At 42.2% G+C, this 1,038,096-nt stretch overlaps 15 protein-coding genes and 7 long non-coding RNA genes across 45 annotated transcripts in view; 5 read left to right on the top strand and 17 right to left on the bottom strand.

Moving 5' to 3' along the window:
* Nucleotides 1–18,488: 18,488 nt before the first annotated feature.
* On the bottom strand, nucleotides 18,489–58,992 carry myo15b (myosin XVB). Of its 4 annotated transcripts, none has more exons than XM_004574273.3 (43): nucleotides 58,913–58,992; nucleotides 57,037–57,099; nucleotides 56,895–56,952; nucleotides 56,635–56,759; nucleotides 56,068–56,163; nucleotides 55,735–55,970; nucleotides 50,012–50,181; nucleotides 49,822–49,894; nucleotides 49,531–49,716; nucleotides 49,313–49,422; nucleotides 46,981–47,048; nucleotides 46,450–46,534; nucleotides 44,475–44,507; nucleotides 43,565–43,645; nucleotides 42,643–42,746; nucleotides 42,278–42,550; nucleotides 41,033–41,108; nucleotides 40,426–40,554; nucleotides 37,992–38,160; nucleotides 36,826–36,916; nucleotides 36,482–36,722; nucleotides 36,212–36,321; nucleotides 34,409–34,468; nucleotides 34,227–34,302; nucleotides 33,990–34,108; nucleotides 32,632–32,747; nucleotides 31,153–31,294; nucleotides 30,916–31,027; nucleotides 30,507–30,813; nucleotides 30,337–30,400; nucleotides 26,237–26,309; nucleotides 26,072–26,148; nucleotides 25,916–25,992; nucleotides 23,078–23,208; nucleotides 22,896–22,990; nucleotides 22,172–22,249; nucleotides 21,975–22,071; nucleotides 21,190–21,338; nucleotides 20,981–21,111; nucleotides 20,058–20,191; nucleotides 19,844–19,977; nucleotides 19,479–19,619; nucleotides 18,489–19,029 (listed from the first exon to the last, which is right to left on the bottom strand). In XM_004574273.3, exons 2-43 carry the CDS (start codon nucleotides 57,037–57,039, stop codon nucleotides 18,949–18,951), a joined length of 4,911 nt encoding a protein of 1,636 aa, XP_004574330.3. In that variant the 5' UTR covers nucleotides 57,040–57,099; nucleotides 58,913–58,992; the 3' UTR covers nucleotides 18,489–18,948. The 4 variants fall into 4 exon arrangements, with proteins under 4 accessions (XP_004574330.3, XP_004574331.3, XP_076743308.1 ...); XM_004574274.3 differs by lacking the exon at nucleotides 58,913–58,992 and adding an exon at nucleotides 57,208–57,277; XM_076887193.1 differs by lacking the exons at nucleotides 55,735–55,970; nucleotides 56,068–56,163; nucleotides 56,635–56,759; ... (1 more) ...; nucleotides 57,037–57,099; nucleotides 58,913–58,992 and adding an exon at nucleotides 54,027–55,702.
* Nucleotides 58,993–78,186: 19,194 nt separating this feature from the next.
* LOC143419769 (uncharacterized) lies at nucleotides 78,187–81,016 on the bottom strand. The gene is made up of 4 exons (XR_013099769.1): nucleotides 80,969–81,016; nucleotides 80,015–80,139; nucleotides 78,436–78,550; nucleotides 78,187–78,342 (listed from the first exon to the last, which is right to left on the bottom strand). It is a non-coding gene; the product is annotated as an uncharacterized LOC143419769 (long non-coding RNA).
* Nucleotides 81,017–81,377: 361 nt separating this feature from the next.
* On the bottom strand, nucleotides 81,378–104,757 carry LOC143419770 (uncharacterized). The gene is made up of 3 exons (XR_013099770.1): nucleotides 104,648–104,757; nucleotides 104,494–104,571; nucleotides 81,378–81,515 (listed from the first exon to the last, which is right to left on the bottom strand). It is a non-coding gene; the product is annotated as an uncharacterized LOC143419770 (long non-coding RNA).
* Nucleotides 104,758–161,465: 56,708 nt separating this feature from the next.
* llgl2 (LLGL scribble cell polarity complex component 2) lies at nucleotides 161,466–207,422 on the bottom strand. Of its 3 annotated transcripts, none has more exons than XM_076887190.1 (27): nucleotides 207,046–207,422; nucleotides 182,368–182,530; nucleotides 179,284–179,377; nucleotides 177,729–177,810; nucleotides 177,468–177,583; nucleotides 176,898–177,056; nucleotides 174,799–174,961; nucleotides 174,586–174,715; nucleotides 174,447–174,501; nucleotides 174,105–174,259; nucleotides 172,392–172,603; nucleotides 172,035–172,102; nucleotides 171,798–171,951; nucleotides 170,649–170,753; nucleotides 169,398–169,493; nucleotides 168,695–168,891; nucleotides 167,653–167,800; nucleotides 167,420–167,567; nucleotides 167,184–167,300; nucleotides 166,932–167,098; nucleotides 166,283–166,547; nucleotides 165,302–165,452; nucleotides 164,308–164,333; nucleotides 164,089–164,136; nucleotides 163,697–163,739; nucleotides 162,942–163,003; nucleotides 161,466–162,838 (listed from the first exon to the last, which is right to left on the bottom strand). In XM_076887190.1, exons 2-26 carry the CDS (start codon nucleotides 182,444–182,446, stop codon nucleotides 162,964–162,966), a joined length of 3,018 nt encoding a protein of 1,005 aa, XP_076743305.1. In that variant the 5' UTR covers nucleotides 182,447–182,530; nucleotides 207,046–207,422; the 3' UTR covers nucleotides 161,466–162,838; nucleotides 162,942–162,963. The 3 variants fall into 3 exon arrangements, with proteins under 3 accessions (XP_076743305.1, XP_076743304.1, XP_076743306.1); XM_076887189.1 differs by having other exon boundaries at nucleotides 182,368–182,493; XM_076887191.1 differs by lacking the exon at nucleotides 164,089–164,136 and having other exon boundaries at nucleotides 182,368–182,493.
* A 3,354-nt stretch (nucleotides 207,423–210,776) lies between these two features.
* Nucleotides 210,777–235,873, bottom strand: galk1 (galactokinase 1). The gene is made up of 8 exons (XM_012915717.4): nucleotides 235,593–235,873; nucleotides 235,160–235,349; nucleotides 234,915–235,034; nucleotides 234,190–234,325; nucleotides 233,906–234,087; nucleotides 233,184–233,334; nucleotides 232,951–233,113; nucleotides 210,777–211,121 (listed from the first exon to the last, which is right to left on the bottom strand). Exons 1-8 carry the CDS (start codon nucleotides 235,755–235,757, stop codon nucleotides 211,047–211,049), a joined length of 1,182 nt encoding a protein of 393 aa, XP_012771171.3. The 5' UTR covers nucleotides 235,758–235,873; the 3' UTR covers nucleotides 210,777–211,046.
* On the bottom strand, nucleotides 222,879–232,944 carry LOC101466717 (BTB/POZ domain-containing protein KCTD21). The gene is made up of 2 exons (XM_004574276.4): nucleotides 229,641–232,944; nucleotides 222,879–227,407 (listed from the first exon to the last, which is right to left on the bottom strand). The coding sequence occupies exons 1-2, from the start codon at nucleotides 230,049–230,051 to the stop codon at nucleotides 226,943–226,945; spliced, it is 876 nt and encodes a 291-aa protein (XP_004574333.1). The 5' UTR covers nucleotides 230,052–232,944; the 3' UTR covers nucleotides 222,879–226,942.
* A 2,635-nt stretch (nucleotides 235,874–238,508) lies between the features above and the next one.
* Nucleotides 238,509–273,585, bottom strand: LOC101468079 (1-phosphatidylinositol 4,5-bisphosphate phosphodiesterase delta-3-A). Its single transcript, XM_014414654.4, has 16 exons — nucleotides 273,299–273,585; nucleotides 270,072–270,127; nucleotides 269,864–269,975; nucleotides 265,661–265,889; nucleotides 265,302–265,431; nucleotides 260,705–260,930; nucleotides 259,756–259,957; nucleotides 257,594–257,738; nucleotides 254,823–254,975; nucleotides 252,887–253,024; nucleotides 252,640–252,793; nucleotides 247,449–247,565; nucleotides 247,103–247,281; nucleotides 246,762–246,897; nucleotides 244,124–244,273; nucleotides 238,509–244,006 (listed from the first exon to the last, which is right to left on the bottom strand). Exons 1-16 carry the CDS (start codon nucleotides 273,387–273,389, stop codon nucleotides 243,864–243,866), a joined length of 2,361 nt encoding a protein of 786 aa, XP_014270140.3. The 5' UTR covers nucleotides 273,390–273,585; the 3' UTR covers nucleotides 238,509–243,863.
* A 2,418-nt stretch (nucleotides 273,586–276,003) lies between these two features.
* acbd4 (acyl-CoA binding domain containing 4) lies at nucleotides 276,004–287,403 on the top strand. Its single transcript, XM_004574277.4, has 10 exons — nucleotides 276,004–276,226; nucleotides 276,814–276,932; nucleotides 278,962–279,082; nucleotides 282,027–282,111; nucleotides 283,103–283,223; nucleotides 285,526–285,623; nucleotides 285,710–285,890; nucleotides 286,546–286,751; nucleotides 286,899–286,946; nucleotides 287,069–287,403. The coding sequence occupies exons 2-10, from the start codon at nucleotides 276,857–276,859 to the stop codon at nucleotides 287,186–287,188; spliced, it is 1,056 nt and encodes a 351-aa protein (XP_004574334.1). The 5' UTR covers nucleotides 276,004–276,226; nucleotides 276,814–276,856; the 3' UTR covers nucleotides 287,189–287,403.
* Nucleotides 287,404–288,711: 1,308 nt separating this feature from the next.
* Nucleotides 288,712–369,263, bottom strand: LOC101466981 (rho GTPase-activating protein 23). Of its 6 annotated transcripts, none has more exons than XM_076887186.1 (24): nucleotides 338,775–339,709; nucleotides 324,758–324,949; nucleotides 323,763–323,793; nucleotides 323,159–323,251; nucleotides 313,283–313,361; nucleotides 313,125–313,185; nucleotides 311,444–312,674; nucleotides 311,261–311,338; nucleotides 308,047–308,155; nucleotides 305,103–305,142; nucleotides 303,305–303,442; nucleotides 302,453–302,761; nucleotides 302,312–302,373; nucleotides 299,362–299,489; nucleotides 299,159–299,271; nucleotides 297,007–297,159; nucleotides 294,943–295,021; nucleotides 294,657–294,730; nucleotides 294,477–294,566; nucleotides 294,273–294,398; nucleotides 292,877–292,921; nucleotides 292,616–292,709; nucleotides 291,130–291,161; nucleotides 288,712–291,044 (listed from the first exon to the last, which is right to left on the bottom strand). In XM_076887186.1, exons 1-24 carry the CDS (start codon nucleotides 338,988–338,990, stop codon nucleotides 290,184–290,186), a joined length of 4,434 nt encoding a protein of 1,477 aa, XP_076743301.1. In that variant the 5' UTR covers nucleotides 338,991–339,709; the 3' UTR covers nucleotides 288,712–290,183. The 6 variants fall into 6 exon arrangements, with proteins under 6 accessions (XP_076743301.1, XP_024654820.1, XP_012771172.2 ...); XM_076887187.1 differs by adding an exon at nucleotides 291,389–291,413 and having other exon boundaries at nucleotides 290,906–291,044; nucleotides 311,261–312,674; nucleotides 338,775–339,713; XM_024799052.2 differs by lacking the exon at nucleotides 338,775–339,709 and adding an exon at nucleotides 368,787–369,263 and having other exon boundaries at nucleotides 311,261–312,674.
* On the top strand, nucleotides 347,470–348,884 carry LOC101467578 (uncharacterized). Its single transcript, XR_191876.6, has 2 exons — nucleotides 347,470–348,112; nucleotides 348,198–348,884. It is a non-coding gene; the product is annotated as an uncharacterized LOC101467578 (long non-coding RNA).
* Nucleotides 369,264–387,304: 18,041 nt separating the features above from the next.
* Nucleotides 387,305–426,181, top strand: adgra1a (adhesion G protein-coupled receptor A1a). 2 transcript variants are annotated; one of them, XM_024799047.2, is made up of 7 exons: nucleotides 387,305–387,441; nucleotides 387,856–388,094; nucleotides 414,792–414,919; nucleotides 416,223–416,346; nucleotides 417,388–417,539; nucleotides 419,809–419,904; nucleotides 419,981–426,181. In XM_024799047.2, exons 2-7 carry the CDS (start codon nucleotides 388,092–388,094, stop codon nucleotides 421,461–421,463), a joined length of 1,986 nt encoding a protein of 661 aa, XP_024654815.2. In that variant the 5' UTR covers nucleotides 387,305–387,441; nucleotides 387,856–388,091; the 3' UTR covers nucleotides 421,464–426,181. The 2 variants fall into 2 exon arrangements, with proteins under 2 accessions (XP_024654815.2, XP_076743298.1); XM_076887183.1 differs by lacking the exon at nucleotides 387,305–387,441 and having other exon boundaries at nucleotides 387,693–388,094.
* Nucleotides 426,182–460,287: 34,106 nt separating this feature from the next.
* Nucleotides 460,288–481,048, bottom strand: si:ch211-214e3.5 (zinc finger protein 518A). Its single transcript, XM_004570386.4, has 3 exons — nucleotides 480,703–481,048; nucleotides 468,928–468,995; nucleotides 460,288–465,050 (listed from the first exon to the last, which is right to left on the bottom strand). The coding sequence occupies exon 3, from the start codon at nucleotides 465,028–465,030 to the stop codon at nucleotides 460,987–460,989; it is 4,044 nt and encodes a 1,347-aa protein (XP_004570443.1). The 5' UTR covers nucleotides 465,031–465,050; nucleotides 468,928–468,995; nucleotides 480,703–481,048; the 3' UTR covers nucleotides 460,288–460,986.
* Nucleotides 481,049–513,503: 32,455 nt separating this feature from the next.
* LOC143419767 (uncharacterized) lies at nucleotides 513,504–516,200 on the top strand. 2 transcript variants are annotated; one of them, XR_013099767.1, is made up of 3 exons: nucleotides 513,504–514,876; nucleotides 515,248–515,301; nucleotides 515,399–516,200. It is a non-coding gene; the product is annotated as an uncharacterized LOC143419767 (long non-coding RNA). The 2 variants fall into 2 exon arrangements; XR_013099766.1 differs by lacking the exon at nucleotides 513,504–514,876 and having other exon boundaries at nucleotides 515,170–515,301.
* A 9,971-nt stretch (nucleotides 516,201–526,171) lies between these two features.
* LOC143419766 (uncharacterized) lies at nucleotides 526,172–527,478 on the bottom strand. The gene is made up of 2 exons (XR_013099765.1): nucleotides 527,071–527,478; nucleotides 526,172–526,973 (listed from the first exon to the last, which is right to left on the bottom strand). It is a non-coding gene; the product is annotated as an uncharacterized LOC143419766 (long non-coding RNA).
* A 3,866-nt stretch (nucleotides 527,479–531,344) lies between these two features.
* Nucleotides 531,345–593,766, bottom strand: fmn2b (formin 2b). Of its 2 annotated transcripts, XM_004570385.3 has the most exons (19): nucleotides 591,824–593,765; nucleotides 589,651–589,901; nucleotides 586,789–586,967; nucleotides 585,155–585,305; nucleotides 581,463–581,512; nucleotides 578,629–579,644; nucleotides 577,958–578,102; nucleotides 572,323–572,410; nucleotides 570,132–570,193; nucleotides 569,171–569,262; nucleotides 563,862–563,991; nucleotides 563,306–563,452; nucleotides 561,495–561,554; nucleotides 547,092–547,212; nucleotides 546,719–546,811; nucleotides 543,454–543,505; nucleotides 535,830–535,979; nucleotides 535,637–535,718; nucleotides 531,345–535,194 (listed from the first exon to the last, which is right to left on the bottom strand). In XM_004570385.3, exons 1-19 carry the CDS (start codon nucleotides 593,422–593,424, stop codon nucleotides 535,168–535,170), a joined length of 4,497 nt encoding a protein of 1,498 aa, XP_004570442.2. In that variant the 5' UTR covers nucleotides 593,425–593,765; the 3' UTR covers nucleotides 531,345–535,167. The 2 variants fall into 2 exon arrangements, 1 of the variants encoding a protein (XP_004570442.2); XR_013099764.1 differs by lacking the exons at nucleotides 531,345–535,194; nucleotides 543,454–543,505 and having other exon boundaries at nucleotides 591,824–593,766.
* Nucleotides 593,767–608,604: 14,838 nt separating this feature from the next.
* On the bottom strand, nucleotides 608,605–618,100 carry chrm3b (cholinergic receptor, muscarinic 3b). 3 transcript variants are annotated; one of them, XM_076887181.1, is made up of 6 exons: nucleotides 617,994–618,100; nucleotides 614,399–614,520; nucleotides 613,895–613,992; nucleotides 613,071–613,366; nucleotides 611,083–611,786; nucleotides 608,605–610,966 (listed from the first exon to the last, which is right to left on the bottom strand). In XM_076887181.1, the coding sequence occupies exons 2-6, from the start codon at nucleotides 614,511–614,513 to the stop codon at nucleotides 610,452–610,454; spliced, it is 1,728 nt and encodes a 575-aa protein (XP_076743296.1). In that variant the 5' UTR covers nucleotides 614,514–614,520; nucleotides 617,994–618,100; the 3' UTR covers nucleotides 608,605–610,451. The 3 variants fall into 3 exon arrangements, with proteins under 3 accessions (XP_076743296.1, XP_076743295.1, XP_076743294.1); XM_076887180.1 differs by having other exon boundaries at nucleotides 617,990–618,016; XM_076887179.1 differs by lacking the exon at nucleotides 617,994–618,100 and having other exon boundaries at nucleotides 614,399–614,585.
* Nucleotides 618,101–629,299: 11,199 nt separating this feature from the next.
* LOC143419990 (ryanodine receptor 2-like) lies at nucleotides 629,300–640,857 on the bottom strand. The gene is made up of 6 exons (XM_076887853.1): nucleotides 640,786–640,857; nucleotides 635,836–635,992; nucleotides 633,307–633,371; nucleotides 633,023–633,123; nucleotides 632,414–632,465; nucleotides 629,300–629,308 (listed from the first exon to the last, which is right to left on the bottom strand). Exons 1-6 carry the CDS (start codon nucleotides 640,855–640,857, stop codon nucleotides 629,300–629,302), a joined length of 456 nt encoding a protein of 151 aa, XP_076743968.1.
* A 16,808-nt stretch (nucleotides 640,858–657,665) lies between these two features.
* Nucleotides 657,666–659,730, top strand: LOC143419938 (uncharacterized). The gene is made up of 3 exons (XR_013099964.1): nucleotides 657,666–657,825; nucleotides 658,812–659,030; nucleotides 659,639–659,730. It is a non-coding gene; the product is annotated as an uncharacterized LOC143419938 (long non-coding RNA).
* Nucleotides 659,731–660,625: 895 nt separating this feature from the next.
* LOC143419937 (uncharacterized) lies at nucleotides 660,626–661,723 on the bottom strand. The gene is made up of 3 exons (XR_013099963.1): nucleotides 661,555–661,723; nucleotides 660,915–661,034; nucleotides 660,626–660,798 (listed from the first exon to the last, which is right to left on the bottom strand). It is a non-coding gene; the product is annotated as an uncharacterized LOC143419937 (long non-coding RNA).
* Nucleotides 661,724–671,798: 10,075 nt separating this feature from the next.
* On the bottom strand, nucleotides 671,799–989,321 carry ryr2a (ryanodine receptor 2a (cardiac)). Of its 7 annotated transcripts, none has more exons than XM_014410059.4 (115): nucleotides 989,212–989,321; nucleotides 919,578–919,697; nucleotides 918,989–919,093; nucleotides 902,685–902,759; nucleotides 902,379–902,457; nucleotides 901,520–901,632; nucleotides 897,573–897,672; nucleotides 892,180–892,276; nucleotides 885,364–885,438; nucleotides 883,886–884,042; nucleotides 883,579–883,743; nucleotides 882,466–882,587; nucleotides 870,466–870,649; nucleotides 869,666–869,801; nucleotides 869,316–869,411; nucleotides 866,928–867,046; nucleotides 865,817–865,950; nucleotides 865,482–865,723; nucleotides 864,047–864,239; nucleotides 860,472–860,676; nucleotides 860,228–860,332; nucleotides 858,294–858,397; nucleotides 858,053–858,136; nucleotides 855,676–855,835; nucleotides 854,399–854,546; nucleotides 854,088–854,191; nucleotides 849,611–849,715; nucleotides 848,735–848,909; nucleotides 847,024–847,232; nucleotides 846,735–846,905; nucleotides 845,634–845,779; nucleotides 845,357–845,471; nucleotides 845,035–845,195; nucleotides 842,387–842,543; nucleotides 837,657–837,743; nucleotides 837,128–837,259; nucleotides 832,645–832,739; nucleotides 832,383–832,558; nucleotides 831,373–832,025; nucleotides 822,544–822,744; nucleotides 820,239–820,344; nucleotides 819,940–820,083; nucleotides 818,257–818,384; nucleotides 817,272–817,417; nucleotides 815,809–815,923; nucleotides 815,477–815,609; nucleotides 809,733–809,836; nucleotides 806,866–807,001; nucleotides 806,575–806,761; nucleotides 805,689–805,800; nucleotides 805,002–805,122; nucleotides 804,728–804,897; nucleotides 804,103–804,323; nucleotides 803,852–803,942; nucleotides 798,061–798,201; nucleotides 797,322–797,485; nucleotides 789,455–789,533; nucleotides 788,918–789,007; nucleotides 787,758–787,895; nucleotides 787,574–787,651; nucleotides 787,383–787,458; nucleotides 784,012–784,135; nucleotides 783,668–783,783; nucleotides 780,720–780,784; nucleotides 779,867–779,988; nucleotides 779,596–779,645; nucleotides 777,708–777,768; nucleotides 776,589–776,827; nucleotides 776,434–776,515; nucleotides 761,622–761,752; nucleotides 760,874–761,001; nucleotides 760,452–760,644; nucleotides 758,403–758,485; nucleotides 757,948–758,105; nucleotides 757,708–757,795; nucleotides 753,300–753,392; nucleotides 752,984–753,154; nucleotides 752,437–752,496; nucleotides 751,085–751,219; nucleotides 750,764–750,876; nucleotides 750,418–750,514; nucleotides 750,159–750,271; nucleotides 743,884–743,935; nucleotides 741,451–741,498; nucleotides 741,251–741,350; nucleotides 740,780–740,859; nucleotides 736,831–736,907; nucleotides 734,976–735,049; nucleotides 733,930–733,947; nucleotides 716,821–716,901; nucleotides 716,392–716,480; nucleotides 715,586–715,714; nucleotides 714,515–714,619; nucleotides 713,450–713,531; nucleotides 712,839–712,997; nucleotides 712,177–712,331; nucleotides 711,132–711,347; nucleotides 710,768–711,040; nucleotides 709,212–709,418; nucleotides 708,816–709,118; nucleotides 707,699–707,769; nucleotides 706,983–707,133; nucleotides 706,769–706,855; nucleotides 702,672–702,938; nucleotides 701,811–701,941; nucleotides 697,905–697,947; nucleotides 697,518–697,651; nucleotides 689,995–690,055; nucleotides 688,035–688,181; nucleotides 687,789–687,923; nucleotides 682,619–682,775; nucleotides 680,116–680,180; nucleotides 679,831–679,931; nucleotides 678,896–678,947; nucleotides 671,799–676,983 (listed from the first exon to the last, which is right to left on the bottom strand). In XM_014410059.4, the coding sequence occupies exons 1-115, from the start codon at nucleotides 989,257–989,259 to the stop codon at nucleotides 676,888–676,890; spliced, it is 14,901 nt and encodes a 4,966-aa protein (XP_014265545.3). In that variant the 5' UTR covers nucleotides 989,260–989,321; the 3' UTR covers nucleotides 671,799–676,887. The 7 variants fall into 7 exon arrangements, with proteins under 7 accessions (XP_014265545.3, XP_076743293.1, XP_014265541.3 ...); XM_076887178.1 differs by having other exon boundaries at nucleotides 797,322–797,482; XM_014410055.3 differs by having other exon boundaries at nucleotides 805,689–805,797.
* A 3,174-nt stretch (nucleotides 989,322–992,495) lies between these two features.
* Nucleotides 992,496–1,021,225, bottom strand: mtr (5-methyltetrahydrofolate-homocysteine methyltransferase). 3 transcript variants are annotated; one of them, XM_004570383.6, is made up of 33 exons: nucleotides 1,020,719–1,021,225; nucleotides 1,019,869–1,020,080; nucleotides 1,019,668–1,019,757; nucleotides 1,019,279–1,019,348; nucleotides 1,019,095–1,019,187; nucleotides 1,018,633–1,018,739; nucleotides 1,018,381–1,018,440; nucleotides 1,017,524–1,017,618; nucleotides 1,017,314–1,017,414; nucleotides 1,017,059–1,017,120; nucleotides 1,015,637–1,015,704; nucleotides 1,015,479–1,015,558; nucleotides 1,015,011–1,015,123; nucleotides 1,014,740–1,014,880; nucleotides 1,013,957–1,014,142; nucleotides 1,013,699–1,013,878; nucleotides 1,013,216–1,013,332; nucleotides 1,012,803–1,012,943; nucleotides 1,012,647–1,012,736; nucleotides 1,010,942–1,011,094; nucleotides 1,009,173–1,009,280; nucleotides 1,008,782–1,008,882; nucleotides 1,005,796–1,005,863; nucleotides 1,004,808–1,004,928; nucleotides 1,003,355–1,003,436; nucleotides 1,002,893–1,002,991; nucleotides 1,002,613–1,002,688; nucleotides 997,102–997,257; nucleotides 996,214–996,413; nucleotides 995,870–996,070; nucleotides 995,132–995,324; nucleotides 994,094–994,206; nucleotides 992,496–993,789 (listed from the first exon to the last, which is right to left on the bottom strand). In XM_004570383.6, exons 1-33 carry the CDS (start codon nucleotides 1,020,759–1,020,761, stop codon nucleotides 993,700–993,702), a joined length of 3,810 nt encoding a protein of 1,269 aa, XP_004570440.2. In that variant the 5' UTR covers nucleotides 1,020,762–1,021,225; the 3' UTR covers nucleotides 992,496–993,699. The 3 variants fall into 3 exon arrangements, with proteins under 3 accessions (XP_004570440.2, XP_004570441.2, XP_076743292.1); XM_004570384.5 differs by having other exon boundaries at nucleotides 1,020,687–1,021,220; XM_076887177.1 differs by lacking the exons at nucleotides 1,015,479–1,015,558; nucleotides 1,017,059–1,017,120; nucleotides 1,017,314–1,017,414; ... (6 more) ...; nucleotides 1,019,869–1,020,080; nucleotides 1,020,719–1,021,225 and having other exon boundaries at nucleotides 1,015,637–1,015,690.
* A 12,277-nt stretch (nucleotides 1,021,226–1,033,502) lies between these two features.
* Nucleotides 1,033,503–1,038,096, bottom strand: part of bms1 (BMS1 ribosome biogenesis factor) — a 13,998-nt gene continuing 9,404 nt past the window's right edge. The window contains exons 15-23 of the mRNA XM_004570382.5: nucleotides 1,037,933–1,038,096; nucleotides 1,037,670–1,037,858; nucleotides 1,037,044–1,037,224; nucleotides 1,036,467–1,036,525; nucleotides 1,036,213–1,036,335; nucleotides 1,035,801–1,035,948; nucleotides 1,035,373–1,035,548; nucleotides 1,034,584–1,034,745; nucleotides 1,033,503–1,034,285 (exon numbers count right to left, since the gene is read on the bottom strand). The exon at nucleotides 1,037,933–1,038,096 is cut by the window's right edge and continues 25 nt beyond it. Of these exons, the coding sequence (XP_004570439.3) occupies nucleotides 1,034,058–1,034,285; nucleotides 1,034,584–1,034,745; nucleotides 1,035,373–1,035,548; nucleotides 1,035,801–1,035,948; nucleotides 1,036,213–1,036,335; nucleotides 1,036,467–1,036,525; nucleotides 1,037,044–1,037,224; nucleotides 1,037,670–1,037,858; nucleotides 1,037,933–1,038,096 (1,430 nt within the window). The 3' untranslated portion in view covers nucleotides 1,033,503–1,034,057. The remainder of the gene's footprint in view (nucleotides 1,034,286–1,034,583; nucleotides 1,034,746–1,035,372; nucleotides 1,035,549–1,035,800; nucleotides 1,035,949–1,036,212; nucleotides 1,036,336–1,036,466; nucleotides 1,036,526–1,037,043; nucleotides 1,037,225–1,037,669; nucleotides 1,037,859–1,037,932) is intronic.

Below are 1,038,096 nucleotides of genomic sequence, written 5' to 3'. Positions count from 1 at the left end.
CATCCCGGTGACTTTCTCTTGATTCCTGTAATCAGGGTGAATTAGTTACGGATTAGAGTAATTTACCGAAAAAGTACGGCGGGATGCTCGGGTCCTTCGGTGGGTTTGTCCAGTTTACCGAAAAACACCTCAGCTATAATTTTGAAACAGTCGGTCGTGGTTTTGGAAAGTAAACACTTGACCTCTCAGCATCCCCGCTCTATCTGCCATTAGATAGGCAGGTTTCTCCGTGACTGCAGCTGTCAGTTATGTTGACGTTGGACCCCAATTTAACAGCATTATGGTAGTAATTAGAATCAAACTTATGAGAAAGGACACCCCTTGAACACAAATCAGCGTGATGAAAACTACTGATAATACAAAACAAAATCTTTGGGAACTTTTTTCTTTTATTTTTATTTTAGTCTGACCCCAGTGCCCTCCGCTAACCTAGAGAAGGCGAGGTTTTAGACCTATACTGAAGCCAGACACCAGGGGGCGATAGAGATGTTTTGGCTTCATTTTCGGGGATCTATTAGGTAGTCCATGTTTTCTGCAGTCATTGGTAATAACTAACTAATAAATTACAGCAACTATTTATTTAAATGAATCTAATTCAGCTACTTTTAAACTTTTACACTTCTTCCAAAGACCAGACTATTATAAGAAGAGGGTAATTCTTGAAAATCCCTGGCCCCATTTAATCCTCTGTTGTTTTGCCATGATGCTGACAGAGAGAGAAAGTGTGTGTGTGTGTGTGTGTGTGTGTGTGTGAGAGAGAGAGAGAGAGAGAGAGAGAGAGAGCGAGAGAGAGAGAACGACAAAAAGCTTGTGTAGGTTTCAACAGGGTAAATGAATGAGAACATAAGGCTTCGGTTTTATTACCCAAATTAAGTTCTGGAAAGTTAAAGTTTGCTACGTGTCATCACTAACTATGAAGTTGTATAAGTAATACATGCTTGGTGTTGTATATAATGGATTTATACTAAAAGCCTTTTGCCGTGTTATTCAAATCTGTTGGCATATTTTAAACGTTATTGTATTGTAGGGGCGACCGTGGCTCAGGGGGTTGGGAAGCGTATCTGTAACCGGAAGGTCGCCGGTTCGATCCCTGGGCTCTCTATCCTGGTCGTTGTGTCCTTGGGCAAGACGCTTTACCCTACCGCCTACTGGTGTTGGCCGATGGCGCGATATGGCAGCCTCGCTTCTGTCAGTCTGCCCCAGGGCAGCTGTGGCTACAACCGTAGCTGCTTCCACCAGTGTGTGAATGAATAGTGGCATTGTAAAGCGCTTTGGGTGCCTTGAAAAGCGCTATATAAATCCAATCCATTATTATTATAGTCTTGGCCTCATTTTGGTCAGCACCTTCACTCTGCATTTAAAATATAATATATAAAAAAGAAACAGAAAAGAGAAGTCGGTGTGGATTTAAAAAAGGTAGAATACTGTGCAAGAATTCCTGTACCAAAAATATATTTTGAACTTTTAGATTTTATTTTTTATTATGGTCAATAACATTGAGATTTACTGATTTAATGCAGGCTTTTACAGGCTGGGGGTTTTAACAGAAATGCCCATTAATTTTTGATTATACTTGATGATGATGTAGAACCATCTCTTTCTGATCACCTCCTTACACTGAGGAGCTCCTCTGAGTTTTCACTGAATGAGAAGAAGGAGACCATCCAGTACTTCTTTTATTTCAGCTGAAATCATCTCTGAAAGCACAGCACCAGATACCCAGATTACGATTTCATTCTACAGTTTGGAGCTAAATTAACTGTACCTGACTGGACGCTCACTTGTCTGAGTAAAGCTAGCCAACTGACTTACAAACAAGGGAAGAATTGAACCTCAGGAATGAATTAAAGAAAATTACAAACTTAAACATACCAGAGACAATTTCCTGGATTACCAGATATGTAATGATTTATTGAATTGTGATTACCTTATTCATATTTTAACTACCTTAATGTCAGTATTCTGCAAACTTCAGGTGGGTTATGTTTGCATCTGGCAATAATTATTTGTATGTTCTCTATCTCTTTGTGCTTTGTCCATGTCAGTTTTCTATTGTAAAGATAGCCCATACTTGTTTGAATTTTGAGTACTTTCATTTTCATTTATAAAGGCACAAATAGTCCTCATTTTAGATGATCACACAAAATATTTAACTTACAACTGCCTGAATTAACTGTGAATTACACTATGAAATAAGTATTTCTAAAATCTCTATTAATACAATCACAATGATCTTATATTTTACTCATTACATCTATAAATGTGCATCTGAATACTTTACTAATCACCTATTTAGACTTTCTAAATTATACCAAGAGTTTATCAATCAAGAATAAACATCTGTATTTAAAAAAAATACCAAGGAGGAGTAATGCTTTATAAATGATGAATTAAGCACTTACTAATACCTTACGAATGGTTAATAGTGTAACATTTTAAAAAAATGTACCTCACTTCACTACCTACCTTTCCTTGGACTCAATGAAAACTTCAGTGAGGTCAAGGCTAAAAGATTATGAACAGACGCTAGGACGCACTTTTGCAACACAACCATTGTCTATTGGACTGAATGCAGATGATGTGACTGTCATGGTCCGCAGTCCGTGCCAGTTGACCTGCCATGTCTATGTTGTGTTTTGTTGTTGTTCTCTCCCGGTCACTCATTTCTACCTTTACTTGTTGGCGTGTGTGTCCGGGTTTTCCTGTGACGCCAGGCCTGGCGAGTTATTCCCGCCATGGGGTCACCTGCAGCTGATCAGCCTCGTAAGGGCAGAGACTTAACAGAGGAGCTGAGCTTCAGTCGATGCTGGATCATTGTGAGAAACTCTGTCAGTGCCTAGTTAACACTGTGAAAGTGTTGTGTTAGTCATAGGAGCATAGGAAGGTACATAGGTAGATAGGAAGTCCTGCCTTTGCATTCCTGACAGAACGATCCAGAGTGGGGAGGAGAATGCCCTCTGAAGGCTTTTCTCAACAGCCTCAATGAGGATTTGAAGCGTGAATTGTCCGCTGAAGTCATTAGATGCCTTAATCTCCATGTGTGTTAGTACAAATGTATTATCATGGTTGAGATTCTACCTGTGTGGGAGATCTCAGACTGTTAGTTTTTAAATTTGATCTCTCTGAGACCTGTGCTGTGAGGCATGGGTTCCCTGAAGGGTCTGTACTTGGCCCATTGCTGTTTTCTTTGTATCTGCTGCCTCTTTGTCTTCTTCTACGTTTTTTAAAAGTAACCTTTCATTGTTACGCTGATCACCTGCAGCTTTATGTTCCTTAAACATTGGAAACTATGCTGATTTGTCTAAATTAGAAATTTGTCCATTTGCAATTAAGGACTTGTTATCTGATAATTTCCTGCTTCTTAATACTGATAAGACAGATTTGATGGTCAATCAATCACAAAAATTGATGACATTGTCATAAATTGCAGGGACTTGGATGTGTGGTTTGACTCGGAGCTCTCCTTCAAGTCTCATGTAAAAGAGACAACAAGGACTACCTTTCATCACCTTAGGAACATCAATATCAAACAAGTTTTATCACTTGACACTGCAGAGGTTCTTGTCCATGCATTTGTGTCTTTGCACATTTATTATTGTAACACTCTTCTTTCTGGGTTACCAACAAAAAGTTTTAGAGGTTTACAAATGATACAAAATGCAGCTGCTGGCATTTGAACCAAAACTGGGAAATTTGAGCACATTTTCCCAGTACTGAAATCTCAAAGAATGGAGATGCCGGTAAACGTAGGGGTGCTGGTGGGCACAATTACAGACGCCTCCCTACTTGGTCATCAGTGTTCTGCAAAACTCATACTCAGCACCCATACTCACCAGTGTAATGCTCTCATTGATTCGAGTGTTTGATCAATCAAGTGTTTAATCAATGAAATTATTTTCATTGATCAAACACTCAATAGGAAATTCAAACTCCCATTGACACCTCTTACTGAACCTCTACAGGTTTCTGCCTTAAAACAGCACTAAGCTCACACAAATCACCCATCGCACTAAGGCCATTCAGCTCTCCCTTTCAGGCAGTCATGTAATTTTTGATTTGTCCTCTGTTCCTACAGTTTACCATGACCTAGCTGAAGTGTTTAGCAAGGACTTGGCTCTCTCACTTCCTCCGCAGAGACCATATGACTGTGGAATTGATCTGCTCTTGGGGGCACCACTCCCCACCAGTCGCCTGTACAGTCTTTGTAAGCCATGGAACCCTACATCACTGATTCTCTGACAGCTGGAATAATCCGCTCTTCCAAGTTCAAGCAGGGTTCTTCTTTGTGGAGAAAAAGGACAAGTCCCTCCATCTATGCATTTACTTTCAGGGGCTGAACAAAATAACCCTAAAGAACAAGTATCTCCTGCCACCACTATCTTCCGCTTTTGAACGGTTACGGGGGCCACCATTTTCATAAAAGTGGATTTAAGGAATGCCTATCAATTGTCCTTGGTGAATGACTTCTTGAAAGATTTCATTAACCACTGTGTTTTTGTGTACCTTGACAATATTTTGATTTTTCAAGATGTCCATAGCTGAACACGAGAGGCATGTTCACCAGGTGGCACAGCAAGCATTCTCCCAAGTCAAACAGAAGTTTGCCTCTGCGCCCATCTTGGTGCAACTAGACTTCTCTCAGCCATTCGTCTTAGAAGTGGATGCTTTGTGTTATCCCAGGACTCCGGGGGTAAGCTTCACCCATGTGCATATTTCTCTTGTCATCTCTCACAGGCTAAGCAGGAACTGCGACGTGGGACATTGGGAATTGCTGGCAATAAAGCTCACCTTGGAGGAATAGAGGCACTGTCTAGAAGGGATGGCGCAGCCACTCTTCATCTGGACGGACCATAAAAACATCCGTACCTGTAAATGGCAAAGTGCCTCAACTCCCTTCAAGCCAGGTTCTTTACTCAGTTCAATCTAACCATCACGTACAGACCCAACTCTCGTAATGTGAAGCTGGATGTGCTCTCTCTGCAAATTTCCTCACTGGACGAGGCCTCCGAATATGATGAGACGATCCTGCCTGCAGCCTGCATCATCGTGGCCCTCAGATGGGAGATCGAGGGTATAATCAGAAACACTCACCCTGGTCACACATCGCCCTGAATTTCATAGCTAGACCACCACCATCCTCAGGTAATACCACCATACTCACTATTGTGGATCCTTTTTGTTTTAAAGCTACCCATTTCATTGCTCTGCCCAAGTTTCCCACCGCCTTGGAGACAGCGAAGCTGTTGACTGATCATGTGTTCCACCTACATGGCGGAACACATGATCAATCGGACACAATTAGTCAAAACTGTCAGGTTTTGTAGATCGGACTCACGCGCGCAGACCACTAGTGTCTTCAAAAGGTGCATTTATTTACAGTGTTCCTCTACAGTGGAATTCATATATACATATAGTGATGTCAAGGGGAAAAGGGGCCGGGGTTCCAGGGTCCAGGAGTGAAAGAGGCAGGAGTCCAGGAAGGGAAGGTTTTCATTCAGCCCTCGCACATCTCCTCTCCTTTCCTTTATCTCTCTTGCTTCCGTTCAGTCGCCATGCACAGGGAAAGAACAGGTCCAGAGGCGATCTATACACAGGCAGAAAAAAAAAACCATTAGTTTCCTGGTTCAGACAGGCTCACAAACTGACTTTACAAAATACAGGACGACTGACGCTGATGGCTCAACGATCCAGCGACGAGTAGAGCAGACTCGCCCTCTTAAGAAGGGTTCCAATCTCTTATGATCAGCAACAGATGTGCTGCTCACCTCCAGGTGTGTAGGCCAGGGGCAGGAGCCCATACTGAGCTCCGCCCCGGCAGGAGAAAGAGAGAATGGAAGAGGGCGAGAGAGAAAGGGAAACAAAAACAAAGCACCTGACAGCTGTCAGCTGTCGAGGAGCGGAGACCATGACAGTACCCCCCTCTCAACGGGAGCCTCCCGGCGACCCACCAGGCTTGTCCGGATGCAGGCGGTGAAACTCCCGGAGCATGGGCACGTCCAGAACGGCCGCCCGAGGGACCCAGGAGCGCTCCTCCACGCCATAGCCCTCCCAGTCAACCAGGTACTGACAGCCACGTCCCCGGCGCCGAGAGTCCATAATGCGAGAGATGGAGTAAGCCGGCAACCCATCCACGAGCCGGGCGGGAGGAGGGGGCCTGGAAGGAGGGCACAGAGGACTGGACCGGACAGGTTTGAGTTGTGAAACATGGAAAACATCATGGATCCTCATATTGCGAGGGAGTTTTAACTTCACAGAAACTGGGTTGACCAAGGCGGAGATTTCAAAAGGGCCAATGAAGGTGGGTGTAAGTTTCTTAGATTCAGTCCTGACCGGAACAAAGCGGGTAGAGAGCCATACCTTCTGGCCGACAGAGTATTCGGGTGCTGGAGTCCGGTGCCGGTCTGCGATGCGTTTGTTGTTCTCCTTTGTGCGTAGTAGGGCCGCTTGAGTTGCCCGCCAAACTCTGCGGCACCTGCGCAGATGAGCCTGGACGGAAGGTACAGAGTGCTCACCTTCCACAGCAGGAAAAAGAGGAGGCTGATATCCCAAGGAAGCTTCGAATGGAGACCGGCCGGTAGCAGAGGCAGTCAAGCTGTTATGGGCGTACTCGATCCACGGCAACTCCTCACTCCAGATGGTTTGATTGGTGGAGGCGACACAGCGCAGGGCGGTCTCCAGTTCTTGGTTGGCCCGCTCGGACTGGCCGTTGCTCTGAGGATGATAACCCGAGGATAGACTAACCTTTGCGCCCAGGGAGTTGCAGAACTCTTTCCAGACCCGAGAAGTGAATTGAGGCCCTCTGTCGGACACTATGTCTTCCGGGATCCCATGCAGGCGGAAGACGTGAGTGGCGAGTAGGCGTGCGGTCTCTAGAGCTGTGGGAAGCTTAGGCAGAGCAATGAAATGAGCCGCTTTAGAGAAACGATCGATTATGGTGAGAATGACAGTGTTACCTGCTGATGGAGGTAGTCCGGTGATGAAGTCCAGTGCTATGTGAGACCATGGCCTGGAAGGAGTGGATAACGGATGTAGCTGACCCGCCGGGGGTTGGTTCGATGGTTTGTTTCGGGCACAGACCGTACAAGCAGTGACGTATTCCCGAGTGTCTTGGGTGAGTGAGGGCCACCAGAAGCACCGCTGGAGAAACTTAATGGTGCGATGTATCCCTGGGTGGCATGAGAACCGGGCCGTGTGAGCCCATTGTAGAACCTGGGATCTGACAGAGCGCGGAACATAGAGTCGGTGGGCGGGCCCCCCTCCCGGATCCGGTTCGGCTACCTGAGCCGCCCGGACGGCCGCCTCGATCTCCCAGGTGATGGCCCCGATAGTACAGGTTGCCGGCAGGATGGAATCCGGATCCGCCTTTTCGTCAGCAGCGGAGAACTGACGGGAGAGAGCGTCCGGCTTGACGTTTCGGGAACCGGGTCTGTAGGTGATTGAGAAGTGGAAACGGGTGAAAAACAGGGCCCATCTGGCCTGTCGAGCATTAAGACGTTTCGCCGTTTGAAGGTAGGCCAGGTTTTTGTGATCGGTCCAGACCACGAAGGGTTGAGTGGTGCCCTCCAGCCAATGCCGCCATTCTTCCAGGGCGAGCTTAATCGCCAAGAGCTCCCGATCGCCCACGTCGTAGTTACGTTCTGCAGGGGTGAGACGACGGGAAAAATAGGCACAAGGATGCATCTTACCCTCCCTCTGTTGGGAAAGGACGGCCCCCACCCCTGAGTCGGATGCGTCGACCTCCACCACGAACTGAAGAGTGGTGTCAGGTTGGACCAGGATGGGCGCTGAAGCAAACCGTTTCTTGAGTTCCTGAAAGGCTGATTGGGCAGCGTCACTCCACTGAAAAGCAAGCTTGGGAGAGGTTAACTGGGTTAATGGTAAGGCAATCCTGCTAAAGTCCCGTATGAATCTCCTGTAGAAGTTAGCGAAGCCAAGGAAGCGTTGCAACTGGCGACGGTTGTTTGGTTCGGGCCAGTTCACAACAGCCTTGACTTTCACAGGGTCGGGTCGGAGATCTCCACGCTCGATTATGTACCCTAGGAAGGCAACTGAGGGCACATGAAACTCACATTTCTCGCTTTTGACGAACAGCCGGTTCTCCAGAAGGCGTTGCAGTACCAGCCGGACCTGGGTATCGTGTTCAGCCTGGGAGGAAGAGAAGATCAGAATGTCGTCTAGATAGACAAACACAAATCGGTTAATAAAGTCCCTTAGAACATCGTTGACCAGAGCCTGGAATACTGCAGGTGCGTTAGTGAGGCCGAATGGCATTACCAGATACTCGAAATGTCCAAGGTGAGTATTGAACGCCGTCTTCCATTCATCGCCATCCCGAATCCGAACCAAGTGGTAAGCGTTTCTCAAGTCCAGCTTGCTGAATATGACGGCTCCCTGGAGAAGTTAGAAAGCGGAGGTGAGCAGGGGCAGTGGATATTTATTCTTGACCGTAATGTTATTGAGTCCCCGAAAGTCAATACAGGGTCGGAGGGTCTTATCCTTCTTTTCCACAAAGAAGAAACCTGCTGCGACGGGTGAGGAAGAGGCACGGATGATGCCGGCAGCGAGGGATTCAGTTATATATTTCTCCATAGCCTCCCGTTCCGGCAGCGAGAGGCTATAGAGGCGGCTGGTCGGTAAGGGAGCTCCCGGCAGCAGGTCTATGGCACAGTCATAGGGCCGATGGGGTGGCAGCGACTGGGCTCGGTCCTTCCGAAACACCTCAGCGAAATCGTGGTAAACAGACGGCACATCTGCTAAGTCGGAAGACCGCGGTGGCTCTGGGCCGGTGACCGATTTGTTAGGAGGAACAGCAGCCTTAAGGCAAGTCATATGACACTCCTCTCCCCAGCCTGTGATGCCTCCTTTCTGCCAATTAATCGTGGGGTTGTGTTGCTGGAGCCAGGGATGACCGAGAACTAACGGCGTCTGAGTGGAGTGAAAAACAAAAAAGCTAATCTCCTCCGAATGATTACCAGACAGTGTGAGGGTGAGCGGCTCAGTGATGTGTGTGATGTCGGGGAGGCGCTGCCCTGATAAAGCCGTGACGCGTAAGGCGTGGGGTAGTGACTCCACAGTCACACAGAGTTGTTTTGCTAGTTCAGAGTCAATGAAATTTTGTTCTGCTCCAGAATCAATAAGCACAGAAAGTGAATGACACTCGGAGTGGACCAAAAGCTTAGCCGGCAGGGCTAAACGTGGAGGAGATTTATCCTGATTCAAACCGCCCACCAGTACTCCTACCATCACTGGCGGGCACGGCCTTTTGCTCGTGACGGACAGGAGGCAATCATGTGTCCCTTATTACCACAATACAGACACTCACCGGCCGTGATGCGTCGCTGACGTTCTGCAGCAGTTAGGTGAGAGCTGCCGATTTGCATGGGCTGTACCTCTCCGTCGGCGCCCCCTGATGTCCGGGAGGACCGGTAATCGGCCGAAGCCTCCGCCCCTCGTGGCCCTGCGGCCTCCTGGGAACTGGAGTTCCATGCTTGCCGACGAGCTCGTAGCCGCTCATCCACCTTAATACATAACGACATCAATTCGTCAAAAGCAGTGGGTAGGTCCCGCATAATCAATTCATCTTTCAGATCTTCCCGGATGTTATTTAACAATGTGCTCCTGAGCGCATCCGGTCCCCAGCCGGTTTCTTCTGCCAAAATCCAAAAATCGATTGAATAGTCTGCCATACTCCGCTTACCTTGCTTAAAGTTAAGGAGGCGGAGCGCCGCAGCCTCGACTCCAGAGCCCTGATTAAACACAGTCTTAAAGTTAATCACAAACCTCTCAAAAGAGATCTCCGGGTTGGAGTTTAACACGACCTGGGCCCATTTCAAAGCCCGGTCACGAAGCATCTGTACCAAAAAAGCAATCTTTGCCCCGTCATTGTTATGAAAACGCCGCTGTTCGCGGAAAATCAATGAACACTGGGCCAGAAAGCCAGGGCACTTCTCTGTCTCCCCCGAAAAGGGCTCAGGCGAAGGCAGGGGACCGTCAGAGGATGGGGTGGCTGCCGATGAGAGACCTGCCATAGCCGCCGCGAGTGTCTCCTGCGGGGCAGGGTGAGCCGGCTGGGGGGTCCCTGGCTGTACTCCCCCTGGCGTAGTCAAACCGGAAACAGCTTGAGTTAGTGCGGCGATCTCACCTCGCAGCTGATGTAGCATTTGTTCGTGGCGAGTCAGCGCCGCTTCTTGGGCAGCCAGTGCCTGACCGATGGTATTCTGATCTGCTGAGTCCATGTTGTGGCTGGATCGTTCTGTCAGGTTTTGTAGATCGGACTCACGCGCAGACCACTAGTGTCTTCAAAAGGTGCATTTATTTACAGTGTTCCTCTACAGTGGAATTCATATATACATATAGTGATGTCAAGGGGAAAAGGGGCCGGGGTTCCAGGGTCCAGGAGTGAAAGAGGCAGGAGTCCAGGAAGGGAAGGTTTTCATTCAGCCCTCGCACATCTTCTCTCCTTTCCTTTATCTCTCTTGCTTCCGTTCAGTCGCCATGCACAGGGAAAGAACAGGTCCAGAGGCGATCTATACACAGGCAGAAAAAAACCATTAGTTTCCTGGTTCAGACAGGCTCACAAACTGACTTTACAAAATACAGGACGACTGACGCTGATGGCTCAACGATCCAGCGACGAGTAGAGCAGACTCGCCCTCTTAAGAAGGGTTCCAATCTCTTATGATCAGCAACAGATGTGCTGCTCACCTCCAGGTGTGTAGGCCAGGGGCAGGAGCCCATACTGAGCTCCGCCCCGGCAGGAGAAAGAGAGAATGGAAGAGGGCGAGAGAGAAAGGGAAACAAAAACAAAGCACCTGACAGCTGTCAGCTGTCGAGGAGCGGAGACCATGACAAAAACACTGTGTCCGATCGGGGTCTGCATTTCACATCGCGGGTTTGGAAGGAGTTTTGCTCCATTCTGAGCTTCACGCTGGATTGTTGTGAGAAACTCCGTCAGTCCCTAGCTAGCATTGTGAAAGTGTTTGTGTTATTCGCTCGTGTGGATTGTAGTAATGGCTGCCTTTGTGGTTTCCAGAAGAATTGCGGAAACAAGTGGAGAGAGGTGTTTGACCTATTGGACTGCTGTCACACATTCATCAAGCTATGAAGCCAGCGGAAACTGACCTTGTGTGGGTGTGTCCTGCTATCCCCCCTACCTTAAGTGCCAGCTTTTTTGTACAGCTGACTCCCATCAGCAATTAAGAGTACTTAGGGCCAGAGAAAGGTGAGCTTTAGTGCCAGAGAGCCTTGTTGGTTTTTGCAGCTAGTGAGCTGTGTGTATATGGTGCCTGATTGTTCCTGCTCTGTGGAGAGGAGTGTGTTTTAGTGACTAAACCTTTTTTTAATTAACTTTTCCGTTTATTGACCAACATCTGGATTTTGTTCTCTTCTTTCTTCAAGAGGTGATAGCGGCTTGTACGTCTCTTTTGGTTTAGCTGGTAATAGGAACATTAATAAAACCATTTAACCATTTTGCCTCCCTGTCTCCTTTTTTTTTTTTTTACCCGGACACCTTTGACAAAAGGTACTTGTACTCCTTCCAAGTAACGATAGCAAACTGCTAGCTAAATGGCAAGGACCTTTTCAGATCCAGTAGAAACTTGGAGCTAGCAGGTATAAGATGGCAACATTCATACCCGACACCTAGAATTAATGATATGATTGAGCGCCTTGGAAAGCCTGATATCTCACAACTCTAGTTCTCTGCAAGGGCTATTGGCAGGTGATAATGTGTTCCTTTATCTACCTTGAGAAATCACCAGTACAACACTTCTTCCTTCAATTATTATTTAGTAAAGCATAGTAAAAAAAATTATCATGCCCATGGATCTCTTTTGCTCAATAACCACAGGCTGTAGAACAGTTTGCTGCGGTCCATCTTCCCAAAAGAGTACCTCAAATTAACAGTATACAAAGTTTTATATGAGAATGTGCGTCTATGTGATTGGTTAAAACTGATAGGGAGAAATCATAATTTACACTTAATTCTTCCTTCGTTGGTGCCCCAAGCTGGTCCCAGCCTCTCAGCACTCAGCCTTGTCCAATTCAGGGGAGCAGCACCTGTTACGGCCCGTGGCCATAGGAAATCTGTGTTAGCTGCTGTGTTGTGTTTCTTTACTGTGTTTTAAGAATCTCTGCAGGTCTTTCCTCTAATAAAGAGCAGTAGGCTGCTGATTGGACCATGGATCATTGGACTGGGTTAAAAAAAAGCTGTTCTGCCAGCTGCCGGAAGAGAGAGAGAGAAGCGAGCGAGAGTGAACCGATTTGACAGCAGACTCAGACCTGGCCCTTTGTGTAATTTTGTATATGTGTAAGTGAGCTCCTTGAGAGCCGCCAAATGTGAGTATACAGGGAGTGCAGAATTATTAGGCAAATGAGTATTTTGTCCACATCATCCTCTTCATGCATGTTGTCTTACTCCAAGCTGTATAGGCTCGAAAGCCTACTACCAATTAAGCATGTTAGGTGATGTGCATCTCTGTAATGAGAAGGGGTGTGGTCTAATGACATCAACACCCTATATCAGGTGTGCATTATTATTAGGCAACGTCCTTTCCTTTGGCAAAATGGGTCAAAAGAAGGACTTGACAGGCTCAGAAAAGTCAAAAATAGTGAGATATCTTGCAGAGGGATGCAGCAGTCTCAAAATTGCAAAGCTTCTGAAGCGTGATCATCGAACAATCAAGCGTTTCATTCAAAATAGTCAACAGGGTCGCAAGAAGCGTGTGGAAAAACCAAGGCGCAAAATAACTGCCCATGAACTGAGAAAAGTCAAGCGTGCAGCTGCCAAGATGCCACTTGCCACCAGTTTGGCCATATTTCAGAGCTGCAACATCACTGGAGTGCCCAAAAGCACAAGGTGTGCAATACTCAGAGACATGGCCAAGGTAAGAAAGGCTGAAAGACGACCACCACTGAACAAGACACACAAGCTGAAACGTCAAGACTGGGCCAAGAAATATCTCAAGACTGGTTTTTCTAAGGTTTTATGGACTGATGAAATGAGAGTGAGTCTTGATGGGCCAGATGGATGGGCCCGTGGCTGGATTGGTAAAGGGCAGAGAGCTCCAGTCCCACTCAGATGCCAGCAAGGTGGAGGTGGAGTACTGGTTTGGGCTGGTATCATCAAAGATGAGCTTGTGGGGCCTTTTCGGGTTGAGGATGGAGTCAAGCTCAACTCCCAGTCCTACTGCCAGTTTCTGGAAGACACCTTCTTCAAGCAGTGGTACAGGAAGAAGTCTGCATCCTTCAAGAAAAACATGATTTTCATGCAGGACAATGCTCCATCACACGCGTCCAAGTACTCCACAGCGTGGCTGGCAAGAAAGGGTATAAAAGAGGAAAAACTAATGACATGGCCTCCTTGTTCACCTGATCTGAACCCCATTGAGAACCTGTGGTCCATCATCAAATGTGAGATTTACAAGGAGGGAAAACAGTACACCTCTCTGAACAGTGTCTGGGAGGCTGTGGTTGCTGCTGCACGCAATGTTGATGGTGAACAGATCAAAACACTGACAGAATCCATGGATGGCAGGCTTTTGAGTGTCCTTGCAAAGAAAGGTGGCTATATTGGTCGCTGATTTGTTTTTGTTTTTGAATGTCAGAAATGTATATTTGTGAATGTGGAGATGTTATATTGGTTTCACTGGTAAGAATAAATAATTGAAATGGGTATATATTTGTTTTTTGTTAAGTTGCCTAATAATTATGCACAGTAATAGTCACCTGCACACACAGATATCCCCCTAAAATAGCTAAAACTAAAAACAAACTAAAAACTACTTCCAAAAACATTCAGCTTTGATATTAATGAGTTTTTTGGGTTCATTGAGAACATGGTTGTTGTTCAATAATAAAATTATTCCTCAAAAATACAACTTGCCTAATAATTCTGCACTCCCTGTATGAGTCCAGTGCTTATGTGTGCATAGGCTGAAGCCGAAGGGGTGTGTCGCCGTTTTGTTTTGAACTGTTTTCTTCTGTTTCTGGTCCAGGAAGCGAGGGATAGTTACTGTCATTTGTTTGTTTTGTTTCTTTCTTAGGGTTTAGTTAGTTTTCTCTGGTGGGACTTAGTTGGTTTTGTTTATTATTTTGGCCTGGGCTCACCTTGGAGTTGTGCTTCTTGTCACTTAATAAAATCACCTTTGTTTTTTGTTTTTTTGTTTTTTTTTTTGCCTGTCCCGTTTGGCTCTTTTGCCATCAGAATTGTTGTCTAAAGGCAAAGAAAGATGCCCAACGGATTTACTTTACCAAATTGACCATCCCAGCCTTGCCGTAATGGTCCATTTGATTCACCTTTTATTGTTTATTTTATTTTCATTTACTGAATACGGGACAGACTTGACTGGGGGAAAGAAGGGGAGAAAGAAAGAGGGAAAGAGAAACAGCTGAGAAGAGGGACGGGGGAGAAGGGCAAAAGACAAAAACCAACAGAATGAGCAGAAAAGAAAAAAAAAAGAAATAAAAAATGCATATATCAATCACCTGGATCACCTGCTGAGAAAGAAAAAAGAAAACAAGCAGAAGAGAACAAGAGTAATAGAATAAACAACATCACAATGATATATGGGAATATGACAGTAAATACTAAATATTAAACATTATTGTGCAGCACATAAGATCAACAGAACACAGTGTGCTTTGAGGTAGAAGCCAAAAAGGGTGTAGTTTGTGGGTGTGATCACCCGTGTGTACACCTGTGAGCATGGACGCGCTTGTTTTTTTTAAAAGGTTCCTTCATGTAATGATCTGCTAGAGGTGTGGGGGGGCCACAGCCCCGTCCTCCAGGGCATGAAGCAGGTATGGAGGAGATCAAGACTCCAGACATCCAGAGGCCCCCAGAACACAAGAGACCAAGGAAGACCAACAGAGGGGCAGCCGCGCCACTGTCCCAGAAAGAGCTGAGGAGAGTCCCAGATGAGGGCTCACTCAGCAGCCGCGGAGCAGAAGCCAGGGGGAGTTGCAGTGACGCGCCCGTGAGCTCCGCCGGCAGCCAGCCGTGCCTGAGTGACCGAGCCCCAGGCCGAGAGGCCGGGGGCACCCCACCTCCGAAGTGGCCCGAGCGAGCCCCAGGCTCCAGGCCCCGATAAGCGGCCGCCAAGGAGTGAGCCGGTGTGTACCCGGACGCCCATTCCCGGACACAAAGAACCACCAACGCACCGATGTCTGAGGGAGTCCGCCACTGGCAGGGGAAGTGGTGGTAGGGGGAGATAGGCCTCCAAACCTTGGAGGGCCTGAGATGTCCCCAGAGAGGTGGCGCCTGACACCCAACCTGACATATAGACACAGACATACAGGCACACACATATACAAACATCCATTCCCACCCTCATGCTCTCATATGCACTTACTCCACACTCAACCAACGTGGAGACAGACATAAAGAGACGCTGTACACACGATCACACTCCCCAAGCGTACTCTACAAACCGGGTCTAGGTACCCTTGCCCCTGGAGGGGGAACTGCACCCAGACCCAGGTGGTGTTACCCTTTTCCCTGCGGTGGGGGGAGGCAGACCGCCCCGACTCCGCAGCAGCAGGGAGGCCCCACACTCCAGACCGCAGTCGGACGGCCAACTTCTCCTCCTAGCCACCCCGCTCCAGCAGGTCGCAGAGAATGGGGGTGAGAGAAGACTCCAAACCTCCCTCCACCCGCTCATTGTAGTGTTGATGCATGTGTGTTCTAAGGTGCATTTAAAACCCAGGGGGGCATGGAGCTACCTGCCAGAGAGCAGCAGGTAAGCGCATGGTCCCTCCTGCTAGCCCTCAATGTCTACGTGTATTTAACCTTGAGAGGTGGGCAACGACGCCAGGGGTGAGGTGTACACCCTGATGGTACTTTGGATTCCGTGTATCGTGCCCACCCCCAAGATCCTATATGTATGTGTAATGAGAGTGTGAGTAATGTGAATGTCTAAGTTGTGGGATAAAATTGAGGCAGAGGCAGCCAGAAGGGGACAGAGGGGGGGGGGGGGGGGGGGGGGGGGGGTAGCCTCCTCTGCACCCTGGTGACATACCCCTACTCCAAGGTCCTGCATGTGTGGGTGGTTGTGGTGGAGCGGGAAGAGGGAGGCAGCTGGAGATGGGGAGGGAAGGAAGGGAGGGGCAAGTGACCCCTCCCTGGGGCCAGCTCCCCCGCTGACCCCAGTAGGCACTCCCATACTCCGCGACCCGCCAGGGAAAGGGGGCCCAGGCCCATCCAGACCGGGGACCAGTGCAGCAGCGCCTCCCGGCCCCACAGAGCCCGGGACAGTCCACCCAACCCCACCACAGAGAAAACTGCACCCACCCCACCATCCACTCATCTTCCAGACTACATAAGACAGTAAACACCCAGGCTGAGATCTTCCTCCACCTCTCCTGTATCTCCCCCTCCTGCAGAGAGAGCTCCCGAGGAGAGGAAAGCTCCTGCAAGATGTGACAATCTCCCCCACCAGTTGAAGAGCCCCCCAGGTGGCTCGATGCACCGGCGGCACCCTGCTCCAGGGCTGGGCCCCCATGCACCCACCCGCCCACAACCCCGGCAACACACCAACCAGGACCCAAGCCCCCGAGGCCCGGCCCGGGCCCCAGCCCAGAGACGGAGCGCCCCCAGAACCTCACGCCCATCCCGGACCCACCCAGGGGCAGCCAGGCTACCAGGTCAGTAACCCACGTCCGTCAGCACAGACCCTCCCCTAGCCCCACTGCACGTAGCCGCGAGGAAACAGTCACCTGAGAGCCACCTTTGTTTTTTTACTCATAACCGGGTTCGTTGTTTGGCTTGGGAACCAGGGAGGGTACTTGCTTCTCTCTCCTCAGAATCTTATGTGCGTCTCTACACGCCTAGACTAGCGGCGTAACAGCACCTAAAAAGGGAAGTCTGCTACATGAGTACTAAATGCTTTTCCCTATTCTCTCATCTTTCACCCAATAACATGCTGTCCTAGTGACCGTAAAAGCAACCCTGACTGAGACTCCAGATATTGTTTTGTCTCAAGTAGTCCCAATGACCCACCTTATCATCTGTATTTAGACAGAAAGTGTAGAGGTTTAAAGGTGAAGGGACACTGTCTGCATGTCTAAATTCACAAGCTATTGTTCATTATTATACCTAACATAGGTACCACTCACTCAACGCTCAGGGGAGCTGACCACCTGCTGGACACCATGAAGGCTATTCCAATTCACAGTCCTGCCTTTTGGATTACGTAGAGCCCCTGCAACATTTCAGAGGCTGATGGATGAGGTACTGTGTGTTTCACTGCAGCGTATCTTGATGATATTATGACATATAGCTATACCTGAGACGAACCCCTCAAACATCTAGCAAAGGTATGAGGGCATCTCCAAGCAACTGTGCTAACTGTTAATCCATCAAAATGTGTCTTTGTCGAAGATGAAACTGAATATCTGGGATTTGTCATAGGAAATGGGGTGATAAAACCGCAAGTAAGCAAAATTGGTGCTATTGAGTCCTGCCCTTTGCCACAGACAAGAAAACTTACATCTTTTCTTGGCATGGCAGGGTTCTACCACCGATGTATCCCTATTTATCCCTCTCTGCCAGGGCGTCTCCCCCTCACCAATGTAATAGGCTCTAGGTGTCCTAACTAGATTTGGTGGACGGACGAGACAGAGGCAATGCTCCAGTCACTGAATAAGAGTACAGACTTGTATAGCCCAAATTTTGTTTTAATCTTCAAACTGATGCTTCGGATAAGGGTCCGGGGGCTGTTTTTCTACAGGGACCACTGGATGAATGACACCGAGTGGCTTTCGTTAGCCGCAAGATGTTCCCAAGAGAGATGAGCTATTCGACGGTTTCTGTCATTTTGAATTATTTTTGTAGTAACTTTGTTTTGCAGTATAATAAAACCCATTTCTTGAAGATTAAACCTGTACCTGTATGTTCTTGGCTGCTTGCTCCTTGATAGTTATAGATTGAAGAAGGCTCTTGGATGAGAAGTAAAATGTCTTCAGAAACTTGAAGTCCAGCAGCCCTCTTTTTTCAAGCTCTTAAGAGTGTTAGATGTATTATTTGTGAATTTTACTGAAATTATCAAAATTAAAAAAAATCTAAATTCAATGAATATTTTTTATGCAGTAGTAAAATGTTAAACATTTTATATGTTTTCTATTTTCTATTGTGAATTATGAGTTTATGAGATTTGCAAATAAAATATTCGGTTTTTATTTATATTTTACTTTTTTTCTGGAATTGGGGTTGGTCTTGGTCTGACTTGGAGATGCCTGGATCACCTCATCTAGCTCCTTTTGATGTGGAGGAGCAGCGCCTCTGCTCAGAGTCCCTCCCGAATGACCAAGCTCCTCACCCCATCTCTAAGCGAGAGCCCAGCCACATTATGTCTTCCTAAATACGTATCACATTGAAATAAGAATAACTGAGAAAGCTTGTCTTGATGTATACTTAAGTAAAGCTCAGTAGGTGTGCAGTCATGGAGTACTCATTTGTGAATTGTCATAAAGTAAAATATTTATTGCTTTGATTAACTGCAGAGTTGTAAATTTGATCAGAATTACAGCTTTCAGGTTGCATCTGTGATCATTATACTTCATTTATGGAAGTCTACTAGTGAAAGAAGATAGGAAAAAAAATGCACATACGATTTATTAAGCAGGTAATGTAAATCTTTAATGATGCTAATTTACTTAAATGACATCAGCATTCATTCCAATAATTAATCAACTTTGCATTCCAACAACAGTTTATAGTTCAGATTATGATGAAATTTAAGGCTTACGTTTATTCTAATACTTTACTGTCTCTAACTTAGTATGCTCCTTAATGAGTGTTACGTGTTGCAGGTTTCCATTCATATAACACAGCACACATATCAGGATCATTTCTGCATGTTTCTACTCAGTTTGTTTCAACAATAGCAACAATAAAACAACAATAACAATAAAAAGAACAAAACCTGTCTTTTCTCTCTGTATCTACTGAATCTACTTTGAAATGGAACTGGAGATTGCCGGTCGAATCAGCTCTTCCATTAATAGAGCAAGGGTGTGGCACAACTGTTTAGCCTGAAACAGATATTTAAAAATTAAATTAGACTTGAATGCAAAAATCTTTTGACAACTTCTTTGGTGATGTGTGTCCCTGACACCAAATTAGAAGTTAACCCACTGCACAAAATCATTGACAAGCATTTTGACATGTGAGTAATCATTTATTGAAAAAGTCTTTAAAGGAGAGGATTTATAACACTGGAGAAAGTGAATGGATGTTTTTTTTAATGTATTAAGGGATGCTTTGGTCAAATGTTAAAACAACTGATTGAATAAAAGATTAATTGGAAATGCCAAATTATGGAAAACAAATAGTATGAAAAACCAGCAGAAGTATCAGGACATTTTTATCCTCTAATACGACTGTGGAACACACCAAGATGCCAAACGAGGAAAATGCCTTTTTGTTCCAGAAAAATACAGAACACACACAGTGAAATAAAAACAGATCAAAAAGTCATTACCTGTTTGAGACGAATGGTGATTTTTTTGGGAGCAGCTGGATTGCCATAGTCAATGTCCACGGCTGGCACCTTGCCTTTTTTATTGGGGTGAATGGTGCGCATGAACTGAACATCAGTCAGAGGAATCCGAAACACTTGCTCCTGCATCAAACAGAGACAACAACAAAACAGCTGATATGATGTATCATACACCTTTTGGTTAGCATTAGCAGAGAGATTTGTGGCTTGACACAGGACAAATTATGCTTCAGACTGGATCTTAGACTTATTTAATGAAAAAAAAACAACACTAAACTCTATGAAAAAATCATCAAGTTCAGAAAAGAAGAACAGAAGGCAAGAGACACTCTTTAAAAGACCAGCACCTGTGTTTTGGAGTGTAGGAACAGCACTCCTTCCTGGTTGATGCAGACCACACACGGAGAAGGACAACCACGCTGGCTTACCTTCTCAGCCAGGAAAGTGTTGGATCCAAACAGGGGCAGAGAACTCAGAACCTCTGAAAAATACAGAATTTAGACAAATATTATCAACAGAGGAGGAAGAGAAAAGATGAGCTAGAGAAGAGATACTACCTACCAATGAATTGTACTTTGGCATGTTGAGGGCTAAGGGACTGCATGGCAGCAATCCGACCCTGACAGAAAGTGAGGATCTCCTCCACTTTGTTACGGAGCCCAGTCTGTGAAGGCAGGTACCCCTTTATTTCTGACCTTAAAGAGAAATGCACAAATCAGTATATACATACTGTACATTTACTAACATTACATACATGATGTTAGTGACATGTTTCAAAGAATAAAATTTGCCAGAAAGTTTTTCAAAAGTGTTTCTCTTTATTGTCCGGGAACACTGTATTCAGTGCTTACAATACAAATCAGGACACACCTACTCATTTAGTCATCAAAACTGGATAAAACCCTTTGATGGATACCAGCACAACCCTGGCAAAATCAAGTGGCCAGCATTGAACTTGGAAACGAAAACAGTGCAGTTCCTCTACTGTCTACTTGAGGCTCTAAATATGTGTCATTGCCCCCGGACTATATTACTTCTGTGTCTGTAATTTGCCACGATAAAGTTATGAATATAACTTGCTAGCCTCAATTGCTAACGTAGCACCCCACCTTCTGTCTTGACCATTTTAAGTGATGACTGCATGATATTTCTTGAGATATTTGCAATAGTTCAAATCACTGAAAAATGTAAAATATAAAACTTTTTTTTTACCCAATTATGTGTTATCAGATGGCTGTTCTAAAAAATAATAATAAATAAATTAAGTATCATCAAGTATCACACCTCTGTAAAGGAAAAACAACTTTTTATTTGTATTTTTATATTTTGAATTTAACCAAACAAAAATATGTTAATTAGTCAGATTTTTAAAGAAAGCAGAAACACACACAAGATGGAGCTCTTTGAGGCAACAACAGGTGATTAAAGGTAGTCTTTTATAAACAGTCCACTCTTAAACTGATTATTGTGACTGTGTAACTCACAGTGAGGGCTGGTCCTGCAGGCCCAGAGCCAGATGCTGCAGGGCTGACAGCATTGCTATCTGCTGGATTGTTGATGACCCTCCTGTGACAGGAGGAAGCATCAGTTGTCCGCTCAGATAGTCTGCAAGAAGCTACACACAAACACACACAAGCAGTAATGGTTAGATTAGAATAAGATTATTCAAGCTACATTCAAGTCATTATGTTACCTGTTGGTAGTGGAAATCCACATAAAGGTCATTGATAAAAGAAAGAGGCATTCTCCACATCACTCTTCTCAGCAACAAGGAGCTTGAGTTGTCCTCCACCAGAAAGTCAAACAGGTACTCCTCAAAATGAAGGGGACGCACCATCCCATCTAAGAAGTGGGGAGCAGAGGAGTAAGGAAGGGGGCAAAAATCTGTTCATCTTTTTCTTAAGTATCCACAAACATCTACACTGAAGGGACAACATAAAAGAAAAACTTGAATGCTTGAACCCTGTAGTGAGGAATCCCGTGCTTGTGCTGTTTTGTTGGGAAATGGTTGGGTTCAGTTGTTCTGCACTGTATTGGGTTTTTTTTTATATACCTTGGTGTTAAGACAATGCCTTTTTTAGGAAAAATATTTCTAATTTCAGGCAACCATGACTTTACAGTAAAAGCACCATGTGGGTACTAATATAGTGAAAACAAACAAGCATTATGAAACATTATTTTAATAATGAAAAAAAAGTAAGCAACAGTAGTAAATGTGAGCCTGTTCTACCCTTCTTTTAATTTTAATAAAATTCTTCAAATTTTAATATTATTAATATTATACATACATGCACAAATATTTATACATGAAGGTGATATGCTATGTATAGTTTTTCAAAGATTTACAAATTACCTTTTAGAAATAGGATTGCAGATGTTTTGATATATTTGCACATAATAGCTTTAAAGACACAGTACTTTAATTTGAGTTGAACTTTTTTTTCTGTGTCAGACAGAGATGTCATTATTCTGGTTTACCTTGTTGTCTAATGACAAGGATGGAGAACTCTTTGATTTCTTTGAGTTGGGTGATGCCCATTTCTTTACACAACTCCATTACCACATCTTCAGTGACCTATGTGAAGCAATAAAAATTACAGCATAGAATATTAATAATTAATAATATAAAGATGGTTTTACTGATGGATAAATAAATATGTATAAATAAATCTTACACTGAAGTTTTTTATTTGTATGGGAAATTCCACTCCTCCTGGCAGGTGGATAGGAATATAGATAGAAGTTTTGCCAGCCTGAAGAAAATGAAAACAAACTCAAAATGAGATCTGCTGAATTAATTACATTCAGTTCATTTAAGGCTTTTCTTTTTTAGCTGGGTCAGGACCCTACAACCAAGAACAGGGAGAGACCTCTGGCAGAGCCAGTATCAAGGAGGCACAGTCATCTACTGTGGCTGGATTGGGTGTCAACGGAAAGAGAAGAAAAACAAAAACATAAAAAGAACATAGAGAGAACAAGAACGACAAATGGAACAAAACATATAAACACATAGAGAGACTAAGCAAAAGTTAATGACATGCAATATTGGAGCATAGACACATGGGGAGTGAAAAAAGGGAGTGTCCAAAAAAAGCACTCCCCCAGCACTCTAAATGAATAGTAGCCTAAATAATGGCTGATTCACCTAATCAAAGTCTAAATAACAGTTTTCATATAATGAAAGCTTAATCTTAAAAGAAAAGAAAAGAAGGCATCTGTCTCCCAAAAGCCCGAGCTGGCCCTGATAGCTGAAAGCTCTGCATCTTATTCTACTTTTACAAAGTGTCAGAATCACAAATAAGTCTATAGTCTGAGAGCAAAGTCTGAAATATTCATTATTATATGATGAGGCCAGATCAATCAGAACTTTGTATTGTTTGAGTGAGTAAGTCAACTTGCCAGTATTGCTTCTATCTCGGGATATGAGGGGATATTGCGGCGACCACCAAAGCGAAGAGAGCGCTGGAGGTTATCATGACTCAAAGATGCCAGTTCTGAGGAGGACATCATATTAGTGAAGAAGCTATTGAAACATTAAATTGACATATAAGTTTTTTCCTCATCAAAACAACTTCCTCTACCATGGTATGGGTGCACATAATCCTGAGAGATGTCATCGAGGTAGCGTGTGATATAAGGCTGCAGTGTAGCAGAGCAAGGGAAAAAGCCAGCCACCACACTGAGTAGTTGCCAACCTAAGGAACAGCTGGATCTGCAGATTCAAGATCAGATAATAATTGCAAAGAATACATCAAAGAAAGAAAAATCAACGTTGAATTTTTTTGTAAATAGTGCACTGTAATTATTGCAGATATGTAGCGGTTAGTGGAAGTGAGAAGCATGAATGATCCTGAATCTGTAAGGGATTTTTAAACACTAAAGATGATGCTAAAGAGCCAATTAAAAGAAATAATAAATAAATAAAAAATAATAAAAAGGCACTATTCTCTTTTTAGCTCTTATATATTACAATCTTGCAAAACATGTAAAAGTAGAAGATGTAAAAGATGGAGGCATGTGCACTTATTATTTCCCTCGGCTTACTGTATCTATAAGGTGAACTGCCATGGCATTCACCTTTGTGAGGTCAGTGCTGTGTTGGGATGAGCCTGAGACACTGCACTTTTTTCCCACTTTAGATTGAGGTGTAATGTAACTGTAGTGTGAAACTGTACATGCCCCAAGTACAAGTACAAGAGACTGCCTAAAGCCTTTACCTTTCTTTATTTTCATCTAAAAGATAAAGACAAAACCTCCTTTATCTCTCTATGAATGTGGATTGCAAGTTATTTTTCCTTTTATGCCTGCAGAAATCATTAATTAATAAGGAATTTTATCATAATATAATCCTCAAAACAGCAATATTACCGAAGTCTCTTACTTTGTTTGTATTCCTGCTTTACTATTTGAATTACTTTTATTATTTATATTACTTATGAAAGAAAAATGACAAATTGTCCCACAAAGCATAAAAATACATCTAAGCATGACATTAATGTAAGAAAATACAAAGCTGTCATCAAATTAATAAGTTGAGAATGAAAAGCAAATAAACAATAAACACCACCTCTCGACCGAAACAATATTCTTTTTAAATATTCAATTGCAGATAAACAGAACTTACATTTATATAAAAAAATTAAACACTGCATGGTTTTCAACAATTATAGTGTTTAAGCTTTTCTCAGATCCAACATTTCACAAAGAATCTCTTATCTTACTAACACTTTTTTTGCCTTTCCATATTTGTTATTTGTTCCAGGAAAAGAAGCAGCAGGTGCATTTTGATCTTTATTTAATGGGGATAGTTTTCTGTGATATTGCTTAACAGCAAGACAGCTTGTTTAAGATGTGTCGTTGTTTTGTATTTTTCCGTATGTTTTTGTCTAAACCTTTTTGATGAACTTGGTGTTTCGGTGGTATTTATCAGAGCCGTCTTTCTAGTCGGCTCCAATAACAAGTCCCAAAGTGCTATCTTGTTGCTGTCTTGGAGGAAGACTAATAAGAGACTAATAAGACTAATAATTCATATTTTGGATTTCTAACTGACTCATAATGAAAGCATCCAGTTGTTCTTCAAGTTGACTTTTATTTTGCTAATAATGTGCTAATGTTGAAGTTGAAGCTTTGGATAACTTGTTAAAGTTCTACACTTCTGGTTAATCTTTGTCAAAATCTGATTCCATTCTACAGTTAGCACTGCAATCCTATAATTCACAATCAATAGTTTAAAAATATATTATTTACCATCTTAAAACACGGTTTTAGGAAATAGTAGAAGATGCAATATAATGTAAGCTCAGTGTCATGGTCCCTGTGCCTCCCCGGCCAGCCCAGTGTGGCCACAAGTGTTTGTTGTTTCACTCTCTCTCTGCTCTCCTCGCCTTGTGCTCTCTCTCTCTCTATCTCTCTCTCCTACCTGTCTGCCTGGGCGGAGCTCAGATTGGGCTCCCGCCCTTGGCCCACGCACCTGCAGCTGATCACGGGTGATTTGCAGTTGATCTCTGGCTCTTCTTAAGGCAGGGGCTCTGAGCTACTCGTCACTGGAATATTGAGTAACTCTTGTTAGTATCGCCTGGCTTCTTTGCGATTCTGCTGTTCCCGTGCTTGCCTTCGACTTACCCTCGTCTGTGTAAATACGTTTACCTGGATCAGCCCTTTTGTGACCCCTGGACCCCGTGAGTGAGAGTGAGCTGCTTGTGTGGAGACTGTTTGGACGAGGAGCAGAGCGAGTGCGAAGAAGTGTGTCTCCCCAGCCTGTTGATCCCCGGGACCCTGGTGTTTCCCCCCACCCCCCCTTCATGTGTATATAGCGCACCAGTGTGATTAATAAAGAGTTGTTGAACCGTGCTTTCTCAGTCTGCGCCTGAGTCCGTTCCACCGCCGTGACACTCAGTATGTATAATATTATTTATACCTGAGAATAATACCTTAAAAAGATGATTTCTGGGTTATACAGCACATGATAACTGGCTAGTGTTATGGTAGTTGAAAAGAAACATTAGAAGTTAAAGTAACTTCAAGTAACATCAGTAAATTGCATGCATTGAATAAACTTATTAATAAATGTATCATAATGTAACACAGTTATTTAAGCTATTATCAAAGCTCATCAGTTATAAGTGTAGGTAAAGCATAAGACGTGATTACTGAAAATCATGGTAAGTCTTTAATCACCTACCATTCAATGTTACTTAAGTAAAACAGAAAGTGGCAGAAAGGGCAGTGCTGGACAATCTGCCTGAACAGGTATGAATGAGCACAGTACAGTACAGCACATAACTTCATGCAAGCTCAGTCAATGTGCAATTTGTAAACAAAAGTTAAATTTGAAAAATTTAAAATCTCTTTAAGAACCCAAATCTGTTCAATCGCAGTTTACGGCTTTTAAATAGACTCTTTACTTTTGATAGGCTTACTTTTTTGGGTTGTTGGTAGTTTGCTTGATAACCTGGCAGAATATTTCATCCCTCAGCAGTTCCTTTTCCTTCCCTAGCTGAACAGAAGTGAGAGAGTCATTACTATTAAAACAAAAGTCCACCCAACTTACAGAAACTGTTTGAATATGCACTCACCAGAAGAATCTGCCTCAGACACTCTGGCTGGCTGCTGTTCTTCCTCATTGGCATGTCTCCCATGTACTCCATCATGTCTGAAAGGACAGACAAATGCGTGGATGAAGAAAGAACAGAAAAAAAGTTTCAATGTATAATACCATGTGTTATTGTGGGTACACTCACTTGTGAAACACTGAATAGATAACTCCTTGATTTCAGGGTCATTATAGAGAATGAGAGATTCCTGGATGGGAGTCTGTGTGAAAAAGACACACATCACAGTTAGCTTTTAGTTTTATTATTTCACAAAGCTTCATTAACACTGACTAGATTCAAATATGTATAATAAACATCTTGGAAATGCCATACAGTCTGAATTCATCATGTTCAACAGTTATTTTTGCCAAAGCATGGGAGTTACTCATTTGATCCACACAAAGTCTCTATAATATCCCTCAGTGTTAGAGCCATCGATGGCTTTGGAGTGGACAACGCCAAAGAATTTGTTGATTCTGGATAGAACTAGGTGTGATGATTCTAGATCATATCTATTTTATTTGTTAAAATTATGTGTCAATTACTTCTCCTCCCTTCAGAAGATTAAGACACTGTTTTGAAGTAACAAACTTCTTTGACACAATTAACGATCCACATGAATTAACTGATGCATTACATCATATATACAATTTCATGAGAAATCTGTGATTCAAACTAGAAAATTTACTATGTTCACAAATAATAAGCTGTGGCTGACAAAAGAGCTCAAGGTTTGTCTCAGTAAGAGAAAGATTGCATTTCTAAATGAAAGAAAATCATTAATAGCTTTAAATATTTGAGAACATACATCATTTAGTTTCATGGTTAATATTGACTCTATTTGCGAGAAAGTTAATCAGAGATTGTTATTAGGATGTTAAGAGGCTTTGGAGATAAAGTCTTTCCAAAACGTTGTGGCTATGTAACCTTGACTGATAAACTTGATCCTTATGTTCAGTTTCAGTCTGGTATAGCAACCTGACTGTGGCCATCAAAAACAAAGCGATTATCAGAACTGTTGTATAGCTTTATCATTGGGCCGTTTTGAGGAAAGTCTGATCTATCATTGCTGACTGTGAACACTAGAGCAGGGCGATATGACCAAAAATATTTATCACGATATACATCTGAAAATTTGCGATAACGATATAACTGACGATATAATTGACACTAGACAAACACTTTACAACTCCACAACTTTATTTGTGCAAAAAAACAAAACAAAAAACCATAAATGTATTTTCACTTCAACAAGCAGCTGTTTTTTATGTGCATTAAAGTTATATAAAACTTTAACAGTGCAAATGCAAATTCCTTGCTGACAGTTTAACCAAAAGGCATTTCCAGTGGAAACTGGCCGACATATCCTCAGCATAACCATGTAGAATATCCACAAAACTTAAAAACAGTTATACACACACAGAGCAGAGTACGTATCACTCCGCGGATTGTCGAAGCCCTAATGCTTCGACAATCCATCAAGCGGTGCGGGTTCGTAGCTTAGCAAAGTCGTACTAAAACATTTGACAGATTTTCGAGCGCCGTGTACATAAAATCGTTTCGAGGTCAGTAAACACAACCAGAGTTCATACATAAGGCACACGGGATTATAAGGGGCGCTGTCGACTTTCAGGAAAATCAAAGGATTGATTTTAAGTGTGCCGTATTTTCCAAAAAACACGGTAATAACGACGGCCCGCTAGCATGCTCTACCAAAAAAAGTGCTTTGTTGTGTATCTGACGGACGAAAGCTAAACCAGTTCCACATCAGTGAAGCTGCAGCATTTTTACAAACCAGTTCTGGTTCATCTGTTTCACTCAACGCTCCGCTTTCACCCTTCTCATTCTCCGTTGCCACCATGCTTTTTCCGCCATGTGCGTATGAAAACAAAGGCACTGTGCATGCACGTTTTACCCATATTCTATCCCCATATTTCATTTTCTTATCGTTACCCAACATTATACCGGTATTACCGTGAACGGTATGATATGGCCCAGCCCTAGTGAACACCCTCTTTATCTGGACATTGTAGGACACCTTTAGCTAGCAAAAAGATGTAGCCTATAAGGAATCATTTGTCCCAAGCATAGCTGGACTGGCCATCGGGCCCGATGGTGATTTTCCGTTTTTATGGGCTGATGGGTTTTTTTCCCATTTTTTCCCGTAACGGTATAAACACTGAAAGGTGGTGGATTGGCCAGATGAAGGGAGATGTGAAAAAATAACTCAGTTGTTTGGTGGTGGCTATTGCGGAGCTTCTACAGATTCAGTAACATTAGCAAGTGGTGGAGGCCAGCAGGCGCAACACGCTGGCAGGTGGATGACGGAAAGGCAGAAGGAGCAGAGACCGGAGGCGGTGAACTGAACTTCAGGTAAGAAGTTATGACCTGCAGTCTATCTGGGTCAGATATGAACCAAGTTTATTTTATTTTCGTTGTGCTGACTTTTTACAGTCAGTTACAATAACTCGTGCTGCGTACTAGCTAGCATGACGGAGTTTCTATACTGCTGGGCGGGTGCTATGATATTATTGATGTTGAACTTGTTTTATCTTATTTTATTTATAAGGTTAGTTATTAGAGTTTCCAACCGTCCTGTAAAAACGGAATCGTCTGGTATTCAGAGAAAATATTGCGCGTTTGGTATTGAGCTGAAAAGGAACACGGTTTGTCCCGGACTTCAGCTACAATGAAAAAGACACAAAGCTGGAGTTATTCTGTGTCTTTGCTGCACAGCTGCCTCTTCTCCTCTCTCTCTCCTGTTTCTACTTCAATCATGAAACTAAATCAGTGATCAGCTGATTGGCTTTTCTCTCGTGTTTGTTTATCGTCCACCAGAAAGAGGAAACCAGTGGATGTCGCGCTAAACAACAGCAGCACGTTTAAGCTTGATCAGCTAGAATTTATTTAATATTACTTTCTAGTATCAGCTGATGTTTGCTGGAGCCACAGCTGTAAAGCTGCTGGTCATGATGTCGGTTTGGATATGTGGCGAGAGGGAAACATGAAGATGAAACCAGGAGATGTCCTTACTGAATCATCAGAGCTGAACAGGTGATGGAGAAACAGGTTTACCTTTTAGGTGACATGAATCAGTTGAAGGAAAGTTATGAACTGTTTCTGAGAGACAAATAACACCAGGATCCTTTTTTTAAGTAGCTACCAGCTGGTAACTGTGCAGGGGCGGGTCTAGCAAAGTGTTGCCAGGGGGCCAAGTAGGGCATTAACAGGGAAAGGGGGGCACAAGGAAATACTTTTCTTCCTTATTCTCATTTAAAATGTCTCACTTTTAACAAATAATTATCTGAATCTTACTACAAACGTTTTCATCTGATGTAAAATGTATAGAAATCCATTATTGTACATAGTAATTTTTTTTAGGGTCCCATCATAATTTCTTCAGAAGTAGCTAAGTACTGTATATGATTCCAGTATTTTCCCACATTTTCTAGATACTGTACCAGTACTGTGTGTAAAATGCCATCAAAAAGTCAATTAAGTTTTATTCTTTCTCACCTGTCTTTCTGTCTCCTTTCACTTTTTAAAGGTTGCCATGTTGGAAAAAATATTTTGCCCTGCCATGCTGTTTATTGATGTGGAAAATGAATGGTTTATGAAAATATATCTAAATCTGTCATCAGTAATGATCATGTCTCACCTCTAGTCTTCTCTGTCTTAATTTCAGGTTTTCACCATGTGTTCTAGATGGTTTAGGAGGTTAACTCGACCAAGCAGTCTACTTTCGGGTACTGTTTTGAATACCAGAATAGGGAGGATGGTGTAGGTTTAGGTTTATTAGACTGATACATATATACCAACAAGACAGTGTACATCACTGTGACAACAGCGTTTGTTTTCATTCAAAGGCTTCATGGTTTTTCCTGTAATACCTGGTGGGCCCGTCTCTAGTCAAAATGCCCAGGCCGATTTTTTGTCCCAGTACAGCCCTTGTCCCAAGACCAATCAGGCATGCTGTGATGTGTTTGTTCTGTTGTATTTGTATGTGTATGTATGAATGTGCGATGATATAAAGTGATTTGACTAATTTGTTCATGGCTTGGTGAATGAAAGACAATTTTCCATTGATGTGGATAATAAAGTTATTCTATTCTATTTTCAGAGGCATATTTTACTGCAGGAAGGCATCTATTATAGGTGTGCATTAACTATTGGTTATAGCATTAGATCTAACTAATTTCGCACTAAAACATGTGGTCATATGACATCAGAGGGACTGCAACACTTACCTCTGTGTATTCAATCACTTGTGAAAAATTCCTTCCGTTGGCTGGCAGACCTGTTGTCCCCAGTCTTCGATAAACAAAGAAGGGTGGAACAAAGTTATACTTTCCATGTTATATGACCCCAAACCACTTCAGCATAGTTCACAATAATACTTAGCATACTTTTATCCTACCTGAAGTACTTCATGGCAAAGTCAGCCATCGGTGAGTTCACCTCTAAGTTGAGGACTGAGCCCTGCATTGAGCTCTGTTGTGATCTCTGGAGAGATCCATGCACCAAACCGTGGGGTGAAGCCTCTCTTCCAGGCTGCTTTGAATTACTGCTGCCCATGTGTTTGTTGATGAGAGTCTTCCTCATGCTTTTCCTCTTCTCATCTCTGTGGTTTAGATTGAGACAGTGGTAGTCTGGGGCTGCAGATGGCTTGGTGAGGTCTTCTGGAAAAAGACCAGAACGTCCTCCCTTGTTGCCAAAACGCCAGCCTGGTGAAACAGACAAATCTAATTAGACTGGAAACAATGAAAATAATATTTGTCTTAGTAACTAACATAAACATATGACTACAATTCAAGTCATGACTTTACCTGGCTCTAGCCCTTCCATTGGCAGCAGTTTGATTATATCACCCTTATTGAAGCTGAGTAGACTCTTGTCATCTGTTACAAAACTCTTCAGGGCAACTACATGGTTTGAGTCCTAAAGGGAGGAGTGAGAGATGAACTAAAATTAAAGAGGCTCTAAAGACAAGGAGACTGTGAATATAAGCTGAAAACCTTTAAAATTATAGACCATGGAATGAACTATGATTATAAAAAGAGTACCTTGATGAGTTCCTGGATGAATGACTGAATCATAGCAATGATCTGTGGAGCCCTGCGTGACTGCAACACCAGTTTTTCACTCTTCAGCTTCAGTGCCACTGTGTCTTCACCCTGAAGTTCAGCTGACAGCACCTCTGCAAAACTTTATTCATGAAGACCCACGTTAACATTTAATGCAATAACCAACAGCAACAATGAATTAAAATATCAAAGATGTAGCAAAAACGTCCATAAGGAATAGCACACGAGACCTGTGATAGTTATTACCATAGCAACTTAATCTAGCTGATGAAAACAGTGGAACAATATAGCTGCTGATATCTTGGGAGCGTGAAGTTTGGACTGTACTTGAAAGCCACATTATGAAAACGACTGACAGGCAAAGTTAACAATGTTTGTTTTCGTGGCCATGAGGTGTGTTTTTCGCTGAGCTGCAGGGGGAGAGGTGGTGTTGGCCAATTTAGGGGGCAGTTCCAGGTCAGGCTGGCATATTTTGCTAATGAGGATGATAAATAAATAAATAATATTTTAGGACAGTGATTCTCAAACTTTTCACAACAAGTACCACCTCATAAAATATATCGCTTTTAAAGTTATGGAACTTATGATCGACATAAAAGTACAGTAGTATAGGCCTATTTAAACCCATATCCAGTTTACATGAGACAATTTTATTTCTTATATGAATGTTATTCATTTTAATTGTCATAAACAGGATGTGACAAATGATAATAATAACAACTGTAGGTGGGATGTCTGGTCTTTAAGTGATGACGTATAACCCTGCTTCCGGGTCCAAACTACTGTGTTTATTAAGGCTGTTGTGTTTTTAACATGTTTTAATGCTTTGTATCTTGTTCTATTTAATCTGAACAAGCCCCTAAAAAAAGGCAGTGATCACTGTCGGCCTCTCTCAGATTTTATTACCACTATTCATTTTAAAGCCCAGTTTTTAAACCCTTACGATCTAACTACAGCCCAGCCCATGCAGCAGTATATTAATGACTAACCTCATATTGTGGATGGATTATCTCAGTTGTTCTCCTGACTGAAGTTTGGTCTGTTTACAGCACCCTGCCATGTGATTGCATTTGTCCCTAACCATCGGGAATCCTTACGTTAACTTTTATCGAGTGGAAAAAAAAGCGTATGTGGCCGAGCTGTGCATTTTAATTTTTCAGAAATCCCTCAGTCAGAACATGGTATAATTATTTAATCTTAAATATTTTTCAGAGACTTCCTGTGTACCACTAGAGGGAGCCTGCAGTTTGAGAATGACTGTTTTAGGATAATAAATAATGAACTTTACGTAGAGATAATTACGTTTTATATCATTTATTTAGCATGTATATTATGGATCCAGATGAGATTTTTTATTTTAATATTAAAAATGGATAGTATGTAGAATGTACATACACAGTGAGAAAGTATTTCAAATAAATACCCTTACTCTGTGAATTTGTGCATGCAAATGCTTACCTGTAACCTCTGAGTAGCCGGAGATGTTTGGGGTTTATCCCCAATGCCCTCACCATCTTAAGGAGACGAATCCCGCGATGAGAGACACCCAACACCTGGGCATCCCCACTGTCTGGCTGCGTACAAACAGGAGATGCTTGCAAATAAATATCTGTAAGAAGTGTAAAGTGCAATAGATTCTACTGTATTGCACTTTAAACTACACAGCTCATGACTTTAGTGTCTCAATCAAGACCCAATATCTCAATCATATACCCCTGAACATACTGTATATGTTATTATAATAAAAACATCAAAATGGGCAGAAACAATCCAGAGTAATGTTGAATCTGAATTTATCAATTGACAATCTTATTTTTCATATGGTGCAATCTTCCAGCTGATACCATGGAGATACTCAACCAATCAGAGTAATATAACCTCATGGTGAACCCTGCATACTCTACACACATTTTTCCCCATCCAATCTGTTAGGTTGAAATTGTTAAATGTTGTAATTGTGTTACTTAAATTTGTAAATCTTAGTTCAATTACTATGGGTGTTTGTGTAAACTGTGTCACAGAATAAAAGGCTGCAGGGGAAGCTCTTTCACCAAACGGACAACTTTTCTGTGCAGTTTGATACATAATCTGTCTGTGCTGCATCTGTTTGAATCATATCTATCAAACAAACTCCAATTTGTTCATGTAACAGGGAAGTCCTCTTCACACATAATGTTAATGTTAAATGTTAATTATGGAAATCCAAGGGTTTAGTGCTAGGACTAATTACGTTTTTAATGTAGCTAATTACATGGAGTATAATTGGAAGGCACAGCATAAGTTTTCATTGCTTTGCAGACGATACCCAGCTTTATCTATCCAGAATGCAGGAATTTCTTGAACACATGACGACCTGGATGACCTTAAATTTCTGGCTAGTTAGATGCCCTATTCATATGATCAATGAGGCTGACTGCTAGAATAAGATCTTATCTTAATCACATACAAAACTGTGTGTGATTGACAAAGGCTGTGTGGGAAAATCCTGGTAGATTTGCAGCTACTGAAATATTAAAACATATATAAATATATGTTGAAATATCTGCAGGACCTCTTGGTCCTCTTGGACCTCTACATGCCTGAATGCATTGAGTTGCTGCTATTTGATTGGTTGCTTAGATAGAATAACCTGAATCTGTACCTGTTTTTGAATAGTTATACTAAATAAAGGTGTGGAAGAGTGTATATTGTAGAATACAGCTGGCTAAACACACAAAGAGCAGTGAAGCTCAGAGAAGCAGCAACCGAACTCGACTGATCACAGAACGGACAGTACAGTTTGGATGTTTTTTACTTTGATTTTTTGGTCTGCTCACCTTCACAGGGAACAGACGAGTAAAGTAGTTTTCCCAGTTGTCTCGAGCTGCAATGACAATCCTCTTCTTCATGTTGTTGTCCTGGATGGTGTTTATAGTTGTTCCTATGTTGAAATTTGCTATTGTGGGTGGCAAAAATGGTGTAACTGAGTCATATTCTTTCAAGCCACTGGCGGATAATGATTGGAAAAGCAGCATTGTCGCATTAAGGTTTATGATAAACTGTCAAAATCTTACCCAGCAGATCTTTCATCTTCCTTCTCTCCTCTTTGCTGATCTTCTCGCAGCTGTCAGAGTAAGTGTCCTTGATTATCTAAAAAAAAAAAAAAAGAAGTAAAAATAGAGTATTACAGAATTCCAAACTCTGTGTGTCTACCATGTCTATCAGATATATAGATGAACAAAAGAAATATACAGACCTGTTCACACAACAGATTAAGAATATAGGGCTGGTTAAACATCTCTCTGGGGTAAAAAACCTGCACATAAAACTTGCAGTTACTAACATGGACTTACAACAACATCCATCCATCCATCCATTCGCTTCCGCTTATCTTTTTCAGGGTCGCGGGGGTGCTGGATCCTATCCCAGCTGTCATAGGGCAAGAGGCGGGGTACACCCTGGACAGGTCACCAGTCTGTCGCAGGGCTAACACACTTATAACAGCAGTACTTCAAATTCCAAGTGTAGTGAAATGCCGTTTTTAATTGCATTGTGTCATGGTTCGGGTGAGTACGGGGTTTTTCCACTCCGCTGGGCTCCACCAGCTTCCACACCTGGTTCCAATCAAGTCACCAGCATATAAGACCAGCATTCACAACAGACCAGATCTTCTGCTAACTCACGACCTACCTGGCAGTCACACTTCCCAAACTAAACTACTCACATCTCCGCCTGGATGCTGGTTCTGTCATCTGGTTGCTTCCTTTCCATCATTGGACTACACCTGCCTGCCTCCCTGCCAAGTCCCTCACTCCAAGTATATTCTGGACACTCCTCACCCAGAACCCCTTGGACACCCCCTCCTCGCATGACACTTGAACCTGCAACGCGTAAGCCCTAACCACCATAGTCTAATCCTTCAGCTGTGATTCACTAGACTGCCACTGACTACTTGTCTCCTCTCATTATAGTGACTGCGTACCTCCATCCAAGCCGCTGCCCCTTTTTCCATTCCCAGGATCCATCCATGAAATCTAGCACCTAGTCATAGCACTCAGTTTCATGTTCATAGTTTGACCTCATGGTTCTCAGTTCATAGCATTCATAGTTTCCTGCTTTGTAAGTTAACTAGGCACTGTAAATAAAGCCCGTTTTGCCTCCCTCTGTGTCTGCATTTGAGTCCACACCCACAGCCTGGCCCTCTCGGCCGTAACACATTGTCCGCTTAAATATTAACACATTTTTTACTTTTAGGCTGGACTGCTATAACAATTATTTTCTGGCTTTCTTAAAAAACGCAAATGCGTTCAATTGCTCCAGAATTGTGCAGTGAGCGTAATGACAGCAGTTGTCAGACTGCTGGCTTACTTGTGGTTCCTGAGAACAACAAGAATGGTAAGTAGAATGGGAGGCCGAGCCTTCAGCTTTTAGGCCCATCTTCTGTGGAACCAGCTACTATTCAGGAGCCAGACAGACTCTTCTGCTTTCAACATTAGGCTTAAAACTTTCCTTTTTGATAAAGCAGGTCTGGATCAGGGGACCCTAAATCCTCCCATAGTTACACTGCAATAGGCCTAGTCTGCTGGCGGCTACCCTACTGCACTGAGTGTTTTTTGTGCTTACACACCACTCTATATTTTCAGTAGTTATTATAAATGTCTGACTCTCTTGCACATTGATTATTTTGTCCTGTCTTCCGTCCATCACCCCCACCTTAATTTCGGTTCTGCTGAAGATTTCTTCCTGTTTAAAGGAAGCTTTTCCCTTCCACTGTCGTGAAGTGTTTGGTTAAAGGGGGCATATTATTGTATTACTGCGTTTTACCTTAAACACCTTGAGGCAACTGCCTGAAGGCGCTTGGGATTTGGCAGAAACAAAATTGAATTTTATGAAAGACCTTGGTCTTTCAAGAAAGGAGTTTCTCCTCTTATAACAATCTTGTTTCCACAAAACCCACTGCATCCCTATTTGATGGGTCCTTCACGATGGTAAGAAGGACCCAAAACAGTATCCATATAAGTGAACCTCCTAATTGTTTTTGTGTGCATGCAAATCTTACTTCTTTTCGCAGGAACAGTTTTCCTGGCATGTTGTAGTATGAGAAGTAAACCCCAGCAGAGAAGCGGTGGAGTTTGGACTGAATGCCTTCGTCCTCTGGCATATCATCATCTATAGTTAATACACAGTAAACTAAAGTTACTGACAAAGATACATACCCTCAGCTATATGAGGGCATATAGAGCTGTTGTCGGCCGATGCTATTTATCAGCCAAATATGTCACAGAATAATGCTGATGTATGGGGAAACATGAAGTCAGGGGACACCCACTTATTGATGGAGCAGCCATTGATGGTGGCTCAGGGATGTCCTGAAAGCCTGGGGAAGGTGGTGGGGAGTCAGGGGGAGAAGGAGGAGGGTGCTGGGGCTGCTGGGAGCTGAACAGGTCCTCCAGGGAGCGCTGTTTCTGTCTCATGCTGTTGGAGATGACTCTGCGACCCCTTGTTGATGGTGGAGATTTCTGTGGTGAACGGGTCTTTGGAGAAGGGGGTGGAGGAGGCAGCCACTGTTTCTACATACAGGAAGGATGTCAAACTGTTAAAGAATTACCTAATTAAGAGTGTAATTGCATAAACAAACAAAAAAGATTTCTAGTTATTTGTTTGTATTCTGACCTTCTGTTGTGCCACTGGTGCTTTGTTTTTAAGCTTAGCCAGAGCTTCCTCTTTGGGGTTACTCTTCTTTACAAATGATTTTGCAGGGTGTCTGCAAAGAGGAGAAAAAAGATATGTAGAAAACAAGACAATTCTATTAAGGTTTCATTTACATGCACGCTCTCAACAAGTTTTATTATGAACTGATAGAATATGAGTAAAACGAGCTAGCTTAAGATGTAAAATCTGATAAAAGGAAACAAAAAAAACATTTAAACATTTAAACATTAGTTTTACATTTTTTTTTTTAAATTCCAGGGAAAAGATACCTAAATCTCTGACTCATAATTAATACTGGCGTACAAACAAAGAGAGCAGGAGGCCTAACATCACCACCAATGCTATAGAGTGGGAAGAAGAAAACCACTGTGTGTAAGGTGGGAGACGGACAACCAGTGGGCAATCTGCAGAGAACAAAAGAGCTAAATAATATCTTTAACAGGGTTAGGTTAGTTTATACCATTGTGGTGCTTCCTCCATCACACATCCTGGATTCCATAAACTTCGACTACTTTCAGCGCTTTTCCCTTTTCCTCAACTTCCCCATAAAATGAACCCCTTCCCTATTGTAATTTTTGGCTAGGTTAAGTGACAGCAGGAGAAACTACACGAGAGCAAGGCTGCAGTCCCCGATGACATCATCCCCAAAGTTCTAAGGACCTGGGATGGTGACCCTTTTACAACCTGAGTCTGTACACAAAAAGGGAATAAACTGGCTCTATGTCCTTAGGACGCAGAGATGCAAGTGAACAGCAAAATGTCAGGGATTTTCTCTCAGTCTGTTTTAGAGAGTGCAATGTACCTCCTATGGTCTGTTAGAGGAGTAACATCAGAGCTGGCGACATCAACAGACTGAATTGGTCAGGATAGCCATGTGACTGGCTGCAAACTGGACACATTCACCAAAATTTGGTTAAAGCTCCAATTATGTTTAAAGTGATACTCAAACCTCTGACGATCTAAAATGCCTTTCCATTTCCCCCCCAACATTTATGCTGACTCATCTTTGGTAGTTTTTCATCACATGTAAGATATAAAGAATGCTCAAGCAGTATCCAGATGATTAAAGGAAACTTCAATTTCAGGCTTTAATGGAAATGTGTACACAGAGGATGAAGTGCTCAGACCTGACGGGCTGAAAGGGTTCGGGTTCTGGTTGTGGTCGGCTGTTGAACTGTTTGATGATTTCCCGAATGTTGGAAGTGGGTTCAGGTTGAGGCTTAGTGAGGGGAGTTGGGGTTGGTTTTTCTTTTGGGGGGTCAACTTCCCTTGCAGGTGGGCTTTGTGGATGTTTCACTATGGGAGACAAAACGCAGGAAATGTAAGATATAAACACTAGCAAGCCTTCCTAATATGCTGCTGATCCATAGTGGCACCAAAATAGCCTGCTGAGGTTAGAATTCTGCAGTAAAGATGCCCTGTGCCATCAGTTACCAAGTCATTAGGATCTTTTCACATGTAAGTTTTTGGCTCGGACTATTATCTGAACCAAACCCACTTTCTTTGATGGTTCAGTATTTTGGCCAATTTTCATTAAGTATGAAAGGTCATCACTGAAGCTATTGACAGGAACAATGAATTACAGTAACACATCAGTGAAGGAGGAGTTAGAGTTTGTAATTAAAATATGCTGCAACAATAATGTAAAAAGTTCAAATGCAAGTGTACAGGAGAGCAAAGAATCCTGATTAAAAAAGAAACAGCAGTATTGTAACACTGTTGCATATAAGGAGAGGTAGCCCAAATAGTAAATAATGTAAGAATAATGGTATGTTATGTCAAGTTCTTAGCTGCATGATAAAAATGCTTAAGCAAAATTAAAAACAAACAATGTAACATGCAAACAACATAAGTCTTCACTAAAATCTTCAACCTTTCCTTGTCATCAAACACCGTCCCGCCCTGCCTCAAAACCTCCACCATCATCCCCATCGCCAAGAAGACAGCTGTGGCCAGCCCAAATGACTACAGGCCTGTTGCACTTACGCCTGTAGTGATGAAGTGCTTTGAGAGACTGGTCTGTCAGCACATCAGGGCCGGTCTGCCTCCCACTCTGGACCCCCACCAATTTGCCTACAGGACAAATCGATCCACCGAGGACGCTATCACCATAGCGCTCCACACTGCGCTGAGTCACCTGGAGCACCGAGGAAGCTATGTGAGAATGCTCTTTCTGGACTTCAGCTCAGCATTCAATCATATCATCCCGGAGATCCTGGTCCAGAAACTGTCTCACCTGGGACTCTCCACCCCCATCTGCCTCTGGATCAAGGACTTCCTGACAAATAGACCACAGTCTGTCAGACTCGGCCCCCACCGGTCCAGCACCATCACACTCAGCACCGGGTCTCCACAAGGATGTGTTTTGAGTCCCCTCCTGTTTACGCTCTCCGACTGCTCCCCTACCCATCTCTCAAACACCATCATAAAGTTCGCGGATGACACCACAGTGGTTGGACTCATCTCAAGGGGGGATGAGTCGGACTACAGAGATGAGGTCAACAGACTGACTGAGTGGTGTTCAGTTAACAACCTCCAACTGAACACCACGAAAGCTAAAGAACTTATCTTGGACTTCAGGAAGGGCAGAGCAGACCCGGTCCCACTCTACATCCACGGGAGCTGTGTGGAGAGGGTACACTCCATGAGGTTTCTGGGCGTGCAGATATCTGATGACCTCTCCTGGACTGCAAATACTACGGCGGTGGTAAAAAAAGGCCCAGCAGCATCTCCACTTTCTGAGAGTGCTCAGGAGGAACAACCTGGAGGAGAGGCTGCTGGTGACATTTTACAGAGCCACCATAGAGAGCATCCTAACGTACGGCATAACAACATGGTATGCAGGGTGCTCAGCTGCGGACAGGAAAGTACTGCAGAGGGTCATCAACACAGCCCAGAAGATCACTGGCTGCTCTCTGCCCAGCCTGGAGGTCACTGCAAACTCTCGGTACCTCAGCAGAGCTGGCAATATCATCAAGGACCACTCTCACCCCAGCAACCAACTGTTTGAACTATTACCGTCAGGCCGACGGTACAGGTCACATAAAACCAGGACAAACAGATTCAGGGATAGCTTCTTTCCCAGAGCTATCACCGTAGTAAATAAGCACAAAAACAATTGAACCTATTCCATACCGTCACTGTCATTATATTATGCTGCTATTCATACTGTCATCATATTAATGCTGCTATCCTGTATATATTGTACATACTATTGTTTGAGTACTTACGATTGTTTTTTTTTTGTACTTTTTATATTTTACATTTATATTTATTATTGAATCTTGCACCAAGGGAGTGGCACTCCAATTTCGTTGTACTCTGTACAATGACAATAAAGGCTATTCTATTCTATTCTATTCTATAAACCTTGGCTCAGACTTTCACGTGTAAAAAGACTTGAATCCATAATGTTTTTGGTACAAAATATTATTATTTGCTATCATTTTACCATTTATTTGGTAGTTAGTTTGGAGATTACCCTAAATGATCTGAATTAAAATGAGCTTTTTAGAGGAAGGATCAGTTCAGAGAACCCTTGAACTTGTAAAATCCTCTTACCTTCTGGCTTAGCTGCTACAGGTGGGGGCAAAGGAGAAGTTAATGGAGGTGAGTGCTGTTGCTGTCTGGTTGTGCTTGGGGCTTGACGTGTCTTTAGGGTTTTAGGGTCTTTAGGGTTGGGCTGAGTGGCTGTAGGACAGCACAAGAAAATGGGATTAAGAAAAACCATGACTTAAAAAAAACACTACAGGAGCAATCACTGAAAATGCAAATTGAATTCTATAAATAGAAAAACAATATTTAAACCTCCTGTAAAACATAAAAACATCACAACATGGACCGACTAGTCAAAATCAACTCCATAAAGATTGCAGCCTAAAATCATTTAATTTGTATATTTTGACTTGAGGACCTTCTTAACAAAAATAAACAATAGGCTAAACCCCTGGCTTTACAAAGTCATGAATCAAGCATTCAAGAAAATATGGAATCAAGAAAAATTCTTGGGCATGAATCTGACCAATACATTAGAGATAAAAGCGTGGTGAAAGGGAAAAGGTTATTGCAGAAATTTATAAATGTTATACATGACTTGAATAATCTGTCAAACATATATCTTGTGAATGATACATTTGAGCAAGAAAGAACATTTTGCTGTTGAACTCACCAATCTTCTGGAAGAAGTCCCTCTTATCTTTGACAGAGTATAGCTCATCTGCATCTAAGTTTACTTCTGTTTCTGGCTGTAAAAGTAACATTTAAACGATAAGGAGAAGGAAGTGCATAATGACATGACACTATTGTTTCACATTCACAGAGTTTGAGGTAAAAAATCCAAATTGAAAGACTAAAGCAAACACTGTCTGTATCCTACGTTGTAAGTGTATTGACCAGCTGTTTTCAGAAACAAGTCAGTCATCATTTCAATTGAATAATATGTATGTATTTGCAAGTCATTTATAAAAGATTGTACACTAAAAATTTTGGGGGGATTTTTGATTAACAATCTGCGAGCTCCAGTTCAGTCACATCTATGCGTATGTTGTAGAGAATCCCTCACATTACACTGCTCCCAGGATCAATAGTTTCAAAGTACGGACAGCTACCTGTAATTTCAGTCTGGACGGGCAAACAATGCTGCCATGTAGGAGGTAAAGAACAAGAAACAGTTCATAGTTAAAGCAAAGGAAAGCAGTACATAACTAGCTCAAATAAACTACCACATGGAAAAAGTATGTTTTGTTCATTTTGACATTTACAGTGTAGGACTAGAAAAGTATTCATTTGTCACTTTAATGTTGTGTCATAACAGTAAAGTTTTCACAATGTCAGTGAATCATTCCTACAGTTTAAAATGCAGGCGGGGTTAATGTGGAGAAGCAGGGATTGGTGTGATTAGGTCATTCCCTAAGGTGGGGTTAGGAGAGGCGTGTTGGCGCAATACTTTACGCTCTTCTGGCAGCTGTAAATAAATGTAGATTTGTGCATTCGACAGCACAGCAACTATCTGGCGGTTTGTTAAACTGTGATTGATGGCAAAGGAGTGCAAAGGACTGCAGTACTGTTTTTCCCTCTAGGTGGATGCATCCCCCTAGCTCTGACGCCATGTGAAAACTATGAGTCTGTGGGTGTGGGCAGGACTGGATACAAATATTGCGGGAGCGGGTGGATGTGACAGAGAGGGAAAGTGGGAGTGGGCAGTAATGCTCAGAAATTCAAGGGGGCAAGGATTTTTTTTAAAAAATGTCACAGCAAGTAACCAACTGAATACAAGTACCACACTGACAGTGTTTTCAAAAGTAGTTGCTCACACAATATGCTATAAACTATACTATATATATATATATATATATATATATATATATATATATATATATATATATATATATATATATATATTTAATATAAATACCTCTGCCTCAGGCTGACTGTAGTTTTGGGTGATTTTAGGCGCAGATGCTTTGGACTGGACAGGTGGGGGTGAGCGAGACTGAGGAGGAGGTGAACTTGAACGGTCCTTAGAACGCCGTTCTGATCTACGCCTCCGTTCCCTCTCATCCTCCTGCCTTCTTTCCTGTTCCCTCTGCCTTTGTTCCTCCCTCTTCAGTCTCTCCTGCTCCTTCTTCTGCTGCTCCTGTGCCTGCTGCTGGGACAGAGTCATTGCCTGCATGGTCATCTGCTGGGCCTGAGAGGACAGGGGAGAAATTTAAACTTTGGCCTTACGAGGGATGAAGGGGTGATAAAGGATGTGAACAAAATGATCATCATAGTGCTGACCATGAGAAGGGCTTGCTGGTTGATTAGAGCCTGTTGCGTTGCTGCTGCCATCTGCATGGGGTCAGCAGCAGGAGCAGGCATGGGAGCCTGAGGCATCATCATGGCTGTGTATGATCAATTATGACAAATTGTTACACATATTTAAATACATATATAAAACTCCGCAAACACAGTGCTTATAAACTATTTCATGCATATATAATTTTGTTTTTTTGCACTTCCAGTTATTTGCTCCACCAGAGCAGTCTTGTGATGACAAATGTTGGACTTTGACCACAAATGTTGATGGTCAAAGTGCGACCTGACGTAGCGTTGGCATTTAATTATTTTGTGATGATTATGGAAAGATTATGCAGAGTGAGTCATGACAATCCCATGCAGGAAGAATGCACACAGTTGTTGGTACCAGTTGTTTGGGGGGGGCATTTCACTGGAGTGCATGGGGATATCACTTTGTATTCGTTCTGATGCAGGTTAATGCAACACAATATCCCAAAGCAGTGCTGCATTTCAGCAAAGAGTGCACTGTTTCAAGTCATATCCTGAGTCGGGATCCCAGGGTAGAGATACCGACTGACCAGGGCACTTTGTTCATGTCTTGCACACAAGAAGAACTACTGGGCATTAAACCTTTTGGACCAGCGTTTACCACCCTCAGACTAATGAGTTGGTGGACTGCCTGAATGAGACTTTAAGGGGTGAGTAGGCTAAGACTCCCTAGACTAAGTCAGGACATGGGGTTACGTTGCGGAGTGTCATGTGCTAGAGGGGGGGTGGGGTGGGGATGCAGTGGGTCCAGGAGGCAGTGTCAGAGGAGGCTGGTTGGCTGTCCCTTAGGAGGTGGTAGTTGACCTACCAATAATCTGTGTCATCATATGAGCCCAGGTCTGAAAAAAATGAATAAGAAATGTTGGAGAATTACCTGGCATGGTTGGCATGGCTGGCATGGCTGGCATCATGGGATTTGCACCATAACTGGGCATTGCGGGGTTGACTGGTGCTCCTATACATACAGAAAGCAACATATGGAGAATTGAAACATTTTCTGTAATTTATTTGAATCCATGACTTAAAAAAATCCAAAACATAAAAATTAAACTGCATATGAGTATTCTAAAAGATAACCAGTATAAGCGATATACATATATATTATACATACACAGATATGAGATATAAAACTCCACATGGAATAAACCAAGAAACAGCATTAACCAAATCAGCTTTAAAATGGCTTTAAAAACAACAACAAACAGAACAACAATGTTTATTTTAACTGCTTAATATATACAGCAGGTACGTTTAGGCCCAACCTGACCCCTGATCAAAATCGTCACCTATTAGATATCTCCAAATTGAAATCAGACAGCACTAGACCTATAAAAGATATTTTCTAGTTTGTGAAACTATGCTTGTTTAGTGTATGTCTACAAAGTAAGCTAATGATATCCCCCTTTTTAAGAGGTTAAAAAGATCAAGAATTATCAAGAATTACTAAAATTATAAACAGAATGTGAAAAAACTACAAATTCAACACTACATATATCATGTTGTATGTCAAGAAGGGATAATGGTTCACCGCTTTTCAATGTTGAAGGATAGGCAGTAAACTAATGAGGCTTGCAGTACTGTGTTCGGTTATATTAGTTAACTATACTGAAGTGTGCCTTCTACAGGGCCCCCTAACTGCATATCAAATGGAGATCTTAGAACAAACCTGGCTGGCCTAAAGACATTCATAATCAATGGCATGACAAAAAGTGAATATTTTCTCAATGATGAAAGAAGAAGTGAAGGCTTGATTCTTTATATCAGAAATGTAATAAATTACTTACCCAAAGGATAGCTTGGCATTGTCATAGGCATACCTGTAAAAATGGTGTTTTAGTGTGCAGTTGAAATGGCACATAACAAGCTAAAATCCTGTCTTTCAAAAATGTGTATAAGATATATGACGAGCAGCAATACAATTTCAGTTCGTGTGTCCTAGTAATCCCAGGTGCCAGGGGCGTCTGTTGCCCCCTAGTCTCCCAAACCAAATTGTTCCTGGGTGAGGGGTCAGACAAAGAGTAATTCAATCAACCCTTATGAAAAGAACTAAAACAAGGGACCAGGCATCTTGGATGAGAGATGAAATGTCTTCATGAAACTTAAAAAAGGCCAGTTACTTTCTTTCCAAGCTCCTTCAACTGGTTACATATAGTAGATCTCATCTCAACTCACTTACTTGGGCTCCATAACCAATCTCCTGGAGAGGGTTTGGACTCTATTCCAGTCTGGAGTTGCCCTTGAGGAATTGGCCTTTTGTTCTTTTCTTCTCTTTTTTTGCCTTTCCCATCTGGCAGTGTAGCAATCAGAATTATTGTCTGAAGGCCAAGAAAAATGCCCAACAGATTCAACATGACTTTCTGTTAGTCTTGAATCAATTTTGGCACCATTCGGGATCTCATTAAGGGAAAGCATTGCTCTACTCACAGGGTGTGTGGTGGGGTGGGGGGCTGCTGAACTCAACTGAGGATATGGTCAAGTGGTAAAAGGAAAACGTTGAGGACCTCTTTAACCACACTGACATGCCTTCTGTAGAGGAAGCAGAGTCGCCCATCACACTGCTACCCACCTGGCAAGATGAGTAATTCATGCCCCCCAGGGGGGCGGAGCAGAAAGGAAAGCTCTTCCATTTGTTGAACCCTGGTCAATGCAGTTTTTTTTGTCCTGGATGCAGAACACTCAACCAGCTCTTTGTCCTGTTTTTTTTTTTTTTTTGCATACTCAGGAGTATGGGGTGTTCTAGCCTGTTGTTGAGAGCCAAAGGAGAAATGTGAGCTTGGTCCACATTTCTGGCAATAGGTTTGACTCATTTCCAGTGGTTGTTGGACTCTGCCACAGCTGCCACTAGTCAATGATTCTTTTTATAATTTTATGGACATAATTTCTAGGTGTAGGTGGATGTGGATCTGCTGGCTTCATCAGGCTTCATTGCAAGTAGAGTTGGCCTCCAGCTTGCACTGGAGTTGTTTGCAACCTAGTGTGAAGCACCTCCAAATCTGAGGCCATGGTCCTCAGTCAGAAAAGGCTGGAGCGCCCACGCAGGGTCATCAATGAATTGCTGCTCCAAGTGGAGTAGTTTAGGTATCTTGTGGTCTTGTTCACGAGTGAGGAGAGAGGGGAGGAAGTGAGTGATAGAAGGATTGGGACCAAAGATGGATGGATGCAAACGATGTACCGCTTCATCATGGTGAAGAGAGCTGAGCATAAAAGCAAAGCTCTCAATTTACTGGTCAAGCTACGTCCCCTGTCTCACTTATGGTCACGAGCTTTGCGTAGTGACTGAAAGAATGAGGGTGCGGATACAAGCAGTAGAAATAAGCTTTATCCTAAGGGTAGCTGGTCTCTCTTTTAGAGATAGGGTGAGGAGTTCAGTCATTTGAGAGGGGCTAAGAGTTGAGCTGCTGCTCCTCTACATTCAAAGGAGCCAGCGAGATGGTTCAGATATCTGACTAGATGCCTTCTGGTCACCTCCTGTGTGAGGTGCTCTGGATATGTCCCACCTGGAGGAGCCACTGGGCCAGACCCAGGATACACTAGCAAGATTACATCTCTTAGCTGGCTTGAGAATGCCTGGGGTTACCCTGGATAAGCTGGAGGTGACTTGGCAGAGGGAGGTTTGGCTTTGTCTGCGTAGGCTGCTGCCCCTACCCCTAAGCAGATCGATTTTACCTTTTAGTGTGAACATTATGAACAATCTACACGTTTAAGAATGTTTTGTAGTTCAACTACGAAGTAAATACATGTGGCGTGTGAATTTCCTACCTGCTCCATACATGCCAGAGTGCATCGGTCCAATCCCCCCTCCCCCTCTCATCCTGCGATTCAGAATAGCTACTCTTTCCATGTCCTACACACACAAACACACAAAAATGAGCTGTGTATCACATTATAAGTGACACAGCAGCCACAACTACACGTGGAGTTGCTGGAAATAAGCCTTAACAAATTCAGTAACAACATAATAATGTTCTACAATATATAAGCATATCTCTGAACTAAACACTAAAAATGCATACTACACAGTTTAGCCTGCACATACTGTCTAGTATAAATTACATCGTTATATACAAGCATTAAATTTCTAATTTATCAAATGAGCAGTCTTTACCTTAAAGCATCTCTCTTTTTCTCTTTATATCTTTCCTTTCTTACATTATTTTTCGTATCAGAGAAAGTAAAGTTATCATGCATGAACATTTTTTTCTCTGGGAAATACTAGCCTAGTAGTCACTGTGCCCTCAGCTAGAAGACAAAATTATAAGCCAAACTGCAAAGAAACACAACACAACTCACTGGAGGTCCATTGTCCAGTACGGGTTCAAATATGTCATCAACATAGGCCTCCATCTGTCGACTGCGCCCTGAAGATGGAAAGAATTTCTCATTAGTTAGAGTAAAAAAAAGGACCTTTGTGTTGTCTTTGCTGGTTGCCTGTACGACTACTCCTTTATTTTTTCAACCAAAAACTAAATATCAACATAATATTTTTTATACTACTTTTTGACACAATCATAATCATAATAGTATTTTTATTTTGTTTTTATTTTGTTATTCAAGTTCATTCATGAGGATGAAAGGAATTGGGCTTGCTGGATAGACCCTTTGTTGTTTGCAGTGTGGGAGGCTCCCCAGGCCTTCATTGTGTTTTCCCCCTTTCCCCCCAAGCCCAGTTAAAAATGAGATTTAGTATGTCCTGGACCTGAAAGCAAAGCTGCAATCATTGTCAAGGTTGTCAAGGGAGAATTTATTCCAGGCCCAGGAATGTCAACAGCACCTGTATAACAGAGGGGTTAGACTCAGGCAATTTTCAATGGGAGACAAAGTGCTTGTATTATGCCCTTCTTCAAGCGTAAAGACACTCGCCAAGTGGCAAGGACTCTTTGTGGCCACACGGTGAGTTGGCGATGTTGACTATGAGGTGGTATGGCTGGTGAATGAGGTGTCATGGTCTGATGCCTATCTCATGGCCTGGGTTGGGGCTGCTGGACTCCTTAACTGGAAAGATCCGGCTTAATTTTTCACAACACTGGATTTAACCGAGGGCTACTGGCAGATTCCCTTGTCTGCAGTATCCAAGGAAAAAACAGCCTTCTCCATGATGTTATCATCCATAATAACAACCGGCATGTGTACTGGGTAGCTGTGGTCCTGGAGTCCCTGATGTAGGCGGGGCTCATAGCCAACCCAAAGAAGTCTGCGTTTGGATCAAGGGAGGCACAGTGTTAGCGTACCATTTGGGAGGCGGGCAGGTGTGCCTACAGGTGGAGAAAACAGTAGCCATTGCATCTTGGGGCTGGCTCAAGGTTCAAGGTTCAAGGTTCTTTATTTGTCACATGCATAGTTATACAAGTATAACACACAGTGAAATGTAGCCTGACACGCTGGTTACTACCGCTGGTTCGTGCCTGGATTTGGGGAATGGACCAGACCCTTGACTGACCTCACGTGAAAGGGTGCCCCAGATCTGGGCCAGGGGATAAAGCAGTGCAAGGCGGCATTTGTACAGATAAAAACGGCCCTTCACTGGGAGCCACTGTTTCACACACCTAACTTTTCTGAATGTATTTTGGTTTGTAGTGTATAGATTAGTGCTGTCAGCGTTAATCTTGTTAATGCCATAACCGCATGTGGCAAATCTCTGTTAGTGAGTTAATGCGGATCACCCCGTGCGTGGGGCTGCACGGCGTCAACGTGTTAGCATGTTTAGCTAATTAACGCGTTAGCACCGTGCAGCCCCAGCACTAGTATAGATCTTTTTGCAGTGTGATGTCTATTCAATATTAAATAATTAGTGTGGACATACTTGTTATCCCCCAGCCATAATAGATATAGATAGAGACAGAGGGAGGACAACCTATCTGCTGGTTTAAAGTGATGGTTGCAAAATAAAGCTTACTATCTCACTTGTATTTTTTGTGGCAGTTTTTTGTTGTCGTCAGTTCTTTTATATATCATTATCATGTTTAGTGAAACATTTTCTGAAATGCTATGTGGACACATTTAGAGCTAGATGGACTGCATGGTCTAGAAAATAAAAAATCTTTCTGGTGAGACAAGTAATGAACTGTGCCTGTGTGCACTTGCAGACAGCCGTTCCTTGCATGATCTGATATTATCATGTTGCTGCCATTACTGGAAGCAGCCAATCACATGTGAAGTCATAGTGGGAAACACAACAAAACATAAATTAAAATTATAGGTCTTTTTTTGTAGAATGTTTCTCTAACTGATATCTTTGTCCTGTCTTACCCCCTTCAACCAGAAATGGTTGTAGCAGATAGCCGCCCCTCCCTGAGCCTGGTTCTGACAGAGGTTTCTTCTGGTTAAAAGGGAGTTTTTCCTTCACACTGTTGCCAAAGTGCTTGCTCATAGGGAGTCATCTGTTGTTGGAATTGCCTCCGTTTTCTCTGTTTTATTGTAGGGTATTAACCTTACAATATAAAGCACCTTGATTCAGCTGTTGTGATTTGGTACTATATAAATAAATAACATTAAACTGAAAGTGGTTAATTCCTAAGAGACAAACTATAGCTAAATATTTACATTAGTAGATGGCTCTGTTTGGTCTTCCTGACGGTGTTAATTAGATAACTAGTGTACTAAAATTTCACCATATAATACTTACCTTCCTGTGGATAATCTCTTCTCCACTGGTTTCCTTCAAAAGGAGGTAGACCAGGAGCTTGTATGGGTGGTGCTGGTGGTATAAAGTCATCTTGATCGGTTGTTAACATCCTATAGAAAAACAGTTGTCATAAGTGCCACTGGATTCTTTAAAAGATGCCCCCGACCCTCCAAGAAAATGAAACAAACTAACCCCCAAACAATTGTTCACTATTTTACCTATCTCCCTGGTTGCTGAACAGGTAATCAGAGTAAGTAGAGGTGGGAGTCCCTTCTGGTGGGAGCACTTCAGCTTCAGCTCCAGCCAGCAGATCCATGACAAAATCTGAGCCAGCTAAATCAGACCAGCCGTCATCGATTGAAAAAAGAGACACTGACCAGCCCTGTACCACTTCCGAAACACCTCTATGGCACAAAACAACACATTACACAAAATTTTAAGGAAGATACATGTAAATGCAAACATTAGTTAGCAAAGTGGGGGAAATCACATATGTTTACAACTTATACCTGAAATGAAGAATCCACGACGCTAGCTGCTCTCCTGTGGTCCAAGACTCCACTTCAGTTACAAACTTCTCATCTGAAATAAAACGCCAAATGGTGTTGTGAGTTTATTAAAGCTGATATTTTTGCACTGCCTTTAGGCCCACTGATCCAGTTTCATGGTACAAAAATGGAAATGTTCAGTTAGTCTCACCATTGTAGGTGTGAACGTCTACCAACATGGTTCCCTTTCTCTGGTTGGATGTCCATTCCAGCTCGGTGGGTGGGTACATCCGGCAGGTTGGAGATGGAAGCTTCATAGATGTCAGCAGTTTATGTTGGCACAGTGAACGGTACTCCCCTGGACCATAGTCAGATACATACCTGCAGGGGTTAAAGTGGGTCGTAACAATCTAGAACACCATTCAGTGACTGAGTAACAAAATCTGACAGTTTAATAAAAAGTACTGGGAAGCAAGTTTATTTGTCATGTGCTGCAGTCTCATAGTCGTTTAAGCTGATGCGACAGAGGAAGTTATGATTATGGTCTGAAGTTTAAATACCTTCATCATCATGGACGTGAATGACATCATAATTTTAGGCTTTTAATGATTTCTTTGAACTGTTCTTTGATTTAAAAAAAATAAAAATCAGGTGCAAAAATGTGTTCCAGTTTTATTTGGTATTTTCTTAAATCAACACAGAGTCAAAATTATACAATCAGGCTCAAATAATTTATCCGAGCATGTTCGTCAGTTGTAAATAAGATGTGCCACCACTTTGCAAAAGTCTGAAGAAGATCCAAACTGTCACCCTCAGATGAACAAAAAATGGTTAGGATGTTCAGGAACAACCAAAGCTCAAACCTGTCATGAACAAGAAAGTACTTGATGATCAGAATCACTGTCCAAAGTGAAGCGAGTTTTACTCAGCACGCTCAACTGAAATTGCAAATGCGTCCTGGATAAATTTTTCACAAATTCATTCACACACACATGAAATTGAGTGACATCCCATTCTTAATTCATTGAGTTTAATATGATCTCGGCACATCTTTTGCAGCTTTAAACTGCTCTGGGAAGGCTTTCCACAAGGTTTATAAATGTGTTAATGAGAATTTTCTGACCATTCTTCCAAAAGTGCATTTGTGAGGTCAGACATTGATGTTGGATGAGAAGGCCTGGCTTGCACTCTCTGCTCTAATTCATCCTTTTGGTGTTCTATAGGGTTGAGATCAGGACTCTGTGCAGGCCAGTGCAGTTCTTCCACACCAAACTCACCCTTGTCTATATGGACCTTGCATGGTACACTGGTGCGCAGACATGTTGGAACAGGAAGGGTCTATCCCCAAAGTGTTCCCATGCACAATGCGTTTAGACAAATACTGTTTTTCTGGCATCTCATTCATCAGATTGTCAGACACAGTGTCATTCATCATTTCAGAGAACATGTATCCACTGCTGTAGAGTCCAGTGGCAGTGTGCTTTGAAGCACTGCATCTAATGCTGGGAATTGTGCTCTGTGATGTAAGGCTTAGATTCCAGCATAGAAATCCATTCCATGAAGTTATGGAATGAGTTGCTTATGGCATGCTTAAATATATATATAAGGGGCTGGAGCCATCTGGAGCAAGAGGCAAGGTACACCATGGACATATTGCTAGTTAATTTATTCAAGTTTTGTTCTAACAAAGCTATATTGATGTTTTCTTACATATGCAACAGCATGACTTATAATATTATGTGTTGTTGTACACTACCTAGCGGACACAGTAAGTGGGAAGTAACTTGTTTTTGCTACAGCCACATTAGAAGACACCCCAGTGACGACAGGAAATGCCTCAACTCTACCAACCCCATACTGCAGTATACCTTAAGATCTGCCAAGGGCCCTATTATTGCTTATTATTCTTAATATTGCCATTTTATTTAATTTTTTACAAAAACGAATCCCTTATTAGAGGGCTACAATATGCTCAAGAACTACAAAAATTTGGCAGAGGCATCAGGTCTGGTGAAAATGAACATATTTTATAACACTAACAAAGTCACCAACGATTGACTTAAATTTAGTTAATTTTATTTATATAGCTTCTCTCTAGGTGCTTTTTATTGTAAGGTAAAGACTGTACAATATTAGAATGAAGCCTCAAAGTCAAATGAAATCTTTACCCAGAAAGAAGAAACTGAAACTTACTGTGCAATGGGTGTGAACTGTCAAGGAAAATTGAACCAGCCAACCACTAACTGTGTGGTATACAGAGATGCTTGGTTCAGCTGTGGTTTGACAATCAGGCTGTTAACAATTTGATTGTTTCTGTTCTTTACAGATAAGTATCATAAAGGAAAGAACGATCAAATTAAATCATCACAGTTTTATCAAGGCAGCACGGTGGCACGGTGGTTAGCACTGTTGCCTCACAGCAAGAAGGTCCTGAGTTCAATTCCACCATCAGACCGGGGTCTTTCTGTGTGGAGTTTGCATGTTCTCCCCGTGTTTGCGTGGGTTCTCTCCGGGTACTCCGGCTTCCTCCCACCGTCCAAAGACATGCAGCTTGTGGGGATAGGTTAATTGGATAATCCAAATTGCCACTAGGTGTGAATGTGAGTGTGAATGGTTGTCTGTCCCTATGTGTTAGCCCTGCGACAGACTGGCGACCTGTTCAGGGTGTACCCCGCCTTTCGCCCTATGACAGCTGGGATAGGCTCCAGCGCCCCCCGCGACCCTGAAAAGGATAAGCGGAAGCGAATGGATGGATGGATGGATGTTGTTGTAAGTCCATGTTAGTAACTGCAAGTTTTATGTGCAGGTTTTTTCCAAGAGATTTATAACTTTGAACATATTCTGCAATGTGAATTTTAATAAAAATAAAGTCTCCTGAAATCACTCTTTAGTCTTAGATATATTCATTTGAAGGCAAGGCTCATAAAAACATTTGACAAAATCAGCAGAAGTGGGACATCGTTATCCTGGAGCAGACTGACAATAACAGAGTCAATTCAATTTTATTTCTACAGCTACAAATCCCGACTGCTTTCTTGAGTTTTCCAACTAGGGTGGAAAAAGCTAAGCAAGCATCAGGCTTTCAAATGAATTAACCCTTTCATGCACGAATTATGACAAGCTAATTCAGGAATATTTTTCTTAAGTAGTTTTATTTATCTTTAGGCATGAAAAAAGATTTTTGAACTTCATTTCTTTTTTAAAATATGTACTTTTCAAACAATTTTTTACATGTCCACTTAGGTGGACAACATACGTTTTGACTGGGTGGCAGGTATAAAGTGTCACATCAGTGTCCAATGCAGTGGTTCATGTGCTCTTTCGGCTCCGAACCGGCTCTTCAGATTGTTTTGTTGCTTTAATTAATTTATTATTAGCAATAATATAAATTTATGCACAAAAGGAATTACTAATGTAGAAAGAAAGTGGTTTTATTTATATATATTTATATATAAATATATGCGGTGGCCCCTAGAGACAAAACACGTACAAACTCCAAAACACATTTCTAGCATGAACTGAACTTCCAAAACAGAGCTACCTAGATCACTTAAATTACACAATTGAAAGCATGAAAGCATATGTGTATTGTTTGTGTATTTATACACAAGCATTCATATATAGTCAAATTTTTTTTAAAAAGTTCATTTACCTCTTACTACCACACACCAAATCCGGTCGTTGGTACTTGCTGGCTTGTGTAGCCACTAGGTAACAAAAGCTCCACACTGCCCCCTAGCATCCTGGAGCACTTCTGTTGTCTTTTGTACGTGTTTTGAGTTTTTATGTGCTTCTGAGTTTTTACGTGTTTTGGAGTTTGTACGTGTATTTACGTGCTTTGGAGTTTTTACGTGTTTTTACGTGTTTTGGAGTTTGTACGTGCTTCAGGGTTCGTATGTGATTTGAAGTTCGTATGTGCTTTGTCTCTAGGGGCCACCATAAATATACTTTTATTTATTCACTCCACATGACATGTAATAAATAAATCATATAATACAAAAATCAACTATTCACATTTCAACTTTTAACTATTTAAATTTTCAGCTTTTTCCTTTTACAAATTTAAAGTGAACACAAAACACTGCAAACCACAACACAATTAAATATAAATTACAATATGAAAACAAAAAGAAGATGCACATTCTCTGTCATATGGACCTGCATGAATACACTTTCTGAATCCTTTATCATCTGCAACTGAAAATAGTTGTGGATGATTACTATACCTTTCTAATGGGACGTTGTTGTCCCTGGCTCTCTTTCTCTCTCTCTCCCCCTCCTGCTCTGTTCCTGTGCTACTGAGTGTAACTACCGCCCCTCCCCCCTCTGCCCAGCGTAAAGCACAAGGCTCGCGTGCGGAGTGAAGCGGAAAAAAGTGCGAGAGAGAGAGAGAAAGAGAAAAAAAACCCACGGCTCGCGATAAGGAGCCGGCTCGCGTCGTTCACGTCAAAGACCCGGCTCTAAGAGCCATTTCGTTCACGACCGACTCATCACTAATACCATCAACACTGACACAAATACAAGAAAACAGCCTTTGAATAGCTGTCCACTGTAGTGACCAGTATGTGTGAAAGGGTTGAAAATCTGTCTTGGTCTTTGGTTGATTAGTTAGAATGACTCGGGGGTGTTGATTCATTTAAACTAACATAATCATCCTGCTGTAACCAGGTTTCTGTAAGGCAGAGTAAATCAACTTATTGATCAATTATTAACTCATGTACTAACAGAGACTTGGAAGAGAGAGGCCTAATGTTTAATAATCCACATTGTACTGTTTTACTCTTTGGCGCTGTTGAGGATGCTGTATTGTTCTTTCTTTGTAATTTTTTTTATGTTTAAGTCTCTTTTTTCGCTGGTTTTTAGTTTGTTTTTTGTCTGTTTGGAAGCTGACACAGTCTCTAAGGGGATGGGGTTTTAGGTGGATAACAGGAGAAGCTGAAGAGAGGCATGTAAGACTGCAACTCTGCTTCCTGGTTCCAACTCTGGATAGTCATGTTTTGGGGGTTTAATAAATCTGGCCAGATTTCTAGAAATGAGAGCTGCTCCATCCAAAGTGGGATGCATGTTGTATCTCCTAACAAGACCAGGTTTCCTCCGCAAAGCTTCCCACTTAACTATAAAGTTAAGTAAACCCCACCTAAACACCTTTCTCTATGTGATTATAGCAGCTACCCCAAGATTCAAACCTCAGCACCATCCACTGACAACAGACAAATTACCCTGCATGTTCACTCATTATAGTAACTCCAAAGTTAACTGATGAGTACAAAAGTACAAAGGCCGAAGTATCACATGATGTAGTGTCAGTGAAAGCTTTTGTGAAAGCTGTTTTTTTTCTTTTAAATAAAGGTAAAGAAATAACGTCAAAGGGATTAATGATCATTATATAACTTTGTCACTATATAGAGCATAAACGGTAACTCAGTTTGGTGTTTAGGAAAGCTGCTGATCTCAGACCTGCACAGCTTCAGCTGCATGAAGAGAACATTATAATTTCATACGACATCATTAAATAAAATCTGACGAACGGTTAAATATCCTCAAATTTATGTTGAACTAAAACATTTTAATGTGGAATCTTTCACATTATTTTTTTTGCCTATATTGTGTTATTTACCATAAAGTTATTTAGAGTCATTCATGCCAGAGTAGCCAGTAATGGCTAAGGGTAATGTGTATATTTTAAATACACAACTTTCCACAGGACTGAATGTGACATCATTATGCATAAAGTCAAGAGCCTATGTGTATTATCTAAAGATGATGTGAGTACTAACTCCAAATCACAACAACAGTCGCCTTGAGGTGACTTCAAACCAACAGATCTGTCCCTTCATTTGATAGGGTGATAGGGACATCAGCATGTCAACTCCCCCAAATTTTTCAAAACACAATATTCGAGTTACGGTTACTTTTCATTTTTGCATCGCCTACTTGAGTAGATGTTTGTCCAGTGATGGTGATGGTGTGAAAGCACTTAGGCAGCAGGCCATCAGCAACCAGCCCCTCAGGCTTTGCTGCTCCTCCTTCAGGCTCCAAGTATGGTAAACCAGCTGGACCAGGATCTCATCCCTCAAGGCTGGCAGGCTTTGGCCTTTCTCCACTATGTAGTTGCCTAAAATTTGCTCCTGCCAGCTGCTAATATCTACATCTCCTGTGAAATGCAAAATCTGTAAAGACACGATATGAAACAAAAAATTAAGTTAACGACAAAAGATCATATTTAATGTATTTAATGCCACATAGACTCTAATGAATTCAAAATACCAGTTTGTAAATCTCCAAAGCAGTTCTGGCATCTTCAGGTTCTTGAGCTGTAAGGGGTTTCTGAAGGGGATATCCCTGAGGCTGGCACCATGTATCCTGAGGGAGACACGAGTACGAACAATAAATGTAGCTAATGTTTTTTCAGTACATGCATGCACGAGTGGACTTCTTTGCATGGTAAATTTTTATAGAAGTGTGTCAAAAAAAATTTTTCTAATATTTGGCGATTACATCATAAAACTGGAGTTGTCCTGATTTATTTTATTATTTAAATACTTTTAACATGAGTATTCCTTTTTTTTTTTAAAAAAAAAGGTCCCATTGTCTAAATATCCACAAGGTGTTCTATGTTTTAATTAAAAGAATTAACTGCTTTTGTAAACAATGACTGCCACAGAAAGGATGTCTTTAACTAAATATCTAGATACCTTGGTCCTGATAGATTGCTTGTTGCCTCCAGAGCCCAAGTCAGATGAGAGGATTTAAGACTGAGGTGAGGTGATTAAATTATTGTAAGTCAATGTAATGCTTTCGGATGTGATGTTAGGGAGCTCATATTTTACTCACCTTTAATACAGACTTGGCATAGCGTGAGAATGGGTAGCTGTCAACATCAAGAGGCAGGTTGAGCTTATGTTCTGCTTTCACCTGTGGAGGTGAGACCTCTGTGACTCCTGATCCCTGCTTCTGCCCTGTGAGAAAGAGGCACAAGTGCATTCACAAGCTTCATTGGATGAATGGATCCACCAAAATTGTTAGTACTGTTTATGTTCATATTGTGACTTCTTCATATAGATTCGGTAGTTTGATTTTTTTATGACTATAACCTGCTGTGCTGTGGAGTCTGGCGGACAGCTCAGCAGGGATCTCTAACATCCTCACATCCTACAAGGAAAGCAAAATGTCAGAGAAACAGTTATTATAGAATGGAATTTACAAAGTACGTGGGTCGTCTTTTTATTTTCTCACCATCTCTTGAGAGACAGACTTTGCCCTTGTCACGGCTTTCACTTGGCTTCTGTCATGTAATTCCTGAAATCAGCACACAGAGACAATGTCAGTTAGTTGTTAATGTGACCATGAACAAAAATAATTTCAGAACATACACCCAGAGTCATACTAAACAATAGCTTTCTTCACCTTAAGCTTGTTTCTGAGTTATCCAAGCAAAACTTAATAGCACTTCATTGCACCCACAGGCACACGTTCTGTCAGACCTATTCTTGGATACATGTCTGGTTATATACTCACTCCACACCCTGAGGGCTGTTGCTCCTCCTTGTACCAAAGGCCACACAGAGTCCAGTAAGTTCAACTTTTATCAGGAAGTTTACAGCTTAGTAGTCACTGTAACAGTATTGGTCCGAGAGGGTTCGTTTATGACATAAGCCAACCCATATCTCTGACTTTTCCAGTGTTTATAGATATGTTTGTACATTTTTATTTCACATCCCAACTGTTTATCCTGCTCTCCATCTAGCTTGAGACAACGGAATGCCTACTAATAAAATTAGGTGTGGTAATAGCCCATGGGTGTGGATATATATCAACTTGCAAACATGCTTTTTGTGTATATATGTGTATATATATACATGTATATATATATGATGTATAACAGTTTACTGTGCCATTCGACCGTTAACGAACCTTAAACTGTTGTTGAAGAAGATGATACATATTAAACAAATACTTGCAATCAGGCTAATAAAACAATTTATTACATTGTTTATTACATTTATTAAATCTTATAATCGGGGCTGGATCACTGATGGTTGTTTAACTGCTGTATCAGTGTGCATCTTGTCATACCCAGTACGACCAATACTCATATAGTGCCTTTCTAATCTCATTCAGATTTAACACTCAGATAATTTCAGACTAGACATACAGTATATTTTTCATACCCTACTGATAAATATAAATTCACATCTTTCTGATGCATTACTTTAATGAAAATGTTGATCTTTTGTCTTTACCTGACAGAAAACAGCATTAGCATTATTTAGCATCGGAACAGTGACTTAACAAGTGAGCACAATCCAGCTATTTGACGAGGTAACTGAGAGCCTTTGATGAATGAAAAATATATGATAAAAAGATTTATATCACAGAATGTTAAACTACAGTTTAATGGTACCAGGGGCCTTAGGGATCTTAAGCATAAAAAAAAAGTACATGTATGATTGGATGTGATTGGGTGAATGACGCATGTCATATAAAGCACTTTGAGCGTTCAGGTAGAGTTGAAAAGTGCTAAATAAGAACCAACCCATTTACCATCAGGGATGTCAAACTCAAATACCGCCCACTTTGATCTTAACTTAACTCATTATTTAATCACGGAGATATTTTAATATAAGTTAAAGAAGTGTACGTTTAACAATATGGCTCAGCATGTTAAAAGTGAGAAGAGTAAAAGAATAAAGACAAAGAATAACTTACAGTGAAAAAACGTTTTCAGATTAGTGTATCTATATGTACATATATATATATATCATGACAATAACCAAGCTTGAATTACTGGGAGCTCATCGCCTAATCCTGACAGCTCCACTGTTCATAGTCCAAAGCTCATAAAACACAAAGCAGCACGAGAGCAATATGACAGAAACAAAGACCAAAAAGAGGAAAAATATCAGCTTACTGCTATTCCAGGCAAGAAACAAAAGATGATCCACAGAAAGCAACAGCTGAGAGAGGCGTCTCAGCTGTTACGATAACAAGTAAACTGCCTGTATCAGATTTCCAAATTTTCCTGGTGTAAACTATGCCTTGAGGAAACAAAAATGCCAGTTACATTTGGCATCTGATCTAACTTACATGGTTAAAGAGAAAAACAGCCTACCTGTTAGAGATACGAAGCATGAAGTCTAAGAGAAACGCTTCAAAGGCGGAAGGAGAGATGCAGTGCTGCTTCGAATTTCACTGAGAGGGTTTGAAGTCCAAGAACGGAGAGGGGCTGTAAGTGTAGGTGTGGTTGTGTACACGTGACAAGGCTATCACAAGATAAGAAAGCTAGTTAAAGGGAAGGAAAGAGACTGCTTTTTATGAGGAAAATATTGATAAGCTGAAATATATAAGCCAATGAGAAAATCCAATACAACCTTGTAAAGGCAGGTATTGTAAGCCATAGAGTTAACTATAAACCTTCCTTTTTTCAGAAATCCCCTATAATAATGTATCTAAAATTAAATACATGTATGGCATAATATAGGAAAACAAACATACACATTGACCATACATGGGATATAATATAGTCCATAAATGATTGAAAAATGACTTTGCCAGTAAACTGTTCCAGTATGCAGAATCGTGGTTGCGTCATGCCTCATTCCTGCCACAGTGGTGCTGAAACCCAGGAGGCAGCATGAGGCTAGAGCAGGGAGATATGACCAAAAATATTTATCACGATATACATTTGAAAATTTGCGATAACGATATAACTGACGATATAATTGACACTAGACAAAACACTTTACAACTCCACAACTTTATTAGTGCAAAAAAAACAAAAAACCCATCAATGTATTTTCACAAAATACATTGAATCCACAAAACTTAAAAAACTTAAAAAGAGGTTATACACACACAATACGGTAACATTATGTTGAAGCACAGTACGTATCACTCCGCGAGGCTCCGCCTACGATAGCCGTAATGCTCCGACAATCCATCAAGCGGTGCAGCTTCGTAGCTTAGCAAAGTCGTACTAAAACATTTGACAGATTTTCGAGCGCCGTGCACATAAAATCGTTTCGAGGTCAGTAAACACAACCAGAATTCATACATAAGGCGCACGGGATTATAAGGGGCTCTGTCGATTTTCAGAAAAATCAAAGGATTGATTTTAAGTGTGCCGTATTTTCTAAAAAAACATGGTAATAACGACGGCCCGCTAGCACGCTCTACCAAAAATAGTGCTTTGTTGTGTATCTGACGGACGAAAGCTAAACCAGTTCCACACCACTGAAGTTGCAGCATTTTTACAAACCAGTTCTGGTTCATCTGTTTCATTCAACAATCCGCTTTCACCCTTCTCATTCTCCGTCGCCGCCATGCTTTTTCCGCCATGTGTGTATGAAAACAAAGGCACTGCGCATGTGCGTTTAACCCATATTCTATCGCGATATTTCATTTTCTTATCATTGCCCAACATTATACCGGTATTACCGTGAACGGTATATGGCCCAGCCCTACATGAGGCGACCACAATTCTGCATACTGGAACATTTTACTTCATTAACCGGTTGCTGCTCACACACTTCTACAGCTGCAGCTCCCTAGCTGCCATCCACACGTAGCCACAACAACAACAACACAACACCCTACACCGCTTTTAAGCTGGCAAGGCGTGATTGCGATGCCGTCTAGATGCATCCGCCTTCTCTGCTACGGCACCGCTGACCACACCCGGCCACATTGTTCTTATAGGTTAGTCCAGCCTGTGGTGGATAGGCATAGCTTTGGGTCATGTGGTGTTGGTAGTGATTATTATATCACCTGTGAGCTTATGGAGGGAGTTTTTTGAGTGGGTGGGTGATGGGGGAAGTTGACTTTTGCTGACCACTCAAATCTTGAATGTTGTGATCACTGATGTTCGGGTGGATTTTTAAAGATTTTGATAACAAATAAAAGAGACTTAAACTGAAACTTGGATTTATGTTTGAACAGCGGGTGTGTCAAAATTAGTCCCCTATTCAGCTGTTCAGTGACTCAAAGGTTTGACAGTCGCCAGTATTTGTCAGCAAAAACGCCAGCGACAGAGCCTCCCGCACAGTGGCGGTCCTAGCCTGTTTGGTGCACTGGGCTGATTCTGATTGTTTCAGGATGCAGATGTGCCATTATCCAATGACACATCTGCTTACCTGTATCTTTTGCTCGTTTCTCCTCCTCTTCTTTTCTCTTTTTTCTAAACTGAGCACCTGATGGCTTTGAACTTTTCTAATCCATCTTCCATACAGGCAGATTTTAATTTTGCACTCCAGCATGAACACCCATCCCCCAACCCGAGGATCACCACAACATAACCTAATAGACCTACACCTCAGTTCACAGATTCACTTTGTCTAGGGTTTATTTCTGGGATTCCACACAACCCAGGATTCAAATCGTGAATACATAATGGGCTTGGACTGACAACATTATGAATGAAATGTGCTCTATTTGGAATCAGGTTTGGTTAAACTGGCAGCAAGGAATTTGCATTTGCACTGTTAAATTTTTATATAACTTTAATGCACATAAAAAACAGCTGCTTGTTGAAGTGAAAATACATTGATGTTTTTTTGTTTTTGTTTTGCACAAATAAAGTTGTGGAGTTGTAAAGTATTTTGTCTGGTGTCAATTATATCGTCAGTTATATCGTTATCGCAAATTTTCAAATGTATATCGTGATAAATATTTTTGGTCATATCGCCCTGCTCTAATCACAAGCTGCATCTGTTGTTGGAAAACCTGAAAATTATAAAAGATTAATTGTTCTCACCGAGAAAGTTCTTGCAAACAAAATTGAAACTATCCAAACAGATCGGAAAAAGCATGTAAACAAAATGAAAAGGGTCATTATGTCTTTTAAAGAGCTAATGAAATAAATTTATAAATTATTCACAAGTTGAATCGTTTAATTTAACTATGAGTTAAGAGACCTGTTTAAGGATGGTAGGCATTGCATAAATCTCTTCTTTCATTAATCTCATTTGATTAGAAAGATAATTAAAATACATGGTTCTTAAGCATTGCTAAATACAATAAAGGGTTTATGGAGGGTGTTAAAATATGTCTGTCTGAAACTGACAAACGTTCAGGCAGGCCGTCACCTGACAGGGTACAGTCACAGGAAACACCCCTAGGAGAAGTGAGGGTTCAAGAGCACTTTGGAAAAGAACCTCAACTGTCTCTTAATCTCCAGCATGATGTCTATGATGATGTGTTGCCATCTGATAGTGTGTCAAACCAAGGCAGTAGGTTGAGCTCAAAAATATCATCTACTTCATCTGCATGTCTCAGAGCAGAAGCTAAAATGGCTGCCTTGTTACAGCCAGCATATGCTCAAAGAAAAACATTTTCTTGAAGAACAGGAGGAACAATTGAGGAGAAAGATGGAACAAGGTTTCCAAACAGCTTGAAGCAGATAATAGCTGCAATTGTTGCAAAAGTGAATGTGCTGAGAACTGGATCCACTGTGGAGAGCACTGGTTCATGGAAATCCAGTGGAATAGAATCATATAAAAAAAAAAAAAGAGTAACAGGCTTGAAATCAGTGCAGACACAGAGACTTTTGTTCCAGAGATGCTTATCTGAATAAAGTTCACTCATGGCCACTGATTAGATGAGAAGACAGAAAGGCTTTTCAGATGTATTGTTTGCTTATACATAGATGCTGCAATGCAATGGAAGAGGTTACGCTTGCCAATATGCTTGCTGTGATTATAAAACTGCCATGTAAATTAAAAGACAAATGGTGAACAGTAGCATGTGACATCCAGGAGAGGCAACATCACAGAGCTGCATTCACTGACATGGCTTCCTTCCTTGAGCGTCATGTTAAAATTGCTACAGATCCTGTCTTTGGAAATCTATGTGATGCTCCATCAACACATCTAACAGCCAAGGGCAGTGATGGAGGGAGACGTTCTCCACATCCAAGGGCTAAAGGAAGTAGCTTTGGCACAACTTTTTCTGAGAGAAAGAATCAAAAAGGGGCTCAAGATTGTCACAGTGCTGTGATGGCTTGTCTGTTCTGCAAAGGTGGACACACACTCTCCCTGATAAGAAACCTCATAAGGAGAAGATTTCGTTTCTTAAAAAGAATAGCATCTATTTGGAGTTGTATTGGACACACCACCCAAGAATGCAGAAAATGAATTTTGTGTAAAATCTGTGATTTCAGACATGTAAGTATGCTCCATATCCACCAAAAGGAGAAGAAAGAGGTCAAACTTCACAATGAGGCAGATCCTGTTACAATCCAGACTAATGGTCTTACTGGTTCCGGTGAACAAGACTGCAAGCTTGTAGAAACATATACCTTTCTGGACCTTTTGATCGGCATGAATATGCCCAGAGCCATAGAACCTTTAAAGGTCATCCAGAGTGTAGGTGATGGACCTTCCGCCATTAAGACCATGCTCGTTTGGACAGTGAATGGGCCACTTAGTCAAGAATGCTGTGAATTGGCCAGGATGGCTGTCAACAGTTACAGCCAACAGAGTTTTTGCTGTTACACTGGACAAGCTATGGAAACAGCAGTTCAAGATGGACTTCCCTCAGAGCAGTCTTGATGAGCAGATTGGGCTATCCAAGGAAGACTCAAAGTTCTTGGACTAATCAAATGGCATGGCTAGCGTGCTGACAAGGTTCAGAAAAGAGCCTGTTGTTTTGATGTCTGACATCAAAGTTGTTTCACCATGTATGTGCCAGAGGAAGATGCTGACCTATTGAGATTTACACTGATGGCTGTCATATACTGGGTTGCCTGTGTTGAGGGGGTGGGCATTGCGGCTTTATGCCACCCTGACATGCTTTGCGGCAGGGCTGTCTATGTGCTGTTCTACTCCTAGCTACCGCACCCGTTGTTGTGCTGTAATAACCCATGCTGGATATACGTTCAATAAAGCAGCATCATAAGAAAGCTACCGAGTGGTCATTCTACAATGGTGTCAGAACTCACCCGGACCATCGCCAGAATAACGTCATAAGGGAGGAAACAACGAATGGCTAAGTTTAATCCCCCGACAAGCTTCCCCTTCGATAAGCCAACGGAATGGCCCGACTGGAAACAGTGTTTCGAGCGCTACAGGATCGCAACGAAACTCCACAAAGACGAAGGACAAGTACAGGTGAGCTGTCTAATCTACGCGATGGGCAATGAAGCAGAGAACATTTACAAGTCACTCACCTTCGCCGCTGATGAAAGTCGTGATGTGTAATGAGGAAGTTCGACGAGTATTTTTTCTCGCAGAGGAACATTATACATGAGAGAGCATGTTTTCACCAGCGTGTCCAGCGGCCAGGCGAAACGGCGGAGAGTTTTATCCGAGCCCTGTATGACCTCTCAGGGCACTGTGAGTTTGGTGCATGTAAAGAGGAAGATATCCGCGACCGTATTGTGGTCGGGATACTAGACAAGGACCTCTCCCGCAGGCTACAGCTGATGAAGGACCTCATGTTGGCGCAAACAACCCAGACAGTCAGAGGAGGTCGCAGCGCAGGTCAGCTTGCAGGGAGATGCGGGAGGCTCAGTACAGGAGGTACGGGATAAACGGAAAATCATGGACTGGAAATCACAACAACAACAGCGAGGCAGGCTACCCACGGAAAAATAATTGGTCGGGGCGTGACAAGAAATGCGGTAAGTGTGGAAAGACACAGCATGCCAGGGACAAAAGGTGCCCAGCAGCAAAATCTGTTTGCCATGGCTGCCGAAAAATGGGACACTGGGCCAGGGTGTGTCGTAACACCAGATCAGTGAATGAGGTTACTGAGACAGAGAAAAGCAAGCAGGCCTCATACTTTCTAGGCTCAGTGTGTAATGCAAAAGGAAATAGTGAAGCATGGACTGTGCAGTTACGGCTAGACTCTGCCCCAATAGAATTTAAGATCGACACAGGAGCAGATGTCACTATCATAAATGAAGACACGTTCCACACACTTGCTCATAAGAGAACACTAGAGCCTTCTAATCTCCCTCTAGATAGCCCCGGAGGAGAGATGTTATGTCTCGGCTACTTCAAGGCCACAATAAGCTATAAAGGCAAAGACTACCTATCCAAGGTGTATGTGGTTCATGGACGCAGAGTTAACAACCTTCTCAGCCGCTCCTTGTCAGTGCAGATGAACCTGGTGGGAAGAATTGATGAAGCAGTGCTCATTGCTACCAGGAACCAACCACTTTATGGTGAACACGGAACACTAAAAAATGAGCCAGTCAAAATTCAGTAAAGGGACAATGCTGTGCCATTGGTGGTCCATACAGCATGCCGTGTGCCTTTCCCCATGCTGCAGAAAGTGAAGGAGGAACTACAAAGAATGGAGAATCATGGTGTCATTGAGAGGGTGACCCAACCTACCGAATGGTGTGCCCCAATGGTGCCTGTCTTGAAGAAGAACACTGTCAAAGCTGAATAAGTCTGTCAAAAGAGAGCGCTATATCTTGCCAGTGGATTTTGGCAGATCCCGTTGCACCACGAGAGCTGCAAACTAACGACATTCATCGCGCCGCAGGTATTGTTTTAAGAGGCTGCCCTTTGGAATAACAAGTGCACCAGAGATCTTTCAGCAAAAGATGTTGTTGACCTTAGAAGGGCTCGAGGGTGTGGAGGGGCTTGAGGGTGTGGAGGTCTTTATGGTTGACATCCCGGTCTATGGGGCCACCATAGAACAACACGACAACCGACTTGAGAAGGTGCTGCGAGTGTGTGGGCCTGCGAGAAGTTTGATAAGTATTTATGTGGCTTAGATCGCTTCAGGCTTGAGACTGACCATAGACCTTTGGTGCCCCTGGTCAACAGCCAGGACCTTGACAATGTTCCATTGAGGTGTCAACGCCTCCTGATGCGGCTCATGAGGTACAAGCCAGAGGCCATCTATGTTCCTGGCAAAACGCTTGTCATCGCCGATACGTTGTCACGGGCTGAGGATGACACTAGCACTCACAGTGAAGTGGACTGCTACATAGCCACCGTGTTACAGGGCATTCCAGCATCCCCAAGCCGAATGGAAAGCATTAAAGCAGCTACTGCAACTGATGTTGAACTACAGACTGTCATCATGTACATACGCAGGGGTTGGCCTGCATATGGAGCTAGTGTGCCACTGAACATCAAAGCGTACATGAAAGTGAAGAACGAGCTATCAGAGGCTGACAGCCTGGTCATACGAGGCTGCAGGATTGTCATTCCAAAGTCACAGAGAACAGCCATTCTACAAAAACTACATGAAGGGCACCAAGGCCTCACCAAGTGCAGGGATAGGGCTAATTCATCTGTGTGGTGGCCGGGGCTCTCCACTGAGCTAAAGAATGCAGTGCTGCAGTGCCACACCTGTCTGGCGCAGAGGCCAACACAGACAAGGGAGCCGCTCATCTCCACACCTTTGCCGGATCGTCCATGGCAAAGGATAGCCCTGAATCTCTGTGAACACGACCGGAATAATTACCTTGTTGTGTCAGACTACTACTCACGTTTTCTGGAAATACTGCATCTACCATCCACAACCAGTGGCCAGGTTGTTCAGAAACTGAAGTCGACCTTTGCTAGGTTTGGGATCCCTGACGAGGTGGTGAGTGACAATGGCCCTCAGTTCTCCAGCTCTGAGTTCCAGGCCTTCGCGAGGGAGATAGATTTCGCCCACATAACATCTAATCCCCACCACCCACAAGGAAATGGTCACGCGGAGAGGGCAGTACAGACCGCAAAGAAAATCCTCCAGCATGATGACCCACTAATAGCACTAATGTGCTGTAGGTCTACTCCCTGTGCCACTACAGGCTTCAGCCCAGCGGAACTTGGGAGGAAGATCAGGACAACCCTGCCCACCTTGGAGAAGAATCTTCAACCTAAATGGCCCACCAAAAGAGAGGTTAAACGAAGGGACGCTAGTCAGAAGGCCGAGCAGGTGTTCTACTACGACCACCGCCATGGTACTAAGCCCCTACCGCCACTCCATCCACAACTTCAAAACACATACAAACCCCGAAGCACGTACAAACTCCAAAACACGTAAAAACTCCAAAACACGTAAAAACTCCGAAGCACGTACAAACTCCAAAACACGTAAAAACTCCAAAACACGTAAAAACTCCGAAGCACGTACAAACCCCAAAGCACGTAAAAACTCCAAAACACGTACAAACTCCAAAACACGTACAAACTCCGAAGCACGTACAAACTCCAAAACACGTACAAAACACAAGAGAAGTGCTCCAGGATGCTAGGCGCAGTGTTGAGCTTTTGTTACCTAGTGGCTACACAAGCCAGGAAGTACCAACAACCCAATTTGGTGTGTGGTAGTAAGAGGTAAATGAACTTTTTTTTTTTAATTATTTGAATATATATGAGTGGTTGTGTATAAATACACAAACAATACACATATGCTTTAGTAATTCCTTTTGTGCATAATTTTATATTGTTGTTAATAATAAATTAAAGCAACAAAACAACCTGAAGAGCCGGTTGGGAGCTGAAGTGAGCCGAGCCGAAAGAGCTGGTTCTCTAAAAAGAGCCGGAGATCCCATCACTACCATCTGTCCTTACTAAGCTGGACAAGGAGAAGGCTTGGGCAACACCTGCCATTGTCTCCAAGGAGAACGTCACTCTGAGGTCCTATCTCATTGCCACACCCCAAGGTGCAGTGCTGCAACGGAACCACCGCCATCTCCTCCTCGAACCATCTCCACGGGCTATGCCACAACCCCTTCCACCACCCACTGTGGACACTGAGGGGCTGCCATCCCAGTGCGCTGGTGTCTCCACTTCAGAGACCCCACCCTTGGCCCCTAGTCCGGCCCCAATGCTTGCACCCACTCACCAGTGTTGCCAACTCCTCAGTAAGGAAAATCGCTATTGGTTGTCCTAAAAGTCGCTAGAAGTCGCTAAATGACGTCATCGCCTAATTTGCATGATTGATCATGCTAATCTAATTGTAACCTATGTTGTTGGAGAGAGAAATAACATCGTGGAAGAGACATAAAGTGAGTAAAAAATGCATTTAGAGTTTATTTAGAACTACAAATTAAATTTCTTTTAGCAATTATTGTTTTTTTTAATGTCACAATTCCAACCCTGCTCCTTTACCCGGGCTTGGACCAGCAAGTGACCCGAAATAGGCACTCTGGTGGAGTTACTTTGTGTGTGTGTGTTTATAAGTAGTTTTAAACCTTGTGATCCACAAAACAGCATAAGAGTAAAAGAAGAACTGACTGCGTTACAGCACCCGCTGCTTGTTGAGAGTAAAAGCGATACGCGCTTTCACGTCTTTTTTTAGCGACTTTCTTTAGAAAAAAAGTCGCTAAGGGGTCTGAAAACTCGCTAAATATAGCGACAAAGTCGCTAAATTGGCAACACTGCCACTCACGCAGACGTCCCGGATCAGGTACGCACAAGGTGCGGCTGGGTACGCAGGCCAGTCAAGAGGCTGGATCTGTAGACACTGGGGTAATGGGAGGGAAGGAAGGACTGGGGAGTGGGAATGCTGTATTGTTGCTGTTTTGTACTTATGTTTTGAGCTGCAACCAATGCTGCTGTTACCTGGTTGAGTTAATTACCCTAAAGGTTTAACATGTTTAATAAGTCCTATTTTGTGGACACTGCCCTTCAGGCTGACAGCAATGTTCCCTCTAATTTTTAATGTGTCTGAGCGAACACACAAACTCCCTGAGCGATCCCTTGGGCCACTGTGACCGACATCAGACGTGTGCATTGTGGTCACGCCAGCATCTAATCCATCCAAGTTACATGGTTTATTAAAATAATCAAATTACAGCATTTACATTTATGTTAGACTACTTTTAATTAACTTCTTTGGCCCACTTACAATGAAAATGTAAAAAATCATCAGCGGTTGATTTGTTCCATCAGAAAGGTCCTTCATTTCACCCTGGAGACTCAGCATTTGTATGAAGAAGGACTCCAAACTGCAGTCGCGAAGATATGCCTTCTTCAGGAGTCCAACTTCAGTAACCCTACAAACTTCACTGCTGTTCAGTTTTCTGTCTTCATTTAGGTCAGAAGTAATAGCAGAGCTGTATGTTTTACTATATATTTTCTTTAATTCCTCAATCAGTACAAGGTATATTGCGTTTAGGTCGAAACTAGCGAGTCAACTCCCTGCTAACTTCTAACTCACTAAATTTCATAAATTCTGTTTTCATGGTAACCTGAATTTTAAACTTAATTGGTACACCTGGTAGAGCAGCAACACTGATCATTTTATTAAATATTAAAGAGTTTTGACAGTTTGTAACAGTTTGCCACAGTGTTCGTTTGACTTTGGGACCTGAAGTGGAGTTTGGAACTGGAAATGACTAATGACATCAGATTTAAAGACCAGATTAGGGTGAGGACCCATTAGGTGATTAATGTATATGGTTTGTTTAAAGCCTGACCAATACTGTAGAGGAGTACTGATTCTTGTGAATTTTAGACAGACTGATGCCACACCAAGCCTAATTCTTTTGAGGCTGGTTTTGCATGAGAATTACGACAGATTATTCCATAAGAAAGTCAGAAATCATGAGACTGCCAACAAACTCAGGCATGGCCTTCGGAGTGAGGACCTCTCTCTTTCTCTCTTTCACACTTTCTTTCTCTCATGTATACCTTTCTCCAGTGATGTCTCTTTATGGTGTTCCTGGTTATTAGCATCAAAGCCCAGAACTGAGTGAAGGACTGCTTCAAACGTTTGTAGTACTTCCTAAAAGCAGGAGAAGAGCAGCAGCACACAAGGGATTACATTTGTACATAACTGAAAGCAATGTCCTAAACCCCTTTAAGGACTATGCCCTTTCACTACCTCTATGAAATGCATCTTTACTGGTTTTCTGTACAGTGGGTTAGTGCAGTTTCAGAACTACTCTTCACTCAGTCTTCCTGTGAGAATGTCAATGTATTCAGAGACACAAAGCTCCTACAGTTAAATGAAGTTGAAAGGTTCTGTTCGGTTTCTTTAACCAGACCTGTATTTAAACATCCACACTGATATAGCTTCAAAATCAACCCACTAACAACTTAAAATATAAACAGTGGATCGCATGTTGACCTAGACTAGTTTTAATTTTTACACTGCTTCATAAAAATTTTTAGTGGACAGGTTTCCAAATCTTTTCCTCTTCTGCCTTAACAACAGGTTCTTTATTTCTAGCTCACACACGGTGTCAATGCGCTAACACGCAGTAGTGATGGGATTTCCGGCTCTTTTTAGAGAACCGGCTCTTTCGGCTCGGCTCACTAAAAAGAGTCGGCTCCCAACCGGCTCTTCAGGTTGTTTTGTTGCTTTAATTTATTATTAACAACAACATAAAATTATGCACCAAAGGAATTACTAATGTAAAAAAAACCTGTGGTTTTATTTATATATGTTTATATATAAATATATACGGTGGCCCCTAGAGACAAAGCATGTACAAACTCCAAAACACATTTCTAGCGTTAACTGAACTTCCAAAACAGAGCTACCTAGATCACTTAAATTACACAATTGAAAGCATATGTGTATTGTTATCCCTGGCTCTCTTTCGTTTGGCTCTCAGCGAAGGCGGTCGCACTTTTCTCCTCTCCTCTCCCTTAGCTTCCCTGCTTAGCTTCTTATGTCCTTGTCTTGTCTCGTGCTTTTTTCTTCCCTGGAACACTCCCTCACAGTCTGTTCTCTAAAACCTAAAAGAGGAATTATGGATTTGATCAACTGGTCCCTAAATGCAACTGACACCCCTTTCTCAACGAGAAGTTTGGGCTTGGGTGAGCCTGAGTGCTGAAGATATCTACCTATTTGGAACCATGGTAACAGGGTTCTTGCTGATCGGAGCTGGCTTGGCCCTGACTTATCGAAGAATTAAGAAAGCGGAACCAGCTGTTCAAACCCCCACAAGGCTGCCTGCTGGGATTGAAACGATGGGAAGAGGCGTGAGTTTCTCAAAATGGGCTCATTGAGTGTAGCACAGATAAGATCTTGGAGAGGCTACGGCTGCTGTGAATATTCAGAATAAGACCTCTGACTGCAGACTGGATACAGACTGGGCTCGCTCGGAATAACATCTCTGGGCGATAATTGGATGACATCTCGGGGAGGCACACTGCCGTGAGTTCTCAGACATCGGCTCCTTGAGCACAAGAAATGACAACATCACAGAACGCAAGTATGGGGAAGTTCGCGGCTCTCCAACTGAGAGACCAGTGTTGGACTGTAGAACTGCTTTGAAATTCATATGAGCTGTTCGCACTAAAGTAAAAAGCACCATCACTTCATGCGGATAGCCCCTTTGGCGCCAGCGGCAAGGCTGGAGCTGAACAAAAACTCCCTGATAACGACTGTGTTTAGTCTGTTCCTTCCCATTCCATGCAAGGCCACCTGGGTTGGCTGGTAGACTGTTTACTTAGCCTGGCAGGGCGAAGGACACTGTCTCAGCTGAACTCTGGACACGCACACACATACACTTACACTGATAAGCACACACTCATCCCCCCTCCATTTCCAAACGCCTTCAATGCTTGTTTCCTGCGGGGGAACACGGCGGGTCCATGTGCCGCGCTGGAATGGTAGTGCTGTGCAGGGCGGCTGCTGTGTTCGCTTCGGATTACTCCTCACCCCCCACCCAATCCTGTGGCTTGTCATGTCTTTCACAATGTTGTGCTGTGGACATTTATGTGGTTTTGTGCAGAGGAATTTTTTTGTTTCCTGTTCTCATGCTGTCCTACCATGGAAGCACAGCATGAGTAGAGGTCTCTTTTTTTCCTCTTGTACTTTCCTATTGTAGTGTATATTTCAGTGTTTTTCTGTAACGCTACCGATCTCCGACTTGTATCCCCATGTGATGTCTGTGTTGTGTGTGTAAGGTCGGGGGGGGGGGGTGTCCCATTTCACTGCAGGGCAACCTGCATGTTGCAAATAAAGCTGTTTGTGTATTTATACACAACCACTCATATATATTCAAATAATTTAAAAAAAATGTTCATTTACCTCTTACTACCACACACCAAATCCGGTTGCTGGTACTTCCTGGCTTGTGTAGCCACTAGGTAACAAAAGCCCTAGCATCCTGGAGCACTTCTCTTGTGTTTTGTACGTGTTTTGGAGTTTGTACGTGTTTTGGAGTTTGTACGTGCTTTGTCTCTAGGGCCACTGTAAATATACTTCTATTTATTCACTCCACATAAAATGTAATAAATATATCATATAATATAAAAACCAACTTTTTACATTTCAACTTTTAACTATTTAAATTTTCAGCTTTTTCCTTTTAAACTAATTTTAAGTGAAACAACACAAAACACTGCAAACCACAACACAATTAAATATAAATTAAAATATGAAAACAAAAAGAAGATGCACATTCCCTGTCGCTAACAGGGATTTGGCACGTTAATGCGGTTATGGTATTAACATCATTTTAACGAGATTAATGCTGACAGCACTAGTACATATATGTGTATATATATATGTGTGTGCATATATATACATACATATATATATATATACATACATATATATGTATACATACATATACAGTGGGGCAAAAAAGTATTTAGTCAGCCACCGACTGTGCAAGTTCCCCCACCTAAAATGATGACAGAGGTCAGTAATTTGCACCAGAGGTACACTTCAACTGTGAGAGACAGAATGTGAAAAAAAAATCCATGAATCTACATGGTAGGATTTGTAAAGAATTTATTCGTAAATCAGGGTGGAAAATAAGTATTTGGTCAATAACAAAAATACAACTCAATACTTTGTAACATAACCTTTGTTGGCAATAACAGAGGTCAAACGTTTACTATAGGTCTTTACCAGGTTTGCACACACAGTAGCTGGTATTTTGGCCCATTCCTCCATGCAGATCTTCTCGAGAGCAGTGATGTTTTGGGGCTGTCGCCGAGCAACACGGACTTTCAACTCCCGCCACAGATTTTCTATGGGGTTGAGGTCTGGAGACTGGCTAGGCCACTCCAGGACTTTCAAATGCTTCTTACGGAGCCACTCCTTTGTTGCCCGGGCGGTGTGTTTTGGATCATTGTCATGTTGGAAGACCCAGCCTCGTTTCATCTTCAAAGTTCTCACTGATGGAAGGAGGTTTTGGCTCAAAATCTCACAATACATGGCCCCATTCATTCTGTCCTTAACACGGATCAGTCGTCCTGTCCCCTTGGCAGAAAAACAGCCCCATAGCATGATGTTTCCACCCCCATGCTTCACAGTAGGTATGGTGTTCTTGGGATGCAACTCAGTATTCTTCTTCCTCCAAACACGACGAGTTGAGTTTTCAGAATCAGAATACTTTATTGATCCCTGGGGGAAATTATTTTTTGTTACAGTGCTCCATTTTAAACCAACATTAAGACAAGACAGACAATACACTAAGAATAGTACAATATATACATATATATACATACATACATACATAAGTCACTCATAAATAAATAGTTGGAAAAGAAACATGTGTAGTTGTAGCAGCAAACAGTGTGTTAAGTGGATGCGTTGTACAGGGAGATGGCCACAGGCAGGAATGATTTCCTGTGTCGTTCAGTGGTGCTTTTCGGTAATCTCAGTCTCTCACTGAACGTGCTCCTGTGACTGACCAGCATGTCATGGAGTGGGTGGGAGGTGTTATCCAACATTGTCTTTATCTTGGACAGCATCCGCCTCTCCGACACCACCTTGAGGGAGTCCAGCTCCATCCCCACAACATTGCTGGCCTTACAGATTAGTTTATTAAGTCTGTTGGCATCTGCGACCCTCAGCCTGCTCCCCCAGCATGCAACAGCATAGAGGATCGCACTGGCCACAACAGACTCATAGAAAATCCTCAGCATTTTCTGGCAGATGTTGAAGGACCTCAGTCGCCTCAAAAAATAGAGACGACTCTGGCCCTTCCTGTAAAGTGCTGTGGTGTTTTTAGCCCAGTCCAGTTTATTGTCAATGTGTACTCCAAGGTATTTATAGTCCTCCACAATGTCAACACTGACCCCCTGAATTGAAACAGGGGTCAAGTGTTTCCTGGTCTTCCTGAAGTCCACGATCAGTTCCTTGGTCTTTGCCACGTTGAGCTGCAGATGATTCTGCTCACACCACGTGACAAAGGAGTCGACCACAGCCCGGTACTCTGTCTCATCATCCCTGCTGATGCATCCAACCACCGCAGAGTCATCAGAAAACTTCTGAAGATGGCATGTCTCTGTGCAGTGGCTGAAGTCTGTGGTGTAGAGGGTGAAGAGGAAGGGGGAGAGGACAGTCCCCTGTGGTGCCCCTGTGTTGCTAATCACCTTGTCAGACACACACTGTGGGAGACGTACATATTGTGGTCTTCCTGTCAGGTAATCAACAATCCAGGACACCAGAGAAGCATCCACCTGCATCGCTGCTAACTTATCACCCAGGAGGGTCGGCCTGATGGTGTTGAAAGCACTGGAAAAGTCAAAAAACATGACCCTCACAGTGCTCGCCGGCTGGTCCAGATGGGTGTAGACACGATTGAGCAGGTAGATGATGGCGTCCTCAGTTCCGAGACGAGGCTGATAAGCGAACTGAAGGGGATCCAGGTGTGGTCTTACTATGGGTCGCAGCTGGTCCAGGATGAGCCTTTCCAGGGTCTTCATGATGTGGGAGGTCAATGCCACGGGCCTGTAATCCTGGGGGCCACTGGGACGTGGCGTCTTTGGTACAGGGATGAGGCATGATGTCTTCCACATCACCGGGACCCTCTGCAGACTCAGACTCAGCATAAACAGTTTATGAAAGACTCCACACAGCTGGGGGGCACAGGTCTTGAGGACAAGGGGACTCACTCCGTCTGGTCCAGCAGACTTGCCTGAGTGAAGTCTCCTCATTTGCATCTCAACCTGGTATTGAGTGAAGGTGATGGGTGGGGGAGGGGTGTCAGGAATCTCACAGGAGGCAACAGCGCCATGTGAAGAGAGAGGCTGGCACAGTGGTGTGGTTCTGGATTCCAGGCTGACTACAGGTGAGGTTGTGGGGGTAGGAGCAGACACTGTGGTGTCGAATCTATTGAAAAACAGATTCAACTCATTGGCTCTATTCTCACCTCCCTCAGTTCCCCTGCTGTTGGTTGGCCTGAATCCAGTGATGGTCTTCATGCCCCTCCACACCTCTCTCATGCTGTTCTGCTGGAGTTTCCACTCCAGCTTCCTCCTGTAATTGTCCTTAGCCTCTCTGATCTTGTCCTTTAGTAACACCTGGATCTTCCTCATCTCCTCTTTGTTGCCCCCTCTGAAAGCCCTCTTCTTGTTGTTGAGGAGGGCTTTGATGTCCTTAGTCACCCACGGCTTGTTATTTGGGTAACAATGAACAGTCTGAGCTGGAACAATGGAGTCGGTGCAGAAAGTTATGTAGTCTGTGATACACTCAGTAAGCCCATTGATGTCCTCGGCGTGAGGCTCACAGAGTGTTTCCCAGTCGGTCACCTCGAAACAGCCCTGTAGTTCTGCTATTGCCTCCTCTGACCACCTCCTAACAGTCCTGGTGGTCACAGGTTCCCTCCTCACAATTGGCACATAGCGGGGGGTGAGGTGAATCAGGTTATGATCTGACCTACCAAGTGGGGGGAGGGAGGAGGAGCTGTATGCATCCTTGACGTTAGCAGTAAGTCTAAAGTTTTCTCTCCCCTGGTGGGACAGTCCACATATTGTTTGAATGTTGGTAGTGTATTGTCCAGTGATACATGGTTGAAGTCACCCGAGATCACAATAAAGGCACTCGGGTGCTGAGTCTGTAGCCGAGCTATGGCAGAGTGGATAGTGTCACATGCAGCTGTGGGGTTAGCAGAGGGGGGTACATAAACAGCCACCAAGATGACGTGAGAGAATTCCCTGGGTAAATAATACGGCCTGAGTCCAACAGCACACAGTTCAGTGTCCGGGCAACAAATCCTTTCTTTGATTGTTATGTTGGCAGGGTTACACCACCGGTTGTTAACTAAAACAGCAAGCCCACCTCCTTTCCGCTAGCGATGCTGTCCCTGTCCGCCCGAACAGTGTGGAAGCCTTCCACGGAAGCATTCTCATTGGGAATGTCCTGGTGCATCCATGATTCGGTGAAACACATCAGGCTACACTCTCGGTATTCCCTCTGACTCCGTACCAGTGCTGAGAGCTCGTCGATTTTAATTGCCAACGATCGCACATTACCCATCACGATAGACGGCAGACACGGTTTAAACCTCCTCCTCGCTTCGAGCCTCCGCTGTCTCACCGTCACCTTTTTTCTTCTCTTCTGTCCTTGATCTCTGCATCCCCGATGTGTTTTCCTCCAAATTTCAGCTGGTACTTCTGCGGGCCTGGCCAGCGAACCGGCCGGCATCAGGGCGATCAGCTGATCTCTGGAGTAAACAGTCCGTGCGTGTAGGAGATGTGCCGCGGTCCCGTTCCTTGATAAAAGTAACAGTTCCACGGCCACCAGAAGAACAAAAACTCTCTCAATCCACATGATTGAGTAAGAGATAGAAAACGGAGGAAAATACAAGTCAGAAAAAAAAAAGAATACGTAGAAAAAAAAAGCTAAACTAAGAGAAAAGCAGGAGCGACTGTAACAGGCTGCACGCTGGTTGGCGCATGCGCACTTGAACCAAAAAGTTCTACTTTGGTTTCATCTGACCACATGACATTCTCCCAATCCTCTGCTGTATCATCCATGTGCTCTCTGGCAAACTTCAGACGGGCCTGGACATGCACTGGCTTCAGCAGCGGAACACGTCTGGCACTGCGGGATTTGATTCCCTGCCGTTGTAGTGTGTTACTGATGGTGACCTTTGTTACTTTGGTCCCAGCTCTCTGCAGGTCATTCACCAGGTCCCCCCGTGTGGTTCTGGGATCTTTGCTCACCGTTCTCATGATCATTTTGACCCCACGGGATGAGATCTTGCGTTGAGCCCCAGATCGAGGGAGATTATCAGTGGTCTTGTATGTCTCCCATTTTCTGATGATTGCTCCCACAGTTGGTTTTTTCACACCAAGCTGCTTGCCTATTGTAGATTCACTCTTCCCAGTCTGGTGCAGGTCTACAATACTTTTCCTGGTGTCCTTCGAAAGCTCTTTGGTCTTGGCCATGGCGGAGTTTGGAGTCTGACTGTTTGAGGCTGTGGACAGGTGTCTTTTATACAGATGATGAGTTCAAACAGGTGCCATTCATACAGGTAACGAGTGGGGGACAGAAAAGCTTCTTACAGAAGACGTTACAGGTCTGTGAGAGCCAGAGATTTTCCTTGTTTGAGGTGACCAAATACTTATTTTCCACCCTGATTTACGAATAAATTCTTTACAAATCCTACCATGTGGATTCATGGATTTTTTTTTCACATTCTGTCTCTCACAGTTGAAGTGTACCTCTGGTGCAAATTACTGACCTCTGTCATCATTTTAAGTGGGGGAACTTGCACAATCGGTGGCTGACTAAATACTTTTTTGCCCCACTGTATATACACATATATGATCGCTAGTATATAAACACACACGCACACACACACACAGAGCGGTGTGAAAAACTGTTTGCCCCCTTCCTGATTTCCTTTTTTTGTTTTTCACACTTGATTTATTTACACACAAATGTAAATATTAGACAAATATATCATTATGATTAATGGGGGAAAAAATTTAAACCTACATGGCCCTGTGTGAAAAAGTGAAAGCCCCCTAAACCTAATAACAGCTTGGACCATTGCTTAGCAGCAACAATTGCAATCAGGCACTTGCAATAACTGGCAATGAGTCTTTTAGAGTGCTGTAGAGAAATTTTTTTTTTTCTTGAGCCATGGACTTGCTGGTATGTTTTGGATCAATGGTAGCCAAACAGCCCCAGACAATCACACTACCACCACCATATTTTACTGTTGGTATGATGTTCCTTTTCTGAAATGCTGTTACTTCTACACCAAACATAATGGGACACACACCCTCCAAAAAGTTTAACTTTTGTCTTGTCAATTCATAGTGTATTTTCCCAAAAGTCTTGAAGATCATCAAGATGCTTTCTGGCAAAACTGAGACAAGCCTTTATGTTCCTTTTGCTTAGCATTGTTTTTGGTTCTTGGAACTCTGCCATGTAGGCCGTTTTTGCCCAGTCCCTTTCTTATGGTGGAGTCAGGAGCACTGACCTTAATTGAGGCAAGTGATGCCGGCAGTTCTAAGGTCTTTTACCACAATTGCCACAAGCGTTATAAGTGGGGTGGGGGTCACATTTTCACACATGGCCATGTAAGTTTGGATTTCCCCCCCTTAATATTAGACACCTTAATTTGGAAACTGATTTTTACTTAATTGTGTTACCTTTGTCTAATATTAACATACAAAAACGTATGACATCAGGAAGGGGCCAAACACCACTTTCTCAAACACCATTGAATGTCATAGATTGCATAGATTTCCCCTCTCCCTCAGTAGACCTGGCCTGGTGTCCTCGAATGTGGCTCTGGATGACAATGGCTTTCTGTTTGAAGAATCTAAAGTTCTTCCTGCAGAGGAAACCCCTTATGTTTCTCTGGATGGTGATGGCAGCCCATGTTTGAGTGCTGCTCCATTTTTCTTCCAGCTGCTGGTACAGTTGCTCCTTAAGGAACACCTAAATGTAGTTGCATATACAGTAAATGAAAATCTGCTTTACCTTTCTAATTAAAAACAAACTAAATGGTGAGATGATTGAACAATTTGTCACCTTGGTGAGTCCCAACTGGTACTGTCCCTCCTCAGCACCCAATATTTCCAGCAGAGCCACTGTCTGATCTCTGTCTGATATTTCATTTAACTCCTGGGCCTTCAGAACCCCATACCTGGATCAGAAAGACATGACACCTTTAAGACCTTTAAGCACCTTGTCCAACATTTGTGCACACACTCATAATGCAGTGGATGCCTACACTGCAAAAACTCAAAATCTTAACAAGTAGATTTGTCTTATTTCTAGTCAAAAAAAAAATCTAATCACACTTAATATAAGACAAAATCAGGTAAAGAGTAACATCTAAGAGGAAAAATCTGTTGATGGAACAGTGAAAATTTTCTAGTTCAAGGTCCACAGTTTAAAAACAAGTTCATATATCTTACTGAGTTGTTACTCTTTAGCTGGTTTTGTCTTATTTTAAGTGTGATGAGATATTTTGACTAGAAATAAGACAAATATACTTGCTAAGACTTTGAGTTTTTGCAGTGTAGGGGGCAACTTGCAGTCAGTATCTTGCCCAAGGGTACTTGCAGATTAAAGAGCCAGAGAGTGAACCACCAATCTTCAGATTGGGAGACAACCCCCTCTACCACCTGAGCCACAGCCCTCCAGAACAGAACGTGATTTAAACATATCAGATTTAATTTGCCACCAATCCTTATCGATCATTTGATGCCAGTACCTAAAAAATGTTTACATTTTATTTCTCATGGAGACAGCAGGAACTTTCAAATTTGCTAAGATTTATGGAGAACCTTTGGTTCGAGGCAACCTGGAGGGAAATTAGTGTTTAAGGAAACTACAGTCATGGAATTTACATTCACTTAACACATGGAATTTAGTAGTTTATAATATTATATTAGATCATAACAAGAGAATAGCTGACACATGTCATCACTAAATATGTGGTATGAAAACAAAAAGATCAGAACTGATTAATAAAAAGGTTTAAAATAGGGACACAGCTTTTTAAAAAGTGATACCAAAATTGGGAGCGGCGGAAGACATTTTTAGATTATTTACGAGTACAACATTAATTAAAATAAAATACAAGTAATGATATGAGGAAGAGAATGGATGGATAGAAGTAACAGTCCTATAATAAAAATCCTACTTAAGTGCATGCCAAAGTTCTTATGATTAACAGACACTAAACAAAAAATTCAATGTCTTTAGTTTTAGTCTTTGACAAATGGATTAAATCTGTCAACAATAAGCTTTCTGCATATGTTTATGGCAGTGTTTCTCAAATTTTTTGTTATTCCCCATTTTGGAAGCCGAATAACATTCAGGACCCACTTCTCCCTTCACATTTTCTTTTTTTTTGTTTATTTTTATTTTTAAAAATACAGTCATTCATCTTAGATTCACTTGTGTTTTTTACTCTGGTTTTTCACACCACTGTTTTATTGAAATTTTTGTTTTTTGTTTATAAATTTAAACTGAAAAGAGTGAATAGTTGCATGTAGTTTGAGCTACATTAACGTTCATGAATGATCATCTGCTTGGAGGAAAGTGAGAAGCAAACTATCTTTTAGCAATGAGCTCAGCACTGTATGTATGTTTGCAGCACCTTGAGACAAAGTAGGAGTACTGAATCCTTATTGGAAAACCTTCTTTCCGGATGTGGATGGTCTCCAGCAACCCCGCATGCCTCAGCTGTGCTGACACATAGTCCACATCAAAGATACCAGGAAGCTGATAAGAAACATGTGAGAAGTAACACATGGTTTTACATTGTCTTGTAATTAAAAAAAATCTCCAATTTCATGAATAGTAAGGGATGTCATAATACTACTTTAAGAGATTTTTATCCATTGTACCAATGTTTTGTTCCGATTTGTGATCCTAAATCTGAATCCTTCTAGAAAAACAAAAAAGGTTCAGAACCCAATTTATCTGGCTCCCACTGGGAACCAAATATTAATAGAATCTGGAAAATGAACTGTGATGACATCTGTGATGTGATGGCATGTCTTGTGAATGAAAAACGGAAAAGGTCTATTTAAATTTTACTGTAAATGTAAACTATGTCCTTCAAAAAAACCTATTTATTATGGTCATACAAGCATTACTGCTACATATTGGTAAACAGCAGAGTAGCTGACAAAAACTGGCATCTTGGTTTCATGGTCCCAGTTCTCAACATTTCAATCTAAGCATTACACACCTAGGAACAACTAGTGTAATTCCATGGCAACCCAATCCACAGGTTTCATCTTCAAATTGTTGACCTTCTTTAAACTTCTGAGCCCTGAGCTGTCAGTAATAATGATACCAACCCAAGTCTCTAACCCTAACATAAACCATTACTAGACAAGCAAATAGTACTTTTTGAGGGAAAAAAGTAAACCGAATTCAATTTTTTTGTTCATTATTCTAAATAGGGTTAGAATTAGGGTTAGGGTCCTCAGTGATTATTTAGACCTCATGACTTAGGGCAGTGTAGAAATTGTTCCACATTACACATATGTCACAAGTTAATGGAAAAGAAATATGTGTATTACTGTAAAATTGGTCTTGTTACCTTGACATAGTTTGGCTTCAGACAATGAATGAAGGAAGTTTTGCATCTAGAATATCAAAGAAAAATACAGTCACAGGTTATTCCTAAAGGCAGAGTTAAAATCAAGAAAGCCTGAACTGCAAATGTTTTTAATAATAAATCCTATGTTTTGTGTTGACATCAGTGTTTACCATTTGTTTACTTGTCAAAAAAAGTTGCTATATAATCATAACTAAACTTGTATCAAATGAATCTGTCAAAACTATTTGACAGCACTATGAATGGAACCATTTGCTAAAACTGTATTTTCTACACAAGCAGTGAAAAAGTATCCCTTCTGATGATACTGAGCTGGTTTCCAAACAAATCCACAGATTTGATAATGATGCTCTGTATCAGCCAATTTCCTCTGTTGGTACCTCTCCAAGCGGGTGGTAAGTTCAGTCAAGGACTGGAGGAAATGCGAAGCCGCAGTAGTGGACTGTTGGCGCTGGCCCCTTCTTTTCCAGCCCAACTCTGTCTGCTGAACATAACTGTCTTGAACCTTCTGGAACAGCTCTGACACCATCTGTGGCCATATAAAAGTTATAATGTAAATATCCCTATAAAATATGCAATTTATCTGTAGGTACTTGATTCTACATATGAAAAACAGTTTAAATCTTAGAACATTGTAATTCTCACCCATTCTGGTGAGAACTGTTATAAGAATAGGCTTTATATCTAAACACAAAGTGTTCCCTCAGTTGGAAAGCCACCTGTCTCATAACTTTTAGTTAGAGCCTACACCACCCACAGAACACCAAAGATGTCCTTTATTGGACTAAATTTGGTCAGCTCTATCAGTTATGCCCTTTAAAAAAGAATTTAAGACTTTGTTGATATTTGGTTATAAACTAAAAGGATCCTGGAATAATATCTAGCATCTGATGAAAAAGAAAGGTGGGCAGTGAGTGAGGATAGACAGTGATGAGCATCAGAACATTTGGATGTTGACCACTTTTAAGGGTGCATTGTCTCTTTTAAGGAACAATAAGGTAAATATCAAACTAGCAATAAGATTGTTTACATTTATCTCTCAGTGCAGCCGACTTTAATCTGTTAAAATTAAATATCAGAAAACTGCTAATTTTATGGATGAACGTGTTGCAGCCAATTACTGTATAAAAGATGGAGGACACTGTTCCCATTACTCCCACTGTGCAAAAGCAAAGCCAAAATGTCCCTGCAATCTTGCATTTTTGTATGGACAGTAGTGACTGGGGATACACTCAGTGTCAAACTCTCACCCACACACCCACAGGATGTGACCGTGAACAATTCTTCACAGCTGTGTTACTGCCATAGTCAGTTTTTATGAATAGTAAGTCACTATCCTTATTTTAGACAAAGATATGCCATCAGCAGCCCAGTTATTGTAAATATCAGAATTATTAGCAAATTGATTTTTTTCTTTTGAATTTTTGATATGAAACTGAGGATGATATAAAACAAACTGAAGATTTGAACAATACATCCATCCATTACAAACTCATAGCCTGGTAACACAGAAGTGAATCAAGCTTTGTTCATTTTATTTAATAGCGTCACTTAGAATCTCCATTACTATCAAAAGCTACATCCACCTTGGGGAAAACAAAATAAGAAATCATTACTTGGCTCCATCACATTATTAGAACAATGACTGCATAAAAGATGGACAACATAGTTCTACTTCCTCCCATGGCATAAAAATGATGGCAAAATGTCCCATTTTGGGGGAGTCTGTGGAGTAGTGACTTGGGGTGGAGTTGCTGCGTTGAAGATGTCAGGGAGCTGCAAGTCAAATACTCTTAGAGCACAACTTGACAATGTTGTGCTGCAGGGTTATGGTATGGAACCAGCAGACCACAGAAAATGACATGGCACTTTAAATGGTGTAGTAGAAGGTCAGTAGGATGTTATTACTGACAGAGAAGGAGTTCAATTTTCTAAGGAGGTACATTGACTGGTGGAACTTTCTCAGGTTGACCTCAGAGTTGGGGAGAACCTCAGGTGGCTGTTGCAGATGGTCCCCAAGTACTTGTACTCCTTTATGATCCCTACAATGACCCATGGATAGTGATGAAGACAGCCACTACAGGCAGTAAGTTTGCCCACTAACAAAGAAATGATCAATTTATCATTTATGTATTTATTTTGCCTGTCCTGTCCAGCACTGTAGCAAACAGTATTATTGTCTGAAGGCCAAAAAAATGCCCAACAGATTTATTTTTCCAAGTGGACCAGAGGGAAAGAAAAAAAGAGGTAACGAGTTGAGAAGGCTCCCAGTATCAGCTCGTTACCTGTAAAAAACACTCATGGGAGCTAGTAAGCTTGCTCATTGATTGCAGATCAAACACATATTTCCTTCATGAAAATGAGAATTCATTTATAACTTTTCTGAAAAACATTTTGCTAGATTTATTTGATATTGTTCTGTCTCTCACTGTTCAACAAACCTACCATTAAAATTATAGACTGATCATTTCTTTGTTAGTGGGCAAACTTACAAAATCAGCAGGGGTTCAAATCATTTTTCCCTGACTGTATATATTTTAAATATATAAATTTTCTAAATCTAACTGGGACTCGTGGTGACCGCGGTGTTCCAAGCCGAGACAAAAATGGACGTGTCCTCCTTACTGCAGCTGAACAAGACCAATGATGGGTCGAACACTTCCGCGATACTCTGAACCAACCTGAGCCACCCCAACGGTTCGAGGCCGAAGACCTGGCACCTTCCATGGATCTTCTTCCTGTCGATATCGGACAAATCAGCATCACTGAAGTCAAGACAGCGATCCGACTCCTCAAGAGTGGAAAGGCAGCAGGCCTGGACGAAATCCTCGCCGAAATGCTGAAGCATGGCGGACCCCATCTTGAAGCCGCCCTTACAAGACTCCTAAACGCCTGCTGGTCAACATCACATGTACCCGATGATTGGACAAAAGGCACCATCATCAAACTTCAAAAAAAAGGTGATTTGGGTGACTGTAACAACTGGCGGGGCATCACGTTGCTGTCGGTACCCAGGAAAGTGTTTTGCCTCGCTCTTCTGAATCAGCTACAACACGCAGTGAACGAACGATTGCGAGAAGAGCAGGCTGGGTTTCGGAGTGGCCGGTCATGCGTCGAGCAAATCTTCACCCTCCGCATGATCATTGAACAAACATTGGAATACCAAAGGAAGATTTCTATTAATTTCATTGACTTCGAGAAGGCTTTTGACAGCGTCCACCGGCCGACTCTATGGGCTATCCTACGCCACTATGAAGTCCCTCAGCAGTTTGTAGATGCCTTTCGTTGTCTCTACTAAAACTCCCGTTGCTGCGTCCGGACGGAGGACGGCTGCACAGATTTCTTCAAGATCAATACTGGCGTCCGACAAGGATGCGTGCTATCCCCTTTCCTCTTCCTGTTGGTAATTGACTTCAAATCAAATCAAATCAAATCACTTTTATTGTCACATCACATGTGCAGGCACACTGGCACAGCACATGCGAGTGAAATTCTTGTGTGCGAGCCCCACAAGCAACAGAGATGTGCAAACACAACAACACAAACGAGCAAAATACAAGAATGGCCAACCTGAAACTAATAAATATATGTACAATATATAGTAGTGTATGCATTTCTGGATGTGTATACTAAATATTTTCCTACGTGTGTGTGTGTGTGTGTGTGTGTATACACATTTTTACAAATTAAATAGTAAAAAAAAAAAAAAAAAAAAAATAATAATAATAATAATAAGATATATAAAATATACAGAGTTGAATATGTGCAAAACAAGTGGCATTTATATACAGTATGGAGTGCATAATGTTGAAGTTCCAGTAGTGAAGCTGAGGTGTCTATGAAGTGTTCAGCAGTCTGATGGCCTGATGGAAGAAGCTGTCTCTCAGTCTGCTGGTACGGGACCGGATGCTGCAGAACCTCCTTCCTGATGGAAGTAGTCTGAACAGTTTATGGCTGGGGTGACTGGAGTCCTTGATGATCCTCCCCGCTTTCCTCAGGCACCGCTTCCTGTAGATGTCTTGGAGGGAGGGAAGCTCACCTCCAATTATCCGTTCAGAGCACCGCACTACTCGCTGGAGAGCTTTGCAGTTGTAGGCGGTGCTGTTGCCATACCAGGTGGTGATGGCACAGTGATAGAAGGTCCTGAGGATGCGGGGGCTCATGCCGAATCTTTTCAGTCTCCTGAGAAAGAAGAGGCGCTGCTGCGCCTTCTTCACTGTTTTGTTTGTGTGTACTGACCACGTAAGATCCTCAGCCAGATGTACTCCAAGGAACCGGAAGCTGCTCACTCTCTCCACAGCAGCGCCGTTGATGGTGATGGGGGTGTGTACTTCTCTGCACCTCCGGAAGTCCACTATCAACTCCTTTGTCTTTGCGACGTTGAGGGTGAGATGGTTGTCTTGACACCAGTGGGTCAGGGCGCTGACCTCCTCCCTGTAAGCCGTCTCATCACCGTTGGTGATAAGACCCACCACTGTAGTGTCGTCCGCAAACTTCACAATGATGTTGGAGCTGTTAGTGGCTGTGCAGTCGTAGGTGTAGAGTGAGTACAGGAGAGGGCTCAGTACACACCCCTGTGGAGCACCAGTGTTCAGTGTGATGGGGGATGAGGTGATGCTGCCCAGTCTGACCACCTGGCGTCTGTCAGACAGGAAGCTAAGGATCCAGCTGCAGAGGGAGCTGCTCAGTCCTAGATCCTGCAGTTTCCTGTCCAGCTTCGAGGGAACGATGGTATTGAATGCTGAGCTGTAATCTACAAACAGCATTCTCACATACGTGTCTCTCTTCTCCAGGTGTGACAGGGCAGTATGTAGTGTCAGGGCTATGGCATCATCAGTGGACCTGTTGTGGCGGTATGCGAACTGTAGAGGGTCCAGTGAGTCGGGTAGTGCAGAGCAGATGAAGTCCCTGACCAGCTTCTCGAAGCATTTGCTTACGATGGGGGTCAGGGCTACAGGTCGCCAGTCGTTCAATGAGGAGATGGTGGAGGATTTGGGTACAGGGACGATGGTGGCCATTTTGAAGCAGGCTGGGACTACAGACAGAGAGAGGGAAAGGTTGAAGATGTGCGTGAACACTCCAGCCAGCTGAGCCGCGCATGACTTGAGGACGCGGCCTGGGAATCCCGTCCGGACCAGTAGCTTTGCGCGCGTTCACCTTCCTGAAGCACCTCCGCACATCCTCCTCAGACACAGTGTGCGCACTGACGTCATCCGCGGTGCGCACACTGTCCGGTCTCATGGTGTTCGCTGCGTCGAATCTAGCGTAGAATACGTTTAGATCCTCACACAGAGAGGCCGTGGTCTGCGGTGTGCTGGTTTTCCCTCTAAAGTCTGTGATCGTGTTTAGTCCCTGCCACATACTCCGAGGGTTGTCAAACTGTTGCTCCACCCTGTCCCTGTACTCACGTTTGGCTGCTTTGATCGTCTTCCGGAGTTGGTAATGTGCGTGTTTGTAGTCCGATGTGTTCGCGGAGGCAAAGGCGGTGTTCCGTGCCGCGCGAACATCTCCGTTAATCCAGGGTTTTTGATTTGGGAAGGATTTAACTGTTCTGGATGGGACGACATCTTCCACGCATTTCCTGATAAATCCACAGACTGAGTCTGTGTACTCATCAATGTCTCTGGCGGCCACGTGAAACATTTCCCAGTCCGCGTGATCAAAACAGTCCCACAGCGCGGACTCCGATTGGTCCGTCCAACAGTGCACCGCCCTCCGGGTTGGAGCTTCCTGTTTCAGCTTCTGCCTGTAGGCGGGCAGGAGCAGGATGGAGCAGTGATCTGATTGGCCGAATGGGGCGCGGGGGAGGGCTTTGTACGCATCACGGAAAGAGGTGTAACAGTGGTCGAGTAGCCGGTTTCCACGTGTGTTAAAAAGGATGTGTTGATGGAGTTTTGGTGAGACTTTCTTCAGGTTTCCCTTATTAAAGTCTCCGGCTGTGATAAACGCTGCCTCTGGGTGTGCGGTTTCCTCACTGCTGATCGCGCTGTACAGTTCCCTGAGTGCACGGTCAGTGTCGGCTTGTGGGGGTATGTAAACAGCCGTAATAATCACTGCTGTAAATTCCCTCGGTAGCCAGAATGGCCGGCACTTAATCATCAGGTACTCCAGGTCCGGAGAGCAGAAGGATTTGACCGGGTGCACGTTCGCATAATCACACCAGCTGTTGTTGATCATGAAACACACACCACCGCCTCTGCTTTTCCCAGTAAGATCCTGTGACCTGTCCGCGCGGTGCACAGAGAACCCCGGCAGTTGTATTGCGGAGTCCGGTACTTTGTCCGATAGCCAGGTTTCTGTGAGGCAGATCACGCAGCAGTCCCGCATCTCTCGCTGGAATGAGATCCGTGCCCGAAGCTCGCACAGCTTGTTCTCCAGAGACTGCACATTAGCCAGTAATAAACTGGGTAACGGTGGTCTGTAAGTGCGCCGTCTCAGTCGAACCAGAACGCCAGATCTTCTCCCTCTGCGTCGGCGTTTGCGGCCTCCAGGGCCAGAGAACAAAGGCGTCTCAGGTGAGATGAATGGGGGGTCTGCAAACGGAGCGTCCGTGTTGCAAAACTTGAACTCCGGAAAGTTATAAGAAAGACCGTCTTTTATGTCCAGTAAGGTTTGTCGGTCGTACACAAGGAGACAAGTGCTGCTCGTGAAAAAATAAAGGAAAAGTAAAATTAAACACAGAAGAAAGCCGTTGCTTGGGGGAGCTCGCGACGAGGCTGCCATACTCGGCGCCATCTTATCTTATCTTCATCATGCGACGATCAGTTGACCAAGCTGGCATCGGTGTGCCCTGGCACGAAGCGCGTAATCTCACTGACTTGGACTTCGCAGATGACATCGGCCTGCTGGGCTCGACTCAGGAAGACCTCCAAAAGTTGACCGCGGCCCTGCAGAGGGAGGCGACGAAAGTTGGATTAAGAATCAGCGCCAAAAAAACCAAGGTACTCCGAGTTGGCTATGCATGTGCCCGCATTCCTGTCATGATCAACCAACAACGTGCTGTAGAGGTAGAGAATTTTACATATCTTGGCAGCATCATCTCGAATGACGGGGTCTCTGATCGGGATGTCGACGCCAGAGTAGGGAAGGCAGTTGGTGTCCTGCAACGTCTCCAACCTATTTGGACTACTGAACTCTATCGTCTTCCCTACTGCACTTTACGCTAGTGAAACCTGCCGCTCAACAAGTGCAATTATTCAACACCTGAACGTGCTTCAACAACGTGGCCTGCGGCGAATCCTGAGAATTTCCTACCGGGACCGAATAACAAATGAGGAGGTCCTACGAAGAGCAGGCACCCGCCCATTAGCCGATGTTGTTGCAGAAAGGCGCTTCCGCTTTGCGGGCCATATTTTACGCCTACCCCCTCATCGCCCAGCTAAGATTGCCATGACATGGCGTCCACGCACTGGCAAGCGAAAGCAAGGCCGACCAAAGACCACATGGCGTCGAACATTCATGGACGATCTGAGAACTGTCGACATTGCCTGGGACGAAGCTGAAGCAGTTGCTGCTGACCGACATCGATGGAGAACACTAGCTGCCCGATGCACCGCCCGGCGTAGGAGGAACTAAGTCTAAGTCTAAGTCTAATTTTCTAAAGGACTGAAATAGCATCATTATGTAAAAGTCAAGAGCGTCCGTGCCTGTCCAGGGATAATCTGAAGTACTTCTAATATTACACAAAACGAGGTTTATTATCTTTATAAAGTTGTGGGCTTTTCTGGAGCGGGTATATGTTGGAGGTCTGAAGAAGATTGAACTTCAGTCCTCCAAATTTTTCTGACATGATGTCTGTCTCATTTGGTCAACAGAACATCTGGCACAGGACAAATGTGATGAAAGGAGGAGGTTTCTGCAAACATCTTGCTTCTCCCTTACTTGTCTTTCCTCAGGATGGATGTTGCTGTAATGTGATATAATAATATCTGCATCCTGTTGTTAAATGAAAAAGACAAATTACACTTCTATCATTTATAAATCGAACTCTTCATGTCACCAGGCTGGAGAATAGTCTGAATGTATAATGGATGTAAAACTGTTTAAATCTATTTTATATCCTGTTTTATAACTTTTTTTTTAAGTTCTGAGACAGAGTCCAGCCCCTCTTCTGGAGACTGGCCCCAGAGCCCAAGCCATGCGTTGAGGTGAGGCCAGTACCAAGAGAGGATGCTTTAAGTGCATATGGTTATGCATAGCAGATGTTGACAGATGTTTGATATATATATGTTTGATATATATATGTTTGATATATATATATATTCACCTTGGTTTCATCTGCAGTACTGACTGTAAAATGCTTCCACATAGCAACACTCTTTTCTATTTGATTGCCCAAATCCATGTGGGGAGTTTCAGCTAAGTTAATGAGTGACGGGAAGCTATGCTAATTAGTCTATAGCCTACATCTTGCTGTCTGCAAAACGAACTTAAACTAAGTTAAACGTACCATATAACTCCCACAAGTGCATAAAATTCGACACAACTACACAAACATCATTTTAGGTTTTTAAACCGAATGTAAACATTACTCTGTCAACAGCCTATTTGTAAATTACTGAGCAACAGAGCTACGTAACAGAACGAACATGCGAGCACCCGACTGCAGTCGTCAGTGATGCAGGGCAATGGAAAAATCTCCCGATCTTTGCGAAAGTTATAAACTGCCTCCGGAACCCAGTTAAGGTACAAAAAAATCTATTCAACAAAAATAGTGATGCAGTTCAGCCTTTATTCGCTCAGCCGAGCCTCTCTGTTGCTGTGTGGAACAGCCCGTGTCAGTCACCTCTTTCACACGTCACTCACTCATCTGGGCATGCACTGCGGTCTCATAAGGAAACTCAGCTTTTTGATATAAAGTTTTTCTTGTTCCCGAATAGAAATATTTTTTAAAGTATTTGTTCGAAAGAACTATTTGTAAAAAACACGTTATTTGTGCTTTTCCAAATACCGTATTCGGGTTCGGCTCCACCCCTTCCTGGCTCACAATGCACCCGACCCCTACAGTGCCTCCTGGACAAACCAGATGCTCGCCCTTGAGCACCCTCCCCGGGCTTGGCTCCAGGGCAGGGCCCCGGTAACCCGATGTTCTTCTCAGAGGGGTCTTCTGAATCACTCTTTGTCTGGTCCCTCACCCAGGACCAATTTGGCATGGGAGATCCTACCAAAAGCCCTCAGCCCTTGTGTGTCCCTGGGATCCCTGGGACACACAAACCCATCCAGCACGATAAGGTAGCGATTCGCGGAGGGGAACTTAAGAGTCATACACTTTAAAGTCTTATTTTTTTAAATAATTCTTGTCTTTACATTTCCACATGTCCTGTCAAAACCAGACTAGCTCCTGTTTCAAAGTCGTCCCCCTGGATAAATGACAGCATTCTCTGTCTAAAGCGTTGTTGTCATAAAGTTGAGCGATCATTTAAAGGACCTTTTAGTTTCTTTTTATACTTTTACACTTCAGTTCGAGATGCGAGGCCTGCCTATTTCTCAGACCTAGTTTGAAAGAGCAGAGGTAACCCCAAGGTGTTATTTGACACCATTAGTGATATTGTTGCTAATGCTCCACCTGCTGTCCCAATTTCTTTCAAATGAAGATTGTGAAATTTTCTTTCTTTGTTGAAAAAAATCAGTAATGTGAGGAGCAATAGTTCTCCTTCTGTGTCTCTGTTCTCTGCTCCAACTCAAGCTAGACCTGTTATTTTAGAAAGACTTTTACCTGTGTCCTTAGTTAGACTGAGTTAGTCAAATTAGTTGATTTGATGAAAGCATCCTCCTGCTCTCTTGATATTTTACCTGGATCTTTGTTTAAAAATGTCTTTCAGTCTATCCGTCCCTGTGTGCTTACAGTTGTTACCTCATTGGTTTCTGGTCAGGTCCCTGCTCTCATTCACCCACTGTTAAAAAAACCCCAAGGTTGACGCTTCTCTGCTTAGCAGTTTTGGACCAATTTCAGAACTACCATTCATCGCTAAGATGTTAGAAAAGGTTGTGGCTAAGCAGCTTATAGCTGTTCTGGATGAAGCATTCTGGATAAATTCCCATCTGGCTTTCGTAGAGCTTATTCTACTGAAACTGCACTTCTTAGAGTCTCAAGCGACATCTTGATTAGACGTGTTGCAGGAGAATGCTCTGTTTTGCTGATGTTGGACCTGACCTCTGCCTTTGATACTGTTGACCATCACATTCTGCTAGATGGGCTGAGACACTGGGTGGTATTATCAGGGTCTGCTTTGGACTGGTTTGCATCTTATTTGTGTGAACCTCGGAGGAACCTCGTTGTGACTTTTGACTCAGCTCTGATTTTGGACGTGCGTGCTAAATCTCTGGTTTGCTCCTGGTTTTATCACTTGAGAAATACTGCTGACTCCCATTGTGTCACGCTCAGAACTGGAAATTGTCATACATGCATTTGTTTCATCTTGTTTGGAGTATTGTAATTCTTTGTTCACTTGTTTATGTAACCTCCTTGGAACGTCTGCAGGTTGTTCAGAATGCTGCTGCAAACCTTCTGGCCAAGTCTTCCTAGTACTCTCATGTCCCACCCCTGCTGATCCAGCTGCACTGGCTCCCCATTAAATTCAGAGTCCACGTTAATTAATGACTTTGAAATTTAGAGCTCTGCATGGACAAGCACTAACATACATCAGAGATCTTTTACAGCCATACATCCCCAGCAGGTCACTGAGATCATGTGATCAGGGCTTGCTGGTTTTCAAACATACAAGGCTGAAAACGAAAGTTGACAGAGCTTTTGTAACAGACTCTGGAACTCTCTCCCTTTGAGCCTGAAATCTGTGGACTCGGTGGTCTCTTTTCTTTTTTTGGTTAATTTTCTTTCTTTTTTTTTTAAAAAAAACTACAAGTTTCTCTGGTGATAGATTCTTAAAATCTTCCAACAAGATTAACTGGCGAAGAGATTCTTGAAGTGAAGAGAGTCTCTCTTCACTTCTCTTGAAGTAGCCCACTTGTCTATAAGATCTCCCTTCTCAGATGTAAACTTAACATATGTTTGACCATTTGGTGTTCACTCGCTCTGCGGTAGAGTATCACTTCCTGTTCCTGCTCAAACACAGTGGTGTTTCTGAGTAACTTATTTGCTTAGCAATTTAATTAACAACTTTCAAATACATTCTTCTTTCATAGTATAATCTTCACGTGCTTCATCCGAAGCACACTTTCTGTGTACTCACTACCTAATTTATAGCCAAAGCATTCACTCACTGTCTCTGTACTGTTTCGCTAGCTTAGCTTAGCTCGTAGCCGACTCGTTAGCACCATGGCCTCTTCACCTGTCCCTCCTGCACTTTCTTGCTCATTGTGTCAGATGTTTAGTTACTCCTCGGCCTCCTTTAGCAGTAATGATATCTGTAACAAATGTAGCATATTTGCAGCTCTGGAGGCCAGGATTACTGAATTGGAGACTCGGCTTCGCACCCTTCATTCACCCATAGCTAGCCAGGCCCCTGTGGCTGGTGCAGCCGAAGATAGCGTAGGCCTCGCTAGCTGTTCCCCGGCAGACCCCAAGCAGCTGGGGAAAGAGGGCGGCTGGGTCACGGTGAGGAGGAAGCATAGTCCTAAACAGAAGCCCCAGGTACACCACCAACCCGTTCATGTGTCTAATCGTTTTTCCCCACTCGGCGACACACCCGCCGGGGGTCAAACTCTGGTAATTGGCGATTCTGTTCTCAGACATGTGAAGCTAGAGACACTGGCAACCATAGTCAATTGTCTTCCAGGGGCCAGAGCAGGCGACATTGAAGGAAATTTAAGACTGCTGGCTAAGGGTAAACGTAAATTCAGTAAGATCATAATTCACGTCGGCAGTAATGACACCCGGTTACGCCAATCGGAGGTCACTAAAATCAATATTGAATCGGTGTGCAACTTTGCCAAAACAATGTCGGACTCTGTAGTTTTCTCTGGTCCCCTCCCCAATCAGACCAGGAGTGACATGTTTAGCCGCATGTTCTCCTTAAATTGCTGGCTGTCTGAGTGGTGTCCCAGAAACGATGTGGGCTTCATAGATAATTGGCAAACCTTCTGGAGGAAACCTGGTCTTGTTAGGAGAGACAGCATCCATCCCACTTTGGATGGAGCAGCTCTCATTTCTAGAAATATGGACAAATTTATTAAACCCCCCAAAATATGACTATCCAGAGTTGGGACCAGGAAGCAGAGTTGCAGTCTTACACGCCTCTCTGCAGCTTCTCTCCTCCTGCTACCCCCCCAAAAACCCATCTCCATAGAGACTGTGTCAGCTTCCAAAAAGACAAATAACAAACTAAAAACCAGCAACAAACAACTTAAACATAAACAATTACAAAGAAAGAACAATACAGTATCCACATCTGAACCAAAGAGTAAAACAGTGAAATGTGGATTATTAAATATTAGGTCTCTCTCCTCCAAGTCTCTGTTAGTACATGACTTAATAATTGATCAACAAATTGATTTACTCTGCCTTACAGAAACCTGGTTGCAACCAGGTTTCTGTAAGGCAGAGTAAATCAAGTAAATCAGTAAATCAGGATGATTATGTTAGTTTAAATGAATCAACTCCCCCGAGTCATTCATTGTCATCTATCGTCCACCTGGGCCTTACACAGAGTTTCTGTCTGATTTCTCAGACTTTATATCTAATTTAGTTCTGAGCAGAGATGGGCAGTAACGCGTTACTTGTAACGCGTTACTGTAATCTGATTACTTTTTTCAAGTAACGAGTAAAGTAAGGGATTACTATTGCAAAAACGGTAATTAGATTACCGTTACTTTCCCGTAGGAACGCTGCGTTACTGCGTTACTAAAACCGTGATTTTTTGCGAGAATGTCTCATGACAGTGACGTAAGCGAGTGCGCCGTTAGTGTCAACAGCTGTGTGCAGATCAACAATGGATCACATATCGATTGTGGGAGAGAGTATGAGCGTGCAGCGTTTAAAGCGTGGAAGTACTGACCTTACTTTGAGTTTGATTCCATAAAAAGTGACAAAAACATTAGTGTCCGCTGTGCGTGGGAAGAAAACTTCTTTTTACAGCGAAAAAAACCCTAAACTTCCAAGCAAGCACCGAATGCGCCACGACGTAATGGGAAACTCACAGAGAAAGTCGCGGATTCTTCAACTGACCACCGCACACCTGCACCAGGGTAAACCTCCGCCTACCGCAGTCCTGCTTTACAGGTGAAAGTAGAGCAACAGGACCGCTGAGTCTTTGACTTTATTTATTTTCTGCTGTGTTTTACTTGCATCTATTTGAAAGAGTGAGTGTAAACACAAAAAATATTTTATGTGCTCGAATGTGCAGAAAATAGCTTTAAATGTTAAACTAATTTATTCAAGTCAGAGAATGTTGCATATAATTAAATTTTTGCTTGATGCATAAAGTTAAAAGATTAAAACTAATAAAACAAGTTTTAAAAAGAGACTTTTCCATTGGATTACATTTTGTATGATGGATTATGCAGAAAAAGTAGAATTGGGCTGAAAGATCTATCGCTTTATCACCTCTTCAGGTTGTAAATCGTGTTTTTAAAAAGTAACTAAGTAATTAAGTAACTAAGTAATTAATTACTTTTGAAAATAAGTAATCGTAAAGTAACGGGATTACTTTTTTGGGGAAGTAATCAGTAATTAGTTACTGATTACTTTTTTCAAGTAACTTGACCAACACGGGTTCTGAGCTCAGATAAAATAATTATTGTGGCTGATTTTAACATCCATGTAGACGCTAAAAATGACAGCCTCAACATGGCATTTAGTCTGTTATTAGACTCAATTGGTTTCTCTCAAAATGTAAAAGAACCCACCCACCACTTTAATCACACTCTAGATCTTGTTTTAACATATGGCATAGAAACTGAACATTTAACAGTGTTTCCTGAAAACCCTCTCCTGTCTGATCATTTCCTGATAACATTTACATTTACAATAATTGATTACACAGCGGTGGAGAGTAGACTTTATCAAAGTAGATGTCTTTCTGAAAGCGCTGTAACTAAGTTTAAGAATATAATCCACCCACTGTTATCATCTTCAATGCCCTGTACCAACACAGAGCAGAGCAGCTATCTGAACGCTACCCCAACAGAGGTCGATTATCTTGTTAATAATTTCACCTCCTCACTACGTACGACTCTGGATACTGTAGCTCCTGTGAAAACTAAGGTCTCTAATCAGAAGTACCTGACTCCGTGGTATAATTCTCAAACACGTACCCTAAAGCAGATGACTCGTAATCTGGAGAGGAAATGGCGTGTCACAAATTTAGAGGATCATCATTTAGCCTGGAGAAATAGTTTGCTGCTTTATAAGAACAGCACAGAAACAGCTTTAGTGAAGGTTACAAATGATCTTCTTATGGCCTCTGACAGTGGACTCATCTCTGTGCTTGTCCTGCTAGACCTCAGTGCAGCGTTCGATACTGTCGACCATAATATCCTATTAGAGCGATTAGAACATGCTGTAGGTATTACAGGTACTGTGCTGCAGTGGTTTGTATCATATCTATCTAATAGACTCCAGTTTATTAGATAGAGAGAGAAGACAAGATCGAGCGCTGTTCCTGCCGCTTGAACCCCAGTCACTCTCAGTCAGCTCCCCCCTTCTTTATTGTGGTTACAACAAAGAACAGTGCCTAATGCATAGGTTCATTAACATTTGACGTCTTACACAGGCATACATGTGAACAAAGACGGACCTTCTGTGTGTAGGTGTAGGTATGTGTGGGGCAAGATGTGACCCTGTGAACGACTCCCCTAAATCTGCTGGCCTGATAGTCCAGCAGTTCAGCTAAACAAAAGGCACTTATACTTAAAAAGACATAGATGTGTTTACCATACCATTAAACAGTATGAGAAGGTACGACCTCTCTCATGACCTTAGGATGTGTGTGCATATGCCAGAACACTCAGGAATGCACACAGAGTCTTTGCAGACTACTAAGGATCAGTCCTTCTATGAACATGCAATTGATTATATACCTCTAAGAATATATGATTATATATTTCTAAGCATAAATGAAAATCCACAATATAAACCTTACAGCATCACCAGTAGATCAACTGAAATCTGGTTACACAGGATCAAAATTAGGTAAAGTAGGAGGCTCTAGAGGTTCCACCAAGACGTTTGGGGGAGTTGCCATGGTCCACTTTCTCCAGATTGCTGCTGACCGAGTGAAATAGAACCCTGGTTTTGCCTTTTCTGACTTCTGGTCTGATCATCTGAGTCTGATCAGTTTCCTGCTGTGAATCCCAAGTGCGATTAAAATTAAGCTCAGGACCTGATGGCTAGATGGAGGTTCTGAAGTAGTCAAGGAACTCTGGACCATCACAGTAACAGCATCATGTTTGACTTTAATGCTGGTGTGTTTCTGAAATGTTTCTCTCACTATAGAAGATTCAGTTTAGTGCAGTGAGTCAGCAGAGCTCTTGGTGATTATCAAGATAATTTTAGGCAAATGCTGAGAAATGTCTTGTGTTGTTTTCGGGTGGCGCCCGTGTCGCTTGGTGTTCGCTCTCTCTGCGGTAGAGTATCACTTCCGGTTCCTGTTCCAACACACAGTGGTGTTTTTGAGTAGCTTATCTGCATTGCAATTTAATTAAAATCTTTTAGATAACTTCTTTTTTCATAGTATAATCTTCATGTGCTTTATCCGAAGCACACTCTCTGTGTACTCACTCCCTAATTTATAGCCAAAGCATTCACTCACTGTGTCTTTGCTGTTTCGCTAGCTTAGCTTAGCTCGTAGCCGACTCGCTAGCAGCATGGCCTCTTCACCTGTCCCTCCTGCACTTTCCTGCTCATTGTGTCAGATGTTTAGTTACTCCTCGCCCTCCTTTAGCAGTAATGATACTTGTAACAAATGTAGCATATTTGCAGCTCTGGAGGCCAGGATTACTGAATTGGAGACTCAGCTTCGCACCCTTCATTCACCCATAGCTAGCCAGGCCCCTGTAGCTGGTGCAGCCGAAGATAGCGTAGGCCCCGCTAGCTGTTCCCCGGCAGACCCCAAGCAGCTGGGGAAAGAGGGCTGCTTTCCCTGGGTCAACACACCTGAATCAAATGATTAGTTCATTACCAGCCTTCTGGAGAACTACAAGGCATGTTGAGGAGGTAATTTTGCCATTTGAATCAGCTGTGTTGGATCAAGGATGCATCTAAAACCGGCAGGACACCGGCCCTCGAGGCCTGGAGTTGCCCACCCCTGATGTAGGGTCTACCTTACAATATACAGGGAGTGCAGAATTATTAGGCAAGTTGTATTTTTGAGGAATAATTTTATTATTGAACAACAACAATGTTCTCAATGAACCCAAAAAACTCATTAATATCAAAGCTGAATGTTTTTGGAAGTAGTTTTTAGTTTGTTTTTAGTTTTAGCTATTTTAGGGGGATATCTGTGTGTGCAGGTGACTATTACTGTGCATAATTATTAGGCAACTTAACAAAAAACAAATATATACCCATTTCAATTATTTATTTTTACCAGTGACACCAATATAACATCTCCACATTCACAAATATACATTTCTGACATTCAAAAACAAAACAAAAACAAATAAGCGACCAATATAGCCACCTTTCTTTGCAAGGACACTCAAAAGCCTGCCATCCATGGATTCTGTCAGTGTTTTGATCTGTTCACCATCAACATTGCGTGCAGCAGCAACCACAGCCTCCCAGACACTGTTCAGAGAGGTGTACTGTTTTCCCTCCTTGTAAATCTCACATTTGATGATGGACCACAGGTTCTCAATGGGGTTCAGATCAGGTGAACAAGGAGGCCATGTCATTAGTTTTTCTTCTTTGATACCCTTTCTTGCCAGCCACGCTGTGGAGTACTTGGACACGTGTGATGGAGCATTGTCCTGCATGAAAATCATGTTTTTCTTGAAGGATGCAGACTTCTTCCTGTACCACTGCTTGAAGAAGGTGTCTTCCAGAAACTGGCAGTAGGACTGGGAGTTGAGCTTGACTCCATCCTCAACCCGAAAAGGCCCCACAAGCTCATCTTTGATGATACCAGCCCAAACCAGTACTCCACCTCCACCTTGCTGGCGTCTGAGTGGGACTGGAGCTCTCTGCCCTTTACCAATCCAGCCACGGGCCCATCCATCTGGCCCATCAAGACTCACTCTCATTTCATCAGTCCATAAAACCTTAGAAAAACCAGTCTTGAGATATTTCTTGGCCCAGTCTTGACGTTTCAGCTTGTGTATCTTGTTCAGTGGTGGTCGTCTTTCAGCCTTTCTTACCTTGGCCATGTCTCTGAGTATTGCACACCTTGTGCTTTTGGGCACTCCAGTGATGTTGCAGCTCTGAAATATGGCCAAACTGGTGGCAAGTGGCATCTTGGCAGCTGCACGCTTGACTTTTCTCAGTTCATGGGCAGTTATTTTGCGCCTTGGTTTTTCCACACGCTTCTTGCGACCCTGTTGACTATTTTGAATGAAACGCTTGATTGTTCGATGATCACTGTTGTGTTTACATACACTGCTAAGATGGTGAAGGGTTGCTTACAAGGGGGACTGAATATGAACATATACTCAGTTACCAGTAGGGGGCTCTGTGACTAAGGATGATGGAAGGAGAGAAGAAGTGAAGTGTATGGTGAGATGTAAAATGGCGAACTACTGCTGAATATATACGTTCCATTACAAACCAAGCCGTCTCCGTTCTTCTGTCAAAACACCACAAATTGGCGACGAGGATGAGTGCATCAGTTCCGAGTCCACCATCTTTTCTTCCACATGTGGGTGAGCCGCCGATTCCATTTACTACATGGCGGAAAATATTCGACAATTACATGCTAGTAATCAATGCCACGGGAGACGCATGGCCGGATGCTAGGAAACGCGCTGTTTTGCTACACTGCTTGGGCCCGGAGGGACAGCGGTTATTCTACACGTTACCGGAGCAAGGTGATACATATGCTGACGCCATGAGCGCACTGGAGAAGCACTTTGTGCCGAAAGTGAATGTCGTGGCGTGCCGTCATACATTCAGACAGCGTATTCAACGAGCGGATGAGACTGTTTCTCAGTATGTGGTGGCTCTGAGAGCATTAGCTTCATCTTGTAACTTTGGACAAATGGAAAGTGAAATGATAAGAGATCAGTTGATCTCCAATGCTCATCTCAGCGCTGTGAAAGACAAACTGTTACTGGAGGATGAACTCACACTGGATAAGGCTCTAACTATTGCGAGCCAGGTAGAAGCAGCAGTCAAAAACGCTACTCTACTCTCCACACCCGGCTCGTGTCCGACCGCGCCTGTTCAGACAGTCGACGCGGAAAATTCCCACTCTCACCAGAGGAGAGGACCTCGCCCCGCTAAAGGCTGCACTCCAGACCAACGCAAACGGGGAGGTTCAAAGCAGCAGCAGCGGAAGTGCTTCAGGTGTGGTTCTCACAAGCACTTAGCTAATGATAAAAACTGCCCGGCTGCTTCTTCAAAATGCAATAACTGCGGGAAAAAGGGACATTTTGCCAAGGTATGTAAGTCGTCAGTCAGTGAAGTGAGAGAAGTAGTGGTTCCAGAATTGGCAGTACTGTGCGTGCAAGATGCTAAAATGATGGCAGCTATTCAAGATAAGCTTACCTGCACTGTCGACATTGAAACTGTACAAGGTGGCTCTAAGACAGTAGAGCTGATAGTAGACACTGGAGCTTCTGTGTCTATTCTGCCAGAAACTATCTACAGACAGTATTTTGCAGACTGTTCACTGGTGCGACCTAAAGTCAAACTAGTTACTTATGCTAAAGATGAGTTGGCTGTGATGGGTTGTCTGCCTGCATCAGTTGCACTGCATGCACAGAATGAAAAAGTTCCTGCTTCCTTCTACATTGTCAAAGCTGGTTCCCCGCTATTAGGCCTCGACCTCATTAGAGCACTGAACGTCTGCATCGTCGGAGGCAAAGTGGACCGTATTCAGGATGAAACTGCAGATGAGCCGGATTCGTCTAACCAGAAGTCTGCTGTGTACAATGTTGATCCTATTCCACCAGCTCAACTTGGATGTGTTAAAGGGTTCATCCATAAAGTACAGGTAAACAACAATGTGCGGCCTGTACGTCAAAAGATGAGACGCCTGCCATTAAGTGTACGTACAGAGGTGTCAGCAGAACTCTCTCGCTTACTCAAAGCTGGCATAATTGAAAGGATCGATGCAGCTGAGTGGGTGAGTCCTTTGGTCGTGGCCAGAAAGCGAAAAAAGGAGTTGAGACTGTGTGTTGACCTTCGTGAACCCAATAAGAGCATTATTGCTGACTGCCATCCTCTTCCTCATATGGAGGATCTGTTTTCTGACTTGGCAGGTGCCACTCACTACAGCCAGATTGACCTCAGCTCAGCATACCACCAATTACCTTTGCATCCGGAGAGCCGCAAGCTGACTGCTTTCATCACTCATGAGGGACTGTTCCAGTTCACACGTGTCCCATTTGGCCTAGCATCAGCACCTTCGGCGTTCCAGAAAATGATGCAAACGGTCCTGAAAGATCTGCCTGGTGTTCGCAACTACTTGGATGACATCATCGTCTACGGAACATCAAAGGAGGTGCATGATACACGCCTGCAAGCTGTTCTCCAACGTCTCAGAGATGTCGGCCTGCAGATTAATGCTGGGAAAAGTTCCTTCTGCCAGTCACACATCACATTCCTGGGCCATGTAATCTCAAAGGAAGGCCTACGTCCAAGCCAACATCACCTTACTGCTATTGCCGAGGCTCCTGCTCCAAAGGATATGGCTGCATTGCGCTCGTTCCTGGGTTTGTCATCCTGGTTCAGTAAATTTATTCCAGATTATGCTACACTGGTGGAACCACTGCGACAGTTGCTGAAAACAGACATCAAAGTTGAACTCCAGTGGAACGAGGCAGCGCGTGAGAGCTTCAGTGACCTGAAAAAACTCCTTCTGGAAAGTCCCGCACTTGCCGTCTATGACCCTGACTTACCTGCTTTTATCACCACAGACGCATCAGACTATGGGCTAGGCGCTGTGTTGACACAGTTACACCCAGATCAAGTGGAGCGGGTTGTGGCGTTCGCCTCCCGAACACTGTCTCCTGCTGAAAGAAAGTACTCCACCACAGAAAAGGAGGCGTTAGCCTGTGTCTGGGCGGTGGAAAGATGGCGTACATATGTATGGGGCCGCAGATTCACACTTCGTACTGACCACCAAGCTCTTACTACCCTTCTCAGCACCAAAGGTATGAACAGAGCGGGCATGAGAATCGCACGATGGTCTGCAAGGCTGATGTGTTTTCAGTATGATGTGCAGTACCGTCCTGGTGTTCAGAATGTCATCGCAGACTGCCTCTCACGGGTTCCCCTGATGTACTCCAGCACTGACATTGATGCTGAAAAAGACCTTCTCTTGGAGATAGCTGAAGTTTCTCCTCTCTTGACAGCGACACCGTTGACGGATTTTAAAGCTGAATGTGAGGACTGCCCTGACCTTTCTCTGCTGCAACAGGTTATCCGCTCAGGTTGGCCTAAGGTGAAAAGGTCTCTCCCACCTGAGATACAGCCGTATTTCCTGGTGCGACATGAACTTGCTGTGGAATCACCGTTGGTTTTCCGGGGGACACGTCTGGTGGTCCCAAGGTCCCTGCGGGAAAAGGTGATATGCCTCGCACACGAAGGTCACCAGGGCATAGTTCGCACAAAGCAGCAGCTCAGAGAGCTTTACTGGTGGCCATGCATGGATACTCAAGTCCATGCGATTCTGTCATCGTGCTCAGTCTGTCAATTGTGTGACAAAACGGCCAAAACTGCTCCTGCTCCCTTACAGCCGGTTCAGTTTCCAGATGGTCCCTTTCAGCATGTGGCCGTTGACATTGTTGGACCTTTTGACCGCGGGTCGCAGGACTGCAGGTTTGCCATCACACTGGTCGATTACTTCAGCAAATGGCCAGAAGTAGCCTTTACTTCATCAGCTACTACAGACACTGTGATTAGGTTCTTGTCTTCAGTTTTTGCACGGGAGGGAAACCCTTGTGAGCTTATCACAGATAATGGACCACAATTCACTTCATCTGCCTTTGCTGATTTCCTGAAGGAAAGGGGCATCAAGCACATCAGAACAAGTGTGTATCACCCTCAAGCGAACGGGTGTGTTGAAAGATTCAACAGAGTGCTGAAGGACTGTGTTCAGGCTGCACAGGTGTCCCAGAAGCTGTGGAAGCCCGCCGTGACAGAGATGCTACAGAATTACCGTGCTACAGCTCATGCAACGACTGGAGCAGCTCCGTTCCAGCTTCTCAGAGGGAGACCCATGAGAACAAAGCTAAATGTCCTGCCGTTTCCCAAAGACACAGGACAGTATGACCAATGCAGGGCCAGAGTCTCTCACCAGCAACGTAAGAGTAAACGCTACACTGATGCAAAGAGGGGGGCAAAACCTCCCCAGCTTGTGGTCGGTGACAGGGTGCGGATACGTAAACCTTTCCGAGTGGGGAAGGGAGAGAGACAGTTCACTGATCCACTGTCAGTGCAGCAACAGACTGGACTGAGCACCTTCATCTTGAGTGATGGAAAGAGATGGAATGCAGCCCGTCTCTCACTCTGCAGCGCAGAGAATGCTGAGCCGTTGCAGGCTGGTGACGAGGTTGAAAATAACACAAGAGAAACTCCTAAAAGACCTTCTGTTCCTAACAGACCGAGACAGTTACCAGCTTGGACCAAGGATTATGTTATGAAATGAGTTTAAAAAAAAAAAATGAAAAGAAAAAAAAGTGAAAAAAACACGCTTGAGCTGTTGGGTGCTAATGTTAAGTTCCATACTGCTAGTTCTGAGGTCCAAGTATAATAGAGGATTGATTTACTGTGATTTATTTGTGAGTTTTGTGACTTAAGGTTGTTAAGTTACTACAGTAACCTTAACGGTACAAGTATTCATTATAAAGGACTATTTAGGCACCATAACAAGATTGTATGTTAAGATCACGGGTATAGTTCAAACATCCAGTAATGTTATAAGTGAAATAGGTATTGAAAATGCTGTCTGGTTGCAAAGTTTACTACTGATAATGTTCTGTGCAAATAGTAATGTTGCCATGCTAAGTAAGTAATACTGAGGTAGTAGAATTCTGTGAGAATGAGGAGAGATGTTGTGTTTACATACACTGCTAAGATGGTGAAGGGTTGCTTACAAGGGGGACTGAATATGAACATATACTCAGTTACCAGTAGGGGGCTCTGTGACTAAGGATGATGGAAGGAGAGAAGAAGTGAAGTGTATGGTGAGATGTAAAATGGCGAACTACTGCTGAATATATACGTTCCATTACAAACCAAGCCGTCTCCGTTCTTCTGTCGAAACACCACAATCACGCTTCAGAAGCTTTGCAATTTTGAGACTGCTGCATCCCTCTGCAAGATATCTCACTATTTTTGACTTTTCTGAGCCTGTCAAGTCCTTCTTTTGACCCATTTTGCCAAAGGAAAGGACGTTGCCTAATAATTATGCACACCTAATATAGGGTGTTGATGTCATTAGACCACACCCCTTCTCATTACAGAGATGCACATCACCTAATATGCTTAATTGGTAGTAGGCTTTCGAGCCTATACAGCTTGGAGTAAGACAACATGCATGAAGAGGATGATGTGGACAAAATACTCATTTGCCTAATAATTCTGCACTCCCTGTAAAGCGCCTTGAGGCGACTGTTGTTGTGATTTGGCGCTATATAAATAAAATTGAATTGAATTGAATTGAAGAATTCGCTTCCTCCTTTAAATGTGAGACACCTAGCTCAACAGAAGAAGCATCATCATCACAAACATCAGGATCAGTCAGGATATTTAACTCAACTAATTTTTCTAAGATAGTACTCATAATTTTTTTCTTCACTGGAATATGAAAGTGGGCTTCAATGCTCAACAAGTCATCCTTACGACACAACTCCACTTTCTCATAACTTGGAGCATGAATGAAATCTTGTAAATCAAAACCAATACTTAAATACAAGGCACTATACAACATTGTATCAAACAAACGAGTTGTCCACAGCTCTGGAAAAGAGATCCTGGATGAGCCCCCACTTGTGTTACGCCTCCTCATTGACAGGAGGGGGTAACACAACAACTCCAATAAGTCAGTATAAGTGTTGTAGCAGATTAGAGTTATTTGTGAGAAATACGTAATTTCCCAAAAAACAGTATAATAACTATAATTCAGAATAATGGCATTTTACTAAAGTTCACATGCGTGTGAAGGCAGACAGACACACACACAATGGAAAAATCAGGAAACATGGAACAGTACACAAACGACAGTGTCTCCAGGGTACCTTAAAAAGGAATGAGCATGACTATAAGCAGCCTATGTCGATCATTATGCAAAAATTAACTATGAGCCAGAATTTTCTTCTTTTTGTTAAAACTTTTTTTTTCATTTATATTCAACTTACTCTTAGCTGCTGTGTGATTTCTCTACAAGTAGAGAGTAGCCATACTTGGGTAGTATATACACCCTGTTTGACGCCAATGTCACGTGGTTTACCTTACTGCGACTCCTGGCAAATAGCTCCACCACTTCTGTCCTAAACTGGTCGTGGTTCTTATTCAGGAAATGATGAACCTGGAAAAAGATGGTTACATTATTTTTTTAAATTAAACATTAATACGCACACTGTATATAACAGGGTGGTCAATACCTGATAAGTGACAGGTCCAGCATAGTGGTAAATAGTGAAGACTGGCAAAGGGTTCCTGGGCTTGGCATAGTAGGGGCTGTTTCCATGATGGTAGTGGCACTTCTGGAGGAATGTGTGGTCAGTGGCCTGTCAGGGACATACCCCCACAACCATCCCAGAAGAACAATTATGCTTTACTTTAAAGTTAAAACAACAACAACACAGAGATGTAGAGAAAAAGGAAAAAGCACTAGAGATTGTGTACAAAAGATAGGAGCACCTTGAAACATGAAGCTAATGTGAATGCCTTTTTACCTGGATTCTTTTTAACAGTCACCAGGGCAACTGCTCTGGTTGCAAAAAACTATCCCACAATTCACTGGTTATTCCAGGCAATTCTGTGGAATCTCTGCAGAGGCCCCTTTACAGCAGTGTTGATTGTATTAGCGTGCACCTCTTGCTTGCACACACTGTGCAAGCTAGCACCGGACAAAACAGTTATGAAGATAGCACTGTATGTGCTATATGTCATGTATCTTGTAGCCTTGTAGCCTGTTGCACTTGTAACTTGTTGTTGTTGTCACATTTAATTTGAATGGATTAGAATATTAATTTATGTTCCATATTACAGTTTGCAATATTATTATATAATTTTTGCATAATTGAGTTTATTATATAATTAAATGCTTCATTATTATTTTTCTCAGAATTTTATGTGTTATATTTAAGTTGCTTACTATGCCACGCTGTGAGAAGTAATTTTATTTCATACCTGGCTTTATTTACAGTGGGATGTTTTTAAGAGTAACAAGCTCCTTCTTCCTCTTTCACCATGAATTGCAATGTGTCCACCAGACTTACATACCTCACTAGATGTGAGTGGGATGTGACTGGTTCTGTTTTGGTTAAGTCCTAAGTAGTCGTGATTTTGAACTGTTGTAGTCCTGTTTAATACCGGATCAGTTCTGGATTGGATTTAGGCCTGGAGACTAGTGGCTAGGCCACTGCAGAACCTTGATATCCTTCTTACAGGATAACCACTCCTTGGTTATCCTGGCTGTGTGCTTTGGGTCATTGTCAGTTGGAAGACCCAGCACGACCCATCTTCAATGCTCTGACCGACAGAAGGAGGTTGTGGCTCAAAATCTCACAATACATGGCCCCATTCATCCTCTCCTTAATACAGTGCAGTCACCCTGTCCCCTTCACTGAAAAGCACCCCCAAAGGATGATGTCATCCTTCTTTTTCCTCCAAACACAGCGAGTGAAGTTGAGACCAAAAAGTTCTATTTTGGTCTCATCTGACCACATGACTTTCTCCCAGAAGGGCCCTGGACATGTGATGACTTGAGAGGGGAACCTTCCATGCAAAGCATGACTTCAGCTGTGTCAAAACCACCCGGGGGATTAATAAAGTTTTATTTCATCTAATCTAATCTAATAACTTTAATGTCAGCCAAACCGATTTACTCACAAACAAATAAAATACTGAAAAAAGCCCAACAATAACATTTTTAGGTTATCTACGTGACTATATATTATGTTTAACTTGAGTAGCGAAAGACTGCAAAGAGCTGAAAATGATGTGCCGGGAGTTTCGTCGAGCCATTCTCGGCGGCTCCAGTGACCCTCAAGCTCCTGGCTAGCTATCGAGCTGGTGGGTAGCAGACGTCTCCGAAAATGTCGGAACACTTTTGCAAATGTGTGATATCTTGGTGAACCGAGCAGATATTTGAAGTTTACGTAGCTACATTCTCACCTGAAAATATGTTAAAACTTTATTTTGTGACCCAGAAAGAGTAATAAGAGTAATATTAAAAACTTAGTAGCAGCCGCCATTGTTGAAGACTGGAATTGGCTGGGCCGCGCTATGAATTCTGGGATATGGTGGACCACGAAGGACACACCCAACCCATCCTTCAAATTCGGGGAAAAGGAGGAGACATTTGTCGGCTGCATTCGGAGGAGCCTACGAATTTGGACAGCCTTCGTCACGTTGCTGTGACGTAATCGGCCTACAAATGCGGCCTCAGGACGATGCAGCCCATGAATTTGGACACTCCCATGACAGCGTAGTGTTCTACCGACACTGACCTTTGACACCGTGGTCCCAGTTCTCTTCATGTCATTGACCAGCTCCTCCAGTGCAGTTCTGGGCAGATTCCTCACCTTTCTAATCATCAGTGATACCCCAAAAGGTGAGATCTTCCATGGAGCCCCAGTCCGAGGGAGACTGACAGTCGTCTTTAGCCTCTTCCATTTTCTAACAATTGCACCAACAGTTGATATATTTTCACCAAGCTGCTTGGCAATTGCCACGTAGCCCTTTGCAGCCTTGTGGAGGTCCACAATTTTGTCTCTGATGTCTTTTGACAGCTCTTTGGTCTTGCCCATCGTAGTAGTTGGAGTCTGACTGACTGTTGGGTGGACAGGTGTCTTTAAAGAGCTCAGACAGTGGGGGGCGCTCGTGTGCAGCTATGGAGTAGACGTGTTTTCTGTGCTCTCCGTGCCTTCTCACTCATAAAGTTGCACTTTAAGTTTATTTCTAGCTGGGTAGTTTTAAAATCTGTTTCGCGGACTGTCGGAGCCGATCTTTTGTCATCATGCCGAAGAAAGATGAGAGCCAGAGGGATACGTCCAAGGCGAGCCAGTCGGCGGCAGGTAATGATGCCATATTAGCGGCTATCGCTAACCATGGAGCTGAGCTTTCCAAAATAACCTCGCTCGTGGACGGGTTGAAGAAGTCTGTTGAGGGCCGTCTCGATGCAATTGATGCAACGCTAACTTCTCTCCAGAAGAAATATCGTGGTCGTGTCCAAATTCATGGGCTACATTCTCCCGAGGACCCGGCCTTCGCGGTCTACGTGGGCCGGGTCCTCAGAAGATCGGGTAGGCCGGAAGTAAACGGCCGTGAAATTGGACGGTCTAGCCTTCTGATTAGCGTCACCGCTGTCTCGGTGGAGTTTAATAAACTCAGCCGTCTGCTCCTTGCTGTCTAAAATATAACAGGACACTGGAGTAAACTCTCGGCCATCTCACACTTCTGTTTAATCAGTTTTCTGTTTGACGTTTAGTCAGCTGTGTAAAAACCAAGGAGGAACCCACCCGGGGGATTAATAAAGTTTTATTTTATCTAATCTAATAACTTTAATCTCAGCCAAACCGATTTACTCACGAACAAACAAAACACTGAAAAAAAGCCCAACAATAACATTTTTAGGTTGTCTAAGTGACTTATATATTACGTTTGTCACGGCCGGGCGGGTTACACACAGTAATTCGGCGTGCCCGTGTGGCGTGTTGGCTAGACCCAAGCGCGGCGAAGGCTAGCGGTGGGTTTGGAGCAGGCACGCAGTTATTCTAGTAACGATCAGTGCACGAAGCGTGGCTTCGGAAGAGGTCGTTACCGACAGAGAGCGAGCGGAGCCGGGAAGAGAAAAAGGATTGAAGGGATAATCACTCACGGTTGCTGAATCAGGCGGAGACTGACGTCGGCAGAGTTTCGGAGCTCCTGACACGAAGAGAATGATGTCTGGCGTCTCTCTTTTAACCCCGGCCCCGTGATCAGCTGATCACAGCTGATCACCGGCTGACAACGTTTAACCCGAGCAGCGAAAGTCCGCGGTGATCTGAAAATGATGTGCCGGGAGTTGTGCCATTCTCGGCCGCATCAGTAACCCTCGAGCTCCCGGCTAGCTATCGAGCTGGTGGGTAGCAGACGTCTCCGAAAACGTCGAAGCACTTTAGCAAAGATGCGATATCTTGATAAACCGAGCAGATATTTGATGTTTACACAGCTACTTTCTCGCCTGAAAATATGTTAAAAGTTTATTTTGTGACCCAGAAAGATTAATAAGAGTAATTTTAAAACTTAGTAGCGGCCGCCATTAGCCGGAAACTGGAGCTTGGCTGGGCCGCGCTATGAATTCTGGGATATGGTGGGCCACGAAGGACACACCCGACCCATCCTTCAAATTCGGAAAAAGGAGCACGCATTTGTCGGCTGCATTCGGAGGGGTCTACGAATTTGGACAGCCTTCGGCGCGTCGCTGTGACGTAATCGGTCTACAAATGCGGCCTCAGGAGAATGCAGCCCATGAATTTGGACACGACACATGAGTCTGAGCGCCGGTTTGAAGACCTTGATGAAGCTATGTCCGCTAACGATAGCCGATTAGCAGCGCTGGAAGCATCGTGCAAAGAGCTACAGGTGGTTAACACTCTCCTCAAAGCTAAGATCAACGATCTGGAGGGGCGCTCTTGCCGACTCAACGTGAGGATTGCTGGAGTTAAGGAAGGGGATGAGAAAGGCAGCCCTACCGACTTCGTTGCTAACCTACTTCCAGAGCTTTTGGGTCGTGAGAACTTCAGCAGGCCGATAAAAATAGACCGAGCCCACCGTAGCCTGAGACCGAAGCCACAGCCCAATGAACGGCCACGTGTCATCATCGCTAAAGTCCACAACAACCGTGATGTGTTTGACATACTACGACTCAGCAGGCAAAGGTCTCCTTTGCTGTACCGCGGAGACAGAGTTTCCATTTTTCCTGATTACACTGCGGAGGTCTCGGCAGGCCTTTGGTGGTGTGAGGAAGCGGCTGATCGACGCCGGTGCTAAGTGCTCTCTTCGCTTTCCCGCAAAGCTCCATGTCGAATATAACAACACATCGAAGACTTTTATGTCGCTGGAGGAAGCTGCACGGTTTGCTGACTCCATTGGCTCTGCAAATGAATAATAATTCACAAGTGACTTACTAATTTCACGACATGTTTACATATTTGCGCATTTTCTGCAGTAATGTTCTCTACCCAGCTATGTTGAATGTTTTGATCCAACATCTTTGTCCTCAGCTGATCAGTGCGCAATATCAAGGTTTTTTTGGTTTGCATACTGTGATTTACATACTGTAGAGTACATGTCTTTCCCGCACTGAAACGGTGTACAGTGCCTATTTTGCCTATTGGGTTTTGCTTCTACAGTATTTGTGTTACGTTGTGATATTGGGAATATGCACATGTTTCTGTATGCTCTGTCTCATTTCTGCATATTTGCAGTTTTGTTGCAACGGTTAAAGTTTTATGTCCATCTAGATATTTGAGTTGGATCTTTCGTACTTGGTGCACAATTTTGTTTTTCAGGTTTGTTAAATAGATTATATGTGGGGCGCACAGGGCTCCATGGTATTTTTTTTTGAGTATTAGCGTTCAGTCAGGCTGGCCCTGGTTCCCGGCTGCCTCCCTGTTGGATATTGGGGGTGTTCCGCTATCTTTTTTTCTGCGGTTTGTGGGGTGGGTGGGGGTGGGAGGGGGGGGTCTACATGTTTCTAAATATGTGTCGTTTTTGTTTTTTGATGTAAGTGCCAGCTCTTTATTTGTCAAACCTCAAAGCCTTCATTTTGTCCTTTCACATCGTCGTACACCATCCACTCACTTAAGCTGGGGATGAGCCACATCACTTTTACGACCTGGAATTGTCGGGGTATGGGCAAAGCTCTTAAACGTGGTAAAGTATTTTCGCATTTAAAATCTCTGTCTTCTGATATAATTTTTTTACAGGAGACCCATATCCAACCTTCAGAGCAGAGGCGATTAAGATCGGTATGGGTGTCACAGGTGTACCAGTCCGCCTTTTCTTCCAGGGCGAGAGGGGTTGCCATTCTTGTTCGCAGAACTATTCCTTTTATATTCAAAACTCAGATATGTGATCCAGGTGGGAGGTTCATACTTGTTACAGGTACAGTCAACTCCACCCCTGTAGTCCTCTTGAACATCTATGCCCCTAATTTTGACAACCCTGACTTCTTTAGTAAAATATTCAATCTTGTCTCACAATACAATGACCATAATATCATTATCGGTGGTGATTTTAATTGTTATTTCGATCCATTGTTGGATAGGTCCTCTGCGTCCCTGGCCCCAACCTTGAGAGCTGTTTCTGTACTCAATACTCTTACTAAATCTTTGGACTTGGTTGACATTTGGAGGCACCAGCATCCGTTAGAAAAGCAATACTCTTTCTTCTCCCCTGTCCATGGCAGTTTCAGTAGAATTGACTATTTTCTTATTGATTCCAGGCTTATTTCGAAAGTGGTTAGTTCCACTTATCACAGTATTTTAGTTTCGGACCACGCACCTCTCTCAACGGTAATTGACTTCAACCTATATACCCCCCAATACAATTGGAAATTTAACCCCTCTTTATATCTAAATAACTCTTTTACGGTTTACCTATCTACTAAAATCGCAGAATTTTTACAATTTAATGATAATGGTGCAGTTTCAGACTCGGTTTTGTGGGAGTCCTTTAAAGTCGTTATTAGAGGTCATATTATTGCTTATCAAGCTTCTCAGAAGAGGGACAAACTCAGGCTGCGTACTAATATTGAGGCAGAGCTGGCTGTGTTGGAGGAGAAGTATCGCGATACCGGGGCTGCTGACACACTTAATACCATTCTCAAATTGAAATATGACTACAACCACATGTTGGGGGAGCAGGTCATGAATTGTATTTGTCGATTAAAACAGAAGCATTTTGAGCTTGGTGAAAAGGCTGACAAGGTGCTTTCCAGACAGCTGAAGGGCATTCAAGCTGAAAGGGCAATACACAGAATTCTCTCTGCAACTGGCCAGTTGCTGTCTGATCACAAGCAGATAAATGACAGATTTCGCAGTTTTTATTGTCAGTTATACACATCTAGTACCATGGCCACAGTTGCTGAAATCACCAATTTTCTTAATGCTTTAGACATCCCGACTCTTCCTGAGGCTGCACGGGGCTTACTCGATGCAGACTTTACGCTGGAGGAAATTAGAAATGCAATCTGCTCCTTTCCTAATGGAAAAGCTTGTGGTCCGGACGGTTTCGGGATAGAGCTTTATAAGACACATATTGACGTTATCGCTCCCCTGCTACTTCGGATGGTAAATTGCGCAGTGTTAAACGGCTCATTCCCTCATTCTTTCTACGATGCCCATATATGTCTCCTCCTGAAAAAAGACAGAGACGAAACTAATGTTTCTTCCTATCGTCCCCTAAGTCTTCTCAACTCGGACCAAAAGATAATTGCTAAAGTCCTAACCAACCGGTTAAATAAGCATATAGGCTCTATAATTCATCCGGACCAATCTGGTTTTATCCCCAATAGATTCTCTTTTTCTAATACTAGATGTCTCTTAAATGCGATGTACTCAACGACACTGCCCAATTCTGCGGTGATTTCACTCGATGCCCAGCAGGCTTTTGACCAGGTGGAATGGATTTATTTGTTTGCTACTCTTGAAAAATTTGGTTTTGGGTCGAATTTTTTGAATATGATTAAGTTGCTTTACGCTTGCCCTCGTTCCTCGGTCCTTACCAACCATGAGAGGTCGCTCCCGTTCCTCTTACACCGTGGGACAAGGCAGGGTTGTTGCCTCTCTCCAATGCTTTTTGCTTTAGCTCTTGAGCCGTTGGCCATTGCCATCAGAGCCAATTCCCATATCTCTGGTATAAATTGTGGCACGTCAGAGTACACCATCGGTCTGTATGCAGATGATATCGTATTGGCTCTTTCAGATTTAAAGATCTCCCTTCCTCCACTTCTTAAGCTGATTGACAGCTTTGGCCACCTATCAGGGTTCACCATAAATTGGAAGAAGTCTGTTCTTATGCCGCTGTCGTCTGGTCTGGGCCCTGATTTCCTGTCTAGTTTGCCCTTTAAGGTCTCCCAGGATTATTTTTCATACCTGGGTATTAACATCCCTAGGAACTCAAAACTCCTCTTCAGGCTTAATTATTCGGTTCTAACTGATGAGCTCAAGTGTATGATAGATAGGTGGAAACTTCTCCCACTTTCAATGATTGGCCGTATCAATATAATCAAAATGGTTGTGCTCCCTAAATTCATGTACCTATTCCAGAACGTTCCTATTTTTCTCAGGTCTTCCTTTTTCAAAGTGTTGGATGCCATTATCATGCCTTTTGTTTGGGCCTACAAGCCCCCCCGCATCTCGAAGTCTCACTTGCAAAAGCCCTCGGACGAGGGTGGTCTGGGCCTTCCAGTTTTCAGACATTATTACTGGGCCTGTAATGCCAGAGCCTGGGTCTTCTGGAATCTGTCTATAGTTGGTGATACTGTGGGATGCAGGTCCAGCCCTAAATGGCTCGAATTGGAGCTTAGCACTGCTATCGACCACACTGGAGCATCCTTGCCAGCTATCTTATTTTCAAAATCGGTTATTAAAAGTGCATGTGATGACTTTATTCTTTGCAACTCCATAAAAATATTGAATCAAATTAAGAGAATCTTGAACCTCCCGGTAGTGTCAACTTTTGCCCCGATCTGCCACAGTCCTAGCTTTACGCCTAGTACAATGGATGCTGCTTTCAAACAATGGCCTGTCAAAGGGTTAATTGCTATAAAGGATCTTTATATTGACAATCATTTTGCCTCTTTTGCTCAGCTTCAGACAAAGTACAATCTCCCTACAAGTCATTTTTTTCGGTACTTACAAATTAGGAATTATGTCAAGCAAGCATTCTCAAATTTAGATACCATCCCCATACAGCATGTCTTTTACAATATGATGAACGAACCTCCCACCTCAAAACACTTAATTTCTCGGCTTGTCAACCTTTTTTCTTCGGCAGCCCCCTCTTGCCATATTAAAGAGGCTTGGACAAGGGACACTGGTTTGGTTATCTCTGACGATCTATGGGCTGAAGTGTTAAGTCGGATAAAACTATGCTCTGTTAACGCCCGGCTTCAGTTAATTCAATTTAAGGTTGTCCATAGACTGCACTATTCCAAAACCAAATTGAACAAGATTTTTCCTAACGTTTCCCCCAAATGTGATAAATGTAAACTTGTGGACGGTACTCTTGGCCATCTTTTTTGGTCCTGTTCTACGCTTACAGCCTTTTGGACTAGTATTTTTAGTTTCTTTAGCACTGTTTATGATAGGCAACTGTATCCTGACTGTCTTATGGTGATCCTGGGCTGCTCCGACGACTCCTTGGCACTTCCCTTTGCTGTTCAACAGGCCCTCATGTTTGGTATGGTGATTGCCAAACGTCTGATTCTGGGGGAGTGGAAATCTGCCTCCCCTCCCTGCTTCAAGAGGTGGCTCGAGGAGATGGTCTCCTGTCTATACCTGGAAGAAATTCGGTTCTCTACGTCTGATTCCATGGAGAAGTTCAGGAAGATATGGGGGCCCTTTATAGACCACATTAAGAAGGACAGTCCACGCCCTGGGTCCTGACCACGTTGTTTTAACTGCTTGCATTCTGAGCTGTTGCCCATAACTGTTTTTGCATGATTGTTATCAGCTCCTCCTAGCGATCTTTGGATTTGATCTTGTGGATTGGACTCACTAGATTGTGAGTTGTTTGACATGTATACCAGTTGCTTTGTTTGCTTCTCTGCTGTTTTTAATAAGTGCTGGCCATGTACCCTGTTGTGTGGTTTGTTGCTCTGTTTTGTTTTTTTGTTTGTTTGTTTTTTGGTTGTTATTGTCTTTATTGTCTGTGTTCTTCTGTCCCGCTGTTTGTGAATGTGTAAAAAAATTTTGAAACTTGCATAAATAAATACATTAAAAAAAAAAGAAAAAAAAAAAGATGCAAAACCTGTATGCATGTCGTGGTCCTAATATTGGTTGGCTTTGTTGATCCCGTTTGTGTTTTGAGTGTAACAGCCCTCTCCCTTGGCCAGTTCCCGCTGTGTTTTTCCCCATGTGTCCCTGTGAGTTGTCTTGCAAGTTCCTGGTAGGCGGGGTTAATCAGTGCAACTGAAAGCACCTGACCAGTCTCCTTGAAGCATTTAAGAGCTGACTGTTTCAGCTCTTCTCCATTCAGGGAGACAATTCATTGTGTTATTTGTTCGGTTAGCTTTGGCCTGATTGTTTTAGATTTTATTCTATACAACATCAGGCATTCTTAGCATTCAATAACCCATCCAGATACTGATACACCAAGAACACTGATTAGCAAACCTCATGGAGTACTACAGTTTTCTACTTTATTTGGTTAATAATTTTGTACGTTTTGGTCCAAGTGGTGTCTTTTTAATTATTTGTCATGACCCTCAGGCTGGACTCTGACACTAAGTTCTTCATTTCCTCATGCCAACTGTATTGCCCTGTCTCAGTTTTCAGGGTTTTTTTTGGTTACTTCCTGTTATTAATGTTAAAGTCCTTATTCCCCATGGAAGTGCATCAGTGCCTATGGAATTGGCAACTTGCACATCTGAAAGGGCGCTATGAAAGCTGCAAAGTATATGCAGGTCCAGACGATGTCTTTTTCAGGGAAGGCTTTGCATATAAGAACAGTAGAAGAGTCTGGCTGCTAAAATTACTTGCCTGCAATCATAAAATGAAAATAGTGCATTTTCTCAGTTTAAATAGTTAATGTGTTGTCTATGTTCTGTTGTAAATAAAATATGGATTTGTGAGATAAAAAAAAAAAAAAAAAAAAAAAAAAAGAGCTCAGACAGTGGCTACTAATTTAGATTAATAAGTGGAGTAGGAGTGGACTTTTGAAAGACATATTAACAGGTCTTTGAGAGCCAGAATTCTTGCTGATTGCCAGGTTGTAAAGTACTTATGTGCAGCAGTGCAATATAAATAAATTCTTTAAAAATCAAACAAATAATTCTTGAATTTTTTTTAAATGCTGTCTCTCACAATGGGAATGCACCTACAATGTGAATTTCACACCCCTCCATGATTTCTAAGTGGGAGAAATTGCAAAATCGCAGGGTGTTCAAATACTTATGTTCCTCACTGTAAACCTCTAATTCAGACACAGACCATTTGTAAAAACAGTACAAGTGTGGACCGTGGAAGCCACCACAGCCCTACAGGACTGTTTTGACCACACGGTTTTGGGTATATGTGCAGAAGGATCAGACTTGGAGGGCCACACATCTGCCATACTCTCATACAACTTTTGTACTGAGAGTGTAACAACAACAAAGACTGTTAAAGTGTTCCCAAAACAGAAGCCATGTCTCAACAGCAAGGTGTGATCTCTATTAAGAGCATGTGACAATGCCTTCAAATCAGGAGATCAACAAGCCTACAAAGAGGCACGCCAATCTCTGCTAAAGGGCTGAAAAAAGCCAAGCACAAATGCAAACAGCATATCGAGGAACATTTCTGTCATGGAACGGACATATTATAGTTGTTTAGAAGTGTTACTACCACCTAGTGGTAACTAAGCAGGATGTCTTTTTTTGTAGAGGAAGTGGACTACAGGAAGTAGTGTGCTCTTCTGCTGCTGCAGTGAAAAAAATTGTAATCTGATGGCAATCTCTGCAATCCTGGTGTTAAAGTCCACAATATCGGCTTCATCCGTAAGTTCCTATACATATAATGTGTATTAGTAACTATTTTGGGTTAAATCATATGGAGGCAGGTATTTTTTCAGCAGATGCTTCATTTGTGGTCATGTATCTTTCACTAGAGCAATGTTATTCTCCAGTGTAATGGAACATGTCTTCATTGTGTATTTTGTATTCCTTTTTTTTGTACAGTTTTATAAAAAAAAAGAGAGAGAGAGAGAGTTTATTTTCATTATTAAATCCTGCCAAACACAACAAGCGGCCTGTTTCTTGGAGGATGAAGTGCTGGGAATAAAGAATGTTAAGCTAGCTGTATAGCTGAAATTACTTTGCCTGCAACAAAATTTAGTGAGGACAGCATAATTTCAACAAAACAACTCCAGAAACTAGTGGCAGGGGATCAAGACACTTACTGGCTACACAGATAATCGCACACAAACAAACTCTCCGGATATCACCTTACCCGACACCCTAAACCAGTTCTTTGCTCGCTTTGAGCAAACTAAACAGTGATACCAGTAGCAGGAGGGACAATATCCCCATCCAGCTGGAGCAGCATCAGGTCAGAACCACACTGTGCAGAGTCAATGCGAGGAAAGCAGCTTGTCCAGACAGTGTAGCAGGAAGAGTGCTTAAAGCATGTGCAGACCAACTAGCAGAGGTTTTCACCACCATCTTCAACCTCTCACTGCTACAGTCTGTAGTACCATCCTGCTTTAAGTCAGCCACCATCGTTCCAGTGCCCAAGAAGAACACGGTGAGCTGCTTGAATGACTATCATCCAATTGCTTTAACACCAATAATCGCCAAAATTGTTTGAGAAACTTATCATGTCACACATTAAGGCTGTCATTCCTGCAGACCTCAATTCATACCAGTTTGCATACAGGGCAAACAGGTCAACAGAGGTTGACATAACAGTTCTTCACACAACCCTCACACATCTGGACAGTAGTAACAGTTATATGAGGATGCTGTTTGTGGACTTCAGATCCTCCTTCAACACAGTTCAACCCTGCAAACTGGACACTGGACTTCCTGAGTGACAGACCCGGGACGTCAGGATGGGAGAGCACACCTCCTCCACCCTCAATCTGAACGTAGGCATCCCACAGGGGTGTGTCTTCAGTCCCCTCTTATACTCATTTTTTACCCATGACTGTTCTCCAATTCACACCAGTAGCACCATTATAACATTTGCTGATGACACTACTATCATAGGATAGTCGAGAACAACAGTGATTCAGTCTGCAGAGAGGCGGTTCAGCACCTGGGCAACAACAATAACCTGTATCTGAACACAGCCAAGACCAAGGAGATGATAATTGACTTGAGGAGAACCAAGCGATTGGAGCACTCTACCCTCTACATTGATGAGGAAGAGGTAGAAAGGGTAGAAAGCTTCAAGTTCCTCGTGGTCTCGGCCAACCTTACCTGGTCCACCTCAAAAACAGCTAATTAACTTCCACCACTCCACCATCAATAGCCTTCTGACCTACTGCTGTACACTCTGGTTTAACTGCTCTACCATGGAGGACAAGAAAAAACTGCAGCGGTAGCTGAGGGCGGCAGAGTGGGCAATAGGCACTGCACTAACCTTCCTCAGAGACTTTTATACTGGCAGACTTCAGCGGAAAGCCGGTATCATCATCAAGGACCCCTTACACCCTGGACACTCACTTTTTTCCCTCCTTCCCTCTGGTAAATTGCTACAGGTCGATCAGGTCAACAAACAGACGCAATAAACGTTTTTACCCACAGGCTGTCAAACATGCCTAACCTCCACCCTGATTGAAGGTTAACTGAGCTGTTAACCTTTTTGGATATTTTCACTGTATTTATAAATAACATTCCCACCTATTTATAAACCGTACTTATTATAGTATAATGCAACCTCTAGTCTTTACCTCTTACTCAGTGTGCACTACCACTGATTACATTGCACCTTATATTAAACTGATCACTTGCTCCTTGGACCTGATTCTTTATATTACACCTTACAGCTTATATAACTTGTATACAACTTGTCTATATCTGTGTGTGTGTGTGTGTGTGTGTGTGTGTGTGTGTGTGTGTGTGTGTGTACGTACCTGCGGGAGGCAGGTCTGGTCATCCAGTATCCGGAGGATGCCATGTGGCTTGGAGGAGATTAGCTCCAGACAGGAGTGGAAGTGCTTAAGTGGTACATGATGCCAATGGATGTGTTCTGCACTGTACTCCTCCTGCAGGACACAGACACAGTGATACAAACTGACGTCAATTAAATGGCATGAAAACATTTATAAAAGATGCTCACCATGCTCACACATAAAAAGTTACAAATCCTGATTTTATTTTTAAAAAACATCAGGAACTAATTTCTGCTACATGGATGGCTGCCAATCCCTTGCTCCACTCTCACTGGTGAATAAGACCCCGAGATAAACCCATGCACTTGAGGCAACAACCTCTTCCAAGAGTTGAAGTTCGCATTCAACCCTTTTCTAGCTAAGAACCATGTTCTTGAACTTGAAGGTGCTCATTCCCCCTCCTCTACACTTTGGCTGCAAACCTTGTCAGAGAAAGCTGGGGGTCACCACCTGAAGAAGCCAACAGTACCACATTATCTTCTGAAATTCTTTGGGCCAACAACATGAAGAGCCTCCACCACTTGGCTATGCCTAAATATTTTGTCAATAAAAATTATGAATGTAATCAGTGACAAAGGGCAGTCCTGGCAGAGCCCAACACTCACCAAAAAAAATCCTATTTAATGCCAGCATTACAGACTATTCTCTTTCTGCAGATGTACAGGGTCCAAATAGCCTGTAATAATGGGCCAGACATCCCATACTCTTCCAGCAAACCCTATTGGACACTCCTCACCCCGGCAAATTGGTCCCAGGTGAGAGGCTAGACAAAGAGCAAATCGTACAACCCATCTATGATGTTGTAGGTAAAGCTCTTAAATTTTAAAGGCAAATCTTTTTTTTCTCCCAAAAGGTCAACTGAATTTAAATGTTACATTAAGTTGAAGCATTCAGCAAGTCTTGTGAAATATCTACCAGGGATTGGGGATTTTCTTTTTCCTTTTTTCTTTTGTAGTAATTCAATAATTTAATCAAGTTATAGCATATTATTATGATATTTCTAAATAATTTATTCAGAATACGTAGAACCCGCTTGTAATGGGTGACTCTGATGGTTGATAATTCATGGGCAGTATACAATACACTCACCTGTTCCTGAGTGATTACTGCCTTGTTGACAAAATGCTGCAGATGCTCATTGGCAAAGTTGATACACAGCTGCTCAAAGCTGTTCACTCCCAGGTTCTGCATAAGATCACAGGACCATTGTGAATTTATCTGCACAAGAATATGCTTAATTACTTGCACGTTTCCAGACCAAAGTCCAAACTGGACACTTACCTCAAATCCATAAATGTCAACTATGCCCACGGTGCTGTCCATTTCTGTGGGACTCAGCCATTCATTAATCTGCTCCACCAACCAGTCAAAAAGAACAGAATACAAGGCTTTAGCAATGGCATCTCTAGAGAGGAGAAAAGAAAGGAAAACAGAGATAAAAGTCACTTTACTGCTCTCAGATAGACTGACAAAAAAATTCAAGGCTATAGAATTGAAAGAAGTGGGTTTCAACCATGGATGGTATATTAAAAGAAAAACTACTTTTGAGTGAAATTATAGGAAAGATATTGTAATTTTTGAAGCTAGACCCACATCTTGATAGAGTTTAAATATATCTCTGTTCTCAGTTGCAAACATTTTGTCCAGATCTGTGCCCACATTGAAAGACCAAATTATCCTATAAACAGAAACTTAAATTAGTGATGTATAAACACCCTTGCATAAATACTAAATAGACTCAATGCGTCACTTTGCTTTACCTTGGTGATTGAAACTAAGATGGAATGCTTACGAAAATAAATAAATAAAATTAAAAAATATAAAAAGTGATTTCCCCCCCTGTTATAACATCAATTAACTCTTTGGAAAGCTGAGTTCAATTTCTCCAGCTACACCCAGGACAGACTCCTGGAGTAGTCCAAAAGATCCTTAAAAGCCTAGACATCATGCCACGATCCAAGGAAATTCAGGAACAAACGAGAAACAAAGTAATTGAGATCTCTCCATTTAGAAAACGTTATAAAGCCATTTCTAAAGCTGTGGGCACCAGTGAATCAGTGAGAGACACTATCCATAAATGGCAAAAACATTGAACAGTGGGTGAGTCTTCCCAGGAGTGGCTGGCCAACCAAAATTATCCCAAAACCGCAGTGACCACTCATCCAAGAGGTCACAAAAGACCCCAGAACAAACTCCAAAGAGCTGCAGGCCTCAGTTGCCTCACTTAAAGTCAGTGTTCATGACTCCACCATAAGAAAGAGACTGGGTAAAAAAATGGCCTAAGACATTTGGGAAAATACTCTGTGGACTGATGAGACAAAAGTTTAATTTTTGTGCCATTACATTGGCAGGGACCAACAGTAAAATATGGTGGTGGTAGTGTGATGGTCTGGGGCTGTTTTGCTGCTCAGAAACTGGAAGACTTGCTGTGGTAAATGGAACGATGAGTTCTGCTGTCTACCAAAGCATTCCGAAGGAGCATGTCCGGACATCTGTTCATGACCTCAAGTTGAAGTGTACTTGGGTTCTGCAGCTGGACAAGAATCTAAAACACATCAGCAAGTCCACCTTTGAATGGCTTTTGAAAAAAAAAAGAAGACTAGTCAAAGTCCTGACCTGAATCCAATTAAGATTCTGTGGCATGACCTTAAATAGGTGGTAATGTTTGAAAACCCTCCAATGTTGCTGAATTACAACAATTCTGCAATGACGAGTCTGCCAAAATTCCTCCACAGTGCTGTTCAAGACTCATTAGTTATCATAAAAACTTGATTGCAGTTGTTGCTGCTAAAGGATGCCCAACCAGTTATTATGTTTAGGAAGCAATCACTTTTTTACCATGTAGGTCATGGGATGTTCACCTATCATGACCATTGTCCCTAGTCGTTACCAGACGTACTAGTCATTTAATCCAATTGTTTTACATTTTAATTGATACCCAATGCTAGTAAATTTTCATGTCCTAATGTTATGCAGTCATCGGCCAGCAGATGCAGCATCGTTGTTGAGAAATGCATTAATTTGGTGATCTCAGCTTGATCTTTTTGTTAACACTAATATTCTTAGTTCTCTAAGTATTATTGCTAGTTAAAGAAGAAAAAAATCAGATTGCTGATACAAGTGACAGAAAGGTGTAACATGGTGGACTAGTGTTCCCTGTATTAATTCATCTCCATGTTATTGTGTGACGTTGCACTGGTTTGGGAGTGGTTGTGTGTGTCACAATTGCGGTGAGCCAATGGCTGTAATGGAGTTGGACTAATAGGCAGGTGTAACTGATTGCACTGATATGCTAGTCTACTTCAATTCAATTCAATTCAATTTTATTTATATAGCGCCAAATCACAACAAAAGTCGCCTCAAGGCGCTTCATAGATACAGAGAAAAACCCAACAATCATATGACCCCCTATGAGCAGCACTTTGGCGACAGTGGGAAGGAAAAACTCCCTTTTAACAGGAAGAAACCTCCGGCAGAACCAGGCTCAGGGAGGGGCGGCCATCTGCTGCGACCGGTTGGGGTGAGAGAAGGAAGACAGGATAAAGACATGCTGTGGAAGAGAGACAGAGGTTAATAACAGATATGATTCAATGCAGAGAGGTCTGTTAATACATAGTGAGTGAGAAAGGAAAAACTCAATGCATCATGGGAATCCCCGGCAGCCTACATCTATTGCAGCATAACTAAGGGAGGATTCAGGGTCACCTGGTCCAGCCCTAACTACATGCTTTAGCAAAAAGGAAAGTTTGAAGCCTAATCTTGAAAGTAGAGATAGTGTCTGTCTCCCGAATCCAAACTGGAAGCTTGGCCCACTTATGGCCCACACGACAAAACACTGTCGTGTTACTTTGTCTCTCTGTGCAGGTATGTGATGTGATGAAATCTAGGATGACCTGATATGTTTGGGATGGATGGTTTGTTGCACTGAGAATTGTATAGTGAAACTGGTCAAAGGAGCTTGCAAAGAAAAGCGTCTGGACTTCTTTAAGTTGCTTGAAGACGTTTCACCTCTCATCCGAGAAGCTTCTTCAGTTCTAAGGTCAAATGGTGGATCATCAGGGGGTCCTCTTGTCCCTCTGTGGGGGGATACTCCCACTAGGTTTATATCTGGGACTCTCCACCATTTGACCTTAGAACTGAAGAAGCTTCTCGGATGAGAGGTGAAACGTCTTCAAGCAACTTAAAGAAGTCCAGACGCTTTTCTTTCCAAGCTCCTTTGACTACGATGACCTGGATGACTGAGAACCTTCACAGACATATAGTGAAACTGGTGTTACTTTGTCTCTCTGTGCAGGCCAGGGCCTATTATATGCTGCAGCCTAAAGGTAGTTAAGTTATGGAGGCTGGAGTGATTACTGGCTGTCCTCTTACAGGTTGGTGGGTCTTAGAGGACAACTGCTACCCCTGCTAAAGTGATCGACGTCTGGACTGTGTGTGGTTTTTTGTACTTTGTACTCAAATGGGACACTGGACTGTTTTATCTTTTATTTTTGGATTACTAAATTAATAAATTATGCTGCTCCTCTATATCTAAAGGAGACAGTTGTCTCCTGGGTAAGGTGTTCCAACCAGGCATGCCCTTCTGGGAGAACACTAGTTAGACACAGTAGATGCTGGAGAGATTATATCTATCAGATGGCCTGAAAACGCTTTGATGTTCCCCAGGTGGGCTGGAGGAGAAAGGGAAGTCTTGGAGGAAGAAAATGGATGGATGATTTTATTCTTTATTACTGAAGAATGTGATCAATCATGAAGAAATAGCTTAGTTTTCGTACCTTGATTCTATGGCACTTTCCACAGACAGGGGGCAGTAGATCCTGTCATATGTGGTCTCCTGTGGACAAAAAATTAATCAATAAAAACAAGCTAGTGATTTGTGGTTTAATTTCTCAGGGTGTTTTCCAAGAACAGAGGTTACCCAGGTAGCGGTATTTCTGCTATTAATTGTGTCACTGCCTAGCTACCACATTTTGAATATGGCCTTCATTAATTGAGATGCTATTGCTTCTGTAAAACCTGGATATTATTATCCCTGGCAACAGACAGCAGACAATAAACTGAGTCACTTGATTCCCTTTTTTCCTGGAAACTCTTTGTGGGGGAGCTGTCATTTCATGTTGTAAAGGACTTTTGTATGTATATTGGAATAATTAGGCATCATATCCATTTCTGCTTCGTCTGGACCTACCTCAATCCGCTGGAGCTCAGAGTGAGCCTCAGCTGCTGTGCCAGACCCCCGTCGAGCTGCCTGTAAGCTCCGACTCATGGCCGTGATTGCTGATTCAGCTTGACCGGATGGCTCACCGGCCTCATTCGGGGCATGGTCTGCAGTGACACTGCAGGGGAGGCAGATGCACCTACATGGCATCCACAATCACACCTCGCCGTCTTAAAGTCTATGAACTCTAACTGTTGTGGTTGTTTTTGTCAAAAGGGTGAACTGCGAGCTGAAAAGCTTCAGCTGGTGTGTAAGCAGTCGTGAATAAAATGAATGTATGGATGGGTCTGCCGTGTGTTCTTTTCAGTGGTGCTGAAACCCATTATTGGGGCACGGCAGACCCAGGATTGGGCCAGCTAGGGAAGGAGCTGGCCTAAATGGACTGGTTCTTATATAGCACTTTTCTACTCTATCTACTCACTCACTCACTCTCACTCACTCTATCTACTCACTCAAAGCGCTTTACACAACTCATTCATTCACCCAATCACACCCATTCACACAAGCACTTTTCTATGTTTTTAGCGCTGTCTAACTAACATTCATACACACATTCACACTCCAATGGATGCATTGGAGAGCAACCTGGGGTTAGTATCTTGCCCAAGGATATTTGGCATGCCGACTGGAGCAGACTAGGATCCAACCACCAACCTTCCGGTTAGTAGGTCTACCACCTGAGCTTTAGCCACCCCACTGAGGGTGGTGAGCTAGCGGCTATGCAGAGGGAGCAGGCAGCGGGAAGAACTCCAGCACCGGATTGAGCACTGGATGCAGGTGATCGAGAGTCTGGCAACTCGGATCTGGTCCTCGCCGACACCACTGCCACGGCAACTGGTGTCACTCGACTGTGGGGGAGTGGCTGAGGCCCGGACTGCTCTGGTGCCAGTGCCGGTCTGCAGGGTGAGCCCAGCTAGGGCACAGCCTACCTCCGCACCTGTACCCACTCAATGGGTGAGACCGGCTGGTGCCTGGCAGGTGGATGCACCCACTCCCACTACCTGGAGGAAGGCAGCCGAGCTGGAGGTCGGGGCATGCGAGGGAGCTGCTCAGCCGGCGCCGGAGGTTGGGGACGAGGTGTGTGAGGTGTGCGAGGATCCTAAGCTGCCTGTAAGCTTTGATGTCTAAATTGCAACAGCTGTGAATAAAGATACTGAAAAGCATGCAAATGTGGACGGATCCACCGTGGTTCTGTTGTACTAATATTTAAATGTTATAATGTTATTATATTTAGTTATTATATTCTGACTGTGTAAATGAAACAGGTAAACCTCTTCGAGGGTTGGGAGAAAAGAAAGTACTGGCCAGAAGAAAGTGGTGCATCAGAACCGGTTCATGCTAGGGATTCTTCTTCCCTTGCTTAAAACTGCCTCCCAGTGGGAGATCAGTGCATCTTTGTTGTCCAGCCCAATGGGACTTGACGAAAAAGTCCTTAATGTAGCTATAGCTGTGAAGTACAGGACTGGCATATGTGGGCCCATCTTGCCTTCCAGCCAGGTGGACATGGACAATGCTAGTCAGTCCAGGAATTTTGATGCTGCTTGTGTTCCATCTACTGATGTCATGTTTCCTGAGACACTGGCTGACCAGTCCTGTCCAGTCCTGACCCATCAGGAGAGAACAAAAGTCACACTGTGTAAGAGAGCTAGATATTACTAATAATTAATGATTGAATACAAGGTGCTATATGATCACAGAGTGAAAAGATGTTAATGAAGAAATGCTCAATGCATCATGGGAAGCTTGCAGAATCCTAGGCCACTTGCAGCATAACTAAGGAAGGGTTCAGGTTCACTTGATCCAGCCCTTACTATAAGCTTTGTCTAAAAGGAAAGCTTTAAGCTTAATCTAAAGTAGAGAGGCTATCATGAAACCTTCAGGATAGGACACCTTCAGAAGTTGCAACCCTGAAACTTCTGAAGGTGTGCTGTGGAATGCTCTTTCCATGAGCATTAGATGGCCTGTTTGGGTAGGTGGTATACGTTAAAGTAACATCCACTTGGATGACAGGACCTAAGGTTCTCATTGCCCAAAGCATTACACTGCTTCCGGCTGCTTACCTTCTTCCCATAGTAGATCCTGGTAGCAGGTGCTCCAAGGTTAAGTAACGCACATGCACACAGGCAGTTGCACTTGGGTATGCCAGTATCTTGACATTATTGCAATGTGGCTGGCTGCAATAAGGTTGTCCACTTTATCTTAAGTGAGTCATTACCTTTCTTCAGTTTTCTAATAGCCAGTCAAGTGCTAAATAATTTGATCTTGCTTCCTTTAAAGATACGCTATTGGTATCTAGTACTAGCAAAGGTACTGACAATAGATTGTGCTTCATCTTTCCAAAAATAATACTTTCTTGTTCTACTGTCCCTATATATTAAGTGTCAGAAAGAACCAATAAACACCAATAAGAACCAATGATGATGTTACAAGTTAAATTCAGAAGATGGGAGACAGAATAAATCTTATGTTGGTGTTTGGCTACTAACGGTAACTCTGTGAGTGATCACAGTCTGAAGAGCCTCAGAGGAAATCTGCAACAGTGAGCCCACCCTCCTGGCCTCGGCCTCACTGAAGAGTTGAGCCACCTCAAATGAATCACTCTGAAATGACAGGATTGGATGTATGACATTAATCTCTAATCTGTCTCTCATTCTCTCTCCTCCATGAATGCATACTTCATATGAGCTGAAGCAAATGTTGCCAAGCTGTAGGATAGAGGAGAGGATGGCCCAGACAGTGGAGACCTGCTCAGCATGGAGTCCTATGATGTCAAAGCATTGAATCAAAAGCTGAAAGTCCTGTTTGTCCTGCTTCTCCTTCAGCTCACAGGTACCACCCTTTAGGAGGACAGAGGAAAAAAGGCTAGCACATAATGATTGAAAAGATATGGAAAACTCATGAAAAACAAAGTATTCTGTGTGAAATACTTGGTTTAGGTAGTAATACGTCTCAGCTTCCTGCAGGTAGAGCTCTTGTTTGTCCCAGCCATTCATACCTGCCAGCAGTTCATAGAACACATGGTAATTCCTCTCCTCATTTGCCTACATGGAAAATGAGAAAACAACTAAGAATTAAAGTCATGACTTCTATGTGCTTACAAAAAAACCCCAACAACAACAACAACAAAAAAAAAACCCAGAGTAAAACGCATTTTCACATGTTCACTTCATGTAAACAGGAAACACTGATGAAAGATAAATTATAATTTTAAATACTGAGTTAGTTAAATACTGAGAGCCAAGGCAAGATCAAAGGATGACAGACAAACAGGTGGGTGGCGCGATTGCCCTGCTGTCATCCTCCTTGGGCTCTGGGGAGGCATGTCCTGTGGGTCAGGGCTATATCTTCCCACACCCACTATTAGACATTTACATGGAGAAACCTTATGAACACAAGCGCACTCACACACACGAGTGTGCACACAGGTATACAAGCAGATACACACAGACGTCACTGTATCTTGGTCAGGTACTGGCTCTAAACATATATATACATATATATACATTTAATATTTATTATTTACTGTTTTGTATATGGTGGTTGTTACTGTGTTGTTTGTTGCTTATCTTTTTCAGCACATGGTGCAGCAGATTTTTAGTCCGTTTTCTCACTCTCTCAAACCGTCTTCTCCTCTATTTTTCTCTCCCTCTCCTTCTGTTAACTTTCTTCCCAATTTCTCTTTCACTTTTCTTTCTCTTTCCCATCCCCAGTCCTCTCTGTTCTGATAGTAATAACTTAAAATAATCCTAACAAAAGTCTAGTAAACTATGAAAACTATGTGGACCAGTATAGCAAAAGTGGTAACGGTCACTTGGGAAAGTAAGTCTGTTGGGCATTTTTCTTGGCCTTCAGACAGTAATTCTGATTTCTACACTGCCGGATAGGACAGGCAAAAGAAAGAAAGAAAGAAAAAACAGAAAAAAAGGAACACGCCTCCTAGGGTGGGGACTGACCAAGTAAGTTCCTGCGGGACTTCAAGACACAGACAGATAAACCAGTGATGGCCAACCAACTAGACAGTAATAGACAAGCAGAGGAAGACAGCCATAGTAATAGATGTAGCTGTACCAAGTGACAGGAAAATCAGGAAAAAGGAACACAGCTGGAGAAATACCAAGAAAAGAAAAGATATGAAGGGTGATCCCTGTGGTAATGTAAAGTTTCTAAAGACTCAAAATAAATACTGTCTAGTACATCTCATGCCCCGATATAGACTCAGGTATCTGTGCCTAAATAGACCCATTTCTTTTAAACTTCTGTAGCTTTACTCTAGATTTTCATAGTGTAGAATAAACAGCAGTGGGTGAGAACAAAGGTTGCTTTAATTCACATTTAAGCATGTTGAACAAGTGGTTTGATTAAGGATTCTTTAAGGAGATAATTTGTTTTTGTCCCATTACCCTTTAACATGAAAGTTAATTTATATAATGCTTCAAAATATCTGCAAATATAGTGCTCAGATTCAATTTGGCCAGAAAGAGAGGGGGACATACATCTTTAGGATTCCTTCTCTGGGAATCTTGGGAAATTTACTTCTGGCACTGGAGAAAATGTATTCCTTGTGTCATTAGAATTCTTTCTCTGGGCAGTCATAACAATTACTCAGATATTTAAGTCGGGATCAGAGTGGTTGACACACTGACCCATGGCTACTGTGACAGTTTCAATCTGATCAAAATTGTATCTCTTTGAAAAGTAACAACATACCTTAATTAATACTCTCACCTGAAAAACAACCCTGGACTTCTCAAGGAGATATTTGGAGAGTGAGGTCCCTACAACAATTCCTCTGCCAACCAAGAGGAGAGACAAATAAAACAGCTACAACCAGTCATCCCCAGGGCTAGTAACACCAGAAAAATGCAAATACACAAAGAGTTAAGTTGGGCAAACTCACTGAAGAATGTGGATGTGGAGGTACTTGCCAAAGCGGCTGGAGTTGCTGTTGAGGATTGTTTTGGCATTCCCAAAACTCTCTAGGATTGGAAAGACCTCCATGGGCTATTTAGGGAAGAGAAAGAAAATGGTAAGAAACAGACAAAAATAGCTGAAAGATGAACATACTTTGACCTACCTGTCGGAGGTTGTAATTTCTGCCCTTATACATCGAGCTGAGGTAGTGGACTATAAGTTTGGTAGCTTCAGTCTTCCCTGAACCACTTTGGCCACTACACAGAAAGGTTAGGACAAATTTACAGACAATTACATAATATGACAAAATCCTACTTTTGATGCTGAAGGAAAATCTGTAGACTATCAGCTGTTGGAACTATAAATGTCAGTATAAAACCTGAAAACATTCAATATCAGTCGAGATGCAGAATTGTAGCTGGAATGGAAGTGGATGACCTACTAACCATGACTCACACCACTACAGAGGCAGGTGTAGCTCAGGTGGCAGAGCAGGTCACCTACTAATCGGTGGTTTGATTCCTGGATTCTAGTCTGCATGCCAAATATCCTTGGGCAAGAGACTAATCCCAAGTTGCTATCCAGTACATCCAAAAAAATCTTAAAATAAAGGTCCTACAGGGTGGGCCATTTATATGGATACACCGTAATAACATGGGAATGGTTGGTGATATTAAAGTCCTGTTTGTGGCACATTAATATATGTGAGGGGGCAAACTCCTCAAGATGGGTGGTGACCATGGTGGCCATTTAGAAGTCGGCCATCTTGGATACAACTTTTGTTTTTTCAATAGGAAGAGGGTCATGTGACACATCAGACTTATTGGTAATGTCACAAGAAAAACAATGGTGTGCTTGGTTTCAACGTAACTTTATTCTTTCATGAGTTATTTACAAGTTTCTCTTTGTTCACAGCCATTGACATGTCGAAGAGGTTAACACGTGAGGAGCGGATAGAAATTGTGTTGATATCTGGTGAACGCAGTAACCCTACGAGACCACCCATCTCCCATGCTACAGTTAGCAAACTGCTTGCTAAGTTTCGTGAAACTGGTTCAGTGTTGGATTTGCCAAAATGTGGACGCAAGAAAACTGTCACTAATGAAGAAACATCAGTGGCTGTCCTAGCTTCATTCAGCAAGAGCCCACAGAGTAGCACTCGCCGCATGTGACTGGAGAGTGGCATTAGTCGAACATCCCTTCGGCAGATATTAGCTACTCACAAATGGCAACCTTACAAACTCCAGCTACTGCAGCATCTCAACGAGGATGACCCAGATCGGTGCACAGAATTTGCAGAATGGCAAAACAAAAATTGGAACAGGACTATGTGTTAACAAACCTCTCTGCATTGAATCATATCTGTTATTAATCTCTGTCTCTCTTCCACAGCATGTCTTTTATCCTGTCTTCCTTCTCTCACCCCAACCGGTCGCAGCAGATGGCCGCCCCTCCCTGAGCCTGGTTCTGCCGGAGGTTTCTTCCTGTTAAAAGGGAGCTTTTCCTTCCCACTGTCGCCAAAGTGCTTGCTCATAGGGGGTCATATGATTGTTGGGTTTTTCTCTGTATCTATGAAGCGCCTTGAGGCGACTTTTGTTGTGATTTGGTGCTATATAAATAAAATTGAATTGAATTGAATTGAATTGAATTGACCCTCAGTTCACGCAGAAGATTTTGTTCAGTGATAAGGCAAACTTTTATGTGAATGGTGAAGTTAACAAACAAAACCACCGCTATTGGTCTGACACTAACCCACATTGGATGGATCCCTCCAAGACTGTTGGAACAACAAAAGTGATGGTTTGGTGTGGTATATGGGGTACAACAACAGTGGGTCAATTCTTCATCAATGGGAACCTCAAGGCCACTGGATATTTGAAATTGCTACATGATGATGTGTTTCCCTCTTTATGCACTGAAGCTGGCACGTTCCCTGAGTTTTTCCAGCAAGATGGTGCACCACCACATTATGGGTGCCAGGTCCGAGCATTCCTAGATGAACAGTTTCCTGGAAAGTGGATTGGTCGTCGTGGGCCAGTTGAATGGCCCACAAGGTCTCCCGATCTGACCCCCTTAGACTTTTATCTTTGGGGTCATCTGAAGGCAATTGTCTATGGTGTGAAGATACGAGATGTGCAGCACCTGAAACTACGGATACTGGATGCCTGTGCTGGCATTTCTCCTGCGGTGTTGCTATCAGTGTGTGAAGAGTTGGAGAAGAGGGTTGCATTGACAATCCAACACAATGGGCAGCACATTGAACACATTTTCTAAGTGGTCAGAAACTTGTAAATAACTCATGAAAGAATAAAGTTACACTGAAACCAAGCACACCATTGTTTTTCTTGTGACATTACCAATAAGTTTGATGTGTTACATGACCCTCTACCTATTGAAAAAACAAAAGTTGTATCCAAGATGGACTTCTGTGCTAATCACAGTTTGGCCATAACGAACACCCTGTTCGAACATAAGAGTGTCCATAAGTGCACGTGGCACCAGGACGCTCTAGGCCGTAGGTCGATGATCGATTTTGTAATCGTATCACCAGACCTGCGACCATATGTTCTGGACACTCGGGTAAAGAGAGGGGCTGAGCTGTCAACTGATCACCACCTGGTGGTGAGTTGGATCAGGTGGCGGGAGAGGACGCTGGACAGACCTGGTGCACCTAAACGGGTAGTGAGGGTGTGCTGGGAACGTCTAGTAGTAGTTTTAATGACCCCAAACACACCACCAGGCTGTGTAAGGGTGGTCTGACTAAGAAGGAGAATGATGGAGTACTGTGCCAGGTGGCCTGGCCTCCACAGTAACCTGAGATGGACCGCAGAGTGAAGACAAAAGAGCCAACAAGTGCTCAGCATCTCTGGGAACTCCTTCAAGACTGTCTACCTGAGGGCACGAGTCAGAACAGGCCGTGGATGGAGTGTGAGGTGTGCCTGATAATGGTTTTTTTCCCTTGATGAGGAGAGTTGTTTGGCCAGTCCCTCAATATATGGCAGCATGACCCTAATAGTCCGCTCAGCGAACCTCACCACTCTTCTCAGCCCCTTTTTGTCTGAAGCACTGCTGTTCTTGTGCCAGAGAGAGACTGCTTGACAGCCTCTGTTGAAGCTGGTGAAAACGTCTAGACTCAGATGCGGCCTCTTCAGCCTCCTCAAAAAGCTGTTGGTTGGCTTTCTTGACCAGGGAGGAAGTGTGCTGGGATTCCCAGGAATTTCCAGTGCTGCAGGCTCTCTACTGCAGCGCTGTTGATGTAGAGTGCTGTGAACGTGGGTCACTTCTTCCTTAAGTTGATCACCTTGGCGTTATCCACATTCAGGAGCAAGTTGTTGGTACACCACTCCATGAAAAGCTCCACTGCTTCCTTATAGTAGGTCTCATTGTCGTCCTTGATGAGACCCACCACTGTTGTGTCGTATGCATACTTAATGATATGTCGTATGCATATCATTAAGTATGTTACAAATCATATTATTAAGTAATGATATGATTTGTACCAAATTTTGCACAACAGTCCTGCATCACATTGAAACAGCTTTAGTGAAATTTACAAATGATCTTCTTATGCTCTATAACAGCAGACTCATCTCTTTGGTTGTTGCTTGTTTTGCTAGACCTCAGTCCAGTGTTCAGTACTGTTGATCATAATATTTTATTACAGCGATTAGAACATGCTGTAGATATTAACCCTTTAAGACCGACCATAGAACCAAGTCCGCCAGAGCTTATATTATATTTTTACATGGTGTGATGCCATTTTTGGGAGCATTTCAAGTTGCTATACATCAATACAACAATTATAGCCCAGATTTTAATAATATGTATTCATTAAGTGCATAGTAATTACATAAATTGCAAAAACGTGCAATAAACTACAAAAAAATTGAAAATCGTTTTTGCTTTTTTAGCATATGTTTCTAGTTAGAGAAATTTAAGAGACTTATCCCTCAAAACTGTAAATACAAAAAAGTTGCACAATATAGTTTCCTACCACAGGAAATTTATTTTGAGTATCTTCATAGTTTTATTTTTGAAATACACCAATTTTTATATGCTGCAGGAAAAACGAAAATAAATATTATACTGCAAATTTGCAAAAAAGCAGCATATGCATCAAAAGAAACTATTTCCAGCAGTGCAATATGAGTCCTAAGCATCCCAGAAACAACACAGAAAGTCATAAAGTCAAACCTAACTTTTAAAAACACCAGTATAGGCCCTGAGGCCCTGATGGTAAAAAAAACAAACTACATTTCCGCAAAAATGACGTCACTTCCGGTTTCGGGCAGGTCATGGCGGACATGCAAAAGTTCGCGCTGAGGTCTATTCCAACGTAGGAAGTGTTATGAACAGCTGATCAGATATGCAAAGCATGTTTCTGGAATATTATGTTTTTGTTGCTGAAAGTGCTTTTTATGCAGTTTTTGCAAAGCTATATGTGGAAGTAAACCGTGACCTAGGACAAGCTGATGGCATAAGGTACAACTCCTCCGGTTTCATATGCAAAAAAAAATTATTGCGCTAGCTTACGTGGTTGCAGAGCTACCGGGATTTAAAAATAGTTACGCAAAACAGAGCGTGCCCGCTCCGATCGGCTTTAAAGGGTTAAAGGTACTGCCCTGCAGTGGTTTGAGTCATATCTATCAAATATACTCTAATTTGTTCATGTAAATGGAGAGTCCTCTTCACACATTAAGGTTAATTATGGAGTTCCAGAGGGTTAGAACACATAGCATACATTTTCCTCCTTTGGTCAGCTTATTATCCCAGCGTGGTATCTGATAGCGGATTCTTCATGGTTCCCATTTGCCCGTGGGGTTCCAGCTCCCAGTACCTGGGATTCCCAAGTATGTGTAGCTGTCCTCAATGTCTGCAATGTTACCCTCTGGTAGTGGAATCCGCTCCATTCTTACTACCTCCCCTCTCTTTGTTACCATCTGACTACACTTCTGAAGTCAGAATGACTTTCCAAAATCATTTCTGTAGACCATAGTGGTGTGGTTCAGTGAGTTTATGTCTAGTTCACTCCTGGCATACAGGTTTATGTTATCCATGTCAAGGAGGTGGCTAACGATTGCTCCATTCCATAGTTGCTATCTGTAGCCAGTCTTATTTACGATGTTGGTCCCTTCTGGCGATCCTTGGGGATGAAGCCTGTCAGACCTTCAGTGCTACTAGTTGTTTCACCGTTGGTGTAGATGTTGAATATCAAGCAGCCCATAGGTCCCACATCTTCTTCATGTAACCCCTGGGATTACTTATACAGATATATTATATATTATAGTATATATATTTTTTGAAAATTCCCCTCTCTCCCCTGCAGGCGGTCTTTATCCTTCAAGCTTGGGTCCTCCACCAGAGGACTGGGAGCTTGAGGTCCCTGCACAGTATCTTTGCTATATATACATATACATACATACATATACACACAGTGTGTTATGTGTGTGAATGACCCAAGTGAAACTGGTATTTTTGTCAATACCTTATCATGATGCACTGTTCCTGTGTGGAGGTCTGAGAAAAGCTGAAGGCTGCGTCAGCTATGGCATAAACATGCCTGAAGCAGAGAAAAATAAAACATCCAAAACATTTTTTAGGAGGACAGAAGTTTACTGCAGTATGAGGAGTATTTGCTTGGTGTGGGCTATGGAGCTTGGAAAGAAAGCAACTAGAATTCTTTAAGTTTTGCAAAAACATTTCTCGTCTCTCTCTCCAAGAGGCTTCTTCCATTCTAAACTCAAATAGTAGAGAGTTCCAGATATTTAACCCTAGTGGGGGTTGTCACTTAAAAAGGTTGTTGACCCATCATAATTACTCATTACGAGAGCCAAGGTGTGAAAAGAGCCATTGGTCATTACTACCAAAGCTTTTGTTAGAAACCACTGTGAGTGGTTTGATGCAAGATCTGAGTGGGGTTTCAAGTTCCTGGGAAGGGAACTCAACACTGCATTGTAGGTGGCTAACAGTTGGTGCTGCAAGCTACCCTGTCTATTTAGTGATGGTTGTTCACAGTGGACATCTCAAACTATTTGTATTCTCAGTCCAAATGTGAACACTGGCATCTTCAAAAGAGTAACCTTTATCCTTTAGGTAAAGATGTACAGCTGAGTCTTGTACGGTAGAGGTGTCTCTTCCATGTTATGCAATCCATTTACTGAATGGCTATTTGGTTTTTTCAATGTTGCTTTTTTCCAAGCTCCTTAGATGCCCTGGATGACTGAGAACCTACACAAATATATTGCTTACGGTGGATTTCTCTGCTGCTCTTTCCCCTGGTATTTCTGTCTCAGCTCCTCTGTGTAAATGTTAAGCGGCTTGAAGGGGTTCACGGACAATAACATGTTTCCAATGTAAGTCTGCAAAAAAAAAAGAAGGACAAAAACTAAATTACAGACATTTACAATTATTTTTAAGAGAAAAAACAATTTCATATAATTAGGCTTGCAGGTATTACTAAATGTTTAGAAAAATTAAGAATTAAAGCACTGAAAGATTCCAAGATAAGCTAATGGCTGCTTACTAACAAACTCCAGGTGGGCTGTCATGTGCCTTTTAATAAGGAGAAGCTTCCATCTGGCCACTACCATACAGGCCTGATTGGTGGAGTCCTAAAGAAATGTTTGTCTTTCTGGAAGTTTCTGGAAGCAAAGCTGGAGCTCTGTCAGAGTGACGATTGGGTTCTTGTTCACCTTCCTGACTAAGGCTCTTCTTCTATGCATGGATGATAGATCATGAATGTGCTCCCTGGGACCTTCAATGCTTCAAGAAATTTCTCCTGACCGTTCCCCAAATCTATGCCTCGATACAATGCTGTCTTGGAAAGCTCAGAATGTACTTGGAGTTGATGGCTCGGTTTGTGACATACACTGTCACCTATGGGACCTTATAAAGATAGGTGTTTGCCTTTCCAGATCACGTCCAGTCAACTGAAGTTGCAACAGATGGACTCCAATCAAGTTATAGAAACATCTGTCAGATTATCAGCAGAAACAGGAAGCCCCTGAGCTCAATTTTGAGTTCCTCATTTTGAATACTTATATATAGGGATGGGTACCGGTATCCAGTGCCATTATGGCACCGGTTCTGACATAAACGATAGTAACCAGACCGAAAAGCAGCGCACATTTCGGTGCTTTATTTCGGTGCTTTTTTTTCCTGAGATGTCATGCACTTTACATTCTAGCCAATCATTTTACGTTTCTGAGGATAGTAGGCGGGTCCAGGTACGTACGTTCTTTTAGAGCAGAGCTACAGATTAAAAATGCCCAAGGCGAAGCAGTCAAAAGTCTGGCTGTACTTCACAGCAAAATATGCAAACTCAGCAGCCTGCAACAAGTGCTTTAAGCTGATACTGTGATACTGTCAAAGGAGGTAACACCTCAAATCCCATGAAACACCTGGCGACGCATAGCGTTTTTTTTTAAAGCTGAGAAATGCGCCGTATTTGATAGCTTGCTGCGAGACCTCACACCGTGCACATCTACTGCGGGTGTGGTGCCTGTTATCAGACCCGGAGTTAGCAACATCCCCCAAAAACCCGAAGAGGAGAGTCCTGGCCCCTAGCCCTGCCAGTGTAGCAGAAATGATGACGGATGATGATGCAGCAGCAGCCGTTCTTCTCTGCGTGAGTAGCTTAATGTTGTTCCAGTGTAATTTACGCTGAGTAGGCTAACCACGTTATTACATTAATGCACGTAAGGTGAACTAGCAAACATCATCATAGCTACATGCGGCTGTCTTCTTGTTTGATGGCAGATACTCCCTTCACCCTGGCCAAAAAGGCTAAAATGACCAAAGAAAAAGTGGAAAACAGTTAAACATGAGAGGTTTTTGGACAAAGTTTGTGTTTTTTCCATTGATTAAGCACTGCTTCCAGCCAAGAGTGATGCCGTAAAAAAGGCTAACATTGTTATCTTTTTACAAAAAAACAGCTGAACATGAGAGGTTTTTGGACCAATTTTGTGTTCTCCATTCTTTAAGCACCTGTTTGAGCATCGTTTAAGCACCAGCACCATTTCAAAAGTACCGGTTTGGCACCGATATCGGATAAAACCTAAACGATACCCATCCCTACTTATATATAATAATTCCCCGCTCTCCTCTGTGGGCGGTCAATCCTTCAAGCTCGGGTCCTCTACCAGAGGCCTGGGAGCTTGAGGGTCCTGCGCAGTATCTTAGCTGTTCCTAGGACTGCGCTCTTCTGGACAGAGATCTCTGATGTTGTTCCCCGGATCTGCTGGAGCCACTCGCTTAGCTTGGGAGTCACTGCACCTAGTGATCCAATTACCACTGGGACCACTGTTACCTTCACCCTCCACATCTTTTCAAGCTCTTCTCTGAGCCCTTGGTATTTCTCCAGCTTCTCGTGTTCCTTCTTCTTGATGTTGCTGTCATTCGGAACCGCTACATCGATCACTATGGCCGTCTTCTTCTATTTGTCTACCACCACTATGTCCGGTTGGTTAGCCACCACCATTTTGTCCGTCTGTATCTATGCACTATGTGATCCAATTACCACTGGGACCACTGTTACTGTCACCCTCCACATCTTCTCGAGCTTTTCTGACAGCCCTTGGTAATTTTCAAGCTTCTAATGAAGCTCAGGTGTGTCTCATCTACTAGCAGCTGGTTCATTTGTGCTGCCAGATGCTCATGGAAAGTGGTCAGCAGTGACTCATGTCAAAACCTGACAACTCTTCATAGTGGAGACCCTTTCTTGGTTGTCCACCACTGTGTTTACTGGAGCCTGTTCAGGGAGGTTGCTGTGGTCTGCTCTTTAATCGACTATTAGACTTGTAGTCAAGACCGCCCAAACCAAGACCAAGACAATACCAAGACCAAGACAGACAGACCGAGTCAAGACCAAGACAAAGTCAAGATGAGACCAAGACCGAGACCGAGGCAAAAAAGTCTTTAAACTGCAGCCAGATGCTGCTTCGTTTACGAGTGTCAGGCATATTTATGTGTTTTTGCGTTGCACTCGCACAGCCCTCCTCACCGCTGTCTCACTCACTTACTGAGAGGACAGACGCACGCTCCACTTGACTGTCACGTCCCTCACCCTCTCTGTTTTTCACATAATGATATTATCCTATATCCTCGCATGTGATTGGCCACAATATGGAGGGATTGGAGCATAGCTGAGCCACTGTGTGAGAGCTGAGCAGCGAAAGGAAATTAAGTGAGGAGACGGCTCTCGCTCAATGGGAGTCGACTCTTCTGATTCACTACAAAGCACTCTCTAAGCACGGCTCTTACCCATATGGAAAAGAAATAGTAAAAACTTATATGACTTAACTCATGAAAGTGGCCACTTTCATGAGTAAATCATATAAGGCTTACATGATTTACTCATGAAAGTGGCCACTTTCACATTACTTTCATATATTGTTTTAGTAAGTATAGTAAGTTGTTTTTTGTTTTGTGTATTTTATGTTCAATATAGGTATTTGTTGTGCCTGAAAATGAATAAATAAATGAAATGAAATGAAATGAAAACATACAAGTTTCATTATATAATTCTTCAAGGGATCTTATATCTGTTTTTACTCTTGTATGCTTTTCATACAAGTTTCACACAAGACAGATACAAACCTTATAAGTTTTATATATATCTTTTCCATATGGGTAGAGCTGATGCTTTTGCACATGACACATTATCGAACGTTACGCTGTGTGTCATGGATACTGTTGACTCCAAATCTCCTGACCACTATGACCACTAAAAAGTTGGATCTGTTCATCTGGATGTAGCATTTTCAGTGGGAGAAACGTTGCATCACTCATCCAAGTGACTTCTTCAGTCTCAGGTTTCCCCACCCTTATAAACAGTACATTTGCAAGATGACTGAAACTAGCACCGCTGTTGAACAATGGGCTGTGAGGTTAGTTCCTTGATCATTAATATGCAAACTGTCATGACCACTAATCAATGACCAACGAAACATTTCTCCCACTGAAAACGCTAAGTCCAGATGAATACAATCAACTTTTGGGGATTTCCTTACCTGGATGATTCAGTATGCATCAGGACAGTATAGTTAATTAATTGCAAATGCAAACTGTGTGAGCTTGGGTGTAGCCAGAAGCCACTCCATTGACCAAAAGAACAAGCTTACACATACAAGCAGCAGAAATTGGCCTTTCGCTTAGAGATAGGCTGAGGAGTTCGGCCATCCACCCTTCGGAGAAAGCTAATGTCCACCTCTTGTATGACCACTGTTCTGTTCACTATTCTGTTCATGATTTCAATGGACAGAATTTCTAGACTCAGCCAAGTGGAGGAAGGCTTCCACTTGGGTGGTGTCAGAATTTCATCTCTACTTTTTGCAGATGATGTAGTTCTGTTGGCTTCATCCGGTGATGGCCTCCAGGTCATACTGGAGCAGTTTGCAACCGAATGTGAAGTAGCAGGAATGAAAATCAGCATCTCCAAATCTCAGGCCATAGTCCTCAACCGGAAAATAATGGAGTACCCACTTTGGGTCCGTGATAAGTTCCTGACCCAAGTGGAGGAGTTAAGTATATATAAGTATATATAAGTCTTTGGGTATCAAAGATACAGACCACAAAATGATGACGATATGTTACTTTTACTCAGGAACTCACAAACCTCGCTTATAAAGACAATCACACTTATAGATAAGCTCTCAAATAAACAGTCCTGCATCTGAATTGGAATTTTCAAAACACCACCACCACTCCACTTCAGTCAGGTAACATTAGATATCTAGGTATAATTTTTTCCACCAAGCACTCAGACCTGGTATGGTTGAATCAGATTCCCTTATTAAAAACCGTAGAGGATGAGCTCATACATTGGAGAACTCATGCGAAGAGTTGCCACCAGTAAAATGATGATTCTAGCAAAAATAAACTACTTATTTTCTACATTCACACAAGCTTTAACTGCTTTCTAGCTAACATTCACACACATTAATACTCCAATGGATGCATCAGAGAGCAACTTGGGGTTAGTATGTAACAAGGATATTTGGTGTAGAAAAGTGGTAGTTGGAACTACATTACCCAGGAGCCTCTGGGCAGTCTGACTTTGTTCCTGGGCTAACAATATAGGAGAGAGCTGCTGGGAAGGAAATCAAATAGCCCATCCTGTATTTGTTGTGGATGGTGTGCGTCACATAAACGTGAGTTAATCTTCCAGGTTTAAGATGTTTTACCATGTTACTTGTGTGTACTGGCATTAGTTACCTTTAGCATATGTGCTAGTTAGCACCATCCTGTGTACATCACCCATAAAACCAGGTGATTCGCAAGCCTTTAAAGCTTTTTCCCTGTTAGTTGCCAGTCCAGTGAGGATGCTTACCACGATGGACGGGGTGGCAGAGAGTGAACTCCACTGTGGATCCCATGTAGAACAATTACTTACCAAACTTCCTCTGAGTTATCGGGATAACTTTGCAGACTACTGCCTTAGCCGAGGGACCCTACGGTCTAGATCAAATCGCACTTATACCCTCTTCCACCTAGCAGAGTGGTTGGAGCGCCCAAGACCCAAGCCATGCAGGTCTCCCGACGGGCCATGGAGCTGTATGCCTCAGAGAAGCCATGGTTGGAGGGGAAAGTCAGTAGGCACTTGGAAACCAAACAGAAACCCAAGTTTGCCTCTGTTTATTATGGACCTCAACCCACAGCCACAAAACCACCTGCTGTGGCCCATCCAGGTTCAAAGGCTGTTGCAATGCAGAAGAAAAGAGAACATTTCAAGCCTTACTGCCCTTTCTGTGAAAGGACAGAGCATTACTTGAGGGGATGTAATGAACTCTCCAGGCTAGATGTGGCTGTTGTTGTGGACTGGATCAAAGATAAGAATAAATGTTGGAGGTGTGGCCAGAACCATTCTGCTGACAACTGCACACTCAAGAAACCCTGTAGCACTTGTGGTGAGCAACACCTCCTTCTATTAAATGGCCTCGCCAAGGCTAAAGAACAGAATCCCAGTATCCTGACCATGTGTATGGTGGCTGTGGCTCAGGTGGTACAGTAGATCAGCTACTGACTGGAAGGTTGGTGGTTCGATCCTTGGCTTCCCCAGTCTGCATGCCAAATATCCTTGGGCAAGAAACTAACCCCACGTTGCCCTCCGATGCGTTCATCGGAGTGTGAATGTGTGTGAATGTTGGTTAGTTTGCACTTGAGTTTAGAAGTGCTTGTATGAGTGGGTGTGAATGGGTGAATGAGGCATGTTGGGACTCTCCCTGTGCTTTGGGAGAGTAGAAAAGCGCTATGTAAGAATCAGTCCATTTACCATGTGCACTGCATCCAGTGTCATCTATCTTGACCATCCCAGTCACTCTGGTAGAGTGATGTTGAAGGTGGTAAGAGTCCAACTCCATCATGGACACCTTTGCTGTGCTGGATGACGGTTCAGAGAGAACCATAATATTGCCTGCTGCTGTGAAGTTCCACGGCCTTGCCCAGACAGACGAAGCTCTGGCCCTGCGAACCATCAGACAGGATGTCCTGCAGCTGCATGGGTGAAGCATATCATTGGAGGTATCCACTAAGCCAAAGGTGAGGCATCAAATACCGAATGCATTCACAGCAGAATAACTGGCTCTGGAGCAATCCTGCCCAGTGGAAACACTCAAAAAGAAGTAGAGTCAACTACAAAGACTTCCCCTCAAAGGTTTCAGTCGGGTGAAAGCTATGATCCTGATTGGATCAGATCACCTGCATCTTATCACTCCTGTATGCGCGGTGATCCGTGGCCCTTCTGGAGGGCCAGTACCTGTCTGTACTGAGCTGGGATGGGCACTGCAGGGACCTGCCAAAAGTCTTCCACATCCAGCGGCTGGACAGGCATGCTTGCAATCGTTGTTCATCCCACAGACACCAGAGCTCTACAAAGATGTTGAGAGGCTGTGGCAGACTGACATCCTGCCGTTTAGAAATGAAAAGGAAGTCATCAGGTCAATGGAGGACCAGCAGGCAATAGATATCTTTGAATCAAGGATAGTCCGGGTACAGGTAGAGGGGGTCGAACGATATGCTACTCCCTTGCTTCGCCGCAAAGAGTTTCCTCAGGTGAAGGCACCTCTAGAGGCTGTCATGGCTCTTCTGAGAGCCAGTGAGCGTCGACTACGCAAGGATCACAGCAGAGTGCAGACATACAACCAGGAGATCAAGAAACTGGAGAAGGCTGGTTATGAGGTAAAGTTGACTCCGGAGGAGGTAAATGGTTCCACTGAATTCTGGTACATTCCACACCATCTTGTGCATCACAACAACAAAGCCCGCCTAGGCTTCAACTGCTTCTTCCTGTACCAGCAAACTGCCCTTAATGACCTCTTTCTGCCAGGGCCCACGCGTAGCCCTTCACTCCTTGTCGTGTTAATCTGATTTCGCCAGCATCCTGATGCATAAGCTGTGATATAAAGGTCATGTTTCATCAGGTATGCCTGCTTCCTGAAGATCAGCCTCTGCTTCGCTTTCTTTGCAATGTGTACAAGGTGCTTGTCAGCCAATATGACCCTCTAGGGTTTATCATTCCCTATACCACTAGAGGGAAGATTCTTGAACAGTCTATGTGGCAAAAGGAGATGGGCTGGGATGAACCTGTCACCGGTGTCCTTCGTGCCGCATTACCTTACCAAGGTATTATGTGCCACTTGCTACAGTGTCTCCAAGTTGCACCTTTGAGCTGCACGTGTTCTGTGATACCTCAGAGAAAGTGTATGGATCTGTAGCTTATCTAAGGACCACAGATTGCCACAGACATGTCAGCACTTCATTCCTGATGGCCAGATCCTGAGTCGCTCCTCGGAAGAGATTGTCCATGCCTCGTCTCAAACTCAGTGCTGCTCTCACTGGAGTGCAGCTTCAAACCGAACTTACCCTACCACTGCAAAATACCATCTTGTGGACTGACTCTACTACTGTGCTGAGTTGGTTGCAGTCTGATTCCTGCTGGTACAAGGTCTTTGTTGGGACTCAAATTGCTGAAATCCAGGAGCTCACCAGTTCTCACCAGTGGAGGTATGTCACTTCACCCGGCTGATGACATCACAAGGGGGAAGAAACTCTGTAGTCTTTCATCAGGCAGTCGTTAAGCTCAGGGCCCCCAGTTCTTGCAACAAAGTTCGGCGCACTGGCCCTCCCAACCTACTGGTAGGGCTGAGACTACAGATGAGCTACACAAGGGGATGCTATGTGGGCTTGTCACAGTGGCAAAGTCTACTACTCCAGACCCTGGCAACTTCACATCTTGGGAGGAGCTTGTGAAAGCCACTTACCATGGTCGTCACGGGGCGGCTTCTCCTCCAATGACCGCCACTGATCATGTGGAAGCAGAGAAAGCCATCTTAAAGTCAGCTCAATATGACAGTTTTCCTGAGGATGTGATGGCCCTGATGAAGGGAAGAACTCTGGCCCCAAATAGTCAACTTTGTGCACTCTGCCCTGAGTATGATCTGGTGTTACGGCCCTAGCAGGGCCTCCTCCTGAAGGTGCCTGTGTGGGCGTGTCCCACCACCTCTTCTGCCTGAGGTGCCACCTTTCCCTGTAACACAGCTGACTCACATCAGTAATTAAAAGTATTTAAGCCCAGGGAAAGGTGAGCTCTGGGCCAGAGTGCCATTTTGTGTGGTGTTTGCAGCTAGTGAGCTGTGTGTGTTTTGTGGTGTTTGCAGCTAGTGAGCTGTGTGTGTTTTGTGGTGTTTGCAGCTAGTGAGCTGTCTGTGTTTTGTGGTCATTGCAGCCATCACATCACAGCTGTGTTTGTGGTTTCCAGCTAGTGAGCTGCGCTTTCCTTTTGACTTTGCTTTATTGACCAACGCCTGAGTTTTGTTTGTTTTTCTTAAATGGTGATAGCGGCTTGTCCGTCTCTCTTAGTTGAGCTACTTTAATAAAACTCTTTAATTTAACTCTTTTGCCTCCTTGACTCCTTTTTCTGACCTGGACACCTTTTGTTACTTCCCCCTCACCACCTAGACCCCTCAGGGGAACGTAACATCTGGTTACTGGCCTGATAAGGGTTGGAGGGCACCTGAGATGTGCTGAAGGTCTGGACACCATACACCCTATTGGGCTACCTCCAGAACACCCGGTAACTAAGCTCCTTGTCCAATACTTCGACACAATTCTGTTTCACCCCGGTCCAGAGCATGTCTTTGCAGAGATACAGCGCACTTATTGGATCATCAGAGGTTGACAAGTAATCCGGAGACATCAAAGACAATGTGTAGAGTGCCAGAAATGGCGGGGGAGGCCTGTTCCCACCAAAATGGCTGATTTGCCCACAGTGAGACTCCGGATCCACAAACCTGCTTTTTGGTCAACTGGAGTCGATTGCTTTGGTACCTACACCATCAAGATATCCGGAGGCAGGAGAAGCACTGGGGCATCATCTTCAAGTGCCTAACCACCCAATGTGTACACCTGGTTTTGCTGCCAAGTCTGGACTCAGACGCTTTCCACATGGCCGTGCGAAGATTTGTCTCCCATCGGGGTACACCATTCGAGATATGGTCGGATCATGACACTAATTTCCGAGGTGGGGCTCGAGAGTTAGAGGAAGTTTTCTCTATAATGACGCCCATTCTTCAGGGACAGCTGGCAAAGCAGAGGATAACCTTTCATTATAATCCACCGCATGCACCCCATTTTGGAAGAGCCTGGGAAAGGGAGATAAGGTCAGTTAAGGCTGCATTCCAGGTCATCCTGAAGGATCAGAGTGTGACAGAAGAAGTCCTCCGCACGGCTCTCATTGAAGTATAAGGGATCCTTAATGTGAAACCTCTTGGTTAAGCATCTTCGGATAGTACTGATCCTGACCCCATTACCCCAAATCTCCTGCTCATAGGGCAGCTGGATGCTTCACTGCCGCAGGTGGTTTACGGACCAGGCCTATATAATGTAGATAAATTACTCACTCGTGAGAAGTCACCCCTGAGAACTCAAAACTAAAAGTCATAATGTGGATGGTATTTGTAAAGTTGTTAGTGATGTACATTAGAAATTGTAAATGGTAAAAAATTACTATTAAATTTATGAACATTACTTTTGATCGCTATTGTGAAACAGAAACTAATATTTACAGTAATTGTTGTTTTGGAATGAAGGGTTTTAACCATAACCACACCAACATTTGGTAATCATTAGGAAAAACACAATTTACAATTTGTTGTTATCGTTATCATATTTAAAACTATAATACATAATACAAAATAGATGATATATATTTTTATTCCACAAAGTAATGACATAATTTTTTTATTGAAAGCTTGTTCTGATGTGCAGTTTAAAATGCTGATTATATATAATAAATTACGACCTTTTTTCATATGAACTGAGTAAGAAAGACTCAAAATCGTTTAAACTTACATAAATCCAGTCACGATGAAACCTCTTCTTCAAATTCAGAAGCACAGAACTCTCACACACCTCTCTATAACCGTTAGACAGAAAGGTTGAAACTATGCACAATTTAAAATATAAAGAGTGCGTGCGTGAGTGTGTGTGTCTGTGTCTGTACTCACTCCAGTTGGGACAGATCGTCCACCTCATCCACCTCTATAGCACTCTGGCTGCCGGGGATCATCACCTGTAAAAGCAGACAGCTCAACCCCCCACCTCATCTCCACAGGCATCTTGCAGTCTGGCTAACATTGAATGAAGCTTGTCAGAAAGGGCAAGGATCTGCTCTAGAGGCCTTGATGGTTTAAAGCAGTAGTTCCCAAACTTTTTTTGCTGGGCCCCCCTTTGTTTTACAAACCCCCACCCCTGCGCGTGCACAAACACATCCTCCAACCACACACCCATATTTTGCTCCATTGCGGTTTATTTCACACCTCAAACATGTAGTAAACAATTAAGCAAATAGTAAACTGCAATAAATTACAGGTAGTAATAAAATAAACTACTTACTCTTTTACGCTACGTCCACACCTACGCGGGTATTTTTGAAAACGCAGTTGTTTCGTCTACACGTAAACAGCGTTTTGAATCACCGAAAACTGAGATTTTTTTAAAACTCCTTTTTTGCGTTTACGTGTGGACGAGGAATACAGAGTTCATCATGCAACGTCAAAGGTATGTGCCTTTTTTCACGTCACGCTGTGCGCCACGTTATTGTTTACATGAGATTAATTGCAGAATAGCAGATAGAGACAAAATACTGTTAATCTGACTGTGTGCAGGTTTTACACGCTTACATTTTCACACGCAGTTACTGTCCCTCCATTTACAAAGGCAGAGGTGTCACGGTGTGATTATTTTACGTGTAGTTGTTTTTTTCCTGTGTAATATTCAACATTGCTATCAATACATTTTTCAAAAAATGCCTCTCTGGGCAAAATAGGTTTAAAAACATAAACAACTGTGGGAGACTGTTTGTCCGTGATTTGAACTGGGGAAAAATCGTGGCAAGATCAACCTGATATTATTTATATCCCGCTGTATAAAGAGCTAACATCTCCAAAATGTCAGGAGTAGTTAGTCATTACAACAAGTGTTTGTGAACTAAAAATCAAGAATATAGGATACTGTTTGTCTGTGATTTGAACAGCCCAGCGCTGCTCCCTATGCAGGGAAAACCAATTCTGCAGGGGAGACCTACCTTGGCATTTGTGCAGGTGAAGCCAAAGGGCAGATATGCTTCACCATATTTTCTAGTCTTTGGCTTAAAATGAAGTTGGTTTGGAAACATATTCAGCGATGCTTCATCTCCTGCTTTGCATTTGTGTGGGCGCCCCGTGCTAGCAGTGTCCAAGCGTTGTTTTTTTGTTTTCCCCCCTTTTCATCCCACGCCCCCCCTGCAATGGCTCTGCGCCCCCCCTAGGGGCGGGCCCCACACTTTGGGAAGGTCTGGTTTAAAGTGTGATTTGTTTTGGTCAAGTATTTTCAAAAGCTTTCCACAGCAGGCAAAAAATTCAGTTTGCTCGAATGGAAGAGTGTTATGAGGCTGCAACCTCATGACAGTGTGATGCTGTGTGTTATAAGGTCTATTGTATATACAAAGAGCAGGCAATAAATCCACCAGCAGCAAGTCTTTTATTTCTCAGCTTATTTAAACCATCATGGTGGTGCTATTGTGTCTTGTCTGTAATGGGTAAATCTATGTTTTCTAGTAGAGGGGTGATGAGTTATTCTGTTTATTTAGAAGACGAAAACTCCCACTTTATTAAAAAATAAATTATTTGTATTCACAGGAAGCTTTTTAAATGAGAAAATTGCCCAATATAAATTGTGCCTAAATGATCAGTACTCATTCAAGTGTTAGGATATGCATTTGTATAATAGGTTTCTATGCATCTTGATGCATGCTCAATCACCCAGGTAAGTAAATCCCCAAAAGTTGATTCTGTCCATCTGGCCGTAGCGTTTTCAGTGGGAGAAATGTTTCATCACTCATCCAAGTGACTTCTTCAGTCTCAGCTGACTGCAGGTTTCCCCTAATCTTACTACAATCATACTACAGGCAGAAACTTGGGTGTGCCATGGGTTCCCTAGTTTCACCCATTGTGGCCAATTTATACATGGAAGAAGATGAAAAGAGGGCTTTGCTATCCTACCAAAGTCATTAGTTCAGGTGTGTGGATGGCACCTGGGTGAAAATCAATTCACCACATCACATTAACTCGGTGGACCAACACATCAAATTCACCAGGGAGGATATGAAAAGTGGCTCCATCATTTTCAGTTGTTTCCAAAGAGTTGTTCATTCATACTGAAAACGCTTACATTCCTATGCGTGAAACATAAGACGATTCGACCGTCGGTCGTTTATTTACTTTCCGGCTCTTTGAAACGTCGCAACAAAATGAAACACAATTGTCGTCTCGTTCCACCACTGAACAACAGCTCTGAGTAAACACTCCATCTTCTTTGAAGAAAAGCTATCTGGAGCATAAATTGATACAAACTGATGGCAAACAAAACAACTGCTAAACAATGCCGTCCGCCATCTTAGTTGAATTGGTCATATGACTGCATCATACGACTAAAATGCATCATCATTTTCGAAAACCTCAGTTTTCACAGTCCACACTGCGACATGAAAACGGCGTTTTCAAATTTATTCCCATTGGAGAGCGTTTTGATAAGCTCAATTTTCCTTGAGTAAAAATGCTGTGTCGGTGTGGACGGAAAGACTGTTCATTTGGACAGCGGTTTTAGTGGTAGAAGTATTTCATCACTCATACAAGTGATTTCTTCAGTCTCAGCTTACTGCAGATTTCCCCAGGCTTATAAATAGCATAGCTGCCTAATGATTAGAGCTAGTGCCCTAACTACATCCATTCTCTAGTTCTCTGTGAAGGATATTCTTGATCATTGTTTAATAGTCCTGTCAATTTGTATATCAATGATCATGAAACTGATGTTTCGGTTCTCGTAGAGAACTGATTCCCAGCAGTCCAGTTCCTTGGAATTGTTAGTTAGCATGCCTATCGATCCTGCTTATCAGTTCTACTTGCACTCGCATTACAAACAGATGATTTTAGTTGGGTTGGAGGAGGAAAACAGTGGTGCAGTCTGCAGTGTGGATGTGGAAATGACTTTTATTTTTATTGCCCTAAAGACAAGGGTTCAATGGTAAAGTAAAAACCATATTCAGGACAGAAACAACTGCATTATGTTGCTAACACAACTTCACTTCCTTGCAAGCATCAGCACAGAGAGCATGTTAATGCTAAGCTAGCCAAGAACCCAGAGTTCAGTTAAAGTTGAGTGAATGCTGACCTCAGCTCTGCAGCCAGACCCTGAACTTAAACAGATGACCAGTCAAGATGCAGCCTCTGTTTATACCTGATCATGTTTCTAAAGTAGAATCACTGATCATTTTAAAGTCTATTTGCTCTGGTTTTCATTTTTGCTTTGTGTTGTCTGGTTTTTTTGTTCATATATAAATACTAAGAGAAAGTTTAGCATAGAGATTTGTGGTGATGCGTGGGACTGTAGCCTTAGGTTTATATTGTTAAATGGTAATTATAAGACATGCATGCATTTCAGGTCATTTTACACAGTAACATGAAAGTTATTTAATGAGTAGTATAACAAATGAATTTCTCCAGCAAGAAATTGAGTAACTTACTATGAGGTGCCGTAAGGGACATTATTACTGAAACGCTCTCACACACACTACTGAAATTTTAGCTCTCACACACACTACTGAAACGCTCTCACACACACTACTGAAACGCTCTCACACACACTACTGAAATTTTAGCTCTCACACACACTACTGAAACGCTCTCACACACACTACTGAAACGCTCTCACACACACTACTGAAATTTTAGCAAAAAAGGTTGGGGACTGCTGTACTAGCAGGTTGCTGAGTAGAAATCCTTGTAGTGTTTTGAAATATACCACTTTTTCCATCAGTTTCCTTGTCAGGAAACAACTTCCTGTTCAGCAGAAATGCCTCTGGTTTCAGTTGTGTGTGTGAGAGCGTTTCAGTAGTGTGTGTGAGAGCGTTTCAGTTGTGTGTGTGAGAGCGTTTCAGTAGTGTGCGTGAGAGCTAAAATTTCAGTAGTGTGTGTGAGAGCGTTTCAGTAGTGTGTGTGAGAGCGTTTCAGTAGTGTGTGTGAGAGCGTTTCAGTAGTGTGTGTGAGAGCGTTTCAGTTGTGTGTGTGAGAGCTAAAATTTCAGTTGTGTGTGTGTGTGAGAGCGTTTCAGTAGTGTGTGTGAGAGCTAAAATTTCAGTAGTGTGTGTGAGAGCTAAAATTTCAGTAGTGTGTGTGAGAGCGTTTCAGTAGTGTGTGTGAGAGCGTTTCAGTAGTGTGTGTGAGAGCGTTTCAGTAGTGTGTGTGAGAGCGTTTCAGTTGTGTGTGTGAGAGCTAAAATTTCAGTTGTGTGTGTGAGAGCGTTTCAGTAGTGTGTGTGAGAGCGTTTCAGTAGTGTGTGTGTGAGAGCGTTTCAGTAGTGTGTGTGAGAGCTAAAATTTCAGTAGTGTGTGTGAGAGCGTTTCAGTTGTGTGTGTGAGAGCGTTTCAGTAGTGTGTGTGAGAGCGTTTCAGTAGTGTGTGTGAGAGCGTTTCAGTTGTGTGTGTGAGAGCTAAAATTTCAGTTGTGTGTGTGAGAGCGTTTCAGTAGTGTGTGTGAGAGCGTTTCAGTAGTGTGTGTGTGAGAGCGTTTCAGTAGTGTGTGTGAGAGCTAAAATTTCAGTAGTGTGTGTGAGAGCGTTTCAGTAGTGTGTGTGAGAGCTAAAATTTCAGTTGTGTGTGTGTGAGAGCGTTTCAGTAGTGTGTGTGAGAGCGTTTTAGTAGTGTGTGTGAGAGCGTTTCAGTAGTGTGTGTGAGAGCTAAAATTTCAGTAGTGTGTGTGAGAGCGTTTCAGTAGTGTGTGTGAGAGCTAAAATTTCAGTTGTGTGTGTGTGAGAGCGTTTCAGTAGTGTGTGTGAGAGCGTTTCAGTAGTGTGTGTGAGAGCGTTTCAGTAGTGTGTGTGAGAGCGTTTCAGTAGTGTGTGTGAGAGCTAAAATTTCAGTAGTGTGTGTGAGAGCGTTTCAGTTGTGTGTGTGAGAGCTAAAATTTCAGTTGTGTGTGTGTGAGAGCGTTTCAGTAGTGTGTGTGAGAGCTAAAATTTCAGTAGTGTGTGTGAGAGCGTTTCAGTAGTGTGTGTGAGAGCGTTTCAGTTGTGTGTGTGAGAGCTAAAATTTCAGTAGTGTGTGTGAGAGCGTTTCAGTAGTGTGTGTGAGAGCTAAAATTTCAGTTGTGTGTGTGTGAGAGCGTTTCAGTAGTGTGTGTGAGAGCTAAAATTTCAGTTGTGTGTGTGTGAGAGCGTTTCAGTAGTGTGTGTGAGAGCGTTTCAGTAGTGTGTGTGAGAGCTAAAATTTCAGTTGTGTGTGTGTGAGAGTGTTTCAGTAGTGTGTGTGAGAGCGTTTCAGTAGTGTGTGTGAGAGCTAAAATTTCAGTTGTGTGTGTGTGAGAGCGTTTCAGTAGTGTGTGTGAGAGCGTTTCAGTAGTGTGTGTGAGAGCTAAAATTTCAGTTGTGTGTGTGTGAGAGCGTTTCAGTTGTGTGTGTGAGAGCTAAAATTTCAGTTGTGTGTGTGTGAGAGCGTTTCAGTAGTGTGTGTGAGAGCTAAAATTTCAGTAGTGTGTGTGAGAGCGTTTCAGTAGTGTGTGTGAGAGCGTTTCAGTAGTGTGTGTGAGAGCTAAAATTTCAGTTGTGTGTGTGTGAGAGCGTTTCAGTAGTGTGTGTGAGAGCGTTTCAGTAGTGTGTGTGAGAGCTAAAATTTCAGTTGTGTGTGTGTGAGAGCGTTTCAGTAGTGTGTGTGAGAGCGTTTCAGTAGTGTGTGTGAGAGCTAAAATTTCAGTTGTGTGTGTGTGAGAGTGTTTCAGTAGTGTGTGTGAGAGCGTTTCAGTAGTGTGTGTGAGAGCTAAAATTTCAGTTGTGTGTGTGTGAGAGCGTTTCAGTAGTGTGTGTGAGAGCGTTTCAGTAGTGTGTGTGAGAGCTAAAATTTCAGTTGTGTGTGTGTGAGAGCGTTTCAGTAGTGTGTGTGAGAGCGTTTCAGTAGTGTGTGTGAGAGCTAAAATTTCAGTTGTGTGTGTGTGAGAGCGTTTCAGTAGTGTGTGTGAGAGCGTTTCAGTAGTGTGTGTGAGAGCTAAAATTTCAGTTGTGTGTGTGTGAGAGCGTTTCAGTAGTGTGTGTGAGAGCGTTTCAGTAGTGTGTGTGAGAGCTAAAATTTCAGTAGTGTGTGTGAGAGCGTTTCAGTAATAATGTCCCTTAAGGCACCTCATAACTTACTGCATTACTTTAAAGAAAACTGCTCTGTGTAGTATATTAAGGAATATCGATAATCGAATTGGAAATGCTAAATTCTTATTAATCCCAATGCCTTCTCCCCCTTTCAAACTAATAGTAGCATTTAAATATTGCTGTCATGAAGTGATTTATAGTTTTATACTAAAACAGAGTATCAATACCTGTATGTTCACTAGTCGACTCTCTAGCATCTCCTGGTTGGGATCTTCTGATTCCCAGCATTCCCTGCCATTGTGGGATGGGATGGGCCGGGCTTGGCCTTCATCCTCATAGACTGTCCATTTGGTTAGCTTCTCCACTGTCTGATGGGGCAACATGTTCTCAGCGCACAACCAGTCCTGAGCCCACACAGAAAAAGATTGACAACTAAGCTTGAAAGATGTATTGTCTTGAGCATAGCTTGAGAGAAGTACACATATTGAATGCTATTGTTGCTGCGTGCAATGATAGCACTCCCTTAATTGTTAGTTTACCAAGATTTTACACATGTTAACCATCTTAGCATCAACGTGATTACAGGCTACAGTTACAGTTAGCTACACATCTATTTATGTATGAAAATTTTTCCCTTATTTGTTTTATCCAAATGTAAATCTTGGCCTTACAAAAAGCCTTTAATACCTAAATAAATGTATTTCACATTTTCTAGCCACATATTAAACAATGCTTGTTTAAAAGTCCACTAACAAAAATGTAACCCCTACCTGAGGCTTTCCACTCATCCGTGGGTTCCCAGTCCAATGTACCTTTGGTTTGGAGATAGAACATATTCTCCCCTCACCCATCAGATGAGCTACTTCCTTGTCTGCTTCTTCTTCACACAAAGACCGGACACCTGATCTCTCTGCACTGGACTCTCCATTTGGAAATGGTCGAGTGGCAGAAGTGGGCATTGAAGCTAAACTACCTCTTTGTTCTTCTTGTCCTGAGGCCTGTGTTGGACCACCCAGTGACAAGGACATCTTGGTTATGTTGATTTGAGAGGTGTTCACCTTCCCTCTTGCAGCTTCGAACATATTGACTCTATCTTGATTGCCTTTGCTGTTTCTGTCTTCAGCGGTGGACTCATTGAGTCCAGAACTGCTTTTAGGCTCATGTTGAACTGATGTTAATCCTCCAGACAAGGGTTTCTTGATGCACTTTACGACATTTAGATCTGGTTTGACAGGGAGCACAGACTTGACACCTGGCTTTGGAGGTCTGAGCTCTGGGGTTGTGGCTTCTGCTGGTAGAATTGCTGGAGTAGAAGTTTGAAGATCTGCCTTAGGTGCTTCTGTTATATTTTCCTTGCTTAGTTTATTCATTGTCGGGAGTACAACAGCATATCTGGCTTCTACAACTTTCTCCCCACCTAGGACTGTTTCTTCTGTTCCTTCCTTGTCCGTACCCTGGAAGGTTGCTCTCTCTTCAACAATTTTGTTCTCAGTGGAGCTCTTGCTTTTCCTGTTAGCCAGGTTGGCTTTACTGGCAACTCCTACAGCCATCTTTTGTTTGAAAATATTCCCCTTAGATTTTCTTAGGCCATGTTTTTGGTTTATGGCTTGAATTGAGAGCCAGCGAGAAATCCCAATTGCTTTAGTCCAAGCAGAAAGATTTTTTCTCCAGTTTAACCCCTGTGGCATTTTCTTTTGAATCCAGCCAGACAGCCTGCACAAACTCTTCATACCCTTTTCCCGTGCGATCAAATGGTCATTAAAATTATTGAACCCCCCATCAGTTGTGCGTGTAACTGTTTCTTCTTTATCAGGCTTTGCCAAAATCGTGGTTGCTTTGCGTTGGAGAGATAATGTCTTGACTTTCCCCAAGAGCAACATCCGTGACTTCCTGTTAATGACACTCTGGCCCTGCTGCTCTTCTGGATCCAGAATGGTTTTGAGTTCTTCAATTCTGGCTTTGGGAAGCATGATTAGATCAACTTCTACGGAAGAATCTCTCCCTCTGATATTTTTTACTTTATTTGTTAACTGGGTCTCACTTTTTGCTGGGTCAGTCCTGATAAGAGAAATACCCTTTGGAGGCTGAACCCCTTCTGTTGTGGAACGAGATTTGTACTCTTTTTGTGGCTTCTTTTTCTTCTCCTTTTCTTCCTTGGCTTCCTTTTCCAACCTTAGCTTCTCTGCTTTGGCCCGTTGTTTTTCTGTCTTTGCAGCCTGCTGATCCTTTGTCTTTTTAAACATCTTGTATTTCAATCCTTGAGCAGGCTTAGCGGGAGTGTTTCTGTGTTGTCTGACGACTTTATCAGCAGTTGGTTTTTTAGACCTTTCCCCCCAGGTTATCTTCTTGTCTGCAAATCTGTCATGGTTGATAGTTTCACATAGATAACCTCCCTGCTCGTCTTCTTCTTGTTTTTGTTCCTCTTCTTTTCTCCCCTCTTTTTCTTCTTGGTCCTTAGACTCACTTCTGGTGGATTCACCTTCGTCCTTGTCTAATTGTTTTTTTGCTGACTGTTCTGTATCTCTTTGAGTATTCAACACCTCAGATCGCTCACTACTTTCCTCACTAGCCTGCATCTTAACTGGCTCATCATCGCTACTCTGTTCCTCCGCCTCCTCATTATTACTAATTTCGTGTACCGATGCCTCCATTGAGCTCCCTGCATACCCTCTCTTTCTCAGGCTTAGTGTGGAACCCATTATTAATCCTATTTTGAATGGCTGGGAATACTTTTGGTGAATGTTTGGTCATCTTTTTTTTCCCACCTGTAAAGTCATTATCGTTCTTGTGTTGTGCATGCAATTTTCCATGTCCTGTTTTTTTATTTTCTTCCTCTGTATGATGCTCCATTTCATTGGAGCCTCTTCTGCTTTGAACTGCTTTCATTCTTACATTTCTTTTAGTTTCATTGGACTTTCCATCCTTTAGTGTTAATAAAATCCATTTTCTTTCTTGAGGAGACTGACTTGTTTTAGAACTATTCTGTCTCACATTTATTCATAGAATTTTGTTTGTTTTTGTCTTTGTCTTCTGTTTCATGGAATCCGTTCTAGCTTGGGATTCAAGTTGTAGTATGCAATCAGTTCTTCAGAGTTGAACTAACCTACAAAGTATTTTAAAAAAAATGGTTTTTTTGTCATTAAAGTTTTCATTTGGAAAATTGAGACTGCAAAAAGAAAGGTAAGAGGTAAAGCCTTACACATTAAATCAAAATCTAAAAAATTAAATAAATATAGATGACTAGATTATCGAGTAACATAGCTGTCAAATTGAGTGAAACCAGGTCCTTGACTTCATCTTTCACTATTGAGACCATATTTCAGGATTTAAGTCCCTGATCCTTTCGACTTACTTGACATTCCTGAGCTAACTTTGTGGGCTAGAATTAATCTTCAGGATAAGGATAACACACAAGGAAGGAAAGTCCATTCAAAGAGGCTATAAATCTTTTCCAAGTTTGATGACAGTAACAGTAAACAGCAGATTTTGTCTGCGCCTTCAGCCTAGATGTGGCTCTATACCCAGTGTCCCTGGGGGTAAAAGCACAGAGCTCATTTCAGTGTAATATAGCTTACCAGGCTTCTCAGATGAAACCAAGGCATAGCTGGGGGGGCCGCAAAGTCCTCTCGCTTTTCCTCAAGAACTAGTGTTACTGATCGAAATATGTGCTGTGCTCAGGAGGAGAGCTGACACACAAATATCCCACCCACTAAAATTAAACCAAGGGCAGAGAGCCACATATGTAATATACACCCAACAACATTGTATGCCTGTGACACAACAATGACAAAGTTGAACTGCTTGCAGTAAAGTGCAGCCACACAAACACAGAAGGCCTTCTGAATTATTTAGTTCTACCTGGCTGATCAGAGCACTGTGCTGCCATTCATATGGACATCTGCTAAATGGTTGGGAGGAAAGGTGAGAAGTGCTGTTTCAAGTGCTCAATGCAGTTTTAGAGATATAAAAGTGAACTACAGCACAGTAACTACTTGGGCTAGTAATAAGTTCGTAAGGAGCCAAAGTGTTGAGCAGCAATAATGACTCAGACACAAGAATAACTGTTGAGTAGCAACTCTTATATTGTTACAATGCATAAAAAAGATTGTCTAATCTGTACAGAAAGAGTACAAAATAATCAAATTGACTCTAATTATCAGAAATAACATGAATAGTGTGCACACTTAAATGAAATAAAAGTGTCCGTTAGGGCCTTTAAAGAATTGTTTCGGTAACACCTGACTTCACTTCCTGATCTTTGTAAGTGCAGTGTGAACATATGTGTGAGTGTGTACGTGTGCATCTTCTTCATGGTGATTTTCCTCAAAGTGGTTGACTCAACATCTGTTATGACCAGAAGCTCGTCCTGGTCCTCGGACTTTCCTGTTCTCTCTAAACACCTAACCTATAACCCAGGTCTATTATCATATTAAGAACTATTTAAAGTTTAAATTAAATATCAAAATATTGCATCAAGATGTAAGATATCTTAGCTGTACAACATGCATGAAATATGAGAACTAAACATTCAAGTACTCACATATTTCTCTTTTCAGTAATACTGATGGTGAGTAACCATTAACATTCAAAATTTCATACATCACAGCCACATCAAAACCATGTGCAAATAAAACAACAAAGTACACATGCTGAGTTCGGTTTAGAGGTATCAAAGTATCGAGCTTAATTTCTCTAACACTATAGGTCTGCACCAAAAATTACCCCCAGTTACGTTAGACTCACAGTAGAAATGAAATAAATTCTTTCAATAATTTGCATATTACAAAATAGAACATTATTTTACTCTCTTCATCTGATTTTTTTAAATTAGCATCATTAAACTGGCAACAGGAAAATAAAAAGACTCACTCTTTTATATTTAAATCAGCATAAAATAAAAGACACTGTTCGGAAACACTGCACAATTATTGTGGAGAGAAATAGGACCCAAGTGCAGACACAGATAACCAGCTTAACTGAGACTTAACTTTTGCCTTCATTTTGCGTGTGTTTATTTTATCTGAAAAATTAAAAAACTTAAAATGTCTTAACAAAACATTTGCTTTTCATAATATACATGTCATTAAATAATTTTATTTTTAAAATAATCTTAAAATGTTATCCTACAAAATGTGCAGCAATTTAATTTATTTGTTCTTTTTAGGTGATAGTATGTAGGACCCAGGACGACCGTATACCTGCATCTCTACCAACTTGCGTCTCAGTTTCTGTGCACTCCAGCCTCTTCTGTTCCATGTGAGAGGATTTTCTCTTAGGCAGGAGAAATTATCTCCAAGAAAACAAACAGACTCAGCCATCGCATAGCGGAACAAATTACTTGCATGCATATCCTTAAATGCATGCAAGTAAAGTAAATGTTTTTACTTTACAAGTTCATAAGCATTTCCCCTTTCCAGTTCACAATCAGTTCTACGCCCAGGTTTAAAAATGTGTATAAGAAAATTGGCCTAATATAATATTATTTATAAAAACACTTTCCAGCGGTTAATTGCATAACTACCTTGAGGCAGGACCTCACAACAGAAGCACACTCCATAATGTGTTGTACATTATTATATGTATATTATATGTATTTTTCATCTATTGTATTTACCAACATCAAGGAGTCAAAGCAAAGAAAGACCAAATCATGGCCCATGTTTAAACAAGGAATGTTTATTGATCAAATTTTTTTGTTAAGCAATTAAACATAATTTTTCACCCCCAAAAATTACATTTTCAAAGCAACACAAAGATGGCCCAACATCAGACCGGATTGTGAACTCCACTCTGTGGAGTGGGCAGTCATAATGAAGCAGTACACTTTAATTTGTAGCTTCAAGCTGTTCTTTATATTTTTGGCCACCAGATGTCCCCAGAGATGACTGTGTTGAAAAGCTTCAAGTAATGAAGCTTCAACACAAGCTTTAATGCTTCAACACAAGCTTTAATGCTTCAACACAAGCTTTAATGCTTCAACACAAGCTTTAATGCTTCAGAAAGCTTTGTTTGACCATCACCATGCAAAAGTAATACAAAGGAGCCAAAAACCTGAGTGGAGACATGGAACATAAATGGTCTATATTTGTATAGCGCTTTTACTAGTATAGCGCTTTTACTATTCCCCCCTAGGGACCCCAAAGCGGTTTACACACCCAGTCATCCACCCATTCACACACTGGTGGAGGCAAGCTACAGTTGCAGCTGCCCTGGGGCAGACTGACAGAAGCGAGGCTGCCAGATCGCGCCATCGGCCCTTCTGGCCAACACCAATAGGTGAAGTGTCTTGCCCAAGGACACAACGACCGAGACTGTCCGAGCCGGGGCTCGAACCGGCAACCTTCCGATTACAAGGCGAACTCCCAACTCTTGAGCCACGGTCGACCATTTTTACAACACCCTCAGGTCTCAGGAAGAAAGTCGTCAGGTCTCAGACAAAAAAATGTCAGGTCTCAGGTGTCAGGCAAACATTCATCAGGTCTCAGGGGGAAAAAAAACAGGTCTCAGACTAAAAGCTGGATCCATAAGTTAAAGTTTTGCGTTATTTTCTTGAAATTTCGAGTTATTACTTCAAAATTTAGGAAAAACTTGAAATTTTGAGTTACGGATCCTTTTATTCATCTTTTACTTGGAGAAATGACATGGATGATAAGCAGACAAACCAGCAACACACAGAGAAGGACAAAAGGCTTAAATACATAGAGGGATAACGAGGGAAGAAACAGTAGGGAAACACAGCTGGGAGTAGTCAAACGGCCCAGGACCGTAACAATTATCCACTTTAGTTCACTCTCATAACTTTAATATTACCACTACTCTCTTTAGCACACAGTGAACCGACAGGAAAAATAGCTTCAGAGCAGCTACAGGAAAATGTTTCTCACAGTTGCTTTGTGTTTCAAAGCCGAACACACCAGTATCAGAACAGCAGCAGCTCTCCAGCTGGATAGTAAGTGGTAAGCCTGTGCTAGCATTAGCATGGACAAGGACGGTAAGAATCTTCAAGTTTTTGACATTAGTTCTCTCCTTCATTCACTCACTCAGCTCCAGGCTTCCAGTAGGTAAGTAGGCTGGCTTTCTGTTTTTTTCTTGTCCCACAGTTTAACTCTGGGTTTTCCCCTTTTTGTTCTCTGTGTTTCTAGGTCTTCTTTTCAGTAGTTGCCTTCACTACCATGGCTGAGATCAGAAAGAAACCCAGGAGAATCACGTGCCTTCACCTCACCTCCCAGTTGACAGGCTGAATGTAGGCTTTGATTGGCTGTTGAGAGCTAGGCAACACCATGTGGGGTGAACTGAGCAGTGCATTCGATTGCGATAGGAACTGTAACACTTGAGGTAAACAAGTAAAATAAAGAAAATAAATACTGTCTCTTCTTTTATCTTTTGTGTCATCTAATTGTGTTTTTTCCATCTGGGTTACATTAACAATATGAGCTGATGGACAGGATGAGAAAGAGCACGGTGAGAAACAGGTTCCTCTACGTGCTATACGTGTAGAGGAACCTACCCAGGATGGAATTAATCCGACATTCCATTATGAAATTACAGAATTTCAGCTGTTGCATGTCCCAGTAAGTTATAGAGAAAACAGATATTTTATCTCAAAGATTTTACAAAGTCATAATTCATGATTATTCACTGTTGTTATACATTATTAACCTGTTTGTTATATGTAATAATCAGTTAGAAATTGTGTTTTCATGTCATTTTAAGGTAAAATGATTACTTAAATGCAAAATGTTGGCCTTTTATTAATAGTGTAAGGTTTGTATTGTAATGTATATAATCGCACAATTTATATTTAATATTAAATTGAACAGCTGATGGGACACAATGACTCTTACTTAAAACAGAGGGGGGCTGGCAATGCTGCAGTCTGCATTTCAGTTGATCAGCCAAACAATACTGACAAGCTACTGGGAATCTGTAGCAGCACCCAAGAAATGAATAATGTATATATGCAGGAGCCAAACACCAGGAGTCTCCATCACCTCAGACTAGTTGTTCTCCTTCTTGCTGGACCAGGCCCTGGACCTGGACCAGCAACCTGGTGGTGTCAGTCAGCATCCTCCTTGGCTATAGACTAAGGATGAGGTGACTTGCAGTCCTTGTCCAATCTTCTTAGACTTCCATGAGGAAGCAGGGTTTCTTCCAGGGTTGCTCCAGACCCCAGCCAGAGACTGAACCCAAGCCTACAACTGCTGTGATTACTTACTTACTTTTCTAAACCCGACATATCAGAGGAAAGGGAGGGATCAGAGGGAAACTCGGGCTGACCAGTACTTCCTCCCTCTACCTGTCTTACACACACTTCAAGTGGTGTTCAGGACATGCAGGCAGGACATGGAGACAGGTAGTCTTTGACATCCTTAAAGATGGGACCAGAACAGGCACTGGAGAAAAGAGATGGTGCAGTTCTTACCAGGGTGGCAGGTATACCTGGTGGTCTGGGCACCGTGTATTACTTGGAAGGTACAAAAAGATGGTTAGGTGGACCGATACCTTGGTCTTGGTTGTCACACTGGAGAATCCTGATCAGTGATCACTGAGTAAGCGAAGCACCTGAAAACAAATCTACTGCACAATCGTAGGGACAATGAGGTGGGAGAGAGAGCCTTTTCTGAATACTAAGTAATTATAAACAGCAATACCTGAAGACAGATCCGAGGTGTCAGATGGCTGAAGGAGACAAACACGATTTTAAACAGTGCTGGTGACAGAAATTGTTCCAACCTAAGATGCTATTATGGGTCCAGTAAATGTGGACCCATAACCAGCTTGCTTGACCTACAACAAGTGGGGGGTTCCAGGGGCTTCAGAAATGTACAATTGAATGTGAGAGACTACTCTGTGAGCGATGTCAGAGAGGTGAGTTCAAACCACTGCCAAACCACCCCCCAGCCTGTGCTTCAACGATTCTGATAGTTAGTATGACTCGGGGACGTTGATTCATTTAAGCTAACATAATGATCCTGCTGTAACCAGGTTTGTGATTTTTTTTAATGTTTAAGTCGTATTTTGCTGGTTTCACATTTAAGTTAAGTAAGTCTGTTTGGGAGCTGACAGTTTCTAAGTGGATGGGGTTTTGAGGGGATAACAGGAGGTGTGAAGCTGCAGAGAGGCGTGTAAGACTGAAACTCTGCTTCCTGGTCCCAACTCTGGATAGTCACGTTTTGGGGGCTTTAATAAATTTGGCCAGATTTCTAGAAATGAGAGCTGCTCCATCCAAAGTGGGATGCATGCCGTGTCTCCTAACAAAACCAGGTTTCCTCCAGAAAGTTTCTCAAGTATCTATAAAGCCCACATCGTTTTGGGGACACCGCTTAGACAGCCAGCAATTTAAGGAGGACATGCGGCTAAACAAACTACAGAGTACGACATTGTTTTGGCAAAGTTAAGCACCAATTCAGTAATAATTTCAGTGACCTTCGATTGACATAACCAGGTGTCATTACTGCCGATGTGAATGATAATTTTACTGAATTTATGTTTACCCTTAGCCAGCAGTTTAAAATTTAAAGGTAAAAAACTTGGGCGTGTGGCTTGGTAGAGCTCTCCTTCAAGTCTCATGTAAAAGAGACAACAAAGACTGTCTTTTATCACCTAAGGAATAAATCAGACAAGTTTTATCACTTGGCAGTGCAGAGATTGTTGTCCATGAATTTGTGCCTTTGTGCTTGATTACTGTAATGCTCTCCCTACTGGGTTACGGAAGAAAAGTTTTAGAGGTTTACAGATGGTACAAAATGCAGATGCTCACATTTTAACCAAAACTGGGAATTTTGAGCACATTATCCAGTACTGAAATCTCTTCACTGGTTGCCTTGCCAGATTTAAGCAGATTCTAAGGTCCTGTTGCTCACCTACAAGGTATTAAATGGTTTGGCGCCTTCATATTTCTCTGACCTTTTGTACCTCTATGTTCCATCCTGTGCTCTCCGATCTCAGGATACTGGCCTTCTAAAGGTTCCTAAAACCAGAAGAAAAACTACTAGGGAGCCTGCTTTTTTTTTTTTTTTGTGGAACAACCTCGCTCAAGATATTAGGCAGGCATGCTTTGTGGTTTTCAAATCCAAGTGTTAAACTTGTTCCCCCTGTCCTACATGTATTAATTCTATGCCTCAAGTTTTTCCTGGTTCTTATTGCTTTTCCCTTTTGCTTTATCAGTTTTTAAACTGTATTGTTTTTATTATTTGTATATATATATTTTTATCTTCAAATACTTGTTCAGCACTTTGTTTGAAAGTGCTTTATAGATAAAGTTTTTATTATTATCAACACTTGGATCACGCAGGACAGCTGATTCCTCCTTTATTGTATAGATTTTACCAGAGATAGTTATGCTCTGCAAGTACATAACACTGTAGCTAGGCTTTTTAGAGGAAACGATACCAAAAAGGAGTACTGAGCTTTGGCAGTTCATGAGGGTCAAATAATGGGTTCTGAGTTGACATGTGGTCTCTGAACCAAGCACACATAGACTTGAAGACTTGGGGACACTCACAATCAAGTATTGCATTGCAGCATAGTCATTTTGTGCTATGTTAAAAAAAATAAAAAAATGGAGATACTGTGCAGAAAAAAAAAGAGCCAGACAGTCATTCTTTGAAAAAACAATTTTATCCTAGAAAACTGTAGTGTAAAGTTATTTTAAAAAAATTAGCGTTCTTTCACTACAAAAATAGATTCTAGACTGATGCTAAAACACCCAGCATTGTGAGAGATAGTACCAAAATATTTCCTTGTGTGATCTAAATAGCAGCCAACCCCAGTTACAACAGATCCACAGGTAAAGAGTCATTTATATATTAAAAATATTTCAGCACAATAGTTTATAATTACATTCCTAAATTACAGTATTTATTACCTGCAAAAGCAAAATATTAAAATCAGAACATGCACAAAAATTGCAGTAGTGCATCAGTACCTATGCGTGGTGTAAAGAATGTGTAATGCTAATTAAATGATAAGTCAAAATAACACACGCACACACATCAATCATCTCAGGCATTACTGAACATGTTCCACTGATTTTCTGAATAGCATGGAAGCTCATTAACATAAAAAAAAAAAAAAAAACACTAAAAGTTAAAATCATGCCAACTTTGTCGATATAAATTTAAAAAGTTAAGACATGAAAAAATATAAAGACTATGCATGAAGTGAAAACGCATGATTTGTGTTACATCAATGTTGTATAAACAAACAAAACCAACAAAGAACCCCAAACGAATTAAAATAGTGTCACCTAATTCAGACTGAAACGCGCGTTTCCTCTGCGTTTCAGTGTCTCAAGAATTTGTCAAGTTTTTGTTACAGCAACTTGTTAATTTAACACTTTATAATTTTGGACACAACATGTTTTTGCAGGTAGAAATGGGCTTTCCTACAACAAATCACAAATCTAAACTACACAAAATATTTATCAATGTTATTTAAAATCATCCCCCAAATTTCTTCTTCATGTCTCTATGAGGAGATGAAGGCCAGTAAGATATACAGCAGAGTACAGTGACTAGATGGTGATGCTGGTAGTGATAAAGGCCATTAGAACATCAAGTGAATTTAAACAAACAGTTTTATACCAAACAAAACAGCTCAGTAGCTTCCATGTCAGATGTAGAAGGCTGATTTGAAGGGATCCGGTCACACGCCAGTAATGTGCCTCATCCAGCTTTGGGTTTAAATGGGTGTGGCCATGCTATGGCAGCAGTGTATGGTCCTTAGGCACATGTGGTGTCACTTCCTTCACATTCTTTGCACCATTACTGAGCCAAAGCCCTAGATGTTCAGAAAGCACTTCTGACAAGAGCCTATTGGTGTCTCTATGAAGGGGCCAGTGTGAGCGCAGCATCAGTAAATGGCGGGATGGGTAAGTCTTTGAGGAGAGGGGTCAGGTGTCAGTAGTGTCAGCTAAAATGGAGGCAAGATCTGTTGCTTAGGTCCATTTTAGACATATCAACATGTCGGTTCTCTGTAAAGATATAGCACAAAAACACCATGAACCAACAGATGTGGATTCAAAAATTGATTGCATGTTTTGCATTTGTAGGAAAGAAAGTGCTACAAAGTCTCACCTCAGCTGTTGAGATAGGCTCCTCACGCTACAGCACTTTTCACATTATTCTCCAGGAATGACCTTTGACAAACAGAAAACAGAATCCATTAACACGATCGGTTACAATTGTCCAACTTCATGTTCACCTTTAAAAACCCAAGAGCTATAATCTCAGCATTTTAAAAGTTTATGATACAATTAGAAAAAGACTGAGCAAGTACAGCTTGTTTGCAAGGCTTACTAGGCAAAAGCCTCTTCTCGCTATAAGGAACATAGAACCGTGCCTTAGATTTGCAAGGTTATATTTAAATAAACCACAAGACTTTCAAAAATGATTTGGATGATTGAGATTGAAGTAAAGATGTATGGTCAAAATGCACAGTGTGATGTTTGTCGTTAATATTGGAGAAATGTTAGAAGAATTTCTGGGTTGAATGAGTTCAATTTTCTCGTAACATATCAAGTGAAAATCTGCAAGAAAAAAATGTTGGTAGCTTTTTAAGCCAAAGAATTACGTCAGTTTACTTTTAAAGGTTAATTGGGAAAAATATTAATGGATTCAGAGTTCTGGGATTAACACCAGCATCACAGTAACAACACAGACTGAAGTTGCTCAGTACATTTCCCCCCCCGGAGGTGCACGCTGCAAACACTTCTTACAAGCAGATCTAGCTGCACACTGCAGTCATTTTTCCAGCCTGAGAATGGCACAACATCTTTTTTTTCCTTGTGTAATTTTTGTACAACTACAAAGAATGTGTTTGTGATACTTGCATTTGATCTCCTTCTAGTGACTTCTGGATCTCCTGAAGTACTTCTGAAAAGAAAAAAACAAAACACAAAAAAACAACTGTAACCAACTATTGCTTTTAACAACACCACACTTTGTCATGACTTTGAGCGTTAGCTCAGTCACAACAAGCCAGCTCACTGGGGAAAAAATGAAGTTGTATCAGTCATGTGCTTGTATATGGTTCTCAGACATGTAATTTGGATGTTTCAAATGACAATGTGAGTAAGAGGCTGCAGGACCAGCTCAAAAAGGTAGCGTATAATTCAATTACAACTGAAGCCAGATTTCCTTTGAACAACTACAATGTCTGAGGGACATGCTATTTGACCTTCCAGGTCTATATTTCAGGATATTCTCCTGCCTTTGTACTCACTCTCATCATTCAGCAAAGCATGCTCCATAACATGTTTAGCTGCATTTTCTGCAATAGATGGCATGTCAACACAGTCAGCCATAGACAAGGTACGTGTAAAAACAGACAGCACATTTAGCATAGCACAGAATTATAAAACACCACAGAACACAGAACACACACTCATGTGGCACATGCACATTTACTTACAATGATATTATTTGTTTTTAATTGTTTTACCTGCATCCTCACCATCATGTTTGGCTCTGAAAGGACAGAGAAGACAGAAAGTAATGACAGCTCATTCTTAGGGATGTCAAAACATATCAATTATTGTAATATGTAAAACATGTAATATTAATATCCTGTTAAAATATTCGTTAAAAGGGGACAATGAACTGGAAGTAAAATGAGTACATTTTGCTGATATAGCCATACTGGCTGATTTCGATCTACAGTCACTGGAAGGTTGATGTCACTTGTAAACATTAAGAGAAAATAAAAGACAAAAACAGCATAACTGACTATATTGGAGCTAGTGATTTATACATTGGGAGGAGGAGGCAAAATATGTTAGAATAATAATAATAATGGATTGGATTTATATAGCACTTTTCAAGGCACCCAAAGCACTTTACAATCCCACTATTCATTCACTCTCACATTCACACACTGGTGGAGGCAACCACTCAACTATGCGCTTTAGTTGAGCGGTTTTACTTTTCCAGGTGCTGAGGCACGCCTGAGTCAGGACTGTCGGCATCTCTCAGCCTCACGCATTATTTTGGACATTCTATGTCCCAAGAGTGAGTTTCACCAACCAGGGATCAGAACGTCAGACAGCCACTTTGACGGCCATCAAATCCACCAGACCAGACCGCTGTGTCTTTTCCTCTTTTTTATAAATGCAATTTGCACTTCTGTGTTACACAATATCAGTCTTGCGTCTACCTTTTTTAGCTAACTTCATTTTTACTTTTCTTTCTATCTACACACTCTGCACACATCAGTGAGATTTCTATCTAATGTTTATTATTTCTTCACCAGGGTCAGTCTTTACAATCTTTCACTCTCTTTTATATACTATTTGGCATTGTTACAATGATTTTACTCCCATTTAACATGGAAGTTGTAACTACCAGCATCATCTAACAACCTGGCTTAAATTGCCCTACAGCAAACTTTTGTATTCAGCAAACACCAACATGATGAAAACAAGGAAACCTATGAGTACCTATGAGTAGATGAAGCTCCATCTGGCTGTGACTGGTGTTGGTTGGAGCAGCCAGAATGAAGTGGAGCCTCCACCAGACAACGAGGCTCCACAACACAGCGGGTCGACAAAGAGAATCTTTCAAACTCAGACGGGGAGATCAGGTAGAAGCCTGAGGGAGAACAACAGCACACAGGAGCTTAGTGAAAGTGGCAAGCGGGGTGGGGGTGGGGGGACCTATGAATGTAGATAAGTGCACTGGCAAAATGACTGTCCATTGAACAACAACAGCAACAAAAAAACATGACAAAAATCACATTTTAGGAAGAAAATCTCACTTCTAAAAACTCGTGGCAGCAGTTACTGAACAGCATGGATGTAAGCGGCATGAGGGTTCTTTCCATTTAAAACCAACAAACATACAAACGAAACAATCCAGTTTTCATAATAATCTGACAGTAAATGGATCTTTTAATCTGATTAATTTATCCCACAATACAAGTCTGTCGGCATGTACTAACACAAATCACAAAATATACAAATTGTAACCCCAGTTTAGCACCATGAAGCCAGTACTTTTTCTGCGAGCGAAATCAAAGTCGTTCTAAAATCAGGTCTTGTTGTACAGGCATCTTGAAACACCTCACATTCCTTATTTGGGCAGTTATTTTGAAGCGTGTGTCTAAATTTTTTTTAAAAGCTGCTTTAGAAATTGCTGTTGCAAAACACTAACACATATTTTAACTCTGAATTCTCTGACTGTCACATGTTTCTTTAGCTCTTTGTGGAAAGTCAGCAACTTGTTACTGATCCCCATCTCTTCAAATGGCTATTAAGGCTAAAGACTTTAGGCTAGAACAAAGACATACATGACTTCTGAAAACTGCTTCTAGAAGGTCGAGCTAGAGACACATCTGTATTGTTGATGTTGTATTCTAAAGAGAATGTATTTAGAGCCCCAGTAAAACAGAGGAAGAAACGTGTGCGCAGGTGTCTCTATACCTTGGCCGTGCTTGGTGAAAACACAAGAAGCGATTCCACTGACGTCCTCTCGGCGGATGCAGGGGTAATGTACCTGCATCTTGACGTGTGGCAGTGACACCACGTGAACATCGCCCTGATTAGTCAGGACCAACAAGCCGCTTTCACCATAGTCCTCTGTCCGACTGCTGCCAAACCAGGCCATGCCTACCCGTCGCACTCGAGAGCCATCAACAGCAGTCAGCTTTAATTTCATCTTAGCACTAACTTTTGGCAGCGTGAAAACCTGAACACACAAAACAAATGCATTGGAATAGAGTTTACAAAATTTTAAGAGGATTGAATATTTCTATCCTACACCTCAATAAATAACAGCAATTGTACCGATATTAAAAATTGTGAGCCTAGACCACATAAATGGCATTCTCTTTAGAGCATAGAACAAGCTAAGACACAACAATGCTCAACAAGTGACATGAACCAATAGTAACTGATTTAATTGTTATTTTTGAGGGCTGTAATCTACAGGTCTTTAAAAATACTACCTGAAAACATAATACTTTTAGAAAAATTTACAAGAAACAAGACATTTTAAGACCACCTTTTCTTTGATATTAACTTTTTAAGACATCTTAATGACCCACTGCAACCCTAGTGCTCCAAGTCTAACCTTAAACTGTTCCTCAGACACGACCAGGAGGTGGTGTGAGCCCTGCATATCAGGTGCGCGAGCCAGGTCGTGAGCCACCTCCAGGGGCTCAGGGAGAGGAGCCCCATGTCCATCTAACACCACAATACCAACAACAGGAGCGCGGTGCATCAGCTGAATCTCCTTGGCTGAAAATAAAGGACGCAAATCAGAGACAACTTTACAAGAGGAGGGCAGAGCTGAGAGATCAGGCCACCACAATGTTAAACCTACATAGTTGAGCTGTGACAGGCTCATCTGCTCTATGCTCGACAGAAGGAAGGCGAAGCATGTAGGCAAACACACAGCCACCATTGGTCCCTGCCCATAGGGAGGGTGTGTTATGTGAACCTACAAGAAAATGAGGAGAAACGTAAGGAAATGGAAACAACCCAAAGTTCTGCCCACTATTCATTTCTGTAGCAAGTGCTGTTTACGTACTATAGTACACGTTTAACACGCCAACTCACTGTCAGAGAGGAAGGTGTCAGCAAAGTAGAGCGTCCGTACTAGGCCAGTGAAAGAGTCGTCTGAAGAGCGAGCTTCAATTTTCCTCTGGACGGGAGCCAGCTCCATCTCTGCCAATTCAGCCTCCAGACGAGCATTTGCCTCTTGGAGCTGCTTAGGCAGATATCAATATATATAACACATGCGACAACGGAGAAACACGGAACAGATAGCAGAGTCCTTTTTATGATTCTACCTTAGTAGCAGTGTTAACATGTTGTTTTCTTAGAGAGACTCTGCTACGTCTGATTCGTCTAAAGGATTGTCGCAGGGATTTCTTTATGCTCTTCACTCTGGACAGAGGACCCTCCATGGCCAGCTGATCGCTGGGGTTTAGTGTGCACCTAAAAGTTTGAAAACACAATGTGAGCACATATGATATGCAGACAGCTGCACAAATACTTTGCTTACTCCTAAAATGTAACAAACAAAGACACAACAAGGCTACAGTTTTTCTCATAACATGTACGGTGACTTGAGCATGAGTGACTGATATATTAGGTTGGAATATCCACCTAGGTAAATATTATATCCCTATATCACTTGTACTGTGTTAAAACTGAAGATTTCCTTTGAACATGATGGATGACAGCTGGGACCTGGGCCTGATGCATGAGTGATAACTGATGGATCACTGGGTGGTATCTGGGCTGATGCAGTTTCAGGAGTGGGTGGTAGATAGTACTAAGGCCAGCTGCATGAGTCTGCAGGTCAGAGTGACCTGCTGAGAGCCACAGAGGGCAGGTGTGTGTCGCTGTCATGGACTGTCTTGAGTTTGTTTGCGTAACTGTTATTATGATAGCCATTATGGTTTAGATTTGTTTTGGATCAGGTTTTGTCAGGTAGTGGTTGGCACTGTTGCCTCGCAGCAGGAAGGTTTGAATCCACCATCTGGGTGTGTGGCGTTTCCAGAAGACAATAAATGATTTTTTTTTCTCTGTATGTGTTATTGTAGGGTCTACCTTACAATATACAGCCTTGAGGCGACTGTTGTGATTTGACGCTATATAAATAAAATTGAACTGAACTGAATTGAATTTTCTACCCAGTAGTAAACGAATGGTTGTATCAGTTTTAAATTTTGCAAGTTTGAAAGCTTGGTTACATCCAACTTGCTTCTTTGTACTACGAAAGAAAATGATGGCTAAAACACATCCACTAACATGAAACAGATTTCCTGGAAGCTGTAAACACAGTACAGACACATGTTTCACATCTTTCTTAATGCTTCTCCTTACTTGATCAGGACACTGTTCTTCTGTTGGTAGTCATATAACCCAAACCCATGACTGGTGCCAAAGGCTATCAGCTTCCACTCTGAGTGCAGTGTGAGAGCAGTGACCACAGCTGGGGGCTGGCACTGGACAACAGCAAAGGGCTGGAAGCCTGCAGGAAACATCACTGGGTCTTCCTGGATATCCAGCTGAGTGTGGCCCTGTGAAGGAAGACGACTATCAAATGCTGGAATATGTAGTTGACGGTGTAACAATAGAAAGGTTTTATGATAGCCTTCAGAGCACACATAGTAAGCTAGTTATTATTGTAAATGCAGCATTTAAAGCCTTTTTAGATCACCTATTTTTGTATGCTGTATATGTTTCTGGATTCTGCAAAGTCTCAACTTTTGAGTTTTGGCTGCTGCTTATTTCTGGAAGTACAACTGACCTTATTTAGACAAGAGGGTGGATTTCTTAGTTATTAATGCTACTTAGCTTGGTTGCAAAGTTGCATTAATTAAATTTTTCATTCAATCATTTTTGTGCCAGACTGCAAAAACACTTTTTGGGGGAGGCATCTGTAGAGAATGAAAACTCTGTTGGAGACCTAAAACATACGGGTCACGTTACAGTGGCCAGATCCGTCCTTCATAATGTCTACAGCTGCTGCATGTCACTGTAAAAACATAAACAAACATAGCGAGTAATCAGTTCTGTTCTTTACCTTCCATCGAAATCCTTCTTGACCTTGCAGCAAATCCACAACTTTAGCCTCCACGGTTTGCTCTGCTGCCTCGTCATTCAACTCCAACATTAGGATCTGCAAAGTCAAAATAACAGTGGGAATAATCACAATAATGTGATATCAACGTAGGCCTACACACACACACACACCCCACTCAGTCTGCGGACAGTCTTTATCCTTCAAACTTAGACAATAAGGATTGTCTGTAATATTGCATTCACATCTTCTTGTAGAACTTCAAGAGGTACTTTATGCACTCTTAGTTAATCAGCCAAAGAGGGTCCAGTTTTCCAGTTCAGCCATGATCCTATCACACACACAATTGTATGATAAGTTGTACTTGGACCTGGTGACATCACCCCCCTTGAAATGACGTTTTGGCCAACCCTTGGCATAGCATTTGTGTTGTACCTCGTTGATCTCTAGTTGTGAGTAGTTTCTTCCAGCTATTTGAACACTGAGCTACTAGTTGTTTTGCTGTTAGTCTAGATGTTGGGTGTGATTCCATAGGTCCCACATCCACTTCCTGTAACCCCTTCCACTGGGATTCCTTGGTAGTAGCATTCCAACAACCCCATATTCTCATACCTTGTGCACTTATGCCTTCTTGTCTTCTGGTTCCTCAACACTGCCGGTATAGCTTTAGTTACACTTCTCTTGCATATATTCCAAGGTAGGCTTGTGTAGCATGGGGGAGTCTTACTGGATACAAATGACACAGCATGACAACCAACCTGGAGTTTGCCAAAAAGCACCTAAAGGACTCAAAATTCTCTGGTCTTATAAGAGAAAGATTGAACTTTTTAGCCTGTAAGCCAAAGCACTATGCCTGGAGGAAACTAGCCATTACAATCCCTGCACTGAAGCATGGTGGTGGCAGCATGATGCTTTGGTTGAGGGAAAAGAGTGTTTATGAATATAAATAAATTCAACACTGAGCGTGAAAAAACTGACTTCTTAAGCTCTACTACGCCTACATATGCAAGAGGGCGTAAGAATCAACAGAAAAATCTAAATTTCTCTCAAACTTCTACAGAAGGTCAAAGGTCAAGAGCAGGCTTTATCATATATACTGACTTACTAGCAAAGTATAATTCTTAAAACTTAACTCTAACTTGACAAGTAAGAGTTTACCTTACTGATGTAAGTTAAGTGCTTAACTTACTCTACATCAGAGATATGACTTAGCCCAACATGACATAGGTCTGTTGTAAAATTCTCAATAGTCACCTGTCCCGCAGTGCCAGCTACAGTCAGATAACCACTATATTTGCAGAGATGGATCTTCTGGATGCCAAGCCTTGGGTCATCACTGTAGGGGTCAAAACAGCCAACCTAAACAGAAACATGACAAGGGTGAAATTTAGAGTAACACCTCTACTTCCAGCTTTGCCTAATATGCTGCTATGCAAGACCTTGATTAACATTCCTCTTTTACATAAATCTTAAAATAAATAACTGCTGTTAATTTAAAGTAAAATAATGTAAAAAGATTGTTCATCCATCCATCCATTCGCTTCCGCTTATCCTTTTCAGGGTCGCGGGGGGCGCTGGAGCCTATCCCAGCTGTCATAGGGCGAGAGGCAGGGTACACCCTGGACAGGTCGCCAGTCTGTCGCAGGGCCAACACATAGGGACAGACAACCATTCACACTCACATTCACTCGCACATGCACACCTAGTGGCAATTTGGATTATCCAATTAACCTATCCCCACAAGCTGGGCTTGGTTAGTACTTGTAAAAGATTATGTTAATTTTAATGCTAATTAAGATTAATTATAAATTCATTAGCATGGTTGCCTCAGAGCAAGCACGTCCTGGGTTCTAAATAACCATCTGGCCAGAAGCTTACTGTGTGGAGTGCGCTCCTCCCACAGCCCAAAGACATGCACTTAGTGGGGTTATGTATACATAGTTTACTCAGGAATTATTAAAGTATTCTGATTTTAGTGATTCAAAATTGCCCATTGATAATTTTTTTTGCATTTAAGAACACTTTTTCTTTAAAAAAAAAAAAAAAAAAAATTACACACACACACACACACACACACACACACACACACACACACACACACACACACGAATTCTAATATTCTAGTTCTAGTTTTGTTGAGAAATGTTATATGCGGTCAAACTTGGAAACCTTGCCATTTATAAAATGCTAACCAACGAGCAGCTCATTTGGAAAGACCTGTGTTTTTTCTATTTGAATATTTATCATTGCTCATTATTCGATTACTCAACTAATTGATGGAATTTGTGATAGAATACCTGAATAATACTTAAAATAAGTCCCAGTGTCGTGACATTTCTTTATATTCACCTTAAAATATAAATGAAAATGTTCTTTTCTATAGATTAGATTAGAAAAACATACCTTTCTAAATGGAGGCCATTCTCCTTCAGTCCCTTGGTTCATGTTGTCATTGGGGTCAGCATCTGTGTGGAATACTCCAGCTGTGCTCAGCTTGTACATGGGATAGAGACAGACTCCTGATGCATCCCAGAAACGAACTGTGCCATCCTCATGCCTATATACACAGCAGCGTTAGAATAATTTTTACAACTTCAAAAAGACCTTTCAATAAATGTGAATGAAGGCAACCGTACTAACCCCGTGAGGAGCAGATCTCTCTGTGGAGGATCTGGGGCCAGGTTCTGACCTCCTGTTACTGGCCACGGCTGACACGAAGAAAGAAAATTAGTAAGAAAACAGTATGAAAACTTGATGTCCTCAATCATCTTCTTATATTCAAGATGCACCATTCAAGTTATGATGAACAGCCTTTTAGGGGATTCTTTAGAGTCTCATACAGTGGTAACATATCCCATCAGTAATAATATTGGCACTTAATGGGGTGACTGTATAGCCTGTGTTTTTACAGATTCACAGAAAAAGTGAAAACCTGTCATGCAGTCAGAGAAATATAAATATGACGGGACATTATTTTCAATTTACAAAGATTTTTACCTTTTTTGAGTAGTGTGCATTCTGATGCTTTCCAGCAGCGAAGATCCTCTCCCACAGTTTGAGGGGAATGGTGGAGACATGATGTGAGCATGTTATGGCTGAACTATGAAGGGGGACCAAGTAAGGAGTCTGTATGATGGGCCAGCCCTCAGTCTGCAAGTCAATAACTACCAGCTCCTCCTCCACCAGGACAACCAGGGCACTGGGCTCTCCTGCAGGAAGATACACAGCAGCTAATAAACTGAGATCTGGGATACGCTTGTGTCTCTTGTCAAAACTGCTCTCATTTTTCTGGGCTGCTGTGATGAATAAATTACAATTACACAAGAGAGTTATGTTCAAATTTACACAAACCCGTGTCAATTCAAACTGTGGTAACCTTGCCTTATCTGGCAAGTTGTCTTTGGCTACGTTCACACTGCAGGTCTTGATGCTCAATTCCAATTTTTTGATCAAATCCGATGTTTTTGTCTGCTCGTTCACACTACAAATAAAATGTGACAGCAAACGCGCTCTAGTGTGAACCCTCAAGCGCCCGCATGCGCAAAAGAAGACGTCACACACAACGCGCGCTGTTTAGACCCAGAGCAACAGTATTGTTTGACCGATGGCCTTAATATAAAGACTTGTTTCGGACTTTACGTTTCCCAACTTTGCTTTAAGTTATAAAGTTATTTTGTTATTTACAAATGGCCTAATAATGATCCTTATTGCTGTTTTAGAGAGGAGCGGTGGTTCAAAAGATAGTTGGAAATTTCTGTCAGAATCTGCAGATTATACAGTACAAATAAAATGTTCACGTTCCTCCAACGTTGTCTTCCCAACAGTTTCACTAACATCTACACTGGATGGCCAGGAAGCATTCATATGACATGGATATGGGTCGCATAGGGTCAAAAAAGTCAGATTTGATGCGCTTTCGCCCGCAGTGTGAATGTAGCCTTTGTCTGTGTGTGCTGTGGTCAGGTGATCAGAGATTGGGAACACCTGGGTACAGTATTGGTTGGTATAAGAGTACGCTCTACTTGTTCCCTCAGAAAGAGCGATTCCTCTGCTCCTGAGGATCATGTGCTGTAAAACTGTTTTGTTGTTTTTATCCAAATATTTAACTCACCAAGCTAGCTCATATGCAAAATTCCAACCCTACTGACTGACACATCTCATGTTCAGCTCAGTTAATTTCAAATAAAGCCGTTTATTCTTTTACCTGACTAACTACATCACCTACCGTTACTTGTTATCACTTTTTAGCCAATTGTGACATAACAAATAGCACTACATGGTTCAAAGCAATTAACTGATGTCATTCACTTTCTGATAGGCCCAAAAACTCTTGACTGTTATTGAGTGTTATTTTTTTCTAATGGGGGATTTGACATCATTTGTCTTTTCTACATTTGGTTTACGAGTATTCCCCCCAAATAACATCAATATCATGATTAATATGTTTTGGCATTTAAACTGTATTCATTAATGTTTGTTCACTTATTATAACTGCGTCCTTCTACACAGCAACAAAGTAACAAAGTCTAAGTAAGTTAAACACTGAAGCAGTGTTCCCCTGTGTATTTAGTATGTTTGTGCACTCTTTATAGGACCTAACAACATCAGAGACTGGGGAACATAGATCTTCAATGCTGTCAAATACTTTAAGAGTCCCATATTTAAATGTGCTGTAATTTTGTTGCCAGTTTGTTGGTGTGTGTGGCCTGCCTGTGTGCTCCGGTCCATCTCTAATGACGAAGAAGTCGATGATCCTGGAGGTAAAGTCCAAGGCCACGTGTTTTTTACCATGGATCACTGTAATACAGTGTCTGTCCCCATAACTGGCCCTGGGCATACCACCACTGAACAGCAGGAATGGAGGCCTACACAAACACGCAAACATACGTACACACAAGGTTCAAGTTCAGTTCCATTTGTTCAGTGATTAATGTGTAACAGCGGCTCACATAACATATCTGAGAAGTTAAATATTAGAAAGGTGACGACATCACTTTCACTGAAGGAAGCTGACAAAAAGATTTATTTCACCGGTGGATGACGTCATCTTACCCTTCTTCTGTAGGGAGCTGAACTATTTTAGAAATGGCCTTGCAGGGAAAATGTCCTGCAATTATAAAACACAAGTAACCATGAGGCCTAAACCTTTTTACTTTATGATTAATAAAACAGTGGAGAGCTTCCTCTTTACCATAAGGAATGTCTGATTTCTCTTCCTCGTTCGTGTCCTGCCCCCCCACCATCCATCGACAATAGCTTCCATCGCTGTGTGAACTCAGAATGTACTTTCCGTCCTCAGTCCAACACACACTCTCCAGTTGCTATGGATAGATTACACAGTATTCAGTCAGTTTATATACTGGCAGCTGGTGTTCTGTTCAGGCGTACGTTACATGACAGGTACCTGTGTGGCAGGAATGTGCTGGATGGCAAGTTTTTTCTCCAAATCCCAGATGACCATGAGGCCACGTCCATAGCCAATGATGACCTGATCTGGATCGACCGGGTTCTCTTGTAAGGCCTCAACGTGTTCTAGATTTCTGCGACCGATGTAGTCATCAGGTACGCTGTACACAACAAGCAGAGGAAATAGTTCAAGAGAATATCAGTCTTATTATTGATGCACAGGGGATGACAGGCAATATATTCTATTATACTGTGCAGTGTTGGGAAGGTTACTTTTAAAATGTTACTCCCCAACACTGATACTGTGTGACAGCAGTTTAGCAGGAACACTTTTTTAAACACTTGAAGTGAGCAGACTGATATTTATAATGTACAGAGTGCTCATTTCCACTGTAATACATGCTCTGAAAGTGACTAAAGAATAGGGCTGTTCGATATAACGATATATATCGGATGACGATATAAAAACGTCTGTCGTTTCATTTTACGCTATCGTTTGTTTCGTGGTGTCGCAAAATAAACAGTTTACGGCAATATTTGTTCATCGTTTTGATGGTCACTGTAGTGGCTATATTCATTTCTCTTTCTCTTATATTTAATATAACCACACTATGGACGGACAAGCGCCTGTTTTTATGGGTTGTCGTTAGCAACAACGACGGTAAAACGGGGCGACAGAGGTTTTATATCGGGATATGAGATTTTGGTCATATCGCACAGCCCTACTAAAGAATAATGTAAATTTCCAGACAAACTGTAGTGTTGAGCTTAGGGATGGTGTCGAAAACCGGTTCTTGTTGAGAACCAGCTCCCACTGTTTCAATTCCTTGGAATTGTTTGCCATTTTTGCAAACGATACCCTTATCGATTCCAGTCGCCCCGAATGACGTCACCACGTTGTGGAGCCTCATTTACCGGGCAGGAAACATGGCGGCTCAAATGCTCAAAAGTTTGGTTATACTTTACGAGAACGGATGACAACAGGGCAACTTGCAAAACTTGAAAAGTAGATATTTCATTTAAGGGAGGAAACACTACGAATATGCAAAAGCATTTGCTGACAAAACACGTGATGACCTTAACTGAATGTCGTGTTTTTAATTCCGCTCCGGACTCGTGAATCTCAACCCAGCAGCAGCGGTAACGTTTGCACGTCCTCTCCCGTTAATGCGGCAGGTAAATAATCAGCTAACAGTGCATATTATGTTAGCGCGATCTGCCTTATTACAAAACCTGCCATTACTGTGCATTTAGTGACCATGATGAGAGAGACAGACAGAGTCTGGCTCAGATGCTGGCAGTTCTCGCTGCAGTCTACCGGTAAAATCTCCTTTCAGGCCAGGATAGACGAATGTCACCGAGCAGTGACTAAGTTTGTGGTCAAAGGCTTGCACCCATTTGCCACAGCAGATGCCCCCGATTTCACTTTGGTAAGTGAATGTGTTTAATTGTAGGCAGGACATTACTGGATATTCTTGTGTAATTGCTACAGAATAATTTATGTTATACTTTGTTATTGCTACAGAAGAATATTTATTTTATTATTTTACATTTTTCCCCCGGGGACCCTGTGACACTCCATTGAAGAGCCGTAGGCTGGATCTCTTAAGATCTCACTGTTGGGTTTGTAAGGCCATGTTACTCCTAAATTTCTATCTTGTTCAAAGAGAAGATATAAAACAAAGTTCTAAGCTAATCGACCTTAGGGTTCTCCTTTTTTAAAAAGAATCGAATCGTTAAACAGAATCGAAAATGGAATCGGAATCGTGAAAATCTTATCAATACCCATCCCTAGTTGAGCTACAATCTGCTCTATCCAGCATTCAGCCACAAGTGCAAACAGCAGCTAAATACAATATTTTATGTGACGAGAAGGATATTTCTTGTTCCTAGCAGAAAACAAAATTTTAAAACAACAAAACTAACGCAACAATAGGTGCTTTCAAACAGAAAAAACTCCCTCTAGTAACTTTAGCAGTTTCACTTTTTTTTTTTTTTTTTTTTTTTTATGTCTATGCTGCAGAAACTAACAACTGTCATAGTCCTTAGCAGCATATAGTATGCAACTGTCTGTAACATGTGTTTTAATTTGCCTACCTGCTGGCAATTTGGTCAAGGCTGATGTTCCTCTCTTCCAGCTCTCTGAATCCTGGAACTTCAACTACAAATACATGTCCACCTTCTGTCCCCAACAGCAGCAGCTCACCTGAGGAGTGGGCCAGTACTGCTGTCACTCTGGTCACGCTTGGAGGGGCACTGAGAGGAGGAGGAGGAAGGAGAAAAGTGGCATCACTTGGCAACTTTTTGATCAAAGGCATGGGTAGATGTCCTGTGACCTGTACAACTAAGCAAATTCTACATATTCATATCTCTTCTTTATCTGGCTTTACTTAACTTAACAAGTCAAATAATAATAATAATAACAATAATAATAATAATAATGGATTGCATTTATATAGCGCTTTTCTAGGCACCCAAAGCGCTTTACAATTCCACTATTCATTCACACTGGTGGAGGCAGCTACAGTTGTAGCCACAGCTGCCCTGGGGCAGACTGACAGAAGCGAGGCTGCCATATCGCACCATTGGCCCCTCTGGCCAATAGGCCATTTCTCAAAAAGGTTACTGTGGAGAAAGGAAAATGATAGGTGGAAATATGTGGTTTACCCAGGTGGTCCAGTCAGCGTGAAGCGTCCTATTTCAAGAAGTTCCGAAAGTCCATTGTGTCCTCTTAGAGTCCACATGTGCAAACTGTTGTCATCCAGCAAAGTAACCAGCTCAACCTGAATAAGAGTCACAAATAATCAGAGATATAATAAAATGTATTCCCTGATACACACTATTGAGAACAGCACTATAGTACAAGCAAGCTCAATAAAACAAAATTCTGCTAGCATTCTATGTTGTGTGATTTATATCAAACATTACCTGGTGGGGCATGAAGTGCACCTGTGTGACAGCAGCATTCTCATCATGTAGCCCCATGAACTCCACACCTGGAGCTCCATATCTGAACAATGGTTAAGCACAGACTCCATTTATCATAGTTGCAATCATACTAGCACACTGGGAAGAGCTAAGCTAATGCACATTTAGTAAGATGGTCTATTTTACACAGAGAAATCCAAAACTTTAAGTCCTAATTTCAGGGAGGCATCTCAGTGTTTGAGGGGACGCCAAGATACTATGTACAGAGAATTAGAGCCAGAAATCTTCTTGCTTTAGAAGTCACAACTTAGACCACCTCTCTCCTTTGGGTGGCGCTGTCACTTGGTGTTCCCTCTCTCTGCAGTAGAGGATCACTTCCTGGTCCAACACACAGTGGTGTTTTTGTGCAGCAATTTAATTAAAAACTAATAGATAACTTATTTATTTCATAGTGTAATCTTCACATGCTTCATCCAAAGCACACACTCTGTGTATTCACTTGCTAATTTATAGTCACAGTATTCACTCACTGTGTCTTTAAGGACTCGCTAGCAGCATGGCCTCTTCACCTGTCCCTCCTACACTTTCCTGCTTGTTGTGTCACATGTTTAGTTACTCCTCAGCCTCCTTTAGCAGTAATCCTACTTGTACTATATGTAGCCTATTTGCAGCTCTGGAGGCCAAGATCACTGAATTAGAGACTCCACATACAGCATCCACATCTGCACCACGAGTAAAACAGTGAAATGTGGATTATTAAACATTAGGTCTCTCTCCTCCAAGTCTCTGTTAGTACATGACTTAATAATTGATCAAATTGACTTACTCTTCCTTACAGAAACCTGGTTACAGCAGGATGATTATGTTAGCTTAAATGAAGGAGTCATTCTATCTGAAACCTTGAAGCAGGCCGAGGAGGAGGTGTGGCAGCAATTTTCAACACCAGCTTATTAATCAACCAAAGACCAAGACAGAGTTTTAATTCATTTGAAAGCCTGATGCTCAGCCTTGTCCACCCCAGCTGAAAAGCTCAAATAACAGTCTTATTAGGGCAGGGATAACTCTAGGTAGAGTGGTGGTCCCCATAATCAGAAGGTCGGGGGTTCGAATCCTCTGTACCCTGAGGTACCCCTGAGCAAGGTACCGTCCCCACACACTACTCCCTGGGCACCCAGTGGCTGCCCACTGCTTCACTGAGTGAGTAGGTTAGATGCAGAGAGGATTTTCCCCACGGGGATCAATAAAGTATACATTATTATTATTATTGTTATTATTAGTTATCATCTATCATCCACCTGGGCCTTACACTGAGTTTCTGTCTGATTTCTCAAGACTTTTTATCTGATTTAGTGCTCAGCTCAGATAAAATAATTATTGTGGGTGATTTTAACATCCATGTAGATGCTAAAAATGACAGCCTCAACATGACATTTAATCTGTTATTAGACTCAAGTTGACCTCTCTCAAAACGAACCCACCCACCACTTTAATTACACTCTAGATCTTGTTTTAACATATGGCATAGAAACTGAACATTTAACAGAGTGATGGATACAGTTTGATAGCCCCGGAGCGAGTGCCAATGGCCAGCAGCTTCAAGGAGGGACTGTAGCCCAGAGCACTGGGCTGGTGGGGGAATCCATGCTCCACTGTCTGAGGAGGAGAGTGAAAAGATGAGGGTGAGAAAGAACTTTGACAAAAGAGTCAAGGACAGAGACAAGAGTGTACAGAACAATACCAGCTTTAAGAAATGCCCTCATACATCTCAATAAATGTCAGAATTCACAGCTAATGATTTTAATCAGAGTTTAACAGTCAGCAGCAGTGTCTAATATTTATATTTATTTCACTGGCTCCCCAGTCCAATATATCACGCTTTTACTGGATGTTTTACTGGTCTGGAAAATTAAGTCTAGAACCCACGGACATGACCAACTACTATGTTTGTACATTTGGCGTACTCTGCCAGGCTGCGGCCGCTATCAGTCTGTATATGCAAGAGCAAAAAATAAGAACTTGACTCAAAACAAAATGTAAAAATACTGGTGGCAGGGAGTGGTAAAAATATATCCTACGTGACTTGAGTCACATATGCTACATTTAGTACTTTGAGTTATCACATTTACAAAACATGACATTGAGTCACTGAGATTCAAACTGGTCTAACTTTAGTAGATACACCTATGGTTGCAATTCTGCTTGCATTATCGCATTCACAACAATCCACACCGCCTGCCAACTTGCCGGGCAGGGTAATGACAACCCCTAACCAGCTTTCTACGGCTGAGGGGTTAAAAAAAAAGAAAAAAAAGAAAGCATTTACTCATAACTACTAGGGTCATCCACACAGCACAGTAATGTTGGAAGGAAATGATAAAGTTAAAATAAGATTACAACAATGGAAGGAGCACACAAATCAAAGTGCCTTAAGTGTCGTTGTTTACTGGAAGCAATCTTTAGCCACAGAACAAGCTATAATGGGAATCTGTCACAATGACACCCAACAAACAGCCACTATCACAGCAGCTAGATGTCTTTATGCCAAGCTGACGAGTCGTATTAGAATTCTTAGTTTTGAAAACACGCCAGGAGGACCAGGAGGAATGAGTGTTTGAGAGCAACATCTCAGATTGGACATGTAAAGGTATACATAAATGTTCCAGTGTTAATTTTGACGCAAATTTTGATTTTGTTTTAGTCATAATTTAGTTTTATTTGATAAAATATCATAAGATTGTTGTAGACCAATTCATTTGACAAAAATAGAAAGTATAAAAGTTTGTTGTGTTTTTAACCGGTGAAAGTTGCTCTATGCGCCGCGGTTTGCAAAGTGTCTGACTTTCCTTGACATGAAATGTGTCCATATGATTACTCTTCTGACATTTTGTTGTTTTTTCATGAGACGGGGAGCTCGCCCAACCTTGTCTGTCAGCGGCAGATCAAATTGTGCACGTCTAACTTTGCATAAGATAACTTCTAACTGGATCATCATCCCTTCTTTGTACACAACACAATTCATTCTGATTGGACCTCGTCTCTCTTCATCTTGTTTTTATTCGTCAATAAAATTGTCAATAATATTGTCAAAACATTTTTTCTTTCGCATTAGGTTTTACATATAGTTATTGTCTTTTTGCAGACGCACTTTCTTTTATGCAGAAAGTGCGTCATCATTATGATTACAATTATCTGTAAAATGAGTGCAGTGTTTATGCGCCACATACAGCCCACTTTGATCTTAAGTGGCCCAGACCAGTGAAACTCTCCTCTCCCACAGTGTAAAGAAGTTACATATTTAACAGTTTTTTTATGACCATTTTTTAAAACTGTAGTCATAAAAAAACCAAAACAAAACACATTTCGATAGTAGAAATATAACTGTAAAAGCTGTAAAACCTATGACTACAGACATTTCTGCATCTCTGCCATTCAAAGACATTTGCCATTTGTATACAGTTTTTTAATGTAATATTCAATACTGAACTGTAAATTTAGTCTTTTTCAAGGGAGGAGTTTTTTGATTTTTTTCACTGTTTTAATAAAAGCCCTATTTTTATGCATTTACTACCACTAAAGAGAACACACACGATTTAAAGCCTGGACAAGTTTGAAACCTTTTGTCCTCCACAATGACCTGCTAGCATTTAAATCCGACTCTCCTGTCTCTCCATGTAACTGGCTACACCACTACACGTGCCGTCTTTGGAACGTCCGCCCTCTTCCTTCTTTCACATAATGGTATGATCCCAGTCTGTCTTTGCATGTGATTGGCCACATGGAGTACCCATCAAAAATAAAGTTCCACCACTGCCTGCATGGATTCTCAACAGGGCTGAAGATTCGGCTTCCACATTAATAACTGACATATAAAATGATCCTGCGGGTTGTATGTAATTGTATCGTAGACAGTAAGTTTGACACCCCTGGTTTAGATGCACTGAAATAATCAGGTGGCACTGCTTTCTCCACTAAGCTTCTTCATTGTCACTTGGTTATTGTTAGTGGATTAGAAAAACCAGAGGGCTATAATATTGTTAATGTTAGGATCAACCTAATTACATCGCTATGGTTACTTAAGCTGGATACCTACGCTGGTTAGAGTTCAAAGTTTGACATTTGTATGGATTCTAAAAGGCACCGCACTTATATTAATTATTTGACATTCTGTCTGAAATGTATATATTCTTAGCTGAGATAAGTCAGGTTCTTAAGTATTTGAAAAATGATAATTTTTGGAATTACATTCTGAACACCAGAGTACTAAAAATGGAAACCATGTATAAAAGTGGTTGTATTCCATAACAGTTAAGTCAATATTTTTGTTAAAGCCCTTGAATTAAAGCTGAGTGCTTGCACTTCAATCACACCTCTGTTGTTTGATTTAAATGGACCATGGTGGTGTACAGACAAAAATCACGAGAAAAAGAAACTAATATATAAATTTAAAGTGAACAGCTTACTTGATCTTGTTCTGGTTACTTTTATTTTCTGTTTCTGCTTAGTAACCTGGTCACTTGAATGTATATCATGACTGCAGATAGTTCAGAGTCTCCTGAATGATTTTTGTCTTCTTCTTCTCATCACTCACATTGAACCACATCACTACAGATGGCAAACTGTGTGGTATGGTCTAATTTACTTGCCTTATTAAACGCGAAGAGTTCCTGTTTTAGCCGATCCCTCTGGGACTCTTGACCGTGCCGCCTGAACCTTTTCATCCTGTCAATACCGGTGTGCAGCCAGAAGGCCCGCTGACACTTGCTGGCTGGAGGAGACACAGGAGATAGAGGTAGATGATCCAGCTTGAAAGTAAAAGTTTCAGAGAGGAGAAAAAAGGGCATGTTATTAGACAAATCCTCTAGTTCACACCTTTGTTATTCCTTAGTGAAAAGCAAATATTGATATTCTATTTATTTAAAACAATCAAAACATGTCTTCTTCCATAAGCGTGTTCTCCAGCCACAATTCAGAGATGAATAACACCATCAGATACACAGCCACATTAATCAGTCCAGCTGCCTTCCAAAAAAGTACAGAGTGGCTCATGTTTTTTCTTGCATCAATACACAACCAGCAGTTTCAAGGAAAAAGGGGTTACTAGGAGTACCAAAACTTTTGCTTCACTAATGTCTATAGAAACCTATTAAACAAAATACATGAGACCTGGGTGTCATAAGGCCCCTGGCTACATGTTTGGTTGTCTGTGAAGTCACTGGGAAATTAGGATTCAAATGTAAATGTATTCATCATTTGTCCCATTTCAGCGACCAAACATTCTTCTCCATCTGAGATTTTGTGTGAAATCATAATACAACCGCTATTTAATGTAGATGCTGTGTGTTACAAGTGGTTCTTCACACAAACGTTGCACAAAACCTTCTGCTAATGCCAGCTATATCTTTTGGTGCTCATAACTTTTATACTTTTTGAGATATAATAATAATAATAATAATAATAATAATAATGGATTGCATTTATATAGCGCTTTTCGGGGCCCTCAAAGCGCTTTACAATTCCACTATTCATTCACTCTCACATTCACACACTGGTGGAGGCAGCTACAGTTGTAGCCACAGCTGCCCTGGGATAGACTGACAGAAGCTGCCATATTGCGCCATCGGCCCCTCTGATATTAAGCTTTTTATGCTATTTTTGGCCCATTTTGCTGAATGGGACCACATTATCAGTGTGATCACCAGTTTTGCTTGCCGGGCTGAACAGTGTAAGATGAGCAGCCGTTCTCAGACTGGGAGGCCCGGGTTCAAATCCCGCTTATGGCAACATTTCTTTAAGTTCACAGTTAAACTTTTTTCAACATAAATTTTACCCCTTCACCCCTTTTCAGCAGAATTTTCAGGTTTTTTTCCACCCCTTTTCAGCACCTTTTTAGCTGTTTTGAGCAGAAACCTCTTTTCAGCAGAATTTTCGCTTTTTGGTCTGTTTTCAGCGGAATTTTCAGTGTCTGCACCTCTTTCAACACAATTTTCTGTTTCCTCATCTCTTTTCAGCAGAAAGTTCAAAAAGTTCACCTCTTTTCAACAGAATTTTCAGCTTTCTCACTTCTTATCAGCACAAATCTCACGCTCTTCTGCTCATTTTAGCAGAATTGTCAGTTTCTCCTTCTCGATTCAATTTCCGGAAAACCAGTTTAGCTCACTGACACGAGTAGCCGCCTTGAGACCAGAAGTCCCGGGTTCGTACCCTGCTCAGGGCAAATTTTCTGTTCAGCAGACAGTTCAAAATTTTCACCTCTTTTCAGCACAAACTTCAGCTTCTTTACATCTTTTCAGCAGAATTCTTTGCTTCTTGGTCTGTTTTCAGCAGAATTTTCAGTTTCTTTACTTCTTTTCTGCAAAATTTTCTGTTTCTTCAGCTCTTTTCAGCAGAAAGTTCAAAAGTGAGATGAGCAGCCACCTTGAGACCAGGTGGCGCAGGTTCAAATCTGACCTGTGGCTCTTGCCGCACATCTTCCCTCCTCGCACTCTCCCTGCTTTCTTGACGCTCTTCAGTGTAATCTTTCAAATAAAGCACTTTTCAGCAGAGTTCAGCTTCTACACAGTGTTTTCAGCAGATAGTTCTCCTTTTTCTGCTTTTTCAGATTCCACTACACGGCATTCACACTGCATTTTCGCAGGAAATGCAACTTTTTCTAGTTGTCATTAAATATTCTGCCTTTAGGACTTATCATTAGTAGTTTCAAAATTATTTCCTACCATCAGTAAGCAGACAATACCCAATTAAACACCTCCTTTAAACCTTGTGAACTAGACAAATTATCTACTCTAATGGACTGTCTTAAGGAAATAATGGCTCAAGAGTTGGGAGTTTGCCTTGTAATCGGAAGGTTGCCGGTTTGAGCCCCGGCTTGGACAGTCTCGGTCGTTGTGTCCTTGGGCAAGACACTTCACCCGTTGCCTACTGGTGGTGGTGGTGGCGCCTCTGTCAGTGCGCCCCAGGGTGGCTGTGGCTACAATGTAGCTTGCCATCACCAGTGTGTGAATGGGTGGATGACTGGATGTGTAAAGCGCTTTGGGGTCCTTAGGGACTAGTAAAGCGCTATACAAATACAGGCCATTTAATTTTTGATCAATCTCTGTCTTTTGATGCTCATATCAAGTCTGTGACCTGCACCTGCTTTGTTCATTTAAGAAATATTGCCAAACGTAGGACTATTGTCTCCAAAGATGAACAGGAAATACTTGTTCATGCCTTCATCGTCTCCTGATTAGATTACTGTAATGCACTCTTTTCCTATCTGTCAAAGATTTCTTTACATCACCTTTAAGTGATCCAAAATACCACAGCAAGGCTGTTAACCCACACTCATAAATTCACTTACATCACTCCCTTGTTGAAGTCCTTCCACTGGTTTCCAGTGGGTACAGATATCAGTTTAAAATCCTCACTCTTACTTTTATATCTTTACGAGGAGAGGCCCCCACTTATATTATCAAGCTTCTTCACCCTTGCTCTCAAAACTGGATTCTTAGATACACTGATTGTGGTCTTCTGACTTTTCCATGGGATTGCGCTTTCCAAACCAGTACTGTGGAACAGCTTCCCTCACCCTCTACGCAACATCGACTCTGTGGCTTCTTTTTTTTTTTTTTTTTTAAAATGCCACAAAGTACTATTGTCACAAAGTACTATTGTCCATAGTACTGCATTGACATCATCTAGTAGATCCTCAGAGGGTACATAATCTTGATAACCAGCTATGATCCAATCTTTCAGGTTAGTTCCTCTCGCACTTTTTTTTTTTTTTTTTTTTAAAATGCCACAAAGTACTATTGTCCATAGTACTGCATTGACATCATCTAGTAGATCCTCAGAGGGTACATAATCTTGATAACCAGCTATGATCCAATCTTTCAGGTTAGTTCCTCTCGCACTCAATGATCCTTCTTCCATCGCACTTGGGGTTTGATGCCCTGGATTGGGTGAGGGTGATAATATCGAATTAGTGCTTCCAGTCAGAGATTGAGCATGCACCGGTTTATTGTATTTCCAGACTTGCTTTCGGCACAATTTACAGTGCACGCTACTCTGTTTTTTGTCAGACTTGAAATAGCCGAAATACCTTCACACTACGGAACTTCTATGGCTCTTCCGTTCGACAATCTCTCCGGCATTGGAACCATCATCTGTTTTCTCTTCGGTAACCTTCGGTCACGCTCTCGGTTGATTTTTCTCTAGTCGGCACACTCATTTCCTTCATTATCCGGGCGGCACGGCGGCTGGCTGCTTCCCAAACAAATACACATGTGCGGCTTGGCACTTGTGCTGTATGTAACAAGTCACGTGACGTGACGCTGCGGCTGTGATTGGTTCGGCTCTGCGCTACTTAATTTGGATTGGCTGTTCATTTTTTTTTTTTTTTTTTTTTTTTTATAAGAGGACAAGAGCGGTGAGGCCTATCGCAATAGTTTAATTTTTCTATCGAGAAAAAGTTATTTCGCAATACATATCGTTATCATTCTATCGCCCAGCTCTATGTGAGAGCAGTTTCTTCTTGCAAATGTTGGGGTGGCTGTAGCTCAGGTGGCAGAGAAGGTCAGCCACTAATCACCTACTGGTGGTGGTCAGAGGGCCCGGTGGCGCCAGTGTCTGGCAGCCTCGCCTCTGTCAGTGCGCCCCAGGGCAGCTGTGGCTACAATGTAGCTTGCCATCGCCAGTGTGTGAATGTGTGTGTGAACGGGTGAATGACTGAATGTAGTGTGAAGCGCTTTCGGGTTCTTAGGGACTAGAAAAGCGCTATACAAATGCAGGCCATTTACCATTTACACTGAGCTACTAGTTGTTTTGCTGTCTGGATGCTGGGTATCAAAGATTCTCCTTCCACTGGGGTTGACTCGCGTAGTAGCATTCCAACAGCGCCTTATTATCATCTCTTGCCAGCTTGTGCCCTCTTGTTCCAGTAGCCCACTTCTCATCAGTATGTCCTGGATATATATGTCAACCACAGAGCACCACGCTCTGTTTTGCAGCTATGGAACAGAAAAGCTACTTGGAGTTCCAGATTCAGACAATGGCAAAGCAAAGCTCATACCAGTGGTCAAATGTGTGATCTGCAGTCCATGACCGTCCATTTTCATAACAAAAGTCTGTGCCACGACTCACATGTCTGAGCCAGGTCATTTGCCTCAGTCCAAAGCCAGACATAGTTCTGTTATTGCCCTCAGTGTTCCCATGACTCACATTTCCAACTCAAGCTTCCTCATACTTCCTCAGACTGTCCCAAACAGACTGGGTGGACTCACCAGTCACTTGTTCTGAGGACTACATAGACCTACTCAATGTTGCATCATCCCTTTAAGTGTTTCAGACCAGACCAGATTTCTGTCAGACCAGTATATTCAATGTTTAGAAAGGTCAAGCACGCCAAGACAAGCACTAACACAGCAGTCTTGTGTGGAAAAAAACAAAAATAGGTTAAAGTAAACTTTTGTATATTCCATGATTACACATAAATTATTATATTTAATGTCAATCATCATAGCTTACAGCTCAGGAAAAATCGTAATTCCAGTCTCTCGAATTATTAGAATATTTCCAGAGATCAAATAAAAAGTATTTTCAACTGGTGCAGAGTTGTTGAATTGACATGTAACTGTTGTTCATAGCTCCTCCCACCGGAATGTAGGGTGTATGCTTTTTTGTCTCATCCCTAGAGGTGGGTTTTGATTATCAATTTATTGATTATCCAAGCTAGAATCGATTTTAATGTGATATCGATTCATTAAAATCCTGAATCAATTTTTTAATATAAATTTATTTTGCCCGAAAAGCCAGAATCTCAGGTTAAACCTCACAAAATTTCAACAACCACCAAACAGCTAAAACAGTAAATGAGAGCAGGTACACGGATTCTGCACAAAGACGTAAACACAAAGCGTTTCGGTGGGTCCGAGCTTTGTGTTTACGTATTTTTTGCGCTAGATTCTGAGCTGCAGGTTTTATCTCTCTCCAACCAAAGTTCACTGAACCAGCAGTAAAAGAAGCAGCAAACTACGCTTCACATTTGATAAACATCGTCATGAATTCCCTCTTACTTTTGCTGTTTTGCTTCCACCACGATAAAAATCACACTTCATGCACAGCTCTCTCTCTCTGCACTTCAAGAACAGTTTCCCGTCTAAAAATCTTTTTTCTGCATTATTCACTTGCTTGTTACGCACAAGTCTACCATTGTTTACAGGCTGTCGGCCGCTGTTTTTTTCCTTTTACTTACTTCCGAAAAGAAAACCTCATTTCTGCTGTTCAATACTGATCAAATTTTAACCTTTTAAAATTATGCAAAATTGCAAAACGCTCAGCTGTGTCTGTAATAAAACTGCTGTAACTTTGCTCTGCTTCACTTCAGCAGCATCAGGTCATGTTCATATGTTGATGAATGGTTTTCTTTCATTTTTGATCTACTGCAGAATATTTTTATAAAATCCCAGGCCAGGAAAACCATCTTCATGTTTTTCTGTTTCATCCCCAGCTACTTTGACACAAAGGCCTCTGCTGTGATGCTCACACCTTTGATAAAGTCTCGCAAGTGTCAGCTTTCTTTTGATAGATATAAAAACATGGAAATGTACTGATGCATGACCTGGATTATAATATTTCTGACTGTCTGAGGCAAAATTTATGTTGCAAAATATGTTTTTGTAACTGCAATACACTACAGGAAGCTATGGGGGTAGTGTCACTTGTATCATCTGCCAATACTGCACCCAATACTAAGCATAAGAACATAACGCGAACGGCAAAACAGGAGCACAGAAGAGAATGGAAACAGAGTTTTGTATTTTTTTTTTTTTTTTTTAAGTGAAAGCATTTCACAGAAAACAAAGTTAAACACAGACTGTGAAAAGCAGAGTTTTCCTTCCAACACAGTAAAATTGCAGTGCACAAGCATTTAAAACACCAGCACCCTGGAGAGTGCGATTTCAATTCTGAATTGGTCCATTTTAGGGAGTTAAGTTAGTCGTTCAAACACTACGCACTGTTTATGTTAATATTTGTACAGTAATATTGATGTTTGTACAGTAATGTTGATATTAGCTTACCTGTCGAAAACTTCTCAAATGAAGCGAACACCAGTTCAGTTTTGATAACTAATGAGTAGGAGCAGCTACACGGTCTCCTAGTTTGTTTGATTTTTTTCTTACATTAATATTAGTGTTTATTCTGAATAACAAACCTAACGTTAGGTAGTTAATGTCTATGTTTAATATAATTAATTGTGATTAGTAACGGTCTTTTCTGTTTTGTTCTGTTTAACTAGTGTAGATGAGTTTGTCCTGAAAAAGAGGCTCATGCACCTGTCAAAGACTAAAGTCATGACAGCATGAAAATCAGCTGCAGCTGGGGACGTTATCTCAAAGATAAGAGCAAGCCTCACTCCAGAGCATGTCCACTGTAATCGGAATTCATGAACTGAATCATCTGTAAGCTTTAGAAATGTGGGTTTTTGGACTGAAAGTAAATACCTTTTCGATTTAATTTGAAGCTGTATTTGAACTTTTTTTTTTCTTTTAAACAGAATCCATTTTGACACAAATAGTTTCCTATTTGTACATTATGTTTTGTTCAAAATACCACTAGCACTTCAATTTCTATTACCTAAAATTTTAATTTAATTTAATTTCTGAGGGTCCTATTGAGCAATGTTAAAAATACATTTGATTACTTTGTTATTACGTGTGTTAATGCAAAATGTAAGTAATGTAAAGTAAGTAAGTCCTTGACCTTTGCTGTGCCCACTAATAGTCCTTGGAGCTCACCATCACTGCTTGTCCTAAAACCTGATCAATTTTGATTTTGTAATCACTTCTGCAAGGTTAGTGCCGTTACAAGCCAGATTCATTCCCACTTCCATGAGTGAATGACTTTACTGAGTATATCATTTTAAGTTAATAACAAAGACAGATCTCCTTTAAGGATACTGGTAGGTCCCATGAACCAAACTCCTGTCTGTAAGACACCTGACAATGTTTTACAATAAACCTTAATGCCATCTGGATTAAGAAACACACCAGCCATTCTCCAGTGGCTGAACACCCTTTTGTGCAGGGCCAGTAATTGTGAAGTTTACTTGCATGTTATAGTGTCCTACTGATCCACCTGGACCGACCACATCAAAACCTTTCCAGATCCTGCAACAATGCAACAACATATCTCCCAGCTCGTCAAACGCATTGACCATCTTTTTGTCAAAAATAAATGAATAAATAAATCTAAGGCACTATAACATGATCTAAAACAGTGGTTCCCAAACTTTTTTTGGTAGGCCCCCCTTTGTTTTACAAGAAAAATGTTTGCGCCCCCCCCTTCTCGCGCACATGCACGAACACATCCTCCAACCACACACGCTCATATTTTGCTCCATTGCGGTTTCTTTCACACCTCAAACATTTAGTAAACAATTAAGCAAATACAAGTAATCTGCAGGTAGTAAGAAAACAAACTACTAACTAGGGCTGGGCCATATTATACCGTTCACGGTAATACCGGTATAATGTTAGGCAACGATAGGAAAATGAAATATCGCGATAGAATATGAGTAAAACGCGCATGCGCAGTGCCTTTGTTTTCATACGCACATGGCCGATTGTTGAGTGAAACAGATGAACCAGAATTGGTTTGTAAAAACGGTGCAACTTCAGTGATGTGGAACTGGTTTGGTGTTTGTCCATCAGATACACGACAAAGCACATTTTTTTGCAGAACATGCAAGCGGCCGTCGGACTAAGATGCCCTTAAATCTGGGAGTAATCTGGGTCCTAAACTCCGTATCTTCAGGTCAAACGAACACTGCAGCATCACTGAGAGTTAAAAACTGTCTAAATTCATCTTTAATAAAACGATCAGCATTGCTGCTTTACCAGGTGTAACTATGAAGTTTAACTTCCAGGCATCCATGAAAACAAAATGTATTACATTTAACGTAGTTAGAAGCTAGCAGGAAGCTAGCGGAAGTTAGCTCGCTAGTTTCGCTAGTTACCTAAGCATGATATTGCATGTTCTGACTGAGAGATTTCTGAAAAAATTCAAACGTACAGCTCTGCTATCACTTCCAACATAAATGAAGACAGGAAACTAAACAGCAGTGACGTTTGTAGGGTTACTGAAGTTGGGCTAGCTGGTATATAATGATGTGCTACGTGATCGTTAGCGACACAGCTATGTTAGCATAACATAAACAGTGAAGCTGGAGGACGAACACTAACACTTTTCCACTTATAAAAGTTAACGTTAAGGTTCCTCATGGTTAGAGACAAATGCAATCGCATGGCAGGATGCTGTAAAAGGAACAATCTTCAGTCAGGAGAACAACTGAGATAATCCATCCACAATACGAGGTTAGTCATTAATATACTGCAACAACATGGGAATAGAGCAGCTGCCAGAGAATTCAACATTAATGAATCAATGGTACAGAAGTGGAGGAAGCAAGAAGAATGAGTTTAATAAAGTTTGACTTATCTGACTGCTTTGTTTCGCTTAATGTGCCTTATAATCCCGTGCACCTTATGGTCCGAAAAATACGTACTGCACACTGCAGTTTAATGTTGCAAAGCACCTCTTTTTAACTTCAGTGGATATTATACATGGTTATGCTCAGGATATGTCAGCCCATTTCTACTGGAAATGCCTTTTGGTTAAACTTTCAGCAAGGAATTTGCATTTGCACTGTTACATTTTTATAAAGCTTTAATGTACATAAAAACCAGCTTCTTGTTTAAGTGAAAATAAATGATAGGTTGTCTTTTTGCGCTAGTAATGTTGTGGAGTTGTATTTTGTCTCGCATCAATTATATCGTCAGTTATATCGTTATCGCAAATTTTCAAATATATATCGTGATAAATATTTTTGGCCATATCGCCCTGCTCTACTACTAACTCTTTTAGGCTACGTCCACACCTACGCGGGTATTTTTGAAAACGCAGCTGTTTCGTCCACACGTAAACGGCGTTTTGAATCATCGAAAACTGAGATTTTCTAAAACTCATTTTTTTCCCGTTACGTGTGGACGAGGAATACAGAGTTCGTCACGCAACGTCAAAGGTATGTGCCTTTTTTCACGTCACGCTGTGCGCCACGTTTACACGAGATGAATTGCAGAATGGCAGATAGAGACAAAATACTGTTAATCTTACTATCTTCAGGTTTTACACGCTTACATACACACACAGTTACTGTCCCTCCATTTAGAAAGACAGAGGCGTCATAGTGTGATTCTTTTACTGTAGTTGTTTTTTTTCCATGTGTAATAATCAACATTGCTATCAATGCTTTTTTCAAAAAATGCCTCTCTATGCAAAATGGGTTTAAAAACATAAACAACTGTGGAATACTGTTTGTCTGTGATTTAAACAGCCCAGCGCTGCTCCCGACACAGGGAAAACCAATCCTGCAGGGAGACCTACCTCGGCACTTGTGCAGGTGAAACCAAAGGGCAGATATGCTTCACCATATTTTCAAGTGGCTTAGAATGAAGTTGGTTTGGAAACATAGCCAGCGATGCTTCATCTCCTGCTTTGCGTTTCTGTGGCCGCCCTGTGCTAGCAGTGTCCAAGCGCCGCGTCCCGCCCCCCCTGCAATGGCTCTGCGGCCTCACACTTTGGGAAGGTCTGACCTAAAAAGAAGCATTAGCCGGACTCTGAAGTGTACCTTGGCACCAGCTCTGTTTCAACCATTGTATTCTCTGATCACAATCTTCTCATATTTTTGACTTTGATTAAAAACAGCAAGATTTCAACATCAAAATTCACTATAAGAATTGCTTAAAAACATCATAGCTCTGTCCAGGTCATGAATCAAACATTTCTTTTATGGGAGAAATGTTTGATTTGTTTGTGTGTGTGTGTGTGTGTGTGTGTGTGTGTGTGTGTGTGTGTGTGTGTGTGTGTGTGTGTGTGTGTGTGTGTGTGTATTGGCTGAAACAGGTGACTGCAGAATGGATTGTGATGTCACAAATGCTGGTTCGTGCCACCCCTGGAGAAGCAAATGACCGCGAACACTCCATCTTGTATCACTATGGTCACCATGAGCCTATCTCCCATGAAGATAATGATTTAGACTTTATTTACCTCTGACTGCAAATTTAACAGGCTTGTCTTCTTATGTTATTCAATATACCATCCTGGATGCCTTTGCTCTCAAGCAGCAAGACACTGTTTGCTTTTCATAACACAGCTCAGCGATATCATCAAATTCCCAGTATATCCATCAAGCCATCTAAGTTAGGGAGTGCAGCCATGCAAAAACACGCCTATATCCCACAACAGGAAACTCACACTGCTTAACCAAGCAGAGCTGCTCCATAGCTCGTGGCTCTTAAACACAAAGCTAACATACTGCTTAGTTCAAGATGAGTAGCTGCAAATCCATGTCATCCAAAATATTCCACTCGAGATCTTTTGCAATGGCAGCTATGCCAGCACTCGCTCAAGACAGGAACAAGTCTTCTTGAATGATATCTGATCAAGTCACAAACTACAGGTACAAACAGTAATACTCATCCTGTCAACACAGGGGAAGCAGGAGCTGTATGAGAGCTGCTGCTAGGAACTGCTTTCACATGTGAACACACCTATCTCACACAAAGAAACACGTCATAAGACACCAAATCAACTGAACACACAGGACCTCACCTCGCAGTGATCTTCAGCTGGCAATCACTGAACTATTCTCAGTTACGATGACCGGGATGAGTGATTACTAAAAGGTCCACTGCTAGTTAGGGGGCTGTGGGGTGTTATGTCTTTGCTCTGAAGGGGAAAGGGAGGTATAAAGGGTGCATGAAATAGAAACCACAGATGTTTTACTGAAACCTGGAGAAAAAAAAGAACTTTTTCTGGTGAATATGCATGAAGCAAAACATAATTTTTTTGTATTTAAACAGCAGAAAGAGACGGAGGCAAGAGGAGTACAGCACTACAGCAAACATAGCAGAGGTACCTCTCTTTACCCTCTTTAGTTTAGCAAACATTAGATTGCTAGACAGACAGATTGTTAGCTCTGGCTGCCAGGATATCACGTCTCCCACCACCTCACTCATTCCTTCCTATAATGAAAAACCAAAGATTAAGAGGAGGGTGGTCGAGTGCACAAAGTTTACATTAACTAAACTCTGATTCTAAGTGATAGTAGTTTCAGACCTGAGCCATTAAATGACAGGGACTTCATACAAAGGTGTTTAAGGTCCAAGTGGTTATATATATATAAAACCAATTCCAAGGGGATTAATAATGTGGTATAGTTCTCAAAGATAAATGAGGGCAACTGCTAAAGACAAATGATACTACAGATCAGAATTATCTGATAATTTGCCTAGTATTTTATTTGATTTAGGGACATTGTGGTACGATACATCACCACTTTTACTCCTGTCTGCAGAAAACAAAGCCTGTAGAGATACACTTGCATGCTACTGTGAAAAAAATATAGCATGCCAATCAAGAATGATTAAAAAGAAACATCTTAAATAGTCAGTTGATCACAAAAAAGGTTCAGTTTACAAAGAAAAAGAAAACTCTACAGGTGGGTGAATAATTAGATTTTATAGATTTTAACTTTAAAAAAAAAAAAAAAAGACAAAATCCTAATTAAAGGAAAACGAGCAACTTGAAATAAAACAGTTTTCTTTTGTTGCCATGATGCTCATGTTTTGTCTTGTTATAAATCATCAAGGACACATCTTACCCTTTGGGTGTTGCATTTTTACTTCAGAGTTTAGTCCATTTTGAATGGTAAAATGGTAAATGGCCTGTATTTGTATAGCGCTTTACTTAGTCCCTAAGGACCCCAAAGCGCTTTACACTACATTCAGTCATCCACCCATTCACACACACATTCACACATTTTGCATCAAAATGATGGAAAAAAAATAGCCTACAGTTCACACGATCTGCATAGTTATGAAAAGCTTCAACAGGTGAACCTGTAACTACCCCCATTTCTGGCAGCACACACCAAAGGTGTCAGATAGTTAATATTTTGCTCCCACTTAGGTCTCTAGCTGCCACCTAGGCCTTTTGTTTTACTGTCAATAACACCCATACATCCTTCTAGGTGACCCTCATCTCTCATCTACCTGAAAAAGCAGGTGTCTGTTGAGTTAATAAAAAAAAAAAAAATTAAAATAAAAAATTCTATAGTAACTGAATAACTGTGAATAACTGTGAATAATAACGGTGCCATCTATGCCTCCTCCAGCCTATACTCACCTGCACACTGTACCACTGTGGAGAGACACACAGCTCCTCCCCCTGACTAACGCTTCAGAGGCCAGTAAATTTCCCATTTCAACAACGGTGAAGTACTAAATAACTGGTCAGCGCTCACATTAACATTAGCCTTTTAACTATTAGGAGTTACCCAATAGCCACATAAGTCCCTTTTCCATTAGTACCTACTCGGATCAACTTGCCACAGACTGCCATGATCCGACTCAGATCGACTGGTTTTCCACTACAATCTGGTTCTACCTAACATGCGTGGTTGTCGTCATAGCAATGCATCCGTGCATCCTGCGACGTCATTTAAATGCAACATGAAAGCTACAGAAAAGGTGGACGGTGAAACAAGAATATACCTGGTGATATGGCTTTTCAACAGACTCAAAAGCCAGACATTCTGCTGCCATGATCAGGAAATTCAGGACCAAATCAGAAACAAAGTAATTTTCAGTCTGGAAAAGGTTATGAATCCATTTTGAAACTGTGGGACTCAGCAAACCACATTGAAAGCCATTATGCACAAATAGCAAAAACATGGAACAATGGTAAACCTTCCCAGAAGTGGCTGGCCACCAAGAGCACGCAGACAACTCATCCAAGGGGTCACAAAAGACCCCAGAACAACATCCAAAGAACTGCAGGCCTCGATTAAGGTCAGTGCTCATGACTTTGCCATAAAAAGGGTTATTAGGGTTAGGGCCATGTAGGTTTGGATCTCTTTCCCCTCTTAATAAACACCTTCATTTAGAAACTGTATTTTGTGTTTACTTGTGTGATCTTTGTCAAATATTTATTTGATATTTGTTTGATCTGAAACATTTAAGTGTGACAAATACAATGCCCGGAAGTGGGCAAACAATTTTCCACACAACCACTATACCTATGGTATCAACTTCAAAATCCTAGGCGATTTCCTTCTCAAGTTGTTGCATTACCAAGTGTGGATTATTAATCAAAGAGCAGCCGAATCAGACAGGACTCAGATCTGAGGATGTTAAGAGCTGCAGGCAGATGTGGACAAGAAAATAAACTATTCCACCTTTACAATAATTTATTAAAATATGTTTCTTATTTAGTTTTAGTCCGTTTTAAAATGCAGGCAGTGAATGGTTCAATCTTTCACAGCAAGATCTCTCATTTCTTTTTTTTCCTTTTTTTAAGCATAACTAGCACTTTGGGCAAAGTTCATTTCTAACTTTTCCATAATGTTCTTCCTCTACAGTAAGGAAATTAGGGATGCTGCGATTTATTAAGTAATTTGAACAATTAGAGTATAAATAATCCTTAACACAAATTCTTTGCTTCGATGCTTCAGTTAATGCATGGCTCTGTAGCATGCCATTGTCATGCAAGTGCTTCACCCACATTTGCGACTAAAAACATCCTCCCACAGAAGTGTATTTGGGAGCAGCGTGTGAATAAAAAGTATGATAACATTAAGCCCAAGCAGCCCCCAGTTTTAAAGAAAAACACGGATGACACAACAGCAGCAGTGAAGATGATGCCATCATAGTTTCACGTGGAGCTAGAGTCTGCCTACACACACTTGACAAAGAACAAAGAGGCGGAGCCAGTGTCAAGGTGAGCTCAGATTGAGTGAAAAAACAAAACAAAACGTGTTTCTAGTGGAGGATTCTAAGGCAGGTTCTGAAGCCACTGCACTCCTGCCCAATTAGTCCAGACTCATAATCTAGAAATTAACTTAGGCCAAAACAGAGACCTATAAGCAAAAAGTTGTTCAGTCTGCAGAAAACACATGAATCCACATACCATGGCTGGATGGACTGGATGAGAGTGCTTCAAAAATACGCCTTGGGAATTTTTCGGTTAAGATTTGAGTATGAAAGTGATGCCAGTGATAAATTAGTACATCCACCGGTGCACAATACAAATAGTTAAACAGCTACAATGAAGCAAAATTCACTTTCAAAAAGTCATCATTTACATTTACATCATTGCAAACATTTGTGACTTTATTAGTAATTTACACATCTGAATTCAAATCGCTTAACTCTGATTAGATTTAATCGACAATCATCTTAAGTTAATTCATTTGACTAAAGTATAAAGTGTAAAAGTTTGTCGTGCTTTTACTGGTGAGTTGCTCCATAAGGTTCACAAAGGCTCCCATTTCCCCTGACATCACATGTGAAATGTGGCCATATCTCTTCTCGTCTCTTCCTCGCAGTCTTAATTCAGTCCATATAAACAAACAGTACACACAGTACTGCGCTCTGGGGTCCTTAGGGACTAGAAAAGTGCTATACAAATACAGGCCATTTACCATTTACAAGCAGAAGAACTGGTTATAAAATAACCAATGAATTAAGCAAAAACAAAAAACAGCAACAACAAAACAAAAGTGTGTATGAAACATACAACTGAAATAAATACACACAAGACCAGGAGAGAGTACAGAACTAAACTAAGCAGTGTCACAAGAAAATAATCTATTTAAATCGTATGGGTTACATATGTGGGTTATATGTTACGTTACTTTTTTCTCCCTGTTCCAACACACAGTGGTGTTTTATGTAGCTTATCTGCGTAGCCAATTTAATTAAAAACTTACAGATAACTTCTTATTTCATAGTGTAATCTTCACATGCTTCATCTGAAGCACACTGTGTGTATTCACTCACTAATTATATTCACAGTATTCACTTATTGTGTCTTAAGGGATTCGCTAGCAGCATGGCCTCTTCACCTGTCCCTCCTGCACTTTCCTGCTCTTTGTGTCAGATGTTTAGTTACTCTTTGGCCTCCTTTAGCAGTAATGATACTTGTAATAACTGCAGCCTATTTGTAGCTCTGGAGGCCTGAATTAGAGACTCTGCTTCAATTCACTGACTGCTCTGCCCTGTAGCCAGAGCAGGTGAAGGTAGCGTAGGCCCCAATAGCGCTCCCCTGGCTGATTGTCCTGAGGAGCTGCGAAAACAGGATGGCTGGGTGATGGTCTTAAACAAAAGCCCCCAGTATACCACCAAAACCCCATCCCCGTTGAGACTGTGTCAGCTCCCAAACCGACAACCCCCCCGAAAAAAAACAAAAACTAAAAACCAGCAAAAATGACTTAAACATAAAAAACATCAAAGAGAGAACAATACAGCATCCATATCTGCACCAAGAGCAAAACAGTGAAATGTGGATTATTAAACATTAGGTCTCTCTCTTCCTAGTCTCTGTTAGTAAATGAATTAATAATTGATCAAGAAATCAATTTACTCTGCCTTACAGAAACCTGGTTACAGCAGGATGATTATGCTTAAATGAGTCAACACCCCCGAGTCACTCTAACTATCAGAAACCTTGAAGCACAGGAAGAGGGGGTGCGGTGGCAGCAATCTTCCATGCTAGCTTATTAATCAACCAAAGACCCAGACAGAGCTTTAATCCAGTCGAAAGCCTGATTCTCAGCCTTGTCCACCTCAGCTGCAAAACTTAACAACCAGTCCTATTTCTGATTTTGTGCTCAGCTCAGATAAAATAATGATTGGGGGTGATTATAACATCCATGTAGTAGCTAAAAATGACATCCTCAACACAGCATTTAATCTGTTATTAGACTCAATTGGCAAATTTTAAAATGTAAAACAACCACTTTAATTACACTCTAGTTCTTGTTTTAACATATGGCATAGAAACGGAGCATTTAACAGTATTCCATGAGCACCCTGCTGTCTGATCATTTCCTAATGACACTTAAATTTACAATAATGAATTACACAGCAGTAGAGAATAGTATCATCCCAGTAGGTGTCTTTCTGAAAGTGCTGTAACTAAGTTTGTGTATCCTTTAACATTCATCCACTGCTATCTTCTTTTATGCCTTGTGCCAACACAGCAGTGCTGTTTAAATAAATTGATTTGGATAAGCAGCCATATGTTCTGGACACTCAGATTAAGAGAGGAGAGAAGCAATCAACTGATCATCACCTGAGTTGGGTCAGGTAGTGAGGGACGAAGCTGGACAGACATGCCACATCCAAATATATAGCGAGGATGAGCTGGGAATGCCTAGCAGAGGCCCTGGTCCACGAGCTTTTCAACTCTCACCTCTGACAGAGGTTCGACAGCCTTCCGAGGGAGACTGGGGACAATGTTCAGCACCTCTATTGCTGAGGTTGCAGCAAGGTGGTTGGTGCCTGTTGTGGTGGAACCAGCTGGTGGACACCAAAGCTGAAGGAGTCCTATCAGGCTGAAAGTAGAATGTTCTCAAGTAGGGCTGGGCCATATCATACCGTTCACAGTAATACTGGTATAATGTTGGGCAATGATAAGAAAATGAAATATCGTGATAGAACATGGGTAAAACGTGCATGCACAGTGCCTTTGTTTTCATACGCACATGGCGGCAAAAGCATGGCGGCAACAGAGAATGAGAAGGGTGAAAGCGGATCGTTGAATGAAACAGATGAACCAGAACTGGTTTGTAAAAGTGCAACTTCAGTGGTGTGGAACTGGTTTAGCTTTCGTCCGTCAGATACACAACAAAGCACAATTTTTGGTAGCGCATGCTAGCGGGCTGTCGTTATTACCGTGTTTTTTTGGAAAATACGGCACACTTAAAATCAATCCTTTGATTTTTCTGAAAATCGTCAGTGCCCCTTATAATCCCGTGTGCCTTATGTATGAACTCTGGTTGTGTTTACTTTGCTAAGCTACGAACCCGCACCGCTTGATGGATTGTCGGAGCATTACGGCTATCGTAGCAAGGAGCCTCGCGGAGTGATACGTACTGTGCTTCAACATAATATTACCGTATTGTGTGTGTATAACCTCTTTAAGTTTTGTGGATATTATACATGGTTATGCTGAGGATATGTCGGCCAGTTTCCACTGGAAATGCCTTTTGGTTAAACTGTCAGCAAGGAATTTGCATTTGCACTGTTACATTTTTATATAACTTGTATTTATATAACTAATGCACATAAAAAACAGCTGCTTGTTTAAGTGAAAATACATTGATGGGTTGGTTTTTTTTGCACAAATAAAGTTGTGGAGTTGTAAAGTGTTTTGTCTATTGTCAATTATATCGTCAGTTATATCGTTATCGCAAATTTTCAAATTTATATCGTGATAAATATTTTTGGTCATATCTCCCTGCTCTATTATCAAGCTTGGTTAGGCTGTGGGAGTGCAAGGTACAAGGAGTTCGGCGAAACCATGGAAAAAGACTTTTGGACTGCCTCAAAGTGATTCTGGCAGATACAACTTATACAGATATGCAAGGTTGCTCTCAAGAATTGCATTTGTCTCATGTGGTAGTGATGTATAGGTTTATGAGTGCATGTGTATTACTATGTGTATGTTGTACGTATTCAATATGCTGATGGCTTGTGAAGAGAAAATGTTTCAGCGTCTGTATTTGCTAAAGAAGGTGTCTATACATTTCCTCAGTTTTTGTCCTCGTGCATTAGTTTTTATTTCGTTATCTCATCAGAGAAAAAAAGTTGTTGATGAAAACTATCATGAAAATAATTATTCAACACAACACTGCATGCTACAAAGGTGAGTGTTTGATTTTGTACTCTGTTCAAAGCTCTATTTCTATCTAGAAGAATAAGGCAGATATCATATTAAAAAAAAAATAAAATAAAAATAAATGACATGATGTTGCAATTTAGCTACAGTGAATTGTCTCCAGCTGTTGTGTACGCTTTAATGACTCAACAATTGTGTTTTGTTTCAAGTACATTTCAATGCAAAACAGTTTTACTTCAGTAAAAGATTACTTTTATAGAATGTGTTAGGGCTGGGCGATATATCGAGTTTTTTAAAAAACATGGATATATTTTCATACGAGATATAAGATGTGACAATATCGTTTATATCGATATAGTCTATGTTACGTTATAATTATACTTGTGGAGCCGCAAGTTTGCCTCTCTTTCGTCCACTTTTGTCTCTATGCAGCGTTACTCAGCCTCGCCTCTCCTTCACTGAACACAACTCCCCCTCCCTCATAGCTTCACCTGCAGGCAGCGACAAGATGAACACGGAAAATCTCTGTTAATGAGTTACCGCGGACCACCCCGTGCGTGGGGGTGAACAGCGTCAACGTGTTAGCGAGCTAACCGCGCTAACGACAGGGGCTGCATGGCCTAAAATCCTTTCATTTTCTCAAAAATCGACAGCGCGCCTTATGTATGAATTCTGGTTGTGCTTACTGACCGCCAACTGATTTTATGTGGTACACGCCGCTCAGCAATCTTTCAAAAAATGTTTTAGTAAAACTTTAGACTTAGAGACTTAGAGCTTTTTATTGTCATTGTGCAGTTTCTTGCACAGCGAAATTGGGTAAGCTTTGGTAAGCTACGGAGCTGCACCGCTTGATGGAATGTCGGAGCATTACGGCTACCGTAGTCTGGAGCCTCGCGGAGTGATATGTACTGTGCTTCAACGTAATATTACCGTATTGTGTGTGTATAAGGACCATAAATGGCACCTCTTAAGAGACATGGTTACAAAGAGGATTTCAAACTCAAGGCTGTCAGTCACGCAGTAGAACTTGGGAACAGAGCAGCTGTGAAATCTGTCTTTGTTATTATGCTCATCGTCTTTTAGTTTACATTTTGACTGCTCAATTGTGAGCTTTTTGTTATGCACAAAAACAACATTGTTTTCTTTTATTTATGGAGCATTATTATTTAATAAATGCTGATAATTTATTTTTGAGTAATTTCTTCATGTACATCTATGCTGTATATTAATAAAAGTGCCTGTGTGACATCTGGGACACAGCTTTGACTAAACTCTCTTTTTGTGCTTACCTTATGGCTTGTGTGTTAATAGACCTCTCTGCATGGAATCATACTTGTTATTAATCTCTGGCTCTCATCCACAGCATGTCTTTTGTCCTGTCTTCCTTCTCTCACCCCAACTGGTCGACGTAGATGGCCGCCCCTCCCTGACCCCGGTTCTGCTGGAGGTTTCTTCCTGTTAATAGGAGTTTTTCCTTCCCACTGTTGCCAAAGTGCTTGCTCATAGGGGGTCATATGATTGTTGGATTTTTCTCTGTATGCATTATTGTAGGGTCTACCTTACAATTATAAAGTCCCTTGAGGTGACTGTTGTTTTGATTTGGTGCTGTATAAATGAAACTAATTTGATCAACTACTTTTAAGTAAATGTAGAATTTAGGATAGGATAGTTCCTCACCTGTAAAAAACTGATCATTTTCATTTGATCAGAGACTGTGATCACCCACCTCAGGTGAACCATGTGAGCTCTCAAGTTGTGTGACCTGTTCAATCATGATGATTCGCGGCATAAAACGCGTACAATTTTCATTTCTGTTTTCCTTTAGATTTCTTCAGCTTCGTAATAATGTAATAAACGTGTCAGTATTTTCACTGCTACACATCAAACAGCCGTTGTTAGCTAATTCGGAAACGTCATTTTCAAAATTGTAAACAAATGTTTTAATACAACGCTTATGTTTCTGCCAAAGTGTAACTCTGTTTAACGCAGTAACCTGAACCTTTCCATCGTAGATGCTGCAACGTCACTGCTTTGAACCTGACCAATCACATTAGGACTCCTGTTCCTTTGAGCTTTGTCCTCCACACTCAGTTGGTTTGAGCATGCAGAATTGAGCTTCAAGAACAGTTACCTGCAAGAGCCTGAATCTGCTGCATCACTTGCAAATCAGGCAACCTCGTGTACATGTGCGTATTATTCACCATCAGCTGATCTTAAGCTTGAAATCTAAACACAGTGATTCTGTTCTGAAGTTAGGGGTGGGCGGTATAAACGGCATAAACGATATAAATTGGGCCAATGGTTGAGATTTTGACTATACCGCTCTAGTGCATGTTGATGGTGTCATCAAGCGGTAGCTGTTTTGGTCGAAAGAATTGCAGCGGCTGAAAAAATATCATTTGCAAATTATGCCGGGCGACAGTAATAGCAAAGACACAAAGCACTTTTGGAATATGGGGAAAGCCAAAAACTGCGCTTCCTCCACTTCCGTGCCATTGATTCATTAATGCTGAATTCTCTCGCAGCTGCTCTATTCGTTAACTTTTATTGAGTGGAAAACTGTTAGCGTTCGTCCTTCAGCTTCACTGTCCTAATGTTATGCTAACGTAGCTGTTTTGCTAGCAATCACGCAGCACATCATTATATACCAGGGCTGCCCAATCCCAGTCCTCGAGAGCTACTATCCTGCAGCTTTTAGATGCATCCCTACTCCAACACAGCTGAATCAAATGGTTTGATTACCTCTTCAGCATGCCATCGTGTTTGGCAAAGGCCTGATAACAAGCCATTCATTTGATTCGGGTGTGTGGGAACAAGGATGCATCGAAAAGCTGCAGGACGGTAGCTCTCGAGGACCGGGATTGGGCACCCCTGTTATATACCAACTAGTTCTACTTCAGTAACCCTACAAACGTCACTGCTGTTTAGTTTTCTCTCTTCATTTATGTTGGAAGTGATAGCAGAGCTGTACGTTTGAATTTTTTCAGATATCTCTCTGCCAGAACATGCTATATCATGTTTAGGTGGAAACTAGCGAGTTACTTCCTGCTAACTTCTAACTCCGTTGAATTTAATGAATCCTGTTTTCATGGATGCCTGGATGTTAAACTTAATTGTTGCACCTGGTAAAGCAGCAACGCTGATCATGTTATTAAAAATGAAAGAATTTAGACAGCTTTTAACTGTCAGTGATGCCGCAGTGTTTGTTTGACTTTGGGACCTGCAGCAGACGGAGTTTTGGACCCAGATTACTCCACAAGGCTCCTGACTACGGCAGCCGTAATGCTCTGACAATCCATCAAGCGGTTCATAGCTTACCAAAGCCGTACTAAAACATTTTTGGATTTCTGCGTGCCGTGTACCACATAAAATCGGTTCGAGGTGAGTAAGCACAACCAGAATTCATACATAAGGCACACTGTCGATTTTCGAGAAAATTAAAGGATTTTAAGTGTGCCTTATAGTGTGTAAAATACGTTATACAGAAGAAAAGAATATATCGAGATATATATCGTTACCGCACGTGCTTCAAATTATACCGTGATATGGATTTTAGGCCATATCGCCCAGACCCATCTGAAGTGTTAAAACATTTGGTACCTGAGAAACCAGGAGCTCATCAGCTGTAGTATATACACCTCAACTTTTTAAAAACATATAGTGTTACAAATATTTAATGATTCAATTCAATTTTATTTATATAGCGCCAAATCACAACAAAAGTCGCCTCAAGGCGCTTCATAGATACAGAGAAAAACCCAACAATCATATGACCCCCTATGAGCAGCACTTTGGCGACAGTGGGAAGGAAAAACTCACTTTTAACAGGAAGACAATGACAGCTCAATAGTTCTTGGCAGAAAAAGAAACAAAGCACTACAGATGGGAACCTCATCCAACACACACTTCGACCCGGAAACAGTGTCGTTACATTACCACAATTGTTTGTGGTTTCAAAAAAGTAAATTGTTAGAATTTAAATTGGTTGTAGGTCTTTTCTTTTATCCAAGAGAGAAAGGTATTGGATGAGCACACATACGCACTGCTTTATGAAAACTAATATCAAAATCTTCACATCTAGAGTTGCTTTGTTTCAATCTAGAACACTATAAACAATCATTTCCATGAAGTACCAGTGATGTCATAAGCTCTGACTTCATGTTTACCCAACAATGATCGTGATGAGGATCTACTGACAAACTTCCTTGAGGCTAAGTGTGCAGAGCCTTTCATTCTCAGGGTTAGGCTATCCTCTGGAACAATGTTTACAGTGTCAAGTTTTCAGTTATGTTCTAATAGTGTCTATCGAGCTGGCAAACACGAAACATGAGGTTTTACATTTGGATATCCTATGCTTTTCCATTAGCAAACCAAAGAACAGCTTCGTTCAGTGCATTGCCCTAATCAATTTAGCAAGCTGACTGTCTGAGCCAAGCAACGTCTTCGTCTTTGGGTTAGGGTTAGGGTTACCTGTAAAAGGTTAGTAAAAATTAACCTCCCCATTCAAAAGTTTAAAAATTCGAAGCCTTTGATGGCAAAGCTTTGTCCATTGTTTCCTTATATTTGCATTGTGTGAACAACTAAAACCAAAATTCCTGGTAATGTTCAGGACTGTTCCTTTAGAAGAGGTGAACACCCTCCAGCTTGCCTCACTTTTGGGAGGGGCCATTTATTTTGCCTCTATAATAGTTTCAGGTGGACTTTGCAATGCAGGTGGAATAACACCAAGCCTGAGAACAAAGGCTTTTGTTTGACTAGTCCTGGGCTCATGCAGGTGGAAGTACACAGCCTGTGCTTCATTTGGCAGTAACCTGTCCAGACTGTACAGTGTGAATGCTGAACAATGGCTGTTCTAATAAAACAGATTCCGATTCTTTTTTCTTTTCTTTTTTTGCACCATTTAATAGAACAACTTTTTTGCATATGGGTGGTTCCATTTTGGTGATAACAAGCCAAGTTACTCAATGAAATTCAATGTTGTTCAGTGATTAAGGTCCCAAGCATGCACCTGTTGCTAACTGGAAAGCTGACATTGCACAGAGAAAGCCAGCGGTTTGGACCCATTTCACACCATCTATGCCAACAGCTTTTCATTGCAAACATTTGTGACTTCATGATAAACTGTGAGCACGTGAGTTGAACTTCTTTCCTGTTATGTTTCTGTAACACTTTTATTTTGAATACAAGTGACAAAATATATCGTTACCATTTTTAATATCTTCACATTGTGACACTTCACATGTGATGCATATATGTATGATTAAGTGCACCTACAAGAGAAAGACAAAAAGAGACCATATGACAGCAGAGTGCAGTAAACACTGAGCCGAAATGAGGCAAGAGCAAAGGAAATAATGGAAATTGATTTTTCATGTCTGTCGGTCAAGATGGCATTTATCATTTCACTAAAATACCTTTTGGCAACACCTCACCTCACTCACACACACTCTCACACATTTAGGCAGACCAGAGCAATATAGTAATATGGCTGATGTTCCTTATTAAGTAGTCAGAAATTTTAAATAAATCTTTAGTGTGTAAACTGATGGGGAAAACCCTGCTTCATTCATTTTGTTTTACAAAGTCTGATGTTGTCTTACACATCATTACTAGTTTGTTCCTCATAGTGAGGAATACTTCATATGAATTTGAGCTGATTAGACGAAGCAATCACAGTACAAACGCATTGTAGTTCAGGACTTCAGCTCAGCTCTGACTCGGTGGATACAATGTCAGCAGTTTTATAAATACGAATTATCGTGAAACCAGCCAAACAGGTGAAACCGCCTTCCTCGTACTCCCCCTCCCCAAACACAGTACTTACTCACTCTTGAAACCAGACCGTTGACTCAAAGGGCTTACTAACATACTGACTGCTGAGACACACCTTAGTCAGGTTAGATGTCGCCGTCATTATGCAACATTAGCTGCAACTAGTACTCACCTGGCTGCACATGCAGGTTAGCAAGAAATTCCCCAGTTTCTCTAATACTGCTGACATCTTGCGGGAAACTGCTAATCCATTTCTACCCAATTTTCTTCCGTGTGGACTTGTCTTAATAACTGAATGGCTTCAGGCTGCTGCAATTAGGTTTACTGTAGCTTTAAGAGTGAAAACAAGCTAACCGATGGCGAAAACTACCAATTACATACAAAAGCTGACTGGTGTGGTTATAGTCATTCTTTAAAATTTAATAAAGAAGGCAAGTTACTGATGTGAGACGGTCATTTCAATCAGTCCACCTTGTATTACATTCTTAAAACTCGACGACTTGCCGAAAGTTAAAGCGTCTGTCATCGCAAGACTCCATTCTTGCGATTGTAATCGGTATGAAAATTTTGAGAAAAATATACACAAAACTGATTTTTGAGGCAACGCTCATATGCCTGTTTTGCTTGGTTTACTTCAGATGGTTAGAAAGCTAACCATAGAAAAACTGGCAAATGACATTCTGGCTCTACACACAACTTGAGCTAGCTTCAACTGAAGTGTGTACATACCGAAGAGTAAACAGCATGGAATAAACTCTTAGCCGGACGGTTCACAACAACTACGGGCACAAGGTCTGAGAGCGTGCGGTCCGACTTCCTAACCCACCTGATTCCAAACGGCCGTTGCTCAGCAGAGGTGCACCGTTTACAGCCGTTGAAAGAAATTCCAAATCCGACCAGTTCCCGGTGTATTAGTTACAAAGAGGTATCTCTCCCCTTCCAGAGTCGAGGAAGACGTAGACACGCCGTGAATAAGTATTCCCGGAATCCAGGCGACAGGCTTCTTGTTGAGCAACTATCACATCTAAAGATCTATAAGGAACTAAAACTGGGTTGGCTGGTTTTTGTTTTCCACCGCTGCGGTGGTTAGCCTCAGTATTTCCTGCTAGGCTAAACCTCACTGCTGTGCTAACTCCGCCCTCATGACACATTCAAGCACACCTCGTAAACGTGTGCAGACGTCCGGTCAGTGGTTTGCTTTGAAATTTGGTTGAAAACGACGAACCAAGAGCGGCATATATAGCCGCATGTAGGCTGGTAATTGATAAAGTTCCTGGGGAAAATCTGGTGATGTTAGAAGAGACAGCATCTATCCCACTTTGGAAGGACTAACATTCATTTCTAGAAACTGGCTAAACCCTTCAAAACGTGACTATCGACGAAGCAGAGTTTGTTATTTTTTTTATCCATCTACCACCTGACCTTTACTTTGAGTTTCTATCGGATCTGTGCATATGTACATGGTGAAAATTATATCATCAACACTATTATTAGACTCAACTGGCTTCTCTCAAAATGTAAATGAGCCACTTTAATCACACTCTTGTAGTGACATGTGGCATAGGATTACAAATTTAACTGTAATCCTTTAAAACTCCTGTTTGTCTGATTGTTTCCTAACTAGAAAACACCACTGAGTGGAAACAAACTGTGGATAGCAATACTATCAGACAAATACCACTGTTAAAAATTACACAAAGACTTTTACACAGCACTGAATGTTTTACCATAAACACTGTTCAGATATATCAGCCATATCAGCCTGTCAGTTTTTGCATTTACCATACCAATGAAGAAGACTCAGAACAGAATTAAGAGGTTCTAGATCTTAATTCTCAATGAGGAGAGAGACCTCTTTGTAACCAATACACTGGAAACTGGTCAGATTTGGATGGTGCTTTTAGGGAAGGTGTTCTTTGGGTCATACTCAGCATTTGGTGGCGATCGTGGCTCAAGAGTTGGGAGTTCGCCTTGTAATAGGAAAGTTGCCAGTTCGAGCCCCGGCTCGGACAGTCTCTGTCGTTGTGTCCTTGGGCAAGACACTTCACCCGTTGCCTACTGGTGGTGGTCAGAGGGCCTGGTGGCAGCCTCGCCTCTGTCAGTGCGCCCCAGGGTGGCTGTGGCTACAATGTAGCTTGCCATCACCTGTGTGTGAATGGGTGGATGACTGGATGTGTAAAGCGCTTTGGGGTCCTTAGGGACTAGTAAAGCGCTATACAAATACAGGCCATTTGTCGTCCTAAAAACATGGCAGGTCAGGTTGAGGCCAAACAGCTTGATTTTGGTTTCATCTGACCACTTGGGAGTGCTTTCTCTCAAGCCCTCTCTGAACTATGTCAGTGTTCACTGGCAAACTTAGATGGGCCCTTACATATCCCTTATCCTGAGCAAGACACTGCAAAATTTCAATTCATTATGGTGTAGTGTGTTACTAATAGTGTTCTGGGTGACTGATCCCACTTGCCCTCAGCACTTCCTGTGTAGTTTGGGGCTGATCCACCACCTTTCTCATGCTCATCTGCACCACATGAAACAATATATTGTTTTGGGCTTTAGACAGAGGGTGATTCATGGTCATTTTATATTTCTTTCATTTCTGAATAATTGCCTTGAAAGTTGTCACCTTCTGTCCAAACTTCTTGCTGATGGTCCATTCCAGTCCAATTCAGATCAAACTGAGGTTATTGTACTCGGCCCTGAAAAGCTTAGAAATATGGTATCTAACCAGATTCTTACTCTGGATGGCATTACCTTGGCCTCCAGTAACACTGTGAGGAACCTTGGAGTCATTTGTGACCAGGATATGTCCTTCAATGCACATACTAGACAAATATGTGGGACTGCTTTCTTCCATTAGCGCAATACCTCTAAAATTAGAAATATCCTGTCTCAGAGTGACGCTGAAAAACTGCTGCAGCAAGAGTGCTGACAGGGACTGGAAAGAGAGAGCAGATTTCTCCTATATTGGCTTCCCTTCATTGGCTTCCTGTTAAATCCAGAATTGAATTCAAAATCTTATCGTAATGACCTTGTAGTACCATATCACCCCATTAGAGCACTTCACTCTTGGGCTGCAGGCTTACTTGTTGTTCCTAGAGTATTTAAAAGTAGAATGGGAGGCAGAGCCTTCAGTTTTCAGGCCCCTCTTCTGTGGAACCAGCTTCCAGTTTGGATTCAGGAAACAGACACTATCTCTACTTTTAAGATCAGGCTTAAAACTTTCCTTTTTGCTAAAGCATATAGTTAGGGCTGGACCAGGTGACCCTGAATCTTCCCCTAGTTATGCTGCAATAGACGTAGGCTGCTGAGGGATGATGCATTGATTATTTCTTCTTCAGTCAGTATGTGTTAATAGACCTCTCTGCATTAAATAACACTTGTTATTAATCTCTGTCTCTCTTCCACAGCATGTCCCTTGTCCTTTCTTCCTTCTTTCACCCCAACTGGTTGAGGCTGCCCCTCCCTGAGCCTGGTTGAGCCTTAAGTTTCTTCCTGTTAAAAGGGAGTTTTTCCTTCCCACTGTCGCCAAAGTGCTTGCTCATAGGGGGTCATATGATTGTTGGGTTTTGTCTCTGTATGTATTATTATAGGGTCTACCTTACAATATAAAGTCCCTTGAGGCGACTGTTGTTGTGATTTGGTGCTATATAAATAAGAATGAAATTGAATTTAAAATTAATCTGTGTGCCACATGGGCACACAACCAATCTGTGGGAGCTAGAATTCTGACTGTAATCGATTAAATACTTATTTCACTCAAAGCCAAGCAAATCAATTCATTTGATATTTGATGCAATATTTGTGTTTTTGTTTTGGTTATTGGTGTTCTCCATTATAATGAAAAAAACCATAAAATCTAGAGATTGTTGTTTGTTTGTTTTTTCCATGAGTGATTAAACTCAAAAATTCAGCAGGGAATCAAATATGATTTTATTATAACTAATGTGATAACAAAACATTTTTTTTTTTATTTACACATCGAGGCACAGAACATGAAGCTAAATAAAGTATCCTCAATGAAAAGATATTTCCTTGATGTCCCCAGGTGTTGTTTTCATGAATCCTTAATGTTAGTGTATAGGACAAAAAATGTATTTTCATGTAAAAAAAAAAAGAAAAAAAGTAAATAAAAATATTTAATCAGTAATACTAATGACTTCTAGTGGGGCTAATTCCTTTTCTTCTTTTTGTGTGCAGACTACTCTCACCTTCTTGTTGTTAATTGTTCTAACTAGTGGTTTGCACCTTGATGTAATTTCTATTCATAAAGGCATCTCTTGATGTAAGATTTGATGATATCTTGACTTGGTTAGATGTCATGAAGCTTTTTTTCTTAAAATAAATAGTAATTAATAAAATAATTGAACAATAATTTTCCTGTTTGTCTAAATTAACTTCAGCAGTCAGTGGTCATATATTGACCCCATAAAATCAAAGTTTACTGAAACGACCTTCACATTTAAGTGAAATTTATCTGTGTGCTAATATTAGCTGACACATTTCAATATAGAATTAAAATGAAAAAACAAGTTAAAACAAAAAAAAGTTCTGAAAACATTCACATTTTAGAAACATGGTTTATTAATAGAGATGTGGGATCAATATAAAATCATAAATCGTAAATAAACCCAGCTGGATTTCCATATCAAAAATATTAAGCAGTTGCTACAAGTCATCTTAAGCAAAGTTTTTTTTATAAACATGTTTCAACAATAAAGGCACTTGCCCAACTCTTTTCAATCAACATTAGTGTGTATTGCAGTACACCACTTAATGAAATTAAAGAAAGAAAATCAAATTAAAGGAATGCAGAGGTGTTGACAAAGGTCAGGTCAAAGTGAGAACTTGCGTGCCCTGTGCAGGAGTTGTGACATAGAAAGTCGCAGTCCCACTGTATTTCTCCTGTAGAGGAAAAAGGAGAAACACACACAGAGACACAGTATGCACAGTGGGTAAAACTACATAAAACAACAATTATACATATTTTTTGCAACCTTATCTGAGAACATTAATAAGAAGTGTGTGAGAAGCACTTTTAAAAATCACTTTCGCTGACAGTAGTAAGTAAAAACTAAAGTTCACCCCATGAAAGTTCGCGGGGTGGTCAAGTGGAAACAGCCAGATTTTGTGTTTCAGCTACACACCTGTCATCATTACTCTGGATTAAACTATTGTACCTCCTACCATTTTACTACTTACATAAAACATTTTAATTAGTTAATATTTTAAGTAAGTAAAATGTATCTATATAGCACTTTTCATAGATAAAAATCACAAATTGCTAACAATAAAACCAATAAAACAATGAATTGAAAAAGATAAATCAACAAATTAATTTAAAGCTCTTCTCTATAGAAATATCTTCAGCTGCTTTTTAAAAGAGTCAATAGAAGCTGCACAGTGTACAGACAGTGGAAGAGAATTCCACGGCCTCGGTGCCACTGCCCGAAAAGCCCCATGTGTTTTGAACCAGTACGTGGGACCAACAGCAACCTCCGACCCCAAGACCTACGTACTTGGGAAGAAGCATGAGGTTTCAACAGGTCAGAGATATATTGGGGGGCTTCATCATGTAGAGCCCTAAAATCTAAAACAAAAATTTTAAAATGAAACCTAAAATTTAACAGCAACCAATGAAGAGAAGTCAAAACTGCAATAATGTGCGATATCTTGCTAGTGCCAGTTAAAAGTCCTGCCTGAGCATTCTGAACAGTTGAAGGCGATCCAAAACTGATTTATTGAAACAAGTCAAAAGTCCGTTATAGTAATCCAAACGAGAAGAGATAAAAGCATGAATAATCATGTCAAGTTCCGCCTTTGACACCAGTAGTCTGAGTTTGGAAATGTTTCTTAGATCATAAAACAGTTCTGAACCAGTTGTTTGTAGTGATTCTCAAGTGACATTTAACTGTCAAATATAATGCCAAAATTTCTGAGACATGATTGAACAAAAACTGATATGCTGCTTAATTTCTGAAATCATATTGTCAGGAGCAATAATCAAAGTTCCTGTTTTATCTGTATTTACAGTGGCTTGCAAAAGTATTCGGCCCCTTGAACTTTTCCACATTTTCTCACATTACAGCCACAAACATGAATCAATTTTATTGGAATTCCAGGTGAAAGACCAACACAAAGTGGTGCACACGTGAGAAGTGGAACAAAAATCATTCATGATTCCAAACATTTTTTTAACAAATAAATAACTGCAAAGTGGGGTGTGCGTAATTATTCAGCCCCTGAGTCAATACTTTGTAGAACCACCTTTTGCTGCAGTTCCAGCTGCCAGTCTTTTAGGGTCTGTCTCTACCAGCTTTGCACATCTAGACACTGAAATCTTTGCCCATTCTTCTTTGCAAAACAGCTCCAGCTCAGTCAGATTAGATGGACAGCGTTTGTGAACAGCAGTTTTCAGATCTTGCCACAGATTCTGGATTGGATTTAGATCTGGACTTTGACTGGGCCATTCTAACACATGGATATGTTTTGTTTTAAACCATTCCATTGTTGCCCTGGCTTTATGTTCAGGGTCGTTGTCCTGCTGGAAGGTGAACCTCCGCCCCAGTCTCAAGTCTTTTGCAGACTTTTGCAATCTTTCTTCCAAGACTGCCCTGTATTCGGCTCCATCCATCTTCCCATCAACTCTGACCAGCTTCCCTGTCCCTGCTGAAGAGAAGCCCCCCCAGATGCTGCCACCACCATATCTGACAGTGGGGATGGTGTGTTCAGAGTGATGTGCAGTGTTAGTTTTCCGCCACACATAGCGTTTTGCATTTTGGTCTCATCTGACCAGAGCAGCTTCTTCCACATGTTTGCTGTGTCCCCCACATGGCTTGTGGCAAACTGCAAACGGGACTTCTTATGGTTTTCTGTTAACAATGGCTTTCTTCTTGCCACTCTTCCATAAAGGCCAACTTTGTGCAGTGCACGACTAATAGTTGTCCTATGGACAGATTCCCCCACCTGAGCTGTAGATCTCTGCAGCTCGTCCAGAGTCACCATGGGCCTCTTGGCTGCATTTCTGATCAGCGCCCTCCTTGTTGGGCCTGTGAGTTTAGGTGGACGGCCTTGTCTTGGTAGGTTTACAGTTGTGCCATACTCCTTCCATTTCTGAATGATGGCTTAAACAGTGCTCCGTGGGATGTTCAAGGCTTGGGAAACCTTTTTGTAGCCTAAGCCTGCTTTAAATTTCTCAATAACTTTATCCCTGACCTGTCTGGTGTGTTCTTTGGACTTCATGGTGTTGTTGCTCCCAGTATTCTCTTAGTACGTACCCGGGTATTTTTGAAAACGCAGATTTGTCTATGCGTTTGCACCTTTCGTCCACACCTAAACGGCGTTTTCGGTGACTGAAAACGGAGATTTTTAAAAACTCGGGCCAGGGTGGATATTTTTGAAAACTCAGTTTTTGCATTTACATGTGGACGAGAAGAACGGAGAAAACGCAGAAAACGCAGCGTCAAAGGTGTGCGCCTTTTTTGATGTCACACTGTGCGCCACGTTATTGTTTCGGTGAAATGAATTTCTACAATACTGTTACTGTTAATTGTTCTCTCTGCAGTGTTTAAATGCTTACACATACACACAGTTACTGTCCCTCCACACATACGACTCGGTTCTGCTTCTATGCCCCATCCTTGTTTACTATTTCCCACCGAGGCTTCTAGACTTCTGATTGGCCAACATTTCTACACGGTAAGGAATATATCGCCACCTGTTGCTTTGGCATGTTCCTAGCAGCATTTTCCTTCATTTCTGCGTTTACATGTGGACGGGATTATTTTTTAAAACGGAAAATTTCCGTTTTCAAAAATACCCGTGTACGTGTGGACGTAGCCTTAGACAACCTCTGAGGTCGTCACACAGCAGCTGTATTTGTACTGACATTAGATTACACACAGGTGCACTCTATTTAGTCATTAGCACTCATCAGGCAATGTCTATGGGCGACTGACTGCACTCAGACCAAAGGGGGCTGAATAATTACACACACCCCACTTTGCAGTTATTTATTTGTAAAAAATGTTTGGAATCATGTATGATTTTCGTTCCACCTCTCACATGTGCACCACTTTGTGTTGGTCTTTCACGTGGAATTCCAATAAAACTGATTCATGTTTGTGGCTGTAATGTGACAAAATGTGGGAAAGTTCAAGGAGGCCGAATACTTTTGCAAGCCACTGTAACAGAAGGTAGTTGTTTAGCCATTGTTTGATTTCTGACAGACAATTATTTAAACAAGACAATTTATAAAACTCAGAAGCTTTGAAAGAACAGTATAACTGAATGTCACCAGCGTAGAGATGAACAGAAATAACATTTGACAATTTGGCCTTGAGGGAGTATATTAAGCAAATAGAGAATCAGACCCAAAACAGATTGCTGAGGTCCCCATAAGGCAGAGCTGATATTTCAGACAAAACTTGATTCATACAGACACTAAAAGATCTCTCAGATAGATACGACATGAACCATTTTAAAACAACACCAGTAATCCCAAGTCCTTAAGCCTATTTATCATGATACTGTGATCAACAGTATCAAAAGCAGAGGTGAGATCCAATATAAACAGAACTGTGTACTCTCCAGAGTCTGCTGCCATCAAAACATCACTATACACTTTAAGTAAAGTGGTTTCAGTGGAGTGCGATTTGTTGAAATCAGACTGGAAAATGTCCAGAACATTATTTTTCTACAAAAAGTAGTTAAGTTATTCGGCTATTGTTTTGTCTAAGACGGGTCGGCAACCTGCGGCTCTAGTCCTCATACTGCGGCTCCACGTGGTTTGGGAAAATAAATTAGAAGTATTTAGCTGAAGTGTATTTCATTTATGTTAGTTCTTTTTTAACTTTTAGTTTTAAATTGGAAGATTATTGTGATATTGAAATATAAAAATTAAATTAAATTCTACTATTATTTTTTCATCGCTCAAAATAAGTGTCACACTCGTGGAAGCCGGTATACCCGCCAAAAACAAACACCGCTCACGCCTCACAGATGACAGCTGTTAAGCTGCCTGCGTAAAGCTGAAAGTGACTTTGTACAGCCCCGATTTGCAGACGCTGTGCACAAAGGTTCGGGAGCAGAAGTCCCATTGTAAACATATCACGGCAGACCCGACAATGTTTCCATGAACATGCTTTTCAGCATCTCTTTATTGACCACTTTTCACACACGGTTGCTGTACGCATACAGCCGGCTGTAGCTTTTCAGCTCGCAGCCCGACACACACCACCAACAACACAACAGCATAGATGGCACAGACGTTAAGGCAGCGAGGCGTGATTGCGGGTGCCGCTCAGGTGTGTCCGCCTCCCCTGCAGCAGCACTGCAGGCCACGCCCCGCCACACACATTAACCAGGTAAAATACATATTTAGGCAGAATTTTGCAAATATCTATTTTTCATTTTTTAGCAGCATAGTGCTTATTTCCCCAATTATTTTTTAAAAGTCAGGTCAAGGCTCCAAAAGCCCAAAGGCGATATAAGGGTAGCGGCTCACAACAGATTTTGTTTGCTACATGGATCATTCTAGTTCAGCTGGGTGTCTTTCCTTTTGTTATATTAGGCATAGAGGTAAAGCATAAAGGTAAAAAAAAACCCAGTATATACAGTGTTATCTTCATTTTAGATGTCACAAAGTATTTGCGGCTCCCAGTGTTTTCTTTCGCGTGGAAACCGGGTCCAAATGGCTCTTTGGGTCTTAAAGGTTGCTGACCCCTGGCCTACTTGTTGTTCCTAGAGTATTTAAAAGTAGAATGGGAGGCAGAGCCTTCAGTTTTCAGGCCCCTCTTCTGTGGAACCAGCTTCCAGTTTGGATTCAGGAGACAGACACTATCTCTACTTTCAAGATTAGGCTTCAAACTTTCCTTTTTGCTAAAGCATATAGTTAGGGCTGGACCAGGTGACCCTGAATCCTCTCTTAGTTATGCTGCAATAGATGTAGGCTGCCGGGGGATTCCCATGATGCATTGAGTTTTTCCTTTCCAGTCACCTTTCTCACTCACTATGTGTTAACAGACCTCTCTGCATTGAATCATATCTGTTATTAACCTCTGTCTCTCTTCCACAGCATGTCTTTATCCTGTCTTCCTTCTCTCACCCCAACCGGTCGCAGCAGATGGCCGCCCCTCCCTGAGCCTGGTTCTGCCAGAGGTTTCTTCCTGTTAAAAGGGAGTTTTTCCTTCCCACTGTCGCCAAAGTGCTTGCTCATAGGGGGTCATATGATTGTTGGGTTTTTCTCTGTATCTATGAAGCGCCTTGAGGCGACTTTTGTTGTGATTTGGCGCTATATAAATAAAATTGAATTGAATTGAAGACCCTTATGAAAAGGACAGCGAGGGAACAGTTTACCCTGCCCGGGATAGGGTTACCGGGGCCCCGCCCTGGAGCCAGGCCCGGGGAGGGTGCCCGAGGGCGAGCGTCTGGTGGCCGGGCCTTAGTCCATGGGGCCCGGCCGGGCACAGCCCGAAGAGGAGACATGGGCCCATCCTCCCGCAGGCCCACCACCCGCAGGAGGCGCCATAGGGGTCGGGTGCATTGTGTGCCGGGTGGCGGCCAGGAGTGGAGGCCCTGGCGGACTGACCCCTGGCTGCCAAGACTGGCAATAGGGACATGGAATGTCACCTCTCTGGTGGGGAAGGAGCCTGAGTTAGTGCGTGAGGTTGAGAGGTACCGGCTAGATATAGTCGGGCTCACCTCTACGCATGGCTTGGGCTCTGGAACCAGTCTCCTGGAGAGGGGCTGGACTCTGACTCAGTCTGGAGTTGCCCCTGGTGAGAGGCGGCGGGCTGGGGTGGGTATTCTAATATCCCCTCGGCTTGCTGCCGGTACGTTGGGGTTTTTCCCGGTGGACGAGAGGGTTTGTTCCCTGCGCCTTAGGGTCGGGGAACGGGTCCTGACTGTCATCTGCGCTTATGCGCCGAGTGGCAGTTCAGAGTACCCAGCCTTCTTAGAGTCCCTGGGGGGGGGGGGGGGGGGGGGGGGGGGGGGTGCTGGAGGGTGCTCCACCTGGAGACTCTGTTGTCCTACTGGGAGACTTCAATGCTCACGTGGGTAACGACAGCGAGACCTGGAGGGGCGTGATTGGGAGGAACGGCCTCCCTGATCTGAACCCGAGCGGTGCTTTGTTATTGGACTTCTGTGCTAATCACAGTTTGGCCATAACGAACACCCTGTTCGAACATAAGAGTGTCCATAAGTGCACGTGGCACCAGGACGCTCTAGGCCGTAGGTCGATGATCGATTTTGTAATCGTATCCGCAGACCTGCGACCATATGTTCTGGACACTCGGGTAAAGAGAGGGGCTGAGCTGTCAACTGATCACCACCTGGTGGTGAGTTGGATCAGGTGGCGGGGGAGGACGCTGGACAGACCTGGTGCACCTAAACGCGTAGTGAGGGTGTGCTGGGAATGTCTAGCAGAGGCCCCAGTCCGCGAGATCTTCAACGCACACCTCCAGCAGAGCTTCAACAGCATTCCGAGGGAGACTGGGGACATTGAGTCCGAATGGACCATGTTCAGCGTCTCCATTGCCGAAGCTGCTGCATTGAGCTGCGGCCGCAAGGTGGTTGGTGCCTGCCGTGGTGGTAATCCCCGAACCAAATGGTGGACACCAGAGGTGAAGGGAGCCACCAGGCTGAAGAAGGAGTCCTATCGGGCTTGGTTAGCCTGTGGGACTCCGGAGGCAGCCGACAGGTATCGACAGGCCAAGCGGAATGCGGCTCGGGCAGTGGCTGAAGCAAAAACTCGGGTGTGGGAGGAGTTCGGAGAGGCCATGGAAAAAGACTTTCGGACTGCCTCGAAGAGATTCTGGCAAACCGTCAGACGTCTCAGGAGGGGAAAGCGGTGCTCTACCTGCACTGTGTATAGTGCTGGCGGAGCGCTGCTGACGTCGACTGAGAAAATTGTCAGGCGGTGGAAGGAATACTTCGAGGACCTCCTTAATCCCACTGACACGTCTTCTGAGGAGGAAGCAGAGTCTGGGGATGAGGGGAATGACCCGCCAATTTCCGGGGGCGAGGTCACTGAGGCAGTTAAACAACTCCTTGGTGGCAGAGCCCCTGGTGTTGATGAGGTCCGCCCCGAGTTCCTGAAGGCTCTGGACGTTGTAGGGCTGTCCTGGTTGACACGCCTCTGCAATGTTGCGTGGAGATCAGGGGCAGTACCTGTGGACTGGCAGACCGGGGTGGTGGTCCCCATCTTTAAGAAGGGGGACCGGAGGGTGTGTTCCAACTACAGGGGGATCACACTCCTCAGCCTCCCTGGGAAAGTCTATGCCAGGGTGCTGGAAAGGAGAGTTCGTCCGTTAGTCGAACCTCGGATACAGGAGGAACAATGCGGTTTTCGTCCTGGTCGCGGAACACTGGACCAGCTCTTTATCCTCTCCAGGATACTTGAGGGTGCATGGGAGTTTGCCCAACCAGTCTACATGTGTTTTGTGGACTTGGAGAAGGCATTCGACCGTGTCCCTCGGGGTGTCCTGTGGGAGGTGTTGCGGGAATATGGGGTGTCTGGCCCATTGCTACGGGCCATTCGATCCCAATACAACCGTTGCAAGAGCTTGGTTCGCATTGCCGGCAATAAGTCGGACTCGTTCCCGGTGGGTGATGGGCTCCGCCAGGGCTGCCCTTTGTCTCCGGTTCTGTTCATAATTTTTATGGACAGAATTTCTAGGCGCAGCCAAGTGGCGGAGGGCTTTCGCTTTGGTGGCCTCAGAATCTCATCTCTGAGTTTTGCAGATGATGTGGTTCTGTTGGCTTCATCGGGTGAGGGCCTCCAGCTCGCACTGGAACGGTTCGCAGCCGAGTGTGAAGCAGCGGGAATGAGGATCAGCACCTCCAAATCTGAGGCCATGGTTCTCAGCCGGAAAAGGGTGGAGTGCCCACTCCGGGTCGGGGATGAGTTCCTGCCCCAAGTGGAGGAGTTCAAGTATCTCGGGGTCTTGTTCGCGAGTGATGGGAGAAGGGAGCCGGAGATCGACAGACGGATTGGGGCTGCAGCTGCAGTAATGCGGACGCTGCACCGGTCCGTCGTGGTGAAGAGGGAGCTGAGTGTAAAAGCGAAGCTCTCAATTTACCGGTCGATCTACGTCCCTACCCTCACCTATGGCCACGAGCTGTGGGTAGTGACCGAAAGAACGAGATCGCGGATGCAAGCGGCAGAAATGAGCTTCCTCCGAAGGGTGGCTGGCCTCTCCCTTAGAGATAGGGTGAGAAGTTCGGCCATCCGGGAGGGGCTCAGAGTAGAGCAGCTGCTGCTCCACATCGAAAGGAGCCAGCTGAGGTGGTTCAGGCATCTGACAAGGATGCCCCCTGGGCGCCTCCTGGGTGAGGTGTTCCAGGCATGTCCCACCGGGAGGAGGCCCCGGGGCAGACCCAGGACACGCTGGAGAGATTATATCTCTCGGCTGGCCTGGGAACGCCTTGGTATTCCCCCGGATAAGCTGGAGGAGGTGGCTGGGGAGAGGGAGGTCTGGGCCTCTTTGCTTAGGCTGCTGCCCCCGCGACCCGGCCCCGGATAAAGCGGATGAAGATGGATGGATGGATGGATGAATTGAATTAAGATCTTTGATACAAATGTTAATTTTGATATTGGCCTGTAAATGTTTGGAAGAGATAAAATCTAAAACATATATAATATATGCAGCTAGATAGCATAGTGGTAGGACTACATGCCTTTGTAGGCCTACACGCCTTTGGAACAGGAGTCGCAAGTTTGATTCCCACCTGGGGGGTCTTTATCCAGTAAGGGTTCCTAGGCTAGACCCCCACATATTAAACCAAACCATCCAGATTGACAGCAAAACAACTAGAAGCTCAGTGTTCCAACTGTTTGGAAAAAGGAACTGCTCTCACGGTGTTGTACCTCGTCAATCACGAGGTACAACACAAATGTTATGGCAAGGGGGAGCCAGAACGACAGGTAAGGGGAAAAATTATATCGCCCACCCAAGATTGGGTACCAATGGAAGAAGGATCATTGACTGCGAGAGGTACTGACCACAGCCGGTTACCAAGATACTACGAGAGAGGATCTACCAGCTGATGTGAATGTAGCACTACAGACAATACCTACCGTGACCATTACCAGCTGATCTACACTAAAGCAGCAGTGATTAGTGAGATGCTTGGCTACAAGATGAACAACAGCAAAGAGCAGTACCCTCCATGGAGAAGGCCAAGATCAAGGTAGCACGAAGGGAGGTTAGCCAACTATCGGAGCTGCAGAAAGGTGCAAGAAGTACAATAGAAGGTAGACTCACAGCTTTGGCCAGCCACTTGAAGAGGTACACCAGAGAGTTCGAAGGCAGGAGAATAAACTATACAGAACCGTCCAAGGTGTACTCTCAGTGGCAGGGGAACAATATAAGAACAGCACCACAAAGGTTGGAGACAGAGCAATACTGGAAGAATAGATGGGAGAACCCAACCCATAACAGCAATGCTCAGTGGCTAGTGGATCTAAGAGCACACCACAGCAACTCCCTGAACAGGGTCCAGTAACCATCACAGTGGCAGACACCCAAAAAAGTGTCTCCAGTATAAAGAGCTGGACAGCACCAGGCCTCGACATGGTTCACGCCTATTGGCTAAAGAAGCTCACTGCACAGTCCATGAATGTCTGTCAACACAAATGAACCAGCTGCTAGTCGATGAGAGATGGCTAACCGAATGCTGGACAGTCCTGATCCCCAAAGAAATAACATTTCTAATGAAACATCCATAGGACAGACACATCAATCTCAAAACCTTTTTTGGCAAAAAATTAAAGAGTACTCTTATGAAATGTTCAATTATTATTTAAACATGTGTTCCATGGCTGCATTTAGGCTGTGGAGATAAACCATGAATACTTGTAAAGCAGTGTTGGGGAGTAACTGATAATCTGTACCGGCGTTCCGTATTTAAAATACATAATATAAGTAACTGTATTCCATTACAGTTACTGTTTAAAGTTTGTTTTTGTTATTTCTGGAGTTGTTGTGTTACCCCCTCCTGCCCTCGAGGAGGCATAACACAAGTGGGGGCTCGTCCGGGATCTATTTTCCGGAGCTGTAGACAACTCTGGCGTTTGGTACAATGTTACTGCCTTGTATTTAATTATGGATTTTGACTTACAAGATTTCATTTGTGCGCCGAGTTCTTAGAAGTTTGACTTACAGTGGGGCAAAAAAGTATTTAGTCAGCCACCGATTGTGCAAGTTCCCCCACTTAAAATGATGACAGAGGTCAGTAATTTGCACCAGAGGTACACTTCAACTGTGAGAGACAGAATGTGAAAAAAAAAATCCATGAATTCACATGGTAGGATTTGTAAAGAATTTATTCGTAAATTAGGGTGGAAAATAAGTATTTGGTCACCTCAAACAAGGAAAATCTCTGGCTCTCACAGACCTGTAACGTCTTCTGTAAGAAGCTTTTCTGTCCCCCACTCGTTACCTGTATGAATGGCACCTGTTTGAACTCATCATCTGTATAAAAGACACCTGTCCACAGCCTCAAACAGTCAGACTCCAAACTCCGCCATGGCCAAGACCAAAGAGCTTTCAAAGGACACCAGGAAAAGTATTGTAGACCTGCACCAGACTGGGAAGAGTGAATCTACAATAGGCAAGCAGCTTGGTGTGAAAAAATCAACTGTGGGAGCAATCATCAGAAAATGGAAGACATACAAGACCACTGATAATCTCCCTCGATCTGGGGCTCCACGCAAGATCTCATCCCGTGGGGTCAAAATGATCATGAGAACGGTGAGCAAAGATCCCAGAACCACACGGGGGGACCTGGTGAATGACCTGCAGAGAGCTGGGACCAAAGTAACAAAGGTCACCATCAGTAACACACTACAACGGCAGGGAATCAAATCCTGCAGTGCCAGACGTGTTCCGCTGCTGAAGCCAGTGCATGTCCAGGCCCGTCTGAAGTTTGCCAGAGAGCACATGGATGATACAGCAGAGGATTGGGAGAATGTCATGTGGTCAGATGAAACCAAAGTAGAACTTTTTGGTATAAACTCAACTCGTCGTGTTTGGAGGAAGAAGAATACTGAGTTGCATCCCAAGAACACCATACCTACTGTGAAGCATGGGGGTGGAAACATCATGCTATGGGGCTGTTTTTCTGCCAAGGGGACGGGACGACTGATCCACGTTAAGGACAGAATGAATGGGGCCATGTATCGTGAGATTTTGAGCCAAAACCTCCTTCCATCAGTGAGAACTTTGAAGATGAAACGAGGCTGGGTCTTCCAACATGACAATGATCCAAAACACACCGCCCGGGCAACAAAGGAGTGGCTCCGTAAGAAGTATTTGAAAGTCCTGGAGTGGCCTAGCCAGTCTCCAGACCTCAACCCCATAGAAAATCTGTGGCGGGAGTTGAAAGTCCGTGTTGCTCGGCGACAGCCCCAAAACATCACTGCTCTCGAGAAGATCTGCATGGAGGAATGGGCCAAAATACCAGCTACTGTGTGTGCAAACCTGGTAAAGACCTATAGTAAACGTTTGACCTCTGTTATTGCCAACAAAGGTTATGTTACAAAGTATTGAGTTGTATTTTTGTTATTGACATTCTGTCTCTCACAGTTGAAGTGTACCTCTGGTGCAAATTACTGACCTCGGTCATCATTTTAGATGGGGGAACTTGCACAATCGGTGGCTGACTAAATACTTTTTTGCCCCACTGTATGTCATAAAGGGAGCAAGCACGTAAGGCTGAGTTCGACCTCAAACTTCAGATACGTCAGCTTGAAATTGAAGCTGAGAAGGAGGTAAAGTTAAAACAGCTAGAGGTGGAAGCTATGAGGCTCAACTTTAATGCTTTGAAAGGATTGCAACAGCACTGGAATGGCCAAAAGAAATGTGGGCTGTGCTACTGCAATGCAAGCTAGTGGGCAAAGCACTGGAGCTTGTGTCATCTCTCTCTATCAAAAATAGCATGAAATACAATGTACTGAAGAGTCCATCTTTCGTGCTTATGAACTTGTACCTGAGGCCTACCAACAAAAGTTCAGGAATCACAAGAAGTCTAATGGTCAAACATATGTAGAGTTTGCACGTGAGAAGGCAGTTCTTTTTGACAAGTGGTGCACAGCAAGTGAAGTGAAGAAAGACTTTGAAGCTCTTCGTCAGTTAATCCTATTGGAAGATTTTAAGAATCTGCTGATGAGTTCATTTTAACCCATAAAAATGTGTTTGCATCATCCCCTCGTTCAGATAAGGTTTTGATCACACGCTCACCAAAGCCTGATCTTGGTCAGCCTGAAGCCAGAGCTAAGCAACCATTACTTTCCCGTGAGGTACCTGAATGCTTCTATTGCCATAAAAAAGGTCATGTCATTGCTCATTGCCTTGCACTAAAAAAAAATAAGACTACACCGCCGCAACCCAAGGGCGTGGGTTTGATTCAAAATGTGTCGCCTCCCAGAACCCAAACATCTCAACGTGAAATAGATCCTTGTTTCAAACCTTTTATCACACAGGGTTGTGTTTCTTTAACAGGTGATACTGTTGACAACCAGCCTGTAACAATACTGAGAGACACGGGTGGTTCGCAGTCTATCGTTCGAGAGGGTATTTTGCCTTTGTCTGTTGAGTCATCCTGTCAGTCAAGTGTTGTGGTGTTGTAGGTGTTGTAGGACCTTTACAAAAATCAAAGTCAGGGAACCAATACATCCTATCAATGATGTGTGCTTCTACTAGGTTTCCCGAATCAGTGCCCCTTTTGAAGGATCACCGCTCCTGTCATCAGTAAAGCTCTGGTAGGGTTCTTCTCAGTGTTTGGTCTTCCAAAGGTAGTCCAGACTGATCAGGGAACCAACTTTAAGTCTAGAACCTTTGCTCAGGCATTAAAAGCATTAGGAGTAGAGCACATTACATCAAGCTCCTACCATCCTGAAAGTCAGGGAGCACTTCACCAGATATTAAAGTCCATGCTCTGCAAATACTGTCTGGAGACAGGAAAGAACTGGGATGAGGGTATACCATTCTTATTGTTCGCTTCTCGTGAAGCAGTGCAAGAGTCCCTAGGCTTTAGTCCTGCAGAGCTTGAATTTGGACATGAAGTTAGAGGACCATTGCACATCCTTAAAGAACAGCTAGTTGTTCCAACTAAAACACTAAAGAGCATCCCTGAGTACGTGTCTAAAATTAGAAAGCGCCTTAAATCAGCTCGCGCTATTGCCAGGGACACCTTAACTGCTAGGCAGCTAAGGATGAAAAAACACTATGATCGGAGAGCAGTTGCTTGTCAGTTTAAACCTGGTGATCAGGTTCTAGTTCTGCTCCCCATTCTGGGCTCTTCTCTGAAAACAAGGTTTTCTGGATCGTACGTTGTGGAAAGGAAACTCAGTGAGACCAATTATGTTGTTCAAACTCCTGATCGTCATCGCAAGACTAGAGTATGCCACATTAACATGATGAAACATTATCTTTCTAGAGAGAATAGAGAGAATGAAGATGATCCCCTCACTCCGCACAAGGTTAAGTCTAGCTCCCCTATAGCATGCGTAGCTTCAGATATAGCCAATGAAAGCAGTGAGGAAGATGCGGTCCTGCGCAAAGATGTGTCACAGGGGACGAGACTAAGTAATAGTGAGATTCTGTCTGACTTGTCCCACTATTTGTCTCACCTGTCACTTAATCAGGTTGAAGACATTCAGAACCTGATTGTGTCCTTCCGGTGTATGTTTGGGGATGTTCCTACCCAGACGAGTTTGATATCCCATGACATTTTTCTTACCAGTCCTGCACCCATTAAACAGCGTGCATACAGAGTCAATCCCATCAAAAGAGAAGTTGTGAAGTAGAGTATCTTGTTAGAAATGGACTTGCAATACCCAGTTGTAGCCCCTGCAGTTCCCCATGTTTGTTGGACATTAAAGCTCATGGGAGTCCACGGTTCTGTACGGACTTCCGCCAAGTGAATGCTGTGACAGTTCCTGACATGTATTCCTTGTCTCTCGTCGATAATTGCATTGATGACATTGGACCTGCCACATTTATGACTAAACTGGATATGTTGAAAGGTTATTGGCAGATTCCTTTAACCAAAAAGGTTTTAGCCAACCATTCAAGTTGGAGGTTGATGCTAGCGTGGTTGGGGTAGGTAGGTAGGTAGGACTTGATCACCCTGTGTGCTACTTCTCAAAGAAGTTCACTCATCCTCAGAGAAGGTCTTCTACAATCGAACAAGAAACTCTTGCCGTTCTGTTGGCTCTGCAACATTTTGAGGTTTATCTTGGATTAAGTGTGGAACCCATAAAAGTCTTTACAGACCTTTTTTGTTTTTCTAGGGTAAGAACTCAGCTAAGTTTTGGTTTTGTCTTTTTGGGAACAACCTAACTGTCCCTTTCTCCCCCACATTTGTTGTATGAATTTGGGTTATTGTTTATGTGAGAAAGCTGCCATTAAACTTGCTTTTGTTATTACACTTGTACCGAGTTTCTGGAGTTGTTGTGTTACCCCCTCCTGCCCTCGAGGAGGCGTAACAAGGTGATTATTATAATACAATTACTTTGTTGAAATTAATGGATTACAAGGTGGTCTTTTCCTGTTTCATATGTTATGCTGTCCCCTCTCTGATTTTGGTAGTTCCACACATTGCCGGAAACCCAAACAAAACACGAAATTAGAGTCCTATTAATGCTGGTGGCATCAGTTACACAATGGATCCGAAGCCAGCACAACAGAGCCAGCAGTGCATGAACAGGAATGCATTTCTTACTTGGAAATTCTGACACCACTTCATATTTAAAGAGGAAACGGATGGGTGAAATCTGACAATTCAATGCAAACTGTTTGGCAGCAACCAAGTTGCACTCAAAAGACTCCACCCCCCAACCTAAAAAAAACATCTGGAAGGAAGTTCTTTTTAAAAAACGAACGTTAGCCTACTGCAACTACCTTGTGTTAAGTGTGGTAGCTATCTGGGTTATGTGCCACTTCAGTATCTTTGATGTACTATCGCTGTGTGACTGTTACAATTGATGAATAGCATTAACAACCTGCTAGCTGCAAATAATCGTGCAGTTCTGAAAGCAGTTGATGAACTAACCTGAGATAATGCCAGCTAACAATGTTAACTCGGTGGCGAGTAGCCTTCAGTAATAATATTAAATCACACAGCAATAGTACATTCATGTAGTTGTAAAAAGCATAACAATATATTAAAAGCATTCAGAATACGTTACTCTCATTGAGTAACTTAACGGAATACGTTACAAACTAGATTTGGGGGCATGTATTCTGTAATCTGTAGTGGAATACATTTTAAAAGTAACCTTCCCAACACTGTTGTAAAGTGAGTCACAATATATGTCACACATTTAGCCGAGTGACTAACAGTGAATATTATCATTCCTTGGTGTGTGCTCTAGTACTACTCACACTGCACTACTTTTAAAAACAGTTGCCATTTTTAAACAGAGCCCAAACTAAAATTTGAAGTTGTATCCTCAATATCAGAATTTCCACAAAAAAGTACATTTTATTTACCATTTTATTAATAAAGCACATTTTGCATTATTTTTAGTAAACTCTATGATAGCAAAAGAACCACAGATAATGACCTCCTAGTCATAATGTGTCAGTAAATCTAACTCCATGTCATAGAGAATTCATTGCTTCAAATTTAACTCCAGGACTAGTAAAGGCTATCTCATCTTATCCTATAGTTTATTATCTTGGTATGTTCTGGTTTTCCTAGTCACTTTCATCCAGTGCTCACGACTTCACAAGACGAAGTGAAGTGCAGTTAAGAATATCTGCAGGGTCAGGAGAGACTAGATCAACCTTGAACCCCTCAGCAAGTGATATCTTCAACAGCTCCTCCAAAAAGCCTTGCATGTCTGTGATTTCACAGTGACTGTAGTGCATGTTCATCATGTCATCCGACCACGTGACCTCAGGGCTAGACAAAGTTAGGCCCCTGTATTGCTGCTTGTCATACTGTTCCTGTGGGAGTTCATCAGGCTTTGGCACCCATTCCAGTTTCAGTCTGTTCTGCCTCGGACGACATAGGTGAGGGCTGTTGAGACCCTGGGGTGTCCTGTAGGAGAAGCGCTCACAAAGCAAACCTAGAAATGCCCTCCAGGTACAAAAGAGGTCGACTGTGAACGCTCGTACAGAGCATGTGCGGAGTTCATAGTTTTCAGGCCCATGGCGCAAGTTAAAATGGAGAACACGGACCTGAAATAAGAGGGAAGAACATACTGACTACATATCCCCCAGAGTATACACAAACAAAGAACCGGTTGTTCCATGGCTACACATGCAAACAGGTGCACAAACACAACCTCTGTGTATGTCTTGTATATACACAAAACACTAGCTGTGATGGTTTATTGGGAAAAGTTATTTGATTAAAAAAACCTTTGCACACCTGAATGAGGAACAGAGAGTCTAACTAGAAGCAGAACAGAACCAAACACAGCCTATCCCTCAACATGACTGTACTCTCTGCTCATATTTCATTCATATTAAATAATTAGTTAATTTTTTGTTAAGCCATAATTTACCAAATTGCTATGCAATTTGAATGTGGTATGATATTATGCACCTGTTCTTGACTAACTTATGAAATAGATTAAAACATAACAGTTGTCCAAAAGCATAAATAACACCTGTCATCATACTTACACTATTTATTAATTCATATTATTTATAGGGTATTTCCTTTTTTCTCGCTCATACATATGTAGGTGATGACCTGCTGCACAGTTCTGAGGAGATTGTTTTTAATTTTAAACGTTTACAGATTTCACTTTGACTACAACTGTCACATTGAAACTTCTGTCAATATCATCACTGATTAATGGCATAAACATTTGGAAAGTACTAATCATACCCACTATCCTATAACTGGATGATTGAAACTTCGGTGTTGGCTAGTTTTGTTTATTAGGTTAACTTCTTCACTAAAACACTATTTGATACCAGAGCTTTACAAGAAATGGGTCACCTCCATCATATCTGTATGAGCTAAATTAACAATCAAAATGCAATTAAGATGTTAGGCAACATCATTTTCTCATAAATTGTAAAAAAAAAAAAAAGTACAGTCGTAGCGTAAAAAAAAAATGTACAGTTGCAATAACTATTGCTACCACAATAGTTATTGCAACTAATTTAATGCACTTCACCAATACTATGACTGTCCATCATTATATGCAGTAAATATGTGAGGGTATTCGGGGGTTTGGGAAATGCACCTTCTTTCTTTCTTTACTGTGCAAAAGTCTTCGGTCAATCCTCATTTCTTTATATTTTGCTTCCAATGACTCATTTCTTAAAGAAGTCTTCAGAAACAGATCTTTCTGAAGGTCTTTCAAAGTTTTTTTTTTTTTTTTTTTTATAGGAATATATTTTGTGTTTAAGCCACTTAGAAAAATGGAGCAGCCTGTTGAAAACAAAACAAAACAAACGCACACAACATGAAACTATCTGACCAGTTTCTTTTGTTGAATATCAGATAAATGGTGATAATAACAGAGTTCGAAAGGCATAAAATTGTTTTTTTTGTTTTTGTTTTTTTACCCACAAGGCAATTCCACACAGCTCTTCACTAGAAACTTGGCATAGCTTGGCAAGGTGTGGTTCTTAAAGGACAAGAGAGGAAGGCGCAGATTACACAAGAACTGTATTCAAAAAAATCAATGGCAACAAGTCAAGCCAAATCTGACATTCTTGGTTCAAACTGTTACAACGTTTGAGGGAAGGCAAGAGTGAACAGTGAATAAAACAGGAGGTTCTAACACAGTTTGAGGCTGCATTTCAGCCAGTGGTGCTGTAATATATTTTCCGAGCAAAATATAAAGAAATTGTTGCCCAAGACTTGCACAGTACTGTATATAGAGTGCAATCAACCAGAAACTGCCTTTTGTGTCATTTAGCATTTATGGAAAAAATTACAAATTTGGAGGCTACAGGAAATAAATGGTCATTTTAACAAATAATTTGGGACAGTGCCTGCTTTACCATTTCCTAAAAAGCAGAAATACTTCTGACTGAGTCAGGATTCACTAAAGAGGTGCAGTAACAAGGTTTTTTTTGGCTAGCCTTACTGCATATGCACTTGTAGGACTTTTTCTTTCGGTGTGCAAACTTCAAGAAGGCATTTTACTGATGTTTGAGCCATTATTAAATGTGCAGACACTGTCCACACATGTTTGCTGAGGTCAAATTGAGAAAATAATATAATGTCTCATTTTTTATATTTATTATCTTTGTACTACTTTTGAAAAACAAAGGTTATGGACTTTAAATAATTTGCAAACCATTTTGTCCTGTTTCTATTTTTCTGCACTTAAAAACAAACTGTTTGGCTTGTAGTTAGTGGTCAAGAGTAAACATGATCGACTAACCTAATAAAACAAACCTATTATGAGCAGATGAACAGTCTAGCTAACCTCATCACACGTACCTTGGAGTCGACTTTTACTATCATGATGGCTCCTAGCGGCCCACCTCTAAGGCCCAGAGGCACCGATACCTCATAGTGACGAATCTCCTCCAGCAGACCGGGTATCTGGAAGAAATCTGCCTCTCTCCTGAGCAGTGCGAGTTCAGTGAAGCCATCTGGCAGATCCAAAGAGCCAGAGCGCAGGTAATTCAGAATGTAGCGAAACACTTTACCGTCACGGTCTATGAAAATGTTGCCGCAGCTGTCCCTAAGCATAGGAACTTGTCCGGTGAACATGGTGCCTAGCATCGAGTCACGGCAGCGAGTTAAAGTGTCTAAGGTTGTTGTATAGACTTCTCCACCGACGTTCAAGCACACAGGGTCCTTAAGAGAGTTCTTCATGCTGTCATCTGAAGAGTTGAGATCCAGCATCCTGTAGGTGAAGCTGTGCTTTTTATACCTGTGAAGTCAGTGTTGCTTTTGTGAGGACAAGAATTATGCCCTGTTCAGGAATGTCGAGGACTGTGGAAGATTCAAGTATTTCTTTTGTTTCCCCACAAAGCCTTTATTCCTTTGACAGTCAGCAAGCCACAGTAGTGTCCTGGATACAGCCAAGTTCGGAGAGATACAAGAAAATCTGCCAAATCTGATTCAGAAACTGAAGATAAAACTGCCGTTTCAAAATATGGAAAAAGGCTGCTGTTCTTTTTCTTCTCACTGCTGCTTCAAAGTCAAAGTGACATCTTTATAGATGCCGGCATTTCCAATGATAATCTGCGGCCGAAAACTTTTATTGATGCATCTCTTATAAGATCCTGAATTGTGTCAACCAGCAGCAGGCCTACCGGGTAACCAGAGTAGCATGCCAATGACTGGACTCTTGGCTCCGTCTCAATGAAACTTGCTTTTATTCTCAGCTCTCACCCACTGTCTCTGACTCTCACACACTGGAGATGTCTGAGCAAGACACAGGGGACTGGGGATTTGTCTGTAATGTCCTCTTAAAGTGATAGCTCACTGAAAGGTGTTTTTATCCACTGTTAACAAATGAACAATGCCCCACACATTTTTCTTCTCATACACTGTCAGGAATGCTAAGATTTACCAGAAAAGAGAATAAAAACAGAAAAATAGAGTTACCTACCGAAAAACAAACAAAGCAAAAAACTGATTTTGTTCCTATGAAAAATACAATTGCTGAAAGGAAATGCTAATAAATTATTCCCTTCTTTGGAGCGCACGATCAGGTGTCAAACAAAACAAAAAAATGGCCCCTTGAGGATGATCCCAAAAGCAAGTCAGTCTCCGTAGACTCTCACGTCAAAATGCCCAGAAAAGATTAGCATGTTTAAAGCCTGGCACAAACAAACTATTTTGGTTTCCATGGACAGTTTTCCCCCTTTATAACAATTGTACAGGGTCCTGTACTGTGAGCAACATCTTTCTGTAATCTAAGTTTACTTAGCCTGATATCTGCAGTGAAGACACGTGGTCACACAAACATAGCTCTCACTTTGTTAACCCAGGGTTTCACTTGGATGTTTTCACACGAAAGAGGCGGTGTTGGTAGTATCTGCTCAGTCACAACTATAGATAAGTGTAATGGCAGCAGAGCGGATAATTTTACAACGATAAAACTACACTATGAAATATGAAGAGGTTAAATACATAATACAGATGCTACAGACAGCATATGAGAGGAAAAGCACTGCATGAATGCATGATTACTTTATGTGTTCTGGCACATAAGACTGGAAAACAGCTACTACGTGTATTAATAAAATTTAGCGTATGTGAAGAAGAGATGGCAAAAATGCTGACTGTGTCAGACCCTGCACCCTATACATTAGCAGTGTTTGTGGGGCCAACAACTACACACACACACACACACACACCTATACTGTAGTGGTCATTAACGTAGCCAGTAATGGACTGTTCATACACCACTGTACACTATATGTCGATGAGCCATAAACCCTCATAGAATGGCATAATTTAATATGTTGTGCAAAAGTCTTGAGCCACCACTCATTTGTTTAAATTTAGATATCTATTTAAATATTTATTATCTCTTTATATATCTGTGAAGGCAAACATGTTGCAAAATGCAAGAGCCTGCATAATAAAAAGTGAGAATGTGTAAAAAAAATTTTAATGTAACTTGTGGGGACCAGGATTTTGGTCCCCACAAGTTAGGCTAGCTCCCCAGTGCCAGCTCAGATAACAGTTGTTGTTTCAACACACATTGCTACCACTGCTGTATCCTCTACAAACTGTCTTGTGTAGATGACTTAGTGAAACAATTAATTCAACCGTCTTGTGACACAACATACATCCTCTATATTGCACAAGGCTGTAACCATCAATAACTTTGCATCTGTCCATTACCAGCTATTTCATTTTGTACAAATCCACTCTTCTAAGTTTGTGTGGTTTTTCTGTCTGACCAGATGCAGCTTTCTGCACCATCTTGTACTTATCACCACACTGTGTTTATGTGCTAAAAGAGAAATTTCTTTCCTTGTTACTAAAATAGATTCTGAAGTATGATTTCACTAACTCAGATGGTGCAGCAACTGTGGCAGTTTGTCTTGAAACAACAGCTGTAACGTCCACATTTTGACTTTTTTCTCAAAACAGATGTTCGACTTTAATCTTGAAATTTCAACTTTATTCTCAAAATTATGAATTTAGTTTTTCTTAATGTGGCCCTAACTAGATTTCTCTGTGGATTTGTATATTTAAAAAAATGCTACAGTTAATTCTAAGTTTTCAAACAAAATTTAATGATGGCTTAAAACTTTTGCCCCTATAATAAAACTTCAGACCAGGTATGACCATCAGGTTGCTCCAAGTCACGTTTAGCTTAGCACACTTTTAAAACAGCTAACCTAGCTCCATCACAAGGTTAGCTTTTACTGAACTGTTATATTTGGAATTGTACTTTCTACAGATTTTATTTAATTGCATTTCATCTTAATTTCTAACATGTAAGTTTGTTTTTATTTTTAATTTGCAACAAATATTTCTTCAAAGTGATCATTAAAGCACTCCTGATCCTGACTGATTAAATCCACACAGAACTCAAATATACACACATATTGTGTAGTATATCACGGGGCATAAAAAAAGCCTTGGATTTTTAAATCTATATATGCCATTAGATAAGTTTGTACTGAAAAGCTTATCACTGACCAATAACAGTGTCTCCTAAGTGTTTGTTTTAAGGTTACGAGCTTTACTGAATATGTAGTTATTTGATTCTACTGGTCGTGGTCATCCTGATAACCACGACTACATGCTACATCTTTATACATGTGTGTGTGTTAACCTGTATGTGGTGTATGGTCCTGTCAATGGCCTCAGCGAGTAGCAAAGTCACAGTGCATCCACCGAATCCTCCTCCTGTCATCCGGCTGCCGAAGACGCCCTCCACTTCCATGGCTGCAGACACCAGCTCATCTAGCTCCCTGCAGCTCACCTCGTACAGATCTCTGCCACAGGGACATCGAGTTACAACATGCCTGACAGTGACCTATACAGTAACTCATTTGCTATCTGTACCTCAGACTGTTGTGGCTCTCAACCATATGTTTGCCAAACTCCTTGTATTCTCCTCTTTCTAGAGACTTAGCAGCTTGGACAGTTCTTTGGATCTCCTCAATTACATGGCGAGCTCTTCTGTAGGTAACATCATCCATCCTTCCCCTGGCCTCTGAACCGATAAACAATAAAGAGGGTTAGCTTTAACTGATGAGTTTAAAAAACCAAAAAAATATATACAGTCATCTAAAAGTACTGAAATGCTAATAAGTGCTTTCAAATGGCAAACAAGTGGTTGAAACTTAAAGTTATGTGTGTAAAAAAAGTAAAGACAAGTCAAAGGTCAGCAAAATAGAAATGCTTAAAAAGTTCAAAGCAGTAATAAAATAAGTGAAACATTTATGAATTACTGTAGTGGTGAAAAATTTGAGTCAGGCAGAAGGCGATACCTTAGGCATGTTGAATAAACCATGTAATTTTTTTTACTTCATATTATTAAAACTCTCAGTTACCGGCTCTCATAGTACATTATTGGCAAATAATTTATTTGGCTTTTGCAATAATTTGAATTCCTACACACTGTATATAATTAATAAAAATAACCTGGACTCAGATAAATACTTTAAGACCTTGTTTGTGGGGACTGTAAGTTGTGGTTTTTAAGGCTTTCAAAGACCTGCCAATGAACTGTAAAACAGTAAGAGAAAATGGATTACAACAGGACGGAAAAAAAACATCCACACCCTCTAGGTCCTTCATCGTAGCATCCCTCAGACTGTCCTTCCCCAGAATGGAGGCAGCCGTCTCACATTGCCTGCGTCTTATGGGATACTCACTGCAACTCAGAGAGTGCCTTACATTGGAGTTGGTGATGAGAATGACCAGGCCTGGATCTGTCAGAGGAACAGGGGTGGCCTCCAGCGATCTGTCAAACACATTTTTTTTTCTTTTTAATTTTAATGAAAATATAGTAACAATGTCTATCTTGTGTAACCAAAGACCATCACTCACTAGATGCTTGTACTACCTGCAGTCAATGAGCAATGCATGGCCCTCCTTGCCAAGAACAGATACAAACTGATCCATAATGCCACAGGGTACATCAGCATGAGTGTGTTCAGCCTGCTGACAGGCTAATGCTTTGGACACCTGGTTTCCATCATCTATGAGAAAAAGAAAAGTAAAGAGTAGATCAAACGGCTCCAACACCATCGGCCTGTTAGTGAAATCAATAAGCATCGGCTGTCAGTACGAGTATGGTTAGACGTTAAGAGCGCTCAAACACTCTAACCATATCTTGGAATACATTTTGTTTTAGCATGAAAGCTGTTATTGCCAGGCCACCATCACTCTAACAAAGAGTGAACAGCAATGGCCCCATCAAAATGTGCCACGTGAGACTGAAAACAAACACACGTGTTGAAACAAGCAGGTAGCAGAGAGGTGATGAGAGGTCAGGACTGTATATCACTTATTCCTTAAGTGAATCTGAAGGCATTTACTACTTGAGAAGTCTTCTTTTGGCATAATGACTTAAATACTACTGGGTAGCTTTATCAAGAATAATACAGCATCATATATCGGCAGATTATTCTAAAATCTGAACGAAATCAAAACAATAAGTAAAATAAATGGTAGAGTATAATAACTGCAAGGACTAAATGTAGTGGAATAGAATAAGAAAGCAGTATAACGCAGAAATACTTGAATTAAGTATTCAGTCACTGCCATGTCCTCTAATATGACTCTAACCTGGCTTGAGTTGCTGCAGGAAGGTGTAAAAGGCCACCTCTAGAGAGGCAGAGCTGGACAGTCCTCCACCCAGGGGGACACTGGTGGCTATCACTGCCCTGAAACCTGGGACTGGAGAAGCTAAAACACAAGACACATAAAAAGTAGACTTTTTGGATTTGTTTTTTAAATTTTGATTGTGAGATTCTGCTTGATATCTGTTCTACTTCACTGTGACAGTATAATGTGTTTACAGTCTTGTTTACCCCTGTAATGGTGTATAACACCCTTTACATAGTTGGCCCAGCGGGGTAACCCTGGAGACAGTGCAGATCCATCACGAGACAGGCAGAAGTCCAATCGGTGAGGCTCGTCAGCGTCGAAGGCTGCGGTTACCACGGTAACATCCTGGCCGGATATTTCACTACCCACCACCACAGTCACTAAAGGAAGGGCCTGACAGCAAATGCACAAGGAAGTGCTTAGTTTTGTCTTTAGTCTTTGTGTCAAGAAGAAATTTCTTTCCAGAAGTTATTTAAAAAAGAAGAGAAAAATCACTGCTGCACTATTCTTACTATTACTAGCATAAAATCCGTTTGTTAAAATCACATCTTTGTCTATTTTCGACATGAAAGTGATAATGCAAGACTCAGTTCAACAGATGAAGCTTTCTATTGAGTGGCAGTGTGGAACTGATACCATTGGAAGCACGAGTCCCTGGTTGTAGTCGGTGTGCTCTCCTATTAGGTTCACTCTTCCAGGCGCGCACACCGCCACTCGAGCAGGCTCCTCACCGAACATCTGTCCGTACAGTCGCCGGGCCTCCGAAACAAGCTCGGACACACTCGGAAAGCAACTAGCCATGTAGCAGATTTCTTTAAAGGGTTCAACAAAAATGATGAGCTGGCAGTGTCAACAGACAGGCGAAGTGCTCGAGCAATCATGTGACGCGTCCTTCTGCTTTTTCTTCTTCTTCTTTATCATTTATTGGCGGTTGTCAAACAGCAAAATGGTAAATTACCGCCACTAACTGGTGTAGAGTGTGCCCTGAAATATTAAAAAAAAAACCTACAAAAAATCCTTCCAAACAAATTAGTCTGTCTTAAAAAAAACTAAATATGACCTGATAACTTTCACTCTTCGAGTTCTTGCAAAGTAAATCTAACAAATCCAGTTTCACTTTCATATAACCGAGCTTTTAAATCAGTTTTCTTCTTTCCTCGTCACATTTCTGGCAGTGCACTAAAACATGCTCCATGGTGTTATCTTCTCTACTGCAGTCACATTTTCTTGTATGGTGTTTTCCTTTTAAAAATAACGTGCTATTCAAACCAGTGTGCCCAAATCTGCCTCTCTCCTGTTCCTTCCTGTGCTTCTCATTTCTCCTGTTTTCTTTTGGATTGTGTAAAACCATCACCTTTTCCTCTCTTCCTCCCATTGCTTTTGCCACCTTTCTTCCATTTTCTACTCTTAATCTCTGTCCGACTGACATAGATGACCAGATCCACTGAAATTCTCTTTGTAGCTTCCTTTGCTGTCCTATCTGCTATTTTCTTTCCTTTAACTCCACGATGCACTGGTACCCTTGAGAATGTGACCATAAGCCCCATCATATTGACTTTGTGTTTGCTGAATCTCTATCAGAATGCCAGATCTGCTGTCCGAGTGACTGTCTTGCAAACTAGCCAATGATTAACTTGAATCTGAGCATATCACCGATCTTAATGGTCTTCTGTCTTCAATCCACTGGACAGCCAACAGTATTGAAACCCGTGTATACTGATGATCCATCACTGATCCTTTTCCTTACTTTGAAACAAAACTCAAGAACAATAAATGCTGTCCCACTTTGGTTGGTCTTCCTTGATGCATCTGTGTACATTTTGACATACTTGTAATACAGACCAATGTATTCCTGTGCTGTATGTGAATTTAAAATAAAACCCCTATCCTTGTTCTTTTTGTCCAATAGTGTGAAATTTACTACAGCATCCATGGTGGTATTGTAGGTAATGGTGCTGTTTCACTAATGCTGATCTTGTCCAGATTAACTCATTCACTGCCAGCCATTGGCAGTGAATGAGTTAAACCCATTGACTCATTCACTGCCATTGACGGCTATAGACGTCAATGGCAGTGAATGAGTTAAGTTCAGGTGCTTTCTGACTCAGTGTCGACCCAAAGCTCTTCATTCCTCTTTTTCCCAGCAGGATTGAAAAACAGTTTTTGTTGGATGATGCTGACCATGTCCTTAGAGACTTGTCCAGTAGTTCAGTGTTAGCCGCTCTCTTCTGATTTCTAGTGGCATTTCTCCCGTCTACCTGTACTGCTGCTGTTGGGGTTGTTTTAAATGCACCTGTGCAGACTCACAAAGACTTGCTCCGGCAGCAGAATTATATGCTATACACCCATAATCCAATACTGATATAATTAACCCACTATTAACACTACATTATTTTGCAGATGTTTGATGTTAAAGCAATTGGTCTGTAGGTTCCTGGCTTGTATCATCCTTCTCTGGTTTATGTGCCACATGAGCTTTGTGGTAACTTCCCTACCTCCAAACTCTATCCCTAATATTAATTGAGTTATGAATTTTACCAAAGGTTTTTGCCATCATATCTTCATTTTTCACTGCTGTAACTTCCCCATCATTTAATACTGGGTGCCCATATTCTCTTATAATTGTATTCATCCTTCTGATCATTGACCATACCTTATCAATTTCTGTCTCTCTCCCCACAGAATTACAAAAGCCCCTCCAACTGTCCCCCGTTGCATTTTAATGGTTTTTCTTACATTAGCTTGTGACTTTTTATATTCAGCAGGATTCTGATAATTCTGATTTCTTTTTAACATTTTAAAAGCTTTATTTCAGCACTTCATCATATTCCTTTGTCCACCAGTATACAATCTTTTTGCTTCTACCTCCGTTCACTTGACTTGAAAGGAATCCATGTTTATAAAGTCAACAAGAGCAATGTGCTGAGCTCATTGTGGACTCAAATTCTTTGTTGTGAGGTTCTGGTTGGTTTGAAAATATCATGTGATTCAGCAAATGACCTGCTTGATTTCTTTATTTTTTGATTATTTATGATAACAGCATTCAAAGAAGACAGATCTTTGCTCCATCGAAAGAGTTGCCTCAGGGGGACTTAGTGGCTCTCATGTAAAAAGTCCTCAGCAAAATTTTGGTTTCTGTCCAATTAAATAGATTCAAGTTTACTAACTAAAACAAGTTGTTGGGCAAAATACTTTTTATATGCCAGGGTTACACTATCAATTTCCACCTGAAGGCCACAGTCCAGGGTAAGTACAAGAATTTAAACAACAATCCTTTTGTAGTGAGTAACTGTATTACAAAGTGACTACTTTGGATAAAACATATGAATATTTATTTATAAATAATTAAAAAATAAATATGAACACTGAAATCCTGCTATCATTGCGATACTAACAGGTCAAACACAATTTCTTGATAATAAATGGCTTCACCCAACCACTTCACAAGACACTAATTCTTGTAAACTAAATATAAAGAATGAAAGATTGAAAAAAAAAAAGTCTTTAAATGTTATACAAAACAACAGAATAATGACAGTGAGACAACAATGCTGAAATCAATACTTATTTATAGCTGACAGTGATATTTTTCAGTTTGTTCAACACTATTCAGAAGAATTGTTTGTTATAAATATCACAAGTTTGATTGGTGTACAGAATGTATGCACAAACACAATATTTTAAATATAATAATAACAAAAACAGTGGAAAAGGTTCAAATTTGAGTTTGTCTGCAATTTCTACAGTTCAGAAAACAGCTTTTGATATTTTAACCTACAATGTACAAATGAAAGTGAGGAAAATCCAGAGAAATAACTTATAAAACCTGGGGTGGCTGTAGCTCAGGTGGCAGAGCAGGTCAACCACTAATCCAAAGGTCGGTGGTTCGATCCCAGGCTGTCTCTTGGCTGCATGCCAAATATCCTTGGGCAAGATACTAACCCCGTGTTTGCCTACTGGTGGTGGTCAGAGGGCCTGATGGCGCCAGTGTCCGGCAGCCTCGCCTCTGTCAGCGCGCCCCAGGGCAGCTGTGGCTACAATGTAGCTGCCATCACCAGTGTGTGAATGACTGAATGTAGTGTAAAGTGCTTTGGGGTCCTTAGGGACTGAGTAAAGCGCTATACAAATGCAGGCCATTTACCATTTTGTGATCTTAGCAGAATATCAGCATGTTTTTTTGGTTAGTTCTGTTTCAGTTTTGTCATTTAATTGTCTCATAAAATGATGGGCCTGACAGTAAATGTACAATTCTTGTCTCAGACATTTCTAAATATCCATTTGTGCTAAACTTATGTTCACATGCCCACGTGGTATCTTAAGTAAACATCGAACAAATATGTGACAAAACTACCATACTCTGACAAATAGATTTTGCATGTCTATTATGTAATCGATTTAATCATTTTAAGCCTTTATGTTTACAGTAAGCTACAGCTTCAGAATAATACTGTCTGTCCACTACCCAGTGCTAAAAACGCTTTCGATTTGAATTAAAAAGTTCTCATATAGTTTGTCTTTATATAGATGTTATAGGTTCTGTAACCTTTAAAAAAAAAAAAAAAAGTCAGATCAATATATTATCTTTTAACACCAATACTGATATTTGGAGATTTTAAATCTCTGACATTCCAGTGAATTTCCTGTAGTCTTTTCTTTCAGATGTATAAAACATGACCCGATTACCCTAACATTTATTTGTAGTTATTTATTTACTTGTTTTACACTTCACCCTGCTCAGATCAGCTGTTCCATGTGTTACCAACAGGACAGCCGCAGAGTGTCCTCTTGTGGACACAGTCTGCAACTTCAATGCTCATAACATGGTTGAAGGAGAAAAACAATATTAAAAATCTTCCCCAGCCAGCGCAGGAGAAACTGCAGTTAAGTTTCCACACAGGACCTGGTTTGTAATAAATAAAAACTTAAAACTTAAAAACTGTATTTTGTATGTATTCAGGTTATCTTTTTTTCTGATACTAAAATGTGTTTGTTGATCTGAAATATAACTGTAAGAAATATACAACAAAAAAGAATCCATGAAAGGAGCAAATACTTTTTCACAGCACTGTATATCACGTTTATCTACAGCAGAGGAAAATGTTTGGTCAATGTGGCAACAGGATATGTGAGGGATACATTTAGTCTAGCAGCATTATCCACCTCCTCCTAGCAGGCCCCAAAGTCTTCCCAAGCTGGAAAAATACATAACTTTTCCTGGCCAGACTTGGGCATTCCCTGAAAACAGAAGATCAGCGGCTCTACTCTTTCTAAGGAGAAACCTCCTTTGGCTCTGAAATCTCATTACCCTCATGGTCCTAGATGAGGATGGAAAAGTAAGGTCAGAGGTGAATCAAAACATGTACACTTTTATACTCTACCACAATGCTCTGGTATGACTCGGGTATCACTAATAATATTACCATAATAATGGTATAATGGATAACAATGTAATCCACCTGACTCATACTTATTTTGCACTGGTTAAAAAATGATAAAACAACACTGCAAAACCAATATTTTATCATAGATACATTAATATAGGACAATGTTGCGTGGAGATCAGGGGCAGTACCTGTGGACTGGCAGACCGGGGTGGTGGTCCCCATCTTTAAGAAGGGGGACCGGAGGGTGTGTTCCAACTACAGGGGGATCACACTCCTCAGCCTCCCTGGGAAAGTCTATGCCAGGGTGCTGGAAAGGAGAGTTCGTCCGCTAGTCGAACCTCGGATACAGGAGGAACAATGCGGTTTTTGTCCTGGTCGCGGAACACTGGACCAGCTCTTTATCCTCTCCAGGATACTTGAGGGTGCATGGGAGTTTGCCCAACCAGTCTACATGTGTTTTGTGGACTTGGAGAAGGCATTCGACCGTGTCCCTCGGGGTGTCCTGTGGGAGGTGTTGCGGGAGTATGGGGTGTCTGGCCCATTGCTACGGGCCATTCGATCTCTATACAACCGTTGCAAGAGCTTGGTTCGCATTGCCGGCAATAAGTCGGACTCGTTCCCGGTGGGTGATGGGCTCCGCCAGGGCTGCCCTTTGTCTCCGGTTCTGTTCATAATTTTCTAGGTGCAGCCAAGTGGCGGAGGGCTTTCGCTTTGGTGGCCTCAGAATCTCATCTCTGCTTTTCGCGGATGATGTGATTCTGTTGGCTTCATCGGGTGAGAGCCTCCAGCTCGCACTGGAACGGTTCGCAGCCGAGTGTGAAGCAGCGGGAATGAGGATCAGCACCTCCAAATCTGAGGCCATGGTTCTCAGCCGGAAAAGGGTGGAGTGCCCACTCCGGGTCGGGGATGAGTTCCTGCCCCAAGTGGAGGAGTTCAAGTATCTCGGGGTCTTGTTCTCGAGTGATGGGAGAAGGGAGCCGGAGATCGACAGACGGATTGGTGCTGCGGCTGCAGTAATGCGGACGCTGCACCGGTCCGTCGTGGTGAAGAGGGAGCTGAGTGTAAAAGCGAAGCTCTCAATTTACCGGTCGATCTACGTCCCTACCCTCACCTATGGCCACGAGCTGTGGGTAGTGACCGAAAGAACGAGATCGCGGATACAAGCGGCAGAACTGAGCTTCCTCCGAAGGGTGGCTGGCCTCTCCCTTAGAGATAGGGTGAGAAGTTCGGCCGTCCGGGAGGGGCTCAGAGTAGAGCCGCTGCTGCTCCACATCGAAAGGAGCCAGCTGAGGTGGTTCGGGCATCTGACAAGGATGCCCCCTGGGCGCCTCCTGGGTGAGGTGTTCCAGGCATGTCCCACCGGGAGACAGTTGGTGTCATACAACCAGTGTTGGGAAGGTTACTTTTATAATGTATTCCACTACAGATTACAGATTACATTACCCAAAGTGTATTTTGTAATGTATTCCGTTATGTTACTCAATGAGAGTAACGTATTCTGAATACTTTGGATTACTTAATATATTATCATGCTTTTTACAACTACATGATTGTACTATTGCTGTGATTTATTACTATCACTGAAGGTTACTCGCCATACCAATACCAACTAGATATTTAAATCTTAATATAAATGAGTAACAGTAGGTGGACATTAGGTAAGGCTGCACTTTTTGCAGCGATCTCGTATAGAAAACTATTCAGTGTGTGTATAAAACAGGCTCCGAACCGTAGTAAAGGGACCTCTGGCTAATACGTCGGTTCGCGTCGGGCTCATAGCCGAAAACTAGCTTTACTTTGTTGTCTGGGTCAACTTTGATATGCGGGCTGCAAGTAGAGGTGACATGGGCCGCGAGATTGAGACACGGTCATTAGAGGCTCTTAATGCATGTTTTGTTTGGGTGTCCACCAGCGTGGAATTACCATAAATAAAGAGGGCATAGCCTAACATATGAAACAGGAAAAGACCGCCATGCAATCCCTTTGTTTCAACAAAGTAACTGTATTCTGAATACCACCCTTTTAAACGGTAAGTGTAACGGAAGACAGTTACTTTAAACACGTAACGCACATGTATTCCATTACTCCCCAACACAGCGTACAATACCAACTGTCCAAACTTTACTCTTGGCACAGTACAGTCAGACAAGTACCATTCTCCTGGCAACCACAAAACCCAGACTCATCCATTGGATTTCCAGACAAAGAAGTGTGATTTGTCACTCCAGAGAAAACTTCTCCACTGCCCTAGAGTCCAGTGGTCTCATGCTTTACACCAACTGCTTGTATTATATAATGCTTGGACGCAGCTGCTCGGCCATGGAAACACAGTCCATTATGCTCTCTATGCACTGTTCTCAAGCTAATCTGAAGGCTACATGAAGTTTAGAGGTTCTGGAGCAATTGACTCAGAAACCTGGTGACCTCTGTGCAGTATGCACCTCAGCATCCACTGACCCCACTCTGTGGTTTTATGTGGCCTACCACTTTGTGGCTGAGTTGCTCTCATTCCCAGTCGCTTTTACTTTGTTATAATACCACTAAAAGTTGATTGTGGAATATTTAGTAGCAAGGAAATTTCATGACTGGACTTGTTACACAGGGGGCATCCTAACAGGACATCCTGGAATTAACTGAACTCCTGAGAGTAACTCATTCTTTCACTGCATGCCTACGCACTTGATTTTATACACCTGTGGCCATGGATGTGATTGGAACACCTGAATTCAATGATTTGGATGCGTGAGTGAATAGTTTTGGCAATATGTATGTATTAAGCTGATTGAACCTTTGTACTTCCAATTGCCTGCCACTAATGTTACTTCTTTTATGCTTGATCCTCTTCTGTAGCACTAGCTAGATTTCCCTTTGTTTAATTCATCACATGCTATAAGAACCTGTGATGGATACACTAACAGTTATCTGTGAAATGTCAAGAAATAACTCTTCTCAAGTGTTTTAAATTTAAAGTAACAAACATTTGAAAATGTAAGGAGTAGAAAATATGTATATTGATATACAGATATATTTTGGTTAAGATGTAGGGAGTAAAAGTAAAAGTTGTCACAAAAATAAATACTCAAGTAACGTACAGATAAACAGATCTAAAACAGAGCTAAAAATTCTACTTAACTACAACAGCATGTATATAATGCAAAGTACTTGTACTCTATTAGTTCCCAGCTCTGACTCCAACCCTACTTCTAAGAGTTTATAGTACTTGGGAAGCTTTCTACAAATGAGACATTATTACAATTATTCAGGTAAAACAGACACTTAAATCGACTGCTCTGAAATCTTAGGTGTATCATAAGTCACTGGTATGGATAGTATTACCTAATTGGCTTTTAGCTTTGCATAACAATGTTGTCTTCTTAACAAATCTCAAATACAGTTTTGAAACATTTCTATTGCGTAAAAAAAATGAATCAGTTGATGATACCGTGAGAGAAAGCTGTAACCACTGAGTTTTCTCTGATTAACTACCATGGAATGATCATGTGGCTGAAGGGCAGAAGTGGGATTAGGGATTCTTGGTTGGAAAGTGGGTTGGCGATTTTGCTGAAGATTTGGAATTCTGACAGGGAGTGACCTTAATATGTATAAAGAGTGACGCAGGTGAAAGGCTTGATCCATCCATCTTGAGCAGTCGGACATGACGATAACCTGCAGAGTTAAGGGGGTTTAAGATAAGTAGAATATTGGCTATTCATATTGTGTTGATGTTGACGACACACACACACACCCACACACTCATATTAACCCATTCGCTGCCACACATACCTGTGCGGACACTGGGGAAAGGGAGAGTGAATTGTCCCAGGAAGTCATTTCTGGAAGTATAGTCATGATCCTCCACCAAAAAGCGGACCAGAGCCAAGTCAGGGACATGGACGGTAAAGTTAAAGGTGCAGTCCCACCGTGGATTAAAGCCTGTAATGAAGAACATAAATTCACACACTAAGTTTTGTAAATGGACTGGTTCTTATATAGCGCTTTTCCACTCTTCTGAGCACTCAAAGCGCTTTACACAACTTGTGCATTCACCCATTCACACAACTGACATTCACACTCCGATCAATGCATCGGAGAGCAATTTCAGGTTAGTATCTTGCCCAAGGATATTTGGCATGCAGACTAGGGGAAGCCGGGAATCGAACCACCAACCTTCCAATCAGTAGATGATCTGCTCTACCACCTGAGCTACAGCCACCCAAAGTGATAGTGTTTCTAAGCTTTTATGCCTGGTGTAAAACTGAGCTGTCCACTTTTAATACAACCTAACATGATTCCGGAATAGAAATCACTGCATGGCTCAAGAACTGTTAGTGAACACCATTCATCACTGCATTTCCAAAGTTCAAACTTTACCATGCAAAGGAAATAAAGTAAATGAAAAAAAATCATAAGATGTCAGAACATAATTGAATTTTTCATCAGATGAAAAGTGTGATACTTAGGACACTCAAGTTTAACATTAGCTGTTATACACTCTCACACTGGTGACAATAATGGGAATAAATAAACATGTTTATTCATGTTTTCATGTGTTAGAGCCCTGATTGCAGTTCAGAAGCTGAGCTTTAAGGTGAGGAAGAGGACCACAGTTTATCCGTAGTTGCATTAACTCGCTATTAGTTTCTTTCACATTCTTACTTCTTCCATGGCTTCTTCTTCTGAGATGATAAAACATACAGTAGTTATAATTCTTAATATCTTGACACTCAAGGTGCAAAACTGAATTAAAAATTGGCTCCATGGCACACAAGCACCTATGAATTATCTTCTTCTCCACATTTAGCATATTACATACGTGGCCAGTCTCTAGCCACATACTTAGGCAGAATCGCAATTTCCATCTGACCCACTGTTTTAAACACTGCGCAACATGGTGATTTTTTACAAAAGCAGTATATGTAAATTTTATTGAGCAGAGGTGGCAAAAATACACATTGTTTACTTTAGTAGAAGTACAGATACTGGTGTTAAAAAATACTCTGGTAAAATTACTGATTCGATTTCTTTACTCAAATAAAGTGAAAAAGGATGAAATGTACTTGTAGTGGATCAGCATGGGGGAAAGAAACACAACTCATAATAATTTCCATTGTGCGCTCCAGTAGATTTTCTTTGTATACAGGGTGTGCTCAGCTGATCTGCTGCTGCTGCTGCTGAGGTTCACTGCTCTTTGCGGATTTACACAACTTAATTCAACAAGATGTAACCCAATATTTCATAAGCTATCTTGGCTTATTTCTAACCCCTGCACTAATATATACTGTTTATAATGTCTTTATACAAGACAGTATACAGGCGGTATGAAGGTGGAATTTAATGAATGAATCTAAGCATCATCAGTTATTGTAAATTAACACTGACCATGAACATCACAGCCACTGTGCAACAGTCCATAACAGTGCTTTACTGTAAATTCCTCACAATACTGCTAAGCTAACCTGTTTATCCTGCACTAAACTGCAGAATATGTTCATGCAGCTTTTGAATAATATAATTGTAGTGTACCTCAATTTGTTTTGCAGGAAGTTTCACAATATGAAAATCATAACTTCACATCATACACAGATCCAAGATATTATTTAAAAATTAGGGCATGCCTAAGTTTTAATTTGCAGTTTATCAAATGCCAGTTGGAAAGTACACACGGTGTAACTTCAGCGAGCAGAAACACACAAAACATATAAGCTGTGCACAAACAGTGTGTTTGCTATTATTTGTTGAGCTGATAGAGAAGTTTCATTTGAAATTACCTGAGTTATTCCCTTTTTATGTACCCCTCCTGTGTAGTGCTAGCTTGACACTAAAGTACAGAGACCACAACGGACAGACATCTGCACCAAAAACACCACTTCAGCCCACTTTCACCCCTAGTTAGTAGGGGTTTAAACTGGTTTGATGTTTGGATTTTTTGACATTTTTATATATAAAGAGTAATAATTGTAATACCTCAAATTTGTTTTCATATTCTTATGGTCCTCATTTTTATTTTAGTTTAGATTATTTCTAGTTGCACAGGGGGAAAAGACATTATGGCCCAGTCTGTTTCCTGTAAATATTGCAGAATAGATAATAAAGTTGACTTCTTTTCTTCTAAACTTCTTTTATAAAGGTGGTCACATTTGCTGCTGATTGGCCACTACTTACTCTCTTAATTTTTCTGAAAGCAATAAAGGTGTTATTACTTTTTCATAGGTTGCCTCTGCATGTTAGCTTCATTTTTCTTAAATAAATAGTGATGTTGTACTATGTCCCAAAGAGAACCCACATGGGTACGGAATTATAACCTGTCACAATCAAACCCAGGAACCTCTTTCTGTGAGATGACAGGGCTAACAACTACACTGCCCTTAAAGCTGAAGCCATTCAACTATAAAATGATCTTTTATTGTAAAGACATATATACCATTGTTTTCAACATAATGCGTTTTCTTCTTATTGTTGTCAATAGGAGCGCCGTGGATCTCCACCCACACTTGTGGGTCCACAATGGAGCTGGGCTTATCCCATTCTGGTTTAGGCAGCTGCTGAGCTGAAATGACCTGGAATAACAACAAAGCAAGAGAGATCTTTATTTAATTAAAGTATCATTATAGATTGGAGAAGAAGAACCCACTCAAGAAATAGACAAATTTCTTTAATGGGAATCAATATTGAGGCAACTAGAGCTTTCTAAAACCGTTACAATAAGAAACATTTGGTCACCAAGCTTAAAATACTCCTAGACAGATTTAGTTTCCATCTTACCCGAACAGTGAGCATGACAGGTCTGTGGCCAGGACCTCCTCCCACATTCTCAGGATTGAAAGTACTGTCAGGCTGACACAAGAAGGCAGGTTTCAGAATGTACCCACACTCACCATTTTGCAGAAACCTGCCTTGGTTCAAATCCATCTGCTCACCAGGTGTCTGGAAGTTCAGAGCAACTGGAGAAAACAAAACATCAGTGTGAAGAGCTTGCAGGCCTCCCGAGACAATGTCCATTAGTCTACCCACTGGAGGCGCGAGTGTGGGAGAACAGTTAGTGACAGTTCTTTACTTTACTTTCTGTTTGCTTCTCTTAAAAATAGAACATATTAAAAAATGCTCTCACCAATTTGACAGCCTGCATTCCACATCTCCTGAGGGTTATAGTTGGAGGAATGGAGGCGCTGGCCTGAGGGGTAGATCCTGCTCAAGTGGTGACTGTTGTGACGAACAAAATACACCCCTGAATTTAGAGAACAAGAAAAGTTCAACACATTTTGCATTGTCGTTATGCTCTTGAATAAGGTACAGTCAACACAGGAATTTCTCTACCCAAATTCTAAGTTTATATAAACTTCTACATCTAGATTGCAGCACACAGTTCTGTGCACAAGTCTCTATCTTTAGATCTTGCTTGCTAGGTGCCCAGGCCTAGCCACGCACACACACACTCACACACACACGCACGCACACACACACGCACGCACACACGCACACACACACACACACACACACACACACACACACACACACACACACACACACACACACACACGCACGCACGCACGCACGCACGCACACACACACACACACACACACACACACACACACACACACACAGATATCCCAAGTTGATTCTGTTCTGTTGGAGAAACATTTTGACACTCATCCAAGTGACTTCTTCAGTCTCAGCTGACTGCAGGACTGCTGGCCTTTTAAACAAATAGGTTGTGAGGTCAGTTTGTCGATCATTAATATCCAAATTGTCATTACCACTGATAAACAACCACTGATCAAAGCACCATTCACAGAGAGTTGGGGAATGGCTGCAATCACAGCATTGTAAGATGGTGAAAGATGTACCCTTAGCCCCCTTACTCAATTTAGAGATGGTATTTCCCTTTTAATGTTAATGGCTTCCCTGACCACCCATTTAAACCAGTCCTGTACATCCTGTATCAGGATCTGTACATCTGTACATGCTCATCATTGAAAGAGTGGCGACCGGTCTATAAAGCAATATATATCCTTGGCCCTAATTTTTGTGTGAGGTGCATGAGGTGTTAATAGTGAGAATGACTATGTGAAAAGTAGAGTGCTATCAAAGTTGAGGGGACAGATGGGACATGAGTACAAGACTGCTGGTCAGCAGTGCAAAATCTACACCTTCCCCCCAATGTCTAAGGTGCATGTAACACTGAGAGGCAGACAGTAGTGATTGTCACCCCCTCTGCAGCCCCACCACCCAAGGAAAAGAGACTCTGGACCATTTCAACAGTGCCCCAGAACACGGTTGCACCCAAGGCCAGCACCCACCGACTCTACCACAAAGGATAGTGTAGCTAATGCAGACGGGAGGAGGCAGACCTTTTCTCCAAACTAATTTAATCTAGATTAAATTTCTATATTGCGTAATATACAAATCATTTTTTAATTTCCAATTCATAAGGATAATTTTATTATCGATGTATGGGGCAGTAAGGACTAGATGTGTTGTATATGGTTGAATATCTAATTCACTTATGTCACCTAAGATGCACAGTTTGGGTGAGGATGGGATGCACCAACTAAACCTAAATGGATAGGTCTTCAGAATATCCTCTGCCAGAACCTCTGGAAAGGCATACAAGACCATACTAGTATTTCCTGGCTTGCTGCCTGTACATTGGGGTTTCCCCTAGTGGACGAGAGAGTTTGTTCCCTGCGCCTTTGGGTCAGGGAACAGGTCCTGACTGTCATCTGTGCTTATGTGCCAAACGACGGTTCAGAGTACCCGGCCTTCTTGGAGTTCCTGGGCAGGGTACTTGACGGTGCTCCACCTGGGGACCCTGCTGTCCTACTGGGAGACTTCAACACTCATGGGGCTTCAACAACAGTGAGACTTGGAGGAACGGCCTGCCAGATCTGAACTCGAGTGGTGTTTTGTTGTTGGACTTCTGTGCAAATCACAGTTTGTCCATAACGACCACCATGTTCAAATATAAAGGTTTCCATTAGTGCACGTGGCACCAGGGCACCCTAGGTCACAGGTCAATCGGTTATGTAATCATATCTCCAGACCAACGGCCATATGTTCTGGGCACAAGGGCAAAGAGAGGGTCTGAGCTGTCAACTGATCACCACCTGGCGGTGAGTTGGATTAGGTGGCGGGGGAGGACACCAGAGATGAAGGGAGACATCAGGCTGAAGAAGGATTCCTATCAGGGTTGGTTAGCATGTGGGACTATGGAAGCAGCTGGTAGGTACCAACAGGCCAAGCAGAATGCGCCTTGGGCAGTGGCTGAAGCAAAAATTAGGGTGTGCAATGAGTTCAGAGAAGGCATGGAAGAATACTTTTGGACTGTCTCGAAGAGATTCTGGCAAACCGTCAGGTGACTCAGGAGGGTCAAACGATGCTCTACCTGCACTGTGTATAGTGTTGATGGAGTCCTGCTGACTTCGGCTGAGAACATTTTTGGGTGGTGGAACGAATACTTCGAAGCCTTCCTGAATGCCACTGGCACATCTTCTGTGGAGGAAGCAGAGAGGGACGACTCACCTATCTCTGGGGGTGAGGTCAATGAGGCAGTCAAACAACTTCTTTGTGGCTGTGCCCCGTGGAAGGAGCCGAGTTCCTGAAGGCTCTGAATGTAGTAGGGCTGTCTTGGTCGGCATGCTGCTACGATGTTGCATGAAGATCTAACCTAATCCTGGGAGGTGTTTTGGGAGTATGGGGTGTCTGGCCCATTGCTACGGGCCATTCCATCCTTATACAACCATGGCAAGAGCTTGGTCCGCATAGCCAGCAATAAGTCGGACTCCTTTTCAGTGGATGATGGACTCTGCCAGGGCTGCCCTTTTGTCACAGATTCTCTTCATAATTTCAATAGACAGAATTTCTAGGCGTCGCCAAGTGGCGGAAGGCTTTCACTCAGAAGCTCATCTCTGCTTTTCACAGATGATGTGGTTCTGTTGGCTTCATCAGGTGATGGCCCACAGTTTGCACTGGAATGGTTCACAGACGAATGTGAAGCGGAATGACAATCAGCAACTCCAAATCTGAGGCCATTGTCTTGAGCCGGAAAAGGGTGGAGTGCCCACTCCGGATCAGGAACGAGTTCTTGCCCCAAGTGGAGGAGCTTAAGTATCTCTGGGTCTTGTTCACGAGTGATGGGAGACGGGAGCGGGAGATCGACAGATGGATTGGTGCTGCAGCTGCAGTGATGCGGATGCGGTCTGTCATTGTGAAAAGGGAGCTGAGGAAAAGCAAAGCCTACCCTCACCTATGGTAATGGGCTGTGAGTAGTGACCAAAAGGACGAGATCGTGGATAGAAGCAGTGGAAATAAACTTCCTCCGAATTGTGGCTGGTCACTCCCTTAGAGATAGGGTGAGAAGTACGACCACCCGAGAGGGGCTCAGAGTAGAGCCGCTGCTCCTCCACATTGAAAGGAGCCAGTTCAGGTGGTTTGGGCATCTGACAAGAATACCTCCTAGATGAGGTGTTCTGGGCATGTCCCACCAGGAGGAGGCCTTGAGGCAGACCCAGGACACGCTGGAGAGATTATATCTCTCGGATGGCCTGAGAACGCCTTGGTGTTTCCCTAGACAAGCTGGAGGAGGTGGCTGGGGAGGGGGAGGTCTGGGCTTCTCTTCTTAGGCTGCTGCCTCTGTGACCCGGTCCCGGATAAGTTGAAGAAGATGGATGGATGGAGGGCTAGATGTAAGGCCCATTTGGAACATCCTTTGACCTGTATAGTGTGCTAAGAGTTTTGTATTGTATAAGTTGTGAATTGGGGCTTTCAGTAATTTTGAACGTATTTAAGCGTATCAGTCTCCACAAGTTTTTAATCTTGACTGATCAAAATCAAATAGAGAAAGAAGGGAGGGAAATTAAATCATCAGTGTTTAATAACAACTTACAAATATTACAAAGTGGGTACAAAAATGTAAAAGTTACCCCTATAGGTATTTCTAAGATGTAAAAGTATTTCGTATTCTCTTTTCTATTGAGTATTTTCTGTTCTATTTTCCAACAGATATCTGTATTGTTTCAAATGGTTGTTAGTTTACATATGATAAGTAAAGATTTAGGGTTTTTTTTTTTTTTTTGTTTTTTTAATTCCCACCACGCCGGTGGAGATGTGTTTATGTTAAGGCTTTTAAAGCAGGTATGATTTTAATATTGGAGCTTATAAAAGGCAGATAAGAGATTTTTACTTTTGTGCTTTTGTGCTTGTTCTTGGTCCAGCCATGGGCTGTCTAACAAGCTTGATTTAATCCATTTTGAAACATATAGCAATTAGTGCTGTCAATAGACTTAATTAACTAATTAATCTCACAATTTTCTGTAATCAATTGTGATTAATCGCAATTACTTGATCAACATCTGGTTGCAACTACACTTTTTCAACTTTATATTTAAGCTTGTAACAGACATTTATGCAATATAATGAAATAAATGGGGAATAAACAAAGAATATATTCTTAAATTCATAGAGAATTTCAATAGTTTTCTTCAATCGTTTAGCACAGGTCCTCTCAGGTGAAATGCAATTTAAAAAAAAAACTATATACTAATAGGTAAGTATACAGATATATTAGTGCTGTCAAACAATTAAAATGTTTAATCAGATTCATCACAGGGTTGCTGTGGATTAATTTTGATTAATCACGATTAAATATCATTCTGTCCCTTTTCCCTTTCTATTCCTGGCTTCCTTCTTCTGTCTTTCATCTTATAAAACAAACCAACAATATTACTTGCAAAACATAAAGAAATGTGGGGTGTCTCAGTACCTTTGCTACTGTACTTGTACTGTACAAACTATTCCATTTTAAATTCAAATTCAAATTCAAATTCAAATTTTATTTGTCACGTACACAGTCATACACAGTACGATATGTAGTGAAATGCTTGGACAACTGCTCGTGACCTAAAGAGAACAAAAAAGGAAAAGGCTATGAATAAGATAGGAAATAAATATGAAAAATTAAAAAGGGTAAATTTAACTAGGAAGGAATAAAATATAAATTAAGGTTAAAAATGAAATAACTGTACAACACAAATTAGAATGAAGGGTAAATTTAACTGGGAAGAATAAGATAAAATATATAAATTAAAGTTGAAAATAAAATAACTGTACAACAAAATACACAATACACAATATAGAACTATATAAGAATGTATGAAGAAATCTAAATATAAATAAATATATACACAATAACAGCAGCTGTACAAGTATTAACCGGAAATGAAGAATATAGTGACCAGTGTTGTGCAAAACCAAAGTCCAGAAAGTCATTTTACTCTAAAAGGCAAGTTTAGACGTGTCCTACCTGAGTCCTTAATATGTCTGAGTGCATCACTTTCGGAGAAAGATGACATGTTGGTTGCTGGACTTTTGGCAGCTTGTTCGAAGCTTTTAAAGGGAACACTGCAAGTGTACACAACCAGGTCTGATAGCTCCGGAGTTATCTTGGAGACGCCTGCCTGACATCACATGCACATACACAGAAACCAACTGAATTAGTCACCATCCAGAAGTGGTCAGAGGTACTGTTTCTAGGATAGTGTCGTACCAACCTTTTTATCCTCCTTCCTTCTGGGTTTCCCTTCTATGCGGCTGGTCTCCTCATCTGAGGAACTGAGGTCTGAAGAGCTGGACGAGCATTCCTCCAACCTCTCCTTCTTCCCCTTCACTAGGACTTTACCTTTAAGAGCCTACACACACACACACACACACACACGCACACACGCACACACACACACGCACGCACGCACGCACACACGCACGCACGCACGCACGCACGCACACGCACACACGCACGCACGCACACACACACACACACACACACACACACACACACACACACACACAATGTTTGTTCTGGTGGCCCACATTAATAATAGAACATGTTTTAAAGAATATGTGTCTACTGTGCTCAGAATACAATCACCAGCTCTTCTCCGTTTGTACTCTTCCAACCCTTGCCGATGCCGGGATGTCCCTGATCCCACATCGCTTTGGAGTTCATCACTGGACTAGCCCCCTTAACAGGTAACCCAATTCTAACTATTGTAGACCATTTTTCTAAAGCAGCTAATTTCATCGCCCTGGCTAGGCTACGCTTTGTTCTGGAAACCACTCAACTCATCACTGACCATGTTTTCTGCCTGAATGTCATATCAGGCCACAGTCCCCACTTCCCGAGTTTGGAAAAAATTCTGTACTTCCCTCTGAGCCCAGTTCAGTCTCTGTTCTGGTTTTCACGCACAGAGTAATGGCCAGGCCGATAGGGCCAATCAGGAGATGGAGACCACCCTCCGCTGTGCTGCCACATCCAACCCTGCACACATTAACCTTTTCTGCCATTGGTCTTTCTCCTTTTGAGGCATTAGTGATCTGCCTATTGATCACGATAAGCGTTACATAATTTTCACCTAGTTAGACGCAGATTTTTCCTATCGTATAGAGAAGTTTTTCCTATTGTAAAGCTCTAAACATATTTGTTACACTTATACACTTGTGATACATGAAGGTAACTGCAGTTATAGCATAATCTTCCCAATAGAGCTCTCTGAGCAGTGCTCAAATTTTAGATAAAATTTAGTAATGTTCACAGACTGAAAACTGATTACAGGCCTAAATAATTGTCTCATGAAAGGGGGTACTTTCACATTTTTCTGTAATGCTTTTGAATATATTAAATTCTTACTGCATAACTATGTTACATGAGAAAAATGTCAAAGGGCTCTGAAAAAATCTCATGAGAGATAAAAGACACATGAAACATTTACTGCAAGTTTTCCCATACCAGGCTGAAACAAAGCTACAAATGTTCTAAGGTTTTACCAGAAGTATCAGAGGTCAGAACAAATGTATTTAATTGTATTAGTTTCAGTTATAATAAAAGATGGTAAGCAGTCTTACCAGCTGTGAAAAATACTGACAGCTGCCAGTGTTACACCTCAGCCTCCTAGTAATTATTGTATAAATGTAAGACTCCTAGGTGACTTCCTTCTTGAGTTACAGTATTCACAAGAATTTTAGAAAAATAGACCTCTGACCGTGAAGGTCCCCGAGATTCAAATTCATTTGAGGTTTTTAGTAAATGAACCTATGGCATTAATTTAAAAATCCTACGTCGCCATCTTTATCATGTTTTAAAGTTGGGTGTCCACGCCTGGCAGAGTGATGACGGTACCCTATCAGCCTTTTACAGCTGAGGATTAAAAACTGTAAAAGTGGTTGGAGACTGAAAAACTTTTATAGGCCATTGAAATCCAGCCAGCAATGTCCACCTGCCAATGAAAAGTATCAAGCACAATACATATATCTCTTTGTATGGATCATTTTTATCTTTATTAATCTGATGAAAACTGTAATTGTGAGAACAATCTACATGTGGTTTAATTAACCCAGGAATATTTACAGGTCCCACATAAAGTTATGTTTGCTATCAGTGGATTTAGTAGTGCTAATGGGAACTGAACTTTCACTGATTACTTGACTACTTACCTCTGGGGAAGGCAAATTGTGGGAATCCAGGCCTTCAAGAGGCTTTGTTAGAAATTTGTCTCCCAGAATGGAGTGCAGATGTCTAGCCATAACTTTCTGCTGCTCCAGAGAGCAGTGGTTCTCCAAAGACAGGATTAGAGGGTAGGGAGAGGACTGGGACAGACACAATGTTGGAAAGTCAGTGAGAAAAGTATTTTCTGTAGACCAGAGAAAAATAAGGAAATTATCACTTGGCCTGTCAGCAAAATTGTCACTGTGGCTAATGTCGATTTATAACACACCTTCCTCTTGTGTTAGGGTTGGCACCAACCTGTTTTTAGGTTTTAAATGCATAGAAGTGCTATTTAAATTTGTTTATTGCATCAAGCCTTTTTGACTTTGTCAGGAACCTCAATTTAAACAAAATAAAATAAAAAAAAAATTTCACAAAATTACAAAATGCTTTGGCAAAAGTTATGACTTTTGTGTTGTTAGGGTCGGTTCTGACCCAGTTAAAATGTAAGATTATGAAATAATCAGTGCCAAAACTAAAATCATAAACACACTGAGCTCACTAACACTGTCGGAGAGAAGTTAGGGGCTTCTCTGTCTGTTTGTCTCCTCAGAACAAACAGCCCCTTTTATCCCTACTGCTTGATTGAAAAGGTAATCCAGATGGAAATGTATAAAAATGTAAGACATGTAAAGATGTTGGTGACATGCAGAGTATACATCTCCGGTTTGCAGCATGCAAAAATGAGAAGATTTACAATAAGCCAAGTTCTGCATCATATCTTTGAATAGAATTAGCCAGAAGACACAAAACAGCATAGCAATATGGACAAGCCAGTTTCTGAGGAGCTGGATGATAGAGAATGTCAACCACGGGATACAACAAAGATACATCTGATAAGTCTGATGAGGAGGTCACAGGTGCTGAAGCTGCTTCTGTTCTGCTGAAACATACAAATCCAAAAGTGGTCACATCTCTTGGAGTGCAGTATCTCCTGGCTTGCATGGCAGGGCCACTGCTGAAAATGTCACCAAAATGACCCCTGGGATTACCAGGTGTGCCGTGACAAGAATACGTGACATCAAGACATGTTTTCATTTGTTATTGATTTCACCACTTTTCCTAAAAGTCATTATTGCTATTACAATGCTTTAAAGAAAAAACAGTCCATGGCAACATTTGGAATGTCACCTCTGGGAATATCTGGATGCTTATATTGGTGCATTATAAACACTGATAGTTTCTGGATGCATCGCCAGGCAGAATCTTTTTCTTTTGAATGGTATTAAAAGTCCTCAGATTTGACAACAGTGGTACTAGAGCAAAAACTGACAAGCTTGCCCCATCAGAGATGTATGGGAGAGATTGGTGCATCTCCTTCCACTGATGTTCAACCCAGGGCAGAGGTGACAGCAGATGAACATTTTGTCCCTTTCATGGAAAAATGCTCTATCTGGCAACATAACACCAGCCAGACTGGCAAAAAAGACACAGAAATCCATGCATAGCTGATGCAAAAACTGCAATGCACAGAATCTACAGACTTACACAGACTAATGTGCAATTAGTATCCCTGTGAAAAATCAAGGAAAACTTCTAATCCTTAATATGATTACACGTGACAATATCATGTGCGACAATTTCTTTACCATCTATGACCTTGGATAAGGACTTCAGGAAGAAACTTACCATGGTGGACACAATAAAACGAAGGCAAGCAAAACAAAAAAACTTGAACTGACCCCTGAAGGACAGGGCTCCACTTTCTTTAAAATGTGCTTTATAGAGACAACCATTGTTGTTTAATACTGTCCCCAAAAAACTCTCCAACTAAATATGTATGCATTAAACTGACCTGTAACACCACAGATCTTACAATAGTTAATAACATTAAAATAAAGAATAAATAAAACAAATTATTTTAGAGATATATTCTAGTAGTTGCAATTAATAGTAAGGTAACATAAAAAATCTCTTGAGGTTCAGTTTACCATTTTTTTCGATTGAAAAGGTATCCTGTAAAAAAGCCCTGTGGGCCACATTAAAACCAATCTTTTCATAGATAAGGAAGCTGAAGAAGGTAACCAACAGGTAACAAACAAATTGGATGATAAATTATTGTTTTGAGGGTATCGTTTTGGCTGATTTGAGGCACGGTCAAAACTGACACGTTAACATAAGAGACAGTAACAGAAAGCTAACACAAGAGGAAGGACAAGCAGTAAAAATCAAAGAACATATACAGCAGCAGCATCTATATCTATATATCTCAAGACATAAGTCAAATCATCAGAATGGACAAACATATATTTACCATCACTAATGATGCATTCAGATGAGCAAAACTAGCTTCTAGAAGTCATTCATGATGGTTCCAAATATATAACTATATATATACATATCTGAACATTGAGAATGTCAGCACAGTGTTAGCATTTGAAGCTTCTGCTGATTGTGTGAGGAATTGTTTTTGGCTCATTGTGGTCTCTTTAATGTCAGGTAATCAAGGTAAGAATTCTATAATCTGTGGACTAAAGCAGCATCTATACAGGAAGCAATCTGATTATTGAGCATTACTTTGCAGCTGATGGTTGGTTGTTAGAACACATTCAAGGCTCCAATTAGCTAGTTAACCCTCTAATATATTTACACTACTGTAATAAGTCAGTCAATGACATCTGCAGTAGTTGCTTAGATTGTTTGAAATACCATACTACACAATTTCTACAGTAAGATTTCATTTTCTGCAGAGAACTCTTGGTTACAGTGAAGTACTCACTTTGAAAGCATACTCATTGATAGTCTCAATTACTTCAACAAAGGGCACTTTGGAAGTAAGTGTGTGTCCATGATAGATAACTGGTTCTCCTTTGTCTCCATCCCAACAGTCCAGCTCCACACACCGACAACCATGTTTTAGAGCTCTAAGAGACAAATTCAAGCTTTGTGAGTAAAGGTGTACCTTGGGTTAAGAAAAAATTACATCTTAAACACCTTTTATTACATATTTCTGAAGTAAAGTAAATTTAAAGTAACTTAAAAAAATTATGGCATTTAATTACTTTTTGGACAAATGTAACATCAACATATGACTGTTCTAAGCATATCAAATCCTATAACAAAGTACATAAAGGCAAAATGGCTATATAGTATTTTGTAGAAGAGATTGCTTTTGAAAATTTATATCTGTGATCTTTTTGGCTAATGTTACTTGCATACTTGCATGCCTGCTTACAATGAATATTTGCCAGCTATCTGACATTTTCCATTTTCCACCTACTTCATCAGTAAACAATACAAATGGTGCACCTGTCACGACCTGCGGGATCGGCAAGGCGCTGATCATAATCTCCCCACTCCTGGCTCTCCTTTTCTATCTCTCTCTCCCCCTCTCTCCCTCTCTCTCCTGTTTGGCCGGGGCGGAACTCATGGCGGCTTCACGCCCTCGGCCCACGCCTTCCTGGATTGGGAACACCTGGGCCTCATCAGACCAGCTGGTATTTTAGAGGGAGGAGGTCAGCTGTTCAACGCTGGATTGTTGTGAGGACTCTAGTCAGTACACGTCGAGCCCAAGTTTCCCATGCCTCCGCCTCAGAAAGTTAACGTGTGTCTCTGTGTTCTAGATTCCCCGGACCCGTCCCCGTGTTTCCCCGTGTGGAGTGTGGAAGGAGTGACTGGTCACTAGCGGAGAGAGAAAGGTTGGCGTGAGCGCGTGTGTGATTCCCCTGTTTTCCCTGGAACCCTGCCTCTCACATCTTGTTTAAAGCACTATCCTGGCACTGTCTGTAAATACACTTGGTGGAGATCTTGTAAATAAACCGTCTCTGTTAAAACACAACTCCGGAGTCCTGCGAGTGGATCCTCAGAGCAACCCGTGACAGCACCATCAGATTCATGCGGAATAGCTGAGTTATAGCTGGCTGGCTAACTGTATCTTGTTTGGTTAAGTTATACTTAGTAAAAGTATGCGTGAGTGGAATTATCTGGCTTGCCAAATTAACTCACCAGCTGTAATGCGCCATGACTTTAACTTATGTATAATGTTGAACAATGCCATGGTATAAACATTTCTACACTAAAGTATAATTGCCAACATGGGGTTGGTTAGCCAGCTAGTTAAAACTTGTACATGTGGGTTCATTTGTCAATGGTAACTTTTGTTAACAGTACCAAATTCCCAGGTATATACACCAACATTATGACCACCTGCCTAATATTGTGTTTATACCCTTTTGCTCACAGAAAAGCTCTGACCTGTTGAGGACTCCATTGCACCCCTGAAGACACGTTACAGTATTTTAGCAACAGATCGTTTAAGTCCTGCAAGTTGTCAGTTGTGGCCTCAATGGATTGGGCTTGTTTGTCTAGAACATTCCAAAGTTGGATTGAGATCTGGGGAATTTCTGAGGTCAGTATCTTGTCCAAGGACACTTTGGCATGCAACCAGAGACCAACCTTCAAATTAGCAGACCACCTGCTCTACCTCCTAAGCTACAGCCACCCAGGATGAAGTGATAGTCGTGACAGTCTTTTTCACTTCACTTGTCAGTGGTCATAACAGCTGAGAACAATTCTGAGAACAGAGCAGATATGCGAAGAAGCACTACGTAGTTTATCCACCTATTCCTGACACTAATCTTGATCTGAGTTATGATGTCAGTGGGCTTAGCTAGGCAGCCCAGACAACGCCATCCAGCTGTTTATAGGGGACTGACAAGTACTGCTGCATTTTGTGTGTTATGATTGGTTTTTACAAAAATTCTAATTCACCTTGTTCAGAATTTTGTGAGACAATTTAAAGTATAATAATTTAGTACAAACCTCTCCTACAATAATAATAGTATACTGCCTTTGTCAATAATAGTGAAATAGGTAGGTTACCAAATTAATAAATGTATTTGCACACGGCCTAGTTCACAATCACTGCCCTGTTGCTGTTACCGTATGTAAGGCTCTGTGCTGCTGTTCCCAGTCAGCTGGTCCTTAGTGAGGTAGGTGTTGTGGGACGAGGAGATGAAGTAGTGCGACAGTGGGTGTGCCATGTCTTGGTAAACTCTAGCGTGTTCTGGGTTAAACACACAGTTTTCCTTTGACAACATGTACATGGTGAAACCATTGGGAGTCATGAAGCTATTCTTCTGGGCTGCAATGGGCAAAGAGAAACAAAGTTTAAAAAATAGGGTATTAAATAAACATCATTTTTATTCTTATAATTAAAAATAATAATAAAAATGCCTTAATTTTTTGTAGCACAGAAACAGAGGGGGAAGACATTCAGAAGGGATGCGACTGGCCAGGAATCAAACTGGTTGACTGGTTGCTGATGTATCCATGTAGACTGCATCCTCTTCACTCATTTACAGCTTTTCAACTCTTTTTATATCAGTCTGAATTAATCTTCATGTGCCTATGATTAGTCAATTGATACCAGGAAAATACAGTAGACACACAGAGGAGCAGTCTGGAGCAGCCTATGTATACTCAGTATACACAGACTATTCTATAAAGACTTGAATCTCCTTCAGGTCTGATGTAAACTGAAACACTTCAGCTTATCTGATCACTTACCTCATCAATCCTTGTGTTTTCATTTGCTCTAGCCAGAATGTGTTACTGCTTATCCCTCAGACAGACTGGGAATAAATATAGAATTACCCCATCCCATTGTGATATTCTGTTCTGTCCTATTAGACATCTATGTGAAATGTTGTCAGGTCAGACTTGGTGTATGAATCTTTGAGTTGTGGCCAAACTGTGTTTTCCAGTCAAAATGTCCTTTGTACCACAAACTTCATCCTTTAGCACAGCTGAATATTTGTCAGGTAAGCTTTGCTATTTTTAAAGTATTTTAATTCTCCAATCTTATAATTTATTGTTACTAGTACCGTACCCCACTCATTAAGTTCATAGGTGAGTATGAGGCTTTGGGCATGAACGAGTGAGGCATCCTCCCCCTGGTCCTTTAGGAAATCCCTCAGGTCCACAGCTGAAAGCACACAGCCATTTGCAGAGTAGCGAATGAATATGATGTCCAGTTCTGGCCTTCGTAACAACTCCCTGCAGAAAACTTCAATCTCTCCATGATCGAGACGACCGTCACCTGACTGGTCACATTTCTATCAGAAAGACGGAAATAATAGCAGTTTGTTAATGTGCAAATAGAACATGATTTGCTGTGGGGGTGTTATCTCTACCCACTTTTGGTCTATATATCCCTGTATCTGCTATATTATTTTTTATCCCTGGTGGGGATAGCTACATAAAAATCCAGTGTTGTGAAAAAGTGAGCAGTGCCTAACCGGTCCAGGAGCTCATCGACCTGGGGCATCGGATAAGGATATTCCACACAGAACCATACAGACCCATCTTTCTTCACCACAAGAACTAAGGGGCTACACCACACACTGTTTGACTCTTCTATCACTCCTATTTTCAGCAATTCTCTCAACAATTTGCCTCTTGCTCAGGTAACCTGTAGGGCTGTAAACACACCGCCACGCCAGGTCGCTCTATGCATGCCTATGCAAAATGGTGCTCTATGAGCGAAGTATGACGTGCAGAGGTGAGAACACATCTGCAAAACGCTGTTGGATACACCAACATCCACTCTCTGGCCCTGTGTGAGATGTTTATTACAATGGAGAGAGGCAGGAATGTTTGAATTTGGCATCTCTGGCCCCAATTCATCTCTCTCCTCTCCTGGTTTAGATTTCATGCCCAATAATTTGTACAGCTGTTTAAGTGTGTGAGACATGAATGACCTGCCCTGGTCAGTCAGGAATCTCTTTTGGGCTGCCAACTCAAGAGATGCCCTGAACAGCGCCTGCGCAACACTCTTTGCAGAGATGGTGCCCAGCATCACTGCTTCCGAGGGTTGCTTTGCATAATCCACCATAACTAATACAAAGCGATAGCCACGTACCCTTCGGTGAAATGGCCTGATGAGGTCCATGCCAATGCGCTCAAACGGCACTTCCATTATTGGTAGTGGGCAAAAAGGTGCTTTTACGATAGCTGGCTGGTTAACCAGCTAACATTCCTTGCATGACGCATACCATCAGCGCACATCTGCTCGGGCCTGGCCAATAAGATTGGGCTATTATTCGCTCCAGAGGTTTATCATATCCCATATGCCCTGCAATGGGGTTATAATGAGCCGCCTGGAAAATAATTTCTCGACGGCTTTTCAGCACCAACAACTGGGTGTACTCCTCCTCTGTGTGAGTGTCACAACTCACTTGATAAAGCCTATTGTTCAATAATACAAAGTGTGGGTAGGCCTGCGCAGCTTCAGGGCACACCAGGTGACCATCAATTTCTATCACTTGGTCGAAGGCTGAGTGTGGGGTGTCATCATAAGACTGCTCCAGTGGGAAATCTCCCCTCGGGTGAATCACTGGTGCCGGCGGATCCTCCCTAGAAGTACATGTCACCGCTGAATGCCGCGCAGACACTACGTGCTACTGCACTGTAAAATATTGTGTGATATTTGTGAATGCTCCCATGCACACACTTAACCGCACTTTGCTTCCAACAATGCTCTGGGGTGAACCAAGCTTTGATGCACGAGGGTCTGCGTACAGGCCATGTCCACCAAAGTCTGGTGTATATCTCCTTGACACCTTACTAATATGCGGTAAGTCTGGTTGGGCCCAGAACACCCGCCTGACCTCCATCAGTGGACACTCCCGTTGCAGGTGTCCCGGCTGCCTGCGCCACCCCCTGTGGCTCGGGTGCCTGTTGTTGCTCCGGGTTGGCAGGTTCGCTAGGACAGATTTGAGGACTGCAGGGGCGGAGGTCGCTCCGCTGGGGCTGGGCCAGGGGGCCTCCTCCTCGACGCAGTTACCGGCGGTTGCCTGCTGACCAGTTGGTGATCTTCAGCCAGGGCTGGTAACAGCGGACCATGTCGCCTCTCTGGGCAGCCCCTCCACAAACTGCTCCAGGACAGTCATTGAGAGCATCCACGCCTCGCCCTCTGATGGCTCGGGCTGCAGCCATCTCATCGCGGCATTGTGCAGCCTACTAGCCCAGGCGAACAGCTGATCCCCCGCCTGCCACAAAACCGCCTGCAATGGTCCTCTGGGGAGAGCCCAGGCGAACGTCCTCAAAACGCCCCCCTGACACAGGGGGGTAGGATCACGGCCGCCGTCTGGGCCACTCCGGATAGCAGCAGCAGTAGCCGCGGAACCCACTCCACAGCAGGCCACTGGCATGCCTCAGCACTAACCTGGAACGCCTCCATGAGGACCTGGGGATCATCCCCGTCCCCTTTCCGGTGCATGGCCACCATGAGAGGAGGGGATCGCAGCGGTGCGGCTGCCCTGTCCAGTCTCTCCCGCACACTTGTTTGTTGCTCTGCCTGAGCCCAAAGCTCATTCAGCTGGTCTTTGTGCACTGCTGCCTGCTCTTGGTGCATCACTATATCTGCCAAGTAGGTGCAGCAGCTGCACTGGTGCCGCAGACTGCGGGACCACCACTGTGAAATGAATGGACCCCACGTAGCCTCAGGTGACAGTTTTATGGTGTTATTAACAATACGTTATCCTTTTTCCTGATGTCAGGAGGTCAGCTTTTCAGCTGCTTCTCCACTCCACACTCAGCTCCTCTCTTGAGCCCCTGCGTCACTGAAATAGGGACAGTCTGATTATGGAGTGGCAGCAGCTGCCCTGGCAGCCACCCTGGCACTGCACCTTGAGCCCACTTAACCACCCCCACACTGCAGCGGAGCCAGAGGCAACACCCCCGCCATATGCACACTCCAAGTGTGGGATGAATAACTAACCCAAATTGAGGAGTCTACAGTGGCTTGCAAAAGTATTCGGCCCCCTTGAACTTTTCCACATTTTGTCACATTACAGCCACAAACATGAATCAATTTTATTGGAATTCCAGGTGAAAGACCAACACAAAGTGGTGCACACGTGAGAAGTGGAACGAAAATCATACATGATTCCAAAATTTTTTTACAAATAAATAACTGAAAAGTGGGGTGTGTGTAATTATTCAGCCCCTGAGTCAATACTTTGTCGAACCAGCTTTTGCTGCAGTTACAGCTGCCAGTCTTTTAGGGTCTGTCTCTACCAGCTTTGCACATCTAGACACTGAAATCTTTGCCCATTCTTCTTTGCAAAACAGCTCCAGCTCAGTCAGATTAGATGGACAGCGTTTGTGAACAGCAGTTTTCAGATCTTGCCACAGATTCTCGATTGGATTTAGATCTGGACTTTGACTGGGCCGTTCTAACACATGGATATGTTTTGTTTTAAACCATCCCATTGTTTCCTGGCTTTATGTTCAGGGTCGTTGTCCTGCTGGAAGGTGAACCTCCGCCCCAGTCTCAAGTCTTTTGCCGACTCCAAGAGGTTTTCTTCCAAGGTTGCCCTGTATTTGGCTCCATCCATCTTCCCATCAACTCTGACCAGCTTCCCTGTCCCTGCTGAAGAGAAGCCCCCCCAGAGCATGATGCTGCCACCACCATATCTGACAGTTGGGATGGTGTGTTCAGAGTGATGTGCAGTGTTAGTTTTCCGCCACACATAGCGTTTTGCATTTTGGTCTCATCTGACCAGAGCAGCTTCTTCCACATGTTTGCTGTGTCCCCCACATGGCTTGTGGCAAACTGCAAACAGGACTTCTTATGGTTTTCTGTTAACAATGGCTTTCTTCTTGCCACTCTTCCATAAAGGCCAACTTTGTGCAGTGCACGACTAATAGTTGTCCTGTGGACAGATTCCCCCACCTGAGCTGTAGATCTCTGCAGCTCGTCCAGAGTCACCATGGGCCTCTTGGCTGCATTTCTGATCAGCGCTCTCCTTGTTCGGCCTGTGAGTTTAGGTGGACGGCCTTGTCTTGGTAGGTTTACAGTTGTGCCATACTCCTTCCATTTCTGAATGATGGCTTGAACAGTGCTCCATGGGATGTTCAAGGCTTGGGAAATCTTTTTGTAGCCTAAGCCTGCTTTAAAATTCTCAATAACTTTATCCCTGACCTGTCTGGTGTGTTGTTTGGACTTCATGGTGTTGTTGCTCCCAATATTCTCTTAGACAACCTCTGAGGCCGTCACAGAGCAGCTGTATTTGTACTGACATTAGATTACACACAGGTGCACTCTATTTAGTCATTAGCACTCATCAGGCAATGTCTATGGGCGACATTCAGGATTTTGTTCACAAGTGAGAGGAGTGCGGAATATGAGATCAACAAACAGACTACATGGCAGTCCACTGTAATAAAGAGAGAGCTGAGCGTAAATGTGAAGGTGTCAATTTACTGGTTAGTCTACGTTCCTACCCTTTCCTATGGTCACAAGCTCTGAGTACTAACCAAATAAAGTCATCACCATTTGTATACAATATAACTGAAAAACCCACACTGCGCGCCAAGAGGGGAAATCAATACTCCAGACAGAATGGCTATAAACCCGTAAAGTTAGCTTTAATTTAAATGATTGACTTTAATTACTTAAATTAAGCAGTGTGTTCTGCTACCTGGAAGAGGCTGCGAGCATACTGGTCATTCAAGTCAATATTGATCATCTGCAGCAGAATCTGAACCTCATCGTAGCTCATCTTGTCGTCGCGGTTTCGGTCAGCCCGACTCATATAAGCATGAATCCAGGTGACACTGTCAAGGAAGCACTGGTGAGCCATATGGTGTATTTTAACATGAAGTCTCAGTGGTTACCTCTTACAGTGCTAACTCTCTAGTTTGGATCTCTTGGTTCCCAGTGGTCAACAAATTATAATTAAATAATAATAATAATAATAATTAAATGTACACAAAGTAGTGCTTCTATAAATCCAAATGAACAGGGATGTATGTCCACCCCCACAAAAATCAAGGATATTGGTCAAGTTTCTCCTTCTGGGTCATGTTGTCCATCCTCTCCTGCAGGGTACGGATGCCACGGGCCCAGCACTGAGCTTCTTCTTGGCTTTGGCAGAGGAGATCCAGGCTTTTACGAGACCCTTTGAAGACCACTGTTAAACACTGGTTTTCAGGTACTGAGCCAACCATCTGCCGCAATGTTTCTGACTGGCAACCTTCGTGCACACACTCCACTTCCATGATGGAGACTGGAGGATGAAGAAAGAAATAAAGTGAGCAAAGAATTATTCAAATATATTCACACCTTGTGATTGTTATGGTCCTGACAGAGAGTTTTAAGATTTTTTTCTTTTATCTTTGTTTATTATTTGTTATGATACACTGTGTAGTGAGCAGAGAATTGGACCCAATATGCAGGACTCAGAAACAGAACTGAACTCAAAAGGCAGCTTTATTCCTGGACATGCAGCAAACCAAAATGCAAAGAACTTAAGTAAGCAGATACTGGTGAACATTAGCTAGAGAACTACACTGAGAAATAGACAGGGCACACAGCTATGGGAAGATCACAACAAGTGACAGAAGGAAACAGGGGGCTTAAATACCCATGAGATATGGGTAAAGGTGAAACACCTGGAGAACACAGCTGAGCAGAATCCACTAACAAAGCGAGGAAGGCAAAGCAGAACATAACACACACGAGACTATAACTAAACTCAGAAGCACAAGAGAACAATATATACAGAGACAACTCTTTTGTAATTTCAAAGAAATGAGCACATCCAGAACCAAGCTCGAAGACCCAGGACCATGACACTATTAGGTTTTCCACCCAGTTCTTGGTTTGTTTGTTCTTTAGAATTTGGTTCTTTGCTTATTCTGGTTTCCTTAGTTTCCTCTTATGTACTGTTACCACACCTTTGTCTCTGTGGTTAGTAACTTCCTGTTTTAATTTGGAAGTCTTTTGCCTTCTGTGTTGTGCTTATAGTTTTACTTCCCCTATCACTGTTTAGTTTCACTGCTTTCTTCTCACCGATCTGTTTTCCTAATTTAGCCCTCAATGTGCTCCGATGTGTGTATAACCTGTCTTTCACTTTAAGCTGACTGTATCACACTGTTGCCTACTTATGTATTTCCCTGTTATTTTGGATTTTGTTTCATGTATTTCTGTTTACTGTTTGTCTCTGCATTTATAGACCTTTTCCGTCTTTTTCAACCAAATGGCTCTCATTATGTTTTGAACCTTGTCCTGTCACATTTTGGATGTGGGTTCTAACATTCTGCACTTCACTAAGATGACAGAACAAGGCAACCAGAACATGGATGCAGAAGATATAGCAATCCTTTCCAAGGACCTGAAGGAGGAATTTAGGAAGCTTTTTGGAATTTCTACCTAGATTTTTGGATCTACACATATTAAAAGTCTGTGGGCTGAAGGCCAGCATGCTGATGATGCTGATGCCATTGCCAGCCCCCATCACAGCCCAGTCTCAAAATGGGCTCTGCCTCTAGGGGACTCTCATCCCTACCATTGATAATGGGCTCCAACCAAGCTTTGGAGGGGTCTCCTCTGCCGATGTCAGCCTCCTCCGAACCCCCCCTGAATGATCATGACCTTTATCACCAGCTGCCATTCACCCCCTCCAAAGGGTCTCCAACCTGGGTATTGCTGGCTGTCATCACTGGCCACCGACTGCCAAAACAGGCCTACTGGCCACCTCCTCGGCCATTGCTGGGCCCCGGGCTCACTCCGAGAACTGTCTCTCTTCATTTGGGTAAACCCATAAAACTGCTTCTCTGCTTTGTCCTGCAGCCAGGCCAACCCACAGGACTGTCTTTGTACCTTGCATCACCTTTGAACCGGCTCTCTGAACATATTTTCCTTTCCCTTTGGTCTCCTCTGCCTCTTGATTCTGCACGTAGGCCTTTCTTTTCCAGCTTTTGGACTCTATGTTTGTTTTAGTAAGACACTTGTTTGTGTCTAACAAGCTTTTTTTATTTCCACATGTCAAGTCCAATTACAACCATCTACAAGTTTTTTGAAATACATCTGAGAAGATTATGGAATGAAGAGTACAAAGATTTAGCTTCAATGTGGGGATGAAATGAATCTTATTTAGAAGTGTAACATACTAGAGGAAAACCATCTCTGTAATGATCTTGGATGTCAGGAGTAAACCACAGAACTGGCACACCAAATCCAGTACCAATTAAAGGCCCTGTACTGTACTTGGGAGTGGCTGAGTCATATGTTAACTACACAGCATCAAACCCACAGGCTCCAAGGCGGACTCCCGCCATATGTTTTGCAATCCCACTATTTGAACTAGAGAAAGGATCTTATGCTCAAAATAGATGAGCTCTATAATCAGGGCAACATGTGTGACCCTCAGATAGTGAAGGAGGGAGTACAAAGTACAGAGCAGCAAACTGTATTTAAAATGATCAAAAATAGATACAGTACATGGACATTTTACCTTACACACCCAGCCACCACTGAGCAGCCATTTGTTCTCCAGAAGGAAAGGCTACAGCGTATTACATAGGTTATATGTAATGTCATAGTTCTCTTTCCATATGAGCTAATCTAGTTACTTTAATCACTTTAGCTAAACATAATGATGTTGGTCAGCATGTCTGCATAGTAACCCTTTATGATAACAATGATCAATAAACAGAAAAATGTATAGGTAATTAAACTTTACTTCACTGTTAACAAATAATTAGACCATGATTTTTCTTTAGATTATTTATTTATGTATTAGATGAATTTAAAAATGGGAGAAAAACATCTTTCTACCACAGGCCATGGTCTATTGATGATGATTACATCTTGACCAAAACTTGAGACACATTTTCGGCTCACGCATTAGTGATCTTTAAAAAGAAGCAGGTGTGATTATTTATCAAAGTATCAATGGCTCGATTCCTGTTTCTTTAGACAACTTATCATATTGTTCCTGGACAAGATAGTGAACACAAATTGCCCCTGAAACGTCCACTGGAGTGTGTGTAATAGATAAAAAGCCATGCAATACAGTTCTGAATGAGCGCGTTTGTGAATTTATAACAGTGCTGTTAGTGTTTCGCTAAGAGCATCAAAGCACTACATTAAGTGCCATTACAAAGTATTTGGGGCGATCGTGGCTCAAGAGTTAGGAGTTCGCCTTGTAATCGGAAGGTTGCCTGTTCGAGCCCCGGCTCGGACAGTCTCGGTCGTTGTGTCCTTGGGCAAGACACTTCACCCGTTGCCTACTGGTGGTGGTCAGAGGGCCCGGTGGCGCCAGTGTCCGGCAGCCTCGCCTCTGTCAGTGCGCCCCAGGGTGGCTGTGGCTACAATGTAGCTGCCATCACCAATGTGTGAATGTGTGCGTGAATGGGTGGATGACTGAATGTAGTGTAAAGCGCTTTGGGGTCCTTAGGGACTAGTAAAAGCGCTATACAAATACAGGCCATTTACCATTTATTTGCCCCCTTACTGATTTCCTAGTTTTTGCATATTTCTAACACTTACACATTTCAGATCATCAAATACATTTAGACAAAGATAAGATATTTATGAATCGCAGATTTGTGTTTGAAAAGTTTGTATGCACAATTTGCACACTGATTTTTTGTGTATGCACTGCTGAGGCGCACTGACAAACACACTGAGAACTCCACTTCTGGCTTATAAAAACTCAAAATGAAGGTTTTGGAGTGGCCAAGTCAATGTCTGGACTCAAATTAAGACTGAGATGCTATGGCCTGACCTTAAACAGGTCCTCCATGTTCAAACATTTCCAACATAACAGAATTAAAAACATTTTGCACGTAAGAGTAAGTCAAAATTTCTCCACAACTGTGTGAAATAGTCATTCCCAGTTATTCCAAATACTTGATTGTGGTTTCTGTTGTCAAGGAGCGCACAAAAAGTTATTAGGTTTTTAGACAGGTACAGACAGGTTTGGATGGCTTTTTTTCCATTAATAAATTAAATGATTTAAAAACTTTATTTTGTATTTACTCGGCTTATCTTTGTCTTACAATAGAATTTGTTTGATGATCTTTGTGTTTTATAATCATCAGCACTGTATAATATATGTTATATGAAAATAATCATTTATTTATTCTGTGATCATGTAACAGTGTGGACTGAAACTTGTTATAGTTTAATGTTTCATTTACAACTGACAATTCAAATTCATTTAGTGTCAATAGTGTGATGCTGCATACAACTTACAGGATTGTTGTTCCTTGGCTCGGCTGGATGTTTTGTATGATTGACACCAAACGGTGACACCATCTTCCAGCAACTTCAGAATCCGACGCTTCTGCCAGCGAGGCGAGCGAACCTTCCCATGTAATGATTTCATATGTTACAATACATGTAATATATAGCATTCTCAAACTACTTCTAACCGCTACAAATGGTTTATAATTATTGATACCTTCACCATACTAGAGCCCTGCAGCATCTGCCTCACATCTTCATCATTTTGCACTCCTAGAAAGCATAGAGACAAAATGATGGTCGATTAAAATTATGTTATAAACACTATATTTATATACTGTATTTGGGTGTGTATAAAATAGCAGTGAGCATACACCTAATTATAATACGATTCAAATTCAGTAGCACTGGGATAGGCCGAAGAAAGAACAGGGAGGGCATAAAGAGAGGAAAAAGAGATCAGAGTTAAAATTAGAGGCTAGTGTGTATACATCTGCCACACCACAGCTGCTCGTGTGGGTACACTGTAATTGAAATATATCTTGGGTGGGTGGACAGAGAAAAATGGAAGGAAAAACTATAAAGACAACACTTGGAGCCATTATAAACTTGGGCCCCCCAAAAAAGTAACACCTCCAGAAATGTGCCTCATAGCTGAATGGATGTGTACTTCTGCTAGAGGAGATTCTTTATTATACAGTTATTCATTATAAAAAAAAATATGTCATTTTGCACCAGGCCACGAGCAATCCTTGTAGGGTTAGTTCTTATAACTTGGACATAGTTCTCTCCGTTTGTATGTCAATACTTGAAAGTACAAACTGTCAAAATTCTTGGTATCCCGTTTGTGGGTTCTTTTGTAGAATCTCATGAACTCTACGGCACGGAAGGAACCTTTCAGTGACGTAAGTGTATGGTGATTAGTCTAGAGCCCATAAGGTGGACTGCAGTCTGAATCCGAATCCAAACACTATTCTGTATGGACCCATTAGATTTGATTCTTGGTACAAGTTTTCTTGTATGCATGTACAGCATGGTTATTTTAATCTGTACTGCTATTTTCATTTTTTGGCAGTCAGTGTGTGCACACAGCAAACATAGACCAGTCACATGGATTGTAAGTCATTCCATGTGATGTTACTCAGCCAATCAGGTCATTTTTTCAAAGCAACGTTCCAAACTAGACCTTTTCTTTTTTTAAATTAAGGACTTTATATGTAAGACAACTCTTTCAAGAGTTCTTTATTTCATTTTGAATGTAAAAGAACATTATTTTATTTTATTCTATTTTAGTTTATTATATAGCACTTCAGTTCATAGTGAAAACATATAATAAACCCTGCTGAAATACAATTGAATTGAATGTTCTTTATTTTACTGGAGACCCAGTTGTTGACCACATACAGCCACTAATACAACTATTTTTAATATATTGAAATTAATTATAATGTTTTTGTTATTCTGGAGCTTCTTTCGAGGGGATTTTCTCAAACTCGACCGCCTAAACTTTTGTCTAGACGTAAGCATACGGCACATCTGGAAGTTATTCACAGCGACTTCACTCGCTCCACATGGTGATGTGTTAGCCTTATTCTAACATGGATTGAATAAAAATTTCACCTCAAAATTATATACCCAATACCCTATAATGACAGTGAAATGTTTTCTTTAAATTCTTGGAAATTTAAAACTAAAAACTAAAAATATAATACAGGCATAAATATGCACAGCCTTTGCTTATTGCAATTCTTGATGATGATAAAAGTTTGGCACACCTGGACTTCTTTAAGTTTCTCTTTAAGTGAAGAGATTTCACATCTCATCAGAGAAACTTCTTCAATTTTAAAACCAAATTGTGCAGAGTCCCAGGTATTTAAAATGTACTGGGAGTTATTCCAGGTTTCTTGACCTACTATCATCCATGTGCTTCATCACATGAGCCATAGTTTGAAAAAAGGCATGACTAAGGCCTTTCTACCCTGACTGCTCAGAATGGCTGGGCGGCAGTTACAGGAAGTGTCCTGGTGATGCTTCTTCCATTTATGGATGATGGAGGCCCCTGTGATTACTGGGACCTTCAATGTAATATAATCCAGTCTTGGAGGTCTACAGACAAGTCCTTGTCTTCACAGCTTAATTTGTCCTCTGAAATCTGCCGTCAACTACGGGACCTTATATTAGAGAGCTGCCTTTCCAAACCATGTCCAGTGAACTCCATCCCCCTAAATGGTTGTGACATATGGACACTCCTTTCTCAACTTGGTTCTGCTGCAGGTTTCTTCCTATTAAAAGGGAATTTTTCCCTTCCCATTGTTGCCAAAATGCTTGCTCATATAATTGTTGGGGGTTTCTCTGTTTTCTCTGTATTATTGTAGGATCTTAACCTTACATTATAACGCGCCTTGAGGTAACCTGTTGTTGTAATTTGGCTCTATAGAAATAAAACTGAATTGAATTGAATTGAATTGGACACACCACGGGTGGACTCTAGTCAAGTTGTAGAAACATCAGACACATGATGACACAGGATGCATCACAAATACTTATGTACATGCTATGTTTTGGGTTTTTAGTGTAGAATTCTGAGGTGAAAAATGAATTTAATCCATTAAAAAAAGGCTGTAAATACCGAGCTATAGCACATGGGTGGCTAAAGTTGTTTTACCCTGGGATCCAAATTTTTTGTTTGAAAAAAAAAAAAAGAAGAAAAATCATAGAAGTGAGAATGGGCTCAGTTTATGTTGCTCAATTCAGTGGCACATATTTAAATGTGAAAACTGTACATCTATAACAACAGAGTCACCTCCTTATTTTTTAACTGGATTTGAATAAGTCAGGAAAATATTTTAAGTTAAATATCGGCTCACTGGAATACGGTAATTTCAGTAATTTTACTATCTGGATAAACTAGAGCAGCGTGGAATAGTATACCTCAAGTACCTCGATTTGTACTAGGGAGCAAAGCAAAATTTTCAAGCACTGCAATCTGAATGTGAAGCAGGGTTAACGGGTTAAAGCAGGGTTACCGTCTAGCAAAGCCATTTTCTCAGTCGGAGGGAGATACCGGTACTCTTTCAGTAAAAATACAATAATAATGGATTGGATTTATATAGCGCTTTTCTAGGCACCCAAAGCGCTTTACAATACCACTATTCATTCACTCTCACATTCACACACTGGTGGAGGCAGCTACAGTTGTAGCCACAGCTGCCCTGGGGCAGACTGACAGAAGCGAGGCTGCCATATCGCGCCATCGGCCCCTCTGGCCATCACCAGTAGGCAAGTAGGGTAAAGTGTCTTGCCCAAGGACACAACGACCAGGACAGAGAGCCCAGGGATCGAACCGGCGACCTTCCGGTTACAGATGCGATTCCCAACCCCCTGAGCCACAGTCGCCTAATAAAGCATAATAAACGCACAGGCTGCTGTAACAAAAACTCTCACCCAGATTCCGCAGAGGATCAATGGCCTTTAATTCGGACGTCCCGGCTCCGTTCTTGACCTGGGGGATTGCTTTCTTTCTGTTGCCCAACATACTGTAAAGAGGCTGCGCTTTATTTAGCTCTCCGTGCCTCCCTCCGTCCCTGCAACCGTATCCTGCGTTGTGTGCGTGACCGAGGTAGGAAGTTGACAGTCTACTGGCTCGGCTGTCAAGACAGTGTATACAAATCACAGAGCAGAGTGCTCCTCATGTTTTATCCTGCCGGAGGAAAACAAGAGACAAGACAAACCTTTGCAATGTCATTGTGGTTGGATTGTAAAGCATCTCTTCCTGGATGATTTTCAAAATAAAGACTTTGCGACGCGCAAACAGGGTAGACCTACCTGTTTCATGTTATTTGTTTATATTTATAAAAGACGACTTCTGGACCCACGTAGTCTCTTGAAGTAAAATTAAAAATAGTGTAGACAGAGGCATAATTAAGACCTTGTATAACCATTCTCTGCTTGTCATTCTCTGCTTGTGTCTACAAGATTTAGTAATTTTTATTTGAACATCAATTAATTTTTATTGTTATATTTTATGTATTTAATATATTATAGCATTACTTCACAGCAACAGTTGTGTCTTTTCCCAGTTTGTGAGCTAATGTCACTGTAATATTAGAAAGAGAACAACAGCCATCACCAAATTCGCCATGGATAGCACTCGGTGATGGTGCGATACAAGAACTACCTTTAAACAGGAAGATAGACAGACAGAGTCAGTCCAGTTCTTTCTTATTGTATTGCTTAACAGAAAATATCTGCACCCATTTATCCATCAATTTCCAAATTCAGCGTTGGGAGTGGAGGAGGCGGGAGAACATGCAAATGTTTTGTCATGTTGTATTCTACTAAGAAAGCTACTGAGTCACATTATTGCAGATTCATCATGATTAACTAAATAATCGAAGCATTATTTTAAATTGATCAGAACTGCAAGGTGAACGTTTCCTAATCACGATGCCACATTAGTTATTTATTCGTATTTCCCATGTATTATCTCACCTTACCAGAAATAATATTTTTTGAAGCTTTTAACCTAAATCTGTGATTTGGACCTTATTATGCCTTTGTTTTGAAAGCACACGTCGATATTTCCGGGGATGTCTTCGTGAAGTCGACAGCAAAAATTATTTAAACGGATTATAGACCGTGGACAGACGTGAAATTTGAGATTTCCTCGTCCGCCCCATCTACTAAGATCCAGTTTTAAAAGGGACCACGGTACAAGTGATGCATTCACTGATGTTAATGATCAGCCCTAAAGCTGATCCTTAACACAGTCCTCTGTTAGGGCAGCGGAGGGCTATTGTATAATAATTAATCCACAAATCGGGCTGCATGTCCCGGGTTGACTGCAATACATGAAAGTGATGGATGCAAATTGATGCCTCCTAGACTAATTTCGTAATTGCAGGATAATGTTTTAAACAATGCTAACGACAATAAAAAATATTTTGGTTTATTGATTACTTTGTTTCATAAACGGTTATAGAGCAGGATTAGTTCACTTTGTGTGTCCATGTTGATTAATCCCATCCGCAGTGGAAGAAGTGATGGTAGAGGACTCAGATTTTACCAACTGAAGCCTGTAAACATCAGTCCCATTTAAGTAAAGTAACTTTTATCATTGCCGCACAGCAAGAAGGTCCTGAGTTCAATTCCACCATCAGGCCGGGGTCTTTCTGTGTGGAGTTTGCATGTTCTCTCCGGGTACTCCGGCTTCCTCCCACCGTCCAAAGACATGCAGCTTGTGGGGATAGGTTAATTGATTAATCCAAATTGTCACTAGGTGTGAATGTGAGTGTGAATGGTTGTCTGTCCCTGTGTGTTGGCCCTGCGACAGACTGGCGACCTGTCCAGGGTGTACCCTGCCTTTCGCCCTATGACAGCTGGGATAGGCTCCAGCGCCCCCCGCGACCCTGAAAAGGATAAGCGGAAGCGAATGGATGGATGGATGGAACTTTTATCATTCAAATATAATCAAGTAAAGAAAATGTTTGTCATAACATGTTCCTTGAAATTGACATTATTATTGTTATTATTATTATTATTATTATTATTATTATTATTATTATTATTATTATTATTATTATCGTGCCATACATTAATATGTATGGGCAGCATTTACTGTCAGAATTCATATATATATATATATATATATATATATATATATATATATATATATATATATATATATATATATATATATATATATATATATATACACTACTTTTAGTAGTATATATATATATATATATATATATATATATATATATATATATATATATATATATATATATATATATATATATATATATACTACTTTTAGTAGTTAATAGTTTTACTATTACTAATATAGTAATAATAATAACTATTATTACTATATTATTATCGGAGATGATGGTGGTAAAAAAGGGGTGGAAGCAGAGATTTTCATTGAGAGTGAGCAGGATGGACAAGAAAAGAAACAGGTATGTCACTGGGATAGCTCAGGTTGGATTTCCGCGGTTTGGATACAAATTTAGAGAGGCATGGTTTAGTGAAGTGGAGGGATAGTGGATCTATTGGACAAAGGATGTCCAGTATGCCCATAATCAGTATGGAGCTACCAGGCAGTAGGAAGAGAGGACGCCCTCATTGTCACGTGATTTGACACGGAAGTCATTTGTGTAAAGCGCAGACTGGTGAGTAGCTGCAGTTGACGGTAGGTCAGCCCTGTGGCAGGTGGCTAGTGAGCAGTTTTGTGAACAAACGTTACCGTCAGCGTAGACCAAGATATAGCAAGCTTCGTCTTGTTGCCAGCTCTGTCAGTCTTTTGGCCGAGGTTGCCGAGCTGTCTTTCTCCGGTGTGATCATGGACAGCGGCAGGACGTAGTCAGTAAGGTAAGACAGCTAACTCATACTAAGCTCGCTTGCAGCCAAAGTTCACTGTAGCAGCACTGTATATCGCTGTCTACATATCAAACGAATTTGATATTTATCAGAAAATTCCAGCAAATGCATTACCAAGTGAAACAGCATTAAAAGTAGTTACTAAGTTACGAGTGACACATGTAAACTTTAAACTTAAATAAAGTACACGTACAGTAAATGCTCTAATCTACATTTCACCACTGGTCCTGTCAGTGCTCTCATCAGTGATTTTGCGCATTGTATGAGTAACAATACTTTATTCCAATAAGCATCGGAGCAGAGAGGGGGCATTGTGATTATAATCAGTGACTAGTGTTCACTCGTGCTAAGGGGTCAAGGCAAATATCAACATTACATTAATAGCCAGCATTAATTAATTATGACCTAATTACCTATTAGTAACTGAATTAATTTACCCCCCAAAATAAAAAATGCCCAGAGAGTCACAGATTAATTTGACTTACGGTATATTTTGTTAATATTGGATTTGACTCACTCTCATGACTTATTTTTCCTTATACTTTTACTTCCACATCTGTGTACATATTCTCCCTCAGCTACAGCTCCACTCATGCTTCCTGTGTCATACCAGTCCCAGCCATGATAGAGCCTGTGGTTGATCACCAGAAACGCTTTCAGGCTGCAGTGGATGTCATCCAAAAACTCCCCAAAAACGGTACATGGAATCTTTCAGTCATTGCTGGTTCCACGTAATTGAGGACTGTTGAGCAATCACATATATTGTGTTACTATTGTTACAATAGCATATATGTAGGTATTTTATTTGTAGGAATGAACTGTACCAGAAACACATGATCCAAGATCCTTGACTAGAGATCCAAAAGGAGAATTCCGAGTGTCCTGCCTCCACAGAGCACGTGCTCAGTAGAGATTTAGCCGAGTTTCATATTTGTCGTGTGCATCTTTTTTGTCATACTCTCAGTATTTCTCATTTTCCCAAAAATTCTCATAAATAGTTTCACCTGCGCTCATTTAAAAGAAAAAAGTTTCACAGCACCAGTTTAAAAAGTTTACAATTTTGCAAAAGTTTCAAATGGATTCACTATTGGATGAATTTTTGATAGTAAATCATTTTTTGAGATAGTATTTATTATATGAACTACACTTAGTGCCGCTCTTAACATGGTATAATAGAATTAATTACACGGGGGAGGACAGTGTTCATTCTGTAAAATTCAGTTGAACACATTTTGCATACAAGTTGACTAAATATTTCCTTAAATGTCTTTTCAAATTCCCTCCCCCTCATGTCCACCTGCTTTGGTGACTCCTCGTGACTAAGTGACGTGAATGTGGTGATAGTCCAGCCTAGAAGTAATAAATGCATGAACTAATTCTTTATTATCATTTTGACAGGATATTTCTAACTTTAGAGATGTTGCACAAATGGAAGAAAGCAGTCCTACATATTTGTTTAATATGTGCGTTGAAGGACATGTCCTGTTAAAAAAAAGACTCCAAGGTTCCTCACAGTGTTCCTGGTAATGCCATCCAGAGTAAGAATCTGCTTAGATACCATATTTCTAAGAGTTTTAGGGCCGAGTACAATAACCTCAATTTTATCCGAATTTAGAAGCAGAAAATTAGAGGTCATCCAAGTCCTTGTGTTTAAGACATTCCTGTAGTTTAACTAATTGCTTTGTGTTATCTGGCTTCATGGACAGATAAAACTGCTATCTGCATAGCATTGAACATGTTTGCAATGCCTTCTAATAAAACTACCTATGGGAAACATGCATAAGTAAACAGAATTAGTTCTAGCACTGAACCCTGTGGAACTCCATAATTAATCTTAGTGCTTGAAGAGGACTCTCCAATTACATGAACTAATTTGAGTTCGTTAATGCAGCGCAATACCTTTAGTACCAACAGCATTCTCTGATTGCTGTAATAAAATATTGTCATCAGCATTACTTAACGCTGCACTGTGCTCTAGCAGAACAAACACACAGAGTCCACTTTCAGAACTTATAAGATCATTTGTTACCGTCACTAAGCTGTTTCTGTGCTGTGATGAGCTTTGAAACCTGTATGAAACTTAATAAATTAATAAATCATTCCTCTGTAAATAAGTTAGGTGTTTTACAACTACATTCAAGAATTTTTGAGATAAAGGAAGGCTGGCAGCTGGATCAAGTAATCGCTTTTTAACTACTGCCAGTTGGAAGGCAAGTGGCCGATTAATAGAGTTAGGTTGATCATATTTAAAATTGAAGCATCAATTATTAGGCAATTCCTACAATCTGAGGAGCTTGGAAAGAAAAGTGTCTGGACTTGTTTAAGTTTCCTTGAAGACGTTTCACCTCTCATCCTAGAAGCTTTGCCAACCAGACCAAATAAATGGAACTGAAGAAGTCTCCAGAAGAAATATTTGATTACACTCAAGAAAAGGATGTCAGTACTCGGAACAAGGAAACTCAGGATATTGCATTATATGATCTGATATCCAGCAGGTAGTACAGACAGGTAGTACATGTCTGTACTACCTGCTGGATAACCAGTGATTTTAACAAAGAGTATTTATCATTTCTCCATTTTCTTTCTATTTTGTATGTATTGCTGCACATAAAAAAGGGCTGTATTTTTTTAAATGGACCTTGATTATAAATTGATGTAGTATAGTTTGGTGTCCAGTCCTGATGAGTGGAGAAATAAACCTGACAAATAGTTGTGCTGTTTTGTAGGCTCCTACCGGCCTTCCTATAAGGTCATGCTGCGCTTCTACAGTCTGTACAAGCAAGCAGTGTGTGGTCCCTGTACAGTGCCTCGGCCTGGCTTCTGGGACCCAGTGGGCCGCTACAAATGGTGGGTGTGTGTATACACATGTGCATGCCAAAAAATTCAGTAATTCAATATTTTGTGTCAGTTAATTAATTAATTTAATTTTGAAATTTTCTGTTTTAATATTAATCATTATTGCCGACCACAAAAAATATCAAATATTATAATATTTCATTTAATTTTTAAGGAATTACTATTTAAACAGTATAAATGGGTCAGTGATATAAAACCCGAATTTTCCATCCACCAGCTTTTCTTTTTAATTACTCTTTTTAATTTTTAATTTCTTTTTAATTAAAATCTACATTATCTACATTATCTACATTATTATTATCTACATTAAGCACCTTTCAAATATTTGGACCCACTTTAACAACGAATCAATGACTTCTTGGTAGACGCATCATGAAAATGATGCAAATAAATAAATAAATCAGGTCATTTCACTTTGATGGTTATGCATTGATTATACATTAATGATTTGTTTATTTGTAAATATTTTAATCTGCTTTACCAGATATCACTGCCAGGCAAGCTCAGACCAAATCAACAAAAGTCAGTGTTGTTAAACTATCTGAAACAAGTCGATCTGAATCACTTTAACAAAAGTCATTCTGTGGCTGTAAAATTTTGCTCAAGGTCAAGGTCACATTTGTCATTTTATGGGCAATAGAATTTGAGTTGTGCTAGATCATGAGCCAATATGAGCTACTGTGTGATTGATATTCTGATTTAACAGTTTTAATCAAGTGAGTTTTTTCTGTAAATTGCCCACAATTATAGTGAGTGGGCAAATGTTGCATTATAGAACAAAGGCATGATGTCTGTATTTTTTTATTTTTTTTAAAAGGAAAATACTGTGATTCAAAACATTACACATTACTGAAAGACAGGAGGAAAATGAGTTTTTGCTCCCCCTGTGTATCCACCAGGGGGAGCAGGGATAATTGAAGCTTGTTCATTTACAGCTTCCATTTTAAATTTGCTTAAAGCTTCTATAATTATAGCAGAATTATGATGTTGAATGTTCCATTAAACAGAATCGGGTTATACAGATTCTGCCTTGCAGCAAATAAAGGAGATCTTGTGCACACCGAGTCTTTAAATAACATGAACATTTTTTTGTGAGCAAACAAAAACTGTTGAAAAATGTTTATTTTACCAAAGTTGCCACATGTAGGGTTTTCCTCACTACATTTGGCAAGTTCTGTTGAAACAACCAGTTAAAATCAATCTTTGACTCACTGTCCTGCCTTTTAAATATAAATAAGTGTAGTGACCTTTATACATAGACATTCCATACAGTACTGCAAAAACTAAATACATTCATTTTTTGGCAGTCAGTAAAAAACATCCAAAACAAATCCGCTCATGTGGGTGGCCGCATGGCCAGCGGCACAGACAAATCAGTTCAGGCAGGCGACTGTTTGGCCAGCGGTGGCACCGGTGCTGATCTGGAGGGCAGCACAAGAGATGCTGCACTGTAGACCGGCGGAGATGATGGGATGCCTCTAGCAGCTTGGCAGGTTACTGGCGGCGTGGCTTGGCATAGCCCTCTGTTGGAGACAGAGCAGGACCAGCAGGCGTGGGAACCTCTGGCTGAGGCGAAGCAGAGCACTCGGCTGGCTCTGGATGCTGTGGCTGGAGCTCAAGTTGAGGACTGGGCCGCCTTTCCCTTGGCACCGTAACAGGTGGAAGAATTGGCCGGACCTTAGCTGTCCCTACCTGAGGAACAGGTACGGGTGCAGGGACAGGTTGGGTCTCAGGAACAGGTGAGGGCAGGGCCCAAGCCACCCTGGGAGCAGGAACGGGCTGAGAGACAGGTGTGGATATAGAAACAGAATGACAGGAATAATCGGATTTAAAGGTGCAGGTGTCCTTAATGACAGACTGACATGGTGGAGCATTTTTTTGGAAGCAGGTTGATGATGAACATTTATCTGATAGTCCAGTCCAGGTTTACAACAAACAGTCAGTGGCTCTTTAGCTGAGCAAACAGAAGTCTTAATCTGTCTTAATTTGTGGCGAGCAGGAGGGAAAAAGTCAGTTTCACTCACAACTGGAAGTTGCTGCTCTGAATGAGAAGAACTGTGGTGGCGAGAGCCTTGCCTCCTCTTGGCGGTGACAGTAGGAACGCTGAATGACGGAGCCTCTGCACCACGGCGAGGTGGTAGCGCTAGTGAGTGAGGTGGCAGGTGGAGGAGCGAGGAGCGGAGAGGCGAGAGAGTGAGAAGATCGGCGGGTGACACCCACTCACCATGGCAAAGGCTGGCGTACAGGCGAGGCAGCAGGTGGAGGACCACGAGCCGAGCCAATCCGATCCAAGTATCCACTAATGGAAGAAAGGCTTTCTTCCCAGTCTTTGGATTGGAAGCCAGAGTCCCCAAAGAGAACCCACACTAACATGGGGAAAACATGCAAACCCCACACAGAAAGGCCCCAGGCAGGTGGTGGAGTTGAACTCTGGACCTTCTTGCTGTGGCTTTAAAATATTTCATTTTGCATGTAATAAAAATGGAGTATATGAAATTTTACAATTTTAAATGAAATAATAAAAGAAATTCAATTTTTCTGATATGTTTTTTATGCACTTGGAAGTCGCTGTAGTCAGGTTAGTTTTTGGTGGCAGACACACACTTTGAAAAAAGCAAAAAACAAAAAAACAAGCCAAGTAATCAAGTCACTTAAAAATAACAAAGGAAATAGTCTCGCATTAAAAATCGTGCTAAAATTTGAATTTTAGAAGTTTTTTTGTCCAACTGATTAATAACGTCTTTCTTTGTTTTATGTTGTTAAGTAAATTGCCGATATTAAAATTACTGATATTGTCTACTAATTACAAAGTTACTAATAATTGTAATTCCAAAGTTAGAAAACATTTTGATAAGATTTTAACCACATTGTCATCTGATATGCTGTCGTCAAGTGTATTTCTTCCAGTGACTCAAAAGTTGTTTATCTGTGTTAGGGATGCATGGAACCAACTGGGAAAAATGAGTAGTGAGAGCGCCATGGCTGCCTATGTGGACGAGATGAAGAAAGTTGCACAGGAGGTACATTTATTTTATACATGTAAAGAAGCAAATTCACACAAGTTAATTAGAGGCTTCCCAAACAGCCTGCTTTTGTTTAGCTGTTTTTTTTTAGCTGCTACAAGGGAAGGATTTGGTGCTTTATGTCAAACAGACAAGAAAATTGCATAATAAACACTTTTCCAAAGACAATATGAAAACATTGAAATTTACCAAGCAATCCAAGTAAAGTAATTGCATATACAACAGTTATTTATCAAAACAATTCAAATGAATGCAGTTATTTAAAAATAAAGTGCAAAACAGACAAAAACTAACTGAGACATACAGTATGTGTGCACCGATCTCAGTGCATCATGCTTGAAGACAATTGTATGGTGTCTCTCAGTCAGAATGCGGGGTTCTAAATAATGTGACAGGGTATGTTTTTTACCCTTTAATAACAGTAATATGACATTTCACCGTAAATAATAATACAGATATGTTGTTTTTGAACTCTTACCTTACTGTTGGATGAAGAATGAGATGAACTTCCACAGTAGCAACTGTTACACAGTGCAGCACTCTTTTCCTCCAGCCAACACGAGACTACATACATAACAGGGCAGCAGACACAGAGCAGGTGGGTGGGACACACAGCAGCAGCCAGCTTTCCCATTGGTTCAAACATACTGGAGCCTGTTTATTCTGATTGATTGGGCAGGCTGTCCATCTTTCCTCACCTCTATCGTTTCTTAAAGAGGTACCCTCATTTTATGTGGGTTAAACAATGTATGTTGAAACTGGATGCAAGAATAAACAATTAGCTGAGACGTTACCACTACTTTGGCTCTAGTTATCTGGTAATAAGGAGTAACAGTCCCATACCAGAGTTAATAGAATGGACTGGGATTTTTATAGCACTTGTCTTTTCTCACTGATCACTCAAAAATCTGCTTCTGTTTAAATGTCTCAGGGACTTGCAGTGAAGTAATGAATCTCCTGATCTCTAAGTCTTCTTATGTCCCTGTAGGTCATTGACACCATGCCCATTGATGAGAATACAGCCTCACTCTTCAAATACTTTGAGCCTCTCTACCTGTTCATTGATGACATGCCCCGACCTCCAGAGTCACTGCTGAAACTCAGAGAAGGTCAGTGATTACGTTCTGTGTAATGAGGCACTTACAGGTTTGGGTTAAAAGGTTCAGCTACTGAGAATCTAATAAGTTATTAAGTACTAATGGCTTCAGATAGGAAGCCATTAGTACTTCGTTTCAAATTACACACTATCATTTGTTTCATGGTGTTGCAAAATACACTGTTTACGGCAATATTATTTCATCGGGGCACAGAGGATACCAGCATGGCCAGAACCAGTTAGCTCCAAACAGAAGGACCAGTCAAAACAAATCGAGCACCTTATTTCTAAACGAGTGGCTACCTCTGTAGCATGGACATGGTTTGGTTATGAAAAGTCTGACACGGACCAGAAAACTGTAATCTGCAAATTATGGTGCAAACCGGTCCCCACCACAGACTCAAACACGACAAACCTCTTTAACCACCGACGCAAGAATCACGTGAAAGAGTGTGGAGAGAGTTTATGGATGAGAAGCAAAAAAGAGCCGACAGGTGCTCAAATTAAACCTTAGACTCAAACATTAGAGCAGGCCTTTCCCCGCAGCACGCCGTGTACTAAATACTAGTTTAATTACATACTTACCGTTACAACTTATGTCTAAAATTGTATAGTTTAATGCATTGGTCAAAACACTCAACTCCAGATACATGATGCCCAGCTGAAAACACTTCAAGTCGAGTTGTCCAGGATTCACAGAATTGACAGAAAATGCAATATTTGGTGACATATATCGTTATTGGGATGAGAAATGTTTTATATCAGGAAATGAGATTTTGGTCATATCGCACAGCCCTACTTTGAAAACCTGTGGCCCTAATGCATAACCAAATAAATAGCTTTAATAAAAACACCTCTAGTGACTTCTGCATGATTCTCAGGGTGTATGTTACCGTATGTCAGCATGTCAGGAGTACCATATGTAATGGTATGTAAGGATCTGATACCTCTGGCCTAATTTTGACTTTTGGGGGGAAGCTTTGTCGAATTTATGACGTAATCTACGTGAGTGACGTTGTTCCTAGCATGTATGCTAGTGCTGGTGCATTATGTGTTAATTATTGTGTGGTCATGTTTCGGTGTTTTATTTGTGGTCCCAGCTGAAAAAAAAGAAAATACTTGAAATATTTTTATTAAAATTTTTTCCCCTCGTTCATTGTTGTCGTCATTTTTTGCGGGGATGCAAACATATTTGTCCCTCTAGTACTTTTCCATTCCAATAGTTTCTCCCTCTAGGAATTTGCTGACATTTGTGGATCCTTATATTGATGCTATGATTATTATTTGTTATTATGAGGCGATGATTGGTATTCTTTTCCTAAGGAATTAAAAACCGGCGAAAAAGTAGCTGGAAATGCACAGGAGGACTCAATGGTGCTGAACAGGCTAAATACAATAGTTGCGGGTTGTACGGACCTGACATGACATGACAGACTAGTGCTTCTGCCTTGTAGCTAAAGTTGTAAAATGTAGCTGTGCAAATTGTGGACTTTAATAAGTCAAACTTTAGACTTGACACGGTCTCGGTCTTAATAAAGTGAACAGTGAGGGAGCGAAGTCTGGTCTCTGTGGATCCTTTAATGCCTCCACTGTAAGTACAGTGGGGTTATGTGGTTATTATGGATATATCATCATATGACCGGTTCAGGTGTTAAAAGCTTTCACCCAAATTTAACAGTGTCAAAGGTAAACTGTCTGGCAGACAGGCAGCTCTCGGACACTTGGGCTGGACTCTAAATCAATTATAAACCAGTTATAGAGCGAAACCTTTGTTCACATACAATCAATCCTTGATCTGATCACAGATCGTCGTTGTATTTTCCTTACAAGTGCTCGTCCTGCTCACTTCTCCCACAGTGGGGTACTGGACCTGGCCTTTCTCACTAATCCTTCGACATTAACCTGGACCTCTAGTACAGGAATCGGCTAATTGTATTAATTTGATTACATTTCTTTAATCAGTTGTCTTTTTCTACTTCAGAGCTTGTGGGAAAATCTGGTGTATTATGTCATATTTAAGCAGAAAAGTCTCAACTGCTTACAAAAGCTTTTAATCTGTACGTGATGGTGTAGACAGTTAAATCTCTGAATTTATTAAATACTAAATAAATGTAAATAATTATCTGTGTATTATAAACTGAAGTGAAGAATCAAGTTCTGTTTTGCCATTTTCACTTAAAAGATTCCACAAATGATTTTTTATTTTTTCTATTAGGGCTGAAAATGTGTTTCCTGTCATGATGTTGGTTCCAGCAAAATGCCTGTTAAACCCAGCAAACCAACACAAACACGAATACATTTGATTTTACTTGCAGCTGAATCTGCAGTGTTGGAGGTTATGCCGCTCACCAGTGATTCAGAAAGTGAAATTTTCTCTGATTCAGTGGATTCGTTGGAGCTCCATAACGTCAAGGTGTGAGGCACATCTGCCAGTTAATAACACAATGTCTTAATTTTAAGAAAACATTAACTAACTGAATTAACTGTGTCTGCTCACAGACCCGGTCAGACAGCTTTTATAATGACCACGTGCCCCTAGAGTCCTCTCCAGCTCAAAGCCAGAAGCAAGGCCGAAAGGTTGGGGCAGGTCAAGGTGGAGAAGGAGCAGAGGATGGGATGGCTCCAGACAGGAGGAGTCGGCACACTGGGCAAGAAACTTCTCAGCGTGATTGGAGAGAACGTAAGCTGCTATGTAATTTCTAAAAGCGTTAATTTTATTATTGGATAAACCGGGTGGCTGTAGCTCAGGAGATCGAGCAGGTCATCTACTAATCGGAAGGTTGGTGTTAGATCCCTGGGTGGCCCCCTGATCCAGGGGGCAAGACACCAATGCATCCATTGGAGTATAAATTTGTGAATCACACACATAGATAAAAAGGGTTCGTGTGGGCGTGAATGGGTGTTAATGCAAGTTGTATAAAGCGCCTTGGATGCAGTTCACTCTTGTTAGTTAGTACGAGCTCATTAGAACAATGACGTTGTCAAAGTCATGTAGTTTTGTGCGATACAAGCTGCTGCTCTTTAAAGATTGACATAATAACTTATCAACAAGGCCTATACTAGAAGAGCTAGAATTATCAGCTATTTACTAAAGAGATATCACAGAAATGTTCTGTTGTTAAAAACACAGCTAAATGTTATCATGTGTTGCGCAGCCCAGGCTTTGTGGCGTGTTGTCTGGTCATGCACCTTTGTTGTGGCGAATCCTGTCGTTCAGGAGAATCACGATAGGTATAAATGAAATACCCATCGTTGCAATGAAATAACATCTTATCCTAAAGATTGTTATAATAAATCAATGAATAAAGAGACAGTTGAAGTGTTATGGTCCACAGGTGCTCCACAGGGAAGTCTGGGGTGGTCCCCAGGTGGTGGAAGTGGGCATGGACGTGGAGGAGGGCACGGTTCAGAAGGTGGTGCAGAGATGCTGCATCAGGCTCACCTACAACAGCAGATCATCCTGGCTCTTCAGAGGCTCAGAGAGGACATGAGGAGTGTGATGGACAGATTGGAAGTGTTGGAGAGGCTTGCTGCCACACACGTAAGCTTTCCTACGTCCCAACACTTCAAGTGTACTTTCTTTACCGTAAAATGTAAAGGATAAAAGCTCTTAATTACAGGCTTACAGGAAATTACATACCTGAAGTTTGGGAGTCATTTCAGTTTACTGCTGTGTTGTGTGTGGCAGGCTCACAATTCAGACTTGAGATCACACCTGCAGTGTTCACCACAACAGGTACCAGGCTCTGATTGTACTCATCAAAGAATATCGTCCTATCATGCATGCTCATGTAAACAAACATGTGGTCACAGGCTTTTTTTCTCACGTGCTGTGGGATTTTGCCCCCCACCCCTTAGGAACAGATGTCGTGGCCGTTTGACATGTCTGGGCAGACTGTCGTCTTTTTGCTGCTGTGGCCTTTTGTTGCTCACGGTCTGGTCTACCTGCTGAGGAAGAAAAGTCGCATGTCTTCATGAAGCAGCTGATATTCAACGTAAGACCAGTGAACAAGTCCACAATATCTGTGAAGGAGTTTAATGGGGAGAAGTTATCCTCTACATCATTATGTGATTTGATGCTCACCATGGATTCATCCTTCAAAAATATCACGTCATTTACGAGCATCCTATAAATGTGTTATATATGATTCTTGGCACATTTTTCAATAACTGTAATAAAATATTGTTCAATATTTGTTGGATCTCCCTTAAGCCTTCCCACTCTGGGTGCCCCAGGATGTAGTGCCTTAGTCGTAGGCAGAGGTGACACAGAGACCCATACAGGTATGAAACAGGTAGAGGAGTCTAGGTGGTATGCTTCAGTCGGTTTGTATTGCTACAAACAGAGACAGTGGAAGAATCGCCCTTCTATGTGCAGTTCTGTAGGTTCACAGTGTAATTCACTTTAAATGTGAATTACACTGTGAACCTACAGTCTTACTGGAAGTGTCTAAAGAACCTTAGATCACTCAAAAAGTTTGTTATTTTTATTTTGTTTTTATTTTAAGAAATCCTGTCTGGCAGCGTTTGCAGTCAAAATTATGAACATGTTTCTTTCCCAAGATGATTTCCATAAATTCTCTTTTGGCTTCTCTTGTTCATATGATTCTTTTTATGTGTTTGTTTTTTCATTTCTATTAGTGTTATTTCAGTTATTATATATGTAGTATGACAAGGTCTAAGGCGGGAAAAAAGTTAAGGTGGTATGGGCATCTCACAAGGGCGCATCCAATGCAAAGTGTTTCGAGGCCAAGAGACGGTGAAGAGATCTCGGGATGCCTCGGTGTCCCCCTAGATAAGTTGGAGGTGGCTTGGGAGAGTGAGGTCTTGGTGGCTGTGCTTAGGCTGCTGCCCACCAAGACCTGGCTCCACAGAAGTGAAAGAAAATGGATTTTGGATGTAATTCAGGTAAGAAAATCTCCAAATGGCTGCAATCACAGCTTTGCAAGAGTGATGAAAACATTTCTCCCACTGATGCTACATCCAGATGAACAATAAACATGTTGGATTTTGTATGGAGTTAGATGCACAGGGCTTTTTGGGGCGAGTTCTTCTTTCATTCATTTTACCATGAATCTATGGATCCTGCCTTTAAGCTGAGAAGCATTTATTTTCGATTGACTGTATATTTGGTGCCTCAGTCTGTTTCCTTTCTAGACAAACATGAGTAAAGTATGAGCATTCTCTTTTTTATTTTGGACTAATACAATCATCATCATCCTTCATTACATTTGGTCTTCAATGGCCAATGTGTTGTAAACTGGAAGAGTGCCCAATCCTACATCTCCCACATTGCAACTGGGCAGTATCTTTTTGGAATTTCTCGAACTGCTACTGTAAGCTTTCACTTCCCCTCTTTACTTTTCTGAGACAGAAAAAATGCAGTGCTTCTTAGTTCCCAGCATGATGAGAAAACTGTCCCGAATTATGAAATAAATAGAGCTGCCCTTTTTATTAAAGGTCAATTATTTTTAGTTATTGAAGCACAAATATTACTAATCCAGTTTCAATACAAATAATTTAATATGTATAATATTTATATACACAGGTTAACAAGACTTTGCGTGGACCAATTTTGCAACACTTGTACAGAGTTACATGCACCAGGGCACAGACAGAGAAGACAGACGGATTCTAGATATACAAACATGGAGTCTGGTTTGACCACAGCTAATGTCAGTTTAGGTCACACGCATTTTTTTAACCATTCCAATTTTTCATTCTTGAAACTTGTTTTTACAAAACTCAAGTTCTGGGAAGGAATCAAAAAAATACCGAAGCTGTGAAAAAGAACAAAAAGCTAACATCACTCAGATGAGACTGTGTGGTTTTGGATTTAAGGACGTGGTTTGCTTGCTGCTTTTAGCTGCTTTCTTGTCTCTGTAACACTGACATTAAGTATGAGTTCACAATATGACAAACAACAAATATTTATCATGTTTGCACACTGCTGACACTGTATGATTACACAAACAGAGAAAAAAAAACAAAAAAATTGGCATGACTTCACATAGCTGCCCTGAAAACGTATGACGAAACAGGTTTTATTATAGCTCTGGCCCTCCTCATGCAACACACACACACATACTGGGAAACACAATAGTCTTACTGTACACTTAAGGTTTGCATATTTGTATTTGTTTTGACCATGCAAGTATTTTTTAGTCTAAAAAGTCCAATCATACAGCGAGAGACTAAGAGTGGCGATTAGTCAAAACCAGAAGGCAAAAGGAACACCAGTTATTTCAGAGTCAGGCTGCAGAGAAAAACAAAGATGAATTCTTTACTGTGACTTGCTATAACTAGAGCAGCAACAGCTCTTCAGCTAAATTTCAAATGTCTGCTGTGGTACCACATAGCACTTTTACATTTATACTGTTGTAGGTTTTCATTCCAAAAGGTTACAGCCTCTTTATTTATTGCATGCAATAAATAATGAATCTAGAGTTCTGTAGTGTGCAAACCATTATTTCTTCATCTCATTTCTTCAGCTCTGCACCTGCTCCATTGACAGAGGAAGATGTGCGTGGACTTTTTTTTGGTTCACAAGATTATGAATGCAGCTTTCTCACTAATGTAGCTAGCCTCCATCTTTTATATGGTTTATATGAAGTGTCTATGACATCAGTTGTTGTCAGGAGTGCTATTTTCTTCCTCATTTTTGAAGAAGTGTATATTTGATTTGATTTTATGCAGTTTTATTTCTGACCATGTTTGTAGGAGAGAAAAATCCGCAGCAGATGGGAGGGAGTGCAGTATGTGAAAATAAGATAAAGATCCTAGTACCGTGCATTATTGTTGTCACTTTGGAATGACATTGCAATTGCACACAATGACATTTTTTCCAATGACACATTACATCTCCAATAGAATATTCTGGAGACAGTTTTCCTGCTTGTGGACAAGTGCAACACAGTGTTAGTGAGTAAAGGCCAAGTGCTTGGTATTCATTAGTGTGGATGAAACAGACTGGTTAAACTACCACTGTGTGGCGACGCCATGCTCTCAGCTTGTCCTGCAGGTCTAGGCCTGATCTCCTTAGGATGACAGTGGAATGTCCTGAGGAACTCTGATCTATCCATCCTGATGAAGAGGAGATGAGAGAGGGAAGCTTCTGTGCACAGTGAGGTAGGGACCTGGGACCTGGCTCTCCCTCAGTCATTCTGACTACCTTCACCCTATCATCTCTACATCCTCTTACACTATCCTCATTCCTGCCCAGCTCAAGGTCAAGATTCATGGACACAGCCCTTGTCCTCCCACCTCTAGTTTTCCTATAGCAGATTGGTGCTGACTGGTGCTGAGCAGTTCCACTCTGGCTGCTGATGTTGCGTGACCTGGTGGGTAATACCCAGAAAGGAATGGTCTGATATCCTCTGGCCAGACTGTGATTAAAATGGGAAGGAGGGTTCCTGAGAGGTGGTGATTTTGAGCATGCGGTGTGGATCTGACGGGTTGAGTCAGATCCTCTATTTGGATAAAGCTGTGATGGTGGTAAGTTGGTTCTTTGGCTGTTCCTCCTTTTTGACATCTTTGCATCACTGCCTGCTCCTTTTGCTTTAGCTTCTTCTCCTCCTACAAGTGAGATCTTTCCCTCTATCCTTTTTTCAGTGTTAAGGATGGTTTGTTCTCCCTCGACTTCATCTAGCTCTCCTCTTTCTTCTTTTTCCCCTACCCCTCCTTCACCATTGTTGCTGGCTTTGGCTGGTTCGTGCGCAGAAATCTCATCAGTGTTTCTGCTCACCGTGTGGATACTTGGACTTTTTTTATGTTTGTGGGTGACGGCAGCGATGATGGACTTGGTGTTCGGATCTTTTTTGGATGCAGAGGAAAGCTGAAAGGTTACCACTTGTAAGTATTTGTAATTATGTTTTTTCTATTGCAAAATGTGATATCCTATTCCAAGAATTAGCACCTACCTTTAACTTAAGAGAATCGCTGGTGGTGGAACCTGATAGAAAGGAAAAAGTAAGTTAGTTAATGTCATCATTGGATGGTAGTAATGTTAGGATGGTCACAAAATATAAAAACATGTAAATAAAGAGAAATCACAGCACAAGCTGCTTTCAAAAAGGCAAAGTGGAGATGTTGGAAAAAACAATAGTTGTGGAAAGAGCACAAATGGTTAAATGAATCCAAAGAAAGAGCAAACACACAGAAAGGAAGACCTGGTCCTACCGAAGAGGTTGATCCACTGTCTCAGCTAGAAAAAAGCACAGAAAGGCCCAGAAGAAGAGAACAGAGGAAAAAGTAGGAAACATTGTCAGTATCTACAAGCACAACAGAACAGAGGTCTGCTGAGAAAGAAAAATGCTGTCAGTTGATGAGGCTACAGAATTATGAATAAGGAGGGAAAGTTAAGACTTTCCAACTAAAGCAGTGAGGCTCTTTTCTTCAAGTTGTATGTAAGCAGTGTTTCCACTGCTCATCTGAATTAACCATAAATTGGCAAGAGTCTGTGTTCAGTGAGGAAATAGTGAACTCAGTGATTTCTACTAAAGCCCGTCTAATGTTTCAACATTTCTGTGTTGCTAGTGTTGAATGCAGTGGCATTAGATTGTCAGTGTCTGAACCCCTGCATACTCTTGCTGGGTATTTTTGTGCACCAGGAGAAACCAGGACCCATTGCACCAAAAAGGGTCTGACAGTACGTTTAAGGAATTTATCCGAACACCTAATGGCAGTCAGGGTGCCTTTATCTAGTCTTTGCCTAGAGGTCTGTGCGTTCTTTCATGAATATGCCTCCCCTGACTATGATCCATGACCAAACTGGTAATGCTGAGCGATGTTACGCACAGCATAACGTTGGCCACGTCGTCTCCAGGCTATTTTATGCCTGTCAAAAGTGACCAGGTGAAGATGCTGCCCTCTGTGAAATGTACAGGGCACCATTGGTCGACCTATCAATTCTGGTATTCTATAGCAAATGCCAGTTGGGTTCCATGGTCCCAGGCAGTGAGCAAAATGCTGAAGCATTAAGACTTCTTTTCACTGGATCTAAGGGACCCGGCCCAACTGCTGAAAAACCACACACCATAATCCCTCCTCCACCAAACTTTACATTTGGCACAATGCAGTCAGACAAGTACCATTCTCCTGGCAACTGCCAAACCTAGACTCTTCCAGTGGGCTGCCAGACATAGAAGCATGATTTTTTTACTCCAGAAATTGTCACTCCGTCTCTACTGCTCTAGAGTACATCCATTACTTTGCATTGTGCTCGGTCATGCAAGGTTTGGAAGCAGCTGCTAGGCCATGACAACACATTCCATTAAGCTCTCTACCCACTGTTCTTGAGCTACTCTTAAAGCTCACGAGAATCTAGCTGCTTCACAATGTGCGTACAATTGAATCTGTCTGTTGGTGAAGCATTAAAGGACTCTTGCAGCAGCCCCCACTCCTCACCTGATGCCTCTCTTGGCATGCCCGGCTTGCCAATGTTGGTCAGCAGATGGTCAATGTTGGGCAAAGGCTGTATGTCCCAATTATCATCTGGGGCCTACAGTCACACACAAACGCACGCGGGCACACACACACACACACACACACACACACACACACACACACACACACACACATCCAGCAGACATAAAAGAAGTGACGACATCTGAATGCATACAGTCATTCATGGTGTTTTCTGTTCATTTGGGTGATAAGAGCCCATACCTTCTCTTCTTTATCAAGCTCTTCATTACTGAAGAACCAGTCATACTGTTGGAGAAAGGAAACAGCTGGTATCAAGGAAATTCTGCTGCACTATTTTGAATCATATTTATCAAATAGATTCTAGTTGCTTATGTAAACAAGGAGTCCTTTATAGTCCTATATAGATTTTATAGTTGCATATTATTCTGATAGAGCACTTTGCTCTCAGACAGCAGGCTTACTTGCGGTTCCTAGAATATTTAAAAGCAGAATAGGAGTCTCCCATCTCTCCTGTGGAACCTGTTCCCAGTTTGGATTCAGGAGACAGACACTTTCTGCTTTTAGGATTAAACTTAACATTTCCTTTCTTTGTTTCTTTCCTTTTTACCAAAAGCAGGTTAGGGCTGGATCGGTTTACCCTGAACCATCCCTCAGTTATGCTGCTATACGCTCAGATTGCTGGATGATTTCCCATGATGCACTGAGATCTTCTCTGTGTTTGCTTATGTGCCACTATCAAACTATTTGTAACAAGTGTCACAAGTGTTATGTCCTGTTTGCTTTTTGCAGTCTGCTTGTGTTCACCATCCATCCAGCTGCAGTAGATGGTTCCCCCTCCCTAAGCCTGGTTCTGATGGAGTTCTCTATCTGTTAAAGGGAATTCTTCCTTTCCACAGTCTAGGGAGCTTGGAAAGAAAAGTGTCTGCACTTCTTTAAGTTGCTTGAAGACATTTCACCTCTCAGTTTGAGGGTCAAATGGTGGAGAGTCCCAGATTTAAGCCTTGTGGGAGTGTCCCCCCAAGACGGACAATGGACCCCGTAATGATCCTCCAACTAATCACACGAGCCAAGGTGTGAAAACGGGTTCAGGTCAAAATCAGCCAAAGTTTCAGGTGAGCTCATTGTGAAACTTAGCCCCACCCTATCATGTGATTTCCCAGACGCCTTAACGCCCACTCACATCCTGGGCCATTTGACCTCGGGAAATGAGTCCAGACGGTTTTCTTTCCAAGCTCCTTAGACTACGATGACCTGGATGACTGAGAACCTTCACAGACATATTCCTTTCCACAGTTCCCAAGCGTTTGCTTATAAAGGATTGCTTGATTATTTTTTTTCTCTAATATTGCAGGGTGTTTATCTTACAATATAAAGCATCTTCAAACAGAACTTGCACTATATAAGTAGAACTGAACCACTAAAGCAACTTTCACATACCTTTCTTGACACAAAGAAAATTTGCATCTTTGGCTACAATTGAACCAACAACCTTTTAGTTGCTAATTGAATGTACAGTATTGTCCACTACACCACTGGAGGCAGAACTGAATGCAGCACTACTGCATGGTGTTAATGCATAAAACACAACTGGCGATTCACAGAGGTGCAACTGGAGCAAGCAGCTGGTGGTTCTTACATGCAGGATAAGGGTCTCTACTATTTTGTAGCGATCAGGCATGTGGGTGACCATGTCTGTCATGTTGTCCTCTGATGTCCTCACCAGAGTGGGTCCAAACACCAGGGCTAGATTTCTTGGCTCCATCTGGAAATAATATTAAAACTTCATTTTAGACCACAAAAAAACCACGATTCAATTGATGGGACTGAAGGTAAAGGTTACCTTATTCTTTTCAGAGTGATCTGCTACCTTCTTGAGGTGACCCAACAGAAACTTAAGGGTGTGATAATAATGATCTGGCAGGTCATGGATCTAGAAAGAAGCAATGGGTACATATAGAGAGAGTTTTACTATCAAAAAGACAGAAGTATGTTCACTTCTCTGTTCTCTGCCCTCTTTTACCAGTTTGTTCATTGTCTTTAATCTCTCTTCTCCATCTTCAATCCGGTTGGCATCAATGAAGTGATTGTATTTATCTGTAGGCAGAGATAATGGATGACTAACTAACTACAAGTGATATTCTAAAATTCTGAAAATCATATGCCAACAAATTCAGTGGCTTTGTAACTTGCCACTGAAGAAAAAATGCAATCTTTTTTTATTTTTTATCCAAGCAACAGAACATTATTCAATACATACTCGTTAAAGATTCTTTGACATTTCACTGTAAACAAATGTCTGGACTCACCATCAGTAAACAGAGGCTCAGGCAGTTTTCGGAAGAATGTTTTAAGTAGGCTGCTGATAACATTCAGGTCTTGCCATCTCTGTGAGGACATGAAGAGGAGGCTTTAGGATTATAGTATCCCACATAGCAGACAGGTCTGGCCCAGATCTGGTATCAAGCCTGCACTGCTGGCTGACTTCTGGCATGATAAGACGTATGTCATCCAGATATGGGCCAGGCCTGGCATAGATGGCACTGTCTATGCGATGGCATGCCATATCTGGCTCGATTGTGGTTTGGGTTATGTGGCCCAGGCTCATAGCAAACAGGTCTGGCCCGGATCCGGCATCAAGCTGGCCCTTCTGACTGACTGGTGTCATGGCAGAGTGTATGTCAACCAGATGTGGGCCAGGTCTGGCAATGATGGCACTATTTATGTTCCTATTTTCCAATTTTAGTTAGAAGACCCAAATGCCATTTGCAGTACTATACTGCTATGGTAGCCAACGTTTCAAATGCAGGTTTGACAGGTTTGTGAGTGTACACTTTATCCAAAACCTAGTGATGGTTTACTCAAGTTTACCACTGGCCGGCTGTAGCTCAGGAGGTAGAGCAGATCACCTGCTGATTGGAAGGTTAGTGGTTCAATCCCTGGTTCCTCCAGTCTGCATGCTGAGTGTGAATATGTATGAATGTAGTTAGGAGAAGATGTGTTAATGTGGCATGTTGTATAGAGACTAGAAAAGCACTATTTAAGAATTCACTGCCTGAACAGAGTTTAGTCATGTTGCTTTTGTACTATTATGTTCTGGCACATGTTGTTATTACATGGCTTGATTAAGGTACACATTAGGCTGACATCTGGGGCCAGAGCTGAAACTGTTCTGGGCCAGCACAGGACCACCAGTGTGTCTGCAACTGGCCTTGTGCTGGCCCATGTGTGGGCCACCTCTGGCAAAACATATCTGGGCCAGCAAAGCGCCGTCATTCTTTGCGGTATGTGGGCCATGTGTGCACACACTGTGTGGGCCAGATCTGGGCCATACCAATTTCGCTATGTGGGAATTACCTAATCTATCAAAATTACACATAAAATCTGTTTCAAATATGGCATAGAAAAACTTCTTTTCTATTCTATTGGCGGCAATCTGTTCTTTAGGTCATCCCAAAAAGGTATTCTTTTCATCGGGACGTAGCGTTTTCAGGGGACGAAATGTTTTGTCACTCATCCAGCTGACTTCTTCAGTCTCAGCTGACCACAGCTTTGCCTAACCTTTAAGCAGTACCTTTGCACAGTGACTGAAACTAGCACCGCTGGCGAACAATGGGCTGTGAGGCCAGTTCCTTGATCATTAATATGCAAATTGTCATGGTCATTGATCAACAACCACTGATCAAAGACCATTGATCAATGGCTATTGATCAGTGGCCATAAGCATAATTCACAAAAAGTTGGGGAATGGCTGCAATCACAGCATTGTAAGATGGCAAAGGTTTACCCTTTAGATCACCTCCTCAATTCAGAGATGGTCTTTCCTCTCTGGTGAACTTGATGTGTTGGTCCACAGAGTTTGTTCACGGTGCTGATCACATTAACTCGGTGGACCAACACATCAAATTCACCAGGAAGGATATGAAAAATGACAAGTAGCATGATCATTGATCAGAATTTAACAATTTTTCATTTAGGACTTGGTAGGTTTGGATAACTTTTTCCCCTAATAAGTTAAAATAAATGTCCTTGGGTTATCTTTGTCTAATATTAAAATTAATTTGATGATTTGAAATAATTAAGAGTTAGAAAAAAAGGTGCTGCAGTTACTCAAAGGGAAGACAAAAGAAATAACTTCAGCTCCTGTCATTATAGATTATAATCAGCTCCTTAGATTATAGTCTTTAGTGGTATGTACTTTCAGTCTGACCTGCCACAGTCAGACTTTATCTTTATTGTGTTAAAAATTTCCTCTATAGTTTTCTAATAATTTAATCTGTTTCAGATGTAAAATTTTGAACATTTAAAAAACTCATCATGATGTAACATTAGTTGCTGTAGTCTGCTAAGCAAAGCAGGGCTCGTTTCCATACCTCTTCAGCAGTGTTCAAGTCCATGCCCTTGTTGAGATGCTCCTGCAAGTTAGACACCATGGCATTGTTGCCTGGTACACGGTATATACCAGTGTACTCCAGACCAGTTGCCTCTACAACACCACAACACATCTCCACTATTAGAGGAACAAACTGATAAGAGAAAGCAAGGGAGACAAAAGAGGGAAAAATAGACAATAAAAAAACTATTTCAACAAACAGATTTTCACCTACAACCTCAGCATCACATGACAATCACACTCCGTCTGAACATATACATCATTTGAAATAAGTTATTTCTGGAACAGTTGCTTTAGTGGCTTGTCTTTGTCTGTTCCATTGATCTTTTTGGGAAAAGTGGGGACCTTGGACAATAAGATGGACAAGATTGGCGAGCAAATTAAGAGAATGACAAAATACCGTGTTCTGTGCTCTAACAGTGCCTTCACAGGGTCCAGTTTCAGCTCAACAACTGAGCTGCCTTTTTGATTATTTTATTTAACTGGAATTATTAAACAAAAGGCAACGTTTTCAAGCATAGCAGAAATCCAAAAATGGAGCAGAAAATAAAGTCAATAAATCCAAATAGAAGACACACCAAAAAGGTGAAAAGGTGAAACTCTAAACCAGAAGTAAACTAAGAAACAAACTGAAAATGAATAAAGAGAACTTAAATGACCAAACAAACATACATACTTGGTAAAAGCACCTGACACTATTACTCACAGACACCTCATCAGAAATACTCTCAGCAGAAGACAATACAATAACACATGGGTCATCAAATGGTAATGTCTCTTGCTTGCTTCCCTATGTGAAGGCTGTCTCTGGAAAGGACCCCTTCAAAGTCAGTGTGGATTTAATATGTGCTTGTATACCAGTAGACTTACCTTTGTCCCAGCCATCACCCTGCTCTGCGGCCCTTCAGTCAGTTCACTCTAGCTTAGATTTCTACTTGTTAACAAACTCTGCTAACTTTGTTTCCTTGTATCATCTTTAGGAGGCTTTTTCCCCTCAGAGAGCCCAGGTGGTGGAGCACACCACTCCACCATCTTGCTACCAAATAAGAATGAGTGCTTTAACAAGTAACAGTATGGCGCAGATTATTTGCTCTCAAAATGAATTGCCTTTCACAGTTTACATCTCTCAGAAGCATCAGAGAGTCACTATCACACCGCCATCTTTGTCCGTTCCTCTCAGTCCACAGAGAGAGCCTCGTCTCAGCTGGAATCCTTCTCCAGTCAACTGGAAAAAGGCTGAGATTTTTTACTAACACAATGATCTCTAGAATTCAAACAGCTGAGCTGAAAACATTACTTCAACAGCACAGCGGCACTTGAAAGCAGGGCACTTTTAAGGAGTGTTCTTTCTCCTTATACAATCTTTTGATTTCTGCTAAGCTCCTCGATGATGACTCCTTTGAAGTGTTAACAGACTCACGGGCTGAGTAGGGTTTTTACCTCTACTCAGCCCGTGAGTAAGAATGAAGTGTCTACAAAGACACTTCATAGCCAAACAACTAAATACTCCATTGGAACCTCTGTCCAAACTTTTCCAAGTCTCCGTCTTAAATGGTCACCATCTTGCCTGTATCACCATTGCTCTGGACACTAGAAATCTTAGAGTACATCCAAGTCTACATCTCTGATGCACCTAACACACTGATGGTATTTGGACCCTCTTGGTTTTTTTCAGAGAACTTGACCTCTGACCTTCAGTCCAAAGTCACTGAGATTAAAACTTGTCCGAGATTTTTAGTAGATATACCTGTGGTATCAGTTTGAAATCCTAGGTGAATGCTTTCTCGAGTTATCGCATTCGTAAGATTTTCAGAAAACTTGAATACATCAATTTCAGTAAAATACCTATCATACTTTCCAATGAGCTACACGGCTTTGTTTTACTTAAAATCTCATTAGAAACCTATTTTATTGTACATTATTTTAAAACAAACTTTTTTTCCCTGCTAACTTGTTTTAACCACTTACAGAAACAATAAAGTTCACCAAAGAAAAAACTGATTTACAATAGACCCAAGGCAAAAAATACATTTATAGGTCTGCTCCACTTTAACTTGACAGTTTGATTTTGGGATTATTTAATGATTCTGTTTGTAGCCAAGCAGTTTTTTTTACTATGAATTTTGACTTACCTTATGGTTGACAGCAGGCTGACAGTCCTCGAGACGTACACCAAAAGCCTTTGGAACACCTGTCTTCTTGGCCTTCTTCATGATGTTGATGCTCCACAGTGCCTTGTTATCATCTGACTCACACAGATGCAGATAAATGGATACATAATTAAGTTAAGCATTTTTGCTGCTTTGATTTGTCATATATACTGAAGAACACAAACCAGAGTCATGTTTAGACCCTCCAGATCTGGAAGCTCTGTTCACTGAAGTGTTGTCAGTTTTTGCCAGAAAGAAGGGCGGCATCATACGATGGGCTCTGGGAGAGGAGTCTAGCTTACTACCTGTCAGACTACACAAAAGAGAACAACAAAGTTAGGCAATTTTTAACCTCATCGTGTTGGTTTAGGTGTGGATGTTAGTTTAAGTGGATGTAACAAGGTTAACAGAAGTTGTTAGTTTTGATGTGTCTTCAAAAGATATTAATAAATAAAAAGGTGCAGTGGTTTTGATACACTATATTGCCAAAAGTATATATCCATATTTACAAGTATATGCACTTGAATGACATTGATTGCCAGGATAGCTGTAGCTCGGGCAGTAGAGCAGGCCATCTACTAACTGGAAGGTTGGTGGTTTGATCCCTGGCTGCCCCTAGTCTGTATGCCAAGTATCTTTAAGCAACATGTTAACCCCAATTTAATTCATAGAGTTTCTATTAGGTCAGCCCTCTTTGCAGCTATAACAGCTTCACCTCTTCTCAGAACGTTTTCCACAAAGTTTAGGAGTGTGATTTATTAGAGTTATTTGTGGCCCTTCTTGCAGAAGTGGATTTGTAAGGACACGGAGACTTGGCTTCTCTTTCTAATTCCTCCCAAAGGTGTTCTGTCGAGGTCAGTACTCTCTACAGGCCAGTCAACTTCTTCCACATCCCACTTGCTCATTTATGTCTTTATGGACCTTGCTTTTTGGACTGGTCCAGTTCCCACAAAATTGGGAGAATGAAGTTGTCATGACGTGGACACTCCAGTGGCACTTAAAGTAATGGGAAACAACTTTATCAAGTGACCAACGCATTTTGGCTTGTGGTCTTCATCAGGATCATAAAATGTCAACGTTTAAATAAAAAACAGGAAACAGAAAAAAATGTTAAAAAATCCAAGTGGACCAATTACACCTTCACATGAAGTTGTCCAAATGGTATCTGGGTGGCATGGTGGCCTGGTGGTTAGGACTGTTGCCTCACAGAAACCTCAGTTTGACTCCACCCTCTGGCAAGGGCCTTTCTATGTGGAGTTTGCGTGTTCTCCCCATGTCTCCATGGGTTCTCTCCAGGTACTCCAGCTTCCTCCCACAGTCCAAAGGCATACAATTAGTGGGGTTGCATTTATTGGTGATTCTAAATTGCCCAAAGGTGTGAATGTGAGTGCGAATGGTTGTCTGTCTCTCTGTGTTAACCCTGCATCAGACTGGCAGTCTGTACAGGGTGTACCTTGCCTCTTACCCTGTGGTAGCTTGGATAGGCTCCAGTCCTCTGCAAAGTGTAAGAGAATGGATGGATAGTCATGTGGCACTGAGAGTTCCTTTCACTGAAAAACAACCCCACACCATATTCCCCCCTCCACCAGTCAGATAAGTACCATTCCCCTGGCAACCACCAGACTCCTTCATCAGATTGCCAAACAGACAAGTATGATTCTTCACTCCAGAGAACACGTCTCCATTGCTCTAATGTCCAGTGCCGGCGTGCTTTACACTACTGCATTTGATGCTTTGGATTGCACAGTGATCGAATTCTTGGATGCAGCTGCTCAGCCATGGAAACCCATTCTATGAAGCTCTCTACACACTACTCGTGATCAAATCAGCAAGGCCAAATGAAGTTTAGAGAAAGTTGGCACCCTCTATGCACTATGTGCCATCTGCTGACCCTGCTCAGCGATTTTACATGGCCTACCACTCTGTGGCAGAGTTGACGTCTTTGTTATGAAACCAATAACAGTTAACTGTTGCACAAATGGCATCCTATCATGGTACCATGCAGGAATTCACTGTGCCCCTGAGAGTGATCCTGTCATGGTCTGGCAGTCCTCGCCGGTTAACCTGCCTGTGTGTTATGTTTTTTCTATCTTCATTGTCAAGGCTCCCCTCCCGGTTCCCTCCTTTATGTGTACAGTGGGGCAAAAAAGTATTTAGTCAGCCACCGATTGTGCAAGTTCCCCCACCTAAAATGCCCCAAAACATCACTGCTCTCGAGAAGATCTGCATGGAGGAATGGGCCAAAATACCAGCTACTGTGTGTGCAAACCTGGTAAAGACCTATAGTAAACGTTTGACCTCTGTTATTGCCAACAAAGGTTATGTTACAAAGTATTGAGTTGTATTTTTGTTATTGACCAAATACTTATTTTCCACCCTGATTTACCAATAAATTCTTTACAAATCCTACCATGTGGATTCATGGATTTTTTTTCACATTCTGTCTTTCACAGTTGAAGTGTACCTCTGGTGCAAATTACTGACCTCTGTCATCATTTTAAGTGGGGGAACTTGCACAATCGGTGGCAACTAAATACTTTTTTGCCCCACTGTATTTGTTTTTGAGTGTGTGCGTGTGTTTCCAGAGTGGCGGTTTACGCGCATCATCAGGCCGGAAGGTTATATATATGAAGAACTGGAGTTTTCACCATTCACGCAATGGTCCACGAGCACTGTGTGGGAGTCAGAAGCACCACAACGGAAGACATGTGTTTTGGAAATTGTCACATTACTATCACTATTCAACTATCTTCACTATAAATAAACTCACTCTCTATTTTGGAAAGTCCTGCATTTGGGTCCCGTTCTTGGCCTGAACCTGACGGACCCATTCTTTCATTCTTTGTAGAAGCAGCCTACATGCCTGTGTACTTGATTTTATACACCTGTGGCCATGGAAGTGATTGGAACACCTGAATTCAATGATTTGGATGGATGAGTGAATACTTTTGGCAATATTTTGGGAAATGTTCTGTATATTCCAAATTCTTTTCATGATGACTACAGTTTTATTTGTAATTTGGGGAAATTGCAGTTTAAAGTATGATTTGTGGCAATCTTCAAGCCCAGAATTACAGTGACTTCTAATTACTGTAAGGCGCAGACTTTTTACTTAATATAATTATTCATCCTGACCTGTGTTTCTTGTAGTCATTCAGCTTCTTGTTGATGAGAGCCTGTCTTGAGAAACCAATCTCCTATAAAGAATGAAAGCCACAAATTAGTTTGGTGTATGTGTTTGTGCAGCCAGTGCAAACTAGCAAATATTATTCATACCTCGTTATCTGTTTTGCTATTCTCCCTAATAACCTTGATCCATGCCAGCATGTCATCGCTATCCTCGGCCTGAAGCAGGTACTCGCAGAAATCCTGCGTGGTCAACCTCAAGGTGTGTTTCCGCTTGGTTTCACTGTAGGCAATGTCAATCAAGCAACAGCGGATGCTGATTGGACAATGTTCAACCTGACCGGGTCCTGCTCCTGCCCCGTGAATCACTGCATCTCGCTTGTCTTTGTAAAGGAAGAGTGAATGGGAGCGGAGAACGGAGAAGGCGCGTCTCCACGGTCGCATACTCCCACCAACTTTCTGTCATGAAGAAAGATGAAGAGAAGGCATAACCTTAAAAAAATGTACTAATGTATTAATATATTTATTATCACAGGCAAATACCAAATCAGGATGCACCGTTCAACAGCAAATCTCACAATACAATTATGCTTACTTGAGGGTATATGGAAATTTGCCCAACCAACTTGAAGGAGGCATTTGAAGAGGTGTGTGTGTGTCTGTGTGTGTGTGTTGGTCCATTTGGTGTAAATTTAGTTTGCGTTGTTTTCAAAACTCATTCCTGGTGGGTGTTGTTGGTCTTTTCCAGGGCCGATAACATTTATGTGTTTTGTGGAAAGACTTTCTAGGTGTAGCCAGGAGGCAGGTGTTTTCTTTGGTGATCTCAGAAACCCCTCTCTCCTTTTCAGCAAACACTAAGTGGAAAGTCGGAATAAGTGTCCTTACATAAGAGCTGGCCATCTCTTTTTAGTTTGCTAACACCTGGACACGGACAAGCATTAGAAAAGACATCCTGCATAAATGCAGACACAGTGGGGTTTTTTCTTCTTCTTTTATTTTTACCTTTCCCTTCTCTGTCAGAATCTGTTTGTAGTGCAGCCAGCCCTCCTTGTGAACATCACTGAAGGTGATGATACCCAGCTCAGAGGTTGAGTGGCGCTTGGATCGGGCGTCCTCTTGGGCTTGCAGACTTTCCAAAGACTGAAACACATTGTGGAAGTATTATGTTTCGATCTAACAAGACTGGTCCATCTTCAAAAAGCAGGACGTGGAGACTTGCACTCAGTCTGGCCTTTTCTACATTAAGTGCTGTGTGGAGAATCTGACAGTGACAGAAAAACTATCTGGGTTTTTCCTAACCAAAAACCTTGGATGATGAGTGAAGTGCAGGCTCTGATAAGAACTCTTAACTTTGCCTTCAAGCTTAGGGACAGTTCTCTGTGCAGCACTGCCAGAGCCGAACTGAGTAGAGACATCAAACAAGCCAAGGAGGCCTACAGGAGGATACAGGACTTCCTCACTTATAATAACCTCTAGCATCCAAGCCCTCACCAACTACAAAGGCCAGAGCCCCCAACCCGTAACAGCGGCCACAAACTCACAAAGGAGCTCAACACCTTCTTCACTCGGTTTCTTTGCCCCCCCCCCCACCTCGCAGCTCATGCCACTGTTCCCACCTGTCTGAGAGCCCCCATCATCACTCACATCCAAAGACTGGTATAGACAGCCTTATTGACTACAGGCCTATAGCCCTCATGTCTGTATTCATGAAGTGTGTTGAGTGGATAGTGTCACAGCACATCAAAAACTCTCTACTCCCCTCCCTCAACCCCCAACAGTTTGCTTACAGAGCAAATCAGTCCACAGAGGATGCCATCACCATCACCCTTCACAGAGCACTGAGCCATCTGGAGAACATGAAGAGCTATGTGTGCATGCTCTTCATGGGCTATAGCTCAGCATTCAACACCATAATCCTAGACATCCTCACCACCAAACGGAACCATCTTCAGATCCCCCCCTGCCACCTGCTCCTGGATCAAAGACTTCCTCACCAACCAGCCTCAATAACTCCATTTCTGGGAACCCACATCTCTGCTGATCTCACCTGGACTCACAACACCAACACCCCGGTAAAGAAGGCCCAGCAGTGGCTGCACTTCCTCTGTGTCTTGAGGAAGAATAATCTGGACCAGAAGCTGCTGTTGGCCTTCTACTGCTCGTCAGTGGAGAGTGTGCTTTCCTACTGCCTGGGTGTTTGGCATGCAGGGGTTGCCTACCCTCGGCCATTGCCAGATCCTCCTGTCTCAGGAAAACCAGAGCCATTGCACCCCGCTCACCACCTGATTGACCCGCTTCCCTCTGGTTGGCACCACAGGTCAATCAGGTCCAACACCTTCAGTCTAACAAACAGCTTCTTCCCCTGGGCCATTTGGACTGTTGACAAACCCCCACATCCCACTCTGCCCACTCACCTCACTAATCTGAGCCATGGTCTGAGTAACTCCCACCACAGACTCTACTCAGACCAAGTATTTAATTTTCTTTGCACTATTTCCAAGCACTTTGCAACTTTGTGTGCCTTTTTCTTATTTTTGTACATATCCCTCTTGATTGTATATATTTCTCCTGTTTGCTATTTATTCCTGTTGCTATTTATATTTTACTCCGGCACAGTTGGTGTGGAGCACCCACAATTTTGTTGTACATGTACAATAAAAAATAAAGAGCTATTCTATTCTATTCTTATGGAACTTACAAAGACAGTGGTTACTGGGTTCCTGTAAACATCAATGAACTAAATATAGAAAACACATATGACAATATCCAGGTCAAGAATTTAGAAATGAGAGTGACTCACCCCATCCGTGAAAAAGCTCTTGACCCTTTTTGGTAGTTTACTGTGGAGCAGACAGCAAACGAGTTACAGATATAAACGGTATATTGCAATAAAATTCAAGTTTTTAAAGTTTTATTGATTACTCTGTATTATTTGGTTAAACTAGAAGATTAACTTTTTTCACAGTACGTCAGGCATGAATGTTTGCATGTTTGCACTTCATTACTCATTCCTTTGAGCCTTTCTGATTTCACTATTGTGTCAGAATCACTGGATTCATGATGTTCCGTAAAAATTTTGAATCAGCTTAGACCAATGAGCAAAATTACCTGCACAGAAAAAGTTGTTCAGATCCTTACATGCATATGAAACTGACTGACATTCCATTCTTAAGCCATAACGTTTAATATAATGTCAGCACCATTTGTAGCTATGACAGCTTGAACTTTTTAGGGAAAGCTTTCCACAAATTTTAGGAGTGCATTAATGGGAATCTGTGACCATTCCTCCAGAAGTGCATTTGTGATGTCAAACAGTGATCAAAGGAGCTTGCAAAGAAAAGCATCTGGACTTCTTTAAGTTACTTGAAGACCGAGAAGCTTCTTCAGTTCTAAGTTCAAATGGTGGAGAGTCCCAGATATACAGTGGGGCAAAAAAGTATTTAGTCAGCCACCGATTGTGCAAGTTCCCCCACCTAAAATGATGACAGAGGTCAGTAATTTGCACCAGAGGTATACTTCAACTGTGAGAGACAGAATGTGAAAAAAAAATCCATGAATCCACATGGTAGGATTTGTAAAGAATTTATTGGTAAATCAGGGTGGAAAATAAGTATTTGGTCAATAACAAAAATACAACTCAATACTTTGTAACATAACCTTTGTTGGCAATAACAGAGGTCAAACGTTTACTATAGGTCTTTACCAGGTTTGCACACACAGTAGCTGGTATTTTGGCCCATTCCTCCATGCAGATCTTCTCGAGAGCAGTGATGTTTTGGGGCTGTCGCCGAGCAACACGGACTTTCAACTCCCGCCACAGATTTTCTATGGGGTTGAGGTCTGGAGACTGGCTAGGCCACTCCAGGACTTTCAAATGCTTCTTACGGAGCCACTCCTTTGTTGCCCAGGCGGTGTGTTTTGGATCATTGTCATGTTGGAAGACCCAGCCTCGTTTCATCTTCAAAGTTCTCACTGATGGAAGGAGGTTTTGGCTCAAAATCTCACGATACATGGCCCCATTCATTCTGTCCTTAACACGGATCAGTCGTCCCGTCCCCTTGGCAGAAAAACAGCCCCATAGCATGATGTTTCCACCCCCATGCTTCACAGTAGGTATGGTGTTCTTGGGATGCAACTCAGTATTCTTCTTCCTCCAAACACGACGAGTTGAGTTTATACCAAAAAGTTCTACTTTGGTTTCATCTGACCACATGACATTCTCCCAATCCTCTGCTGTATCATCCATGTGCTCTCTGGCAAACTTCAGACGGGCCTGGACATGCACTGGCTTCAGCAGCGGAACACGTCTGGCACTGCGGGATTTGATTCCCTGCCGTTGTAGTGTGTTACTGATGGTGACCTTTGTTACTTTGGTCCCAGCTCTCTGCAGGTCATTCACCAGGTCCCCCCGTGTGGTTCTGGGATCTTTGCTCACCGTTCTCATGATCATTTTGACCCCACGGGATGAGATCTTGCGTGGAGCCCCAGATCGTGGGAGATTATCAGTGGTCTTGTATGTCTTCCATTTTCTGATGATTGCTCCCACAGTTGATTTTTTCACACCAAGCTGCTTGCCTATTGTAGATTCACTCTTCCCAGTCTGGTGCAGGTCTACAATACTTTTCCTGGTGTCCTTCGAAAGCTCTTTGGTCTTGGCCATGGCGGAGTTTGGAGTCTGACCGTTTGAGGCTGTGGACAGGTGTCTTTTATACAGATGATGAGTTCAAACAGGTGCCATTCATACAGGTAACGAGTGGGGGACAGAAAAGCTTCTTACAGAAGACGTTACAGGTCTGTGAGAGCCAGAGATTTTCCTTGTTTGAGGTGACCAAATACTTATTTTCCACCCTGATTTACCAATAAATTCTTTACAAATCCTACCATGTGGATTCATGGATTTTTTTTTCACATTCTGTCTCTCACAGTTGAAGTGTACCTCTGGTGCAAATTACTGACCTCTGTCATCATTTTAGGTGGGGGAACTTGCACAATCGGTGGCTGACTAAATACTTTTTTGCCCCACTGTAAACCTAGTGGGAGTTTCCCCCCACAGAGGGACAAAAGGACCCCCTGTTGATCCTCTAATCGCCTGAGCCAAGGTGTGAAACTGGGTGTGGGTCCCAATCAGCCAGAGTTTCGGGTGTGTTCATTGTGAAACCTGGCCCCACCTTATCATGCGAATTCCTGAGGTCAGATGGCCCAGGATGTGAGTGGGCGTTAAGGCGTCTGGGAAGGGATCTCAAAACTGGATTATAGATGGCAGAGAGTTGGTGTCATAAACCACCGCCTCTGTTCAAAGATGGTCGCTCACAGTGGACATAGCGACCACAGGGAGCACTGAGTCCAGACTACATATCTGAACTAATTGTTAAGTACACTGCTGTTCGCTGTCTTAACTCATAAGCTCAAAATCTATTAGTTGTCCCTTGTACAAGACTTAAGCCAGTCTGTGGCACCAGGGCTCATTCCAGCTCTGTTAAAAAGTTAACTTCTGTTGACGTACTTTTGTTATTTATGTTATTATTTATTTCTCTATGACATCAGTTGTGTTCTAATTGTTGTACAATTTGACTTTTACTCTGTAAAAACCACTTTAACCTCCTGACCTGGACATTCATTTATGTCCTATGTAGTGGACACACAAATCACAAAAAAAGTTCAACTGAGTCTCTGAGGTGGAAAATGGCCTCATATCTGGAATGACACAAAGCCATCAAATTTCATTTCCAGGATTCTCGACTTACGAGAAGACAGGGCTTTCTTCCCTGAAGGTGTTGAGACCTTCATCACAGGACCTGGATCTCTCAGTGGTGATGGCGAGTAGGTAAGAGGATCGTCGATTTTTAATACTACCTGTAAATACGCAAAGTAAGTCAGAGAGAAAAAGAGGAGAAGGAGACAGAAGCCGAGGTTACAACAAAAAAGCCAACAATTGACTGAGACACTGGTCGATGGGTTAATGAGTAAACATAAAATATATAGTGTGGAGTAAAAAAATAGTTTTTATACTTTGCTTTCACATAGCATGGGATTTTAGCCTGCCATGCTAACAAGGTCGTATGCTAAAACACTGCTTTAGATGTGCAATCTTATTAGACAGAAAGTATGTTCTTCTATAAAGAAGCATGAAGTTGAATACAAAAAACTGGAACTTACTATTATAGTCACGTATAGTCACTTTTGGAAAGCAGTAGATGACCTGTTCAGTAACTTTTTTTTCTTGCTCTCCTACTGAGCCTGAGATCTGGACTCAGTGATGTCTTGTGAAATGTACCTGAAACTCATCTAGAACTCTTTTTAGGCTCGCTTTTGTGTAATTTTTGTTTTGATTTGTTTCTTTAAACATTTTTGATGTGAAGCACTTTGTGATATTTATCTCGTTCTTAACATTACTTAAGAGTCTAATCTAGAAACATTTTTCACAAGAAGCTAGACTTGTTACACATTGTGACAAACACTTGTGACACAATAATAAAGTGACCATTACTACTGGATTAGATAATTATTTGCAACAATATGGATACAAAGTGTCTTCACCTCTTCCAGCTGACACACTTTATCACACAGCACTGCTGCAGACAGACAGGCACTCTCCTCCCCTGAGTAGCAGCTGAACTCATGAACAGGAGTTGATGTGCGCATCACTGAATAACACTTAATGGGTCAGTAAAGCTCCTGTTGTAACAACAGTGAGTCATAAATAGAATCACTAAATGTCAGCCTGGTCAGCACACACAGCAAACATAGGTTTTTAATAATTATCAATTATTCACTAGCCATGTTAGCTGTCTTTTAAATTTCATCAAAGTAGCAGCTAGTTGCTATGGCTAATAATAAAATGTTATTTGTTCCAGTGAATCTATATGCATGACAATATTGACAAACAACGTGGTATTAGGGAGACTTTCCTGATTCCAACATTTTGTTTGGGCTTTTTTTGTTTGCTGCCAGGAGGATCTTAAAACAGTATTTGTTGGTAAAAAAAAAAGAAAAAGAAAAAAAATGTATATTTGAGTTAAGCAGCAAACAATGTTCAAATTCAGCCTCATTATTAGGTATGTTCAGTTTAAGATGGTTTATGGTCAGGCAATTTTTTTGTGTAGGCTGTAAGGTAGGAAAACTGGAAAATCACCCATGGAAGCTATTTTTTTTTTTAAATTCTTATTGTTGAGTCATGAACACGACCTTAACTGAGGCAAGCGAGGCCTTTTTGAATTAACATGGTGGTCTGTTGCAAACGTCATAGATTGCTTAGAGTCAGACCTACTTTTTAGCTGTTGTTTTTTGTGTCTTCTTGTTTCAGCCAAAGTTACCATCTGTTATGATTCGGCACCTCTGATACAGCGCATCTATGCAGCAGTGCATTCAGGACTGGTCAGCGCTTTGTTTTTTCAAACTTGTGAAGCCAGACGAGCCAACAGCACCGGAGGGCTACGCAATCTTCAGAGCCAGGTATAATGCACAGGAGCGTGGCAAGATCCACGGAAGAATGACTTCACACAATTTAAATTATTTATTTAAATATCACATTTAAAAATGTGATATTGTGATATCATTGCTGTTGTCCCACGATACCTGTGGAATCGAGGATTGTTGTAAAACAAAAACAGTGTTGAGTAAAACTAGACCCCGAAAGAGGAGATACTAGCAGCTGGTGATGTGCAACCTAAATGTAAACACGACTCTTGTGTTTGCTAGTTGCACTCCATACGATAGGAAGAGCAGATGATGGATGAAAGCTACTGATGCTGATGGGCTTTAGGCAGCTGGTTAAAAGCTCGACCATGATTTAACATCACAAAAACCATTTTTCAGTTTCAATTTTGTGACAATTATGTGACAATATTGTGGCTCCTGTAAAGTCTGAAAAGGTAAGAGGTTAAGTTACTTCACTTATTATTGAATTTAACTGTAAAGCAGTTATTTTATATTTTTACTTCGTTTTTCAGGGGGAACAACCAACCAACCAACCAACCAACCAACCAACCAAACAAACAAAAACCTACCTAAATAATTTTTAGGCCTACATTTGATTTATGCCTTGCCACTAGGTGTAATACTGCTGCTGCTGACACCATGGTTAAATAGATTAGGCAGTGTGTAACTCAATAAAAAAGGGTGGAAAAAATGCCCTGTATTTATTTATCGTGGCTCAAGAGTTGGGAGTTCATCTTGTAATCGGAAGGTTGCCGGTTCGAGCCCCGGCTTGGACATTCTCGGTCTTTGTGTCCTTGGGCAAGACACTTCACCCGTTGCCTACTGGTGGTGGTCAGAGGGCCCGGTGGCGCCAGTGTCCGGCAGCCTCGCCTCTGTCAGTGCGCCCCAGGGTGGCTGTGGCTACAATGTAGCTGCCATCACCAGTGTATGAATGTGTGGATGACTGGATATGTAAAGCACTTTGGGGTCCTTAGGGACTAGAAAAGCGCTATATAAATACAGGCCATTTACCATTTTACCATTTACTCACACATATAAATGTGACCTGGTGCTCCATGCTGCAAACGTCAGTGAAACATTGTTGGTTTTTTTGGGGTTTTTTTTACTATATTGACAAAAATACTTTTACTGCAACTTTTCTTGAAATATTGTGATATAATTTTGATAAATGGTAAAAAGACTGGCACTCACAGTGCTTTTGAGACAATGCTGCTGAGCTATTTGCCTAGCTGACAGGATCTTAAAGATTATTTGTGCCTTCAGTGGCATTTTTTGTAAGTTTTGTGAACTAACCCTCAAGTTTTAGTTTTGGATCAAATATTAAAGATCTCTTTGATATATTTTATTTCTCTCCATCTGTCAGCAGACTAGACAAGAAATGTTGAGAATAATGAATAATGACATAAAATAGCACTTTTAACATTGTTGTAAATATCCAATTTAAAAGCATTCATTATAACCTTTAAATTTGTTACAATCTGACACCGTATAACTATGCAAGTTTGAGGAAAGGTTACTAACCTATGAAGGGAATAGAGGATAAGGAATCAAATACATTCTGTGCCAGGTTGCCGCTGGACCTGCGGTTGGGAATAGTCTCTGCAGGAACAGGAGAGGTGCAGAGTGTCAAACCAGGCAGCTCTGTGGACTCCACAGGTGTGTTGTAGTTCGAATGTTGCAGAGTCTGAATGGGTGTATGACGACCTGGAGGCAGCTTCTGCCTTAGGACCACCTCTTGAGTCACGGATACAGGGGAGATGACTTCTCGGTGCTCCCCAAGCTCCATTATCTCCTCCTCTGATGCAGACTGAGGGGTAATGAACTTGGACCCTACATCAGTATCAGCAGGGCTGTCTCTGGTGGCAGGCCTCCAGTCAAGGTGAGGGCTGCTGTAGCCAGGGTCTCTAAAGGAGTGGGCTTGCTGAAAGACATGACCAGCTTTGTGGGAAAAAGTAGGGCTGTAGCTTTTGTAGCCCACTTGCTCTTCCTCTCTTCCTCTCCTTTTCTGGGGCTCTGCTACTTGCTGACCTGACTGTCTCTCACTGGGAGGCCCTGTAGAAGCAGTTGTGATAGATGATTTTCCTGTGCTTTGGTGCTGAGGTTCTGAGGTTCTCAGGTCTTTTTGTATGTTGAATTTTATCATGTTGGAGCTTTGTGAAGTCTGTTCAGAATGTGGACTGACCAGAGCGGAGGCTTGGGCCAGTGTTTCCATAGAACGTCCGTAGTTGTGCTCATATTCGGCATAGGCTGCCAGCAGGGTCTCTGAACAGGACTTCTTTGCTGGTCCTGATGAACTACCACAGCTGCTGAACCAACAGGAATAGTGGGCAGCAGCAGCTGCCTGGTGATGCAGGAAGGTTTCTCTTCTCCGTTGCTCTAAAGAAGCCACAGCAGTAGCTGATGGTTTGGGAGTAACTGTTAAGCCCAACCCCAGCTCAGCTAAATGATCCTGAGATATACTGCGATACTGGGGTGAGATGCATTCTGTGCCATGAATGTGGCTATAGTCTGACAGTTGCTGGTGGTAGAGGGTGCCAACATGAACATGGGCAGGAGCTTTCCGAGGTGGAGGTAGAGTTGCAGAAGCGATGGCTGCATTGTGGTTAACAAAGTGAAAGTCCAGTGCAGTAACGGCAGATGAGGACCGTCCGCGGTGTCCCCCCAATGGGGCAAATCGAACGCTTGGATCCTCAGGACTCCTAAACCAACACTCGGGGGGAGTAGAAGCAGCAGGGCGGCGGTTGTCTAATGGTGGGGTGACAGGGCTGGTTCGACACTGCCAGTTGTCAAGGGAGCTGTAAATGTTGCGGCTAGTCTGTGAGGAAGTAGAGCTGGGCTTGTTTGACGGATAGTAAGGAGGTGGTGGCTCTGGGAGGTTTCGGGCTTTACCTGAGTATGGCTCATTGCCTTTCATGTAGGCGTCCTTGGAGTATGCCTGAGGACAGCAGGGGGGAGGAGACAATGTAAAATCGAAATACAGGATGAACAGCAGGGGCAGCAAGAGGGCAGAGTGGGCAAAGTCAGTCAGGATGCACTATGCAGCACTTTTTCTGGCTTTTTGTCTGTAAATCTTTACCGTACAACCAACATTGGAACCCAGCTTGTAAAACTTCAAAGCATTTTCAACAGGTTCTTTGTTGGGTGATCTATTTTTATCTCATCCCCTTCTCTTTTAACAGAATTAATTAATTACACAGTTACCTGTGCATGCCAGCTGATAATGAAGTCCTTTCTGTCCATGCACAAACATTTGAACAGTTTCTGAATGAACTGAAGCAGAAATTTAAACCCCTGTTGTTACACTGATGGCTAGCTCACTGATGGTTACACAAGTCACAAGGGAAAAGAAGAGAAGAAGAGAATATTAAAGAAAGACTATACTCACACTTACCAACTGCAACACATCCTCATCTTTTGGCATAATAGAGAGCTCCAGAATGTTTTCACTACAAAAAAATAATAAATAATACCATAAAAATGAGTCTAATCCTTGATAAAGAATTTAGATGTAATCAATGAGATGTAAAAAAAAAAATCTCCAACCTGTTTTGGATGAGTGCTATAACCTGAGAGTAGGTTTTCCCCAGAATGCTCTGCCCATTCACCTTCACCAGTCTGTCCCCTGGAAGACACAAAGGCACACACACTAAGAGAGGAAAGGAAAAAAAGTTGCATGCACAGGGTGTGTGGTTGGGTTACTAAAGGACCTAAAGTGTTCCCAGAAAATATCTCCCACACTATTAGACCACCAGCAGGCTGAACCATTAACATGAGGCAGGATAGATCGTTGCTTTCATGTTGTTTAAGCAAAATTCTCAGATCAGGCAACATTGTTGCAATCTTCTGTCGTCCAGTTATGGTGAGCTCATGCCAAAGCATCAACTCCCTGTTTGTAGCTGACAGGAATGGTGCACAGTGTGGTCTTCTGCTGCTGTAGTACATCTGCTTCAAGGTTTTGCACATTTCGAGATGCTCTTTTGCATACCTTGTTTTAACGAGTGTTTATTTGAGTTACTGCAGTCCTAACATCTCAACCCAGTCTAGCCATTCACCACTTTTTCAAACATTGGCATTAAACTCTCTAGTTGTTGTGTGGGAACAGTTTCTGATTGTCAGCCGTTCAAATTTCAGCTAATGGTCTTGGCCGTATCTGCATGCCTATGTGCTGTGTTGTTGTTTTTACGTTAGCAATCAGTTGAACAGTGGCACTTGGCAAATGTCTTAGTAAGGCAAGGCAAGGCAAGGCAAATTTATTTGTATAGCACAATTCAACAACAAGGTGATTCAAAGTGCTTTACAGAGACATTAGAAACAAAAACAAATAAAAAGCATGATTTAAAATTGATTAAAACAAGCAAACAAACAAACTAACTAAACACACACATTTCACACCTGTTCGCGCGATCTGAACCCTTATCGTAAGGGGAGCTACCAGTCCTTCTGTGGACAAGCTACTTTCTATTTTAAATTCCCTGAATTTAAAATACTCTCTAGACCCAGTTGGGGAGCTACCCAGAGCTCTAATCCCACACCTGAGGAGTGCTATATAGTAGTGTGTATATAGCACTCCTCTAGTCTTACTAACCACTCAAAGGGCTTTAGACTACATTTATTTGCATCAAATAGGTAAATCTATTGGTTCTTATATATAGCGCTTTGCTGCCTTCTACCTGAGCACTCAAAGCACTCTATCCAAGATGCCTCACTCACCCATTCATACAAAAACTATATTTCTATGATTAAGTGCTTTCTATCTATATTTCACACAGAGATTGTCATGGTCCCCGTGTCTGCCCAGCCGGCCCCGCATGTCTACATGTGTTTTGTATTCTTTCTCTCCCTCTCCCTCTCTCCTCTCTGCCTGAGCGGAGCTCACTGCGGGCTCCCGCCCTTGGCCCACACACCTGTTCGCGATTAGCTGTCATTACCTGTCCACTATTTGAGGCTGGGATGCAGATCCCAGCCTCAAATAGGGATCTGCGTCCTCTCGTCGCTGGATGATTGTGCGAGACACGTTAGTGATCCTCTCAGCTCCTGTGAATCTTTGCTTAAGTGTTTTGTGACTTGTGAGAAATTTCCCTCTCCTGTGTGATAGTTTTCCTCCCCGGACCTGTGACCTTCCTGCTGTGCAAACGTGTGTGAGTTTGGGCGTGAAGACGAGAACGAGTGTGAGAGAGCTTCCCCTTGGACCTTTGGAACCCTGGATTTCCCCCCTCACTGTATATATTCTGCACTGGTGTTATAAATAAACTGTGTTTGGAAACGTCAACCTGCTCTGCGCTTGAGTCCCTGCTGTCGACCGTGACAGAATCATCCAGCCAAGAAAATGGACTCAGCAGATTCGGCAACCTCGACCCCCACTCTTGCCACACTGGCAGCGATGCTGGAGCGACATGAACAAATGTTTATTCACATTCGGGCAGAGCTCACAAACCTCACGCAGGCTGTGGCCCAGCGAACACCTCTGCCGGCAACTCCACCCGCCGCCGCTCAGAAGGCGCCAGCTCCAGCAGTAAGTGCTACATCACCTGCTCCTACACCCGTTCAATCTGACAGATTTCTTCCTACACCGAGAACTTTCACTGGAGAGATTGATAAGTGCGCTGGTTTCCTCACTCAATGTGCCCTTCAGTTTCGCCAGCAGCCGCAAGCCTTTTCTAATGATGGTGCGAAAATCGCTTATTGTCCAGTTGCTCCAGGATCGTGCTCTGACCTGGGCACAAGCTGTGCTTCACGTTAACCCTGAAATCACTTTTTCTGATTTTCTCGATAAGTTTAAAAGTGTGTTTGACAGGGAATCCAGCCGTCGCTGGCCAACACTTACTCGCGCTCAAACAAGGTAAGCGGAGCATGGCCGATTTTTCTATTGATTTTTCTACTTTGGCTGAGCAGACGAAATGGGGGAAAGAGGCTCTTAAAAGTGCATTACTTGCTAATATTAATGATGGGATAAAAAATGAACTGATGCTTCGTGAACTGCCTTCCTCCCTAGATGCTCTTATGACCCTGTGTATTTGGGTGGATGACCGAGTATGCGCACACCAGAGTGCACACACACGCTCGGGTCATGAGCCATTGGGTTTTCATGGGACCTCCACAACAGCCAGCGGGCTGCGCGACTCCGACACATGTTTCCGAACCTCTTTCATTTTCCCTCTCGTGCAATCACACGGAGAGGATTTGTTTTTTTTTCGTTTACAGCGCCACTCACCCCACTAGTGCTGGATCACCCCTGGCTTGTACTCCACAACCCGCACATTGACTGGGAAAAAGGTGACATAATGGGATGGAGTGTGAATTGTCACATGAACTGCCTCCGGGCAGCCACTCCACCCGTCCCACTTCCGCCCACTAACTCACCGCTCGGCTCCCCAGACCTCTCAGCAGTTCCGTGGGTTTATCATGATTTGCAGGATGTGTTTTGTAAAGATTGTGCGCAGTCCCTTCCCCCCCACCGCCCGTACGATTGCGCTTTCGATCTCCTTCCCGGAGTCCCATTGCTTTCTAGCCGACTGTACAGCCTCTCCCAGCCTGAGAGAGATGCTATGGAACATTACATCACGGAGTCGCTTGCAGCGGGGTTGATTCGCCCCTCCTCTTCCCCTGTTGTGGCTGGTATTTTTTTGTGGACAAGAAGGATAAGTCGCTGTGCCCATGTATTGACTATTGGGGCCATAACCAGATCACTGTAAAGAACAAGTATCCTTTGCCGTTGCTTTCCTCTGCTTTTGAGTTGCTTCAGGGCATGACTGTCTTTACCAAACTAGACCTCCGCAACGCTTACCATCTGGTGCGCATCAGGGAGGGGGATGAGTGGAAGACTGCATTCAATACACACTTGGGCCTCTTTGAGTATCTCGTGATGCCTTTTGGTCTGATCAATGCTCCTGTGTTTCAAGCAATGGTTAATGATGTGCTTTGTGATTTTGTTAACTGCTGTGTTTTTGTGTACTTGGATGACATTCTGATCTTTTCTAAGACACTCACGGAGCACCAAGTTCACGTGAGGCAGGTCCTGCAACGCCTCTTGGAAAACTGGCTCTTTGTGAAGTGGGAGTAGTGCGAGTTCCACGTGACCTCGGTGGCTTTTCTGGGCTATATCATCAAGAGGGGGAACTTAAGGATTGACCCGGAGAAGGTGCGAGCGGTGGTGGAGTGGCCCACACCTCCAAATCGCCGGCAACTGCAACGCTTTTTGGGATTCGCAAACTTCCACAGACAATTCATCCGTGATTTCAACAGAATCGCTCTCCCTCTCACTAAACTCACCTCTCCGAAAGTTCCTTTTCAGTGGGATTCTGCCGCTCAGCAAGCCTTGACCCTGCTCAAAGAGAGATTCACCACTGCACCGATTCTCTGGCAACCGGACCTCACATGGCAGTTCGTTGTGGAAGTGGACGCATCGGACTCCGTGGTGGGGGCAGTCCTGTCCCAACAGGAGGACGGTAAGCTTCACCCCGTGCCTTCTATTCTTGCTGTCTTTCTCCCGCAGAATGTAACAATGACATCGGGGACCGGGAGCTCCTGGCCATCAAGCTTGCTCTGGAGGAGTGGAGACATTGGTTGGAGGGAGCAGCGCAGCCGTTCGTCATATGGACGGATCACAAAAATCTGGAATACCTTCACTCGGCCAGATGTCTCAATTCCCGGCAAGCCAGGTGGGCGCTGTGCTTTACTCGTTTTGACTTTACCATCACCTACAGGCCAGGGTCACGAAACGTGAAGCCAGACGCCCTGTCCCGGCAGTTCTCCGTCACGGGGGAGGAATCGGACCCCGGACCCGTTCTCCCGGCCACCTGTGTGATTGGAGCTGTTTCTTGGGAGATCGAGTCAATAATCCAGAAGACGCAAGAAACCGAACCAGATCCGGGAACCGGGCCGCCCGGCCGCCTCTTCGTTCCTTTAGCCGTCCGCCCTCAAATTATCCAGTGGGCTCACACCACCAGTTTTTCGTGCCATCCGGGGGTCCTCCGCACCATATCCTTCCTCCGACGCTACTTTTGGTGGCCCACCATGGCTAAGGATGCCCGGGAGTATGTATCAGCCTGTTCAACGTGTGCCCAGAACAAACTTTCCAGCCGTCCTCCACCGGGTCTTCTTCAGCCTCTTCCCACACTGGCCCATCCATGGTCGCACATCTCTCTGGATTTCATCACGGGTCTGCCGACCTCTGCAGGTAACACCACAATACTTACCATTGTTGACCATTTCTCTAAGGCTGCACACTTCGTTGCCCTCCTGAAGCGCCCCACTACCCTGGAGACGGCTCGGCTCCTCACCTCCCATGCGTTCAGGTTCCATGGGATCCCTGAGGACGTCATCTCGGACAGAGGGCCGCAGTTTACATCCCGAGTATGGAGGGAGTTCTGCTCCACGCTGGGGGCCAAGGTCAGTCTTTCTTCCGGATTCCATCCACAGAGTAACGGACAATTGGAGCGGGCCAACCAGGAGCTTGAAGCTGCCCTCCGCTGTGTCGCCTCACATAACCAATCAACCTGGAGTGAACAGCTTCCGTGGATTGAATACGCACACAACAGCCACATCTCTACCGCCACGGGCAAGTCTCCTTTTGAAGCGTCCCTGGGTTACCAGCTGCCTTTGCTGCCAGCGATCGAAGGTGAGCACACCATTCCCTCTGTGCAGGCTCACCTCCGTAGGTGCTGCCGTGCCTGGCATGCGACTCGGGCCGCTCTACTCCGCACAGCAGAACGGAACAAGGCTCTTGCTGACCGTCGGACAACAGGTATGGCTGTCTACTGGTTTTGTGCCATTACGGACCGAATCCAAGAAACTGTCACCCCAGTTTATTGGTCCTTTTCCCATAGACGCCATTGTCAATCCTGTGTCTGTCTGTCTCAAACTGCCACGCAACATGTGGATTCATAATGTCTGTCATGTGTCCCAGGTCAAGCCGGTGCTCTCCAGCCCATTGTGCCCTCCAGCCCGTTGTGCCCTCCTTACAGGCCCCCGCCACCACCCCCGGCTCGTGGATGGCCAGCTGGTTTACAATATCATCCGCATCATGGACTCCTGACGCCGGGGTAGAGGTTTTCAGTACCTGGTGGATTGGGAGGGCTACCGGCTAGAGGAACGTTCCTGGGTGCCTCGGGCGGCTATCCTGGATAAGGATATGCTTCGGGACTTCCATCGCAGGCATCCAGGTAAGCCTGGTGGGTCGTCGGGAGGCTCCCGTTGAGGGGTGGGGTACTGTCATGGTCCCCGTGTCTGCCCAGCCGGCCCCGCAAGGCTACATGTGTTTTGTATTCTTTCTCTCCCTCTCCCTCTCTCTGCCTGGGCGGAGCTCACTGCGGGCTCCCGCCCTTGGCCCACACACCTGTTCGTGATTAGCTGTCATTACCTGTCCACTATTTGAGGCTGGGACGCAGATCCTCTCGTCGCTGGATGATTGTGTGAGACACGTTAGTGATCCTCTCAGCTCCTGTGAATCTTTGCTTAAGTGTTTTGTGACTTGTGAGTAATTTCCCTCTCCTGTGTGATAGTTTTCCTCCCCGGACTTGTGACCATCCTGCTGTGCAAACGTGTGTGATTTGGGCGTGAAGACGAGAACGAGTGTGAGAGAGCTTCCCCTTGGACCTTTGGAACCCTGGATTTCCCCCCTCACTGTATATATTCTGCACTGGTGTTATAAATAAACTGTGTTTGGAAACGTCAACCTGCTCTGTGCTTGAGTCCCTGCTATCGACCGTGACAAAGATGGATATATCAAAAAGCAACTTAAAAATATGTGGCATGCAGACTGGAGCAGGCAGGGACTGAAACACCAGCCTTCCACTCAGTAGATGACCTGCTTTGCCTCCTGAGCTACAGCCACCCAAATTTGGTAACTTTTGAACCCATTTATTCATTGATAGTGTGTTATTAGTCTCTGAACAAACTTTTTTAAGTCTTACTACTCTATATTGCGAAGACAGGTAAAGACAAGAAATTTCAATCTGTCCATTCATCCATTTTCTTCCACTTATCCAATTCAGTTTGATGAGTGGACTGCAGGCTATTCCAGCTGCCATAGTGTGAGAGGCGGATATACCCTGGACAGGTTGCAAGTATTTGCAGAGCTAACATAGGAAGAATGACAACCATTCACATTCACACCTATTTGTAATTTAGACTCAGGAATTGACCTAATATCACTGACTGCACATCTTTGGACACTGTAGTTCTCTTTCTTTCTGTTCTTGACATTGTTCCAAATACAAAATTAACATATACATGATATGATAACATACACATATAGGTGTGAATCTGTCATAAAATTACATTGTTATATGTTATTATAATAATTCAGTTTTAGATTATACCATAATCTTTTAATAAGATTTATGACTATGCCAGTAAATTTTATCCATGTTGACATGTATGACCCCAGACAGGTCCAAGACTAAACAACTATTCAGATCGTTACTGAGAATAGATCTGAATAGTTTTATAGGCTAATGATTGTGTACTTCATTCTATTGTCAAAGCTAGTGGTGGGCTATTATCGCATATTTTGGCTGGCTGTATTAAGATTAGGGATGGGTATCAAAAACCGGTTCTTGTTGAGAACCGGTTCCCACTGTTTCAATTCCTTGGAATTGTTTGCCATTTTTGCAAACGATTCCCTTATCGATTTATTCATTCATTCATTTAAGGGAGGAAACACTACGAATATGCAAAAGCACCAAAAAGACCAAGGAGATCATTGTAGATTTCCGGAAGAGGGGTCATAACAACCATCTGCCTCTCTTCATTGGCAGTGAGGCGGTGGAGAGGGTGAGCAGTTTTAAATTCTTGGGGGTAACTGTGACCGAGGACCTGTCCTGGGGCAACCATATCACCTCAGTTGTACGGACGGCCCAACAGCGCCTCTACTACCTGAGGAGACTGCGGAGCGCACACATTCCCAGATCTCTGATGTTGAACTTCTACAACTGTGCCATCAGCAGCGTTCTGACGTATGGATTTCTAGTGTGGTTCCCCAGCTGCACCAAGGCCGATCAGCAAGCACTCCAGCGGGTGGTGAAAGAAGCTGGCAGAATTATTGGAACAAGTCTGCCAGAGATCAGTAATATCTTCCCCACTCGCTGTCTGAGGAGGGTGCACAGTATCCTGCGGGACCAACATCACCCTGCGCGCCACCTTTTCCATCTGCTGCCCTCAGGGAGAAGGTACAGGTCTATACAGGCCAGAACATCCAGACTGGCCAACAGCCTGTATCCACAGGCTGTGAGGCTCCTGAACTCTCTGCCCCCCTCTCATGGACAATAACCATATCCAACTTCTTAATAGCAATGAACTGGTCTGCATTGGTGCATCATATCTTTATTCTCTTCCCCCTCCTGCCCCCCCCCCCCTCTTTCTTAAATAGATAACTATCATATCTGATATCATATCTCACAGTACAATAATATTGAATGGGTTGCATTGTTGTATTTTGTCATGTTTCTCAGGTCTTTGTCTGAATTTCTACGAACATTATTGCTAAGGATTGTCTTATTGCATTGGAGTCACACTGGGTTAAATATGTACACTTGGGTTTTAAGGGGTATTTATTATTTTCTTCTTTTTTTTGGGTTGTATGGAAGCCCCAAACGCAATTTCATTGTTCTTGACAATGACAATAAATAAATAAATACTAAATACTAAATACATTTTCTGACAAAACACGTGATGACCTTAAATGAATGCCATGTTTTTAATTCCGCTCCGGACTCGTGAATCTCAACCCAGCAGCAGCGGTAACGTTTGCACGTCCTCTCCCGTTAATGCGGCAGGTAAATAATCAACTAACAGTGCATATTATGTTAGCGCGATCTGCCTTATTACAAACCTGCCATTACTGTGCATTTAGGTGACCATGATGAGACAGACAGAGTCTGGCTCAGATGCTGGCAGTTCTCGCTGCAGTCTACCGGTAGCGTCTCCTTTCAGGCCAGGATAGACGAATGTCACCGAGCAGAGACTCAGTTTGTGGTCAAAGGCTTGCACCCGTTTGCCACAGCAGATGCCCCCGATTTTCAGTAAGTGAATGTGTTTAATTGTAGCCAGGGACATTACTGGATATTCTTGTGTAGTTGCTACAGAATAATTTATGTTATACTTTGTTATTGCTACAGACGAATATTTATTTTATTATTTTACATTTACAATTTTTTTTCCTGGGGACCCTGTGACACCCCATTGAAGAGCCATAGGCTGGATCTCTTAAGGATCTCTTAAGATCTCACTGTTGGGTTTGTAAGGCCATGTTACTCCTAAATTTCTACCTTGTTCAAAGAGAAGATATAAAAAAGTTGCCCCTAACCCTTAGTGTTCTCCTTTAAAAAAAAAAAAAAAAAAAAAAAAAAGAATCGATAAGAGAATCGATAAAGAATCGAATCGTTAAACAGAATCGAAAATGGAATCGGAATCGTGAAAATCTTATCAATACCCATCCCTAATTAAGATGTTGTAATTAGGGCTGGGTATCGTCACTGATTTGATTGACTGATTAAATTCTGATTCACATTGTCCCGATTCGATTCAATTCAGTTCAATTCAATTCACTTCAATTTTGACTCAAACAGTTAGAAATATTATAATTATGATTATTTATCAGTACATATCCATAATTTTATATCTATGTAAGCAACAAAGCTGATGCTCATGAGACTTCATCAGAGGTCTTTGTCTCAAAGTAACTGACGATAAAACACAGAAAAACATGAAGGAGATTTTCCTGCCCTGTCTTTTTATAGCAAATAACCTTAAAAATATTCTGCAGTATATTGTGCATATGAACATTACCTGATGCTGCTGAAGTGAAGCAGAACTAAGGTACAAAGGTTTTATTAGAGACACAGCTAAGAGTTTTATAATTAGGTATAATTTGTAAAAGCTCAAATTTCTTCCGTACAGCAAGTATCCTTTGAATAGCAGAAATTTGAGGGTAATAACCAAGCACATAATGGAGGAAACAGAGATTTTTGATGGTAAACTAGTCTTGAAATAAACTGAGAGAGAGAGCTGTACAGGAAGTGTGATGGACTGATGACGATGTTCTTCTGCTGCTGGTTCAGTGAATTTTGGTCGGAGAGTGACGAAACCTGCAGCTTCAGAATCTGCGAGATGTCCCAGCGGCATGTCTGCGTATGTGCTGTTGGGTTGCGCTTTGTGTTTACATGTTTTTGCCGAATCCATTACCTGCTCTTTAATCATTTGCTGTTTTAGCTGCTTGGTGGTTGTTGAAATAGTTTTGTGAGCTTTAACCTGAGATTCCGGCATTTCTGGCAAAATACATTTATATTAGATTGGACAATCCAAAAACATAATGCCTCTAACCAAAGCTGTTACCGTCTGTTTTTAGGTAGCTGGAAATTTCACATTTTTAACCACAGAATGAAGTGTGTAATTCATGTTGTGAAGATGCATGTATCCTACCTGTACACAGTCCAGCTTGTTGGGCAGGACCATTTTCTTTCACACTCTTCACGAAGATCGTGTCCATTGGCTCCAACCAAGACCTCTGGCAACCTGGTTAAAGTACCATTAAAGCCCACAGTGTTATATCAGATCTAAGTAAATGTAAAAACAAACAAAATAAACCCGTATCCTCATTGTTTGTTGTTTGGGGAGCTGGTCTCCTAATAATTGGAAGGTTGGTGATTTGATCCTTGGCTGCCCCAGTCTGCATGTCAAGTATCCTTGGGCAAGACATTAACCCCTAGTTGCTCTCTAATGGATCACATGTGTGTGAATGTTGCACTTAAGCAGAGAAATACAATGTTGCAACTTCTATGAATGGGTGAATGAGGCATGCTGTATAAAGCGCTTTGAGTGCTCTGGGAGAGTACTAAAGCGCTATATAAGATCCAGTACATTTACCACATTACAAAACATAACACAATAGGGGCCCAAGGACATGTTGAGACACTTAGAAGTAATATTGATGTGATTCATTATATAAATCCGACCCCCTGTAAATGTGTAAACATTTGGAAAAAATGGGGGGTTGATTAAGTTAGCAGAAACAGCAAACACCTACCTTTTTCATTTCCATTTCCATTCTCTTCATCCTGTGAAAGAAACAGGGCAGGTGTTAAGATAAGAAAGACCACAGGGCACTGCTCCAGGTCTGGCTGCTGCTTCTCTGCCTCCATGGCATTCTGCCTGAGTTTCCCATAAACACACTCACACATTAACATGCTGCTTTCTGTCAGTTGGATTGGTGGTCTAATTGGTCCACGTCGGGCTTTTGATACTATGCTGAATTATTTGATTCTTGACCTTGGCACCTAAAGCCCTATGTAAATACACTGAGCCCTGCTGCTACACCACACAAAAATGGCTAAACAATAAAAAATGTTCTAAATAAATTACTACTACTACGACTACTACTACTAATAATAATAATGATAATAATAATAATGATGATGATAATAATAATAATAAACACTGATTTAGTATTTTAGGACAACTCCTCACTCCCCTTTTGCCACTTACCAAATGACATCATTAACATGATATTAATGATGTCTGTTAGTAGCTAAGAGAATGTCACTAGTCCTAATAAGCTAAAAAAAAATCCCAAAACAAATATGATATATGATATAGGTATATGGGGTTGAGTTATTCAGATTCAGACTTTTTAAGTTTAGTTTTGATTCCAGAAAACAATCAGTGCAAGAGAAGTTGCTAAATGTGCTAGAATAACATAGGTAGTCTTACCAGAATGTTCAATAGTTGTTCCACACCTCATAAGTTACCAAAGTTTTATTTAACAAAATTCGATTGACCCTGTGAGCTCAAATTACTGTCAGGAAACCCCAATCCTAAATAACCCTAGGCAATCAGAATACGGAGTGTTGGTTTTAATAACAATTCTAACATACATCAAAATATATTCACATTTTATTAATAACAAGTCAGTTTTGCCATTTTTCAAAATATGGCTTAGACCTCAGAGAGTTAATGTAATGCAGATTTCAAATACAAGAAAAGTTCAAAGTTCAAGTGCATCTAATGAAAGCAGTATTTTACCTTAAGGTTATTGAGGAAGGACTTTGGTGGGTAGACAATAAAATGCCGCAGAGTAAAGCCAAATCCCTGTGAGTTCTTCTGCAGAAAAATTGTCCGTGGGCCATGCCACAATACGCCCTCCACCTCGCTTGATGATAGTGGCCGACACCTGTTCTCATTGGATGACAATATGCCATCTCTCTTCTCTTTAGCCTATAGAGGAGATGGAATAAATGTTTAGATCAGTAAACATTGGCTTCTCTTTTTCTCTCAAAAGGAAATCAAGACGGATGAAATGTTACTGTGTGAACTTTGAAGTGATGTTTATCACAAGTATCATTTTCAGGCCACAGAGTTGAACACATTTAAGGAAGCGTGAGTTGGTGGATGCGGGTGGTTCAGTAACTGAGGACACTGCCTGATCTGACCATTATAAAATCCAACCAATTGCAGGATGCATCATATTTTTAACAAAGAAACTTTACCAGTGACCTCACATATGATTCCACTTTTTACTTCCTGCCAACAATGGAAGAGTTAAAAATAATTACCTATAAATAAGTCTTTAAACAACAGGAACATATCAGGGCTTGTAAACACACATCTGGAAAATAAGATAAACAACTGACAAAGGAGGTAAAGGGTTCAGAAGGTGAACGGTTTTACGTTTTACATTCTACATTTCTCCAGGACTGTAGCCCAACATCAAATCAGTTCAAGCAGGCGATGCACTATGTGTACTACATGATGTTTAAAGTTCATAAGGATATCCTGCATGTAAACATGCCTGGCCACTAAAGGTAAAATACACATCATCATTTGATTGTTAGGTTTGGGGAAATGAGTGAGAGCATAGCACATCATCTGATGCAACGTCTATTTGGCAGAAAGTGTAACTGAATGTAGAGATACGTTTAGGTGATTACCAATGATTTCCATTTACTGCTAAACACATTGGAAAGGTCACATGGAAATTTTTCACAGAAGACAGTGATGGTGATGGCTATTAGATGGCGATTTTATTTAGTTTCATATAAGAACTGGAATGTAATAACTTTTATATGCATACTTTAAAAGCAATGCAACACTAGCACACTCTACAGCACTGAGCAGGTAGTTTCTGCTCAGGGCTTTCCATTGTTCACAGCCTTTCAGAACTCTGCCATGACAGAACAACAACAACAACAACAATAATAACTTTATTTGTATAGCACTTTTAAACACAAAAGCACTTCACAGTTTTAAAAAAAGCCACATACAGAAGTTAAGTAAACATGTTCAAACACGCATACAGTTGCAAACTATGACCAAAAATAAAAGGGAAAAGATTAAGGAAAGGTTAAGAACTGCTGAAAATTGGGTTTCAGCAGTCATTTTAAACAAATAACAGAGTCAGGCAAGCTGGTAACTGATCTCCTCTGATTGTAAAATTAGAGTGAGGGACAGTAAGAAAAGCCCTGGTTAGAGGATCAGAGAGGCTGGCTGCAGTGAAGGTCTCAGACGTTCTGCTGCTTAGCAGGGGCCTATCACTGTAGAGCTTTATCTCACTGGAAGTCAGTGAAGGAATCCGAGAATAGGTGTAAGGTATGCTATGAACCTGTAAACTTTAACACTAAAACTCCTGATTATTACTGGGTTGTAGTGGAGACACAGCTCTTGTTGGTGGCCATGATTATCAACATGAATATTCAATGGCTCAGTTTGATGCAGAAGCTGAAGTTTGTTACCTGCACACGTTTTAGGTCCATAGTGAACCTGCAGAGTAGTACAAATGGTCAAAAGTCTTTGAGTGATCTAAGCAAAGCAATTGCACTGGAACTTGTTCACAGATGGACAAAAAAAAATCACCCATCTAAAAGACTGAATTTAAGTAATTCCAATCACTTCCATTGGCCACAAGTAATGTTCCCTCTAAGCTGCGCGCGTGCGCATTATGCGCACAGAAAATCTGCGTTGCGCACAAAAAAAAAAAAAAAAAAAAAAATCTAACCTGAATTGAAATTAAAATTAATACTTTAACAATCCTGTTTTGCAGTGTGAGTCAGTGACTGGCTGCTCCTGTATAGGATTAGAACGATGCCACCTTATCCCATAGTCCAGCCAATAATGCGATTCACATTCGTATATACGCAGCTAATCCACGTCGTTGACAGGCTATGACAGCGTCCTTATGTGCCGACACTGGTGTTTTAGCGAGCAAAGCGGCTGATGTGGAGTGAAGCCACGTTAATGACAACGTGTACAACCATTGGAGATGTGAGCAGGACAGACGGAACAACTGACGGACAAAGTGTGGACTTTATACCAGTTTTTAAATTGTGTTGAGCGGCCACGTAAAACCAGAGTTATGATAAAAATATCTGCAATGTTTGTTTTTCTTCCTGAATACTATTGTTGATTATATTTACTGGAAGAAGAAACAGCAAAGGAAAGGAAAGCACTCTCCGCCTGTGAGCAAAAACAGCCTCCCTCCCCCAGCCTTTCCTATTGGTCGAAGAATGTACCATGTCGACCAATGCCATGTTGATATGGCAACATGGCATTTAGTTGTTTAGGAAGGGGGAACGTGGCGGTGTTTTGAGATGTGAGCACAAATCTTGTGTAGTTAGTGTGTAGTTAGTGTGTAGTGTGGTCAATAGTTTTGTTGTGTGTGTCAGAACAATGAGGCGACTGCTGAATGTTACAGGTGTTACAGGAGTGATACATCTCCTGTTGTCAGGCCTGCAGGTATCAGGCTGTTCACTCCTTTATCTCATAGTGGCCAGAAATTATTTTTTGGAGTGGCACAAATAATTTGTGTGGCATCAGATTTGATGCAGAACAGCTGATTGTTCTGTAAATAGTTTGAAATGTTTATTTTAAAAACCGCCTTGGCTGCATTTTTAGGTAAACAGCTGCAAAAAACTTTGTTGTTTGCATAACTCAGTTACTTGGTCATTATATACTGTATTTTGCAGACAGAGAGTTACAGGACTCTCTCCCAGACCACAGACTCAGACTCATAATACAAGTCAGAGCTTTATAAAAAAAAAAAGAAGTTGTTGGAGTTCAAGTTATTTTTACTTCCAATAGTGTTAACATACTACAAAGGTCATGAACAAGATTTTTTTTTAATTTTCATTGTAAGTGGGATAAAGCACTTAATTAAAAGTAGTCTAACATAAATGTAAATGCTGTAATTTGACTATTTTAATAAACCACGTGACTTGGATGGATTCGATGCTGGCGTGACCACGTCTGCTGTTGCTCACAGTGGTCCAAGTGTCCGCTCAGGGAGTTTGTGTGTTCGCTCAGACATATGAAAAATTAGAGGGAACATTAGCCACAGGTGTATAAAACAAAGCACCTGTGTAAACTGCTTCTACAAACATTTGTGGAATTCACTGAGCTCTCAGGATCTGCCACCTGTGCAACAAGTCTAATTGTGAAATTCCCTTGATAATAAATATTTCAAGTTGGGAATGACAGCAACTCACCCATTAATTCAATTCAATTTAATTTAATTCAATTCAATTTTATTTATATAGCGCCAAATCACAACAACAGTCGCCTCAAGGCGCTTTATATTGTACAGTAGATCGTACAATAACAGATACAGAGAAAAACCCAACAATCATATGACCCCCTATTAGCAAGCAGTTTTCCGACAGTGGGAAGGAAAAATTAAGAGGTGGGTGGTGGGTTTCCATGGCCGAACAGCTGCATCAAAGCCTTACATCACCAAACGCAATGCAAAGCGTCAGATACAGTGTTGTTGCCACATATTCTCTGGATTGACGAATCACACTTCCCTATCTGGCTATCCAATTAATACATATAATAATTTATTTTCACAAGTTAGGTTTGTCCCTTAGTTTCAGTGAAAGGAACTCTTAGCGCTTCAGCATAGCAAAACATTTTTGACAATTTCAGGCTCTCAACTTTGTGGGAACAGTTTGGTGATGGTCCCTTCCTGTTTCAACATGACTGCACACCAGTGCAAGTCCATAAAGACATGGAGTCCAGTCTGCAAACCAACAAAACACCTCTGGAATGAATTAGAGCAGAGACTGTGACCCAGGACTTCTCATCCAAGATCAATGTTTGTCCTCACAAATACACTTCTTGAAAAATAGTAAAAAAGTACCATAAACATCGCTGCAAAGGGTGGTCCAACATCTCACTAAACTCTACACATTAAGAATGGGATCACTCAAGCTCATATGTGTGAAGGCAGATGAGTGAATACTAGTGCCTATCACTGAAACAGTGATAAAGACTGATCTTACTTGTGTTGTGCAAGCTTGTGTTCCTTAACTGGCCTTTAAACACCCACCAGGTCATTGGTAACCTACAGTTGTGGTCAGAAGTTTCCATACACTCATCATGGCCATGAATGTCATGGCAATTTTGGGCTTTTCTCCCTATGAGAAGATGTTGGAGGTGTTGAACCTAATTCAAGAAAACTGAGAGGGCGGTCCAAGCCCAGGCAAGAATAACATTTTATACATTCTGGACCTGAGTGAAAAGCTACACATGTTGGGGAGGTTAGTATGGAAGAATGTCAGCAGCGCCTGTACAACACAGGGACAAGGCTCAGACAATTTTTTCCGAGATAAAGTACTAGCATTTCTCCTTTCATCCAGCTCAAAATGACTTTTCAAGTGGCAAGGACCTTTGTCGTCACACGGCAAGGAGGGAATGTTGACTATGAAGTCAGCCCTTCACCTACGCCAGGTGGTTGTACGATGCTGTAGCCACTGGCTACTGTATGGTCCCACGCCAGGAAAGGCTCGGCTGCTAAATATAACTGTCCTCGAACAGTTTGTGGAGGGGCTCAAAAGTCACTGACCGATGAGCCTCAAAGTTGTCATGATCCTGGCCAAGTCTGGCTGACCCTGGCAGTGTGGCAGGGACATCCCCAACTTGGTTGGCTGCTACGGAGGATCGATCATGTCTCATCATGTTTCTTGTCTAATCCTTTTTCATATGCTGTCTCTCCGCAGGTCCCAGTGGTTACAGTCACTGGGCCCTGCCCATCAGCAGTGCTGGAGGTGCGAGCAGGCGGGACACATTGGCCGAGAATGCCCTCTCATGGAGCTGTGACAGGTGTTCTGTGATGCTGGCCCTCCGACACGTTCCCCTGGTCCAGTAGAGAAGCACAGTACTCTGGTAAGGTGACAATGGGGTAAATTTTAGGCTATGCTGGACTCAAAATGTATGCAGATCCAGGTTCACCAAACCCTGGTTCATCCGGGGGCATGGTTGGAAGTGGAATGGGTGGAAGTCACTGGATTCAGGCCATTCAATAGCAGAAGGGCAGAGTGTGGTGAAGACAGAGCCAATGCCACTCTCTCTCACTTTCTCTCCACTTTACACCATAGCCTCCTGTGAAAGTCCTTGACGCCCCACCCCCCACCTGTCACTTTCACTCACAACCAGGTTCAGAGAAAACTGAGAAGACTCAACTCAGGCAAGTCTGCTGGACCAGACGTGATGAATCCCTGCATCCTAAAGCCCTGTGCGCTCAGGAATCTTTGATAAACTCTTCACGATGAGCCTGTGATTGCAGAGGGTCCCAGTGCTGTGAACACATCATGCCCTCATTCCTGTACTAAAGACACCCATCCCAGTGGCCACCAGGATTACAGACCTCTGGCGCTGACTTCCCACGTCATGAAGACCCTGGAAAGCCTTATCCTCAATCAGCTCTTATCCTCACATCAGGATCATCAGTTCGCTTACCAGTGCCACCTCGGAGTTGAGAACGCCATCATCTACCTGCTCAGTCACTTCTATGCCATTCTGGATAGGCCAGTGAGCACTGTGAGGGTAATGTTTTTCAACTTCCAGTGCATTTAATGCCATAAGGCGGACCCTCCTGGGTGATAAGCTGACAGCGATGAGATGGATGCCTGTCTAGTGTCCTGGATTATTGATTACCTGACAAGGAACACCACAATATATGCGTCTTCAGCATTGTGTCTCTGACAAGGTGATCAGAAATACCAAGGGACCACAAAGGACGTCTTTTCCCCTTTGTTATTCACCCTCTACACCATGGGCCTCGAACTCCAGGCCTCGAGGGCCAGTGTCCTTCAGGGTTTAGATGTGTCCTTGATCCAACACAGCTGATCTAAATGGCTAAATTACCTCCTCAACATGTCTTGAAGTTCTCCAGAGGCCTGGTAATGAACTAATCATTTGATTCAGGTGTGTTGACCCAGGGTGAGATCTAAAGCCAACAGGACACCGGCCCTCAAGGCCTGGAGTTCGAGGCCCCTGCTCTACATCATGGACTTCAGCCACTCGGCTACAGAGACCTGCCAGCTTCAGAAATTTTCTTATGACTGTGTGGTGGTTGGATGCATCAGTAAGGGTTATCAGATAGGGTACTGGGCTGTGGTGGACTCCTTTGTCAAGTGGTGCAAGCAGAGTCATCTGCAACTCAACGTGACAAAGACCAAGGAATTGATTGTGCACTTTGATTTTGGACCAGGCAACCAGTGACTTTCAATCTAGGGGCTCAATGTGGACATTGTGGAGGGCTATAAATACCTGACAGTACATACTGACAATAAACTGTACTGGTCTAAAAACACCACTCTACAGAAAGGGTCAGAGCTTCTCCTATTTTCTGTGGTTGCTTGGGTATTTTAATAGCTGTTGAATAATGCTGAGTCTGTTGTGGCCGGTGCAATCGGCTCGTTATAACCTGCTGATGGAGGTCCTGTTTGGCATGAACCTCATTGGGCCATTTCACCAGAGTGCACAAGGATATCACTTTGTATTAGTTCTGGTGGATTATGCAATGTGCTATCTCGAACCAGTGCTGCTGAAAAATATTTTTGCAAAGAGTGTCATGCAGGTGCTGTTTCAGGTCATTCAGCATCCCCAAAGAAATACTGACTGACCAGGGCACATTGTTCATGTCTTGTACTATAAAGGAGCTGTATGAGTTACGGTGAAGTCTATTCGGACCAGCATCTGAATAAAATTCTGAAAGAAATCAGAGTTTTATTCCACAAAGATGCCTGAAATGCACAGAGAGAGTCCTAATCCTGCGTCTGCATACGGTGCAGCTGTACCCCCAGACAGACGAAACAGCAGCTATTGCATCCTACCCATGTCCCAAGACCAAAAAGGAGGTGAGGTTCTTGGGGCTAGCTGGTTATTATTTATTAAAAATTCAGGTACAATACAGTAGAAAAAGACTGTCTGGCAATCAGGTGGGCGGTCAACTCTCTTTGCTATTACCTCCTGGGATGCCGATTCACTCTCTGTTCGGCTCTTGCCCTGCTGTAGTGGCTCTACCGCAGTGGGTTCAGGGAGAAGTGCTTAAGGGAGGCTGGCCAATGTGGCTGGTGGCCATTGTCTAATCATGCCTAAGACCTCGAAGGGGACAGGAACTGATAGTGGACAGCTGTGAATGAGCAGATATAGCAATTTGAACAGTCACCTCGAGATTCTTTACATTGTAAGGTAGAACCTACCCAACAATCATATGAACCCTTATGATCAATTGCTTTGTTGACAGTGGAAAGGAAAAACTTCTAACAGGAAGCAACTTCCAGCAGAACCAAGCTCAGGGAGGAATGGCCATCTGCTGAAACCAGTTGGGGGTTAGGGTAGGAATACAGGACAAAGACAGGTGGTCGAAGAGAGCCAGAGATTAATAATAACTAAGGATAAACTTAGAGTGATGTATAAACACATAGTGAGTGAAAAAGGTGAATGAAGAAACACTCGCTGCATCATGGGACGCCCCCAGCAGCGTAGACCAATTGCATTATAACTAAGGGTCACCTGATCCAACCCGAACTATGTGCTTTGCCAAAAAGGAAAGTCTTAAGCCTAATCTCAAAAGGAGAGAGGGTGTCTGTCTGCTGAAACCAAACTGGTAGCTGGTTTCACAGAAGATGGGCTGAATGGGAGGCTGAAGGCTCTGCCTCCCATTCTACTTTTAAATACCACTGACCTGGGGTCTGAGAGTGAAGTACTCTATTAGGGTGACACGGTACTATGAGGCCTTTAAGATAAAAAGGAGCCTGATTATTCGACCCGGGGCATTGTTGCAGGCATAGTGGGTAGAGGTCAGGTGTGTACATGGGGACATCCATTATTAAACCCCCCAAAATATGACTATCCAGAGTTGGGACCAGGAAGCAGAGTTGCAGTCTTACACGCCTTTCTGCAGCTTCTCTCCTCCTGCTACCCCCCCAAAAACCCATCTCCATAGAGACTGTGTCAGCTTCCAAAAAGACAAAAAACAAACTAAAAACCAGCAACAAACAACTTAAACATAAACAATTACAAAGAAAGAACAATACAGTATCCACATCTGAACCAAAGAGTAAAACAGTGAAATGTGGATTATTAAATATTAGGTCTCTCTCCTCCAAGTCTCTGTTAGTACATGACTTAATAATTGATCAACAAATTGATTTACTCTGCCTTACAGAAACCTGGTTGCAGCAGGATGATTATGTTAGTTTAAATGAATCAACACCCCCGAGTCATTCTAACTACCAGAAACCTCGAAGCACAGGCCGAGGGGGCGGTGTGGCAGCAATTTTTCACACCAGTCTATTAATTAATGAAAGACCAAGACAGACTTTTAATTCATTTGAAAGCCTGATGCTTAGCCTCGTCCACCCCAGCTGTAAAACTCAGAAACCAGTCTTACTTGTTATCATCTATCGTCCACCTGGGCCTTACACAGAGTTTCTGTCTGATTTCTCAGACTTTATATCTAATTTAGTTCTGAGCTCAGATAAAATAATTATTGTGGGTGATTTTAACATCATGATGCTAAAAATGACAGCCTCAACATGGCATTTAATCTGTTATTAGACTCAATTGGTTTCTCTCAAAATGTAAAAGAACCCACCCACCACTTTAATCACACTCTAGATCTTGTTTTAACATATGGCATAGAAACTGAACATTTAACAGTGTTTCCTGAAAACCCTCTCCTGTCTGATCATTTCCTGATAACATTTACATTTACAATAATTAATTACACAGCGGTGGAGAGTAGACTTTATCAAAGTAGATGTCTTTCTGAAAACGCTGTAACTAAGTTTAAGAATATAATCCACCCACTGTTATCATCTTCAATGCCCTGTACCAACACAGAGCAGAGCAGCTATCTGAACGCTGCTCCAACAGAGGTCGATTATCTTGTTAATAATTTCACCTCCTCACTACGTACGACTCTGGATACTGTAGCTCCTGTGAAAACTAAGGTCTCTAATCAGAAGTACCTGACTCCGTGGTATAATTCTCAAACACGTACCCTAAAGCAGATGACTCGTAATCTGGAGAGGAAATGGCGTGTCACAAATTTAGAGGATCATCATTTAGCCTGGAGAAATAGTTTGCTGCTTTATAAGAAAGCCCTCCGCAAAGCCAGAACATCTTACTATTCATCACTGATTGAAGAAAATAAGAACAACCCCAGGTTTCTCTTCAGCTCTGTAGCCAGGCTGACAAAAAGTCAGAGCTCTTTTGAGCCAACCATCCCTTTAACGTTAACCAGTAATGACTTCATGAACTTCTTCACAAATAAAATTTTTATCATTAGAGAAAAAATTACCAATAATCATCCCACAGATGTAATATTATCTACAGCTACTCTTAGTACCATTCATGTTAAGTTAGACTCTTTTTCTCCAATTGATCTTTCTGAGTTAACTTCAATAATTACTTCCTCCAAACCATCAACGTGTCTTTTAGACCCCATTCCTACAAAACTGCTCAAAGAAGTCCTGCCATTAATTAATGCTTCGATCTTAAATATGATCAACCTATCTCTAATAACCGGCTATGTACCACAGGCCTTCAAGCTGGCTGTAGTTAAACCTTTACTCAAAAAGCCATCTCTAGACCCAGCAGTCTTAGCTAATTATAGGCCAATCTCCAACCTTCCTTTCATATCAAACATCCTTGAAAGAGTAGTTGTCAAACAGCTAACAGATCATCTGCAGAGGCTTATTTGAAGAGTTTCAGTCAGGTTTCAGAGCTCATCACAGCACAGAAACAGCTTTAGTGAAGGTTACAAATGATCTTCTTATGGCCTCTGACAGTGGACTCATCTCTGTGCTTGTCCTGCTAGACCTCAGTGCAGCGTTCGATACTGTCGACCATAATATCCTATTAGAGTGATTAGAACATGCTGTAGGTATTACAGGTACTGCACTGCAGTGGTTTGTATCATATCTATCTAATAGACTCCAGTTTGTGCATGTAAATGGAGAGTCCTCTTCACACACTGAGGTTAATTATGGAGTTCCACAGGGTTCAGTGCTAGGACCAATTCTGTTTACATTATACATGCTTCCCTTAGGCAGCATCATTAGAAGACATAGCATACATTTTCACTGCTATGCAGATGACACCTAGCTCTATCCGTCCATGAAGCCAGTTAACACACACCAATGAGTTAAACTGCAGGAATGTCTTAAAGACATAAAGACCTGGATGGCCGCTAACTTTCTGCTTCTTAATTCAGATCAAACTGAGGTTATTGTACTCGGCCCTGAAAATCTTAGAAACATGGTATCTAACCAGATTCTTACTCTGGATGGCATTACCTTGGCCTCCAGTAACGCTGTGAGGAACCTTGGAGTCATTTTTGACCAGGACATGTCCTTCAATGCACATATTAAACAAATATGTAAGACTGCTTTCTTCCATTTGTGCAACATCTCTAAAATTAGAAATATCCTGTCTCAGAGTGACGCTAATTTATTACTTCCAGGCTGGACGACTGTAATTCATTATTATCAGGATGTCCAAAAAACTCACTGAAAAGCCTTCAGCTAATCCAAAATGCTGCAGCAAGAGTCCTGACAGGGACTAGAAAGAGAGAGCAGATTTCTCCTGTTTTGGCTTCCCTTCATTGGCTTCCTGTTAAGTCCAGAATTGAATTCAAAATCCTGCTCCTCACATACAAGATCTTGAATAATCAGGCCACATCTTATCGTAATGAACTTGTAGTACCATATCACCCTATTAGAGCACTTCGCTCTCGCTCTGCAGGCCTACTTGTTGTTCCTAGAGTATTTAAAAGTAGAATGGGAGGCAGAGCCTTCAGTTTTCAAGCCCCTCTTCTGTGGAACCAGCTTCCAGTTTGGATTCAGGAGACAGACACTATCTCTACTTTCAAGATTAGGCTTCAAACTTTCCTTTTTGCTAAAGCATATAGTTAGGGCTGGACCAGGTGACCCTGAATCCTCCCTTAGTTATGCTGCAATAGACGTAGGCGGCCGGGGGATTCCCATGATGCATTGAGTTTTTCCTTTCCAGTCACCTTTCTCACTCACTATGTATTAACAGACCTCTCTGCATTGAATCATATCTGTTATTAACCTCTGTCTCTCTTCCACAGCATGTCTTTATCCTGTCTTCCTTCTCTCACCCCAACCGGTCGCAGCAGATGGCCCCGCCCCTCCCTGAGCCTGGTTCTGCCGGAGGTTTCTTCCTGTTAAAAGTGAGTTTTTCCTCCCCACTGTCGCCAAAGTGCTTGCTCATAGGGGGTCATATGATTGTTGGGTTTTTCTCTGTACCTATGAAGCGCCTTGAGGCGACTTTTGTTGTGATTTGGCGCTATATAAATAAAATTGAATTGAATTGAATTGAATATCCCATAGTGCTCCTGCAAATTAAATACAAGGGCAAAACGCATAGAGTAAAGGCTGCAGTTAGCCCGTGCCTGACGCATTCCTTAATTCTGGGGACAGATTGACTGGGGTTTAGTAACCTGTTGGGGCAGTGTGTGTCGGGATGTGTTCATGACCTTTAGCGGGGTGTGGTGTCTGCGCTGTGCTCAGCGGTGGACGCGGGGGCATCTGATGGTGACTTTGGGGAGGAGGAGGTGGCAGGGCCTTGTGAGGCCCCGCCGACTCCAGTGATTCATTCCACTAAAGATTTTCCGCAAGAGCTGTTGACACCCTTTGCTCAGGGTTAGGGGTTAGGGACTGAGTGATAAAAACTGATGGTCACTTGGTGCGCCCTGATGCAGCGTGGACCTACCCGCATTTTGTGTTGATTAAAGACAGGCTGCATCTGTGTGATCTGCTTGGTGCCTGATTTTACAGGCTGGGCATCCGAGCGGATGTGCACCGATAGTGCGCTTCCTGCTCAGAGTGACAGCTGGTTAACCAGCAGGCCTTTCCAAAAGTGCCTTTGCGCCTACTACTATTAATGGAGGTTCTGTTTGAATGCATCGGCATGGACCTCATCGGGTCATTTAACTGGAGTGCACACAGATATAGCTTTGTATTAGTTCTGGTGGATTATGCAACGCAATATTCCACGGCAGTGCTGTTGTGCACCATTTCTGCAAAGTGTGTGGCGCAGGCACTGTTTCACGTCATCTCCTAAGTCAGTATCCCAAAAGCGAAAATGACTGACCAGGGCACGTTGTTCATGTCTTGGACACTAAAGGGCTGTATGAATTACTGGGCATTAAATCTGTTTGGACCGGCGTCTACCACCCTCAAACTGACGGGCTGGTGGGGTGGCTGAAAAAGACTTTAAAATCCATGATCCGTAAGTTCATTCACGAGGATGAACGCAATTTGCTGCTTATCCCATGCCGTGGGTCGACAAACTCCTGGACCGGTTAGACACTGCTCGCTTTTTCACAACACTGGATTTAACCAAGGGCCACTGGCAGATTCCCTTGTCTGCAAAATCCAAGGAAAAAATGGCCTTCTCCACTCCCAATTTGTCACACTGCCGTTTGGCTTGTTTGGAGCCCCAGTCAGTTTCTAGCGCCTCATGGACTGGGTGCTGCAGCCGAACGCTGCATGTCTGTTTAGATGACGTCATCATCAACAGTGACACCTGGGCGCCGCTTTGCAAATTATAAATATGGCATTCCGTTCTGCCATGATGGATCATTGGAGTCTAATTGCCAAATAAGTAAATTTCTATATCTCAATTATTTATGTCAAATTCTTCCAAATGATCTCTCCTTATTGCAATAGGTCAGGGCTGTTGATCTGCTAATAGGGTAATTTTTAATGCATTTAACAGGTGAGGTATTCCGTAGTAGTTTTTAAGAGATAGACACTAGGGAGTGTCTAGTGTCTACCAGTGTTTCCCAATTTAGATCCCATACCAGTGACAGAGCATCAAATTTAGGTTAATGCCCAATAACTCAACACAATCGGGGTGACCGTGGCTCAGGGGGTTGGGAAGCGTATCTGTAACCGGAAGGTCACCGGTTTGATCCCCGGGCTCTCTGTCTTGGTCGTTGTGTCCTTGGGCAAGACACTTTACCCTACCACCTACTGGTGTTGGCCAGAGGGGCCGATGGCGCGATATGGCAGCCTGGCTTCTGTCAGTCTGCCCCAGGGCAGCTGTGGCTACAACTGTAGCTGCCTCCACCAGTGTGTGAATGTGAGAGTGAAGGAATAGTGGCATTGTAAAGTGCTTTGGGTGCCTTGAAAAGTGCTATATAAATCCATTATTATTATTAATTCCACAATTACTAGACATTTTGGGACAAATATGAGCTGGAACAGGTAAAACATTAAGTGTTCTGTTATAATATTTGCTTGATTCAGGTAGTAAAGCCATAATAGTCAGAACGGCTACTATGTGAGGTACATGGTCGAAACATGCTGACTCTACTAATGATGTAATATTGAAAGGCCAAAACCCTGTTGTTGGTGAGTTGATATCTACGTGATGGTATTGATGGTATTACATGGTATTGGAATGATGTCTACATGATCATTGGTCATCACCCCAAACCTCCCTTGAAACCTAATCCTGTTTTAGATTAAATGTTTTGGGTGCTAAATAACATGAGATGTTTGATGTTTGATTTTAAACTGTTATTTTAGAACTTATTTAAGCGTATTAGTAGCTATGGGACACTTTTTCTTCAAAAACATTGTTCTTAAACAATTTTGTACAGATAGCAAATGAAATCCAGCAGAAAGCGCTCCACATAGTGTGTCAAGTTTAAGATTGTCATGCACAAAACTAGTCCTTTAACCAATAAATCAAATTTGTTAATACTGCTTTAATCACAACTAATTACCCAAGACAAGCAACGGCGACGTATGACCCTCTGGTATGCACTTCTTCTTGTTGATGTGATGGGTGTTTGACAAGGGGAGGCATGAGGTAAAACATCCCTTAAAACAGCCAGCCAGATACAGCGAGGTTCGGCGTCGCTACAGTCAACCCCGACAGAGCACTGGAATCGCCACTTGTGGCCTGCTGGAGCTGGTGCTACACTCGACACCCTCAACATTAGAACTTCCACATTCAAACAAACATGTATTGTCTTTGTAGCAAACACATAAAAACACACCAAAGCTTCAGAATGTGAGACTGCGATTTGCGTTCATCTGTGCAAAGTCTCTACTTGCTGCATTGTGACCAGAATAGTAAGCTAAATTGGTGGTAAAAAAAAACAAAAACAGTTCTACACAGTGTTAACTACTGAAGCAGCACCATCAGAACTGGCAAAGCACAAAGTCTGTAAGTCTACTCATCTGGTCATGTTTCAAAGGTCTTAAAGATCGATGTTCAAGCTATGCAGACGCAGTCCAAACTTCAAGTATAATATGGTGTTCACTTTTCTTCAATTTTCTCTTGAGCAAGTCCACAGTGTTCTTTTTTTTTGGTGATCAAAACAGGAAATATCACTTCTTCTTGCCCTCTATATCCTCTCATTTAGATATAACGTTCTTTGTATAAAAGAACATCAGTTCCAGGTTAATTCTAGTTGTAAAATAAGCTGGTACTTCTCTTCAATTTCAGCTCGTCCTCTTGAAAGCTTTCAAAGTAACTGTCCAAATGCAACACACTCAGTTCAGTGATGTAGTGGTTTGCTGTGTGTAGGTTGGCTTATATTCATCACTCATCTCTGGATTTCAGAAACGAGTCCATCTCAAATAAGTAATGCAAAAATCCCACGGTGCTTATAAGATATTCTCCTCTATTCTGGCACTAGAGCAGTATTGGTGTCTAAGTATAGTCTTCCCCCCTCTCCACTGTGCGTCTCTTTTCATTCTCTCTCTGCCTTGGGACTATTTGCTGACATGCCAGCTCTCTCTCTCTCTCTCTCTCTCTCTCTCTCTCTCTTCTCCTTCTTTTTCTCTTTCAGTCACATTCATCTCATTCTTTAGCTTAACAGTCCAGGCCACTGGTAGAGAAAAGAGAAATGCTATTCTCTCTCTCTCTCTCTTCCTGTCAGCTTCTCTTAAACTCACAACTGGCTAGCTGATATTGCTCTTCAGAACACATAAAATGTGGGTCTATTTTACATTACAATTATTATTAATTTATATGGGACAGAAAAATCATCAAAAAAAAGGTCAAGCAAAAACGACAAACATTCCCTGAGCGCAGAAATATGATTAGTTAGGATTGGTTGCTTTTTTCTAGGGTATTACATATACAGTGCTCCGCACACAGTGTCCTTTGAACATATAATATAACTAGTAGGTATTTTTATTTACTACACTATGGAACAACTGTATGCTAAACATGTAAGGTCGGTGTTGTATTAGCGAGTAAAGTGACATTGTGTTTAATTTTTACTAGAGGTAGCTGTATTAAGCTTGTTTCACTATTGTGGTTTCATTTTAGAAATCGGTTTATCATATATTTGTTTTTTCACTAATCAAATCGCTCATCAATTCTCCTGAAACCTTAAAGGATCCTCTCACAATTTTCATCGATGTTGCCTGCTGCTTTAACGGGGAAAAAAAGACAAACCTGCTTGGATTGTTGTTAAATAATGCTAAACTGGCAAAGATAGTGTGCAAATTCATGACATGTCATTGTTGCCTAGATTGCTTCCCTTCTATTCAGTTTAATTCAATTCAGTTTTATTTATACAGCACCAAATCACAACAACAGTCGCCTCAAGGTGCTTTATACGTTAAGGCAGACCATAACTTCTATGCTCACATGTTAATTATTGTTTTAATAATTGAAAGTCTCCTCCTTTAAATAAAAGTTTTGGATTTAAGGAACTGCCCATGTACACAAAGCCATGAATTGGTCTTGAAGAGTGCGATAAGAGATTTGACACGAACACATAAGTGTAATAAGTTTAAAGAGAAATCTGTAAGTAAGTGTAAAACAACACGTGTATTGTGCATCAGTGTTTTTGATAACACAATGTTGAGTAAATGTGGGATTCTGAGAGAAGGAATAAATGATTACAACTGAACCGCCAACTTGCATCAATGTTAGTGCTTCTAGAAAAACTAAATGTGAATGCCAGCTTGTGTGTGTGTGTGGCTGCACGTGTCCATCCTCCTCTAGGCTTTACCAAACAGCTCTAACAGTGCTGTCAGGCCCACAGTGCTCGTTTTATTAACACCTGAATACAGTTAAGACTGAAAGCAAGAGAAAGGGCGAATGAAGATAAGGAAACAAAAGTGTGATGTAGAGACACTAAAAGAGGGTGACAGCCATGCAAACATCATACAGCAGACTCTGCATCTTCATCTCCCATCCTCTTCTGGCCTTCACTTCCCCTTCCAATGCACTCATAATGATTTCTTTCTTTTTTATTTATAGTTTTTACTGATGCTAGGAACTTACAATCATGAGTCTAGGCAGAACAAAAATAACATAATATTGTGTGTGAGTCATAGTAATGTGTGAGTCATACAAGAATATGCATGTGCTCTGCTTGTTTTTTTTTTATGACCCAGTCGAGGAGTGGCTGTGAGGAGAGGATGCTCCCTTGAGGCTGTGTGACTTTCTCTTCTGTTTCATCAGATGATACGTGAATTCACAGCGCATACCACCAAAGCACATTTAATAATATTCACACACTAACTGCATCAGTGCAACAGAAGACTGTAGCCTGGGCTTTTCAGACATGCACTAAATGCCGTTACTGCTTAAATAGCTGACATCCATAGATACTAAAGGCTGACCCTAACTAAAGCTTGATGTTATCTTTAGTTTCAAACCTCTGTTGTGAGACAAAGAAGACAACCAAACAAACAAAGATGCTTTCTGATCTCCACTCTTAGGTCATTCCTTACAGTATATGAAAAACATTAGCCTTTAATAGCAAAAACCCATCCTACAAGCAGTTTTTGCAACAGATCCAATGAATGTACAAAATTCCACCAGCAGGGAACAGCAGTGCACAGTACAGAGTTAACTAAAACATCAGTAACAACAATTCCAGAGTGGCATGTTTTTAAGGTGTAAGGTGTTCACTTTGAGCATAGGGCAGCTTAGCAGTCTGACTGCATTCGGTTAGAAGCGGTTTCTGAAGCTTCCATCCAAAGGGGAGGAGAGTAAACAGTTCATGTGCAGTGTGGGTTGGGTTGCGTAGGATACAGACGGCTCTTTCTCTACATCTGAAGCTGTAGATGTCCTCAGTGGGAGGTAATTTGCACCAGATAGTCCTCTGCACAAACTTCACCATCCTCTGCAATGCCCTGTTATCTGCTACAATGCTGCATTGGCTGCATTTTTAGGTAATTAGTTGCATATAACTTTGCTGTTTGCAAAATTTGTACATAGGTTTTTGAAATTTACAATTTATATTTGCATTTCAAGTTATGAAAATGATTTGTTCAACATGTTTGTGGTCTTTACAGTACCAAACATAACTTCTTCATACTCTGATTTTATTATTTTTTTTGTAATTTTAGATGAATTGTGTTAATACACTATTCACGGTGTCAATGCGTTAGCACGGTTAGCTCGTTAACGTGTTAGCGCAGTGCAGCCCCACGCATGGGGCAATCTATGCTAACTTGCTAACGGAGATTTGCCACGTTAATGGCGTTAATGTCATTTTAACGAGATTAATGCTGACAGCACTAATACACATATGGTAAATGGCCTGTATTTATATAGCGCTTTATATATCTATATAATGTAAACAATTAAATGACAGAAAAACTTAAAAAAACGCTATCTACCATAAAGATTTCTCTTATATTCTTATGTGTACATGTCTGGGATTCTTATTTAGATTCATTTATCATGTATTTTGTACAGTCTGATGTTGAAAAAATTCACTGAAATTTGGTGTGCACTAACTGGTGTATGAGTTGACTGACAAAAAAGTGTTTATTCTTTTCTATTCTATTCTATTCTTGGGGGGCTGTGGACCATGGACTGCCTTTCCCTGTCCACCTCTTGCTTTCAGGGGAGGGGGGCTTGTTGCAGTCTCTCACCCTCGTTTTCAAGTATGTCATGACAAACGCCCATACACACACTGATGTTCTTGTCTTGCTTTCTCTCCCTCTCTCTCTCCCCCTCTCACTCACACACACACAGCAAACTTGTATGTTCATTTGTGTACCTCCCTTTGTTTTGTCATATAATCTGTTTTGTTACAGATGCAGCAGACCTAGCATGTACTCAACTCCCTTAAAATAAGTTAGTAAAATAATTAATAAATAGTATTCACTAATAAATGATATTGTATTAAAAGATACTGCTACTCAACAGATGTAACTTCTGATGAAAACAGTCGAGTCACTTCCTTTAAGCTGAAAGTTCGACCACCATTGTTATAATTATCTCTTGTGTATGACCCTGATGCTAACTGGGCCGTGACAATAATAGGAAAACACACCCACAACAATAAGCTCTGAAAATATTAAAAGTTAGGGGAGAAAACAACTCACACAATCTGAGCAAAGAATAATGTGCTGAGTGAAGGGACACAACAAATGTCAGAATCATGATTAGCAAATTAGTTTCTAAAAAGGCTCATGAAATGTTTCTGAGTAAATGTTTCTGCACTAACAGAAGACCAAAGCTTACAATGTGCCTTTTGTTGCCAAATATGCATATGTGGGCTGGCACATGGAAATACATGCATTCCAATTCCATTGCTATGTGCCCACACCCCATACCTCCATTTTGCAAGATATGTGAAGTATTATGTGTAGAATGGTGTCAATGATGAGTGAATAAACTGTGGTGTAGACATTCACAGGAAAGTAAAATACACAGATTTTGAGTTTCTTACAAAACCATGCACTTACAGTCATAACTTTTTTATGAGTTAACATTATGTGGTTTGCAGTTTTGTTTTTAATTTTGGGAATTTGACAAGTTGCGTAAGACATGGTCAAGAGCACAAGAACAAAAGTGCACAAAAAGTCATGTCTGCAGTTTGTCTGTCAATGCTGTGACGTAGCTATTGTGGAAACTATCCCACACCTCTCCTAATGAAACGAAACATTTATTAATTGTGTGTTTAACCCAAGACTGTCAAATGTGTGGCCCACTGGGTCAGCGTGGGGGCTTTTTAAAGTCAAATAATTGATGTGAAATCATTTAACTTTTCAGCTTTACAGAAGAATGCACGAATTTTAGCAAGTAAGGCTTAAGTTCCTCAAATATGTGAATGGTCTGTCCACTTTTAGATTCGCTAAATTGTAGTGCATGTACAATGATAAATAATTAAATGAAAAAAAATAATGAAAATAACGAATATCATTCATATCTCTTTTTTTTTTTAAACACCTCAGATTCTTCATCATATGGATAGCATGTACTTGTTTACATGCTCTTGAGATTAAATTGGGCTCAAGCAGGAAAATGAGTTTAACATCCTTGGTTTAGACTTTTTACGGCAAAAAAGCTCTGATTCGTCTAGTGTACGATTATACTAAGTAGCATCCATTTGTGGGTAGATTTACCGTCTTTATGGGATGGTTTCCCCCCGACGGGAAGAACTGATCAATATTATAATAACATTATTCCAGTCACCAGAAAAACAGTTATTGTATCTGACTTACTTCAGCGTCTGAGCGAGGTGGAATTCCAACAACGCAAAAAGTAACTCCATTCATTGGCGTGTCAGCGTCTGGCGTGCGTAAACCGACAAAAAGACATACTTTGCTGTCAACATTTTTGTCTTAAATCGTGCTGGGGTGTAGAGCAGACTGGCTGTGCTCTTCTCTCCAGCAGTCCCCACAACGTAAACAGTTCAGCTAAAAGCATGTGGCACAGCACAACCGGAAGTTTGAACTTCAAAATAAATATGGGTACATGTTTACGCATTTTCTTCAAATTTACTTTTGCGTTTCAGGCATTGCATATAGGAAGACGATTCTTATCAGAAATAATACGCTTTACTTAAATAAAACATTTTATTTAAAATCTAGTAGAACCACTAACATTTTTAATATTGCTCGACATTATTGCTCAACATAAACCTTAGTGGGCAATTACAGATAACAGTTCAAACTGCATCCTACTGGATTTATGTGCGTCAAATGTCAATGGTATCAATTCCGTCATCCTCCAAGAACTGCGTGGAGTTCGTGAATAGCTTAATTTCTTGAAGAAAGGTAGGATTTATTGTAAAGCAATGTGTCTTAATTAAATGCTACTTTCAGAGCCGCTCCATTTATTATTTTATATTTTTATTATTTTGGTAAATTAATTGCTTTTTTGAGGGCCTTAACATGCTCACAAACTCAGACACAGTCTAGTATTTTACTATTTATTTATGTATTTTATTGGTTTTGGACATAATGGCTCAGTAGCACCCTCTACAAAAGTGAAAAAACTGCCCCAACTGGGTGTCATGCACATGTATGACACCCATATTAAATTGAAGATGAAATTGTGGCGCTAACTTGACCATTTCCAGGAATTATTCCTTTTTGAACTCTTCTGAGGGATTTTATCCAATCAACTTCATATTTGGTCAACTACAGATGTGGGCCATATTCAAAATTGTGGTGCCTTTGTGTGTCCACACTGCATTTTAATCATTCACCATGAAAGTTTAATTGGTTCTTATTCACAAATACATTGTCCAATCTGGACCAAACTTCTCCACGTGTGATAAGGCTCCACCCCTGAACATATTTCAAATGCAATATTTGCCAGTGCCAGTTTCAAAGTGGTCAACCACAGCAACCTCAAATTTATCCAGGAAAGCGTTGATGAGTTGTGCTTAGGATGCATGGAAAACTGTGAGTTGTCATCAAATTAATTGCGACATTTTTCCATCAATTCATCAATTCAATTCTACCATTCTATTGTATATAGTATTTTATTTTATTTTATTCTATTGTGTACAGTTGTGTACAGTATCTTATTCTTATCCTATTCCAGTGTTTTTCTAATTTTTGCTGTGTAACTTTGCACGTGGACCCTCTGATTTCAACTAAAATTCGTTTCATTGAATTGTATCAGACACCTTTCTTACACTATGCTGTGTTGTGGACTCTAGTTTTAGAACTGTAAGTACTGAAGAAGTGTCTGTAACTACAGTTAGGGTAGGTACATATGTCAAGATAATGGCGTCTGAAGTGAAAAGTATATATCTGTGTAGCGTCCAAAATCATAGACAGTGTAACAACATACAGCCCCAGTTGTGCTGCTGTGCCAACAGTCCCCTTGGGACAGAGAGAAGAGCATGCACTACTTGTGCACTAACATGCTCTCAATGAGTCATTATATAAGAGCAGGACACGGAGCCCCAAGGGAGGGTGAGAGTGTAGATAGACACTTCTACACCCTCTATTGGTGTTACATTGCTCTCGCACAAAGTCAGACACAGTATATAAAAGAACGCTAAAGAAAAATGCTTCCACAGGGAGCCTATCATACAAAGTGGCTGCCAGCCTATGCTCGAGTTACCAACATGTGAGTCCAGTGATAATGAGTTGGTTTTAATGATTTAATGAAGGCAGTGCTTTGTTCAGTCGCATTTTAAATTTTAGTTTAAATTAAAGCTTTTAAATTGAAGCTCCATATGTGACATTCTGTCACATATCATGGACAGGAACAAGAGTGTGTTAATAACAATTAAACAATTAAAGTGTTAATAACACTGCTCCAGCATACATGAGATGATAACATGGTGTCACACTGAGAAATTGGATATTTTCTTGTTTATTTATTAACAAGCAAAGAGAAAAGTTATCTGTTATGATGATGAATAACACAAAATTGGCACCTTACTAATGTTACCTCTTTTTCCACAAACAGGAGTAAACACAGGAAGTCAGGTAGAGCTGGTCCTCTGCTAATTGAAAAGGTTGGTGGTTCGATCCCTGGCTGCTCCAGTCTGCATGCCAAATATCCTCAGGCAAGATACTAACCCCAAGTTGCTCTTTGATGAATCAATTGAAGTACAAATGTGTGTGAACAAAGATAGAAAAAACTGAGAAAAAGTGCTTGTATGAATGGGTGAATGAGGCAAGTTGCGTAAAGCAATAGAGCTGCTCCATTTACCATCAGGAATGTCGGACTCATTTTATTCTGTCGCCCACATACAGCCAACTTTGATCTTAAGAGGGCTGGACAGAAACTGCCCTTTCTGTCAGTGTAGACATCTAACTAAACATTTAATCGTGGAGATATTTTAATATAAGTAAAAGAAGTGTAATTTTAACAATACATCTCAGTTTCTGTACATAAGATATTTGAGAAAAAAGTTCTTATCATGTGGCATTGGTGCTTCTTATTGCCCTGACTGTATTTATAAAACAAGAGTTTTTAAACTATGGAAAAGAGAAATCTTTAAAGTAGATAGTGGAAAAACAGAAGTTTTTCTGTCATTTAATTGTTTATTTTTTACTTAACTACTTTTGTGTATGAATGGCATGTGGATAATTTATTAATAGGAAAAGCTGCAAAACTTTGGACATACAATTAAAAGTTTAAAATCTATGCACTCTTACACATTTTCTGAAGTCTACCAGTGGGCCACATTGGAGTCTTTGCCAGACTGATTCTGGCCCTCAGGCTTTATGTTTGATGTTAACTGATGTAAGAGGAGCAGAAGCAGAACCAGTAACAGGTAGTCTAGCATGCTAAACTCCCATTGGTCTCTTGTCAAAGACCAGAACATGCGCATTAACCACCCCCTTCAAAAAAGACAACTTTAAGCTGGGATATGGAAGTGAGATGCACTGTGGATTTGTATAGAAAAAAGGCAACCCTGCCTTTTATAGTAGTCAATTGTGGCCACAGGATGGCAGCAATGTCAAGGGTGCATGCAAAGAAATAAAAGGGATCACTTTAGATTTAATTAATATCTACTTTTAGATTTTAAAAGGCAGCCGCTACTTGTCTTGCTTGTCCTGATAAACTGTGAAACTTTGAATAATGTTAGTACTGCTAGTACTGCTGTCGTGGTCCTCCAATCCCCATTTCTGACTCGTCTCTCACTTGTTCTGTCTCTCTCTCATTCTGTTTTTTTCTTCCTCTCTCTGACTGTCTGTGTTGTGTTTGCTTTTGCACTAGCCACACCCCTGTCTTAGAGGCCGGCCTTCCTCCTGCTCTACGCCTGCCAACACCTGGGCACCTGAGCTGATTATCTCACCTGTTTGTGATCTCGTGATCAGTTGCCCGCTACTTAGGCTGGAGGAAGACATCCATTCATTGCTGGATTGTTAACAAAGAGCTGTAAGTGGGATTAGTGCTACTGTATGCAAATGTTTTTCTGTTTTTGCATGTGGAGAGACTGCAACTTGCTTTCTGCTTCCTTCAGTGCAGGATAACTGGACCTGAGGTGTGAGTTACCTGAGAGTAAGAGATCTAGCAAGATAGAGGATTGCGGATCTGTCTGACTAGCACCCTTTTGTACTGCAAAGTTGTGGATCAGACTGCTTGGAGTTTATCACTAACAAGTGGAAGTTCCCAATCTGAGTCCAATCAGAAAATCATGGATATGACAAGTTCATCCTTTCTTAGTTAATTACCCTCCTGTCATTTGATGCTGCTGTTTGAATTCAGTTTGACTCAGTACAGTTTCTCTATCAGCTGACACAGATCCAGATGAATATAACCACATCTGTTAATATCTGTTTCAGCTGTTCAAGGATGGATGCAGAAATGTTTTCTGCATTGACTATTCTTTTCAGATTTTACTTAAGCTCTTGATTGTATTGTTTTTCTTTCCTTTTTTAAACTATTGAATTCTTTGTTTCTACTTAATTGAGCTTATGCTTTTGTGAATTTGTTTATTTAGGTTAATGGTTGTAACACTGTAATCCCATAACTTTTCAAAGAGAACATCTTTTCAGATAAGAAGCTCAACTAATGAAAATGAAGTATCTCATGTATTGAGTCAACTGAAACAATGATTGCAATGATTTCACGGGTAAGCTTACTAAAATGTTTCACAAGCCTAAATACAAATGCTCTGAGTCAATAAAGGAAAAATGATACATTCAAATTGTTCTTGGACACATTTGTATAGATCTTTGTTTCAGTTTGGTACACGGTGCTGACATTTCACAAGCTTTAGCATGTAGCACAAAAAAGGTCAGGAGAAAAGTATTAACAGTCCCAGTCCCATCAAGCACTATAGGTTGCATTTAGAGTACATGCTAAACAAGCATAGTCTAAGAAACTAAAAGATGTTACGTAACAAAAACGTAAATGGCCTGTATTTGTATAGTGGGACCCCCAAAGCGCAGTCACCATATATTCCTTTTGTTTGTGGCTCTCTTGTTGTTGGCATATTGAAATATTACCAAAGACCATGACACAGATATTTATTGAAATTCCTGTATCACATCTTCCATAACAAGAGATTAACAGCTTTGTTGTTCCAAAACAAAGGCCCTAAATTTCCTTTCCAACAGTCTGTGTGTTCATGCACATATGGGGTCAGGCTGCAGTGCTAATCTGCTTTTGCTCTGAAAAGGGTTTCATCCTCACAATGGGGGGCCCTGCACAGAACCAGTATCCCATCATCCCCCAGTCTCTCAGCTTATGCATTTTGTGACCCTCCCAACCTGCAACTTTAGCCTATCATAAACTGAACTGATAGTATAAAAGATGGATGTAGGCACTGCAGTGTCACCCATTAGCATTTTGGCTGTTACCATGTTGTGGTTTTGGAGCTAGAGGTTAACCTCTTGAGTGCCAAAGATCTTTCTGTGGTTCCTGCTCCAGAATGAGATGCCCAAAATGAATAGAGTATTTCTCTGCAATTGCAAACTCTGTATAAACAATCTTGGTATCAAAATAAAGATTGTATGCATGAATCCTGAAGTGCTAATTTATCATCTAAGGCAGGCCCGGCCCTAACCAATCTGGCGCCCTAGGCAAGATTTTAGGTGGCGCCCCCCTACATCGGCAGTGTAGTGTATGTACTCACAAGAAACCGAATAGCTTTGTCTTTGACCTTTTTTTTTTACTTAAAGAAAGCAAATTCACAATCAGAATAATTAACAAGATAAAAAAATATATGAATAAATAAATGAATACAAAAAATAAAAAAATGAATATATGAAATACAATAACACTGCTTGATGCTGCTGCAAAACTGGTGGGTTGTGCTGCTGAGGTGGAGGCAACAGGAAGACCGCTTGATGCTGCTGCATCATGGCTGGGTTGTGCTGCTGAAGTGGAGGCAGCAGCGGTAGATGTGGTAGATGGCCCAGGGGTGGGATTTAGAAACTTCAACAGTGCATCTGAAGAGAGGAGTATGTGACACCACTGAGTATTAAAGTCTAATAATAAAAACATATGATTCCAGGAATAAAATGAAATGATATATTATAAATGAAAAACCAAAGAGATATATGTATGATGTTAACTCTTATGCAAATTAGATTAGATTCAATTTATTGTCATCATTACAGTGAAATGCTGAATAGCAGAATGCAAAGTAACAGTATAATATCATATGAGAATGTTATGTTATGATTATCTTTGACCGAATCACAGCAGTGCTCATATTAAAAAACAGCGTTCCCTATCATGTGATATTGCTTAATTAACATTAATGATGTGCACTTTAACAACTAGGCTTACAACTATAATATATACAGGGGTGGAAAAGTGACTATTACCTGCAGGGTAAACGTTAGCTAACCAGAAGGCAATAACAATGTAAACAAAAAACACCTGCTTAAAAGATGAATACAAATGAGGAATGGTGGGAAAGGTGGGAGTACTGTAATTACCTAACGTTACATTATTATTTTCCATAACAATTTAGCCCCCTCCACAATATTAACTGACGTTAAAACAGTTAACTAGCTATTTATTGATTAGCAATTAGCGAATCATGTAACATTAGCTTAATGCTAAAAATTTAGGTTACTATCACATTCAGACAAATAATTTCATGTAGGCTAACGTTACCTACCTCTGTCTTTTTCTCGTTTCTCCTCCTCTTCTTTTCTCTTTTTTCTTCCCTGGCCACCTGACAGTTTTGGCCGTTTTGACATCTTGTGTTGACTTTTTGATGTGGTGACGTCCAAAAGGAACCATGATACGGGAAGGGAGGGGGCGCACCGTGCGGGGGGGGGGGGGGGGCGTAATGTTGTAACAAATAATATTTCTATTAAATAAGCTTTACTTTGCATTTTAATTAACGTGGGATTATTTTTTGTATTTAGAAATAATAGTACCAACTTCTTTTTTTTTTTCAACATTTGTGGCACTGGCGTGGCGCCCCCTGATGGACGGCGCCCTTAGCATTTGCCTATACGGCCTATGCCACGGGCCGGCCCTGATCTAAGGCAAGGCTATTTAGAAAGTTAATTCTAAAAATGGGTGTGTAGAATGGACTGACACTAATTAAAGTTTGTTTAGAGCAAAGTAACAATACAATTAAGTTCACAAAAACTGAAGCACAAACATGTAGGAGAACTACAGAATACATCAAAAATGCTCCACACATGCACTCCTAAAGACTGGAAAAAATGTGGCCTATGGAAATTATTTTTCAATAAACCCAACATGGATGCTTGATAAAATCAGTTGATACATTACAATGTTGTTCTAACCTTCCAGGAATCTATTTGTTTAAAGTAAACACATCGTGAAATGTGCAAAAAAATGTCCCAAGGCTGATTTTATTCACACAACAATCTCTCTGGCTAAAAAGTTAAGCCAACGCTGAAGTTAAAAAAACAAAAACAAAAAAACAACACAGTTCCCAATAGGGGCCAGCAAGTCAAACTTTACAGTGTTAAAAAAAACTGGTATGAACAATGATCGATGTAAACACTTTACTTTTAGTTTATGGGCTCGTGCTCCATTCTGAATCATACTTAATAAAAATATTTTTCTATTTTGCAAATCTTGGTCATACTATCCCATATGGAAAAGAAATATGAAAAACTTATAAAAGACTTGCATAAGATGTGGCCTACTTCATATAGTGAATCATATAAGGCTTATGTGATTTACTCAGGAAAGTGGCCACTTTCTCATTACTTTCATATATTGTTTTAGTAAGTATCCAAGAAATACAAGTTTCATTTATATAATTTTTCAAGGGATTTTATATCTGTTTTCACTCTTGTGTGCTTTTCATACAAGTTTCACACAAGACAGATACAAACTTTATAAGATTTATATATATCTTTTCCATATGGGATGTTTCAAAATGGAAATGACATGCTAATTTGCTAACAGTTTTTAAAAGTGTGCAGTATCAGACCCGTCCCTCTTTTTACACCCGTTTTTGCAGCCAAGACGGGAGCAATGGAAATGCTTTGAGGCTTCATATTGGTGCTTCAGAAACAAACACATGATATCACAGTGCCAACTTCCATCTCATATATTTATATATCTATGAGTCTATGGGTACAAAAACCAGCTTTGACCTCTGTGGAGAGTTCCCCTCTAATTAAATTACATTTTCCCCTTAAGGTTCAAAGCTAAGGGCTCACAGTTAGCCTCATGTATACTAATTTAATAGTGTTTGTGGTATTGGTGCTTTTTGGAGCACTGCTATCATGATATGTTCTCGTATGGACTGTCCAAGAAGCTTGTGCTTCAGCTTTAGTGACTAAAACTTTATTATTTTATTAATCTTTTACTTGGCACTAATTAGCAAATACAGCTCACAGCTGTGTGAGCTTCACCCTTTTATCCAAATTTGATCACTTCTGGCTCTACAGGACAACACAGAAAATGCAAATGTGTAAGCTTAAACTGAAAAGAAAGAAAGAACAAAGACGGATACTATTAATATCATTCTCAGAATAAAAAACATTTTGACAGCTCAGTAGAGACAAAGTACAAAGCTGAGGAACGTTTGGTTGTCACAGTCTCTTTGTCCTCACTGCTTGACTCACCACTCTCTCTCTCTAAAGTGCTCTACCTCCTCTCTGTCTTTCTCTGTGTGTGTGCGGTTTGGTTGTAGTGCAGAAATGGGACCCTGCCTGGCTTCCCATCTTCTCCCTACAAAATGAAGAAATGCTCCTAATTCTGATGTCCTCGTTTGTTGCCGCTTCTAAAGGCGGTGGCAGACCTTCAGTCTTTGCTGGATGGTTGAATCACTTGAAGTTTGGCTCCTCCTCGTAGGGTGTGGCCATATCATACTGTTCACGGTAATACCGGTATAATGTTAGGCAATGATAAGAAAATGAAATATTGCTTTAGAGTATGGGTAGAACGCACATGCGCAGTGCCTTTGGCAGAAAAAGCATGGCGGCGATGGAGAATAAGCGAAAGTGGATCGTTGAATGAAACAGATGAACCAGAACTGGTTTGTAAAAATGGCACAACTTCAGTGGTGTGGAACTGGTTTGGCTTTTGTCCATCAGATACACACCAAAGCACATTTTTTAGTAAAGCATGCTAGCGGGCCGTCGTTATTACCGCCTTTTTCGGAAAATAAGTCGCTCTTAAAATCCTTTGATTTTCTGAAAAATCGACAGTGCCCCTTATAATTCTTCTATATGAATTCTGGTTGTGCTTACTGACCTCGAACCAATTTTATGTGGTACACAGCACTCAAAAATCTGTCAAAAAATGTTTTAGTACGACTTTGCTAAGCTATGAAGCCGCACCGGATTGTCGGAACATTACGGCTACCATAGTCGGGAGCCTCGCGGAGTGATACGTACTGTGCTTCAACATAATATTACTGTATTGTGTGTGTATAACCTTTTTTTTAAAAAAAGTTTTGTGGATATTATACATGGTTATGCTGAGGATATGTTGTCTGTGGAAACTGGAACCATCACAACTGTTGATCTTTTATATAGCACCTGCTAAACTGCTTAACTACCCCCCACTGACCAGATCAATATTCCAAAATGTTTAATTGACTTGATGCTATACTCTGGTAAAAGTATTTATTTTTTTGAGCAGTGTTGTATTTTCAAATTAATATGAAGAAAAAGGAAAAACTGCTCATGTTGCATGATAAGTGTGGCACAGTCTTTCTTAGTTTTAGTGTTGTCTGTCACTTCAGTAAAACACTGTAAAACCATAAAGCTTCAATGAAACTAAACAAGTGTTTTTGAAAAAAAGTAAAATGAGAAAGATGAATAGGGGAGTAGAAGTAATCTTTTGAAATTAAACAGACATTTATCTGCCTGTGTTCACTTGTGTTCAGTCATGTTGTGGCCTGGCACGGCAACAGAGAGGCGGTGAGTGTGGAGGTTGGTAGGTTTGGTTGGTTAGGTGGTGGTGGGGGGGGGCTCAAACCCATCTGTCTATTTACAGCAGCATGAAGAGATTTCGCTAAATACCTAATCCATCTTATCTCCAGTGAAGCTGAGGATTGTCTGTGCAGTGGGGCAGGCTGACCACTAGAGAGCAAGCTGACTGTAAGCTGAAGGCAAATTAGAAGTTAGGTTGGGCAAATGAGGAACTTTTGTACGTGAACTATTTCTCCCATGTTTACAAATGCCATATGAACAGTCATCATACCGATAGTAGTTTTCGATTTAAAAACACACATCTCTATCCAGGTTCATTGGTGGTCCCTGTGTAATCTCATGCAATCTGAATACATTAGAACTACTACCTTCAGAGAAAACTCTGCTTCATAGGACAATCCCCTCCCATCAGTGTCATCAGTGTCATTGCCCTGCAGCTATAGAAAGGCCATGCACTTGCATTACTTGAATTATATGTATTCTACAAAGTGGACAGCCAATGAAGATCACTGAAGATAAGCTTTCTGTGAACATACCCATTTTCCCTCAGGCCTTCAGCCATGCAGTGAAGCATACTATGCCATAAATCAAAAGTCACTCACTAGTTTTGGATAAATATGGCCATAAGCCAGCATCTAATCTTAGCAAGCTGCTCACATAAACTGCGTAGGTGCAACACATGAACGCACATTACTGCTGAGTAGGACATCGTAATCATAGTGATTTAACCACAATGAATTTCAACAGGATATTCATTCATGTACTTCTGTACTTATATAAGATCATTTGAATGTATTTTCAAGAGGGCATGTGTCAGTCTCACAAAGCACAGACCATCTAACCATTACACAACAGCCTTAATCTACTGGATTTAAATCCCCCACCCCTCAACAGGCTGCCAGCTCATACATACAAAAATGTCTTATCTTGCCTGTGCTGCATCCTGTCACACACTCAGTTTCAAATACATTCCTTGTATTACTGCAGAGGAAAAACATTTTCAACCAGAGACGTCTAAAAACAACAACAAATATACTCAGGTGTCATTAATAATACACAGTTGATCTTACACTGATCACAGTGCAACAATATTATTTTAATATATTATGATATATTATACAGTTATTTACTTAGACTTGGCTCCACTATTGAGACTACATTTATCAAAGGTTTCAAAGCTCCAACTGGGTAAACATATCATCAGTGGTTTGCTTTAGTGTAGCAGCCGAATCACTAATAAAAAAGGATTTGATGATACAGTTTCAAAGCAAATAAATTCATTTTTTAAAATATGAAATTCAGTTTCAGTTTAGTGTCAATCATTTTCAAACCAATGCATTGGATTTCAAATTCAGTTTTTAAAACTATCTGTTCAAGTTGAGCAATTCAATCTGAACAATGCAAATCACATCTGAATAGAACTTATTCAAAACAAACAATGTTCTGCCCAGAGATTAAATGCATTAAATAGATTTTGCCTGTGCACTAATTTTTTAATTACTTTTTCTTGTATGCTATTTTAAGTGTTTTTGTATACATACATGTTTCAGCATCCAGGATTTTAAAAAGTCAATTATGCACTTTGTCCTTGCGTTATACAGGGTTAGTGGGGTGCAAAGCTACCGTCAACAACAATGGCTTCTGCTGATGACAGAAAATAACATCACCTGACATGTTGCTTTGATGAAAAACAAAATAACAAATGTGCACTTAGGAGAGAAAAGATGTGCCAGAGATCATGTCAGTTAATGATTTAATTTAATACAGTAGTAGACCAAGGGTTCCAAATTTTAAGTGACATGAAATCACATGTTTAAGTATGCATGTAATGATAATTTAATATGGTAACATCTAATCTATAAATACTTGTTATGCAGTTCAGATTAGATCTGGATAGTAAAATATTGAAAGCCTCTCAAACTGTCTGACTTACCAGACCTACCAGTTTGTAGTTTGGTATGATTACTCCACTCCAATGATGAGTTTTGTATTCTCATTCAATGCATCTATGTTAGTATTGGCTTTCATTAATATATAAACAGTGTTGGGAAGGTTACTTTTAAAATGTATTCCACTACAGATTACAGAATACATGCCCCAAAATGCATTTTGTAACGTATTCCGTTAAGTTACTCAATTAGAGTAATGTATTCTGAATACTTTGGATTACATGATATATTGTCATGCTTTTTACAACTACATGAATGTACTATTGCTGTGTGATTTATTACTACAGGGAGTGCAGAATTATTAGGCAAGTTGTATTTTTGAGGAATAATGTTATTATTGAACAACAACCATGTTCTCAATGAACCCAAAAAACTCATTAATATCAAAGCTGAATGTTTTTGGAAGTAGTTTTTAGTTTGTTTTTAGTTTTAGCTATTTTAGGGGGATATCTGTGTGTGCAGGTGACTATTACTGTGCACAATTATTAGGCAACTTAACAAAAAACAAATATATACCCATTTCAATTATTTATTTTTACCAGTGAAACCAATATAACATCTCCACATTCACAAATATACATTTCTGACATTCAAAAACAAAAACAAATCAGCGACCAATATAGCCACCTTTCTTTGCAAGGACACTCAAAAGCCTGCCATCCATGGATTCTGTCAGTGTTTTGATCTGTTCACCATCAACATTGCGTGCAGCAGCAACCACAGCCTCCCAGACACTGTTCAGAGAGGTGTACTGTTTTCCCTCCTTGTAAATCTCACATTTGATGATGGACCACAGGTTCTCAATGGGGTTCAGATCAGGTGAACAAGGAGGCCATGTCATTAGTTTTTCTTCTTTTATACCCTTTCTTGCAGCCACGCTGTGGAGTACTTGGACGCGTGTGATGGAGCATTGTCCTGCATGAAAATCATGTTTTTCTTGAAGGATGCAGACTTCTTCCTGTACCACTGCTTGAAGAAGGTGTCTTCCAGAAACTGGCAGTAGGACTGGGAGTTGAGCTTGACTCCATCCTCAACCCGAAAAGGCCCCACAAGCTCATCTTTGATGATACCAGCCCAAACCAGTACTCCACCTCCACCTTGCTGGCGTCTGAGTGGGACTGGAGCTCTCTGCCCTTTACCAATCCAGCCACGGGCCCATCCATCTGGCCCATCAAGACTCACTCTCATGTCATCAGTCCATAAAACCTTAGAAAAACCAGTCTTGAGATATTTCTTGGCCCAGTCTTGACGTTTCAGCTTGTGTGTCTTGTTCAGTGGTGGTCGTCTTTCAGCCTTTCTTACCTTGGCCATGTCTCTGAGTATTGCACACCTTGTGCTTTTGGGCACTCCAGTGATGTTGCAGCTCTGAAATATGGCCAAACTGGTGGCAAGTGGCATCTTGGCAGCTGCACGCTTGACTTTTCTCAGTTCATGGGCAGTGATTTTGCGCCTTGGTTTTTCCACACGCTTCTTGCGACCCTGTTGACTATTTTGAATGAAACGCTTGATTGTTCGATGATCACGCTTCAGAAGCTTTGCAATTTTGAGACTGCTGCATCCCTCTGCAAGATATCTCACTATTTTTGACTTTTCTGAGCCTGTCAAGTCCTTCTTTTCAGAATCAGAATCAGAATCAGAATCGTGTTTATTGGCCAAGTATATGTGCAGACACATACAGGGAATTTGGTTCCGGCAGATGGCGGCTCTCAAGCACAGCAATGTAAATCACACACACACACACACACACGCATGCACGCACGCACGCACGCACGCACGCACGCACGCACACGCACACACACACACACACACACACACACACACACACACACACACACACACACGTCTATATATACACATTACACATACACACACAAAGCTGTGTAAACCAACTATAAATAACGAATCTAAACTTATATACATAAAATACAGAAATGAATGAGGTGGAATGAATACTACAAAATGTACATAAGGTGCAGCTGCAGTCTGGCAGTGGGAGCAGTGTGACAGGTCAACTGTTAAGAAGGGAGATGGCGAGGGGAAAGAAACTGTTCCTGTGTCGGGTGGTCCTGGTCTGCAGACTTCTGTACCGTCTGCCAGAGGGCAGCAGATCAAAAAGTCTGTGTCCAGGGTGTGAGGGGTCTGTGATGATTTTCCCTGCCCGTTTCCTGGTTCTTGAGAGGTACAGATCCTGGATGGAGGGCAGGGGGCGCCGATGATCCTTTCTGCTGCCCGTACAGTCCGCTGCAGTCTGCTCCTGTCCTGTTTAGTGGCTGCTCCATACCAGACTGTGATGGAGGAGCACAGGACAGACTCAATGACCGCAGTGTAGAACTGGATCAGCAGCTCCTGTGGAAGACTGTACTTCCCCAGTTGTCTCAGGAAGTGAGACAACCCATTTTGACCCATTTTGCCAAAGGAAAGGACGTTGCCTAATAATTATGCACACCTGATATAGGGTGTTGATGTCATTAGACCACACCCCTTCTCATTACAGAGATGCACATCACCTAATATGCTTAATTGGTAGTAGGCTTTCGAGCCTATACAGCTTGGAGTAAGACAACATGCATGAAGAGGATGATGTGGACAAAATACTCATTTGCCTAATAATTCTGCACTCCCTGTATTACTGAAGGCTACTCGCCATACCAATACCAATTAGATTTGTAAATCTTAATATAAAATGAGTAACAGTAGGTAGGGTGGACATTAGGTAAGGCTGCACTTTTTGCAGCGATCTCGTACAGAAAACTGTTCCACGCAATACATTGTGTACAGTCGAGTCTTGATAGCTCACTTACAACTGGGCTCGTCAGGCACTCTTTTTGGCTGTAGTGGTTATTATCATATTTACATGCTTCCATCTCTTGTTCCTGTTTCATATATCTTTTTTTGGAAGCAAGTATCACAATTGTTGCAGGTTAATAGGACTTATGCCCCCCTTTTCTCTAAACAAGTAATAAATAAGGCAGCACGGTGGCACGGTGGTTAGCACTGTTGCCGCACAGCAAGAAGGTCCTGAGTTCAATTCCACCATCAGGCCGGGGTCTTTCTGTGTGGAGTTTGCATGTTCTCCCCGTGTTTGCGTGGGTTCTCTCCGGGTACTCCGGCTTCCTCCCACCGTCCAAAGACATGCAGCTTGTGGGGATAGGTTAATTGATTAATCTAAATTGTCACTAGGTGTGAATGTGCGAGTGAGTGTGAATGGTTGTCTGTCCCTGTGTGTTGGCCCTGCGACAGACTGGCGACCTGTCCAGGGTGTACCCCGTCTTTCGCCCTATGACAGCTGGGATAGGCTCCAGCGCCCCCCCGCGACCCTGAAAAGGATAAGTGGAAGCGAATGGATGGATGGATGGAAGTAATAAATAAATAAACTCCATCTCTCGTTTCTGTTCGGCAACTGACAACTCGTACTTTTCTACTCTTCTTCTTCTCCCCCCGTCACGCTCACAAACACATAAAGGGTATGGCAGGCCAATCTCCCTGCAGCATGGACTACACTACCCATGAGGCTACATTCTTTAGGGCTATGCCTGTAACACTCTGCCTATTGCCTTCATAGTAAATCATTTTTTGAATTATAATTTTTTTAAATATTTCTTCACGCCATTTATGCGGGCCGCAAGTAGAGGTGACATGGGCCGTGAGACTGAGACACAGTCATTAGAGCCTCTTAATGCGTGTTTTGTTTGGGTTTTCACCAGCGTGGAATTACCAAAAATAGAGAGGGGACAGCCTAATATATGAAAAAGGAAAAGACTGCTGTGTAGTCCCTTTATTTCAACAAAGTAACTGTATTCTGAATACCACATTTTTAAACGGTAACTGTAACGGAATACAGTTACTCATATTTTGTATTTTAAATACGTAACACCGGTACATGTATTCCACTTTAACTGATCAAGCACACACATCCATACATATGCAATAATACTAAGTGCAATAATCCTTTCTGTCATCGTTGTATTTTTACTCAGTTGTATATAGTATTTGTATTTGTATTCTATTTTTATCTTATTGTATATTTATTTTATTTTATTCTACTGTATATAGTATTTTATTTTATTCTATTCTGTACAGTTGTGTACTGTATTTATTCTTATTGTATTCTAATTTTTGCCTCATAACTTTTGCACTGTCCACTTCCTGCTGTGACAAAACAAATTTCCCACGTGTGGGACTAATAAAGGTTATCTTATCTTATCTTATCTTATCTTATTACTCCCCAACACTGAATATCAAGTCTACCAGTCTGCAGTCTAAAAACTAACCTCAGCTAACGCCAGCTAACAGTGTTAGCTTGGTGGTGAGTAGCCTTCAGTAATAGTAAGAAATCACACAGCACACTTGATGATAACTTGTGCTGTTGGCTTGAAGTTGGCCTCTAGTGTTTTTCACTGCATTCCCACTGAATTCCTGATGGAGGCGCTTAGGGTCCTGTGGTGGGGGCGTGGTTTGCTGGCCTGCTGCAGAGGAGGGGTGACACAGTGAGCTCTCTGGGCGGGGAGGGAACAGGTGTACAGGACTGTTTTAATGAGGGAGATGTGTCTTATGTATATCCGCAGTGAGAAGCAGCAGATGATGCTGGGAGAGAAAGTCGGAGTGGCTGCGTCCGAGGCGGGTGCCAAAAACCACAGATTATTTCTCAATAAAAGACAGTCTAAGCATAAACCAGTCGTGTGTGTGTGGGTCCTGTGTTGCAAGTGGTGCCGAAACCCAGTTGTGCGCTGTCATGTCGGGCCCCCCACCGGATCAGCCTGCCGTTCAGCCCGTCGCCCAGCCCACCACCTAGCCTGCCACCCAGCCTGCTGCCCAGCCTGCCGCCCAGCCACCTGTCCAGCCGTTGCAGATTCTGGGGCAGATGATGCAGGATCTGGCTGCTATGTCCGTGCGCCAGGCAGCGGCCCAGGACCAGCAGCTGGCTTTGCTTTGCCAGCAAGCGGCACAGCAGATGGCGGTGCTGCAACAGTTAGTGGGAGGTCCGGCCGCGCCGCCTCCACCTCCACCACTGTCTGTAACGCTGCACCAGATGGGTGATGGGGAGGATCCCCTGACGTTTGTTGAGACATTCCAGGCCACGGCGCTTGCCTTGCCGGTGGCCTGAAGAGGAGTGGGCTCCCAGGCTGCTACCGTTGCTGTCAGGGGAGGCGAAGACGGTGGCCTTCAGTGTGCCCCTGGCGCCCCGGACTGTCTATGTGGATATCTGCAGGGCGGTGCTGGATCGGCCCGGGCTCACCTCAGAGGACTACAGGCGGCGGTTTCGAGCAAGCCGGATGTCATCTCCTGGGTTGGTATTCCGAAAGAAATACTGACTGACCAGGGCACGTCGTTCATGTCGCGCACATTGCGGGAACTGTACGGATTATTGAGCATTAAATCTATTTGGACCAGCATCTACCACCCGCAGACTGATGGGCTGGTAGAGAGGCTGAATAAGACTTTAAAATCCATGATTCGTAAGTTTATTTGCGAGGATGAACCAAATTGGAATTGCTGGCTAGTCCCTCTGTTGTTTGCGGGAGGTACCCCAGGCCTCCATGGGATTTTCTCCCTTTGAATTACTGTACCGTAGACAGCTGTGGGGGGGTGCTCGGAGGAAGGGTCGAGCCCTGCCAAGAATGAAATTCAACACGTTCTGGACCTGAGAGCAAAGCTGCACAGGCTGGGGAGGTTATCACGGGAGAATTTGCTCCAGGCCCAGCAACATCAGCAGAGCCTGTACAACAGAGGGGCTAGGCTCAGGCAATTTTCACCTTCGTGGTCACACGGCAGGTGGGGGACGTTGACTATGAAGTTGCCCGGTTGGACAGGGGAGGGGCAACACAGATTTACCACCTCAACCTCCTCAAAGCATGGCGGGAGGTGGGAACCGCCGCTCTAGTAAGCCTGGTTAAGGAGCGAGATAAGTTGGGGCCGTAGGTGCCAAATTCTACCATTCCCGCCTCCCTCCATTGTGATGACCATCTCACACAGGCCCAGAGAACGGATGTTGCTGCCTTGCAACAGCGCTTTGCTGATGTGTTCTCCCCCCTTCGGCCGTACAGCTCTCATAGAGCACCATGTTGAAACGCAGCCTGGCGTGACGGTGCGTTCACGGCCCTACAGGCTGCCGGAACATAAAAGACATAAAAGACAAATGAGATGCTGAGGCTGGGTGTAATAGAAGAGTTGCACAGTGCTTGGTGTAGCCCCATAGTTCTTGTAGTGAAGAAAGATGGGTCTATACGGTTCTGTGTGGACGACTACAAGGTGAATGAGGTGTCACGGTTTGATGCGTACCCAATGCCCCGGGTCGGCGAACTCCTGGACCGGTTGGGCACTGCTTGTTTCTTTACGACACTGGATTTGACCAAGGGCTACTGGCAGATTCCCTTGTCTGCAGAGTCTAAGGAAAAAACGGCAGTGGCTCCACCACATGAAGGATGCCAACCCCCGGATCACCCGCTGGTATCTGGCTTTGCAACCGTTTAAGTTCAAGGTGGTCCACAGGCCGGGTACGCAGATGGTCGTGGCTGATTTCCTCTCCCGGGTGTGGTCCCGGCCTGAGTTGGGCAATGGGGAAGCTGTGGCGGGGGCGTGGTTTGCTGGCCTGCTGCAGAGGAGGGGTGACACAGTGAGCTCTCTGGGCGGCACGGAGGCGGGGAGGGAACAGGTGTACAGGACTGTTTTAATGAGGGAGATGTGTCTTATGTGTGTCCGCAGTGAGAAGCAGCAGATGATGCTGGGAGAGAGTCGAAGTGGCTGCGTCCGAGGCGGGTGCCAAAAACCACAGATTATTTCTCAATAAAAGACAGTCTAAGCATAAACCAGTCGTGTGTGTGTGGGTCCTGTGTTGCAGTTCCTATTCATTTTGTACGCGTCTAGGCTTTCCAGGATCCATGTATGAAACATTAAGTCGAAGGCTTTATTGTAGTCAGTCTAGGCACTGCGCACGTTGGTCAGATAGTCTCAACTGGCTGCTCTGTCTACCAGTAGCTAATCTTTTACCTTTCTGATATTCATGGCAATTCTTTTCTGTGCCACGCTCATGTACTGAGCCACATGCCTGTTTATCCTAGCAGCTATGATGCCTGGCAGGAGCCTCCATGTGGTACTGAGACAGATTAATGGTCTCTAGTTGGATGGGAGTAGATCCTTGTGCAACCCTGATAAAATTTACAGCAATCAGTTCTTTGAATGCATCGTAGTTTTTGTCTGATACTTTAATTTCCGGGCTTGCCCTGAAGGCATCATCTGCAGCTCGGTGCGCGTGAAGGTGTGGTGTAGAGGAAAAAGGATGGCAAGGAAAAACTCCATGCTGCCGCGAAGCACGGTTTTCCAGTTAAAAGGAAAAAAAGAGGTTCAATTAACATTTGTGAGAGAGCTGCCGTTAGCAGTGAACCACAGACGGGTACCTACCTCAAAGGAGTCGGAGTGTTTCTTCAAACCTTTTGAACTATTCTGACCCTTTTTTTTTTTTGAGGAACAGTTCCATGTGTGCCGAGTGAGGAGCTGGTATCGTGGGTCTAAGACACTGTTGCTGCTGTGGAGGCCTGCCGTACCAGGAGGGCAGTAGGGAAAAAACAAAAGGAAGCCCACCTGAGAGATACCTTATCATTTTCTTTTGCTACTTTTTCCCCCACCTGAGATTCAGGTCATTTTCAGTTCTCAACCCAAGACCGTGGGTGACTGAATAAACTGACACCATAAGGAACTGGACACTCACATGTTATTTTCTTTTCTTTTTCCTTTTCTTTGGGGTGTTGAAATATTGTGTTTCTTTCTTGTCTTACATCTGTTTTGATTGTTTCAATTATTTTTGTGATGCATTTGAGATGGTTACTGCATTTGAAGGTATCCCTACATTGAGGATGAGCAAAGGGAACTGATCCAAAGAAAAATATATATAAAGCAAACTTTGTTTCACAAACCTGTGGTTGTGCGTGTTATCAATCCAATGACAGCTGGTTCATTGCTACCAGACGGTCATGGAGTGCAGTTACCTTCTTTACCCAGTAAGTGTGGATCATGTCAGGGCCTTGTGCTGTACAGCTCGTCATTCTTGAGACCCTTTCTTGAATGTCCGCCACTGTGTGGTATCTAGATCCTGTTCAGGGAGGTTGCTGTGGTCTGCTCTTAGACCCAGTAGCCACTGAGCACTGTTGTTATGGATTGCATCCTTCTGTTCTATGTTCTTCCAGTATTGCCCCAGTCTCATGTGTTCCCCTGCCACTGAGAGTACCCTTTGGATGGTTCAGTGACTTCCATCTCTCTGGTAAGCAGCTGGCCAAGGCTGTGAGTCTTTGTTTGGCAGTTTCCACTGCCTAAGGTATGGGCAGCTTGCTGTGCTTCTTAGGAATCCCTTTCTTCAGCACACATTTCTGCAGTTCTAATAGTTGGCTAACTTCCCTCTGTGCTGCCGTGATCTTGGCTTTTAATTCAGTTCAATTCATTTTTATTTATATGATCCCATCTATCAGGTCAGCTGCTTTCGCACTCATTGCCTACAACACATCAGTTCTTGGGGTTTGGTACAGGATCTCAGTGGGTGAGGATGATCATAATTCCCCTCTGACCTAATATTCTGGCTCCCCCTTGATATAGTATTTGTGTTGTACCTTGTCAAACTCTAGTTGTGATAGCCGTTGCTTCTTCCGGATGTTGAAACACTGAGGTACTAGTTGTTTCACTGTTTGTGTAGATGTTGGGCGTCAAAGAATCCATAGATCCCACATATTTTTTTATCCTTGTCTTTTATCCTGTCTTCTTTCTCTCACCCCAACCGGCCGCAGCAGATGGCCCCGCCCCTCCCTGAGCCTGGTTCTGCTGGAGGTTTCTTCCTGTTAAAAGGGAGTTTTTCCTTCCCACTGTTGCCAAAGTGCTTGCTCATAGGGGGTCATATGATTGTTGGGTTTTTCTCTGTATGTATTATTGTAGGATCTACTGTACGGTATAAAGCACCTTGAGGCAACTGTTGTTGTGATTTGGTGCCTTATACACACAATGAGTTGAGATCAGGAGTATCTGTAATTGATTGACTGATTGTAAACTGTTTACTCCATGGGCACACAGCCAATCTATGAGAGCCAAAATTATAGAAGAGGATTATATTTTGGTTAATGTTCTGCGTCTCCCAATAAAATGAAACAACCATAAAAAGAATCATAAACGGATATGTTTATTTCTTTGTGGGTGAGCAAACTGATATATTCAGCAGGGGATCACATATTTCCCTGACTGTGTTCTTGCTGGAGGAACCTCAGGGAGAGGCACTCTAGAGGAAACTTATTATCAGGTCAGCAGTAAACATTGAGGCACACACACAGAGCCACCACAAAAATAGGCTTTCAACATATTATATTATATATATATATATATATATATATATATATATATATATATATATATATATATATATATATATATATATATATATATAACACAGTCCATCTTAACTTAGCTGTCGGTGTGCAAATGTAATGGCACAGACTGTAGCACTGAACATGCAGGCTGCAACATGCTAATGATGTCATGTGTAAGCCCAGCAAGACAGAGATTTTCAGGACATGCTGATTGAACTAACTTACTAAAAAATGTGAGTCAAGAGATCAAGAGAAATCTGAACCATTCACAACCACGTACACTGCAGTAACTAAGTATATAAACTAGATATTTTAAAAATCAGATCAGTCAGCTGTTCTATTTGCCAACAAGACAAATAGACAAGACTAAAACATCCCATTTCCAGATATTTTGCTACCTGTCTGTATGTGCTGCAAGTCTCTCTCCTGCATCTAACTGCACTCTGCCTTTTTTGGTTTGTTTTATTTCAACTAAGAGCAAACATTTAAAATATGCAACACAGGGGAAAACAATATTTAAAAATACTTCTATAAAGATCAGGAAATTATTTGCCAGTAGATGACAATGATGGATAAAGAATGGACCAGTTTGTACAAACCACTCCACAAGCCACATTCAACCCCTCACATTCTCAGTATTTTCTCAACCCCAGATAATTAACCACAAGATGAATGTTTATTCTATATTTCAGTTATTTGATGAAATATTAAAGCCTGGAATCCACAGCGTTCCTTTCTTGAAGTATGGCTTCATAGTGGCATAGATAAAAAGCATAAAATACGTAATACATAAAAAGCTGTTAATCACACAACTTACTGTGTCCTATCACACCACCCCATACATACTATGAAGACTATAAAGAGCAGACGAGTTCAAACAGGGCCTGAACTAAGCATGACTGGGAACTGCAATTCTAATTTGTTGCTCCCACTTTCTGCTTTTCTCTTTTTTGTCTCTCCCATGTCCAATCATTTCTCATTTTTCCCTCTCCACTTATTTTAGAGTCATCAATGAACCTAGCCCCAGTCTTTCAACTGTGAAAGGAAACCAGAGTACCTGGTGAGACCCCACACAAGCATGAGGAGAACAGACAAACTCCACACAGAAAGCCCAAAGCTGGCCTTCAGCCAAGCAACGTGACTTCAGTGAGTCACACAGTAAACCTCATGTATGTTGACCAGAGTTTATACATTTTTTCCAATCTTTCACGCTAAATACAGGATATGTATTTTTGAACCTTGATTATATTGGGGAAATTGAGTAAAGGTGTACTGTACTGAGCATTTCCCATCTGTATTATTTAGTATACTAAATTTTGGATAGTTGTAAACTATGACTATTTATGCACCATATAGCTATAGCATCTGCAGCATCCACAAGCCGAACACCAACAGGACAAAAATGCACAGCATGCAAATAAGCAAAACAGACACCACAAAGCAGTATATATCACTATGAATTAAAATAAGAATTAAAATTAGCTTAACAATTAAAATAGGCAGGTCTCACCAGCACTCACATTCTGGATTGAACTGGCTAATATTCAGTATTGTATTGTTTAATACCAGAGCTACGCAGAGACAAATAGGTACCTATTTTTTTTTCATCTCACACTTGTTTAGTTCATTTTGACTTCTCAAAGTGAACTGAACTATGCCTTCAATGAACTTTCTACTTGCAGAGGACAGTATATTGTATACCATTAAAAGTGTAATTAAACATTTCCACAGGCAACAATAAATTCACCCTAGACAGGGAATATATTAACCACATACTTTCAACTAAAGGGACATTTGTGGCAAAAATTGTAATAAAAGTCTAATGTAGTTGTAAGTTGGAGCCTACTTGTTTATGATTGAGGATGATAGTGTCGGAAAATTGGTTTAAACCTTTTTCCTATTTGTTCCAGTAAATGTGTTTGAGCAAGAGCAGGATATCCTGACGTTTACACACAACCTCCACAACCACAATGCAGCTCTTACACTTTGGCCAACTACATCATTTCTTCATTATGTTGCTGTGTAGAATGAGCTGCTCCACCCTCACTCATGATTCAAATGGCTGATCTGTCTCGAACCTTAAAGGACACATTGTCTCTGTGTCTTCAGACAGTCAGGTCCTCACAGAGCCTACATGCACTATATTTCTTTGCTTTCTGTCCCTGGCAAAAAATGTCTACACATGCATAGAATACACTGAATAAATGGAATCACTTGAGTTGATTGAGGAAAAACACATAACCCTCACTTTTTTTTCTTAAAAAACAAACAAACAAAACGTCACAACATTTCGCTAAGATTTCACTGTCTGTGGTCGGCTCATCATTGCTAATTGCGTCTTGTACTATCTTGTCTTGCATTTGGACCTTAGGTAAGTCAATGTGTATGAAAAAAACACATAGAAATGTAGACTGAACATACAGGTTCACCAGGTCTAAATGACAAAAAACCAAAAAAACGTTACATCCTACAGTCTTTACCCAGCAGTCTTTTATGTTGCATGTATAAAAAATAGCTTAACATAACCAATAGCAAATAGCCAGTTAGTGCAGCTGGCATGATACTTTGTGTTAGTCCCAGGGTTACAAGATTTTCAATAAACAGGCTAGATTAAATTCATGAATTTAAATTTTAAAGGAATGGTTCATCTGAAGTTTCCAGTGTTTCTTTTAAAATTATCAACACTAATGTTAAGATCTATTTTTGCATCTGGTCAGTCATGCTGTTGTGACATATGTTTGCAGAAAAGCACTTCAGTCTGTGACAAGAGCAACATAGTTTGCACAAGGAGTAGGACTTTCACCCTGGAGACTCAGGCTGCTATCCTGTGTGAAAGTCAACGACAAGTAATTTTTTCTTCTTTAAAGTCACAGTTTGGTAAGTTTAGGAGATAATATCATTTTGGTTATATAAACCCTGTCACAGCATTAGACCTCAATAGGAAGATGATTATCCTGGAGGAACATTATGCTGTTGTAGGAACATCAACAATAAACATTAGGTAATGTGAAAAAAACCCACATGGGATCGTCACGTCAGTCACCTTTGTCAGAGCGTGCCAAATGTAAAATACACCGAATCAAAATATCTCTCCAATAGATGTAAATACAATGTATTTTTTCCAGAATTTTTCACTTTTGGAGTTGAATGCCTGAGTTTCCTTTTTGCCCCGTGGGCAAGAAATATTCTATAATTTTGTGGAGTGGTATCTATACATCAAAGACTCAAAAACTCAGACTTTTACCAGGGAGGGTAAAGTTGCAGTTATTATTCACCAGCACAGTTCTGCTCTGAGCAACTACTAACTACTGTGATAGAGAAATAAAGAATGGACAAAACTTCACTTTGCGTGTGTGAATATACAACAAAGTAGATGTCTTTAAAATGCATGAATAGCTTTGTGTGTGTTTATGAGGGAGTCTCTCCTCACCTGGGCCATAGTGTTCAGCAGGATGTCAGCTAGCTCCTGGTCCTCACCATGGCTTGCAAAACCTCAGGCCAAGTCTCAGTAGATGGTGTTGGGGATTTGTAGGTGTGGGGGGTTTACTTTACACACACATCACCCTTGTCGCTGCTGTGTTGCAAACCCACACGCTCACACGCATCACCTCCTCATCTGTGACAACACTGTCCTCTGAAACGCTCGCTGTTGGTAGCACATTACTTCTGCTCCTCTGCTCTTGTTTTCCCCCTCCTCCTCTTTTCACCCTTTCGAGTTTTTAATCCTCTTCTTTTCTCCTTTTAAATTGACACAAGTAGAGAATATGATAGGAGAGCTTGTATTCCTGTATTTCTGTCCGCTCTGCTCCTGCCTTGGTGGTAATCTGGACTCACATTGCTTACCGCCTTTCCTCCTTCTCTTAGTCGCTCTTCACTCTCTCTCTGAGCTCAGGCATTTTTGCCCTCCCTCACTGTGCTCGGCCTTAGTGAGAGACGGAGGGAAACGGGAGGGCTGGAAGGATCAGAGGGATAGAGTGTGATTGTGTGTACCACATGACCCAATAGTGTAGTAGGATTCACCCAGCAGCTGTCGCACTCATCCCTTCAGTGCCTCACTATTAGCATCTTGTGCTTCCATTGATAAATGCAAGATGCTGACAACCAAAAAGGCTCCGCTCCTACTGTAAGGTGAAGAACAGAGAAGGATTGTTTCATGATTATTTAGTTTTCTATACTTTAATGTTCATCGGTGTAATTTTATGTGAAACAGCTTGTAAATTTAATCTCGATTTAAATTATATAGTATTCACTGAAAAAACTTGAAATACTGTTGTAACTACTAACTGTGTTTATAATTGCAATGGCGTACTTTTAGTTTTTGGTAATAAGAACTGAGTTTTTCTATAATCTTTTATAGATGATGATAGGTCTACAATGTTTAAAGAAATATTGACACATATTTTACCTTAAAAAACTGCTATGAAACAATTATATCAACTGTAATATCAGTTTTTCTTGCCTAAATATCTTGTGTATTCAGTAGATCTTTAAAGTTAAAACTGGTATCCCTTCATACAAAATTATGGACTTACATTATTTTAAAAAGTGCCCATAGTTATAGTTATAATATACTGTTAATTACAGATAATATCAAGTACAATTTTTCTGTTTAGCTGGGATTTTAACATAATATGTTCATTTGATGTATTAAATATTAAAATCTTAGCTTTACTTTTAAAGATTAATTCTTTCATTTAAGAGAAAATGTTTCATGCTGTTGCATTTAAGATAAGATAAGATAAGATAAGATAGAACTTTATTAATCCCTCGGGTGGGTTCCTCTGGGAAATTCGATTTCCAAAAAAGCACAGCACCGACAGAAGTTACAGAGTTATACACACACACATATATATAAATACAGAGACAATATAAATAAAATATACGAAGGGGATAAATAGAATAAATAGGAATAAAAATAAAAATACAAGTGAATTGCACATTTCAAGTATTGAGTCTATTGCACCGTTGACTATTTACAAAAGTATTGCACAAAAGGTATTGCACAGTGAGGTGAAGAGGCACTACAGCTTAGTTGTTCCCTCCTTTGTCCTCCTGTTTCCCCTCCCTCTCCCCTCCAGAGAGGAGTTAAACAGTCTGATGGCGTGTGGGACAAAGGAGTTTTTAAGTCTGTTAGTTCTTGTCTTTGGGAGAAGCAACCTGTCACTGAACAGACTCTTCTGGTTGTTAATGGCCGTGTGCAGAGGATGTCTGGCATTGTTCATAATGTCCATCAGTTTCTTTAATGTCCTTTTCTCTGCCACTGTCACCAGAGTGTCCAGCTTCATGCCGACCACAGAGCTAGCCCTCCTGATCAGTTTCTCCAGCCTGGATGAGTCCTTCTTTGCTGTGCTGCTCCCCCAGCACACCACAGCATAGAAAAGTACTCCAGCAACCACCGACTGGTAAAACATCCTCAGGAGCTTCCTGCAGATGTTAAAAGACCTCAGCCTCCTGAGGAAGTACAGTCGGCTTTGGGCTTTTTTATACAGGTGCTCTGTGTTGCATGACCAGTCCAGTTTATTGTCCACCCACAGCCCGAGGTACTTGTACTTGTTGACCACCTCCACCTCCTCCCCCTCTATCTGAACCGGCAGTGGACCTTCTCTGGACCTCCCGAAGTCCACAACCAGTTCCTTAGTCTTTGAGGTGTTGAGTTGCAGGTGGTTTGTGTGACTCCATGCGACAAAGTTCCTCACTAGACTTCTGTACTCCTCTTCCTGATCATCCCAGATACACCCCATGATGGCTGTGTCGTCTGCAAACTTCTGAATGTGGCATAATTCAGAGTTGTAGCAGAAGTCAGAGGTGTACAGGGTGAAGAGAAGAGGGGACAGCACAGTTCCCTGTGGTGCTCCTGTGCTGCTGACCACTGTGTCAGACGTGATGTCCTTCAGCCTGACGTACTGTGGTCTGTCGGTGAGGTAGTCGGAGATCCAAGCCACCAGGCAGGGGTCCACCTCCATCCTGTTCAGTTTTTCCTGAAGCAGACAGGGCCGGATGGTATTAAAGGCACTGGAAAAGTCAAGAAACAGGATCCTGACCGTGCCTTTTCCCCCATCCAGGTGTGAGTGGGCTCTGTGTAGGAGGTACAGGATGGCATCCTCCACTCCGACACCCGCCTTGTATGCAAACTGTAGTGGGTCCTGGGCATGTTGTACCTGTGGTCGGAGGAGGTTGAGGAAGAGCCGCTCTAGAGTCTTCATAAGATGTGACGTCAGTGCCACCGGTCGGAAGTCATTCAGCTCATTGGGCCGGTTCTTTTTGGGGACCGGGACGATGCCGGATGTCTTCCATAGGGCGGGCACTCTCCCCAGTCGCAGACTGAGGTTGAAGACTCGTTGTCATTTGGACATTATTTCAAATTAAATATCAAAGTTAGGCAAAGTTAGCTAAACAGCACTACGTCCATCCATCCTTCAATTTTCTACCATTTGTGTTGCACGGACAACACTTTGAACCACCTCTTTCACCTCATCCAGAGGGACACTGAATTGTTCCCAAACCAGCTGAACTCAATGTACCAAAGACGGACTGCAATAAAGTTGTAGAAACAGCTGACAGATGATTAACAGAAGAAGGATGCACCATAACTCAAGTTTGAGGGCAATGGCAAAGGCTCTAAATACTTGTAAACATGTTATATTTTTGTTTATTTTTAATACAGTTGCAAAAATTTCAAGCAAATGTTTTTCAATTTGCTGTTGTGGAGTGTGCAGAATTTTGAGGTAAAAGAATTGAATACATTTTGTAACAAAGCTGTAACAAGACAAAATGTAGAATTACTTTGAAAATTTTCCCAGTGCACTGTCGAGCTGTTTATAGCCATGAACACAACATTATCTCATGAAGCACTGATGATGCTTCAAGAGATACTCAGTGTTGCAGACTAAAATAGGTCCATCCAAGGGGTGAACAAACAAAACAAACCACTCAAGCCCGGTTGAATCTGCTTCCAACACATTGTTGGCTGTTTGAATACAATTAAGTTTATTTTAAACTTAAGACAAACAAAACAACAAACAAATTTGAAATCTGTATACAGAGATTATTTTTGTGTATAGGCATCTCTAGACAAGCAGTACTTTAATGATCAGTTTTATAAAAACTATGTGATCGACTAGATCGTATTGTAAACACAGCGACAATGCGGTTTATAAGATTCCTTTTTCCTTTTAACAAATAAGAACTAAAAGAAGACTGACATAGTGGAAATGTTTTTAACATACACACCAGCTCAACATGTACATAACCGAATTCTGTCCTTGAGGAATGAGGAAAAGGACATCCTGTGGCGTTTCCCCTGAGCTGTATAGCTGGAAACTCCCACCCCACAACAACAGGAATGGGTAGGCTGGTCAGCCACAGCAACCCACAAACGTCATAGATCACTGATTAATACTGTTTGAAAAGTTTAGTATCCAAAAATTGGCCTTGAAAAAACATCCATTAGATTTATTACATTTTAGAATCTTTTCAGGGTATTTTTCTTGAACTCAGGTATCAGGATTTAGCACTAAATGTAAAAAGATTGTGTTTAATAGTCTTGCTTTTATTAACTTGTAATTTTACCAGTAAATATTTATGTGGATCAAATAATAAAATGTGTTCAACATTATGTTACATTGAGTACAGAAACTAGGGAAGGTGAATGGCTCCATCTGCTGTACAATACATACACAAGCTGTACATGCAACACAACTTGTATTTATTTGAGTCTCATTGAGCACACAAAGTAATCCTGGCTAGGTGGAATTTTCTTTATATACCTCTCAGAAAAATACCTCAGTCACCTTTAGGGATGGGTATCGAAAACCGGTTCTTGTTGAGAACCGGTTCCCACTGTTTCATTTCCTTGGAATTGTTTCCCCTTTTTGCAAACGATTCCCTTATCAATTCCAGTCCCCCCGAATGACGTCACCACGTTGCGGAGCGTCATTTACCTGGCAGGAAACACGGCGCGTAAGCAGCTCAAACGCTCAAAAGTTTGGTTATACTTTACGAGAACGGATGACAACAGGGCAACTTGCAATACTTGCAAAGTAGATATTTCATTTAAGGGAGGAAACACTACGAATATGCAAAAGCATTTGCTCACAAAACGCGTGATGACCTTAAATGAATGTCGTGTTTTTAATTCCGCTCCGGACTCGTGAATCTCAACCCAGCAGCAGCGGTAACGTTTGCACGTCCTCTCCCGTTAATGCGGCAGGTAAATAATCAACTAACAGTGCATATTATGTTAGCGCGATCTGCCTTATTTCAAAACCTGCCATTACTGTGCATTTAGTGACCATGATGAGAGAGACAGACAGAGTCTGGCTCAGATGCTGGCAGTTCTCGCTGCAGTCTACCGGTAGCGTCTCCTTTCAAGCCAGGATAGACGAATGTCACCGAGCAGTGACTAAGTTTGTGGTAAAAGGCTTGAACCCATTTGCCACAGCAGATGCCCCCGATTTTCGGTAAGTGAATGTGTTTAATTGTAGGCAGGGACATTACTGGATATTCTTGTGTAATTGCCACAGAATAATTTATGTTATACTTTGTTATTGCTACAGACGAATATTTATTTTATTATTTTACATTTACAATTTTTTTTTCTGGGGACCCTGTGACACCCCATTGAAGGGCCATAGGCTGGATCTCTTAAGATCTCACTGTTGGGTTTGTAAGGCCATGTTACTCCTAAATTTCTATCTTGTTCAAAGAGAAGATATAAAACAAAGTTCTAAGCTAATTGAACTTAGTGTTCTCCTTTTTTTAAAAAGAATCGATAAAGAATTGAATCGTTAAACAGAATCGAAAATGGAATCGGAATCATGAAAATCTTATCAATACCCATCCCTAGTCACCTTTATCTATAACCAGCTTGTCGTTGAGCGCTTTGAGTGCCCCTGTAGACTAGATAAGAACCAATCATTTATCATTTATTCATGGGCCAGAAGGTCCATGCATGTTGCACTACTATCCCATCCCCAGAATCCGGTTGCATAGAGTATGTAGAGAAATATTCTGTTCAAAATGGGTAGTGGACAGAGACTGCAGATTGGTGGATGAAGGTCGGTTTATCAGAAGTTTATATTGGGATAGGCCTCTACTGACTTTTAGCAAGGAAATATTAGTTAGTGAGCAGAGGTGTATCCGTATCCCAGTGAACTCAGCGGCCACGTGCACAAATAAGCCAGACAGAGTTTCTTCTTTGCTCACGCTGCAGCAGTTTATTTGCTTGCGAAATTTTGCTGTCACGGATCACTTTGACGGGGGAGCCAAAGGGCATCGCGTTATGTTTGTGCCACTATTCTGAGCACACGTAAAAAAAATTTGGGTGCATGTAAAAAAGTTTTGCAGGTGCAAGTGTTGCATTTTGAGGAGAAATTTATTTTGAGCGAAGAAAAGTGAAATCTGAGTGAACAAAATTCATTGCTGCGTGCAAAAAACTGTATTTCAGTGTTTGTGATTATCCACACACACACACACACACACACACACACACACACACACACACACACACACACACACACACACACACACACACACACACACACACACACACACAACAGCAGCCCCTCTCGCTCAGTTTTTGCATTTGCGCTCGCTCGCAATGTGTTGCTCGCACTCTCAACATTTCTGCCCGTGCGCGTTCAACTCTTTCTGTACACCGTTATATTTGTGCCACAAAACCAGCCAATCACAGACTTGGATGCAAAAAAATCTGATTGGCTGTTTTGGTCTCCAATCAGCTCGAAATGATGAAATGCAATATCCCAGAATCCATTTCGTCCAAAACGCAAACGAGGCAGTGGCGGAGGAACACAGAGTGGCGGAGTTTGAAATATTACTCTTTCTGGGTCACACTTTTAAGATATTTTCATGCGAGAATGGTGCTGTGTAAACTTCAAATATCTGCTCGATTTATCAAGACATCAGATATTTGCAAAAGTGCTCTAACGTTTTCGGACTCTGCATTTAAAATAATCAAGTTTGAAGCAGGCAGGTGATAGGATAAAACATAGTCCACAGTATGTCCACATGCTTGTGTAGGTTCAGCCACCCGCTGTGTGAGATTAAAAGAATCTATTAAACTTAAAAAACCATCGCTTTATCAGGTCAAAACACATTGATGTTAAAATCTCCAACAATAAGGACATGATCATATTTAGGCACGACTTCCGCTTGTCAGGGTTCCTGGGTCATTGACCCAGTGATTTCAGTTTGTTCATGTTCAGTTTATTTTGCCACATCAATGTTGTTCTCACTTCCTGTTTTTCCCGTATCAGCTCGTCTCTCATGTCGTTAGCCAGATTATGTTCAGCTGTGTACTCACCGGTCTCTCATTATCATCCGCATCAGTCTGTGTATTTAAGTCCTCAATTTCCTTCTTGAAGCTTCATTTGCTCTAGTAGGACACCTACTGGACGTAAAAATATTAGTTGGCATGAATTTGAAGAGTGTGGCCTTTTGCACACAGCCTGTAAATGTCAACAACAAAAGGAGTGTGTAAAACATGTATATTGTAGTGATGCAGTATACTGTGTATATTTATACTGGCAGTATGGAAAATGATTATTTGGAAATGCTTAAAATGGAAATGATCATTTACTGTGAGGTGATGTGTGGACAGTGGTTGTGCTTTTGTAACGTTGAGGTATGGACAGCTACACACTGTTCACATTTTATTCTGTAAAAACTAAATTTTCACTGCTTTTATTACCTTTTATATCGCTGTCATATCTTGCGGCAAAGTTCGAACCACTTCATGAACCAGTCACGTGGTACAGCCGGGCAGCGAGGCTTCGGACGTCATCATTTTCAGCTCCTCCCATAAATGAAGCAAGCCTCGATACGCGCATCGCGGAAACGTGCAGCTGCCAAGATGCCACTTGCCACCAGTTTGGCCATATTTCAGAGCTGCAACATCACTGGAGTGCCCAAAAGCACAAGGTGTGCAATACTCAGAGACATGGCCAAGGTAAGAAAGGCTGAAAGACGACCACCACTGAACAAGACACACAAGCTGAAACGTCAAGACTGGGCCATTCCAAACAACATTCCAACCTCCCCCTTAGTGTGTTTACTGGGCAGCTTAGATAATGTCACTTCAGAAAAGAATATCGCCCACATGGTTTTCACTGCCCTATGCATAGCCAAGAAAACAGTCCTCATGAACTGGAAAAATAAAAATAATCTTAATTCTAACCAATATAGAAATTATCTATTAGATTACATTAGTCTTGATATAGCCTCTGCCACCACATCAGATCAATTGCTCTGGACTCCTTTTATCAGCTCCATCACCTAGTGGGGGTGGGGGGTCATAATTTGGTCCCACCTTCACTGTTGTGATTGGTGTGGGGGTAGGGACAGGCTTAGGGCGTCGGGGGGTTCCCCGGAGGCATCTTCCTTGGGGGGCTCAACCCGGGGTAGCGGTCATGTCCGGTTAGGGGCTCTGTTGGCTCTCAGGTGACTGTTTCCTCGCGGCTGCGTGCAGCGGGGCTAGGGGAGGGTCTGTGCTGACGGACGTGGGTTACTGACCTGGTAGCCTGGCTGGCCCTGGGTGGGTCCGGGATGGGCGTGAGGTTCTGGGGGCGCTCCGTCTCTGGGCTGGGGCCCGGGCCGGGCCTCGGGGGCTTGGATCCTGGTTGGTGTTGCCGGGGTTGTGGGCGGGTGGGTGCATGGGGGCCCGGCCCTGGAGCAGGGTGCCGCCGGTGCGTCGAACCACCTGGGGGGCTCTTCAACTGGTGGGGGGGATGGTCACATCTTGCAGGAGCTTTCCTCTCTTCAGGAACTCTCTCTGCAGGAGGGGGAGATACAGGAGAGGTGGAGGAAGATCTCAGCCTGGGCGTTTACTGTCTTATGTAGTCTGGAAGATGAGTGGATGGTGGGGTGGGTGAAGTTTTCTCTGTGGTGGGGTTGGGTGGACTGTCCCGGGCTCTGTGGGGCCGGGAGGCGCTGCTGCACTGGGCCCCGGTCTGGATGGGCCTGGGCCCCCTTTCCCTGGCGGGTCGCGGAGTGTGGGAGTGCCTACTGGGGTCAGCGGGGGAGCTGGCCCCAGGGAGGGGTTACCTGCCCCTCCCTTCCTTCCCTCCCCATCTCCAGCTGCCTCTCTCTTCCCGCTCCACCACAACCACCCACACATGCAGGGCCTTGGAGTAGGGGTATGTCACCAGGGTGCAGAGGAGGCTACCCCCCCCTCTGTCCCCTTCTGGCTGCCTCTGCCTCAATTTTATCCCACAACTTAGACATTCACATTAGTCACACTCTCATTACACATACATATAGGATCTTGGGGGTGGGCACAATCACGGAGTCCAAATTACCATCAGGGTGTACACCCCACCCCTGGCGTCGTTGCCCACCTCTCAATTTTAAATACACTTAGACATTGAGGGCTATCAGGAGGGACTATGCGCTTACCTGCTGCTCCTTGGCAGGTAGCTCCATGCCCTCCTGGGTTTTAATTGCACCTTAGAACACACATGCATCAACACTACAATGAGCGGGTGGAGGGAGGTTTGGAGTCTTCTCCCACCCCCGTTCTCTGCGGCCTGCTGGAGCGGGAGGGCTAGGTGGAGTTGGCCGTCCGACTGCGGTCTGGAGTGTGGGGCCTCCCTGCTGCTACGGAGTCGGGGTGGTCTGCCTCTCCCCACCGCAGGGAAAAGGGTAACACCACCTGGGTCTGGGTGCAGTTCCCCCCTCCAGGGGCAAGGGTACCTAGACCCGGTTTGTAGAGTACGCTTGGGGAGTGTGATCGTGTGTACAGCGTCTCTTTATGTCTGTCTCCACGTTGGTTGAGTGTGGAGTAAGTGCATATGAGAGCATGAGGGTGGGAATGGATGTTTGTATATGTGTGTGCCTGTATTTCTGTGTCTATATGTCAGGTTGGGTATCAGACGCCACCTCTCTGGGGACACCTCAGGCCCTCCAAGGTTTGGAGGCCTATCTCCACCTACCATCACTTCCCCTGCCGGTGGCGGACTCCCTCAGGTGTCGGTGCGTTGGTGGTTCCTTGTGTCTGGGGGTGGGCGTCCAGGTACACACCGGCTCACTCCTTGGCGGCCGCTTATCGGGGCCTGGAGCCTGGGGCTCGCTCGGGCCCCTTCGGGGGTGGGGTGCCCCCGGCCTCTCGGCCTGGGGCTCGGTCACTCAGGCACAGCTGGCGGCCGGCGGAGCTCACGGGCGCATCACTGCAACTCCCCCTGGCTTCTGCTCCGCGGCTGCTGAGTGAGCCCTCATCTGGGACTCTCCTCAGCTCTTACTGGAACAGTGGTGCGGCTGCCCCTCTGTTGGTCTTCCATGGTTTCTTGTGTTCTGGGGGCCTCTGGATGTCTGGAGTTTTGATCTCCTCCATACCTGCTTCACACCCTGGAGGACGGGGCTGTGGCCCCCCCACACTCCCTAGCAGATTGTTACATGGAGAAACCTTTGGAATACAAGCGCGCTGATCCACACAGGTATGCACACGGGTGTTCACTGCTCGTAGACCCAAATTACACCTTTCTTGGCTGCTACTTCGAAGCACATCTGTCCTGCGTGCTGCACAACAACATTGAATATTTAGTATTTACTGCTGTTTACACTTAGCTAGATTAATGCGATGGTGTTGTGTTTAGTATGTTGCTTTGTTTTTTGTTTTTTTTTTGTCTTTTTTTGCTTGTTTTCTATTCTTCTCTCAACAGGTGATCCAGGAGATTTTTATTTTTTTTCTCCCCCCCTTTCTCACTGTCCCTCTCCCCTTCTGTTTTTCCTTTCCTTCCTCTTTCTTTCTCCCTTTCCTATCTCTCACTCATGTCTGTCCCGTCTGTAACATCTGAAAATAAAATAAAATAAATAATAAAAACAAAGATCGACCAAATGGACCAATACGGCAATGCCACGATGATCCATTTGGCAAAGTAAATCCATTGGGTATCCTTGTTGGTCTTCAGACAACAATTCTGATGGCTAAAGAACCAAATGGGACAGGCAAAAAAAAAAAAAAAAAAGACTGGGCCAAGAAATATCTCAAGACTGATTTTTCTAAGGTTTTATGGACTGATGAAATGAGAGTGAGTCTTGATGGGCCAGATGGATGGGCCCGTGGCTGGATTGGTAAAGGGCAGAGAGCTCCAGTCCGACTCAGATGCCAGCAAGGTGGAGGTGGAGTACTGGTTTGGGCTGGTATCATCAAAGATGAGCTTGTGGGGCCTTTTCGGGTTGAGGATGGAGTCAAGCTCAACTCCCAGTCCTACTGCCAGTTTCTGGAAGACACCTTCTTCAAGCAGTGGTACAGGAAGAAGTCTGCATCCTTCAAGAAAAACATGATTTTCATGCAGGACAATGCTCCATCACACGCGTCCAAGTACTCCACAGCGTGGCTGCAAGAAAGGGTATAAAAGAAGAAAAACTAATGACATGGCCTCCTTGTTCACCTGATCTGAACCTCATTGAGAACCTGTGGTCCATCATCAAATGTGAGATTTACTAGGAGGGAAAACAGTACACCTCTCTGAACAGTGTCTGGGAGGCTGTGGTTGCTGCTGCACGCAATGTTGATGGTGAACAGATCAAAACACTGACAGAATCCATGGATGGCAGGCTTTTGAGTGTCCTTGCAAAGAAAGGTGGCTATATTGGTTTGTTTTTGTTTTGTTTTTGAATGTCAGAAATGTATATTTGTGAATGTGGAGATGTTATATTGGTTTCACTGGTAAAAATAAATCATTGAAATGGGTATATATTTATTTTTTGTTAAGTTGCCTAATAATTATGCACAGTAATAGTCACCTGCACACACAGATATCCCCCTAAAATAGCTAAAACTAAAAACAAACTAAAAACTACTTCCAAAAATATTCAGCTTTGATATTAATGAGTTTTTTGGGTTCATTGAGAACATGGTTGTTGTTCAATAATAACATTATTCCTCAAAAATACAACTTGCCTAATAACTCTGCACTCCCTGTATCTACGAGTCCTGCGTTTGAGTCCTCTTTCCCTTCGCTCCACACCCCGACTCCTGACACAGCTAAGAAATCTGAAAAGTCACAATAAAGCACACCTAGAATACAGCAGCTACTGTACAAGCATGGTGTGTAATAAGAGCTTTTAGATTCACACAATATGCTAGCAACAACCTTATCTGTTTATCACACGTGTTCGACCAGTGAGCTACTTATCAAAGACAGCCTGTCACCTTCTCCTCTCCAGTCCACCCCACAGACTGTTCAAAGAACCTGAAATATTATCTGGATGAACTATTACAGTGGAGCCTGAACCCACAGTGAGTTGAACTCTGCAGCCAGATGTGTACAGCTGTTTCACTTAAGCACACTCAATGGCAGCAAAATAAACACATTTTATATTTTATTACATTCACATTTTATTAAATTAAGTTTACTCAATAGACTAAGAAACAAGTTTATCTCTTTCCATATGATTGGTACATGCTTCTCAGTATGATGTTTTGTTTAAATGTTTTGTTTAAATCATAGAAGTTATGTAATACTGTACAACAAAATAATAGAACAGCAGTGCAGCAGCTTCAGAACTTGCCTTAGAATCCTCTGGTTTAACATATTTAAACCACACCCACGACACCGGATGTTTAAGCTGCTGCCATCTGACAGGAAATTCAGGCTACTTCACATACAAGGGTCAGTTCTACAGGCAGAAACATGGGTGTGCCATGGGCTCCCCAGTTTCACCCATCGCGGCCAATTTGTACATGGAAGAAGTGGAAAAGAGGGCTTTGCTATCCTAACGTGGAACACCACCAAGTCATTGGTTCAGATATGTGGATGACACCTGGGTGAAAATCAAATCTCAGGACGTACCACATTTCATGGATCACATTAACTCGTTGGATCGACACATCAAATTCACCAAGGAGGATATAAAAAGTGGCAGGTTAGCCTTCTTAGACTGTGAGATTTCCATCAGTAATGGAGGACATCTAAACGCTGATGTGTACCGTAAACCTACACATACGGATCAGTATCTAAGGTTTGACTCTCATCATCCACTGGAGCTTAAACTGGGCGTCATCAGGACGCTACGACACAGAGCAAACACCATCCCCACTGACACAGCAGCCAGGGAGGCAGAAGAACATCACATCAAGAAGGCCCTGAGTAAATGTGGTTATCCCAGCTGGACTTTTGTCAATGCTGGGAAGGGGCCAAAAGAAAGCTCCAGCCGATCCAGGAGAGAAGAACAACCGCTGACTAAGCGAAAACCTGTAGTGATCCCGTACGTGTCAGGAGTATCGGAACAGTTGAGACGCATTTTTTCAAAACACAGCATCTCTGTTGCTTTTAAACCCCAAAACACGCTGCGCCAAAAATTGGTCCACCCCAAGGATCGGGTCCCCCGACACAAACAGAGTAACACAGTGTACGCTGGTAAGTGCCAGGAGGATTGCCAGGATTTATACATCGGGGAAACCAAACAACCTCTGATGAAGCGGATGGCACAACACAGAAGAGCTGCCTCGTCGGCCAGGACTCTGCAGTCTGTTTACACCTACAGGCCAGTGGACACTCTTTCAAGGATGAGGATGTAACATCTTGGACAGGGAGGAACGCTGGTTTGAGCGCAGAGTCAAGGAGGCCATTTACGTGAAAAGGGAAAGACCATCTCTGAATGGAGGAGGGGGCCTAAGGGTAGATATTTCACCATCTTACAATGCTGTGATTGCAGCCATTCCCCAACTCTCTGTGAATGGGACTCATGGCCATTGATCAGTGGGCCTTGATCAGTGGTCTTTGATCAGTGGTCTTTGATCAGTGGTCTTTGATCAGTGGTCTTTGATCAGTGGTTGCTGATCAATGGTCATGAGAATTTGCATAATTATGATGAAGGAACTGACCTCTCAGCCCTTTGTTCCTTCAGCGGGCTGGTTTCAGTCATTATGCAAATGACTATATATATATACCGTTTATAAGATTGGGGAAACCTGCAGTCAGCTGAGACTGAAGAAGTCACTTGGATGAGTGATGAAATGTTTCTCCCACTGAAAACGCTACGTCGAGATAAACAGAACCAACGTTTGGAGATTTACTTACCTGGATGATTGAGCATGCATCAAGACGTTTGCTTTAAATCCACCACAGCACAGCAAACTTTTCATGCAACATTTAAATCACACAGTTAGTCTACCTCAGGTTGTTTTGCAGCATGTGTCACCATATGAAAAACATAATGGCACATGTACAGACAGGATAGTCTTGGGGTGGCTGTAGCTCAGGAGGTAGAGTAGGTCATGTACTGATCAGAACGTTGGTGGTTTGATCCCTGGCTCCTCCAGTCTGCATGCCAAGTATCCCTTGGCAAGATACTAACACCAAATTGCTCTCCGATGTGTTCATTGGCATATGAATGGTAGTTAGGAAGCACTAAGAAACTTAGAAGACAGTGCTGGTGGGAATGGGTGTGATTGGGTGAATATGGCATGTTGTATAGAGCGCTTTGAGTACTCTGGGAGAGTAGAAAGGGCGCTATATAAGAATGAGTCCATTACCATCCATCCATTTATCTCCCCTAACCTAGCTGGGCCCACGTCCTCATTTTAAGTTTGACAGCGTTTTTTAGTAGATGAAGGTGAATAGCTTAAACATGAATTGAGCTGCGGTTTGGGAAAGGCCTCGGAAGGGACTGGCAGGAGCTCCCGGGTCTGGCAGATCTCCAAGGAAGGCATGCCCTAGGTAGGCAGGCTAGCGAAGATAAGTACCCCATGGCCTCAACAAGGTGGTTGAGGATTCCAAGCTCATGGAGTGGATGAGCTCGGAAACAACAGGACCAATTCTGTTTACATTATACATGCTTCCCTTAGGCAGTATCATCAGAAGGCATAGTGTACATTTTCACTGCTATGCTGATGACACCCAACTCTATCCATGAAGCCAGATAACACACACCAATTAGTTAAACTGCAGGAATGTCTTAAAGACATAAAGACCTGGATGGCCGCTAACTTTCTGCTTCATTCAGATCAAACTGAGGTTATTGTACTCGGCCCTGAAAAGCTTAGAAATATGGTATCTAAGCAGATTCTTACTCTGGATGGCATTACCTTGGCCTCCAGTAACGCTGTGAGGAACCTTGGAGTCATTTTTGACCAGGACATGTCCTTCAATGCACATATTAAACAAATATGTAAGACTGCTTTCTTCCATTTGTGCAACATCTCTAAAGTTAGAAATATCCTGTCTCAGAGTGACGCTGAAAAACTAGTTCATGCATTTATTACTTCCAGGCTGGACGACTGTAATTCATTATTATCAGGAAGTCCTAAAAACTCACTGAAAAGCCTTCAGCTGATCCAAAATGCTGCAGCAAGAGTCCTGACAGGGACTAGAAAGAGAGCAGATTTCTCCTGTTTTGGCTTCCTGTTAAATCCAGAATTTATTTATTTATTTATTTATTTAGGACAGTGCATGTTAATGAACATAAATGTAAAAAAAAATTACATGAATGTAAACATACCAGATTATAGCCAAGGGCTAATTTCCATCTGTTGTCCTTAAGCATAAAAAATAGACATAATAATTCATAAAAATTCATCATTCATTCATAATAAAAACTCCATCACCAAACTTACACATACACACCATTCTGTTCCCAAATAAAACATTAAAATTATACAACTCATACATGATCACACACTTGATTTGTCCATAACCAGTTTTTAACCTTTGCCTTAAACAAATTGAGTGTAGAGCATTATTTTAATTGAATTCAAAATCCTGCTCCTCACATACAAGCTCTTAAATAATCAGGCCCCATCTTATCTTAATGACCTTGTAGTACCATATCACCCTATTAGAGCACTTCGCTCTCGCTCTGCAGGCCTACTTGTTGTTCCTAGAATATTTAAAAGTAGAATGGGAGGCAGAGCCTTCAGTTTTCAGGCCCCTCTTCTGTGGAACCAGCTTCCAGTTTGGATTCAGGAGACAGACACTATCTCTACTTTCAAGATTAGGCTTCAAACTTTCCTTTTTGCTAAAGTTAGGGCTGGACCAGGTGACCCTGAATCCTCCCTTAGTTATGCTGCAATAGACGTAGACTGCTGGGAGATTCCCATGAGGCATTTATTATTTCCTTTTCAGGCACCTTTCTCACTCAACATGTGTTAACAGACCTCTCTGCTGAACCATACTTGTTATTAATCTCTGTCTCTCTTCCCACAGCATGTCTTTATCCTGTCCTCCTTCGCTCTCCCCAACAGCAGATGGTCCCGCCCCTCCCTGAGCCTGGTTCTACCGGAGTGGGCCCTAACAGTGGGCTAAGATTTTCTTTGCCGCTGTCGCCAAAGTGCTTGCTCACAGGGTTTTTTCTCTCTGTATGTATTATTGTAGGGTCTAACTTACAATATGAAGCGCCTTGAGGCAACTGTTGTTGCAATTTGGCGCTATATAAATAAAATTGAATTGAATAGGGAAGAAAACATGGCATCCCTGTGCCAATAAAAGCATGCTGCTGCGTTTTGTGAAAGAGGGATAGAGGGAAGAGAACCTGGAATCCTGGTGCCAGAAGGGCTCATTACTGCTTTGTAGTAATAAACCCTTCTGGCAGACAAACTGGCAACTCTGTGGTAGGAAGCTTGCTGTATATTGCGAATGATGGATAGAGAAGAACCTGGAATCCCAGTGCCAAACTTGCTTCTGCACTTTGCGGAAGGAGGGATAGAAAACATCAAACCGATTTTAGCCTAAACAAATGAAATGAAAATATGAACCTGTTTTGAAAATTGAAGTTGAGTAGAAAGTACAGATGTTTGTTTATAAAAGTAGGGAGTAAAAGTAAAAAGTGATCAGAAAAAACTCCTTACATAAAATAGAGATACCTGAAAATTATACTTCCCACCTCTGCATGTGAAGTTAGTGATTCAGACTTGGATGACATTGAAAATTAATATTCTATACATATTAATTTCAGAAGATCATTAAAAGTGTTGTTTATTAAGTAATTGATAACATGTATTTTAATACTTTAACACTGAAAAATGTACACGTTTTCTCCTTTTTCACACACTGAAATTTACATGTTTGAACAACACTAAAACACATTTTATCAGCTCTTTGCATCAAAATAACACATCTTTGTGTGTTAAAAAAGAGCCGTTTGGATCCAACTCAGCTTAAGAATTATAGGCCTATCTCTAAGCTTCCATTATTATCGAAAATTCTGGAAAAAGTAGTTGCAGATCAACTTACCACTTTTTTAGAAAAACATGATATGTATGACAAATTTCAGTCAGGTTTCCGTAAAAGTCACTCAACAGAAACCGCATTACTTAAAGTCTCTAGTGACATTATGATGTCAGCTGACTCAGGAGCATCCTCAGTCATGGTTTTGTTGGACTTGACATCTGCCTTTGACACCATTAACCATACCATCCTGATTAACAGGCTCCGGGACATAGTCGGTGTGTCCGGTCTGGCTCTGGAGTGGTTTCGGTCGTACCTCTCCAACAGATCTTTTAGTGTTTTTGTCTAAGGATCTGACATGTGGGGTACCACAGGGCTCAGTTCTGGGTCCTGTTCTTTTTCTTTTGTACATGTTACCTCTAGGACTTATAATTATTCAGTTCCCTGAGGTGTCTTATCAGCCGATGGAAGTCCATAAACTGTCCTCTTTAATTAAATGTTTAGCTTCCATTGAACAGTGGCTTGTTGACAACTACTTACAGTTGAACTCTGAGAAGTCAGAAACATTAATTATTGCCCCCGACAACCAGATATCTCTAATCAAACAGCATCTTGGTTCTCTTGGCTCATCTGTTCACCTGAGCCTCAGGTACCTTGGTGTGATGTTTGATTCTGCCATGTCCCTAGAACAACACTCTTGCCAGTTGATTAGGAATTGCCTTTTTCAGCTAAGAAACATCTCCAAACTGCGAACTTTACTGTCTAAATCTGAGTTAGAAATGGTTATTCACGCTTTTATTTCTTCTCGCTTAGATTATTGTAACAGCCTTTTTCTGTGTTTGAGCAAGAGGAATATTGACCGTCTCCAGTTAGTCCAGAATGCTGCTGCTGAAAGGCTTTTAACTAAGACACGAAAAAGAGAGCACATTACACCAGTGTTACGTTCATTACACTGGCTTCCGGTACATTTTAGAATTCATTTTAAAATCTTGGTACTGACTTTTAAAGCTTTGAAGTGTGATGCCCCTGACTACATTTCTGATCTTTTAGAACCCTACGCTCCCTCTCGCAGCCTGAGATCATCTAATCAAAGGCTGTTGGTAGTCCCACGAACTCGTTTTAAGACTAGAGGTGATAGATCTTCTAGAGCGGTGGCCCCCAGGTTGTGGAATGTTCTCCCTCCATCATTACGTTGCCTTGACTGTATTTATTCTTTTAAAAAGCAGTTTAAGACTCATTTATTTAGATTGGCTTTTAATTAGATTTGTGCTGTATGTTTGATTATTAATGTATTTTATGTATTTCTGCTTTATATTACTGTGAAGCACTTTGTGGTTTTTATCCTGTGAAAAGTGCTATATAAATAAATTGATTTGATTTAATCTAATCCCACAAAAGAGATGAAAGTTAAAAGAGCAGACACATGAAAAACTGACACAACATGCATTGTCCCTGAGCAGATGCAGCACATGTTAAAATTTAACACACTATGTAGTGTTTTAACACATCCAAGAGTGTAGATGAATTAAAAGACTTGGAATCATCCAAAGCAAGCAGACAGTGCAGAGAGAAAGACTAAAGAACAAAGCAAACTATGAGGAACACGAAAACAGAAGCTGAGGCAGTGCCTGCGTTGTTCTAAATATTGGTGGGGGGTGTCACGTTTTGTTGTACGTGTACAATAGTTTCTTGTTATATCAATAAAGGCTACCTGACACCCATCCGCCACCACGTTACCATAGCTGTATCGGAAGCTGTTGATTATGAGTTTATGGATGATAACACCATAACGTCTTCCTCCGCCTGCACTTTTGTTTTTTCACCGGCTCTTCCCCGCCTAGGCTCTCCACGTCACATGCGGCGCATCGTTGCAGGCGAATGGAGCCGAACCGCTATCTTCACTGACCTGGATTGTGGAGGGTCTCGATTCTGCCCAGCTCAGCGGAGAAGATAATACTGCAGGTAAACCCGGTATTTTCTTTTCATCAAATAACCACCTCAAATATTACATCTTATCTGTTTTTTGTTTTTGTTTTTTTTGCGCATGGAAGGCTTCGGCTGTGGTAACAAATAAATTGTGTATGAATAATCACAGCATGAGCACACATGCACGTAAACACGTACAGTCCCGTCATTGTAATCGCCACGTTTTTAGGCAGAAGAAAACATTAGGACGCTGTATTGGTGCCTCTTTATAATATGTGCCGCCAGTGCCATTGCTGCTTTAAGATTCATCATTATTTATTTAAATAATCATTACATTTTTTTTTTAAACAACTGTTTTCATGATCGTCTTATATCTCACCGCCAACATTCGTGGTTACAAAAAGATGTAAAGGCAGATGAATCTTGTCTCTGATCTGCTCCGCCTCGCAGATGGAATCTTGACGTGAACGATGCCGCTGCAGGGCAGCGCTGTGCCAGGAGCGTCCGCCGAGCTGAAGGAGGAGCCGGCTTGAGAAATTCCAGTAATCGTAACACCCTTAACTACACCTGGATTACAGCAAACTCACCTCACTGTTTGCACATCGATCTTCTACATGGATATGGAGGGAGCAGGATAGCGGGAAGATGAGACCAGATCTTCGCAATTTAACGCACCAACGTAGCCAATGGTAAGTTTGTTTTTTTGTTTGTATTTTTTTCAGGTTCAGGTTACCACAAAGCACGTGCAACACGTACACTGTATACTGTATAGGTTAATCAGTGTGTAAACATACTCTGATTAAGCAAGATCATGTTTATGTCAGATGCAGAAAAAATCCTTTAAATGCATTAATAATAAACAAGCTATTTTATTTACTGAATATGAGTACACTGAAAAATGAAGCAAGTAAATTTACTAATGTAATATCATCTTGAACATGCGCATTTCCATTTTATATCACTAACAGAACTATCACACACTATACAGTACAATAAGAATGTAACTAAGCATGCACTGAATCTCCTTGTACTTTTTAAAAAGGCTAAACAATATGTTTTTAAGTTTTCAAAAAGGGACTCTGCCTCATACAGTAGTTTGGTACTCTGCCTACCATTCCCTAACGTGAAACAGAAACCGGATGCAAGTGGGTATGGACACTGAGCTGTTACAGGGCCTGTCATATTTTCTGGGTTGACCCATTGAGACTGATTTGGGTGATTTTCAGTGGAAAATATGTCAAGAGTCACACTCTGAATTTCCAACATGTTATCTTTCAGAATGTTATTTGACATTAAGTGACTGAACCTCAATCTGTGAACACATTTTAACATAAAATGTTCAGAAACTGACTGTCTGCAGGCTGCATTTAAAACATCATTTAAAACACATTTAGTTCAATGTCAGAGTTCTAAAGTTATTTCACCCTCGTCTTCACTCAAATAGTCACATCAACCCCCAGCTCCAACTGTGACACACCTTTTTCGACAAATGACTGATCATTGATCAGTGTGTAACATACAGTAAATGTTTGCACTGGCAGTGCTGTTGTCCACAATGTCAATGCGTGGACTATAAATTTAATTCAGAGCTGATTATAAATCTGTGATGTTATTGCTGTCTGCAGTCCTTTTACACTGGTGACTGTAAAAATGTTCACGTCAAGTACGCAAAATATAAAAGTAATTGAAATTGGGGGCTTTATGAATGAGGAAATGAATCCAAGTGTCAGTCAAAGGTTCAGGTGTAGCAGGAGGGAGGGATGGAGGGTGGGAGGTCAGAGAAAAACTCTAGGTTTTGGTATCACAGAGTCTGTTAGGTTCACCCAGTCTGTTACTCTGTAACTGACTGTGTGAACTTAAGTCTATTCACAGATTGTTGCAAAAAGAGGCTGGAAAAATAAGCTATACTAAAAAAGAAATATTGTGGAAAATTCTGCAACTAAATAGATGAATTGGAGCAGGTCAGTAACATGGTTAAGTTAAGAAACACATATTAGACAGGGAAGAGATTCTCAGAGGTAAAGATGACCTGTGTGTGGAGATGAGAGAGATGGATGTGAATATTAACAAAAAACAAGCCTTTATTTAGGGCTACACACAACTATAAACAAAAGGCAAGGGAAGACTGAGGTAAACTAAACTAAACTAACAAAACAAAAGCAGAAACACCTAAACACCAGATATATCAAGGAAAACACAAAGACTGGAAAACCTGAAACTTGGAAACACAAGAGAAGACAGGCAGATGGGCCAACAACACACGGAGGAGAAGAACTAAATACACACAGGGACAGGAAACAGGAGGGACACACAGCTGGGGCTAATCAGAAACAACGAGACAGAGAGGAAACAAAAGCTAATGCCCTCAAAGTTTGATTAATCCCCAACACTAACTTAGTCTAATACACTCAAATGACAAACTGTCATGAATGCTGGATTTAGCTTGTACATGTTACATATGTGAACAGCAGTATGCAAAATCCAAGTAATAAGAAAACATTAGTTATCTTATCCAGATGAATGTTTTGTATCTTTCCTAAAAAAACACTTGACTCTGACACCCTGAAAAATTTTGTTTTTACATGCACAAAGGCAAAAAAAAAAAGCTAAATTGCAATATCTTATGTAATGGCACAGTGTCTAGTTGGTCATCCGAGACAAGTGGAGTGTTATGCAGAGCTCTACTGCTGCTGTGTGTGCATGCCTGTGTGTGCATTTTTTCATATTATGGGATCTGCAAAGGATTTTATCAGTCATGCGCTGTCTAATAGATGGGTTGTTCAGTGGCGCGTAATGAGAGAGCATGCTGTCTGAGAGAGAGAGAGAGCGAGAGAGAGCGAGAGACAGAGGAAGAAAGATGAGAAGAGGAATCATGACAGTGTCTCAAAAATATAAAGGTTTGGAAGGCAAAGAGAGAGCGAGTTGACACTGTCGTGAAGATGGGGCCAAATTAGCTTTTGATTTCTGTTTCTAAAGGACTTTTCAGTTTGAATTATACAAATGCAGGAGTGTATTCCAGTGAAAGAACATAGATGGTTTAAATGTTTGGAGCCATGTTTTTCCTCCTAACAGAGACGTGTGCTAAGCCTGCCCAGGACATGCACATCGCTTACTGTCTGTGAGTCACTTTTTCAAAGCCTCCTCCACATTCCTTGCTCCTCCAGGACTAAGTGATCTTAGCTTGGTTTAAATAACACCAGTATATTTGTTGGTCTGAAGTAATCTAAATGCGAAATGCGTTTTTTAATCAATCAGATTAAACGATGATACAGATATCATTTTGACTGATTGCACTCATCACATTTCTTATTGTCCAGATTCACTGTCCAGATCCCAGAAAACTGCACATCAATTACAAGACAATCAAACAGAACTTCTTTGGACTAAAATATTGTTTAAACTTGCCAACAGCATGCTAACATGCTAATGGCTCAACTAAGACCTCCATGTACACATAGTGAGATTATGACATGATTAGCATTTTTTTGCAGGTCATATTTGCAGTTGGGTTAGAAAATCAGCACTGCTCAGTGTTAGTCATTGTTAATCGTTAACATTGACTAGGTTACTGTTAGAAATATAACACTGTCAAAAGTATTAATTTAACACTCAAAAGAGTGGACACATATAGACACTTTCTAGTGTCAATTTAACACTGGAGATTTTGCAGTGTTTGTGTCAGATTTTATGAGGACTTTAGATTTCTCGTCTACCATGCAGGAACTGTAATGTTGTTTGTCAGTTCTGTGAATGTCTTTCTGTAGATATTGTGAGAAAATCTCAGTGTTAACACACTCATCTCCAAACATCCTCCAGGTCATTGGTTGTTCTAGCGTTAGTTGTGACATTAAAGTTAGATTCACTCGCTGGGCCCACGTCCTCATTTTAGGTTTGACAGCGTTTTAGTAGATAAAGGTGAATGCCAATCTCTTCACATTGGAAGCAAGCATAATCAACACGGTCCACATGTTATTTCAAAATATTATAGATTCAACTCATCAATCCCTATGGGGTTTGCTAAATTATGTTTATCTAGAACTCCTCTCTGTCTCTAAATTTTGGAGAATTTCATGCTTGGTGTCACAGTTTAGGAGTTTGACCATAGGTGACATTTATGATGTTATCACCCCATCGGGGCTTACCTTTCCCACTTTTCGATGATATTCCTCCCTCGACCATTTGACATTACCCTCCTTTGGCGGCGAAAAACTGATGGTGTGGCCACGTGGGTGCTATGGGAAACAAAAGCTCAGGACAAAACAGTTATCAGTCACGTGCTTCATACAAATTTTGCATATATTTTGATTTCATGTTGATTCACTGAGTGTAATGGCACACTTTAATTTGAATTTAACAAAGTTCAACACAATGGCTTTTCTTTATTTTGCTTCTGTTCTTTTTGCAGTACCACATCCTAGCACATGCCCCTGTCGGTTGCATTCTACTTTTAATAATTGACTATTTTAACAGGAAAAGACCTCAGTCACGTGGACCAGTGTTTGTTATTACATAACTCTATTTTGAATGTGACAAATCTACCATTCCCCCTTGCTATTCATAAATATTGTTTTGGTTCTGGCTATTTTCCTCTATAAAATTTAATTGACTTTTTACAGTGGCCCGCTATGGTCAATAGTAACATATTCCAGTCATAAGTGATATCAAAGGTTTTCTCCACTGTAGCATTTGGCATTCCCAACAATAATGTGATTCCGTAATCAAAACACAGCCGATAAAACACAATTTTCCTAATGCAAACATCAGTAACTCAAAATTGGCAGCCAAAGGGTTAAGTCTGCAGCTCCACACTCTCATGTGAAGCTACAGTCTCCCCCTCTGGTCCCTCTTATCCTCCTGCTCCTGCAAAACAAAACAAAGCATCCTCCCTTTTCTTACCGGCTGGGTGAATTGTTTGTCAGCATTTACTAAACCTACGGTAGGTGCAGTCTCTCAGTATCAAGTCAGTCAAAACTTTAGTCCACATCGTCACTCCATCACAGTCCAGTCACACGCATTCATTCACACACATCCATACCAGATATTGCTGATAGTGGAGTCTCACGTGCAACCAACCTATTCCAGTCTCCATCAACAGCAAGATGATGTCATAATTTTTAAAAGGAAAACAATTCTTTATCATTTTGGACTGGATTGACTCGCTGCAATCCTTTTAGACTCAGGACTTACCATCTAATGTGGTCAGTGTCCCATATAAGTGAATTTCTCCAAAGCCCATTATAATCATGGAAAAGCACTTTGCACACCGGTGGGTCACACCTGTCAGATTTCTTATCTCAGTGCACTGTAACAAAAGCAAAAACAAAAGTAAACCATAAAATAATAATAAAATAACAAATACTAGGGCCAGTTCCAGACAAGTCCAAGCATAAAACCGTCTCTCTCTCTCTCATAGAGGAAGAAAACAACCCAAACCTCACTGATAAAATCAACCTACTGTTAAGAAAAATCAACAGATAACTCACAGGAGTTCCTCATGAAACAATATTGTTTGGGAATTAGAACCTCAGGTGCCGTAGCATGCAGAGTTGCATTCACTGCTCCTGGCTTTAATTAGTTATTAATTAGTTTCTGATACTTTCTTGGTCTGAACTCAGACTTAAGTGTCACTCCGTGACTCTCCAATTGCGAGCTCTGTTACAATCGTCCACAAATCTGCCCAGGTCTTTCCACCTGCTGTCACTAGACCTATCAAGGGGAAATGCACCTTCTTTTGTTCCTCCAGGAATTAAATCTCAATCATAGAAAATGCAGTGCCCCGAATTAAACACTACACAGTTAGTTTATCTTTTTCACTCTGTACCACTGCTCCTCATATCTCTCACCAGGCTGTGTGAGGCACAGTGAACAATTCAGTCCAGGCCTTAAGCAGCCATAAACATCCTGAGGCATGCAGTCACGTGCAAGAAACTCCACTCTCTCACTACACACAGACAGACACAGCAGAGAATTATAGACCTTGTTTGTTAAATGTACTCTCTGGATGTATATGTGCTCTCTGGATGGCATAAAATATATTATATTATATTAATATTATATTTATTCCCAACAGTTTACATTTTTGCAAAAACTCAAATCCTCGATTTACAATTCAATTCAATTCAATTCAATTTTATTTATATAGCGCCAAATCACAACATAAGTCGCCTCAAGGCGCTTCATAGATACAGAGAAAAACCCAACAATCATATGACCCCCTATGAGCAAGCACTTTGGCAACAGTGGGAAGGAAAAACTCCCTTTTAACAGGAAGAAACCTCCGGCAGAACCAGGCTCAGGGAGGGGCGGGGCCATCTGCTGTGATTGGTTGGGGTGAGAGAAGGAAGACAGGATAAAGACATGCTGTGGAAGAGAGACAGAGGTTAATAACAGATATGATTCAATGCAGAGAGGTCTGTTAATACATAGTGAGTGAGAAAGGTGACTGGAAAGGAAAAACTCAATGCATCATGGGAATCCCCCGGCAGCCTATGTCTATTGCAGCATAACTAAGGGCGGATTCAGGGTCACCTGGTCCAGCCCTAACTATATGCTTTAGCAAAAAGGAAAGTTTGAAGCCTAATCTTGAAAGTAGAGATAGTGTCTGTCTCCCGAATCCAAACTGGAAGCTGGTTCCACAGAAGAGGGGCCTGAAAACTGAAGGCTCTGCCTCCCATTCTACTTTTAAACAGAGGTGTGGACTCGAGTCACATGACTTGGACTCGAGTCAGACTCGAGTCATTAATTTTATGACTTTAGACTTGACTTGAAAAAATGTTCTAAGACTTGTGACTTGACTTGGACTTTTACACCAATGACTTGGGACTTGAATTGGACTTGAACTGGTTTACTTGAAAAGACTTGATATTTTACCCCAAATATAAAATTTAACATGCATATTATATAGAGATTGAAAATGTGACGTCATTCACGGGTAGAACCGCAAAGGATTCTGGGAACTCGTGGCAAGCAGTACTAGCGCACGCAGGCTTTCAATTAAAATCAGTTAAACAGCGATAAAAAGAAACACAAAAATGTCAAGAAGCCGTTGTATTATTAACTGCAATAGCCGGTCGCATGACAGCCATGGGAAGCCGACGGGTAAAGAGATCGGTTGTTATCGGATTACGTCGTTGAAGAGAAATTGTTCAAGCCATGTTTCCGAAGTAACAAAGACGCGACGGATGGCCTGGATTGCAGCCATTCAAAGACCAAATATAACGTCCCAGAACACTCCAGCTCACAGGTTAGTCTGCTCCAAGCATTTACACGAAGGTCAGTGTTTTTTAGTAGTTAATACGTCATTTTCATAACATAATTAGTGATATAGGTTACAAGCAAGTCTGGCGCTGAACAGAAATTGTCGCGCTATGCTCCTTTATTTATTGTGCATAAATAGTGAATTGTCCTGACACAATATTGTGTTTCGCTTCTGTTATTATGGTACATTGACAAAAACATATACTTTTATTCACAGGATAAAACAGGTTTTTTGTATCACTAATTGCCCAGTGCGATTACAGACTGCGGTAAAGTGAGCCGTCATTTGTGAGCCGCGGTCAAGCCAGCCGCCTCCTATCCGCGCGGTGATTACAGCATACAATATTGTTGTCACTGCTACATTTCTGTAATGCTACCAGAAATTATTTCCACTACTAATTAATTACCGTTGAGCTCAAAGGTCCTATTAATAAACGGTTAAGGAATGTGTATTTATGACGACAATTTGTGAGACTGGTAAACTTATGATACGTACGATGGTCTTTCGTTCTACACGGTGCATTTCAAGGTCCTGCACCCATCCGTTGGTAAACTGTACCTGGGCTTGTTGCAGTGACCTGAAGTTACTAAACTTCATGAGTGTATGCACTCACTCCAAGAACCGTATAATTATAAATATGCATATAAATATGCTAAGATGAGATAGCTGACTTCATCTAACTAGCAAATGTTGTCCAGGCTACGTTGGTGATACAGTTTTTTTTAATGTGTATGATATTTTTGTCATGCGATTTTAAAGCCGGTCCTACAACCGCATCCAAGAATAACATGCAGCTTATCTCAGAACTGTCGGTGAAAATTATTCTTGGAGCTAAGTTTAATTGAGCTGCATTTTAAAGAGGTGCAATTTCACAATTTGTGTATATTTTCTAAGTTCACTATTTTGTCATGTGTTGAGAAAAACACAGATTTTAAAATTACATGGTCTAATATTTACATTTAGCATAACTGCAACATTATTTTTTCGTTTTTTTTTTTTTAAAGACTCGAAAGGACTTGAAATTCAAAGTTTCAGACTTGTGACTTGACTCGGACTTTTACACCAGTGACTTGAGACTCGACTCTGACTTGCCTGACATTACTTGAGACTTGACTTGAGACTTGAGGATAAAGACTTGAGACTTACTTGAGACTTGCAAAACAATGACTTGGTCCCACCTCTGCTTTTAAATACTCTAGGAACAACAAGTAGGCCTGCAGAGCAAGAGCGAAGTGCTCTAATAGGGTGATATGGTACTACAAGGTCATTACGATAAGATGGGGCCTGATTATTTAAGACCTTGTATGTGAGGAGCAGGATTTTGAATTCTGGATTTAACAGGAAGCCAATGAAGGGAAGCCAAAACAGGAGAAATCTGCTCTCTCTTTCTAGTCCCTGTCAGGACTCTTGCTGCAGCATTTTGGATTAGCTGAAGGCTTTTCAGTGAGTTTTTTGGACATCCTGATAATAATGAATTACAGTAGTCCAGCCTGGAAGTAATAAATGCATGAACTAGTTTTTCAGCGTCACTCTGAGACAGGATATTTCTAATTTTAGAGATGTTGCGCAAATGGAAGAACGCAGTCTTACATATTTGTTTAATATGTGCATTGAAGGACATGTCCTGGTCAAAAATGACTCCAAGGTTCCTCACAGTGTTACTGGAGGCCAAGGTAATGCCATCCAGAGTAGGAATCTGGTTAGATACCATATTTCTAGGCTTTTCAGGGCCGAGTACAATAACCTCAGTTTTATCTGAATTAAGAAGCAGAAAGTTAGCGGCCATCCAGGTCTTTATGTCTTTAAGACATTCCTGCAGTTTAACTAATTGGTGTGTGTTATCTGGCTTCATGGACAGATAGAGCTGGGTGTCATCTGCAAAGCAGTGAAAATGTATGCTATGTCTTCTAATGATGCTGCCTAAGGGAAGCATGTATAATGTAAACAGAATTGGTCCTAGCACTGAACCCTGTGGAACTCCATAATTAACCTCAGTGTGTGAAGAGGACTCTCCATTTACATGCACAAACTGGAGTCTATTAGATAGATATGATACAAACCACTGCAGTGCAGTACCTGTAATACCTACAGCATGTTCTAATCGCTCTAATAGGATATTATGGTCGACAGTATTGAACGCTGCACTGAGGTCTAGCAGGACAAGCACAGAGATGAGTCCACTGTCAGAGGCCATAAGAAGATCATTTGTAACCTTCACTAAAGCTGTTTCTGTGCTGTGATGAGCTCTGAAACCTGACTGAAACTCTTCAAATAAACCATTCCTCTGCAGATGATCTGTTAGCTGTTTGACAACTACTCTTTCAAGGATTTTTGATATGAAAGGAAGGTTGGAGATTGGCCTATAATTAGCTAAGACTGCTGGGTCTAGAGATGCTTTTTGAGTAAAGGTTTAATTACAGCCAGCTTGAAGGCCTGTGGTACATAGCCGATCATTAGAGATAGGTTGATCATATTTAAGATTGAAGAATTAATTAATGGCAGGACTTCTTTGAGCAGTTTTGTAGGAATGGGGTCTAAAAGACACGTTGATGGCTTGGAGGAAGTAATTATTGAAGTTAACTCAGAAAGATCAATTGGAGAAAAAGAGTCTAACTTAACATGAATGGTACTAAGAGTAGCTGTAGATAATATTACATCTGTGGGATGATTATTGGTAATTTTTTCTCTAATGATTAAAATTTTATTTGTGAAGAAGTTCATGAAGTCATTACTAGTTAACGTTAAAGGGATTGTTGGCTCAAAAGAGCTCTGACTGTTTGTCAGCCTGGCTACAGTGCTGAAGAGAAACCTGGGGTTGTTCTTATTTTCTTCAATCAGTGATGAATAGTAAGATGTTCTGGCTTTGCGGAGGGCTTTCTTATAAAGCAGCAAACTATTTCTCCAGGCTAAATGATGATCCTCTAAATTTGTGACACGCCATTTCCTCTCCAGCTTACGAGTCATCTGCTTTAGGCTACATGTTTGAGAATTATACCACGGAGTCAGGTACTTCTGATTAGAGACCTTAGTTTTCACAGGAGCTACAGTATCCAGAGTCGTACGTAGTGAGGAGGTGAAATTATTAACAAGATAATCGACTTCTGTTGGGGTAGCGTTCAGATAGCTGCTCTGCTCTATGTTGGTACAGGGCATTGAAGATGATAACAGTGGGTGGATTATATTCTTAAACTTAGTTACAGCGCTTTCAGAAAGACATCTACTTTGATAAAGTCTACTCTCCACCGCTGTGTAATCAATTATTGTAAATGTAAATGTTATCAGGAAATGATCAGACAGGAGAGGGTTTTCAGGAAACACTGTTAAATGTTCAGTTTCTATGCCATATGTTAAAACAAGATCTAGAGTGTGATTAAAGTGGTGGGTGGGTTCTTTTACATTTTGAGAGAAACCAATTGAGTCTAATAACAGATTAAATGCCATGTTGAGGCTGTCATTTTTAGCGTCTACATGGATGTTAAAATCACCCACAATAATTATTTTATCTGAGCTGAGAACTAAATCAGATAAAAAGTCTGAGAAATCAGACAGAAACTCTGTGTAAGGCCCAGGTGGACGATAGATGATAACAAGTAAGACTGGTTTCTGAGTTTTACAGCTGGGGTGGACGAGGCTAAGCATCAGGCTTTCAAATGAATTAAAAGTCTGTCTTGGTCTTTCATTAATTAATAGGCTGGTGTGAAAAATTGCTGCCACACCTCCCCCTCGGCCTGTGCTTCAAGATTTCTGGTAGTTAGAATGACTCGGGGGTGTTGATTCATTTAAACTAACATAATCATCCTGCTGCAACCAGGTTTCTGTAAGGCAGAGTAAATCAATTTGTTGATCAATTATTAAGTCATGTACTAACAGAGACTTGGAGGAGAGAGACCTAATATTTAATAATCCACATTTCACTGTGTTACTCTTTGGTTCAGATGTGGATACTGTATTGTTCTTTCTTTGTAATTGTTTATGTTTAAGTTGTTTGTTGCTGGTTTTTAGTTTGTTATTTGTCTTTTTGGAAGCTGACACAGTCTCTATGGAGATGGGTTTTTGGGGGGGTAGCAGGAGGAGAGAAGCTGCAGAGAGGCGTGTAAGACTGCAACTCTGCTTCCTGGTCCCAACTCTGGATAGTCATATTTTGGGGGGTTTAATAAATTTGTCCATATTTCTAGAAATGAGAGCTGCTCCATCCAAAGTGGGATGGATGCCGTCTCTCCTAACAAGACCAGGTTTCCTCCAGAAGGTTTGCCAATTATCTATGAAGCCCACATCGTTTCTGGGACACCACTCAGACAGCCAGCAATTTAAGGAGAACATGCGGCTAAACATGTCACTCCTGGTCTGATTGGGGAGGGGACCAGAGAAAACTACAGAGTCCGACATTGTTTTGGCAAAGTTGCACACCGATTCAATATTGATTTTAGTGACCTCCGATTGGCGTAACCGGGTGTCATTACTGCCGACGTGAATTATGATCTTACTGAATTTACGTTTACCCTTAGCCAGCAGTTTTAAATTTCCTTCAATGTCGCCTGCTCTGGCCCCTGGAAGACAATTGACTATGGTTGCCGGTGTCTCTAGCTTCACATGTCTGAGAACAGAATCACCAATTACCAGAGTTTGACCCCCGGCGGGTGTGTCGCCGAGTGGGGAAAAACGGTTAGACACATGAACGGGTTGGTGGTGTACCTGGGGCTTCTGTTTAGGACTATGCTTCCTCCTCACCGTGACCCAGCCGCCCTCTTTCCCCAGCTGCTTGGGGTCTGCCGGGGAACAGCTAGCGAGGCCTACGCTATCTTCGGCTGCACCAGCTACAGGGGCCTGGCTAGCTACGGGTGAACGAAGGGTGCGAAGCCGAGTCTCCAATTCAGTAATCCTGGCCTCCAGCGCTGTAAATATGCTACATTTGTTACAGATATCATTACTGCTAAAGGAGGCCGAGGAGTAACTAAACATCTGACACAATGAGCAAGAAAGTGCAGGAGGGACAGGTGTAGCCATGGTGCTAACGAGTCGGCTACGAGATAAGCTAAGCTAGCGAAACAGTACAGAGACAGTGAGTGAATACTTTGGCTATAAATTAGGTAGTGAGTACACAGAAAGTGTGCTTCGGATGAAGCACGTGAAGATTATACTATGAAAGAAGAATGTATTTAAAAGTTGTTAATTAAATTGCTAAGCAAATAAGCTACTCAGAAACACCACTGTGTTTGAGCAGGAACAGGAAGTGATACTCTACCGCAGAGCGAGCGAACACCAAGTGACATTACTTTGCTTTGTGTAGGTTGAAGATGTGTAAAGTGTGAAGGTTGATCTATAGGCTCTGTAATCAGCAAACTGTGTCGTTGGCCACTTGCGGGTGGGTAAGGCTAGTAACATTTGTGCGTTAGCTAAGTCATGTTAGCCTCCTGCATTAATCTCTGTAACCGTGTTGTCCCATCAGTAAGGTGAAAGGAAACTATTAGCTGGTTTCAGTTAAAGTTATAGGAGATAGACCAGCCAGTACATGTTATGTTGTCTATTGTTACTGGTCATTTTCTCTGTGTGTTAAGGGCTGATTAATACGTGGCCATTACACGTAATGCCACAAAAGTAACGCAGGCCAGTTATTACAATGGACACTGAATTGTTTTGCTGTGTTTCAGCGCAATAAATCTTCATGTGCACCTGAATGAACCCTGTCGTCCTTCAGTGTGTAACATAATTTGGCGAGCCAGCCAGAAGCATATTTCCTGCTCCAGACAAGAACCTAGAACACATTAAATCAACATCTGGTAAAGATGGAACAACTACAGGATGAGATCAGCACAGCCTTGTGGACACTTGGGAAACCCGAACTCACCAAGGTATGCCAGCATCTTAAGTGCAGCGAACCAGCAGGGGTGGGTTTTAAAGGACAGTCCCGACGTGCTCTGATTCGGCTGGCAGAAAGTACTCTGGATGAGATTGAAAAAACAGAGGAATCTGAAGTGTTTCAGCAGTTCATCCGTGATCTCCAGTCATTCATACAGTCATTACAAGAACATCCTGTAGCTGAAGTGGAGATACAACGAGCAGAGCTCAGTGAGATAGAAAGACTGAAACAAGAGTACAGTCAGCTCCAACAAGCTCAAGCAGAAGCACGACGTGTTCTGGAAGAAAAAATTGAAGCGTTGGGGACCGAGTTTAGAGGTGCAGCTGGGATAAGTGAAAAACAAGTAAGTCAGCCTGCACCCTTTACTACACCAGAAGTGACTCTGAGAAAAGACTTTCGGATCTGGGGTCAGATCGGGGAAGCAGGACAAAAAGACAAGTTATCTTTCACTAGCTTGACCAACCAAATTGATTCCGGGCTTAAGAAAGGCTACTCAGAGACTGAAATCATTGAAGCTGTGATTAAGGCAGTAAGCCCTGGCCTTCACCTTCGAGACTTGCTGGAAGTGAAGCGTGACCTCACACTTCCCACACTAAGAACTATATTACGGGGACATTACAAAGTAGACTCGTCAGCTGACCTGCTTCATCAACTCATGAGCATATCTCAAGACCCCAAAGAATCTGCTCAGTGCTTTCTGTTCAGGGCAATAGAACTCAGAGAGAAATTGCTCTGGAAGTCTGGTGATGACGATGAAGGGGAGCAGTTCAGCCCAGACTTAATTCAGCGCAAGTTCCTGCGCTCATTAGAGACTGGCCTCCTCAGTGAAGCCGTGAAGTTTCAGTTAAAGCCTTATCTTAGCAACTACCAAGTAACAGATGAGGTTCTAATTGAGAAGATAAATGAAGCAGCCAGCCTTGAATTAGAGCGACAAAATAAACTGAGGAGAAATACTACAGTAAAAACACCAAGGATAAATGAGGTACACGCAGAGTCACAGCACAACCACACTCAGCCACCTTTGAACAGTGAACCAGACAGAAAGGATGAAACTCAGACAAAGGGGGGTGAAGGAGGTGCCACAAAGAAAAAGCAAGGACAGAATAAGGGCCTGGATTCAGAGACAGCTAAGCTGATTGAAGGCCTGAAAGCTGATGTGCTTGAAGTAAAGAAAATGTTTAATGAGACTTTGGAAGCAACAAAAGTAAGGTCAAGTATGGACAGTCGGTTCTCTCCTACAACAAGACGTGCTAGAGGTTGCCAAATGTGCAGAGAGGCTCAGCTTGGTGATCTGTGTAGACACTGCTACCGCTGTGGTCAGGAGGGTCACCTTTCCCGAGGGTGCAGGCAGGCTAGGATCACCCAGGGAAACGGGAGGGGGCTACTGAGCCGGGACCCACAGTAGCCCACTCATCACCCAGGTCCCAGGTAGATCCTGTCTATGTGCAAAACACCTCGCATCAACAAGCACCACAAAATGATTCCACACGCACTGAAACTGGCCCAAAAGAGCCAAACAGCAACAAATTGACAAGTGATACATCTAATGGTTATATACCCTCACAACGGCAAACCAAGCTCATCAGTCTCATTGGGAAAAGATGCACAGTTCAGTGCCACCTAGATAAGGTACCAGTAGAGGCCCTGTGGGACACTGGAGCTCAGGCAAGTCTGATTAACAATGAATGGCGAGAACAACACCTACCACACAGCACTGTCAGGCCACTTGCTGAGCTGTTGGGAACAGAACCTCTAGTGGCTTTAGCAGCTAATGGTAGTGAAATCCCATATGATGGGTGGGTAGAGACAGAATTCTATTTGGACTGTAACCCTGAAAATTGTCTTCTAGTCCCAATGCTTGTATCCAGTGACCCCAATGTTGCACAACTGCCCATTATTGGATTTAATGTAATAGAGGAAGTTGTGAGTAAATGGGGCAAGCGACAACCAAGCTCACGCAACGTTCAAAAAATCAGCCAAATCCTCTCAGTATCAGTACACACTGCTAAATCAGTACTAAAACTATTGCAGTCACCAGACCAAAACCAAAGTGTGGGCACAGTATTGGCAGGAAAGAGGGGACTATGTCTGGCTGCTGAACAGATTACCACGACATATGTCCGTGCACATATTGGAGCCCAGTTTTCAGGACACAGTCTGTTATTTGTCCCGAATGAACCATCACAGTTGCCTGAGGGTCTTGTCATTCAAGAGGGACTGGTCACAATAATGAAGGGCAGGTCAGTGTACATCCCAGTCGCGATAGCTAATACCAACAAGCGGGATGTCAACTTAATTCCTCACACTGTTCTGGGACATCTGGAAGAAATAAAAGCAGTGTACCCCATCACCCCTGAAAAGACACAAGACTCAGTAGAGCAGATTTCATCACAGCCTCCTATACAGGTGAATGAGGTGATGAACACACCCTCCTCCAGCCATAAGCCACCTCAGTGGGACCCTCCAGTTAAGTTGGACCATCTCAGGGAAAATGAACAACAAACGGTGAGACAGCTGTTAAGAGAGGAATGTCATGCTTTTGCTTATGATGATAAAGATGTTGGGTGCATCCCCAGTTTAAACATGCACATCACATTGCATGACACAACACCTGTTCGAAAGACCTACATATCTGTGCCAAAGCCTCTGCACCAAGAGGTGAAAGACTATCTTCAAGACCTGCTGAACCGTGGGTGGATTTCAGAGTCTAGGTCACCCTACTCGTCTCCAATCGTCTGTGTTCGGAAGAAGTCGGGTGAATTGAGATTGTGCTGTGATTACAGGGAACTCAACCGGAAGTCAGTACCAGACAGACACCCAATTCCCAGAATTCAGGATATGCTAGATTCCCTTCATGGCAGCTCCTGGTTCTCTGTTCTTGATCAGGGGAAAGCATACCATCAGGGGTTCCTGGACCCTGAAAGTCGCCCCCTGACAGCCTTCATCACACCTTGGGGCTTGTACCAGTGGAACCGCATACCCTTTGGCCTCAGCTCGGCCCCAGCAGAGTTTCAGCGGAGCATGGAGGACTGTTTAAGGGGACTGCGGGATGTAATCTGTCAGCCATATTTGGACGACAACCTAGTCCACTCTACTTCATTTGATACTCATCTTGAACACATCAGAGCCGTCCTTCAGAGATACCAAAAACATGGTGTCAAACTCAGCCCACAGAAATGTGACATCTTCAAGAGAAAGGTACGTTTCCTTGGTCGGATGGTGTCCGAAGAGGGATATACCATGGACCCAGCGGAAATAGTCCCTGTACAAGCTCTCAGAGACAAACCACCATCCACAGTGGGGGAACTGAGTCGGGTCCTAGGATTCCTGTCCTACTATAGATCCTATATCCCAAACTTTTCAAAAGTGGCAAAACCCCTGTACCAGTTGCTGACACTGCCTCCAGATAAAGCACCGCCACCAGTGCCCAGGACAAAGGGGAAAGTGGTTAAGACAAAACCGAACGGTCGACCACCGCCTAACACACCCATTAAATGGACTGAGAGCCATCAAAATGCCTTAAATGAGTTGACTGATTGTCTAACACAGCCACCTATTTTGGGTTACCCTGATTTCTCAGAGCCCTTTGTACTCCATTGTGATGCCTCACAACAGGGCCTGGGAGCTGTGTTATACCAAAAGCAAGCAGGCAAGATGAAGGTCATTGCATATGGCTCAAGGACATTAACACCCCCTGAGAAAAACTATCATATGCATTCGGGAAAGCTGGAATTCTTGGCTTTAAAATGGGCAGTCTGTGAACGCTTTCGGGACTACCTATATTACGCCCCACATTTTGTTGTCTACACAGACAATAACCCTTTGACATATGTCCTTACGACAGCAAAGCTGAACGCCACAGGCCACCACTGGGTGAGTGAACTGGCTGACTTCAACTTTACTATCAAATACCGGCCAGGGAAGAAAAATGCTGATGCAGATGGCCTATCCCGCTTACCACTAAACATTGAGCAGTATATGGCACAGTGCACATCAGAAGTCAAACAGGGTGTCGCTAGAGCTGCTGTTGAAAGTGCAGTATTGCAGAGGGAGAATCTGCTGCATGAAACTGTTGTTGTCAGCCTGAGTGCCGTCAGTTTAGTGCAAGACGCGGTCACACTGTCTGCTGGAAAGTCTCTGTCACCCGAGGAAATCCGAGTGAGTCAGGAGAAAGATCCCATCATTAGTCGCTTTTTACAACACAAAATCAACAACTACTTACCAAAAGGTCGTGCCCTAACAGCAGAACCCCCTGATGTCAGAATCTTGCTGAGGCAGTGGAGCAGAGTGCACATAAATGATGATGGGGTCCTCTATAGGAGAGTGAAAGGCAGAGATCAGCTTCTTCTCCCTAAAGAGCATCGTGACACTGTGTTCAGGGAACTGCACAAAGAGATGGGACATTTGGGGACAGAAAGAACTCTGTGTTTAATAAGGGACAGGTTCTACTGGCCTCGAATGCAAAGCGATGTGGAGCATTTTGTAATGCATGCCTGCGAATGCCTCAAGAGAAAGCGGCCAAGTAAGATTACCAGGGCCCCACTGACCACCATTACAACGACATTCCCATTTGAGCTTGTGTCCATAGACTTTTTGCACCTTGAGACTTGTAAACAGGGATATGAGTACATACTGGTAGTGATGGACCACTTCACACGTTTTGCACAAGCTTATGCAACAAAAAACAAATCTGCAAAAACAGTGGTGGATAAGGTCTTCAATCACTTTGCTCTGAACTTTGGTTTCCCAGCACGAATCCACCATGACATGGGCAGGGAATTTGAGAATCAGATGTTTTCCCAGTTGCAGAAAGTCTGTGGTTTACGTGGCTCTCACACTACCCCATACCATCCACAAGGAAATGGGCAAGTGGAGCGTTTCAACAGAACTTTGTTGTCCATGTTGAGAACACTAACTGACCTTGAAAAAGCAGACTGGAAGGAATCATTGACAAAAGTGGTGCACGCCTACAACTGCACTCGGAATGAGGCTACTGGGTTTTCCCCGTACTATTTGTTGTTTGGCCGTACTCCAAGACTTCCTATAGACATCTTGTTCAACTTGCCTTCACAGGAACAGCAATTAAGCTACGAGGAGTATGTGACAAAATGGCAATCCCGAATGAAGGAGGCCTATGAGATTGCATCTATGGCAGCCCAGAAAGAAGCTTCGAGAGGTAAACATTATTACAACCGTAAGACCTACGGAGCTCAACTTCATCCGGGGAACAGAGTCCTGCTCCGCAACCTCAAGGAGAGAGGAGGCCCAGGCAAGCTTCGGTCATACTGGGAGGATACAGTGTATGTGGTGGTGAGTCAAAAAAGCCCTGACATCCCAGTTTACGAGATCAAGCCAGAGAGGGGAGGAAAAAGCCGCACAGTACACAGGAACCTGTTGCTTCCATGTGACAGTCTACCTGTAGAAAAACCACACAGACAGGAGCAAAACGAAAAAAGAAAAAGCCTGAGACAAAAAGGGGTAGAAGCTCAACAACAGCTACTACAACAAGACACAGACGTGGAGAGTGAGGATGAGGGTGAGCTTGTGTGGAGGTTTCCACAGCAAAACAGTACCACCACCATTATCCCTCCAACCCTGGAATCTCTGGTGGGTGAACAACAACTGGGGGAGCCTCAAACAGCTGACTTCGACCCTTTCTTACAGGACCACAGAGAGATACACGAACCTGAGTTGCAGACAGCAGAGCAACATTACAACCACCAGGAGTCACAGGATGAACAACAAGATGAGCAAGGAGACAGTGACTCCAACAGTGAACTAGGGTTGTCACCTGTCCTCAGACACCCCAAGAGAGAGCGACGTCAGCCCAAAATGCTGACATATGATATATTAGGACAACCCACAGTCAGACAAGCTGATATGGACAGTGTTAAGATGGGAGCTATTTGCACCCAGAGACTGTGGAGGCCTTGGTGGCCTGAAGATATACCAGCAAGGTGTGAGAGACAGTAATAAGAAACTGATCCAAAATGAAGACATTAACATGAACATTGTGACAAGCAGAATAGAGCAAACGTAGCACCAACAGACAATGGACAGAATCTAACACTCATTCTTATGGTGTGTGCTAACTTGTCACATGCTGAACATATGATGATGATGACCATCTGTAAAAGATGCCTTGATATGTAAACAAAGTTAAGTGTGGTAACAGACTAGTGTATTGTTGGGCGAATATTGAGTCTGGTTACAGTCAGAAATTCAGAGTAACATGATGAACTTGTTTACTAACCTTGAGGGAGAAAAAATGGTTACTTGGCACAACAAGATTCATGATTAGCTTCTACCATGACTTTTAATTTGCTGAATGCAAATTGTTGTACTGCAATGTTTCATTGAACAGATGTCAGAAGCATGTGTAACCATAATTGTTACCCTAGGATAGGTATACTAATAGTACACAAGAAATGTACTGACAACGGCAAACATGTTCAAAGAGTTTAGGAAAAAATAGACGGAAGCCTTTTTTTCCCTCTTTCTTTCTTTTTTTATTAAGTAGGGGAGGGTGTGGCGCCCTGAGTATTTTGCGCATTAAGAACAAGTCTCAGATGTGTTCCTTATGTGTTCGTGCCCACCCCCCATCATCATTTTTTGCTATTTGTTGTGACAATAGTTTGCATCATAACACAGAGCGAAAAGCTCATTTGCTCCCACCTGATGTGATGTTAGGGCGATATTTAGTTTCGCCAGTAGGTGGCAGTGGCGGCTCAGCCAAACGGGTAACTGGCAAAATAATCCTTCACAAAAGTAACGCAGGCCAGTTATTACAATGGAAGCCGCCAGTAACACTGAATTGTTTTGCTGTGTTTCAGGTGAGAGCAATATACGAGAACTACATACATTTATGTAAAGTTGATGCTTATTTAACATGTTTGGAGTGTAATTCTTGTTTATATGGTGTTTAATGTGAGCGAATAAGGGAGTTGTTTCACGTTATCTGTGGGTAAGGCTAGTAACATTTGTGCGTTAGCTAAGTCATGTTAGCCTCCTGCATTAATCTCTGTAACCGTGTTGTCCCATCAGTAAGGTGAAAGGAAACTATTAGCTGGTTTCAGTTAAAGTTATAGGAGATAGACCAGCCAGTACATGTTATGTTGTCTATTGTTACTGGTCATTTTCTCTGTGTGTTAAGGGCTGATTAATACGTGGCCATTACACGTAATGCCACAAAAGTAACACAGGCCAGTTATTACAATGGAAGCCGCCAGTAACACTGAATTGTTTTGCTGTGTTTCAGCGCAATAAATCTTCATGTGCACCTGAATGAACCCTGTCGTCCTTCAGTGTGTAACACGTACAATGGGAACATTATATACGTAAACATTTTTAACCAATAATGGCAGAAATTATGGAATTTTTCATTATTTCTCATTATTTTTTATTTCTTTATTATTATGATTACTGGAATTGTAGAAAAAATGAAATCAGCAGTAGGAAACAGTTTTTTTATTTAATAAAAAACAGAGTTGAGGGAAAGTGTTGCTATCTGGGTAACTAATGTCAGAGGTCCATCTGTAACTGCATCTAAACTGTTTCTCCAGATTTTTTCACTTTCTTTCACTGACGTTTTGTCCCTTTCAGGTTACAGCTAAATAATTAATACTTATTTAAATCAAATAATGAATTTAAAATAAAATTAGGATTCAAGCTTCATTTAACGATAATGATAAATTCTAATTTATCATCTAATGATAAACTCAACTAATTCATGATAGCAGACACTGTAATAAAATATATATTTGATGACAAACCTGTGATCCAACTTTTTTTGGTGGATGTTGCTTGGAAAACATGGCTCTGTCCCGACTGTTTTCAGAGATGTGCTGCTGCCCTCAAATTCAAACAGTAAACATTTGATATGATTTCTATTTCTATGGTGAATAAAGTATGAGTTTATTAGTTTATCAAATCATTGCACTCTGTTTTTATTTACACTCAGTTTAAAGTCAGAATTTTCAATGACACAAAGTTGATTTCCTTTTTAAAGATGGCTACATCATCAAGTTATGCTGAAAAGACATAACCAAGACCAAGTTATTTCTTACTTGCAGCACCAGTGTTGCTTTTTATTGTTTTATTTATCATATTCTATCTCTATCACCTGTTCCTCTCATGTCTGTGGCTGCAGTATGACACACCCATTTTATGTGGAAAAGGAGTCAAATGATGTGCTAAATGACACATTTATGTGAGCATGCACAGAGTCTGAAGCGGAGAGCATGGGTTAACAAAGAAAGTTGCCAAGCATCATTGTAATACCTGTTCTCTGTGAATGGGCTTTTAGGGTTGACAGTATCGCCGAGGCAAAGAAAGCCTGGCTGTTTTGAGCTTGCTTCCTATTAAGTTCTTCATATTTACTCTGCTCTATTTGCAATGTTGCGTCAGTGAAGCACGCAGTCAGAGTGGCCTTGTCATCCTAACAGACCAGCACATAGTTATGTACCATGAACGTGACATGAATAAAAGTGCAGTTTGCTATTGATGAAAAAATAATGTCTTTGTGTTAATTCGTTTTCATTTTTCAAAAGATACTGTTGCCATGTTGTACATGTTTCATGATGTTCACTGAGTTATTTTAAGGTAGTGATGTCAGTGCAGTCAGGCAGCACTGCAGCTACAGCAAGGAGCTGTGCAATGACTTAGAGACTTATAGTTGTTTCACATCTTATTGAATCAAAAAATAATAAACAAACTAGAACTCACAGAATCGTTTTTAATTAGTTTTGGTCAGGCTGAAAGAATTAGCATTAAATTAAAGACTAATTAATGTTCACAGCTTGACTCTGGATTTACTTAGTATTGAAACCAGCTCTACAGAGGTCACACACCTCAAATTCTTTAAGCAGTTAAACATACAAAATTTTCATTATTGATGAATATTAATCGTGTCGAATCAATCAATCATTTTTAATCTTTTATAAAAAATTTTGATCTGCAGAAGGTCCTTTTTCACAGATATGAGTTAATTGAGCTGTTAGAAGAATGATGGGTAAGACAGTCTATTCCATGTAAATGATGTTATTTATTTGAAAGACTCAAATTAGTCTTATAATCTCAATATTTCTAACTCTGACTTTGTGGACAATAATTCTCTCAGTCAGTTTCCTTGCTTCTGTCAGGACAAGCAGGGCCAAAGTAAAGTGATCTCCCTCCTTTCATCTCAGACAATGCTGTCATGAAGCTCATCACCTGTCAATTAATATCCTTGTGGTCACAGTTAGCTAGTCCGCTATTGTCACTCTGTGCTTATTTCGGTCCCATACGAAGCTGCAGATACTCTATGTTTTGTGGGCGTATCAAGCTCCTGTTAACAATGACTGGAGCTGGGCAAGCAACTGCAAAAGATGAGTCTGAATGCTGTGTTTCGCATACATGTATAAAGTTTGGCACACGCCTATAACTTCCCAAGATGCACAGATCTTTGAATGATGCCATAAATCAGTGAGGAAGGCAGATGTTTTGAATTGAAAATGACATTTTGGTGCAGATTTGACCATTTACCAGATGTTATACTTTTGCAAACTCCTCCTACGGATTTTCTCAATTGTGATAATGTTCCGCCCCAGAACACATTTCGGTTGGAATATTTACACACAGTGTGACCTAGCAGGAAAACGGAATTACATATTTTACACTTTGAGGTATAGTTTCAAGGTGGCTGATCCGAGCAACCTTAAACTTCTGAATCCTGAAGGAGTTGTTCTTACTTTATCTTCAAAACGGTGTGAACCTGGCAACATAGTGAATTTAGATTTTTCACCATGAAGCAGGAAATTTCTACACAGTGGCTTGCAAAAGTATTCGGCCCCTTGAACTTTTCCACATTTTGTCACATTACAGCCACAAACATGAATCAATTTTATTGGAATTCCACGTGAAAGACCAACACAAAGTGGTGCACACGTGAGAAGTGGAACGAAAATCATTCATGATTCCAAACATGTTTTACAAATAAATAACTGAAAAGTGGGGTGTGTGTAATTATTCAGCCCCCTGAGTCAACACTTTGTAGAACCACCTTTTGCTGCAGTTACAGCTGCCAGTCTTTTAGGGTCTGTCTCTACCAGCTTTGCACATCTACAGACTGAAATCTTTGCCCATTCTTCTTTGAAACAGCTCCAGCTCAGTCAGATTAGATGGACAGCGTTTGTGAACAGCAGTTTTCAGATCTTGCCACAGATTCTCGATTGGATTTAGATCTGGACATTGACTGGGCCATTCTAACACATGGATATGTTTTGTTTTAAACCACTCCATTGTTGCTCTGGCTTTATGTTTAGGGTCATTATCCTGCTGGAAGGTGAACCTCCGCCCCAGTCTCAAGTCTTTTTTAGACTTTTGCAATCTTTCTTCCAAGATTGCCCTGTATTTGGCTCCATGGTTTTCTGTTAACAATGGCTTTCTTCTTGCCACTCTTCCATAAAGGCCAACTTTGTGCAGTGCACAACTAATAGTTGTCCTATGGACAGATTCCCCCACCTGAGCTGTAGATCTCTGCAGCTCGTCCAGAGTCACCATGGGCCTCTTGGCTGCATTTCTGATCAGCGCTCTCCTTGTTCGGCCTGTGAGTTTAGGTGGACGGCCTTGTCTTGGTAGGTTTACAGTTGTGCCATACTCCTTCCATTTCTGAATGATGGCTTGAACAGTGCTCCGTGGATGTTCAAGGCTTGGGAAATCTTTTTGTAGCCTAAGCCTGCTTTAAATTTCTCAATAACTTTATCCCTGACCTGTCTGGTGTGTTCTTTGGACTTCATGGTGTTGTTGCTCCCAGTATTCGCTTAGACAACCTCTGAGGTCGTCACAGAGCAGCTGTATTTGTACTGACGTTAGATTACACACAGGTGCACTCTATTTAGTCATTAGCACTCATCAGGCAACGTCTATGAGTGACTGACTGCACTCAGACCAATGGGGGCTGAATAATTACGCACACCCCACTTTGCAGTTATTTATTTGTAAAAAATGATTGGAGTCATGTATGATTTTGTTCCACTTCTCACGTGTGCACCACTTTGTGTTGGTCTTTCACGTGGAATTCCAATAAAACTGATTCATGTTTGTGGCTGTAATGTGACAAAATGTGGGAAAGTTCAAGGGGGCCGAATACTTTTGCAAGCCACTGTAAGTCAAAGACACCTTGTCCAATCTCTCCCAAACTTCACAGTCCTGATGAGAGTGCTTGACAAATTGATATGCCAATTGTCAGCATTAGTTAATACCAAGTAGTGGGAACCAGAAATGTCATTTTTTAAATGGTTGACAACATCCACCTCAAAATCAATCTGAAAGAACATCAGACCTTGATGAGTTTAGTGGGAATTAAAAAAAAAAAAAGAGGTCTCTGTTCTGCCTGAGCCCGAGCCTGGTTTGTTCCAGCCAAAGGTCTCTATGCCGTCTGGTCCTGCTTCGTCCGCACCAGGATTCCTCCGCCACCAGCCTTCAGCCAAGCTGCAAACGGTGGTCACGCAGCCAGCCCCCTGACTTCCACCATCTCCATTGCTGTCCACGTTTTGTTTTGAACTTACTCTGATAAGCTCATCAGGAACAGGAAACTTGTTGCAGATCTCAGAGTTAGTAAACCCAGAGTTTATTTTCAAAGTGATTGGCCCTGATTTCAATTACTTTGTTTAGTTGTAGTTGCTGTTTTTAGATGTGTCCTTGATCCATCACAGCTGATTCAGATGGATAAATGACCTCCTCAACATGTCCTGAAGTTCTCCAGAGACCTGGTAATGAACTAATCATGTGATTCAGGTGTGTTGACCCAGGGTGAGATCTAAAACCTGCAGGGACACCGGCCCTTGTGGACTGGGATTGGGGACTCCTGATCTAAGACATCGAGATGGGGTGGTGATCTGAACCAGATCAGAGAGATATGGAGGAGAGAGATGATGAATAGCCTTAAATGTGTACAAGAATATTTTGAAATTGATGCGATATTTGACTGGGAGCCAATGAAGCTGCTGCAGGTGATGTGGTGGACAGAAGGGGTCCTGGTGATAATGCGGGCAGCAGAGTTCTGGATGCGTTGGAGCTTGTGGATGGATTTTTGAGTAAGACCAAAAAGAAGTGAATTACAATAATCAATCCAGGAAGTAACAAGGCTATGGACAAGAATGGCAGCGGCATGTGGGGTGAGAAAAGGACGGAGACGATTAATGTTGTGCAATTGAAAATATGCAGACCGAGTAACATTATTAATGTGTGAATTGAAAGATAGAGTACTGTCAAGGATAGCACCCAAGCTTTTCACAGAGGAAGAAACGAAGATAGTAAGTTATTGATAGTAACAGAGAAACTGTTGGTTCTGGATAATGTTGATTTAGTACCTACCAAGAGAAGCTCGGATTTATTACTATTGAGTTTGAGAAAATTAGAAGAGAACCATGAATTTAGTTCGGCTAAACAGAGGGTGAGGGAGGAGGGGGGAAGAGCAGAATCAGATTTTAGCTTGCACAGGTTGCAGGTTAAGGCAACTTGTGACCTACATCTACCATTTATATTATCAGAATCAGAATACTTTATTAATCCCGAAGGAAATTAGGAAATTATCTACCGTTTATATAGCGCTTTTCTAGTCACATGGCCACATAGTGCATTAGAATACAATAATAATACATTTTATTTAAAAGCGCCTTGCAAAACACTCAAGGTCGCTGTACGGGTCAGCCCCCGACTATGAGCATGTCAGAGCTTCTCCTCCAGCTCCGCGAGAACCACCTGCTCCCGTTCAGCGACGTCCCGAACAGTGATCTCTGGGGACATTTCCTCAGAGCCACAAAACACTGCAGACACGGACTCAGAGACAGCTTCGGCCAGTGGTTCCAGCCCAGGCAACTGCTCTGACGATACTCCGGACTCTGGCTGTGCCGACGTGCGTCGGCGACGAGGGCGCCACTTTTTCCTAGCAGCGGCTGTTAATGCGACATTGATAGCTGTGACGGCTGGCTCCTCATCCTCCGACCACATCCTCACCAGAAATGAGGCTGGAGAAGCGAAGTCCGAACGGAATGGTGAGGGTGAGCAGCTTGTGCATGATGGAATTGATGGAGGCAGCTCAGTGAGCCAACCCTAATCGCCTCGGAGCCCCAAGACTGTGGAAACGGCGATGGGGAAGTTGCGTGACAGCGGGACGGTGGTGACACAGCGGCTGCTGCTGAGGACGGGGTTTGGAGGATGGTGCGGAGGTAATCAGAAATCAGGGGGGGTAACGCCTCCCATAACCAGGGAAACACAGTGACGCTCACCCGCAATGGGTGGAGTAACTCCTCCGTATCCTCCTCCCCGGAACGCTGCATCCACTTACAGCATAGCGCTTCCACTGTCTGAATAATCTCTCTTCTCTGTGTTGCTGGGTCCATACTGGTTGTGTCGTACTGTCACGATCTGAGGAGACAGACCGTGCGGTGGTGCGTGTGGTGAACCCAGGTGCGAACACAAGAGAGTAGACCGAAGTAACTTAAACTGAAAGCGAGCCTTTATTATGGCTGAAGACAGGTCTCAAACAAAGCAGAAATACCGTGACTAAACTGAACTAAACTAAACTGGGGAACGGATACTGATAAACTATGAAGACTCAGAAAGCTATGGCTAAGAATACGAAAGACTGGGCATGAAAACATGGAGGGTGGGAAACACAGATGACGCGACACAGACTGCATGAAACACAGAGACTAAATACACATGAGGGATGATCAGGATCACATCAGGGGAAGTGGCCACACATGGAGCACAGCTGACACACATGAACCTAACGACAGGACAGGAGAGGTGAAACTAAATACACTGACATTGAATACAGACTTTCAAAGTAAAACAGGAAACATGGAGATTAGACATGACATGAACTAAACATAACCACGCAGACATGACGCATGAACCAGGGAGACTTAGTACAGGGGGAGATGACATAAACAACTAAGAAACAAAGGGCTAAACAGCACCCTAGAAATTAACTAGACAAACTAAGCTAAAGCATAAATGAATACAAAAGATACATAAAACTCAACACTGGGTCACACGACCCAGGACCATGACACCACCGTTTGAGAAAGACTGTTGTAGAAGATCCTTTTTCTTCAAGGTCCTTTAATATGCTGATAGGGTGATACTGAATAAAACATTCAGCACCTTCCTATTCAAAGGATACTTTTTATGTAACGTCACTCTCACTTAGTATGTGCAAAACAGAAGCAATTTAACTTTTTTTGCCATCTTTGACAAAACATAGATTGTGCACTTCTTTTTCAGGATCTAAAGAGAGTGCTATCCTTCCCCCCATACCCCGGGGATTACCTACATCCAGTGGTGTATGCCTGCACCGCAGTTATGCTGCTCTGTCTGCTTGTCTCCATCATGACTTACATTGTCCACCACAGGTGAGACCTTATTACAAGATAATTTCACACTTTTCATTGCACAAAATATTCACATGCCTATATGTATGTTGTGACTTTATATCATAAAGGTGTCTGTATATCTCATAATGTTTCTTTATCCTCATCTTGTGTCTGTTAAAAACACCCACCTTCATCCAGAATGAATGTGCAGAAGCAGACAGGTTTCAAGTACAAAGTAGAACTGTCCACTTCAATTTAAACCTCCCAAAACTTTTGTGTTGCTCTGCAAAAACAGCATATTAATTAAGATCAAGGAGCTGAAGCTGAAGGACAATTCATCTGCTCTGATACAAGGCTGGATTTTTCCGTTAGAAATTGATAGGGACTTTTAGAGATATTGAGTTATTTTATGAATGAACTGCACAGCCCATCCTGTTACAAAGGAGAAATTTATTACAAACACGTTTGGTTTATAAAACTAGTATTTGGTGCATTTGGTTCTGTCCTCATGACAGAAATGACTTTATTTTATATAAACATGTGCCATTACCTAATTCTAAAAGCTTGTGTTACACAATTAACATTTTTCTACCATAGAAAGCAATTATATGTGTCAAAAAAATTTATTCATTACAATAATTACTGATTTTTCTTTTTTCTTTTCTTTTCTTTTTTTTTTTAGCACTAAAGCGCTAAATTACTTAAAATGTCATGTCCCAGGTCAGTTACCAATATCAAAAAATCAAAAAACTTTTTACGTTGTTTCTTACTATTGCATGTGTTTACTTATAATATTATGCACATGTTATTTTTTCCTCCCCAAATTTTGTCCCAGGTCAAAAAATAAATACATAAAAAAAACCCTCTAACTGACACCATTCAGTTCATCTTTAACACAATAAATCCCAACAGTACAGTCTCTTAATACCTAAAGAGGGTTTTGTGCTGGTACAGAATGTTGAAGGACCAGATTTACTAATAAAACTGAGAACTTGAGATATCAAATGGTCTTTGATGCAGTCTGCAAGCAGCCAAAGCAATGAAAAGGTGCTGTTTAGTACAATGTTTTGTGATTGATTTCTCCTAATGACAGTCAGCAAAGAAGAAAATACATTTTTCCCTATTGACCAGATGTTATGTGGTGCTCACTGACCGGTCTTCAGACCTGTGAGACTGAAGCCTTAGTTAACATATTCTTTTATATGTGGATTTAATACTTTAATACTTCTAAATTATAGTCCAAAGGTGACAGTGTGACTCCTGTGTTCATTCCCACAACCTTCTACCTAATTTAAGCTAAGACACTATCTTTCTGATGTTTAAATTTTCTCCTTGTTTACAGTGTGATCAGAATCAGCAGGAATGGCTGGCACACACTCCTCAACTTCCTCTTTCACACAGGACTGACATTTGGTATTTTTGCTGGTGGAATCAATCAAATCAACTTACCTTTTGTGTGTCAGATTGTAAGTGTTGTGTTCTTGGTTTCTTACTGTGGTGATGTTTCAAAGTTCTGTTAAGGGCACTTAACTCTTAAAAGAATGTTAGCTTTTATTATTTTTTTGAATCTGAAGATATTGGTTATTTTATATTAGACTGGCTTCCAAATTGTGTGACTGAGTATAACATGAAAAGCCCTCTAGTCGGTTAAAGTCAGGTTAAATGTAAACACTTCACTTTATTAGGTACACATTGCTAGCACTGGCTTGGATCCCCATTTTACCCTGGGAACTTCCTTAATTCTTCATGATTTCACAAAGTACTGTAATTATTCCTCAGAAATATTGGTCTCCATAGACATGTCAGCAATACACAGTTGCTGCAGACTTCTTGGCTACACAACCGTAATGTAAATCTCCTGTGTTCAGAGATGCTCTTCTGTATAACGTGGATGTAATGAAAATAATTGTACTGGTTTTTGCGTTACTGTACTTGGAGCTGATAGGAAGGCACACCTGTTCTATAAACCTCAGGGATGGTTTTATGGAAAAATAGACACATTGGCTGTAGCTTGCCAAGTGTTACGATCATCTCTCCAAAACTTTTATGGTTGAAAGATACAATAAAAGGGCGGCTTTATAGTTCCACCTCTGGTACTGAATATTTTTTACATTCAATATGAATGTAACTTTTTTTGAATAAGTAGCATAATTTAAAAGATTGTAGCTGATATAACAATGCCTCCCATTTAACGGCACACACACATAAACAAAGTTATTTTTAGATCATATGTTTTCATGAACCTTCAAAGGTTCTGCTTCTGCACCGTTTTGCTGTTTTATCACCAAAGTGAATCATGAATTAATTATAATCACAATATGACTGAAGCTCAGTGCACGCTTTTGGAGCTTTTAATTTATTCAGTCCTTAGACATTGGAACTGTTCAGTGTGCAGCATATTGAACACCTAATAGAGTGCATTTTTGTTCTATGATGATTCCCAACTACACTCTTAAACTTACTCCAGTTCACTCAATTTTTATGATGTCTATTTCAACCTGTGTTAGGTTGGCATTGTGCTCCACTATGCTTCTCTGTCTACCATGCTGTGGCTGACCTTCACTGCTAGAAACATCTGTAAAGATGTTTCCAAAGACCCACTTCAGGCACAGGAGAGGAATAGGGCTTCCCAGACTCGTACCAAACCAGCCATCCTCAGGTAAGCTGTAAACAGGTGCCTGCGGGTACAAGCAGGGCTGAGCAGTGTTCATCAGTCATCAGTATGTGAATGAATCATGACTGTCCTTGGGTCATTTTCTCACTTTTATATTTTTCTGACTTTTATCATAGCTAATTACTAATTTTTACAGTGTTGAGTCAATTGCTTCTTATCTGCTCTTGCATATTTGAGAATACTGTTGACAGCAAGAGCACTCAGAGAGTGCAACTCCCCCCAAAGGGCAAAGGCTTTACTAAAACTTCTATGTCTTATGATGTTTTTATTACAACATGCTGCCTGTTATGGCATCGCTGTGACATCACAGGGTGTCGTATTGAAAAAAGCTCTCTTTCACTTGATACATTATTCAAAAAATTTCTTGAAATTTTTCTTGAAATTTTGACCTGATTAAAATAAAAAAAATAAATAAAAATTAAATAAGCTCTAGTTGTTAGTGGTATCTAGCTTCACACAGTATTTGAGGATACCAGCAGCACAGAATATTTGAAAATGATATTTTCTACCCCTCAATTTTATCTGCACCTCAGACATTGAGGGTTTTGTCCAGCAGTTAGGTGCTCGTGTCACATATGTGACATGCTCGCCTGCACTATGGAGAGGGGATCGATATGTGTGCATCTGTGACTTTGTTAGTGGGTGGGTATGAATGAGTGAATGGCCTGTGTGTGTGTGTGTGTGTGTGTGTGTGTGTGTGTGTGTGTGTGCCAGGCCCAGACACACACACACACACACACACACACACACACACACACACACACACACACACACACACACAATTATAAACATATATAATTTCTCTCTCTCTCTTGCTCTGTCTTTATAGAATACATATACATATTCAATTCACTTCAGTTTTATTCATACAGCACTAAATCACAACAATAGTGGCCTCAAAGTGCAAATATTGTTGATCCTACAATAATACATGCAGAGAAAAACCCAACAATCATCAACAATCAATATGACCCCCTATGAGCAAGCACTTTGGCGACAGTGGGAAGGAAAAACTCCTTTTTAACAGGAAGAAACCTCCAGCAGAACCAGGCTCAGGGAGGGGCGGGGCCATCTGCTGCGACCGGTTGGGGTGAGAGAAGGAAGACAGGATGAAAGACATGCTGTGGAAGAGAACCAGAGGTTACAGTTTTTTACAGCCGCTAGGACACATGTCTCAATACTTAGGTCACTTTTGCAAAACTCTTCACACAATCCTCCTAACTGACCTTCAGCTTGGCAAAGCAGTTCATTTCACATTCAAAATGCACTACAACTACCAAAACACTTCATTCAGGTCTCAAATAAACTAATTCTTCCAGAACACTAGCAAAGGTTGACAGCCGACAAACACACTTTGTCACCCACAAAACAATGACCTAAAAAACACTAACAACATGTAGCATTACACAGTGTTTTCTTGTGTAAAACAAGGACACATCTCTGTTTAGAATTTCAATATATGTTACTGGAATGAATCAGACATCATGCAGAATTCGTTAATATTTGTTTATGTATTTTTATTTTTTTGCACTAAGTAATCCCAAAATACAAGAATTTGTATACACACCATCCACTGATACACATACAATAGTAATGCTAATCTACTCGGTCTTCTCCATTTGGCCACAGGTTCTCATCCACATCACATCTTATGTCATCTAGGGCAACACACCTAGGAAAGAATCTTCTGGCTGCCAGAATTGAAGGAGTTGAACAATTGAAGGAGTAACACCTGTGTAGATGTTCATCTACAATGAGAATCAGCTGTGGCTGGTTAAACTGCATTTTTAGATTTAAAATATGTTTCAATAAAATATTGCTGTTGCATTTTGCTGTCTTTTTAAGTTTTGCATTGTGTTATTGTTTTGGCCATAAGTTTAACAGTTTTGAAAACAGTATGTAAGCACATGCAAAATGTCCTGTACATACAAAGATTTTTGGCAGTTGTTGTGTCTGAGTGAGAAGATAATTCATGAAATTTGAGAGATGTAGTCATTGAATGCATTTTGTGCCAAAACAATGATAACTGGTTCTCAGTTTAGCCCACATAGACTTCTGTTGTGCTCACTGTGTGAGGAGTTTTGCAAAAGTGACCTAAGTATTGAGACATGTGTCCTAGCATCTGTAAAAAACTGTAATAACAAGTGCGATTTAATGCAGAGAGGTCTGTTAACACATAGTGAGTGAGAAATGTTCAGTTTCTATGCCATATGTTAAAACAAGCTCTAATTCTTCATGGTGAAATTTTTTTCAGATTTTATCTTGTAAGTGATGGAATCCCTATCATAATAGTTGGAGTTACAGCAGCATTTGGTATGGATAACTATGGCAGCAGAGATGATGCACTGTAGTAAGTATACTCAGATTATTATTTGTTGTTAAATATAGAACATTAAAAAAAAAACTTTCTTTTTTCATTTTTTTAGTTGCTGGATGGCATGGGAACCAAGTCTGGGTGGTTTCTATGCTCCCATGAGTCTTCTGGTCTTAGTCATGTGTGTGTACTTCTTGTGGACTTACGTCCAGCTGAAGCGCCACCCAGAAAGGAAGTATGAGCTGCGGGTTTTAAGTGAAGAGCAGCAACAGCTGTCATCAAATGAGTCGCACCATCACTGCCACACGGACACTGGGTCTGCTGGGGACTGCCAGCCCTTTGCTGCTGGCGTGTCAGTTCTGGCCAATGAGCACTCTTTTAAATCTCAACTCCGGGCCACAGTCTTCACCCTCTTCCTGTTCCTGGCTACCTGGACTTTGGGAGCATTGGCTGTTTCACTGGGACATTTCCTGGACATGATATTCAGTTGTCTCTATGGTGCTTTTTGTGTCACTCTGGGACTCTTCCTTCTCATCCAGCACTGTGCTAAGCGTGATGACGTGTGGCACCGTTGGTGGGCTTGTTGCCCATCCAGATCAAAGACAGAGGATGGGCCTGGAGAAGGACAGAGCCAGAGGCAGGAAGTCCATCAGCCACACTGCCATTTGAATTCCCCACTCTCAGTGAAGCAGCAGATGCTTTCTCCTTACCCTATTCAGAGTTCTCACCACAGAACAACACCACCTCCCCAAAGCCCAACATTAAATCACACAGGTCCATGCTGTGTGGCTGTAATGACTCCTGTTAGCCCTTCCCCCATCTCACCTCATGCTGACCAAATGCCTTCACCACGTCCACAGTCACTTCCTGATGAGCTCCCTCATCCAGCTCTTCCCCTGCAGAGTTGCATTGCTGATAGGACAAAGACACGCTCTTTCAACCGTCCACGCCAATGCTTCCAGGATTACCGGTCTCATATCACTTCCACCAGTATGGATGGGAGTGTGCACAGTACTCACCTGGACAGTCCTCATAATGTGCACCACATTGAAGCCTCACCACTGGTTTCTAATAGTCCACACCCAGATCTCCAGCTTCCATACATCAGCCCTCATTTAGATAGCCAACTTGTAGTGTCCTGTCACAGCTTGGAACGTCAGACCTCCTGCCACAGTGTGCAAGACTCGGTTGCTTCCTGTCACAGTCATGCCCACAACATGCATGACAGTATCTCTTCCTGCCACAGCCTTCTTATGCCTTCTCATGGGGTCGACACCAGCCAGTGGCACATGTACTGCTCAGTCGATGACTCTTCCAGCACAAACTGTTGTGAGAGAGCTGATCCCGTCACCTTGCAGTATGAACAAGACCCTGACAATTTGAGCTGGATGTCAAAGACGGCAGACAAAGAAAAGATCTGTCTAGAGCTGGAACAGAAAGGTTTCCCAAGGAACACCCTACCTCGGCAGCATGGCACTGTGAACCGACGGGGACCCATTGGTAGAAACAGGAGTCTGCAGGAAGATAGCCTGTTTGGTTCAGATGCCACAGGAAACATACGGACAGGCCCCTGGAAGAATGAAACCACCGTATAGTCTTGAAATCCTTGGAGCAGTCAAACCTTCCAGCAAATGACTTTTTGTTTGGGTCCCTTTGCCTTCCAGGCCCTAAGACCACAGGTTGAGTTTTTACATCCCAGTAACATTTCAGATCTCTTTATGTCAAAGTTAACATTTTATTGTTTCAAAAATCAGATCTGAATAAACACACACACACACACACACACACACACACACACACACACACACACACACACACACACACACACACACAAAATGATCAGTTAATGTTAAATATTTTTTCTGCTCCATGAAATTTAAATTGCAATCAATATTATATATTGATCCTAAGGAGCAGCCTGAAAACATATCAGTGTTACTGAAAGAAGTTCGCATTCCTCCTATAGTCCAAGGATATGCAGACAGGCAAGAAAAACTCAGAAAGGCCAGTGACAGTCATGCATCGACTAGACGTGATCAAAAAAGAACTGAAGGGTTATTTTTTGAATGAAACAGACCCAAACTTTGATACAAGACAGCGGTGATAGTAAGATTTATTGGATAAGTTCATTTACCACAGATATTAATTAAGAGAACTGATACAAGCAAAAATTTAAAAAGTGAAAATCCTTAGAATTCTTACCACTCAACAGATACTGTGAAATGTTTCAGAGCATAAAAACTTACTTTTCTTAAAAAACAAACTCTGGAAGGTGTACATCTCTCAGTAACTTTACTGTTTGAGAATTCAACAATCTTGTTATCTTGTTATCGTGTATGCCCTGCCCTTCCCAGGCGCCTCTAATCCTCCTATTGCTCTTGAACAGTTCAACTTTATTTATACAGTGCCAATTCACAACAACAGCTGGCTTAAGTCACTTTATATTGTTGTGTCTTACAATACAGATGTTTTTAATATTTTCCTTGTGATTGCTTTGGTTGCTACCAGATTGCTGTGGTCGCCTGTAGTTTGCATGCATCAGAGGTGAATTGTCTCCATTTCCAACGTGTGTTGCACTTTTCACAGTTTTACTACCACTTATATCAAGTACTTAGCAAGTGTTGTCAAACAGGTCTGGCTGTTTGGCGACTGTGGCAATCTGTTACTGAATAAAACATTTGCAAGGAGGCTTTTTTGTGCAGCACTGTATACCTCTTTGTGACCAATTTTAGCTTGTGAGAGCAAATTAGTTCCCGCATTTGCCAAGTGGTCGGGCAATACACGACTGCGAATAACCTCTACTGGGAAATTTTGTCTAACAACCAAGGGATGAAAGGCAGCTTCCAATCATTCACTAGTGGTGTGTGACAGGGGCCTAAAGATGTGCAGGTTTGCATGGACACAGATATTAGTGCATATTGTGTTAGAAGGAGCTTGTTTTTCAGAGTGCAAAGTGTTGTGAGAAAATATTTATTTGAATTAAGGTTGACTTGCAGAATTCTATTAATTTCATTCTAAAAAAGCACATAGTATTTCACTACTGATGTGGTGAAATAAACTCAATAATAATAATAATAATACTAATAATGATAATAATGAATAATGATAATGTGTCTGTGAGTGTTCATTCCTTTGGAATAGAGTATAACTTCCCTGAAATGAAATGTCTTTTCTCAGCAGTGCGCTTGCACAAAACCCTTTTTTCACTTTTCAATTAGGATATTTTGGATTCATATATCCAATACCAGACAGAAGTTGTTGTTTTTTTAAGTACAGCTGTTACTGAGACTTTGTTGAGACTGTCTAATGTTCTTCTAATTAGTGTTCTTCTAATACAGGTCAGCTCTTACGCACAGATTTCAGGTTTGCAGGATGGAATATGGTTTGCAGTTTTATAAATCCTGGGATTCACCCAAGTCTTAACCTATAGGACCACACGCAGTCCTCAGCAATTTCCATCAGAAAAGTTATTCCTTATATTATAAACATCCTTCAGCAGCTGTGGCTCACGAGGTAGGGTAGGTCATCTACCAATCAGAAGGTCAGTACCTTAATCGTCAGCTCCTCCTGTCTGCATGTTGAAGTAGGCAAAATAAGGAACTTCAAGATGTCCCCTATACATCTGTGCGAGTGTGTGCGTGAATGTTAGACAGATTCTGGGTTAGATTTTGGGTTACAATCCCTGGATCTCCATGCATTCTGCATGGGGTTTCTCCCACAGTCGAAAAAACATGCTGTTTCCCTTGGCTTGCCTAATACAGTCCCAGTGTGGGGAGTTCATAAGGAAAGCCAAAGCCCTCAGTGTTTGTGGGGGCAAATGTTATTATAAAACCAAACTAAAGAAACTCTTTAAGATTCTTACCATTCTAAATTCTTTACAGGCAAATCACTCTGGAATTTGGAGAGGCTATCATCCACATCTTCAAACAAAGTGCAATATACAGTTTTATGCAAAAAGGCAGTAGATGGTCAGTGATTGCACCTTTAAATACTTGGATCACTGGACAATTTTTTAAAGTTATATATTTGTTAATGTTATATTTCTTATTGCATTTACAAGATATTTACACGTGGAAACCCATGGAATCAGAGTGAGCATGTGTGTTTTCATGTGTGCAACAGTGCATGAGTAGGTACATAGAAATTTAGTGTGTTTTTGCTACATCTGTTTATAGGACCACCCTTGCAGAATGAGTTTAGTGAATATCTTGGTGAAGATTCATTTATAAAGTCTATGGGTTTTTTATTGAGACATTTTATTTATACTGCCAAACAGAGTCAAACAGACTCTGGCCTGACAAGTATTGCACTAATGTGTGACCCTCACATTGTGAGATAATGATTCCAAAAAGTACAATGTGCTACAAAGCACAAACTTTGTGCCAGAATTATGTGCCAATTTTCACTGTGATGATAAACTACACACAACACCTTCTCAAAGAGTGATTACATAGTTTGTAGCACCATATCAACTCAGGTTTTAAAAGATCATCAGCAATCCTTTAAAGCAGAACACAGACTTCTTTCTATATGATTCCCCAGTGAGGTGTTTCATAAAGTAGTGTTGGCAGTTGAGCAAAGCCTTCTTCAGTAATTCAGGTTCCGTTTGAGTTTCACAGAACAGATAAAATAACCCTCCAGAACAGTCCAGTTCTGGCAAAATAAGTTTTAACCCCTAATTCACCACTGGTGCTGTGTAAATACCTTATTAAGAGGTATGATTCTACAATATGACCGAGAACATTCCAAAAATCAGGAAGTCCACTTGGTGACACTTGGTGAAACTAGATTCAGAGTGGGGCACTAGTCATCTGCATGACCGATTTGGAGTGAGGGGGAAAGGAAAAGAATGAACAATTTGGACACTGCAATGGGAAAAGAAAAGAGAGAGAGAGAGCATACAGACCATGAATTAAATAAATGAAAAAACACAAACTATGGGTGGCAGTACCTGAGACAACCAGGTGGGGTTACATGAGTGTTCTCCAGAAGTACAGCTGATTTCTTTCTGAGTAAGAGTTGAAAAGATAGTTTTAACCCAATGTCCATATTAAATATGAGCTAGAGTCCAGATGATTTACAGCCTTGGTTAGAATTTGTAATGACTGTCATTTTTGTCTATCAAGGGACAGAAATGACAATATATGTAATAGCCTGTGTTTCCTTGACTCATTACCGAGTGGTGAGAGGTGTGTCTTTTAGAATTTAGACTGCATATAAAAGGTGGACTTGAAGCCTCAAGGTTAGTTTTGGTGCAGCAGCCATCTTTGTTTTTTGGAGCGAAAATAACTATTTGTAAGAGAGGGCAGAGTGCCAAGTTGACAGTGACAACATTTTGTGTCCTTTGTGTATACTTGGTTTCATTTTTTAGTTTGCACTTGCACTTTTACTGTTTCAGTGTGTTTTAGTTTATTTTAGTGTTCCATTATATTTTTTTGTCGTCTTCTTTCTCTCTGTTAGTTACTTGCTTTTCTATTTTGATAGCATTTTCTCTCTGTTGCTTTGTAGTTTTACGTGCTTTGTCTCGTTGTTCCTTTTCCTACTGCATTCCCCACCTGTTTCTTCTCCCCTCATTATCTTCATATTGTGTCACTCTCCCCTTGTCCTCTGTTGCATTGTGTATATAGCTGTGTCTTCCTAGTGTTCCTGGATGTTTGGATATCCTGGCTTAGTGCCTTACAGATCCCAAGATTTCTGGACTTTTTCATTCCTGGGCTTAGAAGCTTAATGTTTTTCCTGTCTTCTGCATTTGTGTTTGTAAATTTTCAAGACACACAATGGGTCATGATAAAAAAAAGCCATAAGGCCTGCTTTTTTAAAACCAAATTTTTATCTATGAAACACCTCTCTGGCTTGTGTTATTTAGGATGTGGCACATTGTGTAGAAATTAGAGCGCATAGATCTTTTCAGTTTTATCCAGTGAAGATCATTTCACTCATATTCTGGTTTTGGGGTGAAACTGGTGTTGATTTGAAGAATTTGAGTCATACCACTCATAATGTCACATGTTGAAGGTTAAACACATTTTCACTTTTATGGCACCATATCCCACTCTGATCGAGTGACACTAACTTTTAGCCTGATGTCGATCACTGTGCATGTGTTGTGTTGTCCTGTCCCAGTGTTTCAACAGCTTTAAGTGTCTTCCCGGGTGGGGTAGGAGGATAGTCAATGTTAAAATGCCACTGACACCAGCTGTCAAATGTGAGATCCTTTTAATGTCACATGAAATAAAAAATAAACAAATGGATAAAAGGGGATGCCAATCTGAGCACTGAGTGTTGCCTGAAATAAAGATTTACTGTGACATGCCTTACGAGTAATTGTTCTTATTTTGTGCAGGGTTCTCCCACTGAGGATCCTGTGCTCATCTTCTCATTATTTTGTATTAACTTTTAAAGGTTAAAAAAAAAGACATGACACATGAGGGATGCTTCAGACAAAGCTGACTTGATAAAACAACTGATGCTAGATCCATGTTGCACAACCAAGCTATCCAGCTCATTGCCCCATATTGGCTTTTACTGCAGAAAACAAATGCAATACAATGTGCTTTGTGTAGTTAAATTATTATGGCACAAAAACACTACCGTCTCAAACTATACATAATTTACAATGGTGAGTCAGATTATCTAATGAAGTAGTCTGACAAGTCAGCTTGTTTGCATCTCCACTAAGTTATGAGTTTGCTAAAATATGGTTGCATGTTGTAACCATGAATTTTATCACTGTATCTTGATTTTGGTCACTACATCTCAAACACATTTCTGGATGTAGAAAAGCATAACACAGGTGTGGACCCATCAATGTGTGTCTGAATACAGCAATGTTTTACAATAATGTCTGAATATAATAATGATTTTCTTTTTAAAAGCACTTATTTAGGTCTGTGAATAAGCTGTAAGTTTTTTATTTAGCACAAGAGTTAGGAGAAAAGGAGATAGCAATAGTGTTCTTCAATATTTAGGGGGCACTGCTTGTCAAATCAAATGCACAGCAATAATTATTTATTAATTATTATAAAATATTTATATTGTGAAGAAATATCTTATTTATGATGTTGCGTTGTAAATGACAATCAGTTGAGATTTTTTAAAAAGCCCTCACCTAACTCCTGTGTTTGTCTCAGCATCTCTGATACATAATGTATCATCATCGTCTTCATCCATCACATCCCCCACACAGAGCGCTCCTCTACAGCTGTAGCTGGACTGGACTGACCCACTCCAGCAGCAGAGAAGTCAAAAAAAATTATGCGCATGTCTCTGATGTGAACATGACCTATTTTGATGTCCTACTGAGATCTGCAGACATGGCTTTCTTCCTGCTACCCTGTTCTACTACCTACACCTGCCTGGACAGCCTGGTATGTGTACAGCAGCTCTTTCTGGGTGTGATGCGGCTTATAAGCATACATTTTTAGCTAATTCTAACAAATCTGCTGGACAAATGTCCAGTCTTTCTGTTGCCAGCTTGGAAAATAAAGCAGTCCTAGTATCATCAGAGCTGGGGTTAATTGTCTCTAGGGTGAAAGCCACAGCTTTAACAGACTCTGGGATAGCTGATACGGGGTTAACAGGCTCAGAGAGAGTTAATCCAGGCTCAGAAGAAGCAGAAGAAACACAGCCCTTTGTTTTGTCAGAAGTCTTAAAAATACCAACCTGGGAGAGGCCAGTTACGACAAAGCTAGATAAGCTACGCGTATTAGCTCTCATCGACACACCCTGAACAACCCCAGAAGAAAAAGTCTCAAAGTTCAAACCAGTAATATTGTCCTTTTTACTCACCACAGTCGGCCGCTCTGATATCCCGAGGTCCGACTGTGGTGAGGGGCGTTGACGGCGTGAGCGCCATTTCCCTTTCGAAGGCTGGGCAGAACAGCCTCCGTCGGGCCAGGCAGCGAAGCATTAGTTGCTGGGTGGGTGGTACCAGCTGGGGGGTGAATGCGAAGCTCGTTCAGAATGACATTCTGTGCGGGTGAAGAGAGCTGAAAAGCCAGGGGAGACCGGAAACCAATCGCTGTAGCCAGTTAGCCACAGCTTGGCGAAATTCTTTCTCCTCATGCTCCAGCCACAAATTAATCAATTTGTCCACAGAGTACACAATATCCTCACGGATCTCCTTGGGCGGGTCGAATGCTGCTTGGTCCATGGATAGCTGGTTCATACTGTCAAGGCCAGCGGGGCAAGCCGTTTGTAAATGATTAAAGGACCCAAAATGCAAGCACTGTTTCTGATGAGAGTGAGCTTTATTGACTGGGGCTCGGTCACTCAGGCACGGCTGGCTGCCGGCGGAGCTCACGGGCGCGTCACTGCAACTCCCCCTGGCTTCTGCTCCGCGGCTGCTGAGTGAGCCCTCATCTGGGACTCTCCTCAGCTCTTACTGGGACAGTGGCGCGTCCATGCTCACAGGTATACACACGGGTGATCACACCCACAAACTACACCCTTTTTGGCTCCTACCTCAAAGCACACTGTGTTCTGTTGATCTTATGTGCTGCACAATAATGTTTAATATTTAGTATTTACTGTCATATTCCCATATATCATTGTGATGCTGTTTATTCTATTACTCTTGTTCTCTTCTGCTTGTTTTCTTTTTTCTTTCTCAGCAGGTGATCCAGGTGATTGATATATGCATTTTTTTTTTGCTGCCCATTCTGTTGGTTTTTGTTTTTTGCCCTTCTCCCCCGTCCCTCTTCTCAGCTGTTTCTCTTTCCCTCTTTCTTTCTCCCCTTCTTTCCCCCAGTCAAGTCTGTCCCGTATTCAGTAAGTGAAAATAAAATAAACAATAAAAGGTGAATCAAATGGACCATTACGGCAAGGCTGGGATGGTCAATTTGGTAAAGTAAATCCGTTGGGCATCTTTCTTTGCCTTTAGACAACAATTCTGATGGCAAAAGAGCCAAACGGGACAGGCAAAAAAAAAAAAGAAAAGAAAAAGACAAACAACAAAAAAAGGGTGAGGGTGGCGAGAACAGAACTGACAAACCTAAACTGGGAAAACTAACAAAACTAACCCGAAACCGGAACAGAGATGACATAGACCAGAGAACAAAACACCATATAACACAGACAAACCAGCAACTAACAGAGGCAGACACAAGGCTTAAATACACAGAAGGATAACGAGGGAATGAGACACAGAAGGAGGGCACAGCTGGGAGTAATTAGACATGACGGGACAGGGGAAACGAAAACTGAACACACTGACATCAGACACGGACCTTCAAAGTAAAACAGGAAAACACACACAAGCAAAGACACAGACTCAGAGACGCGGGCTTAACACAGAGACCTGACTACACTAGAAGGGATATACAGGCAGGGATGACACAAAACAGAGGGAGCAAAGAATAAACACTGGCAAACCAAAACACAAACAGTCATAATTCATAATAAAATCAAAAGTAAAATTACAAAACCAAAAACACATGGTCACCGACCCAGGACCGTGACAAAACCTATTATCCTGATTGGATCACATCCTGTTACTCCTGTTTGCCCAGTGATCCATTGACCACCTGGAGGGCCTGTAGAAGTCTGTACTGAGTTGTGGGTGTGGGTGCTGCAGGGACCCGTCAAAAGTCTACCACATCCAGCTGATGGAGAGGCATGCTTACACTCGTCTTTCATTACACAGACACCAGAGCTCTACAAAAAAGCTAAACAGCTCCTGTACAAAATGAGACAACTACGAGCTACTGGAGGATTTGAGATACAGCAGTGGGCCAGTAATGTGCCGGAGGTGGTGTCCCACCTGCCTAGTACCACCGGGTCTGACAGTTGTGAGCTCTGGCTGACTTTTAACCAAGCTGATCCACAAGAGTTGATGTTTGGGTTACGTTGGCATTGCCCTACTAATACCTTGGGGTAGAAGCATTGCCCAGTCTTCTGCATGGCACCAACTCTCCGCAATGTGTACAAGGTGCTTGCTAGCCAATATGACTCTCTAGGGTTTATCATTTCCTATACCACGAGAGGGAAGATTCTTGTACAGTCTATGTGGCAAAAGGAGATAGGGTTGGGATGAACCTGTCACCGGTGTCCTTCTTCTCACCTCGTTAGAATGGGAGAAGGGACTACCTTACCTGCAGAACATTACCTTACCAAGATGCTATATCCCCCCTGCTACAGACTCTCAAAGTTTCACCTTTGAGCTGCATCTGTTCTGTGACGCCTCAGAGAAAGCATATGTATCTGTAGCTTATCTGAGGACCACAGATTGCCACAGAAATGTCAGCACTTCATTTCTGATGGTGAGATCCCGAGTCGCTCCTTGGAACAGATTGCCCATGCCCCATCTGGAGCTCAGTGGTGCTCTCACTGGAGCGCAGCTTGCTAAGACTCCCCAAACCAAGCTTACTCTACCACTGCAGAACACCATCTTGTGGACGGACTCTACTATGGTGCTGACTTGGTTACAGTTTCAGTCTTGCCATTACAAGGTCTTTGCTGGGACTCAAATTGCTGAAATCCAGGAGCTCACCAGTTTTCACCAATGAAGGTATGTCACGTCAGTGGAAAACCTGGCTTATGACATCTCAAGGGAGAAGGAAACCAAAGTACAGAGGTAAGCTCTCAAAAGATGGCGCCGGTGTGTATGGCTGGCCGTCTTCCTCCTCCCTGCTTTAGACTCCTTTTTCTCGACTTTTGCATAGTACTACTCATTCTTTTAACATTATGTTCATCTGGGGTTTTTTTCTGCTCTTGCTCTTGACGAAGGCGGACGCACTTTTCTCCTCTCCTCCTCTCCCTTAGCTTCCCTGTTTAGCCTCTTATGTCCTTGTCTAGTCTCGTGTTTTTTTGTATTACTTTTCCCTGGAACACTCTCTCACAGTCTGTTCTCTAAAACCTAAAAGAGGAATTATGGATTTGATCAACTGGTCCCTAAATGCAATTGACACCCCTTTCTCAAGCTTGGGTGAGCCTGAGTGCTGAAGATATCTACCTATTCGGAACCATGATAACAGGGTCCTTGCTGATCGGAGCTGGCTTGGCCCTGACTTATCGAAGAATTAAGAAAGCGGAACCGGCTGTTCAAACCCCCACAAGGCTGCCTGCTGGGATTGAAACGATGGGAAGAGGCGTGAGTTTCTCAAAATGGGCTCATTGAGTGCAGCACGGATAAGATCTTGGAGAGGCTCCGGCTGCCATGAATACTCAGAATAAGATCTCTGAGTGCAGACTGGATTACATCTTGGAGGGGCTTGCTCGGAATAACATCTCTGAGCGCAAATTGGATGACATCTTGGGGAGGCACACTGTCGTGAGTTCTCAGAATTGGCTCTTTGAGCACAAGAATGACAACATCACAGAGCGTAAGTTTGATAACATCATGGCGAAGCTCGCGGTGTTGGACTGTTAGAACTGTTTTGAAATTCATATGAGTTGTTCACACTAAAGTAAAAAGCACCATCACTTCATGCGGATACCCTTTCGGCGCCAGTTGCAAGGCTGGAGCCGAACAAAAAAACACCCTGATAACGACTGTGTTTAGTCTGTTCCTTCCCATTTCATGCAAGGCCACCTGGGTTGGCTAAAAGACTGTTTACTTAGCCTAGCAGGGCGAAGGACACTGTCTCAGCTGAATTCTGGACACGCACACACATACATATACACTAATATGCACACACTCATCCCCCCTCCCTTTCCAAACGCCTTCGATGCTTGTTCCCTCCTGGGAACACGGCGGGTCTGAGCCCGCGCTGGAATGGTAGCACTGGGCAGGATGGCTGCTGTGTTTGCTTCGGATTACTCCTCACCCCCCACCCGACCCTGTGGCTTGTGTCATGTAATTAATATCCTTAGTATCCTTATTTTCTTATTATATTGTTTTATGTACTTTAATAATGAAGGCTTGTAGAGCAAGGCCACTTTTGACTCACAAACTAAGTGCTCAGCCAGACTGAAAAACAGGAAGTTTTAGTGCACAGCCATATTAATAGATAAGACACAGAAAAAAGGAACTTTGCCATATAAGCAATGTTTGAAACTGTGTGACGTGTAAAGTACCAAAATAAACCTATATGAGGCACAGTTTATGATTCTAATGTCAGAGATCCTGCAACTGGCGTTTGGGCTGTGCAGGGGTCTCTCTTCCGGAAGATGATTGAATAAAAAGAAATATAAAATGTTTTGACCACTATGACTCGGGTTTTCTCTGTTCTATCATGGGGACAAAAGAATCGGGGTTTAATACTTGTCACGTGTTCCATAATGTTGTGTTGTGTGCCTTGATTGATTGATTGATTGATTGATTGATTGATTGCAACGCACTAATTACCTATGACCGGCAAATGCTTTTGGACCTTCGTTTTTCTCAATCTCATGACTCGGACCCACGATGGACCTTGGGAGGCGCCAGATTGATGCGCTCGGTCTCCTCCACCAGCATATCCTGCCTGCCTTTACCCACCCTACACAAGAAACGCTAAAAGAAGCGGGGTAAACGGAGCGGCATTTGTGTCCGCCTTAAGGCTTATTTTCGAGCTCAGGCTATGGCTGATCCATATGCTACCACGGACCTTCTACCTACCTCTTCCTGCTCCCGGCACCGGCTTTCTGTTCGATCACTCAGCCGTTGGTGGATTTCGTCGGGCAGCAAGACTACCCCGCCCTCCCATTGGCATGCCTACCCGTTCGGACCTGGATATCGTCTTCCAGAGGTGGTGTGTGCCGCAACAATCTAAGTCATCTGCGCCGCGCTATGAGCAGAGACGCAACTATGACGCGGATGGCTCTGCTGAATATAAAGTCACTCGTGAACAAGACTTTTATTTTAAATGACTTCTTCCTCTCTTCGGGGCTTGATATCTTGTTCCTGACAGAGACATGGATTCCCCCTGATGATTCCTTCTCCTTCTTGGAGCTTCTTCCCCCTGACTGTTCCTTCTTTAGCTCACCAAGGCTTACGGGTAGAGGTGGTGGCTTAGCCTCAGTTTTTAAAAATATACATAAAGCTCGGCAGCTACCTTCTCCTACCTATGGTAGCTTTGAAGTTCAATTGGTGGAACTGGTCAATTCTTCTAAAACCTTGTGTGCCCTGGTTTATCGACCGCTGAAGTATAATACATTTTTTATTCATGATTTTACTGATCTGTTAGGATCTATTTTTGTTGACTATGACTGTGTTCTTATTACTGGTGATTTTAACATTCATATTTGCTGTAAGGATGACCTTTTAGCCACAAATTTTCTTACCTTAACTGACTCTTTTAACCTTGTTCAGTGGGTTAATGAGCCAACCCACTTCAAAGGCCATACCCTCGATTTGGTTTTCTCATATGGCTTGGATTTGTATTAAGCATATTGATAACGTTGGGATCTCTGATCACTTCCCAGTTATCTTTGATATTGATTTGTGTAAGATTGAACTGTATCCTGAGAATCCCCGACGCCCTATGCGTATTATTAATCATGAATCTGTGACAAATTTTTCTTTGGCTTTCCTCAACTCTGCCTCTACTTAACCAGCTTTGACTGCTCCAAACATGCTACGATTGACGACATCGCTAATTCTTTGCTGTCCATGTGTTCTTCCATCCTTGATACTGTAGCTCCGATCAAAATGAAATCTCCTAGAACTAATTCTCAACATTGGTTTAATGATTCTACGCGTGCCCTGCGGCGTGTATGCCGCCGAGCCGAGAGGAAATGGAAGAAAGATAATCTCCAGGTATCTTTTGATACTTTGCGTTCTAGCCGCCTGGAGTTTCAAAATGCTGCTAAACGTGCTAAAGCGGCCTTTTTCTCTGATATTATTGTGACCAATGGCCATAACCCTCGATTGCTATTTAAAATCTTTAATTCAATTAATTCAATTAATCCCTGCCTTGATATGCCGATGGTCCCATCCTCAGCAATTTCTAAAATACTTTACTGATAAAATTCTATCTCTCAAATCCTCGCTCCCCCTAGTGGTGAGCCCTGCTCTCACTTGAGAATGTGCTTCAACTTTTCATCAGTTTGAGCCAGTGTCACTCTGTACAGTTTCCTGTCAGCCTGTGACCTAGTCTCAAAGCTGCCCTTGTTCTATACATAAAACAATCTAATGAGCAGATACGCATTAAAACATATTTTTCTATTTCATAACATAGTGCAGGTGGAGCCCTGATGACTTTGGCTAAGAAAATTGTCAGGAGGTGGAAGGATTACTTCGAGGACATTCTTAATCCCAGTGGCACGTCTTGGGTAATGATGAATTAATGATGAGTTTTTATGGACAGAATTTCTAGGTGCAGCCAAGTGGTGGAAGGCTTTCACTTAGGTGTCTCAGAATCTGCTTTTCGCAGATGATGTGGTCCTGTTGGCTTCATCAGGTGGTGGCCTCCAGCTCGCATTGGAACGGTTTGCAGCCAAGTGTGAAGCGGCGGGAATGAGGATCAGCACTGCCAAATCTGAGGCCACGGTTGTCAGCCGGAAAAGGGTGGAGTGTCCACTCTGGGTCGGGGAGGAGTTCTTGACCCAAGTGGAGGAGTTTAAATATCTCGGGGTCTTGTTCATGAGTGACGGGAGAAGGGAGCCGGAGATTGACAGATGGATTGGTGCTGTGGCTGCAATGATGTGGATGCTATACTGGTCCGTCGTGGTGAAGATAGAGCTGAGCGTAAAAGTGCAGCTGTCAATTTAATGGTGAACCTACGTCCTTACCCTAACCTATGGTTAAGAGCTGTGGGTAGTGACCGAAAGAACGAGGTCGTGGATACAAGCAGTAAAAATGGCTTCCTGCGAAGGGTGGCGGGCCTCTCCCTTAGAGATAGGGTGTGAAGTTCAGCCATCTGGGAGGGGCTCAGAGTAGAGCCGCTGCTGCTCCATATCGAAAGGAGCCAGTTGAGGTGGTTCGGGCATCTAACAAGGATGCCTCCTGGGCGCCTCCTGGCTGAGGTGTTCTGGGCCTGTCCCACTGGGAGGAGGCCCCGGGGCAGACCCAGGACACGCTGGAGAGATTATATCTCTTGGCTGGCCTGGGAACGCCTTGGTGTTCCCCTGGACAAGCTGGAGGAGGTGGCTGTGGAGAGGGAGGCCAGGGCTTCTCTCCGTAACCCAGCCCCAGATAAGCAGAAGAAAATGGATGGATGGATGGATATCAGAAAAAGAGAATTGCACATGGACTGACTGATTCTTATATAGCCCGTTTCTTCTCTCCTGGAGTACTGAAAGCGCTTTATACAACACGTAGCATTCACCCATTCACACAAGCACTGTTTTCTATACTTTTCAGTGCTTTCTAACTAACATTAGACATTCATACACATATATATACTCCAATCGATGCTTCGGAGAGCAAGTCCGGGGTTAGGGGATTAATTATTTCACATGTGTGTGTTTGGTCAGCTATGAAGTCCTTTTTGTGAAGTCTGACAGCAGTAGGAAGGAAAGACCTGCGGAATCTCTCTGTCCCACATCGTGGGTACCGCAGCCTGCCACTGAAGGAGCTGTTAAGTGCTGTCGGGGTATCCTGCATGGGATGGGAAATGTTGTCAAACAGGGATGACAGTTTAGCCACCATTCTCCTGTCACTGACCACCTCCACTGGGTCCAGAGAGCATCCTAGAACAGAGCTGCCCCTCTGGGTCATTCTGTTCAGTCTCTTCCTGTCCCCAGCAGAGAAGCTGCCACCCCAGCAGACCACACCGTAAAAGGTGGCTGAGGCCACCACAGAGTCATAGAGGGTCTTCAGGAGTGGGCCCTTCACTCAAAAAGACCTGCGTCTAGAGGGTTTCTGAATTGTGAGTCCAGTCCACTTCAGATAAACACCAAGGTACCTGTAGCTATCCACAGCCTCAACGTCCATACCTTGAATGTTCAGTGGAGGATGTTTGTGTCTGCGGAGGTCTACCACCAGCTCCTTGGTTTTTCTAGTTTTTATCTGGAGGTAATTTAGCTGGCACTAGTCCACAAAGTCTTGGGTCAGTTCTCTGTACTCCCTGTCCTCCCCATCAGTGATGAGGTTGACTATTGAAGAGTCATCAGAGAACTTCTGAAGGAAGCACTAGATGGAGTTGTGGGAGAAGTCTGCAGTGTAGATGGTGAAGAGGAACGGAGCCAGAACCGTTCCTTGTGGGGCCCCTGTACTGCAGACGACCCTGTCCGACACACAGCCATGAGTTCTAATGTACTGTGGTCAGTCGGTGAGGTAGTCCAGTATCCATGTTGTGAGGTGATGGTCCACTCCTGAGTTTCCAGCTTGTCCTTCAGGCCTGGAGAAATCAAAGAACATGATTCTCACAGTGCTCCCAGCGGTCTCCAGGTGAGAGAGGGAACGATGTATTAGGTGAATGACGGCATCATACACTAAATGCCAGGTTGGTAGGTAAAGTGAAGTGGGTCCAGTGCTGAGCTCACCAGGGGCCATAGCTGAGCCAGGACCAGCCACTCCAGGGTCTTCATCAGGTGGGATGTCAGAGCCACCGGCCTGTAGCTGTTGAGGTCCTTGGGGCGTGAAGTCTTTGGCACTGGTGCAACACAGGAGATTTTCCAGAGCTGTGGAACTTTCCCCAGCCTCAGGCTCAGGTTGAAGATGTGCTCCGTTACCCCATGGATGATAGACTAAAGGCAGTGAGTGTTAGAAGTAACACATGTGGACTGTGGTAGCAGGTCACTCAGACTTGGTAGTAGTAAAACAGATTCATTTACAGTTCAAATAATGCAACCACAATACAAGGACAAGGGAGCATGTTGACAGAGACAATCAAGTGTTCTTTGGGGACGGAGAGACTTAGAAGAAGTTAATATAAAGGCAACAGTCAAAGAGGAGATGAGAGTTACACGAGGAATTAAATCGCAGACCTTCCTTGTCACATTTACTGAGGACTCAGACTGGGTGCGTGTAGCTGGTGGCTACTGAATATGGGGTTGGCGCAGGTTAGTGAAGGTGTAATCGGGCAGGGTAACTGAAATCCAAGGGAGGTAAATCAAAGAACCACAGTAAGGCAAACTGGCATGCGTGCTTCTCAGGCTGTGGATGGCCGGGTTAAGTGCAAAGCAAGCTGGCAGGGAAACACGTGAGAATGACTCCCATAAACACTTTAATTACCGCAGATTTTATACATGAAACATGACTGACTTGTTACCACCTGTGCCTGAGACCATATTCCGACACCAGACATCTGCCATGCTGCTCCTTAAATAGCCTAGCTCATGACGCCTGATGCACCACAGTTGTGTGAGTGCAACTTCGATCGTACGATTACAGTTTATGACAAAATGGATGACAAAAGGACCTAGGGAGCATGGGGCCAGTTTTTTGGACATGCACTTGAGAGGAATATTCATTGTTGATAACCAAACCTGTTGACCGATGGTGTAGTGTGGAGACAGGGTTCTTCTCCGATCTCCGAGATGACGGGTTCTTTTCATAGTCCAGAGCAGTGCCAGAGTAGCCTGAAGACAGATTTACTTTAGCTCCCAAGGCAATGCAGAATGCCTTCCAAATGTCAGAAACTAACTGGGGACCTCTGTCAGACACAATGTCCAGGGGGATCCTGTGCTGTCTAAAAACGTGATTAACAAGCAGAGTGGTGGTTTCTAGGGCCGATGGAAGCTTAGAGAGAGGCACGAAGAACCTGTCGACTATAGTTAATATGACTGAATGATTTAAGGAGAGTCTAAAGCTATGTGTGACCATGAACAACTTAGAACCAGAAAGTAATGTAAAAAACCAGGAGGCACTTGATTAAGGCTCTTGTAGCGTGCAAAGGTCTCACGTTGAGGTTAGTGTTGCATAAGCCGGGCTGGTAGGATATAAAGAGTGGAAAATACATTATTAGATAATAGGGCTTTTATCAGCAGTGTTGGGGAGTAACGGAATACATGTACCGCCGTTACGTATTTAAAATACAAAATATGAGTAACTGTATTCCGTTACAGTTACCGTTTAAAAAGGTGGTATTTAGAATACAGTTACTTTGTTGAAATAAATGGATTACACTGCGGGTACTTTCCTGTTTCATTTTGTCGCGGGTCAGGACTGTTTGGGTTTTGTTTGACAGCTACGTTCTTTTGTTCCAGGCGGCAGCGTTACGGTTGCCATGGTTACAGGGCGACGCTCTCTCTCTCTCTGCGACTGTGTGTTTCCTGGGTGAGAGAGCGCCTTTTCGTTGTTGTTGTTGTTGTGCTAAGCTAACAGGCAGAATGCTACAAGCATAGCTCTAAAGAATGTAGCATCATGGGCAGTGTAGTCCGTGCTGCAGGGAGAATGGACTGCCATACACGTTATGTGTCTGTGAGCGAGGAGGGAGAAAAAGGGGAGTGGAAAGGTACGAGTTGTCATCGAGCAAAAACAGGAGCTGGAAACATGTAAATATAATAATAACCACTGCAGCCAAGAAGAGTGCCTGACGAGCCCAGTTGTAAGTAAGCTATTAAGACTCGACTGTACGCTGTGTTCATGTTTTCCTCCGAAAACAATAAGTTCCGTTGGAGCAGCCTTTCAACGCCTCTCTCTGTCTCTGCTAGCAAAGTTGACCCACACAACAAAGTAAAGCTATTTTTCGGCTACAAGCCGACAGGGACCCCGCCGTATTAGTCAGAGGTCCCTTTACTACAGTTCGGAGTCGCGGACCTTCAGTAATAGTAATAAATCACACAGCAATAGTACATTCACATTGTTGTAAAAAGCATGATAATATATTAAGTAATCCAAAGTATTCAGAATATGTTACTGTCATTGAGTAACGTAACGGAATACGTTACAGAATACATTTTGGGGCATGTATTCTGTATTCTGTAATGGAATACATTTTAAAAGTAACCTTCCCAACACTGTTTATCAGTTAATCTAGAAGCTATTGGATGTGCAGGGCCTTAGAAAAAGTATTCTGCTTGTAACTTGTAGATGTGCCTGCTTAGCTGTAGTTAAGTACAAGATGTGCTCCAGATGGGCCCCAGACGGGTACGAAAAGAATAGAGCAACAGGAAACATTTGCAGTCTAAGACGACTGAAATAGTTCTTTAAGCGGGCGATCGTGGCTCAAGAGTTGGGAGTTCGCCTTGTAATCGGAAGGTTGCCGGTTCGAGCCCCGGCTTGGACAGTCTCGGTCGTTGTGTCCTTGGGCAAGACGCTTCACCCGTTGCCTACTGGTGGTGGTCAGAGGGCCCGGTGGCGCCAGTGTCCGGCAGCCTCGCCTCTGTCAGTGCGCCCCAGGGTGGCTGTGGCTACAATGTAGCTGCCATCACCAGTGTGTGAATGGGTGGATGACTGGATGTGTAAAGCGCTTTGGTGTCCTTAGGGACTAGTAAAGCGCTATATAAATACAGGCCATTTACCATTTAAGACATACAGACAGGAAGTGTCTAAAGGTCACTAACTGTAATAGGCATATGATATGATAGGTTATTTGCTTACGCACAAAGAGGCTGAACCTAATATACAAAAGCAGTGTGGTGTGTTTTTTAGTTGAGATCTATGCAGACGGTGACGTTGTGTACTTCTCCCACACGTGTTTAATAAATCATTTTTGACTTTACTTGGCTGGTGTATTGGTGGTTTTGTTCTCAACCCCACATCAAAGAATCAGAACAGAAGTTAAACCGGTGGAAAAACAACTGCAACCCAGTCTCCCTGGAGTTCAGTCCCTTGGCTGTAAGGGTAAGGGTTATTGTGATCAGTCCAGACTATAAATGGCTGTTCAGATCTCCCCAACCAATGCCTCCACTCTTATAGGTCTTATTAAATTGCTAGGAGTTCCCGGATACCTGTGTCTCCAAAATAAACTGCTTGAAGGTGTCGGGATGGATAAGAATAGGAGAGGTGCTGAAAATTAATTTTGAAAATGCTTGATGGGCCTCAGGTGATCACTGGAAGGTTTCCCCCTCTAGGGGCAAGGGTACCTAGACCTGGGGTATAGAGTACGCCTGGGGAATGTGATTGTGTGTACAGTGTCTATTTATGTCTGTCTCCACATTGGGTGAGTGTTGAGTATTTGCATATGAGAGCATGAGGGTGTGAATGGATGTTCGTATCTGTGTGTGCTTGTTTGTCTATGTCTATATGTCAGGTCGGGTATCAGATGCCACCTCTCTGGGGACATCTCAGGACCTCCAAGGTATGGAGGCCTATCTCCCCCCACCACTCCCCCTGCTGGTCGCAGACGCCCTCAGACATCAGTGCATTGGTGGTTCTTGGTGTCCGGGGATGGGTGTTCAGATACGCACCGGCTCACTCCTGGTGGCTGCTTGTCGGGGTCTGGAGAACTGGGCCTCGCTGGGGCCCCTTCGGGGGGTGGGGTACCCTCGTCCTCTGGCCCTGGGGCTTGGTCCACTCTGGCAACACTCGGTGGGGACAACACTCGGTGTATAAATGCTCAATCAACAATCATTTTAATCCATACAATTCTCATTATTCCATACAACACTGTTGCGCACAAACCATCTGGATGGGGAGATATGCATGAAGAGGGTCACAGCAAATCTCAAAAGCATTACTCAGACTCTTATAGCCTCTGGTGGCCCCCACCTAGTCATAAAAGCCTAAACATCCACATACTTTCTAACTCTCAGTGAGCCTAAGTTATGACCTTGGCTTCCTGTGCAGTATGTTCTGTTCTTTCTTATCATAAATGATATATGATTAAAATTTCGATTATTAAATTTAAGTACCTGGGACACTTTATGTGACTCTTAAAGGATAGTATTGGGTCTAGAATGACCCCAAGATATTTAAATTCTGGAGCTAATTCAAGCTCTACTCCATCCAGAAATATGTTTGATTGCTTCAAATTTAAGGGACATTTTGTGAAGTACATGCAAACAGTTTTTGAGGTGTTCAACATTAGGCATGAGTTCTCCAGCCAGCTATGCATTAATGCCAAAGCAGCAGTAAGGTCCTTTGCCACCTGCTGGACACTTTTGGCTTGCGTATATATAACTGCATCAAGCCCCACAAGCCGACACTGACCGTGCACTCAGGGAACTGTACAGCGCGATCAGCAGCGAGGAAACCGCACACCCAGAGGCAGCGTTTATCACAGCCGGAGACTTTAATAAGGGAAACCTGAAGAAAGTCTCACCAAAACTCCATCAACACATCCTTTTCAACACACGTGGAAACCGGCTACTCGACCACTGCTACACCTCTTTCCGGGATGCGTACAAAGCCCTCCCCCGCGCCCCATTCGGCCAATCAGATCACTGCTCCATCCTGCTCCTGCCCGCCTACAGGCAGAAGCTGAAACAGGAAGCTCCAACCCGGAGGGCGGTGCACTGTTGGACGGACCAATCGGAGTCTGCGCTGTGGGACTGTTTTGATCACGTGGACTGGGAAATGTTTCACGTGGCCGCCAGAGACATTGATGAATACACAGACTCAGTCTGTGGATTTATCAGGAAATGCGTGGAAGATGTCGTCCCATCCAGAACAGTTAAATCCTTCCCAAATCAAAAACCCTGGATTAACGGAGATGTTCGCGCGGCACGGAACACCGCCTTTGCCTCCGCGAACACATCGGACTACAAACACGCACATTACCAACTCCGGAAGACGATCAAAGCAGCCAAACGTGAGTACAGGGACAGGGTGGAGCAACAGTTTGACAACCCTCGGAGTATGTGGCAGGGACTAAACACGATCACAGACTTTAGAGGGAAAACCAGCACACCGCAGACCACGGCCTCTCTGTGTGAGGATCTAAACGTATTCTACGCTAGATTCGACACAGCGAACACCATGAGACCGGACAGTGTGCGCACCGCGGATGACGTCAGTGCGCACACTGTGTCTGAGGAGGATGTGCGGAAGTGCTTCAGGAAGGTGAACGCACGCAAAGCTACTGGTCCGGACGGGATTCCCGGCCGCGTCCTCAGGTCATGTGCGGCTCAGCTGGCTGGAGTGTTCACGCACATCTTCAACCTTTCCCTCTCTCTGTCTGTAGTCCCAGCCTGCTTCAAAATGGCCACCATCGTCCCTGTACCCAAATCCTCCACCATCTCCTCATTGAACGACTGGCGACCTGTAGCCCTGACCCCCATCGTAAGCAAATGCTTCGAGAAGCTGGTCAGGGACTTCATCTGCTCTGCACTACCCGACTCACTGGACCCTCTACAGTTCGCATACCGTCACAACAGGTCCACTGATGATGCCATAGCCCTGACACTACACACTGCCCTGTCACACCTGGAGAAGAGAGACACGTATGTGAGGATGCTGTTTGTAGATTACAGCTCAGCATTCAATACCATCGTTCCCTCGAAGCTGGACAGGAAACTGCAGGATCTAGGACTGAGCAGCTCCCTCTGCAGCTGGATCCTTAGCTTCCTGTCTGACAGACGCCAGGTGGTCAGACTGGGCAGCATCACCTCATCCCCCATCATACTGAACACTGGTGCTCCACAGGGGTGTGTACTGAGCCCTCTCCTGTACTCACTCTACACCTACGACTGCACGGCGACTAACAGCTCCAACATCATTGTGAAGTTTGCGGACGACACTACAGTGGTGGGTCTTATCACCAACGGTGATGAGACGGCTTACAGGGAGGAGGTCAGCGCCCTGACCCACTGGTGTCAAGACAACCATCTCACCCTCAACGTCGCAAAGACAAAGGAGTTGATAGTGGACTTCCGGAGGTGCAGAGAAGTACACACCCCCATCACCATCAACGGCGCTGCTGTGGAGAGAGTGAGCAGCTTCCGGTTCCTTGGCGTACACCTGGCTGAGGATCTTACGTGGTCAGTACACACAAACAAAACAGTGAAGAAGGCGCAGCAGCGCCTCTTCTTTCTCAGGAGACTGAAAAGATTCGGCATGAGCCCCCGCATCCTCAGGACCTTCTATCACTGTGCCATTGAGAGCATCCTCACTGGATGCATCACCACCTGGTATGGCAACAGCACCGCCTACAACTGCAAAGCTCTCCAGCGAGTAGTGCGGTGCTCTGAACGGATAATTGGAGGTGAGCTTCCCTCCCTCCAAGACATCTACAGGAAGCGCTGCCTGAGGAAAGCGGGGAGGATCATCAAGGACTCCAGTCACCCCAGCCATAAACTGTTCAGACTGCTTCCATCAGGAAGGAGGTTCTGCAGCATCCGGTCCCGTACCAGCAGACTGAGAGACAGCTTCTTCCATCAGGCCATCAGACTGCTGAACACGTCATAGACACCTCAGCTTCACTACTGGAACTTCAACATTATGCACTCCATACTGTATATAAATGCCACTTGTTCTGCACATATTCAACTCTGTATATTTTATATATCTTATTATTATTATTATTCTTTTTTTTTTTTTTACTATTTAATTTGTAAAAATGTGTATACACACACACACACACACACACACACACACACACACACACACACACGTAGGAAAATATTTAGTATACACATCCAGAAATGCATACACTATTATATATTGTACATATATTTATTAGTTTCAGGTTGGCCATTCTTGTATTTTGCTCGTTTGTGTTGTTGTGTTTGCACATCTCTGTTGCTTGTGGGGCTCGCACACAAGAATTTCACTCGCATGTGCTGTGCCAGTGTGCCTGCACATGTGATGTGACAATAAAAGTGATTTGATTTGATTTGATTTGATCATCCGCATACATTTGAGCAAATATATTTGGACAAACTTCAGGTAAGTTATTGATGAAAAGAGAAAACAAAGGCCCAAGAACGGATCCTTGAGGGACCCCTGTATCGCAGTCTGAATATGGAGATTTAACCCCGTCCAACACTACACACTGTTTCCGCTGTGAGAGATATGAGGCAAACCACTGAAGAGCCTGACTGGAGATATTAAACTGAGTCAATCTGGAGAACAATATCTGATGGTTTACAGAGTCGAAAGCCTTCTTCAGATCTAAAAATACAGCTCCAACACAGGGACTCTTGTCCAGCAAGCTCTTCAAGTTCTCCACTAACAGACACAGGGAACTATCTGTGGAGTGATGGGCCCGAAAGCTGAACTGCAATGGATGTAATGAGGGTTGGGTGTTTTCTAGGTGAGCAGTGAGACCACTTTTCAGCTATTTTAGATATAACCGGAGTATGCTTATGGGGCGATAATTAGACATATTCAAAACATGAGTTGTTGGACGTACAAGCAGATCCATATGTTCCTTTAGGAAATTTGTATTAATACCAAATGCATCAAGTGCTTTGGAATTTTTTAAACCTGTAATTAGTTTAACAACTTCAGTGTCTGAAATATGAGTGATGGTGAACAAATTTTGACCAGCATCATTCACATTATCAGAGCATATGACTGGGTCTCCTTAGCAGATGAGATAAAGAAAGTGTTTAAGTTACTGGCAATAGATAGAGGCTCTCTAACAATGGAGTTATTTACATAAAGTTCAATTGTATTTTTGTTTTTGTTTGAATGATGGCCAAGTAATTTATTTAGATGTTGCCAGCTAACTTTACAATTACCTTTGCCTCTTTAAATTGTATTTATAAAAAAATTAGCTTTGGCCTGTCTCAAAGTTGTTGTTACCTTATTCCGCATTGAAGTAAATCTCTGTCTATCCAGAGTTAGACCTGTTTTCAGAACTGTTTTAGTAATTGATCTCTTGTTTTCATTAGATTCTTGCACTCTTTGTTTAACCAGGTCAAATTAAATGTTTTCTTTATTTTTTTGTCGACCTCTAGTGGAGGATGTTGATATAACATCCTTGACAATGTCAGTAAAATGACTGCTACAGAATTGTGGATCATCACTACTCAATAAAGGCTCCCAGTTAACTGATGCTAATGCTTCTGCTACATTTTGTCACTGACTTCTTGGTATAAATTCATAAAAGGATCTCCTATTAGATGAACTATAAAAATGATGATTCTTAACCCGTGATTTTATAAGTTTTCTAGAAAATAATATGAAATTGTGATCTGAAATACCAGTGATGAGATTATAAGATTTAATAATTCACTCTGGCTTATTACTGAAGACCAAGTCTATTTTAGTTTTAGAGTGTCTCGTTATTCTTGTGGGTTGTTCAATGTGTTGAGTATAGTTTAAAGTCTCCATTATATCCGTGAGTGTTTTTCTGTCCTTTTCACAGTCCCAGTTGACAATAAAATCTCCCATTATATTTAAGTAATATCTGTAGTTGTTCATAAAAATTATTTTTTGCTGAAGGAGGGTGATATAAACAAATCAGCGTAAATGACATTTCTGCAGAAAGAGTGATTTTAACAGAAATGTGTTCTATGTCAACATCTTTTGGTGAACCAAGTAAAGAAGAATCCAGATGTTTTTTTATATACACAAGTATTCCTCCTCCTCTTGTTCCAATTCTATCCCTTCTGAATACTGTGTACTCTGGAAAGACAACCGCAGACTCTGGAGAAGAACTTGTGAGCCAAGATTCAGAAATACCCAAAATGGAAATATTGGAATTGCTTAGAATATGTTCCAGTTGCTCATGCTTTGGTATCAAACTGCGGATGTTAAAATGTCCACATAGAAGCCCCTTTGGTTTATTTTTGATGTCCCAAATTACTTTAGCCTGATTAAAAGTCTTGCAGACCTTTGTTCCTCTGTAACTTTTAATAGCAGGATTTCTTGCCTATTTACTGACAATGCCATGAGCATTTAATGATGGAAAACCCTTTACCGGAGACTGTGGTTGAGGCACAGCAACTGAAGTGGAGACCCAGGCAGCCAAAGTGGAAGCCCAGGCAGTTAAGGTGGAGGCCCAGGCAGCTGAAACGAAGGCCAAAGCAGCTGAGGTGGAAACCCAAATGGCAGAAGCGGAGGCCCGGAAAACAGGGGCGCATACTCTATATCACCAGCCAAAAGTAGCATAAAAGCAAGTTTCAGAATCTCCAGGGACAATTGTGATGTATTTAATTGTTCATGTTTACCTGGGGGTGGTCAAGCATGACCAAAATCCAAGAATCTTGTGAACAAAAGATGTTGACTCCATTTGGCTGGGAAAACGATATTATTGTCCAATTTTCTTGGATATGTCGAACTCCATAGAAGATAAAAATGTATAAAAACAAAAAGACAAGTTGATGTCAAGATCCAGGGGTTTTTAGATGTTTTTTCGGTGATTTTTTTGGCAAAAGCTTAGGGCCTACCAAGCTGCGTGTCTGCACCCTAGCTGCCATCTTTGGAAAGATGTAAGCTCATGAATTAAAATAAATATTACTTTGCATCTTTTTCTGCCTCACAACACCAATGAATCCTGAACATGATTTGGTTTCTATCACTTTCACATCTGGTCTGTCACATGTGTTACGTTCTTAGTCTAGGCGAGTAATTAAACGCAACAAGACGTTGGCCCACTCACACACCACCCAAGCAAGAACACCAACAACGATACCTTTTAAAGTGCTAAGCAGCCATTTATTTTCTTCAGCAGTGAGCAGTGCCAAAAACAACAAACAAAACTCCCTAGGGGTCCCTACGCTTTCCTACACAAAATGAAAACCAAACAAAAGACAATTCACTTACCTAACTTTCTAAATGAAAAACAGGAGAAAGCTTAGTCAACAAAAATGGCTTCTCACGCCTACTAAGCTGCTGCAGTGAAGGATATATACAAGGTGAACAAAACGTACGATCGCTACTTGACAAATCTATTTACAGCTATTTACAAAATTGACATAATAACGCCACACACACACACACACACACACACACACACACACACACACACACACACACACACACACACACGAGGTTATACTGGCTAACCACTTTGTCAAAGAAAACTCTACACTGCAACAAATCAACACACAGGTTCTTGGTTGAGTGGTGGAGGTTAGGAGAGAGGGGGGCCAGGTGGCTGTCATCCGGTAGTTAAGTACTGGAGGTGATCAACCAATTATCCAATCCGAGGATAGGCAGAGACTCCACCCAGATACCTAGCAGGCATGCCCAGGTGTCCACCTCCTAAGAGAGAAAAGGGGAAAAAACCCACAGCCATTCTCTGGTGGGAGGAGTAACACAAAACAAACACAACACTGGATCATAACACATGATTGTCTCCTCAAAACACTTCCGGTGTGTTTGATCGGATCATGGCCAAGCTTGAAACCTGGACCCCCTGTAGCCAGTTACCAAGATTACATGAAGTACCCTCAGAAGGTCTGCTAGATGATGTTAATGCAGCACTACGGATGATACCTACAGCTACAATTCCTGACACTAACAAGCTGATCTATATCTACAATACGGCAGCAGTGATCAGTGAGATGTTTGGCTACAAGTTGAACAGCCACAAGGGGCAGTACCCTCCATGGAGAAGGAGGCTAGAGGGCAAGATCAAAGTAGCACGGAGGGAGGTTAGCCAACTATCGGAGTTGCAGAAAGGCGCGATGAGGAAGGTGCCTAAGAAGTACAGGAAGCTGTCCATACCTGAGGCCTTGGAAACTGCCAAGCAACGACTCACAGCCTTGGCCAGCCGCTTGAGGAGGTACAGATTGCCAAGATGGCGCCGAGTATGGCAGCCTCGTCGCGAGCTCCCCCAAGCAACAGCTTTTTTCTGTGTTTAATTTTACTTTTCCTTCATTTTTTCGCGAGTAGCACATGTCTCCTTGTGTACGACCGACAAACCTTACTGGACATAAAAGACGGTTTTTCTTATAACTTTCCGGAGTTCAAGTTTTGCAACACGGACCCTCCGTTCGCAGACCCCCCATTCATCTCACCTGAGACGCCTTTGTTCTCTGGCCCTGGAAGCCGCAAACGCCGACGCAGAGGGAGAAGATCTGGCGTTCTGGTTCGACTGAGACGGCACACTAACAGACCACCGTTACCCAGTTTATTATTGGCTAATGTGCAGTCTCTGGAGAACAAGCTGTGCGATCTTCGGGCACGGATCTCATTCCAGCGAGAGATGCGGGACTGCTGCGTGATCTGCCTCACAGAAACCTGGCTATCGGACAAGGTACCGGACTCCGCAATACAACTACCGGGGTTCTCCGTGCATTAATCGGAGCACTAGGTGCGGTGACTCCCAAGCTAGGCGAGTGGCTCCAGCAGATCCTGGGAATAACATCGGAGATCTCTGTCCAGAAGAGCGCCGTCCTGGGAACAGCTAAGATACTGCGCAGGACCCTCAAGCTCCCAGGCCTCTGGTAGAGGACCCGAGCTTGAAGGATAAACTGCCCGCAGGGGACGAGCGTTGATTTTTAAAAAAATATGTACATTTGTATATATATATTTATATATAAAGAAAAATGTGGTATTACTTTGAATTAAGACTCACTTTATTTAGAACAGAGCTAAAGTGTTTTTTTAAGGTCCTTTGCTGCCCTCCAGTGACTTATAGAAAATACTGGGAGACTGATGTTGTCAAGCATTTTTGCTGAAGTCAAATTCAATATAACCATAAAAAACCCCAAAACAACAAAAGCTAATATGTTTTTTTATACTCTATTATAGATACAATATAGGTTCATGAGATTTACTAATCATTGCATTCTGTTATCATTTATGTTTTACACAGTATCCAAGCTTTGTTGGAACTGGGGTTGTAATTTAAAGACCAGGACCAAATGCTCAGAAAAACCATAATATGAATACTGAAAATCTGTGTGATCTATGCTATTAAAATTATTAGTAATATAATAAGCAAGTCAACCTATAAAGCCACAACTGACACTTCAGTGGATATATGCCACGATTGCTTTCTGTTTATATGGGCATTTTTTTCATTGAGTTAACACTTGTTCTGCTACCTGATGTGTTTTGAGTATGTCAAACCAGAAGGACTAAATCATGGCCGGCTGGACAGATTGTGTCTTTTGGTTGGCTTAGAAATGCCTCATGCTGCAAAAATAAATATGCACTTAAAGGTGCAAGTCATGTCAGAAGTATGGGGACAATTTCACAGCACACAACTGGGGGAACCATTGATCCAGCATGATTTAAATTCATATAAAAGCAATAAAATACCATCTGCAGTGTCTGTGCAGAATGTAATAATTTCTGTTAATTGAGGAAAAGTTTGTTAATCAAACACAGTAAATCACAGGGAACATTGCCATCATCTTAACAGCTGAAAGACTGCAGTAGCTGGTTACAGTTAGATGCTGTTTTAGACTTCTTGTCTTGATGCATGCACAATCATCCAGGTATGGAAATCCCAAAAAGTTAATTCTGTTCATCTGTACGTAGCGTTTTAGTGGGAGAAAGCTTTCCTGACTCATCCAAGTGACTTCTTCAGTCTCAGCTGACCACAGGTTTCCCCAACCTTTAGACAGTACATTTACATAATGACTGAAGTCAAGTTATCTTTATTTATATAGCACATTTAAAAGACATCAAGTGTCGGCCAAAGTGCTCAACAGAGGGATAATATAATAAAAAGAATTAAAATAAGTAAAAGGAAAACATTATAGAAAACACTGTAAGACATCCATATGTTTGTAAAAAATATGTGTACAGGCAAATATGAACATACATATACAAAAATGTACACATTCACACACAATGACACATACGTGAACATAAAATACATGTATAACAATGGGCTGTGAGCTTTCCGCTCTTCAGGAACTCTCTCTGCAGGAGGGGGAGATACAGGAGAGGTGGAGGAAGATCTCAGCCTGGGCGTCCATTCAGAATCAGAGAATCAGAATCAGAAACTTTATTGTCATTGTCACGAGAACAACGAAATGAAGAATGGTCCCCGATCATTGCATCATCCCTAGCAATATCAAAATATAAATAAAATAATAATAATAATAAATAAAATTTATAATAAATAAAACAATAAAATTCAATAAATAAAATAGATAGAATACTTAAAATACTAATAAGATGTAACAGTAAAACATTTACATACGTTCCCACACACATGCTTCAGACCGTGCATAGATTAACACCAGAGTGGTGTGATGGACATTTTTTGTAGTATTCAGATGTGTTATTGCAGTTGGATAACAGCTGTGTTTGAGTCTATTAGTCCTTGCTCTGATTGCCCTGTACCGTCTGCCTGAGGGCAACAGTTCAAACGGAGTGGCCAGGATGTGAGGTGTCTTTTATGATGTTTTGGGCCTTTTTAAAACAGTGGGCGTTGTGTAGAACTTCCAGTGTGGGGAGAGGGCAGCCAGTGATCTTTTGGGCAGTGTTAATGATCCCTTGGAGTGCTTTCCTCTGAGCCCCTGTGCAGCTAGTGTACCAGATGCATATGCAGTAAGTTAGAACACTCTCAATGGTGGCTCTGTAGAAGGACACCAGCAGTCTCTGTGTGATGTTATTCCTCCTGAGAATTCTCAGGAAGTACAGTCTCTGTTGGGCCTTGTTCAGCAGCTCGGAGGTGTTCACACTCCAGGAAAGGTTCTCCTCTATATTGACTCCCAGGAAGCGGAAGCTTGCCACCCTTTCTACACAGTCCCCATTTATGAATAGTGGTTGGATCTCTGCCTTTTTCCTTCTGAAATCTATTATGAGTTCTTTGGTTTTTGAAGTGTTGAGGAGGAGGTTATTGGCCTTACACCATGACGTCAGCTGCTCCACCTCGTCTCTGTACGTAGACTCGTCTCCCTTGGAAATGAGCCCCACCACTGTGGTGTCATCTGCAAATTTCACAAAGATGTTGCTGTGGTGGTGAGGAGTTTACTGGATTATTTGTGCCGTTAATTAGTGTCAACTAATTTGTATTCAATCTCCGCACAGGATATGCTTGTGAAGATGGAATATGAGGGAGAGCAGAAGTGCGTTGAAGTTCCACAAAGGGATGAATGAAGGACATGCATATTGTATTGAAGAAATAAGTGATGAGAATGCTGTTTTTTGCATTTATCAGTTCGCCTATGTCAGACCTTTTGATAAACAAAATTCTAATGAAAGTGAGAACATGTATACTGTTACATCTTTCAGAAAATGTTTTGAAATTGTGGTGCACAGTTCAGAATAAATGTTTTTCAAAAACCATTGCATCTTTTTAGTAAATGTTTATTTCCAAAAGAAATTTCTAGAAGTTCAGAACAGTAAAATTCCTGCTTTTTAGAATGAATTAGAAGATAACTCTTACGTAGTTAAACTAAAATACTCTTTGAGAGTTAATATATAAACTCTTAACACCCAGTGTTAAATTATCAACTCCAGACAGATTTGGTGTTTAACACTAAATCAGAGTTAACGTACCAACTCTCCAAAAAGAGTTAAATTAACACTCTCTGGTGTGGACCCATATAGACACTTTAATAGTGTTGAAATCAAATCCGACAGTGTTAATTTGGACATGCTGGATTTGCTGTGTAGGCAAGGGGACTATGGTGGAGGACTTCAGGCAGAGTGGGACAGTCGCCTGTGCGAGGGATTTGTTGAAGATCCTGGTGAAGATCCCAGCCAGCTGTTCTGCACAATCCCTCAATATTCGACCTGGCACACCATCAGGACCCGCCGCCTTCCTCGGGTTAACAGCCTGCAGCATGCGCCTCACCTCGTGCTCTTCCAGGGTGAGGGTGGTGCTGCTATGGGTGGCGTGTTGCTGCTGTGGCTCCAATACCTCCGGTACCCTGGTCTCAAAGCGGGCGAAGAAGATATTCAGCTCCTCTGCCAGCTCCAGGTCACCGTCCGCAGCTCCGAGATTGATCTCATAATTATATAGTGTCTTATGTAGTCTGGAAGATGAGTGGATGGTGGGGTGGGGGCAGTTTTCTCTGTGGTGGGGTTGGGTGGACTGTCCCGGGCTCTGTGGGGCCGGGCGGCGCTGCTGCACTGGGCCCCGGTCTGGATGGGCCTGGGCCCCATTTCCCTGGCGGGTCGCGGAGTATGGGGGTGCCTACTGGGGTCAGCGGGGGAGCTGGCCCCAGGGAAGGGTCACTTGCCCCTCCCTTCCTTCCCTCCCTATCTCCAGCTGCCTCCCTCTTCCCGCTCCACCACAACCACCCACACATGCAGGGCCTTGGAGTAGGGGTATGTCACCAGGGTGCAGAGGAGGCTACCCCCCCTCTGTCCCCTTCTGGCTGCCCCTGCCTCAATTTTATCCCACAACTTAGACATTCACATTACTCACACTCTCATTACACATACATATAGGATCTTGGGGGTGGGCACGATGCACGGAGTCCAAAGTACCATCAGGGTGTACACGTCACCTCTGGCGTCGTTGCCCACCTCTCAATTTTAAATACACGTAGACATTGAGGGCTAGCAGGAGGGACCATGCGCTTACCTGCTGCTCTCTGGCAGGTAGCTCCATGCCCTCCTGGGTTTTAAATGCACCTTAGAACACACATGCATCAACACTACATATGAGCGGGCGGAGGGAGGTTTGGAGTCTTCTCTCACTAGGAGGAGGAGTTGGCCGTCCGACTGCGGTCTGGAGTGTGGGGCCTCCCTGCTGCTGCGGAGTCGGGGCGGTCTGCCTCCCCCCACCGCAGGGAAAAGGGTAACACCACCTGGGTCTGGGTGCAGTTCCCCCCTCCAGGGGCAAAGGTACCTAGACCCGGTTCGTAGAGTACGCTTGGGGAGTGTGATCGTGTGTACAGCGTCTCTTCATGTCTGTCTCCACGTTGGTTGAGTGTGGAGTAAGTGCATATGAGAGCATGAGGGTGGGAATGGATGTTTGTATCTGTGTGTGCCTGTATGTCTGTGTCTATATGTCAGGTTGGGTATCAGACGCCACCTCTCTGGGGACATCTCAGGCCCTCCAAGGTTTGGAGGCCTATCTCCCACCACCACCACTCCCCCTGCCAGTGGTGGACTCCCTCAGACATCGGTGCGTTGGTGGTTCTTTGTGTCCGGGGATGGGCGTCCAGGTACACACCGGCTCACTCCTTGGTGGCTGCTTGTTGGGGCCTGGAGCCTGGGGCTCGCTCGGGCCACTTCGGAGGTGGGGTGACCCCGGCCTCTCGGCCTGGGGCTCGGTCACTCAGGCACAGCTGGCTGCCGGCGGAGCTCACGGGCGCGTCACTGCAACCCCCCCGGCTTCTGCTCCGGGGCTGCTGAGTGAGCCCTCATCTGGGACTCTCCTCAGCTCTTTCTGGGACAGTGGCGCGGCTGCCCCTCTGTTGGTCTTCCTTGGTCTCTTGTGTTCTGGGGGCCTCTGGATATCTGGAGTTTTGATCTCCTCCATACCTGCTTCATGCCCTGGAGGACGGGGCTGTGGCCCGCCCACACCCTCTATCAGATCATTACATGAAGGAACCTTTTATTTATTTATTTATTTATTTATTTTTTTTACCTTTTAAAAACAAGCGCGTCCATGCTCACAGGTGTACACACGGGTGATCACACCCACAAACTACACCCTTTTTGGCTCCTACCTCAAAGCACACTGTGTTCTGTTGATCTTATGTGCTGCAACAGTGATCACAAAACGGTGTATAACTGAACACAGTAGTGCAATTTTTAACCAGGTCTTCCCATTAACACCTGACCTGCCCAGAGGGTCAGTCAATGAGCTCGTCAATAGCTTCAATGCTAACATGTTAAATGTAATGGACACTATTGCTCCCATTAAGGTGAAGGTTATCTCTGGAAGGAAAAAGTCTCCATGGAGAAACTCCACACTGGTGAAAAATGAAAAAAGAGAGTGTAGGAAAGCTGAGCGCAGATGGAGAAAAACAAACCTCCAGGTTCATTATGACATTTATAAAGAGAAACTTCACAATTATAATTTACAACTGAGGAATGCAAGGAGGTCCTACTTCTCTGACATCATCACTAAAAACAGCCATAATGCTCGGGTCTTATTTTCTACAGTTGACAGGCTAACAAACCCTCCTGTGTCAGTGGCAGCTGAACTTCATTCGACCATGGCCTGCAATGACTTTGCCAAATTCTTCACTGAAAAAATCCAAAAAATTAGACAAGCAATTGGTACATCAACAGCAGATCCAGGATATGTACTGTGTCCACCAAAAAACTGTTTAAACACCATGAAACAGTTTCAACCTATTAACAGCAAAGACCTGGAGGACATCTTAGGTCAACTGAACTCCTCCTCCTGCTGTTTAGATGTCCTGCCAACAAGTTTTTTCAAAAAGGTCTCAAAGACTTTAGAGTCAGACCTGTTACAGATCGTCAACTTTTCTTTATTATCAGGTGTGTTTCCAGAATCACTAAAAACTGCTGTAATCAAACCTATACTGAAAAAGGACAATCTTGACAAGACACAAATGAACAACTACAGGCCGATCTCAAATCTCCCGTTTTTAAGTAAGATCATTGAAAAAGCAGTTTCCCAACAGCTCAGTTACTTCTTAAAACAGAATAATTGCTACGATGCCTTCCAGTCAGGTTTTAGACAGAACCACAGCACTGAAACCGCTCTGACCAAAGTGTTTAATGACATATGTCTGAATACAGACAGTGGAAAAATGTCAGTCCTAGTGTTACTGGATCTCAGTGCAGCATTTGATACAGTTGACCACAACATATTACTCAAACGACTGGAGAACTGGGCAGGTCTTTCAGGAACTGTACTAAACTGGTTCAAAACATACGTAGAAAACAGGAAATACTTTGTATCAATAGGTAACTTCACATCTGAGCAGACAAGTATCACATGTGGAGTTCCCCAAGGTTCCATCTTGGGACCCCTTCTGTTTAACATCTACATGCTCCCACTGGCACAGATTATAAACAACAACAAAATAAACTATCACAGCTATGCAGATGACACACAAATATATATCACAATGTCACCAGGAGACCGAGGCCCTGTACAGGCTCTTGGTAAATGCATTGAGGAAATCAATGACTGGTTGTGCCACAATTTTCTCCAGCTAAACAAAAACAAAACTGAGGTAATAGTCTTTGGCTTGATTACTGTAACAGCATCTTTACAGGTCTACCTAAAAAATCAGTCAGACAACTACAGCTCATTCAGAACTCTGCTGCTCGAGTCCTCACTAAGACCAAAAAAGTGGACCACATCAGTCCAGCTCTGAGGTCCTTACACTGGCTGCCTGTCCGTCAGAGGATAGACTTTAAAGTTCTGATGCTGGCCTATAAAGCTCTGAATGGTTTAGGACCAAAATACATCAATGACCTCCTGACCCAGTATGAACCATCCAGATCCCTCAGGTCATCTGGATCCGGTCTTTTATCAGTTCCCAGAGTCAGAACCAGACACGGACAAGCTGCATTCAGCTTTTATGCTCCTTATATCTGGAACAAACTCCCAGAAAACCTCAGATCAGCTGAAACACTCAGTTTATTTAAATCCAGGTTGAAGACTCACCTGTTCTCAGCTGCATTTGAATAAAGCACCAAATCCACACTTTAAGCTTAAATTTCAAAACTTACATTTAACTACTGATTTTATCTACTGTTCTGATTTTATCTGTTTTGATTTTATATACTGTTGTTTGTTTGTTTGTTAATTAGTTAGTTAGTTTATTTGCTTGTTTTATTCAATTTTAAATCATGCTTTTTATTTGTTCTTGTTTCTAATGTCTCTGTAAAGCACTTTGAATCACCTTGTTGTTGAATTGTCCTATACAAATAAACTTGCCTTGCCTTGCCTTGCCTTGCACAATAATGTTTAATATTTAGTATTTACTGTCATATTCCCATATATCATTGTGATGTTGTTTATTCTATTACTCTTGTTCTCTTCTGCTTGTTCTCTTTTTTCTTTCTCAACAGGTGATCGATATATGCATTTTTTTTCTCTGCTTATTCTGTTGGTTTATGTTTTTTGCCCTTCTCCCCCGTCCCTCTTCTCAGCTGTTTCTCTTTCCCTCTTTCTTTCTCCCCTTCTTTCCCCCAGTCAAGTCTGTCCCGTGTTCAGTAAGTGAAAATAAAATAAACAATAAAAGGTGAATCAAATGGACCATTACGGCAAGGCTGGGATGGTCAATTCGGTAAAGTAAATCCGTTGGGCATCTTTCTTTGCCTTTAGACAACAATTCTGATGGCAAAAGAGCCAAACGGGACAGGTGCAAGAAAAAAAAAAAAAGGGCTGTGAGGTCAGTTTCTTGATCAACAACCACTGATTAAAGACCACCTTTACAACCAATTGTCTGTATGATCAACTCAGTCACCTATAACATCTCAAAATGTCGGGCTTCGATCCTCAGTCTGTTAGTAGGCAGGTCTAAACACCACATCCAGAACACCTTGGATTTTGTTGAGAAGGTGAGAAATGTTATTATGGAGACAGATGAAACAATGGTCTTGTATGAGATTACATCTCTCTTCACTTGTGTTCCAGTCACTGAAGTAGTGGAGGAAGTTCGTAAGGGTCTTGAGTCATGCTCAATCATCCAGTAACTAAATTCCAAAACGTTGATTCTGTTCATCTGGATGTAGTGTTTTCAGTGGGAGAAACGTTTTGTCCAGATGAACAGAACCAACTTTTTGGGATAGTTTGTAAGAGATTACAGAATTACCCAGACCTCAGCAACAGGACCACTCTCAGTACTGACCAAGTGTTTTTTCTCTCGTGAACTGTTGTCAGAACTGTTCCCATACAAGGGTCAGTACTACAGGCAGAAATATGGGTGTACAATAGTTTCCCCAGTTTCACCCATTGTGGCCAACTTGTACATGGAAGAAGTGGAAATGTTTGTTCTGTTATCCTGAAACACCGCCAAGTCATTATTTCAGGTCTGTGGATGACATACCTGGATGGAAATCAAATCTCAGGACGTACCATAATTCAATAATCACAATAACGCGGCAGACCAATACATCAACTTCACCAAGGAGGATATGTAAAATGACAGGTTAGTCTGCGACTGTCAGATCTCCATCAGTAATGTGAGACATTTAAAAATGATGTGTACTGTAAACTAACACATACGGAGGAGTATTTAAGGTTTGACTGTCATCACAAACTGGGTGTCATCAGGACACTACAACACAGAGCAAACACCATCCCCACAGACACTGTGGCCAGAGAAGCAGAATAAGATCATATCAAAAAGACCCAGAGTAAATGTGGTTATCCAAGCTGGATATTTGTCAAAGCTGGGAAGGCACCAAAAGAATGCTCTTGGCGATCCAGGAAAGAAGGAAAACTTCTGTACAGCCTTTAGTGATCCCTTATGTGTCAGGAGTATTGGAACAACTGAGACACATTTTCTCTCAACGCCACATCTCTGTGGTTTTCAAACCCCAAAACAGGCTGCACCAAAAATGAGTCCCAAGGATCAGGTGGGGCACCCTGTGGCTCCTTGTCAAAAACGGCAAAAATATTCTCTGCTCAGGGAATTGAAGGGGAATGATAAAACAGGAAATGCTAACACTGTGGTACACTCAAACCCAGGCCTGGTCACCTGTTTGCCTGTCGGTGACCTAAAGTAACATAGTCAATTCTGATAGTTGAGAAGGAGACTGACCATCACTCAGCTCGCTGCAAAACATTCCCATCAGTAGCCAGCAAGCTGCAATATATGGATATCAAGAAATGTTGAAATTAAATGGTCCAGAAATGAGCCACCCCACATCCTAGATGCTATCTAGAATGCGGATACGCCCCTCCTCCTTTCTTCACTTCCCCTTAGTGCTGCCCAATTCTTGGCCTCTAGTCTCCTTTTTCATGGAGGGTACTGCTCCTTGTGGCTGCTCATCTTGTAGCCAAGCATCTCAGGGATCACTGCTGCCATGGTGTAAATCAGCTCCGGGGTTTTGGTGACGATCGCAGCAGTATCAACTCAATTTATTTTGAGTTGTTGCCCATCTTAAGGGCGATCATACCAAAGCCAGTTACTGCGGTCACAAACATGACCTTTGTTCAAAATCTCGTCAGAACAGTGCATGAGACCAGGGGATTTGCTAGGAAGCCCTGAAAACCCTTATAGATATACAAACAAAATGCATGGTATTTGATAGATGCGGGCAGTATGACAGATGTTCTGATAGTTAAACATAATTCACATGCTAGAGAGAGTTCATTAAAAGTGAAGCATAATACTGAGTTCTGGTTATACCTTGGGGGTATTAATTTAGAGTCATTTAGATTAATGTAGTTAATCCACCACAGGTAGCATAAATAGAGCTAATTAGCCTGGAGGTTGTTATCATGTAATCTTTATTTTGTACTTATTTGATATTAATTCAAGGTATCTGTGTACTTTTGCATGGGCATATTTTAGGTCATCGCATATGTAGTTGAGGAATTTAGGATTAATAGTTGCAGAGTAAGGTGAAAGGACTAAGACAAAATAGTGAAAAACACAAACAAGGGGGAACTGTTGGGGTTATTGTTCTTTACCTTTTATTCTAGATAAACAAACACACACATACACACCTAAACACAAATATAACCTCATATAGGCACGAGCACACAGACAGAGATATGCACCCCCACCTATACACACTGCCACACATCACCTCATATCAGCATAGAACACACAGGATTGACACAGGCGTCAACATACTGTTAGACATATAAAGAACTTTCATCTTTGGGCATGTTTGAGGTTCAATGTAGAGTTCTGGTTTCTGTAATCATAAAGTTGTTATAAGAGGTGAGCATACATCATATTACATGTGGATTTGCAATGTCTCTGTAATGGCACCAGCAGGTCAGGTCAGGAAGCACCCACCAAAGAGTAGTGATGCCCTATCTTAGAGATAACTTTATGTGTTATCAGATGTATGGAGGTATAAATGTGCAGAGGCTTTTTTAATTAATAAATAAATTTTTTAATCAGTGGTGCCATAAGGGTTAGGATGCGTGTTTTAGGGTTAGCACCTTGTATCTTTTTTTATGTACCATGTGGACACTCCAGAATGTTATATTCAGATTGGACAATCTGCAAAGTGCCTGAAAATAGGTGGATGGATCTTTGTTGGGAAAAAAAAAATCAAAGTATTTGATATATGAAGCTAAAATTCCAAAGCAATCATGCATGTTCAAGAATCAAGCTAGTTTAGAAAACATTCTAAAAACATGATGATTTGAAATGGTGATCCAGATGTTGAAAATGAAAAATATGCACATTTTTTACAAAAAAAAATTTCTGAGTTATCAGTACCATCTCGAATCCTCTGATATTTGTTCCATTTGCCAAAAAAAATTAAGTGGGTTGAAAATCATTTCTTGAAAAGTTGATATTTGAAGCTTTAGAAAACTTTTTTTTTTTGCAAATCTGAGACCGTCAAACAGAAGGCCCATGCTGATTTGATATTGACCCTGCTGTCATTTTCTATTTTTATCTATTTTAGTCTGATGTTACTTACAGTAAAAGTAGGTTTTAGGCATACATTTGTACAACCTTTTCTTTCACGAAATGCTTTTCATGTGATGTCAGCCCAGGGTGTTAACTTAAAGAAGCTTATCATGAATGAGGAAAAACCCCCAAATAAAATAAGGATAAGTAAGAAGGATCAGAGCTTTATTCCATTACTATTTGAAGCTTATTTTATTCCAATTTGCCACTTTAAAGTAATACGTAAACCATCCATATAAAACACTATTTTTAAATTCCTTGAAATTTTATGTGGAAAGATTACTGAACTAGATCTAAAACAACCGGGGGTATAATTGATAAAATGTTTTAAAAAAACCCTCCTGAAAAAACACAAACAGGGCAAACAACAACATGAATAAAACAGGTTTTGGTCTGCATCTTGGACCCATTACCTCCATCACTAATGAACTAACAGACTCTATTAAAGAGGCCAGTCATTTTGGAATTTTTGGAAGTGAATGTCAAACTTGACTGTCAAACCACGCAACACTTGACTGACATTTTTAGCTTTTTTGGTAGCAACATAGTGCACCAAAAGCTTCATTGGCTACGTTCACACTGCAGGTCTTAATGCTCAATTCCGATTTTTTGATCAAATCCGATTTTGTCGTCTGCTTGTTCACACTACAAATAAAATGTGACAGCAAACGCGCTCTAGTGTGAACCCTCAAAGCGGCCACATGCGCAAAAGAAGACGTCACACACAATGCGCTCTGTTTAGACCCAGACCAATAAGTATTATTTGACTGATGGACCTTAATATAAAGACTTGTTTCGGACTTTACGTTTCCCAATTTTGCTTTACGTTATAAAGTTATTTTGTTATTTACATATGGCCTAATAATTACACTTATTGCTGTTTTAGAGAGGCGCGGTGGTTCTAGCTGCAGATTTCTGTCAGAATCTGCAGATTATACAGTACAAATAAAATGTTCACATTTCTCCAACGTTGTCTTCCCAACAATTTCACTAACATCTACACGGGATGGCCAGGAAGCGTTCACAATGTCTTCTCGGGTGCTTCTCCAGCGCTGATAATTGGTGTCTTGTCTTGTGTCAGTGACGTAAAAGACGGATTTAATGCGACGTGACCATCAAACAGCAGTCGCTTTCTAAAACATCAGATATGTATCGGATTCAGTACCATATACGAAAGTGACCCAGGTTGGATTTGAAAATATCGGATTTGCACTGTTCACACTGTCATACCATGATCGGATATGGGTCGCATAGGCTCAAAAAAGTCAGATTTGATGCGCTTTCGCCCGCAGTGTGAACGTAGCCTTTGAAAGACCGAAGAAATAAATGCATAGGCTGAAAGAAAAATCATCCTAATGATTTGTCATTAAATTTAGACTCAAACAATGACTCACAACAATTTATTCTCTTGGGTGTTTTAGACAGGTAACTATGAAAAGGTGCAGCTCATGTTATGGTACAGGGAAATCCTGATAAAACTGTAAACATTATAGTATAGAATGATACACTTTTCAATTATAACTATATTTTTTGGGCGGGGGGGGAATCATTCAGACCAAGATCTTTTTCCCCTTCCTTCACAAACATAAAATAATGTAGGTCGTTTATAAGGTTTATTGTTAACTATACAAATAACAGCTTCATGTCCTTGAGTACAGAATAATAAAAAATACAAAAGTCCCTTAAACTAGAACTATGATTTACAAAAATGATACATGACAAGCCAAATGAATTCTAAAATTACCTGAGGAATTCAATCCAACTCGACATACAACCTTTGCTTATGTTTTTTTTGTTCAGCCAGTGCTCTTAACACAATCCTAATTACAGTGTACCATTTTCACAGTTCAATTAGACATCTGCATGTATGACAAATCATGCATGCAGTGCATCATTTACCAGAATATGCACCTATTAAAAGAAACTATGACTCAAGAATATATATTTAAATTTACAGAGAACATACAGAGAACAAACTAATAGTGGAAGGCTGTTAATGCACAAATATACAATATACAACCAGCAGCAGAACAACAGTTCCACTCAGGAGAACATGTCCACCCATCTTAATGTGGTAGAAAAATTTCAGAATAGTTTATTCCAGTCTCTAGTTGCCTCCATGAGATGCCTCTGACCGTGGCCAATCCAATCCTCTTGACTGCTGAAGAGCCGACCACAAAACCAGCAGTCAAACATTACTTGCTCTTCTCTACAACCTGATAACGTTTTTACAACCTCATACTTCTTTTTGCTTTTTTTTTTGAGTTTCAATTTAAGGAGGAATCGCTCCCGGACAGAACTTTGAACCGGTCGAGATTTTGGATTGTCGAAATGAGATGCGTCTTTGGTTGAGGAATTCTTCCCTTGGGTGCCAAGCTCTAAGAGTGCTTGGACTGTTTTTTGAGACAGAGAGACCTTCGTGACAGCACCTTTGTACCTATTTACTACCTTCATGATGTTGGCCACTTCAGGAATGTCAGCATCTGGATGATTGAGCACCACTACAGGCTGGTTTCTACTAGGGCATTTGATCTGCTGTAGAGAATTCAATGGGGCAAGTCTAAGTGTCCGTTCTACCTCTTTGGCTACAGGTTTCCATAACAGAGTCTCTTTCTCAGTTGGTGGTTTACTCAGGAATCTTCTTGCCTTGTGCACTGCTCCTGGAAGTTCGTCAAATAATGCTTTCCTGCGCCTTTTCCTTTGGCTTGGAGGCCGAATTGGCCTTGGGGCGAGGACAGGTTTCTCTGAGTCACACAGTTGTTGTGCCTTTATAGTTGTCTGAGAAGGTGCACTGCAGGAATCAATGACATCTTTTTGTTTGGTATTGTGAATGGTGATCAACTTTTTTATTCCAGTGGAAGCAGCTGCATTAGTTTTGTTTGTCGACACCAGGAAACACTGAGTCTGGGGTCTGGTGGCCAAAAACAAAGGTTGATTATTTGAGGTGGGAGTGCCATTTGTAAGAAGGCTACTAGTGGGTGTGACAATTTTAAATATAACTTTGTTTCCAGAGCCCTCATTCGTCTGGCTGCAATGAGTTCCATTGTTTGGCTCTTGGTTGTTCAAAAGTAGGCTTGATTTGGGTTGAGAAATGTACCGCAGCAAGAAGGCTTGCCGACCAGTCTGCAGTGCGCTGGGTTTGTCTGCACTACTCACTGGCATCGCTAGCACTGGCCGTGAGTTAAGTGGGAGCTGGGCACTTGCCAGTCTGAGGGAAGGAGTATTAGCGGCCTGGACAAAAGGAACAGACCTTTGTACTAAGTAGCACGTTGACTGAGACTTTGCAGTTTTGTCTGAAGTTGTATTTTGTGATGTGCTTGAAAAGAGTACAGGGCATTTTAAACCTGCACTGTTAATAAGGTAGTGATTTAAACCGGTACCAAAACCTGGTTGAACACCAGAAAGAAGAGCGGTCCCTTTTTCAGCAGTTCCAGGTTTTATTGCTTGTACACCTATCCTTTTGCTGTCTGGATTTAGACCTGTGGTTTTACTTGAACTTTCAACGTAAGACACATTGATTTGAGGCTTTGCAGAATTTGCTATGAGTTTAAAGCCTGGGGTAGCCTTGACCTGCACTGGCATTGCAAATTGGTTCTCACTAGCCCTAGTCAGGAGTACTGGCTGATTAGCCTCTGGTAGCTGAAGAATTCGCACAGTTCTTTTTGTTGGTTTTAAAGAATCATTGTTTGCACTTGAAGAACCCGTTCTTTCCTTGTTAAGCTGTTGAGTAATGATTGCATCAGAATGTTCTTCCACAAAATTGCCAAGGGATGTTAAACTACTCGTAGGCTGTCTTTTAGATATCGGAATGGTCTCTTCCTCAATTTTGACAATATTGAAGTCTTGGAGCACTACATCGGGATTTTCTTCTGTCAGAGGACCATCAACATTAGATATACACTCATCAACTTCAGTGTCACTATTTGCACTTTCTGTGCATTGTTCTGGTAATCCTGCTGATGTCAAGTTGAAGTGTGATGATTTAGAGGTATGTCTTTTATTTGCAGAGTTATCGTCCGAATTATTCTCCAAGTTTGGGGTGATGTTTGATGAAATGTTGAAAGCATCCTTCGAATAATTGTGAAAAGTAAATACTTCTTGGTTTGGTGAGTCCTGAATACATTTCTCCGAGCCAATGGCATTTTCTCTGCAGCTAACTGAATTTGGTGGAGACAGCTGTGATGGGCAACACGATGTATGTTTTGCATTTTCCTGTCTGTTTTTATGTACAATCTCAGTTCTAAACCTATCATTTTTATCTGATGAAATGTGGAATGACTGATGTCCATTTTCCATAGTGTTAAAAGCAGAATTCCCTTTGTGCTCATCAGTTAGGCTGCAAATGCTGTCAGGTGTGGATAGCTCATTTACTGCTTTAGGCTCCTCGTCAATTTTTCTAAAGATGGGTTTGGGAAGCAGTGTATCTCGAGCAAACTTTGAAGGTGAAGATAAACCACTGACCTTAACAGAACACACTGTTGCAGGGTGGCTGGAAACACCATGGCAGTTACAAGGACTGGGAGTTTGGGTAACTGACTTACTTTTCAAGTTCATTTCTTCCATAGAGCTTGTTTCATTTGGATGATGTGCCTGATCCAACTCATTTCTTGTGGGACATGAGACATCTGCACAATTTAATGATGTATCTAATATAGCATTTGTTTGTTCTCCAACACTTTCAATATGTGGAGTTGAACTTAGGGCCCCAACTGATGTTTCCTCCTCCTCAATTTTTACTTTAACTGCCAAAATATCCTCTTGATCTATCTGTATGCAAGATCCACTTCTTGGTGAAACAGCTAAGCACTGTGATGTTAAGCTCCTGCTATCAGAGCAAAGCTCATTCTCAGAGTTTTTACTTTTATCAAACACAGAATTTAGTGTGGAGAACCCCCCTTCAGCAACGGAATGATTCTGATCTTGCTTTGTTGTTGGGATTACTTTGAGAACTAAATGTTTTTTTCCATCGACCATCTTGAATCCCATAACTTTAGTTGTACAGTTAGGGGGGAGGGAGATTTTGTTCTTAACCATTAGAACAGTCAGTCCGTTAGCATTGTTGTGACTTCCACTATCAGAGGCTGGACAATTGTCACATTCCTCCAACGTGATTGGTGTTGACTGTTCTGTATTATGGGAAACTTTGCTCAAAGTTTTGTCCTTTTTTGCTACAGTCCCATCAACAAAGTGCTGGGTGTCCTCTAAGGAGTTGTCTGGCTTAATTAGTTTGCCACTTTGATATTGTTTCGATATCCTTTGAGTCTCCTGTGACTCACTATTCTTTTTAAGCATCAATTTCAAGTTCACAGATGAATTTGCTGGTGAGCCATTGTCTTCTATCGCCTTCCATGCATTTTTTCTTTCTGTCACCTCTTTGTGAACAGCTGCCATGTGTTTTTTAAGGTACTCACTTCTTGCTGCACCATATCCACAGACTTGACATGTGAAAGGAAATGTACCTGTGTGAGCTTTCATGTGCTTCTGGTGATCCTCTTCATTCAAGCTAATATGTTTGCATTTCAAACACTTCCAATGACTTTCATTATGATGATGGATATGCTGGACAAATGTCCCTGCATCCACAGTTGTAAACTCACACCAGTCACAGCTGAACTGTCCATTTACACTGTGGCACATGATGTAGTGTCTAGTAAGCAAAAGAAGAGAGTACTGCACATCATCATTACAAAGTTCACATGTAACCAAAGTATTTCTGTGCTCAATCCGATGGCGCTGAAGAGCAGGAAACTCATTTGTGACAAAATCACATAAATCACAAGGGTATGTAGGAAGGGTTCCTCTGTGAACTGCTCTAAAATGTTTGAGAAGGTCATTGGGGCTAAAAGTACAGTTATCTTTACAAACTGAGCATCCAAAACTCAAAATTTTGCCAGAGAATACAGCCCCTTGTTGAATTTTACAATGGGCTTTGTTAAGAGGGTTTTTATCTTTCCTAGTGGAAGTCCCATTATCCTTAATGGCAGATTCTTCTGAATTGCTGAAGAGCGACCCATCTGTTACATCTCTGAAATGTTTATACAGAAAGTCTTTTACTTTTTCCTTTTCATCCTCTATTACAGATCTGTTGCAGTTTTTTGGAGAGTCATATGGTAATCCATCTTCTTCCATTGTTGCAAGTATGAAGGTTTCTGTAAGACATCAAATATATTCTTGATTAATACAAGTAGAGAGATGCACCAACACACACACATACACACACGCTAATCTGGGACTGGGTAATGGCAGCTTTGCTAACTGCTGCAACCACGTTTAAAAGAAACTTTGAACTTTATATTTATACCTGCTGTTATGGCAGAGGAAGCCAGAAGTCGTCAAAAACCATAAGCCAAGACTTGATTTTTTCCACAAACAGTTTTCAAAGTGTTCCAAAGTCTCCCCCTGTATATCTGTATGTCTTTGAGGTCCTGAGGTGGAATATCATTTAAATCCCAGTATGAAATCAACATCATCATACACATGTCTTCAATCCACATGCAGTAGATCTGGTGTGACATGCCAAGTTACAAAAATTGAGAGGTGCACGACTGGCTGACACACCACAAAGTGTTGTGTGTTCTATGCCCGCTGAGATATATGTAATCTCTCCACTGTGTCCTAGGCCAACCCCAGGGCCTCTAGAACACCTCACCCAGAGGAGTACCGGTTCTACTCTGAGGTCCTCACCCTTTCTCTAAGAGCGTGAGGAGCTCAGCCAACCGAAAGAGCCCAGCCAACCTTCAGAGAAAGCCAATTTCTGCTGCTTGTAACCAGTAAATTCACAGCTTCACTTTCACACTAAGCTCTCTTTTCACCACGACAGACTGGTGCCATGACCACATCACTGCAGCTGCAGCCCCAATTCGTAATCTCCTGTTACCCTCTTCCCTCACTTGTGAACAAGATCCCAAGATACTTCTCCTCCACTTGGGGGCAGGAACTTGTCCCTGACCAGGAGTGGGCACTCCACCCTAATCCAGCTGAGGACCATGGCCTCAGACTTGGAGGTCTTTCACATTTACCTGTAAACCACTCTAGTGTGATCTGGAGGCCAGTACCAAACTATATCATCCACAAAAAGTAAAGATGAGGTTCGGAGGTTACCAAGGCGGAAGCCTGCCACCACTTGGCTATGCTTAGATATTCTATCCAAACAATTTATAAACAAACTAATGACAAAGGGCAGCCCTGGAGGAGTTCAGCACCCACTGGAAATGAGTCAGACTTTTTGCAGTCAATGTGGACCGAGCTCTAGCTGTGGTTGTACAGAGATTGAATGGCTTGTAACAATCAGCCAGACACCTCATACTCCCATAAAACTCCCCACAGGATACCCTGAGGGATGCAGTTGAATCCAAATCTAAAAAACAAAACAAAAAAAACAAACACATGTAGACTGGCTGGACAGACTCCCAAGAAAAGCCCAGCCACTCGCCTAAATGACTAGACCAGTTGCACTCACTCCAATCATTACAAAGTGCTTCGAGAGAGTGGTGCTGGCCTACATCCAGAGCAACATCCCAGACACTCTCCCCTGCAGTATGCCCACTGGCCCAATAGGTCCACGTCAGACACCATTGCTGCTACCCTTCACTATTCCCTCACCCACCTGGAAAACAAAGGCTCATACCATCAAGGTACTTTTTGTTGATTACAGCTCTGCCTTCAATACTGTCATTCCACACAAACTCACTCACAATCTGGCAACACTCGGCCTATACCCCACCCCTATGTGACTGGCTACAGGACTTTTTGACTGGCAGGCCCCAGTCCATCAGGATTGGCAACAGGACTTCAGCCAGCATTATTACTAACACTGGAGTTCCACAGGGTTGCGTCCTCAGTCCCATCCTCTACACCCTGTACACCCACGACTGTGTCGCCTCCAATAGGGATAACACCATACTGAAGTTGGCGGATGACACTGCAGTGATTGGTCGCATCACTGGAGGAGACGAAGTGCCTTATAGGAGAAAGGTGGCCGATATGGTGTCATGGTGTGAGGACAACAACCTCACCCTCAAAACTGATAAGAGTGAAGTGGAGAGGGTGAGCAGCTTTAGATACCTAGGCATCTACATCACTGAGGACCTCACCTGGACACTGAACACCACACAGCTGGTCAAGAAGGCTCAGCAGTGGCTGTATTTCCTGAGGAGGGTGAGGAAATTTGGTATGTCAGCCAAGATCCTCAGCAGGTTCTAAGGCTGCACTGTGGAGAGCACACTGACCAGCTGCATCACTGCATGGTACAGCAGCACTGCTGCCATGGACTGCAAATGCCTGCAGAGAGTGATATCAACTGCGGGGAGAAGATCATCAGGACCCCGCTGCCGTCTCTGCAGAGCATCTACCATCGCAGAGTCCAGAGGAGACCTACCTCCATCCTCAAAGACCCCACACACCCTCAGCACGGACTGTTCACACTTCTGCCCTCGGGACGAAGGTTTAGAAGTGTGAAATCTACAACATCCCGACTCAACAACTCCTTCTTCCCCACTGCTATCAGAGTCTTGAACAGCTGACCTATTTTAACAGTAATAATTATTTTTGCACATCAGGTCATCTCACATAACCAGCATATTAAGCTCTTTTGCACATAAATCTATTTGACACTTATTTTTTGTCTCCACTTATTTATTCCTGGTATTTGTATTTAATCTATGTGTACATATTAACCGGCATCTGCATATGGACAGCAGAGAAAGAATTTCACTGTACAGAGAAATGCTTTTTCTTTGCACACATGACAATAAACCCTTTCAATCTTGATCACTCGAATATCCTCAAGAGGATAAAGAGTGTTGTCATTAGTGTTGGGCAATATGAGGAAAATCCAATATTGCAATATTTTGGGATATATCGCGATACACAATTAATATTGTGATGTGTCTTGAGCCCCAGCACCCTCGGATCATGAATATTTGAATCTCTTAATTTTTAGTCTTCTCCCCACACAGTTATATCCTCGAATTTTATACTCTTAGTGTGGTTATATTTATTTCAGGATGGCATCAAATAGCAGTTTTTTTAAAGTACTGGTATACAAAGAGCAAATAAATCCAATACTGTGACATCACTGTGACCGGGGCGACCGTGGCTCAGGGAATTGGGAGGCTCATCTGTAACCGGAAGGTTGCCGGTTCGATCCCCCTGCTGTCCTGGTCGTTGTGTCCTTGGACAAGACACTTTACCCTACCGTCTACTGGTGTTGGCCAGAGGGGCCGATGGCGCGATACGGCAGCCTCGCTTCTGTCAGTCTGCCCCAGGGCAGCTGTGGCTACACCTGTAGCTGCCTCCACCAGTGTGTGAATGTGAGAGTGAATGAATAGTGGAATTGTAAAGCACTTTGGGTGCCTAGAAAAGTGCTAAATAAATGAAATCCATTATTATTATTATTATTATTATTATTATTATTATTATTATTATTATCATCATCACTATCACACAATGTGTCTCAAAGCTTATTAATGACATTAAACCTATATTTCTTTGGACATTTGCTGCGTTTTCACTTATTTTTCCACTTACCTATGAATAATCATCGGCATGATATACTGCCCTGAAATTCATGTTAAGAAATATTTTAGAGTTTACGTGGTGTAAGTAAAATACAGCTATATAACTAGCAAATTCCTTACATTTTTGATGCATCAATTCCAATTACAGATACCATTTGTTTTGTTTTTTGAGCAGAAAATGCATTCAAAAGCATTTCAAGAGCCTGGACATCATCAACATTTATGAAGCACTGTGGGATTGTCCAGGATGACTCAGATCTTAGACAGACAAACCATCTAAATTCACATTATGCTATTTGCATCTCCATTATATAGTCTGTGGATCGCAATAACGATTACTCCAAAAATATTCTTTTGCAAATGAGAAAATTATTTCAACAAAAACTGATAGTCAATTCATTAAGCACTGGGAGACAAACACAAACCAACAAATAAAACATGTCATGCCTGAAGTTAACAGCATTACTCAGGTAAGAATTAATGACATTATATAACCAGTTATTGTTACCTGTGCTCCTTTGGGAAAACCTTAACCAGTGTTCTGAAGAAAAGGAGTTTGTAGTGTGATCCCAATGTCTGGAAGACAGAGGCATACAATCAAAAAAACAATTTCAACAACAATCCTTACTATTAACTGTAATAGTGTTATTAATAACCATGCATGCTCTGTATATCACAAGTATACATCAGTTGTTAAAGGTTTTTTTGGGACTTCTTCACATTAAAAAATATTTTATAAGAAAAAACAATTGTCCTACTGACCATGAACTGCTGTTTGTATTCTTCTACATGGCATACAGTACAGGCAAACATGACACCCCACAGGTAGTCAAAGTGAAACACAAATCTAATCTCTCTTTAGACCTACGTCTATGCTTGTGCATGCATTATTCTGCATTACCCCACCGCCAACTCTAATTCATCTTCACATCCTCCCTCTTGTCATTGTTCATACAGCCCCAGGGTGGTGGACATCAGGTGAAGACCCCCAAAAAACAACAAAAAACCCCAAAAACAAACAGCTGCTACAATCAGAAATCTACTGAACTGCTTTGTCCAGGAGTGTTGTCTATTGATTGAATCCTGGCTCCCGTCAAAAATCTCAGATAACTCAGTGGAGATACTGGGCCGGACATTACAACCCCAGGACTGCAATAATGTCTCCAGTAAGGGAAGGGGCGGTGGACTCTGTGCTTATATGCTTCAGGGCTGGTACCATAACAGCAGAATTATAGACCGTCACTGCTCACCGGACTTAAAACACCCTGATAACGACTGTGTTTAGTCTGTTCCTTCCCATTCCATGCAAGGCCACCTGGGTTGGCTAAAAGACTGTTTACTTAGCCTAGCAGGGCGAAGGACACTGTCTCAGCTGAATTCTGGACACGCACACACATACATATACACTAATATGCACACATTCATCCCCCCTCCCTTTCCAAACGCCTTCGATGCTTGTTCCCTCCTGGGAACACGGCGGGTCTGAGCCCACGCTGGAATGGTAGCACTGGGCAGGATGGCTGCTGTGTTTGCTTCGGATTACTCCTCACCCCCCACCCGACCCTGTGGCTTGTCACGTGCTCCATAATGTTGTGCTGTGGACATTTATGTGCTTTTTTGTGCAGAGGAGTTTGTTTCCTGTTCTCATGCTGTCCTCCCAGGAACCCAGCATGAGTGGAGGTCTCTTTTTTCCTCTTGTACTTTCCCATTGTAGTGGGGGGGGGGGGGGGGGGGGGGGGTGGGTCGGGGGGGGGGGGGGGGGGGGGTCCTATTTCACTGCAGGGCAACCTGCACGTGCCGATTAAAGCCTTGATTGATTGATTGATGGATAGATTGATAGACATGAGGAAACAAACTTCTCCAAGCACCTGGGTCATTAAGACATGGCCAGATGATGCTCTTCTCCAGCAATAGAACTGTTTTGATCTGACAGACTGGTACATCTTCGAACAGCACGACCTGGAGACCTTCACTCAGTTCTCTATACAGCACTGCCAGAGCCAGGCTGAGGAGGGGCATAAAACAGGCCAAATAGGCCTACATGAGGAGTATTCCTAACTGACAACCCCCACCATGTGTGGAGAGGCATCCAAGCCCTCACCAACTGCAAAAGTCAGAGACTCCAACTGCCAACAGCATCCTCATGATCATAGAAGTGTTCAACACCCCCCTGGATTATGATGTCAGGAGGACACAGAGTGCTGAACCCTAGGAGAGCTTTCAGCCAGCCCAACACTGTGGGAAAAACCTGTGCGGACCAAATGACAAGGATCCTCATCAGGTTGTTTAACCTTCCTGACCCTATGCCACCATTTCCACCTGTCTGAAGGCCTCCACTATCATTCCCATCACCAAAAAGACTGGTATAGACAGCGTCAATGCCTACAGATCTATAGCCCTCACGTCTGTAGTCATAAAGTGTTTAGAGCTGGTAGTTCTCAGCACATCAGAGGCAGTCTTGCCCGTCCATTTCTTCATGTGTTCAATAATTCTTTTCCTGTGTCATGTAATTGGGTGTATTATTATACATAATTTATGGACATTGCATGGGTGGATTGGATGGTAAGAAAAAAAAAAATATATATATATACACAAAATTGGTGACATATTCAATACTTATTAAGTTGTGGGCAAAATACAACCCGGGAGCCACATATGCCTAGGCCGATTATGTCACAGCAAGGAGACAAAGGCTGTCCAAATTCGTAGGCTGCTCCAAATGCAGCCCACAAATGCGTCCTCCTTTTCCCCAGATTTGAAGGACGGGTCTGTGTATATTTCATGGTCCACCCTATTCCAGAAGAAATTTTTGGGGAAAAATGGCGGATGGTCGAAGAAAAGCGGTCCAGAAATAAACTTTTAAAAGTAAATACTAGGTTTTATCTCACCAAAATATCCAGCCAACCAAATGTTAGCATAGCAAAGAATCTTAAACAGTTATATTCAACTAACCTTCGGCTAAGTTACGTGATGTTAGTGATATCACCACTTAATGCGGCTTGGGTCATATGAGCTTTGGTTGGTTAATCAGTTCAGTTTTCTACTGAAGCTGCGTCTGTTTGGCAGTGTGGAGACAAACGTACTTAAAAATTAATAAAACGAGCAGACGGTTCACTCTTTAAGCTAAGTGTATTTACAGGGATCAAACATCTAATCCGTGAACTGTATTAAGGAAACAGACTAAACCATGCTGTGCTGAAGTTTAGAGTTAAAAGAGGTCTCATCCTGTATAAACCACTAATAATAAGACAGTACATGGAGAGGTCCTCCTTCTGTTCCTGTGCCATTTTTGTCATGCTTATATCATACAACCTGAGCCTGTCACCTTTGTTATAAGCCCAATATTTCTGCAGGATTTTATGTCCTTTATCCAAAATATATTTAGTTAAAATATTTCTTTTTTAGTTGGATTGTACTTGTGGAGCTCTTTTAAATAAAAAGCTGAAAGAATTGTGAAAAGTTGTAAATTCAGAAAGGGTCTAAGTATTTTTTTAAGGATGTCATGTTTCTGTATCATCTCCTGTTAGACCCTCTTACCCAAAAATCAGCATATTTAATGCTCTGATACCTTCAACATCTTAAATTATATTGAACATTTTCTCTTCCAATAAATATTCACTGCAAAAGTTTGTCTTCCATTTTATCTGAAACATATAATGTTTAAATCTTTTTAGTTTATTTTCGGGATATGGGATATTGTCCTTAAATATAACTAAAGCCTTCAGACAATGGTCGCTGTATATTAATATTTGTCTGTTAGACAGTCACACAGGTATAAATGACAGAAGCTGGACGTCGTAGGCTAGCCCCTTCAATTTAATGGCCTTGCATTTCTGGTCTTCGCGGCCTACCTGGTCTACGTAGGCCGGGTTTTTCGAAGGATTTGGACACAGCGCATGTGTTCATCTTTTTTTGTTGCATAAAGAAACGGCGGGTGGAACCATCAGACCAAAGCACAGATTTCCACTGGTCTAATGCCATTCCTTGTTTTTCTTGGCCCAAAACAAATCTCTTCTGCTTGTTGCTTTTCCTTAATCTTGGTTTCTTAGCAGCTATTTGACCATAAAGGCCTGATTTGCACAATCTCCTCTGAACAGTTGATGTAGAGATGTGTCTGGTGACTGAAACTATCCTCAGCAGCAGAGGTAACTCTTGGTCTTCTTTTCCTGTGAGCTAGTTTTGCTGTAGCGCCTGTTTTTCGTCTGCACTTGGGGACACATTTAAAGTTTTATCAATTTTCTGCACCGACTAACCCTTCAGTTCTTAAAGTAATGATGGACTGGTGTTTTTCTTTACTTAGCTGACAGAATTCATATTATGGCAAGAACCAAAGAGTTGTCAGATACGGCTGTCATCTGTGTACCAACCCGACTTCTGCACAACATAGTTGATGGTCTGAACCCTGATAGTTCCAACCTCATTAAGAAGGCAAGAAATTCCACAAATGAACACTGGCAAGGCACATCTGTGAAAACCATTTCAGGTGACGACATCATGAAGCACAGTACGTATTACTCCACGAGGCTCCAGACTACGGTAGCCGTAATGCTCCGACAATCCATCAAGCGCTGCAGCTCCGTAGCTTACCAAAGTCATACTAAAACATTTTAAGGCACACTGTCAATTTTTGAGAAAATGAAAGGAATTTAGGCGCTGCATGTCGTTAGCGCGGTTAGCTCGTTAGCACGGTTAGCTCGCTAACACATTGACGCCGTCCAGCCCCACGCACGGGGCGATCCGCGGTAACTCGTTAACGGAGATTTGCCGTGTCCATCTTGTCGCTGCCTGCAGGTGAAGCTATGGGGGAGTTGTGTTCAGTGAACGAGAGGCGACAAAAGTGGACGAAAGTGAGGCAAACTTGGGGGTACACAAGTATAATTATAACGTAACATAGACTATATCGATATAAACGATATTGTCACATCTTATATCTCGTATAAAAATATATTGATATTTTTTAAAAAAAAACTCGATATATCGCCCAGCTCTAACAATGACACATCTGGATCACTAGTATGTACAGCCTGGGGGCACTCTGTGTGATGTGATGGTTAGTAATACTGGAGCAGCAGAGGAGACAGTCCTATCGCCATTCCTGATTACCTTGTACACCCTCAGATTTCAAATTTGAAACAGTGAAACATGCCACCTGCAGAAGTTCTCTGATGATACTGTAGTGCTTTGGTGTATTAAGGGTGGGCAGGAGTCGGAGTACAGGGAGTTGGTGAGAAACTTTGTGGAGTGGTCTGGAAGAAATCACCTCACTTGAGAATGTTAGCAAGACAAAAGGTTGACTTCCGGTGGGGGAAAAAAAAAAAACAAAAAAACAAAATGCTGCGTCTAGGCCAATCAAGATCATGGGTGAAGAGGTGCAAACAATGACAGCTACAGGCACTTTGGCGTTCACCTGAATGACAGACTGGATTGGAGGACCGACAGTGATGCTGTGCACAAGAAGGTGATGAGCAGACTTTATTTTCTAAGATCGCTTAGATCCTTTAACGCAGGGGTCGGCAACCTTGGGCACGCGTGCCAGGGTTAACTGATGGCACGACCAAATGCCCAATGGTGATTTTTCGTTTTTATGGGCTGATGAATTCTATTTTTTTTGGTAACGGTATAAACAATGAAAGGTGGTGGATTGGCCAGATGCTGGCAGATGTGTAAAAATAACTAAAATAGAAAAATAGAAACCACCACCAAAGTTGTTTGGTGGTGGTTTCTATGGCGGAGCTTCCACAGAGGCCAGCAGGTGGATCAGGGAGAGGGGAGGCAGGAGGAGCAGAGACCCGAGGCGGCCGCCGGTCCGAGTGTCAGGTGAACTGAACTTCAGGTAAGAAGTTCTGACCTGCAGTCTATCTGGGTCAGATATAAACCAAGTTTAGGTGGAGTTTATTTTCGTTGTGCTGACTTTTTACAGTCAGTTACAATAACTCGTACTGCGTGCTAGCTAGCATGACGGAGTTTATATACAGCTGGGCGGGTGCTATGATGTTACTGATAGTGAACTTCATTTTATTCATAAGGTCAGTTAGTAGAGTTGCCATCAGTCCTGTAAAAAATGGAAACGTCCCGTATTCAGAGAAAATATCACGCATTTCGTATTGAGCTGAAAATGAACATGATTGTCCTGTACTTCAGCTAGAATGGAAAAGCTGGATTTATTCTGTCTCTTTACACTGTCAGCTGCCTCTTCTCCTCTCATTCTCTCCCGTTGCTACTTCAATCATGAAACTGATCAATGATCAGCTGATCGACTTTTCTCTCTTGTTTGTTTATCGCCCACTTTGCGCCAGAAGGAGGAAACTAGCGGATGTCGCACTAAACAACAGCAGCACGTTTAAGCTTGATCAGCTGTTGTTAGAATTTATTTAATATTAATTTCTAGTATCAGCTGATGTTTGCTGGAGCCACAGCTGTAAAGCTGCTGGTCATGATGTCGGTTTGGATATGTGGTGAGAGGGAAACATGAAGATGAAACCAGGAGATGTCCTTACTGGATCATCAGAGCTGTGATGGAGAAACAGGTTTACCTTTTAGGTGACATGAATCAGTTGAAGGGAAGTTCTGAACTGTTTCTGAGAGACAAATAACACCAGGATCCTCTGTAGCTGATAGCTGGTAACTGTGCAGGGGCGGGTCTAGCAAAGTTTTGCCAGGGGGGCCAGGTAGGGCATTAACAGGGAAAGGGGGGCACAAAGAAATACTTTTCTTCCCTATTCTCATTTAAAATGTCTCACTTTTAATAAATAATTATCTGAATCTTCCAACCAAAGTTTTTATCTGATGTAAAATGTATAGAAATCATACATATACCAACAAGACGGCGTACATCACTGTCACAACAGCATCTGTTTTAATTCAAAGGCTTTATGGCTTTTCCCATACCTGGTGGGCCGGTCTCTAGTCAAAATGCCTGGGCCCGTTTTTTGTCCCAGTCCAGCCTTGGGCACGGCATGCAGTGAGTTAATCTGAGAAGGTGCATTAAAAAAAATAAATGGCCGGGCCAGCGGTGCACATTGCAAATTAGCTCGAATAGACACATTAGTTGTGCTGCTTCTTAATGACGGTATCTTAGCTAACAACCCCAACTACCAGATTCAATTTGTAATTGGCTAAAAATAACTTTGCCTACTGGTGAGAGGGACGTTGTTAGCTGTCAGTTTTTTCAAGCGATGTTGAAATTTCCACATTCAGACACTTCAAATGCTTCAGGAGCTGTCCGCTCAGCGCAGCATCAGCACCACGGAAATACACGGATACATTTGTACTCGAGACAGTATGAATGCTGGACACTCGGAGACCTGTGTCTCTGAGTGGGAGACCAAAGATCACATTAACATGTGTGTCTCTGTATTAACAAACATGCCATATTGGCCCAGTTTATTTTTCTTATCATTGTTGTGAGGAGACCATAAATAGCATTTGCACTCTCTGTTGTATTTGCTGTTATGGATAAAAAGTGTATTTTTTTGTTTCAAAATAGCTGATAACTATTCGCTGATAGCTGCTAACATCTGCAAACAAATATAATTCTATAAAGTTGTTCTATATTGTGTGTAACTGTTCATATAGAGCGTTATTAAATTTATTGCTAATGCAATCATATGGCACATTGACTTATGAGGAAATTTTAGATGGCACTCACCAGAAAGGTTGCCTACCCCTGCTTTAATTGGGGGGGGGGTGTCAGCAATGCCATCAGAATAAAGAAGGCTGGAAGCATCATTGGTCAGAATTTGGAGATGTCCGAGTCAGTTTGGGACAGGGAGGTCATTCAACTAACTGCACTCCATCATGGACAACCCATTACACCCACTCCACTTCATACTTCTGAAGTGGAGCAGCAGAACTCCTTCTCGCTCAAACTGACTGAAAATAACGGCCACGCTCTGCATGGACAAGCACCAACATACATCTGTGATCTTTTACATCCCCAGCAGGTCCCTGAGGTCATGTGATCAGGACTTGCTAGTTGTCCAAAAGGTGACAGAGCTTTTTGTAACTGTGGCCCCAGACTTTGGAACTCCCTCACATTGAGTTTTAGATTTGTGGACTCAGTCATGTCTTTCAAAAACACACCTAAAAACTCATCTTTTTAAACTTGCTTTTGGTTGATTTTTGTTTTTATGTTTTAGCTTCTGTGAAGCACTTTATGATTTTATCTTGAAAGGTGTTGTATAAATAAATTTTACTTACTTATAGAACACTTCGGGAAATTATTTGTACCATTCTCTAAAAAGCTTTATAACTTAATTTTGTGACAGGTGAGGACATCGGTTAGGCATGAGATCCCAAATATATTTTTGTTTTATACGTTCATGCAGCTGTTTTTCTTAGATTTATTGTTTACATGTTATTTATTAATGAAATTTGCACTTCCCTCTTATAAAATGTCAGTCTTAGTTTTATTGTTTTTAAACCATTTCATTTTTACTTCCCTGTTTTCAATTACTAAAATTCCTGCACAATCTTAGTATAAGGCCCTTACCAGGTGCCTGTGAGACTTAAACTGTGTTGCTTCTTTGTTGTATGTAGTAGACTGTACAGAGATTAAAAACACATCATGTTTAAAAAAAAAAAGTTAACTCAAAAGCTGACAGTCCAGGCAGAGATTGGAGCGTGTGTTATGCTAGTAGCAGCTAACGCAGCCTATAAAAGAGAAGTTGCATCCAACAATTTACTTTTTTGCACAGTGCAACTGTTAAAACGAATGCATTCTTCAACATTTGTAATGAACTCTTTTAAAATCCAACAGAATTCTTCTTCACTTATTCCTGATATACACTACCAATCAAAAATTTGGACACCTTCTCATTCAATGTTTTTTCTTTATTCTTACATTTCTTTATTATTTTTTTTCTTCTTATGTAGCAAAGAAGGAAAAAAAAGTATAAATAACTCTAAATACATCTTCTATTTTAGATTCCTCAAAGTAGCAACCCTTTGCATTGTTGACAGTACTGCAAAACCCTTGATGTTCTCTCGATGAGCTTCATGATGTCGTCACCTGAAAATGGTTTCATTTCACAGGTGTGCCTGTCAGGGTTCATTTGTTGAATTTCTTGCCTTCTTAATGAGGCTGGAACTATCAGGTGTGTTGTGCAGAAGTCAGGTTGGTACACAGCTAGCAGCCCAATTTGGCAACTGTTAGAATTCACATTATGGGAAGAACCAATCAGCTACTGTAAGTAAAGAGAAACTTCAGCCCATCATTACTTTAAGAACTGAAGGGCAGCCAGTCTGGAAAACTGCTAAAACTTTAAATGTCTGTGAAGGTTCTCAGTCATCCAGGTCATTGTAGTCAAAGGAGCTTGCAAAGAAAAGCGTCTGGACTTCTTTAAGTTGCTTGAAGACGTTTCACCTCTCATCCGAGAAGCTTCTTCAGTTCTGAAGAACTTAATGATAACTTAATTTTGTGACAGGTGAGGACATCGGTTAGGCATGAGATCCCAAATATATTTTTGTTTTATACGATCATGCAGCTGTTTTTCTTAGATTTATTGTTTACATGTTATTTATTAATGCAATTTGCACTTCCCTCTTGTAAAATGTCAGTCTTAGTTTTATTGTTTTTAAACCAGAACTGAAGAAGCTTCTCGGATGAGAGGTGAAAGGTCTTCAAGCAACTTAAAGAAGTCCAGACGCTTTTCTTTGCAAGCTCCTTTGACTAAAACTTTAAATCTGTCTCCAAATGCAGTCACAGAAACCATCAAGCGCTACGATGAAACTGACTCACATGAGGACCGCCCCAGGAAAGGAAGCCCACCTCTGCTGCTGAGGGTTAATTCATACAAGACACCAGCCTCAGAAATCACAAGTTAACAGCACCTCAGATTAGAGCCCAGATAGATGCCACACAGAGCTCCAGTAGCAGACACATTTCTACATCAACTGTTCAAAGGAGACTGTGTGAATCAGGCCTTTATGGTCAAATAGCTGCTAAGAAACCATAACTAAGGAAAAGCAACAAGCAGAAGAGATTTGTTTGGGCCAAATTTCTATGTTGTAGATACATATAAAAGATATAAAATATATGAAGCAAGATACATGGAATTATGTAGCAAAAAAAGTTGATAAACATGTCTTTATTATTTATTTTTTTGACACCACTGGAAACCCGTGGCCTTCTCTCAATGAACATCATGATGTAGTCACCTGAAATGGTTTTCACTTCACAGATGTGCCTCGTCAGGGTTCATTTGTGGAATTTCTTTACTTCTGAATCGGTTCGAATCATCAACTATGTTGTGCAGAAGTCTAATTGGTACACAGATGACAGCCGTATCTGACAACTCTTTGGTTCTTGCCATAATATGAATTCTGTCAACTAACTAAAGAACTTTGAATGTCCCCAAGTGCAGACAAAAAACAGGCGCTACAGCAAAACTAGCTCACAGGAAAAGAAGACGAAGAATCACCTCTGCTGCTGAGGATAGTTTCAGCATAGTCACCAGACTCAGAAATTGAAAGTGAATAGCACCTCAGATTAGAGCCCAGATAGATGCAACACATCTCTACATGAACTGTTCAGAGTAGACTGTGCAAATCAGGCCTTTATGGTCAATCAGCTGCTAAGAAACCACGACTAAGGAAAAGCAACAAGCAGAAGAGATTTGTTTGGGCCAAGAAACACAAGGAGTGGACATTAGACCAGTGGAAATCTGTGCTTTGGTCTGATGAGTCCAAATTTGAGATCTTTGGTTCCACCAACTGTCTTTGGCGACGCAGAAAAGGTGATTGGATGGTCTCTACATGCATGGTTCCCACTGTGAAGAATGGAGGAGGTGGTGTGATGGTGCTTTGGTGGTGACACCATTGTGGATTTAGTCAAAACTCAGGGCACACTTAACTAGGATGGCAACCACAGCATCCTGCAGCAACATGCCATTCCATCTGCTTTGCGTTTAGTTCGACCATCATTTATTTTTCAACAGGACAGTGACCCCAAACACACCTCCAGGCTATCTGACCAATAAGGAAAGTGATGCGCCAGATTGCCTGGCCTCCACAGTCACCTGACCTAAACCCAATTGACATGGATTGGGATGAGATGGATCAAAAAAGGAAGCCAAAAGAGCCAACAAGTGCTCAGCATCTCTGGGAACTGCTTCAAGACTGTTGTAAAACCATTTCTGGTGACTACCTCATGAAGGTTATTGAGAGAATGCCAAGAGTGCGCAAAGCAGTAATCAAAGCAAAGGGTCGCTATTTTGAAAAATCTAAAACCTAAAACATCTTTTGAGTTATTTCACACAGTTTGGTTTACTACATAATTCAATATGTATTCATTCATAGTTTTGATTGCTTCAGTTAGAATCTACAATGTAAATAGTCATAAAATAAAGAAAATCCATTGGATGAGAAGGTGTGTCCAAACTTTTGACTTTTACTGTATGGGCAGTGGTCTAGGGAAAATAATACAAATTAATGTAACCTTGTTACTGCCACTACAGCGTTACATCAGTGTGCAGCTGACCAGGTCTCACTCAACCTTGTGGATGAGGAAGCCATGTTGGGAGGAAAAATGGCTGCCGTGATTTTATGACTTAGTTACTTCAGTCAAAAAAAGGAGAAAAAAAGAAAACCTTTTTGTATTAACACTATACTGTCACATACTTTAAAAAACGTGTATATAGCCCTAGCATAGAGCATGGAAAAAATAGTATCAAAACATAATATGCTATACATATAAACCTAGTCAATTTTAATTAAGCATTATAAAGTGGACACATGAAAGTAATTCTAATGCCATTTAAAGTGACCAGGATTTCGTTCAACATCATGAATGCAGAGAGGTAGGCTGCTCTATGCTCACAACCCCTTGATGGGCAGATATAAAAGAAGCTTGGGCATGAGAAAAAAAGTTGCACCGTGTCAAAACTATATAACATAGGTAATATAACACGCCGATATGTACAAAATATGAAGCTGTACCACAGCTAGAAAGTTCGACATCTTAATATAATTTCCGCGTACTTTTCCGGGTAACTTGCTCTATAGTCGTTTAAGTTTAGGAAACGCGAGGGAGAGCTGCACCAGTGGGAGAATTAAAGGCTGCAAGACGAACAACAACAAAGGAGTCTGCGGTGTACGCGGTGACAGTTCAGCGTACTGTGCCCGATTTTTTTAAATTATTTTTTCCCATTTAGTCGGAAATATACGAGCCACTTCACGACAGGGTTAGTGTCGGTGGAGTTTAATAAGCAGTTATTTTACACCAAAATAAAGCCCCCACCCACGCAAAGACATTCAAAGTTACGGGAAACCAGTTATTTCTTACTATGAACTCGATGGAAGTTCAGGCGGCGTCCCGTCTACGTCCAGCATCATAAAGACAATGTTCAGCTTGAAAAAATACACAACAGAAACATTTTCCTTCTTCCTCTCCTCTCTGTGGATCCACAGCGACGGCGGCCATGACAGTCCATCCGGGTACTGCTGTGTTCTTGACACTCACGTAGAAGCGGATGAATATGTATTGCTTGTAAAGACAGAACTAGTGCCATAAGGGAGGATTTTTTTTTATTCGTATAAAACCGTGTTCAATAAAATGGAAATGTATTCCACTATACGAGACGCCCGTAGAGGAACCTGCAGCATGAGCCTTACGTCATCTTTGGCCTCAGTGTGTGTGTGTGAACCAGATAGGGGGAAGAAGAAGCAACGAGCAGCAATGGCGGATACACGCCATTTCCTGTTCAGTGTGTTGCTTGTTGCTTGAATGCCTTTATTTTCTCCGACACGAGAATGTTTTATGTATAATTCTAAATCTGCAGATGAATCCGTCTCTTTATGATCTCAGTATGATGCACAGATTCCATGTAGGTTATTGACACAGCAGCCCATACAGACATGCAGTAATGGATGAAGCTGAGAAGCTTACAAATGGTTACTTCATTGCCCCCCTGGCACAGGAGCACGGAGCACTGTGTACCGAGCATGTTTCAGATATTACTGTACAGAAGCTCAGTGTGAGGGGTGTAAGTGTGTGGGACTAACTTGTGTCAGCAGAAATAGGTGGATTATTTATTTGTTGATAATTTATGTATGTATGATGCACACTAGCTACATGTATGAGAATATAAACAATTTATCAAATAAGACCAAATTATTATCAGCATTAATATACAGTATATAATATATATACATATAATATAGCTTTAAGGTGTTAAGGAGGATGACTGTTGTTTATAATTTTTAAAGGGTTTTCTTTAGTTAGAGGGCTCTGTGACATTTCAGATAGTCTTCTTAATCTCACACTTGATTCTGTCAGACTGTAAGCTTTTCTGTAAATTAGTTTCTTGGAAAACAAAAAGTTACAAATTAACCACAAGCTTAGTAGTTTTTGTTTGTTTTAAGCCATTTAACACTGACCTATTAATCATTTCAGCAAGAATCTTATTTTAAAACTTGTTTCTGTCTTGTTTCTTTAAATAACAAATAACTTTCATTTAGTTGAATATACAAAAAAGAAGCCAAGAATAACAATTTGAAAGACCAATATAATGATTCCCAAAGAGTTATTTCTAAAAATGTATTTATTAAAATTTATTAAAATTTATTTTACTAGGAACTTTGGAAATATGTGTAGAGAGTTTTTGAAACACGAAAAAGGCCTGATCACCCATTCTTCAGGAATAGTTCTTTATTCTTCCTGAAGGACATTCTGCCTCGTTGGTGTCTGACCTTCTCTGATGAAGGGTCAAGGGTAACCACGTTTTAAGGGCTGTGTTTTCCTTTTCCTTCCCTTTGCCTTGGAATGTGTTCTACCCAGTGTTGAAGAGTCCTGATTACCTTAAGTTTGTATTTTAGAGTGTGGTGGGAGTCAAAGAATAGGTACTGGTCTTTGTGTGGGCTTCAAATAAACTTTAATGTTGAGGCTTCCGTCCTCCTCGATGCCCACAGCACAGTCTAGAAATGGTAAACTATTAGCTTTTGCATTTTCACTGGTAAAATGTATTTTTCTGTCCACATAGAAACATGAACACTGAGAAGCAGAGAAAAACAGAATGACAAAAGGAAAAACATTGTCATCCTTTATGCATCAGGTTTATCCATAAGACCCACCACGACAGGACAAAATTCAGCTGTACATCTGCACCTGAAGTGTAAAGGCCATGCTTTTGAGGTTGCTGGTGTTTGCATTTAAGACAGATGTTTTGAAGGAGAAGTCCGCTATGAGTGGCCATCATTGAACAGAGTGGGTGGCCATCTACTGTCTGCCATCTACAATGCAGTCTTGATGTAATTAGGTCACATGACAGGGTGAGGCAAGGGCTCCCAGTGGTTTCACCCAAAACCCCTGGTGGTAATGTCCCATGACTCTTTTCACACCTTGGCTCGTGTGATGAGGCACATGACTAACAGTGAATCAACAACCCTCTTAAAGGACAACCCTCGCTAGGGTTGAAATAGCTGGGACTCTCCCCCAATTTGCTTTAAGTACTGAAGAATCATCTTAGATGAGAGGTGAAATGTCTTCAAAAAGAAGGCAAGTTGCTTTCTTTCCAAACTCCTTAGAATCTTCTTTGGATGTTGACCTCCTTTTGTTCTGATGAGCAGTTCATAAAGATAGCCTCATAGGTAACCTAAACATTTAAAACAAAATGTTATTTTATATTTAGGACAGTACTTTCATACAGGGTAGAAAATTGGGAAGTTGAGAGCAGGCTGGTCAGGTTAGTATGAGATTAGGGTAAACCTTATAAAATAAAATAAAAAATAATTCAATTCTAGTCTTTGTAATTAATTTATGGGATTTAAATAGAAGCCCTGCGACAAACTGGCGACCTGTCCAGGGTGTATCCTGCCTCTCGCCCTATGGCAGCTGGGATAGGCTCCAGCACCCCCCGCGACCCTGAAAAGGATAAGCGGAAGCAAATGGATGGATGGATTTAAATAGATATGTCTTTTTAGCTTTTATCAGCTGTCTCAGTTTACTCCATTTACTTTCATATTGTTAACAAAACTGAATGTGGAACAAGCGTTGAAACATATCATACAAGTATTGTACAAAATCAGCACAAACATTGCCTAAATAACTAAACCTCTAACTGGACCTGGAATTATTCTAAATATACACTAGGACGCCGGGCATTAAAAAAACAATTTATGGGGAATCCATGCAGAGCCCTCGAACACAAAGTTGTGTTTGCTTCAATGGAGTATTGTTTTTTTTTTACATCAATGACAGATCACAGAACCCGGAAATAATTAGAAGATGTAGCTGGATGTTTTTGTCAGTGCCACCATCTAAAAACCATATGTCATAGGATAGTACTGAAGGCTCTGTAGAAAAGAGGAGTGAAAGTGAATAAAGGCAAGGCAGAATGCAATGAATGCGTGAATGACAACGATGAAATTGTAATGGACGATAGAAGGAATAAAGGTAATGAATGTGGATGAGTTTTAATATCTGAGGCCAACCATCCAAAGTTGTCACGGCTGCGCTGTGTGTGTGTTCCTCCTTCAAGGGTGTGGCCAGCCTCCCAACGGGACACACCCACCAAGCCTGGTGGCCCAGGAAAACCAGGACTCCACACACATGCACACTCACAGGAGAAAGGGAACCCAGAGATACAAGCACAACAGATAATCATGTTACACACCAACAAGCCCAAAACTGCCCATGGGCCCTGGGTCATCAGGACCAGGTTCCTGACAGTACCCCCCTCTAAGGGCCGGCTCCTGAAGGCCCAAAACCAACAAAAAAATATATAGGACAACCAACCCAGGGTGGGTGGTGTGAGGTCCAGGGCGGAGGTCCAGAAAAACAACTCCGCCAAAACAAAAGCAGTCTGAGCCCAATAGCCCCCCCCCCCAAAAAAAAAAGAAGAAACCAACCACAGTCCCAGTGGGCAGAAAATAGTTCTGGCAACCCGCCATGGGTCCAGTGGCAGCGAAACAGCAACATAGCGGCTCAGGTGGCCGACCACAGGTCCGGTGGCAGCATCGCAGCTCTGAAGACGTGCCACGGGTGCGATGGCGACGTTGAGACAGTTCTGGCAGCCTTCCAAGGGTCCAGGGGCGGCAACGAAACAGTTCAGGTACCCGCCCATGACGGGGAAGCTCCTTCGCTGATGGCTGGGGGGTGGTTGCTGGATGTGGACATGCTGGACGTGGATGTGCAAGGCAAGGCAAGGCAAGGCAAATTTATTTGTATAGCACAATTCAACAACAAGGTGATTCAAAGTGCTTTACAGAGACATTAGAAACAAAAACAAATAAAAAGCATGATTTAAAATTGATTAAAACAAGCAAACAAACAAACTAACTAAACACACACATTTCACACCTGTTCGCGCGATCTGAACCCTTATCGTAAGGGGAGCTACCAGTCCTTCTGTGGACGAGCTACTTTCTATTTTAAATTCCCTGAATTTAAAATACTCTCTAGACCCAGTCTAGACCAAGCTGGGGAGCTACCCAGAGCTCTAAACCCACTTAACAAACAAACAAACAAACAAACAAACAAACAAACAAACAAACAAACAAACAAACAAACAAACAAACAAACAAACAAACAAACAAACAAACAAACAAACAAACAAACAAAACAGTATATAAAATCAAAACAGATAAAATCAGAACAGTAGATAAAATCAGTAGTTAATGTAAGTTTTGAAATTTAAGCTTAACAAACAAACAAAACAGTATATAAAATCAAAACAGATAAAATCAGAAATAGATAAGATCAGTAGTTAGTGTAAGTTTTGAAATTTAAGCTTAAAAGTGTGGATTTGGTGCTTTATTCAAATGCAGCTGAGAATAGGTGAGTCTTCAACCTGGATTTAAATAAACTGAGTGTTTCAGCTGATCTGAGGCTTTCTGGGAGTTTGTTCCAGATATAAGGAGCATAAAAGCTGAATGCAGCTTGTCCGTGTCTGGTTCTGACTCTGGGAACTGATAAAAGACCGGATCCAGATGACCTGAGGGATCTGGAAGGTTCATACTGGGTCAGGAGGTCACTGATGTATTTTGGTCCTAAACCATTCAGAGCTTTATAGGCCAGCATCAGAACTTTAAAGTCTATCCTCTGACGGACAGGCAGCCAGTGTAAAGACCTCAGAGCTGGACTGATGTGGTCCACTTTTTTGGTCTTAGTGAGGACTCGAGCAGCAGAGTTCTGAATGAGCTGTAGTTGTCTGACTGATTTTTTAGGTAGACCTGTAAAGATGCTGTTACAGTAATCAAGCCTACTAAAAATGAATGCATGGACTAGTTTTTCCAGGTCCTGTTGAGACATCAGATCTTTTATCCTTGATATATTCTTGAGGTGATAGTAAGCTGACTTTGTTATTGTCTTAATGTGTTTTTCTAAGTTTAGGTCTGCATCCATCACTACACCCAAATTTCTCGCCTGGTTTGTGGTTTTTAGATGCATAGATTGAAGTTCTCTGGTGACCTGTAATCGTTTTTCTTTGGCGCCAAAGACTATTACCTCAGTTTTGTTTTTGTTTAGTTGGAGAAAATTGTGGCACAACCAGTCATTGATTTCCTCAATGCATTTACCAAGAGCCTGTACAGGGCCTCGGTCTCCTGGTGACATTGTGATATATATTTGTGTGTCATCTGCATAGCTGTGGTAGTTTATTTTGTTGTTCTTTATAATCTGTGCCAGTGGGAGCATGTAAATGTTAAACAGAGGGGGTCCCAAGATGGAACCTTGGGGAACTCCACATGTGATACTTGTCTGCTCGGATGTGAAGTTACCTATTGATACAAAGTATTTCCTGTTTTCTAAGTATGTTTTGAACCAGTTTAGTACAGTTCCTGAAAAACTGCAGGCCGTGGATGTGCAGGCCCCTCTGGTGCGCTGAACTCCAGCTCGGACTGAGTGGGTCCCTTCGGTGCTGACCTCCCGCTCAAACTGAACGGGTCCCACCGGCATGCCCACCTCCGACTCGGGCTGAGCGGGTTCCAGGCGGCATAGCGACTGCTGGCGGCGGAGATGACGATGGTGAAGCAGGCAGGTTAGGTGATGGTGACGTAGGAGCTGCAGACGGACGAGCAGAAGATGGCAGCGTTGCTGCCACAGGCATTTTTGATGGTGGTCGAGAGGCAGCTTCAGGCGTTTGAACAGATAATGGGGGAGCAGCAGTTGCAGATGGTAAAGCAGAGAGCGGTGTGGCAGCTGCAGACAGTGGAGCAGACGGTGGAGTTGATAGCTGGACGAGCTCCTCAGACCCTCCAGCGTGAGCAGACACAGGACCAGAAGGTGCGGAGTCCTCTGGCTGAAGCGACGCTAACTGCAACTGCACAGGGCACACAGCTCGCTCAGGGATGCTGTGGCTGGGGCTGTGCAGTGCAGACCGTCTGTTCAAGTAATGGCAGTGATATGCAGTCCTCAATTGGCTGAATGAGCTCTTCAGAGCATCCAGCAGAGGATGAAAGTGGCTGAACCGGTGACTGAGCTACTGACTGAGCTACAGGCTGGGCTACAGCAGGCTGAGCTACAGCAGACTTTACTACCTCCAGGGGTCCTGAGTGCTTTGGCTCTGAGTCAACATTTTCACAGTCCACCAACTCTGGAGTATCCTTCAAAAATAGTCCACTCACACTTCAGTTATTAACTGTTTCTGACACTCCCCACTGGAAGGAGGCTGTGGTCCATCAGAACCAGCATGCATAAGAATACTTTCTTTCCCCAAGATGTCAGACTACTTAGTTAATGTGTTACAATACCACTTTACTTAAGCTATAAAAACTTTGCACACAGAACTCAGTAAAAGCCCTTTCCACATCATGTCCTATCTATATTTTCTACTACCCCCGCTCATAATTGTACATATTTTTTATTTTCTAATTGTATTCCATATCTGTAGTTAGTTATATTCCTTGTGTGTGTGTGTGTATTTTTTAATTATTTTAATATGTATACACACACGACATACTCTGTTACTGTACCACAGTTTTTTTTGGCTTTGTTTCTTTTTTGTACCATGAGAGTGCAACAAATTCATTGTTTCTGTTCAAAATTGGCAATAAAAGTGAATCGGATTCTGATTCAACAGCCAACATACACGTGCACACATCTAGAAGGAAGGAAAAAGAGCTCCACACACCTATACACTCGAGTGTGAGAAGCCAAAAATATAAGCAAATATGGATAATTTCTACCCAATCAAAAATAAAAAAAGTTGGTCCCCTAAAAGAATGACAGAGGCACAGTCACGATGTTTTCTAATCCTTCCTTATAGCAAACTTTAGAGTTGAAATCGTAGAGTAACAAAGACCAACGCATGCTCAAAAGATGGCGCCTGTGTGTTTGGCACGCCGTCTACCGCTCTTCTGTCTGTTTTTATTGTTTTGTAATAATAATTATTGTGCAACATGTCAGTTCAATACTGTCTTATGATCGTCAGACATTATTGAAAATAGGCTCATCCACCAAAGTTTCAGTTCGGTTTAGTAAAGTTAGCCAAGGTTCTCTGCGTCCCTACCTGGAAGCAATGCCATTGTGCTGGCATCCCCCACCACCGCCATCAGATATGCAGAAGCGACGCAGGAGACGGGGTACCCGTGGAAGTCGCCTCGTTAAGCTGTGAATCCCGATTTCTTAACTTCTTCACAATCTCCGCTCCGTTTGTCAATCTTTTCCACGACTCTTGGTACCATCGCATGCTCTGGCTCCTGTGGATTCCTGGTCGGTTCCCGTTGTCGGCTCTATCGGGAGTAGCCCTGTGAAATCCTTCCTTCTTCGGCATCTGCTTTGGAGGGGAATAGACCGATCAAACCTTCGACCGGTGGATCTGGTTGTCACTGCTGCGGAGGTCTCCGAACCAGCTCTCCTCAGGTTGGGTTTAATAAATGCCAGATCGGTGGCAAATAAGACCTTCATTTTGAAGGATTCCTTTTCTTCCTATGCATTGGATTTCCTGTTTGACTGAAACCTGGACTTCACCCGGTGAGTTAAGTGCCTTTTCTGAACTACTGCCCGCTGGCTGTGCTTATTTTAGCGCTCCGAGAGCTTCTGGTCATGGCGGGGGGATAGCAGTTGTTTTTAAAGCACACTTTGAGTTTAAGCAACTATCCTCATTGACACACCATACCAGCTTTGAACTTTGTTTGTGTGACAGCAATGAAGACCACTCGCTTTTGTTGCTGTGTGCAATAGTTTATCGGCCTCCTAAATATAACAAGGAGTTTTTATCGGAGTTTTACTCACTAGTTCGCTTAGGAGATTAAATGGCGAACATGTCCAGGCTTCAAGGGGATTCTCTGTCTCTTTTAGATATGTGTGGATCCATTCATGTATAACATACACGACATGACCAGTTATACAGCAAAATATTAGGAAAGGCAAGACCCCCTTTATCTTTGGGCAGCTGTAACGTTTTCATACTTAATCTGGGTTTCTTACCCCTCCAAATAAACCTTGACAGATCTTTTTCAATTTCTTTTACAATTTTTTTTGGTAAGAGTTATTGGGAGCATTTGTAAGGGATATAAAAGCTGTGTCAACACATTCATTTTAATTAAGTTTATTCTTCCCATCCAAGAAACCGGGCGATCCATCCATCTAGAAAGATCTTTTTTGACTCTTTGATGAACTATGTCTATGTTCTGTTTCAATATACTTCTTATATTAGGTGAAATGTGTATCCCCAAGTCCTTAAATCCCAAACCCGACCAGATAAATGGAATATTGCATGTCATAGGCAGATTTCCCAGTGGCATAGCAATAGTTTTGTTCATATTAACCTTATACCCGGACAAATATCCAAAAGTTTCTATAATAGATAATACAGAGGGTATAGAATCCTGGGGATTGGTGACAAACAGCAGATCATCGTCTGCGTATAGTAAAATTTTAAATTCAAATCCTTGAATTTGGTATCCAGATATACTTTGATTATTTCTAACGGCCTTTGCCAGTGGTTCAATTACTAAAGCGAAAATTAATGGGGAAATCGGGTCCCCCTGTCTTGTTGATCTCTGTAAACAGAATTCTGATGATCTAATACCATTTACTAAAACACATGCTCTTGGGGTGACATATAACAGTCTGATCATGTCTATAAACCCCCTGCCCAAGCCAAATTTCTCCATCACAGCAAACATATAAGTCCACTCAACGTGGTCAAAAGCTTTTTCTGCATAAAGTGACACAAGTCCTTGTGTTTTGGTTACATTGGAGTGCTCTATAATATTCAGTAATTTTCTCATGTTTGTAATTGATTCTCTATTCTTGATAAAGCCCGTCTGATCTGCCTTAATAAGCTTGGGTATATAATTTTCTAGTCTGCTAGACAATATTTTGGACAAGATTTTGCTGTCAACATTTATTAAACTAATTGGGCGATAGGAAGCACATTGATCAGCTGGTTTGTCCTTCTTATGGAAGAGCGATATGTTCGCAGAGTATAATGTATCTGCACTTCCTAATACATAGAGTGCAGATACATATTTAAGAGGGGTATAGCTACTTGATCCTGGAAAACTTTATAGAAGTCTGGACCAAAACCATCTGGGCCAGGGGCTTTCCCTCCTTGAAGAGATTTAATTGCTGTCAGCACCTCTTCTTGTATTATTTGTTCACCAAGACGAGCTCGATCGCCTTCAGACAAAGTTGGTAAATTGAGTTTATGTAAAAAATTTTGGCTATCACTTAATGTGGCTGTATTTTCAGATATATATAATTGTTTATAGTAATTTTCCATTAATTTAACCAGTTTATTATTTTCATATTGATTCTCTTTCATCTTTTAGTGATGTTATAGCATGAGATTCTAGTTTCCCAGCAGCCAAACATGCCAATAACCGTCCAGGTTTATCTGCCAACTCAAACAGCCTATGCTTAGCATAGAATATACTGGCCTCTGCTTTTTCAGTCAGAAATTGATTCAGAGCTGATCTAGTGGCTTCTATTTTTTTCAGTACGTCAGGTGAAAAATGTATTTTGAGGGAGTGTTCTAGATCTGCTTTTTTTTTTTCCAGGTCCATTTGATGTTTTAAAGATTCTTTCTTTTTCGCTATACTGTATGAAATTACAGTGCCACGTAAGTATGCCTTCATTGTCTCCCAAAGGACAGAAGGATTTGTGTTTTCATTATCATTTGTCCATAAAAAAAGATCCACTTGTTCTTTTATATAACTCCGAAGCATAGAATTATTTAAAAGTGATGGATTTAATCACCAACTATGTAGAGTTGGGTGAGCTTCAGGAGGTGAAATATTTAAATGAACATCTGCATGATCAGAGAGTATACACGTGCCAATATCACAAATGCTAATTCTGTTGAGGACCTCCCTCGAGACAAGGAAATAATCAATACGGGAATAACTCTTATGTGGATTAGAATAAAAAGTATAATCTTTTTCACCTGGATGAAGAGTTCTCCAAACGTCTATCAGCTGCAAGTCAGAACACAGTCCCTTGATAGCTTCTTGCTTTTTGGATACTGAATTGTTGGGTGGTGGATTTTGATCCATTTCTGGGTCTATGCAACAATTAAAATCTCCTGCCAGAACAGTAAATGTTGTCAAATTGACAGATATTTCTTTTATAAGTTCTGAGTATAAGTTTTCCAGATATACATTCGGAGCATAAATACGGCCTATCAGAACAGATTCCCCATATAAACGTCCTATTACAATAACAAATCTACCCTGATCATCTTTAATACACTTTGTAAGAACAAATAGGGTATTTTTATGAATTGAAATTGCAACCCCTCTCTTACTTGATGAAAAAGAAGAAAAGTACACCTGCCCCACCCATTCTCTCTTTAGTTTTAGGTGTTCCACATCTGAGAGGTGAGTTTCTTGCAGGAGAGCAATGTTAGTTTTCTCCTTCTTAAACCAGGTCAAAATTTTCTTATGTTTAATAACATTGTTTATCCCTTTAACATTCAGGGAAACATACTTTAGATCACTCATTGCAGGATCAGTTTACTTAGATTATGTATTGTGCTAGCGACAACAGAAGTATCAGCCTTGTAGTTTAACTTATAAAACAGATTATGCTCAGATCTGCTCAAACACCAACAAAATATAGACAAAAACAAAAATCTGGGTACTGAAAAATAATATTCCTACAATAAACATTTATATCGTCCCAAAAACAGGGTTAGACCAGTCCCAGAAAATGTTCCTTGCTCCCGAAGATTGGGAGGAAACTTCACCCGTTGCGGGCGCACCTTGTGGAGAGATGATACACCTCGCATCCACGTATGCGCCTAGCAAAACCCCAACAAGACTTCCAATGTACCAATAGGTGTTGCCACATTTCTTCTACTTCTTTTCTTCCCAGAATATCATAATACAACATAGTCACTGAGTGTAATAGTCAACTGTTCGTCAGACCACTTGAAACAAGGGACAGTTATTATTTTCTGGGTAAACCTCATGATTACTCACGTAATGCTCCTATTGCTGATGCCACTTTCAATGCCTCTTCTGCAGAGTCAAAGGAAAATCTTCTGTTTTCGTATGTGAAACACAGGGTTGCAGGAAACAGCATCCTAAATCGTATTCCTTTGGTAATCAGCATCTGGCAGACGTCGTTGAAGCTTCTCCTCTGCTGTCGCACATTTTGTGGAACATCCTGACGAATGGTTATCAGTGCTCCTTCAAAGAAAATCTGTTTGTTCTTGCCACTTAAGGCTAACACTTCCCTTTTATCGGTCAGGTAATGGAGTTTCATTATAACAGCTCTTGGGGAACCTGATGTTGGTTCCCCCAAGCTTCTGTGGCAGCGGTCCAGTCGGATCTTTGTCTTCATATTAAGAAGAGAGGGAAGCCACTTTTCAAAATATGTAATAGCATTCGTCCCTTCCACACCTTCCTTGACACCAAATATGCGGAGATTATCTCTTCTGCTCCGAGCTTCTTGATCATCTAACCGGTTCGTGAACGTGCACATCTTACTTTTGTGAGTGTGGACCTTTTGTGAGTGTGGACGCTTCCTCTCTTTGCTTTTTAAATGCTTTGCTTCTTTTATTGATTTTTATGCTGATTTTTTCCCTTTTTTCCGTATGAGCTTACCTGCGATAGCTTCTGGACACTTATAGATCATTAGGACTAAAGTGTTCTTAACAGAAACAGCAACATTTTTATAGTTACCTTATCCTCAGCGCTCCGTGTGTCTGTGGCCTAGACACAGCTGAAGCCTGATTACAGCGTCTGGGCACCGAACAGCCTCAATAGCCTGGAAAGGTGCTAACCACTAGGCTAACTAGCAACAAGATGCCTTCCCTCTCAACAGATGACTACCACAGCCTCCTACAGAAGATTGCAGTACTGGAGACAAAAATTCATCGCTTAGAAGTAAACGTGGAGCTAAATGGACTGTGTGGAAATGAAACAACCTTGCCTTTGATTCAAAACAATGGCGATGAGCAAGCTAGTACACAGCTAAGGAGCACAGATAACATGACCAAGAAAGTAGACTCTGTGCACTATTATAAATCCTCAAGCAATAATCCCCCCTTGGACTGTCTTGGTGCAAAACCAAGACATAAATCATGTCTCCTGGAAGGGGGAGGACGTATCACGGGCAGAGCACAGCGAGCTGAAATCTCTGAAACCGACTGGCCTTCACTTCCTACGAGACAGAGAAGCTCTTCTACCCCTATATACGGGAGGAAACAGGACTGGACAACCGTGAACAGGAAGGTTAACAACAAACCTTCAAAAGAACTGAATGTGAAACTGCAGAACAGATTTGCTCCACTATCAAAGGACCCTGGATCTATATCGGACAACCATCCATCTAAAAGTAGCGAAGTAAGGTCTGAAAATCTGTTGAAAAGTAAAAGGCCACAGGGAAAGCTAAAGGCTAGGCCTGAAACTCTGATTGTGGGTGACTCTGCCGTAAAGGATGTACAAAGGATGTGCGGTAAGAACACTAAAGTCCTCTGCTTTCCTAAGGATATGGTCAACATCCTGAAGGAGAGAATTCTTCAAATTGCAGATGAATATCCAACTGTGACAAACATTGTTCTGCATATAGGGTCAAACGATGTGTGGATTATGCTTCTGCAACCATGGGAAACCGAGGATTACTGGCGCGTCAAGGGAAGAAGTGGTAAAGAGGGTTATATTTTCCTGATGATTGCCTGACGTGATTAGTTTGACAGGAGCGGTCTGGTGAGTGATCATAGCGAATACCTCATTATTTAAAGGAGAGGCTGGAATTGGAGGCTCGAGATGAGTGAGAGGCAGATTCAATGATTTAGCCACCTCAGTGTCTATTAAATTTTGCTCTGACACAGAGTCCATGATAGCACAAAAAGAATGAGCCTTAGCACTAGTTATTAAAGAAACTGACAGCAAAAGACAGGGTTTCCTCTGAAAACACTGCCCACCCTTAACCCCGAACTTACCGGCGGGCCCCGCCTTTTGGCCGGACTGGGCAGACAGTGATGTGATGGCCGCTTCCTCCACAGTAAAAACACTCTCTGGCTCGGGAACGCCGTTCCCACTCCTCAGGAGTGACCTGAGCGGCCGATCTGCATATGCTCAGGGGAAGGAGAGCGAGGACGGGCGGATGCTGTTACCGGAAGCGGCAGCGTTAACACGGAAGTGGTCGCGGGCCAAAACAGAGACAGACAGGGCTTGGAACGTCTCTCTGCGTCTCTTTCCCTCAGTCGATTATCGATCTGAGTGCAAGAGAGGCGAGCACTTCGAACGTGGCCGGCTCGTCATGTACAGCTAGCTGATCTTTCATCTGTTTGTTAAGCGATGCTAGAAAAATACCCCGCAGTGCAGCATCTGGCCAACCCGCTTCCGCAGCGGCGGTGCGGAACTCAATCGAATATTCCACAACACTGGGTCTCCCCTGACGGAGTCCCAACAGCCTCTTAGCTGCAGTGCCCTCAGAGATCGGGTGAGCGAATGTCGTCTTAAATTCCTTAAAGAACTCATCATAAGGGCACGAGGCAATCAGGTGAGAAGACAAAAACGCCTCAGCCCACACAAGCGCCTTACCCCTTAGCAGCCCTACAAAATGAGAAATCTTGGCAGCATCACTGGGGAAAGCAAGCGGCATGCGGCTGAAGAACAACGAAAACTGAAAAAGGAACCCCCCACACTACCCCAACTCTCCGTGGAAGGGTTCCGGTGGAGGAGAGGAAATGCCCCTATATACAGCAGCGGGTGCAGGCAACGGTTCCAGGTGACTGGGGGGAACAGGTGGATTCGGCTCACTGATTTCTGAAAGCCTGGTGAGTATTTCCTCTTGCTTTTCACTAATAGCATTACACTGAGACAAAGGAGACAAAGGAGTTGATAGTGGACTTCCGGAGGTGCAGAGAAGTACACACCCCCATCACCATCAACGGCGCTGCTGTGGAGAGAGTGAGCAGCTTCCGGTTCCTTGGCGTACACCTGGCTGAGGATCTTACGTGGTCAGTACACACAAACAAAACAGTGAAGAAGGCGCAGCAGCGCCTCTTCTTTCTCAGGAGACTGAAAAGATTCGGCATGAGCCCCCTCATCCTCAGGACCTTCTATCACTGTGCCATTGAGAGCATCCTCACTGGATGCATCACCACCTGGTATGGCAACAGCACCGCCTACAACTGCAAAGCTCTCCAGAGAGTAGTGCGGTGCTCTGAACGGATAATTGGAGGTGAGCTTCCCTCCCTCCAAGACATCTACAGGAAGCGCTGCCTGAGGAAAGCGGGGAGGATCATCAAGGACTCCAGTCACCCCAGCCATAAACTGTTCAGACTGCTTCCATCAGGAAGGAGGTTCTGCAGCATCCGGTCCCGTACCAGCAGACTGAGAGACAGCTTCTTCCATCAGGCCATCAGACTGCTGAACACGTCATAGACACCTCAGCTTCACTACTGGAACTTTAACATTATGCACTCCACACTGTATATAAATGCCACTTGTTTTGCACATATTCAACTCTGTATATTTTATATATTTTATTATTATTATTATTATTATTATTATTATTATTTTATTTTTATTTTTTTTTACTATCTAATTTGTAAAAATGTGTATACACACACACACACACACACACACACACACACACACACGTAGGAAAATATTTAGTATACACATCCAGAAATGCATACACTATTATATATTGTACATATATTTATTAGTTTCAGGTTGGCCATTCTTGTATTTTGCTCGTTTGTGTTGTTGTGTTTGCACATCTCTGTTGCTTGTGGGGCTCGCACACAAGAATTTCACTCGCATGTGCTGTGCCAGTGTGCCTGCACATGTGATGTGACAATAAAAGTGATTTGATTTGATTTGATTTGGTCCACTAGGGACGTCAATGTCTGTTCATGCCGTCCTAACACCGCGCCCTGTTTATTTATGGCGGCGCGAATTGGGTCCGCTGAGTCCATTATTGGCCAGTTCGTTCTGTCACAAACAAGAATGCTGTGGACTCAAGAGCAGGCTCAATTGCTCGAACTATGTACAATTTATTTGAAGGGAAAAAGTACTTAAACAAGGCTGGGTCTAACAGAAACTATACACAGGAACTGAGGGAGACCAGAGGACGGAGAAACGGACATGGAACACACGGAGAACACGGGCGGGTACTACTGCAAACACAGGAGAGAGGTTTTACTGATCTGGAAAACAATTAAAGGGCTGAGGCGAGTGGTACTAGTGGAGAGTCTTGTGCTTACTTGGAAACACCGGCTATTAGGCAGAGGAGGGGTTGCCGTGGGAGCGTCCCAGGGATGGCTGAGAATGCGGGGAAGCTGGTCCAGGTTCCAGGGTGTCCAGGGGAGAGAGATTCACTGTTAAAGCACGGGCAGGAGGGCAGGCCGAGGAGATGGTGAGTATGTAGTCCTAGGGTTCTAGGCAGACTGGAGAACGGAGTGAAAACAGAACCAGCGCTGCTGATGAGCACGACGGGTGATGTATCTGGAGAACACTGGAGACAGAGAACACATTAATCCAAGATCCAGGCAGATGGATGCCAAACACAGTGGAGGCCAAGTTTACCACTAGTGGTAGCAGGACGAACTGGCGAGGAGTGGCAGGCAGTGCTGGCTTAAAAACCCTCCAGATGGAGGCCCGGAAATTGGAACCAGGTGATGAGCTGGCCAACTCCACCCCAGGGGATGGGCAACTGGAACCTGGACCACATCCAGTTTGAGACCCTTCACTTAATCTTCTGTTTACCTGGCTGTGCATGTTCCCTGTTCAAATTTGCTTATTGCTTTCCAGCCAATTGTTATTTAGAAGCTTGTGTTAACTGCTAAACTGTGTGGTTCTCTGAATTATGTCGCTCATCCCTGTTTTCTAAAAAAGGTGTTTCCTACTGTTGGACCACATATTCTGAACATAATTAATACCAGGTCAAGTACCAAGCGAGTTTAAGCATGCAGTTATTCATCCCTTACTCAAGAAGCCAGGCTCACATATTTCAGTTATGTCAAACTCTAGACCTATCTTTAAACTTCCTTTTCTGTGTAAGATCTTGGAAAAGATTATTTACACTCCGCTGATGGATTATCTAAATAACTCTCAAATGTTTGAAGTTTTTCAGTCCGACTTTAAGCCGTTTCACAGCACAGAGACAGCTTTCATAAAGGTTATGAACGATATTCTGGTAGCGATGGACTGTGGTAAACATGCAGTGCTTATACTACTGGATATGACTCCCGCTATTCGACACAGTGGATCAGGACCTGCTGATCTCTCGATTACAGCATTGTGTGGGCAATTCTGGCTTGGCACCCCTGTGGATAAAATCATATCTCTCAAACAGGAGCTTCTGTGTTAAGTTGGGTTTGTCATCATCCTCTGCCTCTGCTGCGGCACGGTTTGGCACAACTGGTAGAAGGAATTTTGAGCACATTACTCCGGTTCTGGCCTCCCTGCACTGGCTTCCAATTGAATTTAGAATTCATTTTAAACTCCTTTTATTGGTTGAGCTGAGCAGCTGTTGCTCTCAGTGCCCAAATCACGGCTGAAACTGAGAGGAGACCAAGCGAATTATGCCTGTGTGTTTCTGTTTTCAGTGTTCACGTCATGTTTTGTTTTCGTACCAGCAATAAAGCTAAGGTTCTCAGTTTCAATTCAGTCTCAGAGTCTCGCATTTGGATCCTCCTCTCCATCCGCCTGCACACAGAGCCCTGACACAATATGTGTCTGGATCATTCATAGACTCAAGAAAAAATACAATAGATCATCATATATTGTTAAAAATGGAGTGTTATGGCATCAGGGGGTAGTTTTAAATAGAGTTGGGAGCTTTTTAAGAGAAAGGCAACAGTTTGTGAAATGAAATGACTGTAATCCACTGTAAATGCTCAACGTATTTAATAAGCTAGGTAATGTAAACTTATACAAAGCTTAAATTCATCTAACATTTTCTTCCATTTGAGTTAGTTCAACTTATTATTTTTGATCAACTTCAGCTATTTTGCATATTAAGTACCTGCTAATTACAAAAATGTAACGAAATGTTACCATTTTATTTAAATTATATGGCGGATGAGTTCCTTCCCCAAGTGGAGGAGTTCAAGTATCTCGGGGTCTTGTTCGCGAGTGATGGGAGAAGGGAGCCGGAGATCGACAGACGGATTGGGGCTGCAGCTGCAGTAATGCGGACGCTGCACCGGTCCGTCGTGGTGAAGAGGGAGCTGAGTGTAAAAGCGAAGCTCTCAATTTACCGGTCGATCTACGTCCCTACCCTCACCTATGGCCACGAGCTGTGGGTAGTGACCGAAAGAACGAGATCGCGGATACAAGCGGCAGAAATGAGCTTCCTCCGAAGGGTGGCTGGCCTCTCCCTTAGAGATAGGGTGAGAAGTTCGGCCATCCGGGAGGGGCTCAGAATAGAGCCGCTGCTGCTCCACATCGAAAGGAGCCAGCTGAGGAGGTTCAGGCATCTGACAAGGATGCCTCCTGGGCGCCTCCTGGGTGAGGTGTTCCAGGCATGTCCCACCGGGAGGAGGCCCCGGGGCAGACCCAGGAAACGCTGGAGAGATTATATCTCTCAGCTGGCCTGGGAACGCCTTGGTGTTCCCCCGGATAAGCTGGAGGAGGTGGCTGGGGAGAGGGAGGTCTGGGCCTCTTTGCTTAGGCTGCTGCCCCCGCGACCCGGCCTCGGATAAAGCGGATGAAGATGGATGGATGGATATATGGCGGACATCTTTGGAAGGTTTTGATTCCTGAGATCAATTTGACCCCAAATTAGTCTTTAGATTAATATAACAGCTGGATTTATTTAGATTCTGAGAATAGACAATGGAGTAAAAGTAAAATGTACTCGTCTTTTAACGGTTACTCACTGGTTCTGAGTCTAACAAATTGTTTTTGTTGCTTATATTTCTTATTTTTTGCAATACATTTATTGGGGCGTCGACTGCAAGCCTTAAAAACAGTCAACGGATGATTTTGTTTTTATACTATAGACAGTGTGTTATTCTGAGGTATTTGACAACCCCAAGGAAAAGAGAAGTTAACCTTTAGTGATATGACAATGTAGAGAAATGCACGTCTGCCTTTTGAAAGACAAAATTCTAGTTTCAGAATTCTTGTTTCTGTTACAGTGATATTCGTTTCCATACAAATATCACTGTATGGAGAAGCGCCATATCTATTACTTCATCATAGTTCAATTAATTTTGAGTTTTGCAGTATCATTTTTTTCTCCTCTAGTGTAGGTGTACTCAGAGCCGGGTCCTGTGGGGCTTGGCAGTGCTGCTACCGTAGGCCCCGGTCTGGATGGACCTAGGCTCCCTTGCCTTGGTGGGTACCAGAGGACGGGGGTGCCTACTGGGGTCAGCGGGGGAGCTGGCCCTAGGGAAGGGCATCCTCCCCCCTTTTCCTCCCCATCCCCGGCTACCTCCCTCTTCCCGCTCCACCACACTCACCCACACAGGCAGGGCCTTGGGGTGCGGGTGTGTCACCAGGGTGCAGGGGAGACATTCCCGCCCCCTCTGTCCCCTTCTGGCCACCTGTGCCTCAATTTTATCTCACAACTTAGACATCCACATTACTTACACTCTCATAACACACACATATATATAGGGCCTTGAGGGTGGGCACGTTAACGGCGTCCAGTGGACGATCTGTGTACTCAAACCTACCTCTGGCGCCGGTGCCCACCTCTCAATTTTAAATCCATGTAGACATTGAGGGTTCTCGGGAGGGGCCGTGCTAACACCTGCTGCTCTCTGGCAGCAGCACCATGCTCTCCCTTGTTTTAAATGCACTTTAGAACAACACGCAGCAACACTACACATGAGCGGGAGAAGGGAGGTATGGGGTCTTCATACACCCCCGTTCTCTGCTAGCCATCGGGGCGGGGGGGCTGGGAGGAGATGTTGGCTGTCCGATTGGCCTCCCTGCTGCTGCGGAGCCTGGGACGGTCTGCTTGCCTCCACCCCGGGGGGAAGGGTAACATCTCTTGGGTCTGGGTTCTGTTTCCCCCTCTGGGGGCGAGGGTACCTGGACCTGGGGTATAGAGTATGTGTGGGGAGTGTGATTGTGTGTACATGTCCATTTATGTCAATCCTTACGTTGGGTGAGTGCTGAGTGTTTGTATATGTGTGCATGAGGGTGGGAATGCATGTTTGTGTCTGTGTGTGCCTGTTTGTCTGTGTCTATATGTCAGGTCGGGTCTTAGACTCCACCTCTCTGGGAACTCCCAGGCCCTCCAAGGCCTATCTCCCCTCACCACACTCCCTGCCAGTGACTGATGCCCTCAGGGGTCGGTGCATTGGTGGTTCTTGGTGTCCGGGGCTGGGCGCTCAGGTATGTACCAGCTCACTCCCGGTGGCTACTTGGCGGGGCCTGGCGCCTGTTGCTCGGTCAGGCCTCCTCCGGGGTGCCGGGGGCCCTCCGGCCTCTGGGCCTGCAGCTCGGTTCACTCTGGCACAGCTGGCTGCCAGCAGAGCCGGCGGGCACGCCGGTGCAGCCCCCTCTAGCTTCTGCTCGGTGGCTACTGGGTGACGCCTCGTCTGGGGATCCTCAGCCCTTCCCATAAGGGTGGCACGGATGCCCCTCCGGTGGTCCTCCGTGGGCCCTCGCACTCTGGGGCCTCTGGATGTCTGGGGTCTGGATCTCCTCCATGCCTGCTTCATGCCCTGGGGGACGGGGCTATGGCTCTCTACATCCTCTTGCAGACCATTACATGTGGAAACCATTTGAATACAAGCGCGCTGACCCACACAGGTGTGCACACGGGTGTTCACTGCTCATAGACTTAAATTACACCTTTCTTGGCTGCTACTTGAAAGCACATTGTGCGCTGTCTGTCCTGCGTGCTGCACAACAACATTGAATATTTAGTATTTACTGCTGTTTACACTTAGCTAGATTAATGCGATGATGTTGTGTTTAGCATGTTGCTTTGGGGTTTTTTTTGCTTGTTTTCTATTCTTCTTCTCTCAACAGGTGATCCAGGAGATTTTTTTCTCTCCCTTTCTCACTGTCCCTCTCCCCTTCTGTTTTTCTTTTCCTTCCTCTTTCTTTCTCCCTTTCCTATCCCTCACTCATGTCTGTCCCATCTGTAACATCTGAAAATAAAATATAATAAACAATAAAAACAAAGGTCGATCAAATGGACCAATACGGCAATGCCACGATGATCCATTTCAGAATCAGAATCAGAATCAGAATACTTTATTGATCCCTGGGGGAAATTATTTTTTGTTACAGTGCTCCATTTTAAACCAACATTAAGACAAGACAGACAATACGCTAACTAAGAATAGTACAATATATACATATATATACATACATACATACATAAGTCACTCATAAATAAATATTTGGAAAAGAAACATGTGTAGCTGTAGCAGCAAACAGTGTGTTAAGTGGATGCGTTGTACAGGGAGATGGCCACAGGCAGGAATGATTTCCTGTGTCGTTCAGTGGTGCTTTTCGGTAATCTCAGTCTCTCACTGAACGAGCTCCTGTGACTGACCAACATGTCATGGAGTGGGTGGGAGGTGTTATCCAACATTGTCTTTATCTTGGACAGCATCCGCCTCTCCGACACCACCTTGAGGGAGTCCAGCTCCATCCCCACAACATTGCTGGCCTTACGGATCAGTTTATTAAGTCTGTTGGCATCTGCGACCCTCAGCCTGCTCCCCCAGCATGCAACAGCATAGAGGATCGCACTGGCCACCACAGACTCATAGAAAATCCTCAGCATTTTCTGGCAGATGTTGAAGGACCTCAGTCGCCTCAAAAAATAGAGACGACTCTGGCCCTTCCTGTAAAGTGCTGTGGTGTTTTTAGCCCAGTCCAGTTTATTGTCAATGTGAACTCCAAGGTATTTATAGTCCTCCACAATGTCAACACTGACCCCCTGAATTGAAACAGGGGTCAAGTGTTTCCTGGTCTTCCTGAAGTCCACGATCAGTTCCTTGGTCTTTGCCACGTTGAGCTGCAGATGATTCTGCTCACACCACGTGACAAAGGAGTCGACCACAGCCCGGTACTCTGTCTCATCATCCCTGCTGATGCATCCAACCACCGCAGAGTCATCAGAAAACTTCTGAAGATGGCAGGTCTCTGTGCAGTGGCTGAAGTCTGTGGTGTAGAGGGTGAAGAGGAAGGGGGAGAGGACAGTCCCCTGTGGTGCCCCTGTGTTGCTAATCACCTTGTCAGACACACACTGTGGGAGACGTACATATTGTGGTCTTCCTGTCAGGTAATCAACAATCCAGGACACCAGAGAAGCATCCACCTGCATCGCTGCTAACTTATCACCCAGGAGGGTCGGCCTGATGGTGTTGAAAGCACTGGAAAAGTCAAAAAACATGACCCTCACAGTGCTCGCCGGCTGGTCCAGATGGGTGTAGACACGATTGAGCAGGTAGATGATGGCGTCCTCTGTTCCGAGACGAGGCTGATAAGCGAACTGAAGGGGATCCAGATGTGGTCTTACTATGGGTCGCAGCTGGTCCAGGATGAGCCTTTCCAGGGTCTTCATGATGTGGGAGGTCAGTGCCACGGGCCTGTAATCCTGGGGGCCACTGGGACGAGGCGTCTTTGGTACAGGGACGAGGCATGATGTCTTCCACATCACCGGGACCCTCTGCAGACTCAGACTCAGCATAAACAGTTTATGAAAGACTCCACACAGCTGGGGGGCACAGGTCTTGAGGACAAGGGGACTCACTCCGTCTGGTCCAGCAGACTTGCCTGAGTGAAGTCTCCTCATTTGCATCTCAACCTGGTATTGAGTGAAGGTGATGGGTGGGGGAGGGGTGTCAGGACTCTCACAGGAGGCAACATGTGAAGAGAGAGGCTGGCACAGTGGTGTGGCTCTGGATTCCAGGCTGACTGCAGGTGAGGTTGTGGGGGTGGGAGCAGACACTGTGGTGTCGAATCTATTGAAAAACAGATTCAACTCGTCGGCTCTATTCTCACCTCCCTCAGTTCCCCTGCTGTTGGTTGGCCTGAATCCAGTGATGGTCTTCATGCCCCTCCACACCTCTCTCATGCTGTTCTGCTGGAGTTTCCACTCCAGCTTCCTCCTGTAATTGTCCTTATTTATTTTGGCAAAATAAATCCATTGGGTATCCTTGTTGGTCTTCAGACAACAATTCTGACGGCTAAAGAACCAAATGGGACAGGCAAAAAAAAACAAAAAAGGTGTACTCAGAGCTCCAGCCTTCAAAGGGGTTCAAACAGAGCATGCCCAGGATGTTCTGCGCCATAGCTTGACAGCCCTCTTATTCAACCGACTTTTTTTTCGAATCGAAGGCTTCAGTACAGGTAAGAAAGCAAAAGTTTTGGTTGATTGTATAACTTCTACAATGAAAAGAGAGTTAATACTGGGGGCCAGCGGGGGGGCTTCTTTCCCTCCCCATCTCCAGCTGCCTCCCTCTTCCCGCTCCACCACAATCACCCACACATGCAGGGCCTTGGGGGAGAGGTGTGTCACCAGGGTGCAGGGGAGGCATCCCCTCCCCCCCCCGTCCCCTTCTGGCTGCCTGTGCCTCAATTTTTTCCCACAACTTAGACATTCACATTACTCACACTCTCATTACACATACATATAGGATCTTGGGGGTGGGCACGATACACGGAATCCAAAGTACCATCAGGGTGTACACCTCACCCCTGGCGTCGTTGCCCACCTCTCAATTTTAAATACACGTAGACATTGAGGGCTAGCAGGAGGGACCATGCGCTTACCTGCTGCTCTCTGGCAGGTAGCTCCATGTCCTCCTGGGTTTTAAATGCACCTTAGAACACACATGCATCAACACTACATATGAGCGGGCGGAGGGAGGTTTGGAGTCTTCTCTCACCCCCGTTCTCTGCAGCCTGTTGGAGTGGGGGTGCTAGGAGGAGGAGTTGGCTGTCAGATTGGGGTCTGGAGTGTGGGGCCTCCCTGCTGCTGCGGAGTCGGGGCGGTCTGCTTCTCCCCACCGCAGGGAAAAGGGTAACACCACCTGGGTCTGGGTGCAGTTTCCCCCTCTAGGGGCAAGGGTACCTAGACCCGGGGCTTAGAGTACGCTTGGGGAGTGTGATCGTGTGTACAGTGTCTCTTTATGTCTGTCTCCACGTTGGGTGAGTGTGGAGTAAGTGCATATGAGAGCATGAGGGTGGGAATGGATGTTTGTATCTGTGTGTGCCTGTATGTCTGTGTCTATATGTCAGGTTGGGTATCAGACGCCACCTCTCTGGGGACATCTCAGGCCCTCCAAGGTTTGGAGGCCTATCTCCCCCCACCACTTCCCCTACCGGTGGCAGACGCCCTCAGACATCGGTGCGTTGGTGGTTCTTTGTGTCCGGGGATGGGCGTCCGGGTACACACCGGCTCACTCCTTGGTGGCTGCTTGATGGGGCCTGGAGCCTGGGGCTCGCTCGGGCCACTTCGGAGGTGGGGTGCCCCCGGCCTCTCGGCCTGGGGCTCGGTCACTCAGGCACAGCTGGCTGCCGGCGGAGCTCACGGGCGCGTCACTGCAACCCCCCCTGGCTTCTGCTCCGCGGCTGCTGAGTGAGCCCTCATCTGGGACTCTCCTCAGCTCTTTCTGGGACAGTGGCGCGGCTGCCCCTCTGTTGGTCTTCCTTGGTCTCTTGTGTTCTGGGGGCCTCTGGATGTCTGGAGTTTTGATCTCCTCCATACCTGCTTCATGCCCTGGAGGACGGGGCTGTGGCCCCCCCACACCCTCTAGCAGATCATTACATGAAGGAACCTTTTAAAAAAACAAGCGCGTCCATGCTCACAGGTGTACACACAGGTGCTCACACCCACAAACTACACCATTTTTGGCTTCTACCTCAAACCACACTGTGTTCTGTTGATCTTATGTGCTGCACAATAATGTTTAATATTTAGTATTTACTGTCATATTCCCATATATCATTGTGATGTTGTTTATTCTATTACTCTCGTTTTCTTCTGCTTGTTTTCTTTTTTCTTTCTCAACAGGTGATCCAGGTGATTGATAGATGTATTTTTGTCTGCTTATTTTGTTGGTTTTTGTTTTTTGCCCTTTATCCCCGTCCCTCTTCTCCGCTGTTTTTCTTTCCCTCTTTCTTTCTCCCTTCTCTTTTCCTCATTCAAGTCTGTCCCGTATCTAGCAAGTGAAAATAAAAAATAAAATAAACAATAAAAGGTGAATCAAATAGACCATTATGGCAAGGCTGGGATGGTCCATTCGGTAAAGTAAATCCGTTGGGCATCTTTCTTCGCCTTTAGACAATAATTCTGATGGCAAAAGAGCCAAACGGGACAGGCGGGAGGGGGGGGGGGGGGGGGGGGGGGGGGGGAGAAAAGAAAAAGAAAAGAGAGTTAATATGAACCATTTTGAATTCTAGCATTAGCCCACTTTGTTTTCATTTTTTGCTTTCCTCTTTCTTTTCTCCTGCCTTTCAGCTTAATGTTCAATATCCTTTGTCCTCTATATCCACTATCCCTCCACTGCACATATCCAAACCATCTCAGCCACGCCCCCTCCATTTGTCACTTTGGTTTGGTGGTCCCAGAACCGTTTACTGTCTAGAACACAGATCATCTGTTTTTACCACCAATATGTAGTTTTTTCTCAAAACCTCTACAGAAATACAGAGTTGTACCTGGAATAATACATAGCTTTCAAACACAGACACACCAAAAGTTGCTATGTGACCCTTAAAGACATAAAAGTATTATGACGATTTGTAGAATCTTCTGGTCAGAACTAATATAAACCACCTTTCAGAGAGATGATTTGTCATAAAATTATCCTGTGAGTTAGTAGATTAGTTTGTGATCACTCTTTCTCATTCATTCAGGACAAGTCTGTTGAGCCAGATCTGAGATGGTGGAGCAGCCCTAGCTAATAGTAATCTATGACAATGACCCAGGTCATTAAAGTGACTTTGTGGAGATCTCCCAAGAAAAGCTGATGAACCTCTTGGTAATGTTTGGAGTGATCTATGCACAGCTAGTGCTACTACAATTATTGCCAAGGGACTGAATAACACTTTGTTGATTCAGAGTACAGTAGTCTGGAAGCTGGTAAACTATTCCCAAACTTAGAGACTCAAGAGACTGAATCATTGTATCAGAGCACAGTGTCTTGGTTTGTTTGTTTGTTTTTTAAATTTTATTAATTTATTTACTTAATTCATTTATTTCATTATATTTGCAGTAACTGGACTACAAGAAATTTCTTATAGTCATTGTCTTGAATATGAATTTTAACCAATCAGGTATTGAAAAATAACTGAACCAGCAAGTGTGTGGTATGTGAGTTTTAACAAGTGTAATTAATCAGATCTGCTATTCAGATGTTCAAAAGTGCATATCATGTCTTTAGCATTTGTGATTCTTTTTAAAATGACTGTTTTTAATATTTTGTGAATGTTAACAGTGCAGTGTGTTTTTGGCGGTGGCCATGAAAATACTTTTTTAATTTAAATTTAGCGGTACTCAGTACAATTCAGGCAGTTGGTTGCCTTAATTATTTTACTTTTTTGTGACATGTTTTTGAGTTTTAATGTCCAGATATATAACTTTTGTTTAATTGACAAGTATTACAAATGTGAACAATAAATATTGAGTTTTGCTAAACTGAAAAAGTGACTCTGTTGTACTCATCCCTTATAAGTTATCTTAACTTATTCCCATGAGAGAACCTATTCCCATCTAGAACCTAAGGTTTTCACCTTAGGTTCTAGATTTTTATATTGAATTATTAAACATTTTACTTTTATTTGATCAAAATGCATGTCAGGTGTAATCAAATACCGGAGTTCTGGTAAGCCTCAACTTTCAAGTTCATCAAATTCAAAGACTTAAGGCAGGGGTTGCCAAATGTTTTCTTCTTCTGGTTTACACTGTGGTCCTGTTTGCTGACGATACAAACCTTTAATTATATATATATATATATATATACACTAACAAGCTGATCTACAATACGGCAACAGTGATCAGTGAGATGCTTGGCTACAAGTTGAACAGCCACAAGGGGCAGTACCCTCCATGGAGAAGGAGGCTAGAGGGCAAGATCAAAGTAGCACGGAGGGAGGTTAGCCAACTAACGGAGTTGCAGAAAGGTGCAACAAAGAAGGTGCATAAGAAATACAGCAAGCTGTCCATACCTGAGGCCTTGGAAACTGCCAAGCAAAGACTCACAGCCTTGGCCAGCCGCTTGAGGAGGTACACCAGAGAGATAGAAGGCAGGAGAATAAACCAGCTGTTCTCCACAGAACCAGCAAAGGTGTACTCTCAGTGCCAAGGGAACAATAATAAGAGAACAGCACCACCAAGGCTGGAGACGGAGCAATACTGGAAGAGCATATGGGAGAAGGACGCAACCCATAACGGCAATGCTCAGTGGCTAGTGGATCTGAGGGCAGACCACAGCGACCTCCCTGAACAGGGTCCAGTAACCATCACAGTGGCAGATATCCAAGAAAGGGTCTCCAGTATGAAGAGTTGGACAGCACCAGGGCCCGACATGGTTCACGCCTACTGGCTAAAGAAGCTGACTGCACTCCACGAGCGTCTGGCAGCACAAATGAACCAGCTGCTAGTTAACGAGAGACACCCGGAATGGCTAACCGAAGGTCGGACGGTCCTGATCCCCAAGGACCCCAAGAAGGGACCGGCCCCCTCCAACTACCGACCAATAACCTGCCTCAGTACTACATGGAAGCTCCTGTCAGGCATCATATCGGCTAAGATGAACAGGCACATGGGTCAATACATGAGTGGGACACAGAAAGGAATTGGCAAGAATACCAGAGGCGTAAAACACCAGCTACTGGTAGACAGAACAGCCAGCCGAGACTGCAAGACCAGACTGACCAACCTGTGCACTGCCTGGATTGATTACAAGAAGGCCTATGACTCAATGCCCCACAGCTGGATACTGGAATGCCTAGAATTGTACAAGATCAATGGGACCCTAAGAGCCTTCATCAGGAACTCAATGGGGATGTGGCGTACAACACTAGAGGCCAACTCCAAGCCCATAGCACAAGTCACCATCAAGTGCGGGATCTACCAAGGAGATGCTCTGTCCCCACTGCTGTTCTGCATAGGCCTGAACCCCCTCAGTGAGATCATTAACAAGACTGGCTACGGATACCGACTACGGAACGGAGCAGTTGTCAGCCACCTCCTGTACATGGATGACATCAAGCTGTATGCCAAGAGTGAACGAGACATCGATTCACTGATCCACACTACCAGGCTATACAGCAATGACATTGGAATGTTGTTCGGACTGGAGAAGTGTAGTAGGATGATAACAAAGAGAGGGAAGGTAGTCAGAACTGAGGGGATTGAACTACCAGAAGGCAACATTGCAGACATAGAGGACAGTTACAAGTACCTGGGGATCCCGCAGGCAAATGGGAACCATGAAGAGGCCGCTAGAAAGGCTGCAACCACCAAGTACCTGCAGAGGGTCAGGCAAGTCCTGAGGAGTCAGCTGAATGGTAAGAACAAGATCCGGGCCATCAACACCTACGCCCTGCCCGTGATCAGGTACCCTGCTGGGGTAATAGGCTGGTCAAAGGAGGAGATAGAAGCCACTGACATAAAGACAAGAAAGCTCCTTACCATGCATGGAGGGTTTCACCCCAAGTCCAGCACCCTGAGGCTGTACGCTAAGCGGAAGGAAGGGGGCCGGGGACTGGTGAGTGTCAGCACCACGGTCCAGGATGAGACAACGAACATCCAAGAATACATTGGGAAGATGGCCCCAACTGACTGAGTGCTCAGTGAATACCTCAGGCAGCAGAAACCCAAGAAAGAGGAGGGAGACGAGGAACCATCGTGGAAGGACAGGCCCCTGCACGGTATGTACCACCGGCAGATAGAGGGGGTGGCTGATATCCAGAAATCCTACCAGTGGCTGGACAAAGCTGGACTGAAAGACAGCACAGAGGCACTAATCATGGCAGCACAAGAACAAGCTCTGAGTACAAGATCCATAGAGGCTGGGGTCTATCACACCAGGCAAGACCCCAGGTGCAGGCTGTGTAAAGATGCCCCAGAGACAATCCAGCACATAACAGCAGGGTGCAAGATGCTAGCTAGCAAGGCATACATGGAACGCCATAACCAAGTGGCCGGCATAGTGTACAGGAACATTTGTGCCGAGTATAACCTGGAAGTCCCGAGGTCAAAATGGGAGATGCCCCCAAGGGTGGTGGAGAATGACCGAGCTAAGATCCTGTGGGACTTCCAGATACAGACGGACAAAATGGTGGTGGCTAACCAACCGGACATAGTGGTGGTAGACAAACAGAAGAAGACGGCCGTAGTGATCGATGTAGCAGTTCCAAATGACAGCAATATCAGGAAGAAGGAACACGAGAAGCTGGAGAAATACCAAGGGCTCAGAGAAGAGCTCGAGAGGATGTGGAGGGTGAAGGTAACGGTGGTCCCCGTGGTAATCGGAGCACTAGGTGCGGTGACTCCCAAGCTAGGCGAGTGGCTCCAGCAGATCCCGGGAATAACATCGGAGATCTCTGTCCAGAAGAGCGCAGTCCTGGGAACAGCTAAGATACTGCGCAGGACCCTCAAGCTCCCAGGCCTCTGGTAGAGGACCCGAGCTTGAAGGATAAACCGCCCGCAGGGGCGTGCTGGGTGTTTTTTAAATTTTTTTTATTTTTTTATATAATGATTTTGTTATTTTTGTTTTATTTATATATTTATTGCATCTTGTAGGGGTATGAACGAATTTCTAAACACAAAGCAGTTCAAAGACGTATAAACAGATGATCTTCATAAGATAAGATAAGATAAGATAAGATAAGATAGAACTTTATTAATCCCTCGGGTGGGTTCCTCTGGGAAATTCGATTTCCAAAAAAGCACAGCACCGACAGAAGTTACAGAGTTACAGAATATTATATATATATATATACACACACACACACACATATATATAATACAGAGACAATATAAATAAAATATACGAAGGGGATAAATAGAATAAATAGGAATAAAAAATAAAAATACAAGTGAATTGCACATTTCAAGTATTGAGGTCTATTGCACTGTTGACTATTTACAAAAGTATTGCACAAAAGGTATTGCACAGTGAGGTGAAGAGGCACTACAGCTTAGTTGTTCCCCCCTCCTTTGTCCTCCTGTTTCCCCTCCCTCTCCCCTCCAGAGAGGAGTTAAACAGTTTGATGGCGTGTGGGACAAAGGAGTTTTTAAGTCTGACACAAGAAAGACACAAGAAAAAGAAAATTATGAATTTCAGTGATTGTCTCAGTTTAGAAAGTTGCTAAATCATGCTTATTCAGATTGTACAATTAACTTTCCAAAAATGGAGTTACTGGCTTTGTTGTTTTTTGGAACGTTATGGAATTGCAAAAACATGATGACATGATAATAACTGTATTTTACATAGTGTGTATATTATATTAGAAATATGTTTGGGGGGGGGGGGGGGGGGGGGTTGTCAATATTGAGGTTTTCGATTCTAGCCAATCATTTTATGTTTCCGAGGATAGTAGGCGGGTCCAGGTACGTACGTTCTTTTAGAGCAGAGCTACAGATTAAAAATGCCCAAGGCGAATCGATCAAAAGTCTGGCTGTACTTCACAGCAAAATATGCAAACTCAGCAGCCTGCAACAAGTGCTTTTAAGGTGATAATTTTTTCGGCTTCCATCGAACCCGATCGAACCACAGAAGTGAAGGTAAGCTATTTACATCGTATCATACCCACGATTACAACCACCAAAGGCCAGCACTGTCAGTGTCCCAGAAGACTCCAGTGGCAGTCGATGTTCTAAAAGACAGCATTAAGGAGTCCCTTGCAAGGAAGTTCTCCAGGGAAGACTTTGTGAACATGACAAATAAAGCAACCATTTTAGGCACAGACTATAATATTGGCATGATGCTGCCGTTTGGCTCAACAGGAGGCCTACCTGACTTTGCAGAAATCCATCAAATAATCATTGTGCACAGAACTCCTGTGTTTGTTCTGAAGTTGCTTAGAGGCTGGTACTGTGAACACCTGAGGAGTTTCAAAGTACAGCCCACAGGAGAGACAGAAATCCTTAAACATTCTGAACTGAAAGAAACATGGCTGCATACAATACAGCAGATGGCCGTATGGTGTCCCTTAAACACTTCATTTGCACATCAGAGTAAGTGTAATGGGTTGATTATTTCTGTTATATCAAATGTTTGTGCACTTATTGGAATTATTGAAAAAATATATTATTTTACCAACAACTATATGGGCGGGCGTCCTGTCTTATTTGTTTATTGTAATGTTTATTTAACAGGAACAACACATATAACATTGAAAAAGAAAATGGAAACATGTGATGCATACTTAACCCTCCTCTATTCTATTGCCCTTATCTCCCTCTTCTTAAAATGACAATCAAAAATTATTTATTCAAAATTCTACTGAACTAAATCTCTGCTTTTATTTCTCTGGCAGAAGATAATGAAGAAAATATATGCATGTAAGCTTATCAACTATTAATAACCTGTCTCAATTTCTTTTCTTTCTCTGTCTCTACAGCTGAGGAAACACAAACCAAAAAACAATGGCAGTCCAGTTAAGAGTCGTTTTAGAAGAACACAGCATTCAAAAGTTGACACTTCCAACAGGAATTCCTAATACAGTGGACGGGGATACATGGGGAATTTGGACTGCTATACCAAGACAAAGACTTTGACAATCAGTTTTTCAGTGTCATCTCGACTGCTGACTTGTATGACAAGGCCATTGTTAAAGTGATCCTTAAAGAGCCAGTAATCACCCTTGACTTACAACCAGCATGTGAATCAGGATCATCGTCTGCATTGAACTCTTCGACTTCAGTGAGCACCCATCCTGCAAGTACTACTGAAACGGACATCTGCCCTGCCAGTCATGATGCACCCTCACAGGTGTCCGACTGCGCATCGTCAAGGTCCAGTGACACCATCATTCTCCCTGATTCATGTCGCCCTGCTGCGTGGCCAGTGCCATTTCAAGTACCGGAGTTTTCCCGAGACATACAACTAATCCTCGCTGAGGCAAACAACTCATATCGCAACACTGGAAGACCTTTCATGGATGCCAGTGTTAAATCAGCAACAATGCAAGACCTTGCAAAAGTAATTTTTTCGTACACTGCTTACCCAACCAATCAGCAGATCCTCTCAGTGCCTGAAGCCTTGGTTTCAAAGTTTGCGTGTCTTAAGGAGCCAGGATCATTTGCCGGCTTATATGGCTGGCAGCAGCGCATAAAAAACAAGATGCACAATTACCGTGCCAAGCTAAGATCTCGAAAATTTTCTTACCCGGAAATTGAAATTAATGCCTTAAAAAGGAAGCATCCAGCTGATGCAGTGCCATCAAAGAATGTAAAAAAGCCAAAAAAAAGCAGAGGTTAATTATCTCCCTCCGCATCCTACTGGAGAAACCCAAGAGACACTGGAGAAAGAGAGGCTGGAATTAATTTATGAAATAACAAAGAAAAACAACGCAAAGATAATTGCAGAAAAAATGAATAAAACGTTCTCTAGCCGAAGACTTGGAGTGGTCAGCCTCTGCCCCTCTGTGGGTGAGTTAAAAGAAAGGTGGCCAGCATTATTCACTGAGGCTCAGGTGAGTATGTGTGATAACTATTCCTTTCCACCAAAAAACAAATGTCAAACAAATGTCAACAAATTGAAATGTCATTTTTTTGTCCCCTTACTTCTTAGCTCATCGAAGAGTTCAGACGCATCACCACAGTTTCTTTGGTGGAGACATTCATGCTGAAACTTGATGAGTACACACCAGGTCTTTTGCAGCTTATGCCTGCCAAAGGAGGAGCTGCTGGTTCCAAGATGAGACCTCTGCTGGACACTTTGAATGACCTATGTTATTTGACTTTTTTCACAAATATGTAATTATGGAGGGCTGCAGTGGGTAGCAAGAAGGTCCTGGGTTCAAATCCCGGCCCAGGGTCTTTATGCATGGAGTTTGCATGTTCTCCCTGTGCATGTGTGGGTTCCCCCCGGGTACTCCAGCTTCCTCCCACAGTCAGAGAGCATGGCTGTCAGGTTAATTGGTCTCTCCAAATTGTCCTTAGGTTTGAGTGTGTGCGTGGTTGTTTATCCTGTATGTCTCTATGTTTCCTTGTGATTGGCTGTCCAGGGTGTACCCAGCCTCTCACCTGTTGAAAGCTGGAGAGAGGCATCAGCCACGTTTTTGTTTTTAAGGAATTCAGTCTTAATGTAAGTAAATCACTCGACTTAGTCTTTTCACTAAATTGTATCTCCCTACAGACACAGAGCATCGAGAAGAAAAGGGATCTCCTTATCTGCTGCCTCATTAGCTACCTCGGGGAAAGACAAGAAGATCTTTTTCATGACTGCCAGGTTTGTCATATTGATAACAGTTCACTTATTAACTCAAGGGATCCTAATGTTCTTCTCTCCTGTCCTCTCCTATCCCCTGTTCTCCCCTTCTCTATCCATCGTGTCCACTCCCCTCTTCAGATCAACTGAAATATATTGAAAAAGCATCTTAAATAAAATAAAACATGTGTATGCTTTTTGTTTCTTTCTTTTTAACATGTAGGAATGTGAGGATTACACAGACAATATGATGAAGGTGATCGTGATCCACAACATCATGGCTGAGGAGGATCCATCAGAGAGTGATATTATACCCCTTTCGTCAAACGCAGTGATTTATGACCCCCTTAATTGATTTATGACCCCTAATTAAATTATCCCCTAATTAAATTAGCTCCGGAAGTCCGGAAGTAGGAAGTAATTAAATTATCCCCTAATTAAATTAGCCCCTAATTAAATTAGCTCCGGAAGTCCGGAAGTAGGAAGTAATTAAATAATAAAAATATGATATTCATAAAAATATGATATTCATAAAAATATGATATTCATAAAAATATGATATTCATAAAAATATAATTGATTATTTAGAAAGTTTTTTATATATCAAATTAGCATTCTTTTATTTCTTTAAGCAATTAAAAAATTTATTTATTTTTTTATGCTCAAAAAACGCCATCTGGTGGCGGGTCAGTGTGTGTGCGCGCGCCCGCGCGCGCCCGAGGCTGTGTGTCTGGGCGCGCGGGGGCGCGCCCGTGTCTCCGGACCGTGCTCTCTCGGGCTCCGTGCTCATGTGTTTAAAAATGTATTAAACCATATTAAAATTGTTTAGTTAAACTTGTGCTTTTGTAACGTTCAGTATGGCCACAAACACATGCTGCATGCCTTGGGGGAAAACTTTATTTCGATTTATATGCATTTGTAGATTTAGAATAAAACTCATACTCAGAAAAAACAACTCGCGATCCCCGCAGCCCCCTTAACCTAATCCTTAGATACATAAGCAGGGAAAACTCCTTAAAAAACCCTCCGCTATTTCTCCAAAACCCTACAATAACTTGTTAGGGTACCCCCTCTATTCCCAAAACCTTATATTCGATAACAGGGAAAATCCTGAAAAAATCCTTAGTCTTTTTTCTCAAATTCAGCGCCCCGCGGCTCCCTTCATGCTCAGCCAAACAAAGCCAAAACTCCTTTTAAAAATTTCTCCGCGATTTCTCCAAAACCCCTAGAATAACTTGTTAGCTACCCCTCTATTCCCCAAAAAAAAAGCGCTATAATCCAAAAACATTGGGAAAGCTCCTTACTCTTTTTTCTTCAAAAACTTGCCTCTTGCTAGCTACCTCTAAAATTCTACGCAGAGTCTAAGTTCTACCTCGCTCTTAATCGCACCGACCCGCAACAGCTTCCAGAGCACAATTTTTTCCTGCTTGTTCGCTCCCCGCTCTGGTCCCGAATGCGCTGCTTACCTCGTTTGAAAATTCCCCCCTTAGACCAACTCCGCCTCACTGCGCCCCGCTGCCAATCACATAACCCTTGCACCGCTCCCTTCGCACCCCGGTTAGCCAATCGGCTCCAGCTCTGATTTTACGATCTCCCGCTGATGTTAAGACTATCTTCGAACCCCAGAAGAGATCTGACTTCAGACATATCAACAACTGGAACCGCTCAGACTGCTTGCGATTTCGCATAGGGAGCGGCCGATTTCAACAGCAACTTGCGTCTCTTTCCTTATCCGCATATCATTCGGTAAGTGTTAATCTTGCTCTCTAACTACATTTTTGCATTTTCCTTTTTACCATTCTGTCAATCCTTTCATTTAAAAAAATAAATAAATATCACAATGGTTTGTAACAGGTACAATACTCCATCCATCCATTCGCCTCCACTTATCCTTTTCTCAGGCTCGCGCCGTGCGCTGGAGCCTATCCCACGTACAATACACTTTAAAATATATATAAGCTCCACTTTTAACTCCCGTAAAAGTTTATACATTACATGTCTACATCACCTATCATGGCCTCATCAGGTATCTCATTTTTTCTCACTCTTGTTCATATAATGTTTATATTTTTACTGTTTTTTCCCGTTTGTAAATACTCGATGTTATTTCTTTTCAGACTCTGAGATAAACCTGCTCAACTCCTCTTTTTTTGAGTCTCTCGATCGAATTGGTAGGTTTGGTTCATTCTTGTTCCCCTTCTTAACAGCTAATTGTACAAGAAAAACAAAACATTTACCCTCTTTTTTCATTTTTATCAAACTTTCTAGATATCTCTGACTTGGACACCTTTATTTTTTAGACCCAGATGTGTTAACCTGATCCCTGCGAAACACCAGCTCTGCGTGGATTTTGACCGCGAGTGACCGGATGTTGTTTCCGGCCTGAGGTTGCCTGAAATGCCGTGAGGCTCGTTTGAAAGATTGCGCCCGAGACCAACTCCGCCTCCAAGGCATGCCTACCTTTAGCTGCCACCAGTGAGATATCAGAGCCGGGCTCCACATATCCAATCAGGAGCACGAGCAAGACAGCTTTTGCAGACTCTCCAGAAATATACAAGTCCTTACCAACTGCTCTGCAACCCAGTGTTTCTGGTCCCCTCACTAACATCGCTTTTTGAGATATTTTTTATGAACCACCAAAAAAGCAATTTTACCCCACAGACTGGGTCTGAGGGCAGCAGCGGGGACAAATGATTGTAATGAAGCGACGGACATTTCATGGCTGGTCTTGCATAATCGTGAGTTATTATGTCATATGGTGATAAGTACATAGTTTTGCAAGAGGCATACAAGCACTGTGGAAAAAGTAATCATAAAACTGTTTTTGTGAACACCCTACGTTATGCTTTAAAAAATGTGATACATGTAATGTGATCATCAAAGAACATGATTTTTTTAAAAAAACAACTTTTATTCTTATGCTTTTAAAGTATGTCAGATTATCTTAAAACACTTATTTGTATGTTATAATGTTTTTCTTACACCATGTGTAATTTTTATAGACACCTTATTCATTGTATCAATGTGTAATTATGTATCTTTTGATAAATAAATAAAATATTTAATCTTGTATTTGTGTACTTTCTGGTGATTCAATAAAAAATTAGTCACATATCGCTCTGATAAACACAGATGGCTGAAAGAAATGTTTGATGGAACAAAGGAAACAAGTGTCTTGCTGCTAAACTTTTAAGTCACCATGGTTTAAATGAGAAAGTCTGTATGTAAAACATGAAAAACTCCATATCAGTGATATCTACAAAGGTGTACTCATTTCTTTGTAATGGTACTTTACTGTTCCAATGAAACAAAAAGAAAATCTCATTTTTAAAGTACATTTTTCGGCCATCCTGACCTATTTTCAGGGGCAAGAATGTTGATGTTAGACTGTGTTTTAAATCAGGTTGTGATCTTAAACTAACTATCACAGCACTGATTTCAGTTGTAATGTCAATTAGAATCCCAATTTGGCTTTTCTCCAGTCAGTGTTATGGTGAAATTTAACTTGTTCTTTTGTGTAATTGCACATGGCCCAGCAAAGGACCCCTTAGTAAACTGTACAGCATAAGTTTTCAATTCACTTTTGTCAGAAAACGTCACAGTATGAGAAGTTACAGCACAGTTTCTCCAAACGTGTGGTTCTTTTTCAGCCAGCGTGCTTTTAGAGCATCTACATTAGCTCATGTAGTAAAAGTACAATCAGTAAGTGTACTTTAACATTTGAGATTCCGAGTCACTCTTGCTTAGATCATGTGAACTATATCATGAACCTTTTTTTGTATAATGCATCAAACGTGTTCAAATCAGTTTATTTTCAATTTATTTTAACTAATCTAGAGACAAGCAACTCCTTTTTAGCTTCTGTTATGTATTTACCTCTCACACCTTAATCTAGATGTTAGTGTTCTCAGAGTTAACATGTCTCATGTTGCCATGTTGTATTTCTAATACCCAGCCTCAGTGTTCGCCCTGTTGACCCTCAAATCCAAACACCAATGATCTAGATATTCACAAAATTCATAAGGAGATTCTTAAGGTCTTAAGTTTTGTTGTTTTTATGTTTTACAAAAAAAAAACTTCACATTTTTTATATTTTTAAACGAAAGTGACATGCAAGGATATTTTTCTTTAGTGATGTTGCTTCAGCAATCTCAAATACTAATTATTCTGGGAATTTTTATGGTCAAACTATGTGATTTTCCAAGTGTGTGTGTGTGTGGAGTAAAATGGCCTCCTTCTTATGATGTTGTCACCGTGAATCATTTAGGATTAACAACACAAATTGTATCGATAGCAGAAACAGTCTTATAACTTATAATTCTCACACGTTACCGCTAGTTTTACAAACGCAGTCTTCTTCAGCTCTGTTTATGTAGCTTTTATGAAACTGATTTTCCATAGTACAAGTAGAATTTAATTTTTCTTTGCTCTCCAGTATAAATGCAATAATTTGCAGGCTTTTTACTGAAACTCTCACAATGCAACACTCAATGCTCAGAGCTTCATATATCAACAGCTCTGAAAATATCTTCTTTTTTAAAGTAATGTAGGACAGGATCTCTCACTCTCTGTGTCTCAAAAAAACCCAACTAAACTGGCAATCACCACTAAACAAATGAAAGTAGTTTATGGCTTTTTTATCAGCTGCATTTCTTTCATTTATGTATTGATCCCATTGTTTATTGGTAATGCTTTTAGGTCACTGTTTTAGCATGTCTGCCTCACACTCCATTTAAACAGTTTAACAGATAGTGGGGTCTGGTAAGGAAGTTGGGGGGAAGCAGACAACTCCACAGGAAGAGTCTTTTTGTCTTTTCTCCACTGTAAAAGATAGCAAGGCAGTGTGAAACTTTCTTTGCGGGAAAGACAAAACTGAGAGCCATGCTAGGCTCAGTGAGAGACTCTGCTCACCCTCTGCCCCAGCGATGGCAGTCCCTCACCAAGCTTGATTTCTGTTCTTTGTCTTGATTAAAGAATGTTAGCTACCGCTCATCGCTTGTCTGCAGGCTTTATTAAACGGAAAACTTCCACAACAACCTCTAAACAGTGGTTTATGGCTTTTTGTCACCTGCAACACCATGTAACACTTGGATGTTAGATTCTTTTACCAGTCAGTGTTGTTAGCCCCAACCCCCAGGCTCCAGCTGTCTGAGCTCTAACCCTGGCTGCCAAATGTCCCCCTGAGGCCTTTGTGCCTTTTACCACCAGACTAAGTTTGTAGTCCTATCTACTAATATTATTTTATTTTTTTATTATAGCACAAGGTTCAGTTAGGTTACTACTTTGACTTCCTCAATTTGAGCACATTTCTGACCCGATACTTTATCAAGCTTTTACTCGAGTGTTTTTCACACTAGCAGCTGTACTTCTACTTAAGTGAAAATTGCCTGCAATTTTGCCACCTCAGTTGCCACTTTTCTGGAGTTTGTACACTTTTTATATTGAAACGTTCAACGTTTTACGTGTTATCCTTGATCACAGTTCTAAACAAGTTAACTTTCTTAACTTCAAAGTAACCCAAAAAAAGAAACTATATGTCCAGTTCTCTTTACTCCAAACCTGGTTTAAGGCTATGCTGTTGTTGTGATATGGCCATACAAATAATATTAAGTTTAATTAATCTTTTAAAAAAATGGCTGCTTCATGGCTACCTGTTCAGAGAATTTGCAGACTTTTATGGAAACTGTCACAATGTAACACTCTCACTGTCAAAACAGGGTTGATCCATGTTTCTATGAACACTGATTAATATATCAACAGCTCTGAAAATCCTTTTTTTTAAGTAAAGCAGAACAGGATCTCTGTATCTCTAAAAATCCCAACAAAACTGGCAATCACCTCTAAACAAATGGAAGTAGTTTATGGATCTTTATCACCTGCAACACCATGTAACACCTAGATGTTAGACTCTTTTACCATCACATTTGCAAGGGTTTATGTGTTATCCTTGATCACAGTTCTAAATAAGTTAACTTTCTTGACATAAAAGTAGCCCAAAGAAGACAAATATATGTCCAGTTCTTTTTTACTCCAAACCTACTGATCGGAAAACATTATGTGATGCTGGAAGTTTTCATCCTATCCATCTGCAAAACAAGTTTACCTGTAAGCCAACACATTAGACGTAAGCAAATTTGTGAAATTCCTGAACAATGTGCTTTGTGGAGTAGCAGTAGTACTAGAACTAGTACTAGTAGTCCTAGTATTCTGCAGCAACCAGGCTTCAAGAGTGATCACTCTTCTGGCTTTCAAATGGTGAAAACATGTCACAGTCTTAACCGCAAATCAGAAATGTTGGTAAATTTAAAAAGGAATTTAAACGTCAGCTTTGACATAGACACAGACTTTATTAATGCCACACTCAGGAAATTCACATGTTACACATGATTTAGCTCACCTGCTAAATCCCCAGAGCAATAACCACATCAGCATCATTAGCCTGAGTGTTGATCCTCCAGGTGAGTGAGTGGAGTTGAGTGTGTGTGTGTGTGTGTGTGTGTGTGTGTGTGTGTGTGTGTGTGTGTGTGTGTGTGTGTGTGTGTGTGTGTGTGTGATCAGAGGTGAAACTGCTTTCTGCAAAGTCTCATCAACAACCAGGAAGAGTCTAAAAGCACTAAATATGAAACAGACCATTTACCATACCCAACACTGAGCTCCTGCACAGTCAGATGGAGTGAAACATAATGTCCCAGTGGTGTTCTGTTGGATTTAGCAGGTGAGCGTTGTTGCCAGTCAAAACCTTTTTGGAAACTCTTTACAAGAATCAATGTAATTATTTGTTTTACTTGAATCAAATGTATTGGTTTATATACCTGAAATAAAACTTTTTTTTGGAAACCCGTTACATCAAATAAAACTTTCTTGGAAAAGCATTGCAAGAATCAATCGAGTTATTTGTTTTACCCCATTCAAATCTATTGGTTTCATTACATCAAATTAAATAATTTTGGAAACCCGTTACATCAAATAAAACTTTCTTGGAAAAACTTTACAAGAATCAATGTAATTATTTGTTTTACTTGAATCAAATGTAATGGTTTATATACCTGAAATAAAACTTTTTTGGAAACCCTGTACATGAAGTAAAAGGTTTTTGATCTTGTAAGTTCTGGCTTTAATATTTTCAGCTGATAAAGTGAACTTCATACAAACTCTGTGTTAGAAAAAGGGGATAGTTTACTACATGCTATAAAAACACAATCCTTGTGGTGTTCTGTTGGATTTAGCAGGTGAGCGTTGTTGCCAGTCAAAACCTTTTTGGAAACTCTTTACAAGAATCAATGTAATTATTTGTTTTACTTGAATCAAATGTATTGGTTTATATACCTGAAATAAAACTTTTTTTTGGAAACCCGTTACATCAAATAAAACTTTCTTGGAAAAACATTGCAAGAATCAATCGAGTTATTTGTTTTACCCCATTCAAATCTATTGGTTTCATTACATCAAATTAAATAATTTTGGAAACCCGTTACATCAAATAAAACTTTCTTGGAAAAGCATTGCAAGAATCAATCGAGTTATTTGTTTTACCCCATTCAAATCTATTGGTTTCATTACATCAAATTAAATAATTTTGGAAACCCGTTACATCAAATAAAACTTTCTTGGAAAAACTTTACAAGAATCAATGTAATTATTTGTTTTACTTGAATCAAATGTAATGGTTTATATACCTGAAATAAAACTTTTTTGGAAACCCTGTACATGAAGTAAAAGGTTTTTGATCTTGTAAGTTCTGGCTTTAATATTTTCAGCTGATAAAGTGAACTTCATACAAACTCTGTGTTAGAAAAAGGGGATAGTTTACTACATGCTATAAAAACACAATCCTTAATCTTTTATTTTGCAACTTTATCTTTCTGTTCTGGTTTTTAGAGTGATTGTTTTATTGACTCGTACTTTGGGAATCACCCTGTTGTGAGAAAAGGATAAGCTGGGAGAGAATACAGCATTATACAAGCAGAGTGTTTTAGCTGTATCCGTAGATCTAAGACATAAACCTGTTGTTAAAAAAGAATAGTTAACTGAAGTGCAGATTTAATTTTAAATTATTTCACGAACTGTCCAGGAATTACAGAGAGCTTTATACTGATATGGTAAAATTCTCTGAGTGTATTGGTTGTATATGACAAGTATTTGTAAATCATTAGTAGTTACTCTTGCATAGGTGTTTTGCTTGTTTTAAATTTGTGCACTATTTATTTTTATTTTTTGTATTTTGTAATGAATCTCTAATTCACTTTTTCTTGTTGGCCTTGTTGTGTGTACCTCACAAGTCAAATTATACATTGTGATGGAGCAGTCACAATACACCCGCACGAGACACAGTTTGATTTTTCTAACACAGAGTTTGTATGAAGTTCACTTTATCAGCTGAAAATATTAAAGCCAGAACTTACAAGATCAAAAACCTTTTACTTCATGTACAGGGTTTCCAAAAAAGTTTTATTTCAGGTATATAAACCATTACATTTGATTCAAGTAAAACAAATAATTACATTGATTCTTGTAAAGTTTTTCCAAGAAAGTTTTATTTGATGTAACGGGTTTCCAAAATTATTTAATTTGATGTAATGAAACCAATAGATTTGAATGGGGTAAAACAAATAACTCGATTGATTCTTGCAATGCTTTTCCAAGAAAGTTTTATTTGATGTAACGGGTTTCCAAAATTATTTAATTTGATGTAATGAAACCAATAGATTTGAATGGGGTAAAACAAATAACTCGATTGATTCTTGCAATGTTTTTCCAAGAAAGTTTTATTTGATGTAACGGGTTTCCAAAAAAAAGTTTTATTTCAGGTATATAAACCAATACATTTGATTCAAGTAAAACAAATAATTACATTGATTCTTGTAAAGAGTTTCCAAAAAGGTTTTGACTGGCAACAACGCTCACCTGCTAAATCCAACAGAACACCACAAGGATTGTGTTTTTATAGCATGTAGTAAACTATCCCCTTTTTCTAACACAGAGTTTGTATGAAGTTCACTTTATCAGCTGAAAATATTAAAGCCAGAACTTACAAGATCAAAAACCTTTTACTTCATGTACAGGGTTTCCAAAAAAGTTTTATTTCAGGTATATAAACCATTACATTTGATTCAAGTAAAACAAATAATTACATTGATTCTTGTAAAGTTTTTCCAAGAAAGTTTTATTTGATGTAACGGGTTTCCAAAATTATTTAATTTGATGTAATGAAACCAATAGATTTGAATGGGGTAAAACTAATAACTCGATTGATTCTTTCAATGCTTTTCCAAGAAAGTTTTATTTGATGTAACGGGTTTCCAAAAAAAAGTTTTATTTCAGGTATATAAACCAATACATTTGATTCAAGTAAAACAAATAATTACATTGATTCTTGTAAAGAGTTTCCAAAAAGGTTTTGACTGGCAACAACGCTCACCTGCTAAATCCAACAGAACACCACTGGGACATTATGTTTCACTCCATCTGACTGTGCAGGAGCTCAGTGTTGGGTATGGTAAATGGTCTGTTTCATATTTAGTGCTTTTAGACTCTTCCTGGTTGTTGATGAGACTTTGCAGAAAGCAGTTTCACCTCTGATCACACACACACACACACACACACACACACACACACACACACACACACACACACACTCAACTCCACTCACTCACCTGGAGGATCAACACTCAGGCTAATGATGCTGATGTGGTTATTGCTCTGGGGATTTAGCAGGTGAGCTAAATCATGTGTAACATGTGAATTTCCTGAGTGTGGCATTAATAAAGTCTGTGTCTATGTCAAAGCTGACGTTTAAATTCCTTTTTAAATTTACCAACATTTCTGATTTGCGGTTAAGACTGTGACATGTTTTCACCATTTGAAAGCCAGAAGAGTGATCACTCTTGAAGCCTGGTTGCTGCAGAATACTAGGACTACTAGTACTAGTTCTAGTACTACTGCTACTCCACAAAGCACATTGTTCAGGAATTTCACAAATTTGCTTACGTCTAATGTGTTGGCTTACAGGTAAACTTGTTTTGCAGATGGATAGGATGAAAACTTCCAGCATCACATAATGTTTTCCGATCAGTAGGTTTGGAGTAAAAAAGAACTGGACATATATTTGTCTTCTTTGGGCTACTTTTATGTCAAGAAAGTTAACTTATTTAGAACTGTGATCAAGGATAACACATAAACCCTTGCAAATGTGATGGTAAAAGAGTCTAACATCTAGGTGTTACATGGTGTTGCAGGTGATAAAGATCCATAAACTACTTCCATTTGTTTAGAGGTGATTGCCAGTTTTGTTGGGATTTTTAGAGATACAGAGATCCTGTTCTGCTTTACTTAAAAAAAAGGATTTTCAGAGCTGTTGATATATTAATCAGTGTTCATAGAAACATGGATCAACCCTGTTTTGACAGTGAGAGTGTTACATTGTGACAGTTTCCATAAAAGTCTGCAAATTCTCTGAACAGGTAGCCATGAAGCAGCCATTTTTTTAAAAGATTAATTAAACTTAATATTATTTGTATGGCCATATCACAACAACAGCATAGCCTTAAACCAGGTTTGGAGTAAAGAGAACTGGACATATAGTTTCTTTTTTTGGGTTACTTTGAAGTTAAGAAAGTTAACTTGTTTAGAACTGTGATCAAGGATAACACGTAAAACGTTGAACGTTTCAATATAAAAAGTGTACAAACTCCAGAAAAGTGGCAACTGAGGTGGCAAAATTGCAGGCAATTTTCACTTAAGTAGAAGTACAGCTGCTAGTGTGAAAAACACTCGAGTAAAAGCTTGATAAAGTATCGGGTCAGAAATGTGCTCAAATTGAGGAAGTCAAAGTAGTAACCTAACTGAACCTTGTGCTATAATAAAAAAATAAAATAATATTAGTAGATAGGACTACAAACTTAGTCTGGTGGTAAAAGGCACAAAGGCCTCAGGGGGACATTTGGCAGCCAGGGTTAGAGCTCAGACAGCTGGAGCCTGGGGGTTGGGGCTAACAACACTGACTGGTAAAAGAATCTAACATCCAAGTGTTACATGGTGTTGCAGGTGACAAAAAGCCATAAACCACTGTTTAGAGGTTGTTGTGGAAGTTTTCCGTTTAATAAAGCCTGCAGACAAGCGATGAGCGGTAGCTAACATTCTTTAATCAAGACAAAGAACAGAAATCAAGCTTGGTGAGGGACTGCCATCGCTGGGGCAGAGGGTGAGCAGAGTCTCTCACTGAGCCTAGCATGGCTCTCAGTTTTGTCTTTCCCGCAAAGAAAGTTTCACACTGCCTTGCTATCTTTTACAGTGGAGAAAAGACAAAAAGACTCTTCCTGTGGAGTTGTCTGCTTCCCCCCAACTTCCTTACCAGACCCCACTATCTGTTAAACTGTTTAAATGGAGTGTGAGGCAGACATGCTAAAACAGTGACCTAAAAGCATTACCAATAAACAATGGGATCAATACATAAATGAAAGAAATGCAGCTGATAAAAAAGCCATAAACTACTTTCATTTGTTTAGTGGTGATTGCCAGTTTAGTTGGGTTTTTTTGAGACACAGAGAGTGAGAGATCCTGTCCTACATTACTTTAAAAAAGAAGATATTTTCAGAGCTGTTGATATATGAAGCTCTGAGCATTGAGTGTTGCATTGTGAGAGTTTCAGTAAAAAGCCTGCAAATTATTGCATTTATACTGGAGAGCAAAGAAAAATTAAATTCTACTTGTACTATGGAAAATCAGTTTCATAAAAGCTACATAAACAGAGCTGAAGAAGACTGCGTTTGTAAAACTAGCGGTAACGTGTGAGAATTATAAGTTATAAGACTGTTTCTGCTATCGATACAATTTGTGTTGTTAATCCTAAATGATTCACGGTGACAACATCATAAGAAGGAGGCCATTTTACTCCACACACACACACACTTGGAAAATCACATAGTTTGACCATAAAAATTCCCAGAATAATTAGTATTTGAGATTGCTGAAGCAACATCACTAAAGAAAAATATCCTTGCATGTCACTTTCGTTTAAAAATATAAAAAATGTGAAGTTTTTTTTTTGTAAAACATAAAAACAACAAAACTTAAGACCTTAAGAATCTCCTTATGAATTTTGTGAATATCTAGATCATTGGTGTTTGGATTTGAGGGTCAACAGGGCGAACACTGAGGCTGGGTATTAGAAATACAACATGGCAACATGAGACATGTTAACTCTGAGAACACTAACATCTAGATTAAGGTGTGAGAGGTAAATACATAACAGAAGCTAAAAAGGAGTTGCTTGTCTCTAGATTAGTTAAAATAAATTGAAAATAAACTGATTTGAACACGTTTGATGCATTATACAAAAAAAGGTTCATGATATAGTTCACATGATCTAAGCAAGAGTGACTCGGAATCTCAAATGTTAAAGTACACTTACTGATTGTACTTTTACTACATGAGCTAATGTAGATGCTCTAAAAGCACGCTGGCTGAAAAAGAACCACACGTTTGGAGAAACTGTGCTGTAACTTCTCATACTGTGACGTTTTCTGACAAAAGTGAATTGAAAACTTATGCTGTACAGTTTACTAAGGGGTCCTTTGCTGGGCCATGTGCAATTACACAAAAGAACAAGTTAAATTTCACCATAACACTGACTGGAGAAAAGCCAAATTGGGATTCTAATTGACATTACAACTGAAATCAGTGCTGTGATAGTTAGTTTAAGATCACAACCTGATTTAAAACACAGTCTAACATCAACATTCTTGCCCCTGAAAATAGGTCAGGATGGCCGAAAAATGTACTTTAAAAATGAGATTTTCTTTTTGTTTCATTGGAACAGTAAAGTACCATTACAAAGAAATGAGTACACCTTTGTAGATATCACTGATATGGAGTTTTTCATGTTTTACATACAGACTTTCTCATTTAAACCATGGTGACTTAAAAGTTTAGCAGCAAGACACTTGTTTCCTTTGTTCCATCAAACATTTCTTTCAGCCATCTGTGTTTATCAGAGCGATATGTGACTAATTTTTTATTGAATCACCAGAAAGTACACAAATACAAGATTAAATATTTTATTTATTTATCAAAAGATACATAATTACACATTGATACAATGAATAAGGTGTCTATAAAAATTACACATGGTGTAAGAAAAACATTATAACATACAAATAAGTGTTTTAAGATAATCTGACATACTTTAAAAGCATAAGAATAAAAGTTGTTTTTTTAAAAAAATCATGTTCTTTGATGATCACATTACATGTATCACATTTTTTAAAGCATAACGTAGGGTGTTCACAAAAACAGTTTTATGATTACTTTTTCCACAGTGCTTGTATGCCTCTTGCAAAACTATGTACTTATCACCATATGACATAATAACTCACGATTATGCAAGACCAGCCATGAAATGTCCGTCGCTTCATTACAATCATTTGTCCCCGCTGCTGCCCTCAGACCCAGTCTGTGGGGTAAAATTGCTTTTTTGGTGGTTCATAAAAAATATCTCAAAAAGCGATGTTAGTGAGGGGACCAGAAACACTGGGTTGCAGAGCAGTTGGTAAGGACTTGTATATTTCTGGAGAGTCTGCAAAAGCTGTCTTGCTCGTGCTCCTGATTGGATATGTGGAGCCCGGCTCTGATATCTCACTGGTGGCAGCTAAAGGTAGGCATGCCTTGGAGGCGGAGTTGGTCTCGGGCGCAATCTTTCAAACGAGCCTCACGGCATTTCAGGCAACCTCAGGCCGGAAACAACATCCGGTCACTCGCGGTCAAAATCCACGCAGAGCTGGTGTTTCGCAGGGATCAGGTTAACACATCTGGGTCTAAAAAATAAAGGTGTCCAAGTCAGAGATATCTAGAAAGTTTGATAAAAATGAAAAAAGAGGGTAAATGTTTTGTTTTTCTTGTACAATTAGCTGTTAAGAAGGGGAACAAGAATGAACCAAACCTACCAATTCGATCGAGAGACTCAAAAAAAGAGGAGTTGAGCAGGTTTATCACAGAGTCTGAAAAGAAATAACATCGAGTATTTACAAACAGTAAAAATATAAACATTATATGAACAAGAGTGAGAAAAAATGAGATACCCGATGAGGCCATGATAGGTGATGTAGACATGTAATGTATAAACTTTTACGGGGGTTAAAAGTGGAGCTTATATATATTTTAAAGTGTATTGCACGTGGGATAGGCTCCAGCGCACTGCGCGAGCCTGAGAAAAGGATAAGTGGAGGCGAATGGATGGATGGATGGTGTATTGTACCTGTTACAAACCATTGTGATATTTATTTATTTATTTAAATGAAAGGATTGACAGAATGGTAAAAAGGAAAATGCAAAAATGTAGTTAGAGAGCAAGATTAACACTTACCGAATGATATGCGGATAAGGAAAGAGACGCAAGTTGCTGTTGAAATCGGCCGCTCCCTATGCGAAATCGCAAGCAGTCTGAGCGGTTCCAGTTGTTGATATGTCTGAAGTCAGATCTCTTCTGGGGTTCGAAGATAGTCTTAACATCAGCGGGAGATCGTAAAATCAGAGCTGGAGCCGATTGGCTAACCGGGGTGCGAAGGGAGCGGTGCAAGGGTTATGTGATTGGCAGCGGGGCGCAGTGAGGCGGAGTTGGTCTAAGGGGGGAATTTTCAAACGAGGTAAGCAGCGCATTCGGGACCAGAGCGGGGAGCGAACAAGCAGGAAAAAATTGTGCTCTGGAAGCTGTTGCGGGTCGGTGCGATTAAGAGCGAGGTAGAACTTAGACTCTGCGTAGAATTTTAGAGGTAGCTAGCAAGAGGCAAGTTTTTGAAGAAAAAAGAGTAAGGAGCTTTCCCAATGTTTTTGGATTATAGCGCTTTTTTTTGGGGGAATAGAGGGGTAGCTAACAAGTTATTCTAGGGGTTTTGGAGAAATCGCGGAGAAATTTTTAAAAGGAGTTTTGGCTTTGTTTGGCTGAGCATGAAGGGAGCCGCGGGGCGCTGAATTTGAGAAAAAAGACTAAGGATTTTTTCAGGATTTTCCCTGTTATCGAATATAAGGTTTTGGGAATAGAGGGGGTACCCTAACAAGTTATTGTAGGGTTTTGGAGAAATAGCGGAGGGTTTTTTAAGGAGTTTTCCCTGCTTATGTATCTAAGGATTAGGTTAAGGGGGCTGCGGGGATCGCGAGTTGTTTTTTCTGAGTATGAGTTTTATTCTAAATCTACAAATGCATATAAATCGAAATAAAGTTTTCCCCCAAGGCATGCAGCATGTGTTTGTGGCCATACTGAACGTTACAAAAGCACAAGTTTAACTAAACAATTTTAATATGGTTTAATACATTTTTAAACACATGAGCACGGAGCCCGAGAGAGCACGGTCCGGAGACACGGGCGCGCCCCCGCGCGCCCAGACACACAGCCTCGGGCGCGCGCGGGCGCGCGCACACACACTGACCCGCCACCAGATGGCGTTTTTTGAGCATAAAAAAATAAATAAATTTTTTAATTGCTTAAAGAAATAAAAGAATGCTAATTTGATATATAAAAAACTTTCTAAATAATCAATTATATTTTTATGAATATCATATTTTTATGAATATCATATTTTTATGAATATCATATTTTTATGAATATCATATTTTTATTATTTAATTACTTCCTACTTCCGGACTTCCGGAGCTAATTTAATTAGGGGCTAATTTAATTAGGGGATAATTTAATTACTTCCTACTTCCGGACTTCCGGAGCTAATTTAATTAGGGGATAATTTAATTAGGGGTCATAAATCAATTAAGGGGGTCATAAATCACTGCGTTTGACGAAAGGGGTATAATATCACTCTCTTCCATCAGATGTGTCCATTGTGATTGAGGGAAACCAAGTGATGGAGGGATGTGGAAGCCGAGCAAAGGCGTGTGTACTGCTGATGGGACTGATATATGCCCTCAACCTCGAATATCCGAAGGAGCTGAAGAACACATCTGACACTTTTCAAAAACTGTTTTTGGAACTTGACGGGGGGAAACTACTGAAAAGGGTCCACGGCCTCAAAAATAAGCTTATGCAATGCACACACCTTTCCCCTCTTGTTCCCAGAGGACATAGCTTGGTGGAGCTGTAATTTTTCTTCTGACAGCAAGCACAGAAACTATTGCATGTTGGTGTTAGTGTTCTGTTCTATCTGTTTGATAACGTACATGCACAGAAACAACTTGTAGAGTTTCTGTGCTTTTGGCTTTTAAAATGGACTGAGTGGCCTTTGAAAGTGTTGTCTGCATTAGCTGTTGTGTTGCACTTTATTCTGTATTTTTATGGAATAAAAACTTTGAGATGAGGAACCATTTGAATATTTTTTTTTTTTTTGGGGGGGGGGGGGTGCATTTTACCTTATATGAATAGGTAATGTTTATCAACTGATAATAATTAAATTTTATTAGTAATTATCAGGTATTACCAACTAGCAAACATGAGATAATTTTACCTCATTTCAATGAGTAAGCAGCTGTTGAATGTATACATAAATATGGGGTAAATTTTACCCAATTTAATTAAGTATTTCATAGCTTTTTATTGAAGTTATTTTATACACAATATATTGAACTAAATCTACCCCAAAAAAGTCAATGCAAATTGTTACCTCAGATTTATTGGGTAGATTCTATAGATGACTTCTTACAGTGTACTGTCAAAGGAGGTAACACCTCAAATCTGATGAAACACCTGGCGACGCATAGTGTTTTTTTAAAAGCCGAGAAATGCGCCGTATTTGATAGCTTGCTGCGAGACCTCACACCGAGCACATCTACTGCGGGTGTGGTGCCTGTTATCGGACCCGGAGTCAGCAACATCCCCCAAAAACCCGAAGAGGAGAGTCCTGGCCCCTAGCCCTGCCAGTGTAGCAGGAATGATGAGGATGATGATGCAGCAGCAGCCGTTCTTCTCTGCGTGAGTAACTTCATGTTGTTCGTGTGTAATTTACGTTGAGTAGGCTAACCACGTTACTACATTAATGCATGTAAGGTGAACTAGCAAACATCATCATAGCTACATGCGGCTGTCTTCTTGTTTGATGGCAGATACTCCCTTCACCCTGGCCAAAAAGGCTAAAATGACCAAAGAAAAAGTGGAAAACAGTTAAACATGAGAGGTTTAGGACAAAGTTTGTGTTTTTTCCATTGTTTAAGCACTGCTTCCAGCCAGGAGTGATACCATATATGCCCTATAGCTGCAGAGAGGACTAACATTGTTATCTTTTTACAAAAAAAAAACCAGCTGAACATGAGAGGTTTTTGGACAAAGTTTGTGTTCTTCATTCTTTAAGCACCAGTTCGAGCACCGTTTAAGCACCGGCACCATTTCAAAAGTACCGTTTTGGTACTGGTATCGGATAAAACCTAAACGATACCCATCCCAGGCGTGAGTTAGGATTTGCAAGATGGTAGTGAAACCTACTTTAATTTATGGTTTGAAATGATAGCACTGTGCTTGTGGCAGCATAGCTGAAGATGTTAAGATTTATATTGGGAGTGACTAGAATGAAAAAAAATAGAAATCAGCATATCAGACAGACAGTTCACGTGGAGTAGTTTTGGGACAAAGTAGGAGAGTCAAGGCTACGATAGTTTGGACTTGTGCAGAGGAGAGATAGTGGATATAATGGACAACGGGTGTTGAATTTGGAGTTGCCAGGGAGGAGCCAAAGATGAAGAACAGATACATGGATGTTGTGAAAGAGGACATGCAGAGGGTTGGTGTGACAGAGGAGGATGCTAGGGAAAGCGGATGATGTAGGCAGATGATATAGAGACCGCTGGAAGAAGAAGGTGTCATATACTGGGTTATGTTAGTGCCTGTGTTGAGCTGTGGGGGGCATTGCGGCTTTACGCCATCTGATATGCTTTTGCGTTAGGGCTGCCTAGTGGGAGTTTTATTCTTAGCTGTCGTACCTGTTGTTGTGTTGTTAGAACTGATGCTGAGCACATGTTCAATAAAGCAGCATTATAAGGAAAGAATCACAAAGGAAACTGCTGGAAACTGTCATGGCACTGGGTCACAGACCCAGTGTGTGTACTTTCTGGTGAAAGTTAGGTGAGCAACGCAAGTCAGGCTCTAACTGACAGCACAAGGTATCTGGCTTGACAATGAACAACAGGAAAGGGCAAAATTCAAACTGGGTGAACAGCAGTGTCCACCTGGATGGGATGGAAGTTGAGCCTTGGATTGATCTCAGATATTCCAAGTTCTTTTATTTTTCCACATCAAAAACAGTTGCTTGACCCCCCCTGCACGCAGTGTTTCCACTCCTCCAATGTTTGCAAGCCACTCACAGTTCCCACATCATACTTTGTGCTAGATCAGCCTGATGCTGGAACAGCACTGCCCCAAACTAGATTGCAATTGTAAACATCATGCTGATGCTCATATTATTTCTTTAACATTTTATTACTTTACATTAATTCTGCAACACCTGCAAAATGCTGCCTGTCAGATTTGGCATACCAGCTGTACAAATGTATGCTGACTTGGATTTTCTGCTAAAAGACAGTCTGAATGGTGTTGAGGATGCAGAATCACAAAGTGAGAGGTTTATTGAGGCGAGATGATTTAATTTACAAGGATGTGTCTATGGCTGTATTTCTGTTGATTTTAAAAGATGGCAAGTTACAGTCAGAATCTACACATTAAAGCCCAGTATAGCCATGAGTATCTTCTAATGCAATTATCAGTGCCAGTCTTCAGCACAGGCAAGCTGGTTGGCTCTGTGTAATCTCTGGAAATGGTTTACACTCTCACTCACAGTTACAAGAAAACCAAACCTACAGTAAACAGCAATCATAGTGATATCATCTGATAGTTACAAAGAGTTCTGTCCCAGTAAATACATAAGAGAAGAAATGAAATATCCAGATGCATATGGGTGTTTTACAAAGACCGATCATGAGTTTTTCTTTGCAGGCTTACATTTTCCTGAAATGTTTTTTGTGAACCAAACATAATGCCATACAGTGTTTGCAGATCAGTATTCTCTCTTTCTTTTTCCTAAACCACAAAAAAAGAATGTTCACAAAAATAAAATTGAAGTTGTCAGATGAGAGAACTCTGAATGCTGGACTGTTTAAGGTCTTGATTTTGATATTATTTTTGACTCCAGTGTTTAATACTTTCAATAGCAGAGTCCATGACTTGAGTCAATACATTTAAAATACCAAAATTGGAGTTCATTAGAATGGGATGCAGAAGTTGGACTGATAAGGGTCACAAGTCATTGTCAAAAGGTCCTTAGTCAATGAGACTCCTGTAGACACAGGATTTTGTCTTATTCAGGTAACCTGGGGGGTTAACCCTATGTGTTCTGTGTTACAAAGGTGGTTGATTTCTTACTGGGTTACCTCACTATGGTAACCTAACCTTATCCGGAGCAGGTTAGGTTCCAGATTGGATAGCAACAAGTATGAAACTACTATTGACCAATCAAGTGTCCAAAAGACAGCAGCACCATTCATAGAGCATATACCTGTGGAACTCTGTGCACAGAGAACAGAAGGGTTTAAAATTTTAAACTAGTGTCTAAAAATAATATCTAAAATAGTGTCTGTTATTGGGCTGGGTTTTTTTGTATTTATTCTTTAATCGCTCTCAGACCATTAATCGTGACTGGGACTAGAGCCGAAAGAATAAAAACTAAAACTGCCCCATGCCAATTTGGAAATAAATGTTATTGGAATACTTGACTATAACCCATCAGATTCTCCTGTGTCTTAATGATAAAGTTGTGATATTGATAAGTGTAACTCACACAACTGGCATTGTTGCCAGTTTTCTTCCTGCCTTCAAACAGGCTAAACTTTATAAATAAAGTAACTCTTTTCAAGGCTTTCTGATCGAAACGTTTAAAGCACGCACACACATTCACACAGTGCTTTTAATACTAAATTGCCACCTACAAAGTTTCCAATTTCCTCACCACCATCCTGGCTCCCCTCCTGTGGAACACCCCCCTTTCATATTGAAAACTACTGACTTCATCCACTAGATTCAAAAACTTACACTGGATCATAGTGTTCTTTGGTGTGGTCTCATTTTCATCACTTACATACCTATAACCCAGGCAGTGGAGACTGTCTGAAGAAGACTACAGCAAGACAGCTCGTTACAAAACAGAACCAGCTTCACTGAAGGCCTGTTTGGATGAACTCTCCTTTCCAGTACCCTAGCATAGACCTTACCAGGAAGACTAAGGAGTGTGATCCCCCTGCAGTTGGAGCACACCTTCTGGTACCCCTTCTTAAAGATGGGAAGCACCTCTTCAGTTTGCCAATCCACAAGCACCGACCCAGCTCTCCATCTGATGTTGCAGAGGCATATCAACCAAGACAGCCCTACAACATCCAGAGCCTTTAATAACTCAGGGCACACCTTATGCTGCGTTATCTAACTTACCACACGGTGGTGATCAGTCCAGCTCAGTTCTGCTTTTCACCCGAGTGTCCAGAACATACGACACATGATCAACCCTAGTTATCTCTTGAGAGATAACTACCACTAGGGTTTAAATACCTGGGACTCGGGAGTAAGGGTACTCCCATCGCTGCACGCCATTTGGGTCCCTGTAAAAGCATTTCATGAGCTCATTGCCAGCAATGAGTCAGATTCATTTCCGGTGGGTGTTAAACTCCACAGGGACTGCCCCTGTAGCCAGTTGGTGGAAGGCTTCCACTTTGGTGGCCTAAGAATTTTATTTCTGCTTTTTGCAGACATTGTTGTTCTTTTGGTTTCATCAGGTAGTGGCCTCGTTCGTACTGGAGTGTTTCACAGCTGTGTGATGCGATGGGAACTAGAATCGGCATCTCCAAAATCTGAGGCGATGGTTGTCAGTGAGAAAAGGGTGAACTTGTCACTGACCCTCTGCGGGTGAGTGACAAGTTGCTGCTCCAAGTGGAGGAGTTTAGGTAGTGAGGAGAGCAGACTGGTGCTGCAGCTGCAGTGATGCAGATGCTGTACTAGTCCATCGTGGTGAAAAGAGAGCTGAGCATAAACATGATGCTATGATTTAGCAATCAGTCTACTTCCCTATCCTTACCTATGGTCACAGATACGAGCGACAGAAATGAGCTTTCTCTGAAGGGTGGCTGGCCTCTCTCTTAGAGATAAGAGGGTAAGGACATGAAGAGGGGCTCAGAGTAGAGCTGCTGCTACTCCACATTGAAATGAGCCGGTTGAGTGGGTTCGGACATCTGATGAGCATGTCTCCTAGAGCTCTACTAAGTAAGGTTTTCCAGTCAGGATGTCCTCAGGCAGACCTAGGAGTTTACATCTCTCTGCTGGCCTAGGATTGCCTCAGTGTTATCCCGGATAAGATGGAGGAAGTGGCTGGCAAGAGGAACGTCTAGGCGTCTCCATTCAGGCTGCTGCCTCCGCGACCCAGCCCCAGAGAAGCAGAATGGATGGATATTTGAACAAAAAATTGTTCTATTGGTTCACAGTCATTATGGATTACTGCTTGGAGTATAAAAACAAGAACCCAATTTTTTAACTGAAAATTAGATAAAGTCTGCAACAACAGTACTTTCCATAGTAAATCCAATACCATCATGTCACTAGTGCTTAATTTCCATCACATCTTACTGGCCTCATTTGCTCTTAATAAAGGTCAGTGTCGTTAGGAATAATTGCTTATTGTTTTTAATTATTTTTCAAATACTTATTTAGGAAACTTGATGGTGTTAATGATTATGAGTGTATTACATTATCAGTTAAACCTGGGCTCCATAGACAAGGGATGCTGATGATTACTGTAAATATTTTGCACCTGATGGCCCTGAAGGAGCATCTTTTCATGATTCTGTTGAATCCAATAGTCATCTAAAGCAACAGGCAGACAGAGCAGGCAAATGTGACCAAACATAAAAATAACGATGAGAAAAAAAGTCCAGAGATCGCTTGTCTGCACATATTGTAGGTCATTCTCATTTATTCTGTCGCTTAATTCTCTTGTCGGTCATCTTCATACTTTTGTGGTTGATTCACTGCTGGTGTCCAAAGTCATGAAAACAAGCGTGCCAAGCCCACTATGTCAAATTTTCATGCCAAGCTTGGCTTTCTGTAGAAAGACAGAGAGAGAGATTAACTGAGTATTATTCATCCATCCAGTTCCATAGGAAACACTTTGCAGGGTTCCTGTGTTACTGCATTGACAAAAAATAAATAAATACAGAAATACAAATAAATAAAAAAATTTATAATATACAACTTTACAGCAAAAAGCTTAATATAAGCCAAAATCATTTGGGTCTTAAAACTAAATTTGAAAAGGAGTCCCTCAGACAGACTTATGCAGATTCAATGATGTGGAGTAAAGATAGGAAGAGCTGCCAGTTTTTCCCAGTGGATACTCCCAGCACAAAGACAAAAATCCTTATGAGATGTATTTAGTGTATTAATGAAGAAAAAAAAAAGTTATACATTTTAAAACTTTAGTTTGTTAGCTAAAGAGAACAAACTTTTGATTAAAGAGAATAAAGAAGAGCTTAACGTCAACGTACAATTCCCGATGATTGTTTAGGTTTGACACTGTAGGATGCCTTCTCTTTGGCCTGTCGGAAACTCTCTTCTGCTGCTTTTAACCTGCAAAACATACAATGTTAATGCAGTTACACAGTGCATATTCAACAGCTAAGTTTAATGACACGATGCAAGACAGAAAGCTGAAGAGAATGGATAAAGAAACAACTGTACCTCTCTTTGAGAATGGTTTTGTTCTCCTTCTTCCACTGGTCCTTGAAGTCAGAGGAGAACTCATGCCAAATGGAGAAGAATATGTTAGGTGAAACCTCTTTCTCTCCTGCTTTGGCCTTCACTGAGAAAAACACTGTAAGTTCCAGGAACCTGAAAATACACCAGTTGTCACCTTAATATATATCTGACACAAAATTTGTTCTGTGTGAGTGGTTTCAGGACTGTTTTACTAATAAACTTTGTTCATGTTTCTATGAGTTTATCAGAATTGCTTTATAATGTAGCTAGTAATTCCATTTTTGTTATCAATGCCAGTAATAAGAAAGAAGAACAATAACAAAAGCAATCCAGTGCGGAGATGCATTAATTGAAATGTAACAGCATTTTATGTTCAAAATGTAATGGATATTAATCTGATGTTTAAATTTTTCACAGAGTTGAAACCACTAACGTCAGTGACTATGAGAGAGGCTGAAAAAAAGAAATGCAGTGTTCATGCTCTGATACTTTTTTCTTTATATACTATACTGACGTCTACTATACGTCATCATGCTAAGCATTGAAAAGCATTCATTACAAGTGAGATATTTCAGTTGACGGTTATAGCCTGTAACTCATGAAAATAAAGAATACAGCATTTCAAATATAAAAAAAGAAATGTCCAACTTCTTGCTACTGGTAGCATGAGGCACCCGTAGCAAGAATACCTGGACCCTACAGACGCTGCACAGGTAGTTTAATTCATCCACGATGGCATATTATTAAGTGCCATTCCGGAAGATTTGCCATGCATTACTTACTCAAAATTTAACTCTACTGGTTTATTATCATAGTCTCCTGCATTTTTGAGTTTCTGCCAGAGTGAAGTGTCTTCATGGTGGCCAAAAGACTTTTCCCGTTTTTGACAGTTATCACTAACTCTCCTGCACTCTGATTACAATGCTTCCTGGAGGAAGCATCACTGTTGGTGCAGGCGACACAGCGGTACGCTGGTGAGGCTGAAGGCCTGTCTGGTGCACCTTTCTATGGCATCTTAAAAACAAAAAGTAAGGCGCTATCTCCATCAGTGTCTCCATTCTCCAGCTCTGAACTGAGCTTATTTGAGCTGGGTCACTCTCACCTTGTGTTATGTGCTGAGATCTGTTGACCACATAAATGTAATAAGGACTTTTTAAATGACTTTTCTAAATTATTGGTTGAAGTCATGCCTAAATATAATCAAGTCTTTAATATTGGTGATTTTAATGTACATATTTGCTGTCCTGACAAACCAATGGTTAAAGGACTTTTTAAGCCTAATTGGCCCTTAATTTTATACAGTTGGTGTCTGGACTAACACATGGTTTGTCTGTTTCAGACTTAACCATCTGTGATAAAGTGTTTTCAGATCATAAGCCTGTCTTATTTGACATTGCCTTGCCCTGTTAAACCTGTTAAACCTCACACCCCTGCGTGGCACTGTCATATTATTGAACTGCGCATTTCTCTGCTTATTTCAATCTGAAATCTGGGATTCCCGAGTCTGTGTCTTCAGATACAGAGACGCTCTGCTCCTAGTTTCATTCACCCTGCCAAATTGTATTAGATACTGTGGCTCCATTAAAAACCAGGCACCCTGAAACCAAATCTGAGCCCTGGATAATTGACACAACTTGTGCTGTCAGATGTGAATCCCGAAAAGCTGAAAGACAGCTGAAAAAGGGCACACTGCAGGTGTTGTTCAAATATTAAAGAATTGTTGGCTTAGTTTGGTTCAGAAAATGTTACTGGTTGGGCTACCTGTACTCAGGAGCTGTTCCTAAACCTTTTAAGCATGCAACAGTGAAACCACTGATCAAAAAACCTGGCCTGGACAGTTGGATACTGAATTATTTAACTTTAGGCCTATTAGTAATATTTCCTTTTCTTTCAGAAATTCTGTTTACAGTCAATTGAAGGTGTTTTTTAATTAAAACAATGTATTTTTTAATCTGGTCTCTAGCACAGAATCTGCACTGCTGAGGGTATTTAATGACATACTCCTGGCTATATAGATTCAGGAAACTATATGATGCTAGTTCTCCTAGACCAGGGGTCGGCAACCTTTCTGATGGCGAGTGCCATTTAAAATTTCCTCAGAAGTCAGTGTGCCATATGATTGCATTAGCAATAAATTTAATAACGCTCTATATGAACAGTTACACAATATATAGAACAACTTTCTAGAATTATATTTGTTTGCAGATGTTGGCAGCTATCAGCGTTATCAGCTATTTTGTTATGTTATGGATAAAAAGACACTTTTTCTCCATAACAAGAACTCATAACAGCAAATGAACTGTACAACGGAAAATACAAATGCTATTTATGGTCTCCTCACAACAATAATAAGAAAAATAAACTGGGCCAATATGGCATGTTTGTTAATACAGAGACACACATGTTAATGTGATCTTTGGTCTCCCACTCAGAGACACAGGTCTGCGAGTGTCCAGCATTCAGAGGCTACCTGAGGACACTCATGTGAGAGGAAATCTGCTCACACAGATATGTAGAGCCAAATACTGTCAATAAGGCCTCTGCAATGTTCTGAAGACAGTTAAACTTGTCAGGTAGTGATGTCCAGCAGGTGAACATGCAGCTCCATGAACACTCAGAGCTGTGGATTCCAGCTGCTTCGATGTTGCATTAACTGGCATTAACTCAGCCAGTTAATGTGAGACAAATCTAGCTGCTCATTAAAGATTTCTGGTTTGATCAGAAAATAAAACATTGGTCCATACACCTGAAAGTCCCAAAGACGCCTTGTGTCTCGAGTCTACGGATGTATCCGTGTATTTCCGTGGTGCTGATGCTGAGCTGAGTGGACAGCTTCTGAAGCTTTTGAAGTGTCGGAATGTGGAAAGCTAACAACGTCCCTCTCACCAGTAGGCTAAGTTATTTTTAGCCAATTACAAGTTGAATCTGGTAGTTGGGGTTGTTAGCTAAGATACTGTCATTAAGAAGAGGAACAACCAATGTGTGTAATGTGAGCTGATTTGCAATGTGCACCGCTGGCGCGGCCATTTATTTTTTGATGCACCTTCTCAGATTATTTCACTGCGTGTCGTGCCCAGGGCTGGACTGGGACACAAAAAACCAGCCCGGGCATTTTCACTAAAGACCGGCCCACCAGGTATTAAAGCCATAAAGCCTTTGAATGAAAACAAATGCTGTTGTGACAGTGTTGTTGGGATATGTATGATTTCTATACATTTTATGTCAGATAAAAACTTTGGTTGTAAGATTTAGATAATTATTTAATAACAGCCAGACATTTTAAATGAGAATAAGAAAGTATTTCTTTGTGCCCCTCTTTCCCTGCCCCCCTGGCAGAACTTTGCTAGACCCGCCCCTGCACAGTTACCAGCCGTCAGCTACATAGAAAAGGATCCTGGTGTTATTTGTCTCTCAGAAACAGTTCATAACTTCCCTCCAACTTATTCATGTCACCTAAAAGGTAAACCTGTTTCTAGTGATGTGACGTTCTGTATCGAGGCTGCGAAGCTTGTGTTGAGAAATTGAGGGGGCGTTTCCGCGATGCGCGTATCGAGGCTTGCTTCATTTATGGGAGGAGCTGAAAATGATGACGCTTTGCACTGGGGTGAACCAATTGGATGAAAAGCTTCAGTGCTTCATGAAGCTTCATCTGCCCATCACTACCTGTTTCTCCATCACCTGTTCAGCTCTGATAATTCAGTAACCAAACCGACATCATGACCAGCAGCTTTACAGCTGTGGCTCCAGCAAACATCAGCTGATACTAGAAACTAATATTAAATAAATTCTAACAACAGCTGATCAAGCTTAAACATGCTGCTGTTGTTTAGCGCGACATCTGGCGCAAAGTGGGTGATAAACAAACAAGAGAGAAAAGCCGATCAGCTGACCTTTGATCAGTTTCATTATTAAAGTAGCAACAGGAGAGGGAGAGAATGAGAGGAGAAGAGGCAGCTGTGCAGCAGAATAACTCCACCTTTGTGTCTTTTTCCATCCTAGCTGAAGTCCAGGACAAACTGCGTCCCTTCTCAGCTCAACACAAAACGCGTAATAATTTCTCTGAATGCGGGACGATTCTGTCTTTTTACAGGACGGTAGGCAACTCTACTAACTAACCTTATGAATAAAATAACGTTCACTATCAGTAACACCGTAGCACCCACCCAGCTGTATAGAAACTACTAGCAATAACATATAACATGCTAGCTAGTACGCAGTACGAGTTATTGTAACTGACTGTAAAAAGTCAGCACAACGAAAATAAACTCCACCTAAACTTGGTTTATATCTGACCCAGATAGACTGCAGGTCAGAACTTCTTACCTGAAGTTCAGTTCACCTGACAGTCAGACCGACGGCTGCCTCGGGTCTCTGCTCCTCCTGCCTCCCCTCTCCCTGATCCACCTGCCAGCCAGCATCTGGCCAATCCACCACCTTTCGTTGTTTAAACCGTTACAAAAAAAAAGAAAGAAAATTATCGGGCCACCAAGCAAATGCCCGGTATGCCCGATGGCTAGTCCAGCTATGGTCGTGCCATCAGTTAACCCTGCCTAGGGTTGCCGACCCCTGTCCTAGACTTATTTTAATATCTCATTTAGAGCACTGTGAGGGCATTTGTGGCACTGCTCTGGAATGGTTCAGATCCTACACGTATCAGAAAACTTTATAGGTTGGGCTACATGATTTCAGATCTTCCTCTGCTCCTTTTCCTTCCATGGAGCTTGATACTTGCGCCTCTAGTATCTTATTTGTATCTGCTGCCCCTTGGTTTTATTTTTAGAAAGCACAAAATTGTTTTCCATGGTTATGGAGATGTTATACAGGTTTACGTACCCCTAACACAAAACCATGCCTACTCAATGAAAACTTTAGTTTTAGCCTTGAGGAGTTAAAAGTGTGGATGGCTCTAAACTTCCTAAATTTTAATAAAAATAAGACAGAAGTTGTTGTGTCAGGTCCAGAAAAGCCCGTCAGCGTCTCTTCTTCCTCAGAAGACTTAGAGACTTCCATCTGCCACTGAAGGCGCTCAAGAACTTTTACTCCTGCACCATCGAGAGCGTCCTGACGGCAAACATCTGCACCTGGTTTAGGAACAGCACCAAGCAGGACAGACGAGATCTGCAAAGGGTGGTGCGCTCAGCAGAACGCATCATTCAATCAGAGCTCTCTGACCTGCTGTCCATCTACACCAAGCGGTGCAAGTCCAAAGCTAGGAAGATTATGATGGACCTCTCCCATCCCAACAATGGACTCTTCTCACTGTTGAGGTCTGGGAAGCGCTTCCGCTCCCTTAAAGCCAAAACAGAGAGAATGAGGAGGAGCTTCTTCCCCCAGGCTAGTCGGGCCCTGAACCAGGTGTAGGACTGGACTCTCCCACACACGTCACTATAAGACTGGACTCTCACACACATCACCACACGCACCACCACACATTTCCTATGATTTATAATCCTTATAATCTCTTTCTGCTATTTGCACATTTTTTACTGTAAATTTCTAAGTTAATTTGTAAATTTTGTAGTAAACTGTAAATTGTAAATACTGTAAAACCTTTTTCTGTCATTTAATGGTCGGGCATTGTACAGCTACAAGCATTTCACCCCCATGTCATACTGTGTATGGTTGTGTGTGTGTGACAAATAAAATTTGAATTTGAATTTGATGTCACTGGTGGGTCTTTTCCTGTAGACACAGGCTGCTAGCACAGTATGTAAAGCTTACTGTTACAAACTTGGGTTTTAGGATGGACAGTGATTTTAGATTGAGCAGTCAGATCAGTGCAGGGTTAGCTTCTTTTAGCTGAGACAGCTGGCTAAAACAAAACAAAACAAAAAACATGCTGTTAAAAGATCTCTTTGAAACACTCCCCTTCCCAATCACTGAGATCAGCTGACCAACTGCTCTTAGATGTGCGAAGGACATAGTGGTGGTTCAGAGACAATGCTGTTGCTGTAGTGGCTCCCAAATTGGGGAATTCATTGCTGTTTCACATTAGACAGGCCTCTCTAAGACCCACCTCTTCTGCTTGTCATTGGACGCAGTGTGAGATTTGTTGATTTTATTTATTTATTAAATTAAATTATTTTTTTGACTGTTTTTATTCATTTTAATTAGATCTTGCATTTGTCAATGCTCTTATTTTGTGTTGTAATTTTAATTCTAGTCATTATTTTATATGTACTTATTTTATTTATTTCAATTTTATTTTTTATTGCTATGTTCCACACAATGGTCACTGGTTGCTGTTTTTAAAGTGCTTTATAAATAAAGTTGACTTGGCTTGGCAGGTCAACCGCTGGCACCAGGTGATGTTAGCACATGAGAGCGGTTGCCCCCCTGAGCACACATGACAGATGTGAAAGGGTTTGAAGAGACCATGGAGAACATTATGCTTCCTGTGACATCATTCAGCTGACCGGTTTGGTGGTGGGTCAGTGATAGTCTGGGGAGGCATATTTATGGACAGACGCACAGACCTCTACAGGCCAGGCAGTGGCTTGCACCTGTCTTGGAGCTTTCTTCTCATTAGGAACACGCCCCAACATTGTGAGGCATGCATACAAGCACGTGAGGGGGCATACATCTTGCTGCATCATTTTTTCACTTTTATTTTCAGGATGTCTTTGAATTCCACGTGGAGGCCACATGAAGTTTGTAGGGATCTACTCTGCAGAAAGTTGGCAGAGCTATGAGTCTATGTGTCTCAGCATCTGTTGATCCTGCTCTGTGATTTTACATGGCCTGTCACTTTGTTGCTGAATTGTTATTCCCAGTCCCTTTACTATGTTACAATACCACTAACATCTGCTACTGAAATATTTAATAGTGAGGATATTTCATGAGTGGACCTGTTGACAGGTGGCATTTTATCACTGTACCATTATGGATTTCACAGTTCCTGAGAGCAAGCCATTCTTGATTTTATGTACCTGTGGCCATGGAAGCTGATTGGGACACCTGAATTAAATGATTTCGATGAATGAGTGAATACTTTTGGCAATACAGTGTATATAGTGTTTATGCTATTTGAATAATAAACTTCTGGCACTCAAAATGAAATATTAAAATAATTACTGATGAATCATAATCAAAATTTAAAAAGGCCTGAAATATATGACACTTCATGTCTAATGAATAAAGATTATGAAAGGAACTGTAGGGTAGGGTAAGGAGGAGAAGGCAAAGGGAAAGGAATAGCCTACAAATTCTATCCAAGTTTTCAATTTGTAGGCTTTCTCAGGTGATTTGACATATTTTACTCCTAACCAATAGCTTTTCCTATATGTAAACAGTGAGTACAAAGTGCCAAATGCAGTAATTAAAAAAGGATTCAAACCAGGTTATCTTTGTTTACAAACCTATAACTTGTGTCATTAATGCCTCTTTAGGATAGAAATGCACACTTTATATGTGAAATGTAGTCTAAAAAACATTGCTGACTTGCGTCTGTTACACAGCGGTGGGGATAACTGGTTGGTACAAACCAGTCAAAATGTAATGGTATTGGAGTTCTGTGCAATGTTTTAATGTTTTTCTGAAATTAGATGATATATGTTAAAGAGACAGTACTGTCACAAATATAACAAATAAAGAAGGTCGCTCTTACAGTTTATGAGTGCTGCTGAGTTGAGAATCCAGCATCTCCAGTTCACTTTTAGCTAAGAAAGGAGGAACAATACATGAAGTCAATATGTGTGTAAATCATGAGACAGTGATTGGATTTGCTATCATGAATGTCCATTTATTACAGTAGAAAATTATATGCTCTGTCCTCAAGTGTACTCATACTATAGACACTTTCAATTTCAATTCAATTCAGTTTTATTTATATAGCACCAAATCACAACAACGGTTGCCTAAAGGTGCTTTATATTTTAAGTTAAAGACTCTACTTGGTGAAGTGGGATGGATAAACTCCCTTTTAACAGGAAGACACCTCCAGCTGAACCAGGCTCAGGTAGGGGCAGCCATCTGCCTCAACCAGTTGGGGTGATGGGAGCAAGACAGGATAAAAGACACACTGCGTAACAGAGCCAAAGATTGATAACAACAACTAATGATTAAGTGCAGAGTGGTGTGTAACCACACAGTGAATGAAAAACTAGTCAGTGCATTGTGGGATGCCCCCATCAGCCTAAGCCTAAGGGTCACCTTAGGCTTAGGCTGATGCTTTAATCTTAAAGGGTCGTTTAAAATTAAAGCATTAATTGATGGTAGGACTTCTTTCTCCAAAAACACAAGAAATCATACTTATAGCACAAGAAAATTACTGAAAACACATTAGAAAGGGTGATTTGAGGCATCTTATCCCACTCACTAGATACACTCACCATGCAGTTTGTTAGGTACATCTGTTCAGTTGCTCATTCGTGCAAACAAATCAGTGAATCACATGGTATATAGACACAATCAAGATTACCTTTTTAAGTTAAAAAGTTAAAAAACAGGAAATTAAGGCAACAAATCACATGAACTCACCAAAGTTGGACAACAGTTGATTGGAAAAATGCTGCCTGGTCTGATAAGTCAATTTTCATTTCAATTTTATTCATGTACAATAACAATCAGTTCCATCTATCCATCTTCTTCTGCTTATCTGGGGCCACTTTGCAGAAGCAGCATCCTAAGCAAAGAAGCCCAGACCTCCCTCTCCCCAGTCACCTCCTCTAAATTGTCCGGGGGAACACCAAGGCCTTCTCATGCCTGCCGAGAGATATAATCCCTTCAGCGTGTCCTGGGTCTGCCCCAGGGCCTCCTCCTGGTGGTACACGTCTGGAAAACCTTACCCAAGAGGTGCCCAGGAGGCATCCTTGTCAAATGCCCGAACCACCCTACCACCCGCCTAATTACATTTGGCCCGCGAAGCCATACAAAATTACCATTAGAGCTGCCCTGCCAGTATTATACAGTGCATGTACTGCTAATACTACAATTCCCAGAATGCTCTGTTGGTGTTTTGGCACGTCAGTCATGACAGGACCCATTAGCACCCTCTCCTCTGTTAACCATAGTCATAGCAACCATGCAAATACTGCCATGCTACCTATCCCAAAATGGCAAAAAGAAAGGCAGAAAACAGGAGCTTTCTGGACAGGTGGGAGAATATGATGAAAATTTGATAAATGATAAAATGATAAAATTTAATTCAGAAGGCTGCAAATACAAATTTAATTAAGAAATTAATTCCACTGATGTGTTATTTAATTGGAATTTTGATTTTGCATGTGTGCAATATTAAATTATATATACGTTTATATAAGTTATATATATTGTTTAGTATTAAGCTTTGCTTGTTCCATATTCAGTTTTTCAGCAAAACTTGTTTGAGTCCATAAGAAAAGATTCCTTGTTATATTTGGAGGAAGAGTTTTTTTTCAATGAATATTAATGTTAGCCTGCGACTTTCATCCAGTTTTGAATTTTGGCCCACTGTGTATTTAAGTTTGACACCCCTGCTTTAAAGGAAGCCCATTTCTGCCGCTTGTATCCATGATTTCATTCTTTTGGTCACTACCCACAGCTCGTGACCGTAGGTGAGGGTAGGGGCATAAATCGACTGGTGAATCAATAGCTTCACTTTTACACTCAGCTCTCTCTTCACCATGATGGACCAGTACAGTGTCCACATCACTGCAGCACCAAATCCACCAATCCGTCTAAGAAATTTAAGCTCCTCCACTTGGGACAGGAACTTGTCCCTCACCCAGAGTGGGCGCTCCACCCTTTTCCAGCTGAGGACCATGACCTCAGATTTGGAGGGGTTGATTCTCATTCCAACTGCTTCACACTCAGCTACGAACGGTTCCAGTGCGAGCTGGAGGCCATCACCCAATGAAGCCAACAGAACCACATCATCTGCAAAAAGCAGAGAAGACATTCTGAGTGAAAGCCTTCCTCCACTTGGCTACACCTAGAAATTCTGTCCATGAAAATTACAAACAGAATCAGTGACAAAGGGCAGCCCTGCTGGAGTCCATCACCCACTGGAAACGAGTCAGAATTATTTCCAGCTATGCAGAGCAAGCTTCTGCAATGGTTGTATAATGATTGAACGCCTTGTAGCAATGGGCCAGACAACCCATACCTCCCACAGGAACCACCTCCCACAGCACACGGTCGAATGCCTTCTCCAAAGTACACAAAAAAACAAACTCCCATGCACCGTCAAGTATTCTCGAGAGGATAAAGAGCTGATCCAGTGTTGCATAACCAAGACGAAAACTACATTGTACCTCTTGTATCCGAGGTTCCACCAACAGACAGACTCTTCTTCCTGGCATAGACTTTCCCAGGGAGGCTGAGGAGTGTGATGCCCCACTCCCTCTGGTCCATCTTCTTAAAGATGGGCACCACCACAAGGGAGGTTACCACAACAACAGGCACCAACCACCTTTGGCTTTGGCAATGGAGATGCTGAACATGGTCCATTTGGACCATGTTCTGAGGGAGACTGTCCCCAGTCTCCCTCCCACGGACTCCTAGAAGGCTGGGTACTCTAAACCGTTGTTTAGCGCATAAGCGCAGATGACAGTCAGGACCCCTTCCCCGACCCTCGCACAGGGAACAAACCCTCTCATCCACCGGAAGAAACCCCAAAGTACAGGCAGCAAGCCGAGGGGATACTTGCTTTACGTGTGCTTATGCTTTATGTTGTACTGTAAAGACACTACAATACCATACTTTCAGACTGTACTACCATCCAATATAGCACCTGCTTGACAGGAACACAATATTTACACCACGGATGTGCAACCTGCAAATCTACAGCAACTGCATGGTGATATCATGTCAATAAGTGTATGTATGCATGTATGCATCTATGTATGTATGTGTGTATGTATGTATGTATGTATGGGGGTTACATAATTTACCTTGTTTGAGGAAATCATCCATCTTTTCTTTGAAAGGTTCCAAGTTCTCCTCATCTGAAATCTTACACACTTTTTCTACTTCTGATATGCATGCTGAGAAAATGAAAACAGTCAACCATTGAATGAACCATTTCAGCTTTATCAATATATTTCATGCACGCATGGAAGTATGAATCATGTTAAACCACTATAATGCCCCCAAATGGTTTTAGTTTGATTTTTAAATGGACTCAAAAACTTGCAAATCATCATTTTCACCTTTGAATGATGAGAGGTAGTCAGGTAATGGGTATTGGTCAGTTTCCAGGAAATGAATGCTTATACAGTAAATGTATGTCCTTTAATCTGATTGAAATGCAGCTACATGTGTTACCTCTCAGATCCTTCCTGAGTCGTGCCAGATCTTTCTGAAAATCTTCAAATTTCAGCTGCGAAGCCTGAAACAGGTCATGGGGCTCAGGGAGAGGATACACACATGTCTCCCTGCCAGCATCCTGGAAATGGACAAACCAATTAGGGCACAATACAATTGTTCAAATGAATCATAGATATCCTACTGTTGGAATAACCATCCCCAGCATGCTAGATGTTAGCAATGCAATGATAGATAGATAGATAGATAGATAGATAGATAGATAGATAGATAGATAGATAGAGAGAGAGAGAGAGAGAGAGAGAGAGAGAGAGAGAGAGAGAGAAATTCCCCTGCGGGCAATCTATCCTTCAAGCTTGCCAGGACGCCAGGTCAAGGGGGAGATATCATCACCCCCACCTGAGATTGGGTACCAAGCCCCAAGTGCAATAGAAGAAGGATCATTGAGTGCAAGAGGAACTGACCTGAGAGATAGGATCATGGTAAAGCTTGAAACCTGGATCCTCCGTAGCTGGCTACCAAGACTGCCACCATTCCCGGGACTAGCAAGCTGATCTACACCATGGCAGCAGTGATCACTGAGATGCTTGGCTACAAACTGAACAGCCACAAAGAGTAGTACCCTCCATAGAGAAGGAGACTAGAGGCCAAGATTAAGGTAGCATGCAGGGAGGCTAGCCAACTATCAGAGCTGCAAAAAGGTGCAACAAAGAAGGTGCCTAAGAAGTACAGCAAGCTGTCCATACCTGAGGTCTTGGAAACTGCCAAGCAAAGACTCACAGCCTTGGCCAGCCGCTTCAAGAGGAACACCAGAGAGATCAAAGGCAGGAGAATAAACCAGCTGTTCTCCACAGAACCAGCTATCAGTGGCAGGGGAACAATATGAGAACAGCACCACCAAGGCTGGAGACAGAACAATACTGGAAGAGCATATGGGAGAAGGACGCAACCCATAAGGGCAATGCTCAGTGGCTAGTGGATCTAAGAGCAGACCACAGCAACCTCCCTGAACAGGGTCCGGTAACAATCACATTGGCAGACATCCAAGAAAGGGTCTGCAGTATGAAGAGTTGGACAGCACCAGGCCCCGAAATGATTCACGCCTACTGGCTGAAGAAGCTGACTGCACTCCATGAGCGTCTGGCAGCACAAATGAACCAGCTGCTAGTTGACGAGAGACACCCGGAATGGCTAACCGAAGGTCGGACAATCCCGATCCTCAAGTACCCCCAGAAGGGGCCGGTCCCATCCAACTACCAGCCAATAACCAGCCTCAACACCAAGTGGAAGCTTCTGTCAGGCATCATAGCGGCTAAGATGAACAGGCACATGGGTCAATACATGAGTGGGGCACAGAAAGGGATGGGCAAGAATACCAGAGGCGCACAACACCAGCTACTGGTAGACCAAGCAGTCAGCCGAGACTGCAGGACCAGACTGACCAACCTGTGCACTACCTGGATTGATTACAAGAAGGCCTATGACTCAATGCCCCACACATGGATCCTGGAACGCCTAGACCTATACAAGATCAACAGGACCCTAAGAGCCTTCATCAGGAACTCAATGGGGATGTGGGGGACAACACTAGAGGCCAACTTCAAGCCCATAGCACAAGTCACCATCAAGTGAGGGATCTGCCAAGGAGATGCTCTGTCCCCACTGCAGTTCTGCATAGGCCCGAACCCCTCAGTGAGATCATTGACAAGGCTGGCTACGGATATCGATGACAGAATGGAGCAGTTGTAAGCCCCTCCTGTACATGGATAACATCAAACTGTATGCCAAGAGTGAATGAGACATTGATTCCTTGATCCACACCACCAAGATATACAGCAATGACATCAGAATGTCGTTCGGACAAGAAAAGTGTGGTCGGATGATAAAAAAAGAGAGGGAAGGTGGTCAGAACTGAGGGGATCAAACTCCCCGACGGCAACACTGCAGACATAGAGGACAGCTAAAAGTACCTGGCGATCCCACAGGCAAATAGGAACCATGAAGAGGCTGCTAGGACAGCTGCAACCACCACCTGCAGAGGGTCAGGCAAGTCCTGAGGAGTCAGCTGAATGGTAAGAACAAGATCCGGGCTATCAACACCTACACCCTGCCCGTGATCAGGTACCCTGCTGGGGTAATAAGCTGGTCAAAGGAGGAGATAGAAGCCACTGACATCAAGACGAGGAAGCTCCTGACTATGCATGGAGGGTTTCACCCCAAGTCCAGCAGCCTGAGGCTGTACACTAAGCGGAAGGAAGGAGGCTGAGGATTGGTGAGTGTCAGCACCACGGTCCAGGATGAGACAAGGAACATCCAAGAATACATCAGGAAGATGGCCCCAACTGACCGAGTGCTCAGTGAATACCTCAAGCAGCAGAAACCCAAGAAAGAGGAGGAAGAGGAGGGACCATCAATGAAGGACAGCCCTCTGGACAGTATTTACTACCGGCAGAAAGAGGAAGTGGCTGACATCCAGAAATCCTACCAGTGGCTGGACAAAGCTGGACTGAAAGACAGCACAGAGGCACTAATCATGACAGCACAGAAACAAGCTCTGAGCACATAGAGGCTGGGGTCTATCACACCAGGCAAGACCCCAGGTGCAGACTGTGTAAAGATGCCCCTGAGACAATTCAGCACATAACTGCAGGGTGTAAGATGCTAGCTAGCAGGGCATACATGGAACACCATAACCAAGTGGCCAGGAAAGTATACAGAAACGTGTGCCGAATATGGCCTGGAAGTCCTGAGGTCAAAATGACCGAGCTAAGATTCTTTGGGACTTCCAGATACAGACGGACAAAATTGTAGGTGGCTAACCAACCGGACATAATGGTGGTAGACAAACAGAAGAAGTCGGCCGTAGTGATAGATGTAGCGGTTCCCAATGACAGCAACATCAGGAAGAAGGAACATGAGAAGCCTGAGAAATACCAAGGGCTCAGAGAAGAGCAAGAGAAAATATGGAGGGTGAAGGCAACAGTGGTCCCAGTGGTAATTGGAGCACTAGGTGCGGTGACTCCCAAGCTAGGCGAGTTGCTCCAGCAGATCCCAGGGACAACATTGGAGATCTCTCTCCAGAAAAGCGCAGTCCTGGGAACAGCTAAGATACTGCGCAGGAACCTCAAGCTCCCAGGCATCTGGTGGAGGACCGAGCTTGAAGGATAGACCACCCGCAGGGGCGAGAGGGAAATTATTTTTTCTTATATGGTCAATTAAGTATGATTCTGAGATCATAGCTCCTAAAATTTTTGCATTAAACAATTACATGTATCAGAGAGTGAAATGACTTTGCTTTTCTGCAACAAATGACACACCAGAAATGTAAATCACTGTCATCACTAGGGATGGGTACTGATATCCGGTGCCATTATGGCGGTAGTAACTAGAAAAGCAGCGCGCATCTCGGTGCTTTATTTCGGTGCTTTTTTTCCCCCCTGAGATGTCATACACTTTGGATTGTAGCCAATCATTTTACCTTTCCAAGGATAGTAGACGGGCCCAGGTACGTATGTTCTTTTAGAGCAGAGCTACAGATTAAAAATGCCCAAGGCGAAGCGGTCAAAGGTTTGGCTGTACTTCACAGCAAAAGATGCAAACTCAGCAGCCTGCAACAAGTGCTTTTAAGGTGATAATGTGCAAAGGAGGTAATACCTCGAATCTGATGAAACACCTGGCAACGCATAGCGTTTTTTTAAAAGCCGAAAAATGCACCTTATTTGATAGCTTGCTGAAAAACCTCACACCCAGCACATCTACTGCGGGTGTGATGCCTGTTATCGGACCCGGAGTTAGCAACATCCCCCAATACCCGAAGGGGAGAGTCCTGGCCCCTAGCCCTGCTAGTGTAGCAGAAATGATGATAGATGATGATGGCAGCAGCAGCATAACTACACCATCGTAGTTACATGCGGCTGTCTTCTTGTTTGATGGCAGATACTCCCTTCACCTTGACCAAAAAGGCTAAAATGACCAAATAAAGAGTGGACGAAATTCATAGGGCAGTGACAAAATTTATAGTCAGAGATCTCCATCCAAAAAGAGACTGCTAAAAATAAAAACATAAGAGGTTTTTGGACAAAGTTTGTGCTCTCCATTCTTTAAGCACCAGTTTTAGCACCGTTTAAGCACCGGCAGCGTTTCAAAAGTACCGGTTTGGCACCGGTATCGGATTAAACCTAAACGATACCCATCCCTACTCATCACAGGCACAAATGTCATAGTAATTTGGGGCTTTTTAAAACTATTTCAATAGAACTGTATATACTGAAGCATACTGTGGTACTGAAGGTTTTCAAATGACTCAATGAATTTATCAAAGCTCTAAGAAGCAGAACTGTAGATTTAAGTTAGTTAGGTCTCTTGGAGGTTTGTTTAAACAACTGCAGAGTCCAAGATTATCAAACAGTCATATGTAAGTTATATGAATGTCACTATCCGGTCGTTAAGTCTGACGTTACTAGCCGTGTCTGGGCCTAAACTCTGCTGCAGGTCCATATATCAAACGATCACTATGGCAGTAGTAAGAGTTGAAAAACTGTCTAAAGTCTTTCATCTTTAATAAAATGATCAGCGTTCTGCTCTACCAGGTGTAACAATTGAGTTTAACATCCAGGCATCCATGAAAACTGAATTTATGACATTTAACGGAGTTAGAAGTTAGCAGGAAGTTAGTTCGCTAGCTTCTATCTAAATACAATATAGCATGTCCTGACTGCGGGGTTTTGGAAACAAATTCAAACGTACAGCTCTGTTATCATTTGCAACATAAATGAAGACAGAAAACTAAACAGCAGTGACGTTTGTAGGGTTACTGAAGTTTGGCTAGCTGGTATATAAAGATGTGCTACGTGACCGCTAGCGACACAGCTATGTTAGCATAATATAAACAAGCTAACTTTTTTCCACTCGATAAAAGTTAACGTGAGTGTTCTCGGTGGTCAGGAACAAATGTAATCGCATGGCAGGATGCTGTAAAAGGACCAAACTTCAGCCAGGAGAACAACTGAGATAATCCATCCACAATACGAGGTTAGTCATTCATATACAGCTGCATGGGCTGGGCTGTAGTTACGTCCTAAGGTTTTAAAAACTGAACTTAAATAAATGATTAGCGGTAATAAAAGCCGAGGGAGGTCAACAGTGATCACTGACTGTTTTAGGAGCTTTTTCGAGATTAAGTAGAAGAAAATACAAAACATTAAACATGTTAACAACACAAAAGCCATATTAAACGCAGACTACTTTAGGCCCGGAAGTAGGATTCGTCACGTCATCAACTTAACGACCGGATTTTGCCAAGGACTGGAATAAGACTCAAACTATCACCCTCAGGAAATTAGTTAGGATGTTCAGAAAATGTTTGTCAGCTACCAACTACCAAACTGCTGTAACACCAGCATCTGCAGTATGTGAATCTTATATTGCATCTGTGTGAGCTAACCACGCCTTATGTTCTAGGCGTGGGTCCTTATCCTTTTCTGAATTAGAGCTTTTGTAACTTGTAATTGGGCACTCCTTTTGTTGTTATCTGTTATAGTTCAGATAACTATGAGTTGTACTCATGCTTCTGACAGTGCCAAGTTGGCTTTTTCACTGGAGTTATTATGCAATTGTGTGCTGAGATGGGCGCAGGCTGTTTTAAAGACCTATACTAAGCTCTCTTATAATGAATTCATTATCAAATTTAGGGTAGTGTTCTGCCTCCAGTTGGCCAAGGTAAGCACATTATAGCAGCTGATTTTTGTTCCAATTTGTCCCAATTGTTTTTGGATACTGGCAGAGGAGATACATTGGGAGGACAAGGTTGTGATAATAACTTTTGTTCTTGGTGTGTGTGATGATCTGAAATGAGAACTGGCCTAAAAGGGTTATATCACAATGTGGTTGAAGTTTTCAGAAAGGATTTGGCTCCTTTTTTTTTCTTTCCATCACCCATATGACTATGCCACAGATCTGCTCCCAGTCCCAGTACTCCCAGTTCTCACTAGTCACCTTTACATCTTGACTAAAACTGAATGCAAGGAATGGAGAAACACATCACTGACTCCCTAGCGCCTGGTATCATTCGACCATCCTCATCTCCCCTTGATGCAGGGTTCTCCTTTATTGGGAAGAATAACAAGACCCACTAAACACTGGACATCAGATAGATGTGCAGATGATGTCGATATTGGGTCCGTCTGTCCATGATCAATTCTGAACATCTATACAATGTTCAAACTAGTTCCATAATTTCAACATCCAACCATAACCCAGCTCTGACGTCACTATGACGCTCAACATTTCCACTTTAGACCGGGTCCTTTTTTTGGATGTCATGTGGATATCTATGACAGATGCAGGTAATTTACATGATTAATAAATGTAACTTATCAACATTGTTGTTATTAACATGATACATATATAAAAAAAAAAAAAAAACACCCAGCACGCCCCTGCGGGCGGTTTATCCTTCAAGCTCGGGTCCTCTACCAGAGGCCTGGGAGCTTGAGGGTCCTGCGCAGTATCTTAGCTGTTCCCAGGACTGCGCTCTTCTGGACAGAGATCTCCGATGTTATTCCCGGGATCTGCTGGAGCCACTCGCCTAGCTTGGGAGTCACCGCACCTAGTGCTCCGATTACCACGGGGACCACCGTTACCTTCACCCTCCACATCCTCTCGAGCTCTTCTCTGAGCCCTTGGTATTTCTCCAGCTTCTCGTGTTCCTTCTTCCTGATATTGCTGTCATTCGGAACCGCTACATCGATCACTACGGCCGTCTTCTTCTGTTTGTCTACCACCACTATGTCCGGTTGGTTAGCCACCACCATTTTGTCCGTCTGTATCTGGAAGTCCCACAGGATCTTAGCTCGGTCATTCTCCACCACCCTTGGGGGCATCTCCCATTTTGACCTCGGGACTTCTAGGTTATACTCGGCACAGATGTTCCTGTACACTATGCCGGCCACTTGGTTATGGCGTTCCATGTATGCCTTGCCTGCTAGCATCTTGCACCCTGCTGTTATGTGCTGGATTGTCTCTGGGGCATCTTTACACAGCCTGCACCTGGGGTCTTGCCTGGTGTGATAGACCCCAGCCTCTATGGATCTTGTACTCAGAGCTTGTTCTTGTGCTGCCATGATTAGTGCCTCTGTGCTGTCTTTCAGTCCAGCTTTGTCCAGCCACTGGTAGGATTTCTGGATATCAGCCACCTCCTCTATCTGCCGGTGGTACATACCGTGCAGGGGCCTGTCCTTCCATGATGGTTCCTCGACTCCCTCCTCTTTCTTGGGTTTCTGCTGCCTGAGGTATTCACTGAGCACTCGGTCAGTTGGGGCCATCTTCCCAATGTATTCTTGGATGTTCCTTGTCTCATCCTGGACTGTGGTGCTGACACTCACCAGTCCCCGGCCCCCTTCCTTCCACTTAGCGTACAGCCTCAGGGTGCTGGACTTGGGGTGAAACCCTCCATGCATGGTCAGGAGCTTTCTTGTCTTTATGTCAGTGGCTTCTATCTCCTCCTTTGGCCAGCCTATTACCCCAGCAGGGTACCTGATCACGGGCAGGGCGTACGTGTTGATGGCCCGGATCTTGTTCTTACCATTCAGCTGACTCCTCAGGACTTGCCTGACCCTCTGCAGGTACTTGGTGGTTGCAGCCTTTCTAGCGGCCTCTTCATGGTTCCCATTTGCCTGCGGGATCCCCAGGTACTTGTAACTGTCCTCTATGTCTGCAATGTTGCCTTCTGGTAGTTCAATCCCCTCAGTTCTGACTACCTTCCCTCTCTTTGTTACCATCCGACTACACTTCTCCAGTCCGAACGACATTCCAATGTCATTGCTGTATAGCCTGGTAGTGTGGATCAGTGAATCGATGTCTCGTTCACTCTTGGCATACAGCTTGATGTCATCCATGTACAGGAGGTGGCTGACAACTGCTCCGTTCCGTAGTCGGTATCCGTAGCCAGTCTTGTTAATGATCTCACTGAGGGGGTTCAGGCCTATGCAGAACTGCAGTGGGGACAGAGCATCTCCTTGGTAGATCCCGCACTTGATGGTAACTTGTGCTATGGGCTTGGAGTTGGCCTCTAGTGTTGTACGCCACATCCCCATTGAGTTCCTGATGAAGGCTCTTAGGGTCCCATTGATCTTGTACAATTCTAGGCATTCCAGTATCCAGCTGTGGGGCATTGAGTCATAGGCCTTCTTGTAATCAATCCAGGTAGTGCACAGGTTGGTCAGTCTGGTCTTGCAGTCTCGGCTGATTGTTCTGTCTACCAGTAGCTGGTGTTTTGCACCTCTGGTATTCTTGCCAATTCCTTTCTGTGTCCCGCTCATGTATTGACCCATGTGCCTGTTCATCTTAGCCGATATGATGCCTGACAGGAGCTTCCATGTAGTACTGAGGCAGGTTATTGGTCGGTAGTTGGAGGGGACCGGTCCCTTCTTGGGGTCCTTGGGGATCAGGACCGTCCGGCCTTCAGTTAGCCATTCCGGGTGTCTCTCGTTAACTAGCAGCTGGTTCATTTGTGCTGCCAGACGCTCGTGGAGTGCAGTCAGCTTCTTCAGCCAGTAGGCGTGAACCATGTCGGGCCCTGGTGCTGTCCAACTCTTCATACTGGAGACCCTTTCTTGGATATCTGCCACTGTGATGGTTACTGGACCCTGTTCAGGGAGGTCGCTGTGGTCTGCCCTCAGATCCACTAGCCACTGAGCATTGCCGTTATGGGTTGCATCCTTCTCCCATATGCTCTTCCAGTATTGCTCCGTCTCCAGCCTTGGTGGTGCTGTTCTCTTATTGTTCCCTTGCCACTGAGAGTACACCTTTGCTGGTTCTGTGGAGAACAGCTGGTTTATTCTCCTGCCTTCTATCTCTCTGGTGTACCTCCTCAAGCGGCTGGCCAAGGCTGTGAGTCTTTGCTTGGCAGTTTCCAAGGCCTCAGGTATGGACAGCTTGCTGTATTTCTTAGGCACCTTATTTGTCGCACCTTTCTGCAACTCCGTTAGTTGGCTAACCTCCCTCCGTGCTACTTTGATCTTGCCCTCTAGCCTCCTTCTCCATGGAGGGTACTGCCCCTTGTGGCTGTTCAACTTGTAACCAAGCATCTCACTGATCACTGCTGCCGTATTGTAGATCAGCTTGTTAGTGTCGGTAATTGTGGTTGTAGGTATTGCCCGTAGTGCTGCATTAACATCATCTAGCAGACCTTCTGAGGGTACTTCACGTAATCTTGGTAACCGGCTACGGGGGATCCAGGTTTCAAGCTTGGCCATGATCCTACTTTTCAGGTCAGTTCCTCTCGCACTCAACGATCCTTCTCCTATCGCACTTGGGGCTATGTACCCAATCTCGGGTGGGGGTGATGATATCTCCCCCCTGACCTGGCGTCCTGACTCCTCCTTGCCGTAGCATTTGTGTTGTACCTCGTCAATCTCTAGCTGTGAGAGCAGTCCCTTCTTTCGAATGTTGGAACACTGAGCTACTAGTGTATATATATATATATAGTGTATATATATATATATATATATATATATATATATATATATGTGTGTGTGTGTGTGTGTGTGTAAAGATGCCCCAGAGACAATCCAGCACATAACAGCAGGATGCAAGATGCTAGCAGGCAAGGCATACATGGAACGCCATAACCAAGTGGCCGGCATAGTATACAGGAACATTTGTGCCGAGTATAACCTGGAAGTCCCGAGGTCAAAATGGGAGATGCCCCCAAGGGTGGTGGAGAATGACCGAGCTAAGATCCCGTGGGACTTCCAGATACAGACGGACAAAATGGTGGTGGCTAACCAACCGGACATAGTGGTGGTGGACAAACAGAAGAAGACGGCCGTAGTGATCGATGTAGCGGTTCCGAATGACAGCAATATCAGGAAGAAGGAACACGAGAAGCTGGAGAAATACCAAGGGCTCAGAGAAGAGCTCGAGAGGATGTGGAGGGTGAAGGTAACGGTGGTCCCCGTGGTAATCGGAGCACTAGGTGCGGTGACTCCCAAGCTAGGCGAGTGGCTCCAGCAGATCCCGGGAACAACATCGGAGATCTCTGTCCAGAAGAGCGCAGTCCTGGGAACAGCTAAGATACTGCGCAGGACCCTCAAGCTCCCAGGCCTCTGGTAGAGGACCCGAGCTTGAAGGATAAACCGCCCGCAGGGGCGTGCTGGGTGTTTTTTTTTATATATATATATATACAGATTTATTTAAAAAAAATTATTAGGTTTTAGCCTATTGATTTATTCAGTACATGTGGGTTGGATTTTTTTGTTGTCATAATTCAACATTTTACTGTTTTTCTTTAACTGGTTTATTTACTTAACTTCTATGTTTGTAACCAGGTTAAAACTGTCATTCATTAAATTGTTTAAATATGTTGAAATATTAAAAATGTTAAAATACATGTTAATATGTAAATGGTTAAATAATGCCTGATAATGGTTAAAGTATTTAGAAAAGTCTTCAAATTCCTTTTAAATGAAGCACAATGTGTTAAATATGTTTAAATGACCATTTGCATTAAATACGGTCAGTTTTACAAGTATCCTGTTTTATCATGAAGAGCTAATGATTGTATGACAAAGTGAGCATGGTTGTGATCGGTAGCTGGGCTGAGAGAAGCTGCAATGGAAAGTACAGTGGGGCAAAAAAGTATTTAGTCAGCCACCGATTGTGCAAGTTCCCCCACCTAAAATGATGACAGAGGTCAGTAATTTGCACCAGAGGTACACTTCAACTGTGAGAGACAGAATGTGAAAAAAAAAATCCATGAATCCACATGGTAGGATCTGTAAAGAATTTATTCGTAAATCAGGGTGGAAAATAAGTATTTGGTCACCTCAAACAAGGAAAATCTCTGGCTCTCACAGACCTGTAACGTCTTCTGTAAGAAGCTTTTCTGTCCCCCACTCGTTACCTGTATGAATGGCACCTGTTTGAACTCATCATCTGTATAAAAGACACCTGTCCACAGCCTCAAACAGTCAGACTCCAAACTCCGCCATGGCCAAGACCAAAGAGCTTTCGAAGGACACCAGGAAAAGTATTGTAGACCTGCACCAGACTGGGAAGAGTGAATCTACAATAGGCAAGCAGCTTGGTGTGAAAAAATCAACTGTGGGAGCAATCATCAGAAAATGGAAGACATACAAGACCACTGATAATCTCCCTCGATCTGGGGCTCCACGCAAGATCTCATCCCGTGGGGTCAAAATGATCATGAGAACGGTGAGCAAAGATCCCAGAACCACACGGGGGGACCTGGTGAATGACCTGCAGAGAGCTGGGACCAAAGTAACAAAGGTCACCATCAGTAACACACTACAACGGCAGGGAATCAAATCCCGCAGTGCCAGACGTGTTCCGCTGCTGAAGCCAGTGCATGTCCAGGCCCGTCTGAAGTTTGCCAGAGAGCACATGGATGATGCAGCAGAGGATTGGGAGAATGTCATGTGGTCAGATGAAACCAAAGTAGAACTTTTTGGTATAAACTCAACTCGTCGTGTTTGGAGGAAGACGAATACTGAGTTGCATCCCAAGAACACCATACCTACTGTGAAGCATGGGGGTGGAAACATCATGCTATGGGGCTGTTTTTCTGCCAAGGGGACAGGACGACTGATCCGTGTTAAGGACAGAATGAATGGGGCCATGTATCGTGAGATTTTGAGCCAAAACCTCCTTCCATCAGTGAGAACTTTGAAGATGAAACGAGGCTGGGTCTTCCAACATGACAATGATCCAAAACACACCGCCCGGGCAACAAAGGAGTGGCTCCGTAAGAAGCATTTGAAAGTCCTGGAGTGGCCTAGCCAGTCTCCAGACCTCAACCCCATAGAAAATCTGTGGCGGGAGTTGAAAGTCCGTGTTGCTCGGCGACAGCCCCAAAACATCACTGCTCTCGAGAAGATCTGCATGGAGGAATGGGCCAAAATACCAGCTACTGTGTGTGCAAACCTGGTAAAGACCTATAGTAAACGTTTGACCTCTGTTATTGCCAACAAAGGTTATGTTACAAAGTATTGAGTTGTATTTTTGTTATTGACCAAATACTTATTTTCCACCCTGATTTACCAATAAATTCTTTACAAATCCTACCATGTGGATTCATGGATTTTTTTTTTCACATTCTGTCTCTCACAGTTGAAGTGTACCTCTGGTGCAAATTACTGACCTCTGTCATCATTTTAAGTGGGGGAACTTGCACAATCGGTGGCTGACTAAATACTTTTTTGCCCCACTGTATGTGAAGTTTGTGCAAATTTGTGCGGACTATATGCTCAACAGTCTTTGTCAAAAAACTCCTTTTGCAAACTGCCTGTGAGCCGGGGACATTTTTTCTCTAAATCCACTGTGCATGTTTACTTTTGTTTAAGTGTCAAGAGCCTGAGCTGTTTTGGAGATGTCCACTGATCACTTTGGATTCCTTCACACATAACTGTTTCCCATGTTTCCAAAGGGTGGAGAACATGTTTTCTGTACCAGTTATTTTCCTGTAGGTTTTTGGCTCAACAGCTAGTTTGAACTGGAAATACATTTCACCTTTGTATGTGTCTCTAGTTATCAAAAGATGTCTGCACTGACCACATTTGGGCTACAAATAGCCCACACTAGTAATTCAGTAGATGTTTAAAAAGAGACGTTACTTGGTGTTACAAAACAACTCTTTCAGTGGGCCAAATTGGACGTTCGAAAGTGACATATTAAAGATGTCACTCCACTCATTTTACGTAGTGGGGATGCTATGGCCGTGTATCACCTTCCAAAGTCATAATGATAAAACCATCAAAACAAATATCCATTATCACTATTATCATTTTGAACTTTTGTAGGGAGCCACCATCTTTCCTAAACTTGACCTAAAAAATGCTTACCACTTTGCTTGCATTGAGGAGAGAGATGATTACAGAACTGAGACGTTTTGAAAGTCATATCATGCCATTTGGTCTCAGTAATGCTCCCGCTGTTTATCAGGTCCTTGTTAATAATGTACAATTCATGACTACCTGAATTGTTGTGTTTTTGTTTGTCTGGATGATCTCCTCATTTTTTCCAGCAAACTGTCTGAACATGAACCTCAAATCCATCAAGTGTTGCAGTGTTTGCTGGAAAGTAAGCTTTATGTCAACCGTGAGAATTGCAAATTCCGTGTTACAGTTTCTTTCCATTGTTGTGAAAGAGCAGATCAAAGCTGACCCTGCAGACTTTCAAGCTGTTTTGGACTGACCCATTCTACAACTTGTAAACATCTCCTGGGGTTTGACACTGGTTTACCTCAAACCTGCTCATTCTGTTGCCCTCTCCAAATTCCCTTCTGCCCCAGAAACAGCTCAGCTCTTAGTGGACCATGTCTTCTGTCTTCATGTGATGCCTCTGGACATTGCCTCCAACTGTGAGCCACGGTTTACATCATGAGTTTGGAAGGAGTTCTGCTCTATTCTAGGTGCCCAGGCAAGCCTCTCTTCTGGTTCTCACCCACAGACTAACCGATAAATCAAAAGGCCAAATCAGGAGTTGGAAGCAGCTCTCAGTCGTGTTGCTTCTTTAAACCAGTCCACCTAGAGCACATAACATACCTGGTAGAATACGTTCATAACTCCATAATATCCCCGGCAACTGGTCTCTCATTTGAGGCATCCCTTGGTTGTCAGCCACCACTGTTTACCACCACAGAACATGAGGTTTTGTTCTGTCTGTTCAACATCATTTTCGTCATTATCACAGCAACCCACGCTGCACTGTTATGGACGAAGGAGCAAAACAAACAACTGGTGGACTGTTGTTGCACTCCTGATCCAAACTACCTGCCCAGTCAAAAGGTTTGGCTTTCTACTAAGCACATATCTCTTAAGACCGACTCCAAGAAACTCACTCCTGGTTACTCTGATTCTTTTGAAAGAGAAGCTCAAAAGGATCAATGTCTACTTGTTTAAGGTTACCTCTCAACATGAAGATATAATATAATCCATGTATCTCAACTAAAACCCAGTTTCTCCAGTCTCAAGGCAAGAAACCAACCAATTTAAATAAACTACCAATTTTGGTTAAAGGGTTAAATGGTTAAATATTCATCCAGAATTATATCAGAAGCTTGCTGGCTCTCACAAACGTCTGGTCAAGGTACGACTTGCTAAATGAAATTAAATCAAATATTGGGGGAGGTATGTGTATATAATTTTGACCGTGCGCATTAGAGAAAATAAAAAATAAATTCAAACTTGTGCACCCAGTTCTTGTTTGTCAACGTCAAACATTCCATCCCATAAAAAGAACAGTTCAATAAAATCATTAAAAGCATCAGAGTTCATGCCCATGATGAGTTTATGTGAACATCTGACCACAACTACGTGTGTCAGAATTGACAGCACAAATCAGTCAGTCTTGACAGGAGAAGGGAAAGAATGTGTGAAAATTTACCTCATCAAAGTGTCGGAGGTAATATGCAACAATGTAAGACAGAAGACTTTTCATGCCGTCCTGTATGCGGAAAGAACACACATAAATTTAGAGGAGTGAAGATGGCAATCAAACAGCATCATTATACAATTTTCCATTAATGCACTGGTCATAACTACATGGCTATAGAAAGAGTGAGCAGGAAAAAAAAGACACAACAGAAACAGAAATATACCAATATACCAAGACCAAGAAATATACAAAGTCTGTCCTAAAAGTCTGCTGAAGTTCTCATTATCATGATTAACTCCTGTCAATATTTGTATTGCTTTTTTTTGACACCATTTCAATTGTCTTTCCATACTCTGAGGATCATTCTTGTGACCAAAATTGCCCTCACTTTCATTGCCACAAAACTGTATTTGGGTGCAGTGGGAAAGACTGATTGGTCTCTAAGTAAACATAACCTTGGTGATATTGCTATTTCAAACATAACAATTTACCTATCTCAATGTAGAGCTTTTTTCCCTGAAAAACCTAAATCTGCCTACATTCTTGAATAGCATTTGTATATGTTCCTGTACCTGATTTCCAACATAGGTCATTGGTTGTTACACTGCGCCTATAAAATTTAGAAGGGGTAAAATAAATCCTATGTATTAATTTAAATTATACAAATTTTTGCTGGGCTTTTTGTGAATTTATCAGGATTTGAGAGTATTCTAGACTACTCCTGTTTTATATCAAAGCCTAAGTCCGTTTGTTAAATGATCCTCAGGTTATTAAAGTAATTATTTGCTAAGTATTTTATAAAACACAGCTGCCTTATACTTCATGTAAGAAAGATCCAGAAAGTCCCTCACTGGGGACTTTAAATTGGCTTTTAACATTTTAATCTCAAATATCTACAAATATCAGTTGTAGATATTTCAAAAACATCACGACTCAAAGGTCCAATTTTATGCTTGCCCCTCTTTCAAGCTATTGTATCCAATACGACCCTCATCTGTACAACAGGACTGTTAAAGAAAAAATCTTCTCTATTAGTAACTGTGTCATGTAAGAGAACACCCCAAAATTGAAACAGGCTTACTAATTCCTTTTCAATTTTGATCCAGCTTAATTTAGAATAATATCCTCTACCATGTTTAGACCCATTCCTCTTGACCTGTGGGAGTATTTCTACAGGCAACATCACTGAGACATAGTTGAACTACCATTTTAATCACAGTAATTTTTTCCACAAAATAAAATTCCATTTTTAATTAATAATCTAGATTTATTATTTATTTGAGTAGGTTTTATACTTGAGGTACTAATTTTTCCAAACCCGGGTTTAAAAGAATCCCTAAATATTTCAAAGCTGAAGATAACCAGTTGAAACTTAATAGAGCAACATTTTTACAGGAGCTGATATAGGCATGCATTTAGATTTGCGCCAGTTATTTTACAGTTAAGATCCTAAATGCATTCAATCGAAGGCAACAAAAGGATCCCAGTGCAGGATTTAGGAGATGAAATGTAAAGTCAAAGGGTATATTTATTAAAGAACTCCTCATCAAAGAAATTGCAAAACAAAGGTGTCAGCTGAGCTGAACAATTCAAGATTACACGGCTCAATGAATATTAACTTTTATTCAGTAAGTTGTAGTTTATTACCTCATAATGGACTACACACATAACATTAGAGTAAGCTTCTATTAAACTGCATTGCTGAATACTGTGAATATATTACATTTAAAAGGCATGGATGCAATCTACAGGACCAAGACTCTTTATTTTAGGATACAGGGACAAAATTATACTTTGTTTTCAGCATTCTGGTTACTTACACTGCTTTTTACATCTTTAAGTTTGGGCAGGATGTCAAGGCTGAAACCATCAGCTTGGCCTCTGGTTCGATTGCCACCATTCATGAAGTTACCAAAGGCCAGAATCAGACCTAGAATCTTCTTCACTGTTTCACTGTCCTGTATTACCTGTAAAACGAGATCAAACAGACAGAAAGAAGAAATCATGTGACTGTACTGATTATACATTAGGTAGAATTATTACTTTTCACAATTTTGAAAGCATTTTTTCAACAAGAAACACTTTTCAGGCTTTTACGCTGCACTGCTTTTTTTATACGCGCAAAGTTGTTCTGTTTAAGTTTCCTCATTTCTGACTTTATGCTAATAATGAAAACACCTTTTCATGAATGTGTATTATTCATTATCCTGAAACAAATGATTCATAACCAGATCTAATAGCCCTGTTCTTAAACTATATAAATCTATGGGTATATACATGGACTTGGAGCATGTTTGTCCAAACTTCAAAGATTTGGACATACATGCATACATGGGTATGCAGTTATTGTGTTTTGCTCTTCACAGTTTGACTCACCTTGCATACCCTCTGCAGTGTGTCCAGTTTTCTTGTGATAGATGACATGCACTCACAAAAGCTGGACTGGAAAAGGATGCAGAAAACTCTACTGTTGAAATTTGGGATCAAGGTGAGCTGGTAGAGAAATCTTTAATGCAGAAGAAGCAGAAAGAGCATAGCATTAGGGGTAGTTTTTCGTGATCGATTTATCGATTTAAATTGATTCTGGCTTGAATAACGTGATATCGATTCATTAAAATCCTGAATCAATTTTTAAATATAAATTTATTTTGCCCGAAACAGCAAAATCTCAGGTTAAACCTTACAAAATTTCTACAACCACCAAACAGCTAAAACAGTATATAAGAGCAGGTACACAGATTCTGCACAAAGAGGTAAACACAAAACACGGACCCGAAGCATCCGAATCAGACAGCATGTACACGGACACGCCGTTGGGGCTGAAAGCCGACAGCTCACTGATTTTGAAGCGTCGGCGGGCGCTTTGTGTTTACGTCCTTTTTGTGCTAGATTCTGAAGCTGCAGGTTTTATCTCTCTCCAAACAATATTGACTTAACCAGCAGCCAAAGACAATCCAAACCACGCTTCACATTTCGCTTCACATAAACATCGTCACGAATTTCCTCTTACTTTTGCTGCTTTGCTTCCACCACGATAAAATCACAGGAATTTCCCATTTAAAAATCTCTGTTTTTTGCATTATCCGCTTACTTATTATCCACCAGCCGCTGTTTTTTTTTTAACTTACTTCCGACAAGAAAGCCTCAATTCTGCTGTTCAATACTGAACAAATGTAAACAAATTATGCAAAATTGCAAAATGCTTAGCTGTGTCTCTAATCAAACCTCTGTAACTTTGCTCTGCTTCACTTCGTTTTTGACTGCACAATATTTTTAAGGTCATCTGCTATAAAAACCCAGACCAGGAAAGTCGCCTTCATGTTTTTCTGTGTTTTATCCTCAGTTACTTTGACACAAAGGCCTCTGCTGTGATGCTCACACCTTTGATAAAGTCTCACAAGTGTCAGCTTTCTTTTTATAGATATAAAAATATCGCTATGTACTGATAAGTGATCAGAATTATAATATTTCTGACTGTCTGAGGCAAAATTTCCCCGATTCAAATCAAATCAAACCGAATCGTGGATCGAATCGATTCGGGACCTTGTGAATCGGAATTGAATCGATTCTAGAAATCAGCGATGATACCCAGGCCTACATAGCATTTACAGTACCTATATAATTACTTGTAAACTTGGTACAACCCTGCCCTTATATACTAACAAGTGAGAATATTTAATATTTACTGTAATTTGTCTAAGAATCTTGTGTTTGAGATGCGTATCAGTGTTTTAGTTTTGCAGGTAAAGCAGAGGATTCAGTGCTGAACTTTGGAAGTCTTGTGTATCCTGCCCCGTTTCAGATTATCTGGCTGGCATTTAAGGATTCAGCAAATAATAACAATAATATCTATCAATTCAATTCAATTCCACACATTCTCTTTCACTTATCCTTAACCGGGTTGCGGGGGGGCTGGAGCCTATCAGAGCTGTCACAGAGCGAGAGGTGGGGTGCAGGTCATCAGTTTATCACAGGGATAACACATAGAGACAGACAATCACTCACATTCACACCTATGGGCAATTTAGAATCACCAGTTCGCCAGTCCAGATTAATATATTACTCCTAACTACAGTTTTTAAAACTCTGAAACTTCCATTCTAACCAACATGGCATTGTCCCTGAGAGGCAAGGGACAGGACCCAAACAGGATCACAATAAAGATAAAGGCGAGAACTTTGCTAGACCCGCCCCGGCCCAGTTACCAGCCGTCAGCTACATAGAAAAGGATCCTGGTGTTATTTGTCTCTCAGAAACAGTTCATAACTTCCCTCCAACTTATTCATGTCACCTAAAAGGTAAACCTGTTTCTAGTGATGTGACGTTCTGTATCGAGGCTTCGAAGCTTGTGTCGAGTAATGGAGGGGGCGTTTCCGCGATGCGCGTATCGAGGCTTGCTTCATTTATGGGAGGAGCTGAAAATGATGACGTGCGAAGCCTCGCTGCCCGGCTGTACCACGTGACTGGTTCATGAAGTGGTTCGAACTTTGCCGCGAGCTATGACAGCGATATAAACCCCTCAGACTTCATTCAAAATGTGGGTGTTTGATGGAGAGTTGTTAGAGAGAGTTTGGAGACAGTTTGGAGGTTTATGAGAGTGAGGAGAGAAAGTCAGGAGAGAATGGAGCCAGCTAAGAAGAGGAGGATGTCCTCCCCTGTGTGGGAACATTGTGATTTTATTCCTCCCAACAAGGTATGTAAATTTCTACAGAAGATGTATTTTCATAATACTGATGCTGCAATAAAACTTATGTTAAGCTGTCTTTACTTGTGTACAAGGTGAAGTGTTTGCTATGTGCCAGGGAGCTGGGATATAACAACAACACCTCATCCATGCTTAGGCACTACAGAGCTTTGCATGAGAATAAGGGGAACACCGATTGTGGAGCAAGACCAGGTGAGCCATCAAATGCCATGATACTATAGCATGCTGTAATGTTACTAAATGATATAACAATATTATACAACTGTTATAAGTTACGTGTGTGATATTTATATTTGTGCTTTATCTTTATTGTCTTTCCTCAGGAGAACAATCTCAAATAGATGAAGACCTGGTCAGCATGGTGATTGAGGACTCCCAGCCATTTAGCATTGTGGAGGACAAAGGATTCAAAAGATTTGTTAAATCATTAAATCTTAGCTATGTTCTCCCCACTAAAGGTTATAAAAGCAGTGAAAATTTAGTTTTTACAGAATAAAATGTGAACAGGCAGGACTGTGTAGCTGTTCATACCTCAATGTTACAAAAGCACAACCACTGTCCACACATTACCTCACAGTAAATGATCGTTTCCATTTTAAGCATTTCCAAATGATCATTTTCCATACTGCCAGTATAAATATACACAGTACACTGCATCACTGCAATATAGATGCTTTACACACTCCTTTTGTTGTTGACATTTACAGGCTGTGTGCAAAAGGCCACACTCTTCAAATTCATGCCAACTAATATTTTTACGTCCAGTAATTGTCCTACTAGAGTAAATGAAGCTTCAAGAAGCTTTGCGCTGGGATGAACCAATTGGATGAAAAGCTTCAGTGCTTCATGAAGCTTCATCTGCCCATCACTACCTGTTTCTCCATCACCTGTTCAGCTCTGATGATTCAGTAACCAAACCGACATCATGACCAGCAGCTTTACAGCTGTGGCTCCAGCAAACATCAGCTGATACTAGAAACTAATATTAAATAAATTCTAACAACAGCTGATCAAGCTTAAACATGCTGCTGTTGTTTAGCGCGACATCTGGCGCAAAGTGGGCGATAAACAAACAAGAGAGAAAAGCCGATCAGCTGACCTTTGATCAGTTTCATTATTAAAGTAGCAACAGGAGAGGGAGAGAATGAGAGGAGAAGAAGAGGCCGCTGTGCAGCAGAATAACTCCACCTCTGTGTCTTTTTCCATCCTAGCTGAAGTCCAGGACAAACTGCGTCCCTTCTCAGCTCAACACGAAACGCGTAATAATTTCTCTGAATGCGGGACGATTCTGTCTTTTTACAGGACGGTAGGCAACTCTACTAACTAACCTTATGAATAAAATAACGTTCACTATCAGTAACACCGTAGCACCCACCCAGCTGTATAGAAACTGCTAGCAATAACATATAACATGCTAGCTAGTACGCAGTACGAGTTATTGTAACTGACTGTAAAAAGTCAGCACAACGAAAATAAACTCCACCTAAACTTGGTTTATATCTGACCCAGATAGACTGCAGGTCAGAACTTCTTACCTGAAGTTCAGTTCACCTGACAGTCAGACCGACGGCTGCCTCCCCTCTCCCTGATCCACCTGCCGGCCTCCACCACTTGCTAATGTTACTGAATCTGTGGAAGCTCCGCGATGCCACCACCAAACAACTGAGTTATTTTTACACACCGGCCAGCATCTGGCCAATCCACCACCTTTCATTGTTTATACCGGTAAATGCCCGGTATGCCCGATGGCTAGTCCAGCTATGGTTGTGCCATCAGTTAACCCTGCCTAGGGTTGCCGACCCCTGATTTAAGTAAACTGATAACAAATTCAAGTTCAACACTTGTAATCAGCGCTAGATGTTTTTAACCTAATCGTGAAGTAATGGTTGAATACTCGTCACCTTATCATTCAAACTTTCCAAACTCTTTTGGGACTCTCTGTTAGGATGCCTGGGTCGTTGACCCAGGGTTTTTGAGTTTATTATATTATTTATAATTTCTAGTCTTTGGGTTTTTGTTAGAGTTCTGTCTTATGGTTTGTCTCTGTGTAATCCTTAGTTGCTGTCTCCCCTGTCCACTATATCCCCGTGTCCAGTCAGTGTCTGTGTCTGCCCTGGTCCCACATCTCTGTTCCCTCTGTTCCCCAGTGCGTGTGAGTCTGTGTCTTTAGTTCAGTCTGTGTCATGTTTCCTGTTTTATTTTGAAGGTCCTTGTCTGATGTTAATGTATCTGGTTTCGCTTCCCCTTGTCTGGTTAGGCCTGATTTGCCCAGCTGTGTTTCCCTCCTGTTGTCCATTCCCTGATTGCTCCCTCTGTGTATTTAAGCCCTGTGTTTCAGTTTGTCATTGTCGTGATCTACTCTTATCTACCCTCATGTATGCTGTGTGTTTTGTTTTTGTCCTGCCTGCATTAATGTTTGTTACTTTGAGTTCACGTCTGTCTCCGGAGTCTGCACACAGCCGTCACATAACACTCTCAGAATGGAGGACTATACACAAAAATGACCTTAATTCCCAATCAGTTAAAAAGATGTTTTTTTTGCTAAATCCCATGAATTAATGTTTAAAGCACTTCAATCAGTGTTCAGTATCTGATTTAAAATCAACTGTGGGAGTATACATGGTAAATGGACTGGTTTTTATGTAGCGCTTTTCTACTGTATCTGAGTACTCAAAGCGCTTTTACACAACTTGCCATATTCACCCATTCACACAAGCACTTTTTTATGTGCTTTCTATGTAACATTCACACACACTCACAGTAGATTAATCGGAGAGTAACTTAGTTAGTATCTTGCCAAAGGATATTTGGCATACAGACTGGAGCAGATAGGATTTGAACCACCAACCTTGCCATTAGTAGATGACCTGCTCTGATGAAAAAAAGTCTGCCTTCACCATAATTCTTCCTGAGTCAGTGAGATTGTAACTCATGAAATAAACCTGCTCATTATCGTGGAAGTGTTAGAGTAATCACTCACTGTTCTGGTTTGTCCAGGGGCTTGGCATTCTCTTTGTCTTTAGTGGACTTTATGTGCTTTTCGATCTTGTCCAATTCTTCCTGTTGTGCTCTCTGTGGGAGAGACACAAGAGATCTGGCTCCATGTCTTCTATAATTTATATAGAAAATAAAACTAAGGCAACATCTGAGCAGATCTAAAACAAACAAAAAAGGATGTATGACTAGAGTCTAGACTCTTTTGAAAAAAAGTTTGATACTCAGTGAACTCTTCTGGCATAATAATAATAAAATGTGAATGACATGCATGAAGGCACTCAGTTTAAACTTATACACCCTGTTTTAACTCATAGACATCTTTTCTGCTGACTGTTGAACTGGTAGCAGGAAATACACATCTGCAGTCTTTTTCTATTTGTTTGGTTAGTTTTAAGCAAAGACACACATAAATATCAGGTTAACATTATTTGGGGTATATATGTAATATCAATCGATTTGACATACCAAATAAACATTTTTTTCACAGCTTATCTGTTGGATGTTAACAGTTATTTTAGAGCCTGTCCATCCACTTTGACTTACATCTGACTCTGCATCACCTCACTACCGCTCTCGTTTTATCATGACTGGGACATCTAGTAACATTAATGATTATGATCGGAACAAAAGTAGAATAATAAACTGCCCTTCAATGGGATTAGATTATCTGAAAGATTTGACAAGCAGTAATGTAAATATAACATTAAGGTGTGTCCCAGAACAGTGAACTACCTGGTGTATTTGACAATATGTTGGAAAAATCTGTCCCAAATACACAGTCTTCCTTGACAGGTAGTGTTCATCATTGCAGACCTGGTCTGGTTTAATTGCTGCATTACTAGACAAGAAATCAACATTCAGCCTTTTGTAGACATTGGACCAATAAGGATTTAAGGGCCTCAGATCTCTAGAAGCAAACAATAAAAACTGAGTGTGAAGCTCACATTTTCATACAGGGCCTGCAGGGTCTCCAGGTCAACTACAGTGTTGTCCAAGTTCAGGATGGCTAGGAGACAAAGAGCAATTGGTTACTGATCACCAGTGTTGGGGAGTAACGGAATACATGTACCGCCTTTACGTATTTAAAATACAAAATATGAGTTACTGTATTCCGTTACAGTTACCGTTTTAAAAGGTGGTATTCAGAATACAGTTACTTTGTTGAAATGAATGGATTACACGGTGGTATTTTCCTGTTTCATAAGACTATGAACTCCATATTTTTGAATTTCCACGCCGGTGGAAACCCAAACAAAACACGCATTAAGAGGCTCTAATGACTGTGTCTCAATCTCGCAGCCCATGTCACCTCTACTTGTGGCTCGCATAATGATGTGAAGAAATACTTTTAAAAATATATCCATCCATCCATCCATCCATTCGCTTATCCTTTTCAGGGTCGCGGGGGGCGCTGGAGCCTATCCCAGCTGTCATAGGGCAAAAGGCAGGGTACACCCTGGACAGGTCGCCAGTCTGTCGCAAGGCTAACACACAGGGACAGACAACCATTCACACTCACACCTAGTGGCAATTTGGATTATCCAATTAACCTATCCCCACAAGCTGCATGTCTTTGGACGGTGGGAGGAAGCCGGAGTACCCGGAGGGAACCCACACAAACACGGGGAGAACATGCAAACTCCACACAGAAAGACCCCGGCCTGATGGTGGAATTGACCTCAGGACCTTCTTGCTGTGCGGCAACAGTGCTAACCACCATGCCACCGTGCTGCTATCTTTAAAAATTATTCACAAAAATTATTTAATATGAAGGCAATAGGCAGAGTGTTACAGGCATAGCCCTAAAGGATGTAGCCTCATGGGTAGTGTAGTCCATGCTGCAGGGAGAATGGCCTGCCATACCCGTTATGTGTCTGTGAGCGTGAGGGAGGGAGAAAAAGGAGAGTCAAAAAGTACGAGTTGTCACCGAGCAGAAACGGGAGATGGAAGCATGTATATATATATATATATATATATATACATACATACACAAAGTTGACCCAGACAACAAAGTAAAGCTAGTTTTCAGCTATGAGCCTGACATGGAGGTCCCTTTACTACAGTTTGGAGCCGCGGACCTGTTTTATATACGCGTGGAAGAGTTTTCTATACGAGATCGCTGCAAAAAGTGCAGCCTTACCTAATGTCCACCTACTGTTGCTCATTTTATATTAAGATTTAAAAATCTAGTCGGTATTGGTATGGCGAGTAACTTTCAGTAATAGTAATAAATCACACAGCAATAGTACATTCATGTAATTGTAAAAAGCATGATAATATATTAAGAAATCCAAAGTATTCAGAATATGTTACTCTCATTGAGTAACTTAACAGAATATGTTACAAAATACATTTTGGGGCATGTATTCTGTAATCTGTAGTGGAATACATTTTAAAAGTAACCTTCCCAACACTGCTGATCACTCCATTCAAAACTTGACAAGTTGAGGAAAAAACTCAAACTCCCAAGAACTTAAATAATGCCCAGGAAATTTTTAAACAACTAATTATTAACTAAAGATGTATTTCCTGCATTTTCAAAATTCACATTTACAAATGTGGCCATTTCACTATTAAACATATTTACTTAGGGATCAATAAAGTATGCTGATTCTGATTATCATTATTGTGCATGAAATAAATTAACAAATGGCATGAACATTTTTACTACCAAGTACAAGTTTTAGAGAAGCTTGCACCTTTGTGTGACTGTTTTCTGAGAGAGAAAAGTAAAGTAGGCTCTTTTTACCTTACAATATAAAGTGCCTTGAAGCAACTGTTGTTGTGAAATGAACTGAATTAAACCAGATGCTTCTGAACTCATTTGAAAAACCACCTGCTGTATTTGACATAGATTGCCATGTTTGAAAAAAAAAACAACAAAAAACTAGCAACTAAATTGAAGCACGTTGAGCCTAAGAAGTAAAAAAGGCTAAAAGAAAACTGTTCCTGCTACCTGATGCCTGGAAAGGTTATCTGGAAAATCATTTAAAACCTGCATACCACACTAAAAAAATTTTCTAGATTGTTTTCTAAATCTAAATTGTTATAGGAATTAGACAGTAAATGAACCCAATATACAATGGCTAATTGCATTATTTGAATTAACACTGCCCAATCAACTGTGGAACTCACCATGGTGGATATCTTTCATGTCAAGGTGCAGAGATGACATGAGGATTCCTACAGCCTGAGAACGCTTATTGTTTAGGAGCTTAACAACCTAAAACAAAAATAAAACAGGAAAATCAGACAGGTTAGATGCTTTCATAGGAAGTGGAGTGTAACGTAATGTACTATATCTATACTATATAATCTAAGAATAAATTGAAAGAATTATTAAAAGCTCCAGAAGAGAAGGCGTTTGGAAAGGGAGGGGGATGAGTGTGTATGAGTGTGTATGAGTGTATGTGTATGCATGTGTGTGTCCTGAGTTTAGGTGAGAGAGTGTCCTTCGCCCTGCCAGGCTAAGTAAACAGTCTTCCAGCCAACCCAGGTGGCCTTGCATAGGGGAGGAACAGTCTAAACACTGTCTGTTCTCAGGGTGACAATTTGTTTTGTTTGCCTTGAGACCACAGCTGGCGCCGATATACAGGGTGGGCCATTGCTATGGATACACCGTAATAAAATGGGAATGGTAGGTGATATTAAAGTCCTGTTTGTGGCACATTAGTATATGTGAGGGGGCAAACTCCTCAAGATGGGCGGTGACCATGGTGGCCATTTAGAAGTCAGCCATCTTGGATACAACTTTTGTTTCGTTAATAGGAAGAGGGCCATGTGACACATCAAACTTATTGGTAATGTCACAAGAAAAACAATGGTGTGCTTGGTTTCAACGTAACTTTATTCTTTCATGACTTATTTACAAGTTTCTGACCACTTATAAAATGTGTTCAATGTGCTGCCCATTGTGTTGGATTGTCAATGCAACCCTCTTCTCCCACTCTTCACACACTGATAGCAACACCGCAGGAGAAATGCCAGCACAGGCATCCAGTATCTGTAGTTTCAGGTGCTGCACATCTCGTATCTTCACACCATAGACAATTGCCTTCAGATGACCCCAAAGATAAAAGTCTAAGGGGGTCAGATCGGGAGACCTTAGGGGCCATTCAACTGGCCCACGACGACCAATCCACTTTCCAGGAAACTGTTCATCTAGGAATGCTCGGACCTGGCACCCATAATGTGGTGGTGCACCATCTTGCTGGAAAAACTCAGGGAACGTGCCAGCTTCAGCGCATAAAGAGGGAAACACATCATCATGTAGCAATTTCAAATATCCAGTGGCCTTGAGGTTCCCATTGATGAAGAATGGACCCACTATCGTTGTACCCCATAAACAGTTTTGGAGGGATCCATTTAATGTGGGTTAGTGTCAGACCAATAGCGGTGGTTTTGTTTGTTAACGTCACCATTCACATAAAAGTTTGCCTCATCACTGAACAAAATCTTCTGCCTGAACTGAGGGTCCTGTTCCAATTTTTGTTTTGCCATTCTGCAAATTCTGTGCGCCGATCTGGGTCATCCTCGTTGAGATGCTGCAGTAGCTGGAGTTTGTAAGGGTGCCATTTGTGAGTAGCTAATATCCGCCAAAGGGATGTTCGACTAATGCCACTCTCCAGTGACATGCGGTGAGTGCTACGCTGTGGGCTCTTGCTGAATGAAGCTAGGACAGCCACTGATGTTTCTTCATCAGTGACAGTTTTCTTGCGTCCACATTTTGGCAAATCCAACACTGAACCAGTTTCACGAAACTTAGCAAGCAGTTTGCTAACTGTAGCATGGAAGATGGGTGGTCTCGTAGGGTTACTGCGTTCACCAGATATCAACACAATTTCGATCCGCTCCTCACGTGTTAACCTCTTCGACATGTCAATGGCTGTGAACAAAGAGAAACTTGTAAATAAGTCATGAAAGAATAAAGTTACGTTGAAACCAAGCACACCATTGTTTTTCTTGTGACATTACCAATAAGTTTGATGTGTCACATGGCCCTCTTCCTATTGAAAAAACAAAAGTTGTATCCAAGATGGCCAACTTCTAAATGGCCACCATGGTCACCACCCATCTTGAGGAGTTTGCCCCCTCACATATACTAATGTGCCACAAACAGGACTTTAATATCACCAACCATTCCCATGTTATTACGGTGTATCCATATAAATGGCCCACCCTGTAGTAGCCACATGAAATGATGGTGGTATTCCTTTATTGCGAACAACTGCATGTCAATTTCACAGTCGATCAAGCAGTCCGACACTGGTCTCTCAATCTCCCGTTGGAGAGCCGTGAGCTTCTCCGAGATGTTATCCATTTTTTGCTCAGAGATCTTAGTCTGAGTGCTCACGCTAGCCTCAAGCTTCTCCAAGATCTTATCCGGGCTGCGTTTAATGAGCCCATTTTGAGAAGTCACGACTCGTCCGATCGCTTCAGTCACAGCGGGCAGCCTTGTGGGCTTTTGAACAGCCCATTCCGCTTTCTTTAATCTTCGATAAGCCAGGGCCAAGCCAGCTCCAATCAGCAAGAACCCTGTTATCATGATTCCGAAAAGGTAGATGTCTTCAATGTCCTCGATTGACAGTCCCGCCAGGCACACGTCCCTCCAGTTATGCCACCGGCCCATCGTGTATCAGGCAGGGGACATCCCTCCAGGACACTCAGGCTCACCCGAGCCCCGGCTTCTCGTTGAGAAGAGTGTGTCAATTGCATTCAGGGACCAGTTGATCAAATCCATAATTCCTCTTTTAGGTTTTAGAGAACAGACTGTGAGAGTGTTTCAGGGCAACAGTAGAAAAGTAGGTGAGGCTAGACAAGGACACGAGAAGCCGGGAAAGGGAGAGGAGGAGAAAAGTGTGACCGCCTTCATCGAGAGACAGAGAAAGAGGGACTTCTGGATGTCAGCCACTTCCTCTATCTGCAGCTCAGACGTCACCCAGACAAGGTCTGCATCAGGTGTTGAGGAACCAGGACATACTGATGAAAAGTGGAACAAGACAGCATAAGTGGGCAAGAGATGAAAATAGTGTACTGTTGGAATATCATCATGACTCCCACCCGAGGTTGGGTACCAAGCCCCAAGTGCAATGGAATAAGGATCAATGAGTGCAAGAAGAACTGACCTGAAAGATAAGATCCCTACCCTGCTGGGATAATAAGCTGGCCAAAGGAGGAGATAGAATCCACTGACATTAAGACAAAGAAGCTCCTGACCATGCTTGGAGGGTTTCACCCCAAGTCCAGCACCCTGAGGCTGTATGTTAAGTAGAAGGAAGGAGGCTGGGGACTAGTGAGGGTCAGCACCACGGTCCAGGATGAAACAAAGAACACGAGTACATCAGGAAGATGGCCACAACCAACCACGTGCTCAGTGAATACCTTAGGCAGCAGAAACCCAAGAAAGAAGATGAGCAAGAGGAGGAACCATCAATGAAGGACAGGCCCCTGCATGGTATGTACCACCGGCAGTCGCTGACATCCAGAACCAGTGGCTGGACTGAAAGAAAGCACAGAGGCACTAACCATGGCAGCACAGGAACAAGCTCTAAGTAAAAGATCCATAAAGGCTGGGGTCCATCACACCAGGCAAGATACCAGGTGCATGCTGTGGAAATAAGCCCCTGAGAGAATCCAGCAGATAACAACAGCAGGGGACAGTAGAATGTCATAACCAAGTGACTGGCACAAATTACACATGGCCACACTGAATATGGCCTGCAAGTACTAAGGTCAAAATGGGACACGGGACAAAATCACCAAGCTAAGAAACTGTGAGTGTGTGTGTGTCTAAAAACGATGTGCCGGGAGTCTGCTGTTCTCGCCGGCTCTAGTGACCCTTGACCTCCCAGCTAGCTATCGAGCTGGTGGGTAACAGACGTCTCCGAAAACGTTGGAGCACTTTTGCAAATATGTGATGTCTTGATAAACCAAACAGATATTTGAAGTTTGCACAGCTACATTCTCACCTGAAAATATGTTAAAGTTTATTTTGTGACCCAGAAACAGTAATAAGAGTAATATTAAAACTAAGTAGCTGCCACCATTGTTGGAAACTGGACTTGGCCAGGCTGCACTATGAATTCTGGGATAGGTTGGGCCACGAAGGATACACCCGACCCATCCTTCAAATCCAGGGAAAGGAAGGATGCATTTGTCGGCCACATTTGGAGCAACCTTCTAATTAGGACTGCCTTCGTTGCCTGGCTGTGACATAATCAGCCTTCAAATGTGGCCTCCGAAGGATGCAACCTAGGTTTTGGGACATAGCTGTTGTTTCAGAGTTTTACGTTAAGTGGTTAGGTTTGTTTACATTTGGCTTCCAGATGCTGCACAGATTCAGAATTTTTTTACCACCACTCAACACCACTGATCGGCACAATAGAATCTAGACTTTACTTTTGTATATTCTGTTCACTCTGTCAGCTGTTTAATGACTGCTGCTGATTTATGAAACATGCCCACATTATTCTGTGATAGTAACAGTTTAACGTGGGCAGCTGCCTGCTTAATATAATGTAACATTGCTGCAATATTCTCCACAAAACAAGCAAATATACTTTGTTTCCTTAGCTCACAGCTTCTGGACATTGTGTTTAACCTCAGATCGACTTATCTGAATAAAAATTGACAAATGGAAATGCCTTAAAAGGAGTTAAGTGTTAAGTCAGAATTTTTGTACTGTGTACCCTGCCTCCATCTGACAGCAGCACCCTGTTCTGCTTTAAGTGGAATTTATGGTCGGGCAGAGAGAGCATGTTTGCTCTCTGCTCCACTCCAGGGCCTGCCCATTTACCAGCAGTGAGCTCTGTTGTCAGACAGAGGCAGTGTACACGGTATGTTTTTCAGCTAATGACTGTGTGAAAGATAATATAGATATAAACATTTTCTACACTCATTGGTTGCAACCATTGTCCGTGAGCCAACCGCAAAGGGCAACAAAGTTATAACATCCAAAGAGCTGAAGTGAAAACAAGTGTTTAAAAAAAGAAAAGTGTGCACTCCAGCCAAGGTCTGTGCTTTTCATGATTTTTTTTTTTGAGCTTTCCCTGTTCCCAGTGAATTCTGCTATTGCTCCCCTTTCTATTCTGGCCCACTTGTCAACCAATCAAATTTTGGCTGTCGCATACATCATCCGATTCCAACTGTGGTTACTTTTTAGAAATAAAAGACAAAATTAGATTTTAGTACTTTAAAATAGTATTTTGTTAATACTGATACTTCAATATCTTGATGCTGAAATCTTAGTTGGGCCAACAGTGTAGTGACAACAAGAGCTGTGGACTATAATGTACATTAGGGGTTAAAGTGAGCCAAATATTGGATCTGGTGCATTTATGTTACATTATATCAAGGATAGCAGACATTAGTTTAAATTCAAGGTGATAATGCTGATCAGATTCAGTCACTTTGTTCTACCTTTTATAGTAGCTGATGGGGTGGAAATCAGCCATATAGCTCTCTGTTTAAAACCTAATGAATTCACTAGGCAACACAGGTCATTAAATCCCCTTACAAATATGTGACCTAACAGGATTTCTAAGATGTACAAATTGTAGAACACAGTGTAAACTATGAAGTGATAAGATAGTTTCAAATTTAGTGAAATACAATGTTTTTGTTGTTTTTTTAAAGATGCGTTTCAAAAACACTATAATATGGCTTAAGTGAGTTATTGCATGTTTCTGGATTATGTACGTTTAGATTCATCTGAAGACGAGGGAGCACGTTTTTCAGCTCAGAGGATTTAAAATGTAATTAAACACAACACCTGTTTAGCCTTGGATTTGGTTATGGTGTCAGACAGTGGCTGCTTCTTCTCCTTCACGGCTGTTTTCGAGAACAATTCCACAAACTCTTGAAAGTCTACGTTGGGCTCCTCAATTGTTTCCCACACAAGTGAAGATGACATGTCCCTGAGAAACACAAAACAGCACCACTTATTATGTCAATGAAGCACTTTGTTTGATGTGTTTTGAACAGTGAAATATAAAGCAAGAACATTGTTGTGAGCATTTTGATCATGAAATAGTGAGTCATGATCCGGGAATACAGAAGTTGTGCTTGATCACAGGCTTGGTCATGTAGTAACAGGGTTGTCACAATAACTTTGTTGATAGCATATGTGCAGTTGAAAATTAACTCTTTATACTATGTCAATATAGCGCATAGCTTTGGTCTTTTCATGAGTTGGCAATTAAAACACCATCATCATCATATTGTTGAGATAATGATGTCTAAGAATGTCTTTACCAGAATAAAAAAAAAACCCAAAACATAATGATAATGTATCATAATGATTTTTTCATCATTATAACACAGTTAGGCCCATAAGTATTTGGACAATTGACCATTTCTTTGTAATTCTGCCTGGGTATAGCAATCAACATTTATTAATGTCACAAAACATATGGACCTAAATGTACATGTTACTTTCTTTACTTCTTGGTGTGGAGCTGGATCCTGGTCCAATAGAGAGGCTTCATGGGTCTTGGTGGCTCTAACAAGGCCTTTCTGGGTGGTTTCTCTTGTGTCAGACCCAGAGAATATAAGCCCAGTGGCAGTGGAGGAGGCAGGGAGCCAAGAGCTCCTGGAAGAGCTGGGGGAACACAGATGTTTCCTGGTGGAGGTGGAGGAGGCGGAGGAGGAGGCACACAAGCTTGAGGTGGAGGTGGGCCTTTAACTCCTGGTAATGGAGGAGGAGGAGGAGGGGGAGGCACACAGGCTTCAGTTGGAGGTGGGCCTTTAACTCCTGGTAATGGAGGAGGAGGAGGGGGAGGAGGTGGAACCATGCCACGAGTAAGGGGTGGGACTAGGGCAGGAGGAGGAGGTGGAGGTGCAGCAAGACCATGAGGGAGAGGTGGAGGTAAGGGAGGAGGTGGGGGTGGAGCCAGACAACCAGGGAGAGGTGGAGGAACTCCTAAACCTGGTGGAAGAGGGGGTGGAGGAGGTGGAGGAGGTGGGACTATTTCTGGTAATGGTGGAGGAGGAGGTGCTACAGTCTGCCCTGAATAAGGAGGGCAGACTCCACTTTCACTTCCCCCTAGAAGTGGGGGTGGAGGAGCAGGAGGCTGTAGCTGACACGAACACAGGTACCCATCATGACTGGGGGGAGGCTCCAGGAATCTGTCGACTCTGTCTGGCTCACTACAAGGCACTTTGAACTTTGAACTGTCATCCATTGGTGATGTCTGCACAGACTTTGCCTCCAAGCCTCCAACAGAGAAGGCCTCAGTCTGAAGATGAGCATCGCACACACCCCTTAGTAGGTCCTCTTCTCCTCCACATTCCCTGTCTGTGGTGGAGGTGGTGACTTTCATACTGTCCTTGTCCACCAGAGGGGGCAGTCGCTCCAGCTCAGCAATCTTAGTCCTGAGATCTTCTATGGTTTGTTCCAGTTGCTGGATGACATTAACATGTTTTTCCTTCAGTTTTATTGAAGGAAAAACACATTCTTCCTGTAGAAAATGCAAAACCATAAATTATTCCAGAATTTAAAAAAAAAAAATCATTAGTAAAACTAAAATTAGTATGGATTTTCTTTCATATTTATTACATATAAAGTGAAATAGTTAATGACTTTTTTATTGTAATTTTTATTTAATTGTTGTTCATAGGCTTAAAATCGGGGTGACTGTAGCTCAGGAGGTAGAGCATGTCATTTATTGATCAAAAGGTTGGTGGTTCGATCACTGGCTGCCAAATATCCTTGGGCAAGGTACTAACCCCAGTTGCTCTCCGATGCATTCATCAGAGATTGAATGTGTATGAATGTTAGGTAAAAACATTGAAGAAAGTTAATGTGGCATGTTGTATAAAGTGCTTTGAGTGCTCCCGAAGAGTAGAAAACATGAATAAGTCCATTTACCTATTTTAAATCTGGCATATAGTGTATGAAAATCCAACATTTCAAATTATTAAAATAATTCCTACAGGCAATCAAAAAAGTATTTACTGTACGATGCAAAGTTTTTGTTTTATAAGCCACCATCAAAATTAAAACAAGAAAAGGTTTAAATGTTTAACTTATATGTAATGCATATAGAGGTTATTAAAGTTTACCTTTAGTATAACATTTTTTTAACACTTAAACAACTTATTACATAGTAAGATATAGGGGAAGCCAGGAATCGAACCACCAACCTTCCAATCAGTAGATGACCTGAGCTACAGCCACCCCAAGTGGACATGACTTTGATTTTTACTGCACTAAAGAACGAGAGATGGTAAAGTTGAAAGGGCATCCAGCACAGAAACAGCAGCTACACAGAGAGCATTTTAACAGTAAGCTGGCCAGAGGGCAAGTTAATGCCAAGCTTCTTTTTTTAAACAAGGTTTTAGTGAAATATCTTTGTGAGAGCATCAAAGACATTATTCTAATATGCATTTCATTTTGGATATGTGTATATAAGCCCCAGATATTTGGATAACCTGGGCATATTTTTGCCGTCTGGTATTTGAAATTTTTTTCTCTTCATGAAGTTAAGTTTGTTATTGTGTGGGCTTCACTGCATATTTTTTGCCCCATTAATATCCCATTATTATCACCTCCATTTCCTCTGACAAGTACATTTTCAAAATGGACTTTGAAGTACTTGATGTACTTGTCAATTAAATTTAATTCCATAGCGTTTTTCCATTCTTCATGTCTTGTGAAAAAACGTTCTTAATTATGAAAAAACAGAAGTCTGCGTTGCTGAATTTGAACTCTTTTAACTGTTCAAATGATTTAATGCTTTTATTGTCATGAAACTGGTATAATGTATTGTTTGAACATGGTTATCGAACCCCATTTAGTTAATTATGTCTTAGTCAATCACTTATTAACATGATCAAGTAAACCATGATTAACTAAACAGGGTTTAGATAATTTATGTCTCTCACACTGCACCACATTTAAAAAAACGTACAATCCAAATCTCTTTGCATGTGTTTCGTTGTACATATACAATGACAATAAAGGGTTATTCTATTCTATTCTATTCTATTCTATTCTATTCTATATGTGACAGTATATGCATTACATTATGACACTGTAAAACATTTACTTTTACGTACTTTGTGATGATCTTAATTGTGTGTTATTTTTTATATTATGACCATAGTAATGGCATTGATGTTTTTAAGCTCAAATTTGTAATGCTCTCTAAATTCTCTTAGAGCTGTTCTTGCATTACTTATAAACCAAAACTAATTTTGGATCATGTTGGAGTTGGAAAATCAAACAGCGTAGCCTTTAGTTCTTAATTTGAAAGAAAGAAAGAAAAGTGACTGACCTCTTTGTTTACATGTTGCTGCCTCAAACCCATGATATCTGCATGGAGCTCTGGACAAACAAACACACATAGGTCAGTGCAATACACAACAGAGGCAACCTAAGAACAAATGTGTCCAAATATCTATGGATCTAATTATATCTGTTTGAGTCAATCAGCTGCATGTTATTTATTTTTGTACAATAGTGATATAATACCAGTATTTTGTTTGTTTGTTAACTGCTTTTATTAGTTTTTATTTATATGTGCATTTTGGAGCATTTTCATTTAATCAGTTTGTCTTTCATTCAGTTTAGTTAAATTCTAATATTTTATTAGTCTGTTAATTGCCGCTAAGTACAAAGCAGTATCTGTTTCTGTGAATACAATTTGACAACGACGTTTGTTAGCGTTAAAACCTAAAAGTTTGAAAATGCAGTAAATCAAGAAACTTGTGCAGGACAACCAGAATACACCTGACAGCAACTCTGAATCCTTTTTTAATCATTGGATTTCATATTCTACAAGCATGTTTTGAGTTTTCAAACATTACAAACATTTTTCAGAATGACATTGCCTGAGCTCTTTTCCTGGCGTAACTCTTCAAGTTTCACCAAAGCAGGTCATCTGCCTCCATTTCTCGCCATCTCTAGTATTCTGTTTTGTTACACAAATCCTTCACATTTTCTTCATATCTTTTTTCACTATATCCATGAATCTTCTCTGTGATCTTTCTCTTTTCCTTCTGCTTGACAGCTCCATATTTATACATATGCATTTATGCATCCTTTATCTAGTATATTCAGTACTCCTCTTCTGCACATGTCCAACCCATCTCAGCCTTGCCTCTCTAACTTTGTCTTCAAAGCACTAAACTTGGTCCCTCTCATTCACACACATGCAGTCTGTCTTGCTTCTAGTGATTCTCATTCCTCTTCTCTCCAGAGCATTTTCCCACCTCTCCACGCTCTCTTACACCTGCTCTCAAATCTCACTACAGATCACAAGTAAGTAAAGTTTATTTTTATTAAGTGTTTTTCCGTATACAGGCAATCACAAAACGCTGTACACAAAGGCTAAAATAACCAAAATGTTTGGCACCAAAATACACAATATAGACAATACAAAAGTTTAAGATTAAAAAATTGTCAATCAACAGAAGGCTTGTTTAAACAGATTTTTTTGACTGCTCTTTAAAAGATTCCACAGAGTCAACCAAACGTAGCTGTGGTGGTAGACTGTTCCACAGCCTCCACACACTGATGATCCCCTTTTGTCTTCAGTCATGTTCGGGGAACAAACTCTGTGAGCAGAGACAACAAGCAGCTTGGCCATAAATGGGGCTTGGCCATTTAGTGATCTGTATGTTCAAACAAGGATTTGAAAACACATTCTAAAATCTATTGAGAGCCAATGTAAAGAATATAAAATAGAAATAATGTGAGCACTCTTGCTAGAAGGTGTAAGCAGTCTGGCCGCTGCATTTTGTATAGCTTGGAGGCGAGAAAGAGATGATTTGTCCAAATAAACAGGGCGTTACCATAATTTAAACACAACACAAATGCATGAATAATTTTTTTCCAGTTCAGCTGAGGAGACCATTTTTCACAGTTTAGAAATTTTTCTTAAATAAAAGAAACAGGAACGAGACAGAGATTTGACATGTGAGTCAAGGCCCTGAGAAGAATCTAATATTACTCCAAGATCTCGAATGTTTGGCTTAGCAGAAGGACAGAAAGAAGCAAGAACCTGACTGGTTTTAGAATGTAGTTCAAGAGGAGCTGTGATCATGGTCTCAGTCTTGCTTGTGTTTAAAACAAGGTAACTGCTAGAAAGCCCAGTAGAAACCTGAGTTAAGCACTGGACTAGGTTGGAAAACCTATCCAGCTGATGAGGCTTAAAGGAGACACGCAGCTGAATGCCATCGGCATAGAAATTATAAGAAATGTCACTAAAAGATTGAATAAAGCCAGCTAAAGGAAGCATGTAGAAAGAAAATAATGATGGACCCAAAACTGAACCCTGTGGAACCCCGCAGGTTAAGGGGGCAATGTCAGAGGAGAAGCTGTCAGTCCTAGCAGAAAAGGTCCTGTCTGATAAGAAGGAAAAAAAAACAGTCTAAGGCACAGCCAGTTATACCCGCCAAAATCTTCAGCCTGTTAAGTAGCTGATCGATGGTATCGAAGGCTGAGATTCCCTGCATCAGAAGCCATTAATAGATCATTATAGACCCTTAAGAGAGCAGTCTCAGTGGAGTGCTGCTTTTGAAAGTCAGACTGAAAAGGGTAAGCAGTCTGTAATCTGCATAGTAAGGACCTGAACTGATTTTCTGCAATTTATTCTAGTAATTTGCTTATAAATGGTCATTTTAAATAGGCCGATAATAGTAGAGCTGGGATCTAGATTCTGTTTTTTCAATAGAGGAGTTACCTCGGCATGTTTAATATGTCTAAGGAGCATCATGAGGATTTCATTTTACCTACAGTATTACTGTAATTAAGTCATTGAGTCTGATTGGAGAAAAAGAAGTAAATGACCCAGACACCAAGGGCCATCTTCATAAGGGAAGGCACTTAAGGAGAATTTGGATCTCGAGTCCATCACCTTATTTACAAAGTGATTGAGAAATGTGTCTTGATGCATTCTCAGTCATCCAGGTAAGTAAATCTCCAAAAGTTGATCCTGTTCATCTGGACGTTTCTCCCACTGAAAACGCTACGTCCAGATGAACAGAATCAACTTTTGGAGACTGAGAAAAGTATCATCAGAAAGTAACACAGCATGCTGAGATGGAGGAGAAACAATACTATTAATAGTCTCAAATAGTACTTGGATTATTCTTATGATGATTTATACGTTTATTGAAATAAGAGGATCTAGCCTCTTTCACTGACTCATTATATAAGTGAAGAAGTTCTTTGAAGTGTTCACGATGAACAATCAGACCAGTGGACCAGTGAATAAACACAGTGGACCAGACGGTCTGCTTTTCGGCAGGAACGTCAAAGACCACAAGTTTGATCATTTAACCAAGGTGTGCAGGAACTAACAGAGCAATGCCTAGTTTTGAAAGGAGCAACCTGACTGAGAATGACTAGTTATTGGTCAGTAAAAGAGTTAAGAAGGAGCTTGACATTGTCAGAAGAAGTTTTACAATTAAAAAGGGAAGAAAACTTAGAAATCATAGCGTCATCAATAAAGTGCCTGCGCTCAACAAAACCTTGGGGAAGAGACTCAAATGTCCAACCTCACATACTTTTCTGCCACTCTTGGCTTACATCATATTCTTACATCATAATCATCTTCTGAGTAATAGCTTTTGTGAAGCAAAAAGCCAGAAATGAATAAACACGAAGAAAGTGTAAAATGTTTATATGCATTTTTATATAAGCGAGATGACAAGATTGGTATCTTTCACATGTTTGTGTGTTAGCCTACCAAATCATAAAGATTGTAAAACAATCAAAAGTGTAAAGCTTACTTCGCAAAAAGTAAGAGTAAGAGTTTTTAAAAATTGTAATATACAGAATTCAATCCAGCTGTAACAAAAGGGTTAGTTTGTTTCAGTGTTTGGTATAACCTTATGGTAATAATGTGTTTTTGTTTGTTTATATAGAGCCAGGACCACAGAATAAACACTGTATCAGTTTTAGGGCATGCACAAACCACCAACAAGAACTACAGATTAGACTACAGAGCAGTGCTATTCTTACCTGATTGTGCAGATTGAAGTCCATTCCTGTTATCTCCACCTGGTTTGGCTTGAGGCCAAGGGCCTTTAATCTGAATTGGTTGTTTCCCCTCACAGAGATCCAAAGAGTGTGGTGGCTGGTTGACAGCTGCCCATGTGTAAAGCTGGTCGTGCTAAGTAAACATATTTTTTTTAAAAAACAGTTACAGTTGCACTTATCCTCATTTCACAAATAAATCTCCACATTTGGAAATGTCAATCATAAATACTCGTTTTTAGAGAGCTGTGCAACTCCAGTCCTGTGTACAAAGTCCAGTCAAACAGCAGTCACAGTTACAGCTTAGAAATCACAAAATTTGTTTTCCTTTTCTTGTTCATGAGTTGATCCTGTGTGGAACACTTAGTACCTTTGTGCATTATGCTTTCTGTTTATTCTTAAAACATGTTTGCTTGTTCATATTAAAGCCAGTATTACTGGTGACCCTAATTGTAAGGACAACAACAAGTCCAGCTTAACTAACTCATCATTTGCTATATAGTATACTTAGTACAGACAGTACAGTTTTCTTAAAAATCACAAATTTTACACGCTCTTCAGTACCATTTCATTAAAAGTAACGTTTTGCAGCTGTTTTCATTGAGTTTGACCATTTCTATGCCAGAAGTCAGTGCAGCTGGATGAACTTTGTCTCTGTTTTTAATCAGCGAAAATCACTGAGCACAGACGATTCAAACAAGAGGCTGTTCTTCATTTCTTTCGCATTCCCTTTGATACAGTTAAAAAATATTCAGGTTGAATAAACAACAGTGGCACAGTCTCTATGCTATTCATCAAATATGCAGGTGCATCAGGTTGCCTTTGTACTTGTTAATGTTGTTGGCATCAGCTACACAATGGACCTAGAGCGAGCACAACAGAGCCAGCAGTGCACGGGCAGGAATGCATTTCTTACTTGGAAATTCCGACACCACTTAAAGAAGCAAGGAATGGGCGGAATCTGACCCTTCAATGCAAACTCTGTTTGCCAGCAACCAAGCTGCTCTTAAAAGAACCCAACCTTAACAAACATCTGGAAGTAATTTCTTTTTAAAAACTAACGTTAGCCTACTGCAAATACCTTGTTTTAGTTGTGGTAGCTACCTGGGTTATGTGTCACTTCAGTGTCTTCCATGTACTATTGCTGTGTGATTTATTACTATTACTGAAGGCTACTCACCACCGAGCTAACACTGTTAGCTGGCGTTACCTGAGGTTAGTTCATAGACTGCAGACCGTTAGACTTGATGAATAGCATTAACAACCTGCTAGCTGCAAATTGTCATGTGCAGTTCAGTAATAGTAATAAATCACACAGCAATAGTACATTCATGTGAGAAGCATGACAATATATTAAGCAATCCAAAGTATTCAGAATACGTTACTCTCATTGGGTAACCCAACAGAATACGTTACAAACTACATTTTGGGGCATTTATTCTGTGATATGTAGTGGAATACAAGTTTAAAGTAACCTTCCCAACATTGTCTATCATTTAATATAATGATAGTGCCAACATATGCCCTTTTTCATCTGAAATAGCCTCCCATAAAATATGACAATGAAAATAATTCACTGCTAACATGAGAAGATAGGGGTGTGGTGTAAAACTACATACATCGAACTTGGGTGATGCGGTGGAGGTGATGTGGGTAGTGCTTCCCCCCAGCTGTTCTCTGAAGCAGTCTGTGAATGGCAGCAGGAGGCCCATTGCTAAGATCCTAGAGCAGAGCCTCTCAGCCTCCTCTGGCTCATCCGCTTGCTGTTGCAAGAACAGCTTCTCCAGAAGAGTTCGACCTGGACATCAGGGAGAAAACAGAAAAACAGAATTTTTTGTGGGACGTACAATGGCACAAAGATTCGTATCAGGCTACCATAATGTGCACTGGCTACCTACTCCTTCTAATCCTTAGGATGGGCGAAAGGCAGAGATGGATCAAAAGGGATATTTTAACTGAAACTGTTCACTGATCAATTGTGTACAACTCCCGGCAAAAATCGCCATATTTGTCGGATGGTCTTTCAGTTTTGTTTTGTTTTGTTTTTTTACTTTATTTTTGTTATATAGCAGAATATTTAGATTTTTGTGACGTGTACCTCACAAACTTTTGTATATAACAGGATATTTTTAAAATGGTTTAAAATGGAGCACTGTAACAAAAAATAATTTCCCCCAGGGATCAATAAAGTATTCTGATTCTGATTCTGATTCTGATTTTCCAGATTAAGTCGAAGAAAAATATGTATTCACTTACTGTTCAGCAAAAAAGTGGAATTATCATTTTAAAAAATCACAATTATTATGATACCTTTTCCACCTCCTGGCTCAGCTTTTTCACTAATAAAACCAACCTGGTTCCACGTTTCTCAGCTAGTAGCTGACATCAGCTTTGCTGCGTGGAGCTTTGTCATGGAGTCTTCACTTCACCTTCTTTAAAAAGATATGTGTTTTTTAAAGAAGTGGTTTGACACTCTCATCGACAAAATCTATTATTATCCTGAAAAATGACATCATCATCACCAAACCCATGTTCTGAATTTACTGATGTGATGACAGCATAATTTTGACTAGCGCATATTTGTGACTCAACAATGGCACTCAGCAGTCTACTTTTCCTTTGAATTTTTTGAATGTCAATAGAATTTTATTCAGTGTAATTCGTACAGATCTGTCACAAACACTGACATCTCTGTCTACACATTTTTGTTTGGATGGTTTGTGGGGTTGTTTGTGGACTTTCTATTTTCTTTGAGTTTTCTCTCCTGGTGCTTTGAGATCTTCCATCTAGCCAAACATTTTCCTTTTACAATGTCTGTTGTTTGTTTCCATCCATCCTTTGATATTCTTCTGTTTACACAATTAAGGGTTGTGGGAAACTGGACAGCTCACCAGTCTGTCACAAACATGTTTTGTATTGTGAACCAGAATGACGTTTTTCACATTTTAGTATGAGGCTGCCATATTAAAGCAAAGTACCTTCATGTACCACAACTGCTACAGCACCTTACTGAGGTTACTGAGACATTACCCACTATGTCCAATGGTCCTGAGTCGTTGCCCAGATGCTGCTGATGTTTTGGACTTTGTAGTTTTTTGATTCATTGCTGAGTTTTTACCTTTTTTTACCATATATTTTCCTTAGTGCAGTTAGTCTTGTTTTCACTTTCTGGTTGTGATTAGTTTATTTCTTGTTCTGTCTTTATTTGTGAGTTATCCTATATTAAGTTGTGTCTGTGTTTCCCTGTTTGGTTATCACATATCACTCCCTGTTTTATTTGGATAGTTATTTTTACCTTTTGCCTTGCTTTTAGTTTTACTTCACCCTTGTCTCGTCTTCTGATTCAGTGTGTCTTGTTTTCTCTAGCTGTTTCCACTGCCTTATAGAGGTGGGAATCACCAGATACCCCATCATCTGATAAGATACAATACCACTGCATTACAATCAGTGTATTACAATAACATGTGTAAATGATAAATGGCCTGCATTTGTATAGCGCTTTTCTAGTCATTAAGGACCCCAAAGCGCTTTACACTACATTCAGTCATCTACACATTCACACACAGGTGATGGCAGCTACATTGTAGCCACAGCCACCCTGGGGCGCACTGACAGAGGCGAGGCTGCCGGACACTGGCACCACCGGGCCCTCTGACCACCACCAGTAGGCAAACATGGGGTTAGTATCTTGCCCAAGGATATTTGGCATGCAGCTAGGAGGCAGCCTGGGATCAAACCACTGACCTTCTGATTAGTGGCTGACCTGCTCTGCCACCTGAGCTACAGCCATGTATTGTGGGATATCACCTATTATGTCTTCACAGTTAAGCATTCTCAATATCAGTTTTATCCAATAATATAAAGTGGCATGCCAGCACTGTCAGTAAAGCCTGAATAAATGTTGTTAGAATATGAAGTCAGTCTGCTCTCCAAAAGTTGATCCTGTTCATCTGGACGTAGCGTTTTGGGGAAACCTGCAGTCAGCTGAGACTGAAGAAGTCACCTGGACGAGTGATGAAACGTTTCTCCCACAAAACGCTACGTCCAGATGAACACAATCAACTTTTGGAGATTTACTTTCCTGGATGATTGAGAATGCATCAAGATCTGATTTGCCAGTCATGAGATGTATTTATCTCAGAACTGCCACTGAAAATTTGGTTATGATTTGCCTGTCAGATTTGATCCAAATGTAGCCCAATAAGGAGTCTGTTTGCTTCATAATATTGCCATAAAGTTCCCAGTTGCATCAGCAGCACCTCACTAGCACAAGCAGCAAGCAGAGCCATCTGGCCTTTACTGATGTCAAACAGCTTGACAGAAGTTCATATAGAGTTTTTTTTAAACTCTTTAAATATTCCCAGAGTGATATAGGGACCTGATATAGGATCTTGCATATAGTATTAACCCTTTTGACTAAGTAACAAGTTAAATAATTCCTGCTTACACCCACACATGTCCACACACTGTTTAATACTCACCTGTAAAGACATCCTGAAAACCACAAGTAGATACTTGTCCACATGAAAATCTTCTCGTTCCACAGATGGGCTGGCTGCCTCCTCCTGTGTGGCCCCCCAAATATTCTCCTGAGCTCAGTAAGCCACCTCCATCTTCCTCCTTGCCTCTCAATCGCCTGTCTAGTTCCTCTGTCCAGTCAGCTGAGCGACTCAAAGGGCTAGCAAGGCTTCTGGAGCGTTTTCTGCGCACCTGCCAACCTTCAGCCATCATCCTGTAACATTTATGTTCCCGGTTAGCTTAGCTTTGCAAGTGCATTTCTTGCAATGTGTTTACAGTTAGTTTTACTTTTCCACAGTTTTCTGATTTCTTCCATTTTAGGCAAACTGACAGAGCCTTCATCCTCTCCATAGATAAAGTGCTCAACTAAACATTAAAACGCATGTTTACGGCTTAGTACAAAAGCGTTTAGCCTCTGTGGACCATTTCCTTCTTGTAGACACAGTGAGATCATCCAAAATATCACAGAAAGATGATTTGCATCCAATAATCAGTGAACACATTAAACTACTGTATTACTTCACAATCGTTTGTTGAGAAAAATGTTATTACAGAAACACTCAGATGTTTGTGTAATAATGTAATGTTCATCTTGAGTTTAGCCATGAGTTCAGGAATTGACATGAAATTCTTACATATGTCAGTAACAACTCATCCAATCTATACATGTAAAGAGAAATCAAACCATAGAGTTCCATAAATTATCTGCAATACTGAAAAATGACCCAAAGAAAAACTATTAAATACATGAACAAAGAGAGTGTGGAAAAAGGCACAGAAGGTTACATTACACCAGCTAAACTCTATGAGTGATTAAAAAGCAAGTCTGCCACTTAGTGCAAATTAATACGAGTGAGTTAGATCCAGACTAGACAGTGGAGTGAAAAGAATCATCATAAGAGTTCTCCAAGTGCCAAGCATCACTTGTGGAGCGCTAAGGTGCAATTGTTTTAGAAAACAATAAGCAATGCACTCAACTGCCATGACAGGCATTGCTCACCATGCAAGACTCAATTACTGAAGAAAAAGCATGTTTAAGCACATTTAAAGTTTGCTTAACAACATTTAGACGAGTGGAATACTGGGAGAACTCTTTAGATGCCATAATACACAACATGTTTGAGGGTCAAATATGCTGCATATCACCCCAAAAAACCACCAACAGTGAAGTTTGGAGGGGGGAACATCATGGTGTGGGGCTGTTTTTCAGCATACCACACTGGCACGTTTCATATAATTAAGGAAGGATGAATGGAAATATGTACCAAGATATTCTTGACCAAAACCTGTTGCCATCTACCAGGATAATGAAGATGAAATGAGGGTGCACATTTCAACAAGACAGAGAAGAAAACAAGAAAACCAAACGTTTCAGAGAAAGAAAAGAAAATGGCTAGAATCCTGCTGACCTGAATCCAACTGAAAAGAACTAAAGCTCTGAGTTCATAGAAGGGTCCCATCGAGCACTCAAAATTTGAAGACTGTTTGTGTGGGCCGAAATCACACTTGAGCAATGAATTTCCTCCATGCAACTGTACAAAAGTCCTTGTTAGTGATGACAAAGTATTAAAACGTTTTCAGTGTGTTCAATACTTTTTTTCCTGAGTCATTTCTCATTATTATAAATACCCTAATTTATGCACAACTATGGTTTGATTTCATTGCATGTGTGAATTGGATGGGTTGTTACCAACATCTGGTGAGAATTTCATGTCAATAGCACCTTTAGAAATATATATTTTTTTAGAATACTGACGACGTATACAGTACTTATTTTAAACACTAAATACGTCCTTGATCTAGTGGTTTGCTTACAGTCTAGCAGATCTCTCATTATTAATGCCTTTTACTACAAGAAAATTGCTCAGTGCCACTTTGCCACAAACCTATGTTTCTAAAACAATGAAAATAACAGCGAAAATGTTGAGATTATTCTTGAAAATAAGAGAAATTATGAAAACGAAAAGAATATAGTCTGTTTTAATCCACGTGGGGCTAAGATTTGAGTTTTTTGTATGTGCTAAATAGGCTAATCTTGTTAGATGTTACGTTTTAAATTAGGTCTCATATGATCATTTTGACATTACAGTGCTTTAAAATTCTAGAACCAGTATCAGCCATGCAAACAACCAGTACCTGTGAAAGTTATGGTGAGCTCTGCGTGGGGAGAGGGGGCTATGAGATGGTGAGTGCCCTGGGGAACTGAGCTGTCTTGTAGTGGTTTTGATGTAGGACGGGAAGATGGGAGGGTAAGGTTTCACCACAGGACTAGAGCAGGTGGCGGGGTGGGCAGACTTGAGGAGGCGTTTGGCCAATGTGGGGCTCTCCTGAGGAAGTAGTGGGCTAAAGCAGGCGCTGCTCCTCCTAAACTGCTGGTTGGAGGGGGAAGCCTTGGTGCTGGTAGAGGGGCTGGGTTCAGAGTCAGCACTTAAGCAGTCCTCAAGAGACTCAGCGCTGGTACCTGAGCCTAAGTGAATCTCACCTTCTTCAAATACAGTTCTTGAACTCAGTCCCTCTAGTGGCTCAGGACTTCTATGGTTGTCGTCTGGCAGTGGAAGACTGAGATTAGCATCCATCTCAAGCTCCCTCACCTGCTCCTGCTGGGTTTCAGCACTTGCTCCCTCCTCTTCCCCTGTGATTTTCCCAGTGCTGTCAAATGTAAAATCGTGGAAACTGTTACCAACAGTTGTCATGGTCACCGGGCAGACTGTTGCCCCCCCTTCAGTAGCTATGGAAATATCTGTGTGAGGGCGCTGCTGAAGCAAAGCATGCTGGTCTTTTGTGCCTGTGGAAACACAAAGAGCAGCTTCTCTTTGCCCCTGCCCCTTTAGCTCCAGATGCCTGTCCTCATTCTTCTCAATAACCTCTGCGTTGAAGGGGCTATTCTGTGTGGGAAGTGGCTCGTTTTGCTTGACAGAGCCAATAATAGATCCTCCCTCCAGGAATGACAAGGCATCAGACCCCAGCTCTAATTCTGGGGTCAGGTCAAGCACCTCAGGAGGAGTTAATTTAACTACCCCATTACTCTGTTTCCTCCTATCCTTTCCTTCCCCCCAAATTAGATTCCTTCCCCCCCCTCCTTGTGTTTCCACAATTGAGGTAACCCCCCCATGCTGCTGTTGCTGGAGCCTTATAGCGAGCTGGATATCCGCAAGCAAATCCTCATGGTCAGCTGCTGAGTGGAAACTGTAGATATCAGTGTCTGATCCTGAGCTCCCTCCCTTCTGCCCTCCATCTTCTGCAGGAGAGTTTGCGGTCGATGCTTTCTGCTGCATCTCATGCTTCTCGTCTCTCTCATCTCCATCATCCCTTTTCCCCTGCTTCTTTCTCTTCTCAGGAAAGGCAGCCTCAGTGTCCGACTGCCCCAGCTCATCTGCAGACAGATCAGGTGTTTTTGTGCTGTCCAGCTCATCGTGCTGAGATGCTAAAACATCCTCTTTTGAGCCTTTCACTGATGAACACACGTCTCCTTTTCCTTTAAGGTTACCCTTTCGCTTCCGGATGGAGAAAACAGAAGACTTGGACTCTGATTTATTTTTATTTTTTAGTCCTGTGCCGTTCGTCACTCCCCTTCCTCCTGCACTGCCTGTTCCTTTACCTCCATGTTTACCATGGAGTTTCTTTCCTCCTTTTTTTACGTCCCCTCCTCCCTCTCTCCATCCTTCATCTAGCGATGGGTAGCTTCCGTTGCTTGATGCTGCTGCTGCTTTCTTTTGCTTTGTCTCTTGGTTACCCATGTTGATGGAGCAAGAAAGCTCGATGACTAGCTGCCGCTTCCTCAGGTCATGCCTAGAAGAGCTTCTAGGACAATATTTAGATGCTCAATTTCAAGCTTCTTGCCCAATTTGTGGATGCACGTCTGGTGAAGGAGGAGCCGCTGCTGCGGCTGCTGCTGCTATTGATGATTGTTCTTTTAAGCTCTCCTGTGTGACGATCTTCCTTGTTGTTTTCCGGTGACGAAGGCTCGCGTGGCAGTGATGTTGACACTGATGCAGAGTAGACATATGGCTCCCTCTTCTTCCACCCCTTTCTCACTCTGTGTTACCCTCCCCCTCATCTCCATCTGCTGAAAGGAATGACGCAGGCACTGTGTGCTCAGTAGAGTGCTTTTTTGTGAGGTAGACTGGGAGAAATGGAAAGACTGGGATGGAGGCACAAATCTTTCAGGACCTGGGAAGAATAAAGGTGCTGCTGGTAGCTCACACACTGTGCAGCTGGGGATAGGTTATAAGGGCCTTCATGTTGGTCTTTGAACTAAAAACCAACATGAAGGATAGATTTTTCTTAATAAAAAAAACAGTTATTAAAATATCTGTCAGAAATAGTCAAAGCTGAATAAGATTACAGTTTATAAGCTGAAATGGATCATATTCTGTGTGGTTCAGACCATATAAATATATTGTCTCATAGCAGTTAGCCCCACTAACTATAATGTCAATGTAAAAAAGAACTTGCAAATGAAAAGGAAGATTGTGTTTAAAATGTGTAGTGGCAGAAAAAAAGGTTCTTTCATTCAGTTGATGAGCTGAACTGAGACTTTTAACTTACTATAACAGAAAAACCTGAAAATAGAGACGACTCTGAAAGGACTTAATCAGATTTAAACCTGTGCATCTGTGAATACTTTCAGCCTCAAATGCACTTGAATTATCCATTCAAAGAGAGTTGTTCACAGTGGAAACACATGGGCTCTTTAATGACTCTTCTTTGTGAAACATCTTTAGCAAGCAAGCAATTTATTTATATAGCACTTTCAGAACAACACAGCTGAACACAAAGTGCTGTACACTTGGCATGCCACAAATGATACATGAATAAGTTTAAAAAAGGAGAGAGAGATTTACTCAAAATAAATAAATAAAATAAATAAAAACTTAAAATAATACATTTAGCACAAAATAAAAAGTATGCAATGATAATTAGAATTAAAAACAATAAAATGAGCACAATAGATTAAGAACAATAAAATCAATAAAATCAGGGTCATACTACAGAAGCGTAGAGCTGCCACCCAGGCAAAAGAAAAATACAAGTGTATCACGTTATAACGTGAAAAGTTTATTGTTCTAACAAGATACTTTTCCTGTTTGTACAATATACTATCATATTTGTACAATATACTTTTCACGTTTGAACAACATGATATCACGTTATTACAATATACATAATTATCACGTTCGTACAATATGAATATTATATTGTACGAACGTAAAAAAAATACCATTACAATAACATTTTTTATTGTAAGAACGTAAAACGTGTTGCGTTCGGAAACCCAAATCCATGGTAGTTGTGGAGAGCTCACGCTCTTCAGAACTGGCACTTAACTTTGAATGCCCTGCTTTCAACATGGACACAAACACTGATAGCCCACTTCTGAGATTTCTTCGGAATCGTGGTGTACCTGAGGACTGTCTCTTACGAATGCTACAAGAACACGTAAGCGCTCTCTTGAGGGGGAAACTTGTAAAACTCGCTTTTTACGAAGTTACAGCGTCTAAAAATGTGACATATTGCTAAGTTAGCAACCACAGCGGTTTTCGCTTCTCTCGCTTTGACTGCGTAAGGACGTAACGGTAGGCTGCATTGGTGTGGATCTATATGGAATGGAGAATGTAAAACAAATTAACCCGCTGTATAAAACTGGGTCGTTGTATGACCACATGTTACTACTTAACCCGTATGCAGATTCCAGGTTTCTTAAATATATCACTATATTATGTGATGCACAATGTTTCCTTGTTTATCTAAAAACAAATGAATTAAACTTTGTTTATATTGATATTTGGCTTCAATTAAAAAAAAACAGTGAGTTCAACCCTTTGTGCTCTGTGCAACTGAAAGATATGTGAATACTAATTTACTTTTTCAAAGGTGGGCGTTGTATATACTGTAATATTTCTATTAATAACATGTTAGAGAATCTCATTAATGTTGCTGGCATAGAGAGAGGAAAAGAATAAATGCTAAATATTGATGCCTGCCACTAAAATAATAACAGACAATTATCAAAACACATGTTAAATGTACATACATTTTTTAGTGAGGTACCTCATGTGGTGTGGCAGCAGGTATACCTTGTACTTCTGTATAGTAATAAATATCTCTGTTATTACAGATTGATGTCACAGTGATTGATTTCATGGATGACAAGACCCTGTCTGGTTACATCCCAACATATGGTGACCGGATAGCTGCCAGACGGTTCTGCTTGGAAAACAGTGGTGCAAGTACTAAGGAATCAAGAAAAAACTCATTGCTCGAAAAATTAAAGGAAAAGATGGGAATCAATGAAAATGAGAAGAAACCTGATCATGAGGAGGCATTTGTTTCTAAGAGAAAAAGAACATATGCAAAAAACAACAAATGGGCTGAGAAAAAGACTCGAAAAATTGAGTTAGGGTGGATCCATGAAGGTAAACAAGTGAGAAAGCGCAGAGGAGGAGGAACAAGGACCTTTGATGTGCCCAAAGACTCCAAAAAAGCTGACATATTACAGTATGCTAAAGATCTTTTCTTTCCAAGTGGAAAAAGCAAATTTGGAAGATGGGAGGTGTTCAGTCATGACATATTAGACTATCAGGAAGAGGCCGTATTTGATGAAGATGTCACAGTTGGAGAACTCTATTCAGCACTTAAAATGGGAATGTTGAGATTTTACTTGTGCACAAGAAGATTTTCCAATGATGAAAATGGAGATGAAGAAGCTTCTCACACTGTTGTGATCTCATCATCAGAATCTAGGAATGCTGATGAAGATGTATTATTAGACACATCTGAGGTAATGATTGGACCCCACCTTGGAGAGCCTCTGCCTTGTCAACTTGATGACACTGTAATAGATGAACCATTCCTGCAGTTTGAGGAAGATGATCTGGTCATCACATCCATTACACTTCCTCCAACAAACACAGCAGTCAGTAGTCCAGATACATCTATAAGCAATGAAGCAATAAGCTCTGCAGGATCATATGATGTTGTCTGTGTTACCATCAAACTTCACAGGGTTACTATTCTGGAGGAGATGATCAGCCAGTTCAAAGATCCAGCACTCCTCATACACCCTCTAAAATACACCTACATTGATGAAAAAGGAGCTGATGCAGACGGTGTATCAAGAGATGTGTATGCTGCATTTTGGTCAGAGTTTGTGGACAACACAGCTGAAGGAGAGGAGTGCAGAGTGCCATCACTGTCTCCTAAATGGCAAGAAGAAGAGTGGAAATCCATGGGTAGAATTTTACTGAAGGGATTTCAAGACCATGGATATTTCCCTTGTCGCCTTGCTCCTGTTTTCACAGTGGCACTCATCTTCGGTGAGAATCAAGTATCAGATGATCTGCTGTTTGAAAGTCTTCTCTTTTACCTAAGTCAATCAGATAGGGATCTGATAACAAGGGCACTAAAAGAAGATCTTTCAGATGAAGACAGGGATGAAGTGCTGGATCTCATGGATCGCCTGGATGTATCAGTGCTTCCAACCAAAGAGAACTTAAAAGGCCTTCTTCTGAAAGTCGCACACAAACAATTAATCCAAAAACCAGCATATGCCGCAGAGAAAATGTCCTTAGTTGCAAGCTACTTCCTAAAAGAAGCTTTTCAAAGCCCACAAGATGTCCTACAAATGTATGAGGATAAAAAGCCAAAAACAAGAAAGCTTTTGAAGTTGCTTACTGCCTCTCCCACCACTCAAGCAGAGAAGCAGAGCTTCAGATTTCTGCACCAGTACATCAGAGGACTTGATGATACAGGGCTCAGAAGGATGTTCAGGTTTCTTACTGGGTCAGATGTCATCTGTGTTGACAAGGTTGAGGTACTGTTCACGCCTGTGGATGGACTGGCACGACGACCTGTGGCACACACATGAGGCCCTCTTCTGGAACTACCATGGACATACACGTCCTACCCAGAACTACGAAATGAACTGGACAATGTTTTGGCTGCTAAAAGCTCTTATGAGTTCAGCATAGCTTGATTAAAGTCCATCATGTTTAAACCAAAGAATGAAAGGTTTGCACTAACAATGACTGGCTATGAAGCTCTAAAGTTTGTTAAACCCAAAAACAGGGAATACATCATTGTATAAAAAAAGAAAGAGCTTAAATTTCAGGGAAGTGTTTTATTTCATATTTGAATTTATTTTCAAAAATTGTGGATAACATCAATTTGTTTCCACCATGAAAAATGTAAATTTCAGTTTAAATTTTCATACTTAAAAGTTTTACTAGTTTAAATGTTAACTAATTATGTTTAATAAGTTCATATGGTTAGCAGCAAGAGGTGAACTATGCTTATTATTAGTTCTTATCATGTGTCAAGGTCCTTTTCCACAGGTCTGTGGTGCAGTTTTGTAGGATACAAAATGTCTGCTATAGAGGGGATGTTTTGTTTAGTAATAATTCAATTCAATTATTTTCAAGTATATTTTTTTTACCTTTCCACCAGTCATTTGTTTAGAACATATTTTAAGGGAATAACTTTGGAAGGCAATGTGTTTGATGCAATAGTTGACTGGAATAAAAGACAGAAAATTGGCACATAAGTTAAGTTTTGTAGTGTTTATCAAGAGTCCGTGTTTTCTTCTCCTTGAACACAAATAAAAGGGAGGTTAACATCTAACAGTGTCTGTTAATTATTAAATAATGCAGAATTTTTACATTTACCAGTTTACAAGAAACTGTTCGTGGATGAATAGCAGTTGCACAATGTGTTCAGTAAAATTGAAAACAATATTTCATGAATGATAATGTATAGGATCAGCAGTTTAAAAAATGTTTTTTTGACAGTCTTAAAACAGAAATCAGATATAATAGAAATTCCGTTAAAAAATAATTGGAAATGCCAAAAGGTTGGAGTACGCAGATTTGGTTAAATATATTTAGACATGCTTGCTTGCTACTATCTTCAACCGAAAATCCAAACAAAATAATAATGAATGTCTTTTCTATTGTTTATTGCACAAATAAAACATTGTACCCAAAAATATATGCGTAAAAATTCCCAAAGCCCAATTATATTTAGGTTTATAAGTCCTTCAGTATATAGGCTCTCAGGAAGAGATACAGTTCAATGGATTCATCTGTTGTGCTTGGTGGAAGTAAGAAGTTCTCTGACATTATAAGGCAACACAAGCTGAAAACGGTTTCATCACAGGTATAAGGTCCTCTCTGTTGACATTCTTGCTTACAAGCATCCACTGCCTCCCGAGAAACCTCTTTCAGATGACCCTGTCCTCCAAAGAGATGAGGGATGGTGTACATGAGAATCGGACGTCCACTTGGAGCAACTGCATTTCTGCTTCTGCGTATTATGTGGGTGTTCCACATATGTGCAACTTGCTGCAGCTCTTCCTATTAAATATTAAAAATTAAAAAATCTCATATCAGTAAAAGAACACATTTCTCTTGGCTCAACATGTTACCCAAAACGGCGCTGGCACGGCTGGCAACCTTAACCCAATTTCCCTCGGGATGAATAAAGTATGATCAATCAATCAATCAATCAATCAATCAATCAATCAATCAATCAATCAATCAATCAATCAATCAATCAATCAATCAATCAAAAGCACCACACAGTGACAGTCGGAAAAACAGAGTTCATCAAAAATACTCAACAACAAGAATAACAGTGGTAGACACGTGATACTTTGGAAAAGTTTAAGTAATTTTCACATCCAATGGAGTGAAGCGAGCATGGGAGTTATGTGTTCTCTTTTACGAGTTCTGGTTAAAAGTCATGTAGCAGCATTTTGGACCAGATTAGAGGGTAAAAGTAGTTGACATCCAGTGTGTGTGTACTTCTGTGATTGGATGGTTTGTGCCCATGGAGAATGTAAACATGGACCCCTAGATCTTATCTGAAGCTTTTAGTGCTTGGTCAGAATCACTAACCAAATGTTCACAGAATGTCATATGATTTCATAAAAAGTTATGATTATATTGTGATAGACAAAATCAGAATCATGAAGAGAATGAGTATTGAGATCATGTTGGAATCATACAGTCAAGATATTGACAAGAGATTCAGCTAATGATAAATCCTGTTGAAATAAAACATGTAAACTAAATTAGACATGAAGGATAATGTGTTAATATTCAATTGAATATTCATATGTGATAGAGTTAATGATAGCTTAAGGTAAAGTACAAAATGGGAAAAAAGAAATTTTTATTTAATAATTGTAATGTTTGAATTTAAATCATATATATCAAAGGTCAGAGAGAGAGAATCAATAGAGTATGACTTAAAATAAGGCGGTGTTGGGGAATACATGTACTGGCGTTACGTATTTAAAATAATATTATGAGTAACTGTATTCCATTACAGATACCGCTTAAATAGGTGATTATTAGAATACAGTTACTTTGTTATAATAAATTCAATTCAATTTTATTTATACAGTGCCAAATCACAACAGTCACCTCAAGGCACTTCATAGCGAAAGGGCTTGCTCATATGACCCCCTATGAGCAAGCCCTTTGGCAACAGTTGGAAGGAATGACTCCCTTTCACCCAGAAGAAATACATGGATTATATGGCAGTGTTTTCCTGTTTCATATGGAATACTGGTAATTCTTCGCATTGCCGGAAACCTAAACAGAACACTCAATAAGCTCTGACCATGCAATGCAAACTCTGTTTGCAAGCAACCAAGTCCAAAACAAAAGGTCCCTCAAAGGCACTGGAACTCAGGAAATAGTTAAAAAAAAAAAAAAAAAAACAATTCAGGAGGCCGACCCGGAGGTCGATGGCACAAGAGTCCCTCACAAAGAAGTTCCGGAAGCCGCCCATGTGGATTGTAGGGGCGTCGTGAAAACAGTTCAGGCGGCCAACCACGCCAGCGAAGAAGTCCAGTCAGCGGCCTGGATAAAGCGGCAGCGTGGCTACCGCAGGACCAGAAGAGGCAGGACCAGGCGTTGACAGCACTGCAGGCGACGCCGTGGAAGCCGCAGGTGGTGACACTGCAGGCGACAGCGAAGGCTGGACGGGCCGCTCAGACCCTCCAGCGGAGGCTGAAGGCGGCTGAACGGGCCCCTTCGACCCTCCAGCAGAGGCAGACGGCTGAAACAGTTCTCTTGAACTGCCAGCGGAGACAGACATGGGAGTGGCATGGGAGCCGCGGAGTGCTGGATTGGCTCACTCGAGCCTCCAGCAGGAGCAGAAGCTGGGCCAGTAGATATTGGGACCCCTGGCTGAGTGTGTAGCTGACCAGGTGGTGGAGTGACAAACAGAATTGGTGGGTGAGCTAACAACCGGATGTTTAACTGAGTTGCTGGCTCCGCTGCTGGTACCTGAGCTACAGGGAGCAGAGCAGGAGACTGAGCTGATAACCAAAGTGATGGTTGAGGTGAGAGTGGAGCAGATGGTGGAGTAGATGACTGAGCTAGGGGCTGTGTTAATGGTTAAGCTGCACACTGGGGAGATGGCTGAGCTAAGGGCGACTGAGCAGGAAACTGAACTAGTGGGGACTGAGTAGGGGCAAGTTAGCAGGAGGCCACGCTTCAGGGGACGGAACAGGAGACTGAACTGGAGCCTGAGCAGGTGACTGCAGTGACAATTGTGGTAGTGGAGCTGGTGGTTGGGAAGAAGGCTGAACTGTAACCTCAGTAGGTGACTGAGCTGATGGCTGCCGGGCAGCGGACTGAGCTACAGGCTGAACTAACAGCAAAGCTAATGACTGAGCAAACTAAGCTGCGAGGGTTTTTAGAAGGGTGGCTGAGTCCTCCTTGCCTGGGCCACCCATGCCAAACAGTTCAAAACAGAGGCTTGCTCTCAAGTCCATGATTATTTGTTTTAGTGCTTTAATGTCCAAGAAACTGACGGGACACGTAGTGGATGACAGGAAGTGATCAACAAACACTACCTCCAGTTAGTGATGTGTCCTGTGTGTCGAAGCTTCGAATCGCGCGTCGGGTAATCGCGGGGGCGTTTTTCTGAAGCGCGTATCGAGGCTTGCGTTGATTACGTATGCAGTGACGTTCGAGGCCTCGCGGGCAGTCCGTACCACGTGACTGATTCGGGAACTGGTTCACCGGTTCGCGCCAGATTCGAAATAAAATGGGCAGCAAAACACAGCTGATTCCCCCATCACATCGTGTTGTGGAATTGGATTACGTACGTGTTACATAGCTACTGGAGTACTGGACACAAATTTCTTTATCCAAACTTGTATAAACTTGCTGTGGTTTTTCTTGCAACCCCTGCTTCATCTGTGCCCTGTGAGAGGATATTTTCAAAAGCAGGAGAAATCCTCTCAAAAAAGAGGAACCGTCTTAAGCCCAGCACTGTGGAAAAGCTGCTATTTTTGAATAAAAACAAATGAAAACTTTACCCTAGTGTCATGAGCACTGTTATAAAGTCACAAGCACATTCACATCACAACTCCCTCCCTTTTTGTTTCCATGTACATTCCTGTGTTAAGCTGCCAATTTATTATACACAAACATTAATTAAATTAATATAATATAAAATTAGTATAGTATTAAATATAACTAATATTTAGAGTTCAGTTATTGGTGTCATGAACAATAGTAATTCCTTTATTCATTCAACTTGAAGTGCCACACACTAGTTTGTGTCATCATTGAGATGTACATAAGCATGATTACGCAGTTACACAATCATCCCAAAAACTGTGTACTGATAGTTTCCACTTTCTCTTTTGTATCAGACATACTGAGACAATATTCAGGATAAATAACCATGAAAAACAATTTATTTATTCAGTTTAGCGGTTTACACATCACATCACTATAATCATTGAGCCCGTTTCACTTGAATTGTCCACTTGATGACGCAGTAGAGCAAATGAATCATCACAATGCTTCGAACCATGAGTCGACCAGTTGGATGGGAAGCTTCAGTTCATCATGAGGCTTCATCTCACCATCACTACCTCCAGTTGCTTCTTGTAGGGATCCGCAGCATGGATTATCCTCCGGTAGAAATTCCCTAGTTGCTCTAACCATTCCTCCTCCAGGCAAAATGTGAGTCTACTGAGTCAATTTTGTGGTCGTGTCCTTTGTCTTGATTCAGCTGTGTGCAGGCAGGAAGAGGACCGTAAATGCAGAACTCACAACACACGGGAATAACTCAAAATGCAGCTTTATTGCTGACACATGGAAAAGATGCAGAACTAAAGTAAACTGGAAAATATAAACTAAACGTCTCCAAGAGGAACACACAGCATGAGGGAGGACACAACACTGACACAGAGAAACACAAGACTTAAATACACTGGGGAATAACGAGGGGAATGATGTGACCAAAGGAAAGCAAAATTCAATACATTCACCTAGGACACAGACCTTCAAAGTAAAACAGGAAACATAACACTGAGCTGCAGAGTTGACTAGGGGATAAAGCTGACAGGGGAGACAGAAACACAGAGACCAAAGACAAGAGAGGCACATAGAATACTAAATACTGGGTCAGTGACCCAGGACCATGTCAGAAAGTAAACATATTACTGATACAGAAATAGTTTTCAATACGAGATCACTGCAAAGAGCGCAGCCTTGCCTAATGTCCACCCTGTTACTCATTAAGTGTGCCTATGCCAAAAGGCACACTTATTACTATTGCTCGGATTTATTATTCTTATTATTATTATTATTATTATTTTCCTTTTTCAGCCTGAAATTTTCGCGCGTATATATGTTATATCATTTTGTGCGGCTGGATCAGGAATAGTGTGCTATGACTTTTGGTGTTTATTACTTCTATAGTTTTTTAAATATGAATATTTTAATGCAAGTTTTTGCCCATTGAAATGAATGGGAAGGAAAATGAAACTTACCGGTAAGTGAAACTTAATTTGTGGTGTGTTGGCTCACTCTAGTGGTATGTCCCCGTATTTGGATTACCATAATGACAACAATATCAACGGCGCGCACAGCGTCGGTGCTTTCAGGAACCATTGGAATTCTTAAGGTTGCGCGAAGCATTGAATAGTTACGGTAACGGCAAGGGTGTATGCTTGATGGAAAACTGCATATCCCAAAAAAAACTGCATGCCTCTACCCAGTCAAACAATGGCGGCTGCCACTTCGTTTAATATATTCCTCTTATTCGTGTTTCTAGGTCACAAAGTAAACTTTTAAGATATTTTCAGGTGAGAATGTAGGTGTGTAAACGTCAAATATCTGCTCGTTTTGTCAAAACATCCCATATTGGCAACAGATTTTTCACGATGTTGGCTAGCTAGCGCGGCTAGCTAGCCGGCTAGCGCTGCTTCACTCAAAAGCACCCAGGCTTGGCTTTCAGTGAGGCGTCTCTAACTCCTTTCATCCCCGATCGCTCCGCAAACAGTCTTTGTCTTAGCTGGACTTATTTTTCGTTTATATGGGCCGATGATGCTGGTCGATGAGGAAAAACTAACTGAGTTGTTTGGTGGTGGCTAACGCGGAGCTAGCTAGCTAGCCACCGGTATGTGTCTCTTTCCCCTCGTATGTGGGGAAAGAAACATGCGAGGCGGCCGCTGATCGACCGGTTTTCAGGCGAGAATGTAGGTGTGTAAACTTCAAATATCTGCTCGTTTTATCAAGAAGTCCCATATTTTATCAAGAAGTCCCATATCTCTCACGATGTTACTGCTAGTGCCGCATGGCAGCTAGCCGGCTAGCTGGCTAGCGCGGCTTGTGTGACACCCAGGCCGGGCTGGCTCACACATAGGCCGGCTCACGCTCTCGTTCCATCCCCTAGTCTTTCTTGATGACTCTTGGTTGGCTGCTGGATTTATTTTTCATTTATATGGGCTGGTGATTCATTTATTCATTTTAGTAACGGTAAAAACAGTGAAAGGTGGTGGATTGTCCAGATGCTGTTCGATGTGGAAAAAATAACTCGGTTGTTTGGTGGTGGCTAACGCGGAGCTACAACGGAGGGCAGCGGTGTATGGTAAATGGTAAATGGCCTGTATTTATATAGCGCCTTACTAGTCCCTAAGGACCCCAAAGCGCTTTACATATCCAGTCATCCACCCATTCACACACTGGTGATGGCAAGCTACATTGTAGCCACAGCCACCCTGGGGCGCACTGACAGAGGCGAGGCTGCCGGACACTGGCGCCACCGGGCCCTCTGACCACCACCAGTAGGCAACGGGTGAAGTGTCTTGCCCAAGGACACAACGACCGAGACTGAAAGGAGATGGGGAAAAAGAGAGATGCGAGGCGGCCGCCAAGCGACTGGCCCTGGCTTACACCGAGAGTGGTTCTCTGTCTGGTTTCACCCCCCTCACCCTCCCTCTCACGCCGCCGGTACGAGTGTCCGGTGAACTGAATGTCAGGTAAGACGTTATGTATATTTTCGTTGTGCTGACTTTTTACAATCAGTTACACTGGTCGTGTCCAAATTCATGGGCTGCATCCTCCTGAGGAGGTCGGGTAGGCCGGAAGTAAACGGCCGTGAAATTGGACGGTCTAGCCTTCAGATTAGCGTCGCCGCTGTCTCGGTGGAGTTTAATAAACTCAGCCGTCTGCTCCTTGCTATCTAAAATATAACAGGACACTGGCGTAAATTCTCGACTGTCTCATACTTATGTTTAATCAGGTTTCTGTTTGACGTTTAGTCAGCTGTGTAAAAACCAAGGAGGAGGGAGATTAATAAAGTTTTATTTTATCTAATCTAATCTAATAACTTTAATCTCAGCCAAACCGATTTACTCACGAACAAACAAAACACTGAAAAAAGCCCAACAATAACATCTGTAGGTTGTCTAAGTGAATTATATATTACATTTAACCCGAGTAGCGAAAGTCCGCGATGGTCTGAAAATGATGTGCCAGGAGTTGTGCCGTTCTCGGCCGCATCAGTAACCCTCGAGCTCCCGGCTAGCTGTCGAGCTGGTGGGTAGCAGACGTCTCCGAAAACGTCGAAGCACTTTGGCAAATATGCGATATCTTGATAAACCGAGCAGATATTTGATGTTTACACAGCTACTTTCTCGCCTGAAAATATGTTAAAAGTTTATTTTGTGACCCAGAAAGATTAGTAAGAGTAATTTTAAAACTTAGTAGCAGCCGCCATTGCTGGAAACTGGAGTTTGAAACTGGAGGCAGGAGGCTCCGGTCCATTCGCACCAGAACCTCTCGCCATAAGAACAGTTTCTTCCCCTCTGCTGTTGGACACATGAACAATAACCTTATGACTGTTCTCACCCCTAACACATGACCCTACGCTGTGTTGACTGCATCATTCCATGTTTGGCACTGATCACCACCTGCACTCATGTATATATCATGTATATACCTATCTATTTAGCACTTTTAATTTTTAACTTTTAATTCTTATTCTTATTTTCATGTCTATTTAAGCGTAATTTATGACAGTATGTTTGCACGGAAGCAAACGAGCGGTGTTTGGTTTTACCATAGTTCATGGTGGAGAATGGCTGCTCTGCTGAGTTTTGCTCTCTGTAGCCTTTTGAATGGCAAACTACACTGATTAGCGGCGGCATAGGCACACTTAAAATTTCTTCAGAAATTTTCGCTTTCTAGTTTTATATTAAGATTTAAAAATCTAGTTGGTATTGCTTTCAGAACTGCACATGATTATTTGCAGCTAGGAGGTTGTTAATGCTAGCTGCAAATTGTTAATCAAGTCTAACAGTCTACAGTCTATGAACTAACCTCAGCCAACACCAGCTAACAATGTTAGCTCGGTAACATTGTTACCGAGCTAACATTGGTAATAGTAGTAAATCACACAGCGATAGTACATTCATGTTGTTGTAAAAAGCTGGACAATATATCAGGTAATCCAAAGTATTCAGAACACGTTACTCACATTAAGTAACTTAACAGAATACGTTATAAACTACATTTTGGGGCATGTATTCTGTAATCCGTAGTGGAATACATGTTAAAAGTAAGCTTCCCAACACTGAAATAGGGGGACCTTATATCTGAAGAATGTTGGCATCATATCATACAATTGTTTTATAATTTGCTCATATTTGCTCACTAGCACTTTTATATAGCCTCTGTAGAAACTATCTACACCCTCACTTATCTTAACTGCACTACTGTATAGCTCTGTGTAAATAATCATTCTGTACAGTCGATAATCTTTAATCCTACAACTGTTTACAACTTGCATAGTTCCCATTTCTGTATAGCTGTATATCTCAGATTCTGTAAAGTTATTTATTTCATATTCTGTATAGTTTTTCATATTTATATCCTGTTCATAGCCTGTACATAGCTTGTACTCACTACAGCCTGTACATACTTATAGTTATAGAATATTCACAACATACTTCATACCGTGTACATTATAACATACCATAATAGACCCATTTCTGTAATATACTTACATATCTATATTATTGCTAATATATATTGTAATATATCTATATCACTAAAGCACTTCTGGATGGACGCAAACTGCATTTCGTTGCCCTGTACCTGTGCATGTGCAATGACAATAAAGTTGAATTCTATTCTATTCTATTCTATTCTATTCTATATGAGCAAATGAGTATAAAAGGGGGGTGGAGGCCATTATAAAGGGCAATTGTGAAGGGCAATAAAGGGCAATTGTGTGCTATAGGATATGTCGGGCTTTTTTTGATCCCCTACCTCGTGATAATTAATGTCTGTATTTTTTTCCCTTGACTTTAAATGTGGAATACTGTACATATTTTGACCCAGATATTGATATTTGTAACTTATGTGCCTGTGTTTTTTTTCCCTTCTGTTTGTATTTGGCTCTGCTAATTTGTTGTTGTTTGTCTTGTTTCCAAAAAATTCAATACATCATTGTTTTATTCACTGAGGAGATGATGGAGCGGGTCAGTGCTGGGCTCAGATCTAACCCCCGGCCCAATCCCTTTTTGTCCCCCATAAACCCCCCACCAGAGCGGCCAAAGGTTCGCCCTAACCCTAACCCTCAACAGAGCAATCGAAGTTACATTGCCCAGCCTTGCCCCCCTTAGTTCCTCCTTACCACCTTCATGCCCTGTCTCCGCAGTCTGATGTGTGATGTGTGGAGGGTCCGGGCTGCGAGGATTATGGCAGTGGCGACTTTTCCCAGGAGAAGCTGGGACCCTGTTTACTAGAAGGTTTTAAAATCTCTGTACTTTCAGGTGACAGAAGGAGACATGTGGCCTGGTCAAAACACAGAGAGCTGCACTCTCAAAGATCTTTAAACATAGTAAACATACCTTGTGTGCCACAGACTGCTCCCAAACACGAGGGGACAAGTAATACCTCTAAAACACTTAAGTTGGCTTTATTAAACGTTAGATCTTTAGCTGGGAAAACATTTTTAATTAATGATTTAATCACTGAGCACAGCCTTGATTTTATGTTTTTAACTGAAACTTGGTTGGACCAAAGTAACAGTGGAGCTGTTCTCATCGAGACGACCCCTCCTAACTACAGTTTTATCAGTGAGGCCAGGGTGAGCAGGAGAGGAGGAGGGGTTGCTGTCTTATTAATGAATCATTTCAATGTAAGCAGCTATCTCCTGGAAGTTTTCAGGCTTTTGAATATGTGGCTTTACAGCTGAAGGCCCCATCCATTGAATTGTGCTATACAAAAAAACTTGCCTTGCCTTTATAAAAAGAAGGCTTGTAGGAACATTTGAGGTTGTTCTTCTCGGTCTTCTGGGGATGAGCAAAACATTGTATTTCAAGGTTCATCGGTGGACCCAAAAATTGGTTTTAGATTTTTTGTACATTTTAGGTTATAAATTCAAGAAGACTTGAATTTCCTTTTTTTTTCTTCTGGATTACAACTTTCAAGGATGTCTACTGTGGTCCTGTGGATTATAACTTCAAGAAGATCTGGATTTTTACCTTATTCCTAGGGGACTGAATTTCCAAAGGGAGCTACTTTCCTATTAGATGATATCAAAATGGATGAGAGATAAGGGCATCATGGCCAAGGCTAGGGATGGGTATCGAGGTTCCCAGGAGTCCAATTCCTTGGAATCTTTACTCGCATTGAAGTGCTTTATTCTTATCAATTCCCATTTCTAGCCAATGCATACCCATTCTCTCTTCAACAGCTCTCCTTTCCAGATTAGTATTAGAAATGAGCATTAACTCAGGTTAGATTAATTGGATAAGTATAATTAAATATGATTTGATTATGTGATCATTATTTTTTGGTTGTGCTTTTGCTTTGCTTCTGCTAAATTGCTTTAATAAAATATCCCACATTAAAATAGTCTAAATTGTGGACATTCCTTTTTTAAGCCTTTGTGAAATAGTAGTGGTAAAAACCTGTTTATTTTTATAACATTTACAGTGTTCTTAAAGGTTACTGTAACCTTACAAATAACAAATCCTTGAGGACTACTGAAGGATTTTTCAGCTCACTCCAATAAATAAATTGCTGATAAATAAATTTGCGGGTCACTTAAAGTTTTCTGCAAAACATTTAGACAAGCCAATGATCTACTGGGTGAACATAGTCTTGTCAAATGAGACTAAAATTAAACTCTCTTGATCTCACTGCACACATTGTGGAGGAGGAGGAGAAATGGCACCTCAAAAACACCATACCAACCAAGTTTGGAGGTGGAAACACTATGGTGGGGATTGTTTTTTGTAGCATGTGGTCATGCTCAAACTTGGCAGACTTCATATAACTAAAGGGAGGATAAATGGAGTGATGTACCAAGACATCCTTGACCTGTTGCCATCAGCCATGATGCTGCATGTAAAACAAGGGTAGACAATGCAAGACAATTCCCAAACACGCAGAAAGAAAATTCTCAATTGGAGAAAGAAAATGCATCTTGTGAAATGGCCCCGCCTTGAATCCATTTATAAATCTTTGGAAAGAACTAAAAATCCAAGTTCACACTCTGAAACCTTTAAGATTTGAAGACAGTTTGCGTGAAAAAATGGATCAAAGATCACACCCAAGCAATGCAAGCAGCTAGTTGTACTAAGTATTATATAAATTTCAGTAAGCATGCTCAATACTTATTCCCTGTATCATTCTGTATTATTACACATTATTATTTGAATTGAATCCAGGAAATTATAAATCCTTCAAGATTGTCATTTCATAAATGAAACTAAAATTAATCTACTTGAACATCGTAGTTATTAAGACCAGTACAGTGTGTCATAAAGTAAGTGCGAAAGTGAAGGTCAGAGATTTTACACAAAGTCATTTTATGGGCTCAAACTTTGCAAATATTCAAGTTTCTGAAGATTTTATTTTTATTGTATTTTTTTTAAGTTAAACTGAGAGTTGTTTTTTCACTGAAACTGATTATTTGGCCTCAGGGTGGAGAAACTGTTTAATCCATGAGTTATTTGGACATGTGGGCAATGTAAAGATACACCCACCAAAAACACTGAAGGTGATATATTCTAGTGATTCATCTGTATTACTATGTAATATCTGGTGACCAGTTTTTTTTATGGATATGACGCTAAATACATGAAACGTGATTATTTGGAGTATCTGTGGAAGATAATTATCCATTCCAAATGAAGCAATGAAGATACAATATTTTGGACGATAGGTTTTTCTACTACAGTAGCTTGGTAAAAAAGCAAGAATACAATAACATTCAAATTAACTGTATTTATATATAGCACCAAATCACAGCAACAGTTGCCTCAAGGGGCTTTATATTGTAATGTAAAAACCCTACAATAATAACTACACATAAATTAATAGAACACAAAAATATTTGTGAGGGTGAATTTCAATTAATTATGCTTCCATTAAAGTTAAGGCATCCAACTCTGATTGTGGATTAGAAAGTGCAGCTTTAAACAAAGATCCACACTCTACATGGGGTCTTTCTTATGGAATGCCACAGCCTGTCTCTGATAAAAATGAGGCTTGTTCTTTCTTTGATTCCACTGACACATTAAAATATCTCTAAAGGTTGTCCTGAAGGTCTTGTTGCATAAGGCATAGCACATGGGGTTGACTGTGCTGTTAACATAACACAACCAGTAGCCCAGAGCCCAGAGAGTTTCAGGGATACAGTCCTGACAAAAAGTATTGACCAAAACCATGATATTATATGGTAACCATGTTGTAATGAAGGCAAACAGAATGGCGCTAAGTGTCCTTGCAGCTTTTTTCTCATTTGCCTTTTTTTCGTTCTTGCGCTTGCTGATCTCCGTCTTGGCCTTGGAGGCAAAGCGTTTGGCCACTGCAGCGTCTTTCATGGTGATAGCTGTAGGTGACAGGTCAGCAGAACAGGAGGTTGCTGCATTTGATCCTCTTGGACTTATGTTTGTAGACAGGGGATATTTTTCCTTGTTTTCCTTCCCCTTTCTAGACTTCTTACCATCTATATAGATATATTAAACATCAAAAGGGACATGTAATGAACATTAAACATCATGTAGTAGGGTATTTATTAATATATTATGAAAACAAAGACCACTAAATAGGTCTATGTCCAACCTTTTGAAGATCTTGCATCGACTTCTGCCTCTGAACCTGACTGGTCTTCTGAATCCCAGGCCTCGTTATTGTTAAAGCTGTCACAGCTACTCTGTTCTGCTGGTGGTGATGTGGCATTTAATCTCTTGGATGCATGGTGAACTGGCAGAAGAGATGAAATCTCAAAGCAGAACATGTTGCATTTCCCTCTACTTTCTACGCCTCCTGGTAGGCTTGCGTTGTTCTTCTCAGAAGACAAATGATTTAGTCCATAGCTGCTGTAGTTTTGGGACCTCACCTGGTGCAGCATAGCTGCTGAGATATTCTGGTTGTTGGGTGTACTTTCTCCACCTTTTTTTCCACTACTACCCCTTTCATGTGGAGCCTGATTTGGGTTGTTCCCTGACCCAGATCCCTTGAGACCCTGTACATCTTTAGCTCGCTTCTCTGTCTCCTGATAGATCTTCCAGAACAGGATTGCCATAATAGTTACTGGCAGGTAGAAGGCAGCAATAGCTGTACAAAATGTAATTATAGGCTCAGACAAGAACTGAATGTAGCACTCGTTTGGCTGTACTGTCCGCTCACCCACGATGTACTGCCAGAACAGAATGGCTGGGGCCCACAGAATAAAAGAGATAGACCAGGCTAATCCAATCATGGTCATGGCCCGCTTGGTTGTTCGCTTGGCCCGGTAAGTCAGTGGTCTGGTCACAGAAAAATACCTAAGAGGATACAAAAAGAAGGCAGGCAACTATTTGAAGCTGTTCAGAGTCAAAAGAATTAGATATTTTCAAACCCATGACGCTCATGAAAGCTTTGTCATGGCTATGGATACATTTCAATCATAAAGCATGGAAATGTTTGTGATTCCAATACATGTTTTATGTATTTATTTTTAAATCATTAAAATTTATACATCAAAATACATGACCGTAGATAGTAGGGGTGCAACGATACACAAAATTCACGGTTCGGTTCAATACTTTGGTGTCACGGTTCGATATTTTTTCAATACAAAAAAAAATTGTTCATGCCTTTTTAATTTGTCATTTATTAAAATTATAAATATATATTTTAACTCAAAAGTACAGTTTTTAAATTTAATGTTGCTGAAACAATAAAGGGATAAAAAAAAAAAAATCTATCTGATGGAGAAATCACTCATCTTTGGAAAAGAGTTTATTACAGAGAAATGGCTCTTTCCAAAATAAAAGCTATACTATATGCTTCTTCTGGGCTATATTCTCAGCAGCATATTAAACATATCAGGTCCCCATAAGGAGAATCCTGTGCTAACGGCTGTCTAAATGACTCGGGTAAAGTTTGTAGCATGCGTGCTTGTTGTTTTTGTCTGCTTCCACTTGTCTTTGCACGAGGATGATGTCGGAGTAAATGTGCAGTCATATTCGTTGTGTTCCCACTAGTGCTGTCAGCGTTAATCTGAAATGACGTTAACGCCACAACACGGCAAATCTCCGTTAACGAGTTACCGCGGATCGCCCCGTGCCTGGGGCTGGACGGCCAACACGTTAACGAGCTAACTGTGCTAACACACTAGCTCCCACCCATGTAATTGAGCATTGCGTGGCACATCCGACACATTGTTTCACTTTTGTCCATGATGCGCTTACCTTCAGGGTCATACGTCACATGAAAACCAAAATAGTTCCAAACGGCACATCTGAATGAGGGTGGGGGAGGTTCAATTTGCCATGTTGCAAGGAGAGCTTAACTTCTGTCTCGCTAGCTTGCCCTGCGCTCAGTGAATCTGCGTTCGACTACTCCGCCTAGGCTGCACTGTCGAGCGCAGATCCACTGAGCGCTCAACACAGACAGCACCGTCAGAAGGAAAGTTGATAAAATAAATTAAAAATGTTGTATTGTTCGACACATATGCGTACCGAACCGAAAGCACCCGAACAGTTCAATATCGATACGATATCGATCGTTGCACCCCTGGTAGATAGATTTACTTTACTGAATTTTTTTTTTAAAATTCAACTTACCTGTCAAAGCTGATGACTAGCAGATTCATGACAGAGGCATTACTGGCCACATAGTCTATCGCAAGCCACAGGTCACAAACAACTGGTCCCAGGGCCCACTGGTCCATGATGATGTAGGTGGTATACAGATTCATAGACAGCGTTCCAATGGTCAGGTCAGCAAAGGCTAGGCTCAGCAGATAGTAATTGTTCACTGTCTTCAGTGCCTTATTTACCTTGAACGACACCAACACTAGGATGTTGCCAACAATAGTGACAAGAGAAAGTGATCCAGTGAGGAGGACAATTATGATGACCTGAAGGTGAAGACGTAGGCAAAAATCAAAAACGAACTGCTTCCTTAAACTCAACAGCCATTGTGCAGTAAATGACCTATTACTCTATATAGTTCCTCCAAACCTATAACACCTTTAGGATAAATGAGGAACATACAGAAAACTATTCACTTGTCAAGCAATGGTTCAAATGACGTGCTTTCACTGCAGATGTCATCCTGCATCACTGTCAGTTTAACATTATATTACATGTGGAACAGTTTTGTTTGGCAATAATATCTCAATCTGAAAAAAACAAAAATGTAACCATACTTGTAAAAAGTCTCTTTATGAAAATAAATTTTCATGTATGCAAAGTTTGCCCCGGAATATCTACTGTACGCAAAACTTTCACAGGAGCCATCAAGTCCCTAGACCCATGAGCTGAATTTTTGGTGGTAGTTAGAGTTCCATGGCTTGGTACTGAAGCAATGGAATTTATACAGTGAAGCCCTAAAACAGATCTAATAAGATCAAAGTTAAAAGTACAACTGTTGCCACAACAGTTACCTGCCAGATTGTATGCCCTCCTAATGGATTAAACTCATCTGGAGGCAGCATTAATGTTCTGTTATCTGCTGAATTGCCCATACTCTGGTAGGAGCCACCTGAAAATGTGGAGAATATTATTATTGTGAATCAATTTTCTCAACTAATAAAATAACCTAATTTGGAAAAAACAAAGCAATGATTTGAAATTATTGTGCCTACAAATCATATTTCCATTTCAGATTGCCACAATTCTTTTCGCAGCCTTACATTATTATCTCTCTGTCACCAGCCTAAAGTCAAGTGGCTTTCTGTTACATTTTGGTATTTTTTGCTTTTTTAGTTCTTTGACTGTCCTTCGTATGTCTTCTTTTTCCTCCACGCATTGTCCTGCAGGAATATAGGCATAATCTTAAATTCTTTTGTTTTCTTTAATTTCCTATTCCCTGCACGTGTTCTTTCAGATAGAATATCATTTAACATGTACACATATAATTTACACAGCTTTACAGTTGTGGATAGTACCTAAGATAGCAGAGTCAGCTTTGATGATGGTATCTGGCTGGTCTCTCATACCAGGAAATCTGCTGGTAAGGAAGTAGACAGGATCAGAGCTGGAGGTCAGGTTCATTTTGACCATGACACATCTGAAAGAAAAAACAGAATAAATCATTTTAATACATAAAAATGAACGATTAAGGAATTCAGCTGATACTTTTACAAATGACAATAAGGTACCATTTCAGTCAGCCAAGACATGTTACTTTATCCAGACTATCCAGTCCAGCTTGTCAGCATTAGCAAGGTGCAATCATATGATTTACTGATACACCTGATCACTGGTGCAAAGTGACAGACTAATAAATTACTAGCATTCACTCACCAAAGCACATAAATGTCTTGGACTGTTGGTACCTCATAGCAAGCCATAATATTTCTCAAATCAATTAGATTGCTCCAAATATCACAAACCAAACTGAGAGGTCCAGTTCAGTGACTCCAGTTGACTGAGATGAGTAGTGGTGTGCCATACTACACATTCTGATGCTGATACCAAATAAATACAAAGATGGTATTGCCTATACCAATACAGATACAAACATTTCATATCAGCTTATAAAGTCAGCTTAGGGAAGAGTATATATCAATCGCGCTGATATCAGTCTGATACCATTACCATCATTGGTATCGATATTGTCAATGTTTAGATCGATCCACCCACCTACAGAGTGAGTCCTAGCAAGCAGTTTGGAAATAGCTACATGTCAATCACACAGAAAAGTCTGAAAAGTAATTGATTGCCCTATTGTGATTACCTCAGTTTTGGAATCACCCTCAATTTACCTTTAGAGGTACCAGTGTTATTGGCACTTTCATGTTGGCTTCATTTTTCAGCCTTAGAGGTTACGAGGTTACTTGGTTGTTCCCAATTCCTTAAGTCACACCGAACATCATGTAAGGAGGTACAAAGTAACAAAGTAAATAATTATCTAAAGGTCATAAGCATTACAAATATCTTTACAAACTGGTTACTTTGGATAGTTTCTCTCTTCATAAGGACATTATAATGGTCAGATTCTTTTTAATAACTCATCCATTTAGATACTAGTAAGGTATAAACTTAGAGCGGTGGCTGCTTTGATTGGCTCTTGCACAACGTTTTTCTACTCCTACTTAAATCTAAAAGCAGTTTTGCTAAAAGTCATTCACTAGTTTACACATAATCACAACTGTTTATTCTATATGCACAGCATATGTGTAAGGCATTTTCCCAATCACACATACACATGGATACATTAAGAGTTTAGTTTCTTGCTCAAGTCTGCTTTAATGTGCGGACCGGAGAAGCCCAGTGTGAAACTGTGAAAAGAGCTTCCTAAAAGAAATTCCTGTATTGGAACCATAGCTTTTCTTTCTTTGGTACTGCCTTTGGCACCATCTTGTGGTCATTGTAAATAGCAGTATTGCAAAGGATGTGAGCCTGTAATAATCACTGTGGTTACACATGGGGGTCACTAAGGAGCTTCCTTTTTGCTCAGTGGTTCATAGACCGAGCATCGCAGTGCAATAATCCTTTTAATCCTTGCTTAATATGGCTTCATTTCTAAGCTGCTAGCTTTTTGACTATCTTTTGGGACTGAGTACTGTATCTGTGATCATGGTTATTTGCAGACAAATTAAATGTGTCTGTACAGTACTGTTTCTCTAGGCTGCTCATATGTTACAGTTATTGTTATTTTACTTCTGTAATAATACACATACAATTTGCTTTCTTTTATGTTTTACAAATATTTGCATATTTTTCACAATTAAACCCTACCAAATACAACAAACCATCTGTGCCTTAGAGGATGCATTGATAAAGGATATAACAAGTTAGCTATGTAGTTGAAAATACATTACAGTCAAAAACTTGTAATGAGGACAGCATAAATTCAGTCAAGGCTGTTGTGAGACAAGTGAATTGCCTTAGAACTTAAAACGTTTTTATTGTCATTGTACAGTTGAATGCACAGCAAAATTAGGTAGCAAGACTACAAAGGTGCAGAAGTAAAGAAAACAATATACAATAAACTCCCACACTGTGGGAGTTTGTACATGGGCATCATAATAGGATATAATAAATAAGGGTAGAATGGCTATGGTGATTAAGGATAGGGATGGTAATTGCACATCTGCCAAAATATTGCACAGGGAATAGTGGCAAGTACTTCTTAGTAGATGTATAAGAGGTATAAATTTAAACATGCTTCTTTATGTATGAAAAACATAGTCAGCCATCCTTTGTTCACTGAGTGACTGCAGACATGTAGAACCTGCTACCAATCCAACAAGAGCCCAGTAAAACAGTAAAACAGTTCTCTTAATAGAAGAACAAATTCAAACTCCCCAGCTTACCAGGTAAGATCCTTCATCATGTTTGACCTCTGTCTGTCTGCCACAGCATCCTCTTAACCTGCCTCACTGAAACCTGAACTTATTTTATCAACAGGACACTGTAATGTAAAGTCAGAGTGTAATCTTGCACAGGATCAGTGTGCAATACCTACATACTTTCTCCTGTTCAAATAGTTAAACATCACATTGAATTTTAGTGCTACACGTCCGACATACAATGGTCGACCTAATCCATAAACTATTAAATGGCATCAAACACGGCCACACTGAAAGCCAACTAAACGAAGCTGCTGTTTACGTGAGCAAACACAGTGTGGAGGGTTGGTGGTTTGTAACATCAGTTCTTATTTCATCTTTTCTATAACACAGTTTTAAAAAACTGTGAAAACAGAGTTGTTTACTTATTTTCGATACTCAGTTGAACGTGAAAAGAACAAGTGACATATTAAATGTATGTATTCACATTTACTATACATTTACGTTTAAATCCTTTTGCTTTTCGCAACCCAAATTACATGAAAAAACAACCCCTCTCTTCCAAAGCATTCCTGGCATCCTTTTTAGATTTTGACACTTTTTGCCGCATACAAACTGCGAGTCACCTTGTATATGTTGACTATAAAATTAGAGCAAACCTTCTCTAGATACATTTTGATTGTCCTTAGTATTAAATACGCAAGACAGCACTGCATTTCCACAAAAGCTGACAAACACTGAGAAATCTTTGAACAGTATTATAGCCTCACCATCCATCGCATTGGTGATTCTGGCATAGATTAGCATAGCCTGTAAAGAATAGATGACATTACTAATACAGGCTGTACTAATTAAAGCCAGAAACATCATTTCGTCACAGAAAATCTCTTTGGCTGGTGTTCTTAGAACTGATGATAATCTTGTAGAAGAGAAACATTTTAACCTTTCAGCTGAAGAGTGACTTTTACATAAACAAGTCAACAAAACACACATTAAAATAGAAGAATCAACTAAAACGGTAAGTACTTAATCTTAAAGAAAGTACATGAAAATACTCTGCACATGCAAATCCTTTCCAATAAGTTATGAATGAAATCAAAGACAGTCTCCTTGACTTTACTTTAAAAATTTGCATTTAAAAACAATGAGAAACCTCTCACTAGTTACTTAAGGAATAGTAAATGACTGTATTTATAAAACCCTAACTATTAGACATTGAATTACACATTGAATTGCTCTTACCTACCCACTCTTGTCTCAGTATCTACTGTGATATCCTGATGGGAAACTTAGCTCTACTCATGCAGCGTAGAGTTTTCTTCTGTAGTTCAGTGGGTGAGTGACGGAATCCTCCAGCTCCGCCTTTGACCAAAGCTTTGCTTCTTTCTGCAGGGGAGGTTTTTAGAAGAGTACTTTTACAAGTTAGCGTTAACTAGAAGATGTTGTGAGGGATCTGACCAAGAAACTGTCAGATAATAAAATGACCTTATGAACTAAAAAAGATACAAACTGAGAATTAAATGGAATATATCTTTATGCATGATCAGTCATCCATCCCAAAAAGTTGATTCGGTTCATCTGGGAAATGCTACATACAGATGAACAGAATCAACCAAATTATAGGAAGATAACACTAACTTTTGAAAGGACAAACGCCCCTTTTCCATTAGTACCTATTCACACCAACTAGACACAGCTTGCCACGACATAACAATTTAGAACCACCTTATGTCCGTGGTCATTGTCATAGCAACATATGTGAGCATCCCACATGAACAAAGCAATAAATGTGGGCGTCGAGGCAAGAATATACCTGCTGCTCGGTCTGTGGCTTTTTGTCAGACTTGGAGACCTCTGTGTGGTTTTTTGTAGCAATTTTCCCGTTTTTAAAAATGGCAAACCGTGGCGAGCCGTGCCGAGGAGGTACTAATTGGAAAATGGGCTAAAGATTAGTTTTCTGTTCTCTTTGAGAGGTTGAAACTACTGAAACTGACATAACCTGATATTTGTCCATAACTTTTTAAGCAATTTACTAGAAAAAAAATGTAGTCAAAAGACAAAAAGTACACGACCATCTATTATGGGTATATCTGACTGGTGGTAAGTTGCATTAAACTGTAGATATCTGCAGTATAAAACACAGGACTGGATACACCTTAAAACCAATTATTTAAAACATCAGCAATGTAAAAAAAAAACAAATAAAGGAAAAGTAATGTAATATAAAGTAACACAGTGGCTTTGAACCCATGTGTGAAACACTTTTGTCGAAGTGGAAAAAATGACAGGAAGATCTTACTTTGTTCTCTCTCTGTCTCACACACACACACACACACACACACACACACACACACACACACACACACACACACACACACACACACACACACACACACACACACACACACAGTCCTTCCAATTTGAAGACTGTCCTGACCATATAAGGACATATGAATGTGTCACTTTCATATGGCAAGCGAATGGCTGCATTCTCATGACACCAAACACGCAAGATCTGTGTCCAAAATAAAATTTAGCTGTAAATAACAATCTGACTTCCAACACTTTCCCCTATTTGCTTACTAAGTAACTTTTAGCTTGAAACTCGAGGCAGAGATATATTTCCCCCCAGAGAGGCCTGGAAGCTGAAGGAAGCACATAAAAATACCTACAAGACACAACAGCAATTCAAAGCAGTTAACGTGGTCTACAATAAAGCTACCAGATCAAACTACTAGATTAATTACAACACTACTCAAGTTCAACTGTGCAATTTTTACCCTTTATACACTTACCAGTTACACCTAGTCACAGTTCCCCATACCACCCTCTGAAAAAGTCATGTGTTCAGTAAGGGCAGAAAACCTAGACACAAATACAATGGTGAAGCTCCACCACAGAGTTTATGCTACCAAGTCTTAGTCATTTAGTACAATTTAGTCTCAACCCTAGGGTTCAGACAGCTACTTCTGGTGAGTATTTATGCACCAATTCTACCTCCACCAAAAAGCAACTAGAAACCAGCAATTTTCTAGAAACCAGGGAGAAAGAGAAAACATGGTTGGTCTTCTATAGAGATCAACCACTTAAGCGTACTAAAATGGATGCATGGCTCTTGTAGCTATACTAAGAACACGTTAAACCCTAAATTCATGGGTCTAACAGCAGAGCAAAATACTAACTCTGCTTTCCTCTAACATCAACCACAGAATAACTAAATAATGTAACAAATCCTAACAAATGCTATCTTGTGTGGAAGTTCCTAAGATATTAGTCACAATGCTAAGTATCATAACTACTCAAGAAGCAGTTACACTAAGTTATCCAGTAACACTGACTCAATTTCAATCTCCCCATTGAGTCTAAAGATCCTTGATCAGATCACATTTCTATATTTCATTAGTAGGGAAGGGTTCCATCTTTATAAAGCGGCAATAATGCTGTGTGGATTGAGACTGAACAGTGGTTTCATATGAACCAAGTGAAGTTTACTTCAGAAGATTTATTCATTAACAAATGTGCTACAAGGGACCATTTGGATCTTCACTAAGCTACCATTATCCAAAGTTAAAAATTTATACAAAGACATAAATAAAATCTATTTTTTTGCACATTATCTACAAGTTTTTAAATTCAAAACAAAGTAAAACATATAAACTACTGGTCATAAATTTTAGAACACTCCATTTTTCCAGTTTTTTTTTTATTGAAAATTAAACAGTTTAATGTCTCATTGCACTCTGAAATGAAAACATAGCTTATTTGTGGTGCGTCCAGTGCTTCCCTCCCCATCCCCAACTGCCTCCCGCCTCCTCCTCCATCACACCACCACACATGCAGCGCCCAGTGTCCACCTCTCAATTTTCAATAAATGTAGACATTAAGGGTTCTCAGGGAGGGGCCATGCTGACACCAGCTGCTTTCTGGCAGAGAGTACCATGCCCCTCCCATGGTTTAAATGCACTGGGGCGATCGTGGCTCAAGAGTTGGGAGTTCGCCTTGTAATCGGAAGGTTGCCGGTTCGAGTCCCGGCTTGGACAGTCTCGGTCGTTGTGTCCTTGGGCAGGACACTTCACCCGTTGCCTACTAGTTGTGGTCAGAGGGCCCGGTGGCGCCAGTGTCCGGCAGCCTCGCCTCTGGGCAGCTGTGGCTAGGAGCTATCCTTCACCAGTGTGTGAATGTGTGTGTGGATGGGTGGATGACTGGTTGTGTAAAGCGCTTTGGGGTCCTTAGGAACTAGTAAATATACAAATACAGGCCATTTACCATTTAGATCAGCACGCAGCAACATCACATATGAGTCTGTGGTATGAAGGGGGCGGGGGGCCAGGAGGAGGAGTTGTCTATCTGGTTGGGGTCTGAGATGCTGGACCTCCCTGCTGCTGCAGGACCAGGGACGGTCTGCTTGTCTCCATCCCACGGCAAAGGGAAACATCTCCTGGGCCTATGGCCGGATTGCCCCTCTGGGGGTGATGGTATCTGGACCTGGGAGTATAGAGTATGTTTGGGGAGTGTGTGTACAGTGTTCATTTCTGTCTCCATGTTGGGCAAATGTCGAGTATTTATATGTGTGCATGAGGCTGGGAATTCATGTTTGTGTCTGTGTGTGTCTGTTTGTCTATATTTATGTGTCAGGTTGGGTCGTAAATTTCACCTCTCTGGCAACATCTCAGGCCTATTCCCACATAACACTCGGCCGGGCCGCTTCCGGGGGGTGAGGTGCCCTCGGACCTCGGGCTTCTGGGCCCGGGGCTTGGTCTGCTCTGGCATGGCTGGCTGCCGGCAGAGCCTGCGGGCATTTCACCGCAGGCCCCTGTGGCTTCCCCCTGGTTCGATCCTTGGATTCCCCAGTCTGCATGCCAAATATCCTTGGGCAAGATACTAACCCCCAATGACCAAGTTAGTATCTAGTATCAAGCCTCCGAAGCATTCATCGGAGTGTGAATGTGTGCGCATGTTGGTTAGATTGCACTCGAGTTTAGAAGTGCTTGCATGAGTGAGTGTGAATGGGGTGAATGAGACATATTGTAAACTGCACTTTGAGTACTCAGGGAGAGTAGAAAAGCGCTTTATAAGAATCAGTCCATTTACAATTTACATAAAGGCAGAGTAATGTGAGTTTCATGCAAAAACTGTGTCCATTCTTGGATATATACTCAAGAGTGGGCAGTTGAAGACTGACCCACAAAAGGTAAGAGCAGTGGTGGAGTAGCCCACCTCAACTTCTCACAAGCACTTGCAAAGGTTTTTGGGATTTGCAAATTTCAAGAATTACAGCCAAGATCTGTGGTAAATGGTTAATGGACTGGTTCTTGTATAGTGCTTTTCTACTCTATCTAAGCCACAGGTGTCGAACTCCAGGGCCCTGTTTCAGAAAGCCGGTTTAGTGCAAACTCTGAGTAAGTATACCCTGAGTTAACGAAAACTCTGGGTTTTCGGTTTCACAAAGCGAGTTCAGCTGAAGCCCGAGTGAGTCACTATGACGACACACTCCGTGAAGCTAACCTGCCCCCTAGCAGGTTTACTACAACTAACCCTGACTGTCCCCGTCTCTTTGTCGGAAACCTGACAGTAGGAAGTGTCAGACATGGCGTGTCCCTTCCTTGAAGAGCCAGTAGATCTTGAAGCCCAAATACTCCGCAGAGCTCTCCGCCGGGAGAGAGTGATCAGAGCGCGTATGGACATTTTATCATTACCTGATGATTTCCTGTGCGAACGTTACCGTTTCTCAGCACAATCAATAAGTTATTTGGATAACATCCTCAGGCCATATATTGCGCATGTGACACATCGCGGACATTCTCTCAGTTCTGTACATATTATTTGTATTGCACTTCGGTTTTTTGCAAACGGGAGCTTTCTGTATAATATTGGTGAAGCTGAGCACGTTTCCAAGGCTACCGTCTGTCGGGCAGTCAGGAATGTTACAGTTGCACTGAAACGTCTCCTGTACTCGTTTGTGGTGTTCCCCGGTCATAGACCCACAAGATTTATCAAAGAGGGATTCCACAAAATTGCAGGTATCAGGATGAACGAAACTTAATTCATGATGTGGTGATACTTGAACTACTACTTAAATTTTACATTTATTCTCACGGTTCCCAGGCGTGATTGGCTGTATAGATGGCACTCACATTCCAATCATTGCTCCTTCAGTAAATGAAGGAGACTATGTGAACAGGAAGTCTTTCCACAGCATTAATGTACAGGTACATAGTTCCCTGTAGCATTTCAAACTAACAAATTATTTCATTATAGTAATGGATGCTAATTTGTGTTCTCTGCACTGTGAAGATCATATGTGATGCTGCCAACATTATCACAAATGTGGAAGCCAAGTGGCCAGGCTCTGTGAGTGGTGGTGGTGGAGGACCCCCACCTGTTTTTCGGGCCTCCGCTTTTTTTCTAGTGGCCATAATGGGTCACATTTGAGCATACAGAGTAAGCAAATATGTACTTATAATGTGCTCAGATAATTTCAATAAGTGCTTACAGAAAGAAAATTAATGTAGCCTCTAACTGCAATTGATTGACATCGGACAAACAGATCAAGCACTATGGCTCATAATACAATTACACCTTACCTGTTTGGACTATATTTTTATATTTCATTTTTACTTGCTACCAGGAACGTTTGGGGCCTGTTGGGTTGCACCTGCGCTCAAATCACATCACAAAATAAAAGGTATAAAATACAAAATAAAATATAATAAAATAACATGTTAAATGGGTGGAAATCCCTAGATCAATGTTTAAATTAACACTCACGCATTGACTCTGTCGGCTATGTTTTGCCATGCATGCTCCCTTTCTTTTGCAGCTGAGGCTGTGTTACTTTTTTTCTGCAAAATTTGCATGTTATCAGCATATGCTGCCATCAGAATTTCGGCCTCAAGCGCTATAAAATACATTGACCGCGCCTTCTTTCCCTCCTTCTCCATGGTAATTCGCTTAATCTGTGCTCCACTAATCAGGGCTTTATGTATCCTCGTGCGCGCGCTTAACTTGGGGTTGACGCAACTCCGCGTTGATTGAACTAATTGTTATCAGCCTTTCTGAAACCGAATATTCCGAGTTGGACAGTTCGGGGTTACTCAACCCTGAGTATCGTTTTTCACTCTGAGTTTTCTAAACCGGCTTCCTGAAATAGGGCCCAGGCCTCGAGGGCCGCTGTCCTGCTTGTTTGCCAACTAACCTGCCCTGTTAGCTTCTTCTTAGCAAAGCACACCTGATCCAGGTAATCAGCAGCAGGTGGGCAGGGATGTCACAAAAACAAGCAGGATACTGGCCTTCGAGGGCTGGAGTTTGACACCCCTGATCTAAGCACTCAAAGCACTTTACACAACATGCATCAATTATCCATTCACACCCATTTGCACAAGCATTTTTTTCTAAGTGCTTTGTATCTAACATTCACATGCATTCATACTCCAATGAATGCATTGGAGAGCATCCATCTATCAAGCATCTGCTGACAATCAGCCAGGAATCAGCCAGGCATCCACCATGGCCCTTTAAAGGGCCAGGCAACCATGAAGTGGCTACATCTATATACTACATACTATCGCCTCCACAGCCTCCATTATTATGGCTTTTGTGTTGCCTACAACATCATTCCTGCACCAAAAAAAAGTCTTAGAGACTACAAACCTGTCACTCTGACCTCTGTCATTATGACTATATTTGGTGCTATTTTATCTAAAACCTATCTTTGCAGTTTGCCTACAGAGCCCGGTAGCACTTTCTATTACAGCTCTGGAATAAAGTAGGCTAACAAGAGGGAAACAAGAGGGAAATAATGTGGCCATTTATGAGTTATTACTATGCAATTACCAAAATAATAACAATGTAAAAACAAGTAATATCATGGTAGCTCCGTAATAAAGTGGTAATAGTAACAATGATAGGGTAACAAGAAGGAAACAAGAACTTAATAATGTGGTAAGTTATTATCACTCAATTATCTGTGGTATTTTCTGTGTAATAAGCACAAAACAGAGCTGCAAAACGCAAAACTGTCTGCTTCTAATAGCATATTAAGAAACTATTAAAGAAAACCTAAAAAGTTTGTGATTATTTCCTAGACCAGGGGTCGGCAACCTGCGGCTCTTTAGTCCTTCAGTGCAGCTCCACGTGGTTTGGGAAAATAAATTAGAAGTGTTTAGATGAAGTGTATTTTATTTATATTAGTTCTTTTTTAACTTGTAGTTCTAAATTGGAAGATTATTGTGATATTGAAATCTAAAAATAAAATTATATTCTATTATTTTTTCATCGCTCAAAATAAGTGTCACACTCGTGGAACCCGGTATACCCGCCGAAACGGCGTGCATTTATCGAGACTTTCAACCCCACGTAGGCCAATTATGGACCTTCGGGTCCACATTATGTCAGCAGCTGTTCTCCATTGTGAACTATGTTAAAACAAACAGCGCTCACGCCTCACAGACGACAGCTTACAGTCCTGCGTAAACTGACTTCGTACAGCCCCGATTCGCAGACGCTGTGCGCAGAGGTTCAGGAGCAGAAGTCCCGTTGTAAACATATCACGGCAGACCCGACGATGTTTGCATGAACACGCTTTTAAGCATCTCTTTAATGACCACTTTTCACACACAGTTGCTGACGCACACAGCCGGCTGTAGCTTTTCAGCTCACAGCCCAACACATACCACCAGACGTTAAGGCGGCGAGGCGTGATTGCAGGTGCCGCTCAGGTGCGTCCGCCTCCCCTGCAGCGGCGCTGCAGACCACGCCCCGCCACACACATTAACCAGGTAAAATGCATATTTAAGCAGAATTTTGCAAATATATATTTTTCATTTTTTAGCAGCATAGAGCTTTTTTTCCCAGTTATTTTTTAAAAGTCAGGTCAAGGCTCCAAAAGCACAAAGGTGATATGAGGGGGGCGGCTCACAACAGTTTTTGTTCATTACATAAATAAAATGTAATTTTCTCTGTAGAACTTCATGGATGTCATAAGCAACATACCTTAGTTGTTCACACAAAGCAGAAAGGTAAAAAACAATATATACAGTGTTATCTTCATTTTAGATGTCACAAAGTATTTGCAGCTCCCACTGTTTTCTTTTGCGTGGAAACAAATGGCTCTTTGGGTGTTAAAGGTTGCTGACCCCTGTCCTAGACACACCTGTGGTAGGTTCTGTGTAATAAGCATGAATAGAAACTGCTTACAAAGTGCTCGCTGCCAGTAGGTGGCAGATTGCTGCCTAGTGGGAGTCTTCACTTTCAATTTTATCCCTGGATAACGATAAAGAAGAAGTGGGGTGCCAACTGCTAACTTTAGCCACCATTTGCCTCCTTTTTGGCTTGCCTTGAATCCATGCTTGCATAAACCAGTGGATTATAACAATGCATTTAGAATCAAACCCATATTTTAGCTACTGCTGTAGGATGGCAAGGTAAGTAAAACCTTTTTTCATTCCTTTAGTAATATTTAGGACCATGCAAGTGGGCGGCTGGGTGCTACTTGCTGCAGGAGAGGCTGGATCTTTGGATAGTACATAGTTTCTCCATTTCTGCTCATAAAAGTAGAGGAGGAGCAGGATTGGCAGACTGGTTGCCCTGGTGTTGCAATTGACCACTGCGGTAAAGAGAGAGCTGAGCCAGAAAGCACTTTACCCACACCTTTGGGCAAGCTCTGTAGCTAGTGCTCTGAAGAATAGTGTTGCAGATACAAGCAATCAAAATAAGTTTCCTCTCTAAGGTGGCTGGGATCCATTTAAGAAAGGAATGATGAAGACCTCAAACATCTAAAGGGAGCTTAGAGCAGAGTTGCTGCTAGTTCACATTGAAGGAAGCTGGCTGAAGTGGTTCAGGCATCTGATGAGGAGGTCATCCCTGTGCCTCTCCTCAGAGTGTTTTTTTTTTTTCAGGACACTCCCAGGAGGAGGCCAGAAGATCAGCTTAGGCTGCCACTAAAACTCATCTTTGGATAAGGAAATGGATGGATGTAAGTGCCTACAGCCTGTATATATTATGTAACAAGTTACCACAGAAAAGAAATTATCTTTAGAAATAAATTTAACAAATTCAGCTGAATTAAGAGCATTCTACAATTAACAAGTTAATAAATAAAATTTTATTTTCAAAATCATGCAAATCTATCATTGCTTATAGATCAATTTCCTCTTTACACATTCGTCTCTCAGAAGTAGCAATAGCCTACTCATAATTACTACATGAAGTAGACTTTGTGGCAAACTAAACATTCCCCCTTCATGATACATATGGAAAATATTTATTTTTACATGAGCAAAATGCCACTTGGTAATGGCGTGGTTCAGTCTGAAAAGGGATTGGAATAAATAAAAATGAGGCATCGCATCAGCATGGTATAGTTAACACAATTCAAGACACTTACACTGGTTGATTGCAGTTGTGACATCCACTGTGTTATCAGTGTTAAAGTCATCAGTTATCAGTTACACATGCACCAGCACTCACTTAAAGGTGAAACCAGTAAACATGGCTCTTTAGTGGCCTCTAGTGCCAGCCTAAACACAACAGCATTAACAACAAACATGTTCCTACCAATGCGTCTCCATCAGCAAAGTCTAGAGTTTCATTTATAGGCTTCCTGACATTGTCTTCTCTGACAAACTGCATCATACTTTAAGCTGCCTGATTTATTATCAAACACTTTGCATCAAACAGCAGCTTAAATCTGTTAAACAGTTTATACAAGTTGAACTGATATTCCTTTCAACTTTCTCACACTCTACTACTGACAGTTTTGGGTTTTAGAGATAAAAGGGTGACAGATAACAAAATCTATAGGTTAGAGCCAGTGAAATATTACGCTACTTGTTGCACCTTTAAGATCGAGTGAGACAAATATAACAAAACCTCAGTTTACTTCTTTATTATCTGAAAATAAAAGATAACTGAATAAATATAAAACTTAAATTACTTCTGAGACAAAGTTAAGTAAGCTTTAATTTGTTCTACCTCTTTCTTTGAGATATACAATGGTAAAAGTGATTCGTCTCTTAAACTCACTTAAGGTCTTTTGCTTGACCTCAGAACCAACTTAAGCAAACCTTTACAAACAGAGATGGTTAAATGACAGAAAAGCAGGGCCTACTGTCTTATTTTTCAAATACAATTGTGGTAAAATGTCTTAATGAGTAGTGATGTGCGATACCACTGATTTCCTTTCCGATCCAATACCAAGTAAAACTCAGGGTGGTATCGACGATCCTGATCCGATACGAAACTTTGTACAAATACTTATTTTATTTATTGTATCTCAAATGATAGCATCATAATGACATGACAGGACATCAGATTACTTGCTCTTATCACTTAATAATGCAGAATTCATCACATAGAAATAAAAAAAACTGAAGTTTGAACATCTTGCCTGCCTGCAGCACTAAAGGACTCCGTGAGAGACGTCTTTCTCGCCCTAGAAGCACCTGTCCCTCTCCTCCTCTTCTGTTCGCCTCAGCATAAGCTCGTCATATTCTGTGATATGATTTACTCTGAGGTGTTTGACAAGGTTATTGGTGTTGCCACAACACCTCACTTTTTTGCCACATATATCGCAAACCATGTCTCGGCTGTTTGTGGAGGTAACATTGCTTATATGGCAAAGTTCCTCTTTTCTGTGTCTTATCTATTAATATACCTGTGCACTAAAACTTCCTGTTTTTTTAGTCTGGCTGAGCACTTAGTTTGTGAGTCAAAAGTGGCCTTGCTCTACAAGCCTTCATTATTAAAGTACATAAAACAATAAAATAGGAAAATAAGGATACTAAGGATATTGATTTCATGACAATATCGATATTTTAATGTGAGAATCGATTCTAAAACACAAATGACTGGTATCGGAGGAATCGATATTTCAGCATCGATCCGCACATCACTATTAACTAATTGTAATTAACTATTACAATTTCTAAGAAACTGAAAATAGTAGCCCACAGACTGTAACACATGGCTGCTGATTTCTAACCAAAGCCACGACAAGTGTTGATCTTTAAACTTGGTTGTATAGCAGTATCAGAAATTATACAATAAAAAAAATATATTTATTCTGCATCACTCATATAGCTGAACAGAACCTGCAGCATACACTCAACCTGTTGTCTTATTAGGTCCACCGAGCAACATCTGTTGTATTCTGATGAGTAAGCTGGTGTCAATTTAAACATATTTTGTATATTTCCCCAAATGTGTTTTTATAAAGACAGATTAAATACGAAAAATTTCATTAACCTTTTAACATCCACCAACTTACTTACAGCCCACTTAAAGGTGAGGTTAGGTTACATTTTAGCTACATGCTAAACATAACATTACTGTTCTCAAGACATTACCTTAGGTCTCATACATGCATCTTACCTTCAGAATTTCTGTTATTAGACTTCAGCTGAATATATTAAATAGGTGAAAATTCCAATTGAATTTACAACCTGGTAAATATGAACTTAATGCTAACCGTACCCCTAATCTTAACTCTAAATAGGCTGTGATGGTTGTTTAGCGTTTCAACTGAACCCTTCAAGATGATGGTAACTAATGGAATTAGAAGTTCTGTAAAACAGAAAAAAAGGATTTACTGAAGGAATGTTGTACAAAACGAAATGTGGTTAAAATGTAACCTAGCCCTAAGTTTATCTACTGTACCCTGGTTTGAGGCTAGTTACAGTCTGGTCAACCTAAGAACCCCTGAGCCATAACATCTGTGATATCCAAAGTCCTTCTCTTCTTCTACTTCTATAGAATATTATTCTGTGGTACTCTTAGCTTCATATGTTCTCCTCAGTTTGTATGCGGTATTATTATGAAGCTACTTTTCTTGTCTAGCTTTCATAGATCCTCCCCAGCTAGATAAGGCACTGCAACCTCCCGTCCCCCCTTTCTGTCTCCTCATGCTTTGTTGTGCTATTCTAGTACTGCAGGAAACCCATCTGATTGCTCCATTCTGGCTGATTATTCCTCTTAGCTAACAAGCATGCAGCTATATCTGCAGCCATAAACTTCTAGAACAAATAAATGTGGTAAGCCATGAGCATATAATTAAGGGTCCCTTCACACACAGTGCTGGCATGGTACAGTGTGTGGACACAGCATGATCAACAGTGAACTTACAGTCCGGTCCAGTGCCCAATGACAGAATGTTTTTGTTTTTTCAATTTTGCCTCTTACAACCCCACAGTGGATTTTTAATCACATGACCAAACTGTCGTTTACCTTTAATTCCAGGAGTTTAACAAAATACTGCTTTATTTATTTAGATATTACAACAATTTTTATACTTAGGTCCATAAATCCATCAGTAATTTCGGTCAGTAACTGCCTGAAGTCTAGAACCCAACAGACATCGCCAAATGTTTCTTCCCTTGAGATCCACCATCAGAGATGGGCAGTAACGCGTTATTGGGTCTCCTTCAGCGTATGAAAAAGGCAAGCCTTCATCATTCACCACTCCTTACACGTTGTTGTTTAAACTTTGGATTCCTGGACTGGAAACTGCTGAAACTGCCCTGTTGTAGCACTCCATTCCCAGTGACGATACGCTACATGGACTTCGGGCCATTTTGAAAGTAAAAGTTGTCTGTGAATGTCCACAGTGTAATCTCAGGGTTCACAGAGCAAGTGGTCAAAACAGGACTTCTAGAACGTGATCCAGAAATAGCACCCATGATGATTATCATCAGTATATATCCAACAAAATGATCTTGAATGGGAGACTGGCCAGTTTTTAGCTTTTAACAAAACTCATTACTACAAAAACATTTATGAATAACTTCTATAAAGTATTCTGCTTTAATCACAATTAAGATAAAAACTGATAACAAGTTTGTTTTGAGGCCCTTGTTCAGGAATTAGTTAAACATTACAGGAAATGTTATCCTTTGTATGTGATCGAACATACAAATATGACCAGAGGTGATTTTCCATGTTCCATACTGAGGCTTTAACAATGTTAGCAGTAGAGCTGGGCGATAGAACGATAACGATATGTATCGCGATATAACTTTTTCTCGATAGAAAAATTAAACTATCGCGATAGACCTTGCCGCTCTTGTCCTCTTAAAAAAAAAGAAAGAAAAAAAAAGAACAGCCAATCCAAATTAAGTAGCGCAGAGCCGAACCAATCACAGCCGCAGCGTCACGTCACGTTACTTGTTAAGTGCCAAGCCGCACGTGTATTTGTTTGGGAAGCAGCCAGCCACCGTACCACCCGGGTAATGAAGGAAATGAGTGTGCCGACTAGAAAAATCAACCGAGCGTGACCGAAGGTTACCGAAGAGAAAACAGATGATGGTTCCAATGCCGGAGAGATTGTCGAACGGAAGAGCCACAGAAGTTCCGTAGTGTGAAGGTATTTCGGCTATTTCAAGTCTGACAAAAACCAGAGTAGCGCGCACTGTAAATTGTGCCGAAAGCAAGTCTGGAAATACAATAAACTGGTGCATGCGCTACGTCCACACGTACCCGGGTATTTTTGAAAACGCAGATTTTTCTATGCGTTTGCACCTTTCGTCCACACGTAAACGGTGTTTTTGGTCACTGAAAATGAAGATTTTTGAAAACTCCGTTTTTCGCATTTACGTGTGGACTAGAAAAACGGAGAAAACGCAGCGTCAAAGGTGTGCGCATTTTTTGACGTCACACTGTGCGCCACGTTATTGTTTCGGTGAAATGAATTTCTACAATACTGTTAATTCTACTCTCTGCAGTGTTTAAATGCTTACATATACACACAGTTACTGTCCCTCCACACATACGACTCGGTTCTGCTTCTATGCCCCAGCTTTGTTTACTTTTTCCCACCGAGGCTTCTAGACTTCTGATTGGCCAACATTTCTGCACGGTTAGGAATCTAGCGCCACCTGCTGCTTTGGCATGTTCATAGCAGCGTTTTCCTTCATTTCTGCCTTTATGTGTGGACGGGATTATTTTTAAAACGAAAACGGAAAATCTCAGTTTTCAAAAACACCCGTGTACGTGTGGACGTAGCCTCAGTCTCTGACTGGAAGCGCTAATTCGTCATTCAGCTTTTGTCAGACTAAAGTAACTGTTAAAACTGTTTGAAAAGCTCAGCTATACAACAAGGAGAGATTGAGAATTTCCTTTTAGTTCTCAGTTTATTTGATATTGACAAAAGTTAGTCAGTTTTGTCTGTTCTTCTGTAAAACAAACTAAGATTTATTTTTAGAATTAATATTTTGTTTCTAAGTGGAATTGACAATTTAGTCTGTTTCGTTTGTTCTATTTTGAAACTTAAACGCTTTAGCGGCTGCCTTTTGTGTAGTTTGCAATATTTGCCTTTATTTATCTGAAAAAGTCTCATGTTCCTTAAGTACATCTACCCTGTTGAACTTATTATGGGAAATAAATATTTAAATAAAAACAAGCTGCTGATTATTTCACATTTTACTTGTGAGCAACGGCACATTTAAATCTTACAAATATAGTTATTTGGCTTATATCGTGATAGATATCGTTATCGCCTGAAATGAAAAAAACATATCGTGATATGAAAAAATCTTATATCGCCCAGCTCTAGTTAGCAGCCATTAATAAACTGTTAGAAACACTTAGAGAGAGTTTGAAGCTAAACTGTACTGACCATGTAACAGGATGACAGTCTTGTATATTTACTGGCAGAGAGATTGGAAAGGTGCTTACCTGGCCTGTGTGCTCTGTTTCGCCTTTGTTGATGAGATACATCAGAAAGAATCTGAAGCACACACACACAGACACACACAGACACACACACACAGTTGTTAGAAAACACAAACAGTATTATCATTGCATATATTAGTCACACAGCATCAGTGCCAGATGTTACAGTGGCACTTGCTGGCTGGGTAACAAGGCAAAGACAAGAACGTAACGTGGTCATTTCTAAGTCATTAGGACTCAATTACCAAAGTAACAAGCACTTAATATCCAAGTAGTATCATGGTAGCAACTGTGGTTACAGTTGAGTAATACCACACTGAAATGTATGTAACTGGATAATAAGTGTCCAAACACTGGGGATAATAATGTGGAAACACACCTCAGTGTAACACAAATGCTGTGGTACAAAACAAGCCAGGACAAATATCATAGATATCATCGCCCACCTGAGATTGGGGACCAAGCCCCAAGTACACCAAGATTGGGTACCTATCTTTCATTAACTGACCTGAAAGACTGTGTACTATGTAGGTGTGATGATCTATGATGATGTAGGTGTTAAAAGGTACAATAACACACACAGAAATACAGACACTCTCCAGACGTACTTACAGGTAGTTGGCTAAGTTGTGCTCCTGTAGAGTGTGCGTTTCAAAGCCGTGTGGCACGGTGTCAAAGTAGTCATTACCTATTCCACAGATAAAACATTTGGTCTGCAAGAGAAACACGTGATAGTTAGGTGGTTGTCATTTATTGTAACCTATTGGCAATCTTCATCTATGCCTCTGTTGGAGGTACAGCTATACAAAACAAAAGAACCACAAAATCTATATTTTTACATGTTCATATGCCTGAATTTAAAAAAAACTGCATTGAACTGTTGTGTGTGTTTTCACCTCCATGTCTTCTTTCACTTGTTCCTGCTGATCCCTCAGCTCTCCAAAAGCATCAATGATTAACCCTAGGATTTCAGAGAGGGTGGAGCTTAAACATGCTGGTCCACATTATTACACTGAATACAACAATAGATATGAAAACCACAGGCTATCTACTATATCTACTATAATACTTCTAAAGGAGTCTTTTTTGCTATTCAGTTACATTCTCTATATTACGTCCAAAGTGTGTATGTCCCTATAGGGAAGGATATAAACACTAAAGACAAAGCCTACACAGATGCAAAATCCTGAATGTTCCAGGACCCATCATATTTTAAAAGCCTCATAATATCATATTAATCCAACTGAGCACTGTAGTGTCAGAATGTAAGCCAACGCTTGGTTTGTTTCCAAAAGTAGAATGGGAGGTAGAGCCCTCAGCTCTAACCAACTCTTCTCCAATGAAACCAGCTTCCAGTCTGGGTTCCTGAGACAGACACCCTACTTTTACGATTAGGCCCCAAACTTTTGTTTTTGACAAGCTTAGTTATCATCATTGTCAATATGTGTGGCAGAGGGAAATAATTATTTGGTCCCTACTCAGTTTCTACTACCACTAACGTTTCTCACTGGAAAAGAAATGAACAGGCTCTAATTTTTATGGTAGTTACATTTTAATGGAGAGAGAAAGAATATCAACCTAAAATCTAAAATTTCATTGAAGTTATGGATTGGTTTGCATATCACTGAGTGAAACAGATGTTTAATCCCCAACCAAAATATGACTTTGCACTTGGTGAAGAAACCCTTGTTGGCACACACAGTGTTAAGGCATTTCTTTTAGGTGATCACCAGGTTTGCACATCTTACGAGTGATTTTGGCCCATCCCTCTTTACAGAAATTCTTCAGATTACTTGGCTCCTTCTTGGGAATTCAAAGCCTCCACAGATTTCTGTAGTCTATTGATACTAGATAGTGGAAAAGGGGTGGGATTAAATAAGCATATGCTTCTTCCTGCTCCTTTTTGAACATGAACGTTATTTGGAGTTGTGGTTGCTCGTTTTCCTTTTGTTTTGCTTTGTTCATTTGTCTCTTTTAATTCTATTTTGTTGTACTTTTTCAACATGTTCAAAATAAAGATTCAATCAATCAATCAATCAATTTTCTATTGGACTGAGCTCTGCAGACTGGCTCGGCCACTCCATGGAAGGCAGCACAACTAATGTGCTGCTTCTTCTTCCGCCACTGGTCCGTTGCCTTGGTGGTATATTTTAGTTCACTTTCATGCAAGAAGACCCATCTAAACCCATCTTAGGTGTTCTGATTGAGAGTTTACAGTACAGTACACCCTCTTCTGTGGAACCAGCTTCCAGTTTGGATTCAGGAGACAGACACTATCTCTACTTTTAAGATTAGGCTTCAAACTTTCCTGTTTGATAAAGCATATAGTTAGTGCTGGACCAGGTGACCCTGAACCTCCCTTAGTTACCGTGTTGCACTGTTTCTTCTTTAGTGACCTTTTTCTCTCACTTTGTGTTTGTACACCGCTCTGCATTTAATTATTAGTTACTTTTAATCTCTGGCTCTCTTTCAAAGCACGTCTTTGTCCTGCCTTCCTTCCCCCAGCCCAATCGTGGCAGATGGCCGCCCTCCCTGAGCCTGGTTCTGCTGGAGGTGTCCTTCTGTTAAAAGGGAGTTTTTCCTTCCCGGAGTGGTTCCTCGTAGGAGGGTCATATGATTGTTGGGGTTTGCGCTTGTTTTTTTGTATTATTGTAGATAAAAGGCACACTGTGGAAGATAGGCAGAGTTTAATAATAAGTAATGTTTACGTTTTTTTATGGGAAGAGGAGGATTTTAAATTCAGTTCTGAACTTAACAGGGAGCCAATGAAGAGACGTTAGTATGGGAGAAATACAATATATCTAGTTCCTGTCAGGACTCTTGCTGCAGCATTGTGGATTAGCTGAAGGCTTTTCAGTGAGTTTTTAGGACATCCTGACAATAATGAATTACAGTAGTCCAGCCTAGAAGTAATAAATGCACGAAATAGGTTTTCAGCGTCACTCTGTGACAGAATATTTCTAGTTTTAGAGATGTTGTGCAAAGAAAGCAGTCCTATATTTTGTTTAGTATGCACATATCCTTTCCCCAGAGTTCGTATCTGGTTAGGCACTATGTTTCATTGAAGTTTTTAAGGCCAAGTACAATAAGCTCAGTTTTATCTGAATTTACAAGCAGGAAACTGTTTAAGGTGGTGTTCAAGTGTACTCCACTTTGGAGAGACGTCGCGATTATTTAGTCTAGTCAATTTGAAATAAACAGAACAACCAAAATATTGGAAACCAAACAGAACCAGAAATGATTGCTCTCAAAATAATTATACATTTGAATCACCACTCTGTATTATAGAATAGAAACAAACACTTCCTGTGGTGTTTACTCTACTTTACAATATTAGAATGTATTCATTTGGCTAATAGTTGCCTAATTAACTGCTTGTGTTTCCATTAAACTGTTTGTGTGCATGTATGTGTAGGATGCCTCACCCTGGATGATAGCCAGGAGGATTACAATGACAAAGAAGAAGAAAGTGATGTCAAAGATGATCCGGTAGATTTCGTACTCATCACCAGCTGGATCCTCGATCTGGTCACCAATTCCTCCACCTGCTCGCACTCCCACATACATGTGGAACATGTAACACTGAGGAACAGAGAGAGATACACAGGAAGGGGGGTACAGGGGTAACAGAGGTCAAATCTTTTGCATTGGGTTTTTAATGGGCAGAACCATGACTGTCACAAACAGCTTGAACACACTAATGTTTCTGAAACATCAGAAGACATGACATCTGTAAGTCTCTTTGCAGTAAAACAGGCATGATTCTAGTCACTGTAGAGGTCCAGTAACATTTTGAAAAATCATTGTTAGTGAATGCAGTTCACAGTGCCCTCAACTCTGCAGGTTACAAAGAAGCCATATGTGAATATGATCTAGAAACGCTGCTGTCTACCTTCTGCGGACCAAAGCTCATTAAACCAGGGACCGAGGGAAAGTATAAAGCATGTTCTGTGGTTGGACAAATAAATATTTTAAATTCTTTTTGGATGATGCATCCTCCAGACTACAGAGGAAACCAAATCAATGCTGAAAGGTGTGTTCAGTTTTTAGGAGAGCATATGCTTCCATCCAGATTTCTTCATGAAGGCGTTGCAAAACAATGCGAAACCACAAAAAAATGTTTTGTTCTATCTTAGCAAGGCAGAGCTATTAATGCATCAGTAACAACACAGCGCAATGTTTGTGTTAAAAGCACCGCAGCACATTCGCAGACAGAACCTGCCCGGTGCTGTGCATATGGCTTATGTAGCGAGTCATAAATAAACAGCTGTAGCAGCACAGATCACAGGTTTTACAGTTTTACTAATGTTTATATACAGTGGTTCCATGTTGGATGGTTAAGTTGGGCTGATTAAGGCTGTTGGTTGATGCAATGTTCAGAGCTGGAAATCTGACTTGAGGGGACACTGAAAAGTTCAGGAAATTCCGACTTCTGCTTTCACATGGATCTGACCATTTTTTGCTACTATAAGCCTTATTGTAAGGAAGGAGACCAATCTTGCTAGGGCAGTGCCATTCATTAGTGCATCTCACCATCCCACTAAGCGGCTGTCACCTTCTTGAACTACAGACAGGCCGAGCTGCAACACTTAGCCCCTAATAGGAGACAAAAGAGCTCTATGGAATGCAATGGGTGGCTGACTATAGGGGATTAGTGTGTGTTTGTGTGTCCTGAAATTTCCGGGTGACAGAAGGCTTCCTTCTACCCTCAGAAAATACCATAGAGCCCTTATATAGTATTTCTTTCAGATGGCTTAGCAGCAGAAAACATTCTCATCTAAGCTGAGTCTGTTTGTACTTGGCATGTCTCTCATCACTGACAAGATGGTCTAATGTTTGGCTTTGCGATACACTTATCTTTCACCCCGACTCACACTGACCTGCATTAATGACACAGGTGCTTATGTATAGGTAATGGCTTACACTTCCAACATTTAAATTCATCATAATTGTTCCATTTCTGTTTCATGGCCACATCTTTGGTTAGACTTTACTATGTCACAAAGTTGTCTCTTTTAAACTGGCTAAACAATGGAAGCTTGTGCTGCATAGGTAAGGTAGGTAGGCACCGCTATCATGAAACTGGTATATCAGCTGATTCTGATACTCCAAATGCCCTTATCCAGCTCACCAATTTTGGATAGACTTCCTGGAGCCAAATAAGGTAACCCCCAAAGACAGTCTTAAATTGAGCTTAAATCACAGTAAAGGCTCAGGTTAGTAACATATAATTATTTATATTACTTGCACTGTTGCTATTCCCAAAAACGTAATAGATGCCTGAAAAAGAAGCGGACAAAATAAGTAATCTTCTTACTGCCTGAGGGTAACACTGCCGAGACTAAAACTACTGACTCAAAGCTCTCTGTCCATAAATGGAAGTGTGTGCTCTTTACAGACAGCAAAAAATGAAGTTTTAGTGAGACAAACTTGATGGGAGCAACTTCCCACAGCCAAGAAAGTGAACTGCAGCAGTGCATACCAGACATCCCAGTATTAGCTTTGGGTACAAAAAAGTATTTGAGTCATCCTGAGAAGCCTCACAGGTGTTTTTTCATTTATGAATAATGGCTCTCACCCATCATTCAGTGGAATCCTAAAAGCCTTAGACATGGCTTTGTAACCTTCTATGATAGACGACAGATTGACAGATGATACTAGATGACAGACAGACTGATAGAGGTCAGTTACTTTGTTTCTCATCTCTTTTTGAGTTTCTTTATATTCTGGCTCATCAAACTGAAGGGCCCATACAAACAGGACCCCCTCAAACTGACTTTTAGTTTTAGTCACCTTGTTTTCCAGCAAATTAACTGTTCTGTCACTAGTTATAAACTAGGAAATTAGCATAAACTAATGTAAGTGCATCCAACCTAATGACATCCTGCTCTGAACAGGCACAGGATGGTGCTAAACATGTTCTAAAACCTTTCAATTTAAACAATTTTTTATTAAATCCAGTTTCACAGACAGTGTTAAATCTAGGACCGTTTCTGAGAGCAGGGCTCCATGGTGTAAGTTAGTATTTATATATGTAATGTTTCCATTTTAAGGCCGACTCTATAGCCCTGTTCTTTCATTTTAGATAACTTAAAGAACAGGGCTATAGACAACCATGAACAATTACTCTCTGGATGTTAGGGACCAAATCAGCCGCTGTAAACTGGCAGGACTTTAATGCCACCACAGCAGATTGCATCACAGTTTTGCAGCTGGGTGCGGTGATGGATAGGATGTTACGTCACTTCATCCCTCACGACAACAACACATCTGAGATGCACACTGACATTTCAGAGAGTAAGCTGAATGTTTATTCTTTAACCTGTTGCATTACAAGGCTTGAAAATTCTGTTTTCTGTGTTATCTGTCTTTATCTGTATCGCTAATGCACACGCAGACTTATATAAACACCAACGTGATAAACTCGAACCGCTCTTTTGTATCTCTGAACAGATTGCAAGTGTTTCCTGTTGGGTTGTTACTGTCAGAACCATGAAGACTGCCTCACCCTAGAGGAAGTTCAGAATCATCCCTGGCTCAAATGACTTATTGATGCCAAGCAAAACAGGTTTACAGAGCAGAAGCTCTAACAGAGAAGTATTTGGTCACATTCAAAAGCTATGGCACATTGCTGTCCATGTTCTTCATTTCTATCTTTTTTACAAGGCCCGCCCCTCTGGAAGCACAAGAGCAAGTGGGCCATGAGATCACAGTGGAACTTCCATTCAGTCTTTAGTCTTGCTCCCATTGTATTTTCCAACATGGAAAATACCCCACCCACCCCCAGCAATCCGTGGAAAGGGGATCTCTCTCTGAATTGCCTTTCCCGAGGTTTCTTCTCAAGTTTTTGAGGAGTTCGTCTTCTTAGAGAGCTTGTGCTGCGTTAAAAACTGTTGCTACTATCAACCTGAGTTATGAATACAGTTGTGGTCTAATGCTTTGTCAGTGGTACAAAGTTTGCGTTTGCGCACTTTGCCACTTCAGCCTGTATTTAGAGCCACAACTGTATACACAACAGACCGAACATGCTCAGCTTTGCCAAAGCTCGCAGGAATTGGAGTTTAATTTGATCAATTAATTATTTCTGAATCAACTTAACAAAACATGGGCAAATGTAAAGAAATTTATCAATCAGGGAATTAGTAGCAACATTAATTGGACAATCTAAATTTGTTGGTTAATTATTAAATGAATCTGGATAACTCATCCTGCATCTCCTGTGTGTTTATGTCATTGATATTGATTTATTAATGATCATTTGTTTGTACTAATGCGTCACAATTTCCTTGAACGTTAAAGGGTCTGGATTTCTTCTCTTAGGTGCCTCAGTGGGATCATCCTGTCCTGTCATACTAAGAAATGTGAGTTTTTCATTGCTTCACCTGCACAAAATACCTAGGCACAAAAAATGGTCCAGCTCTCTCACGCTGTCCTGTTGTATAAGGCGCACAACATTCACCGCGATGAGAGGATAACTTTTGTCACTGCTCCTGTCCTTGATCCTCTGAGCCACTTAAACACCAAACTACTTGTGCGCTGTGTGGGCTTTTCTAATGGTCGTGCTAAGGAGTCCTTTCCCTCCCATCAGTTGCAGAATGCACTCAGAGTTGTACAACACTGGTGTAAATGTCAAGATGATGCAACTTTGAACATATTTAGGTCAAAAGACTTTTGACTAAAGTAAGAAGAAAAGTGAATCTAACAAATAATATGAATTGGTGTTAAATAGTTACTAGTTACTAGACAGTAACTAGCCCAGGGGATGCTAATCAACTGCCAAGGAATATTAGTGACTAACTTATTGATGTTAGTTAATAGCTTAGGTATTCTATGTGGTAACCTGGCAAGTAATCACTTGCCTTAAAAGTCTCGCCAGTCCTCTAGGGACACTTGTTGGTGGTATTTATTTGTTCATGTTACAGGCCTTGCTGTAGTGGGCGTGACCACAGATTACAATCCTGTAAAACAGGAGACATAATGAACAGAGGAAATCTGTTCTTGTTCAGTTTCCCTTACAGGTGAGGTGACTCTGGGTTGCTCTGACATATAATATGTGTATTTGTTTTCTGGGCTCTCTCTGGATTCCTCTGCGGCTGATATGTTGCTCTCAGATTCACTGTTTGATGCTGAGCTTGTGGTGATACTCTAAGACAGTACTGTACTCTGGCTGTTTCAGAGTTTTCCCAGTCACTGCTTTCAGGCGTCTCCATCCAGTCACGTCTCCCAACACGATGACTTCTTTTCTTTTGGTTCCCTCTACGTGGAAGTGGTCCCCCAGTGGTCAACAGGTAGGTCTTGCATGAGGTGTAGGAGATTTCTATGAAGTAAACACATTACGTCTCTGAACACATTTTGTAAATGGGACTGTCACTCACTTGTTGTTTGACGACATACACAGTTTGCTCCCAGTAAGGTCTCAATTTTCCAGGTCCTCCCCTCTCACTCATGTTACAGACTAGGACACTGTCTCACCAGGTTGGAGAGTGACTGTGTTCTGTGTGTGATGATCATAGTTCTTCTTACCCCTTGCACTAGAGTGCTGGCTGTTCTCAGCTGCAGTACGATAAGCCTCTTCCATCCACAAAGCCCACTTTTTTGCATAGCTCTGAGGTGTTTCAGTCCCATCTCTGGCTAACAGGCCAAAAATTAAGTCTACTAGGAGATGGGGGTGTCGACCAAACATGAGGTAGTGGGATGAAAAGCCTGTTGCCTCATGCCTGGTGCAGTTGTATGCATGTACTATCTGAGGCAGATGCTCTTTCCAGCTGCTCTTTGCCTGCAGATGCTCTTAAGAGTGGCTTCTCCTTAAGCACTAGGAAACGATATTGTGCTGGCAGCACAAGCTGCCTTCGCTGAGCCGCTGTACGATGTTGCAGCGGATTTTCCATATGAAGCTTTCCCCACTCGTGCATAAGCTTTCTCACAGGGCCACTGGCTCTCCTTCTGCCATCATTCGTTATTACTGATTTTGTTTCTTTCAGTTTGATAAGTACTGATAGAGGGATCCTTCCTTTGGGATTTTACCAGGTCACTGTGACAGGCTGCAATGGTGACATGTTCACAAGGCAGCGACATATGCAGCATCTTGTCTCTTTGCAGACTCACAACCCTCCCATGTAGCCTGAATGGCCTCTCTCGTCAGCTCTTCAGTACACTTTGTGAAGTAGGTGTCAATGTCAAGTGGAAACCGAGAGAATGAGTCTCGGTTCACCTTCCCCAGCATGACATTTGACATCAAACCTGAAATCTGCCAGCTCACCTACCCAGCGGTGACCTACTGCATTCGCCTTTGCAGTACTCATCACTTATGTGAGGGGATTATTGTCTGTATAGACCAGTGGTCGCATGTGGCTCTTTCATCCTTATACTGCAGCTCCGTGTAGCTTGGGACAATAAATGATAAGTATTTAATTGAAGTGTATTTTACTTTTTTAAATTGTAGTTCTAAACTGGAAGATTATTGTGATCTTGAAATATTAAAATAAAGTTATATTGAAGTTATATATCAAAATATGCGTCACATAACGTGGAAGCCGGTGTACCTGCCAAAACGCCGTGCATTTATCAAGACTTTCAACCCCGGGTAGGCCAAGTATGGAGAAATGTAAGAAAAGAAAAATATCTGAAGAAAATAGAACATTTAATGATGCCTGGGCAGATTCATTTGCATTTACGTCTGACAAGAGTGGCCTACCAGTATGCCTAATTTGTGGAGAGAGACTGGCTAACAATAAAAGGTCAAATGTCAAAATTCAATTCAATTCAATTTTATTTATATAGCGCCAAATCACAACATAAGTCGCCTCAAGGCGCTTCATAGATACAGAGAAAAACCAACAATCATATGACCCCTATGAGCAAGCACTTTGGCGACAGTGGGAAGGAAAAACTCCCTTTTAACAGGAAGAAACCTCCGGCAGAACCAGGCTCAGGGAGGGGCGGGGCCATCTGCTGCGACCGGTTGGGGTGAGAGAAGGAAGACAGGATAAAGACATGCTGTGGAAGAGAGACAGAGGTTAATAACAGATATGATTCAATGCAGAGAGGTCTGTTAACACATAGTGAGTGAGAAAGGTGACTGGAAAGGAAAAACTCAGTGCATCATGGGAATCCCCCGGCAGCCTACATCTATTGCAGCATAACTAAGGGAGGATTCAGGGTCACCTGGTCCAGCCCTAACTATATGCTTTAGCAAAAAGCAAAGTTTGAAGCCTAATCTTGAAAGTAGAGATAGTGTCTGTCTCCTGAATCCAAACTGGAAGCTGCAAGTTTTGTGGCCGCTCAGGAAATAGTCAGGCGTGGGAAGTCGTTCACAGACAGAGAATATATGAAGAAATCATTTATTAAGATTTCAGAACATCTCTTCGCTGATAGCACTAAAATGCCAGACACGGGGGGAGGACATCTGTGAGACTGTGATGATTGTTTAAGAGTCAAAGAAATAAAAACAAGCCACCTAGTGTCAGTGGCTACTGATGGGGCACCTAGTATGACTGGAGGGCACAGGGGCTTTGTGGCTCGACTTTTCTGAGCTGGAACAGCCAGAGTGGCGAAAGAGCTGCACTTTGTGGACATTACAGCGAACCTGAAGAAGCTGAATACAACTCTTCAGGGGAGAGGAGGCACAGTGTTACACATGCTGGAGGAGGTGTTAGCGTTTGAGTGCAAACTGACAGTTTTAACCAGAGATTCACAGAGAGGCACACTGTTTCACTTCCCCTCTTTAAGGGAGTTCAAACAAGCTTACAAGGTAATCAATTCAGAGCATTTGCAGTCTGCAATTACCACAATTATTTGGGAAATAATTCCACGAATTCAGAGAGGAAAAACCCACATTATCCTTCCCCGTCACTCCCCTGAACATCGATCCATCCCTGTTAAATGTGACTGGATTTTCAGGTGTAAGTCAACCTGATCTGGAGCTGGAGCTGGCTGACATAGCTGATAAAGATATGAGGGTGTCCGAATTCAAACGCTTGACAGAGGATCTTGAAGATGTTGCCCATCAGAAGGCCACTCTTGTTCAGAATCACAAATGGAGTGATACGGAGAACCTTCCAAGACTGGACAAACTCGTGTTGGAAATATGGAATGCCATCCCCGACACATAAACATGAAGAAATATGCATTTGGAGTCCTGTCGATCTTCAAATCCACACACGTATGTGAGCAGCTATTCTCCACCATGAACTATGTTACAAACAAACACAGCTCACGCCTCACAGACGACAGCTTACAGTCCTGCGTAAATGAAAGTGACTTTGCAACGCCCCGATTTTCAGACGCAGGTTCAGGAGCAGAAGTCCCATTAACCAGGTCAAATAAATAATGATGCAGATATTTTGCAAATATGTATTTTTCATTGTTTAGTGACATATTTGCTGTTTTCCAATTTATTTTTAAAATTCAGGTCAAGGCTCCGCTACATGCTCTACAAGTCCAAAGGCAATATAAGGATGACGGCTCACCGCATTTTTTGTTTGCTACATGGATAATTAAGTTCAGCTTTTTCCTTCATTTGAAGGAGACCTTCAACTCGGACTGTTTCCTTTTTGTTATAATTTTTTCAAGAAGTTCAAAATGTGTTCATTACTTCAATAAAACATAATTTTCTCTGTAGCACTTCATGGATTTTATAAGCAACACACTATAGTTGCTTATACAAAGGATAAAGGTAAAAAACTATATATACAGTGTTATCTTCATTTTACATGTCAAAAAGTATTTGTGGCTCCCAGTGTTTTCTTTTCCGTTCAAACTGGGTCCAAATGGCTCTTTGGGTGTTAAAGGTTGCTGACCCCTGGCCTAGAGTATTATAATTACAGACACTACACACCACAAAATCAACCTATTTAATTGTTGAATAAATTATGTTTATTCATGTATTCATTTAAATGTGTATTTGTGTTCTGTAAGCAGCAAATAAAGTTACAATTATAAATCATCTTCAGTGTTGGGGATGGACTCAGGACGAGGGCTTCAATCATTTCTGTTTAGGTTAATGCTGACACCTGGTGGATACTTAATAATAATGGTGAGTAGATGCATTTGAACATGAAGGTAATGTAGGAACTCAGTCAGGTCTGAGCCATCGGTGAATTTATTATTATTTATTTATTGCATAGGCTCAGATTAAACCCACATGCAGTTCACGTAGAAATTAGTGTTCAGTTATGTTTGAATCAGTGGACTTTGAGGAGTTTTTATTACAAAAAAAGTCCAAATACTTTTACTGAACAGTGTTTGGCTTGCCTCTACTCCCAGAGCTGAACACAGAAGCATATGAGTACGTTCTGTTGTTACACTGACATGTTTAGAGGTTCACAGCAGTCTGTGTTTAATTGTATGTGTGTTTCTAAAAGGGACACGGATCAATTATCTGCTGTTCGTCACCACTTTCAAAGATATTTGTTTGAAAGGCCCAGTGTGTGCCTTTCAAACAAAGATGAACCTTAGCAGAGAAAGACGCAAAAAGTGTTTGCAGATAATCTACAAAGCACAAAGTGAAAGCAGGTTGACTACATACCGCAGCGCCGATGAAAAGTTTAAGATTCTACTAGAAATAGAGGCTCAAGATATGAACTTGCTGATGGACTGTGTGCTTCATACCCATCTGATTTAGATCAGAAGTTAGCTGATGAAATGACCCAAATTGTCCAATGCTACAAATTTTGTTGAAACATAACCTGCAACCATCTTTTCCAAATGTGTTTGTAGCCTTGGTATATGTTTTGACTCTGCCTGTAATAAACTGCGAAGGAGAAGACTGATTTCACCCATTACAAGATTTAGAAACAAACTGAGAATTGTGGCCATCAGAGTGTGAGCTTGTTAGGAACTTTATCTATTTATTTATTTATTTTTGCCTGTCCCGTTTGGCTCTTTTGCCATCAGAATTATTGTCTAAAGGCGAAGAAAGATGCCCAACGAATTTACTTTACCAAATGGACCATCCCAGCCTTGCCGTAATGGTCTATTTGATTCACCTTTTATTGTTTATTTTATTTTATTTTATTATAACCTGCTAAATACGGGACAGATTTGGCTGGGGAAAAAGAAAGAGGGAAAGAAAAACAGCGGGGAAGAGGGACGGGGATAAAGGGCAAAAAACAAAAACCAACAAAATAAGCAAACAAAAAATACATCTATCAATCACCTGTTGAGAAAGAAAAAAGGGAAAACAAGCAGAAGAAAAAAAAGAGCAACATAATAAACAACATCATGATGATCTATAGGAATATAACAGTAAATACTAAATATTAAACATTATTGTGCAGCACATAAGATCAACAGAACACAGTGTGCTTTGAGGTAGGAGCCAAAAATGTTGTAGTTTGTGGGTGTGATCACCCGTGTGTACACCTGTGAGCATGGACGCGCTTGTATTTAAAAGGTTCCTTCATGTAATGATCTGATAGAGGGTGTGGGGGGGGGGGGCCACAGCCCCGTCCTCCAGGGCATGAAGCAGGTATGGAGGAGATCAAAACTCCAGACATCCAGAGGCCCCCAGAACACAAGAGACCAAGGAAGACCAACAAAGGGGCAGCCGCGCCACTGTCCCAGAAAGAGCTGAGGAGAGTCCCAGATGAGGGCTCACTCAGCAGCCGCGGAGCAGAAGCCAGGGGGAGTTGCAGTGACGCGCCCGTGAGCTCCGCCGGCAGCCAGCCGTGCCTGAGTGACCGAGCCCCAGGCCGAGAGGCCGAGGGCACCCCACCCCCGAAGTGGCCCGAGCGAGCCCCAGGCTCCAGCCCCCAACAAGCAGCCACCAAGGAGTGAGCCGGTGAGTACCTGGACGCCCATCCCCGGACACAAAGAACCACAAACGCACTGATGTCTGAGGGCGTCTGCCACTGGCAGGGGAAGTGGTGGTGGGGGGAGATAGGCCTCCAAACCTTGGAGGGCCTGAGGTGTCCCCAGAGAGGTGGCGTCTGATACCCAACCTGACATATAGACACAGAAATACAGGCACACACATATGCAAACATCCATTCCCACCCTCATGCTCTCATATGCACTTACTCCACACTCACCCAACGTGGAGACAGACATAAAGAGACGCTGTACACACGATCACACTCCCCAAGCGTACTCTAAGCCCCGGGTCTAGGTACCCTTGCCCCTGGAGGGGGGAACTGCACCCAGACCCAGGTAGTGTTACCCTTTTCCCTGCAGTGGGGAGAAGCAGACCGCCCCGACTCCGCAGCAGCAGGGAGGCCCCACACTCCAGACCCCAATCTGACGGCCAACTCCTCCTCCCAGACCCCCCACTCCAACAGGCCGCAGAGAACGAGAGTGTGAGAAGACTCCAAACCTCCCTCCACCCGCTCATATGTAGTGTTGATGCATGTGTGTTCTAAGGTGCATTTAAACCCAGGAGGGCATGGAGCTACCTGCCAGAGAGCAGCAGGTAAGCGCATAGCCCCTCCTGCTAGCCCTCAATGTCTACGTGTATTTAAAATTGAGAGGTGGGCAACGACGCCAGGGGTGGGGTGTACACCCTGATGGCCTTTTGGATTCCGTGTAGCGTGCCCACTCCCAAGATCCTATATGTATGTGTAATGAGAGTGTGAGTAATGTGAATGTCTAAGTTGTGGGATAAAATTGAGGCAGAGGCAGCCATAAGGGGACAGGGGGGGGTAGCCTCCCCTGCACCCTGGTGACACACCTCTACCCCAAGGCCCTGCATGTGTGGGTGGTTATGGTGGGGCGGGAAGAGGGAGGCAGCTGGAGATGGGGAGGGAGGAAGGGAGGGGCAAGTGACCAGGAAGGGTCAGCACCCCCACTGACCCCAGTAGGCACCCCCTTACTCTGCAACCCACCAGGGAAAGGGGGCCCAGGCCCATCCAGACCGGGGCCCAGTTCGGCAGTGCCGCCTGGCCCCACAGAGCCCGGGACAGCCCACCCGACCCCACCACAGAGAAAACTACACCCACCCCATCATCCACTCATCTTCCAGACTACACAAGACAATAGACGCCCAGGCTGAGATCTTCCTCAGGGCTGGGCCCCCATACACCCACCCGCCCACAACCCCGGCAACACACCAACCAGGACCCAAGCCCCCAAGGCCCAGCCAGGGCCCCAGCCCAGAGACGGAGCACCTCCAGAACCCCACGCCCGTCCCGGACCCACCCAGGGGCAGCCAGGCTGCCAGGTCAGTAACCCACGTCCGTCAGCACAGACCCTCCCCTAGCCCCACTGCACGCAGCCACGAGGAAACCGTCACCTAAGAGCCAACAGAGCCCTTAATAGGCCATGACCGCTACCCCGGGTTGAGCCCTCCAAGGAAGATGCTCCTGGGGACTTTATTTATTTTTTGACTGTAATGCAAAGAGACATACACATAGATAATGCCCAGACAGCAGTGGAGGAGGAAAACAAGAGAAAGCATCATGACAGAGTCTGCAACAAGTGTGAATTTGTGAGAGGACAGTCTACAGGTTAATGCCCCAATAACACACACACACACACACACACACACACACACACACACACACACACACACACACACACACACACACACACACACTGACATCATAGATAATTGGCAAACCTTCTGGAGGAAACCTGGTCTTGTTAGGAGAGACAGCATCCATCCCACTTTGGATGGAGCAGCTCTCATTTCTAGAAATATGGACAAATTTATTAAACCCCCCAAAATATGACTATCCAGAGTTGGGACCAGGAAGCAGAGTTGCAGTCTTACACGCCTCTCTGCAGCTTCTCTCCTCCTGCTACCCCCCCAACCCCATCTCCATAGAGACTGAGTCAGCTCCCAAACAGACAAATAACAAACTAAAAACCAGCAACAAACAACTTAAACATAAACAATTACAAAGAAAGAACAATACAGTATCCACATCTGAACCAAAGAGTAAAACAGTGAAATGTGGATTATTAAATATTAGGTCTCTCTCCTCCAAGTCTCTGTTAGTACATGACTTAATAATTGATCAACAAATCGATTTACTCTGCCTTACAGAAACCTGGTTGCAGCAGGATGATTATGTTAGTTTAAATGAATCAACACCCCTGAGTCATTCTAACTACCAGAAATCACGAAGCACAGGCCGAGGAGGCGGTGTGGCAGCAATTTTTCACACGAGCCTATTAATCAACGAAAGACCCAGACAGAATTTTAATTCATTTGAAAGCCTGATGCTTAGCCTCGTCCACCCCAGCTGTACTTGTTATCATTTATCGTCCACCTGGGCCTTACACAGAGTTTCTGTCTGATTTCTTTTTCTCTGCTCAGCTCAGATAAAATAATTATTGTGGCTGATTTTAACATCCATGTAGATGCTAAAAATGACAGCCTCAACATGGCATTTAGTCTGTTATTAGACTCAATTGGTTTCTCTCAAAATGTAAAAGAACCCACCCACCACTTTAATCACACTCTAGATCTTGTTTTAACATATGGCATAGAAACTGAACATTTAACAGTGTTTCCTGAAAACCCTCTCCTGTCTGATCATTTCCTGATAACATTTACATTTACAATAATTGATTACACAGCGGTGGAGAGTAGACTTTATCAAAGTAGATGTCTTTCTGAAAGCGCTGTAACTAAGTTTAAGAATATAATCCACCCACTGTTATCATCTTCAATGCCCTGTACCAACACAGAGCAGAGCAGCTATCTGAACGCTACTCCAACAGAGGTCGATCATCTTGTCACTTCGCACGACTCTGGATACTGTAGCTCTGGTGAAAACTAAAAGCTCAAATCAGAAGCACTTCACTCCGTGGTATAATTCTCAAACACATAGCCTAAAGCAGATGACTCGTAAGCTGGAGAGGAAATGGCATGTCACAAATTTAGAGGATCATCATTTAGCCTGGAGAAATAGTTTGCTGCTTTATAAGAAAGCCCTCCGCAAAGTCAGAACATCTTACTATTCATCACTGATTGAAGAAAATAAGAACAACCCCAGGTTTCTCTTCAGCTCTGTAGCCAGGCTGACAAACAGTCAGAGCTCTGTTGAGCCAACCATCCCTTTAACGTTAACTAGTAATGACTTCATGAACTTCTTCACAAATAACATTTTTATCATTAGAGAAAGAATTACCAATAATCATCCCACAGATGTAATATTATCTACAGCTACTCTTAGTACCATTGATGTTAAGTTAGACTCTTTTTCTCCAATTGATCTTTCTGAGTTAATTTCAGTAATTACTTCCTCCAAACCATCAACATGTCTGTTAGACCCCATTCCTACAAAACTGCTCAAAGAAGCCCTGGCATTATTTAATGCTTCAATCTGAAATATGATAAACCTATCTCTAAAAATCTGCTGTGTACCACAGGCCAAAATGCTGAGTATTGTTCAAAAGTAACTTGGTGTCTGTAAGTGTGTGTGTGTGTGTGTGTGTGTGTGTGTGTGTGTGTGTGTGTGAGATACTGCAGACGAGTGCTTGGTAGTGACGTGTATGAAGTTGTGCGTGTGTTTCAGTCCAGGCACTGAGTGTTCAGGAGTCTGATGGCTTGGGGGAACAAACTGTTCCATCGTCTGGCAGTGAGGGCCCGGATGGTCTGGTACCTCTTTCCAGAAGGCAGCAGGGTGAAGAGTGTGTGTGAGGGGTGTGTGGGGTCCTCCACAGTGTTGGTGGCTTTGCAGAAGGAGTGGGTGCTATAAATGTCTATGATGGAGGGAAGAAAGGCTCCAACGATCTTCTCAGCTGCTCTCATTATCCATTGTAGGGTATTGCGATCCGATACGCTACAGTTACCATACCAGACAGTGATGCAACTGCTCAGGACGCTCTTGATAGTCCCTCGGTAGAAGGTGGTAAGAACGGATGATGGGAGATAACCTTTAGTGAAAGTTACAAATAGGGATGGGTACCGGTATCTGACATAAACGGTAGTAACCAGACCGAAAAGCAGCGCACATTTCGGTGCTTTATTTCGGTGCTTTTTTTTTTTCCTGAGATGTCATACACTTTGGATTGTAGCCAATCATTTTACCTTTCCGAGGATAGTAGGCGGGCCCAGGTACGTATGTTCTTTTAGAGCAGAGCTACAGATTAAAAATGCCGAAGGCGAAGCGGTCAAAGTCTGGCTGTACTTCACAGCAAAAGATGCAAACTCAGCAGCAACAAGTGCTTTAAGCTGATACTGTGATACTGTCAAAGGAGGTAACACCTCGATTCTGATGAAACACCTGGCGATGCATAGCGTTTTTTAAAAGACTAGAAATGCACCGTATTTGATAGCTTGCTGCGAGACCTCACACCGAGCACATCTACTGCAGGTGTGGTGCCTGTTATCAGACCCGGAGTTAGCAACATCCCCCAAGAACCCAAAGAGTAGAGTCCTGGCCCCTAGCCCTGCCAGTGTAGCAGGAATGATGAGGATGATGATGCAGCAGCAGCCGTTCTTCTCTGGGTGAGTAGCTTAATGTTGTTCGTGTGTAATTTACGTTGAGTAGGCTAACCACGTTATTACATTAATGCACGTAAGGTGAACTAGCAAACACCGTCGTAGTTACATGCGGCTGTCTTCTTGTTGGATAGAGTGAAACCATATATGGCCTATAGCTGAAGAAAAGGCTAACATTGTTATCTTTTTACAAAAAAGAGAACAGCTAAACATGAGAGGTTTTAGGACAAAGTTTGTGTTTTCCATTGTTTAAGCACCGCTTCGAGCACCATTTAAGCACCGGCACTGTTTCAAAAGTACCGGTTTGGCACCGGTATCGGATAAAACCTAAACGATACCCATCGCTAGTTACAAATGATCTTCTTATGGCCTCTGGCAGTGGACTTATCTCTGTGCTTGTCCTGCTAGACCTCATTTCAGCGTTCGATACTGTTGACCATAATATTCTATTAGAGCGATTAGAGCACGCTGTAGGTATTACACGTACTGCGCTGCAGTGGTTTGCATCATATCTATCTAATAGGCTCCAGTTTTTCCATGAAAATGAAGAGTCCTCTTCACACACTATGGTCAGTTATGGAGTTCTGCCAATTCTGTTTACATTTTTCATGCTTCCCTTATGATCCATATGACCCCCCTATGAGCAAGCACTTTGTGATTTTTATCTTGAAATTTTATCAATAAAATTTTACTTACTTTTACTTTACTTTATCCATCATGACAATAGTTTTAAATTCCTGCTTATTACCGAAAACCGCCACAGGTGTTTTGTGGTACTCATTACAATTCTTTAAGTGTGTTTTAAAAGGTTATCACCTGGTTATTAATAGGTTATTACATAGAAACAATCTGTTTTGCATTTTGCAGCTGTTTCCTGCTTATTACATAGAAACTACCAGAGAAATTTTCCAGGTAATGGTCAGTTTTTTAAGTTAGCATTAATAGGTTATTAATGTCTTATCAAATGGAAACAAGAAGTTTTGTATTTTGTAGCTCTGTTTCCTGCTTGTTACATAGAAACTACCATGGGTAAGAACATTATTATGTTCTTATTTCTTCCTTGTTACCCTACTATTATCCCTTTATTACAGAGCTGTAACAGAAAGTGCTATCAATGCACTGCACTTCATCCAACATTTGGACTGTGCAGGAACTTGTGCCAAGCTACTTTTTGTGGTCTACAGTTCAGCTTTTAATATCATTAGCCCAGTTCTGCTGCAGGACAAGCTGAATGGGATTGCTTCCACCAAACCACCAGGTGGATTGATGTGCTATGATGAAGTCTAAATCCTGATTAAAAGCTTCAATTAGAGCCGTTCCTGTATCAATGATCAAATCAATAATTCGATTTTTGAAAGAAATGCTGAAAACTGGTCTATAGTAGGCTAAAACACCCTCATGTAACTGCTTTAGAATTTTAGACAACTAACAAAACCTGTGGAACTTCCATCCATCCATCTTCTTCCACTTATCCAATTTAGGGACACAGATGGGATTGCAGAGTGACTGAGGAGGAATGATACACAGGAAATGGTCTGCAGTGCACTTGAACCATGCACCGTGGCGTGTGGATACTTCTTTAAGACAGTCCGTCTCGCCTGGCCACGCCCCACAGCTCACATATAAAGCAGCTGTGCAGACGTGACACCGGTAATAATTTGATCGGAACGCATTTCCGTGCGGCCTGATGGTGGAGAGATAATCTCTCTCGAAGAGAACCAAGAGAGTCGGCGCTACAGGCTGGAGAACTCTCACTCGCCACAGCAAGGTCCGACGGCCGGCGAAGTGAAGCCTCAAGAGTGAACTCGTAAACGAGACACTCGAGGTCAGACACAAAGGGTTAGGGTTAGACGCTGGGGAACACAGCCTGCAGCCACAGGAGCTCATATCCCAGAAGAGACTGGCTAAAGAAGCTGGAGAACACACACTCGCTGGCTGACATATCAGACACAGCAAGGTCCGACTGGCACGTAAGCCGGCGAATGCAGGCAACACGGCAGGGGAACACAGCAGCTGCCAGAGCGGAGGGCCAAGCCAGGGACGCGAGTCGCAGGTCGCCCCAGGGCCAAGCATCCATCCGTAGACAGGGGAGCCGCAAGAGTGAACTCAGGGACGAGACACTCATGCAAAGCTGGCGCCACAGGCTGGAACGCAACACACTCACTGGCTGGTGTATCAGACACAGCGAGGTACAGCTACCGTGTAACCGGCAAACCGCCTGCAGGGAGCCTGGCGCTACAGGCTGAAAAAACACTCACTCGCTGGCTGACCATCAGACACAGCGAGGTCCGGCTGGCGCGTAAACCGGGGAAGCATGGGCAATACGCACTGCTGCTGGAGTCAGAGCCGAGAAGCTGCCCCACCCGCTGGTCGTGTGAACCGCGCACTGCGGGCAACACGCCAGACAGAACAATGGCTACACTAGGCTGCAGAAGTCTCACTCGTCACAGCGAGGTCCGCCTGGCGTGTAAGCCAGCGAACGTGAGCAATACGCCAGGGGAGCACAGCCTACCAAGCCACTCAAGCACAGCAGCTGGCTATCGCCGAGACAGGAACCCGCGATATGCGGACAATGCTCCAGACGGGAAGTCGAAGCCGCCTGCTGGAGAAGCCGAGTCATAACAGATCCCCGCCTAGCACTAGGCAGTGACACAGTGCCAGGGAAAGAGAGCCTGCCGCAGCAGCTCGGCCACTCAATGGATGGCCGAGGTAGGTTAAGGCCCAGGGCCTGTCCCAGGAGCAGAGCGGCCGACCTGCACCATCCACGACAGGGGAGGGGCTGGTGGCTCAGGCCACTGAGGGCCCAAGAGGGGAGCAACCCAAGGTTCATCACCAGGGTATAGCAGACACTCTGCGCTGTACGCAACCAGGGGGCCAGCAAGAGTGGGCCTGACGAGACACTTGCGGTCAGTTGGGAAGTGTCAGCTCACTGAGCGGGCACCTGGTGGCCATGTGACCCGCGACACAGGGGCAATGCACTAGACAGAGAGCCAGCGCTGCATGCTGGAGAACACTCACTTGCTGGCTGATGTATCAGACAGATCAAACTGCCCCCTGGCAGTCTAGCCCGCTGAAGGCCAAGCGGGGACTTAACCCGAAGGTCCACCCAGGGGCCAAGCGGTCGCTAGCACTGTCCGCAGACAGGGGAGCAACAAGAGTGAACTTTGAGAACGAGACACTCATGCACAATGCTCCAGGCTGGAGAACACTCACTCGCCAGCTGAAGAATCAGACACTGCGAGGTCCAGCTGGGGAGTAAACCGGCGAATGCGGGCAATACGCCAGGGGAACACAGCCAGTAGCTGCAGTAGCTGATATGCCAGAAAGAACCCGGCTAAAATAGGCTGGAGAATGCTCACTCGCCGCAGTGAGGTCCAACTGGCGCGCAAGCTGTGAATGCGGGCAACACGCCAAGGGAAGACAGCCTGCAGCTGCAGTGCAGCCAGGGAGGTGACTCACCGAGGGTGTCAGCTCACTGAGCAGGCCCTGCCAGCCACGTAGACCTGCAACATTTGGGCAATCTGCCAGACAGAGAGCCAGCGCTGCAGGCTGGAGAATTGTTAACCGCTGGCCGAGGCGTCAGCGAGGCATAACTGGTGTATAAACCGGCGAAGCGTGGGCAATATGCCAGGGGAACGCAGCCTGCAGCAGTGCTGGCCACTAAGCCCAATTCAAAGGATGTCAGGAGGGAGGAGGGCGGCTTGAGGACAGCTGAGCCCAGGCTCCGAGTCCTCCCCGCCTCACCTGAACACGGCCATCTCCACACGCCTGCATAGGCCCCTCAGCACAGCGAGGTGGCCCCAGGGTAGACAGGCAGTTCCATCAGGCAACCCTGGTCGTCTGACCCGAGCCAAGCGTCATAAACATCAACCTCCTGACAATCAACATCCACCAGCCCAGGGCTCACAGAGGCGGGGCCATGGGAGGGAATGCTGTGGGAGGGGCCCGGAATCAGGCGACCCAGACATGGGTTCACCCGTCCGGGCCCCACTCCAGTGGCAGCCAGAGGGGATAGAAGTTTCTTCAACATCCACCTCACGATAATCAACCTCCACCAGCCCAGGCCTCACAGAGGCGGGGCCATGCAGCCATCATCCTCACTTTAGCCTGAGAGGCACAGGATGGGGGAGGGCTCTCCGTGTCCCCAGACTGCCTGCAGTTGACATGTCAAGCTTCATCCCTACAGAGGGAGTGACAATATGGCCGCCATCAGGGCATAAGTAACCCTTACGCCCCTGTTAGGGCATGCCACCCTGCCCAGGGAAGGCCCGAAGGGAGGAATGGCACTCAATCGCCTGCCACCAGACCAATCAGGCAGCAACGGCACCTGAGATGGGAGGCGGTGAGGCTGCGTGACATCAACCTTGAGGTCCACTCTACTAGACAGGACCGCAGGAAGGGCTAGTTCCCACACCTGTGATGCTTCAATCAAGAGCTGAAGGGACCCATCTCACCCGACACTGTGCACGGGGACCAGCAAGGGGCAGCCCAGGGACAGGGCGGCAACACCGGAGGAGAGGATGGAAGCTTCTTCAACATCCACCACCTGATAGTCAACCAACACCGGCCCAGGCCTCACAGAGGTGGAGCCATGGGAGGGATGCTGTGGGAGGGGCCAGCAGTGAATCAGCAACAGGTGTGGGAGGGGACCCAGCCCATGGCCTGCCTATCTGGTGTCCACAGCAGTGGCAGGCATTTTTTGGAGGCATGAGATGGGGGAGGGGTGGGCCAGTTAAATGCTTTCAGAAAACCAAGCACGGTCTGCCTAGTTCGTGTTGGCAACAAAGCAGTCAGCTTCTCTAGCCAGCATGCTATGGGCTGCTATCATGTAGTTATTTATTTTTCCCTTTTCGCCCAGGCACAGCAACACTGCTCGTTCCTATCGTCAAAAGGCAAAAATGCCATACACAGACATGTTTGGGATGTGTGGGCTGCCATACTTCTGCTACCAAGCAAGGGGGCGGGGCCACACGCTAACCAGGAAGTGCTAACAGTTAGCCGGCACTAGCCGCAACCGGAATTCCCCTTCCACCGTTTATTTGCTTCTGCGTCACAGTGCTGACAGGTGAACGTGTATGCTTGGAACTCTGACACCTGTCCCCAATGTAGCCGAACTACGAGCGGAGCCCTGCTGGCCGGGTTAACCCGCGAGCTGCGGCCTATATGCCAGACAGGCTAACAGGCTGGAATGCTAAACGCCGGCTGGCTAACGGTAAGCCGGTGTTCTGCCAAACCATCATACTTTAGGAAAACGTCCTACCGTAGGTAGTGTATGCACATTTCTGCAGTCACAGAGTAATTCCAGCATAAATTTAAGTAGGTATGATGGTTTGCCACTTAACTTTGCCCATCAGAGTATGCTTGTAGCTCATATTCATAAAGCCTGGACTACGGTGGCCCTGAGAGGCCAAACGGACTGCAACTTCAGAAAACACTTGCAAAAAGAAAAATGCTGCAAAAAGGAAAACGCTGCAAAAAGAAAGACGCTGCACTGCAACTTCGAGAAAAACGCTGCACTGCAAAAAGAAAAACGCTACAAAAAGAAAGACGCTGCACTGCAATTTCAAGAAAAACGCTGCACTGCAAAAAGAAAAATGCTGCAAAAAGAAAAACGCTGCAAAAAGAAAAGCGCTGCAAAAGCACACAAAGCACAACGGAAATAGGAAAAAAGACAACGGAAATGTTCCTGGGGAGACAATAACCCGACGGACCAGTTGCACAAACCAAAACATGCTAACCAGTGCGCTAGGACTGGGAGACACTTCAAAGAAGTGGAGGAGAGGTAAATATCTTGTAATCTCATGATTCTAATAATACTACAGATATCTGGAATATATATTCAAAGATAATTCTAACAAAGATAATGTTTAATGTAGCCTTAGAAATGAAGCTTTTTTAAACCCGAGAACAAATGCAAAGGCATGAACTGGTAGGTACTAAGAACTGTATTCTGGTTTAAGCCTGCCACCGGTTCTACGGCATAATTTTAAAAACTAGTTTATGACTTAATAGGGCATATGTACACAGTGACGAAATTCTTCTAACTTCTCTAATTTTGCTCATTTTGAGTTGTCAGCATAGAGGTCTTAATGAGAGTGATAAGTCCTGAATCCTGGTCCATGTTCTTTGAGCTTTTGCTGGCCTTTATTTAAGCACACATCAAGAAGATTAAATACTTGAGTCATGTTTATTGAGACTTGTTTCAGATGTGGTATTTTTTTTAAAAACACTTATTAAGTGCATTTGTGGATTCCTGCGGTCGTAATTATCTTTTCATGTTTTCTCTTCAACCTTAGGCCCAGTCTCAGTCACAGACATCATCAATAAGTATTTCTCTGAGGGCCATACATATGAAGTGATCCTGGATTTTCTTGAAAACAAGCATAATATTTGTATGAGTCTGAGAACATTAAAGAGGAGGCTAAAAGATGCTGGAATGACTAGAAGGACAGACTTTACTCCCACTGACATTGTCATTTCCACTGTTACACAAGAGCTGAGAGGCTCAGGTCAGCTTCTGGGTTACAGATCCATGTATCAGACACTGCGACAAAAGTATAATCTGAAAGTTAAAAGAAATGATGTAATGCACATACTCTCAAGACTAGATCCATATGGTGTTAAGCGTCGCTGTAAACGCAGGTTTGTTCGAAGAGGATATTTTTCAGAAGGACCAAATCAAGTGTGGCATGTGGATGGTTACGATAAGCTGAAGCCCTTTGGTGTTTCTATTAGTGCATGTGTCGATGGATTTTCAAGGAAAGTTATGTGGCTCAGCTGTGGCAGCTCAAATAATGACCCAGGTATCATTGCAAAATATTATATGGAGTGCTTGTCACGGTTTGGTCAACTTCCAAGCATGCCTTCGTACAGACTGTGGCACAGAAAATGGCACAATGGCAGCCATTCACTGTGCTTTAAGATCAGACCATGGAGATGAACTTGCAGGAGCCCACAGTCATATGTATGGTACCTCAACTACAAATCAACGGATTGAAAGTTGGTGGTCTTCGTTCAGAAAGCAAAGGTACATGGCTTTTAAAATATATTCTGAAACTAAAATTGAATGGTTCTGAAGGTGTTTCGTGGTCAGCGATATACTTTTTTTTGTGGGTGGGGTTTTATACTCAAATATTAAATTACAGTCACAAACAAAGAAAAACATAGTCACCTACACATTTTTCTCATGTGATGCACAACTGCTTCAAAAAATATAATAAATGGTTTGGTATACCAGTGACATTTGTTTGTATTAAAACAACTCACTCAAAAAGAAAATCCTACTCAGACATTCCACAAAAGTCCTAAAAAGGAACTATAAAAAACAACAAACAAACTGACATTCAACATTTTAATAAATTATTATGAATCCTAGAGGCAATGGCATCAGTAAAGATTGATGTATTTAAAACTGAGTAAAATGTATTCAAATTTGTGTGCCTACGTAGTACCAAACTAACATCTAGATCAAATAGTTTACCTGTAGGGAGTCATATAAATAAAAGAACAAGGGTTTCTTCAAATTTGAGAACTGTAATATGAGTAATATAAGAACATTGATCCAACATGACAGAAATTTGTTAGAGGAGGTCATTCATTTCAGACATTTCTTCGACTTTGTGTGCCAAAAAAAAAATACTGATGTTTTCACTAGCTTTTGGATTTCTGTGTGGTATCTAACAAGTGATAACAGCTTCAGTGTTCATGGAGAAACAAAATAGTACATTTTTATGGACAGACCTGTATATTACAACTTTTCTTAAGTTCAACCGCCAAATGTAGGAATAACAGAAGGATTAATCATTTTGTTAAATTTTGTTATTTGTGTGAAGTTGCTTTTTTTTTCCTGCAGTGCATTGATGAAACACTTCAGAACATGTGAATAAGCTTTTCTTTGAACGAAATTGCGCACATTTCAATATTCTTAAGATTACGACTTTTTTTTAAAAGAGGACAATTACATTGAATTACTTGTGTTATTAAATTTTATATGCCTTGTCATTCCACCATTAGAACTCAGTTCTGGATTGAACTCTTCAGTGACCTGAGGGAGAGGCATCTTTTCAACGGCAGTCATGAACATAAATGCCTTCTACGATATGTCTTCCTCAATGTCTTGCAAAAAGAGCTTGACGAGTACAGAGATCTCTGGAACACTCACACCATCCGACCTGTGCGCCAATCTTGTTGTCCATCTGGTAAACCAGAAGCCATGTATCACCTGCCTCATAGGTATGTATTTAGTCCATGTATTTTATTTCACAGTTTTACTAAAATTTTTCTTCCTCAGTATAGTGTATTGTATGTGCAGGATACCTGTCCAGCTTGCTGTTATTAAACCTGTTGTTCATTTATAAAATGGTTCAGGAACAGTCCATCCCTTATGTGCACTCTTTTCTTTCTTGACCTAACCACTTGAGTTAAGTAAGCAGTATGCCATTTAGGTTTAACAATTTGCCCTAACTGTTACTCACAGCAGGTATTACACACACTTTTGCAATTGAATAGTATTTTTTGTTGTTTTCACCTTTTTGCTGAATAGAAATTAAAGCTGCCACTTGTGTTTTGCCATTAGTTCTGTTCTCTGACTTCATGCACATACGTTTTATTTTTATATTTTTTTCCAAAAAAAAAAAAAGTTAGACAATCATATTTTAACTTTGGATCACATCTTGGCTAAAAATGACAAATGTAGATATATGCATAATTAAGATTCTTTAAAATCACAATTTCCAGAACTGACTTTTAATTATAAGATTGACTTTGCGCTTTTGCTGTAACCTTGAAGGATAGTACCTGGAGAAGTGACTGAATTTGTTCATTTTTCTGACTGACCTAAGGTATGGTGGAAGAGAGTGTGGATTCCAAGTGCCTCAAGACATCCTGCACCAGTTTGATGACATTCTACCTGCTCAGTACAGTCTATGTGGGGACAACAATCTCCAGGTTCATTTCACAAACTTGGAAAGACAGAGTGAGCTCCCTCGACCAGTCAACTGGACTACTGCAGTTGAAAATTATATAACACTCAAAAATATGACTGGACTTTAGAAGTCAATGTAAAATCATCTGCTAGATGTGGGTACAATTACCACTGACACTAATTGTCACAAACCAACTTTAATGAGTATTGAAAAAAATAGTACCATAGTTTTTATATAAATAGTTTCACTACCGTCAACTTTTCAGTGTGTACGCTTTCGACCTGAAGAAATCAAAAGACCATACTGTACAAAATAACTTGTTCCTTTTAATTAGGTGTTGTAACAAACACGTTGATTAATTTGGAGATCTGTTTTTACAAACAAAGGTTTACAAAAGCATTCAGCGAGACCTGTATTTACGTGGGTTTTTCCTATTTCTTTTTTTAACTCCAAGAACAACTTGCATATCTTACAAAAAAATGTAATCAAACACAGAAGTGTTTGATTAAATAAAGCCTTTTAACTGAATTTATCAGATTTTTTTCCCTGTGTTATTATACTAGCGTGTCTCAGTACATTAGAATACTTCAGAAATGTTTTATTTTGTTACATTGGCAATTTCTTAATACAGTGAAATATGTCTAACTTGTTCAACTGTCCCACTATGATACTATGCTTTTGAAATTCCAAAACCTGATTGAACTTTCTGCGATGCATTAAACTTTATGTGATTTACACAAATTATAAATTATTAGAAAAAAAATTTCAGAGTTTAAAATCACAAACTTCAACTGTTTGCTAAAACCATAAATGTGGCTTAAAAGCAAAAGGACTTGGACCTTAGGGAAGCCCAAACCCAGGAGAGTTCTGGATGCCATAATCTATGGCTTCTTGGAAGTCCTCATAACTGTGTAGCACTGGGATTTTGATAGTATTTGCACAGACATCTACTACAGGGAAGCGTGAAGTGGTCTGGAAAAGAAGTTGTGGCTTTGGCTGAATTGCTGCAGGAGGAATTTCTCTCAGTCCAGTTGCAAACATAAGGATGTCTTCAAGAGACAGACTTCCATTTCTCTCTGAAAATGTAAAGAGAATAAAAGTTATTTCTAATGATAATAAACAGGAAAAAGGTGCCATTACACTTTGCTGACATAAATGTACTCATTTCAACATTTTCAACCAAATTTAATACCTTCTACAGAAAGCAGATAGTCTTGCCAGTAGCTTAGTACTCGTCTCCTCTTGACGCCTAGAGCTGCCAGGTGGACCAAATTGCACATGGAAGATGTTCTCAAGAAGATCAGCTGTCAGCCTGGTCTCATTGTAGCACATGAATGAGAAGAAGAGTGAAGGCTGCTGTTCCAGAGCGTTTAGAAAAATACATGACTACATGAGGGCACATCCTTTATCGCTATGCCTGTAATACTCTGCCTATTGCCTTAATATTAAATAATTTTTTGAACAATAATTATTGAAAATATTTTGTCATGTCATTATACTGCCGCAAGTAGAGGTGGCATGGGCCGCGAAACTGAGACACAGGCATTAGAGCCTCTTAATGCTTGTTTTGTTTGGGTTTCCACCAGAGTGGAATTAACAAAAAATAGAGAGGGCATAGCCTAACATACGAAATAGGAAAATAATGATGTGTAATCTATTTATTTCAACAAAAAAAACTGTATTCTGAATACCACCTATTTACACAGTAACTTTAACGGAATACAGTTACTCGTATTTTAAATACATGACAGTGTTACATGTATTTCGTTACTCCCAAACACTGCAAACATATCTGTAGTATTATTAGAATCATGAGATTACAACACATTTACCTCTCCTCCACTTCTTTGAAGTGTGTCCCAGTCCTAGCGCACTGGTTAGCATGTTTTGGTTCGTGCAACTGGTCCGTCGGGTTATTGTCTCCCCAGGAACATTTCCGTTGTCTTTTTTCCTATTTCCGTTGTGCTTTGTGTGCTTTTGCAGCGCTTTTCTTTTTGCAGCATTTTTCTTTTTGCAGTGCAGCGTTTTTCTTGAAGTTGCAGTGCAGCGTCTTTCTTTTTGCAGCGTTTTCCTTTTTGCAGCATTTTTCTTTTTGCAAGTGTTTTCTGAAGTTGCAGTCCGTTTGGCCTCTCAGGGCCACCGTACTGGACGGTTTGCCACTTCATTTTACCCGTTAAAGTATGCTTGTAGGTAACAGTCACAAAGGTAGCATGGTTTGGCACTTCATTTTATCTGTCAGACCATGTTTCTAGCTCTTATTAACAGAGGTAGGATGATTTGCCACTTAATTGTAGCCTTTAAAGTATGCTTCTAGCTAATATTCATAAAGGTAGGATGGTTCGCCACTTAATTTCGTGTTTTCCCACAGTGTTAAGCAGGCCGACAGCGAATGCTTGGAACACTGAAGCCATATCCCTTCTGTGTTTACATACATCGCAGCCGAGCTGCACAGTGCCCAGGCGACAGCGTATGCTTGAACGCTGAGGCCGTGTTCCCTGCTGTGTTTGCTCACCGTAGCCGAGCTACTCGCTAGCCGGCAGCCGCACAGCGTGGTCCGACTGGCACATAAGACTATTTTTCAAGGCGATAAGCCAGGGAGGGGAGACCAACCAAGGGGAAAGATAAGGGCAAGCTAAGGGATAACAGGGCATACCAAGGAAATACCAGGGAATATCAGGGGAATACCCGGGGAATACCAGAGGAGAGGCAGCGCCCACGGAGGCTGCCAAAACAGGTTCCTGATGGATGCACATACATACAGCACGCTCAAGGCACTCACAAACACACAACACAAGTGGAGATCAAATGATCACCGGTGTCACGTCTGCACAGCTGTTTTATACGTGAGCTGTGGGGTATGGCCGGGCGAACCAGAGTGTCTTAAAGAAGTATCCACACGGTGGGGGGTGTCCATTTTGTAAAACCTCAGATTCAATTGTAGAATTGAAAGTAATTTTCTTGGTGTCATTCAAACATCTTGAGCACCTCCAAGTCTAAGGCCATGGTTCTCTGCCAAAAAAGGACCCTTTGGGTTGGGGGATAGTTGCCTTCCCAAGCGAGTGATTTGAAGTATCTTATGGTTTTGCTCATAAAAGAAGAGGAGGAGCAGGATTGGCAGACTGGTTGCTCTGGTGTTGCAATTGACCACTGCGGTAAAGAGAGAGCTGAGCCAGAAAGCACTTTACCCACACCTTTGGGCAAGCTCTGTAGCTAGTGCTCTGAAGAATAGTGTTGCAGATACAAGCAATAAAAATAAGTTTCCTCTCTAAGGTGGCTGGGATCCATTTAAGAAAGGAATGATGAAGACCTCAAACATCTAAAGCAGTGGTCCCCAACCCCAGGGCCTCGGACCGGTACCAGTCCGTGAGTCGATTGGTACCGGGCCGCGAGAGTTGAGGCTCAGGTATGAGCTCACTCCAACCAAGATGGCGCGGCCACGTCCAGACGCTCCGACTATCCACTTTTCTTGTTTTTTACTTATTTTTTGCTCTGGTTTACATCCCAAAATCCTCTAGTCTTATAGTATACGATGGCAGATCACTTGTAAATATTGGTGACAAGGTTGCACATCTAATCTTGGACACTTTTAAACCCGACCCATCCTGGCCGCCAGAGATTCTACGCGGCGCGGAGAACAACAAAGGACTGGCCACTCATCCGAGGCGTAGAACAAAGAAGCGCCGGGGGAAACGCGCTGGCATTAGGAACAAACTGAGACAGCAGGCGCGTCGCGCACCACTGCCCAGTATCCTACTGGCCAATCCATGGAGAACAAGCTCGATGATCTAAGAGCAATAGTCACCTTCCAACGTGACATGAGGGACTGCAACATTCTGTGCTTCACGGAGACATGGCTGACCCCCACCGTGCCGGACCAGGCCGTAACTCCGTCGGATTCATTCTTTGTGCTCCGCGTGGACAGAACGGCAGAGTCGAACAAAACCAAAGGTGGAGGAGTGTGTTTCATGGTAAACAGAAAGTGGTGTGATGCCGGGCTTTCCAGCGGCTGCTCGCCACATCTGGAGTTCCTGAGCATTAAGTGCCGCCCTTTCTATCTGCCCCATGAGTTCACCTCGGTCATCGCCACGGTGGTCTACATCCCACCCCAAGCGGACACAGGTATGGCTTTGTCCGAATTACATGATGTGCTGATTTCGCTTCAAAACAAGGACCCGGGCGCAGCCCTCATTGTAGCAGGAGACTTTAATAAAGCGAACCTCAGACAAGTCATGCCAAACTTTTACCAGCATGTCTCGTGTCCAACGAAGGGGGATCGAATTTTGGATCACTGCTACACGCCATACAAGCAGGGCTACAAAGCTGTCTCACACCCTGCTTTTGGGAAGTCTGACCACAACGCCATCTTCCTCATTCCCCAGTATAAACAAAACATACGGGGGGAAGAGGTAACCACGAGGGAGGTAAAACGGTGGTCTGCCCAATCAGAAGCTACGCTACAGGACGCACTCAACAACGTCGACTGGGACATGTTCAGAGCATGCACAGTTGACATCAACGAGTTTGCGGAAGTAGCAGTATGCTTCGTCAATATGCTAGCGGAGGAGATTATCCCCACTGCGAGAGTCACCACATTCCCAAACCAGAAACAGTGGATGGACAGATCGAGCCGCACTGCAGTAAACGCCAGGACCGGCACCTACAACACGGGTCTCACCACTGGCGATATGAGCGCCTACAAAGCGGCCTCATACGGCATGCGGCGCGCGGTGAGAGATGCCAAACGCCGGTACCTGGAACGTGTGGAGTCCCGCTTCCACCAGGGCGACACACAGAGTATGTGGCACGGACTACGCACCATTACCGACTACAAAGCCAGGGACACTGCGCCGATCAACGCCAACTCTGCATTCACCAACGAGCTGAATCAGCTATACGCCCATTTCGAGGTTAGCCAGGCGGCTAATGCTATCTACCGCCTGACTACCGAGAACAGTGACGTCATCAGCAAGAGACCAGTGACCAGCATCGCGGAGCATGACGTCCGAGCGGCATTGAGGAGAGTGAACACAAGGAAAGCGGCGGGGCCAGACAGCATCACCGGCCGTCTGCTGCGCTGCTGTGCTGACCAGCTAGCAGGTGTGTTCACTTACATCTTCAACGAGTCCCTGGCGAAGTCTGTGGTCCGCACATGCTTCAAAAGATCCACCATCATCCCTGTGCCCAAGAACAGCAAACCCTCATCCCTGAACGATTACCGGCCAGTTGCACTGACCTCGGTAGTAATGAAGGTGTTTGAGAGAATATCATCTCCTCCTCCATCCCAGACACCACAGATCTGCTGCAGTTCGCCTACCGATCCAACAGATCCACAGAGGACGCCATCGCCCACATCCTGCACACCACCCTCAGCCACGAAGCTGCCACTCAGCCACAGGACAAGAAACAGGGTAACTATGTGAGAATGCTGTTTGTTGATTACAGTTCAGCGTTTAACACAATAGTGACCTGCAGACTGTTCACAAAGCTCAGGGATCGGGGACTCAACAGCCGTCTGTGTGCATGGGTGTTGGACTTCCTCACTGGCAGAACTCAGGTGGTGAGGGTGGGTAGATGCGTCTCTAACAGAATCACCATCAACACAGGAGCACCTCAGGGATGTGTCCTCTCGCCACTGCTCTACTCCCTCTACACTTCAGACTGTGTGGCCACCCATGGCTCCAACACCATTGTGAAGTTTGCTGACGACACAGTGGTGTTGGGTGCCATCTCCAACAACGATGAGGTGGCCTACATGGACGAAGTGAAGAATCTGGCATCATGGTGCCAGGACAACCACCTCCAGCTGAACGTCGGCAAGACCAAGGAGCTGGTGGTGGACTTCAGAAGGAGTCAGCACAGAGACTACAAGCCCATTATCATCAATGGAGCTCCAGTGGAGAGGGTGCAGTCCTTCAAGTATCTTGGTGTCCACATCTCCTCAGACCTGACATGGTCTGACCACATTCAGGTCCAGACCAAAAAGGCTAGGCAGCTCCTGTATCACCTACGACAACTGAGGAAGTTCAGGGTCTCTCCATAGATCCTCAGGATTTTCTATACAGGCGCTGTGGAGAGCATCCTCACACAGAACATGGCATCGTGGTTTGGGAACAGCTGTGTGAAGGACCAAAAAGCTCTCCAGAGAGTGATCCGTACAGCAGAACGCTGCTGCAGGATTGCTCTCCCCCCGCTTCAGGACACCTACACCAGGAGATGCCGGACTAGAGCAGCGCAGATACTGAAGGACCCGTCCCATCCTGGCAACAAACTGTTCCAACTTTAGTATTTTAGTATTTAGTATTTATTTATTTATTGTCATTGTCAAGAACAATGAAATTGCGTTTGTGTCATGAATCGCCGTGCGGCAGGCAGGAGTAGGACCCAAAATGCAGGACTCACAGGCACGAGGGAATGAACTCAAAACTCAGCTTTATTTGCTGGCAGAACAAATATACAAACTTAAACTAAACTGGGAAACCAAACTAAGAACTCACAGAGAGACACAGGGAGATCCACACACGGCATGAGGGAGAACGCGACGCCGAACAGAGGAAGACGCAGACAGAAATACACAGAGGGTTAACGAGGAAAGTGGGAACACACGGGGAACACAGGTGACACAGATAACCATAACGAGACAGGGCGGGGTGAACTGAACATGACATGTAGAGGCAGAGGTTCCGACAGGAGGAGAGAGAGCACGGGGAAAACACCGACATAACGGGCTGGGGAAACATGAAACAACCACAAGGGGAGACGAGGGCTCATCAATACATAGAGGGCACACAGGGGGGAAGAGCCATGAAGGGAAAACACTTAGGGAACAACACAACAGGGCAACTCAGAAAACATGGCCTAAATAAGGAACAAAATACAAAAATGCATGAAAACTAAGAATACTGGGCCCACATGGCCCAGGACCATGACACCACCCCCCCCTAAAGGGCCGGCTCCCGACAGCCCAAACCCGAGAAACCAAAACAAAAACAGAAAACAACCCACCCAGGGCGGGAGGCGGGGGACCAGGACGGAGGGACCAGAACGGGAAACAAAATAAACAACAGAAAACACGGGAGCACATGACCATAGTCAAAACAAAGTTCAGGGGGCCGACCCAGAGCCCACAGGCACCAGAGTCCACGGGTCACACGGTCGGGGGGCCGACCAGGCGGGTGGCAGAGCTGGTCCGGAGGCCAGCCGCGCGGAAGCCAGCGGCGGCGGCGGAGGAGACGACGGAGCAGTTCAGGGGGCCGGCCGCGCGGAAGGCAGCGGCGGCGGCGGCGGAGACGACGGAGCAGTTCAGGGGGCCGGCCGCGCGGAAGGCAGCGGCGGAGGAGACGACGGAGCAGTTCCGGGGGCCGGCCGCGCGGAAGGCAGCGGCGGCGGCGGAGGAGACGACGGAGCAGTTCAGGGGGCCGGCCGCGCGGAAGGCAGCGGCGGCTCTCCAGTGTCAGGCGTGCTGGCCATGGCCCGGTGGGCACAGGACCAGACGAAGCACAGGCTGAAGACGCTGAGGCTGGACCAGACGAAGCACAGGCTGAAGACGCTGAGGCTGGACCAGACGAAGCACAGGCTGAAGACGCTGAGGCTGGACCAGGCGAGGACGAAGGCTCTGAGGCTGGACCAGGCGAGGACGAAGGCTCTGAGGCTGGACCAGGCGAGGACGAAGGCTCTGAGGCTGGACCAGGCGAGGACGAAGGCTCTGAGGCTGCAGCGGACGAAGGTTGCAGAGGCTGAGGCCGGGCCAGGCGAGGTTGCAGAGGCTGAGGCCGGGCCAGGCGAGGTTGCAGAGGCTGAGGCCGGGCCAGGCGAGGTTGCAGAGGCTGGCCCAGGCGTAGCAGAAGCACAGGCGGATGTAGCCAGGCCAGGCGATGACGAGGCGGTCGCAGATGGCGGCTGGACAGGCTCCTCGGGCCCTCCAGCTGATGCGGCGTGAGGCTGAACGGGCCCCTCGGACCCTCCAGCGGAGACAGGAGGCTGAACGGGCCCCTCGGACCCTCCAGCGGAGACAGGAGGCTGAACGGGCCCCTCGGACCCTCCAGCGGAGACAGGAGGCTGAACGGGCCCCTCGGACCCTCCAGCGGAGACAGGAGGCTGAACGGGCCCCTCGGACCCTCCAGCGGAGACAGGAGGCTGGACGGGCCCCTCGGACCCTCCAGCGGAGACAGGAAGGTGCTGGCCGGGCTCACTGGAACCCCCAGCGGACGAGGTAGATGGCGGCGTGGGGGCCGCGGAGTCCTGGATGAGCTCATCCGAGCTTCCAGCAAGAGCTGATGTAGAGCCAGAGAGAATTGGGACCCCGGGCTCAACGTTAAGCTGGCTAGAAAACCGCACTGCTACGGGGAACAGGGCCAAAGGTTCAGGTGGGACCTGAGCTGCTGGACACACGGGGACCTGAGCTGCTGGACACACGGGGACCTGAGCTGCTGTCTGTAGTAACGGTGGTGGTGAGAGTGGAGTAGGTAGTGGAGTTAATGACTTCACAGGGGAACGAACTAGAGGTAGTGACGGTTGTGGTGCTGGTGGTTGAGTGGGTGACTGTGCTAAAGGAGGCTGCACTGGGGACACTGGAGACTGCACTGGGGACACTGGAGACCGCACTGGGGACACTGGAGACCGCACTGGGGACACTGGAGACCGCACTGGGGACACTGGAGACCGCACTGGGGACACTGGAGACTGCAGTGATGGTTGTAGTGGAGGTGTAACGGGTGAAGGAGTGGCTGAAGTGGCTGTGGGTCGGGCGGCTAGTGGCTCAGCTACAGGGTATGGTAACGGCAGGGCTATGGGTTGAATGACTGACTGAGTAGCAGCCTGAGTGGCTGGGTGTAGCGACGGTTGTGGTGAAAGAGAAACAGGTGGTAGTGTGGATGACGGAACTAAGGGCGACTGAGTGGCAGACCGAACTGATGACTGAAGCGATGGTAGAGGTGAAAATGGAGCGTGTGGTGGAGTTAATGGCTGAACTAAGGGGGACACAGGAGACTGAACTGAGGGGGACACAGGAGACTGAACTGAGGGGGACACAGGAGACTGAACTGAGGGGGACACAGGAGACTGAGCTGAGGGGGACACAGGAGACTGAGCTGAGGGTGGCTGCGAGGGAGCTAACTGAGCTGAGGGTGGCTGCGAGGGAGCTAACTGAGCTGAGGGTGGCTGCGAGGGAGCTAACTGAGCTGAGGGTGGCTGCGAGGGAGCTAACTGAGCTGAGGGTGGCTGCGAGGGAGCTAACTGAGCTGAGGGTGGCTGCGAGGGAGCTAACTGAGCTGAGGGTGGCTGCGAGGGAGCTAACTGAGCTGAGGGTGGCTGCGAGGGAGCTAACTGAACTGAGGGTGGCTGCGAGGGAACTGACTGAGCTGTGAAGGGCTGTGAGGGAACTGACCGAGCTGGAAGCAGCAGCGAGGGAGCCGACGGAGCTTCTGGTAGCACAGCAGGTGAATTAGAAGGCCGAATGTCCGGCTGTGGGGTGGCGCGTCGGTGGCGTGAATGCCGTTTCCTTTTTGATGATGGCTCTGACGGGCCGAGCGGCTCCACATCCGGGCCTTCAGGCAGGTGGGTAGTAGCAGCTGGGGGATGAAGGTGGAGCTCGTTGCGGATTAAATCCTGTTCGAGTGGGTGGAGCGCACTGAGTAGCCAGGGAAGACCAGAGATCAAACGCTGTAGTTTGGTTTCCACAGCACGGCGAAATTCCTTTCCCTCATGTTCGAGCCACAGATGCAGGAGTCTTTCCACGGAGTAGATAATGTCCAGACGCAGTTCTTCTGGTGGGTTGAGTGCTGCTGGGTCCATATCTGGTGACGTCGTACTGTCATGAATCGCCGTGCGGCAGGCAGGAGTAGGACCCAAAATGCAGGACTCACAGGCACGAGGGAATGAACTCAAAACTCAGCTTTATTTGCTGGCAGAACAAATATACAAACTTAAACTAAACTGGGAAACCAAACTAAGAACTCACAGAGAGACACAGGGAGATCCACACACGGCATGAGGGAGAACGCGACGCCGAACAGAGGAAGACGCAGACAGAAATACACAGAGGGTTAACGAGGAAAGTGGGAACACACGGGGAACACAGGTGACACAGATAACCATAACGAGACAGGGCGGGGTGAACTGAACATGACATGTAGAGGCAGAGGTTCCGACAGGAGGAGAGAGAGCACGGGGAAAACACCGACATAACGGGCTGGGGAAACATGAAACAACCACAAGGGGAGACGAGGGCTCATCAATACATAGAGGGCACACAGGGGGGAAGAGCCATGAAGGGAAAACACTTAGGGAACAACACAACAGGGCAACTCAGAAAACATGGCCTAAATAAGGAACAAAATACAAAAATGCATGAAAACTAAGAATACTGGGCCCACATGGCCCAGGACCATGACAGTTTGGGGCTTCCATACAACCCCCAAAAAAAGAAGAAAATAATAAATACCCCTTAAAACCCAAGTGTACATATTTAACCCAGTGTGACTCCAATGCAATAAGACAATCCTTAGCAATAATGTTCGTAGAAATTCAGACAAAGACCTGAGAAACATGACAAAATACAACAATGCAACCCATTCAATATTATTGTACTGTGAGATATGATATCAGATATGATAGTTATCTATTTAAGAAAGAGGGGGGGGGGGGGGCAGGAGGGGGAAGAGAATAAAGATATGATGCACCAATGCAGACCAGTTCATTGCTATTAAGAAGTTGGATATGGTTATTGTCCGTGAGAGGGGGGCAGAGAGTTCAGGAGCCTCACAGCCTGTGGATACAGGCTGTTGGCCAGTCTGGATGTTCTGGCCTGTATAGACCTGTACCTTCTCCCTGAGGGCAGCAGATGGAAAAGGTGGCGCGCAGGGTGATGTTGGTCCCGCAGGATACTGTGCACCCTCCTCAGACAGCGAGTGGGGAAGATATTACTGATCTCTGGCAGACTTGTTCCAATAATTCTGCCAGCTTCTTTCACCACCCGCTGGAGTGCTTGCTGATCGGCCTTGGTGCAGCTGGGGAACCACACTAGAAATCCATACGTCAGAACGCTGCTGATGGCACAGTTGTAGAAGTTCAACATCAGAACTTCTACAACTGTGCCATCTGCAATCTGGTAGAAGGTTCCGCATCTTCCGGGCAAGGACAGAGAGACTCAAGAGGAGCTTCTATCCCCAAGCCATCCGGGCCCTAAACACACACACCCGCCCTCTCACATCATCTATAATTGACTGAGACAGGACTCTTCCAGACACTAAACCAAGGCACAATGTACATTTCAATTCCTTTAATTTTAAATATGTGTATATTGTCTATTCTGTAAAATAGTCAGATGTCTATTCATATTAATGTACAGAATTCACCTGCTTGCTGCTCTTACTGCACATTCACCCAATGTATATACTATATATATATATATAATGTTCTTCCTCTACCCTCCCATTTTTGCACATGTCGAGGAGCATGTCAGGCTACATTTCACTATGTGTTATACTTGTATAACTATGCATGTGACAAATAAAGAACCTTGAACCTTGAACCTTGAAATGTATGGTTTTCAGTGTTTTTATCGGTTTTCAGCGTTATTTTGTTATCGTTTTTATCGTTAACTCTGTTTTCCTGGGTCTTTTCACGTGTGTTATGAATAAATCTTCTTTTTTTCGGTACCGGTACTAGTTTTATTTTGTTGTATTTATCCGCGACACCTTAAAGGCCGGTCCATGAAAATATTGTCGGGCATAAACCGGTCCGTGGCACAAAAAAGGTTGGGGACCGCTGATCTAAAGGGAGCTTAGAGCAGAGTTGCTGCTAGTTCACATTGAAGGAAGCTGGCTGAAGTGGTTCAGGCATCTGATGAGGAGGTCATCCCTGTGCCTCTCCTCGGAGTGTTTTTTTTTTTTTTCAGGACACTCCCAGGAGGAGGCCAGAAGATCAGCTTAGGCTGCCACTAAAACTCATCTTTGGATAAGGAAATGGATGGATGTAAGTTCCTACAGCCTGTATATATTATGTAACAAGTTATCACAGAAAAGAAATTATCTTTAAAAATAAATTTAACAAATTCAGCTGAATTAAGAGCATTCTACAATTAACAAGTTAATAAATAAAATTTTATTTTCAAAATCATGCAAATCTATCATTGCTTATAGATCAATTTCCTCTTTACACATTCGTCTCTCAGAAGTAGCAATAGCCTACTCATAATTACTACATGAAGTAGACTTTGTGGCAAACTAAACATTCCCCCTTCATGATACATATGGAAAATATTTATTTTTACATGAGCAAAATGCCACTTGGTAATGGCGTGGTTCAGTCTGAAAAGGGATTGGAATAAATAAAAATGAGGCATCGCATCAGCATGGTATAGTGAACACAATTCAAGACACTTACACTGGTTGATTGCAGTTGTGACATCCACTGTGTTATCAGTGTTAAAGTCATCAGTTATCAGTTACACATGCACCAGCACTCACTTAAAGGTGAAACCAGTAAACATGGCTCTTTAGTGGCCTCTAGTGCCAGCCTAAACACAACAGCATTAACAACAAACATGTTCCTACCAATGCGTCTCCATCAGCAAAGTCTAGAGTTTCATTTATAGGCTTCCTGACATTGTCTTCTCTGACAAACTGCATCATACTTTAAGCTGCCTGATTTATTATCAAACACTTTGCATCAAACAGCAGCTTAAATCTGTTAAACAGTTTATACAAGTTGAACTGATATTCCTTTCAACTTTCTCACACTCTACTACTGACAGTTTTGGGTTTTAGAGATAAAAGGGTGACAGATAACAAAATCTATAGGTTAGAGCCAGTGAAATATTACGCTACTTGTTGCACCTTTAAGATCGAGTGAGACAAATATAACAAAACCTCAGTTTACTTCTTTATTATCTGAAAATAAAAGATAACTGAATAAATATAAAACTTAAATTACTTCTGAGACAAAGTTAAGTAAGCTTTAATTTGTTCTACCTCTTTCTTTGAGATATACAATGGTAAAAGTGATTCGTCTCTTAAACTCACTTAAGGTCTTTTGCTTGACCTCAGAACCAACTTAAGCAAACCTTTACAAACAGAGATGGTTAAATGACAGAAAAGCAGGGCCTACTGTCTTATTTTTCAAATACAATTGTGGTAAAATGTCTTAATGAGTTACAACTCATCCCACAACACCTAAATGATTTATCTTAAATAACTAAGAGAATCTGAATGGATACATTATGGGCAGCAGAGATTTAGTGTATTTATTATACCTACTCAATATTCCCCATTAGCATGCAAATATTTTTTTTAGACTTTTTTTGAGAGGGAGGTGTGTTTACAATAAAAGTAATTATTATATAAGAACATCACAAAAATGCATATCATGAACTACTGAACCTTATTTGACAAGAAAGTTGTGAAATGTGTTCCATGGAATGTTAATTGTTGCTAGTTAAGTGAGATGTAACTATTACAATTTCTAAGAAACTGAAAATAGTAGCCCACAGACTGTAACACATGGCTGCTGATTTCTAACCAAAGCCACGACAAGTGTTGATCTTTAAACTTGGTTGTATAGCAGTATCAGAAATTATACAATAAAAAAAATATATTTATTCTGCATCACTCATATAGCTGAACAGAACCTGCAGCATACACTCAACCTGTTGTCTTATTAGGTCCACCGAGCAACATCTGTTGTATTCTGATGAGTAAGCTGGTGTCAATTTAAACATATTTTGTATATTTCCCCAAATGTGTTTTTATAAAGACAGATTAAATACGAAAAATTTCATTAACCTTTTAACATCCACCAACTTACTTACAGCCCACTTAAAGGTGAGGTTAGGTTACATTTTAGCTACATGCTAAACATAACATTACTGTTCTCAAGACATTACCTTAGGTCTCATACATGCATCTTACCTTCAGAATTTCTGTTATTAGACTTCAGCTGAATATATTAAATAGGTGAAAATTCCAATTGAATTTACAACCTGGTAAATATGAACTTAATGCTAACCGTACCCCTAATCTTAACTCTAAATAGGCTGTGATGGTTGTTTAGCGTTTCAACTGAACCCTTCAAGATGATGGTAACTAATGGAATTAGAAGTTCTGTAAAACAGAAAAAAAGGATTTACTGAAGGAATGTTGTACAAAACGAAATGTGGTTAAAATGTAACCTAGCCCTAAGTTTATCTACTGTACCCTGGTTTGAGGCTAGTTACAGTCAACTATGATACCTTTTGGAATTGTAACACCCCAGTTTGCACAACTGAAATGTGTGCATTTCTGCTCTGGTCAACCTTCAGTCCTTCTCTTCTTCTACTTCTATAGAATATTATTCTGTGGTACTCTTAGCTTCATATGTTCTCCTCAGTTTGTATGCGGTATTATTATGAAGCTACTCTTCTTGTCTAGCTTTCATAGATCCTCCCCAGCTAGATAAGGCACTGCAACCTCCCGTCCCCCCTTTCTGTCTCCTCATGCTTTGTTGTGCTATTCTAGTACTGCAGGAAACACATCTGATTGCTCCATTCTGGCTGATTATTCCTCTTAGCTAACAAGCATGCAGCTATATCTGCAGCCATAAACTTCTAAAACAAATAAATCTCTATAGTTTGTTTATTATATTTTCTATTTGTTTTTCTTTTTTGGATTGTTTTGATATTGCTTTTTCAGAAAATCACAAGCTTTCATTAACAAATGTTACTAAGCTTTACAAAACAAAACAAAAAAACAAAGCCCTGCTAGTGGCGCCTCGAGCCTGTCGTATTCCTTACACAACAACAAAATATTGAAGATTTGGACACAATACACATTTGTTAAGCTCTTCTAATCCTGCCCAGTACTGGGGTTTGACATTGACTGACCAGCAGTTGTTCGCATTTATCACCGTGAACATGAGTGTTGAAAAATATACATCTCTGATGTCCTGTTACTACCGGCGACAAACATTAACAAAACAAACAAAAAATGCATTAAATCAATTATCAAAGACAGTAATGGATTCAATCATTTTATAAGCTATGTATTTATTTAGGTATATCAGAAAGCTGGTTGAGGATTATGAATTGTCCATGCTTTGACTTTTTTAAGTGGAGCAAAATGAACTTGATGAACATGTGGTAAGCCATGAGCATATAATTAAGGGTCCCTTCACACACAGTGCTGGCATGGTACAGTGTGTGGACACAGCATGATCAACAGTGAACTTACAGTCCGGTCCAGTGCCCAATGACAGAATGTTTTTGTTTTTTCAATTTTGCCTCTTACAACCCCACAGTGGATTTTTAATCACATGACCAAACTGTCGTTTACCTTTAATTCCAGGAGTTTAACAAAATACTGCTTTATTTATTTAGATATTACAACAATTTTTATACTTAGGTCCATAAATCCATCAGTAATTTCGGTCAGTAACTGCCTGAAGTCTAGAACCCAACAGACATCGCCAAATGTTTCTTCCCTTGAGATCCACCATCAGAGATGGTAATCTGATTACTTTTTTCAGGTAACGAGTAAAGTAAGGGATTACTATTGCAAAATCGGTAATTAGTTACTGATTACTTTTTTCAGGTAACTTGACCAACACTGTCCACCATAGGCCTTTACTTCCACTGACTTCAGTTACTGCACGTTTGTGAGTTTTTCACCATTATGTTTTTAATTTAATAAATAAAATGCATATAAATAAAACTACTGGGTTAAGATCAGGGGACTGACTTGGCTGTTGAAGAATATCTCTTGAATACTGAGAGATTCTTGGGTTTCTTTTGTGGTGAGGTCATTATCAGTTTGCTCTGACAAATGCTTTCCAACCAGTTTGGCTGAATTTGAGCAGAGTACAGCCCTGAACATTTCACAATTAATTCTGCTGTTTCTACCCAGTTCCACTGGCAGCCCCACATGCCAGTGCACTGTATCACATCTGATGGATGGTGTGTTTTGGATCATGAGCCGTTCCTTTTGTTCTCCATACTTTTCTCTTCCCATCATTCTGGTTCATGTCAGCCTAGGTTTCATCTGTTTAAAGAACTTAATACAGGACCGGGTCGACTCTTTTCAATGTTTTCTGTCAAAGTGTATTCTTGCCTTCCTCTTCTTGAGTGTAACCAGTGGTGTGTACTTTATTTGATTTTATTGACAATGATAAATTGACAGTGATAAAGGGTGTTTACTACGTGGCTAGCTTTTGAAAATATGTTTATCCTCAAGGTTTTCTTAAGCCAAAGAAATGTGATATTCCTCAATGGCCAAGTCTCTCACTTGATCTCAACCCAAAAGAGCATGCTTTTCATTTACCGAATAAAAAAGTGAAGGCAGAAGAACACAAACAAGCAGTAGCTGAAGGCAAATCAAGTATTTAGTGATCTAGATTGTTTGACTTGAGATCCACTGTGATGGTGGTATAAGTAAGTAACGTGAGAAGAACATGTGTCATTGTTCAAACACTTTGGACCAAACTGTAATCCAACTCAACACAGCAGCTCTGTTTGTGAAAATGTTCCTCATTGCACAGGGGCTTCATTCAGCTTTGTGATTGTTCTGAAGTCTCCACTTTGGTGCTGTGTTCGATTTTCATTGTCCATCGTATTCAGGTCAGCACGTCTTTAAGCTTATTGAAGTGTAGATTTGCTGCAGAGTTCTTCTTGCCAGAATAAGTCGTCAACTTGTTTGATTATTGTATCCACCACCTGTACCTTTATGAATCGTGCATTATAAACATGAAAGGCCGTAGACATGGTCATATTAAAAGTAAAACATTCTTTAGGTTTCTTGTTTTACCGTCAGTCCATTAAGCCTTTGTATTTTTTGCAAGTTACTTTGAATATAGAATAAGATGAAGCACAGAAGTCATCAGAGTGAAAAAAGTCTAGACCTGCCACCTGTCATGTATTGTACATCATATTTTCTGAAGTTTTCTATGTACAAGGTTTCAAAAGCATTCCGAACAGAGTGTGCTGAAGGCCGGGGGGTGGAGCTGGCTGTCTGGACTACAATGGCAGGGTGTGTCCCGTTGGAGAGCGTGGCCACTTGAGGAGAGATGACGCATAGAGAGGAACCCATCATTTGGTAGAATACAGCCTCCTCAGAAAAGTAATAAATGTTTGAGGGACAAGCAGAGGCCAGATGGCTGCAGTGGGCCTTTCAGAGTTAAGAGTCTGTCACTCCAAGGTCGACTCAGTTGAGCTGATCCTCATACTGTTTCCGGAAACAGTCACCAGCGGGGAAAAACTCCCAACAACGTTCCTGGTACATTTTCCATACGTAAGACTCCTTAAAGACAGAGAGGAAGAGGAAAGGAGGGTTTGCTTCATGTGTGTTACATTTAAAGTGTAATTATCACAACAGCTTTGTTCATCATGGAAATTAGTACTAGCATTGTAACCTCTAGGTACCTACTGAAATGAACAAAGCTAGCCTAGAACCCAGAGTGACATTAAAGCTGACCCCAGCCCAGCAGTAAGACCTGATCTTCAACAGGTAACAAAGGCAGTGATGTGCAGTCAGGATGCAGCGTCTGTTTCTATGTGTTCATGTTTCTAAAGCAGAATCCCTGTGGTGATCACTTTAAAGTATCTTTGTGCTGGTTTTCATCTTTGCATTGTGCTGTCGGCTTTGTGCTCATGCCTAAATACTACAAGAAAGCTCATATGTGTGCTCATTGGGATATGGATTTGTGTTGGTGCGTGGGACTGTATCCTCAGTTTTATATTGTTAAATGGTAATTATAAGACAATGTGTTTCAGGTCACGGAGAAACAGAAAAGTAATGTAACAAGTGGTGTAAAACAAAAGAATTCCTATGGTGAGTAATTAAATAACATACTATATTACTTTTAAGAAAAGTGCTCTGGGTAATATTTGTAATATGTTACTTATTTCGAATAATGACCCCAGATATGATCACAACAAAACAGGGAAATGCTTTAAACATGCACAAACATTTGACCACAAAACATGCAATTAATATGCACCGATGTAATGTCTTTGATATGCTGCTTAGACGCTCCAAGCAGAGCCAATCAGAACCCAATGAGAATCAATAAGAGAATTGATAAGTGACATCAATAGTGGTATTGAATTTGCTAAATTTGTATAAATTCTCATCCCTTACTACAAGCCGTATTTGTCTGAATCACACGTTATTTGTTCATTTGATATACTGGGGTTTAAAAGCCCCTGAGTGGACCCATAGCTCATACCACAGAAGTGAATGCTAGAAGTTAACTAAGAATATTTTTTAGCTTCCACTTATACTTTAAAAACTGCACTTGAAGTAGCGGAAAAACTTAAAACAATTGAAAAGAAAACCAGAGTGACCAAAAGAAGGAATCCAGCAAAAGGGAGAGTAGACGATCACTACAGGTGCACCCACTGACCAGCCATGGACTGGAACTGGTTGATTTCCAATGTTCTCCACCCCAATCGGTGACCAGCCAATCAGCATCCCCTGCATAAAGCCCTGCATTTTATGCATTCACAACGGGCGTTATAGGTAAATCAGACTGAGAGGCATAAACTAACATGTCAATAGTGTGAAAGCGCCTCATTGTGAGTAAAGATGCAAAGTTAGTCAAAGTAAGGTGCAGGGGGAACAACAGAATGAAATCTGAAACAACAAACCTAATCCAATGCCTTTAGTGGTGGCATTGATGAGCCCAAATGTCATAAAAACAAACATTTGAACAGCGTACTGGATCTCTCTGAGAAGTCAGAAATTAATCAAGTATAGCGTTTACTAAAAGGACTTTTTAGTTCTGAAATGCAAATAAGTAACCCATTTGGCATCTTAATAAAAAATAATAATGCCTTTACTTTAAATTTATAGAAAACAGCAATAATTATAATTTACCAAATCAAAAACATTTGGATTAAAGACCACGAGCATACTGGTGGATAAGCTGTTACAGATACATAAGAAATAACTTTGGTAATTACAAATGCTCTTAATTTAGGGCACCTAAATTTGTTAAGCACTTGCTTATGGACATAAAGAAAGAAACTATTAAGATTAGCTCAAAAACAGTGTGATTTTCCATGTTCCATACTGAGGCTTTAACAATGTTAGCAGCCATTAAAAAACTGTTAGAAACACTTAGAGAGAGTTTGAAGCTAAACTGTACTGACCACGTAACAGGATGACAGTCTTGTATATTTACTGGCAGAGAGATTGGAAAGGTGCTTACCTGGCCTGTGTGCTCTGTTTCGTCTTTGTTGATGAGATACATCAGAAAGAATCTGAAGCACACACACACACAGACACAGTTGTTAGAAAACACAAACAGTATTATCATTGCATATATCAGTCACACAGCATCAGTGCCAGAGGTTACAGTGGCACTTGCTGGTTGGAGGCAGTTGTGTATTCTTAACTTGCCTGTGTGGGTTCTCTCAGGCTTCCTGCCACATTCAAAGGACATGTTTGTTAGCTTAATTGGTGATTCTGGCCATAGCTGTGAATGTGCATGTGAATTGTTGTCTTCTGAGAGACTAACAACCTGTCCAGGGTTTGCCCCACATCTCTCCTAATGACAGCTTGGACTTTACAACAATTTTAAGAAACTTGTACATAAACCAATATACCAAGAAATGAGGGCTGGCTGAAGACACAGTACTGTATTTAGGGTTAAAGTCAACAGACATTTGAAATTTTGGTTGTATTTTCTATTACAGCTCAGTAATAAAGTGGGAAGGGTAACAAGGCAAAGACAAGAACGTAACGTGGTCATTTCTAAGTCATTAGGACTCAATTACCAAAGTAACAAGCACTTAATATCCAAGTAGTATCATGGTAGCAACTGTGGTTACAGTTGAGTAATACCACACTGAAATGTATGTAACTGGATAATAAGTGTCCAAACACTGGGGATAATAATGTGGAAACACACCTCAGTGTAACACAAATGCTGTGGTACAAAACAAGCCAGGACAAATATCATAGATATCATCGCCCACCTGAGATTGGGGACCAAGCCCCAAGTACACCAAGATTGGGTACCTATCTTTCATTAACTGACCTGAAAGACTGTGTACTATGTAGGTGTGATGATCTATGATGATGTAGGTGTTAAAAGGTACAATAACACACACAGAAATACAGACACTCTCCAGACGTACTTACAGGTAGTTGGCTAAGTTGTGCTCCTGTAGAGTGTGCGTTTCAAAGCCGTGTGGCACGGTGTCAAAGTAGTCATTACCTATTCCACAGATAAAACATTTGGTCTGCAAGAGAAACACGTGATAGTTAGGTGGTTGTCATTTATTGTAACCTATTGGCAATCTTCATCTATGCCTCTGTTGGAGGTACAGCTATACAAAACAAAAGAACCACAAAATCTATATTTTTACATGTTCATATGCCTGAATTAAAAAAAAAATTGCATTGAACTGTTGTGTGTGTTTTCACCTCCATGTCTTCTTTCACTTGTTCCTGCTGATCCCTCAGCTCTCCAAAAGCATCAATGATTAACCCTAGGATTTCAGAGAGGGTGGAGCTTAAACATGCTGGTCCACATTATTACACTGAATACAACAATAGATATGAAAACCACAGGCTATCTACTATATCTACTATAATACTTCTAAAGGAGTCTTTTTTGCTATTCAGTTACATTCTCTATATTACGTCCAAAGTGTGTATGTCCCTATAGGGAAGGATATAAACACTAAAGACAAAGCCTACACAGATGCAAAATCCTGAATGTTCCAGGACCCATCATATTTTAAAAGCCTCATAATATCATATTAATCCAACTGAGCACTGTAGTGTCAGAATGTAAGCCAACGCTTGGTTTGTTTCCAAAAGTAGAATGGGAGGTAGAGCCCTCAGCTCTAACCAACTCTTCTCCAATGAAACCAGCTTCCAGTCTGGGTTCCTGAGACAGACACCCTACTTTTACGATTAGGCCCCTAAACTTTTGTTTTTGACAAGCTTAGTTATCATCATTGTCAATATGTGTGGCAGAGGGAAATAATTATTTGGTCCCTACTCAGTTTCTACTACCACTAACGTTTCTCACTGGAAAAGAAATGAACAGTCTCTAATTTTTATGGTAGTTACATTTTAATGGAGAGAGAAAGAATATCAACCTAAAATCTAAAATTTCATTGAAGTTATGGATTGGTTTGCATATCACTGAGTGAAACAGATGTTTAATCCCCAACCAAAATATGACTTTGCACTTGGTGAAGAAACCCTTGTTGGCACACATAGTGGTAAGGCATTTCTTTTAGGTGATCACCAGGTTTGCACATCTTACGAGTGATTTTGGCCCATCCCTCTTTACAGAAATTCTTCAGATTACTTGGCTCCTTCTTGGGAATTCAAAGCCTCCACAGATTTCTGTAGTCTATTGATACTAGATAGTGGAAAAGGGGTGGGATTAAATAAGCATATGCTTCTTCCTGCTCCTTTTTGAACATGAACGTTATTTGGAGTTGTGGTTGCTCGTTTTCCTTTTGTTTTGCTTTGTTCATTTGTCTCTTTTAATTCTATTTTGTTGTACTTTTTCAACATGTTCAAAATAAAGATTCAATCAATCAATCAATCAATTTTCTATTGGACTGAGCTCTGCAGACTGGCTCGGCCACTCCATGGAAGGCAGCACAACTAATGTGCTGCTTCTTCTTCCGCCACTGGTTCGTTGCCTTGGTGGTATATTTTAGTTCACTTTCATGCAAGAAGACCCATCTAAACCCATCTTAGGTGTTCTGATTGAGAGTTTACAGTACAGTACACCCTCTTCTGTGGAACAAGCTTCCAGTTTGGATTCAGGAGACAGACACTATCTCTACTTTTAAGATTAGGCTTCAAACTTTCCTGTTTGATAAAGCATATAGTTAGTGCTGGACCAGGTGACCCTGAACCTCCCTTAGTTACCGTGTTGCACTGTTTCTTCTTTAGTGACCTTTTTCTCTCACTTTGTGTTTGTACACCGCTCTGCATTTAATTATTAGTTACTTTTAATCTCTGGCTCTCTTTCAAAGCACGTCTTTGTCCTGCCTTCCTTCCCCCAGCCCAATCGTGGCAGATGGCCGCCCTCCCTGAGCCTGGTTCTGCTGGAGGTGTCCTTCTGTTAAAAGGGAGTTTTTCCTTCCCAGAGTGGTTCCTCGTAGGAGGGTCATATGATTGTTGGGGTTTGCGCTTGTTTTTTTGTATTATTGTAGATAAAAGGCACACTGTGGAAGATAGGCAGAGTTTAATAATAAGTAATGTTTACGTTTTTTTATGGGAAGAGGAGGATTTTAAATTCAGTTCTGAACTTAACAGGGAGCCAATGAAGAGACGTTAGTATGGGAGAAATACAATATATCTAGTTCCTGTCAGGACTCTTGCTGCAGCATTGTGGATTAGCTGAAGGCTTTTCAGTGAGTTTTTAGGACATCCTGACAATAATGAATTACAGTAGTCCAGCCTAGAAGTAATAAATGCACGAAATAGGTTTTCAGCGTCACTCTGTGACAGAATATTTCTAGTTTTAGAGATGTTGTGCAAAGAAAGCAGTCCTATATTTTGTTTAGTATGCACATATCCTTTCCCCAGAGTTCGTATCTGGTTAGGCACTATGTTTCATTGAAGTTTTTAAGGCCAAGTACAATAAGCTCAGTTTTATCTGAATTTACAAGCAGGAAACTGTTTAAGGTGGTGTTCAAGTGTACTCCACTTTGGAGAGACGTCGCGATTATTTAGTCTAGTCAATTTGAAATAAACAGAACAACCAAAATATTGGAAACCAAACAGAACCAGAAATGATTGCTCTCAAAATAATTATACATTTGAATCACCACTTCCTGTGGTGTTTACTCTACTTTACAATATTAGAATGTATTCATTTGGCTAATAGTTGCCTAATTAACTGCTTGTGTTTCCATTAAACTGTTTGTGTGCATGTATGTGTAGGATGCCTCACCCTGGATGATAGCCAGGAGGATTACAATGACAAAGAAGAAGAAAGTGATGTCAAAGATGATCCGGTAGATTTCGTACTCATCACCAGCTGGATCCTCGATCTGGTCACCAATTCCTCCACCTGCTCGCACTCCCACATACATGTGGAACATGTAACACTGAGGAACAGAGAGAGATACACAGGAAGGGGGGTACAGGGGTAACAGAGGTCAAATCTTTTGCATTGGGTTTTTAATGGGCAGAACCATGACTGTCACAAACAGCTTGAACAGCAGGAAATTCCGACTTCTGCTTTCACATGGAACGCACCATCTGACCATTTTTTGCTACTATAAGCCTTATTGTAAGGAAGGAGACCAATCTTGCTAGGGCAGTGCCATTCATTAGTGCATCTCACCATCCTACTAAGCGGCTGTCACCTTCTTGAACTACAGACAGGCAGAGCTGCAACACTTAGCCCCTAATAGGAGACAAAAGAGCTCTATGGAATGCAATGGGTGGCTGATTATAGGGGATTAGTGTGTGTTTGTGTGTCCTGAAATTTCCGGGTGACAGAAGGCTTCCTTCTACCCTCAGAAAATACCATAGAGCCCTTATATAGTATTTCTTTCAGATGGCTTAGCAGCAGAAAACATTCTCATCTAAGCTGAGTCTGTTTGTACTTGGCATGTCTCTCATCACTGACAAGATGGTCTAATGTTTGGCTTTGCGATACACTTATCTTTCACCCCGACTCACACTGACCTGCATTAATGACACAGGTGCTTATGTATAGGTAATGGCTTACACTTCCAACATTTAAATTCATCATAATTGTTCCATTTCTGTTTCATGGCCACATCTTTGGTTAGACTTTACTATGTCACAAAGTTGTCTCTTTTAAACTGGCTAAACAATGGAAGCTTGTGCTGCATAGGTAAGGTAGGTAGGCACTGCTATCATGAAACTGGTATATCAGCTGATTCTGATACTCCAAATGCCCTTATCCAGCTCACCAATTTTGGATAGACTTCCTGGAGCCAAATAAGGTAACCCCCAAAGACAGTCTTAAATTGAGCTTAAATCACAGTAAAGGCTCAGGTTAGTAACATATAATTATTTATATTACTTGCACTGTTGCTATTCCCAAAAACGTAATAGATGCCTGAAAAAGAAGCGGACAAAATAAGTAATCTTCTTACTGCCTGAGGGTAACACTGCCGAGACTAAAACTACTGACTCAAAGCTCTCTGTCCATAAATGGAAGTGTGTGCTCTTTACAGACAGCAAAAAATGAAGTTTTAGTGAGACAAACTTGATGGGAGCAACTTCCCACAGCCAAGAAAGTGAACTGCAGCAGTGCATACCAGACATCCCAGTATTAGCTTTGGGTACAAAAAAGTATTTGAGTCATCCTGAGAAGCTTCACAGGTGTTCTATGTTTCTTTCATTTATGAGTAATGGCTCTCACCCATCTCCTGACTTTAAGCTGTCCCGTGGTTCTAATTATAGTCATCTATCGTCCACCTAAATATAATGACTTGTTCATTTCGGAATTTTCAGACTTCTTGACATGTTTTATCGCTTACTATGAAAGGATCCTTATAGTGGGGGACTTTAATGTACATCTACGTTGTGAGGATAAACCCCTGGTCAAGGATTTCTTGAATGTAATTGATTCCCTAAACTTCACACAATTTGTGTCTGGGCCAACACGTAAGGGCCACACCCTAGACCTTGTGTTATGGACTGAATGTATCAGTGACTGAAAATTGTGTTTTACCTATTTTAGACCATTCAGTAATTTTATTTGATATTTGAATTGCTAAATTTCCAGCTTCTGAGAGGGGAAACTGCCCCTCAGATCATCTCATCATATTAGCCACGAAGCATTGCTTGGAGTTAAATTACATTTGCCTGATGTGTTGGACCCCATTTTTCCCAGAGTTATGTGTGGACATTTTGACTGTGAATTTTAATAACGCACTTCTTGAACTATTGGACTCTGTTGCTATTGTAAAGAAGTTAAAATGTGAAAAAAAGGAACCCTATGCCCTGGCTAAATGAGGAGCTCTCGAATTTGAGAAGAAATTGTAGAAAAGCAGAGCGTCGCTGGCGATCTTCCAGACTTGATTTCTCCAGGCTCGGAAAGACCCATTGTCTTTTTTTCAATGTTCGATGTCTGCAGCGAAAGCAAATTATTTCTCAAATCTCATCATGAGCCATGAACATATCTCAAAACTTTTATTCAACACAGTGTCGCAACTTACAGAGAGTAAGTCAACTCTCCTGTTCAAATTTGACAGCTCATGACTTTCTTATGTTTCTCAGAGACAGGGCTGAAACACTTAGAAATCAGATCACTCCCTCCTCGAGCAGTTCGTCAGACTACTCAGCTGCTTTGCCTGTTGGTGCTGATAAACTGTTCTCTGACTTCAAGGTTATTTCTCTGTCTGGATTAACTAAGGTTGTAAAAGCAGCTTGATGTACAACCTGTTCTTTGGATCCTCTACCAGCCTGGGTTATAAAGGAACTGTGGTCAGTATTAGGACCCTACATTCTGTTTCGTTTTAAATACTTCATTGATGACCGGAGTCTTCCCTGTCTGTTTTAAATCAGCTGTGGTCGTGCCAATCTTGAAAAAGCCTGGACTGGACGTTGACATGGTTGCAAACTACAAACCCATCTCACATCTGTCTTTTTTGTCTAAGGTCTTTGAAAAAGTTGTTTTTAAGCAGCTCACTGAGCGTCTGTCAACTAACAATCTGTTTGAAGCATTTCAGTCTGCGTTTAGACCAAATCTCTCCACAGAAACAGCTTTAGTCAAAGTGGTAAATGATCTGCTGGTAAATGCAGACAATGATCGAACTTCAGTTTTATTACTGTTGGATCTAAGCGCTGCGTTTGACACTGTGGACCATGGATTTTATTGGAGTTATAGGAAATGTTTTATCATGGCTGAGATCCTACCTGTCTGGGAGATCTCAGACTGTTAGCTTGAAAAATGATCTCTCCGAGACCTGTGCAGTGAGGCATGGGTGTCATGGTCCTGGGTCGGTGACCCAGCGCTTTTAGTTATCATTTTCTAGTTTATGATGATGATGATCATTATTGTTTGAGTTCTGTGTGTTATATTTGGTCTGCCTTTGAGTCTGTCTCTGTCTATGGTGTCACCCCATCTGTTTGTGAATCTGTCTGTTTAGTTCAATGTCTTGTCTGGTTCCATGTGTCTGAGTTTCCTGTTTTATTGTGAAGGTTTGTGTCGTATGTGAGTGTGCTCAGTTTACGTTTCCCCTGTCTCGTCAGCTGTGATTTCTCCCAGGTGTATTCCCCTCCTGTCTCTCATCCCTTGATTACTGCCATCTGTGTATTTAAGCCCTGTGTTTCTCTGTGTCAGTGTCGCGTCGTACCCTCAACTTGCTGTGTGTTCTGCTTCTATGTTCCTAGTGTTTGGTCTCCTGCTCCAGTTTAGTGTTTCTTTCCAGTGTTTCAGTCCTTGGTTCCTCTGTTCTGACTTTTGGTTTTCTTTTGGTGAGTTTAGTTTGTACGAGGTTTTTCCCAGCAATAAAGCTGCGCCTTAAGTTTCACTTCCGTGTCTGAGTTCTGCATTTTGGGTCCACCACTCCTGCTTGCCTGCCACACAGCGATTCATGACAATGGGGTCCCTCAGGGCTCCGTACTTGGACCATTGGTGTTTTCTCTGTATCTGCTGCGTCTTGGTCTTCTTTTACGTTCTTTTAATGTAACCTTCTATTGTTACACTGATGACCTGCAGCTTTATGTTCCTTTAACCATTGGAAATTGTGCTGAAGTGTCTAAATTAGAATCGTGTCTATCTGCAATTAGGGGCTGGTTATCGGATAATTTCCTGCTTCTTAATATTGATAAGACAGAGTTGATGGTCATTGGACCACAAAAATTTCAATATTGTCCCAAAATTTCATCTTGAAAATTGATGACTATGTCATAAATTGCAGGGACAAGGTTAAAAACTTGGCCGTGTGGTTCGACATGGTGCTTTCTTTCGAGTCTCATGTAAAAGAGATAACAAAGACCGCCTTTTATCATTTAAGGAACATAGCCAGAATCAGACAAGTTTTATCAAGCGACACTGCAGAGGTTCTGTCTTCATGTATCGATTATTGTAACGGTCTCCTTTCTGGGCTACCAAAGAAAAGTTTTAGAGGTTTACAGATGGTGCAAAATGCAGCTGCTCGCATTTTAACTAAAACTGGAAAATTTGAGCACATTACCCCTGTACTGAAATCCCTTCATCAGCTACCTTGTCAGGTTCGAGCAGATGTTAAAGTCCTGCTGCTCACCTAAAAGGCTTTATGGTTTGGCACCTTCATACCTCTCTGATCTCTTGCACCCTTATGTTCCATCCATGCGCTCCGATCCCAGGATTCTGGCCTTTTAAAAGTTCCTAGAGCCAGAAAAAAAAACTATCGGGGAACGTGCTTTTTCTTTTTGTGCCCCATTTCTGTGGGATTAGGCAGGCATGCTCTGTGGAGGTTTTTAAAGCTAAGCTGAAGACTCACTTGTTCATAAATAAAGTTATTATTATTCACTGGAATCCCAAAAAGCCTTAGACATGGCTTTGTAACCTTCTATGATAGACGACAGATTGACAGATGATACTAGATGACAGACAGACTGATAGAGGTCAGTTACTTTGTTTCTCATCTCTTTCTGAGTTTCTTTATATTCTGGCTCATCAAACTGAAGGGCCCATACAAACAGGACCCCCTCAAACTGACTTTTAGTTTTAGTCACCTTGTTTTCCAGCAAATTAACTGTTCTGTCACTAGTTATAAACTAGGAAATTAGCATAAACTAATGTAAGTGCATCCAACCTAATGACATCCTGCTCTGAACAGGCACAGGATGGTGCTAAACATGTTCTAAAACCTTTCAATTTAAACAATTTTTTATTAAATCCAGTTTCACAGACAGTGTTAAATCTAGGACCGTTTCTGAGAGCAGGGCTCCATGGTGTAAGTTAGTATTTATATATGTAATGTTTCCATTTTAAGGCCGACTCTATAGCCCTGTTCTTTCATTTTAGATAACTTGTTTTGTGAAACTGACTGATTCTTAACACATGCTGTGATGCAAATTATCTGTCGTTTTGATCATCTGCCCAGCACTATTATTCCGGTTCACTACAGTCTAATACATGTCATACTCACTGTCAGCATGTCATCACACTTCATATCTGGCAGTTCTCCATCTTCACTCTTGTTGTAGAACTTCCTGAAAAAGTTGAAGGCCACTACTGTGTAGAGGTACACCACCACTGCTAATAGGCCAACAGTTAGCACTAGCTGGAGAAGGGGCAAGAAAAGACTGCTGTGATGCAAACAAGGGCAAATATCACAAGCTTCACTCAATATTGACAAATGTTTAATTTTATAATATTCATATAGTGTTCTCACCTGTTTGCCATTGTGTGTGACTGAGGAGAGAATGGTACGCAGTGTCTTAAAACCCATGGCAATGTCCAGTAGATGGGCAGCAAAGAAGAAGTTGTTATAGTGACCCAGAATGGACATGGTCATATACCAGGCCAGATACAGGAAGGACTACAAGGACGGAAGATGGAAATTCAGTCAATGAGTGTAAATTAGCCGATGGTTTACAATATTAGGTAACATCCAGGCTGCTGATTGTGTAGCTAATAAATCAAATAAAAGCATCATAAAACATTTCAAATGATAATTACCAGACAATAGATTAATGACTCTTGACACAGATGTGGATGACACATCATGATCATTGCTCAGTTAGCAGCTACATTTACATTTATACACCTTCAATGTGGAGGAGCGGCAGCTCTAATCCGAGTCCCTCTCGGATGACCTCACTCTCTCTCTAAGTGAGAGCCCACTCGCTCTTCAGAAAGAGGAAACTAATTAGGAAACTAATTTCTGCCACTTATATTAGCAACCTCACTCTTTATGTTACTACCTAGAACTCGTAACGATAAGTGATGGTAGGAACATAGAATGACCAATGAAGTGACAGTTTCACCACAACAGATTGGTACACTATCCACATCACTGTGGATGCTGCCCCAATTCGTCCGTCCATCTTGTGTTCCACTCCTGAACGAGACCCCGAAATACTCCTCCACTTGGGACAGTAATCTGTCCTTTAGGTGGAGTAGGCACTCCACCTTTTCCAGCTGAGATCCATGATCTCAGATTTGGTTTGCTTCACACTCTGTAGCAAACTATTGCAGTGCAAACTCGAGGTCACCACCTGATGACACCAACACCACAACGAACCACATCATCCGGAAAAAGCACCACAAAAGATTAAATCCTGAGGCCACCAAAGTGGAGACCCTCCACCCTCTGGCTAAGCCTAGATATTCTGCAGAGATGTGACAGCCATGGCAGTCTTCCAAAGCCTTCAGGAACTAAAGATGAATCTCAACCAGGGCCCCTGCCAGTGTGCAGATGTTTACCATCTGTCATGGTAAATGGACTGATTCTTATGTAGCGGTGTTCTACTGTCCTGGAGCGCTCAAAGCACTTCATACAACATGCCACTTTCACCCATTCACACACAAGCACCTTTTTCTACACTTTTAAGTGCTTCCTATCTAACACTCACACATTCATACTCCGATAGATGCATTGGAGAGCAATTTGGAGTTTAGTATCTTGCCCAAGGATATTTGGCTTGCAGACTGAGGGAGCCGGGGATAGTCAGTAGATGACCTGCTTTACCTCCTGAGCTACAGCCACCCCATTACATTTATATTTAGAAATGGCATAGTAAGAAGAAGTAATGATATGACTTGCTAATACCTTACTATTACCTCAGTAAGGCTTAATAGTGTGACATTATTATAAAGTGCTACCCAGTACAGTATAATATCTGCACCATGGAAGTCACTTCAAGACATGTCTGTGAAGAAAACACTACTGGTTTTTCAGTAAGGCATACATTTGACTCACTTTTGATGAGGTCAAACAAAATGACAAACTATGAAACTAGTAACTCCCTGAATTAAAAAATCAATTTATTAGATACTAATATGTATTAATGTAGGAGCACTGCTTTATAAACGATGAGCCAAATGCTTCATATTTATCCCAATATTTTTATATGACATAATTGCCAGACACAATAACCAGAATTTTATCTTATAATGTTATGGGCCGATACAACAGGTCATATGATGCCGTTACTGCTATTGATGTTAAATGCCATAAGCAACTTTAAAACATTTTAAACAGGAACTAGAAAAAAAGTTGAGGTAAACTAAAAATGTCCCTGTGAAATTACTCTGATATAAACAAAAAAGACAAAAGAGTTAAGAACTTCTGCAGGGAATCCACATGATGGAGCCACACATCGCTGTCCTGAGTGATTCTGATTGCTTACATTGTCTGTGAACACAACCCCCAGCTTCCAGATCTGGTACTTGACATCAACAGAGTTCAACCTGTGAACACAGTGAGAAGAAACAAAGTCTTTTTACATGTTTCATGTTTTGATGAAAACGTGAACAGAAATGGTTTAAATAAAAGGGGCTCTCTGTTATGAGAACTGAAGATATCTTAGCGCCTTTACCTGGTATAACCACTTTGAAAACTTATGTAAATGTGACAGGATCATGTCTTGTTCAGTGTTCAGATAAACAATACTGCAGTTCTGTTTACATGATTGTACCTGCTATTCTTTGTTGCAGAAAATTTCTTATTAATCCAAATCCCCCATAGAGGATGACCCCATGGAACCATGACTTTATTAAAGTCACTGTCAGCCAGACTGACAGATGCAGGAAATCTCCTTTGTGTTCTTCTCTGAAGTTTGAGCTCTACGTGAGCTTTAAATGCTGAAGTAGAGTAGAAAAGGGCTATGTAACCAACAGTTTACAATTTAAAATCCTCCACTAAATACCATTAAAATGCACACCTAGAACCTGCCCTGTACAGTACAGTTTTAAACTTCATAACAGCTGTATGGTGGGTCATTTGGACAGTGATGGAAGGTAAGGGCATGGCCACTTTGACTGACAGGTGACTGGCCTGTAAGTCAGCTGTAACTGATCATTATTCGATTACCTAACTGGCAAACTGCATTTTTAAATGGAGTTACAAAAAATAGAAATAAAATAATCTGATCTAATAATTAAAAAGAAATTTAAAAATTTTCTATGCTAGACTAATGAGCACAGCTTGACTCTTCTACCAAAACTTAAACTCCACTAAGGTTTGTGGTAGACAATTTACGGCAAATTGCACAAAATTTAACACTGAAACACACTTTTTTTCTATGACTGGTATGTGTGTGATAGTTGCTGCTTGGAGGGTGTGCTTATTTGGGATAAGAAGGGGAGTGTGTAACTGGCACGGAAAGTCAATGAAAATAATTTTACTTTGATCTGCTGACAGACTAAATTGATTTTCACATCTTATTATGTTGTGGGACAGTAGACTTAAATGTTTAATTAGATCTATTTAAAATTTCAGAGCTCTAATATGCTACTGTGCCTTAGAAATGTGAAGTTGTGAAGTTTGCGGACGACACTACAGTGGTGGGTCTTATCACCAACGGTGATGAGACGGCTTACAGGGAGGAGGTCAGCGCCCTGACCCACTGGTGTCAAGACAACCATCTCACCCTCAACGTCGCAAAGACAAAGGAGTTGATAGTGGACTTCCGGAGGTGCAGAGAAGTACACACCCCCATCACCATCAACGGCGCTGCTGTGGAGAGAGTGAGCAGCTTCCGGTTCCTTGGCGTACACCTGGCTGAGGATCTTACGTGGTCAGTACACACAAACAAAACAGTGAAGAAGGCGCAGCAGCGCCTCTTCTTTCTCAGGAGACTGAAAAGATTCGGCATGAGCCCCCGCATCCTCAGGACCTTCTATCACTGTGCCATTGAGAGCATCCTCACTGGATGAATCACCACCTGGTATGGCAACAGCACCGCCTACAACTGCAAAGCTCTCCAGCGAGTAGTGCGGTGCTCTGAACGGATAATTGGAGGTGAGCTTCCCTCCCTCCAAGACATCTACAGGAAGCGCTGCCTGAGGAAAGCGGGGAGGATCATCAAGGACTCCAGTCACCCCAGCCATAAACTGTTCAGACTACTTCCATCAGGAAGGAGGTTCTGCAGCATCCGGTCCCGTACCAGCAGACTGAGAGACAGCTTCTTCCACCAGGCCATCAGACTGCTGAACACGTCATAGACACCTCAGCTTCACTACTGGAACTTTAACATTATGCACTCCATACGGTACAGTAATGCCACTGTTTTGCACATGTCTCAACTCTGTATATTTTATTTTATTTATTTTATATATTCTATTCATTGTTTACTCTATTTAATTTGTAAAATCTGTGTACACACACACACACACACACACACACACACACACACACACACACACACACACACACACGTAGAAAAATATTTAGTATACACATCCAGAAATGCATATACTATTATATATTGTACATATATTTATTAGTTTCAGATGTAGCCATTCTTGTATTTTGCACAACTCTGTTGCTTGTGAAGCTCGCACACAAGAATTTCACTCACATGTGCTGTACCAATGTACCTGCACATGTGATGTGACAATAAAAGTGATTTGATTTGATTTGATTTGAAATAAACAGCAGTGCCAACAGTGCCCTTCACAATGAAATAATCAGCCTAACCTGTCACTAGCCTCAGACAGGTGTTTTGCAACATTTTTAACATCTGTAACTCCCATAAGTCCTGAACCATTTCAAATGAAAGACTTTCAATGGTTCCTGAAAACAGTGACTCTGTGCTTGTCAGGGATTTTAGGGTCATTACAGTAATCCCTGGCACAGTGTTGCAGCAACCCCAAAAAGACGGTTGGAGGTTGGTTGAGAGAAGAGAGAGTTAGTGAGTGTGATGGAGCCCTACAGAAGACACACACACAGCCATGTTTTTATAGTTTTGTTTTTGCTTTTTGCTCTTTTGTTTTCTTTGTTATTTGCCAAAATTTGGATGTGGCGCCTGCCTGGGCCTGAGCCTTACTGAAAAAGAGTTGATGCTTTCAGGAACCATTTGAATTTTTCAATTGTGCCAGTGGTTCGGGAGTTAAGGTAATTTGACCTAAAAGTTTGACCAAAAAATAATTAACTTTAAATTAAATGTTTATTTTAACACTTGGTGTGCTAAGTATTAACCATTTTCTGCAGCATTAATCTCCTGGTTTGTAAAAATGTTGCATTTTACTGTTATATTTTTATGTTCTTTATAGATTTGAATCACCAATTTATCACCATCCTCTAATCAGAATAAGAATCAGAAATACTTTATTGATCCTAAAGGAAATTATAGGTTACAGCAGGCAGTACGCTAATGTCACATGCGCACTTACAAAGGAACCCTCTGACCAAACTTTACACAAACATCACATTGGGAAGACATGTCAGACAGGCATCGAAGGTGTTTGAAAAGGGAGGGGGGATGAGTGTAACTACCCTTTTGAAGTAGGTGACACTCATAGGGATCATTATGTGCCAAATAAGAGTTACTAATATCGATATTCGTATCGATATTGAACCGTTCGATACAGTGCTTTCGGTTCGGTACGCATATGTATCGAACAATACATTTGTAATTTATTTTATCAACTTTCCTTCTGACGATGCTGTCTGTGTTGAGCGCTCAGTGAATCTGCGCTCGACTACTCCGCCTAGGCTGCACTGTCGAGCGCAGATCCACTGAGCGCTCAACACAGACAGCATCGTCAGAAGGAAGAGCGCAGGGCAAGCTAGCGAGACAGAAGTTAAGCTCTCCTTGCAACATGGCAAATTGAACCTCCCCCACCCTCATTCAGATCTGGCGTTTGGAATTATTTTGGTTTTCAAGTGACGTATGACCCTGAAGGTAAGCGCGTCATGGACTAAAGTAAAACAGTATGTTGGATGTGCCACGCAATGCTCAATTACATGGGTGGGAGCTAGTGTGTTAGCGCAGTTAGATCGTTAACGTGTTGGCCGTCTAGCCCCACGCACAGGGCGATCAGGGGTTGCCGTGTTGTGGCGTTAAGGTCATTTCAACGAGATTAACGCTGACAGCACTAGTGGGAACACAACGAATATGACTGCACATTTACGCCGACATCATCCTCGTGCAAAGACAAGTGGAAGCAGACAAAAACAACAAGCATGTTACAAACTTTACCCAAGTCATTTAGACAGCCGTTAGCACATGATTGGTGAGTGATGATAATTTGCGCACCAATTCCTCTGACATCGTCTTATCAATCGTTAGCTTACTATGCAAACATGACAAGTGAAATCTCCCGCAGCTTAAACATGTGAGAGGTTGATCGCGCAGAGAATCGCTGAGCGTTATGTGAGTGCGTGTGTAAAAGCAGCAGGATTTATATTTCAGTTCTGCTGAGCCAAATAAGACAGGTCAGGGTGACGAAGTGACAGCCAAAGAAAAGCTTACCACAAAACGGAGAAGTTATGACAAATCAGACTATAAGGCAAAAAGAAAGTGCAGCTTTATGGTTTCATGGACAAAATAATTTCTGTGGCTGCAATATGACGAGCTAAATAACCAGGGCTGCACATAAGTGGTCCGCAGGTGCGCATTCGCTGTCAAAATAAAAAACGCGCACAAGGGTTAGGGTTAAATTTAAAAACTGTACTTTTGAGTTAAAATATATATTTATAATTTTAATAAATGACAAATTAAAAAGGATTTTGTGTATCGTCGCACCCCTAATATTTACGTGAGCAAAGAAAGTTCATAATATCCAACATAATGCAACTTGCAATGGTGACTTATGCTATGAATCTAACCTGTTCTGGAGCAGGTTGTGCTCCAGATTAGAGACCAGCAGTTATAAAATCCTGATGATCCTCTAATCGCCTGAGCCAAGGTGTGAAACTGGGCGTGGGTCCCAATCAGCCAGAGTTTCGGGTGTGTTCATTGTGAAACCTGGCCCCACCTCCCTTAGTTATGCTGCAATAGACGTAGGCGGCCGGGGGATTCCCATGATGCATTGAGTTTTTCCTTTCCAGTCACCTTTCTCACTCACTATGTATTAACAGACCTCTCTGCATTGAATCATATCTGTTATTAACCTCTGTCTCTCTTCCACAGCATGTCTTTATCCTGTCTTCCTTCTCTCACCCCAACCAATCACAGCAGATGGCCCCGCCCCTCCCTGAGCCTGGTTCTGCAGGAGGTTTCTTCCTGTTAAAAGGGAGTTTTTCCTTCCCACTGTCGCCAAAGTGCTTGCTCATAGGGGGTCATATGATTGTTGGTTTTTCTCTGTACCTATGAAGCGCCTTGAGGCGACTTTTGTTGTGATTTGGCGCTATATAAATAAAATTGAATTGAATTAATTTATTAAGTTATTTAAACATTGGTAAATGGTAAGTGGCCTGTATTTGTATAGTGCTTTACTAGTCCCTAAGGACCCCAAAGCGCTTTACGCATCCAGTCACACACACATTCACACACTGGTGATGGCAGCTACATTGTAGCCACAGCCACCCTGGGGCGCACTGACAGAGGCGAGGCTGCCGAACACTGGCGCCACCGGCCCCTCTGGCCAACACCAGTAGGCAACGGGTGAAACGTCTTGCCCAAGGACACAACGACCGAGACTGTCGGAGCCAGGGCTCGAACCGGCAACCTTCCGAACTCCCAACTCTTGAGCCACAATCGCCCCTCACATTAACATATGATCCTTAAATGGACACCTATTTGTACTTTTTGACCTTATATCAAATATGCACGTAGTCTAAGCCTATGTTTTACATTTTGTTTACATTTGTTTTTGCTTGCTCATGAATTATTAAACACCAAAGCTGCAGTGGAAAGGAAAACTTGTAATAATTAATTTAATCAAATACTTAAATATTTGATTAAATCCATCATAATCCCTGTCTTAATGATAGAGTTGCAATATTGATGATCTGACAATTGGCATTTTTCCAGGCAGCTATCTTCCAATCTTACTGACCAAAGTGCTTACACACTTCTAATACTATATTACTCTGCAGTGTCTCCTTTCACACATACTCATACTGCTGTGTTGCTTTCAGCCATATTACATGTTTTAATTCTTTGTACAGTACTTTTGAAATTTGCTCACTTCCTGATGCTTTTTTTTTTCCATATTTGTCACCTTTGCATGTTTTAGGTCATCAAACAAAGTTTAACATTAGACAAAGACAACCTGAGCAAAAACAAAATGCAGTTTTTAAATGATGATCTCATTTATTAAGAGAAAAAAATCTGCCCAAATCCTGTGTGAAAAAGTAACTGCCCCTAAACTTTTATTAGTTGTTCAACCAGCAGCAAAAATTGCAACCAGGCATTTGCTTATTGCTTATTGTGTCTTTCATATCGCCGTGGAGGAATTTTTGCTCCCTTTTCTTTGCACAGTTGTTTTAATTCAGCCATATTTGAGGGTTTTGGAGAGTGAACAAGATACCTACAGTCATCCCAAAGGATCTTAATGGGATTTATGCCTGGATCTTACCATGAAAATGATGGTAGTTTAATTTTACTTTCAGATGTCAGATGTCTATTCATATTAATGTACAGAATTCACCTGCTTGCTGCTACTATTGCACATTCACCCAGTGTATATACTGTATGTATATATATATATATAATGTTCTTCCTCTACACCCCCCCCCCCCAATTTTTGCACATGTCGAGGACCGTGTCAGGCTACATTTCACTGTGTGTTATACTTGTATAACTATGCATGTGACAAATAAAGAACCTTGAACCTTGAACCTTGAAAAGGGAGTGCCTTGGATTGTTTTGATATTTAACCCTGTACGTATACCTTGCAAATAGAAGTGGGTTGAATCCAGGAAGTGTTCCTTCTTGAAACAAATTGGGTTTTAAGTGAAGATTTTTAGTAAGCTCCAAAGACATTTGGAGGTGAAAATGTTGAGCTGGTGTGTTTTGGCTTACTGACCTAAAGGATAACTTGAGTGCGCTTAAGCTTCGGGGAACAAACTCATGGCTGGATATTCTCCAGTCATTTTGCAGGGCGAAGACAAAGTTATCTGCTGAGCTGTGTAAATTTTATTCAGCTTTTGTTTCACTCCCTTTGACGAACTGGCTCTTACGACATTTAGCAATTATGAATGGTGTGTTAGGAAGTCATTTTTTTATTCAGTGTTGTCAAAAAACATAATATAATCGAAATGCCGGCAAACGCTATTCCTTTTTTGTTATTTTTGTCTTCACTTTTTTCCAACTTCCTGTCATCAGAATGTCTGCCCCCACCTTTCTTTCACATAAATGCATGATCCTAGCCTTTCTATGTGATTGGCCGCATGTTGTGCCCATCAAAACAATGTCCCGCCCCTGCCTGCATGGATTCAGCAGGGCTAAGCAGGAGTCTCGTTTGCGAACAACACGTCTCCAACAACACACTCATGAACAAATAATTTCATTATTTGGGTAGCCAAGTAATAATGTCACTACTCGTTACATAGAAAGATATTATTATAAACATTAGCCGCACCTACTATTAAGCTTAATAAGCTAGCGGTGATCGCATTAGCATCTCTTATCAACAACTAACCCTGAAGGTATGCAAAATTCAATTTTGCTCATTCGGCTAGTAAAAGAACTGACATTAAGTAGACAGATCACAATCATCACAGTGCTATAAACAGTTTAAATGAACTATTTAACATTGTCATGATGTGTAAAAAAAATTTAAAACAAATGAGCTTGTGCCTCTTCTGCAGTTTCAGGGACAAATCCGCTGAGCTATCCTGTCATCAGATTGGAACTATCCTAATAAGACGGCAGTGCCCCCACACTGACATTGTTCCTGTAGTCAGACTTTTCTTCCCCATAACATCTCTCTCTCTCACACATAAACTCTATTACTTGCACACTACACACAGACTACTCACACTGCAGCAAGCGAACTGTCTTTCCTGGGTTTTCTCTTTTTGTGAGCATCACTGAAGTCCAGAGCAGCTTTGTCCAGTCCCAGCAGCTCACTGATTCGGTCATGGCCATAAAACTCCCCATATTTATCCATCACCTGAGAAAGAGCAGGACTTCTTAAACAGATGCTTTCCACGTTTTCATTTCCCAAAACAGTATTCTATCTAGAAAACCTTAAACTACACAGGGAAAGATCACACCAATGTGGCAGGACTGTAGTTTAAGAGAATGAGCTACCCAGTACAACCAGTGTCCTCAAAGCCTTGCCAGTTGTACAAGTTCAATTTGGAATTTAGGAAAACATTTTTAAAATATTTTTATCCAGTAAAACAAAACAAAACAAAACTTACCTTTCTCTTCACAAATTTATCCCAGTAGTTATTGGGGAAAGATCTGAAAGTCAAAGGACAAAGTTACTGATGGGTCTGTCTGGCACAGACCCACTGCTGGAACGAGACAATTCTACTACAACAGCAAAATCAAGACGCAAGTCACCAAAGTTCTTTGTGTTACTCGTGCACGAGGGAGGCCCGACTGAAGTCGAGTGTTGTTCTGCCCACTTGACCTCCGTCGGCCTCTCAGCCAGGTTCCCTGTAGCGCTCCTTTTATTGTGGTTACATCAATATGCATAGGTTCATTAACATATGACATCTTACATAGGCATACATGTGAACAAAGAGTACCAGTCTGTGCATAGTGTGTGTGTGTGTGTGTGTGTGTGTGTGTGTGTGTGTGTGTGTGTGTGTGTGTGTGTGTGTGTGTGTGTGTTCCTGTGAAGACTCCCCAAGCTGGTGCTAGGAGCGCTGCGGTCCACCTAAACAAAGGGCTCTTATACTTAACCAGACACAGAGTAGGTGTCCTCCTATACCATAAATCACTAAGAGAAGGTGTGACCTCTCTCATGACCTTAAGATGTGTGTGTATGCCAGAACACTCTGAAAGGCACACAGAGTCGTTACAGACTACTAAGGATCAAACCTCTATCAATCTACAAACAATTTTATACTTCTAAGAATATATTGTTATATATTTCTAAGCATAAATGACAATCCACAATATAAACCTAACAGTTACTCTCTCTTTCGCATTTACGCTCAGTTCTTTCTTCACCACAACAGACCGGTACAGCATCCGCATCACTGGAGCCGCAGTCTGTCGATCTCCTGCTCCCCTCTCCCCTCACTCGTGAACAAGACACCGAGTTACTCCTTAACATGGGGCAGAAACTCGTCCCAGAACCAGAGTGGGCACTCCTGCCTTTTCCGGCTGAGCACCATGGCCTCAGACTTGGAGGTGCTGATTCTAATTCCTGACGCGTCATATTTGGTTGTGAACTGCTCCATTGTGAGCTGCTAGCCACCACCTGATGAAGCCAACTGAACCACATCATCTGCAAAAAGCAGAGACAATATTCTGAGGAAGTGGAACCCTTCCACCACTTGGGTATGCCTAGAAGTTCTGTCCATAAAAATTATGGATAGAATCAGTGACAAAGGGCAGCCCTGGTGGAGTCCAACACTCACTGGGAATGAGTCTGATGGTGATGGTTGAAGGCCTTCTCCAAGTCCACAAAAAACATGTAGACTGGTTAGGCAAACTCCCATCCACCCTCAAGTATCCTTTAGAGGTTAAGAGCTTTTCCAGTATTCTGCCACCAGGATGAAAATCACATTGTTCCTCCTGTATCCAAGGATCGACTAATGGATGGACTCTTCTATCCTCACCCCGGCATAGACTTTACCAGGGAGGCTGAGGAGTGTGATCCCCCTATAGTTGGAGCACACTTAACACTTGACTTCCTCTGTGACCTCACCCCCGGTGATGGACGAGTCGTCCCCTTTGTCCCCAGACTCTGCTTCTTTGGAAGTCAGCAGCGCTGCACCTGCACTATTAGGTGCAGCGCTGCTGACTTCGACTGAGGATATTGTTGGGCGGTGGAAGGAATACTTCCAGGACCTCCTTAATCCCACTACAGTGCAGGTAGAGCACCGCTTTCCCCTCCTGAGTCGCCTGATGGTTTGCCTGGATCTCTTCGAGGCAGTCTGAAAGTCATTTGCGGCATGGCCTCTCCGAACTCCTCCCACGCCAAGTTTTTGCTTCTGCAAATGCCTGAGCCGCATTCGCTGTTGGTACCTATTGGCTGCCTCAGAAGTCCCACAGGCTAACCAAACCCGAGGGGACTTCTTCTTCAGCCTGATGCTTTCTTTCACCTCCGGTGTCCACTATCTGGTTCAGGGGTTAACACCATGACATTGCACCAACCACAGGCACTAACACCCTTGCCGCTGCAGTTTAGTGGAGCGACTTCAGCAATTGAGGTCCTGAACATGGTCCATTCGGACTCCATGTCCCCAGTCTCCCCCAAAATGCTGTAAAAGGTCTGCTGGAAGTGGCAGTTGAAGTACTTGCAGACTAGGTGTCCCCAGTGCAGCCTCACTTTACATTTAAGCGCCCCAGATATGTTCAGCATCTTCGCCTGACACCTGATCGAACTTACTACCAAGTGATGATCAGTTGACAGCTCAACACCTCTCTTCACCTGAGTATCCAGAACATGAGTCCACAGATCCGATGATACGATTACATAATCAATCATCGACCTGTGTTCTAGGAATCCTGGTGCCACGTGCACATATGGACACACTTGTGTTTGAACATGGTGTTTGTTATAGACAAACTGTGGTTTGCACATGGGTTTTTGAATCACTCTTTGTCTGGTCCCTTACCCAGGTTGGGTGCAGGTTATTCCCCCAACAAAAATTATATGCTAACTGATCAACAAGAAAGATAATTCAAAACTATAATTCAGTTGAAAATCGGTTGAACCTCTAACAGAATCAGCCTGCACCTGTGCTTAACCCCCATCCTACCAACTGGGTAGGACGCAGCCCTCAGAGGTATAATTTTCTGTCATAACTTATAAGTGATTTCTTGTTTGTTTTTTTAAGCATTTCATTTTCTATGACTTTATCAATCAATTTGTTCTTAATTATGCCACATCATTGTTTCCACTTTGAAAGGTGCTTTTTAAAAAAAATAGAAATGACCTCAGTCAAAAGCACCCAAACTATGCAGGTGTAATAAACGTAATAATTTATTCAGTTACTGTCTGCCATGAATACTACGTATCACACGGTATAAAGAGAGGTATACTGTACTACGTCATTTTAAAGAATAACAACTCAGAGGCCATCATGGCATTCATGATCTGGATGAGAAACTTTAAAGACTGGAAGTTATCAGAACATTGCAGATGTCGCCAAATCTACCTGAGACTGACTGAAGCTCTGGTCATGTTACACATGAAAAGGAGAGCTGATGTTGCAACCTTCCAAGCCCTAGTCCAGTCACTGAGGAAAACTTACTAATGTGACTCTCAAATGTTTGACTGGAAAATCTACTTGAAAAGGGATTTAGTTTAGTACGAAAACACAGACAGGAAGGTAGCAACTGTTTGCTCTTCCTATTACATGCCAGCATTCCCTGAGCAAAGCATGAGGAAAACTGCATGCTATAACTGCTTACAGTGTGTTTTTAACTGTAATTGTTTTTGGTCATTTCCAGCACAATCATGGTGAGAGTTGATTCACATTGCATTGTTGGTCTCTGCAAGGGTTGTAACTGATTCTGATTGATGCAGGAAACACTGGCAGGATTAGATCTTTGGCCTCATTGGTTTTGTGCTTACTTCCAATATTTTATACTGGGGTAAAATTACTCTAATTGGGTTAATATATAAATACAACACAAATAACGTTTGATTAAATTTAATGAAAACTAGGTGATATCAGAATCAAATTATGGTAAACAAGCTGTGAATAACATGGAGTATATTTGGGATAAAAGCTGCAAGTTGCATTAAAGAAAAGTATTGATTTTTGTTTCCAAAATATGCAATTTAATTGCAACTTTGCAAACATAATAAAAGTCTTCTTTTTAGATGAGATTAAATAATGACTATTAATTCATTGACTATAAATATGGGTTGCTAATATTATTATTAATATTATTATTATGCTATTATATTTATTTCTTGCAGTAAATTATTCTCAGGGTGCCCACTGACCCCAATCACCACTGGATGTATGTTAAAAATGGCAGAAGGTTGAGGGTTAATAGGCTGTCTACAAATTATATCTTCTATTTCTTTATAGATGCAGCAGTCACTTGTTTTCGTGAATGAAAATAGTCTGTATAACAAACAACAATTTGATATACACATGCACACTCTCGTGTAGGGACAGAGGTCTACTTACTGTGTGTTGATTACCAGTCTGTCCCACTGTCCTTTGATGTCATCTTCTGATGGCTGCTCTGTTATATAAAGGCCATCAAATTCCAGCTTCCTAGCGACCTCCTTTTCACGTTTAAAGATCACCAGTGGCACCTATATAATGCACACAAAAAGTGGAGAAATGCAGATGTCAATGGGTTCTAGACTTAAGACTAACTGTAAATGATTGAAACTCTTAACTCTTAGTAACTGTCCTTATATTGAAATACATGTCAGTTTGTCCAGTTTCACATTTCTACACAGAGATTTGACCATAATTAAAACTTCAGACAGATTTAAAGTGAACTGATGGTAAATAATGTGTCCTGTTCTCCTACAGGTTGACTGTTTTACCTACTGTATTTCAGATTTACAGGACAGACTTGATTGTAATGAAGCAGTCCTTCTGAATAAATCTCTGATGGCACACAGGATTCCTTTATTTCAAACATACCGATTCATCTAAAGCTGCCTCATGCCATTTTGTTTCCAAAAAGATGCACAGGTGTAAAGCCTGAGTACTTGCTCTATTAGTTTAGTAAGTATGTTACTACTACTATGTTAACTTGCTCAAGAGGTCTGCTCATTTGTGATTTAATAATTTGCATTGATCTTGGTAGAATGGATTGACCTTTATTGAAATGACCAGACTACATCTTTGTCCATAAATTTAATGTAGATTACCCGTAGACCTTTCCAAAGCTTTGTTGTGTGGCATTGCACAAATTTGACCGACTGGCGTAAGATTTAATAACAAACTCTGTGGTTGTTAATGGCAAATACTACATTGCGGATTCTAACATTTTGCACTCATTTCTGTTGTATGTCACAGTGAATATCCTACCTTAAGACAGTAGTATCCAATGATGCAGAAGAAGGAGATGACCGTGTGCAGGACAGCAAGGATCCGTAACATGGGCTCCATGTAGCCACTGCTCTCTTCCAGGACAAAACGAACGGTGACAGGCTTCTGGGGCATGCTGGTCTGATCCATCACCTCTTCCTTTGCATCCACAGTTGCCCCACCTAGTGGATCCCACTGAATGCTGCTCTCTGAATGGCTGGTGTGCACAACTTCCCTCTCCTCAGTCACTGATGAGGATGTAGAAACCTGGAAGGGAAAATTTTAGTCTAGTTATGTAAGCAAATAAAACAATAAGAAAACAAAGTAAAATAACATCAGTATCAGCTATTAGTCCAAAATTTAGTTTTAATTTTTATGACTGATTTGTTCTGAACCCCAACTTCAGGCTCTATAGCAGGGGTGGGCAACTCCAGACGTCGAGGGCCAGTGTCCTGCAGGTTTTAGATGTGTCCTTGGATCCATTACAGCTGATTTAAATGGCTAAATGACCTCCTCAGCATGTCTTGAAGCTCTCCAGAGGCCTGGTAATGAACTAATCCTTTGATTCAGGTGTGCTGACCCACCGTGACATCTAAAACCTGCAGGACACCGGCCCTCGAGGCCTGGAGTTGCCCACCCCTGCTCTATACTAAAGATTCTAAACCAAGCTATAAACACAGCAAAGACTGAGTCTGAGTCTTCTGAAGCAACATACAATGTAGTACTGGCATACTAATTATTAACAGAATATTAAATGATTTGTGATTTGCATTTGCACAAGTTTGTACCAGTTTTGTCCTTATTCGTAATCTAGCACAGCAATGAAACTTTTTTTCCTAACCCTTGGATTTCCCTTGAAAAGGCTGGAGCCTACACGTCGCTCTCGCTCTGCAGGCCTACTTGTTGTTCCTAGAGTATTTAAAAGTAGAATGGGAGGCAGAGCCTTCAGTTTTCAGGCCCCTCTTCTGTGGAACCAGCTTCCAGTTTGGATTCAGGAGACAGACACTATCTCTACTTTCAAGATTAGGCTTCAAACTTTCCTTTTTGCTAAAGCATATAGTTAGGGCTGGACCAGGTGACCCTGAATCCTCCCTTAGTTATGCTGCAATAGACGTAGGCGGCCGGGGGATTCCCATGATGCATTGAGTTTTTCCTTTCCAGTCACCTTTCTCACTCACTATGTATTAACAGACCTCTCTGCATTAAATCATATCTGTCATTAACCTCTGTCTCTCTTCCACAGCATGTCTTTATCCTGTCTTCGTTCTCTCACCCCAACCAATCACAGCAGATGGCCCCGCCCCTCCCTGAGCCTGGTTCTGCCGGAGGTTTCTTCCTGTTAAAAGGGAGTTTTTCCTTCCCACTGTTGCCAACGTGCTTGCTCATAGGGGGTCATATGACTGTTGGGTTTTTCTCTGTATCTATGAAGCGCCTTGAGGCGACTTTTGTTGTGATTTGGCGCTATATAAATAAAATTGAATTGAATTGAATTCATAGGGAAAGAGGCAGGGTACACCTTGGACAGTTCACCAGTCTATCACAGAGCTACCACATATAGAGCGACAACCATTCGCACTCACATTCACATGTGTGTGCAATTCAGAATCATCAGTTAGCCTAACCTCAATAACAAGAACCATTAAATCCCAAACTGCTAGCTGGCACACTCCATCTCACTGCCTTTTTATCCGCCATGTTGATGTAGCAAAGTCACTTTGAAGAGTGAAACTGGTTGCAGACCTGGTCTCTTCTTTAAAGAATTCACTGCAGAGGCAATAAATTGGTAAGTTCATTGTAAATGGTTACAATGATTTTGTTCTTCCTATGGTTTCCAACCACTGTTTTCCCTACTGAGACTGCAGGATAAACAACAACAAACAACTTTCTCATTTTACTCAGCGCAAATAGAAGAACACTCATTAATGAGAAGTACAATGAGTGTATTAGTGCTCTTTAAAACATGCACTCACTCCTACTCTAACTCAGGCAAGCGTAAGACTTTTCCACTGCAAAGGCCCATAAAACAAAAAAAATTTTCAAGTGTCCATAAGCAGTGTCCCTTAACGACTTCTACTGCCGTTTTGACGAGCCATCAGGCAGCCTTCACACCTCCAACGGCCCCAACAATAGAGGCACTTTGGACACTCATTCCCCCACCTCTCCCCCCTCCACAGAGCCATCACCACCTTCAAACCGTTCACCTACAACACCCGCCTCCTCACCCCACACAAAAGAGGATTTCACACCACCTCCTCCCACCACAACTCTTCATATTCATGAAGCAGATGTGAGGAAGCAGTTTAAGAATCTGAATGATCGGAAAGCTCCCGGCCCAGACGGTGTGTCTCCTGCCACCCTCAGACACTGTGCAAACGAGCTGGCCCCAGTGTTTTCTGGCATCTTCAACTCCTCACTGCAGGCATGTCATGTGCCTGCCTGCTTCAAGTCCTCTACCATAATCCCTGTCCCCAAGAAACCTAGGATCACTGGACTAAATGACTACAGACCCGTGGCTCTGACATCTGTGGTCATGAAGTCATTTGAGCGCCTAGTTCTCTCCTATCTCAAGACCCTCACGGCCCCCCTCCTGGACCCCCTGCAGTTTGCATACAGAGCCAACAGGTCTGTAGACGACGCCATCAACATGGCCCTACACTTCATCCTGCAGCATCTGGACTCCCCAGGAACCTACGCCAGGATCCTGTTTGTGGACTTCAGCTCTGCCTTCAGCACCATCCTTCCAGACCATCTCCGAGGCAAGCTTTCCCAGATGAATGTGCCTGATCCCATCTGCCGGTGGATCACTGACTTCCTGACGGACAGGAAACAGCATGTGAGGCTGGGAAAGAATGTCTCGGACTCCCGGACCATCAGCACCGGCTCCCCTCAGGGCTGTGTTCTTTCTCCTCTGCTCTTCTCCCTGTACACCAACTGCTGCACCTCCACCCACCAGTCTGTCAAGCTAATCAAGTTTGCAGATGACACCACCGTTATTGGACTCATCTCGGACGGGGATGAGTCTGCCTACAGGAGGGAGGTTGAACGTCTGGTGTCCTGGTGCAGCCACAACAACCTGGTGCTGAATGCCCAGAAGACAGTGGAGATTATTGTGGACTTCAGGAAGCACACAGCCCCACTCCCCCCCATCATCCTGACTGACACCCCCATCACCTCTGTGGACTCATTCCGCTTCCTGGGTACCACCATCACCCAGGACCTGAAGTGGGAGCCCACCATCACCTCCGTCATCAAGAAAGCCCAGCAGAGGATGTACTTCCTGAGGCAGCTGAAGAAATTCAACCTGCCAACACGGACGATGATGCAGTTCTACACCGCAATCATCGAGTCCATCCTCACCTCCTCCATCACCGTGTGGTACGCTGGAGCCACTATCAGGGACAAACAGAGACTGCAGCGTGTTGTGCGCTCTGCTGAGAAGGTGATTGGCTGCAGACTCCCATCTCTGCAGGACCTGTACACCTCCAGGACATTGCGGCGTGCAGCTCGGATCTCAGCTGACCCTTCTCACCCTGGACACAGTCTGTTTGACCTGCTCCCCTCAGGCAGGAGGCTCCGGTCCATTCGCACCAGAACCTCTCGCCATAAGAACAGTTTCTTCCCCTCTGCTGTTGGTCACATGAACAATAACCATATGACTGTACCCGCCACTAACACATGACCCTACGCTGTGTCACTGCATCATTTCATGTTTGGCACTGATCACCACCTGCACTCATGTATATATCTTTCTACGTAGCACTCATAATTCTTATTCTCATGTATAGCTCATGCACATATCTTTCTACATAGCACTTTTAATTCTTATCCCTACTTTTATTTTTTCATGTCTATTTAAGTGCTATTTATGACACTATGTTTGCACTGAAGCACCGCAGCAATTTCCTAATGTTGTAAACCTCAACATCTGGCAATAAACCCCATTCTGATTCTGATTCTGATTCTGATTCAGTAAAATCCCTTGTATCATGTTCCTTCAATAATTGCACTGTTTAATTTGAAACCATTGCATGCAGCACCACACTCTGTAGAAGAAGATGTGCAGAATGTAATCACAAGAACATCCTTGGTACTGTTACCTTATAGAACAGAAGGATAAAGTTTATTGCAAAGGCAACAAACAGAGCCAACATCCTCATGTTGTAAAAGTTTCTGGCGAAGTAGTTCTGTAGGAGAAACCAAAAGATGAGCAAAAAAAGTGTTTTTTAAAGCTATGGATTGAGATGTTGTATAATAATAAGAATAATAATAATGATAAGAAGAAGACAAAGAAAAAGAATAAGCTGTCCATACCAGCAGTTTCCTCTGGTAGGCAATGATCTTCTTTAAGAAAGCTGACTCCTGAACATCAGGTTCGTCAGACTTTGAGGTGTGATGCCTCCTCATTTTTGGTTTCATCGTCTCGTTCTTTGACTGTTTCTCTTGTTTCTCTACATCATCACTTCTGAAAACATAAGCCAACACACAGATATTTTTAAAATGACATTACTGTTTCACTGTGGTTTTATTCGTTTACTGTCTTTTTAGGTTTTTGGAGTTTAAAATGAATGGACTAATGCTTGTTATACACTATAAAGCAGTGGTCCCCAATCTTTTTTGCGCCACGGACCGGTTTATGTCCGACAATATTTTCACGAATCGGCCTTTAAGGCGTCGCGGATAAATCCTGTACCGGTACCAAAAAAACAAGAAAATTTATTCACAGCACACGGGAAAAGCCCCAGGGAAACTGAGTTAATGATAAAAAAAATAAATAAATAAAAACCCTGAAAACTGTAAATTTAACACCCGAGTCTCAACTCTCGCGGCCCGGTACCAAACGATTCACGGACCAGTACCGGTCCGTGGCCAGGAGGTTGGGGACCACTGCTATAAAGCATTCTTTAATGCTGTTTGATGTGATTATTTCACTAAAAAAAAAAACACCATCAGGTCCTAAATGTATAAGTGAAAATGCACACATGCATTTATGCAATTCAAACATCCAGTTCCAAAAATATTTTACGTACTCAGATGTTTTTTGAGGTTCACATTTACTCTCTAGTTTTGATTCCATCTCCTCTGAGGCAGAGCTCTTTGACTGAAACAGAAAAATGAACAGTTAGACAAATATCCACAGCCACATTTGGTCACTTTTGTGGCTGATGACATGCTTGTACTGTTACTGTTGTAAAACGTCAGTATTTCTATGTTGAAATAGGCAGAATTTAGTCAGAGGAGTCAGTGAAGTTGTGCAACATCTGAATCAAAATCTTAAGACATTCGATCATTTGATCAAAGCTCACAGACACATTAGCTGATTATGAAATTCTTATCTTTTACCATTCAAAATCAGCAGCTGTGAGAGCTGTGATCCATTTTAAACAGCTCAAGATAAACCTCCATGAAAGGGAGCAGTAAAGTTTCCACCATGTGGAAGTTAACATTTCAGTGGCTATCAAACTAGCTAAAAGCACATGTTTCTGAGCGGATGGAGAAAGTAGAACAGAAATATGTAAAGTCGACAGACTTTAACCATTTTTCCAGAAATTGGAGTGTCCAACTGTAAATCTGGGAGATTCCAATTGCAGATATTAGAGTCATCTATGTATAAAATGAAAATGTATTTGTTGATGATTGTTTAAACATGTTGTTTCACCATGTCCCAAACACCAAATACGAGGGCTGAGGTCCCAAATATGCTGTTTATTAGATCTGCCCCTCTGCATCATAGAAAACGTAATACATGGTTGTCTACCATAGGTTATCACTGTAATCTCTGCCAGAAATCAGTTGGCAAAGGCCAATACTACACTTACAAAGCAGTTTATTTATTTTAATAAAAGATATGGGAGATTGACAGCCGACTGCAGGGATGCTGAGACATCAATGCCTGGGTATTCAGACTTGTTAAACACTGGTATATCATAGAGCAGTGAAATCCTTTCATTGGAATATTCAAAGGTAGAAATACAGATTTAGTCCAATTAATCCTGGACTCTGATATATGTCACCAAAACCTTTAAAAGAAAGAATACTCACGGCTGAGGGGTAAAAAGCAAAGAAAGGAGAAAAGAAAAAAGTGGAGGGGAAAAAGCAGAGCCTCTCACTTGTGTCATGAAAGAAAGTAAGAAAGAAAGAAATCACCTGATGTCTCCATCTGACTTCAGGTTGGGGTGCTGTGGATGGAGTTGGAAGGGGAACCGGGGAGTTGAGAAGTTCAGTAAAGCTGGCGTTGGGGTTATGGGGGGTGATTTTGTACTGGCCCCCTTCCCTTCTTAAGTCCAGACCAAAAATGTCTGACAGCAGCTCTGTCTCACTGGTATTGACTGTCAGGTCAGCCAAGTCTTCCCCGGTGGAGCTGTGATCAGATCTTTTCTCCCTGTTCTCCCCCTCACCGCGTACCTCGTCCTGAGTAGGGTCTGGCATATTGGCCAACAGCTCTGACACCTAGGGGCAGAGGCATTTTAGCTATTAGCAAACAGCTGTTACTTTATCTAGACTGTTCTTTATTTTGTTATTTTAAAAAAAATCTATAATAACCTTTATGGTCTTGGCCCCCTCCACCAGGTTTTCTCCAATGAAAGTGTTGTAGAAGATTCTGCAAAATCCTCGAGCCACATTGAATGCCACATGGAGGAGGCCCAACAACACCGACCAGTAGGTGGAGACCAGGGTGGTTACCATGTCCTTCACAGTCATGTTCTTTATCTTCTTCATTTGCTTCTTTAAGCTCTTCATGGACAGTACCTGAAACCAAAGCAAAGTTACTGGTGAACTGTGTGTTCAGTAGTATTACTGTAGACATTGTCAAGAAAGGTGAGACTGAAAGAAACTGAAGTCCCCGTGGCTTATCTCTTATTACATCTGAGAGACGGTGAACGGTCTTAGCACCAAATTTACATGTGATTTTGCTGATAGTTAATCATGCTTAATGGCTTAATATTGATCAGAATATAATCAAGTTTAACCAATACAATGAATCAGAAGATATAATCAATCTACTAACAGATTTTGTATGAAGTGGCTAGTCCAAGGATGGAAGCTGTGTGTGCATGTATGTATGTAAGAAGGAGGGAGGGGGAAGTGAATGAAACTCTAACAAGACAATGATATTAGAAAATGTATGATATTGATATGGCATTAGTAAAAAAAAAAAAGTAAAAGAAAAGTAATTGAAGCTATGGCTTGGCTAATTTGGGTTGAAAGTGATCATTCAGTAAATGTGTAGATGTCACGGTTCTGGCTCATTTTCACCCAGCATTTTGAGTTTCTTATGTTTTGGTTTATTTTTGCATTATAGATTATTTTCTGATTCTCTTGTGCTTTATTGATTATTATTAGAATTCTATGTTTCAGTTTATTCTGGTTAAGGCTTTAGTTCTTAGGTTTTGTTTTGGTGTCCTCGTTTTTCCTGCAGGTGTAGTTCAGAGTCGAGTCTGCGTCTTTGTGTTGCCATTTCCTGTTTTATTGTGAAGGTCCACGTCTTATGTCAGTGTGTCTCGTTAGCCCTAATCTCTCCCAGCTGCCTCTCCCTCCTGTTTTCCATTCCCTGATTACTCCCCTGTGTATATAAGCCTTGTGTTTGCCTTTGCTCTCTGTCGTGTCGGACCCTCAGGTTGTGCCTGTGTGTTTCTGTTCTCAGTGTTCATTGTTCAGTTCATGTTTTGTTTCGTCGCCAGCAGAAAAGCTGAGGTTTACAGCTGCAATTCAGTCTCCGAGTCCTGCGTTTGGATCCTCGTCACACAGAGCCCTGACAGTAGATAATTATTTTAACAATACAAACGTACGACAATATATGGTATTTCTACTTAAAATTATGTTTCTGTCTCATTGTATGTTTCGTGGTGAGCTTATCTGACTGTGTGGGAGACATCTTTTCCATCCAGTGTCACACATCTTTAGAGGATCTGCCATTTGCTGAATTCAAGGTTTAAATATATATATGTATCTAAGAGTTTTCAAATTGGAATCAAGTTTCTTATCTCTGTTCTTTTGAAAACAGAAAGCATTACTTTCAAAACTGTTCAAATACTATTTTAGAATATTCCAAAATACACCCAGAGTGAGCTGTTAGCTAGGCTCAGTGTGTAACTCACCTTTATTAGCAGCATGATGTTATATCGAAGTGCTAGCAGTGCCATGTAGACAGTGGTGACAGAAAAGAACCCCACATCGGGGTTCTCCTCATCTGGCTTCTCACGCTCGCTCTCCTCTTTTATCGACAAGCGCTCACCAGCGTCAGACATCTGAGCCGCCAGCTGCATTTCAAATATGGTGTCCTCACAGAAATTCACAAACAGCTCCATCTTCTCTTTCTCCCCTCCTTCATTCACCACATCAAAGATGAACTGACGCTTGGATTCCTTTACCTAGGATAAAAATACAAACTTTGGCATTGGTAGTGACATACTACACTAAAAGGACAAATGTCATAGTTTCTGATGTATTCGCTGTATTTACCTGAGGTTTTTCCCACTGTGTACGACTGGACTCGCTGATCTCAAAGTAGACCCTCTCGATCCGCTTTGCACTTCCCATAATCTCGATACGGCCTAGGTATGGTTGGAAGTAATTGAGGACACTTTCTGCCAACTCCAGGAAAGTCTGCAGCCGGGTGTCATGAGGCATGTGCTCTGACAGGTTGGTCAGCAAAACCGCCACGTTGAAGCCAATGTCCTGTGAATTTGAAAATCAATTTTTCATGGGATTTTTCAGTTTTGAATGAAACACTTCTATCCATATCTTCTCTATTATGCAGTAATTTCTGGGTAAATATGAAGTGCTTCTCTGTAATTTGCTGAATCTCAACCAGGAGCATTTGTAAATTTGTACTTGTACTCCACCTTAAATGTAATAGCTGACCAAATATACCAGGATTGGATTGAGAGTGTGCAACACAGAAAACAAGCAAATGAAGCAAAACCAACTTAAAGATGCTAACAAATAATGACTAAACAAGAAAAAGGAAAATGGAAACAGAAGATACTGAGTGAAGCCAACTTATTGGCGATCGTGGCTCAAAGAGTTGGCAGTTTGTCTTGTAACCGGAAGGTTGCCGGTTTGAGCCCCAGCTCGGACAGTCTCGGTTGTTGTGTCCTTGGGCAAGACACTTCACTTACCGCCTACTGGTGGTGGTCAGAGGGGCCGATGGCGCGATATGGCAGCCTCGCTTCTGTCAGTCTGCCCCAGGGCAGCTGTGGCTACAACTGCAGCTGCCTCCACCAGTGTGTGAATGTGAGAGTGAATGAATAGTGGAATTGTAAAGCGCTTTGAGGGCCCCGAAAAGCGCTATATAAATCCACTCCATTATTATTATTATTATTATTATTATTATTATTATTATTATTATTATTATTATTATTATTATTATTATTATTATTATATATCCTCAACTCCAAAGTATGGGAAGACAAAAAGAAAAAACAAACAGAAAATTCAATAAAAGTCCTGAGTCCTGGTGAGAACTCTCAAAAATGTAATCAGTTTGTGTTTTTTGATTACTTACCTTGGCTGGCTCATGAAAGCGCTCCACAAACTCTTCATAGTCAAGAAGTTCATTCTCATCAGTTTCAGCACATGACAGCAGGTACTCCGTCTCTGACTGGGTGTAGTGTTTATGGCTCTCCATGGCTTTATGAAAGTCCCTCTTGGAGATGACACCTGTTAGGTCAAACACAAATCTATAAACTTGGAAATCTTCCTGGATTCAAATGATGTAATTCCACAACAACTTATAGAAAAATAAATTACATGGACTGGCTTCCACCTCTCAGTCTTTGAATTCAGGTGTTTTCTGTCACATTGTCACAGTGTATAAAATCAAGCACCTTGGCATGCAGTCTGGCTTTACAAACAATACTGAAAGAATGGGTCATTCTAAAGAATTACCTGAATTTGAGCATGGTAATGCAATTGAATACTACCATTTCGACAAATCAGTATCTGAAATTTCTTCCCATGCTTGATTGCGTGATCGGCTATAAGTGGTAATAATGTAAAGTGGAAGCCACAGCAAGTCAGCCACAAAGTGACAGTTGCAGTGACATAAAGTTGCAGAGCAGGGATCACCGAGTGCTGAGGTGCGAGGAATCAATAACTGATTCTAGCTGCAGAGTTTTAAACCTCCTCTGACACAGTTCTTTTGTCCACATGTTTTCAGAGCCTTGCCTTTTCCGTCAGGGTCATATTCCTTGAACCCATCTGAGGAGGTCAGGTCCTTCAGTTTGAGGAACATGTCGAAGAACTTAAGGATCATCTCTACATTGTTGGAGGACTCAACCAACATATCCACCATCTGCTTTCCAATGGTCCCATTCACCACATTACCTGGCAGGACAAAACAGCACATTTGCAACCTAAGAATACACTAAGACCACCACACATTTGTGGTTTCTTCACTCTGTTCCCTAAAATCACTGTGGTAGAACTAAAAAAGAAAGAAAAGAAAAAAACAACAACACAGAACTAGTTACCTTGTTTTTTGTGGCAACATACAGAAGAAATTCAATTTCACAAAGAAGACAAGCTTCACAGAGATGTTCAGTGTATTTATTCACAAGGTACTGTAGCAAAATGTAACTTGTAATGCCCTTAACGGCAATGTTCCCTCACTTAAACTAGTTTTGGGAGGACGATCATTTTGTAGGAAATGTTGTAGAACTGCTCTTCTGCAACACCGTGACACCGCTAACCTCTGAGACACCTGAGATAATGAATTTCAATACCCAAACCTGTATTTCTATGATTTCTTTCATGATGATTTGTTAAAGCAAACCTACCCTCTAACATAGACAGCAGCATAACCACCATGTCTTTCTGCAGATCCATCAGTTCCTTCAGTAACTCGATCTGACTGGAGTCCTGAGGCAAAATAAATTAAAATAACATAAAATGTTTAAAGAATTCAGCAGCCACATGTGCTCATGATGTGTTAAAAAGTAACAAAGAGTGTGATGGAATGACAGTGGTCAGTCAAAAGTCTAACATGAAGTGCTAAGATGTATATGTTTCCTGTCTTTGGCCCCAAATTTTGGTACACTTCACCATGATTCAACTCAGCAGGCACTATACATATCAGTTTAATGCTTTTGTGCTGTTGGGTGAATTTGGTCAGTAAAGCTATTTTGGTAAAGTGCAACTTTTTTAAAAACTTACTTAGTGAAATGAATAATTCTTCTTCTTTTAAAATGGTAACATATATCTTGTTATAAACTCCTCCACATATAAATGGGTTCTGCAATGATGATCAACCATTGTACTGAAGATATAGTTGTAATTATTTATAAGCAATTTGATATAAAGCACATTTAGATGTTTAGATTAGGCATGTAGAGCTAAAGCTATGGGGCTGGCATGAAAAAACACGGACACCTGAGATAAGAAAGGAAATAGCTGAAAGAGCTAAGAGAGCTCTGGTTATGGATCTCAGTCTACGCTAATAAGGAACCAACATACCAGCAAAACTACCAGCCTTGAAGTTCCAGGAAAACATGTTCTAAAACTAAAGGGAGACATAATTTATTCTGATTTTTAAGAGTTCTTAACTGAAAGAACAGATGACCCTAAACTTGTGACTGACTGGTAGACTTCGTTCAGATATAATGCCTATCATATTAGACTCACATCACTGGCCAATAATACCCTGAAGCACAGATATTGGTAGTGTCTTGCGATTATTTTGAGAATCAGAGATATTTATGAGTGATCTTTGTTTTTTATAGAATATAATGAAAATGATTCTTGGGAAAAATAATCCACAAGTTGCCAACTGTGTTATTGTCTAGTGGCATTGATCATTATCTCAGAGCCTGAGTCTGCAGACACCCATCACTAAATTTACGTACCTGAGACAATTTCATCTGCATGTGAGCAAAAACATGTAGAAAGCCAACCACAGCATCCCACAGTCGACTATGGGCTAAACTCTGCTGGTTGCCGGTGCATGGACCCTAGAAAAGCATTAATAAGTGTGAATGTATTTTACAGATACAACCTCAGAAAATGACTCAAATGAAGCTTTTTCACGAAATGAATGTGACTTTAAAACTGTCCATTTTATTGGACATAATATTACAGATCACTGGGTCCCATTACTGCCCCAATGCTGGGAAGATCATTGCAGGTTTATCAGTCTGCTTGTTTTCCAATTTTTTACTTCTAATTAAGCAACAGCTGTCACTACAGTAAAAAACAAAAATAGAAACAAACTATAAACTCTATGACTTAGTACCTATAACATGACTGTATAGTAGTGATTTAAAGTGGACATGAATGACTACGTGTATGCATTTAATTGTTTTAAATGTATTTGCTTAAATGGGACTGTGCATATTAAGATGAACATATGAATGTAAATATGAATTAGCCAAAAGGCCATTTTTCAGAAGTACTTCTGAAGTCTGTGACAATGATGGAAGGAAAAGGGCCAATTAGCAAAACAGTTTCTATATGAGTTTTTTTATAAACTTCCATATCGGCCTTTGTCTGTGTAAAAATAACAGAATTATCTGCATACAGCTGGGTATTGATGTTATGACAGACATTGGGTTAGTAATTAAAATGTAGAGAAAATAAAAGTGGTCTAAGTATGGAGCCTTGAGGTACTCCAGCTTTAAAACCAAGGTAAAGTGATCCCCTTTGGCTGCTTTATCGTTTTAATGTTTCTGAGGTATGAGTTTTGTCACTAATTAGCTAACAGAAACGGAGATAAGCCTATTAGCATTAAACCAACCAAGTGACGTCATGTTTTGTACTGGCACAAGATGGCGCTAAACAGGCTCTAAACACTTATTTCTTAAATCCAGCAAGAAAAACGTTAAATGTATGACAATTTTTGACCATCACTGAAATTAGCCTTTATACATGTAATGTTTCATGTTCATTTTAACACTGATGACTGTATTGTATGCCCTTACCTGGATGTACTCAGTGAGGGTATTGAAAACCTGCTTGGCCACATTTATTGCCTTGGAGAAATTCCGCTGGCCCTGCTCATCAATCACATCTTTCCCAGAATAATACCAGTAGAAATCACTGATGGACTCCTGGAGGAGAATGAAGCAGGAGGATAAGAAGAAACATGAGAGGGCTATTTTGATTTTGATTTGTGGCAAAGTAGTAGCAGTAGTATTCAAAAGAGAAATAAAAGGAAATCATAATAATAATATTGATTAAAACATTTTTAGCTAAATAAACTATGTTATAGTTTTACCAATTACACTGAACTCACAAGAGTCAATAACTTGTTTGCAGTATGTTATCAGCTGAGCTGCTATCTAAGCACAAGTTATAAAAGTCACTTATTGGCATTAACCCTCATAACATATCATCAAAACAGCTACCAAAATATTGTTTAACATGTATTTTTTTTGTAATGACCATTTACACCATCTAAACATTCTTTCTCAAAATCAGATGAACTCACTGAACCTTAAAGAAAGACCTTCCAATTCAATGAAATGGAGACATAAAAGGCAGACACATTCACAGTTTGCTGTATTTCAAAAGCTTTACCCGTCTTTCTGTGACTTTAGCTGTGTGGTTCAGTTCTATGGCAGTGAGTGCAGAAAGTGTGCTGATGAGATGGATCGTTACTGCATTTTGCCTTTGCAGGCCAGAGTGAGGGTGTTGTTCTTTAGGAAAGTGGTCAGTATTCCTTCTTTTTTATTTTAGTCTAAACTGTATGAGAAATGTTTGTCAGTAGTGGGTAAAAGAAGCTGACCTGAACTCTTAGAAGGTAGTCAACAGTGGAGATAATGATGTTAACGGTTGTGTTGTTTCCCGTTTGAGTCCTCAAGTAGTTCTGAAAGTCTGAAATAAGATACCATAAAATTCTGCGTGGAATGTGTTCAACTGAATAAATACAGTATGTCTCACAGTTCAAATCTATGTCATACTTTGCTCCATGCTATGTCTTAGAAATCACAGTTGGTTCTACTACAAGTCCATCCATAATAACCAGCAGTAATTCACATATATAAAATCACATTAAGCATTAAGGTATCTACTATTCTTTTAAAACATGGTTCAACCCATTAACGATCTAGCCATAAACAGTGAAAATGTTTTTGTGAGAGTACTGGTAAATTTTCACAAATTAAAATGTTTAGCCATTTTCCTGTGAAATTCACTGTAGAGAACTTATGCACACCTGAGTTGTGTCCTTCACAGAGCAGCTGCAGGAAGCGGAAAAGGTCACAAGTGAACTCATCATCCTGCATGACCTTCTCACCTGGCCAGAGAAAAGAAACACACACACACACACCGCACACGCCCATATACAGGTTACACACATGTACATACGGACACACATTTTCACAAGCACATACAGAGGTATGCACAAATGTACACACAATAACACAGGCATGATCAAGCACATACATAAATGCACACACACATTCATATAAACAGACACACGTACGCAGAAAAAAGTCACACCAGAGGAAACAAAAGCAGACAACATATAGGAAAGGGAGAGACACACAAGAAGATGGAGAATGAAGTATTAAAAGAGGAGGCGGTAATATTGTTGTGTTTTCTTTCAGTTAGTGAAGAATGTATGGCCATGGAAAACACACACGCACACACGCACAAACACACACACACACACACACACTTTTGGATGAGCAGTAGGCAGTGACAACAGTTCATGGTGGGCTGGTCCCTACACTGCAGCATTTTAGAGTCAGGACTGGATTTCAGCTCTTTGGTTGGTTACTGCTTTCTGTTGTAGTAATAAAATGGCATAGCTGAGGCCGACTGCTCTGTCTGGGTGAGAATGCTGCTTTGAACGATGGAATGGGAAAGAAAAAGAAGGAATATGCAACACTTTACAGTGACTTAATACATCACTATCATGACATTACAAGAATACATCCATACAATAAGAAAACACACTGAACTGAGCTGAGAGAGAGAAAATGTATACATCTGAAACCAGGGCACTACTTTTGTAGTGCAGATACATACAGTTACAAGTATTCGCCCCCTTCCCAATTTCTTAATTTTTTGCATATTTGTTCAACTTAAAAGTTTCAGATCAAACAAATTCTAATATTCGACAAAATAAAAATAACCCAAGTAAACATGTTACGGGGGGAAAAAGCTATCCAAACCACCAGGCCTCATGTAAGAAAGTGGCACAACCTTATAACTGGTTGGCAGCAAGAACTGCAATCATGTATTTGTGATGAATAGCGATCATTCTTGCACATCCCTGTGGCCTGTTTTTCTTTCCAAAATTATTTTAATTCAGCCACACTGCAGGGTTTGTGAGCACGAACAGGCTGTTTAAGGCCATGCCAAAGCATCTAAATCTGACTTAAGTCTTGACAGTGGAGGCCGCTCCAACAGCTTTATTTTTGTTTTTGAGTCATTCAGAGGTGGACCTTCTGGTGTCATCCTGCATAACCTGAGTGCACTTGATCTTCGAGAAATGAACTGATGGCCAGACAGCAGAGAGCACAACTCGTGTTTTCATCAATTACATCAAGACATCCAGGTCCCAGGTACCATCAAACTACCAGCACAATGTTTGGCTGTTTGTATAATCTTCTTTTCATGAAATACTATGTTAATTTTATGCCAGATGTAATGCCACTCAAATTTGACAAAAATGTTGCTTTTTTCACATTGGAACTCTCCCATGGTTGCTGTTTTTGCCCAGTCACTTTCATTTTTTTAGATTGTGGCATGATATTATATACTTTGTGAGATCTTTTAGTCTACTTCACTTTGTCACATAGGTTCTAATTAAGTGATTATTTGATTGCACAGGTCTGACAGTAATCAGATAAACTAAACTCAGCCTTCCCAAAAATGTGATTGATAATAGTTATTTCGTGATTTAACAAGGGCAGGTGTGGACAGCTTGATAAATGAAAGATAATTTAAAAACTGTGTATTGTTAGAAAACTAGACCTCTTTTAAGAGATAGACCTATGGCATCAATTTGAAAATCCTAGGTGACCTTTCCCAAGTTATGGTGTTGACTAGATTTCAGAAAACCTGACCTCTGATCACCTGATCTCCATTCACCAAGATACAAACTTGTCTGAGATTTTTAGTAAATGCATTCATGGTGTCAATTTAAAATTCCTACATTCCCTCATTCTCAAGTTATCCCGTTCACACAGCTGAGTGTCCAGTAGGGTGATGACAATATTCCATTAACCTTTTTACCACTGCGGGGTAAAAACTGTTTGATGATCTGAAACATAAAGTATGACAAATATACAAAAAAACTACAAAATCGGGACTCTGGATAATACTTGTTAAAGGGCACGGTAGATCAGTTCCACCAAAATTTCAGAACGTTTGTTTTATTTATCACACTTAAAGAGTAAAAATCGTTCTTATAAAATATAACACGTGCTAGAAAAGAGTAATAATGGAATGCAAACATTTTTACAACAATGCCACTTTAGTATTTAGCAGTTTGATGAATAGTCATGTTTTTTTTGTTTCCTTTTTTTAAAACACAAAGAACATAATACATGATAACTATGTTACATTCCCTTTTTGTAATTGTTGCTCTGTAGCTTTCGTTTTATCTGGTGTTACGAATCCAACTTACTCATTCTTTACAGCAGTGTGCTACTGACTCTCCCTATTATCTCAAATTTAAGGGATAGGTTATCCTTCAGCTCGAGTCAAGACAGTGAAAAACAAAGCCTTTGCTCTACAACACGGTCGGTCAATTTTTAGTTAAATGAAGTAAAATATGGTTCAATTTATTTTATGCTGACTGACAAAGAAAGTGTGCAATACTGGTTATCCATTGTTCATCCATCCATCCATTCGCTTCCGCTTATCCTTTTCAGGGTCGCGGGGGGCGCTGGAGCCTATCCCAGCTGTCATAGGGCGAGAGGTGGGGTACACCCTGGACAGGTCGCCAGTCTGTCGCAGGGCCAACACACAGAGACAGACAACCATTCGCACTCACATTCATTCGCACATTCACACCTAGTGGCAATTTGGATTATCCAATTAACCTATCCCCACAAGCTGCACGTCTTTGGACAGTGGGAGGAAGCCGGAGTACCCGGAGGGAACCCACGCAAACACGGGGAGAACATGCAAACTCCACACAGAAAGACCCCGGCCTGATGGTGGAATTGAACTCAGGACCTTTTTGCTGTGCGGCAACAGTGCTAACCACCGTGCCACCGTGCTGCAATGGAAAGATGTTGTTATGGATAGAAAGATGTTTTACCCTGGAGCCCAACAGGATTGGAAAGTAGTGTGCAAGTGAACAAAGTCAGGTAACAGTTTTCTGACTTATGCCACATTCCTTCAACTAAACCATTGTGTTGCAACACTTTTCACCCCACACACCCATTGCTCAGAAACCCTCTGTGATCCTGCTTTCAGTTGGGCCACCTTTGTCAAGTCTCTTTGCAGCCTGCATTTTGAACATCTTGAAATAAGACACCCAAAGACTGGGTACTGAGTCTGAGTCTGCAGAGACATTATACCTCTTTCCTGTACCAAAGACACCACGTCCCAGTGGCCCCCAGGATTACAGGCCTGTGGCACTGACATCATGAAGACCCTGGAAAGACTCATTCTTGACCAGTTCCGACCTATTGTGAGGCCACATAAGGATTCTCTTCAGTTTGCTTACCAGCGCTGCCTCATACCGCAGGATGCCATCATCTACCTGCTCAATTGTGTCTACGCCCATCTGGACCAGCTAGCGAGCACTGTGAGAGTCATGTTTTTCAACTTCCAGTGCATTCAACACCATCAGGCTGACCCTGCTTGGTGATAAGCTGACAACGACGCAGGTGGATGCCTCTCGTGTCCTGGATTGTTAATTACCTGACAGGAAGACCACAATATGTGCGTCTTTGAAAATGTGTATCTGACAAGGTGATCAGCAACACAGAGGCACCACACACTTTTCTTCGTTGAAAAGAAGGATAAGACCCTTGGGCCATGCATAGATTACAGGGGCCTCAATGAAATAACCATAAAAAACAAAAACCCCTCCCGCTAATCAGTTCCACCATTTTCACAAAACTAGATCTCTGCAATGCTTACCATCTAATCCGCATCCGGGAGAAGAAAGAATGGAAGAAAGCCTTTAACACACCACTGGGCCATTTTGAATATTTAGTCATGCCTTTTGGACTCACAAATACACCATAAGTATTCCAAGCTCTGATCAATGATGTACTAAGAGACTTTCTAAACTAATTTGTACTTGTCTATCTGGATGACATCTTGATCTTTTCCAGGAATAGAGAGGAACACCAAGTTCACGTCCAAGCCGTCCTACAGCGCCTGCTGAAAAACAGACTCTAGGTTAAAGCTAAAAAGCGTGAATTTCACTCCCTCTCAGTGACTTTTCTTGGTTATGTTCTTGCAGAAGGGCAGGTGAAGACAGACCCCGCCAAGATCCAAGCCATGGCGGAATGGCCTACCCCAACGTCCTGTAAACACCTCAAACGCTTTCTTGAATTAGCCCATTTCTATCACCGCTTCATATGAAAATATAGCCATGTATCTGCACCCCTCACCACTCTCACCTCCACCAAACAACCTTTTCTCTGGAACCCAGAGGCTGAGGCCAATTTCAAAAGACTGGAACATCTGCTCACCTCAGACCCTATTCATCCAAACTCCACTATGCCTTTCATCATAGAGGTAGATGCTTCAGATTCAGGGATTGGGGCTGTTTTGTCACAATATTCAGGTCCTAAAGCCAAGTTACAGGCATGCACCTTTTTCTCTTGCCTCTCTCTCTTCTCTCTCTCTCTCTCGGAGCAAAACTATAATGTAGGAGACCGGGAGTTGTTAGCCATGAAACCTGGGAGATTAACGAGACCATCCAGCAGGCTCTGCAAGATGAGCCTGATCTGGGGTCTGGTCCCCTGGGTCGCATGTATGTCCCCTCGGCAGTTCGGGCTGCGGTTCTGAGATGGGTCCACACTGCTAAGTTCTCAGCAGTTCCCTGGGGTGTTGTAGAACCATCTTGCTAATAAAACGCCATTTTGGTGGAGGACCTTAGAAAAGGATGTAAAGGAGTATGTTGCTGCCTGCTCCACCTGTGCCCACAGCAAAACCTCGACACAGCAGGCCTCCTCAAACCCTTAACTTTACCCTCACGTCCCTGGTCTCACATAGCATTAGAATTTGTCACCGGTTTACTGGCCTCATCTGGGAAATCAGTAATCCTCTCTATCATTGACAGATTCTCCAAGTCAGCTCACTTCGTGGCCCTGGAAAAACTCCCCTCAGCTGCTGAGACAGCCCAGCTAATGGTAGACCATGTATTCAGGCTCCATGGAATCCTGTCCGAGATCACTTCTGACTGGGGGCCGCAGTTTGTGTCTCAGGTATGGAATTCATTCTGCACAGCCCTTGGAGCCCGTGTAAACCTAAGTTCCAGACATCACCAATGGCCACCAACGGCCAGACTGAACATTTAAATTAAGAACTGGAATCTGTTGTGTCGCCACTCACAAACCCGGCTGCTTTCTCCCCTGGGTGGAGTATGCAAACAATGCACATATTTCCTCCTCTACTGGTCTGTCACCTTTTGAGGTATCCCTTGGCTATCAACCACCCCTGTTTCCTGAGGATGAGGCAGACCTCGCCTGTGCCCTCCATGCAACACCACTTAAGACGCTGCTGCAACATCTGTCGTAGAATGAGGGAAATGTTACAGAAAGCAGTTGCCCACCAGCGGTACTACGCGGCCCTCCGCACACCGGCACCCAGGTACACACCTGGACAAAAGGTATGGCTTTCCACCAGGGACGTACCTCTCAGGTCTGTGACTGGCAAGCTTGTACCCCGTTTCATTGGACCCTATGAGGTAGACACAGTCATCCCTCCATCCACACTCAAACTGAAACTTCCTGCTGCCATAAAGATCCGTCCTACCTTCCACTTTTCCTGAGTAAAGCCAGAGCTCACGAGTCCGTTGTGCTCGCCGGCCGACCCCCCTCTATCCACCCAGCTTGTTGAGGGTCATCCGGCCTGTACAGTCCGAAGGATCCTGGACGTCCGCTGGCATGGTCAGTTGCGACAGTACCTGGTGAATTGGGAGGGGCATGGCCCTGAAGAGCACGCCTGGGTCCCCAGGTCTTTCATTCTTGTCAGCTCTCTTGTTTCTGATTGTTACAGGTTGCGTCGAGGCTAACCAGCTGCTGGGAGGCATTCCTTGAAGGGGGGGTACTGTCATTGACCGTGTGAGCAGCTGGGTGTGGCCGGTGTGGATCCCTGCCTCCTGTAACCACCTTAGGGCGGGCCTACCATCCTCTCACCTGGGCAGTGCACCTGCGATTAATCCTGGACAGTCAATTGAGGGTATTTATGGCCAACTTCACTACCACCTCGCCACCAGTTCATCAACTCACCCAAGTTAGTAACAGGCTCTAATGCTAAGCTCAAGATCCAAGATCCTTATACGTTTACCTTGTTGTCTTTTCTCCTAGCTCAACTCACCTGCTATACTACGACATCATCACTTCGGTTTACCTGCTAGACTCTGGACACAAACCCATCCACTCGGATCTCTGCCTTCCTCCTTAGCCTCAGCCTCATCCTGGCCAAGTAAGCCACTCCATTCCAGCAATAACTATAGCTCCAGGACCAACCCATGCACCCACTAATTCCTTTCCTCTCTCTCTCCCTCTAATACACTCCGTGAGCACCACTTCAGTCTCCGTTTAAGTAACGTGTCTCCGGCTGCTGTGCTAGGATCACCTGCCCTGTACTGTATTGTGTGTTAAGGCAAGGTTCTTGGTTTTGTTCCTCCACTAGTGTTCCCCCCACCAAGCCCTATATTATATATCAGGCCACGTCAAGTTCCTATGTTTGTCTCTCCTTGTTGTCCTTGGCCTTTGTAAGTAAAACCACTACTTTAGTTCAACTATCCTGCTTCCGCACTTCGTCCCGCACTTGGGTCCAGTTTTGTACAGGCCTCCGGCCCCCTTGACAATCCCATCCTCTTCTTTCTGCAACACCTCAGCTGGGAGGTCTTGGTCTCTGATCCTTGGTTGTTAACCACACTCTCCAAAGGATACATTCTCCAATTAAGGTAATGGCCCTCAAAGTTCAATGGAGTTTGTCACAGATTCTCTGAAGGCTCAGGCTCTGAGGCAGTAAGTCATATCACATCTGGAGAAAATCACTTCCTTATTCCTAAAACATGGACACCTACACCATTTTAAAATAGTTTGCATCGACATGCATTACATGCACCATTATGGTTACATTCTTGCTTCTGCAGACGAGAGGCATGTGAATTCTTACATTATTGGACAGCTGGTATATATTTGCCCCAGTTCAGGAGCAGGCATACTCAAACACAACAGCTCTTCTTGTATAGATGTATTGTATAGTTTTCAAATTTCAAGGTAGGAGTTCATTAGTGTTGCACTTGTTGCAAATAAGGACAATCTCAGCCTCCTTCCTCATTTAGTGAGAGGTAGAATGTAGAATTCAGTGTGCCCCTTCAGCCAGGGGCATAATTTCCAAGGGGGTTAGACTCCCCCCCCCCCAAATAATCAGACCCAACCGATATACCCCCCCCCCCCCCCCCAATACAATTATGAATTATCTAGCATAAATAGGATTTTCTTTACTCATTTCAATTATTATCAGCAAAATAGTTGCATGTTTAATCCTCTGGGAATAGATTTATTCATTCATTTAGACAGAGAGCTTGACACCCCCCCCCCCCCAATGTTCAGCACAAAGTTAAGCCGATGCCTTCAGTTACTATGAAAACTGACAGTGACAGCTGCAAATTTCGTATTAGGGTTCACTTCATTGTGGCTATTTCGGGTCTAAATCGACAGGTTGAACATCAACCACCAAAGGCACCAATGCAGCAATGCAGACTGTTGGTGGTCTCAAGGCAATGCCTTCTTGTGTCATGATGTTTCTTTCAGATCGTAGTAGGTGGTGGTTATATTATATGGAGAACCACAGGCCAATTAGACAGCCCTGGAATCTACAGCAGAGGTTGCTACACAACATTGTGTTGAAACAGTGAGATGCTTGGCTACAAGTTGAACAGCCACAAGGGGCAGTACCCTCCATGGAGAAGGAGGCTAGAGGGCAAGATCAAAGTAGCATGGAGGGAGGTTAGCCAACTAACGGAGTTGCAGAAAGGTGCGGCAAAGAAGATGCATAAGAAATACAGCAAACTGTCCATACCTGAGGCCTTGGAAACTGCCAAGCAAAGACTCACAGCCTTGGCCAGCCGCTTGAGGAGGTACACCAGAGAGATAGAAGGCAGGAGAATAAACCAGCTGTTCTCCACAGAACCAGCAAAGGTGTACTCTCAGTGCCAAGGGAACAATAAGAGAACAGCACCACCAAGGCTGGAGACGGAGCAATACTGGAAGAGCATATGGGAGAAGGACGCAACCCATAACGGCAATGCTCAGTGGCTAGTGGATCTGAGGGCAGACCATAGCGACCTCCCTGAACAGGGTCCAGTAACCATCACAGTGGCAGATATCCAAGAAAGGGTCTCCAGTATGAAGAGTTGGACAGCACCAGGGCCCGACATGGTTCACGCCTACTGCCTGAAGAAGCTGACTGCACTCCATGAGCGTCTGGCAGCACAAATGAACCAGCTGCTAGTTAACGAGAGACACCCGGAATGGCTAACCGAAGGTCGGACGGTCCTGATCCCCAAGGACCCCAAGAAGGGACCGGTCCCCTCCAACTACCAACCAATAACCTGCCTCAGTACTACATGGAAGCTCCTGTCAGGCATCATATCGGCTAAGATGAACAGGCACATGGGTCAATACATGAGCGGGACACAGAAAGGAATTGGCAAGAATACCAGAGGCGCAAAACACCAGCTACTGGTAGACAGAACAGTCAGCAGAGACTGCAAGACCAGACTGACCAACCTGTGCACTGCCTGGATTGATTACAAGAAGGCCTATGACTCAATGCCCCACAGCTGGATACTGGAATGCCTAGAATTGTACAAGATCAATGGGACCCTAAGAGCCTTCATCAGGAACTCAATGGGGATGTGGCGTACAACACTAGAGGCCAACTCCAAGCCCCATAGCACAAGTCACCATCAAGTGCGGGATCTACCAAGGAGATGCTCTGTCCCCACTGCTGTTCTGCATAGGCCTGAACCCCCTCAGTGAGATCATTAACAAGACTGGCTACGGATACCGACTACGGAATGGAGCAGTTGTCAGCCACCTCCTGTACATGGATGACATCAAGCTGTATGCCAAGAGTGAACGAGACATCGATTCACTGATCCACACTACCAGGCTATACAGCAATGACACTGGAATGTCGTTCGGACTGGAGAAGTGTAGTCGGATGGTAACAAAGAGAGGGAAGGTAGTCAGAACTGAGGGGATTGAACTACCAGAAGGCAACATTGCAGACATAGAGGACAGTTACAAGTACCTGGGGATCCCGCAGGCGAATGGGAACCATGAAGAGGCCGCTAGTACTGTTACTCCCTCACACACATATTTGCACTGGTCTTGGAAGAATGCTGTCAATAAAATCAATTGGTGGTGCCTTTGTATATAAATTGTTAGTAGATCACAGCTCAACAGCATCAACACAAATGTATAAATAACAGCCAACAGTTCCCTAATTCTTTGTCTTTTCATGTCCTTACAATGAAACTTAAACAACTGGTAGTGTAAAGGCAATAACATAGGTATGTTAAAGGCTTGCTTAAAACTGACTAAAGATAAAAATGAAAGCACTTCTAGTCTTTTAAAAATGTTACAATTTATAGACACACATACAAGATATACAACCAAACCATGAGCTTAAGACACAATACTGGGGTGAAAATAAGTTCAAACATAAAATCTAAAAAAATCAGTTATAAGATCATGGTTATTCAAGTTTTGTTAACATACAATGAACAAATACAGTGAGTACAGAACACATCTCAGCCAGTAAATGGAGAGAAAAAGAGGGTAAGGAAGAAAAGATGGTTCAGATTTCACAAAACTGGCGGAGCAGCATGGCCAAAAACAGCCACTTTCATGTCTCAAGTGCAACATTCAAAAGGAAAAAGAAAAGGAAGGGAGACTGAAGAGGGCGAAATGTACAAAGATTAGAAATGAGAAGGGCTGCAATTAATTAGTTTATTTTATACATACATACACACACATTATATATAAATTAAAGGAACACTTTTTAATCCAAGTATACCATCAAGATACCATCAAGGCAGTTAACCTACGGTATATGGTATATGGTATAGTGAGTTAAGTAACAGAGAGTGTTGTTGATCAGTTTAGCTGCTTTGGTGTTATCTTATAGAGCTGACCCTACAGGGGACAAGTAGTTCAAATCCTTCAGGATGCACATTAATACATGCCATTTCCAGAACATTTGCTGTGTCTTCTAGCACAGTCAAGAGCATGGAGGAGATTTCAGAAGATAGGGAGCTATTCTAGAAGGACTGCACTGTAAAAGGACCATAACCCATCAGTAGGAACACGTTGAGCACTGCCAGACCTACAAAATGGTCACTGGTGTGAACTTATCGGCCAAACAATCATATGTTATGCTGCCAGTAACACCATTCAGCATTTCAGCTTTTCACAGATGAGATTAAGTTAACCTTGACACGTGTGACAGACGTGAAAGGGTCTGGAGACGCAGTGGAGAACGTTATGCTGCCTGTAACATCAGCATGAATGGTGTAGTGATGGGTCAGTGATAGTCTGAGAAGGCATATTGATGGACAAACACACAGACCAACAGGATAGGCAATAGAGATTGACAGACCACGTGACTTTCGCGCATCGCATGCCGGGTACTAGTGGCAAAACAATCAAAGCAATGCATCAAACGCAAGCATTTGCATCACCGCAAAACGTTCATTCTCCGGTTCCAATACCTTCTTGCTTTTTCTTTGCCCCCCCAAAAAAGGTATGTACAAAACGAAGGAGAACAATGCCGGTCCGTACAAAGACAGACTTGATGAAAAGTCAAAGAAAAGATACGAGGAAAAAATCAAAGGTGTGAAAGGGTCAGACCCTCACGAGCACACAGAGGGACAAAAGACGTTAGCGTGCTGCCCAACTTTCACCACGCTCAGATTTATAATTATACGGTTCTTGGAGTGAGTGCATACACTCATGAAGTTTAGTAACTTCAGGTCACTGCAACAAGCCCAGGTACAGTTTACCGACGGATGGGTGCAGGACCTTGAAATGCACCGTGTAGAACGAAAGACCATCGTACGAACAAAGGTAAGTTTACCAGTCTCACAAATCGTCTTGATAAATACACATTCGTTAACCGTTTATTAATAGGACCTTTGAGCTCAACGGTAATTAATTAGTAGTGGAAATAATTTCTGGTAGCATTACAGAAATGTAGCAGTGACAATAATATTGTATGCTGTAATCGCACTGGGCAATTAGTGATACAAAACAACTGTTTTATCCTGTGAATAAAAGTATATGTTTTTGTCATTGTACCATGGTAATAACAGAAGCGAAACGCAATATTCTGTCAGGACAATTCACTATTTATGCACAATAAACAAAAGAGCATAGTGCGACAATTTCTGTTCAGCGCCAGACTTGCTTGTAACCTATATCACCAGTTATGTTATGAAAAATGACGTATTACCTACTACAAAACACTGACCTTTGTGTAAATGCTTGGAGCAGACTAACATGTGAGCTGGAGTGTTCTGGGACCTTATATTTGGTCTTCGAATGGCTGCAATCCAGGCCATCCGTCGGCTATTTGTTACTTCGGAAACATGGCTCGAACAATTTCTCTTCAACGACGTAATCCGATAACAACCGATCTCTTTACCCGTCGGCTTCCCGTGGCTGTCATGCGACCGGCTATTGCAGTTAATAATACAACAGCTTCTTGACATTTTTTGCGTTTCTTTTTATCGCTGTGTGACTGTTTTCAATTGAAAGCATGCGTGCGCTAGTACCACTTGCCACGTGTTCCCAGAATCCTTTGCGGTTTTACCCCTGAATGATGTCACATTTTCAATCTCTATAGCACCCTGACTGCCAACAGGTATCGGGATGATACCTATTGGAAGTCAGGCCCTGTCAGACGCTATGGTCGTTCAGTGGGTCCTGGTGCATGACAATGGCCTCATGTGGTGAGAGTATGCAAGCTGTTCCTGGAGGATGAAAGACGTGATACCACTGACTAGTCAGGCCCCTATGTTCACCAGACCTAATCCAACAGTATACCTCAGGTACTTGTAAAATGTACTACATTCAGTCCATCCAACCTTGTTAGATTGCACCTCCAACGGCCCAGGAGCTCACTGATGGCCTGGTCTTGATCTGGGAGGAGATCCCCCAGGACACTGTGCTTAATCTCATTAGGAACATGTGCTAATGTTGTTAGGCATACATACAAGCATGTGGGGGCCACACAAACTACCAAGTTTGAGTTGCTGCAAGGAAATGTCAGCAAAATGGACTAAACTGCGCACATTATTTTTTCACTCTGATTTCATTGGTTTCATTTCCAATGAATGTCCTTTCATTGCTAACACATTACCCAGTTCATATTAGTAGATTAGTAGATATCTAGCATGGTTTTTACCCCATTGGGATCCAATGTTTTCAAAGTGTTCCTTTAACTTTAAGCAGTGCATATATATACATATATAATGTGTGAGTATCTCTGTGTGTATTGTCATGAAGAAGAAAGTACATCCCCTTTCAATTTGAAGGCTTTACATAATTAGGTCATAAAAAAAAACCTTATCAGGTCTTAAAATTAGTGAAATCCATCTTAAGATGAACAACAACACAAGACGTACTGTTTCATTATTTACATTGTGCCTGTACATTGTGGTTTTGGCTGGTGGAAGTTGTTTCACTGTGCCTTCAGGTCAGGGAATGGGTTTGGTTGTTTGGCGCATAAGCACAAACAACAGTTCAGAGTACCCAGCCTTCTTGGAGTCACTGGGTGGGGTGCTTCATCTGGTGACTGAGATGTCCTACTGGGAAACTTCAATGATCAGGTCCACTAGTCCGTGATTGATTTTGTGACAGTGTCAGCTGTCAACTGATCATCACCTGGCGGTTGGTTTAATCAGGTGGCGGCGAAGGATGCTGGACAGAATTGTGAAGGTGTGCTGAAAACACCTGCCAGAAGCCCTGGTTCATGAGATCTTCGACTCTCACCTCCAGCCTTCCGAGGGACGAAGGAATGCTGCTGGAGGTTGTTGGAGGTTGCTCAACAACCTCCATTGTTGGGCATGCTGAAAGGGGCAAGGTGGTTGGTACCTGTTATGATGGTAATCCCCAAACCAGATGGTGGGTGCTGGAGATGAAGGGAGCGATCAAGCTGAAGAAGTCCTACAGGGCTTGTGTAGCCTTAGGGACTTTGGAAGCAGCTGACAGGTACCAGCAGAGCCACATACCTTTCAGCTGTTTTTGTGCTCGGGTGATAGATGAAGCAAAATCTTATGTGTGGGAGGAGTTCAGTGAGGCCATGGAAAAAGACTGCCTCAAAGTGGTTAGGAATCCTAAATTCCTAAAGGCCCTGGGTTGTCCTGGTTGACGCATTGCATGGAAATCTGCAGATGTGCCTCTGGGGGCTTTAAGAAGGTGGGCTAGAGTGTGTACTTCAACCACAGGGGGATCACACTCCTCAGCCTCTCTGGGAAGGTCTAGTGTGGTGGAAAGTTAATTAATTAATTAATTAATTAATTAATTAATTAAACCGTATGACTGTTCCCACCACTAACACATGACCCTACGCTGTGTTCACTGCATCATTCCATGTTTGGCACTGATCACCACCTGCACTCATGTATATATCATGTATATATCTATCCACTTAGCACTTTTAATTCTTATTCTTATTTTTATATTTTTAAGACAGTATGTTTGCACTGAAGCACTGCAGCAATTTCCTAATGTTGTAAACCTGCTCAACATTTGGCAATAAAACCCTTTCTGATTCTGATTCTGATTAGTCAAACCTCGGATACAGGAGGAACAGTGCTGTTTTCGTACTGGTCGTGGAACACTGGACCAGCTCTTCATCCTCCTACGGATATTTCAGAGTGAGTGGGAGTTTGCCCAGCCAGTCTACATTTCTTTTGTGAACTTACTGGTCGATCTACATCCCTACCCTCACCTATGATCATGAGCTACGGGTAGTGACTATAAGAATGAGATCACGGATATACAGTGGTGTGAAGAACTGTTTGCCCCCTTCTTGAGCTCCTATTTTTTATACGTTTTTCACATTTAGATGTTTCAGATTATCAAACTGGCAATGAGCCACAGAATCTCAGTGGAATTCAGGTCAGGACTTTCATTAAGCCACTTTGTAAGTATTAAGAGGTGGACTTGCTGGTGTATTTTGGATCATTGTCATGCTGCAGAACCCAAATGCACTTCAGCTTGGGGACACAAACATATGTCCGGACATTCTCCTTCAGGATGTTTTGGTAGACAACAGAATTCATGGTTCCATTTACACCACAAGTCTTCCGTCCTGAGGCAGCAAAACAGTCCTGGAACATCACACTACCATCACCATATTTTACTGTTGGTATGATTTTCTTTTCTGAAATGCTGTGTTACTTTTACACCAGATCTAACGGGACACACACCTTCTAAAAAGTTAAACTTTTGTCTCATCAGTCAGTCCCCAGACTATTTTCCCAAAGGTCTTGGGTATCATCAAGATGTTTTCAGGCAAAACTGAGACAAGCCTTTATGTTCCTTTTACCAGCAGTGGATTTGTCTTGGAACTCTGCCATGAAGGCCATTTTTGCCCAGTCTCTTTCTTATGATGGAGTCATGAACACAAACTGAGGCAAATGAGGCCTGATGTTGTTCTGGGGTCTTTGTCACCTCTTAGATGAGTTGTTGCTGCGGTCTTGGGTTACCTTTGGTCGGCTGGTCACTCCTGAGAAGGTTTGCCACTGTTCCTTGTTTTCGCTATCTGTCGATAATGGCTCTCACTGTGGTTCGTTCAAGTCCTACAGGTTTAAGAAATGGCTTTTCCTTTTCCAGACTGAGAGATCTTAATTACTTTTTTTGTCACCTGTTCCTAAATTTCCTTGGATGGCAGCATGATATCTGGTTTTGAGGATCTTTTGGTGTACTCTACTTTGTCAGGGAGGTCTTATTTATGTGATTTCTTGATTGGAAACAGGTGTGACAGTAGTAAGGCCTGGTTTTGGCTAGAGAAATCAAACTCAGCTTTTCAACGATGTGATACACCACAGTAAATTTATGTTAGAACTAAGAGCATCTTTAGGATTAAGGGTAATTAGCAGCCAGGTGCTGCTAAGGCAGTGTAATTTATTAACTGATCATTGTCAAATATGACTACAAAAGCTGAAGTTTTGGCAGTTTGCTTGTTGGGAGATTTCATATCTGTATTAACACAGTGCCAAAGAGAAAACATCAGTGGAAACAGCGGTGACAGAGACTATTCGCAAGTGGGAAACGCTCAAAATAGTTGCCAATTTTTTAAGGAGTGGATGTTCATATAGTACAAACAAATTCAGGCACAAAAGATTCATGAATCACTGATTTCTGAATACACACTGTTGTAAATGACGCCGAATGTTTTTAAGGCATGCAAGGCCAAACTGGAGATGTCAGTCCATAATGCACACCAGGCGAAACCAAACAACATATCGACACAAACGCTTCATACCAACTACTATAGGCACAGTGGTGAAGGGGCAGCCACAGGACCAGCGCACCTTGCAGACAACATGAACTCCTCTGTATACCACTATTCTCGAGTCAAATATTTGGGAGGCCTTCTGTTCGACAGCCCAAACAGGGCCAATGCAACGGGTTAATGAGTAAAGTACATTAGCAAATCTACAAGAGAACAGCTAAAAAACAAAACTATCAAGGTTTTGCAATGGCCCAGTCAAAGTCCAGAATCCATTCTGATTGAATTGCCATGGCTGGACTTTTCTGGATATTTCTTGTCAGTTATTGCAGATCCAATAATCACACGCTGCTTCTGCATTTTGTCTTAAAGTGTGTTAAATAAATGACATCATTCAATATGCCATGTGTTGTTCATTTAATCATTTTAGAACCTGATAAAGACAATTATGATCTTTGCATTCAAAGGGGGCGTACTTTCTTTTTAACAACTATATACATGTAACCTTTTTAAAATATTATATCAGAACTGTGAGGTGAAAAAAACAAGTAAGAGAATTGAAAGGTTTGTTTACCACATGACTAAAATGAAATTAACCCTATCCCTAATTGCTGGGTGACCTGGTGAATGTTAATGTTTAAAACCCAAACTGGAAAGCTGCAGACCAAAGCAGGGAGCTGAACGATGCTTTAACACATGTTGAGCTGAAAGCAGCGGCATTGTTTGTGTTAAATTACTGATAACAGTCTGTAGGTTTATGATGACCCGTGACACCTTTCACTAGACATACAATACCTTATTCTAAAATCTTAAAGTGTGCAACTTTAATAGAGGTCTAGTCTACAATTTTATTTGGTATCTGGTTAGACATATTCAATCTATTCATTGCAGCCCTGAATGCCAGAAACAGACAGAAACTGTGGCTGAGAACACAGAGGGGAGTTGTACAATTCACAACAATTAACAACCAGCACAATACAATCTCCAGTACTGAGACACAACAATCAGCTGACATAAGTTTAACTGTAAGATTCGGGGGTGTGGGTGGCAGATGGAGGTGTGCTGTGCTGGGGGGACTACTAGTCATTTTCTAATTTTCACAATGTGCCAGACACTGTACAAATCATGAGGGGGAGCCATAGATCAGCAGGTTGTGGCAGGAAGACTGTGATTCCACCACAAAATCAAGACAAGACTTCCGCCTTGTCTTGATTTTCTTTTCTTTTAAAATGTATTTATTTATTTTTTAATTCTAAAACTCTTCATCAAAGTATCATAATGAGTTTGCTTATTGTTAAAAAGAATGACAAGATACATTTTACCTTAAAATTACAAGGGGAGTAATATTTATGTATCTTCAATACAGATCTTCTACAAAGATCAGTTACAGACCCAGAGGTATTATAAAAAGCACCAAGAAGACTTTGGTAATAACTGGCTACCTCTAGAATAGTTGAAGCAAAAAAAGTTGCTTCAAGCACTGAGCAGGTTGAGGACATCCTTAGAGGTCCACACTCAGGACCTGGACAGAACTGACACAACATGTGTGTGTGCGTGCGTGCATGTGTGTGTGTATGTGTGAGAGAGAGAGCGAGAGAGGCCAACCAACACACAAGAAAATGGCAGAAGGCATAATTACCACGCTCATGAGTGATGACTGAGGGAGGAAAGAAAGTGCAGTAAACCAAAATAAGAACAGGAAAACAGGGGGAAGAAAGAAACAGAGAAAGAAAGTAAGAAAGAAAGTAAGAAACAAAGGAAAAGATTACATATAGGGAAAAGAGCGCTTTTTTCGTCATGTGGAATAAAAAAAATATGTATTAAAAGAAAACCTAAAATATATAAAAATATACTACCAGAACCTTTTTTATTTGCTTTTGTCATCAATGATATGCATTTACAGTACTATGTAAAAGTCCTGAGGGATAAAGACAGGCAAAAACAGTTTGTACAGTGTTAATCATTTTGAAAGTCAACATTTGGTATGACTTCTAGCTTTCTTATCATTTCCTAATGTAGTCTTCAGGGATAGGAGCACTGTACAAGGTGAAACACTGTATAATACACTGTCAGTAACACTAATATACATTTTTATATTTAGATAATCAAATTATAATTTTTAATGTGTTGACTACTATACTACTAATCAAACTAAGAGGAATACTGTACTTTTTTCATGGAGTTGGGAAGAGTGGCGACATATTTTTATGGTTTGAAAAGTCTTTGTAATGTTTACAAACAAGAGATGTACAAGACAAATCATCAGCACGCTTGTACATCAGAAAATCATACTTGATAATGCACGCAAACCAGCAACACTGAATTACCACCTCATTTACACAGGAAAAAACAACAAAAAACCTTTTTATTGATTATAACGAACAATGTGAAAAATAAATGGTGGCTCTCTACAATCTTAATGTTTCTACAGTGTTGAAGGTTATTTCAGAATATTGTGTTGTTTTAAAAGCAGCTTTAAACTGACCATCTTTAGGTTAATTAAATACTTTAACTAGACCTAGATAAGTTAAGTATTTTAATATTAACATTCTCTATGCTTTCAATAGGTAGAAAGTTAAGGTCGTCAAACTCCATCCCGGAAAAAGAGATGTTTCATAAATTTTGGTTTTCGTTTCTGTATTTTTTCAAAATTAGCCCAAAAGGTATAAACATGGGGAATCTTACCTGATCCTTCCTCTGTCACCATTCCCAGTCCCTCTGCTTTATTTTGCCTCTCAAATGCATTTAGATCCAGAACACTAAAACAAAGACAAATATAGTGTGAATCACTACATCCATCGCATTTCTGCTCTATTCGTGTTTTTGTCTTGCCCTTGTTTGATGAGTGTTTTCCTTTTCCGTGGATTTATCCTATATGTGCAAGTCTCTGACCAGCAGTTTTATTCCATGTTTATGTTGAATATTGGCCTCTCATGTGGTTTTCAATGTTTTTATTTCATTGTTGTCTTGAATGCCCCATTGTCCATCTCCTTTATGTGTGTATGGTCTGTACATTTGCTCAGTCAGGCTGACATACACTCTTCCTAAATTGACATCTGGTTTATTTGAGTTGTTTGGTGGCTTTTTTTTTCTCTGCTACAACTGTGCCTTTTACTACCTTCCTAGGAATACTGTCAGCAAATAGAACCAAGTAAAACTTTTGCAGCCAAAATGACAACAACCTCAACATATAAACAATAATAATTTAAACCCTGCTAAAAGAGTTTGTACAGTTCGCCATTTCCTGAAAAACAAAAGTGCTGAGCACACAAAGTTGCCCGCTAGATCAGATTAATAACATTGCACAAAGTACAACCAAATTTGCAGAAGGTGCTGGCAAATATAACAGAAATAATGATATGAAATATAACACACAACAGTACAAGAGAACACAATAACTAGAATTTAATACAATATGAATTACTGCACTACGGTAGAGTGAAGCATGTACTTGTAATGCAAAGGTAACTACTGTTTTGCTGGGCAGTCAGTCAAGATAAGTGTTTGGCAGAGTTCAGTTCTAGTATGGTTCTGGAACAGAAGCAGTTCATAAATCTGTTTGTTCATGATTACAGGGACCTGAATCGTCTGCCAAAGTGCAGTAACTTCAACAGGTAATGTGCAAAATGGAATCATGTTTTCTTCTCTGCTAAGGCAGTGAGAGCTGAAAGTTTCCCCAAAGAAGCGAGTTTAGAGTACAGCTAGTTTCTGGGAAGACTTTAAGATCCTCTGAAGGGATTTTCTGTCTGCCACTGAGCTGTCAGCACATCTTACAGAGATGCAGAATGGCAATGAAGGGGGAGTTTCTCAAGAAGTGTAATCTCTGCTGTGCCTTGATAAGTGCAGTCTCTGGACCAGGAGTGATTTTCTGAAGCTTGTATACCAAGAAACTCGAAGGCAGGAACCTTTGCCACACAGTCTCTATCAATGTGTATTGGGTTATGATATTTGTTGTGCCTCCAGTAATCTATCATGAGTTCTTTGGTTTTGGTAGAGCTAAGGGTTGTTCTCTGTATCCCATCCTGGGGCTTCATCTACAAAGGCTGTCACATCTTCTTCTGAGATGTGCCAACTACAGTCTTCTCATCATCAAACTTAGCTGTGGTGTGTGGAAAATTGATAGGGATGCAGAGGGTAGAGAGGATGTAAAAGGAGGTTCAACACACAGCTTAATAATGCTGGTGTTCAATGTGACAGTGAAAGAGAAGCAGGGGCCTAATCTAACCATCTGCATGCGATTAGTCAGAAGGTCACTGATCCTGTGGTAGACAGGTGTGAAAGTTGTAAGCCAGTAGGTTTGGTGACCAGATGGACAGTAGTGAAAGCTGAATCTAAGTTTACAAAGAGTATCCTTACATATCTTCACTACTGCTCAAGATGGCATAACGCAGTATACAAGACAGTGGAGATGTCTTGGTGCATGGAAAACTACTTTTATCACATCTCTCTTTTTTTCATATAACACAACAAAGAGTTAGACCCTCTACATGATGACAACAAATACTTGCTTCAGCCCTGAAATAGGAAATCTTATTTATACCTGCATGACTGCATGAGACCAGCCAGACTCTGAAAGAAGCCCACGTCCTTCTTGTCCTTCAGATAATCTAACATTTTCTGTTAAAGATGACACAGTGAAAGCACAATAAGATACTGGAGTTTACTCAGATTTGACAAAAAACAGTCTACATCTGTCATTAAAATAAAAATACTGGTGGTGGTACCCCTCAGCCTCCTAGTAGATACACCTACAGTATGTATTTCAAAATCGTACATCCCCTTCTTCTCAAGTTATCGGATTCGCAAGGTTTTCCAAAAACCTGATCTCTGACTTCTAACTTTGAGGTCAAGGACACTGAGATTCCAACTTGTCCGAGATTTTTACTACTCCTATGTTATCAGTGTCAAAGTCCTGGATGACTTACTTCTCCAATTATCACATTCACAAGACTTTCAGAAAACTTGACCTCTAGCCTTGACCTTCAGGTCAAGGTCAGTGAGGTTCAGACTCGTATGAGATTTTTAGTAGATCTGTGTGGAAGGGTGGGGTCTGTAGCTCAGTTGCAGGGGAGGGGTGGTGCAGTTGGTTTAGAGGGCAGTGCGACGGGAGACTGGCCAACAGAGTTGGAGATCATCAGGGAGGCCCAGATGGCAGCACTTAGCCTTCTGGTCGTAGCAAAAACTTACTTTCCTGATGTCCATTGAGTGATCCTAGATCTGCTTCACCACCCTAAGACCACTCCTGTTGGTTCTGGATGGAGCTGAGGGATTGGCCATTTGCCTATGCCAGGTGGCTCCATAAGGCGGTGGCCAGGTGCCTGCAGACTGGCCCAATGAAGGGGAAAGGCTGCTGAATATGCTAACATTGGAGAAGTTCACGAGGTGGCTCACAGTGGAAAAAGTGGAACGGGGTCCATTTTCATGTGATACTGGCTGAGGATCACCTGGCGCCGCAGGAGCTGGTAGCAAGTTGGCTTGTCCGGGCCCGGAGAAGGAAACCCCGTGAGGTCCCACTGTAGCCAGCAGCTGTAGTGCACTGGCTGCCAACATTTAATGGCACCAACATTTAATGGCACCAACATTTAATGGCACCAACATGTAATGACGCTTCTCCCTGTGTGGGTTCTCTTGCGTCCCTCAACGAGAGCAGCACATTTGTTGGGGCAAGAGTGCTGGAGTTGCGGCTGGGACATGTCCACTGGGAGTGCCCGCTTGATGGAGATGGGGCAAGTGTTCCATGTCACTGGCCCTCCAGCGACTTCCTCTGGTCCAGGAGTATACAGTACTCTAGTAAGGTGCCAAGTGGGTACAGACCGGGCTATGGTGGACTCGGGCTCCACGCAGGCACACCCAGTTGATGGTGCAGAAAAGCCATTAAGAAATATCTTACAGGCAGCTCATTATAACCCAATTACTGGCCACATGCAATAAAAAAAGGGAACAAATCATGGCCTGTTTTTTTTTTTTTTTTTGGCATTTGAAGGGATGTGTGCCTGTGGTGTGCATCCAGCCCAGGATGTTGTACTCATTACCACTAATGGAGGGTCCATTTAAGTGCACTGGCATGGATCTCATCTGGCCATTTCACCATAGTGCATGAGGGTATCACTTTGTATTACTTTTGGTGGATTATGCAACAGATATTCTGAAGTAGTGGCATCCTGGAAGAGACACTGATTGACCAGGGCTTCATGTCTTGTACACTAAAAGAACTGTTTAATTACTGTCCATCAAATATGTTTGGCCAAGCATTCATCACCCTCAGAATGACGGGTTGGTAGAGCGGTTGAACTAGACTGGAAAGTCTATAATTTTTAAGTGTATTCATTAGGATGAGCAAAATAGAGATTGCAGGCTAGACTCTCATTTTTTTAGGGACTAGTAAAGCGCTATACAAATACAGGCCATTCACCTGTACAATTGGGGAGCTTGGCTGAGACAATTTTCACTGGGAGTTAAAGTACTTGTGTTGCTCCCTTTATCCATCTCAAAATTACCTGCCAAGCGGCAAGAACTATTGGTCACAGAGTGAGTGTGGGATGTTGACTATGAAAAGGTGCAGTCGGACAGGGTTGCAGGCTCTCCCCTGCATGGTCACACCACTCTCACAGAGTACCATTTTGAAATGTGCATTGGGGTTTCAGTGCATTCACACCCTTATAGATTGCCTAAGCAGAAAAGACAAATTACTCAGAAAGAATTGGCTGTTATCCTGGAGATAGGGGTGATAGAAGAGTCACAAAACATCTGGTGTAGCCCCATAGTTTTTGTGGTGTAGAAAGCTGGGTCTATATTGTTCTGCGTGGACTACCACAAGGTGAAGGAGGTGTCACAGTTTGATGCTTACCCCATGCCTCAGGTACAAGCTTATGGATTGGTTAGGTACTGCTCGTTTTATCATTATGCTGGATTTAATCAAGAGCTACTGGCAGACTTGTCTCTGGACAAAAAAATGGCCTTCTCCAGTCCATACAGATTGTTCCAAATGGTCACACTTCCATTGGCTTGTTTAGAGCCCCAGCCACTTTCCAGCACTTCACAGACAGGATGCTGTGTCCACATGCTGCATACGCCACTGCCTAGCTGGATGATCATCCATGGATCCATGGACCATCCATGGTGACATCGAATCATATGCAGCAGGTGGCCTGCAGCCCTGGAGTTCCTGAGGCAGGCAGGGCACAAGGCCAACATGAAGAAGTGTGCGGTTGGACAGAGGGAGGTACAGTATCTGGGGTACCACCTGGGAGGCAGGCAGTTGCATTCTCAAATGGAGAAAACCACAACCACTGCAAGCTGCCCGCATCTCGGGGCCAAAAAGGAGGTGAAGTGGTTGCTGGGGCTGGCTGGTTACTATTGTTGGTTCATCTCAACATTTGCGGAGGTCACCAGTCCCTTGACTGATCTCCCCTAAAAGGGTGAACCAGATCTTGTCCAGTGGACGGAGCAGTGCCAGACAGTGTAAGGTAATGAAGACTTTTTCTTCCCTTGTGTTCTGCAGACTGACACGTTGAGCAGAGGGCTGGGGGCTGTTTCATCCCAGCAAGTAAGAGGGGTTGACCATCACGCTGTCTACATCAGTTGGAAACTCTCAGAACAAGAAACCAGGTAGAGCATGGCAGTGCCTGGCGATCCAGCGGGTGGTGGACTCTCTTCGTTATTACCTCCCTGTTCAGATCGTGCCCCACTGCAGTGGCTCCACCACATGAAAGATGTCAATGCCTAGATCACCCAGTCATATCTGGCTTGCCAGCCTTATAAGTTCAAGGTGATCCACAGGCCAGGGCCCACATACTCAGGGCTGATTTTCTCTCCAGGGGAATTTGTAGGGCTATGTGGTGGGCCGTGGACTGTGCCTCAGCTGCGGGGGGAGGGGTGGTGCAGTGGGTTCAGGGAGCAGTGCCAGGACCTAGAGGAGGAACAGGAACTGAGAGCAGATGGCTGCGCATGAGGAGGCACCTTCAGTAAGAAATCTGGTGATAACAACCCGGTAAGGCTAAATTGTAAATAAAGACCAGTGCATCTTAAAACACTGTGTGTCTTACTGGGCAACATAACACAAAGGTGTGTTGCAGTACACCATAGTATCAATTTCAGCCCTTTTGCGCTGCATTCTCAAGATTTTCATAAAATTTGACCTCCGAACCTTGACCTTGAAGCCAAGGTTACTGAGATTTGAACTCATCTGATATCTTTAATAGATACACCCATGGTGTCAATTTCAAAATTCTATGTTGCATCGTTCTCAAGTTCATTCACAAACGTAGGTGTCCACGTCGCCTGTCCACCCAGGGTGATGACAAAACCTTTTACAACTGAGAGGTAAAAATCTATGAGAAAAATTTTAAATTTCAGTGGAATAGATGCATTATATTTCACACTTGTACCAGTTACTTTGAGTATGCTTTGTATAAATAACATTTGAAAATAGATAATATAGCTATAATCCAGCAGTCAATATAAATAACAGTGAAGTAGCGAAGCATTACCTGCTGTACGGTTGAGTTCCCACCATTGAGAATAGCTATGCCCAGTTTCAGAGTAGATGCCACCATGGGACCCATCTCACCTGGAGGAGAGGAACACCCACTCGAAATGACTCACTAGCATTTGTTAGCTTTTTAAATTTGTTTATAACAAAGAACAATTGAAACTTTTATTATTTTACTAATATTTTTTTGCACAGCATATTTTTAAACCAGAATGTCAGAGAGGTATTAACACATCCTGATTATTATCGGTTACAGTTCACATATTGTTATAATGTGAGAAGTACAGAAAAAAATCAACTGAAAAATCGAGAAGGCTCCCAAACAGTCATATCCAGAACAAATTACTTTTAACACATCAATGAGTAAGCAGGCATAGGGATTGGACAGCCTGGTTCTATCACAAGGGCCGTAATATATTTGCCACCACTGAGTTACAGTAAAGAGTAGGGGGTGATAGCCAAGACTTACCTTTACTAGCACTGATGGTTTGGAGCACCATCTCAGCAGCGCCACGGTCGTGCAGCCGAGCCTGCTGATACAACAGCTTCTGCTTCTCCATCTCTTTTTCCTTTGTTAGAAAGGTGACGCATATCATTGCAGACCATCTAAAAATGAAACTGCTAAAAAGTAGAGACTAGTGGAAGATTCAAGACCGACTGATCACCTACTTCAAAACTCTTCACTTCTCCATCGTCATCCTCTTCATCATGGCAACTCTGAAGGAAGGGAGAAAGGTGAAAAAAAAAGCATACAAACTACAGACTGTTTACTTAGGATAGATATAGCCACATCAGCGACGGGAAGTTCCAAAGCACTGAGGCATCAAACTTAGTGTTTTCGGTGTCACCATCTTTGTTTTTTTAAACCAGATGTTACGAATGATGGGTTAGGGCCGGTATCTGCTGCTTTGTGCAAAGATGAACAGGATGAAACTTGCCAGAGTTCTACAAAATGACCTGCAGCAGGACCATCCATCCATCCATCCATCCATCCATCCATTTTCTTCCAATTATCCAGGGGCAGCAGCCTAAGCAGAGAAGCCCAGACCTCCCTCTCCCCAGCCACCTCCTCCAGCTTGTCCCTGGAAACACCAAGGCGTTCCCAGGCCAGCCGAGAGATATAATCTCTCCAGCGTGTCCTGGGTCTGCCCCGGGGCCTCCTCCCGGTGGGACATGCCCGGAACACCTCACGCAGGAGGCGCCCAGGAGGCATCCTTGTCAGATTCCCGAACCACCTCAACTGGCTCCTTTCGATGTGGAGGAGCAGCGGCTCTACTCTGAGCCCCTCCCGAATGGCTGAACTTCTCACCCTATCTCTAAGGGAGAGGCCAGCCACCCTTCGGAGGAAGCTCATTTCTGCCGCTTGTATTCACAATCTCGTTCTTTCGGTCACTACCCACAGCTCGTGACTATAGGTGAGGGTAGATCGACCGGTAAATTGAGAGGCCACTGACATGAATGTCTCTGATCAACAATCAACAAACGACTTTATGATGGTGGCCTGGGGACATAGCTTCCTCTTGTCAACCCTCTGCTGACTGCCCAGCACTGTAGAGCCTGTCTGGCATTTGCCGTAGAATACCAGAATGGTCCACCACTGGTGCCCTATCCTTTTCACAGATGATAGCAGGTTCACCCTGAGCACATGTGACAGATGTGAAAGGGTCTAGAGAAGCTGTGGAGAACATTATGCCGCCTGTAACATCGTTCAGTATGACTGGTCTGGGGGAGGCATATCCGTGGACAGACGCACAAACCTCTAACAGACTAGGTAATGGCACCCTGACTCCCATTAAGTAATGGGATGAAATCGTTGGACTCATTGTCAGACCCTATGGTGATGCATTGGATCCTGGGTTCCTCCTGGTGCCTGACAATGCCTGGCATGTTAAGTAACGTAAAATAAACAATATAAAAAGAATCTTTGCCAGGCAAAGTGTGCATGATTGAGTCTCACATGCTTTAATTTTTTATTCGATGTGTAGGTGTTCACCACAAAGAGGTTTTTTTTTTATTTTGGGGAACCTGGTTGGTCCTAAAGCTAAAGACACCAATCTTTGTGTTTATATATGTCATGATCCAGGTGAGTGTTCAGTGGTTTTCTGTCCTGGCCTTGCGCTCTGCATCTGCCTTTTGGGGTGGAGCCCTGGTTCAACACCTACACTTCTCCACGTGTTTTCCATCTGTGGCATTCAGCAAGACAGTATTTAAAACCAGTGTTGCCATCAGTTCTTCACCCCTTCGTTTCTTTGTTCATGCCAAGTACTTGATCTCTTTTGTGCCTTTAGCAATCTCGTCAAGTCACCACCTTACTCCTTCCTCTGGACGCTGGTCTCCACAGTCAAATCCCAGCTTCATTCTGCAACTTGCTTCTCTCGACTTAAATTACTCACTGCTCTCACCTGCCTGTCCTCCTGCCTGCTGCTTCCTCTGGATTACTAGAATGCAAGGTTGGAACCCAACTCACTCATTCAACACTCAGACGGCTACCCACCTCCAGAGCAACCCCTGCCACGTATTCATGTCTCACCATAGTTTATTCTGTGATTTCAATAAAACTTGTGAAATCTTATTTCCGCTCTGTATTGTGTCTGCACTTATGCTCACTCCCACGTACTGGTCTCCCGGCCTTGACAGCATAAAGTGTCTGAAGAAATATACCCAGCAGACCCAATTCGGACTGCAATCCCTAAGCAGTGATATATTAACAGTATCCTAAACCAACAACAACTCTACCATCCAGAAGACTAGTAACTAGTCTTCTGGACTAGTAACTGCTAGTGCTACTGTTAACAGTGCAGCTGCTAACATTTGGTTAATTTGCCACAGTTTGGTGCATCTGTTTTTCCATTTCTTTTTCTTCTCTTAGCTTTTCAGGCCACACTAAACTATTCTACACTGAAGGTAGGGGAGGTGCCAGTTGCAATAAGTGATTTGATTAGGCAGTACAGCACCCTGCAAGTAATCCATCAGCCCAAAAGCATCAGCCCTGGTCTATGACATAAACAGCACACAGAACAATAACCGGTTTTTTTCACCGTCTATGCTAAGCCAGCTATGTGAGTCTCAATTCAAAAGTGTTGGTACTCAGATAACAGATACCTTAGCCATGATGTCTGCGTAGGCCATGTAGAGATTATCCTCATCCAGTTTACTGCAAAAACAAACACATTCACAAAAGTTAGCACAATTATAGCTGTATTAAGGAAAATTATTTTGGTGCACCACGGACTGAAATGACATCTTCTCATTTAATAGTTTTCATTATTTTTATGAATATTTACATGTTTTATATTTCAGATACTTTAAAATATCGACCCTTTGCTTTGATTACTGCTTTGCACACTCTTGGCACTCTCTCTCTGAGCTTCATGAGGTCGTCACCAGAAATGGTTTTCCAAAAGTCTTGGAGTTCCCAGAGATGCTGAGCACCTGTTGGTCCTTTTGCCTTCACTCTGCGCTCCATCTCATCCCAAACCGTCTCCATTGGGTTTAGGTCACTGTGACTGTGGAGGCCAGGCTGTCTGGTGCAGCACTCCATCACTCTCCTTCTTGGTCAAACAGCCCTCACACAGCCTGGAGGTGTGTTTGGGCTCATTGTGCTGTTGGAAAATAAATGATGGTCCAACTAAACACAAACTGGATGAGGTTGCATGTCGCTGCAGGATGCTGTGGCAGCCATGCTGGTTCAGTGTGCCTTCAATTTTGAAAAAAATCCCAGTAATGGTGTCACCACCAAAGCACTCTCACACCATCACACCTCCTCCTCCATGCTTCACAGTAGGAATAGAATAGAATAGAACAGAATAGCCTTTATTGTCATTGTACAGAGTACAACGAAATTGGAGTGCCACTCCCTTGGTGCAAGTTTCAATAATAAATATAAATGTAAAATATAAAAAGTACAAAAAAAAAACAATCGTAAGTACTCAAACAATAGTATGTACAATATATACAGGATAGCAGCATTAATATGATAACAGTATGAATAGCAGCATAATATAATGACAGTGACGGTATGGAATAGGTTCAATTGTTTTTGTGCTTATTTACTACAGTGATAGCTCTGGGAAAGAAGCTATCCCTGAATCTGTTTGTCCTGGTTTTATGTGACCTGTACCGTCGGCCTGACGGTAATAGTTCAAACAGTTGGTTGCTGGGGTGAGAGTGGTCCTTGATGATATTGCCAGCTCTGCTGAGGTACCGAGAGTTTGCAGTGACCTCCAGGCTGGGCAGAGAGCAGCCAGTGATCTTCTGGGCTGTGTTGATGACCCTCTGCAGTACTTTCCTGTCCGCAGCTGAGCACCCTGCATACCATGTTGTTATGCCGTACGTTAGGATGCTCTCTATGGTGGCTCTGTAAAATGTCACCAGCAGCCTCTCCTCCAGGTTGTTCCTCCTGAGCACTCTCAGAAAGTGGAGATGCTGCTGGGCCTTTTTAACCACCGCTGTAGTATTTGCAGTCCAGGAGAGGTCATCAGATATCTGCACGCCCAGAAACCTCATGGAGTGTTCCCCCATCCACACGTTCCCGTGGATGTAGAGTGGGACCGGGTCTGCTCTGCCCTTCCTGAAGTCCAAGATAAGTTCTTTAGTTTTCGTGGTGTTCAGTTGGAGGTTGTTAACTGAACACCACTCAGTCAGTCTGTTGACCTCATCTCTGTAGTCCGACTCATCCCCCCTTGCGATGAGTCCAACCACTGTGGTGTCATCCGCGAACTTTATGATGGTGTTTGAGAGATGGGTAGGGGAGCAGTCGGATGTGTAGAGCGTAAACAGGACGGGACTCAAAACACATCCTTGTGGAGACCCGGTGCTGAGTGTGATGGTGCTGGACCGGTGGGGGCCGAGTCTGACAGACTGTGGTCTATTTGTCAGGAAGTCCTTGATCCAGAGGCAGATGGGGGTGGAGAGTCCCAGGTGAGACAGTTTCTGGACCAGGATCTCCGGGATGATATGATTGAATGCTGAGCTGAAGTCCAGAAAGAGCATTCTCACATAGCTTCCTCGGTGCTCCAGGTGACTCAGCGCAGTGTGGAGCGCTATGGTGATAGCGTCCTCGGTGGAACGATTTGTCCTGTAGGCAAATTGGTGGGGGTCCAGAGTGGGAGGCAGACCGGCCCTGATGTGCTGACAGACCAGTCTCTCAAAGCACTTCATCACTACAGGCGTAAGTGCAACAGGCCTGTAGTCATTTGGGCTGGCCACAGCTGTCTTCTTGGCGATGGGGATGATGGTGGAGGTTTTGAGGCAGGGCGGGACGGTGTTTGATGACAAGGAAAGGTTGAAGATTTTAGTGAAGACTCCGGTCAGTTCGTCAGCACATGCTCTGAGAACCTTTCCATGTATTCCATCAGGACCTGCCGCCTTCCTGGGATTCACTGACCTTAGAACACACCTCACTTGGTGCTCCCTAAGTGTTAGTGTGCCAGTGCTGGGGGCGGGTGGAAGTGGTGTGGCAGCTGAGGGCTTGGTCGTCTCAAAGCGGGCGAAGAAACGGTTTAGATCCTCAGCCAGCGAGGCATCAGTCCTAGATGTTGCCTGGTTATTGCTTCTGTAGTTGGTAATGTGATTGATCCCCTGCCACATTTTTCTGGGGTCGTTGTCAGCAAAGTGATCTTCAATCCTCCTCCTATAGGCAGCCTTAGCTTTCCTGATGCCTCTACTCAGGTCTGCCCTGGCTGCCCTATACGCAGCCCTGTCCCCTGACTTGAAGGCAGTGTTGCGGCTTTTTAGGAGGGATTGCACTTCGCTATTCATCCAGGGTTTTTGATTTGGAAACACCCTGACCCTTTTGTTGACGGTGACATTGTCAACACAGTTCCTGATGTACGAGAGTACAGTGTCTGTGTACTCCTGGAGGTTGTGGCTGGAGAATAAATCCCATACAGTTGTTGAGAAGCAGTCCTGCAGTTGAGAAAGGGCTCCTTCAGGCCAGGTTTTTATTGTCTTTGTCTGGGGCTTTGTTTTTCTCAGCAGGGGGGTGTCGGTGGGGGTGAGGGACATGCAGAGGTGGTCAGATCCAGCCAGGTGGGGGAGGGGTGTCGCTCTGAAAGCATGCCTGATGTTTGAATAGACATGGTCCAAAGTGTGTTCTCCTCTCGTAGCAAAGTCCACAAACTGGACAAATTTAGGAAGCACAGTCTTTAGGCACGCTTTGTTAAAGTCGCCGGCGACAATAAAAACCCCATCGGGGTGGGCAAGCTGTTGTTTGTTTATGGTGTTGAGCAAGAGGCTGAGAGCCGTGCTAACGTTAGCATCCGGCAGTATATAAACAGCTATCACAATAACTACTGTAAACTCCCTCGGGATGTAAAAAGGTCTGCACGAGACTGCCAGAACCTCCAAATCAGGAGAACAGTGTGTGTGAATGATCCTGCTGTTACAACGCTACTCGTTATGCACGTAAACACATAGCCCCCCTCCTCTGCTTTTACCTGAGTTGCTGTTTCTGTCATGCCGGTGTAGCGTGCGGCCTGCTAACTCGACTGCAGCGTCGGGAATCAGCGGGTGAAGCCACGTCTCCGTAATAAGAATAATGCTGCAGTTACGTGCAAAGCTTGTGTTGGCTATCTGTAGCTCCAATTCATCAAGTTTGTGGGTGATGGATCTGGCGTTCGATAGGAAAAGGCTCGGAAGTGCTGGCCGGTGTGGATGTTTGCGTAGCCTAGCGTCTGAGCCCGACCGGCATCCCCTCTTCTGCTTTCTTTCCCTCCGTCGCCTTCTACGCTTGCTGGGCGGGCAGACCATCCACGGTGACCCTGGCAGTCTCGCTATCTCCACCAGGATGTTGTGTGTTCGCTGATAGTCGCCAGAAACAGACAAACTATATTTAAAACCTAGATCAATTAGGTTCTGGCGACTGTAAGAGATGGCGGCGTTGCAAACATTCAAAAATATCCAGGAACCATGCATGTGGAGACCATCCGTTCACCTTCATGAGCGTCATACAAAGACACGGTGGGTGGAATCAAAGATCTCAGATTTGGACTCATCAGACCACAGCACAGATTTCCACTGGTCTAATGTCCATCCTTGTGTTTCTTGGATCAAACAAATCTCTTCTGCTTGTTGCTTTTCCTTAGTCATGGTTTCTTAGCAGCTGATTGACCATAAAGGCCTGATTCACACAGTCTCCTCTGAACATGTAGAGATGTGTCTGCTACTGGAGCTCTGTGTGGCATCTATCTGGGCTCTAATCTGAGCTGCTGTTAACTTGTGATTTCTGAGCCTGGGGACTCGGATGAATGTATCCACATTCAGAGTTTTAGCAATTTTCCAGACTGACTGATGGGCTGTCATTTCTCTTTACTTACCTCATTGGTTCTTGCCATATTATAAATTAATGCATTTGTCAAACAGGGCTGTCAGCTGTGTACCAACCTGACTTCTGCACAACACACCTGATGGTCCCAACCCCATTAAGAAGGCAAGAAACTCCACAAATGAACCCTGACAGGCACACCTGTGAAATGAAACCATTTCAGGTGACTACATCATTGTCAGGGTCCCTGTGCCTACCCGGTCGGCTCAGTACGGCTACATATGTTTTGTATTCCTTTTTTTATTTTTTTCCTGCTCTCTCCTTTCCCCTCTTTCCCTCCTCCCTCTGCCTGGGCGGAGCTTACCTGCGGGCTCCTGCCCTTGGCCCACGCACCTGTGGCTCATCACGAGTGATCCAGCTCCTTTATAAGACGGTAGCCCTGTGTTTCTCGTCGCTGGACCGTTGCCGACCCTCGTCAGTGTAACCCCAGCTCAATGACTTCAGAAGTGTTTCATAGCGATTTACCTAACTACCCATTCGTGTCTCTGTGTACAGATTCCCTGGACCTACCCCTGTGTTACCCGAGTGAGTAGAGTGTGAGGAGGAGTGGACGGAGAGTGTGCGTGTCTTTCCCGTTCGTGTGTGGACCCCCGGAGCCCGGCTTTCCCCTCACTTTTGTAAATAATCACCTGGTGCATCATAATAAAGACTCTTGTGCTTTCAAGACCTAGAGCCTGCGTGTGAGTCCGTTCAGTCCCGTTGTGACAATCATGAAGCTCTTTGAGATAGCTGTGCTTGAAGCTGTTGTCCTGTGAGCCGTCTATCAAACAAGCTGTTAACTCTCAGAAACCTGTCCTCTGATTCAGTCGTGTCTTTGGGTCTGCAGACCTCTTCCTGTCACAGTTTGTTTCTCAGTGCGTTTGACGGTGAAGGAAACTGTACTCACTGACACTTTGACTTTCTCTGTCAGGACAGACGCACATTTTTAAGTGTTATGATGGTCTCTCTCTCTTCCACTGTTAATGGTCTTTTTCTCACCATTTTTGTAGCAACACACTACTTTCTGCAGTACAGTACTGTTCAGCTGATGCTCACTAGGGTATGGCACCACAGTGTGTTCAACACTGTTTTATGCAGACAGAGGGGGTTGGAAGTAATCCAAGTTGGAACACCTGTAGGAATTAGTAGCACCAGCTTTCAAGGCTTGATCAACCTTCACTGCTGCAGAACAGCTTTGAATTGTTAACCCATGTTGTGTCCTTGAAAAAGGCCTTTTGGTATAATTTTGAAATGTACATTATTTTTCAGTTTTGGGTAATCTAACCTCTGGCAGCTCACCACTTACCTTTGTGCCATTTCAAGCTATTCATTGGACTTTAATAATAATAATAATAATAATACATTTTATTTGAGGGCGCCTTTCAGAAACCCAAGGTCACCTTACAAAAAACACAATTAATAAAAGGAACAATAGTCATAAAATACATAAAATAAGTTAAAATTACAAAACAGAGCGTGACAACAGATAAAATCAGCATTAAAGCGAATAAGCCAGTTTAAACAGATGTGTTTTGAGCTGTGTCTTAAATACGGAGAGGGAGTCAATATTTCTTAGTGCAGGAGGAAGAGAGTTCCAGAGCCGAGGAGCAGAGCGACTGAAAGCTCTGTTCCCCATAGTGATAAGGTGTGAGGACGGAACAGTAAGATGAATAGCAGATGATGATCTGAGAGGGCGGGAAACAGCAGTGATATGGAGCAGCTCACACAAATATGCAGGAGCAGATTTATGGACACACTTGTATGCAAGAAGTAAGATTTTAAAATTTATCCTGGCTTCTATGGGAAACCAGTGAAGCTGCTGAAGAACTGGGGTAATGTAATATGAGCACTTAATGGAGTGCAAGTTATGACCCGAGCTGCAGAATTTTGAAGAAGTTGGAGTTTATGAAGGGACCTTTTAGGGAGACCAAATAGGAGGGAATTACAGTAATCAATACGGGATGTAATAAGACTATGGACAAGGATGGCAGCAGCATGGGGAGTAATGACTTGAACTGCAACAAATAACTGGAAAAATAGGGACTTTTAACAGGTAGTGTGTAAAATTACACACCATTTTTCTGTTAGGGCTGTTCTGCTGAACAGCTGGATGAGCTGATGCAGGGGATCTATGTGTTTGTGTTTCTGCCCCTCCTCTTCCTCAGATGGCTCCTGTTCACCTGGTTTCTGAAATCAACACACATTCACAAAGTGCTAAAACTCTGCTATACACTGAATAAATTAACACACAATTTGCCTTCAAAACAAGTACAAATTCCAGAGTAGTCAGAATAATTCCACTTGTTTTGTTTTTTTAAATGAAATTAACTTACAGCGAGGTCTTCTATGAGTTTATCTTCAAAGTAGTGCTCCTCTGTCTCGATCCAGGACTTTTCATAGCCCTGCAGGAACAAGTTTACAGCCCGGTGCCTAGTATGAGAGAGATACATGGATGACTAATAACTGTTTATCTACCCATCTTCTGCTGCTTATAAAGGGCTGCACTGTAGGTGCAACATATATCCACAATCTTTCCTCACTAGCCCGAGGTGTGGCTGTAGATGAGGGTGGGAAAATAATAAAGTGCACAATTTTAAATATTTCTTCTTCATTTTACGTGTGTGTGTGTGTGTGTGTGTGTGTGTGTGTGTGTGTGTGTGTGTGTGTTTGAGAACATACCTTGGCAAGTTATAGAGTGGTGCCATCCTGAAGCAAGCGACCACAGCTCTCTTCCTCTGTTTTGAAAGCAGTTTGTGCCACACAGCCTTCTTACTGCGCTGAGGATGCTCCACCTGAAGACACAAACTGAACCACTCAGTAAACTGGATATTTAGTTGGTGTACCTTACCATCTGGAAGCCATATTATCCTGGAGAAGTATGTGGTCAGCTTTAATAAAGACCAATCAGCTAGTTTAAGAGGACCGTGGGGTACCTTAAAGCTATACTCTCTACGTAGGCACAAAAATGCGCAAAATCAACTCAAACTTGAATATATAGACCTGCTCCAGGTGGAAGAGGACATGACCAATATCCAGGATTCTCTCCACAGTCTTCTCTGGGTCAGTAGTATCCTCATAGTGGTTTGGGAGGTCTCTGTACAGGGCCATCTGCCAACGAATTGCTGGGTCCTCTGACTTTGTAAGACACACAGAGGAAATGCATGACGCTATTGGCCTATTCACAAGGTTAAGCACCTTTGTGAATATATAAATATATAGTACGAACCAACATCTAGCAACTCGTTTACATCTCTCTCGACTTTAACAAAACAAAAGCCAAAACACAGAAAGAGCGCATGTAAAGCTCATGATTCAGTAGCTTGTATAACTACCTTGCTGGCAATAACTTGAATTGGTTGGTTTTTTTTGCATGACTTCATAAGTCTTTAAAATCAGTGTGGAAGAATTTTGGCCCAGCCTTGTTTATAACGTTGCTTCAGTTGATTTAGGTTTGAAGCCATTCATTTACGCACAGCACTCTTAAGGTCCTGCTACGTTCAGTATTTCACTCACTCTAGATTGCTCTATAACTTCAGATTCAGTTCTTTTTCTGCTGGTGTGTTTGGGATCATTGTCCTGTTTCCTGACCCAGTGTGGGTGAAGCTTTAGCTGTCAAGCAGATGGCTTCTCATATGACTCTGGAATATACAGTGTATCAAAAATAAATCATACACTTTCACAAGGCTGTATTTTAAGCTTACACTAAATTTAAAATATATGGCTGAATATAAAGTTTTACATACAAAATGTTCAATGTTTATGAATAATCAATGAAATACTTCATCCCATAGTTCACTGTAGTCACTGCAGCCACTGCTGTTGTTCCCGGTGAATGGCTGCAGAATTAAAGCACTTTGAAATTGAATGATTCTTTTTGATACAGCCTGAACTCTCCTGTACAGACGAGTTTAGTGATGTTAGTGGGATAGGGGCTATGTGGAGTGATAGAGTTCCTTCAATCACTTGTTGACAGATTGAATTTCCTATTCTATATCTTTCGGATAACCTATGATATCACTGTGAAGTAGCCTTATTTATCTTATGGACATAAAGGTTCATCAGTTCATCTAGGTTACTCTAGATTTGTGTGAAATTTAAACTGAATCTGAATACTTGACTCTAAATTTTATGACACCGACCATCAAAATCAAATCACTTCATCCTTGTGTCAAAGTAGATGTTTGTGCCAGATTTGAAGAATTTCTCTTAAACCAGTCCTTTGATATTACTTCCACAAGAATAAGATAAACTGACAACAACCTGACACCATGGCACAATCGAAGACCAGAGGCATAATGTGTAAGTACACTTTAAGTAACTTGTGTCAGTCACAAGCCTGATTCTTTTCTTACCTTTCCTTGTAAATGTAGGTTGTTCCTGATGACCTCTCGAACTTCGTCCTCTGTGTCTTTCTGCAAAAGAATTATTAACTTCGATCAAACAACAGGTATTCTGTGACCTACAAAATGCTATAAAAGATATTTATTCAGTAAATTAGCCTTCATGCAAAATTTTACTTTTTAGCTGAAAAAGCTAACGCAGAGTTATTTTGCTGTTACTAAAGGTTTACCTCAGGAATAGCAATACTGCAAATAATTTATTGTTATTGTCATATGCCTCACCCCAACCAGTCAGGTTTTTCCTTCCCACTGGCACCAAAGCGCTTGTTTAAAGGGGGGTCGTATGATTGTTGGGGTTTTATCTGTTTTCTTTGTATCATTGTAGGGTCATTACAGTATAAAGTGCCTTTAGGCAGTCATTGTGATTTGGTGCTACATAAATAAAATTGAAATGAAATGAACTAAATTGAATTGAAATACACAGAAACAGTTAAATGAATCATATCTATTTTTATAATGAAACAGTTCTTTCTGTAATCTATTAGCACTACTATGCTACCTGAGTGAAGCGGTTCTTAGCCAGTGCGATAAGCTCTTGTTCTCCTGGAGCACAAATGTTGAGTCCCACGGGCAGCAGGCGCTTTAGAGTAGCAACAATCAAACTTGTCTGCATCGAGTATCGATCACCTTTTCTCTTCATCTTCTTCCTCTCCTGGTCTGAAACTATTCCCTGTGGCAAAGTCAAACATTAAACAGGCACCGCTTTACAGTGTTAGGCCTATTAAGTAGTTTTAATTAATCAATTTAATTTAATTTTAAAATAAGGTCACTGGTATGCACGTCCTCAAATGTGTCCAGCATCTATGTGTCTGTACCTTTGACATCTTGCACTTGGTGTCAGTGATAAGGAAGGACATGTTGTTAATTTCATTCTGGACCACAAAGTTCTGCTCTTCTCTCTTGAAGTTCTGTAGACAGAAAACAGGACTTCCTTAAATTAAAGCACAGTTGTATTATGTGTTGTACTGTCTTTGAAAAGAAGGCAACTGGACAATATTTTTGGTTTGTAAAGACATTTTACTTCTCAGTAAGAGGCTTCTTCAGTTCTAAAACAACTGATGAGAGTCCCAGGTATTTAATACCTATTGGCATTGTGGTCCTGGGGTCAGTGACCCACTGTTAACCATGTGAGTCACCTTGAGTCAAGGTATGAAAAAATTCATGGGTCTAACAAGGTATTCGTGGGTGTGAATACTGTGAGATTATTATGCTATCATGTGTTATCCTATGGCTGTAATCGAAATGAGTGAATCATGATACTGCTGTAAGCCACACCATACTTCTTATTATAGAGAGTATAATCAGTATGTAGTTTTCGTTTGCATTATACTTCTGAATTAAAAGAATGTGAAAATCATTAGATTTGTTAGATAGGTTCGTATTATCCTATCCTGTGATTTACTGTGAATGAGTTACACTGTTTTATGACATTTCATACTGCTGAGTTAAGAAGAGAATATTGTGTGCAGAGAGCACAGAGCACATTCAGCTCCACCCCCACCTTTGTTGGAAGCAGAAAAACAGGGAGCCAAGATCATAACTCAGGCTCACTGAGAGTTAGAAAGTATGTATGTTTAGGTTTTTACGACTAGGTGGGGGCCACCAGAGGCTATAAGAGTTTGAGTAACGCTCCATCATTTTGAGATTTTGCTGTGACCCTCTGCATGCATGTCTCCCCATCCGGATGGTTTATGCTCACAAAGTGTTGAATTGTATGGAATAAAAGATTGTTGATTGAGCATTTATACACCGAGTATAGTCTTTCCTTCAGCCCAAAGATCAAAAGAAAAAACCCCACCATGTGAGCTATGCGTGCAACTTGCAGACAGCAACATTTATATATTTAATTACATGAAGGGCATTTTCCATCCTTGTTTTCAAGTGAGCTCCTGTCATTGATGACGCACTTCCTAATTTATAATGTGAATCTACTGATGTCAGATGCCAGCAGCAGTAATATAGTGCATTATATAGCTTTCTATCCAGTGAATTAGGATAGAAGTAGCTTTGATGGTGTTTTTCCTGGAAACTTTAATAAAAGTATAAAATCACTGCTAAATGCTTTAGTCTAACAATAAGTTAGGTTAAGCTTTTAACTCATTACTCATATTTTCAGGTAAACTCTCCATTAGTTGTTTTTAAACTGAAGAACACATAGATCACGATTGATGGTGTACAGTTAAGCATCTTTTGTCATTTTTCTCCACCAAACTGGATTTTACAGTCAAGATCTAATTGAAGTGAAGACTTTCAGCTTTAATCCATCCATCCATCCATCTTCATCCGCTTTATCCGGAGCCGGGTCGCGGGGGCAGCAGCCTAAGCAGAGAGGCCCAGCCCTCCCTCTCCCCAGCCACCTCCTCCAGCTTATCCGGGGGAACACCAAGGCGTTCCCAGGCCAGCTGAGAGATATAATCTCTCCAGCGTGTCCTGGGTCTGCCCCGGGGCCTCCTCCCGGTGGGACATGCCTGGAACACCTCACCCAGGGGGCATCCTTGTCAGATTCCCGAACCACCTCAGCTGGCTCCTTTCGATGTGGAACAGCAGCGGCTCTACTCTGAGCCCCTCCCGGATGGCCGAACTTCTCACCCTATCTCTAAGGGAGAGGCCAGCCACCCTTCGGAGGAAGCTCATTTCTGCCGCTTGTATCCGCGATCTCGTTCTTTCGGTCACTGCCCACAGCTCGTGGCCATAGGTGAGGGTAGGGACGTAGATCGACCGGTAAATTGAGAGCTTCGCTTTTACACTCAGCTCCCTCTTCACCACGACGGACCGGTGCAGCGTCTGCATTACTGCAGCCGCCACACCAATCCGTCTGTCGATCTCCGGCTCCCTTCTCCCATCACTCGCGAACAAGACCCCGAGATACTTGAACTCCTCCACTTGGGGCAGGAACTCATCCCCGACCCGGAGTGGGCACTCCACCCTTTTCCGGCTGAGAACCACGGCCTCAGATTTGGAGGTGCTGATCCTCATTCCCGCTGCTTCACACTTGGCTGCGAACCGTTCCAGTGCGAGCTGGAGGCCCTCACCCGATGAAGCCAACAGAACCACATCATCCGTGAAAAGCAGAGATGAGATTCTGAGGCCACCGAGCCTCAGCTTTAATTCAATGGTTAATCAAATTATTGCAAATTAATACACATTTTTAGGAATTACATCAAATTTGATCCACTAGTCCTAATTTTCAGAGACTCAAAAGTAATGGGACAACTGACTGATACACTGATTTAAGGTAAGGATCACCTGTTTTGATTTCTCAAATGCATTTAACATCATCCAGCCACTCCTATTGAGGGCGAAACTACAGGAAATGTCCAGAGCGTTCTCACTCCCGAGGCGTAACATGTCGACGTTTTGTCACGTCCCGCGGCGTTCCTGAGGAACGCGAAAGGAGACCTTCGGCGTTCTTATGGTACGCGGCGGGTTATTGCTGGAATCCAGTGCAATGACGCTCCCGCGGTAGTAGACGTTCCAGCCCTGTATTTCAGCCCTAAACCTAACCTTATCCCTAGCCCTGACCATAACCTTATTCCTGACCTTAACCAGGACTTTAATGATGTTAAATAACGTGTTTCTAAGCGATTTGAAGAAAAAGAGCGAACATGTGTAGGTTCAGTCCAGACGGTTCTCATATTTCCTCTTTTTCCGAGGTCGTCATTTAGGAACGTGGTGGGTAGCCGAAAAGGTAATATCGTGACGATTTGTCACCTAGCGTAAAATGTTACGCTTTGGGAGTGAGAACGGGTTGAAATGTCAGTAAACATGTCCTCATGGATTACTGAACACCTCACAGACAGGCCACAGTATGTGAGACTGGCAGTGCTCAGTCTAATATGGTGTTGTGCAGTGCAGGAGCTCCGCAAGGAATTATGCTGCCAACATTCCTGCTCACCTTGTATACCTCGGACTTTCAGTACAACTCCGGGTCATACAGTCATCATAAATATTCGGATAATTGCTGTTGGCAGGAGGAGGCGCACAGAACACATATATATAATTTGTAGAATCTTGAAGAAATCTTCTACTTCTGATTGTAAATAATACTAAAGAGATCAGAGTCATTGGCTTCAGAAGGTACCGCTGAGTAAGTCTAGTACTGTACTGCATTTTGTTAGATTGTGCTGTATTATATTGATCCATTATCCATGGTACTGTATTCTATTGTACTGGGCTATACTGTATTGTATAATAGAAAGCACTTTGAGTGCTGAACTGAGTAGAAAGGAACTAAACAAGTATCACACCATTGAAAATAACTATTTATTGTACTGTAGTGTTTTGCATTGTACTGTACTGTATTTTAGGTTTCATCAAAATGTGCCTGAAGTTTACATGTGATAAATAAGCAAATGAAAAAAGGTATGTTGGCCACTTTAATTGGCCGCCTGTTTGGCCACAGTATCCATGATGCCATCTTTGTCCACCATAGTCAGAAGTCCACTTTCATCAAAGTGCTCATGGGTAGCTTATCTGCAATCAGTATATTCACCTAAACGTTTCACATTATAACAAACCTCCCGTCCACGAGTCAACATGTAGAAAAATAATTCCTCTTACATTTGCATCGACTGTTATGGTTTACTGCGCAGCTTTACTAAGAAAAAGCCAAAGCAAAGACTGCTATCTTAGTTTTCTTCAATTTTGACAGATTGTGGTAAATGCTTAACTGCAATGTCAATAGACAGATAGCTGCTCTTCTCTTCTGTTTAATCTTGAAAATGTAATATTAGTTATTTCAGGTTTAATAAATCAGCGATATAAAGATCAATCCCAGCTGACCCTCTTAGGGACATTTTCAGTTATGTTTTTATGGGCAGCCCGGTGGTTAGCACTGTTGCCTTCCTATGTTTGCATACTCTGGTTTCCTCCCACAGTACAAAGACATGCAGTTAGTGGGTTTAAGTTACCTGGTGATTCTAAACTGCTCACAGGTGTGAATGTGAGTGTGAATGATTGTCTACTCGCTGTGTTAGCCCTGTGTCAGATTGGCGCCCTGTGGCAGGGGTGTCTAACTCCAGGCCTCGAGGGCCGGTGTCCTGCAGCTTTTAGATGTGTCCGTGATCCAACACAGCTGGTTTAAATGGCTAAATGACCTCCTCAACATGTATTGAAGTTCTCCAGAGTCCCAGCAATGAACTAGTGAGCTGATTCAGGTGTGTTGGCCCAGGTCCCCAAACCTGCCCTATGGGATGGATAGTTATGTTGCAGTAATTTTCTTACGTGAGACTTGGCCCAGAAGATAAAAACCTCAGCCACCATTCGGAACAGCTCCTCTGCCTCTGGATTGGACTCTTTAAGCCATCTGGCCCTGTCAGTATATCAAAACAGTTACATGCTGAAACCAATCATTCTTTTTCCAAAACTGCAGCTTCATCTTAGTGACTAAGCTTCTGTATCAGATGGTGTAAATTCACTCCACTCAATGAGCTGAAGGTCACTTGTTCAGTCACAACACTGTACCTGTTGTAGTCAACGAATCGTATGAGGAGAGGGTAGAAGGCATACAGGTCTCTGACCAGGATAGTAAATTGGTCCATGATGAGGAGCTCTGTCTCTGACATCTCACCCCTCCCCTCCGCCTTGCTATGTTCTTCATCCATCAGCACAACAGCTGCTTTCTAAAGAATACAGTAATAGATTTTTCTATATTAAGCAGCACTGTGTGCTTTAATCTTTGTGACTATTTTATTAAGTAGTAGGAGTGTTCGCATAGTGCACTTTCTCCATTTTAAAAACATACTAATAAATATTTAGTTAAGAAATATATATAGGTAATTCAATTTCATTTAAAAACATCAAAAAAAATTACAAGAAAGTGTTAGAAAGGGCAAGCAGTGGGTGTGACCTAGTTTTATATTCTGTTAAATGAGTTGCACCACTTCCAGGCAGTAGATTATAATAAAGGTGAGACTTACTTTTTTGAGTTTCTCCATCAAGGGCAAGAAGTGGGTCTTTAACAGCTGAGGTTTGGCTTTGCTGATAATTGGCTGGGAGAAGACTTGGGGACATGAACAGAGATGGTGTTAAAACGCAAAATGTGAACGTATGTACATTTGAATATCATATAATGATTAGCAGCAGGCAAAAAGAATTAAAGTAACATCAGTTTGAGGATGCTTATGTAAACTGATCCTGAGGAGAGCTTTTATTTATTAACTTTACAAAAAGTGCAGAAAATGGAAAATGAGAGAAAATGAAACACCCTCTTGCGTGAAATGTAACTTCCATTGTGTCCTCCTCCTAACTGCTGTTACTGACTATATTTTCTTTTTAAAAGAGGAAACCTAAATTGCAAAACACTTAAGGGGCTCATTACACAAATTCTTTTCTTTTAAAATAATTGTTTCCTCCAGTGCTGTAGTGTTTTATCAAACAATTAAATGGCAATCCCCAGCATTTGGAGCACCCTCTAATGAGGTGTGTGCATTGGTTTAAAAAATGTGAAAAAACAAACAAACAAACATACCTCGGCCTGCACACCTAAAACAATGAACACTTCGCCAAACCTAACTAACCTGCCTCCACAAACCAGATTTCATGTCTCATGTCATATTGTTTTATTTTTGCCTTGTGCATCACTGTGAGCTGCAAGTATTATGTTCCATTAGCAAATAAACTATCCATCCATCCATCGATCTTCTCCCGGCTACTTGGGGCCGGGTTGTGGGGCAGCAGCCTAAGCAGAGAAGCCCAGACCTCCCTCTCCCCAGCCACCTCCTCCAGCTTGTCCGGGAAACACAAGGCGTTCCCAGGCCAGCCGAGAGATAAACTCTCTTCACCATGTCCTGGTTCTGCCCCGGGGCCTCCTCTCAGTGGGACATGCCCAGAATACCTCACCAAAGAGGTACCCATCCTTGTCAGATGCACAACCACCTCAACTGTCTCCTTTTGATGTCGAGAAATAGCGGCTCTACTCTGAGCCGCTCCGAAAAGCCTGAATTCCTCTCTAAGGGAGATGCAAGCCACCCTTCAGACAAAGCTTATTCCCACCACTTGCATCTGCAATCTTGTTCCTTCTAAAATCAAGAGCTTCGCTTTTACGTTTAGCTCTCTTTCCACCAATACAGCATCCACATCCCTGCAGCTGCAGCACAAGTTTCACTGTGATGTTTCATTCTCTTTGCAGAGCTTTAAAGTATATCACTCCCCTGAATGAAAAGAAAAGAAAAACAAAAGAAGAGCTACTAGTTTTAGATTTATGTTGCAGTCACTAGTCAGTTTTAACTCCAACATACACTAAATTGCCAAAAGTATTCAATCTTCCCTCCAAGTCATTGAATTCAGGTGTATACCAATCAAGCAGCTAGGCATGCAGACTGCTTCTACAAACACTGGGTCGATCTTAGGAGTTTAATGAAGTCCAGCATCATACTGTGATACTGTTCAACAAGTCCACTCATGAAATTCTCTCTCTTCAACTCTACCACAAAGTGGCTGGACATATAAAGTCACAGTATCAGTCAATCGCTACAGACCTCTAGTCTTCATGTTCAAGAACATTAAGGAACAGTGCCTAGAGAGCTTCATGGAATAGTTTCCATGGCTGAGCATCTGCATCCCAGTCTTACATCACCAAGCACAATGCAAAGTGTCAGACTAGTATATCACCCATGAACTTTAGAGGAGTGGAGACGTGTTGCTGGAGTGATGAATCACATCTCTCTGGCAATGCAATTGTTGAGTCCGTACTTGTCTGACTGCACTGTGGCAAGTATAAAGTTTGGTGGAGGGGGAGGATTATATTGTGGGGTTGTTTTTCAATTGGGTTCGGCTGTTAATACTTCAGCATATTAAGACATATTGGACAATTTCATGCTCCCATCTTTGGAGACGGCCCCTGTCCAACGTGACCCCACATCAGTGCACAAAGCCAGGCTCATAAAAACATGGATGAGCGAGTTTGATGAATCTTGTGAATCAGTGAATTTTATTTTAGTGTTCAGCATTAGTGAGTTAACATTTACCAGCCAGTCTCTTCATCCAGGCGCCCTCATCTATTCCCAGGTTGTTGTAGATGATCTTGAGAATGTTTCCCAGCAGAGTATTCATGTATTCAGAGGTCACAGAGGTGCAGCAGTTGTTGGCTTTGTCTGGGTCGCTTTCCGGTCCATGTTCCCACCAGTGAGACATGTAGCTGCACAACATCGGCAAGACCACCTACAGCAGTAGAAACAAAGCAAAAATAATGAGCTTTGCAAAGCTTCACAGTCAGATGGGTTTAATCAGCAATGTCTTTTTTTACCTTTTTATCTTCGGCTCTGAAGTGTTCACTACAGGACAAATGTCCACTTATTTTGGTTCCGTGGCCAATTTTTCAATGACATGAAGCAACTTAAGGAAAGAATATCAAAGGTGATGCTGTAGTTATTAATTATTAGAGAGTTACCTCCATAACATGAGGCATCTGCGTGTACTTCATGCCGGACTCTGCTAGCTCTACAATCTCCTCCAAAGACTTCTCCAAATTGGGGATCAGTGAACAAACCTCCCCAACCTGCCCAGGAAGGCCTAGAGCTGAGAGGCGGAAAGAGTAGTGGAATGAAAACAGATTAAATTAAACATAATGTGATTTGATTTGTGATTTTTGACACTGATGAGTTCTCAGACCACACAGCCATCGTTTAGCTTTGGATTAATGTTTTTTTATTCGAAATACACAACTGGAGAATCTCTTAGTCAGACAAATGTAGGACAGACAGCTGCAAAAGTATTCAAACCACTTTGTGGTACTTCCTGTTATAGTAGGTGTCTCCAAGAGATACAAACACCATGTATATACTGCACACTCCAGTTTTTTCATAGTTTACTAAGACACTTCTTGAAACCTTCCTCCCTTTCCTCAATCAGCCCAGACATGTTTTATGTAATGTTTTGGTTTTACCAAAGAGTTAACGTGTAAGCAGTTAAGAGTGACACGACGGCAGGGTCACAACAAACATTTCTGTTTGTTTCTGAGATGTACAGTAAAAGCTAGTTGGTGCGGTATGTAGTGTAATGTGTATTCATGGTTCCAGTTTTAGTAAAATATAAAGGCTCAAAGAAACATGCTCAGTGCTCGCTGAAACGTCACTCTGAAACGTCCAGCTACCTCCGGATTTGTATGTTCCATCATTTTCTTTATGTACATGTCTCACCTGCTCTGTCTTTGCTTCCTTTGCTGTTATAGATGGAAAAGCTGTTAAACTTGTTCATGTGAGGCTCAAGAAAGGCAACAGGGAATGCTGCTGCGAAGGCTGCTAAACACTTTCCCATTGCTGGACGTTGTCTGGAAAAGAAACAGAGAGCTCATGATAATAGTCAAAAACAATTCTTTTACTACCTCAGTGATTGATTTAAAACATAGTAGGTTATCTAATTATGGTAAAAGCAACTTTTTTTCTTTCTTTTTTTTGCTTAAGACTCAATAGGGCTGGCTATAAACTGGGACCTGTCAAGTCTGGTGGGCTAGATTAGTTGTTTTGTATATAGATGGCCAAATGAAGCTTTCTGAAGCTCGTATTGAAAAACGGTTCATTACTCTAAGCTTGTCAACACAGTCCTCTTTGGTGACATCTGGTGGCCAAAAATATAGAGCAGCTTGAGTCCACAACTCATAAAGGACAGCTTCATCATGATTCAACTGACAGCTTCTGTTTAATTTCATGTGGCAGTTCTGTCTGATATCAAGCTGATATTGTGCTTTGAACATGTGTTTTTTGGGGGGTGAAAAAATGATGTTCGTATGTCTCTCTCAATAATAAATCATTCCTATGAATACACCTTCCTTCTTTAAACATGGAGTGTTCTCCTTATGCTTGTGACTTCTTGATGTTTAAAAATACACTAAAACAGAAACTTATGAGAATATGTTTCTACTGTGAGGTCCCTGCCTCCACCTGATTATGTAATTAACCAACACACAGGTAGGATTATATATAATATACTATAACTTCTATAATTATACAGTAAGTATACAGGGAGTGCAGAATTATTAGGCAAATGAGTATTTTGTCCACATCATCCTCTTCATGCATGTTGTCTTACTCCAAGCTGTATAGGCTCGAAAGCCTACTACCAATTAAGCATATTAGGTGATGTGCATCTCTGTAATGAGAAGGGGTGTGGTCTAATGACATCAACACCCTATATCAGGTGTGCATAATTATTAGGCAACGTCCTTTCCTTTGGCAAAATGGGTCAAAAGAAGGACTTGACAGGCTCAGAAAAGTCAAAAATAGTGAGATATCTTGCAGAGGGATGCAGCAGTCTCAAAATTGCAAAGCTTCTGAAGCGTGATCATCGAACAATCAAGCGTTTCATTCAAAATAGTCAACAGGGTCGCAAGAAGCGTGTGGAAAAACCAAGGCACAAAATAACTGCCCATGAACTGAGAAAAGTCAAGCGTGCAGCTGCCAAGATGCCACTTGCCACCAGTTTGGCCATATTTCAGAGCTGCAACATCACTGGAGTGCCCAAAAGCACAAGGTGTGCAATACTCAGAGACATGGCCAAGGTAAGAAAGGCTGAAAGACGACCACCACTGAACAAGACACACAAGCTGAAACGTCAAGACTGGGCCAAGAAATATCTCAAGACTGATTTTTCTAAGGTTTTATGGACTGATGAAATGAGAGTGAGTCTTGATGGGCCAGATGGATGGGCCCGTGGCTGGATTGGTAAAGGGCAGAGAGCTCCAGTCCCACTCAGACGCCAGCAAGGTGGAGGTGGAGTACTGGTTTGGGTTGGTATCATCAAAGATGAGCTTGTGGGGCCTTTTCGGGTTGAGGATGGAGTCAAGCTCAACTCCCAGTCCTACTGCCAATTTCTGGAAGACACCTTCTTCAAGCAGTGGTACAGGAAGAAGTCTGCATCCTTCAAGAAAAACATGATTTTCATGCAGGACAATGCTCCATCACACGCGTCCAAGTACTCCACAGCGTGGCTGGCAAGAAAGGGTATAAAAGAAGAAAAACTAATGACATGGCCTCCTTGTTCACCTGATCTGAACCCCATTGAGAACCTGTGGTCCATCATCAAATGTGAGATTTACAAGGAGGGAAAACAGTACACCTCTCTGAACAGTGTCTGGGAGGCTGTGGTTGCTGCTGCACGCAATGTTGATGGTGAACAGATCAAAACACTGACAGAATCCATGGATGGCAGGCTTTTGAGTGTCCTTGCAAAGAAAGGTGGCTATATTGGTCGCTGATTTGTTTTTGTTTTTGAATGTCAGAAATGTATATTTGTGAATGTGGAGATATTATATTGGTTTCACTGGTAAAAATAAATAATTGAAATGGGTATATATTTGTTTTTTGTTAAGTTGCCTAATAATTCTGCACAGTAATAGTCACCTGCACACACAGATATCCCCCTAAAATAGCTAAAACTAAAAACAAACTAAAAACTACTTCCAAAAACATTCAGCTTTGATATTAATGAGTTTTTTGGGTTCATTGAGAACATGGTTGTTGTTCAATAATAAAATTATTCCTCAAAAATACAACTTGCCTAATAATTCTGCACTCCCTGTAAGTGTTGGAGTCAAATTGTTAAATGTTGTCATTGTGTTACTTAAATTTGTAAGTCAGCAGGGAAGGCTGTTTCTTTGAAGTTGGCTAGGAGACAGGTGAGGAGCATTCAGCTCCAAGAGCCTGGTTCCGACCAGCCTCCCTTGCTAGCAAGTAAAAACCGGTTCATTTCCGCCGCTTGTATCCGCGATCTCGTTTTTTCGGTCACTACCCACAGCTCGTGGCCATAGGTGAGGGTAGGGACGTAGATCGACCGGTAAATTGAGAGCTTCGCTTTACACTAAGCTCCCTCTTCACCATGATGGACCGGTGCAGCGTCCGCATCACTGCGGCTGCACCGCCAATCCGTCTGTCGATCTCCAGCTCCCTTCTCCAATCACTCGCGAACAAGACCCCGAGATACTTGAACTCCTCCACTCATCTGGGTCGGGGATGAGTTCCGACCCGGAAAAGAGTGAACACCCGGAAAAGAGTGAACACAGCACCCTTTTCCGGCTGAGAACCACGGCCTCAGATTTGGGGGTGCTGATCCTCATTCCCGCTGCTTCACACTCGGCTGCGAACCTTTGTACATTTTTATGAAAAGAAAAGAGAGTTTTCGGTGAGATCCAGGAGGAAGCTCAGAGGGGACAGGGCCTTTTCTAATTTGCCCTTGCACGTTAGAGAGGCCCCTTCACTCTCCACTTTTAAATCACGTCTTAAAACCCACTTTTATTCTTTGGCTTTTAACCTCAGTGAGACATAGTTTTCTCTTGTAATGAAATTAGTTATTTTATTAATTATTTTACTTTTTCTTTTATTTGGCTTGTATTTATTTCTTATGTCATTTTATTATATAGTTCCTATGTACAGCACTTTGTGTCAGCTGTGGTTGTTTTAAAGTGCTTTATAAATAAAGTTGATGATGATGATGATGACGTGTTTGTTTATTATCCTTATTGTTTTATCTGGGACTGTTTGCAGACATCTCAGAGAGAGGAGACACCAGCATCTGAACAGAGACTCAAACCAGCAACCTGCAGCTCCCTGCTTGGCTGCTCCAGTTTTCTCCTCACTCATGTTGCCCACCAGTGATTTCTAGCTGCCCACCCACACAGCAGGCTAGAATATGCGCTGAGCCTCAGCACCCAATACTTGGACATGTTTTCTTTATTAAATAATGAACCAGACCCCAAAAGTAAACAGCTGTTATTGCTAGGCAACGGGAGCAACATTTGGTGATGCAGCACCTGACATTCCTGACCATGTGGGCGGAGCATGCATGAAATGGAATGTTCAGTAGAACTGTGCAACACAAGCACTTAGTTCCAGCATGTTTCATTGTATCCAGACACAGCTAGAGACACATCTACAGCAGCATCTCTGTGCAGGACAAACGACAGTTGACGAAGAAAACAACAAAAACTTCACTTCACTCCTCTACAAAACGTTGGCTCCTTTGTTTAAAAGGCCAAAATGAATCAGGGGAGAACGAGAAGAGGATCGGCGAGTGCTTCACCATGCATTACAGTACGGCTGATTCATTTTAAATTTCAAATGATACAGGCTGAAAATGTCAAATTAAAAGAAGAGGCAGAAAAATCAAGAGGAGAAGCTAAAAATTCACAGTTTGAAACTCATGTAGTATTGCAGGAATTACTGCATGTGGGTCTCAAACTTAAAGGAGAGAAGATAAGAAAACAACAGGCAGAAAATGAGAATGAAAAGATGAAGAAAGAACTGTTGGAAGCTCAAAAAGCATTGGAGGAAGAGAAAAGCACAGCACAAGAAGCCAAAAATAAATATCAAACTGCAAAGAAGGAGGCAGGAAATGTGATGCAGGAATTACAGGAGGTGCAGGAAGCTTTTGAAGAGGAAAGAAGGAAAATGCAGTTGGCAACACAAGAAGCTGCAAATGTAACGGCTGAAGCTGAAACACTAAGAAAGGAATTACTGCATGTGAAGCAACAACTTGAAGAGGAGAAAAGACGTAAAGATGAGGCAGAAAATGAGATTGAAAATATGAAGAAAGAATTGTTGGAAGCGCAAAAAGTGTTGGAGGAAGAGAAAATTAAAACACAGGAAGCAAAGAAAGAAATGGAAGATACAAAGAGTCACACTGAAAACATGAAGAAGGAACTGATGAAAGTGCAAGAAGAACTTGCAGAAGAGAAAATTGAGATGAAGGTATTGAAGAAAGAAATGACGGTGACCAAGAAAGACTGCAAAGACGCACTGAAAGAAATGCGAAAGCACAAAAAGGAAGCTAAAGAGCTCCTCAAACACAAAGGGAAACTGGCCAAACAGCAGCTGAAAGAAACATTTAAAGATGCCGAGGAGCAGCTCAACAAGACCTTAAAAGAACTGAAGGCAAAAGAAAAGCAAGGCGAGGACAGGAGGGGATTCTGGAGCAGACTGCTGAGGAAGAACTGACCCAGCAGCATCTCAATAGTTTCTTCCTCCTCTCTCCACCTTTCTTTCTCCCCATCCTTCTTCTTGGGACGTTTGTTTGTTTTTTAAAAACTCTAATCTAAATACATGCACTGAAACACACAAATAAAATTGCCATAACTTGACCTCATGTTGCCTGCTTCTTTTCTTGTGTGTCTGTGGATGTAAAACAGTAACACACCTCCTGCTCTGTGTCTTTAATTGTAAATAAATGCAATATGTTTTCATTTTAAAATGCAGTGCAAAAAACTTCTGCTCTGAATCTTTTTTTTAGCAAAAAGCTTTTTTTTGCCTGCTGTGGAAGTTTTCCATTCAAATAAAGCTGCAGACGAGCGGTGAGCGGTAGCTAACGTTCTTTAATCAAACACACAAAGAACAGACAACCAAGCTTGATGAAGTCCCTGCATGACCGCGGGACAGACGGTCAGCAGAGTCTGAGCCCAGCATGGCTCTCAGTTAAATATCTTCTCCAGGAACAAAAGGCAGTACACAGCTGTTTCACACCTTAAGCTTCACACTCCCTTGCTGCCTCCCAGAGTCCTCGAAGACACAAAAGACTCTTCCTGTGGAGTTGTCTGCTTCCCCCAGCTTCCTTACTACACCCCCACCATTTGTCTTACTGTATGAGTGTGAGACATGTTAAAATCCAGTGGCACCAAGGCATCATACAATAAAATAATGTGATTAAAAGAAGCACTTAGAATTTGCTAAGGGAAAAAATCACATAAACAGGAAGTAAACAAACATGAGATCAGCTGGTCTACTGACGTTTTCTGCAAAATCCTGAACTCACTGTCACCTCAACAACATTATAATGAATGTGAAACATTACAGATCTGAGTTGTCTGAGTAACAGATGCATTTTCATTTGTCACTTTACTACAGGGAGTGCAGAATCATTAGGCAAATGAGTATTTTGTCCACATCATCCTCTTCATGCATGTTGTCTTACTCCAAGCTGTATAGGCTCGAAAGCCTACTACCAATTAAGCATATTAGGTGATGTGCATCTCTGTAATGAGAAGGGGTGTGGTCTAATGACATCAACACCCTATATCAGGTGTGCATAATTATTAGGCAACGTCCTTTCCTTTGGCAAAATGGGTCAAAAGAAGGACTTGACAGGCTCAGAAAAGTCAAAAATAGTGAGATATCTTGCAGAGGGATGCAGCAGTCTCAAAATTGCAAAGCTTCTGAAGCGTGATCATCGAACAATCAAGCGTTTCATTCAAAATAGTCAACAGGGTCGCAAGAAGCGTGTGGAAAAACCAAGGCACAAAATAACTGCCCATGAACTGAGAAAAGTCAAGCGTGCAGCTGCCAAGATGCCACTTGCCACCAGTTTGGCCATATTTCAGAGCTGCAACATCACTGGAGTGCCCAAAAGCACAAGGTGTGCAATACTCAGAGACATGGCCAAGGTAAGAAAGGCTGAAAGACGACCACCACTGAACAAGACACACAAGCTGAAACGTCAAGACTGGGCCAAGAAATATCTCAAGACTGGTTTTTCTAAGGTTTTATGGACTGATGAAATGAGAGTGAGTCTTGATGGGCCAGATGGATGGGCCCGTGGCTGGATTGGTAAAGGGCAGAGAGCTCCAGTCCCACTCAGACGCCAGCAAGGTGGAGGTGGAGTACTGGTTTGGGCTGGTATCATCAAAGATGAGCTTGTGGGGCCTTTTCGGGTTGAGGATGGAGTTAAGCTCAACTCCCAGTCCTACTGCCAGTTTCTGGAAGACACCTTCTTCAAGCAGTGGTACAGGAAGAAGTCTGCATCCTTCAAGAAAAACATGATTTTCATGCAGGACAATGCTCCATCACACGCGTCCAAGTACTCCACAGCGTGGCTGGCAAGAAAGGGTATAAAAGAGGAAAAACTAATGACATGGCCTCCTTGTTCACCTGATCTGAACCCCATTGAGAACCTGTGGTCCATCATCAAATGTGAGATTTACAAGGAGGGAAAACAGTACACCTCTCTGAACAGTGTCTGGGAGGCTGTGGTTGCTGCTGCACGCAATGTTGATGGTGAACAGATCAAAACACTGACAGAATCCATGGATGGCAGGCTTTTGAGTGTCCTTGCAAAGAAAGGTGGCTATATTGGTCGCTGATTTGTTTTTGTTTTGTTTTTGAATGTCAGAAATGTATATTTGTGAATGTGGAGATATTATATTGGTTTCACTGGTAAAAATAAATAATTGAAATGGGTATATATTTGTTTTTTGTTAAGTTGCCTAATAATTCTGCACAGTAATAGTCACCTGCACACACAGATATCCCCCTAAAATAGCTAAAACTAAAAACAAACTAAAAACTACTTCCAAAAACATTCAGCTTTGATATTAATGAGTTTTTTGGGTTCATTGAGAACATGGTTGTTGTTCAATAATAAAATTATTCCTCAAAAATACAACTTGCCTAATAATTCTGCACTCCCTGTAAGTGTTGGAGTCAAATTGTTAAATGTTGTCATTGTGTTACTTAAATTTGTAAGTCAGCAGGGAAGGCTGTTTCTTTGAAGTTGGCTAGGAGACAGGTGAGGAGCATTCAGCTCCAAGAGCCTGGTTCCGACCAGCCTCCCTTGCTAGCAAGTAAAAACCGGTTCATTTCCGCCGCTTGTATCCGCGATCTCGTTTTTTCGGTCACTACCCACAGCTCGTGGCCATAGGTGAGGGTAGGGACGTAGATCGACCGGTAAATTGAGAGCTTCGCTTTACACTAAGCTCCCTCTTCACCATGATGGACCGGTGCAGCGTCCGCATCACTGTGGCTGCACCGCCAATCCGTCTGTCGATCTCCAGCTCCCTTCTCCAATCACTCGCGAACAAGACCCCGAGATACTTGAACTCCTCCACTCATCTGGGTCGGGGATGAGTTCCGACCCGGAAAAGAGTGAACACCCGGAAAAGAGTGAACACAGCACCCTTTTCCGGCTGAGAACCACGGCCTCAGATTTGGGGGTGCTGATCCTCATTCCCGCTGCTTCACACTCGGCTGCGAACCTTTGTACATTTTTATGAAAAGTAAAGAGAGTTTTCGGTGAGATCCAGGAGGAAGCTCAGAGGGGACAGGGCCTTTTCTAATTTGCCCTTGCACGTTAGAGAGGCCCCTTCACTCTCCACTTTTAAATCACGTCTTAAAACCCACTTTTATTCTTTGGCTTTTAACCTCAGTGAGACATAGTTTTCTCTTGTAATGAAATTAGTTATTTTATTAATTATTTTACTTTTTCTTTTATTTGGCTTGTATTTATTTCTTATGTAATTTTATTATATAGTTCCTATGTACAGCACTTTGTGTCAGCTGTGGTTGTTTTAAAGTGCTTTATAAATAAAGTTGATGATGATGATGATGACGTGTTTGTTTATTATCCTTATTGTTTTATCTGGGACTGTTTGCAGACATCTCAGAGAGAGGAGACACCAGCATCTGAACAGAGACTCAAACCAGCAACCTGCAGCTCCCTGCTTGGCTGCTCCAGTTTTCTCCTCACTCATGTTGCCCACCAGTGATTTCTAGCTGCCCACCCACACAGCAGGCTAGAATATGCGCTGAGCCTCAGCACCCAGTACTTGGACATGTTTTCTTTATTAAATAATGAACCAGACCCCAAAAGTAAACAGCTGTTATTGCTAGGCAACGGGAGCAACATTTGGTGATGCAGCACCTGACATTCCTGACCATGTGGGCGGAGCATGCATGAAATGGAATGTTCAGTAGAACTGTGCAACACAAGCACTTAGTTCCAGCATGTTTCATTGTATCCAGACACAGCTAGAGACACATCTACAGCAGCATCTCTGTGCAGGACAAACGACAGTTGACGAAGAAAACAACAAAAACTTCACTTCACTCCTCTACAAAACGTTGGCTCCTTTGTTTAAAAGGCCAAAATGAATCAGGGGAGAACGAGAAGAGGATCGGCGAGTGCTTCACCATGCATTACAGTACGGCTGATTCATTTTAAATTTCAAATGATACAGGCTGAAAATGTCAAATTAAAAGAAGAGGCAGAAAAATCAAGAGGAGAAGCTAAAAATTCACAGTTTGAAACTCATGTAGTATTGCAGGAATTACTGCATGTGGGCCTCAAACTTAAAGGAGAGAAGATAAGAAAACAACAGGCAGAAAATGAGAATGAAAAGATGAAGAAAGAACTGTTGGAAGCTCAAAAAGCATTGGAGGAAGAGAAAAGCACAGCACAAGAAGCCAAAAATAAATATCAAACTGCAAAGAAGGAGGCAGGAAATGTGATGCAGGAATTACAGGAGGTGCAGGAAGCTTTTGAAGAGGAAAGAAGGAAAATGCAGTTGGCAACACAAGAAGCTGCAAATGTAACGGCTGAAGCTGAAACACTAAGGAAGGAATTACTGCATGTGAAGCAACAACTTGAAGAGGAGAAAAGACGTAAACACGAGGCAGAAAATGAGATTGAAAATTTGAAGAAAGAATTGTTGGAAGCTCAAAAAGTGTTGGAGGAAGAGAAAATTAAAACACAGGAAGCAAAGAAAGAAATGGAAGATACAAAGAGTCACACTGAAAACATGAAGAAGGAACTGATGAAAGTGCAAGAAGAACTTGCAGAAGAGAAAATTGAGATGAAGGTATTGAAGAAAGAAATGACGGTGACCAAGAAAGACTGCAAAGACGCACTGAAAGAAATGCGAAAGCACAAAAAGGAAGCTAAAGAGCTCCTCAAACACAAAGGGAAACTGGCCAAACAGCAGCTGAAAGAAACATTTAAAGATGCCGAGGAGCAGCTCAACAAGACCTTAAACGAACTGAAGGCAAAAGAAAAGCAAGGCGAGGACAGGAGGGGATTCTGGAGCAGACTGCTGAGGAAGAACTGACCCAGCAGCATCTCAATAGTTTCTTCCTCCTCTCTCCACCTTTCTTTCTCCCCATCCTTCTTCTTGGGACGTTTGTTTGTTTTTTAAAAACTCTAATCTAAATACATGTACTGAAACACACAAATAAAATTGCCATAACTTGACCTCATGTTGCCTGCTTCTTTTCTTGTGTGTCTGTGGATGTAAAACAGTAACACACCTCCTGCTCTGTGTCTTTAATTGTAAATAAATGTAATATGTTTTCATTTTAAAATGCAGTGCAAAAAACTTCTGCTCTGAATCTTTTTTTTAGCAAAAAGCTTTTTTTTGCCTGCTGTGGAAGTTTTCCATTCAAATAAAGCTGCAGACGAGCGGTAGCTAACATTCTTTAATCAAACACACAAAGAACAGACAAGCATGATGAAGTCCCTGCATGACCGCGGGACAGACGGTCAGCAGAGTCTGAGCCCAGCATGGCTCTCAGTTAAAAACCTTCTCCAGGAACAAAAGGCAGTACACAGCTGTTTCACACCTTAAGCTTCACACTCCCTTGCTGCCTCCCAGAGTCCTCGAAGACACAAAAGACTCTTCCTGTGGAGTTGTCTGCTTCCCCCAGCTTCCTTACTACACCCCCACCATTTGTCTTACTGTATGAGTGTGAGACATGTTAAAATCCAGTGGCACCAAGGCATCATACAATAAAATAATGTGATTAAAAGAAGCACTTAGAATTTGCTAAGGGAAAAAATCACATAAACAGGAAGTAAACAAACATGAGATCAGCTGGTCTACTGACGTTTTCTGCAAAATCCTGAACTCACTGTCACCTCAACAACATTATAATGAATGTGAAACATTACAGATCTGAGTTGTCTGAGTAACAGATGCATTTTCATTTGTCACTTTACTACAGGGAGTGCAGAATTATTAGGCAAATGAGTATTTTGTCCACATCATCCTCTTCATGCATGTTGTCTTACTCCAAGCTGTATAGGCTCGAAAGCCTACTACCAATTAAGCATATTAGGTGATGTGCATCTCTGTAATGAGAAGGGGTGTGGTCTAATGACATCAACACCCTATATCAGGTGTGCATAATTATTAGGCAACGTCCTTTCCTTTGGCAAAATGGGTCAAAAGAAGGACTTGACAGGCTCAGAAAAGTCAAAAATAGTGAGATATCTTGCAGAGGGATGCAGCAGTCTCAAAATTGCAAAGCTTCTGAAGCGTGATCATCGAACAATCAAGCGTTTCATTCAAAATAGTCAACAGGGTCGCAAGAAGCGTGTGGAAAAACCAAGGCACAAAATAACTGCCCATGAACTGAGAAAAGTCAAGCGTGCAGCTGCCAAGATGCCACTTGCCACCAGTTTGGCCATATTTCAGAGCTGCAACATCACTGGAGTGCCCAAAAGCACAAGGTGTGCAATACTCAGAGACATGGCCAAGGTAAGAAAGGCTGAAAGACGACCACCACTGAACAAGACACACAAGCTGAAACGTCAAGACTGGGCCAAGAAATATCTCAAGACTGGTTTTTCTAAGGTTTTATGGACTGATGACATGAGAGTGAGTCTTGATGGGCCAGATGGATGGGCCCGTGGCTGGATTGGTAAAGGGCAGAGAGCTCCAGTCCCACTCAGACGCCAGCAAGGTGGAGGTGGAGTACTGGTTTGGGCTGGTATCATCAAAGATGAGCTTGTGGGGCCTTTTCAGGTTGAGGATGGAGTCAAGCTCAACTCCCAGTCCTACTGCCAGTTTCTGGAAGACACCTTCTTCAAGCAGTGGTACAGGAAGAAGTCTGCATCCTTCAAGAGAAACATGATTTTCATGCAGGACAATGCTCCATCACACGCGTCCAAGTACTCCACAGCGTGGCTGCAAGAAAGGGTATAAAAGAAGAAAAACTAATGACATGGCCTCCTTGTTCACCTGATCTGAACCCCATTGAGAACCTGTGGTCCATCATCAAATGTGAGATTTACAAGGAGGGAAAACAGTACACCTCTCTGAACAGTGTCTGGGAGGCTGTGGTTGCTGCTGCACGCAATGTTGATGGTGAACAGATCAAAACACTGACAGAATCCATGGATGGCAGGCTTTTGAGTGTCCTTGCAAAGAAAGGTGGCTATATTGGTCGCTGATTTGTTTTTGTTTTTGAATGTCAGAAATGTATATTTGTGAATGTGGAGATGTTATATTGGTTTCACTGGTAAAAATAAATAATTGAAATGGGTATATATTTGTTTTTTGTTAAGTTGCCTAATAATTGTGCACAGTAATAGTCACCTGCACACACAGATATCCCCCTAAAATAGCTAAAACTAAAAACAAACTAAAAACTACTTCCAAAAACATTCAGCTTTGATATTAATGAGTTTTTTGGGTTCATTGAGAACATGGTTGTTGTTCAATAATAAAATTATTCCTCAAAAATACAACTTGCCTAATAATTCTGCACTCCCTGTAAGTGTTGGAGTCAAATTGTTAAATGTTGTCATTGTGTTACTTAAATTTGTAAGTCAGCAGGGAAGGCTGTTTCTTTGAAGTTGGCTAGGAGACAGGTGAGGAGCATTCAGCTCCAAGAGCCTGGTTCCGACCAGCCTCCCTTGCTAGCAAGTAAAAACCGGTTCATTTCCGCCGCTTGTATCCGCGATCTCGTTTTTTCGGTCACTACCCACAGCTCGTGGCCATAGGTGAGGGTAGGGACGTAGATCGACCGGTAAATTGAGAGCTTCGCTTTACACTAAGCTCCCTCTTCACCATGATGGACCGGTGCAGCGTCCGCATCACTGCGGCTGCACCGCCAATCCGTCTGTCGATCTCCAGCTCCCTTCTCCAATCACTCGCGAACAAGACCCCGAGATACTTGAACTCCTCCACTCATCTGGGTCGGGGATGAGTTCCGACCCGGAAAAGAGTGAACACCCGGAAAAGAGTGAACACAGCACCCTTTTCCGGCTGAGAACCACGGCCTCAGATTTGGGGGTGCTGATCCTCATTCCCGCTGCTTCACACTCGGCTGCGAACCTTTGTACATTTTTATGAAAAGAAAAGAGAGTTTTCGGTGAGATCCAGGAGGAAGCTCAGAGGGGACAGGGCCTTTTCTAATTTGCCCTTGCACGTTAGAGAGGCCCCTTCACTCTCCACTTTTAAATCACGTCTTAAAACCCACTTTTATTCTTTGGCTTTTAACCTCAGTGAGACATAGTTTTCTCTTGTAATGAAATTAGTTATTTTATTAATTATTTTACTTTTTCTTTTATTTGGCTTGTATTTATTTCTTATGTAATTTTATTATATAGTTCCTATGTACAGCACTTTGTGTCAGCTGTGGTTGTTTTAAAGTGCTTTATAAATAAAGGTAATGATGATGATGACTATGGATGGCTTTCATCAGTCCAGCCATGATCTGATCAGAATACCATTATGACTTATGACTTGTTCTTTTCCATGTATCTTAATGCTGCTTAGCCAGCAATGTTCTGTTGAAAAGTGATGTGTTGATGCATGCTCAATCATCAAGGTAAGGAAATCCCAAAAAGTTGATTCTGCTCATCTGCACGTTTTCAGTGGGAGAAATGTTTCGTCACTTATCCAAGTGACTTCTTCAGTCACTTCTGACTGCAGGTTTCCCTTGTTAGATATTCCCCTTTAGGGATTTCTAAAAGGAGAACAATGTCTGCATGACACACTGTAGAGATGGTGTCTGAGAGCTGGTTCTACCGAAGAGGGGCCCGAAACCTGAACCCTCTGCCTCCCATTCTACTTTTAAATACTCTAGGAACAACAAGTGAGCCTGCAGTCTGAGAGTTCTAGTTCTATTGGGATGATACTGTATTATGAGGCCTTTAAAATATGATGGTGCCTGATTATTCAAGACCTTGTATGTGATGAGGAGGACTTTAAATTTGATTTTGGATTTAACAACTGGATTTAATTTAAGAGAAGCCAGTACAGGAGTGGTGTGATAACACTCTCAGCTTTATTAAAAAGGCTCAAAAATGTCTGTATTTTCTGAGGAAGCTGAAGGGAGCGGGGCTGAACTCCACCATCCCCAGTTCTGTCTACAGGTGTGTGGTGGAGAGCACAATGACTGCCTGGATTACTGTCTGGCCCTGCAGCTGCACCATAGAGAAGAGAAGCAGACACCGCAGTGAGCGGTTAAGACTGCACGCAGGGCTATTGGATGTACCATCCCACTGAGACATTTACACCAGCAGATGCAACGACAGAGCAACTAGCATCACGAGACACCGTACTCCGCCCATCCTACGCATGGACTTTTTTTCGCCCTCCCTTCAAGCTGGAGGCTGCGCAGCATCTGGGGCGAGATCCACCAGTCTGAAGATGAGTTTTTCCAGATGATATGAGTCTGATGAACTGTGCCAAACTGCCACACCTCCGAATATACAGTCTACATTCTGCATTTTGAATTGACTTATTGACTCAGCCATTATTACTTAATAGGTCATTTATTTATTTAATAGGTTTTTATATTTATTATTAGCAGCACCATAAATCTGCCTCAGCAATGGAAGTGTGGAACCTTAACATCCCAACCACCCTCAGGATGCTGTTGAAGTTCTGCCGGACATAAAAGTTGAAGATGTCACGAAACGGGGCCTCTGCCATACATTCCCAGTGCATGCTCCTTATCCGTTTGGGCACGCCAGGCCTCTCCAACTTAATCCCCCACCACCATATCCAATTCAGCACCTGGTGGTATCATCTGACAGATCTGCTCCTATCTCCACCTGAGTGTCCAAGACATACAGCCACCAATCCTACATCCTACAACCCATATCTCAACCTGAAGGTGCAGGGAAACAATCCGTTCATCAACCATGGAAAAGTGCTGAGCACTTGTTTTTACCTTACATACTGTATTTATGTTTGCTTGTTTCAATCAATCTCTAAATAATAGGAATATAAATAAAATAAAAACAACAGAAAAGTGCTCAAGACTTTCATAGTACTGTATTTCTTCTTCATTTACATAATAATTCTCTTTTTGAATATTCCTGAATCAAGCATATTTGATCATTTCCAGGTTTACATGAAACCAGGACAGATTCTCAGTGTGGTCTCATTCTTCTGAACTCTACTGCATGCGACGTGAAACATATTTTTACTAAATCTATCACATGTGGACCATGGATGTTTCCTACCTCTCAACATAGATACTTTTGTTGGTTCCCAGAAGGAAGAGGCTGTTAAGGATTCTGTAGCAGGAAACCTGGACATCACCCACTGAGGCAAGAGAGACAAAATCTGTAGGCAAACTGACATCATCGTCCAGATGAAACGTGAAGTTTTCACTTACAAATGAGGTCTTCTCCAAACATGTTCTGTCCGATGTGTTCAAACAGTGAGGAGAGGACGGGGAGCAGGGCGAAGGTGGTGTAGTTGATGATCTGAGTCGCTCCTCGTGGTTGGTCCCTGCTGTGAGTGAACTGGCCGAGCTTCAGGTTCTCCTGAGTCTTCTCCAGATCCTTCGCTGCGCTGTCGAAGTATGACCGTAAAGCTGCCTTCACTGACTCCAGGCCCGTCTTCATCACTGTCCTGATAGAGTTACATTAATATCTTGACAAGAGATGTTCTTTTTTCAAACACGAAAAAAGCACTTTGAGAAAATATGGGCACATTCAACCAGTCTGATAACTACGGGGCAATTTTACCAGTATTTGCTAGTAAATATTATTCATTCAACGCTGTCAGGATTTTACTGAGTTTCCAACTAAATGGTGTTGACGATTATTTTTGTGAGAGGCCTCGTTAAACTTTGCTTCTAAAAGTACAAAACAATGAAACACATAATTATCTGAGGTAAGAATTCACTGTTATAGCCGCACATAATGATTATCCTTTATCAGTCTGAGTTTTCATGATGTTTCCAGACAGAAACACATCCATCAAACCTGTCTTATAGCTATACTGTGCTGTTTTCTTAGATTCTTTTTAATCTTGTTATTTCAGCCAGCTATAATTTGAAATTATGGGTTTTATCACTTGCATTGAGAACTAAACTTTGTAGTCTAGGCTTACTTATGCAAGAGTTTGTATTTTATGGCATTCATTGACTCGGATTTCTGTCCCACACCTGTTAACTAAACTTTGGTCTCCTGGCTGATACACTAGTTTGTTATTACGTCTCTGCCCTTCAAACCCAGACTTTACCACTGTTTAAAAGAGGACTGCTATCTCTTGACAGCTAATATTGCATCTTATATGAACAACTACCACACTCAGTGTAGTTCATACTGCTTTGGGTTAAAGTCACTGATTCCTTTTCTCTGTGGTACTTATTTTTGAAAATCTGCGTTGATTCATGTTAATTTTTCTGTATTTGTTCTTTTGCTTTATTCATTTATGTTTTTCCATAGAAAGCTGAAAGCATTCCCGTCATTCATCATTATGAGGTCACAACTGGTCACGTTTTTACCTGGCATCCAGGCTTTGTCCCAGTATCTGCAGACAGTTGACAATGGAAGTGGCATTGTTCCCTGGTGAGCAGAGAGAATTAGCTGTGAAACTGCAAACTCACATCATGGAGCGCAAAGGCTTCACACAGTATCTGTCTTGGATGTGAAATTTTTAGCACAAAACCACACTTACACAACAACTGTTATGTTATGTTGAGGAAAATGATGTTCCTTGGAAAAACAATAAATAAACAATTATAAAATAAAGTTTATGTTAAGTGGAAATGTTACACTTGCTACTTTTACCCTGTCATCAGTGGCTGATAGCAAAAGCCATTAAATATCAGCATAATTGATATTCTAACAGCTTTTGCTTTACGTGCAACTAATAATTATCTTTCATTTTTGACAATATGTTTCTAAAGTGCCCATTTTTGAGTCTGAAGAAATGGAACATCTTTTTCCTGTGAGGACACAGTGATGAGGATTTATACACCCACAATACCATGCATGCACACACACTTAGGGATGCCACGACAACTCATACTTTGCTACCAAGTCACTGGTAGAAAAACTAGATAGTATTGGTATTTTTCATTGGAGGAAAGAAAAGTCTGTTCAGTCTGTCACTGTATGTGTGAGTGGTATCATATTTATCATATATTAAAGTATGCAGGCTCAAACCTTCTGGTATCGTGACATCCCTGCAGACACCTGCACCAATTACAAGTTAGCTTATGAAGCTCCCGTCTGATAGGACAGGAGGAATGTACTGCAGTTTAAAAGTAAACTGCAGTAGAAGTGCCATGTATCAAAATACAGTCAGTCAGAAAAAGTTTCCATAGGACTCCATGCAGTCCTGTATAAAACTGAGTACACAAGTAATAATTCAACAGGAATTAACAGGGTAAGTAGCAGCCAGATGCACTTCAATTATTGCCAATTAGCAAATGTGACCCTTTTTTTGCAGTTTGCTCATCTGGATCACTGATGTGTTAACATCAGGCCATAATCTTCCCAGGACTGGGCATGCCAGAAAATGCACCTTAAAGTCAGACTGTAACAATGCTGAGAGGAAAGCTACAGCTCAGACTGAAGACTGATCGTCTCAGTTAGCATGTTAAATATTACCTTTCATGACAGCACAGTTAGAAATAGATTGAACAAGGAGTAAGCCTCCTCTCTTTAAAAAGACCGTGACAACATGTTTTAGGTTTAGGTAAAGTTCAATCTGAACAAAGAATACAAAGAGCAAAGATGTCACGAGACTTCTGGGATTGGTGATGGGCTTGTATTGCAGCCACAGGAGCTGGGCACCTCGCAGTCACTGAACTGACAATGAACCTCTCTGCATATCTAAGTATTCTGGACTCATATGTGAAGCCTTTGGTCTGACTGCTAAAGCTTGGCCCACAAATACAACAGAATTGCTGAAAAGAAAACAATCAAGGTGCCAAACATGAACCCAATTGAAACCCTGTGGCAAGATCTTGAGACAGCTATTCATGAAGAAATACCTGCAAATCTTAAAGAATTGACAGAACATTGTAAAGGAGACTGGGCCAGAACTCTTTCACAACAACATGAGAGACTGAAAAACTCACATAGAAAACCAAAACTACAGCAATGCTGCTAAAGGTGTTTTTCCAGTTAACTGAATCATGGGGTGTACTTAGTTTTTCACAAGGCTGCATAGTGAAAATAAACTCTTGCAAATGTTTCCACTGTTCAAAAAGTCGAAATGTGTTGGTAACATGCCAGGATAAACCACAACGTGCCATCAAAAACAGGGAAACAGACAGCAAGCTAATGAACACAGTTGCAGTTTTCCATCTTTTAAGAAAATTGGCTTAAAAATCAAATATTTTATCTTTAGGGAGTTAACTCGAATGTTTACACTGTCCTTACCAAACAAGGATATCCTATGTCTGACAAGAACTCCCAGTTTGCAGAAAAGACTGAAAAGATTTAATGGAAGATGAGAAGAAGAGGCAGAATGGAAGAAGAGGAAGACAAAAGAGGAAGACAAAAGTGTGAGGCAATCAAATGAGAGGAACACAGAGGAAAGAGCCCATAGGACCAGACATTCAATATTTAGGCAATAAGACATTCTCATGTTTTATTCCTTTCAACAATATGCCTGACTTTTTACTGTTGTTGTAATGCTGGCCATGCTCACCTGGTCACCATTTCCTTCTCCTTGTTAGAGGCATGGCCACCACTGCTGATGGGATGGATGGCCGTGGACAAGAAGTACAGCCTGTGGTTTTTAAAGTACTGATCCACCAACGGCAGGACGACCTAGGAGTGAGACATGAAGCCTCAGAGCTTGTCAATCATATTGATTTTCAGTTTTAATAAAATACATAACTTTCTATACACGGAACACTTTGAGCATTATCAGGTGCCAAACTAAGTGGAGATATCCTCTGAATTTCAGGAGCGGGACCACTCCTCCTTCACGCCCCCTCTGGCCTCAGGCTATAAAAAACCCCTTCTCCTGCTGTTCTCATTTTCATGCCCGGCCCGACAGCCGTCGCCAGCCCCCCCACAAACCGTAGCACTATTCACACTTCCTCATCCCTCACCGCCCATCGTTATTCTTTTTTTGAGTTAATTATTAGCACACTTTTCAGTAAATTACCTGCCACAAATTTAGTAACTAATGATTTTTATGTTCATTGCTCATCCCCTAAAATTCTGCGCTACAGATACAACGTCACATCATCAAAAACTGTGTCCATGCCTTCACTGTGCTGTCACTGTGCCTCTTTAGCTAACCATTACAGAGGATTTTGAACAGGCACAAACCAGGAAAAGCCTGAAATTTACACATTTTGCTTTGAGTCAGTCAAATGCTTATTCTGCTCTGTGTCAATTTGGAAGAAGAGATCATAATTATTTGCAGTTTTAGTCAACCTGATAACTTAATTTTGAATTCTGTTGCTGATTACAAAAAACTAAATCTGATATATAAACTTAATAAAACAAAACAAGAAAAATAAGTGTCTAGTCAAAAAAGATTTCATCACCTTTCCAAAGAACTTGATCTGCTGCTCATGAGGAATCTTCTCTCCCTTTGGTCGTGTTCCCACATCTACAGCAGACAGAATACAGTGAGTATGGGCTGATGAATTTAAGGTGTGGAAAATATAAAAAAAAATTTTTTTATGCAAACAGTTCACTAAATAATAATATTTTTCTTTTCTTTTTTTTACATTTGCATTATCTTGCATAGTATTTGAAATTCCTCTGAGCCACAGAAAAAGGCTAAACTCTACTGTGCGAGCCGCCACAGCTGTGTAGCCACGAGCTTGAAATCCGAGGGACTAACAGGACTCGACTGGTATTTAAGTTTACTTTACTTACACATGAACACATTCATTAAGTGCTATCCTCACTATACTTTAACCCTTTTCTGTAGCACACACATGCAAACTGATGGGTGGATTTGGGGTTCAGTATTATGTTCAGGGACACTTAATAAGAACTGGAGGAGAGAAGTAGACAAGCCACTCTACCTCTGAGCCACACAGAGGTGTTTCTAGACTTTTTACCACTGGGTCGCATAAGGAGTCCAATGAACAGTCAGGTAACAGGACATAAGAGAAATCTGAGAATTCTATAATCATGTTATGAATTAAATTCAGAAATGAACACTAAACCAATTTCTTCAACTGGTTCAGCAGGTTTAGTTCCCAGTCCAGTGGTGCCTCATCCACACACCCTCACTACCTTCTGTGATTTTGCCTTTCTACCATTCTTCCCTCCAAGTGAACTCTGAAGATCTGATCCCCACACATCTGACAAACATCCCCAGCTTGACAGTGACTGTGACAACAGCTTGAGAAACTACACCACACAGTGTACTGATGCATGTGCAGTCATCCATGTAAAGTTGATTTTGTTCATCTGGAGGTTTTCAGAGGGAGAAACATTTCATCCAAGTGACGTCGTCAGGTTCAACTTACTGCAGGTTTCCCAACCTTTTAAACAGTAGATATGCATAATGACTGACACTAGCACCACTGACTAACAATGGGTTGTGAGGTCAGTTTCATGGTCATTAATATGCAAATGATCAATGGCCATGAGTACCATTCACAGAGAGTTGGAGAATGGCTGCAATCACAGTATTCTAAGATGGTGAAAGATGTACCCTTAGGCTTCCTCCTGGATTCAGAGACGGTCTTTCCTTTTTGTGAATGGCCTCCTTGACCTCCCTGGAGGAACACTGGTTTGAGCAGATAAACCAATGGTCTCATATAAGGTTACGTCTCTCTTTAGTTGTGTTCCAGCCACTGAAGCAGTGGAGGTAGTTTGTAAGAGATTGACCCCAACCTCAGCAACAGGGTCACTCTCAGCACCAACCAAGTATGTTTGCTTTTGGAACTGTGTATTAATTCCACCCATTTTATATGCAAGTGTCAGTACTACAGGCAGAAACATGGGTGTGCCATGGGTTCCCCTGTTTCACCCGTTGTGACCAACTTTTATATGGAAGATGTGGAAAAGAGGGATTTGCTATCCTACCCTGGAACACCACCAAGTCATTGGTTCAGGTCTGTGGATGACAAATCTGGATGAAAATCAAATCTCAGGACGTACCACAGTCCACTCAAGTTCACGAGGGAGGATATGAAAAGTGGCAGGTTAGCCTTCTTAGACTGTGAGATTTCCATCAGTAACGGGGGACATCTGAAAGCTGATGTGTACCGTAAACCTACGCATACGGATCAGTATCTAAGGTTTGACTCTCATCATCCACTGGAGCACAAACTGGGCGTCATCAGGAAACTACAACACAGAGCGAACACCACTGACACAGCAGCCAGGGAAGCAGAACAACATCACATCAAGAAAATGTGGTTATCCCAGCTGGGAAAGAACTTGCTCCAGTTGATCCAGGAGAGAAGGACAACGGCTGCCTGAGACGAAAACCTTTAGTGAGTCCTCAGATGTCAGGAGTATCGGAACAGCTGAGATGCAGTTTTTCTAAACACAGACTTTCTGTGGCTTTTAAATCCCAAAAGACGCTGCACCAAAAATTGTTCCACCCCAGGGATCGGGTCCCCCGACACAAACAGAGTAATATAGTGTACGCTGTTAAGTGCAGGAGGATTGCCGGGGAAACAAAACAACCTCTGGATAAGTGGATGGCACAACACAGCAGAGCCACCTCGTCAGGCCAGGACTCTGCAGCCTATTTACACCTACAGGCCAGTGGACACTCTTTCAGTGATGAGGATGTAACATCCTGGACAGGGAGGAAAAATGTAGAGAAATTTTCAGCATACCACCGTCTTGTCATGTACTTTATTGTACTTTATTGAGCCCCGTGGGGAAATTGCTCTCTGCATTTAACCCATTCACTCAGTGAAGCAGTGGGCAGCCATTGGGCGCCCGGGGAGCAGTGTGTAGGGATGGTACCTTGCTCAGGGGTGCCTCAGGGTAGCTGTTAAAGGGGAATTGAACCCCCGACCTTCCGATCATGGGGCAACCACTCTACCTACTGAGCTATCCCTGCCCTGCGGGTCCACTGTCTTATAGATTACTTACTACCTTACAAACAGGTTGCAACTCTGTCTGCATACAAAACCCAGCCCTGCATCTAACCAGGTGAAAACTCCAAATAAAAAAGTGTCATATTGCTATATCAGTGCTATAACAACACCATGCCTTCACGTTTCCTAGTGTGAAAAACAAAAGAGAAAAATCTGGGAATGTCTCAGAGCAAGACCCCAAGACTGTTTTAGCCTCCAGTGACAATTTAGTATCTAAAGAGAGAGCTACTTCCACAACCTTCCTCAAAGCATTGTACTTAGCAAAATATGGAAAAAACAAAAAACGTTCCTGCTAAAAGAAGACGACAAACTTGTTTCACCAAATGAGGCAAAAGTATCATGGTTGTTGTATCATGCACAACAACCAGGTTGGTGATGTAAACAAGTGGCTCTTACAGGCATGAGAAGATTCTTACCAAACTCCATCATGTGTTGGTGTGCCTGGTCCACGTAGGTGATGATCTGCTGGAGAAAGGTGTAGGCAAATCGTTTCTCTATGGCAGGAGTGTCCAGCTCCTGTGACTGCACACCTCTGGAATCAGCACAAAGGATGTTCTCCTTTTATTTGCATTTCTACAACTTGTGTTGTACACTGCTTTTGCTAAGTTAAATCAAACCCACACTCCAGCGCTGTGCTACACACACTAATGTTGTATTTTCTGAGTTAGACGTTTTAGAAAAATTGAACTTTTATGAAATTGATCTTCTAATCTCAAAACAAACGCCAAAGACAAACTGTTTCAAATATAGTTGGACCAACCTGGACACAATGTAACCATTGATTTGGAGGAACTTAAGGATATCTTGTGCTTTTTCTCTGTCTTTGGATTTTTCTTTGGCAGTCAGTGTGTCGTAAGGAACCAGCAGTGGGTGGTTTCCTCCACCTGGAACAGAGCAGCAGGGCAGAGAAGAAAGATAACAGACTGTGGCAGCACTTAACTATGTGACATCTTAACATCTACCAGGTTACTGGTGGTCCATCACAACTTTGAGATCGAATTTTCATCTATTCAAAACACCAAAATGCAATTCAAAAAGTGATAATAAAATCCGGTAAAGTAAGTACCAATCCAAAGGAAATTAATACTTGTTTTACCAAATTCTATAAAGATCTGTATTCTAGTAAAATTAAACCCTCTCAAAGTGATTTTAGCAACTTCTTCGATCAATTATCTATTCCCCAATTAGATGAAGCCCTGAGAGATGAAATTGATTCCCCTGTCTCCGAAAACCATCTTTTAGGAACAATCCAAGCCTTACCACTTGGAAAGACAGCTGCCCCGGATGGATTCGGTAATGAATTCTATAAAGCCTTCCAAAATAAAATTACTCCTCTCATGCTCAGGATGATAAATGACTCTGTTAAAAATAAAAGGTTACCAACTTCACTTTACGAGGCAAATATTTGTTTGCTTCACAAAACTGGAGAGGAGGAAGGCGACCCAGCACATTATAGACCCGTTGCTCTTTTAAATTGTGATCACAAAATCATAACCAAAGTCTCAGCTACAAGATTGAGCAAACATGTTTCAACAATTATACATCCTAATCAAACAGGATTTATTCCTGGTAGATGGTCATTTAATAATGTCCGTTTATTATTAAATACAATTTACTCAGGTTATGGAAAAGAGGCTAAAACAGCAGTATTTTCTCTGGATGCCCAAAAAGCGTTTGGTCAGATTGAATGGCCTTATATATTTGAGACTCTAAAACAATTTGGTTTTGGGGAATATTTTAGGGATTGATTAAAATGATTTATCTGTGTCCTGCATTCTCACCAACGCAGATAAATCCTCCCCCTTTCAATTACAACGTGGAGTGAGACAGGGGGATCCCCTCTCACCGCTTCTTTTTGATATAGCTCTGGAGCCCCTTGCCATTAACATAAGAAACCACCCTGGTATACAGGGAGTTAAATTTGGGAATGTTGAAAGTCTTGTTAATATGTATGCAGATGATTTACTCATCTGCCTTTCCGAACCAGAAATTTCATTCCCTAATCTTTTAAATTGCATTAAACACTTTGTGAAATTATCAGGATATATGATCAATTGGGACAAATCTGAATTTATGCCAATAACAGATAATCTATGCCCAAAGTTTCTCAGCTCTCTCCCATTCAAATTAGTGACTACATCTTTTACCTATCTTGGCCTTAAGATCTCTAAAAATCCCAAACTCCTCTATAAATCGAATTTCTTGGAAATGCTGGACAAGCTCAAAGACGATATTAGAAAATGGAAACTGCTTCCTCTGTCTCTGATTGGTCGAATAAATTCAGTTAGAATGGTGTCTTTGCCACGATTTTTATATCTTTTTCAAAACCCTCATATTTATTTGCCACTTAAATGTTTTAAGCAGCTTGATTCATTGATTCTTTCTTTCATCTGGGCAGGAAAACCCCCTCAGATATCCAAGGCTCATCTTCAAAAAAATACTTCCAGTGGGGGGTTGGGTCTCCCTGTGTTTAGACATTATTACTGGGCAGCAAATTCAAGAGCTCTATTGCACTGGCAGTGGGGTTCGCCTACTGATTATTGTTATAAGCTTCCTGTCTGGCTCCAGGCAGAGGCAGCAACAGTATCTGAAGCCTCATTACCGGGCTTATTGTTTTCTAACATGGGTTCTTCTATTAATTCGATCAGTCGTAATTTTGTTGTTAAACACTCCTTAAAGATATTAAGTCAAATTAGGAAATCTCTTAAACTACCGGACTTCTCAGTAAGAATACCAATAATACATAACTACGTGTTTAAACCAGGTAAAATGGAGAGGGTGTTTTTAGAATGGGGGGGAAAGGGACTGAAATGCATTGAGGACTCATATATATAGATGACAGATTCATGTCTTTCCTTCAACTTCAACAGAAGTTTCAGTTACCTCAATCATATTTTTTTCGTTATCTTCAAATAAGGAATTTTGTTCAACGAAACTTTTCAGACTTTCCACTGAAGCCACTAAGTCTTACTGATATAATTCGGAAAGCAGATTTTAAACATCTGATATCTCAGTTTGTGAAGTGCTTTACAATCCCAGCTGATTCTGATGGAATTAAGAATACACGGGCTGGAGACCTCGGTGTTCCTGTCTGAGGACCAACGGTCAAACTGTTTGTCCAACATTCAGAAAGGCTCAGTAAACGCCAGATATAAAGTAATCCAGTTTAAAGTCATTCACAGATTACACTTTTCTAAACTTAAACTTAACCGGATCTATAATTCTGTATCCCCCTTATGTGACAGATGTAATATCGGTGAAGGTTCCCTTGCACATCTATTTCGGCATTGCCCTGTCTTGAAAGCTTTTTGGAGCCAGATTTTTACGTGGTTTTCAAACCAATTTGGGAAAAAAGTACCACTTGATGGTACACTGGCTATACTTGGATCATTTGCATCAATCGAATCTTTTTCCTTAATTACAGTGGGTGTGCTGGCTGCAAAGAAACTTATTCTTTTACAGTGGCGGTCTTCTTCGGCCCCGTCTTTTAACAGGTGGCTTAATGAGATGGTGTCTGTGGCCCGGGTGGAGCAGATAAGATTTGATAGAGAGGGGAAACTGGCGAGTTTTTGTACGATTTGGCAGCCATTTCTAGAATTCTTAAAAATTAACTGATCATAATTCATGCCTCACACCCCGCGTGAATTTTCTTATTTTATTTTACTCTTTATTTAGTTAATATTGTTATAATCTTTTCTTCTTCTTTTTTTCTCCTTCTTTTTCTTTTTTCATGCTTATAAGTTCACAAATGCTAAATGTTGTAAATGTCCTCAGTTGAATCTGTACAAGCATGCTGTGTTTAATTTAAAAGCAAAAAATAAAATAATTAATAACAAAACACCAAAATGGACAAGCTTCTAACAGAGAAACTGCCATGCCAAAATGACTGTACGGCACTTCAGTTAATATGCAACAAAAATCAAAGGGTTGGGTAAAGTTGCTATAACAGCAACTGTAAAGCAGAGGTGTGGGGAAATGGTATTGATCTTCTAAACAGCACTTCGCAGAATTCCATCTGTTTTATTTTTACAGGCTATGCATAAAAAAGAAGTCAAGCTTTCTGTGTTATCTGTTTGTGATGGCAGAGAAACAAGGAACACCCTGTGTGTGTGTTTGCTGTGTAAGATTTACCTCTGGCTTCCAGCTCCAGTTTCTTTTTCCTGGACCAGATATTATGATAATTCTCTGCAAGCAGCTCTGCCATTGACTGGAGAAGTAAATGTTTGACATGCACTGATCAATTCATCCATCAATCAATCTGCATTATCAGCTCCCATGAGTAATCTGGCTTTGCATGCATTGTGTTCTTGTGAATAATTTACCTGCAAGTCTCTGGACAATGTCACATTACTCATATCAGTGGGTCTTGGACTGAAAGCTGAAGCTCCTTCAAAAGAAAGCTGTTGGAGATTGAACATACAGCATTATATATGATGTCACCTTTCCCTTTGATCCATAATAAGTACCTCGGGAACAAATGTAAGAATGGGTGGTGTTCATATACACCTGACTGGCCTGTGATATCCTTCTGGGCTTGTTGTGAAGGTTGACAGAGTCTCCCTCTCTGATCCTGTCAATGCTCCAACCCCATGAAAGCATGGTCTTCAGAGACTCTCTGATGGGCCAGCAGTATGTCTCTTTATCCTGCAAAGTCACAGTTTGCTTTCAGATGTACTGCAAAACCCGAACAAAGCATGAACTCAGACACACCAACACATGATCTTCTGCAGGATCATTTGCTCACATGTCTGTGCCCACATCAGCTGATACATTTCCATTCATTCAATTAGTAAATCTCATTTGATTACTTTGCAGTTATTTATTTGTAACAAATGTTTGGAATCATGTTTGTTTTTCGTTCCACTTCTCACGTGTGCACCACCCTGTGTTGGTCTTTCACCTGGAATTGTGACAAAATGTGGAAAAGTTCAAGGGGCTGAATACTTTTGCAAGCCGCTGTAATTATTAAATAATAAAACTGATACGTTTCTCTTTTGCAACAAATATTATATAACACAATGGAGATGAAGTGTATGTAAATAAATATCTAAAGTTTATCTAAAAGAAAGAGAAGAGAAAAGTGGCACCCCTCAGCCTTTTAGCAGATATACCGATGGTATCATTTCAAAATCCTACATCACCTCATTCACAACAATTTCAGAAAACTCACTTTGACCTTGAGGTCGAGGTCACTGAGATTTTATCTCCTCTGACATTTTTAGTAAATGCACCTGTAGTATCAATTTCAGAAAACTTAACCTCTGACCGTGAGGTCAGTGAGATTCAAACTCATCTCACATCTTTACCTGTGGTATCAATTAGAGGCTCCTACGTTTCTGAGTTACTGCATTCACAAACGTAGGTGTTCACGCTCAGCCACCAGGGTGACGACAACACCCCATCAGCCTTTTACTGCTAAGGAGTAAAAACTGACTCATTCAGTTTTCAGGTATGAGTTTGGTGTAGTATTTCAGCAAACTGTAAACACAGGTAGCTGTCCAGCCAGGAGAGCTACCTGTGATTCAATACAGATTCATGCCATGCTGTTTTTCATCATTACTAAGCTATCACTGACCCAAATGTAGCACTCACACAAACTATACAAATCTTTTGTAAAATATAGAAAGCTCCCAACTTCCACAGAAAGATGTCTGCATGCAGACTACCTTTTCAGACAGGCTTTTGTATGGTTTCAGGAGTGGATGGCTCTTGCTGATTTCACACATCTGGTCTCCATATGACCAGCCATTGGAAAACTACAGAATATAAGTTCACATTTACAGATCAGATTTTACAGCAACCAAAAGCAGTTCTATTTTGCTACATTTCGTGATGACAACAAGAAACACTACGAAATTTTTAAAAAGCACACAAACATTTTCCCCTCAATGTTATTCAAAGTTTACAAGAAATATTTCTTTCTCTAAAAAAGTATCAGCAGAATAAGCTGGTATATTGACATTTATGTCAATCATTGGCTTAAAGTATAGTATACCATAAAGTTTGCCAAACAGCATACATATGTAACAGAATATTTTATATATTATAGCTGTGGGGTGTGTTCTTCTATGTGTAATCATTGGGTGCATTTGTTATCAGTGACTGTGAAAGACTGTTGATGTACCACACTGTTTTTGTCGTCATGGTGAGGGGAAAAACAGTATGATCAGGAAACACAGAACAAGAATAAAAATCATACATACCTTTTCTATACACCACTTCTCATGGATGTGCTCCGCATATCTGGTTATAAAACAATCCAGTTTCTCTGGAACAGTCACACTGTCAAAGCGAGAAAAAACAAACCACTGCATTAGAAACAGAAATACAGAGATGAGAAAATAGAAATCTGCATCTGGATTTGTGTCAGTGTCCAGTGCCAGGAAATGACTGAAGGCACTCCAGTGGAGCATTATGGAGTCCTGCATCAAAGACTGAAATATAAATACAAATAAATATACAGTTATGCTCATAACTTTTTTTATTATTTCAAATGTGTTAATCGCCAGACTGTACACTTAGGAATTTATCTCTCAGCAGTCAACGCTACACTATCACTTAACTATCGGTTAGCACCAGTGAGCCAGCTGAGACCAGTCCATACACGTACCATAACACTGCCTAGGACACTGCTTTATAATATGAAGCACATTAAGGCCACTACTTTGATTTGGAGCTATTAAGGTGGAGATGAGGAGATGATGGAGCGGGTCAATGCTGGGCTCAGATCTACCCCCCATCCCAATCCCTTTTTGTCCCCCATAAACCCCCCACCAGAGCGGCCAAAGGTTCGCCATCGAGCCCCACCCTCAACAGAGCAATCGAAGTCACATTGCCCAGCCTCGCCCCCCTTAGTTCCTCTTCATGCCCTGTCCCAGCAGTCTGATGTGTGATGTGTGAAGGGTCCGGGCTGTGAGGATTATGGCAGTGGTGACTTTTCCCAGGAGAAGCTGGGACCCTGTTTACTAGAAGGTTTTAAAATTTCTGTACTTTTAGGTGACAGGAGACATGTGGCCTGGTCAAAACACAGAGAGCTGCACTCTAAAAGATCTTTAAACATAGTAAACATACCTTGTGTGCCACAGACTGCTCCCAAACACGAGGGGACAAGTAATGCCTCTAAAACACTTAAGTTGGCTTTATTAAACATTAGATCTTTAGCTGGGAAAACATTTTTAATTAATGATTTAATCACTGAGCACAGCCTTGATTTTATGTTTTTAACTGAAACTTGGTTGGACCAAAGTAACAGTGGAGCTGTTCTCATCGAGACGACCCCTCCTAACTACAGTTTTATCAGTGAGGCCAGGGTGAGCAGGAGAGGAGGAGGGGTCGCTGTCTTATTTAATGAATCATTTCAATGTAAGCAGCTATCTCCTGGAAGTTTTCAGGCTTTTGAATATGTGGCTTTACAGCTGAAGGCCCCATCCAAAGTTGTGTTTCTTAATGTTTACAGGCCTCCCAAATACTGCACAGACTTTTTTAATGACCTCAGTGAACTCCTGTCTGTGATCTGTGTTGATTTTGACTGTGTAATTATTGCTGGGGATTTTAACATTCATGTGGACAACCCTCAGGACAAAGGGACTAAAGACCTGAGTAACACTCTGGGCAACTTTGGGCTGACTCAGCATGTAACAGAGGCCACACATAATAGAGGACACACTCTTGACCTACTGATCTCCAAAGGCCTGAGCATTTCAAAGGTTACTGTGTCTGATGTGGGCCTGTCTGATCATTACTGTGTTTTCTTTGAAAGTAAAATCTCAGCCCACACAAATATATCAACAACAGTGATCACAAAACGGTGTATAACTGAACACAGTAGTGCAATTTTTAACCAGGTCTTCCCATTAACACCTGGCCTGTCCAGAGGGTCAGTCAATGAGCTCGTCAATAGCTTCAATGCTAACATGTTAAATGTAATGGACACTATTGCTCCCATTAAGGTGAAGGTTATCTCTGGAAGGAAAAAGTCTCCATGGAGAAACTCCACACTGGTGAAAAATGAAAAAAGAGAGTGTAGGAAAGCTGAGCGCAGATGGAGAAAAACAAACCTCCAGGTTCACTATGACATCTATAAAGAGAAACTTCACAATTATAATTTACAACTGAGGAATGCAAGGAGGTCCTACTTCTCTGACATCATCACTAAAAACAGCCATAATGCTCGGGTCTTATTTTCTACAGTTGACAGGCTAACAAACCCTCCTGTGTCAGTGGCAGCTGAACTTCATTCGACCATGGCCTGCAATGACTTTGCCAAATTCTTCACTGAAAAAATCCAAAAAATTAGACAAGCAATTGGTACATCAACAGCAGATCCAGGATATGTACTGTGTCCACCAAAAAACTGTTTAAACATCATGAAACAGTTTCAACCTATTAACAGCAAAGACCTGGAGGACATCTTAGGTAAACTGAACTCCTCCTCCTGCTGTTTAGATGTCCTGCCAACAAGTTTTTTCAAAAAGGTCTCAAAGACTTTAGAGTCAGACCTGTTACAGATCGTCAACTTTTCTTTATTATCAGGTGTGTTTCCAGAATCACTAAAAACTGCTGTAATCAAACCTATACTGAAAAAGGACAATCTTGACAAGACACAAATGAACAACTACAGGCCGATCTCAAATCTCCCGTTTTTAAGTAAGATCATTGAAAAAGCAGTTTCTCAACAGCTCAATTACTTCTTAACACAGAATAACTGCTACGATGCCTTCCAGTCAGGTTTTAGACAGAACCACAGCACTGAAACTGCTCTGACCAAAGTGTTTAATGACATATGTCTGAATACAGACAGCGGAAAAATGTCAGTCCTAGTTTTACTGGATCTCAGTGCAGCATTTGATACAGTTGACCACAACATATTACTCAAACGACTGGAGAACTGGACAGGTCTTTCAGGAACTGTACTAAACTGGTTCAAAACATACTTAGAAAACAGGAAATACTTTGTATCAATAGGTAACTTCACATCTGAGCAGACAAGTATCACATGTGGAGTTCCCCAAGGTTCCATCTTGGGACCCCTTCTGTTTAACATCTACATGCTCCCACTGGCACAGATTATAAACAACAACAAAATAAACTATCACAGCTATGCAGATGACACACAAATATATATCACAATGTCACCAGGAGACCGAGGCCCTGTACAGGCTCTTGGTAAATGCATTGAGGAAATCAATGACTGGTTGTGCCACAATTTTCTCCAGCTAAACAAAAACAAAACTGAGGTAATAGTCTTTGGAGCCAAAGAAAAACAATTACAGGTCACCAGAGAACTTCAATCTATACATCTAAAAACCACAAACCAGGCGAGAAATTTGGGTGTAGTGATGGATGCAGACCTAAACTTAGAAAAACACATTAAGACAATAACAAAGTCAGCTTACTATCACCTCAAGAATATATCAAGGATAAAAGATCTGATGTCTCAACAGGACCTGGAAAAACTAGTCCATGCATTCATCTTTAGTAGGCTTGATTACTGTAACAGCATCTTTACAGGTCTACCTAAAAAATCAGTCAGACAACTACAGCTCATTCAGAACTCTGCTGCTCGAGTCCTCACTAAGACCAAAAAGGTGGACCACATCAGTCCAGCTCTGAGGTCTTTACACTGGCTGCCTGTCAGTCAGAGGATAGACTTTAAAGTTCTGATGCTGGCCTATAAAGCTCTGAATGGTTTAGGACCAAAATACATCAATGACCTCCTGACCCAGTATGAACCATCCAGATCCCTCAGGTCATCTGGATCCGGTCTTTTATCAGTTCCCAGAGTCAGAACCAGACACGGAGAAGCTGCATTCAGCTTTTATGCTCCTTATATCTGGAACAAACTCCCAGAAAGCCTCAGATCAGCTGAAACACTCAGTTTATTTAAATCCAGGTTGAAGACTCACCTGTTCTCAGCTGCATTTGAATAAAGCACCAAATCCACACTTTAAGCTTAAATTTCAAAACTTACATTTAACTACTGATTTTATCTACTGTTCTGATTTTATCTGTTTTGATTTTATATACTGTTGTTTGTTTGTTTGTTAATTAGTTAGTTAGTTTATTTGCTTGTTTTAATCAATTTTAAATCATGCTTTTTATTTGTTCTTGTTTCTAATGTCTCTGTAAAGCACTTTGAATCACCTTGTTGTTGAATTGTGCTATACAAATAAACTTGCCTTGCCTTGCCTTGCCTTGCCTTGCCTTGCCTTGCCTTGCCTTGCCTTGCCTTGCCTTGCCTTAAATAAAACTCAGTTGAATTTCACATTCTTTCCATGATGTTTGTTGGAGACCTCTTCACCCATGATAGTATAAAAACTTAAAGTTCAGTTTTGAAAATGTTAAATACATGGATCAAACTTTACAGTTGGTTTGACCATTCAGTCATTTGACACTGCAAATCACCAAAACTATTTCCTGTAAACATCCGTTCGTTCTTCCATTTCAATCTAATCTAGTAGAAACAATTTAAAAGAAAATAAATACAGAAAAATAATATTCTTGCACACAAGCTTCCTCATAGATCCCAACCCAGATGTGGAGGTTACTTCTGAAACTGGTAAAACTTCATTTAGCCTGTTGTTGGCTGGGTTGTTACTTCTTCAGACCTGTTTGAATGAATAGCATTGTTATTCATTTTTATTTTCTGTTAGAATGCAACTTAATATTTTGATTTATTCTTTAGATTTCTTTAATCTCTTAAATTGTGCAAAAGTCTTGAGCCATATTTTACATAAGAGGCCAGACTTTCACCTAATTGTTCCTTTTTTAAGTTCTCCTGAAGGCTTCAAAGAACAACTTTGAAGGTGTTTGTTCTTTGGACATTGGCTTTTTGAATCATTTTAAGTCCTGTCTTCATACTTTAGAGGGGAATGTTCTTTCAATGAAAGTGTATTCAACCACTGTCAACTTGACAGATGTGCAGGTGTGCAACGTATCAGCTGTTTGTGCTGGGCTATGTCTTTAGAAATGTGAACAAAAAAATGAAGAAACCTCATAGTGGACATTAGAAGACTATCAAAAACAAACAGTCTGTGCTACTATGTGAATTCCATGAATTTAAGGCTTTCCTACTTGATAATCAGTTTTTGTTGTTTCCTTTGAAACCTTCGATTTGTTTCGAGGAGGAGAGCACGTGCTCTCCCAAGATTAAAAAAAAAAGACGGAGTTTTCATGAATGCACCTCTGTGCTGAAAACTGTTTCTGGACTGAGCAGCCTAAATAAACTGAACAGGCATATTCTGACTTGATCATTCCATCAGGTGAAAATTGCTTCTGGATATTTATAAGTTACACGCTGTTATGAATTCAACATGATCTCACAATGTTTGCAGGTCTGCAAACGCAGGTCTGTTACTAAAACACCAGTTTTAGTAACAAACTCTCAACTGCATACTTTTAAAAATGGGATTTTAACAGTAATGTAAAAACTAAAAGTTCTTCTGTAATTATTTTTATTAAAAGAGAAAACACATTAATGACATTCATTAAGATGTACAGACAGGCAGAGATGGGGGTTGGGGAAAATACAAAGACAGTGACTGTTTTTACAACAGCGTTCTGTAAAAACTTCCTGTCAGTGATTCCTGAAATACCATTTACAAGTGTTAAAGACAGCATAGAGAGGATACCTGGGCTGGGGTTTGGAAGTTGTTGGCCTTCTGTGGGGGGTCGGAGAACTGTTTGAACCTAATGTGTGACAAAAGAATCCACTGCCCTCTCTTACCTGTCTGTAAAAGCCCTGCAACAATTTATCAGAGATGCACAGAGCGCGGACGGAGAGAAAATAAAGGTGGTTCACAGCAGGCAACTTGCTGCATTTTAAAATGATGCGATCCATACATTATTAGTAAAACTACTCTTAAGAGATCTACGTAACATATTTAACAAATTGTGTTATTAAAGTGTTTATTTATTTATTTAGTCGTTGTCAGGATTCCGACAGTTCTTTCCAATAAATTGTGGTTTATTCTCTACATTCAGGTTGAGGGTCATATGATGATGAAGCTTTGATTGCACAATCCCAAGAAAGATATGGAAAAGTATAAAATAAGTATCAGCTGTTAATAATCTCCTGATGGCAGAGTTGTTGTTATCTGTGGGCGCTGGAAACGCTGTTTGTATAATCGCTCATTAAGACCAGTTTGAACACTAATAACTGTTAATTCTGTCCTACCTGTAGCAGGTGGAGTTTTCCCACCTATAACTAAATAAATACATGATGCAGGTTGGACACTTATTTGTGGGACGTGTAGCATTTATTGACTGCAAAATTTTTTGAATCAGAGTATTGACATGAATTGCAAAGGTGAAATACCAAGATTAGTGACAGACAGCTTGAATAAGCAGCCAGGACTGTGATCATTACCATTATGACTGTTCATTTATTGGGAAAGTTTAACTGGCGGGAATTACCAATAGTTTTAAGCACAGTGCCAGACCCTCGTGGTTCTCTCCTTCAGCAGCAGTTCACTGACCTTATTTAATCATCAGAAAAATTAAAATAAAGTGCCAAATATTTCTGGCAGACAGCACACACACATACATATTGTTGTGCAGTTGGGGCATGTTTAAATTAAAATTTAACACGAACTACTGCATTGATTTAGTAACTGAAAGGTCAGACACTTTTTTGAGGGACAGCCTTGCATTTGGAGTGTCCATTTCACAGGGTAATGTTATAAGAGGAGTCAGACAAATGTGATTTCACCAGTACTGCCAAACGTAACTATCTGTGATGGCACTATGACTGTTCGTTTATTAGCAAAGCCAATGCATACAGTAACTGGCATGGCTGGAATGCCCACACATGTACAGTAGATGCTCTGGTCCCTCTCCTGCAGTACAGTAGTGTTTCACTGACACCTATAAATTTAGACCAGAGCCCGACATATTTCATCATTAAAAGCATCATTACATTGTTACTGCTGTCATGGTGCTCTCTGTCTGACCTTTTGTATCTCTAAAAATATACTTTTCTCTTACAGGACCAACCAATCATCAACTTCTGCTTAAAATGTGATTTTCATGTTTTAATTAAAAAAAGACATTGTCGTGCCATGCTTTCATGTCCAGTAACATTACTGAGGAATAACCCAAGAATGCAAGCATCACTTTTTGCTTTGTATCTTGCTTATTCCGTGTGCACAACCTCTGTAAATGAATGGACTTCCATTAGCACTGCGCCCCCTGGATGATGCACAAGACATTACACTGTTTTTTATAAATGCTGCTTGGGAGCGTTAACCTGTTCCTGTTCGCATTGTACACGTCACAGGCGGGGAATATCATTACAGTCACGGATCAACCGGCCATCAGGCAGGAATCCGCCAGGTATCTGTCATTGTCCTGTCAGGAATGAGGTGGTTATTTTAAGTGGCTGTATCTGTACCTCACGTGTTTGAGGCTTGGCCAGATGTTGAGGAGGGTTGTTGTCCTAACCCAGAAAAGAATTCTGTGATCGTAGACATTTGGTGCTGCTGAGCTAACCAGTGAATTCCTTCTTTTTTGCCACTTCTAAAATTCTTCCAATCTCTCTCATATGTTTATTTTAGTTTTTCAACCTGAAGTCCTGTTTGGTAGCTTATTCACTCTTAATACTAACTTGGGCACTGCCGGTTTAGAAATTACAGAGAGTCCCTGTTATCACCAAATGCAAGTTTGCTACTCAAATCAATCCCTGGCTCCTCATATTTGGATGTTGACATGTGCCTGGGGGAGGATACTGAACCCTAGTTAAGTGTAAGCATGTATGTGTTTCTTAAATAAAGAATGTTAGATAAATAATGTGTGTGTGAGCGAGTTTGAAGTGGATTATTCAGAGTAGAAGAGCATTTATGCACCTTTAAAAATGGGGGAATCTGCATAAAATGGCTTTGAACAGTTAATGCAATACTTTTGTTAACCCCCTGCTTCAATTATATCATAATGATTGTTTGATTTAAAATCCACCATGTTGGTATACAGAGGCAAAACAACAAGACATATCATTGTATCATTGTGCAAAGCATTCTAACCTGACTGTAAGCCAAACAAGTAAACATGTTACAAAGAAGAAAAAGATGTACATACTTGGTGGTGTCTGCAGGCTGTGGTGTGAAGTTTCCTTCTGAGTCCATAGATGACTGTTTCTCCATCATGGCCATGTAGTTGGACTCCATATACTCTGGAGGAAGAGCTCCAGCCACAGCACTAAGACATGGCAGCGCCAGTTTAAATAGCTCCTGGTCGTACTGCTACATTACAACACATACACAGTATGTAAGTGTGTTGCTTCAGACATTATTGTGAACATTGAAGGCTGTCTGTTTATCATTTGTTTAAAGCAAATAAACTTGGGGAATATTCAGAATCTGTCATGAGGGTGAAGTGAGGGTTGAAATAGAGAATTCCAGGCACAGCAGATAAATTATGAGTTTTATTAAACAGTGTGTCCAAACAAAAGGCAGAAATCTATCCAGCGAAGATTAGAGAAACATAGGGAGAAGAGACGGGCAGGAGTGGGTATACTGGTCTCCCTTGCTCCCTGCCTCCTCTTTCCCAATGGGCTTTACTTGGAGGATGAGCGGGATGCTTCCCTGCACCTTTTGGTCCTGATTGGTGTTTTTTGCTAATGTGCATAATGAGAGGCCCAACATTCTTTTGGAATCATTGGGTGGTATACGCACCATCTAGGGACTATCGTGTTGCTGGTAGTAGGCAATGATGGTATAACTTGGAGAAGAGTGAGTGGGAGTAACGGCCTTGTTATGCTTGTCCATAGAAGTGCGACCCGTGTGCATTCTTTGAGCTACCACTAGATGAGCCTCACCTTGTGGGACAGGGCATCAAATATTCCCCAGAACATTTTCCTAGAGAGGTGCAGCTCTTCATCTGACGCTACTCCAAAATTGCCCCAACCTCCAGCCAAACAGTAGTACTTCCAGCAACGCTCGTAGTGATTGGTCAACAGCTGAGAAGTCAAAAGCACATTAATTACCAGTCAATATATGACTGAAGCCAAATGAGTAAGTAAGGTGTTACAGTAATTCAATCATATTTTCCCATAACAACTTAATGCACTTAATCAGTAACAACATTAGTTACTAACCATACAATTATACTGTTATTTGTGCTTCACGGATTTTACAGTTTTTCCACAAAGGGCTAGTGCGCATATTTTATAAATCTAATGGTAATTTGGTGTGTGCATTTGTTTTTTTGCACTGGGTAAGAACATTTCTATGTTTCATCTGTGCGTTTTCAGTGGGAGAAACATCATCCAAGTGACGTCTTCAGTCTCAGCTGACTGTAGGTTTCCCCAACCTTATAAACATTTGCAAAATGACTGAAACTAGCACCACTGAATGAACAATGACCAGTCAAGGAGGTCATTTACATGAAAAGGGAAAGACCATCTCTAAATCGAGGAGGGGGCCTAAGGGTACATCTCTGGCCATCTTACAATGCTGTGATTGCAGCCATTCCCAACTCTCTGTGAGAATTTGCATATTAAGGATCAAGGAACTGACCTCCCAGCCCATTGTCCCTTCAGTGGTGCTAGTTTCAGTCATTGTGCAAATGTACTGTTTATAATGTTGGGGAAACCTGCAGTCAGCTGTGCATGAAGATGAACTGAATCAACCTTTTGGCATATTGATGAATGTTCCCCACTGCATGTAAAAAGATACACACAGTTGAATGGTAATTATGTGTAATTATCTGAAGTTCAGTTCAGTTCTTTTTTATTTCAAACATATACATTCACCAGCGTTTCATGAAATCATTCCATGCAGTTGTTTGAAAAGGAGTAGGCAGAAGTATATACTTATTTAGCCCCACCCCCTCAGGTTTACATCCTCATCATCTAAATTTGAACAACAAAAACGTATACACCGCCTTCAACTTAGAACATAACATCACAAAAAATATTTTCTCATGTTCAACTAAAACTATATTTAGATTTGCTAATTTGCAGAAGAAAATAAACATGAGTTTGACTGCTGTCTTGGGTTAATTGCATTTTCTTCATTCTTATACTTATTTAATATTTCTTTTTTGAGTTTTATTTTAAACTGGTTTATATCACTGCTGACCTTTATTTCTTCTTTTAACTCATTCCAGAATTTAACTCCCGCTATTGAAATAGACATCCTTTTCAATGTTGTTCTTACTCTTTGTAATTTTAAATACCTCCCTTCTCTTTCTAAGAACCATTTACTTATTTCGATTGGGAGCATCCCTTTCCTTGCCTTATATATTATTTGCACTGTTTTAAACTTCACCAGATCCTGGAATTTTATAGCTTGCGTCCTAATAAAGAGTGCGTTTGTGTGAGCCCTATACCCTAATGGCCCTTTTCTGCATTATGATTATAGTCTGAGTATTACTTTTATATGTATTTCCCCAAACCTCTACACAATAACTCATGTATGGTAATAGCAAAGCACAAGTGCCTCAATTCTATGCTTTATATTAACTAAAATGCCATATAACCATTTAGTGTAGTATTTATATTCGTTTATATTTATATTCGTTTATATTCCACCACAAGCGGACACGGTCACCGCCTTATGCGAGCTGCATGAGGCACTCACACAGCACCAGACACAACACCGGGACGCTGCGCTTATTGTGACGGGGGACTTTAATAGCGCCAACCTCAAACGCGCAGCGCCGAACTTTTATCAACACATCACCTGCCCCACCAGGGGTGAAAGGACACTGGACCACTGCTACACTACGGTCAAGGACGGCTACAAGGCACAATCCCGCCCCCCGTTTGGCAAATCTGATCACGCCGCCATCTTCCTCATGCCAAAATACAAACAAAGGCTGAAACAGGAAGTTCCGGTTCAGAGGAAGGTCGCGCGCTGGACGGATCAATCGGTGGCCGCGTTACAGGACGCACTCGATGACGCAGACTGGGGCATGTTCAGAAACAGCTCCGACGATGACGTCAACGTGTTTACGGAAGCGGTTGTGGGATTCATCGGGAAACTAGCGGATGATACCGTGGAGACAAAGACTATCACAACGTTTCCCAACCAGAAGCCGTGGGTGGATAAAACCATCCGCGACGCTCTGAGATCCCGCACCGCTGCCTACAACACGGGACTCACAACGGGGGACATGGACCCGTACAAAGCCGCGTCATATAACGTGCGGAGGGCGGTGAAAGAGGCGAAGCAGCGCTACGGGAGGAAACTAGAGTCACAACTCCAACAGAGTGACTCTAGGAGCCTGTGGCGGGGACTAAGGACAATAACGGACTATAAAGCACCAACAACCGGTATGACGAATGCGGCCGTGACTCTGGCAGACGAGCTGAACACTTTCTATGCTCGCTTCGAGGCTGCAGCTAAGGACTCCAACAATGCTAGTGTTAGCGGCGCTAACGGCTGCAGACAGGAAGATACTGCCAGCACCGGAAACGTGCTCGTCATCTCCGAGCATGAAGTAAGGAGAGCCTTCAAGAGAGTGAACACCAGGAAAGCAGCAGGACCAGACGGCATCCCAGGTCGTATCCTCAGAGACTGCGCATACCAGCTAGCTCCTGTGTTCACTGAGATATTCAACATCTCTTTATCTCAGTCGGTGATCCCCACATGCTTCAAAGAGTCCATCATTGTTCCTGTCCCGAAGAAACCCCACCCTGCTTCTCTCAATGACTATCGCCCTGTAGCCCTCACCTCAGTAGTGATGAAGTGCTTTGAACGCCTGGTCAGAGACTTCATCATTTCTTCACTACCAGACACACTGGACCCACTACAGTTCGCTTACCGTCCAAATCGTTCCACAGACGATGCCATCTCTCATCTCCTCCACACATCACTCACTCACTTGGACACTAGAAGGGGGAATTATGTTAAAATGCTCTTCATAGACTACAGCTCTGCATTTAATACCATAATTCCCTCCACACTCACCACCAAGCTGGAGCATCTGGGACTCAGCTCATCTATGTGTCAGTGGATCTCCAACTTCCTAACTGGCAGACCACAGGCAGTAAGGATGAGCGGACATGTCTCAGCCTCCACCACTCTCAGCACTGGAGCCCCCCAGGGGTGTGTTCTGAGCCCCCTGCTGTACTCTCTGTACACATATGACTGTGTGGCCACTACCAGCTCCACCACCATCATCAAGTTTGCTGACGACACCGTCGTGGTGGGCCTGATCTCTGATAACAACGAGACGGCCTACCTGAAGGAGATTAGGAATCTGGAGAACTGGTGCCAGAGGAACAACCTCCTTCTAAACGTCAGTAAGACAAAGGAGCTGATAGTGGACTTCAGCACTAAGCAGGAGAGGAACTACCAGACCCCCGTCATCAACGAGTGCCCAGTGGAGAGAGTGGACAGCTTCAAATACCTCGGAGTTCACATCACGCAGGACCTGTCATGGTCCTGTCACATCAACACCGTGGTGAAAAAGGCCCGACAGCGTCTCTACCACCTCAGACGCTTGAGAGACTTCCAACTGCCCTCCAAGGTGCTCAGGAACTTTTACTCATGCACCATAGAGAGCATCCTGGCGGGAAACATCTTAACCTGGTTCGGGAACAGCACCATGCAGGACAGACGAGCTCTACAGAGGGTTGTGCGGTCAGCTGAGCGCACCATCCGCTCCGAGCTCCCTGACCTGCACTCAATCTACAGCAGGCGGTGCTGGACCAAGGCCAGGAAGATCGTGAAGGACCTCAGCCATCCCAACAACAGACTGTTCTCTCTGTTGAGGTCAGGAAAGCGATTCCGCTCCCTGAAGACCAACACAGAGAGACTGAGGAGGAGCTTCTTCCCGCAGGCGATACGGTCTCTCAATCACACCACCACACAGTACTGACCCACACATATGGTTCTTACACACACACTGGACTTTCTGGACATTGGTTTTGCACAACACTGGTCACTATATTCTTCATTTCCAGTTAATACTTGTACAGCTGCTGTTATTGTGTATATATTTATTTATATTTAGATTTCTTCATACATTCTTATATAGTTCTATATTGTGTATTGTGTATTTTGTTGTACAGTTATTTTATTTTCAACTTTAATTTATATATTTATCTTTATCTTATTCTTCCCAGTTAAATTTACCCTTCATTCTAATTTGTGTTGTACAGTTATTTCATTTTTAACCTTAATTTATATTTTATTCCTTCCTAGTTAAATTTACCCTTTTTAATTTTTCATATTTATTTCCTATCTTATTCATAGCCTTTTCCTTTTTTGTTTTCTTTAGGTCACGAGCAGTTGTCCAAGCATTTCACTACATATCGTACTGTGTATGACTGTGTACGTGACAAATAAAATTTGAATTTGATTTGAATTTATTAAGTGGACACGCCCTGAAAGTAGATAACAGGGAACCATCCTCTAGTGGAAAGTTACTGAAACATGGTTGTTTTGACTAGAATGAGAGAGCTGGTAACAATAATGGATTGCATTTATATAGCGCTTTTCGAGACCGTCAAAGCGCTTTACAATTCCACTATTCATTCACACACTGGTGGAGGCAGCTACAGGTGTAGCCACAGCTGCCCTGGGGCAGACTGACAGAAGCGAGGCTGCCATATCGCACCATCGGCCCATCTGGCCAACACCAGTAGGCGGTAGGTGAAGTGTCTTGCCCAAGGACACAACGACAAAGACAGACAGAGCTGGGGATCGAACCGGCGACCTTCCGGTTACAAGATGAGCTTCCCAACCCCCCTGAACCCCAAATAAATAATAATAAAACTGTTAAGTGTGCGTCACCATTTTGAGATCGGCGGCTGTAGGAGCCATATGAGTTGTTCCTTTTTTGATTAAGTGGGTTGGTTTAAATGGACTCACTGTATTGGTGCACGGGTGTGGGGCGTGTCTCATGGGTGTGGTAGATGATAAATGTGGTTGCACTCACCTCTTGATGTTGATGAGCAGAAAGGTAGGGTGAGCATGAGGCAAAACTTTCTGTTGAGCGCAGCTTGAATGATTTTGATGTATTTTAACTGTAACTTGATGGTTTATGTATATTTATGCACTAATTGATGCCATAGGCCAAGTTGTAGTTTGGCATAGTAGTTAGTGCAGGTCTTTGTGAGTAGCAGTTATTTGTTTGTGCAGTCTGTGCATTTGTTTAATAGTTACTCCCAGGCGCTGATTTGTATATTGGACAGTTGCACGTGGAATAAAAGGAGTAAATGGTACAGAAGTGTATTTTATGTGTCTATTGTTGCGCGTCATCTGTGTCCTCGTGTTTAGCCTGCCGTGGCCGTTGGTTGAGCTGCAACAGCGGCACTGTGTCATGCAGGACGCATCTCGCTTCTAGAAGTAATTTTGTGAGACAATAAAGTGTGAAAGGATCTACTGAGCAGTGTTTTGTCTTCCATCAGATGCCTCTGAGGAATCAAAAGAACGCGGTGAAGTGTTGATATTTAACACAATGCATCTTTGGCCGTGTTATAGAGTACTGAAAATGTAATGTAATGAGTAGTAATTGCATTCTTAGGGGAGTAATTAAGTAGCATAACTATTAAAAACAAAAACTCACAAGTAAGATGTAATAGATTGCATTTTTAGACAACAACCTGAACACTGGTTCCTATACATGCAAACTTTGTTTCCGACTTCGTTTCTCACCTTCAGAGGCATCTTGGTGTGCTCATTAAGTAGAGGAACATCAAACACCAGCCTCCTGAGTAGGTGCTGCATCATTGAAGGCCTTAGCTTACTGTACATTAAGAGGATTCCATACGTTAGTGGAATGTACCATCGCTGATCAAGAATACAATCAAATACGATCTATAGCATGTGTTTTTAAAAAAGGGTAGACTAAATGCTAAATACTCATTAAAGGTTGACTCATATGTGCATGTATGTCTTCATCTTACCCACAAACAGCAAGCAGACACTCCTCTATGGAGTCCCTCTGAGCTTTGGTGAGGCAGCAGCCTTTGGACAGGCGATAAACCGTATGAAGCAGCGAGTCAATTAGTGAGGCGAACGGCTCCGTCCCCGCAAACAGCGGCGCACATTTAGTCAGGAGAGGCAGCACTGCTGTACACAGATACCTGTTGAGCGCCAGTGCCATGTCTGTGGCACTCAGAGCAACCTAACACAAAGAATAGAGAGAAACAATAACAACGTAATAGAGAAACTACATGTGTGGCATGTACATATGTTTTTATACCTCTGGGGGAATACTATACACAGTGAATAAAGTGCGTAGTTGTGCCAGTAAGAAACAATATCAAAGGCTAAGTGTCGTGTTCCCTGGGCCTTGGACCGATGGGCTTTGAGTTTTCTGGAGTTCTTCTGTTTTTTAGTAGTGATTAACTTTGTATTTTGGTTCTATTTTCTGTTGTGTTGACATGTATCCTTCTGTTGTTGGTTTCCTTGTTTATTGCTGTGTTTTTTGTGTGTGGTTCAGTCATGACTCCTTGTTAGTTTACCTTTTGTCAAATCTGTATTTCTGTTCCTGAAGAGAAAGAAATATACACACAGACAGAAACTTACGGTGTCCAGAGAGGCGGCAGACCTCAGGTCTGGTAAGAACCCAACCTCCAGAAGGTGGAGAAGAAAATTCTGGTCTTCTATACCATAGACACGGTCCAGGAACAGCACCATGGCTGCTTTGTGGTCTGGGCAGAAACCTGCTGACATGTCTGGCTCCACAACCAACCCATCTGTACATGCACGCAAACACAATTCAATTCTTGATTGCTGATATTACAGGATCAGTTACTGTTATTACTGGATTAGATGTCATCATGTCAGATGACTTTCTTACCTTTAGCCAGGTTAGGCATAGAGAATGAAATACTGATGACTCCCACCAAGTCTTCAATAGGAATAAGAGACCTCAAAATCGCTCTGATACGGATAGCTTCACCTTTACCAGCATGGATCAGCTAATAGAAAAGAGGTAGGGCTTAAGTGAGTGCACTATATACGTAAGGCTGCATGTAGGAGTTGTGCATTTTGAATCGCTGGTACTCCACTTGAAGGCCAGCCAGCACGGAGCCCGTAAGACCAGCGACAACTCTCACTATCAGTGACTCAATAATCCAAAATATTAAAACAAGCTCAGTCCCAAACCCCTCTTAGCTGGGAGCTATTGTCTGAGACATAGAGGATAAAGCTACGGGAATTCTTGCTTCCGGGCAATCTAAAAGTCTTTGTGCATGCAATATCTGCAAACAACAACTACTCAAAAGAGGCTTTGAAAACACATTCTGCTCACTAAAGAGACACGTCGAGCACACTTTTAATCTGTTTGTGAACACAGTCAGCTATTCAGACACGATGCAAATGAAGTCGGGAGAAAACTTCTCTCCTCAAACATTTCCTAAGGCATTTTCCAGTCAGGTGCTCTAATTGGAGATAGGACCCTGTATAAACAGGTCACTGACGAGGACGACAAAGACAAAACAGAGACAGCTGAACAAACACACGTGTGCAGTACAAAGTAACTCACATGCATCTCTGGAGCACAGCGGCCCAGCAGGTCAATGAGAGCAGAGTAGAAGGTCATGATGGCATTTCCCATGTGAATTGTATCATCTTCCTCTTCCCCTGGCATGTCACTGCTACACACAGAGACACACTCTCATATTAAATGCCCCTAAATACTTCAGACCATTTTCTTCTGACCTGTTATGCTCATTTCCCACTCTGTGCTTGTACTGTAGTTACTCATGAACTTAGTGACAGGATAATTGGTTCAGGCTGATGTTTGTCTGAAATTGTTCTTTTCTAAATGGAAAACACAGGAAGAGATAATCTGCTTGAACATTGTTAGTACTGGAAATACGACACGTAGTTTAGGAAGTTACCAAAAGGTGTGCCGAAGGAAAATAGTGCGCTCAAAGTCATATCCAACTGAACCCTGGGATTTTGTGGCAGGCATTCATAACTATTCAATATATACATCTGCACAACAAATTATAATTGCTATGAGTCAGCATTTTGTATGCCCTAATTTCCATCTTAAGAAAATCCCTTAACATTTAACAGGCTGTTTACAAGCCATCTAGACTTGTAGACTCATGTACAGACCTTTGTAAGGAATTTAGTCTACCAGGCAGACCAAATGCAAACAGTCAACATGATTGTGCTAGCGAGCGCTTCCTGTTAAAAGTGAGGTCTTTCTTGCCAGTGTCGCCAAGTGCTGCTTATAGGGAGTTATCTGACGGCTGGTACCTTGAGTGTCTGGAGATAACTGCTGCTATGAATGGGTGCTGTATAAATATAAAGGAAATGTAATTGATTCTTGCCTGTTCAGTCCAACTGATCAGTCCTGTTCTGTCAGTGTGAACTTTAATATGTATATGTAAGTAATCAGGTTAGAAGTGTTGTCATACAGTGCCTTGCTGCTCTCAGACATAGGAGACGGACCATCTCTGGAGGGATCCTGAGAGATCTTAATGGCCTCCTCCATTGCTGCCAACAACCCATCACCACCTTCACCTCGAAGAGCCGGGCCAAAACATTCTGGTCGACGAATAAGGAGCCTTACCACAACATTGGCATTCTCCTCCACACTTTCACCTGGCCACATAACAGGGACAAGTTGCTAAGTTTGTGGTTGCACATGATACAAACTCCAGTGGAAAATAAATGATCTGACTGCAGTCGTATGGTTACATTTTTACCATTGCAGAAGACAGCAAAGCGCAGGAAGTCAAGGTATCGTTCCCCCTCCACAGGGTTCCAGCCAATGTCAGGGTATCCCTTACGGACCAGCATCACACAGCTCTGCAGCCCACACCCAGCTAGATATTGTACCACCTGCAAAAATAAATTATTATTATTATTTTGGGTTGTTTGTTTCAAAAAGAAAAAATATAGCACAGTGGAAAGACACCTACAATTTAAATTTAATTAACAGAGATAGAACAAAGCACAAAGGGCTTCAGCAGTATGGGATAGAGATGGACCAATCCGATATTATGTTTCGGTATCGGTCCGATACTGACGTAAATTACTGGATCGGATATCGGAGAGAAATAAAAAATGTAATCCGATCCATTAAATATCAAAAAAGCACCTCACAAAACTTGCGACATGGCGACTCGGCTCATAACCGTAGCACGTCGGAGCAGTGCGGTCACGTGATAGAGCCGCTGTGTGTGTTTGTAGCCTCGCTACCAAACCAGCATTTCATCTCCGAGGAAGTGATCCCAGAGAAGTAAAGCAAGTGTGTAAGTCCATCTCTGAATGTCTGTAAAGCATTCCAGCGTTAAGCTTAACAACCGATATATGGAGCGACTGCCTCTCTCTCTCTCCCTCTCCTGCTCCTACTTCAATCATGAAACTGATCAATGATCAGCTGATCGGCTTTTCTCTCTTGTTTGTTTTTGGCCCACTTCGTGCCAGAAAGAGGAAACCAGCGGCTGAACAACAGCAGCACGTTTAGGGCATGAACAGGGAAAAGGGGCACAAAGACATACTTTTCTTTCTTATTCTCATTTAAAATGTCGAGCTTTTAATAAATAATTATCCGAATATTAAACCCAAAGTTTTAATCTGATGTAAAACGTATAGAAGTCCATTACTGTATATAGTAACTGTTAAGTTTAATATACCCTAGTAAGCTATAGCACTTTTTCCTTTGGGAAGATACCATCTGTGCAGTCTGCAGTTCTGTAGAAGAAAGATGTTGCTGGGAGTTTGCAACCCTATTAGTCAGGTTGCTTAATATTTCTGCTAAGTTCTCTTTAAAACACCAGAACAGGGAGGATGGAGCAGGTTTAAGTTTATTAGATTGATCAGTTTTGCTGAACTTTGAAATATTTTGGGTGCAGTGTTCTTTACATACAGGTTTAACAGAATAGCTTTAGTGTTGTTGTTTATTTAAACTTGAGTATGAACTTATCAAAATGCAGCAAGATATTAAAAAACAGTTTTATTGATTAAAACACACTATATCGGATTCATATCGGTATCAGCAGATATCCAAATTTATGATGTCGGTGTCGGACATAAAAAAGTGGTATCCCTAGTATGGGATGCCCGACCCGTTGCCATGGGACATAAACTGTGCCCATAGCTAGAGCTTGGTTCACATGACCGGCAGCGGGGACGGATCTACTGTGGTGGCATGTGCCACCTTAAAATAATCTCAGCGTGTAGCTTTCTGGATTTTATACTAATACATTTGTTTCCGGTGTCACCAATTCATAGCCTTTACAGACTATACGGGAATAATGGAAAATCTCAATTTGGCGGCCTGAAGATTTGCTTTGTGCAGGTGATGCTGTAGCCCAGTCACAGTCAGATAAAAGTAGAAACCTTTGGTCAGAATTACTACTCCTGTGGTGTAATGTACTGTAAACTCTAAAGCAAAATTCTAATAAGATGACTGTATAAAAAGTTATTGTTGTGTTGAAAGCCAAATACATTTGATTCTTGTTATTTATTCATTTTTGTTTAACAGTTGTTATTTTCTGACCTTGATGGACAATTTCATTTTTAACCAATGGGAATTGTTCTCCAGCCTTTAACCGTTTTCCGTTTGGTTACGCTGGTAAGGCTGATAACTAAATATGAGGAACATTGTTGCTGTTGAAAAAGAGGTTGAAAAGCGAGACGTCTGTTTTGTTAACTGCTAGATCTGGAGACCTGAAGCTGTTTCTTGTAAATGCAAAGTGCTTTGCACTGGCGAGTAGACTTTACAGTTGCCGCTGCTAACCAACATGCTGAAATGTTAACCCCGCTAACTGCTGCTATATAAACTCGTACTCTCTTTTTTCTAAGTGGTTTTAGCTTGGAAGCTGAGTACATATTTGCATCTACATGTTTTAAAGTAGTGTTTCTGCTAACCACTGCTATTATCAATTTGTATAATGAATGGGGTATAGTGAGACTGCTGTCTTAAAGGAGCAGTATGAATAAGACCTATGGAACTGATTAAGTTAATTTCATGATTGGTAAGGAATCAGATGAATATGCATTATAAAATATTTGATTTTGATAGCTGTGCACCAAATTTAAAACAGAACTTGAATTTACAAAGGAATACAGAACCGATTTGGGGATGAAGTTTAAGCCTCATTTTGTACATGCTTTCTTCCTTAAGCAGACATGTTTATGTATAATTGTCAGCGTGCATGTGAAGTAACTCTGAGCTCTGTGGCATATTCAAAGGTGTAGGGAGATGCTGGAGAAGGTTATACATGGAGCCAAGGCTCACCATCTACTTTTGTAACTTTCTCTGAGGCAACAAGAACTTAACAGACCCTAATCTTCATAAGATGGCAGCTCGCACCCTCGCCAGATTCCCCTTGCACCCTGGATACCACCCGTTTGACCCGCTGCCCTGTGGTCGACACCTCAGGTCAATCAAGTCATATCTTCTTCCCCAGACTGTATTTTATTCCACCACAGTTGGTACAATTTTGTTGTACATGTGCTGTGACAGTAACAGGCTCTTCTATTCTATAGGCTAAAGTGACCTCAGAATATCTAATACAATTTACGGTTTTCCTTTTGTGTGTGTCTAAGTCTTTGTCAGCCTCACCTTCTCCAGGTCTGGCTCTCTTAAAGCAAGGGCAAGCTCATTATTATCCATGACTGATGCTGCAGCCACATCCAGAGGAGTGGATCCTCGCATAGATGGAGATGCTGAGAAGAGGAAAAGACATATGTAAAGTGTATGCAACTATACAAACTTTCACAATAGACAGTCATTTGCTCCAAAGCAACAAACATCCCAGAGCTAGAGAGGGTAGTCTGTCAATCCAAAAGTCAGTGGCAATCTGGGAGGTAGAGCAGGTCACCTACTAATCAGGAGCTTGGTGGTTCAACCCCCATCTGCTCTAGTCTTCATGCCAAATATCCTTGGGCAAGATACTAACCCCCAGTTGCTTTACGATGCAGCCATCAGAGCGTGAATGTTAGATGTGTAAAATTATGATATTATTTTATGCCATGTTATACCCCCTTTTTTGACACATTGGAATGTGTCAAAAAAGGGGGGGGAAGGTTGAGCTTTAACATCAAACAAGGATTATTTGAATATTTTATAACTTCATTGGTGTCTTTAATAATTTAGGAATGGTAAAGCTTAAGCTAATAGCGGTCCGAGAAGACGGACCTTTTAGAGAATCAGTGAAAAAGCATAAACTATCACTTTCATGTTTAATCATTACTCATTGAAATGAACTGAATAGCGTTTAGAAGATTTGTTAATTTTTTGTCTTTTGTTAAAAAGAGGGGTTTCAATAATTTTCAGACACACCTTGCAAATGTGCTTATAACGAGTTGGCACTCGGCCTTTTGAAGGTCAGAAGCTTCGTTCGGCGTGACTGTCCGGACTGATAAAGTGTAGGAAATGCCTTGAGTGCAGAGGGCTAAATGCAAACACTGCTTACACACACATAAGATATGATTAGAATAAGTCCCTGGGACATTCTGAATGTTTTAGACCAATTCTGAATCACTAGAAGGTCAGTAGATAATAACATTAGATTATTAGGGTTAGGAAGAGAGGTGTTTTGGTTTTCTGTCTCTTACAGAGAAAGGAACAGACACCAATGAGGTCACAGAGATGCGAGGATCCTCCGTAGCAGAGTCAGACACAGTGACTGCCGAGACATCAACTGGGTCCAAGGGTCATGGCGTTTGGGCTCCAGCTAGTCACCACAAAAGGATGGATCCCATAAACACAGCAATAACCATGAAGGGGTTGGCGGAAATCCGGGAACACCAGACCAACGAAGTTCGAGAGGCTTTTGGGCAAAAAGGGGACACCTTCCTGTTCCTTTTTCTGGAGAATACACAGATCGTTGTTTGAAATCGGAGCAGAATAATCCCCTGATCTGTGTTACGACTGAAGGGTTGTCTAACCCCTAAGGTTGAGGAATTAAGAGCAGAGGATCACCCAACTGGACGACACTGGTAGCTGCAGCAATAAAATAAAGGTTAAGAGCTCTTCGGACAGAGGTTCTAGTCTACGTCTGAATGGTATCAGGGAACACCAAATAAAGCTGTGGGAGAACAGGGGAGTGTCATCTGGACCTGCTATCCTTGTAGTAATAGTTTGTCTTGCACCTGACTTGCGCAAACACAGAGGTCATCTTACATATGGTTTGCCCCTCAGGGGGACAAAGGACCTCAGGAGTGAGAAGAGATGAACCCGGCCACACTGGGCTACAGGGTGTTTGTGAGGTCATTATTCTAATGACCTCATCAGGGGGAATTGTAAAATTATGATATTATTTTATGCCATGTTATACCCCTAATTAAAGATTGTGAATTATTATGTAGTTTTAGTTTGCATTATTCTCCTGAATTAGAAGAAGCTGATAACTATTGCATTAGTTAAACTGATTTGCATTACATTAAATTGCTGACTTGTTGTGAATGAATGATATTGTTTTATGATGCATTATATTGCTGAGTTATAAGAAATACTGTTCGCAGAAGGTTATTGTCTAATTTGTCTGAGTAGAAGAGAACAGAGTGTGCTGGAGTTTTCTGCCCCATTTCAGCAGGAGCAGATAAACAGGGAGCCAAGGTCGTAGCTTAGGCGCTGTGTGAGAGAGAGCATGTGAATGTTTAGGCTTTTTATGATAAGGTGGAGGCACCAGAGGTTATAAAAGTTTGAGCAATGCTCCACCATTTTGAGATTTTGAGGCTGTCTGCATCAGTGTCCATCTCCCACGTGTGTGATCATTAAATCATCGTTTGACTCAACCCGGCCGGACCAGTGTTGTTATTGTGGTTTTTTCTCTTGTCTCCATCCCCAATATTTTGAACCTTAACAGATGGAAAGCATAAAAAAGTGCTTGTGCAAATGGGTGAATGAGGCAAGTTGTGCTCAGAGTAGAAAAGTGCTTTATCAGAACCAGTCCATTTACCATTTACTTAATCCCCGAATGTGTGTTAGTGTGAATGCGTAAATGTGTATTCTAAAGTGCTTTGAGTGAGTAGACAAGATTTATATAAATATACACTGCAAAAACTCAAAATCTTAATATATTCTAGTCAAAATATCTCATCACACTTAAATAAGACACAATCAATTACAGAGTAACATTTCAGTGAGATAGAAGAACTTGTTTTTAGACAGTGCATGTTGGATCTGGAGAATTTTCACTTGTTCCATTGGCAGATTTTTTCACTTATTTCAAGCAAAAATATCTCGTATTAAGATGTCCAAGCTGTGAGCTGGTCCCACAGAAGAGGGGCCTGAAAACTGAAGGCTCTGCCTCCCATTCTACTTCTAAATACTCTAGGAACAACAAGTAAGCTTTGTTCCCATACTTGAAACAAACTGTCAAGTTTCATAGCTAATGCATTCATACCATGAATACTGGTGGAGGACTGTGTTCAAGTCCTCCACCAGTATGTCAATGTTCATTTTTCACCCTGACAGAGAGCGCCAAAACGGCACCAAGTGCATGTCTCATCATTGCTCTTGGGGACTTTAACAAAGCCAATCTGAGCCATGAGCTTCCAAAATATAAGCAGTATATTAAATGCCCGACCAGAGAGGAGAGGACATTAGACCACTGTTACAGCACGATCAGCGGGGCCTATCGCGCGGTGCCCCGCGCTTCACTCGGTCTTTCTGACCACGTCATGATCCACCTGATCCCCGCGTACAGACCGAGGCTGAAGCTCTCCAAACCTGTCGTGAGGACTAAAAAACTGTGGAGCAACGAGGCTGTGGAGGAGCTTCGCACGTGTTTGGAGACCACAGACTGGGACACAATGAAGGCTGCTTCTAACAGCTTGGACGAGTTTACGGACACTGTCACCTCCTATATCCACTTCTGTGAGGACAGCATTGTGCCATCACGCACCAGGGTGAGTTATAACAATGACAAACCCTGGTTTGCTCCTAAACTCAAAAAGCTGTGGCTGGAAAAGAGAAGGGCGTTCAGAAGCGGAGACAGGGACTGCTACAGAGAGGCCAAGTACAGGTTCACTAAAGAAGTGGACGTTGCTAAACATCAGCACTCTGAGAAGATGCAGCAGCAGATCTCAGAGAATGACTCGGCCTCTGTGTGGAAAGGTTTTAGGAATATCACCAACTACAAGCCTAAAACCCCCCACTCCACTGATGACTTGCTCTTAGCCAACACCCTTAACGACTTCTACTGCCGTTTTGACGAGCCATCAGGCAGCCTTCACACCTCCAACGGCCCCAACAATAGAGACACTTTGGACACTAATTCCCCCACCTCTCCCCCCTCCACAGAGCCATCACCACCTTCAAACCGTTCACCTACAACACCCCCCTCCTCACCCCACACAAAAGAGGATTTCACACCACCTCCTCCCACCACAACTCTTCATATTCATGAAGCAGATGTGAGGAAGCAGTTTAAGAGTCTGAATGCTCGGAAAGCTCCCGGCCCAGACGGCGTGTCTCCTGCCACCCTCAGACACTGTGCAAACGAGCTGGCCCCAGTGTTTTCTGGCATTTTCAACTCCTCACTGCAGGCATGTCATGTGCCTGCCTGCTTCAAGTCCTCCACCATAATCCCTGTCCCCAAGAAACCTAGGATCACTGGACTAAATGACTACAGACCCGTGGCTCTGACATCTGTGGTCATGAAGTCTTTTGAGCGCCTAGTTCTCTCCCATCTCAGGACCCTCACGGCCCCCCTCCTGGACCCCCTGCAGTTTGCATATAGAGCCAACAGGTCTGTAGACGACGCCATCAACATGGCCCTACACTTCATCCTGCAGCATCTGGACTCCCCAGGAACCTACGCCAGGATCCTGTTTGTGGACTTCAGCTCTGCCTTCAACACCATCCTTCCAGACCATCTCCGAGGCAAGCTTTCCCAGATGAATGTGCCTGATCCCATCTGCCGGTGGATCACTGACTTCCTGACGGACAGGAAGCAGCATGTGAGGCTGGGAAAGAATGTCTCGGACTCCCGGACCATCAGCACCGGCTCCCCTCAGGGCTGTGTTCTTTCTCCTCTGCTCTTCTCCCTGTACACCAACTGCTGCACCTCCACCCACCAGTCTGTCAAGCTAATCAAGTTTGCAGATGACACCACCGTTATTGGACTCATCTCGGACGGGGACGAGTCTGCCTACAGGAGGGAGGTTGAACGTCTGGTGTCCTGGTGCAGCCACAACAACCTGGTGCTGAATGCCCAGAAGACAGTGGAGATTATTGTGGACTTCAGGAAGCACACAGCTCCACTCCCCCCCATCATCCTGACTGACACCCCCATCACCTCTGTGGACTCATTCCGCTTCCTGGGTACCACCATCACCCAGGACCTGAAGTGGGAGCCCACCATCACCTCCGTCATCAAGAAAGCCCAGCAGAGGATGTACTTCCTGAGGCAGCTGAAGAAATTCAACCTGCCAACACGGACGATGATGCAGTTCTACACCGCAATCATCGAGTCCATCCTCACCTCCTCCATCACCGTGTGGTACGCTGGAGCCACTATCAGGGACAAACAGAGACTGCAGCGTGTTGTGCGCTCTGCTGAGAAGGTGATTGGCTGCAGACTCCCATCTCTGCAGGACCTGTACACCTCCAGGACATTGCGGCGTGCAGCTCGGATCTCAGCTGACCCTTCTCACCCTGGACACAGTCTGTTTGACCTGCTCCCCTCAGGCAGGAGGCTCCGGTCCATTCGCACCAGAACCTCTCGCCATAAGAACAGTTTCTTCCCCTCTGCTGTTGGACACATGAACAATAACCATATGACTGTTCCCGCTACTAACACATGACCCTACGCTGTGTCACTGCATCATTCCATGTTTGGCACTGATCACCACCTGCACTCATGTATATATCTTTCAACGTAGCACTCTTAATTCTTATTCTCATGTATATATCTCATGTATAGCTCATGCACATATCTTTCTACGTAGCACTTTTAATTCTTATCCCTACTTTTATTTTTTTCCATGTCTATTTAAGTGCTATTTATGACACTATGTTTGCACTGAAGCACCGCAGCAATTTCCTAATGTTGTAAACCTGCTCAACATTTGGCAATAAACCCCTTTCTGATTCTGATTCTGATGTTTGTCTTTTTGAGCTCTATGTCTTGTGGGTAAATTGCAACGTCATTCTTCAAGCTTTTACACAACTCTGTAGCTGCTACCCGTCCTCAACTACCAACGTTAATCAACAACAAAACAATTCTGAGCTAGTTCCCTTTATTCCCTTTATTAATGTTGGTCACCATGCATTGGTCTTCAACATTCCTTCATCTCCTGTTCTCTTCATGATAAATATTCAACTGAAATAATGCTTGTTAGGTCATCATTACTCACCCAGGCCAACACTGCTGTTCTCCAGCAGATAACTCAGATGGTCAAACATGGCTTTCTGGTTCTGACGGCTGATTCGACAGAAGTAACATAGAAAACGACAACAGTTGGCCACCATTTTTGGAAAGGTGATTTCCTGAAAACACACGTGCATCACAGGTTGTTAGACAAAATGACCCTTTGTGTTTATTTATCTGAAAATAATTCAGGGGAAAAACATATATTTAAAACATTTTGTGACACATAATTTATTTGAAATACGAATGCATTTCCCCATTGCTCTACCATTCTTCATCATGACTCTTCAGTATGTCAGCACTATTACTACTACATACCTTGGAGTCTCCTCCACTGAGCACATTGACCATGACCTCCATGACAGTCTCGTGCATTCCCAACGCTCTCATCAGGTTAGGATGTTGGTAAAACACTTTGTTGTTCATGATATCTCTGAGAGGAAGAAGGATGGGTGAAATTTAAACCGACAGCTCAAACTCTTTCATATATTAACTGTTTAATATTTGACCAGAGTGTTTTGTTATTACAACAGTGATATTCAGGTTTTGACATTTAAAAGAGGTTCATGGGTGCTCATTTTTATTATAAGGCTTTTGGATACAAACCAAGTAAGAACAGTTTTGGGTCAAGTGCAACCAACAATGTCTAAAATGGAAAAAGCTGCCTCAAAAACCAGACTTCATTTTAGTTTAAAATCTAATCTCAAACCTAATCTGGGTCACCAACAATGTTGATCTTAACAAACATCTGTCAAATGGAACCAGAGTGCATTTTCAAAGTTGCTAGCAATGGGAATCGCATGCTTGTGACATTAAATCCACCAACTGACTACAAGGAGATTAATAAGGGGAAAAGGGATCATTTCCTTGTATGAAGCAAACCACAATTAGCCACTAGGGAAGAGGACCCATCACCTAAAAGCAGCAATCAATAATGTGAAGGTTACCTATATGACACATGCGCACATGTATTGTGTAGCTTCAGCTAGACTATAGATGTCAACAGTTATCTGCCAGGATTAGCTGGTAAATGCTACCAAGTCCACCTTTACCTTGCCAAGCAAGCTAAAGTGGGACTTGGAAACCACATTAGAGTAACTTGAGCTATGTGAAGCAGACCAAGTCACTAGTTGCAAGCAATCTAATGCACTCCAATGCAAGACAATTTGTTGCTTTGTATTTAAGTGTATAATAAAGTGCTGAAGACGAGGCATGGAATGTGTTTGTTGAGTGGTATCAATCCTGACAGGAAGGCTGCTCTAGATCAAGATGCTGCAAATTGTCTGTGAAGAATGCAACCAAAAGAAAGACTTTTGTGCATGAATACAGGTGTTCTTTGGGCACAAAGGTTTGCAAACCATTGAAACAAAGCATATAACCCATAGGTAAAGTGAAATGTTCCTGTTTTTATTGTGCTGGACTGAGATATACAGATTATGTGTGCCTAAGCCATATCCTTACATGGACACTCTTTAAAGTTAGTCTGAGCAGTTACCCAAGAAGTAAAAGAATACTTGAAGACAAAAGTCCATCTACGACTAAGAGAAATTCTGAATTTGTTTTTATGTGCCTGTAGGGCATTCTGTAGATAGATTAAAAATCAAATATACACACATGCACAAAATTGTAATTGCTCTGTTTCTGAACTTTCATTCACATAAATATTTGTTTACATTTTTCCTCTTCTTGTTGGGAGTTAAAGCAAGTCTAAAGAAGAAAGTACTCCAAAGAAAACAAATCATTCAGACACGCAAGAGCCTGACAGATAAGCGTGCTCTCACCCCAGCCCTCTGATCATCAGTTTCTCCTCCTCTCTTCCCATGCGCACACTCAGCAGAGATCTGATCTGACCGAGAGCCGCTAACAGGTTGATGGTGTCCTCGATTGATACTGAGTTTATAGTGTAGGTTTTAGGAAGAGCCCGCACCTGCACAGACATATTCATACCTTATTAAACTGATTGACATACATTTAATATACAAGCAGAAGCACTGTTACTGTGCAAACGGAGCATGATATTTCACATCTGTACCTGAAGTAAGGAGAGATAAATGAATACACAGAAATTAACAACTTACATTGTTCTTTTCAAATAACTGTAGTGTTACTGTGAGAGTGCAATCTGATGTGGGACAGAAGGATTTTAAATGAAATTTAAATTCTAATTTAATGCTTTTAACACGGATCAATTGAAGAGAAGCTAATATAGGAGAAACACGGGCTCTCTTTCAAGTTCCAGTTCGTATTCTTGCTGCACCATTCTGGATCAGCTGAAGGCGGTTCAGGGAGTTCTTATAGAGCATCACTCTGAGACGGGATGTTTCTAATATTAGTGACACTGTGCAAATAAATGAAGAACGTCCCACATGTTTGTTTGACTTGTGGAACTTGTTGTACTAGACTTGATTATCTGGTGAATTTATGACCACATCATCTGAACAAAGCTGACAGTCGGCCTCTGGTGAACTGGTAGGCAGGTCACTTTTCAACAAATTGAAAAGTAGCACCAAGGATTGTTTGCATGTGCATTTTTTGCTTTCTTAACAATTGTTTTGTTCAATCTGATCTACTTGACAGTTGCCAGATTTATTGTTTGGGACCCCAGGAAGTGTGTCACATATGGAGCAGGCTGGATAGCCGCTCCTCATATTTTCCTAAAAGAACAACTCTCACATCAGATTGTTACAAATATAGCATGACTATATTGTATACATTTATTTGGAGATTCCAGTGGTATGGATTTTCTTTTCTATTACACACACAAACCTGTCCACCAATGCCATCATACTGGCGGTGAAGTAGGACAAACATAGCTCTGACCAGCTCTGGATCCTCTATAACTGACTCCTGAGCCCAGCGCACCATCGTATCGGAAATGAGCTGTTGTAAGGTACCTTAAGGAGAAGGACAGAGAAGGAGGAAGGGAGAGCAGGTCAGAGATTGAATGTCCTGAAGTCAAAGATCTTATTTACTTTTTTTGTCTCATAGCTACTACACTGTTAAAAAAAACATCGTGAAAAAACGGTAATATTCCGGCAGCTGGGGCGCCAAAATACTACCGTAAAATAACAGAAAATAACTTCCTCATAAAAATACGGTTATTTCCAGTAATGAAAGTAGAGTTTGTTGAGCTAATTTTACATGGGATTCTGCCTTTTCCAAGTGCTTTTAGACATCAAATTAGGAACATTTTAACGTGATCAAACAATGAAATTACCTGTAAACAAGGTCAATGAATGTGGCAATATGAATCATAATGCGTAAATGTACAGAAATATACAGTTAACAGTTGGTTTAAATAATAATGGATTGCATTCCCTGGGACAGACTGACAAATTGTTTTCATGTGCTACGTGCAGAGATGTTTTTTTCTGTTCTCAAACTGATCTCCCTGTTGGAGCTCAGTCTGGGGGGAGTGATTTTTGTTATCCTTATCTTTCCTCATGTGGTGCATTTTCCATTGTTATACCTCCTTCCCCATGTGATGTTTTGTGTAATGTATGTATGATCGGAGGGTAAGATGGCGCCGCCATTGCGTGCAATAAGTCGGCAGGTTTATGAAATTTCCCCCTGTGGGAGTAATAAAGGTATATCAAATCAAATCAAATCCATAGCATTACATTTGAATTCAACAGTTCGATCTTTCAAATAACGCACAGATATTTGTGAGATCATGATACATTTGTGAATGTATTTTAACATCTAAATATGCATATGTACAGACAGACACAGTTAATAATCATGAAAATGATGTTTTATTACATTACAGTGATTTAACGTTAATTTACATTTGAAATGTGGAATCAGTCTATTTACGTAACTTTAATGATGTTCTAGAAGAACAGAACAAAACTGTGAAATGCAGTAAAATACTTTTATATTAGGATGTTTTCCTACAGTGCAGCCGCGACCTTGTGGTTGTTAGTTCACATTCATTGGCCGATGCTTAGCGTCATGTTATTATGTGTCCCAACATCCAATGGCATGTCACATTGTTTTCATGGCCACACCCTCACCCCAGTTGCAGAGGCCTATTTCTGTTCAGGAATGTTGTGAATACTTTGAGATTTATATTAATTGCAATTCCTGCCTCTACATTTATTTATTTATTTTGAATTTAACAGATCATTCTCTCACATAACAAACAAATATTTGTGAAATTATGATACATTTCTGAATGTATTTTTTTACAATCTGAATATGCACAAAAAAATATATTTACAAAACAAGTAAATTGTGTTTTATTATATTTACAGTGATGTCATGTTATTTTACCTTTGACATGTAAAATCACAGTCTACTTATGTAAATTTAATGATATTTTAGAAAGACTGCAACTGTAAAATGTACAGTAAGATACTTTGACATTACTATTTTTGGAACAGTGTAGGCTTGTACATTTTCCTATTCATTGAGAATTACTAGCAGCTCATTTAAGAATGGCCTTACTGGGTTTCCTGTCTTTTTTTTCCTTTGGCAGGTTGGCCATCTTCTTCTTTAGATAAGCCACTTTCTCCACCAGTGACATGAGTCGACCTCGTATGGTGAAGTCACTGTCACAGTTTATGCCTCTCTCCTCGTCCAACTCTATACCTAGCAAAATGGGCAGATCAATGCATGTATGGTATGTCTACAATTAATGAATACTGACTATACACACATTACTGTTATATTTATTAAATGATATTATGGCTATTGATCTTATTCTGGCAACTGTAGTTAATGCAGCAGTGTATTGTGAAACTGACCACAGTGCCTCATCAGATCTTCATGGAAGTCTAGCAGCTGTTCTCGGATGTATTCAGGACAGGGACACTCCTGCTTCTCATCCTTAAAGTTTAACAGCATGTTGATCTGCAGATTGGTAAGAGAACCTTTAAAGCGACCATTCGATTTTCAATATAGAAATCCAAAGTACATACACATGTTTAGTTACAAGTTACAAGATGCTGTGAAAGCTGAAAGCTTTACTGAAATCATACATGTTGTGCTTTTGGCAGGACCTTTCTGCACTTTGCACAAATGAAAGCCTGGAGACCTCAATGAGCAGAAGAAACACTGTAAAGATCAGTGGACCAAAATTCTTCCACAACGATGCAAGAGAAAATGGTCCTTTTAGGTTATTGCTGGTAAAAGTGGCTCTACAACATGTCTGTTTAGCTTCTCAGTGATCCAAGTGATGGTACTCTTAAGAGCCTTAAAAGAAGATGACTGGACTATAAAACTTTTGAAAACATTTCACCTCTCGTACAAGAGGCTTCTTCAGTTCTAAAACCAAGAGAGTCCCAGGTTTTTAAAATGGTAATATTTAAACCCAGTGGGACAGTGGCGTGGGGCAACGCCTCCCAGTGGTTTCACTCCAACATGTGAATCATCACATGTGGAAAAAAGTTGTGGATCACTATCACCAGAGGCTTTGGCTGAAACCATTGTGAGACCTTGCCTTACCTTATCATATGACCTAATGAAGTCACTTGACACAAGATGTAAGTGGGGCCTGGGGGCCTGAGGTACCTGGGAGGGGTTGCTGGGGGATCGCTGACAGTTGGTGTCGTAAGCACAGTTGACCTAGACGTCCTCTTTTGCTCCTATAAACCATCTGTTTTCTTGGATCAAGCTGTGAATGCTGGCATGCATGAAAGATTGACCTTTATCTTTTAGGTGTAGATGTACAGCCAAGTCTTGTCCTGTTGAGGTGGCCCTTCTATGCTATGCCATGCATTTTTGGAGTGGCTGTTTGGTTTCTCCGATGTAGAGGTGTCACCTGTCCTCACTGCACAGCACAGCATACACTATGTTGCTTAGTCTGTGTTTGTTTTGTACTTGGGTCAAATCAGCTTTTGTCTGTGTGTGGCTGGGTCTGAAGTAAAGTGGGATGTCACTTTTGGAGAAAATTCTCCTGTTTCTCTTACAAACCTGCTAAATAAGGGGTGCAAAGTTCTTCTGTTTGTCTTTCTTGTCCTCTCTCGCTGGTGTCTGATCTTCTTTTTCTGTGCATCTTTGCTGACTTTATGAACGCCCAATTATGATAACCACATGTTTTAAGAGCTTCCTTTACATGTGTGTGTTCCTTCTTTTTTCCTTCAGGCTTAGAGGGAACATGTTCTGCCCGGTGGTGTAGGGTCCTGATTACTCCAGGTTTGTGTTCCAGAGGGTGATGGGAGTCAAAGAGGAGGTACTGGTCCGTGTGTGTGGGCTTCCGGTAAACTTCGATGTTGAGGTTTCCATTCTCCTTAATGTGCACGGAGCAGTCCAGGAAAGGCAAACAGTCGTCCTTTGTGTCTTCCCTGGTGAAATTTATGTTTTTAATCACTGAGTTGATGTGAGCAATGAAGGATTCTACTTTTTGGATTTTGATTTTGAACCAGGTGTCGTCAACATATCTGTACCAATAGCTAATACTATCCCTTTAAAAGAGCCAAGAGTATACTTCAGACCCGGCCACACACTCAGACAACAACTGGTTCATCCCAAAGACAAAACTCCTAAACACAAACTTAACAACGTAGTGCATGCTGTGCAGTGTAGCGAGGAACGCCCAGACCTCTACATTCGAGAGACCAAGCAACCACATGGCACAACAAGACTTGGCTGTTCATCTGCATCTAAAGGTCAAAGGTCACTCTTTCAAGGATGCCAATGTTCACATGCTGGACAGAGAAGACAGATGGTTTTAAAGAGGACTGAAAGAAGCATCTATGTCCACTGTGAACGGCCATCTTTGAACAGAGACGGGGCTTATGACACCAGCTGTCAGTGTTGAGATCCCTTCCCAGATGCCTTAACGCCCACTCACTGCCTTCTGACCTCAGTATATCACATGATAGGGTGGGGCCAGGTTTCACTATGGGTTCACCCTCAACCTTGGCTGATTAGCTGACAGTTTGCAAAAACTGTGTTTCTATACAAAGCCAAATTAAAATAAAATGTGTATGTAAGTCGCATTATTTACTGCTCTTCACTGAGCAAGAGTCCTCTGCTCGGCAACCATTTGAATTACAGAAAATGGTTACAGTTATATTTATGCTTTATGTTGTTCTGTGGTGTTCCCACCTGTTCCTGTGGGGGAGATCTGAACTCTTTGGTCTTCTTGGCAGTAAGGGCTGCAGACATGTTGAGTGCCAGCATCACCTCATTGTAACGAAATCGTTGGTTTTCTTGGAGACAAGCCACAAAGTCATCAGAGAAGGCCACCACTGCCTCAATACGATGGCGCACCTGGCAGTCACACAGGTACTGCAGCACATGACACATCTACACACACACACACACACACAAACAAAATGACATGGTTTAAAGAAGAAATTTTAAAAAATGCACATAGTGGCCATTAGGAAATCTCTTTCTAAAGCGATTTCGATATTAGGGGAAAGTTCTCATTCTGTGAAAAATGCCAAATCATACTGTTCCCTATCTATCATTGTAGGATTTCAACCCTCAACCTAAGTCAAGACCATGCATGACCCTACAAAACTGACAGATGACGTCAATGCAGAAATCCTGCACAAATGAATTGGTGTCATTACATCATTAAAAAGCTTGTTTAAAGCCCGATACAAAGAATGTCTCGTTTCTGTTTTTTATGGTAAGTATGATAGGAATTTTACCAGAAATTTCACCAGAAATTCTTGGTGTAGCTGCCTCTGTAGGAACAAGAACATTCAGAATTTGCCATAAGATCTGGGTCTTACTGCATGATTCTGGTTCTGGATTCAGCTTTTTCTTTGATTGGGAACTTTCTGTGGAGTTCATTCATTCTACCATCTGCTTCTAAAGATAACTGGCAATCTAAATTAGGCTGTCAATATGAGAGTAAATAGCTTTCTGTCTCTTTATGTCAGCCTTGTGATGAAGTGGTGAACTTTTTAAGAAGTACTCCATGTCTCATCCCACGAGAACTAGAGTGTAGCCCAAAGTAGCTAAGATAACTCATGGATAAGTGCTCTTGCAGCATAACTAAGTGGTGGTTTAGCGTTAACCGGTCCACCCCTAACTATAAGCTTTACCAAAAGGGAAAGTTTTAAGCCTAATTTTAAAAATATAGAGAGTGTCTCTCTATCTATATAAATCCAAACAGGGAACCGGAAGAGGGACCAAATAGCTGAAGCCTCTTCCTTCCATTCAGATTTTAAATACGCTAGAAACCCCAAGTAAGCCTGCAGTCTGACAGAGACGTGATCTGTTAAGAAAATACAGATCACTTGTTAAGATTGGTCCCACATTCACGTGTGTCTTCAAGACACGATCTGCACTCACAGATCACGACAACAGTGCAGTGGTTTGAATACCTGCAGCATGCTCTAATCGCTGTAATAAAATGTTATGATCAGTAGCACTGAATGCTATTGGACAAGCACAGAGATGAGTCCACTGTCAGAGGCCACAAGAAGATCATTTGTAACCTTCACTAAAGCTGTTTCTGTGCTGTGATGAGCTCTGAAACCTGACTGAAACTCTTCAAATAAACCTCTGCAGATGATCTGTTAGCTGTTTTACAACTACTCTTTCAAGGAGTTTTGAGATAACAGATGGTTTGGAGGAAGTAATTACTTAAGTCAGAAAGATCAATCTGTAAATATTAATGGCACTGAAAGTAGCTGTACATAATGGTCCATTTGAGATGCTTATTTTTTCTCTAATGGTTCAAATTTCATTTGTGAAGAAGTTCATCACGTCATTACTAGTCAACATTAAAGGCCCAACAGAGCTGTGACTTTTTGTCAGCCTGGCTAAAGTGCTGAATACAAACCTAGGGTTGTTCTTATGTTCTTCAATCAGTGATGAATAATAAGATATTCCAGCTTTATGGAGGGATTGAATATGAAGGAGCAAACAATTTCTCCAGGCTAAATGATGATCTTCTCAATTACTGAGACACCATTTCCTCTCTAGCTTACGTGTCATCTGCTTTAAGGTGCATATTTGTGAGCTACACCAGGGCATGAAGTACTTCTGATTTAAGGTTTTCTCTTTCAGAGGAGCAACAGTATCCAGTTGTATTAAGTGAAGATGTAAAAATATTAACAAGATAATCGACCTCTGTGGGAGTAGCATTCAGGTTGCTGCTCTGGACACAGAAGAAGGTAACAGTGGAGTAAATCAATCTGTTGATCAATTATTAAATCATTTACTAACAGGGACTTGGAAAAGACGACCGTATTATTTAAAAATTCTATGTGAAAGGGCCTTTATGGTATGTGATGTATTAAGTTATTATAATTTCTCCGGTACTTCGATGATGCATAACGTTGGGTTACTTAACGTAATCCCTGGTTCTTTGATAACAGAGTGAGGTGTTTCACTATGGGAATCGCCTCGGCGTGACCAACTACGGAAGCTCCAATGACACCACGTCTGTCTATGACAGACCTGTCGAGCCGTGCTCAGGGCTCCGCCCCCAGCTCCTCCTAACTCATTCCAAGCAGATTTCTTTCCGTGCCTAAGCAAGGAGGGAAGTGTTGGTGAAACACCTCACTCTGTTATCAAAGAACCAGGGATTACGTTAAGTAACCCAACGTTCTTTTTCTAACTTCGCTCGGTGTTTCACTATGGGAGACATGGCCCACTCCCGGATTGCACCAGCTCCCGAAGCTACTCTCCAGTGCTACTCCAGGATCTCAGGTCGAACCTGAGGCACCAGAATCCAGCACCGTCTGAGCCAGGGATGACTGTGCAACATCCAGCCGATAAAACCGGACAAACGTGTGCGGCGTAGCCCAGCTTGCTGCCGCACAAATATCCTGGACTGATACACCTCTGAACAACGCCCAGGATGTGGCCACACCCCTAGTGGAGTGTGCTCGGAGTCCCGGGGGGGCCTGTAAGCCCTTACAGCTATAAGCCAGAGCTAAGGCCTCTACAATCTAATGAGCTAGTCTCTGGCGTGATACGGGCCTGCCCTTGTGAGGGGAGGCCCGGGAAACAAACAGCTGATCCGACTTCCTGAATCCAGCTGTTCTGTCAACATAAGTCCCCAAGGCCCGGACAGGGCACAAAGTGTTCAGCCTCTGCTCCCTCTCGGAAGAGAATGGAGGGGGGTGAAAAGCTAGGAGCTCTACTGTAGGGCACCTGTATGATGTTTCCAACACTTTAGGGACAAAGGCTGGGTTAGGCCTCAGGAGTGCTTTAGTGAGTCCCGGGGCCAACTGTAGACAAGAGGGGTGAATAGACAGAGCCTGTAATTCACCAACTCTGTTGGCTGTGGTTAGAGCCAACAGCAGAGTGGTTTTAAGAGAGAGAAACTTCAACCCCACTGCCCCAATAGGCTCAAAGGGGTGGTGGGAAAGGGCGTCTAAAACGACTGACAGATCCCATAAAGGGACCAGTGGTCTAGAAACTGGGAGCGTTCGACGCGCCCCTCTCATGAAGCGACCTACAAGGGGGTGCTGCCCAGCAGGTTTATCACCAAACCCCACGTGGCAGGCTGAAATAGCTGCTAAATAGACCTTTATAGTGGAAAAAGCTTTCCTTTTGTCCAGCAGGTCTTGAAGAAAACACAACAGCTCCACCACTGAACACTGAAAAGGGATAATCTGCTTTTCATGGCACCACTCTTCAAAAACACGCCATTTACTGCTGTAAATGGAACGGGTGGAGGAGGCTCTGGCATTCTGAATGGTTTCAATAACCTTCGGAGGCATGCCTGCTGCCTTCAAATTCCACCTTTCACGGGCCAGGCCCAGAGAGCAACCTGGTCTGGATGGGGATGGTATATCTCCCCCCGCGCCTGAGACAGAAGGTCCCTGCGGATGGGGAGTGCCCATGGCTCGTCCACCAGAAGCTGGATGATTTCTGCTATCCAGTGTTTGGATGGCCACCGTGGAGCTATTAAAATCAGAGACAGCCCCTGATCCCTCACTCTGATCAGTGTTGGGGAGATCAGGCTGAGGGGAGGGAAAGCATACAGCAGAGTTTTTGGCCAAGGATGGGCCAGCGCATCCACGCCCAGTGGCGCGTGTGCGTCTGACAGGGAGAAAAACAGGGGGCACTGTGTGTTTTCTCGCGAGGCGAAGAGATCTACGGCAGCCCGGCCGTATCTCTGCCAAATCTGCTCCACCACCTGTGGGTGAAGCCTCCATTCTCCGAACAGTGGATTTCCTCTGGACAGGAGGTCCGCCCCCCTGTTCAGAATTCCTGGCACGTGAGTTGCCCGAAGGGAGAGGAGCCGAGTGCTGCTCCACATAATTATTTCCCTGGCTAACCTGTGTAGCTGCCGGGAACGGGTGCCGCCCTGGCGGTTGATATAAGCAACTACAGTGGAGTTGTCTGTTTTCACTAAAACATGTTGACCCCGGAGATACGGCAGAAAATGCCGTAAGGCTAGGAGCACTGCGCGGAGCTCCAGCACATTTATGTGATTCAGAGTGAGTCTCTGTGACCAAACGCCATTCACTGCTCTGCCCATCATAGTCGCACCCCAACCTGACAGGGATGCATCTGTGGTCAGCGTCACCCTGGATGATACTGCCCCGAGCGGTACCCCCACCGCGAGAGCTGTCGGGCTCCTCCAGGGCCGGAGAGCCGCGATACACGGCTGCGTTATTTTTACACCACGACTGAGATGTCGGCGAGGGCACAGCTGCAGAGAAGCGACCCACCGCTGAAAATCTCTCATCATAAGCAGCCCCAAGTGTACCACCGATATCACCGAGGCCATGAGGCCGAGGAGGCGGAGACAGAGTCGGAACCGCACGACTTTCCCCAGCTGAAAACGGGAAAGACAGTGAGTGAAGGATGCGATCCTCCGCTCTGAAAGTGCGATACGATAAGAGATGGAGTCTATTCTGAGTCCCAGATACTCTGTAGACTGTGCGGGTTCCAAGTGGCTCTTTTCCAGGTTGATAGTGAACCCAAGCTCCGTGAGGTGATTCACCACCACCTCGGAGTCTTTGATCGCCTGCTCTCGCGATCGTGAGCATATTAGATAATCGTCTATGTAAGAAAATATTCTGATGCCGCTGTTCCTTAACGGAGACACATTTGCTGAACACCCTCGGAGCTAAGGATAACCCGAATGGGATAGTTTGAAACTCGTACGCTACGCTCTGATAAGCGAACCTGAGATATTTCCTGTGTGGAGGATAAATGGCGATGTGAAAATATGCGTCTGATAGGTCGATTGTAACAAACCAATCGCCTGTGTGAATTGAGCGACAAAGCGTCTTGTGTGTGAGCATTCTGAACGTGTACTTTCTCAAATGCTTGTTTAACACACGCAGATCCAGAATAGGACGGAGCGACGTTCCGTCCTTTTTCGGGATGAGGAAATAGCGGGAGTAAAAGCCCTGCTGAGCTTCTTCGCTCGGAACCGCTCCGATCGCCTGTTTGTGTAACAGGGAGGATATTTCCTCCTCCAGCACATTCGCTGAATCGCGACTGGCCACAGAAGCTAACACTCCGCCGAATCTCGGTGGTTTTGCCGCAAACTGTAGTCTGTAACCATGGGAAATGGTTGACAAGACCCAGGGATGAACTGCGCATGCGCGGCTGGAGCGGGCCTCTGAAGAAGCGGTAGCGTGACGTCACCCCTGTCTCCCGGAAGGAGTTGGGGCTCTCCCCCTCGGGAAGAGCGTGAGCTCCCCCCGCTGGGAACAAAGAAAAATTGCAGTGATTTTCTTTTGCTTTTATTTTGAAACTGGGGGGACATGCCCTTGGCAAACTGCCTGGCTGCAGAAATGCACGTTTTATTTCTTTTGTTACCCCCAAACCACAGTGAAGTGTCTGGTGACTCTGGGCAGTGCTTGGTGACACAGACAGAGTGCTTAGAAGTGTTTGGTGACACTGCGCCATTTGTCCACAAGTCTGTCCTCCCTGAACTGGAGGAGGAGACTGAGAGAGTGCTCCTGGTGAACTGGAAACTTCCGGAGACCCTGAACTTTGGAGTGATTTGGTTACCCCTTCTAACACCTTCCTTCTCTTTGGGGGATAAGAGAGGGGTGACACAGAATGCTGCAGGTGTGCTTGGCTGACCACTTCTTTTTCCCCTCTCCGGGGTGTGACGGCTTGTTCTTTGCAGCAACTGCTGCAAAGGAATGCTTGCCCCAAGGTCTTCGGTTCTCTACCTTGGCCTGGTGGGCACCCTGCTGGCCTCCTGCTCCTCTCTGCATTCTGACCCCACTCTGTCTCCCTCTCACAGCTGCTGCAGTTGCTGCAAAGCCAGCTCTTGGCACCTGCTGGGGCTGAGAGTTAGGTTTTCTGGGTAAGCAGAGATTGAATGCTTCACCCTCCTGCTTTCTGCGGGTGCTTGTTTCTCTCATTCTCTCCAGGGCTGGGCCAAAGAGACCCTTGGTGGGGTCATAGGCTGCATCCATGACCTCAGCCTTCTGAGCATCACCCAGGCCTGACAGGTTTAGCCACAAGGCTCTCTCACCCGAGACTGCAAGGCCCATAATGCGACCACACCCTTGGACTGCTCCCCTGGAAGAGCGAAGAATGAGATCATTAACCACGCAGATTTCATCCCAGAGGGCTGGGTTCGGGGAACCCGAGTCAAGCTGACGGCCCATGTCTTCCAGAATTTCTGCCTGATATGCTGATAGCAGTGTGACTGCATTAAGCGAGCATACTGACTGTGCAGCATATTTGTACGTCCTTTGATAAATAGATGCCGTGAGGCGATCTATCTTGTTGGGCAAAGAAATGCTAGAAGAAGCTGAGACTGCCCTGCGGTTAGGGTGAAGGTGATACGCCACTGAAGGCTCCACTGCTGGGGGTTCAGTCAGCCCCAGTTCACCCATCCCCTGGATCTCAAGCTTAGAGCAGCCCTTGGTCGGAAGCTTGCTTTTAAAAGGGCTTGACCAATAGCGACTCATTTCTTTCATGCAGGCTGGGACTGCTGGCAGAAGCTGCTTTGATGGCGGCAAGGCTGGTGGGAGCCTCTTGCCGTCATACAGGTCGCGTTCTGCCCCTTCGGCATCCTGGGCGGCTGGCCATGGGATGCCTAGCTTGGCAGCAGCCCGTTTGCAGACCTCGTACAAATTGCTGTCCACCAGGGGTGCAACTTCAGCCCCACTCGGTGGCCTGGACTGCTGGGGAGGAAAGGTAGAGTCATCCTCCTGTTCCTCATCCATGTCCTCCAGGTCGAGGAGGTCGGAGTCGGCATCGCCCTCCGCGTCCTCGCCACCCGGCTCGCCCACGTTTTGATCGAGGAGGTCCTCGAACGATGGGGGCATGAGCGGGGACTCTTCTTCCATCATGTCCGCCCAGCTTGTGGAGGCTCGCGGATGATGGATATCGCTCGTAGCAGTAGCCGCCGACAGGCAGGGGTCCTGACTGTTCGTTACTGCTACTCTCAGCCTCCTTTCCAGGACTTTCTCTGGCATCAAAGCACAGTGTGGGCATCCCTGAGGGTCCGCCAGTGAAGCCTGAGCATGCTTGGCACCCATACAGACGATGCACATTGGATGAGGGTCCCTGCCCGAGATGGTGGCACCGCATGATGCGGGGCACGGGCGGGATGCAGCCTCTTTAGCCTTCGGCTCCGACCTTTTGGTGGGAGTAGGAGCCGTAGACATGGTAAGCGGAAAGGGGTGAGACTAGGCTACACCAGGCTCGTCTCGACACGTTAGCCCGTAAGTAGCTAGGACTAGCAGCGGGTGTTAAATCCGATCTAGTCGCGGCGGGAGTCAGCTCGTCGTGACACGTTAGCTGCACTCCGCTAGCCAATATCGTTAGCAACTTAATGCTAACCGAACCCTAGGTCGACCAACAAGCTAATGCTAGTGAGACGCTAATGTGGTTCGTGGCCTGCTAACAAGTTAATGCTAGCCGGACACTGAACGAACAGCTCGCCGTAACGCGTTAGCCCGAGTCACACAACGTCGGCTACCTCGCTAACTAAAACCAGGAACCGCTGGGACAGCTCGCCTGACGCGGTTGCTGTTCCACAGTGCAACTCTAAGTACACTTCTTTCGAAGGACTTACTCAGCACGATCCAAACTGGAACCGGAAAAACTGCGTTCGGCGACGTACTCCTACACGGGACGCCTGAGAACTGTTAAGCAGCTAATCAAGTTAGCCTGGATGCGCTGAGGGAGCTCAAAGTAGTTTCTCACGGGAAGAAAGCGAGAATGAGTTAGGAGGAGCTGGTCGGCCGTGTTAGTACAAGGGGGCGGAGCCCTGAGCACGGCTCGACAGGTCTGTCATAGACAGACGTGGTGTCATTGGAGCTTCCGTAGTTGGTCACGCCGAGGCGATTCCCATAGTGAAACACCGAGCGAAGTTAGAAAAAGAACTGCACAACATATATTTACCTTTGCTCCCATGTCTGATTGAGACTTTTGCACAACTGAAATTCTTCTTCTGTCTTTGCACTTGTGTTGTGTTTTTCCAAGAAACCAGAACCATGTGCTTACATTGGATTGTTGAATATTCTGATTTAATTTCAGTATACTGCTCACACCATCTTGGCACCTGGATGTCTATGATAAAATGTCTCAAGATTTGTCATAAGCTATGTTTTTTTTTACTTTGTTGCTTTCTACAGCTTTGTTATCACAGCCAGAGAAGCTGACCTCAGTGCTGATCACATCAGCTTATAGCTAATGTCCTTTTACACACACTACTTCATGTAGGGATTCCTATTTCGGCATGACCTCTACACAGTCTGTAAAATCACTTAGGTCAGGTAATATGTGAGTTAATGAAAGTTGTATCAGTTGTCACTGATGCCTGTTCAGTTCTACGCTTTGGGTCTTCCTCGGTCTCGAGATTTCCTTGCATGCACATGGAGGGTCCTAGTTACTAGTTGGAATAACTATAATAATCCCAACTGAAATATAAACAGAATATGACCTTTACCTTAGCAAACAAAAATGGTAAACAACAGTGAATTTCTATATAAGAAATGCATTTCCAAACTGGGAGTTTCTACTTAGTGTCACCTGGAGTTTTACAGGCTCTGGCAGCTTCATCTCTAACAGTCCTTCTTTGGGGACATTCAGCACTCCCTCCTTTCCTCCTCCTTCGGCTTCACCCTTCTTTAGCACCTCCAACTCCATGCAAAGTGCATCCTGCTTATTGCGTCGTTCACAGAACACAGAAGGTTCAATCAGTCGGAGGATATTCTTCAGATCTCCGTTTTGGAAAACGCCCATGATGAGCATAGTATATAACAGCTTGATGAGTGGAACAAATAGAAACTCTGTGCTTCCTCCTACTGGGTCCCGTACGTGCATGCTTCCCTCCCGTACTGCCTCTGTCAACATCTCAATGGTTTTAACTTTCAGTATATCTAAGGGGAATTCAGGGCTGTACTGGAAACAATCTCCTGATCCACTGTTGCCGTTGTTAAAGCACGATGGTCCGGGCCTGGAAACAAAATTTGGGGATGTGAAGTGCATTCTGGGTCTCAAAGAGGTGCTGAGTCCAATGCCTGGCAGGCCATGTTTCTTCTTTTCATTTGGGAACAGAGTGATGCTCTTTGTGTCATTGGTCATGGGAACAATGTACTCATTGTTCATCATGAGGCGAGCTGTAGCATAGCTGCTCAGGTGGATGTCGATGAGGAGGTCATAGTAGCCAGCACGAAGAAGACCTGTGAGGACAGACAGAACAAGTTTGACGTCTGCCCTGTAACGTTTACATGCTTCTTTATCATGTTCAGTACTATTGCACATATTAATTCTTCTTATGTTTATTGTTTTATGGACTATCTAAGGTGCCAAGGTCAAAAAATTAAATGAAATGAAAAAAAATTACACTATTCATATTCTTAACCAGCTGTCCGATTAAGGGTTGTGGTTTTACTCAGACAATTGGAACAGTATTTTATAAGGCTAACGCTGAGAAATAGACATAGATTCAGAAAAAAATTCAAGAGTTTCTATAAAGTAGGTTTACTATATAGAAAATTGAGAATGAGAATATGCTTTATAAGCAGTGTGTCTGTTACCTGGCATATATTTATTCTCTATAGCGTAAAGGAGCTGTGCCTCATCCACGTGGGAGCAGAGGGCATGAGCTACTCGGTTGTTTCCCAGAGCACAGATGGCAGAGTACAGTCTGAGGGTATGGTAGTGAAATTTTAATAAGTCCTTCTGCTCTGACAGTTCCAGGATATCCAACGACCTGAGCAACAGAAAGGTACACACTGCATGAGAAATGTGAGGGAGGAAGGATGAAAAGGTGTGTGTGTTTAGCTGTGTGGACTGTACCTGTTCTCCTCAGGTATGTGCAGAGACATGAACTGCAGAGGTTTGTTACACTGCACCAGCCAGCCATGTCGATCATTTGCTCTGGATACTGAGACCTGGACAAAAGTCATACACAACATACGCTACATTTGAGATTATTTTTCAGTACTACAGAAAACTCTATATGAAAAGATATTTATCCATCCATCCATGAACGGCTTATCCCAGCTACCATAGATAGAGACAGAAAACCGTTACCTATCGGGCAATTTAGACTGGCCAATTAACCTAGCCCGACTAACTGCATGTCTGTGGAAGGAAGCTGGAGTACCCAGAGAGAACCCACACAAACTCAGGAAGAATGTGCAAACTCCACACAGAAAGGCCCCAGCCAGGTGGTGGAAATGAATTTATTTAAATCCCACAATAAAAATCCATCCCTCCATCTATTTTCTTCCTCTTAATTGGGACCAGGTCACAGGGCAGCAGCCTAAGCACCTCCCACAGGACTCCCCAAGGGACATGGTCAAATGTGCTGCTGACTTCGACTGAGGACATTGTCGGGTGTTGGAAGGAATGCTTCGCAGATTTCCTTAATCCCACTGACACGTCTTCCTTAGAGGAAACACCCAAACTCAAGTATTTGCTTCAGCCACTGCCCCGTTCTGCTTGGCCTGTTGGTACCCACCGGCTGCTTCCGAAGTCCTTCAGGCTAACCAAGCTCAATAGGACTCCTTCCATGGCTGATGGTTCCCTTCCCCTCTGGGGTTGACCATCTGGTTCGACATGTGGTTCGGTGGTTGGTGCATGACAGGCACCAACCACCTTGCGGCCACAACTCAGTGCAGCAGCTTCAGCAGTTTTGGTCCTGAACGTGGACCATTTGGACTCAGTGTCCCCAGTCTCCCTCGGAATGCTGTCTAACTCTGTTGGAGGTGGGAGTTGATGCAGGTGAAAGGGATATTGGATACCCACCCCATCCCATCAGCGCAGCACATATTGCACCTGACCCCTACGGTGCCTCCTGCAGTTTACCATGACCTAGCTGAAGTATTTAGCAAGGACTTGGCTCTCTCACTTCCTCCGCAGAGACCATATGACTGTGGAATTGATCTGCTCTTGAGGGCACCACTCCCCACCAGTCACCTGTACAGTCTTTCTAAGCCGAAATGGGAGGCCATGGAACACTAAATCAGTGATTCTCTGGCAGCTGGAATAATCCGCCCTTCCAAGTCCCCACTCAGGGCGGGGTTCTTCATTGTGGAGAAAAAGGCCAAGTCCCTCCAAACAAAATAACGATAAAGAACAAGTATCCCCTGCCATTGTTATCTTCTGCTTTTGAACTGTTACAAGAAGCCACCATTTTCACAAAATTGGATTTAAGGAATGCCTATCATTTAGTAAGGATCAAGGAAGGGGATGAGTGGAAAACAGCTTTCAATACCTCCCTGTTATATTTCTAAAATGTGAGTTCGAAGTTCAGTCTGTCGCTTTTTGGGGGGTTCATTGTGGAACAGGGATGGGGCGATCGTGACTCAAGAGTTGGGAGTTTGCCTTGTAATCGGAAGGTTGCCGGTTCAAGCCCCAGCTCCGACAGTCTCGGTCGTTGTGTCCTTGGGCAAGACGCTTCACCCGTTGCCTACTGGTGGTGGTCAGAGGGTCCGGCTGGCGCCAGTGTCCGGCAGCCTCGCCTCTGTCAGTGAGCCCCAGGGTGGCTGTGGCTACAATGTACCTGCCATCACCAGTGTGTGAATGGGTGGATGACTGGATGTGTAAAGCGCTTTGGGGTCCTTAGGGTCTAGTAAAGCGCTATACAAATACAGGCCATTTACCAGGGCCAGCTGCAGGTGGATCCAGCTAAAATTAAGGCAGTGGTAGAATGGCCGGAGCCCCAGACCCATAAGCAGCTGCAGAGGTTTCTGGGCTTTGTAAATTTCTACAGCAATGATTTCAGTGGCATTGCTCTGCCCTTCGCATGTTTAACCTCTCCCAAAGTTCCTTTCCAGTGGGCTCCTGTGGCGCAGCAACCATTCTCCGAACTCAACAATAAGTTTGCCTCCATGCCCATCTTGCTGCAACCAGACCTCTCTCAGCCATTCATAGTAGAAGTGGACACGTCGGATCTGGGAGTTGGAGCGGTGTTATCCCAGCACTCTGGGGGTAAGCTTCACCCATGTGCATATTTCTCTCGTTCAGGCTGAGCGGAACTATGACGAGGGAGATCGAGAATTGCTGGCCATAAAGCTCGACTTGGAGGAATGGAGGTGCTGGCTAAAAGGGACGGAGCAGCCACTGATCATCTGTAAAGGCCGCAAAAACCTCAAGTACCTGCAAACGGTGAAGTTTGCAGGTATTACTATTGCCAAGCCAGGTGGGCCCTGTTCTTCACTCGGTTCAATCCGACCATCCTGCCTGCAGCCTGCATCATAGGGGTCCTCACATGGGAGACTGAAGGTCTAATGAGAAACGCAGAGTGGGAAAAACCCGACCCTGGAACAGGCCCTCCTAACTGACTATACATAACCACCGCAGTGCGCAGCAAAGGGATTCAGTGGGCCCACTCTGCTAAGTTTAACTGTGGATAAGAACCGCACAATAACACTGATGTAACGCTTGTTCTGGTGACCGTCACTAGCTCGAGATGTCCAGGATTTTGTTTCTGCTCGTTATACCTGTGTGCATTATAAGGCCTCCAACTCTCCACCAGTTGGGTTTCTCAGGTCCCTGCCTATTCCCAGGAGACCCTGGTCGCACATCGCCCTGGATTTCATAAGTGGACTACCACCATCCTCAGGTAATGCCACCATATGGACCATTGTGGATTGTTTTTCTAAAGCTGCACATTTCATTGCTCTGCCCAGGTTTCCCATCCCCTTGGAGACAGCAAAGCTGTTGACTGTTCATTGTTCTGCCTTGGCATAGCTCAAGACATTGTGTCCGATTGGGGTCCACAGTTCACATCATGGGTTTGAAAGGAGCTTTTGCTCTGTTCTGGCGGCCCAAGTGAGTCTTTCCCAGACCAACGGGCAGGCAGAGAGGGCCAACCAGGAGCTGGAGGCAGCTCTATGTTGTGTGGTTTCTTCTTAACAGTCCCACTGGAGCTCTCAGCTGTCATGGGTGGAATATGCCCATAAATTGATGACCTCCTCAGCCAGCCAGTGTCACTGTTTGAGGTTTCACTGGGATATGAACCTCCGCTCCTTTCCATCACTGAAGGGGAACCCTCAGTTTAACACCATATCCATCGTCCTGCCTTTGCATTCCTGACATACACGTTGTTCGGCCAAGCTTTACCTATCAGAAAAATGGCCTCAGTTTTGATTTTAGAATATTTTGGTATATACAGTCGTGGCCAAAAGTTTTGAGAATGACACAAATATTGGTGATGAATTAGAATAGCAGACTGGATGCGTTACAAAGAAGGGTGATGCTTGAAACATAGGCAGCCATCAATGTGTTGCATGTAAAGGCCTTCACAGGCAAGTATGTTGTTGCTACTAAGATCGCACCTAAATCAACTGGATCATCGGATTATCAGATCATCAAGAACTTCAAGGAAAGAGGTTCAATTGTTCTGAAGAAGGCTTCAGGGCACCCAAAAAATCCAATAAGTGCCAGGACTGTCTCCTAAAGATGATTCAGCTGCTGGATCGGGGTGTTGGCCATCACGGAGTTGGCCATGGGGGATACTATTGTCAAACACGATAATTTCAGTTTTCCTGTCATTTAGAATAAGAGAATTACCTGCGAGCCAATTTTTGACCTCGTGCATGCACTCGTGAAAGCCGTGCAAAGACATAACGGGATCATCAGTTAATTCGAAATAGATCTGTATGTCGTCAGCAGGACAATGATCCCAAGCACACCATCAATTCCAAGTCTAAATGAAAAAAAATATATTCAAATGAACACTTTGCTAAAATTCCTTCATAGTGCTTTGACAGATTTATGGCCAAGGATGGCACAACCAGTTATTACTGCAAATATTTTGGATTTACCTGGGTTATGTTTGTCTAATATTAAAATGTGTTGGAGCTTAACCATATATTAAATATGTTAAAAAAAAAAAAAGAAGGGAAATAAATAAGAAATCAGCAACGGGGCAAATGTTTTTTTTTCACATGATATTATATTTAATGCCATTTGAGTCTCTATGACAGATGACATAGAAATGGACTATAAAATGGGCCATTACTTGAAAAGCTGCCTTAGACTATTAAGCTCTTTTTACCAGAGAAGATTTGACAAGTTTTTCATGGGTAAAATCCACATACTAAACTCTGCAGCGCAAACCACACATGTGTTTTCCTTACAAATGTGGCACAATTTAAGGGGAAATAATCAGTCATGCCAGTGGCATGAGATTTAATTTAAAAGTAGTGCTTTATTATATGAGATGCTTATGAAGGGCGGATAGTGTACACACTCTGCATGAGTTTGCAGGTGGCAGGTTTGTGTCCCGGGTCTGTAATAGTAATGCAGAACTATAGTAAGACACTGTTACCTTAAGGAAGTGGTTGGAAACACGACTCCATAAAACAGGAGTAAGAAACTGTACGTGCAGCCGTGGAGGACATTGGGAAACTGGGTTCTTCTTCTCACTCTTAAACAGACCAGCTGATAGAGGCATCACATTCTGACAGGACACAGAGAAAAAGTTGGATAATGACCAAATACATACATATCTATATATATCTATATATATACATCTCTCTCTATATATATATATATCTACTAAGAAGCTGCTGACAATAATGGACTTGTTTAACTTCATTTAACATGTTTCAGGGCCCACTCACACAGCAGAACACCCCTTTTGACTTGGTCTTCACTTATGGTGTTACCATTGACCATTTGCATATAAATGAAGTTGTTTTCAGTGATCAGTCTCTTTTATTAATTATTTTACCAAGAGTCATTCTCTCAGTTCTTCCCTTTTTGTTTTTGGTGTGTGTGTGTGTGTGTGTGTGTGTGTGTGTGTGTGTGTGTGTGTGTGTGTGTGTGTGTGTGTGTGTGTGTGTGTGTGTGCTCACCTTAATACGACCCAGTTCAAACTGGAAGACATTAGGACTTGTGGCCTTTGCAAAGACTGCAGGGAACAGCTTAGTACTGGGTTCCACCTGTGCATGGGAAAAGTTTCTAAAATTACCTATAAATGCTGAGGTGATCTGTCAAAGTCCATAACTGCTGCACTCTGAAATTTTGAGACACAGTGTGCAGTCAGAGTGTCAGATTTAGTGTTGTTGTGCTGGTAATACTGAGTGTGCAGTATGAGACATGCCTGAGACACACAAAGTAGATTTGTACCTACAGTTGTGGTCAGAAGTTTGCATACATTCATCATAGGAATGTCATGGTCTCTTTCAAACATTTGCTTTGGTGTCTCACTATGGGGAATGCTCTCGCGGGATTGTCCTCAGAAGCCTCTATGTCATCAGGGAGGTCCCGCCCTCCTCCCTATAAAAGGATGTGACGCAGTGTCATTCAAATTCCTCTTCTAACTTCTTAGAAGCCCCATCTCTCCTGACTGCTAACGTGAGTGCTAGCTTAACAGTCTATTCAAGCAAGCTAACAGCTTGGTCACCGGGCGCTAACATGACTCACGTTTTTAGTTTGCCTACTTTTCACCATAAAGCCAAGTTGGAGAGTGTGTTAGCTTCCACCACGCCCCACACGAGGGGTCATGCTTGAAAGACCACAGCACAGATTTCCACTGGTCTAATGTCCATTCCTTGTGTTTCTTGGCCCATACAAATCTCTTCTGCTTGTTGCTTTTCCTTAGTCGTGGTTTCTTAGCAGCTATTTGACCATAAAGGCCTGATTCACACACTCTGAACAGTTGATGTAGAGATGTGTCTGCTACTGGAACTCTGTGTGGCATCTATCTGGGCTCTAATCTGAGGTTAACTTGTGATTTCTGAGGCTGGTGACTCAGATGAATTTATCCTCAGCAGCAGAGGTGACTCTTGGGCTTCCTTTCCTGGGGGTCATCCAGCTGCCATGCAGACATTTAAAAATCCCTCATTGCCGAGTTCCTCTGGAATTGCAGAACCCACTGGCCTAGGAAGCACATCCTGCCTGCTGTTCAGACCACAAGAAGAAGCTGACCACCTAACATCCCCCATGGATGAGCTGGACCAGCACATGCTCTGTGTTCCCTTCAGGACCCAGTTCCAGAGCCCATTTGAAGAAGTGTCTTCTGCCTGGGACCCGATTTTAGATCACGCAGTGCACATTCCAATAAAGAGATGACAAGATGCTTTTCAGCTGAGTCAAGGGTCACAGTCTCACTAGCACACACAGTTTATTAAAAACTCATCAAGTGCATCCAGGGCACAGGAAAAGTTTGTGAAAAACACAGAAAACATGTTGAAAACATATTGCCCTCACACACAAACACCACTGGGGTCCATTTCCTTGTGGTACCCAGCCCCATGAATGCTGGGCAAAAACAGGCCAGGGTTGTAGAACCTGTTTCTGCCACAAGAGGAAGCCAAAGCGCCCTCCACTGTGGGCTGCCTGGCTTTGAGCCCTCTCTCAGCAAGACCAGAAGGGTGGCAAGCTCTCCCTACACCAGAGTGGGTTGTGAGGACATTAGAGCAAGGGTACTGTTTGCAATTTGCAACCACCCTTCCCAGATTTTCCAGAGTGATTTTCTCTCTTGTAAAAGGCGAATCATCCAGAATTTTGAAAAAATAAATATTTACGTTGTGAGAAATATCTCAGGAGCAGAGCTGATGCAGCTTTTACTCAAAGAATTTTCTTGTTCCCAAGAAGGGTGGAGGACTGCGTCCGACTGGACTTAAGGGCACTAAAGCCGCATCTCAGGTCGTACAAATTCAGGATGCTGACAAATCCCACTCTAGTGTGCCCAGGAAATTGCTTTACATCAACAGACCCTTAAAATACCATATTTTGACATTCACATTTGCCCGCCTCACAGGAAATTCCTTTCCTTTTACTCTCACCCAGAGCCATTTCAACCTGCATCACCCGCTAGTCTGCCATTTTATGAAAGGGCCACGAACGCCCGTGTCTGAACCTCCCTACGTACGAGCTCCTGGTCCTGGCAGCAGTTTCACAGCCACCATTTAAGTTTCCCCACAGTGGGATTTATCAGAGAATAGTGGTTACGGTATAGAGTAACCTCAAGTTTTTAAAATGTTCTTCTTTCATTGTAAAATGACTATACAGCATACGTGTTTAATGACTTCAAAAAAACAAAAGGATTGGATGCACATGTTTGTGTGTGTATATATATATATATATATATATATATATATATATATATATATATATATATATATATGCCTTCTGGATAAAGGTTTTGTGGTCAGACAAGACAAAGATTGAGCTATTTGACCACAAGCAGAGGAGTAAGATGAAGTGGAGTGGGGCTTTTACACCAAAGAAAACTGTACTAGCTGTCAAATCTGATTGTGATAGCATCATGCTTTAATGTAGTTCCGCTGACTGTGGCATTACTACAATGAACAAAGAGGATGGAACAATTAAGCTAGAGCCGGGGTCCCCAACCCCAGGACTCAAGTCCAAATCCAGACCCCAAGGGAGTTTTGCCTGGACCGCAAAGCATTTAATCCTTTACTATGTAGTTAGTTAATTTACTCCTGCCGGCTGCGTGGCTGACTTTTGAACAGGTGTGAGAGGCAGCTATGTGGGTCAGCAAAATTCTGGTCCACACTCCAAGCCAGCTGGTGGCGGTATTGCACCACCAACCACCAAAAAAAAAAACAAAGAAGAAAAAACTGCAGGTCCTCAACACAGATTGCTAAATTACAACCCTGGGAGATAGTGCTTGCTGATAGTACAATGGTGACTTTGTGGTGCAGAGTGAGTAAAAAAAGAATGGCTTTGTCAAAAATGCATAAAGTCCACGAAAATCGGACATTAAAAGATAAATGGACAGGCTTCGCTCACAACTGACTAATGAACATTTGCATGCATGCTTAAGAATTGAACTGAGCCCATTTCAACCAAAGTTTAAAATGCTAGCTGCAAATGTCCCTGCAAGTTCCTCCTACTGAAGTGAGAGCCAGCACTGTTCTGGAATATGTTCTAAGTTACGTTGTGTTGGGTTTGTCAAACATATTTTCTGCGCCGTTTAAAGCACTTGTTGGTTTATGTGCAATACATGTTGTGTAGATTATTGCATAATTTCATTGTTAAACAGTTTTTTGTTTAACATTCGTACTTTAACTGGATTGCATTTTTCTGTTCAGCAGATGATTTAATAAGCGTACGAATTATTGATCAGTAGTTACAAATCTATATTGTTAGTTAAATATTAAAGAAAATATTTTTGTCGTTTCATTTAAAAGGTTCGGACCCCAGATTGATTGGATGACGGAGGTAGTGGACCTCTTGCTATTTTAGTTGGAGACCCCTGAGCTAGAGGATGGTCCCCAAATTCTGGACCTCAAATGAAAAGCGAGATGGTTGAAATTTGGGCACAACTGGGTGTTACAAATATCCAGAACATCCAGAATTATGGCAGAAGCGAACTGGTAGCTAACGAATATGTATGGTTGAGGTGTAACTTGCTAATTGACATTCAACCAAATATTAGTGGATCTTATATCTTTTCACTAAAAATCCAAAATAAATTCGAACTTCAATCTATTCAGTCATTCCACAATTCAAAGAAATCAACACAAGCCTAAAATTGCCATCACAGTATTTCCCACAATGACTCTCTGTTAACTTGTGACCACAACTGTAGTTGCTAGCAGTACTACAGTACTGCTACCTGCATTTTGTTGGAAGTGTGATAGCAATTTCTGCCAAACTGTTGATTTAAGTTTTAATTTAAATCTAAGATTATTGCTACATTCCATTCAGTTTTCTTTTAGACCTTTATTTGAATTCAGTGAGGGTTTTTTTTTTTTTACTTTGCCTCAGTACACCACCACACTGGATTTTAAAACAAACAATTAAGATGTGATCAAAGTGTAAAATTTTAGCTTTAATTCAGTGGGTTTCAAATTCCCTGAGTAGTGAATTACAGCCATTTTTATAGTGTCCCATTATCAGGGGCTCAAAAGTAATTGGATATGAAATATCAGGATTGATTTTAATACTTGGATTAAAATCTTTTGTCAGTGACTGTCTTAAGTCTAGAATCCAAGAAATCCCACAAGATGCTTTGCAGGAATGTTACTACACCCACCTTCAGCTTCCAGCAAAGGCTAACCTGGAAATCCTGTCAACTGAAAGCAGCAGTCCACAAACTGCTGGAAATAATTTTACAATTTCTTGACTCTTGTGGTGTTGCTGTGCTGAGAAGTGCATTCCTTCTTTTTAAGACTCTGATGATTTGCATGCAAAGTTTATATAATTCTTGACAGGTTAAGTTGGTTGTGCACATTAATTATTGCTTCCTTCACTTGCGTCATATTTCTTTGTACATCACATTGCTTGAAATCAACTCCAACGATTAATGCTACACTTCAGTCACATCTTCACTGTTTTAGAATACACTGTGGTGTACAGAGGCAACATTACAGAAACTGGTTAAATGTCTAATAACTTAGAGATCCATATATGTATTTTTTTGATGAGTCAGTGGATGCCTGGTTCATTAGTAGGCGAGGAAAGGTGGAGGACAACATAGTGTGTTTGTAGATGGAGACATGGTTTTATCAGAACTGGTTCAAAAAACAAAAAAGCACCTATTTTCTTGCAGAATAAAAAAATAAAATGATGTACAAAAATGAAAACCTGGAATCAAAGCATACATATTTACCTGGTAGTATGTGCTGAGTTCTTTGCCATTGGCTGTGAATGTCAGCAGACCGTTTGTAGTGTCAACCAGGCAGCCAATCTCTAAGCCGTTGTTCCTCCCCTGAGTGGGGCTGCTGCTTTCTCCACCCCACACCATGTAACAGTTGCTGCGTTTTATGCTGCAGGACACAAGTGGAAAGTAATGTAGAGTTAGGTCCATAATTTTCTGTTGTGCCTCTGTACATCACAACAGTGGATTTTAAGTCAAACAACCAATATGTGACTGAAGTGCAGATATTCAGCTTTAATTCGAGGGGTTTTATAGAATTTTTGCATGAACGTCTTAAGATCTTTAATTATTTTTATACGTAGTCTCTATTTTCAAATTATTTGAAAATTGAATTGGCCAGTTCCTTTGTTTTTCAGACTAAATGGTAAATGGACTGGTTCCTATGTACCACTTTTCTACTGCATTCTAGCTAAGACACACACGCACACACACACACACACTCATATTCAGAACAATGCATTCGAGAGCAACATGGGGTTAGCATCCTGCCCCGTTCTTTAACTGCATCCTGTATCTTCTGGATGAGGTAGTTTGCATGTGTTTATGTGTTTATCTGGATCTGTGCATTTCTCGATGTTTAAGTATTTTAGTGAATGAATCAGTTTGTGTCTGTAAGCCTTTACAGGAGTGTGTGGTGGCTGCAATAAAGAAAAGTGAGTTTTCCTAAGATTGCCCGGTACATTAATGGAAAATGTTGTGCTGCTCTAAACAAGATGTTATGATGGTGTAGATGTGCGTTATGAATGTCAATAATAATTCAGTGTCCAACATAACAGTCCCAAAAGGCTTAAAATCCAGGCTTCCCCGGTGTATTGTAGCACAGATTAATTGCTGACTTTAATTTTGAATATAAGCTCCAAAGAGATGGCAGTACAAGTGAGAAAGGTCATCATAGAGTTGAGGGGTGGGAAGTGCTGAAGTTCAAATACTTTGTTATTCTGCTTAAGAAGAATTTTCAGGTATCTCTATTTTACTTGACCATTTATTTTCTGACAACTTTTTACTGTAAACCCTACATTTTCACACAAATATCTGTACATTCTTTTCCTTAAATTTATAAAAAAGAAAAGGTGTATTGCTTTACATTGAAGACATTTGAAGGGAGTTTTTAGTTCCCTGCACTGCCGGCTTCAAACGTCAGACCAATTTCAGCCTAAATGGAGGGAACAGTAACACACTGATGTATCCGTCACCAGGGCTGATCCCATACAAAGAGATGAAAGAAGCAAAAACATATAATTTGTGCATTATTTATAGCTCTGTGGTTATAATTGAGCCAGAGCCATCTGGAACTGCGTTTTTGGTGCAGATGTCCTTAAGTTTTAGTCGCAGTACTTCAGCATCTAGTAAGCCCTAAGGAAGAGTGAGCATAAAGGGAGCAATGGATTTTTTTTTTCAAATGCAGGGTTTCTAGAACGTTTCCAATCCACAAACATCATTGCAAAAACTGTGTGCATGCAGTTGGTCATATCGTGTGCTGGTGTTTTTCCCAACGACACTAAAGAGTGCAAGGTAATCTAAGGAGCTTGGAGAGAAAGTGACTGGAACTCATGAAGATGTTTAAACTCTCATCCAAGAGGCTTCTTCAAGTTCTTAAACCAAATGGTGGAGAGTCCGAGGTCTTTAACCCTTAATGAGGGTTGTCCCTTAAGAGGGTCGTTAATCATGTGCTTCATCACATTAGCCAGGGTTGAAAAAGGGAGTGGGTCTACCACTGTGAGACCGTGCATCACCCTACGATTTGACCTATTAGGCCACCTAACACAAAATGTGAGTGGTGTTCAGGGAAGGAATCTGCATTGTAGGTGGCTGACAGTTCGTGTTCTAAGCCACCACCTCTGTTCATGATGTCTATTTACAGTGGACATGTATCACGTCTTTCAAATCATCTGTCTTCTCAGTCCAAACTGTGAACACTGGCATCCTCGAAAGAGTGACCTTTGATCTTTAGGTGCAAATGTAGAGCTGGACTAGGGCTGTGCAATATGACCAAAATCTCATATCCCGATATAAGACATCTATCGTCCGATAACGATATAAATCACAAAAATTTAACATTTTCTGCAAATTCTATCTCACCTGTTGTACTTCAGCTTGGTGATGCACAATGTCACAAACAAGAGGCAACGGGCAGAAATATGACATCAAAGCCAAAGTTCCAGAAGCTGCAGTTCCTCTAGAGGCCACTTGAGGCTGGCTCCAAAAGCAAATCAATCCCCACAGACTCCCATGTTAAAATGTCCATTTAAAAAGCTTTTTCATAGCATTGCTTATATCCTACTGTATGGGAGGTTTCCCAGTTCATAACATCTTTTAACAGTCATCTATGGTGTGGCTGTGACTGAGAAAATGAAGGACACAGGACACCCACTGGCTAATGACAAGTCATTCATGAGCCCACCATTCGCTGTCAGATCCACCCTTTATCATGACATCTAGTGTAGCTACAGCCAACCTTGCATAAAGTCTATGATAAAACATAAACAAGCTGATAAACAGGTGAAACATTCTTACACTCACGCAAAATCCTGCAGCTCTGTTGCAACATGCCACTCAGCCCAGAAACCTATCCATACACTTCCACAAGAGACTTGACTAACCTCTCATGAACTTTGCCCTTTTCATCTCCCAGGGTAACCGTGACAGTCCGGACCTTGTGCAGCTCAAAGCACGGGTCGTACTGATGGAAGTCAGAAGTCACCCAGCCTACCCAAACACTGCTGGGCTCCTGACCTGGGAAGATCCGCACTGAATAGTAGTACTGCAGAAAGAGCAAGAGGTGCAATCACATGTAAACCAATACAGGAGTTAAAGCACACTGAGCATTTTGAACCAGGTTCAGCAAAAAACATTCATCTCCTATAAATCAAGCCACACTTGCTCACTGGATTTATGAGCTACGCATCATGACAGTTGTCTTACAGTGGAGGCTTGCATGAGGAAATCAGAGCTAACTCTGTCATCAGCCATCACCTCCTCCGATACACGAGCAGATGAGGGACAGCTGTTGTCTGGCTTGTTTCTCTTCAGCGTCAACCTGGTAGATTGGATTAAGAAATAAACACCATGAAAGAGAGGAAAGAGATTGCTAGAGTTCAAAACCTTGGATAAATATCACAAGAGGAACATTTAACAATCTGAAGCCTCATTAATGTGATGTTAATGAGTCAAGGGTTTGTTGAGAGGATGGAGGGATTACCGCTGTTTGAGCTTGGAGGGCTTCTCTTGGTTATAATCTTTGTGGTTGTTGAATTCATCTCTGTCGGGTCCATTGGGACCATTATGACTGTGAGATGACTTCATCAGGACCTCAAAATCTGACACATTTTCAAAGTCCTCCAACTCCTGCAGAAACACACAACTGAATGCACAACACCACTGCAACAGGAAGTAATCAAAGAAGTCCTGACATAAATCTGTTAAACTCTGTTTTAGGTCACTCTGTATAATATCACCCAGACCTTTTAGTCACGGTTTGTTCAGTGGATTCATGAGACTTTGTAAAAAAAACTAAGAAAATTGTTAAAAAATGTTGTGAAGGAGTTGAACATGATTTTGTTCAACTAATGTAGTTAGATATCAGTCTCCATGTTTCACAGCAGCTTTAACAGAATCACTATGACTACTATAACATTATTAATTATAAATTATTTCAACGTCACAAGCTAGAAAACTGTGAGAGAAGCCAGGTGTCAGATATCAAGTTAACAGTGTTGTAAAATGCCACCTAAATCCAGAGCAGAGACAGAATCAGACGACGAATATGGGACTCTTATGACTTGGTGTTGCTACAACAGCAACAGGAAAACTTTAAAAGCTTTGTCAGAGTCATTATGGATTCAATAAACTCCAGAACAGAGGCAATAAAAAGTGAGTTATACAAGATCTAAACAGGCCTTCAGTTTACACATAAAGACGTGGATCACATAAAATCTGAAACTGAAAAATTGAACTCTAACATTCAACGTGTGTGACATTCTGTTGGCTGTCACTAACAAGATGGCGTAACAACCTAGTAACTGAGCGTATTGTGGAGTCACTGGGGGAGACCTGAACAGAGGAGAAAGTGAAGAAAATTCTTTCAGAAAAGCTACAACTGGAAATAAACACACCAAGCCCCACACTTCTGCACATTGTTTGTAACAAGAGGCGATTTGAGTTACTGCTGCAGCTCAACGCGGATGATCATTCTCTTCAGACCTCTAACAAGGCATTTTTGCCCAGAGAACTCCAGCTCCTGCATTTGCATTTATGCATTTTTGATTGCATTTATGTGAGTTTTACAAAAAGTATCTGTTACCCTCTTTGGTGAGAAGAGGCTGCCGTTTGGTGGGCACCTGGTTTCGGCACATTCTATGGGCATGCTAAGTCTGTAGAAGGTAATGTCAGTGTAGCTGTTCTGTGAGCCGAAGGACTTCTGAGTGACCTTCAGGCATGGACACGACTCTATTGTCTCGTCTATCCTCGTCACCTGAAAAAGAAACACAAACATATGTTTTATTCAGCTCAGCTTATTTTTTGGTTATTTATTCAACACGTTTGTTAAATATTGAGAATGTGTTGAAATGTATCCACGGTCCTGTCCTCACCTCGATGTGTTGGTGGTGGAGGGGTACTGGTACAAACTGAGGGAGCCTCTTGCTAAGCCACATGGTGACATCCCGGTTCATGTTAACAGCAAAAGGCTCATAGCCTTCTTGTAGGCCACAAATGGTGAAGTACTTTAAAGTGCTGACATCTTTACCAAAGTTCATTCTCCCAGCCTGACACACACCCAGACTGCAAACTGGTATAAAACCTGTGACAGACAAAAACAGTCAAATCCTATAAAACATATATTAATTATGTATCTTAAAATCTGCGCACTAGATAATCTGCTTCTTTCACATCTAAATGCTATCATAGTCAGTGCTCCTTAATCACCAAAATTATGTTTTGTTTTTGCCTCTCTGGCCAAGAAATACGCCCAACAGGTTTATTTTCCCAAGCAGACCATTACGGCTTTTGCTGGTCCACTTGATTGTCATAGGTTATTTGATCTTTATTTTTTTTTTTACATTTTAAGTTATTACAATCAGAATGGACAGGACCGGAGGACAGAAAAGAGAAAGAAGAAGAGAAGAGATGTTGGGAAGTGAGTTATCATCAAAACTATTCTGACATATTTACCTTTGGGAGCCTTAAATCAAAGAAGACAATGCTAAGAAATGAATCTGGTAGACTTATCGGCTGCTGTCCAGATAACATTACTGAGCTTTAGGACTATTAATAAAACAGAGGTATAAATATCCTGTTTCTAAAAGTGGAGTTACTCTGACTTCCAAGAAGAAACCTGAAGCATTCAAAGTGTTTTTTGCCATCAGTCTTAAACTAAACTGCAGTTCAAAGGATATGCTGGTTAAGCGCCTCGGCATCAGCTTGTAAGATAGTAAATGATGACTGTGTTGTATAGAAGGAGATGCACTGTGCACTTCATTGATCTGTTTAAAACACTGGACACAGTGACAATTGCATAGACAGCCAAATAATCATTTGGCTTCGGCTTAAAAAAATGACAGACTCTGTGCTTCCTTAGGAAATGCCCATTTCCTGCTCCTTCCCTAATTTTGTACAGCCTCTGTATTGGTCTTCCACTTCAGCTGGTTGTATATGTGGACACCTGGATCCTTATATTCCTCCACCACATAAACATATTCTTCTAGGATAGACATTTGATATCTCTATACTGTCTTAAAATTGCTGTGAAGAGTTGGTATCTTACACTCTAATATAAACAGCTTCTTATTGAAAGATATCCTATATTTCATACAGTGTATCCAGATGTTGCACCTTTGTGATAAAAGCTTTGCTTTTCAATATATTTACTACTGACGAAATATATTTATATCTATCATCATTGGTTTAAAAATTAACTGGCAACAGTATGGTCAGTCATTTAGTTGTTGTTTTTTTCAAATGCCAAAGTTTGCTGGTTCCAACCTCTGTGTTAAAAGTTTTCTAAGTAACGACTGACATTTTAAGAGTTTCCTACAGAAATAGTCAGCTGTTAAAAAAATCATAGTTACAAACTTTGAAACATAGGAGAAACACATTTAATTAAATGTAAGAAACAGGCTAACAAAATTGACAGACTAATAATTGAGCAAATATGTTCTTTCATCAGTTATTTACCCAGAAGAACACTTGGGCCACCTGCTTTCCCTAGTTGGTATGTTTAGTAAGATTTACTCTTTGGTCTTGAAAATGAGCAGTGTCTCCTGTTTTTACAAATGCATGTGCTGTCCAGGACAGAGTACTGACCTTCACCGACTTCAAAGTCCTTGAAGGCCAGCTCTGATCCAGAATCATCCAGCAACACTTCTCCATTGAGTGTGAACATCATGGTGTGCTCATTCAGATCCACCATGCAGCCCACCACATCTCCTATCTGCCAGGCTCGGCCAAAGTGTTCATTCCCCTGGTGCCAGCGCTGCACCTAGAAAACACAGTACATGCAGGGGTGCGTGCACACACATGCAGTTACAGGGATGATCAGTGTGGAGATGTAGTGGTGTTATTACCAAGGCTTTTGTCTACCCATTAGAAAAAATATTGACTGTTTTTGCCATTTCTATGATGCTCATAGTATAAATCAAATTGTCTATACATCCATCCATTGTTTAGTGCTTATTAAGGTCACTGTGAAAGTGGTCTAAGTAACCAGGCCAGGCCACTCTCTCCTTGGCCAACACAAGATGTGTGCGGGTTCAACTCCTTCAAGTTGAACATGAAAGACCTGGACCAAAGATTGCTGATGTCATCACTGCACTGGCAGTCTACCCATCGGTTCCCCACTCTTCCCCTACCCACTCATGAATAAAAAGCTGAGATACTTCAAGCTTTTTCACCTGGAGCAATAATTTGTCTCCAACCTAAAGTGTCCAGTCAGTCCTTTTACAACTCAGGACCTGATCTCAGAATAACAAGTGTTAAAAGAGATTGTATTTTTTCATAACTATAAGTTGGATTAAGAACTAATCATAGGATGTAAAACTGACTCATTTATTAAAAATGTAGGTTATTGTAAAGAGGCTGACGTTTTTCATTTTTCTGTGTAAAGATAATGAACATTCACATTAGAAATAAAAAAAAATGCCTGAATGTAATAAATAAATGAGATTTGTGAAATGACTGCACCTTGAAGCCATCAAAGACAAATGCCTGATCATCAGAGCCCAGCTCCTGGTCTGGTAGACATCCTGGCCTGGCCCAGCCGACCCTCATCTCTCCAGCTGTTAGAACCTACATGATTAGGACCACGTTAATATCCAGTTTGGAAAGTGTTTTACAAATATAATAAAAGGCATATTTGTCTTATTTCTAGTCAAAATAATTTCATCACATTTAAAATAAGACAAAATCAGCTAAAGAGTAAGATATACTAACTATATTAATTTTCACTTGTTCCATTGGCAGATTTTTTTCACTTAATACAAGATATTGTTGCTTGAAATAAGAGGGAAAAAAATCTGCCAATGGAACAAGTGAAAATTTTCTAGTTTCAAGCTCCACAGTCTAAAAACAAGTTTATATATATATATATATATATATATATATATATATATATATATATATATAAAAAACATCCAGCACGCCCCTGCGGGCGGTTTATCCTTCAAGCTCGGGTCCTCTACCAGAGGCCTGGGAGCTTGAGGGTCCTGCGCAGTATCTTAGCTGTTCCCAGGACTGCGCTCTTCTGGACAGAGATCTCCGATGTTGTTCCCGGGATCTGCTGGAGCCACTCGCCTAGCTTGGGAGTCACCGCACCTAGTGCTCCGATTACCACGGGGACCACCGTTACCTTCACCCTCCACATCCTCTCGAGCTCTTCTCTGAGCCCTTGGTATTTCTCCAGCTTCTCGTGTTCCCTCTTCCTGATATTGCTGTCATTGGGAACCGCTACATCGATCACTACGGCCGTCTTCTTCTGTTTGTCTACCACCATTATGTCCGGTTGGTTAGCCACCACCATTTTGTCCGTCTGTATCTGGAAGTCCCACAGGATCTTAGCTCGGTCATTCTCCACCACCCTTGGGGGCATCTCCCATTTTGACCTCGGGACTTCCAGGTTATACTCGGCACAGATGTTCCTGTACACTATGCCGGCCACTTGGTTATGGCGTTCCATGTATGCCTTGCCTGCTAGCATCTTGCACCCTGCTGTTATGTGCTGGATTGTCTCTGGGGCATCTTTACACAGCCTGCACCTGGGGTCTTGCCTGGTGTGATTGACCCCAGCCTCTATGGATCTTGTGCTCAGAGCTTGTTCTTGTGCTGCCATGATTAGTGCCTCTGTGCTGTCTTTCAGTCCAGCTTTGTCCAGCCACTGGTAGGATTTCTGGATATCAGCCACCTCCTCTATCTGCCGGTGGTACATACCGTGCAGGGGCCTGTCCTTCCATGATGGTTCCTCGTCTCCCTCCTCTTTCTTGGGTTTCTGCTGCCTGAGGTATTCACTGAGCACTCGGTCAGTTGGGGCCATCTTCCCAATGTATTCTTGGATGTTCGTTGTCTCATCCTGGACTGTGGTGCTGACACTCACCAGTCCCCGGCCCCCTTCCTTCCGCTTAGCGTACAGCCTCAGGGTGCTGGACTTGGGGTGAAACCCTCCATGCATGGTAAGGAGCTTTCTTGTCTTTATGTCAGTGGCTTCTATCTCCTCCTTTGGCCAGCCTATTACCCCAGCATGGTACCTGATCACGGGCAGGGCGTATGTGTTGATGGCCCGGATCTTGTTCTTACCATTCAGCTGACTCCTCAGGACTTGCCTGACCCTCTGCAGGTACTTGGTGGTTGCAGCTTTTCTAGCGGCCTCTTCATGGTTCCCATTCGCCTGCGGGATCCCCAGGTACTTGTAACTGTCCTCTATGTCTGCAATGTTGCCTTCTGGTAGTTCAATCCCCTCAGTTCTGACTACCTTCCCTCTCTTTGTTACCATCCGACTACACTTCTCCAGTCCGAACGACATTCCAATGTCATTGCTGTATAGCCTGGTAGTGTGGATCAGTGAATCGATGTCTCGTTCACTCTTGGCATACAGCTTGATGTCATCCATGTACAGGAGGTGGCTGACAACTGCTCCGTTCCGTAGTCGGTATCCGTAGCCAGTCTTGTTAATGATCTCACTGAGGGGGTTCAGGCCTATGCAGAACAGCAGTGGGGACAGAGCATCTCCTTGGTAGATCCCGCACTTGATGGTGACTTGTGCTATGGGCTTGGAGTTGGCCTCTAGTGTTGTACGCCACATCCCCATTGAGTTCCTGATGAAGGCTCTTAGGGTCCCATTGATCTTGTACAATTCTAGGCATTCCAGTATCCAGCTGTGGGGCATTGAGTCATAGGCCTTCTTGTAATCAATCCAGGCAGTGCACAGGTTGGTCAGTCTGGTCTTGCAGTCTCTGCTGACTGTTCTGTCTACCAGTAGCTGGTGTTTTGCGCCTCTGGTATTCTTGCCAATTCCTTTCTGTGTCCCACTCATGTATTGACCCATGTGCCTGTTCATCTTAGCCGATATGATGCCTGACAGGAGCTTCCATGTAGTACTGAGGCAGGTTATTGGTCGGTAGTTGGAGGGGACCGGTCCCTTCTTGGGGTCCTTGGGGATCAGGACCGTCCGGCCTTCAGTTAGCCATTCCAGGTGTCTCTCGTTAACTAGCAGCTGGTTCATTTGTGCTGCCAGACGCTCGTGGAGTGCAGTCAGCTTCTTTAGCCAGTAGGCGTGAACCATGTCGGGCCCTGGTGCTGTCCAACTCTTCATACTGGAGACCCTTTCTTGGATATCTGCCACTGTGATGGTTACTGGACCCTGTTCAGGGAGGTCGCTGTGGTCTGCCCTCAGATCCTCTAGCCACTGAGCATTGCCGTTATGGGTTGCATCCTTCTCCCATATGCTCTTCCAGTATTGCTCCGTCTCCAGCCTTGGTGGTGCTGTTCTCTTATTGTTCCCTTGCCACTGAGAGTACACCTTTGCTGGTTCTGTGGAGAACAGCTGGTTTATTCTCCTGCCTTCTATCTCTCTGGTGTACCTCCTCAAGCGGCTGGCCAAGGCTGTGAGTCTTTGCTTGGCAGTTTCCAAGGCCTCAGGTATGGACAGCTTGCTGTATTTCTTAGGCACCTTATTTGTCGCACCTTTCTGCAACTCCGTTAGTTGGCTAACCTCCCTCCGTGCTACTTTGATCTTGCCCTCTAGCCTCCTTCTCCATGGAGGGTACTGCCCCTTGTCGCTGTTCAACTTGTAGCGAAGCATCTCACTGATCACTGCTGCCGTATTGTAGATCAGCTTGTTAGTGTCGGTAATCGTGGTTGTAGGTATTGCCCGTAGTGCTGCATTAACATCATCTAGCAGACCTTCTGAGGGTACTTCACGTAATCTTGGTAACCGGCTACGGGGGATCCAGGTTTCAAGCTTGGCCATGATCCTATTTTTCAGGTCAGTTCCTCTCGCACTCAACGATCCTTCTCCTATCGCACTTGGGGCTATGTACCCAATCTCGGGTGGGGGTGATGATATCTCCCCCCTGACCTGGCGTCCTGACTCCTCCTTGCCGTAGCATTTGTGTTGTACCTCGTCAATCTCTAGCTGTGAGAGCAGTCCCTTCTTTCGAATGTTGGAACACTGAGCTACTAGTTGTTTCGCCGTCATTGTGGATGTTGGGTATCGAAGAATCCATAGGTCCCTCATCCTATTCATGTAGCCCCTTCCGCCGGGGTTACTTGCGTAGTAGCATTCCAACAACGCCCTGTTTTCGTCTCTTGCCCACCGATGCCTTCTTGTTCCAGTAGCCCACTTTTCGTCAGGGTGCCCTGGTTCCTCAACACCTGACGCGGACCTTGTTGATCCGGGCAACATCCGAGCCGGCATGCCTTCATATTTATCTGTCTCGCTCATGTCTGCGGTAGGCTTGCTTAGCATAGGGGGTCTAGCCTTAGGACCCTTACTGGATACAGACGCCCCAGGCAGGAATCGAACTTGCGATCCTCTGTTCCAAAGGCTAACCACTACGCTATCCAGCTGCTATGTATATGTATGTATATGTATATGTATATATATGTATATATTTCAGACAATGTCTGAATGCAAACCTGTTTATCTGAACATTACAGTTTCACCTTTTCACATTCACAAAATGTTTTATGCTTTTATACTTGCTCATGATTCACAGTCAAATCCATTTTACAATATTCGTATTGCAACGAACATAAAAACATTTAATTATGCTTAAATAGATCCAGTTTAAAGTTTTATGGGTCTAATGTTTAGAAAAAGCACCACTGCACTGCATGGGTTCCCCTTCGAGGCCTTCCCCAAACCGCAGCTCAATTCATGTCTAAGCCATCCACCTTTATCTACTAAAACACTGTCAAACCTAAAGTGAGGACGTGGGCCCAGCGAGTGAATCAAAATCATCATCATAAAAAACAAATCAGTGGCTGATTGTATAAGGGTGTAAAATTAAGTTGAGTAATTTGTTCAGAAAAATATTTCCCAAAGTAAGGATGTATTAGGAAGATGTTTCACAGAGAGCTTAATATTTGTATCAGACAATCTCTGATGTATTTCAGTGATGCTCATTAAGCGTTTTATCTCAGTCACAACTATTTTCTTGCTTCTTACCTCCAGCTCAAAGTACCACTTCCCAGTATTAACACAGTATGTTTTTTCTGCTCTGAAAATGCGGAACCTCTCAGCCGACACATTACTCAGGCCCGATTCAGCTGCTGGATGGCAGGGAGGCATGGGAGGAATGAGAGGTAAAAACAGGTGGACTTGGTGAGCATCTTAACAATGCAATGACAAGGAAAAAATCTTACATCTTACATACTGTACTTCTGAATATTTAAGGTGTTTATTTTTCTCTCAAAAGTTATGGAAATGAAAAGAAAATACAATGAATGATGGTTTTTACTGAAGCAAACATGTTGTACCATGGTCTTGGTCAGGAGCTTCAAGATTGTATCCATATCCCAGGAGAGTCCTGACAGCCTCTCTCAGACTGTCTTTGTTGGACTTTTTGGTTCTCTCATCCAGAAGAGCGTAGGGGACCAGACGAGGGTTTCTACGGTTCTTTAGATCCTGACAAGAGACACAACAAGGTTACAAAATGGAAAAAACAACAACAAAAAACAAAGAATTAAAGAATTCATATAATAGAAGAAAGAATTAGCCTGTTAGAATTTACAGCTAAGAGGGGACACAGCAGCATTTCGTACCACTGGGGTGGCCTTGAACAGAAACAAACTGCAGTTCCTCTAACTGCCATTGAGGGTTCCTCCACAATTTTGTCAATACATAGCACTGTTTTCTTTTAGAAAGTAATGCTGACAAACACGTTCACGTTATTACTTCTAGGCTGTAATTCAGTATTATCAGGTTGTTCAAAAACTCCCTGAAAAGTCTTTATTTGATCTAAAATGCTGCAGCAATTCTAATGATAGGAACTAGAAAGAGAGAGCATGTTTCTCCCATACTGACTTCTCTTCATTGGCTCCCTTTTAAACGGAATGTCAAATTTAAAATCACTGTCATCAAATACAAGGTCTTGAACTATCAGGCCCCATCTTATCTGAAAGGCCTCGTAGTACTTTATCACTCAATAGAGCACTTCACTCTCACACTGCTGGCTTGCTAAGTAGGAACTTTTGGTTGCTAGGGTAGGAGATGATTTTATAGGAGAGGGTAAGCCCTCTCCTATAAAATCATCTTAGTTACACTGAAATAGGTCTAGACTGTGGGGGATTCCCATGATGCACAGAGTGCATCGGAGTGTGAATGTGTGTGAATGTTGGTTAGTTTGCACTTGAGTTTAGCAGTGCTTGTATATGAGCGGGTGTGAATGGGTGAATGAGGCATGTTGTATACAGCGCTTTGAGTACTCCATGAGAGTAGAAAAGCGCTGTATAAGAATCGGTCCAATCAGTCCATTCTTCACACCTCTTTTCACTACCTGTGTGTTTATATAGCACATTGCATGTAATCATTAGTTACTATTAAACTCTGGCTCTCGTCCACAGTATGTGCTTGTCCTGTCTTCCAGTCGTAACCCACAGTCCATGACTGCTGTGACTGGCTTGGGGGTGCAGATTGGTTCTGACACAGGTTTCTTCATGTTAAAAGGGAGTTTTTCCTTACAATATAAAACAACTTGATCATTGTTGTCTGAAATGAATTAAATTGATTTCAAATGTTTAAACATTGTGAGTACCTGTTGTATGCCATAGGTCCAGCCCTGGCGGATGCGATCTCTTGCCCAAACATTGTGTGCATTCTCAGCTAGCTTGTCCACCATAGCTTCCTGGGTGGAGGTCAATTTGATGTGACTCAGATCCAGAGGAGCAGGTTTATAACCACTGGATAACTCATAGCTGCACAGATAGAGGTGAAGTACTGCATTGTTATACAGAGATCCTAAATACCCAGAATGTGCTGATGTCTGAGACCAGTCCATTTTCATCCAGTTCAACATGCCAGTGGGGGTTTCTGTTGCTCTAGTCATAAACACTCACCAGCCCTCTGAATCAACTTACTTTGTGGCAAGGTGCTTGACGTGTTATATAATGCGTTTTTATTTGAGTTACTTTTGCCTTCCTATCAGCCTGAAGCAGTTTGACCATCCTTCTCCAACATCACCTGCCGCTCACTGGATATTTTCTCTTTTTTGGACCATTCTCTTTAAATCGTAGAGATGTTAATGTGGAATAATCTCAGTAGATCAGCAGTTTCCGACAGTCTCTCAGGCACCAACAACCATGCCACATTCAAAGTTACTTCACCGTCACCTTTCTGATTGGTGTAAACTAATCTTGGCCATATCTGCATCCCAGAATTCATGCAATTGGATAATTAGATACAGTGGGGCAAAAAAGTATTTAGTCAGCCACCGATTGTGCAAGTTCCCCCACTTAAAATGATGACAGAGGTCAGTAATTTGCACCAGAGGTACACTTCAACTGTGAGAGACAGAATGTGGAAAAAAAAATCCATGAATCCACATGGTAGGATTTGTAAAGAATTTATTCGTAAATCAGGGTGGAAAATAAGTATTTGGTCACCTCAAACAAGGAAAATCTCTGGCTCTCACAGACCTGTAACGTCTTCTGTAAGAAGCATTTCTGTCCCCCACTCGTTACCTGTATGAATGGCACCTGTTTGAACTCATCATCTGTATAAAAGACACCTGTCCACAGCCTCAAACAGTCAGACTCCAAACTCCGCCATGGCCAAGACCAAAGAGCTTTCGAAGGACACCAGGAAAAGTATTGTAGACCTGCACCAGACTGGGAAGAGTGAATCTACAATAGGCAAGCAGCTTGGTGTGAAAAAATCAACTGTGGGAGCAATCATCAGAAAATGGAAGACATACAAGACCACTGATAATCTCCCTCGATCTGGGGCTCCACGCAAGATCTCATCCCGTGGGGTCAAAATGATCATGAGAACGGTGAGCAAAGATCCCAGAACCACACGGGGGGACCTGGTGAATGACCTGCAGAGAGCTGGGACCAAAGTAACAAAGGTCACCATCAGTAACACACTACAACGGCAGGGAATCAAATCCCGCAGTGCCAGACGTGTTCCGCTGCTGAAGCCAGTGCATGTCCAGGCCCGTCTGAAGTTTGCCAGAGAGCACATGGATGATACAGCAGAGGATTGGGAGAATGTCATGTGGTCAGATGAAACCAAAGTAGAACTTTTTGGTATAAACTCAACTCGTCGTGTTTGGAGGAAGAAGAATACTGAGTTGCATCCCAAGAACACCATACCTACTGTGAAGCATGGGGGTGGAAACATCATGCTATGGGGCTGTTTTTCTGCCAAGGGGACAGGACGACTGATCCGTGTTAAGGACAGAATGAATGGGGCCATGTATCGTGAGATTTTGAGCCAAAACCTCCTTCCATCAGTGAGAACTTTGAAGATGAAACGAGGCTGGGTCTTCCAACATGACAATGATCCAAAACACACCGCCCGGGCAACAAAGGAGTGGCTCCGTAAGAAGCATTTGAAAGTCCTGGAGTGGCCTAGCCAGTCTCCAGACCTCAACCCCATAGAAAATCTGTGGCGGGAGTTGAAAGTCCGTGTTGCTCGGCGACAGCCCCAAAACATCACTGCTCTCGAGAAGATCTGCATGGAGGAATGGGCCAAAATACCAGCTACTGTGTGTGCAAACCTGGTAAAGACCTATAGTAAACGTTTGACCTCTGTTATTGCCAACAAAGGTTATGTTACAAAGTATTGAGTTGTATTTTTGTTATTGACCAAATACTTATTTTCCACCCTGATTTACCAATAAATTCTTTACAAATCCTACCATGTGGATTCATGGATTTTTTTTTCACATTCTGTCTCTCACAGTTGAAGTGTACCTCTGGTGCAAATTACTGACCTCTGTCATCATTTTAGGTGGGGGAACTTGCACAATCGGTGGCTGACTAAATACTTTTTTGTCCCACTGTATATCTGTCTTAACAAGCCATTGAACACATTTAACTTCCAAAGTGACTGGTGAATGTGTATATTCTTCTGTACCCAGCTGTTATATATGGAACTGACATTTTGTTTTAATGGTTTAATGGTCTTACGTTGATGAAAGTTTCATGTTCTTGACTTTCTCTACAGCGTGTTCATCTGCTAGGCCAACATGGCAACCCAGAGCCAGGAGAGTTCTGTAATGGGCAATAACACAATCACAAAGAAAAGTGTGAATGGGATGTGCAGATGCTTGTTATGAATTTCAACAATAACTGATGCTCCTGCAACGTCCAAAGAAAACTTACTAATATATATGATGAAATTTCAAATTTCACTGCACTGATACATTACTTGAGAGTTTCCAGAGACATCTGTAGATTGTAGCTTCGTTCCTGTTCAGGAAGCTTGGAGAACTCCACCAGACATGGGTGCTGCCGCTTATTATCATCCCGCACCTCAAGCACACATGCAAAGAAAAAAGAAAAGTTTAGGGCAGCCAGGACACTAATAGTAACCAAGCTGTAGCTAAATACATAACATATCTGATGTCATGTATTTTTATAGCGAAAATATTCATCGGTTCATTCTGACAATATTCAAATAAAGAAAAGGATCAACAGTATTTCATTGAAGGCTCTGGAGCAACAAGAGCTGAACCAACAGACTGAAGAACAGTGTCTTCCTGGACGCTAAAAGTGACCGGCTAAAAAGCTTAGTGACCGGCAGCCTCTGTTACCTACAGTCACAGTTAACCTTTGCATTGTCCATGGTACACAACTTTATACACTTAGAAACTGACCTGCAATTTCTAAATCTTGTGATATATCTTCTATATCTTAATAATTCCACACTTGCTCTGGCCTCTTTATCCTTCAAGTTAGAGAGTCAGTATCTTTCTGCGCAGTATCTTTGCTATTCCTAGGACTGCACTATTCTGGTGCAGTCTCTCGTGTTCTAGTGTTTGTTCTCTCTGTTGGATGTCATTCCTGGGATCTGCTGGAGACACTTGCTCAGTTTGGGGTCACTGCACCAAGTGCTCCCATTAGCATGGGGGCCACTGGTAGGATTTCTCAATATCAGCCATTTCTTCTGTCTGCTGATGGTACATGCCGTGCAGGGGCCTGTTCTTTCACGAACGTGTTGCTTCAAAGGATAGCTGCAGATTTCTGTCAGGATCTGCAGATTATACAGTACATATAAAATGTTCACGTTTCTCCAACGTTGTCTTCCCAACAGTTTCACTGGATGGCCAGGAAGCGTTCGCGATGTCTTCTCTGGCGCTGATAATTGGCGTCTGTCTTGTGTCAGTGACGTAAAAGACGGATTTAATGCGACGTGACCATCAAGCAGCAGTCGCTTTCTGAAACATCAGATATGTATCGGATTCAGCACCACATACGAAAGTGACCCAGATCGGATTGGAAAATATTGGATTTGTGCCGTTCACACTGTCACACCATGATTGGATAGATGGGTCACATAGGGTCAGAAAAGTCGGATTTGAAGTGCTTTCGCCTGCAGTGTGAACGTAGTCTTAGTGTTGCAGTCTCACGGTGCTGAACTTGGGGTGAAACCCTCCAAGCATGGTAAGCAGCATCCTTCTCTTGATGTCAGTGGCTTCTATTGCTTCCTTTGGCCAACTTATATTCCAGCAGGGTAACTGATCAACTGTAGGGCATAGCTATTGATTGCCCGGATCTTGTTCTTCCTATTCAGCTCTCCTCAGGACTTGCCTTATCTTCTGCAGATATTTGGTGGTTCCAGCTTTCCTAGTGGCCTTTTGATTGTTCCCATTTGCATGTGGGATTCCAAGGTACTTGTACCTTTCCTCGATGTCTGCAGTTCTGTTCTCCACATCCCCATCGAATTTCTGATGAAGATGCTCAGGGTCCTGTTGATCTTGTACAGTTTTGGGCATTCCAGAATCCAGGTGTGAAGCACTAAGTCGTAGGCTTTCTGGTAGTGCACAGGTTAGTCTGGTCTTATAACCATAACCGGTGCTCTATCTGTCAGTAGCTGGTGGGGGGAGGGGATGATGACATCTCCCCCATGACCTGATGTCCTGGCTCTCCCTTGCTGTAGCATTTGTGTTGCACTCATCAATCTCTAGCTGTGATAGCAGTTGCTTCTTCTGTATGTTGGAACACTGAGCTACTGCTACAGGTGCTGAAGAATCTATCAGCCCCAAATCCTCTTTATGTAACCTGTTTAGCTGGGATTACATGCATAGCAGCAGTCCACCAGGTATTATGTACAGGTATTCGTTTTCATTTAATAATACTCACTGCACCATAGATCCAGCCTAATTCGATCTTGTTCATCACCCAGAGTTCATGGATATTTTCTGCTAGTTTTTCTCTGATCCTTTCCAGGTGAGGTGGCAAAATAATCTGAACAAAAAACAAACAGCGTTTCAGTTACTGGTTATGGTTAAGGGAAAAAAACTTTATTGAATGACTTCAAAAATAATTAAAAAGTGAACTTAAATCAAGTGTGTTATTGAGAAAAATGGAGCAAGACATTTCTGACCTGGCTGGTGTCTACAGGTATAGGGGTGAATGCTGCCTGGCTCAAAGTGACAGTCGGTCCCAGCAGGTCTCTGGTGGCAGTCTGATCCTGACTAGCCTCCAGTTTCAGTTTCTCCCTGGGCAACACTGCTTCATAGCAAGGGGCATAACCAGGAGGAGGGAGGAACTTAAACTCCCCATGACGCCCACCGAGGAGGAATCGCACCCTGCAGGTGAAACAGGAAAGTTTGTGAAAACCAGAAAACAGCCCAGTGGCAGCGCTCCTGGGACCGACATTTATGTGATAGATCTGGGACAAAAATTGCCTTAGGCATTCAAATTTGGGATGTCAGTGATGATGATGATGATGATGATATAAAAAGAAAGGTACCAAAAACATGTGAGTTAGTCAGCCTGCTACAGTTGTGCTATTTGTCTTCATATTGCTGACCAATTAATATACTGTTACATTTTCGGACAGTGACAGAGTTTTTGGTACTCTTGCCTCCGTACACACCATTGTGAGTTTTAAGTCAAGCGATCAAGATCCAATGAACCCTTTCACTAATACTGGTCACTATTGGACAGCTATTCAAAGGCTGTTTTCTTGTATTTGTGTCAGTGTGGATGGTATACTTGCACATAAACCACTACATTGGACACTGATGTGTCACTCCATACCTGCCACTCACTGGCCGTTTAATGTTACTGTAGATCAGGGGTCGGCAACCCTGGGCACACGTGATTTTTTTTTTTTTTAGTAACTATAAACAATGAAAGGTGGTGGATTGGCCAGGTGCTGGCAGATGTGTAAAAATAACTCAGTTGTTTGGTGGTGGCTATGGCGGAGCTTCCACAGAGGCCAGCAGGTGGATGAGGGAAAGGGGAGGCAGGAGGAGGAGAGACCCGAGGCGGCCGCCGGTCCGAGTGTCAGGTGAACTGAACTTCAGGTAAGAAGTTCTGACCTGCAGTCTATCTGGGTCAGATATAAACCAAGTTTAGGTGGAGTTTATTTTCGTTGTGCTGACTTTTTACAGTCAGTTACAATAACTCGTACTGCGTGCTAGCTAGCATGACGGAGTTTATATACAGCTGGGTGGTGCTATGATGTTACTGATAGTGAACTTTATTTTATTCATAGGGTTAGTTAGTAGAGTTGCAAACCGTCCCGTAAAAACTGAATTGTCTCGTATTCAGAAAAAATATTACGCGTTTCGTATTGAGGTGAAAAGGAGAACAGTTTGTCCCGGACTTCAGCTAGGATGGAAAAAGACACAAAGCTGGAGTTATTCTGTGTCTTTATGCTGTCAGCTGCCTCTTCTCCTCTCATTCTCTCCCCTCCCTCTCCTGTTTCTACTTCAATCATGAAACTGATCAATGATCAGCTGATCGGCTTTTCTGTCACAAGTCCCATCTCTCTTGTTTGTTTATCGCTCACTCTGATGCAAAATTTATAGAAATGTACAGAAATTATACATATACCAACAAGACAGTGTACATCACTGTCACAACAGCGTCTGTTTTCATACAAAGGCTTTATGGCTTTAATACCTGGTGGGTTGGTCTCGTCAAAATGCCCGGGCCCATTTTGTGTCCCAGTCCAGCCTTGGGCACGACACGCAGTGAAATAATCTGATAAGGTGCATTAAAAAATAAATGGCCAGCGGTGCACATCGCAAATTAGCTCGCATACACACATTAGTTGTGCTGCTTCTTAATGACAGTATCTTAGCTAACAACCCAACTACCAGATTCGACTTGTAATTGGCTAAAAATAACTTAGCCTACTGGTGAGAGGGACGTTGCTAGCTGGCAGTTTTTTCAAGCGATGTTGAAATTTCCACATTCCAACATTTCAAAAGCTTCAGGCAGCACAGCATCAGCACCACGGAAATACATTCAAAGACTGAATTTACAATGAGTTTTCGGGACTTTCAGGTGTATGGACCAATGTTTTCTTTTCTGATCAAACCAGAAAGCTTTAATGAGTAGTTGGATTTGTCTCGCATTAACTGGCTCGACACAGAGGACATCAAAATGCAGCTGATTGAACTGAAAAGCTTGACTCTGTGTAACTGTCTTCAGAACATTGCAGAGGCCTTATTGACAGTATTTGGCTCTACATATCTGTGTGAGCAGATTTTCTCTCACATGAAGATTGTCCTCAGGTAGCCTCTGAATGCTGGACACTCGGAGACCTGTGTCTCTGAGTGGGAGACCAGAGATCACATTAACATGTGTGTCTCTATATTAACAAACATGCCATATTGGCCCAGTTTATTATTTCGCATCATTGTTATGAGGAGACCATAAATAGCATTTGCATTTTCTGTTGTATTTGCTGTTATGAGTTCTTGTTATGGATAAAAAGTCTTTTTTTGTTTCAAAATAGCTGATAACTATTCGCTGATAGCTGCCAACATCTGCAAACAAATATAATTCTAGAAAGTGGTTCTATATAGTGTGTAACTGTTAATATGGAGCGTTATTAAATTTATTGCTAATGCAGTCATATGGCACACTGACTTCTGAGGAAATTTTAGATGGCACTCATCATCAGAAAGGTTGCCGACCCCTGCTATAGATGTATGACGTGTTTCATTGTAATGATTGTCATTTAACCCCTGCCATGCATGAATTATGACAACCTCAACCAGGATTTTTTCTTAAGTATTTTTTATTCATCTTTTAATGCCTAAAGATGAATTAAAATACTTAAGAAAAAATCCTGATTGAGGTTGTCATAATTCATGCATGGCAGGGTTAAAGTGCTGACATTGAGCCTTTCAGGGGTTTAACAAAAATAGGTTCATTGCATTGACTGACGAGGAATTTTATGCATAGCTCCCATTTTCGTGGGCGCAGAAGTATTTGGGCAAATTAACATCATTTGTTTTTAATACTTATATTAACATTCATTTGCTTTACTAGGTTGAGATAAAGTGACTGACTTGGCCAGTAAAGAATATTCTATATGTGACGAGACATTAGTTTGTAGGTTTGAACCCCTATATATTGAAAATTCCAGCTAAAAGCTAAATACCAAATCTACAGGGTGGGCCATTTCTATGGATACAGCGTAATAACATGGGAATGGTTGGTGATATTAAAGTCCTGTTTGTGGCACATTAGTATATGTGAGGGGGCAAACTCCTCAAGATGGGTGGTGACCATGGTGGCCATTTAGAAGTCGGCCATCTTGGATACAACTTTTGTTTTTTCAATAGGAAGAGGGCCATGTGACACATCAAACTTATTGGTAATGTCACAAGAAAAACAATGGTGTGCTTGGTTTCAGCGTAACTTTATAAATCCCAGTGATATCACATAATTGTTGTCCTAATATAACAACAACCCCACTGATAACTTTTGTAAGACACTCATCAGGCAGTTACTGTAATAGTCTCAGAAGTATGCTACGCTGTTTTTAGGACAACAATCACTCTACAAAATCAGGATGTGCATGTAAGTTGTGCTTATAGTCATTATACAGTTGCAAATCCATTTTAAAAGACAAAAATAAAGCAAGCTTCATGGAGAACAAAGACAATAACTCTGTTATCATGCTGTGTTGATGAGCTTCAGTGAAACACTGACTTGACCCCAGCAGAGAAGCTCGCCACTGGGAAGAAAAGGCCATCAGAGTTGAAGTTCTCAAACATGCCCTGAACTGGCTGGCCATTGATTCTGAAGGAGATACTGGGCACACTGAGGTCCAGGCAGCAGCTCACCACATCTTCTGATCGAAGGAGATGCTGATTGGGTGAGCTAACAGTCCGCGCAATGCAGCCTGCACAGAATACACAGAAGTGCAGCGAGAAACAGTTTAGTTTGATTCCAGTCTGAACTGTTTAAGTACAAAACGACATCAGAGTTTATACCAGGACATTTTTCCATTATGGTTTTTGCTTTTACTTTACAGAGTATTTCCTACGTTATTGTGATCCATGGATGTGATCCATCCATCCATGTTTTCTTTTTTTCTTTTTGGCCTTTTTCAGCAGAAAAAACATCTTGCAGGCACTTTGCATAACTGTCCAACAGTTAAAAAAAACACATAGTTTCATACAAAGATCTTTTCCTTTTTTAAAATCTATTTCTGTGCATTTTAAAATAAATAAATAAATAAATAAAAGGATCCATAACTCGAAAGTGTCCTAAAAATGGCGAACGTGGTTCAGGGGGTTGGGACCTTCCGGCTTGTAACCGGAAGGTTGTCGGTTCAATCCCCAGCTCTGTCTGTATTGGTCGTTGTGTCCTTGGGCAAGACACTTCACCTACTGCCTACTGGTGTTGGCCAGAGGGGCCGATGGTGCGATATGGCAGCCTCGCTTCTGTCAGTCTGCTCCAGGGCAGCTGTGGCTACAATGTAGCTGCCTCCACCAGTGTGTGAATGTGAGAGTGAATGAATAGTGGCTTTGTAAAGCGCTTTGAGGCTCTTGAAAAGTGCTATATAAATCCATTATTATTATTAAAATGTACACCGTATTGGTGCTTTCTGATATGATGTTAAATTAATAGCTGAATTAACAGCTGTAAGCTGCTCAGTTCTTGAGGCAGCACAGCACTCTCACACCTAAAGATTGTGACCACTATAGTCCACATTCAGTAGTCTCACATTTCAATGGGAAAACATACTGGCAACTGCCAGTGCCACCCTTCAGTCTCCTGTTAGACACACCTATGGTATTAATTTCAAAATCTTGCTTATTCTTGAGATATCACATTCACAAGATTTTCAGAAAACATTAGTTGAGATCAGTGAGATTCTAGGAGGTCCTGCCATCCTCCAATTTGAAAATCCTAGGTGACTTCCATCACGAGTTATTGTATTCACAGTATTTTGACCTTTAGGTTGAGGTTACTGAGTAGATACAACTATGGTATTAATTTAAAGCTCCTACATTACATTACCTCCTACTACCTTCTAGGGCTGAGGGGTAAAAATGATTCTGCACAGACTTTCATTATCAGTGAGTTAGTAATCAAAATCACTCCATCTTTGTACACACACTGGACACACACAGCTCACCTGACCAAAGATGGAGTCCATCAAAGCCATAGGAATAGAGGTCATCACCCACCCCGTTGCCTCCCCACCCCTCTCCTCCACTGGGGTACGGTGCATAGCCATTGGTGTTGCCCCAACCCACCCTGAGGTGAGTGGCCTCTGCTGTGACAAATGGCAAAACCTGATCCACAATCAGCTCGTAGTACCACTTCCTGTACTGGGCAGAGCCCTCACTGACGCCCAAAAAGATGTTGGGTCGCATGCTGTTGGAGTGAATGAATGTCAGTGAGTAGGTAAATCCATTACTGACATGGGATTCCACAATCCGACCATTGCAAATGTTTGTATTTGTTTACCTGCTTATGTGGTTGATCAGGCGGGTCTGCAGTAATAAATCTCTTCCTGGCAGCAGGTTGTCACAGATCAGGTGCTGGTTAGAGCGCACTGCCACGCCGTGACACACACACAGTGAACACAGCACGTCTAGAACCTAAACGGTATTTATAAACAAGACGGATAAGATGTTATTGTCTCTACGATATAAAGAGGCACAAGTAAACAGGTAGTGACATCTATACTGAACTGCTGAAAAGGTCAGTGGTGGCTGGAGACACCACAGAGGGCTCAGAGCGTCCGTTCAGTCTGTATTTCTGACTGAAACCTACTACAATGAACACATGAGTATCAGGACTGTACCATGGAGCAGTGGGAAAAGGTGGCCTGGTTTTCTTTGACATCTGGTGACAACCCAGTGCATTTAGCTGTTACTCAAAGAAATGATGGGAAACACTGCAAGCTGGCACAGGCAGTGTGATGACACAAGAAACTTTTGGTCCTTAATGGTAACAGTATTCCCTGATGGCAATAACTTTTCCCATCAGGATAATGCTCCTTGATACTAAATGATTTCAACACAACAAAAGGTCCAGGGTGTGGATCTTCGGTGCGATACACTGCAACAAGTTAGATCCATGGAGGCCTTACAACAAAGTACTGAGTGAAAGGATCTGCTGCTAACATATTGAGTGTGTTAGCAGGATGTATGTTAAGTAAGAGCTTTTAATGAGCATAAGATGGACCTAAAAAAATATTAGATTGCTTGTTTTAAACACCATGTATAGATGTTCAGACTTTAATGTGATTGGTACTACATCCATGCTTCAGCATGAAAAAAGGGTGAAATAACAAGGCAGAGTCATAAAACCTATCTCGCCAGACGTAATAAGGAGAAGTCGTCCTGCAACAGAGGGTCTGACCTCACAGAGTCCTGTTTTCAACATCATGGAGTCAAATAAAGAAACAACACATACCGACAGAATCTAAATCAACAGAATAACCAAGGCAAGCTATCCAAAGAACAGCCTTTCTACCTATAAAAAATGATGCAAGTGTACCAGGGATAACTAGGCTTTAAAATATACTATCATCATCACCAGTTTGTGTTTGTGGGTAAGTAAGTGCCCGTACCTTGTGGTTCCGACCATGTTTGTCCAACAGAGATATGATAGACTTGATATGTTCCTCTTTGATTATGTTAAGTGCTTCAGGACTCTCCACCAGTACACAGTGAAGCACCTCCAATATACCTGTAATTGAAAAATAAGGTGCAGTGTGACGATAACTTGATTCAAAACCACAGTTCACAAAAAGCTAAGAGTCGGTTTTACTGTCAAAGTTTGGAGAACCGATAATGGCTGTACAGGTCCCAAAGCTAAGAGCAGAGGCAACTAGCTTACTCATCACTCAGCTCTACATCTTACTGTCGTTAGATATGTAAAATAATGATGTAAATTTTATCTGTCAAAGTGGAAATACTTCTAAACATACAGGACACCACTAAAAGATTGAATTACAAATGCAACTAGAGCAAATAGAGAAAATAAATAAAATGTTAAAAGTGCTTTTTAAATATTTCTTTTTTAAGTTATTTAAATATTGTTCGATTAATTTGCAACTGATTTCTGTACATTTTTATCGATGTATTGCCAGATCATAACAACAGAGTAGTTAATGCCTTTTTGTATTTTGTAATCGTCGATTCTGGTGTATTTCTCTCCGTCTTCACTTTCTTCCCTTTTGAATGTATGATTTGTTAAACCTGCTGGTTCATGTTGGACATCATCATCCTGTTTATAGTCTTTTCTCTTGCCTGCCCTTTGACTGTTTCCAGGTTCCTTCTACCTGTGGTTTGTTACAAGTCATCACAAAGCAGGTTACACTGTAAGGTAAAGACAGTGTCACAGGTAGACTCTAAATCATCAGAATGTGAGTACTAGGTAGACTACCCCATATGCTGGTCGTTGCCGTGGTTTCTCTGCTGTGTTTTTGTTGTTTTTCTTCAGCAGATTTTCACTGTTTTTGCTCTCTCTCCATCTGCTTCTCTATTTTTCTTTCCCTCTCCTTCTGTGAACTTTGTGCTCAACTTCTCTTTCTTTCCTCTTTTTCTTTTCCATCCCCCAGTTTTGTCCATTGTAATTGTAATAACTCAAAAATCCTAATAAAGTTCTAATAAAATATGACTACCAGGTAGACCATTATGGCAAGCGGTCCACTTGGGAAAGTAAATCTGTTGGGCATTTTGGTCTTCTCACGACAGTTCTGATTGGACAAGAACAAAAAAACCCTGTAGTCACGCCTTACTTTTTGATAGGTCCATCCACTTGACGACTTACTTTCTCTGTTTAATTCAACCTCCTTAGAGATCCTTGATTTCATTGCTCAACTCACAACCAGGAGTCAAAAACATAAAACTAAGCCTTGGTTCAATAATGCCACCAGAGGACTCAGACACGTGTGTAGAAAAACTGACCGAACATGTGTCTTTTGATAACTTTGAATCTTTGTTAAATTATCAGAAGACTGTAAGAGCAGCAAAAAGAAGTGTTTCTCTAAGATCGTGGCTAACAACTGTCACAGACTCGTACTGTACTTACTGTGATTAACTCTGTTCTTAATTCTCCTACTGCTGCTCCTCTTATAGCATTGCAGGCAAGTCTTCAGCAATAGGATCACAGACTTCAGGTCTCATATTGTCCCTCCTGTTGCTGACTCATCTGTTTGAAAAGCCACTTTTATTCTCTGGCTTTTAAATCAGAATGAGTTCTGTACTCATTTCATTCTTACTTTCTTAAATTATGACATCTTTTCCTCTGTTGTTATCTCATTTGATTATTTTAGACGTACAGCACTTTGGTGAACAGCCGTTGTTTTAAATGTGCTAAATAAATAAATTCGACTCTGTCCTGTTCGTTTCCTATTATTTATTTATCTGTAAACGACACCAACATTTAACTGTAGTCGGTGTAATTCATCAGCATGTTTTTCCACCGTTCACTTGTGGGTTTACCTCAACCAACTCAGCAACACAGCAACAAACTCTGCTGACTCTTGTGTTCTTTGTTTATTAAATTCTGGATCCTTTTTATGTTTAAAGCAGCTTTATTGTGTTTTGGTGAGCAAAGCCTGAATCCAACTTACCCAGTTTCCACAGTGCACTGCGCTCATATAAACCTTCAGTTCATCCATGATCCGACTAAGAGAAAACCCCTCATTGCTCAGAATTTCAGTTGGTTCCCACTATCATCCCACTATCATATTGCTGATTCAGTAATATAAACTTGGAAGCTTAAGGCACAGTCATGTTTCTAACAGCTGAAAAGGTGGCTTCTTGTTAAATTAGCTGAAACCTTTTACGAGGTGATTAAATTGACTTGTCATCTGATGTCAACTGCTTTTTCTACGTAACATCCATTTGTATGTAACCAAGGCATTTCTGAGAATGTGTACTTTGACTTCAGCACCTCTTTTACATAACCATAAAATATATTATACCATGTAAAAGACAAGCTAACCTACCAGAGCAAGCCTCCAGTCGCTCCAGTCTGCTAATGAGCCAGTCCAGTGAACCAGAGAACTGGGCACAGTTCTTCCTGTTCCCTCTGATGAGTGCAGCTAGAAAGATGAAAATAAGTTGAGAGAAGTGACATGATATCAAGAGGTGTAACAACAGTAACATAGAAAACTCTTACTGAGCCCACATGTCACCTGTCTCTGTCCTCTGATCCCTTTCTGAATGAATCTCTGAGCATTTGTCATCTCTTAAAATAACCTGATTGTCTTCAGGTCTAATATGTAGTTTTAGGTGAGTGGAATTACAATTTGAGTTATTGCATCTTTTCTGTGCTTCTGTCTGTGCGCTTGTTTACCCAGTAGCTGGTAGAGGGAGTTGAGAATGGCGCTCCAGGCCTCTCCAGCCTCCTTTCCAACTGCCTCCGCAAAATGAGCTGCACTACTGTAGACATGAAGCCGATCAATGCACTCCAAGACCAGGCTGATCATCCCCTAGAAATATGAAAACTGTTGTTTTTACTTTATTCACCTGAAATGAGCTCTACAAAACAGAGTGTAGTCACAGAAAAGTTAGGAAATAAAAGCAAATTGAATGCCGTTAAATCATTCTATGGATTTGGATATAGATAATGTGACCAAGCTAATATCTGAGTTGAAAAACACAGACGTGCCAAAAAAACTGCATTTCCTCTAATGGCCACTGGAAGCTCGAAGTGTGTCAATTTCTCTCCAAGTAAACAGGAGCAAAACGCATGTTTACAAGTTAGTAGAGAAATGGTTTGGGCCACTGTGAATATTTTCAGCCACTATGGACACAATGTGAAAGCAAACATGATATAATTGGCAGTTCTTTGAGCAACAGTTTCACAGACATGGATTCTGTCATTAAAAGAAAACAATTCGTGTATACAGTAAAGTAATTGATTCATCTTTTCTTTTTCTTCTTAAAATAACATTTTAGACATTAAATATTCCAACATGTTCCATCATTAGAAATAAACCACTACAAAATTCACTGGGGGTGGATGTACTGTATGTATGTACTGAGGCAGAATATATAAATATATTAGACTAAATCTTTAAAATTGGAAGCAAAAACTGTTAAAAATGATCTGAAGTTAGTTTGTAAACACACATATGTCCAAGTGCACCCTACCTCTTCCTGAAAGAGGTTCTGACGGTTCTTCAGAGCTCGCAGTCGGTTCTGTTTGTCTTCATGTTCTAGGTGATCTCCAGGCGGTTGGAAATAACCTATTAGATCCTGGAGGCTCAGGCTAACTGAGTCTATTGGCAGATCCAAAGTAAAGCTCCTTCCTTTCTTTCTTAGTATGTCCAGACCCCTGGGAAATACAGAATGGAGGATGTCAGTCATGCTATAAACTAGAGAAGCGGAAAATGTCACCTTGTGTTACGCAAGTTTAGCATGTTCTGCTGCAAGAGTGTGAATGTAGATGCAAATGAGAAAGAAACTAAAATGTGCCAATCCCTCTCCTCAGCCTAATCACTGATTTGATGTTTCTCTTGTGTTGAAGTCATAAACACAGAAAGACAGAAAGATTGTCTGAAGGATTCCTTCATTTTTTGCATCCTTGTCTTCTAGATGACCCCAGAAATTAACCTGCAATTTTAAAGATTATCTCAATTCCCAAAATGAAAAGAGAGGAAGACTTGGAAGAAGAGTCGTTCACAAGGATCCAGAAGTCAGACCTTTATTGATTTGGATGAAAATGGAATGAAGCATGTTAATACAGGTGGGTTTTTCTCAGTGTGACGATATGTCTGTGGATTACAGCTGACAAACAATAAAGAAAAAATGTTTAAATATGGTTTTGGCCATCGTGACATCAACTAGTTGGCAAAGTCCCGTTGTGGAGCTTTACACTGAGCATATTCACCGTGTTAGCTTTTTGAAACAGACATCAAAGCATGACCAAGTGACATGTCTGACTGAAACCTCACACACGAGAGACTGAGGGGTTGGAAAAGAAATCTCTCAGCTGTCTAATCAGATTAGTAATCCTATGGGGTTGCAGAGTCTGTGTTAAGGCTGTTTCGGGGTTAGTTGACCGTGACAAGCTTGTCAGTGTGAGCTGATCATTCGTTAACACGTCCTTTGTGCTGTGTTTTTCTTTGATGTAGTACAGCTCAAACTCATTTTCTGGAATTATTGTTTAACCCTCTCAGGCTCAAATTAAACTTTTTGTTGCTAATGCACAACCAAGTCCTGCAGTCGTACTTCTGAGTAAAAAAAAACAAAAAAAACAAAAAAAATATGTATGTGGGGTAATCGGGTTGTTAGTTTTTAACTGTTGCAAATCGGCAACGCCTGCCTTGAGAGGGTTAAGATGTAGGGCATCAATTGAAATGTCTTATAAGTAGACCTGATATTGTAAAAATACACATTCAGCATATAATAGCCCCATAAAGTATAAAACAAATTGCATTAAATGACAACACTGTTACAGAGGGGTGGAGAGGGGTTTGGAGACTCTGTAGAATCCAGCTCGGCTTGTTGTTTTCACGTACAAAAAGAAGAAGAGCAACAGATCGTCCAAGTCTCACAGAAACCTGATCTCAACAACATGACTGACAGTAATCCACAGGTGAACATTCTCCTCGATAGCTGTGGTCCCAGATGGTATTATAGTAACTGGTGGGTCCATAACAGCCAGGAACAACATTCTACTTAACTGATGTAGGGCTGAACTTCTACTTGTACCAAGATTCTATTCAAATGTCTACTGACTACGTTGAATGAACATGTGACAAAGCATTTGTCTATGCGTCCAATGTGTAGGTTCTTAACATACTTATCATCTTGGCAGTTCCCCTCAGCACTTCAGCCTTACTTTCCCAGTCATTTGGTAACTCTTCCCTATCACCCAGAACCTATTTCAACTTCTCCCTGCACTCGTTGCAATATTCTTCCTTCTCCAGCATCCTGTGGCTTTTTCTTCTTGATTTCCAGAGTGGAGTCAAATCCCACAGTCCCTGTAGTCTCCAATCCCTTAACCCACTGAATGCATGATTCCAGTTTACACTCCGAATTCTGAATCTTATACCATTGTTACAAAGATGATGGTCAGTTGTCTAAAATATACTGGACACTCTCCAAAATAGATGAATCAATATGCCCTCCTATTGCAAAATGGGAGGCAGATTTATCAGTCAGCTTAGACCAAAGTCTCTGGTCTCAGATATGTTTAAAAGATTTTAAATAGATTAGAAATAACATGAAATGACATCCCAATGTCTACAATTAATACAATACAAAATACAACATAGAGTGCTCTATACAGGTTAATGAATCAAGGTTTTTACCATCTTTTGCTGGTGGCCTCTGCTCTTGAGGAGTCCACTCTGCAGGTGGAGAAGATGTAGCAGAGGTGGAGGATGAACTCAGCCTCAGTGTCTATTGTCCTATGCAGTGTATGACTGAATGTTGGGGTGGGTGTGGTTGGGCCTGGGGCCCCTGCCCTTGGTAGATCCCCCCCCCCCCTCCCCATCCCCAGTTGCCTCCCTCCTTCCTTGGATCCTCCATTGAGGCACAGGTGTGTTACTGAGGTGTAGGGGAGACATTCCTCCTCTGTCCCCTCCTGGCCACCTGCACCTCAGTTTTATTCCACAACTTAGACATTTGTATTACTTACACTCTCATTACACATTCATATTGGGCCTCGGGGGTTTGGCACACTGAAGGGCGTCCAGAGGACGGTCTGTTTATTCAGCCTCACCTCTGGTGCTGGTGCCCACCTCTCATTTTTAAATATATGTAGACAATATGTGTTCTAGGGAGGGGCCGTGCTGACACCAAGTGTTGTCTGGCAGAAGGTTTTTGGCACCATGCTACTCGCCTGCTTAAAATGCATTTTAGAACAGCATGCATCAACACCACATATGGGTGGGCGGAGTGAGGCATGGGGTCTTAGTGTACCACGTTCATTTTTGTGTGTCTCCATGTTGGGTGAGTGCGTGAGTCTTTGTATATGTGTGCATGACGGTGGAAACACATATTAGTGTCTGTGTCTCATTCTCTTGGAACATATCAAGCCCCCCCAGGTGTGGGCCCGTTTCTTTTAATTTTACTTAATTACAAAAGAGTTGTAAAAGAAAAATAAAGTACATTTTACATTTACTTAGGCTCTATTTACATTTTATGAAACAGGTAAATGTATTACACCAAAATAAATCAGGGAGGAACAAATAAGTTAATACAACTTTATATTGATTGTTTTGTGTATCTTAAATCAACTTTCAGTGCAGTTGTTCTGTCAGGTATACTAAGACAAGTGAAAATTTGCAAAATAAAATTCTATGCCCAAAAAAGTAAATCACAAATTTCTACTTCTTTGTTAATAAAATGCAATATGAATAATTTCTTCAGTTCTCGCTCTGGATATAATTTTCTTTACACTGGTCCAATATTGCATAGAGAAAATCAACAGTTACATACAAGGTACTGTCGAGAGAGGTGGGATTGAAAAGGATTGAAGTGGACCTGGCTTATCTCTCATCTGAGAGAGTGTAAAAAGACTTAACATCTAGACTTTTATCTTAAAAGTGATACAGAGCTGTATTATAAACCGACCTGACTTCAGATATGCGGAAGAAAATGGCTGGATGATATATTATTCTGTTATTTTAGATTTTAACTTTTATCGAAGCGGTCGTCATAAGTTGTCAAACAGCACAATGCACCGCACTTTTCAGTTGCAATTTATTAGGTTTTCAGATGTTAATTCATCATTTTAGTAACACAATAACATGAACGTAGTAACATGTTTTCATATCATATTTAACACCGGTTTATTTTAAAGTGGTTTTTTTTCTTCATTGATAATGCACAATGTGACATTAAAGCAGCACAATTTAACATTAAAGAATATGAAGAATATGATAAATGGTTTAAGCTGCCTGTTATTGGTTTTTAACATTTTCCATTAAATGAACATCCTTTTTACTTTATCTTTTTTTTTAATCGATAGAAAAATCAGATGTTTTTTACAATAGCTTCTCTTAAAGTTCTGGTGATCATTTTCAGAGCCGTTCATGGTCAGATACATCACTATATTAGTAAATTTCTTCATTCATAGGTAACTGCCATGTCTCTGAGATCAGCTGATCACTTGTTGTTGGCTGTTTGTCTAAGTTACAGAGAAGAGGAGACTGTGCTTTTGGAGTTGTAGACACCCGGGACACCAGGTTTCAAAACTTGCTTCCATTGGACTCACGATATGGAAAGTGTTGAAAGCTTCTAAAAGAAGCAAGTGGAATTGTGTAGGATTGGCTTTATTTAGTTTTATGAATTTAAACTGTTTTAATTCTTGCATTTTACTTTGTATTGTAAAGCACTTTATGACTTTTGTCCTGTATAAATACAAATGTTGGTTATCAAACATTAGGTCTCTCTCTTCTAAAACCCTGTTAATAAATAACATTGATTTATTCCGCCTTACAAAAAGTTTGTTACTGCAGGATGATTTTGTCAGCTTAAGTGAATCAACACCAGGAGGGGGAGTAGCAGCAATCATCAACTCCAGCTTATTAATCAACCACAGAACAACAGAGTTATAATTAGGGATGGATATTGATAAGATTTTCACGATTCCGATTCCATTTTCGATTCTGTTTAACGATTAGATTCTTTATCGATTCTCTTAGCGATTCTTTTTTAAAAAGGTCGAATAGCTTAGAACTTTGTTTTATATCTTCTCTTTGAACAAGATAGAAATTTAGGAGTAACATTGTCATGGTCCGCGGCCCGCCGTCCGAGGAGCTGATGGGATGCCCACGCCCACCCCCACGTATGCTGCTATTTCCCCGCGCCCCAATAATTCTTTTCCTTTTTCTGTTGCAGCCTCCCACAGTCCCGTTTTCGGCGTTCCTGCGCGACTCATCTCCCGGTCCCTTGGTTTCTCTAGTTTCACGCGTGTTTTCCTTCTACCCTCCCCGGACACCTTCAGTTAAAATGAAGTTTATTTTCTCGTACTCCTGTGTGTGTTGGCTCTGCTTCTGGGTCCAGCTTGTGCGCTGAACTTCGGTTCATGACAAACATGGCCTTACAAACCCAGCAGTGAGATCTTAAGAGATCCACAGCCTACGGCTCTTCAATGGGGTGTCACAGGGTCCCCAGGAAAAAAAATTGCAAATGTAAAATAATAAAATAAATATTCTTCTGTAGCAATAACAAAGTATAACATAAATTATTCTGTAGCAATTACACAAGAATATCCAGTAATGTCCCTGCCTACAATTAAACACATTCACTTACCAAAAATCGGGGGGATCTGCTGTGGCAAATGGTGTTTTGGTAATGAGTAACTTGAATCTCTGTTTTCTTTCAGCATTGGCAGTCCATGTGTGTCTTTGTTTCCTTCCTTTTTTGCCTTATTTATTTGAGAATAAAAGGAGTACCCTGAAAATAATTCTGCATTAGATGGCTGCTTTTCTTATTCTAACCGGATGAGCCCATGAAGCTGATTGCTTCAGCCCTGAACCTTCCTCCACCACCAAATGGTGTTGATTAAGTTTTTACCACAAACTTAATCACTGCTCGGTGACATTCGTCTATCCTGGCCTGAAAGGAGTAGTGATGGTAAATTTGATTCTTTTTACTGAATCGAGTTTTAATGAGTCACTCACCAAAGTGAATCGGATTTTTGGGTCATTTGATTCACTGAGTCAGTTGACCAGAGAGTTCAAAAAATTTACATTTTCACTCAAACTTAATTTGTTTCTCTTTTCATGTAAATCCCCCTGCTAAGATGAATGATTCTAAAAGAAAACAACTATTTTATAGAGCAAAAAAGAGCAAAAACATTTCTAAAATTAAGAAATTTCCTATCAAAATTGCTTAATAAACATTTATTTTGTTTATTTTTATTTTATTAGTATTTTCCTTAAATGTGTCAAATATATATTTTCTCATCTAAATGTCCACTGAGCTGTGAGCCAGGGGGCGGTAATGTGCCTTAACATTGGTTGCCAACCAAGAAGAAGAAGGAGCTGTGAGCCAGGAGGGAGGGGGTGAGTGAGTGAGGGATTTGTTCGCTCTATGATTCAGCACAGGAGGGAGGGGGTTAGTTAATCCTGAGTGATTCGCTTACGCTGACGATTCAGCAGAGGAGGGAGGGGGTTAGTGAGTCCTGAGTGATTCGCTTAGGCTTACGATTCAGCACAGGAGGGAGGGGGTTAGTGAGTGAGTGAGTGATTCGTTCGCTCTATGATTCAGCACAGAAGGGAGGGGGTGAGTAGCTCAAATGTGCTGTTAGCATGTTAGCAGAGCGATGCTACTGTGAACCGAGGAGCTATTGTCTTGATGTGAACTTCTTCTTCAGAGCAAAAATGTTTTTGTTACGATACTGGATGTTGTGTTTTTCTCCACAATTTTAATTATAAGCTAGATATATTGCTGCTAACAGCAACAGGGATGAGTCAGTGAGTCAGTTGGGCTTGTGAATCATGATTCATGAGTCAGTAAAGTGATTCTCGAGTATTGAACGATTCGTTCATGATTCGCGCATCACTAGAAAGGAGATGCTACCGGTAGACTGCAGCGAGAACTGCCAGTCTGAGCCAGCCAGACTCTGTCTCTCTCATCACGGTCACCTAAACGCACAGTAATGGCAGGTTTTGTAATAAGGCAGATCGCGCTAACATAATATGCACTGTTAGTTGATTATTTACCTGCCGCATTAACGGGAGAGGACGTGCAAATGTTACCGCTGCTGCTGGGTTGAGATTCACGAGTCCGGAGCGGAATTAAAAACATGACATTCAAGGTTATCACGTGTTTTGTGAGCAAATGCTTTCGCATATTCGTAGTGTTTCCTCCCTTAAATGAAATATCTACTTTGCAAGTATTGCAAGTTGCCCTGTTGTCATCCATTCTCGTAAAGTATAATCAAACTTTTGAGCGTTTGAGCCGCCGTGTTTCCTGCCAGGTAAATGACACTCCGCAACGTGATGACGTCAGGGTATCGTTTGCAAAAATGGCAAACAATTCCAAGGGATTGAAACAGTGGGAACCGGTTCTCAACAAGAACCAGTTTTCGATACCCATCCCTAGTTATAATTCAAAAAGTTGAAAGCCTGAAATGAAAAAACTGTTCTGTTTGTTGTATCTGAATACTATGGATTCTCTGTAAAAGAAAGCCTCAAATCAGAAGTACTTGACTCCCTGGTATAATTCTCAAACACGCACCTTAAAGCAAATAACTCTTAACCTTAACTATTAATGACTTCATCCATTATTTAGACTCTTTTTCTCCAAATGATCTTTTTGAGTTAACTTAAACAATTACTTCTTGTCTTTTAGACCCCATTCCTACAAGCCTCCTTTAAAAAGTCCTCCCACTTAATGCTTCAATCTTAAATATGATCAACCTATCTCTATTCATGGACTATGCACCACAAGCCAAATGATCTTCTTGTGACAGTGAACTCATCTCTGTGCTTGTCCCTCTAGGCCTCAGTGCAGGGTTCAACACTGTCGACGATAATAATTTACTGTGATTTGAGCATGCTGTAAGTATTAAAGGTACTCCGCTGCAGTGATTCGAATCATATCTATCTAATAGACTACAATTTGTTCATGGATATGGGGAGTCTTAATTACTTCCACAGAGCTAGCTTGATCTATCCATGACACCAGTAAACATGCACCAATTACTTAAAATGTCCTGAAGACATAAAGACCTGGATGACCTCTAATTTTCTGCTTCTGAATCCAGATAAAACTTATGTTATTGTACTTGGGCCTAACAATCTAAGACACATGGTGTAACCAGATGGTAGTCACCACAGTAACCGAACCTTTTTCATTCAACTTGTAACTCACCAGTTTCAGAGGAAAGTTGTTTCTTAATCCACTTAACACTGTCCTATAAATCACTTAAGAATAAAAAAGGCATCAAACTCAAAAAATTACCCAGTATTATTTCTGTACATAACAGGCAACTAACAAATTTCAACTGTATGTTTGCAAAACAAATTTTGTGATATTTGGTTCCATTTCTTTAGTTGAATCTATGAAAAACGCCAAAGATCAGACAGTTTGACAGACATTAAATAGTGTTTTTGGACCAACAAGGCAATTTTAAAAGAGGTCTTAGCTGAAAACTTGACATATTTCAACATGGTGTGCAGTAAACCCTTAAAAAAAACTGCAGATGCAGGTGCTCAGGACGCTCTCTATAGTCCCTCTGTAGAACATGGTGAGAATGGATGATGGGAAATGGGCTTTTATCAGCTTCCACAGGAAGTAGAGACGCTGTTGGGCCTTCTTGGTTAAGGAGCTGGTTTTGAGGGACCAGGAGAGGTTCTCCGCCAGGTGGACACCAAGGAATATGGTGCTCTTGATGACCTCGGATCCATCGATGTTAAGAGGACAGTGATTTCTCTGTGCTCTCCTAAGGTCAACAATTATCTCTTTTGTTTTCTCCACATTCAGAGACAGGTTGTTGACTCTACACCAGTCCGTTAGCTGTCACACTTCCTCTCTGTATGCTGACTCGTCGCTCGTGCTGATGAGACCCATCACAGTCGTGTCATTGGCGAACTTGATGATGTGGTTCCAACTGTGCATTGCTGCACAGTGACATGTCAGCAGAGGAAACAGCAGTGGGCTGGGCACACAGCTCTGAGGGGCTCCAGTGCTCAGTGTGGTGGTGCTGGAGATGGACTGTCTGAGGTCTCTCTGTCAGAAAGTCCAGGATCCAGTTGCAGAGGGGGGTGTTCAGGCCCAACGGGCTCAGTTTTCCAGTCAGGTGCTGAGGAATGATTGTGCTGAATGCTGAACTGAAATTTATGTACAGCATCCACACATATGTGTCTTTGTTTTCCAGTTGGGTGAGGGCGAGATATAGGGTGGTGGCGATGGCATCATCTGTTGATCAGGTGGGACAATAGGTGAACTGCAGTGGGTCCAATGTGGGTGGCAGCTGGGTCCTAATGTGCCTTATGACAAGTCTCTCGAAACACTTCATCATGATGGGTGTGAGTGCAACAGGACGGTAGTTATTGAGGCAGTACACTGAGGACTTCTTTGGCACAGGAACGATGGTGGTGGCCTTGAGGCACGTTGGAATGAAAGCAGTGCTATGAGAGAGGTTGAAGATGTCAGTGAGGACATCTAGCAGCTGGTCTGCACATTCTCTGAGCACTCTTCCAGGGATGTTATCTGGACCAGCAGTCTTCCATGGGTTAACTCTTTGAAGAGTTCTCACATCAGACGAGGTCAGAACCTGGTCGTTGTGAGGTGGGGTGATCTTCCTCACCATCACGCTGTTCTGAGCATCAAACCGTGCATAGAAGTTGCTCAGTGCATCTGGTAGGGAGGCGTCACTATCACAGGCAGGTGTCGTCTACCTGTAGTTGGTGATGCCCTGGATGCCCTGCCACATGCGCCGCGTATCACCACTGTCCTGGAAGTGGCTGTGGATTCTTCAGCCATGCGCGCATTTCGCTGCTCTGATGGCTCGAGGCAGTTTGGCCCTCACTGTTCCCCGGGCCACCTTGTCACCTGTTTTGAAGGCGGAGTCTCGAGTCTTTAACAGCACACGCACCTCTGCAGTGGTCCACATTTTCTGGTCTGGTATTATGATAGTGATGAAGTCAGTGACATGATCAATCCACTTGCAATGTTGCTGGTCACAGATGATGTGTACTCCTCCAAGTTAGTGCAATCGCTATTTGTACCAGCCTCCCTGAACATGTCCCAGTCAGTGTGCTCAAAACAGTCCTGAAGAGCAGAGAGAGCTCCAGCAGGCCAGGTTCTCACCTGTCTCAGAACCAGTTTGCAACGTCTGACGAGCGGTCTGTAACAGACAAGTGGCCAGAATATGCGAGATGGGGGAGGGGCCTCGCTGGGTGCAGAATGAGAATGTTTGTGTAAACAAGATCGAAATACACTAATACACTAATCATGATCGTGTGTACAGTGTCTCTCTATGTCTGTCTCCACGTTGGTTGAGTGTGGAGTAAGTGCATATGAGAGCATGAGGGTGGGAATGGATGTTTGCATATGTGTGTGCCTGTATGTCTGTGTCTATATGTCAGGTTGGGTATCAGACGCCACCTCTCTGGGGACATCTCAGGCCCTCCAAGGTTTGGAGGCCTATCTCCACCCACCACCACTTCCCCTGCCAGTGGCAGACGCCCTCAGACATCGGTGCGTTGGTGGTTCTTTGTGTCCGGGGATGGGCGTCCGGGTACACACCGGCTCACTCCTTGGCGGCCGCTTATCGGGGCCTGGAGCCTGGGGCTCGCTCGGGCCACTTCGGAGGTCACTCAGGCACGGCTGGCTGCCGGCGGAGCTCACGGGCGCGTCACTGCAACCCCCCCTGGCTTCTGCTCCGCGGCTGCTGAGTGAGCCCTCATCTGGGACTCTCCTCAGCTCTTTCTGGGACAGTGGCGCAGCTGCCCCTCTGGTGGTCTTCCTTGGTCTCTTGTGTTCTGGGGGCCTCTGGATGTCTGGAGTTTTGATCTCCTCCATACCTGCTTCATGCCCTGGAGGACGGGGCTGTGGCCCCCCCACACCCTCTAGCAGATCATTACATGAAGGAACCTTTTAAAAAAACAAGCGCGTCCATGCTCACAGGTGTACACACGGGTGATCACACCCACAAACTACACCCTTTTTGGCTCCTACCTCAAAGCACACTGTGTTCTGTTGATCTTATGTGCTGCACAATAATGTTAAATATTTAGTATTTACTGTCATATTCCCATATATCATTGTGATGTTGTTTATTCTATTACTCTTGTTCTCTTCTGCTTGTTTTCTTTTTTCTTTCTCAGCAGGTGATCCAGGTGATCGATATATGCATTTTTTTTTCTGATCATTCTGTTGGTTTTTGTCTTTTGCCCTTCTCCCCCGTCCCTCTTCTCAGCTGTTTCTCTTTCCCTCTTTCTTTCTCCCCTTCTTTCCCCCAGTCAAGTCTGTCCCGTATTCAGTAAATGAAAATAAAATAAACAATAAAAGGTGAATCAAATGGACCATTACGGCAAGGCTGGGATGGTCAATTTGGTAAAGTAAATCCGTTGGGCATCTTTCTTTGCCTTTAGACAACAATTCTGATGGCAAAAGAGCCAAACGGGACAGGCAAAAAAAAAAAAAAAAAATAATAATAATAATAATAATAATAATAATAATAATACACTAATCATGAGAGATTGTTGGATTGATTTTTACATCAGAGTGTAATGTGACCACATTTGCAGTCACATCACACTCTACGTTAGTGTTTCAAACATGAGCTTTCATTGTGCACCTTTGGGCTACACATTATACATTACAGAGGGTGAGCAGTGTAATGTAGGCTCCTCTGCCACCTGATGGCAAATTACCCAGTGCTAGTGCAAACTGTACGACGCTACACAAATTTTCCATTTTCAAAGCAAAACATAAAGAAATGAGACGTGGCTCAGGACTTTTGGACAGTACTCTATGTTAAGCCCTTAATTTGATTCTTATTTCCTAGTTTGGCCCTTTGTGAAAATGAATTTGTCACCACTGTCCTATAAATTTTTACAAATGAACTGAACTTTGTCATCTTATTGCACTTTTTCTCATTTGAATATGTTGTCTAAATGTGACAACAAATGTTGTATTTGGGAGTAATTGATATACGAATACAAAGTAAAACAGTTCACGGTGAAAACAGTTTCACAAAACCTTACCTGAGTTTCACAACTGAGGTAAGATTTGAAGTTAAAAAGTTATAGACCTTCTACATATTAATGTTATTCATGTTGGTGCTGTTTTGTTTTTTTTTGTTTCCTGTTCTCATGCTGTCCTACCATGGAAGCACAGCATGAGTAGAGGTCTCTTTTTTTCCTCTTGTACTTTCCCATTGTAGTGTACATTTCAGTGTTTTTCTGTAACGCTACCGATCTCTGACTTGTATCCCCATGTAATGTCTGTGTTGTGTGTGTAAGATCGGGGGGGGGGGGTCCCATTTCACTGCAGGGCAACCTGCATGTGGCGAATGAAGCTTTGATTGATTGATTGATTGATTGATTGATTGATTGATTGATTGATTGATTGATTGATTGTTATTCAACCCAGTGATTTCCATTTTTCTCTTTATAATGATGCCACAGTAACTTACAGGCAAGTGTAACATGCATACTTGAAAATCACTACTCGCTGCACCTGATGAAGCAGTTGAACAGGAAGACAGTACTGCGGATGACCCTTGCAGTGCGGCTCTCTTCGTGCTGTGATCGCGATAGTGTCAGCCCATCGTCCATGTGCCCCTCATGGTGCATGATTGCCTAAATAAGAAACAAAGTTTCTCCAGGTTCAGCAGATTCAGAAATGTATTAAGATTGCTCAGTAACAGAGGAAGTTGCTTTGCAGTTGATGGGTGATGCATTGATTGGATACATGAGGAATCTTCAGAATATTTATAGGAAATTTGCACAAAAACAGTTCCATTAGTGAAAAAAGTAAAGTCTTTTACAGCATCCAGCAGCTTTTAGAATTAGTGACAGTTCTTTCATTTTCACTAACTATTGCCACAGAGACCCGGACTAATATGTTAAACATATAAATACTTATATGTTGTTATTATGTGTTGTTAATTTTTCAAGGTTTCCCTCTGCGTTGGCTGTCAGTGGAACCATGTCAACAATGTTTCTTGATGGTATGACACAAGAATCAGAATGATTTCTGAAGTGCAGAGGTGTCTACTCTGCACAGATTCAGCCAAATACCACAAAACTGCTTGTACAGCAGAGTAAATGGCTAATGGCCAAACACATACTGCAAAGGCAACCCAAGAAAGAAGAAGACAAAGATAGATATTCTTCATTGGTCAAGTCAGTCACCAAGTCAGCTTCATTTGCAGTTAGTGAAAGACCCACAAATATTTTTATTACAATGGTGTTAATAAATTAAGCCTGAAATTTTCACTTCAATTACATTTGAAATGTTTGATTTAAAATCTAATGTGGTTGTGTACAAAAAGTAAAAACTAATAACATTTAAAAATGGTGTCATTGTCCAAATAATGCAGCAGATTCAAAGTATCTGAGGTAAATCCAACGCTATTGGGTCGATGAAAACACAGCTCATCCCCCTTTTTAATTGAAAAACTTTTCCCCATTCTGACTGTGCAAGAAGTGCATGAATTTTACATTCATCTTAATTTTACGTTAACTCTAGCATAATGAAAATCCACAACCTCACCATGGACCATATTTACAGACACAAGTATTTATAAAGTTGTAATAGGTGAAGTTATGGTTTGGTGCAATATGGTACCTTTCTCTGTACTCCACCCATGCGTGCACACTTGGCATCAACAGTCTGGTAAGTAAGCCACAGACAGGTGTCAACATGTTGAATGTAACACACAGAGTCACCATACTTTATGTCAGGAGTCCCCATCCCATCCACGTCCTTCCTCACACCCAGGTCCAGCTTTTCCTGAAGGAGAAACAAAGAGGAAAATTCACTTAGACAAGTGAGCCTATAAAAACACAGAGAATTTCCTTCATTCAAAACACAATGATTTCATAGATTATGGCCTTCACAGACAGCACTGCTACTGATGTCACTAACTCTATACCTTGGAAGACCTGAAGCAGAAGGCTGTAGACTTGACATCAGCTTTCTCTTTGTCCATCAGCAACAGAGACTTGTCTTCTACCATGCTCAGATACTTCCCTGTGGTCACATGTCTCAGTCTGAATGGCTGACCCCAACGGATATGACTCCCACTCCACCTGGACATATTGACAGAAATCCAAAAAAAGTCAAGGAACCTGACTGATTTAATAGTGCATGTTATGAGGAATTAGACATACAGAACATCAATGGTTTCAGTGCCTTTAAACCTGCACTATACAGTATTATTTAGTCATTGAACCATAGATCGAAATACTAAATATAACATATAATGTAAACATTTCTTTTTGTACATACATATACATATGTTGAAATAAATTATTACATTTCCAACATGTCAGTGGTTAAAGTTGCCACTGTGAGTGACAGGTGTCCCCACACACCTGCTTGTCCACCACTGTGGACAGTTTCTTAGTCATCACCAGTTTGTCTGTATCTGGAAGACCCACAGGATCTGGGATGATCCCTTTTTGACCTCTGGACTTCCAGGCCACATTCAGCACAGATGTTCCTGGATACGATGCCAGCCACTTTTATGGCATTATGGCATTCCATGTATGTCCTGCCTGCTAGCATCTTGCACCCTGCAGTCATGTGTTGGATTGTCTGAGGGGCATCTTTGCATAGCCTGCACATGCGTATCATTTAAGTTCATATGTGTGCAAAGGCAGACCAGTGAATACTTTTGGCAAAGTCTTCCCTGCCATTCTTGAGTTCCTCATACACTACCACAGTTTCTCACTTAGCTCCTTATCATATGCTTTGTCTGGATCCACAAAGAGAAGGTGTAATTCCATCTGACCTTCTCCACACTTCTCTATCTACACTCTCAAAGCTAATATCCCGTCTGTAGTGCTCTTTCTCAGCTTGCAACCATATTGCTGCTCACTGATCATCACCTTTCTTCTTAACCTAGTTTCAACAGCTCTTTCACATGCATTCATCTTATGGCTCACCAGTATATCCTCTCACTCTCCAAAACTGTGTTTAACAGTCTGGTTAAAAAGTTTACTTCCCTCTCTCCTACACGTCTCCATGCTGCCACAGGTATGTCATCTGAATCAACTGCCCTCACTCCCTCCTTTCTAAGCCTCTGCACTTCCTGATTCACTAGCTCTCCTCAATCCATCTCTCTCTCTCTTATTTTCTACATTCATCAGTTCCTTAAATACTGTTTTCATCTTCTCAACACAGTCTCTTCACTTGTTAACATGTTTCTATCTAACCTGCTGCACACCCTTTCCAGCTCAATCTCTCCGCCTGACGCAACTATCACAACTTTCCTTTGTCTTCCTTTATCGTGTCTTGTGACTGACACTAGTATTACATTGGGTTTTGTATGTGTTTTACATGTGTTTTTATTTTGCATTAACCTGTTTGTAAACGTATGCAGAGCACATGTATGTTGTTTATACTCACACGACTCGCAGTGTCTCCAGCCTCCACAGTGACCTGGCATGACAGGACACGGCTCCGCCTTCGTAATGCACTGTCCTGGAGAAACGAATGACAGAATTGCAAATCTGTTTTAACAAATCTCCCAAAAGTGCTGTTATATTTGCAAAGAAGATTCATAAGTATTTAACCTGATTATACAGTCTCATAATAAACCCCAGCAGTTAGTCAGATGGGAGCACAGTCACTTTGAGCCTCATTGTTTAACAGCTTGGCAGTCTCCTTTGGGAACTTCTTAAAACTATAATTATTAATAGTCTTATTCATCTTAGTCAAAGCTCTCTGTCAGTAAAGGGACTTGTTACATTCTGTCCCTCCAAGCAGAACCAGACAAACTGAGTATTATATGTGTAATGGCCCCAACTGGTGGGTAAAGAAAGCTGAAGGTAGGCAGAACAAAAAATGTTGACTGGAGAGGCGTCTTTTGAAATAAGACTTGGAAACTACGTGTGTTCTTTTAGAGCCGTCCAGTGGGATATAGCACAGCATTAGTTCAGCTTACCATCATCCCTATATAATGGCCCAGTCACGCTAGACTACTGGGAGAAAAATAGTGGCTTCCCAGCACCGATTTGGGTTTTTGTTTTTCTGTTTGTTCCAGTCATTCCAACTGCTTGCGCAGAGGTTAAGCATGCAACACCCTCAACCTCTGTAGACCACTTTCACTCACAAGGTAGTTGCACTGGTGGATCTGTGGAGCTTGGGTTGACTGCAATCACTTCCAGACAGGTTGGTAAAACCTTGAAAATAACTGCTGTCCATTGAATAAACACAGATTACCAACATGATGCAGTCAGTCTGAGTCTCTGCTGATGAGCACAACTCAACAACTATTTCACTATTGGTGAAGGAATTTTTTAATTTCTGCTTCCAAACTAAAGCTTTTGCCTGGACTTTGAATGTACAGTGCTGTCTGCATTTTCTTAGACTTACATGTTTCAAATAATCAAACCGTTTTAATATTAGACAATGATAACTTTATATTGTTTCTGTCACGGTTCTGGGTCAGTTTCAATGTTTTGGTTTATTTTGCATGTTGGAGTGTTTTGGGGTTGTCTGGTGTTTTGATTATTTGTGATATATTATATTACTGTGATTCTGGTTTGGGGTTTTTGTTCGCAGGTTTTGTGTGAGTTTAGTTCTGTGTCCTGTCTGCGTCCTCGTGTAGTGATCTCTTGTTTCCTGTTTTATTGTGAAGGTCTGCGTCTCATGTGAGTGTGTTCAGTTTTACCTCTGTCTCGTCTTGTTGATTACTCCCAGCTGTGTCCCTACATGTGTGTGATCTCCCTGTGTTTCTCTGTGGGTATTTAAGTTGCGTCTTCTGTCTTTGTAGTTGCTGGTCCGTCTGTGTATCCACCATGTTTCATTCGTGTGTTCCCTGCCGTCATCGTCATGTACCATCGTCTTCCTTCCTTTATATCCAGGTTCGTGTTCTTGTTCATGCTCAGTAGTTTAGTTGTCCCAGTATAGTTTAGTTCTCTGTTTTGCCGTTTGCCTATCTATACTTCGTGTTCAATAAATCACCTTCACAACTGCCTGCGTTTGGATCCTCCTTTACCTTTTCAACACGGCTCTTCTCACTCGCCAGGACAGTACGGACCAGCCAGATATGGATCCAGCGGCATTCACCCCACCCACGGAGCTTCGAGAGCTCATAACGGACTCAGCTTCAAAATCAATCAACCTGTGGCTAGAGCATGAGGGAGAAGCATTTCTCTACATTCTGGAAGCCAGGCTACAGCAGCTTATTTCCAATTATCCCTGGCTATTGGACTCACTGCACCCGCTGGTACAAAACTTCATTCTCCACGAACTCCACCTTCACCTGGAGGTCCCGAGTCGCCCGTCCAGCGTCAAGCCAAGTTAGCTGGTGGGTCCGAGAAGCCCACCCAGCACCACGCCTCGTCTGCTGGGGGTCCTGGAGGACCCAGCCAGCACATCCTCATGTCAGCTGACGGTACGGGGAAGTCTGTTCAGCCGTCACCTGCTGAATCATCCCCTGCGACTTCTACGCCATCACCTGCAGCATTCACATCACCGCCTGCAGCCTCACTGCCTGCTGCATCCGCAGCATCACTGCCTACTGCATCCACATCGTCGCCTGCCGCATCATCGCCTGCAGCATCATCGCCTGCAGCATCATCGCCTGCAGCATCATCGCCTGCAGCATCGCCACTGTCAGGTTCCACGGCCGCCACGCTGCCGTCCGGTTCCGCAGCCGCCACGCTGCCGTCCAGTTCCGCAGCCGCCACGCTGCCGTCCGGTTCCGCAGCAGTGTCTTCATCCACGCCTGCAGCGTCAGTCTCATCCATGCCTGCAGTGTCAGCCTCATCCACGCCTGCAGCGTCAGCTTCATCCACACCTGGTCCTGCCTCCGTGTCTTCATCCACGCCTGGCCCAGCTTCAGCGTCCGGTCCTGCCTCGTCTGGTCCTGCGGTTGCCACACTGTCATTGGACCCAGCTCGTCCTGTTCCGCCTCGCCTCTGCCAGCCGCTTTCCAGGCCTCTAGTTGAGCGTCTGTCAGTGCGCCCCAGGGTGGCTGTGGCTACATTGTAGCTTGCCATCACCAGTGTGTGAATGTGTGTGTGAATGTGTGTGTGAATGGGTGGATGACAGGTTGTGTAAAGCGCTTTGGGGTCCTTAGGGACTAGAAAAGCGCTATACAAATACAGGCCATTTACCATTTACCAGCGTTATGGCCGTCAAGGCCAGCCTCCGGAGAGAGTTCGTCGCCACCGCTGGCTTCGCGGCCGGCCTCCGGACCTTCTCAGTGGCCGCCACTGCCTTCCAAGTGGCCGGCCTCCTGATTGGTTTTGTCTGCACCGTTGCCGTGTGCACGGACGGCCCCCAGAACTGTTTGCCCGTCGTCGCCGTTGCCGTGTGCACGGTCGGCCCCCAGAACTTTTTGTCCATCACCACCGTTGCTGTCCGCACGGCCGGCCCCCTGAACTGTTTTGGCTCTTGTGCTGTCGACCTCCGGGTCGACCCCCTGAACATTTCATGGACTCTTGTTGAGCTCTGGTTTGGTTTGGTTTTTGATCTGTTTTCCTGTGTTCTTGAACTGTTTTCTTGTGGGGTTTTTGGACTGATCTGGACTCTTGTGCTCCTTGTTTTTTTTGTTTTTTGTTTGGATCCTCCTTTACCTTTTCCACACGGCTCTTCTTACTCGCCGTGACAGTTTCTCTTGTAAATAAATTCACTTAACTACATATGCTAATGTAATAAATGTATAAGACTATATACTTGTACAACTTTTGTTATAAAGAACTTAGATATTAATTTAGTTATTAGTCAGTTATCATAGTTATAAATAAAAAGCCCAGAGTATTTTTTGAGACTGAGTAAACAAATAAATTATCAAAATTTCCCATTAATTACAATCCCCAAATTACTTTTTAATGGATTGAGATCATATTAATTGTTTGATCTATTTCCCTCATTTTTTTTATTCATAAATAATATACAGAGTCATCATATTATTTATTGGTGCAAATGAAACCTATTAATGTCTGTGAAGGTTCTCAGTCATCCAGGTCATCGTAGTCACAGGAGCTTGGAAAGAAAAGCGTCTGGACTTCTTTAAGTTGCTTGAAGACGTTTCACCTCTCATCCGAGAAGCTTCTTCAGTTCTAAGGTCAAATGGTGGAGAGTCCCAGATATAAACCTAGTGGGAGTGACCCCCCACAGAGGGACAAAAGGACCCCCTGATGATCCTCTAATCGCCTGAGCCAAGGTGGGAAACTGGGTGTGGGTCCCAATCAGCCAGAGTTTCGGGTGTGTTCATTGTGAAACCTGGCCCCACCTTATCATGCGAATTCCTGAGGTCAGATGGCCCAGGATGTGAGTGGGCGTTAAGGCGTCTGGGAAGGGATCTCAAAACTGGATTATAGATGGCAGAGAGTTGGTGTCGTAAACCCCCGCCTCTGTTCAAAGATGGTCGCTCACAGTGGACATAGATGGCTTCTTTCACTCCTCTTTCAAACCATCTGTCCTCTCTGTCCAAAATGTGAACATTGGCATCCTCAAAGAGTGTCCTTTATCCTTAAGATGCAGATGGACTGCTGAGTCTTGTCCTGTGGAGGTGGCTCTTCTGTGTTGTGCCATGCGCTTGTGAAGTGGCTGTTTGGTCTCTCCAATGTAGAGGTCTGAGCATTCCTCGCTGCACTGTACAGCATACACCACATTGTTAAGTCTGTGTTTTGGTGTTTTGTCTTTGGGGTGAACCAGTTTCTGTCTGAGCGTGTTGCTGGGTCTGAAATACACTGGGATGTCGTGCTTGGAGAAAACTCTCCTGAGTTTCTCTGATACGCCGGCTACATAGGGGATGACAATGTTGTTGCGTCTGTCCTCCCTCGCTGGTGTCTGGTCTTCTTTTCTGTGCCTCTTTGCTGACTTTAAGAACGCCCATTTAGGATAGCCGCACGTTTTGAGTGCTTCCTTTACATGTGTGTGTTCCTTCTTTTTTCCTTCAGGCTTAGAGGGAACATGTTCTGCCCGGTGGTGTAGGGTCCTGATTACTCCAAGTTTGTGTTCCAAAGGGTGATGGGAGTCAAAGAGGAGGTACTGGTCCGTGTGTGTGGGCTTCCGGTAAACTTCGATGTTGAGTTTGCCGTTCTCTTCAATGTGCACGGCGCAATCCAGGAAAGGCAAACAGTCGTCCTTTGTGTCTTCCCTGGTGAACTTGATGTTTTTATCCACAGCGTTAATGTGCGCAGTGAAGGATTCCACTTCTTGTGTCTTGATTTTGACCCAGGTGTCGTCCACATATCTGTACCAGTGGCTGGGTACTCTTCCTTTGAAAGAGCCAAGAGCCTTCCTTTCCACTTCCTCCATGTAAAGGTTGGCTACAATAGGTGACACGGGGGAGCCCATGGCACAGCCATGTTTTTGTCTGTAAAAGCCTTCGTTGTACTTAAATATGTAGTGGTGAGGCAGAGGTCTAACAGTGTGCAGATCTGATCGGGTGTGAAGTTGGTCCTGTCCTCCAAGGAGCTGTCTTCTTGTAGTCGTTTTCTGACAGTCTCCACGGCCTCCGTGGTGGGTATGCAAGTGAAGAGAGAGACTACATCAAAGGACACCATGGTTTCATCTGGATCCAGGGTAAGTTTCTGGACCTTGTCGGTGAAGTCGGTGGAGTTCTTGATGTGGTGTGGGGTGTTCCCCACGAGAGGCGCAAGGATGGTAGCAAGGTGTTTAGCAATGTTGTAAGTGGCTGAGTTTATGCTACTGACTATGGGTCTGAGTGGGACAGCTTCCTTGTGGAGATTAGGAAGTCCGTAGATGCAGGGTATGGCATCCCCTGGGTAAAGGCGGTGATATGTAAGGCGGTCAATGATTTTGTCCTTTTCAAAGTCTTGAAGGCAAGCTATAACTTTCTTTTTGTAGCTGCTTGTGGGGTCTCGCTTTAGGGCTTCGTAGGTATTGTTGTCACTGAGGAGAGTAGTGATCTGTGTATGGTAATCTGTAGTGTTTAGGACCACGGTACATCTTCCCTTATCAGCTGGTAAAACAGTGATGTTGTGGTCTTTGCTCAGGGAAGCGACGGCCTTCTTTTCTTGTATTGTGAGGTTGGATGGAGGGACTTTGGCACTGGAGAGCGTGGCTGAGACTTTCATCCTGATTTGCTCTGCTTCTGTCTGTGATAATTTATTAATCCGTATGGCAGATTCTGTGGCTGTGATGAGGTCCACTATGGGCAACTGTTGTGGAGAAATGGCAAAATTGAGTCCTTTGGCTAATACTCTCTTTTCAGGTTCAGTGAGAATCCTGTCTGAAAAGTTCTTAACCCATTTCTCCTGACTGGCATCAGGTGTGTTTTCTTCTCTGGGTTGTGTTGGTTCAGAATGAGGAGTGTGTGTTTTTGAAAGCAAGGTGTGAAATTTCCTGCGTTGTCTTTCTTTTCCTTTAGAGTGTTGGGCCCGCTGAGCCTTGTCCACAAACTTGTAAACCTCTTCTAAAATTGGAGAGGGTAGAAGGATTTCCAGTTCCTGCAGGGTCTGGCTGATCTTGATCTGGAGGGCATCTATGGTGAAATGGACCTGTCTTATCCTTTCACTTAAAAGGTGATTTTGTGCTCTCTGTAGAATCAAGTCTGCTCTGTATCCCCTGACAGTGGATCCAAGGCGCAGGCTCTTAGGAACAACTCTGCTTTGTCTACATCTTAGGTTGAAACGGAGATGGTTCCTATAATCCGCTAGTTTCCTTGATTCCCTTTCATACTCCCGCACCAGTTGAAGGGTGTTCCTCCCAAAATGTACGGCAATATGTCTGTGAAGGTTCTCAGTCATCCAGGTCATCGTAGTCACAGGAGCTTGGAAAGAAAAGCGTCTGGACTTCTTTAAGTCTATTAATATTGGCAGTGAGTCTTAATCCCTACATTCCTTATGTAATCCCTCTTCTTTAGCTTCCTTATGTTTTCTAAGTGTTGATCCTTGTAAATATAGAGTTAGAAATCTCAACTATATTGGAACAACACTGTACAGCCATTGACAGTATGCTAAATTGGGGTAATGTGTGCATTTCTCTTTTTTCTCCTCTTGATCCAGCTGTTTCTGAGAAGCTGCACTTTGGGCACCGGTTCAGCTCACTGAGCCAAGCAGGCGGCCATACGCCACACAGCTGAGAGTGGGTTCGAATCCACTCTGACTCTCTCTCTTGCACAGACAGCATCATAGCATATGTCATCTCAAGGTAACTTATACAGGAAGGTTAAGACTCTCTGTGTGTGTGCGTAAACTGAATTATTTCAGAGCAGTAGCACCACTAAGCTTTGCACCTTACCGCCTTTGCTCGTCTCCATGCTCCCCAGAAGGAACTGTTAGGCACTCGTCCATGTGACCGTGAAGTAGGCGCAGAACATCTCCTCCAATAAGGAAACCTAAAAGAAAGCAAAGGGTGAGGATTTTTGTTTTTTTATTAAATGAATGGAGATAAAAGGGGCAGATAGGAGGGCAGATCAGAGGGTGAAACTTGATACATAATTCTCCAGAGAAATGACAAAAAAGCAGCAGTACACCTGCTATCTTGCATGTGTTGCTATTTTTGAAACTCATTTGAGTATTCGGATGAACCTGACGTGGGAAGGCAGCAACTGATCTTTATATTTCTGAAACACCCCTGTTCAGATATATAAAGATCAGTAGAAATACTTGTCCAAATGAAAAACAGCTATGTTTCAAACAATGGCACTCAAAACATCAGCGTCGGTGAAAAAGTGAGTCATGAACTATTTCTGGACGTCCCACAAAAATGAGAATTTGGTTACAGATACAAAATTGTGAAAAGCTCCACAGCATTTTGTATAGAGGTGTTATACTGAAAAAAGATGACTGACGTTACTGCACCCTACTTGGTAAAATCTAGACAGAGAATTATTAAGAAAGGTTTTCAGTCTGTTTGTGGATATAGTAATAGATGTAACAGAGGTCAGCAAGCACCTTGTTCCAAAGAACAGGACCACAATAACAGAAAGCACTCTCAGCAGACTGTGATCTGATTCTGGGAACCGTTAAAAGATCTGAACCTGATGACCTGAGAGGTCTGACTGGGCTGTAGACAGTGAGCAAATCAGAGATGTACTGGGGCGGGGGGACTAATAGAACTAATAGAAGAATTTTAAAGGTAATTCTATATTGCCCTGGAGCCAAATGAATAGAACTGAATGAGCTGAAGACGTCCTACTAATGATTTGGGGAGTGCTGCAAACAGAGCATTGTGATAAGCTATTCTAATAATCTCACCAGTAGCTGCCTCGTCCTGAGCCTGGTTCTTCCTGTTAAAAGGGAGTTTTTCATTCAGACTGTCACCAAGTGCTTGCTCACAGGGGGTCATCTGCTCGTTGGGGCTTTCTCTGTAATATTGTAAGTTCTTTACCTCAAAATATAAAACTCCTTGAGGCAGCTGGTGTTATGATTTGGTGCTTTATAAATAAAGCTCAATTGAATTGAACTAGAACTAATCTACTCAATATGAACAGGATCCACTTTCTCAGTGTCATTTTGAAGATAACAACCCATGTTCCTCTCTGGAGCATCCATTGGAGTGTGAATGTCAGACAGCAGAAAGAAAAAAGTGCTTGTTTTAGGCATGTTGTATAAATAACTATGAGTATGTAAATTAGAAAAGCGTTACAGAAGAACCAGTCCATTTACGATTAAATAAACCAAGGACTGACCCTAGAGAAACTCTGATTGAATTTTCAGTTTTTAACCTTTGATTTTGATGGGAGCCAATCAAGAACCTGACCTGTTAAACCAACAGTGTCACAAAGCCTTTGAATTAGGTTGTCATGGTCAACAGTGTTGAAAGCAGCAGAGACATCAGGAAGAACTGAAACTCTCTGTGAATCACTGTTGATCCTCCTGTTCATCAGTAATAACTGTTTAGTAAGAGCTGTTTCTGTGTTATGATGAGCTCTGAATCATGACTGCTACTTATCATTAAGACTGTGAGTTGAAACGATTTTCCAGATACTTTGCTGAGGAGTAAAAGATTAGACATACGTCTGCAATTATTAATTACCAATAGATTACAGCAGAGGTGTGGACTCGAGTCACATGACTTGGACTCGAGTCAGACTCGAGTCATTAATTTTATGACTTTAGACTTGACTTGAAAAAATGTTGTAAGACTTGTGACTTGACTTGGACTTTTACACCAATGACTTGGGACTTGAATTGGACTTGAACCGGTTTACTTGAAAAGACTTGATATTTTACCCCAAATATAAAATTTAACATGCATATTATATGGAGATTGAAAATGTGACGTCATTCACGGGTAGAACCGCAAAGGATTCTGGGAACTCGTGGCAAGCGGTACTAGCGCACGCAGGCTTTCAATTAAAATCAGTCACACAGCGATAAAAAGAAACACAAAAATGTCAAGAAGCTGTTGTATTATTAACTGCAATAGCCGGTCACATGACAGCCACGGGAAGCCGACGGGTAAAGAGATCGGTTGTTATCGGATTACGTCGTTGAAGAGAAATTGTTCGAGCCATGTTTCCGAAGTAACAAAGACGCGACGGATGGCCTGGATTGCAGCCATTCAAAGATCAAATATAACGTCCCAGAACACTCCAGCTCACAGGTTAGTCTGCTCCAAGCATTTACACGAAGGTCAGTCTGCTGTTGTAGTTAATGCGTCATTTTTCTTAACATAATTGGTGATATAGGTTACAAGCAAGTCTGGGGCTGAACAGAAATTGTCGCGCTATGCTCCTTTATTTATTGTGCATAAATAGTGAATTGTCCTGACACAATATTACGTTTCGCTTCTGTTATTATGGTACATTGACAAAAACATATACTTTTATTCACAGGATAAAACAGTTGTTTTGTATCACTAATTGTCCAGTGCGATTACAGCATACAGTATTATTGTCACTGCTACATTTCTGTGATGGGTACCAGAAATTATTTCCACTACTAATTAACTACCGTTGAGCTCAAAGGTCCTATTAATAAACGGTTAACGAATGTGTATTTATGAAGACGATTTGTGAGACTGGTAAACTTATGATACGTACGATAGTCTTTCGTTCTACACGGTGCATTTCAAGGTCCTGCACCCATCCGTCGGTAAACTGTACCTGGGCTTGTTGCTGTGACCGGAAGTTACTAAACTTCATGAGTGTATGCACTCACTCCAAGAACCGTATAATTATAAATATGCATATAAATATGCTACGATGAGATAGCTGACTTCATCTAACTAGCAAATGTTTTCCAGGCTACGTTGGTGATACAGTTTTTTTTAATGTGTATGATATTTTTGTCATGCGATTTTAAAGCCGGTCCTACAACCGCATCCAAGAATAACATGCAGCTTATCTCAGAACTGTCGGTGAAAATTATTCTTGGAGCTAGGTTTAATTGAGCTGCATTTTAAAGAGGTGCAATTTCACAATTTGTGTATATTTTCTAAGTTCACTATTTTGTATGTGTTGAGAAAAACACAGATTTTAAAATTACATGGTTTAATATTTACATTTAGCATAACTGCAACATTATTTTTTCGTTTGTTTTTTTTTTAAAGACTCGAAAGGACTTGAAATTCAAAGTTTCAGACTTGTGACTTGACTCGGACTTTTACACCAGTGACTTGAGACTCGACTCTGACTTGCCTGACATTACTTGAGACTTGACTTGAGACTTGAGGATAAAGACTTGAGACTTACTTGAGACTTGCAAAACAATGACTTGGTCCCACCTCTGGATTACAGTACCAATAGATTACAGTACCAATAGATTACAGTACATATAAGTGACACAGGGAACCTGCCAGACTGTAGAGAGCTGTTGATAATATTTACTAAATGGTTTATAAAAAGTGAGATGCAGATCTGAACAGTTTGGTGGGGACGGGGTAAAGTAAAGAAGGTTTGCTGAAGATTTGCCAAATGGAAGGCCATGCTTTAAACTGCAGGGCGTGACACGGATGGACAGGGTTTAATGTGAACAACATCACAGGATCTTTGAGGTCTGCTGGCTTCCTGTTGGTGACTGATCCATTGTTATTGCTTTAACATGAGCACAGTAAGTAATATATTGATGTATTAGTAACTGTAGATGTTGAAGAGTTATGTGATCATGAGGTCCCAAAATGGGAATTACAGGAATAATGTTTTTATCCAGGTTGTAAGCTAGGGATAGGAATACTGATAAGAATTTAGCAATTCCATTAGTAGTGCAGTACGCTATTTTCCTCCTCGCCACACAAACTGGAATCAGGTTCTTTACAAGAACCAGTTCTCAGCTCCACATGATAAGCAGCTGGAATAAGTGCGGGTTGATTAGGACTGGCATAAGGACCCAGATGATAGTAGCTGGACTGCTCAGACTGAATAGGTGGTAAAGAACTGATTTAACCTACTGAAATGGGAATACAGAGTGGACAATAGGAGATGTTCGAGAACAGACGTTTTAGTTTAAGTTCATTTGAATGCTTGTATTTGACTTTCCAGTTGGGCTGTTTTCTGGCTGAGCTGAAGAGTAGCCAGAAGGCAAGATGGTAGCAGATCTCTGAGGTGGAATCCGTCTGTAGCTATTTACCATTGGGTGCCATAGGGTGGCCAAAGGGGGGATCCACAGAGTAGAAGAGTACACACTGACAACAAACTGAAATGGGTTGAAAACACCGCTGCACTCTACTCTTTTAATATCTGTCGGACGGACAATGCTCAGGATTGTCTATGAGTCTGTTGTGGTCAGTGCCATCCTCTGTGCTGCTGTATGCTGGAGAAGCAGGTTGGAGGTTGTGGATGCCAACAGACTCAATAAACTGATCCCCAAACCAAGTAACATTGTGGGGATGGAGCTGGACTCTCTTAAGATGGTGTTGGAGAGTCCAAGATAAGGACAATACCTCCTACCGACTCCATGATGTGCTGGCCAGTCGCAGGAGCATGCTCAGTGAGAGACTGACATGACCAAAATGCACCACTGAACAAGACAGGAAGTCATTCCTGTACAACTCCTCCATCTAAAGCACAAGTACACATTGCAATAGTTGCACATCCTTACTAATTGCACATCCTCTACCGAGGCAGTAACAGTACAGTATGATAAAACGCGCACCTCTATGTCGACCATTTATATTTAATTAGTGTAATATAGAGGGATATTTATAATGAGAGCTATTTGTATCTATTAGAGTCATGTTGTTATCATTTCCAACTTGTAATATATTGTTTTATTTAGTTACTGTTCTTACAGTCTTGGAGTAACTGTGACTACATAATTGGACAGCGGTAATCCAGGTAGTATATCGCAGCTATATGGTGGAAATAAAGCATTTTGACTCTTGCTATTGACGTCTGTTTAAGAATGTAAGTAAAAACTTCTTAAGTTGTTGAAAAGATGACAATATTTGTTTTCAGTGCAGCTAAACTTTAATAAACTGTCTTCTACAGAAAAACCTGATAAGTCCAACTATGACAGGCTCGTATATAAGCCGACTGTTACAACACATGAACTGTGCATGGATGGGGTTTATGCTATATACTTGTCCCTTTTTTGAGAATACAGATTATTTAAGGGTCAGATTATTGTTCGATTTATTTTTGGTTGTTGTTATATATATTTTATATTTTATATTCTTTATATTCTGAACAAAGGTAAAACTGCAAAAAAGGAAGAAAAAAGAAGAGAGAGAGAAAGAGATAAGGATACCTTGTGCTACTTCACTCCCAGAACAGATGGGAGCCACACTCCACAGTGTCTGCTGGAAGGCTGCATCGACATGGAGACTGCCATTACCATAGGACAGGTGCTACAGGAAACAGACGTGAGTCATGTTTGAACTATTTACTGACACACCACACTGAAATATATACAGAAAGTATTTCCAAATCAGAAACACCAGTTAGACAGTAGGAAAAGCAAATCAGTCCTGATTCATGAGATTATGTGATTATTCAGATACTTTCACAGTACAGGATTAGAGGTACAGTTTTATATTCTATAAAGTAAGTGTTTTAAATATATAGAGAGGGAAAAGGAAAGCAGAGCCAATGGAGAGCAAGATGCTGCAGAATGATTTCGGGAAATTAGGGCCGAGTCACACAGGCATAGAGACCCTTCAGCTTTCATCTGGCACCCACGGGTCCCAAAGGAAACATTTATTTCCCAACTGTGTTGAGATTTGTGACATGATCACATTATTTGTGCAGATTTCTCAGTTGTCATATAATATTACAATCCAATCTATAACTTTAATAATAAATGATGAATACAACAAATACTATACATTTAATAAATAATTATAATATAACTAATAATAATAATACATTTTATTTAAAAATAGCGCCTTTCAAAGCACCCAAGGACACTGTACAACAGATAAAAACACAGAAACTGGAAGTAGTTTTGTTGCCTAAACCTCAAAAAAAGACCCAATAAAATAGTGAATAAAATTGGAAAGTATTTGCAGTCTCTTGTGATTGTATGCCAACGCTACACAACCTTATACTCTTTTTAAAACTAGTGTTATAAACACCAGTTACATCTTTACAATAACTGTGCAGATAACGGTCTGTAAACCAGTTATTAACCAGAGTATAAACACTGTTATCTTATTGTTTTTCTACAGTAAATGTATTTATAAAGGTGCTACTGACATGAAATTATCACCAGATGTTGGCAACAACCCATCCAATACAAAGATGCAAAGAAGATGTCCATGAATCTTCTTTAGATCAATAGAAAGGAAGATGGCGCCTGTGTGTTTGGCATGCTCTATCGCTCTCTTCTATTTGTTTTATTTTATTGTTTTTAGTCAATTTTGTGCAACATGTCAGCCCTACATTGTTTTATGATCGCCAGACATTATAGGAAATAGGCTTATCTACCCAAGCTTTAGCTTGGTTTGGAAATGACAACCAAGGCTTTCTGCCTCCTGATTTGGAAGTAACACCACCTAACTGGCGCTCCTTACCACTGCCACTGGATGTGCGGAAGCGACGCAGGAGACGGGGTAACCGTGAAGGTCGCCTTGTCAAACTGAGACTCAGGATCTCTTGTTTTCCTCATGAGCTTTGCTCAATTTGTCGATCCTGCCCGCTACTCTTGGTGCCGTTGCGTGCTTTGGACCCGGTGGACTCCTGCTTGGTTCCTGTTGTGGGATCTCTTGAGAAGGGTTCTGCAAAACCCTCTCCTCTCCGACATCTGCGTTGGCGTGGAGTGGACCGAACAAACCTCCGACCTGTGGATCTGGTTGTTGCTGCCTCGGAAGCTCCCGAGCAAATTCCTCTCAGGTTGGGATTAATTAACGCCAGATCGGTGGCAAATAAGACATTTATTTTGAAGGAATTTTTCTGACACAATTTGACACAGTGGATCACGATTTGCTGATCTCCCGCTTACAGCACTGTGTGGGAATTTCTGGTTCGGCACTTTTGTGGTTAAAGTCCTATCTCTTATGTAGCTTCATCCTCTGTGGCCCCTCTGCTTTGGGGTGCGCCACAGGGATCTATTCTTGGGCCATTATTGTTTTCACTGTACCTTTTGCCTCTTGGCGCGATTTTCCGAAAGCATAAAGTGCCATTACATCTATACGCAGATGACTGCCAGCTCTATTTACCTTTTAGTCATTCTGATAGTCTCCCAACTGGACCTCTGCTTGACTGCCTTACTGATGTCAAAGCATGGATGGCAAAAAACTTTTTAAATTTTAATGATCAGAAGACAGAAGCAATTTTATTTGGCCCAAATCGTTCTTCTCATACTCCGGATGTTGATCTTGCAGCTTTGACTTCCCAACTAAAGAGTTCGATCACAAATCTCGGAGTTAAAATTGATTCTGCACTTCTGTACAATCAGCATTTTATCACCTCAGACGTTTATCAAAGGTTAAGCCCTTTCTTTCCAAGCGTGACTTGGAAAGCGTTATTCATGCCTTTATTACCTCACGTTTAGATTATTGCAATTCTCTTTTAACAGTGGTTGGGCAGGGCACTTTGTCACGCTTGCAATTAGTGCAAAATGCTGCGGCGCGATTTTTAACTGGCAGAAGAAAATTTGATCACATCTCTCCGATTTTGGCCTCTTTACACTGGCTTCCAATTGAATTCAGGATCCGTTTTAAAGTCCTTTTATTGGCTTTTAAATCTCTAAATGGTCTGGCACCTGTTTATTTGTCTGACTTGTTGAAGCCCCACTCGTTCCCTTCGGTCAGCTGAGCAGTTGCTGCTTTCGGTCCCAAAGTCACGGCTGAAACTTAGAGGACACCGAGCGTTCTCTGTTGCAGCGCCGATGCTTTGGAATAACCTTCCTCTCCATATTAGACAGGCTGCATCAGTGCCAGTTTTTAAGTCTTTATTAAAAACCTATTTTTATTCTCTGGCTTTTAACTCTGTGGGTAACTGATATTTATTTATTTATTTATTTATTATTTTTTTATTGCTACATCTGGTTTTATTACTATGTGCATGTTAGTATTGTACAGCACTTTGGTCTACCAGGTGTGTTTTTAAAGTGCTATATAAATAAATAAATGATGATGACAGATGATGATGAATTACATTTTGTGTAATAAGGAGAAATGACATGGGGAAAACGTACTGAACACATGAAGAAAGGGAGGCACAAAAAGGCATGGAACTGCTGAAATCTATCAGTAATTAAACAGCAATCCTGCCACTTGGTGCAAATTAATTTCAGCTGGTTCCAGCTGATGGCCTATAAAGAGACGTCTCATTACCAAGGTGTGATCGTGGCTCAAGAGTTGGGAGTTCATCTTGTAATCTGGAAGGTTGTCAGTTCGAGCCCCGGCTCCGACAGTCTCGGTCGTTGTGTCCTTGGGCAAGACACTTCACCCGTTGCCTACTGGTGGTGGTCAGAGGGCCCGTGACGCCAGTGTCCGGCAGCCTCGCCTCTGTCAGTGCGCCCCAGGGTGGCTGTGGCCACAATGTAGCTGCCATCACCAGTGTGTGAATGTGTGTGTGAATGGGTGGATGACTGAATGTAGTGTAAAGCGCTTTGGGGTCCATAGGGACTAAGTAAAGTGCTATACAAATACAGGTGTCATACATGAAACATCTCATGATGGGTAAAACCAGTGAGCTCTCTCATGAAGGTACTGGTTACAGAAGAATTTTTAAACTGCTAAAGGTATCATGGTATGGGGCAGTTCTTCATCATATGGCACTAGCATGCCTCATATAACTGATTAAAAAAAGAAAATCTGCTGCCATCTACCAGGATGATTAACATTAAATAAGGATGTTTCACACAGGACAATGAGACGATGATGCTGCTAGAATCCAATCACCTGACCTGAATCCAGCTGAAAATCTATGGAAAGAACTAAAGACTGTGTCAATTTTTATTATTACGCAAAACTTAATTTATTGACATCTATGGTTTGATTTCTCTTGGCATGTACAGATTGGATGGGATGTGACTGACTTCTGCTGAGAATTTCTGTCGACAGCACTTTTAGAAATATATTTTTTTAGAAAATAGGTTATGTCTTCAATATTTATTTTGCCTGCTGTAAATATAATTTGTAAATCCTACTAGTACTAGGACACGTCTTGCCACATGAAGAAAGAAAGCAAGCAACATCAAGATCTGAGTTCATCTTTGCTGGCATGTTCCCACACACAGCTGCTACTGACCAGATATCTTTCAGAGGAGACGCTGACCAGGATGAGATCATCTCCCACTCTAACCTTTTCTCCTTCCGAGCGCTGCTTTGATGCTGGATGGATGGTCCACCAGCATGCCTCGCCTACACACACACACACACACACACACACACACACACACACACACACACACACACACACACACACACATCATCATCATCATCATCATCATCATCAGTATTACAGGAGATAAAGCAGCGATGTGTCCATGAAAAACAAACTTGTGTCCATTTCCTTGCTGGGTGTGCACCACTTTGGTTCAACCCTGAAACTGTTGTAATTTCCATGACTTTTAAAAAGAGAGCTCAGCAATAAGGCAGACAGTAGATCTCGGTGTGGTGCATTATGTTTCTCCACAGCAGCTTTCATTTATCAGCAGTCAGACTCTATAATAATACCGAGTTTCATTCCAGTAATGATGTCAAGAAACTAAAAGCAAACAGCAGCATGACACACAAAACAGACGTTTTGCTGAACTTGTTCTCGCTAATACAGCTATACAGGAGGGTGTGGGGGGTGTATATGATATTTAACATATAACAACTTTATTTTGTTGAAGCTAGTTGATGTTTACACTCTGCGTAACACTCCTTTATCCAAAATTCACAACTGGTGAATTTTTAAAGAAAGTCAACTTTTTGGATTATATGCAATCGTGTGAGCAGTCAAATATTTTCACTTGGGCCAGGCTGGATATTTTACAGTGTTACACAACAAGGACTATCTGAAGTGTTTTTATTTATTATCGTTTTCCATTGTTTTAGCTTTTAAATGAGACACGCTCATTTCGTTTAGCGGTGGTGCAGATATTTGTACAAAACATAAATACCTGTGGTATCCTCCTGCAGCCCCACGTCAAAAGCCAGTTTGTCTGTGGATGAACGCGAGGTGGACAGGCAGCACAGGTACTAAACAGAGAAACACAAATAAATAAAATGATTTTATCAATCAAATTATCAAGAAATGACAGTACATTCACTGAACCTCTAGAACTGTGCGTGAACATTTAAACATTGTGCCTTAGCAGAGGGATGAATGAAAGGCTTTTCTTTTTCTTATTCCCAACTATGTTACAACATTCATGATAAAAGGATCTTTTTGCACTATGTTTTTAGATGTAGTCTGTGTCACTGACCATTCCACTGTAAGAGTGTCGCAGGAGCACAGCATGTCCATACAGTAGAGTCCTATGACCTCCTCCCTGGGCCATCTGAGAGAATTATTGAAAGACAACAACACAGAACGTTAAAGCACACATGTCAATAAACAGGAGAGCTAAAGCTGCCAATACAATAGACACAGGCAGAAATAAAATTTTGGCTTTATATAAAGAAAAACAAGATGTTTCATAGCAGCTTAGAGGTACCCTTTGTAGAAGTGTAATCATTGCTACGTCACGGCCATCTTTCCATCCTTAGCTCATGGCGTAATTACAATATTCTATTGATTTCAAATGAAACAATGACTTGGGCACTGAGCCGATGGACTCACTGCTAACACCTGCTTCACATTCAGAGTGTCTTTTCTGGTCTAACAGTTATATTGCTGCTTAGAATATGACACGTGGGGGGGTTTTCTTGACACTTGAGCAGGCAACCACATCCCACATGTCTGGGCCACAGTGCACAGCTCTGAGTCTGCAACCCTTCACTAGCCAATGAATGCAAAAATTATCAAATTATTTTGAAAAAGAAATTCTTCTTATAACAAAAACGTTTCATTATATTTTGTTCACTGCTATTGTTCTCAATTTCTCTGATTTGTGATGGATATATCAAAAAACTATATGCCTGATATTGTGAAGTCCACAAAAGTAGCTCAGACTACTCAGGGCCTGAGAGCTGTTGGATTTTGACCAGGCACCCTCAGTACAGGAAGGACTGGAGCCGGCTCTCTGTTTAAAAAGTCCAAGTCTTTGACCCTATGAGTATTATCCAGTAGGCAAACAGAGCTTGGATGGAGCCGGGGAGGAGACCTGCCAAGCTGTAACTGCTTCCTGCTGATGTCAATCTTGCTTCATCTGAAAGCGTGCTTGCCAGGGTGGGCCTCCGATCAAGCCCTCCCCTCAGCCACACCCATTATCAGCAGCTCACCTCTAAATCTGTGCACTTGGCAACTAACTGGGTATCATTAGTGATGACCATCATTCAAAAGGTAGGCCACTACCCTTTGAATGATGTAATAATAATAATACAGGTTATCATGTATACTTGTATTCCATGTACTGTAGGTCAAAATCTACATCAGTATAAGCAGCTCTTACAGGTTACTCTGGCCTCTAACAGTAACACACCCCTGGGACCCTGGGAGAGCATCACTTTAACACTCAGCTCTCTCTTCATCAGGACGGACCGTAGCAACGAGCCAGACACCCCATGATCCCAACGCACCTCCTACGGGAGACCCCTAGGGACACGGTCAAATGCCTTGTCCATTTCCACAAAATACATGTAGTGGTTGGGCAAACTCCCATGCACCCTCCAGTATCCTCAAGAGTAGAGAGCTGGTCCAGTGTTCTGCGACCAGCACAAAAACCACTTTGTTCCTCCTGTAGCCAAGGTTCAACTAACAGACGAACTTTCCTTTCCAGCACGCTGGCATTGATTTTACTGGGGAGGCTGAGGAGTGTGATCCCCTTATAGATGGAGCACACCCCCTGGTCCCCCTTCTGAAAGATGGGAACCACCCTCATCTCCAAAACGCAGAAACAAATTAAATCAGTTTTGGGTTTTTTTTTGAGGAGGCAGACATTGTCTCCAGACTGATGTGATCTAGAATTAAATTTCTCTATTGATTAATGCATAAGCTGTTTTTTGACTTCCAGTTCATGAGAAAAGTTTTCTTAGCAATCCATAAGGAACATATGTGATGTGTTTACTTATCTAGTTCACTTTTCCCCCCTAAGATGGACAGCTTGGGTGAGGTTGGGATCCAGCAGCTAAACCACGTCGTCACATATCCAGAGCCTTTTGACAGGTGTGCAGGACCATATAGCATGCATATAGTTCTCAGCAGAGTTGTCTTTGCAATGGGCACATTTGTCTGAGTATGTAAGGCCCATTTGGAACAACCTTTGTCCTCTATAGTGTGCTCTGTAGAGAATTTTGTATTGTACAAGTTGTAAGTTGGGCTTTTCTGAAGGTGTTTAAGCGTATCGTGTCCAGAATCTTTTATCTGGATTTATGGAAAGATCTTGCTCCCAATTGATGGTTTGGAGGGATATTGATTCATCAGTTTTAAACAATAGCTTATAATTTTGGGCAATAGGCATTTGAGGGTGCTGATATTTAAAAATTGTGGGACCAAGTAGGTATTTCTAGATTCAGTTGATTGGGGATTAAATTTTTCCTGTATTATGGACTTTAGTTACTTATATTAAAGAAAGGTATTGTTGCTGATTCTATAGTTTGATATGGAACTTTCCTTACTGTTTTTTACCCCTTTCTCATGCCACGATGACAATTGTAATATTTTCTTTCTCTGACAAATATCTGGAATGTTCCAAATGGGTGCTGGTTTACATGGGATAAGTGAATGCCATGGTCCTCCAGTCCTTCCCAGTCAACCTGCCTTTTCTGCTTTGTTTTGATCCCATTGTTTCCTGGACAGTTTTCCTACCCTGAAGCCAGCCACACCCGCTGGCAATCATACTCACCTGCTGACGATGATTCTCATCACAGGCACACTATTTCACATAATGGCTGGACTTCAGCCAACACTGGATCATTGAATGACACAGTGCCTGAACAGTCAGTCAGTGCTATGGTGAAAGATCCCTTGTCCTTCGTCGTGGTTAATCACCCAATTATCGTGTCTTGTTTAGCCAGGACAACAATCGGGAGAGTGTCGAGAGAGCCGTGCACCACTTGCAAATATTTCTGAATGGATTTTTGAGCGCCACAGATCGAGAGAGGGATTCACTGCATGGGAGCTGGGAAATCATCATGGAGGGAACCACGTTTTTTGATACTGCTTCGCACGTCGTTGCTTGTTTCTTCACTGTAAATAAATTCACTGTCGCTTCTCAGGAAGTACTGCATTTGGGTCTTGTTTCTCCCACAAGCTTGACAGTGAAGACTTAATTTTTAAGATTAAGATATGTTAAGGCTTTTAAAGCAGTTTTGATGCTTAATATTGGAGTTTACAGTTGGCAAATGAGAGATTTTTACTTGTCCATAGAATGCTTATTCTAGGTCCAGCCAAGCCCTGTCTAATATGAGCTTGGTTTAATCCATTTTGAAACATGTAGCAATCTATTGGATAAGAAGTAGTGATAAAAATGTGCTAGTGCTAGACCACCATTGTGCTTTGGGTTTTGTAGAATATTTAGACTTATCTGTGATGGTTTATTTTCCATAAAAATGTACATTTTGTTGGTGTCATCTGGGGACCACCGCCTCATTAGCACGCCATCCTGCAGGAAAAAACAGGGAAGGGTTGCACTTTCCCCACCAGTGACAGCAGCTGTAAAACAGGAACTGAAAGACTCGTAATTTTTCTGTGATTTAAACAAAGTAAGAGAGGGTTTATTAGGGGTCAGTAAAAGCAAGTGCTTTATTTTAAGCGGAATCATTGTTTTAATGGTGGCAACTCATCTGCCCTATTTTCAGACTGTTGCATTTACATGGACAGTGTGCACTAATAAGAAGGCCAGTAAATACCTGCAGAGGGTAAGGGAAGTCCTGAGGAGTCAGCTGAATAGATAAAAGAAGTTCCAGACAATCAACACCTATGTCCTGTACTTGATCACCTATGTCGGTGATCAGGTACCCTGCTGGGGTAATAAGCTGGCCAAAGGAGGAGATAGAAGCCACTGACATCAAGACAAGGAAGCTCCTCGCCATTCTTGGAGGGTTTCACCCCAAATCCAGCACCCTGAGATGGTGCGCTAAGAGAAAGGAAGGAGTCTAAGGACTGGTGAGCAGCAGAACCACTGTCCAGGATGAGCCAACCAACATTCATGAGTACATCAGAAGATGGCCACAACTGACTTTGTGATTAGTGAATACCTCAGGCAGCAGAAACCCGAGAAAAAAGAGGAGCAAAGAGAAGAACCATCATCAAAGGACAGGCCCCTGCATGGTATTTACCACCAGCAGATAGAGGAGGTGGCTGACATCCAGCAGTCCTACCAGTGGCTGGACAAAGCTGGACTGAAAGACAGCACAGAGGCTCTAATCATGGCAGCAAAGGAACAAGCTCTTAACACAAGATCCATACAGACTGGGATCTACCACACCAGGCAAGACCCCAGGTGTGCAAAGATGGTCCTCAGACAATCCAGCACATAACAGCAGGGTGTAAGATGCTAGCAGGCAGGCCACACATGGAGCACCATAACCAAGTGGCCGGCATAATATACAGAAACATCTGTGCCGAGTATGGCCTGGAAATGGAATACCAGCCCAGGGTGGTCAGGAATGACTGAGCTAAGATCCTGTGGGACTTCCAGATACAGAAAGACAAACTGTTGATTGCTAACAGTACACAACATCCGAGAGCTGAGAGTGCAGTCCTAGGAAGAACTTATTTAATGTGCAGTAAATGATGCGATGGATATTAATGTGATATCAATATCTACTTTAATCTTTAAAATCTTGATAGTATTGTTAGAATATTAACAGAAGTAAGTTTGTTGCCTCGGGCTGTTTCTAGAAGTCTTCTGAGTTTATTATATGTCTGCTGCTTCAAGAGCAGAAGGATCAACCTATGGTCTTCTTCAAAGTCAGACTTAATTTACACCATTATCCACAACATTGAGACAGTAATGATAAAGACCTAACAGCAAGTGATACTGAGAACTTCAGAGAGGTCACCAGGCGCAGGTTCATAGCATAAATGCTAGTATTACGATGAATACATTTTGTTGGCTTCTCTGATTATTAAAGGAATTGTGAAACTATAGTTGCCATGGTAAGTGACACCATGCATTATAAAGCACCTGGACTACTGTTAAATCTCACATGGTGTAATTTGACTGTGTCGTACAAATGCTGTGGCTTGTTCTGTCAGTGCAACCTAACTTGACAGAGTACCTTCATTTTAACCTGATGACAAAGCGCCAATGATGTTACATCTACCGTGTCTAAAATGGGTGACAGTGTAACTATTAGCTGTAATCAAACAGCAGTAAATATAGATTAGTATACTTTACATTGATGCTAGATTGTAATTTTACAGTGTTGTATGCATGATGTGTCAGAAATCAGTTCAGGTTGGTTGCCTTAATGTGTCAGTATATGCCTAGATTTATATTTGTAAGTGCATGTGTTTGTTTGTGTCTGTTTTTCATGGTTCTCGCCTTGATACCTACTGAGTGTGAAAAATATACCACTAATACCACTACATCTGCACTGTGTACCAAGTTGCCAGTCTACCACAGTTTATCGGACTCAGAGCTAATTACCAAATTTGATTCACCACAAAACTGTTCACATGAATAAAGCAGATCCATCCATCCATCCATCTTCATCCGCTTTGTCCGGGGCCGGGTCGCGGGGGCAGCAGCCTAAGCAAAGAGGCCCAGACCTCCCTCTCCCCAGCCACCTCCTCCAGCTTATCCGGGGGAATACCAAGGCGTTCCCAGGCCAGCCGAGAGATATAATCTCTCCAGCGTGTCCTGGGTGTGCCCCGGGGCCTCCTCCCGGTGGGACATGCCTGGAACACCTCACCCAGGAGGCGCCCAGGGGGCATCCTTGTCAGATGCCCGAACCACCTCAGCTGGCTCCTTTCGATGTGGAGCAGCAGCTGCTCTACTCTGAGCCCCTCCCGGATGGCCGAACTTCTCACCCTATCTCTAAGGGAGAGGCCAGCCACCCTTCGGAGGAAGCTCATTTCTGCCGCTTGTATCCGCGATCTCGTTCTTTCGGTCACTACCCACAGCTCGTGGCCATAGGTGAGGGTAGGGACGTAGATCGACCGGTAAATTGAGAGCTTCGCTTTTACACTCAGCTCCCTCTTCACCACGACGGACCGGTGCAGCGTCCGCATTACTGCAGCTGCAGCCCCAATCCGTCTGTCGATCTCCGGCTCCCTTCTCCCATCACTCGCGAACAAGACCCCGAGATACTTGAACTCCTCCACTTGGGGCAGGAACTCATCCCCGACCCGGAGTGGGCACTCCACCCTTTTCCGGCTGAGAACCATGGCCTCAGATTTGGAGGTGCTGATCCTCATTCCCGCTGCTTCACACTCGGCTGTGAACCGTTCCAGTGCGAGCTGGAGGCCCTCACCCGATGAAGCCAACAGAACCACATCATCTGCAAAAATCAGAGATGAGATTCTGAGGCCACCAAAGCGAAAGCCCTCCGCCACTTGGCTGCGCCTAGAAATCCTGTCCATAAAAATTATGAACAGAACCGGAGACAAAGGGCAGCCCCGGCGAAGCCCATCACCCACCGGAAACGAGTCCGACTTATTGCCGGCAATGCGAACCAAGCTCTTGCAACGGTTGTATAGGGATCGAATGGCCCGTAGCAATGGGCCAGACACCCCATACTCCCGCAACACCTCCCACAGGACACCCCGAGGGACACGGTCGAATGCCTTCTCCAAGTCCACAAAACACATGTAGACTGGTTGGGCAAACTCCCACGCACCCTCAAGTATCCTGGAGAGGATAAAGAGCTGGTCCAGTGTTCCGCGACCAGGACGAAAACCGCATTGTTCCTCCTGTATCCGAGGTTCGACTAACGGACGAACTCTCCTTTCCAGCACCCTGGCATAGACTTTCCCAGGGAGGCTGAGGAGTGTGATCCCCCTGTAGTTGGAACACACCCTCCGGTCCCCTTTCTTAAAGATGGGGACCACCACCCCGGTCTGCCAGTCCACAGGTACTGCCCCTGATCTCCACGCAACATTGCAGAGGCGTGTCAACCAGGACAGCCCTACAACGTCCAGAGCCTTCAGGAACTCGGGGCGGACCTCATCAACACCAGGGGCTCTGCCACCAAGGAGTTGTTTAACTGCCTCAGTGACCTCGCCCCCGGAAATTGGCGGGTCATTCCCCTCATCCCCAGACTCTGCTTCCTCCTCGGAAGACGTGTCAGTGGGATTAAGGAGGTCCTCGAAGTATTCCTTCCACCGCCTGACAATTTTCTCAGTCGACGTCAGCAGCGCTCCGCCAGCACTATACACAGTGCAGGCAGAGCACCGCTTTCCCCTCCTGAGACGTCTGACGGTTTGCCAGAATCTCTTCGAGGCAGTCCGAAAGTCTTTTTCCATGGCCTCTCCGAACTCCTCCCACACCCGAGTTTTTGCTTCAGCCACTGCCCGAGCCGCATTCCGCTTGGCCTGTCGATACCTGTCGGCTGCCTCCGGAGTCCCACAGGCTAACCAAGCCCGATAGGACTCCTTCTTCAGCCTGGTGGCTCCCTTCACCTCTGGTGTCCACCATTTGGTTCGGGGATTACCACCACGGCAGGCACCAACCACCTTGCGGCCGCAGCTCAATGCAGCAGCTTCGGCAATGGAGACGCTGAACATGGTCCATTCGGACTCAATGTCCCCAGTCTCCCTCGGAATGCTGTTGAAGCTCTGCCGGAGGTGTGCGTTGAAGATCTCGCGGACTGGGGCCTCTGCTAGACGTTCCCAGCACACCCTCACTACGCGTTTAGGTGCACCAGGTCTGTCCAGCGTTTTCCCCCGCCACCTGATCCAACTCACCACCAGGTGGTGATCAGTTGACAGCTCAGCCCCTCTCTTTACCCGAGTGTCCAGAACATATGGTCGCAGATCTGCTGATACGATTACAAAATCGATCATCGACCTACGGCCTAGAGCGTCCTGGTGCCATGTGCACTTATGGACACTCTTATGTTCGAACAGGGTGTTCGTTATGGCCAAACTGTGATTAGCACAGAAGTCCAATAACAAAGCACCTCTCAGGTTCAGATCAGGGAGGCCGTTCCTCCCAATCACGCCCCTCCAGGTCTCGCTGTCGTTACCCACGTGAGCATTGAAGTCTCCCAGCAGAGCACCCTCCAGCACCCCCCCCCAGGGACTCTAAGAAGGCTGGGTACTCTGAGCTGCCACTCGGCGCATAAGCGCAGATGACAGTCAGGACCTGTTCCCCGACCCTAAGGCGTAGGGAACAAATCCTCTCGTCCACCGGGAAAAACCCCAACGTACCGGCAGCAAGCCGAGGGGATATTAGGATACCCACCCCAGCCCGCCACCTCTCACCAGGGGCAACTCCAGACTGAGACAGAGTCCAGCCCCTCTCCAGGAGACTGGTTCCAGAGCCCAAGCCATGTGTAGAGGTGAGCCCGACTATATCTAGCCGGTACCTCTCAACCTCACGCACTAACTCAGGCTCCTTCCCCACCAGAGAGGTGACATTCCATGTCCCTATTGCCAGTCTTGGCAGCCGGGGGTCAGTCCTCCAGGGCCTCCGCTCCTGGCCGCCACCCGGCACACAATGCACCCGACCCCTATGGCGCCTCCTGCGGGTGGTGGGCCTGCGGGAGGATGGGCCCATGTCTCCTCTTCGGGCTGTGCCCGGCCGGGCCCCATGGACTAAGGCCCGGCCACCAGACGCTCGCCCTCGGGCACCCTCCCCGGGCCTGGCTCCAGGGCGGGGCCCCGGTAACCCTATCCCGGGCAGGGTAAACTGTTCCCTCGGTGTCCTTTTCATAAGGGTCTTATGAATTGCTCTTTGTCTGGTCCCTCACCCAGGGCCAATTTGCCATGGGAGACCCTACCAGGGGGCAAAAGCCCCCAGACAACATAGCCCCTGGGATCCCTGTGACACACAAACCCCTCCACCACGATAAGGTAGCGATTCAATAAAGCAGATATTTAATAAAAGTTTGAGTCATAATTTTCAAGAATTAGTCACCTTTGTTGTAGACATTTAGGTAAAAATAGAGTTGCACAAAAAGCATATATCAGGGGAAAAGGCATGCAGGTCTCTTCAGCATTACAGTACAAGTTTTACATGACTCCTTCTGCAAATGTATTATAAGTCTGGCTGAAAGGGAACACTGAAATTAGCTATCTGAAGTGTCATTTTGCTGAAGCCATTTGGAATCATTATTTAGCAAAGCTCCACTGCTTAACCAATCATCCTGTATAAGTTTTTTTTTGTGTGTAAAGCTTCTGATAGCTTTGGTGTTTAAAATAAATGTACCCGTATAAACATGTACCTATTTGTAGTCTCAAACTTTTTCTGCAATTGTTCTTATTAGAAGCTAAAAAAAAAAAACATTATGCACTCTGTTCCACAATTTTATGGACATTTTATAACAACATCTTGTCACTCATCATCCAGGTGACTTCATCAGTCTCAGCTGACTGCAGGTTTCCCCAACATTATAAACATTACATTTGCATAATGACTGAAACTAGCACCACGGAAGGAACAATGAGCTGGGAGGTCAGTTCCTTCATTATTAATATTCAAATTGTTGTGACAATTGACCAACAACCACTGATCAGTTGATCACTGATCAATGACCATTGATCAATGGCCATGAGTACCATTCACAGGGAGGTGGTGATCAGTGATCACCCTTAGTGATCCCTTGTGTGTGTCAGGAGTATTGGAACAGTTGAAACACATTTTCTATAAACACAGTGTCCCTTTGACTTTTAAACCCCAAGGATCGGGTCCCCCGACACAAACAGAGTAACATAGTGTTCGCTGTTAAGTGCAGGAGGATTGGCAGGATTTATACATCGGGGGAAACCAAAGAACCTCTGGCAAAGCAGATGGCACAACACAGACGAGCCACCTCATCAGGCCAAGACTCTGCAGTCATAATGACTATTGGCCATTGATCAATGGTCATGGCAATTTACAGATTAATGTTCAAGGAACTGACCTGACATTCCATTGTGCACTCAGTGGCGCTAGTTTCACTCATTATGCAAATGTACTGTTTGGCTGGGGAAACCTGCTTAGACAGAAGAATTCACTTGAATGAGTGAAGTGATGTTTCTACCACTAAAAACGCCACATCCACATGAACAGCATCAAGTTTTTGGATGATTGCACATGCATCAAGACATTTTATAACAACAATGAAATAAAGGACAATGGGACAGCATTAGTGAACTATAACTCATTTGTACTGCATTTTTCTCTGGTTCTCCTGTCTTCACTGGAAGCCAGATCTCCAGTTTAATAGCCACTGCCATATGGGGAACTGAATATTCAATCTGGCTGATCTTGCACTTTGGTTCTTGTTGATTCTGGGAAAGTCAATCACAATTTTCACAGATGCAAAGTTCAAAACCACAGACTGATTTTCTGTAGTTCAATAGCTGGAATTCATATCATGCATGGACACATAAATAGTTTTCAAGTTTGGCAATAAAAGGTTCTACTCATTGCAGCAGATAAGTGCAAGCAGGGACACCAGTCATTTCTCAAGGTGCTCCGTCTTAAAAAATGTCCCTGTTATGTCTCTTCGTCTGCCTCAATCTCCTGAAATTTGTCCTATACACCACACAGGCTGTTTACTCCAGAGATCAGCTGATCACCCTGATGCTGGTTGACAGACCCACAGATGTACCAAATGAAATCTGGAGGAAAACACAGCGAGGATGCAGACGTGGAGGACAGAAGAGGAGAAGGAAGGAGACAGTGAGACAGCAGAGGCTCGAAGAGAGAAGGAGGTACAAACCATGTCTGCTGTCTATTATAATGGGGAACGTTCGGTCGCTAGTAAACAAGATGGACGCGCTAACAGCGCTAGCACGGAGTCAGAGGGAATACCGGGAGTGTAGCTTGATGCGTTTCACTGAATCACAGATGCGCCAGGATGTTCCCGACGACAACGCATCCGCGGAAGTCTTCCAAAGTGTTCGGGGCTGCTGGGACGGCGCTGTGAGCAGTAAGTAGAGGAGGAAGGAGCGGGGCTTGCCATTCTCGTTAACAACCGCTGGTGTAACCCTGCCCGCATAACAATCTAAGAACTGGTTTGTTGCCCGGACTTGAACTGTGCGCTGTTAGACTCAGGCCATATTATTTGCCCATTACTCATGTAATCTTGGTGGCTGTTTACGTTCCTCCCTCTGCCGACCTTACTGTGAGAACATCAATGGGCTCACTGAGTGTATCACTGACCACATAAACTTCTGCACAGGCTTCATTGTCCCAGCTAATTTTTACCCAAATAACAAGCTGTGGATGACTAAGGACATCAAAGCCCTCCTCAATGACAAAAAGAGGGCTTTCAGAGGGGGCAAAAAGAGAAGGTGAGAAGGGTCCAGGTGTTACTGAAGGACACGATCAGAGAGGCTAAGGACAATTACAGGAGAAAGCTGGAGTGGAAACTATCACTTTCATTCACGACCAGGTTCAGAAGCAAAGGAGGAGGCTCCACTCAGGTAGGTCTGCGGGACCAGATGGAGTGAGTCCGCTTGTCCTCAAGGCCTGTGCTCCCCAGCTTTGTGGAGTCTTTCATAAACTGTTCTGGTTGAGTCTGAGTCTGCAGAGAGTCCCGGTGCTGTGGAAGACATCATGCCTCGTCCCTGTATCAAAGACGCCACGTCCCAGTGGCCCCCAGGATTACAGGCCTGTGGCACTGACCTCCCACATCATGAAGACCCTGGAAAGACTCGTCCTGGAGCAGCTCTGACCCACAGTCAGACCACATCAGGATCCCCTTCAGTTTGCTTACCGACCCCACCTCGGAGCTGAGGACACCATCATCTACCTGCTCAAGTGTGTCTACGCCCATCTCGTCCAGTTGGTGAGATGTGAACTTGTGAGGTTCATGGTTTTTTTTACTTTTCCAGTGCATTCCTCACCATCAGGCCGACCCTCCTGGGTGATAAGCTAACAGCGATGCAGGTGGATGCTTCTCTGGTGTCCTGGATTGTTGATTATCTGACAGGACGACCAATATATGTGTGTCTTCCCAAATGTGTGTCTGACAAGGTGATCAGCAACACAAGGGACTGTCCTCTCCCCCTTCCTCTTCACCCTCTACACCACAGACTTCAGCCACAGCACAGAGACCTCCATCTTCAGAAGTTTTCTGATGACTCTGCGGTGGTTGGATGCATCATCAGGGGTAATGAGTCAGGCTGTGGTTGACTCCTTTGACATGTGGTCTGAGCAGAATCATTTTGCAGCTCAACGTGGCAAAGACCAAGGAAGACCAGGAAACTCTTGACCCCTGTTTCAATCTAAGGAGTCAACGTGGACATTGTGAAGGGCTATAAATACCTTGGAGTATGCATAGACAATAAACTGGACTGGACGTTCAGCGAGAGACTGAGATTACCAAAAAGCACCACTGAACGACACAGGAAGTCATTCCTGCCTGTGGCCATCTCCCTGTACAACTCCTCCATCTAACACACTGTAAACACTGCAATAGTTACACCCTTTTGCACATGCTCTGCAGTAAAATAGCATATGACAAAGTTCACAGGTTAGAGTCAAATGTCAATCATATATATTCTGCCTCTGTAATATTCTTGTCAATATTCTTGATATTTATTTATAATTGAGTGATTTGTATATATTAGTGCTATTTCCTAAATTTGTAAAATCTGTAACATTTTGTATTGTTTAAATAGTTTAGTCTGTTACTGTTACTGTCCTGGAGCAACTGTAACCCAATAATTTCCATAGGGATTAAAAAAGTATTCTGACTCTGATTCTGATTTATCAGTACATATCCATGTTTTTATATCTAAGTGTAAAGACAAAGCTGACACTTGTGAGACAGCGATGTGAGCATCACAGCAGATGCCTTTGTGTCAAAGTAACTGAGGATAAAACACAGAAAAACATCAAGGAGATTTTCCTAGCCTGGCTTTTTATAGCACCTAGCCGCTTTAAAATATTCTGCAGTAGTTAAAAAACTGAAAACTGAAGAAGACCATGAATCAATATATGAACATTGCCTGATGCTACTGAAGTGAAGCAGAGCAAAGTAACAGAGGTTTATTAGAGACACGGCTAAGTGTTTTGCAGTTTTGCATCATCTGTAAAACTTTAAATTTCTTGAACAGGTATTGAACAGCAGAAATGAGGCTTTCTTGTCAGGGGTTATCTTTGAAAAAAAAAAGAGCAGCAGCCAACAGCACTGCACACAACAGATAGACTGGTGCGTAATAAGCACCAAAGCATACTAAGCAAGCGAATAATGCAGAAAATACACTGGGAGAGAGTTCTGCAGGAAGTAAAAGCAAAGGTAAGAGAGAATGCATGACAGTGCTTATCAAATTTGAAGCGTAGCGTTGATCTTCTTTTGCTGCTGGTTTAGTCAATTTTGGTCGGAGAGTGAAGAAACCTGCAGCTTCAGAATCTGTGAGATGTCAGCTTTCACCATCCAGAATGTCCGTGTACGTGCCGTCGGGTGAACGGGGAGCTCCACGCTTTAATTTTACATGTTTTTGCAGAACTGTTTACCTCATTTCCTGTTTTAACTCTTTGGTGGTTGTTGAAATAGTTTCGTGAGATTTAACCTGAGATCCTGGCATTTCTGGCAAAATACATTTATTAGTTCTGTCAGCGTTAATCTCGTTAAAATGATGTTAATGCCATAACTGCATTAACGCAGCAAATCTCCGTTAGAGAGTTAGCGCGGATCACCCCGTGCATCGGGCTGCATGGTACTAATGTATAACTAGCTAACCGTGCTAATGCGTTGACGCCGTGCAGCCCCTTGGACAGGGCGATCCGTGCTAACTCGCTAACAGAGATTTGCCGCGTTAATGCAGTTATGGCGTTAACGTCATTTTAACGAGATTAACACTGACAGCACTAACATTTATATTTAAAAATCGATTCGAAATTGAATGAATCGACATCGCATTATTCAAACTACATTTTTTAAACCCACACCTATCTTATAGAACTTGAAATGTGTTCATGTTTAGTGATGGACAGCGAAGAAGGATCCAAATGTGGACTAAGGAAGGCAGGCGAAAGTTAGCAAAAGGCGAGGTGACGCAAAAATTGTCCACAGGCAAAAAACAAATCCAGGAAATACAGATACAGCCACTTAAAACAGCTGCCTTATACCTGACAGGGCCATGCAACCACGAGTAGTAACGCCCCTATGCGGCATTTAGGAAAACCGTTGGTAATGTCTTGTGTATCCATCAGAGGGCGAGGAGCTGTGTAGTGGCGCATTCATTTACAAGCTTGCTAAACAATATATTTATACCTTGTAAATTTGTTAAGCTAGTCTATAATTATGAGAGAAGCATAACGTTGAACCTTTCTATAAAACACTGATATAGGTAAATGCTTGCAGCAAATAAAATACAAGTTGTGCACACTGAGCAAGCCAGACAAAAGGTAATAATTCTATGATTATTGTGACCTGTGTTTGTGAACATGAAAGCATAAAACAAATATTTCATTGCACTGCTAATGCTCTTATATAAAATGCAAAATGTGCTCCGAATGCACAACAATATATATGTGTGTGAGTATTTCTGCCAGAAATATGTGATGCTTTGTTCTAAATATTTTGGGTGATTAACAAGGTCAGGAAAACGCTACAACAACCACGAAACTCTGGCACCGTGCTTAAAACTGGCAATTCCTGCCATGTATGCTTTCCAAATAAACGTAAAAGCAGAAAGTCCTGCTTGCTGTTTGCCATTAATCTTAGTATATCACCTTTGCGACTGATTTTAGTGCTCTGGTTCAAAAATTTTGCGCTGTGAAAGGAACACTCCAAATCCAACAACTGGTACATGTCCCACAAATAAGTGTCCAACCTGCAGTATTTATTTATTTAGATATAGGCGCAAAAACTCCACGTGCTACAGGTAGGAGAGAATTAACTGTTATTAGTCTTTAACCTGGGCGTAATGAGCGACTAACAAAGCGCGCTCCCAGCCCCCACAGAATACAAGTTTTTTCAACTAGGCAATCGGCAGATTATTATCAACTGATATCGATTTTATTAATTTTCTACATCGTTTCTTGGGATTGTGGAATCAAAGCTTCATCATCATCATATGACTCCTCAACCTGAATGCAGGGAACAAGCCAAGCAAAATTTATGGGAACCCATACGGAAAAGAAATAGTAAAAACTTATATGTGATTACTCATGAAAGTGGCCACTTTCGCATTACTTTCATACATTGTTTTAGTAAGTATCCAAAACATACAAGTTTCATTATATAATTTTTCAAGGGATCTTATATCTGTTTTCACACTTGTATGCTTTTCATACAAGTTTCACACAAGACAGATACAAACTTTATAAGATTTATATATATCTTTTCCATATGGGAAACTGCGGGAACAGGCATGACAATAAATAAATAAACACTTTAGACGCTTTAACTCAATTTGTTAAATATATTACGTAGATGTCTTCACAGTAGTTTAACTAAAAATGTACAGATTTCATAATTTTTCAAATGTTACAAAGCCACAAACTACTATAATGATAATTCAAACAGAAGTCTGTACAACAACCCTGCAAACAATAGGCTAAATGAACAAAACAAACCCACAATAACAAACAAAAGCTTGGGTCAAAAACCCTTATAACCTGACAAAGTGTGTGAATTAAGCCAATATTTTCTGTCAAATCTTATCAGCAGCTTCATTTTCACCACTTTGAACAACCCCCATTAAAAAGAGTGGAATAAGCAGACTCTCTTTCTCGTGTGTGTGTCATGTTCTTCTTTGTGTTTTATCAGGCATGGATGGAATGAACATTTACATGATTTACATAATGCTTTTCTGGTCTTTCTTACCATGTAATGCTAGACAGGTCACATTTAAACATACATTAATCCAGTGTTTTAGATCAGCGGTCCCAAACCTTTTTTACAGACCAGATTAATTTCAGACAATATTTTCACAGAGCGGCCTTTAAGGTGTCGCTTATAAATACAACAAAATAAAATGATACCACCGAGACAAAAACTGTGGTATTTTGTAAATATAATAATAAACGCAAATTCACTGTGTAATTGTGTTACTTTATTAGCAGTGTCCTTCTGAAATGCGCCAACTACATCCTCCTCTCTGCTCCTTAATGCTCTCTGGTCACTACACTAACGCGTAAATATTTCTTTCAAAATAAGACACACAACTACAACACGATACCAAACGACTCACGGACTGGTGGTTGGGGACGGCTGCTTTAGTCTATACAATTTAAACCCTTCCTTACATCCATGAGCAAATTTGAAATCACCAACAAACCTAACATGAATGTCTTTGAACTGTGATAGGAAACTCTCTAATATTGTGTAGTCCACCCCTGTGTCTGCCTACACAGCTTAGGGAGTACTTGGAGAGGACCCACCCAGACACATGGAAAACCTGAAAACTCCACACAGAAAGGACCCAGCTGGGGTTCAAACCAGGAACCTTCTTGCTGGGAGATGACCTTACCCTAGGTCTGCCCTAGAAGATCTCACCCTAATGTGAACAACACCTACAGTACATTTATTAATACTCTCTTCTCTGATGTGTGTGTGTATGCATGCCCACACTCACCCCATCCGCCTTCTCTTGGGTGTTGGCCAGCATCTCCTGCAGGGCTCGTACAGACAGCGACTGCTCCAGCACAAAAGTGCAGATTGACAGATCTGGAGGTACATTCTGAAACAACAAGAAAACAGCTATAAATTTACATCTAAATTAAAACCTCCTGTCCACTGTTGTGTAGGCCACCTTTATACCACCAAAAGAGCCACGGTTTATCCTGTGTGGCACAGGAGACTTTATTAAATCTATGATGAGTACAGCTCTGACTTTGTGCACACACAATTCTTAGTAAACACGTGAATCCTATAAAATATAGCATGAATGGAGCTATGAAAGCTATGAGGTATAGAGTAGTTTTCAAACTGTAATGCTATTGTGGAAGCTGTGACGCTCATTTAATTAATTAGGCAACTTCTCCAAAAGCATTTTGGTTTGTGATCTGATGATCAGGGTTTGATGAACATGACACATAAATACATGCTACAGCCAACACGTTCTGGATTTTTTTTCTTCAGTGAAATCATTTTTCCCCACTCATTTGATGGTGATCTGGCTATTCTTGTGAAATAAAGGATTATTACTTATGTCAATACTGTACCTTGGAGTTTGAAATGGACTCGAGGAAGCAGAGTCTGTTCCCAAAGCCTTCAGCAGCAAGACAAAGTTTTTGTTGCTCCTTGTGGATTGTAGCTGAGCATTGTAAGACCACTTCATCATCCTAAACATAGAAAGAAAAACAGTGGGTCAAGACAGAGAGCTTAAAACAAAGGCAGCAGGGAGCAGGGCTGTGCTGTGCATCGTTGGGGTCATTAATCAAAAAAAGTAAAACACATTATTCATTACCTTTCTTAAAAGTATTGTAGTATGCTACTTTATTACTTGCCAGAGAAATTTATTTGTTACACTAAACGATAAAATGACCTGAAACGCACTGCCACATAGTTACATTTAACAATATAAACTATAGGCTACAGTTTCCCACACACCAACAGAAAATACCTGTCCTAATAAGGGCAAACATATGATCTTTCTTTTAGTGTTTACCTATTAACACAAAGCAACAACAATAAGCAAATATGGAAACCAGCCCAAAGAGAATTTAAAGCAACTGCCACAGTGATTTTACTGTAGAAACATGTACAGTAGAAATGGAGACAACCCTGCAACCCTGACTGCTCATCAGCTTATCTACTGAAGTTCAGGGTCTGGTCTGCCTGTTTAAGCATGCTGTCTGTGTAGGTGTTTGTTCAACCAAAATTGCATTCCCAGTATAATTTCTGTTCTGGATGCAATTTGCATCAATCCACCATTTTTCTTCTCTAACATGCTAAAATCACTGATTTAATGGAGCTGTAGAGGTCAGGCACAGCGTGTTTTAGGCGGCGGCCAAGGGTGGAGACTCTGGCAGACCAATCCCAATCCCTGGCCACCAAGGCTGATGACTGGGACATGGAATGTCCCCTTGCTGATGGGGAACCTGAGCTAGAGTGTGAAGTTGAGAGGTACCGGCTAGATAAAATCGGGTTAAGCTAAATGCACAGCTTGGGCTCTGGAAGCAGTCTCCTCGAGAGGGGCTGGACTCTGTCCCAGTCAGGAGTTGCCCTTGATGAGAGGCGGCAGGCTGGAGTGGGTATCTTGGTATCCCCTTGGCCTGCTGCCTGTACGTTGGCATTTTCCCAGTGGGCTAGAGTCCACTGGAGTCCCTGAGCAGGGGGTTCAAGGGTGCTTCACCTGGAGACTCTGTTATCCTACTGGGAGACTTCAATGCTCTGTGGGACAGTGAGACCTAGAGGTCAATGTTGTAACCAAATGGTGGACATTGAAGAGAACGGCAAACTCAACATCGAAGTTTACCGGAAGCCCACACACACGGACCAGTACCTCCTCTTTGACTCCCATCACCCTTTGGAACACAAACTTGGAGTAATCAGGACCCTACACCACCGGGCAGAACATGTTCCCTCTAAGCCTGAAGGGAAAAAGAAGGAACACACACATGTAAAGGAAACACTCAAAACGTGCGGCTATCCTAAATGGGCGTTCTTAAAGTCAGCAAAGAGGCACAGAAAAGAAGATCAGACACCAGCGAGGGAGGACAGACGCAACAACATTGTCATCCCCTATGTAGCCGGCGTATCAGAGAAACTCAGGAGAGTTTTCTCCAAGCATGACATCCCAGTGTATTTCAGACCCAGCAACACGCTCAGACAGAAACTGGTTCACCCGAAAGACAAAACGCCAAAACACAAACTTAACAATGTGGTGTATGCTGTACAGTGCAGCGAGGAATGCTCAGACCTCTACATTGGAGAGACCAAACAGCCACTTCACAAGCGCATGGCACAACACAGAAGAGCCACCTCCACAGGACAAGACTCAGCAGTCCATCTGCATCTTAAGGATAAAGGACACTCTTTGAGGATGCCAATGTTCACATTTTGGACAGAGAGGACAGATGGTTTGAAAGAGGAGTGAAAGAAGCCATCTATGTCCACTGTGAGCGACCATCTTTGAACAGAGGCGGGGTTTACGACACCAACTCTCTGCCATCTATAATCCAGTTTTGAGATCCCTTCCCAGACGCCTTAACGCCCACTCACATCCTGGGCCATCTGACCTCAGGAATTCGCATGATAAGGTGGGGCCAGGTTTCACAATGAACACACCCGAAACTCTGGCTGATTGGGACCCACGCCCAGTTTCCCACCTTGGCTCAGGCGACTAGAGGATCATCAGGGGGTCCTTTTGTCCCTCTGTGGGGGGTCACTCCCACTAGGTTTATATCTCGGACTCTCCACCATTTGACCTTAGAACTGAAGAAGCTTCTCGGATGAGAGGTGAAACGTCTTCAAGCAACTTAAAGAAGTCCAGACGCTTTTCTTTGCAAGCTCCTTTGACAAATGGTGGACACTGGAGGTGAAGGGAGTCATCAGGCTGAAGGAGTCATATCTGCTTCGGTCTACCCAAATTGCTGTTATAAGTACATCTCTGCAAAACATTGTATCCTTATTAACATTAAAGAAAACTAAAAAGAAATATAGATCAACTTAAAACAAAGAATAATTTTATTAACATTGTTTTTTAGTGGAGTCAGATGTCATGTCAGTGAACTGGTTCTCCTCTGCATAGCTGAAACCAGTTGGAGCTTGTGCATTGAAAGGATCTTTCACCCAGTCATACTGGGAACTGTTTTCAGGGAAGTATGCGATCAGTTTTGAAATGTGCTGCTTAATACATGGAATCACTGAGGTGGCATCATAGCCAGTATCAACAAATTAAAGCAGATTCTCGAATAAATCAGTATTTCCTTCATCAAGATTGCTGTCCCACATTGCAAGCTTTTGGGTGAAAGAGCTGATCTTGCCTGTGACCTGAGGGAGGTGTTTATCTTTCCCTTGAAGCCGTAGATTTAGTTCGTTTAGCTTTCCAAATATGCCACTAAGATAGCCCAGTTTCACCAGAAAGTTCTCATCACTAAATTTTTCAGCCACTTCAGACTTGTGCTCCTGCTCCAAAAATATTCTCATCTGCTCTCTGAGCTCAAAAACTCGGGACAAGGCTTTTCCTCATGACGGCCACCTCGCTTCACTGTAAAACAGCACAGCTTGATGTTCAGCTCCCATCTCGTCACATATAGTCAACAACAGGACACAGTCAACAACCTGTGTCTGAATGTGGACAAAACAAAAGAGATGACTGTTAACTTCAGGAGAGCACAGAGAGATCACTGTCCATTTCACATCAATGGAGCCTCTGTGAAGGTCGTCAAGAGCACCAAATTCCTTGGTGTTCACCTGGCAGAGAACCTCTCCTGGTCCCTCAACACCAGCTCCATAACTAAGAAAGCCTAACGGCGTCTCTATTTCCTGTGGAAGCTGAGGAAAGCCCATCTTCCGTCATTCATTCTCACCATCTTCTATGGAAGGACTATCGAGAGCATCCTGAGCAGCTGCATCACTGTCTGGTATGGCAACTGCACCATATCAGATTGCAATACTCTGCAACTTATAATGAGAACAGCTGAGGAGATCATTGGAGCCTCTCTTCCCTCCATCACAGACACTTATCACACCTGCTGCCTCTGCAAAGCCTTAATGGAGGACCCCACGCACCCCTCACACACACTCTTCACCCTGCTGCCTTCTGGCAAGAGGTACCGGTGTATTCGTGCCCTCACTACCAGACTGTGAAACAGATTCTTCCCCCAAGCTGTCAGACTCCTGAACACTGACACACACACAAATACCTTCATACCAAGCACTTATCTGCACAATCACATACACACACACGCACACCTTCATACACCAAGTTACTTTTTGCACAACGCTCAGTCTTTTGCACAGTTATTTTGCGCGGTTGTGTCTTATTGTTCTGTTCTGTCTGGTTTTGCACTGTCTTTTTGGGGTTTTTTGCACATTGCATGTGTAGTCCTGTGTTGATTGTCTGTTACATGTCATAGGTAGCACCATGGTCTCGTTTTACTGTGTACTGTACCATTGCACATGGTTGGAATGACAATAAAGGCACTTGATTTGACTTGACTTGAGACAGCAGAGAATACTCTTGTTTTTAGTGGTCTGGTCTTTATAAAATTGACTACACCTACAATATCAGTCATAACCTTACTTAGAAAAAATAGGAAAGGCGCCTTGATGCCAGTGCTTCTCTGTGTATAACACAGTGTGTCCATTCAGCATTAGGCGAAACCTTCTTGATGAGCGCCCGAAGCCCTTTTCTCATCCCTGCCATGGTCTGTGCACCATCACTACAAATACCAATGCAGTTCTCCCACTTTAGCCCGTTCTCAGTCAGGAAGCAGGCCAACATTTTGAATAGCTTTGCAGATGTGTCTCTGTCTCTGACATGTTTACAAAAAAGTAGATCCTCACACAGGAACTTTGTCATGTCACAACGTACATAAGCAATAAACAAACAGTCTTTGTTGCTTCATCAAACTGTAAGGCAAAATGTTTGTCTTTGAGTTTATCTACCAGCTGTTTTTTAAGGTCGTTACCAATGTCATTTATGCGTCTGGTGACAGTGTCACTGGACAGAGAGATAGTTTTATTTTTGCAGCACTCGTGTCATCCAGCATGCCAGAAACCATGTCTAATGCTGCAGGCAGACTCCTCTGCTATGGTGTGAGGGTTTTTGCACTGAGCTATTTGGTATGCCACCTTGTTTGATGCTAACCTTGCTCGCTGGTTTACTGAAGGAGCTTTCACAAAGATGATTGTCGGCAATATTCAGAACATTTTCGCTGAAAAAACTCAAGTGGTTTATCAGTGTGACTGGGATGTAATGTCTGTAAGTGGCACCTTAATTTATTTGGCTTCAGTTAAACAACTCCTTGGTAGCAGGGCCTCTGTGGTGGATGAGGTTCCTAAAAGCTTTGGGTGTTGTAGGGTTGTCCTGGTTGACCCGCCTCTACAATGGTTCATAGAGATCACCAGCAGTACATCGGGATTGGCAAACCAGGGTGGTGGTTCCCATCTTTAAGAAGGGGGACTGGAGAGTGTGCTCTAACTATAAGGGGCTCACACCTCTCAGCTTCCCTGGGAAAGTCTATGCCAGGGTGCTGGGGGGGGAAAAAAGAGTCCATCTGTTAGTTGAACCTCAGATGCAGGAAGAACAATGCAGGTGTTGTCCCAGTCGCAGAACACTGGACCAGCTCTAAACCCTCATGAGAATATTTCAGGAATCACTGGGAGTTTGCCCAAGCAGTCTAGATGTTTTGTGGACTTGGAGCAGGTATCAGACACTGTCCCTCTGAGTATTTTGTCAGTAGTGCTTCAAGTGTATGGGGTGTCTGACCAGTTGCTACAGAAGTCATTCCCAGTGGGTATTGGACATAAGGGCTGCCCTCTGTCACAGATTCTGTTCATTATTTTTATGGACAGGATTTCTAGGTGTGATCAAGTGGCGGAGAGCTTAAATGTTGGTGGTCTCAGAATCTCATCTCCACTTTTTGCAGATGATGTGGTACTGTTGGCTTCGTCAGGTGGTGGTCTCCAGCTAACACTGGAATGGTTCGCAGCCAAGTGTGAAGCGGAGTCATGGTCCTCAGCTGGAAAATTTTGGAGGTCAGGGATGAGTTGTTGCCCCAAGAGAAGGAGTTTAAGTATCTCGGGGTCTTGCTCATGAGTGAAGGGGGAGGGAAGCGTGAGATTGACAGACGGACTGGGGCTGCAGCTGCAGTGATGTGGATGCTGTGCTGGTCCATCATGGTGAAAAGAGAGCTGAGCTCTGATGTACCAGTCCACCTATATCCCTACGCTCACCTATAGTCATGAGCACTGGATAGTGAGCAAAAGAACAAGATCGTGAGTACAAGTGGTGGAAATTACCTTGCTCCAAAGGCTTGCTAGCCTCTCCTTTAGACTTAAGGTGAGAAGCTCAGCCATCCACTTAGCCACATTGAATGGAGCCAGCTGAGGTGGTTCGTGCATCTGACAAGGAAGGTTGGGCCAGTGGCATGTCCCACTGGAAGGAGGGCGATATCGCTATATATATATATATATATATATATATATATATATATATATATATATATATATATATATATAGCGATATCGCCCTCCTTTTATAAAAAACACCCAGCACGCCCCTGCGGGCGGTTTATCCTTCAAGCTCGGGTCCTCTACCAGAGGCCTGGGAGCTTGAGGGTCCTGCGCAGTATCTTAGCTGTTCCCAGGACTGCGCTCTTCTGGACAGAGATCTCCGATGTTGTTCCCGGGATCTGCTGGAGCCACTCGCCTAGCTTGGGAGTCACCGCACCTAGTGCTCCGATTACCACGGGGACCACCGTTACCTTCACCCTCCACATCCTCTCGAGCTCTTCTCTTCTCTTCTCTTGGTATTTCTCCAGCTTCTCGTGTTCCTTCTTCCTGATATTGCTGTCATTCGGAACTGCTACATCGATCACTACGGCCGTCTTCTTCTGTTTGTCTACCACCACTATGTCCGGTTGGTTAGCCACCACCATTTTGTCCGTCTGTATCTGGAAGTCCCACAGGATCTTAGCTCGGTCATTCTCCACCACCCTTGGGGGCATCTCCCATTTTGACCTCGGGACTTCCAGGTTATACTCGGCACAGATGTTCCTGTACACTATGCCGGCCACTTGGTTATGGCGTTCCATGTATGCCTTGCCTGCTAGCATCTTGCACCCTGCTGTTATGTGCTGGATTGTCTCTGGGGCATCTTTACACAGCCTGCACCTTGGGTCTTGCCTGGTGTGATAGACCCCAGCCTCTATGGATCTTGTGCTCAGAGCTTGTTCTTGTGCTGCCATGATTAGTGCCTCTGTGCTGTCTTTCAGTCCAGCTTTGTCCAGCCACTGGTAGGATTTCTGGATATCAGCCACCTCCTCTATCTGCCGGTGGTACATACCGTGCAGGGGCCTGTCCTTCCATGATGGTTCCTCGTCTCCCTCCTCTTTCTTGGGTTTCTGCTGCCTGAGGTATTCACTGAGCACTCGGTCAGTTGGGGCCATCTTCCCAATGTATTCTTGGATGTTCGTTGTCTCATCCTGGACTGTGGTGCTGACACTCACCAGTCCCCGGCCCCCTTCCTTCCGCTTAGCGTACAGCCTCAGGGTGCTGGATTTGGGGTGAAACCCTCCATGCATGGTAAGGAGCTTTCTTGTCTTTATGTCAGTGGCTTCTATCTCCTCCTTTGGCCAGCCTATTACCCCAGCAGGGTACCTGATCACGGGCAGGGCGTACGTGTTGATGGCCCGGATCTTGTTCTTACCATTCAGCTGATTCCTCAGGACTTCCCTGACCCTCTGCAGGTACTTGGTGGTTGCAGCTTTTCTAGCGGCCTCTTCATGGTTCCCATTCGCCTGCGGGATCCCCAAGTACTTGTAACTGTCCTCTATGTCTGCAATGTTGCCTTCTGGTAGTTCAATCCCCTCAGTTCTGACTACCTTCTGGTATTCTTGCCAATTCCTTTCTGTGTCCCACTCATGTATTGACCCATGTGCCTGTTCATCTTAGCCGATATGATGCCTGACAGGAGCTTCCTTGTAGTACTGAGGCAGGTTATTGGTCGGTAGTTGGAGGGGACCGGTCCCTTCTTGGGGTCCTTGGGGATCAGGACCGTCCGGCCTTCGGTTAGCCATTCCGGGTGTCTCTCGTTAACTAGCAGCTGGTTCATTTGTGCTGCCAGACGCTCGTGGAGTGCAGTAAGCTTCTCCAGCCAGTAGGCGTGAACCATGTCGGGCCCTGGTGCTGTCCAACTCTTCATACTGGAGACCCTTTCTTGGATATCTGCCACTGTGATGGTTACTGGACCCTGTTCAGGGAGGTCGCTGTGGTCAGCCCTCAGATCCTCTAGCCACTGAGCATTGCCGTTATGGGTTGCGTCCTTCTCCCATATGCTCTTCCAGTATTGCTCCGTCTCCAGCCTTGGTGGTGCTGTTCTCTTATTGTTCCCTTGCCACTGAGAGTACACCTTTGCTGGTTCTGTGGAGAACAGCTGGTTTATTCTCCTGCCTTCTATCTCTCTGGTGTACCTCCTCAAGCGGCTGGCCAAGGCTGTGAGTCTTTGCTTGGCAGTTTCCAAGGCCTCAGGTATGGACAGCTTGCTGTATTTCTTAGGCACCTTATTTGTCGCACCTTTCTGCAACTCCGTTAGTTGGCTAACCTCCCTCCGTGCTACTTTGATCTTGCCCTCTAGCCTCCTTCTCCATGGAGGGTACTGCCCCTTGTCGCTGTTCAACTTGTAGCCAAGCATCTCACTGATCACTGTTGCCGTATTGTAGATCAGCTTGTTAGTGTCGGTAATCGTGGTTGTAGGTATTGCCCGTAGTGCTGCATTAACATCATCTAGCAGACCTTCTGAGGGTACTTCACGTAATCTTGGTAACCGGCTACGGGGGATCCAGGTTTCAAGCTTGGCCATGATCCTATTTATATATATATATATATATATATATAAGGGGTGCAACGATACACAAAATTCACAGTTCGGTTCGGTTCGATACTTTGGTGTCACGGTTCGATATTTTTTCGATACAAAAAAAATGTTCATGCCTTTTTAATTTGTCATTTATTAAAATTATAAATATATATTTTAACTCAAAAGTACAGTTTTTAAATTTAACCCTAACCCTTGTGCGTGTTTTTTATTTTGACAGCGAATGCACACCTGCGGACCACTTATGTGCAGCCCTGGTTATTTAGCTCGTCATATTGCAGCCACAGAAATTATTTTGTCCATGAAACCATAAAGCTGCACTTTCTTTTTGCCTTATAGTCTGATTTGTCATAACTTCTCCGTTTTGTGGTAAGCTTTTCTTTGGCTGTCACTTCTTCACCCTGACCTGTCTTATTTGGCTCAGCAGAACTAAAATATATATCCTGCTGCTTTTACACACGCACTCATATAAGCTCAGCGATTCTCTGCGCGATCAACCTCTCACATGTTTAAGCTGCGGGAGATTTCACTTGTCATGTTTGCATAGTAAGCTAACGATTAATAAGACAATGTCAGAGGAATTGGTGCGCAAATTATCATCACTCACAGATCAGTGCTGTCGCTCTCTATACACAGTTCGCGCGATTGCAAAGTGAAAGCAAAAAAACAAGCGCAAATTCAAACGCGATTTCAATATGTCACATATTGACAGTGGCTCACCGATGCCAATGACATAATTACCCAGCTACATTTCTGAAAGAATGCAAAAGCATTGACATATATTTTTCCTTCCTACAATAGCCCGACGGGCAGGGAAGAGATAGATTTTGGTAGCCCGACTGAAAAAGTCGCTAGCCCCAGGACGTCGGGCTAGCGACATTGCGAGCCCTGTATCTGATTGAGGAATCACTCATCTTTGGAAAAGAGAGTTTATTACAGAGAAATGTCTCTTTCCAAAATAAAAGCTATACTATCCGCTATTTCTGGGCTATATTCTCAGCAGCATATTAAACATATAAGGAGAATCATGTGCTAACAGCTGTCTAAATGACTCGGCTAAAGTTAGTAGCATGCTTGTTGTTTTTGTCTTTGCACTAGGATGATGTCAGCGTAAATGTGCAGTCATATTCGTTGTGTTCCCACTAGTGCTTAATCTCGTTGAAATGACCTTAACGCCACAACACGGCACGTTAACGAGCTAACTGCGCTAACACACTAGCTCCCACCCATGTAATTGAGCATTGCATGGCACATCCAACATACTGTTTTACTTTAGTCCATGACTCGCTTACCTTCAGGGTCATACGTCACATGAAAACTAAAATAATTCCAAACGCCAGATCTGAATGAGGGTGGGGGAAGTCCATGTTGCAAGGAGAGCTTAACTTCTGTCTCGCTAGCTTGCCCTGCGCTCTTCCTTCTGACTATGCTGTCTGTGTTGAGCGCTCAGTGGATCTGCGCTCGACAGTGCAGCCTAGGCGGAGTAGTCGAACGCAGATTCACTGAGCGCTCAACACAGACAGCATCGTCAGAAGGAAAGTTGATAAAATAAATTACAAATGTATTGTTCGATACATATGCGTACCGAACCGAAAGCACTGTATCGAACGGTTCAATATCGATACGAATATCGTTGCACCCCTAATATATATATATATATGTATATATATATATATATATATACCGTATATATATATTTTTTTTTAATCATAACTCTGGTATTACATGGTCTATCAAAACAGAAACTGCCTCAGGTGTTTCCTGGTAGTCATCACTATTCTTTAAGTTTATTTTAAAGTGGTTGATATGGGGTTAGGGACGGCCTTAGGGCATCTGGGGAGTCCCTAGGGACGTTTTCCCTGGAGGGCCTAACCCGGGGGTTGTGGCCATAACCTGGTTAGGGGCTCTGGTGGCTCTTAGATGGTGTTTTCATTGTGGCTGCATACAGCGGAGATGGGGGAGGGTCTGTGCTGGCGGACGTTGGTTACTGGCCTGGTAGCCTGGCTGCTCCTGCGTGGGTCCGGGACGGGCGTGGAGGCTTGGGGGTCTGGGGGTGCTCCGCCCCCAGGCTGGGGCTCTGGCTGGGCCTTGGGGGCTTGGGTCCTGGTTGTTGTGTTGCCGGGGTTGTGGGCAGGTGCATGGGGGCTGAGCCCTGGTGCGGGGGGACCTCTGGTGCATCGGCCCAACTGGAGGGCTCTCTAACTGGTGGGGAGGCTGTTACATCTTTGCAGGAGGTCTCCTCTCTACAGGAGCTCACTCTGCAGGTGGGGGAGAGATATAGGAGAGGTGGAGAATGAACTCAACCTGGGTGTCTATTGTCTTGTGTAGTCTGGAAGCTGGGTGGTGCTGCTGTGGGTCCCGGTCCGGATGGGCCTGGGCCCCCTTGTCCTGGTGGGTTCCAGAGTGTGGGGCTGCCTACTGGGGTCAGCGGGGGAGCTTGCCCCTCCCTTTCTTCCCTCCCCATCCTCAGCTGCCTCCCTCTTCCCGCTCCACCACACCCACCCACACACGCAGGGCTTGGGGTGCAGGTGTGTCACCAGGGTGCAGGGGAGGCACTCCCCCTCTGTCCCCTTCTGGCCGCCTGTGCCTCAATTTTAGGCCTAGACATCCACATTACTCACACTCTCAAAACACATACATATCACTAGATTTACTAAACCTGCGCAAATTTGCGTAACTTCCCTCAACTCAACACCTACTAGAATTACTGGCTTTTATATTTTCTGGTGCAAGTCCCGAGGTGTTAATCACCCCTGCTGAGATTTTCACAGGTCGTCAGCTCGTTTCTCCTCCAGCTTTGGTTGTGCAAACCACCCATTATCCTTGAGGCCTTGCACATTTGCATTTGCTCACTCAGAGTTGCTCAGATCCAAGCCAGGCCAAACCTCTGTGTTACAACTTTCAGAAATGCCTGCCGTACCTATACAAAATATCCCACACATTGACTGACCTGCAAATATGAAAGACACACATTCACAACTTCCTTGACTCTCAGCACAGCTCTTCCATTGTTCCATTGTCACTGTGTATGTGAGGAAGTGGCATTGCTTGACTACAGCACAGTGCTGTGCATAAAAGCAGACCGACCCAGGCGGGAGAATCATTTCTTGTTCGCATTTCTGAGAATGCACATCAGGATGGCCTCCGTATCACTGCCACGCAGGAAGAACCTCTCCGCGCAACAGGCTTTGGCCTTGCTTCAGGAAATGGACGAAGCAGATTCTGATGGAGGACAGGTTTCATTTGTCCAGCAGGCCACTGATACCTCCTCAGAAGAATCTGAAAAGGAGACGGAACAAGAACCCAACATGCCTCCACGGAAGAGGCCCCGTGGTACTGGGAAGCCCAACCAGAGCCACACGGCAAAATATGGCACTGTGTGGGTTGAGGAGGATTGCCCAGTGCAGCAGCAAATCGCTCGTGCTTCATTGCGCAAACTGGACCCACAGAGTCTGCTAAGGTTTGTCATTGCCATATTACATATGATATTTATATAAACCCATTTAGAGTGAGGTTCATGTAAATTTACCATTCTCTATTTGTTTATCTTCCAACAGCGTAAGATTACAAGTGTGCTCCAAAGCTTCCTTTGCCTGTTAGATGTGGGAATGATGCAGTCCATTAGAGAGTGTACGGTACATCAAGCCCGCAGAACAGAGCCGCACTGGAATTTGTCAGTTCATGAACTGATGGCATTCATTTCAATTCTGTTTGTAAGAGCAATCATGTTGGTGCCATTGTGGATTGCTGGTCAGAAAGATTTCTGGTGCCAGTAATCAAAGAGACAATGCCCCGAGATAGATTCATTTCAATTATGCAACACCTTCGATTTGATGACAAGGACACGCAGAACGGGTGAAAACAGATAGATTTGCGGCGATCTCCAACATCTGGACACGCTTCAACAAGAACTGTGCTAAGAGTTTCACTCCAGGAGAACACATGACCATAGATGAACAGCTGTTCCCTACCAAGGTTCGTTGTCCATTCACACAGTATATTGCAACCAAGCCAGACAAATTTGGGATCAAGTTCTGGATGGCCACGGACTTGGACACCAAATATGTCTGCAGTGCATCTCCTTACTTGGGAAAAGACCCCAGTCGTCAGAAGGGAGAGAGGCTGGCAGAGAACGTGGTCATGAAACTGATGGAGCCATTTTTGGATGATGGGAGAAATGTCACAACAGACAATTTCTTTACTTCACTGTCACAGTCGTACAAACTGCTGCAGTGCAAAACAACGTTACTGGGCACGGTGAATAAAGTCCGGCGTGAACTTCCTCAACTTGCAAAAGATACTGCAAAGCGAGAGGTATTCTCCACTTCAGTGCTTGGAAGTGGCGGTGTCTCCTTGACAATTTATGCACCTAAAAAAACCAAGACTGTGTGTGTTCTAAGTTCCATGCACCAAGACGTGACGATCGGTGACGGCAGAAAGAGGAAACACAACATGATAACAGACTATAACCACATGAAGGTACGTGAATCTGTGTACAATTTTACACCAGTGCTACAATGTTATCTGATGTGTGTTATACAGGCCTATAGAAAAAAATATATACTCATGACTCTCTCTCTCTGCTTTTACAGTGTGGTGTAGACGTGTTGGACCAAATGGCATGGATGTATTCCGTAAGAGCAGCAACACGCAGGTGGCCAGTAGTGGTTTTCTACAATATGCTGGACCTGGCGGCGGTGAATGCCTACATTTTGTACAAGGCATGTACAGGGTGGACAGGCAAAAGAAGATTGTTTCTGAGTCTTCTAGCTCAGCAACTTTGTTGCCGATTCATGCAGCACAAGGAAATATTAGCACAGAGGCAGGCTGCTGAAGCTGCTGCAGCTGCTGTGCCAGGGACTGTAAAGACAACGCAGCGCCAGGTGCAAGAGAGCTGCAACAGGAATCGCAGCAGGTTTACCTGTGCAACATGTTAGAAATTCACCTATGCCAAATGCAGGGATGATGGACACTGGGTCTGCAAACGCTGTAAAGTTTGAAACACTTTGAAATAAAACAGACTTGTGTACCCATATATTGTGAATGTGTGTCTTTTGTATGTAGGTTGTAACAGAGGTTTGGCCTGTCTAGGATCTGAGTAAACAAATGCCAGTGTTGCACAAACACACACACACACGCAGCAAATCTGCATTTATTTGTCCCACAAGTGGAAAATCTGCATTGTCACTGCAAAAAAGTGGACAGTGCAAGACAAAAGCAGCTAAATAAAAACTGTACAAAGAGCACAGTATAGAAAGTGCACTATACAAACAAAAAATAAATATGGACACGTGTATTGAAAAATATTGGTGTGTGTATATTATGTAAGGTGTGGCTATATAAATATATGTACAACCATATGTGTTTATGGACAGGCATGCAATGTAGTGACAAGGACTGACAAGAACTAATATTGCATATGAGAAATATTGCACATAGAAACTACCATGGTGCATTGTACGCTGCAGGTAAGGAAGGAAAGTAGCCTTGCAGGTAAGGAAAGACCTGAATCTCTCATGGTTGGGGGTTGGGGGAGGGTGTGTTTGCACAACAAAAGCAGGAGAACAATGGAGCTGAAGACCTGTGAAAATCTCAGCGGGGTGCTAGGAGGTGTTAGGGTCGGGGGAATTTACGCAAATTTGCACAGGGCTAGTAAATCTAGTAGTAGGGACTTGCACCAGGGGAAAAAAGGCTCAGTAATTCTAGTGATATAGGGCCTTGGGGGTGGGCTGTGTATTCAAACCCACCTCTGGCGCTGGTGCCCTACCCTCAATTTTAAATGCATATAGACACTGAGGGTTTTCGGGAGGAGCCGTGCTGCTCTGTGGCAGGAAGCACCATGCCCTCCTGTGTTTTAAATGCACTTTAGAACAGCACATAGCAACACTACATATGAGCGGGCCGAGGGAGGTTTGGGGTCTTCACTCACCCCCGTTCTATTAACCATTGGGGTCTGGGATGCGGGGCCTCCCTGCTACTGCAGATAAGGAGGCGGTCTGCTTGCCTCCACCCCAGAGAGAAGGGTTACATCTCCTGGGTCTAGGTACGGTTTGCCCCTCTGGGGTCGGGGGTACCTGGACCTGGGATATAGAGTTTGTTTGGGGAGTGTGAATGTGTGTACAGTGTCTCTACGTCGGGTGAGTGCTGAGTATTTGTTTGTGTATATGGGGGTGGGAATGCATGTTTGTGTCTGCGTGCGCCTGTTCGTCTGTGTCTATATGTTAGGTTGGGTCTTAGACTCCACCTCTCTGGGAACATCTCAGGCTCTCCGAGGTATGGAGGCCTATCTCCCCTCACAACACTCCTGCCGGTGGCTGATACCCTCAGACGTTGGTGTGTTGGTGGTTCTTGGTGTCTGGGGCTGGGCGCTCATGTATGTATCGACTAACTCCTGGTGGCCAATTGGCGGGGGGGGGGAGGCTTGGTCCTCTCTGGCACAGCTGGCTGCGGAAGAGCCCGCAGGCACATCACTGCAACCCCCTCTGGCCTCTGCTCCGAGGCTGCTGGGTGACCTCTCGTTTGGGGCTCTCCTCAGCTCTTCCCAGGAGGGTGGCAAGGTTGCCCCTTTGGTGGTCCTTCTTGGGTCCACGTACTCTGGATGTCTGGGGCCTGGATCTCCTCCATACCTGCTTCATACCCTGGGGGACGGGGCTATGGGTCCCCACACTCCCTTGCAGATCGTTACATGGAGAAACCTTTTGAATACAAGCATGCTGATCCACACAGGTGTGCACACAGGTGTTCACAGACACAAACTACACCTTTCTTGGCTGCTACCTCAAAGCACATTGTGCGCTGTCGATCTTGCGTGCTGCACAATAACATTTAATATTTAGTATCTACTAGGGCTGCCACGATTACGTCGACTATCAAAATCGTCGACAACTGATTTAATAGTCGACACATTGGTTGAAGCTTTGCAAGATCCCAAAAGACGCAGGAATAAGGAGTAGGATTTAAGAGTGTAATAACGGACTGAAACAGAAGATGGCAGCACTGCATGTACAAGGATGCCAGCTGCCGTTAAACCCCGAAGAAGAAGAAGAAGAAGAAGTTGTGTCCGGTATCGTAGCTGTATCCAAATTCAGGAACCGCATCCTCCTGTGCCCACATTTGTAGGCCAATTACGTTACAGCGACACGACGAAGACTGTACAAATTCACAGACTCCGACAAATGCGGCCAACAAATGCGCCCTTCATTTCCCCAGATTTGAAGGATGGGTCAGGTGTATATTTCGTGGCCCAACCTATCCAAGAATTCATAGCGCGGCCCTGCTCAGTTTCCAACAATGGCGGCAGCTAGTTAGTTTTAATATTACTCTTATTATTCTTTCTGGGTCACAAAATAAACTTTTAACATATTTTCAGGCGAGAATGTAGCTGTGTAAACTTCAAATATCTGCTCAGTTTATCAAGACACCGCATATTTTCAAAAGCGCTCCGACGTTTTCGGAGACGTCTTGTTACCCACTAGCTCGATAGCTAGCCGGGGGCTAGGCTCACTAGAGCCGTGAGAACACCGGACTCCCGGCAAATCGTTTTCAAACCCACCACCGTCTTTCGCTACTCAGGTTAAACATATAGGTCACTTAGATGGGCTCAGGGGGTTGGGAAGCGTATCTGTAACCGGAAGGTCGCCGGTTCGATCCCCGGGCTCTCTGTCTTGGTCGTTGTGTCCTTGGGCAAGACACTTTACCCTACCGCCTACTGGTGATGGCCAGAGGGGCCGATGGCGCGATATGGCAGCCTCGCTTCTGTCAGTCTGCCCCAGGGCAGCTGTGGCTACAACCGTAGCTGCCTCCACCAGTGTGTGAATGAATAGTGGCATTGTAAAGCGCTTTGGGTGCCTTGAAAAGCGCTATATAAATCCAATCCATTATTATTATTATTAGATAACTTAAAAATGTTATTGTTTGGCTTTTTTTTTGTATTTTATTTGTTCCTGAGTAAATCGGTTTGGCTGAGATTAAAGTTATAGTTTTTACACAGCTGAATAAACATCAAGCAGACAGCTGATTATCAGAAGTGTGAGATGCTCAAGAATTTACTCCGGTGTCCTGTTATATTTTAGATAGCAAGGAGTTTATTAAACTTCACCGAAACAATCTGTAAATTTCATTAAAATTTAATAAACTATCATCTTGTCTTTATTTTTAGTTAGCACATACCTTAAACACTTAAAGCTGTAAGCTAATGATAGTGATATAAGAGTAGATGCTGCTGGTGCAATAAGCTGTAGTTTTACGTCCAATGGATGATGATCTGATTAGTCGACTAATCGCAAAAATAATCGGTGACTAGTCGACTATCAAAATAATCGTTTGTGGCAGCCCTAGTATCTACTGTTATCTACTGTTAGCTAGTTTATTGTGATGGTGTTGTATTTATTCTGTTGCTCTTTTTTGTTTGTTTTCTCTTCTGTTTTTTATCTCTATACAGGTGATCCAGGTGTTTTTTTTGGTTTTCGTTTTTTTCTTCCCCCCTTTCTCACCATCTCTTCTCCCCTCTGGTTTTCTTTCTCTCCCTCTCTTTCTTTCATTCTTTCTGCCTGCCCTATCCCCCAGTCATGTCTGTCCTATCTGTAACAACCGAAAATAAAATAAAATAAATACATAATTATAATAAAGGTCAATCAAATGGACCAATATGGCAAGGCCATAATGATCCACTTGGTAAAGTAACTCCACTTGGCATCTTTCTTGGCCTTCAGACAACAATTCTGATGGCTAAAGATCCAAATGGAACAGGCAAGAAAAAAAAAGGTTATTTTAAAAGGTTATTAACATAGTTATTAATATGTCATTAAATAGTAACTGTTTCCTTCGTATTCCTGCTTATCCATCCTGCTTCCTGCTTATTCCACGGAAATTCCCACAGGTAATTGAGTGATAATAACTAAGAAATTACCACATTATTACATTCTTGCATTCTTGAATGGTAATAACATAGAAATTAACAAATTATTTTGTTTCTGCTTTGTTACTCTACTATTGCCATTTCAATACTGTAAAAAATAAGCATTCCTGAATAGAAAAATTAGTTTTAGTGTTTGAGTACCGTGCTTGATTAAATTCTGAGCTCAAATTTAGGAGTAAAATGTAAATTCAGCTTGTCATTTGCTTAATAAATAAAAATATAATTTTTAGTTTATGACATATTAACAGACTTTTAAATATTCTGTGTTTTCTTGTTTTCATGACAGGTGTTCTAATAAATTTGTTAAGCACTGTATGAATATATAAATTAGAAAGTTCGGTTTTAACACTCTCACATGGTTACGAAAAACAATTGCTGAAGCTTTTTGTTATCTGTGGGAATAATGTTGAAATGATAACGATTTTTAAACAGCCAATTTTTATTGTTTCAGTTAAGACTTTGGACCTGATATTTTCCTTGTTTGTTCTGTAATTTTACTTTTTTGAACACAGTGACTGTTTTGTTTCATTGGTTTTGTATTCCTAGATAAATCCAGATACACTGTCACAGAATAAACAGAAATCTGATCGTGTTCTGTTTGGATTATACGGACACAGTTTTTTGCTGCATATTAAATCTAATCAGCAGATTGTCTGTCACGTCCCACACTGGAAGTGACTTGCTTGTCTCACATTGCTTTTAAGCTGATGCCTGGTTGTTTTGAACATTCCAGAATTTGGCTGACAAGGTAAGTCTCGAATGCTTATCTGAGTACCTTTTACTGCTTTTTGGTTTTAACGACACTGATGGCAAAGTTGTAAGGAAATTCAATTTTTCAGCTTTCTTTATGCAGCGCCAAATCACAACAACAGTCGCCTCAAGACCTCAGCCTTCTCGTATGTTGTAATTTTAACCCAAGTCATCAGGTAGCTTCCAACTCTGTGTGTACAGAAGACACATTAAACAGTCAAATTTTTGCCACATACAGCACTTGAGCACCTGTCCACGCACTAACACGTATCATGTAAAAAATTATATGATCACTGTCTTCCTTGCTTCCACTTATTGCAAAAACACAAAAACACACTGCGAATACACATATATCAGCTTAAAGCTCGTTTTGACATGAAATCCTTTTCTAGATCTGAGTCAGCCCTCTTCTTCCCCTGCTCTCTCTGACTCCCACACACTCACTCTTCTCTCCTTCTCTCACCAGAGGACAGCCTAGTTCGCCCACTCACTGCGGTGCTCCCATGCCATGCAAGAATGAACAGTGTGTGTTTGTGTGTGTGTTCATGTGTCTGTGTGTTTGTGTGTGTTTGAGGTTTTTGTGTATCTTTGTCCAAATGAGATATAATCGAGATCAATGATATCAACTTTAGCTTCCTTTTATTTAAATCAGTAAAGATGATGTCAGTAATCACTTGCTGCAGTAGGTGTCATTATATCAGGACAGATCTTTTCACACTCTGCTGTGTGTTATTCTGATGTTTATTACATTTGTTGTTAGGGAATATATTCTAAAACACTTCTTCAGTAAAGACTCAGAGAAGAGAAACACACAGAACTTCTTGCTAGCAAGGGCAGCCTCCAGACTGAGAGACTCGCGCTGAGAAACTGCCCCGGTCTTTATTTATACTTCAGTGGGTGTATGTGTGTGTGTGTGTTCTGCTGATCAAAGGGTCATATAACATAAAAGCACAAAAGGAAACATCCTTGGTCAGGACCTCCTAGGATGAGACATTCTTTCAATATGCCACCAACTATATACTTCTACACACAAGTGATTACATGCAGTATTCTACCATATGCAAACTTATATCATTAAAAGATTATACTGACTACCTCTGTCAGTGCGCCCCAGGGCAGCTGTGGCTACAATGTAGCTTGCCATCACCAGTGTGTGAATGGGTGAATGACTGAATGTAGTGTAAAACGCTTTGGGGTCCTTAGGGACTAGAAAAGCGCTATACAAATGCAGGCTATTTACTAAGTACAATTTTCCATTGACATTTGTTATTGACCTTTAATCTGTATTCAGGGATTAGGGATCTAATTAAAAACTATAAATTGAGTGAATGTAAAATGATATCTCCATTAGGGACAGGAACTGATGAGAATTTGAGAGATTCCAATTCCATCATTGATATCACTTGTCGATTTGCTTCCTTATCCATTCTCTTACTGATTCTCGTTGGCTACCGTTTGAGAGTCACCACCATTGCTAAGCAGCACCTTGAATCACCTTGTTGTTGAATTGTGCTATACAAATACACTTGCCTTGCCTTGCAATGGAGGACATTACATTTGTGCAAACTAACTGCATGCTGTATGGTCAAATGTTTGTGCATGTCGGAGGTATTTCCCCTCTTTGTTTAGATGGACCGGTTCTTATATAGCGCTTTTCTACCTTATCTGAGCGCTCAAAGTGTGTCAGGGTCATTCAGTAATTATTACACATATTATACAGAACACTGTTCTTGAAAGTAATGCAGTACTTTACTTAATTACTATTCGTTACATTACTTTCATGTCACTGAGTAAAATGACCTGAAAAACGCTTTGTCTCATAATTAACATTTAACAATATAAAGCTATAGGATACAGTCCTATATGCCAACACAAATCCCTGTGCTAATGAGGACACACATATGATCTTTCTCTTGTATTACACAAAGCTTCTCTTAGTAGAACATAAAGATGAGGCAAAAAGTAATGATGGTTCCAGAATGGTTCTACTTTAGAAACACAAACAAGGAGAAACGGGGTTGCAGCCGCACCGCTCATCAGTTTGTTACCTGTTGAAGTTCTGGGACTGGCTGCTGGGCTGTAGTTAGCATTCACTCAGTGTTTAGCACCATAATGCAGTTATTTCTGTCCTGGACTCCGTCTGTGCTCTTAATATATAAAATAAAAGTAATGTCCATATCCACACTGTAGACTACACCACTGTTTTCCTCCTCTGACACACGAACTGAAATCAGCTTATTGTAAAAAACGAATAAGCAGCATCTTTTAAGCAGCTTTTAAGCCTGTCCTGTTAAAAACTGTGCAAATATGTAGTGTTTGATCCCTTGAGATTCTTGTTTCACCCTTCCCTGTTCCCAGGGTGGGGGTGGCCAGGACCCAGCCTGTCCCTACACTTATCCCTGTTTTCTGGGTGAGGGCCGTCAGGACTCTGAACCAATCTCTGTTTCCAGAGTGAGGACAGCTAGCACCGAGCCTGTCCCTGCACCCATTCCTGTTCCAAGGGTGATGGGCCGGCTGGTCTACCTGCACAGCCCTGGTCGCCTGAGGAGACAGCTGAATGTCTTGTGCAACTTGGGTTGTTTGAGGAGACAGGCGAGGAGTACGAGGTAGCTTAAGTGTGTCCTGCACAGTCATGGAAGGAGACAGCTGAGCACCCAGCTAATGTCCCAACAATGCAGAGGGTCCCTGCCCAGAGTTGCTGCAACATCTCTCTGAGGGTATTGTATGCTCCACTGGAAAGGCTCAGCTTTAGTGTCCCAAGTGTCCTGAGAGGGTGCTGCCTGAGGCCCAGTTTTCAGACATTTTCTTGCAGCCTGAGTTTCCTGAGTGTCACTCAGGCCACATGAGCCAGTAGTTCTTTGGCTGACACTCCTGCACTGCCTGTACCAGAGCCCATGAGTCCTGAGACAATGAGTCCTGAGCCAGTGAGCCCCACTCCACCAGATTCTGAGCATCCTAAGCCTTTGGTCTGTGCACCATCCACTTCTCTGGGGCCCTAGAATCCAGAGCCAAACATTTCACATGTACAAACCCAATATCTGATTTAAAAACACAAGGACTTCGATGCAAGCTATACATTTCAAGTTGATCAAATACCACTGAGCATCATTCCCTTTAAATCTAAGCTCTCTTCTTCCTCTCCTGTCCTTCTTTCTTATCTTTCTCCATCTCTGAGTGAAGTTAGCTCTCTTTCTTTACTCTCCCTGTCAGTTACAGCAGCTGGACCTTTAGCTGCAACACACTGTGAGGCTAACTGCACAAGCAGACTGTGTGTTTGTTGAGCTGATAGAAACGCTGCATTTGAAATTACCTGCCAAGTGGCGGCACTTGTGGGTAGTTGATTTAAAGGTTCTTTTATAAATCAACAAAGATAACATGGACCAAAGGGTTCTTCTGTTGTTTCATTATTTACAAGGTCTTTCTAGCACTAGGAGCACAGAAAAGCTCCGTGTGGCTGTAAAAGGGAATGCCTCCCTCAGGGGAGGTTTCTGATGAACTGCTTGCTGCAGTGTGTTTCTCTGGCTGCAGCTTACTGATGCTGCTGAGGGCAGTGTTGAGGGCTACTCCCTGGCTACTATTCCACATATGCAAAATATATTTTTATAGGTGAAACTGAAATAAGCACATGGGAGCTCTGAATCTAACATGCGCTCAGAATGAAGAAGACTGTAGTTTACAAATGCTGGCTCTGGAATTCATCAGTCACTCTGAATCTTGTTTCTGCTTCATTTGATATGTGAGCTGACTGAAAACCAAATCATACTACATCACACTCTCTCTCACACACAAGCCATATAAGGTTCATAGGAAACCGCCTAATAACACTTCTAGCTAATGTCTGACACATACAATCCCTCCTGCCCACACACGTGCACACAGAAGAAACTAGAAGATAACTTAGACATGTTCTATGGCTATCATTAACTTGAATCATGCCTTAGTGACATTATAATAGCTGAGACACACAAAGTGTTCCCCACATGAAAAGATCTGGTATCTGTCAGCTGCAGTTTGCATTCCAGCCTTTTATGGAGTGAGAGAGAAAGAGAGACCTGCAGAATCAATGGACAAGGCACAAACACTGAGGGACTGAGTTGCAAGCAACATCTGTGCCTTTATATTTCAAGAAGAATGTAGAATTGCCTTAAGCTGTGCTTTTCTATTGGCCACTTGTGAAAACATAAGAAAAAAGGTTTCTACAGCCCTTAAATCCAAAAGTGAGCGACTTGAACAGCCTAACTAATCACGCTTGGTTGCACTTCTTTCACTGCCGCATTTTGAATTCATATTAAGTAACTGGACAGCACAGCGATGGAGTGGTTAGTGCTGCCCCCCTAACAAACACAACTCAGAGTTTGATCCTACCAGTCACTGAAGTCTCTGTAATCGCGTTTTAATATCAAATGAACTCTGTAGTTGTCTCTCTGTCTGTGGTGCCCTGTGACAGAGGTGCACCCTCTAAAAAGGGATTTAAACAACTATTTTACACAGTTTTACTACTAATTCAGCAAGGGTTTTTTTTCTTGGGGGTGCAAAATAAGTTGCTGGCAACATTGAGTGTCATCCAGCAGAACACGCAAATCAACTGCTCCAGTGATGTGACCGGAGTGTTGCTCATTCAAAGTGTCATCAGTTTGTGGAGATAATCTATCTTTTGAAAATATTAAAGGCATCATAAATGTATATTTATGATCTCTCTTTGCAAAAAACGTCATTAAACATTTGCACCATTTCATTTATTACAGACAGGCTGTACAGAGAGCACGTTGCCTCCATTCCTTGTACGTACACCTCTGACTTTCAGTACAACTCTGAATCATGCTGCTGAAATATTCTGACAACTCCACAATGGTTGGATATATTAGTGATGGGCAGAAGGAGTCGAGCTCAGCACTGCTTCTAAACGCGAATACAGCCGGAGACACGGTGACATCAGGAGGTCAGGTGCTGTGCTTTTTACAGATGAGTGCAGGTTTGTGCTAGATGTGAAAGGGTCCGGAGAAGCCGTGGAGAACATTGTTTGTCCAATACTTACAATCCCCACGTGGCAAGAGTGTGCAGGCAGTTCCTGACGAATGAAGGAAATGATACCACTGACTGGCCCCCACTCTTGCACTTACACTGACCAAAATCCAATAGAACACCTTTGTGACATCAGGTTTCATTTCCACCCAATGGCATCACATTGCACCTGTCTAGGAGCTTAGTGATTCCCTGGTCCAAACCTGGGAGGCGATCCCCCAGGACCAAATCAGTCATATTATTGCATGCCCTGATGTTGTCAAGCATGTACACAAGCACATGGGGGCCATGAAAACTACTGAGTATTATTCTGAGCTACTGCAGTGACATTTTAGCAAAATGGACTAGCCTGCTGCATCATTTTTCACATTACCCACTTTAGATATCCAGTTTGATTTTGTTCCCATTTTTAAAGTCTCCCTTTAAATTTTTTGTGTGCGAATGAGAGAGAAGCAAGTGGAAAAGTGAAGGAATAGACAGAGAGGGTGGCACTGATAAAAAGACAGGAGGCTGGGATAAAGGAGTTTATCACAGGGACAGTTCAGTTTGAGAGGTGTGGAGATAGATAGACAAGGCTGAGGTGGTTTGGTCATGTGCAGAAGGAAAGGTGGATATAATAGGCAAAGGATATTGAATATGAAGCTGCCAGAGAGAAGGAAAAAAGAGGCCGCAGAGAAGATTCATGGGCGTAGTGAAGGAGGACATGGAGAAGCCTCGTGTGACAGAGGAACACTTTGACATAGATAAAGTGCTTGTATGCCTGTGTGAGTGAATGAGGCGTGTTATATAAAGCACTCTGAGTAGAAAAGTGCTCTACAATAAGCAGTTTATTTCTATTCACACTCTTGTGAACACATCAGGAGCAACTCTGGGTTCAGTATCTTGTACAAGGATATTTTTGCATGCAGACTGGAGCAGCCAGGAATCAAAACACCAACCTTCCAGTCAGTTCCCTGCTCTATCTCCTGAGCCACAGCCAGCCCTGAAACTCTATTCAGTATGCACACTGAATAGAGTTTCAGGGGTGGCTGATTATTTCAGAAATGTGCACACACACAAACACACATCAGTGCTTGGTCAGTAAATATCACACAGCCTCTCAAAAGCTGAACTGCTACGCTGCCTGACACAAGAGCTTATTTAGCATAAACAGAAAAGCTAAATTTCACTGGAATAGAGAGAGAGATGTTTTTAGTCCAAAGGTACATAAAGCTTGGTGAGGAAAAGACTGTAATCCCTCTATGACATAAGACAGAGAATCTGAGAGAAGTATAGATATGGAATGAAGGAACAAACATCCATAAGAACAGCCATTGACTTCACCATTCATCCATCCACTCTGCTTATTCAGTTCCCAGGGGGAGCTCGGGCTTAGCCCAGCTTCCATAGGGTGAGAGGCAGACCACACCCTGGACAGATCGCCAGTCTGTCGCAGGGCAAAGTTCATAGATCATTTTTAATTCAAAAGTTTCTATAATCAGCATATATGTCACATACATCCCAGCTGAAAAGAATAATAATAATAATAATGCAATAAAAGAGTTAGTGGAAAGGAGTTAATGAGATAACAAATGTCAGATAATGGATATGGATAGGTTGTCATCACAATGCTTGAAAAAGACTCCATGAAACCTGGATGTGGAAAAGAACCTTGTGTAGGGATGTGTTAGACTGAATATGTGAGCAGTCTGTTGGTCTGTCATTTCTAATCTAAAATATGGGCCACAGAAAGGCTGAGACGATTTTCATTCAGGGACACCATTTTTTCCCTTTAAATTACTTTAAAAAATGTTAGCATTGTTCTTTGCTTATATAATATTCACCATTTTGAAAAAACATTTTGCCTGTTTTTATTTTGAAGATCTATTTTGTTGATACTGCCTACCTCATGTCACAGAGCAGCATGTGTATGGATGCATTCTTTAGCCAAGATTCAACCTGCTTCTTCATTTACTGAAGAACTGTGTCTGCGTATATCTGTCATCAACACTCACAATGGAAATCAGACTGAATAATCCCAGCAGTGCCTGACACACAAGTGTCACAACAGCCTTCTGAGGATAAGTACTGTATATATATATATATATATTGTTGCAGGCTGTATATGTGTGTGTGTGCAGTTCTGTAGTCCATACATTCAGTTTTAATATCAGTTATTTAAAAGAAAGACACACGCACTGATAGTGGGAAGGTCAGCGGAGGAGGGTTTAAAAGCTTGGCACAGAGGAAGACAGCGAGTGTGGAGGAGGGGAAAGCATTAATGATGATGTAATAGGAGAGAAGCAGGAGGGAAGAGAAAATAGAGTGAAACACTTCACTCTCCAAGCAGATAGTGCCTAGAATAAATGAAATGATCATTCTTATCTTTTACATATTGATTCTATTAATTCTTTGAGTGACTAATTTGGTTGCACTAGTTGTAAATGGATATTTTTATGGAATATAAGATATCACTGTCACAAACAAAAGCAATGCATACAAGAATGCAGGATATATTATTCCAGATTCGGTGAGACACAGAGTTATTGTGTGTCTTCAACCACTGCAGAGGCTACGGACACCAGAGGTGGGAGGTAACGAAATACTAAATCTCCGTTACTGTACTTAAGTAGAATTTTCAGGTATCTGTACTTTACTTGAGCATTTATTTTTCTGACAGCGTTTTAGTTTTACTTCATACATTTTTTAACAATTATTTGCACTTTCTGCTCCTTACATTTTCAAAAACGACTTGTTGCTTTAAGTTCAATTATATAAATCATGTATAGTGTTTATACTCAGGAGTTAAAGTGGGCAAGAAGAAGTGCAGGTGTCCGTTAGGTGTCTCTAGCTAGCCCCACAGAAGACAAGGAAGCATGAAGGGATTGAAGTTTTTAAGTGGTAGGTCATTTCAAAATCAATAATTCTATCAGCTCAGAGAAACAGCAGCAAACACACAAACTGTCTGTGTGCAGTTTGTTGCTATCTAAAGGTCCAGCTGCTCCAGCGAAAGAGCAGTGTGTGCGCTAACTTCAGCCAAACATGGACAAAGATGTAGAAAGTCAGACAGGACAGGAAAGGAAGAAGAGAGGTTAGTATTAAAGGTAAGGTAAAGCTTACACGTAATGTTATCATTTAAACCACATAATAGATTTGCATATGATGTGTTTTAATAGATTATGTATTTTCTTGTTGTGAAACGTCCTACAAAACAAACTAAGCTATACTAACTTTGTGTTATTCAAATATTGCATGAAAATACTGGTAGTTTTGTCCAGGATAAACATTATAATGAATCCCCAGTAGAGCACTGTGTTGGACTGGTGCATGAGGTGAGTTAGGTTACACCAAGTGTAGCAGAGATGAATTTGCTGTCACTGAATTCCAGCTTTATACCAACTGTATACTGACTTGTATAACAACAGTATTAACAGTGTAGTGTCCTGTAGGGGATAGTACATCAGCCAACATAGCTTGTCAAACTGTGTATCGCTTGTTGAATTCAGTTGTGTGAATCTACAAAGAGAAGCAGGTCAGCTGATCACATCATGTACACTAAGAAAACCTACTGGAGCTCACATTAGAAATTATTACGAGTTGTGATTCTTTTCCCTATGCTGATCCACTACACAGACCTCAGGGTTCCCCACCTGCTAATTCCCACTTTAACCCTTAATTGATGCTGATGTTCACTTGCCAAGCTGCAATGAAAATGCCCTTTCTGAGGCTAAAGCTGAGGATGTGCTGGGAATGCCTCGCCAAGGCCCAGGCCCGCGTGCTTTTCAACTCTTCGGCAGAGCTTTGACAGCATTCCGGGGAAGACTGGGGACACTGAGTCTGAAGGTATCTCCATTGCTAAAGTTGCTGCACTGAGCAACAGCCCCAAGGTGGTTGGTGCCTGTCATGGTGGCAACCCTGAACCAAATCTTTCGTACTGCTGAGAAAAGATTCTGGCAGACGGTGAAGCGACTCAGGAGGGGAAAGCAGTGTAGAGCATGCACTGTGTATATAGATGGTAGCTCTTACTATGGCCATGCCAGGTCTACTAAAACTGAAAAGTTGACTGCAATTAAGCATTTGCAATAACTGACACTGTCTTTTGCGTGACTGTGGAGGAATCCACTTTTCCTTGCAAAACTGTTTTAATTCAGCCACATTAAAGGGTTTCACGGTGAACGGCCTGTTTAAGGTCATACCAAAACATCTCAATTGAATTTTAGTCCAAACTTTGACTAACACACTGCAAAACCTTGATTATTATTGTTTGTTTCTTTTGTTTTTTGAGCCATTCAAAGATGGAATTTCTAGTGTGTTTCAAATTATTGTCCAGCTGTACTGAGATTCAGGTGGATTGACATACTCCTTCGTGATTTTCTGGTAGAGAGCAGAATTCATGATTCCATCAATTAAGGCAAGTAATCCAAGTAATCCAAGTCCTGAAGCAGCAAAGCAGCCGCAGGCCATAACACTGACACGTAGGGATGAGAAGTGGCAAGAATGTAGCGATTCCAATTCCATCGATCAATATCACTAATAGATTTGATTCCTTATCAATTCTCTTATTAATTCTCACTGGGTTTGCACTGGCTCCACTTTTAGAGTCAACACCATTTCTAAGCAGCATATCAAAGAGATAATATCCGTGCAAATTAATTGCATGCTGTGTGGTCAAATGTGCCTTTTAGACATATTCCCCACTTTGTTGTTATCAGTGTTGGGATCATTTGCTAAAAAAAGTAAGGTATTAAACATATTACACAGAACACTTTTCTTAAAAATAATGCAGTACGTTACTTAATTACTCCCAGGAGAAAGTATTTCATTGTACTTCTGCTTTTCCTTTTTCTTTCCTGCCTTGTTCCCCAGTTGCATTTATTCAGTTTTGTGACACTAAAACACATATTGAAGCATTTTGCTGAATATAAAACATTTACTGTCATTTAAAAATCTGCATCTTTGACGACAGGTATCAGTAACTGAGAATTAAATGTAGATGTGTAGCCTGCTCAGATTGATGAAAGGTTACACAATTGTACCTTTAAACAAGATGTGAAATCACCATAGAGCAGCTTAAATGGATCAGTGGTAGTCTGGTGGCTGCTTTAATTGTTTTTGATATATCGCAAGTGAATACAGCATTAGAAGTCACTGGATTTCCTACTGAAGCAACACTGCTGCATGCTGTGACAGCATCTCATCCTGCTGGCCCCAGCATGACCACATTAATTCACAACTGCCAGCAGGATTTGTAGGGTTTTGACTTTAACCATGCAACCACTGCCAACATTTCACTGACAGCACTAATACACCAAGAAAACATACAGCCACAGGAGTAGCCAGTGATTCTTGGCATCATCCCAAATACCTCTGTAATTATAACAGAGCAGCACTGCTGCCGCACATCAAACTGGAGTACAAGTAGAAGAATGACACAGAAGAGAGTACAAAGAAACAGAGATGCAGGCAGGAAAAAGTAAGAGACACAGATGAAACAGTGTACATGTGGGGGGGGTTAAAGTTTTCCTAAAAATGTTTAAATACAAAAATAAAACCTGGGTCTTGATTATTCGATAAGGCTGCCAAGCCACCACCTTCTATCATTTCCTGTCATCCCTTTGCTGTAAAAGTATAGAAAAGCTTCTAAGACAATCAGAGGCACTTTTTGTTTATTTTTTTTCCTCATGTTCTGTACATTTTTTTTGTGATGTCCACAGCAGCAATTAGGTCTACTGTGTTCTCACTCCCATATATAGGACACTTCACATAAAGTTTGACTTTACAAAGTTTTCTGGTGACTTTGAGAGGCTGCAGCCAGCCTCTGGGACCAAAGCAAATACAGCACTGCAGAAGCAACCTGTAAGTGTGTCTTGGCTCGATTCGATAGGTAGGGCTCCTAGAAATAACCTGCCCACACCTCCAGCCATCCATCCTTAGCACACATCAGCCATGATGTATGAGACACTGCAGAGAGTCTTTGCATGCTCTACACACACACACACACACACACACACACACACACACACACACACACACACACACACACACACACACACACACACACACACACACACACACACACACACACACTTCCATTCTCACCTGCTCAGCTCACAGTATGTAGGTTGCTGCAACAACTAGGGTCAGAGCGCAGATATAAGAAAAAGTTTATCCTACTTTCACCTGTTTCAATAAGCAGGACAAACTCAGACTCCAGAACAAAAGCTACCATTACAGTGGTTTGCAAAAGTATTCGGCCCCCTTGAACTTTCCCACATTTTGTCACATTACAGCCACAAACATGAATTAATGTTATTGGAATTCCACGTGAAAGACCAACACAAAGTGGTGCACACGTGAGAAGTGGAACAAAAATCAAACATGATTCCAAACATTTTTTACAAATAAATAACTGCAAAGTGGGGTGTGCGTAATTATTCAGCCCCCTTTGGTCTGAGTGCAGTCAGTCGCCCATAGACATTGCCTGATGAGTGCTAATGACTAAATAGAGTGCACCTGTGTGTAATCTAATGTCAGTACAAATACAGCTGCTCTGTGACGGCCTCAGAGGTTGTCTAAGAGAATATTGGGAGCAACAACACCATGAAGTCCAAAGAACACACCAGACAGGTCAGGGATAAATACAGGGCCAAATACTTTTGCAAGCCACTCTAAATCTGGCTTACATTAGTCCTGGTGTTTTAGCGAGGTACGTGATTTTATTCAATTTACTGAGCATACTTTACTGGTAGGTGCTTTGTTAAACTGAACATTTAACAAACAGTAATTACAAGAACTAAATGTGTTGCACCTTTTTAATATGTATGCCAATTGCTTATTTTTGTTTACTTATTGTTTTTAGCAATCGATATCTCAAGTGGGATCTCTGGTATTGCGTTTATCTCCCGTTGCATGGGTCTTAAGTAATGCAGGATGAAGGATTTGGGATATGAAACATACATACATACGTACATTACATTAACTTGATTAACTTGCATTCATTTCCTGGAGACTTATCCTGACTCTACCCATCACAAGTCCCTGCCTGAACCTTACCCTAATCCTGACTCAAGCCTTCACCCTAAAATTGAATGATTCACCTTGCAATTTGTCCCCATAAAGTAGGCGAGACCTCACAATGTGAGTGTTTAAACAAATTTGTGTCCCCACAACAATAAGTAATACACGACCCCCCCCCCCCCCCCCACAAACACACACACACACACACACACACACACACACGCACACACGCACACAGCAAAATTGGTATGGCCCACACAATGTGCTTACACATGGCCCACATACCGCAAAGAATGACGGCCCTTTGGTGGCCCAGACCTGGTTTGCCAGAGGTGGCCCACACATGGCCCAGCACAAGGCCAGTTTCAGACACACTGGTGGTCCTATGCTGGCCCATGTGTGGATTACCTCTGGCAAACCTGATCTGGGCCACCAAAGGGCCGTCATTCATTGCAGTATGTGGGCCATCTGTAGGTGGTGTGCAGCCACGGGCCAGTTGCAGACACACTGCTGGCCCTGAAAAGTTTCAGCTCTGGCCCCAGATGTCAGCCTAATGTGTACCTTAATCAAGCCATGTAATAACAACATGTGCCAGAACATGCAAAACAGTGCAAAAGTAACATGACAAACCTCTGTTCAGACAGTGAATGGACTGATTTTTTATTTAGTGCTTTTCTACTCTCCCAGATTACTCAAAGTGCTCTATACAACATACCACATTCACCGCTTAACTGAGTGCTGCCTAACTACATTCATACACATTCACACTCTTGACATGCAGACTGGAGGAGCCAGGGATCGAACCACTAACCTTCCAATCAGTTTGTAACCTGCTCTGCCACCTGAGATATGGCATGCCATCGCATAAACAGTGGCGTCATTGCCAGACCTGGCACACATCCGGTTGACATACACTCTGCCAAAACACCAGTCAGTCAGAAGTGCCATCCTGATACCAGATTTTGACCTGTTTTCTGTAGGCCTGGGCCACATTAACCAAGCCACAATCAAGCCAGATATGGCATGCCATCACATAGACAGTGCCATCTATGCCAGGCCTGGCCTATATCTGGATGACATACGTCTTATCATGCCAGAAGTCGGCCAGCAGTGCCGACTTGATACCAGATCCTGGCCAGACCTGCTTGCTATGTGGGCACTAACACACACACAGGCACAGTTACTTTACCAACTGACCCCTGAGCTCCTAAGTGTCCCTCAAACCTCATTCAGGGATCCACTCCTCTACTTCACTATCACTCCCTGAAAGCTCACTGTCCTCACTTTCTGAGGACAGAAAGTGCACATTCCCTTGGTTTCCTTCCATAAAAGGTATTTACATCCATGTCCTGTAATTATGAGTAGATTGTAAAGTAAAAAGCATTGACTATGATCATATAAATGCACACAAACACATCTCTACACACATATGCAAATGCATTATATTGCCTGAAAAAAATTGGGCTAACTGCGCAGTGTTGCCTTGAGGCAACGAATGAAAATTAACAGTTTTACTGTATAAATAAATTTTAAAAAGTAGAACAAACAATCAAATATGCTCCTTAACATATTCATGCACATTTATTTCACTATAAACATGTAAAATAGTGATCTTTATCTTGCCTCCTAATGGAGATGTCTCATGCAGTGCAGCTTGCAGAAAGGGGTCCCCCCCCCCAAATGAAAGTCACACCACCTTCAACTCATCATTTTATTGGAAAGTGATGTGTCTGGTAGCATTATTTGAAAAAAAAAAAAAAAGAGTTGTTTTTTTTTGAAGGGCCAGTGTAAGGCAGGAAAATGTGGTTTGTTGGCTCAGGGCAACGCTATGCTGTAGAGGGTTAAAAAGAAATCTTTATCTGTAACTGGGAACAGTTGTGGTTGCTCAGGTAATGTTTCCATTGCAATCTCTTACATTAGCTGGAAGAAATAAGCTAACTGAAGCAGTGAGCCTGAAACCTACAGTAAAATCTTAGCACAGGATACTGAAGATCACTTGAAGTAGCTTTGAGCCTGTATACCTCTAGCTTAATATGTACCCAAAATGAGGCAATAACGGCAGGTAAGAATGGCAATAATAATAAAAAAATATGTGCAGCCTATCTGGAGCAACAGCATAGTATGCATATGCATAGTAACTGTGTATAAGTGCTTATTCGACTGCCCAAACAGTAAATAAGCACAGATGCATTTCTGGAACAGTCTCTTACTTCTGTCAGTGCTGACAGAAGACTTTATTTAGGTAAGTATAACTGGGATAGTTGTTCCTTACAATTAATAGTTAAATGGTAATTATTACTTAAGTGTAAGTATGCATGTATTTCTTGTGAGTACTTTAGCTCCCTTGTAGCATGTAGTAAGTAAAGCTGAAGATGAAATAAAATATCACCCTTGTTTTTGTAATTATTGGATTTTAATGATCTGTTCTTCATATTTTCAAAAATGGTTTGCAAACCCACAATATTTGCCATGCAGATTTAGTAGCTGCAGTTTTATTTCCTTGCTTTTCTTGTAAAAGAGGATGAACAGTCCAGCATGATCAGGTCAGATACAGTGAAGTGTTGTGCAAACTTTCACTATGTTGTACAATATTGGTACGTCCTGATGCAGTTTTCCTTAGCATAATAGAATCTTTTTAATTTACAAAAAGTCAGAGTGGCTGTGGCTTACGAAGTAAAGCATGTTGTCTACCAACTGGGTTAGGTTGAGGTTAGTGGTTTGATCTCTGGCAGACTCCATTCTGAATGCCAAAGAATCCTTAGGCAAGATAAGTTGTTTGTGGTGCTTTCATTGGAAATAATGTGTGTGAATGGGTGAATGAGGCTTGGATGACTGAAGTCCTTTGAGTGCTAAAGCAGAGTAGAAAAGCAATACATAAGAACAAGTTAATTTTGCCATCTTGTGTTCATTTGTAACTGCCAAGACAATATGTATAATATCAAACTGTCCTATAGTGCTGGAGCTGTCACACTCACGTCTTTGATAAGAAATAGTAATTTTAGACAAAGTTAACCTCAGTCAATACAAAATGCACTTTTGAAATGATGATTTCATCCAGCCCTACCTGTAGTAATAATAATAAGTAATTATCCCCCTTATTAAATCATGACTTCACTGTGATTAACCATACTGTTCTGGAAAGCAATTCTAGCCACTCCCAGGTCCTAGTAGTGCCTGACCGGGCGAATCAAGAAATCACTTAAAACCTGTCTGTGGAAGAGTTACTTTATTACTTGAAAGAACATCAGGGCCCTTCACATTCAGCTCTTTGAGGACCGCTATAGCAGATTTTTCTTTTTTTACATCTTCAGTTTGATAATACATTTCATGCAAACAAATCCTTTATACTCAGGCATCATACTTAACTCTGAACATTCAAAAATTTTATTCCTACAAAATGCAAAGAAATGAGGGACAAAGGGCAACAAAAAAGAAAGGAAAGACAGAAGTTTGGTAGAAAGAAATTAAATATGTTATTAATACAAGTCACACCGGTTTAATATGCTCAGGGAGCACGAAGTATGAAGTTACATTTCTGGCTTCTAAAAATCCCCAAAACTGTGTCCCATCAGTGCAGTTCAGTATTCAACATCCTTTGTCAACATGGTAGAGAAGTTTTTGGGTTTTTTAGTTTGTAGAAATTCTTTATTAGTCCATTGTTAAAGAAGCTTAGTCAGATTTGAGAAGCTATTCTTAGATTATTATAAAAATCAATCATGAAGAGAAATATAAATTTCTTATAATGTATTATAGTGTATAATATAACTTTCTTTTAATAATGAAAACGCTGCGAGGACTAAAGAAGTGCAGAGATTTTTTGCTTTATCAGTGGTAAACAATTCAAGCACATGGCAATCCTAAAAACAACATGCACTAAAAATAAAAGTCACTCCAAATGTCCAAATCAAGACATTCTTTGATTGTGATTGTGGGAATGTCATCTCACACATGCAAGTTTGAATGTAAACAGATTTTAACAGATTCATAGGCAGAAGAATATTTTGAGCGTGGCTGCCAGAAGGCACCTCAGCCTTGACCAGTTTAACCAGGCGGCTGCAGGTGGGCAGCTCGGGGTACGGATGTTTAAGGAGGGGGAGATGAAGCTAAACCTGTTGAAAATATGTGGAACAGATTATTAAAGATTAAGCCAATAATTACAAAAACAAGGACAATTATTTACTGTATGATTAGTTATATGAAAGCAAATACATGTTCCTGTCACCACTGACAGAGGTAAGAGATTCTTCCAGACATGCATCCTTTACTGGCAAATAAGACGAGGAGCAGCCGGAGGCATTTATAATCAGTTACTCTACCTATTCACATTTCTTAAATCCTTTATGTGCACACAAATCTCCACACAGATCAAAATACATTTGCAGGTTGAAAAACAAACACCTTAGTCGCAAAGCTTTCCCTCCTGTGTACTGTACTTTCATCTCCCTTTACGCTTTACCTCCTCAGCTCCTCTCCTATCTGTCACTTCTGTTTTCTCATCAGCTCTGCATTACAACATTCTGCTATAATCTTTCAGATTACATAAGAGCACTGCAGTGAGAAGCTGCAAGGAAGGGAGAAATGCAGAAAAGTGAGGGGTGCTGTGCAATATTGCTTTCTATCTTGTACACTTCTATTTTTATTTACTTTCACTGCTATACAAACCTGATGCTCTCTGTTACTGTCCACACTGTGAGGAGGGTGATACAAAGTTCAAAGTTTATTCAACTGTAAATAACATATAAATAAAATAGAGTCTAATTTGAACCTCCTTCATTCCGCTCCACGGTGCAGAGAGGCTCCAAAATATTCAGTGCCTTTATGGAGCTGTTGCTGAATATCAGTTAGTTACTTATCCACTTCCTAAGAAAAAGCATCCTGCTTATATCACCACATGTGTTGATATGGAAATAATAAAAATGTACACATGTCCAGATTTTGACCACTTGAGTAAAAGAGAAACAAGCTGTGAACTGATATGATCTGTGGGTTTTGTTGAGGTTTCAAAAGTTTTATCATTATTATTTTTTCAGTTTTTTAGTTTGCTTTTCACTTTAACTTTAGAGCTTTTAAGGATTCTCAGTAATGTTGTTTTAGACGTTTTTAGAGAATTTGGGAAATTTTGGGGGGAATTTTATTATATTTGATTCTTTAAAGCTTAATTGATTGTAGGCTTCCTGTATCTTAATAAGTCTTCATCCTTGGAAAAGGTTAAGTTAAAAAAGTAGTATTGTTAGGTCTTTACCTTATAATATAAAGTGCCTTGGGATAACTGTGTCGTGATTTGGTACTATATGAATAAAACAGGATTCAACTGAACTTAATTTGTTAGATGTTGTTTCTTGTGTCTTGTCTCTCTTCCTGTCATTTACCTTGATTGTGTTTAGTACATTTAATTTTTTTTACTTAAATGTATGTATGCTGTATGCATTTTGTTCATTCCTAAGTTGTGAGTGTACACCAGCCAAAATACTGTCTTTAGTTATTAACATTTGAAATGATGAAGGCACTTGAAAATGGTAAATGGCCTGTATTTGTATAGCGCTTTACTAGTCCCTAAGGACCCCAAAGTGCTTTACACTACATCCACACACTCACACACTGGTGATGGCAGCTACATTGTAGCCACAGCCACCCTGGGGTGCACTGACAGAGGCGAGGCTGCCGGACACTGGCGCCACCGGGCCCTCTGACCACCACCAGTAGGCAACGGGTGAAGCGTCTTGCCCAAGGGCACAACGACCGAGACTGTCCAAGCCGGGGCTCGAACCGGCAACCTTCCGATTACAAGGCGAACTCCCAACTCTTGAGCCACGATTGAAAAGTAACACAAAGTAAGCTGCCTTTCCAGGAAAACACAAAAACTTTTCAGAAGTACGTAAGGTTTTGTGAGAGCACAAAACCCTGTTTAGTCTTTCCCTCCCAGGCTTCTAGACTTCTGATTGGCCAACATTTCTACAAAGTTAGGATTTGACGTGTTCTTGATGGATTTGACTTCGTTTTAGTGTTTACATGTGGGCGGAGATATTTTTTCAAAACGAAAGTGGTTTTCAAAAATACCCGTGTACATGGTAATTGGTAATTGGTAATTTTTATTTCAACATGTGAACAATATACAAGTACATTTAGAAAAGAAATAAGAGAGAAAAAAATACTATACAAATTACATACAAAAAAACATTCTGATTAATTTACATGTTGAAAGGGAGTGGGAAGAAGTATACACTTATTTCATCCCACCCCTGTCCCATAAATTATCAGTGAATATTTAGTCAGCTTCCTTACTGATATAATTTGTAATAAAAATAGTGAACAGATTTCTGATATACTATATACTATAATATCACATCATGAATTTTTTGTTTGTTTGTTTTTAAATAGAGACATTCACTTAATTTAAATATTTTCCTTTTCTTTATAGATCGAGAAGATCATATTTTTATAACTCTTTTTGAACAGTTTTATGTTTGGACATTGCTTTAATTCCATATTCAGTTTGTTCCATAGTTTCACTCCTTGAACAGAAACACAAAAGCCTTTTCTTGTAGTACGTACCTTCATTGTTTTGAAGTTACAAAAACCCCTTAAATTATAACTTCCTTCTTTCAAAAAAAACATACTCTGAATATTACCTGGCAGTTCTTTATTTTTTGCTTTGAATAGAATTTGTGCTGTTTGGAATTTCACTATATCGTCAATTTTCAATATTTCAGACTGCAAAAATAGTGAGTTTGTATGTTCCCTATAACCTGCATTGTGGATGATTCGAATTGCTTTCTTTTGAAGAGTAAAAAGTGAATGTAATGTGGTTTTATAGTTATTGCCCCAGACCTCTGCACAATAGCTTAAGTATGGTGAAACCAGTGAACAGTAGAGAATATGAAGTGATGTTCTGTCGAATACCTGTTTTGCCTTGTTTAGTACTGCAATGCTTCGTGATACTTTGGAATGAATATATCTTACGTGAGCTCTCCAGTTAAGTTTTTCATCTATTATTACCCCCAGAAATTTATTTTCACTGACTCTTTCAATATCAACACCATTTATTTGAATCTTTGCATTTGTATTTAAACTACTATTTCCAAATAACATAAGTTTAGATTTATTCAAATTTAATGATAATTTGTTTTTATCAAGCCAGAACTTCACTTTACTTATTTCATTAGTCATATCCTCCAATAAATTCTGCAGATCATCACCAGAGCAAAAAATGTTTGTATCGTCAGCAAAGAGAACCATTTTTAATACTTTGGACACTTTACAGATGTCGTTAATGTACAAGTTGAAGAATTTTGGACCCAAAACTGACCCTTGGGGTACACCACAAGCAATGTCCATACATAAGGAGCAACCACCATTTATTTTCACAAACTGCTTTCTGTCACTTAAATAACTCCGGACCCAATCTAAAACTACCCCTCTGACACCATAACGTTCCAGTTTTCTTATTAATATATCATGATCTATAGTGTCAAATGCCTTTGTCAAGTCTATGAATAACCCAGCCACATATTGCTTTTTGTCTATGGAATTTGTGATGTATTCTATTGAATCTAATAGTGCCGATGATGTTGATCTGCTTGATCTGAATCCGTACTGACTCTCAGTGAGTAGTTTATGTTTATCTATAAATTTTTCCAGTCTGTTTTTAAACAGTTTTTCAAGAACTTTTGAGAATTGGGGTAGTAAAGAGACAGGCCTGTAGTTTGTGAAATGGTGTTTGTTTCCAGATTTGTATAGAGGTATAACTTTTGCTATTTTCATTCTGTCTGGAAATCGACCAGTTTGAAATGATAAATTACAGATGTATGTAAATGGTTTTATAATAGCCTCAATGACTCTTTTAACCACTATCATATCAATATCATTACAATCCAAAGATTTGTGATTTTTACATTTTTTGACAATTTCAAGAACTTCATTTTCATCAACGGCTGTGAGAAACATAGAATATGGATTTCTGTCAATCAGCGTATCGGGTTTTTCCTGTGCTTTCCCAGGATGAGTGATTGTACTTGCTAAATTTGGTCCAGCAGTTACAAAGAATTCATTGAGACTATTTGCCACAACATCCATATTGTATTCTTCATGGTCATTACAAATGAAATACTTGGGATAGTTCTTTTGTCCAGTCCCACATTTTATAACACTGTTCAGGATTTCCCATAATCTTTTATTATTATTTCTATTTATATCTAATTGCTTCTTATAGTATTCCTTTTTACTAAATCTAAGTATATTAGTTAACCTATTTTTATATCTTTTGTATCTGATTTCAGCATCTTTAGTTCTCGTTCTTAAGAACTCTCTGTATAGAGCATTTTTCTTTATACATGCATTTTGCAGACCTTTTGTTATCCATGGACAGTCCATATATTTCTGTTTCCTACTATATTGCTTTATTGGACAGTTGGTATTGTACAGTAATGTAAATATTCTAAGGAATTTATTATAAGCACTATTAACGTCCTGTTCCTGATATACTTCACCCCAGTTTTCCTTCAATAAATCTTTTTTAAATGCATTCATTCTTTCTTCTGTTCTTACTCCTCTGTACTCTTTTTTACTGTCCATTTTATTGATCTTGTAATTCCTATCATAGATTGTAAAAATTGGAAGATGGTCACTTATGTCGTTAATCAGGAGTAATAATAATAATGGATTGGATTTATATAGCGCTTTTCAAGGCACCCAAAGCGCTTTACAATACCACTATTCATTCACTCTCACATTCACACACTGGTGGAGGCAGCTACAGTTGTAGCCACAGCTGCCCTGGGGCAGACTGACAGAAGCGAGGCTGCCATATCGCGCCATCGGCCCCTCTGGCCAACACCAGTAGGCAAGTAGGGTAAAGTGTCTTGCCCAAGGACACAACGACCAGGCCAGAGAGCCCAGGGATCGAACCGGCGACCTTCCGGTTACAGATGCGATTCCCAACCCCCTGAGCCACTTACAGTCTTATTTTCAATGTCATTTGTAAAAATGTTGTCTATGAGAGTTGCACAATGTGATGTAATCCTGGTAGGTCTAGTAATTTTAGGGAATAGGTTCATACAGTGCATTGTGTTTATAAATTCCTCAGTGGTTTTATGTTTATTTGGGTTTAGCAAATCAATATTGAAGTCTCCACAAATGAAAACTTTTTTGCGAGCTATTTCAATAAATGTTTCTTCTATCCAGTCTTTAAATGTCTCAATACTACTACCTGGAGCTCTGTATATACAGCTAATGATTACATTTTTACTTTTTTCTTTACAAATTTCAACTGTAATACATTCTAGTACATTATCAATCACCATCGTCATCTTTTCCACCACATTAAATTTCAAGGATTTGTCCACATACAAGGCCACTCCTCCTCCTCCTTTGTTTCGCCTAGTTATAAATGTGAATTCATAACCCTCCAGTTCAAAGTCTGTTCCTTTTTCCATATTGATCCAAGTTTCTGATAAGGCAATGACACTAAATGGATGTGAAAACTGGTTAAGATATTCTTTGATATGACTAAAATTAGCATAGAGACTTAAACAGTTAAAGTGGATAATTGATAATTTATTCTCAGTTTTAATCCTCTGATTGTAGTCTTTATTTGTATAGTAGCAGCAATTGTTATTGTTAGATGAGAAAAAGTTGTTGTCTGGATCTATTTCATATTCCAAGTCATGTGTATTGTGATCCATATAGTTAAATGTTTTCAGTTCCAATTGATCATATTCTGCAACTGTCTGACTGATGCAGCTGATTCTTCCAGATGTATCTGAGTGTGTGTCATAAGTGAGTGTGTGGTTGTCTGTTACCTTGTTTGCCGTCCAGATCGTGTTGCTCACTGATATTTTTCGAGATCCGCCATATTTTTAATGGTCAGAACTTTGGCTTCCTCTGGTGATCCGTTTAGTTTAATGAATATTTTGCAGTTCGTCGTCCAAGTGCCTTGGATTTTTCCCAGCTTCTTAAGGTGTCGCGCTTTTTTGGCTATTTCAGCGTTGTGTTTGGTTAGATGTTCATTGATAAAGACATTAGATCCTTTTAATTTTCTTCCTTGTTTCAGCAGCGTAATCTTGTGCTTTCGATTTACAAACCTTAATATAATAGCCGGTATGTTGCCGTTCCTCCTGGGAAGAGGGTGGCATGCTTCGACAGAGTTACAGTCCAGGGCAATCCCTTTGGACCGCAGGAAAGCAGCCACCTGTTGTTCCGTGGAGCTAATGTCAAGCTCTCCAGGTTCCTCATTGCTGTCAGCGGTCACCGCCTGAGCGTATGACCGGGGTTTAATATGTAGCCCAGTGATGATGACGTCGTTTATCCTGGAGTATTGTTCCAGGTCAGCGACCTTACTTTCCAGGTATGCAATCTTTTTATCTTTTTCGGCATTTTGGATGCGGAGGAGCTTTACCTCCTCCACAATTTCAATGATATTTTTCTGCTGCAACCTGATAGTAGAAATTTCCTCCATTATGAAGTCAAGGGACTTTTTAATGTCCTCGACTTCCTCAGCTGTCGGTGTCCTCTTCGGCCCCATTTTATCTGGTTACCCTGGTAGCAGGTTCAGTCAGCTGATTCCTCAGTCAGCTGTTAGCCTGGTAACGCGTTGGCTAGCCTGCAATTACCTCGTTAACTCCGTTAGTCCAGTCCAATATCCTGTATCCAAGTCGTAATCCAGACAGGGTTGTACCAAAAGTTCCAACAATTTGAGTAGTCTTTGCTCCAGAAATTGATGGCGGTAACCCCACAGGGGAAATTGAGTTGTCATACAAGCAAATATACAACAAACAACAAGCACTCATATAAAATGAGAGTAGAAACTAGAGATGGACCGATCCGATATTACGTATCGGTATCGGTCCGATACTGACCTAAATTACTGGATCGGATATCGGAGAGAAATAAAAAATGTAATCCGATCCATTAAATATCACGAAAGCACCTCACAAAACTTGCAACACGCCGTAACTCACTTCAGAACGTTAGCACGTCGGAGCAGTATGCATCACGTGATAGAGCGGCTGTGGCATGCGGGACCTGTCGGTGGTCTGGATAGCATTTGGAGCTTCGCTAGCAACCCGGCATTTCATCTCCGACAAAGTTATCCCGAGAGAAGTAAAGCAAGTGTGTAAGTCCATCTCTGAATGTTTGTAAAGCATTCCTGCGTTAAGCTTAACAACCGATATATGGAGCGACTGCCTCTTCTCGCTGCTACTTCAATCATGAAACTGATCAATGATCAGCTGATCGTCTCTCTTCTTTGTTTTTGGCCCACTTTGCACCAGAAAGAGGAAACCAGCGGCTGAACAACAGCAGCACGTTTAAGCTTGATCAGCTGTTGTTAGAATTTATTTAATATTACTTTCTACTCGAGGATCTTTTTCTACGTAGCTGACGGCTGGTAACTGTGCAGGGGCGGATCTAGCAAAGTTTAGCCAGGGGGGCCGATAGGGCATGAACAGGGAAAAGGGGGCACAAAGACATACTTTTCTTTCTTATTCTCATTTAAAATGTCGAGCTTTTAATAAATAATTATCTGACACCCAAAGTTTTAATCTGATGTAAAATGAATAGAAGTCAATTACTGTATATAGTAACTATTAAGTCTAATATATATACCCTAGTAAGCTATAGTACTTTTTACTTTGGGAAGGTACCATCTGTGCAGTCTGCAATTTTGTTGAAGAAAGATGTTGAATCTATTTAATATTTCTTGAAAAATAATTGATTTCTGTGCATTTTTTTTTCACACTGCATCAAATTAAGGTTGATTACGTCGATTAAGCATCATGAGGTGGAGCGTGAGGGGTGGTTCCCTATTTTTTATTTATTTATTTTTGTTGCTGGGAGTTGGAACCCTATTAGTTAGGTTGCTTAATATTTACGCTAAGTACTCTTTAAAATACCAGAATAGGGAGGATGGTGTAGGTTTAAGTTTATTAGATTGATCAGTATTGCTGAACTATGAAATATTTTTTTTGGATACAGGTATAACAGAATAGCTTTAGTGTAGTTGTTGTTTTAAACTTGAGTGTGAACTTATACAAAATGCAGCAAGATATTTAAAAAAACAGTTTCGTTGATTAAAAAACACTATATCGGATTCATATCGGTATCGGCAGATATCCAAATTTATGATATTGGTATCGGTATCGGACATAAAAAAAGTGGTATCGTGCCATCTCTAGTAGAAACAGAGTTATGATAGAAAAATATTAGGAAAATAGATAAATATAGAGATATAGGTATAAATATAAATGTAGAAGGACAGGTATGTGTGCAAATATATGTTGTGGTGTAAAAAAGTGACAGTGGGCATTGAGGTGTTATTAGTTCTGTTCCAAATGTGTGGATCTGACCCAAGTGGGTGAATTAAAGAGTCTGATAGCAGCAGAAGCACCAAATCCAACCTTCTGAAGGCGAACCATTTCTCACTCACTATCAATAACTCCACAGTTTTCCCTTCTCCTCGGGTTAAGAGCCTTGGTGTCACCCTAGACAGTTCACTTTCCTATAAATCTCACATCAATAATCTCACCTGTTCTGCCTACTTCCATCTACGTAACATTAACAGATTGCTTCCTTCTCTTTCCACCCAGTCTACGTCCATTCTTGTCCACAGTCTTGTTACCTCCCGTATTGACTACTGCAACTCTCACTTGCATGGTCTTCCCCAAAAATCCCTCCATAACCAGAACCCCTCCTACCAGCACATCACCCCTGTTCTTCAGGAACTTCACTGGCTCCCTGTGAAATTCCGGATAATATTCAAACTTCTTCTGCTCACCTTCAAGGCCATTCATAACCTCGCTCCTCCTTACCTTTCTGACCTGTTCAGCACTACCTGTTCTGCCCGCTCACTTCGATCTTCTTCTTCTATCCAGCTTTCTGTGCTTCCCTTCCGCCTCAGCACCATGGGAAGCAGAGCTTTCACCTGCTCTGCTCCCAGGCTGTGGAGCTCTCTGCCCCCACATATAAGAAACACTGGTTCTCCCCCAGTTTAAATCCCAACTCAAAACTCATCTGTTCAAATCTGCATGTTCACTGTGAATCCACTGTTTGTTCATTTTATCTCTTACTTTTGTTTTTATTGCTCTTCATTGTGTCAGTGTTCTGTTATGTGTTTTATCCTATTGTAACGTGTCCTTGGGTGACTTGAAAGGCGCTCATAAATAAAATGTATTATTATTATTATTATTATTATTATTATTATTATTATTATTATTATAGAAGGAACGACTTCCTGTAACGCTCCCTCAGACAGCCAGGCTGAAGGAACCTGTTGCTGAAACTGCTCTTCAGATTGTCCAGTGTGTTATGGAGGATGGGAGTCATTGTCCATGATTACCAGCAGTCAGCAGTCTGTCACCGATCACCTCCTCCAGGGTGGAGAGCTTCACGCCAACAACAGACTCGACCTTCCTGATGAGTTTGTTCAGTCTGTGTCCTTTGCTTTGATGCCTGCACCCCAGCACGCCACAGCAAAGATGATGGTGCTCTCAACAACAGACTGATAGAACCTGAGAATCTGAGCTTTCGTAGAGAGTAAAGCCAGCTCAGACCCTTTTTGTAGGCAGCGTCCATGTTGGCACACCACTCCAGCTTGTGATCCAGTTGAACTCCCAAAACTTATCGGATGTGACTATTTCGACATCTGTCCCACCAATGCAGAAAGGAGAGGGTCGGGGTCATTCAGCTGCAGGTGATTCACCTCACACCACCTCTCGAAGTGATCCATCAGTCCTTTATATGCCTCTTCCCTTCGTATCTCCACACTTCCAATAATGGCCGTGTCATCAGAGAATTTCTGGGGAAACAAGCTTCTGTGATGTACTTGAAGTCAGCCGTACAGTTGGTGAAGAGGAAAGGGGACAGCACATTTCCCTGGGGTGCTCCTATGTTACTGTTCAGACTGTCTGACACACAGCTCTGCAGTCTCACAAACTGTGGTCTGCCTGTCAGGTAGTCGCTGATCCACTGGACCAGCAGAGCCTCTACCTGCATGTTCTCCAACTTCTCCCTCAGCAGCTTTTGCTGGATAGAGTTAAAGGTGCTAGAGAAGTCGAAGAACGGAGGTGAGAGGTTAGTGCTACAGGCCTGTAGTCACTTGGTGCCTCTGGATGATTCTAATTAGGCACTGGAACCAAGCAAGATGTTTTCCATAGCACTGGGACTCTCTCGAGGTGCAGGATCAGGTTGTATAGTTGATGGAGTACTCCACACAGCTGGCTAGCACAAGCTTTCAGCACTCTGGGACTGATGCCGTCGGCTGATTTCCCCCTGCACGAGCCTCTCCAGCCCTCATCTCACCTGAGTGGGTGTGATATGCAGGTTGGTCTGGCTGATGGGGGGGTGAGATGGCCTCTGGGGCTGTAATGCTTTGCCACCAGGTGTCACAGGAGCTTAGATCAGTGAGGCGGCTGCAGGTGGGCAGCTCGGGGTACTGATGTTTAAGGAGGGGGAGATGAAGCTAAACCTGCTGAAAACTTGGTTTAACTCGTTAGCCCGCTGCACATCCCCCTCAGTTTCATCACCACCTTTCTTCTGGAAGCCAGTGATAACGCTCAACCCTCAAAAAGGCCCTTTTCTTTTCATTGAGAAGGGCCTTGAAGTTGCTTGTAACCCAAGGTTTGTTATTTGGGGAGCAGCACACCTCTTTGATGGGGATAGAGTTGTCACTGCAGAACTTTATATACTCTGATACACAGTCTGTTAAACCATCAATGTCACTGCCATGTGGTTCATACAGGACATTTCAGTCGGTGGCTTCCGAAGTGTCTTCATGGCTCACTGAGACCACCTCCTCACACGTTTTACAGTCACTGACTTCTGTTGAACCATTGCCCTCTATGCTGGTGTGAGCAGGACAAGGTTGTGATCTGACCTGCTCAGTGGAAGGAGGGCCGTGGAGGTGTAGGCATCTCTGACATTAGTATAAAATAGGTCCAGTGTTCTATTGTCTCTTATGGTGCATTTGACAAACTGGTGAAAAGTGGGAAGTGTGGAGGAGAGAGATACCTGTTAAAGTCACCTGTGATGAAGATGAAGGCACCCGTTTTATTTGGAGATGTGCGGTCACCGAGCTGATGATGTCACAAGCTACATCGGCCTTGCGGGAACGGGGGATGTAGACAGTGATGGCGATGACACTGGTAAACTGGTGACGGTGTCTGTGTCCTTTCAAACCGTGAAGAAGCAAGGGATTGAAATATTAGAATCCAGTATCTGATCATTCAGCCACATTTCAGTGAAGCACATTATACTGGACTCTCTGAACTTTCTCTGGGTCCGGGTGAGCGCTTAATGACTTCCGGCACACCGGATTTAAACCTCTTCCTCTTCAACATCTGTTTAATCCCTGCTCGACACCCCCAAGGTCTCCTTCTCAGTTTTTTGGGTATTGTAGGCTTTCCAGCGGAAGAGATAATAGGTGTTCTCAGAGCAAGGAGCTAATCACGTGTGTAAACAGAAGAAGCCATGCTTTAGCTGTAATCCATGAAGAGCATTCCGATGTAGCTTTGCCGCTGCTCCAGGTGGCTCAGCACAGAGTGGAGAGCTACAGTGATGGTGTCTTCTTTACATCTGTTCACACGATATGCAAACTAAACTAGTAGGTGTCGAGGTATGGGGATAGATCATTAATCTTCTGAAGGACTAGTCTCTCAAAGCATTTCATGATTACTGGAGTGAGGGCCACAGGACAATAATCAATAATCATTCAGGCTAGTGATGGGAGATGTCTTTGGCACTGGGGTGATTGTGGCTGATTTTAGACAGGATGGGAGGACTGCCTGATCTTGGAAGAGGTTAAGGGAGAGGTTACAAGCCCCATGTCAGAGTTAAGGATGCCATCATCTGCCTGCTCAATTGTGTTCTTGCCCATCTGGACCAGCCAGGAAGCACTGTGAGGGTCATGTTTTTTTTTTACTTTTCAAGTGTATTCAGTACCATCAGGCTAACCCTACTGGGTGATAAGCTGACAGTAATGAAGGTGGATACCTTTCTCATGTCCTGAATTCTCCACAATATGTGTGTCTTCAACGCTGTGTCTGACAAGGTGATCAGCCACACCTTGGCACCACAAGGGACCGTTCTCTCCTCTTTCCCATTTGCTCTATAAACCACAGACTTCAGCTACTGCACAGACACCTGCATCTTCAGAAGTTTTCTGATTGCTCTGCAGTGGTTGGATGCATCAGTGATGGTGATGAGATGGAGTAGTGGGCTGTGGTGCACTCCTCTGTCATGTGGCACAAGCAGAATCACCTGCAGCTCAATGTGACAAAGACAAGAAAAGAGGTGGCTGAGATTTTTTGAATCATCTGCCAGACAATGCTTACTATTTTTTATGAGTCTGTTGCATGCTGGGGCAGCAGGTTGAGGTACGCAGATGCCAGTAGATTCAATAAACTGATTAGCCAGGCCAGTAACGTTGTGAGGGTGAAGCTGGACTCTCCAAGGGTGGTTGTCAGAGAGTTGGATGCTATCCGAGATAAGGACAATCATTAAAGAGAATCGCATTGTTATGGGGAAACCTACAAACCCTGAGTGGACCTGGAGGGGGCACTCCACCCTTTTCTAGCTGAGGACCTCTGAGACCTCTGATTTGGAGGTGATGATTCTCATTGCCACCGCTTCACAGTCTGCTCCAAGCCGTTCCAGTGTGAGCTGGAGGCCGTCACCTGATGAAGCTAACAGAACCACATCATCTGCAAAAAGCACAGATGAGATTCTCTGGAAGTGGAAGCCTTCTACCACTTGGCTACGCCTAGAAATTCTGTTCATAAAAATTATGAACAGAATCGTTGACAAAGGACAGTCCTGGTGGAGTCCATCACCCACTGGAAACAAGTTGACTAATTGCTGGCTATGCAGAGCAAACTTTTGCAACGGTTGCATAAGGATTGAATGGCCTGTAGCAATCTGCCAGAAACCCTTACTCCCGAAGCAACTTCCCGAAGGACACTCCAAAGGACACAGTTGAATGCCTTCTCCAAGTCCACAAAATACATGTAGACCTTGCGGCCACAGCTCAGTGCAGCAGGATCAGCAATGGAAGTGCTCCATTGATCCATTTGAACTCAATGTCCCCAGTCTCCCTCGGAATGCTGTCGAAGCTCTGCTGGAGGCACGAGTTGAAGATCTCATGGACCCGGGCCTCTGTCAGGCGTTCCCAGCACATCCTCACTATACGTTTAGGTGCAGATGATCTGTCCAGCATCCTCCCTGCCACCTGATCCAACTTGCCACCAGGTAGTGTTCAGCTGACAGCTCAGCCCCTCTTCACCCAAGTGTCCAGAACATATGGCCAGATGATACAATTACAAAATTGATCATCGACTTGCGGCCAAGAGTGTCCTAGTGCCACAAGCACTTATGATAGTACAGGAGAACTTCTACTCTGCATATCATCAAAATCTGACAGTTTTGCTGGCTGTCAGGTATTTAGTACTAAGACCACCAGGTACCGGAACAGCTTCTTCTCCACAGCTGTCAGACTCCTGAACTCTGCCTCCTGACATCTGACCCACGTTAAACTCATGGACTGAACATACACACACCCACAATGGACAACTGTACCCTCAAACACAATAATAACATGGACTGAACCACCACTCACAACCACTAGCACTTTATATAGCCTCTGTAGAAACTATCTACACCCTCACTTATCTTAACTGCACTACTGTATAGCTCTGTGTAAATAATCATTCTGTACATTCGATAATCTTTAATCCTACAACTGTTTACAACTTGCATAGTTCCCATTTCTGTATAGCTGTATATCCCAGATTCTGTAAAGTTATTTATTTCATATTCTGTATAGTTTTTCATATTTATATCCTGTTCATATCCTGTACATAGCTTGTACTCACTACAGCCTGTACATACTTATAGTTATAGAATATTCACAACATACTTCATACCGTGTACATTATAACATACCATAATAGACCCATTTCTGTAATATACTCACATATCTATATTATTGCTAATATATATTGTAATATATCTATATCACTAAAGCACTTCTGGATGGATGCAAACTGCATTTCGTTGCCCTGTACCTGTGCATGTGCAATGACAATAAAGTTGAATTCTATTCTATTCTATTCTATTCTATTCTAGTAGTGCTGTCAGCATTAATCTCGTTACGCGAGCCGCGTTAACTCGCTAATGGAGATTTGCAGCGTTAATGCGGTTATGGCGTTAACGTCATTTTAGAGAGATTAACGCTGATAGTATTTAGTAATTCACAGAAGCAGCAACTGATTTATGGTAAATGCACTTAAGAAATGACAAAATGCATAGCATTGCATAGCATAAACTTTATTGAATCAAACATTCCTTTTATGCAAACTGCATAATTATTGCATACCACATACAATAAATCGTTGTAAAACAATACATCTGTCTGGTTAGTTTTTTAGTTCATTTTTTGGCATTTAAATTAGTTTAGATTGATTTTGAAATATGTAATTTTTCTTGTATTATTTTATTTATTTTTAATATTACTGGACCTTGTTTACTAACTTAAGCATGGAAACATTCTTAGTGTGCACAGAAAAATTAGTTTGTACATAAAATCACTTTCAGATTCACGATAGATGCACACAGGCCAATTCTTATTACACATCCAATCTTCAGTCTCTCAGTTCTGTGTGTAAAGAAACAAGTTCAAGTTGAAGTTGAGGGAGCGCTGACAATATTGTAAGAGAGAAGCAGAAAGTTGGACAGAGTCTGAAAGTAAAATCGGGTACAAAGAAGTAAGCCAGAAAGGTGCTGCTTTCTTTTGAACAGTGTCCTTGCTGGCATCAATACCTAGATCCTATACTGGTTGCACAGGATCCAGGATCCCACATGAATATGTGCCATTACTTGAAGGTTTGCAAAGTCTCAGGAGCCTGGAGATTCCAGGAGACAGGCAGTTAGTCAAGAAGACAGGGACAGGGACATGGAAGGTCCTTAACCCATCAAGAGAAGTGGTACAATATCAGGGTGTTTACCCTGAGCAAGAGCCTGCCTACAGGGATGAAGTAGCGAGGCTGACAGCGTGGTACAACCTGCTCCTGAACACATTTAAGAACAAGGAGATTGTTGTGGATTTCAGAAAACTGACATTAAACCACTTTACATCAATAGGGATGGCGTGGAGATGGTGTCAGACTTCCGCTTCCCGGGAGTTCATGTCACGGAGGGCCTGTCCTGGGGTGTGAACACAGCAGAGCTGGCAAAGAAGGCTCAGCAGAGATTTTATTTCCTGAGAATCCTCAGGAAAAATCATATCCTTCAAAAGCTGCTGGTGTCCTTCTATCGATGTTCTATCAAGAGCATCCTGTGCTACTGTCTTTTTTCCAGCTGCACATCATCACAGAGTGAAACACTTCAAGGGACTGTAAAGATTGCCCATGAGATCATCGGTTGTTCTTTACCCTGCCTGGATGAACTGCACAGCTCTCTATGCCTCAGGAAAGCAAGAAATATCATAAAACACTCCTCACACCCTAGCTCATAATCTGTTCCAACTGCTGCCATCAGGCAAAAGATACCAGCGCATCAAAACAAAGACAAACAGTCTGAATAGCCATTTCCACCCTGTAGCTGTTGAACTGAATGACATGTAATCACCTCTAATTCAGCCTGACAAGTGCAATGGATGCCATGTGTAATATTGTTTATGTGCAATAAGGTTTTATATGAGCAATAAGGTTTTATTTATTATACTGAATGACTGTGTTCTAACTAATTTTTTATATTATTCTTTTGTAGTTATATCGAAACTTTTCTTTCTAGACACCACAAGGACTGCACTTAATTTTGTTGTACTTATTACAATTAGGGGTGGGCAGTATAAAGTAGAATAAAGTGGGCAGTATGCGGTAGAAATTATATGAAATGATGTGAATTTGACCAATGGTAGAGATTTTGACTATACCGCTCTACCGCAGTAGCGCATGTTGATGGAGTCATCAAGCTATGCTTGTTTTGGTCAAAAGCATCGCAGCGCCTGCAAGCAATATCATCTACAAATTATGCCAGCGACAGTAATAGCGAAGAGACGAAGCACGTTTTGGAATGTGAGGAAAGCCAAAAACGGTGCTTCCTCCACTTCCGTAACATTGATTCATTAATGCTGAATTCTCTGGCAGCTGCTCTATTCCCATGTTGTTGCAGTATATTAATGACTAACCTCGTATTGTGGATGGATTATCTCAGTTGTTCTCCTGACTGAAGCTTAGTCCGTTTACATTGCGATTGCATTTGTCCCTAACCATCGGGAACCCTCACGTTAACTTTTATCGAGTGGAAAAAAGTTAGCATTCATCCTCCAGCTTCACAGTTTATGTTATGCTAACATAGCTGTGTCGTTAGCACATCACATAGCACATGCTACATGCATGAATTTTGTCAGAAATCTCTCAGTCAGAACATGCTATATCATGTTTAGGTGGAAACTAGCGAGCTAACTTCCTGCTAACTTCAAACTGTTAAATTTAATAAATTCTGTTTTCATGGATGCCTGGATGTTAAACTTCATTGTTACACCTGGTAAAGCAGCAACGCTGATTATTTTATTAAAGATAAAATAGTTTAGACAGTTTTTAACTCTCAGTGATGCTGCAGTGTTCGTTTGACTCTAGGACCTGAAGTGGATGGAGTTTTGGACCCAGATTACTCTGTGAGGCTCCAGACTACGGTAGCCGTAATGCTCCAACAAGCGGTGCGGCTTCGTAGCTTACCAAAGTTGACTAAAACATTTTTTGACAGATTTGACAGACATAAAATCGGTTTAAGGTCAGTAAGCACAACCAGAATTCATTATAAGGTGCACCGTTGATTTTTGAGAAAATTTAATTATTTTAAGAGCGCCTTATAGTGCGGAAAAAACGTTATACAGAAGAAAAGAATATATCGCAATATATATCATTACCGCACATGCTTCAAATTATACCATGATATGGATTTTAGGCCATATCGCCCAGCCCTAGTTGCAATGACAATAAAGATATCTTTCATTCTGATGTTCCAGATCTGAAAGGGTCTGGATAAGCTGTAGAGAACATTATGCTGTTTATAACATCATTCAATAGGGTGGCTGTAGCTCAGGAGGTAGAGCAGGTCATCTACTGATCAGAAGGTTGGTGGTTCGATCCGTGGCTCCTCCAGTCTGCATGCCAAGTATCCTTGGGCAAGATACTAACCCCAAATTGCTCTCCAATGCGTTCATTGGAAGGTGAATGTGTATGAATGATAGTTAGGAAGCATTAAGAAACTTAGAAGACAGTGCTGGTGTGAATGTGTGTGATTGGGTGAATGTGGCATGATGTATACAGCGCTTTGAGTACTCCGGGAGAGTAGAAAAGCGCTAAATAAGAATCAGTCCATTTACCAATACGACCAGTGTCAGTGATGGTCTGGGGAGGCATATCCATGGAAGGACATACAGACCTCCACAGACTGGGCAACAGCACCCTGACTGCCACTAACCACAATGAAATCCTTGGACTCACTATCACACCCTGCAGTGGGCCCTGCACAATGGCCAGCTTTTTATGCTGTCAGTTCCTGGAGGATGAAGGGATTGATACCATTAAGTGGCCTCACATTCCCCTGACCTAAATCCAATAAAACACCTCTGGGAAATTATGTTTTGGCCCATCTAGTACCAGCAATTTGAACCTCAGACTGTCCAGAAGATCAGTTACACATTAAACACCATACAGTGTTCCTATGCTAGAAATGTGTCTAGTGGAGCTGAGATAGGAGCTGATGCACCATCGACAGAACAGTTGTCCCTGGAGAAAGAGGTCTTCGTCTTTTTTGCTTAAAAATAACACAAAAAAAAACCCCAGACAGATCTCCGTTCAGGGTGAGGATATTTCAATCTGTCCCTTACTCCCATGGAGAAAGCAGCATTCATCATCCGACTGATTTACTGAAACAGGCAAGAGAAACAACTTAAGGAAACACATATTATTTTAATAGAATACCAGACAAAAAAGGACACTAATATTGCCCAACATGTCTGATACCTCAAAAAGCAGCAGAAAGTACAAGCTACCTTGGATGGATAAAGTTAAATGGAATACCTGAAGAGGTCAAAGTGATTTGTATTGAAGACATAAGAGAGGAGAATCCAAATAAGGACAGCATTATTCTGGAATATCATGCTGATCTCCACTGTGTGTTTCCTTTTCTTTGCTTTGCTTGTTTTCCTGTCACTGTTACAAAGACAATCAACATAAAAAAAGATTGACAAATAATTGGAGTGCAACATTTTATGAGGATTGCTAAAATGGATGGAGTAACTTAAATAACAACAGTAGAACAAAAAAAATAAGTATTTAGGACTGTTTGAATTGTTGTCTATGAAACATGATTAATTAATCCATTAAAAACAAAAACTCCGGTTCAGATGAGTCATTATGATTTTTACTGACCAGAAATAGTGAGTGGAGGAGGGCTTGCATTATATATAAATTAATTGCAGCAAAGTTTTTAATATTTAATGTAAATAATTTCATAGAATGCCTCACATTTAGGGCTGCCACGATTAGTCGACGACAAATTTAATAGTCGACACGTCGTTTGAAGCTTTGTAAGATCCCAAAAGACGCAGGAATAAGTAGTAGGATTTAAGAGTGTAATAACGGACTGAAACAGAAGATGGCAGCACTGCATGTACAAGGATGCCAGCTGCCGTTAAACAAGAAGAAGCAGTGTCTTGTAGCTGTGTCCAAATGCAGGGGCCGTTTACATTACATTACAGTGACGCGACACAGGCTGTGCAAATTCGAAGACTTCTCCAAATACGGCCGACAAGTATGTCCTCCTTTTCCCCAGATTTGAAGGATGGGTCGGGTGGCCCAACCTATCCCAGAATTCATAGCACGGCCCAGCCAATTCCAGTTTCCAACAATGGCGGCAGCTAGTTAGTTTTAATATTACTCTTATTATTCTTTCTGGGTCACAAAATAAACTTTTAACATATTTTCAGGCGAGAATGTAGCTGTGTAAACTTCAAATATCTGCTCAGTTTATCAAGACACCACATACTTTCAGAAGCACTCCGACGTTTTCGGAGACGTCTGTTATCCACCAGCTCAATAGCTAGCCGGGGGCAAGGCTCAGTAGAACCAGCAAGAACAGCGGACTCCCGGCACATCATTTTCAAACCCACCTTTCGCTCCTCAGGTTAAACATGATATATGAGTCACTTAGATAACTTAAAAATGTTATTGTTTGGCTTTTTTCAGTGTTTTATTTGTTGCTCAGTAAATCGGTTTGGCTGAGATTAAAGTTATAGTTTTCACACAGCTGAATAAACGTCAAGCAGAAAACTGGTTAAACAGATTAAACAGGTGAGATGGTCGAGAATATACTCCAGTGTCCTGTTAAATTTTAGGGAGCAAGGAGCAGACGGCTGAGCATTAAAATATTAATAAACTATCATCTTGACTTTATTTTTAGTTAGCACATACCTTAAACACTTTAAGCTGTAAGCTAATGATAGTTATTATAAGACGCATGCTGATGCAATAACCTGTACGTTTTACGTCCAATGGATGCATGATCTGACTAGTCGACTAATTGCAAAAATAATCGGTGACTAGTCGACTATCAAAATAATCTTTTGTGCAGCCCTACTCACATTATATACTAAATACACCCTCCCAGTTTAGCACTCGAGCTGAAAAATTTCCCATCTCTTCTGACATGGTAGTGTTGGTGCTGCCCTGCATCAGTGTTTGTGGCTTCATGTCAGTGCATTTCAATTTCTGGTCAGATTGTTAGTGCTTCTGGATTTATATACACTTTTGATGGGCTACATACCACAGGCATTCAAGCTCGCAGTAATTAAACCATTAGCCATCACTTGACCCAGTTGTCTTAGCCAATTATCTGCCATGTATCTCCATCTTCCTTGATGCTGTTGACCACAATATCTCACAATAGAAATTAGAGCATGTCATAGGATTTAAAGATACAGCTGTTGTAAAGGCTCACCTTTTAGCACATTCACTTAACCAGATGCACCTTGTTTCTTTTCGTCACCTTTGATTGGGTGTGGTGCTTGGCCTTAATTGCACTCACCTGTCACTCGTTATATAAGGACTGCACTCACCTACCCCTCACTCTTTCTTCACTCCCACATGGGGCGGCAGCTGAGGTGAGTTTCTCTTTGAGTCTCCTGAGTTCATGTATCATTTTGAGTTACTTAAATCATACTTTCTCCTTTTTAGAGAGAGCAGTCCATGTGTGTCTTTCTTTCCTTTACCCGTTATACAATAAAACGACAAAACCTGCAAATGATTGATGACTGCTTATTCTCATTCTAATCCGATGAGCCCATGATGATGACTACTGAAACCCTGAACCTCCCTTCCTCCAAAACAACAGCACTTCAGCTCTTTGAATTGCATCTGTCTGACAGAGTCCAGTTTCTTCATGTAAACGGGGAGTCTCATCACACACTAAGGTTAATAAGTTCCACAGTGTTCTGTGGTAGAACCCATTCTATTTACATTACACACGCTTCCCTCAGGCAGTGTCAGTAGCCCTTTTTCCAACAGTACCTCTACTCAGATTGACTCGCCATGATTCGCCACAGTTTTCAGGCTTTTCCATTAGGTCATAATAGCTGGTACCAGGTCCTTAAATAGTACCTGCTCGGCCGGGGTTCAAAGCAATCTGAACAGGTACTAAAAATGTGATGTCGTCAGACTGCATGCCACCGATTGGCTGGTCAGTGGGGTCACTAGATGAGTCACGAGAGTGCTTGATTGTAATAGAAAACCAGTCGATCTGAGTAAAGTCATGGCAAGCCGTGGCAAGTCGAGCCGAGTAGGTACTAATGGAAAAGAGGCTAATGAGACAAATTTATGTTCATAACATGAATGTAGTCGTCGCATTGAAATGTAATTAGTATGTGATTGCGATGTTCAAAATTTGGTGTTTAATCTGGATTCATGTTGTGTTGTCGCCACCTACTGGTGGACCTGAGTGTGGCGCTTTGTGGTGCGCATGCTTTGGGGTGATGCTCAATTAAGCGCACATGTCACCAGAGACTGACGGCTCGAGCCAGAAAGAGAATGCTGGCTTGTGTAAAAGGTGGAAATATAGAAGATATGGACTACAATTGCTCATGAATGTTCAGTAGAAAGGCGCACACGGTATGTTGGTGCATTTACTTTGTGTGTATGTTTTATTTGAGTTGTAATTTTTGTTCTGCTGATGTAATATCCGTGTTTTTCATTGATCATTTCATCATAGTTTTTCACGGTGTTTGCTGGTAAAAAGAAGATTACAATACTGGCTGAACATCAGTTGGAGCATGGCCCTTTATTCTACTTCGAACATGAAAAACCTTCAGGAGCAGTTACAATGAACATAAATTTTAGTTCATAGTAATTCAGTTCATTTACAAGAAAAGGAAGTTAAGAAATCGAATCTGGGTTTTCAGTAGTTTATTCATTTAACAACCTTCTAAAACCACCTCATAATTTAAAGGCCTTATTCCAGGTCATTCCAAATTCTAGCCACACTATTTATATCATTATGTTACCAACAATCCCACAAACTATACTGGATGAGATCTGAAGGCCTAGGACAGTTTGTGTACTTATCAGTGTTTTGTGTCAAGATGAGTAACAAATCTCAGTCAGTGGACTGAAACTGCAGTCACTTGAAGAAGTGGAAAAGGGTCATTGGTCACTACTGAGGTATTTACCTGATTTTTATTACATTTTGATATTGTCACATCTCTGCATATTATCACTTACATTGTCAACGACTTATACTGTTAGTTTATAACGGTATCCCACATAGCAGACAGGTCTGGCCCAGATCTGGTATCAAGCCTGCACTGCTGGCTGACTTCTGGCATGATAAGACGCATGTCATTCAGATATGGGCCAGGCCTGATGGCACTGTCTATGTGATGGCATGACACATCTGGCTCGATTGTGGTTTGGGTTATGTGGCCCAGGCTCATAGCAAACAGGTCTGGCCTGGATCCGGCATCAAGCTGGCCCTTCTGACCGACTGGTGTCATGGCAGAGTGTATGTCAACCAGATGTGGGCCAGGTTTGGCAATGATGGCACTATTTATGTTCCTATTTTGCTATTTTAGTTAGACCCAAATGCCATGTTGCAATACTATACTGCTATGGTAGCCAACGTTTCAAATGCACGTTTAACAGGTTCGTGAGTGTACACTTTATCCAAAACCTAGTGATGGTTTACTCATCGTTGCCAGTGGATGGCTGTAGCTCAGCAGGTAGAGCAGGTCACCGACTGATCGGAAGGTTAGTGGTTTGATCCCTGGTTCCTCCAGTCTGCATGTCAGGAATGTGAATGTGTCTGAATGTAGTTAGCAGAAGGTGTGTGATTGGGTGAATGTGGCATGTTGTATAGAGCACTTTGAGTAATCTGGGAGAGTAGAAAAGCGCTATATAAGAATCAGTCCATTCACTGAACAGTTTCGTCATGCTACTTTTGCACTATTATGTTCCAGCACATGTTGTTATTACATGGCTTGATTAAGGCACACATTAGGCTGACATCTGGGGCCAGAGCTGAAACTGTTCTGGGCCAGCACAGGACCACCAGTGTGTCTGCAACTGGCCTTGTGCTGGCCCATGTGTGGGCCACTCTGGCAAACCAGATCTGGGCCATCATTCTTTGCGGTGTGTGGGCCTGATCTGGGCCATACCAATTTTGCTATGTGGGATGTTGTTGTTTGTCGGCTCTTGTCAGCTGTCTGGAGACAGGAGGATTGCAGACAAACCTCCTGTCAATAACTAATTGTGATAATATCAAGAATGAATAAGCATGTTCTTGTAAGAGTTCTTATGTTAGAGCCTAAACTTCAGTTCAGGAGTAAGGCTTCAGTTGAGGAGGAAGAGGATGAAAGGCAGTTGCAGAGAGTAGTGGTGGAGGAGGCAGCTTAAAAAAGCTGAGAACAAAAATAAATAGAAAAATGTTACATGGTTAAATATTGTTAGACTGTAACTGTTATTACTATTTGATTCCACTGTATCACATAAATACTTTTTGCTTGTCTTCTTCTATCCAAATCAGCAGAAAGTGATTAACAAAGATTCTCTTTCTGTCGATGGTGATTGCTGCTCCCAACAGTGCAGCAGAATTGGCAGGCATCATCATGTCCACTATAGCAGAAACCTCACGTCACATGCAAAGTCTCAATACACTGATGCCAGTGACGTGGGATTGGACGCAGTTATGGCTCAACAGACTGAACTTTGCCAGCTGCAGCTTGAACCAAACAGCAATAAATGACTTCACCACAGAGCAGGAGCATCTCGCTGTTGTGTTGCTGTCGCTGCTGTGGAAAAACGGTGGCATTACCTGAAAGAAGGCATTTCACTTCCCTTGTACCAAATCTTAGAAATGTGGTATTTAACCACATCCTTCTTCTGGATGGCTTTAGCTTGGCCTCAAGTATCAATGTGAGGAATCTTGATTAGATTCTTGACCAGGATATATGCTTCAGTGGTGGGGTTTCCTAGCTATCTGAGCCTCCTGCTAATCAAATGTAAAATCTGAACTATTACAAATAATGAAGAAAGAAGTCTGGGATCACATGAAGAGATAAAAGTCACTGAGACAGTTTTGTAGCCAGAGACTTTTACAGTGCTAAACCAAGCCTTATATGCCATATAGTATGAAAGAATGCAAATGCAGGCCACCATATGTCAGCGTGATACATTTGATGCTAGCTTAATTAGATTCATGTCTTTTTCACATAAGCACTGAGAGACTCTGGAGATCAAACCCAGTGTGACTGAAGACTATTCTGACAGTCTAAGCTATTCTGCAGGGATTCACCTTCAGCTTTATCAAACTGAATTTATTGACTCTGAATATATTTTTTTAAAAGCCCAGTTTACTGAAACAAGCCAAGCTCAAAAAATTAAACAAGCACATCTGTTCTATTAGGACTATTTAATATTACAATTGCTAAGAAAAGAACATTCCCAGTTAAGATTCTGACTCATGCCTCGCCCTGTTCATCCTTTGAACCTGTTAAAGGTCACCTTCAAAGCATGTTCACAAGCCCCGGTGTACGCACAGTCCTGTAGACCGCTGGTAGCACTCCCACTGCTTACCTTTTGACCCACTAGGCATCCATTATTCTGTCTTTAAATGTAAACAGTTGACATCAACTGTAATAATAGATTTCTATGAATATCGCGTATATCGTAGTCCTGTTTACATAATCAAAATCTTGTGAAAGAGTTCCACCTTTACAGGAATCCAAATGAGAGTCACTGATACCGTCTACAATAACCTGAGGAGGCGTGGCATGCAGAGACATTCACAGACAGGCAAGCAGAGACAACCCCGTTCTGAGAAAACCACAAATCTATTAAAAAAAATGCTGTTTATGAGCTCACAAACAGACAAAGAACTCTTCAAATACATGAATAATAAAGAATCAGCTGAATTAAAAGGCTTGAGTGACATGGTTAACTGTGCATATCTACAGAGGACTAAAGGCTGTTTAAACATCTTACATTCAGAGATTCTCACAGATGCTAATCTAAAGTGCTGAGTGAGCCTGCACATGCTCAACTTGTAAGAACCTCTCCATCATCATTACAGCTTTCCCTGCTAAAGTTCAAAAGGAGTTATTAACAACTTTTTATCACTCATTCTTCTCTAGATCACATACTCTGACCAAGAGGAAACTCATCTGTCAAGATGCTAAATCACTGAAGCTTGTGTATCTGTTAATGCGAATCGAAACTGATGTCTGAACAGTGAAAGCAGACCAGCTGGTCTCTCAGCTTGCCCAGCTCCAGTCATTGTCGGTGTCCGATGAGAACGAAATAATCGCAACTTTCAGCAGCAATAACCAACAGGTCAGGAGTTTTATGACAGCGGTGCTGGAGATGAAAGGACAGAGATCGCTATACTTTGAAATACAAAACAACATTAAAAAAGCTGAGAACAAAAATAAATAGAAAAATGTTAAATAGTTAAATATTGTTCGACTGTAACTGTTATTATAATTTATGACAGTATGTTTGCACTGAAGCACCGCAGCAATTTCCTAATGTTGTAAACCTGCTCAACATTTGGCAATAAAACCCTTTCTGATTCTGATTACTATTTATCTGATTCCAAAAAATCAGATAAATATCAGCCTGACCAAATGACAACGGTAGGAAACCAATATGTGAAAGAAATGAACAACAGTGTACCGATTTTCAGTTACTTACACCTTCTGTAGTATGACCTCTACAGCTGAGACTAATGAGTGTTTTTTGTAATTGCTGTGTTTTCCCCCATGTTAGCACATCTGTATCATGAGGAATCTGCTGTATTCAAACAGTGAAGTGTGAAATAATCCTCATTTCAACACAAATTCAGACTCAGCTCAAACTCACAGATGGCTGTCAGCTCGATGTTAAGAGGCTGCTGTACACCTGCGGTTAATAATACAAATAACATGAGTACTGTAATGTGGTAATTGTTTTTCATTCTCATTTCACAAAGAAGGAAAAACAAAAACTCAAAAATGCACTGAGGCCTCAAAATGCAGAATCTCAATCCAATGGCTGAGCTTGCCATGTCCGTACTGTATATACAGGCTACTGCCTGATACGAGTGAGGACGTTTGCATTCTTGACTGCTCTGACATTCCTGTCAACTTTTAAAAAAAATATTTTGAATTGTCTGAAATTCAGTCACAATAAAAAACTGTTTTTACTTCCAAAGTGTCAGCGCTAACACCGTCTCACCAGTCACCCAAATTTTCATGGTTTCCAGACAATATTTGTATCTAGAAATCCAATTAGCCTCTGGGCCCAGAAATGATGCAGAGAAATTTTGATGCGACCTGAAAATGTTTAATCTCGGGTGAAAAATGTTAGGGCACTAATGGCTGGCCAGCATACAGCTGGTTTGTTCGTTCTTGGTTTCAGCAGGTCAAATTCATGCAAATGATTCTGACCAAGTGCACATTAACATGTTAAAGCTAAATTCTGTTGAACACTTCACAGGAGTTCACAGCAAGTTGCATAAATGTGCTGTCGCGTCTAAATAAAGGTGTATTACACAAACACACGCGGGGGCGGTTTTTGATTGATAGCGAGAGAACTGTGCAGCTTTGATGGAGAGGTAACATTTATGAAACTAGGAGGGAAGTCGTTAAACTTTCATACTGAGAAACTGCATGAAAGTAAGCAAGCCTCCAGCTCATTCTGCTGCAGATTTGCTGTTGTGCGTGGGATTGTTGTCCTGGAGTATGACCCAGTTTCAACCAAGCTTTAGCTGTCAGACAGATGGCCTCACATTTGACTCTAGAATACTTTGGCAAACAGAGAGTTCACAGTCGACTCTATGACTGCAAGGTGCCCAGGGTCCTGTACTACGAAAGAGTTCAACATACCCAGGGTACAGTATCTTTCCATTAAATGGATTCACTTACCCAAACACTGCCAATCAAGTTAAGCGATCACATGAAGCTGACTGTCAATTCACTGAAGCTTTCTTCCACGTGCTCACATGAAAGGGTGGCATTGGTAGCATTTGACTAATCACAAATATGGCAGCAAAACAGCTTTTAAAAGCAGAATGGGAGGCAGAGCCTTCAGCTGTGAAACTAGCCCCCAGTTTGGATTCAGGAGACAGCCACCCTTTACTTTTAAGATTAGACTTCAAACTTTTCCTCCCTTAGTTATGCTGCAGTAGGTCTAGGTTGCTCGGGGATTCCCATGATGCTCCAAGTGTTTCTTCTTCACTCACCGTTTATTTCCCCACTCACTGTGTTTATGCAACACTCTACATTTAATGATTAATGGCTCTGGTTCTCTTCCACAGCATGTCTTTATCCTGTCTTCCTTCTCTCACCCCAAAATGGTCGCAGCAGATGGCCCCGCCCCTCCCTGAGCCTGGTTCTGCTGGAGGTTTCTTCCTGTTAAAAGGGAGTTTTTCCTTCCCACTGTCACCAAGGTGCTTGCTCATAGGGGGTCATATGATTGTTGGGTTGCCTTTAAGCAACTGTTATAATTTTTGGCACAATGTTTAAAAAAAAAAAAAAAAAAAAAAAAAACCTGAATTGAGTTCAATTGAAGTATGAGGGGTTTGTGCTGATATGCATCATGATGCACATCATGATCAAAGAGCTTCTCTTTAGTATCTCGTTTGGCCAAAAGACACAGTTTCAGAAGTATTGTAGTTTGCTAACACCTTTGCAAACCTGAGCCGTGCTGTCGTGTATTTTTTCAGAGAGGCTTTCTGCTGTCCACGTTCCATAAAAGCCATATTTGCTCAGTCTTTTTCTAATTGTACTGTCAGAAACTTTTAACCTTGTACAATGCTAACTCAGGCCTGTAGACTCTGACATTTGGAGTGAATTTCCTGTGGTGTCCACTCCTAGGACAGTACACACTGAGAGTAGATTGATAGACTTTAAATTGTTTAAAAAAGGATTTATAACCCAGACTGATGGGAAGGGTCATAAAAGCCCATCAACAATTGCTGATGTCTTTTCTTTGCTTTCACCTCTGCTGTTATAGAGATGGTCACAAATGGTGATGATCAATTAATCGATTGCATTTGATTGTCAACACCTGGATGCTTCTCTTTCTTTTAATTCTGATGGAAGCAGTAGGGGTGTACTTAATGTTTCACACACTGTGTCAACATTTTGGCCTAAGTTTTGTTAAATAAATGATAACAGGGTCTCATCGTGAGTTTAATTTTTAAGACCTGCTGAGGACAGGTTTATTTGAGCTCTTGTTACATAAAACCTACACTTGAAGAAGGTTGCTTTTTAATATGACATTACTTTTGTTTGTCTGTGCAAGGAGAACAATTTCAGTAACAAACAAAAATGCATCAACTTTGTTTGTTTTGTTTGTTTTCAAACAAGGATTAGTTTATTTATTTCACTAAATAGAACAAATCTGATCCTGCTACCAATGACCACATTACTAGCATTGTGACATGCTTATTTAGCACAGCGTGTTTAGTTGGGAATGTTATGTGCATGCTCCTTGAAGTGACAGCAATTGGAAAATTAAAAGGAAGTTTCAAGATTAAGGAGAAAAAGGAAAAAACCCATACACTGATAGGGTGATGCACTGATTTGACACTGTACCTGTCATAGATAGTCACAGATCTGCACTCTTCTTCTTGCGTCATACTACTTGTTTTAGAAGCTGTGTTCTTAACTTCCATCTGTGTTACAAAGTGTATAGTGGGTCAGCAGCGTGTGTTTAAAAACTGTTTTGCTCCACAGGGCGGTCAGCATGTCCTTACATGGGGAACTAAGCTCCCTTGATGAATTTAGGATGGTGCTTAGATGGCATAATGGGTACATTGAGTTTTATGCTAACACAAATAAGCTCAGCATCACTGCTCCTAAAAACAGTCTACACTCTTTGTGCCATTCCTTACGCTCAAATCCTCTTACAGTAGGCTACACCTCTTTCTGCTAATTTCACCCCCACTGTGGTTACAGGTACTTGTGAAATGATATTATTCACTTTCAGCAGTAACCTGAGTCCATGAAAGCAAACAGCTGAAGATGAGAAAGTGCTATGACAAACATGTTTGTTTCCTCTCACAGGGAACTCTAGTCACCATGTCACCATGTCTGTTAGTGAGCAAAACAAGAAGCAATGATGCTGTTATACAACCAGAAAGGAAATGTTAAATGTATTTCATCCTAACATATTTCCTATTGTTGCATGTGTGATGCTAGCATTATACTCTGGACATCCATTGTAGCCATCAGCCACCTAGAACTGACATTTTGTTAACTTTGTTAGAGATTACCATTTGTGACATCTGCCACCTGTGATGGGGTCATCACTGTGTACATTCATCCACAGAACTGCACTGAGGTTTGAACAATAGATTCATTCACTCATTCCTTTGTGAGTAACACTGCTCGTCAGGTCAGAAAATGTTCTTTTACAAGCGCGTCCATGCTCACAGGTGTACACACGGGTGCTCACACCCACAAACTACACCCTTTTTGGCTCCTACCTCAAAGCACACTGTGTTCTGTTGATCTTACGTGCTGCACAATAATGTTTAATATTTAGTATTTACTGTCATATTCCCATAGATCATTGTGATGTTGTTTATTATGTTGCTCTTTTTTCTTCTGCTGCTTTTTTCTCTTTTTTCTTTCTCAACAGGTGACCCAGGTGATTGATAGATGTAGTTTTTGTCTGCTTATTTTGTTGGTTTTTGGGTTTTGCCCTTTATCCCCGTCCCTCTTCCCCACTGTTTTTCTTTCCCTCTTTCTTTTCCCCAATCAAGTCTGTCCCGTATTTAGCAAGTTAAAATAAAATAAACAATAAAAGGTAAAAAATAAATAAATACATAAATAAATGTTCTTGTGTGGCATCGATTACAAATAACATATGTGTTACTTAAAATGGCAGGTTATTTGTATCAAACTGATTCAAAGGTCCCTTCTGTGAATTTCTACTTTAACATGGTGCAGGGATATGTTATTTGGGGGGGGGGGGGTTGCTTTGCAATGTGGTAGGATCCCCCAAGGAAAAAGGTGTATTACACACACACGGCTCTTTGTCTGGTCCTGGGTGAGGGACCAGACAAAGAGCAATTCAAAGGACCCCTATAACTGTCAAAAGAGCAAGGGACCTGTGTACCCTGCACAAGACTGGGTTACCACGGCCCCATCCACAAAGAGCGACTGGTGCCCAGGTGCAGTCCGAAAAACCTGCCCTGGCAGACTGATTTCCGACTATCGAGGGTGGCTTTTGGGACATGGAATATCACCTCTCTGAAAGGGGAAGAACCTGAACTAGCTTGGGCTCGGGAACCAGTCTCCTGGAGAGGGGATCGACGTTGTTCCAATCTGGAATTGCCTTCAGTGAGAGGCAGTGAGCAGGGTGGGCAATCCTTTATCTGCTCAGTACACTGGAGTTTCTGCCAGTGAGTGAGGGGGGTGTTTCCCTGCGCCTTCAGCTTGGGGAACAGGTCCTGACTGTTATCTGCAATTATTTGCCAAGTGACAGGTCAGAATACTCAACCTTCTTGGAGTCAGTGGTGGAGGGTGCTCAAGGGTGCTACATGTAGTGAATCCATTTTCCTACTGGGAGACTTTAATGCTCATGTAGGCAATGACAGCAAGACCTGGAGAGGCGTGATTGGGAGGAACAATCTGAAATTAAGGTGTGTTCTGTTACTGGACTTCATCCATAGTGAACACAGTCCATCAGGGCTGCCCTCTGTCACAGATTCTGGACATAGGCCAGATGGTGGGAGGCTTGTGCTTTGGTGACCTCAGAATCTCATCCCTCCTTTTTGCAGGTCATGTGGTTCTGCTGGCTTCATGAGGTAGTGATCTGCAACTCGCGTTGGAGCGGCTGAATGTGAAGCAGTGGGAAAGAGGATCTGCACTTCCAGGTCTGAGTCCATGGTCCTCAGTCGGAAAAGGGTGGGGAAAAACTAAACAAACAAAAAACACACTTAGAGTTGAATTTTGCTAATTTTGACCTAAAGCAGGAACATAATGGTCACTTTCCATTTGCATCTTTCATGCAGTTTTTATAAACTCTTTAAAGTGAGAAAATGTAATGGGACAGTGAATTCATCCTTAAGAAGCTGATTTACTTTTCCAGTGTCGCTCCTTAATCCCAGTTAAGTGGAACCAGCTAGTCCCAAACAGGTGTCGTCGTTGTCTCAACTGCAACCAGATAAGCCATCTTCACCTTCTCCTCATTAAAATGCAAGTAGCTGGTTTCCACTCGTTCATCAGTTCCAGTATTAACTGTTCCACTTTTACTTTCTCCCTCTAATGCTGCTTCAACCCTCAGACTTTCATGCTCCAACTTAATCTTCTCAGTTTTTGCTTCCCCATCTCTAATTTCATGTGCTGATCAACAAACAGTTCTGACCTGATATCACTGGACTGCCTCCAGAGGTTTACTTAAAATTGTGAGTCCTTCAACAACACTCCTCAATTAATTCCTTTTTTCCCAGCCCCTACAGATTAACTGTCAACTAGAAGTTCATTTAAAAAATTCAAGAAAAAAACAAACAGACAAAGTGAGAAACACAATCACAGAGAAATTGGGTACACTGTCTCCTCTTGGTAACATTGTCTCCTCTTGGTTACACTGTCTCCTCTTGGTAACATTGTCTCCTCTTGGTTACACTGTCTCCTCTTGGTAACGCTGTGTCCTCTTGGTAACGCTGTCTCCTCTTGGTAACACTGTCTCCTCTTGGTAACGCTGTCTCCTCTTGGTAACGCTGTGTCCTCTTGGTAACGCTGTCTCCTCTTGGTAACGCTGTGTCCTCTTGGTAACGCTGTGTCCTCTTGGTAACGCTGTCTCCTCTTGGTTACACTGTCTCCTCTTGGTAACGCTGTCTCCTCTTGGTAACGCTGTCTCCTCTTGGTAACGCTGTCTCCTCTTGGTAACGCTGTCTCCTCTTGGTAACGCTGTGTCCTCTTGGTAACGCTGTGTCCTCTTGGTAACGCTGTCTCCTCTTGGTAACGCTGTGTCCTCTTGGTAACGCTGTGTCCTCTTGGTAACGCTGTGTCCTCTTGGTAACGCTGTGTCCTCTTGGTAACGCTGTCTCCTCTTGGTTACGCTGTCTCCTCTTGGTAACGCTGTGTCCTCTTGGTAACGCTGTGTCCTCTTGGTCTTGAACCAGGGATCTTTTAGGTGTTAACCATTACACTGGAGTAGAGAGCAGCCTAAAATACTAGCTTTTACCTACTGCTGCTTCTTTTTACATCAACACAGTGGATATCTTTATTTAAATTGACCTGTACCAGATCTCCTTTGGAATTCTGTGCTCTGGCTTCATTTACTCTCTGCAAACAAACATTTCCCTGTAACAGGGATTAAATGAACACAAACACATAGCTGCTGCCATGCTGTTTGGTTTGTGCTGACACATCATCAGTCACCAGAAACTATGTATTGATCTGCATATAAAGTGCACTTAGCAGGAGTGCTGCAGGATTAGAGGGAGGGATGCAGAGGAACATGAAAGGTAGGAATGGAGCAGGAGGAAGAAGATGAGACGTAGGGGCAGAGGGAAACAAAAGGCCTGCATGTAAATTTACAAGCCGTTATTAAGTCATGCGTACCTGAAAGAAAGCTGCTTTGCTGTTTTGAGTGTCCTAGTCACAGGAAACAGTAAAGGCGTAGAGGCAGTAGGATGAAACATTATCAAGAGGAGCAAACAGTAATTTTTCAGCAAATCCAGGGGTGATGTAGAAAAAAGGCTAGGCTAATGCTTTAAAATAAGTAAATACAAAACGCTGTCTTTGTGCAAGCATTGTACAGCAAACATGTCAAAATCCTTAAATAAGCATCAAAGCAGCCAAGATGAGAGTCAGGACATCCAGTCATAAAGTCTGAGCTAAAAAAGAATGCAGGCGTGTGCTGTGCCTTTGAGCCGAAGTGCAAAGTTTATAGAAGCAATCATATGATAACATGAGTCCTGCTAAACCTACTAAACAATGTACATTTAATTCTACACCACAACAGCAGCCACATTTGACATCATTTATCTAAGAGCTACAAATAAACAAACAAATAAATAAATCTAACCACGGGACTATTTTTTACATGTTATTACTGATAATAATATTTAATTATTCCATAAACCTCCTCAGGCACTCTAATATAAGGCTGACACTGCACACTTTGTAAGAGTACTACTTCAAACATAAATAAAAACATAAAAGTACACATAAAACAAATGAACTCATTATAACAAAGCTCACGTTATGGACTCATGAATTTCTCTTCAGTCAGTATGTTCAGGAATTACATTAAATGACGAGCTTTGGCATGAAAGCAGTGCCTCCTGCTGCAGCCATGGCTCACAGGCTACCACATGCTGAGATGGCGACTGGTGGAAGCTTGTCTGTGTAGTGACCAGGAGTCTCCACCTCCAACTCTGCTTTTGCTTTTAATTTCCTGCTACGTCTCTGGGTGCTGAAAGCAGCATTCTGAGGGAAATGCCCACAGGACATTATAACAGATCACCTTCACCTTAGTGGTTGAAACACAAGCACCCACTCCAATCATGATGATAATAAACTCGAAGTAAAATGTGCAACTTTCCCTACAATTTCCACAGAACCTGCTAAGATATAAGCTTTCTTAAAATTAGAACCACTGGCAGCGCAATTTAGACTTGACTAAACAGACGGTCGAATAAAACACCCAGTCTGGATACGTCTAAACAAGAAATTTGGTATTTTTATTATAAACATGTTATATTTGTGTAGGAGTCATTTTCAAATCTAATATTCAAATCTTATATCAGATGGATGTGGCAGAAAACACTGCCCTCGCATGTGAGCTACAACATATGATACTCTTCAATATTGTTATTTAATAGTAACACTGGTATTATATAATGTTTAACATTATATTTTAATGATAATAATAACAAAAATGTAAAATATTACAGAGTTGTTCGTGACCAGATGTGACATGTTGAAATGTTTCCGTTTGAATACTGAAGTGTGAAGACCGTATGCCACTTCAGTCCAGCTGTAATTGTCAATATAAATGCAAAGACTCGTCTTTATTTATTTTTAATCTAATCCTGTTGATTTTGAAGGAATTAAATTAGGAATAAAACTGATAGTTTTCAAGTAAAAATACATGAAAACCAAAGATTGTTTGACTTGTCATGTGACTCTGCTGCTGCCATCTTGCTGACTGACTATCAGCTTCTATAAAAACACTTGTGTTGGTTTTGGAAAGAAAAACAATAATAAAAATAACAATCAGACAAAATATTTCACTGTTGAGAAGATTTTCTACAATATTTTACCATTATGAGTTTGATATATCACAATGAGTAGTACTTAGTACTTATTTTCGTGCAATGTGATGCTGAGTGACTGTTAAACACTGGCTCTGATAAAGAAAAAAATATGAACCAGTGTCTATCACAAGCCTCCCCCATCAGCCTCCTACTAGATGCACGTATGGTAGAAATGTAAAAATCTGTGATTTAGAGAAAAGTTGACCTCGGTGACCTGACGGGTTTGACATTTGAACTTGTCTGAGCCTTTTAGCAGATGCACCTGTGGCATGAATTTCATAATCCTGCAAGTTATTCACAAACTGTCCATGTCGCCCAGCAGGGTGACAACAATATCCCATCGGCCTTTTACGGCGGAGGAGTGAAATGATATTCCAGTCAGCTATGTTAATGCATGTGTTATTACTTTCTGAGTTTTAATGGCACAAATGTGACATCCAGTAATAGCTCATCAAAATACCCTAAATGAGCTTCAAAAACTGTCATGGAAGAAGAGACTAAAAAGGCTAAACTACTGAAGTAATCCTGTAACAGTCTGCCGTTTGCAGCTCATTGTAAAACACGACGAACCTCTGATTCCTTAATATTCAGTCTTTTGACCATCACACTGTCACCCGTGAGCAGCAGCCAACATTTATGTTTTGTGTGCCACCTCGTCTGTGGCGCTTTTCTGGGATTCTGTTACATCTGACTGATGAAATAAAGAACAACAAAAGTCCCCCGCCCCAAGCAGAGGCTTGGTCTTTTTATAAACTTGGCCTTAAAAATGCTGTATTGGTTGGAGGCGTTTTTCGATGGCTCTAGAGTTAATCTAACATGTTGTCTTTTGATTGTCAGAATATCCAGAGGAAACGCACACACTGCACTTAAAAGCTTTTGGCTTTGAACCTTGGGTCTGACTCTATTCATATAATACACATTAATCTGACTGACAGAGCATATGAACATTTTTAGCCTAGAAAATCAAGCTCCACTGGATACAGGACAGACAGCGACTGCCCATCTATTCACATTTTCCTACCAAAAACTTCAACCTGTTCCAAGGGTTTTCCAGTATCAGCTCATTGCATCTTAGTACTACTGCAGTCATCAGCAATATGATGGCAACATTATGTCAGCGACAATTCCCAAAACAAGCAAAACAGATCTGCCAACGCTGGAATAATCTCAGTCCAGGCCAGAAATGCTGCACGCAGACGAAAACTGCACATTAACACGAATGCATATTAATTAAGATGTTGTGTGCAGGTATATCAGACCATCTGTTCCCTTCAAGAAGAAAGAAAATACTCTGAGCTCACGCGATCATTCACGTGCAACTTTTTGTAAAGCAACACCTCCTCTCACGTAGACCTCCGGATGACTGACTGATTTCACCGCATGAGCCTTCCAAAGAGGGACGTCCAGTCCTGCTGGAACGAAGTGCAGCAGATGTTGCAGGCTTCATGCTGCCAGTCTGCACCGCACTGCGCCCCGCATCCACCCAATACACAACACCAGCGCCGCCGCGCAGACTGCAAGCTGCTCAGCTCCTTTTTATGAACAACGACAGCACCACCACACACCGTTCTCCACCTCTCATCTGCTTGTCCTGTCTTTCTGTTAGTGCGTTTTCACGCCTCCTCCACCCCTGATCTCCTGTCAGCATGATGCGGACTCCCTGACCAGTGACTTCAATGTGGAGGAGCTGTCATCCCTTAATGCGGTAAACTCCCAGCCCACATCACAACACGCACGCACGCACACTCACAGAGCCGAGCAGAAAGACGCAGTGAACTCTCACTGCAGCGCCGGTATTTTGCTCCAGAAGCAGCAGAGAGACACTTACAGTACGCAAGAACTGGATTTCATCCTCGCCTTCTCCTCCTTCAGCCATGGTTAGTGTTCACACGGTGAGGCTCGTACAGCGTCTGTGTGCTGAGGCTGGCTGTGCTTGTGTGCGAGTGTGTGTGTTGTGTGAGCAGAGAAAGGCAACGCATAGATGAACTCCTCTTTCATTGGATGGCTCACGCTCGTCGGGGGCGGAGCTGCACAGGAGCGTGTATGTGTGTAGTGTGCGTGCTCGAACGCTACGTTGGTCGGGTTACTCCCTCTGCTGGCCACTGTGGTCCCTGCCAGCAGAGAGCATTTCCACTAAACCGGGAGTGAGGAACTCCAGGCCTCAAGGGCCAGTATCCTGCAGGTTTTGGATCACACCCTGGGTCAGCAGACCTGAATCAAATGATTCGTTCAGTTCCCGGCCTCTGGAGAACTTCAAGACATGTTGAGGACATAATTTAGCCATTTCAATCAGTTATGCTGGATCAAGGACTAAAACCTGTAGGACACCGGCCCTTGAGCCCTGGAGTTCCTCCACCTGTGGACTAAACAAAGTCACAGTCATCAGTCTGGGTTGTGTATGTTTGTGTATGTTGATGACATGTATATTTCAGTTTATCTCATAGTGACAGTAAATGATGATGCTTCAGTCAAAACTGTTATATAATAAGAAAAACTTCAGCGAGCTATGTTCCTACCATCACCTATAGTCACGAGCTGTGGGTAGTGACCGAAAGAACGAGATCGCGGATAAAAACGACAGAAATGAGCTTCCTCCGAAGGGTGGCTGGCCTCTCCCTTAGAGATAGGGCAGGGACGCCGGAGATCCAGGGCAGGGACGCCGGAGATCCGGGGTAGAGCCGCTGCTCCTCCACATCGAAAGGAGCCAGCTGAGGTGGTTTGGGTATCTGACAAGGATGCATCCTGGGCGCCTCCTGGGTGAGGTGTTCCGGGCATGTCCCACTGGGAGGAGGCCCTGGGACAGACCCAGGACACGCTGGAGAGATTATATCTCTCGGCTGGCCTGGGAACGCCTTGGTGTTCCCCCGGATAAGCTGGAGGAGGTGGCTGGGGAGAGGGCGGTCTGGGCTTCTCTGCTTAGGCTGCTGCCCCCGCGACCCAGCCCCGGATAAACAGAAGAAGATGGATGCATGTTTAAACAGCTTGGCTATATCAATGACTATTTAGTGTCAACTTCTTAACCATCTTTTAAAGTCAAATATGACAAATACAAATTTTGTAAATAAAAAGAATTTGACCTCCTGTATTTCTGCATCATTTAAGTTGACTATAGAATCGAGTAGCCCCTGTTTTCACAAAGAAACTTGAATGGTTTTGTCTTTCCTTCTGGAGGTATGTGGCTGTGGCTTACCTTCCTGCATCTTCATGATGTTCCTGTTGTCCTCTGGGAAAATCTGTATGTTAGTCACAAATTTATTTTTTAAAGTTTATTCTGCAGTGGTGGTGCACATGGCAAACACAGTGCAAATACTCATCGACCTAAGTGTACAAAAGAATCGATTTGTACATTTTGCTGTACACTGTTTCCTGTGTACTAAAGTAGACATAAGTGAACATCATTATCATTTGTCATCTATAAATAAATCAGTTCATGCAATTAAAAAGTTCAGTTGGTCTTCAGTTAGACAAGCGTGTTCAGGTGTGCTCCAAATGATTGTTACTGGGCGAAAATATTTGCTTTACAGTGAAATTAGTGTTTAAAGTGAAGCTTAGCTTTCTTTGTACGGTTTAAGCTCTAAAAACACTGGAGCCCACATCATCTATGGAGTTGCCTCAGCAGATGATCTTCCATCTTACACTGTCCACATTTTAAATGAAATTATTATTATTGTGCCACATGCATCACTCTGCATGCTGTGTGGACCTGTGAAAGTCAAAGGAACAAGGTGTTGAGGACTCAGTGAGGAGCCACAGAAGAGACCCCGTCTCTGTTAACTGTACTGATTTTATCTGTTTTGATTTTATAAACAGTTTTGTTTGTTTGTTAATTAGTTTGTTTGTTTGCTTGTTTTAATCAATTTTAAATCGTGCTTTTTATTTGTTTTTGTTTCTAATGTCTCTGTAAAGCACTTTGAATCACCTTGTTGTTGAATTGTGCTATACAAATAAACTTGCCTTGCCTTACTGTCAAGAAACATCCGAGGCTGCAGCTTGGGAACAACAATTCTACTCTGGAATCATGGGAGGCATTTGATCTCATTCAGTTCAGTACAATTCCAATCAGTTGTATGTAAACGGGGACAGTTCACAACAACTGTCATCTTGAGGGTGATATAGGGGGAAACTGTCCAGGAAAGACACTATAAAAAGAAGGAACCCATAAAATCAGATTAAAACAATGGGAAGAGTGGGGAGGAAGAACTACCATTTAATGGGAAGAGACCCGTAGCAGAGCAGAGAACAGAGGAAAAGAAACCACAAACAGGACAAACGAAAGAGTCTGAATAGAAATATTAGCTTTTCCTTCTTTCCTGACCGTCTTTGTCACAGTGAAAATTTTAGCATCTTCAATTCTGCCACTTCCAGGTCCACCGTTTCCAAACCACCAATCACAGCAGGTCTCAGTATCATCTTGTAAACCTTCCATTTCATGCCTGACACTCATCTCCACCCACTTCAACCTACCTGCCCTTTCTTCTTCACTTCTCTTGGTTTGGATGCTTAAGCCCAGGTACGTAAGACTGATCTACGCTCACTGCCTCAACTCTGCATTTCTACCCCCCCCCCCCCCCCCACACACACACACACACACACACACACACACACACACACACACACACACACACACACACACACACACACACACACAAAAGCTTTCATTCCTTTCCCTCCAGGCTCTTGGACACTGCTGCCTAAGCTCATCTGTCATCACTATTGCAACCAGAAAGAAGCTCCGAGCTGATCCCTGATGTATTCTTCACATTGACCTGCACCACACATCTCACTGTCCTTGTACATCCCCTGTATCATCCTCAAATACTTCTCCACACCTCCCGACTTTCTCAGTTCCCCTCTTGGCAGCCTATCATATGCCTTCTCTAGACAAAGACTCAGTGTAACTCCTTTTGTTCTTCTCTGCATTTCCTCCCTCAACACCCTCAAAGAGAATACTGCATCTGTAGTATCATCAGACCTCTCTTCTTATCCCAACTTTCAGGTTTGTGTTATGGGCATCGTCCATGTCAAAGACAGCTTCTGTTTTCACAGATGGACTTTTTGCTTCTACAAAAAGGTGAATCTGAAAGTTAAACTCAGAAAAAAGACAGAGCCAACTTTAAGCTTAAGACTGGTTTATTTTTAATTATCAGAAATCCACAGTCTTCTATGTAAAAATAAAGGGGACTGAGAAGGTATCAAAGTTCCATAAAAACGTTGAACAGACACTGCAGCATTAAGATTTGTAAAGAGCACTTAACCAGCAAATCTTTCAACTGTCGAATCTCCTGATTTGACATCTGAACATGGCTGCACCCCGAGCGGTTTAAGATCAACACTGGCTGCCATCATAATGACACTGAAAAATATCCAGAAACCTTTTTTCATGGTTTATGTCAGAAAATGTTCTTAACAACAATGCTGTCACATTTCTCCTTTAGTCTGCCAAGTATCTATAACTGATCCATAAACTACATTTACTTTGATAAAATGTTTAGAAAACCAACTACACAGAAATCACAATGTAAACAGTAGCGATCACAACCCTTGTGCTGAAATATTACAATAGTCTGACTAAAGCAACTAGCACCAAAATTATTTGGCAGAAACAGCATTATAACCTGACATAATCCGTCTTCTTTCCCTAAATGTGCAGACGAAGAACAGTTGTTTGAAATGTTTTATGTATATGTTGTTTTTAAACTTGAACAACATGCTGTCATTACGAGTGTGTTATCTATTATGCCAGCACATTTCAGTTTCCATATAAGATGCTGCTAAAGTTTTAGAAATAAAATGACCAACGTGAAATTAAAAGTTGAACACATTCTGTGTTTGTCTACAAATCTTCTCTTTACAAATAAAAAGCTAAAGTAAAATCAGTTGGTATTAACGAGCCCTCGTGAGAATCATTGGTTTGATTTGATCTCTTCTGTGCTTCACTTCTTCTCAGTGATCTTTGTTTGAGGGCATGTGTAAATGGTCTTCTCCAACAAGTATTAACCTTTAATTGCACATTTGGAAATCGGCCATTGAATGTGCAGCAAGAGCAGCAACAGCAGTTTTAATTAAGCACTTTGCTTTTTCAATTTTTTTTTAAAGAAAATACCACTATGTGCATCTGTCCAGTACCCGACAGACGGATGAACTGTCAACAACTGGCATGAAATGTTTTCCTGTAGTGTTTATCGTAATAGAAAAGTCTGAGGCCCTGTGTCTTTGTACAGGGATGTCAGTGAGAGGGAGTGACAGCAGTTACAGCAACAACTCATGGGAGCCAAAGTGGAATGGCTGGACTGTAAACTGGATCCTCTGTTGCAGCTTACACTTCATTGTCATAACCCAGGATGGGAGCGAGCCATCTCTCCACCTCCTCCACATTCATCTCTTTCCTGCTGGCATAGTCCTCCACCTACAGATGAGATGTGCACAGAGGCCACAAGTTTAGCTCTTGTTTGGGAAGAGACCCGCAGCATATCAACTAAGTTTGGCCGGTGTATGAGCAGAAAGATTCAGGCAGAAATGGAGCGCATAGAGAGACCAGGACATGGACAAAACAGAAAGCAGCACAGGAACTGGACATCTCTCTTTTTCAGGTTTAAGACCTTAAGAAATCATGACCTGCAGATATTAGATTAAAAACAGTCTGTTAAATGAAACTATAGTTGACACATGTTCAACACTGATGTACAGTGAGGCACATTATCAATGGATACCTGCTCCTTGGTGATCTTTCCAACAGCAAAGTATGAAGCCTGAGGGTTGGAGAAGTAAAGTCCCGACACAGAGGCGGCAGGTGTCATGGCCAGGGACACTGTCAGACCAATGCCTACAGTCACACACAAATGCACAAGTAAACACAAAAAGAAAACAAACACCCACACAACCCTACGCACACATGGAAAAAATATAGTAAATAAAATGTCCATGAGACAGACAGCAGATCAGTGTGTTGCATAAAAAACTACACCTAGCGTGGTTAGCCTCTCAACTGACATTTACGGGGTGGTTTTTAAGCCGTTGCGTGCACTACATCTGAGGAGATCATTACCTGCTCAGCCTACCTGTGCTCTGTTCTGTTTGGCACCCTGTGCAGATGCAACACCCGATCTCAAGCACACAGGTATATAAAAGCACTCTCACCTGTATGCTTTTTGCATGAGTGTGACTTTTCCTCTAAAAGGTGATTTGAAGCACATGAATGCACAATATCAACATACTGTCATCGTGATAAATAGGTGTAGAGAGTCACCTGAATCCATGTCCTGGTTTAGTTATAAAAACTGCAGCTGGAGTTTGGAGGCTGTGAAACTAAACCCCTGATTGTGGATTATATGCAGTAATGTGATTTGATCAAATGTTCATGATACAAATGTGAATACAGAAAGATATTTATGCATATCTGATTATTTTCATAGGCTATGAACATTTGCACACAGGCAGAAAACTGGAAGATTTCATTTGAAATTTGTACAAAATGAATATCTGAGGTTCATCCAGACTGTTCCACACTCCTCAAAGGTTCCGGTTCATGCTGACATCACAGCATCACGCAGCTGCTGCAGAATTTCACTTCACAAACCAGTAATTCTGATTATTTACTGCAATACTTTGTCGTCAAAAATACTTATGGAAGTTAAAGACGTCTGTCTAAGCTAATCCAACCCACTCATCTGTTCAGCATAACGTTTGTACTTAAGCAACAATGGATCCGTTTCAGGGAGTCAGATATGATGTGGTTTTGGTGTTCTCACCAGTCTTCTCCTGGATATTAGCCAGGCTCCACATCATAGTCTTCTCTGTGTGGTCGGGCTGGCTGGGGTAGCCAGCTGCCGGTCTGATTCCTTTGTACCGAACTCTGTGGAGATCCAAGGTATGCAGAGCCTCATCTGTGCTGTAGCCCCACAGCTCCTTACGCACACGAGCATGGAGCTCTTCAGCAAATGCCTTCATGGTGGACAGATGGACAAAGAAGAAACAAGTGAATGGAAACAATGCCTCTAAATGGGTGTTTATAACCTGGACACACTGTTCCCATATTGTATCCAGCTGCCTCTGGATACTGGAGACATCAAAGGACTATATGCCCGCAAGCACAGATTAAAAAGTAGGGTGTCAGCTGGAAAAGCATATACAGAAGTTCCCTTCCCTAAACGAAACTGTAGACTCTCATACTCCATTGTTCATCAGACTTTAGCAATCCCAGCTGAGATCAGAGCAGTATAATGTAGATGAGCGCTAGTAGTCAATGCAATGGCTGAGAGCTGAAACCAAGCACCTCTAACATGAAACGCCTGCACCCCCTGCAGCTAATGGCTATGACTTAAAATTGCAAGCCATGAATTTGAAACAAAAAGAAGAAAGGATTTTTAAATGGTAACCAGCTGTTACTTGCAAGTAACCCTAGAGTTACCGTGCCAACATTGGCGCTTGTACTGTGGTATAATTACCAAGGAGGAAGGAAGTTTTTAATGTTTTACAGGAAACAGTACCTCAGCTAGTCGATCGGCCAGAGCTTTCACCATGATGCTATTATAGTCGTCTCCCTGAGCTTGAAACTGCTGACTCAGTTCTTCAGCTCCAAACACACCCACAGCAAACAATCCAATGTAGTCTGCCACACCGCTGTCTACAGGGGCCACAAAGTCAGACACACACAGGTACGGCTCGGAGGAGGAGCCATCCTTCTCCACCTGCAGCACAAACACACAACACTGTTGAAAGAGCGCTGACAGAAAGGAGACGTTATGTGTTTAAAAATGAACATATTACAATACTTCGATTGGACAAGATGTTAAAGGTGTCTGTCGCAGCAGGATAAATCACAATCCCTCACCTGCTGCCGTAAGCCGTGGAACGTGGCGATGGGTTCTGTGTCCCCGTCCACTGCAGCGTCATCTTTGTACACCCTGATGTCGTCGCCGTTACTCTGGGCGCGCCAGAATCCCACCAGGCCCCGCCCCTTCAGTCTGCAGTCATCAATCATCTGGTGGATCAGCTGCTGGGCATCATCAAAGAGTTTGCGAGCTTCTGAACCTGCAGTAGCCAAAGATCACGAGTTCAGTGGCTTTCCCTGAATTCTTCCACTGTTTGCTCTTCTTGAAGCTTCATACTTTTATTCTAGTTTTCAAGACATGAGACCGTTTGTGATGAGGCTTCTGTGACAGGTTTTCACTGGATTTCTCAAGGACATCATTTTCTGATACTGCTCATTTGCTGTCGACGTTTTTCTTTCCACTTGTCCAGTTTCCTTACATTTTTGAGGAAGCGCCGCACACGCCCAGACAAGTTTTTAGTTAATAGCTCTTTGGAAATGGCCCTGTTGCTGTAAGAACACTATTTCCTGCCTGTCAAGCTGTGTTATCTTTGCCGTGTGTTTTTGCAAGAGGCTGCTGGTAGCACAGCGGCCAAGTTACAAATCAGGTACAAGAACTGGGCCCAAAACGAGTGGAAAGGGGCTGTACGAAGAAAACCCCTGAAAGACCTTCAGAAAGCCTTAAGAACACTGGGAAGCAAAATGTAATCAAATAACAGGGCGGTTCAAGACTTATTTATGGCTTAGTTTGTATGGTCTGATTCATTAATCAGTAAAATGTGACTTTTTCCCTCTCCTGCACTCCACTTGTATCCATTTATAATTGAATTTTAACCATTTCCTACAGTACAGGTGCAGTACATATTTATATATTTATATATTTCTAAATAACCCTGACTGAGCTTGTACCAACGGTCTTGTCATTGAAGATCTTCGGGTATCCCCTGTTGGGGTATTTTCCTCTCAGCTGCCACACATCAAAGAACGGCTTCCAGTCGATGAAGTCCAGCAGGCTGTTCAGATCGTACAAGTCAAACACACGAGTGCCCAGGAACTGAGGACAAACTGAAACACAGAGAAGTCTGCTCACAGTTCTGTATGTGCTTGTTTCAGCACCTGAAACCAAGGACAACGAGGGCTGCAACCATTCATAGAGTAATTCAAATAATTAGATCATTTAAAAACAATTCTCAACACAAAGTCTTTGCTTCGAGGCTCTGCAGTGCGCAGAAGTTTTAAACAGTGTAAATGTGACCGTTTCACCCACATCTGCTACTAAAAACAATCTGCAATACAAACGTATTTAGGAGCAGTGCACGAGTAAAAGGTCAGAGTCTGCTCACACGCCACGAAGAGCAAAGAGGCGGAGCCGTTACCGAGGTGTCCTAAACAGCAGCGCTGTTCCTGTGATTATCATTAAAGACTAGCAGGCGTCCTTCATCGAAGCACCTGATCAACGAACTCTGTAGCTGCTCCATCCACTGCTCTTTATTTTACACAATCTGCAGTGATCTGCAGTGCAGTCCAGAAGAAACTCTGAAACACCCGCATTTTTCCCTTTTATATATTTATTATAGCTCACTAATAAGACAAAAGTATTTCTCAACGATTACTCGATTAATCGATGGAATTATTTACAGATTATTCAATTCAATTCAATTCAATTTTATTTATATAGCGCCAAATCACAACAAAAGTCGCCTCAAGGCGCTTCATAGATACAGAGAAAAACCCAACAATCATATGACCCCCTATGAGCAAGCACTTTGGCGACAGTGGGAAGGAAAAACTCCCTTTTAACAGGAAGAAACCTCCGGCAGAACCAGGCTCAGGGAGGGGCGGCCATCTGCTGCGACCGGTTGGGGTGAGAGAAGGAAGACAGGATAAAGACATGCTGTGGAAGAGAGACAGAGGTTAATAACAGATATGATTCAATGCAGAGAGGTCTGTTAATACATAGTGAGTGAGAAAGGTGACTGGAAAGGAAAAACTCAATGCATCATGGGAATCCCCCGGCAGCCTACATCTATTGCAGCATAACAAAGGGAGGATTCAGGGTCACCTGGTCCAGCCCTAACTATATGCTTTAGAAAAAAGGAAAGTTTTAAGCCTAATCTTAAAAGTAGAGATAGTGTCTGTCTCCCGAATCCAAACTGGAAGCTGGTTCCACAGAAGAGGGGCCTGAAAACTGAAGGCTCTCCCTCCCATTCTACTTTTAAATACTCTAGGAACAACAAGTAGGCCTGCAGAGCGAGAGCGGAGCGCTCTAATAGGGTGATATGGTACTACAAGGTCATTAAGATAAGATGGGGCCTGATTATTTAAGACCTTGTATGTGAGGAGCAGGATTTTGAATTCAATTCTGGATTTAACAGGAAGCCAATGAAGGGAAGCCAAAACAGGAGAAATATGCTCTCTCTTTCTAGTCCCTGTCAGGACTCTTGCTGCAGCATTTTGGATTAGCTGAAGGCTTTTCAGTGAGTTTTTTGGACATCCTGATAATAATGAATTACAGTAGTCCAGCCTGGAAGTAATAAATGCATGAACTAGTTTTTCAGCGTCACTCTGAGACAGGATATTTCTAATTTTAGAGATGTTGCGCAAATGGAAGAAAGCAGTCTTACATATTTGTTTAATATGTGCGTTGAAGGACATGTCCTGGTCAAAAATGACTCCAAGGTTCCTCACCGCGTTACTGGAGGCCAAGGTAATGCCATCCAGAGTAAGAATCTGATTAGATACCATATTTCTAAGATTTTCAGGGCCGAGTACAATAACCTCAGTTTTATCTGAATTAAGAAGCAGAAAGTTAGCGGCCATCCAGGTCTTTATGTCTTTAAGACATTCCTGCAGTTTAACTAATTGGTGTGTGTTATCTGGCTTCATGGACAGATAGAGCTGGGTGTCATCTGCATAGCAGTGAAAATGTATGCTATGTCTTCTAATGATACTGCCTAAGGGAAGCATGTATAATGTAAACAGAATTGGTCCTAGCACTGAACCCTGTGGAACTCCATAATTAACCTCAGTGTGTGAAGAGGACTCTCCATTTACATGCACGAATTGGAGTCTATTAGATAGATATGATACAAACCACTGCAGCGCAGTACTTGTAATACCTACAGCATGTTCTAATCGCTCTAATAGGATATTATGATCAACAGTATCGAACGCTGCACTGAGGTCTAGCAGGACAAGCACAGAGATGAGTCCACTGTCAGAGGCCATAAGAAGATCATTTGTAACCTTCACTAAAGCTGTTTCTGTGCTGTGATGAGCTCTGAAACCTGACTGAAACTCTTCAAATAAACCATTCCTCTGCAGATGATCTGTTAGCTGTTTGACAACTACTCTTTCAAGGATTTTTGATATGAAAGGAAGGTTGGAGATTGGCCTATAATTAGCTAAGACTGCTGGGTCTAGAGATGGCTTTTTGAGTAAAGGTTTAACTACAGCCAGCTTGAAGGCCTGTGGTACATAGCCGATTATTAGAGATAGGTTGATCATATTTAAGATCGAAGAATTAATTAATGGCAGGACTTCTTTGAGCAGTTTTGTAGGAATGGGGTCTAAAAGACACGTTGATGGTTTGGAGGAAGTAATTATTGAAGTTAACTCAGAAAGATCAATTGGAGAAAAAGAGTCTAACTTAACATCAATGGTACTAAGAGTAGCTGTAGATAATATTACATCTGTGGGATGATTACTGGTAATTTTTTCTCTAATGATAAAAATTTTATTTGTGAAGAAGTTCATGAAGTCATTACTAGTTAACGTTAAAGGGATGGTTGGCTCAAAAGAGCTCTGACTTTTTGTCAGCCTGGCTACAGTGCTGAAGAGAAACCTAGGGTTGTTCTTATTTTCTTCAATCAGTGATGAATAGTAAGATGTTCTGGCTTTGCGGAGGGCTTTCTTATAAAGCAGCAAACTATTTCTCCAGGCTAAATGATGATCCTCTAGATTTGTGACACGCCATTTCCTCTCCAGATTACGAGTCATCTGCTTTAGGGTACGTGTTTCAGAATTATACCACGGAGTCAGGTACTTCTGATTTGAGGCCTTAGTTTTCACAGGAGCTACAGTATCCAGAGTCGTACGTAGTGAGGAGGTGAAATTATTAACAAGATAATCGACCTCTGTTGGGGTAGCGTTCAGATAGCTGCTTTGCTCTGTGTTGGTACAGGGCATTGGAGATGATAACAGTGGGTGGATTATATTCTTAAACTTAGTTACAGTGCTTTCAGAAAGACATCTACTTTGATAAAGTCTACTCTTCACCGCTGTGTAATCAATTATTGTAAAAGTAAATGTTATCAGGAAATGATCAGACAGGAGAGGGTTTTCAGGAAACACTGTTAAATGTTCAGGTTCGATGCCATATGTTAAAACAAGATCTAGAGTGTGATTAAAGTGGTGGGTGGGTTCTTTTACATTTTGAGAGAAACCAATTGAGTCTAATAACAGATTAAATGCCATGTTGAGGCTGTCATTTTTAGCATCTACATGGATGTTAAAATCACCCACAATAATTATTTTATCTGAGCTCAGAACTAAATCAGATAAAAACTCTGAGAAATCAGACAGAAACTCTGTGTAAGGCCCAGGTGGACGATAGATGATAACAAGTAAGACTGGTTTCTGAGTTTCACAGCTGGGGTGGACAATGTTAAGCATCAGGCTTTCAAATGAATTAAAAGTCTGTCTGGGTCTTTCAATAATTAATAGGCTGGTGTGAAAAATTGCTGCCACACCTCCCCCTCGGCCTGTGCTTCGAGATTTCTGGTAGTTAGAATGGCTCGGGGGTGTTGATTCATTTAAACTAACATAATCATCCTGCTGCAACCAGGTTTCTGTAAGGCAGAGTAAATCAATTTGTTGATCAATTATTAAGTCATGTACTAACAGAGACTTGGAGGAGAGAGACCTAATATTTAATAATCCACATTTCACTGTTTTACTCTTTGGTTCAGATGTGGATACTGTATTCTTCTTTCTTTGTGATTGTTTATGTTTAAGTTGTTTGTTGCTGGTTTTTAGTTTGTTTTTTGTCTTTTTGGAAGCTGACACAGTCTCTATGGAGATGGGTTTTTGGGGGGGTAGCAGGAGGAGAGAAGCTGCAGAGAGGCGTGTAAGACTGCAACTCTGCTTCCTGGTCCCAACTCTGGATAGTCATATTTTGGGGGGTTTAATAAATTTGTCCATATTTCTAGAAATGAGAGCTGCTCCATCCAAAGTGGGATGGATGCCGTCTCTCCTAACAAGACCAGGTTTCCTCCAGAAGGTTTGCCAATTATCTATGAAGCCCACATCGTTTCTGGGACACCACTCAGACAGCCAGCAATTTAAGGAGAACATGCGGCTAAACATGTCACTCCTGGTCTGATTGGGGAGGGGACCAGAGAAAACTACAGAGTCCGACATTGTTTTGGCAAAGTTACACACCGATTCAATATTGATTTTAGTGACCTCCGATTGGCGTAACCGGGTGTCATTACTGCCGACGTGAATTATGATTTTACTGAATTTACGTTTACCCTTAGCCAGCAGTTTTAAATTTCCTTCAATGTCGCCTGCTCTGGCCCCTGGAAGACAATTGACTATGGTTGCCGGTGTCTCTAGCTTCACATGTCTGAGAACAGAATCGCCAATTACCAGAGTTTGACCCCCGGCGGGTGTGTCGCCGAGTGGGGAAAAACGGTTAGACACATGAACGGGTTGGTGGTGTACCTGGGGCTTCTGTTTAGGACTATGCTTCCTCCTCACCGTGACCCAGCCGCCCTGATTCCCCAGCTGCTTGGGACCTGCCGGGGAACAGCTAGCGGGGCCTACGCTATCTTCGGCTGCACCAGCTACAGGGGCCTGGCTAGCTGCGGGTGAATGAAGGGTGCGAAGCCGAGTCTCCAATTCAGTAATCCTGGCCTCCAGAGCTGCAAATATGCTACATTTGTTACAGATATCATTACTGCTAAAGGAGGCCGAGGAGTAACTAAACATCTGACACAATGAGCAAGAAAGTGCAGGAGGGACAGGTGAAGTAGCCATGGTGCTAATGAGTCGGCTACGAGCTAAGCTAGGCTAGCGAGACAGTACAGAGACAGTGAGTGAATACTTTGGCTATAAATTAGGTAGTGAGTACACAGAAAGTGTGCTTCGGAGGAAGCACGTGAAGATTATACTATGAAAGAAGAATGTATTTAAAAGTTGTTAATTAAATCGCTAAGCAAATAAGCTACTCAGAAACACCACTGTGTTTGAGCAGGAACAGGAAGTGATACTCTACCACAGAGCGAGTTGAGCGAGCACAGTTCACAGCTGCAGCCCTAAATGCAACATTTCAAACTTCATCAAATGCAAATATTTTAGCACCTAATTAAAATGACACATTAGGTAACAACTACTACTGGTCATTGCTTGACTTGCCTGGCTGGGGCAGCGAGTGCCAGTCTACCTTTAATGCCTTCTCTCTCGCCTGGGACAGAGACAGGTAACAGCGATCCTGAACACACAGGGAGACAGTTGATTATGTCACAAGTATAACTCGGTGTCATCTACATATTTATTCACATGTGCCACGAACAGTCAAGTATGTGATTTCATTAACAGCAGCTCCGCTGTACAATGGTAAAGGGTGGAGAAACCACCGTTTGGTCACAGGAAATGTTCCATGTTTGGTTTCTTTTTCTCTACTGGCTGCTTTTACCTTCAGGGAATCATAGTGCTCTTGTCTGATCTCCTCATACTCCTCTTTCAGCTCCTCGAAGTACTCTTCCTTTGCCGTTTCATCCAGCAGCTGTGAACACTGAGACAGCCCGGGGAAAACGTGAAGTCAACACCACATTTTGTACTCCTTAAACAATGTGTAACCACACAAAGCCTGTGTGCTGGAAAAACTGATTTACATCCTGTACGGTTTAAAACTGAACCACACAGGATTTTTAGACAATTTGGAAGATTTTGCTTGATTGGTGCAAAAAGCTGAACTTCTCCCCTCAAAGCAGTATTAGCTATAACATGGATCATTTTATTTAGATTCATTTGAGGCTAGTACTGTCATTTCAAGTCAAATGTGTATAGAAACGTTCCCAATTTTAATGTTGTTTTTTTGCCATCCATCGTTCTTGATCATGGAAAAGTTGGAGTCAAGGCAGGCAGATGTTCTTACCACCACCACACTCCTGGAAGCATCCAGAACATGGATAACAGGGCAGCTGTAGCGAGGGGCAATCTTCACTGCTGTGTGTACCCTACCCAACACAAAGTACAGGTTATTATTCGACTGCTGCACTTCTGCTTACAGAAGGATTGTCTATACAAACAAATAAGGAGGCCCTGATGCTCTTATAGCCTCTCGAGGCTGCCTCACTTTTGGAGTCAGCCTCGAGTGGCTAGAAGATGAACTGCATCAGTGAGTCGATCCCAGTGGATACAACAAAAAAAGCTGTTTTCTGTCTGGATCGAAAAACAAAAGAAAACAACTGTTTCGGCCTCTGTGGACAGTTTCCAATGTTGTGACAACTCTGAAGTTACATTTGAACTAAATTATCTATATACTTGAGAATGGAGCTGGGCTACTTTAGGAAATTACAGTATATTACTCACTGCAAAGCCTACAGTGATTCTGTGCAGCATGCTTCACGTGTTCCACATTTTGTCATTTCTTCCAAAGTAGATTCATTTTTTACGTCCCCTTGGCTGAGTGTGAGGGTCATTGTCCCGTTGGAGCCTTCACCCCAGTCCCAGGTCCAGAGCTCTCTGGAGCAGGTTATCATGAAGGATATCTTCCTCTTGACCCTGACTAGTTCCTGCTGCCAAAAAACATCCCCACAGCATAATGCTACCACCACCACGCTTCGCTGTAGGGATGTTACTGGCCAGGTGAAGAGCAGTGCCTGGTTTCCTCCAGACACGAAGCCAAAGAGCTCAACCGTTCTTTCATCAGTTCCGAGAACTTTCTCGTGGTTTCTTTGATGTGCTGTACCTTTAACTTCTCCACAAAGTAATGCTGGATTTTTCCAGAGTGACCCCGATTGCTCAGATTGGTCAGGTCAGCTCTTAGAAGAGCCCCGATGGCTCCAAACGTCTCCCATTTACAGATGACAGCGTCCACTGAGCTCACTGAACTCTTCAATGCTGCAGAAATGCTTCTGTATCTTGACCCAACTCTGTCTTGGAGGTCTATAGACAATTCCTTACAATTCCTTGGACTTCATGGCTTTGTTTGTGGGCATACGCTGACAACTATAATTCTCATTATGGGATATTGTCCACAGAATTGTTAAAAATTCATTTAATCAAATTTTCTTTCTTTTTTCCCCCTAAATGAAAGTCTGTATATTGTTCACATGATCAAAATAAATTGAACACAAACGTTAAAAAAATCAGGCTGTAACAGGACAAAATGTGGAACAACTGAAGCCCTGTGAATACTTTCTGTCAGGCCTGCAAGGCTTTTGCAAATTCTTCCTTCCGTTTTCATTGGGGACTCTAAATTCGCCCCGAGATAAAATATGTGGGCGACCGTTAGTGCATCTCCTACACGTAACCTTCGACTTGAACTTTTCAGTACATTGTATCTAGTTCAGAATTAGAGCTTTGTGATTGTAGGTATGCAATACTTTGATGTGGTGGCTCCTCCAATCAGCAGTGGTGTGGTCATTCCCAGTCTCTCCATCTCTTTGGCCACATAGATCATCTCATCCAGAGAAGGGGTGATAAGACCAGACAGACCAATGACATCTGAGGTACCAAAGCAAGTACACAAATGCTGTTACAAACTAATAAGTCTTAATCCTGCAACAATACTTTGAGCTTTTGCTTAAAAAGGGTCTTATTGAAAAATGCAGGCTAAAATGACAACACGCACAAGTGTTTAGGATGCAATCAACTCAGGAAATTCTTTAAATGTATATATTATTTTCTTCATCTATGCATAGAAAGAAAATGAAAACCTGTGTTAAACCTGCTAGAGAGAAAAGTCTAAATAACAACAAAAGACTCCATGCACAGCTGTGCTCACACACTAATGATTAACAGGATCAACCAGTTATTTTCTAACCTTTCACTACCCAAGGCTGCTATTGTTTACGGTCATATCATGATTAGAAGTTGTCCTGCTTTTTAATAAGTTAGTACACAAAAGCAACAAAATATCCCATCATCATGCAAGATTACAGACTCGTCACTGCTCTATCGTTAGGACAATAACCTGACAGGAGCATTATATATTAATGCTTATAGAACAATTAAATTGCTTCGGGACTCTCAGACTCTGTATTTCTTACTGATACTTACCATGGAAACACTCAACTGGCTTCCAAATTTAGGGAACAACAGTTATATATCACACAAGTCAGAATAAATCCTGTAAACTTCTCCTTGACACATCATGGTATACCCACGAGCAGCTCCACCACACAGGCTGAGTAACTTTCATTCTGCCTAAAAGGCAAAAACTAGGCTAAAGATATCCAGCTACTGCTTAAATGCCAGCAACGTCCAGTAATGAATGAAGGCCGCTTGGATGAACATTTTAACATTATTAAATAAACCTCTGTGAAATGAAACTTTCCATAACGTTTCTGTCAGTCTGATCTTTACAGTTACCTGCTTTCTGTGTAACGGCCTCTCTGAGGATCTGATCACATGGAACCATTACACCCAGGTCGATCACTCTGCACGAGAACAGCAGAAGCAGCAGGAGAATCAGTTTGGTCTGTTTCAGCTGCATACAGGAAGCATGTGAATATAATGCATATGCATTGTTGTTCCTAGAGTATTTAAAAGTAGAATGGGAGGCAGAGCCTTCAGTTTTCAGGCCCCTCTTCTGTGGAACCAGCTTCCAGTTTGGATTCAGGAGACAGACACTATCTCTACTTTCAAGATTAGGCTTCAAACTTTCCTTTTTGCTAAAGCATATAGTTAGGGCTGGACCAGGTAACCCTGAATCCTCCCTTAGTTATGCTGCAATAGACGTAGGCTGCCGGGGGATTCCCATGATGCATTGAGTTTTTCCTTTCCAGTCACCTTTCTCACTCACTATGTGTTAACAGACCTCTCTGCATCGAATCATATCTGTTATTAACCTCTGTCTCTCTTCCACAGCATGTCTTTATCCTGTCTTCCTTCTCTCACCCCAACCAATCACAGCAGATGGCCCCGCCCCTCCCTGAGCCTGGTTCTGCTGGAGGTTTCTTCCTGTTAAAAGGGAGTTTTTCCTTCCCACTGTCACCAAAGTGCTGCTCATAGGGGGTCATATGATTGTTGGGTTTTTCTCTGTATCTATGAAGCGCCTTGAGGCGACTTATGTTGTGATTTGGCGCTATATAAATAAAATTGAATTGAATGCAGTACTGACGATGGAAGAAGGATAAGAAACTATGAAAGAACCCAGGACAGCTTAGTGGAGATGTTTATCGTGATGTGTGTAGTTATGGATTAACCAGTTGGCCCGGGCTAGCAGTCATCAATTAGAATTTAAGACAAAGATGGTCATTAGTACCAGTGGAAACCCACCACCATGGTACTCCAGCATACACAGTCCATGTCTTATTTTGTCTTTATGGGAACTATTTTATTTTCCTAATATTCTCTGAGAATGTAAAAATTATTACACAACTGCAGAAATTCTTATTTAAGAGTGCAAAAATAAATGAAATGAAAATAAATATTCAGTTGTTCAGTTAGCGATTCACAGTGAAGGATTGTTCATGTCGCTCAGCATTTAAGTGCAGCAGCACACACGCACTGAACTACAGCTGTTAAAGTAGGGCTGCTCAATTAATCTAATTTTAATCTCGATTACGATCTGGGCTTTCAACGATCATTAAAAATGACTGAGCCGATTATTAGCACCTCCCTCGTGCTTTACTCTCGCGCTGCTCCGTGTGGCAAATCGAGCGCACCTCTCTGCATTTCGAACACGTGTCACAACAATTAAGAGGACCCGAGGGAAGCTCGGAAAGCTCAGCAGAAGTTATTTGGAGAGGAGAGTGACTGCTGCTGGCTGAAAAGAGGTAAAAAAAAACTTCAGTGGTTGGAAGCATTATGGGTTCAGTCAGACGTGGATCAAGTAGACACAGTGTGTAAACTTTGCTACGGTGTCGTAGCTGCACCACAGAGCAACACTGCAAAGTTCACTAAACATAGATGTTTACATTTTTCATTTATTTCTTATATTGCAAACATTTGCACATTATTTTATAGTATTTTTTTAAAGTCATTATTCAATACATTGTTATTGTTAACCCTTTAAATCCCTGTAGAACCGGAACCGTGTAAGCTAGCGCAATAATTTGTTTTGCATATGAAACCGGAGGAGTTGTACTTACATCTGATGCCATCAGCTTGTCCTCGGTCACGGTTTCCTTCCACATAAAGCTTTGCAAAAACTGCATAAAAAGCTCTTGCAGGAACAAAAACATAATATTCCAGAAACACGCTTTGCCGATCCGATCAGCTGTTCGTAACACTTCCCACAGTGAAACAGACATCAACACGAACTATCTCATGTCCGCCATTTCCTGTCCGAAACCGGAAGTGATGTCATTTTTGCGGAAAATGTAGTTTTTTACTTGTAGGCCTTAAAAGCCTATACTGGTGTTTTTATAAGTCATGTTTGACTTTTCTGAATAGTTGCTGGGATGCTTAGAACTCAAATTGCACTGCTGGAAATAGTTTATTTTGATGCACCTGCTGTTTTCTTTGCAAATTTGCATCATAGGATTGTTTTTTGTTTTTCCTGCAGTATATAAAAATTGCTGCATCTCCAAAATAAAACTATGAAGACACTCAAAATAAATTTCCTGTTGTTGTAAACTATTTTTTGCAACTTTTTTGTATTTAAAGTTTTGAGGGATAAACCCTTAAATTTCTCCAAGTAGAAATATATGTAAAAAACAAAAAACAAAAACGATTTTCAATTTTTTTGTAGTTTATTGCACTTTTTTGCAATTAATGTAGTTACTATGGACTTAATGCAGACATATTATTAAAATATGGGCTATAACAGTTGTATAGCAACTTGAAATGCTCCCACAAATGGCACTACAACATGTAAAAAAATAATATAAGCTCTGGCGGACTTGGTTCTATGGTAGGTCTTAAAGGGTTAAATAAATATCGTCAAATAATCAAGATCTCAATTTCAGTGAAAATAATCGTGATTATCATTTTTGCCATAATCGAGCAGCCCTATGTTAAAGAGCAGTGAAATTTGGATGCTTTCTACTTCTCTCCCACAATGCAACACTAGTCCCTGTGGAGGATCAAAAGGCAATGTGAGGTGCGTTACATCACTTGACCTAGTGAGTGCACTGCTGACAGTACCACTGAGCTTAACATGTAGCCTCAGAGGACTGCAGTCTGTAAACAGAGGGATCACCCAGTTAGTGGAATATTAATGTTAATCCCCCCCAAGGCTGAAAAATGGCACTTTATTATAGTCTTGATGCATAATTTCAAATCCAATCGACTGGTTAAAGCAAGTACAAGTTCAGTCAGCTGCAGCCACTTAAGTGCTGCAAGTACACAGATTACAATGTAAATGTGTTTAGTGGGAAAGGCAAGACGCTCAGCAGCAAACTACTGTTACCTGAAGTTGTTGCAACCCAGCACTACGCCTACAATGTTTTTGCCAATATCGTGGACATCCCCCTTCACTGTAGCCAGAACTATGGTGCCTTGGTAGGGATCCTGCAGACAAAGAGAAAACAATGAGGGGAGGCCCACGGCAAACCTGACCACTCTGAGTGACATGGCTTATTCCCTCCAGCTTATGAAAACATTTGTAGAAACATTACATTTTGAGGCATTATTATCATTTATCAGTTATTCCAGTATTTGCTTGCTTTATCTTATTATTGTGGAACTCATATTCATGTAAGCTGTGAAAGTGCTGTACAGATTCTGCACACACAAAGCTTTTGGAAAAGAAAACAGTCAAAAATAAGAAGTGCTCTGAAGTCTCCTCTAAATGCACTGACCGTCTCATCACAGGATCCAGATGCAGCCATGAGCTCCTGCCTCTCCTTCTCCATGAAAGGAATCAAATAACTAACCGCCTTTTTCATAACACGAGCCGACTTGATGACCTGCAGACACATGACTGCTGACTCAGACATCTTTGCACATATAGGAAGAAACAGTCAAACGATTAATGTGTTTTGGTGAAGGATAAAAACCTCCTGGGGAAAGGTTCATGCAAAGGTTCACTGAGATAAACTGAAGTCTTTCGAAGACACAAGTAAACTGCATTCACTACAACGAAGTTCCCAATCCTGTTAAGTGTGGAAGCCGCACACAAGGTCAATATAATCAGTGTAATTTTCTTAAACTGCTTATGTAATAATTATTTAATAATAACTATTTGATTGAAGTGAAGACCTTCTAGTTTCATTTTTAGTTTAAATTTTAATCTCTGGTTTAATAAGTTACTGCAACTGTCTGGGAGTGCGTCGTCTACGTAACTGAATCCTGTCTCCATCCACAAATCCCCAGTGCCTCAGTGCAGCTGGCCCCTACAACACCAACAGCACAACAAAAACTCCAGTAAAGGAAGTGGGCTCTGTGCTTATGTACTCCAGGACTGCTGCTGTAACAGGAGGATTATCGACTCACCGGAGTTAGAGGCGATGGCCCTTCAGTGCAGGCCCTTTCATTGCAGCCATCGTTACCACTGCTTACATCTCCCACGATGCTAACAGGACACTGGACCATGCACAATAATATCAAGCAGGCCTACTAAGCAAAATGACTGTACTCTAATCCACCCACCCAACGTTATTGTCAAATATGCCGATGACACCACTGTGGGTGGGCTAATCTCTGATGGAGATGAGAGTGTACAGGACAGAGGCAGTGAATTTGTCCCGCCGATGCTCAGAAAGCAACCTGAAAAAACAACCTGAAACTGAGCGTCCTTCAAATAAACGAACTCGTCATGGACTTCAGGAGACACAGACAGCTCCACTGCCGTCTCATCATAAATGGAGAACGGGTGGAATCTGTCTCCACCTTCAGGTTTCTGGGCACCTACATCTCCGTCGACCTCACCTAGACCCACAACACCACTGCTGCATTTCCTCCGTGTCCTGAGGAAGAATAACTTGGATCAGAAGTTCTTGCAGCCCTCAGTGGAGAGCGTGCTCTCCTACTGCCACAACTGGGAACAGGAAGTAAGTAACACCGTCCAAAAAAATCATTGGCTGCCCTCTGCAGTCCTTGTAAGCCATCCCCGGATCCTTCTGTCTGAGGAAAACCAGGGTCATTACAGGTGACCCCTAGAAGCCCACCCACCCGCTGCCCTCTGGATGGCACCTCAGGTCAGTCAGGACTCACAAACAGCTTCTTCCTCTGGGACATTTGGACTGTTAACAAACACTAAAAGAAAATATTCATATTTCATCCCTGCACAGTTCGTGTGGAGCACCCACAATTTCACTGTACATGCACAATGACAATAAAGGCCTATTCTATTCTATTCTATTCTATTCTCATTCAAAGGAAAAGGGGATTTGGTGATGAACTGAGTTTCTTTATTAGCCATAATTACTTCTTTAGACAGTTTTATCGGATTTACTGAAATAAACTTGGGGATCTGTCAGGATATTTGACTAAAACTAAAACTGGTCATTTTATTTGAGACAAAGCAAAGCTAAAGTTGTTCCCACACTGTGCCACAGAAACGGTGTTCACCATGAAATTTGACCATAATCAGCTGCCAGACCACATGCACTCAAAGTCATCATCGTACCTGTGGCAGGAACATCTTTCCAGCTCCAAACAAGTCTCCCACCGCCTTCATGCCGTTCATCAGGGGTCCCTCAATGATACGAAGGGGTCGAGTGTAGCGGTGAACCTGAGCCCGACACTCTTCAACATCCTCCACCACATACTTCTCTATTCCCTAACAGCATCAATACAAGACGGACCATTAATAACATCTGGTGTTAGGAACATTTTCAAAACAAAGTCAATATATATAAATTTCATATGTGGAATTTGAGGCAATGTTTGAACATGAATACTTCCCAAACTATTAAAGATAAAATCCAGACATTTTCACTCTCCCTCCTTAGAGTAAAGTAAATTAGGATGTGATCATTAGAACAGATACGTCTAAAACTATCTGCCACGGCCTTTCAAGTTCCAAAACAAAAAATACTCCAAAAAAGGGCGTGGGCGGCAAAGGGTGGTTTGTTTCAGAACGCACTTCCGACTTGATTCTTTGAAAAATAAATGCTGTTTACTTCATGGCAAAATAAAACCCAAAAATCAACCCAATCATTTCTTACAACTTAGATGTAAATGAAACTTAATCCAACTCCACAAGTTCATAAAGTGTCAGTGTCCCACCCGACCACCAAAACCCCCCCAAAACATTTCCAGCACACCCCACAGCGTGCCCTTAATCTCTAAATTAATGGGAGGTTCCAAAAGTTACCAAACGTATCACGACGTCTTCAGTCTCAGCTGCTTTCCCCAACCCCAAGGTACATTTGGATAACGACTGAAACCAGCACTACTGGTGAACAAATGGGTGTGAGGTCAGTTCTTTGGATCATAATTATGCAACTTGTCACGACTATTGAAAAACAATTAACCGTTCACCTCACGAGGATCCGACAGAGACTGACAATGCTTCTACATACTCTTCACAAGGTGTTTGAATTAGGGCTGGGTATCGCCACGGATTTCTACAATCGATTCGATTTGAATCAGGGAAATTTTGCCTCAGACAGTCAGAAAAATTATACATCTCATCATTTAACAGTACATATCCATATTTTTCTATCTATAAAAAGAAAGCTGACACTGTGAGACTTCATCAGAGGTGTGAGCTTCACAGCAGAGGCCTTTGTGTCAAAGTGACTGAGGATAAAACAGAAAAACATGAAGCAGATTTTCCTGGCCTGGTTTTTTATAACTGCTTTAAAATATTCTGCAGTAGCTAAAAAAACCATGAATCAGCATATGAACATAACCTGATGCTGCTGAAGTGAAGCAGAGCAAAGTTACAGAGGTTTGATTACAGACACAGCTGAGAGTCTCTGGCATCATTTTAAAGTTTACATTTCTTCAGTATTGAACAGCAGAAATGAGGCTTTCTTGGTCTTTTTCAGGGACGACAACAGTTGTTCTGGAGCAGTGGAGGTTGATCAAGCCTTGAAAGCCGCTGCTACTAATTCCAGGGATAACAACAGGTCCCACAACTCAAGCACTTTGTTTTCCAATCTGTGACTTTTTGTATACAATCTTTTGTTATTTATTACTATTTATATTTTATTCCTGCACAGCTGGTGTGGAGCTCTATAATTTTGTCGTACATGTACAATTACAATAAAAGGGCTGTTCTCTTTCATCCTAGGCACACAGCTCTACCTACTGGACCGCTCTGACAATTCTCTCACAACTAAAACCGTATTTTATTGTATAACAGAAACATCCGATTACCTTACCTTTATCAGAGCGTACTCCAGCCGCTCCTCTACACTTCCTTCCCTCCACTCGTCTGTCCGAATGATCTGCTTCCCTCCTTTGGTGTTGTTCTGTTAACAAACATCTGTCAAGCAAAGCAACAACAGCTTGGTGCTGCGTGACATGCGTGTGTGTACCTGTGCGTAGGCCAGCAGCTTCTCCGTAGCATCGCCATCTCTGTTCCAGATGAGGTTCTCACACAGTGTCAGCAGTTCCTTGTCGATGTCGTCATAAACGGGCAGGTTCCCTGCATTCACTATTCCCATATCCATACCGTTCTGTCGCGGCACAGCGGATAGCAACATAAAGCTAACGCAGACAAACTTCTTATTTCTAATAAGAAATGTGTAGCTCGTTACATTTGGAGGCAAATTTCATTGAACTAAAGATCATTTGTTGTTACAGAGTTCCAACAAGTACACTGCAAGTCTTTGTGAGAGCGTTCTGAATCTTCACATGCAGTTTCACTCTTTCTTTCTGTTTACGCTCACTACATCGAATAATAACAAAACACAAAAATGAAGGCCCGCACTACAACCTTCATGTTTACCTTGATAGCACGGTACAGAAACACCCCGTGCATAGCTTCTCTGATCACCTCCATTCCTCGGAAAGAGAAGGACAGGTTGGACAGACCTCCGCTCACCCTGGCTCTTGGCAATGTTTCCTAAACATCAACGCCGATGCAAAAACACATCACGGTTACACCAACCAGAATCAAAGGTTTGTGTTGTGATTAATGTGGATCTACAGAACTGATGGACTATTGAATAAAACTTCAAACAGCTGATTAGAATAGTTTAAGCACAGTTTCTAGCCTGTACAGTAAATATCACTTAATGAGAATTAATGCTGTTGTCCTTATACTTGAATGACCTTAAGGCATTTTTTAGCCCTGAAATCTACTAGTTATATAAGTTAGTTAGAAACACCAAACTACAGGAAGATAAAGGATGAGGTTTGTAAGTAATGTGGCTGCTAAAGCACAGATGCAAACTTTGAGGGATGAGATGAAGTTGTGTTGAGTCTCTACCTTAATAAGTTTAGTGGCCGCGATGAAGCTGATTGCATACTCGTTGTGTTCCTCCATGCCTGTACCAATGGTCAGGATGTTGGGGTCAAAGATGATGTTGTTTGGGTCGAATCCCACTTTGTTGACCAACAGCTTGTAGGCACGAGTGCAAATCTCCACTTTGCGCTCCGTATCTGTGGCCTGCAGAGGACAGCACGCTTATCAGCAAGTTCATGTGTGTCTGTCTGTGTGTCCACATGAGCGAAGGCATGTGCAAACCTGCCCCTCCTCATCAAAAGCCATGACCACCACAGCAGCTCCGTAACGCTTCACAGTGGCAGCTCGGAGCAGAAACTCCTGCTCGCCCTCCTTCAGACTGATGCTGTTCACGATGCACTTCCCCTGGCAGCATTTCAGCCCAGCCTCAATCACTGAGAAGTTAGAGGAGTCGATGCAGAGAGGAACCTGAGGAAGGGAAGAAGAGCTGAAGGGAAACAAAAACAGCCTGCAGTGTGTACATCATCATGTCCACTGATGCACTGATCAGATCAGGTATCGCTGACAACAGACAATCACGTCTTTACTACACTATTCAGTAGCAGCTTTGCTGCTCGCTGCCTCCATGCTCTGCTGCTAACAGCAAAGTGTCAGCGATACAGTCAACAGTATTTCATACCTGCACTACAGAACAGCTTTACTCTTATGTTTGGAAACTGCTGAACACAAAGACATCTCATTATCACTCAGCTTATCTCACAGATTAGGAAAAGCATGAAGTGTAATACAGGACCGAAGCATATTGTTGTTTCAGCTAACAGAAAGACACTGATTGAAAGCAGCTTGGTGAAAACCTTGAGCTCATTCGTCAGTGTGCTCAGAGCGAAAGCTGAAGCTTGCTGATATTTAACAGGTGACAGTTTCACCATCTATGCAGGGGCAGGGGAGTGTTTGATAACCTCATCACACTCTGAGGCTCTGCTTACACTACGCCGGTCAGACTGTACTTCTATTTCTGTAATGTATGCTGTACTCATATGAATGTTTTGCCTTTGAATGTCCTACCCGAGCAATATCTGGCTCAGAAGCAATGAAGCTACAGAATCGAGCCATGGCTTTTGGTCCGTCTAGCATCCCTTCATCCATGTTTATATCCAGGACCTGAGCTCCCATCTCCACCTGGGCCTTAGCGATGCTCAGAGCCTCCTTCACATTACACAGAAAAGCCAGTTGAGAATTAAAAACCTAACAATCACAATCAAACTTCTGAAAGTGAACAGCATTAATGTTAAAAACAACACGAATAAATTCAGGTAATATTATTAAATTAAACTACCTCATAGTTTCCAGCCATGATCAGCTTAGCAAATTTGCGTGACCCAGCCACATTGCAACGCTCGCCGATGTTTACAAAGTTGGTGTGTGGGCCAACGGTGAACGGTTCTAAACCTGCAAACAAAAGAATATGTTGTGTCCTGCATGAAGTTAAATCAACAAGCAGCCCTTTAGCACAGCAAGCTTACAACAACTGCTTCTGTTCTGTCAAAGGTTCGGCATGTTTATACTCAATGTTAGGATTTCTTTTAAAGTTTGAAACTTTGTCTCCTGCTAAAGAAACCAGGAGATGGAAATGAAAGCAGAACAGCTTTGATCAGAACTCCTGAATTTATAAACCAACTGACAATCTCCGTTTGGAATTTTAACTCCCAGAGTGCAACGAGTTTCAAAGTCTGACGTGCAAACACCGTTTCTACCGTGTGTGTTGTTGTGCAGCTTTACACATGGTAACGAGAGGTTTTACTACCAGAGAGCAGCAAGTAGTCTTGATAAATATCAGCAGCAGGAGCTCTCGGCACACAGTGTCTGACTGCTTCAGCTATGGCTCTGTATGGGAGGAGGGAAACAGAAAACTGGAGTGTTATATTTGAGGCAGACGTTTTATTATGAAAATGTTATACTGACCTTATGTGTGATGGAGTAGTTCCACAGCAGCCTCCCACAATATTCACAAGTCCATCCATGGCAAACTCCTGCAGACAGGACACAGTCTTATGACTGATTTATGCTTCAGCAGGAAACTTACGTCTTAACCGGAAACCCATTTTAACCCAACACATTAACCTTCATTCATTCGTAGATCGCTGACCCAATGTGTAGCTACAGGTTATGTGGAAGGTTACAGCACAGGGTTAAAACGGGTGTCTGGGTGTTACGGCTGTGGCCATAACAACACTGTGTGCGCTGTTTTGTTCTGTGTCTCTTTACTGTGCTTAAGACAGGTCCCTCCCCTAATGAAGAGTAGTGAGCAGCTGATTGGACCGTGGAACACGTGACCGCGTTCAAAAAGCCGCTCTGACAGCTCCCGCAGGAGAGAGAGAGAGAGTGGAGCGAGCAGCTTGACAGCCGACGCGGTCCTGACCCTGGTTTTCCAGCCTACACTGTTGCTGTGCGTTTGTGTGAGCGTGCTCAGTGAGAGCCGCTCCTGGTGCATTAACTTAGTGCTTAGGCTGAAGGGGTGAGCCACCTTTTCCTTTGGAACAGTTTTCTCCTGTTTGCCGGGTTAGGCAGCGAGGGTTAGTGTTGTCCTTGGTTTGTTCTGTTTCGTTCTTAGGGTTTAGCTAGTTTTCTGGTGGGACTTAGTTGGTTTGGTTTATTATTTTGGCCTGGGTTCACCCTGGAGCTGTGCTTCATTACCTTCAATAAAATCACCTCCTTTTACTCACAACTGGTTCTGGATGTTTGGCTTGGGAACCAGGGCGGGGATTTGTCTCTCTCTCCTCTACGCGCCTAGGCTAGGGGCGTAACACTGGTTACGACAGACTTTCCACAGAAGTCCAAACAAAGTCAGCACAACTCCTCAGCAACCCCAGACAGGTTTTTGTCTTTTAATACTGTTTTCAGTCACACTGGATGGCAGCTGGCAGGCCTCCAGCTTAAGCTGACAGTAGCACCTGCATGGAAGCTGAGAAATGTAGTGCTGTCAATGAGGCCAGCTACAGGTGATCAACCTGGGATATCAGGATATCAGATTCAGGAGGAAATCAGGAGTTTCTCTTGTGAGAGTGTCCTAGGTTGACGTAGGGAAGGTTAACCAAGCATCTTTTTCCCAAGGTGGGAGAAGTCAGAGCTCCAAGAGGAAACCTGTGCGAGCACAGACAGATGATATTTAACAAACTCCACACAGACGGACCCCATCTGGGTTGGACCTCGGGACCCTCCAGCTCTGCGTCATCATTCTGTTCAGACGGTGTAAAGCTAATTGCTCTGACTCAGTCTAAGGGGACAAGTGGACCCTTCACTGCAGGGTCTAGGTTTTCTGTCCCTTCCTGTACTGCTTTACACCTAAATGTCACTCAGGAAAAAACAAACAAAAAAAAATCAAACCTTTAAATTGGAGGCTGTTACTTGTGGAGTTTCATCGTACCCTCCAAATGTGTTGGGAAGGCCTAACAGAGAAAGATAACATGTAGATATGATGACATCACATCTTCCTGGAGGCTCTGAAAGATGTTGCAGCAGGAACTGCCTGGACTACATACACGATGAACCTGCTATACAAAGCTGTGGTGTGTCATCAGAATCATCATGGCTTCAGCATGTGTGGTTTGTGTGTCCTCTGCTGTTTACACAGTGTCTTACCTGCATTGGGATAACAGATAATGAAAGCTGTGGTGCTTTTGCCTATGGCCTCAATGAATGGTCTCATCTCTTTTGCCCCCAAAGCACAGTTCAGACCAATACTGCACAAAGAAAGGAGGAAGGGTCTTACTGGGAAGCCATTTGTATCACATCACTGGTTTGTTCTACATTTAGAAGAGCAGCTGTTTGGTTTGATGTACAGTAACTCACCAGAGCGGATCAGCATGCGATACGCTCACTACAAAGGCTTCTCCGGTCTGACCAGACAGAGTCCGTCCACTGCGGTCCACAATGGTCCCTGAGATCTGTATGAGCACGGTAAGAATTTAATAGCAACTTATTAAGGCTGAACTGATTTCTTTAGAATCACTTTCAATACTTTTCAGCCAGTTCTAAAAACATCTTTGTTAAGCTTTAAAGGATTTTACAAAAATACAGAACAGAGAAAGTTCTTTATGCTGCATTTATTAGGTCTTGTTATAATCCTTCTTATATTTAAGTGTTTAAGAAAAGTCGTGGGACTATCAGCCTTTCTTTTGACACATGTGCAGTAAATGCTGCCTGTGGTGACACGTGGGCAGGTGCTGGAAAGGTTAAAGTCTGTCAGCAAACAGGATGAAGTGTCCTACGAGCTCCCGGCTGCACTGACACACAGTGTACCAACCACCACGGACACCAGCAGGTCACATGACACCCCAAATCATCAGCCTGTGGAAACGTCACACCGGGGACATTGTAGGACATAATAACGATACTTTTTGGTTAAATGTGTCTACAGTGTATTAAACTTTGGCTTATTTTTAAATAACTGATGCAAAACACCGGACTTCCTCAGTATTCTTATTTAGAAGACGCACCATTAATTAGTAGTGAACTGCAATACATTTAGAGAAACACTCATTTTTAGGAAACTATGAGCAAAGTTTCTAGGATGTGAGATTGAAACTAGAATACTCTGAAAATGAAGCCTTATGATGTGTGTTTGTCCACTCCTCCATCCATTCTAAGTGAGGTAAACAGTGTTTAAAAGTCGTGCAGCGTGGAGAAGAATAAAGAACCAGACTTACAAAGACTGGCTTTCGTTCGTAGCTCTTTTCAAATAACAGGTCGATCGCAAACAAGGCAGCCTGCAGATACAATGATCAAGTAGAAAGAGTGTAAAAAAGACTTGCATACAGTTCAAAAGTGCACTCTACTGGTGGAATAAGTTGAAATTCTAGTACTAGTACTTCATCTGTAATGAAGTGTTCATCAGTGGGTTACTCAGTGTTAATCCTTTAACCTTAACATTACCACTATGTAAACAGGATGAGGGGTACCTTTGCATTGGCAGTGTCAAAGATGGTTTCCACTAGAAGGATGTCCACTCCCCCGTCTAATAACCCTCGTACCTGCTCTGAATAGGCTTCTACTAGCTCGTCGAACGCTGCAGAAAACACACACACTTTATTCATTGCAGTTACATACTGTATGGTGCTTATTTGCACAATGACATCATTCAATCTGAGTGTACAGCCCAGAGTTACTTCACAAATCACACATATAATGAAGCATAAAACACCGGTGCTGGAATTCCTGACATTCCTCTTCCCGATCCTGCTAATATGTCCCTAACCCTAAGAGTCACGATATTATGCAAACAGTTGCAACATTAACTGCAGTTCATCAGCCAATCACGCATCTCTTCACACATGCAGCGACAAACCATCTCACCTATCTACATCGACAGTGTTTAAAAGCTAAAGCACAACGTTGGCTGAATAACCAGTGAGCAGTCTTACTGATGTTCCTGAAATCTGGTCTCTCCACACATGGTGAAACAGACAAGGTCTTATTGGTGGGACCCACTGCGCCAGCCACGTAGCGTTTATCCCCTGATAACAAACACAAAGGTGCTGATGAACTCTCTGACACTGCAGCATTGCACAAACACTGGTGACAGTAATGTGTGGCTGTACTGCTGACCGCATTGTTTAGTGACGTCGTCCGCTGCCCTCCTCGCCAGCTGTGCTGATGCTTTGTTGAGACGATAAGCCTACACAACACACACAGGTTTACACCTTAGAGCAACCCGTCATTACTTATTACTGAAATGATTATGTCTCATGTTTCAGTGGAAAAGGTCAGTGTAGTAATATACTTAAGATTAATTCAAATGTCTTTGTTACAGCACATACAATTGAGCTGAACAGTAAATAAATCAATATAATAAAAAAAATACTGAAGACAAATATTTTACTGAGGTGAAACCTGACATTCACAAAAACGACTTCCTTCCATAAAAGGATAAATGACTCATAAATTCTAACATGGTTCCATGCAAGCCAAGCTGTGGTCAAGTAGGGACATCGTACCATGTGTTCAAGTCCGTAGTCTGCCTGGGCGATGGACGTGCTGCTGAAAGTGTTGGTCTCTATGATATCAGCACCAGCCAGCAGGTACTCCTTTAAGCAGCCAAGATGAGGAGAGCAAAGCTTGCACATAAATACAATTACACACCTGCACAGTGCAGGCGAAGTGCAAAGATTCCCATTTCGTTGACTGGATTAACCAACCTTGTGTATTTTGTAAATGATGTCCGGCTGTGTGATGCTGAGAATGTCATTGTTGCCTTTCAGCAGCAGTGTATGTGTTTTGAACTCCTCCCCCCTGAAATCTTCTTCTTCAAGCTTTTGCTGTTGGATCATTGTTCCCATTCCACCATCCAAGACCATGATCCTTTGCTGCAGCACTGCTCTCAGCTCTGACTCCAGTGGGCAGCTGCATCCTGAGCAGAAAGTGGGATGCAGTTATAGAATGACAAACTACATATTACACATAACAGGAGAAAGAAAGAGAAAAAAGTGATCCTGCAGGTGATAAATGTGAGACGGGTGGATTTTTATTCAGCATAACTTAAATATTCTTTGGATATTTTTTGTTTTTTTTACATATGCAGTACCACTACATGGTATATATACAAAGTGTACTTTTTATTTAAAGACTGGGTGACAGATTAGGGTGGGGTCTGGGGCTTCTGTGCTTTATTTCCAGCTGTCTGATGATTTGGTTTTACACCAGTTTGTGATTGAAACGCTTTTCTTTGTATAAAATAAAAAGGAAAAAAAAAAACAGGCACGAGGCATTCTGCAAGTATTCAGGACTTTTCCCCTTTAATGTAAACACGCACTGACATGATTTGCATTTGGTTTTATACATAATAAAGTACATTATGGGGACATGTGAGCCACGTGCTTCACATCTGATTGTACAGCAGCAGAAGTACACGCTCTACCGCACACATGTGTGATACGAATGGAAACTTGCTGAACACGTGTTTCGTGCAGTGGGTCCCTGTACAGTAGCTGCAGCACCAAGTTTAGCAAACAGATACCTGTTACCGCGGCCAGCACTCCGCATATTTACCCGCTTCTGAGGAGAACGGCTGAAAGACGTTAGTGGGAGCCATGTTGTAAACAGCCTCACAGTCCGTCTGAGGAACACAATGATCTTTTTCGAACTTATCCAGTCGACTCGCTCCTGTTTTGTCGAAGCTTCTTCGGTGATTCGAGGGTCGCCGCAGCACTTCCGGTCTCTTTATTTCAAAATAAAGGTTTCAAAGGGGGAAAAGTAGCGTTTGGACACTGCTCAGAGCCAAGAGTTACAAAACTTTCCCTGTTACAATGTTCTAGGCTGACTCATTCCACGGACAGATATGAGATCAGTCTGCCCTATCTGGCGACTTGCCCACCCAATAAAAACTAATGCAACGTGAAACTGACTTTTGTTCAGCCAATGCAAAAAGCAGCAGTAACCCGTCTACTTCTTATTGGGTGCGCCGCCCACAGCCCGCCTCGAAGTCCCGGGCTGCAAAATACAAAGTGTTCAAAGGAAGAAATAGGCATAGTTAGGTGAAACACGGCCACGCGTGTCGGCACAATGAACGGGTCTCGGGGCTCTAGCCCCGCCCACTATTACTACTGACGTGGCTCACAGCAGGGGCCTCGAACTCCTGAAACTTTTCCACCTGACCCTGTTGCAACACACCTGAATACAGTTAGTAAGTCATTAGCAAGACTCTAGAACTTGACTGCACGCTGAGGTTGCGCTTCAGCCATTTGATTCATGTTACAGCAGCTCATGAGTGAATGAACATGGTGCAATAAAAGTACTATTAGAAGTACAGCGATCGAGAGTTGGCAGTTCATCTTGTAATCGGAAGTTTGCCGAGCCTGTTCGAGCCCCGGCTCCGACAGTCTCGGTCGTTGTGTCCTTGGGCGAGACACTTCACCAGTTGCCTGGTGGTGGTCAGAGGGCCCGGTGGCGCCCGCCAGTGTCCGGCAGCCTCGCCTCTGTCAGTGCGCCCCAGGGTGGCTGTGGCTACAATGTAGCTGCCATCACCAGTGTGTGGATGACTGGATGTAGTGTAAAGTGCTTCGGGGTCCTTAGGGACTAAGTAAAAGCGCTATACAAATACAGGCCATTTTACATTTTTCCAAACACTCACATTTACTTAATTTTACTTGAGTAGGTAGGGTTAGGGGTTGCCACGTCAGCATGCAGTCAAGTTCTATACTCTTGCTAATGACTTACTAATTGTATTCAGGTGTGTTGCAACAGGCTCACATGGAAAAGTTTCAGCCCTCGACGACTGGAGTTTGAGAATTCTGAGTTACACTAATTCATAGAATTTGTTAATGAGTGACTGAGGAGCACTCTGATATACTTTTAGTGCACCTAAATAAAATGTCTCCCCTATTTATCTCCTGCTGGCCCCTGCAATCTAAGACAGATAGTCTTTACACTTTTACAGACGTGTACATTTCTCACAGAGTGCTACAGGTGTCTGCTTACATGCACAGCGTGTGTGAGTGAGAGCGCATTTTTTCTTTGTGAACTTTGTGTCCAGTTCATATGGTCTCCTGCTGGCCCCGTTGCTATATTCATGTATGTTTAACTGTGAACTCAGAGCTAGGTCACAGTTCTGCAGCTTGTCAAACAACATCCTCTACAGTAAAGTATATATTTGTGAATAAGTGCAGATTATATGTTTCAGTTGTTTTGGTACAGGTGTGTCTCTGGAGTGTTCACATGTTTAATGGATCATTGCTTCTGTGTCTTGGTCAGAAAAGTTTTTATTCTGTTAAATCATAAAAGATAGATGGATGGATATTACTGTCACTTACAGTGTTAGTCTCGCCTAAGTAACCTACATATTACTTAGAACTGCAAAGACTGGATAATTCAGAGAAATTGCGAGTTTAGACCCTGTTGGGGGTGCTAAAGCCCCCCTAAATTTAATCACGGCAGCCTTAAAAGTAACTATAGTAATAGTACCAATGATATTGTATTTTAGTGTTTAGTGACTGTGAAATGATCAGGACCCACACAGCGTTCAATTATTGGTTCCAGCACTTAGTATTCAACCGGGAAGCCAGCTTTTCCAGCTCCTTCCCAACTCCAAGCACTAAAAGGTGGGAAAGCGTTCATTAGTTGCAATCCCTCTCACCTGTCCCTTCCGACCTCCCGGCTCCGCCCCGTGAGCTGACCGTACTACCGCTTTACTGCAGCAGAGCCAGAGACCACACCCCTGTCACAGTGAGACGGGAGAGGATGAAAACTGTCCAATGTTGTTGATGATCATTTGAAAATGTCAACCCCCAAAGTAACTCAGCTGAACAGAGGTTTGAGTTGTAGCTTCAGGTGGACATGACTATTTTAGGCACATCCTTAATTACAAAAGATTTATATTGAACTTGAACATTCCCAAAATCTGAACATGGCAAAACTAATCCTCAATTTTATCTGGAGAAAACACACAAATGTCGCATTAAGAAAAATGTTTCAATGAATAAGGCTAATAAAGGCAGAACCCCTGTCTTAGATTTTTAAACTTTTCAAAAATTAAATATATTCCAGGTATTCTTTAAACAATGTGATTGTGTTTGGAATGCTGAACTTCTGAATCTCTTTAACTCCGTAGGATTCCATTTTTTAAGATGCAACTTCAGTATGTCTAAAATGATTTCCTTTTACAAACTGATGTTATTGTGTACAAAAACAAGCCAAATGAACAGGATGTTTGAGTTAGAAATTAAAACTGCTGTCATTTTAAACCAAGTTTGCTTTGTTGACAAAAATGCCACTTTTCTAGACAACTGTTTTTGGGACGTGTGTGTGTGTGTGTGTGTGTGTGTGTGTGTGTGTGTGTGTGTGTGTGTGTGTGTGTGTGTGTGTGTGTGTGTGAAAATGTGCTTTTGTAACAACAGAGGGCAGTGAGGATGAGGGGAGTTGGAGGCTGCATGCCCCGCTGGAAGGCTTTAATTCGTTTCTGTTGTTCTTGTCAAATCAGAAAAAAGAAAATCAGGATCAAATTCAGACTTGCACACGCTCCACCTCAGCGTGACAGGAGCGAGCATCCCAGAGAAGTTTTCACACATCAGCCGGTGGGGGTAAAATGACACTCTCTCTGACTCTGACAGTGTGGACCATCATATTCTGCTAGATAGGCTGAGACACGGGGTGGGTATATCAGGGTCTGCTTGGGAATTGTTCAAATCTTATTTGCGAGAACGATCCTTTTCTGTGGCTACCTCTAAGTACAGTCCCTCTTCTACTTTTCTTGCCTATGGTGTGCCACAAGGTTCAGGTTTGGGGCCTTTATTGTTTTTGTTGTATTTACTCCCAGTTAGATATCTCCTCTAAGCCCTAAGATGTTTCCATAATTAGAGATTTTGCATAGGTGCACAGATTCCATTACAGGTTGGATGGCTGATAATTTTCTTCAGCTAAATGAAGAGAAGACTGAAGTCCTTGTTTGTGCTTAGGGCTGCTCGATTATGGCAAAAATGATAATCACGATTATTTTCACTGACATTGAGATCTCGATTATTTGACGATATTTATTTAACAATAACAACGTGTTGAATAATGACTTTAAAGATTGTCAAAAAATAATATAAATAGTGCAAATACTGATAACAGTGCAAATGTTTGCAATATAAGAAATAAATGAAAAATGTAAACATCTGTTTAGTGAACTTTGCAGTGTTGCTCTGTGCTGCAGCTACACTGTAGCAAAGTTTACACACTGTGTCTACTTGATCCACGTCTGACTGAACCCATAATGTTTCCACACCACTGAAGGTTTTTACCTCTTTTCAACCAACGGCAGCCACTCTCCTCTCCAAATAACTTCTGCTTAGCTTTCCGAGCTGCCTCTTAATCAGCGGTCCCCAACCCCCGGGCCTCGGACTGGTACCGGTCCGTGAGTCGTTTGGTTTCGGGCCGCGAGAGTTGAGGCTCAGGTGTGAAATGTTTAGTTTTCAGTAGTGATAGCCCGCTTGAAGCTGGCGCTCCGGAGCGTGTGTCGAAAAAAACAACACACTGGTTCAGAAGCACTGTGTCGAGGCTTGCTTCGTTTGGCAAAAGTCACGTGACCAGTGACGTCCGAAGCTTCATTACGCACGTAACTGCTTCGGTACCTGATTCAAACGGATATAAGGAAGTGAATCATCCACGGGATTCGTGGAGTGTGTTGATGGTGACAGATAGCGACGAGGTGATCATTCCACTGACAGATATGGAGCCAGCGAGGAAGAGAGGACGTTCTGGCGTGTGGAAATATTTTGAGTTGATTTTGCTCAATTTATTTTATCTGCCGAAGTGAAAAACTTGAAATGTCCAAAATCATGTTTTCATAATGTAAATATCATTACAGCATATGACTTCAGGAACACTTCCATGTGAATTAAAGCTAATGAAGACTACAACAATGTATTTGACACTATACGTACATTACATTGCTACACAGTTTAGAAAATCATTTTGTTTATTGTTGTTAGGTGATAGTCTGCAGGACCCAGGAATACCTGCATATCTACCAGCTTGCAGTGTAGTTCCTGCACTCCACAGCCTCTTCTGTTCCATGCAAGTGGATTTTCTCCAGGGCAGGAGAAACTATTTCTAAGAAAAGAAACAGACTCAGCCAGCGCACAGTAACACTAATCCTCTTTTTAAATGTAAATAACAAAAGGGCTACCTGACATAGAGCATGTTTTTACTTTGCAAGTTCTTGATTAGGGGTGGGTTTTGATTATCGCCTTTCTGATTACAATCCATGCTAAATTGAATAAAGTGATATTGATTCATTAAAATCCCGTGTCGATTTGTAAATTAACGTTATCATGCCTGAAACGCCAGCATCTCAGGTTAAACCTCACAACATGTCGTCAAACACCATACAGCTAAAACAGTAACTGGGAGCAGGTTTACGGATTCTGCATACAAACGTGAACACAGAGCGCGGACCCGACGCGTCAGAGTCAGATTTTGGTGCGTCGGCGGGTCCGCGCTGTGTTTGCCTCTTTTTTTTTCGCTGGCTTCTGCAGCTGCAGGTTTCATAACTCTCTGTTTACATCTCTAATTAAGTCTCACATGTGTCAGCTTTCTTTTAATAGATACGAAATTATGGATATATACTGTTAAATGATCAGAATTGTAATATTTCTGACTGAGGCAAAACTTTCCAGATTCCAATCAAATCGGATCCTGTATCGAATCAAAATGATTCTACAAATCAGTGACGATGCAGCCGTACTCAGCTCCCTAAGCATTTTCCCTTTCCAGTTCACAATCAATCCCACCCCTAGGTCACAAATATGTATAGGAATTGGCCTAATCTAATATTTTGTATGAACCTGTCCAGCTGTCCAGTGATTAAACGACAAGTAGATGGAGGCAGGACTTCACAGCAGGGGCATACTCCATAATGTGCTGTGCATTCTCATATGTATATTATATATATTGCTCACTTATTGTATTTACCAACATCAAGGAGTTATGAGCAGAGAAAGGCCACACCATAGTGCATGTTTAAATAGGGAAAGTTTATTGATCAAAATGTATTACGCAAATACGCATTACATTTTTTTCAGCCCCCCAATCGAGAAAACAAAACCAATTACATGTTCAAAGCAACGGAACGGTGGCCCAATATCAGAGAGAACTCCACTCTTGAGTGAGCAGTGATAATTGAGCAGTCCGTTTTATTTTGCAGATTCAAGCTGCTCTTCAAAATTTTCACCACCAGATGTCACCGGAGAGGACTGTGTTGAAAAGCTTCGAGTAATGAACCGTTTTTCAATACAAGCTTCAGTGCTTCGGAAAGCTTCATTTGGCCATCACTAGTTTTCAGGGTTTTTATCGGTTTTCAGCGTTATTTTGTTATCGTCTTTATCGTTTACTCGGTTTTCCTGGGTCTTTTCAGGGTGTTATGAATAAATCTTCTTTTTCGGTACCGGTACTAGTTTTATTTTGTTGTATTTATCCGCGACACCTTAAAGGCCGGTCCACACGGAGCAGCGCGAGAGTAAAGCACGAGGGAGGGGCTAATAATCGGCTCAGTCATTTTTAATGATCGTTGAAAGCCCAGATCGTAATCGAGATTAAAATTCGATCAATAAGCAGCCCTATTTGTGCTACTAAAAGATTTGTGCCTAGTGTTATGGTAAACTTGGGTCCACTTGCTACATTTGCCAAACCTTCTATCAGGAGCCTTCTGACCAAGTCCTCCAAGTCCTCCCGTGTCACACCCCTGCTGATCCACTTTAAGATTATGATTTTGACATTCAGGGCTCTGCATGGACAAGCACCAACATGTATCAGTGAACTTTTACATCCAGACATTCCCAGCAGGTCCCTGAGGTCATGTGATCAGTGTTGCCAATTTAGGGACTTTGTCACTATATTTAGCGAGTTTTCAGACCCCTTAGCAACTTTTTTTCTAAAGAAAGTCGCTAAAAAAAAAGACGTGAAAGCGCGTATCGCTTTTACTCTCAACAAGCAGCGGGTGCTGTAACGCAGTCAGTTCTTCTTTTACTCTTTTACTCTTATGCTGTTTTGTGGATCACAAGGTTTAAAACTACTTATAAACACACACACAAAGTAACTCCACCAGAGCGCCTATTTCGGGTCACTTTTGCCGGTCCAAGCCCGGGTAAAGGAGCAGGGTTGGAATTGTGACATTAAAAAACAATAATTGCTAAAAGAAATTTAATTTGTAGTTCTAAATAAACTCTAAATACATTTAGGACGTTTTTTACTCACTTTATGTCTCTTCCACGATGTTATTTCTCTCTCCAACAACATAGGTTACAATTAGATTAGCACGAGCAATTATGCAAATTAGGCGATGACGTCATTTAGCGACTTCTAGCAACTTTTAGGACAACCAATAGCGATTTTCCTTACTGAGGAGTTGGCAACACTGCATGTGATCAGGGCTTGCTGGTTGTCCAGCACACGAGGCTGAAAGCCAAAGGCGACAGAGCGTTTGTAACTGTGGCCCCCAGACTGTGGAAGTCTCTCCCTTTGAGCCTGAGATCTGTGGACTCACTTGGTCACTTTTAAAAAACAGCTAAAAACTCATCTTTTTAAACTTGCTTTTGGTAGATTTTTATATTTATGTTTTAGCTTCTATGAAGCACTTTGTGATTTCTAACTTGAAAGTTGCTGTATAAGTAAAATTTTACTTTACTTGCTTTACTCACGGTGCGGTCCCCAAGCTGGGACTTCTTCCCGATCCACCAATAAAGCAATTTAAAATAGAGGAGACCCTACACTTTACCAATGAGAAAAAACACTGATCAATGAAGCCGTTTCAGAGAGGCTCTCGCTTTGACCAATCAGAGTGAAGGAGGCCTGGTTTAGTGTAAAGGTGTGTAAGTTCTCTAAAACTGCTTCTGTGAACACTTTTCTAAGTAAAAATATATGTAGAATATATATTCAAATATGCCATGGAAGGTTTTCATTAAGCATTTCTGAGTATGTTATAATGTTTTTCTTACACCCTGTGTAATATTTCATAGAAACTTTGTTCGTTTTGTGTGTAATCATTAATCTTTGATAAATAAAATATTTAATCTTGTATTTGTGTACTTTGTGGTTATTGAATAAAAGATCAGTCACACGTTGCACTGATTAACAGAGGTGGCTGTAAGAAATGTTTGATGGAAAAAGGAAACAAAGTGTTGTGCTGCTAAACTTTGAGCTTGTAAGTTACCAACGTTTAAATCAGGGCTCTCAATCTCCAGACCTCGAGGGCCGGTGTCCGCAAACTTTTCCATGTGTCCCTGTTGCAACACACCTGAATACAATTAGTAGGTCATTAGCAAGAGTCTAGAACTTGACTGCATGCTGAGGTGGACCAGAGTTTGAGAGCTCTGGTATAGACACAGACTTTGTTGATCCCACACTGGGGAAATTCTCATGTTACAGCAGCACTTCAATCAGAGATATATTAGAAAAATAAAGATAAATAAACAGCGCACAAATTTAAAATGAGCCAAAGCCTATACTACTGATCTACAAAGGTTGTTATATACAGCAAATACACAGAGAGAATTTTAGCCTATCAGTATAAAGCTGACTGGAGTTCCTGGTCAGTTCATGCAATAAATATAAATGAAATTCCTTCCCTTTGATTCCCAAAGTATGACTCAATAACAGAGACTCTAAAACCAGAACAGAAGGATCCAGTTGGAAGTGTCATGGTCCTGGGTCGGTGACCCAGCGCTTTAAGTTTATTATTATCATTTTCCAATTTATTATCATGATTATTATTGTTGTTTGAGTTCTATGTGTTATATTCGGTCTGCCTCTGAGTCTGCGTCGGTATCTGTCTGTCTATGGTGTCACCCCGTCTGTTTGTGAATCTGTCTGTTTAGTTCAATGTCTTGTCTGGTTCCATGTGTCTGAGTTTCCTGTTTTTCCCAGGAGAAGCTGGGACCCTGTTTACTAGAAGGTTTTAAAATTTCTGTACTTTTAGGTGACAGGAGACATGTGGCCTGGTCAAAACACAGAGAGCTGCACTCTCAAAGATCTTTAAACATAGTAAACATACCTTGTGTGCCACAGACTGCTCCCAAACACGAGGGGACAAGTAATGCCTCTAAAACACTTAAGTTGGCTTTATTAAACATTAGATCTCTAGCTGGGAAAACATTTTTAATTAATGATTTAATCACTGAGCACAGCCTTGATTTTATGTTTTTAACTGAAACTTGGTTGGACCAAAGTAACAGTGGAGCTGTTCTCATCGAGACGACCCCTCCTAACTACAGTTTTATCAGTGAGGCCAGGGCGAGCAGGAGAGGAGGAGGGGTTGCTGTCTTATTTAATGAATCATTTCAATGTAAGCAGCATCTCCTGGAAGTTTTCAGTCTTTTGAATATGTGGCTTTACAGCTGAAGGCCCCATCCAAAGTTGTGTTTCTTAATGTTTACAGGCCTCCCAAATACTGCACAGACTTTTTTAATGACCTCAGTGAACTGCTGTCTGTGATCTGTGTTGATTTTGACTGTGTAATTATTGCTGGGGATTTTAACATCCATGTGGACAACCCTCAGGACAAAGGGACTAAAGACCTGAGTAACACTCTGGGCAACTTTGGGCTGACTCAGCATGTAACAGAGGCCACACATAATAGAGGACACACTCTTGACCTACTGATCTCCAAAGGCCTGAGCATTTCAAAGGTTACTGTGTCTGATGTGGGCCTGTCTGATCATTACTGTGTTTTCTTTGAAAGTAAAATCTCAGCCCACACAAATATATCAACAACAGTGATCACAAAACGGTGTATAACTGAACACAGTAGTGCAATTTTTAACCAGGTCTTCCCATTAACACCTGGCCTGTCCAGAGGGTCAGTCAATGAGCTCGTCAATAGCTTCAATGCTAACATGTTAAATGTAATGGACACTATTGCTCCCATTAAGGTGAAGGTTATCTCAGGAAGGAAAAAGTCTCCATGGAGAAACTCCACACTGGTGAAAAATGAAAAAAGAGAGTGTAGGAAAGCTGAGCGCAGATGGAGAAAAACAAACCTCCAGGTTCATTATGACATTTATAAAGAGAAACTTCACAATTATAATTTACAACTGAGGAATGCAAGGAGGTCCTACTTCTCTGACATCATCACTAAAAACAGCCATAATGCTCGGGTCTTATTTTCTACAGTTGACAGGCTAACAAACCCTCCTGTGTCAGTGGCAGCTGAACTTCATTCGACCATGGCCTGCAATGACTTTGCCAAATTCTTCACAGACAAAATCCAAAAAATTAGACAAGCAATTGGTACATCAACAGCAGATCCAGGATATGTACTGTGTCCACCGAAAAACTGTTTAAACACCATGAAACAGTTTCAACCTATTAACAGCAAAGACCTGGAGGACATCTTAGGTCAACTGAACTCCTCCTCCTGCTGTTTAGATGTCCTGCCAACACGTTTTTTCAAAAAGGTCTCAAAGACTTTAGAGTCAGACCTGTTACAGATCGTCAACTTTTCTTTATTATCAGGTGTGTTTCCAGAATCACTAAAAACTGCTGTAATCAAACCTATACTGAAAAAGGACAATCTTGACAAGACACAAATGAACAACTACAGGCCGATCTCAAATCTCCCGTTTTTAAGTAAGATCATTGAAAAAGCAGTTTCTCAACAGCTCAGTTACTTCTTAAAACAGAATAATTGCTACGATGCCTTCCAGTCAGGTTTTAGACAGAACCACAGCACTGAAACCGCTCTGACCAAAGTGTTTAATGACATATGTCTGAATACAGACAGCGGAAAAATGTCAGTCCTAGTTTTACTGGATCTCAGTACAGCATTTGATACAGTTGACCACAACATATTACTCAAACGACTGGAGAACTGGGCAGGTCTTTCAGGAACTGTACTAAACTGGTTCAAAACATACGTAGAAAACAGGAAATACTTTGTATCAATAGGTAACTTCACATCTGAGCAGACAAGTATCACATGTGGAGTTCCCCAAGGTTCCATCTTGGGACCCCTTCTGTTTAACATCTACATGCTCCCACTGGCACAGATTATAAACAACAACAAAATAAACTACCACAGCTATGCAGATGACACACAAATATATATCACAATGTCACCAGGAGACCGAGGCCCTGTACAGGCTCTTGGTAAATGCATTGAGGAAATCAATGACTGGTTGTGCCACAATTTTCTCCAGCTAAACAAAAACAAACTGAGGTAATAGTCTTTGGCGCCAAAGAAAAACGATTACAGGTCACCAGAGAACTTCAATCTATACATCTAAAAACCACAAACCAGGCGAGAAATTTGGGTGTAGTGATGGATGCAGACCTAAACTTAGAAAAACACATTAAGACAATAACAAAGTCAGCTTACTATCACCTCAAGAATATATCAAGGATAAAAGATCTGATGTCTCAACAGGACCTGGAAAAACTAGTCCATGCATTCATCTTTAGTAGGCTTGATTACTGTAACAGCATCTTTACAGGTCTACCTAAAAAATCAGTCAGACAACTACAGCTCATTCAGAACTCTGCTGCTCGAGTCCTCACTAAGACCAAAAAAGTGGACCACATCAGTCCAGCTCTGAGGTCCTTACACTGGCTGCCTGTCCGTCAGAGGATAGACTTTAAAGTTCTGATGCTGGTCTATAAAGCTCTGAATGGTTTAGGACCAAAATACATCAATGACCTCCTGACCCAGTATGAACCTTCCAGATCCCTCAGGTCATCTGGATCCGGTCTTTTATCAGTTCCCAGAGTCAGAACCAGACACGGAGAAGCTGCATTCAGCTTTTATGCTCCTTATATCTGGAACAAACTCCCAGAAAGCCTCAGATCAGCTGAAACACTCAGTTTATTTAAATCCAGGTTGAAGACTCACCTGTTCTCAGCTGCATTTGAATAAAGCACCAAATCCACACTTTTAAGCTTAAATTTCAAAACTTACATTTAACTACTGATTTTATCTACTGTTCTGATTTTATCTGTTTTGATTTTATATACTGTGTTGTTTGTTTGTTTGTTAATTAGTTTGTTTGTTTGCTTGTTTTAATCAATTTTAAATCCTGCTTTTTATTTGTTTTTGTTTCTAATGTCTCTGTAAAGCACTTTGAATCACCTTGTTGTTGAATTGTGCTATACAAATAAACTTGCCTTGCCTTTTATTGTGAAGGTCTGTGTCGTATGTGAGTGTGCTCAGTTTACGTTTCCCCTGTCTCGTCAGCTGTGATTTCTCCCAGGTGTGTTCCCCTCCTGTCTCTCATCCCTTGATTACTGCCATCTGTGTATTTAAGCCCTGTGTTTCTCTGTGTCAGTGTCACGTCGTACCCTCAACTTGCTGTGTGTTTGTAATGTCCTGTCCTCCAGCACCTCGGTTTAGAGTTTTGTTTTTGTAAGCTTTATTTCGTGAATCATTCCTCCAGCAATAAAGCTGTGTTTTCAGTTTATTCCCATCTCCAAGAGTCCTGCAATTTTGGGCCCACCACTTCTGCTTGCCTGCCACACAGCCAACCATGACAGGAAGATCAAAGATTAAGGATTGTGTTTTTATAGTTCGTAGTAAACCATCCCCTCGTCTTCCCGGCCTTGTTGTGTGTACCTTAGAGGTTGAATTATACATTAGCCGTACTTCCAAAAACATTTAGAACTGAGATGGCAGCTGTTAGCAGAACTCTGATGCTCACCAGGAGCACGTATCCCCACTTTCAAAACCTTAAGTTGTCAAATCCACGAGCCCTACGTGGGGCCAGAAGTGCAAGTTCCCCTTTACTGACACACTGTAAATAAGTTTAATGCTCAACAACACAGCTAACAGCCTCATGCACTCGAATTTTTGATGTTTAGGCCACAATAATAATTTCCACTTCTGGATAAAGATCGCTCCGTCTTCATGCTTCATAAGAAATTAAGTGTGTCACGTCTTTAGTTATTTATTAATGGCAGCACAGTCATGCACACCATGTGCTCTGTGACATCTGAAGAGTTTGTGCACCACGTTGTTTTTTCTTTGTTTTAATTGGTTAATAATTTTAAGCTCAACCTCCCAGGTTGTTATGAATGGGCCATGTTTTCCTAAATGTTGTGATTCACAAGTGAACGATGTGGAACATACTTCAGACAGGACTTATTTAAACGGTTGAAAAAGATACTACTTCATACGGGTCAAATATTTTAAGAATGTTTCTCAGTGTAAACTTGTAAAGAATCTTTGGACAGCATACACAGCTACCTGCTGCCTCTCCTGCACTGTTAGATGGATGTAAATACAAACACATTTCCTCTTGCAAATGATAAACAAGCCACATGTTGCTTCAAAAGTAGCACAAACAAAATAAAAAAATGACTCAACAATGATGAGTAGAGCTAGACTGATAATCAAGCAGACAATTTACATTTTTGTGCCTCTACAAATTAAGAAATTTATGATTAATGAATCAAGAAGACGAAACACATGTGCGCCCAAAGTCTTTAAACATCCACTTAGTCTGTAACGATAGTGTGGCACTATGGAGCGTTGGTTTTTACTCAACTTCAACATTTCAAATGTAAATTCAGCTGTGAGTTTTTATTTATTTCACTGTAACAACCCCAGAAAAAGACATTTGTTTAAGATATTGTTCTTGTATAATTTCTGAAGTAATGCACATCTGATCTACCAAACTTTGAAGAGAAGCAATAAGGAAAACAAAGAGCTTATTGTTGAAATTATCCTTTGTTAAGTTGCTGTGTGTCCTACAGAGAGAATGACTGAGCGCTCCACCAGGAGCTGCAGTTTTTGTTATCATCTTTGTTTTATGATCTATCCTGTACATTAGGCTTTTCAATGAGTACAGTAGAAAAATACAATTTTAATTTAAGCAAAGATCAGTTCGAGTCTGCAGGGATGGGATAAGGTCCTCGTGGCTCTAAACAGTCAGTCATCTTGTGGTGTCCCCTTTAGACTCGACCTCTGCTTCTTCTGATCCTTCTGGCCCATGATGCGGTACAGTTTTTTTCGTGCGTCTTTCATTCTCTTCATCTTGGCTTCTTCGTCTTTCTCCTTTTGCTGGAGGAACTCTTTATGTTTGGCATGATGTGCTCTCTGGGCCACCTTCTTCTTGTAGTGATGCACTGTGCTCAGAGCTCGTAGCAGCTCCGCCACCTGCCACAACACGAAACGTCAAAGCAAAGATCAGTTAGCACAGGGTCATCCTGAACAAACTGGGTGTTGTGCTGCATCGTTTCTGTCAATCATTGCAACGCTGTCAGATCAGTGATTAATCTGGCACCACAGCTCTCTCTGGTTTGGCAGCTTCATGTTCTCAGTATATATGAAAACCTGGACATTCAGCTAGGCTCTGTTTCCTCTCCACCTACACTAAGACTATCACTTACTGTGTTGGGACCACAAATTCTTAACGAGCTGCAGCACTCATACCGTAAAGTCAGGTTGTGCTCACCTTCCTCTCATGGGGCTCGCGTATCACAGTGGCTCTCTTCAGGTCTCTGGGCACCTTTCCTTTGGGTTGCAGTAGTTTGGGTTTGCTTTTAAAGGGGAGGGCCTTCTGCAGCTCCTTGGGGATGTGGAGTGGGTTGAAGTGCCTTGGGGCTCGGGTTATTGGCTAGAAGGTAAAGGAATGTATTTCAGGGTATCGGTTAGTGAAGGTGTACGATGACAAGTGAGGGTACACACAAAGACAGAAGAGATGATGACAATGACAAACACTACACAGCCAGGATTTGGTACTGGTTCACACATCACCGAACAGTTAAAGAGCAAAGGTTTGCATACTACAGATTCCTCTACAGTTCATATATATTTCTGAACAAGTGCCACGTTTACCTTTTCTGTGATGCAAAACAATTCAACAACAAACTGATCTGATCACAAATGCTGTGCTCTCTTCATTAAAAGGACAGTTTGAGCTTTTTACGTCTTATTGCAGTTCTATTAGTTTCATATTCAAAGGCACACTGGCACACTGAAATAGCACCTCCAAGTCTGAGGCCACGGTCCTCAGGTGGAAAAGAGTGGAACGACACCTTCAACATTGATGCTTTGTTTGTTTTTTGTACGATTATCAGTTAAATAAAGCCTCTAAATGCTTCCCTCTTCATTTAAACGTGATACGGTGATCCCAGCACTTCCTGGGAAACAGGGTTGCAGTTTCAGTGTTTCAGGGAGCAGATCTCTGTTTCTATCTGTTCTTCACTTGTGCACTTTAGAGTGGTCATCAGGCTGAGTCTACCTTGTACAGCGAGTCAATGCTGGGCTTGTTACGGACTCCCAGGTCATGTTTGAGCTGCCCCACGGTCCTCATGCCCGACCAGCTGTCCTTCTGGCCAACAGGCAGCAGCAGTGAGGTGACGGGGTTGTAAAGCTGAGGAATACTGACTGGATACCAGGAGCGCAGGAACACAATATCTGCAGAACAAACACCGACACTAAGACACGGAGTGGTAGACACACATCACTGAAACATAAGTTAATTAATCATTTGGATTTGATCAATTTACGAGATTATAATCTGCATTATTTTTATTTCCTAGGAACTGGCAACAACTCTTTGTCCTTCCTATAGGAGGGTTTAACTGGTTTAAAGCCTTAATACAATGTAAGAGCTGCAGGGACACATAGTATTTATAAACTAACAGTAAAGTCAGCAAAAACAGTCACCACTCATAAGCAGGCGGTCCTCAAACGTGGCTCTGAAAGCTCCCGGAGGAGTCGACAGCGCCTTCTTTATCTGACCTCTGACCCCCGACACCGTTCGTATAGAAGCACCTTCAAATTTAGCCACCTCCAGCACCGTGTTAAACATGCCCTGTGGAGAGAGGGAGCAAACCGTCAGCATTACACAATCACCTTCATCTCCTGCCTTTTAAACGAACAGCACAAACATGAACATGCTTCCTCCTACAGCTACACACGGAGTAAACAGTGACGAGCGTCTTCCACTCACTGCTCGGAAAAGTATGACTTTGCTTATCGACTCTTTGGTGACCCAGTAAATGATGTTTCTCTAAGTGTTTTTAGGTAATTAGTCTATTTACATGCTGACATAAAGTGAGCTTCAGATGTAGCGTACCTTGATGAAGCAGGTGTTTTGGAAGATCTTATAAGGGTAACCAATTAGTTTGAGCTTCTTCACAATAGTGACTGATTTATCCAGGTCCAGGACGACTCCTGTGGCTGCAATGCGGAAATTAGCCTTCACAGAAACACAAAACAGGACTTTGAGATTCAATGAGAGTACTTTACATTAAAAGAATTACATGACCAGACTTGATGCCACCTTACAAAAGTACACTAACAAGCCTCTGTCTCCAGGTAAACACTCACTTTAACTCCTGATACTGACTGAACAGCCAGAAAGCCGGTGCCCTGTGGAGTGATGGGACCTGCAGAGAAACAAAGGTTAGAATTTATTTCATCAATGTAAACATCGCAGAGACGTAAACTTTGACACACACTGAGACGCACCTGTGTACACAGAGCTATACTGCAACAGACTTAAATACTAAACGTTCAGTGTAAGCTACCACAGGGCAGCTGCAATGACATGTAAAAGTCATAAACCCACATTTTATTCTCAACATATCACATGTTCAACCTGAGAAAATGAACCACTTGAAGACAAATATCAGGCCATGATTAGCACTGTAGAGACGAGGAAAACACGTTTTCTTTTTTTATTGTGATTAAAATGAGCAAATCTCTGGATTTAGTTTGAATTTAAACTGTACGCAGCATCCAAACATTTTTGGAACTGGTGTTAGGTATGTGCTTCTACTTCCTGAAGTCTTACTCTCATTAGAAGCCTGAATAAACGTATCGTGTGAAGCCATTCAAAGTGTAGTTGAGACACGCAGAGTGAAATCTGCGTGTAAACCGCAGTCATGCTCTGAATGCAGCTCACCCCAGATCGAGGCTCCACAGTGCATGTGTTGCGGTGTGTATTTAAGCAGGCGGTGGCGTCCATTGTGATCCTCAATATGATAGAGAGGGATGGTCTGGAAGCGGCGCCAACCCAAGGACAGGATCAGGGGGTCCCGTGTCTTCAGGATCCGCTCATACCAGCGGTGCTTCTTCAGGCGCATCTGACATACACAGAGTACAACATCTTATTTAACCATTATATCTTAATAAGGGTATTTACAGATGTGGGAAGTAACAAAGTACAAATACTTCATTAGTGCACTTAAGTAGAACTTTCAGGTATCTGTACTTCACTATGTTTTTACTCCCTACATTTTTATTTTACAGCAGAACTTTTGTTCTCTTCTTTGTTGTTCCTCTTATTTGATCAGGTCTCTTCCCTTTGCACAGATTGCTGGCTGGAAAGGACGGGAACATTTCTTTTTGTTTTCTTTTTAGGGTCTGCTTTGTTTACATGTTTTCAGGTGTTTTGTGCTCTAATAAAAAGCAAAAGAAAACATTTTAAGATGTATACAATTTATGGATTCATATACAGATATTTTTAAGAATAATCATTCTATTCTTATTTCATTAAGAACCTTTGAAAAGTGCAAATGTAGCACATACCTGCAGGTATCCTACATTGCCTTCACTGGTTCCCAGGCCTCCGATGATGACGGGGTAATGTGGGTCAAAGTTCGTTACAAACTCACAGGGTAAGGAGGAAATTTCTAATCGGACGTACATTCCTGGCCGGAAGCCTTCATACTGCACTCTCGACTCATCGTCCATGTCTTCAAACTCAGCTCTGTTCAGCTGAACAAACAGTGGAAGAATATGAGACATAAACAGAGTCTTAAATGTGAACGTCAGACTGATGGACAGTCTACCTCCGCCTGCTTCTGCATCTCCTCCTTCAGATCGTCGAAGTACGTGGCGTCACCATCGTCGTACTCCGTGTCGAAGCGCTCCTTCAGTCTGCGTTTCTTTTCAAGGCGCTTGTTCTTCTGCACCTCCTCATCATCCATCTTCACCTGTTGGTCTTCATCGTCAG

Source organism: Maylandia zebra, linkage group LG8 (assembly GCF_041146795.1).
Source record: "Maylandia zebra isolate NMK-2024a linkage group LG8, Mzebra_GT3a, whole genome shotgun sequence".
Taxonomy (NCBI): domain Eukaryota; kingdom Metazoa; phylum Chordata; class Actinopteri; order Cichliformes; family Cichlidae; genus Maylandia; species Maylandia zebra.
Note: the sequence above shows the minus strand (reverse complement) of the source record. Positions and strands in the feature narration are given on the sequence as shown.

Bases quoted from the DNA above. Each gene is read 5' to 3' on its own strand.
- ryr2a (XM_014410059.4), bottom strand. From the start codon at position 989,259: ATGGCTGAAGGAGGAGAAGGCGAGGATGAAATCCAGTTCTTGCGTACT. The intron at 897,673-901,519 runs GTCAGTAGCAGC...TGTTTCCTGTAG, and splicing joins TCTCCTCTGAAAGATATCTG to CACCTGTCCTATGGTAATGG. The intron at 702,939-706,768 runs GTAACAGTACCA...TTTCCCTTCCAG, and splicing joins TTATCCTTCTGTTCTATAAG to GTTTCTACATCCTCATCAGT.
- llgl2 (XM_076887190.1), bottom strand. From the start codon at position 182,446: ATGAAAAGGTTCAGGCGGCACGGTCAAGAGTCCCAGAGGGATCGGCTA. The intron at 177,584-177,728 runs GTAATGTTTGAT...ACTCTTATTCAG, and splicing joins TGCACTTCATGCCCCACCAG to GTTGAGCTGGTTACTTTGCT. The intron at 174,502-174,585 runs GTAAAGAGGAAG...TTATAATTGCAG, and splicing joins GAAATCAGACATTCCTTATG to GACATTTTCCCTGCAAGGCC.
- si:ch211-214e3.5 (XM_004570386.4), bottom strand. From the start codon at position 465,030: ATGGAAGAAGATGGATTACCATATGACTCTCCAAAAAACTGCAACAGA.
- galk1 (XM_012915717.4), bottom strand. From the start codon at position 235,757: ATGGCTAGTTGCTTTCCGAGTGTGTCCGAGCTTGTTTCGGAGGCCCGG. The intron at 234,088-234,189 runs GTAGTACAAGCA...TGTGTTTGACAG, and splicing joins GCATTGCTCATTGACTGCAG to ATCGCTGGAGGCCACCCCTG. The intron at 233,114-233,183 runs GTACAGATAGCA...TCCCTGTGGCAG, and splicing joins GAGAGCCACAACAGTCTGAG to AGATCTGTACGAGGTGAGCT.
- mtr (XM_004570383.6), bottom strand. From the start codon at position 1,020,761: ATGGCTCCCACTAACGTCTTTCAGCCGTTCTCCTCAGAAGCGG. The intron at 1,008,883-1,009,172 runs GTCAGTGCATTT...CTTTGTCTGCAG, and splicing joins CTGGATCCTGTGATGAGACG to GATCCCTACCAAGGCACCAT. The intron at 996,414-997,101 runs GTACAAGCTCAG...TGGCTACTGCAG, and splicing joins CTTCAATGACAAGACCGTTG to GTTCAGAAGCTCGCAAACTC.
- fmn2b (XM_004570385.3), bottom strand. From the start codon at position 593,424: ATGGGTAACCAAGAGACAAAGCAAAAGAAAGCAGCAGCAGCATCAAGC. The intron at 589,902-591,823 runs GTACTGGTTGTT...TAAATGTTACAG, and splicing joins GCTCACCATAACTTTCACAG to GATGATGGCTGAAGGTTGGC. The intron at 570,194-572,322 runs GTGAGTTCCACA...TTTGTCTCCTAG, and splicing joins CATGAAAGATATCCACCATG to CCATCCTGAACTTGGACAAC.
- acbd4 (XM_004574277.4), top strand. From the start codon at position 276,857: ATGATAGAGCCTGTGGTTGATCACCAGAAACGCTTTCAGGCTGCAGTG. The intron at 282,112-283,102 runs GTACATTTATTT...ATGTCCCTGTAG, and splicing joins TGAAGAAAGTTGCACAGGAG to GTCATTGACACCATGCCCAT. The intron at 286,947-287,068 runs GTACCAGGCTCT...CCCACCCCTTAG, and splicing joins TGCAGTGTTCACCACAACAG to GAACAGATGTCGTGGCCGTT.
- LOC143419990 (XM_076887853.1), bottom strand. From the start codon at position 640,857: ATGAGTGAGAGGGGAGGACCTGGAAAATTGAGACCTTACTGGGAGCAA. The intron at 635,993-640,785 runs GTGAGTGACAGT...TCTGTTCCTCAG, and splicing joins TGTATGTCGTCAAACAACAA to TGTTACATGTTCCACATGTA. The intron at 633,124-633,306 runs GTGAAAACACAC...TTTCTCTTGCAG, and splicing joins AAGTGAAAGAAGACATGGAG to ACCAAATGTTTTATCTGTGG.
- LOC101468079 (XM_014414654.4), bottom strand. From the start codon at position 273,389: ATGTTGGGCAACAGAAAGAAAGCAATCCCCCAGGTCAAGAACGGAGCC. The intron at 265,890-269,863 runs GTAAGTTGTATG...TTCATCCTCCAG, and splicing joins AGCCAAGGAACAACAATCCT to TCTCCATCATGGAAGTGGAG. The intron at 246,898-247,102 runs GTAAGATGGAAA...TTGTTATTCCAG, and splicing joins CTGTCATGCTCACTGTTCGG to GTCATTTCAGCTCAGCAGCT.
- LOC101466981 (XM_076887184.1), bottom strand. From the start codon at position 338,990: ATGTTGAGGGTGTCGAGTGTAGCACCAGCTCCAGCAGGCCACAAGTGG. The intron at 299,490-302,311 runs GTCAGGATGAAT...TCTTTTGTGTAG, and splicing joins AATGACTACAAGAAACACAG to TCTGACAGGTAGTAAGCTAG. The intron at 294,399-294,476 runs GTAACCTTTACC...TATTATTTCCAG, and splicing joins ATCACTCTGAAAAGAATAAG to ATGGAGCCAAGAAATCTAGC.
- LOC101466717 (XM_004574276.4), bottom strand. From the start codon at position 230,051: ATGCTGGATCTCAACTCTTCAGATGACAGCATGAAGAACTCTCTTAAG. The intron at 227,408-229,640 runs GTACGTGTGATG...CTCTTATTTCAG, and splicing joins TAGTAAAAGTCGACTCCAAG to GTCCGTGTTCTCCATTTTAA.
- adgra1a (XM_024799047.2), top strand. The intron at 414,920-416,222 runs GTGAGACCTTAT...CCTTGTTTACAG, and splicing joins ACTTACATTGTCCACCACAG to TGTGATCAGAATCAGCAGGA. The intron at 419,905-419,980 runs GTAAGTATACTC...TCATTTTTTTAG, and splicing joins AGCAGAGATGATGCACTGTA to TTGCTGGATGGCATGGGAAC.
- myo15b (XM_004574273.3), bottom strand. The intron at 36,322-36,481 runs GTGGGTGTCCCC...TATTAACTATAG, and splicing joins AATGGCTGCTCCATCAATAA to ATGATGATATGCCAGAGGAC. The intron at 31,028-31,152 runs GTACTCTTTTTA...TCCTCCCTTTAG, and splicing joins TCATCCAGGAACTCATCAAG to GACTCAAACCATGTAGTTGC.
- chrm3b (XM_076887179.1), bottom strand. From the start codon at position 614,546: ATGATTTATTCTGTTTTTTCTTTCAGATGTGTCATGGTCAAAATGAAC. The intron at 613,993-614,398 runs GTACTATCCACA...CCACATTTTCAG, and splicing joins AGCTGACTCTGCTATCTTAG to GTGGCTCCTACCAGAGTATG. The intron at 613,367-613,894 runs GTAACTGTTGTG...CTTCACCTTCAG, and splicing joins GAGGGCATACAATCTGGCAG to GTCATCATAATTGTCCTCCT.